At 38.3% G+C, this 1,153,433-nt stretch overlaps 2 protein-coding genes, 4 long non-coding RNA genes and 7 pseudogenes across 17 annotated transcripts, besides 38 other annotated features; 7 read left to right on the top strand and 6 right to left on the bottom strand.

Annotated features, from left to right (window-relative positions):
• Positions 14,651–15,152: an enhancer, noted in NCBI's record as "NANOG hESC enhancer chr3:181839149-181839650 (GRCh37/hg19 assembly coordinates)". NCBI's record gives its function as "activates a minimal SCP1, AML or CMV promoter by ChIP-STARR-seq in naive H9 embryonic stem cells {active_cell/tissue: H9 hESC(naive)}" and the evidence as "EXISTENCE:reporter gene assay evidence [ECO:0000049][PMID:30033119]".
• Positions 108,805–110,783, top strand: LOC105374242 (uncharacterized). Of its 2 annotated transcripts, none has more exons than XR_924755.2 (3): positions 108,805–108,867; positions 109,383–109,475; positions 110,561–110,783. It is a non-coding gene; the product is annotated as an uncharacterized LOC105374242 (long non-coding RNA). The 2 variants fall into 2 exon arrangements; XR_924754.3 differs by having other exon boundaries at positions 108,837–108,914.
• A 15,051-nt stretch (positions 110,784–125,834) lies between these two features.
• On the bottom strand, positions 125,835–184,149 carry LINC01206 (long intergenic non-protein coding RNA 1206). The gene is made up of 8 exons (NR_104146.1): positions 184,043–184,149; positions 182,776–182,966; positions 164,607–164,681; positions 164,000–164,169; positions 163,168–163,317; positions 136,007–136,324; positions 134,753–135,395; positions 125,835–133,739 (listed from the first exon to the last, which is right to left on the bottom strand). It is a non-coding gene; the product is annotated as a long intergenic non-protein coding RNA 1206 (long non-coding RNA).
• Positions 167,832–168,054, bottom strand: RN7SKP265 (RN7SK pseudogene 265; annotated as a pseudogene).
• Positions 209,467–210,058: an enhancer, noted in NCBI's record as "H3K27ac-H3K4me1 hESC enhancer chr3:181644243-181644834 (GRCh37/hg19 assembly coordinates)". NCBI's record gives its function as "activates a minimal SCP1, AML or CMV promoter by ChIP-STARR-seq in primed H9 embryonic stem cells {active_cell/tissue: H9 hESC(primed)}" and the evidence as "EXISTENCE:reporter gene assay evidence [ECO:0000049][PMID:30033119]".
• Positions 210,059–210,652: an enhancer, noted in NCBI's record as "H3K27ac-H3K4me1 hESC enhancer chr3:181643649-181644242 (GRCh37/hg19 assembly coordinates)". NCBI's record gives its function as "activates a minimal SCP1, AML or CMV promoter by ChIP-STARR-seq in primed H9 embryonic stem cells {active_cell/tissue: H9 hESC(primed)}" and the evidence as "EXISTENCE:reporter gene assay evidence [ECO:0000049][PMID:30033119]".
• Positions 269,289–269,788: an enhancer, noted in NCBI's record as "H3K4me1 hESC enhancer chr3:181584513-181585012 (GRCh37/hg19 assembly coordinates)". NCBI's record gives its function as "activates a minimal SCP1, AML or CMV promoter by ChIP-STARR-seq in primed H9 embryonic stem cells {active_cell/tissue: H9 hESC(primed)}" and the evidence as "EXISTENCE:reporter gene assay evidence [ECO:0000049][PMID:30033119]".
• Positions 276,038–276,332: a silencer, noted in NCBI's record as "tiled region #859; HepG2 Repressive non-DNase unmatched - State 24:Quies". NCBI's record gives its function as "represses a minimal TATA promoter and a strong SV40 promoter by Sharpr-MPRA in HepG2 cells {active_cell/tissue: HepG2}" and the evidence as "EXISTENCE:reporter gene assay evidence [ECO:0000049][PMID:27701403]".
• Positions 287,394–288,015: an enhancer, noted in NCBI's record as "H3K4me1 hESC enhancer chr3:181566286-181566907 (GRCh37/hg19 assembly coordinates)". NCBI's record gives its function as "activates a minimal SCP1, AML or CMV promoter by ChIP-STARR-seq in naive H9 embryonic stem cells {active_cell/tissue: H9 hESC(naive)}" and the evidence as "EXISTENCE:reporter gene assay evidence [ECO:0000049][PMID:30033119]".
• On the top strand, positions 288,628–288,987 carry PSMG3P2 (PSMG3 pseudogene 2; annotated as a pseudogene).
• Positions 313,523–313,641, top strand: RNA5SP150 (RNA, 5S ribosomal pseudogene 150; annotated as a pseudogene).
• Positions 315,789–316,288: an enhancer, noted in NCBI's record as "H3K4me1 hESC enhancer chr3:181538013-181538512 (GRCh37/hg19 assembly coordinates)". NCBI's record gives its function as "activates a minimal SCP1, AML or CMV promoter by ChIP-STARR-seq in primed H9 embryonic stem cells {active_cell/tissue: H9 hESC(primed)}" and the evidence as "EXISTENCE:reporter gene assay evidence [ECO:0000049][PMID:30033119]".
• RN7SL703P (RNA, 7SL, cytoplasmic 703, pseudogene) lies at positions 322,811–323,112 on the bottom strand (annotated as a pseudogene).
• Positions 350,110–350,610: an enhancer, noted in NCBI's record as "H3K4me1 hESC enhancer chr3:181503691-181504191 (GRCh37/hg19 assembly coordinates)". NCBI's record gives its function as "activates a minimal SCP1, AML or CMV promoter by ChIP-STARR-seq in primed H9 embryonic stem cells {active_cell/tissue: H9 hESC(primed)}" and the evidence as "EXISTENCE:reporter gene assay evidence [ECO:0000049][PMID:30033119]".
• Positions 354,024–354,536: an enhancer, noted in NCBI's record as "H3K27ac-H3K4me1 hESC enhancer chr3:181499765-181500277 (GRCh37/hg19 assembly coordinates)". NCBI's record gives its function as "activates a minimal SCP1, AML or CMV promoter by ChIP-STARR-seq in primed H9 embryonic stem cells {active_cell/tissue: H9 hESC(primed)}" and the evidence as "EXISTENCE:reporter gene assay evidence [ECO:0000049][PMID:30033119]".
• Positions 379,252–379,904: an enhancer, noted in NCBI's record as "OCT4-NANOG hESC enhancer chr3:181474397-181475049 (GRCh37/hg19 assembly coordinates)". NCBI's record gives its function as "activates a minimal SCP1, AML or CMV promoter by ChIP-STARR-seq in naive H9 embryonic stem cells {active_cell/tissue: H9 hESC(naive)}" and the evidence as "EXISTENCE:reporter gene assay evidence [ECO:0000049][PMID:30033119]".
• Positions 380,033–380,724: an enhancer, noted in NCBI's record as "OCT4-NANOG-H3K4me1 hESC enhancer chr3:181473577-181474268 (GRCh37/hg19 assembly coordinates)". NCBI's record gives its function as "activates a minimal SCP1, AML or CMV promoter by ChIP-STARR-seq in naive H9 embryonic stem cells {active_cell/tissue: H9 hESC(naive)}" and the evidence as "EXISTENCE:reporter gene assay evidence [ECO:0000049][PMID:30033119]".
• Positions 394,285–1,079,833, bottom strand: SOX2-OT (SOX2 overlapping transcript). Of its 6 annotated transcripts, NR_075091.1 has the most exons (8): positions 1,079,727–1,079,833; positions 1,047,596–1,047,636; positions 960,930–960,999; positions 572,585–572,793; positions 525,584–525,652; positions 436,630–436,915; positions 421,221–421,328; positions 394,285–396,944 (listed from the first exon to the last, which is right to left on the bottom strand). It is a non-coding gene; the product is annotated as an SOX2 overlapping transcript (long non-coding RNA). The 6 variants fall into 6 exon arrangements; NR_075092.1 differs by lacking the exon at positions 421,221–421,328; NR_075093.1 differs by lacking the exons at positions 421,221–421,328; positions 436,630–436,915; positions 1,047,596–1,047,636; positions 1,079,727–1,079,833 and adding an exon at positions 961,246–961,369.
• Positions 408,187–408,925: an enhancer, noted in NCBI's record as "OCT4-NANOG-H3K27ac hESC enhancer chr3:181445376-181446114 (GRCh37/hg19 assembly coordinates)". NCBI's record gives its function as "activates a minimal SCP1, AML or CMV promoter by ChIP-STARR-seq in naive H9 embryonic stem cells {active_cell/tissue: H9 hESC(naive)}" and the evidence as "EXISTENCE:reporter gene assay evidence [ECO:0000049][PMID:30033119]".
• Positions 420,104–421,084: an enhancer, noted in NCBI's record as "OCT4-NANOG-H3K27ac hESC enhancer chr3:181433217-181434197 (GRCh37/hg19 assembly coordinates)". NCBI's record gives its function as "activates a minimal SCP1, AML or CMV promoter by ChIP-STARR-seq in primed H9 embryonic stem cells {active_cell/tissue: H9 hESC(primed)}" and the evidence as "EXISTENCE:reporter gene assay evidence [ECO:0000049][PMID:30033119]".
• Positions 420,265–420,456: an enhancer, noted in NCBI's record as "SRR2 fragment used in the Sp-SII and SI-Sp-SII reporter constructs". NCBI's record gives its function as "activates the -789 to +253 SOX2 promoter by reporter assays in PA-1 teratoma cells {active_cell/tissue: PA-1}" and the evidence as "EXISTENCE:reporter gene assay evidence [ECO:0000049][PMID:23796710]".
• Positions 420,360–420,363: a transcriptional cis regulatory region, noted in NCBI's record as "POU binding site bases mutated in the Sp-SII PM reporter construct". NCBI's record gives its function as "important for activity of the -789 to +253 SOX2 promoter in PA-1 teratoma cells {active_cell/tissue: PA-1}" and the evidence as "EXISTENCE:site-directed mutagenesis evidence [ECO:0005528][PMID:23796710]".
• Positions 420,369–420,374: a transcriptional cis regulatory region, noted in NCBI's record as "HMG binding site bases mutated in the Sp-SII HM reporter construct". NCBI's record gives its function as "important for activity of the -789 to +253 SOX2 promoter in PA-1 teratoma cells {active_cell/tissue: PA-1}" and the evidence as "EXISTENCE:site-directed mutagenesis evidence [ECO:0005528][PMID:23796710]".
• Positions 422,077–424,588, bottom strand: SOX2 (SRY-box transcription factor 2). Its single transcript, NM_003106.4, has one exon. The coding sequence runs from the start codon at positions 424,150–424,152 to the stop codon at positions 423,199–423,201; it is 954 nt and encodes a 317-aa protein (NP_003097.1). The 5' UTR covers positions 424,153–424,588; the 3' UTR covers positions 422,077–423,198.
• Positions 422,747–423,598: an enhancer, noted in NCBI's record as "OCT4-NANOG-H3K27ac-H3K4me1 hESC enhancer chr3:181430703-181431554 (GRCh37/hg19 assembly coordinates)". NCBI's record gives its function as "activates a minimal SCP1, AML or CMV promoter by ChIP-STARR-seq in primed H9 embryonic stem cells {active_cell/tissue: H9 hESC(primed)}" and the evidence as "EXISTENCE:reporter gene assay evidence [ECO:0000049][PMID:30033119]".
• Positions 423,599–424,452: an enhancer, noted in NCBI's record as "OCT4-NANOG-H3K27ac-H3K4me1 hESC enhancer chr3:181429849-181430702 (GRCh37/hg19 assembly coordinates)". NCBI's record gives its function as "activates a minimal SCP1, AML or CMV promoter by ChIP-STARR-seq in naive H9 embryonic stem cells {active_cell/tissue: H9 hESC(naive)}" and the evidence as "EXISTENCE:reporter gene assay evidence [ECO:0000049][PMID:30033119]".
• Positions 423,599–428,665: a biological region, named in NCBI's record as "SOX2 5' regulatory region". NCBI's record gives its function as "regulatory_interactions: LOC108281178 | SOX2".
• Positions 424,327–425,360: a promoter, noted in NCBI's record as "-789 to +253 SOX2 promoter fragment used in reporter constructs". NCBI's record gives its function as "drives SOX2 gene expression in MCF-7, T-47D, MDA-MB-231, MDA-MB-436 and ZR-75-1 breast cancer cells {active_cell/tissue: MCF-7 | T-47D | MDA-MB-231 | MDA-MB-436 | ZR-75-1}" and the evidence as "EXISTENCE:reporter gene assay evidence [ECO:0000049][PMID:23796710]".
• Positions 424,453–425,305: an enhancer, noted in NCBI's record as "NANOG-H3K27ac-H3K4me1 hESC enhancer chr3:181428996-181429848 (GRCh37/hg19 assembly coordinates)". NCBI's record gives its function as "activates a minimal SCP1, AML or CMV promoter by ChIP-STARR-seq in primed H9 embryonic stem cells {active_cell/tissue: H9 hESC(primed)}" and the evidence as "EXISTENCE:reporter gene assay evidence [ECO:0000049][PMID:30033119]".
• Positions 424,688–424,747: a silencer, noted in NCBI's record as "silent region_14929". NCBI's record gives its function as "represses an Ori minimal core promoter by ATAC-STARR-seq in GM12878 lymphoblastoid cells {active_cell/tissue: GM12878}" and the evidence as "EXISTENCE:reporter gene assay evidence [ECO:0000049][PMID:35858748]".
• Positions 424,837–424,861: a protein binding site, noted in NCBI's record as "Stat6 A probe". NCBI's record gives its function as "binds STAT6 in MKN45 cells {active_cell/tissue: MKN45}" and the evidence as "EXISTENCE:protein binding evidence [ECO:0000024][PMID:19520737]".
• Positions 425,306–426,159: an enhancer, noted in NCBI's record as "H3K27ac-H3K4me1 hESC enhancer chr3:181428142-181428995 (GRCh37/hg19 assembly coordinates)". NCBI's record gives its function as "activates a minimal SCP1, AML or CMV promoter by ChIP-STARR-seq in primed H9 embryonic stem cells {active_cell/tissue: H9 hESC(primed)}" and the evidence as "EXISTENCE:reporter gene assay evidence [ECO:0000049][PMID:30033119]".
• Positions 426,326–426,338: a protein binding site, noted in NCBI's record as "HMGA2 probe". NCBI's record gives its function as "binds HMGA2 to positively regulate SOX2 transcription in glioblastoma cells {active_cell/tissue: GBM}" and the evidence as "EXISTENCE:protein binding evidence [ECO:0000024][PMID:24332177]".
• Positions 427,668–428,665: an enhancer, noted in NCBI's record as "OCT4-NANOG hESC enhancer chr3:181425636-181426633 (GRCh37/hg19 assembly coordinates)". NCBI's record gives its function as "activates a minimal SCP1, AML or CMV promoter by ChIP-STARR-seq in naive H9 embryonic stem cells {active_cell/tissue: H9 hESC(naive)}" and the evidence as "EXISTENCE:reporter gene assay evidence [ECO:0000049][PMID:30033119]".
• Positions 428,255–428,651: an enhancer, noted in NCBI's record as "SRR1 fragment used in the SI-Sp and SI-Sp-SII reporter constructs". NCBI's record gives its function as "activates the -789 to +253 SOX2 promoter by reporter assays in PA-1 teratoma cells {active_cell/tissue: PA-1}" and the evidence as "EXISTENCE:reporter gene assay evidence [ECO:0000049][PMID:23796710]".
• Positions 428,258–428,552: a silencer, noted in NCBI's record as "tiled region #720; HepG2 Repressive non-DNase unmatched - State 22:ReprW". NCBI's record gives its function as "represses a minimal TATA promoter and a strong SV40 promoter by Sharpr-MPRA in HepG2 cells {active_cell/tissue: HepG2}" and the evidence as "EXISTENCE:reporter gene assay evidence [ECO:0000049][PMID:27701403]".
• Positions 431,223–431,724: an enhancer, noted in NCBI's record as "H3K4me1 hESC enhancer chr3:181422577-181423078 (GRCh37/hg19 assembly coordinates)". NCBI's record gives its function as "activates a minimal SCP1, AML or CMV promoter by ChIP-STARR-seq in primed H9 embryonic stem cells {active_cell/tissue: H9 hESC(primed)}" and the evidence as "EXISTENCE:reporter gene assay evidence [ECO:0000049][PMID:30033119]".
• Positions 600,117–601,316: an enhancer, noted in NCBI's record as "MED14-independent group 3 enhancer chr3:181252985-181254184 (GRCh37/hg19 assembly coordinates)". NCBI's record gives its function as "activates an origin of replication core promoter dependent on BRD2, BRD4, P300/CBP and CDK7 cofactors, and independent of MED14, by STARR-seq in HCT116 cells {active_cell/tissue: HCT116}" and the evidence as "EXISTENCE:reporter gene assay evidence [ECO:0000049][PMID:35650434]".
• On the top strand, positions 630,618–631,504 carry RPL7AP25 (ribosomal protein L7a pseudogene 25; annotated as a pseudogene).
• Positions 681,513–682,014: an enhancer, noted in NCBI's record as "NANOG hESC enhancer chr3:181172287-181172788 (GRCh37/hg19 assembly coordinates)". NCBI's record gives its function as "activates a minimal SCP1, AML or CMV promoter by ChIP-STARR-seq in primed H9 embryonic stem cells {active_cell/tissue: H9 hESC(primed)}" and the evidence as "EXISTENCE:reporter gene assay evidence [ECO:0000049][PMID:30033119]".
• On the top strand, positions 694,027–715,350 carry LOC102724604 (uncharacterized). The gene is made up of 5 exons (NR_125407.1): positions 694,027–694,139; positions 696,479–696,536; positions 697,814–697,915; positions 714,597–714,785; positions 715,053–715,350. It is a non-coding gene; the product is annotated as an uncharacterized LOC102724604 (long non-coding RNA).
• Positions 750,832–751,332: an enhancer, noted in NCBI's record as "H3K4me1 hESC enhancer chr3:181102969-181103469 (GRCh37/hg19 assembly coordinates)". NCBI's record gives its function as "activates a minimal SCP1, AML or CMV promoter by ChIP-STARR-seq in primed H9 embryonic stem cells {active_cell/tissue: H9 hESC(primed)}" and the evidence as "EXISTENCE:reporter gene assay evidence [ECO:0000049][PMID:30033119]".
• Positions 751,333–751,833: an enhancer, noted in NCBI's record as "H3K4me1 hESC enhancer chr3:181102468-181102968 (GRCh37/hg19 assembly coordinates)". NCBI's record gives its function as "activates a minimal SCP1, AML or CMV promoter by ChIP-STARR-seq in primed H9 embryonic stem cells {active_cell/tissue: H9 hESC(primed)}" and the evidence as "EXISTENCE:reporter gene assay evidence [ECO:0000049][PMID:30033119]".
• Positions 775,831–777,030: an enhancer, noted in NCBI's record as "BRD4-independent group 4 enhancer chr3:181077271-181078470 (GRCh37/hg19 assembly coordinates)". NCBI's record gives its function as "activates an origin of replication core promoter dependent on BRD2, P300/CBP, MED14 and CDK7 cofactors, and independent of BRD4, by STARR-seq in HCT116 cells {active_cell/tissue: HCT116}" and the evidence as "EXISTENCE:reporter gene assay evidence [ECO:0000049][PMID:35650434]".
• Positions 819,718–820,012: a silencer, noted in NCBI's record as "tiled region #15084; HepG2 Repressive non-DNase unmatched - State 24:Quies, and K562 Repressive non-DNase unmatched - State 24:Quies". NCBI's record gives its function as "represses a minimal TATA promoter and a strong SV40 promoter by Sharpr-MPRA in HepG2 cells, with weak repression in K562 cells {active_cell/tissue: HepG2 | K562}" and the evidence as "EXISTENCE:reporter gene assay evidence [ECO:0000049][PMID:27701403]".
• Positions 842,919–844,118: an enhancer, noted in NCBI's record as "CDK7 strongly-dependent group 2 enhancer chr3:181010183-181011382 (GRCh37/hg19 assembly coordinates)". NCBI's record gives its function as "activates an origin of replication core promoter dependent on BRD2, BRD4, P300/CBP, MED14 and CDK7 cofactors, with strong dependence on CDK7, by STARR-seq in HCT116 cells {active_cell/tissue: HCT116}" and the evidence as "EXISTENCE:reporter gene assay evidence [ECO:0000049][PMID:35650434]".
• On the top strand, positions 893,563–893,896 carry FAUP2 (FAU pseudogene 2; annotated as a pseudogene).
• On the bottom strand, positions 904,671–904,776 carry RNU6-4P (RNA, U6 small nuclear 4, pseudogene; annotated as a pseudogene).
• Positions 1,060,679–1,061,310: an enhancer, noted in NCBI's record as "NANOG-H3K27ac-H3K4me1 hESC enhancer chr3:180792991-180793622 (GRCh37/hg19 assembly coordinates)". NCBI's record gives its function as "activates a minimal SCP1, AML or CMV promoter by ChIP-STARR-seq in naive H9 embryonic stem cells {active_cell/tissue: H9 hESC(naive)}" and the evidence as "EXISTENCE:reporter gene assay evidence [ECO:0000049][PMID:30033119]".
• Positions 1,078,499–1,080,662: an enhancer, noted in NCBI's record as "VISTA enhancer hs192". NCBI's record gives its function as "enhancer in: forebrain[6/8]" and the evidence as "EXISTENCE:transgenic organism evidence [ECO:0001131][PMID:17130149]".
• DNAJC19 (DnaJ heat shock protein family (Hsp40) member C19) lies at positions 1,146,675–1,152,804 on the top strand. 6 transcript variants are annotated; one of them, NM_001190233.2, is made up of 6 exons: positions 1,146,675–1,147,181; positions 1,148,284–1,148,335; positions 1,148,417–1,148,490; positions 1,149,491–1,149,570; positions 1,150,517–1,150,587; positions 1,151,803–1,152,804. In NM_001190233.2, the coding sequence occupies exons 3-6, from the start codon at positions 1,148,437–1,148,439 to the stop codon at positions 1,151,871–1,151,873; spliced, it is 276 nt and encodes a 91-aa protein (NP_001177162.1). In that variant the 5' UTR covers positions 1,146,675–1,147,181; positions 1,148,284–1,148,335; positions 1,148,417–1,148,436; the 3' UTR covers positions 1,151,874–1,152,804. The 6 variants fall into 6 exon arrangements, 2 of the variants coding, with proteins under 2 accessions (NP_001177162.1, NP_660304.1); NR_033723.1 differs by having other exon boundaries at positions 1,146,739–1,146,913; positions 1,149,491–1,149,515; NM_145261.4 differs by having other exon boundaries at positions 1,146,777–1,146,913.

The following is a 1,153,433-nucleotide window of genomic DNA, read 5'->3' as shown; positions in this document are numbered from 1 at the left end:
CCCTGTCACAATTATGCTTTTAAGGGGAGTGAACAAAGGTGGCTGATACACGGTCTTTTAACCTCTCAGGCACTTCCATAACTGGGGCATTTTACTTAGAAATGTGCAACCACACTGTTTGTTTGCACCCTCCTCTGTGATTCTGTTGTTTATTTTGCCCACATCACTGTATTTGCACTGAACACAGCTGAGACTCCACCATGATCATGGCCTCTTGTTTGACATGTAAACAGCATCTGGGAGGGGAAAATCCTCCAGACTGCTGCCTAGTGTGTGGACTTGAAGTGGGAGTGTTATTTTTATTATTATTCACTAGATCCTGATTCAGCAAAACCAATCTTTAGGATGCATATGCATGCTTTCCTTTTCCAAGCCCTGTTTTTGTGCTTTCTTTTCCACTATAGTTATATGTTCTGACACTATCTTACGTTGAATGTGGCCAAGCAGAGACTAGCTGGATGGGATGCTGGAGAAGGGATTTTTGCTTTGAGTCAGAGGTTGGACCAAAAGACCCTTTTAAATCCCGAGATTCTATGATTCTCTGGGAAGGGAGAGAGGGGCAAATATTTATGCCACTTAATTCTAAAACAGATTGCTTTGGCAAAGGTGTATAAAATAGTATGAAACAGAATTATAATTTTTTTCTAAGCAAATAATTTACTAGTAGTGTTTATTAGTGCTCCAGACACTCAGTTTCTGCCATGAGCTTGGATTTCTATGTACTGTTAAAGGGCCACCATGGACTCTTCTCAGCATAGTCAGATCTCAGGTACAGGCTGAATGGAGTGCCGTGTATTTCTAATTGCTTCATCATGCCTTAATTCTTAGGTTGTATTTATGATTTTTATTTATGCTCATGTCTCATTACAACCTTCCACTCAACATGATGTCAAAAACCAAAATCCATTTTCTTAAAGTTTCTGTGCTGTTAGGCGGAAGACTTTACTCCCCTGAACCTGTTTTCTTTATTTGAGAATGAAATCTTTGAAAGGTGTCTCACTCAGTGAAAAACAAAGCAGGGAAAATGGTTAAGGCTGGCAAAATTCAATTATTCTCCTGATTTTGAGTCTTGCACATTCTACAAGGCTGAGTGGAAACCATGGTTCCAATTTGCTGGGTGTTCTAGATGAGCCACTTCATCTCTCCTAGCCTCACTTTCATTGTTCCTTAAGGGAGGGAGTGAAATAAGATTGATCTCTAATGTCCCTCCTGATACTTTCATGCTCTAAGAATCTCCTGCCAAGAGCAAGTACTTCTCATTCTTCCTTTGTTGTTGCTTAATCTCAGTATACACTTGGAGGTCACTGGCTTCAGATCACCGGCTTTTCTCCACTTTTAAAAAAAAGTATACTAGAAATATCTCTGAGGCATAGGGAGGCTGCTATCCCAGATGCACTAATGGGAAACGAGCAGAAAACAGCACCAGCCAGACCTCTATTGCTCTTGCCCAATCTCTGTCCATAAAAAAGTAGCATGGGGCCTCTGCTTGTCTCCAAGGGTGACAGACATGTCCATTCCCCATACTGGAAGCTAGCACCATCCCCCAGGGCCACCACCACCACGGCCGCCACCAGGAGTATTTACATCAGCTTGCATTTTCATCTTAAAAGTCAGAAGGTGGTAAGAAAGGCATCTCCATTGCAGTAGATACTATGAGGCTACTGTACTACATGTTTCATAGACATCTTGTTTCATGCCACAACACCCCTAAGAAGTCAGTAGTTACTATTACTATTATTAGGATGCATATGCATGCTTTCCTAATAATAGGAAAGCATTGTGTACAGGAAGACACTCAGATTCCTCCACAATTAAGTAGCCAAGCCAGTTTTCAAGGCAGGGCCATCTGACTCCCAACCTCTCGTTCTTTCCAGTTAATCCTACTGCCCACTGTATGGTCAATTGGTGGAGTAAGTGTCTCAAACATTTATCTTTATTATTATTCTATTTTTAAGAATAAATCTCAAGGGATTTGGATGACAAAAATGTCTAGAAAAGTATTACAAATTTTTATTCCAAAATGGCAGTGTGGCTTTCATTAGCCCTAACCTGGTGTTCTGCAACCTTTTTAGGCTGGTGGCAGCCAATCGCTCATTTGATTCCCTTGCTCTTGAAAGAGCTACTGGCCATCTATTTTTAAATGAAATAAAACTAATTTCATTTTGAGAATTCTTTGGAACATTTCATGACATTTGTTGAGATAATTGGGGACATCCTGGAGTGTCACAAAACCAAGGTTGGGAATCAGTGCTCTAAGGACTGAAGAAGCAAATTAATTTTTCTCTCTGGTTTTCTTCAGATAGTTTTATGTGTGGAAACTCAACTTTCTAAGGCTTTCATTGTGTGTTTTGACTTCCTTCTCCTTGTTATCCTTTCTCCTCTTCTTTATTTATTGTATATAGACTACTACAGTGCTCATTAATGTATTTCTTACCCTAATTAGTTTTTCTTCCAGTAAAACAATACCCCTCGTTCCAGGGATGTGCAGTCTTTTAGAACCAGAAAGAAGGCTGTGACCTTCTGAACTGCTCTGCTGTCAGGCTGAGCAAAGGTGACTCATGAAACACTTACCGAGGTATAGGAAAAAACAGCTCAGCAAGACAGTGCCCTGTCTTAATAATAGGAAAAATACATTTTCAAAGAGTTGTGCTAGGTTTCTTTTGAAGACTCTGCTCATGATTTTCAAGGTATCTGACCTGACCTGATTGGATTCTGGAATAAGCAGAGCTTCAGCAGAGAGAAATTGCATGCCATATCACCATGATGTGTTTAGAAGCAAAGCCAAAACAGTTCCCAGGGAAAATTAAATATAAATGTTTCATTCAGGGTGGCCCATTTTAAAAGTTCAATCTCAGAAAATTTAAGTATGATTGCCATGTTACTTTTGAAATCTGCTATCTGTCCTATTACTAGTTAATGACAACTTCTTTCTTCTCAATGACTTCTTGTTCTGCCCATCATGTTTATTCAATATTCAAACATTAATTCATTCACTCAATTAGCATTGAATAGGCACTGCTGCGAATATGATATTTTGCAATGTACATTTCCATTAATCAGCTCTGTTACTTTGGGAAAGTCCTTTAACTAATCTGAGCTTCAGTTTCCTCACCTGTTAAAATATGAGATTGGTTGGGATGCCTTCTAAAAACTTTATTCTATGATTTCTGAACAAACCCTAAATGAATGGCATGGATATTGATATCAATATAATATTTATCCAAGTTCAGAAACAAATACAACATCTCTTACCTCTTTATAAACAACTTGCCCAAAATCTTTACTTTTATTAACTGGCAACCTAACTAACTAACTTGATGCAGGTCTGACCATGAAAATCTTGCCATTGAAGAGATCTAAGTGTTCCAGAAGCCAATGAGGCAAACTTGTTTTGAAGATTGGTTTAGTTTTATTTGTTTATTATTCAAAGATTCCTGGCATTGAGCTTACTGCTTAAGAGGAGTGCATTTAAGACTTGGTGCTTACCACTTCCACAGCATCAGTAATAGTCCAAACTAGACTGGTGGCCAGACTAGAAACAGACTGTGTCAGACTTGATTGCTGGTCCCAGTGTTCACCATCCTGCTTTTCTGTTTAGTAATTGAAGACCCTGGGTTTTAGATAAGCATTTAACGGCCCAGCTAAAGTCTGCATTTCCCAGACTCCCTTGTAAGTAGGTATGCCCATGAGCCTGCATTTGAGCCAATAGGATGAGAGCTGAAGTGATGTGTGCCCCTTCTGGATCATCTCTTCAATGACGAATCCACTTGCCATGCATTTTCCCTTTCATTCTTCCTGCTGCATGGGAAATGGCTACTGCTGAACAACCTTGGCAACAAGTATTAAGGGTGCCAGAGCTGCCCACCAGGCGTGAACCACTGTCCTCTTAGGAGAGACAGAAAAACTTCTATCTTACATATGGCATTATTTATCACAGATAATTTGTTACAACAGTTTAGTTTATAAACTAATATAACCTTAGTTCTGGATTCAAAGGAAAATAGTTTTAAGAGACAAAAAATATTAAATATTTTAAAATAGCACTTAAAATTGTGGTATATATGTGTGTGTGTATATATATGTAACTCAGCCATAAGAAGGAATAAAATAATGGCATTTGCAGCAAACTGCATGGAATTGGAGACCATTATTCTAAGTGAAGTAATGAAATAACTCAGGAATGGAAAACCAAATATCATATGTTCTCACTTATAAGTGAGAGCTAAGCTGTGAGGATGCAAAGGCATGAGAATGATACAATGGGCTTTGGGGATTTGGGGGAAAAGGGCGGGAAGGGGTGAGGGATAAAAGGCTACAACTCGGGTACAGTGTACACTGCTCAGGTGATGGGTGCACCAAAATCTCAGAAATCACCACTAAAGAACTTACTCATGTCACCAAACACCACCTGTTCCCCACAAACCTATGGAAATAAAAAATTAAAATTAAAAATTAAAAAATAGCACTTAAGGAGGAAGGTAAAGAGATGACAGATTATAATGCATTTCAAGAATATGCTGAAGAGAGTGAGTGGGGGTGTCAGAAAAACTAGGAAAAAAGAAATGACAAAGTCCATTTAAGGATCTGTTTAAAGTTAGGGGCAGCCCTTAGGTTAGTTGAGCCTTGCAACGCAAAGAAGAGTCTTGGATGTCAGAGGAAAAATGTATGATTATACATTTTATTTTGTTATCATATTCTTATGCCTATACAGTGAGAGGCTTTGTAGCTGGGTAAACTTGAGTTCATATTATAGTTTCACCATAGACTAGCTACGATGGTGGGCAAGTTACTCAGTCACTGAGTCTCAGTTTCCTCATCTATAAATGGGAAATAATAATATATATTTCCTCACAGAGCTGTAAAAATAAAAATAATATGTAAGTTCAAGTGTGCTTGGTACATAGCAGGCTCTCCTTGAAAGACAGTTGTTATTGTCTTTCTTCAATTTGTAGCTTGGCAGAGCTGCTACTACTGATTCAGCTGCAAGCTTGCTGGCATTTTACTTTCTGAGTGAACTGAGACCACCTCTCAAGGTCTTTCTGCAGAATGCTCCATTAACAGCGGTGCCTGCAGTAAGCTCCTAATTCTCTATTCACAACCCAGGCAGACAGAAAGCAGGTTCATGACTCCCTGTGTTTGTGCTGTGTGGAGGTGAGCATGCTTTCACAGACATTTAGTAAGAGGCTTGGGTTACTGGGAAGTCCACTCGCAGTTTAGAACTTGGTAAAATTACCTGAACAGGTCAAGTTCCTATTCGTAGTCTCATTTGCAAATATAGAGCCTCAGCCTCTGTGCTCCTCACTTACTTCTTTGAGGATTATTTTTTGAATAATACTTAGTTCTGCAAACGCCTGCCTCAAAGGGCCCTCATCTTTTTGATGCACTTTGCTTCTGCATATTATGGTGCTCTCATCTGGAAATGGAAGAATTTAAAATGTATGTCACAGAACGTCTGAATCCTCTTATGCACTTTCTAGTTACCCTTGAAATATTTTTGTGCAGGTTAAAGGGACTGCAAGGTTTCTTCAGATTCAGAGTCTGCTTTGTGTTGCTTTCAGAAGTTTTTAACTGGGATCATCTCTTCAGGAATCCAAACTGGGGAGCTGAAACAAAGGACCATGCTTCTCAAGTTGTCAAAATTGACCAAATATATCCCTCTCATCATTCAAACTCAAATAAACCACAACCAAATCAAATAAAAAAGTTAAACAGGTTGTAAAGGAATCATGACCTGTGTGTTCAAAGCTCCCCTAACTCGATTACAGCATTAGTTTTTACATTTTAAAAAATATCTGCATTATGTTTGAATTTCTAATAATGGCGACGTATTTATTTCAGCTGAATTCATGTCAGCTTTACCATTTAGACAGTTAGGATTATTTATTAAATGCATCCTATGGGCCAGACCAGACACAAGCACAGGGCTTTACGTTATCTAATTTTTAAGGTTAATACTACAATTATCCCCATTTTAAAGGCAAAGTAACCCAAGTTTATCAGTCTTAAAACCCCTGGCATCCCCAATGTTTCTTAATGCCTCTCAGATTGGGGAGTTTATTGGGATTAAGTAGTTTCATTTTGTGATCAAACTTAATCCCATATTCCAGAATTAGCTTGAGCGGAGACCAACCACAATTTCCCCTTGGCAACTGGAAATTCATGGCTGTGGCAGGTATCATGGACTCAGAGCAAAAATAAAAGAAGATGTTTTCTAAATGAAGACTTTTTTTTTCAGATACAATAAGGGGGAAAAGTTTAATGGAATTTAGTACAAGTTCAGATTATTTGAAAATATTTCTTTCTGTGTTAACATTCATAACCCAGATATGTAAAAGGTGTCAATTTTTTTTTAATTAGTATCAGGTAGAGGGTTTAAGTCTGTCAAATTAATTCCTCTTCTTCTCTATACACAAAGATCTCGATCTACCGCCCTTCAAAACAATACACGTTAGAGTTAGAGAAAGAACCTCTAAGGGAAAGAACCCTGTGGATATTTGGGAAATACTTTCGTCCAGTAGTTACAGAGCTAGTGAGTCCCTTCCTCCCGTCTCTCATGCCCAGGAAATGCTCCAGCGACCCCAGCTCAGTTTTCACTTAAGTCCTTCCTCATGGCTGTTTAGCAGAGTGTAATTTAGGCCAATTACTTTGCTGATGCCGCTTATCCTCCCTCCTCGCCCTCCCCTAAATTCCCACTGTACCCCCGCTCCTTCCCCATTTACATTTTTCAGATGAAACAATAGACAGAATGTGAAAGTGAGCCTAGCTCATTTGGCCTGGAGGCTACAACAGGTTGATACTACCAGAGGAGCAAGGCCCACCTGACGGGACTAGGGGAAACACGTGGATGCTGACAGGTGAGTAGGGCAGCAGGGGCTCGTGACATGGGGGCTGCATGTCTCCAGTGTGGTGATCCAGGGACACCATATCCTAGCAACTGAGCAGGGTGTCAAGAAGCAGTAAGGAGAATATCTTTTTATTTGCATTTAAAAATAAAAAACCTATTCTACATTTTTCAGAGAAAATTCCTATTTGAAGGATACCTTGAAAAACACTTAACGAATTGTATCACTTTTTAAGTACTTAAAATTTGTGACATATCTAATAGAAAAAATAAAGATTTAGAGAATAGACTATCAATATTGTAAAGAAATAATCCAGTAAAAACATTATTACAGTCATATACAGATTATAATTATTTTATCTTGAGCTACCTTACTCCAATATAACTTCTAGTATTTATACAGAATAGTTGTCTTGTTTAATAAAGGTAATAGTTTGATTTATATATATTTTTATACTATTTTTAGGGCACTTTCCCATAATGCATGCTTATTAAATGTTTTGGAATTTACTGTTAGGCACATCCTTAATGCTTTACGTGGGTTATTCCACTGGATCTTTCACAACTTTGAGAGATAGACATCATCATTTCCATTTCACAGAAGGGAAAACGGAGGTGCAGGTTACTCTCTCAAGATCACTATGTCAGTAACTGGCAGACCTAGAGCTCCCTTCTTCTGTTCCTGTGCACTCTTTTACTAATGACCATTATTACTAAGTCACACTGAGTGGGATTAGAACATTTTAAAATACAGTTTATCAAGAATATCTACAATCTTCTCTTGTCATAAAAAATAAGGTGCTGCAGTATCTTTTTATACATATTCCATACCTGCCAAGCCCCCACCAGGGGCTGCCACGCCTTGGTGCTGGATGGACCACCTGATTTTCCTCATGACAGTGTTATTTTGCATGTGATATTATTGAGTATGATCCATTGATCCATGGCATTGCCGGAATAGTGAACTAATTGTAGATATTTGTGTCTTCTTCTCTCTGTCCCAGAGTAGATGTGGCCCCAGCTACAGTTAAAGCCCAGAGCTTTGCTCTGGAAGTCCAGAGGACAGAGAGGTTTATTTTGGCTTTTTGGCAGTGGGAAGGCTTCTTGGAGCAAGTGGGATTTGAATTGGGTTTTGAAGTCTAGAAAATATAGTTTGTAAATAAGAAAACACACTCCTGACCTTTACAAGTGAAGACCAACTATCAATTGTTTTATTTAAATATTATTTTAAAGATTTAAATATTATTTGATTTAAAGATGAGACTATGTAGGATGAAATAATCTATGCAACTAACCCTCACAACTCAAGTTTAGCCATGTACAAACCTGTACATCTACCCCTGAACTGAAAATAAAAGTTAAAAAAATAAAGATGAGGCTATAGAATTGATTATTTATATTTTGTTTTGTTTTGGTTTGGTTTGGTTTGGTTTGGTTTGGTTTGGTTTTGAGACAGGGTCTCACTTTCAGCCAGGCTGGAGGGCAGTGGTGCAATCTCAGCTCACTGCAACATCCACCTCCCCGGCTCAAGAGATCCTCCCATCTCAGCCTCCTGAGTATCTGGGACCACAGGTGTGCACTACTATGTCTAGCTACTTTTTGTGTTTTTTGTAGAGACAGGGTTTTGCCATGTTGTCCAGACTGGTCTTGAACTCCTGGGCTCAAGCAATCTGCCCACCTTGGCCTCCCAAAGTGCTGGGATTACAAGCATGAGCCACCAGTTTATATTTTTCAGCGTATTTGTACTTCCTAAGCCTCTTTTTAAAGCATAACATAGTCTGAGCTGATCCAAAATTGAGGCACAGGAATCAAATGCTGATGTGATGATCATCAATCTGACCCATCAATCTGAGGACCACAAAGCGTGCCTACCACTTTTCTCTTACTGTGCCAATCTTTAATCATCTTCCTCAACCACGGTAGACACGACCTCTCATGATTTCATGCCATGGACATTTTATCTTGCATCTTAGAACCAGTCTTCGAATTGCCACCAGCATTGCCTTCCTTTGAATTATGTCACAATTCTTCCTCCAAAACTCCTTGTGTTCCTATCACTCATGAAATAAAGTCTGTCTGTGCAGTGGGACTATTCCTTAAGTTAGCCTCAAAGTACCTTCACACGGCACTGTTCACCACTCCTGTAACATGACTCCAGTCATTCCACCAAGCACATATTTTGCCCCAACCAACAGGCTCTCATAGCCAGCAATTCTCCTCCTCATCCTGTTCTGAATAAAATAATCTTGTTCTTTCTAAATCATAAGATTAAAATCACGAACTAAGGAGAGTCTACTAAAATGAGAATTGCTTTCTCTCCCAAGACATGCTGTTCTTCAACAGTCTCCTTACATCCTTTCCCACCTTCCAAGACCTCCAATAACAGTCACTTCTTACTATATGACATCAGAGTGTGGCTGTGAAGTTTTATGTATCTTCTTGTTTTATTCTGTCTTGTATGATAGTGAGTTGTTTACTTATCTCTCCTCAAGTAAGTAGGTGCCTTAAAGACAGGGATCATTTCTTATTCAGTTTTCCATATCCAGAGTTGTATTTTAACTCTGTATTTTGGCTTTAAAGGCTAAGAATTTTATGCTTTTGAATTAATAAATACGGAAGTCTTAATTTAACAACAGGAAAAATGACAGCTAGATAAATAGCATAATACCCACAAAGCAAATAACCGATAAATGTTTGTTGATTGAAATATTGACTGAAATACGTTGCCATTTACAGAATGAATTGTCAAAAGAGAGCATTCTTTACTCTTTTCTAGTTCAGCTATAGCCTAAGATAGAGGCAGCTAAAGAAAACTGCTGATTAGGGCATCTTCCTTGTTTCTTTAATATTTTTTCATTGCCAACTCTAAGCCCATAAAAAATGGTTTCTTATCTTCTAGAAAGTGCCATTGCTTTTGCATAGATGGTTTTTTTTATCGTTAAACAAATACCCATCATTAAGTCGAGTTCACACTGAGAAATTGAGAAGTTTAAGTTCTAGCCACCCAAATCTTTGAGCTTTTAGAAGATTGTATAGTCCAATGTATTCACGTGAATCCTTTACAGGTCATTGCAGATGATAATAGATAATAACTTACACAAATATGAACACTTTACTGTTTATAAGATGTTTTCATATGCAGTATTCTTTAGCCCTCACAGAAAACTCGTGGAGTAGATTTTGGCCTCATTTTTCAGGTAAAGAAACACATTATTTTAAATGGCTTGCCAAAAGTTATGTACCAAGAATGCAGCAGAATGAAGTTGAACCCAAATCTTTTGACTCCTAATCCAGTGCTCCCCAAAGCCTCATGCAGAAATAGAGCAAGGACTGGGCCCCTGGCCTCTTGTAAAGAAAAAACCAGGGGTCGTACAACCACTCTGGTTGATAACAGAATAAAACTCTTGAGATAATACTGCCTCCCCTTGCAGGGATTTGGGAGATGACAGTGACAATCTTGAGCATTGAAGTGGAGGAGGCAAGAAGCACCAGAGCAAGAAAGCAAGAGAGATGCATCAAAGACGCCAGGACAAACCTGGTATCTCCAAGAAAGTGATTAGAAACAAAATCAAAAACAAAGCCAAGACCTAATTCTAAAATATTCTGTACCTGAAGGGAAGCTTGGTCTCTACCCAATCCCAAGGAAGGTGTGATTGGACCAAAAAAATGATCTCAGTGTTCCCAGCACCTTGCACAGTGCCTGACACTGGAGGCACAGAAGCACCCTGTAAGTTTAGGACTGAACTAATGTAATTGAAATGAATACAGGTATGCTTTGCCTGGGGAGGCCTAAATGTTTTGCTCATTTCAGCTTAAAAAGGCCAAAACAGAAACATACAAATAAAATTTGTAAATCACAAGTAACATGGTCAATGTAAACGTGTTCATTAAATCTTGAAAATAGTAGAACAAGAGAGAATCTTGGAAGTTAAGTGAGATGAATACAGACTCTGCAAAATGTCCTCTCTGCATCACTTCAGCTGTTACTAATGTAAGAAGAAAGTGATCAATTATATGGCTAAATCATTCCTAAGAGAAACTGGGCTCATTCCAATCTTTCAAATGTGTTTACTACTTCATTCAGCAAGTATTTATTGAGTGTATACTGTGCCAAACCTGTACAAATACTAGCATTGACATAGCGAACAAAAATTATAATTGCAAGTCCTTCGGTACTTGCAGCCTAGTTGACATGTGTGAGTATGTTGGGTTCACTGATACGTCCTTTGTGCCCTGGTCAGATCCTGCATCTGATGTTCAGTTGCAGCTTCTATATGTTTTTTTCTTCCCTTTTCTGCTAATTTGGAGTTAAAAAGTGGGGAACTGTTGAAGTTGAATTTGGGGTTTTAACACTTAAACAAGCAATTATCAACTATTCACAGTAGCACAGAAAAAGACCACACATTACCTGAGATCGCTCTAAGATGCAGTGGTGGAAGTATATATTAAATGTGGTGAACTGCTCTTTTTCAAGCTCTCTAATACAGTTTGTATTTTAAATATGTTCTTTAAGCCTCCACTACAGTAGGAAATGTGGGACAACAATGAAGAATATCTATATCCTTAATTGCACGTGTATTATTTACAAGGTACTATCTCAAGTGCTTTATGTTCATTATTGCTGTTAATCTTCAATATAACTCAACAAGACAGTTTTCATTATTATCCTAGTCTTGATGATGTGGAAACTGAAGCTCAAGGTGGTTCTTTAATCCAAGGTTAAACTTACCCAAGGTAAGGTAAGTATGTAAATGCTGAAGTCAGCATTTCAAACTAGTTTTGTCTGATTTCAGAGTATGTTCTCAAACAAATGCAATATTTTCTCTAAGTCCCTGCCTTCAGTGCTTTTAGTCTTCTGGGAAAGAAAGAAAAAATGTCATTTTTGGATTAGTGATAACTACCATAAGAGGAGCAGGCACTAGGTTAATAATGGGACACATGGAAAACCATTAAAGTCAATTTTGAGGGTCATAGGAGGCAACATCTAAGCTAAGCCTTGAAGGATATACAGGCATTAACCTAGTACAATGGGAAGAAGGACCATCCAAGAAGAAGAGAAAGTATGTGCAAAAGTCCAGAGGCAGGTCTGGGGAACTGCAATACAGGGGCCGTGATCATCTGTAACCATCCAGCCACCATGTAGCATAAGTTGCAAAATGCTTTCATCCAAATGACCTCACCTCTGCTGGGATGTGACATGAGGGCACATGAAGGCCCTGGTCATGCTTGTAAAATTGGATTCAATGTTGGTAGGAAACCCTATTCCCTACACTGAATCACTGCACAAGCCTGGAATTCCGGTCACCCTAGGGCGGTGCAGTCTTGGAGGAGGGCACATTAGCACATGGTCAGTGTGGGCTCAGCTGTGGTCATTCTTCTGTCTGTAACTGCCTGACAGGTGGTGATTGGCTGTTCTGTCTTTGTCACCAGATGTTGCTGAAATTCTCAGACTTTGGTTCTACATCAAAAGCCTACATTTTAATGAAGGGGAACAGATTGAGTAACCAAAAAGAGCCAGTTCTGTCTTGGCAGGCCAAAGAGTGCACAAATAGAGACTGGGAAGGCAAAGGCATGGGATTTGAGGCAAAACCATGAAGGAGATGAAGTCAAATCTTTACAGTCTACCATAAACATCTTTCTTGTGGCACTTTCCCTGGGGCCATTATTTCTGGACCTTCATTAGTTTCAAAGTAATGTGGACTCAATGTCATTGAGCAGTATAGTTTCAGGCATTCATTACTTTATCTTACAGGGAGAAATAAAAAGCCTTCAGAAACACACAGACCTGGATTCAAGCCTTAGCCCTAGGACTTACTAGCTGTGTGGCCTTGGGCAAGTTGCTTATCCTTATCTTTACAATAAGGATAATAATGTAGATTTTGAATGACCAGCTAGGGGATTAGAATGTAATGTATGTAAAGCAGCTAGTCTGGCCCTCTATAGGCATTCAATAAATGGTAATTATTATTATGGTTATATTGACATTTAAAGAATAATTTTTCCATGCCTTAACTCAAATTTTGACTAATGGTGGGAGTTGGGGGCTGCTGGAGATAGTTATTTCTGATTATTGATTATTTTCTAAATCAAACAATAGTTTAAATTCACCAGGCTCTTATCCTTTAAAGGAATTCTATAGTTAAATATCAATATTTCTGAGCCAAGAAATTTAGACACGCTATCTGATTGATATTAGTAAATTTGTGAGAAAAAGAGAAAAAAAATATTTGAAATTGGGACTGCCAAGAAAAATTTAATATATATGGTTCCCATACCTATATCCACAATTTTCAGGAAAAGAGCCCCCGGTAATTAATGATCTTTTCTAATACCTTGAAGCTTTATTGTTCCTGATTAACTAGGTACTCTAGTACTCCAGGACTAAAAACTACACTCACCAATTGGTAGAAAAGAGGGCATGCTTTTACTCCCTTAAAACTGAGTAAACCAGATATTTGTGCTTGATTTATTCAGTTATGTATCAGTGCTAAAGCAGGACATTCAAGAGAGGCACAATAATGGAAAGAGCTCTGGGCTAAGAATCAGAAGACTTGGGTTTTAATTGTGACTCAGTCCCAGCTAGCTATAAGAATATGGCAAAAAAGAGTAAAACAAAAAGGTATCACACTGTCATTGGAATGGAATAGAGCAGTGGGAGTCAGCAGGGGTCTTACCACTTAGAAACGAAATGCGATGTACCCAGCATCTGCATTTATTTATGGTTACAAGTTAAGCAACTCCGGAAGTTTAGTGAAAGCTTTTAGGCTTATCCATAAAACTCAATAATTATTTGACACTTCATTTACTTATATGTTTAAGAAAAATAACAGCTATAGAGCTTTGATCCTCAAATGTCATGTGTGATATTAATTAAACTATTTTCTTTTAATAAACATATTTTTGATATAGTAAGTATTATGAGAGAGGTGCTGTCCTGACATCCTAAATTTAGAACCCTAGAATATTACCAGAAGATTTAACAGCCGCCAACGAGAATATATCTTTCAATCTGTGTTGAAGGAATCTTGCTCAATTACATGATTCTAAATACAAAAGCACACTTTACACTAAAAAGAAATTTTTTAAGGGACATAGAAGTATTTCATTACTTAAATGAGTTTAAAGGCTTCATTTGAAGAAATATAAATCACTTACCTTATTTTAAACCATCCATGTTTCCCCTAATGGTGTTTACTAAGTCTGAAAGGCACTTATTTAAAATAAGTAGAGTAACTTGTACATTGATTAAACTGTCTATCTCTTAGGTAGATCATAGAACTGCAATTTAGCATATAGAGTTGAAGACAGCATCAATTAAAGATATAGATAGGCTGAGTCAGGTGCTCATCAGAGGAGATGGGATTAAAGATAGGTTAAAAAAAAAAAAAGAAACCCCAAAGTATGCAAAACCTAAATGCAATGATATAATGAAAGCACAAAATCAAATCAATTGAGATAAAAATGCAGCACTTACCAAGCATGATCACCTGAAAAGCGTGGCAAATTCCTGCAAATTGCAGGAATTCATATTGCAAAGTACTCAGCAATACTTCTGTGTAGTTCTATAGAAAGCCCCAAAAATCCTGCAATATCTTGCAAAGTGCTCCACAGGTATCCAATACTTTTGAACTGATATCATTCTACGTTCCTCAGTGGGTCCAAATCACGTAACCACTGGTCTTCAAGTGATGAAAAGGTAAGCCCTGGAGAAATGGAGGACTGGTTTTCAGTTTTGAGGATGGGTAGAGATCAAAAATCGACTACTCAGAGATACCCTAGATACCAAAAAATACAAAATAAAAAAAATGCTCTTTTGATTATTTTTAAAAAAGTATTTGCTTCTAAAAAGGACAGAATCCCCCAACCTCCCAACCCATATTTTAATAACCCAACAATGGAAGAGAAATATTTGACAGAGGGTGTATTGGATGTTGATGATCTCCAACTGCTTCCAAATCTGCATAAATAAAACTCCAACAAATCCCTACACAATGAACCTACTGAATGGGGCTCTATTTATCTGCCGCTGAAGGATAAAGGGCCAAGCCAATCCTATTGACAGTTAAGTCTGTAGCTTCCAACATATCACTGAGGTCACTAACCCACCACTACAGTACAGGCTGACATAAGCAGCTGATGTGCTAAACAAAAAGTAGGGCTCAAATCAATTCACTACTAAAATCCAATTTAGGAAGCTCTCAGTTTGCACAGTTTTGGTTGATCAAATTCAGAGATGGGATTAGATTCATATTTCAGTAACGAAGATCAGGGTTGGGAACTGATATATTGAAAGGTGTATTTTTCCATTTCTTCTCTGCATAAAATATTCATGGATGCCATGTTCTAAGTGTACTCTGACAGTGTAACAGCTGCCAAAATCCTGGTACCTGAGGCCACTTTTACATCAATAAATTATCGAAGGTTACATCTGTAGCAAGATAGCTTTATTTGGCTACGCAAATAATACCAAGGTACACAACACAGTTATCCCAGCTTTTGTTCCCTTGAGAGTGGACTATTGTTACACTCTGTGCTGCAAAGCATGCTGGGAAGCTCCAACCAAGATGTAAGGAGGAAAAATACTTGTCTCTGTGCTCTAATAGAAACAGTACAATATAGCTGCAAGGTCATAATTTGGAGTCAGCTATCATAAGCTGTGTGACTCAGAGAGGTGGTCACTTTCATACAAACTCAGTTTGTCCACAGTTTAAAAAGGAATGTTCCTCTACCTCCCTGCAGGGCTGTTGAGTTCAATAAATAGGCAATTTCTCTAGATGGTCTGCCACATGATGGACAGTCAGCTAATGTTATTTAAAGTGCTGCCTTCTAAGAACGCATCATATAGTACTGCAACACCAAGTATTGCATCAGTCACAAGAAGTCTTAGAGAGCTTCTCTCTTGCTTTAAGAAAATGGACTAAGTGTAGAAATACAATTTTCTGAAGGCGTTGGTTTCACAAATGAAATATTAATTCATTTGCCATTCTCACTGTCTTTCTTCTATTATCTCTTAGAACTCTGGGTGTCTCCTTCCTCCTGCCCAGAGGAAATTCCTGAATTTATGGGGGCACCTGCCCAATAAAGCTGCTAACCATGCAGTCCAAATAGGTGTTAAAGACTTTGTATTTTTAAAGCACTTTTAAAAACCTATCACTAAGCTTCTTTTTTCAGCTATAAAATTATAGATGAGACCAAGTGGCAACCTCATACCAAAAGCCACAGAAAGCTCTGGTATATGACACAGGATTTACACTTGGCTTTGAGGATGAAGGTCTGTTGAATAGTCGTCCTGCTGATGTATGCTTAGGTTAAGTGGAAGAAGCATGCTAGGTTGCAAAAAGAACATTAAAACAAGGTCCTAATTGCTCAAACTGAGGCAGAACCTCATATGCTCCCCAAAACACATGGCTGTGAGCCTCCTTGCCAGGTAAATACCCTTGCAAGGTATTTCTGGATTCACTCTTTTGGATCTTTCAGGTGCTTTTCTTTTAATCAACTTAAAAAAATCAATAGCTAAATGTATTGGTTTTGCGATTTGCCAGATACGATTCTAGTCTCTTTACAGACATTATGTCTAATCCTTACAAATTACTTATTTCTTTTTTTTTTTTTGCCAGTTGACAAAAAAATTATCAACTCATATATACCAAATCTCACCCAGAGTAATATCCTTTGTGGAGTTTTTTTCTCTACAAATCTTTTGCTAGCTCCTTGAGTCCATGCATTACAGATAAGGTGGTGTGGTTTTTACACTGGGTGATATTTATTGATCTAGACTTAAAAAACAGCACCATCTGGATTTTTCACTAACACAATATTTTCAAATAACTATGGAATGGAGAGAATGTCCTTTTCTCTTGTTAAGGCCTATTGTTTTTTAAGAAAATTAACAAAAGGGAGAAAGAAGCTTTAAAACTCACTTAAAGGGACTTTTTATTCTGGAATTTGATATGTAAGATTGCAGGGAGATAGTGAGTTTTCCTGTAATTTGTATCATCAAAACAACTCCTGTAGTAGAGCAGGAGATACAGTATCAATAGATAATGAGAAAAGAAAATGGAACTTGTATAAATGTGTATTTCTTAAAAGCTTTTGCTACGTATTATTTTCTAGCCTATAGGCAAAATTTAGACACATATAATGGATATTCTTATATTGATAGTAACATATCATTTAATTTAAAAGGCTAAGTTCACCTTACAGGTTTGCCTCATGCCATGATTAATCATTTTGAAATTTGATTGGCCTTTTAAAGGATTTTTCAAAGACTGTCAATCATTGACACAAAGTAGATATTTCTAAATTCAGTTTTATAAATGTTGAAATTGAGGCTCAGAGAGGTTAAGTGACTTGTTCACTTAACCTTAGTCTGCAAGACTAAGGAAAATAAATCCAGTTCAGTCTGGCTTCAAAGTCTGCTCTTTCCACTTCACCACACTATCTGCTTGTATCAGTTAGTTGATATGGAAGCATAATAAGTCAAAGGATCCTCAACCTTACTTCCTTACCCACTCATACTCTTTGTTGAGTCCATTGCCCTGACCCCACCCAGTAGAGTAAGGAGGAAGAAGTAACAAAGGAGTTTGACCTTTGAAAATTATCTTCTCTGTATCTAAGAGACAAAGCATGCCAAATGAACCTCCCAGATTTCTGTAGCTGAGCCCTGAGTTAGGCAGCACATATTTTTTCCCCACTAATATTTCAAGGAGGACCCCACTGCAGGAATCTGGGTTGTAGCAGTGTATAGTGACCACCACAGGTTGTCCCCAAATCTGAGTTTGGATCACAGAGCATCATTGGCTCCTTTCTCTGCCTGGCAGAGACAGTGCCACTTAAGATTGGGGTCTACAATGACTCTGAGAAGTGATATAAGCCCTGAGGAATCAAAATGAAGGGATGAAAGCCATCATTTTTCTTTTCTTTTCTTTTTTTTTTTTTTGAGACGGAGTTTCACTCTTGTTGCCCAAGCTGGAGTGCAATGGCATGATCTCAGCATGCTGCAACCTCTGCCTCCCGAGTTCAAGCAATTCTCCTGCCTCAGCCTCCCAAGTAGCTGGGATTACAGGCATGCACCACCACACCCAGCTAATTTTGTATTTTTAGGAGAGATGGGATTTCTCTATGTTGGTCAGGCTGGTCTCGAACTCCCGACCTCAGGTGATCCACACACCTCGGCCTCCCAAAGTGTTGGGATTACAGGCGTGAGCCACTGCGCCTGGCAAAAGCCACCAATTTTCAGGAGCCAAGCATTTTGTTTGTCTAGAAAATAGCATCTTGGAAATCTTAGAGCCTCACACCCTCCATCCCAGGGTTATACACTGTGTGTTGTTCTGTCCTAAAGGAAAAGGCCAAGCTCTGACTCACTTAATGTTTTTTTAGTACAGCATTGTGGTTTCCATCATGCCTCCCACTCGGTTACCACCTAGGTCAAATGCCTGCACCTCAGGAGTTTGGAAAACACATTCTGAGGCAGTGTGGCCTCAAGTGAACAAAGACAGCCTCCACGGTAGCACATCTCCTCTTTCACTGCCAACTTGTCTAATATCTGACTTACGTGGAAATGGCTGTTCATAGGCTAGGTTCATTAGTGAAAAATGTTTCAACAGTTCCATTTAACAACCTGGAATGTTCTTTGGAGAAGGCCAAATTAGTGTGATTTTTACCTTAAGAAGCTTAGAAACATAGCTGCTGCTAACTCAATAATTACATTGTACCGCCAGCAACAATTCAATATTTTTTTCTCGCCTGAGGGTTACAACACATTTGCACCATGGGGAAGCTTTTTCTCTTTACATCTCAAAACTGTACCACAAACTCTTCCTTTATTCATAACAGTGAGATCTCCAGCTGAGATAGGCACTTTTGTATTGCTCTAGATGACAGTTTTCTGTGTTCTTTCCAAGCACAGGGGGTTTAATAAACATATCTGGCAGGCCTTCCATAGCTGGAGGGCCCAGGATGACACTGTGTGCAAACAATATGCTCACGCTGGAGGGAAACAAGTTTATTCAATTATTCAATTAATAGATTACAGTCAAGATACTTGTTATCCTACGATGAAAAATGGGGCAAGAACTCCGAGAATTAGGATAGGTCCCAGAATTCGTAACAGCAGGCAATATGGCATATACAGATCATGAGGGTTTGGCCAAGTGCAAGTGCATGAAAACCTACGCCCAAACCATTCAAATACACACACGAATACACACACACACAAATACACACACATGAATACACACACACACAAATACACACACACGAATACACACACACAAATACACACACAGAAATACACACATGAATACACACACAGAAATACACACACACAAATACACACACAGAAACACACACACACAAATACACACACACGAATACACACACAGAAATACACACACAAATACACACACATGAATAACACACAAATACACACACACGAATATACACACGAATACACACACAAATACACACACACGAATACACACACACAAATACACACACAGAAATACACACACACGAATACACATACACAGAATACACACACGAATACACACACACAAATACACACACACGAATACATATACACAGAATACACACACATGAATACACACGAATACACACACACGAATACATATACACAGAATACACACACATGAATACACATGAATACACACACACGAATACACATACACACACTTGTGTACTTTGAGAAAGGCGGAACCACATTCCCCAAACCACATATTATAAGGGCCTTAAAAAGTCATTAAATACTTTATATTTTAACTCTGAGTCTGGAGCTTGAGGTGGGTGGAGGGCCGGGAAGGAGGTTGGTGGCAGAAGGAGCAGCTTGATGAGAATTCCCAAATAAGAGTTTTCATAGAGTTTTCTCTGTGAAAACTAAAAGTACTTTTGTAGAGTTTCATGAGTAGCTGCCTTTCTGTTCCAGGGCAAGACTTTCCCTCAGTGCAGACCATCTTAGAATGTTCTCTGTGCCAGAACTTCTCACTTGAGCAATTCCTGGTTTCTGAGTGAAGTTTATCATGTTTGTATAGATATGTTAAGATCTCCTGAACAAGAAACGAGCCACTACACTTAAACATGTGGTGTAGGGGTGGGAGGGGCAGGGAGGGTACGTTTCTTTCTGTGGGATGTTGGCATATTTTTCAAATTCCAATGAGTAGATGTTAATACAAAATCATCCAGAAAAGAGTAGAAAGAGATAAGGCTAGAAAGTTACCTTGGGAAACAACTGGGAAAGATACCATGTACTTTATGAGGAAATTCTGATTCTGTGCTATGAGCAATGAGAAGCCACTGCAGATTTTTTATGCTAAAGAATCACCCCGTTTTTCTTGTCCTACTCCAGCTGGGCTGGATTTTATTGAGAAGTGTTGGAAGTAAAGATTGAGACACAGTTCAAATGTCCTGAAAGTACTCTTTATGAAATGAGTGATGTGGTTAGCATTCTAGGAGGCATAGAGGTAGCCCACTTGCAGTACTGAACAGTGGGGGAGCTATTATTTCAAAATTCTTCCGATCTTTAAGAATACATACCCCTCATTAACATTGACCTCCTGGTGGCCAGCCCACTTTAGGGCTCAAGGTAATGTTCAGGGGATGTGTGTGTGTGTGTGTGTGTGTGTGTGTGTGTGTGTGTTTGTGTGGTAAAGGAGACCACTGAGGAGATCATCTCCATGTTACTGAATGTAAAATGAAGCCAATGAAAATGTTGAAAAGTTACCCAAAAATGACTAAGGGATAAGACAGGAACTAAATTTCCACACAATGGAATCTTTTGATCCTTTGAAGAGAGATTTGGAAAAACCTCAGGCATCTTTGGTCCTCTGCTCTCTGAGCTTTAGCCAGATGGGAGGGTAGACAAACAATTCCTCCAGCAAGCAAATGGGCATAGGAAGTCAAGCAGATGGCTTATTTTAGTTACCAAGGAAGCCAGCCAAGGCAAGAGCCTGAAGTTGAAAATTAAATCACCCCATTCTCAAGGGCAGAATGTTCCTAAGTTCATGGTTGTCTCCCAACAAATGAGTCAAGATGGCTTTTTATGTGTCTGTCACTTGTGACCTTGCCCTGGCTCTCCCAGTTGGAGTCATTAATGTTCTCTATAACAGGATCAGCCAGTCCACATCCCACCCCCTGTCCAGTCGCTGGGCCAACCCAGAGCAAGGCAAGCCTTGGCCTGCCCAGAGGTTGGCTCTAATTTAGAGGGTGAGGGCACCTTGGCCAGGGCTGAAAGCAAATGCTACAGGCACCTTTTCCAAGAGTGTCAGACACTGCTTTAAACTAAGTTCATGTATGCAAGGTCAAGGATCATTTTGAATGTGCATATGTATGAGGGACTAAGACCAAAAATGCAGTTTTAATAAGTTATGAAAAGATGGAGGAGAAATAGATATGCAGAGCTAGAGCTCTAAGACATGCAGAAACAGGGAGAATAAAAGGATAAGTGAGAGAGAAGTTTGATACGTTCCTGAGTCAGGAGCTACTGCCTATTACCTTGACTTCAGGCCAAGGTTACCAGGTGGTCAACTGCTTTCAAAGGGACACAGACAGAAGGGAGAGAATAGTGCCCAGGTGACCAGCTGGTGGGATCTGAAATTAGTCTTGTTACTATGGATCTACTGTTTGGTTTGCCTCCCAAGAGCCTGGATACACATCTGGCTTCTGAGTTCTAGCCTTTTCTGATCTTTATCACCTTGGCCAAGGCTTCGCTTCTATTCTCTTAGAAATGGAACTCTGTACAGGATCCCAGAGCCCTTGGCTGGAGCCCAGATAATTCTCCTCCTAAATCTTCCAGGGCTTCTCCCTAAGGACTCTGATGCTTGGGTCTTCTCTTCATGGTATCTTACTTAAAGTGGGCTGATTTCCTGAATATGTGATGTCACTCAACTGATTTTGTGTGACAACTGTCCTTAAGACTTTAATTTCTGATTTCCACCCACCAGATTAAATCTGCTGGCATATTGGCTCCTAGTCAATATGGTGTCAATATGGTGACAATATGGTGACTTTGTGCACACTATGTATTAAACAAATGGGGGTTCCTGAAGGAGCAAGTCTTAAAGCCCATTAACTTTCTTAGTTTTTTTTTTCCCCACTGCTGCTAGCTTTGCTACTTCTCTCTTTTGTAGAGAGAAAAGTTCCAACACTCCTTGGGCTTCAAACTACCCAAGTTAGGACAATGTTTCCTGGATGTCTTGGGCTATTTCAGTGTAAAAAACATAGATGACATAACTCCCATCCACAGAGAGTCTTAGAGCCATCCCACAGAGGAAAGAGCTTATAAATCATAGAATATATAAGAAAAGTGCTTGTAAATGGAAAAATCTTTATAACTCATAATATTACAAACAGAGCAGAAAAAAAAAGACTAGTATACATGAAAGAAGCACACCGTATACAGGGTCTCACTTAACTTAATTCTTACAAGAACACTAGAAAATAGTTACTATTACCCCTGTTTATTAGCAAAGCCATTAAGACTTGGGAAGGTTAAGTAATTTGCAGAAGTCACTCAGCTCATGAATGGCACGTTTGGGATTTCAACCCAGATCTATTTCTAAAACCCATAATTTTTCTGCTATGTGGACTGTTTGCATACATACCCACCAGCATTGCATAGAGTAAAAATTTGTGGATCAAAGAGGGTGTAATAAGATACTAGTTGTGTGATGATGACAAATTGCTAAAGCAGTTTGGGAAAAACAAAGATCAAGATGATTGAGTATTTTCATGGGTTTTCCAGAAGAGATGGGACTTACGGTGTCTTTGAAAACTGGCAGAATTTAGATAAGGGGTGAGGGGGATATTTCTGGGAAGAAGATTGGCAGGGGTGAGCTCAATGAGTGGAATTAATGCTGAGATGGCCTGTGACATCAGTCAGGGTGAACTGGATGGGGTAGACAAGCAAAGGAACATCAAAACTCAGGGCAAAGAGCTAGGCATTATGGGTAGGAAACAGGGAGACAGTATCACATGGAGACTCTAACTCAGAGCACCCTCAGTCATTATAGTGTTTCTTTTTATTCAAGGCCAAGAGGGAAGATTGCAGCCAACTGGTGCCCCATCTTAAAACTTTCTCCCATCAAACTCATTCTGGTGAATCACTCATGGATTTAAGGTATGAGCTGTGCTCATGATGATGAGGGTGTAAAAGGGATAATGTTACAAATCCAATATTCCACACACTGAGTTGCTGAAATTGGTGATCATCGTCCAGACTAGACTTAGAGTAGAATTCTATCCACTCATTTTTGTCCATGACTACAATTTTTCCTTGACAGACACTTACTTCTAAGTCTATATCTGCCCCTAACTTTTCCACACTTAAAATAAAACTATGACTTTAAAAACAAATTCAGTATGATGGAGACTAGAGAGAGAAGGTGAAGGAAGAAGAGATTGTTCCCAAGAGATGAACTGTTCAGTCCTGCTTTCCAACTGTGGTGGCAGCAATTCACTTGTGATATGTGAGTCCAGTCAAATAGAATTCCATTTCTTGCTTGAAAAGAACATTTAAATATATGGTAAAGAAACAGACCTACTATGAGAAAAATGTGATAGTTTTATTTCTAGCATTTAGTGGCAGAAACAAGAAAAAAAATAATGGGCTCATTTCTGAAGCTCTGTCTAGGTACAACACTCGATGTGAACCAGCCCGATATTTTTCTCCTCAGGCTACCAGAACAAAATATCACCAACTAGGTGGCTTACACAACAGAAATTTATTTTCTCATGGCTTTGGAGGCTGGAAGTCCAAGATCAAGGTGCTGGCCAGTTTGGTTTTTCTTGACTTGGCTTGCAGATGACCACTTTCTCACTGTGTCCTCGTAAGGCCTTCCTTCTGTGCATGCACACTCTTGCTGTCCCTTTGTCCTCTTGTAAGGATGCTAGTTCTATTGGATTAAGGCTTCATCCTTAGGACCCCATTTAACCTTAATTACCTTTTGAAAGCCCCTGTCTCCAAATCAAGTCACATTAGGAGTTATGACCTTAACATATGAATTTTGGGGAGAAACTGTTGATCCCGTAACAAGCTCTAATACAATTTAAATGGAAATAGGAAATTATGGAAGTATTAGATATAATTTCTTCCACTATAAAAAATTTATGGTAGCTAATAATGTCAAATGGGTTTCCTCTAAGTCACCTTACAATAAACTGAGTATGGAACACTAGGAGAAAAACATACTAGTGGCAAAGATCACTGTGGATACATGAGCTGTGGTCCCAGTTCTGTCACGAACTTCTTGTGGGACCTTGAGAAAATTACTTATCTATTGTCAATATCCTTGGATTTTGAAGGAGAAGATTTAAAAATAATAATCCTTAGGGCCATTTCTAACTATAACACCTATGATTTTGTGACTTCATTTTGAAATTTAGTTAATCAAATGCCATTCATTCAAAGATGAGTAAGGCTATAAGCACTGGCTACATGCTGAAATTGCTTAGATCTGAGCACGAAATATTTGTGTCTTGCCCAACATCAATGCACCTGCAATGCAACACGGAGGCGAGGTCTGGAAGGTGTCAGGTTTGTCTTGTTACTGCAGCCAATTTTGGCTACTGAAGTTGTGAGTTGGTACTCGGTAGTCAGCATTAAAACCAGGGTGATAAATACCAAATCTTCACTTTATTTGATGGCATATGTGTACAACCTACATTACAGTCTTTCACACCCTTTGGCAAAAGCCAATTTTATAGACTGTGGGTGTCTGTAAATATATTTTTTAATTGTAAATTTTTCTTGCTTCTCCTTTTTTGAAGACATATGCTTCATAATTAGCATACACCAACTCTATTTAATCAGACTGCTCATTTAAAAACATTTCCATTCTGCATGTGGTATCCACAGGTGTCGCAGGTAATTGGTAATGAATGTATGTTAACAAAAGTGTCACAGTTATAATATAATGAGGGAAAATGACAGAAACACTCCAGGACTGTAAAGATAGATATGTAGTCAATCTACTGTTGGGGCAAAAAGGAAAAAAAACATAATTATTAGTATTCTTGGGAGAAGGAAAGAGAAAAAGTAGAAAATGAGAGAAAGAGATACTTTCCAGATAAAATTAAAAGTTATCCTCTTTAGTTTAAAATATATTAAGCTTAAGACTTTCATGGAAATGTGTTCATTACTACATGCTACTTATAAAATTAGGCTGCTTAATGTTGTATTTGTCTTAAGCCCTAATATGAGCATTGTGGCAACCCAGTATTACTTGTAGATAGAGTCACAAAAGTGTTATTATAATTACTGTAATTTACAGCTTAAAGTATATATTTTCTAAGCAATATTTAATATCTATTAGTGAAACCACAAATAAAAATGGATCCTCCAATTCGGCTCCAAAAACTGATATGCATTCTAGTAGAATTTTTTTTTCATATTTCAATCTATTCATTATTTGTTCACTCATCCAATAAAAACTATGCCAGACAGCCACACATTGCTCTAGTAATTTGTTACACAGTCCTTGATGTTCTTGGAACTTACATCTAAAAAATAAATAAGCAAATACATAGAAAATAAGTGATGAATGCAATGAGGAAAATAAAATAGGATAATATGAGAAATCAGTGGTTCTTAAAGTGTGGTCCTTGAACCGTCACCTAGGAATCTGTTGAAAATACAAATTCTTGGTACGCACTGTAGACCTACTGAATCAGAGACTGACACAGCAATTTGTTTTTAAACAAGTTCTCCAGGGGATTTGATGCACAGGAAAGATTAAGAACTCCTGTGATGGGTGGATTTGTGGCAGCACAAGAAGTCCAAAGCAACTTGTGGAGGCATTTTCCATGCAGAGAGAACAACACTGCACAGACTTTTGAGGCAAAAAAAGCTTGGTGAGTTTGAGACACAGAAAGAAGGCAAATGTGGCTGGAATGTGATAGAAAAGGGGAAGAGTGTCATGAGATGATGTTAATGAGGCAGGCAAGGGCCCATCATGAAGGAGATAGTCTGTAAGTGTCTGGAAAAAAAGCAAGAGTCATGTGGGGTCAGCTCATGTTCATGAAGAACAAATCATCAAGGACTCCTCATCCATGAATTCTCTTAACTTAGAGGAAAGATAAGGGTTCCCTCTAAATGTGAGCCTTTATTTCTCTCTTCATTTATCTACCTCTTTGTACATATAATAAATACCAAATTTATACAACTTGATAAATTTATTTTAATCACTTGTAAAGTAACAACCAAACTATGAACTCCTGGGTGAGGGAGGGTAATTAGGATTCTCCTACCATGAGTCTACATCATATGCCATATATGACAAAAGCAAATTGGTGATATTTAAATAATGTCAATATCAATTAAAAGTTTGTTGCCCTTGAAGAACTCATGATAGGATGGGACAAAAGTTTAGCAAAGTGCTTTAGCACCTTTGTTAACCACAATTTCAGGGAAATAGTTAGATCAAGTTCTCAGTACTTCCTAGAGGAGCAGCTGAGCCTATGATATGTCTGCCCAATTCATCAATAAATTGAGAAAATAGGGTAACATGGAAGACAGACCCTACCATGGCCCCCATGATCTGGCATTCATAACCTTGTGTGGTTTCCTTTCCTTGAGTGTAGGAAGAACCTGTGACTAGCTTCTGGCTAAGAAAATATAATAACAAAGGTGACAAGATATATGTAATTGCATGTATGTGACTCTCTCCCTTGCTACTTGAAGAAGCAAGTTGCCATGGTTTGAGCTTCTATATTGGAGGAGTCCATGCGCAAGGAGCTTAGGGTAGCCTTGGGTCAACAGTCAAAAAGAAATTGAAGTCCTCATTCCAGCAACCTACAAGGAACTGGATGCTGCTGATAGCCAGATGTTCTTAAGTCAAGCCTCAGATGAGACTACAGCCCTGGCCAACATGCTGATTGTATCCTGTGATACCCAGAAGCAAATGACCTAGCTAAGCCATGACTGGATTCTGATCCACAGAAACTGTGAGATAATAAATGTGTCATTTTAAGTGCTATGTTTGTGGTAATAAGAGGAGATTTATTCTAAAAATTGTCTCTCTTGGTTATAGAGGCTGAGAAGTTCTACAAACTGCCATTTCCAGGTTTTTCTGGAGAACCAGGAAAATCAGCAGTGTAACTCAAAGTCCTGAGAACCAGTGGAGCTGATGGTGTAAGTCCCATTTGAGTCCAAAGGCATTTCTGAGCTTGTAGAGGCTGCCAGCATTCCTTGGCTCATGGCCCCTTCCATTTTTAAAGTCAGCAATGACTGATGGAGTCTTTCATACATTACATTACTCTGACAATGACTCTTCTGCCTCCCTCTTTCACATTTAAGGAGGCTTTTTATTAGATTGGGATCACCCAGATAATCCAGGATAATCTGCTTATCTCAAATTCAACTGATTATTAACTTTAATCCCATCTGTAATCTTAATTCCCCTTTGTCATGTAACCTAATATATTCACAATTTCAGGGATGAGGATAAGGACATCTTTTGGAGCTATTATTCTGCCACATCTACCAACCCAATTTTGGTGTGTGTGTGTGTGTGTGTGTGTGTGTGTAACATCCAGATGTTCTTAAAGAATCATAATGACTCTTCTGTGTGCTGCTTTTCTCATCATGTGCTCACAAACTTTCTAATTCAAAAATCTACTCTATATTTTTTAGAGATCAACACTATGTTCATTAATTAGACTAATGCTTCACACTTCTATCTCTCTTGAAAACTGAGATAGTGTTTGCCCTTCAGTGTGGAAGGCTCTTCTCTTTTTCTCTGTGGTTTCTTAAAAGCATCAAGATAGGTCTTTGATCATATCTTTAAGGTGTTTCGGCATCTTGGGATACAGTTCTCCTGAACACAGAAGTTTTCTCATTAAGAACACCTGATGCTGTCTCTCTTCATCTCTCTTGGCTCTGTTTTCTGTTTGCATTGCTTGTTCTGCCCTCTCAGTTTAAAGATGGTAATTCTTGTTAGATCAGTTCACAGGCAAACAAAAGTGGTTTCTACTAACAGAGCAAAAGATTCTCCAAGCAAGGGGCCTAACAGAATCAGAGCTAGGGATCCTCACATTATATATCTCCCCACAGTTTATAGGATGTGTTTACCCATGCCATTCACTTTCATCCTCACAGTTCCCTTTCTTATTTTCTTTGCTTGAAAGCAGCTTTATACTCCTTTGGCATTTTTACCAGCTGCATCTCATTATGGGCTGATCTCATCTGAATACACTTCTGTTTAGCATCTCTCTTTTGCATATTTAATATTTGTGAATCTTGAAGTGAGAAATGGGGACAGAGAATGTCTACTCCAGGGCTCCCATAAGCAAGCAGTAGCCCACCCAAGGTCACACATGGCTGAGTAGCCTATGGGATCCGGTCTGCTTGTTCTCGGGGCTCATCCATGCAGTGCCTGGCCAATCTTATCCATCATTATGCCTTCCTTCTTCCATCCCTCCTATGAGTCCTTTTGAATATAAGCTCATCAGAGAGCCCCGTTGGCAGTCACAAAAGCTTCTTTAGATGTGCCTACCTTTATTCACATGGGAATTATTCATGAATATATGATCAGAATTACATTTTTCAGAGTTTCCTATCTCCTTTGAGCTATGTTCCCTTTCAAAGTCTCTGTCCATAGAATGATGCCATTTCTTGGGAGTCATTTCTTTGATTTGGGGGGAAAAATACATTCTGAAAGCCCAAAGAACACATTTGGCTACATTCAGTCTTCCCTCCTTCAACTATTCTCAACTCTAAAAAATATAGTCATTTTTCCCCCACAATCTTCATCATCTCCACAAGCATTGCCTTGCTAATGAGAATTAAGTCCAGAGCAGCAATAGCCTCTACCTGATAGATCAAATTGGTGGTTAAGCACAGCAAGGTTAAGTATTTATCTGGTTTTCTGATATTAGCAAAATTAGGCATCCTGCCAACAACTCAATGATACATATTCCATTGCTAGTTTGGTGACTTCTGTGAACCTTATTTTCTCCATTTATCAAATGGGGGAAATACTTACCGTATCCACTTTTCCCAGGGTTTCTGGAGAGCATCAAATAATAATAATGTAAAAATGTCTTGTGAAATGAAAGCTAAATAAATACGGTCTTAAATGACTCTCCCATGGACCAAAGTATATGAGAAAGAACTTCCCAAATAGTAGACAGTAACTATCTAGATGAGTGAAAGCAACAAAATGGATCCAGGATTCAGAATAGGCCAGACTTAACAGATTTAACTTAATTAACATCTTGTAGGTATTCATACCATAACCTTCTGTGAGGTCTACAATTCAGAAAAAATAAGGAGAACTTGGAGAAAGGGATTCCGGTGTTGGGAAGTGAAACCTACGCAAAAAAAAAGGAAACTAACTGGCAGGCTTCAGCCAGGAAAAGAAATGTTTATAAGGTGATCCATGCATGCAACTAACACTTAGTTAATGCTTCCTATTTGCTAAGTGTGTAGGTCTTGATAGGAGGTATAAAAATGTAAATGACATGGCCTCTGCTCTCAATGAACCATTAGTCCAGTAAATACTGATTTTCAAATTCTAAACATTTATTCAGAAAAGGGTTTCAAGCTCTCACTAAAGGGCAGCCAATTTGTTGAATGTAGAACAGTAAAAATGAAAACATGGTTTTTGTTCACTGTATACTCTGATATGTAGAAATATGTAAATAACTCAGTATGATGCAAAGATTTCCATATCAGTCATGACAGACTAGGCTATGCCGCCATGACAAATAACTCCAAAATTTCAGTCACCTGAAACAACAAATGTTTGTTTCTCCTTCGTGCTACCTATCCACTTGATATATGGGATACGATTATCAAACCAGGCTTCAGAAGAGTGAGTCTTATTCCCATGTTTGCTGGAACACAGTATTAATAAGACCAATATTAATATATTTACTATCCATTAATAGAAGGTAAAAAGAAATCTTCCTCAAGGTCTTCCAAGACAGAGTTTCAGGTTGACCTCCAACAGCTGTAGATGGTCTGTTGTTTGATGGCCTCTTTCTTGGTCTTACTCTTCTTAGGCCTCCCCTTCAATCCTGCCATGTGTAGAGCTGGGCTCTTGGAAGCCCACATATAGCCTCATACATGTGACTCCCTCTACCTGGAACATAGCCCCTGGCCCCCACTATCACCTACCTACATCTAGTTCTGTGCTAATTTGGGAGGTGTAATTAGACACACACACACATACACACACACACACACACACACACACACACACACACACACCACACAAACACTGTCTCACAAGAAGCTCCAGTCTTAGGAAACCAGAAGAGTAGTATTTCTTTTATATGGGAAGTTCTATTATGAATCCACCTGAACAGCACTCATCTAACACATCTGTATTGAGTCCTAGCTGGGTACCAGGCATGATACTGGGCACCAGAGATTCAATGGTGAACCACACCAACCCGTTCTCTGCTCTCATAGGACTCAGTGAAGAGGCAAATGTTAGTCAAATAATTACACAAATGGACATTCCACATTGCAATAAATATCATAAATAAAAGGAATAGTGTTGTAAGTGTGTATGGCGAGGATTCTGGGAATGTTTTCTCAGGAAATGGCATTTGAGCTGAAACCTGAGGGATGAGTCGCAGTTAACGGAGAACAGGAAATGAATGGAGTTAGTGGTTTCCAGCCATATAATGGTTAGTCTTGACTCATGCCATAATAAAACTAATAAGAAAAAACTAAAGAAGTTTAAGAACAGTTTAATTTTAAAAATAATTCTAGACCATCCATATAATTGTATCATCCTCAATTACTTGTATCACATTTCACTTCTTTCTGTTGGAAATAATGGAGTTACAAGCCATGTACTCTGAACTGCACACATCCTCAGATACATTTACTAAGGTGTTTTTTTGTTTTGTTTTGTTTTGGTTTTTTTGCCTGTGAACATCAACCTCTGACATGTGCCTCCATTGATGAAAGGATGAAAATTAGTAGAGAAGATGACATATCATAGAGAATTCCAAGCCAATGTAACCATTATATGTCAAAGTAAGGCCATACACAGTAGAGAATGTCAAAAATTACAAAATGCAATTTAATAATTTTTACTAGTAATTTTACTGGTAAATAATAATAAAACATTAATTGGTTGATTTTTTTAAAAAAATTTCAATAAAAGATGTTTTTAGAAGCAGTGCTGAGGCAAACATATATTTAATGTTGCCACAATACAAATTAAATATCACATTGGCTTTTTAAAAAACTGTTTGCTTTATTTCCTCTGCACATCCCAATCCAGTGTTTTCTACAGGTACACATACATGATGCATTTTATACATATTCATCCCCATAACTTGACAGGTGGGAGGGATTCTTGCAGACATTTCTAAAAGCAGACAAAAGGCCGTTGGTTCTGCTTTGCACGATGGTTTGTGAAGACAGAATATCACACACTTCCACTGATGATTATATAGCTCTATCCATCTGTCTGCCACTGGAGGTTGGGAGACGGAGATACAGCTCCCACCATCCCTGTAAACAAAAGTAGACCGTGCTGTCACCAGTCAGACACGCCAGCTAATTGGAGCTGTCGACAGACACAATATTCTGTGTCAACAGCTCTAGTAACAGTTTGAAACAGCAATGATATGTTGGTTGATGGTGAAGATGACACATGTGTCTCTAATAGCATGCTAGAAATCTGACATAACTAGAAAAGAATTACTAAAATGTGATTCCTGGCCTCTGGTTTTCCTGTTCAGACTTACCCATCTCTACAGAGGTTGGAGAGGAGGGGATTGTTGTAACACATCTTTCTCTGTATCATTTCACAGGCTGACAGCTTAATTTGATACTCATAATGTCTAACTTTAAAATTAATCTTGCTAAAAAGATTTGTTTCAACAAGCCTCCAAATCTTAAACTCTTTTGGAAAATTAATAAGAAAAATAAGAAACCCTTATTTGTATAGCTTCCTGGGTTGAGACCAAAATAAAAGGAGACATTTTGTCAATGTACCATTTATGTGACTAAGAATTTATATGATCTTCAGGAAAGTAATTTTTACAGAGTTAAATGAATACATATGCGCATAGATGTGGCTTATTTTTGAACTTCACTTCATGAGAGACAAAATATTCTCCAAATAGAAACAATTTTGTCAAGGCTTTGGGACATAAAGGCATACTGTATATTCATCTCTTTGTAAATTGTACCTATTAGGGAAACCTTACATTATGCATTCTATTAACGAAAAGTCAGGAAGTCCCTTGTTGCTTTCCAATAGTTTATTTATCTTCTAAATAATTTAATCACTTGACTGTCTAGGTTTGAATTTTAGCTTGGCCACTTACTGGGGTGGACAAGTTAGTTAACCTCTCTGTACCTCAATTTTCTCATCTATAAAATGAAGACAATAACAGCACCTACCACATACAGTTATAAGGATTAAATGGATTGTTACATGTAAAGTGCCCAGGACATGTAAAGTGCCTGGCACATCACATAGTAACCAGCCAATACGTATTTTAATTTATTACTAGCATCATCATTATTATTGATGGTTCATGTCCAAAGAGAGCCTTCAATGATTAATGAAAGCAAGGAAATATATCAAAAAACAGTTCAAATGCCAAATAGGCTTGGGAGTCAAACAGACCTGAATATGAACCCTTGTTCAGACATTTACCAGGCTTTATGAGCTTGGACAAGTCACTTAACCTCTCTAAACCTGTTCCCTTCTCTGTAAAAGAGTTAGTAATACCTACCTTAACAAGAGAATTTGAAGATTTAAGACAATGTATTTAAAGCACTCAGTTCAATGCCCAACATATATTAGGCATTCCATAGATTACAGCAAGAATTATTATTACTACCTTGTATTACAGAGCATTTTTTAGACTAATTATCTCATGTAATCCTCTTATTAATTCTGTGAAGGAAAATACGATGACCACATTACAAAGGAAAAAATAGTGCTCAGTGCGGTAAAACAGAGGGCCAGTGAGTATGGAGTTATAATTAAGCCTAGGGATTGAGATTATGGTGCCGTCTTCCGGTCTGAGACCAAGGTGATATTCACCTTTTTCCAATGCCTGTTTGTCAGATGAGCAAACAACTAAAACCCTCTTCATTTAATTTTTTCACTCAGACTCCAAAATTTGATGAATCAACCTCATCAGTCTTCTCGTATTCCTAGGCCCATTATAAAGGTGACTAAACTGAGGCGGCAGCAACACTCTCCATATCACCATCAGTACCACCACCAACACCACCACCAACACAAATGCACATGCACTTGAACTTAATCATCTTGCTCTTTAGAAATATGAGGACAACAGAGAAAAAACTTTTCCCTGATAGACAGGTAACAAAGATGCTTCGACAACAAATACACCACAGAGAAGTATTCTGCGCAAAAGGCATTTCTGTTTCAGCCAATGGCCTATATCAATAATATGTTATTTTAAAATCTTACTTCTACCAATTATATAGAAAAAATAAATAATCCTGTGCAACAGAGCTTTGTCTGGTCACTTCTTCATGTCACATTCACTCTCTAATATAAAATCTTTAACCTTCCAGTGACTAAGAAGGCAATGGGGCTTTGCGCTCTGAGAGGTGAGGTATGCAGCTGACCTGTGACCATAAGGCTTGCTTTTTGGAATTAGCTGGGTGCTCTTTTGAGAGTACGAAAAAAGCAACACTGCATATGCTGAAATGAACAAAACCAAAATCACACAGTACATTCATGAGAAGTAAAGGGTTGTGGTGAATATGGTGACGATTTAACTGATGGGGCTAAAGTACTTTTTTAATATCAACCTCATTTTTCCCCTAGGCCCCGGGCAGCTTGAAAATATGGTTGGCAGCAAGACATTTGCTTTAACAAATTCTGTTATTAAAATAACTAGGGTGTAAAAGAATCTTCCCTATATAATTATTAAGACTCTTTCACATTAGTAATATCTTTACTAATTACTCATGTAAGAGTAAAGGTGTTCCTCATTTTACTGTGCTTTATTTTACTACATTTTGCAGGTAATGCATTTTTTACAAATTGAAGGTTTGTGGAAACCCTGTGTCAATCAAGTCTACTGGCACCATTTTCGGAACAGCATGTGCTCACTGTGTGCCTCTGTATCACATTTTGGTATTTCTCACAATATTTCAAAGTTTTCCATTATTATTATTATATCCTTTATTATGATCTATTATCAGTGGTCTTTGATGTTACTATTGTAATTGTTTTCAGGCACCACCTACCAAGCCCAGATAAGATGGCAAATTTAATTGAGAAATGTTATGTGTGGTCTGACTGTTCCACTCACCGGCTGCTCCCCCATCTCTCATCTCTCTCCCTCTCCTTAGGCATCCTTATTCCCTGAGACCCAACAATATTTAAACAAGGACAATTAATGACCCTACAATGGCCTCTAAGTGTTCAAGTGAAAGGAGGAGTTGCATGTCTCTCATTTTTAATCAAAAGCTAGAAATTATTAAATGTAGTAAGGAAGGCATATCAAAACCAAAATCGGCCAAAAGATAGGTTTCTGGTGCCAAACAGCCAAGTTGTGAATGCTAAGGAAAAGTTCCTGAAGGAAATTAAAAGTGCTGTTCCAGTGAACACACAAATGATGAAAGTGAAACAGCCTTCTTACAGATATGGAAAAAGTTTTAATGATCTGAATAGATGAGCAAACCAGCCACAACATTCCCTTAAGCCAAAGCCTAATCCAGACCGAGGCCTAACTCTCTTCAATTCTATAAAGGCTCAGACAGGTGAGGAAGCTACAGAAGAAAAGTTAGAAGCCAACAGAAGTAGGAAAGAAGCCATCTCCATAACATAAAAATGCAAAGTGAAGCAGCAAGTCCTCATGTAGAAGCTACAGCAAGTTATCCAGATCTAGCTAAGATAATTGATAAAAGTGGCTACACTAAACAACAGATTTTTAATGTATATTAAACAGCCTTATATTGGAGGAAGATGCCATCTAGGACCTTTCATAGCTAAAGAAAAGTCAATGCTTGGTTTCAAAGTTTCAAAGCACAGGCTGACTCTCTTATTACGGGCTAATGCAGTTGGTGACTTTAAGTTGAAGCCAGTGCTCATTTACCATTTAAAAAATCCTAGAGTATTTAAGAATTATGCTAAATCTACCCTGCCTGGGCTCTATAAATGAAACAACAAAGCCTGGATGACAGCACATCTGTTTATAACATGGTTTACTGAATATTTTAAGCCCACTGTTGAGACCTACTGCTCAGGAAAAAAAATAAAAAATAAAAATGTTACTGCTCATTGACAATACACCTGAGAGCTTTGATGAACATATACAGGATGTTAACATTATTTTTATGCCTACTAACATAACATTCATTTTGCATCCATGCAGATCAAGGAATAATTTTGACTTTCAAGTCTTATTCTTTAAGAAATACATTTCAAAAGACTATAAGTGTTATCGATAGGAATTCTTCCAATGGATCTGGGTGAAGTAAATTTAAAACCTTCTGGAAAGGTGTTGCCATTCTAGATGCTATTAAGAACATTCTAGATGCTGTTAAGAACATGAGAGGAGGTCAAAATATCAACATTAACGGGAGTTTGAAAGAAGTTTGTTCTCACCCTCATGAACGACTTTGAGGGGCTCGAGACTCCAGTGGAGGAAGTCACTGCAGATGCTGTGGAAACAGCAAGAGAACTAGGATGAGAAGTGGAGCCTGAATATATGACTGAATTGCTGCAATCTAATAATAAAACTTTAACACAAGGAGTTGCTTCTTGCAGATGAACAAAAAAAGTGGTTTCTTGAGATGAGATCTATTCCTGGTAAAAATGCTGTGAACATTGTTGAAATGACAGTAAAGGATTTAGAATATTACATAAACTTAGCTGATAAGGCAGAGGCAGGCTTTGAGAGGTCTTAGCCCCATTTTGAAGTTTTACTGTGGGTAAAATGCTATCAAACAGCATCACATCTAACAGAGAAATTTTTTGTGAAAGGAAGAGTCAATCAATATGGCAAACTTCATTGCTGTCTTATTTTAAGAAATTGCTGCAGCCACTCCAACTTTCAGCAGCTATCAAGTCAAGACCCTGGGTCAACAAAAGAAAGTATGACTCTTTGATGGCTCAGATGATTGTAAGCACATTTTAGCAAAAAAAAGCTATTTTTAATTAAGGTATTTACATTTTTAAGACATAATTCTATTGCATAGTTAATAGATAATAGTGCAGATATAACTTTTATGTGCACTGGGAAACAAAAAAAAATTAGTGTAACTCACTTTATTGTGATTTTTTTTATGGTGGTGGTCAGGAACTGAACCCTGAATATCTCTGAGGTATGCCTGTAGCTAAATATTCATAAGCCTTGACAAATGCCTTGCTTTTCTACATATAATCTCTAATTCAAGAATCAATCCAAGATAAATGACTTTTCAGGTAATGAGGCAGAGGTACACACTGCACAACATTAGAAGGTTCCATCCAATAGAACACAGTGTAATTGACACCACCTGGAGTTGTGCAGTGCACAACCTGCACAGCTGCATGAAAGTCATCGAGTATGAGAAATCTCAGAGGAACAACCTTACTCCATATAATACAGAGTATTTCACTCATATACAAAGGAAAAAGAATAAACCAGGCTTATAATTACATTTAAGAAATGGTTTGATAATTTTAAAATAATGTTTTTTTTGTGTCTGATGTAACTCACTGTAAACATTGTAGAAAGTACAAACAAGTGGGTAGAACATATCAGAGATTATCACCCTGTTAATGTTAACACTTCCTCCTGGTCCATGTATATGCACATATAAAAAAAAAAAAAAAAAAAATATATATATATATATATATATATATATATATATATATATATATATATGTATATTTGAGCCAGGCGCGGTGGCTCATGCCTGTAATCCCAGCACTTTGAGGGGCTGAGGTGGGCAGATCACGAGATCAGGAGTTCGAGACCAGCCTGACCAACATGGTGAAACCCCGTCTTTACCAAAAATACACAAACTAGCTGGGTGTGGTGGCACATGCCTGTAATCCCAGCTACTCAGGAGGCTGAGGCAGGAGAAACACTTGAACTCGAGAGGTTGAGGTTGCAGTGAGCCAAGATCGCACCACTGCACTCCAGCCTGGGTGACAGAGTGAGACCACATCTCAAAAAGAAAAAAAAAAAAAAAAATATATATATATATATATATATGTATTTATATATATATACACACACACATATATACATGTATATATGCATATATTTGTATATATATGTGTATGTGTGTGTGTGGGTGTGTGTGTGTGTATATATATATATATATAAATACTTGATTATCTGCTCCCCAACCTACTTTTTAAAAACTTAATATGATATAGCATTTCTCAAACTTGCCTACAGAATAAAATAACCTGAAGAACATGTTTAAAATATGGATCTTTCAGAATTCTCCTTCAGAGAATCAACTCAGAAAGTCTGAGGTAGGCCCAACAATTGGCATTTTTAATAGCACCCCTACCTACACACACACACACACACACACACACACACACCGCTATGATTTTTGTGCTCAAACAAGTTTGAGAAACACTGATTTAATAGACGTGTTTTCAGGTGTTCAAGTGATTTCTGAACAGAGGAAAAACAGTTTAATCTAACTTCCCTAACCCTGTCAGTTGTGTGGATCAAATGCAGCCACCTTAGAAACAGAAAAATTGAGTGCACTGGGTAAGCAAGGAAGTGTTTCCAACCACCCAGCTCTCCTCAGTATTGAACCTGTGGCCTGAGGCCGAATTCTCTAGTGATCCAGATATTCTCCACGAAGATAGGCGGGCCAGAGATAATGTTCCTTGAAACCAGACTCCTGAGACCTTCCAGGGCTTCTCTGAGCAAAATCATCTCTCTGGGTGACATTCTTAGTCCATCCAGATTGCTATAGCAAATTACCATGAACCTGGAGGATTATAAATAACAAAAATATATTTCTTGCAGTTCTAGAGGCTGGAAAGTCCAAGATCAAAGCACCAGCAGATTTGTGACTTGTGAGGGCTTACTTTCTCGTTCATAGAAGGTGCCTTCTGGTTGCGTCCTTAGATGGTGAAAGGGTGGAGCTGGCTCTTTGGGGTCTGTTTGATATAGGCACCAATCCCAATCATGAGAATTCTGCCCTTATGACTTAATAACCTCCCAAAGGCCCTACCTTGTAGTACTAATAACTTGGGGGTTAGGATTTCACTGTATGAATTTGAGAAGAACACAAACATTCCACCTATAGCAGTGACCATTCATGTTGGTTTGCTTGTTCAGTCCCAGTCCATAAGTGTTTTTCTGAGGGATGTTATTAATAACACCTTGTTTCACTCACAGAAGTGCTCCATTTTTGACAACAAATTATATGGGCATGTACTTGTAGGGTTACCTCCACCCTCCTCTCTGATCCATGGATCAGAAATGGAGCACATTTCTTACTGGCTCCTTCATGTCTAAGACTTTGTTCTTCCAAACAGAGATCTTATTAATCAATCAACTTCTTTCTTGTAAGGGACAATATTCAATAAACATGGGAACCAAACCGTCCTCATGGTGAGGTCTTCCTGACCAGTTAAAGACTATTGTTTTGCCTTTTTTCTCAAAGCACTTGCAGTTCGTAAGCAGGTTAAGATGTGCTCTCCTTTCCTCATCAGTGCCAGGAAGAGAAACCAAATTTTAAGAAATTTTCTAAGCACTCTGCCATCAAGAGTTCTGCAAAAAACCCATTTTAATTGCTGTAATTGCTGTAAAAGATTCTAATTAACATTTTCCTATTATAATCAATTAGCCTTTTAATTTTCACTATGACAAATACAGTTGTGATTAATACCCCCATTTATGGATCTTTGGTCATTACTGCCTTAGGATAGAGGTCCTAAAGTTTTAAAGTAACATGATGTTTTAAAGTAACACTCATTCTTCAAAAAAACCACCCCACCCCATTTTAAGAATTTAGCAATAGTTACAGAGAATTGAGGACCAATTTAATGGAAATAACCTGCAAAACCAAAGTGCTAAAAGCCACCCTCTCCTTGCTGTGTCTGAGAAATTATGACTAAAAGAGACAAAATTCAGGTGTTTCTGCTAAAATCTGTGCAAATAGAAATATCAATCTTGCCTTAGAACAACAGCGAAGTGACTCGAGCTGCTCTCTCACATGTCCGTTAGCTCTCCCTCCCTCTCTCTGCTTCTTCAGATAGAACATGAAGGAATCTTGGATCTGCCCTGAACTGGCTGCACTGGAACTTGTCACTCACATCGTTTTGCCAATTGCTGGAGATGGGATTCTACAAACTGATACAGAAAGATCTAGATGAGGTATCACCCAGGATCAGAAAGATTAGTAAAATTGAATGAGGGTAAATGAGACATGGTGCTTGATGAAACCAGTTAATGGGAGAAAGATCTTCTATTAAATAGCTGCAGTCACCAAAATGACAATGACACAATGGTACAAATGACATCAATTACTCTTTTGGTATTCATTCTTTCTTTCCCTCAACAAATATTTATTGAGGACCAACTGGGTTCCAGACACTGTTCCAGGTAACAGGAGCAGGAATGAACAAAACAGACAAAATCACTGCTTCTAGTGGAGGAGATGGATTACAAGCAAAATAAACTGTAAAATCTTTAAAATGTTAGTGATAAATGCTGAGGGAGAAAAAAAGTAAGCATGGAAGACGAATATTAAAAATGGAGATTGAAATCTTATTAGCATTTCCTGGGAAGATTCCACTGAGAAAATGACTTATGAGCAAATACCTAAAGAAAGTGGACCTAGCAATATGGATGCCTGGGGGAAGAGTATTTCAGGAAGCAGTCATGGAAAGAGCAAATTTCCTGGGGCAGGATTGTGCCTGGGTGTTAAAAGAATCATCAGGAGGCTGGTGTGGTAGGGAGAGATGAGGTAGTTTTCTAGGCCATCAGAAAGAGGTTTTGGAGCCGGGTGTGGTGGCTCATACCTGTAATCCCAATACTTTGGGAGGCCTAGTCAGGCCTCCTGCATCACTTGAGCCCAGGAGTTTGAGACCAGCCTGGGCAACACAGGGAGATCTCATCTCTATAAAAAAAAATTTAGCCAAGTGTGATTGCACACACCGGTGGTTCCAGCTGAGGTAGGAGGATCACTTGAGCCCAGGAGATCAAGGCTGCAGTGAGCTCTGATTGGGCCACTGCATTCCAGCTCAGGCAACAAAGTGAGTCTTTGTCTCAAAACAAACAAACAATAAATAAAGTTTTGAGTTTTACTCTAAATGAACTACAGAATTTTGAGTGGAGAAGTTACAAGCTTTCAAGTAGAGGTATAACATCATTTGACTTACACTGTAACAGTAACACTCTGTTTTGAGAATTGACAGGAGAATTGGCAAGGGTGGAAGGTGGAGTGCTATGGCTTGAATATGGGTGTTATTCAAAATTCATATGTTGGAAATTAAACCTCAAGGTGATGGTATTAAGAGGTGGAGTAATCTACTCATTTGACAAAGGTCTAATATCCAGAATGTACAAGGAACTTAAACAAATTTACAACAAAAAACAATCCCATCAAAAAGTGGGCAAAGGATATGAACAGACACTTCTCAAAAGAAGACATTTATGTGGCCAAGAAACATATGGAAAAAGCCCATCATCACTGATCATTAGAGAAATGTAAATCAAAACCACAATGAGATACCACGTCAGGCCAGTCAGAATGACGATTATTAAAAAGTCAAGAAACAATAGATGCTGGTGATGCTGTGGAGAAATAGGAATAGTTTTACACGTTGGTGGGAATGTAAATTAGTTCAACCATTGTGGAAGACAGTGTGGTGATCCTCAAAGATCTAGAACCAGAAATACCATTTGACCTAGCAGTCCCATTACTAGATATATACTCAAAGGAATATAAATCATTACACTATAAAGACACATGCACATGTATGTTTATTGCAGCACTATTTACAATAGTAAAGACTTGGAACCAACCCAAATGCCCATCAATGGTAGACTGGATAAAGAAAATGTGGTACATAAACACCATGAAATACTATGCAGCTATAAAAAAGAATGAGATCGTGTCCTTTGCAGGGACATGGATGAAGCTGGAAGCCATCATTCTCAGCAAACTAACACAGGAACAGAAAACCAAACACCGCATGTTCTCACTCATAAGTGGGAGTTGAACAATGAGAATACCTGGGCTCAGGGAGGGGAACAACACACACTGGGGCCTCTTGAGGGGTGGGGGACAAGGGGAGGGAAAGCATTAGGACAAATACCTAATGCCTGCAAGGCTTGAAAGCTAGATGATGGGTTGATAGGTGCAGCAAACCACCATGGCACATGTATTCCTATGTAACAAACCTCACATTCTGCACGTGTATCCTAGAACTTAAAGTAAAATAAAAAATAAAAATTTAAAGTTAAAAAAATAAGATAAAATAAAATTAAAAATATATTAAAAAAGAGGTGGGGCTGTCAGGAAGTGATTAAGCCATGAGGGCTCTGCCCTTATAGATGGCATTAGAGTCCTTATAAAAGGGCTTGAGGAAGCGATTTCATCCTTTCTGCTCTTTATCCTTCCACCCTTCTACCATTGATGACAAAGAAATCTATGGAGCAGAAAGTGAGCCCTCACCAGAACCAAATCTCCTGGCACTTTGATCTTGGACTTCCCAGCCTCCAGAACTGTAAGAAACAAATATCTATTATTTATAAAGTACCCAATCGAAGGCATTTTGTGATAGCAGCAGGAAGGGACTAAGACAGGGAGAACTGGATGTGAAGGGGGATGGCAGAAGCAGAGAGACTAGTTAGAAGATTATTTGCAATAAAACCACGTGAGAGATCATGATGACTTACTTGTGCAGGTTGGTGGCAGTGGAGGTGGTAAGAAGTAGATGAATGTTGGATCTTTTTTACAGATCGAACCAAGAGAATTTGCTGACAGATCAGATGTGGGGTGGGAGAAAAAGAGAAGTTAGGGATGACACTGAGGATTTTATCTTGAACAACTAAAATGAGGTTGATGTTAGTTGAGATGACGTGTATAGGGGGAGGCGGTTTGGAAGGGATGAACAGGAATCTGTTATGTGCAAGCCCGGTGTGAGATGCCTGTTAGACATCCAGGTGGAGATTTCAATCAGGCAGTTGAACACATGGATCTGGAATCCAAGGGGATAGGTCAGGACTGAATAGACACATTTGGGAGCCAACAACATATGGATGGTATGTAAGGCCATTGGGCTTGATGAGATCACCACAAGAATGAACTTAGATAGAAACGATGACCAAGGAGGACATACTAACATTAGAGTAGAGTCAAAAACTAAGTTGTAAAGTAAGAAAAAAGAAAGGTATTTTCCTTGCGTATGTGGGTTTGCTGGCCAACATGTGCACTCATTTTAGCGTGTTTCTCAGAGGTGTTAGCAAGGCTGTGTGCTGCAGTGTAGGTAGCTAGTCTGATTTCTACGGGCTCCACAGTGCCCAGCATAGGGATACAGTAAGCATTAATTAAAGAAACGAATGAGCTGGAATAAACATATAAATTTGTGACTTAACTTTCAGTCTTTCTACCTGAAATTCCTATACTTCAAGTCTTGGAATTCAAAACAGTTGTTGGTAAAATCATTCTAGGGCAATGACATTTATATAAACCAGAACATTAAAATGTAAAATAATTAGATATTTTCATTAGGCTCTCTGGAGATTTGGCAGCTTCTACAATCTGATCGTTGATTTTTTTTTATCAGAGCTTCACCTAGGCTGACCCTAAATGACTAATGATCAGATTTTTAGAAGCTTGTTAAATGAATTATAAATACGTATAATATATATAATTATATATAATATATAAATATATTTAAAAGTATACATGACCTAAAATAGAAATATTTATGCATTCATATAAAAATGAATATTAAGAGACTGTACATCTTAATTGATAAATGAAAAAAATTCAAAAAAGACAGACTATATTACAAAAATGAGATTCAAAATAAGCATCATTTGTGAGCACTGATTGGGATCACAAAAAACAAAACGTATTGAGTTCAAAGCCAACAAATTGAATGGTTCTACGGTAACAGAAAAAGTGTAGTTGTAACCAGGAGTGTATCCCACTAGATAATCTACAGCTTCAGCTGGTCCAGAAATGACTACTCTCACTCGAGGTTTGGTGTGTAAGTTGTACTCCTGGGAAGAAATAAGAGAGAAAAAACTTAATTGAAAGGATAATAAAGAAAGTAAAAAACAAATCAATGGTGGTAGAAACTTTGTAATCTGTTTCAGTATAGGTTTACTGATTCTTTTTTCATTGCCAGGTGTTAAGTTCTTTTTTCATTGCCATGTGTTGTTACTATAAAATTGATATATTAGATGCATAAAGAGTATAACTGATTACATTTGAAAACAATATTTAAATGTTTGTGGAATTATGTTAAATTATTGTTTTTACTGAATTTTTAAAATGAATGTATACTTAGAAAACATATTCCAAAGTAAAAATCAAATAAGTTAGACAAAGCAAAAATAATAGTGGGCATTTTGTCTCCATCTACAAACCTTCCTACGTCATTAGGCTCAAAAGCACATATTTACATGGAAAGGGTTACGTGTGCATTTTTAGCACAAGTATTCATTCATGATGTCACAAGATCAGAGCAGAGATTCCAACAAAACGATTTTTCTCCCCTGGAGCTGTGCAGCAGGTTCCAGAAGGCCCCAGGAGGAATCAGCACAAACACTGTGACCGTTATTTACCCTATCTGGGACTTCAGCAGCTGGGCTGTTTGCATGATATGCAAATGGGCACATCATTCAAGGAAGAAAGGATGAATGCTCTGGCACTTGCAGGGCAAACATTAACTGCTATGGGAAGAGGGCCAGCAAAAGAGGAACCAGACAGAAGCGAGTGGGTGGTGAGGGGCAGGACAAGAAACATCTTCCAAAGAAGCAAAATGCAGAAGGCAGACACTGCTTACTGGGAACCATTCAGCCTTCTCAGCCTCGGTAAACAACAGATGGGTGTGTGCTGCAGCCCTTTTTCCTGCAGAAACAGTGAATTTCCTCTCTACCCAATTTCTTCCTTTGGGTCAAATTTGTAAAATACTTTATATGTGGAAAATTACTGAGAGATACAGAGGGAACAAATTAGCTGGAACAGCAGAAGCTCTGGGAGCTAAGAGGAGACTGACTGACAGGAAAGAAAAACGTCTGGAGTCAGGCGGACCTAGGCACGAATCTTAGTTCTAAAATTTATCAGCTATGGATATTGAGCAAGATTCTCAATTTCTCTGTCTCAGTTTTCTTATCTGTAAAATGGACATAATAATACTATCTCATAGTAGGATCACTGTAAAATTTAGTAAATCTCCTTTGTATAAAGTGTCTCTTGCCAACATGACAGCAACTGGTTAGTATCATCAGAACTCGGACTTGAATTATTCAGGCTCTCCATCCCAAAGTGCAGCGGTCTGTGGGAGTCTAGAGATAATAGAGATTGTGGGAACCCCAACGAAGCAAATAACCTTGTGGCCACCCTACTTCTTAAAGGCTGCTCAATTCAACAAGGAATATTTACATAGTTCAGAAGTAAGTCTACACCCAGACACATTAAAACCTGTGGGTGAAATCTACTTTTTAAATACTTCAGCACAATCAAGCCCAGTAGGAACTTACAGGCTCTGATGAACTCATTGCTTCAATTGCATGCATATGTAGAGTGTAAAGTAGAAGACTACCACTAGAATGAAGACCAACACCACCTATGGGCATTCCTTTTCATTCAAGAGTAAACGTCACTGAATTGCTTACTTATAACTCCCTGTTCATCTTTACGTTTTTCGTAGCTTTAAATAATGTATTACTTAGTTTTGCAAGTTTTCATAATTTAAATAAATGGATTCATGCTGTTTGTATTTTTGTGAGACTTCTTTTTTGGCTCAATGTTAGGTTTTCGAATTCATGTTATATATCATCTATTTTAATTGCTATATAATATTCCTTTATGTGAATATTCCACAATGAATTATTCAATCTTTTGTTGATGTACAGCTAAGGACTTTTTTTAAAAAAATGTTTTGTTGTGTTGTGTTTTTGTTTTTTCCCATTACAAGTTATACTGCTACAAGCATTCTTGTGCATGTCTCCTGTTTTGTGTTATTCCGTGATGTACATGTTGAGCAGAATTGCTGGACCATAAGGTATTTAATTCAACAAGTTTTTTTCTGTGTCAGGCAATATTTTATACTCTAAGCACACATACATAAAAAGAACAGGCAGGAGTCTCTGACTTCATGTGCTTATGTACTAGTAAAGGGAAACAGGCAAAATAAATATATAAATTATATCTGTTGGAAAGTGATAAGTTTTATGGAGAAAAATGAAGTTGGGAGGAAATAGGAAGTGTCTGGGCAGTTTCTAATGTTACATAGGGTGGTCAGAAAGAGTAACGTGGTGAGCACGTGACATGTGAACAAAAACTTGAAGGAGATGAGGCAGAAGTCATGTGGATATCAGAGGAAGAGTGTTCCACAGTGTGCACATTTTAAATTTTATTAGATAATGCAAAATAGTTTTCCAAAATGATTTTACCACTTTGGGCTCCCAGCTGCAGGGCATAAGAGTTCCTGAAGCTCCAGATTCTTACAAATCTTTGACATTGTTAGATGTTTTATATTCTGCAAATCTGACAAGTAGCACTTGGATGTATTGTGATTTTGGATTTTCTAACTACTAAGAAGTTTGAGCATCTTTTCAAATGTCTATTGGTCATGTCTATTTCCATTTTTATGTGGTACCTCTTCAAATCTATTTTTATATTAATATTATGTTTTTGTCTTTCTTATGAATTTCTAGTTCCTATGTGGTTTGTACTATTAATCCTTTGTCAGTCATATGTGTTACTAATATCCTTTCTTACTTTGTGGCTTATTATTTCACTTTATTTTTTGTGCATTTTGATGAACATAGCACCTTAATTTTCGTACAGTTGAATCTCTTTATTTTGGTTAGTGGCATTTGTCTAATTTTGAAAAATATTTCCCTATTCTGAGGTCAGGGAGATTTCTCCTATATTTTCTTCTGAAAGATTTTTCACCCATTAGTATATTTGCAATTTTTTAGGTGTGTATGAAGAATGGTTCAATTTAATTTTGTTTCATGTGATTTGTCACAGCACCATATATTGAAAAGTCCATCATTTTTCCACTTAACTGTAATACAAGTTTTATAACTAATCAAGTTTCCAAATGTGTTATTCTTTTTTTTTCTGGGCTCTCTATTCTGTACCATTGATCTATTTGTCCAATGCTGTGTCAATACCATACTTCCTGATTGCTATAACTTTAAAAAAATTCTAGAACCTTTGGTAGGGCAAGTCTTTTCACCTTACTTAGTCTTCTCTTCAGGAGCATCTTGAGTATTCTGGACATTTGTTCTTCCATATGATTTTAAAAAACAGTTTGATAAATTCTACAGGAAAAAATAGTTGGAATTTTTTGTCTGAATTTCTAGAAATCAGAATTTGCAAATCAATTCAAAGCGAAATGACATCTTTGAAACCTTGAGTCTTCCTACACATAAACTCGGTATATTTCTCCCTGTCTTTGAATCAAGTTGTATTCATTTATTTCTGTTTTCTGATTTTATTGTAAGTTATATTTTAACATTTTCTTCTCATTAATAAAAATGTGTTTTTTTGTAGATTGATTTTTGTATCTACCAAAATCTATGTCTAATCTAGTTTTTCCTATTTATCTGTAGATTCTTCTGGGTCTTCTACTAGACAGTCATACCATTTGCAAAGAAAAAGAGTGTTGTTTCATCCTTTTCATCTTTTATATATTACTTACTTTATCACAGCTTATATAACCTTCAGTATAATTTTAATAAAATCAATGCTATTTAGGCCCCTTTCTCTTATTTCTGATAAAAAAAGGAAAGCTTTTAGTTTGACATTAAGTGTGGTAGTGTCTGTAGAACTTTCATAGATATCCTTTTTTAGGTTGAGAAACTTCTTTTTCTAATTTGCTAAGAATTTTTATTGCAAATTTTATAAAATATTTTATAAAATATTTTGAGATAATCATATACTTTTCTCTTTAATTTGTTAATATGGTGAATTACATTAATTAATTCAATGACAAAGCAACCTTAAATTTCTAGAATAAAACCAACTTAATCATAATGTATTATCTTTTTATATTGCTAGATTTATTATTTTATTTAGGATTTTTACCTCTGTTTCTGAATGAGGTTAGCCTACAATTCCCCATTTTTAGGTCTTAGTATAAATTTATGTTAGCTTCATAAAATGAGTTGATGAATGTTCCTGCTTTTTCTTACTCTGGAATAATTTGCATAAGATTGGATTTATGTTCGTTACAATGTTTAATAGAACTTTCCAGTAAAACTATCTGGTCTGTGTTTTCTTTGTGGAAAGATTTTCATTACTGATTCCATTTCTTTGATTTTGTTGGATTACTCAGTATCCCTTTCTTTTGAGTCAGGGAGATTATATTTCCCTTAAAGCTTTTCCACTTTAAATAAATTTCCAAATTAATTAGTAGAGAAGATTTTCGTAATGGTCTCTTATTATTTAAATCTTTGAGGAAACTATAATTTTGTTCCCTCATTAATTCTTTTTTTGTTTGTTTGTTTTTTTAAGACGGAGTCTCACTCTGTTGCCCAGGCTGGAGTGCAGTGGCGCAATCTCGGCTCACTGCAAGCTCTGCCTCCCGGGTTCACGCCATTCTCCTGCCTCAGCCTCCCAAGTAGCTGGGACTACAGGCTCACCACGCCCGGCTAATTTTTTGTATTTTTAGTAGAGACGGAGTTTCACGTGTTAGCCAGGATGGTCTCGATCTCCTGACCTCGTGATCCGCCCACCTCGGCCTACCAAAGTGCTGGGATTGCAGGCGTGAGCCACCGCGCCCGGCCCCCTTATTCATTCTTTTTTTTTTTTTTTTATTTTCACACATTGTATCTTCCTCTTTTTTTCCTGATTGTTTCTCCTTTAGGTAGCTTTTATTAGTCCTCTCTACTGTATATTTGTTTTTAATTTTATTAAATTTTTAAAAATCTTTTAAAAACTATTTTTACTTTTTATGGATACATAGTATGTGTATATATTTATAGGATATGTGAGATATTTTGATATGGGCATACAGTGCATAATAACCACATCAGGGTAAATGGGGGTATCCATCACCTCAAGCATTTATCATTTCTTTGTGTTACAAACATTTAAATTATACTCTTTTAGTTATTTCAAAGTGTACTATAAATTATTATTGACCATAATCACCCTGTGGTGCTATAAAATACTAGATCTTATTCAGTCTATCTAACTGTATCTTTATACCCATTAACCATCTCCACTCTCCCCACCACTACCTTTCCCAGCCTCTGTTAATGATCATTCTACTCTCCATCTCCATGAGTTCAATTTTTAGTTTTTAGCTCCCACAAATGAGTGACAATTTCATTAAATTTCTGCTCTTATTCTTACCATTTATTTCCTTCTGCTTTCTTTGATTTCATTCTATTGTTTTTTTCTAACTTCCTGAGTTGATTAGTTACCTATTAATATTTTTCCTTTCCCCCCAATATAAATAGTTTAATGCCAATAATTTCCCTTTAGACTACCAAAATTTTGTGTTGTATTTTTATTACTCTTTACTTCTAAGTTTCTCTAATTTTTCTTAAAATTTCTTGTCTTATCTGGATAATATATAGAACATGTTTCTTACCTTAAAAACTCATGAGGATTTTCTGGTTTTTAACTGCTTACTTAATTCTACTGTGCCCAGAGAATATGTCCTATATCCTACTAATCTTTAGAATTTGATGAACTAGTTTTATGAACAAATGTCTGGTTTCCTTTGATACTTTGAGTATATATGATTGAAAAGATTACACATTTCCCATTTGCTGAGTATAATGTTCTACATATACCCATTGGGAACAGCTTCTTATTTACGCTATTCTAATTTTCCATAGTCTTCTTTTTGGTCTGTTTAATCTATTAATCTATTAATTACTCAGAACAGTACATTGTTTCTTCAACTATGATGATGAATTTATTTATATCTTCTTGCAATTTTATGGTTTTATTTTATATATTTTGAGGATATAGTATTAAATGTATCCAATTTTTTAAATATGATATCTTCCTGGTTAATTGACATTATGAACATTTAGCATAATGAGTTGTCCTCTTTATCTCAAGTTTCTCTCTTTATTTTTGCTGTAAGGTCCATTTTACTGGATATTGCTACGTTTTCCCTGCTTACTTTTGGTTTTGCAGAGAGTTTCATTTTCAATCCCTTCTTTTAACTTTTAACTTTTTGGTATCCCTATGCTAAAAGGTGTCTTATAAACATCATACAATTAAGAATTTTTTAAAATCCAACTTGACAATTTTTAGATTGGTATATTTAATTCATGTTGCTGATATATTTGGGTTTATTTCTACTGTATTATTTATGCTTATTTTTCTTGCTTTTAAAGTTGCTTTTTATTATTTCTTTACACATTTATGTTAGGTATTTTTCTCTTTCCATTTTTTCCTCTACTAATTTAGATATTACATACTTTATTTCTATTCATTTAGCGATTATCCCAATAAAGTAAACACATATGCTAACTTTTATCAAAGCCTATAGTTAATATATCAGCTTCTTAAACTATCTAACCATAGAGTTATATACTCATTTTCAACTAGATAACCATGTAAACCATAGAACGCTATCTCTGGTAACTACTTCTCAATGTTCTTACTGCCCTCTTTTTAGTTCTACTTTTTAACCTTACAAATTTTATCATTCTTGTCTTATTGTCAACTTTTGCTTAAGTTTGCTTATTATTTACCACCTCTAAAAAATCTTTATTGCATCCCAAATTTCCCCATCTGGGATGACTTTCCTCCTGCCTGAGGTATTTTTTTTAGATGTCAAACTCATTGAATATGTATTTGTTAGAAATTTGTTTTCATCCTTTTTTTCTGGAAAATTATTTTCATAGAGTATACAATTCCCGGTTTTCTGAACATCTTGACGGTACCATTCCACTGTTTTTCTGGCTTTCATTGTTGTTTCTGATAAGTTGGTCACAGTCTAATTGTTTTGCCTGTATGGATAACCCCTCTTCTGTCTCTAGCTGACCTTAAGAGCCTCTTTTTGTTTTCATTATTCTACTGTTTCACTAAGATGAGTGTAGATGGAAATTCCTTTTTTTTTTTTTTTTTTTTTTGAGACAGGCTCACACTCTGTTGCTCAGGCTGGAGTGCAGTGGCACGCAATGATGGCTCACTGTATGTAGCCTTGACCCTCCTGGACTCAAGCGATCCTCCTGCCTCAGTCTTCTGAGTAGCTGGGACTACAGGTGAGTACTGCTACACTCAGCCAATATTCTTATTTTTTTTTCCTTTTTTTTATAGAGATGGGGTCTCACTATGTTGTCCAGGATGGTTTTGAACTCCTAGGCTCAAGCAATCCTTCCACTTTGGCCTGCCAAAGGGCTGGGATTACAGGCAGGAGCCATTGTGCCTGGTCCTGAATTATTTTTAATTATTATTCTTGGGATTCTTTAAAATTCCCATATCTAAGAAGTGTGTTTCTCATTTTCTGGAAAATGTTCAGCCATCATTTCTTCATATGTTCTTTCTCCGATGCATTCTCTCTCTTTTCTTCTGAAACTCTACCTACATGTTTCTTAACTATTCATTTTTTAAAATTTCTCTGTGTGTTGCATGCTACGTAATTTCTGTCTTCACCGGTGTCTAATCTGCTATCAATGCCATCCATTGAATTTGTCATTTCAATTACTATTTCTAATTTTTTTAAATTTGTTTGAAAAATTTTTAGTTTCTTGCACCTTACTCCTAATTATATTCTCTTACTTTTTTCCTTTAAATACATAAAACGTATTTATTTGACAGTATGTGACATACAATTACGGGAATAAAAATATTTCCAATTAAATATTGGAAAGCCTTTGCAGATCTGTCTCTGTTGGCTCATGTTCATGGTGTATTGTTTTCCAGGTATTAGTTGATTTTTAGATTATGAGCTCATGGTTATTGGAAGTTAAATATACATGGGAATTATTTGGGTCTGAGTTTTAAGCGAGTTTCTCCAGATTTGTGTCTTCTGTCCTAGACACATGAGCCTAGCTCACCTAGGACCACTTTAAACCTAATTATTGGCTTTAGATTTTCAGCACACCCAGATAGCATGTTTTGGGGCCACAAACCTAGGTGAGGACTCACTGATGACTGAGAATACTCAGGAAATATTTTTATTCTCTTCCCACCAGCAAGACTTGAAAGAGGCCGTTTTTCTTATTTCCCCTTGGAAGACAGGTTTTTCTTTTTCACCCTTACTTGGAGGCTATGACCTTTTGGGGCTTTAGCTTTATGTCGGAGGTCCCCTGATTAAATTCCCCTCCTTAGGTAGGACCTATGTTTTACCTCCTGTCAGCAGTATGAAAACTGACACTCAAAGTCACTGACGTTCAACCAGCTTCAGGGCAGTGTGTGAACATGCTTCAGTGTGCTCAGCTTGCCACTCTGGGTTCCTACTTTCACTCAGTATTTGACCTGTCAGGAATCCTCATCTTCTTGCCAGCTCATCAGTGCCTTTACAAAGATTCTTTATGTATGTTATATGGTACTTATCCAGTTTTCTTTAGCAAGAGAGTCAGCCAGTGCTTCTAGCTGGCCATACCACTAGACATAGAAGTTATAATAACTATCCACCAAGTAGGAGATTAAATCTGTCCTTCACACTTTAAAACCAGTCACATGCTTCTCTTCCTTAATTCTGTGTTAAATATTTTTACCTAAATATATCAAAATATATTAAGGCAGATGTCACTCTCCCCAGTTTATGTTACAGGGAATCCCATAGTGGCTTTATTATTCATTCATTATCTGGATTCTTCCATGTTGCCCAAATTCAAACAAGTTTTGAACCTCTGAAATAAAGCTTACTAAAGGTTTTATCACCATTTTAGCCTTTAATTACTTGGACAAACTTACCCCTCTTCAGAATGAATATCAAGCTAATAGATGCCTGAAATTGAGCTGATCTTCTACATCAAGGGTTTCCAAAATGAGAGAAATTACTAGCTTTTTTTTTTTTTTTTTTTTTTTTTGAGACAGAGTTTGCTCTCGTTGTCCAGGCTGGAATGCAATGGCACGATCTCTGCTCACTGCAACCTCCACCTCCCAGGTTCAAGGGAGTCTCCTGCCTCAGCCTCCTGAGTAGCTGGGATTACAGGCATGTACCACCACACCCAGCTAATTTTGTATTTTTAGTAGAAACAGGGTTTCTCCATGTTGGTCAGGCTGGTCTCGAACTCCTGACCTCAGGAGATCCGTCTGCCTCAGCCTCCCAAAGTGCTGGGATTACAGGCATGAGCCACCACTCCTGGCCTACCAGCACTTTTATTAACAAAAATGTTTATCTTAAAAGTCAAAAAGAATTAATATTTACCAGTGTGTAATATAGGAGTTGACAGTTATTCTTACTTGGCCCGCATGCTCTGAGGGAAGAGGGCATGTGTGATCCCCCAGAGTGTGAAGGGATCAACAGTGGTGGCCTCTCTTTCCTCCTTTGTCACACTACAACTTACTGGAGTGTGTCCCCAGTTCAGCACATTTCCAGACTATATTTTCTAGTTTATGCTCACGCTTTCAAAACGAGCACCTGGCTTTTTAATTTTTTCTGCAAAGATGCTGTGAGAATCAAAGAGAATATTAATTATGCAAGCACATATAAACAACAAGAAAATGGCAGAGATGACACTTCTCCCACTCCTAATATAAGCTCTTTGTTCATCACATTACAGAGAAAAAATTAACGATCTTATCATATCTGACAAGACAGTGTCCCCCTCCAATCAATTTATATCCACTGTTATTAATGAATTGTCTTGCCTCAAATGTGAATTTTGCCCTGAGATATTAGCTAGTGATAGTTGTATATGTACGTTGTATATAATCAATAAATATAAGTGTATTGGGGTTACACAGTTAACAATTGCTTATTGTTTGGAAAGACTTGAAACCTACCACCCAGGCACCCCCTCGAAAGATTTTGCGTTCACATAATTATTTCCTCTATGATTATTGTAATTCATATAGGTACTGTGTTTTAGGTAATTCACTCTTTGTCCTGTAGAATGATTCATTTGGACAAAATTCATTCCATGTCCAAGCAACAACCAACACTTCCTTTCCACTTCCAATTGTTTGGCTAGCTTTACTTTATTTTCAAACCTCACGTTATGAACACTTTCCACAATCCCATTGCTGTTGCATTTAGTTGGACATTGTGGGGTAAATAGTTCTGCTAAAACATCTCAAAGCTATGCACAAACATTGTGAATCATCGACTAAGATAAAGTATGCTGCTTTCACAGAGCCATTAATGCCAACAGGGTTGAAATCCCCACATCTGCAGCATGGCTTGGTTCCTGTCTGTGAGTGCTTTTAGATTGGAAATTCTTAAGCAAAGCACTTTATGTATATCCAAAGACATCTGAGGATCTTTGAAAAAAATTATATTTATAGATATAATGTAACTTTCATGGCCAAACCTAATTGCTGAAGATTTATTTTTTAGCTTATAATAATAATCATCTCTGTCTTCCCAACCTCTGTGAGGAAAACAGCAAAGTCTATAGAAAACTAACCAGAATCAGAGCAAGAAAGACTGTCCCTGCCTGCTGCCTTTTTCTCCCTCTTTTTGTGATTATTAGTACAATGTAAGTTACTCCTGGGTTTCAAGAGAGCAAGGATTATTTATCTTGGACCGAACAAACTTATCTCATTATCTCCTGAATCTCCTCATCACTGTTACCTATTCTTTTTCCATCATGTTGTGTTGTCTTGTCCTAGCATCTTAAAACCTTTTTGTCTATTGATTGCCTGATATAATACTAATATATTACATGCAAAAGAAAATACACATGAAAGATAGATATAAAGAATAAAGTTAAAATAAACTAAAAATGAAAGAACCACTACTTGATCACTGTGAATATCCCTGGGGTACACAGAGCCCACTTTAGCAGTCACTAGTGGATAGAGCTCTAGCGACTCAAAGAAAAATTTCTGACTTCTTTTACCTTTTTCACTGACTGAGTTATGGAGAAGGGTGGGGGAGGGGGGCAGATAACCATAAGCAACAGACACAATTAAAATGAATTAAGAAGAACTTGCAAAGGGGCTGAGCACAGTGGCTCACACCTGTAATCCCAGTCCTTTGGGAGGCCAAGGTGGGAGGCTTCCTTGAGCCCAGGAGTTCGAAGCTGCAGTGAGCTATGATGATGCTCTAGCCTGGGTGACAGAGCAAGACCCTGCCTCTAAAAAACTAAAAAAAAAAGAAAAGAAAAGAAAAGAAAAAAAGTGCTTGCAAAGCATAGGGAAATGGTAAATGGAGGCAGAGTACTTTGTATCAAACTAAAGAATAATCTCAAATTTCCCTAGAAGTGAACCTTGAAGGATATCCATGCTAATCACCCATCTGCTTCTTAACTACCCACAACAAATGCTTTTTGAGTGTTTTCACTAGTATATGAGAAATTTCCTAAGTGTTCAACATCATGAAACCAAAAGCAGTTCTTTACAGGCTTGCTGTCATTACTAATGTATTTTCTATAAGGTCTCTAAGACTTAAATTAGGCTAATGGGTTGTGATCCAAGAGAAATACAACAGTCCATAATGCATGATACATCGCAGTCATTAGTTAATATTTATTGAATGTCCACTGGCTGCATAAAGCTACCTGAAGGCATAATGATTATTAAAAATTCTGACTATGAGAGAAGGTAATGGCAAAAGGGGTATATGGGAAGAAAACAATATACACAGAGAACATAAAGAAGAAACTAGTTTCCTGTTCATGTCTCTTTTATATAACTGCTCCATCTCCAGCTCACTGGTGCTTGGCCCCCCACTATCCCCATGCATACGCAAATAACAGCTTGTCATTTACAAGCAACTGATGAACACCAATATGGGTTTCTTTGTCAGTGTTTCCTCCTCCACCTTCTCCTTCTCTTCTTTCACTTCTTTTCTTCTTATTCTTCTTTTGTTTGTTTTTTGAATGGATGTTTCTCATTTCCACCAAACATACATAAAACCTCTTAGTTGGCTTTCTTACCAAAAAGACATCCTCATAATAGACGCAAAGCTGAGAACAGGAGGCCATGAGTGGATCCTCATTAAAATGAAATTAAAGGATCATTCTAACAACATGTTCATCACTTCACTATTCAAATATTTTAAAGTATTTTAAGCCTCTTGCATTTGGGTGACCTGTAAGATCTTGGTATGTGATAATCGCCAGAGCTAGCCCTCAAGCAAGTTTCACCATATCTTATGCAGGCACTGGGGGCCATAAGGCTTCTTTAGGCGCAAATTGCTGAACAATTACTGATGAGAGAAAGGTCATAAAAATAGGTTACAGACGTCTGGCTGGCTTTGGGACCACTTAGATAGAACCATTTTGTCCTGTTGTTACAAAGACTAGAAGGAAGTAGTTTAAGGTAGTTAGAGACAAGCAAACAAAAGAAAGAGCTATATAACTTCTACTTTCACTTCATGTCTACTCCATTACTTCTAGCATTATGGGAGAAATAACATGATTGAAATGACCTAAAGGTTAGGGGGTGGGCAAGTTTTACCTGGTAGAAAGTAGATTGAATGCTGTTGGCTAAATCTTTTTGAAAGTGAAAAGTAGTAACATTTAACAAAATGCCAAGCTGACAGGAGGGGTGGGAAAAGACTGAAATCACATTTAGTTATTGGTTTTTTCTTCTAAGTGTGGATCTTTTATTAAGAAAGAAAGATAAAATTGAGATTGGTAGAATGGGGAAGAAGAGAGGGGGGGTAGGAGTTGGTGGGGAGAGGAAGAGAAAAGAGAATTGTTTGCTTGAAAACCAAATTTCTATGATGACACTTCAGCAGCCATAGTCGCTCCAAATGTTATATCAAGAAATCGATCAGATTTTAAATTGTATTCAATCAATAAATATTTCTCGAGCATTTATCCTGTGTCAAAAAATGACCTCACAAAGCTCAAATCTCTCTCCTTTCAGCACATAAGACTTACTCACCTGAGAATTGTGGATCTTTAAAAGGTTTATATAAATGGTATCTGGTCTCAGTAAACTTAAAAGGTCTGCACAAGTTACAATTCCTTAAAATAAGCAGATTGGTGAGATTAAGGAGAGAAAACTTTTTTTAGAAAAAGGCACACACATACACATAAATACACACAGAAACACTAGAAAGATAAATTGCGATATGACCAACAGCAAAAATAACCTCTTTACTATTTGCTGAATATTTGTGATATTAATTAAATTACCTCTACCATGAACCGTATCTTTTCCTTCAAAAACAAATTTACAAGGTAATAGGAATATTAATTAAGCTTCGAAATTGAAGTGGATGTTTCATGTAATCTACCCATGAATTTCAAATTCAAAGACACTACTTCTTGGCCATGGATGTAAAGAGAATTAGCATTCAGAACAACGGTTTCAAGTAATCAAGCTGGTCAATACCTGGTAAGAGGTCAATATCTGGTACAAAGGAAATTTTGAAGAAATTGGAGCAGGAACAATTGTTCCTTCTTAAAAAGATGAGGTGTTTCTAAAGCCTAACTAGAAATTAGAATGCCAATTCAAACAAAAATGCCTTCAGGTTTTCTGCCAATATTGAATTGTATTTACAGATTTCTACCAATAATGAATATTTTTAGTTATTTAAGTTGAAGTATTAGTTTATTATATTTAAAATTTGTTATTTAATATAGTGATAACCACACACAAGTCAAATCAATTCAGAACTTCTCTCCATTCTCATGTGATTTTTGGTACTCTTTCCTAACTAAATGATTCTCATAAGTTTTAGATAAACAATTTAACTTTGGGGTATTTACAGCAATCCTTTTTTATATGCCATCTTACACACCTCAAAATTAAGTATGTTCTTCTAACAAAGAGTGTTGTTAAGTGTCTTGGAGAATAATAAACAAAAGGGAGACACTTATATGGCTAAAAAAAGTTTTTAAGGGACAGTAGGAACAAAATAAGGATGTTGTACCTCTGATCTGAACAAGTAAATGGGAAGGGTAGTGGCTTATCCAGTTTCCAAAGCATTGGGAAGAATCAAGTATTTGGTAGAATCCTGACTTTCCTAAACAAACTGTGCTTCTTATGAACTAAAAGAGGGTAAATTTCTCTCAACATATGGAGGTATTTCAGCTAAGAAATGGAGAAGGAATAAGACAATTGGAATATTCTTTTTGGAATCTCTAGTTAATTAACAAATATAAGCAATGTGTGCCAATTCCTTTTAACGTGACAAAAGGGCAGGTAATCGGACAGTATGTGCTCCCTGACAGAAGAATACACCACTGTCTCTGAAGTATCCTTACTATAAAAATCGAAACTGAATTGTTTCAAGCCTCTAGATCCAACTACCAATTTATAGCAAATACAAATGACAAAAGAACGCAGTGGATACAGTCGGCAAAATCCTGAATGCTGGAATGTAGGGAAATTCTACAGGACAAACAACCTGATTTCCTCCACAAAGAAATACAAAGGAGGTTAAAAAAAATACAGAGGGAACCTGTAGACAAAAAGAAACTTGAAAGATACATCAATTACAATGTGTGTACATTATTTTAAGTTTCTGATTAAATATGAAACTATTTTTTAAATTTTTATGAGACATTTGGGAAGTTAAACACTGAATGGATATTTGAACATATTAAAATGTATCATCATTTTTTGAGTGATAATGGCATGTAGTTAGAGTTTTATAAAGGTCTTTATCTTTTAGAAATGTTTACAGACGAAATGGTATAATGTCTGGGGTATGTTTTGAAATAACCTGGGGAAGAGACAAGTGAGTGCGGTTGAAATGAAATAATATTGTTTATGAATTAATAATTATTAAAACTGGGTGATGGATACTGGGAGTTTATTACCCTACTCTGCCTACCTTTGTATATGTATTTGCAATTTCCTATAATTAAGAAGTTTGTTTAAAAGAATCACCAGGGGAGCTAAGATCAGGAAAAGAAACAGGAGCCCCAAGTCAAGGATGTGCTGGTGAATTTTTAACTAGCTCGAAGGTTGGGGGTGCTGATTCATAGCTTTTGCTGACCTCTATGATGTAAATGATCATACCAAGGCTCCTTCCCGCATCACTGGAAGGTGAGTAGGGAAAAGATAGGTGGAATTAACTCTCACCATCCTGCATAAGTGGCCCCAAATTAACGTCTTCTTCCTAGACTTTCCTCTATCTTGGGGACAGTTGAGGTATAGGAATCCAATTTATTAGAAAGAAGTATCTATGCAGAAAGTATGATTAGCAGTTCTAGAAATTGCTCCTTATCTTTCTCTTTCTTCTGCTGCCTACATGAATTTCCTTTAGAAGGAGAATTAACCTTTTTAGGTGACCAATCTCATTTCTTTAACAGAGATCTTTCTAAAATGCTTTAAACACTTATCTGCATTTTAAACAGAAAAACAAATAAATTGCTTTGCTATAACCGAATTATTCTTATAAATTAATTATTAGTGCTCTCCCCAGGTCTGTAAGGAAATACTCTCTATAAAATATTGCTAGATTGATATGATTTTTGCGTGTGTGTGTGTGTGTGTGTGTGTGTGTGTGTGTGTGTTTGATACAGGGTTTCACTCTGTCACCCAGGCTGGAGTGCAGTGGCGTGATCATGGCTCACTGCATCCTTGACCTCCCAGACTCAGGCGATCCTCCCACTTCAGCCTCCCAGGTAGCTGAGACTAAAGGTTTGTATAACCACCCTGGCTAGTTTTTTCTGTATTATTTGTTGGAGATGGGGTCTCACCGTGTTGCCCAGGCTGGTCTTGAACTCCTGGGCTAAAGCAATCCACCTGCCTCGGCTTCCCAAAATGCTAGGATTACGAGCATGAGCCACCGCACCTGGCCAGTGTTTGATTTTTGTAGCATCTCTCTTTCAGCCTGTAATGTCAGACTGCCAGCTGCTACTTCTTATTTCTAATCTACTGTGAAGCTGAGAAGCAAATACAGTAATTCTCAAGTTTTGTCATGTTTGATATTTGTACAATTGCTACCCTCTATCAATATACATTGACCATATATACTTAATCTGGACTTTCATAATTCAGGCAATGAATGAGTATTTCAATGTGGTAATAGAACCCACTGAGCAAGAATTGAATTTCCCCTGCATTGACATCTTTGCATAGCAGAATTTATTCAATTATTTGAATGTTTAAAATATTTTGCACTTACAATTTCATTCAGATATCTGAAAATAGAAAAGTGAATGTGCTGATGCTAGTGATAAGATGTATAGATTTCATAAGCACAATCCAAAAAAAGATGGAAATCATTAGGCACGTCAAAGAGATAAAAAGTAAATCATTGAGCATGTCAGAGAGATTTTTGGCTTCAATTGAATACTTGAGTTAAGACGCTCAACTGTGAAGGAAATGAACAAAATTCAAACTATATGTGCAATGCTAGAAATTACACCACTGACGTTTGTGTACACATTTATTTTTTAGCTCTTTGAGAAAGGAAATCTTCATAATATTTAAGTCTGTTGCTTGGATTTTACGCATTTAACTCATGCATATTTTAAAGATGTATGCATTAGGTATAGAAGTGGAATGTTTCCTATTGCCAAGGTGCCTGGATTGTGTGTACAGGCTGCAACTGTAGCCACAAGTCTCTCTGGAGTCCTGGGGTTGCTTCCTTCGCTTGCCCCTTCAGGCTGAGTGGTAAGAGCTCCCTGCTGTTGCTAGCGCCCAAATTCTTCACCATCCCTGGTTGATCTCCCTACACTCTGTCCATACATTTGTGAATACTCCCTTCATTACACTCTCCTTAATTTCCCTGTTTGAGCGAGCCATCTGTCTCCTTTTGGGACAGCATGTGGTAAACCAGGCAAGAAAATCTTGTAGAAGTGAAACATTCCTAAAACCAGGTAGGACATGGTCTCAAGGTCCCTAACTCAGTACGTTAACCCACCATGATTTTGTAGCAGAATGTGAGGAAAAATATGGCTGTAATAGAGATGAAGCACAGACATTCTCATTTTTTTTTTTTGTTTTTGTTTTTGAGGCAGAGTCTCGCTCTGTCGCCCAGGCTGGAGTGCAGTGGCACGATCTTGGTTCACTGCAAGATCCACCTCGCGGGTTCACGCCATTCTCCTGCCTCAGCCTCCTGAGTAGCTGGGACTACACGCGCCCGCCACCACGCCCGGCTAATTTTCTGTATTTTTAGTAGACACGGGGAACATTCCCAATTTTTTTAGTGCCACCGGAGTTCTGTTTATAATTAGTGTAGTAATTTTCATTCATGTGAACCAGAATGGGTGAAATGAAGATGGTGCATTCCTCATCCAGATATCTGATTTCATTCTTGGTTTGTCAAATCTCCATTGAATATATAAAGACCAGCCCTGTAAGAGGATTAGCAGGACCTGGGGCTAATTCCATAAAATTAATCTAATCTATGCTCCATGCCTGACATTCTGGATGATTGAACTATTCCTTATCTCTACATATCTTTTAAATGGGAATAACTTTATCTGAGTCTTGATTAAATTAAGTAATAGTTTAAAAGTTTGCCTTTTTTTCTTCTCCAAAGGCATAAGATAATTACAATTGTAGGTTTAAATTAAAAAGTTCTAATAATTTTTTTAAAGACCTTGTACTTTTAGTACTGCTCTTCATTGTTTGACATTGGACTTTTGTCGTGATGGCTGGGCCTTGGGCCCTAGCAGAAAAGCTTCATTTGAAAACAGAACACTGGATTTAAAAGATCGCTGATGCTATTCATTTTCACTTTATTGTTAGACAGTTGAATCAGTTTTTCCTTACTTACTTTTGCCTGTCCTCAAAAATATCATTTGATTAATTTTATTTATTTTCCAGTGTGGTCATTTTGATGAAGCAAGGCCCCCTCAGACAATTACTTCCCAGCTATCTTCCAACTGCCACTCACTTTGGGTTATTTTCTGCAGCCATCCTGCCTCAAAATGTATGTATGAGTAGAAGGTATGGGGGTTGGGGGAGATGAAGGGGAGAGATGGTAAAAGAGCTGGTACTCTTCCTAAAGCCACACCAAAAGCATGCTCTCTCCCTCACTCTGCTGTGATACAAGTCACAATATGGCCAATAGTCTACTCAAGAGAATGATTGCTGGGCACAGAAGAACAACCACTGGTTGTGGCCTTGGAAAAAAACCTAGTCTGTGTGGAGGCCCATCCTACCATCAATTTCATAATCTTGAGCAAGTCAGTTAATTCCTTTGAGTCTCAGTCTCAAGTGTGAATTAAAGAGAATACAGCTTTGCCCAGCAGACCTCAAAAAACTTTGGCAAGGCTCAGATGAACTAACAAGCATTCTACACGCTTGAAACTGCCAAACTCAAAGTATTGTTATCACAGTTTCTGCAGTTTTATTTAGAAATTCCAAATTGAAGTATTAATCAATCTCTTATTCTCCTGCCATCTAATATTCTGGACTCTGTTATTTGAAGGATGATTCCAGATTCAGCTAGTCAGTCTCTCTTTCTCTCCCCATTCCTATCTCTCTCTCTCTGTCTCTCTCTGTCTCTCTCTCTCTCTCTCACACACACACACACGCTCATTTTCCTAGAAAAAAGGATACTTTTTCATTACTTCTCTAAAAGACTTTTCCTTCAGCTTCAGAACACACTTGCTAGTCCTCCAGTCTCCTGAACTGCCATCTCAATTGTGGCCCCAAACTCCATCAGCAAAAATCCCCTACTTGGGTGTCTTACTTGGCCCTCTGAGCTGAACATTTGGTCACAATCAGCGCCTCCAAGGTTCTCCACTCTTGAAAATCCCCAGTCTTTAAAATGTTGCCTGTCTCCCCAGTAGTCACCTACGTGATATAGATGTTCTACTCCCCCAGAGATATCCCATCTTGTTGAAACCCATTTCCTTCCTAGGTCTCTAACCCTTATGACTTCTTAGAGGATATTAGCTGAACATTAGCACATCTGCATCTAGTTAAAATTCCATTTTCCCCTGGCTCGAATTTCCCTGAACACACCCAGACACCACAGTGATTTGTAGAGTATTTGATGCCAACAAATACCCCTAGTGACATTATCCCAGGTTGCTCCCATCTTCTGTCTACTGAGGTAGACCGATCATTTGTTCACAAGACTGTCAAGTGTTAAAAGCAGGGAGCATTGTTCTCTCCTCGGGAGTTGTTCTGTTTTTGATTTACCCACACATGAATTGTGCAATTGATCAGCTTTCCCTATTCATTTTAGTGTTGAGAAACTTAGACCAATTTTTCCCTCAACTCCCATGTTATGGGATGAATTGTGCTCCCCTAAAATTCATTTTGAAGCCCTAATGCTTAGTACCTCAGAATGTGACTGTATTTAAAGATAGGGCCATTAAGAGGTAATTAAGCTTATTCAACAACACATTAAAAAGATCATTCACTATAATCAAGTGGGATTCACTCCAGGGGTGCAAGGATGATTCAGCATACACAAATCAATAAACGTGATACAGCAAATCAAGAGAATCGAGAACAAAAACCATATGATAATTTCAATAGATGCTGGAAAAGCATTCAATGAAATTAAACATCTCTTCATGAGAAAAACTAACAAATTGGGTATAGAAGGAACTTACCTCAACATGATAAAGGTCATACATGACAAGCCTACAGCCAATATTATACTGAATGGGTGAAAACTGAAAGCCTTTTCTCTAAGATCTGGAAGAAGAAAAGGATGCTCACTTTTGTCACTTTTACCATAGTACTGGAAGTCCCAGCCAGAGCAAACAGGCAAGAAAAAGAAAGAAAGGGCATCCAAACAGGTGACATGATCTTATCTTTAGAAAAATCTATAGACTGCACAAAAACTTTTAAGACTGATAAATAAATTTAGTAAAGTTGTAGGATACAAAATCAACATACAAAAATCAGTAGTGTTTCTATGCACTAAAGTGATTAATCTGAAAAAGAAATCAAGAAAACAATCCCATCTATAATAGCTATAAGAAATTAAAATACCTAGGAATAAATTTAACTAAAGGAGTAAAAAAATATCTACAAGGAAAACTACAAAACACTGATGAAGAAGTTGAATTGGACATCAAAAAAAAAAAAAGGGAAAAGATATCCCATGCTCACGGATTGGAAGAATAATATTGCTAAAATGCCTATACTACCCAAAGCAATCTACATATTCAATGCAATCCCTATTAAAATACCAATGACATTCTTCACATAAATAGAAAAAACAATCTTAAACCTTGTATGGAATCACAAAAGACCCCAAATAGCCACAGCAATCCTGGGCAATAAAACAAAAGCTGGAGGCATCATACTACCTGATTTCAAGTTATACTACAGAGCAATAGTAACCAAAACAGCAGGGTACTGGCATAAAAACAGACATGTGGAACAGAATAAAGAACCCAGAAGTAAATCCACACACTTATGACCAACTCATTTTTGACAAAGGTGCCAAGAACATACATTGTGGGAAGCACAGTCTCTTTAATAAATGGTGCTGGGAAAACTGAATATCCATATGCAAAAGAATGAAACTAGATCCCTGTCTTTCACCATATATAAAAATCAACTCAAAATGGATTAAATATTTAAATGTATAACCTGAAACTATGAAACTACTAGAAGAAAACATTGAGGAAATGCTATAGAACATTGACTGGTCTGGGGAAAGATTTTTTCAGTAAAACCTCTAAAGCATAGGCAACAAAAGTAAAAATAGACAAATGGGATTATATCAAGCTAAAAAAGCTTCTGCACAGCAAAAGAAACAATTAACAAAGTGAAGAGAAAGCCTACAGAATGGGAGAAAATATTTGCAAACTATTCATTCAACAAGGGACTAGTAACCAGAATATCTAAGAAATATAAACAACTAAATAGCAATAAAACAAATAATCTGTTTTTTTTTAACTAGGCAAAAGACCTAAATAGACACTTCCCAAAAGAAGACATACAAATGACCAACAGGTATATGAAAAAATGCTCACCATCACTAATCATCAGAGAAATGCAAGTCAAAACCATAATAAAGTATCATCTCACCCCAGTCAGAATAGTTTTATAAAAAAGACAAAAAATAACAGATGCTGGTAAGGATGTGGAGAAAGGGGAACACCTGTACACTGTTGGTAGAAATGTAAAGTAGTAAGGTCATTATGGAAAACGGTATAGAGATTTCTCAAAAAACTGCAAATAGAACTACCATATGATCCAGCAATACCACTGCTGGGTATATATCCAAAGGAAAGAAAATCAGTATATTGAAGAGATATCTACACTCCCATGTTTGTTGCAGCACTGTTAATAATAGCCAAGAAATAAAATCAACATACGTGTCCATTAACAGATGAATGGATGTAGAAAATGTGGCATATATACACAATGGAGTACTATTCAGCCACAAAAAGAATAACATTCTATCATTTGCAGAATCATAGAAGGAGCTGGAACTGGAGGTTCCAGTGAAATAAGCCAGGCACGGAAAGACAAATATTGGATGTTCTTACCCAAATGTGGTAGCTAAAAAAGTGGATCTCATGATGGTAGGTAGAGTTAGTGGCTACCAGATGCTGGGAAAAGCAGAAGGTAGCAGACTGTGGGAGAGATGAAGAAAGATTGGTTAATGTGTAAAAAAAATACAGTTAGAAGGAATAAGTTCTAGCAGTTGATAGTACAGTATAGTGATTATAGTTAACAATAATTTATTGCACGTTTCAAAGTAGCTAGAAGAGAAGAATTGAAATGTTTCCAATACAAAGAAAATATAAATGTTTGAGGTGATGGATATTCTAATTATCCTGATTGAATCATTACACATTGTATCAAAATATCACATTACCTCAAAAATATGTACACCTATGATATATCAATAAAAATAAAAATAAATTTTTAAGAATTTAAGAGGTAATTAAGTTAAAATGAGACTGTTAGTCTGGGCCTTAATCCAATATGACTGGTGTCTTCAGAAGAAGAGGAAATTAGTGAAGCTCCTATAAAAACCCAAAGGTTTGGAGAGCTTTCAGATACCTGAACATGTGGAAGTTGCTGGAAGGTGTTATCTCAGGAGGGCATGGAAACTCCACACCCCTTCCCCCACACCTCACCCTATGTATCTCTTTATCTGGCTGTTTATTTGTATTCTTTAAAATATCCTTCTTAAACCGGTAAATGTTTAAAAAAAAAAAAGAAGAAGAAGAAAAGGAGACTAGCACATGTGCAAAGAGGCCAGCGACACACATACATGTGCAGAGAAAAGACCATGTGAAGAGGCAGCAAGAGGGAAGCCATCTACGAGGCAGCAAGAGGGCAGCCATCTACAAGCCACAGAGACGGGCCTCAGAGGAGGCCAACCCTGATGACACTTCGAACTTGGATTTTCAGTTTCCAGAATTTTTGTGATAAAATAAATTTATTTTGTTTAAGGCTACCCAGTCTGTAGTATTTTGTTATGTTAGCCATAACAAACTAATCCAGATTTTTGGTGCTGAGAAGTAGGGCACTGCTATAATAAATATTTTTAAAATGCAGAAGTGGCTTTGGAACTGGATCATGGGTTGAGGATGCAAGAGTTTTGAGGTGGTTGTTAGAAGAAATTCAGATTGCCTTAAAAAGATTATCAGTAAAAATATGAAGTCTAAGACAGAAATGAAGAACACGTTATTGGACACCGGAGGAAAGGTGATCCTTGCTACAAAGCAGCAAAGAACTTAGCTGAAGGCTGGGCACGGTGGCTCACGCCTGTAATCCCAGCACTTTGGGAGGCTGAGGTGGGGGGATCACTTGAGGCCAGGAGTTCAACGTCAGCCTGGCAAACATGGCAAAACCCCGTCTCTACGAAAAATACAAAAAAATTAGCCGGGTTTGGTGGCGCATGCCTGTGGTCCCAGCTACTTGGGAGGCTGAGGCAGGAGAATCGCTTGAACCTAGAGGCGAAAGTTGCAGTGAGCTGAGGTTGCACCACTGCACTCCACCCTGGGTGACAGAGTGAGACTCTCTCAAAAAAAAAATAAAAATAAAAATAAATTTAAAAAAAGAAAGGAGAGAGAGAGAAAAAAGAACTTACAACTTAGCTGAATTGTGGCCTAGGTGTTTTGTGGAAGGTAGAAATTGTGAGTGATGAACTTGGATACTCTCTCATAGAGAGAGGTCTGAGCAAACTGTTAAAGGTGTGGCCTGTGAGAAGGACATAAATTTGAGGGGACAAGGGGTGAAATGTTATTGAATAAATGTGTCCCCCAAAATGTGATGGTCTTATGAAGTGGAACCTGTGGGAGGTAATTAGGTCATAAAGGTAGAGTCGTCATGAATGGGATTAGTGCCCTTATAAATGAGACACCAGAGAGTTCTAACGCCTCCTTTCAATCATGTGAGGTTACATCAAGAAGTCAGCAGTCTGTAACCTGGAAGAGGGCCCTCACCAGAACCCAACCATGCTGGCACCCTGACCTCCGACTTCCAGAGCTCTGAGAAATGAATGTGTTATTTATAAACCACACGGTCTATGGTACTTTATTATAGCAACCCAAAAGGACCAAGTTTCCTAACTGGTTTCTGTTTTACGTTATTGAATGTCCACATCTTTGTTTTATTCTATTCCTTTTCATTTACATTTAACTTACTGTCCTCTATATAGTTTTGTGAGCCAATTCATATCCTCTGGAATAACAACACTATAATCGAACCATAAATGAACTAGTCCTTGGACACTATCATTCTTCTTTCTAGTTTCTGGTCTTTACTACAATGAATAGATGATGTCTGGAGCCCTGGTATATATGAAGTAGGTTTGTGGGACTTTTTGCTAAGGTTTTGATAAGTTGAATTCGTACTCTGTTTACCAAATGTTCTAGTGACATCTTTATTATTCTCCTATTGCTATTCTTATTGCCTTATTTGCAGTAAAAGATTAACATTTAGTGTCAGACTGACTGATTAAGATTTAAAGAAACCTTGAACTGGCTTCTAATTGCCATTATTCATAGGAAAGATGAAAGTTAGACTTTTTTTTTCATAAGAAGTATTAGATGTCAATGGTGTAAAAGTCAGAAAGGAAATGTGAGGATCATTTCGGAAGAAAAATAAGAAAAAAGGAAAGGTACTTTGGGAGGCCAAGGTGGGCAGATTGCCTGAGCTCAGGAGTTCGAGACCAGCCTGGGCAACACAGTGAAACCCCGTCTCTACTAAAATCCAAAAAAAAAAAAAAAGCAGAGCGTGACAGCGTGCGCCTGTAGATCCAGCTCCTCAGGATGCTGAGGCAGGAGAATTGCTTGAACTTGGGAGGCGGAGGTTGCAGTGAGCCAAGATTGCACCTCTGCACTCCAGCCTGGGCAACAGAGTGAGACTCTGTCTCTTAAAAAAAAAAAAAAAAAGGAAAAAGGAAAAAAAGAAAAAGGAAGGGTACAGACAGACACAGGCTTTTGGGGAAGGTTGAAGGAATGAAGTGTGTAGGCCCTGTGTATACATAGAAAGGCCTTAAGCCGCACAGGATGCACTCATTGGCAGCTGTCCTTACAGACACAGTTGAGCTGCCAATACTGGCTGATACAAGCTACTTCATGTCAGCATTTGTCAATGGTGCACAGATAATGGGTTGTTACACAAATTTGTTTCCAAGATGCATGGCGTATCAGCTGTCATTGTTTAATAACTATCTGGTTATTTGAGTGTTTTGCAAAAATTATCATCGAAACATATGGTGTGAAAAATATATCCTTCTTTAAAAAATGATATTGGCTCACAGAGATGTTCTGAAGTTACTCCTGGGCAACAAAGGGCAGGTTTGCTACTGTTATAGACTTGAAAGTAATTTTGTCTTTAAACTAGATATGATTTTTAAATGAGGCAATGGGACAGGGTAGCTGCACCCAAATATGTTTCATGAAGGTGCTGTGCTTTCCTTTTCTAATATTTCTCTAGAATTTTCAACCTCATTGTGTGTGATAATTCCTACCTGACTGTATTATACTAAACCATGTTCTTTTCTTGCCTCCAGCTGTGGTAATGGGAAATAAACAAGGCTGATATTTACAACTCCATTTTCTTACTTGCTGAAGTATTCTGCGATTTTGTTCCCTGATTGGATTCACACAATTACTGGTTTGCTATTTTCCTAGCTATTGAGCTCAGGTTGCAACTAGATCAGAATTCGACAGCCAGGGTTGTTCGCTGGAATGATACCTTCCTGTGGCATAATTCCCACATTATCGTCACTGATTTCCAAGAGCAAAGGGCAACCTAATTTTTAGATCTCAGAGCTCACTTACATACGTTTATTACACCTAGCTTGGAAGACTTATTTGAAAAGTAACTTCAAAGAAACAAGACAACATTCATTCATGCATGTATCATTCAAATTTCTCCTTTGGATGTTTTTGCTTCTTCCAAAAATAAAAAAACTATATGAATCTTTACATACTTAATTTTGAGAATTTGGTATGATAACTTTAGGCAAACAGGTAATTTGATACTAATGTAGCATTTGAACAAAAAGCATTATGTGATTCTGTGATATACAGAAAACTTTTGTATTACGTACCATAGATGAGAACAGGCAATACTATTTGCAAAGGCAGTTTTTGTCACATTTGTAGCAAAATAGTGCTATTCTTCAAACTTGCTATTTACTTTGATGTCAAGAGAAACACTTTTGAGAGACTTTCCCATGGCGGAAATTGTGGAGCATGTATGTGTATGTGCATGTGTGTGTAAGAGTTTTGAGATAACTAAAAGTTAATATTGCTGAAATGTATGCGTGTCTTCTTTGCCAGGAGGCTCACCTTAAAATCTGGGGGGAAAATCAACTTAAAACTAGAGGCTAAGTTACAAACAGAAATGAAGCCAAGTTGTGATCACGATGACTCACACAGATTTGTCAAATTTTGTTGTTTGGTCCACCAGCCACTGGAGAACATGGTGCACTTTTGTTGGTGTTACTAGGCTGGCTTTGTTCAAGGATTCTCAGGAACTGTCCAGCATTCTTTGAAGTACTGAGTAGCATCAGTTCATCTCAAAGATCACTTGTGTCTAGTGGCAAAAGGTCCAGAAGTCAACGTCTGATATATGTAACTTTAAACTTGCAAAAGAAGTGAATTGTATTCATTCTGGGGCTCACCTTGGGGTACATAAATGTTCTGATACGCTCTTCAATCGGTGTGATCTTTATAATGTCTTCAGTGACTAGACTGAGGAAGCCAGCAAAAATGCTACACAAAACATTTAATACCTACCCTTTTACTTATTTAGTGTGCTACAGTGCAATCTCCAAAGTACATTTCATATAATATCAAGAGTCACCTGATATATTTAGAATCCTCACCTCTGTTTTAAAACTTCCATGACATGGGTTCTTATTCCCAGACCATTCTGAGCGCCATCTCACATTCCCTCATGCCCCTAAATTTAAATTTTAAGCCATTACTTTCCATAAAGCTCAAGATGTAAAAAACCTATTTTAACATTCTTCAATATGTAAAAATCACCACCATCAATAATGGTTTTTTCATTTACACACATTGAAGTCTCATAAAAATCAGTATTTCCCCAAATTCGAGAAATTAAAGAGCATGATTTCTGAGTTGGTGGTATTTCCTTCAACTCTCATAGTTTTGAATTTACTGACCACTCTGCATTTTTAAAGCTTTTGGTTCAGTTGCCAAAAAATGCATTGAAAAGTAAATCCTTTTTGTAAGTTCCCTTAGACTTCATCATGAGTCACTTGAAATAGAATCAAATTTCCCTGAATGTATTCTTCCATTGTTATTGGGAGAACTGGCTAAAATAAGAAATTGGGAGGTATCAAAATAACTAAAATTAGTTTATTAAACCATAGATTTAAAAATGCATTTCTGAAAATTTTGCAAGAAAGAATTTTATGAGGAAAAAAATCTCAATTTTATGAAAAAGAATAGATCTAGTATATCTTTCACGTGCCTTCCTAATTTGAAGGTGTTATTAACAGTATTATTTTCTGTGTCAAACTTTGTGCCATCCAAATTCTTTATTTTGTGCTCACTGTAAGATGATGATGTAGTGTATATGAGGAAGACTTAGAATATGCTGCTATTATTTATACTGAAAAATAAGGTTTATACTTGTGAGATCTGACAAGGAACTATACTGAATAAATAGCTCCTTGGGGCAAAAATTATATTTCATTCATAATTGTATCTCTAACTTTTAGCCCAGTGCCAGACACATAGCAAGTCCTCAATAGATATTTATTAAATAAATAAATCAGTCCTGTTTTTAATTATAATTGTGCATTAGACATTGTAACCTAGTTAGGAGAGCTATCATCTTATGAGCTACATGTGTTCTGTGTATGTGTGTGTATATATATACATATGCATGTATGTACTTTTTTCCTCCAAGATTTTACATTTGCTTCATTTGGGATTAAATTCAAAATTCTAAAACTCCTTGGGAAATATTATGGTTTTAAAGGAAGACTTCTCCTCAGGCAATTTTCCCTGGTCTTTACAGTAAAAGCCTTCATCTGCATTGCCAGACCTCTCATAAACCTTGACATGGCACTCTCCTGTGTCAATTTGCATGCTTTGTCGTAAGAACAAGATGAGTGATGTTACACCAAAGGACTTTCTGTTCATTCATAACCTTCGAAAGTCACTGGCTTCCAAATATAATGACATTATCCCCAAATTTTGCTTTTTGATCTATGTACATTTTATAATTAATCTGTACAGAATGAAAGATAAGCATTGAGATCAAGTTGCTTTGCATAAACAAACTAAGAAGTTAAAATAAGATAATCTAACAATTTTCCCCGGATAAACTATAGCCAAATGCAAAGTATGGCATTCACAAGTGTCAAATTGTCAAGGAACAAGATAAATTAACACTAAGAATAGTGAGATAGAATCATGAAAGCTCAAATAATTATTTTAATAAAGAAAGGTCTTTTGATATTAACAACAAACAAACAAAAACCCTGTTGGGTAATAAAGGCTTTAGGGTTGATTTTTTTTTTTACTTTCATGTATTAGATTCCCTGAATAACAAAACTAATATCTTATTAATATGAAACCACTAATGCCATAATGAGTATTATGAAGTATTAAAATCATTATCCACTGAGATAATGCTAGATAATCACTAAGCTGAGTGAATGCTTCAGCCTGAATCAACAGTGTGCTCAGTACATGCATTTGGCAACATTGGTCCCAAGTGGTTGCAGCCTATTTTTATAGTGTGTTTCTACGACAAAGTCCCCAAATAAGCAGAAATGACCATTTTTATTTTATCTCTTAAAGAAATGATATGGAAAACGCATATTCCATTCACCAATGCTTCATAGTACCACAAGAAAACCAAAATTCAGAGTTTGGATGGTGGTTTGGTTCAAAACAATGAGTATATTACTTTTTCTTTTTGTTTTAGTCCTGTAGCTTTGTAGACAGTTTAAGGTACCCTACTGCCACTTGAATTCAGAAATTAGATAACACAAATGCAAGCACACAGAAATTCTGAGTGCTATATCCATGTAAAGCATAATTAGTGCTTTTTACTATTACTAATACCATTGATGTCTCTCAACAGAACTTGATGTTCCTTTTCCAAGTCAATAGGAGAGTAACATAAGAGCTAGGTCAATTTGGTCTTACTGGTTTCTCCATCTTTCCAGGTTAAAAGATCTGTTGCTCCACTCAGCGTTATGGACCCAGGAAATCAGCAACTAAGGAACAACTGCAAACTTTGAAGTCAGTAAGGACCCAGGAAATTAGAAGCTAAGGGATCGTGACCTTTGAAGTAAATAAATCTTGCCTGTATACTAATTTCAGAGGATATAAACTGTTCCTTAATACTGCCTTAAAAATTATATATTTGTGTGTATGTATAATTTTAATGTATATGTTATATTTAATGTATATATTATATATGAAATACAAAAATATATTTTATATTTACTGAAATATAAAATACATGTAATGTTACAGGCTTAATAAAAAGTGACTTAATATCTTGTCCTTGCTATATGTCAGAAGTAATTAGTATTCTATTCATTTGTAAACATTAAAAATTTTTCAATGCATTTAAACTTTTTGAAGCGTATCATAGAAATTTAAAGATCAAGTTTTGCTTTAGGATCATTTATGCTTCATTGAAACTTTGCATGATGTCCCTCTCCATCTTTCATTCAAAAGTCTAAATTTAGGATGGTGTGAGATTACAGCAAAAGGAGAGTTACAGAATTGAGCCAGTTATCTAAAAAAAAACTCAGGCCAAGGTTGCTCTTTTCTCAATTCTGGGAACCTTTTCCATTATTTCAGCTAAAAAGCTTGTTTCATTATCATACATCACAGAGTCACTTTAAAAGTGTATATGGATGAAATGTATACATTCATTATGTATTTCCCGAATTCTCTTCAAAGAAAACTTGCCAGACTATATATATTAATCGGAAATTGTTGCTTTATTCTCACCATAGAGGAACCATATAAAACACTTGATCATAAAGTAAGTTCTAAAATTATAAACATTTGAGAGTATTTTGTAATAGAATGTGTTCACTGACATTGCTCAGAAAACAAAACTGAGGAGAAGGCTAAGCTCCCTGTTGAATACTTCCAAGCACTGGATTAGCAGGTAAAATGAGAATCCACACTTTCAATAACTGTTGAACATGTGGGAACATGTGAATACATCCCCAAGACTTTGAGTGATGCAGATTTTACCACTTCCTTTTACGAAGTAATTTCATATTTTTGACATGAGAAAAATAAACCCCTAACAAAAACCATTTGCTTTTAAGAAAATCCAGTCTATTTTCACAGATTTGTGCTGGTCTCTAACATCTGACTTATTATAAACTACAATAACAACTTTGGTTAATTTCCCTCTCCCTGCAAAATTCTGCCACAATGCTCACAAATTCTAAAGGCTTTTGAGTGTATTATGATGCATCATTAGCTGCCAACATGCATCTGACCCACTGAATATTTTGTACAAACTGGCTGGAAGTACACGGCTCGTAGCACCCATTATGTTGTCCTTTTTTTTCTTTTACTTTTCCTTCCTTTCTTTCTTTTTCCCTCCCTCCTTCCTCTGTTCCTTCTTTTCTTTCTCTCCCCCACCTTTATTTATTTTTTTTTTTGCAATACTTAGTTGCAAAAATGACTTAGTAAGAAGTCATTGTTACTGTCTAGACTTTTGTCTTTATGGTCTGTACTTTTCAGAACAAAGGTTGTGTTCAAGTACTTAACCTCAATAGTATTCACTTTGGTCCCTGCTTTCTGTACTTTCTGGCATGCAGAATTAATGTGAAATTTTAGATAAACTTAGGTTTCTTATCCTTTTTTATTTGCAAGGTGAGTTGCAGTCTATTTGAACCTGTTGGATTCAAAATATCCTTGGTAGGAATATATGAACTTTTTTTTAGCTGGAAGCTAGTTAACTAGATTGAAGAATATGGGATGGAGCCCACTTTCCAGGATGTTTCATTTGGGGATGGGAAATGGAGGAGAATTTTGACCAGAGAACAGATGGCCAATAGGTAATGATATGGAGAAACTGAACACAAGAGTCGGCACACTGGAGTTTTTCCAGTTGCCTCAGTCAGTTTGTTGCTCTAGCAATTTCTCTGTTTTGTTCACATTGTTTACTTTGCTAGTGTTTTCACATTATCTGATTTCATTTACACAGTTCCATTTAAGCCAGTTTCATTGATCAAGAAGCCAGGGGAACTGATGAAGTGACCAAAAGGTCTTAGAGGGTAGGTGAGACTGACTAAAGATTAGAGTCACTTGTTCCCACACTGGAGTTTTAAGTGGCACTTAACATACTTATTCCATATAAAAGAAAATAGATTCATATAGTTATTCAGCATGTCCTCAACCACCCTTCTCATCTGGGCTGCTATGTAAATCCCTAGAAATTGAAGGATCACTGTGTTATACCTCTTGTAATTATGGTGACCAGGCACTCAGTATTGTCTGATAGTTTCAATTTAAAATATTTTATACTATGTCCTAGTAAGTATATTTATGACCAACATTTAAAAACACTCAACAAACAGACACATGTGAACTATTTAAATGAGCAGTGCCATAACATGAAAGTAGCTCCCTCTCTTGAGAAACAGCACAGGGCATGTTTCTAGTCCCTATGGGGAATCCTGCACTTGACCATGGGACAAGTAAGACCATATAGAATCAAGATGATCACATAGTGGTTAGAAGCCTCATAAAAGCATCTTAGATTTGGATGGACTCAGGTTCAAATCCCTACTTTACCACTTACCATTGTGCCTTGTTCCACTCTGAGCCTTAGTTTGCCAATCTGTTAATTAAGAATATCTGCCGTTGCCTTAGGGAGTTGTTATGGGCATTAAATTTAAAAACGGATATAAAGAACAGTGGTTCACACATAGTCAATGCAAATTTATGGCTATAATTATTTTGCTACAATGAAATAATTTCAAATTTATGAAGAACTTAAAAGGTCTCTTCACTAGAGAGTATGACAGAGCTTTTCAGACAGCTTTATGCAATCTCACTACAAAAATGGAGCCCTCCCCAACTCCATCCCTACCCACCACGACCTTATTCAGGTGAAATATCATCTTATTAAGAAGAAATTAAATCTATCAACCCCATTTAGTCCTATGCCCTTTCTATGTTAATGCTAACAAAAGTGTCCTCTTTTTAAGAAGAGTTGAGCCACAGGGAAGTGTTCTGTGGTGGCTGGCAATCTCAGATAGAAGTAATATTCTGTTTCTCTATGGAGCTATAAATCCTCAGTATCCTAATAATCACCCCCACCCACAACACACACACATACAATCTTGCAGCTAATTCCAACCTCCGGTAGTTACAGACATATCCTATCTAAAACTCTTTATGAATTCAGATCTAGGTGGCTGAATCATCCTGCAGCTGAAATCTGGCCCATGGATGCCTTTCTTGCTGAAGCAAAGCCTTTACAGAGTGTTTCAATACTGGAAGGGCTCACTGTCATGCTTGTTAGCGTCTTGCTCCAGTACACAGAAAAATTGATTCTTTTCGCAGGTCAAATTATTTTTGTATTTTTCTTTTTTCATGCACAGTAACTCCATTCTTTTACCTGGTCAGTTCCTTTAAGAAAGATTCGGTTAGGGGAGCTGCATCTGATTATCTTCTTCCACCAATGCATGGTGCAAAGACAGTTTAATTCTTAAGGAGAGAATCATTTAAGTGTGACCTATTGTGCTAGTCTGGATGCTTTTCATATCAAGCACCAGAGAATTAAAGAGGTCTTTAATTTTTCTAAAGCACATTGATAATTTACATTGAACTTAAAGTTCCCACTGCCTTTTCCAATCAGCTCAACTATTCCCAGATATTCTAAGATGAATTTTAAAGAATAAAATCTTCAGCTAACATCTCTAAAAAGGATCCCTAGACTAATATAATGGCTCATAGGAAGATTGCCACATGGCTAAAATGATTTCCCAAAATTGTGCACTAATTGTCTTAAACACATCCCACCTAACTGGCAGTCATAACTTCAACTTCAGCACTGCTCTATATTCATTCATTAACAGTATTGTTGTGGTTGTCCAAATACATAAAGCAGTATAATTCCAGAAATATGGCCTATATAGGTTTGAGTAAATACTACAGTTTCTGGATGGATGGATTTGTTGTTAAAACAATAAAATTGTTATGGAAAAAATAATAGAGATGCAATTGATAATACATGTAGAATCCACTTGCCAATAGGCCAAAAGTGACCTTTTCAAATGAAGGAAGATAAGTAAAAAGACATGATAATAAAAATAACGAATATATATTGAGCACTTACTACGAAATTTGTTTTATGAGCATTATCTTATTGAATCTTCAACATGCCTGGGAAGCATATACTGTTTTCATTCCCATTGGAAAGAAGTCTTGGGGAGATTTGAGTTGCCCAAAGTTCCAAAGACAGGAAGCAGCAAAGCTGAGATTCAGACCCACTTGACATCAATGCCCATGCCTGTATCTATGATGCCAGAGTGCCAGGCTTCTGAGTGTGAACTCAGGGGTCTTATGTAGCCATAACCTCGTCTTCTTTTTTGTAACATTGACGGTAGTGGGCTAGATCAAAGGTAGCAAACGGCCCTAAGTCATATAGCTAATAACCATAATAAGGCTTCATCCAGCATGATCCTGAAGCAATTTGTCAGGTACGTTTCTTGGCCAAGAAGCGACTTGTTGTATTGGGCTTTACAGCGATTTTCCATAGAGTGTTCCTTTAATTTTCATCATCTATTATGACTAAAATTAACATGAAAAACATATTTAAAACAAAGTGGTTTGGGGGGTTTGCCGGCTTTTAGTTTTCTTTCTAAGGCCTCTGCAGGCTCAAAGCCTGCCTTTTGCCAGCTGCTTGGGTGTTGTACTGTATTCTCATTTGGCTTGTTCTGATACAGGTGGGGTGAAGGGAAGGGGTACACACCCCCAAGGGATCTGGAAATGTCTCTTGCGTTCAATTATCTCTTTGTAAAACCTTCTCATGCAAAAGACACTCCTGCTAGACTTCAGTGAAAAGGATTCAGAGCCAGGACCTAATGACATATTTTGCCTTATCTTGTATTCACTCCCAAAACTAAGGCTACCTGATTTCTCTCCACTCAGGTCTATGTTTACTTAGTAGGGCTGAGAATTGTAAGAATTACCTTTACTGCTCTGATCCAAAAATAAGAAATAACTAAAACAAGAGTATGGTTTTAAAAATTAAGTAGAAAATAACCCTGAAACCAACATTGCTAAGGTAAACTTCCTTTGTGTCTAATGATCCCTTCAGCTCTGAAAGATTCTTCAAACTAAGAGATATAAAAATGTGTGTAAGAGGCTTGGTCCTGAATAAATGGCAGGGAAGGCTGTCGTGGAGCTTTATTTCCACTTCTCATCTTCTAATCTCTTTCCTCCGATCCTCTGCTGGCCCCCATGAACACCTGGAATAGAAGCAAGAGGAGCAGAAAAGTCTAATTGTTTTCTCCTCTGGCCCTTCCAGGGGTTTATCTACTTTTTGGCAAACTGTAAGACTGGCAGCATGGTGATGGGGCAGGGGTGAAGCTAGGAAGGGAGCCGTGGATCCTGATACTCAGATGTTTGCTAAGTGAACTATCTTTCAGATTCCTTCTTTTAGGTACCACCCCTCTATAGACAGGTCAATAGGCAGTTTTCCCTGAATGGGAAGCACAATGGACAACCTTTATAATTCTAGGATTCGAGACAATGACTAATACCTGCATTACAGGCAAGCTGGACTCCTGTGGGCCTTTAAAATACATAGTTTGGTGTTTTGTGGGATTCAATTTAGGAGCTCTACAATCTGTTTGGTAATGAGCCCTATTCCAGTGATATCTGAGCTCTCCTTATGTGGCTGTCTCCATCTTATCCTTTAGATCTTGGCTAAGAAATTGAATCCTCAGAGGGGAATTTTGTAGTTCCCCCTATCTAGCCTCAGTGCCCAACTTCTTTCTGTTAGAGGATACTGTTCTTTCTTACATGTAAACCTAACACACTTTCATCATTACTGTTTATTCTTTTACTTGCCTGTGGCATCTTTTTTCTACTAGAAGGTAAGGCCTATAAAGGCAGGACTTTGTCTGTCTTGTTCATCACTGTTACCCAGTACCTGAGACATGGCAGGTGCTCAGCAAATATTTTCTCCATAATAACTTAAAAATGACATGCATAATGATAAAGCATTATACTTCTATGCTCTTTCATGTCTAGCTTCTATATCCACTATGTCATGGGACTCTCCCAATAGCACTGAGACAGGCTGGGCAAATATTATCTTAAGTTTATGAATATAGAAACTAAGTGGTGGTAATCAGGCTTCCAGTATTCACACCCTTGTGTAGTCTCCTCCCACACTGAATAATACTGATATGTATCACCAATAAAGTATGCAAACATGATGAGGTATGGCTTCCAAGACTGTATAATGAAAGGCATTGAGGCTTTTGCCTCACCTTCTTGAATCACTTACAACTGGGGAAAGCCAGTTGCCGTGTCATGAGGATACTCAAGCAGCCCTGTGAAAAGGCCCACATAGAAGGAAATGAGGCTGCCTGCCAGCAGCCCAGACTAACATGTAAGCCATGTACATGACTATCTTGGAGACAGATTTTCCAGCCCCAGTTAAGCTTTCAGATGACCACACCTTGGCCAACATTTTGGTTACAACCTCACGAACCACTCAGATAAGCTTCGCCTAAATTTCTGGCCTATAGAAACTGAGATAATAAATGTTTGTTGTTTTAAGCCACAACATTTTGGAGTACTTTGTTACACAACAATAGCTAACCAATACTCCAGTCTCAGAGAGGAATGCCAATTCTTAATCCTGTCTCCCACCTTTCCCCTTTTATACCATCTACTCCAACCCTCCTGCCTCCTGTCAGAAAATCCCCAAGTGTATGTGTGTAGTAAATATAGACCAAAATACAACATGTGGAGTGTGCTCAGTATTATCCCACTACAGCCTCCTTTGGCAGATAAATCATTCCCATTCCCATTATCTTGAAGAGAAGAGAACTAAAAGAAGCTACTTAAGAAACTAGGTAACTGACTTTTGTGAAAGTCAGATTATAGATTCGTCAAGATCAGAGTAGCTACTAGGCCAAGCCTAGATGTTCCAGGGAATACTTTATGTTAAATTTTATGTTAAAATGTTTTAACATAAAATAGCTATAAACTTACTTATAAGTGGTGGTGAGAGGCTGAGGGGTGCTGTGGAAGCTGGAAAGATAGTTTTAATTTGCACTTTAGGCTTTTAAGAACCATATATTCTCATTGGAACTGACTCAAATACCATTTTAGTATTTATATAAGGAAAGTCTGAACAAAGTCATATTTATGCATTAATGTGCTTTACAATACCAAACGTAAACTTGCCTTGCAAAAGGCAAGATAATCTGTCATTCCACATATTTGAATACATGCTGCTGGTCAAATCATTCCACAGTTACTCCCTGACCCTGCTCTCCAGCGTAATAACCAACATAACAGCTCATGGAACAGTCCTTAAAAATAAAAGACTTTTATTTGCATGTGATCTCACCACTGGGCTCCAGCCTGTGTGACACAGCAAGACCCTGTCTCAAAAAAAAAGTCAGTCAGTCAGTGGGGGGGTCAGGGGAAAGTGTTGACTTTTACTTTTAAATAAAAGTAAGATCACTTGGTTTTCCTTCTTTCTTCATCCACATGCCCTCTCTGCTTAAATTTTTCTTATGACAGCCCCTTAAAGTGGTCATCTGGGCTCAGTTCATACTCTCCCATTAGCCAAGAAACAAAGCTGGCCCAACTGTGTGTGTTTCTGAGTTGCTCTAAAGTGATTCTCCAATGGTAAATGATAAAAGGCAAAAAAATCTTTAGATTTGTTTCTCTTTATCACAGCCATAGTTACCAGTGATGGAAGGTAAATTTTATTAAAGACATGAACTATTCTTTATGAAGTCATGCTCATTCTGTTCCAGTAACAGGTATTCTCCCAGGTGGGTGTGTGGGGTGGGGGGAAGGGGTAGAAGGGTATCTCAGGGCCCTGGTTGCCATGTCTAACTCGATCAGCGCCATCTCATCCCCATTCCCAAGATATCTTTTGCTTATGCTCCCGGGAGATATAGTGGCTAACAGAAGAATCCCAACTTTATCACTGATTAATTGTGTGATTTGAGTCACATTATTTATTCCTCTGAACCTCAATTTGTCATCTTTAGGCATTTACCCTGCGTACCTCACAGGGTCTTGGAAGGATTAAATAAGATTATGTGTGAAAAAATTTTTTTAATTTTTAAAAAATTTTTGTTGGTACAGAGTAGGTGTGTATATTTATAAGATACAGGAAATGTTTGATACAGGCATACTAATTTTTAAGTGAGAGATAGACATATGAAATATATTGCAGCAGTTGAATGTCTCATTAAAGCTCATGGCAAGAAGTATTCATGGATAAATGGTAGACTGTATTGCAATAATCACTGCTGTTCTAACATGCCCCAAATATGATAATATGTAGATGATGATAAGTTCTATGGACAAAAGTAAATCAGCAAAGGCATATAGGGAATGAGGGGTCGGACTGCAATATATATTGGTTGTCAAGGTCATCTTCACTAAAAGGTAACAAATGAAAAAATATGAGACCCTTCCTTCATGATTTTTATGTCATTTACTCATTCAGCCAGTATTTTTTAAATGCTTTTTATATGCCAAATATTGTTCTATGTTCTGGAACAAATAGAAGTGAATAAGTGGCCTGGCATGGTGGCTCATGCCTGTAATCCCAGCACTTTGGGAAGCTGAGGTGGGTGGATTCCTGGAGCCCAGGAGTTTGAGACAAGCCTGGGCAACATAGCAAAACCCTGTACCACAAAAAAATACAAAAAGCTAGCTGGGTATGATGGCATGCACCTGTAGTCCCAGCTACTGGGAGGTGGAGGTAGGAAGATCACTTGAACCAACGAGTTGAGACTGCAGTAAGCCATGATCTCACCATTGTGCTCCAGCCTGGGTGACAGAGCAAGACACTGTCTCAAAATAAATAAATAAATAAATATAAAAAGTGAATAAGTCAGCGGGGGGCCTGGGGAAGGTGTTGACCTAAGTAACTTTGAAAAATTGTGTTTTTACTGGAAACTGCAAGACTAAACAAAACTGTACTGTGCTTACTGTACTCTAGCTGGTGACTTTTCTCATGGGGGTATAGGCTAACAATTATGAAATTGCTGTACATATATACTAAGATTGAACAAGTGAGCAAATGGATGGTGCATGACAAGAACCAGATTTCTACCAGCTGGCATAGAAAGTTACAGATAAGCCACGAGGGAAGTCTAGAGTGAACCACATGGTACTGGACTAGATTCAGAGACATCAGTGTGAACTCATGTTTAGCTTATATAGATGCAGATGGTTTGATAGAGAAAAATTACAGTTATGTGCATATACATGGGTTGCTATAGACACACACACATATAAATATATTTCCTAATTCTCTCCACTGAGAGGGCCTGGAAGTAATGACAGGCTATTAGCGATCTTGATTTCTAATACCATTTTTCAATAAAAGGATCAGATGTTCTTGAAAAATTAACTGATTCTAAAGCTGGGGCGGGAAATATACAAGATAGGCCTGGAAGTGGAGAATCTTTTTTTTTTTTTTTTTTTTTTTTTTTTTTTTTTTTTTTTTGAGACAGGGTCTCACTCCCATCACCCAGGCGGGAATGCAGTGGCACGATCATGGCTCTTTGCAGCCTCAACCTCCTGGGCTCAAGCAATCCTTTCATCTAATTTTTCTATTTTTTTTGTAGAAATGAAGCCTCACTATGTTGCCCAGGCTGGTCTCAAACTCCTGGGTTCAAGTAATCCTCCTGCCTCAGCCACCCAAAGTGCTGGGATTACAGGCGTGAGCCACCATGCCCAGCCAGGAGCATCTTTTAATGACAAAAAAAATAAGGAATTGCTTAAAAGATCAAAGGATAGGGGTTGCATATCAATGGCACATAGGAACCAATTTGAAAGAGCTTCCAATGGTCAAAGATGAAACAATTTGAGCAACGAAATAAATGACAGTTTTGGATTATAACCCAAAGTATAAATAAATAGCAACGAGTTCATATTGATATAAATAGATAGTTGAATAAATAAATAAATGAGAGGAGATAGATCTCCAGTGTAGAAAAATCCCAAATAATGTTTGTGGATATAACCTCTTAAAAAAGGTAGAGCTTATTTCCCTACAAAAACACCATGAATATGGGATATGCTTAGTAATGTAGTTCTGAAGAGTAGAGCATGTATGGGGTAGAAAAAACGGGGTAACCTTAGAGGAGAAACCTGTCAAACACTACTTCAGCCAGGTTAATATTGTGATAAGTAATGTTGATATTATGCACCCTTGATACGATGTATGAGAAAGGCATTTTACCTTTAAAGTCTTCCTCCCCAAAGCACATTAACTCCAGTATAACTTCAAGAAAACATCAGACAAACTTTTGGACTTTATACAGATATATTTCTCGAAACTGTCAAGGTCATCAAAAGCTATGAAAAGTCTGAGAACAAATGAGCCTAAGGAGACATAACATCTGAATATACTGTGTTTCCTGGATGAAATCCTGGAATGAAAAAAGGACATCAAATAAAAACTAATGAAATCTGAAGAAAGAACAGTTTAGTTAATAGTAACGTACCAACCGTCCTTCCTTAGTTGTGGCAAGGTAATTACCGTAGTAATTAATGTAAGATGCTCACAGTAGGGGAAATTGCATGCAGAATATATAGGAATTGCCTGTGCTATCTTTTCAGCTTTTCTGTGAATGTAAACTTATTCTTTTTTAAAGTTTATTTAAATTTAACAACAATGAAAAATAAATGTCAGACACTACCCTTGTCCTTATGGAGCTGATACTAATCAAATAATCAAAAAAAGTTTCACTTTTTTTTGCATTTTGTAAATGCTAGGAAGGTACTATGGAAGAAAAGTACTGAGGCCATGAAAGAAGAAAATTGTGATGAGGAGATTGATCTCATCTCTTAAGACAGAAAGTAATGCTGAAAGGCCATTTGCTCTAAAGGAGGTGTAGGTAGGAGTTTGGAGGATGGAATGGAGAATGGGGAGGAGAAGAGTTTTCCATGCAGAGGAAACACGACATGCAGAGTTCTCTAACTTGAGGCTGTCTACAATGTCTCTGATTTTGATATCGTCATTGTACACTAGAATTTAAAATCAAAGGATTTGATCAAAGAATTTGATCAAAATTCTTACAGGCCTGAGTTTGAGTCTCAGTTCCAACAGTTATTAAGTGTATGGACTTGGAGGCAAGTTACTTAAACTTTCCTTGCTCAGGGATGGGAATAATAACTCCTACTTTGCAAAGCTGTTTTAAGAACTGAATGCGATAAGGAACATAACATGCCCAGCAGAATATCTGGCTTTACAGGAAGTACCCAAAGAATGATAGTTATTAATTATTATAATACTATGATCATCAAAAATGTGAGGGGCTGGATGAGATTATGCCTGAATTTTCTTCTGGCTATAGGATTTGTTGGACCACTAGCTATAGGTATTTGCACAGTTTCTATGGGAAAGGGGCTATTTGTATTATAAAAGCAAAGTAAAGCAGTAGCTTCTAGAAGGAATACAGGTGTAGATCCAGGCATCTTCTACCTAAAACCCTAAATTTTATGCAAAACTAAAATCCTTCGGCAAGAAAACATTGAAATATACTCAGGGGAAATATAAATGTTAATTTGATGTAAAACTCCAAAACACAGAGTGAGACAAATCAGGTCATTTTCAAGTTAAGCAAAATAAGTAAAGATTTTTTTTTTTTAACTTGGGTACAATTCAAACCAAGCAAGTGCTTTTTCAGTTTTATCATTATTTAACAAAATAAAGCAATCTCCAAATATTATGGCTTTTCTGAATCCAGATGTGACAATCAATAACTTAGACGTATTTTTGTGGATACAGTTAGAAAGAACTGCTTCTTGATGTCACACTTTCACAGAATAGAAAAATGGAGAATTAGAGCTAAAAGGTTCCTCAGAGACCACATAATGCCATGGATAGGATAAGAAAATTGAGATTCAAGTTATGAAGAAATTTGCTTCAGGCCAGAGACAAGACCAGAATGCAATTTTCAGCTCCTTTTTCTTCCTAAACCATATTACCCCTCAACCACAAAGCCCCCAAGTGGTATAAGATTCTCAACCATGATACATCATAAAATGAAGTCCTACCCACTCATAAACCTATGTTATTATAGAAAGAACAAGCTAAATTTCACAGTTAAGAAATATCTGTAGTAGACCGTAGTAGCAATGTTTAAAAACAACTTCAATTACAGTAAAAACAAGTCTTCTTGTTTAAGCTAAATCTGGCTGTAGTGCAATTGCCTCTAAGAAATTGTCTAGGGGTAGGGTGAAAGGGTTAAATCCATGAAGTACATTTTTCAGCCACTAGCTGTGGTATCCTGGGTAATTACTGAGGCTTACTGGAGACCACACCTTAGATAAACCTGTAATGCTGGAGTTTTCTGCAAACATTTTCTTTCCTGCAAGCTGTGGCTTGTTTCTTTCATAGATTTGTCCTATGTTTTCAACTTGATTTTCCAGTGGCTAGTTTATACTTGGTAGAGCCAACAAATCATGGTCTGTTGATTTAGCTCTATATCTTCTTGGTGCTTGCGTGAGACAACCATGCCAGCTATGTGGTAATGAACACAATCAAACCAGATGAATTATTTTCCTACTATAGGAATACTATTTAAAAAAAAGAGAGAGAAAGAACTGGTTCAGGTGAAGATCATGATTTAATATCCCTTGCTTTATTCGCTGATTTTAAAAATAATATAGGCTTTGCCTGAAACTGTAATTTTATTCAAATTTCACTTCTTAAGTGAACATTTGATTTTTCTCATTTTAAAAAAAATCTGGCTTGTAAACAAAGCCAGTACAAGAACAGTCTGAGGACAAGGTGGTGCTTGGTGTGACAAAGGTATGTGTGTCCTTGGGAAAGCCGATTCTCCATCATGGTGCCCTATGAAAAATGAAATGACAATCAAGAAATCATATTTTGGTCATGTCAGTCTAAAAAGTATACAAAGCAAAGCAGTTTGTATTTTAGTTTTGATGGTTATTAACTACAAGTTACTCTTGAGGGTGCATATACCTTTGGGGAAAAAAAACTCTTATGACATCTAGGTCAATGGGGATGTAGCTTTTGGCTTTGTAAAGAAAGGTGGTGCTCCCATTTTTCTCTCCATCTCCCTGCATCTCACCACCACCATCTCCACCGGACCTAGGAGAAAATGCAATGGATAATCACAGACTAAGAAAAAAATTGTATTTTTGTAAGGTTAGCAAGCATAGCAGTATTATTTTCTTAGTTTCACATGTTAGATGAAGAATTAAGCCAGAGATACAGGCATTTGAAGTGACATGCTCAAGGTTCTAAATGAAGCCAACAGCAGGGGGATTACCACCCAGGCCAACGTGCTCTGCAAATGCCCTCCGGACACTCTTTGGATAATCGTCAACATCAACATCACCCAACAACACTTCTCACACACACATTAGTGGAATTACTTTAACCAAATAGCTTGATCACTATCTAGCTGAAAAGGCAGCATTTTGGAAATAAAAATTTTGATCAGGGATAGAAGGAAGAATCAGTTTTGAGCCAGAAGCCTTGGAGGAGGGGAGTGATAAAGGAAAAAATACATATATTTATTAATTTGGTTTTTGTTCTTTTTTATTTTAGTTTTTTCTTGTTTCTCAGAGCAGATTAACTTTTTCTTTTAATTCCAAACGTAATAAATGCTTAAAGCAACAAGTAGTATTATCCAAAAATGTAGAGAGAGCTTTTAAAGTGAAAATATCCTCACTGAGATTAACCAGTACTAACAGCCTGATGCATATCTTTGGGGGCTTTTAAAAAGCCACAAAGGAAATATAAAGAGCATGGTGGAAGTGTGGGAAGTGAGGCAGGAAGGAAAAGGATTAAGGTTCAAGAAAAGGGGAGGGAGAGCCATCCCTCCTAAGTTGCCCTCAAACCTGCCGCAGTCATAACCAGGAGACTAAATTCTACGTAGGGAAGGCTGTGATTTCAGTCTCCCCTAGGTCAGCTTCATTGCCCCACTTGTCCTGGTGTAGGCTTATGAAATCCCTATCCCCCCACCCACACAATGTCACTTACAACCCAATCATCCACAAGGGCACAAAGACAGAAAAACAGAAAGTGACAAGTAATGGAGAATAACTTTCTGCTTCTGTTCTCTGAAAAGAGGCTGTTAGGGGGCATCTGGTATCCTCAGGGCAAAGTAAGACCTTTGTACATTAATTCTAAAATTTTAGAATTTGCTTTCTTGAAATCAGAATGGCCATGTATTAATCTGTTCTCACACTGCTATGAAGAAATACCCAAGACTGGGTAATTTATAAAGAAAAGGAGGTTTAATTGACTCACAGTTCCACATGGCTGGGGGTGGGAGGCCTTAGGAAACTTATAAGCACAGTGGAAGGCACCTCTTCACAGGATGGCAGGAGAGAGAATGAGTGTCAAGCAAAGCAGAAAGCCCCTTATAAAACCATCAGATCTCGTGAGAACTCACTCACTATCATGACAACAGCATGTGGGAAATTGTTCTCATGATTCAGTTATCTCCACCTGGTCCCGCCCTTGACACATGGGTATTATTACAATTCCAGGTGAGATTTGGGTGGGGACACAGAGCCAAACCATATCAGGCCACAACAGTGGACAGCTACTCACTGAGTTTGCAGGCCAAGTGCACCTGAAGACATTCCCATTCCTGGTGGGGGTCTGGCCCTTTGACTGTGAAGCCAAGTCCTGAAGGTCAGCTTGAGGTTGGTCATTGAAATGGGGTTCACTTTCGGAAAAGTTATTGGTGATTTGGGACTTAAGCCAGTTTCAGACTGAGCTGGCATACTCTTGCCTCTCCTCCTCCACATGCAATCTACCTCCCAGGTGAAGCTGCTGCATTCAGATCCAGCCAGAGTAAGATTTGTCCTACTGTAAAACATCATTTTAGAGTTCAGTTCACCTGCCAAGTCTTGAACAACCACTAGAAGCCATGGTTCTTACACAGCAGGTTGGTCAAGAACAGAGTCAGGGCAATGAAATGAGTTACAAACTGATGACGATATCCTGGGAAACCCAGGATGTATTCCTAAGTCTGGAGGAAAGTTGTTAGCCAAGGCCAGAGTTGACTGTCTGGGGACTCAAATGATAAGACCCCAGAGTTTTATCCTTCTGTCAATAAAACCCAGACTATTCTTACTGGCATATAGTTAATGCCAGAGGAGTGCAAGCCAATGCAGTTTGAGAAGTGTTGTAGAATGTCTCTCCAGAGTAAATCTGACTATAAAAAAGGGAGATGTTTCCATAGGAATCCAAGAAGTTCCCGAGTACATCATATATCACATACTGGAGCACTGTAGAAGAGCTATATGAGCAATGGTTGACATGATCTTCCACTTCTCCCACTCTTTGATTTCAATAAATTCTGGAGACTTGTTATAACAAGCAGTATTATCAGCGTTATAATTGCTTTTTAAAATTTAGTGCTTCCTTGTGTGCCAGACTCTGTGCCCAGCACTCTACAAACATTATCTCATTTAATCCTATCAATCTCTGTAAAAAGCTCATAAATTCTCCACAAAGTCATTGGCAGGTTCATTAGACCCTTAGCTTTACAAATTTGGGTGAATGCTTCACAAGAATCAAACCACTTTTCTTCTTCCTTTTTCTTCTTTCTTTCTTTCTTTCTTTTTTTTTTATTGAGACAGAGTCTTACTATGTCTCCCAGGCTGGGGTGCAGTGGTGTGACCTTGGCTCACTCCAACCTTCGCCTCCTGGGTTCAAGCAATTCTGTCTCAGCCTCCCAAGCAACTGAGATTACAAGCGTGCACCACCACGCCCAGCTAATTTTTTTTGTATTTTTAGTAGAGATGCGGTTTCACCATATAGGTCAGGATGGTCTCAAACTCTTGACCTCAAATGATCTGCCTGCCTCGGTCTCCCAAAGTGCTGGGATTACAGGCATGAGCCACTGAGCCCAGCCCAGACCATTTTTCTTATTTTAAAATTGGTTATTTATTCCAGCCTTTGCTCCGAGGAGTAAGCTGAGTACTAGTATCAACATCATATTCCTTTTCTTGATGACTGTTGAAAGCCTGGGCCTTGCCAATTCTCTCAAAGTCTGGCTGAAAGACAACTGATCTTTGACAAAGCAAACAAAAACGTAAAGTGGGGAAAGGGAACCCTATTCAACAAATGGTGCTGGGATAATTGGCAAGCCATATGTAGAAGAATGAAACTGGATCCTCATCTCTCACCTTATACAAAAATCAACTCAAGTTGGATCAAGGACTTAAATCTAAGACCTAAAACCATAAAAATTCTACAAAATAACATCAGAAAAACTCTTCTAGACATTGGCTTAGGCAAAGACTTCATGACCAAGAACCCAAAAGCAAATGCAACAAAAACTAAGATAAATAGATTGGACTTAATTAAACTAAAACTCTTCTGCACAGCAAAAGAATCAATCAGCAGAGTAAACAGACAACCCACAGAGTGGAAGAAAATGTTCAGAATCTATACATCCAACAAAGAACTAATATCCAGAATCTACAAGGAACTCAAATGAATCAGCAAGAAACACAATCCCATCAAAAACTGGGCTAAGGACATAAATAGACAATTCTCAAAAGAAGATACACAAATGGCCAATAAACATTTGAAAAAATGTTCAACATCACTAATTATCAGGGAAATGTAAGTCAAAACCACAATGCGATACCACCTTACTCCGGCAAGAATGGCCATAATAAAAAAATCAAAAAATAATAGATGTCGGTGTGGATGTTGTGAAAAGGGAACACTTTTACACTGTCAGAGGGAAAGTAAACCAGTACGAGCACTATGGAAAACAGTGTGGATATTCTTTAAGGAACTAAAAGTATAATCACCATTTGATCCAGCAATCCCACTACTGGGTATTTACTGAGAGGAAAAAAAGTCATTATATGAAAAAGATACTTGCACATGCATGTTTATAGCAGCACAATTTGCAATTGCAAAAATATGGAACCAGCCCAAATGCCCAACAATCAACAAGTGGATAAATAAAATAATATATATATGTATACACACACACACACACCATGAAACACTACTCAGCCATTAAAAGGAAAGAAATAATGGCATTCGCAGTAACCTGGATGGAACTGGAGGCCATTATTCTAAGCGAAGTAACTCAGAAATGGAAAATCAAACATCATACATTCTCATTCATAAGTGGGAGCTAAGCTATAGGATGCAAAGGCATAAGAATGATACAATGGACTTTGGGGACTCGGTGGTGGAGAGTGTGGGGGGAAGGAATAAAGGAAAACACAATGGGTACAGTGTACACTGTTCAAGTGATGGGTACACCAAAATCTCAGAAATCACCATTAAAGAACTTACTCGTGTAACCAAACACCACCTGTTCCCCAATAACCTATTGAAACAAACAAACAAAAGTCTGGCTGAAAGAACAAAGCTTATGGCAAGGGGGAGAGATCCAGTTCAAAAAGGCAAGCAGATCAAAGTGCTAATGATAAACAATAATTTGTTACTTTAATATAATACTCGTAATAATTAAAATTTTTAATCTCTCAAAGATAAAGCCTGAAGTGAACTAAGAAAAGGCATGTGACATAACCATTTTCTTCATGGAGTGACTTTCAAAAAGCAAGCAAAGCTATTTATTTTTTGAAAACTTTGCAAATACTTAAAAATACTTACAAACAACAGATGACTCTCATTTGGATAATATATTATTTCTGGCATTCTTACTTCTTATAAGAGTGTGATGACATTCTTCAAGCTAACTTTTGGGTATCTGCCTCGTCAGGTCATGGGGTTGGGGACCACTGGTGGTGAGAACCTGAGCACTGGGTACCAAGCAGAGTCTTCTGCCCCAGAAATGGCCTCTCGAGTCCATCCCTCTCTTATACATCAGCCAATAAAGAGGGCAACCTGGGCAATATCCACCTTTACGACTGTTAAAATACCTCCCAAATGGCATTTTAAACTGCCCACTGCACTGTATGAACAAACTGAACTTGTTAAAGATCTATATTTACCAGACTGCTGTGGTCTACACTTCTTCTTAGACCTTTTAAAACGTTTTTTAGGTCTACAACCCAAACTTGCAAACATTTTTATATGGCCTCTTGCCTTTCCTCTCAATTAATCCAAACGTATGGAGTTTATCATCAAACTGAAATGAGGAAAGCGGAACTTATCTTCGGATAGAGATGTGTTGGTTCTATCTGTTGCACAGAGACTTCTGACTTCCAGGGATATTAAGTTGATATAGCTAAAATGACATTTGATGAAGACTGATTAAACAACAGGGAGGGGAAGTTGAAGGCTGGGGTCCAAGGCGGAAGACAGCCAGGTGATGTTCCTGGAAGCGGCTCACAGGCCTGGGCCTGCGGCCTGGTCTTGGCGCCCAACAGGTAGGGGGTGTGCGCATGCGCATGATGAAGCCTGCGGCAAGGCGTACGAAACCCCAGTGATCCCGAGGTGATAAAGTCAACATGCCAGCCTGCCAAAATCTGAAGCCTGAAAAGGACCTATTTTCCACTACACATATGAAGACACCATTCTCATTCAAATATTTATTTGGACTTGGATTCTGAAAAAGACTTATTCCTGTTAGGCTTAGGCACTTCCTCATTCCTTTCTCTCTCTTTTTAAGATTATATGAGGATTTCCTTGTCATTTGTCTAAGGGACTGATGCCTTATTCATTGAAGTAGTAGCTGAAGCCTGAAAATAGAGAATTCAGGGACACATAAATTAAAGGTTGTAAAAGTTTAAATTGTTAAGCAAACTCAAGTCGTAAAATATACCCTCATTCATCACTCTGAAAGATTGTGTTTAAAATGAAGCCATAGGATACCTCCTTCACACCACTGATTTCTCAACTGAAAAATAATCAAGGGCAAGCCTTTTTTTTCCCTTAAAATTCAATTCTTTAAAAGAAAATTAGCGGTTGGGTGCATTGGCTCATGACTGTAATCCCAGTACTTTGGGTTACCAAGGCAGGAAGATTACTTCAGCCCAGGAATCCGAGACCAGCCTGGGCAACATAGTGGGACTCTGTCTCTACCAAAAAAATGCAAAAATTAGCCAGGCATGGTGATGTGCACTTGTGGTCCCAGCTACTCAGAAGGTGGGAAGATTGCTTGAGCCCAGGAGGTCAAGGCTGCAGTGAGCCATGACTGCACCACTGCACTCCAGCCTGGGTGACCCTGTCTCAAAAAAAAAAAATTAGCTTTTAATATAAATATTATGGCATGAGAAAGCTACAACCACATTATAGTTGTAGGAATTATTCATGAATGAACTATTTACAGAAGTAAAACTGATGCAAGCACTATTTTTAGATAAAAATATAAAATGGCCCTTTTGTAGGGATTTTTACTGTCCAAAAAAGATAAATAAATTGTGTGTAGTGCCTACCAGATGCCAGACACTCTTTCATGAGCATTAATCATTTAATCCTTATAGTAAGTCAATGATGAAGAAATTATTTCCAGCTTATAGGTGGGAATACTGAAGCCAAAAGATTTGTCAAAATTGCACCATCAAGTAAGTGCCAGAGAATGAAAATCAGATTTTTGACTAAAAATTTGATATGCTTTTCACTATACCGTGGTATCTCTTAGGTATGAATATTAAGCATTCTAGTGAGAATTAATTTAAATTTGTGCTTTCCTATATCCCACTCCAGATATGTTCCTCAGCTTTGAGGACTATATTGCAATATAGAGAAGGCATGTTCTAATAAAAGAGGCTGCCTTAAATCCTTTTTAAAAACAAAGTGGCATATGTATAAGTAAGGAAAGAAAAATTGAGAAAAAATTTTAAAGTCTATTAATTGTCTCAAAATGAAATGGTATTACATATAATTTGTGAATCATTAGAATGCTAGAGAAAGTTCCCAAAATGATACCCTGAATGAAATATTTTAAAGTATCATTAAGACTCTTAATCCAAAGAACTTTGGAGAGACTCTGTCCCTTTAGTTTTCTTTAATATATGCCCTTGAAAAAAAAAATGCCCATGCAATAAATGTTGACCAAAACACGTTGGCTTTGCAGTTGTGCTTTGCTATAAAATTAAAGATAAATTCTAATGAACTATGCAGAAGTATGACCTCATAACTAGGTAGGTAATGATACGGTCAATGCCAAAACACAGTCCTCATCAGTAAGAGCTGAAGCTTAAGGTTTGACATTTTATTTCTTTGTTCCACATGTTTATTTTTTGAATTTCTTAAAGACTATTAGAGGAAGTAAATTAATATCCTTAAATATTCATTGGCCCAACATCATACTGAATGGGCAAAAGCTGGAAACATACCCTTTGAAAACCAGCAGAAGACAAGGATGCCCTCTCTCACCACTCCTATTCAACATAGTTTTGGAAGTTCTGGCCAGGGCAATTCAGGCAAGAGAAAGAAATAAAAAGTATTCAAATAGGAAGAGAGGAAGTAAAATTATCTCTGTTTGCAGATGACATGATTGTATATTTAGAAAGCCCCATCATCTCAGCCCAAAAACTCCTGAAGCTGATAAGCAACTTCAGCAAAGTCTCAGGATACAAAATCAATGTGCAAAAATCACAAACATTTCTATACACCAATAATAGACAAACAGAGAGCTAAATCATGAGCAAACTCCCATTCACAATTGCTACAAAGAGAATAAAATACCTAGGAATACAAATTACAAGAAATGTGAAGGACCTCTTCAAGGAGAGCTACAAACCACCACTCAAGGAAATAAGAGAGGACATAAACAAATGGAAAAACATTCCATGCTCATGGATAGGAAGAACAAACATCATGAAAATGGCCATGCTGCCCGAAGTCATATATAGATTCAATGCTATTCCCATCAAGCTACCATTGACTTTCTTCACAGAACTAGAAAAAAACTACTTTAAATTTCATATGGAAAGAAAAAACAGCCCATATAGCCAAGACAATCCTAAGCAAAAAGAACAAAGCTGGAGACATCACACTACCTGACTTCAAATGGTATTACAATGCTACAGTAACCAAAACAGCATGGTACTGGTACCAAAACAGATATATAGACCAATGGAACAGAACAGAGGCCTCAGAAATAATACCACACATCTACAACCATCTGATCTTTGACAAACCTGACAAAAACAAGCAACGGGGAAAGGATTCCCTATTTAATAAATGGTATGTGGAAAACTGGCTAGCCATATGCAGAAAACTGAAACTGGATCCCTTCCTTACACCTTATACAAAAATTAACTCAAGATGGATTAAAGATTTAAACGTAAGACCTAAAACCATAAAAACCCTAGAAGAAAACCTAGGCAATACCATTCAGGACACAGGCATGGGCAAAGACTTCATGACCAAAACACCAAAAGCAATGGCAACAAAATCCAGTATTGACAAATGGAATCTAATTAAACTAAAGAGCTTCTGCACAGTATAAAAGAAACTATCATCAGAGTGAGCAGGCAACCTACAGAATGGGAGAAAATGTTTGCGATCTGTCCATCTGACAAATTGCTAATATTCAGAATCTACAAGGAACTTAAAGAAATTTACAAGAAAAAAACAAATAACCCCATCAAAAAGTGTCCAGAGGATATGAACAGACACTTCTCAAAAGAAGACATTTATGTGGCCAACAAACATGAAAAAAAGCTCATCATCACTGGTCATTAGAGAAATGCAAATCAAAACTGTAACGAGATACCATCTCACGCCAGTTAGAATGGTGATCATTAAAAAGTCAGGAAACAACAGATGCTGGGGAGGATGTGGAGAAATAGGAACACTTTTACACTGTTGGTGGAAGCGTAAATTAGTTCAACCATTGTGGAACACAGTGTGGCGATTCCTCAAGGATCTAGAACTAGAAACACCATTTGACCCAGCGATCCCATTACTGGGTATATACCCAAAGGGTTATAAATCATTCTACTATAAAGACACATGCGCATGTGTGTTTATTGCAGCACTATTCACAATAGCAAAGACTTGGAACCATCCCAAATGCCCATCAATGATAGACTGGATAAAGAAAATGTGGCACATATATACCATGGAATACTATGCAGCCATAAAAAAGAATAAGTTCATGTTCTTTGCAGGGACATGGATGAAGCTGGAAACCATCATCCTCAGCAAACTAACACAGGAACAGAAAACCAAACACGGCATGTTCTCACTCATAAGTGGGAGTTGAACAATGAGAATATATGGGCACAGGGAAGGGAACATCACACACTGGGCCCTGTCGGGGGGTTGGGGGCAAGGGGAGAGATAGCATTAGGAGAAATACCTAATGTAGATGACAGGTTGATGGGTGCAGCAAACCAGCATGGCACATGTATACCTATGTAACAAACCTGCACATTCTGCACATGTATCCCAGAACTTAAAGTATAATAAAAAAAAAATCCACTGGCTCAAAGAAATAGCCATTTATGCACCACTAATGTGTTTGGTTTGCTTCGAACAATGCAAATAAGAAGCAGAATGTTCTACCCTATCAATAGTAACAATCTGTTTGTTGTCTGTGGGTGGGTGTGAGCACACTCAAAAGGAGTAACTTGAAATAATAAAATTTTTTCAGAATATGAGTTGAGGCAGATTTCTTTAGGTTTATAGAGGAAATATATCCAGGAAATAAATGTCATTATAGGCACTGGCAAAGCAAAATGTGATGCCTGCATTATGAAATTTTAAACATATATTTCAGAAGGTAGTTTAAACAGCATAAATCAAGGCTAAAGCATAACTAATATATTCCTTGATGAGGTTAGTTCCTCAGCTGTCTCATTGCCCTGGTTCTTAACCCCTTCCCTGATTTCACAGTTTGTGTGTATCAGGTTTAGTAATTTATCTAGTGAAGCAGTTATCATATTCCACTATTCCATGGGTAATCATGACATAAGCAGTTAGCACTTTTCATCTTCAAAGCTCTTAACAGCAGTTAATTAATATAAACAACCCCCTTAGGAGATAAATTAATCACACTATAACAGTTCCCATTTTTCCAATTGAGAAGCTGAGGTAAAGAGGCTAAGTAATTGGCTCAAAGCCATTGAGAAAACAATATTTGAAGACTGGTGGCTTGAGGAGTTCTGAGATCTCAAACTTTAATAAAAGGTTTGCTTTTCTCATTAGTCTCTCATACATCATATACAATGTCATTCAACCAGCAGCTTTCTCCAGATGGCGTAGTGGAAAACAGATGATTGTTCTGCTGCCTATACTAAGAGTCAGCTTGATTCTTCATGATATTAACCCAGCTGGTCATAAAGAAGTTAAAAATGTGTCATCACAAAATCGAGTCTTTAAATAGAATTTTACCTTCTGTTTCCTTAATCCCAACAAATCAGTCCACAGATCTCTATTGCCAAATCTATATTTGATGACAAACATCAAGTCTCAGAAAGCAAATACAAAAGGATGTGAAAATGTAGCCACCGATCATTTGCCCCTCCCACCAAATGCCTGAAAGTGTGTGAAATTTAGAGTGGCTTACCTGAACCGCCTAGATATACTGACATTGTTTTGAGTTTAGATCAAATCACATTCCATAATATTCAATAAGTTATACAGTCATGAGCCACATAACGTTACCATCAACAACGGACAACAAACAGTGGTCCCACGAGATTATAATAGAGCTGAGAATTACTATCGCCTAGTGACATTATAGCTGCCTTAACACCATAGTGCAATGCGTAACCCACCTGTTTGTAGTGATGTTGGTATAAACAACCTACTGTGCTGCCAGTTATACAAATGTAAAGCACATACAATAATGTTCAGTATACACTTCACAATGATAATAAACGACTAAGTTACTGGCTTATATCTTTACTATACTATATTTTTAATCATTATTTTAGAGTGTACTCCTTATTTTAAAAAGTTAACTTTAAAACAGTTGCAGTTAATCATTCAAAAGATATTCCAGAAGAAGACATTATTATCACGGAAGATAACAGCTTCATACATATTATTGCCTCTGAAAACCTTCCAGTGGGACAAGATGTGGAGGTGGAAGATAGTGATATTGATGATCCTGACCCTATGTAGGCCTAGGCTAATGTGTGTGTTTGTGACTTAGCTTTTAATTTAAAAAATTAAGTGAAAAAATATAAAAAATTATAAAAATATTTAAAATTTTAAAAGCTTATAGAATAAGGATATAAAGAACATTTTTATACAGTTGTACAATGTGTTTTAAGCTAAGCATTATTAAAAGAGTAGAAAAGTTTTTTTAATTAAAAAGTTTATAAAGTAAAAACGTTACAGTGAGCTAAAGTAAATTTATTATTGACCTTTTAAAACAATTATAGTGTAGCCTAAGTGTACAGTATTTATAAAGTATACAATAGTGTATAGTAATGTCCTAGGCCTTCACATTTACTTACTACTCACTCACTTACTCATCCAGAGCAATTTCCAGTCCCGCAAGCTCCATTCATGGTAAGTGCCCTATACAGGTGTACCATTTTTTATTTTATACCATATTTTTACTGTATCTTTTCTGTGTTTAGATACACAAATACTTACCGTTGTTTTACAATTGCCTATAATATTCAGTACACTAACATGCTGTACAGGTTTGTAGCCTAATAGGCTATATATCACATACATAGCCTAGATATGCAGCAGGCTATGCATAAGTACATCTTTGCGTAAGTACACTTTGTGATGTCTGCACAATGACGAAATAGCCTAATGATGCATTTCTCAGAATGTATTTCTATCATTATTTGATGCATGACTGTATATAATTAATTCAATATATTCAATATCTTATTTGATGACATAGCATGGGACTAGTGAATGGGACAACTAGGCTATACCCTTTTTCTCAATACACAGTGACACACAAAATTGAAATTTACTACTTTCAATTTTTCCTTCGAATAATAAAATCTTAAAATATGCCAAGCTGTTCTTGAGCAAATTAAACAAAATCTATATGGAAATGTATTGACAAGGTATAAAAGAAACTTTGGGAATTGTCACATTAATATTACTAAAATCCTCTCTTATATTTGACAGTCATGGCTGTTTTCCAGTTGTTGGTCCAAGTGGAATTGTGTGACTTTGCTATACATATCAATTTGTTTTTTAGCCAGAATCATGGTCCTCTTCTGCCTCCTTGTTTTGGAAAAGTAGGAGATGGATAATGGGGATCTCATTTTAATTAAAAAGGACAACATAGATTTTTTTTTTCAAAACACTTTATTCTAAAAATAAACACTATACCCAAATTTATTAGCACCTAAAAATCCTGAAATACAATTTTAGAGAAATAAAACATCTTTAAAATCATCCTAGGGAAACTGGGTGAAAGATAAATGAGAACACTGTGCTAGTTTTGAAACATTTCTCTGAATCTAAAATTATTCCAATATAAAACATTTATTTTTTTTAAGGACAGTATAAAGATGAGTGTGGTAGACTAAAAAATGGCCTACCAAAAGATATCCAGATCTTAAACCCTAAAATCTGTGAATGTTACTTTATTTGACCAAAGGAGAAAAAAAAAAGGATAAAGAGGCTATGAAGGTGTGTTTCAGTTAATCACATAATGGGATTTTATGATAAGTAAAACAGACAGCCTCACAGCTCTGTGGCCTAGCTGTCCTTAACTCTGGATCTCCTGGGTAGATTTTGGGGGAATAGAGTGAAATGAGAAGATTATTGTCTGGCTAGGCCCTAATAATACTCACAAGTATTATTATAAGAAGGGGTGTCATAGTTCATTCCATGTTGCTACAACTGAATATTTAAGACTGGGTAATTTATAATAAACAGAAATGTATTTTTTATGGTTCTAGAGGCTGAGAAGTCCAAGATCGAGGATCTGGCAGCAGATGAGGGCCTTTTTGTTGCACCAGCCCGTGGCAGAGGGTGGAAGGGCAAGAGGACAAGAAAGAATAATAAATCAAACTTACAGCCTCAAGCTCTTTTATAACCAGCATCAATCCATTCATGAGGATGGAACACTCATGACCTAAACACCTCCCTTTAGGCTCCACCTTCCAACATTTGTTAAATTGGGGATTAAGTTTCTAACACATGATTTTGGGCGGGATACATTCAGATCAGATCAAAAGGGCAAAGGGATTTTGTATACACAGAGAAGAAGTTGATGTGAAGATGGAGCAGAGAGCTGTTTGAAGATGCTAGCCTTGCGACTGGAGTCATATGGCTACAATCCAATGGATGCTGGTAACCACAAGAAGATGGAGGAGGCACGGAACAGATTCACGCCTGGAACCTCCAGAGGAAGTGTGGCCCTACTGACACCTTGATTTCTGTTCAGCGATACTGATTTCCACTCTGGCTTCCAGAACTGTGAGAGAATAAATTTCTGCTGTTTTAAGCCATCAGGTTTGTGGTAATTTGTTACAGGAAATAAATATAATTGGCAAAGAATATTTTAAAATTCAACCACGGAAGAAGAATAATAAATAGCCAATAAGCATATGAGAGATGCTCAATGTTAGTAATAATTAAAATAACTCTCAATAAAGCAATTAGTTAACTCATTTGTTACCTATCAGATCAAAAAATTAAAGAGACAGAATTTAAAAAAATTATCTAATGCAGTTTTCACTAAAGATATTAACGTATTCAATTAACTATCATTGTAGACCACCCAAGGTCTTACAGTCATTTCAAAACTCAATGAGTGAGTAAATAATGAGCATTTGAGTTTGGCAACTGTTTAGTGCTTTATAAAAATGTTTTATTATGTAAAATTTTTAATGTATAAAAAAATAGAGAGAGCTCGTGGTCAATCTTATTTCATTTATGACCCTTCCTAGCTTCCCTAATCTTTCCTTAAATATATAGATCATATTTTATATAACATATATAATTCGTATATACCATATATATATATAAAACATGTGTGTGTGACTAGTGTTTCCATACTTTGATGAAATTCTCTTTTCTTCTATTTACATTTTTCCAGAATTAGGCATTTTATACCAGAAAGTTTTCAGAAATAAAAGCAAGAGAGGCTGGGCATGATGGCTCATGCTTGTAACACCAGCACTTTGGGAGGCTGAGGAGGACAGATCATTTGAGGTCAGGAGTTCGAGACCGGCCTGGCCAACATGGTGAAACCCCATCTCTACTAAAAATACAAAAACTAGCCAGGCGTGGTGGCATGCGCCTATAGTCCCAGATACTCAGGAGGCTGAGGCAGGAGAATCACTTGAACCCAGGAGGCAAAAGTTGCAGTGAGTTGAGATCGGGCCACTGCACTCCAGTCTTACTCTGGGTGGCAGAGTAAGACTCTGTCAAAAAAAAAAAAAAAGCAAGAGAAAGACTTTCCTCTAAAGATCAAAAGATTTAAAACTCTGGTGCCCTTATACTGTATGGCAAAAAGCCAAATGTCTGTTAAGGTGTGTGTGGCAGAGAGTGTGTGTGAGTGTATCCTACATTGTTCCTCCTGGATCTCAATCTATCAATATCTTCTTCTTGTCTTCAATCTCTCCTCTACCTCTTTGCTACTCTTATAAATATATTTAAGTTGCTTCAAATGACCCCCTGCCAAAAACCAAAACCAAAAACTTCTGATTCCATAGTTCCTCTACTCATCACCCTATCTCTTTTCTTCCTTAACAACCAAACTTCTTGAATAGACTACATTTTCCTTTACCTTTTCACTTCCCATTTACTTTGCAACCCATAGTAATTAGAGCAAAAATATTTACCTGAAACCACTCTCACTGATGAGTATTCAGCAGATGATGGGATCATGATACTAAGCAAAACAGACGTGGCCCTTGCCCTCACAGCTCTGTGGCCTGGCTGCCCTCGGTCCTTATATCCTAAGTAGCTAAGCACTCCCTTCCCACTTGTCCTTTATTGTCCCCTTCTACCCACTCAGCTCAGCTCCTGCAAGGTTTCAGGTGAGGCATGCATGATTTGAATGATGAAAAACATGGGCTTTATCCACTTTTCTACCGGGCTTTATCCAGTTTTCCCCACCCAAATCTTATCTTGAATTGTACCTTCACAATTCTCACGTGTTCTGGGAGGGACCTGGTGGGAGATAATTTGAATTAAGGGGGTGGTTTCCCCCATACTGCTCTTGTGGTAGTGAATAAGTCTCAAGAGATCTGATGGTTTTATCAGGGGTTTCCACTTTCGCATCTTCCTCATTTTCTCTTGCCGCCAGCATGTAAGAGGTGCCTTTCGCCTCCTGTCATGATTCTGAGGCCTCCCCAGCCATGTGGAACTGTAAGTCCAATTAAACCTTTTTTTCTTCCCAGTCTCAGGTATGTCATTATCAGCAATGTGAAAATGGACTAATACAGAAAGGAAGAGAGAAGATTGGTTTGAGTAATATTGTCACCAACTAGTCTCAGTTTAGTGGTACCATGTTGTTGAGTGAATGTGAAAACATGGAGTCAACAAGAGTAGTCTATTCTTTATAAAGTATAGATGTGAAGAAAAGGAAAGGAAAGGGATGAGGTGATGGCTGGAGGAGGCTGCTAGATCAAGAAGGAGCTTTATTTGTTTGTTTAGAGAGAAGATGAAGTAAACAAAGGGCAAAGATGAGAAAATGATTTCTGAGGAAGCAGCAGTTGGCGCTACCCACACACAAACATATTGGTTTGGAGGCCACATGGTTAAATTGAAGACCAATGAGAGGAGAATCAAAAGGTCCTGCCTTTGGTACTCATCCACCTTCTGAGCTAAGTTGGGTAGGCCACTTGAGCTCTCGAAACCTCAACTTTATCACCTGTGAAATAAAGAGATGGGAAAATATATATTTTTTTCATCAAAAATTAATCAAGAGGAAAGGGGTGTAAGGAAACATAACACAGGAAGACACGATGCACTGTTACAATGCATTTGAGGGCATCTCTTTGTGAAATATCACCAATGGCTGTGCCCCTAGAGCGAGCTAGCAATTTCCAAGTCCAACAGAATTGCAGACCCAACCTGTTTAATAGCCCCATTATTCGCTTCATCATTGTCCTTTTCTGCACTGACTTGGCTGAGCAGGCCGCTATGGGAACTCTGTTTTCTAAGCCAGAAAGAACAAGCTGAGTCGTGCTATTGGTCCTTTTGTATCAAGATTTAGCAATCAGCACATTAATAAAGTCTCGAAGATTACTATCAGTATGAAAGGCAAAATTCACACAAAACAATTAATTAACAGCATTAAAACAAATGCATTGCTGAGGATGGAATTGGATCCAGGAAACAAAATGGGTTAAAAAATTTTTTTTAAGGAATGCTCTAATTGAAAACTGGCAGCGGCAGAAGACACAGTATAGTTAAAACAGTATCTTATCAGAAAATTAGCAAAATGTAATTTTTATTGGGTTTTACAGATGTTATTTTTAACCACATCAAAAATCCCACCTCGTGGCTATTGGCACAAATTGTCATAATTACTATAATTTGAAGTCTGAGCAATGGAATGGCTGTTGAGATAGTTATCTCATCCTCAGGCTAAGTCTGCATTAGTTGAGCAGCCAGGAGAAGGAGCTCATGTTTTTGTACTTGGTCTGGACTTCATTTGTGTCCTTTATCCAATCTCATTCTTACGAATATTGAAGAATAATTTTTTTCCACCTGAAACACTGGAGAAAATCAGGAGGTTAATATTAAGAGTGTTGAGGTCACCTTTAATTAACATACCAATCACCTCACCTCCAATCTGTGAGCAAAGTGTTGCATTTTGTTCTATTTTTACGTTTCTTAGTGAACTCTATCACATTTAATGCATATACTAAATTCTGGGCATAGTATCTTCAACTACCTACATGAGCACAATTGATGATGCCAAGCTAAGAAAAAGAAGCTTTTAATATTTCTGATATCCAATTTAACATATTTTCATTGCCACTTGGAGAGCAAAAACATAACTAAACATGTCCAAAGTATATCTAACTTATAAATAAGAACACAAAATCAAGAAATGTCTCAGAAGAAATTCTGTGGATTACTTATACTTGCAGATTCACAGTGATATCAAATGATAAAAACAATTATGGTCGTGCTATAATTTAGATTTGGGGATATAGAGGGCCCAGCTATGAGGCTCTAGGAATGCTCAGCCAAGAAAAAGAGAGGTCTCAATAATAAAATAAGTGTGATCAGATTTAAGGATACAATTTCAAACAACAAAAAAGTAAAAATTAACAGACTAGGCTGGGCTTGGTGGCTCATGCTTGTAATCCCAGCACTTTGGAGGCCAAGGTGGGTGGGTCATGAGGTCAGGAGTTCGAGACCAGCCTGACCAACATGGTGAAACCCCATCTCTACTAAAAATACCAAAAAAAAAAAAAAAAAAAGCTGGGTGTGGTGGCTTGCACCTGTAATCTCAGCTACTCAGGAGGCTGAGGCAGGAGAATTGCTTGAACCCAGGAGGTGGAGGTTGCAGTGAGCTGAGATCGTGCCACTGCACTCCAGCCTGGGTGGCAGAGCAAGATTCTGTCTTGGAAAAAAAAAATTAACAGACTAATTTAATGATCACCCAAAGCTGAGTGATGTCATTGCAATCCAGCCTGGGTGACAGAGCAAGACTCTGTCTCAGAAATAAATAAATAAATAACAGACTAATTTAATGACCACCCAAAGTTGAGTGATGTCATTGTCACTTTAGGCCATAGAAAAATTTCAAAATGTTTTCTTTCAAACTCTAAGCCACAATTTAACTAAAGTATTGTAGGAAGAGGGGACATGGATTAAATTCACACATTCAAAAGATATTATGTGCTTATACTGTTCCAGGCCCTGAAGAAACAGTAATGCATGAGAAGTGCTGCTCCCAGTAGAGTAACACAGACAGGAATAATATAGACAGTAAACATACAAAATAAGTATGTAATATAATGCCAGATAGTGTACATGTTTTGGAGAAAAGTTAAGCAGAGTAAGGAAATGGAGAGTGATAGCAGTTTAAATGAGAAAGCCCTCTCAAATAAGGTGATTGGAGCACAGACCTAAAGGAAGTGATAGAAAAATTCAGGGTGATACACGGGGAAAGGGGATTCCAGACAGAAGAAACAACACATGCAAAGACATTGAGGTAGAAACATGCCAGGAGCTTAGTGAACAAGGACAGAGCGGTAGGAGAGAAGGTAGGGGAAGCAGGCAGGCTATATCATGTAAGCTTTCTGTAGACCATGGTAGGGACCTTAGGTTTATTCCGAGTATGGCTGGGGGCTCAGAGGGTTTTGGGTAGTGGAATAATGCAATCTGACTAACGTTATAAAAAGCTGATTATGCTGCTGGGTAGAGGATAGCAGTGACAGCCATGAAAACAGTGACAAGGCTATTACAAGAACTATTCAAGCCAACTGGATAGTGGCTTGAAGCTGCATGATAGTAGCGAAGGGAGCAAAGACTGGTCAGATTTAGGATATATGTTGGATGTGGTACCAGTAGGACTTGCCAATGAACTGGATGTAAGAAATGAGAGAAAGAGAGGAATCTGAAATGACTCCTAGATTTTTGGCCTGAGAAGATAAATAAACGTAGTGATCCTCATTGGAATGGGGAAGATTTGAAGTAGTATGGGTTTTAGATGTTAGGATGGAAGTCAAGAATTATCTTTCAGTTATCTTAAGATTTGCTGGCCATGGAGTGTGAGATGCCCATTAGACACTCAAATGGAGGTGACAAATAGGTAATTGAATATATGGGTCTGAGTGCAGGGGAGAGGTTGGACCAGAGTTATAAATTTGGAAGCCATCAGCGCATACATGTCATTGAAAGCCATGAGACTGGATGCACTCACCTGGAGTGAGGATGGATAGAAAGGAGAATCCAACCTGGGATTGGAAACACAGGAGAATTTCTCAAATGTAACTGAGAAAGATTATTTGACCTCTATAGGGCCTTTTAAACACTATAACACATAATTAAACAGGCTGGCTTTGAACATACAAGGAGGATAATCAGGGGTTCAGAGTGGACCATAATCTAAATTTACTTAATCTCACCTTATTATTGGTATTACTTTTATTTTTATACAAAGCCGAATAGTGAATAAGTGAATACATAGAGTGGAGTTTTGGGGAACTTTTACAGTAAATACTAAATAAGCCTTCTTCTGATGCAGATGGCCAATGGATCACATTTTGAGAAATGCTGCTCTAATGTGCATCTTGGAAAGGAGCAACAATTAAGGGAAAAACATAAATTCTAGAGTAGTCACCAATTCTTTCAAGAGATGGACTATGTCAGTAAGTGAAAAACCTGTGCCTTCACTGGAAATGGTGCAGCAAAAAAGAGACAAAAATCACTGTAGAAAGTATCTAGGTTAGCTCTCAGAAAGAAGCACGTCCTTTGGGAGGCTGAGGTGGGCAGATCACAAGGTCAGGAGATCGAGACCATCCTGACTAACACGGTAAAACCCCGTCTCTACTAAAAATACAAAAAATTAGCCGGGTGTGGTGGTGGGCACCTGTAGTCCCAGCTACTCGGGAGGCTGAGGCCGGAGAATGGCGTGAACTAGGGGGGCGGAGCTTGCAGTGAGCGAAGATCATACCGATGCACTCCAGCCTGGGCAACAGAGCGAGACTCCGTCTCATAAAAAAAGAAAGAAAGAAAGAAAGAAAGAAGCATGTCCTAAAGTAAGAGTCATGTGATACTAAAAGACTAGTAAGAGTCTAGGAAAAATTTAAAGGAAATGGATGAAGAATCTTACCATAAAGTAATTTAAAGTAAAAAATTTTATAGAATTACTTGAAATAAATGTAATACCTGTACATATTCTGGTTTTTGCTTGCTAAGTTAAAATTACATTTCTAGAGGGTTTTTTTTTTTCGACACAAAACAAATTTTGAGTCATTCGAAATGGGAATCAATTATTTTAATACCTCAATCTTCTAGAAAGCAGCTTTCTGGACACATTAAATATTCAGTTTAGGCATTCAGAATGTGATTAAATCTAGAGTTCAGTAACGACACTAGCCAAAAAGATGTCATAAGGTGTGTTGGGATGAGTTGGCTTATGTCCTGGGAAAAAAAAAAGATAGTGATTGCTTTGAAAACCATGGCACTTGGTTTAATAGCCAACAATTGCCAAAACTAAAGGGAAAAGAGATGAGGAGGGTCATTGGAAATGGAAGAGAGTGAAAGGTCAATTAAAGAATGGAGGGGCAGACACCCTGATGTCTGGAGTCAGCTCAAAGGACCCCAAAGCATTTTGCAACAGCTCTAGAGATCTGACACCAAGAACTCACCTCATTCTAGAAACTCATTAAAGGGAACACAAACCCTAGGCAGCTCAACCATGAGACGAACAGCAGTGAGATGAGTAGATATACATTTGGAAGGTGTATGGACCTCTGGACCATAATGATAAACATAAGTGATCAAACTTTGATTATTATTTTTAAATAAACTTTATTTAAAGGAAAGTGTATGTTCTATTTTCAAATAGCTTCAAGTACGTGGTGAAAATCTATCTACTGTATATGAGACGTGGCATAAGGCACTGGAAGTATTAATGTATGACAGAGTTCCAACTTTCAGTGATTTAGTAGGGCGAGGGAGAAGGAAGGAGGCTGATAAGGACAGATAAGTAGAACAGGAGCTTACAATACAAAATGGTGTGGCAGTACAAAGAAAGGGAGCATAAACTCTAACTGGGGCTGGTAGAGAGATTAGGGAAGGATTTTCAAAAAAGGCAATGTTGACTTGAGCTTTGGATGATACATAGTGCTCAGGATGAAAACGATTTAAAGATTTGAACTTCAGCTATTTGGAAATAATCCATTTTTTGAAATATTTGATTCCCACAATTGCACTAAATAACTGAGGCATCATTCTATATAAATCAATTCAAGTGAACATCTGGCAGTTCTTATTGTCATAGCAAAGTTTAGAATACTGAATCAACTTTGAAAATTAATCAGGTGTCTACAGCAGACAGGTAATCCACATATTAGAAATATAAGTTTTTATTCAATATGGGGTAGAGTGAAATGCTTTCAGCTTAGGAAAAGATGCTATGGAAACAAATTATCCTGCAGGGTTACTATGAGTTGGATTCCAGTTGGGTAATGTTCAGGCAACAAAAGGTATGCTTCATGTTTTCATATTCAACTCCTAACAGAACTGTGTACAAAAATAAAGAGAAATCTAAACTTTCTCAAATCTCACAGGTATTCTGTTTTTTATTCTCTATTATAATTTCTTTTCCCAGTTATTACTAAGGAAGATTGACTGGCTGCTGCTTTTTAACCTGGTTTACATGTGCTCAGAAACAAATAACACAAAGGAATTTTTCAATAAAATATGACTAATGAATTAAAAAGCCTATTCAGTGCCTTGTGAACATTTTATATTTTAAGCCCTTTTTCCTCACTAAGATATTCCCCAAAACAACCCCCCCAAAAAAGAATTTCATTGCAGAAACATGAAATACGATAACTAATAAGAACAATTATAATCATTTTCCTTAGCATACAGCAACTACGAATGACACATGTAAATAGCTCCAATATATTTATTTAATATTACTGATAATTAACGTGTGCACTAAATTAGAATTGCCTTTATCAGCCAGAGTTGTAAAGCGCCACAACAGCTTAGAGATTACTAGAGGAGCTGATACCTGGGTGAAGAATGTGCCCAGCCTGCTGATAATGGAGGAGCGTATGGACTTTTAATTCCATAAATAAATAGAGTGTTTTCAAACATTGGACTTCATCAAAATTTAGCTGAATTAATTAGTAAACAAATACTGCATGTTTGCCTACATCCTTTTATTCCCTGCAGGAGCTAAATACCTTTTCTCATTTGCATCTGTTGGATATAGAATTGTCCTAATTTTGAAATTTCAGCAAGCCCCACAAAATGCAGTGCGAGTAATTTTTGTAGTGATTTTTACAGTTATATATCAAGTGGTAAAGTGATTTGTTCAAGACATGTCTTTGACTTTCTCCCAGGTATCATTAGAAAAATAATGTTTTTTTAGCTTAGGAATATGTGCAAAAAAAGTGTTATCTCACAACTGTCTTACACTCAAAATAAAATTAATTCAGAACAGTTCCAAAATAAAGTATAATAAGGCTGAAACTGACCAATTTGTGATATGCCTGAAAGAAGCAAATGTATTCTAAACAACTTAGATGTCAAGAATGCCAGCACTTGGAGTATTAGAATATCTGGCTTGTTGAAGTTGCTTCAATAAATGTTTGCTGAATAAAGAAAATTCAATGAAAAAAAATTTTAAGTGAACCTTGAACGAAAAGATAAAACTAAGTGTTCTGAATAGACATTACTTATTTCTTTGAAGTAAAATAATATTTTGTATGTTTGCAATCTTAATACCTCAAAAACCCATGTACATACTTATTTCCCTTCCTTTGACACTACCTTAGTCTGAGCCATCATTACCTCACTCCTTGTTGACTGAAACAGTCATAATAGGCTTCTTGTCCCATTTCCTCCCGCTATTCTCACCCATTTTCCATTCTCTAAGCTGAGTGACTTTTGTAAAACATTTTCCATGTTCCCTCATTCCCTCAGAGTAAAAAACTAAAGCATTCAAGGCACTTTATGGTGTGGCCACAGCCCATCTCTCCAACCTCTTTCGTCTCTATGACTCAACCAATGGCACTTGGTGCTCCAGCCGTATTGAACTTTGTGCAGTTTTTCTACATCGCATGCTTTCGCCCCAGGACCCTTGTACATGCTGTTTCCTGTTGGAAAGCTTTGCTCTTGCTACACTCTTGGTCTTCTATTGTGAATCTGCCTTACCCCTATTTGTCTTGAAGGTTTTAGTTGAGATGCTCTTACTCCAGGAAACTTCCCTAACTGGACCTCCACCTCTTTCAAGACTACATTAATCTTGTATCACTCTGTGCTTTTATTTAGCTGATGATCAATAATTTGGCTATGTGGTGTTACCTCTTAGTAAAGTCCTTCAGCCCCAACAACAAACATAATTCCTGGTACATTATAATCATTCACTAAATATTCTGTGAATAATTACTATATCAGTAATCTTCTTTGGTGTAGTTAATATAATAATTTGTATCATACATGATAATATAGTTAAAAGAGAACTATACAAAAAGTTAAGAGGATTGAATCATCATCCTTGCTCTTTTATTAGCTGTAAATAATTTCTCTGGACCCCTATTTCATCTGCAAAATAGGTATATGCCCTGCCCCTTCTACCTTACAAAAGGATCCAGAGCTCTCAAGTAAGCGAAAGTGCTTTGGAGAATATTAAGCACTAGTCCCGCAAGATATTACTGTCATTATCATTACCATTCCTAAATGCCTAAATTGCCATTTTGCTTTGTCATATTCCTGCTCAAAAGTCCTTAGTATCTCTACCCTCTTGTCTCTACTCACCGGCTCCACTCTCACCGGACTTTTACCATCAACAGTATTTTCCCAAAGCATAGCTTTGTGAATTGGTGACCAATATCATGGACATTTCTGTGTTTCAGTCTAGGTTTTATCTGACTATCAGCAACTCCAGAGGAATGTATCCTCGCCTGTTGGACCATATGCTCAGGGCTCCAGATATGGAGCCTGGCTGTGTTTTCCTGGCCAACAGACACAGTCCATGGGCCTCCCAAAGCCACAACTAAGCCAGTACCATCAGAGTGAACCTCAGGACAGCTGCAGAGAATACTGGAGCAAAAATGATCATGTGCACCTACTGGGCCAACCAGACAGCAAACAGCCCTAGCGGTTGCTGGCAGTCATTTTGCAACATTAAGTAAAGCCTCATCAGATGAAGTCAACACCACAGATGGCAGACAGAGACATGAAAATATCTAATCCTTGGGGGCACACTTGAGCTGCTGATTCATGCCCCCCTGATGCTAGCACTACTCAGCATTTACCGGTAATCAGGAGGATGCAATTCTACATCTTGACACTGAATGTGACATCTTTGAGTTTCTCCCAGAAAGTGGATTTTAAAAGTTCTTTTCTTCCTTATAACAATTCTTGAAAGAGACTTAAAATTCAAATCCATATTCAACTAATGCTTACAGAGAAAAGAGGTAAAATTTATAAAAAAAAGTGTTGAAATATTTCTAAGTAAAGGCTTTATTAATTCAAAGTATTATTGTAAGAATAATCATCATTGATTTGACTATTTGCCTCACTTCTTGTTCAGCTGCAGGTCTCCAATGTTATTAAAACATGAAGTTAATGCACAGAAAAATATATTATTTTCTACAAAATCAGTATCCAAGGGGGAAAAAACATCCATGTGACCTAGGAAACAGAACCTTAAGAAGCGTTTTATTGTTAAAGTTCCAGCCTGGCTTTTCTATCTGAATCTTTCAAAAATGTTTTTGGCACTATGGTTTTGGTAAGATCCAGGTTAACTGAAGCTTGTCAGAATTGCTTTCTTCAGAAGTAAGCAGTTAGATCAGGAAATAAACCACAAAAATTCCTTAATTGCTAGTCATCTAAGCAAGGTCTTACACTTTGGCTGAAAAAAAATACACCAAAGGAAAGAAATACCTAGCAATCTTTTTCTGAGTATTTTTTTTTCACATGAGCTAAGAAAAACAGCATAGCCTTAGTCAAAAGAATAGAGAGGAGATAGCTCTTCAAACCTTTCTTTCTAGGTAGAATTAGCCATTTAAGCTTTGTCCACATTAGCACTAAGCTAGCAAGTCTGGAGTGTCTTCCCTAACATTACTTTGTCAATGTGTTTATTTAATATTAATCCTGTGTGTTTGAGAAATTGGTCTGAACTGAACTATATAAGAATTGCCTTCAAAAAGACTAAACCATGTACTAGTAGTAACTTAAACTATTATGGTAACTTATTTAGTATTCCTTTAAGGTTTATAATGAATCCATACTTCCCATTTACAGAATGTCAACATATCATTAGACAGTTGACCACGGACCATAGCTCACGTGCTCTAGGTATGGACATAGCTTGTCTAATCTCCAATCGTTGGCAGGGTAAGTGTTTCAGACAAGTTTAAATAAGTAGTTTGTGTTTAATGGCTTCATGGTTCAGACACAATTGATCAACAGAATCATTTGATTGGCAAATAGAAACTAAAAGTGACAATAATAAAGTTACTAGTTATTAGTTATAATAAGCCACTACCATTCTAAGAAGGTAAAAAATATATACATTCTGCTTCTCACAACCATTCTGCAAAGTAAATTTTATTAAATCTATGTTACAGAAGAGGAAACTGAGGATTGGAGAGGTTAAGGGACTTTTCAAAGTATTAGAGTTTGAATTAGAATAACCCTACACAGCAGGAATAATTAGCTATCTTTTCTGGTAAAGTCACCATACAAAATTCAACTTGCCATTGACTTCTCTGTTTGTCAGGGCTTGTTTCTTTGTTTTACTTTCAAAAAGTGTATAATAATGTGCATTTAGATTTAGATGCATAGAAATATTAGCATAGTAATACAATATTAGCATAGAATTTGAAATTATCATAGAATTTCAAGTGTAACTCTCACGGAATTATTGATGAATCTGAGACTTTCTGAAGATAAAATCTTCCGGATAAAACCTAGTTATTGAATACATGACTGTAAATGAGTTACAGAGGAGACAACCACGTCCCCTTGCTAGCTCCAGGGCTTCCCAGCCACTAAGGTGAAGTTTGAGTGGCTCAAGAAGCTCATGGGAATCCTCTGGCCTGTACACCTGCTTCTCTGAGATGGAGCATGCCACCTGGCCACAGATATTCTTAGATAGTAGTTGGTGACTGGGTATAGGATATGATTTCTAAGCCTATGATGCATTAATTCTGCGGTTTGTGCATAATCGTCCTGCTTAGAGTGTGGTCCAAGGTTTTGGTAGCATTAGAGACAGTCAAGGCCTTGACTTTCTTCTCCAGTTAAGGTTGGCTGCTGGAGGATAACAATACTAGGAGGCTTGCAAAGCCCTTATTTTAAGGCATTATCTTCTCCAACTTAGTATTAACTGCTCTAACACAGCAGGAATGGACAGGGATACTTTTGAAGGGTTAGGATATCAGCATCTTTCAGCTGCTTTCCTATTTCCTCAAATTCCTTAGGAATGGAGCATTTGCCCTTCTGTATGACCACAGCTACTCTCACTTGGAGGATCATCAATAGACAAGGGTCAACCAGCTCCAGAGGAAGCCTCTTCTACAGCTCAGAGAACCTATTCCTTTAAGTTTCCTCACCTCTGTTCCAATGCCAGACAAGACTTTTACTGCAAACACTTCAGTATCATTTCTAATAAAGATAGCTTCCTAGCTGAATATCTCCAACATACATACAATCTGTTGTATTTCAATGCCCTTCTTCAAAGGGCACTTGGTGTTTGAGCTCTAGTATATTCAAGTGAAATATGTCTGGGAAAAACCATTGTATAAATAAATATTAAGCAAATTTTTAACAGAGAGGCCCATGGAAGATGACTTTATTTTCTAAAACTTTTCAATCAAGTTAATGGAAAAATTGAAACCTCCAAGCCCTCTGTGTCATGGTAATTTACACTGTTACAGGATTGTAGCATGTCTGAAATATGAGGAATCTCAGCAGTCCTGAAGTTCATCAGCTTGGACACCAGACCCACAGAGGCCCAGTTGTCCATCTCTGCCCCACTCTCAGGGTAGGGCAAAAGGCAGAGTACTCTGAGGCCTCAGCAGGATCCTCCACCCTGCTTTTATTTCCTTTATATATTGGGATTCTGCATTGGGTTGATTGACTTAAAGGGCTTTTGCTGCCTAAGAAAAAGACTTAGAAATATTTGATTTTTTACTGATGATCAGTGTGACACCCTAATTTTACAAATGCAGCCACTGGGTAATAGGAAGAAGAGGTGACTTGCTCCAAAGTCTCCCCACTAATAAATGACAAATGATTTTTACTTCATATATTGCTCCATCTACCTGACAATGTGATCAATTCTGCCAACAAGTCACCTTTCTGAGTATCTCAGCCTTAAGCTGCCTTCAGCTTCATGGAAATCACAGGCTATGTTCCATATTTTGATATGAAGCTTAAAGGCACAAGAGCATCCCAAGGGCAACCTCCTCCTATTTTGAGGTTTGCGGTATTAAAATTAATCAAAAGTAAATGCTCCCAGACATAGAAAGTTCTTCTAATATACTTTTCGAGGAATGCATATTGAGCCACTCAACCTTACTGACAAAAGAGAAAAGTGCGCCTTCTTATGTGCCCTGGCTTTTTGCTTGACAGGTGGATCACAGTGACAATATTTGCAAGGGAATCTTTTGATAAATGGATGCCTGGCCTCTCATATCACAGAATTTGCTTTGAAAGGACAAAAACCTTACAGAGAGAGCATAGTCCTTGACAAACTGGGCCCCATAGACCTTTATCTCCAAACTGTCAAATCAACCCAAATAAACTCTTTGCTGGCCCCAGAACAGTCTTTGTTTATGCCACTTCCTTCTGATCATGTGTGAATCTTCAAGGTTCAAGTTCTTCACATCCCACTCCGCCCCCCCGAAATCTTCCTTGGCCTCCCAGAGCAGGAGGAGTATCTTCCTCTTCTTACTCCATATCCCTTAACATGCACTGCTCTCTAATAATAATAGTACAATTAACATCAACTAGCATGTACTTAGTGCATACTATTTGCCAGAGACAACTCATTGAAATAGGTACTATCGCTATTTTGTAGATGAGAAAATGAGAGTTAGTGAAAACAAGAAACTTACCCAAGATCAAACAGACGATAAATAACAGAATGGTTATCTGAACCCAGAATTCTATAGCCTGAGATGTTACCCCTTGTGTTATATATCATTGTGTCCCTTCTGGGTTATAAGCCACCTGAAGATGTGATCAGTTTCTTTATTGTCTCCGATCACCATGGTTTCTCATACAGCATGAACAGGGTGAGGCCTCAATGAAGAAGTGTCATTATAAGAGTCATGGAGACCACGTTCTGCAAATGCAAAATCCCTCAGCACTGGAAACCATTGACTATCCACACAGACACACACTCACACTCAGCATTTGGCTCTCTCTGCTGGGTCTGCTGCAGCTTGGCTGTTCTAATAGCTGATGGATTAGTGCTGATCTACACTGATTGCTCACACCTGCAATTCAAACTAACCCCTGTTCTGCTCTGTGCAATCAGCCATGCCCAGGTAAGACCATCAGCTTCCCAAATGACAGGCAAACAGAGACCCACCTGACGGGTCTGACCAGACACCTGTGAGATCTGCAAAGTGGGAAAGATGGGGGAAGGGGAAGGTGGAATTAGAAAATTAAAGCGCTAAATGTAAAGGGTAAAATAATGAATGCTTTATTTATTTCTCAGAAAGTTTAGAAACTTTGTAGATAGAAAACATCAAAGGTCTCCAGCTAACGACCACAGAGCAGTAACCAGCAATGGAATTTTTACAGGCACTAGGGTCTGGTATTTATGTCTGTATAGGAAGCTTTAGTCAGAGAAGTTAGATAAATCTTAGAATGTCAAAATTCCAAAACAGAATCATACTTTGATTTCCAGTGCCACCCTCTACCACAGAGCTCTAGATTCATTTGCTAACCTTGTCCCAGTAATTATCATAACATCTCATTCTGGAAATAAGGAACATGGATGGGAAAAAAAATGTAGTCTACAACAGGGCTTCGACAACTTGCTCAGACCATTTGTTGCAGGGCCAGAAAAATGCACTGTTCTTCTTGATGAAAGGTGTTCAGTTCTGTCAATTATGTTTTCTACTCTGCATTTCTCCTAAGTCTTAGTTTTCAATATGTAATAACGTGTGGAAAAATATATGATGTAGATATATGTATGTATATGGTTTTAATGATCATAGTTACAAAAGTAAAATCATATCCCCATTTATTCCCCTTATCCTTTGGCAATCCCTATTGCCTTCTCAAGGAAATAATTGTTAAACCCAGAGTAAATGGAATAGTTCCAGTTGCAACCATAAATAATTGGATTTGCTGTATTTCCTACTTTGAAAAAAAAATCCCTCTAAATTTTCAAAGTGTCAGATTTTTGCAGTATAAATTTTACTGAATTTGTTTGAGCTGTATGGCTAATATATCTCAAGGTACAAATGAAAAAATATCAGAAAGGCAAAGTTGAAGATCTTGTCTGAGTTTCAAGACATTATTTTCCAAATACAGCCAAATAGAGAAGTTATCAGTTACAATATCTTCCATAATAGCAACATTTTTTTCTGTTAACAATGATGTTTATTAAAGCATTGAACCAGGGGGATTTTTTTTTTTTTTTTAACTAGAGGCTTGGTTTGGGGCTTGCTGAGACTTACAAGCTTTTAAACACTAAGGCTCTGGCTTCTTTTTTAGAAAAGCTAGTGATAAGTTGAGTCAGTTCTCCTGGAAGCAATTTCCAGTCCCCCCAGAGTCATCCCACAGACCTTCATTAAAGGCAAAACGATGCAACAAGTAAGCAGTAGCTTCTCATGTTCTGTATGTCCTGTCTTGTGATATTTTTAAAGTGTTATTATTACATCAGCCAGAAAGTCAAAGTTGGCTCAAGGTAATATGTTTGAATTTCAGTGGTTTCAAGTTTTACTGAGAATGCCAAAGCTTGGCCCTGGATTACACTCCCTCTGGTCACACCTGAGCCAATCTGGAAGATGTGTGTGTAACAACTTTACTTGCTTTGGAGTTGAGAGTTTGTCTGAACCTGAGAGAGTGAAATCTGAGGGCTTTAACCGTGATAAGGGCCGGGTGTGGTGGCTCAAGCCCGTAATCCTAGCACTTGGGAGGTTGAGGTGGGAAGATCTCTTCAGCCCAGGAGTTTGAGACCAGCCTGTGCAACATGGTGAAACCCTATGTCTACACAAAATACAAAAAAAGAAAAAAGAAAAATTAGCTGGGCATGGTTGCACATGACTGTAGTCCCAGATATTCAGGAGGCTGATGTGGGAGGATCATCTGAGCTGGAGAGGTCGATGCTGCAGTGAGCCATAATCGCGCCACTGCACTCTATGCACTCTAGCCCAGATGACAGAGCGAGACCCTGTCTCAAAACAAACAAACAAACAGAAGCATGATGAATCACACCGGACACCATAGTGTGGTGAAACCCCTGGAAAGTGCATCTCCTGGGACTATCCCTTTTCTCTGACATACAAGCAAAAGGAAGCAAAGAGGCTCAAGGAGCCAAGCCACCAGCAGCAGCCTGGCAGCATGTAACAGAAGAAGCCACTGGAGGCCGGGTGCCGTGGCTCACGCCTGTAATCCCAGCACTTTGGGAGGCCGAGGTGGGCGGATCACGGGGTCAGGAGATCGAGACCATCCTGGCTAACACGGTGAAACCCCATCTCTACTAAAAATACAAAAAATTAGCCAGGCGTGGTGGCGGGTGCCTGCAGTCCCAGCTACTCGGGAGGCTGAGGCAGGAGAACGGCGTGAACCTGGAAGGCGGAGCTTGTAGTGAGCCGGGATCGCACCACTGCACTCCGGCCTGGGCGACAGAGTGAGACTCTGTCTCAAAAAAAAAAAAAAAAAGTAGAAGAAACCACTGGAACTCAGGCACTCAGGCATAGCACCTTAGATATAGTTCCATTTTTCCTCTTCCCCTGTGTCATTTCAAGAAAGAACTCAAAATTACCAGAAGTCACTCAAATATTAAGCACCCATGTGCCAGACACCGTAATAGATACCTTACACATCATCTCATTTAATTTCAAAGATGGCCTAGGGGAATGGTTAAGAGCATGGGCTGTGGTCCCAAGACTGTCTGAGTTCAAATTTTGCTTCTACTGTTTCTTAGCTGTTTGACTCAGCAAATTCTCCAAAGCAACTCCTTCCTCATGAGGGTTTTGTGAGAATTGAGTGATAGGAAGCTTGTAACATGCTTAGTATAATGCCTGGCTGGTATGTGCTCAATGCAAGGTGGGTTTTATTGTCCCAACAATCCTGTGATGTAGGTGACATTAGCACCATTTCATAAGTGAAAAGATTGGGATGGGTTAATCTAAGTTCTCAAAGTCTGGCCTCTGGGAACTTGTTAAAAGTGCAAATTCTCTCTCTCTCTCTTTTTTTTTTTTTTTTTTTTTTTTGAGATAGGGTCTGACTCTCTGTCACCCAGGCTGGAGTGCAATGGCACTATCAAAGCTCACTGCAGCCTCAACTTCCTGGGCTCAAGTGATCTCCCACCTCAGCCTCCCAAGTAGCTGGGACTACAAGCATGTGTCACCATGGCTGGCTAATTTTTTGAAGACATGCAAATTTCCAAGCCCAACCCAAGACACTGAATTAGAAAGTTTGGTAGATTCTTCAAATGTGTATGAAGATAGCTCTCTGGGGACTGTAATGCATCAAAGTTTAGTGAATCAACTTATCCAAAGTTATACAGCTTTTAAGAAATGAAACCAAGACTCAGTTTGTTTCAAAGGCCTTTGTTCTTTCCAGTCCCAGACAGGACATGTGCGCCTTCCCCCATGGTTCTGACCACACATTACTGGAGAAAATGTCCTCCTTTCTCCATACTCCCAAGCATGGCTCCTGTTTTATCAGAGCAGCCAGCCTAGCACTTGCCCTGCTGTGAGAATCTTGTTTCCTATTCCAAAATCAAAGGTTTTCATTCGTACAGCAGAAATATCCTAGAAATGGGAAAACTAGGACAAAAGATTGTACTGTGATCAGAAAAACCCATTATTTTGATTAGTGACATTTTCACCCAGACTTTAAAAGTGGGTAATTAAAATAAAATTTAAAATAGAGGCAATTAGTATATAAGTTTTCCTTCCTCCCCTCAAACTGAGGAGGATCAAAGACTGCAAACTTTCAAATCAGTCTAAGTGTCCTTCTCAACTTGTTAGGTTTAAGATGGGGACGAGTATGGAGGTAGAGAAGAAGGCTCTGCCAAAGTCAAGAACACCTCCAGGCACTGTTGACAGATGAATTTAATCTGCATTTGCCATCTCTATACCCTGAAGTCAGAGAACTCAGATCAAACAGTGTGTTTTCAGGAAGAGATGTATTAGTAAATAAAAATAGAAATTAGACCTAACTTTCTGCTATGCCTTCTAAAATGACAACAAAATGGGAACAAATTTGGATCCTTGAATTATCTTTGTCTCTCATTGGAAATGATCCCCCCACTAACACACACACACACTGCATTTTCTGGACACCACTGTTTTTGGTTTGACATACAGGAAGAGCTGCATTCTTTCTTTTTGTGGCTCTTTAACAGTTGAAGCTGTCTCACCCCACTGGTCCTGACACCAGTGTTTAGGGGACTCTGAGAATAGCTTAGCAACTAACGCCTGCACAAGAATAAGATCCCTTGAATAGGAACAAGTAGAACTTGGTAGAAAGTTTCAAGATAAATTATAAAGAGCACAACAAATCTATTTTATTTTTTCGGTCAAAGTTTCCATCACCATCTCAATTTCTACATGGATCGTGGTCTTTCCAATTCACCATTTTCTTTCCCTGAACTCACAGATATGATCTTTCTGGCAACCACCAAATGATGTCCTGAGTCTGCCAAGGATAATAATTGATGGTCCAAGCCATGGTACCCATACCAGGCTGCATGACCAAGACCCCTTCACATGGAGGAAGACCAATTTCTTCACCTTTTCTTTCTACTGCCTTCCTTCTGCTGCCTCCATGACCAAATAGACCAATTTAGAAAAAGCAAATTCTGCTAGATTAGTTCATGGTCTGGGGATCAAGCTTAATCTTCTACAAGAAGATTTTAAACAGATAAAAACAGCCATCTGTAAGGTGAACAGATTGTTGAAGAAATCAAGGCCAGCTGCGAAGGCTCAAGCCTATAATCCCAGCACTGTGGGAGGCCAAGACTCAAGATAGCTCTAGTCCAGGAGTTTGAGACCAGCCTGGGCAAGATGACAAAACCTTGTCTCCACAAATATACAAAAAATTAACTGGGCATGGTGGTGTGTGCCTGTGGTCCCAGGTACTCAGGAGGCTGAGGTGGAAGGATTGCTTGAGCCTCACAAGTAGAGGTTGCAATGAGCTGAGATCCATGCCATTGCACTCTAGCCTGGGTGACTGAGTGAGACCCCCATCTCAAAAAAAGAAGAAGAAAGAAAGAAAGAAGGAAAGAAAGAAAGAAAGAAAGAAAGAAAGAAAGAAAGAAAGAAAGAAAGAAAGAAAGAAAGAAAGAAGAGAAAGAAAAGAAAGAAGAGGGAAAGAGAAAGAGAGAGAGAGAAAGAAAGAAAGAAAAAGAAAGAGGGAGAGAGAAAAGAGAAATAAATCAGCCCGAAGTACAGAAGTACAGTGTACTCCACACCAGCCACCATTACGTTAGACATTCCTTCTGGACCCCAAGGTCTATAGGAGCTGGCAGTGAAGGATAGCTCCCACTGTAGGGCATAACAAGTGCCACCATGCTCCTCTCTGGATATGGCTGGTAGAGAGTAGTAGTGTCATGTTTAATTCCATCAATGATGCTGAAACTGCTGTAAACAAATGTTTGCTTGACATAGAGTAGATGTTCTGGTTTCGCAGGATGGGTAGAAGCTGAGCATGATGAGTAGGGGTGTGGTTTACATGCTGTGGGATGATGAAGTACAAAAAAGTAAAGTGCTGGCCTTCAGTGCAGAAGACAGTTTCACCATCCTAAAGCTTGATGGGCACTGAGCTGAACTGATGGTCTGCTCCCCTAGGAACCAAGCAGGCCACAGGCTTCCAGACTTGCTATGGCTATATATCCACATATCAAACCAAATAAGCAAATCTAGCTGAAACTTTTCTCTAGGTTGGGGTTGGAGAAAAGAGAGTATGTGTGGGTATCTTGCCAGATGCCAAAAGTTATTGAAAATATCTCCTCTGCTAATCCATCTGAGGGCTAAAACCAGAGGATTTTCATTTTAATAATATTTATGTTGTTGGCATCTAAAAAATGAAATACCTACAGTTGATAAATAAAGGCCTTTTCTGTAATATTCCAGTAAAGTCTAGAGGCACTTTACATTTAAGAATAACTAAGTACAAATAAAATTCAGTCTTTAAAACCCCCCTTCTAGGTATAAGAAATGCCATAATTAACTGCCACTGTTACAAATAGCTAAGCCAAAACTTCCTACTCTCCTCTCTTCCTGAGGCCATAACTTTAGAGAGATAACTGTTCCCCTCAAAGAACTACTGTAGACATAACTTACTCCCAGAGTTCATCTATCTTACCAATTAATGTATGTAAGCAAAGAATTTTATCCACTTTATCCTCCTCCTCCACTTGGCTCTCACAGCCTTCTTTCTTTGGATACCAAAGAATTCCTGAATAGAAACAGCTATTCTGTGACCTTACAAAATTCAGATGTGCTGTCTGTTATGTTCTAGTCTCACAGTGACTGGCCCCAGATTTGGGGTGTCCTATTTCTTGTTTTGTTGTTTGAGACTGTCTACCTTCCTTCAAAGCTGATTAATCTCAGGTGCCTGGAGTGAAGGCCATGAGGCCATGTAATATTAAGGCACCAAGAAAACTTCAATAAGTGGTTTAATGTATTTGCAGGTGGCCAAAATTAGAACACCTTCCTTCTCCTTTGATTTGACAGCCTATTTTTCTGCTACAATTTGCAGTTCTTCCCCCTCTAACAACTTGAGTTAATTTCTATTCTGAAAGAAGCCAGGAGCAAGGGAGCCAAGGTACAGCTGTAGATTGCTATAGCCCTGGGGAGGTAAAAGTACAATGGAGAAGCAAGGCAGAGTGACTTCGTGGTTGTTTCCAGTGTCTGAGGTGGATGGCAAGCATCCAAGCAATGGCAGTGACGAAGGGCCTGAAGAGATGTGGAGACACGTTCCTCAGTGGTGACAGTGGGGAGAGGCTCAGGAGCAGACCTTCAAGATGTGGGATAGAAGAACCAGGAGCTGTGAAGATCAATAAACTTTCCCTCCTACCAGAGCCAATTAATGGGCTATAATCTTTCCAGTACATTGAAAATAAGGTACTTTCCTTGAAGTATGGATTATACGTCCATGCCTTTTCATATATACAACAAAATGTTTTTAGATTATGCCACTCAAAATTATACTATCTTGAAAATGCTTTTTTTAGTTGAAGTGCAGACACAAGTCTTATTTTTGCCTTGTATGTAATTCGTATGTGTGTGTATGTTCTTTTACACTCTGTACAGCCATCAGATTTATGCATTGACTATATATTAAGAAGATACAAAGCGAAAAGTCATTGGTAACCTTTACATTGGGAATGTGACAATCAAAGACACATTTTTCATGAAGCTAATGAGCCTTAAGCTCCAGATCCCCTCACTTGTACAGGCCCATTCCAAGGCTCTGGGAGTGGCCCTGGCAATATGTGCACATTATCATATGCTTTGGAAAATTTTGGAAAATTAAGAAATTTTCATCTCAATCAGTTAACATTCTGGTCTCTTTCCACTCTGACCTTCCTTTTGTCACACTTCTTGTGTCAGTTAGCCTTGAAGTGGAGGTATTTTTGAGATCCAATTAAGGAGAAGTTAATCTGGGGATATATTAGTTTAGATTTAATAGGATATATTTATCTGCTTTGCTAGCCATTCCGGTATAAAGAGTGGGTTTTGGGATTATGCCTGCCATTCTAATGTGCTAATTCACCCAGTATCATGAAACAAAGATACAAGACCAGATGTTATACCACAATACAAATGTCCTACAGGAAATTGGTCCCAAAAGTATATCTATAATGGAGAAGAAACACAGTTTGAAATGCATGGAGGTAGAAGGTAGTCTGTAAAAAATTTCTCAGTTCATCAGATGTATGAAATGGTGAGTGAAGAATTTGTTTTTCTTTGATAGCTCATCAAAATGGACATCCTCTTCTGTCAACAATATACTTGATGAGATGTGGGAAAAAGCATTTAGGCTTTGAAATGTGACTGGGTTTGAATCTTGCCTCTAATATCTGTAAGCCTCAGTTTACTTCTCTGTAAGAAAAGAATAATAATATCTCTCAGAATTATCATAAGAATAGCTAACATTGAGTACTTTATTGTGTGTCAAGCATTGGGCTTCAAAACAACCCTGTGAAGGGGATACAATTATTTTTTCCATTTTACAGATAAGATTGAGGAATTTGCCCAAGGTAATATAATAACATAGTAAGCAATGAAGTTAGAATATGAACTCCAGTAGTTTGGCAGCCCCCGTAGCTACTCGACTCTTCTCTGAGGATACAAAAGAGATATGGAATGTTTATAGCACTGAGGCAGGCAGTTATCATCATCCAAGAAATTGTAAGGACTGTTATACAACCCATCATGGGCTTCTCTACCCGTGGTTGCCACTGCCAGTTATAGTAACCAGCTCAACTCTGGAGGTTGCACAATTGTCTTTGTCTCTCTCTCACTCTCTCTCTCTCTTTCTCTCTCTCTCTCTTTTTTACCCACTACGGCCTTTGTCTTTGTTTCTTTCTCCTATGTGGATCTTTTCTTCAAAATAGGTGTTTTTTAAACTTTACTCATTATCATTATTAGCTAACCTATGTTATTTTTGGAACTGGATACTAAATTATAAACAAGTACGTAAAATGATGCTATTATACCATCTTTAAAAGGCTATGATAAAACAAAACAAAATAAGATAAAATTTTTAAAAGCTATGATAATTGTTATTTACACTGTTGTTGATAATTACACAATTCTCTAAACATTCTAAAGTTTTATTTGTTATAAATTATTTGCATGTATATATCACCAAGAATATTAAATTTTTCCTAGACCTGCAATAATCATTTACAGCAATTGACATTTCCTGAGTCACTATGTAACATTTAGTCTTATTAAACATACCTTGCTTCAATCATAGCATATTATTTGAATCTTGTAACTTCTAGCAATGAGATTACATACCATGCAGGTGTTATTCTGTTTCTGTTTGGTCATTCATTCATTCAATCAATACTTACTGTTGACTGTGTGCCAGATATTGTCCTACATTTTTAAAACATTTTTGCACATGTAAATTGTTAAATAGTTATATTCAAAGCTTTTAAGTCTGCATTTAATCTTTTCATTTTTTTCAAACAATTTCCAGGTTTTTATGATTATCATTTCTGATGGCTCCCTAATGTTACATTTGAAGATATCTGCCATACCTTACCATTCATTAATCCATTCTCAGGAATTTGAATCATGGTTTGGCATTAGAAATAATGTTGTTGTGAATGTCTTTGTAAATAAATCTCTACCTTTTTTCTTTATATATATATATATATATATATATATATATATATATATATATATATGATTTTTTATTCCATTCCCTACATTAAATTACTGCAACAGGTCATGGAGACTGAACTTTTTTTTTTTAAACTGGAATTGCATTCAACGGACTGTTAAAGTTCACACTTCCACCTGAAATGTAAGGCTATACCAAACACTTGAATATTGCAAACACGTGAATATTGCCATTTTAAAAATGTTTATTAGCACGTATAAAACAGTGCCTCCTTTTTCTTTAACTTTGCATTTCTCTAATAATTAGTGAGGCTAAACATTTCTTCTACTTTTGAAAACATGTTTACTAACTCTTAAATTATCTACAATAGAGATGTGTAAGGAGAACCAACACCAACACTAAACATGGACCAAACGCACAGTGAGTGTTAGGCACTGAATTGGGTATACATGAGGAATATTCATGTAAAGCTCCTGATGGTGACCATAGTAGCAAAAGTGTGGATTGAAAAGGCCATCCAACCTTGGGTTCATATAATTTTTCTTCCACTTACCAGCTTGGAAATCCTGGACCTCAAGTTTCTTGTCTATAAGGATTGTAATAATAAAAAACTTCTAAGATTGTGTTGAGTATTAAATGATCCTGTGGTACAGATCGTATTTCTAGTACATAGCACAATGCCTGGCATGCAGTAGGTGCCCAACAAATGTGTTACTTCACCAAGTCCCAATATGAAAAGTGCTGCCAGGCGCAGTGGCTGATGCCTGTAATCTCAGCACTTTGGGAGGTCAAGGTGGCCGAACGCCTTGAGGTCAGGAGTTCGAGACCAGACTGGCCAACATGGTAAAACCCCATATCTACCAAAAAATACAAAAAAAAAAAAAAAATAGCCAGGTGTGGTGGGTGGCACACACCTGCAGTTCCAGCTACTCGGGAGACTGAAGCGGGAGAATCACTTGAACCCAGGAGACGGAGGTTGCAATGAGCCAAGATCACACCACTGCACTCCAGCCCAGGTGATTGGCAGAGTGACACTCTGTCTCAAAAGAAAAAAAAATTGGCCGGGAATGGTGGTCACGCCTGTAATCCTAGCACTTTGGGAGGCGGACGCAGGTGGATCACCTGAGGTCAGGAGTTTGAGACAGTCTGGCCAACATGGTGAAACCCTGTCTCTACTAAAAATGCAAAAATTAGTCGGGTGCGGTGGTGCATCCCTGTAATCCCAGCTACCCAGGAGGCTAAGGCAGAAGAATCGCTGGAACTCAGGAGGCAGAGGTTGCTGTGAGCCGAGATCATGCCACTGCACTCCATCCTAAGTGACAGAGCAAGACTCCGTCTCAAAAAAAAAAAAAGAAAAAAAATCCAGAAAGCATGTCTTTCAATACAGAAATATTACAATATAGAAAGTCTTTCAATATAGAAATAGTACTTACTAGAAGAGTGCAAAGGACTCTTGACAGAATAGGAGGGACAGAATAATCAGTATGACTTAATCTGGAAGGGCAGGAGAATATAGGATAGACAAATCTATAGGGGCAGAAAGTAGATTAGTGATTGCCAGGACCTGGGGGAGAAAGAATTGAAAGTAAACTGCTAATGGGGTTGGGGATTTTTGACAGAGTGATAAAAATATTCTAAAATTAGATAGTGATAATGGTGGCACAATTTTGTAAATATACTAAAAACCACTAAACTGTACACTTTAAAAGGGCGAACTTTATGGTATGTGAATAACATCTCAACAAAAAAAATTGGAAAAACATTATTTTCTGTGGCTCATAATTTAGAATCTATAAAATAAGCAAGTTCGGAGGCAAGATTAAGGAATCCATTCAAAAGCTCTGATATTCCATTTTCCATATGATTGAGTCCCAAACTTAGAAATTAGGGGACTAGTTCAAAAAAAGCTTTCGTATCAGCTGCCCCTATCATCAAGAAGAGAATGTGAGCATCTTCAAGTTAATTATTCTTTTCTACCCCTAAAATTAGCTATTAATTTCCTTGAACTTAAAGGGTATAAAAATTACTGTTTTTAATTATCTTGTATCTGTTTAATGCTCAGCAGTGTCTTAGGAGCTGTTTAGAGCATATTTCCTAAGTAGGCAGCAATAGATCACAATTTCCCAATACCATGCACATGAAAGCTCATAATTCCTTGGATAAAGACAGTAAAGATGCCTTTTAGGATCCTCTAATTATCCAATGAAAAGGCAAAATAAAGCAAGTGAAGGCTGGAACACCACCGGTGTAACTGTACTTATTTCCTTATATAATTACTTTTGATTGTTATTTCTGATGCTGCCCTTTGAAATATCTTGGGTCATCTTCCTCCTAGTTTTGAAAACTCCTGAACTAATAATTTATTATCGCAGAATGTAGTTATATCACTGTGAAATGGGCAGATGGTGGGTATCAGATACCCAAAACAACTATACATACTCTAATCTTGTATTTAATTTGTATTAACCTGTGTCAAATATAATTTTTCTGCGAGAAACTCAAAAGACAGACTTTAATTATATTTATTTAATTTGTAATACATTATGTGAGCAATCATACCCAGAACGTGATTGTGTGACTATACACACAGCAATGTATACTATACACTGTGTGAGATGTCAGATTACATTGTGTTAAGCATCAGCTTATTCTAAAATTATCTGGCAATAAAAAAAAAGTGATTTGGCCCCTTCCTGTGTGGTTTCTTTTGCCACACACTCTCCAGCGCTTACACACTTGATCACAGAATACCTGGCTAGGTGCTCTCAAAGTTATCAATCAGACATGGTAGAATCGAAATCTGTCTTGGATTCCTGCTTGAGCCAACAGAAAGAAAATATTAATCCTCTGCTATTTTGTCCTATTTAAAAGTTAAAAAAAAAATCTTAAATACGTAGGAAGCAAACAAAAGCCTTCTGTTAAAACAATTGATGAAGCCTACGCAACAATTAATGACTTAAAATGTCAAATATGCTCCCTGGATTTATCGCCGTTAACCAACTCAAAGAACAGTTTAATTTTAAAGTGCATGTGTCAGAGGAAAATAAACATAACAAATACATTTTTCACTCAATTGAATCTTAGGATTGGTAGAGGGTCCAAAGTGGTGGCGAAAAAAAGTCCACATTGCCTCATTTTCATTTTATTGTAGGCCATAGGAGATTACAGTGAGTGTTCCTTTTCCTGGAGTTTTCTTTTAACTCTTGCTACTTAACAAAAGAAAGCTTACCCTTGGGGTGCCAAGATTTGGAAAAAAAAAATCAGCCTGTTCAAATCAAGACCCCATGCCCCCATTTTATTCTAATTTTGGTGCCTTTGAATATTTCCAAGCTCCATTTCTCTCTGCTTGAACATGGTAGGAGTGACATGGCCTTAAGAACGTTAGAATATTCTGGAAGCCAGGTGAGTGATGTTAGGTATTGGTTTTAGGAGTAAATGAATGAGGTTCTTAGAGGACGGTTACCCCAAGACTGAACTATTCCAAGACAGTCATTTCTCCTAGGAAAATCTGGCATTCAAGTGAATAGAGACTGTCCCTATCTTTCCCTTCCTGTTCTTTCTCTTCCATCTCCTCTTCCACATCTCAGAAACAATGCCTGGGTAAAGTCTCTGGAGTAAGAAAACCCTTCCAGTTTTCCTTGTTACATGGCTTAGGTTGTGTAGTAAACAAATGGCAAAAAAACCAAAACAAAACAAAAACAACAACAACAACAAAAAATACAAAGCTGACCAGGATTTAAAACCTGGCTCAGTTCATTCACCTGAGTAAATTCTTAATCACTTTTGGACTCAGTTTCCTGATCTATTAAATGGGCATAAAATATTTGCCTTTACTAGTTTATTGTGAGGAGAGTATCTGATACCTGATAAATGCTTAAGAAATGCTGTTGGTCTACCTGTGTGCGCTGGGAGGTATTTGGGAGGTGGAGGGAGGGATGGTATAAATGAATGCACTTAGTCTCTCCACAATTAAAAGTGCCAATGGATGTACTGAGTGAACCCAGAAGCAGTTACAGTTCGTTAAGCACAATTTTAGAAAAGGGTTTACAAGATCTCGATTAAAAATGTCAACTGAACTAGCTTATTTAGAGTTCTCGTCCTAATACTTTGAGGGTTTTTTAAAATAAGAGCATCGTAAAAATACTAAAGGATTTTTTTTAAGATGGATCAAATTCACACTTTAGAATAAACGATACACAATTTTGAAATAAACTTAGCTTTAATTGTGTGTATGTAATTATATATGATACATATTTTTCAAATACAATTCAGCCACTACTGACATAAAGTATCAAAAAAATGCATGAGATGAAAAACTACATAGCAAGTGGGTGAAAGTAAAACAAAATGTAATTGAAAATAGAAGAGTATGTCCAGCTACATATTGGCACCTTTAATTTAGCACCTTTAATTAAAATTTCCAATTTAATTTTATTCTTAGTGATCATCCAATTTAGACAAACATTTGACACATTATAATTTTAAACGCACATGAGAATTACACTCATTTTTCTTTTCTCATTTTCCAGATCACTTTTTAAAGTATTTTACTCATTTTTTCAATATACAGCCACACCTAGAAATAAATTTATATAAATATCATAATAGACATCCCTTTTTAGTCCCTTTCTCATACATTTGCACAGCTTCTCCCATCCCTCCTCTTCCACCCGCATCAGCACTGTCAGGCAAACCCATGATAACAACTTCATATATATCCTTCCATGTTTTTCCAGGCTTAAACAATCTTAGATGGACATACACATACATATGTGCTTTTTTTTTTCTCTTTTCAGTATTTGTTTTACAGAAATAGGATTATCTTTTACCAAATGCCCCAAAAGGCCACAATCTATAAAGATTTAGCTCAATCTTTACTCACTGTCTACATCTAAAACTAGCAGTTTTATAATGTTTGGCATACCACCAAAAAAATAAACTAATATATTAATACTTTGGACTATTTTCAAAAGTAAAGTTGAAATAAATTGATTTTACAGATCAATCTTTACTTAAGCTTGGTGAGAACCCATTGCGAAGAGTCCTGGGCTGAAGGGAAGAAAATCTATGGGTATGGTTCTAGTTCAGCCATGGACCACACACAGGAGGAACTTAACAACTCACTTTGCTTGTCTGGGTCCCAGTTTTCTCATTTGTAAAATAAAGGTCTTGAACCAGATGACTTCAGGGTCACTTCCAGCTCCAAAATGCTAAGATTCCTTCTCAGTAAGAGCTTGATTCTCAAACCATTTTCTTGTTTTTAACTGAACTTTTTTTTTTTTTAATGCCTGCTGTCATGCTCTGTCTACCAGGGTGAATTTCCAAAAATTTCTGCATAGCAATTTTAGCCAAAACTATATATGTTCTGGGGAGGATAGGCATAGGCACATTGAAGACCAAAGGAAAGAGTGAAGAAGTGTAGTTGGGTCATTGTGAATGGATGTTTAGATTGTCAAGAAAAGTGGGCCAGAGGCCCCACCTCACACTAGGACGGCAATTGCCTCTCATTAGTATCTCAGGCACCATGGGTCTTATTTGGTGTCATAAGAAACACCCTCAACAAAGTAATGAACCCTCAGCCTCCAGCTTCTCTTCTTCGGGATTCTTCTTAGGGCCTCCTTTTTCCTTTTATGTTTCCAGTACCCTGAATTTCTTATTCCCATCCCCCATTAAAATCTGCTTCAAAGAAAAAACAAGAAGGACACATTCACTTTAAGATCCAAATGAATGATAAGAGCTTAAAACATTATACTTATCAGTATTATTTGCATTTTTATAGAAACCAAAACCATATTTCAACAACAACAACAACAAAATTCCAACAATAGAATTGTTGTCAAGGATAAGAGAAACATAGGAAGAGGGCCTGTGGAGCTTCTACAGCACTCCCGAATGGACACATTAAACCCCATGAGAGGGCCCTGAGAATCCATTACAAAGTGCCCTGGGCTGAAAGTCAGAAAATCTATGGGCATGGTTCTAGTTCAGCCATGGACCACACATAGGAACTTAACAAATCACTTTGCTTGCCTGGGTCCCAGTTCTGTAACTTGTAAAATAAAGATCTTGAACTAGATGACATCAAGATCACTACCAGTTCCAAAATGCTAGCATTCTGTCGCCACAGTGGCTCCTCTGAGTGGACCACATTATCATCTGAACCTTTTTTTAAAAACTTGCATGTTTGCCACAGTACCATAAGGAACTTCTTGGTAAATCTCTGTTCTGCATTAGTTGCCTTTCTACCCCTAAATACCCCCTCCTACCACTACAGAAGAATGACTCCAGAAAAGTTTCAGCTCCAGTTCCACATGTGTGTTGATCAGTTCCTTGGCTGCTCACAAGACTATTCCATGTGTTCTCAATTTTTCTGTCTATTAAGCTCAACTCTACATTTCTGATAGGACTTTTTTTAAACATAACTGATCATGCCACTCCTGCTCAATTATCTATACTGGTTTCTCATCATCTACCATAGCAAATGCTGTTGGTTGCCAACTCAGCAATCAATTGTCTCCCTTTCTCCTACTCTCTATCGGAAACCCAATTTTGTTCCAGTATCCTCTACCTGGGCCATATAATCCAGAAGAAGTGGGACAGTTCTTCCAGGGAGTGAATCAAGATTGGTCTGAGCCAGTAATGGTGGTTGCATTCCCCTTGCCAGTGAATGGTTTAGGATTGGGCACGTGATGCACTTTTGGCCACTGAGGCATGAGGATGAGTCTGATGGGAGTGGCAGGAGAGCTCCTTAGGAAAGATTTTCCTTACTGATTGAAAAGACACAAATCAAGACAAAACAAACACCAACAAACCTCAAAAACAAAGAAACAAATCTCTCTTCCTCTTTGGTCACCTTGCGATCAGGAGAAGAGCAAGTCTGAGAGCAAACCATCATACCAAGGATGGCAGAGCAAAAAAAATGGAAAGAACCTAAGTCCTTAATGACAGAGTCGAGCCACTGAATTCAGTCATCCTGGAACTGCCTTTGAACATATTACATGTGCTAATAAATTTTCCTCAGTGTTTAAGCCAGTTGAATTGCAGATTTCTGTTCCTCGCAGCTGAATTCATAATAATAAATGTATGGTGTAAAACTAGCATACTTTGACATACAAGAACCCTCGTGTTCTGACCACCTCATCTCCATCATCGTGCACTAGACTCTAGCCACAGTAGCCTTTGCCTTCACCATTACTCATCCTACAAGTTCCAACACAAGCACATCCTCCTCTATTAAACGTTGACCACTCTCCTCAGGCAGACTGTGCTGTCTTAATTTTCCACAGCATTTCTTGCATGCCTCCATTATGTTATCATCTGCATGCCTGTCAACCTCACTAGACTGTGAACTTCTTGAGGGTAGGGGCCAGTTTCTTTTGTATTAACGCCCTACACATATGCCTGATTCATGGGCACACAATCAATATCTGCTGAATGAATGTAGTACAAGGACCTTATCTATCACTTCAGAAATGCTGCTCACCTCTAATTTAGAAAGTTCAGTTCCTTTGTATCTCAGTATGGGCCTTGCCTAGTAGGCTGTGACTCAAATTCACAGTCTGAATAACTGAAGTATCTGTAACAACAAAACCACCAGTTCCTAACTAAAACCTTCATGAACTTTGATAGGTGGCTTTGGAGTTAGTTATGTTTCACAGCCTGTCAAAGAAATGGACAATGGAGGGAAATGTGCCTCCAATCATTTGGGCAGTATAAGAATCCTGTCCTGCAGCTTGACTCCAAGATGAAAAAATGGTAAGGCATGACAGGGCTCCCCAGTTGATCCATCTCAAGAGCATTAATACAGGCTTAGTTTTAGAGCAACCAAAACTCTCAAAAAAGAAGGGTGAAACAAGCAAGTTTCAGGCCACAGAACCAAAATGTGAATCAATTCAGCATAAGTACTCCTATATGTTTTTAAACTGCTTAGCCAAGACCAGACATCTTCTGTTTAATGAACTCTGCTGCTCCTCTGTGCCCCTCCACATACCACACACACATAAACACCCAGGAAATCAGTTCACCTTCTTTTTGCAAATAAAAGCAGCTTCTTTTGATAGGTCTAGTGAGAGACAGTTTTAAAAGTTCACATCTGCCCAGATGTGAAACAAAAGACACACTCGGTGATAACAAATGATAAATTGCTGAGAACTGGAACCCAACAATTTCAGCAATCCTCTATTCAGGCCAAAAGCACTCTTTTAAAAATGTAGGTCACGTTTAGTGTGACAGGGGGTGAACAATTACACTAGGGTTGAGATGACTCATTTAAATAGCATAATTCAAATATCCTATTCATCTTGCAATATAATCAAACTCCTGAGAGATTGCGACGCTCTTTGAAGAAAAAAAAGAAAAAGTGACAAAGAGGAAAAATGCAGGGAAATTAACATAGCCTGGATATGCAGGTACCAGAAGCTGGAGGGAGTCAGGGTGAGCAGGATGCTGGCCGCCATAAAAATAAGGAGCCCTGATCAGCCCTCGAAAAGCAAATAAAAAAATTACCCTCTACTTTTCCCAGAGTCATGCATGAGTCCCCGCTGACTACTCACTATCTGCCGGAAAAATACAGGAATGTAAAATCAGAGCCATTCCATTATCAAATGTGCTGAGCGCTTACTATGTGCTGGTAATGGGGGTGCAAAGAGAAGACAAAATTCTTCTTGTGGAAGAAGCCCTCACAATAGTAGGGGAAACAGATGAAACATTGTGGCTGTGCTAGAACAGAGAAGTAGAAAAGACACTTCTGAAGAAAGTAAATTGAGTGTGAGTGTCTCAAGGCAGGCCTCACAGGACTTCTGTTTAAAATGTCTTGAAAGATGAGTGGAATTCTTTACATGAGCAAGGAAGGATATACTGGGCCTGTTACGAGAGGCTCAGAAATAAGGAAACCTGTCAGAAGGCAGGAAGCTCGAGTGGGTGGGTTGGAGGACGGGTTGGAGGACTGCCTGGAGTCATATGATAAGAGGGGGTGCGAGTGACTTTCACATATATGCCCTGCCTCGAGCTGCCTCTCCAGTCTCATTTCCTCTGACTGCTTTCTCTAGATTACATGCTGGGCACATCCTTAAACACTCTGCCTGTGCCTTTCCAAGCTTTCCTCCCTAAGCATGTGCCCTGCCATCTGCCTCAAGTGTTCCCTCACTTTGTCTCTTTTCTGTGCCTGGGCCCCTCAGGTCTCCATAAAGCCCCCACTCCATATCCTTGGGTAGACTGAGGTGCACCCCTCTCTGTGCCTCTCATGTGTCCACTTGGTTAAGACAAACTGTGCGTCTCCTTAAAAAAGGCATAGACACAGTCCTTGCCTTCACAGTCAGCTCCTTCAGAGAGCTTGTGAACCCAAAGCCCTATAACACAAAGCAAGATGAAAAAGCCATGAGAAGCACCATGACAGTACGATTCCCGGCACTCAGATGAACACTGTAAGTCCTGAGCTGCCTCATTGTAATAAAGGCTCCAGAAGCCAAAAGCATTGTCCTAAGGGAGCTCCACTCTGGCCTCATGCCTCATTTCTTCCAATTCCAGTGTCTCTCACTGTATTGTCTCAACCCATGACCCCAATTTAGTTTCATCTTTTTAATTTTCCATTTTGAGGATTATCCAGTTCTTTTTCTACCTCACAACCAATTGTCTTAGGAGACAACAGTGAAAGAGAACACAAGTTTTGGCTTCAGGCAGAATTGGGCTTAAATCCCAGCTGCAGAAACCTGACGACTTGCAGTAGAATTTAAGGAGATGATAACATTGCACTCTCCCAAGAAATAGTAAGCTTTCAATAAGCCATAACTCTCATGGCTATTGATTATCCTTGGAGTCATCTATCACTTCAGTCATCTCCAAGCTTCATATCTAGGGCCATAAATTCCACCCATTTTCTCCCTTCCCTTTTCTTCTCCACTCTGTCCTCTTTCTCTCAACAAGAGTGACAAATCTCATGCAACTCTGAGACTCTGCAAGTTTCATAAAAGAAGTAGCATGTGTGATGCATCTGAAAGAATAGTGGCACCTCGAACTGTGGAGCTGGCAGGAAGAAGGCATGCCAACCACAGTAAATGGTGAATAATGACAGAGATAGAAAAGCCCATATCTTGTTCAGGCAAGGGACTGTGGGTGCTGCATTTGGCTGGATTTAGGGGTCCATGCCAAAGATCAGAATGGACAGAGTCTGGGACCATCATCTGTATCTCCTGGGAAACAACAAACATGGATTCATGGGGGAAGGGGGTAGGGAGACTGTACGCAGGATGCATTGGGAAGAAAAGAGAACAAACCACAGTTTGTGTCTCAGATACATCCTGCATGTCATGCAAAGCATACTGTACGCAGGATGCATTGGGAAGAAAAGAGAACAAACCACAGTTTGTGTCTCAGATACATCCTGCATGTCATGCAAAGCATACTGGTCCTGAATTGAGAGTCCCTGGGCTCCAAGATCTGTAACCAATGAGGTGAGTGATCTTGGGACTTCAGTTGGCTCATCTGTAAAATGAGATGCTTGACCTTCATGTTGAGGCACCCAAGTTCAAATACCAGCTTGATCACTTATCAGAACAAGAAGACCTTAGGTAAGATATGAAACTTTTTGTTGCTTTCACTTTCCTTGTCTGTAAAATGAAGATAATAGCGCAATCATTCCCTTGCAGTGCTCCTGCAAGGATGCAATGCCAAAACCATACCTGGCACACAGTAGAAATTTTAAAAAGCAAAATGGTGCTGTGAAAAAAAAATCATGGGCCTTTCAATTACAGAAACAACCATTCAGCAAAAAAATTTTGGAACACAACATGGGCTAGTCTGAGATACAACATGAAAAGGTTTTTGTTGGTTTTTCTTTTTTTTTGGTCCATTTTTCAAAAAAAATTATTTGAGTAAATAATGTTGTTTTCCACATATATGTTGTCTTCAGAAAATGTTAATATATTATTAGGAAGATAGAAAAGCATTTGAAGTCCCGAAAGCATTAAAACTCAAGTAAGCCTTTGATTTCTAACCGGAATTCCAAAGAGAACAGGTTATCAAATAGAAATACCAGTGTACCACTTGTTTTCCCTTGCAATTCATGGAGACTCTAGAAAACAAACAGACCACAGAACTATAATCAAGCATTTGCCAAAGTCAACAAAGCCTTAAATATCTCCAAATTTTGTCTGTGACAGATCTTTTTGTCCCCCTTCCAGAATGTGGTGACCAAAAATGTGTGACTTATTTAAAGACTCGGGCTGATGAGGTCCTGCATTCGTTCTTAAAAGAACTTCCAGGAGTTTCTAGTTCTACTCCACCCTTCCAACACATCAGGTACTTATCTAGCATTAGGAAAACAAATGGCCACTTTGCACTTGGGTTTCTGCCTGCTTCGCTTCCCAAAGACCAAATGTGAGGACATGTCTCCTTCACCTTGCAGTGCCTCCCATATGACAGTCACCACACCTAATGTGTATTCAACCCTCATACATATGGCAGACTCACACTAACCCACTAACCTGAATGTTCTTGCTATTACACCTATTGCCTCCCAAAGTACTGAAGAAAAAGATATACCTGGAATAAATGGATGAATGAGCTTTCACATCTCATGCCATTCTTTCTACACCAAATACTCTTTCTTTTCATTTTTGAGACTTCTCAAGTCTCCTCAGGAAAACATTTCCTCACTGATGCTTGCTCAGTTCTGACTATTTTCTGCCACTGTGTCCTTGTTAACTCTTATGTACTTTATGTGTGTTGGGGGAATTGTCACCTTTTTTTCTCTCTCTCCCTTTTTCTTTTTTTTTTTTTTTTTAAAGAGACATGGTCTCACTATGTTGCCTAGGCTGGTCTTGAACTCCTGGGCTCAAGTGATCCCCCAGCCTCAGCTTCCCAAGTAGCTGAGACTACACGTGCTCATAGCCATGCCTTGCTTTCCTCTCACTCTTAGGCAGGTTGCTACAGGGAGTAGCCTCTCGCCAGGCTCTGTCCCTTTGCTCTGCCATCTGCTTTATCTACTCAGAAACTTCCCATTGCCTAAGCCTCCCTATTCTTGCCCTGGCTTCTCACAAAAGATGCATCTCCAAGATAGACAGAGCAGGAGCCAGTTCCCAGATTCTCATGACTATTCACCACAATCACCTACAGAGGAAGAAGAAAAAAAAGATGAATATATGCATATATTGTTTTCTGGAAGGATAACAAGGAACGGTTAAGTATTTGCCTTTCGGAAGAACTAAGGGCTAGGTGGGAGGGGTACAAACACATTCTTTGCTGTATTGTCTAAATTTTTACTTTAAGCATGCATGTCAATTTTTTTTAATCAAAAAATTTAGATGCCCAAGATTATAATTTAGGAACAAGCCTCAACATCTGCATTTTATTTAAAACTCTGGGTGATTTTGATGAAAAGGCAGAGTTGGGGCCCATGGGAGTAGCAGAAAAAATGTTCGTGTGTACACGGCGTGTAGGTGTAAATGCACGTGGGATTGTGTATGGTGGGGAGGGAGATGGGGGCAGGATTCCACAGCAAGAAATTTCTTCTCCCAGTATGCCATCTCTAGACGTTTCCCCTGCTTTCTCTTTCCCAGAAGCCAGATCAGACCATGAGCTCAGGCAGTTGCCTTCGCTAAAGAAAGGCCAGAATGGAGCTTGTTCCTCATTGGAGGGTAAGTCATTATTAGTGAAAGCCATGGATTCAGGAGCCAGATAGCCCAGGTTCAAGTCCTGGCTTCAAGTATGTGACTTTGGGCACTTCTGTCTGCCTCAGCTTCCTCTTATTGTTGCATGATGATTAAATGTGCCGCTATGTCTAAAGTACTTACAGCTATGCCCAACATGGGAAAAGCAGGGGGTAATCACTGGCTTTTAGCAGAAACAGAGAAAGGAGGTAAGCCCCTTTTTATCACTGAATCCAAGCCAGGTCATCACCTTTTCCTTCGGTGGCCCTGCAGTGCTCTATTCCTGTTGCTATAGAATCACACCATCACATTATTTGTTTACCTGTTTATCTGTGTTACTGGGGTTTTAGATCCCTAAGGAAGGCATTGAGTCTCATTTAATTTTTTGTTGTTTCTTGCACATAGTGCAGTGGCCTCTGTGTTTGGGTAAAACATGTCAAGTAAGGAGTCACTTTGTTAAAAAGCCCAGCCTACCTTCCAGGAAGCACTGAACTGCCGGAGGTAAATCAGCACCAGAGCAGTAGGGATGGCTATTCCAGGAATAAGGACACCAGACTCAATTGGAGCAGACACTTTGATTTTCTCAAATGGATATGACCTTGCTTCTGTCTCTCTTTCTCTGGGGCCAGCTAGACCTCAAATGTCCCATGGAGAATGCTCAAAGGGCTAGACTTTTGTTCTTTACTGTCTGTTTTGAATCCCTAAGTAGGGGTAAACACACACACCACACCTTTACACTTCCCCATTCCAGAATTAAACAGTGGCCACCTACTCCATTTGCTGATTGAAGATACAGACAGTTCATTTCACATGGGCATTTTAAAGTTCAGCTGGGGCATCTGCTTCTTCCAGAAAGCCATTCCTCACCTGTCCAGGCTAGAATCCTTCCTCCATGGACTCCTGGCACTCATCTCCTTCACAGCTTTTCACCACCTTATGCTGATATTCAATTTCTCTTCCTAGACAAGGGGGCTTCCTGGAGATGAGTCTTTTCCTTTGCTGTGTTACACAGTCCCAGATTTTGGTACATTTCTTGGCATGAAACAGGAGTGCAATAAATGTGTGTTGAGCCAGACTCCTGTTCCCGTCTGACCCCAGCTGACATACTCTGAGGCCCCTGCAGAAAGCAAACAGGTGTTACCTTGATGTATAGTTTCCACATGAAGGAGGAAAGGGTGGAGGTGGAAGGTGGGCTTATCACTAAGAGAAACCTTTTTTAAGTAGAGTCTGCAGATATTTGAAAGAGAATAATTTGTTTTGTCCTGGTTCTAAAATCATAGGTAATTTCGCTTCATCAGTAGCTTGGCCCTTTGTTCTTTAAGAAAACTGCATAGGAATAACCTTGCCATGCTATTGCTACTATTAATAATGGGTAGGCCTTATCACATTACATATCGTATTATGAAAATTGAGTGCCAACACAAGGGAAAACTGATAGGAAAAGCTACCTAACTGTTGATAAGGGAGCAGACTTCCTTCTGACCTGGATTAGCTCCCTTCTGGGTGTATGAATAAACTGCAACCTCTTCAGTCCCAACCCCCTCCCCACACACGCACACAAATCAAAGCAGTCAGGGAGAAGGCTCTGCCAAGTGCTGCCCAGCCTTCCTAAAGAATTGGTTTCCATCTGCACCATGGCCAGCAGTCTGCATTCAGAACGACCAGCAGGCCTTTCAAAAGGCAGGCACACAACCCAACCCACACAGTTTTTTGTTTTTATAAGAACACCTTCCCAAGGTTTCCACTTCAGTCTTCCAAATCACACTTGTAAATGGGGCGTCGTCCTCACTTATGTGATCTTGTCTTCATTCTGCGTGAACTAGAAATTCCTCTAAATTGAAGGCTGGGCGGGGTGGGGGCGGTGATGAGATTCTCAACAGATGCACCCTTCTTCAGCAGGGGCTGCCCCAGGGATTCTGCTCTAGAATTTTAGCCCTCCTCTTCTCAGTGTGGCATTCTGGGAGTCTGCAACCTGCAGCGGCTCCTCGGTGGGAAGGAGAGAATTTCCATCTACAGTTCATTCAACACAGTTTTGCTCCACACCTCCTGCAAGAGGAATGAGGGCCTCAGAGTCCAGCAATCCACGGAAAAACTCAGAGGGGAAAGCCTCCTCAGGCTTTCTTTTACCTACAAAATAATCAGTTGAGGGCTGAAACCAATAAGGATCTGGTTTAACGTTCTAAAAGAGCCTCTTATTCTTTCTGGGGAAACTCTGCCCAATGATCCAAACTGATTTCCATCATTGCAAATGCAAACTGTGCACACACACACACACACACACCACACTGTGGAGAATTTTTTTGAGGTAAATGGTGGTGTTGCTAACATCCAAGTTCAGCACCACGTTTTAACTTTCCATCACCAGACCTTATCTTTCTAGAAAACAGATGAAAAGGTCTGAGGGAGGGTGTGATCATACAGATGGGAATGTCTTTTATTAAGAGTGTTTTCCCAGACCTTAACTAAACCTCATCCACTTTTGTCAGTCAGGCCCGACAGTTGAGAGCAATATTAGAGGAGGTAATTGCATGTATCAGTCAACAGCTTTTGTCCCATGGCCGCCGAGAATTACAGTAAAACGGGCACAAGAAAACAGCATACTGGATTAAAGGCAAGAAAAGATCTTTCTCCAGTTTCTGCCTATTCACCAGCTGTTATGTTCGGCTGTAGAGACAGAAGCAGCAATAATATCTGGGGGAAATCTAGCCTATGACAGTCTGGGTTTTTCTCACTTCTGCTTTCCCTCCACCTGGAAAGTGATTAATGTTTGACTTTAAAGGGAAACTTTTTCAAAAAGCATTCTATCTCATCATAGCAACCAATCTATTAACCATATGCGAATTTCTCTCCCATTAAAGTACATGAACACATACAAACCCAAACCTTCGATCATTTTTTGGACTGACCATAAAACAACTACCTCAGAGCTTTTGATGTCATGTAGTAACAGGTCCTAGTAGTTGCTTAAGTAAACAGTTTGCAAGACACAAACACATTTTATGTACATCTGATTGTAAATTACACCAAGCCAAACTCTGATGAACAGTTAGCATAGACGTCTGAAAGTTGCCACAGGTAAGTAGGAGCTGCAGTTAGAGGAAGGGAAGACAGAAGAGTCTAACCTACCCCTGCACCCCTGGCACAAATCCTTCCAAGATAAGTATGATTGCCACCATGTCCCTGGGGATCCAGACACAATAGATTGGCCCCCAAATCCCATTGTGAAAGGAATTCCCTTTCTCTCAACCGTGACAAAACAACTATCTAAGACGCCTCCAGAGGCTTTGGATAGGAAAGAGGGTAAGAAGCACATTCTTAGTGCTAAGTTGAGTGTACCTTAGAAAGAGAATTGGCTGACCAGGAAGAAATGGAGACCAACTTCAAAGAGGCGGCAGGAACCAGAAAACAGTGGGTTGGAGTCATTTACAAGGGACTTAGTGAAACAAGGGGCAAGAGGTAAGTTTGGTCAGCTTTACCATGGCTCTAACAGAGGCAAAGCTGGGACACTAATGCAGAAAGCTGTTTGTTAATGAGTTTCATCCTTAAATCAACTTGAAATCCCATGGCATATGAGGGGACTGAAGGTCAACTTCATGATAAAGCACTGAATAGTTATTATTTACATTTTACGGATCAAGAAATCAAGGTATAGAGAGATTAGGCAACTCAATCAAGTTAATGTAGCCAATGATAATATAAACAGGATTTATGCTCAGCTCTGCCTCCTCCAAAGCCTTACTCATGCCACTAAAACCATCTCACACTGTGATAAGTGCATGTTCAGCAGTACTTGATCTAAACACCAGGATGTAAGGAGCTATAGGATAAGCCCATAGTGTCTTCCTGGGGCATCAAATTTATTCAAATATTGTTGGATATCAAAAGGAACAGGAGTAGGGTGGTATATGATTAATTGCATTCATCAGTATTTCAAAACACACTTTTCACATTAAATTCCATGGTTATATTAGAGATCAGGATGCAATATTTCTATTTTAAAAGTTTGAATAGGTAATGAATTTATACGATTCAAAATTCAAGCACTAGGCCGGGCGCGGTGGCTCACGCCTGTAATCCCAGCACTTTGGGAGGCCGAGACGGGCGGATCACGAGGTCAGGAGATCGAGACCATCCTGGCTAACACGGTGAAACCCCGTCTCTACTAAAAATACAAAAATTAGCCGGGCATGGTGGCGTGTGCCTGTAGTCCCAGCTACACGGGAGGCTGAGGCAGGAGAATGGCGTGAACCCGGGAGGCGGAGCTTGCAGTGAGTCGAGATCGCGCCACTGCACTCCAGCCTGGGCGACAGAGCGAAACTCCGTCTCAAAAAAAAAAAAAAAAAAAAAAAATTCAAGCACTACTAAATGGTATGAAGTGGAAAGTTTCTCTCTCACTTATCCCCCAATTTTCCTCCACACAGGCAAATAATGTACAGGTTAAGCATCCCCATAATTGAATATCCAGAATTCAAATTGCCCCAAAATCTGAAATGTTTTGAGCCCTGACAGGACCCTCAAAGGAAATGCTCATTGGACTATTTTGGATTTCAGATTTTCAAATTAGGGATACGCCACTGGTAAACATAATGCAAATATCCCAAAATCCAAAAAAATCTAAATCCAAAACACTTCTGGTCTCAAGCATTTCAAATAACAGATAATCTATATCACCTATTTATGCATATGCATAAACATAAGATGATAAGTATGTATATAGCCTGTTTTCCCTTTCTAAACACAAGGAGTAAGTAGCCCACTAGACATGTTTTTCTGCACTTTGCCTTTTTTAAAAAAAGCAAAAAATCTTGGAGTTCATGTCTACACAAAAAGTACTTCTTTGTTCTTGTTTACAGTTGCATTAAATTGACGCAAACTTATTTATTTAGCCAGTCCTATTGGTGGGCTCTCAGGACGTTCTGAAAACTTTGCTATTACAAACAATGCTTACATGAATAAACTTTTCATGGATTATTTCACACATTTGAGAATATATATGTGGGACATTTTGCTACCTGTGGAACTGCTAGGTGAAAAGGCATATGCATTTTTAATTTGGATAGATATTAACAAATGTCTTTCTGTAAAAGTTGCGCCAATTGGCAGAGAGCCATTTCTTAGTATTATCAAACTCTTACATTGCCAATCTGATAGGTGAAAAATGGAATCTTGCTGTAGTTGCAATTCACATTTTTTCTTTTATGAGTGGGGCTGAGTGGCTTTTCATGTGCTTAAAAGCCATTTCTACTTCTTTTTCTGCAAACTGTTTATTTCTATTTTTTGCTCTCCTTTAATACGGTGGTGGGCTTATTTAATTGTCTTATAGAGTTCTTTATGGAGAACAGATCTAGCCCTTTGTCTGAGACATGAGTTGCCGAGTTTCTACAGGCCCTAGAATCTACCTTGTCTTGTCAGTTTCCACTAAGAACCTCAGCCTCAAAATGGTAGCACCAGCGCCTGGGACCTGACCATTTTAATGTTGATCCATATACACCTACTCTAACTATCATGAAACCTACTCAGCTGCCTGGTCAAGCTTCCTTCCATAGCTTGTGTTTATTCCCCAGGGGCTGCTCTTCTGTAAGGGACACCTACAGCACCCTGATCTAGCTACTCCCTCTCTAGCCTTTCCTGATAATGTGAGAAAAGGCCAAGAGCAGGCACATATTCTCCACACCAAACCTCAACCCAGGATGCATAAACACCACTATTTCTCATCTGCTCCCAGTATCATGTACAGTGGCTAACATATATTGGACATTTACTATGTGCCAAGTTCTGGTGAAAGCGCTTTACATATATTAACTCATTTCATCCTTAAAAAAATCCATGAAGGTCTTACTATTATCTTCAGCCCATTTACAGAAGATAACACAAATGACAGAAATGTTAAGTTCAGTGGGCCCTCTGTATCCATGGGTACCACAATTAAGGATTCAACCAACCATGGATCGAAAATATTTGAAAAAATATAAATAAATAATAATACAATCTTCAAAAACAATACAAATAATAAACAATATGGTATAATAACTATATTTTACATTATATTGGGTACTATGAGTAATCTATAGATGATTTAAAGTATATGGAGGATGTGCATAGGTTATATGCAAACACTACATCATTTTATGTAAGGAGCTTGAGTATCTGTGGATTTTGGTATCTGCTGGGGGTCCTGAAACCAATCCTCTGAGGAGATCAAGGAATGTCTTGTTGTGCATCAAGAGTCATAAAGCTAGTTATGAAGCCAGGATTCAAAACTGGGCAGTCTGGACTATATACCAATTTAATCCTACCCTGACATTGCTATAAACTTCGGCAGCTATCCTAGCCAACACTCAAATTACATAAATCGCACACACACACACACACACACACACACACACACACACCATTACGGATCAATTTTACTAATGTTATGACGTTAAGAAAAACATTATCCTAGTACCAAAATGATATGAGGCCTTGTTGGGTTTATATAAACCATGATATTGCTAATTAAAGATATTCTGTTCTTTAGCTTGCCTCATTTCAACTGAAAGCCAAATCAATTTGAGCTTAGTCTGGTGAACTATCCATCAACTTTCAAAAGATCACAGGAAATAATATTTGGAAAAAGATGGTTAAAGAGTTGTGACATGGACTGGTCCCTTGTCTTCGAGCTCTGAATTTATTTCTTCTACTTGCGCAATTCTATTGCTGAGACTTTCCAGATCATTTTGCCTTTCTATAAGTGTGTCCATTGTTTCTGAAGTTTTGATTGTTTTTTCTTTATGCTGGGTATTTCCTTGACTATTTCTCCCTTCACTTCTTGTATCGTGTTTTGGATTTCTTTGCACTGGGCTTCGCCTTTCTCTGGTGCCTCCCTGATTAGCTTAATAACTAACCTCCTGACTTCTTTTTCAGGTAAATCAGGGATTTCTTCTTGGTTTGGATCCATTGCTGGTGAACTAGTGTGATTTTTTGGGGGGTGTTGAAGAGCCTTGTTTTGTCATATTACCAGAGTTAGTTTTCTGGTTCCTTCTCATTTGTATAGGCTCTGTCAGAGGGAAGATCTAGGGATGAAGGCTGTTCTTTTGAGAATTGTCTATTCATGTCCTTAGCCCAATTTTTGATGGGATTTTTTTTCTTGCTGATTTGTTTGAGTTCCTTGTAGATTCTGGATATTAGTCCTTTGTTGGATGTATAGATTATGAACATTTTCTCCCACTCTGTGGGTTGTTTGTTTACTCTGCTGACTGTTTCTTTTGTTGCAGAAACCTCTTTAGTTTAATTATGTCACAGCTATTGACAATTCTCAAAAGAAGATATACAAATGGCCAACAAACATATGAAAAAATGCTCAACATAACTAATGATCAGGGAAATGCAAATCAAAACCACAATGAACTAAAAGAAAGAAAAACTAAAAGAAGATAAAGAACTAAAAGTAGAACTACCATTTGATCCAGCAATCTTACTACTAGGTGTCTACCCAGAGGAAAAGAAGTCTTTATACAAAAAAGATACTTGCACACACATGCTTATAGCAGCACAATTTGCAATTGCAGAATCATGGAACCAACCCAAATGCCCATCAATCAATGAGTGGATAAAGAAACTGTGGTATATATTTACAATGGGATACTACACAGCCATAAAAAGGGAATGAATTAATGACATTTGCAGTGACCTGGATAAGATTGGAGACTATTATTCTAACTGAAATAACTCAGGAATGGAAAACCAAACATTGTATATTCTCACTGATATGTGGGAGCTAAGCTATGAGGACACCAAGGCATAAGAATGATACAATGGACTTTGGAGACTTGGGAGGAAGGTTGGGAGAGGGGTGATATGGTTCAACTCTGTGTCCGCACCCCAATCTCATTGTGAATTGTGCTCCCATAATTCCCACATGTTCTGGGAGGGACCCAGTGGGAAATAATTTGAATCATGGGGGCGGTTTCCCCAATACTGTTCTCATGGTAGTGAATAAGTCTCATAAGTTCTGACGATTTTATTGGGGGTTTCCGCTTATGCATCTTCTTCATTTTTCTCTTGCCGCTGCCATGTAAGAAGTGCCTTTTGCCTCCTGCCATGATTCTGAGGCCTCTCCATCCATGTGGAACTGTAAGTCCAATTAAACCTCTTTTTATTTCCAGTCTCAGGTATGTCTTGGCAGCATGAAAACGGACTAATACAGGGGGCAAGGGATAAAAGATTACAAATAGGGTGCAGTCTATACTACTCGGGTGATGGGTGCACCAAAATCTCACAAATCACCACTAAAAATCTCACTAATGTAACCAAACACTACCTTGTACCCCGATAACCTATGGAAAAAAAAGATTTGACAAAAAAAAAACTTCCTGCCTACTAGAGGCTTATAGTCTATTAAGAGATAGGAATTAAACTAACAACAATTAATTTAAGAGAAATTATAATGCTGAAGAAGTTCTGCTTGGATGGAAGTAGGCACAAATGTTTTAGGAAGCCCTCAGAATGGCCTTCAGAGTTCAAATTAGGAAAGGTGGTAAAGGATACACAGGGTAATCATTCACTTCCGAGGTAGCAAGAAGCTAACTGTAACTGTGGTTCAAAGGGCCAAGACTAAAAGAGAAGAAGCTGTAACAGTCAACAGAAACCAGACTGTGAAAGGCCTTGCATGCCATGCTAAATGTATCTTTGATCCTAAAAGTGGTGAGGGTCGTGGAAGTACATTAAGCAGGAAAATGACATGACCAAAATTGGTTTTAGAGAGATGTCTCTAATGAGACAGTAGACGTAGCTAAAATTGTTAAATAGGTGACATTTGAATATTCTCTCATCTGCCTTTTCAGAATCTTTTCCTTCCCATCTTTCTCCCTGACTTCCTGCGCAGCAAAACTGCTTACGGTGGAAATAATTCATAGTAGGGTGCAAATGACTGATAAGACTTAATCAGTTATGTTTTGATAAGAGACAAAATCTTAAGCAAAGGAATGAATTCAAATGTGGAATCTTAAAAAAATCAAATTAAATTGATGGGATAAGTATCTGTGAAGGAGAGACCCCATTGGCATTTCCCAAATCACATTTTAGGAACTTATCTGCCACTTGTCTCATTAGCACAAAATCTCTCTCTCTCTCTCTCTCTCTCTCTCTCTCTCTCTCTCTCCCTCCCTCCCCCTCCCCCTCCCCCTTGCCACAAGTAGGAGGTGGGAGGATAAGAGGCAGCAATGCTGGAGAACACGTACTAATCGCAAGTGGATAGATTTGGCTGATCTTCCTAATCGAAGAACCCAAGCCCCTGCAAGAGTTCAGGTTCCCATCGAGATACACAATTATGTTAGTGAAAGCGTAGAAAAACAGGCACTCTGAATTTTACTGGTAAGGCTGTCAACTGAGGCAACTTCTATAAAAAGCAATTTGACAATATCTATTAGAATTGAAAATGCATATATACCTGACCCAAAAATTCTACTACTAGAAATTTTCACACACACACACACACACACACACATACCCCTGCAAAATCATGATTATTTATTACAGTATTATTTATAATATCACAAGATTAAAAACAACCTAAATATCAAATTGAGACTGTTTTAAATAAATTGTGACATATACACAAAATGGAATACCATGCAGCTATAAAAAAGACTGAGGTAATTCATTACATAATATGTAAAAATATCTTCACTATATAGCATTAAGCAGAAAGCAGAAAATGTGGAACAAGTACTAACTAGTATTTGTCCACAAAAGGTATTGGGAACAGAAGGAAGGTGAATATAGTACATATATTTTTGTCTGTGCATGCATAAGACAACTGCAAGTATACACAAGACAACAATAACTTTGATTGCCAATAGGAAGGGGAAATGGGTTGCTGAGGGAAGAAGACTTTACTGTTTTCCCTTTTGTACCTTCTGAATCATGTAAATATACTACTTCTTCAAAACTAAATAAGTTACAAGAAAAATTCTGTCCCTGTTCTTAAATAGCTCACAGTCAAGACAGATAAACAATTACTGTACAATAGGGAAGAACTAATTGAAACTATCTAATAGGCTACAACACAGAAGCAAGGAAAAGGTTAAAAAATTTCTCTGGGCCAGAGAAAATACAATTGGAAATTATCTTATTCCTCCCATTTCAGCCAACATTTCTGTGGACCCAACAATCCTCAAGGCCCATGTACTACAGGTATATTTAGGTCGTGACTCTTAGCACCCAGAAGGCTCTTTGTCCAGTGCCCTTACCTTACATATATATAAAGCTGGACCCCTGCAGGATGAAGGGACTTGCTTTGAGCCACGTGGATGGTTGGCAATGTCCCAGTCCTGAGCCCACCACAGAGTCCCTTCCTGTAGCAGACACTGACACAACCACACACGCAGTGACTTGGTAGTGCTCTGTATCGGCTGAGACACAATTTGGTCTGTGGAGACTCTGCCTGCCAATCCTCTTTGTAGGCCCTGATCAACTTGTATGCCCACAAACCAGTTAGATGTTGCCCCTCCCTCCTTAGGGGCTCAGACAAAATTAAGCAAACTTCTCAGAGGAGGACAGAGAAATCATCAGCCTTTTCCTTCCAGGAAGTGCTCAGCATAAAAGGAGTCCATTTGGCCTTTGCCACCTTGTCAGACCAGGATCACAATCATGGCTGGACCTTTCCATTTGCTTCTTATGCATAACAAGCCATGTGGCCCACTGTGCAGTTAGTTAACTGAAATTTCAACATTTAGCCAGTAATCTTGCTTTCAAGGAAACAAAATAATTGTTTATCAGCCTGTCATTCCCAAGCTCACTCCAGTCTTTAATTTCTCTCTAGCAATAAGGCAATTTGTTTTCAATTGCAAATCCTTGCACAACCTGGCATGCAATAGAGAGCAAGTATGGCCTTCCATACCTCATGGCTTTAGAAACAGAATAGTGCCTAGCCTAAGGCATGCTAAATTTCATCATGATTTCAGAGCCCTGGCTTGCTAACATTTCTTTAGTTTTCCACTAAACTGTTCTTCCTGTCCAGGACCCTCCACCTGCTCCCACAACTCTACACAGTTAACCGTTGATCTCTCCTCTGCCCTCATCATCAGTCTCTTTATTCTTCTTGTTTCTTCCTATGCACTTCAGAGCAGCAGCCCAGTCTTAAAAATAGCTCCCCCCTTGATCCTTCCTTCTCTTTCATCTCTGATGCTATTCCTTTTTCCCTTTCACTTCTAGATGCCTTTGGAATATGAAGAGGAAAAAAATCACACTTCAGCAAATTTAACATGAATAAAAATATAAATGACAAAAGTAACAAATATTTATTGATCACTTACTTTGCAGTAAGTACTGAGCTAAATAACCTAGCATGCATGACCTCTGAATGAACAAATATTTTGTTTTGCAAGCTATGTTTGTCTCAAATAATGATCTGCAGAAACATAGACTATGGTTGGTTTCAATACAATCCATTCTCTAAAACGACAGGAATCAATTGTGTGACCATACACCCACTTTCAAACAGCCCTTGGCTGTGTGACAGCCATACTCTAGAACCAAACTATCTGGCTATATGATGCTTGCATTATTGCAAGTAGTGGGAGGATGGATGACAACCTCTCCCCTTCTACCCTAAGGGACCATGAGATAAAGCTATCTTAGGTCTATTCATATGCCATCACAACTCAAATTTCAACATCTCTCACCACAACCACATCACTCCTACTTGAAAATGTAACCCAAATGTGAAGCTATACAACACCACTACCCAACAGCCACAGTATTAAAAGATAGGAAGAGAAAGAAATACATGAAAATGCGAGCTGAAAGTTTCTCACATGCATCTACAAAATTCTTATTAAATCCAATAGCCTGGGATGGAGACTTTTAATAATGTCATTATAAGGAAATTCCACTAGAACATTGAGATAACTCATAAGAGTTTGTGATCCTATATGTTTTGTGCACCCACTTTTCCCTTTTTAAAATTGTTTGGTCGTGGAATACTTATCTAGCCATTCTATTAAGATAGTATCTGAACTTGGTTTCCCTGAAATCTTTCTCCCTTCTAATCATCTTCCTCCCACATACTATAATAGTGATACTTAAAATGTCCTATCTGAAAAAAAATATTTGAATAGAATTAGGAAACAGATATATCATCACTTATCTATGCTGCCCACTAATATATCACAAGACCAAGAGGTGCTCAATAAATATGCTTTAACAAATACATAAATTATTTAGTGACCAGGAAAAGCATAAAACAGGAAGCTTATTGTTGCCTATCAATCAACATTTTTAATTTTTTTTTTTATGTTTTTGCTTTTTTAATGATTCTTCCAAGCTGTCAAGAATGCAGTACATTGAGTGCCCTGGTATTATTGACAAAAGAGAATTTGACAACATTGTTTTTCAAAGAGTCCTTTCAACTTTATAAATTAACCCTATAATATGGGTTATATGATAGCCTTAATATAAACAGAAAAATATCTTATTCAGAAAATGTCAAAATTTGAAAATACTAAAGTTCAGCAATAATGGAATGTTGAGTAACTGGTGGTACAAATAACTCAATGAAATATTATGTAGCTATCAAAAATGATCATTAGATTTATACAATAACATAAGTGAAAAAGTAACAAAAAATGAAGATTGTAATAACACTCATGCAAAACAAGCAGAGACTCGTGCAAAAAATGCTAACAAGAGGAACTAGATTTGAATTTTGGCTCCCCAGTTTATTAACAGTGTGAATTTAGATGGATTAATCTCTATGGCTCAACTTCCTCACATTAATTACAATGCAATAATAGTGATAAAAATAATAACTCATTTCAGAGGAGTATTGTGGGGAGGTAAATGAGTGCTGTGGCTGAAATAGGATAAGCACTCAATAGATGTGATTAATATAGTGATTATTATGAGGGCAATGGAACTATGGTGTTTTGTCTTTGTTTCCCAAATCCTCAATGATGTGTAACATTAATATACATCGTGATGGTGATCTCTTCATCTCTCTACCCAGTCTTCTCTAAGAAATATCCGAAACTGGATCATTTCAGCCATTGTAGTCTCACTCTCTCTTCCTAGGAATTCCCATAGTGCTTCCTTTTTGAAATGATTGTTAGTAATGTTTTTATTTTGCCTGGAGTGCATCACTACCTTTTATACATACATGCTCATCTCCAATCCCCCGACCATGGCTCTCAGGAAAGGGGCATCTTGAGTCCCTCTCATTAGCCCTTCAGCATGCAACCAAATGTATCTCAATAGGTTGATTTAATTTTTAAAACATGTTGATTTGGCAATCATATAGATAGAAGCATGTAGAGTATCCAGAATTCCAGAATTCCATAAATGTTAGCTGTTTTTCTGTTTTTTGTGTTTTTTTTTTTACCATTTATTTCAGGGTCAGGGGTACATGTGCAGGTTTGCTATACAGGTAAACTTGTGACATCGTTGTTTGAGGTACAAATTATTTCAGATTCTTTCTTAATCATATTTTATTTCCATAGTCACAAAAGAACAAAAAAAAATTTTTTTAAATCTTTGGGTTGGTTTTCTTTGGTTTGTGTTTTACATCCACTTAGTTTTATAACTCAGTAGAGCCTGCAAACAGACAACATTCTTTTTCATAAGATGAACTACGTCTGTATTTTCTCTGTACAGAAATAAATGTAATAAGCCAGGTCAGTGGTGATTAATTTCCAGAACAAAGGATTTACCAGGTGGAAAGCCAGAGGGTAGGCAGTATAAGACTTACAGGGACAGAACCCTTTGGAAGGCAGAATTCTATTCAAATTCAATTAAAACTATGCTCTCAATCCAAAGGTAAATGATTCTGCTTAAAGTTTTTTGTGCCTACTATTTCCCTAGGGCAAGAGCCCTGTAAGCAGATACCTTTAATTGTGCCAGCTCCTTTTGTATTTTTCACAATTAGCCTATCTCCAATTATATAAACACATACACGATTACAGTCTTTGGTTATGGAAGGTATTTACAGGAAAATAAAGGTAACTTTAACTTTGAGAGTTGGTTTTAGGACAAACAAGATTAAAGCTTATATGGATATACAAAATAATAGACTAATGCTATTGTCTGCTTCCCTTAAATTATTTTATTAGACGGAACATATTAATTATAATGAAAGCAAACTTGGACTCTGGGTTTCTAAAGAAAATTCCTTTGTAGCATCACAGCAGGATTTCCTACCATTTTTCTCTTTCTGATGAAATTAACTTCCCATAGTTGGTCAGCAGGATAATCTAATTTTAGCCAATCAGCTTGGGAGCTGCTGTTGACCTCACAAAGGGAGAGAAAGGTATCTGCAGTCATAGCAACCACTCGCTCAGCTCCGATCATCTCTCTGGACCCTTCCGCCTAATGACAGACACCCGCTTGCTTCTTAGATGATTAATCTTTTCCCCTGTGAACCTCCTTGAATACATTAGCCAAACAAGTCTGATAAATTTGTTTATCCCAAGACAATCATTAGAAAATTACCTGCAAAACTAATTCTCACTAGAGCAGTTTGTGAATGGAAAGCCATATGGCAGATAAAAACAGAAATATGCAATAAAATCTCTTGCTGTATGTCACAACAGGTTAGGAAACTTTTTTCCACTTTGAACTTTATCATTTTTTGCTAAATCACAAAAGCATATTAGCCTAAAAGCCATTTTCCATGAGCAAAAGAACATTGATTCTAGTCACTAGTCACTCCTCCAATCAACACTACACGCCTACTATGCGCTAGGGGCTGGGGATGCACCCGCGAATATGAGCTATTGCTGGCTTCCACAATCTCACATTCCAGTGGGAGGAGACAGATGTATAAATAGATAATTACAACATACTATAAGGGCAGTAAAAGAGGCAAAACTGTGGGCTCTGAAAGCATTGGAAAGAAGTGGATAACTGTTTTCCAGAATCAACTAAGATTTTACCGTAGCAACATTCAGATTAGGTAAAATAGCAGGACTTTTCCAAGAGATAGAATATTCTTGGCAAAGAAAATAGCATTGGAGAAGCATGGACTTATGGACAATGGTGATAAACTCCTGGGCAGCAAACTGCAGCAGCTGGGTATTGGCTACATCTTTTTTTCCAAGAAGTTGGACTGAAAAATGTGGATTGTAACGGGGTTGAAGTACCCTATAGGATAGCACATGTTAGGGCCTCAAGAAGACTGAAACAACGGGGATGGACAGGAAGGGCCACTTTGGAAGTTCTGATGTTGAATCAAAAGAATAAAATTGTTGGTGTACCCTTAGTGATGCTCCTCACTTATGGAAAGAAAGAGAAGACAATAAGCACGTGTGTGGCCACACTGCTAATATGGGCCATTTCCATACACAGTCACTAGATCCACCACTAAAGGGTCAGTTCATTGAGTGAGAGACAGGGCTGGGTTTCTGTGTTGTTAGGTGCTCCAAAATGAGAGAAGGTATTTAAAGCAGCTGATGAGACAACTGTAACTAGTTGAGTAGGGTTATTAGTGTGGGCAGAACCTTACTGACACTATAGGCTTTTATAAACCAACACTAGACAAACTTCACCAAAATCAGGGCTTGAGAGCCAGGTGTCTGGACCAGTAGCCAAAGCTGTCTGAGTCCAGGTGGTGATGCTACGAGTGGTAGGACAATTGGGCCCATGTCAGTTCTGCAGCCACGCTGTGATTTCACCAAGGCAGGCTTCAGAAACGCTGACTGGAATGAAAGGTGTCATGTAGGTAAGCCTATCATTGATTAGGTTCTCCAAACCAATTCAGGAGCTTTACCAGGACATGTGCTCTAGGTCTAGACTGCCCAAGCTTGAGAATTTCTACATCTGCGGTTCTGTGCGAGTATTCCAGTCCAGGTTTCTAATTTTCTCATGCCTTGCAAGAAGAATGTTGCCCACCATAAATCTGCTCCACAGAAGCCTCAGAAAGGAGCCAATCATTAGACTGAGGAGTCTCTATTTTCTATATTTGCCAAATTTTTAACGGTGAGCATGTATTAGTTTTGTAATGAAAACATGTTTTTAAGAGATAGAAATTTCAACATAAATTACCTCAAAAGCTGTTCTTCTGTAATAGCAAATACACAAGTTGGACACAATTATCAGAAGCACTTACACAATTATCTGCACTAGGCTGGGCATGGTGGCTCACACCTGTAATCCCAGTGCTATGGGAGGCTAACGCAGGGGGATTGCTCGAGCCCAAGAGGTCAAAACCAGTCTGGGCAACAGAGTGAGACCCTGTCTCAACACCCTTCCATGGCCCCTGCCAAGCAACTGCACTATACCAGGTCCTGTGCAAAGCCCTTCACAGACTTGAGTCATGTAATCCTCACAGCAGCCCCTAGAGAGGGACTCCATTTTACCAAAGAAAAAACAGCATTGGAAATGTACAACTGAAAGAAGGAAAGAAAAGAAAAGGAAGGAAAGAAAAAAAAAAAGAAAAAAGTTTTGTCAAGGTTCCAGATAAAGAGAATATTGCCTGGAAATTAGGTTACTACTAAAGGTTATTTTATTTTTAATTTCCATCCAATGACTATATTCTGAGCACCTGTATGTCAGGCTCTGAACTACAAAAAGAAACAGGTGTTCTGGTGGGGAGGCAGGCACATGGACAACTAAATATAAGATAATGTGATACGTTCCTTTAGAGTGGGCTATGCAAAGTGCAGATATTAGCCCATGTGAACCGTGTCTGAGGAAGCAACAGTTCCACTTCACTGTGTGCCAAGCTTCATGCTTGAGACCTGATAAATAGTACTTCATTTATACTGCATGACAACCTCAAGGGGTGCTATTTTTCTCTGACATTTTATAAATGAGGAAAATCAAGCTAAGAGGTTATAGAGCTTATCCAAAGTCATATAACTATTAAACAATAAATCTAGAATTTGAACCCAGATCTATGTAATTCTAAAGTTTGGGTGCTTTTCACTATGTTGTAAAGGTAGAAAAATACACTCGAGTCTGGGCGCGGTGGCTCACGCCTGTAATCCCAGCACTTTGGGAGGCCGAGGTGGGAGGATCAAGAGGTCAGGAGTTCGAGACCAGCCTGACCAACATGGTGAAACCCTGTCTTTACTAAAAATAACCAAAATTAGCTGGGCCTGGTGGCATGCACCTGTAATCCCAGCTACTTAGGAGGCTGAGGCAGGAGAATCGCTTGAACCCAGGAGGCGGAGGTTGCAGTGAGCTGAGATAGCACCACTGCACTCCAGCCTGGGTGACAGAGCAAGACTGCATCTCAAAAAAAGAAAAGAAAAGAAAGAGAGAGAAAGAAAGAAAGAGAGAAAGAAAGAAAGAAAGAAAGAAAGAAAGAAAGAAAGAAAGAAAGAAAGAAAGAAAGAAAGAAAGAAAAATACAGTCAAAGCCCATTTCACAAGTTTGGGTTTTTTAAGATTGGACAATCTATCTGTATTTAGAAACAAAATCCCATATTCACATAATGAGGGGTCCTTCCTTAATTTCCTTGTCTTCCTCATTCTTTCTCCACACAAGCAGACCAGGAGGCAGCATTTTCCAAAGGACAGGGACACAGGAAGCTGCCTTGTGAAAGAACATGTGTTTCAATTCCAAAGGACATAAGCTACAAGCTTAATATATATATAAATATATATTTTTTACATATTTTTAAATCTCTGCAGACCCTGGAGATTTGCTGGATACACCATTCTCTCCCTCCCACCCCCTTTTTGCAAAGGAGCTCTCCATCAATAATATTAGGTCCTCTGTCTTTCCCCTCTGAAACCCAAATTCAAACTATTGACCCTAATCTTACCTCTGGAAAGGTAATGCAATGTGTTTAAAACTCAGGGAGACAAGAGGCTGTGAGACCTACATGAGAATAAGAAGCCTTCATCGTTTAACCCAGGACTGCCACAAATTCTCAGGAGTATAAGGCTGAAAAAAAAAAGGACCACTTATACAAAATGACCTTTTTCATTTTACTTACATTAAGCAGAGGGAAGTAAGTTTTAGGACAAATCTATCTAGGCAAAATGTCTGAGATTCTCAGTGGGAAATGTGCACCTCTTTCTTTTTGTTCATCCAGACCTTGTTTTCTATGGGAAAAGTCACAAGGCCCCTGGGGCACAGGATACCCCATGAAGATATAGATATTTCAGGAAAGTAGAACCAGCAGAATGAGAATATTTTGGGCCAGGCGCAGTGCCTCATGCCTGTAATCCCAGCACTTTGGGAGGCTGAGGCGCGTGGATCACCTGAGGTCAGAAGTTTGAGACAAGCCTGGCCAACATGCTGAAACCCCATCTCTGCTAAAAATACAAAAATTATCCAGGCGTGGTGGCGCTTGCCTGTAGTCCCAGCTACTCGTGAGGCTGAGGTAAGAAAATCGCTTGAACCCGGGAGGCAGAGGTTGCAGTGAACCAAGATCATACCACTGCACTCCAACCTGGGCAACAGAGTGAGGCCCTGTCTCAAACAACATCACCACCAAAAAAAAAGAAAAAAAAAAAAAAAGAATGAGGATATTTGGTTCCAGGGCAAAGTCCTTCTGAATTAAACAAAGGATCTAACCAGTGGTTGGGAATACCAGAACAGGGTTCAGATGTCCTGGGAAAAGGATTGGCTGACAGCCTTTGGAAAGCTGTTGAGGTCCAGAAAGAACCACCATTTCTAGCAGTGAACTAGAAAGAAAACCAGAGGCCAGGACAGAAACTCAGACAGACCACATTAGTATCTGTAGAACAATCTCCTGTCTCCTGCTCTCCTACTTTCCAAGGTTTCTTCCAAATCATGTTGCACACCATTTACAGAAGAATTATTTCGCTCTCCTGCTCAAGAACTTACTATAGCTCCTTGTTGCCTCCTATTACTGAAGTGATCATACATCCTGATTTGCTCAGTCTGTCTTACACTTATTATCCTTGTGTAATTATTAATGGCATCTCCTATTGCCCTCAATAGTGTTCCATTTCGTTGATTAATCATGTGGTTACCATATCTTCTACTTACTTCAAACTTCTCTGCCCAATTTGCCATTCACTTTTATGCCCAGGAGTTCTCAAATAATTCTGTGCTCATTTAAAGGGATTACACTATATATACCATTATAGGTTGCCCCTGCAAGTTGAGTAGAACTCTTTACTGTCCTGAGCCATAATTCTTAGATATTCTAATAAGTTACATGTTTAGTAAATTACATATTCCAGTAAGCACAAACTCGTTTTTGGAGCTGCAATGTTAAACACAGGTGTAGTGGAATCCTGACTTTGCCACTGACAAGCTGTGTGGCCGTGAGCAAATCATATCTCCTCTCTCAAATGTTAGTTTCCATATCTGTAAGCACAGAGACAATCATAGAACCTAACTCATAGGGTTAGAAATCAGCTTTAGGAAAGAAGATCCAGGTAAAGTGCTTATTACAACCACACTGGCTAATGGTAATGGTTATGACTACCTCCCACCAACATCCCACTCAGCACAATGCTGCCTGATAGACGGCTCCACTACACAATGAGTCCTCACTTGCAGCAATGATATGCTGTATGCATTGATCACAATTTGGAGCCTTATTTGGCAAATGCTGGAGTCTTAGGTAGTGTTCCGCAGAAGCAGAGACTTCGATGGGGATTCTTTTCAAGTGATTTTTTAGGAGTGTTTTCTGGAGAGGGAGCATGAGGGATACAGGAGAGAATATGTGGGGAGGGGAGGAGATATTAAGCAAGATGTGATCTCAGTTTCAGATGACCTTCAGTTTGATCCCATCAGGAAACTCTGGAGCACAAAGTATATTATAATGTTAGCCCTAGTTTTAGCAAGTGGTCTCTATTAGTTTGTGATATCCATGTGGACCTGTTATTTCCCACTATGCCAGACAAACTCATGAAGACTCAGGTGGCTTGTGCATTTAGTATGTGTAAAGCAATGCATTTTTCAAAATCCCAGTTTCTTCATTTCCAAAATGGCAATGGTAATACTTATATTGTAGGTTGTTGTAAGGACTTAGAAATAAGACTCCTAATCCTGACAGCAAATGGGCACATTTTTTCCTCTCATCAGTCACATTTCTCTAAGTGTATTACCCATGGTATCTAGGTTCTTACTTACATGTCTTTGCTCATGATCTTTCTCCTCTCACACTTACCCCCAACCACGACCCCAGAAAACAGTGCCTGAGCACCATGCATAACACACACACAAACACACCCTTCCCCTTAACGTGCACCCACGTATCCTCTACTCCAAGCTTCCCACTTCAAAACCCTGGTCCAAGTCTCACCTCTTCCATCAGCCTAACAGATTTCCTCAAATTGATATTCACCTTGCCTTTCTCTAAAATACTTTTCTACTTAATTCCATAGAGTTTAACATTTAATTGATTCCTAATTGTTTAATATTTGTTTGGTCTCTTCTAACAAGATTTTAAATTTCTACTCCTCTATCCCAACCCTGCCACAGAACTCAGACAAGACCTAGACACCATTTTGCTTAGATTAAAAAGTATTTGTTGATGAGAAGGACAGTGAAATAACTTGGTTGACCATTTCAATTCTCAGATTCTCAAAGCTAGCAAAATCCTCCCCTGTGATCCAGAGGTGCTTGGCTGACAACCTGAACCAATAGTGCATGTAAAATGAATGATAATGGCTTCCCCTGTAATTTAGCTCACAGATGAATCTTAGGTGAGATTTTTCCATTGAGTTCTAACAGTTTCTGAAAATTGGTGCCATAGGAGGTGCAAAGTGGAATGCCCAACACAGCTCTGATTATCAACTGCAGTCTATGCATGCATTACAATAACAACAGCAGGGTTAGGTTGCTTTCAGCATCCTGAAATCTCTTATGAAATCAAAGCTTAAGTATTTAACAAGTACGGTGTGTCCTAATTTATGCAATAGGTATACCTCTGGAAAGTTAATGTAAATTGACATTTTTGGAGAGAGAGAATCAAATTTTATTTAAAATTCCCTTGGAGTATTCTCTAAGTAATGGTATTATGATTTGGGGAATTTTCCTGTAAATAATTACTTATTTATTTAGTTAGTTTTATGTAGAGTTTTTGGTCCTTTCAAATCAGGATGTATCTATATTTTACTCTCAGACTTTTAGAAAAATAAATGAAATTAGAAAGCTACCATTATTCAATACTATTCCTTTTTTTGTCATCTTTTCCCCCAGTTTAAAATAGGTGAATTTACTTATTTTAAAATATCATCCATTTTATATCATAAAATATCAACACACTTCACAGATGAGACAATGAAAATTCAGAGAAGTTAAATACCCAGGGTTACAAAGGCTGCCATAACAAACTACTATAGGTTAGGTGGCTCAAAGAAGAGAAATTTACTTTCTCACAGTTCTGGTGTCAACAGAATTTATTTCTTCTGAGATCTCTCTCCTTCACTTGTAGATGGCCATCAGGTATGGACTGAATGTTTGTATACTTCCAAAATTCATAAGTTGAAGCCCTAATCCCCAATGTGATGGTATTTGGAGGTGGAACCTTTGGGAGGTTATTAGGTTTAGATAAGGTCATGAGGGCAAGGTCCCCATGATGAGATTAATGCCCTTATAAAAGAAGGAAGAGCTCTCCCTCCCTCCCTCTCTCTCTCTCTCTCTCTCTCTCTCTTTCTCTCCCCCCCCCCCCTCTGTGCATGCAGGTACCAAGGAAAGACCACACGAGGATATAACCAGGAAGAAGGCCCTCACCAAGAACCAGACCAAGCTGGCACCATGATCTCAGACTTTCAGCTTCCAACATGGAGAGAAATAAATGTTCACTGTTCAGGCTACTCAGTCTATGGTATTTGCGTAGTAGCCTGAGCTAAGACACCAGCTTCTCCCAGTGTCTTCATGTGCACTCCTCTATGTGTATCTTTGTCCTAATTGCCTCTTTTTACAAGGACACCCGTCATTGGATTAGGGCCCACACCAATGATCCCATTTGTCTTTATCACCTCTTTAAGACCTATCTCCAAATGTAGTCACATTCTGAGGTACTGGGGTTAAGACTTCAGCATATGAATTTGGGAGCAGGGACACAATTCAGCCCATAACATACAGCTAATGAGTGAAGAATCAGGACTAGAACCCAGCAACCCCAAGACCTACTTCAAGACTCTCTTCCACTGTACCTCTCTGTCTATATTGTTTTCCTAGCTACATGTTGTTTGTGGAATTAAGAATAAGGTATCAAGTAAATATAAGTTTTCATCTACATTTAAATGTTTCATCTACGGGCATTTCTTCTATGGTACAATGTAACTGAAAAAAGCTTTGCCTTCTACAAAATTGCACATGAAGAGTAATAGAGTTTATGGGGAAAATAAGGTTGGGCAGACCACTCAGTATCTGTGAAACTTTTGTAATAGAGCACTAACAAATACTTTAACAGTCTTTCAAAAATCTTCAGCAGTTTAATCTCTATTGGCATTTACACCTAGCTTCAAATTAGTCTCCATTATTTGCAACCTTAAACTCCACAGTTTGGGAGTCTTCTTCCAGATGTATGAATTAAATAAGATTTGCTTCTAATAGAAGCCACTTTTATCAAAATTTTAAAATCTATTCCTGAGCTCAGACTTCATAAAGATGTTGTCCTCATATTCTCCCCTAATATTGCTTGTGAGTACCCTGCTCATTGGGACCAGTGACTCTTAAAGTTATCCTACTCTGTAAAGTCCACACATGCTTCTGTCTTCAAGAACTGGTAAAATGATAATTATCATACTAATAGCTACCATTTATCAAGCACATACTATATGTCAGGCCCTCAGCCAAGTCTTTTACACATTTATAACCCTATGACAACTCTACAAGGTAGGCATTTGTATCACTGTTTTTCAGTCAAGAAAACCGAGGCTCAGAGAAGTTACAAAACTTTTCTAAAAACACACAGACACCCAACCTAAATCCAGAAGTTTATAGTAATCTGTGTTAATGGCCATCCTGTTAATGAAGACCCATTATTTCAGGCATTTGTTATCTTTTCCATTTGTATTCTATTGTATTAACTTCCCTCACAATCCAGACTTCTCTGCGTATTTGAGGAGCATCATATTTGCCAACATCAAGTCATTAATAAAAACACCGAACAGAGCAGGATCAAGATTAGACCCTTCCCTCTTCTAAAGAATTTCTCATGGTCATACAGTTATACTGTTAATCCATTCCACTCTTTTACCATTTAATCTGCACTGGATACCCACAGGTTTTCACAGGTCTATCATCTTGCTGAGATTAACATACAGTTAGTCAATGCATTTGGTTCTTCAATCAAGCCAATAAAAACAAATGTCTCTGCTTTTCTTTTAGGCACTTACAACCATCAGATATATAATTTGTTTTCAATTATTGCCTAAGATCAGCATTAAAATTTAGTAGTCCAACTTTTTCTTCTTTTGGTAACATCAATAGCATCACTTCATTTCCTATCTACTGTCTCCACTCACATTGTCTATAACCTCTTGTTAAGTTTGAGCACTGGATTGCTCATTACATCTGTAGACTATGGACATATCCTACATACTTCACTCAAAAATGGAGCCATGACTCCATGTGAAACTATGGATTTATTTAAATGTAAAATTCTTATTCTATCTTAGTCAAATATATCCTCCTAGAATATATACCCTACATTTTAGAGTCTAGAGACCATGCTGCTCAACACAGAAAAAAGAAGTTGAATACGACTGTCTTCTTTCCACCTTCTACTAATATTACATTCCAAGTTGTTCATTTTTTTCTTCTCTCTTTGAATATCCTTTTGTAGTCTTTGGAGTTTCCTGAGGTGCAGGACATTTTAAAATTAACCCTTCTGGCCGGGCATGGTGGCTCACGACTATAATCCCAGCACTTTGGGGGGCCGAGAAGGGTAGATCACCAGAGATCAGGAGTTTGAGACTAGCCTGACCAACATGGTGAAACCCCATCTCTATTAAAAATACAAAAAATTAGCCAGGCATAATGGCAGGCGCCTATAATCCCAGCTACTCGGGAGGCTGAGGCAGGAGAATCGCTTGAACCCAGGAGGCAGAAGTTGCAATGAGCCGAGATTGTGCCATTGCACTCCAGCCTGAGCAACAAGAGCGAGACTCCATCTCATAAAGAAAAAAGAAAAAAAAAATAACGTTGTTTTAGCAAACACTATCTTGGTTAAATAGCACATTAATAGTCTTAATCATATTTTTAACTCAACAAAACATTGTAAACTCTGAAAATTTGGGAATTTAAAATCAAAGCCACAATGAGATACCATCTTATACCAGTCAGGATGGCTACTACTATGAAAAAGTCAAAAAATAACAGATGCTGGTGAGGCTGTGGAGAAAAGGGAACAATTATACACTGTTGGTATGAATGTAATTAGTTCAGCCACTGTGGAAAGAAATTTGGAGAACTTAAAACAGATCTATCATTCAACCCAGCAAACCCATTACCGGGTTATACCCAAAGGCAACAAGAGCAAAACTCCATCTCAAGAGAAAAAAAAAAAAGAAGAAAATTAGCCAGGTGTGGTGGCGCATGCCTATAATCCCAGCTACTAGGAAGGCTGAGGCAGGAGAATCACTTGAACCCAGGAGGCAGAGGTTCTAGTGAGCCAAGATCACACTACTGCACTCCAGCCTGGGCAATAGTGCAAGATTCTGTCTCAAAATAATAATAGTAACAATAGTCAGAGATTTTTAACAGGGTAAAGAAGGAAATTGTCTTCTATGAATTCATACAAGGTTGGTTATAGTGTCTTCCTCTATGATTTTTTTAAACAAGAGTTGGTATCACTAGAGAGACAGAAACAGGAAAATCTCATCTGATTTCAGAAACTGCACTATATTTTTTTCTGATCATATTCAAAAATCGAATTTTCTATACTTTGCTTTTATTTTCACTAAGAAATGTTCTTTGATAAAAGTGACTCAAACTTTTTATGAAAGCTGAGTTAAGCAGTAAAATAATATTTTATCTTAGCTATTAAAAAACACACCATTGGATGGGTGTGGTGGCTCACACCTGTAATCCCAGCACTTTGGGAGGCCGAGGCGGGCAGATCACTTGAGGTCAGGAGTTTGAGACCAGTCTGGCCAACATGGTGAAACCCTGTCTCTACTAAAAATACAAAAATTAGCCAGGCATGGTGACATGCACCTGTAATCCCAGCTACTCAGGAGGCTGAGGCAGGATAATCGCTTGAACCCGGGAGGTGGAGGTTGCAGTGAGCCAAGATTGAGCCACTGCACTCCAGCCTGGGTGACAAAGCAAGACTCTGTCTGAAAACAACAACAACAACAAAACAAAACCAAAAAAAAGTGCCTTCATTCTATGAAATGTGTTAAAGATGGGAGAGTAAATTAAAATTTATGTTCTCACATAAATTTGAAGGATGCTGTTCGAGGCCACAGCCTATTTGCTCATCAACATTCACATCTAGACCTGAAAGCCTGTCACATTGTCAAGAAGACACTACCTTTGGGAATCAAGAAGACACTACCTTTGGGAATCCAATGACTAACTGAAGCCAAAGACAAATTCAGGCTCTCATATTGCTACTCCCAACTGAACTTCTGAACTTTTCACAAGTGAGTGAATCTAAAACATTCCAGGTTGATTCACATAGTTTGCTTGACATAACCTGTAAAAGACTAGAAAGAGAAAGTTAACTCTCCCCCACCAGATTGTAAACCCTATGAGGGCAAGCCTTTTGACTCATTTATGGCCATGTCCTTTGTGTCTGGCAAGAAGTGTGAGAAAATATTTATTGCACTAATAAATAAATGCATAACTTTTCCTTCTATACTTGTATATTTTATGTGTAGCATCTAGGCTTCTGCATCTAAAATAATTTAAAGCTTTTTTTTTTTTTTTTTTTTTTTTGGAGATGGAGTCTCACTCTGTTGCTCAGGCTAGAGTGCAATGGTGCAATCTCAGCTCACTGCAACCTCCGCCTCCTGGGTTCAAGCAATTCTCCTGCCTCAGCCTCCCGAGTAGCTGGGATTACAGGCATAAGCCACCATGCCCAGCTAATTTTTGTATTTTTAGTAGAGATGGGGTTTCGCCATGTTGGCCAGGCTGGTCTCGAACCCCTGACCTCAGGTGATCCACCCACCTCAGCCTCCCAAAGTGCTAGGATTACAGGCATGAGCCACTGCACTGGCCTAAAGCTTTTTTTTTTTAAAGGTAGTCCATATCTGCAGCCAACTGATTTTCAACAAAAGTGCTAAGAACACACATTGGAGAAAAGACAGTCTCTTTAATAAATGATGCTGGAAAAATTGAATGTCTACATGCAGAAGAAAGAAACTAGATGCCTTCTTTTCATCATATACAAAGGTCAACTCAAAATGTATTAGACTTAAATGTAAAACCTGAAACTATGAAACTACTAGAAGAAAATAAGTGAAATGCTTCACAACATTAAATTGGGCAAGGGATTTAAAAACAAGACCTCAAAAGCACAGGCAACCAAAGCTAAAAATAGACAAAAGGGATTATATCAAAAAGCTTTTGCACAGTAAAGGAAACAATTAACAGAGGGAAGAAACAACCTGCAGAATGAGAGAAGATATTTACAAACTATACATCTGACAAGGGGTTAATAACCAGAATATATAAGGAACTTAAGAGCAAAAACAAATAAGCTGATTTAAAATGGACAAAAGACCTTAATAAACATTTCTCAAAAGAAAACACACAAGTGGCCAACAGATATATGAAAAAGTGCTCAGCATAACTAATCACCGGGGAAATGCAATCAAAACCACAATAAGAGGCCATCTCACTCCAGTTAAAATGACTATTATCAGAAAGGCAAAAGAAAATAAGGGTTAATGAGGATGTGGAGAAATGAGAACACTTACACATTGTTATCTGGAATGTAAATTAGTACAGCCATTTTGGAAAACTATATAGATGTTCCTCAAAAAATTAAAAATAGAACTACCATATTATCCAGCAATCCCACTACTGGGTATATATCCAGAGGACATGAAATCAGTATGTCAAAAGATATTTGCAATTCCATATTTATTGCAGCAGTATTCACAATAGCCAAGATATGGAATCCACCTGTGTATCCAACAACAGATGAATGGATAAAGAAAATGTGGTATATATACACAATGGAATACTATTCAGCCATAAAAAGAAGAAAATCCTGTCATTTTTGACAACATATATAAGCCCAGAGGGCATTATGTTAAATATAACCCAGACTCAGAAAGACAAATATTACATGATATCACTCATATGTGTAATCCAAAAAGAAGTTGATATCATGCAAGTAGAGGATAGAACAGTGGTTACCAGAGACTAGGGAGGGGATGGTGGGGAAAATGGGGAGAGGTTGGCCAATGGGTAAAAAGTTACGATTGGGTAGGAAGAATTAGTTCTGGTGGTTTTTTTTTTTTTGAGACGGAGTCACTCTGTCGCCCAGGCTAGTTCTGGTGTTTTATTGCATAGTAGGGTGACTATGGTTAGCAGTAAGATATTGTACTACAAAATGGCTAGAAGAGAGGCTTTTGAATGTATTCATCTCAAAACAATAATAAATGCATGAGGTGATGCATAAACTAACTATCCTAATTTCATCATTATACAACAAATACATGTATTAAAATGTCAAATTGTACCCCACAAATATGTATGATTACAACTTCATTAAAAAGTAAATAAAATAATAAAGGCAGCTCGTAAGTAAGAGCAGAGAAAAAGGGAAAAGGAGGTGTTCCCAGCACATCAAAATAGAATCCCAAAATCCAAATCAATGTGTAATGAATGTCTACTTTATAAAATGATTGAGGTTCTGCCTAGTAATGCTTGATTTCAAAATGTGCACATGAGAATTCTTAAAATTACCTGGGCCATTATCTACCTAATCAAGCCCTGACATGACCAGGAATTGAATGAGTCAGAAACACAAAGCAAAGCTGACTCATGAGAAGGTCAGGCCCATCTACCACTTCCATTTCTCTCCTTACCCGACGTTACCCTTCCACTTTCAGACCCCTTGCCAACTCCTGCTACTCTCTCCTGGCACTCACTATTGCACCCAAAGTGTCACACATGGCTTGGTTTTAGGTCTCTGTATTTCTCCTTTCATCCCACTTATGACCTTTTGATCCCTACATGCAGGCTTGGTTGCTGCCTTCTATTCCTGGGATCTCTCAATTACAAAAAATTCCAAGACAGATCTCTTCTTAATGTTCTCTCTATAAGCCAACAGCAACTTTTGAAAGATTATAAGACCATACAGCAATTTTCTCATCTTTATATCTTTGATAAAGTCATTAACTACAGGTACATATGAACTTGTTGGTATATGTGTGAGCATACATGCCAAAACACACAAATACATATACAGAAACATACACACACACCTGGCATAACCAGATACTAGAAGTTTATGTGTAGGTTGCAAGCTCTATAATAAACCATTTTCTGGTATCAAATGTCTAAAAGTATTAAATGACCATTTATTTTATTGGCACAGACTTGTGATCATTATTATTCATGTTGGTGAGCCTATGACATTGCAAGATATTAATGTACTTTCTGATATAGCAATAATTTAGTGATTTCTGAGCAGTTTCAGTAGTCGATGGATTTGAACCAAGTGAAAGCTGACAATTTCTACCTAAAGGATGCTAACCTGGCTAATTTCATCTGGTACTAGCTTGGTGACCAAATGCCCATTTGTTCTTGAGGACTGAGGTTTTTCTTCAATGACACCTGAATGGGGTCTTTAAGCCATTTCTAAAGTAGAGTTTACTACAAAAAAAAAAAAAATGGAAATAATCCTTGGCAAATTAACTTAAGTTCACTTATCTATCTGTGCATCTATTTTCTATGCATTCATGTATGACTCATTATATGCAAAGATTTGGAACTGCCTGGCACATCATAAGTGCTATATAATTGTTCATTATTATGATGTGAAAAGAGCATCATGGCCAAGACAGACTTACAGTGTTCTTTGGATAATGAGGCATTTGCCAATGCTTGGGTTTTCTCCTCTTGTTGGCTGCCCCTGTATCATCCAGCATTGTCTCCTTTTTTATTTCCATGTTACTTGATCTGTGTTAATCTCGTCTTCTGTATCCACACCAAAATGCTAACTGGAAAACCAAAAAACATGTAGCACTTTAGGGAAATGCTTAAAATGCAATGAATAAGACATTAAGATTTTTAAACTTAATTATAAGATTTAATTCACTGCTACCACTGCTATCTAAATTTCTGCAGGCAGAATGAACTCATTTGACACCCTGTAGCAACAACTCTACCAAAACCATGCTGAAAACTTCCTCAGGACACCCTTGCAACCATATAACCAGTCTCCCAGTGACAGCGGAAGTACTATTTACAGTCCTAGGCAGGCTTACAAAGGAAAGAAGAGCTTCCTGGCAAAGTACACACAATTCAAATGCCCTCTTCTCTATAGTGCTTTTCCTGTCTCTCTTACTCCCAAACTGTGCAACTCAAAGCTATAGCTTGCTATCAGCAAGGTGGCAGAGGGGAGAAAGTGCTACTTCAATTGTTACTTACGTGCTATAAGTTGAACAGCTATCAACTGTTTTATTGATTAATCATTGCATCTCAACATCATAATAGGGTCCCAGTAAATGCTTATTTAATAAATGAATGAAGGTTGGTAAAGCAGATTTTATTCACCAACACAGCTAACGTATCATTCTCATATAAATGGAATTTTATTGCATGCATCACAACTGCTTTATATTATTTCATGGAGAGAGAAACAAACATTAAAAGATATCACCACCTGAAACAAATACATACATTTATATGTCCCTGACAGGGTCAGTTGTGGAACTGATTTGGTTCAAAGGAGCATCCACACAGAACTCCATTCCAACATGATTTTATCCTACTGTTTAGATTGTTTTGCTTACACGTAAATCAGAGAGCCTTTCCCTTCTTCAGCAAGTGTGAACAAATGAAAACATCACCTTCCGAAACAAATGAAAACATCACCTTGTAACATTTCATCACCATTTAGTTAACTACTGCTTAAACAGATACTATCCAAAATAAGTTATTTCCTTTTTTAAACTAAAACAGTAGAAAAAAATCTGACTTTTGAAATTAGCCAATAAATATCAAAATATATTTTCATTGGAAAGAAAATACCACAGAATATTCAGCAAATGTTTTCTGAAAGCATAATGTAGCCAGAAAAAAACTTGAAATGGAGAGTTTTGAGAAAATTTAACAGCATAGTAAGTCTAATGGTAGTGCTGCCTTCCCTTTCTTCAAATATAAGCATCTTCTTATTTCTTCAAAACTTAAAAAGAAGGCTGGGAAGATTAAGTGATGGAAAGGAACACGCTCCATATTAAGTGACATAAAAATTGACTTCTAAGGAGAGTAAAGTCTGGGCTTTTACCTAGGAATTCGGAGCTTGGAAACCATTCAGTCAGAGGTCACAGACCTCGGCCAGCATTCAAAAATTATGGATTTCCTGTCAAAAAAAAACAAAAACAAAAAACATGTTCACACACACACCCCCTTAGATTTCTAGTTTCTCCAGACTCACCCCTCAACCAACCCCACCAAACCTGGGTTCTGGGCACCTCTGATCAGGAGGTTTTCTCCCTTTGAGTGGTAGGTTGACATGAGGAAAGCCTAGCCAAGGCTTCCCCAGTTATCCTGAGTCACACACATGTTCCTCCTGCTGCTGTGGAAGTAACTAGACCAAGTCCAACTCGTCATTCTTGACAATCTTGAAACTTGAACCAGGAACAGAATAAAATCCAGATGCAAAGAAATATAATTATGTCATTTTGAATTTCTGCTTGTTTATCCGTCTTACAATTGGTAAGAATACAAGGCAAATCTATAATTCCAGAAGCTGTTCTTAGCATAAATGTCCACATTTCAATCTTCATTTGTATTGAATAATATTCAAATCAAAACAGGGCTTAAAACCTAGATGATGGGTTGATAGGTGCAGCAAATAGCAAACCTGCACGTTCTGCACATGTATCCCAGAACTTAAAATAAAAAATATCTATCTCAAGAAAAGAAAAGAAAAAATAAACAGTGTTCTTTGTTAGAGTTTGGTTTGCTAGCAAACCTCAACAGGTTGTAAGTTCTTCCAGAGAAGAGAAATCTATGATGTGATTATTTCATATTGCATGTCTGTATCAAAACATCTCATGTACCTCATATATATATATACCTACTGTGTACCCAAAATAATAAAAATAAAAATGAGGAGAGGAGGGAAATCCTTATATGCCTGGCCCGGTCATGCCATTATTATTATTATTTTTTTTTTTTTAGATTTTCTTTTTCTTTTTTTTTTTTAATTATACTTTAAGTTTTAGGGTACATGTGCACATTGTGCAGGTTAGTTACATATGTATACATGTGCCATGCTGGTGCGCTGCACCCACTAACTCGTCATCTAGCATTAGGTATATCTCATGCCATTATTTTATACCATCCCAGCCCTGAAGGTTGATGAATACTTGAGCATAATGGAAGGCTGATTCTCTGAAGGGACAAGTCAACGTTACAATAAGACAACTTATAACTTTCATGTTAACATATAAGTAAATGCGATGTTAAGGCATCGTTTAAGAACATACAAAGGAAGCTCTAAGCATTGAGGTCAGTTCCTAAAATATTCAAATTACATTGCTATTTCACAAAATGGGTTTTAGAGCCCAAGGTATTTCAGGAACTGCCTCCTCTCTTTTTACAGCCTACATTACATCAACCATCAATTTAGGAAGGAAATATTTAAACGGTAAGAAATGAAATGTTTCTTCACCATAATTGATTTTCCTTATTCTTTATGAGGTTAAAATCCCTTATACTTTTCATTTAAGAAAAAAAAAAAAAAAGCCAACTTCTGGTGAACATAAATGTTTTTAAGAACTGAAACCATTTAAATGTAAAAGGGAAATTGCTTTAAAGTAATTCATAAAGACACAAACAAAAATCATAAGTATTCAGAATCTGAAACAAATTCATTTTATGAAGCAAAATGCACAAAATCAAATATCTTTCATAGCAATGAAATATAATTTTCCTTAGGGAGTTTGGAAAATTCTCTCCAAAGTTCTGATTGATAAGCCTTTACAAAAGAAAGACTGCTTTTTGAGGTAGTAAATCGCCTACTGACATATTCTACACAAAGCTTCAGTGTTTAATACCAAGCTGCAGGGATATGAATACAAAGACATCAATTATCCCAAAATAGATTGGGGCAGAGTCTTGTTCAGTTATTAGTTCTTTAAGCTATGTCCACAGAGGACAGGGAGAAATAGAGATTTGGCAATCAGCTGGTTAATTTGGTCACTGTAGTCAACTGCACTGTATAATTTAGATCGGAAACATACGCTGACCTGGTGTTTTTAATTTGGAACATTCATCAAATTAATAAAATAATTGCCAATTCTCAATTGCACTATACCCTGTAAGCAGAGTTTTAGTAACACTGATCATGTTTTTGCTTATAATTATAAACACAATTAGACCTTATGTTATTTGGGCATCTGCACCTTTTAGACGGTGTCCCATTTTCTACATAGTTCCTCTCCCCTAGCTATGCGCCTACTTCCCTTTATCTACTCTTCTCTGTCAAGATGATCTTGCCTCCTAGCATGGGAAGGGAGTGAAGGCCATCAACTAGGAACTCCCTTGGCTCTCCGTCCTCCTACACATACACACAAACACTCTTTGTGGGTCCACACACCTTGACTTCTGTCTCACTGGGAGAGATATCTGGCTTCCTTTACAAAACCAACTTCTAGCATCTCCAGATTCCATCAATACTACTTCTCAGGGATCTTGCTCCATCTTCATCTTTTTTTTTTTTTTTTTTTTTTTTTCTCTTTTGAGACAGAGTTTTGCTCTACTGCCCAGGCTGGAGTGCAGTGGTGCAATCTCGGCTCACTGTAACCTCTGCCTCCTGGGTTCAAATGATTCTCCTGTCTCAGCCTTCTGAGCAGCTGGAATTACAGGCATGCGCCACCACATCTGGCTAATTTTTGTGTTTTTAATAAAGATGGGATTTCGCCATGTTGGCCAGGCTGGTATCAAACCCCTGACCGCAAGTGATCTGCCCGCCTCGGCCTCCCAAAGTGCTGGGATTACAGGTGTGAGCCACCGCACCTGGCCCATCTTCTTCATCTTTATCCCTTCCCTTTTTATTGGCTCAGTCAACTCACCATATAAACAAATTAATCCTCTCTCTGGTAAAAAAGGCATCTTTGTATACCATTGTTAAAGAATGTAAATTAGTAGGACCTTTCTGGAAAGCAATCTGACAAAAGATATTGAATCTCCTTTAAAAGGTTCAGATCTTTTGACCCAATGAATTCTTCTAGGAATCAGTACTAGGGAAATCGTATTAAGATATGGAGCCAGTTTAATTTCAAAGGTGCTCCTGGTAGTTTTATGATGAGGACATTTCTGCAGTTTTTAATGTCAGGGGAAAATATTGTCAAGTGAGAATGTCATTCAAGTAAACATTGGAGCCTTGTCTGTCTAACAGATGAGTGCAATATCTGTATATCATAGAGGCGGAAGTGAAGTCTGTCTGCAAATGGCACTACTCAAACATCATGAGGTGATAAGTGTCTGTCTTATTCACTACTCCATCCCTCAGCAGCTATAACACAGTGCACATGATGGACAACTAATAAATCTTTAATGAATGAATTTATGAAAGAAGTTTTATTTCTGTCTAATTAAATAACTCCATATGGAGAAATATCCAGGGAGCAGTCAGGGAGGAAAGGGATCTAGCCAATTAGATCAGCCAAATCACTCCTGGTGATTAATTTGGGGACAGATGCTATAGCCAAATCCTCTGTACATGCAGAAGCAAAGGCTACAATCACCCATTTGGTCTCTTCTCAACTCAGTGAAAATGCAAGAAAAAGACTGGAAGGAATAGTTTAAAAAAAAAAAGGGCAGCATTGTTTGGATTAGCGTGGTTGGACCCTTGCGGCTTTAATACTTTCCTGTACTGTTCCAATTTTCTACAATGAATGTGAACTCTACTTATAATTTCAAGAAAGTTTAAAAATAACCCCCTGCCATAACTCCACATGCCCCTGTAGCTATTGTGCCTCTTCTTTTTACAGCTAAGCCTCCTGAAAGGGTCCTCTACCCCCCGGCCTCCACTTTCTCACTCTGAGTCACCTCTTTACCTACCACTGCACTAAAATGGGCATTGCCAGTGTCACCAAAGGCCTCCGAGTTGTTCAATCTAGTGGTTAAACCCCTGTCCTCATCTTGCTGAACACTTTGGCAGCAGTTGACACTCCTGACCCCTAAACCACCTACTTGAAATCCTCTCCTCCTTTGCATTCCAGCACAACACTCTTACCTTTTATTCTTTACTTGCTGCTTTTCTCTTCTTCCTCACCCCACTAAATGCTGGTCATCTCCAGGATTCTTTTTTCATTTTTCTTCTCACAATACATTATGTTAAGGGGATCTCACCACACTTTTACATCAACCACCATAGGTGTTGATAACTCTCTGAACTTACTTCTCTAGATTATTTTAAGCTCTCAAATCGTATGTACAACCACTGACTGTATGTCCCATGAAAACCTCATATTGCCATGTCTAAAAGTGAAAGAAAGCCTTTCTCCTTCCTATAGCACTGATCTCTGCTCATTGCAGCCAATCCAAAAACCTTGGATCCTTTGAGATACCTTGGTCCCTCTCACTGCTTCAATGCATAAAAATAGTCACTAAGACTGTCAATTGTTTACCAAGTGAACTTTCTTCTGAACGTCTTCTGTTTATTCTTGTATTCATTCATTCAGCATTCATTATGTTCTTATCAGTAAAAATGAATTTGGTACATCTCTGCCCAGCCTGGTGAAAGGCACAAACTAATAAATCAGTCGTGACGGCAACTTCAATGATATAGGTATATATATAAAATGCTGCAGCGTTGAACAACTAGATGAGTTGGGAGAAGTCTTTCAGCAAAGGATTCCTGAAGGATAAAAGCCTTAGATTCAGTCAATGATGGTAGGAATGAAGAAGGGGAAAAGGTGGAGCTTGCTGATATTTTAGATGGTGTTAGGGGAGTGGTCAAGGATGCCTACCAGGTTTCTGACTTAAGAGATTAGATAAATGGACATAACCCCTACTCACCAGGACCACTGAATCAAAGAATATAAGAGGAAAAGCAGCTTTGGGAAGTAGTTCAGTTCAGAGCAAAGTGAGTGTCAGATGCCCATGAGAAGCCCAGTGTCTACACATGTATATTTTTTTCATTTGTTGAATTAAAAAAATGCAAAGCCAAACGATGTGAGCAATATCTACTTTTTCTGTTAGGAAGGGAAAAAATAAGAACCTATATTCTTATTTGTTTTAAATACAAATAAATTTGCATTTTTTCTAATATATCTATGAAGAACCTCTGGGAGGATATATAAGAAACTAACAGCAGTGGCTGCCTATGGAAAACTGAGGGACAAGGATAAAAAGAGACTGTTCACTCTGTTTTGTGCTTTCCCGGTTTGAACTATGAAGGAATTACCAATTCAAAAAATACTTTAAGGAGAATATAGTGGTCCAGAAGTCTCACAAAACCAAGACTGAAAACTGAAATTGAGTAAGTAGGTGACTGGGGCTCCAGGGGAAGCAGTGTGACTGTGAAGTGTGGGGAATGAAGAACCATGGGTCTACAATGGGAGGGCGGAGAGCCCTCTTGCAGTGCATGAATGGAAGTGAATGGACAGAGAAAAAGAAGAGACTGTGGGGGTGGAGCACTCCCCTGTCGAGAGCGTCGGTGAGAGAGAGATGAGAAGAAATTAAAAAGGGTGCCTGACTTCTTTTCTTTTCTTTTCTTTTCTCTTCTTTTCTCTTCTTTCTTTCTCTCTTTCTTTCCTTTTTCTTGATGATTTTATACAAAGGGCTGGCATTCTGATTGTTCTTTTTTCAGGTTTAATCCTTATTTTAATAAAGTTTTCAAGAAAAAAGTTAAAAAAAAAAAAAAAGAGGGTGCCTGGCTTAGTGCATTGGTGTCCTAAGCAGAGTCCCTTCACAGTCTCTCCTTCTCAATCTGACCTTTCTATTGTTGTCACAGTGACGTCAGGGCTCCCCACCATCTTTGAAAGAACTCCACACTCCTTGGCACACATGGGTTCCTTTATGCTGTGACCTTGCACCCTGCCCCACCTCTTACTGTTTTTGGCATTTCTCACAGAAAGTTTCCCTCTTCCAGCCAATGTCAAATGAGTAGCAGTTCCCAACATTCCCATGCTTTCCTTTGGACTATTGTCACTCTCTTGTTCACCTGGCTCAGAGGATTCAGTCAAAAAACACCACCACTAAGAGGCTTTCCCTGCTGGCTTCCTGACCTCCAGGGTCAGCACCCTTTGCTCTGTACTCTGATAACACCCACAGCCTTCTTTACAAGGTGCAGCTCATTGGTTTAATCACTTCATCTCATCTCATCTCCTTCATTCTGTCACTCAGAAAATATTAAGTGCCTACTGTGTACCAGACACTGTGCAAGGTGCTAGAAATAAAAAAGATGGGCAAGATCAGTATAGTTCTGCCCTGAAGATGCTTATAGTACACACACACACACACACACACACACACATATATGTGTAATACATAAAATATATACTATATATACTATAGTATATATAGTATACATTTTTACTCTATACTATATATATTTATATATAGTATTAAATATATAGTGTAGTATACTATATATACCCTATACTATCCTAATATATATATAGTATTTATTTCTCTCTATATATAGTATAGAGTAAAAAACAAAACCCAAATTAGCTACTCACAGACGTGACAAGTGCTAGCAAGAAAAGAGAGAGGGTAATCTTATAAACTATTTGACAGTAAGAACACAGTGATTTTTTAAATTAAATCAAGCATTAACATTTTAAATGTTTAATTGAAAAATTAACATAAATCAGGTGACTTTATATCTAAGTAAATTTTTATTTCAGAAAATAACCCAGGGAAAACAATAATAAAATGTCATACCATAAAGAGGGAAAAGAAAGTATTCACTAAAAGAAAATGATAAATGTCACTCAGTTTTTGCTGATAATGTCAATTCTTTTAACTGACAATTTTTCTAAACAACTATATAAAATCTGCTAAAAGTTTTATTAAAGCTCAAATATCTTATTGGTCACATAGAAATACCGAGGTGGAGTCAGGCGAGGTGGCTCATGCCTGTAATTCCCGCACTTTGGGAAGCCGAGGTGGATGGATCACTTGAGGTCAGGCATTCGAGACCAGCCTGGCCAAAATGGTGAAACCCCATCTCTACCGAAAATAGAAACATCAGCCAGGCACGATGGCAGGTGCCTGTAATCCCAGCTATTCTGGAGGCTGAGGCAGGAGAATTGCTTGTACCCGGAAGGTGCAGGTTGCGGTGAGCTGAGATGGCCCCACTGCACTCCAGCCTGGGCAACAGAGAGAGACTCCATCGCAAAAAAAAAAAAAAAAAAAAAAAAAAAAAAAAAAAGAAAGAAAGAAAGAAAAGGAAAGAAAAGAAAAGAAATACCCAGGTGGTCTCTTGATTGGAAGTAATTTCAGTTTCATTAGCTCTTTCATTTGTTAAGCTATATTTTGTTGGAGGTATATTTTTCCCCACCAACCTCTGGCCCATTGAAGTTTATCTATTACACACACATCTGCCCACTTATTTGGCAAGAAACACAAGCCTAGGAAGAGGTGGGGTGTTCACCTGTTCATAGCCATCATGCTGGACCCTCCTGGCTTTCTCCCAACTCATTCTCTTTCCAGACCCACTCCCGCCTGTGCACCTTGACTCCAGGCCCATCTGGGACCTTCTGTACTGGCTCTTCATGCTCAGTCTCCTAGTCTTTGAGTGCCCCCTCTCCCTCCTGGCTTTTGGCTCTGACTTGCTTCTGTACCACCATGGGAATGTCCTCATCAAAGCATAGCTTCCTCAGAACTCAAACACCAGATCCAACTGTTGCTGAAATCTTTTAAAGCACAGGGCAAGACCTCTGAGAGTCTGCTGGTTTGTGAACAATCAGGGCTCCTTGTCCAGGCTGATAAGCTCAGTATGTTTGAACATAAGACTAACAAGACCAAGATCACAGATTTTTTTCCCTAAACAAGTCAGTCAGCCTTGACCTTGCCTGAGGGACTAAAAGTTTTAAGTCTCCATATCTTCTCTCTGGCCCCAATCTGAAGCAAATTTGCATTGGTAGTTATAAAACGCCCCTCCAGGAGCCAGGTGACAAGAGGAAATGAATAGAAGGAAGCTTTTTTTGAGTAGGGGTTGTCAGACTATGTGAATTGACTGCTTATTCAGAAACATTCCGTTTAAAGAAAACCAGAAAGTTAACTTGCTCACCGCAGAGTTAGAACCTGGGAGCTAGATGGCCAGGAGTTCCAGTGGGAATCCTCAGTAACGATTTTCCCTCTCTCCCCTACTCCCAGTTTTCCTGTCTCCTTTCACCCAGGTATCTGCTCCTCTCCATAATATTGATAACTTCCTGGGGGGTAGCACAAGTTGTTTTGCTTTTAATTGTGCATATTTTTCCAAATAATTGTTTGTTAATCTTTTTAAACCATATTGTAGATCAAGACAATATATAGCTTTAATCTTGGGCAAGTGTTTTACAAATGTGGGCATGACCATGAAGTTGGGAAACCTCTGTTCTATCTTCATGGAATTAATATATGTACTTTTTAACAAACATTGACTCATTAATTCAACAAGAATTCGAGGTCCATTCTGTAGCAAGCAATTAGCTGACATTAGGGATACAAAGTCACATAAGACATGGTCTATGTTGAAATTTGGCTGTTGAGGAACCAGTAAGCCGGCCATGCTCCTGGGCATCTATTTGCCTGAAGAGATGTGCATGAAGAACCTGCTTTTCTCTAAAAGAGACAGTAGTGCCTGCAAGAAACTACAGAGGAAAAATGAGGAAAAAACAAACAGGCAAGGAGAACAGAGAGACAGCATGCTATCAGCCCATGCAGCCCTGTCACACAGCCTGGGGAACTGATTTAGATCCACCATGATGAGGAAGATTATGGAGGGAGAATTTGAAGAACATCATTGGAGGAACAAGCAGGGCAGTTGTGGGGCCCAGGAAACAAAATGTACCGAGAGCTGAGAAGAGGACCATTCCTCTCCAGCTCTGTCAGAGACTATGGTGTGTCTTTGGAACACTAACAGCTCAGCAGAGGAAACCTGTGCCAATGAAGCACTGTCATCACAGCTAAGCCAGAGGCAAGGTGACATGATGGGTTACCAGATTGAGAGAGCTTGCGTGCACTTGATCCTATTCTAGAAACTGGAAGAGATGGAGGGGGAAGCTGGTGTCCTATGATCATGTAAGTGGGCACAAAGGATCATCATAATTAGGTCCATAATCTTTAAGACCTTATTTATACTCCAAGGCTGATAGGAGTTTAGCTTCATTTGGATTATATTTAAATTATGCTAAAAGCTGTCACCATGGAGTTTCACCCTTTGACCCTACTTCTGTCCCCAGTGTCACTGGATTTTTTTAAGTCCAAAATATGACCTATTTAAGGACAAGGACTCCACCTCATTTATCTCTGCAGCCACAATTCCTGCTATACCTCCTATAATATTGAACAAATGTTGAACGGTCTTCAATTACATCAGGTAACATCTACTCCATAAGAAAATACTACACATGTGCAATTAAAAGTTAACTAGCAGCCACTCTTCATACTCAGAAAGATAACCTGTTTCTTAGTTTGGTTACGTCTCCACCAATTAACCTTCCTCGGTAAAAATTATGAAAATAAAGCCACGTCAAAGAATGCTCTAAGCTGCCGGAAATATTTGCACACATAAAAGATCAAGACCATACAATAATAAAGAATGAAGAGAAAATTTCTACCTCAGGAATGAAAGCAATAAAGGGGCTTGTCCTAAATGCAAAGGCTCCTCCACTAGTACTACACGGATCACTGTCATCGTTCTACCTTTACTATTATCTTTTCTCTGGGAACAACAGACCACAAAATGCTAAGAATTAAAGGAAAAACTTGAGATCATCTAATCCAATCCCCTCATTTTTCAAAGTACCAAAAAGTCCTTATAGCTTTAAACTCTAGGGCTCTAAAATTTTGTGATTCTATGAATTAAAACATTTAGTTTTATATGTGTTTTGCAGCATTTGCATGAAATGAACTATTTAAACAGGTTTCTAAAACCTGCTGAGATTCATATCTTAACAAAATCTTTCAGGTCTCAAAATAATTTCCATGATGCCAGGTAGCAATAGAACTGTAGGGTCAAAAGGCATGAACATCTTAAATTTTAGTAGATATTGTCAAGGGCCCTCTGAAAAAGGTTGCAACAATTTACACAGCTAAAGGCAAACTCTTGTTTTATTTTATCTGACCTGTCCTATATATGAGAGGAAATAAAAGACTATGACATCAAGTTAATAGCTAACAGGCAAAACCAGAAGTATACCAAATTTGTAAACAAAAATAAACCTCTTTATTGTCCCCATTTGCACCCCAATAGAAACTCATGTTCCAGGAAAGATGAGCAATGCCCCCAAACTGCTTTTCTGGAGAAGCAAAAGAAGGACATGGTAAATGCTGAAATTTGGAGTTACTAAAGCAACTATTGGGAGTGGGCTCTTAAACAACAAAATTTTTTTTTACTATCTATTCTATGAAAATACATGTGTGCAAAAAATATGAATAAGGAAGGTCATTGAAGCATACTGTGTAATTAAAAAAAATTGCCTACGGGTTTTTTACTGGGGACTGAGTGAAATACATTCCTGATAATGCTCTGCAGCCATCAAAAGGATAACAGTGTCAAGGAAAGATGTTTCCAGTAGATGGTTAAAAAAACGCAAGTGACAGGACAATTTGAAGACTATGACCCACTTGCCTATAAACACAACTGTGTGAATGTATGTGTGTGTGGGCACATACACGGTTACAAAGAAAACGGCATAGAGTAACACATGCAAGTTACCCTAACTGGTGACCTCTGAAGAGGGTAGCAGAGATGACGTGGGAAAGTTGCAATGAGGGGCTTTTACATTTTAACTCTATATATTTACATAAACTTTTGCATATAATTTACTTGTATAAATATTTTATATGTATTACTTGTTTATAAGTATGTATTGCTTCTGTAATTTTTTCTTGGAGTGCCATTAGATGAAATGACAAGATTCTTCCTATTCAAGAGGAAAGAAGTAGTGGGTACCAAGGAAGCTCTTGTTTTTCCTGGGAACATGGGCCAAAGATTTGCACAGGTGCTGTTGGGTCAGCACCAAACTGCTTGCTGATTAAAATGTGTTTGTGAGCTGCCATTGATCGTATAATCTAGCTCTCTATGGGATTCAAATATACCACAGCTTGACTCAATTCCATTTTATAAGATATAATTTCACCCCAAGCCAGGAATCCAGGCACCCCTAGAAAAATGTATTAGGCATCTGTGTCTGAGAGTCTGTGACATGAAGCAAATGCTACACTAGAATTAGTAGGAGATAAGGAATTATTTTTAAAAGCACATATTGATCTCAAATGGCAGAAAATCTTCCCCCAGAAGAGGACAAGATAAACCACAGCACTGTTTACAGTGGAAATTATTTCTCTTCAAAACGTTTTTTTCAGAAAACTCTCTCAGACTGAAAGCCTCACCAATGTCTATGCTTCCCCATGTCTTCTAGAACATGACACCGTTCACAGCTCCAGCAGTGGTCCACTAAGGCTGAGGAACCCAATATACTACAACAGGTAGCTTGTGTAGTGCATTAGGAAACACAAATCCAGAAGCCCTTACTCTCAATTTGGAAATCCAAAAGTGCTCTAAATGGACAGATTTTTTTTTTTTTTAAATAACTTACTTGCCTCCAGAAACTGACCAGACCTGAATCCATGTTACAAAATCCAATCTGAACTGATGTGAATTCATTTATAGTCTTTATTTATTTCAGATCTTGTAAATATTCAGGATGTTTAAAAAGATTAATATGTTCATAGTATGGAATATTAGTCATCTTGACTCCCTGAGAATATTATATTAATTCAGCATATTCACTGTTCTATCTTTCTAAAGTCAAAACACCATGAATTTTAAAACACATCTGGCCCTAAGAATTTCAAATAAAGAATGAGGACCTGTATATGCTATAATCAATGAAGGTTTGGAATAAATGAGATGCTTATTGAACAAAAGATTTCAATAAGCACTTCACCATAGAGTGTATATGAATGGCTAACAAGAGTTCCAAAAATCAGGAGCAATGTACATCTAGAGTACACACACAAACACACACTCATGTGCATACACACACACACATACACACACAGAACCTTGTTAAAGGCTAATAAATAATACTCTTATTACCTAGAGAAATAAAGTGAGTTGTTGGGAATAAAGAGAAGCAAGTGAAACTATGGCATGTCAAAACCATGGTAAATAGGAAATGCCTTTTTACTGCCTGAGAGAAATCGCCCTACAGTTGTTTGATAAAATAACACACTGAGAAGAACATTCTATTCATGGTTTAGGACATAAATATGACCTTCTCAAAGGAAATCTTTCCTAATCCTCCTAAATAAACATGATCTTACATTTTTTTCTTAGTAAAAATTTTTGAGGAGTCAATAATAAGAGCAACTTTGGTTGATTTTGTACGTACAGAATCTAGCTAAGCTGTGAAAACTACCCTGAAAAGGTAGGGAAGAACTACTCTGTAGATTTCATTCCATGGTCCTTCTGATTTCAGCCTCAGGAGGGCCTATAGAGAACTTTAGCTTCATCTAGTCTTCGAAATCATAACAATCATGAAGAAAATAGAAGAGAAATCCTTTGTGACCTTGAGGTTAAGCAAAGATTTCTTAGATATAGCCCCCAAAGCATGATCCATAAAAGAAAGAATTGACTAATTTATACCTCATCAAAATTACTTTTGTTCTTCTAATTCGCCACTAAGCAAATGAGGAAACAAGCCACAGATTGGAAGAATATATTTATAGATCATGTATCTATATATGTAACATGTATAAATGTGTTTAATGTAACGTATAAATGTGCATATATATATATATATATATATACTCAGTTTGTATTAAAATATATTAAAAACTCTCACAGAAATAAAAGACAAATGGGCCAAGCAAAAAATTGACAAAAGATTTCAATAAGCACTTCACCATAGAATGTATATGAATGGCTAACAAGCACATGAAAATGTAGCCAATATCAATAGTTATTAGGAAAATGCCTGTTTAAATGACAATGTGTTACCACTACACAACCACTAGCATATTTATAATAAAAAAGACTGGGCCGGGCATGGTGGCTCATGCCTGTAATCCCAGTACTTTGGGAGGCCAAGACAGGTGGATCACCTGAGGTCAGGAGTTCAAGACCAGCCTGGTCAACATAGCAAAACCCCACCTCTACCAAAAATACAAAAATTAGCCAGGCGTGGTGGTGAGCGCCTGGAATCCCAGCTACTTGGGAGGCTGAGGCAGGAGAATTGCTACAACCTGGGAGGCGGAGGTTGCAATGAACAGAGATCGCACTACTGCACTCCAGCCTGGGTGACAGTGTGAGACTCTGTCTCAAAAACTAAATAAACAAATTAATTAATTAATTAATTAATAAAGACTGGCCAGGTGCGGTGACTCATACCTGTATTTCCAGCACTTTGAAAGGCTGAGGCAGGAGTTTCACTTGAAGCCAAGAGTTTGAGACCAGCCTGAGCAATATAGTGAGATCCTGTCTCTCCAAAAAAAAAAACTTTTTAAATAAAAATAAAATTAGCCAGGCATGGTGACATGTGCCTGTAGTCCCAGCTACTGGGGAGGCTGAGGTATGAGGCTCCCTTGTGCCCAAGAGTTTTAGGGTGCAGTGAGCTATCATCACACCACTGCACTTCAGCCTGGGCAGCACAGAGAGATCCCATCTCCAAAAAATAAACTAAACTAAAATAAAAAAGATTGACAAGAACAAGTGTTAGTGAGTATAGAGAAACTAGAACTCACATATATTGCTGGTAGTAATGTAAAATGAAACAACCTCTTCGGAAAAGTTTGGCAGTTCTTTTTAAAAGTTAATTACATACTTACAAGCTCTCATAATTCCATTCCTAGGTACCTACCCATATAAAAACTTGTACACAAATGTTTGTAGCATCATTATTCGTAATAGGCATAAGCTGAAAATAGGCCTACACTGGAAATAATTCAAATGAACAAACAATATGTGGTACATCTCTGTAACGTAACACAGCTTAGCAATAACTGATACATCCAACAAATTGACTGAACCTCAAAAAACATTTTTCTAAGGAAAAGAAGCCAAACACAATACATAGTCTTACAAATTGTGATTCCATTTGTATGAACTTTCTAGATACGGCAAAAACTGTAGAGACAGAAATTACATTGGTAGTTGCCTAGATCTTGCATGGGGTGAACATTGACTGCAAACAGGTGTAAGGGAACTTTTTGAGGTCATGGAAATGCTCTAAAAACTGAGTTGTGGTGATAGTTGCACAAGTGTACAGACTTATTAGAAATCACCAGACTGTTTTTAAAAATCACTTGTTGTGTTCATGTTTGATACTGTCTCTTTGGAGCGACCTACAGATCAAGAAGAACATGTTTTAGGAAGTATGGGTTAAGGCAGCCTGAGGTTAATAAACAATTAATGAGTGGCTACAATGGAGTTAGTGCATGAATGCCATTCTGTGTTCATTACAGCATTGTTTGCCATAGAAAAACTAGAAATAGCCTAATGTCTATCATTAGTATCAGCTGGCAGTTTGTCCATCAACAGAGCAATAGATAAGCAAGATGAAATTCATCCATCTTATGAAAGACTATGCAGATGCAGCTCTCAGAAAGAATAAAAAGATCCCCAAGCTAAGTTGTCAATTGAAAAAAAAAAAAAGCAAAGTCACAGAACAATAATGAACAGTATAATTTAAATCTCATGTACACACTGAATTATGAAAGGCTTACCTCTGGAGAAGATTGAAACAATTAGAGTAGAAGTGAACTTTTTAGAAAGCATGTTTTTCTTTAGTGTTTTTTTTTTTTTTTAACAACAGACTTATACTGCTTCTGCAGGTTAAACAATGTTTTATAGCACTCTTCTTAGCACTTGACTAAATATCACTTTCTCAGCAATTCCTGCTGCTGGGGAAGTCATTTTCCTTAAAAGGAGACCAAAGTAAATGGCTTTGAAACATGCTTAAAATAAAAAAAAAAGACATTGTATCAGCTGGCAGTTTGATGTCCTTGTAGCTTAATAGTAATGATGATAAGGACAATATTCTTCATGCACATAGTTTTCTGCTATGACAACCCTATGAGGTAATGCTGCCACCCTTATTTTGGAAGAGACTCTGAGGCTCCAGAGGTCAAAGTCACCTGTCCAATACCACCCAAGTAGGCAGGGTGGGAGTGCGATCTGTAATTTTAAATCTGTTGCTTTTATTCAGCTGCCCCACCTCATCAAGGATGATGATAAACCTAATGGTGACCCTGAGGCACTACAGGATCCTGAAGGTCTTACGAATCATCAAAGAAAAATTTAATTAAATTTAGTGAAGTTTGGATTTTACCCATACTTAATTGTGTTTATAATCCCTGGAAAAGCGTTCAGCCACGTATAGCACACACCACCACCCTTGTTAAGAATAGTTGATTAACCAGAATGCCTCCAGCCAAGCTAAAACATGAAGAACTTACTCTAAATTGATTCCTTTCATTATTTGAGTCTTTACTTCCCTCTTAAAGAGAAGACGCCTTATCTGCCCTGCCTCACCTCCACCCTCACCTCAGAAAGCCCTCAATTCTTTTTTCCCTAAAATCTAGGTCAGGCTCCAGCCTTCCCACAGCCTGAGGGCAGAAGGGTCAGGTGAGGGTTGCCTGAGCCACTACCAGCAGAAGCCTGAGGGTGCTGTGTCCCCGCCGCTTCACTCCTACTGCGGGACACCAGTGATCTCCTGGTGACCACACCCTCACTCTGTCTGGGTGTACCCATGGCCTGTGAGTGGGAACATTCACAACAAAAGGGAAGTGAATGAGTAAATGAAAGCAAGTCTGAGTTCAGGCTGAAGGCCGGCTGCCACACAGCTTTCAATTTGGGAGGGGGCCTCTTCATGACAACACCAAACTATCCCAGCAAGAGGAATGCTTTTTTAGGGGTGAATCAACCCAGTGACACGGGTAAAAACAGACCCGAGTTTTACATGCAGAGACAAGAGATAAAGCTCTAAGACTAGGAATCAGGTAGTCATGCTGGAAATAGTGAAAGCCCATTTTGAAACCATTTTGAACCAGATAGACATGGGCTCAAAACTTAGCCTGGACTCTTACTAGCTGGGTAATTTAGGATAAGTTACTTAATCTGTATGCCTCAAGTTCTTTGTCTACAAGATTAAGGTGGGGATAGTACCTACCTTGATAGTATGACTTAAAAATAACCTATGTAAAGCGCCTAGTATCATTCCTGGCACTTAGTCACCACTGTTTCAACTGTCCCAAGAAGCACTGAAATAAATGCTAGATTACCCAGGTGCTGGGCCAGGTGTCCACCATAGAAGTCATTAACCACAACAGTGAAATGAAAGAAGCACAATTCCTACCCTTACGTTATTTCTTCTTAAAGGCTAAAACTCTATTGATAAAAATAACACATGCTCTTTGTGGGCTGGGAAGTGCAGGAAAACAAAGAAAACTATCAACTATAATCTTACAATGCAGCTGTGAATACTTTAATTTACTGAATTCAGATCTTTTATCTATACATATTCCTCTTTATGTAAGTGAAACTCATTGCTGCATGTTAAACTGCCTGTTTCACTTAACATTTTAACAACAACCAATATCCCAGGCCAATGGCTCTTTCCAGAGCTTGAAGCTTGTGGCTCTGGACTCCCTGCAATTGCAGGCAAAGCCACATGTTTTATTCAGCCCACATTCTAGAAGCTCGAAGCGGGAAGAGTTCCAGAGAAACCAGTAGTCACCCCTGTTAAATTCCCTTAACCCCATGATTTTCAGAGAGTTCAAGGTTATTGAGATGTATTTCCTTCATTGGCTCTTAATGATATCCCAGTAGGAGGAAGATATTGGGGGAGAAGGACTTCATTCCTCTCTGATCCCTGGTTCTGCATCTGACATTCAGGCAATGGATGTAAAAGAATGAAAATGTAAAGCGGGGATGGGGGATTATGTCCATGGAGCAGCTAAAGTAGAAAAGCAAAGATCCTCTCAATACCTGCAGTTCATGCAGTGACCCACCTGAAATGGGGCAGGGCCAGGAGGTCCAGGTGACAGGCTGCATACAGCTCTGAAAGCCTTGACCTCATAAGGAGGCACTCTTTCAGGCTGGATGAATCATAAGAACTCCTCTAGGAGACTGCAGCCATGAAATTCTTATGGACTTTGTAAAAAAATATATATACAATAATAATAATAAAGAGGAAGACATTAATTAAAGTTTAAAATTGATGGTATCTTTGATAAACCTGTTGCCTGGAAACCCCAGAAGCCCTTTTGGTGCTGATCTTTAGTGGGGAGTGGTAAAGTTGGGACAGTGGTAGTTGTATTTTTATTGCAAAAATAATAGCCATAGAATATAGTTAAAATAATAACCATAGAATCCCTTATCCTTTCATAATGTCTTGGACCAAACATGAAGCCAAAACCCCAAAATACTCACTTAACAACATCTCTGATATTTAGTTGCTAAAACACCAGATTCAGAAGCAGTCAAGAAGAGGGTGCTGTTGAAGGTCAGAGGTTTATAATCGGCAGCAAACTTTTAACCACCTGCTACTTCAAGGGAACTGAAGGGTTGGTGAAGAATCAGTGAGTCATGTTGCACTGAGAGCCAGCATGGATAATTTAGGGAGAAATAGACTTAACAGTGAAAGGCAGTGTGACTGGGAACAGAGTATCTGTCAAGCCATTTACCTGACCACTTACTTCTCAACCCCTTCAATTGGTGCTCACTACACTTGTCCAAAGGGCGAAGATGACATTGGGAGAAAATTATTTTCATTGCATAGTAAACTCTTCTCTCTCTCCCGAGTTGGGCAGAATAATAGAATTAGCCTGCCTAGAATATTAATTCATCAATACATGTCATACTGATTCTCAGTTTCCAGAAGGATCAGGGCAGGGATGAGTTCAAGGTTATTGAGACATATTTCTCCAACTGCTTCTTAATGATATCCCAGTGGGAGGAGGACATGGGAGGAGAAAGACTTCATTCTTCTCTGAATCCCTGGTTCTGCATCTGATCATCTATCTGAAAATTCTCTTAACCTTGTCGTTCTTTTGCGTCTTTCATTTTACAGTAACTCTGTATACTAAGATAGAACCAATTGGGAACCAAGATACAGGTATTCATCTCAGGCAGTGAAATGTACACACATGTGAGTTATACAAATAGCCACAGTGACAAAATTAGTTTACTAACTGATATCTTGCCACCTCAGAAATTTCATTCCCTTCCAGAATATAACCTCACACTGGATACAGCTCTTACTTCAAATCTGAAGACTTGCCTTTCAACTTCAGTCTTTCATTTGTTGCTGATGGTCGTTTGGATTTCTCTCTTCCGTAAAGCCCAGTTGATGATTCTCCTCAGGGGCGGCCATCTTGGAGGAACATGGTAATGAGGTAGCTGTGATCGGCACGGAGCTTCTGTATTACTCTCTCTAGGTAGTCAGGTCCACTCATAACAACTTCTAGAAAGCTAGAGAAGGCACTGAAAAACTTAAACACAATGGTCATAATAGGTGGCATACCAGAGTTATCCAATGGAGCTGACAGAATCAAGGCACACCTTAGCTCTTATGAATTTTTCTTGCCCCCAGTGTTCCTCCCTCCAGCTACCTAAATTTGGTCTTTCTTTTAAGGCTCTTCAATTAAGCCTCCTTTAAGCCCCTTCTAACCATCTTCCCAGAAACCCCTTCTCCCTCTGAATTACAAGTGCTCTTATTGTTGGCACTATTTAAAAATGCCACTGCCCTGTATTGTTGGTCATTATGTCCCATCCTTTCACATGGATTAGTCACTCTTTAAAATTTAGAAGCTTTTCTTTTGTTTCTGAAAAATCCCCCCAGCACTCAGAGCCTAATAATGTGAGGCTCACTAGGACCTCAGAGCTCCGTCGGGGAGCGCTGCCCCGCTCCTGCCCTCCAGCAGGGCCCTGTGCTATCTGTTCTTACCCCTGCCTGTATTTCCCTATCTTCTGCCTCCTAATCTCCAATCCTAACACCACTCTCCACCCAATACCCAACAGGGAAACACATTTTTTCTTCCAGGGCCCAATTCTCAAATGGCTGGGGCCCCATATGATGTTTTTTTCTGTTTTACCTCATAACTCTCTCATTCCCAAGACACACAGCCCTCTCAGAGAGCTCTCAGGGTTCAATTGGGTTCAAGTGCCTGCCATTAGAAACACCACATCTTGGCCGGGCGCAGTGGCTCACACCTGTAATCCCAGCACTTTGGGAGGCCCAGGCGGGCAGATCACATGAGGTCAGGAGTTCGAGGCCAGCCTGGTCAACATGGTGAAACCCTGTCTCTACTAAAAATTAGCCGGGCATCGTGGTGGGTGCCTGTAATCCCAGCTACTCAGGAGGCTGAGGCAGGAGAATCTTGTGAACCCGGGAGAGAGAGGTTGCAGTGAGCCAAGATGGTGCCACTGCACTCCAGCCTGGCGACAGAACAAGACTCCGTCTCAAAAAAAAAAAAAAAAGAAACACTGCATTTTTCTAGTGCACAATTCCTGCAGCTGAATCTAGTCTACAGTGCCAAACTCCTTACTCTGGGTGATTTTTCTCTCAGGAATTTGCCTTTCATCAGCGTTGCCCCAGCCCAGTCTATCGGTTACAACTGTCAAGGTCTGAATCTCAACTGCCAAGAGCGTTCAAATTCTCTCCCATGGTGCTCCTGGGCACCAGACCAATCACATGGTAAGATGTCAGTTTAGTTGTCTGGGCATTCTATGGCAGTTATATGGAGTTATATGTGGCTTTTTTACTTCCCAGAGGACAGAGAGGACCTTTTGTGGGGGGAACCTAACTCCTCAAGCCAATGAATCAGGATCTTGGTAATGAGATAATCTAAATCTCCTGACCAAGAAATGAAGACATTACTGGGAAATTAGGGTAAACAGCTTTTTAGTGAGGGCTCCAAAAGTCATGTACAAGGCAACACGGCCAAACGCTTTTTTAATAAAAAAAGTTTGCCCTTTTTTAAAACTTTGGGCTAACACTAGAGAGTTTTGTTTGAAAGGTGCATTGAGAGATTCTTATTAGCATTTTGTTGCTTGTTAATTTCTGCCTTTGAGAGAAAATGTTGGTTTTTTTTTTTTTTTTTTTTTTTTTGGCAAGAGTCTCACTCTGTCGCCCAGGCTGGGGTGCAGTGGCATGATCTCGGCTCACTGCAACCTCTGCCTAGTGGGTTCAAGTGATTCTTCTGCCTCAGCCTCCCAAGTAGCTGGGATTGCAGGCACGCACCACTACACACGGCTAATTTTTGTATTTTTAGTAGAAATGAGGTTTTGCCATATTGGCCAAGCTGGTCTCAAACTCCTGATCTCAAGAGAAATGATCCATCTGCCATGGACTCCCAAAGTGCTGAGATTACAGGTGTGAGCCACTGTGCCCAGCCAAGAGACAGTGTCAATTCTAACAATTTATGTGCATTTCTGGTAATCCACCCCTCACAGGTTGCTTTGAACAACTTGTTGTTTCCCCTAGTGATGAGCTGAAAGTTGTAACAATAACCAGTCTCCCATATGTTATTGCTGAATAATTCCTTCTTAGTGGCTTCATAATAATAATATACAAAAAAGAATCTATTGTTCTGTTTGGCTCTTTTCAGATTCCTAGTATCTCATTACGTCAGGAGAGTCTTTGTTTCCTCAAGGTAAAAAAACAAAAAACAGAAACCCACATATTACTGGCCTTTTTATTTAGCTGTCACAATACCAGCAGTGGGAGAGTCACTATGCAGAAGAAACAATGGTAACATGGATCACTTCACATTGAAATGTGGTACCTAATTATTGTTTTTAGGGGTAGTCTAATGAGTGGTACTTGTAGGTGATTAAACATATTTGGGTTTGGAAGACCAATGGGTTGAGAACCAAGCCACCCTCCTTACAACAGTATGTGGAGAGAGAGAGTTTGGGTACTGCATCTGCCTCAAGAGCCCCATCCCACCCCACCCACAACGCCTTCTCATGGCTTCCATGAGAAGCCATTTAACAATGGCTGAAGATGCCTGAGAAGCCACCCAGCCAAAAGAACCCATTCAAAAGGACATCCTGGATTTGTTGCATATCATCATGGATTTAGCTTAGCAGCCACTGAGAACAAAAAGGATTTAAATATATATATGTATAGCTGATGATCCTAAATTAAAAGGCCCTAAAAATATTAGTGTATGAGTTCCTTACCCTAGATCATATATTGTACTAAATACTGAGGACAAAGATAATAACCCTCCCCATCCCTCAGGGAACTTCAACATGCACCAAAGATAGACCCTTATATATTTAACAGAAAAGCACAATGGCGTGATAAAATTTAGGCATGAACAGATCATAATGGGAGCATGAAGATGGAAATGACTGCTTCTGCCCAGTTTAGAGACATTGAAGGAAAAGGGGGGAAAAGTCTCCGTAGAGGAAGGAGCATTTGACCTGGGCTTTTAAAGGAGGAGGAGGAGCTTGACAGATAAGAGAATGGAGCCTCTGGTAGAGGAAACACAAAATAGCAATGGGACATTAAAGTAGGGACCAAATTTGCAAAGCAGTTCTAACATGACCTGTACAACAGTAATCCTGTGTTCATGCTCCTCTATGGTTTGAGTTGCTAGATGTAAAGATAATGTATATTAAACATCTTTCTTCAATCTTGCCAGATCTTGAAAATCAAGTTTGTAACTGCATAAAAATGGTCTGTTCCCCAACTCTGTGACCTAAATCTTTTGCTCAAATAATGAATACCAATTTAAAGAGCAACTTAGAGAAAGTTGAGTGACAAAGTGAAAAGAAAGTAGTTCAGAAATGGAGTGTGCTTTCTCACAATCATTCCATTTACTCTAACTGCACAGTCTTAAGCACTAGGACTTCAAAGATGAATTAAACATGACTTCTCCCTTCTAGGAGCCCACAAATAAGTGAAGGAAAATACAATGGCTAAGAAGCAAGACATGCATTTATCTAGTGGATACTGAAGGACTGGAGCTGGTTAATGACGATGTTTTCATCAGTCTGGGGCAAAATTAGCAAACTTATTCTCAGCTTTATCCTTCTTACCCAGAATACATCCTCTACAATTGCTATGTGACATTTTACATTTCTAAAGTGACATAGGGTCTGCACATCTCAAACTGAGTTTTAATTTTTAGAAAAGTAAATGCATTTACATTTTCTACATTAAAATATCATTTCTTCTCTGATATAGTAGTAGATGGTAATTAGGTTATTTAAATGGCTTTACTAATATGTCACTTCCATGCCGTTCCCCAAAAGATATTTACCAGTTCCTATAAATGCAAAAAGTATGAAAACTTGCAGTCTACACCACACCAAACAAAATGTTTCACTAAATATTTTTAAACTGTGTTTAGTAATGATTTTGGAAATGTTTAAATTCAGCCATGAAAATAGATCCCTATTACACACAGATTTAATAGACTAGGTATTATTTATTAACAGGCTAGAAATATAATTGCAAAAACTGCCAAACCAGGATTTAAAATAATGATTGTGAGACCCACAAAGAAAAAGCAGATTATACAACATTTTGTTTACTGCATGATATGTGGCTAATATATATTTTTCACATATATTCACATATATATATACAGGAAAAGAACTGAATGGAAATATACATATACATATATGTGTGTGCATATTATATGATTTTTTCTTTTTACATATCTACATTTTGAAATTTTTATATTATGAATCTATATTGTTCTTATAAGAAAAATATGTATTTCTGGGCCAGGCACGGTGGCTCACGCCTGTAATCCCAACACTTTGGGAGGCCGAGGCAGGCGGATCACAAGGTCAGGAGATTGAGACCATCCTGGCTAACATGGTGAAACCCCGTCTCTACTAAAAATACAAAAAAAAAATTAGCCGGGCGTGGTGGCGGGCGCCTGTAGTCCTAGCTACGCAGGAGGCTGAGGCAGGAGAATGGCGTGAACCCCAGAGGCGGAAGCTTGCAGTGAGCCGATATCGCGCCACTGCACTCCAGCCTGGGCGACAGAGCGAGACTCTGTCTCAAAAAGAAAAGAAAAAAGAAAAATATGTATTTCTAAAGAAAAAGAAATATATATTGATTTTTAGAGAAAGTACTTATTTAAAAAGTACCATCAATGTTTTTTAAAATGAAAATTTTAACCCAACAATTTACCTTCAAGACTCCGCTAAGGAAACAAGAACCAGAATTAAAATGCAGAATATAAGATTTGTTAATTCACTCAGTAAGTATTTACAGAACACCCACTGTGTCAGGCACTGTGTGGGGCAAGAGGATTTCAGCTATGAAAAAAAAACAAAAAAACAAAAAAACGAAAAAACAGTCCTCTGAGAACTCAAGATTAGTGGTTCCTAATTTACAACAGGATCACCTGGAGGGTCCTTTTATTTTTTTTCTTAATAGCCACCTCCCTCTTCAGGAATCTAGGGTGGAAGAGAGAAATCTGGTTTAAAAGCTACCCAGGTAATTCTGAATCAGTCAGCCTGGAAGCAACCTTTGAGCGCCCACTAGTGAGGTGGTGCCTTGCCATGTCCTTTCCAATACTGAAAAACTGAAAACCAAGCACTTGTTGGAAAGTAAGAGAAAGTTTTAATAAAGTAAAGGAAGTTCACATAATGAAATTTTATACAGACATTAAAAATCCTATTTTGAAATACGGTTTAAGATCTAGGGAAAGTCTCATGATAAAATGGTACTGGAGAAAAACACAGGTTAGAAAGTTGTATTCAATATGATCACAATTTTATTACATAAAATGTATATGTAGAGGAAAAGAATAAAGACTAAAAAAATTGTCTAAAACATGAACACTAATACATATTATCTTACAGGAACATGTTTTTACTTTCTGTTTTCTATTTTTTCAAATTTCTTTGAATTTTTTCCAAATTCTATATAAAATAAACATGTATTACTTTAATAATCAAGAAAAAATTACTTTCCAAAATAACAAGGAATCATCATCTCTTCCCACCCCCACCCTGATGGCAAAACATGGGAAATCAGGATAACATGGCAGCAGAGACATAGGCCTCCCTGTCCAGAAAGGGCCTGGATTGTTTGCAATTCCTAGGTTTATGAGAGACAAGACTTTATGAAGTAGTTGTGATAATCCTCGTTTACAGATGAAGAGATAAAGCCTCAGAAAGCTCCATTCTCTTCTTACTCAAAAAAGAATGATTGTGAAGCCTTTAAGTCAGGCATTGTTCACAGTGTGAACAGGGCACAGTCCCTTCCCACTAGGATTCACAGACTAGTAACTAGACACTCAGGAATGTGCACAAAGCTAGAAAGTGGCAGAGCCAGGATTTGAATCCAGGTCCTTCTTGTCTCAGAGCTTATGCTCTTTTCCCTGGAGCACTGTTGGACCTAACCAGGTGTCAATATATATTAGACTATTTTAGGTCCCAGCTGGGGCCCTCAAGGCAGGGATGAAAGGAGAAGGTCATCCTGCTCCAGCTTTATCTTCAGATCTTCCTTTGTAATCACCACCTGCCATCACTGAATGCATCTATAAATCTGGAGTGACACAGGGTTTCCACCTCTCATCAGAGAGTGGGGAGAGTTTAAGGATAAAAATAAAATGATTTTCTCATAGATGCCCTTTCATATGTCACTCCAGTGCTCAAAAATGTTTCAAGGATTCCCCACTGCCTACTGGCATGGTCAGCCTCCATATCAAAGACGCTCCATGACCTGTCCCAGTGTTCCTCTCTACCCTTCCCACGATGCCCCTTAACATCCATGAGTGCCTTGCCCTTCATCCCCTCCAATCACTGGGCTACACATATTTATTGGCTCCATGGCTTTGGGCAGCTTACTTAATATATATTTAAGTCCCATTTCCTCATCTATACAAAAAGAATAGCATTATCTCATCCCAATTTATTAAGGATTAAATAAAATGTTTCCTGTAGAGCACTTAGCAGGGTGCTAGCCCATAATATTAATAAAGCAATCAGTAATGTTAATTTATTGCTATTGTTTTGGCTGCTATCTTACTTTTTGCTTTCCCTTTTCCATATCCATATTTTTCCCTTTCTAAGTTGCTTTTCTTTTTCTTTTTTCTTTTTCTTTTTTTTTTTTTTGAGATGGAGTCTCACTCTGTTGCCCAGGCTGGGGTGCAGTGGCACCATCTCGGCTCACTGCAACCTCTGCCTCCCAGCCTCAAGTGATTTTCCTGCCTCAGCCTCCTGAGTAGCTGGGATTACAGGTGCGTGCAACCATGCCTGGCTAATTTTTGTATTTTTACAGGGTTTCACCATGTTGGCCAGGTTGTTCTCGAATTCCTGATCTCAAGTGATCCACCCGCCTTGGGCTCCCAAAGTGCTAGGATTACAGGGTGTGAGCCACCAAGCCTGGTCCTGAGTTGCTTTTCATGTTCCTCCTCTTCTTCCTCCTCATAACCTAAACCGAAACTATTCAAATCCCAGCTTCTTCCTGAAAGCCCTATAGGGCAATCCTAGCCCACAGCAAATACTCTGTCCTCTGAACTCTTTCTGTAGAAATTCAATTTTGCACTGATAGTTGCCAGATAACCTATGGTTAAATGTTCATTCTCTGGTGTAAAGCTACCTGAATTCAAGTCTCTGCTCTACTCTTCACTAGCTACAGGTAAGTGTCTCTGCCCAGAGTTGGTGTCCCATCATATTATGCTGTCCTGCAGAGAGACCATCAGACTCAAGCCTGCTAGCCCCATATGCTGTGCATTGCAGCTGCACTGTCAAGAGTAGAGCCCTAGGCTGGGCGCGGTGGCTCACGCCTGTAATCCCAGCACTTTGGGAGGCCGAGGCGGGCAGATCACGAGGTCAAGAGATTGAGACCATGCTGGCTAACACGGTGAAACCCAGTCTCTACTAAAAATACAAAACATTAGCCGAGCTGTGGTGGCGGGCGCCTGTAGTCCCAGCTACTCAGGAGGCTGAGCCAGGAGAATGGCGTGAACCCAGGAGGCGCAGCTGGCGGTGAGCCGAGACTGTGCCACTGCACTCCAGTCTGGGTGACAGAGCAAGACTCTGTCTCAAAAAAAAAAAAAAAGAGTCCAGCCCTCTAAACCTGATGTGGGTTAACACGCATTCCAGGGGTTGGGTTGCCTAGGCATATCAGGGATAGTTAGATAGTCAGTGGCTGGGAATCTCCGGCAAAAACAGTTATCCTGTCTTTTATTTGAACAAGTCTCACTCTGTCACCCAGGCTGGAGTGCAGTGGCACGATCTCAGCTCACTCCAACCTCCACCTCCTGGGTTCAAGCGATTCTCCTGCCTCAGCCTCCCAAGTAGCTGGGATTACAGGCATGCATCACCACATCCGGCTAATTTTTGTATTTTTAGTAGAGACAGGGTTTCATCATGTTGGCCAGGCCAGTCTTGAACTTCTGACCTCAGGTGATCCTCCTGCCTTGGCCTCCCAAAGCAGTCATTGGTCCTTTTGAATCACATAATCAAAAGCCAATCTCAAACGTTCAGTGGCAATGTAGCACAAGGTTCTAAACTGAAAATTTTTGTATTATAATAAAGTAGCTTCAGTCAGCTTTACAACAAAGACCCACTGTCTTTTATTAATTTAGAGGATAGTCTTATGATCAAAGAAAGCAAGATTTGTTTAAAAGTAATTTTTGTCTGAAAAGGCATAGGCCCCAAATGGGAATCTATCATGTTCCCTACTAAGATATATATGTTTATGTCTTGCCTAAAGCCCCATGCACATAGTGGGTATGCAAAATATGCTAGTAATTAATTTATCAATGAAAAAATGAGGTTTTTTTGGAAAAGGACAGCAAAGTTGACATCTTCGATCCAATAATTCTACTTGTTGGAAATTTCTGCTAAAAATAGATTCTCATCTGTGTGGGAGTGATATGGTTTGGATATTTGTCCCCTCCAAATCTCATGTTGAAACATAATTCCACTTTGGGAGGCCAAGGCGGGTGGATCACGAGGTCAGGAGATCGAGACCTTCCTGGCTAACATGGTGAAACCCCGTCTCTACTAAAAATACAAGAAATTAGCTGGGCATGGTGGCGGGTGCCTGTAGTCCCAGCTACTCGGGAGGCTGAGGCAGGAGAATGGCGTGAACCCAGGAAGCGGAGCTTTCAGTGAGTCCAGATAGCGCCACTGCACTCCAGCCTGGGCGACAGAACGAGACCCCGTCTCAAAAAAGAAAAAAAAAAGAAACATAATCCCCAGCATTGGAGGTGGGGTTTGATGGGAAATGTTTCGGTCTTGGGGGCGGATACGTCATGAATGGCTTAGCACTATGCCCTTGGTGATAAGTGAGTTGACAAGAAGTCTGGTTGTTTTAAAAGTATGTGGCACCTACCCTCCCTCTGTCTCTCTCTTGCTACCACTCTCACCATGTGACTTGCCTGCTCCTACTTCGCCTTCTGCCATGAGTAAATGCTCCCTAAGGCCTCCCCAGAAGCCAAGCAGATGCCAGCACCATGCTTCCTGTATAGCCTGCAGAACCATGAGCCTATTAAGCCTCTTTTCTTTATAAATTACCCAGACTCTGGTATTCCTTTATAGCAACTCAAGAACAGCCTAACACGGGGCAGGGGATTTCAAAATTTAATAGAAATAAAAGATACAACCTTAAAGCCCATCAATAGAAGAATGAGTAAGTGAAAGATGCTAATTCCACCTAAGGAATACCATGCAGCCATTTTAAAAATACAGAGAATCAAATATCTGCTGACTGAAAAATGTCCAAGACATATTAAGCAAAAAAAAGAAAAATTGCAAAAAAGCAGGCATATTATGTTTCTTGTTGTGTTCATATTTAAAGCCTCCAAAGTAGGTATATTTGTATGTAAATGTGACACAAGGAGATTCAAAAAATACAGAGCAAACTTCTGACACTAGCCAGTTATCTCTGAAAATGGGAGAGAGTGTGCATGATTGTGTCTGTGTACATAGGGCTGGGGGGGGTAGGATGGTGATGGAAGTATTGTTAAATCTTTTACAATAATACTCTATTTGTATATTACTTATATAACAAAAGACAAAAAGATTGTCAAGGGAAAATAAACAATTTAAATTTTGTTAGAAGGAATTGTTTCAGAAATGATAAACCAAAAATATATTTGCTAAATTGTGATCACCAGGTTAAAGAAATTGATTATTTCAAATCTCATATTTGCTGTGTGTGTGTGTGTGTGTGTGTGTGTGTGTGTGTGTAGTTTAAAGGCTGCTTTCCCTCGGTCATTATGTTTTACACTGCCACTTCATTCTTCCTTATCTCAGAATAAATTCCTTTGCTAATGTGTTTTTAAAAATCAGAAAGCTTCCTCACTTAAAAGTCACCAATCAACTGGATCTGTTTTGTTAAGAAGCGTGCTGAGCAAAATGTGATTTGGATGGAATGGCAGGCCCAGGAAATGAAAAATTAGCATCACATGGCAATTCAGAACGTGACAATAGTCACTTAACAACAGATTTCCCTTTATCTTTCCAAAGGAGAGCAGTTTTTTTGGATAGAAGTTGCCTAATTGTTTCAGGGCACCCAGGTGAAGCCAGGATGAAGTCACCAGCTTCCCTCCTCATTGTTCGCTTGAAGCTTTCCTGCCCTCACCTCAGTGGTTCTACCTGCAACAGCTTAAAGGGGTATCCCTCGGGGCTGTTTTTTGAAGTCTGCATGCTACATCATGCTCTAAGACCCTAAGGAGGCTTTGTGGTATCATAACTTTCAGACAGACAAGTCGCTAAAGTAAACAGCAGGGGAGAGGCACGACAGGCCACACACCTACCAGATACCTACATTCAACCATTAGCACATGTCAAAATGGTTTAAGATTAATTAAAACAAATAGTCCCATGCTGGAAGAAGCCACACTCCCCGTCCCTACAGAGTTTCATTCTCTTTTTCTACTTCCTGTAAAACAAGAGTAATCAGATAGCAACAGTCTCAGAAATCTCAGAAATAATAGGGCAATGGTAAATTTTCTAGGCTAGGAATGCTGCAACATCAAGGAAAAAATATACAGCCATAAAACATTTAGCTGGTTTACAGAATATTTAATGATGAAGGCTGGAAAATATGTTACTGATGGCAACTCCTAGAAGGATATTTGAGCAGTTTTCCATGGAGTCTACTTTTAGAAAGTGTTTTAATCCCTTGATAAGTTCTAACCATCGAAATATGTTTTTGAGTCCAAAATTCAGGAAGATGTTAGTTACCTATATGATGAAGGCATGTGGTCACGTCTCCAACAGAAGAGAATGTTGGTGATTATCTCGATAAATCAAGTTTTAAAATCTGACTAAAGCAATCTTATTGATTAACAGACTCCTACTCATTTTAGTCCTGTCTTTAAATCTCTGTGTTGGAGTAGATTTTTCGTTGAGAGTTTATTTGCTCAATTGTGTTTTGTCTGAAATAAACAAGAACACAGAGTAGATTGTAATTTGCTTTCCCTCTCTTTGGGATCTTTTCAGGGCAAAGATAAATCAGATTAGGGAGCTGTTTGGCATGTAGCTTCTTCTGCCCTCTCTTTTGCATCAAATAGAAGTCTCTATGCTGTTTCTTGACTAAATTTGGGCTGGTTTGCTCATTCATTCTTTGAGAAATACTAAGAGAACATTCTGGTCTTTTCCTGTAACAATTCTCACACTAAACCTCACTTGTAAATGTAAGGTCTGGAATGAAACTGTGAACATGAATATGAAAACACTGTACTATTAGATTTCCATTTTGGTCTGTTTCTGGCTTGATTTGATTAAAGTCCACTCAGACTATACATCTAGCATCTTGCTTTCTCATTCTTCCCACCACAGTTTAATCCTTAATTTCCTCTACTGCTGGAATGCTTCATGCTGAATGATTGGATTAACAGCGCGGCATTTCAGGATGTACCTAAATCAGCTCGGTGGTCCAAGACTCCTTTAATTGATAACTGGCTTTCCTGCATTTATCAATATTAAATGTTGCCTCCTCTTTACTTTCTTTACTTTTCTTTAGTTAATACAAACTGTTTTCAAAAAAAACAGATTTTTACAACAGAGGGTCTCTTTTCTAGGGAGGAGGACACTGAAAGAACAACACTTACACTCACCTTTTTTTTTTTTCACCTCAAAGCAAACATTGCATTTATTCTTTGTTTCCAGCTTTCATGAACTTTTTATCTTTTCTCTCTTTTAGATCTGTGTATGTTCACAACAGCTGTCTCTCCGGGAAGCCCATATCCCATTTCTTCAGCTCCCCAGAAGTAGACATACATATTATTTCCCTGAGGGTTAGAGAAAGCTATCAGAACTTGGCAACATATAAAGTAAATACCCACTAATTGCAATACATTCATTTAAATCAGGTCTTTATCCTCCTTAGGCATTGTAGTAGGTGGCTTCCTTTGAAGTCTTGTTGAATTTGTCCAAAATTACCTTGCCAGAGGCAGACGGCTGTTTGGAACATTTGTTCTGAACCGATCCCCAAAGCAGTAAATCTTAGCGTTGGTAACGGCTCTGCTCACATGCCACAAAAAGGAAATGTCCTGGGTAGGGCATGAATCCAGGCTTAGATCCCCCATTGTATGCAAAGAACAGAAAGAGAAAGAGAGAGATACCTGCACAGCTCCCAGGGATATAATGCTGTTGTACAACTCTGATGACGTTATAAACCACAAACCCTGTACATTAGTGAAATACAAACCAACAGACTGCCAGTGAATTAGTGATTTTTTTTCTTTTTTTCTGCTGGATCCATTCATGCATGCATGCTTGCATCTCTCATTTAATAGTGATTTTATTAGACAGTGTTATCATTTGTTTGCTTACTTTAAACACAAGTAGCTTATGCCCCTCAGCATTTTAAATTCATGATGAGAATATTATTTTACCTATATAAGGAATAATGCTGTATTGGCATTAGGGTGCCATACCTATTATAGATTCTTATCTTCCTCACAAATGCACTGATAGAAAATCTGATGCAAACAATCACACTCTGAGATCTTCAGACACATTCAAGGCTTTGTTTGGGGTGCATTTCATACTTTTACCATGTACATAGAATGGCTTTCAAGTCTTTTCAGTCTGCTACCAGGCTTTGCTTCTATTACAATAGAAGCTGCTCTGCAGCAGGTAAAGGAGCTTCCTGAACTTGGAGCAAATGATTCTGTAGCTAATTGTTATGGAGATAGGCTTAAGTCATCTTCTACTTGAGTAAGGAATCCGAATCACCGAAGACATATAGGAGGAAAATATGTGGGAGTCTGCAGTTGTCTTGCTTGTTGGTACGTGGTGTGCTGTTCATCCTCCACCTTCAAACAAAATCTAATGGTCCTAAGATAAAGCAAGAACCATAAAGACAAAATCAACCCAAATCTCCAGGACACAGTCTTTAGAGCTCAAACTAGATTATGCCCTCTTTTGTTGTGGTGACTATTTCTTCACCTCTGAACACAATGTCAAGTGTTATCTTTGATCTATAAAGTGCTAAGTGGTCTATAGTTTTGTAAAGAGCTTTTTGTTTACCCTGGCAATAATAATGAATTATTAGCATCTGTTTACGGACCTCAAAAGTAAAACTGCAAATTTACAGTATTGAAATGACGTATGAACATTTTTCAAGGAGACTTCAATTTGAGGGCAAAGCAGACACCATCATTGAAGTACATATTTTCTAGAGCTTTCGGTGTGTGACATAACGAAACTTGCAATAGGCTTCATGCCCTAATGAAGAGTTCACAATCAACTAAGGTATAGACTTGTGTAAAGTTAAACAGTAATATCAAATACACAAGATCACATAAAACTGAAATAAATCTAACTAACTTTTCATCAATGTGGAATTAGGTAAATTATGGAACACCGGTATAATGGGATACTTTATACTCATTAAAAAGAATTACATAGGCCAGGCATGGTGACTCACGCCTGTAATCCTAGCATTTTGGGAGGCTGAGGTGGGTGGATTGCCTGAGCTCAGGAGTTCGAAACCAGCCTGGGCAACATGGTGAAACCCCATCTCTACTAAAATACAATAAATTAACTGGGCATGGCAGCATGTGCCTGTAATCCCAGCTACTCAGGAGGCTGAGACAGGAGAATCGCTTGAACCTCGAAGGGGGAGGTTGCAGTGAGCCCAGATCGCACCACTGCACTCCAGCCTGGGCAACAGAGTGAGACTCCATCTTAAAAAAACAAAAAAAAAAAACAAAAAAACAAAAAAAAAACAACTATGTAGCTCTGGATATATTGGTATGTGAAAGGCCTCAAGATATATTTTTCAGATTAAAAAAGGTGTAAGATAGTAGCCATAGAATTAGCTTACTTGTGCAATTTTTGTTTGTCTTATGAAGTCTATTTCTTGGCTGGGCGCAGTGGCTCACGCCTGTAATCCCAGCACTTTGGGAGGCCAAGGTGGGTACATCACCTGAGGTCAGGAATTCAAGACCAGCCTGGCCAACATGGTGAAACCTCATCTCTACTAAAAATACAAAAAATTAGCTGGGTGTTGTGGCGGATGCCTGTAATCCCAACCACTCGGGAGGCTGAGGCGGGGAAAATGGCTTGAACCTGGGAGGTGGAGGTTGCAGTGAGCTGAGATCACACCATTGCACTCCAGCCTGGGCAACAAGAGTGAAATTCCATCTCAAAAAAAAAAAAATCTATTTCTATTTCATTTTTTAAAAAATAATTTCATATTTTATTTTATTTTATTTTATTTTATTTTTTTGAGACGGAGTCTCACTCTGTCGCCCAGGCTGGAGTGCAGTAGTGTGATCTCGGCTCACTGCAACCTCCATCTCCCGGCTTCAAGTGATTCTCCTGCCTCAGCCTCCTGAGTAGCTGGGATTACAGGTGCACATCACCATGCCCGGCTAATTTTTGTATTTTTAGTAGAGACGGGGTTTCATCATGTTGGTCAGGCTGGTCTTGAACTCCTGACCTCGTGATCTGCCCACCTCGTCCTCCCAGAGTAGTGGGATTACAGGCATGAGCCACCACACCTGGCCTCATCTTTTATTTTAGATTCAGAGGGTACATGTGCAGGTTTGTTACATGGGTTTATTGTGCGATGCCGAGGTTTTGGGTATAGATGAACCTGTCACTCAGGTAGTGAGCACAGTACCCAATAGGTAGTTTTTCTCCCCCCTCTAGTAGTCCCCAGTGTCTATTATTCCCATCTTTATGTCCATGTGTATCCAATGCTTAGCTCCCACTTAGGAGAACATGCGATATTTGACTTCCTGTTCCTGTGTTAATTTGTTTAGGAAAATGGCCTCCAGCTGCATCCATGTGGCTTCAAAGGAGATGATTTCATTCTTTGTCATGGCTGTGTAGTATCCTGTGGTGTATATATGCACCACATTTTCTTTTTTTTTTTTTTTGAGTTGGAGTTTCACTCTTGTTGCCAAGGCTGGAGTGCAATGGCACAATCTCGGCTCACTGCAACCTCCTCCTCCTGAGTTCAAGTGATTCTCCTGCTTCAGCCTCGCAAGTAGCTGGGATTACAGGTGCCCGCCACCACGCCCAGCTAATTTTTGTATTTTTAGTAGAGATGGGGTTTCTCCATGTTGACCAGGCTGGTCTCAAACTCCTGACCTCAGGTGATCCGCCCGCCTCGGCCTCCCAAAGTGCTGGGATTACAGGCGTGAGCCACATGTCTGGCCTGCACATTTTCTTGATTCAATCCACCGTTGATGGGCACCTAGGTTGATTCCATGTCTTTGCTATTGTGAATAATGCTGCAATGAACATACAAGGAAAGAACTGTTCTACAAAAACGACACTTGTGCACCTTTTTAAAAGAAATAGAGATCTATAAATATACGTGTGTATAGTCATGTGTCACTTAACAACAGGATGTAGCCTGTTACTATAATGAATACTATAGGCAATTGTAACACAGTGGTGAGTACTTGTGAATCTAAACCTATCTAAACCTAGAAAAGGTACAGTAAAAATACTGTATAAAACGTTTTAAAATGGTACACCTAAACAGGGCACTTAGCAGGAATGGAGGTCTTAGGACTCAAAGTTGCTCTTGGTGAGTCAATGAGTGAGTGGTAAGTGAATGTGAAGGCCAAGGACATTATTGTACACTACGGTAGACTCTCCAAACACTGTACACTTAGGCTATACTAAATTTATAAAAAATATTTTACTGGGTCACATGCAGTGGCTCAAGCCGTAATCCCAGCACTTTAGGAGGCCAAGGTGGGCAGATCACTTGAGCCCACGAGTTTGAGACCAGCCTGGCCAATGTGGTGAAACCTTGTCTCTATTAAAAATGCAAAAATTAGCCAGGTGTGGTGGTGCATGCCTGTCATCCCAGCTACTTGGGAGCCTGAGGCTCAAGAATCACTTGAACCTGGGAGGAGATCAAGGCTACAGTGAGCTGAAATCATGCCACTCGTGCCACTGCAACTCCAGGCTGGGTGACAGAGCAAGACTATGTCAAAAAAAAAAAAAAAATCTGTCTTCAATAATAAATTAATCTTAGCTTGCTGAAATTTTTACTTTTTAAACTTTTTAATTCTTTTAAACTCTTGGACTCTTGTAATAACACTTAGCTTAAACTGCAAACACACTGTACAGCTACACAAAAATATTTTCTTTATATCCTTATTCTACAAGCATTTTTTATTTATTTTTTTTTTTTTCACTTTTTAAACATTTTTTGTTAAAAACTGAGACGTAAACACACACATTAACCCCAGCCTACACAGGGTCAGGATCATCAATATCACTGTCTTCCTCCTCCACATCTTGTCCCACTGGAAGGTTTTCAAGGGCAGTAATAAGCGTTCAGCTGTCACCTCCCATGATAAGAATGTCTTCTTCTGAAGTACCTTGTGAAGGGCTTGCCTGAGGCTGTTTTACAGTTAACTTAAAAAATAAAATAAATGCACACTAACAATTAAAACTATTGTATAGAAAATACATATACCAGAACACAGTTGTTTTGATCATTATCAGGTGTTATGTACTATACATAATTGTATTGCTATACTCTTATATGAATGGCAGCGTAGTAGGTCTGTTCACACCAGCATCATCACAGACAGGTGAATAATGCGTCGTGCTATGGCATTAGGACAGCAATGACGTCACTAGGCAATAGAAAATTTTCAGCTCCATTATAATCTTAAAGGACTGCTTTCATATGTGCAGTTCACCGTTGACTGAAACGTCATGCAGTGCATGACTGTACTTAGATAAGGATACTATTTTTAAAAAGTGTTCTATATGAAATATGATAGTAGTTACTTTTTAAAGATAGATGGGATAATTATAAGAGATTAGGAATGTGTGAGTGAAGAAATAGTTTTTTTAAACACCTTTTGCCATATTTTGATTTTTTTCATAGATAGATATTATTATTATTATTATTATTATTATTGAGATGGAGTTTTGCTCTTGTTGCCCTGGCTGGAGTGCAATGGCATGATCTTGGCTCACTCGGCTTCCTGGGTTCAAGCGATTCTCCTGCCTCACCCTCCCTAGTAGCTGGGATTACAGGCATGCGCCACCATGCCTAGCTAATTTTGTATTTTTAGTAAAGACAGGGTTTCACCGTGTTGGTCAGGTTGGTCTCAAACTCCTGACCTCAGGTGATCTGCCCACCTCGACCTCCCAAAGTGCTGGGATTACAGGCGTGAGCCACTGCACCCGGCAATAGATACAATTTTTAAGAGATAAGCCAATTTTTAAAAGGCATACAACAGGTAAACTATTATTGAAAAAAAGGTGGTATATCACTCCTTATCAAATGAGTGTTACAGGCAGTAAGTATCATAGAACTTCAATGGAGAGACAGATTACTAGGTGAGCTACTAAATAATTACTATAATAATAATAATACCGCTTATGAAACCATAGCATGACCATATTAGATATATTTCTATTTATTGCTATTACCCTTATCGTATATACTCAAATTATTCCTATGTCTGCCAGCAGAGGCCTCTTCAAGTTGGCTCCTAAGTCCTGACAGAACCTCAGTAATCTCTGATAGCTGCCTTGTTTTCTAATATGACAAGATGTTCCAGGGTCATCTTGTACATTTCCTACTTTAGACCTGGAGTAGGACATTTCTCTCCAAAGAGCTCTGGTCTTCCATTTTACTGGGAAATTATATTTAGATACCATGGTATGAGCATGAGTGGTGCTTATTGCTACTGGGTTGATCATTTTTTTCTAGTGAACAGTGAACAGATAAAAGATATGTATATGTAACATATATGTGATACAGATATATAATGATAAAATACAAGTTTATGTTGATACTGTCAATACAGATTCAAGGTTTTTCTCAACTTCATTGATCTTGCATATTTGTCTTTTTTTAACTGAATATTCCAGTTGATACCAACATAATTATACAATAGTCTCAGAGTAGCAATACCAATACTACTACTGCTAATATAATTATTGAAAACAGTTATAATTATTGAAAATAATTCTCCTTAGAATATATGCCACTAAGAACACATAGACAAATAACTGTGTTGTAAAAGCCATTCGGAACGGTTTTCCTCTGTGAGATAATGCCATTCACTGGCTACACAGTGAGGTTCATTTGTTTCATTTTATTTTGCTTTTTAGGGATTGTATTTTAAAAATTAATTTTGTTTAGTAATTAAGTAGAATGTTAACTTGGTTCCAAAATCAAATCTATAAAGCAATATATATTTTAAAATTTCTGGCTATTGCCTCCCTTGCCTTAAATTTATCTTATGAATTGTATTTTTCTTGTTTTTATTTTTATTTTTAACCTCCCTCTCAGATGAGTTTTTGCTTGTTTTAATTTTAATATAATCAAACGGATATTATTAGGGTGATATGGTTTGGATTTGTGTCTCTGCCCAAATCTTATGTTGACTTGTAATCCCCAATTTTGGAAGAGGTGGAGGATGATTGGATCATGGGGGCAGATTTCCCCCTTGCTGTTCTCATGATATGAGTGAGTTCTCATGACATACGATTGTTTAAAAGTGTGTAGCACCTCCCCCTTCTCTCTCTTCATCCAGCTCTGGCCACATAAGACATGTCTACTTCCCCCTCCACCATTATTGTAAGTTTCCTGAGGCCTCCCCAGCCATACTTCCTGTACTGCCTACAGAATCATGAGCCAATTAAACCTCTTCTTTATAAATTACCCAGTCTGAAGTAGTTCTTTATAGCAGTGCGAGAAAGAACTAATATATAGGAAAATGGAAGCATTTAACTTAACAATATAACCTGGATATATTGATCATACCATAGTAGGAGGTAAAGATATCTTTCATTTATTTCCATAGCATCTTTCATAACTTTTTGTTTTCTCTTTAGTTAATGGTTCTCTCTTTTCATTTACCTTTTTGTTTCAGCTTGGTGTATTTTTATAGATATTTATCACCAATATATCTTCACACACTCTCCTATTGTCTCAATCTTTTCCAGTGTATTTAAGCACATCATGGATGCTATCAAGTTCATCTTAATTTCATTCTCTTAGAGCCTGCTGCCCGCTACAATCTGGATGGATAATTCCTGTGGCCTGCTGCACAGCTGTCATCCACCCTTTACAATCCCCCTTCACCATCATCCTTGGAACTTCCTCCTTTTCATTGAGTAAAATGTCCTGCTTACTGATTCCTTTGTCACTTTACTTCTTACTTTACTCTCTGATTCTGATAAAGCACAGCTAACTTCTTTAGCTTGATACTGTGATGAGGTTCATAACTCTTATTCACATTGCTTCATCTACCATCAACCAAAGATGGGGATATCACTGGAGCATCATTACCTGTCATTACTCATTGCGTCCCATGATGTCCTTTCATATGATTATTAAATCATGTAATGTATACAGTAGGTTTAAGAGCTTAATTAACCTTTGGCGATAACCAGATTCAATGAGGCCCTCAGTGTAGAGTATATATAAGAGGTAGATGCTTCTTAGCATATTAAAGGCTGATTCCCAGGACATTCGGGGATTAAATTTTAAGAACAAAGTTATTTTATCAGATAGAACAGATTCTGGGGTTTTTTCCTTTTTTTTTTTTTTTTGAGACAGAGTCTCACATTGTCACTCGGGCTGAAGTGCAATGGCACGATCTTGGCTCACTGCAACCTCCGCCTCCCGGGTTCAAGTGATTCTCCTGCCTCAGCCTGCTGAGTAGCCGGGATTACAGGGGCCCACCACCAGGCCTGCCTAATTTTTTTTTTGTATTTTGAGTAGAGTCGGGGTTTCACTATGTTGGCCGGGCTGGTCTTGAACTCCTGACCTCGTGATCTCCCCCCCCACCCACCCTTGGCCTAAAAAGTGGCGGGATTACAGGAGTGAGCCACCGCACCCAGACTTCCCCTCATTTTTAAAATCAGTAGGGAAGCATTAAAGGTCAATTCAGAGGTCATTAAAATTATATTTTTAAATAACAAGAAATATTAGTATCTAATTCTGTGGTTGTTTGCAAGATTATTTCTTTGAAATTTAAATGGAACTTCCTTTATACTTATTCACGCTCACACACACACAAACAAGTGCACACACAGGTGTGAGAAGCCCAATCACTCCAGGATTAGCTGTTCCTCAGAAAGCTCAGTAATGATCTGAAATCTGAAGCCCTACTTGAACTTTTCTACTAATTCAGTAATTACTGCTGTGCCTGAAATTGGCCCCTTTCCTGCAATTACTCAACATGCACTTTCAGTTAAAGAGGTTAACACCTGAATTTAGATTCTAATTAGCATGTAAGGTAGAATTTTTTGTTTAAAGCTTATTAAAATGGGGACTTTTCCCAGTGTAAGATTTCACTAGTCTATGCAGGCAAACACATGTTTTATAGATCAGCTTCTGATTATCTTAAAAGCAACAAAGGTCGGAGGGGAAACCAAGATCAACGTATCACCATTTAAGACACTAACCTCAGAATAAATCAAATTCAGTCAATAACTGAAGTTGTCAGGCTGGCCACTGTCAATACAAGGACCAGTGTTTCCAAATCCGCATTTAAATAAATGACTTCTCTCAAAAAAGATACCAATAACTCGAGATAAAAGCAAATTAATAGTGGTATCGGCTTTCAGAGCTATCTCCAGTTCCTTCCCCCAGTTTTCCTAATTACTAATATTTAAAAATCGCAATACCAAAAACTCAGAATTACATGGGGACAGAAGGTCTTCAATTTCTCAGGAAACAATTAATGTGAGTTTAACTTCAACCACAGGTGTGTCTTCAAGCTATCTATGTATCCTCTGCCACATCCCTAAGAAGCAGTCGCCCAATTATTTCTTGGGCACCTCCAGCAATGGGAAGCTTACTACCTCCTAAAGCAGCTCATTTTATTACCAGACACACCGGAAACAATGGCTCTATAATTGATGGATTATAAACACACTGAATTTAGGGGCATTCTCATCATTCAGTTGACTCACACTGTTTTCAGTACATACACTGTTTATTTCTTTCCCATCTTGCACTTATGCAATTGACTTTTTTGAATCTAAGTTCAAGAACTTAGATTTTTCTCTTTGGAATTTTCCTCTACTTCAGCTTAACTCCTATTCAGCCAATCAAGATGATTTGTGTTGACTGTGCTCTCTGGTTTCTTGTCATCTACAAATATAATAAGCATCCTATCCTTTGTTCCCGTTCAAGGATAAACTTAATATATAAGGTCTCCCAGCTTCTAACTTGACTCAGCCAACACTTCAATACAGAAATGAAACCCTTGTGACTTCCTCGTTGGCTATTCTGAGAATCATGTTATATTCACCGGCAAATCAAGAAGAAAAACTTGAAACAATACTTGTGTCTTCAAAAACAAGGGCAAAAAGATCAAGGAGTGGGAAGTGGTAAAACCACTTGTATTAGTTTGCTGGGAACTGCCATAACAAAGTACCACAGACTAGGTGGCTTAAACAACAGACATTTATTTTGTTACTATTCTGGGGGCTAGAAGAACGAGATCATGGTGTCGGTACTTGGTTTCTTCTGAAGCCTGTCTCTCCTTGGCTTGTAAATGACTGTGTTCTCCCCATGATCTTCCCCCTGTGCTTGTCTGTGTCTTAATCTCTTCTCTTCTTAAAAGGACACAAGTCATATTAAAGTAGAGCCCACCCTAATAAACTCATTTCAACTTAATTACCTCTTTAAAGGCCCTATCTCCAAACAAAGTCACATTCTGAGGTACTGGTGGCTAGGACTTTAACATGTGAATTTCGGGGGAATACAAATCAGTCAGAACATCACTTAGGAGACATTTTCTCTCTATGTTCTCAGCCATAGATTGCATATACTCCAAATATCAGTTTCTCTAAATGTTCATGTTTTATCTCACTAAATGTGTAATCTTATTTACTTAATGCACGTTTATTTTTACCTTTTTTTTTTTTTTTTTTTGAGACAGTCTTGCTCTGTCGCCCAGGCTGGAATGTAATGGCATGATCTCAGCTCACTACAACCTCCACCTCCCGGGTTCAAGCGATTTTCGTGCCTCAGGCTTCCAAGTAGCTGGGATTACAGGCATGCACCACCACACCTGGCTAATTTTTGTATTTTTACTAGAGACGGTATTTCTCAATGTTGGCCAGGCTGGTCTAAAACTCCTGGCCTCAAGTGATCACCCTGCCTAGGTCTCCCAAAATGCTGGGATTACAGTTGTGAACCACCACGCCCAGCCTATTTTCACATCTTTTTAGGGCCTTATGCCTACATTTCAGAATGTGCCTTCAAACAGGTTGAGGCCTAAATATGAACCACAGTGTTTAAGCTTTTTAAATGCTGCTGCCATTTCATAAAAATTGCCCTTTGCTGATGGGCTCATTTGCTGTAATAAATCATACTATAATATAAGCTATAGAGTGCGTAAGTATGTAAATATGCATACATTTCTAAAGTTACAGCATACTGCTTATATTCCTGCCACTATATCCAATTTCTCTTTGAAAGAATACAATATGAATGTATAAATAGCCTCAGTTACCTAGAAGCAGGTGTAATTAAGGGAATTTGGTTATTTGACCTCCAGGGAGGTCAATTACATGCCATAGACTTTGACCCAAATATTCATATCCCCCAATGTGTTTCATTACAGTGGAACCCTATTTTTGTACGAAGAAAGCTTGAGACCCACAGAAGTAAGGCTGTGGGAACATGTTAGAAAAGTGGATGTTGCCGGACATGGTGCCGGATCACGCCTGTAATCCCAGCACTTGGAAGGCTGAGGCAGGTGGATCACCTGAGGTCAGGAGTTCAGGACCATCCTGACCAACATGGCGAAACCCCATCTCTACTAAAAATACAAAATTAGCCAGGCATAGTGGCACATGCCTGTAATCCCAGCTACTTGGGAGGCTGAGGCAGGAGAATCACTTGAACCCAGGAGGCAGAAGTTGTAGTGAACCGAGATCACGTCATTGCACTCCAGCCTGGGTGATGGAGCAAGACTTCATCCAAAAAAAAAAAATAGCATAAAAGATGCCATGTTATTTCTAACAGCACCCATTTATTCTATAGAATAAGAAAACTTTTTACAGCACACTCCCTTTGTAGGTCCTGGAAAACAAGAGAATTAAAGTGAAATAAAATAAGTCCCTTTAAAAAATATTTTGCTGTTTTTCCCCAATAATAGAATAGAAATTTTATGAAAATCTTCAATTAACCTCAACCTCATACGGTAACAAGATGATTAAGGGCACAGACTATGTAGCCAAGCCACCCACATAAAACTCGGGTTCCTCTGCTTTTTAACTAAAAGGAACTAAGGGAAAGTTCCTTAAGCCTCACCAGCCTTACTCATAACAGGAGAGATAATATTAGTAACTACCACACAAGACTGTTAGGAAAATTAAACGAGATAGGCTCTTAGACAATACTTAGCATAAAGCAAGCATTGTATATATCTTAGCCATTATTATTTTTTGTTAATAGCATTAATACTCACAAAAACCTGTGGTGTGGCTTTGTTATCTCTACTTATACGAACATACACAAAAAAACAAGACTTGCCCGAGGTCGAACTGTTATTACATGACAGAATTGAGATTTTTTTCTAACTCCTGCTTTTTCTGTACCTCCTGCTATAAATGTAATCTTATGTGGAAATTGCTTGTTTCCCAGTGGCTAAGGGCACATAGCAGTGGGGAATTGGAATGTTCTTTAGAGAATTCTGTCATTATGCGGTTCTTTTCTCATACTAACGAATGTGGCAAATTCGGGCATAATCTGGGCAAACACCTGAAGTGAGGACAGATGAGGTATCAAGGGGGAAGTGAAGGCATCAGGCAGTTCCTGAAGTCCTCACATCAGTGGCACTGTGATTTTGAACCATCTGTTCGTGAACAGCAGGATGCCAGCCAGTGACAGGTTAGGTTAGGGCAACCGTCTTTCAGGGCAGAGGCCTTGTCTTCTCCAACTTTGTGACATGCCCAATAGTGCATAATAAATACTCATTAATAACTGTTTGCTAGACTGAGTTGTCTTGAACTAAATTGAATTGGCCAGACATCCTTACTGGTCTTGCTTGAGAAGCATAAAAGACCCCACCCCTGCCTACACATTCACACATGCCGAAGTAACTCATTTATTTATTTACTCATCAGATATTGAGTGCTTTCCACGGGAATACTAGACAATAAACAAAACAAGCAAGGTCCTACTATCATAGAGTTGAGTGTACGATGATGGAGGAGATGGATAATTAAGCAAGTAGTTACATACAGTCTGATGAGTGCTGGGGTAGAAGTGGGAGATGCCACTGGAACACTTGGCAGGGACACCTATATAAAATGGAAGTAGGGGGTGGGATGTCACAGGGTATGGGTCCATAGTGATGAGGCTGGAGGGCTAAGCAGGGCCTTGCAGGCCTTAGTAAGGATTTTGGGTTTTAGCAAGTGTAATAGAAGCTTTTAAATGTTTTTAAGCTTGATAGTGACATGTTCTGATTTGCATTTTGAAAAGGTCAATCAGGTCCCATTATGGAGGATGGACTTGACAAACACAGTCTGAAATGGGAAGATCACACTGTAACAGCAGTCTAGGCAAGAGGTGATGATAGCATAGGTTAGGGAAAGGAGAAAAGCAGAAAGTTTGTCCAAAAGCTCCTCCAGCTGAAAAACAACTTCAGCAAAGTTGCAGGATACAAAATCAATGTATAAAAATCACTAGCATTTGTATACACCAACAACAGCCAAACCGAGAGCCAAAATCGGGAATGCAATCCCATTCACGATTGCCACAAAAAAAATAAAATACCTAGGAATATAGCAAACCAGGGAGGTGAAAGATCGCTACAATGAGAATTACAAAACACTGCTCAAAGAAATCAGAGATAAAACAAATGAATGGAAAAACATCCCATGCTCATCCCATGCCCATGGATAGAAAGAATCAATGCCATTAAAATCGCCAAACTGCCCAAAGTAATTTATAGATTGAATGCTAATCCCATCAAACTACCAATGACATTCTTCACAGAACTAGAAAAAGCTATTTTAAAATTCATATAAAACCAAAAAGCAGCCTGACGAGCCAAGGCAATCCTAAACAAAAAGAACAAAGCTGGAAGCATCACACTATCTGACTTCAAACTATACTACAGGGCTACAGTAACTAAAACAGCATGATGCTGGTACAAAAGCAGACACATAGACCAGTGGAACACAATAGAGAGCCCAGAAATAAAGCTGCACACCTCCAACTATATGATCTTCGACAAAGCTGACAAAAACAGGCAATAGGGAAAGGACACCGATTAAATAAATGGTGCTGGGATGACTGGCCAGCCATATGCAGAAGATTAAAATTGGACCCCTTTCTTACACCATGTACAAAAGTCAACACAAGATGGATTAAATACTTAAATGTAAACCCCAAAACTATAAAAACCCTGGAAGACAACTGAGGCAATACCATTCTGGACATAGGAATGGGCAAAGATTTCATGACAAAGACACCAAAAGCAATTGCAACAAAAGGAAAAAAATTGACAAATGGGAACTAATTAAACTTAAGAGCTTCTACACGACAAAAGAAAATGTCAACAGAGTAAACAGACAACCTACAGAATGGGAGATAATATTTGCAAACTATGCATCTGACAAAGGTCTAATATCCAACATCTATAAAGAACCTAAATAAATTTAACAAGAAAAAATTTAAATTTCTTGTTTAAATTTAGTAAATTTAAACAAGAAAAAAAAACAACCCTATAGAAAAAGTTGGCAGGGGACATGAACAGACACTTTTCAAAAGAAGACATACATATGGCTAACAAGCCTTGAAAAAATGCTTAATATTACTGATCATTGGAGAAGTGCAAATCAAAACCACAGTGAGATACCATCTCATAAAAGTCAGAATGGCTATTATTAAAAAGTCAAGGCCAGGCTTGGTGGCTCACGTCTGTAATCCCAGCACTGTGGGAGGCCAAGGCAGGCCTATCACCTGAGGTCAGGAGTTCAAGACCAGCCTGACCAACATGGAGCAACCCCATCTGTACTAAAAAATAACAATAAAAATAATACAAAAATTAGCCAGGCATGGTGGTACATGTCTGTAATCCCAGCTACTCGGGAGCTGAGGCAGGAGAATCGCTTGAACCTGGGAGGCGGAGGTTGCAATGAGCCAAGATTGTGCCATTGCACTCCAGCCTGGGCAACAAGAGTGAAACTCCATCTCAAAAAAATAAATAAATAAATAATAAAATAAAATAAATAAAAATAAAAAGTCAAAACAACAGATGCTGGCAAGGTTGTGGAGAAAAGGGAACTCTTAAACACCGTTGGTGGGAGTGTAAATTAGTTCAACCATCAAGGAAAGCAATGTGGCAATTCCTCAAAGAGCTAAAAGCAGAACAGTCATTTCACCCAGCAATCCCATTACTGGGTATACACCCATAAGAATATAAATCATTCTACCATAAAGACACAGGCACTTTCATGTTCACTGCAGCACTATTCACAATAGCAAAGACATGGAATCAATCTAAATGTTCACTAATGACAGATTGGATAAAGAAAATATGGTACGGCCGGGCACGGTGGCTCACGCCTATAATCCCAGCACTTTGGGAGGCTGAGGCAGGAGATTGAGACCATCCTGGCTAACACGGTGAAACCCCGTCTCTACTAAAAATACAAAACATAGCCGGGCGTGATGGCGGACACCTGCAGTCCCAGCTACTCGGGAGGCTGAGGCAGGAGAATGGCGTGAACCCAGGAGGCGCAGCTTGCAGTGGGGCGAGATCGCACCACCGCACTCCAGCCTGGGCAACGGATTGAGACTCCACCTCAAAAAAAAAAAAAAAAAGACAAAGAAAAAAAAGAAAATGTGGTACGTATACACCAGGGAATACTTTCAATCCATAAAAAAGAATGAGATCTCCCTCTCCCTCTCCCTCTCCCTCTCCCGTCTCCCGTCTCCCACTTTCCACGGTCTCCCTCTGATGCCCAGCCGAGGCTGGACTGTACTGCCGCCATCTCGGCTCACTGCAACCTCCCTGCCTGATTCTCCTGCCTCAGCCTGCCGAGTGCCTGGGATTGCAGGCGCGTGCCGCCACGCCTGACTGGTTTTTGTATTTTTTGGTGGAGACGGGGTTTCGACGTGTTGGCCGGGCTGGTCTCCAGCTCCTGAACGTGAGTGATCTGCCCGCCTGGGCCTCCCGAGGTGCCGGGATTGCAGACGGAATCTCGCTCACTCAGTGCTCAATCTTGCCCAGGCTGGAGTGCAGTGGCGTGATCTCGACTTGCTACAACCTCCACCTCCCAGCCGCCTGCCTTGGCCTCCCAAAGTGCGGAGATTGCAGCCTCTGCCCAGCCGCCACCCCGTCTGGGATGTGAGGAGCCCCTCTGCCCTGCCGCCCAGTCTGGGAAGTGAGGAGAGCCTCTTCCCGGCCGCCATCCCATCTAGGAAGTGAGGAGAGTCTCTGCCCGGCCGCCCGTCGTCTGAGATGTGGGGAGCGCCTCTGCCCCGACGCCCCGTCTGGGATGTGAGGAGCGCCTCTGCCCGGCCGCGACCCTGTCTGGAAGGTGAGGAGCGTCTCTGCCCGGCTGCCCCGTCTGAGAAGTGAGGAGCCCCTCCGCCCGGCAGCCGCCCCGTCTGGGAAGTGAGGAGCGTCTCCGCCCGGCAGCTGCCCCGTCCAGGAGGTGGGGGGCAGCCCCCGCCCGGCCAGCCGCCCCATTCGGGAGGTGGGGGGCGCCTCTGCCCGGCCGCCCCGTCTGGGAATTGAGGAGCCTCTCTGCCCAGCCACCACCCCGTCTGTGATGTGTACCCAACAGCTCATTGAGAATGGGCCATGATGACGATGGCGGTTTTGCCGAATAGAAAAGTGGGAAATGGGAAAAGAAAGAGAGATCAGATTGTTACTGTGTCTGTGTAGAAAGAAGTAGACATAGGAGACTCCATTTTGTTCTGTACTAAGAAAAATTCTTCTGCCTTGGGATACTGTTAATCTGTAACCTTACCCCCAACCCCGTGCTCTCTGAAACATGTGCTGTGTCAACTCAGGGTTAAATGGATTAAGGGCGGGGCAAGATGTGCTTTGTTAAACAGATGCTTGAAGGCAAGCATGCTCATTAAGAGTCATCACCACTCCCTAATCTCAAGTACCCAGGGACACAAACACTGCGGAAGGCCGCAGGGTCCTCTGCCTAGGAAAACCAGAGACCCTTGTTCACATGTTTATCTGCTGACCTTCCCTCTACTATTGTCCTATGACCCTGCCAAATCCCCCTCTCCGAGAAACACCCAAGAATGATCAATAAATACTAAAAAAATAATAATAATAAAAAAATAAAAATAAAAAGAATGAGATCACGTCTTTTGCAGGAACATGGATGGAGCTAGAGGCCATTATCCTTAGCAAACTAATGCAGGATCAGAAAACCAAATACTGCATGTTCTCCCTAACAAGTAGAAGCTAAATGATGAGAACACATGGCCAGAAAGAGGGGAACAACACACACTGGGGCCTACATGTGGGTAGGGGGTGGGAGGGAAGAGAGGATCAGAAAAAATAACCATTGGCTTCTAGGCTTAGTACCTGGGTGATGAAATTATCTGTATAACAAACCCCCATGACATGAGTTTACCTATATAACAAACCTGCGCATGTACCCTGAACTGAAAATAAAAGTTAAAAAAAAAGAAAAGTAAAAAGTTTGAAGATAAATTTCAAAAATGGAGATAGGGTGTCAAAGTTGAGAGTGAGAACAATGAAAGAAAGGCTGAGATTTCTGGCTTGGCAAACTAGGTGGCTGTGGTTCCATTCATTGAAATGTATGGAGAAGATAGTCCAGTTTTGAATATGCTGATTTTGTAGAGTCCATGGGACCTCCAGGTTAGCAATATCCAGTTAGCAGTTGCATATAAGAGTCCCAGGAGTGGGGAGCAAGATACTGGAGTTGTCAGCATATATATGATCATTGATAGTATAAGACCAAAGTGGAACTCAGAAATGAATAAAGGTAGGGAAATTGAAGAACACTATTATTAAAAGGAGTGGACTCCAAACTTTGATGCACATCTGAATCATGAAGTAAATTGTTGAAAATACATATATCTAGCCCCAGTTTCTGAGTTTCTAATTTATAAAGTCAGGCTAATGCCCAGGAGGTTGTATTTTGAACAAATTCCCTGGATGATTCTGATGCAGATGTGCTGTGGACCATACTTTTATAAGCATGGATTTTAGAAATGGACAAGGAAGAGAAACACATAATGAAATCTATTAAGAAGGTTCTAGAGTGGAAAGAGAAGGACTAGAAGAAATATGGGGTTCTGGAGCCAAAGAAGACAGCTTCAACAAAGGAAGAAGTGGTCAGCCATGCTACTGGCCCCACAGTCTTCCTGTGATTGGTCACCCATAAATATTACAGGATGCTGAAGGTTCCCGTTAAAATGTAAATGTGCTGCTCAAAATGAGTCATACATTTTTGTCCATTACAAATCAACAGTTGTTTATCCAAAACCTTTGGGACCATTTGTGTTTCAGAATTCAGAATTTGGGGGATGTTAGAAAGCTGTTTATACCATATATTACTTAAACCTATAGTGGGGTCTTAGCATTTAGTTATCAAATGCAATAATATTTCTGGAGCAAGTGTATACATAGCCACATTAAGTGACATAAATAAGGAAAAGAGCCTTATATCAGTTTAAGCCAGATTGATGACAAATGAACCTATTTTGGATCAAGCTTTATCTAAGCTGAGTTAAAAAAAAAAAACTTCCAGTTTTCAGAGCTTTATAGGTTTCAAAATTGCAGATAAAGGATTATGCATCTCTACCACCTGGTCATGCCTTACCATAAATGTGATTATCAGACTACAGTGAACTTTGCAATAATACTTGTTTTGAAAAACACAAATGTATTCCAACATAATTGATATATTAGGGAACAATGGAGCATAACTTGAATTTCATATTTGTCTATGCACGATTTTGCGAGCAAAATATGCTAGATGAACTTAGAAAACTGCACCCAACTGAACCAAGATGGATAAAAATACAAAAAAAGTGCACATACGCCTCAAACATCTACCAGCTACTTTAATATACCACATATATCATGCTGTAAGATTGAGTTTTGCTATTCTTTTGCACTTCTGAGCTTTTCTATGTAAACAACCCAAACCTGTCTAATTCAACATCCCAAACCTGTCTAAGCAACCTGGTTCAAAATGCCAAGCAGTGCATGCTTAAACGAAAGCACTATCTATATGCAAAGATGTTAAATGGAAATCACCAAATCCTGCAGAAGTGGCTCCTTTTAGTGCTAGTACTGGCTCCTTTTTAAGCATCCCTACAATTTCCAAAGCTTTCAGCTATCCAGAAAAGCTGTGAGTGCAAATGAGAAAGCTACAAAAAAAAAATTTTCAGTTGTCATACAGAAGTTAATTGAAGAAGAAGGCTATTCATGGGATCAAATTTTAAATTTTGATGAAAAATATATCTATTCCAAACAAATGCTTGAAGGGATCTACATCATTTTTTTTTTTTTTTTTTTTTGAGACGGACTCTCCCTCTGTGGCCTAGGCTGGAGTGCAGTGGCGCGGTCTCGGCTCACAGCAAGCTCCGCCTCCTGGGTTCACGCCATTCTCCTGCCTCAGCCTCTCGAGTAGCTGGGACTACAGATGCCCTCCACCACGCCCGGCTCATTTTTTGTATTTTTAGTAGAGACGGGGTTTCACCGTGTTAGCCAGGATAGTCTCGATCTCCTGACCTCGTGATCTGCCCGCCTCAGCCTCCCAAAGTGCTGGGATTACAGGCGTGAGCCACCACGCCTGGCTGAAGGGATCTACCTCTTAAAGACAGAAAAACATGTCCCAAGATTGAAGACTGAAAGATCACTTAACCGTGATGTTTGGTGCCAATACCAAATGGAGGACAGTAAGCTACATCCATTCACATCTGGTGTTACGACTTTCCGTTGATTTCAAATAACCTTCTTTCTACCACTGCACAATAACTCACAAGGTACAACCCTTCCAATGCCCACTTCATAAGTAAACAATAGCTTTTTCTCAAGAGATAGTGCCATATTTATTGTACAAGTTATGTCTTGCTTAACCGTTTAACATGGGTACAACTGTGCTACCACTTTTATTAGCTTTCTCTTATTTCATGTGTCACTGACAAAGTATTTTTGAGTGTTTCCCCAATCTCATTTTTGCCATAGTAACTATGATATTTATTGTATAGTTGTGCATATGTCACATTGCCACAAAACTGACTGTTCCTCTAGTGTTCAACAAGATCTTAAAGGAATGAAATATAGAACAGAAAAATGTTAATGAGTAGGAGAGAAAAAATAATCTTAAAGGTCAACTGTGATATCCCTACTCCCGCCCAAAATGTGTGTGATGTATTTGTGTATAATAGAAATAGAATGTACAGAAATGCTAAGATTCACTCTGAGGGATGGATAAAAGTAACCCATTTTCTTTATTTTTTATTGAATATCCAAATTTTCTGTAATTAACATCTACTATCTTCATAATCACAAATACATACATAAATTGTTGGCTTTTGTTGCTTGTTTTACTGTTTCTTACATCTTTTATAATCTGGATCCCAACCAAGCAATCCAGGCTCAAGCAGGAAAGGACAATTGTGGTGCCCCCATTGGAAGTTACTGGGAGCCTGGACTTGGGGTAAGGCTGGGACTGGGAGTTCATCTGGAAACCAAGCTTTCCCTTCTTCACAGTTTTGCCTTGGGCCAGCCCTGCCCAAACCCTTTACCCTCAAGCCTACTCAGGCTCCCATAGTACTAGTTTTAGGTCCTCTTCCCATGTGGATGAGAGTTGGCCAGACTTCCTTTCTAGATCTACTAGAATCACTAAAAGGGTATTGTGTGCGTAAAAACCAAATACCAATCTCCAGGTCTTAGATCCTATCCTCTTTCTTAGAAAATCCAGCCTTAATCCAGTTCGCATTTTTCCCCAAAAGCAGCTTATTCACTAATGGACCAGTCAGATTCCTCTCCTTGTTCATTTGTTCACACAGAAAAAGCTGCCTGGGAGACCACCTGTATCGGAAGGGCAGCTGATTAAAGGGTTGTTTTTTCTGAACACAGATTTTCAGGATAATGCTCAGGATTTTGCACATGTCAAAGTCTCACTTTTCCATATAACAACATGTGGCCTCCACAGGTAGTCCCCTGGTTCTATTTATAAATCCCATCGAACACAGAACAGAAATAAAATATGTATTAGTTTCTAAAGCTATGAAGTTTCACTTCCTCCTCCTCCACCTGACACACAAAGACCAAAACTTTTCACCCATTACCTAGAATTTGCCCATATGGAAATCTGTGTTGAGCCCAAGTCTAAAATAATTATTCAGACATTAACTCCCATGATGTTAAAAGGAATTTGATCAAGTAAGGAACTACTAAATCAAGGTGCAAAGATTAAAAATGTTTTATGTAGTTAATTTACAAACCAGAGTGGTTTCTGCAAAATGACTAAAGGCTCTCTTCCCAGAAAGAATAAACTTTTAAAATTGCCGAATAATATTCAAGAGACACCATGTGCTTTTACCTGATAATGTTTTTGTTTCTGTTTTTTGTTGTTTTTTGTTTTGTTTTTTGTTTTGTTTTGTTTTTTGAGACGGAGTCTTGCTCTGTCCCCCAGGCTGGAGTGCAGTGATGTGATCTTGGCTCACTGCAACCTCCACCCCCCGGATTCAAATGATTCTCCACCTCAGCCTCCCGGATAATGTTTTATTTTGCCTCTTTTTACTACCCTGTCAATGTTGAGAGAGGAGCTGTAAATAAGAAGCTATTTTATAATATAAATGACTATGAATACGAAAGTCTTCCTATAGAAAAAAAAAAAGTCTGCTTTAAATTTAAAAATTCTTACACCAGCTTCTTTACCTGGAATGATGCAAAAGCTGAATTAAATACTTAGCCTATTACCACAGGCTATGTCCACGTTATAGCAAGCCAATTTTTTCAGCTAAAATTAGTCACAGCACTTGAAAAGTAAATATTGCTTTCTTTAAATGGGAAGAAAGCCTGCCCAAGAAAGTATATGAAAATGTTTGTTTCATGACAATGAGTTCTATGTTTCTAAGGAGGAGTTTGAGGAAAAGCCTTGTATCATTAGCTATTTGAGAACTCATAGGCAAGTACACATAATCCTAATTAGGGGTCAGGGAGGGTACGGAAGGTGGAGGAAGAAAAGTTAAGAGATTCGTGATGTTGTAGATACATGCATGGTGCGCTTAGAAACTTCATCCTCTGTTTCCATATACTCTTTTTTTTTCATGTTCTTATTTATTTAGCATGTAGCATGACACATTTAAGAAAATTAAGTTACCTTTACATTTCTTGGTCTGGTCTGTTAAGGAAGGTCACTGGATTATTGTGTTTTGATGATATTAGTTATTTCTTTGAGACAACTTGCGTGGCTAATCTGATTTTTCACTGATGACCAATTTGGGTGTTTTTTTGTTTTGTTTTGCTTTTGTTTTTTTTTAAGATGGAGTCTTGCTCTGTCACCCAGGCTAGAGTGCAATGGCGTGATCTCGGCTCACTGCAACCTCCGCCTCCTGAGTTCAAGGAGGCCTCCTGCCTCAGCCTCCTGAGTAGCTGGGATTACAAGCGCGTGCCACCAAGCCCGGCTAATTTTTGTATTTTTAGTAGAGACGGGGTTTCACCATGTTGGTCAGACTGGTCTCGAACTCCTAACCTCGTGATCTGCCCACCTCAGCCTCCCAAAGTGCTGGGATTACAGGCATGAGCCACAGCGCCCGGCCCTGTTGGTTGTTTTTTTGTTTTTTGTTTTTTATTTTCCAGTTGGAACAGCAAATCTAAGCACACTTAGGCTCAGGGTAGCTAACCCTGACTGTGCCACGATGTCCCCAAGGCTATCACTGGCTCTTAGGAAGAATAAGAAAATATTCAAATCAAAGCAAAGAACTTCCAGACTTCTGAGGAAAGCTGGGACCAGCCCTGATGAGCTTTTGCTCATCTTTGTCCCAGTACTGGTGGGATGACTCAGTAGTAATAAGGTGATTCACTGTTGTCTCATAAGCAATTGTAACAGCACCTCTGTGTGGGTGGTAAAAATATATATATATTTTTGAGATGGGGTCTCACTCTGTTGCCCAGGCTGGAGTGCAGTGGCATGATCATGGCTCACTGCATCCTCAAGCTCCTGGCCTCAAGCAATCTTTCTGCCTTGGCTACCCAATAAAAAACACTTCAAGTGGGCCTGGACTCTATATTAATATAAGGTGAGCTCAGTTCTTAAGCCTCTCTTCTCATTGCTAAAAGGTATTCTGAAGTATATCTGATATGGCCTTTCTATCATAAAAAGCTGGAACAGCATGAGCACTTACTGGAACAGAGCCAGGCATGAGGAGAGTAGGCAAGAAAAAAATGACAGCAAGGCTCTATTGACTTCCTTCTATGTGCTCCTATGCCTACTATGTGCTCTGCTTTACAGATGAGGGAACTAGGGCCCAGAAATGCCCATCCTGCCCGACGTCACACCACCATAAACTGCAAGATTCAAGGTGAGGTCAGTCTAGCTCCAAAGTGTTTCCACTGCTTTGGTAGGTAGCTTTACAGAAATGCACCTCACAGCTCTAAATGAAGAGTTCTTTACCACCCAAGCTTCTTCACTCTCTAGAAGGCAATTATAAAAGTAGTACTGCATTTTGGGATCTGGACTCTGGGTGCAGATAACCTGCCATTTATTGATGTGTGATCTGGGGTAAGTCACAGGAAATCTGTAAGCCTCAGTTTCTTTGTTTCCTTCCTTCCTTCCTTCCTCTCTCTTTCTCTCTTTCTCTCTCTCTTTCTTTCTTTCTTTCTTTCTTTTTCTTTTGCTCTTTCTCTCTTTCTTTCTCTTTTTGTCGCTCTGTTGCCCAGGATGGAGTGCAGTGGCATGATCTCGGCTCATTGCAACCTCCGCCTCCAGGGTTCAAGAGGTTCTCTTGTCTTAGCTTCCTGAGTAGCTGGGATTACATGCACGTGCCGCCATGCCCGGCTAATTTTTGTATTTTTTGTAGAGACAGGGTTCCACCATGTTGGCCAGGCTGGTCTCGAACTCCTAACCTCGTGATCTGCCCACCTCAGCCTCCCAAAGTGCTGGGATTACAGGCATGAGCCACTGTGCTCGGCTGGCTTCTTTCTTCCTTTCTTTCTTTCTTTCTTTCTTTCTTTCTTTCTTTCTTTCTTTCTTTCTTTCTTTCTTTCTTTCTTTCTCTCTTCTTTCGTCTTTCTTTCTTTTTTTTTTCGTAGAGATGGGGGTCTCATCATGTTGCTCATGGTCTTGAACTCTTGGGTTCAAGCAGTCCTCCTGCCTCGACCTCCTAAAGTGCTGGGACCACAGGCGTGGGCCACTGTACTTGGCCTGTGCTTACATTTTTAAAAATACAGATCTTGACACTACTTCTGTCAAAGGGTGGTTATGAAGGTTAAATGTGGTAATTCACAGAAAAGTTCTAGTTCTTATAAGTATTCAGTAAAGGGCTGCTATGATTAACTATGATTATTATTCAGTGACTTCGGAGATGGTGGTCCTGTGGCTTTTTACCACATAATTGCAAAATCTAACTTCTTTCACCTTCTCTTCCTCTCTGTCTCCCTCCCTTCCTCCTCCTCCCCTCTCTTTCTAATTTTCTTTTATACTTTTATCAGTCTTTTCTTTCTCTGAAGCTTCACGTTTAATATTTTATTATAGAAAAGTTTAAACATATATAAAAAATAGAATAAAAACTCTCAAATAACTATCACCCAGCTTTAGCAACTTTCAACTTGCAGCTAGCCTTCTGAAGGTTAACTCTAAATAAGAAAAATAAAGGCTCTTTTTTCTTCAATTTAATTATTATATAGGATCCTTTGAGTTTCTCTTATTAAAATCTCTAATATCCGAAGAATAATTTTTAAATGTATAAATACTGCTCACAGTTTACTTCCCTTTAGCTGATCCTTTTTTTAAAAAGTGGCCCATTTTTTCCAATATCATGGTTTAAAGTAATACAAGCTGCAAACATTTTATGATCAAAAGATATATGATCCATCAAATGCTCAAACTAAGCATGGAATCAGGCAAGTATATTAATTGAGTAGGGCCTGAGATCTGTAAAAAGTTTACAAATCCTCTAAAAAGTTTTTTCCTGAACCTAGTCCAAGAGTTGGATTTTAAACAAAATACAAAGAAAATCAGTTAAACTGAGCTTTGTTCCTCAGTTAGAAGAATTCCCCACAGCTCTATCAATGAAAATTGGGCCTTTGTCTTCAAATGTGGGCCTCCAAAGTCTAGGTTGTTGGTGCAGAACCACTGAAATTATTGCAAACCACATCTCATGGACTCTGAAAATGATTTCTTAGTAATGGCAAAGTAATTATGTGATTACTAGACTCTCTTCATGTGCCATTAGTCATAGGAAACTGGAAAATATGCCTATTTTCACTGCAAGTTGCTCATTTTGAATTGTGCCTTAAAAATGTATATTCTCGTCTGCAGGTCTGAACTGAAAAATCCAGGCCAAATTTTCAATTAAAACTTCTAAACAGCCGTCCTTAGGCAGGCCGGTGAATAGTCTGTGATGACTTGGCAAACTTTTCTAAATAGGAGACAGTCATAAAAGACTGGAGACTTGTACATATTTTCTCCCTTCCCTTCAAATGTTTTGGAGGAATTAAAATCACAACCACTGTTATTCCCCTAACTTAGAAAATACAGCATAACTATTTTTTCCCCTGACAAATCCATGGTACACCAAGGTTGTGCCTCTACTTAGTTGATAATGACAAACGGACTCATTTTCAAATCCAGATGTACATGTTAATCCTCCCAAAGCTTCTATTGCTCTGAGAATCAGCAAGACTATCGCAGAGTTAGGAGCAGGATGGAGGAGAGTTTATCTACATCAGAAGGAAAAGAATTCACCCACATGTGGTGTAAAGAAAAGAAATAGGACTCCTTTACTAAAAAAGAGGAGAGTAGAATATGGCTATGAGAAGCAAGGAAAAAATGATGAGATTCATCACTTGCTAGATCAAAAAACTCCTTGGCGCACAAACCACGTCCCATTCATTTTTGTAACCACAGTACTTGGCACACAGTAGGAACGCAATGAATGTTTGGTAAATTCAATTGAAATGAGAAGAAACAGATTGACCCGATGTAGCTTGCAGCGTCTCTAAACATAATTAATTTGTGAGGTTCTCAAAATCATCTGAGAGTTGCTTGCAGGCTCAGTAATAATTTTCATCTAATGACAGTTCCTAAGACCAGATATGAATTTCATTAAGACAGCCAGCATGCCAGCAGCTAGAATATGAGCAAAATGTTAAGGAAGATCTGTATATCACCAGGGGCAGGGGACAGAACAGAATATAGGTTAATTATGCTCTCTCAAGCTTTTCCTATACGGAATTTGTTTCTGGGAACAGGAGTGGATCTGTTTTAGATCTGAATCGGTGTGATAACAAGTAGCATTGCATGAGAGTGTGTGTAGCTAGGACTTGAGCTACCGACTGCTGGGGCTGTCAGCTGTGGCCAGTCTGGGCTCTAAGGCACACCCTGGACTAGGTAGTATAAAGAGCTGCACATCATAAGCCCACAAAAAATGTCAGTCAAATCAAAATAAATTGTTCAGACTGGGCTTTGGTCCCTTTAAAACAACTCTATGAGGCAGTCTCATTTCTACAGCGACGTTTGCTGTTTTAAGTTCCAAACTCAAGTTTGATCTTGTCTCAGCACCAAACTTTTCATTCAGGTGTGGCCTCAATAAAGCTGATAACAATTACGCACCTTCCCTGACCTCGTCCCAACTTTCCTGTAAACTGGTATGGTATGAAAAAAAAAAAAAAGTAACCTAATACCAACTCCAACTGCAGGATGGCTGCTAAGTTGCTCTATTGTGTCTCGAGGAATGCTTTCTACTACCACTTTAATGTAGTGAAAAGAAGGGGTGTGACGCTGGAGGTCTGAGACAAGACTTAAAGTGCATCTTCTTTTCATAAGCTAAAGATGAGCTCTGTACCAATAAACATCTGGCCCTTCCATTGTTCCCTAAGTATCAGGAAGTTTTGGTAGCAGAGACTATGTGAAATGCTACAGATGAAAATGATTACTTGAATCAGTACAAGCTACATTGGCTGTGTTGATTTAAGATGCTCTATTAGCTACTGTACAAAGTCAGGGCTTGATTTCTTTTTGTTGTGTTTGCTTTCTTCCCAAGTGAACAAATTAAATAGGTACAAGACCGGAAACTAGAGAGTACCTAAACCAGGTAGGTAGGACTTGATGAGTTAAATCTTTAAGCTTTACAGAAAGCTAGACTTTGGGGGAGCAAAAACAATGCTGACTGGAGGCTTAAGCTCCATGCTTTCATCTCTAAGATGACAGCTAATTAAATGTAGTCTTTACCCTATCTTAGATATGAATACATGAAAAGACGCTGTTTAAATATAATTTTGTATATTTCTAAATGTTGTTTGGTGAAGGTATATTTCCTTTATAATAAAAAAATTTATGTGAGATTATATATATTAATGTTATACTAACCATTCAAAAAGTGATATTTGAAGAAAGCCGTGTGATACACATGAAAGATCATTTTATTCAACTTGAGCTGGATTTGGGTTCAAGTCTAGCTCTGCCACCTACTAGCTCTATGAAATTGGAAAAGTTCTTTGCTTTTTCTGCACTGCAATTTTCTCCCTTATAACATGGTGAGGGATACCACTTCCTACTTCACAGAGTTATAATAAGAAATAAAACAGTAAGAAGTGCTTGATACATACTAGCCACTGAACACAGGATAGCTATTGCCATTACATTAACTAAAGAAGCTCCTTCATCCCACTACTTTTATAAACAAAAAAGCCAATAAATACCATTGTGCAAGAATGCCTTCTTAAAAGACAAACTGGCTGGACATGGTGGTTCACACTTGTAACCCCAGTACTTTGGAGGCCGAGATAGGAAGATTGCTTGAGCCAGGAGTTTGGGGTTACAGTGAGCTATAATCATGCCACCACTCTCCAGTCTGGGCAAGACCCTATCTCAATAAAAAATCAAACAAAAAAGGCAAGCTAATTCTACACAAACATATTTTTACAATGCTAATTAAGAAGTACAGTAATTGATATGAAAGATTTTTTTTTTTTTTTTTTTTGAGATGGAGTCTCACTCTGTTGCCCAAGCTGGAGTGCAGTGGCACGATCTCGGCTCACTACAACCCCTGCTTTCCAGGTTCAAGCAATTCTCCTGCCTCAGCCTTCCGAGTAGGTGGGATTACAGGTACGTGCCACCATGCCTGGCTAATTTTTGTATTTTTAGTAGAGACAGGGTTTCGCCATGTTGGCCAGGCTGGTCTTGAACTCCTGGCCTCAAGTGATCTGCCCACCTTGGCTTCCCAAAGTGCTGGGATTACAGGCGTGAGCCACCATATCTGGCCAAGGATATTTTTTAAATGTATACAGTTAAGTGGAAAGAGCCAAGAGCTGAGAGACAGGTAGCTATGCCAACCCTGAGAAGTGGTACTCTCTTAGGCAAATCTCCTTGTACCTCAGTCCCCCATCAGTCAAATGGAGTCTAATGCCATCTCAGCCTATCTCATGAAATGATTGTGAGGATCAAATTAAAAAAAAACACACATATTAAAGAGCTTTGAAAAGTTGAAAGATCTATATGCACAGATGATAAATGTTATTATAATTCCATAGTTGTAAGTCATACATATTAATATCTACTCAGGGTTGAGGCATGCTTTTGAAGCATTACCTATCTGAAAGCCCCAAAAAACAAAACAAAACAAAAAAGACCTTGATTGATTTAAAAAAAAAAAGTCATGTTTCTGAAAACTAGCATAAGAAAAAAAAATCCTACTTCTATGTAAGTTTTTTACAAATGATTCCAGATACTACAATATTTCTTGGTTCCCTATATGTTCCAGAAAATTTGCAAAAATATCACTAGATCTGTAAAATCAAATGGGCCAGCAAGTATCACATACAATAGCAATAATCGGCCAGCCTTTCTAGAATCCTAACTAATAGAACCCTTCATTTAGTCAGCATACACAGTCTTCTTGTTTATTTACTTATTTCTTATGAATGAATGAGTCAGAAATGTAAGGTCCTGCCAAACAGGAATCCTGGGACATGTCTTCACATATGACTGGTGGATAATTGCTTTAAAATAATCTTTTTAAATGACACACATTCATTGCTGGTGTCAGGTTCATTGTTACTAACCTTTGGAAAGCAATATGGCAAAATCTATTAAGAGCCATAAAAACGTCCATATATTTTCACTCATTCATCACACCCCAGGGAATTTATCCTAAGGATGTAACTGATGCACAAAGATGTTCGTGACAGTTTCATATATAAAAGCGAAATCAATTAAATGTTCAACCATGGTAATAACACATAAATAATAATTATAAAGATAATGCAGTAACCCAGAACCATATTTATAATAAAATGTTAAGCTACAAAAGCAAAATAAATACGATAGTATTCTAACATGACTTTAAGTCTGTAAAAATATGATATGTGCACAATGACCAAAAATAATACTCAAAAATTAAAATAAGGTATTAAGAAGGTAAGATATATACTTTTCAAACTTTTTTCTTAATGATACTATTTTTTACCATTAAAAGAAATAAATATTGATTGAAATATTTTTTCATTTGAGTAGGGCTTTAAGCCATTCAAAATGCTGGCATTATTTGGGTTGATTTTCACAACAATCCTGGGGCAGTAGTGAGGGACCATGTGCTCGTATTCATTGCCATTTGACAAATGAAGAAACTGAGGAACAGACAGATTCAAATCTTATCTAGAATCCCTTTTTAAGAAGCAGCCGACCCAGGGCTTGAACTAAGTCTGCTGCCTGACCATGACTCCAGGATCCTTCCCTAAATTCTCTCCTTTAGGCTCACCTCAAGGAGACTGATACCTCTAGCCTGAGCTGGTCAGCACATTTTAGTGACGTGCTTTCACCCAACTGAGGTTTGAGGTGCACTGCTGTTCTCGGAGTTCATTTGCCTAAAAAAGGTCCCTCCTACTCACATCTGGGTCTCCCCTATTCAACAAAGGCTAAGCCTCCAATCCACACAGATTTTTTAACTACCCAAGGTTCTGAGGACCAAGGGCAGTTTGTGGAAAATCACAGCATTCTTTGATTTAGCATTGGATGGCGTCTTGTATTGTACAAATAGCAGTAAAATACTGATTAAAACCCTTTGAAAAACAACCAGCTTAGTGGTCTACTTACAAACTTCATAAATGGGCTGAAAGCTATAATGAGTCACCTCAAAGTAGGTAAAATTGAACACATAAATTTCAGAATGAGCTTTATCTTCTGAATCTCAGGGATTCCAGTAAAACTGGTCCAAATCAGGTACATCGCCAGTAAATTCAGTTGCATGTGGTAAATGTTGATGGGAAATGCTCCATTTTCTTAAACAGCCAAAAGGAAAATACCACTCTAATTTAATTTCTGTGTATTCAGAACTTCCAGCTTTCCTCATGACCTTGTAGAGATCACTGATGTGGCTGTGTCCTTGCAGAAACAATCCAAAGTGGAGAAAAGAGGAAAGCAAAACAAAGAGGATAGAGATGCCTAAGAATGTTATGTGACAATGGCTGACAAATTACTAGCACTCTGACTTACAAAATTTTATAGGCCGGGCTCCGTGGCTCACGCCTGTAATCCCAGCACTTTGGGAGGCCGAGGCGGGCGGATCATGAGGTTGGGAGTTCCAGACCAGCCTGACCAACATGGAGAAACCCTGTCTCTACTAAAAATACAAAATTAGCCGGGTGTGGTGGCACAAGCCTGTAATCCCAGCTACTTCGGAGGCTGGGGCAGGAGAATCGCTTGAACCCAGGAGGCGGAGGTTGCAGTGAGCCGAGATCACGCCATTGCACTCCAGCCTGGGCAACAAGAGCAAAACTCCATCTCCAAAAAAATGTGTTCATGATTTGAAGATGAGTGGTGATGGGTACATGGGGGATCATTATACCATCCTATTCTTATTTGTTTAAAATCTTCCTAACAAAGGAATTTTTTTTAAGTAATTGTATCAATTAAAGTTAGTCTCTTCTTTCCCTCTTCCCATTAGTAAGTAAAAGTCTGATATAATAGCCTGAGTTGAAATAGAAAAGCCATGGCTACCTAACTTTTTGAAAAGAGCAAGAGTTCTCTTTGGGAGGCTACAGAGCAGAGGAGAATGAATGAAATCACCTGTTGCTTTCCTTAAATTTAAATGTTGCTTCTCTTTGTTTAAAAGATATTTTTAACAATAGAGAAAGAGTGAAAATGAAATTGATGAAAAGAAGGAGTAAAAAAGGAAGGGGGGCCGGGCGCGGTGGCTCACGCCTGTAATCTCAGCACTTTGGGAGGCCAAGGCGGACGGATCACCTGAGGTCGGGAGTTCGAGACCAGCCTGATCAACATGGAAAAACCCCGTCTCTACTAAAAATTCAAAACTAGCCAGACATGGTGGCACATGATTGTAATCCCAGCTACTCAGGAGGCTGAGGCAGGAGAATCGCTTGAACCCAGGAGGCGGAGGTTGCAGTGAGCCGAGATTGTGCCATGGCACTCCAGCCTGGGCAACAACAGAGAAACTCCATCTCAAAAGAAAAAAAAAGAAGGAAGGGAAAGGAAGGCTCAGCATAAGTAGGGAAGCTTATGGACTACCTGGACTACCTGGACTTGAACAGGCCACTAAAAAATAATCAAGTAAGTCCAGAGGTTTGTGTTTATAGTCAAATCATGATGGTGATGATTGAAGCAACATTAGTTTTCAGTCAGATATGGGTTCTTAGGCATTACACATTTGTAGGCCCAATGACTCAAGTTCTCTGAGCCTCAGTTTCCGTATCTGTAAAATAAAGGATAATCATGCCTACTTTGCAGAGTTCACGTAGAGAAGAGAGACACAAGGTATGCAAATGCCTGGCCCACAGTGGGCCATGAGTAAATCACCACCTGCCTCATTCAAGACCAGCCTGGCCAACATGGTGAAACCCCATCTCTACTAAAAATACAAAAATTAGCCGAGTGTGGTGGTGTGTGCCTCTAGTCCCAGCTACTCGGGAGGCTGAGGCAGGAGAATCGCTTGAACCTGAGAGGCAGAGGTTGCAGTGAGCCAAGATCACACCACAGGACTCCAGCCTGGGCGACCAAGTGAGTCACCTGCCTGTTAGTCTAGTAATGCCGAAGACCTTGCTGGCTAATGTAAAGAGACCAAAGATGTCAGATGAGCAATTACTTGGCTTACGGGCACTAGGGACTCCTGCATTCATGGTTCTATGGCTTATCTAAAACATTGCCATTCATCCATGAGATCTGAAACTCTACTGCCCATTTACCTATTCCAAGTCTCTAGGATGAAAAGCTGGCCAAGGTCACAAGCAAACCTAGAATGTCTCTACACACTAAAGAGGACTAGCATGTTCACCAGCAATAAGTGGCTACGTCACTTCAAACATTTTGGCTAGAATTTTCACATCAGCAGAACACTCGACAGTGACAGATATTTGTCTAAAATACTTTATTTCCATGATGAAGTCAGTTTCACTTTGGCTTATGAAACTTCAAGCCTACACCCCTATGCCAGTACCCTGCCAATGTATTCATTTACCACCATGTGGGCTTGGAACTAGAAATGAGCAAAGACTGGGCGCGGTGGCTCATGCCTGTAATCCCAGCAAGTTGGGAGGCCAAGGCGGGCGGATCACCTGAGGTCGGGAGTTCAAGACCAATCTGACCAACATGGAGAAACCCTGTCTCTACTAAAAATACAAAAACTAGCCAGGTGTGGTGGTGCATGCCTGTAATCCCAGCTAGTAGGGAAGCTGAGGCAGGAGAATCGCTTGAACCCGGGAGGCAGAGGTTGCGGTGAGCCAAGATCACGCCATTGCACTCCAGCCTGGGCAACAAGAGTGAAACTCCACAGAAAGAAAGAGAGAAAGAGAGAAAGAGAGAAGGAAGGAAGGAAGGAAGGAAGGAAGGAAGGAAGGAAGGAAGGAAGGAAGGAAGGAAGGAAAAGAAAGAAAGAAAGAAATGAGCATAGATGCCAAGCTCCTAAGTATTCAAGCCCAAAGGTTATGGCTTTCTAGGGGAATTTCTGGGGGCTTTCTATCATTTGATCCTTCCGTAATGAAGCCACAAGTTTTGTTCTTCTTGTTAAGTTAGTGCCAAGAGCCAAGCACAAAAGTGGGAACCTCCAAGAGCACTGTATAAGGTTTCCTTTTTACAATTATATTACCAAAATAACACATATTCTCTGTATTTTAAACTTTAGATAAACCAAAAGAAGAAAATTAAATTATTTACTATTCCTCTACCCGTAAATTACTAATGCTAGCATTTTAACATTTTGGAATATATTTTTCATTCTTTCTATATGCATCTATCTTTTACTCTTCTTTACCCTTCCTTTTCTCCCCACAGGTGGCATGATATATTACCACAGCTTTATAACCTATACTTTTTTTTCACATAACAATATATTATAAAACTTTTTCATTATCTTTTACTGCATCATCTTTAATGGCTATGTACTATTTCATTATATGAACTTCTTTTTCTTTTTGAGACAGAGTTTTGTTCTGTTACCCAGGCTGGACTGCAGTGGCACAATCTTGGCTCACTGCAACCTCTACCTCCGGGGCTCAAGCAATCCTTTTGCCTCAGCCTCCCAAAGTGCTGGGATTACAGGCATAAGCCACCATGACTGGCTATATGGACATATTATTATTCATTTAACAATCCCTTATATTAGGTAGTAGGATGCTTCTAATTTTTCATTAACAAAACCCAATTTCTTAATAATTCATTGAGCCGGGCGCGGTGGCTCACGCCTGTAATCCCAGCACTTTGGGAGGCTGAGGCGGGCGGATCATGAGGTCAGGAGATCGAGACCATCCTGGCTAACACAGTGAAACCCCATCTCTACTAAAAATACAAAAAATTAGCTGGGCGTGGTGGCGGGCGCCTGTAGTCCCAGCTACTCGGTGGAGCTGAGGCAGGACAATGGCGTGAACCTGGGAGGCGGAGCTTGCAGTGAGCCAAGATCATGCCACTGCACTCCAGCCTGGGCGACAGAGCAAGACTCTGACTCAAAATAATAATAATAATAATAATAATTCATGAGAGTTTTGGAAATTTCTGCTTTAGTAGTTCCAGACCTAAATCTACCATCCAAATAGGCCAAATGCAACCAAGAAAGCCTAGGTCTAAAGTTCAAAAACCTCTTTGAACTCTGGCAACTCCATTCATGTGCTTCAGAAAACCTGCACCTGTGTGGCCACCTCCCCGGTGCTGCCGGAATTCCCAAGGTGAATGTTGTTACCACACAATGCAGCAGGCAGCTTTGTTTCTCTGGAATCCTGTGGGAACGTTCATCTTGAGGTTCAAGCAATGTCATGTTTGTAAAGCCTGAGTCAGAACCTCCACCACCCACCAAATAAAAAGCACTTTTCTTCCAGCTTTGTTTCAAGGTTTGCCACAAAAATAAAAGGAACGTGGTGGAGGGGAAGAGAAACCACCAAACTTCAGGCATCTTTTCATTTCCAGTTGGGTGGCAAATGCTACATCTCTTTTGGCTTCTGGTTTTCTCAGCACCAACTCCCATCAGTCATAGTCGTTAGAGCTGCCTTGACTCTCACGCAATCCTGGACATTTAATGTTATATTTTAGTTGGTTTCGTCCAAGAGGAAATGTCTCTTAAACAAAAGCAACAAATCAGGAAGCAACTGTGAAAGTAAGTCACAGACTTGGTTGGAGCAGAAGTAGTTCCCAGAATGCTGGCTTCTAGCAGTGTTGATTTTTCTGTCCAAACAATGCAAATCACACAAGCTGGCAGCAAGGATTCAAGGAAGGAAAAAAAAATGTGTGCGTATGTCTGTTTGTGTGTATATATAGTTTGTGTATATATATGTGTGTATATATATATATATTTATATATATATATATATATATATATATATATACACACACACACACATATATGAAACAGGGAGGCCTGAAAGAATAGCTAATGTTTTATGAGGGAGAAAAAGATTGAGAGAGACTTATGGACAGAGAGATAAAGAGGGCACAGTACACAAGGACAATGATTAAGATGGGGAGGCCAGGCACGGTGGCTCATGCCTGTAATCCCAGCACTTTGGGAGGCCAAGGCGGGTGGATCACGAGGTCAGGAGTTCGAGACCAGCCTGACCAACATGGTGAAACCCCGTCTCTACTAAAAACACAAAAATTAGCTGGGCATGGTGGTAGGCACCTGTAATTCTAGCTACTGGGGAGGTTGAGGCAGGAGAATCGCTTGAACCCAGGAGGCGGAGGTTGTGGTGAGCCAAGATCGCGCCATTGCACTCTAGCCTGGACGACAAGAGTGAAACTCCGTCTCAAAAAAAAACAACAAGATGGGGAGAAAAAAACAATCTCTGCTAAACCTGGATTATTTTACTTCTTCTTTTTTTTTTTCAGACACAGTCTCACTCTGTTGCCCAGGCTGGCATGCAGTGGCACGATCTTGGCTCACCTCAACCTCTGCCTCCCAGGTTCAAGCGATTCTCTTACCTCAGTCTCCTGAGTAGCTGTGATTATAGCTGTGTGCCACCACGCCCAGGCAATTTTTGTATTTTTAGTAGAGACAGGGTTGCACCATGTTGGCCAGGCTGGTCTCGAACTCCTGGCCTCAAGCAATCCACCCACCTCAGCCTCCCAGAGTGCTGGGATTACAGGTGTGAGCTACCACGCCCAGCCTTGGATTATCTCATTTATTTTGAATGTTTGCAATAATTTATTTTCTTCAAGCAAATTAGTTACCCCCAAAAATATCCTGCCTCCCAGACCTTTGCTCTGCCTGATAGCAGCTGTCAAAAAGATAAGATCTTTCAATGAATTAAAGAAGGTGAAAGGCCAATCCCCTCAACTCATCTCGCTGTGATTTACATCAGTATAATTACATCGTCTATTGCTGTTGGAAATTGACTATACCTACGGGAAATGCTACTGGTATAAAGGAAGTTTCTTTTTTAATCACTACAGAACACAGACCTGCAACTCTATTTCTGGACCAATCTCATATATGTGCTTTGGTAGGTGTGGGAAGTGGGTGAATAAACATGAAGGGTTTTGTTTTTTGTTTTTTGTTTTTTTTCCATGAACAAAATCTTCAAGATAGAATTGGATTTTACTAAAGAGAAAAGGAAACCAAAGGATTATTATTAATTCTGGTAATTATTTCATTGTGAATGTACATGTGTGCGCTTGCACACTCTGGAAGGGGGGCTATGTCTTTAAACCCACAAGTCTTTCTGTATGTCTTATTTCCTTACACAAGACTGCTTAACAAACAGACAGTACACTTGCAGTTGTTCTTTAACTCATGTTTAATTTGAGCTTTCAATGAGCATTACCATCCACTTGAGGTTTTGCTTCTTTGTATTATCCTCATTTTACATACCTTAGAATATTATTTATATGTGTATATAACATACACATATATATGTACTTACATAAATAGGTGGATATGTACACACACAAATATATATACATATAATAAAATTTTTTTTAGCTGAAGACATGTCTGTGTTCTTCGACTTTCATTGAAGAAGTGAGCCAAATTTAATTATTAACTGGTTCTTCCAGTTTAAACATTTGTCTCATGTGATGTATTAATTTTAACATGTAGGCTCATGATGCTCACTGCCTGGGACAAATTGAATATTTTTAAAAAAACTATAAATGCAATTAATACTAATTCAGCTGCCCCTCTTTTCCTACAAAAGGTCTAATTTTATTGTGTAGAAATTATCCTTGGAATATGATTTCATAGCCTATGTAATTCAATTAGTTTAAGGATTAATCTGAGATGATTTGTAACTACCTCAACTAATTTAAATTACCAACTTCAATACTAATATGGTTTCTTACTCATATTTTCTCCATGGCATCATTTGATGGACTCTTCATGACTTTTCAAAAAAATTCAGTAAGTCAGAACCTTAGACTTGGGAACTTTCTCAAAAGTACATTTCAAATCTATTTCAGCTATAATGTATATTGTGACACTGCTGACTTTCATCCCTAGTCCCTTACCATCAGATATATGTGTTATTTAGAGTTCACAAACTGTCTTGAGTTAATGGGAAAAGAGCAATCTGGAACATATGGGATAAACGTGATTTGGCTTTAGTAGTGTTTAGTAACAGTAGTCATCTTGTTTAACTATCTTGTTTACAGGTGAGAAAACAACCCCAAAGATATTCATAATATACCTAATTTCAAAAGATTACATAATGGTAAAACTGGGACCATAGCCCAAGCTTCCTGAATCCCAGACCAACTTCCACAATACCATCTCTGATAGAATATTTTACACATCAGGCTTCCTGTGGAAGGCTATCTGGGGTATACCTCTTTACTTTTAGCAACAGGTTTCTCATAGAGGTTGCAGTGTTTCTTTTTGGGAGATATATTTTGGCAGACTGCATTTTCCGAAGATGGCTCCAACAGTATCTCCCATCCCACAGGCTGTTGTTACTATGTGTTGATATTTATCCCATCAAGAAGTAAAGTCAGCATGGTGTGGTGGCTCATACCTGTAATCCTAGTACTTTGGGAGGACAAGGTGGGAGGATTGCTTGAGGCCAGAAGTTCAAAGCCAGCCTGGTCAATGTAGTGACACCCCATCTCTATTTTATTTATTTATTTATTTATTTATTTATTTATTTATTGAGAGGGAGTCTCACTCTGTTGCCCAGGCTGGAGTGCAGTGTCGCGATCTCGGCTCACTGCAAGCTCTGCCTCCCAGGTTCACGCCATTCTCCTGCCTCAGCCTCTTGAGTAGCTGGGACTACAGGCACCCGCCACCACACCTGGCTAATTTTTTTGTATTTTTAGTAGTATTTTTAGTAGAGACGGGGTTTCACAGTGTTAGCCAGGATGGTCTCGATCTCATGACCTCGTGATCTGCCCGCCTCGGCCTCCCAAAGTGCTGGGATTACAGGCATGAGCCACCGCGCCCGGCCCCCATCTCTATTTTAAAAAAAAGGAAAAAAAAATTTTAATGGGCGAATGGAAAATATTAAAAGGTCATTCATAAAAGAGGTAATTAAAATGGCCAATAAACATATAAAATTTGTTTGGTATTATTGGTGTTCAGGGACATGTAAATTAGAATGAGTTTCCTCTTCCCCAGCCTACCGCCACCCCAGTCAGATTGACTAAAAGGAGGATACAGTATAACATTCAGCTTTAAGTTTGTAGGAAAACATATATTCCCATGTACTACTAGTGGGACTATAATGTGGCAAATTTCAAAGGTGAATCAGCAACATTCATTAACTTTTTAAAGGTGCTTATCATAGACTCCAATTTTCTTTATATTTCTAGAAATACACCGGACAAAAGGACACAGCCAAGGAGTGCAGCTTGCTTATGTTAGCACAAAGCTGGAAACAATCTGAATACAATTGTTATAAAAATAGTTAATAACTTATGATACAGCAGCATGCTGTGCAGCAGTAAAGAATGAAGTTGATCTATAATTCAGTGACACAAAATTCTTCCAGACTTTACACAATTTTTTTAAAAAGGCAAGTTGCAGAATTATAAGGCACAGCACAAAACTATTGAGGTAAACAAAATTTTTTGTTTAAAAATCATGTTTCTGGCTGGGCACAGTGGCTCACACCTGTAATCCCAGTACTTTGGGAGGCTGAGGCGGGTGGATCATCTGAGGTCAGGAGTTCGAGACCAGCCTGGCCAACATGGTGAAACCCTGTCTCTACTAAAAATACAAAAATTAGCTGGGCGTGGTGGGGGCACCTGTAATCCCAGCTACTTGGGAGTCTGAGACAGGAGAATCCCTTGAACCCAGGAGGCAAAGGTTGCAGTGAGCCAAGATCATGCCATTGTACTCCAGCCTGGGTGACAAGAGAGAAATTCTGCCTCAAAAAAAAAAAAAAAAGAAAAAGAAAAAAAAAATCGTCTATATTTGTGAATGCATGTTAAAAAATAAAAGGCCTAGAAGGATACATGTCAATGGCAGGGGATGCCTTGGGTTGATTGCTGCCATTAAGAAACCTTTATCTGTATCTGTCCTGTTTGGATATTTTAAAGAGAATGTTTTTATATATTAATGGTGTTAGTTTTAATGAATTTTTAAAATTTACTATATTTTGGCCAGGTACGGTGGCTCATGCCTGTAATCCTAGCACTTTGGGAGGCTGAGGTGGGTGGATCACCTGAGGTCGGGAGTTTGAGACCAGCCTGACCAACATGGAGCAACCCCATCTCTACTAAAAATACAAAATTAGCCAGGCGTGGTGGCACATGCTTGTAATCCCAGCAACTCAGGAGGCTGAGGGAGGAGAATCCCTTGAACCCAGGAGGCGGAGGTTGCGGTGAGCCAAGATTGCACTACTGCACTCCAGCCTGGGCAACAAGAGCGAAACTCTGTCTCGAAAATAAAATAAATAAATAAATAAATATAACAATAAAATAAAAAATTAGTATATTTTTTTAAAATAATTGCAATACAGAATTTGTGCTAAAATAGAGATATGTGGCCAGGTGCGGTGGCTCACACCTGTAATCCCAGCACTTTGGGAGGCCAAGGCAGGCGGATCACGAGGTCAAGAGATCAAGACTACGGTGAAACCCCGTCTCTACTAAAAAAAAAATACAAAAAAATTAGCCGGGCGCAGTGGCGGGCGCCTGTAGTACCAGCTACTCGGGAGGCTGAGGCAGGAGAATGGTGTGAACCCAGGAGGTGGAGCTTGCAGTGAGCTGAGATCGCACCACTGCACTCCAGCTTGGGTGACAGAGCAAGACTCCATCTCAAAAAAATAAAATAAAATAAAATAGAGATATGTACAAGGTACTATGTGTCCCAAGGGAAGGTGAAAATAATCTATTCTGTAAAGTTTCCCATTCAATAAATAAGTCTTTAATCTTTTTTTCCCAAAAATAAATTATATATCTCAAGTGTTCATGATATAGACCCCAGAGACTCAGACCAAGAAAACCACCTACTTCGGTGGCTTATGACAGCTTTAGGACGCTGGTTAATTTGCAGAAGTTAGAGCCAAAATTATAAAGCACTCACATTGATTAGTTATTCCTGCTGCAGCTTTCTGACGTGTCAGCATTTTGTGCTTCATTTAATAGGTGAGGAAATGGGAGAAAGGAAAAATAAGTGCCTTGCCCAGAATAGCTCAACAATCAGTGGCTGGAGCCAGGCGCGGTGGCTCATGCCTGTAATCCCAGCACTTTGGGAGGCCAAGGTGGGTGGATCACCTGAGGTCAGGAGTTCAAGACCAGCCTGACCAGCATGGTGAAACCCTGTCTCTACTAAAAATACAAAATTAGCCGGGCTTGGTGGAGCATGCCTGTAATCTCAGCTACTTGGGAGGCTGAAGCAGGAGAATCGCTTGAACCCGGGAGGCAGAGGTTGTGGTGAGCTGAGATCGTGCCATTACACTCCAGCCTGGGCAATAAGAGTGAAACACCATCTCAAAAAAAAAAAAAAATCAGTGGCTGGTACAGAATTTCAAATCTAGAGAAGCAACTGGGACTGATGGATTGATTCTGTGTTCAAACCAAGAGTCAGATGACAGTAGGTCAGGGTTTATAGGCATCTCCTATGGTCAAGAAATCCAAGAAGTTATGACTGACCTCTACCCATTAGATTCCCTTTTGGGGCAACAGGGCTTCACAACAAAACCACAGCAAAACCACAGCAAAAGGCACGTCTCCAGGAACATTCTGAGCCTGATTTTGCAAGCTGATTATTCTGCTGCCCATCAGACATAAGCTCAGCCAGCACGCAGTATGAATTACTCTGCCTTGAGGGTACCCTTTATGTAGCAATTTGGCCGTCCTTAGCTCAAACTAGAAGAGGATCCAGTGATGTGAATAAGTCTCCTAGCCTTTTTTTCCATGATAAAGCAAAAAGTTCATTTCATTCCTTACTTAGTTTCACAAGTAAAAGGTGCCCAGAAATGATTGTGCATATGATATGTAAATTCACCAGTAAAGCTGAAGTTCCTGGCACCGTCATTTATTCCCAACAGGTGAGTCAAGAGTGCACGCTGGCATGATGTGATGCTGAATTACTTGGCTTTTTTTTTTTTTCATCTCTGATTTAACTGAGACCTATAATGATATTTGATGCAGGTTTCTGTATTTAATTAATTTAACATTCCAGATTTTTAATTTGCATTTAATTTAACATTTCAGGTTTTTAATTTACCAGAAATTGTTTATCAAATATTCATTTCAGAGACTTTCACAGTATATATAGTGCATACCCCTCTTTAATTACTGTGTGGTAAATTAATTCTTCTACCAGTGCTCCTTCATCAGATATTGGATTAAGGACGTTGCACTGTTTCAACACAGCACATAAACTCGTTTACTAAACCAAGATGGTAAATTGCCCCATCTATGTGCATTGCTAGTCTGCTTACATGCTTAACCTGATAAAAACTGTTACAGTTAAAACAAGAAATCTCTTATTATTTTAAAGCCAACTGCTTGGCTTGACAAGGCCAGTGTTAAATTGTATATTCTATTCAGTTATTGGATCCAATTTTGTTCTTTTCTCAGCCCTAGACCTTTAACTCTGCCATCTCCCTTCCTACATTTTTTCTTCTGTCTTCATCCATATTATCATCCTCTTCCTTCCTGGGGAATTTGTTGAAATGAGACTACAATTGTCATAGCTCCTGTTAACTTTTGTCTGAGACTTAGGCTGTCTCAGATTATAGACTCACCTTCTCATCCCTAAATTTTACACACACTTCCCTCTTACCTCCTTTCTACCTTTCTGCAAATAATAACCAGTCTTCTAATTTATGCCATATTTAAATTCTCTTGGTCAGGATCATTGTGGATGGAGAAATCTTCTCTCTCCTGTTGTAAGCTATTTGAAAGCATGTTTTATTCAACTTTGCATTGTGCCTTATGCGAATAGGCAAATAGTAAATGCTTGTTGGATGTGTAGATAGATGATCAAACAGATAAATGGTTGGGTAGACAGATATCTGCAGTGTGCCTAGCACCATACTAGCTCTTTAAACTATGTTTTCCCATTTAAGTATTTCTCACAATGAGGAATTGTCCCCACTTAACAGATGAGGACACTGAGGCTCAGAGAGTTAAGTGAGGATTCACTTATGATCTCACAGCTAGCAAAAATCTGAGTCTGAATTTGAACCCCAATCTGTCTGGTCCTCCTGTACTTACTGCACATGAGCAGGACTAGCTACATAATTTTGCCTAGTACAAAATTCAATGGAGACCCTTTGTTTGAAAATCATTAATCATTCCAAGACAGTGACAGCAGAGCACTAAACCTAACGGCAGGGCCCTTCTAAGCAGAATCTGTAGGACTTCACAGGTTGCACGCTCATGAAGTCAGCCCTGTATTAGGGGCTTACACATAGTCATTCTGCACATTCCAGCTCTAGCTCCTCACTCCCAGACTGTTCATTGGAAACTTCTTAGTGCCTGCACTCAAAGAAATTGTTCCAACTTATCTGTCAGAGGCAGAAACAGACCAGTCTTGCCCTATCTACAGATCAGAAGTTTGAACCTTGTTTAGATGCCTGTGGTAAGTTAGATATGCCTCCTAAAATACACTGGGAATATCTTGTGGGCAAAGAAAACCTCAAAATATGATTCTATCACATTCTGTCATGGCTATCACCACCAGAGGTGGCAGGTGGGGGACTAGGGAAATAGTGTGCTGTGCTCTACAATACCTCACTGACCACACTGACCAAAGAAACTCTCTAAGAATCAGTATCCTGCCTTTGCTACTCAGATGAAACAGATTAGGCACATAGGCAGGTAAGGAGAAGCCAGATGCTAGACGGGAACCATAAAGAATAAAGTGGTAGCAGTTCATCAGTTGAGCCTGCGAGCTGAGCTGAGAGTGCTGGCCCAAAAAGAATTCTCTTTGAACGTCCGTGAGCCAATATCTCTGCCAATTTGGTGTAAGCCAAATCTAAGGAGTCTTAGTGTGAAACTCAACACTATATGGTCACAGGCTAAATGACTGCTCCTCCCCAACCCCATGGCCATCTCACTGTGGCTACTATTCTTTTCAAATGAAAGATGACATGTCCATGGGTTTTCCAAGGTGTCCTTAAGACACCAATTTCAGAGGTAGTAGCTGTTGATAAAAAGTCACAAAAGTAGACAGTAAAGTCTTTAAAATCTTGTGTACCAGCCCAAGGCAGTATTGGCTACCCTGCTTGTGACCTAGGAGAGCATGTTAAAGGCCAACACAGAATAAAACAAGCACTGAGGTCATTAAAGGTGAGCATATGCACCAAATTATGGACAAATACCTACTCTGACTGTTGAAAGCTAGTTTTTCAGTATTCTTAAGGGCAGGGCTCATGCCTGTCTTGTTTGTTAAAGAATCCAAGGGTCTAATACAATTGCTCAATAAATGTGGTAGGAGAGAAGAGAAGGAAGATATTCCAAGGGGAAATATGAGACTGAAGAAGTCATCTATGGCCAGGCACGGTGGCTCATGCCTATAATCCCAGCACTTTGGGAGGCCGAGGCAGGCAGATCACCTGAGGTTGGGAGTTTGAGACCAGCCTGACCAACATAGTGAAACCCCGTCTCTACTAAAAATACAAAATTAGCCAGGTGTGGTGGCGGGTGCCTGTAATCCCAGCTACTTGGGAGGCTGAGGCAGGAGAATCGCTTGAACCCGGGAAGCAGAGGTTGCAGTGAGCCAAGATCACGCCATTGCACTCCAGCCTGGGCAACAAGACTGAAACTCCGTCTCAAAAAAAAAAAAGAAAAAAGTCATCTACGTTTAGAAGATACATTTGCAAGTTTTGTTTCTTTGACACTTCTGTTTATTTCAAAAGTAGATGATGGCTGGGCACAGTGGCTCACACCTATAATCCCAGCACTTTGATGGGCCGAGGTGGGCGGATCACTTGAGGTCAGGAGTTTGAAACCAGCCTGGCCAACATGACAAAACCTCATCTCTACTAAAAATACAAAAACTAGCCAGACATGGTGGTGCATGCCTGTAATCCTACTCGGGAGGTTGAGGCCCAAGAATTGCTTGAACCGGGGCTGTGGAGGTTGCAGTGTGTGAGATCATGCCACTGCACTCCAGCATGGGCAGCAGAACTCGACTCTGTCTCAAAAAAAACAAAAATTATTGCCAGGTGTAGTGGCTCACACCTGTAATCCCAGATACTTTGGGAGGCTGAGGTGGGCAGATTGCTTAGACCAGGAGTTCAAGACCAGCCTAAGCAACAGGGCAAAACCCCATCTCTACAAAAATTAGCTGGGTATAGTGGCACACACCTGTCATCCTAGCTACATGGGAGACTGAGGTGGGAGGATCAGTTAAGCCCTGGAGGTTTAGGCTGCAGTGAGCTGTGATGGCACCACTGCACTCCAGCCTGAATGACAGAGAAAGACCCTGTCAAAAAAAAAAAAAAAAACTTCTAAAATCATTATAAATGACTGCATACTATTCCATTATATCTGTTTATTAGGAACAAAACATCTCCAACTTTTTTCTTTTTTTTTTTTTTTTTGAGACAGAGTCTCGCTCTGTCACCCAAGCTGGAGTGCAGTGGCCCGATCTCGGCTCACTGCAAGCTCCGCCTCCTGGGTTCACGTCATTCTCCTGCCTCAGCCTCCCGAGTAGCTGGGACTACAGGCACCAGCCACCATGCCCGGCTAATTTTTTGTATTTTTAGTAGAGAAAGGGTTTCACCGTGTTGGCCAGGCTGGTCTCGATCTCCTGACCTCAAGATCCACCCGCCTCGGCCTCCCAAAGTGCTGGGATCACAGGTGTGAGCCACAGCGCCCAGATTTTTTCTATTTTAAATAACATTGTGATGAATACAAATCTTTGGCCGTAAGTATTAGGTCTTTAAGAGAGAGCATTCAGGCCGGGCGCGGTGGCTCACGCCTGTAATCCCAGCACTTTGGGAGGCCGAGGCGGGTGGATCACGAGGTCAGGAGATCGAGACCATCCTGGCTAACGTGGTGAAACCCCGTCTCTACTAAAAATACAAAAAATTAGCCGGGCGTGGTTGCAGGCGCCTGTAGTCCCAGCTACTCGGGAGGCTGAGGCAGGAGAATGGCCTGAACCCGGGAGGCGGAGCTTGCAGTGAGCCGAGATCGTGCCACTGCACTCCAGCCTGGGCGACAGGGCCAGACTCCGTCTCAAAAAAAAAAAAAAAAAAAAAAGAGAGAGAGCATTCAAAGTAAAAAGGGCCAGGTGCGATGGCTGACACCTGTAATCCCAGCATTTTGGGAGGCCAAGGCGGGCGGGTCCCCTGCAGTCAGGAGTTCGAGACCAGCCTGGCCAATTAGCCCGGAGTGGTGGTGAGCGGCTGTAATCCCAGCTACTCAGGAGGCTGAGGCACGAGAATCGCTTGAACCCTGGAGGCAGAGGTTGCGGTGAGCCGAGATCACGCCACGGTACTCCAGCTTGGGCGATGGAGTGAGACTGTCTCAAAAAAAAAACCAAAGAAGTATAGACTTTTTTTGGGGGGGGGGGTTGGGGGGTGCAGGTATTTGATATATGATGCCATAGTCCTGATCAGAAAGGATATTAACACTCTCTCCAGAAGTGAAAGTTCCTATTTTACCTTTACTGTGCCTGCTATCTTCCCTTTTACATCTTCACCCTACTCTCTGTGCTTGCCCTCAGTTTCTTTGCCCTCCTCCAGTGCAAGCAACCTAAGCAGTCAGGCGCCAGTTCTAAGCAGTCCTCTTGGCTGTACATTGATTCATGCAGTCTACCTCCCACCAAAACTCTTCTTGCTGTGTGTGTGCCACACACTTATGTCTCGCTTTAGAGTATTCCCTCAGGGACCTGCACTTAATTTCTTTAAGCCCAGGTTCCCCACTATAAAATTGGCACACTCTAATCATGACAGCTAACCTTTACATGGTGTTTGCATGTTGACAACTCTTGATTGCTCCTAGCAGAAAAACACCTACTTCCATGACCCCAGAAAGTGATACTAGACTATGAAAAGTACATAAACTGAAGGCAGTTTTTTGTGAATTTGTCTGAAGACCTACTCTCTTTAACTCCTTAATATTTCGCCTTGTTCTTGTGAGTACAAGTGTTAACAGATGGCCCCTCATTTGGAAAAGTTAACTGTCTTTATCCTACTGAAGGCAGTGATAGGTACTGGAAACAATATGGTCTTTGAAAGTGGACAGACTTGGGTTTAAAAATTAGTGCCGTCATTTGTTAATTGTGTGACCTTGAACAAGTAGTATAAACATCTCTTAGAACCCAAATTGCTCATCTCTAAACTTGAAGCACTAATAATAGCTAACCCTTGGCCAGGTGCAGTGGCTCATGCCTGTAATCCCAGCACTTTGGGAGGCTGAGGGGGGCGGATCACTTGAGGTCTGGAGTTTGAGACCAGCCTAGCCAACATGGTGAAACCCCATCTCTACTAAAAATACAAAAAAAGTTAGCCAGGTGTGGTGGCAGGCACCTGTAATCCCAGCTACCCAGGAGGCTGAGGCATGAGAATTGCTTGAACCCAGGAGGCAGAGGTTGCAGTGAGCTGAGATTGTGCCATTGCACTCCAGTCTGGGCAAAAGAGCAAGATTCAATCTCAAAAATAAATAAATAAATAAATAAAAATTAAACATTAAAAATAATAGCTAACCCTTGAACAGAACCTCTGGATAGAGTATAACACGTGCCAGACACTGTTGTAAGTGTCTTATTTGTACTGGCTCATTTGATCCTCAATGCAATCTAATGCGGCAAGTTCAATTATTATCATTCCCATTTTATAGAGAAACAAACTAAGGCAAAGAAGGGTAAGTGGCCTACTCTAGATCATGCAGCTAGAAACAAACTCCTGCGCTCAAGCAATTCTCCCACTTCAGTCCCCCAAACAGCTGGGACTACGGACATGTGCCATCATGTTTGGCTAATTAAAAAAAAAAAAAATTGGGGGCCGGGCGCGGTGGCTCATGCCTGTAATCCCAGCACTTTGGGAGGCCAAGGCGGGCGAATCACAAGGTCAGGAGATCGAGACCATCCTGGCTAACACGGTGAAACTCGTCTCTACTAAAAACACAAAAAATTAGCCAGGCGTAGTGGTGGGCACCAGTAGTCCCAGCTACTCGGGAGGCTGAGACAGGAGAATCACTTGAACCCAGGAGGCGGAGCTTGCAGTGAGCTGAGATCGTGTCACTGCACTCCAGCCTGGGCAACAGAGCAAGACTCTGTCTCAAAAAAAAAAAATTTTGTAGAGATGGGGTCTCGCTATTTTGACCAGGCTTGTCTCTAACTCCTGGCCTCAAGGAATCCTCCTGCCTCAATCTCCCAAAACACTGGGATTTTAGGTGTGAGCCAGCCTAAATTCCTAACCCCTATACTACATGTCCTCTTATTGATATTGCATGAGATAATTCTGAGCATTAAATAAAACAACCTATATTAAAGATCTATTACGTAGTATATGCTGCACACAATAAATTCTGTGCTGTCCCATTGTAACATTGTTACTTCCTGGTCTTGGATACTCAGATCTCAGCCAAACAGGTAAAGAACAATCGTATCATTTTGCCTATAGATCAGACATAGCTTGGCACATACAGGGAGCTAAAAGCTGTTTGGCATTCCTAAAAGGAGCTGTGAATGGAGAGAGATGAGACTGTTTTGAGGATGGGAGTGAAGCTAGGGAGAACCTTGAGTGTCCATGGGGAGGCACTATAATGTAGGGTAAAGAATATGGGCTTTGGCCTGGCGTGGTGGCTCACACCTGTAATCCCAGCACTTTGGGAGGCTGAGGTGGGAGGATCACTTGAGGTCAGGAGTTCGGGACCAGGCTGGGCAACATGGCAAAACCCCATCTCTATAAAAAAATAAATATTAAAATTTTTAAAAAGATTAAATAAGATATGGTGCAAATGGACCTCACCTGCCTTCTCTGTTTAAATCCATTCATGCTCACATAATTGGACACTACACAGCAGTCCAGACAGAAATAATATTTGCCTCAGAGTAAAAAATTTTAAAAACACATAATCCTATGTATTAGATGTAGTAAGTAAATGGATGGCATTCCCAGAATTGATTGCACTTGAAGCTTTTGGCATCAAGCTCCTAGAAAGTTTTCTATGGTCTGAGAATAAAGCAGGCCTGGGGCTGAGAGGGAGTAAATGTGGTAGTCAAGAGCATGCCTGTTCCTAAAGGGGTGTACTTTTTGCTGGGGGCAAAAAGAGCTTTTTCAAACTTCATCAAAGTTTAGATTAAGGCTGGGTGCGGTGGCTCATTCCTGTAATCCCAGCACTTTGGGAGGCCCAGGTGGGTGGATCACCTAAGGTCAGGAGTTCAGGACCAGCCTGGTCAACATAGTGAAAACCATCTCTACAAAAATACAAAAATTAGCCAGGCATGAGGGTGGATGCCTGTAATCCCAGCTACTCAGGAGGCTGAGGTGGGAGAATCGCTTGGACCTGGGAGGCAGAAGTTGCAGTGAGACGAGATCGTACCATCGCACTCCAGCCTGGGCAAAAGAGTGAGACTCCATCTCAAAAAAGAAAAAAAAAAAAAAGTTAAATAACCTTTGCAACTCTCAACCATGTACTGCTCAGATTCTACATTTACCGAGCAATGTTCTGATTAATACCTAGATCCCCCAAAGAGTGTCCTGGTAGAGTACACAGAAATATTTCTGGCCCTAGAAGGAAAGCTCTCCATTATCAAGATATAGAAATTAGTCTTGTATGAATTAGGAGTTATTGCTGCCCAGAGCTAGAATAATCTCTTAATTTTTTTTTCACCCCTTTGGTTCTATCATTAGAGAAATTTTGGAAACCCCACTCTGAATCTCTGGCTACCTGAACACCTACTATATGACAGGCATGACCTTGGTTGACACAGTGAGGAATTCAACTCTGAAAATGACACTGTCCCTGCAAAAACAACTTAAAATCTAGTAGAGATAATAAAGCAAATAAACCAGGAACTAAAATAAGGCAGAAGTTGGACAGAATGCCATCTCATTATCACCTTGAAAAACCCCCAAGGCCAAGTCTAGGCCTCCTACTTCTATTCAACTTAAGGAGGTGATAATGAGGAGAAAATGTTCTTGTTCATTAAAAGAGTTCCTAACGAGTAGACCAAGACTGGCTGCTAAATGGTGGAATTTTGCTTTTCAGGTTACATAAGTATTACCTTTACCTTCATGGTATATGCTTTATGAGGACTATTTCTACAAAAGGAGGAGAAAACAGATATGCAAACATAGAAGAACAGGAGAATAATTATGTATAGATAAAGAAAGGGCAAGAGGAGCTGGTGGCAAAGGCCATTTGTCCTCACAGTGATAAACGAGGGAACCAACAGGCACAACTCAGTGGCTCCCAAACCCAGCCAGTGCTGGCACGGCTGATGATAATCACTAGCCCACACTCCACCCTCAGACATGGGCCATACTTCCCTGATGCACACACAGACTCCTCGTGTTTGCCCAGAACCCCCTACCTTGCCTCAGCTCAGACTCAAATACTGCCTTTGCCTTAAGCTTTCTCTGACCTCAGCTAATAGAAGAACCCTCTTCCTCCTCTACATTCCCACATACGGTGTCTCAAAAGCCTTAGTGGCATTCCTCACATTTTATCTGCAGGTAGCTAAGAGGTAGCAAAAAGAATATCAGAATTTGACTCAGAAAACCTAGATTAAAATTCAGATCTTGCCACCAACTACCTGTAGAACTGTGGGAAAATCACAATTCTCCCATTTCAACAAATGAAGAAATTGTGTCCACTTCAAAGAGGAGCCCCGGAGGTTTAAATAAGGTAGTTTGTGGTAATGATGGGCCAGCCAAAAGTCTGCACAATGTGAGAGCAGGAAGGCAAAAGGATTTGTGTTTTGTCAAAGATGGCTTCCAAAGAAAGAAATCTAGTTTCTGGGCAGGCACAGTGGCTCACACCTGTAATTCCAACACTTTGGGAGGCTGAGGCTGAAGGATCACTTGAGGCCATGAATTCAAGACCAGCCTGGGCCACATAATAAGACTTCCCAGCCTCCGCCCCACACACAAAATTTAAAAATTAGTTGGGCATGGTGGCATTACCTGTAGTCCCAACTACTTTGAGGTGGGAGGATGGCTTGAGCCTAGGAGTTAGTAACTGCAGTGGGCTATGATCCACCACTGCACTCCAGCCTGGGCAATAAAGTGAGACCCTGTCTCAAAAAAAAAAAACAAATGTACTTTTTTTAAAGAAGAGGGCCGGGCGCAGTGGCTCATGCCTGTAATCCCAGCACTCTGGGAGGCCGGGGAGAGTGGATCACTTGAGGTCAGGAGTTCGAGACCAGCCTGGCCAACATGGTGAAATGCCGTCTACTAAAAATAAAAAAATTAGCCAGAGATCTCTTAAACCCAGGAGGTGGAGGTTGCAGTGAGCCGAGATCGTGCCACTGCACTCCAGCCTGGCCAAGATAGCAAGACTCCATCACAAAATAATAATAATAATAATAATAATAATAATAATAATAATAAAGAAGAGGAGGAGGAAGATAATTTGGTGGAAGAATTCACAGAGGGAGGACTTAACTTACCTGTGATCTTCTAAAGGTAGGAAAAGGTTCTAGAAGCAAAATTAAAATAACTGTTGTCCCTTATATTTATGACAGTGGCCAGAAAGAATTACAGACCTGAGAACAATATAAGAAAATGTGATGGCCGGGCACGGTGGCTTACACCTGTAATCCCAGCACTTTGGGAGGCTGAGGCGGGCGGATCACCTGAGGTCGGGAGTTTGAGACTAGCCTGACCAACATGGAAAAACCCGTCTCTACCAAAAATATTAAATTAGCCGAGCATGGTGGCACATGCCTGTAATCCCAGCTACTAGGGAGGCTGAGGCAGGAGAAACGCTTGAACCTGGGAGGCGGAGGTTGCGGTGAGCCGAGATTGTGCCATTGCACTCCAGCCTGGGCAACAAGAGCAAAACTCCATCTCAAAAAAAAAAAAAAAAGAAAGAAAAAAAAGAAAAAGAAAATGTGGGCTGGGTGCAGTGGCTCATGCCTGTAATCCCAGCACTTTGGGAGGCCGTGGCAGGCAGATCACCTGAGGTCGGGAGTTCGAGACCAGCCTGACCAACGTGGAGAAACCCATCTCTACTAAAAATACAAAATTAGCCAAGTGTGGTGGCGCACGCCTATAATCCCAGCTACTAGGGAGGCTGAGGCAGGAGAAACGCTTGAACCTGGGAGGCGGAGGTTGCGGTGAGCCGAGATTGCGCCATTGCACTCCAGCCTGGGCAACGAGAGCCAAACTCCATCTCAAAAAAAAGAAAAAAGAAAAAAGAAAAAAGAAAGAAAATGTGTTAATAGGCTAAGTCACTTTTTTATTTTTTTATTTTTTTTGAAACAGAATCTTGCCCTGTCGCCCAGGCTGGAGTGCAGTGGCACAATCTCGGCTCACTGCAAGCTCCACCTCCTGGGTTCATGCCATTCTCCTGCCTCAGCCTCCCGAGTAGTTGGGCCTACAGGCACTCGCCACCATGCCCAGCTAATTTTTTAAATTTTTTTTATTTATTTTGTATTTTCAGTAGAGACAGGGGTTTCACCGTGTTAGCCAGGATGGTCTCGATCTCCTGACCTCGTGGTCCGCCCGCCTCGGCATCCCAAAGTACTGGGATTACAGGCGTGAGCCACCGCGCCCGGCCTTAGGCTAAGTCACATTTTAATTTCAATATATAAACAATAGAGACTTTCACTTTAAAGAAACAAGAATAACATGAATCCCAAGTAGAATCCTTACTTTAGTCTGTTCTTTGGGCAAGATAACCTGGGTCTTTCAGAAGCAGTTTAATTACAACTTAACTTGGGTGCTTATGGACTAGTATTAACTATTTAAGCAACTCAAAGGCTGAGAATAATGTAGTGGGAAAAGCATCAGGGACCTGAGTTCCAATGTTTTTATGATTAATGTTTGTAAAGCAGTCCCAGGAGGGTCCCTGGGCCTCTGTTTCTTCATTTGTGCAATGAAGCGAATCCTCGAGTGCCCTGTCAGAGGCCTTCTGGTTCTGTGCTTCTCTGAAAACTATCAAATTAACAAACTTCTGGAAGTCAATGATCAGCCAGGGTAAAGCCATGTTGCTCACTGCCCTGCCTTGAAAAGTTAAGATGTGAAATCTCCATTCCAAAGCAGCAGCAAACCCTGTGCTGGACACTAGGGCTAGACATAAAACCTTGGCTATCCAGGAACTGAATTTCCATCAGGAAGGAAAAAAAAGAAAAAGAAAAAAAAAAAAACAACTGGAGAGTCAAAAAAAAATTAGAAAATACATACAACTGAAAGGAATTTACAGGTTATCTGGTTCTATTCCTTTCTTGTACAAATAAGTAAACCAAGGACCAGGACGACAAGAGTCAAAAGTCATTTCCCCAAAAATGCACAGCTGGAGGAAGCGTAGTTTAAGAAGGAAAGAGCACTGGACAGGGAGTCTGTACTCTACAAAGAACTAACTATGCCACACTGGGTCAGTGGCCACACCTCTCCAGGCCTCAGCCTTTCCTGGGGAATTATACAGTTCGACTATTGCTTCTTTCACTCTAACCCACTCTATGTTTGTGAACTTGGGACTAGAACTCATCCCTCCTGAGCCCCTACCCTGGGCTCTTTCTGCCCTACCAAAAAGAAATACCGACGCTGAGGAAACACATCCAATTGCAAAGTCCTAGGAAGATGAGAAAAATGGTAGAAGCTGACTTATCCTGGAGCCCATTTTAGTGCCCCAGAAGACTCGTCTGAGAATTCATATACGCATCTCTCAGAATATCCTTTACCTGGTCATGGGAATACTTTCACTCGTTTAGTCACTCAGAAACGCATAATCCTTAAGGATAGGAAATAGAATTGATAGTGTTCAAATTCAGAAGACAAAAAGGGGTGTGCAGGCAGAAGCTGCTTACAGTACAACTGATGAAGCCACAGCTTCAGAGTACGGGCTGTTCCAAGATCCTGGGAGAACCATAGCAATGGGTTCATATGTTCATACAATTGTATAAAATTTGCAAAAGTGAGATATTTTTGCATTCTTTTCCTTAAAGAAGGCAGTAAGACTGAGGCCCAGCAGGGCATGGTGGCTCATGCCTCTAATCCCAGCACTTTGGGAGGCTGAGGTGGGTGGATTACCTGAGGTCAGGAGTTCAAGACTAGCCTGGCCAACATGGTGAAACCCTATCTCTACTAAAAATACAAAAATTAGCCAGGCGTGGTGGTGCATGTCTGTAATCCCAGCTACTCGGGAGGCCAAAGCAGGAGAATTGCCTGAACCTGGGAAGCGGAGCTTACAGCAAGCCGAGATTGCACCATGTCACTCCAGCCGGGGCAAAAAGAGCAAAACTCCATCCGCCCCCCCTGCCCCGTCCAAAAAAAGACTGAGGACCTATAAAACTTGCAACCACCCCTATATTCACAGATGAATTTCCTCTCTTCTCTCCCCTCCCTTCCTCTCCTAGCTCTCCTCCTCTCTTCTCTTCCCCTTCCTTCCTTCTAGGACTAGAAGAAGGAAAAGTTTGATTTTTTTTTTTTTTTCTTAGACAGAGTTTCACTCTTGTTGCCCAGGCTGGAGTGCAATGGCGCGATCTCGGCTCACCCCAACCTCCGCCTCCCAGGTTCAAGTAATTCTGCCTCAGTCTCCCGAGTAGCTGGGATTACAGGCATGTGCCACCATGCCTGGCTAATTTTGTATTTTTAGTAGAGACTGGGTTTCTCCATGTTGAGGCTGGTCTCGAACTCCTGATCTGCCCGCCTCAGCCTCCCAAAGTGCTGGGATTACAGGCGTGAGCCACCGTGCCCGTAACTTAGTAGTAGCTTTAAAAACCTCACCAACAGAACTCATGACTGTGTCAACAAATGAATCTACTTCATTTTTGATTTATTTTAGATTTTATTGATTGGTATATAATATTTATACATATCTATGGAGTACATGTGATTTTGTTTGTTTTTTTAGAGACAGGAGCTCTCTCTGTCTCCCAGGCTGGAGTGTAGTGGTATGATCACAGCTCACTGCAGCCTTCATTTCCAGGGCTCAAGCCATACTCCCACCTCAGCCACCTAAGCAGCTGGGACTACAGGCACACAGGGCTGGGATTACAGGCATGCACGAGCATGCCTGGGTACTTTTTTTTGGGAGGGTGAGGTGGGTGGATCACTTGAGCTCAGGAGATTGAGACAAGCCTGACCAACATGGTAAAACCTCGTCTTTACTAAAAATACAAAAATTAGCCAGGCATGGTGGTGGGCACCTGCAATCGCAGCTACTTGGGAAGCTGAGGCAGGAGAATAGCTTGAACCCGGGAGGCAGAGGTTGCAGTGAGCTGAGATCGCCTCACTGCACTCCAGCTGGGGCAACAGAAAAAGACTCTGTCTACTGCTAGGAGAACCCCAGAGAAGGATTCATTTAACTTTTATCTCTTTCTGCATAAGAACAGAAGAAGCCAACTTTAATTTCTAAACTTCATCAACTAGAACCTTGTATTTGGGGGTTTTTACTTTACAGTCAATGAGAGTACATTTTGTGTAGGAAGGGTATTTTGTTGTGCCCAGTAGGGGTACCAATAAATACATTCTGCTTGTAACCTAGTCTTTCCCCTTTAGAAGCCCGTATGCATCTGATAGAGGAAATAGAGTGTGGTGAATTGTGAAATTGTAAGGTAATTGAATTATGTAGCTGTTACCAGATGCCTCTACTCATTTTAACATCAAATGTTACATATGTTCAGATTTCTGAACTCTGCAATTAAAATGAAAACTTCTGTGCAGAAACAGCAGACATTTGATTTCCCTTGTCCTAAGAAGAAAAGAAAAGCCAAATATTCTAAGCATGTGAGTCACTAGTAAAAGCCAAGTGAAGACCACGAAGGTTCTCTCTCAGGTTTAATACCGAATGACATCCCAGACATGGAGATCCTTGTCTTTCTGGAGACTGACATTTGTCATTCCAGGTGGAAGAGGTCAGCCTAAAGATAGGATAACTCAGTGAAATATCACTTTCCTCTCAAGATTCTAAAACACAATGTTTCCCAAACTTGACAGATAAGCATTATCTGAGACCATTTTTACAAAGCAGATTTCCAGGCAAGGCTTAGGTAGAGTCCAGGAATCTGTATTTTTAGCAAGCATCCCAGATGATTCTTATCACTGTCACAAAGCCAAGGCCCAGGGTGGCTCCCGGAATCATCATTATTGGAATAAATACAGCAGTCTTCAGGAAATGTACTTTAACTTGCACACAGCTAGAAAGCCACTGGGATTCATGACTTAGAATTCCATCTTCAAGCCAAGATGTTAAACATAACAATGAATGTGCATTTCTTATTGTCAACCATAATGGGTTCCTTCTTCACATCTTAAAATGCCATATGCCCAGAGTTTCTGCCAGCAGAAAACCAAAATATTAACAGAATAAATTACTTCCAATTAGATATGTGCTGCTGAACTATTCTCAGGTATTTGGAATATTGGCAAATTTTGAACCAGGCGAAGGATCGTTAATAGCATTGTCCTCTGAGCATATGCTTTGTTTTCAACTGCCCCAGTGTTAGCATCTTCATCATCCCACAAAATAAAGCAAGGGGTTGGTTTTGCCAGCTCCTCAAAGTGCTTTCTCAGTGATACCTACAGTCAGAGACAGCTCACCTTGGGGACAGTGCCAGAACTCGTGGCTGCCTCCTCCCCTTGCCTGCCAGCGTCTGCAGTGCCAGTTCCAGCATGATCCAGACAGCTAAAGAATGTGAGGGAAACAGAGGAGGGTCTGCCTGGGGGAAAGGAAAAGGTTCCCTTCCTCCTCTCCAGGGATACCCTCCAACTAAGAAGAGCAGCCAAGACCCAAAGTCAAGCCCATCACACATCTCAATAGTGGGAAGAATCCCAGAATTATGAATAAAATATAAACCTGTAAGAAAGTGCCTTCTCGCTATCAGGGACTGGGCTCTATCATATGCTATTAATATGTCATGATTCTGTTTCCTGAATACAAATGCAACTCTTTTAAAATATTGTTATTAATATTTATGAAGAAAATACATTCACATGTTTAAAACAAACAAACAAGATACAAGGTAAAAATTTTGCTTCTATCTTTGTCGGCAATCTGCCCAGTTCCCTTCTTCCTATCCAAACAGATTACTACTGTGTTTAGTTTCTTGTATGTCCTTCTAGAATATATGCAAAAACAGGCAAATACAAATATATATTTACATTTTTTTCTTTTCCTTTTTTTTTTTTTTTGAGTCAGGGTCCCACTCTGTCACCCAGACTGGAGTGCAGTGGTGGAATCATAGTTCACTGTAACCTCAAATTCCTGGGCTAAAGTAATCCTTCCAACTCAGCGTCCTGACTAGCTGGGACTACAGGGTTATGTCAGTATGCCCAGCTAATTATTTTTATTTTTATTTTTTGTTGAGATGGGGTCTGGCTGTATTGCCCAGGCTGGTCTCGAACTTCTGGACTCAAGCAATCCTCCCACTTTGGCCTCACAAAATGCGGAGATTACAGGTGTGAGCCACTGCACATGGCCCTGTTCTTCCTCTTTTTACATAAAACAGAACATCCTAGGCACCCTATTCTAAACCTTGTCTTTTTTCACTCATTAAATGTATCTTATAATCGTTCCATATTGGTACAAAAAGAACCTCTTCATTCTTGTTTTCAGTTGCATGGTATTCTGATTAAGTATGCACCGATTTGTAGTGAAACTATTCATTTTCAGTTTGTTTCCTGACAGTGAAATAAATGGCTTCACTTTAGAATGCCTAAAAGTTAAGAAAGCCCAGAAACACTGGGAAGTTTTGTGAAGTCATACATGTAGAATTTCTAGAGATTCTCAGATGGATATGATTTAAGAAATATATTCTGTTCCATACCATTACAAAAAATTATTCAATATGTTATAAAATAAGAGCAACCAGAAAGCATCTAAAAGAAATTAGAAAAGATTTTAAACTCAAATATTGGTTAATTAAGGTAAACAATGAAAAAACAGGAGAGGCAGAAGACCAGCTTTGTTTCTATAACTCCCTTCCAGCTTTGTCACACTCCTCTCAGTTCTTGGAGAGACTAGGGCTTGTTAGAAAAGACTCTCTAAGATTATGTACTCAGGTGGTCCATCTAATTAGGAGGGGAAGAGAAGAGGTTAGGTAAAGGGAAGGCCAGGAGGAAGACCAGGAGGGCCAGGAGAGCAATTTCCTTACATTTTTATTATAAGAGGCTAAACTGTTTCCTAAGTGGTCTACTTCCTCCAGGCTGTGATTTTATGAAAGAAAAACTTTAAACTTGTAACTCAGTGTGCTTGACCACAACACTATTTAAAGGTACATCCTTTATTTTTTAAGAAGCCTTGAACTGTTGAGTCATATAGAGATTTGTGATCCCTACTTTCTAGAGTTTCCCTCTCAGAAGACAAAACGAGATTTCACCTTCTGCTATGAATTTACGAGTACATCAATAAATGTATCTCAAAGTAATTTTAAACATCAGAATAAAGAAGCTCTAAATATTTCTGAAAAGTTGGGATAACTTTAACTTGATCTCCACCTTTGCAAGTCTAGCTTGCGTTCAGTGGTCTGTGGCCTGGGACGTTGGCAAATTCAGTCAAAATTAAATGGGCATAGACGTACCCATGTATGACTATGTATGGGTTTGGGGCATAACACTCAAAAATTTTGTCAGTGATGCATTAAAAAAAAAAGAGCTGAATTAAAACAACAGCATAGTTTTACACAAGTTAAATGTGCACTTTATAAATACAGCAGGTTTTCAAATGACATTTGGATCAATGTCTTTTTATTATAATTTTAAAGAGAAAAAATGGATTTCCAGCTGGAACCACCATCAGTGTGGAGTCTGCACATTCTCCCCAAGTCTACCTGGGTTGTCTCTGGATATTCTGATTTCCTCCCACATCCCAAAGATGTGCATGTTAGTTTTATTGGCGTGTCTAAATTGTCCCAGTCTGCGTGAGTGTGGGAGTGTGTGTGAGTGCCCTGCAATGGAATGGCATCCTGCCTAGCATTGGTTCCCACCTTGCACCCTGAGCTCCTGGGTTAGGCTTCAGCCACCTGCCACCCTGAACTGGAATAAATGGGTGGGAAAATAAATGAATGAGTAAATACAAATTATTGTCAAATAAAATTTCATAAAGTATATGATAATCATACACATGCACAATCATAAATGGGGCAGCACAAAAGTGCTCAGTGAGCACCCCCATATTTCTTATTGTTTGTTTTTGAACTGCCTGGTGGTAGGAGGTGTTTCTGACAATTTTTGCTTTGCAAATATTTATTCCTTGATTTAACACACCACCTCTATGACCACCCTCACACACCGATTGACTAAAAACTTGGTAAATAATTATCTCACTTGTTTTGATTAATCTTTCTTAAATATGTGTATAGCTCATATTTATTTCAATTCAATGTTGAGTATTAGAAGTGTTTAGTGTCTTTATGTAGAAGTTTGATGACGTTTTTGTGACCAGAAACCTGATGTGGGAACTTAACTCTTGTTTATATTAATAGGTTTTGTTATACTTCGTTTTGTTTCAATTGGTAGTTTCCAAGAGCCTATGCATGACATTAATGAGGACTTACTGTAGAGCACTTTACCTTGAGAAAAAAAAAAAAAATCTGCAGTTTGCTTGTGGAAGCCAGCATCTCCCTGTCTACTAGGCTGCCCACCAGGTTCCCACACCCATCACCTTGTATGGGAATGGAAAAAAATAATCGATAGAAAAAGGGTAAGAGAATAATGAGACAGAGAGGGAAAAGGGCTGGGTGCAGTGGCTCACACCTGTAATCCCAGCACTTTGGGAGGCTGAGGAGGGAAGATTGCTTGAGGCAATCGAGATGAGCCTGGGCAACATAATGAGACCTGTGTCTACAAAAAATTTAAAAATAAAAAAATTAGCTGAGCATGGTGAGACACCTGTAGTCCTAGCTACTGGAGAGGCTGAGATGGGAGGATCGCTTGAGCTGCAGAGTTTGAGGCTGCAGTGAGCTATGATAGCACCACTGCACTCCATCCTGGGTGACAGAGCAAGATATTGCCTCAAAAAAACTAAAATTAAAGTAAGTTTAAAAATATAAGAACAAAAGATAGAAAAAAGATCAGGAAATAGAAAGGAGCAATATAAAACACGTTGAGAGGACAGAGGGGAAAACTAAAGACAGGGAAAGGTGTGGCTGGGCCAGGGTGGCAGAGGCAGCAAGGGTGGCAGAGCTGTCAATTACTGTGAAGTGATTGAAGGAAGGTTATCTGAAATGAGACAAAAGGTTGTAATACCACATGTCAATAGGTGTGGCTCAATGTCCTTGTGAGGAGTGTGTGTGTGTGTGTGTGTGTATGCACACGTGTGCAAGTTATGTGTATTTCCATGAGGCTCGATTCAGTTGGGTGAAGTTTTCTGTGTTTGCATAGTATTTCCCATGGATGAAATCGTGCATAAGCAAAACAAAATTCACATTATGCTCAAATTGTTCCCTATTATTATCAATAGTGTTGGAACAACTTCATGTTTTCAAAACAAGAATTTTACCAGAACTGACTGTATTTAGATGATATTTATAAATCTGGAGGTATGTACACCTACTGTTTACGTCAGTTATATCTCGGATTATAGGTGGTTTAAATTTTCTTCTTTCTGCTGATTTGTATTTGCTAAGTTTCCTTCAAGTAACATCTACCCATTTGTAATAAAAAATAGGAAAAAAATGTTTTTAAAGTCAGAATTGCGGGTTGTAATCCCAGCACTTTGGGAGGCCAAGGAGGGTAGATCACTTGAGATCATGAGTTTGAGACCAGCCTGGCCAATATGGTGAAACCCCGCCTCTACTAAAAATACAAAAATTAGCCGGGTGTGGTGGCAAGCACCTTTAATCCCAGCCACTCGGGAGGCTGAGGCACAAGAATTGCTTGAACCCAGGAGGCAGAGGTTGCAGTAAACCGAGATTGCACCACAGCACTCCAGCCTGGGTGAGAGAGTGAGACTCTGCCTCAAAAAATAAAAATATAAATAAAAATAAATAAAGTCAGAATTCAGCCAAAAACTGATCTGGTTCTAAAAAAACAACTGCAAACCTGTGATTCTCTCCCTGAGCTACTCAAATGTTAGTCACCAACTGATCTCAGGATTACACTAGAGCTCTATTCTGCAGCCTCCAGGTCAAAAAAATTATTAAAAGGTGAACTGCCAGGAACCTAAGGACTTGTCTTGCCCAGACTCCTCATTTTAGGACATTTAAGGACACGAAGGTCCGAGGAGGTGAAATGACCTGCCCGAGGTCACATAACTGATGGGTGACAAAGCTGGAACAAAATCACCAAGTCTCCTGGCTAGCAGTTTAATTATTCTTTTCACTCTTCACCTGCTTTTTTTTTTTCTTTCTTTCTTTTTTCCTAATAGTCACAAAAGTACTGTGGAATTGGGCTTGGTTTACACAATACCAAATCAACAAATCATTTCAGTCCAAAGAAATCTAACAAAACAAAACTGTCAACTAGGTGAAAAATAAAATCATGCCAACTTCTTGTTTCACACTGCATAGACAAAACAACCAGTCATTACGTGGATGTTTCTCTTTCCAACTGGTTGCTTTGGCACTAGGTTCTCAAAGCCTCAGTGTTAGAAAAACTATCCATGGGGTTGGTGGGAGGAAGAGAAAGGGAAATCTTTTTTTTTTTTAAGGCAAATTAAGCTCCTCAAAACGCTACTGCCCATTTAAATAACTGGATTTGGACATTTGATTTAACTACACTTGCCCATAAAATACCAATACTCTAGACTACATAAGGAAACAGACTCATTGGAAGTCAACACTGCTTGATATGAAGACAAGGGAGGCTGAGGCAGGAGAATCACTTGAACTCATGAGGCAGAGGTTGCAGTGAGCTGAGATCATGCCACTGCTCTCTAGCCTGGGCAACAAGAGTGAAACTCCGTCTTGCAAAAAAAAAAGACAAGGTACCCACAATTTCCATGTATTTGAGGATTCTCAATCAGTAACCTAACAAAAATGAAAAAGAAAACATGGAACAGTGTGATGCCAATTTTAAGCAAAGAAAAAACTGGGCCGGGCGCAGTGGCTCACGCCTGTAATCCCAGCACTTTGGGAGGCCGAGGCAGGCAAATCACGAGGTTAGGAGTTCGAGACCAGCCTGACCAATATGGTGAAACCCTGTCTCTACTAAAAATACAAAAAAAAATTAGCTGGGCATGGTGGTGGGCACCTGTAGTCCCAGCTACTCTGGAGGCTGAGGCAGGAGAATCACTTGAACCCAGGAGGCGGAGGTTGCAGTGAGCCGAGGTCACACCACTGCACTCCAGCCTGGGCAAAAGAGCGAGACTCTGTCTCAAAAACAAAAAAACAAGCTGGGCGTGGTGGCTCACTCCTGTAATCCCAGCACTTTGGGAGGCCGAGGAGGGCGGATCACAAGGTCAGGAGATCGAGACCATCCTGGCTAACACAGTGAAACCCCGTCTCTACTAAAAATACAAAAAATTAGCCAGGCATGGTGGTGGGCGCCTGCAGTCCCAGCTACTCGGGAGGCTGAGGCAGGAGAATGGTGTGAACCCGGGAGGCGGAGCTTGCAGTGAGCCAAGATCACGCCACTGCACTCCAGCCTAGGCGACAGAGCGAGACTCTGTCTCAAAAACAAACAAACAAGCAAACAAAACAAACAACAAAAAACCCAAAAAACAAACAAAAACACTGTATTGTATGTCATTCACACCAAGATGGTTTCATTTATCTGCCTTAAATAGATTATCTATGATCAACAATAGAAAATTTTTAATTTGTTTTAGTATGCAGCTGTTTCTGTATACCACTCATCAGGCTAAAGTCTCAGTGAGTACACCAAAGAAAAGTATACCATTTCAATTAGAAAGGATGGAAAACCTGGCGAGGCCGAACACTGGCTGCTCTCAAGAACATGATGGGAACTAATGAAAGAGCCAGGTTTCTGGCCTTCAACAATTAAGTGATCAGCTGCCTTTGGTTGCCCCTAACAACTTACACAGACAAGGAGATTACCAGGCAAACAGGCTGCAACAATTCAGGATCCAGAGCCAACTGGAGTGCTGAAATGACATATATTTCCAGGACGGTCACTACCTTCTCATATAAAAAAGAATGAAGTGGAATTATTAAAAAATCCAGAACTTGGCAAACAGTTGCTGAAGTGCACTCACTAACATAATGCATCCATAGAAAAACAGGCCAAGAGGACAGCTATGGTTAGAAGGTTCAGGCTTCTCAGCCTCACCAGAGGTCAGGCTGGCTCACAACTAAGGGCCCTGCTTTTCCCTTAAATAATATTTAGTGATGATTTAATTTTTGTTTTGTGTTCTCTTCTGATTAGAAAGATAATGCTCCGGAAACTTAATTCTGAGCTGAGCACAGTGACTCATATCTATAATCTCAGCACTTTGGCAGGCCTAGGTGGCAGGACCACTTGAGGCAAGGAGTATGAGGACAGCCTGAGCAACAGAGCAAGACCCTATTTCTACAAAAAAAAGTCAGAAAGAGAGAGAGAGAAAGAGAAGAGCAAGGAAAGGAGGAAAGAAGTTTGGTTAATTCTGGAAAATATAAAATAATAATAGTAATAATAAAAAAATTAAATCCACAACAGAATATCACCACTCAGAGGTAACATTTTTATGTATATACTCCAAATCTTTTTGCTATGAATGTTTTTATATAATTTATATAATTGTGATCAAACTGTATACAATCTTTTTTTTTTTTTTTTTTTTTGAGACAGAGTCTTGCTCTGTCACCCAGGCTGGAGTACAGTGGTGCTATCTCAGCTCACTGCAACCTCTGCCTCCTGGGGTCAAGCAATTCTCCTGCCTCAGCCTCCTGAGTAGCTGGGATTACAGGCACCCACCACCACGCCCAGCTAATTTTTGTATTTTTAGTAGAGACGGGATTTCACCACCTTGGCCAGACTGTTTTTGAACTCCTGATCTCGTGATCCACCTGCCTCGGCCTCCCAAAGTGCTGGGATTATAGACATGAACCACCATGCCCAGGCTCCACAATTTTTATAAATTCATTGGCAATGTTGTTTTGTTGTTAACATCTCACTATATAAATAGTAAACTCCTACTTATTTTCTCACTTTTCCAGGATTGGATTCAAATTCCAGGTTGGTTTCAAATTTTCACTATTATGAATACCTTAGAAACAAGTATCTTCAAACATAAATCTTTGTCGAGATTCCATATACATATATATATATGGTTTTGTTTGTTTGTTTGTTTGTTTGTTTGTTTGAGACAGTCTTGTTCTGGAACCCAGGCTGGAGTGCAGTGGTGTGACCTTGGCTCAGTGCAACCTCTGCCTCCTGGGTTCAACAGAATCATCCTGGATTCTCCTGCCTCAGCCTCCCGAGTAGCTGAGATTACAGGTGGGCACCACCATGCTCTGCTAATTTTCGTATTTTCAGTAGAGACGGGGTTTCACTATGTTGGCTAGGCTGGTCTTGAACTCCTGACCTCAGGTGATCCACCCACCTTGGCCTCCCAAATTGCTGGGATTACAGGTGTGAGCCACCATGCCCAGCTGATTCCTTATTTTTTTTAATAATAGCTTTATTAATTAGTCATCAAAATAACACTAAGAGGTAAGTACAAATGATGAAATATAGTGGAGAAAAATAATGAATTTGCTCAAGGTCACACAGCCAGTAAGCAGGAAAGCATGGATTTGAACCTGGACTGTACTGTCTCTCTTACAGGGATATTTACTAGTCACAAGAATGTGGGGGTTTTTTTTAAGAATTTTTGATAATTATTGGTAAACCATTCAATTATCTTCACAAAATAATGTAACAATTTATATTATCTAAAGAACCATCTATCTGAAATGTTATGATCCAAAGGCTCCCATTTCTCAAATATACCAATTTTATGATAGTTAAAACAAAAGGCCAGGCGTGGTGGCTCACGCCTGTAATCCCAGAACTTTGGAAGGCTGAGGCGGGCGGATCAGCTGAGGTCAGGAGTTTGAAACCAACCTGACAAACATGGAGAAACCTCATCTCTTCTAAAAATACAAAATTAGCTGGGCGTGGTGGCACATACCTGTAATCCCAACCACTCTGGAGGCTGAGGCGGGAGAATCGCTTGAACCCAGGAGTCGGAGGTTGCAGTGAGCTGAGATCACGCCATTGCACTCCACCCTAGGCAACAAGTGTGAAACTCCATCTCAAAAAAATTTTTTTAAAATATATGTATTTTTATGCCATGCTAAAGATCTTCAGGCAAATGGTAACAAACTGCATAGTATCTGTATACCTATTCCTCAAGACCTACTTGTAACAACCTGCAGGGGAGGACGAAGAAATCACCACTGCTCAAATAAACCTGTGTTTTCACATGGGGAAATGCCATCATGCCCTGTGTGCATGCCATCAATTTATTAGGTTTTTCACCTTAAAATGCTACAATAAAGGACACAGGAAAAATGCAGTGAGCATTCTAAAATACATCCATTTCACTGTAAAAATTTGGTCTAATAAATAGAATAAATAAATTATAATGTATTCATGCAATAAAATCGATACAGTAATAATAGATGTCATTAACAGAGACAAGGTCTTGCTCCATAACCCAGGCTAGAATGCAGTGGTGCCAGCTCAGCTCACTGCGTCTCGACCTCCTGTGCTCAAGTGATCCTCCCACCTCAGCCTCACTAGTAGCCAGGACTACAGGCATGCGCCACCGCATCCAGCTAATTTTTGTAATTTTTGTAGAGATGGGGTTTCACCATGTTGCCCAGGCTGGTCTCAAACTCCTGGACTCATGCCATCCACCTGCCTCAGCCTCCCAAAGTACCAGAATTATAGGTGTGAGCCACTGCGCCCAGTCCTTTAACACAATTTTGAAAGGAAGAAGCCAAATACAAAAGAGCGTATACTGTGTGATTTCATTTATACAAGGTTTAAAATTAGGCAAAACTCATCTATGGTATTAGAAATAAGAAGAGTAGTTAACTTTGGGGAGATTTGGAAAGGGTTTGGTGATTGAGAGAGAACATGAGGTGGGCTTCTGAGGTGCTGGTAGTGTTCTATCTCTGATCTACATGCTGTTTACAAGAGTTTGTACCTGTTTTGTGAAAACTCATCAAACTGTGCACTTAGGGCCTGTGTAGTTTTCTGATGGGCTGTCATATCAATTTTTTTAAGTTTATTTTTAAAAACTGGGCCCGAATTAAAATACATGCCAAAATATGAACAGAGGCAGACCAAATGACTATGTAAGCAGAATAAGCCATTGTGAAATAGAACTGAGGAATGTAGTAGAGTCTTACTTATAAAATCTAACATTGAGGAATACAATTGCTAAATTTGAGAGTGATAGAAGGAGGAATGAATTAAAAACAAAATTTTATTTGAACAGCTTTAACCTAATGTGACTTTTTGGAGAGTTTTATTTGTTTTGAGGGTAAAATTTTCAATTGCAAATGCAATTTCTTTAATAAATATAGGAGTATTCATATTTTCTATTTCTTGTGTTAGTTTTGGTAAGTAATGTGTTTCAAAGAATTTGTTCATTTTGGCCAGGCACGGCAGCTCACACCTGTAATCCCAGCACTTTGGGAGGCCGAGGTGGGCGGATCACCTGAGGTCAGGAGTTCAAGACCAGCCTGGCCAACATGGTGAAACTCCTTCTCTACTAAAAATACAAAAATTAGCCAGGCATGGGGTCACCCACTTGTAGTCCCAGCTACTTGGAAGGGTGAGGCAGGAGAATCGCTTGAACCCAGGAGGTGGAGGTTGCAGTGAGCCAAGATCATGCCACTGCACCCCAGCCTGGGCGACAGAGCAAGACTCCATCTCAAAATAATAATAATAATAATAATAATAATAATAATAATAATAATAATTTGTTAATATCATCTAAGGTGTCAAATTTACTGACATGAAGTTTCCCATAAAATTCCTTTCTTATTCTATTATTCTTTAATGCTTATACTTAGGATCTTTACTGATGTCACCTCTTTTATTCCTGATATTGGTGATTTCTGTCTTTTTTTCCTTGTTGAATCCAGGTACAGTTTTATCAATTATATAAATATTTTTCATTTTGAAGGAAACACTATTGTTTTCATTACACATTTCGTTGATTTTTGTTCTCATTTTTATTTTCTTAAAATATTGCAGGGGACAATGAGGAGGGCGGATCACAAGGTCAGGAGATCGAGACCATCCTGGCTAACATGGTGAAACCCCGTCTCTAATTAAAAATATAAAAAATAAGCTGGGCGTGGTGGCGGACGCCTGGAGTCCCAGCTACTCAGGAGGCTGAGGCAGGAGAATGGCGTGAACCTGGAGAAGGAGCTTGCAGTGAGCCAAGATCACACCACTGCACTCCAGCCTGGGTGACAGAGCAGGACTCTGTCTCAAAAAAAAAAAAAAAGAATTTCAACCAGCTGCTTACAAATGCACTTAACACAAGGAAAAGTGTTTTTGATTTTGTGTTTTGTTTGTTCCTAGCAGAAGACCCTTTTATGTTCTATAAAAGTTACCTACTTACAGATTCATAAAATTACAAAGCTGGAAAATTCTCAGCTGGAGCCTGGTCTAACTCCTTACCCCAAGTATAACTCTCAACCCATCTAAGATTCCTAAGAAGTAACTACCAGCTTTTGCTTAAATAACCAGTGACAGAACATCTTTATTCCAGTTTCAGTTTTTTGTTTTTGTGTTTTTTTTTTTTTGAGGTGGAGTTTCGCTCTTGTCACTCAGGCTAGAGAGCAATGGTGCAATCTTGGCTCACCGCAACCTCGGCCTCCCGGGTCCAAACGATTCTACTGCCTCAGCCTCCCCAGTAGCTGGGATTACAGGTGCCCGCCACCACACCCAGCTGATTTTTTTATTTTTAGTAAAGACGGGGTTTCCCATGTTGGTCAGGCTGGTCTCGAACTTCTGACCTCATGATCCGCCTGCCTCACCCTCCCAAAGTGCTGGGATTACAGGCGTGAGCCACCATGCCCTGCCTAGTCTTAATTATAATAAAGACTTTTACTTTTACATAATCATTGCACATAATAATTTTGGAAATTATGGAGTAAAATGGAAATTGTTGGCCAAGTGCAGTGGCTCATGCCTGTAATCTCAGCACTTTGGGAGGCTGAGGCAAAAGGCATTACTTGAGCCCAGGATTTCAAGACCAGCCTGGGCAACATAGCCAGACCCTATCTCTACAAAAAAAAATTATTAAAAATTTAGCCAGGTGTGGTGGCATGTGCCTGTGGTTTCAGCTACTTGGGAGAATGTGGCAGGAGGATCAATTGAGCCCAGGAGGTCAAGGTGGCAGTGAGCCCAGGAGGTCAAGGTGGCAGTGAGCCTTGATCACACCACAGCACTCCAGCCTGAAACAGAGTGAGACCCTGCCTCAAAAAAATTTTTTTTAAATAAATTGTTAATGATGTCTTCCTATTTTTAAAAAATAGTGCTTAATAAAATCTATAGTAAGATGCCTGAAGAGTTTCACTCTCCATGCCAAGTACTGTCAACTGGACAAAGTGACTTAACCTCTCTAAGCCTCTGCTTCTTCATCTGTAAAATGAGGAATAACAGGATCAAGTTTACAAGGTTGTTAAAACCAACCTAAATGACTTAGTTTAAGTAAAGCACGTGGAACAGTGCCTGGCTCTATTTTGGCTATTTTTATTATGATTGGTTGTGGCATCTCAAAGAAGTATGATGAAAATGACTCTGAGTCTTTGGAGGCCGAGGCGGGCAAATCACGAGGTCCGGAGCTCGAGACCAGCCTGGCCAACATGGTGAAAACCCATCTCTACTAAAAATACAAAAATTAGCTGGGTGTGGTGGCACATGCCTCTAATCCCAGCTGCTCGGGAGGCTGAGGCAGGAGAATCCCTTGAACCCAGGAGGCAGAGGTTGCAGTGAGCCGAGATCACACCTCTGCACTCCAGCCTAGGCAACAGAGCAAGACTCCATCTCAAAAAAAAAAAAAAAAAAAAAGGAAAAGAAAAAGAAAAGAAAATGACTTTGAGCATGCATCCCAGTAGCCATGAGTTAGTGGGATGTGCCATGGTGTAGGGAAACACAGAAACACGTGACTACCTACCATTTGTGAACTTTACAATGACTGCATGCTAAAAGTATGTGTACAAATTGACAAGTACCAGAAAAGAACAAGATAGCCTGACAGGTGAGGCATTAAAGGTGATCAAACAATAGCTAATATTTTTCTCTATTAAAAACAATTTTCAACCCCAGCCTGGGCAACAGAGGGAGACTCCATCTCAAAAACTAAAAATAAATAAGAACAATTTTCCGCCAGTCATAGTATCTCACACCTGTAATCCTAGCACTTTAAGAAGCCAAGGTGGGTGGATGACTTGAGCCCAGGATTTCTAGACCAGCCTGGGCAACATAGGGAGATCCCATCTCTACAAAAAATAGAAAAAATACCTGGACATGGTGACTTGCACCTGTTGTCCCATCTACCAGGGTGGCTGGGATGGGAGGATCAACTGAGCCCCAGGAGGTTGAGGCTGCAATAAGCCATGATGGCCCCCACTGCCCTTGAGCCTGGGCAAAAGAGCACCACCCTGTCTCAACATAAAAATAAAAATAAAATAAATGTCACCACTGTTACAGCATTGTTGGTATAATAGCTAATGAGTAAAGTAAAGATAAAACCAAAAAAGCCAACCCTTTTTTTTTTTTTTTTTTGAGTCAGAGTCTGGCACTGTCGCCCAGGCTGGGGTTCAGTGGCATGATCTCAGCTCACTACAAACTCTGCCTCCCAGGTTCAAGCGATTCTCCTGCCTCAGCCTCCCAAGTAGCTGGGATTACAGGCATGTGCCACCACGCCCAGCTAATTTTGGTATTTTTAGTAAAGACGGGGTTTCACCATGTTGGCCAGGCTAGTCTCAAACTCCTGACCTCAGGTGATCCGCCTGCCTGGGCCTCCCAAAGTGCTTAGATTACAGGCATGAGCCACCGCGCCTGGCCTCCACCTTTGTTTTGGATTATAACTTCCATCCATAGTATCTATCCAGGTCTTCTTGTACTATATAAAAATAAACCTAATATCCTCTCCCTTGCTCAGGACACTTTATGTCTGTTAATTCCCCTTTGTATCTGTCGTTTGGAGAATATTTGTCTAGGTGAAAGTCTTCTGCTTTTATTTTTTATATGAAAGTATTAATATAAAAATATTCACTATATCATTTAGTTATTCTTTGAATAAATTTTCATAGCTTCATATTGCATGATTTAATTCTGAGCCCCTATTTTGGAGCATACAATTTACCTACACTTCCCACTCTTATAAATGAAATGCCAATGAACATCTTTGTTGATAAATTTGTGCCTTCATTTCTGATTATTTCCTCAAGAAACTAGGCCACATGTCATGCTGTCAATACTCCAGATGACATCACCATTTGGGCAGCAGCCTGAACACACTGCTTGATCATATTGAGCTTTTAGTCAACCAAAAGTGCTCCTTTCTCACACTTGATCCTGTTTATCCACATCTCCTCCATCCAGATCCCAAAACATCTTGTTTTTGGACTCATCGTTCCAAGCATATCAAGATTATTTAAAATTAGCTTTTTTTAGTTAGCAAAGCAGTACAAGTTCAATGTAGAAAATATGAAAAAACACAGAGGCTCACAATGTTTGCGATCTCACAAGCCAGGATTTTCCTTTATTGAAAAATTGAGAGCACACAGTTTTTAAACTTGCCCAGAACTGCCCCATTCCCACCCCACTTAATTGAGGGAACTTCTGTGTTGAGATATCCCTTCTCCCCATATTCCCTCTCCCCTTCCTTACACAGTCACTCCAGAAGTCTTGACTGGATCGGACTTGCCTACTCTAGAACTTCCTGGCTTTCTCCAAATTCAAAAGATTCACAGCCTTTTGGAGATGCCTTAGATACCTCTCATGCCTTACATGCTACAGGGTGGGAATACCATTCCCCCATTCCCAACTTGTATTTCATGTCTAGCTGGCTCCTTAATGTGAAAACATCAGAGGAGTGAACTCTATTTCTGACAATACCAAATGGGGTGGCCCTTATTAGAAAACTATTAATATCAATGAGACTTTTTTTTTTTTTTTTGAGATGGAATTTCACTCTTGTTGCCCAGGCTGGAGTGCAATGGCGTGATCTCGGCTCAACTCACTGCAACCTCCGCCTCCCGGGTTCAAGCAATTCTCCTGCCTCAGCCTCCCAAATAGCTGGGATTACAGTTATCTGCCACCACTCCCGGGAATTTTTGTACTTTAAGTAGAGACTTGGTTTCACCGTGTTGGCCAGACTGGTCTTAGCTCCTGACCTCAAGTGATCTGCTCACCTCGGACTCCCAAAGTGCTGCGATTACAGGTGTGAGCCACCGCGCCAGGCCTCAATGTGACTTGTGATTTCAGCAAATGTTTGTTGTGGGCCTACTATGTGCCCAGCTTCAAGCTTAGACACCCTGCTGGTTCACTGACGATACAAAAAGCAGTTACATCCTTCAAAGAGCTCAGAGTTCAGTGAACCTGTATCAAATGGGAAGGTGAAGTAGAAACATCCTTCAGGGAATAATTCACGGATTGCCTGCAAAGTGACATATTAAGGCTTTAAAGCTAATAAACATGGGAACAGGCTCATCTCATTGCTCTTGGCAGAGCTGATCACTCCTTTACGCATGTCAGTACTTCTAGCAGAGCACTTATCTGACCTTTGAAATTATATGTATACAATCTCTCTCCCCTGCCAAACTCATTGCTCCAATTCGTTGCTGCATCCCCAGGGCCAAAGTAGTACCTGAACAGAGCAGGCACTCAGCAAATGCTCACAGATGTTTGAAGTCACAGATGTTTTAGATCTGTATGTAATTTCCGTGAGGAAAAATAACTTTTGACGTAACAAATACCTGCCACCTTAAAATCTGCCATTCTCTTGAAATAGTAATTAAGGGGGCAGGGAGGAGAAAATAAAAATTATTTTTGAAATTTTGAGGCTAAAATGTCATTCTCACGATTTTACAACTTTGCGCCAGGCGCGGTGGCTCACGCCTGTAATCCCAACACTCTGGGAGTCCGAGGCGGGTGGATCACGAGGTCAGGAGTTCCAGACCAGCCTGGCAAAGATGGTGAAACCCCATCTCTACTAAAAATACGAAAAAATTAGCCAGGCGCAGTGGCAGGCGCCTGTAATCCCTATTATTCAGGAGACTGAGGCAGGAGAATCGCTTGAACTCGGGGGGCGGAGGTTACAGTGAGCCGAGGTTGTGCCACTGCACTACAGCCTGGGTAACAGAGTGAGACTCCATCTCAAAAAAAAAAAAATTTTTACCACTTTGCAGCCACCTTATGGATTTTCCAGCAAAATGTTTGCATCTGGGTTACGAAACTCATGAACATGAAGTGTCAATGCCAAGGAATCTGGGAAAAAAATTCACATCAGATTTCAGAAAAGAAAGATTAAAACTCACAAGTGCTAATCTAACTTCAAACTGACAAAATAAAGACAAATTAATACAGGCTCTCTGGAAAGTCTGGAGCTGAATAAGCCATAGTGCTCAAAAAATGGGTAAACAGTTCCTTCTTCTGGTCATTATCTCCTGAAGCACATGAGACATTAAATAAACATCATATTATGTTCAAAATACTTCTAAGATGAAAAGACTGTCAGCCAAGCATTTGCAAAAGATAATGGCAGAAGAAAAGACAACATCAGAGAGGTAAGACATCCGGAAAATAAAATCATTTAGCAGGCTTTCAGAACTGACAGATTCTGAAGGAGGCAGGCTTTTTTTCCACTTTTTTTTTTTTTAAGAAAGCTTCACAAAATTTTTTGTTGTTGTTTATTTATTTATTGTGGTCACTTGAGGGCTGTGAGAGGATTTTTGGACATGCTTAAGTCCAATTCTCCCATTTCCCTGTTAGCAGGTAAAAAAAAAAAACAAAAAACTGAGGCCTCAGGAACTTTTCAAAGCCAAAAGCGGGGCAAACCTGGGGTCTCAGTATCTAACTCCGGCCAAACACACTAGATCATAACAAACACAGCCATCTCTGAACTTGATTAAGGGCACGTGCTCAAAAGAGTTCAGAAAAACACTGAGGGGGAGCTTTAAAAAAAAAAGACAAATAACAAATGCACTAGACTAGATTCTGTGTTGGGGGAAAATTCTATAAGTGACATTATATATATTTTTTCTTTTTTAAATTTTTTTTAGTAGAGACAAGGTCTCACTATGTTGCCCAGGCGGGTCTTGAACTCCTAGGATCAAGTCATCTATCCTGAGTTAGCCTCCCCAAATGCTGGCATTACAGGCATGAGCCACCCTGCCTGGCCTAAGAACATTGTTGAGGTACTTTGTGAAACTCGAATATCAGTAATAGTATTTAATAAATGTTAAATTTTCTGAATTTAATAACTGCTGTGATTATGGAAGAAAATGCCCTTGTTCTTAGGAGATACATGCTGAAGTACTTAGGGGTAAAGAGGGAAGATGACTGGAACCTAAACGGTTCAAAAAAGAAAACAAATTTTTTTTTTAGACGCAGTTTTGCTATAGGAGCCCAGGTACGATCTCGGCTCACCGCAACCTCTGCCTCATGGGTTCAAGTGATTCTCCTGCCTCAGCCTCCTGAGTTGCTGGGATTAAAGGCATGTGCCACCCTGCCCGGCTAATTTTGTATTTTTAGTAGAGATGGGGTTTCTCCACGTTGGTCAGGCTGGTCTCAAACTCCCGACCTCAGGTGATCTGCCCACCTCAGCCTCCCAAAGTGCTGGGATGACAGGCGTGAGCCACCATGCCTGGCCACACTTTTTTTTTTTTTTTTTTTTTTGAGAAAGAAGTAAAACAAATTGGGCAAAATATTAACAATTGGTGAAGCTGGTTGACGGGTATATAGGAATTCTTTCTACGATTCTTGCAACTAAGTTAAAATTATTTCAAAATAAAAAGTTAAACATTACATATAAAACTGGATATTCTAAATATTTATTCTGGCCCACTGGGCAAAAGTACTTCTATGATCCCTTCTTGACTGGCCCTACTCTGACAAAGAAAGTGATAAGCACCTACTCTTGTTTTCTGAAGAATATAGACATCTCCACCAGAGAATATAGACATCTCCACCAGACCAAGTGCAGATCCACTGTACTCAGCAGAGCCCTCCATTAGCATCAGGACCAACTGAAAACAGCAGAGGCAGAATCCCAAAGCAGCTGTTAGTTTAAGGGCACAAGATCTGAGATCAGACAATCTTACCATCCTAAGTTTGCCCCTCACTTGCTTTATGAATGAGGGCGAGTGGCTTAACTTCTCTGCATCTCAGCATCCCCATTAAATGGTGCTAACAATGTCTACTCCATAGGATGATGTTAAGAATTAAATTTATAATACCTACAACCTCTTAAGCCTGCCTGGCACAAAATAAATTTCTCAGATGGAAATTGTTGTTATGATCTGGGTTTAAATGTACAGACTGCTGGAAAACATCTAATATACCCAGTCATTTATTTATACATTCACTCAAATCCACAAACTTGTATTGCAACAAGAACTGTGCTAGGCATAGGGTATTCAGCAATGTACACGATGCAATCCCCTCGCTGAGGGGACTTATATTCTACAGGATGAGTCAGCAAGTAAAGAGGCAATTACACTCAAAGTGTAACTAAGGACCTGAATGGCCAGCATGAGAGATGTTCAGCATGGGGTGGGAGCACATGAGCACATAGCACATAGCACATAGGTACCTGAGCCAACCTGAAGGGGGCATGGAGGAAGTGCTATCTCAGTTGAGACGTGGAGGATGAATACGAGATAGGCAGCAAAGGTAGATCAGAGGGAGGAACATTCCAGTCAGTTGGAGCAGAATATACAAAAAGAGAGATGGTATTGCCTTTCAGGAAGCCATAGCACAAGTGTATACCAGTAGAGGTGCCAGTGGGACCAGAGATAGGGAAATAAGTGAAATGTTTTCTGCAAATGAGGCTAAACAGGTTAGAGCCAGAGAGAGAAGGTCCTTGGAGTACCAAGAAGCATGAATTTGTCCTGAAGGAACCTTTAAAAGATTATAAACAGCTGGGCACATTGGCTCACGCCTATAATCCCAGCACTCTGGGAGACTGGGGTAGGAGGATCGCTGAGCCCAGGAGTTCAAAACCAGCTCGTCTTTAATAAAAATAAAAACATCAGCTGGGCATGGTGGCACACACCTGAGGTCCCAGCTACTTGGGAGGCTGATGTGGGATTTTTTTTTTTTTTTTGAGACAGAGTCTTGCTCCGTTGCCCAGGCTGGAGTGCAGTGGCGCGATCTCGGCTCACTGCAAGCTCCACCTCCCGGGTTCACGCCATTCTCCTGCCTCAGCCTCCCGAGTAGCTGGGACTACAGGCGCCCGCCACCACGGCTCGGCTAATTTTTTTGTATTTTTGTAGAGACGGGGTTTCACTGTGTTAGCCAGGATGGTCTTAATCTCCTGACCTCGTGATCCGCCCTCCTCGGCCTCCCAAAGTGCTGGGATTACAGGCGTGAGCCACCGGCGCCCGGCCCGAGGTGGGAAGATTGCTTGAGCCCAGGAGGTTGAGGTTCCAGTGAGCTGTGATTACACAACTGCACTCCAGCCTGGTGGCAGAGTGAGACCCCGATTCAAGAAAAAAAGGTTATTAGCAGAAGGTACATGAGAACAGAATATAGTTTAGAAAAAAATTACTCTGGCTATAATATGCAGAAGGCAACCTGAACTTCCAAGACCAGGACTGTGAATAGGACTCTAGTTGGAGATGATGGTGATAAGAGCAAGGCTGAATTCCAAAATGAACTAGAGAAGGAATGGAAGTATTTGGTAATTACCTGTGGGTGATTTACAGGAAGGCAGCATCTAGGAAGACCTCTGGGTTTCTAGTCATGAGGGCTGTTTCCCTGGTGGCTGCATGGAGACCCCATGAACTGAAACAAAGGTGGACACAGAGGGAAGATGTTCCTCTACTACTAAAAATTGCTAATTTTTGCATTCATATGCCTTCTCATGAAAAAGGAAAATTTAATTCAAATATTTTTTTTTTCTTTTGAGACAGAGTTTCACTCTTGTTGCCCAGGCTGGAGTGTAGTGGCACGATCTTGGCTCACCACAACCTCTACCTCCCGGGTTCAAGCGATTCTCCTGCCTCAGCCTCCCCAGTAGCTGGGATTACAGGCATGCACCACCATGCCCGGCTACTTTGTATTTTTAGTAGAGACAGGGTTTCTCCATGTTGATCAGGCTGGTCTCAAACTCCCGACCTCAGGTGATCCGCCAGCCTCGGCCTCCCAAAGTGCTGAGATTACAGGCATGAGCCACCGCGCCCGGCCCAAATAAATTTTTAAAACACTTTTTTTTGGCGACTCCCATGCATCAGCTCATAGCCCAGAGACAAACTGAAGCAAATAAGCAACATGTAAGATGTCAGAATTGCTTGGAATTTGGACATTGGACTTATAAATGCACAGGAAAAAGAAAATACCTACATAGGCCCTCAAGGACAGCAGAACTAAAGAAAGCTTTAAAAGAAAACAGATTATTATTACAACAAAGCACTGGAGAAACCAATGTAGAAAGAAAGGCCAAGAGAAAAAGGTCTGCCGGGCGCGGTGGCTCACGCCTGTAATCCCAGCACTTTGGGAGGCCGAGGTGGGCGGATCACGAGGTCAGGAGATCGAGACCATCCTGGGTGACACAGTGAAACCCCGTCTCTACTAAAATTACAAAAAATGAGCCGGGCGTGGCGGCGGACGCCTGTAGTCCCAGCTACTCAGGAGGCTGAGGCAGGAGAATCGCTTGAACCCGGGAGGCGGAGTTTGCAGTGAGCCAAGATCGCGCCACTGCACTCCAGCCTGGGCGACAGAAGGAGACTCCGTCTCAAGAAAAAATAAAAATAAAAAATAAAAAAGGCCTAAGAGTGTAACCAGTTCCAGTAGCTCTGACAGTTCTGCAAGTGATTCTTCATCAGAGAGTGAAGAAACATCTACCTCTTCCTCCTCAGAGGACAGTGACACATGAAATTTCCTCTAGTTCCTCATCCTCAGCCTCCTCCACAACCTCTTCCTCCTCCTCTGATTCAGACTCAGATTCCAGCTCTTCCAGTAGCAGCAGCACCAGCACAGTTAGCAGCTCTGACGATGAACCACCAAAGAAGAAGAAAAAGAAATACAGTTACTCCATCCATGTTAGACCGATGGACTGAAAACATTAATGTGATTCTTGAAAGGGAATTTAGAATATGTTAAGGCCAAGTAGGTTAACTGGTGAACATTTCTAGAATTCAGAAGTTTCTAAATGTTTTACATTGTAAGAGCATAAAGAGTATTAATCATGGCTTATAGAGAGAGAGAGACTTTTTTATTTGAAGGGTGAATCTTGTTTTTATTTTTTATCTTTATATCCGTAGGCCAGGAGCGGTGGCTCACGCCTGTAATCCCAGCACTTTGGGAGGCCGAGGCGGGTGGATCACGAGGTCAGGAGATCAAGACCATCCTGGCTAATATGGTGAAACCCCGTCTCTACTAAAAATGCAAGAAAATTAGCCGGGCGCGGTGGCGGATGCCTGTAGTCCCAGCTACTCGGGAGGCTGAGGCAGGAGAATGGCGTGAACCCGGGGGGCGGAGCTTGCAGTGAGCCGAGAGCGTGCCCCTGCACTCCAGCCTGGGCAACAGAGCAAGACTCCATCTCAAATAAATAAATAAATAAATAAATAATAAATAAAATATATCCTTAGAACTTAAAGCTGAAATCTGCAAATCTGTTTGTGTGATGAAACTATCTTTTCTCTCTGTGAAATAAATGCCATACTTTGTTATATATGTTAGTGGTGTGTATCAGACATACTTTCACAATGGTGCATCAGGATATCTGGCAGTGGATTTCTAATGCTTTTGGCTGTGTGTTATGTAAGATTTAATATGTTGTTACTGTAAGCATAGGAGTTTTCCTACTATTAATAAATGTGCTCTATTTTTACGTTTATGTTCAGAAAGTTATCTTTTTGTCCTTAGTGGTATGTTCAAGGAGCCTATTAATATATTTACAGTTTTTGAATGCTGTAAGTTTCAAATTGCTGTGTTACATCATTTATTTTCTTCTAGTTCCTTAAGTTTTTCAAGTTATCCTTTTCTGAGGAAAACTATTCTAGAGGAACCTAAAAAGGGACAGAAAATTTGAAACTACTTAGGAGTCTAATCTTGGTGCCTTCTGATAAAAGTCAGTGTATCAGAAAAGAAGGCAGCCATGTAAGAGGCTAACTTAAGTAGAAGTGCTAGAAATATCTTTGTGTATTAACATGCAATAAAAGGTACCATTCAAAGCAGGGGGAAAGGTAGGAAAAAGAGGTAATTTTTACTGAAAATTAGGGCAATGTTGGTCGCCTTTTATTAAATGATTTTTAAGCTTCCGTAAAGATTGCTTTTGCTATTTTTGAAAATATGGTATTATAGTTTGTATGGTAACTGGTCATATATGACAGTCTACTGCATAAATATGAATGACTAGGATTAATCTAGTGTGTTTACATAGGATATACATAGTTGAAATCTAGCATGAAAGGTTAAAAAGGAAATACTGCACAATATTTCTTAAAAGTAAAATGCTGTTATTGTGATGAGTCTTTGGTTTAACATCATAGTGTTCTGTGACATCTTTTTAACTTTTTGGAAAGAGTTATCATTTGTAGAAAAGATTTGATTTGAGTTAAATATAGGTTTTTAAAACTAACGAACTAAATAAATAAAACACTTTTTTAAATTGCTAAAGGTATCAGTCACATGAGGTGGGGTAGGGTGTACTGAGTAAGGTGGGAGGGATAGAGGGGAGGAGCAGAAGAGTTTAATTTTAAGAGGAATTGAAATAATACAAAGATGAATTTCCCCCTTGTCACAGTTTTGTCAAGGACCAGGTTGACAAAGAAAACATTTTTGATAATTTGTATGATAATTCCTCCACTAAGAACTACGTGAAAAACAATTTTATATTTTAAGATGCTTACATTCGGCCGGGCTTGGTGGCTCACACCTGTAATCCCATCACTTTGGGAGGCCGAGGCGGGTGGATCCTGACCTGAGGTCAGGAGTTCAAGACCAGCCTGGCCAACATGGTGAAACCCCATCTCTACTAAAAATACAAAAAAATTAGCCAGGCGTGCTGGTGCGCACCTGTAATCCCAGCTGCTCAGGAGGCTGAGGCAGGAGAATCAATCATTTGAATCTGGGAGGCAGAGGTTGCAGTGAGTGGAGACCATGCCACTGCACTCCAGCCTGGGCAACAGAGCAAGACTCCATTTCAAAAAAAAAAAAGAAAAGAAAAAGATGCTTACATTCTATGAGCCAGCAAATTCATTTCCAGAAATCTGTCCTACAGCTGTACTGGCATTCATGAGTGAAATATGAACATACAAAGTGTACTAATAGTGGACTAATAAATCAACTGTGAGACAGCCTCACTATAGAATATATACAGCTATTTAAAAAATGGGATAGTAGGTGTAAATCTACATTGAGAATAGAAAAATCTCTAAAGTAGGTTGAATTTATTTATTTATTTTAATTAATTAATTAATTAATTAATTTTTTTGAGGCAAAGTTTCACTTTTGTTGCCCAGGCAGGAATGCAATGGCACAATCTCTGCTCACTGCAACTTCCGCCTCCCGGGTTCAAGGGATTCCCCTGCCTCAGGCTTCCAACTAGCTGGGACTCTAGGTGTGTGCCACTCCTCCTGGCTAATTTTGTAGTTTTAGTAGAGGTGGGGTTTCACCATGTTGGCCCGGCTGGTCTTGAACTCCTGACCTCAGGTGATCCACCCCCCTCGGCCTCCCAAAGTGCTGGGATTGCAGGTGTGAGTCACCATGCCCTGCCTGAAATATATTGAAAAGCAAATATAAGAAGCAAAACATCACCTATAATATCCCATTTCTGTTTATCAAAACACTCCATATGGGTTTGGGAGTGGGAGCCGTATTATGTATATGTGCATGTGTGTGTATAGTATAGATAAATGGAAAGATACACGTTAAGTTAACATCCCAGGAATGAGAATTGGAGAGAGAAGGTTAGAGAGTAGGGTAAAAGGGAACCTATATTTGCATTCAAATATTCTGTTTTGTTTGAATTTCTTTTACAACAAGCGTGTCATATATACATACATAGTTATATAGATACTTATATACATATATACATACATACATACATATACATATATATATACACACACACACATATATATATATTTAAAAGTTGGGCCGAGTGTGGAGTATCACGCCTGTAATCCCAGCACTTTGGGAGGCCAAGGTGGGTGGATCACCTGAGATCAGGAGTTCGAGACCAGCCTGATCAACATGGAGAAACCCCGTCTCTATTAAAAATACAAAATCAGCCATGCGTGGTGGCGCATGCCTGTAATCCCAGCTACTCAGGAGGCTGAGACAGGAGAATCACTTGAACCTGGGAGGCAGAGGTTGTGGTGAGCTGAGATCATACCATTGCACTCCAGCCTGAGCAACAGAGCAAGACTCCGTCTCAAAAAAATAAATAAATAAATAAAAGTTGGAAGAGGACTATGAGATGCAAAGAGAGCTCATTCAACACATATTTATTCAGGTTCTACTGTGCATCAGATACTAGACAGTAGGGGATACAGCAGTGAACAACAACTTCAGGGGTGGTTCCCTCATGGAGTTTATAGTCCAGCAGCAGAGACAGACCATTAAACATGTGATTATAATAAAGAATGAAAACACTTTGCCCAGGAGTAAGCAATCAGGTATTAAAGGGGCCAACGAAAAATCAAGCATGGCTTCCTGAAGGGGGTGCCATCTCAATTGAGATCTGGGAGATTGGTATGAGTCTTTACAGCAGGGGATGCTGCATGTGTCAAGGCTAGATGAAGGCTGGCGAGATCCTGACTGGCAAGTAGTTGGGTATAGTTGGGGCCTGGTGGGCAAGTAGGAGATGAAGTTGGAGGTTTAAGTAGGTCTAGGTTACAAAAGGCCATGTGCGCCATGTCACAGGGTTTGGATTGTATTTTCACTGTGAAAAACCATTGGTAGGTTTTTAAGTAAGGCAGTGAAATCCTCAGATTTGCCTTTCAATAAGATCACTGTCAGCAGCTCCTCTCAATTGTGTGCTCAGACGCATGAGTGGGATCAGCTGGAGTGAAAAATGTAGAAAGGAGATTGAGGGTCCCTGGTTTGGAAAAGAGATTACAGAAGAGGAAGCCTGGCTATACCAGACCAGATGTGTCAATCCAGGCAAGAGATGTTAGTGACAGAGGTGGAAAGCAAACAGCTGACAACAGGGTGGAAGAGAAAGACAGATAACTGATATGTACAAATAATCATTTTAAATATTCAGACAGGTTAAGTAAGTGCTAGATGTGAAGTTCAAAGGCTATCCCTGCTGCATGGAGGAAGAAGAAACTAGACCCAACAGGGAGGCTGAAAAAGGGCTCTTGGAGAAGGTAGTATTTGAAATGAGTAATAACAGATATTCGAGCCTTCAAAAAACACAAATACATAGCAGTGTATTTTGTTAGAGGGAACTGTATGGGCACAAGCACAAAGACAGAAAAATCCAGAAAGTAGTTCAGTGGAGATGAAGGGCATGGTGCTTGTGAGTATGTGAGTGTGTATGTCATGGGAAAGGAAAATGGAAAAGTGAGTTGGGGCCAGATACTGATTATATCAATAGCTAATGAAACAACACATGTGAAGCTCTGTCTTTCATAATGCTTGGCACAATATGTACATACTTCCCTATCTATTGTTGGAATCCCCACTAGAATGAAAATTCCATGAGGGAAGGACCTGTCAGTCTCATTTACCACTGTCCCTCAAAGCCTACTTTAATGCTTGGCCTCTAGTAAGTATTGTATTTTTAGCAGAGACAGGGTTTCACCATGTTTGCCAGGCTGGTCTCGAACTCCTGATCTCAGGTGATCCGCCTGCCTTGGCCTCCCAAAGTGCTGGGATTACAGGTGTGAGCCACTGCGCTTGGCAGAACCTTGAACTTCTTAAAAGTTAGGTTAGGAAGGACCTTGTCAGTCTCATTTACCACTGTCCCTCAAAGCCTACTTCAATGCTCGGCCTCTAGGAAGTGCTCAGCAAATGTTCATTGAATGAATAAATGAGAAGGTGAATGAGCAGGTGAATAAGTGAGTTAATAAATGAAAATGTAAAGCACCAAATACACTGGGTGGAATAAAATTGGTATTTAATATGTGGTAACTATTAACAATAATACTCATTATTATTATTATCAGATATTGGAAGAATAATACCTGATAGGTTGGGGAGGTTGGCCAATTATGTACCTAAATTACCTTGTTTAAAATTTATCATTACTTGGATACCCTAAAAGCCCTTACTTGACAAGTATGCAGTCTATACATGTGACAAAATTGCACAGGTAACCCATAAATTTGTACAAATAAAAAGAGGAAAAGTGAAATATATCATTACTCCTCTAAGTTCATTGGCTATACCACAAACTTAAAATCTTTAGCAAGGTATCCGAAGTCCTTTATTCTTTAATTCCAACCTAACTTTTAAGAAGTTCAAGGTTCTGCTCGGCGCAGTGGCTCATGCCTGTAATCCCAACACTTTGGGAACCCAACGTAGGCAGATCATCTGAGGTCAGGAGTTTAAGACCAGCCTGGAAAACATGATGAAACCCTGTCTCTACTAAAAATACAAAAATTAGCCGGGTGTGGTAGTGCATGCCTGTAATCCCAGCTACTTGGGAGGCTGAGGTGAGAGAATCGCTTGAACCCACAAGGCGGAGGTTGCATTGAGCCAAGATCGTACCATTGCACTCTAGTCTGGGCAACAGAGTGAGACTTCATCTCAGAAAAAATTAAAATTAAAATTTAAAAAATGTAAAAAATAAATAAAAAAGAAGTTCAAGGTTCCTTCACTGCCGGATGTTCTTCCTTTCTCCCCACCCTTCTGCAGTCAATAGTTTCAATCCTGCTGGTTCATGGATGGCAAACAAACATTGTACCTTGGGTGAGGGGTACAGATAATTACCATAAAGGTGTTAAAGAAATGACAATGACAATATCCAGTACTTAGCCCTTGCCCTGGAACTATGCAAAGCAAATTACTCACTAACAGCCTATGAGGTATGCATTATTCCTACTCTTATTTCCTGGGTAAGTAATTTACCAAAGGTCAGAGCTCCTGGTAGGGGAGCTGAGACTTGAACTTGTTCTGGAGGCATGTGAATAAGTATTTTCCTTGTTATTAATGACAGGGCTTCAATGCCATGCCAAAATTTGAATTTTATTTTGTGAGCAATGATGGGTCAGGCTTTACTCGGAGGAGGGAGGATCCTGACTCTATTTGGGGACTAGCTCACAGTCACATTTCTCCAAAACACTGGATGCATTTAGGGTCACAAGGCAAGATACAACTGGGAAGTTACTTGGAACCAGATCCCAGGAAATTGTCCTTTACTTGGGAAGAAATAAAAGGGCGTCTGAACAGTAAGTGACACAACCAGTTAAATATTAGTCATCTATTCTGTGACTTCCCCAGGTACTTGGTAATATGGTATAGCTGCATGAATTTAAACAATTACTCCTGCTTTCCACCAGTTTATGGTCTAGTGAGGGAGGTAAGGCACACACGTTTAAACACAAATGAGGCAGAACTTGACAAAAGTCAAATCAATCCAACAGAAATGTGCCAAATTCACCCCGGAGTAGGCAGGAAGGTGAAAGGCTTGGAGGCTGGGCTGAAAGGTTGGCGATTCAGCCCCCAGGCCACAGGCTCCTTTCACTGTCAGTAAATACTAATTGAAGATAATGAAGGCCTTTATCACCTCTTCACCAAAAATCTGCATTCTCATTCATATTAACTTTTCCAGGGAACCAGAAATCTCTGGCTCAAAATATTTCCCTCAAACCACTCTATCTTATTTGCATTAAATTAACTCCAGCTACTCCAGGCCGACTTCACCCAGTCTTGGCCTCCTCCACATTCAAGGTGCTAAAATGTATTAAAATTGTCATCTGCAAAATGCTGAAGAAAGATTAAAGCTCTATGGGATTTTTTTTTTGTTTTGTAAAGACAGTCTGAGTATGTTGCCCAGGCTGGCCTTGAACTTCCTAAGTGCTGGGATTACAGGCGTGAACCTGTAAGGAAACTGAATTGCCAAACTGAGTTTGATTGAATTTGAAACCAAGGTAGACTTTAGAATCATATATCTCACTTTTTAGTAAAATTTATGCTTAACAGTTTTGTTTTGATTTTGCCTGATTACAAAAGTAATGCAATGAAAAAATGCAGCGTATTCTAGAGAATAAGTTATCTATGACCCCACCCTCCGAAGATAACCACTGTTAGCAGTATGTATATGTATCACTTCTTAGTTCTGACTAATTTTAGATCCTAGATAAGAGGATAAACAGATAACGTTAATCCACACATATAAGCAAATAAACAACACATGCTATTTTGCATTTTTCTCACCAGCTCCAGCAGTCCCGCTTAACTGCGGTTTTGCTTTCAATGGTTTCAGGTAAATATGGTAGAATAAGGTATTTTCAGAGTGAGAGAGGAAAAGAGAGGAACACATTCACATAACTTTTATTACAGTATATTATTATTTATTCTATTTTTTGGAGGGGGAAGGGAGACAGAGTCTCACTTTGTCACCCAGGCTGGAGTGCAGTGGCATGATCTTGGCTCACCGCAACCTCCGCCTTCTGGGTTCAAGTGATTCTCCTGCCTCAGCCTCCTGAGTAGCTGGGACTACAGGCATGCAACACCACACATGGCTAACTTTTGTATTTTTTGGTAGAGACAGGGTTTCACCATGTTGGCCAGGCTGGTCTTGAACTCCTGACCTTGCCTGCCTTGGCCTGCCAGAGTGCTGGGATTACAGGCATGAACCACCACGCCCTGCCTTATTTGTCCTATTTTATTAGTAGTTATTATTATTAATCTCCTCTTGTGCCTAATTTATAAATTAAACTTTATTGTAGATATGAATCTGTAGGAAAAAATAAAATGTATATGGAGTTCACTACTATCCAAGGTTTCAGGCATCCACTAGGGGTCTTGGAACATATCCACGTCAAATAAGGGGGGACAACTGTATGTAGATTTCACTCATTTTAACTCTCAGATAGTATCATACAGTATTCTAGTATGTATATACTTTTTTTTTTTTTTTTGAGATAGAGTCTCACTCTGTCACTCAGGCTAGAGTGCAGTGGCACAATCTCAGCTCACTGCAACTTCTGCCTCCCGGGTTCAAGCAATTCTCCTGCCTCACCCTCCCGAGTAGCTGGGACTAGGGGCACGTGCCACCATGCCCAGCTAATTTTTTTGTGTGTGTATTTTTACTAGAGACAAGGTTTCACTGTGTTAGCCAGGATGGTCTTGATCTCCTGACCTCGTTATCTGCCCCCCTCAGCCTTCCAAAGTGCTGGGATTACAGGCGTAAGCCACCGTGCCCAGCCAACTCTATTTTTAAAATAAAATTCCACAAAAATAGATCATTATTTTCCTTCAGCTGTTTACTCACATATAAACTTACTTTTTTTTTTTTTTTTTGGGACAGGGTCTTGCTCTGTCACCCATGCTAGAGTGCAGTGGTGGAATCATGGCACACTATATCGTTGAACTCCTGAGCTCGAACAATCCTCCCTCCTCAGCCTCCTAAGTAATTGGTATTACAGGGTGCACCACTACGCCCAGCTAATTTTTAAATTATTTTTAAAGACGGAGTTTCCTATGCTGCCCAGGCTGGTCTTGAACTCCCAGACTGAAGTGATCCTCCCACCTCAGCCTCCCAAAGTGCTGGGATTGCAGGTGTGAGCCACAGAGCCCGGCCTACTTATTTATTACTACTACAAAAATATACTAAGGCCAGGCACGGTGGCTCACACCTGTAATCCCAGCACTTTGGGAGGCCGAGGCAGGTGGATCACAAGATTGGGAGTTCGAGACCAGCCTGGCCAATATAGTGAAACTCCGTCTCTACTAAAAATACAAAAATTAGCCGGGAGTGGTGGCGGGTGCCTGTAATCCCAGCTACTCAGGGAAGCTGAGGTATGAGAATCCCTTGAACCTGGGAGGCCGAGGTTGCAGTGAGCCGTGATCGCGCCACTGCACTCCAGCCTGGACGACAGAGCGAGACTCCATCTCAAAAAAAAAAAAAAATTATACACACACACACACACACACACACACACACTATGTTTAACATCCTTGTACATATGTTTTTGCACACTTGTGCTAACAATTTTATAGAATAATTTCCTAGAAGAACTGCACAAAGAATGCCAATTTTTTTTTTCTGGAGACGAAGTCTCCCTCTGTCACCCAGGCTGGAGTGCAGTGGCATGATCCCAGGTCACTGCAACCTTCGCTTCCTGAGTTCAAGCGATTCTCCTACCTCAGCCTCCTGAGTAGCTGGGACTACAGGCACGTCCCACAATGCCCAGCTAATATATTTTTTTGAAATGGAGTCTCACTCTGTTGCCCAGGCTGGAGTGCAGTGGCGCGATCTTGGCTCACTGCAACCCCTGGTTCACGCAATTCCCCTGCCTCAGCCTCCCAAGTACCTGGGATTACAGGTGCATGCTACCATGCCCGGCTATTTTTTTTGTATTTTTAGTAGACATAGGGTTTCACCATATTGGCCAGGCTAGTCTCAAACTCCTGACCTCAGGCAATTTGCTTGCCTTGGCCTCCCAAAGTGCTGGGATTACAGGTGTGAAGCACTGCACCCAGCCAGAATGCCTACATTTTAATCTGAATCTGTATTGCCAGCTTTCCCTCTCAAGGTAGCACCAAGTCCATCCCAATTTGAGTGGATAAAAATGCCTCCACCCCCTCACTGCACCAGGTATTATCAACCAGTTTACTAAGGAGTCACATTAACTAGACCAATCAATTCACTCTAGAAGGATGAGGACGAATAGTGGGCATTTCAGAAATATTCTTGTTGCTGAGGCTCCAGGGGGCCAAAAGTTTAATAAGAGCAACCAGGTATTTTCACAGAAGAAGAAAACACATCATTTTCTACTCCTTTTACCCCCTACACAAAATAAAAACAAAACAGAAACAGTATATTAATAAGTGCCATCCTGTATCTGTATCATTTATAATGTGTAGACTCAGGTTGTGAGGATATGAGTCAAAATCCAGGCATCAGATTGAGAAAAGTCAGAGAAAATCGATGAATGCGTTTAGTTTTAGGTAGGAAGCTAAAGAAGTGAAAGTCCTAGATACATGCAGAAATGATTGTCTATGGAAAGTGATAATGTCCTAATGTGGAGAGATTAATTTGGAAATTTCTTCACCTCAACTGAAGAATTTACAGTGCTTTAAAAACTTATATCAGGGGCCACTACATAGAATACATTGTTCTCAGACAGAGTAAGTACTTTTGTGGTTAGGTAAGGCAGTGCTAGAAACTCTCAAGAGCAGCTTTCTCTGGGAAATCACACTTGCTTCTAACAAGAGCTGTGGCTGTGAGCCACCAACACTGCAGGGACACTCATGCGCCTGGAGGTCCCTAGACAGCAGAAAGGAGGGAGTGACACCTTGGTCAATCCAGTACGAAAACTATGTTTGGGTGATGATGGCTCAGGCCCTGGCTGGCTTTGCAACCCTGGAGCAGCCACTTAACATCTCCAAACCTCTGTCAACTTTCTTGTAAAGACATCAGCAGGATGATTTCTAAGATGTTTTTCAGCTCTGAAAACTGTCAGATTGTAAACTAAAAGTACTGATTCACAAATGTTTGTGTGTTATCAGATTGACTTGGAGAGCTAATAAAGAGCACAGAGGATAGGATCTGGGCTCTGGTGAGTGTATCAAGTTCCCCAGGTGATTTTGATACTGACCAAAGGTTAAGAACCACTGAACTAGGGAAAGGATGAGAATCGGAGCATAGATTTTTGAAAATATATAACTGTTAGGAGAATTAGTGGGATGATACAGTAAAGTGTAAAGTGCTACTAAAATATTATGATTACTGTATTACCATAGGGCCTTATTTACCAAATGACTTTAATTCTGGAAATGATCAATTATCAATTATGGTCATGTCTTTGTCCATCTGTTAAAAAATGTCTCCATGGGCCAGGTGCAGTGGTTCATGCCTATAATCCCAGCACTTTGGAAGGCCAAGGCAAGCGGATCACTTGAGCCAGGGAGTTTGAGACCAGCCTGGACAACATAGTGAAATCTCGTCTCTGTTAAAAATACAAAAATTAGCCAGGCATGGTGGCAGGCGCCTGCAATCCCAGCTACTCTGCAGGCTGAGGCACAAGAATTGCTTGAACCCTGGAGGTGGAGGTTGCAGTGAGCCGAGATCATGCCACTGCACTCCAGCCTGGGCGACAGAGCCAGAGGAAGACTCCATCTCAAAAAAAAAAAAAAAAAAAAGAGAGAGAGAGAGACTCCTGACAGTAAACAGATCAGTGGTCACCAGGGATTAGAGGGGAGGGAATGATGAATAGGCAGAGCACAGAGGATTTCCAGAGCAGTGAAAATACTCTGTATGACTGGGATAGTGGAAATCATTATACATTTGTCCAAACCCATAGCATATACAGTACTAAGGGTGAGCCCTAATGTAAACTGTGGACTTTGGGTAATAATGGTGTGTCAGTGTAGGTTCACCAATTGTAATAAATGTACCACTCTGGTGGGGAATGTTGATAACAGAGGAGGCTATGCATGTGCGGGGCAGGAGTATGTTGAAAATCTTTGTACCTTCCTCTCAATCTTGACATAAGCCTAATACTGCTCTAAAAAATAATGTCTTGACCAGGTGCGGTGGCTCACACCTGTAATCCCAGCACTTTGGGAGGCCAAAGTGGGAGGATCGCTTGAGCTAAAGATTTTGAGACCAGCCTAGGCAATATGGTGAGACCTCATTTCTTTTCTTTTCTTTTCTTTTCTTTTCTTTTCTTTTCTTTTTTTGAGAGAAATCTTGCTCTTAACCCCCAGGTGTGAGTGCAATGGCTTGATTTTGGCCCACTGCAACCTCCGCCTCCCGGTTTCAAACGATTCTCCGGCCTCTGCCTCCCAAATAGCCGGGATTAACCACGCCCGGCTAATTTTTGTATTTTTTTTTTTTTAGTAGAGACGGGGTTTCACCATGTTGGCCAGGCTGGAGTGAGACCTCATTTCTACAAATTTTTTTTTTAAAGTTAGCCAGGTGTGGTAGTGCATACAGTCCCAGCTACTCGGGAGGCTGAGGTGGGAGGATTGCCTGAGCCTGGGAGGTTGCAGTGAGCCATGATCGGCCCACTGCATTCCTGCCTGAGCAAGAGAACAAAATGCTTTCTCCAAAAAAAAAAAAAAAAAAGAAGTTTGGAAAACATCTTAATAAGTGTTCTTGCCACAAATAAATAGTATGTGAAGTTATGCATATGTTAATTAGCTTAATTTATCCATTCCACAATGTATACCTATTTCAAAACATCATGTTGTACACTATAAACTACACAATATTTATTTTTCAATTATAAATAAATAAATATTTTAAAAAGTGTCTCCTTCGTTGGGAAAACCCACACCAGTCTCGTTGACTTTCTGGCCTTGTGATCAGTCTCCAGCATTCTAGCTCCTTGTTTCAGATGTGGTACATGTCTCTCCACTGCTAAGGACACTAATACTAACTCTTTCATGAGGTTCCTCATTTTAAAGCTTTCAAAGCACTTGCAGATTCATTTCATTTGATTTCACACTCATCCAATAGGGTGAGCAGAACAAGTATCACTATATCCATTTTGGGATGATAATTTTTCAGGCACACAGGTACTTCTTAGAAACACTGCGCCCTGGACTATAAGCCACTTGAGTTTAGGTGCTGATGTCTTGCTCACTGTTGTGTGCTTATCTCTGAGGATAGAAGAGTTCAGAGTAGATGTTGATAAGTATTAAATATAGATATTAAATTCTGCCACTCATTTCCTAAAAATGCTGAATTTTGACCTCAGCAAGGATAATACATCTCCTGTTCATCTCCACCAGAACTTATGGTTCAAAAGGGCAGAGATTTTTTACCTCATTTGTTCACTGCTCTATCCCAAATACCTTGAACGCTGTCTGACTCATATTAGGTACTCAATAATTACTTTTTAAAATAAGCAAATATGCTTGAATCTTTAATGCCTAACCCAGAGCCTGGGCCAGAAATATGCTTACTAAGTGTGTGCTGGGCCAGGTACGGTGGCTCACGCCTGTAATCCCAGCACTTTGGGAGGCTGAGGAGGGCAGATCACCTGAGGTTGGGAGTTTGAGACCAGCCTGACCAACATGGAGAAACCCCATCTCTACTAAAATTACAAAAAAAAAAAAAAAAATTGTCTGGGCGTAGTGGCGCATGCCTGTAATCCCAGCAACTTGGGAGGCTGAGGCAGGAGAATCTCTTGAACCTGGGACGCAGAGGTTGCAGTCAGCCAAGATCGCACCATTGCACTCCAGCCTGGACAACGAGAGGGAAACTCCGTCCCAAAAAAAAAAAAAAAAAAACTGTGTGATGAATGAAATACTCTAAGGGAAGAGAAAAGAGGGGAAATTTAAATATCAAAGCTAATAAAATCAAATTGTCTCATCTATAGTAGACTATCAAATGAATTTCTATTATAAGATGCTACCGAATCACCAACAAAATGACCATTTGATTTTTTCTTTTTTTTTGAGATGGAGTTTCACTCTTGTGGCCTGAGCTGGAGTGCAATGGTGCGATCTCAGCTCACTGCAACCTCCGCCTCCCAGGTTCAAGCAATTCTCCTGCCTCAGTCTCCCAAGTAGCTGGGATTACAGGTGCGCGCCACCATGCCTGGCTAATTTTTGGTATTTTTAGTAGAAACAGGGTTTCACCATGTTAGCTGGGCTGGTCTTAAGCTCCTGACCTCAGGTGATCCACCCACCTTGGACTCCCAAAGTGCTGGGATTATAGGCGTGAGCCACCACGCCCAGCCAATCGTTTGATGTTTTAAACATGTATACACATTTCTTTGGTTGAAAAGAACAGATTTTAAAACATGTATGTTTTTTTGAAAGGTAAGTGAAAAAGCAGCTTAGAATTAAGTAAAATAAAATACATGCATTTAGGCCGGGCGCGGTGGCTCAGGCCTGTAATCCAGCAGTATGGGAGGCCGAGGCGGGTGGATTACGAGGTCAGGAGTTCGAGACCAGCCTGGCCAAGATGGTGAAGCCCCATCTCTACTAAAACTACAAAAATTAGCCAGGCGCGGTGGTCAGAGCCTGTAATCCCAACTACTTGGGAAGCTGAGGCAGGAGAATCACTTGAACCCAGGTGGCAGAGGTTGCAGTGAGCCGAGATCGCACTGCTGCGCTCCAGCCTGGGAGGCAAACTGAAACTCATCTCAAAAAACAACAAAAAAATACGTGTATTTAAAAAAGACTGGGAAGGTTCATTATGTCTGGATAAATAAGGTTTTTATTTTAAAAAGTGAAGTTATTAATTTAAATACAGACAGGGTTTCACCATGTTGCCCAGGCTGGTCTTGAACTGCTGAGCTCAAGCCATCTGCCGACCTCAGCCCCCAGAGTGCTGGGATTACAGACATGAGCCACTTTGTCCATCCAATAAATTAGTTAATGGCCGATTTTTATGTTCTTTTCTTATCCATACTTTCTGAATTTTCTATGCTACACATTCATGGCTTTTATAATGAGAAAAGAGTGAATACAAAAGAAAAATACATAGAAGGGAATATATTAAATACATAGAAGGAAATACATTAAAATTCAAACAATCATTTAATGGAATGGTGAGGACGTGGATTATAATTTTAAAAAGTATTGTCTATTTTTAAATGTTCTTGAATTATTTGCATTACTTATATGAAAAATTTGACATTGGAAACTTGCAAGAATCTAATTTGCTGTGCAGTCTGAGATACACTCTACAAAGTCAAATATTTGTGAGTAACTTGAAGCACACACCAAGTGTCAAGTTTTGAAAAGGGAAACTTTCACAGGTTATCAGCCAAAAACGTAAGTTGTGACTTCCCAGAAAATCTCAGGAACTTTTACCTATAGGCACCAAAATATGCCCCAGAGGGCTCCTAAAGGAGTAGGGAGTGGGGGTGGGGGCCCAGTGGGGGAGCTGCTGTGGATTCTTTAGTATTCACCTATAACTTCTTTGGCAGCAATGATTGATGGATGATATATAATTAATTTCACTTGACAAGCATAAAGGAAAAATTTCCCCGAGCCACTGTAACCTGAGCTAATGAAACCCTATTTAACCAAGGGTGTGTATTTAGACTGGATCTTACCTTAGTGACTTAGCCATTAGTAGGAATTCATTGTTTACCTTTAGGATTCTTATCAGTACTTAGACTCTGTTTGCATGTGATTTTCACCAGATTGCTCAACATACTCGGCGTTATACGATTTGGAAATAAGTGAAAACATTGCAAGATCACAAAAAGCTAATCTCAACTATCTAATCTCCTTAAAACTTTATGATTTTCTCTTCTCTTTCAGGATGTATTATGGTATTCTCTGGAAAGATTCTGTGAACAAGCAAGACACCTGTTTCAGGTCTTGTTAAATACCAGGTCTTTCCATTTCCTTTAAGCCTTTCAGAGATTTAGGCCATGTCATCATACCTGATCACTTCATACCTGAACCCCACAAGGGCAGCAGCATCCTCCGGTGTCTACTACCCGTGAGACCCCCTCTAGAGAAAGTTCCAGAAAACAAGATGAGTTCAAAGAGTTCATAAGGAACTTTTGGGGGAAGCTACAACTATTATTAGTTAACACTGAACAGGGAGCCAGGAGATCTAGATTCTTGTTGTATTTGCCCTGTTCATATGACTTTGGACAAACCACTCATCTTTTAGGAACCTTCATTTCCTCATTTATATTGAAGACAATTGAAGTAAAGGACCTCTAAAGTCTGTTTCAGTTTGAAAATTCTCTGTCTCAGAAGAAATCCCTTATGAAGATCAGCAGCAGGAGGGCCTGGGGTGGATTGGTGGGCCCTTCCTTCACAGTAAGAGAAATAGGAACTCAGGCAGGGTCTAAGTCTCTGGGGAATTTTGAGTTACTCTCATCCAATTCTGCACTTGAAAAACTGAGAAGTGAGACTGTGGATTCAACACTCCTGATACCCTTTTGAAATCAAAGGCCTGGCTGCATCAGGTGAGTTGGCATTTGTCTTTCTCCTGGATAATTGGAGCTATGCTTTTATTTCCATGGGGAAAAAAACAAAAAAAAACAAAACTCATAGCCATAGCCTTGCCATGCAGAAGTATTCATGAATAATTAGGGGACAGTGATAGCTGAACAACAAAAGAGTTGGTTCTGTGAGCCCTCAAATTTTGGCAGCCTTGGGAACACTCCAAATGGAGGCCTGGTCTAGGACTGCTGTAATGTCATCCAGGGCCTGGGGTGTGCTACACCCCATCACCGCCTTCATTTACCCCCACCCAGATGACCCTGCCATCTGTCAGGTGTGCTCACAAGAGGTGGCACAAATCTGTGGATGGGGAGAAGGTAGCACTCTGGCAGCAGCCTCCTCCTGCCTCCCTGCCTGGGAGCCATGTGGCAGTTTTCTTCTCTTTGACATCCAGGCTGAAGAAGGTTTTAGCCTTCATTTCTACACATCTACCGTTGCTGGGCAGCTTACCTCCCTCCCTCAGCCTTGCTTGGGACCCCTGGCTCCCTGCCTTCTGCACTCTGCCACCATTTTGGGTACCTCAGAGGCACATGCTAGAGTCAGGCCCTGTTTCCCTTTTCTGCCTCCTCCAAAAGGATAGTGCTATGTTATTTTTCAGCTCAAAATTCCACACTCACTCTATTTTCTAGTAAACAAAAATTTGAAATTTTTAGCCCAACCGTCAATGTTCCTTATTACCAACATTGCCTTTTGCCCACTCTACACACACACACACACACACACACACACACACACACACACTAACATTCACACATAAACACACTGTCTACCTTTGCAGAGCTCATTTATGTTGCGAAGTTCAGCTTTAATGACTCTTTCCCTGGGAAATCTACCCAATATCTTTCAGCCTAAAATATTCTCTCCTCTGAACTCTTATAGCTTTCTGGTTCCTCCGTTGGAGATATTCAGCACTTTCTTTCTTTGTGTTTTTTTTTTTGTTGTTGTTGTTGTTTGTTTGTTTGCTTGCTTTTTTGAGACAGAGTCTTGTTCTGTCGCCCAGGCTAGAGTGCAGTGGCCTGATGTCAGCTCACTGCACCTCCGCCTCCCGATCTCCTGCCTCAGCCTCCTGAGTAGCTGGGATTACAGGCGCCCACCACCAAGTCCAGCTAATTTTTGTATTTTTAGTAGAGACAAGGTTTCACCATATTGGCCAGGCTGGTCTCGAACTCCTGACCTCAAGGGGTCCACCTGACTTGGCCTCCCAAAGGATTTATAGGTGTGAGCCACCACACCTGGCCTGATATTCAGCACTATCTAACTAAAATCACAGTTATTTTCTTCTCTACTAGGTTGTAGGTTTCTTTTCTACTAGGTTGTAGGCTTCTCAAAAGACAAATTACACAAAGATAAAACAATTACCTATATTTTATCTTTGTGTATTTGTAGCAGAGTATACGCTACTTGGCTGGGTGTGGTGGCTCACACCTCTAGTCCCAGCACTTGGGGAGGCTGAGGTAGGAGGATCACTTGAGGTCAGGAGTTCAAAACCAGCCTGATCAACATAGCAGAGCCATGTCTCTACAAAAAAATAAAAATAAAAAATAAAAAAAGCTAGGTATAGTAGCATGTGCCTGTAGTCTCAGCTACTGGGGAGGCTGAGGCAGGAGGATCCCTTGAGCCCAAGAGGTTGAGGCTGCAGTGTGCCATGATTGTGCACTGTACTCCAGCTTTGGCAACAGAGTGAGACCGTGTCTCTAAAATATGTGTGTGTGTGTGTGTGTCTGTGTGTGTGTGTGTGTGTCTGTGTGCGCGCTACATAGTAGGTTCTTAAAGACTGCTCAATGAATGAAGAACAGAGGTCAACCAGATACTACAGACTAGTTTTTACATACCTCTGTGTTGCTAAGGTGAATGCAGATTTGAGTACCAGAAATTGGAATCCACAACTTAAAAATAATACAGTTCTCCTTTTTAAAGTGCAAATTTCTTTCCAATAAAGGATAAACCTTTTTTTTTTTTTTTATGACAGAGTTTTACTTTTGTAGTCCAGGCTGGGGTGCAGTGGCACCATCTGGACTCACTGCAACCTCTCCATCCCAGGTTGAAGTGATTCTCATGCCTCAGCCTCTGGAGTAGCTGGGACTACAGGCTATTCCTGACCTCAGGTGATCAGCCCACCTTGGCCTCCCAAACTGCTGGGATTACAGGCATGAGCCACCACGCCTAGCCAGATAAACTGTTCTTCACAAATCAAGATGCCACATCTAAGTCACTTACTTCTGTCATACTCTCATGATAACCTAAGAACACCCATGGACCAACCCTCTCCCCAGAAAAATGCACATGTACACATCCAGACAAATACGTACAATTTTATATTTTTATTGAGTAACAATTTCAAACTTACAAAAAGTTGCAAAAATAAAAATAGCATTAGGAACATCCACAGACTGGTGTGGTATGGGTGCAGTTGCCATTAAAGAGACTCAGCCATGGAAGGCAAACCATTGGTGAAACAGGTAAAGTAGTGGGTGGGGTCCCACCAATGTGGTGTGCACAGCCTTCAGCAGTCACATCCTGGAGATGGTGACCCAGTTCAGGAAGGTGGGTACGCTGATCTCCCTAGAGCCCAGAAATGTAGCCTCAGTGACATCAACAAACCAGTACTCACCACAAAATCTCCTTCTCAGCCAGGATAAGCCTCTCATCCATGTCTTTGCAAAGAAACTGGTGCATTTGTGTCTCAAGAAGCCAGAAACAAAGTGGTCCTCCCAGCTATGGCCATGAATAACAAAAGCATGGAGTGAATGAAGGTCTTGAAGGAGGTGATCTGGGTGTGCCAGGTGTGGTGACCTGGAGGCAGTAGTCACGCGCTGTCAGCAGGATGTGTGGAGACTCAGACATCCACTCAGTGACTCAAAGACCCTCCTTCCCTCACAGTCAGAGGGAAGCACTTTCTCTGGCTCTAGCCTTTGAAGGCAGAAAATATATTCATGTCTCAGGCAGACTCTTACTCTCTTTAGTTACTAATATAATCTACGAATAGAGGAAGAAGTGGAACATGTCTCAGGGGAATGAATAGTAACTGGTTCTCACTGGGATTCAAATAGCTGCTTATATTTAAGAATTGGGCCAGGTGCAGTGACTCACACATGTAATTCCTGCACTTTGGGAGGCCAAGGCAGGCGGATCACCTGAGGTCAGGAGTTCAAGACCAGCCTGACCAACATGATGAAACCCTGTCTCTACTAAAAATACAATTAGCTGGGCATGGTGGTGGGAGCCTGTAATCCCAGCTACTCCAGAGGCTGAGGCAGGAGAATCACTTGAACCAGGGAGGCAAAGTTTGCCGTGAGCCAAGATCGCACCATTGCACTTCAGCCTGGGTGAAAAGAGTGAAACTCCATCTCAAAGAAAAAGAATTGAAACAACGAACCAGCAGGCATGACGCATGACCCTCAATCTCAATTGTAGGAGTACATTTCTTTTTTTTTATTAAACATAAATATGTGTTCCCCCTTTCCCAAAAAATAAAGAAACATCTGCTGGGCATGGTAGCTTGTGCCTGTAGTCCTAGCTACTTGAGAGGCTGAGGCAGGAGGATCTCTTGAGCCCAGGAGTCCGAGGCTGGAGTGACTACAAAGCCAGACCCTGTCTCTTAAAAAAAAAAAAGAAAGAAGTTTTCATGTATCCTTTACCAGATTCACCTATTAACATCATTTGTTTTATGATTTTATTCCTCTGGCTTGCCCATTCTCACTCTGTGTGTGTGTGCGTGTGTGTGTGTATATGAGTGTGTATCTGTGTGTATAAAACTTTTTCCCAAAGAATATGAGGGTAGTTGCATATATTAGCTATTTACCCCAAAATATTTTGATGACTATTTCCCAAGAATAGGATATTCTCTTATGTCATCATAAGAGACATAAATTTCATAAATTTATATGCTTTTTTGTTTTTTGTTTTTGTTTTGTTTTGTTTTTTTGAGATGGCGTTTCACTCTTGTTGCCCAAGCTGGAGTGCAATGGTGCAATCTTGGCTCACTGCAACCTCCACCTCCCGGGTTCAAGTGATTCTCCTGCCTCAGCCTCCCAAGTAGCTGGGATTACAGGTGCGCACTACCACGCCCGGCTAATTTTTTTGTATTTTTAGTAGAAACGGGGTTTCACCATTTTAGCCAGCCTGGTCTTGAACTCCTGACCTCAGGTGATCTGCCTGCCTCAGCCTCTCAAACTGTTGGGATTACAGGCGTTAGTCACCACACCTGGTCTATATGCTTTTATCTAATTCGCCATCTCTATTCCAATTTTGTCAGTTGACTTAGTGATATCTTTCATAGCATTGATTTTTTCCTCCCATACAGGATCCAGTCATAAGGACAGAGTCCCCATGATGGGATTAGTGTCTTTATAAGAAGAGGAAGAGAGCCAGCCCTCTTTCCTTCCACCAAGTCAGAATACAATGAGAAGATGGCTACCTGTAACCCAGGAGGAGTGCTTTCACCAGAACCTGGTTATCCTGGCACCCCGATCTTGGTCTTCTATCCCCCAGATTGTGAGAAATCAATGTTTATTGTTTAAGCCACCTCAGTCTGGTATTTCATTACAGCAGCCCAAGTGACTAAGACGGTCCTCTTCCCCGCTTATGAATAATGTAATAAAACCAGGCACAGTGGCTCTCTACCTATAAATCACAGCACTTCAGGGGCCAAGGCAGGAGGATTACTTGAGCCCAGGAGTTCATGACCAGCCCGAGCAACAAAGTGAGACCCCCATCTTTACCAAAAAAAAAAAAAAATAGCCTGACATGCTGGTGGCTACCTGTAGTCCCAGGTACTCAGGAGGCTGAGGTGGGAGGATTGCTTGAGCCCTGGAGATCAAGGTTGCAGTGAGCCATGATTATGCCACTGCACTCTAGCCTGGGTGACAGAGTGGCACCCTGTCTCAATAATAATAATAATAATAATAATAATAATAATAATAATGTAATACTGGTGAGATAGGGCAATTTTTGCCCCAGGATCTAAAAGGAAGTAATGCCCTGTGGGAGCGCTCAACCATAGTTTTTGGTTTAGATTGGGTTGCATGCAACCTTAGGCAAACATCTAAATCTCTCTGTACATCAGTATCAGCATCTTTAAACAGGGATAATAATGCCACCTAAATTATAATGTTGTGAAGATTAAAGAATCAATACAAGTAAAGTGCTTAGAAAAGTGCCAGCACATAGCAAGCACTATATATAGATAGAATATAAGCTCCATGAGGTCAAGGATTTTACTTCCTGATATATTCGCACTGCCTGGAAGAGCGTCCTGCACAGAGTAAGCATAATATCCCACAAAATGACTGAAAAATGCAAAGACCTCTCATGCCTGTAGTCCCAGCTCCTCAGGAGACTGAGACAGGCAGATGGCTTAAGGCCAGGAGTTTGAGACTGCAGTGGACTATGCTCGCACTTGGAAATAGCCCCTGCTTTCCAGTCTGGGCAACATGGAGAGACCCCCATCTCTAAAACAAAGTAAAATTTAAAAAGGAAAAAATCAGCTTGGGAAACATGGTGAAGCTCTGTCCCTACAAAGAATACACAAAATTTAAAAATTAGCAGGGCATGGTAGCGCATACTTGCAGGCCCAACTACTTGGGAGGCTGAGATGTGGGGATTGCCTGAGCCCAGGAAGTCAAGGCTGTAGTGAGCCATGATTGCACTACTGCATTCTAGCCTGGGTGACAGAGTGACAGCCTGTCTCCAGTAAAAAAAAAAAAAAAGAAAGAAAGAAAAGAAAAAAAATTCAAGAAAGACCCTGGAATTCTCCAGCTGATATACACTTTCCTACTTGGCTTGACATTGACCGCAGCTGGCTGAGAACTCCTCAGCCCCTGATTAGGGCTGAAGTCTTCGAGGAATACTTTGCTCCTACTGGTTCAGGCAACCAATTCCTCAGCTGGTGGCTTTGTTCTCTTATCACAGAACAGAAAAGCAAAGGCCAGAAGGCAGGTGCAGCTAACCAAGACACACTGAACAGTCTGGTTGATGGAAAAGCTTTCGAGTCCTCCCCTCCAGCAGGTAGAGGGAAATAACCATACTGTGGCCCTGCCTAGCCTGCTGCCTTTTTTCAAAACAGTTTGACCTCTGTGTTTAATGACTTTAATTGCAAAGTAGGGGTTCCTGAGCAGTAGGTTGCTTCAGGAGGTTGTGGGTTAGCAAATGGATATTTGAAGCAGGCTGTCTGTAGACTGAATAAACAGTGTGTCTGCTTCATATATGAGCTACGTCCTCAGCAGGCTGGAGGGTAGAGACCAAGATTTCTGAAAATGCTGTTTTCTACCCCTCATCAGAATTGTTAGCATCCTTGCTAAAAATGCAGATTTCAGGGCCTCACTTCAGTACAGCTAAATCAGCATTGGCATTGGTAGGGGGTGGAGGTCGGATGAGGATGACATGTGAAGTGGAGTAGAGCAGGAATCTTTTTTTTTTTTTTAATTAATAAAATTTGGTCGGGTGTGGTGGCCCACGCCTGTAATCCCAGCACTTTGGGAGGCCGAGGCGGGCGGATCATGAGATCAGGAGTTCAAGACCAGCCTGACCAACATGATGAAACCCCGTCTCTACTGAAAATACAAAAATTAGCCGGGCATGGTGGTGCATGCCTGAAATCCCAGCTACCTGGGAGGCTGAGGCAGGAGAATCGCTTGAACCTGGGAGGTGGAGGTTGCAGTGAGCCAAGATCGGGCCTCTGCACTCCAGCCTGGGTGACAGAGCAAGACTCTGTCTCAAAATAAATAAATAAATAAATAAATTAATTAATTAAATTTATTTTTTAGGGCTGTTCTACATTCATAGCAAAACTGAGCAGCAAGTGTAGAGACTTCCGATATACCCCTTGTTGCCATAACACACGACCTCCCCCACTATCAATATCTGCGCCACTATGTTTGTTTTATTTATTTATTTATTATTTTTTGAGACGGAGTCTCACTCTATCACCCAGGCTGGAGTGCAATGGCACGATCTCAGCTCACTCTGCCTCCTGGGTTCAAGTCAGTCTCCTGCCTCAGCCTCCTGAGTAACTGGGACTATAGGCACGCGCCACCAGGCCTGGCTAATTTTTGTATTTTTAGTAGAGACGGTGTTTCACTATGTTGGCCAGCCTGGTCTCGAACTCCTGACCTCAGGTGATCCACCCGCCTCGGACTCCCAAAGTGCTGGGATTACAGGCCTGAGCCATCGCACCCGGCCTACACTTGTTATAATTGACAAACCTATATTGACACATCATTGTCATCCAAAGACCATAGCTTATATTAGGGTTCACTCTTGGTGTTGTACATTCCATGGGCTTTGACAGATGTATAATGACATGATTCATTATTACAGTGTCATACAGAATACTTTCACTGTTCTGAAAATCCTTTGTGCTGTGCCTATTTATCCCTCCCTTCCCCTTTCAACCCCTGGCAACCACTGATCTTTTTACTGTCTCCATAGTTTTGCCTTTTCCAGAACATACGGTATATAACCTTTTCGGACTAGCTTCTTTCATTTCATAATATGTGTTCGAGGTTTCTCCATGTCTTTTCATGGCTTGATAGCTCATTTCTTTTTAGAACTGAATAATATTTTATTGTCTGCCTGTACCATTGTTTATCCATTCACCTACTGAAGAACATCTTAGTTGCTTCCAAGTTTTGGCAATTATAAATAAAGATGGCATAAACACGGGCGTAGTGGCTCACGCCTGTAATCCCAGCACTTTGGGAGGCTGAGGTAGGCCGATCACGAGGTCAGGAGTTCGAGACCAGCCTGACCAACTCGGTGAAACCCTGTCTCTACTAAAAATACAAAAATTAGCTAGGTGTGGTGGCACATGCCTGTAATCCCAGCTACTCAGGAGGCTGAGGCAGGAGAATGGCTTGAACCCAGGAGGTGGAGGTTGCAGTGAGCCAAGATCGCACCACTGCATTCCAGCCTGGGTGACAGAGTGAGACTCCATCTAAAAAAAAAAAAAAAGGATGGCATAAACATCCATGGACAACTTTTTGTATGGACATAAATTTTTGTGGAGTTTGTTTTGTTTTGTATTTTGAGACAGGGTCTCGCTTTGTTGCCCAAGCTGGAGTGCAGTGGCACTACCATGGCCCACTGCAGCCTCATCTTCCCAGACTCAAGCAGTCCTCCCACCTCAGCCTGAGTAGCTGGGACTACAGGCATGGACTTTCATGCCCAGGTAATTTTTTAAATACTTCTTTGTAGAGACGGAGTCATGCTATGTTGCCAGGGCTGGTCTCAAACTCGTAGGTTCAAAATCCCACCTCAGCCTCAGCTGGGGTTAGAGGTGCGAGCCACCACACCCAGCTCTCATTAAAATCTTTTTTTTTTTTTTTTTTTGAGACAGAGTTTTGTTCTGTCGCCCAGGCTGGAGTGCAGTGGCACGATCTCGGCTCACTGCAAGCTCCACTTCCCGGGTTCACGCCATTCTCCTGCCTCAGCCTCCCAAGTAGCTGGGACTACAGGCGCCCGCCACGACACCCGGCTAGTTTTTTTTGTATTTTTAGTAGAGACGGGATTTCACCATGTTAACCAGGATGGTCTCGATCTCCTGACCTCATGATCCGCCCGCCTTGGCCTCCCAAAGTGCTGGGATTACAGGTGTGAGCCACCACACCCAGCTCTTATTAAAATCTTAATAAAATTTTAATTCATTTGGATAAATACCAAGGAGCAAGATTGCTGGGTCATATGGTAAGAGTATGTTTAGTTTAAAGCTTCTTCCAAAGTGGCTATGCCATTTTGCATTCCTACCAGCAATGAATGAGAGTTCCTGTTGCTCCACATCCTTGCCAGCATTTGGTGTTGTCAGTGTTCTATATTTTGTTTTTTCTAATACATGTGTAGTGGTATCATATTGCTGTTTTAATTTGCAGTTCCCTGAGGAGGACATATGATGATGAACATCTTTTCATATGCTTACTTGGAATCTGTTTATTTTCTTTGGTGAAATGTCTATTTAGGTCTTTTGCCTATTTTAAAAATCAGGTTGTTCAATTTTCTTATTGTCAAGTTTTAAGAGTTGTTTGTATATTTTATTATTTTTATTGTATTTATTTATTTTTTTTTTGAGATAGAATTTTGCTCTCGTTGCCCAGGCTAGAGTGCAATGGTACAATCTTGGCTCACTGCAACCTCTGCCTCCAGGTTCAAGTGATTCTCTTGCCTCAGCCTCCCAAGTAGCTTGGATTACAGTCATGTGCCACCACACCCAGCTGATTTCTTGTATTTAGTAGAGATGGGGTTTCATCATGTTGGTCAGGTTGGTCTCGAACTCCTGACCTCAGGTGATCCACCTGCCTCAGCCTCTCAAAATGCTGGGATTACAGGCGTGAGCCTCCGCACCCGACTGGGAGTCGTTTGTATATTTTAGATAGCAATACTTTATCAGATGTATCTTTTGCAATTATTTTCTCCCAGTCTGTGGCTTGTCTTTCCATTCTCTTGAGGAATCTGCCTTTGTAACCAGCTCATTCATGCAATAAAGTTTGAGGGTCACTGACACCTGAGAGGTGAGGAAATATTATTTTTAACCATCAAAACATAACAATGCACTTCAGTTTTGCTTGTAAACACAATCCTATAAATAACAGAGGTTATAAACATATAATTAATGTAATTAAAGTATACATTGCTGAACTTCACAAAAAATATCCTTATTAGCTCCTATCTAGTTTATGAAAATGGATAGAGCATTAGAAAAAGTCAGGAGATCTGTATTCTAAAGGGAATTTTACTACTAATTAGCCATGTGACCTTAAACTGATCTTTCTCTACATCTCTAGACCCTAGTTTCCTCGGGTATAAAATGATGGGGATTCATGAGATGAGCTTTACAGTTTCCTGTAGTCCTGTGGCTTCGTCAAAGCCAAGACAAGGAGCCTATTTCTATTAATGAAAATCCTGAGTAAACATGGGTGATATATATTAATAAGAAATGCCTTTGATTTGGCATCTTTTAGACTTTAGGTAACAATCCTCAGAGTTAGGATTTAATGCAGACTTGACTAATGCATAAATTAAGCAAGGTTAGCGTCCCCACCAAAGTGTCACTGTGGTCGGTAAAACAAACCCAGATTGATAATGGCTAAATTTAAATGAGAAAGTGTGTGTGTGTGTATACACAATTACATATAGGGCAGAACATAGAGAATTTCAGACTCAACAGACTTTGTGAATGCAAAGAGAAACAAAAATAGAAACCATCCAATAGCCAGATGGCTGAGCCTTCTATTTTTAAATATATCATGAGTTCTGTGGGAGTATGTCAATGAGTAGAACTAAGAAAAATGTGGTAACCTTTAGCGTTTCTGTGTTTTAAACAAAACAATATCACACAAGGTGTCAAATAGCAAGGAAACTATATTATGAAATGAAAGAAGTGAGTGCTTTTTAAGTCCATCAAGCCCAGCCTCTAATATTACACCATGATTCAAAGCACTAATCAAACGTTCTTCATGCTTGAAGCTGCAAGTTATTTACAATGACTGTAATATTTCCAAGAAATACTGAAATTAGTAGGTGAAGTTTCCTTTTTCTCCCTTCTCATATTTCTACACTTAACTTCTTTTCAAATGCCCTAATATAGTCACGGCGTAGCCACGAAACGTGACAGAATAAACACACCCGTGGGTCATCGATGAGCCAAACTTTGCGAAACATCTAAGAAAATGTGTTTGAAAAAGAACAGCACAGTTTAGAATTTTAGAGTAACTCACGAATCAGCTAACCCAGTCAGAAGATTACTCACTTAAGAATGATATAATTACTTTCAGTTTGCTTAAAGCCAGGGAAAAGTTGACACAGCAATTAAAGGAAAATGGGTGAAAAAAAATAGAGTTACATTATACCGACTAAATTCAGGCTGTTCCAAGGAATAGGCCCAAAGCTTATTTGAGGAAAGATTATCTTGACAAATTGGATAAACATTTTCTGCATGACAGGACGCTGATGGAGAGTCTGTTCTGCAAGCACACCTGGTGGTGGTTTGCTTCGTGTTTGACCAAGGTGTTCAGCTTGCCCGAGTTCTCCCAGGGGCTTTGTTTAACGTTCGGCAGGTAGGGGCAGAGCCAGGGTAGGCCTTGGTAACGGTTGTTGGGCTCTGCAGATGTCTTACCCCACCCCAGCCCCACCCCCATCTCCCCATTTGGGTTAAAACAACTCTTGGCTAGACCAGTCCACAAAAGGCAACACCAGACTTTAACAAACAGTTCATGCTTAAGGAGGCCTGCGGTCTGAAGTTCCTAAGGCAAATAAAAATGGCAAATGCAAATAAATGCATCAACACCCCCCTCTTTTTTGGCTTCCTTCCATAGTCAACTGGGATGGAGAGGTCAGGTCCAACACAGGGAATTACTATGGATGCGAACTTTCCAGCACACAAAGCATCCTGGTGCCAGGGTAGAGAAAGTACAAATTTGGTGCATTTCTGCTCAAGGCCATACTTACCTGGGCCCAAATGACTATAGATATGGAGAATCAGTGGCCTCCTGTAAAGTTTTTGTAGCAACTCTGGTGTTCTCAAATTGTCTAGAAGTCTTGGGCATCCTGAAAGTGTGTCTTTGCTATAACTTGGCATCTTTGAAATGCAATCACCCTAGAGGCAGTAATATGAGAATGGCTTCTTAGTGTTGGCCATTTGATATTTTCTAGTGCTGCCTTATCATTCAGGAAAGCACTAATTTGGGGAGCAGTATACCTAGAAATGTCATTAGACAGTGTGGGGATTTCCACTGCATTCAGGACCCACAGAGTGAAATGAACAATCCCGCTGTTAGAACAATTTTGCATTTTGTTAGGTCAATTTGGTTCAGCCAAAATTGCTTTGTGTCAACTAGTTTTAAGCCTGAGTTAACTTTTAGCCTATCCAGTGGTTCCAAACATAAATACCTCACATTACTGTGTTGGATACACTGGTTAGAATTTGAGTTAGGAGTAACAGTGGTTTTAATTTGTTAATTTTTTAAGTCCTTGGGAAGTTATTCCCAGCTGCCAGGATGTGAAGCGCCATGGAGCTCCACCCTCTACAAAGTCCACTTTGCAATTTTCAAAGGAAAACTTCAGTTTTATAGATTATAAATCCACACTCTCATCTTCAATGTGAACACACCTCCTTTCTCTCTCCAACCATTGCTTCATTTCTCTGCCCCCCCTTAATTTTTCTCAACAAGTAAACAAACTGAATACTGTAAAAATCAAATCCTAGGAAAAACCAGAACAATGACACTGCTTGATTCAAAGTCAGCTGACATTGAATGTATGTCTACTGCATCCCTAGACATATCTTGTATAATCCTCACCCAGGGAAATAAGTATTATTTATCTTCACCTTAAGTATGTGAAATCTGAAGTTTAGAGGACATTAAGTTACAAGTCCATGTTCACACAGCTAGAATGTCAAGAAGCCAGGAGTTATTTTCAGTGACTTTGTCCTTGATTCAGTTCCAGGGCTCATTTTCCAAGACTACATTTCTATGTCTTTTAAAGATTGATAGAGTCGGCAAGGCACAGTGGCTCACGCTTGTAATCCCAGCACTTTGGGAGGCCGAGGCGGGCAGATCATTTGAGGTAAGGAGTTCAAGAACAGCCTGGCCAATATGGTGAAAGCCCATCACTACTAAAAATACAAAAAAATTAGCCAGGCATGGTGGCATGCACCTGTAGTCCCAGCTACTTGGGAGGCTGAGGCAGGAGAATCGCTTGAACCCGGGAAGCAGAGGTTGCAATGAGCCAAGACCTTGCAATTGCACTCCAGCCTGGGCAACAGAGCGAGACTCTGTCTCAAAAAAAAAAAAAAAAAAAAAAAAAACAATATAGCAAGGCGTGGTGGCACATGCCTGTAATCCCAGCTACTCGGGAGGCTGAGGCAGGAGAATCGCTTGAACCCAGGAGGTGGAGGTTGCAGTAAGCCAAGATTGTGCCATTGCATGCCAGCCTGGGCAACAGAGTGAAACTCCATCTCAAAAAAAAAAAAAAAAAAAAGATAGAATCAAAGTTGATGACTTTTCCTGGTAATATTTCAGAGCATTAAAAAAATGTTTTAGTGATATATGTTAATTATATCTTACCTTTTAAGCTTGACATTCAAAATAAAATTTTAAATGTAGTTTACTGGCAGGTTTTTTTCCCCAATGGGAGGTGTTCTGGCGGTATTTGAATCTGAGTTGAAATCCTGTGTCTGGCTGTGTGATCATGAATTCATCACTTAACCTTTAGTGGCCTGTTTCTGAATCTGTAAAACAAGAATAAAAATAGTTACCTCCCAGGGTTGGATTTATTTATGCTGCAATTTATCCTTAGACATTATCTGTCTCTCTCAGTAGACTAAGAGCTTCTTTTAAGCATGAACTTTGTCCTCATCATCTATGTATCCTTCATTTATTTCATTGGGTTGTGCATATACTATTTGTTGAATAAATAAATTATTTATATGATTGCATTTGCCACATGTTAGGATCTCAATAAAAGTTTTATTTTCCTTTTTTCTTTTCTTTTTAAGGACTAATAAGGTGTTTATCAGAGAAGAGGTGAAAAACTGCTCAAATAATTTTAGGCACTGTAAACAAAAATGGAAGAGATACACAACTGTATCCTTTTTGATGGGGGCAAAGGAGTCTCTTCAAGTGATCCATATTGGTACAGGGAGATGTCTGAACAGGTGCATTATGACATGATGCCCACAAGCCCAGGTCATATAATGGAAAAGTCAATGTCCAGATTATCAAAGAATTAAGAGAGCACAATGGGCCATCTTCCATATGTTTCAGAAATGCTGAAGAAGTAGTTGAAGAATTGGTCTTGCCATTCTCTAGGAATCATGTTGCTGTCTAATTCATTTGGTTGCTGCTTCTTCACCTCTGTGAAGGTATTGAGACTGCATAGGGGACAAAAGAAGCCAAAGAAAAATGATTAAATACAAAAGGCGGCAAAATATTTGCTCATATTTTATACATAAGTAATATTGGAGGTCACACCTTTCCTGAGATCAGTCTGGATTCCAGGTCTGATTTTAGAGAGTACTAAAACATTTGCCCATAGGTATTAAATTATTCAAATAGAGGGTGCAAGAGGAGGCAGAAAAATGAAGGAAAGGGTACTAATTTGAGGGAATGAAACACTTAAGGACCTGGTTATGCCAGGTAGTAGTCACCTTGGGCCAGTAACTTCAGTTATTTATTTTCATGGCCATCTGTTTCCTCCCTGGAAAACTAGAGGAGAATGGGGGTTTGTTCAACTCTGGTGTCAAAATGTGTATGTGGTGGGGGGGAGGGATTTTATTTATTTTTTTTTGAGACAGTCTCACTCTGTCACCCAGGCTGCAGTGCAGTGGCTGATCTCAACTCACTGCAACCTCTGCCTCCGAGGCTCAAGCGATCCTCCCACCCCGGTTTCCTAAGAAGCTGGGACTAGAAGTGCACATGCAGCTAATTTTTGTATTTTTTGTAGAGACAGGGTCTCGAACTCCTGGGCTCAAGCAATCTACCTGCCTCAGCCTCCCAAAGTGCTGGGATGACAGGCATGAGCCACCGCACCCAGCCAATGTTTTTATAATATGATTTTTCTGCAACTGTATTTGCTGGAGAAAATCACACCACTGTGTTGACCAGTCATGATCACACATCAAGAGGACTGTCTTACATCTTTTCATCTCTTCTGTAACCTCCAACTTATCCCTACATTCTCACCTCTCAGCTTCACTTTCAACCAATGAATCTACCTCATCTTTCATCTAGAGCTATACTGTCCAATGGTAGCTACTAGCCACATGTAGCTATTTAAATTTAAATTAATTTAAATTAAAAATTCAGTGCCTGAGTTGCACTAACCGCATTGCAAATGTTAAACAGCCACATCTCCCCTTACTATCATACTGGACTGTGTAGATATAGGACATTTTCACCATCTCAGAAATTTCTATTGAACAGCACTGGTCTATTGTAGAAGAATCCCCTCGTCTACTCAACCCTGACTCTCTAGACCTGTCTGCAATATACGTCCCTCTACCTTCCCTTTTGTGCCAATGAAAGAGGTGTCCCTGATTCTATCAGAGAACCAGCCCCTCCATGTGTCATCTCACCAACTCAAGGACCTTGCTTTCTGTCTCACCATTCTGTGTTGTAATGTTTCCCCTTTATACTGAATTATTTTTATTGACAAAATGTCAAATCTTTTAAAAAATAAAATTTCCCACTTCTGAGAAATGAAATAGACTTACTTTTTCTTATTACTCCTGCTAAGTACAATGAAAAACTTTGGACATTTTATATATAAATATATCTATATATAATATATAGATATATCTAATGTATAGATATATGTAGATATTACATATATATTTACATTGATATTATATGTAAAATATATTGATAAGAAATATACACACACACACACACACACACACACACATATATCAAGGCTTAGCTCAGAAAGATGAAGAGAAAAGCCATGCCGGCTAGAAAACCTGGGGCCCGCCGGGCGCGGTGGCTCAGGCCTGTAATCCCAGCACTTTGGGAGGCCAAGGTGGGTGGATCACGAGGTCAGGAGATGGAGACCATCCTGGTTAACACAGTGAAACCCTGTCTCTACTAAAAATACAAAAAATTAGCTGGGCGTGGTGGTCCGTGCCTGTGGTCCCAGCTACTCGGGAGGCGGAGGCAGGAGAATGGTGTGAACCTAGGAGGTGCAGCTTGCCGTGAGCCAACATCTTGCCACTGCACTCCAGCCTGGGCAACAGAGCCAGACTCCGTCTCAAAAAAAAAAAAAAAAAAAAAGAAAAGAAAAGAAAAGAAAACTTGGGGCCCAAAGGAAAACACAGTAGTGAATTTCCTGGGTTTTCTTTTTGCCTCATATATCTCAGACTCAGAGCTGAGCGAGCTGGCAACCCAGAAATGCTAATAAGTGCAGACAAAACCACCCCAACAAAAACCTGCTCTCTCTTGCCGAAGAACCAGGAAAGGGGCAGCCTAGGAAAACAGAGAAGTTTTAGATAATAACTGCTTCACCGCAGCCAAACACCACAGAAAAACTATGGCACCACCTCCACACAGGCCAGCAAAGGCCAAGTAGGGACCTAGAATTTCACCCTTGTGAGGCTGTGGGAAGTGACACAGCACCCACACTGGGATGGTGTCAGAGAAGGCCAAACAGAGAGCTAGGATTGTCATCCCTACTGGCCAGTAACGTGACTCTACTCCCACTCCAGTTTTCAGTAGAGATATCTAAGGATTCTAGACTTTTACCCCCTCCTGGCAGTAATATGCATTCCTTCCCATCGCCACTGAATAGGGTCGAGGGGAGCCTAGTGGACAGTCATGATGTCACCAGCACCAGTGGTAACAAGGCCACTGCAGTGTCAGTGGAGACATGCCGGGAGCTGGAACTTCCTTTTTATTAGTAACAAGGAGCACCCCCATCTCAGGTATAAACAGAAGCTTAATAGTTAAGCTGTATTTCTGTGTCAAGATGGCAATGATGAGGTGGCGCTCTTCCTTCCCTAGCAAGAGAGATGTCAGAGAAAGCCAACTAAAACAGAATTTTTAAATAAGATGCAGAGTTTCAAAACATAATATGAAAATATCTGATTTTCAATGAAAAATCACTCATCTCCTCAGGAACCAGGAAGATTTCAAAAGAAAAAAAGACAATCCGTAGATTCCAATTCCAAGATAACAGAGACATTAGAATTATGTCTACAAGGTAACAGAGACAAAGATTTTAAAGCAGCCACGGTAAAGATGCTTCAGTGAGGCCGGGCGCAGTGGCTCACCCCTGTAATCCCAGCACTTTGGGACACCTAGGTGGGCAGATCACCTGAGCTCAGGAATTTGAGACCAGCCTGGCCAACATGCCGAAACCCCATCTCTACTAAAAATACAAAAATTAGCTGGGCGTGGTGTGCACACCTGTAATCCCAGCAACTCAGGAAGCTGAGGCAGGAGAATCGCTTGAACCCAAGAAGCGGAGGTTGTAGTGAATCGAGATCGCGCCATTGCATTCCAGCCTGGGCAACAGAGTGAGACTCAATCTCGAAATAAATAAATAAATAAATAAATAAAAGCTTCAGTGAGCAACAACTACAAACATGCTTCAAACAAAAACAAATAAAAGAAAGCAAGCCTGAGCAAAAAAAAACACAAACAAACAAACAAAACGATAAAAGAGTGAAAGAAACATTTTAGTACTTTAAAATACAAAAACCAAAGTAAAAAACCTAGAGAATGGACATAACAGCAGAATGAGAGGGACAGGTGAAATCATCACTAAGCTGAAAGATAGACCAACAAGAATTACCCAGTCTGAACAGTAAAGAGAAAAAAAAAAAATAGACCAAAAAAAAGAGACAGACCCTCAGGGATCTTTGGTACTACACCAAAATGTCTACTATTTGTGTCACTGAAATCTCAGAAGGCGGGCAGGAAGAGGGCAGGGCTAAAAAGTCCCTAATTTGAAAGCAGACATAAACGTAAGGGCTCAACAAGCTGAGCAAACCATAAGCATCAATCTCCCGGGCTCAAGTGATCCTCCCACCTCAGCCTCTTGAGTAGCTGGGATTACAGGCATGCACCACCATGTCCAGCTACTTTTTAAATTTTTTGTGGAGACAGGGTCTCACTATGTTGCCCAGGCTAGTGTCAAACTACTGAACTCAAGTGACCCTTTTGCCTCAGCCTCCCAGAATACTGGGGTTACAGGTGTAAGCCCCACTGAAAAACACCTTTATAGCATCTAGAGAAAAAATAATACCTTACTTATAAATAAAAAGCATCAGAATGACAGCAGATTTCTCATTAGAAACCATGCAGACCAGAAAAAGTGACTCAATATTTTTTAGGTACCAAGAGAAAATAATTGTCAATATAGAACCCTATACTATTTAATTTTATCATTTAAAATAGTAAATAAAGCTGACTGTCTTTGAGCAGGGAAAGATTTTTTCCTGCCTTGAGACTGGAAAAAAAAAATACCAGAACCCTATACTTGGTGAAAAATATTCTTCAGAAATGAAGAAATCAAAATATTCTCAGAAGAAGGTAAACTATGAGAATTTATTGTTAGCAGATCTACTTTAAAGAAGATCTGGCCAGTTTTGGTGGCTCCTGCCTGTAATCCCAACACTTTGAGAGGTTGAGATGGGAGGATAACTTGAGCTCAGGAATTCAAGACCAGCCTGGGTGACATAGCGAGACTCCATCTCTACAATAAATAAATATATAAATACATATATGGACACATAAATATATACATATATATTTACATATACGTATTTTTGAGACAGATACTCTGTCACCCAGGCTGGAGTACAGTGGTGTGATCTTGGCTCACTGCAACCTCCATCTCCTGGGTTCAAGTGATCCTCCTGCCTCAGCCTCCCAAGGAGCTGGGATTACAGGCATCTGCCACCACACCCAGCTAATTTTTGTATATTTTTAGTAGAAATGGGGTTTCACCATGTTTGCCAGGCTGGTCTTGAATTTCTGACCTCAAGTGATCCACCTGCCTCAGCCTCCCAAAGTGTTGGGTTTACAGGCGTGAGCCACCATGACCAGCCTTACAAAAAAAATTTAAAAATTATCTGGGCATGGCAGGGTGTGGTAGCTCATGCCTGTAATCCCAGCACTTTGGGAGGCCGAGGAGGATGGATCACCAGATCAGGAGATCAAGACCATCCTGGCTAACACGGTGAAACCCCATCTCTACTAAAAATACAAAAAATTAGCTGGGCGTGGTGGTGGGTGCCTGTAGTCCCAGCTACTCGGGAGGCTGAGGCAGGAGAATGGCATGAACCTGGGAGGCAGAGCTTGCAGTGAGCTGAGATTGTGCCACTGCACTCTGGCCTGGGGGACAAAGCAAGACTCTGTCACAAAAAAAAAAAAAAAAAAAAAAAAAATTATCTGGGCATGGTGTTGTGCACCTGTAGTTCCAGCTACTTTGGAGGCTGTGACAGGAAAATCACTTGAGCCCAGGAGGCTGAGGCTATGGGGAGCCATGATTGTGCCACTGTACTCCAGCCTGGGCAGCAGAGCAAGACCCTGTCTCCAAAAAAATATAAAGGTATCTAATGAAAGTCCTCTAAACAGAAAGGAAGGTTGGGCATGGTGGCTCACACTTGTAATCCCAGTGCTTTGGAAGGCCAAGGTAGAAAGATTGCTTGAAGCCAGGAGTTTGAGACTAGCCTTTATCTACAGTTAATAAATAAACAGAAAAAGCATTAAAAAAGAAGAAATCTTGGGATATCAAGAAGGAAGGAAGAACATAATAACCAAAAATATGGGTAAAATCAATAGGCTTTTATTTTCCTCTTGAATTTTCTAAATTATGTTATATATGGCCAGCATTTTAAAAAGCTATAGAAACAGATACACTCAGAAACACTATAGCTAAATCAAAATGGAATTCTAAAAATATTCAAATAATCCATAGGAAGGCAGAAAACAGAAAGCAGGTAATGAAAAACAGGAAAAAAAAAAACATAGTGCCATTATATATAAATTAAGTGCCATTATATATAAATAAATACATTAAATGTAAATGCTTTAAATACACCAGTTAGAAAACAGAGATTGGGGCCAGGCATAGCGGCTCATGCCTGTAATCCGAGCATTTTGGGAGGCCAAAGTGGGAGGACTGCTTGAGGCCAGGAGTTCAAGACCACCCTGGCCAACATAGTGAGACTCTGCATCTATTTTTTGTTGTTGTTTAAAAAAAAATGTTTTTAAAGAAAATAAAATGGAGATTGGCAGGGTGGATTAAAAGCAAAATCTAACTATATGCTGTCTACAAGAAACTCACTTCAAGTCTAATGATACAGGCAGATTGAAAGTAAAAGGGTGGAAAAGATATACCATGCAAATGTGAAGCAAAGGAAAGCCAGAATAGTTATATTAATATTAGATAAAGTAGACTTCAGAGCAAAGAGGATACTAGAGACAGAGAAGTACAATATAATAATAAAAGGGTCAATCAAGAACAGATAGCAATTCTAACTATTAATATGTGTGCACCAAACAACAAAGCTGGAAAATATGTAAAACAAAACTGATAGAACTGAAAGGAGCAATAGACAAATTCATAATTATAATAGGAGATTTCAACACCACTCTCTCAATGAATGATAGAACAATAGACTGAAAATCAGCACGCATATAGAAGACCTCACCAATACCATTAGCCAGCAAGATCTAATTGACATAGACCACTTCACCCAACGATAGCACAATACATTTTCTTCTTTTTCCTTTTATTTATTTATATTTTTTATTTTTATTTATTTACTTTTTTTAAGAGGGAATCTTGCTCTGTCACCAGGCTAGAATGCAGTGGCGCAGTCTTGGCTCACTGCAACCTCCATCTCCTGGATTCAAGTGATTCTCCTGCCTCAGCCTCCTGAATAGCTGGGATTACAGGTGTGCACCACCACGGCCAGCTAACTTTTTGTATTTTTAGTAGAGATGGTGCTTCACCATGTTGGCCAAGATGGTCTCGATCTCCTGACCTCGTGATCTGCCCACAGCCTCCCAAAGTGCTGGGATTACAAGCGTGAGCAACCACACTAGGCCTCTCTCTCTCTCTATATATATATATATATAAAATATATATTTATTTACATATTATATATATTTATATGTATAATATATATTTATTTACATATTATATATATATTTATATATATAAATATATATATCCCTGCAAGAGATATATATATCTATATATGTAAATAAATATATATATTATACATATATATTTTTTAATAGAAGTAGAGACATAGTCCCCACTATGTTGCCCAGGCTAACCTCAAACTCCTAGACTCAAGCAATCCTCCCACCTTGGTCTCCCAAAGTGCTGGGATAAAAGGTGTGAGCCATCATGCCTGGCAAGAATACAAATTATTTTTACATGCCCATAAAACATATACCAAGGTAAACCATATCCTGGGCCTTGAAACAAACCTCAACACATTTAAGAGAATTGAAATCATACAAAGTATGTTCTCCAACCAAAACATAATCAAATTACAAATCAATAACAAAAGGATCACAGGAAAATCTTCAAACTCTTGGAAACTACACAATACACTTCTAAGTAATCCATGAGTCAAAGATAAAGTCTCAAAGGAAACCAAAAAATAAATTGAACTGGATGAAAATGAAAAATATACTAAGACTTGTGGGACCTACCTAAAGCAATACTAAAAGGGAAATTTATAGCATTAAATGCATACATTAGAAAAGAGGGAGTCTCAAATACAGATCTAAGCTCCCCACTAAAAATAAAAAACAACCTAAGCTACCACTTTAAAACCTAGGAAAAGAAGAGCATAATAAACACAAAGCAATCAGAAACAGCAAAATAACGAGGTAAGAGGAGAAATCAGTAAAATTGAAAAGAAAAAATGATAGAGAAAAATCAATGAAACAAAAAGATGGTTCTTTGACGAGATCAACAAAATTGACAAACCTCTGCCAAGACTGACAAAGAAGCCTGGGCAATATACCCAGACCCCATTTCTAAAAACATTTTTAAATTTTAAATAACTTATCTGGGCATAGTGGAACATGCCTGTATTCCCAGCTACTCAGGAGGCTTAGGTGGGAGGATTGCTTGAGCCCAGGAGTTCAAGGCTGCAGTGAGCTATAATTGTGCCACTGCCCTCCAGCCTCAGTGACAAGGCAAGATTCAAATTACCAATATTAGAGATAAAACATTGACTATCACTCTAGACCCCACAGACAACAAAAGGATAATAGAATACTAAAACAACTACATATGCATAAATTTAACAACTTAAACGTAATGTGCCAGGCCCTCAAATAACACAAAGTACTCACCAAAAATGAATAGATAATTTAAATAGTCCCAAAGCTATTAACAAATTGAATTTATAATTTTAAAACTTCTCAAAAAGAAATCACCATGCCCAGAAGTTTTCACTGGAGAATTCTCCCAAGGGTTTAAAGGAGAATTAACATAAATTTTGCACAATTTCTTCCAAAATATAGAAGGGGTGTGTCAGGGCAGGGGAGAGATTTCCAATTCATTTCATGAAGTAAAATAATATCAAAACCAGACAAAATTGTACAAAAAAACCCCACTACAGATCCAGATTCTTTTTTTTTTTTTTTTTTTTTGAGACAGAGTTTTGCTCTTGTTGCCCAAGCTGAAGTGCAAAGGTGCGATCTTGGCTCACCACAACCTCTGCCTCCTGGGTTCAAGCGATTCTCCTGCCTCAGCCTCCTGAGTAGCTGGGATTACAGACATGCATCACCACGCCTGGCTAATTTTGTATTTTAATTAGAGATGGGGTTTTTCCATGTTGGTCAGGCTGGTCTCAAACTCCCGACCTCAGGTGATCAGCCTGCCTTGGCTTCCCAAAGTGCTGGGATTATAGGCATGAGCCACTGCGCCGGGCCAGATCCAGATTCTTTACGAAGGTAGACATAGAAATTTTAAAACAAGTAAATTATTTAATTAATTATATTAGCAAATAGAATTAACAAATTTTGTTAACAAACAGAATTCAGTAATATATAAAAGTAATATAGGCCTGGCACAGTGGCTCATGCCTGTAATCCGAACACTTTGAGAAGCCGAGGCAGGTGGGTCACCTGAGGTCAGGAGTTCGAGCCCAGCCTGGCCAACATGGTGACACTCTGTCTCTACTAAAAATACAAAAATTAGCTGAGTGTGGTGATATGTGCCTGTAATCCCAGCTACTTGGGAGCCTGAGGTAGGAGAATGCTTGAACCAAGGAGCGGAGGTTGCAGTGAGCCGAGGTCGCACCACTGCACTCCAGCCTGAGAGACAGAGCGAGACTCCATCTCAAAAAAAAAAAAAAAAGTAATATAATGTAAATGTAATATATAAAAAGAATTATACAAATGACCCATGACCAAGTGAGATTTATTTCAGGCATGCAAGGCTGATACAGTGTTTAAAAATTGCCTGGGCACGGAGGCTCACACCTGTAATCCCAACATTTTGTGAGGCTGAGGCATAAGGATCACTTGAGCTCAAGAGTTCAACACCAGCCTAAGCAACATAATGAGACTTTGTCTTTACTAGAAATCGAAAAAATTGGCTGGGCATGATGGCATGTGCCTGTAGTCCTAGCTAATCAAGAGACTGAAGTCGGAGGATAACTTTAGCCCTGGAGATCAAGCCGGGAGTGACTTATGATTGTGTCACTGCACTGCAGCCTGGACAACAGACAGAGACTCTATCTCAAAAAAATTTAAAAATATAAAAATTTAGAAACTAATTAATATAACCCACCATATTAACAGGCTAAAAAATCACATGATTATATCAATGGATACAGAAAATTCTTATGACAAAATTCAACACCAATTTATTCTTTCAAAAACTTTTGGAGGCCGGGCACGGTGGCTCACACCTGTAATCCCAGCACTTTGGGAGGCCGAGGTGAGTGGATCACCTGAGTTCAGAAGTTCGAGATTACCTTGGCCAACATGGTGAAACCCCGTCTCTACTAAAAATACAAAAAAATTAGCCAGGTATGGTGACTCATGCCTGTAATCCCAGCTACTCAGGAGGCTGAGGAGGAGAATCGCTTGAACCTGAGAGGTGGAGGTTGCAGTGAGCCAAGATTGCGCCATTGCACTCCAGCCTGGGCGACAGAAAAAAAAAAATTGGAAAAATAGGTATAGAAAAGAACTGTGAGATGGATGGGGACAGGAAGTGTCCCTGCAAGAGATAATGAGGGAAAGAAATTAGGCAGTGACAGTAGAAAATATTTAAAGGCTAAAATTGATAGGACTATGATTGATTGAACATGGGGATGGAGGCAGAAATGAAAAAAAGCAAGGTCGGGCGCAGTGGCTCACGTCTGTAATCCCAACACTTTGGCAGGCCGAGGCTAGCAGATCACGAGGTCAGGAGATCAAGACCATCCTGGCTAACACGGTGAAACCCCGTCTCTACTAAAAATACAAAAAAATTAGCCGGGCATGGTGGCAGGCGCCTGTAGTCCCATCTACTCGGGAGGCTGAGGCAGGAGTATGGCGAGAACCCAAGAGGTGGAGGTTGCAGTGAGCCGAGATCGCACCACTGTGCTCCAGCCTGCGTGACAGAGCAAGACTCCATCTCATTAAAAAAAAGAAAAAAGAAAAAAGAAAGAAAAAAACGAAGTAGTCCACATTGTCTCTTACGTTTCTGTCTTTGATAACCAGGTAGGTGGAGTGGGGGAAAGGGGTGTGTTTATGAGAGAGGTCTTGCGTTAGAAGGAGTAGATTGTGGAGGATCAAGAAACTTAAGGTGATCCATTTCAGTATGCCTGGGAGTGGTGAAGGCAAAGACAAGCAAATAAAAAGAGTCCCTTTAGAGTTCTTCCAGTCAAAATAGTTGGTGAATCACCGCTACCTTGGGTTTAAACAAAAAGCACTCAAATACTAGAACTCAAATGAACACTGATGGTGATACCAAGAAAAAAGCCCCACTGGGCGCAGTGGTTCAGGCCTGTAATCCCAGCACTTTGGGAGGCTGAGGCGGGTGGATCACTTGAAGTCGGGAGTTCAAGACCAGCCTGGCTAACATGGTGAAACCTTGTCTCTACTAAAATACAAAAATTACCTGGCGTGGTGGCGGGCGCCTGTAATTTCAGGTACTCAGGAGGCTGAGGCAGGAGAACCACTTGAACCTGGGAAGTGGCGGTTGCAGTGAGCCAAGATCGCGCCACTGCACTCCAACCTGGGCGACAGAGTGAGACTCAGTCTCAAAAAAAAAAAAAAAAGTCCCAATATTAATCCTTGCCCCCAGAATGTTATCAATCTGTCATTAAAACATACGGGTTTTTGGCTGGCAGCAGTGGCTCATGCCTGTAATCCCAGCACTATGGGAGGCCAAGGTGGGTGGATCACTTGAAGTCAGGAGTTCAAAACCAGCTGGCCAACATGGTGGTCTCCACTAAAGACACAACAATTAACTGGGTGTGCTGGCGGGCGCCTGTAATCCCAGCTACTCAGGAGGCTGAGGCAGGAGAATCGCTTAAACCCTGGAGGCGGAGCTTGCAGTGAGCTGAGATCGTGCACTCCAGCCTGGGCGACAGAGCAAGTCTCCATCTCAAAAAAAAAAAAAACTGGTTTTCAAGAGATCAGCAAAGAGAAGACAGTGGCAGTTCAGACTTGAAGTGGCCAAACGCAGAGTAAGGACACCACTCTGGTGAGTTGCTGCGCTTACGTCTGCTTTTCAAAAAGCCACTGTCCTCCCCCTTTTGCATCTGAATAAGGAACAAGGAAATACCACGTATGTGATGTGACAGGATGCCAGCAGAGAAGCCTCGGTCACTTGTGTAAAATAAGCACAACCCTATTCTGCCATGTCCACTTGGTCTTAGCCCGTGTGACTTTCTGCCCCCCAACTCTCTTCTCTTTTACCTCTCATTATCCTACATCTCCCCTAGAGCATGTGGCTCTATTCCTCACATCCCAGCTTTGTCATTAATTAGGTTGTTCATTGCGTTTCCATTTGAGGATTACAGAGCTCAAAGGTCCTTAAAAAAAAAAAAAACAGGCCAGGCGCGGTGGCTCATGCCTGTAATCCCAGCACTTTGGGAGGCTGAGGCGGGTGGGTCACCTAAGGTCAAGAGTTCCAGACCAGCCTGACCAAACTGGTGAAACCCCGTCTCTACTAAAAAATACAAAAATTAGCTGGGCGTGGTGGCGGGTGCCTGTAATCCCAGCTACTCGGGAAGCTAAGGCAGGAGAATCACTTGAACCTGGGAGGCAGAGGTTGCAGTGAGCTGAGGTTGCGCCACTGTGCTCCAGCCTGGGCGACAGAGCAAGACTCCATCTCAAAAACAAAAAAACTAAAACATATTCCTCCTATTACGGGTACCCCTTTTCTGATCAAGAAACTTTCATTTGCCTCCACGTACCAGGCAACTACATGCTTTCCTTCTGCTGTTTGCAGTCTTAGTCACAACCCCATGGAAGGATTAGGCGCAAATGTCACTCTGCTGTTTCCTTCAGTAGATGATGTGAGTATAAATTGGATTGTGTAAGTGCATATTAGCTCTTTCCCTTCAATGCTAATACAGCAAGCTGTATTTGAGATCTTTTTTACTTCCTTGCAGAAGGATAGAATGAGAAAGCAAGGGGTCACAACTTTCTTTCTCTTGGCAAGCAGAAATATTGAACTGAGAAGGCTGCCAAACTGCCAATCTCTGTATGAAATGTATCCAATAACCTAGGGATTAAAATTCTGGATGGCCACTAACTGTTCTCGTGGAGCTTATTGGAAACGATTTCTTTATGAAGATTTCTAAGGAGGCCCTTCCAGCGCAGTCACAACAGTAAGGCCTCCCATGCGATAGAGAGAGCAGAGCAAATAACACCTTTATGAGAGATTAAAATAGTAACAGGTAAACTGCACAGGCTGCACCATTCTCTGTGGCAGTCCAACAAAGCTAATCTCAACATTGTTTACTCTCAACACTCCTGTAAACTCAGATCCCACTTGTCTTTCACAGTTGTGTGTACCAGAGCACCTCAAAGTGAGATCTGGAAGCAGTGTTGCTTTGTGAACTGATTGTTACTGGTTAGCCATAGGTGTAGAAATTGAGAGTAGGTCTTTAGAGTCATTTATAGCAACCCACAGAATATTTTTGTATATCATAATTTAAAAGTTAGACGTCTTTTCAAAATATCACATTTCTAATAATGTACTTCTTTCTTTGTTTTTACAAAAGTATAAATCAGCTGAGGATTAGGAAATTTTTTACTTTTATTCTTATTTATTTATTTATTTATTTTTTAGGAGACAGGGTTCTCACTCTGTTGCTCAGACTAGAGTGTAGTAATGTGATCATAGCTCACCATGACTTCCCCAGCTTTGGGGCTCAAGCAATCCTCCTGCCTCAGCCTCTGAGTAGCTGGCACTACAGGCACATGCTACCACACCTGGCTAGAAAGTTTTTTTAAAGATCTGGATGGCTGGGGATGGTGGCTCATACCTGTAATCCCAGCACTTTTGGAGGCCAAAGCAGGAGGGTCACTTTAGCCCAGGTTTAGACCAACTTAGGCAACATAGTAAGACCCCCCCGTTCCCAACCTATACAGAAAAAATTTTAAATCAGCAGTGTGTGGTGGTACACACCTATAGTCCCAGCTACTCTAAAGGCTGTGGCAGGAGGATTGCTTGAGCCCAGGAACTAGAGGTTACAGTAACCTATGATTACACCATTGCACTCCAGTCTGGGCAACAGAGTGAGACCTTGTTTCAAAATCATCATCATCAACATCATCATCATCATCATCATCATTTATTGTATATTTCAAAATGGCTAGAAGAGAAAATTTGCAATGTTCCCAACACATAGAAAAAATAGTCTACGGCCATACCACCCTGAACGCGCCCGATCTCGTCTGATCTCGGAAGCTAAGCAGTGTCGGGCCTGGTTAGCACTTGCATGGGAGACCGCCTGGGAATACCGGGTGCTGTAGGGTTGGCCGGGCGCGGTGGCTCACGCCTGTAATCCCAGCACTTCGGGAGGCCGAGGTGGGTGGATCACAAGGTCAGGAGATCGAGACCATCCTGGCTAACACGGTGAAACCCCATCTCTACTAAAAACAGAAAAATTAGCCAGTGTGGTGGTGGGCGCCTGTAATCCCAGCCACTCAGGAGGCTGAGGCAGGAGAATGGCGTGAACCCAGGAGGCGGAGCTTCCAGTGAGCCGAGATTGCGCCACTGTACTCCAGCCTGGGCGACAGAGCGAGACTCCATCTCAAAAAAAAAAAAAAAGAGAAAAGAATGTTTGAGTTGGTGGATATCCCAAGTGCCCTGATTTGTATACAGGTATCAAAGTATCATAGGTACCCCCAAAATATGTACAACTATATCAATTAAAAAACACAAAAAAACTTAAAAACTCTACAGACATACCCTTCTTTAATTTTTCTTTTTCCCTCATTAAATATATCTAATAGGACAAAGTCCTATGGATTCTATCCCTGAAATTTACCTCATGTCTCCTCACCCTGCCTTTTGTCATATTTTCTAACTGAACTTCTCCTAACTGAAATTCCTGTCTCCAAGCACGGCCATCACTCTAACCCTAATCCTATCCCTAACCCTAACTCTGCTGTTAGGCCATCACTGTGCTGTTAGAGAGATCTTTCTTTTTTTTATCTTTTTTTTGAGATGGAGTCTCGTTCTGTCACCCAGGCTGGAGTGCAGTGGCGTGATCTCGGCTCACTGCAACCCCCGCCTCCTGGGTTCACGCGATTCTCCTGCCTCAGCCTCCCGAGTAGCTGGGATTACAGGCACATACCACCATGCCGGGCTAATTTTTTGTGTATTTTTAGTAGAGACGGGGTTTCACTATGTTGACCAGATTGATCTCGAACTCCTGACCTCTTGATCCACCTGCCTCAGCCTCCCAAAGTGCTGAGATTACAGGAGTGAGCCACTGCGCCCGGCAGAGAGATCTTTCTAAAATGAAGATGTCTCTCTTCTGCCTAAAAACTCTCACCTTATACAACAAATTCCAAACTCTTTGCTGAACTTGTAAAGCCCTTTGTAACTGAGTCCAGCCTACACTCTTGGCCTCATCTTCAGCCCCACTCTCCAAGTCACCCTAAGCCCCAGCCATGCTCAACTGCTTGCTACTCTTCAGACACATTATGAAACTTTTTACTCCATGAATAATACTCCATGCCCTGGTTCACTCTGTCACCTCTGCCCTGGAATGCCTCTTCCTCCATGTGTAACTGGTGCTTTCATCCTTCAAAGCTCAGCTCAGGTCACTTCCTTTTTGTATTTTCTCTGACATTCCTCCTTTTTTTAATTTTTCCAGATATAATTACTCTCTTATCTACATATGTCTCTTACTTTATATCTATACTTATATACATATTTCACGGGGTTTCACCATCTTGGCCCCGCTGGTCTCGGACTCCTGACCTTGTGATCCACCCGCCTCGGCCTCCCAAAGTGCTGGGATTACAGGCGTGAGCCATGGTGCCCAGCTATGTCAGTATTATGAGTTAAGACATTCTTTTGTTTACTCATTTATTTATTCATTCATTTCTTGGGAAACACATGCTCCAAACTCTCAGGATCTAGTTAGTGGTGACTAAGATAAAGAAGGTCACAGCCATCATAGAACTTACATTGCAATGTAGGAGACATAAAACAGAGTAATAAACCAAAGCAAGCAAATAAACAAACAAGATAATTACATGTGTAGATTATTGCTAGGAAAAAAATCTGAACAGACCGATGAGGAAGAGTCTGTCTGCAGAGACCAGCCTAGACAGGGAGGTCAGGAAGATTCCCTGAGAAGATGACACTTGAGCTGAGATTTGAAAGATGAGAAGTGCAGAACGGGACTGACTTGTTCAAGGAAAAGAAAAAAAAGACCAATATGGCTGGAGCAGAGTGAGCAGGGCTGAGCAGTATAAATCAAGTTGGGAAAATGGGCCCCAGGCTATAGGACCTCACTAGGATACAGTAAGGAGTTTAGCTTTTACTCTGAGCAGTATTAGCCCTTCAAGGGTTTTAAATAAGGCAGTGGATTGGATCCAATTACAATGTTAAGAAATGTACAATTGTCCTTGTAGAGAGTGGATTAAAGAAGAGCAAGAGAGAAGATCAGGGAACAGATGAAGGGATTATTCTAGAATTGTAAGCCAGAGGTGATGATTGCTTGCAGGTAGGAGGGCAAAGGTGAGGATAGAGAGAAGTAGATAGATGAGAGATGTCATCTGAAGGTCAAATTAAAAGCCCTGGGTGATGGATTAAATGTGTGTGGAGCTAGGGGGAGATAAGGGAAATGAAGTAGTAAGAACTACCCTGAGCCGGGCGTGGTGGCTCACTCCTGTAATCCCAGCATTTTGGGTGGCCAAGGCAGGAGGATAACTTGAGCCCAGAAGTTTGAGACCAGACTGAGCAACATGGCAAGAACTCGTCTCTAAAAAAATAAAATCCCATGCCCCTGCAGTCCCAGGTACTTAGGAGGCTGAGGTGGGAGGTTCACTTGAGCCCAGGAGTTTGAGACTGCAGTGAGCTATGATTGTGCGACTGTACTTCAGCCTGGGTGACAGAGCAGGACCTTGTCTCAAAAAAAGAAGAAAGAAAGAAAGAAAGAAAGAAAGAAAGAAAGAAAGAAAGAAAGAAAGAAAGAAAGAAAGAAAAACCGAATAACCCCTGATGTTTTGGGACATTGGTGGTATGAATTAAATTGGTGAGGGAGCCTTTGGGACCAGGTTTTGTGTAGTGGGCTGGAGGAGAGGTAGCGACTAGAATTAAGAGCCTTGGGCCGGGCGTGGTGGCTCATGCCTGTAATCCCAGCACTTTGGGAGTCTGAGGAGGGTGGATCACCTGAGGTCAGGAGTTTGAGGCCAGACTGGTCAACATGGTGAAACCCCGTGTCTACTAAAAATACAAAAATTAGCTAGGTGTGGTGGCGAGTGCCTATAATCCCAGCTACTGGGGAGGCTGAGGCAGGAGAATTGCTTGAACCCGGGAGGCAGAGGTTGCAGTGAGCTGAGATGGCTCCACTGTACTCCACCTGGGCAAAGAGCAACACTGCGTCTAAAAAAAAAAAAAAAAAAAAAAAAAGCTCTGTTTTGGATGGAGATGCATATTAGACATCCAAGAGAAGCTGTCAAGAATTAGTAAATAACTAAAAGGTAGAAAAAGAAACTGAGGCTAAAAACAGTTATACATGTACCAAATTTTAGGATCACCCAAGTCTGCCCGACTCATAAACACTAAGCTAAGTATATGCAAATTGGCAATTTTTTCTTTCAGGTATAATTAGAAAATAGTACAAAACGTTTGGGAATAGAAAGGTAAAATACATGGTTAAAAAAATAACTTTTTTTTTTTTTTTTTTTTTTTTTTTTTACTGTTTTGAGCTTTTTTCCCCCGGCACAATCTTAAATGAAAGAAATGAAAATAAAACAAAATAACCTCTGTCCTGGGATGGAGTTAAGAATACGCAACTCTGGAGTAGGTTGGGTTCAGTTGATGTCTCTACCACTTACCCCTGTGTGACCTTGAATAGGTTCTCTCAAAGCTTTGTACCTCAGATTCTGATCAATAAAACATTTTAAAATACCAGCCGGGCGCGGTGGCTCACGCCTGTAATCCCAGCACTTTGGGAGGCTGAGGCAGGTGGATCACAAGCTCAGGGATCGAGGTCAGGAGATTGTGTGACTAACATGGAGAAACCCCGTCTCCACTAAAAATACAAAAAAAATTAGCCAGGCATGGTGGCACGCATCTGTAATCCCATCTACTCGGGAGGTTGAGGCAGGAGAATTGCTTGAATACAGAAGGCAGAGGTTGCAGTGAGCCGAGATCGCACCACTGCACTCCAGCCTGGGTGACAGAGTGAGACTCCATCACAAAATATATATATAAAATGATGCAACCAATGTGAAAAATAGTTTGATGGTTCCTCAATAAGTTAAACATAGATTTACTATATGATCCAGAAATTCTACTCCTGAGTATATATCCAAAATAATTGAAAACAAAAACTTGTATACCAATGTTCATAGCAACTCTATTTTGAAAATAGCGACACGGTGGAAACAACCCAAATGTCCATCAGTTGATGAATATGTAAACAAAATGTGATATATCCATATCGTAGAATATTATTCAACCATAAAAAGGGATGAAGTACTGATACATGCTACAACATGGATGAACCTGGAAAACATTATGCTAAGTGAAACAAGTCAGATACAGAAGGCCATGTAGTGTATAATTCCATTTATACCAAATATCCAGAATAATCAATAGAAGAAGAAAAGCTAAATATTGAGCTCTTGCCACATGCCAGGTACTGTTAGAAATTTTTTAGATATATAAACTCATTTAACCTTTGTAAAAACTATTATTACTCCCATTTCATAGATTTCAAAATTGAAGTACAAACCTGGGACTTTAAATAGTCTGGTTATAGAGCTTCTGTTTATAATGACTATATAACCCTGAGTAAAGACATTCAGATTTCTTCTTCTTCTTCTTCTTCTTCTTCTTCTTCTTCTTCTTCTTCTTCTTCTTCTTCTTCTTCTTCTTCTTCTTCCTCTTCTTCTTCCTCTTCTTCCTCTTCTTCCTCGTCTTCTTCTTTTTTTCCGAGACGGTCTCACTCTGTTGCCCAGGCTGGAGTGCAATGGCATGATCTCAACTCACTGCAACCTCTGCCTCCAGGATTCAAGCCATTCTCCTGCCTCAGCCTCCCAAGTAGCTGGGACTACAGGCATGAGCCGCCATGCTGGCTAATTTTCATATTTTCAGTAGAGACAGGGTTTCACCATGTTGGCCAGGCTGGTCTCAAACTCCTGGCCTCAAGTGATCCACCCACCTCGGCCTCCCAAAGTGCTGGGATTACAGGCATGAGCCACAGCACCCGGCCTGAAACTGCAGTGAGCCGAGATTGTGCCACTGCACTCCAGCCTGGGAGAGAGGGCAAGACCCTGTGAAAGAAGCAAAGGAAGGGGAGGGGAGGTGAGGGGAGGAAAGAGAAAAATATAGGACTTTGGGAAATGACCCATGCAAAAATTAGAGTAACCGTATTTTGAATCTTTTCCTAGGAATACAACTTGGAATCCAGCACGCAACTTAGTTTCCCCAAGACTAATAAAATAAGATTTTGCTCCTTACTTTACCTTACAAATTGAATTCATACGGAGATAATATTTCCTGTGAGATCACACATAACACTCACAAGGCAAGACATGTATGCACTGGAATTTAATATAACTAAATTTCAGAGATATTTGTAAATGGGCTCAACGTGTAAAAATTGATTCACTTGCAAAGGGGCCAGTCTATCTGTAAGGAAAGACTGGAAGAATTTTGTAAATCTGTGGGATGTGGTTGGGGACCACAGAGAAAAAATCAGAACTACAAAATGGCAAAGTTGATTTCTAACATTCATTTTTAGTTGGAAATGTATGATTTCGAAGCAAAGTAATAAAACAACCTCACTGCTGCATTAAATCAGTGAAAGCATCGTTTCATTAATTTGTTTCTTTGTTTACTATTTTGTCAACTTATAGGTGTCAGATGTATTTAATTTTAATTCAAAAAGTATTCTTAAAATAATTTTATTCTTCTTCAGATTCCGAGTCAACATTTTTCTATACTTCAATATTTGCGTTAATCCATAGAGCCCTTACTCTTTGTGAAGTACTATTTCCATGCCTACATACTATACATATAACACAATTTAATGGAATAAATCAGAGTTTGCAATCATAATAATAATAGTTTTTCTTATGTCACGACCAGGACTTGATATAGGTCATAACCAGGAGATACTTCCACTACTTTAAACATATTAACTCAGTTAATTGTTGAGACAATCTATTAAGGTAGATACTATTGTCATCTCTATTTCACAGATGAGGAAACTGAGGCAGACAGGGTCACCTAGCTCTAGTAAAGGATGAAGCTGAGGTTGGAATGAAGGAAGGTGGCTCTGAGGACCATGCTCATACCCAAGGTCTAGAAAGACCTGACTTAGATTCTGGCTCTAAATATACAGCTGAATGGCTTGAAGAAGTCCCTTAACTTCCTGGAGCATTGTTTCTCCATTTGTGAAAAGGTAATTATAATAAACACCTCACAACTTTTTTGTAAATCATGTGTGTGAGAGCACTTTTACAAACAGTAATGGGATACCCAATTATGGCATCTATTGTTTTGTTAACATGTAAAGCTAAAAACTGGATGAGCTGTTTACAAGAGGAAAAAATTGAAAATAAAGAACAAAGGCAACCCTGATAATATCTAGACTCTCTATTTGATTAAAACATACATATTCTTTGTTAGATACTTTGGCTGCATCAGACATTAAACAAGTAATAAGATCATATTTTCACTCTTCACTCCTGTATTATAAGAGGAGAAAACTTAAAATTAAAACACTTTCAGAGACCTATTTTAGCTGAAACAATAATTGATTTTAAACTCTAGGAGAAAAGGCTCTGGCCAGGTCAAGGAGAGTTTGGAACATGCCATTTGTCAACTGCAGTTGACAGAGTGCCCCATGGGAGAATGCAGTCAGAGACTCAGCCCAAGCAAGTCCCCCAGAAAAGTCTCCTAGAAATTTAAGCAAGAGACTCTGAGCTGGAAACTTACCGTTGTTTTGTTACATCTTTCCAAATCAAGAATTCTTGAGCATTTTCCATTATTGTCCTTCGTCTTAAAGGAGACAATATATTGCTATTGTTGTTTTTTGTTTTGCTTTTTCTTTTTTTTTTAGATGGAGTCTCACCCTTGTCACCCAGGCTGGAGTGCAATGGCACAATCTCGGCTCGCTGCAACCTCCACTTCCCCAGTTCAAGCAATTCTCCTGCCTCAGCCTCCTGAGTATCTGGGATTACAGGCGCCTGCCACCACGCCCGGCTAATTTTTTTATTTTTAGTAGAGACAGGGTTTCACCATGTTGGCCAGGCTGGTCCCGAACTCCTGACATAAGGGGATCCACCTACCTCTGCCTCCCAAAGTGCTGAGATTACAAGTGTGAGCCACAGCACCCAGCCAATATATTGTTGTTTACAAAAAAATAACAACTTTGAAATCAGATACTAATTTAAATTCTAGCAGCTTGGCTTTATTAGCTGGTGAATCTGGGTCATTATCCCCTTTCCAGAGTCTCTATTTCTTCCTACTTAAAAGGAAATAATATACTGTTTACCTCAAGAGGTGGTTAGTATATGGATTAAGTAGGAATAATAATAACAGTAATAGCTAACAAGTGTTGAATACTTCTAATGTGCTGAGTGCTACGCGAAGTTTTTGGTTTTTGTTTTTTGTGTTTTTTTTTTTGAGATGGAATTTCGCTCTTGTTGCCCAGGCTGGAGTGCAATGGCGTGATCACAGCTCACTGCAACCTCCGTCTCCTGGGTTCAAGCGATTCTCCTGCCTCAGCGTCCCGAGTAGCTGGGATTACAGGCATGCACCACCACCCCCTGCTAATTTTGTATTTTTAGTAGAGACGGGGTTTCACCATGTTGGTCAGGCTGGTCTCGAACTCCCGACCTCAGGAGATCTGCCCGCCTTGGCTTCCCAAAGTGCTGGGATTACAGGTATGAGCCACCGTGCCCGGCCACAAAGTTCTTTACATATGCTTCTCCTAGTTAATCCTCACACTACCCTATGAGAAAGGTGGCATTGACTCTATTTTATATGTGAATACACGGATGCTTCATGATGATAAGCAGCTAACAAGTAGTGGATCCAAGATCAATGAAACAACCACAATGACACATAATAGCTATTTTTAAAATTTAGCTCCTTTTCCTTAGTAGCCTTAAAGGAGGATTTCAGGAAGAGGATACAGTCTTTACTCTTTCTTTGGCACAGAACTCAGGGGTCCAACCTCCTTTGGGAACCTGCCATGGCTCCATACAGAACTTTCTGCCTCTGACTTATTGCCGAGATAAACCTATTTATACCTTGAGATTTCAGACAGAAAAGGTGCAGCAAGATGCGAATATTGAAAAACTTTAAAATAGCAATCCTCCAAGCATGCTCATCAAGTGAAGTAAAACGTCCATATCTGTTTTCATCTCTGAATCGCTGAAGAAATTTAGTGCTAGAAGCCAGGCTGTGACTTGCCTGGCAAAGTCCCGATCAATTTAGTTTATGTCCTTAGTCTGCCACTGAACCTATTCTCATTTCTACAAAGGGTGAGAGGCAGGATGGTGAGGTAGGATGATGGATTTGAGGATTCCGGACTCCAGTTACTTCCTAGCTGGATGTCTTTGAACCAGTTGCTTAATTTCTCTGAGGTCCATTTTCTTATCAGTAAAATAAAGATAGGAAAAGCTACCTACCTCATCAAGTTGTTAAAAGGAGTAAGAAGCCAGGTGCGGTGGCTCACGCCTGTGATCCCAGCACTTTGGGAGCCCGAGGCAGGCAGATCACTTGAGGTCAGGAGTTCAGGACCAGTCTGGCCAATATGGTGAAACCCTGTCTCTGCTAAAAATACAAAAATTAGCCGGGTGTGGTGACACATGCCTGTAGTCCCAGCTACTCGGAGGCTGAGGCAGGAGAATCTCTTGAACCCAGGAATCAAAGGTTGCAGTGAGCAGAGATCACACCATTGCACTCCAGCAGCCTGGGCATCACAGCAAGACTCTGACAAAAAAAAAAAAGAAGAGGAGTAAGTGAGGTCTTTCTGAATGTTGAATCCGATAGAAAGCTGACTCTTTTGTTTTTAGGCAGGGATTTGTTCTGTCACCCAGGTGCAGTGGCCCAATCACAGCTCATTGCAGCCTCAACTTCCTGGGCTTAGATAATCCTCCTGCCTCATTTTTCGATACTTTTTTGTAGAGATGAGGTCTCACTATGTTGCCCAGGCTGGCCTTGAACTCCTGGAATGAAGTGATCCTGCGGCCTCAGCCTCCCAAAGTGCTGAGATTACAGGCATGAACCACCACACTCAGCCGAAAGCTGACTTTTTCTAAAGTCAGTTTCCCAAGGACTATTCTGGGCTTTCACCGTAAAATCTAATGCCCCTGGGAAGTTTATGCATGCACACGTCTCGAATGCCCCCTCACTGTCTAGGCTCCAATACTTCCCAGAATACAGTTGTCCTTTCTTGTGTATCATCAATCATTCGTTCATCCAGCAATTTTTTTTTTTTTCAGGGATGGGGTCTCATTATGTTGCCCAGGCTGGAAAGCAGTGGCTATTCACAGGCACAATCACACTATTGATCAGCACAGAAGTTTTGACCTACTTCATTTCCAAACTGGGCTGGTTCACCCCTCCTTAGGCAACCTAGTGGTTCTTTACTTTCAGAAGGTCACCATATTGATGTCAAACTTAGTGCAGACACCCAACAGGTATAGTGCACTATAGCCCAGAACTCATAGGTTCAAGTGATCCTCCTGCCTCAGCCTCCCAAGTAGCTTGGATTACAAGCATCCATCACTACATGATCCAGCAAACATTTTATGAGCCTTGTTATGAGTGGGGACCTGGAATGAATGCTGGGCGTACAACTATAGAACTAAACAGACACAGTCCTTGCTGCCAAAGACCCAGAGGTCTAGTGAGGGAAAGGACGTGATAATTCTTGTTGTCCATGTGAGAGGGAAGGGCAAGGTGTTGTAGAAATGCATATAATGGGGACTTTACCTAGACTTGGATGGTCACAGAAACCTGTTTGAAGAAGTTAAATTGTATTTAGAGAGTAGCTCTAAAGGGATGTGGTATGTAAACTTGTGCAAATGACATCTCTCTATCTCTCCTTTTTTTTTTTTAAATAGATGTGGCAGAAGGCTATAAGGGTCATATTATTTGCCACAAAAAAAATAGTCTCTATCCCATTGGAGATACTCTCAAAAGATTTAGCAAATCTCACTTCAACAGATTCTCTTTTCCCTACAACCTTCTGAAGAAAGAGCCTTTTTGTTTTCCAGGGCCCAAGGAGTGAAATATCCCAGCAATGGGTTTGTAGAACAGGGAGGTGCCCATGAAACAATTCCCTGAGAGTGATATGGAAATTTAAAGAAATGGTAAACAGGCTGGGCATGGTGGCTCATGCCTATAATCTCAGCACTTTGGGAAGCCAAGGCAGGCTGGTCACTTGAGGCCAGAAGCTCAAGATCAGCCTGGCCAACATGGTCAAACCCTGTTTCTACTGAAAAATACAAAAATAAGCCGGTGTGGTGGCGCACACCTATAATCCTAGCTATTCAGGAGGCTAAGGCACGAGAATCTCTTGAACCCAGGAGGTGGAGGTTGCAGTGAGCCGAGATCACACCACTGCACTCCATCCTGGGCAACAGAGCAAGAATCCGTCTCCAATAAATAAATAAATAGGCCAGGTGCAGTGGCTCACGCCTACAATCCCAGCTCTTTGGGAGGCTGAGGCAGGTGGATCACCTGAGATCAGGAGTTCAAGACCAGCCTGGCCAATATGGTGAAATCCCATCTCTACTAAAAATACAAAAATGAGCTGGGCTTGGTGGCAGGTGCCTGTAATCCCAGCTACTTGGGAGGCTGAGGCAGGAGAATCGCTTGACCTGGGAGGCAAACGTTACAGTGAGCCAAGATCACACCACTGCACTCCAGCCTGGGTGACAGAGTGAATAAATAAGTGAATGAATAAAAAAATAATAATATTTGAATATTATAAATAAATGAATAAAATAAATAAATAAATGAATAAATAAATAAATAAATAAAATAAAAAATAAAGAAATAAAGAAACGATGGAGAAATTTTTCCTGAAGAAAGGGTGGAATTTAAAAATTACCAGTCCGGCTGGGTGTGATGGCTCACGCCTGTAATCCCAGCACTTTGGGAGGCCATGGAAGGCATATCACGAGGTCAGGAGCTCGAGACCAGCCTGACCAACATGGTGAAACCCCGTCTCTACTAAAAATACAAAAATTAGCTGGGCATGGTGGTGCGTGCCTGTAATCTCAGCTACTCAGGAGGCTGAGGCAGGAGAATCGCTTGAACCCAGGAGGCAGAGTTTACAGTGAGCTGAGATCGCGCCACTGCACTCTAGTCTGGGCAACAGAGCAAGACTCCGTCTCAAAAAATTTTTTTTTAATTAAAAAATTAAAAAATACCATTCAGCAGATGGGCACAGTTGGCTCACGCCTGTAATCCCAGCACTTTGGGAGGCCGAGGTGGGCAGATCACCTGAGGTCAGGAGTTCAAGACCAGCCTGGCCAACATGGTGAAACCCCATCTCTACTAAAAATACAAAAATTAGCCAGGTATGGTGGCACGTGCCTGCAGTCCCAGATACTTGGGAGGCTAAAGTGGGAGAATCACTTGAACCCAGGAGGCGGAGGTTTCAGTGAGCCAAGACTGCGCCATTGCACTCCAGCCTGGGTGACAGAGTGAGACTCTGTCTCAAAAAAAAAAAAAAAACGCCAGGCGCGGTGGCTCACGCCTATAATCCCGGCACTTTGGGAGGCCGAGGCAGGTGGATCACGAGGTCAGGAGATCGAGACCATCCTGGATAACCCAGTGAAACCCCATCTCTACTAAAAATACAAAAAAACAGCCGGGCGTGGTGGCGGGCGCCTGTAGTCCCAGCTACTTGGGAGGCTGAGGCAGGAGAATGGCGCGAACCCTGGAGGCGGAGCTTGCAGTGAGCCGAGATTGCGCCACTGCACTCCAGTCTCTGGGCGACAGAGCAAGACTCCGTCTCAAAAAAAAAAAAAAAAAAAAAAATACCATTCTGCAATTCCCAGTAAAATAGCTGATTCAGCCAATGATCACCAATAGTTGCTAAAACCATTAGGTGAAAAGTTGTTGTTGAAGAACAGGGTACTCAAAAGTTTCTTAGAATGGAAAAGTCTGATAATTATAAACTTATCCAAATGATCAAACTTAAAGTTGCTGAGGCAAAATCTTATTTATTTTTTAAAATCCTGTGTTCTAAAAAAAAAAAAAAATTAAAACAACAACAAACTCTGTGTTCTTCCTGTAGACATTTAGTAAGAACTTCGTATCACCTATGAAGCATTTTTGTCAAAAAAATTTTAAGCTGGCCGGGCACGGTGGCTCACGCCTGTAATCCCAGCACTTTGGGAGGCCGAGGCGGGCGGATCACCTGAGGTCTGGAGTTCAAGAGCAGCCTGACCGACATGGAGAAACCCCGTCTCTACTAAAAATACAAAATTAGCCGGGTGTGGTGGCACAGTAGATGCCTGTAATCCCATCTACTCCGGAGGCTGAGGCAGGAGAATGGCTTGAACCCGGGAGGCAGAGGTTGCTGTGAGCCGAGATCGCACCGTTGCACTCCAGCCTGGGCAACAAGAGCAAAACTCCGTCTCAAAAAAAAAAAAAAAAAAAAGCCAATATAATCAAACTTTAGAGCTAACAGTTTATAAGAAATACAGGTGATAAGGAAGCAAAGTACAATTATCATGAGAAAACAGACAAATCCTGAATATGAGGGATTCAGCAAGGCTAAGTCTCTTCAAAAAGCCAAGTGTCATTAAGACGAATAAGCACAACAAAAAGGAAAAGGCAGGGGACAGTTTTAGACTAAAGGGACATAAGCAAATACAATAAGTGAAATTTCATTGAATTCTTCAACTTTTTTTTTGAGATGGAGTCTCATGTTGTCAATGAAGGTTTATTTATCACCTACTAAATGCTTAGGTAAATGTGTTCATTCTTAAGCATGCAATAGGGACAAAACCAGTTTCAACACTTATTTACATGGAGAAATAGGCATTGATTAAATGATCATATAAACGCACATGTAGTTATAAACTGAGACAAATATTTTGAGGGAAAGACATTTGGGGCTAAGAAAGAATGAAAGGCCCGGCGCGGGGGCTCACGCCTGTAATCCCAGCACTTTGGGAGGCCGAGGCAGGTGGATCACCTGAGGTCAGGAGTTTGAGACCAGCCTGGCCAACGTGGCGAAACCCTGTCTTTACTAAAAATTAAAAAATCAGCCGGGTGTCATGTAATCCCAGCTACTCAGGAGGCCAAGGCAGGAGAATTGATAGAACACTGGAGGCGGAGGTTGCAGTAAGCTGGGATCACACCACTGCACTCCAGCCTGGGCAACAAGAGTGAAACTCCGTCTAAATAAAAAAAAGAAAAAAGAAAGAATGAAAGAGGAACCTAACCTAGGTGGGGGTTGGGGGTTGGGGGTTGAGGGGGAAGCAGGAAATGCTTTCAGAAAAGACTTCTCTGAGAAAATGTTTGAATTCAGATAGGAAGGATACATTAGAATTAAGCAAGTTTGGCAGGGGAGTGATTGTGTCTAGGAAGAGGGAAGAACACATGCAAAGATGTTGAGGTAGCTTTTCTGAAGAAATGAGAGAATGATGGTATGAATGGAACACAGAACAGGGGGTAAAATAATATAAGACTAGACTAGGGCAGTCATTGGAGCTAAAACTTGCTGAGGACTGTAGAGTTTGTAACATTATCTTGTTTATTTATTTATTTATTTGAGACGGAGTCTTGCTCTGTTGCCCAGGCTGGAGTGCAGTGGCACTATCTCAGTTCACTGCAACCTCCGTCACCCGGGTTCAAGTGATTCTCCTGCCTCAGCCACCCAAGTAGCTGGGATTATAGTCACCCACCACCACACCCAGCTAATTTTTGTATTTTTAGTAGAGACGGGGTTTCACCATGTTGGCCAGGCTGGTCTTGAACTCTTGAGCTCAAGTGATCCACCTTCCTCGGCCTCTCAAAGTGCTGGGATTACAGGCGTGAGCCACTGCACCTGGCCTGGAACATTAGTTTAAAAACAATGGGAAGGCATTGGAAGATTGGAAATGTGGGGAAGGGGCTGACATATTATATCTTATAAAAATATCACTCAGGCTGATATATGGAAGTTTATTGAAAGGAGTGAGTGGGGATATGGGGATGCCAGTCAGGAGGCTGTTGCAGATACTGAGATAAAAGATGACAGCTCCTCATCCTAAGGCAATGGCAATGGAGATGGGGAAAAGTAGATAGATTCAAGTACATGAAATAGATAGTATATACTATAAGTCAGTAAAGAAAGGTGGTTGGAATGGCTCCTAGAATTCCATAATTCTGCACTTGGGATTCAACAATCTGTGTTTCCTAAGGAAAAAAAAACATGGAAGTCCAAGGTAGGCGGATCATGAGGTCAGGAGTTCAAGATCAGCCTGGCCAACGTGGTGAAACCCCGTCTTTACTAAAAATACAAAAATTAGCCGGGCATGGTGGCACACACCTGTAATCCCAGCTACTCAGGAAGCTGAGGCAGGAGAATTGCTTGAACCCAGGAGGCGGAGGTTGCAGTGAGCCGAGATCGTGCCACTACATTCCAGCCTGAGTGACAGAGAGAGACTCTGTCTCAAAAAAAAAAAGAAAAGAAAAGAAAAGAAAAAACATGGAAAGAGGATCAGATTGAAGGGGGAAGATTGAGTTTAGGTTGGACATAGAAAGACTAAGATATGCAAGTAAACATATCAAATAGACATTTGGATATGTAGGTCTGAATTCAGAAGAGAGATCTAAACTGGAGATTTGGCAGCCATTGACACAGACATGGTAACCGTGGCCACGGGAAGGGATATGGTCACCTAGGTAAGCTTTCAGAATGAGAAGAGAAAAGAGAGATTACTGAATGAGAAAAGAAAACAGAACCATGCATGATGGCACACACCTGTAGTCCCAGCGGGAGGACCGCTTGAGCCCAGGAGTTTAAGGTTGTAGTGTGCAATGATCACACCTGTGAATAGCCACTGTCGAGTGATACTCTGCCTCTTCAGAAGAGAGAGAGAAGAGAAAAGAGTCCATTACAAATATTTGAAGAATGCCAACATTTAATGGCCAGGTATAGGAGAAGGGGCTCATGAAGGACATTGAGAAGGAACTCTTAAGTAAGAAGGAAGAATACTAGAAGTATGTAACATCATGAAAGTCAAGGTAAGAACATGTTTCAAGTGTGAAGGAATGACTAGTAGACTCAAATGTTGCTGTAGGATCAGCTTAGAAAGGGACTAGGTATATACCCAAGATAAATGAAAACATACATCTGGGCTAGGCGCGGTAGTTCATGCGTGTAATCCAGCACTTTGGGAGGCCAAGGCAGGTGGATCACTTGAGTCCAGGAGTTCAAGACGAGCCTGGGCAGCATGGTGAGACCCTGTCTCTACAAAAATTAGCTGGGCGTGGTGCACATGCCTGCAGTCCCAGCTACTCAGGAGGCTGAGGTAGGAGGATTATTTGAGCCCGGGTGGTGGAGGTTGCAGTGTGCCAAGATTGCACCACTGCACTCAAAAAAACAAAAAAGAAAAAAAGAGAAAAGAAAACATACATCCATTAAAAACATGTACATGAATGTTCATAGCAGTATTATTCATTATAGTATTATTTGTAATAGCCAAAAATACTACTGCATGAATGAACTTTGAAACCATTATGCTCAGTGAAAGAAATCAGTCACAAAAAAATATGTACTGTAAATTTTCATTTACATGAGATATCCAGAATAGACAAATCTATACAGACAGAGAGTAGATTACTGTTTCCCTGGGCCTGGGAGGCTAGAGGGGGATAGAGTGACAACTAATGGGAACAGTTTCTTTTGGAGATGAGGAAAAGTTCTAAAATTAGATTGTGATAATTGTCCAGCTCTGTCATTATACTGAAGACCATTGAAATGTATAATTAAAATGAGTGAATTGTATGGTATGTAAATTTTATTTCAATGAAACTGTTTTTTTAAAAAAAATAAATCTAGGCCGGGTACAATGGCTCACACCTATAATCACAGCATTTTGGGAGGCTAAGGCAGGTGGATCACCTGAGGTCAGGAGTTTGAAACCAGCCTGGCCAACATGGCAAAACTCTGTCTCTACTAAAAATACAAAAATTAGCTAGGCTAGGTGGCAGGCACCTGTAATCCAAACTACTCAAGAGGCTAAGGCAAAGGAATCACTTGAACCCAGGAGGCGGTGGTTGCAGATCTGGTTGCAGCTGAGATCGTGCCACTGGGCAATAGAGCAAGACTCCATCTCAAAAAAAAAAAACTAATATTTAAGCCAGATGACAGCAAACTATTTTTAAATGGATATTATTCATTTTCCCTGATTCCAGCACCCTCTTATTCTAAAAGCAAGAAAACTAGGAAATTGAATTTGTCATTATAAATTTGTTTAGAGCTGACGGAACCAAACAAAAGGAATTTAGAAATGTTGATGGATATCTCAAACCAACTAAATACTAACCCAATCAACTAATAATGAAGTGTTTACATATCTTGGATCCTTAGAAAACTATAGATAATCTGATAAAATTCTGAATATTCAACCTGATTCAATTCATTTACTTATTCAGCATCTTTTTATTGAGTACCAATATGTGGCACTTTATCACAGATGCTTTAAACAGTGGTCATCTTTTTAATTTTAATTTTGATTATTTATTTATTTATTTATTTATTTTGAGGCAGGGGGTCACTTTGTCACCTAGGCTGAAGTGCAGTGGTGTGATCTCGGCTCACCGCAGCCTCGATCTCACAGGCTCAGGCAATCCTCCTACCTCAGCCCCACAAGTAGCTGGGACTACAAGCATGAGCCACCACACCCAGCTAACTTTTCTTTTTTTTAATTTTTCTTAGAGATGGGGTTTTGCCATGTTGCCCAGGCTGGTCTCAAACTCTTGAGCTCAAGTGATTCTCCTGCCTCAGCTTCCCAAAGTGCTGGGATTACAGGCATAAGTCACCATGCCTGGCCTTAGTAGTCATCTTTTAAAAATATTAAATTTAAAACCATGGTCTGACAGTAGGACTGAATATTAGAAATGAAGGCTATCTCTTACAATCTAGACATAAACTCTCCTAATGCACATTTTAATACTGGATGGTGGGAAGGAGGCAATGAGAAACTCACATTTGTTGAATGTCTATAATTTGTCAGGTAATGTGCTAAGCAATTCAAAAGTATGATCTCACTTAGTTCTCAAAATAACACATTAAGGTGAGTATTATCATCATATGAGTAAACTATTCAAAGAGGTTATGTAACTTATTCAGTCACGCATCTGTAAGCTGGAGGGAAAAGTTTTGAAACAAGGTCCTCTGATTCTAAAATCAGATTCTGGTTTTTTGTTTTTTTTTTTGTCGATGCTGCCTCCTGAGAGAACACTTATTAATTAATTCACTTCACTTATTCAGCAGAGATGTATTTAACATTATCATATGGTAGCCATTTTGCTGGCCCCTAGGGATATAAAGATGAACTTGATGGAGAACTACCCCTGACCTCACAGGGCTCACAGTATAGCTGGGAAGACAATAAACAGAGGTATTGTCAACATGGCCAGGCAGAGTGACTTGCACCTGTAATCCCAATACTCTGGGAGTCTGAGGCAGGAAGATCACTTGAAGCCAGGAGTTAAAGAACAACCTGGGCAACACAGCAAGACCCCTTGTCTTAAACAAACAAATAAATAAATAAACCTTCAACATGTTATAAGATTAACTCCCTTTATTGAATTTCACTGTATTCCAAGTGCTCTTCTATGTACTTCTGCATTCATTAAGACTCCAGTCCCAACCTTCCTTCCCTACTGCATCTCCTACCAATTTATCTGGGACCCTCTATGCCAGAAACACTGAACCCTTCCCAGCAATCCTCTAAATTATATTCTTTCTTCTTTATCACTTTTCCATTTTCCCTCCACCTTTGTACATTCTTCCCATTTTGCCCTTCCCTCTCTTTTTAGGAAAAATAGATTTAAACCGAAGTGAGGGTGAGTGATTTCCAATAAGAAAGACCTCATTTTTGGATTTTCTTGTTGTTGTTGTTTTGTTTTGTTTTGTTTTGTTTTGTTTTGTTTGTTTTTGAGACAGAGTCTTGCTCTATTGCCCAGGTTGGAGTGCAGTGGCACGATCTCAGCTCACTGCAGCCTCCGCTCCCTGGGTTCAAGGGATTCTCGTGCCCCAGCCTCCCAAGTAGCTGGGATTACAGGTGCCTACCATCATGCCTGGCTAATTTTTGTATTTTTAGTAGAGACGGGGTTTCACCATGTTGGCCAGGCTGGTCTCGAACTCCTGACCTCAAATGATCTGCCTGCCTTGGCCTCCCAAAGTGCTGGGATTATAGGCATGAGCCACCGTGCCAGGTCGAAAGACCTCATTTTTTAATCTAGGTTGGCCTCCTCCTTATACCACAGTGACAAGTTATTTAATCTACCCCAACTCTGGTACCCCATCTGTAAAATGAGAATGATAATAACCACCTCATATGATATTTGTGAAGATTCATGCAATAATAATGCATAGTGCCTGGCACATAGTATTTTCGAAAATGATTTTTGTGTGTGTGTAATAGCAAGGAGAAATAGACCAATCAAAAGTGATTATTGAATGTGGAAAAGAAGGCAAGAACTGCTATGCATAAAGAGAAAAAAGACCCCCCAAATCCTTGAGGGCCAAATAATATTTTATGAAGAAGCTAAGATTTAAATTACTGCTTGAAAGATGAGTAGATTCCAAATAGTCACAACTGCAGGAGAAAAGCTGAAAGAAGACTTGCTCTTTTTCTGGTTTTAAATATTCTTTTACATGATACACTGTAGAGCAGAACCAGGAGCTGGCTGTAATAAGAAGGTTAGCTCTCCTTTCTTTGCAAGTCAGTACACTGTATTCATAAGAGTGTGAAGATTCTTCCACCCTCTTTACTCTCCCAACCCAAAAATGTCTTAGGAACTTCCCTAGTTATCCCATCCACCAACCCAGCTACTGAGCCTGAACTGCAGATGCCTCCTCCCCAGAGGTTTCCTCTTTACTATAAGCTTGTGATCATTTATTGATTCTTTTCAACAATTATTGAAATACATCAAAATCCTAAATTCTTGTTTGCGCTTTGACTCAGGATTTACACCTGTAGGAATTTATCCCAAGGATATAGTCACAGTGATGAGCAAATATCCAGCCATAAGGATCTTTACCACAATGTGTTTGTTTGTTTGTTTGTTTGTTTGGAGACAGAGTTTTGCTCTTTTTGCCCAGGGTGGAGTGCAATGACGTGATCTAGGCTCATTGCAACCTCCACCCCCTGGGTTCAAGTGATTCTCCTAGCTCAGCCTCCTGAGTAGCTGGGATTACAGGAATGCACCACCACATCCGGCTAATTTTTTGTATTTTTAGAAGAGATGGGGGTTCACCATGTTGGTCAGCTGGTTTTGAACTCCAGACCTCAGGTGATCCACCCGCTTCGGCCTCCAAAAGTCCTGGAATTACAGGCGTGAGCCACCACACCTGGCCCACAATGTGTTTATAATAACAAAAAGTTGGAAACAATCTACATGTTTAGCAATAAGAGATTTGTTATGTAAATCCTAGTCAGTTTATAAAATGTAAAACTATACAAAAAGATGACGCATAAAGGAATATAGTATACGTATAAAAATACTGATGTGATTTCACACCGATAAATTAACGGTGATTTTCAATGGGGTGGCATTATAGATGTTTTCTTTTTTTTTTTTTCAGATGGAGTTTTGCTCATGTTGCCCAGGCTACAGTGCAATGGCGCAATCTCGGCTCACCACAACCTCCGCCTCCCAAGGTCAAGCAATTGTCCTGCCTCAGCCTCCCGAGTAGCTGGGATTACAGGCATGTGCCACCATGCCAGGCTAATTTTGTATTTTTAGTAGAGACGGGGTTTCTCCATGTTGGTCAGGCTGGTCTCAAACTCCTGACCTCAGGTGATCCTCCTGCCTTGGCCTCCCAAAGTGCTGGAATTATAGACATGAGCCACTGCGCCCAGCCTCTTTTTTCTTTTTTCTTTTTTATAATGAGCAACTATTACTCCTGTATTAAGGAAAAATAGTGTTTTAAAGTTCTTTGAGCTTGTATAAAATGTTACATCGAGGGAAAAAAAGTAGACAATTATGACAAGAGGCCAAAGAGACATGAGTGGAGTGCCATATTTATTTTTCTGTAGTGCTGTTCAATATAATAAAATGGTGAAAGATTAACTCTCTTTTCTAATAAAATTATTCTTACTCATCTTTCTTGCTTTTATCTTAATAAATGTTCAATAAATATTGATAGTATTTTAGTTGAGAAAATAAGAAATTACATACAATGGCAGAATTGTCACAGTCTTCAACTGAATTAGAAATTTGCCAATATTGAAGAAATTTCAGAATCCTCCTTATGCCTTTGAAAACGATATTTCTTCAGATTGGGCAAAGATAGAAGTAAGTGAAAGGCAACTTATTTATCTTTCTCTTTCCAGGTCTTACAGGACTTACTTAATAATAAAAAAAAATTTTAATACGAGAAAATCACAGTAAAAACTTAGTATCAAAAAGCATGAATGAAAAAAGATTTTTTTTTGCTGCTCCTTGCTAGATCATCCAGAGTTACTTCTCAAGGGTAACCTTATATTTCTTTACCAAAAAAAGGTTGTTGAACACAAATAGGATTGCATTAACTATACTGCTCTGCAATGTAGTATCTTGGCATATTTCTACATTAGAACATACAGGGTTTGCTGACTTTTTTAGTTTTATATTCACATAATTTTTATGGATTTTTTTTCATATTTAAGAAGTCATTGATCCATTTAATTAAACAATAACACAAATTCAACAATGACTTTACAACCCAGAAACAATCGCTTTCAACCGATTGGTAAATATCATTCTTCTTTCCATGCCCATTCATACTCGTCTTAGAAAAACAACTACCAATAATTAAGCACTACATATGCACCAATTGTTTTACATACATTACTTAAACATCAACCCTCAGATGTAAATTTATCAACCAATTTTAGCAATGAGGAAACCAAAATTCAGAACGGTTAGAGATATATCCAAAATCACGTAGATGATATGTGGCAGGGCCTAGATTCGAACCCAGATCAGTCTGACTCAAAAGTTTATGTTCTCAGCCAGCTATACTGACTCACCACTAAACAAAAATTTATACATGCACACATATGTTTATGAAAAAAGATCCATATTATGCATATTATTTAGTAACTTTTTTTCATCTTTTTAACTTCTATTTTTGGTTTGGGGGTACATATGGAGGTTTGTTACATCGGTAAACACACGTCCCGGGGTTTGTTGTACATATTATTTCATCATCCAGGTATTAAATCCGTATCCAATAGTTATCCTTTCTGCTCCTCTCCTTCCTCCCTCCCTCCCCACTCAAGTAGACTCCAGTGTCTTAAGTTCTCTTTTTTTGAGACCGAGTCTCGCTCTGTTGCCCAGGCTGGCGTGCAATGGCACAATCTCGGCTCACTGCAACCTCCACCTCCCAGGTTCAAACGGTTCTCCTCCCTCAGCCTCCCAGGTAGCTGGGATTACAGGTGCCTGCTACCTCGCCCAGCTAGTTTTTGTATTTTTAATAGAGATGGGTTTCACCATGTTGGCCAGGAGGGTCTTGAACTTTTGACCTCAAGTGATCCACCCACCTCTGTGTTCATAAGTTCTTTCATTTAGCTCCCACTTATAAGTGAGAACATGAGCTGTTTGGTTTTCTGTTCCTGTGTTAGTTTCCTGAGGCTAATAGCCTCCAGCTCCAACCACGTTCCCACAAAAGATATGATCTCATTTTTTTAATGGCTGCATAGTTTTCCATGGTGTATATGTACCACATTTTCTTTTTCCAATCTGCCATTGATGGGCATTTAGGTAGATTCCATGTCTTTGCTATTGTGAATAGTGCTATAATGAATATTTGTGTGCATGTATCTTCATGGTAGAATGATTTTTTTTTTTTTTTTTTTAAACAGAGTCTTGCTCTGTCACCCAGGCTGGAGTGCAGTGGCACAATCTCGGCTCATTGCGACCTCCCCCTCCCAGGATTAAGTGATTCTCCTGCCTCAGCCTCTCAAGTAGTTAATATTACTGGGGTTTCACCATGTTGGCCAGCCTGGTCTCGAACCCTTGACCTCAGGTGATCCACCCACCTCAGCCTTCCAAAGTGCTGGGATTACAGGTGTGAACCACCGCGCCCAGCCTGATTTCAGTTCTTTTAATTTGCTGAGGGTTGTTTATGTCCAATTATGTGGTCGATATTAAAGCATGTGCCACGTGGTGATGAGAAGAATGTATAGTCTGTTGTTTTTAGGTGGAGAGTTCTGTAAAAGTCTATCAGATCCACTTGGTCAAATGTTGAGTTTAGGTCCTTAATGTCTTTGTTAATTTTCTGCTTCAATGATTTGTCTAATACTGTCAGTGAAGTGTTGAAGTCTCCCACTATTATTATGTGGGAATCTGTGTCTCTTTGTAGGTCTTTAAGAACTTGCTTTATGAATCTGGGTGCTCCTGTATTGGGTGCATATATATTTAGGACTGTTAGGTCTTCTTGTTGAATTGAACCCTTTACCATTATGGGATGCCCTTCTTTGCCTTTTTTGATCTTTTTTGGTTTGAAATCTGTTTTGTATTTTGTTTGTTTTGTTTTTTTGAGACAGATTCTTGCTCTGTCACCCAGGCTGTGCAGTGGTGCAATCTTGGCTCACTGCAACCTCCGCCTCCCAGGTTCAAGCCATTCTCCTGCCTCAGCCTCCCACCTAGCTGGGACTCCTGGCACACCACCATGCCTGACTGATTTTTATATTTTTAGTAGAGATGGGCTTTCACCATGTTGGCCAGGCTGGTCCCGAACTCCTGACCTCAAGTGATCCACCTGCCTCAGCCTCCCCAAGCGCTGGGATTACAGGCATGAGCCACCACACCCAGCCTGTTTTGTATTTTTTTCACTTGAAAATATATCATAGGCTTGTTTTCATGTTAATAAATTGCAATCATTGTCATTTCCAATGACAATATTGCCCTCCATTGTATGAAGGATCATGAAATATTGGACCAGCCTGCGCAATATGAGAAAACCTTGTCTTTACAAAATATACAAAAACAATAGCCAAGTGTGGTGGTGTGTGCCTGTGATCCCAGACACTTGAGAGGCTGAGGTGGGAGGATCACCTGAGCCTGGGGAGGTCGAGGCTGCAGTGTGTTGTCATTGTGCCATTGCACTCCAGCCTGGGGAACAGAGTGAGACCCTGTCTCAAAAAAAATAATAAAATAAAATATTGGAACCAACTCTCCATGGTTAGATATTCAATTGATTCCAATATTTTACTGCTATAATCAATGCTGGCATTAAATAATTTTTCCTGTAATCCCAACACTTTGGGAGGCCGAGGCAGGGAGATCACTTGAGGCCAGGAGTTAAGAGACCAGCCTGGCCAACATGGCAAAACTTCATCTCTACTAAAAATACAAAAATTAGCTAGGTATGACTGTGCACGTCTGTAATCCCAGCTACTCAGGAGGTGAGGCAGAAGAATCACTTGAACCACTTGAGGTGGAGGTTGCAGTGAGCTGAGATCACGCCGCTGTACTCCAGCCTTGGTGATAGAGTGAGACTCTGTCTCAAAAAAAAATTATTGCATCTTTTCCTTTTTTGAAAAATATTTTTATTTGCTGCACATTTTAAATCATTCTTTCATATAGGAAATACCTTTACTATAAATGTCCTTTTACCTACCTGATTCAGTAAGTTCATGTAGAACTTCAAAGGGGGCAGCATTAGAATGAATACAGGCTTCTAGAGAGTTAATACATATAAGAAGGGATAAAAAATTCCTTTTTGTTCTCATGGTTTACTTTACTAGATAACACTTAGTTTGCTTGTACTGAGTGTGGAGCGGGGGAGGGGATTGGAAACAATTTAAATGACTATCAATAGATTAAAGCATAAATCTGCTGTACCACATGGTAACCACAAGCCACGCCACATTTGACTATTTAAATTTAAATTCAATAAAATCAAAAATTTAGTTCTTCATTTGTACTATTCACATTTCAAGTGCCACCTGAGGCTGGTGATGACCATAGTGGAAAGTACAGATATGGAACATTTCCATTATCACAGAAAGTTCTACTGAACAGTGTGGGTATACAACACTCATGGTGTGAAATACTATTCATATATGGTATTTTAAAGTGATCTGGAAGATCTGTATATGCTGACATATTTGCTTGACATACATGTTTGTTTTTAACTTTTTATTTTGGAGTGATTATTGACTCACAAGCCTAAGAGATTATTATAGTAATTTTCTAAGAATATGCTATGTTGGGCTGTTGGGCTGGGCGCAGTGGTTCACACTTGTAATCCCAGCACTTCAGGAGACCGAAGCAGGTGGATCACGAGGTCAGGAGTTCGAAACCAGCCTGGCCAATATGGTGAAACTTCATCTCTACTAAAAGTACAAAAATTAGCTGGGTGTGGTGGTGGGTATCTGTAGTCGTGGGCATCTGTAGTCCCAGCTGCTTGGGAGGCTGAGGCAGGAGAATCTCTTGAACCCAGGAGGCAGAGGTTGCAGTCAGCCGAGATCACACCACTGCACTCCAGCCTGGGCCACAGAGCAAGACTCAGCCTCAAAAATAAATAAATAAATAAATAGAATATGCTACGTGAATTTTAAAAATAACTAGATTTTTAAAAACCTTTCCTTAAAAGCATTATCTATAGAGCAGTGAAGGGATACAGTGAGAGAGGAGGTCACTTATTTTATTGGGGAAAGGCTTCATAGAGGAGGTGACCATGAGCTAAGTCTCTAAAGATAAGCAAGTAAAGGATATACACCAGAGGAAAGAGGAAACTTACGGGGCTGGATAGAAGCATAAAGCCACAGACAAGATTTAAAGCCCAAAGTACTTTGACTAGTTTTACATTGGGGGAGTATTATGAGAATTAAGTAGCATAATGTATATGAAACCACTTTCTAAACTGTAAAGTACTGTCCTGAACAACTAAAGGAAACGTAGGAATTAAGCAGCACAATGCGTGTGCCTAGAAAATTTGTGTGCTTTGAAAACAAAATGTAAGACAGCATTCTTCTTTATATAAACATAAATAATATTATTGATAAAGGCAATTATATGAAAAACAAATACATATATAGCATTACATATACATTAAGATTGAATTAACAGAATATTTACTTGTTTCATATCTCTAAAGAGCCACAATTTTAAATTGTGTAGTCATATTGTGTTAAAAAAGAAAAAGAAAAGAAAAAAAAGCAAGTCAGAAATATCATTCTACCTCATGATGATTTCGTTTTTCTTTTGCATAAGCCTGTGTCTTTCAAATAATCCACAAGCAAATAGCTTCATTCTGTACATGAGAAATTATAAAAGACCATGTAATCAGCTGACAAAGGAACTGAAAACAAGCCCAGAGGAAATGCATGGCTGTTCTTACAAAGTTACAATGTACTGTTCTGTTTGCCTCCCACTCTCAAAGTGTATATTCCTGACATTTCTTGTCTTATAATTGGACTTTATGAATGAGAGCTGTAGGACGCTGTCTGGTGAATGATCTGAAAAGGATATGCTGAAACAGTGGAGGTGCTGCAAAAACTGGATGTGAGGCTTTGTGTGGGAACTTAAATAAAAGACAAGAATTAGAAATTTAGAACCCCAAATTTTATTGTACATAAAGTAAGGGCTATTTTCTCAGTCCTTAATAGAGAATTTGAGTAGGTTTAGGTGACATATAATGTGGAAACCAAATGCATAAGCTTGGTTTTCAGAATAGTTTGGGGTCCCATGGCTTTCCAGAGCTGATCCTTTACAACTGTACTGGCAAGAAAGAGAGGTGAGTTCAGCAACTTTCATCTCCTTTACATTAGCTTCTTCATCCTTAGTGCTGAGTAACTGTTAAAGCCATACTTACTAACATTTTCATAGTGTGGTGGACTTTCTAAAGTACATTTAATTTCATATCTCATGTGATTTAGCTGATGAATAGGGCCAGTTAGGCAAGAATGAATTCATTAGGTCCCTGGAAATAATCAGTCATATTTAATAAACAAACTTTTCCTGTGCACCTACTATAGAGTCACCTGTAGTCCCAAGCACTCGAGAGGCTGAGGCTGGAGAATCGCTTGAGTCTGGGAAGCAGGGGTTGTAGGGATGTGGTTTCACTATGTTCATGTTCTTGAACTCAGGGCCTCAAGTGATCATCCAGCCTCTGCCTCCCCAGGTGCTGGGATTACATGACAGTCAGCAGCTGGGAGGTTTTATTCACATTCAGAAGGGTCACAACAAGGATTCTCTTTTGTTAGCAAAAATACTGAAGGAAAAAACAAAAAGCATCTAAGCAGGGCAGGCAGAAATAAAAAAGTAGGCTTGAAAAATTTCTCCAGGCCGGGCACAGTGGCTCATGCCTGTAATCCCAGCATTTTGGGAAGCCAAGGCGGGTGGATTGCTTTGAACTCAGGAGTTTGGACCAGCCTGGCCAATGTGGTGAAACCTTGTCTCTCCAAAAATACAAAAATTAGGTGGGTGTTGGTGGCTCCCACCTGTAGTCCCAACCACTCGAGAGGCTGAGACTGGAGAATCGCTTGAGTCTGAGAAGCAGAGGTTGTAGTGAGCCAAAATCATGCCACTGCACTCCAACCTGGGCGACAGAGTGAAATTCTGTCTTAAAAAAAATAAAAAATAAAAAAATTATCCGAGGAAACAGGCCATTGTGTTAATGGTCTCTGTGTGTCTCTGGGTAGTAACATTGTGTAGTTTTTCTCTTTGTTAGTTTTTTCATACTTCTCATTTTTTGTTACAATAGGTATATGTAACTTGTATAAACAAAATAATAAAGAAACAAAATTTTAAGAGATGAAGTCTCACTCTGTCACCCAGGCTGGAGTGCAGTGGCATGACCTTGGTTCACTGCAGCCTCAACCTCCTCAACTCAAATGATCCTCCTACCTTGGCCTCTGGAGTAGCTGGAACTACAGGTACAAACCACTAAAATTAGCCACCTGGCTAATTTTTGTACTTTCTGTAGAGACAGGGTCTTACTTTGTTCCCAGGCTGGTCTCAAACTCCTGGGCTCAAGCAATCCTCCTGCCTCAGCCTCCCAAAGTGCTGGGATTACAGGCATGAGCCACTGTGTCGAGCAGAGAAAAATCTTAAAGGAAAAAGTCTCCAAAAGACTATACAAAATAAGGAAGAGAGGCCAGGCGCAGTGACTCACATCTGTAATCCCAGCACTTTGGGAGGCGGAGGGGGGCAGATCACCTGAGGTCAGGAGTTCGAGACCAGCCTGACCAATATGGTGAAACCCCGTCTCTACTAAAAATACAAAAATTAGCCAGACGTGGTGGCAGATGCCTGTAATCCCAGCTACTTGGGAGGCTGAGGCAGGAGAATCGCTTGAACCTGAAAGGTGGAGGGAGGTTGCAGTGAGCCGAGATCACGCCATTGCACTCTTGCCTGGGGGACAAGAGCGAGACTTCGTCTTAAAAAAAAAAAAAGGGGAAAAAGGAAGAGAGATTCAAATGTAAATAAGTCCATTGATTAGTATAGTGGACTGCCAATCATATTGATGGACAGCATGGTTCTAACTTTTTTTTTTCCTCTTTTTTTTCTTTTTGTAGGAAGCCTCTTCCCAGAACCAACTATTTAATTGTTTTTATTTTTTGTTTGTTTGTTTCTGTATTTGTTTTTGATACAGCGTCTCTCTCTGTCACCCAGGCTGGAGTGCAGGGGCCCAATTATGTCTCACTGCAACCTCAAACTCCTGGGCTGATCCTTTTGCCTCAGCCTCCCAAGTAGCTAGGACTATGGGTGCATGCCACTACACCAGGCTAATTTTGTAATTTTTTTGTAGAGATGTGGTTTCACTATGTTGCCCAGGATGTTCTTGAACTCAGGGCCTCAAGTGATCATCCAGCCTCTGCCTCCCAAGGTGTTGGGATTTCAGGCATGAGCCACCACGCCCAGCCTAGGTTTTGTTTTTGTTTTTTGTTTTTTCAAATCAAACATTTGGCCTTAGCCTTTGAAAAGAAGGAGATATACCATTACCTCACTAATTCTTCCTAGACTCTAGGACTTCACAACCACTGAAAGAATTAATCCAATCCCTTCTCCTCAACCCCCAAAATCCTAAAACAGTTTGAATGTTTACTCTTCGTTTGTCAAAGGTAATCATGAGATCCTGAGGACAATAGTATTGTGTTTTGGATTAATATATGCCATTTTAGAGTTAAAAAACAACCCCCACTACCACAACAACAAGAAAATCACCCATTGCTTTTTGTTTTTACATTTGTGTGAACCTTTTTGCTGTTACAGATTTCTACGCCCCACTAAGGTCTGGTTTAGTCAGAAAATCAGAGGGAGCCCACAGTGTATGAAAGGGTTATTCATCTCGAGGGCTGAGCATGAAGGTCCTCAGTCCTCAGTGAGTGATCCTGTGCACATACCCTCAAAGTACAGATGGCTCCTCAGGGCAGGAATTAAAGATGAAGAGAGAATGATTCTCAAATGGAACACAGTACATTAATTCACTTAGAGGGCACAGGGTGTGTCTGCTTCACTGACTTTTCCAAAGACAGAATTTGGCCCTATGTCCAGTTATAGTACATGAGTTTACTCCTTCAAATGTGCCTCTAAATTTCCCCAAATGAGGGCCATGGCTTATCCCCAAATTCTAAATGAGCTCCTTGCTGGTTTGAAAGCACTTGAGGCAATTTAAGTTTCAGAGACACTGGAGGCTGAGACTTCACCTTTGTCTTCACCCTCCCCCAGAATGTCCGAAGAGCAGGCAATCCCTTTCACTCAGGAGTTGTGGCAGTTGGCTGAGGCCTCCCTGAGGAGAAAAGAAAGGGGGAAAACTGTGCTGGGTGAGGTTGGCCTCTCCTAACTCTTACTAATAGAGAAGATGTGGGCTGAGGCAAAAGCAGGGGCTGGGCTTGCTGAGTAAACAGGATGGGATGAGAAAGAGAATGATGCTTTTATATTCTTGTCTATTATGGATCCAGGGAGTCTCTTTAATGGAGATGAAAGGGAGAGATAGATTTAAAGGAAATCGTTTCCAAAGCTAAATGTGCAGGCCGCTGATGTGTCTTCATTCCCTTTCCCATGGATGGGGGCTAGACCGTCAATTGGCATCGCTGGCCGGATTTCACACATGCTTTTTTTGTTTGTTTTGAGACAGAGTTTCGCTCTTGTCGCCCAGGCTGGAGTGCAATGGCGCGATCTCAGCTCACTGCAACCTCTGCCTCCTGGGTTCAAGCGATTCTCCTGCCTCAGCCTCCCAAAGTAGCTGAGATTATAGGCATCTGCCACCAGGCCCAGCTAATTTTTTTTGTATTTTTAGTTGACATGGGGTTTCACTGTGTTGGCCAGGCTGGTCTTGAAATGCTGACCTCAGGTGATCCACCTGCCTCGGCCTCCCAAATTGTTGGGATTACCGGTGTGATCCACCGCGCCCAGCCTCACTCATGTTTTTAAATCAATGGCTCTGGTATACCTCTATCATCTGAGAATTTGATTTTTAGACCCTTCATTTATTTATTCATTTTACTAATATTAATTGAGTGTTACTAATGCCAGGCACTTTTTGGGGCACTGTGAATATGACCGTGAACAAGACAGCCTTTATCAAAATAAAGTGAATTACGATAGACAAGTGCAGAACGTGCACAAAGTAGACCCAGGTGCTACGAAAATACCGGAGAGGGAGTACTCATCCAGGCGTCTCTCAGGGAGGGGTGGTCAGGGAGGGCTCCCCTGAAAAGCAGTTCATGACACCTAAATTGAGCCTGGAGTTAGCCAGATGGAGAAAAGAGAAAGAGGGTTTTCTAGCGAGGTGATTCCATGTAGGCAAAAAAAAGCTTAGAGTCTTGACATGACAAGAACATTGCGTAATAGGGGCAACAGTATCATTCCTAAAAAGTGCATAGTGCTCTCAGGGAGACGAGAGAAGACAAAGGTATCCCCAGGACATTTAAGGAAGGCTGCCATAGAAATGACACAAAAATTATCCAGGTGTTTCAGAGAACATCCAGATGAGATTCCACACCTAGTGTAGGAATAAAAAAGTGTTGTTTGCATTTGAAACTTTCTTTCACGTATGAAATCATTTTTGACTTGAGCCCATGAATACCTTTTTTTAAAAAGAGCAATTTAAGACTATGAGGCAGGCAAGATTCGCAAAGGAGTTTTCCCTTACCTTATCAAAAATGCTAACATATTTACGTATGTAAATGTCTTAAGTGACTTCTTAAGTAATTTGCCTCTGTAGTCTTAGAAGTGGCATTGCTAAAATAAACTATGGTGCTTATCACATTTCAAATTTTGTATTGACACCTGCATATCAGAAAATTTTATCATTGAAATTTAATTTTAATACCATATATGCATACATCAGTATTTAGAAGATTGCTATAAAACCTTGCATCTTCCTATATATATAAAAAAATACATATAAACATGTTTATGACAAAGTTTTTTGTATTTTTTTGCTTTTTGTTTTTTGAGACAGAGTCTTGCTCTGTCACCCAGGCTGGAGTGCAGTGGCGCAATCTTGGCTCACTGCAAACTCCACCTCCCGAGTTCAAGCGATTTTCCTGCCTCAGCCTCCTGAGTAGCTGGGATTTCAGGTGTGTGCCACCATACCTGGCTAATTTTTGTATTTTTAGTAGAGACAGGCTTTCACCGTATTGGTCAGGCTGGTCTCGAACTCCTGACCTCATGATCTGCCCACCTCGGCCTCCCAAAGTGCTGGGATTACAAGCGTAAGCCACTGTGCCTGGCCTTATGACAAAGTTTTAACCAAAAAAAATGACTAGTATTGGAGAACCAAACTGTTACAGATTTTTTTCATTTATCAATTTTATTCCAGACAATATAAAAGAAATAAGAACTCTGTCAGTATTTAAAAAAAAAAAAAACTTTATTTCATGCCATTATTTCCTTTCAATCTGCTAGCTAAAAACATGTCCATATCAAGCTTTGTTTCCTGATCCTTATTATAGTCTCCATAAAAATCATTAGAAATATACTGTCTCAAAAAGAGAAGCTGATTCCTCTTCTGCCCAAATTGTTAGTTTTCTGATTGACTTTGAAAACCAAAACTTTACTCTCTTTGAGGGAAAATAATCTATTTTTCTAGAGAATTTCAATCTGTCAGTCACTCTGATAGACGCATAGCTCCTACTGTATTATTTTTTGCTTCAGCTAACATATGTTAAAACAAAATCATTTTTAAAGCTAAAGGCAAGCCAACATTCTGATTCGCTTCAAAAGTTCTTTAGTTAACCAACGACTGCCAAGTTTCCCCAATGTAAAACATGTTCTTGACTCATTTTCTTCAAGTATCAAAGTGTGTGATCTGCCCCAGGATAAGAGCTGCATCCAAATATTATGTCTTAGCAAAAAAGTTACAGTTGCTAAATTTGTAACTCATATATTTTTAGTTTTAAATCTCACAGAAAGAAACTTTAGCTCTAAGACATGAAATGACTAAGAAAGGAAAAAAAAAGTTCAGGAAGTCTTCACTGTTCCTTATTTGTAGTCAATGATCCATTTGTGTGATGGCCAAAAGTGTTGTTACAACGAATTACTATAAGCAGACAGAGGCTACAGTTTTCACTGATATTTCCTCTTAGGGCCTAGAGAATTCAGTGTCCTCGGTTAAAAGTATAGATTGGGTTTAGGTAGTCGGGATATTTTTCAGCAATTCTTTTTCAAAGAAATACTTGTATGAAAAATTGTTTTGGTCTATGCTGAAACAACACATTGTGCACAGTAACTGAAAGTTTTATGTAAGTCAGTCAGCCAAAAGAACCCAGACATCTGAAAATGTGCCATATTCACTAAATTGCTACTCCAAAGGAAGAAACTTGATTAAAATGTTAAATAAGTCAATGGAATAAAATCAGGGAGCTAGTTGCTCGCCTGCCTGCTTTCCCCTCTTTTCCCCTTCCTTCCCTCCCTCCCTCCCTCCTTTCCTTCCTTCCTTTTTTCTTCCTTTCTCCCTTCCTCTCTCTCTTCTCCCACCTCTTCTTTTCTTTTTCTTTTTTAATCCAGATATTTTTAGCCTGGAGCATGTTTGTCTCATGTTTTTACAACTCATCTACATTAAACCACATTTCTGTCAACCAGAATATTTATAGCATACCAATTATTTAAATAATCAGAACCCTTGGGTAAAAGTGTTTCAGGTGCCAAAAAACAGCAATTCTCTTCAGCATGCCGAGAAATTGTTTCTTCCAAGAGTTTAGAATTGGAATTTCCTCTGAAACACAGACAAATGCACGTGGACGTCAAGCTAGAATTTCTTCTCTGTACTCTAGAAACGGACATTCTGAGACAGCATTGCCACGACCTTCCAAGTAGCTAGAGCTGAGCCAACGCTGTAGGGAGGCCTAGAGGAAAAGGCAGACATATTAGACTTCTGGTTCTCAGAAATTAGCTGCTCATTAGAGTCACCTGGGGACTTTTTTTTTTTTTTTTTGAGATGGAGTCTCGCTCTAGTCCCCAGGCTGGAGTGCAGTGGCACGATCTTGGCTCATTGCAACCTCTGCCTCCCGGGTTCACATCGTTCTCCTGCCTCAGCCTCTCGAGGAGCTGGGACTACAGGCGCCCGCCACCACACCCGGCTAACATTTTGTATTTTCAGTAGGGACGGGGTTTCACCGTGTTAGCCAGGATGGTCTCGATCTCCTGACCTCGTGATCCGCCCACCTCACCCTCCCAAAGTGCTGGGATTACAGGCGTGAGCCACCGCGCCCGGCCACCTGGGGACTTTTAAGAAACAATTCTGATGGCCGGGTCTCACCTGCAGAGGTTCTATCATTAGCCTGGGATACGGCTTGGGTCTCAGTATTTTTAAAAATCAGCAGAGCTTGAGGATCATTGTTTTAAAGCATGCCAATTTCAAATTTAGGCCTTAGACAGATTATGATAAAAGAAATTGCCCTTTGGCCTGGCACGGTGGTTCACACCTTTAATCCCAACACTTTGGGAGGCTGAAGCAGGAGGATCCCTTAAGGTCAGGAGTTTGAGACCAGCCTGGCCGACATAGTGAGACCCCTGTTTCTACAAAAAGAAAATTTTATTTTATTTTTTTTTTTTTGGAGACAGAGTCTCGCTCTGTCGCCCAGGCTGGAGTGCAGTGGCGCGATCTCGGCTCACTGCAAGCTCCGCCTCCCGGGTTCACGCCATTCTCCTGCCTCAGACTCCCAAGTAGCTGGGACTGCAGGCACCTGCCACCATGCCCGGCTAATTTTTGTATTTTCAGTAGAGACGGGGTTTCACCGTGTTAGCCAGGATGGTCTTGAGCTCCTGACCTCGTGATCCACCCGCCTTGGCCTCCCCCAAAAAAATTTTTTTAAATTGCTAGTCATGGTAGTTGTTCACCTGTAGTCTTAGCGCCTCAGAAGGCTGAGGCTGGAGAATTGCCTAAGCCCAGTAATTTAAGGCTGCAATGAGCTATGATTGTGCCAGCACACTCCAGCCTGGTTGATAGTGTAAGGTCCTGTCTAGAAAAACAACAACAACAACAACAACACCTCATCTGAGCTGAAAAATTAATTGAAAAAAGGGAAGAGTTCTTCTTGATGTTCCTGATTATTCTGTTGTCATTTAAAACAATTGACTAGCCATTTATTTATTTCATGATTTATTTTTGTGTGTGTGTGATGCAGTTTCACTCTTCTTGCCCAGGCTGGAGTGCAATGGCACAATCTCGGCTCACTGTAACCTCTGCCTCCTGGGTTCAAGTGATTCTCCACCCTCAGTGTCACAAGTAGCTGGGATTACAGGTGTGTGCCACCACGCCCAGCTAATTTTTGTATTTTTAGTAGAGATGGAGTTTCTCCATGTTGGTCAGGCTGGTCTCTAATGCCTGACTTCAGGTGATCCGCCTGCCTCGGCCTCCCAAAGTGCTGGGATTACAGGTGTCAGTCACCGCATCCCGTGTATTTCGTGATGATTTGTAATCACTTTTTTTTCTGCCTTTTGGATGGTAGACATCAGAAACTTTACATCCGATCAACACCAAACAGGTGTGGGAATAAATGTCATGCTGTTTCCTTGCCTCTTAGGCCTGCTACCGAAGAGGAGTGGAAAACTCAGTTTTCTGGTTTGACTCTAGTGAGATGGCCCATTCAAAGAGAGTAGCCCATACACAGGACCAGCGATTGTGGCCAGGCAGGAATGTGGGCCCAGAGTCTTCAGATCTTCCCATTTTTTCAAGAGAAACCAGAAATCATCATCTTTATGTGAAATTTCCAGTTTCTTAATGTTGGCAAGTAATTAAATTGTGGGTAATCAAAACACATCTGCCAACCAAATGGAAGCTGCCACTCTGCAACTTCTGGCCTAGAAGGCACTTCATCTTATCTTCACTCAGCTAATGACTACTCAGCTTTCAACACTCAGTTCTGGAGACAGTTCCTTTGAAAAAACTTCCCTGGCCACCCCTCCTCGACACTACCCCTTTACCCCTAGCCTGCTGCTCCAACTCTGAGCACTCAAGTATATCTCCTAAGCTTACTTCCCTCCAGTGTGATGTGTGTCTGTCTCCCCTAAGAGACTGCCTGATACTGGAGGGCTGAGATGGTGTCTTAGCACATTTATTTTTGGAATGTATGTCAGTTCCAAACTGGATACTAACTCAGCAAACAAATGTTCATTAAATACTTACTATGGGCTGAGCACGGTGGCTCACACCTGCAATCCCAGGACTTTGGGAGGCCGAGGTGGGCAGATCACCTGAGGTCAAGAGTTCGAGACCAGCCTGACCAACACGGAGATATCCCATCTCTACTAAAAATACAAAATTAGCCAAGCTTGGTGGCGCACACCTGCGATCCCAGCTACTCGGGAGGCTGAGGTAAGAGAATTGCTTGAACCCGGGAGGCGGAGGTTGTGGTGAGCCAAGATCGCAGCATTGCACTCCAGCCTGGGCAACAAGAGCAAGACTCTGTCTCAATAAATAAATAAATAAATTCTTACTATGTGTATATATAAAAATTCAACAGCACTTTGGGAGGCTGAGGTGGGTGGATCACCTGAGGTCAGGAGTTTGAGACCAGCCTAGTCAATGTGATGAAACCCCATCTCTACTAAAAATAGAAAAAGCCTGGTGCGGTGGCTCATGCCTGTAATCTCAGCACTTTGGGAGGCCGAGGCAGGCGGATCACCTGAGGTCAGGAGTTTGAGACCAGCCTGGCCAACATGGTGAAACCCTGTCTTTACTAAAAGTACAAAAAATTAGCCGGGCGTCATGGCGGGCGCTTGTAATCCCAGCTAATCGGGAAGCTGAGGCAGGAGAATCACTTGAACCCGGGAGACAGAGGTTGCAATGAGCCAGGATCACGCCATTGCACTCCAGCCTGGGCGACAAGAGTGAGACTCCGTCTCAAAAAAAAAAAAAAAAAAAAAAAAATTAGCTGGGTGTGGTGGTGGGCATCTGTAATCCCAGCTACTTGGGAGGCTGAGGCAAGAGAATTGCTTGAACCTGGGAGGCAGAGGTTGCAGTGAGCCAAGACCACACCATTGCACTCCAGCCTGGGCAACAAGAGCAAAACTCTTGTCTCTGAAAAAAGAAAAAAAATTTCAACAAATTCAAACTGTGGCCTGTTAGGAACATAAATTAAGAATGTAAACACTAGGAAAAAGTTTTCCATCTCCAAATAGATGCCATTATCTTTGCACATTGTATCTCCTCCCAGATTTAATTCACTTATGAGCATCATCAGAATGTCTCCATAAGAGGGCCAGGCCGGGCGCGGTGGCTCACGCCTGTAACCCCAGCATTTTGGGAGGCCGAGGCGGGTGGATCACGAGGTCCACCTGGGAGGCGGAGGTTGCAGTGAGCTGAGATCGGGCCACTGCACTACAGCCTGGCGACAGAGCAAGACTCCGTCTCAAAAAAAAAAAAAAGAATGTCTCCATAAGAGGATCATTATTCCTCAAAGAGAGTCAAGTAACTTGCAGAAGGTCACATAGGTGGCACCTTGAACCCAGGTTGGCTTCAAAGGCCACTCTCTCAACTAAGCTTATCTTTGATCATTTTATATTTAACTGGGAATAATAATATTAATAGAACCTGCCTTAAAGGGTTGTTGTAAGGATTAATTATGCCAACATCTCTACACCGTGCTGGGTCATTACTATTACTCATGACTTAACATAGTACCTCTAAAGAACCCGGTGTATTACCATCTTTCAAATGAGGGTCCAAGGTCAACCATCAAGGTCTCTCTGCTAGGAGGTTGCAGAGCCGAGATTTAAACATGAATCTGCCACCAAGTCCATCACTTTGCCAGTTACACTAGAGAAAAATCAACCCAGTCCCCCTAAATGTTTGCCAAACTGCCAATGCTTAAAACTCACTCCCACACATTAGGCTTTTACTACTCGCCTTAACCGGTATCCAAATACAAATAAATTCCTTTTATCTTTATATTAATAAAAATAAAAGCTAACGTTATTGAGTTCTGTGTTCTCAACCTTCTACTAAGCATGTGCCTTTCATTATCTTCTTTAATCTCTATGAGGCATGCATTATTATTTTCAGATGAGGAAATTAAGACCCAGAAGTTTAAGTAACTTGCCCAAAGACACAAAGTAGTGTTTAAGCCTAGACTCTGACTCCAAAGCCAATAAGGGTTCTTAACCTCTCGGGCAGCCATTGAGATTTCCCAGACCACTACAATGTCATTAAAACTAATGATAATCACATTACAAACCAACTTACTAACTCTTTATTGTATTACCATCAACTCATAAAAGAAAGAACATGCTAACACAAAAACTGTTGAGAGGCCATAATCTCAGAGTAAAATAATTAAATACATTTTATGAAAAGTTTCAGACTCTTTAACTTTTCCATATGTACTGGTGGAAGCTTTGTCTTCACCACTGCCTCTCTGCTACTGTCTTTTTCTTGTCCTTTCCTGCTTAGTCACTGCCAGTGCCACCACTCCACCATTTCTTCTCCTTAACATTCTATTTATTCTTTCATTTAGAGCTGGGATAATTGTCCCACAATTAGCACTGGAATCATTTGGCCTGGGAGAAGAAAGCCCTGGGAGAGAAAGTGGGGGTGGTCCAACCTAGGCAATGGGGAAAAGGCTCGGTAGCCAAGGACAGGGGTGGCTGTCCATGCTGCATGCACAGTCAAAAAGAGAGGTGCTGGCTGGGCGCAGTGGCTCACGCCTGTAATCCCAGCACTTTGGGAGGCCGAGGCAGGCAGATCAACAGAGGTCAGCAGTTCGAAATCAGTCTGGCCAACATGGTGAAACCCTGTCTCTACTAAAAATCAGCTGGGCATAGTAGCAGATGCCTGTAATCCCAGCTACAGCTACTTGGGAGGCTGAGGCGGGAGAATCGCTTGAACCCAGGAGCAGAGGTTGCAGTGAGCTGAGATCACACCATTGCACTCCAGCCTGGGCGACAAGAGCGAGACTCCATTTAAAAAAAAAAAAAAAAAAAAAAAAGGAGATGCCATGGAGCACTGTGGTATGTGATGCAGAGTTTAGGAAAAAGAAGGATGAAAAAGGACAGGCAAAAGGACAAAGTGCTTCTCTAACTCTACCTTCTTAACACTCAGACAGAGAGAAGAAGTAGGCCGATGGCAAGAAGAAGTCATGTTGACAAAGCAAAGGATGTTTTCATTGTACTGACAACTCTCCACAGGTACCACTCAGGTAGAAAGTATGACCTAGGATCCAAATTCAGTCTATCTGACTGCAAAGTCTGGGCATGTTTCCCCATGCCACAACAGACATGCCCAAAGTGAAAAGGATAAGAAATGTTAAGGCCAGAATTAGAACCCAGGACCTTTGACTTCTTATCACTCTGTTTCCATGATACAAACTGTAATTCCCACAGCTGAGTCAGGCCACACTTCAAAACAATGCTAGATTTAGTATCAGCAATTGTATCCCCGATGACTCCTCATTTTTGCCTGATCAAGAGCATAGGTGATCAAGAAGGAAAAGGCAAGAGAAAGAAAAATGTGGAAAAGAAGAAAGTTGGAGGCCCAAAGAATGTTCTAAGATGAGGAGACTGACAAATTCCCTCGCCAATTGTCTCCAGAACATAACACGCTGTGGTATTCACACCGTACGTGACACTGTGCTAACCACCATCACAGTCATTTTAAACAGTTTGCATTTTGAACAGTGTGCTTTTGAGACTCTTAGTAAATGCAACCATTCTCTTATTCCTTGAGATTAATAAACTTATTTATGATGAACCTCATTCTCAATGGGGGACATACCTGACAGATCTAATTATCTATAAAAAGAAGGCAGTACACAATTGCTTAAAGAATAAATAACTTTAGTGAAGAGCAGAAGCAAAGCATGAGGAGGAACAGGTCCCAGTAGCCCTGGTTGGAAAACACAATTTGCCAAAATCTCAAAAATGGGTAGTCGTGTTTTGTGCAACTAATACATAGAAGGATATTTAACCTGGAGTATCTCTTTTAGTGAGTTTTTCTACTAGCACATTAGCAAGACAGGTGTTTGGTGGGTCTTTTTGGAGGGGAGTAGACAAATGTAGAGAAAAAGAAAAGCTAAAAAAGGAAGTCTAAACCTGCATTCTCTTGTATCAGGAAATGTTCATGTATTTTACGCCCAATCTGTGTTGACCCTATTTGGCTTGTAGTCAATGCAAGCAGCATCTGACCTGCGGAAGTTAATTCTACAGAGTAATGGAATTGAGTTAGCAAGGCTTCATCCTATTACCTTCTGATAAAAAAATTAATTCTTTTTTTTCTCTCTCTCACAGTGAGTCCCTGACACTTCTAACTATTTGTGTTGCTAGTGAAAATAACTGGATTCAAAATTCAACTACTTTTCCTGAAACTCTTTAGTGCGTTTAAGGGCATTTTATTTCTTTTCACTGAACATTTTATTTTCCCTACTAACTAAAATAATAAAATGTATACATAGGGACATGGGCAGGAGTTGACGTGGGTTTTTTTTGTTTTTTTTTTTGTTTGTTTTTTTTTGAGACGGAGTCTCACTCTGTTGCCCAGGCTGAAGTGCAGTGGTGTGATCTCGGCTCACTGCAAGCTCCGCCTCCTGGGTTCACGCCATTCTCCTGCCTCAGCCTCCCGAGTAGCTGGGACTACAGGTGCCCGCCACCATGCCCGGCTAGTTTTATTTATTTATTTATTTATTTTGTATTTTTAGTAGAGACGGGGTTTCACCGTGTTAGCCAGGATGGTCTCGATCTCCTAACCTTGTGATCCGCCTGCCTCGTCGTCCCAAAGTGCTGGGATTCCAGGTGTGGGCCACCGTGCCCGGCGTATTTTTATTTTTATTTTTTAGCTCATCAGCTATTGTTAGCATTAGTGTATTTTATGTGTGGCCCAAGACTATTCTTCTTCCATTGTGGCCCAGGGAAGCCAAAATATTGGACACCTCTGTCTTAGATACAAGTAAACAACCAAGGCTGAAAAAAAAAAAAGGCCTTTAACATTAAAACAGTAAGTGAATCAAATGAATAGAAGAAAGCAACTTGAGTGAAACAAAGATTATACAATAAAAATAAAAACCCAAAATATTTGAATACCATCAGGTAAAATATTGCAGTTATGAAACAAGGACAAAATATTATTTTTAATGAACATTTAGAAAACAAAAAGGAATTATTGGAAATTAAAAAATATGAAAAAGGCAATAGAAGACTGGACAATAAAACTAGTCCTGAAAGTAAAGCAAAAAGACAAAGAGTTAGAAAATAGAAAAGCAAAGGTAAAATTAAAAGACAACCCTGAAGATATGATATCCAAAGAACAGGAGTTCCAAAAACTAAATAAATATAAATAAAATAGAAACTTACAAGGAAATAATTTTAAAATTATACCTAGTCCAGAGGATATGAGTTTTCAGATTCAAAAGGATTTACTGGGTATCCAACAAAAAGGATGAAAACAAACCCAGACTAAGGCATATCATAGAAAAATATAATATCATGGAGATGAAAAGGTCTTACAAGCTTCCAGAGAAAGAAAAAAAAGTCACAACAAAAGATATCCAGACTTTTTAATAACAACACTGGAAGTTAGAAAGCAAAAGAATAATGTCCTCAAAATTCTAAAGGAAAATGATTACTAACACGGAACTTTATATCTAACAAAACTTTTATCATGTATGATGGTAGGGAAAAAAAAAGACATTTTGGGAATTACAAGTTTTCAAAACATTTACTTGTCTTCTTCCCTTTCTCAGAAAGCTATTAGAATGTTGTCAGTAAACCAGAAAGAGGAAGCAATGGATACAGGAAGCAGAATTCACACAGGGACTGTTAAAGGGAAATTCCAGAGCGATAGTGAAGGGAATCTCTGAGAGCAGCTAGTCCAAGGTGGGACACATCATAAAGCTCCAGGAGAGAATCTTCAGGGAGATAAAATTGGGAGACTATGTGATGTGTCTGAACATCCTAAGAGAATACAAATACCAAAGAGCACACATTGAACTAATGATTAAAATAAAACCCAGAAAAGAAAAACAAAGCAAAAGGAAAAAATAAAATAATTATCAGGGAAACAAAAGTTGTATAAGAAAGAAAAAGCAATGTCATGGTTTACAGTATGACTCAGCTGTGAAGAATCATTGTGATGTAAACCCTAATGCTGACCAGGCAAAAATTATGACATAAGAATGTTGGAAGGAGAGGGGGACAGGGAGTGTGGTATGGACAGGGGTGTGGGAGAGGCAGGGAGAAAGAGAATTAACCTCCTCTTCTGCAGTGGGAAGTTATTTTTTGGCACCTAAAACTGAAAAATGAAGAAGTTAGCAATATAGACATGTTATATAGAAACATAAAAGCAAACATGAAAAGCACACACAGATACATGACAGCAATTGCCTCTGGAGAGGGGGATGCAGGAGACAGGGAGGTAGAGAATCACTGCTTTTCCTCATCAACCTTGTGGAACCTTATTTTATTTTTTATTTTTTGAGACCGCCGCTCTGTCGCCCAGGCTGGAGTGCAGTGGCGCCATCTCAGCTCACTGCAACCTCCGCCTCCCAGATTCAAGCAATTCTCCGCCTCAGCCTCTGGGATTACAGGTGCCCGCCACCATGCGTAGCTAATTTTTATATTTTTGGTAGTGATGGGGTTTCACCATCTTGACTAGGCTGGTCTCCAACTCCTGACCTCGTGATCCACCCGCCTCAGCCTCCCAAAGTGCTGGGATTACAGGCATGAGCCACCGCACCTGACCCCTTTTTGTACTTTAAACTGCAGCCATATATTACTTTGATGCAAGCATAAAAAAAAAATCTAAAAAGTGTAAAAAGGAGTGAGTGGCTGGCTTTTGGAGCTCTACATATTTAGGTTAGAATCTCACTGCAGCAGTAACCTGGATCGGACCTTGTGTAACTTCCTTAACCTCTCGGAGCCTGCTTGTTTCCATCTGTTAAATTGGGACAATGGCAGTTGTGAGGATTAAATGAGGTTTAATGTGTAAGGCCTTTTGCCAATATTGGACAATTAATGTCAGTTTCCATTTCAAATGGCCAAGGCTTACTTGGCCATTGTGGGAGCCTACAAGCCAAAGTGTTTCTGCTGTTGCAGCAGAGTTCTAATTACACCAATTGCCCAATTGTTTGAGGTGGGAGGCTTTAGATCAATGCTTCTCAATCTTGAACAAGGTATAGACTCCTTTTAAAGGAGAAACAACAACAAAAAACCCCACCAGACTCTTAGGGGTCTAATGTTGACTTAGACAATTTTTATTATAATGTTATTTAATTATTTATTAATTTCTTAAATACATAGAACTTGGAAAAGCCTAAATTAATAAATACAGTCAAAATAAATATAAACACAAAACAAATAACAAGACCAGTAAAATTCAAATGAACACTAATTTAATGTGACAGTTGGTAACATTTCGCTGAAACCAAATTACAGCTCTTCAGGAGTGCATGCTATAGCACGTTCTCATGGGTCTCTGTGCCCAGGTTACTTGGTGCTGGTTGATGACCCAATTTCTCACTGATTTTCTGTAAAGCCTTCTTTCAAAGATAGCTGCATATCTCCTTGGCCTTTGCATGGTTCTAGCATGTCTCTTACATGTCAGATCTACCAATAATCTTTTCTCGTTAGTCCAATAAAGTGAAATAACACAACTTGGCACTAACTCAATCAGAAACAGAAACTCAGGCTCAAAAATTGAGAAGAATCCCAAATTAAAAATCTTTATATAGAAAACAAGAGAATCCCTTTTTTAAATATTATAAATAAATTATATTTAATGAAAGAGCTGTATTTTCTAAAACAAAATATATATTGAGAAGAATGGCATTGTTCTGCATTTTTTCAAATATCTCTAATGTCTGATATAATAGCTGGATTCTCATATTTGCTTTTGTATTTAATTTGTTGTTCTATGTTGTGGCTAAGTATATGGAGAAAATCCATTCTTACACAGATGCATATTTGGAAAAAAAACAAGGAAGAGGTTATTCACACTTAAGTATTAGGCATATCTGTTGCCAGTGATATAGTCCACGCTTTTTTGGGGGATTTTTTGTTTTTGTTTTTGTTTTTCAGACGGAGTCTCACTCTGTCACCCAGGCTGGAGGGCAGTGGCGTGATCTTGGCTCACTCCAAGTTCCGCCTCCCAGGTTCACGCCATTCTTCTACCTCAGCCTCCCAAGTAGCTGGGACTACAGGTGCCCGCCACCACACCTGGCTAATTTTTTGTATTTTTAGTAGAGACGGGGTTTCACCATGTTAGCCAGGATGGTCTCGATCTCCTGACCTTGTGATCCGCCCGCCGTGGCCTCCGAAAGTGCTGGGATTACAGGCGTGAGCCACCGCGCCAGGCCTAATCTATGCTTTTAAGTGAAAAGTAGAATGCTAGAGATTTTTATCTGCTGTGATGAGACTGATAGATTCACAATACTTAATGATTTTTTCAAGAGATCAGTGGTGATACTGATGTACGTGATTTTTTTATATTAGGTCAATGATGAAAAGATCATCAGAAATCATTGAACCCACATTTTCTTTTTTTTATTATTATTATACTTTAAGTTTTAGGGTACATGTGCACAACGTGCAGGTTTGTTACATATATATACATGTGCCATGTTGGTGTGCTGCACCCATTAACTCGTCATTTAGCATTACGTATATCTCCTAATGCCATCCCTCCCCCCTCCCCCCACCCCACAACAGTCCCCGGTGTGTGATGTTCCCCTTCCTGTGTCCATGTGTTCTCTTTGTTCAATTCCCACCTATGAGTGAGAACATGTGTACCCACATTTTCTAAACTAAGAATATATAATGTACAAAATCATGTACGGGTAGACTCATTCAACATGCAAGACAGGCCATCGAATTTTGATATTACAGTATGTGAAAAGTTCATTAAAATAATTTGCAATGCTGTTTTGCAACTAACCTTTAAGAAACAATTACATGTTGAGTTTTGACACATGTACTTATATTTCAAGAAAGAAATCCACAGTTATCCTAAAAGAGAATCCCTTAATGAAACTTTCTGGAGGTTAACTAAGCCCTCCTGGGGAGCCATAACCAAGAGTCAAGAGCGAGGCCTGGGACAGGGCATGGTGGCTCACGCCTGTAATCCCAGCACTTTGGGAGGCCGAGGGAGAGGTTGCAGTGAGCCGAGATCACGCCATTGCACTCCAGCCTGGGTGACAGAGCAAGACACTGTCTCAAAAAAAAAAAAAAAAGAGTGAGGCCTTTCCAGTCAGCAGATGCCATTCTTGCTTTCCTTTTCTCTCCCCGTCCCTTCCAAATGTGAAGACACATGTCCAGTCAAAATTACTAGTTTCATTCTGCTTTTGACCATACCCATGGGACATCTAATGATGATTTCCTTCTTTCTACACACAATCATTCCTCTTTTTATTGTATTGGTTGTGATGGGTCCTTTGTTTGCTTTATTTGTTTTTTAAAATTTTGCCTTCTTTTTCAAAATATATATTAAGATATTTTGGCTGGGCACAGTAATCCCAGCACTTTTGGGAGGTTTTTTAGTATATATGCTGCCGAAGCGAGAACTATTCAAGGTTTTTTAAGCCTCTCCTAGGAAGAGGTAGTGTCATGAAAAGAATAAAAGGAGCCAGGCTCGATGGCTCATGCCTGTAATCCTAGCTCTTTGGGAGGCCAAGACAAGCAGATTCTCAAGCTCAGTAGTTTGAGACCAGCCAGGGCAACATGGCAAAACCCTGTCTCTACAAAAAATAAAAATAAATAAATAGATAAATATTAGCCAAAAGTAAAAAAATTTTAAAAGTATAGTATATTAAACTTCCCCAACCCAACTTCAGCTCTTCCCCTGTAACCCAGGCTGCTAGTCTGGGAGCATAGCCTCAGACATGGCAGGCTGTTTTCTGGCAACACACATCCAACCACACATGTACCATGTACCAAAGCCCAGGGAGTGAAATGTCCCTCACGGTCCAGGTTTTCTCTTTTCTGCAACCACAGTTATCCACAGAAGTCATGAAAGTTCAGGCAATCATGGTCATTTCCGTGACTCCAGGTGACTGCAATGACTAAAAGGAAAGTAAAAGAAGTTGCCTCTGCTCATACCCAAAATACCTCCAGCTATATATACATGTTTTCAACAAATATTTATTAAACAACTACTATGTGAGATTCCACGTTTTCTATTAGGTGATACAAGGGATACAAAGTTGAAGAACACGTATGTCCTACTTAGAAAAGTACACAATCTAGAGGAGGGGGTGGACACATAAACAAATAACTGCAAAGATTGATATGCGGTGTGCTATGGGAACATAGAGGAAGGAGCAACTCCAGCTTGCCTGGACTGACTCTGAATTGGTCTTCTGGCTGAGTTAGAGTTTCTCAGCTTAATAAAAGGTGAATAGGAAAAGGAGTCCAGGCAGGAGATAGAGCACAGAAATATTAAAAAAAAAAAAAAAAAAAAAAAAAAAACTTAGTTCATGCAAGGAAAAGTAAGTAGGTCTGGGGTTACATAATGTATAGTAGATAAAAATAAACCAGAAAAAACATGGGACAGATGTTTAAGTTTGACTTTTTCCCCATAGTTTCAATTTGATGTATGTGTGTGTAGGTGTATATACAAATATATGACAATATTTATGTAAACAAAGCACTGTTCCAGATATTGCAAATCTAGAAATACTTTTTTGCAGTGTTTCTCAGAAGGAAAACTTGGACATGACATATAAAGCAAGTAATAACTCATGGAAAGCAAGTCTACAGAGAACCACAATAACATTGATCAAGTATTTGGTATGATTTTTCAATGAGTAAAATCTAGAATAGTTAGGCAAATGGACAAACTGCATGTCCTTCAAACAATTCTTCATAAATAACATTTTTTTTTTTTTGAGACAGAGTCTTGCTCTGTCACCCAGGCTGGAGTGCAAGGGTGCGATCTTGGCTCACTGCGAGCTCTGCCTCCCGGGTTCACGCCATTCTCCTTCGTCAGCCTCCCGAGTAGCTGGGACTATAGGTGCCCGCCACCACGCCCGGCTAATTTTTTGTATTTTTAGTAGAGACGGGGTTTCACCGTGTTAGCCAGGATGGTCTCAATCTCCTGACCTCGTGATTTGCCCGCCTCGGCCTCCCAAAGTGCTGGGATAACAGGCATGAGCCATCACACCCAGCCTCATAAATAACATTTCTATCAAACAAGAGTTTGATAAGAATTAAGCAATAGGTAGTTGAGTTTATAATCTTTGCAGATACTTTAAAGTTGATTCTAATGGCAGTTGGTATTCATTGGAGAGTTGTAATAATGAGCTGATATAATTATATATAATTCACATGTGCGAATTTTAGGAAGGAATGGAAGGAAGAGCAGGAAGACCCATGCAGGGGTTTATTACATTGTCTGAAACGAAGAAAAAAAATAGGCCGGATGCAGTGGCTCATGCCTGTAATCCCAACACTTTGGGAGGTCAAGGCAGGCAGATCACGAGGTCAGGAGTTCGAGACCAGCCTGGCCAACATAGTGAAACCCCATCTCTACTAAAAATACCAAAATTAGCTGGGTGTGGTGGCATGTGCCCGTAGTCCCAGCTACTCGGGAAGCTGAGGCAGGAGAATCACTTGAACCCGGGAGGCAGAGGTTGCAGTGAGCCAAGACCATGCCGTTGCACTCCAGCCTGGGTGACAGAGTGAGACTCCATCTAAAAAAAAAAAAAAAAAAATTAAAAAATTAAAAAATTTAAAAAAGAAAAAAGACAGAATTGAATTAGGTAGTGACAATACATGCAGGAGTCATTAAGTAGTAGAATTGCTCAAGTTTGCCATCAATTAGTGCTGGGGAGTGAGAAGTAAGAAGAGTCTTGGAAGCCTCTTAGATTTCTGGCACGAATTTCTGGGTGAGTTTTAATTCCCTTAACTAGAATAATAAAGACTAGATTGGGAAAGGCAGGGTGTAATTATGAGTTCTGGTAAAACTTGATGTTAGGAAGTGATGAAAGAGTGGACATGATTTATCTTTTTAATATAAGAAGAACAAATGTTGATGAGACAGTGATGGTCCCACACATTGGCACATCCCCATCAGGAGGCAATTTTTCAGTATTAATATAATACCAAATGCACACACCACATGACCAATCAATTCTATTTCTTGGCATTGACCTCAGATGTGCACTAGGAAGAATGTACAAGGATACGTATTGTAGCATTGTTTGTAATATAAAAAATTTAAACTACTTAAATTATCTTTAATATGGAAATAATTCAAAAAACCATGATAATGTTTCCAGACTTGCTGAATAATAAAAATCATCTAGGATATTGACAGAAAATAATTTCTTGGCCAGGCTCCGTGGCTCACGCCTGTAATCCCAGCACTTTGGGAAGCCAAGGTGGGTGGATCACCTGGGATCAGGAGTTCGAAACCAGCCTGGCCAGCATGGTGAAACCCCGTCTCTACTAAAAATACAAAAAAAAAATAGTAGCCAAGCATGGTGGTGGGTGCCTGTAATCCCAGCTACTCGGGGGGCTGAGAGGGGAGAATCACTTGAACCTGGGAGACGGAGGTTGTGGTGAGCTGAGATCATGCCACTGCACTCCAGCCTAGGCAACAGAGTAAGACCGCATCTCAAAAACAAACAAACAAACAAACACACAAAAAAAAAAAAAGAAAAAGAAAAGAATTTCTCCAACCCCCTTCCCAGTCCCATGAAACTAGACTCTCTTAGGGGTGAGAGCTGAATATTTATTTCTAGGTGACTCTTAGCGTTAGGAAACTTTCAGAAACAGTTAAGGAAAGTGTTTCCAAAACTATCTCCACAAATACTAGACAAGAATTTAAGACAATGCAGGTACATTTGTGTGAAGCAACTCAAAATGAGCCCCAAAATATATTGAGTGATCAACAGAGACTACAGGTGAACCCACAGTATGATACCATTATGTAGCCACAGGCTCACACACAGAACAATGTATTTTAAGAGGTAAATATGGGCTTGGGTGTGGTGGTTTCAAAGGGAACTTCTGTTATGCCTATAAAATTTGATTTTTCAGCCAGGCACAGTGGCTCACGCTTGTAATCCCAGCACTTTGGGTGGCTTAGACAGGCAGATCACGAGGTCAGGAGACTGAGACCATCCTGGACAACATGGTGAAACTCCGTCTCTACCAAAAAAAAAAAAAATTAGCTGGGTGTGGTGGCGCATGCCTGTAATCCTAGCTATTCAGGAGGCTGAGGCACGAGAATAGCTTGAACCCAAGAGGCGGAGGTTGCAGTGAGCCGAGATCATGCCACTGCACTCCAGCCTGGCGACAGAGTGAGACTCCGCCTCAAAAAATAAAAATAAAAATAAAGTTTGAGTTTTCTTTTTACAACCAAAATTTAGTTATATATTAATTCTTTAATTAAAAGTAAATATTTATGTACTGCTGGTGTGGTTGAGGTGATGAAGGTAGCCTTTGCAAAATTTATGATTTGTCTCAGATCCCACATACACTCTGAGAAATGTCCTTGTTATATTGTATCTACTTATTTATCAAATATTTGACATTGTTCTCTACAAACAATGAAGCAGGTTCATTGCTTTGGAAAGGCAGGGCAAGAGAGGCAGTAAAGATGGGGAACAGGACCAAGAAATCCCCTGCCATTTCCATATCTACCCATCTTTCAAGACCCAATTCAAATTCTGTCTCAAAGGGTCAGTTCCCACAACATGATCTCATCTCTTTGTCTTCTACACTCCCATGCCTCTTCCTTCATCTACTCACATATTTGTCTACGGGTCTCACCCCTCTTCCCACACTATCCCCCCTCCATTTCACTTTATATTTACCCAAATCCCAGCAGTGCCCTGCATACACAGCTCGCAATACTAAATGATTATTGAATGAAATGCTTCCAGCTATGCCTCTAAGGTCTGAGAATGGTCTTCTACTCTCCACTGTAATTACTGCTCAGTGGAAGTCACTTAGTCCTCTCTCCCCTTACATCTTCACCCCATCTCTCCCTCCTCTACACTGCTGTCTAAAACTCCTGCAATAAGAAACATGCATTTTCATTATATAATTAAAACTAAGGCTCAATATCCAAACCCCCTGAGGACAGCCATAAAAAGTAAATGGTTGCATCTCATTCTTTTAGAGCCCACCATGGACAGGAGTGAAAGAAGAGAGAGTAACCAGTTCCCACATACCTTGGGTAAGGTGAAGAGCAGAGTTGGAGAATAGAAACTCTGTTGGCTCCTTGGGGAGGAAAAACAAGCATGGAAAAAGAGGCTTTTCTTCATAAGTGTGCCACATCAGTCACCCATCGCCACTTCTGCCTTTCATCTATTCCCTGGCAGCCATCCTAAGAAGAATAACTGTCTTGACATGAGACAGATTATTTCAAGGCCTTCTCCTTGAGGCCAATCTACCCATGAAGATGGGGAACAGCATTTCACAGTGTTGCCCTTCAATCCTCTCATGAGTGACTCATTCTGAGACCAAACTGAGGACACTCTCCAAGAAGCCATGCCAGGTCTCCAGCTGGTTTCAGACTAACAGCCACAAAGCAATCAACAGACCATTGTTTTTTATATAAACCGTATGCCCTGGAACTTCGTGTCTTATGCCACTTGTGCTAAGGTCTCTTTGCCTTAGCCCTCCCCACAGTCACATTTATTTTATTATTTATTTAAGTTATGCGTCAATCAGGGGGCTGGCACATAACATTGGGCACCTCAAATTGGGTAGTTTGGAGAAAGTTCATAAAAGGAATATTTGTAAACATCAAGAAGATGGTTCTATCCCTTGGTGCTGGTATTGGTGAGGCACATTTGCCACCTCTCTGTCAGAAGCTGCAAGGAGCGGGAGTGAGTCCCAATCCTAGGGAGTCAGAGCCATGTGGGAAGGGCTGCCTGACAGGTGCTGTCAAGAGAATATATATCCTAATTTCAGTCTCCCTCCTTTTGATTTCTTCCCTCTGTCTTCATTGGCCAAACCCTGCTGGAAGCCAAAGGCCAAAGAAGCTCATTGATGTTGTCTACAACAGGTCGTCCCTCTAGGTCACAAGCAGGTGGAGGTGAATGAACAGTGACTCTGAGAGGACAATGGAAGAGGTACAGGACAACTGCACTGTCTGTCTTTGGCTCAAAAACCACCACCAGTGGCATTTGTGTGTACAAAGCCATTTATAATCTGAAGCGCACTACCTTTCCACCCCATCTCCCACCATTCTCACCATGTGACAGTGCTATGCTCAAGACATAAGGCAGTGTCCCTGCCCAAGCCTCACACTTCCATACCTGTGTGCCTGCCTTGTGCTTCCTCCTCTGCCTGAACCATTCCTCTCCCTTTCCCTCTTGGAGAATTTCTACCCATCTTTCAAGATGAGAGTCAACCACTTCTCTTCGAAGACTTCCCTGATCTTATTCTCTTCATGTAGGCTTCATCAATTTTGCCTTTTTAATACTGAAACACAGCAAAAGTATGTGAGCACAAACTTTATTCCTGTACCTGTTTTCCTGCTGCTATACTGAGCATTCCTCAAAGATGAAGACTTCATATCATTATTATTATTATTATTATTATTATTTTTTTTTTTTTTTTTTTTGGAGACGGAGTCTCGCTCTGTCGCCCAGGCTGGAGTGCAGTGGCGGGATCTCGGCTCACTGCAAGCTCCGCCTCCCGGGTTCACGCCATTCTCCTGCCTCAGCCTCCCGAGTAGCTGGGACTACAGGCGCCCGCCACTACGCCCGGCTAATTTTTTGTATTTTTAGTAGAGACGGGGTTTCACTGTTTTAGCCGGGATGGTCTCGATCTCCTGACCTCGTGATCCGCCCGCCTCGGCCTCCCAAAGTGCTGGGATTACAGGCGTGAGCCACCGCGCCCGGCCAGACTTCATATCATTATTATTAGTAATGATCACCACTGTCATTTTCTGAGTATTATTATGTGCCGGACCTAGCTCCATTAATTTATTTTCTCAATTAATTCTATGAAGCACTTTGTTTTTATCCAAAGTAAATGCATGAAAACTGATTTTCAGAAAGATTGGTCAATTTGCACAAGGTCACTCAGCTAGTTAGCAGTGGAGCTAGGATTCAAACCTATGTCCATCCAACTCTCAAGTCCCTGAAAGTAACCACAGTGGGCACTGCCTCTCAGCTCCATGTCCCAAGAGATGGCCTCACTCTGGGTAATGCATAACTGGTGCCTGAGACATCTTTCTGAATAAACAACCAGAAGAATAATATGCTGACAAAAATCTGTTGACTATGCATATGTTGTTCTGGTATGGGTTGGTACGTGGCCTTGATTTTCCGTAGCCTTATCTTCAGGCTGATAGTTTATAGCCACATTCCATGATGCTGGTAAAACTAAACTTTGTCTTGACTGTGTTTGTTAAGTGGCTTCTCAGAAAAGACTCATCAGCAAACAGAATCCCTTAGAAGACTATGGTATTGTCCTTGATCCTAGAGCAGGGTTAGAAAATTTTCCCAAGGAATGGAAGAACAGTGTGGCAGGAGCGGCTAAGCAGTATGTCCTTGTGGGTTTACATACACAAACTGGGAGCTGAGAAAAAAGAGGAAGTAGATTTTTTAAATGAATCCTTTTATAACAATAACAGCCACCATAGATTGAAAGCTTATTGTGTGGCTAACTCTGTGCTTGGTGTTTTACATGCATTATTTCTAATTTTTTAGCAGCCCTGAAAAGTAGATCTTACTTATCTTTCTTATTCCCATTTTATAGAACAGGAAACTGAGGCTCAGTGAGCCTAAGTAACTTGTCCAAGGCCTCCCAAACACACATAATACCCGACTCCAAAGGCCATGCTTTAATTTCCATGGCTCTCCCTGATTCCCTGAAAGACGCAAGTTAAACACTATAAGCTATAACAGAACCAACATTATCATAAGGGAAATCCCTTATGAACCTTTGGAAATTCTATGGCAAGTCAAGGTAATTCTGATTATCAAATGCAATTGTAAAACTCAGTTTTAGAATCCTAAAATAACATTTGTTTTTACATAATTACCTCATTTAAACCTTCCTTTTACATCTTTGTAAAACAAGTAAAAGCAGTGTTATGATTCCATTTATGATGAGGAGATTGAAGTTCAGGGAAACTAAGCAGCTGATAACCATAGCATTGGAACCCAGGACGCTCATAAACTTATATGCAAAAACATTTGTGTTGTGAGTATTTTGAACCTATAAAGCTGAAAGTCTGCTTGTTTCTAAAGAGTTGGCTCATGCCACTTCCTCTTCCTCGTCTACCTTTCTCCACTGACACATTTTTTTCCTTATGATGTTCATTCATTGCACAAATATTGTAACAACACATTTTTAAATTAGAAGTGATTTCATTCATAATTCCAGTACCCTGATTCATCCGTTATTTTTAGGTTTCTATTATTTTCTTCCAGTCCTTATCCATATACCACAAAAAAGCACATACACACAGACATTTACAAATATAAACACACACCAATAAATATTAAAATTTCCCTGGGAAGTTATTTGAAACTCGGTGCTGATCAAAAGGTGGTGGTCACAGGCACCTGATTCACAGAATCCAAACAGATTCTTATACATATGTTGTTTCCCCTGAGACAACACAGATCTTTTTGTCGTTGTTGTTGTTGTTGCTGTTTTTGAGATGGAGTCTCACTCTGCCACCCAGGTTGGAGTGTAGTGGTGCAATCTCAGCTCACAACCCCTGCCTCCCAGGTTCAAGCGATTCTCCTGCCTCAGCCTCCAGAAGTAGCTGGGATTAAAAGTGCACACCACCACACCCGGCTAATTTTTGTGTTTTCAGTAGAGACGGGGTTTCACCATGTTGGCCAGGCTGGTCTCGAACTCCTGACCTCAGGTGATCCCCCTGCTTCGGCCTCCCAAAGTGCTGGGATTATAGGCGTGAGACACTGCACCTGGCCTGGTTTTTGTTTTTGTACCCATTACCCAGCTTTAACAGTTATCAACATGTATCAAATGTTGTATCACTTGTACCACTGTTTATTCTCTTCCAGATAGATTATCCTGAAGCAAATCCCAGGCATCATAATATCATTGCATCTATAAATAACCTTTTATTTCTTTTCGATTTCTTTTTTATTATTATTAATTAATTATTTATTTATTTATTTATTTATTTTGAGATGGAGTTTCACTCTTGTTGCTCACACTGGAGTGCAATGGCACGATCTCGGCTCACTACAATCTCTGCCTCCTGGGTTCAAGGGATTCTCCTGTCTCAGCCTCCCGAGTAGCTGGGATTACAGGCATATGCCACAAAACCCGACTAATTTTGTATTTTTTTAGTAGAGACAAGGTTTCTCCATGTTGGTCAGGCTGGTCTCAAACTCCCAACCTCAGGTGATCCGCCCACCTCGGCCTCCCAAAGTGCTGAGATTACAGGCGTGAGCCACTGCACCCGGCCCTTTTCTTATTGTTTATATTTAATTATGGATACATAATAGTTGCATATATTTATGGAGTACATGTAATGTTCAGATACAGGTATACAATTTGTAATGATCAAATCAGGGTAATTAGGCTATCCATAACATTTAGCATTGATCATTTCCTCATTTTAAAATAAATGATCAATTTCTTAAAATATGTAATAAATTATTGTTAGCTATAATCATTTTACTGTGCTACCAAATACTAGATCTTATTCCTTGTATCTTCTTTTTTTTTTTTTTTTTTTTTTTTTTTTTTTCCAGAGACAGGGTCTTGATCTTTCCCCCAGGCTGGAGTGCAGTGGCGTGATCATAGCCCACTACAATCTCAAAACCTCAAACCTCAAACTCCTGGGCTCAAGTGATCCTCCTGCCTCAACCTCCTGAGTAGCTGTGACTACAGACGTGCCCATCACCCCCAGCTAATTTTTAAAGTTTTTTGTAGAGATGGAATTTCACTATGTTGTCCATGCTGGTTTTGAACTTCTGGCCTCAAGCAATCCTCCCACCTTAGGCTCCCAAAATGCTGACATTACAGGTGTAAGCCACTATGCCTGACCCTATTCCTTCTTTCTACCTGAATTTTTGTACCCACTAACCATCTCCGCTGTATTCCTGCCTCCCTGCTATCCTTCCCAGCCTGTGGTAACCACCATTCTACTCTCTCCATGAGTTCAATTGTTTTTAGGCTCCCACATATAAGTAAGAACATGCAATAATGAAACAGCACGATCCTGATATCGTAAACTAGGCAAATAGAAAGAAGAGAGAGCAACAAGGGAAAGACTTACTCAAAGTTAGTGACCATTTCTGTAAAGATTTGTTTTTAAGGAGTCACCACTGCTATATCCAAATTCTGAATATGGCAATTATTCCTCAATAGGATTCAATGCCTGCTTTTCTGAGGCAAACTTTCCTGGTCTTTCAAATGTTATCTTAATAAGAGTGACATTGACCAAAATGTTAACTTTAGTTATCTCTGGGTGGTGAGATTTACAGGTGATGTTCACATTCTTGTTGATTCTTTTTTGCCTTTTCTGAACTTTCTACAATGAACATATGTTTGTAATAAAATTAGAATTAATAATAATGGTATTGAATACGATGTGAAAATGATCTAAAGAAAAGATCCTGTAAACATTGGAGTCACATGGACAGATCATGTAGTCCACACCACTGGAAGGACAGCCAGCCCCTTTCTTGGGTCAGGAAGCCTAGAACCTAGGAGGTATAAGTTCTAGCCCAATTCTCTTTCTTGTATAACACCTGCTAAGGAGCTGCTGCTCCTTTTTTTTTTTTTTAACTTGGAAATATTGTTCCAAAACCATTTGTCAACAGAGAAGATTTGATTCTGAGAATATGTTGAGGATTTTCTGTAGCAATGGTCAAATAGAATCTAGTAGAGAGTAACACCCATAGAAATGTGTGGGAGCTTTGCTGTCAAGTCCTGTAGCACTTTAATAAAGGAACATGTCATTTTTCTTCAGCTAAATTTCAGCTAGAAATAATATTAGATGAGTTTTTATTGCCGTTCATTCCATAGCCTTTCTGCAATTTGGAAACCTTAATGATTTCATGCAAAATTCACTGTCTAAAGAGTCTTGGTGGCTTCTGTCTGATCTTGGTTTTTCCTTTTGATGCGGATTACTTATGTGCATCTATCATGGTAAAAAACAGCGGAGTTTGGGCAAACACCGCTCTCTCAGACCCCCGCTCCCTTTCAGACCTGGAGATCCTTCATCTAACCCAGTTCCATTCTTGTGTCTCTTCCCGCTGGCTTCCCCGGTGCCATTTTTATTAAAGCCCCAGCTCATCCCACATTCAGCTGCATGACTTCTTACAGGCTTCAGAATAAATCACCACATTGCTCCGATCTTGGCTTCTCTGCCCTCGGCTTTCAATTAAATTTAGAATTGACTTTAAAGATACAACCTCAATGTACATGGTTGAAAATGACCTTGTTTCCCCTTTCCCACCACCTGCGACTTCCTGCGCGGGGCTCTTATACTCCAGCTCCTGGTTCAAAAAGTAGAAACAGGAATTTGCTACATGCTCCTGTGGCAAACTATAAGTCTCAAGCTGTTTAAAGTCTTTAAAGTCCCGTCCAAAAGGTAAAGTACACTCTGCAGAGAAAAATCTGGGGGCCTGAATCTCTGGCTGCCTGTGTTCAGGAAGAGACATAGAAGGAGAGGAGGAAGGAGAAGAAGAGGAGAAGAAGTGAAAATAAAAAAAACAAAAACACAGAACCTTTGAGCTAAACACTTTTAATTTGTTTAATTTCTACAGTTTGCATTCAGAATGATTAGTCTATTTGTCATATGCATCCACTATTAAAATAAGTATATTAAGTTAATATAAATGATCTATGACAAGATTAAGAGAACACCAAAGCAGATTTTGACATCAAAACTGACTTTCATCTTTTGTCTTGTCATTTGGCTTTTTACTCTTAGCAAGGAACATGGCATAGTAAGCAGCAGGTTTGGGCTATTTAGAATTGGGCCTGCTCCTGCCAGTCTCTCCCTCCTACCCTTGGAAGGCTTTACCCACCAGGATGACTGAACCAGAAAACACTTCTTCCTCCCTTCAAAAACCATGACTATTTTAAGGCACATAGTTCTATCTAACTAAAGACAATGAGGTCCCTTTCAATTTGGAAGAGAAGAAGGAAAGAATGATGTGCTCATCTAAAGAAAGGATCAAACAAGATTTAATATGTGAAAAGGATGTGTAAGTTGAAAATGATTTACAAATGTAACAGACCAATTTATTCATTAATTCATCAATCAGTTATTGAGTATTTACTATGTATCAGGTTCCAAGGAGGTTGTACAATACTTAGGAGCTTGAGCCTTAATTTTCTCCCCTCTAGAATGGGACTAGAGACCTTCTTTTCACAGTATGTGAGAATTAGGTGAAAGAATAAATGTAAATTACTTAAAACCAGTTATTGGCACATAATAAACACTGAATGAATAGCTCTCTCTGTATATGTGAAAAAAAGTATCTTCAACTATAAGGGGTCTACAGCCTGATGAATTATTATTTTGAAACTTCTACCCTTTGTGCTGAAAACACCCTGAAATTTGGGAAGCTTCAAATATTTAGCTATGGAAATCTCACATCAAAATACTTTCCTAGTGATTGCCTCTTAGAAATAGTTCCTAGGAACAGGCTGGGCACGGTGGCTCACACCTGTAATCCCAGCACTTTGGGAGGCTGAGGCAGGCAGATCACGAGGTCAGGAGATCAAGACCATCCTGGCTCACACGGTGAAACCCCATCTCTACTAAAAATACAAAAAATTAGCCGGGCATGGTGGCGGGCACCTGTAGGCCCAGCTACTCAGGAGGCTGAGGCAGAAGAATGGCGTGAACCCGGGAGGCGGAGCTTGCAGTGAGCCGAGATCACGCCACTGCACTCCCACCTGGGCAACAGAGCGAGACTCCATGTCAAAACAAAACAAAACAAAAAACAAAGAAAAGAAATAGTTACTAGGAACATGGGGGTGCTTTGCCAAATAAGGAAGAAATGAAGAGAGGGAAAAGAAATTTACACTTAGTGACTCCCTAAACATAAAATCTCAATGATTTTGCATCATTTTTTCTAATTGGAATCTCATCAAATTCTAATTAATAGACAGGCATTAACAGTCTCATATCCCAAATGGACATGCTGAGGCTTCTCCCCATGGCCGCAGGGCTAGGAAGTGGAGACGATGGAATTTAAACCAGGTAATATTATTTCAGAGCCCATACTCTCTTCCCGGTCACCAGCTTGCCCCATGCATCCTGTGAGGTCCCATGGGGAGAGATCCTAAAACCTCATTGGAAAATACAAGAGATGTTTGAGATCTTCTAAACGTAAAGGGGAAGTTTTTAAGATAAAAACTTTCTGCAATAATTAATTTCTCACTCAATTTTGTGAATAGTAGTACTATATAGTAGTGAGATTTTTTTTTCCTTTCCATTTAAACTCTTCCAGGTAGAACCTTCCTTTTTCAGTTCTAAAAGATTACTATTGATGGGGATGTTTTTGAAGACTTTGAATTCCCTTTCCTTTCTTTCCATAACACTTACCCTTTTTTGGGAAGGAAGTCATACAAGAGTTTAAAACTGTGAATTGAAAAGTTAGGAAAGAAGGTTACACCATACTGACCCTGTTTTGAAAGGCTACAGCCACCCTCTAGGTTAACTGATTTTTTTTTCCGCACCAGTTCTACATGTTATAGCCTTCCTGGAATAACAGTCTTCCTAAGTGGACTCTTCCTGCTCTCGGTTCAGTCTCCCTCCCTGGACTGCAGGAACAATGATGATCACACGTGAAAGTTCAACCCAGGAGCCCAAAAGCCTACAGAGGGGAAAGACTTATTTGCTGGAGAGGCCTAAAAAGACAGCTCCTTAGCATTTTTAGGGTGTTAAGCAGAATTCCACTGCGCTAACAATTTCCTGCCAAGGACTCTCATTGCCACGTGGAGCCCAGTTGAGTTCTATGCAGTGCCTAGCCCCTGTCTATAGCATAGCTAGGTCACAGCTGGCCCAAACTAGCTGATTAAAATTAAGTCACTCCGCAGACGACCAAATGGCCATATATAAGTGGAAAATTTTCTCTTACCTTCCCTCCATCTTTCTTCCTTTCCTTCTCTCTGTCCCTTTAATATCCAGAAATAATTGTCTTTTATCTGGTGACTGAAAAGAAGATCCCCCACAGTTCATCTCACTTGGCAGTAGTCTTAACAGCTCTTTAGGCTAACTTCTCTCAGGATTGTCTTTAAACTTCAAGGATGAAAAGTTCTCAGGGATAAAATGATCCCGTTTAGCTAACAGAGAGAAGTTTACAGTTACTTATCACTCCTATAGTTGTGTGTGTTGTAATATTTTGAACCTCAAAAATGGAGCCCATCATTCACCAGGGCATTTTGTTACTGGCCAAATATATTTGCAAGAAGTTCTGGGAACTTAATCATTTCCTTTATGTGTATATAATTTTACTTATAAAGCACTTTCACTTGTACATTTTTAGGCCTGAATGATGACACCCATTTTGTGGATAGGGAAACTTGCCTCAGAGATTATGGGGCATGCTAAGAGCATGAGGCTAGTTAATTGCAGCATCAAAATTAGAATACTGCCTTTTTTACTCACCATAGGCTTTTGTTTTGGTACTATACTATATATAAGGTTTATATCCTAGTCTTTGAGATATCTCCATGGAAAAAAAATGTGCTATTTTACAAATTGTGCCCTGAAGCTGCTGTCACAGGAGCTGACTTTTAGGCAGAATGTACTATTTGCATACCCTATTTAATGTGACTTATGGCTCCAAGGCATTGAAAGACATTTTGTGATGAAAAGACGTGAAATGAGACTGGGCATGGTGACTCACACCTGTAATCCCAGCACTTTGGGAGGTCGAGGTGGGAGGATCACCTGAGCCCAGGAGTTTGAGGGCAGCCTGGGCAACATAGTGAGACCCCATCTCTACAAAAAAAGAAATTAAAATTACCCGGGCATGGTGGCACATGCCTGTAGTCCCAGCCATGTTCATGCCACTGCACTCCAGCCTGGGCGACAGAATAAGACCATCTCAAAAAAATAAAAAAAACAGCCAGGCTTGGTGGCTCACGCCTGCAATCCCAGCACTTTAGGAGGCCGAGGCGGGTGGATCACCTGAGGTCGGGAGTTCAACACCAGCCTGACCAACATGGAGAAACCCCGTCTCTACTAAAAATACAAAAGTTAGCCAGGCATGGTGGCGCATGCCTGTAATCCCAGCTACTCAGGAGGGGAGGCTGAGGCAGGAGAATCCCTTGAACCCGGGAGGTGGAGGTTGCAGTGAGCCGAGATCACGCCATTGCACTCAGGCCTGGGCGACAATAGCAAAACTCCATCTCAAAAATAAATAAATAAATAAATAAATAAATAAATAAACTGAAATAACTTTTTAATAGAATATAATCATGGAAAAATTATTTAACCCCTTTGAGTCTGTTTCCTTACCTGCAAAATGGTAATGATATGGCCAATCTCATAGGACTGGTATAAGAATTAAATAAATATTTGTAAAGCACTCTGCCAGTAGATTGTAGATGCTCAAAGTGTTGAGTTCCTTCTTCTTGAAAAAATTGCTGTTAGAGTCACAGAGTTAGGAGACGAAGGTGAAGAAAAGCTGAGGTACTAGGATTCCCTCATCCCCCACAAGGATACCCTACTTGCAGACCATAGCTCCCTCCCAAAGTGTAGGATTCAGATAGGAAGTAGGGTAGATGAGCAGTGGCCAGATCATGTGGAGTTAAGAGCAGCCCGGTCAGTAAAGGAATTCCATTTTTTTTTCTGTTTCTCCAACTCACCAGGCTTGTTCCTACCACAGAGCCTTTGCACTTCCTGTTTACTTTGCTTGGAACACTTGACCTTCAGATGGTTACTTGGCTCACTTTCTCACTTTTTTCAGGTCTCTGAAGGCTATCTCTATCTGAATTAATTAAAATACCATTTCTTTAACTACTAGTCACCTCCTACTCCTCAAATCCTCAACCTTTTATCTTGATTAGACATTTTTCCTTCTGTTTTTTTTGTTTTTGTTTTTGTTTTTGTTTTTTTGTTTTTTTTTTTTTGAGATGAGGTCTTGCTCTGTTGCCCAGGCTGGAGTGCAGTGGTGCAATCACAGCTCACTGCAGCCTACCTCCAGGATTCAAGTGATTCTCCCTCCTCAGACTCCCAAGTGGTTGGAACTACAGGCGTCTGCCACAACACCCGGCTAATTTTTTTTTTTTTTTTTTTTTTTTTTTTGTAGAGACAAGATCTTCCTGTGTTGTCCAGGCTGGTCTCAAACTCCTGGGCTCAAGCAATCCTCTTGCCAAAGCCTCCCAAAACACTCAGATTACAGGCATGAGCCACCATGTCTGGCTTGATTTTTTTTCCTTTTTTAATATTTAAAAAAATTTTGTGGGTACATAGTAGGTGTATACATCTATGGGGTACATGAAATGTTTCAATACAGGCATGCAATGTGAAATAAGTACATCATGGAGAATGGGGTATCCATCCCTTCAAGCATTTATCCTTTGAGTTAGAAACAATCCAATTACACTCTGTAAGTTAACACTTATCAATACCTGAATGTATATTACATATGATTGTCTATCTCTTCTGCTAGAACATAAGCTCCATAAAGACAGGGATCTGGCCAGGTGCAGTAGCTCCGCCTGTAATCCCAACACTTTGGGAGGCCAAGACAGGCAGATCACTTGAGTTCAGGGGTTCAAGGCCAGCCTGGGCTACATAGCAAGACTGTCTCAATAATTTTTTAAAAGAACAAAAATGGAAGAAAAAAAAGAGAGACAAGGGTCTCATCTGCTGTGTTCACTGTTTCCCCAATATCTAGAGGAGTGAATACCAAATATTAGGTATTTAATAAATAAATAAATAATGAATGAATGAATGTGGATATTGTTATGTAAATGAATGATGCTATCTAAGATCAGTTATTAGCACTGTGGTTTCCTCAGACTGCTGTCTTTAAGTATTTTTTTTTTAGACGGAGTTTCGTTGTTGTTGCCCAGGCTGGAGTTCAATGGCGCGATCTCAGCTCACTGCAACCTCCGCCTCCTAAGTTCAAGCGATTCTCTGCCTCACCCTCCCGAGTAACTGGGATTACAGGCATGCACCATCATGCCTGGCTAATTTTGTATTTTTAGTAGAGACGGGGTTTCTCCATGTTGGTCAGGCTGGTTGCGAACTCCCAACCTCAGGTGATCCACCCGCCTCAGCCTCCCAAAGTGCTGGGATTACAGGCGTGAGCCACCGCGCCCAGCCTTTACGTCTTATTTTAATTGCTAAGTGTACTTTCGGCATTGCATTAGGATGCTTATAAAGCGTGAAACTAAATGACATATTCAAACAAAATGCAGAAATATGAACTATTCTCTAAAATTGTCACATTTCACTTACAAAGACGAATGTTCACGTCAGGACAGCAGGGAGAACTTTAAAACACAGATCTGATTTTGTCATGGGTCTGTCCCATTCTTCAGTGGCTGCCATTGCCTTGGGCAATTCTCAGAGAGCTCCACCCTAAAAGTCCCTTGCAGGCTCCTATCATCATCTCCTACAGAGAGTGCCTGTTTCTCCACATATTTTTTTTTTTTTCTGAGACAGTCTTGCTCTGTTGCCCAGGCTGGAGTGCAGTGGTGCGATCTTGACTCACGGCAACCTCCACCTCCTGGGTTCAAGCGATTCTCCTGCCTCAGCCTCCTGAATATCTGGGGTCACAGGCATGCACCACCACACCCAACTAATGGTTTTTTTGGGTTTTTTTTTTTTTTTTTTTTTTTTTGTATTTTTAGTAGAGACAGGGTTTCACCACATTGGCCAGGCTGGTCTCGAACTCCTGACCACAGGTAATCTGCCCACCTCGGTCTTCCACAGAGCTGGGATTACAGACATAAGCCACCATGCCCGGCCTCCACATAATTATGAATAGCCTTCCCTTTTACTCTCAAAAGTGTCCTGGTTTGAGAAATAATGTATATGGTCACCCCACCTGTATGTCCCTTTTCCGGAAAACCTTCATTCTGGGCAAACCCATGTCTTGGCAGCTCTCCAGAATGAAGAGGCTCTATTATACCTTTCTTTGAGCAACTTTCCCTCAACTTAGGATAAACTTCCTTCTTCCAGATTCCAACTCTAACATCAACTCCTCTAGAAAGGCTTTCCCAGAACTTTCCCCATGTAATTCAGATTAGGCAAACACCCCACGGCTACTTTGGAATTGCCTGAGGAGCTTTTTAAAAATACAGGTTCCTGGGTGAGGTGGCTCAGGACTCTAATCCCAGCACTTTGGGAGGCTGAGGCAGGAGGATTGCTTGGGGCCAGGAGTTTAAGACCACCCTGGGCAACATAGCAAGATCCCATCTGTACAAAAATAAATAAATAAATAAACAAACAAACAAAATTTTAAAATAAAAAAGAAAGGCTGGCATGGTGGCTCATGCCTGTAATCTTCACACTTTGGGAGGTTGAAGAGGAAGGCTCATTTGAGGCTAGGAGTCCTAGACCAACCTGGTCAACATAGTAAGATCCCATCTCTATAGAAAAAATGAAAAAGAAAAAAAAATACAGATTCCTGGCTGGGTGCAGTGGCTCACACCTGTATTCCCAGCACTTTGGGAGGCCAAGATGGGTGAATTGCTTGAGCTCAGAAGTTTGAGACCAGCCTGGGCAACATAGCAAAACCCTACAAAAAACAAAAATAAGCTGAGTGTGGTGGTATGTGCCTTGTAGTCCCAGCTACTTGAGAGGGTGAGGTAGGAGGATGGCTTGAGCCTGGGAGGCAGAAGTTGCTGTGAGCCAAGATCCCATCACTGCACTCTAGCCTGGGTGACAGAGCCAGACCCTGCCTGTCTCGGAAAAAAAAACAAAACAAAACAACAACAAAAAAACAGATTCCTGGGCCCTATCACCCAACCTTTGGGATGTAGAAAATCTAGGGTGTGTCCCAGGAAATCTGTTTGCCCCTCCTAATTGTTCCCACAACATCTTCTGCATATTTTGACAAGTAACTATCTCTCTATTATGCCCAATTTGCTGATCTGTTTGCTTCAGGTGACTTTAAATTCCTTGGGAGCAGGACCCATGACCCTCATCTTTAGCCTGTGTCCAGTGCCTAGAATGGTGCTTAACAAAAGATTCATGATCAAATAAGTAAAAATGGCAAACATTTACAGAGCACTTACTATGTGCCCAGAACTTTACATATGTTTTCTGTGTATTCAGCTCCTTATTTCAGAAAAGCTTTTTTTTTTTTTTTTTTTGAGACGGATTCTCGCTTTGTCACCCAGGCTGGAGTGCAGTGGTGCAATCTCGGCTCACTGTAACCTCCACCTCCCGGGTTCAAGTGATTCTCCTGTCTCAGCCTGCCGAGTAGCTGGGACTACAGGCGCTCACCACCACGTCCGGCTCATTTTTGTATTTTTAGTAGAGACAGGGTTTCACCATGTTAGCCAGGCTGGTCTCAAACTCCTGACCTTGTGATCCGCCCGCCTCGGCCTCCCAAAGTGCTGGAATTACGGGCGTGAGCTACCGTACCTGGCCTATTTCAGAAAAGTTTTTAACCCTCAGGAGCATAACAAGCCCAGAAGAAAAATGATATTAGGGATATTATCTCTTGAAAGTCTTTCACAGTTTCATGAATTATTGAATCATTTCTTGGATGGGCACCCAGTGTGCCTTACAGGGGAACTTTGTAAGCATAACTGGCAACACAAATGGTATCATTCCTACTTGCAACTCTTTCTGAGTGTTTTGTGCTTGGCCATCACATTGCACCTTCCAGTGCTTTATTTCCAACTCAGACCTCTTTAACAAGATAGCTTTTATAATGCCTGGGGATGAGAACAAGAGTGGAACTGCTTCATTCTTTTAACCTATACCTTCCAACTACAAAATGTAGTGCTCTCTGTGAACTTCCTATAAAATTAAGGAGAGCTTATGAAAGGGCTCATGACCCATAAAGAGCTTAATGCATTTTTAATGTACAATTCTGGTAACAGTGTCAGCTTATAGATTTCCAAATGACGGTCACAATTGTGATTTAGAACAGATGGTCAAACCACAGAACAGAGTCAACAATATTTTCTCCCATCCCAAGAGGCTAACAGAATCCAAGGGAAGTATCTGACATCACCTAAATTGGTAAACAGCTCAAAACAATCTTAATTAACAGTTTGCTGGAACACTTAATGACAGAAAGCATGCCTCGGTAGAAACTGGTATTCATAGGCTGCTCTCAAATTATTAACCAGTTAAGAAGATGGTTTAATGCCCTGGAAAACAAAATAGTCAAAATTAGGAATTAGAAAATCTTGCTTTTGTTTAACTCTGACACTGGGTGAACTTGGGTAGTAATTTGAAATCTCTGAATCTATTTCCTGCTCTCCAAAATGATGTCTAAGTTACCTTTTTTTTTTTTTTTTTTTTTTTGAGACTTGAGTTTTGCTCTTGTTGCCCAGGCTGGAGTGCAATGGCGCCATCTCGGCTTACCGCAACCTCCACCTCCCAGGTTCAAGCAATTCTCCTGCCTCAGTCTCCTGAGTAGCTGGGGTTACAGCATGCACCACTACGGCCAGCTACTTTTGTATTTTTAGTAGAGACAGGGTTTCTTCATATTAGTCAGGCTGGTCTCGAACTCCCTACCTCAGGTGATCTGCCTGCCTCGGCCTCCCAAAGTGCTGGGATTACAGGCGTGAGCCACCACGCCCAGCCAGTTACCTTTAGCTTAAGTGTATACTGAATGCAATGGGATGGGGGTCAGGGGGCTTAATTATAAATGACCAAACATTTTGGATTATGAGGAAATAAAAATCATCTTTCAATATATATCAAGAGATTCAGCTGGTGAAAGTTAACGACTATCATGTATTTTGTTACCAGAGTTAATATGGCAGGTGATTTTTTTTTTTTTAACTAGAAATATTAGTGCTTACAACACAGCAAATCATAGTGGCTCTGGGTAGGAAGGCTTTCTTAAATCAACAGAAACATGCAACATTGTGAGTTCAAAAATGTTGAACTATTTTTTACGTGGCCATCTTTGGTCCTTAGTGTTGTCAGTCTTCTGGAATAGACTTGGAAAAGAATGGGCAATGTTTTAATCATTGCTTATCATCTAGTATAAGCAACTCCAGTAAGAAAAGGCTCCATAACTGAGCCTCATAAAGCAAGCTAAAATGCGATCACAAAAGTTTCAGCCTGAACTAACCCAGGTTAGGTCTAGATGCCAACAGGCACATTTATTCTGTATTTTTTTTTTTTTTTTTGATCTTCTGTATGTTTCTTTGATAGAATTTATTTAAGGACTATGTTCATTTTTTCGAGAAAAGTTTTATAGTATGTGTGTATTTTTTGGAGGTGCTGGAAGAAGACAGGGGAGAGTTTGAAGAGGAGGAGACAGTATTAAGCTTCTGGGAAGGAAGCCCACTGCTTCTCAAGTTACCATTTGTAAACCCTTTACCCAGTTCTGTTTGGGCTATTGTCCTGAGTAAATCATCCATTGAAAATCAAGCTCTTCAGCTCATTATATATTCTTCATTTGAGGTGACCAGAACTATTTCCTGAAACCTGGTTTGGGTGCTAATTACCTGCTCAAACACCTAGTAAATACCTCTGTGGATTTGTCATAGGAAAATTTCACTTTTTTATTTTCCTTAAATTGAGCACATTTATCACAAGTTCCCTTTCACCTTCCTAGTCGTGACAATAAACGCCTTCTAAGTAGAGGAGCCCTTGCTCCTCTGGTCACTGGGAAGTGATTCTTATTCCTCCTCAGCTACCCTAAGTCATAGCTTACAGGCTCAGCTGTAGAGAAAAGTTTACCAAAGTAAGCCACATATTTCTATAGAGAAGTAAGTTGCTTTTTCTTCCTCCAGGTCTCTTTCTCTCTCTCTCTATCTTTTCCTCTTTCCCCAGTGAGGCAGGAACGTATTTTTACAAATACCCTAAGAAACTTATACAAAAAAGAACTTACACTTACAGATATTTCTGTCCCTTCAGATTTTAAAATAAATATTTCTGTTAGCCATCCTTCTATCCTAACTTCCCAAAGGAAAATCTCAAAGTCATAGCATATGATTTGTCACAGTAATAAGATGATATTTCTATCAATTTTGAAAAGAATTATTTTACTGGGGAAAAATGTTTATGCATATGTGTGTGTGTGTGTATAGTTGGTTCAAACACAAGTTACGTTGCCTTTTCTTTCCTTCCCACACCTAAATAAATTTAAGTTCAAAGGAATGAATGTAGGTGTCATCTTTAAGAAAAATAATCATATAAAACTAAAACAAAACCAAGACAAAAATGTAAAACAAAACCACTAATAGAAGCCATATTTCAATCTTGTATCCCTGGGAAATAACTGTAAGACTGGAAATTCATCTATTTCATTCTATGTCTATTGCAACCTGACTAGGCAAGAATTTTTCCCCCTTTCCTTAAGAAAGCTGAAGGTGAAGACTGTCTCTATGTGGCACTGTGGTATAAGTGACCGCTGTTGTGGAGGAGAAAAGCCCATGAAGCTTAAAAATTTTGCAAAGAGAAAACAATCCTCCTGCAGACCACAGTAAATAAAATAACAGCAGTGGGGTGATTTGCAACCATGTAACGGGGCTTTTGTCTGGGTCTATTTCTCTGTGCCTTGAGGGTTTCTGTGTTCCTTCTCTGCAGGATCTCAGTGTTTCGCCCCTCCATTACAAAGGCCCAGGGCTTGAGCCCCTCCTCCAGCTGTTCACCCCCAATCTTGCCCATGCTGAGGCTTACTTACAGCAGACTGAAGAGTTTCAGTGGGGTGCAGGGCACTGCAATTTAGGATTTCTGCAGTACAGGGTGAATTTTCAAGAGTGTATCAGAGAGGGGAGCCAGACTTAAAAATAGCCTTTACTCATCCTATTAACCATTTCATTGCTGAACTGGCTTGTAAGGCAGGACCAGCAGGTTTTTTTCCTCTAGCAAACTCCAAAATTGCTACAGCTGCCTCTGACAGTATATATAAGGCAACACTTCACTGTGTCTTGGATAACAGCTGAATAAATGTTATGATTCACTACAGAAAGAACTACGGTATTTAAAAAATTATTGTATTCTTCTTTACGTGGGGTTTGAGGGTGGAAATGAGGGAAGGGATTAGAGAAGCAGGGGGAGAGGGAGAGTGAAAGAGAGAAGGAAGAGAGAAATCTTGGTGAATAGAGAAGTAAGGAAGCCTCTTGTTCTGGTTCGTATTGATCTTATTTAAGCATGGGGAGAACTGATGAGTCTGTGATTATTTTAATGACCATGAAACCTATGCATTCAAAGAAATAAATGAAGCTATGTAATCACCTTCTAAGTAATATCAAAGAACTATGGAAAGGAGTTGGGGGAGGGCCATCATTGCATAATAACATTTACATCATACAGGGCTCCGCAGGCAAAGGTAAACTAGGGTTGAAGTACTGTATTTCCAGGGAGACAAGAGCCTACAATTCAATACTCTGTGGCTGTGACCTATCTAACGCAAGGAAGGGTAAGGCATTGAGCAGTAATTGTTTCTATTTTGGTATTTCGGCAAGGGAAACACTGATGTTTGAGGTTTCTGAGTGGTTTATAAAGCAAGCAAAACTTTGGAAGTGCAACAACACAGACTATATAAACAGTGGGCAAATAGAGTCAGATGCTGTCTTTCAATAGGCTTTAATTTTTAAATGATAATGAAAACATACTTGTTTCAGTCAAAAGACAAACTTCTGATTATCTTAAAAAATGTGGCATTGTTTTAAAGTGACATTGTAAAATAATGTGATTGCTTGCCTAAAGGGAGGTATTAAGAAATATGAGACACTGACACTACCCTCAAGACTAGCAAGAAAGACAGGACAGGTGCACATAAAAAGATGACTAGTGCTATTATGTTGTTTAATATGAACTCTAATCAGTTGATTACAAACATTTGTGATTTTAAGGAACTTTCATGTTTAACAGGCTATGCATACAGCTAAGAGGAAAGAGCCTCAACTCTGGAATCTGACAGAGGTGGTTTCCAATTCTAGTTCTTCCACTTGTTGGTTATGTAATGCAATAAAAATTGCTTTAAAATTGCTTAATGTTTCTGGGTCTCAGTTTTCTTCTCTGTAAAATGGGATCCCATCACCTGCCTCCTCAGGTAGCTGTGAGGATTAGAGAAAATAATAAATGGAAACCACCTGGGTGTGTTTGGGCATATAATCATAATAGTTGTCATCACTAATCCCGTTACTCTAAATAGGCAACAGAAATTCTTAAAATATGAACCACAGAAAAATAAAGCCTAATTTAAAATTTTAAGCCCTTCAAACCTTAAGGCTCCTGATCATGAGTGTGTTATTATTAAAACGCTGCTACAAATAGGTTTGCCGGAAAAGGAACAGGACATTCAATTAAATTTGAATTTCAGATGAAAAACAAGTACTTTTTAGTATATGGCCCATGCACTATTATATGAAAAAAATTGTTTGCTCTTTACCTGAAATTCCATAACCGGACATCTTGCTTTTTATTTGTTAAATCTGGCAACTTAAGTATAAATAGTAAAGACCTGAGTGTATTTAATTCCTGTCTTCTTTAGCCCAAGTCCCTATTGAGTGAGGTAACAGGAAAGGAATCCTTATTTCAGAAAGTGAAAAAAAAAAAAAAGAAATTAATATCATTAAAACTTTTTACATATCCAGAACATAATTTGTCAATATAAGAGATAAAAACAACTGCCATTTTCCATGTGACAGTTTAAAAAGTGACTTTTGGTTGTTTTATCATCTCTCACCCAAACTCCAGCCACGTGCTGTCTGTAGGTTCATTTGGCCGGTTCTGAATCTGACTACTACCAGGTCTTGAAATGAGTTTTGTTTTGTTTTGCCTTTCCTTTCTCCAGTGCAGAGCTCCACAGAAAACATTATTAAAAAGAGAGACCTGTGGAGCTGATTGTATACTGACAAATAAGACACCCAAATTGAGATACTTTATCAAAAAGAAAGGTTCTTTCTAGCAAAGAGGTTTTATGTAGGTAAGGGAATATGTCTGCTCAGAAAATGTTTAGGTCAATGGAATAAATGTAAAATGATATTACAAACATGTGTATGACATTTGCATTTGTTTAACACTTGATATTCCTTTGTTATTTTGTGTTTTCCAGATAGGGTGACAGAGTGAAGGCCTTATCACTTCAATATTGAATGTAGAAATTACAGTATAATAAAATTCAGAAAATTTCATCAACATAAAGTTAATACTTTGTACCATGAGCTTTGAGCTTTTAATCCATGAGTGGCTACTTATGTGCAGAGGATGTTAATAAGTATTTCTGACTTAACTTTATCAACAAAAGAGAGCATACTAAAGTTTGCTTTCACACATATTTACTTGGCTTTGTAGTAACATGGTTCATAATTGACATGCTTACATATAAATTCATAAATGCTATTAACTGATAAGAAATAAAAAGACTTCAGAATAAAATGAGAATTTTATTTTAGTCTTTAAAAATGGCAAAAGTTTAAAAGTTGAAATTTTTGCCTCTATTCTATTAAGTTCCTTTATTCATCACTGACATAGATGTATTCTCTTCATTTTTACATTTTTCTGATACCCCAATATTTATTTAAATGCTACAAATATCTTTATTTCTAAGTAAATTGTAAAGACTGGTTTTGAAAACTTTTTTTATATGTTATACTATCAAAGTTCTTATTTCATCTTAACTTAGAGCTTAAAACAATGTAATCCCACCAAAATCATGAAAGCAAACAAAAATCAGAACATTAGAACAACACATTTTCCTTTTTGAAGGGCAGAGAAAAATCATGGGTAATTCAGGCCAGTTGATTTCTAGAGAACTCCAGCTATGAGAATGACTTTGTTGGGAGCGGCCACCCAACAGTCCTGGCCATTACATGTCAATCTGTCAAACCAACAAACAAAAACACCACAGGCTTTAGCACAAATGGCATATGACAGATGCAGATGTGGCTCTGAAAAGAATCCTCTGCTTTTGAAACACCTGCAAGAATTCCAAAACAACGGGCATGCCTTCCACTCTGCCATAGCCACTTTCCTGACCCTGAGTTCGGAGTGGTAAAGGAAAAATGCCTAGCATGTACAGTATTCCACTCCAATTGGGAGAGCAGTGGGGGGCTGATGAGGAGCAAGTACAGTGTTGATATCACAATGCCATGCACCTGCTTTGGATGTAAAAAGAAGGAGTTTATTACAGAAACTGCAGCATTTTTCAGCTTCTCATTAAGCAGTCGTGGGCAAATTCAAGTGTGTTTTCTTTTTATTAGGTTAAACCATCCTGAATTAAAAGGGCCTATTGAGAGGTGTTTTTTCTTTTCTTTCTTTTTTTTTTTCCTGTCCCTCCCTTTCCCAACAGGTATATTGTTTTCCTTTCAAAATTAAATTGCTTCCCACATTTTGGTTTAGGGAGATGAGCAATATGCAGTACTGTTGCAAAGTAGTGTTTCCTAGATAATAGCCAAAAAGTAAAATTTATTTTCCACTTTAACAGACATCTTTTAATTTTAAAAAGGCAAGCATCCCCCAAATACCTTTCTATTCTATGACTATTTTTATGTCTGAAAAATATATTACCAAAGAGACATAATTCATTCCTAGGGAATAGTCCCACTGTGTGCATTTTAGCTGATACCTTTTGAAGGATCATCCTCATACGACCAGTACTATTAAACAATAACTAACATAATTTTTTAAGATGATTAGTTGGTAGAGGAAAGTGCCCCTGTAACCCAGCAATTTTGGTTGTCAGGGTCAGTTGTTTGATAGTATTTTTCACCTCTTCCTTAATAACATTGTTATACTATATATACATACTTACAAAATAGCATTTCTTGGGTTAGCAGTCAAACTGTGAATATAGATAGGACACTACTATGTTATCAGAAAGAATGTTAGAGAGAGCAGGCTGCCCAGTAGCAAATTACAAAGTTTTGGCTCCCAAGAATGAGATGCGTTGTTTGTTCTTGCACACTGCAGCTGCCTCCCCACCCCGCCCCCCCTTTTTTGGTGGTTTATTACACACAAGCTACTAATGAATGGGAGCCGCTGTTTTACAGTACACCACACTTACAGGACTTATCTCTAGGCCTACCACAGATTTGACTGATCAACAGCAGGGCACCGCCATCATAATTCTTCCTAGAAACAGGAGTATAAAAAGGGGTTTGTTGGAGGTTGGCTGGGTCTGCAGAGAATCCTGCCCGCAGGGCTTGCTGATGCCATCACTAGCTGTTATGGTCTTTGGCCTAATAAGGTACAGAAACAAAGATTGTTCACTTATTCAAGAAGACTAAAGCACCAGAATGATGGAAAGTAGAGGCAGTAGGGCACATATCCAAGTGGGATTAAGGCCACAGTGCAACTTTATAGGGCTGTCTGGGTGGCAGAATAAGGATCTGCAGCTGAGAATCCAGTTCAAACATAATTTATTATATGTCATTCATAGTTAGAGGTAGCTGACATTAGGAGTTAAATTGTTGCATTGTGTGCAACTGATTTTGATAAGTATTTTTGTAAGCTTCTGACATATTATTATAATTCAGAAACAGAAGCAGAAGGTAAACAACAGACTGATTAAAAAAGCAGTGATATCTAAGGAATATCTCTAGAAAAAGCCATGGTGGTTCTTTTTTTTTTTTTTTTTTTTTTTTTCTGTCCTCTGCTTTAAAGTTATAATATGTCCTTCACATTTCTAAACGTTAGCATTTTTCTCATTGCAGTAAAATAGAACAACTTGCATCTTCTAGGCTTTTTCAAACTTTCAGATAAACATCAACAAAATAAATTCACCTTTTTTCCCAACAAAGCAAACACACAATCCTGTTTTATACAAGAAGAAAGGTTAACTTGGAGAAGTCATTTGCCTCAGTCCTAAAGTCATTGAATAATCTAGCAGAAAACAAATTTCTGAAGTTCAGCCTTCTAGTCGTTTCATTATACTTTCCCAGTCAATAATGGTAGAGTAGCAAGACCAGCAATAAAAAAATAATAATAATAAGGGATTTAAGAAAAATGATTTCCTCTGTTTTTGGATTCCAAATACTGCTAGAATTAGAAATATAAATTATTAAAAGAGTATTCTCACAATGAGCCCTGTGCATTTTGAAGTAGTTATACAGTAGTCATTGTCCAGAGAAAGGAGTATAGTTGGCTGAAACCATATCATATTATAAATGGACTATATGTTCTTAGAGCACAACATTTTATTTATCCTGATTTCAAACCATTTAAGCGTTTAAAATTGGTGTCTTAATTTAATTTTTAAATTTTTTTTTAAACTTTTACTTTAGGTTTGGGGGACCATGTGAAGGTTTGTTACATAGGTTACATAGGTAAACTCATGTCATGGGAGTTTGTTGTACGGATTATTTCATCACCCAGGAATTAAGTAAGCCCAGTATCTTTTCTGCTTCTCTCCTTCCTCTCACCCTCCCCATCAAGTAGACACCAGTGTCTGTTGTTTCTTTCTTTGTGTTCGTAAGTTCTCAACATTTAGCTCCCACTTATAAGTGAGAACATGCAGTGTTTGGTTTTCTGTTCCTGTGTTAGTTTGCTGAAGATAGTGGCCTCCAGCTCCATCCATGTTCCTGCAAAAGACATGATCTCGTTCTTTTCTGTGGTTGCATGGTATCTTAATTTTATGATTATCTTTAGCACTTAGGACATTGCCAGGCTTACTACTTTATTCCTTCTTTTATTATGTTCCTTTATATCTCTTCACTCATGCCTGCTTTGGCAGCACATTAACTTGTAGTTGCCTGGTGCTTATTTCAGAAAGCAGAAGAATGTCTTGTTGTGACATAAGGACCACAGTATTTGTGAAACTATTCTACATCAAATGGGAAAATTTGAGGTGAGACAGCATGGAACTGTGTTAAACTGGTTCTCTTCTGAAATCTCTAGGAGTTAAAATTTTTTTTTTTCTTCCCTTAGCCTGAAGATGTATTTTCATATCCTTGGCCTGTAAGGCGGGGAGTGGGGAAATACATGTTTAAGATGCAGTGCTTATTTGTAACTCTTTAAGGGGAGTCTGGGAGCATATGGCACATAAGAATCTCTTACTTACTGGCTATATGACCTTAGGCAATTTAGTAAACCTCTGTGAGCCTCATTTTGATCATTTTTAAGATATGTATAGGATATAATATATCCCTTTCTGCATCCCTTATTTTATATTCCAAGACAAAATAAGATATTAGCAATTGCTTTAAAGTGGAAGCACCTGGAAACAACCTACATGACCATCAACAGGAGAAAGGTTAAATAAATTCTCATTCAACCCTACTGTGGGATGTTACATAGCAGTTACGAAAACGAAAATCGATCTATTGATGTATTCCCTCTGACGTATTGTGAAATGATAAAATACATACAGTAAAATCTCATTGCCTAAAAGAAAACCCTGAGTATACATGTATATTCACAATAATAAGAGTAGTTGGCTGGGCGTGGTGTCTCACGCCTGTAATACCAGCACTTTGGGAGGCTGAGGTGGGTGGATCACCTGAGGCCAGGAGTTCAAGACCAGCCTGACCAACATGGAGAAACCCCGTCTCTACCAAAAATACAAAATTAGCTGGGCTTGGTGGCGCATGCCTGTAATCCCAGCTACTCGGGAGGCTGAGAAAGGAGAATTGCTTGAAACTGGGAGGCATTGCAGTGAGCTGAGATCCCGCCATTGCACTCCAGCGTGGGCAACAAGACCGAAGCTCTGTCTCAAAAAAAAAAGTCATTAACCCCTATAAAATGCTTACTGTGTGACAAGCACTGCTCTAAGTAGCTCACATATAAACTTAGCTAATCTTTACAATAACCTAATGAGATACTATAGGTTGAGGATAGCTTACCTGAAATGCCTGAGAGCGGAAGTGTTCTGACTTTAAGACCTTTTCGGATTTTGAAATATTTGCATATACATAATGAGATATCTTGTGGATGGGGCCCATGTCTGAAACATGAAATTTATTTACTTATACACGTAGGCTGAAGGTAACTTTTTACAATATTTTAAATAATTTTGTGCATGAAACAAAGTTTTGACTGTGACACATCACAAGATCAGGTATGAAACGTTTCACTTGTGGTGTCACGTGGGTGCTCAAAAAGTTTCAAATTTTGGAGTATTTAGGATTTTGGAGTTTCGGATTAGGGATATGTCCTGTGTGCTGTTGTCATTCTCACTTTTATAGATGAGAAAACTGAGGTCATACATGTAGAAGTATTAATGGTAGAGCTGGGACGCAAACCTTGACAGTCTAGATTAAAAGTCTGTGCTCTTAACTACTATCTGTCTATCATCTTTCTATCTTTCCTTTCATAATATTCATCTTTCTATCTGAAATCTGGAAGGATATACACTTCTGGGAAGGGCACTTTCACTTTTGATTCTACATATCATTTTCACTTCTGTTCGTATACACTTTTGTATTGTTCGAAGTGCTTTAGTTAAGTTTAGAGTTATGGTACTGCAGATATCTGATATACAGCTGTAGTAATTATAAAGAAAAAGCTTTAGAAACAAGTGGTCCTTAAGTGGGTACCGAAGGCAATGTCAATAACTTCTTTTGCGTAGAGTCTTTTGTTGTTGTTGTTGTTGAGACGGAGTCTTGCTCTGTCGCCCAGGCTGGAGTGCGGTGGCGCGATCTCTGCTCACTGCAAGCTCCGCCTCCTGGGTTCACGCCATTCTCCTGCCTCAGCCTCCGAAGTAGCTGGAACTACGGGTGCCCGCCACCACGCCCAGCTAATTTTTTGTGTTTTTTAGTAGAGACAGGGTTTCACTGTGTTAGCCAGGATGGTCTCGATCTCCTGACCTCGTGATCTGCCCGCCTCAGCCTCCCAAAGTGCTGGGATTACAGGCGTGAGCCGCCGCGCCCGGCCAGGTAGAGTCTTATTGGATGCATATTGTTGTATCTTTGACGGCAAGAGGTATGACACCTTTGACACCTTTTTCTTTTAATTGCAACACCTATTTCTTTCAACAGAACCCACCCCATATGAGTGCTCAAAAGTTTTGTTTACCGCCTGAAAGAAGCCTATAAGTAAAAGACTTCTGTTAGGGCAGAGCTATAGTTTGAGGATACATAGCAGAGCAAAGTTAAATTGAAATTGAATATACGATTCCAAACAACTAGCCAGTGCTTTTCCCAACTTGATTAACCAGCCACAGATAAAAACAAGTGTTTCTAGATGGGCACAGTGGCTTATACCTGTAATCCCAGCACTTTGGGAGGCTGAGGTGGGAGGATTGCTTGAGCCTGAAAGTTCAAGACCAGCCTAGGTGACAGAGTGAGACTCCATCTCTATTAAAAAAAAAAAAAAAAAAAAAAAAAAGCTTTGCATGGTGGCACACGTCTGCAGTCCCAGCTACTCAGGAGGCTGATGTGGAGGATCTTTTGAGCCCTGGAGTATGAGGCTGCAGTGAGCTGTGATCATGCCACTACACGTCAGCCTGAGTGGCAGAGTGAGACCTCATCTCAAAAAAATAAAATCAAATAAAAATAAGTGTTTATTTTACTCTCCCAAACCTTTGGGTTCATCCCCATCATTTGCCTCAAATTTTATTCTAATTTGATGTTCAATGTATTTCAACTGATTTTCCCTATAAAATATTACTTAGGCCTGGATTTCCAAGCTTTAGGCCTAGGATTTAGTTTCCACTTGATTTAAGATTTCATATTAAGAAGAGTGGCATTTGTAACAATCATCCTTGTTCTGGGGTCTTGTGCTTTTACATCACCAGAAACTTTTGTATTAGTTTACTATTTTGATTATTACAGGATGACTCTGATGTTGCTAGAATGTATTTAGTGTGTCTTTATTTCCTGCTTCTCTGCTTCTTTGCCTTTTACTATCTTTTTATCAAAGATTCTGAGGTTCTTTGTATAATTGGCTGATACTTCCTGATCGCAAGATATCTCTGTGGGCTTTAAACATATTTAAATGTATTTCTAAACTTTTCATTCACTTGCATAAGTATTAATGTAGGGCTTCTGAAGGAAAGGCAGAGTTAAAATTTTTTTTTCTTCACTTAGACTGAAGATTTATTTCCATATCCTTGGCCTGTAAGGGGGGAAGTAGGGAAGTACATGTTTAAGATGCAGTGCTTATTTGTAACTCTTTAAGGGGGCTCTGGCAACATATGGCACATAAGAAGTGACTCATGCAATATCTTTGAAAAAGAGTGATTGCTTTTTCATAAGAGTCTTCATTTTAATATGTTTAAAATGTTAAACATACTGCAAATGTTATTTCACAAATAAGAGAATATATATCCAGAAGAGGATATGGAGGCACACAGAGGCAGCCAGATCTAGGAACAAAATACTAGATTTCTAAAACTTGCTTCTCTTCACTGAATTTTAACTCTTTAAATGTTTTTATCAGTAGTAAAATGTTTTCATGGCACTTATGATGATAGTATTTCCTTAGTGAATAAAGCTATAGGATAACCTATTAAAGTAGATAATATTCAGACCCATCTTATATTGCCCTAGAAACTTTATTTTAAATCCATTAAATAATTCTCTTTTTTTGTTTTTGAGACAGAATCTCACTCTGTCGCCCAGGCTGGAGTGCAGTGGCGCCATCTTGACTCACTGCAAGCTCCGCCTCCCAGGTTCACACCATTCTCATGCCTCAGCCTCCCGAGTAGCTGGGACTACAGGTGTGTGCCACCACACCCAGCTAATTTTTGTATTTTTAGTAGAGATGGGGTTTCACCATATTGGCCAGGCTGGTCTCGAACTCCTGACCTCAGGTAATCCACCTTGGCCTCCCAAAGTGCTGGGATTACAGGTGTGAGCCACCACGCCCAGCCTCATTAAATAATTTTCTAAGAAATATTCTGCATAATCTCACATTTCTGCCTTTCCCTTCCACCTGGAATAAGGTCCCATAACTGTCTATCACAGCCCTACCCATTCTTCAAGCCCCACTTTCTCCAACTCTCTATAGACCTCTCCGTATTTTTACGGCTGCTTGTTCACACCTTTACCATAGCTCATTCTGAAGAGAAACTTGTACACATGCCAATTTCTCTTTCTTGGAGAGCTGGTACCAAATCTTGAGCTTTTTTTTTTCTGTTTTGTTTTGATTTTAAAATTCCCATCCACACTTCCTCCCAGAACCTAACACATCATTCCATGATGGCAGGCAGTTGGTTTTATTCATCTGTGAACAACTTAGAGAAATGCATCATGCCTATTATAGAGGGCTGTCAATTATGCTTATTCTATGAATGGCAGACACCTGACAATACTCACCAGAAACAGAACAGCTCTAGGTTTTGCTGGTAAATTAAGTCCTATAACCACAAATTGTATTTGTCAGCACTCAGATATACTATAGTCACAATATCAAAAGACAGAGAAAAATCTGGTATAATAAAAACCAATACCCAAGTAGTTGACCAAATGTTTTACTATCCATTGTGATTTTCTTTTTTTCTTTTCTTTTCTTTTTTTTTTTTTTTGAGATGGAGTTTCGCTCTTGTTGCCCAGGCTGGAGTGCAATGGTGCCATCTTGACTCACCACAACCTCCACCTCCCGGGTACAAGTGATTCTCCTGCCTCAGCCTCCCGAGTAGCTGGGATTACAGGCATGAGCCACCACGCCCGGCTAATTTTTGTATTTTTAGTAGAGACGGAGTTTCTCCATGTTGGTCAGGCTGGTCTCGAACTCCTGACCTCAGGTGATCTGCCCACCTCGGCCTTTCAAAGTGCTGGGATTACAGGCGTGAGCCACCACGCCTGACCCTGCATTATGATTTTCTAAATAGACATGGATACAAACTTTTACTTTTAGAAGAATACAGAACATTTTTATGCCTTATTGACTTGCTTAAAAACTTTATTAGGAAGAATTCTTACCATTCTAAACAAATCTTATTTTGCCAAAATTTATTCATCTGTCCAGATTGATAACAGCTTTGTGGGGGTTGGGGAAAGGAAGAGAAAAAATGAACATATATTAAATATTTAATACCACAGTATATTGGACAGGGGTGGGAAAAAAGTGAGAAATCTCTGATCTTTATTCAAATTTTTCAATGCTAGCTAGTATTGTGCTTTTATGTACTTATATACAAATTATGTGTAGCAATTTGACAAAATTTCTTGTCAGATTTCTAAAAATGCTCTTTTTCTTTGCAACACAAGAAGCTAACATAACTAACCAATAGTTTAGATGACTTAGAAAGACTACAAAGATAGCAAGAGAGAAACTGCCAGAATCTGTAACATTTTAAAAGTTGATCATTCAGTATTGGATTTTCATTGTCAGAAAAGTCTTGATACCATACTTGAGGGTTTTCTGACTTGATGCAAGTTTAAACTGAAATGTTTCATTGTTCAGCACCTCAGTTTGGCAAAATATATTGCATTAGATAACCCCTTAACCCAAGCTGCCCTGCATTTTAAAACAAAAACACCTAAAAACTAATGAGTAACGTAGGAAAGAAGAAGGGATGAAAAGAGAGGAGAAAGAAAAAAAGGAAGGATAGGGAAGAGGGACAAGAAAGAAAGCAGGAAAAAGAGAAGGGGAAGAGAGAGAAGGAAGGGAACGAAGGGCAGAAGGAAGGAAGGAGGAAGGGAAGAAAACCTGTTTTGAACAGCTGTTAAAGACACACATGACCAAAATGAGTGAGATTGGTAATATAAGAAATTATAAAATTTTGAAGAATATCTAAACAAACATAGCTGTCAATTTAAGAGACCTTATTTTTGCATTTCCTAATTTGCATACAAGTGGAGGAGACACTAGAAGTTTGTATTTGGAGACTTGAACATTAACCTGCACATCAGAATGAAAAATCCTCAGTCTAATGTCATGTTTTTGTAGAAAAACTTCAGTACAAAAAAAGGTTATCATATGTCATTATTGATACCAGAACAGTCGCTTTTCTTTTTCTCTACACTTTTTCATTTTGTCTAATGCTAACAAGCTTAACTAGATTTTTCTGGCTGCTAGAATATTTCAAGGGCAAAAGCATTAATTTAAGTATATATAAAATGACTAATTTAATTTTATATAATTTAAGAAATAAAAAATAAGAATTTCCATATTAACATCTACACTGCCCACATTACATGTTTAAAGCAATATAATTAAAAACCTAAGAATAAAATAATGTCATCTATTTGTATTTCTTGATTTCTGTAATGTTTAGATGGTTTACATTAATGTCAAGTTAATAATCCTTTTATTATTTTTCCTAGAGTATTTTGCAAACCTTTTTATTAAACACAAAAAGTAAAAGCCTAAGAGAACAAAAGTAGTTCTATATGACTTTGACTTTGTTTATCCAGACTTGCTAAGATGTTAAAAGATTTTAAAAGTTTTTTAAAATTGAAGGGAAATCTCGCCTCTAACACTCAAGAGCTTTATCAATGGCATATTCTCAAATAATTACTTAATATGTAGAACCTGCTTCTAAAGTCTTATGCTATATTTTACTTTGAAATATAGAATCTAAGTTTCTTATATACGTGGTTTAAATTCCAGATAGTTATTTAATTTATATAGAGCTTCCCATGTTTAACTTTTGGAAATTAAAACCGTCAGTTCTGAAAGACCATTTAAGCATATATATAGAAAGAAAAATAATAACTGGTAAAATTCACTTTAAAGTAAACAGAATTCTTTTCAGTCATGTCTTTTAAGTTTTTAATTTGTGAGATATAAAATCTTGGCTCTTTAATACAGAATCTTTATCTTCAGGGATATAGAACACAAAAATAATTCAAAAGCCTGTTGCTACAGGTTAATCACTTGAAACAGAAGCTACAAAATCTGAGTTGGTATCTCAATTCTTCCATTTATTAGCTCAATCACAGTGTGCAATCACAGGTAAAATGGGATTGATGAGTTTTGTTTATCTTATAACATTATTCTAAGGATTAAACAAAATTATGATTTAAAAAGTGCTTTGTAAGCTATAGGGCATTAAGCAAATTAAAAATTTTTAAATAAGAATTTTATCTAAGTAAGAAGCTATGATTTATGCAAGATATTCTTATCATTGACTTTTGTATCTAAGCCTAGTACCACTTAGGAATCATCGATTTAACCAACAGGAAGTAGAGTGTCTTTCTGGTCACCTCTCTGACAAATTAACAACCTGGAAAAAAAATGATCTACACTTTGAGCTGTATTAGGGGGAGAGTGTAATCACTAGGACAATTCTTAATACAAAGAGAGTGGAAACGTGATTCTGAAGAGGGGAAATATCAAAGGTACTCTTTATCAAGAGTGAAACTTTGAAATCCATCTATTTAAGATTAATCACTATTCTTTCAGTTAAGCTGTTGTCATCTCTAACTTCCCCTGAGTAGAAAATAATCTACACTTCCAACTAAGTTATTCATGGTCCAATTTGTTCTCAGAATACTATAATAGGCTTTGTGAAGATAAGTTTTATAATAGGGATTTAACATAGTGAGAAGCCAAGACACAGAGGCCTTCAAACACAAAGAGTATATATATATATACTCATATATATATATACTCATATATATATACTCATATATATATATACTCATATATATATACTCATATATATATATACTCATATATATATACTCATATATATATACTCATATATATATACTCATATATATATACTCATATATATATATACTCATATATATATACTCATATATATATATATATATATATATATATATATATATATATATATAAACTGCTCTGTCCTTTCCCCCCTTCTTCTACCCTCCCATTCCCTCTCCCAAAAGGATATTCACCCCTACTTAAAAATCTAATTTTTACGAAGGATTCAGATGAAATGGCATCTCAACAACTTCACAGTACAATTGGTTTAGCCACTGCAGTGTTGCTTTTGAAGCCATTTTCAACAGAGCTGGGAAAAGGGGAGAAGTCTGAGTAAAGCACTGGAAGAAGAAACACTGTGAATGGTTTTAAGGAAGAAAAACATTCATAATCTTTCCTCTTGGCAGTTCTGTCTTCTTGATGGCCACATTTACATACTGAGTTCACAGGCTAGAACTCTCAAAGAGAATTCTACTTTCCTAGAGAAAATCAAACACTCACGGTGGCATCCTGGGGGCGGGGGGGAATGAAAAGGAAATAATCACTGATGATTTATATATATATCATATTTATTTTCCAAGTTTCTGATATCTTAAACTGTTGAAAATACATAAAGTTATTCAGAGACACTTTTTTTTGTTTTATTCCTCTTCAGCTCTATAAGCTGTAACTCTCTATATTTACAATTTTTCTCTCATTTTTATCCAACTGAGTGTATTGGCTTCTTGCTTTACAAAGTAGAAATGTACCTTGAGTGCAACAAGTTTATCTTTATTCCACACTGTTGGGTTTTTTAAAGGTTCTTTATTTTTCCATTTTAAAAACTTCAAAATACACATGTAAAATTTTAGTATTTAAAATATTAGAAACTCCTTACCTGTTAATGTGTTTTAATAACCAGTTTGCCTTTTCTGAACATATTACATTCCTGCTGTACCTATTTTGTAGCAAGTATGCCTATCTTATTTGCATATTTGTAACAAAGTATGCAAAAAGATAAAGATATGTGACCTATTTATATTCAAAACTGACTAGAAAACTCTACAAATCACAGGAATTCTGTAACAGATATGCATTTACAACTTTCTCTAATAAAGATTTTTAAAAATTGTTTTTTAATGTGCTTTTAATGATTGCTAGCCCTCACACCTCCTTACTTGCTTTCCAAACTGTTTATACTGTCCCCAATAACACTCAGTGGAAAGCTGTCATTCCTGGCTAAATCCTTACTTAGGGTGGATGCTATGCCTCCGTGAGACAGGGTCAGGGGGTCAAAATCGATTTTGGAGGCCACCTGGAGAGTCCAGGCCATGAACTGACTCGAAAAATTTATATCAGAGCCAGAATGGTCCACCTCCCAGGGTCAGATCTGGCCTGACACTCCAACCGCAGGCTGGGGCATGCTAGACCGAGCTCAGAGAGAGGCCAGGGTTGTTGACCCTGCTAGCTGACCTCTTCAAACTTCAGGAGAATTTTTTTGGCAGTTACCACGGTGACTGGGTACTCTAAAAGCTTATCCTTCTTACTGAATGGAGGGAAAAAAATTAGGAAAAAAATATGTTAAAACCTACCTTGCAGAGATGCCTATCATGGTTAAAGTTAAAAAAAAAAAAAAAAAAAAAAAAAGGTGGAGAGGGGGGAAGGGAGGTTATGGCCCTAAATTGTCTATGCCTTTGGTATTAATTACTACTGCTTTCCAAAAAAGAAAAAAACAATTATAATGTACAAGTCTTTCAAACTGCAAAACTTGACGTTTGGAGCAGATACTGCTTTTTTTATTTCTTTTTTCTTCTTCTCTTTTTTGGTCAATAGCTGGCAACAATGTGAACAATGCATTAAAGTACTTTTTAAAACAATGCAATTTACTCGGAAATTCTAATATCTCCACTTTTCTTTGAGAATAATCAACTTTGAAATAAGATCCATCATAAATGTTAGCCTATTAGAGAAAAGATGCTGTAAATAATCAGTTTTACCTCAAAATCATGCTCAATATTTTTTTTTTCCTGAAAGAAAATTGCCCAATTTTGCTTGACTTGAAATAATTAAATTAGGAGAAAACCAAGGGTCTATTAGTATATATCTTATCTTTTATGAAATGACTTAATAAAAATAATGTATACGTTAAAAACAACAACCGAAAATACTCTACATATAATAAGAGAACACTAGGAAGAAAAAAATACCACGTGTACTTTATTTTAGAGTAATGAACTTTAAAGCTAAAAAAGCCATAGAATATTCTTCTATGTTAACACCAAATGTTGTCTTGTCCTAAAGTCTCACAACAACAGAAATACTTGCAGATAAAAATTTTAATTCCCCATGGGGTAAACCTATGCACGTTATAAAACTATTAGTTGATTTTTGTTGATAGGTTGTAACACAAAATGCTTTCAAATGGCGCCTATGTGTGGCTTGAAATTAGATGAGAATCATAATAATTTAGAAGTATAATATACTTTAGTCATAATAATACTTGCTCTTAAAAATATCTGAGTACTACACAATGACTTTTTTGTAAAATGAAATCATTGACTTTTATTGTTATTACTCTATATCTCTTACTTCATTTTCTCATCTACTGCTTACATGATCCAGGTCCTAGAAGTCTTGGAAGGACCTCCTCTACCATTTGGGTGCTGGTTCTGTGTATGTCTGTGTGTGTGTGTGTGTGTGTGTGTGTGTGTGTGTGTGTGTGCGCGCACAAAGAATAAAGCATTGGTGAGGGGAGGGTGGATTTGCATTTTAGAAAGGAGTGGCTATATAACAAAACAATGTCTTTGATTCAAATATCATTTTTCATCTTGACTCTAAGCCAAGAAAAAAATGAGAAATTACAGAAATATAGTAATTGACACTTCAAAAGTGAATACTAAAATTTCAGAGGAATGTTTTAACCTAATCTTAAACGTTCATTTTGCTATGACCTATTTTGACTGTTTTGTAATAATCACTAAGTTCCTACAATGGAATGAACATAAAACCAAGTATTAATTAATCTTAATTTTTAAAAACAAGATATAATTCAGGAATCATTTCCTTTCTCCTCTTGTGCTCAAAATAGCCACTGAAAGGCAAGGTCAGAGACATAGTTTGAGATGATCTTGCCAGGCGATCCAATTACACTTTGCTAAAACACAGTTCTTTCAATTAGATAGTGTGGTTCTTGACATTTTGAAGTGGGCAACCAGGTTGGTGAGTCACTTAAACTGTGGTGCCAGCTCATTGTCTATGATGAACTCGAACTGTCCTTCCCAGCCGGGAACTCTTGGCAAGCTTCCTTAAAGACCCAGTGGCTGGCAAAGCATGAGGAACTATCACACAGAAAAGGAGGTCCTCCTTGGGTTTTGAAAACAGACGATAGAAGTCTTAGAATGATGCAAGCCAGGTCACAATCTCCTAAGCCACGAGCCTTATCTTGAATGAAACATTATTTCTAAGTTGGATCTGAAAAGGAAAAAAAGTTAAAGTATAAGGCAATGGTTCATTTGTACAAAAGAAAACAATGCCAAGTCTCTTAGCTTGGTTTCCTCCAGTCCAGTTCAGAATCTCTCCCAGAGAAGACCAAAAATCATTTTTTCAGTCTTTTGCATAAATTTTTACTAAAAGGACTATGAAATAAATAGGTATTTTATTCAGAAATGTATGGATCTGGATCTTCTCTTAGGTTCAAAATTCACAAATGTTACAAAAGTACAGAATGAAGGATCTAAGAGATTATCTATTCTCATGTTTTTACTTTACATATGCAAAATCTGAAGGCCAGAAGCATGAACTGCCTTACATACAAAATACTAGTTAGACGCCTGAACTAGAACCTAGATTCTGGTTGGCATTTCTAACCCAGTATCTTCTCTACTATAATATGTAGCCTTTTCACTAGGGTAGAGAATATTAAAAGCCCATAGTAGTAAACGTATTCAAAGCCTTAGAGACAGAGTCATTCTGGGGCAAGGATATAAAATGATTGCAAATGATTCAAATTTCACTTCCAGGAAACAACTTTAGGTACCACATAAGCAGAAATGTGCTATTGGAAGCTCCAAATTTCTCAGGAACTTATGTCTTATGGTAACAAGGGCGTGTTGTTAATATTATTTCTCCAGATAATTGTTTTTATTGATCTGTTGTGGTTAATAAGCACTGACTAGTTTTTGTAGGTATGGAGTCGCCATTCTGCCAGGTTTGTGATTAAGTAACAAGAAGTGGGGCTTTGGTGTTGGTCTGTCTCTGCTACCAGTATTATGAAAGAGTCTATCCAAATAACCATGAGCTACGCGAGATAGGAGGGCTGCCAGTCCAGGAAGGGCTTGATCTAGTTTTTCTTTAACTTTGCTCTAATTTACTTCAGGTTTAACTTGCATCTGTTAGGATCAACGGATCTTAAAAATGAAGTTAAAAAAAAAGACTGTATAAAAATGTGCAATTAATTGCTGATACCCCAAACTGTGACTTGTCTACTGCATTCAGTTGTAATGGTACTTTTTTTTTTTTTTTTTTTTTAGTCAGAGTGTAGCTCTGTTGCCTAGGCTGGAGTGTAGTGGCATGATCTTGGCTCACTGCAGCCTCTGCTTCCTGGGTTCAAGCGATTCTCCTCCCTCAGCCTCCCAAGTAGCTAGGATTACAGGTGCGTGCCACCATGCCCAACTAATTTTTGTATTTGTAGTAGAGACGAGGTTTCTCCATGTTGGCCAGGCTGGTCTTAAACTCTTGTCCTCGGGTGATCCACCTGCCTCGGCCTCCCAAAGTGCTGGGATTACAGGCATGAGCCACCGCACCCGGCCTTGTAATAGTACTCTCTGTTAGTGTATTTCTAGTGCTGTCTCAAATTTCCCTTTCTAACTTGTCATGGCATTTCAAAAAAAATCATAATTTAATTCTGAAAATTTTCCAGGGGCCTCCAAAGGAGAAAAGGGTAAGGGATGAGAATTTGAGAAGAGAAGGAAAAGTACTAGGTATGCTGAGGGGCCAATCAGTGGCTCTCTAGGGAAGGAGGGGGGTGTTTGAGATAGTTATATGTGATTACGAGGTGAAGGCAAGAGTAGTCAGGTAGTCCTTAACTCCCATCTAGAATTTCAAAGAAATGCTGTTTCCTTTCCATAGATTCAAGAGGGTATTAGTTAAGGGTGGCATGTTTTGGTACTAATCACATGTTAAATTTTGGGAGCAGGGAATGAGAAACTCCTCTGAGGGTGAGTCTGAATAGCATTTGATGGGCAACCTTCACTCAAAATGTGTGGATGAGGCTCAGCTACCTAGGCTGTACATTTACATGTATTTTTCCGTTTCTCAAAATATCTTAGTTGTCTTGCCTTGGCCCAATAGAAGACTTCCCCAACCAAAGGGAAAAGAGGTGTTAAGGAAAGCTTCTTGATAGAAGGGAAATTTCAGATATACAAATCTTTTTTTATTTTTCTTTTTGTTTAGACCGAGTCTCACTCTGTAGCTCAGGCTGGAGTGCAGTGGCACGATCTCCGCTCACTGCAACTCCGCCTCCCAAGTTCAAGCGAGTCTCCTGCCTCAACCTCCTGAGTAGCTCAGACTACAGGCATGCACCACCACACCCGGCTAATTTTTGTATTTTTAGTAGAGATGGGGTTTCACCATGTTGGCCAGGCTGGTCTTGAACTCCTGACCTCAAGTGATCCACCCACCTCAGCCTCCCAAAGTGCTGGGATTACAGGTGTGAGCCACTGCGCCTGGCCTATTTTTCTTTTTAGAATCAAGGTTTGAGAAGTTGGTGAGCTGAGCAAAAAAGAAAATGAGGAATTATGAGATTAAAGTATGAGAAATTTCCCCTAGGTTTGTACTTGAGCTCCACCCTAGGACCAGGAAGGCTGTACTTCAGGAGCAATGCTGATTAAGGGAAGAGGTGCTGGTCTTGTCCACTTCTTGGCCCACCTTAAAACTTTCCCAGAGCTGTTCCTGCAGTGTTCCATTCTAGACACTCTCCACAGGACTATTGTGAGAAGGGCACAGCCTCAGGCAACCTGACCAGTGTCTACTTGCTGCCAAAGCACTGCCACTGGAAAGGAGGCCCACCCTTTTGGCATCCTTCATAGGCCCCTTAGGAAATTGTTAAAGACAGAAACTTTGAAATTGAATTTTAATGATTGTCAGGAAATAAGGGTGAGGTACAGCAGCTGCTCCGGAGCAGCTGTCCCAGCTGCCCTATCCAAGGGACGGCCTGCTTTTTGGCCACCATCTTCCCCCACCCCCGATGAGAGGAAGGGAAGAGGTTGGACAAAAAGGTAAAGGTTTCAACTTTGAGGGCGCCGATTCAGGACCCACATCCACAAACAGAAAACTAAAAGTAAACAAAACAAAACAAAACAAAAGACTTACAACTTCAGAGTCTCAGTTCCAGGCTGCCCAAGTGAATTGTAGGCCCAAGACATTAACTTTTGTGAAGGATGAGGGGGTGGTTGGGCAGAATACAGAGGATCCCCTACTTCTTATACATAATTGCTCACCAGGGAAAGCACAGCCACAACGTAGACAAGGAGGCTGTGAAGGGCCCCAGGGAGAACGGGAGAGCTTGTAGAAGGAACCAGTTTCTCTTCTGGATCCAAATGGCCTGTACTTTGGGGTGACTGCAGTTGGATTAATGCTCCGTTTCCTTCTGTCTGCCTGGGCTGTGTCTAAATGAAAAGCAGACCACAGGATAATGCTCTCCCATCACCAGTTTTCTAATCCCAAAACTCAAGTGCCTGAGAGTGAAACTTCACAAAGAAGTTATTGCCAGCAACAAATTCAGACTGACAAATTGTCGATAATCGCACCTTCAACATGCTGAATGACTTTCAGGCAAGAAATAAGCAGATGCGAGAAGAGCTGCTGGCTGGGTGGGCAAGGTGCAGGCCACAGCCTAGGCTGCAGTTTTCCCACTGTGTCCCTCCACAACAAGGGAATGTGTTCAGTGTGAGGACTGCAGGGCGCCTGCTTGCCTGCTCTAGCTCTTGCTCCCCTTCTTCCTGTCACTCACGTAAACTGCACAGAGGAGCGTCTCTCTTCCCTCTCCTCCAGTTAACCCTTCTGCGTGTGTGTGTCTATGGTCTCAAGCACCCTTGATTTACAGTCACATTACCCAGGTTTACTTTTGATTGAAATCCTGGGCCCCTAGAATGTATTGGACATCTAGTTACTTCTGTATACCTGTACATATTCTGTGACAGATAAAGAATTGATGATATAAAAAATAATATTTTTACCTGTGAATGCATTTGAAAAATGCATGCATATTTTATCATTTAAGAACTTAAGACACATCTGAAAGACATCTTTCAAGGTGTTTGCAGGTTAGTGCTTCTATAATTACCCGCCTCTGTCTGTTCTCCAGCACACACACAGTCACAAGAGTGCTTTTTGATTTATCTTTCCTGTTTTAGACTCACTCCGTGCTTTAAATTTAGGAGCAATTTTAAACACATATATGGATCTAAATATGCATTTATTATATAAGATATGATTTCTTGCCTAGTTTACAAATCCAGTTACCCAATCGTAATGCTTCAAATTAAATTATTAGTCACAGCCCTCCTAGGAGGTTGATTTAGCTACAGAAGTTTGGGTTCAAAATTTAATTCACTATTCCATTTTCTGTAAGTTGAATTTTGATTTCTGCATTTAAATACAACACAGCAATTGAATTAAGGGTCTTCTTGTTAAACTGGAGGCTTTTCTAATTTCTCTGAACTCTATAGATGAACTACATTGTCACATAATCGATAGGAAAATCTCAGCTGTCACAGATCCTAAGCAACCCTCTGCCACAGAAATAACACGACCTGGCATTTCTGAGTTTGAAAATGTGTTGTTTGGATGACATGAGACCAGAACTACCCAGACGGCTTTAAATATTGTGGTCTCTAAGAACTGCTGAGGACTGACCTGCTGAGAATGACTGAAATACTTCAAATAGGCTTTTCTCCTGGTTAGAGACCAGGTGTTGCCTTTTTTTCTTCCATAAATAAGTAATACAAGAGCCAGTGTATTGGTATCTGAGATTCAAAGCTGTTTCTAAGCTCAACTAAGTTTGCTGCCATACAGTTCGTATCAGAATTTCAAATTAAGTGTTTTCTTCCCCAAACCAATAAGAAATTCAGGCTTGGATTTGAGTCCAAATCTGAAACTAATGCCCAACAATCTTAAAACCTGTCCTTTGAAGCTTTAGATCATTCCCATCAACATGAGCAGGGTTTCTGCAGTAGATAAATCCTTCAGCTCAGAAGAAACTGAATGGCATCTGATAATAAATAACGTGAACCCATAAAATGACAGCAAGCCATTTCTCTGCCTCAATGCCACTGTTTCTTGCTGAACTCTCAGCATTGTCTCTACAATCTGCCACACACATATGTTGCCATATCACAAGAGAGCATGAGGAAGATGTATCCATATCTGTATCCTCTCCATTTTTATCTATAATACACTACTCAGCTACTCTTAAACTAATGAGTCATTTCACCGAGGGCATTTTTTAAGGTGTCACTGGGTGGCCCTACCCTAAAATCTACCCCACTTGGTAGATTAGATTATGTAGTAAATATCTTAATTTAGTTCAGAAGAACCTTGCTAAAAATGCTTATGACCTTGTCATACTATGAATCATGTACACACCAAATGTAAAAATATTCTGATTTATCAATTTGCTCTGTCAGAGAGTTTATGTATTAAATATTACAGTTAGTTACACTTTGCCTGCATGGGCTCATCTATACAAAGAAATGCACTAGAGGGGAATCAGATGATAGCAACCTAAGTGACACAGATTCAGTTTATAACTTCAAAGCATGGATGTGTAAAACTTTTTTTTTTGTTTTTCTTTTTGAGGCGGAGTTTTGCTTTTTCACCCAGGCTACAGTGCAGTGGCACGATCTCGGCTCACTGCAACCTCCGCCTTCTGGTTTCAAGTGATTCTTCTGCCTCAGCCTCCTGAGTAGCTGGGATTACAGGCGCCCACCAACACGCCCGGCTAAGTTTTTTATTTTTTAGTAGAGACGGGGTTTCACCACATTGGCCAGGCTGACCTTGAACTCCTGACCTCGTGATCCACCCGCCTTGGCCTCCCAAAGTGCTGGGATTACAGGCGTGAGCCACCGCGCTTGGGCTGTGTAAAACTTGTCTAAAACTAAAGCTGTTGGAGGCTGCATCTCCTACGTCTACCATCAGTAGGATCTTTGGGCTGAACCAAGAAACACCACCTCTAATTAGTTCAACTGTCATCAGGGAAGCACTGCATCAGGCCAGGTATTTTGCTTTTATTCAACTCTAGAAGAAAATGGGACAACTTGGACTAATATAAAAAGCCAACATTTCAAATTGGCTTCATTTCTCAAGATCTTAGAAGCTCCCAACCCACTGAGGCTATTTTTTGGCAACCTTATTCTAGCTCCAAACTCTCCTGTTAACACAGGAGAGTTTATCCATTATCGTAGTCCGCAGGCTTCTCCATAGCTGTAAGTTGACATTTGGAAATTATGTCACGCCAAAGAGCCCCAAACCTATCCAGGAACCAAGTTATTTATTTCTGAGGCAGCTGTCAATTGTGGAGGTGGAACAGAGAAGGTAAGAACTAGGCACATAATATCCGGGCTGGGAGTGGCTGACCTCTGATTATCTATCAAGGAGAGGTGACTGATGAAAACACGTTCATTTCTTGGATGCTTGATCAGTGTGTGAATTTGCCTTGTTTACAATTAAGGGAAATGATTAAACCCCAGCCCAGTCTTAAACACTGAAGAGTTGTATTTAATTTTTGTAAATGTGCTGTATTAAGCTATCTTGTCCTTGATTTCCAAGATACAAATCACATAAGGTCAATACTGCAAGTTTGATGATTTGCCTGCATTCTTAATCACATAGCACAGAGACATGAAGCACTGAATGTAAGGGATGTACTGACAACCCCAGCATATATGGCTCTAATATTTTAGGGTCAGGCCAGGCGTGGTGGCTCACACCTGTAATCCCAGCACTTTGGGAGGCCGAGGTGGGCAGATCACGAGGTCAGGAGTTCGAGACCAGCCTAGCCAACATAGTGAAAACCCGTTTCTACTAAAAATACAAAAAAAATTAGGCCAGGTGCAGTGGCTCACGCCTGTAATCCCAGCACTTTGGGAGGCCGAGGCGGGTGGATTACCTGAGGTCAGGAGTTCGAGACCAGCCTGGCCAACATGGTGAAACCCCGTCTCTACTAAAAATACAAAAATTAGCTGGGCGTGGTGGCACATGCCTGTAATCCCAGCTACTCGGGAGGCTGAGGCAGGAGAATTGCGTAAGCCCGGGAAACGGAGGTTGCAGTGAGCCGAGATCATGCCACTGTACTCTAGCCTGGCCGGCAGAACGAGACTCTGTCTCAAAAAATAATAATAATAATAAAAATAAAAATACAAAATACAAACAAATTAGCTGAGCATGGTGGTGGGAGCTTGTCATCTCAGCTACTCAGGAGCCTGAGGCAGGAGAATCCCTTGAACTTGGGAGGTGGAGGTTGTGGTGAGCCAAGATTGTGCCACTGCACTCCAGCCTAGGCAACAGAGCGAGACTCCGCCTCAAAAAAAAAAAAAAAAAAAGGTTTATTTCTTTACATACTTCATACTTGCACTCACTTTCTCTCTCCTCTACCCCCAACAGGAAATATTGCTTTCTCTGACCCTCTGCAATCTAACCTTAACACTACAGAAACCATGAGCTGGAGATAACTGCTTGCTTGCAGTACTATTTATGAAACAGTCTCTTTTTTTCTTCCCTAGGAATCTATCCCAAAGGATTGAGCAATGTGCTGTGCTGCTACTCCACTAGATCTGAGTGAAAAGGTGGGTGCTGCAAGACCATCTTAACCCTTGCAATGGTCTGGCCAGCAGCATCTGCTTTGTTACCTAGTTCCGTGAGCTCATTCTCAGCTTAATTTTAGAAACATATCTAGGTCTACATTTATCTATTTAAATGTCCTCCAGTGTTTGTCAGTACTGTGCCACTGGCCAGGTGCGGTGGCTCATGCCTGTAATCCCAGCATTTTGGGAGGCCGAGGCTGGAGAATCACCTGAGGTCAGGAGTCCAAGACCAGCCTAGCCAACATGGTGAAACCCCGTCTCTACTAAAAATACAAAAAAATTAGCCAGGTATGGTGGCAGGTGCCTGTAATCCCAGCTACTTGGGAGGATGAGGCAGGAGAATCGCTTGAACTCGGGAGGCGGAGGTTGCAGTGAGCCGAGACCGCACCATTGCACTCCAGCCTGGGCAACAAGAGCAAAACTCCATCTCAAAAAAAAAAAAAAAAAAAAAGTACTATGCCACCAATCCTGGCACATGTGTCTCTTCTATGTAACGTCTGTCATTACACAAAGCATTATAAAAACGTAATTTGCAACCTTACAATATACCCTTACTACAGAAATCATTACATTAGCATAACAAGCACAAAGTTCCAAGGTAGTAATTTGGTTATAGGTCTAAAATCCTTCCAGTTCCATCAGATTTCTATGGACGTATGGTATTGCCCTTCTGCAACTAAGGGCTGGGTCAGTGGATCTCTTGCATGAAGGAAGTTCTGCTGGGTGAACAGTTTGTCCTTAGGGACTCAAAGTCAGAGTTGGAACATTTCTTAAAGAATCAAGATACCTTCATCTCTTTTTTTTTCTTCCTCTTTTTATTTCTTCTTGACCACCAAGGAAACATGTCTTGAAAGGTATTCTTCCACAGGTGTTTCATTAGACATGTGCAAATATCAGGATTTATCTCATAGGCAATACAAGCACTTTTGGTCTTCCTGCTGGGGGATGGAGTTTGGGAAATTTGACTTCTATCTACCCTGCCATTTGTGGAGGTACAGATTAGCCGCAACTCTGCTGAGGCAGGATTGGTGGTGGTGGTAGGGGTCAGTAAGATTGAGATGTATTCAGATGTTAATTTACACCTGAAAAGACAAAATGTAGTCACCCCATTGGGGGTGACTTGAGTTTCTGCTGAATAACAGCCATGAGTGCTTCCTTGTGAAAGATGAAAGTTGAAATTGAGGGGGCAAGTAGTCTGAAAGTTATGGGAACAGGAAGAGAAGGAGCAGGGACAGCCTTGATGAATAAAACAAAATGAATTTAGCCATCAGTTGTAAATCTATTTTCAACTCTTCCTTCTCAGTGAAGTTTTAAGATACAACGGAAGATGGTAATTTCCACTTTACTAAATATTTGGAGATTGTCTATGGAATCCGAAAGTGTTGGTGTGAAATAAGAATGAAGAATTAGCCTCACTTTTCTGCCATTTGGATGGGTTTTCTTGTTCCACATAGTCTGTTTAACAACTGCTATCCACCTTGCTTAATGGAATCCCTAAGTACCCCGGGAGTAACTAAGGAAAAAAAAATCCTTCTACATTCCACCACTGCCTTTAACCTCAAACGATAGTAAAGGGTTCATTCAGACCCCAGGACCACACTGAGGCATTAATTAGGCTGATGAAATCCATCGAAATGTATGGATTCAGCATAATCAAGTTTCTACCACAGACTATCGTTAAGGAATACGTGAGCAGCTGGGAGAATAGAAAGTACTGTTAGAGTTAAGTCATGCATGTAATTGAGTATATTTAACATAACCATTTTAATGATCAGTGATTAAAAGTGCATCTTACTTAAATGGTATATCCTCTGCAATTTGTTCATATCAACTTGATAATGTTCTCAAGAGGAAAAAGTAGGGATACACATTTCTAAACAAGATCTTGTTTGAGTTTGGGGGAAAAAAGCAGGAAAGTGAACTAGAAAGAAAAATGTGGCTTTTGCATGCAGACAGCTACATGAGTGTGATATAAATTAATCACTGTTGTGGACACCTTCTGTGCTCAGTTCATACAAAGTATTAGGAATATATAATAAGTGATTTTGTTATTCCTCAAAAAGAATATATTTTTCCTTAAAGATGCTTTCTCTGTTTGACATTTTTTTTTAAGGGGGCAGGGGTATTGCTGCTCAAATCCTGTTGATTTTAAGAGCTTCCCTTAAGATCCTGGGAGGTTCATATTTCCAATTCTTCTTCCAACCTGTTGGGTTGGCTTATCTTAGTGGAACTTGCCTCTGTGAAGATAACAGTGGGAAGAAGAGCAGGCATCACACGGAGAAAGATGCACCCACATATGACGGACCAAGAGCACAAACAGTTCAGAAACCCGCAAAGGGGAAATTAGCTGTTCAAATCAGCGAGGGGCCTGAACCAAAAGCCCACGCGTTTAGAGGCAGACTCTGCTCTCCTCTATTCACTCGGACCTGGCCAGTTAAATGGAGTCATTGTGGAGCCATGCACAAGCCAGCCCCACTCCTTTTGTCGTATTTTCTCAGCTTTTGTGCTCAAAACACGCAAATCACTGATTACTTTGCCCAGGAAAGAATCGAAGGAGAGAGGTGGATCTAGATCTACAACCAGAAGTGTGTAAATCATACAACACCTACACATCTATGCAGGCACTAATAAAAGTGAGGGTTTAGAAGGGATGCCCAGCTCCCAAAAGTTGCTTCACAGGGCTCTTTTTATCTCCCTTCACCCCTGCCCCCACTCCTATAGAGAAACAAATCTATTCTCCCGCTCAAAATAGGGTTGAAGAGTGGCACATCTTGAATGTCGGGGAGTTGCACCAAAACTTTTACAAACCTGCGAGAGAAAGGAAGCCACAAGCACGTAAAAGTATGTTGGCACATACTATTCGGCTTGCTGCAAACAAAACAAAAATGTTTTCAGGGAAAATTCATTTGATGCCTTTCTTTTCACCCAAAAGCATGTTTTCTTTGGCTTGGAGGGACAGCTCTTGGGAAATCAGGTCTCTCAAGGAGCACTCCCACCCCCAACGTATAGTCTATAAATATAGTGGAAGAGCCATGCCAGGGGTAGTAAGTGCAAGAGAATCTGGAGTCTTGAAAGCATCTTTTTCTTCTGGCTATGGTGGCACTTAAATGATAATGCGGGCAATGGAGCTGGGAGATTTATATCTTTTGGAAAGTAGGGCGAGCCAGATGGTAATAGCGTCATTAACACACAAACTTGGGATGTGCAAGTGAAGCTTGAAATTGGGAAAGAGATCAGGAGAACAAAGGGGGCTGCTGTTGAAAGGCTACCCCTCTTCTGCCGGGCAAAGCTAAGAGCCCCTTGGTACTGGGGTCTGCTCCTGCCCAGAACTGGATAATAAACGACAGCTTTCCCCCTCCCCTGTTGTGACTTAGAAAGCACCAAGAAAACTTTTGCAATAGGCAAATTCGGCACTTATTATGTGTAACCCTTTGTAGTCTGAAGTGGCAGGAATGGGCCTTTAATCCAACTGCACTTCCACCCCACTCCCTACCCCAGTTTGATAAGCCCTAGCAATTGTTGACATTTATTTTATAAAATCAAAGTGCCGCTTGTTGTATGTTTCAGACAAAAGTTCATTTCCCTCCCCTTATGTAAATACTCTAAGTAAATATTAAAGGTTGAACAGCACTACATTTTCATTTTGGTGACAGCGGTTGGTGTGAAGGTGCTGAGGGGGGTTAAACTCTAGTTTTACTTTGTAAAGCTTTAACCTTTACGTTAACTCCCACTGAGTAGGTATAATTCAGAGAGAACAGAGAAGGCATTAAGACAAGATTAACAATGGCATTAATAATAATAATGCATGTTTACAATAAACACCCCCACACACCTCTATAAACAGGCAAGGAGGTATGAAACTAAAGAAAATGAAATTAATAACATTGTTCTCCTTTTTATAAACACAAAGTATGTATGTAGGTACATACACACACACATACATATATACACACATATGTATATGGTTTCTAGGAAGACAGCAAGGGTAACTAACGGTCATTAAGTATTGACTGGCTTGAGTGATGCCTGTTAGCGACTAAAAGTTGACGAGGTCTAAACTAAAATCGAACGTTTTTCTTTTTATTCTTTAAAAAAAAAATACTAGAGCTCTTTAAAAGCCCGGAGGACTTACCCTCAGGGATTATTCAGAGAAAAACTGAGACTGGCCGTTCGTCACAGGCAATTGTAAAGGGTTTCAAAGGGCCGATCAAACGATCGCCAGAGTAATCTACATTCAAGTCCGGATGATGGTGTTACGGCACACACCTGCGGGGTGTTTGCTGTCCGTGCCCCTCGCCGAGCTACAAATCATCATTAAAGCGAGCTGCTTAAGCTTCTTCCCAGCTTCTAGACAAGAGTTACTTGGGACAGTTCACTTTGATATTGCTGCAGCTCGCAATTGACAAGCAAGCTATTTTGGAGCTCAAGCCAGAGCCCACATCCTAATGCGCTTCGCGAAAGTAAGCAGGGTGGTTGGGGGCAGGGAGGGGTGAGCAATTGCAAAGGTCTGTCTCTTTCGCCAATTTCCAGAGCAGAATCACCGCAAAAATGTGTAGGAAACCAGGTTAAATCAGCTGAAACCCGCCTTGAGTTTCTAGTGAGGGCCCTCCCAAAACTTCTTTACTACAACTTTTAACCGACCCATACTGTGGACATAATCTCACCACCTCAGTTTCCCTCCTTCCTTCTCTTAAGTACCCACAGTCGGGTCAGCACCCAACCTCCATCAGGGTTGGTATCTAGTTTGAAACTTTCACTTTTGGTTCCTTGGTTTGCGATTATTTTCCCCCTTTTTGTGCGGACTGTGCCCTCGCTGCTCTCACTGCCCTCACCTTGAGGGGGAAAATAATCCGGAGTTGGGTAAAAAAGAAAAAGAAAGAGACTTGAGGGTCGGACAGCTGGAGGCGGGGAAAGGGGGGGGGTCGATGTGGGTTTCTGTCTGCGTCTGCCTGAGTGCCTGCAAGCCCTCGGCAATCCGCGTGCGACCCACTGGCGGGGGCGGGGTGGGGGAATTAACCGGCTATCGGTGATGCCAAGATCAACACTCGGAGCGAATGTATCAATAGACCAATTTTCTGCTCTTACCGCGAGCTTTTTCGTTTCAATCCAGAGTGGAGGTGTCTGCGCTGCGCAAGACGCAACAGCACAGTGGCGTCAGGCAAAAAAAAAAAAAAAAAAAAAAAAAAAAAGAGGGCGCTAGATGCGGGAGGCGCAAATATGGAAATTAACTCATTAGGAAGGGGTGTGGTTACCGCGAAGCCCCCTCCTCCATCCCGTCCTTTCTCCCTTGCTGCCACCGTCCCGGCTTGCTAAATATGAGATTACAAACAAACAAATAAAGCAGAAGCTGACTACGCAGTCCCAGATCAAACACGCTCCAGATAATTCGCTTCACTCAGCGCTGCGGCCAGATCTGCAGCTCAGCGCTGGCCCCTGACGCCCGCCGGTGTTTCAGCGCCCCCTCCACGCCAGCCCCGGCTGCCGCAGCTCTGAAAGGCAGGGCCCGCGGCGGCGTTTCGAAGGCACAGCACGTGGCCCTGACGCCCCGTTTGGTATACGTTTTAAAACATCAGACAAACGCTTCCACCAATATGGTGACCGTCTGAGGCCTTCTGCTGATCTCAGAGGTCCTCTCCTAAATGCTGCCTGAAGAGGATGAGGGTGGTGGTGGTCTCTGGGAGAAAAACAAAAAACAAAACAAACTAGAAAGTAATGTCCCAGAGTCCCTGGCCAAGAGGCTTTTCCCGGGGCGCCGCACTCCGCGAGAGGTATCAGTAGTGGAGGGCTCCGAGAATACGGAGGCTGGGGCCTGGAGGGGGTCTGAGCGTTGAAGTCCCGAGTTGCGATATTATTAACCAAAGACCAGGTTACCAAGATTGAGGGCGAGGAGGCTGGAGAATCTGCAGTGCATAATTATGTGCCGAAATAAAATGTTTCAGTGGGGGGAAAGGGGGTAAAAAGAACACGCAAAACCTCTCAACACCCCCACCCCACCCCGCCCCAGCTGCCCTGCCCCTAGGTCCTCAAAGCCTGCCTCTGTGCAGGGCTAAGGGAAAAAATGGCACTTTTATGGTTTTCCTTCCTGCGTGGCTCGCCTCCTTGTCCCTGCTCCCTGCCTGGCGCTCCCCCAGCTGCGGGCCCCTTGGAGGAAGGCTGCCCAGTCCCCTCGTCTCCCGCTGCCTGCAGGCCACCGAGTCTCAAAGCACGCATTGTCCAGCGGGGGCGGGGAGGCCAGCAGACCCATGGAGAAGAATAACACTGCGCCCAGCTCCTGTTAGGGAAAGTTTCCCAAATGCACTCCTTGTGGTAACATACTACTTTAAAAGATGGGGGGGCGGGGGGGATACGTTTTGAAAATCCGCTGCTTTCTCCAATTCTTCACCCTCTCCCCGTCACTTTTTAGGTCCTGAGAAAGAGAGTGGACCGGGAAGAAACTGGAAGGTGGCATGGAGGGCCAAAAATGTGAACCTGACTCTAGAGCAGTCAATGTGATGGTTTTTAAATGCAGGTGGGAAGAGTGAAGGGGGGATGTCTTCTCCCACGTCTGGTTGGGAGACAGATGCATGGCCGGTGCGCTGGGGGTTGCAGGAAGACTGGGCCACGAGGGCGCGTGTGCAGGCAAAGCATTTTGCACCTCCTGTTTATCTTAGAAACGGGGCGGAGGGGGGTGGGTGGGGAGCGATTGTTCTGCTTCCCGACAGGCAGAAGAAGTTGAATAAAATGGAGAGGCGGGCACACGCAAAAACAAAAACTGCTGCAGGCTCAGAGTCTTTCTCCTTGACCCGAATTCCAAATGGTGGGGGCTCTTCATTTGCAAAGGACTCCGATGTCTGAAGACCCCAGAGACAGCGGTCCTTCAGTGACGGCAAAAGCCGCGATAGAGACCGTTAGAATTGGGGCTTTTGGGGCAAATGTAATTAATCTTTCATTCGAGCAGCGGGGACCCATTCCTTCTAGGCGTTGTCGTCTGCATTGTAGTTCTCTGAGTTTCATGTGCTCTTCCAGGCGTTTGCAAAATAATGGCTCAGGTCCCTTGCAAAACTCTGCCTGAAACAAGTATATTCCAAGACAGTGCGGTAGCGAATAGGTTTTAAAAATCAAATCAAAACAAAGTAAAACCAAAAAAAAAAAAAAAAAAAAAAGTCCCAGGCCCATGCTCTTGGTGTCCAACCACCAAAATGAGGGAAGGGGAGAATAAGTGGTTGTGGCTATTTGGGAGTCGCGCTAATTTGGTGTGTGGACTTAATGCCTTAACGCTAAATCGGCAATATAAAGGGCTGAAGAGCAAGCCCGATAAAAGCTCTAATTACTACTGGAAACTTTAGGTGGTTGCTAGGATCTGAGGACCACCACCACCACAAAAAAAAAAAAAAAAAAAAAACCCTCCAATAGAGTGTTTGGACTGCGTATATGGGGGTGGGGGGTAGAGCTTGTAGAGGCGAATAGTACCCACATCTGCTGGAACTTCCATATCTAAGCTGTTCATTTACGGGAGCCAACTTATGAAATCTCCACAATTAGATCTTCATTGTTCTTCCTCCACAACACTGTCTAGAAAGAAAAGGTCTTCTCGGTCGGGGCCAATCCAACGAAGCGTTTGACGTTATTAAATAATAAAGCGATTGTGATTTACATTGTTGTTCAGAAAAAAAGGCCAATTATCCACTGTTATGTTGCCATAAAGATCATATTAACTCGAATTAGTAATCAAACAATATGCGAGCGTTTAAAAAAGTACAGCCGAACTGGGTGACAGCTACCGCGACGTCTTCACTTTCACCAGTACACCCGCGCCGGCAGCGGGAGCGAAAAAGGCAGACGCCGCAGACCCGAAAGGAGGGAGAGAGCAGCAAAGTGGTGATTAACGGCTCCAGTGTTAATTATTCTCAATTAATCCCAAACAGTGCAAACCTTCCCTGGTTCCCTGCAAGTTCCCTGGTTCCGATGCTCTGAGAATTCTGCCTGTCTGGGAGGAGTTTATAAGAACTACGGAAGAGGCAATTTCCACACAAGTGTACCTGTGAGCAAAGGGGGTAGGAGTGCAAGTGTGTGTACGCATGTTGTGTGTGGTGAGTGTGATTGTGAGGTTCACTACCTTTCTCAGAGCCTGGCGTGCACCCCGAGGTAGATGCCGTGGTGGGCAAGGCCCGCAGCATCTTCACGACCCTAGTGAATCTTGCGTCTTCTCTACTCAAATCACCCTCTCTCGTCCTCTGTTATTAGGTTTATAACTCGTTGCCCACTTAAATTTGTGCAGCCAACCACGGAAATCTAAATAGGTTTGAGTCGCCCCATGGGTACAGAATGGAGGCTTTAATAAGAAAGATTAATTGTGGGTGTGTACCGGCCGGAAGACGCGTTAGCTATCAAGTGGCGGCTGGCTGTGGGTCGAGGGGCGGGAGACGCCTCTCCTAGGTCTAGACGTTAGTAGGCGCCGTAGGCATACTCTAAACGCGGGCCACCTAGCGACTCGTAGTCACAAGCAAGCAAAGGGCTACACAGCACTCTTACCATCTTTTCCTGTGTTGAGGTTTTAAATAACTTGTCCTTTACTTACCCTGCACATCAAATCTTCTCGCCCTGCGCCCAGCACCGCCAGACCCCGCATTCCTGGTGTCCATGCGGAGGAGAGGGGACTTGTGACCGCTCTCCTAGGAGGTCTACCTATTCCCGCCCCCATCTACTGAACAATATTTAGGCGAATGATTGATACGTTTTGCTCCTGGGGCTAGAATGTTGATATTTTTTGTTGCCGTGATGAAACATGTGTATGGCTACATGTGTTTTTTAATACACACATGTAAGCAAGTAGGGAGTAATTTTCCCCAGAGAGATGTTTCAGCAAGTCAAGGCACAGGGGAGAATCAGCCAGCGGCAGGGCCGCGGGGATCTCTCCAGGCGCAGTGGTGGCACTGAGGGAACTGTCCTTGCCCGCAGTGGTGGCACTGAGGGAACTGTCCTGGCCCTTTCCTCACCCCTCCCTCTTTCAGCTAAAATGTTCAGATCCGGGACTAAGAAGTGGCGAAGTGGGCGGGGGCAGAGAGGAGTAGGGACTGGGTCGGGGATGAAGGAATTGGCTAGAATAGTTTGTCTAGTAGTGTGCCCCCCTTGAGTAATTCCATTTAAAACTTGAGGCACCAAGGCCTGGGCTTCAACAAATGTAAAACGAACTCTTGGAAGGTCCAGTCCTTGCAGCAGCAGGACAGCCAAAAGGTGGTCGCATCTTTGTTCAGAGTTTTAAAACAGTTGCTGCCTTTCCTAACCCTCTTGTTTTCCTCCACACCCCTCTTCCCAGTAAAACCAATTCAAAAGGGGGCAGAACTCCACTCCACAAGATTAATGTTTGTTAATTTGTAGGATTAACCATCTCATGAAGCATAATAAAATACTAGAGGTGCTCTTACCTTTAAATAAATACATAAAATTTGTGCCTTCTCTCCTTTCCTGTTTGATCTCTCTCAGGACATGGAAAACAGTGTCTTGGAACCTAATAAGTCTTAGAAGAACTTTTAACTCAGAGTTTTCACATCATCTGGGGTTGCTGTGGGCATTGGCATTGGGAGAGGATGTGGAGACCAGCTTACTTTTAATATCTATAGCTATACATTCTGGTTTGGAACTCACGATTAAAAATCTATTTGTTCCTCCCAGGGCTCTGCGGATTTCAATGTTGGTCATAGGAGCCGCAAAATGTTCATTAAAGGAACCTAACCAAGGCTACTGTATGGCCACTTTGTGAACTCAGAACTATGGATGGGGGGAAAAGTATGAAAGTGTGAGTTGATGTCACGCTGGCTGTCAGTGTGTGGTCTATTGTGGAGAATGGTGCTTTTTGACTGAACAGAGGGAGCCCCCCTCCCCCCTTCCCCAGCTCTACTGCACCTGCACTGGATGAGGGAGTCCCTGCCATTCAGCCCATCGCAGATTGTTCAAACAGAAGACATCTCTGACAGCACTCAATTCATTACATTTCTTCCTGCTTTTCAAACCAACACACACACACACACAAAATGAGTATTGCCAGCCAGTGACAGCCAAAAAAAAAAAAAAAAATCTTAAATACTTTATATGCAGCTAATTTGGAAGCTCATACAACTAACCATGAAATATTTTGTATCCTTAACTTGTAAGGCTTCCTGGGGGTGGGGGGAACGGTTGAAATTACCTGATTTTTCCAATTGAGAATATATCTCCATAGTTTATACGGGGATAGTAAGTTTGTAGAAAGACACTGCTAGCATGGGGCAGAAAGACATTTCGATGAGAATAAAAGCAGAAATGTGCAAAAGAGAAAAGCCTCTGATTTATCACAGCAGATGAGCCTGTTGATATGCATTCATAATTTATGCTGGGGGAACCAGCTTGCTAATAGAGGTGGGGTACCCAAGAACCAGGAGTGGGCAGTGAGGGAAGTAAGAGTGGGTAGTAAGGGAAGCATTGATGCTGAAGTGTAAGCTAAACATTTAAATCAATTTCTTAACAAGGCAGTCTTCCCCCCATATGCTCAAGTTTATTTTGCCATCTTGGATTCCAAGATGTTTTTGCACCATTTCACAAAGCTGATGAGACAGTGTTTAGAAAGCTGATGAGAGCGTGTTAGTCTAGTTTAACAGAAGTTGGGGTAAACAAACTCTCAAAGGGAAACTTGATTTTAAGATAGTTTCCTTGGAGGTGGGAGGAAGGAGAAATAGAGAAAGGGAGGAGGGCCTTGAGAAGGAGAAGACAGGTTTGCCATTTAGTATTCCAGACTGATTAAACTCTAATATTATGCAATAACCCCGATTTGAGCTGTTAAGTGTGATAAAATCGACCTGGATGTGAGCTGATACTAAACTGACTGCATGCAAAATATTGGCTAATCGTTACTCTGTGAGATCCTGGACCAATATCAGAACATAAGGCCTGCTTTCCAGGATCCTTTCCATTGGAAGGGCATTCAATAAATCAAATTGATTTGAGAGTTGGAAAGAAAACTTGAGAAGTGCATCTCCCAGAAATCCAGAAATGCCCAGGTGCTTTTCCCTAACAAATACTTCTATGCCACTTACACACATTCCACTGACCAGATAATCTTTCCTCTTATCTACAATTTAAATCACAGTTCTAAGAAATTCTCTCAGCAATACATGACTCTAAAAAGATTTTTAAAAGCTATACAAATTCTTAGGAATAGAGGGGAAAGAGAAAATAGAACTAGTGCAGCAATGGTAAGCCTGGAGCAATTGTCCTAACCATGGCTGGATATGAGAGCCAGAAAACTCTTCTAAGTCCATTTCTTAAATCGCCGCTGAAACTTGCACCGGGTTAAATAAAGCTATGGTGTGCTTTGTAAAGGCATTTGTCGTAATTTGTCGACCGTCTAAAAACAAAAACATACAAACACAACAGAAACAACTCATTCAGATCCCACAACAAATTGTGGCTAACAAACTAAATAACATATATATATTTGGAAGAAGGGCGGTCCTGTGACGAGAGTTGTGCGCGTGACTATATACGTACTTAGGATTATGGTTACTTGTATATGTGGTTATGTTCTGGAGACGGGGTCTGGGGGGCGGCCAGGGGCCTCGGGAGCCTCCCAAACTGGGGCTTGGTAGTGGTGATGGAGCTGGGCTGCACTGGCCTCGCCCTGTAAGCGTTCGGATTGCCCTTTCTGGAACACTCAAACGAATCATTTCATCCCCGGAGCCCTGCAGGCCCTGACGTCACGAGGTGGGGGTGGGGGCGCAGTCCCGCTTCTGGCCTGGCCGCCAGCGATAAGAACCCTTGGGAAGAATTCACCGCTCCTTATTTAATACAGTAATTATTTTTCTGCCTTCTGCGGGTGGGGGCGGGTCCTGCCCGGAATGCCGGGATCCCTCCCTTCAGGACGATGCCCAGGGATGGCAAGTTTGCAAGATAACTTCCTAGGCAAATCTTAAGTCAGAGAGAGCACTGGAAAAGTAAGAAGGGTGGTATGAACAAGACTAATTTCACTGTCCAGAGCCAGGAAGGCCAGAAAGGACCGGGGTTTCTGTATTGTTCTCTGTAGTCTAACGTGAGAACTGCTTCCCTTCCCTAATTCTGCTGGGCAGTAAGTAAAGTCATGCTTATCAATTAAGCCTGTTTTGTCAGGCACTCTGTATTCATCTTCTTCGAGGTAACTATATATTATCCCTATCTCACAAGTGGGAAAGTGAAGGGTCTGTATCTTCCCATCCCTACCTGCTCTAATCCAGAGGGGCCCAATATTCCAGGGATCCCAGATTGCTCCGGGGGCTTCCCCCAGCCCTGCCAATCCTCGGCCTCTAATCGGGAAGAACCGAGCGAGATCACTAATACTGAGATTTGGCCACAAACAGGGACAAACATCCCCTTGGGTAGACAATCTCTGATGTGGGTGGGAATCTGGGGCCTAGACACCGTCTCCCGTGTCACGAGGTCAACATGGAGAGGGCTTGGGCTGGGGCGCAGGAGGCAGAGGACTCTGGAGTGGTGAGGGCCCCAACGCCTCGGGAGACTTTCTAGACTTGTCTGACGCGGGTCGGTGCCTGAGGGAGAGGGAATGCGACCGTTTGAGCAGAGCCCGGGCAGAGAGAACTCGAGCCCCACACAGCACCTTCTTGGGGAGCCCCATGGGTGAGGTGACCCGGGCCGCGGTGACGTCAGGTCCACCCGCCGGAGCTCGTCAGCTCGGCCTCAATTTGCCCGCGCGTCGGCTCTCAGCACTGGGCACTGCGCGCTCCCCAGGGCAGCCGGCGGGAGGCCGGCGCGCTCACAGCCCGGAGCCGTGGCCCGCGCGGAAGCTGGGAGAGCTAGGCAAATGATAGTTCAAAGCGCCGAACTCTATATAAAACAGTGCACCCTTCATTCTGTACACGCAGGCAGACTAGGGTAATAAAACGAAGGACACCTCCAGCTTTCAAATCACCTGACACTTCTTTGCAGAGTAGAACAAGCATCTCAAGTTCAAACGCCTAGGTGAAGCAAATATCTTTGCATCCCGAAATGAGAAGACATTCTATTTGCTTTAGGAGAGAAACTGAGCAAAGTGCTCAAGGAATCAGAAATATCACCATTATACCAAAGTATAAAATAAAATCCATCTGAACTCCGAATAGAGAAAGAGAGCTTTCTGCCACAGACAAGAATCTTAGACTTATCTTAATACTCCACCCTTCCAAAGAGAAATCCCCTTAGTCAAAATAAGAAAGTCAAGTCCATTATTTTCTAAAGGCCACAGAAGCAAAATAGACAAACTGAAAACAAGAATCATAAAACTGGACAGCACTGTTAGCAGGGAGAGAGGAGGTTACAAGTGTCTCTTGGTGGTAACAGATGTCGGGTTTCCAGAAAAGTTTTAATAGAAAATAACTATGAAAGACACTAAACTAATTATCTGGTTTGGGCAACTTTCCTGTCTTTGGGAAGCTCCTTCCACAGCTTTTCTTACTCTAGAACTCCGGAAACTATGTCCTTTTGGACTGTATCCATATTTTCACAGTAAAGGTCAGAGTTTCTCCCCCTTCTTCCTTCTTTGAGGGATTCACCTCATAGGTGAAGTCCTTAGGAAATCCATCCAGCCCTCTTCCAATTTAGGTCACAAAAAGAAAGCAAAGCAAAAAAATAAATTAACCCCTATCTCCAACCCTACTTGCTGCCCGAAAAGCAACTCTAGCTTGGAGAGCAAGAAAATGCAGCAGAAAAAAAAAACAGAGAATGAGATGCAAATTATTTTAAGGGAATAATGTGGGTGTGTGGGGTGGGGGTTGTCCGTTGGGGAATGTGAACTGAAGTCTCTGCTAAAGCTCATGGCAAAGGAAACTCCTTCCACAAAGAAAAATATGAGGATCTGTTTTTCAAAATTCTCCAAGATCAATAAATGAAACTGGGGTGAGGTGATGAAAAGTTCTCTTAATTATAACAGATAAATAAATAAATAAATAAATGAGCAGCGTCAATCAGCAGGCGATCAAACCATAGTCAAACTTCAATCTCAGAGCAGTTAGCTATAAACTGTTAGCAGTTGAAAAGTAAACCTCATGCACACAAAGGCACTGTTTAATTTTCATCTTGTAATGGTTCTAAATGAAGACCCCATCACTATGCAGTTAAGCGGTATTTCTTGTCCCCCTGAGGCGCTGATCAGTTCTTTTTAATGTGAGAAAACTGGCAGCTCAAAACCCGTCAATGGAGCTCCCACAACAAAAGTTCTGAAAAGCTGAATGAATTGGGTTTGTAATTACTGTTCCCACCGCCACCCCCCCCACCATTGCAGCTTATCTCTTATTCATTCAATTTATATTATTGTCGAGGAATCTTACCCTCAAAATCATTCCCTTACCATTTTACCTAGGGCCACAGAGGAACCTATGACATGGCAGAAATGGAACACTGGCCCCCCTACTGCACCTTGCAGTGTTCAGACCAATAGGTGGGGAGAGAAGGAGGAACTACCTTGTACCCCAATTTACTCGAGACTACTAGAACTAAGGGTACTCAGCTTATGGAACCTTCCACTTTCAAACTTGCATTTTATTGGCAAACAGGAATGTGTATCCTGTCTAAATTCAGGGCCTCTCTGAGTCTCTGAAATCCTGTGACATCTCTACTTAGAAAAGGCAAAGGTTGTAAATGAGCACCCTCCCCTTTTGCCCCATATTGCAAATCCCTAAAAGACCTTGCCACACATGATGAGGATATTAAGATAAATTACTGTATTCTGTTTTTTTTCTTTTAAACCGAAAAAAACAGCCAGTGAAACAGAAAAAGAGACTATAATTCTGTGCCCCCCACCCCCCACCAGCCCAGGGAAAGGTTTTATGAAAAAGTCAGCTTTAGAATGCCAGGGCTCCGTGTGTATTTCAATCCAAGGTATTGCTGATGGAGAAGATTCTCCTGAGATTTTCCTACTGTAAGAATGTGTCGATTTCTAGAAATAAGTACAGCTATTACCACCAAATCTACTAGCAGTCTAAATAATTAATTGAAGCATTGCTCTTTGACCCTTGAAAAGTCCAGTAGGGACACGTTTATAGCAATAATACCTCCGAATGAGCCCTTGTCAAATATTCATTTAGTGGTTAATGTGAGCCATTTTCCCCTGGGATGGTCTGTAATACCAGCTTCCCAGCATTGGCAAGAAACCTTGCTAATCTACTACAGCTCAGCAAAATATTTTAACGCTCTTTATTTAAAGTATGTGGTGGGGGGGGGGTGGGTGGTTTGGGGAGAGAAAAAAATTTCAGAAAGAACAGACTGTACTCTCATCCTTTTGCACATTTCTATTCTGTGTATATAGTTAACAAAACATTTAAATTCACCCTATTTGACTGGAAATTGAGTGGTTTCATTGAGCAGAATAATATCCCGAGGAAAAGAACTAAACAACAACTATCTTCAGCACCATGAGATAACCATCTCTGGGCAAGTTTATGGGTTTACTCTCCTTGAAAATCACATTATTATTAAAATATTATATGTTCGATATTAATCTAGCCATGAAATTACATATCTCAGGTAACCATTTAATTTAATCAAATGAATGATCGTACAAGATATATATCATTTCCCTCAGATGTAGTTATCAAAAGCATTTATATTTGCAAACAAAATATTTTGACTTTCATTTTTCAACTATTTGGCTCGGCGATATGAAGGGGTAGAAGGGGGAACGGGAGTTCTCTTGTTTTATGCAGATAGTGACAATTATTCAAAGCTAGTTCTACTTCCCAAAATATTGTGCTCCCTTTCCTTTTGCTAAATATTTGAACCTGACCATTTTGCCAGAAAGTTGCTGACCCTGTGGGCTTTTTTTTAAAAAATGAGAGGTGAGTGCAGTGCAATTACTGTAAACCTCTATACATATTTCTAATATATTTCTATTTTCAAAATATATATAATCTATATATTTGACTGCCTCAAATTCCGGGAATATCCTCCCCACTCCCCCAGGATGATCATTTGGATCTTTATTCAAAGTTTCTTTTATTCGTATGTGTGAGCAAGAACTGGCGAATGTGCTCATTACCACGTGAATAATCCGTATATGCATTACAATGGCTGGCCAGGCTAGGGGAAATTCTTTTAGAGTCTCTGCATTAATTAGGGGGGAAAATGCCTTGCTTAGAATTGGGAACTGGAATAATAATTGTCCCTTCCCAGTACAATGTTATCCTAAAAATGAGGATTAAAAAAGTAATAAATAAAAACCAGTACATATCTAAAACAAAGCAATCTAGAAAAAAATAGAAAGTACAGAAAATATGAGATATCCTCAGTTCAGCCCAGAACTAACATTAGCAACACCATGAGAAAGAAATACTTTCTTGGAAATGAGAAGATGCAAACCAACGGGATGAGCTAACTTAGTGGCTGCAGCGGGTACTTTACTCAAGGGTGGAAGACGCTGCCGGATTCCAACTTCTCCAAAGTTGTAGCAAGTTGACACAAGCTCTTGAAATTGTGGGAAGCAAACCCGTGCTCTTAAAAGTGCCCGATTGTTGGTTCCTGGTCCCCGTGGGTGGGGGAAGACGAGCGAATCAAGTAGTAAATAAAGTAGAAAAGTCCCTGACTAGGTAACAGATTATCCGGCTGCCCCAAAGCAAGGGTGGGTGGTGATGCAGAAGCATCGCTAATTCAAAGACCATGGCGATGTCTCAACTTTTCCACTCCCACTGAGGACAACTATAGCCTTTCTTTACCTTTCCTAGGGCAAAAAAAAAAAAAAAAAAAAAAAAAAAAAAAAAAAAAAAAAAAAAAAAAACCACCACACAACAAATCCAATCTTGTTTCCCCACCCCTTTCCCCTCCCCCACTTCTCTACTACAGTAGTAAAACATTGTTAACAGATCAAAAGCATAATCATCTCCAAATGTGATTAGACCGGACAAAGTAAAATATCTACCTCAGAGTTGATTGTTTTCTTCTTTAATATGGCTGTTGCCTGGCTTCTCTTTTGCTTGTTATCAGCTGCAGAGATTATCCGATTTGGGGCTACAGGCTTGGACCCGCGCTGCCAATTTAAGAAATGGAATTCAGGGAGAGAGGGAGAGAGAGGGGAAAAAAGAAAATAAATAATAAAAAAAACTATGTTTATGATAAGCCGGGGAGTTTTGCAAGATGTTCTTTTCTTTCCCTCTCCCCGAACAGGAAAATGTAGAGGAGAAAGTTTATGAAGTCAAGGAACAAAGAAAGCAAACCACTTGTTTCCTCTCAGACAATAGCAGGGCCAGAGTAATCCAAACACCCACCCAGCAGATGAACACTTTGCATGTCTAGTTTGCAATTATTCTGATACAAGAAGCATCATTTTTCTCTATAGCCAGGTTTCAAAGGGCCATTGTGCTGTGAAGAAAATGAAAACAAAACCAGCCAACCTGGTTCTGATTTGGCTCAATATCCCATCTGCTAAACTACATGAAAAATTTCAGAATTGAATCCTTTCTGGCAACAAGTGGCATAAATCAGTTTTAAGTATAGGTCCCCATCATGCTTATTCATGCTGCTTAGAAAAGGAGGGGGCGGATTTACAATATATGTCTCTAGTTTCTATTTTAGAAATGACAGAAATTTCAATTTTTCCAGTACTTATTAATCATCCAGCCGTTTCTTTTTTGCAGTTAACATTAGCACATGATGCTGGACTAGTAATACCAAGGTTTTTGGTATTTTGCTTTCTTGGCTGAGCACAGTATTATAATTCCCCGAAAAGTTATGTATAATCACAGTGTTATCCAAATAAATGAAAGACTCAAGAATAATTTCAGTGTCCATATTTCAAAAATTTATTTATCTCAAACTGTGCATAATGGAGTAAAAACTTAAGTTGAAAATGTACCTGTTATAAGGATGATATTAGTTCAAATATATACATGGATTCTCGGCAGACTGATTCAAATAATACAGAGCCGAATCTTTTAAAATACAACTACGGAAAATAAAGGGGGGAAAACCTTAAAATATCACAATAAATTTACAGAAATATTACAAACCATAAGAAAATATTTCAAACACAGTAATTTCATGGTTTTTTTTATCTGAACAAAATGGAAAGTTGGGATCGAACAAAAGCTATTATAAATTACCAACGGTGTCAACCTGCATGGCCATTTTTGCTTTTAACAGTAAGTTATAAAATTTAGTACAGTCTAAAACTTTTGCCCTTTTTAAACAAGACCACAGAGATGGTTCGCCAGTACTTATTCTAATTTTTTCCTTTTGTACAATTTTTAAACAATTAAAATGTCCAAATTTGAATAATTTTCTTCTTTTCACGTTTGCAACTGTCCTAAATTTCAGCTGCAGAATCAAAATTCAGCAAGAAGCCTCTCCTTGAAAAATATTGGCAAATTCTCAGCTTATAAACAATGGACATTTTGATTGCCATGTTTATCTCGATAAATACTGTACAAAAGTTGCTTGCAAATATTAAAACATTTTTTTCGTCGCTTGGAGACTAGCTCTAAATATTATTGGTAAAGACTTTTGCAAACTTCCTGCAAAGCTCCTACCGTACCACTAGAACTTTTAAAAAGTTTTTCGTAGCTTTCTTTCCTCCAGATCTATACAAGGTCCATTCCCCCGCCCTCCCCACCCTCCCCAGGTTTTCTCTGTACAAAAATAGTCCCCCAAAAAGAAGTCCAGGATCTCTCTCATAAAAGTTTTCTTGTCGGCATCGCGGTTTTTGCGTGAGTGTGGATGGGATTGGTGTTCTCTTTTGCAGCTGTCATTTGCTGTGGGTGATGGGATTTTTTTTTTTCCTTTTTCTTTTTGAGCGTACCGGGTTTTCTCCATGCTGTTTCTTACTCTCCTCTTTTGCACCCCTCCCATTTCCCTCGTTTTTCTTTGAAAATTTCTCCCCCCTCCAGTTCGCTGTCCGGCCCTCACATGTGTGAGAGGGGCAGTGTGCCGTTAATGGCCGTGCCGGGCACCGGGCCGCTCTGGTAGTGCTGGGACATGTGAAGTCTGCTGGGGGCGGCGGGTTCCGGCACCTCGGCGCCGGGGAGATACATGCTGATCATGTCCCGGAGGTCCCCGGCCTGGCAGGGCGCCCTGGAGTGGGAGGAAGAGGTAACCACAGGGGGGCTGGAGCTGGCCTCGGACTTGACCACCGAACCCATGGAGCCAAGAGCCATGCCAGGGGTGCCCTGCTGCGAGTAGGACATGCTGTAGGTGGGCGAGCCGTTCATGTAGGTCTGCGAGCTGGTCATGGAGTTGTACTGCAGGGCGCTCACGTCGTAGCGGTGCATGGGCTGCATCTGCGCTGCGCCGTGCGCATTGAGGCCCGGGTGCTGCGGGTAGCCCAGCTGGTCCTGCATCATGCTGTAGCTGCCGTTGCTCCAGCCGTTCATGTGCGCGTAACTGTCCATGCGCTGGTTCACGCCCGCGCCCAGGCCGGCGCCCACCCCGACCCCGCTCGCCATGCTATTGCCGCCGGGGGCCAGCAGCCCGCCGGGCAGCGTGTACTTATCCTTCTTCATGAGCGTCTTGGTTTTCCGCCGGGGCCGGTATTTATAATCCGGGTGCTCCTTCATGTGCAGCGCTCGCAGCCGCTTAGCCTCGTCGATGAACGGCCGCTTCTCCGTCTCCGACAAAAGTTTCCACTCGGCGCCCAGGCGCTTGCTGATCTCCGAGTTGTGCATCTTGGGGTTCTCCTGGGCCATCTTGCGCCGCTGCCCGCGGGACCACACCATGAAGGCATTCATGGGCCGCTTGACGCGGTCCGGGCTGTTTTTCTGGTTGCCGCCGGCCGCCGCCGCGGTGGAGTTGCCGCCGCCGCCCCCCGAAGTTTGCTGCGGGCCCGGCGGCTTCAGCTCCGTCTCCATCATGTTGTACATGCGGGCGCTGTGCGCGGGCCCGGCCCGCCGGCGGCCGCCGACCCTCGGCCCGGCCGGGACTTTGGGGGGCCCGCGGGCGGGGGGAGAGGAGGAGGGGAGGCGGGCGGGGGTGTCGGGAGCGCAGGGCTCCGCGAGGAAAATCAGGCGAAGAATAATTTGGGGGAAAAAAAGAGAGAGGCAAACTGGAATCAGGATCAAAAAAAGCGCTTCCCTCCTCCTCTGGCCGATCCTGCCGCCGCCGATGATTGTTATTATTATTTTTTGGAAAGGCTTAAGCCTGGGGCTCAAACTTCTCTCCCTTTCTTTCTCTCTCCTCTTCTTTCTCTCAGTCCTAGTCTTAAAGAGGCAGCAAACTACTTTCCCCCTTTTGCAAACACTCTCTTCTCTGCCTTGACAACTCCTGATACTTTTTTGAACAAGTTAATAGACAACCATCCATGTGACGGGGGCTGTCAGGGAATAAATGGGTTTCTAGCGACCAATCAGCGCGCGGCGGCTCCTCCACTCGAGCCCAGCCTCGCTGCCGGGTTTTGCATGAAAGGGGGCGGGGCCTCCCGCGCCGCCGGCCGCGCGGGGGAGGCCGGGGGAGGAGGGGGCAGGCGAGGAGGGGGAGGAGGCTCCCAGAGCCAGCCTGCCAGCCACTGAGAAACCTTTGTATCCCCTCTCGCAGCAACAGGTCACACCACACGCCTTTTCGAAGGAAGTGGGTAAACAGCACTAAGACTACGTGGGTTTTTTTTTCTTTAAACTTAATATTGATTTACTTTTTGGTGCAGGGTACTTAAATGAGGATGGGACGCGGGAAGCAGCTAAGGTGCGGGGGTGGGGCAGGGCACAGTGGGTGGCTCAGGGCGGCTGTCCAACTCGTATTTCTGGAAACAGCCAGTGCAGGAGTTGGTGTGTCATTGTTCTCCCGCTCATCCACAGCACTCCCCCCCAACTCCAGCCCCTCTGGTGCCGCTCCCGTACTGCGCTCTTCCGCTCTCCTCTCTTACCTTACAGGTGCCAACACTCTCTCACGCCCTTCTCACAGTCCCGACTAGAAGTTAGGAGACCCAAACCTCTGTCCTCAAAACCTTCCTTGCTTCCACGTAACTTGCTCTGTTCTTAAAAATAAATCCTGCTCGGACCATAAGGCAGACTCTAGAGCTGAGAACCAGCAGGCCTTGGTAAGCTGCCATCTCCCTGTCCAACTCAGCTCTTTGGCCCAGGAAACTGCAGCTCTTCCTCTTAGCCCCAGCCACATCTCCCACTAGACTGTCTTCATTCAACCGTAGCAAAGGGGATGCTTCTACTGTCTGCCCCCACTCCCCATTCCCATCCCATGCCTCCCCGTAAGAAGGGTTTCGGTCGTGCGGCTTTCAAATGGGGGCTGGGGAAAGACACAGACGGAAGGGCGCTCAAAAGTGCAGGCGATGGGGGAGGGTGATTTCAACTTCCTGGCATCCCACGGCACTGTATGGAGGTGGCTTTTGGGCCGCAGTCACAAACTCCCTCCCACGCAGAGTTCCCAGGACTCCAGCAGAACCAGCCCTGGCATTTTCCCCGTAGATTTCCATTGTGGTGGCCGCAAAGCCCAGGCCGCGCAAGGCTGGGGCTGCGCCGCAAAGGGGCTCAAGGCCTGGGAGGCGGGGTCGATGCTCTCCAGGCACAGGTGCAGGCAGCGCACACTGGGAGAAGGCGGCCGGGACTGGGGAAGGGGGAGCCCAGCAAGGCCCGGGTTAGAGGAGGATGAGATGGGGGCGGGGGTAGGGGCTCAGGAATCTTGCCCGCCCAGGACCCAAGAGGGTAATTTTAGCCGCTCTCCCATTGTCCCGACGTAAAGATTTCAATAGGTAGGCGCTCAATGCGGAGGGCAATGGCAGCACGTCCGTTACAAATAGGTAGTTTTGTTTCTCTTGTTGTCGCTACACGGAGTCAAACAAAGCCTCGTCTAAGTTTCCTTCCACTCTCTTGTTGGGATCTTTGTGGCTAAAATGCACTTGACTACAAAGGGTGGGGTGGGGGGGAATAAAGAAAAAAAAACCTGATGCCATTTCTTTTTTATAAAGGGCTTAAACCATCAGGGTTACTTATTTTCTTTCTTCTGTAACACTCTCTCCGCCCCCTCCTCCCCTGGTCTACCCTTACTCACCCTAAGAAAATGTACTGAATAGTATCTACCAGCCACGTTCCATTTATTATCTTTACAAAACGGTGCATTGTTTTGTTCCTTACTAACCTTCTTCCCATAATCACTCCCCCGACCCCCAATTTCTCCAATCTCTGCCCTCCCTAGCCTGTTACTGTCAAACTCACACTAAATATACCCACTGGAAACTCAGAAAAGTTGTAAAAAAAAGAATTCTGCAGACTTTCCTTAAGTTATTTCCAATCAACCTTCCTGCCCCCCGAAGGTTCTCCTTTTTCTCTCAAGTTATGGCTTGTTTTAGTTCTTGGGAACCCGGAAAGGGTGAGATTGGGTTTCTCAAAATGCATACATATTCGGCGCTCTTCAAAATACAGCACTGTTTTCTGTTTAATCCAGGTGTAATATTAAGGTAAACACGGACCTGGAGATTAGGAAAGAGAAAAGGTTGAGAAGATCTGGGGAAGAGAAGGCGGCCACCGGCTTTTCAGCGCGGCTGGTTTCAGGGATGTGGCTGGTGCGCCCCCTGCTGGTAGATTCGCTTTTCCAAGACTATTGCTTTTACCTTTAAAAGAAGGTATTTGAAAATAATTAAAGTAAAAAAAAAAAAAAGAGGGGGATGGAAGATCAGACTAATTATACATAATCTAAACAAAAGAAAAGTTAACATATCTTATAAGCTGCGGAACCAAATCATAAGAATCAGATTTAATTTGCCTAACTTAGAAATATACATACAACCTCGAGGTAAGTGGGAGGTTAGACCATGGGAAAAAATAGGTACAAATTATGAGATTCAACATGTGAATGAATTATGATTGTCCAGACGCCACAAAGGGCAGACCAAGAATTCACTTTATGATTGTGTATGCATCGGTCTGCTTAATAGCATTATTCTAAAAACTTTAAAAAGCTTGTGGATAATTGTTTGAAGAAACAACCAAGGAATTGGTGTGGATAAGGGTGGTGTATATTTGTTAAAATAAATACTAATAACAGACGGTTATAGACACAAATCTTTTAAATCTCGTTGCCTTTCTCTCAAGGCACAATTTTTTTCCTTGGGAGGATATATAACAACTTTTACACATTCTCAGATGCATGTGTTTGTGCATGAACTCTATAATAATGTATTTAAGAGGTTAAAGGGGTTGGCTAGGTCTTTTATTAATTGCTTTTATCACATTAATAAGCTATGGAATTACGTTACAATTGTGTTATCATTGGTTGCATTTATTTACAGCTTTATTTTAATTAAGCCTGCTGTACTTATCGAGACAATAAACTAACTGTGGCTGGCGATTATGCATAATAATGTGCTATGAAAATAAGATTAAAGAAGATGGTGATAGCAGGAACATTTTCTCATTAGATTTTTTAGAACATATGCATTTTAAAAAATCAGATCACTGCCCACTCTATTTCAATCCAGCACCATCACTGATCCCTAAATATAATAACTATAACGATTCCAATAGATGACAGAAGCAACACTGTTTTAGGTTTGTAATAGACAGCTACAGTACTAACAACAATATACCATTGACTACTAGACAATCAAAAAAGACTTGGAACAGGATGCTTCATCCTCTGAGAATCTAAAATGTTGCCATTGGCACAATTTACGAAAATTGAAAGTGCTTAATCTAAAGGGAGTGTAACACTTCCCTTCCACGGGCAACAAAAAGCTACATACTTTTAGAGCAAGATTAGTAGTTAGTAACAAAAATGCATGACTCCTGGAATATTCTGATTTTATTTTGTTCTATTATAGGCCCTAGCCAAAAGGCCTTAACTGTTAAGTGTAACTCAATTTTATTTCAAAATCTTGCACATTGATTTTTCTCTCCTAAAGTCTCCTCAGCACTCCTCAAGTATTATATCTGAAACCAACTAACAATTTTGTGGAGACAGGGGACTGTAGACTTATTTTTTCTTCTTAGTGTCAAATAGAGGTTTAACTTGCAGTAATTAGGTGAGAACTAGCCAAGCATCTTACTATTATGATGCTTGTTAAAAAACGCTTCTTTTCTGCATCTGCATTTGAGTGTGTTCCCCTCCTCTCTTAATCTTCTTATGGAAATGAAGGCAAACGGCAGGGAACCTGCAGAGTCTTGGAGAATGTCCTTGTTAACTGGAATTTCTCAGCATTGCTAATTAGCAGAGTTTGACGACCACCAGTATTGGGGGAAAGCTCTGTTTAACCACTCACAAACCATTCTGAGGAAGAGCAGACTAATTTTATTTTGTAATTAAAATCTGAAAAGGGCCCTATTTGACAGTTAGGGCTATGAGAGTTTTATCTCCCCGTGAAATAATTACTGCCTTGATAACTCAATTTTCTGAAAAATGTCAACTGTAGGCTCCAAAAGTTTTAATTTCATTATGTAAGGAAAAAAGTGAGAAAAATAGAAGAAAATGTACAGAAAGGTTTTCTAATTCTAGAACTGGTTAAATATACAAGCAGCCAGATGTGGTCAAATGAAGGTTTTTTTTTTTCTTCCCTTTTTTGTCATGTTTCCTCCAAATCCTAACCTTCCCACAATCTCCTCTAAAAGTGACCATAGCAGCAATCATACTGCAGTGAAAGAGATCATACCAGTAGTCTGGTAAGTGAAAAGAAAACAAAATTAAAAAGCTAAGTGCAGCAACTGGAGAAAATTTTCTAATTTTAAAGGCCAAAAATAAAGGAAAATTTAAATGTTTAGGACAATGCTGGTACAATTTGGTGAGATGATATTTATATTTATCCTGTAATACAAGAAAATTGAGAATTTCAGAGTAAGGAGACTGGCATAAGCCAATTTTTAAAACATTTCCTTCTCCTCTGTAAGTCACAAAAGATCTCAGTCACTTCAAATTGGAGCATGCTACACGACTTCCGGAATGACCAAAGCTTGATTCTTCATTTCAGAAACAAACACATATAAATGAAGGTAAATAAGTGCATTAGAAGATTTTTTTTCCCTTAAAAGAGCATTGCATACTTTCCAAAAACAATTAACAAGAAATAAGCTGGAAAAGGTTAGGATATAGAAAGTAAGAGCAAAAATTCAAAACTGAATTGTACCATTGTCAAACTTCATTTCCTTTAGACTGTGAAGGATCCCTCATAGGAATTCCTAGAGGGGATAGACATCTTAATTTTTATAACACAATTTTCAAAATGATAGAAACTCTTTCATCTACATTTCCCCCATTTTTTTCCTATGTCAAACTTGTCAGATTTTGGAAGTGTGAAGGATTAGTGACAGTAACTATAATGAATGTTTCCAGATGATAAAAAGAATAAACATATATCTCTATCCCTTTCTATTTACTAAGATAGAGATATGCATATGGCTGCATGGTACATTGGCAATTTCAAATTGCTTAATCATATTTTTTTCTTCTTGTCTGTCCCTTCAGCACCTTGCCTTTAATTTCCAGAAGTGGTATTACACTTAACAAATGAACAAGGGATAACAATTGCTGTTTCAGTCCAGACCCAATTTCACCAAATAATTTCACTCAAGAGCTGTAAGTACCCTTGAAACCTAAGGAATGCAGAACAGCTTTGCATTCAGCTCCCCTTTTTACTCATTCTCTCTCATCTAATTCTCATTGATGAAATAAATACATTTTGAAAAGAATTCAATAGTTATAAAACTAAATATATTTCCCCTTACTTTAAATTATAGCAACAGAAGTAGTATATAATCATTTGTGTAGGTCTTTCAAGCTGCATATAATAATCATCATGTTACTTACAGTATTATATATGAACATCCTTCTTATATTCTAGCTCAAATATTTTCTGGAGAAATTAATTCACAATTTCATTTCCATTTCTGAATTATCAAGCAATTTTAATGTAAGTTAAGATTCTATCCCTGCACTACAGCTGTTGTCCAGGAGAAAATGTAGTGTGACCATTAAATGATTTAATTATTTTAAATATAAATTCCCTTTAAAAACATAAACTGAAAACCTGAAGAGCTGCCATCAGTGGTTTTCAGTTGCATTAAATCTATGACTTTTATTTTTAAAATTAGAAGAAAATTTTTTAAAAGGCAAAATGATCAGTAGGAACTCCAGGTAGCCCAAAAAGCCACTGGACCTTTTACACCTGTAAATCATTGCTTGAGTCTAAATACATATGTCTCTGATTGACCACACTATCTTATGCAATTAATTATACCAAAGGAAAAGGTTTTCCTTAGAATCCCAATTTTCCAGTGGCTAGGGTTATTACCCTCATTTTAGAGAAAAAACAGTTGTTTTAAATTCTCCAACTGTGATTACTTCGTTTAGTTGTGACCACAACTTTTGTGGGAAAAACAAACCTACACTTTCCTTAACCTTTCTCTAGCCAGTATTAAATGACACTCCAGTGAAGGCTGGGCTACCCTTTCACTGCAAGGACAATTTACCAAGCAGGGAAAACCTCTTTCCCTTAGCCTGGCCCCTGCCACACCGCATAAATGGAATTTAGTCTTCTTTCTTCTGGAATCTTATGGAACATACTGCTACTGTGTTATCCACAAGTTCCCTTTCCAGAATTACAGTTGGACTCAATACAAACCACAAAAGTGATAAAATCTCAGAGGGCTGATGTGTTTGGCACCCAAAAAAACAAGTTGGGGAAAGAAATTAGATCTACGTAACATGTGAGGGACAGACAGGAATACTATCAGAGGAAAAGGAAGAAAGCTTTCACCTGTGGCATGAAAAGAAGTTAAAGCAAACCATTGGAAAAAAAAAGTCATCCTACAATCACCATCATCCCTAAACGAAACTATTACCACTTTTTTCAAAGATCTGCAGCTGCGGCTTGCCCTGGAAAGTGCTCTAAATCAAAGTGTACACCCATCCTGGGCGGGCTGGCATCCTCAAGGCCTCCCATTGACATCTAGAACCCTCTCCCAAAAGCTATTCCGGCCTCAAAAGAAATGCCTGAGAAGTCGGCCTTCCCAGGGGCCCACTTCTGCTTGCCCCCAGCGCCCCTCTTCCAGTCCTGGCTCAGATGGAGTTGGGTTTCCAAACCCATCCCAATGGAATTCTCAGATCGCTGGCCTGATAATCTTTAAAGGCTCCTTCGGAGCTGGGGCTCTGACTTTTATCTTCCCTCCCACCCTTCTTCCCTTTTTGCTGGCTCTCCCCACTCCTTTTTCGTCTCGCCCCACCTCCCCTCCTTAATTTGAAGATCATTGACACGATAGGCTGTAATGAGTCCTTCAGAAACTGTTATGATCTACAGTGACAATCTCTGCACCTAATTCACAGATTATTGACAAGCACCGTGGGCTCAATGGTGTCAAGTTGTACTTGTGGTTTCAACACCCCGCAGCAACCCACGTAGCCGCTGGGCCCTGGATTAGGACCCCCAGTCTGGCAGTGCTTATCTGCCCGTCTGAGTGATGGAGAGATGAGTATCAGTCTATACCTCAACTGCTTCAAGCCCGCCTGGGCTTTCTCCCTGGCGCCTTTGTCTGTGTCAGGGTTGGAGCAACGAAACTGAAAGATCTCCAGAGTTTGAAAACAGAGTGAAAGAGCAAATTTAATAAATGAGAGCTCAGCCTTGAATCTTAGTCTTTATTAATAGAGTCATGTCCCTCACACCCAAATAACTATCAAACTTCAAACCACATGTACTGTTTTTCAGAGTTCGGGTTCTTTCCTGGGTTCATCATGAAAGGTGTGAGGGATGAAGGGGAAAAGGGTCTGAGGAGTTGGCAGGGTCTCAGTGGGCCTAAGCTAAGTGGGCCCATCCGCCTGGATAGTCCTCAGAATCCAGCAAGATTGGTTACTTACAAAGCAGGGCGCCCAGCCAACCCGCGCGGGCTCAGGCCTGGACGCTGGGACAGGAGACCAAAAATGCCCGCCCCGCCCCTAAAGGGCGCTTTGCCGCCGCGGAGAAACGCGGCCCGTTGCCAGCCGCTGCGGTTTTCCCTGCTACTAAGGAATCAAGTCACTCGCTGCCCCCTCCTCAGCCCTCAAAGATGGAGGGGCTGCCTTCCTGCTGGCGGCCTTGGGGAGTGGGATTCGGGCAGGTGCTGGGGCCCCCTGGGACCACAGAAATAACACTGCGTCGGGAGAGCTGGGTGGCATTCCCAGGCCTGGGCCACCCACTTGTTTAGCTCTCTTTCCTCAACTAGGGGTTATGCTTTCTCCATGGGCCCTAGAAAGTTGGGCACTCGCTCCCGGCACGCCCACCCGCCCTCAGCCAGGTGCGGCTTCTCCCTCCTGCCTTCACCCAACAACCTGCTACCCCACAGGCTGGGATCCCTGGGTGCGGAACGGGGTGGAAATCTCCAGGACTCTGCTATTGCACGTTCGACATCACTTCCGAATAGCAGGCATATACTCTCTTTCTGGCGTCGCCTCCAACATTTTGCTGGCTTTGGCCTCCCTACCCCACGGGCTGCGGGAACCACTGAGCAGCCTTCGGACCTCGGCTGTCAGCGCACCGTTTCTTACCTTATCGGTTGGCGCGGGTTCACAAAACTAGCACCGACTATATTATTTCTGTAATGGGGACAAGCCTTTTGGTAGAGCAAAAGGTGGGGGTGCTGTGGCTGGAATCCCGCTTGCCTGTCTTTTCCATAGAATTCGGGGTAGAGATTTTATCAAAAGGCTTGATTCTTCTCTCCTTCCATTGCATCTGAACCTACTTACTAAAAAACCTAAGCCGAGATCTAATTCTGGAACCAGATGGAGAAGTCATCTCTCATCGCACTAAATAGCAATTCCCCTTGAAATGTTATCTCGAATTCGCTAATTTTGGGAGGTGGGAAGAATAAACATAAAGGTATCATAAACCTTGCATAGCCATAGTATTCAATATTTTAAAAAGCCATTCTTTTATGAAAAATTAAGCCGATTTCCGTCAATAAGCAAACTTTAAAAACGCGATCTCTAAACTTCTTAAGGGTAAAGTTAAAATCAATAACCATAACCCTGAAGATGTAAATCTTAAAACATCTTGTTCATTTAGCACAGTAATTATTTCTATTTGATTTTAAACAATTAAGCAAACCCACATTTCCCTATTGTTTTAAATTCAGAGGATGTGCCATTTTTACAGTTTCTCTTTCTGAAATAATTCAAAGGCTACTTTTGCCCTCACTTGCTGACCAAAAAGAAGAAGAAGAAATAATAATAATAAAAAAGGCAAAGCTCTTTATTATGTAGACAGGTAGTTTTTTGGAAGTGTAAAAATACTCCCCCTTCCCTAGGATAATTTGGATTCCTGGTCAACGAAATGCTGAATTTCAAAGAAAACCTTCCCTACCATTGGCACACCTTCCCCGAAATCCTACGGCTAAGATGAAAGAAAAAAGATACCAGGCACCTGTTTCTTAGCCAGTATGTGTTTCTTAGCCAGTATCTGGGAAGGAAAAACTTTGACCAGGATTGGTCTAGGGGATGGGAAACACTCAAAGAAGAGACTGGTCTTTTAATTATACTCTGGAAATAAACACATAAAAGCAAGTTATTTCGTTTACTCGAAGGCTCAGTTACGATACTTGCAGGACCTCTGAGGGCATTCAAGACGCTGCTGACAACGTCAAAACAGCAAGCAGCAGCATCTTCCGTTTAATTTTTTGAAATGTGGACAAAACGGAGGAAGTATACTTTGCTTGATTCTCCACGGCTACAGAAAAATGCTTTGTTTTTCGTCACTTTTCTTTACCTGTTTTACCATCGCAGAACCTTTCAAAAGAGTTACAAAACCAAACCGGGTGGGGGATGGCTGGGATGTGAGGAGGACAGTCTTTATTTTTTATTGAATTAAAATTGTAGTATCGCCTCTTTAGTTTTTTATTGAGTTAATATTATATTATTTTTCAAGGATATAAAAATTTGTTTTCGCATCCCGTTTCTTTTTTGGAGGGCAATAAAAGAGTTTTCTCTAACCCCAGAGCAGGATTCCAGCGATTTCTGGGACTGGCGCTGCGCAGCTCCTACTGTGTCCAACAGGGGGCGCTGGGCACGAACCTGCGCAGCGGCTCAGTGCCGCTTCACATCTGAGTCGGGTTCCAGCCCCGGAAGGCGAGAGCCGCTCGCGGGGTCGAGTACAGAGCTTTAGTCTTCGTGGATAAAAAGAGATTAAAGGCTAAATTCTTTTTTGGGGATATGTGTGTGTGTGTGTGTGTGTGTGTGTGTGTGTGTGTGTGTTGGTGTGTGTGTGTGTATATGTGTGTATGTGTGTGTGCGCGCGCGCGCATGGGGGGGTGGTTATCAATTTTAACCAACTACGAAAATGCAGAGCTTTTTATCCTTTGATGTTCTCATAAAGAAACTCCTATCGGATGAGAAATTACACGGTTTCTGAGCCAACACTGCAGCTATAGTGTGGGGGAAATTATTTAATTAAAAATATATTTTTCCATCTGTTCACATGATCTTTTTAGAAGTACTTAAAAAGCTGACACTGATCCCTTTGGCCTGTTAACCTTGCCCCCAGTTTCAAATACTTTTAACTATATCGAAGGCCTTTCTATTAATTTGAAGGAGAAAAAAAGGAGACCTAAATATTTAAATCACCCCTAAATAGTTACTCCTCTGCACTCCCCCGTCCCACCCTTTCTTTAAACAGGGGCTTTTATGTGAGTGACACATTTCACACTTCCGATTCTGCAAAGCCAGGTATAAATGACAAGGAGCGGCTCTAAATAATAATAATAATAAAATCTAATTTGGGACTACATAACACCCAAGTAGAGTAGAAGATCTAAATAAAATTGTAATCCACCCACCCACCCCCCCCCAACCCAACTTAAAAAAAAAAAACCCTTCACCTGTATTTAAATAGCGTGTCTTTAATTACAGCAGTTGGGGATGCATGAGGCTGAAATGAAATTAGCAGTCATTACCAGTCCTTTAACTCTGTGGTGCTTTTGATCAGCACTAAATTAGCTTTCCAGTCCTAACAAAGACTCTACAGCAAGCAGTGGGCTGTAAATAAGACAGCGCGACCTGCCCTCAACACCTTTTCTCTTGTCAATCATAGCTCTATCATTCAGCCCAAGATTAACCTTTATCTATCAAATTAAAAAAAAAGAAAAGAAAAAAGAAGGAAAGAAAGAAGAAAAAGAAAAAAGAAAAAGAAGGCGGGAAGGAAAGCCCCCTGACCACCACATGTCGCAATAACAGAGGTTCCCAAGAGCCCCCTTAAAAGTGTATTATAATGAGCCCATGTCAGAATCTGCAATTTCCAAATCATCCCTTCCTACTCCACCCCCTACACCTCTCGAGTATGTTAGAAGAGTCAGAATGCTGTTCAGGTAGGAAACGAATCCTACACCCTCTCCCCCGCCCGCAATGGCTAATTGGGCGTGGACCACCCTCCATAAGTCAATTTGCCATTAGCCTGTCCTCTTCTATTAGTCTAACAAGATTTAGGGAGAGGAGGGGATGTTTGAGGAGGAAACACTGGTGAGTTTAAGACATATATATATAAGTTCCTAGGCTGAAAACAATCAATTTACTCCACTAATAGTCTCTAGTTTCTAAGTCTGCGGAGGAAAAAAACCAACAGCAATAACAAAAACCCAGCTGCTTTTCCCAGTACTGCATTACGAAAGTAAAACATTGGTTCAAGTTGCCATTAGAGGGCGCCAAAGAGCAAGCCCCATCACCCCTCGCTCGACTTCCCGCAGAAACCCTCCCACCTTCCAGCTTCGCCATGCTCTGTAATTCCTTCTCTCAGGTAATATTTCCTGCTTATTCTGCCCCCATGCATTTCTATCTTCCTCTATGTCAATCTCTTATAAAAAACGAGGTATCGCCATGTCCCCTTCCTCTTGTTTTGCAACTTCCCCCTACCCGTAACCACCACCAAAATAGTTAAGACGCCGATTGAAGTAGTAGCAACCCCTTAATGATATGTACCTTTTGAATCAAATCACTCTTTCCATTTAGTAACATTGGTCTGGAAGAGGTTCTTTATGGGGGTGAAATGCTAGAGTTTAACATTTTTAAGATGGAAGCCTGAATTTTTCATTAGTGGGTTTCTTTCTGGGGGCTCACAGATCTATTTCTTCAGTTTCATAGTAAAAGAAACACACCCTTGTAAGACAACTGATTAAGTTCAGTACCAAAACCGTCCAAAATAGGATGAAATAATGTCATTTCATTTCTGCATTTGTTAAATCTAAATTAGAATTTAATTCCAAAAGTTAACGCTTTCAGACTTAAATCTACCAGTGTTAAATGACTGCCACACAGGGTGTATTTCCAGATCTCTTAAAGGTCAAAAGAAAAAAAAAAAAAAGAAAGAAAAACAGAATGAGTGGGGAAGAAAGTGAGGTGGGGGGAGGAGTGAGCTAGCAGTGAATGTCAAAGTTGGGTTGCAAGCTACTTACATGTCCATGCCAGATCAGGGTGTTGTCTTGTAGCAGTTTGATTGGCAGGTAAAAAAGCGAAAGAACGTGAGGGCTCCCTGAGCCTCTTGTCAGCCCAAGCTTGATCACTTCTCACCGGACAGAACCAGTTGAAGGAGCTTGCAGTTCCCCTCTCGTCCTTCATCCAAGGCACCGTGAATCCATTTCGGCTTTTCTTCCCCCCAGTCTTTCCATCAGCCTCCTGCCTTCACCCACATCGCCTTACACCAGCCTCCAAGACCTAGCCTAGCTTTGCCACTGCAATCCCCTGCAACAAGAAAAATCGTTTATGGCTTAAAACCCCAAATGGCTGATTTTTTAAAAGAGAGAGAGAGAGAGAGAGGGAGAGGGAGAGAGAGAAGAGAGAGAGGGTGAGGGGGAGAGAGAGGGGGAGCGAGAAGAATGCACCCAGAGAACAACAAAAAAGTCAGTTATCCTAACACTGCTCTATCCCCCCACCGTACAGAAGAAGAATAAAAAAAAAAGCTTTATGTTTTTTCAGTGGGTATTCAAAGATAATTTGATGCCATTGTTTCTGCTACAGATGGTTCTTTTAAATACAATAACACGGCTCTTTGTGCAGGCTACCCACAATAAAAATCGAAAGCGTTCCCCTGAATAACCATTTTGTTCTCTCTTGTATGGGGCCAACAAAAGATGCCGTGAGGTAATGGGTTCTGTTTATTGAAGCCATAGAATAGGGGTTTGATAAAGATTTTTTTAAAGCAGAAGACCTTGCAAGGTCGGGCTGATCTCTTCATATTTTTTTATTACAATATTTGTCCAATAGATTATTCCTTGGTGCAGCTGCAGGTTTCCTCCTCAATTCTTAATCAGCCCAAACATCTGTCTCTTTGAGGAGGCTTTTAAAAATCTACAATTGTATCATTGGTGCAGTAACCTTATCAAACCCTGAGTTTTTAGGCTCAGTACAGGCAAAGGCAATGAAGTTTCAATTCTATTTGGTCCTGGTGGGGTGAGGCAGAGGGTTGGGGGAGAGGAGATAAGCAACCCCAGATAGAGTGACTGAAAAAAAAATGAGGCTTTACTCTCCCCCACTCTCTGGTTGGCCGTGCACAACTGTATGAGCCAGACACACAGATCACTGAGGGCTTCTTTCATCCCAAGGTGTTTCTCCCCATCTCTGCAAGACCCCGCCAGTATGCGCATGCTAGACAGGGGCTAGGCATGTTTTCTTAACATACTTGCCCTTTCCTCCAGTAAGGTCTCCAATCCTGGAAAACCTAGGATGGGAGCCCAGTGGGAGGAGTGGAACAAGCTAAAGGTTAGTCTTTAGCACCCAGAAAGTCCTACTCTTGGCTCTTTTTGATTCATCATTAGCTAGCTTTGACTCACTAATTGCAGCCATGTGAGGGACTGGTGGCCACAGCCTTCCTATTACAGCACCCTATCCCCTCAGGCTTGCTCTTACAGCCACCTGGCTTCCTCCCTCTCAGTTCCACAGAGAGCCTCCGCTTCCTCTCACAAGGGAAGCCCTGCCACCTAGACCCCCCTGAGGTCTGTATCAACTCTGAGAGAGCCTGAACACTTGGCAGTGAGGGCGCTGTGGGGGACAGTGTTAGTTACTGACTAGGTTTGTCTACCTTTCTATAGGAATTAATGCCAGGGCTCTCTGGGCCTCCAATAGCCCAGAGTGACAGTAATCCACTTTCATGACTCCTGCTCTGTGTTGTCACTTGTGGCAAGAAAATAATGTGGAAAAATGGCTTTAATCTTAAAAACATGTTTTCACTGGATTCTCTACCTCTGTCCTCCACCCAGTTCATTTCTCCCTTTCTTCTCATAAACCATTTTAAAGATAAACACACTCAAATGAATCCCTCGACTAACTGATCTCAACTTCCACTTTCCCTTTTGGAAACAATTATGTTATTGGTTTACAATTGGTCTGGAGTCATCTAATAAGGAATTTTTATGGACTATCATTTAAACACCAACTAAAGCCTTTCCTATGAAGCTTGAAAAACAAATACATCAAAACAGAAAATTAAGTAATTTTTCACATGGTTGTTTCTCAAAAATTCATTTTGTATCACAGGATAAAGAGTCCAATCTCAGTTAGAAAAGAATGAAAGTCAAGACAATACTAAAAAGTTATGTACCTCCCAATACTCTCTGGATCAAGAAAAATGTGTCTGTAAAAGTGTGAGTGCATTGGGGGTAGAAGGGAAGTGAAGAGAGTAAATCAAGAGTGACTTTCACCAGAAAAGGCTAAGGTGGGTGAATTTGTTACTTAATGGTATTGTAGGAGAGGGTAGGGGCCTTATACAAAATTAAATCAATACTAGAAACTTCTTCCAACTAAAAGTGGAATGAGGAAGGGTGAATGTAAAATGTTTTAGCCAGTGTTTTCATAAAAAAGTAATCCACTGGAATAACTGAAGATCTCTTCCTGCTTCTTGTGTCATATGTATTTTTTGGATATCAAAACTTACAAAGGATGCTCCTAACTGAAAAAAAGCCATTTCATTTTTTTTACAACAACCTGAAAGAAGAATCTGAACTGCTGTCTTCTTTCCACTGAGGGGTTTTGGGCTGAATCTAAGACTGTAAGATAGGAGTGCATCCATGAGTAGCCCAAGGTGACTAAAGGTGAGGAAACCTGAGATATCTTATTACTTGGATCTATTCAATCCCAGCCATAAGAAAGCTGAAAAATCCCTCAGTTGACCTCGCTCTCCTGTGGCAGATCAGGACGACATATTTTTTTAGGCAAGTCCGCAAAAGTTGTCTCAAAAACTGTAATGCAATGACATCCCATCTGACATAGGGAAAGGCTTCAACGTTTAACTAAAAAATGTAGAATGTGAAACGCAAGGTGCAGGGCCAAACTGACAAACTGTCTTGATAGATGAGGGAATCAGGAACCAGTAGTCTACAACTGGAAAGCTGCTTTTAAAAAAACAAACAATAAACAAACCAAAAAACACAAACAAAAGCACTTTCTGTATCCGGAGGGCAGAAACTGAGGTGACTGACCAGTGCCTCTCTAGTTGGAACAAACACACATCACCCAGACGATGCTGGGTTGTAGAAATGGCTTTCTCACGGGGTTGGGAAATTTATGGGCATTTATTTAGAGGTGGCTCTGAATTGGAAACTTTACTGTTCAAAAGCGCTCTGGAGCCAAAGCTGAACCCCATATTTTACAAGCGCAAGCCTAGCTGGGGAGATGTGGAGGGTGGGGTTTTCCCCTCACCCTCAGATTGGGACTTCGGTGAATAAATATCATTCAGCAGAAACGACCTAGATTGAGGAAGAAAAAGAGAAAGGGGAAAAGGAGAGGAGGAAAGAAGAAAGAGAGGGAGGGAGGGACGAAAGAAAGGTAAAGAGGGGAATTTACAAAAAGGGAATTAAGCGGGCTAATGGCAGAGAGGATCAGCAAGAGGGGCACCGGGACCTGTTTTTAAATCGCGAGTGCTGCTTATAAGGAAACACGATACGCACGATCAGGGTCTGGATGTTCCAGGGAGCCAATGACCACACACATCACGAGTTTCACACAGATGGCATCATGTCATGCTTTAGTTATCAACTACCGTGAAAGCTGTAGCTTCTCTTTCCTTAAGCAATCAATCACGCCCTGACTGGCCACTTTCTACCCTCTGCACGTGGAAAGAAATCGGACTCAGAAGGCTCGAGTCCCGAGCCCTCGGCCTCCCGGTGCGGGCTCTGGGAGGCCGGGGCCGCCTCTCGTGACGCGCGCGCTCCTCGCCCTCCACTGGCCGCCCGACTGTGGGGAAGCGAGGCTCCAGCAGGCGCAGCGGCGCCAGGTCCGAGGGGGCGATTGCTTCCCACTTTCTGCGGGAGGTTTAGAAACGCGGGTGCTTTTAAATACACCTGGGTATTATGAGCATGTAATCTGGCCTAACACGATTGAATTATTCACTTAGAGAAAAAACAAAACGACCCGACACCCCACTTGACGCGCACTTCGAAGAGGCCTGGGGCCGCGGCGGGGCCGACGCCCACGCTGAACGCGACCTGTCCCAGGACGTGGCTTAAATTCAAACTCTAGCTTCGAACCTTTAGCCCGAGAACGCGCGCGCGCGCGTGCGAAGAGACCTGGAAACCTCATTTTTCAAAGCCTCTAGAATAAACTTGTCAGCCTGCTCGCCGCCTCTGTCCTTTCCTGGGTCTGTGGAAACCCGAGGAGAAACGGGGGCTGAGGCTGAAAGTGTCTTGAGGGATCGGGCCCGGCTGGGTGGGTCGGCCTTGTCCAGTTTCGCTGGAGTGGGGAAGCGGAGGCGCGGGCCGGCGGGCTGGGCTGCCCTGTGCCCCCAGGAACTGCGCCACCACCCGGCCGTGTCCGCCAGCCCCCTTCCGTGCGCGTCCGGCCCCCTGGCCTAGCGCGGCTCGGGCGCGGCCCTGGCTCCGAAGGAGGCTGAGGCCCCTCCTCGGAGCGGTACTGGCCGAGTGAGTCGAAGCCCGGGCTTTCCAGGCCCCCCTTCCCCACGCGCCTTCACGGGCTCGTGGGCTGCTCCGAGGCGCAGGCGGGCGGCCAAGATCTTGCTGACTCTAGACTCAAATGCGGAAATGAATTTGGAACCGTCTGTTTTTCCGGGTGCACAGTGTGTCCAGTTGGGTTCGTTCCCCGCACCCCGTGGGCGAAACGGCGAGCCCAGGAGAACCTCTCTGGAGGGCTGGATCGTGGTTCCCTGGAGAGCGGGGAGGGTTCGGGGGTGGAAAGTCAGGAACCGAGATTGGGCCAGCAAGGGACTGGGAGACCCTCTCAGAAGAGAGCGGCTCTCAGGTCAGGAGCCACGGACCTGGAAACCTGAGGTGGGGAAGGTGACAGTGCAGGCTCGCTGGCGGCCTGTCTGCTAAGTGGCCATGTACCTAGCCAGCATGGCCTGCCTTCTCACCCTTCTCACACTTCTGGAGCTCTGAGGCTCCCTCAGTCTGTTTTATGCTCTGGGACCTGACAACAGGGACTAGAGAAGGATGTAACTAAGTGGAAATTTAGAGGTAGAAGCAAGGCCTGTGGAGAGCCTTTAAATCCATTTAAATTCCTTTGTTATATACAAAATGAAGTTATACGTACAATCGTGTTTTGTCTTCATGTGTTAAAAGTATTAATTTTAAAATGCTAAACACTTAAAATATGCCACAAATTTTGTGACCCTTTTTTTTTTTCAGTTTCTTAATTTAACTATATATCCAGTGTTTCAATAAATGGAAATATCTCTGATCTCTCAACCTCTGAATAACAGGTTACTGGAGAGAGGGGAAGGGACCATGGATATTTGTCTGGTGTTTCTCTGGCATATCCTTACCAGGACCATGCTTTGAAAATCGCTTCTTGCATCAATCTGAGATAAATTTACTAGTTTTTTGGGTAAAATATTAATATCATCTGTTGGACTTCAAGAACAATTGAAACTAAGGCCATTTTCCAAGTGTACACCTTATGCATATTGTAATTACCAGTACGTAGTTGGATCTGCTAGACTTCTATTCTCTGAACCAAAATTCACATGAGGCAACCCCATGAACACAATTGTAGACTCAGTGCAAAATCTGTACATAAAAGTTGGAAAAGATATCTCAAAGTGCAATGGTTATATTTTATTTTTCTAATTCATATGCCCAACAATAGGGAGCTGGTTTGGGTGGCTTACCAATACAGTCTTAAAGAGAGTAAGTATTATGGTGAATTTTGAGAGAAAAGGAGAATGCCATTTTGGGTTTTGGAGGTAGAAAGGAATTAATGATCCAAAGAAATTGATTCCACGAATTTTTGTTCATATCTCCCCCTCCAGCTCCTCCTCCTAACACTCTCCCTTCACCTTTGAAGAAAGGGCAACATGTCTATTTGCTTGAGAGTGAAAGAGGAAAGGAACCAATCTTTAATGAGTATCTATTATGTACCAGATACTTTCTCTTATTTACTTCTCATAATAATACTATAAAATTGGAATTATTATACTTCCCCTCACCCCAACGTCCCCTCATTACAGAATAAAGGAAGATCCAGCTAGGTTAAAGATCTGTGGTTTCACAGCTGGGAAATAATAGATATTCAAATCTAGCTCTATAACTTTAAAACCCAGTCTGGTCTTTAGAATCTGGTAGACTGAGTCCCCATAGACTCAAGCAAGCATCACTGGTTGCTGACTGTTGTGGGTACAAGAGAAAAATTTGTTATAAACAAATTTGTTGTGGGCTTGTCTTTTTCTTCTCTCCTGTCTCTGGAAGAAAGCCTCTTAATTCTGGCTCCCCTTAGGATCTTTTGGCTACGGAGAAATTGACTAAAAGCAATAATATAAAAGTCTGTGCCTTTTTCCATACCAAAGTTGGGCCTAGAGTTTAAACTCAATTTTCAGATTATAGGTCTCAATTGGCATTACTTCTAAGGCTACCCATAGGCTGGCTTGATCCAGGTAATGATTTCATGAGGACAGACTCACATAGGTCAAACTAAGTATCACTCTTAAAACTCTAGCCTCAGAAACCCAAAGGATGGGAGGGAAATATAGTAGTAGCAGAACACATGACTGCTAATTAACCTTATTAACATATGCAAACCAGTGAACATTTATACTTTATTTTTTCAGGAAGGCAATTACAATTTTTTGCCTTTTATTAACTACCTCCCTCCACCCCTGATAGTCACCTATATCGAAACTGCCCTTTAAAAGGTCAGTAGAAATTATTTTAAAACATTCAAATATAAAAAAGTATTGTTATTTTAATAGGCACTGTGAATAGTTTAATTTGTATCTTGTATTAAATTAAACATATGGTGAACAGGGTATAATAGATTTTCTATAATTTTGCTGCCAATGTGGCAACAGCAGCCAGTTACTCTCACCAGCAGACTTGTCAGTGGTTTGTTTACTAGCTTATTTGAATTAAAATAAAGCTTCGCTTCTGCTGACTGCACATCATTATCTATGAGACCATAATCCTGCTAGCAAATCCTATATCTTCCAGAACTGGCTCTTTTGTTTGGGATTACTGAGAGCTTAGCCTATAACAAAGAGGAATAAGGCATCCCTCTCATCCTCATAATTAAGTGTGGGGACTAATTTAGAAACAAACCCAGAAAGATGTACTATTTGGAGTTATATTTCTTTACAGAATAGAGGAGAAACAGGATAGGCCAAACACCTGATTGTTAACAGAATGTTTAAACTATTAAGCAAGTGTACTACAGGAATCCAGCTTGTTAAAATTAAGAGCAACAGCAAATAAGGCATTGATGGCCTTTGCACGGGGCAGTAATTCTGTATGAGGGATCTGAAGGTATGTTTGGGAAGAGGAAGTATTAGGGTGTCAAGCTGGAGAAGATGTGCTGTGTCCTTTCTCAATGCCATTTATTGTCTTCTTTCATTTTTCTAACAGGCTGCACAATTAAGAGTTATTGTTATGAGCAGAACTGTTAACATGCTGAATAAAAATAAAAACTTTTTTTATTCACTAGAACAAATATAACTTTGGAAAATTGTCATTGGAAATGGTTAACATTTTACTTCCAAGGTGCATAAAATTTAGCAGAAAGAAAATAATAGGTGATTTCCTGGCCCTTTCCATGGCTCAAAACAAACCTCCATGTATTCTTATAGCCCAATTCTATCTGTGTTTAAGGAGATAATTTTACAAACAGGATGTATATAAAAACAGCCTTCACAATCTACCATCCATGTATAAACTGATGTCTGTTAAAGAAGAGAGAAAACACAAGGGTTGATTTATCAATGTCTTCAGCATTAATTGTCACAGATGGGAATTCTGAGAACCTCTGTGAAACCAAACCAGACTCCGGCGAATTATAAAGCAGGTCCTTAGACTTTAAAAACATTTAGGCAAAGTGACAGTTCAGAACATCTGTTAGCCTTCTGTCTGAGTATAAACTAGATGTCATGGAGTGCACAGCTGTAGGCATTTTAGGCTTTTTTGCCAACATCTGTCACAGCAGTACAATAATATAGGTAATTATCAACACCTTATATAAACTGTTTGCTATTTTAATTTTTAGAAAGAGTAAAATTAGTGTTACAGTCCTTGGCAAAAATAATTGAGATGAATATAATCATCTTTATCTAAAGATGAATAAATGATCTGATCATTCTTTGAAAAGCACACATTTTAAATATTTTCTGCAGCCAATATGGGTATTATATCATTTTTAAAAGCAAAAATTGTAAGCGATCTTGTTTTTGAAAAATAAAAAAAAAGACAAACCACAAGCCAAAGTAATTTAAGGGAAAAAGAAGAAAGAGGCCAATAATTTGCTATCCAGAGTAACCAAAGGTGATATGATTTGTGGTAAAAAGATAGCATTTGTTAATACCACACATTGTGGCATTGATTTCATCTTCATAAAAATTAAAAATTCCTTTTATAATATCATTATAGCACAATCTATAGTGGTGAATTATTTTAAAAATTGCCTTCCTCCTCTATCTCCTCCTGGTCATAGAATTTTTGCAGAAAAATGGCAAATAAACCTGTAACTCATATCCTGCCACCTTAGTTAATTTGAAAAGCTCTAGCTCCCCATATAAGTCTAAGGACCCTTTATTCCATTAATACCACCTGGATATGAATCATCTACAGTGGATGTCCTAAGATACTGGGCATTATTGTCTCATACCTGATTCTCTTGACCTATTCCATAGTTGTTTTCCAGTCTAAAGGACTCAAAGCAGCAAGACTATATTCCTAAGCACCTGTTCTGGGGAAGATGCCAGTCAATAATGTCTTATTGAAAGACCAGGTCCAGCGAGAGGAAATAAAGGAATTGAGCTGCAGTTGGATTTCATCATCTAAACATGCAATGTAATCTTAACCAATTCATTACACACCCCTTTTGTTTCCACTACAAAAGGGATGTTACCTTTGTCAGAGGTTGTAATTCCAGTATGTTCAAGCAAAGACAAGGGAGAAATTGAAAAAGTGCTATCAATTCTATCCACAGTCAGGAAGAGCCATAGGGTCAGAAGGCCATTGTCACTACCCCAGGTACAGTTCAGACTAGACCACAGATAGCTGAAGTTTCCATTGCACTAGAAAGGTATAATAAAGGAGAATCACAGAAAATACTGAATAAGAATCGGAGTAGGAAATCATTTTTGAATACATTTGGCTTAACACATATGAAGTTGAACCAAATGGTTGTCTCTCTTTGGGCAATAGTTGTGGATGCTTAAAAGTATGCTTTCTTAGAATAATCTTGTGGAGGAGGCAAATTTTATTAATAGGAGGTCAATAAGGCAAAAACAATGAATCACAAATTTCAGCATTCATAATCTAAAGGTCTACAAAGAGTTAAAGGGGAAAGAGAAGGAGGAAGTAAATATAGCTATAAAGGGCAGACAGCTTGGCCCAAAAGGAAGGATTAAGAATGAAGAAGGTGATAAAAGAAAAAAGAAAATGTGATAGATACTGACAGAGAATAAGGCCATCTGAGAGGGTGGGGGAGGAGCAAAGGAGGATATTGATTACCAAATGGAATATTAGGGACCAATTTAAAATTTAGGGACTGTGAGTGTTAATGCTTCCTAAAGAGTGTTCCCTTGTAATAAATGCGTCTTAGAGAAACATTTTAAAATAATACGTTAGTGGTATGGTTTTGAAGCCTGTTCAAGTGGATTCACTTGATACTTCTCAATGTTTTATTTCTTTACCAGTGAGGAAAACTCAGTGTATTTTGAGGTCTAGTAAAGGGGGAAAAAAAGAAAGTAAACCATTTTCCAAACAACTTGGAAAATATCTTATTTTAATAATGAATTTGACTCCTTAAGGACATTACTTTTTTTCATCTGGTTTTAAATATTTGGAGCAAAGTAATGAAATAAGGATATCTGCAAATATTAGATATTTGAGTGAACTTCAAAAATCATTCTTTACTAAAGTTAAGCTTATAAGAAAATACATATTACTTTAGAGTTTGCATTGTGAATTTGAAAGTACATTGTCTGTAAATCTCTCTCCTTGATTGCTTGGCACTCTTGGATTGATAAGAATAGTACTTTGTTAGGGTCCACTTTACATTTTGAAAATTATTTGCTAGAAGTCAGAGCTAGGAAATCCACCCTCTGAAACACACACAGTTTGCAGTCAGCGTGCTCTCATCTTCTACCCTCTTTTGTGCTATCGCCTCCCCCGGCTTGTGCCTACTTCCCTCATCTTCTTTCATTAAGTGTCTTAATCCAGGCTGATCTTTCCTAGGTAGTATCCTAGGCTTGCCCCATCCTTCAGCTTTTCAAAATCTGAAACAAATGGCTAATAGATGGATTCACCAAAATATACTGATGACTGATAACAATGTGCTTTTTCTTCAAAGTTACTAGCCTTATGCCATAAGCTTTTGAAAGAGGGGGGTTGCAGATCTTGGTCATTTTTGTATCCTCTGTATCACTCAACAAAATGCCTTCTCCATAGCAAATACTCATTAACTTTTAAGTGAATATTTGTTGAGTTTTGTTTTTTTCTCCCTAAATCTAGTTGTAAATCACTAAGTGAGAGTATTCTTTAATTTTTTTATTTTAAAATTTTGGTGACTTATATTTTAGGTTCCACTAGCTAGAGATACAGTGGTCAGGTAGAATTGAGCCTTCAAAAGTAACACTATTTTTTTCCCTATTGATGTTTATTATCAGCATAGTAAAGAGAAATTATAAAATGAAGATGTAATCTGTAATACTACTACCTTCACGCCACAAATAACATTTCTATATTCCCTCCTGATCTTTGGCCCACAAATACTTAAAAATTATATTTATTTAATACATTTATTTTTATGTTTATTTAATTTTACTGTGTTTTGAAATTGAATTTGTCAGTAAGGGACACAGCATTACTCTAAATATTAAAATTTCTAGTGGTGGAATTTTAGGTCTCCACAAAAAGTCTGAGAAAGACATTTTTGGAATGGGGAGATCTTTTCAGAATTTTCTGTCAAACTAATACAAGGCCAGTGTCCAAATATAGCTAATCTTTTATGATTTAAATCATAGGATCTTCAGTTGTAGAAGGGGAAATTGGAAGCATGGAATTTTGGGGACTTAAAGTAGTCCTGAGAGAAAGAGAAGATCCAAACTGGGAATTAATAGTTGGTATTAGCTCCCATTTTAACCGTTGCTAACTAGAGGTATTTATCTGTCCTTCCTGGAGTCCATTTAGGTAAAAAAAAATCCCAGATCTCCAAGTTTTTCTGTCCTTATTACAAATATATTCCTCAAAATAGTTTTGTCAAAAGGGTTTGGATGTGTAGGCCATATTCACCAGCATGGAAAAAAATTAATTTTCCTATTATCAATTCAATCAGCCACTCCTACCATCACCCTTGCAGGCAGCCCAAAGTCCTTCACAGAAGAAACACCGGAATGTTTTGTTAATCAAGGGATCATATTGGACATTTTCAAGTGTAATGGAATTAATATTTTTACCACTATAGAGCCAAAAAGATTTGGAAGAACTGCCACAATGCAGAGTTTAGCCTTGAATGTCCATTACTATCAAATACAATGATTAGAAGAATACAAAAAAGTAGTTGATTAGAAATATGCACTTGAATGCAGCCCATTTCTCTCCTTTCCCATACCCTATTATGGCCTTAATATTCACTGTGGTACTTATATATTTAATAAGTAGTGATTCCCTTTAACATAACACACACACACACACACACACACACACACACACACACACTACACATTCCTAGACACCCAATTGCAGGAGGCTAATTTGTTATGCAGTGCAGTTTAATCAACCATTTTTTCTTTAAGTAGGATGGCATTTAGAGCATTTTTCTTTCCTAACGTGAAACCAAAATCTTACAAGGCTGCCACCAATATGTAATATTGTCAGTCTAAACATAGAAGGAGATTGCTTCCTTTTGAAGCGCTAGAGTTCATAGGATCACAGAGCTAGATCTTCTGGAATTCTCTGTCTTATAATTCAGCTTATCCCAAAGAGGCCAGGAAATCAGGCCACAGGCCAGGCAGAGAAAACTGTGCTACATAGAAAATGCAGAGCTGATTCCCATCTTGCACCTGCAGAATCTGCTGTCAGCTGTTCAATTCTAAGTTCTGTGGCTTTTCCCAATTCCTGCTTGTTGGCTGTCTAATTTATTAACTCCTTAATATCTGCAGCAAAGACAGCACAGGCAAATATTTATGAGACCGAGAAAAACACACAAAAATGAAAGGGTGATTGAGGAGGCTGACTGAATTTTGTCTTTACTTCAAAGTCTAAGTGGTCGTTGCTGAGAATTGTTTCAACAGCTGCACATAGTCCAGAGTAGCATCTCAAAATTCAGCCTTGACTTCCTAGCCCAGGCCATTCATTCTACCTTCACCAGCCAGCTAGCCATTCAGTACATCATCCTCATTTTATGTTGCAGGCAAAAAGCCAACAAAAATATGGTCACCTTTAAAAGGCTTTTAAACAGTGAGCACCTCCCTCCTTTCCCAATTGTTCCTTGCTTTTCACATTCCTAGTTAATAGGTTTTTAAAGCAGTTTCCCCAACTCTTTTCCTGCCACATACTGTCTTGCCTAGCATCTATGCAGCAAAAGGCTGTTCTTCAAGAGGCTTTTATATCCATTGTACTTCTTTGTGCCTTTCAACGGCTAACTCTTCAGGTAGGGGCTAGGTTTCTTGTTTAGCATATTTTGCATGTTCCAAGCCATTTACAGCAACTACTGCAAAAGTGAAGATCAAAATAAAAATAATAAATACAGTCATTTTACATGAAGCTTAGGGGTCATGTCTGCAGTTTTCTATTTGCAAAGGTATCTCGTAAATATCCAACAAGAGGAATACTTTCAGGGAGTGCACCATTTTGAGTTTACATGTAAAGGTTAATATAAGGTTTATTTTCTTTTTATGAGAATTAAAGTTCCCTGGTAAGTCTTGGGGCTTTAACTTGTTGAAACACTGATACACTATCAGGCTATTTGGAAATCCTTCTCCTTTGCTTGATCTTATCAGGAGAAAAAAACAAGAAAAGGTTGCAAATCGTGGGCACTAGAACACTTGAATATCGACAGTTGGTAAGGAGCTAAAGGTCTACATTTACATTTTTCTTTTAACAACTATTTAACAAGTATTTCTATTAGCAAGTATTGTCTGCTGTGTGCCAGGAATTATGCTTAGGCATGAAATGTAAAGATCAATAAGAAATAATTTCTGTCCTAGATGAAACTCACAGTCAAGTGAGAAGAAAGCAAATAAGCTATTAATTAAATGCATATTTTGAGAAATAATGCTTTGTGGCTTTGCTTGAAATTAAAATGGTTTGTTTAGCTCAGAGATAACAAATCTAAGGTAGGTAAATATGCTGCTAAAACTTGAAGTAAACAAGCATTTTCACTCCTGACCACTGAAAATAATAATGACTAGCATTCCCTTTTAAAATACTGTAATTACAATTGGATATTCTTTTTCAGGCCCTGCAATGCTGTATGCTTTATCTTCCACATTGAGACCAGTGATCTCATATGTTGCCAAAATGAATTGAAGTTTTCCAAGCAATGAAACCATTATAAGTTATTCAAATACTTAAGTCTTATAATATGTTCTTTCTTCCTGGCTTTGTCCAGTGGGTGATATTTTACAGTAAGTTATAGAAAGCTAGATTAGTGAAGCCATTCAAGGATGAAACTGTCACAAGTTTTTTTCTCCTCTGTGCTACTGCTATGCCTGGAACAAACTTTACATTTGAATTATTTTCCTATCGTTTGTTGTAGTTCTTTCTTCTCTTTAAAGAAGGGATCATACATTTATGCTTTATGATATCCCTTATGCCTAACATAGTGCTTGGCACATAGTATAGGATTATGAATGAATGAAGGAATAAATAAACAAACATGTTTAAGCTTTTCTTCATATGGAAGTAGAAAACAGATCTACTCAGCCACCTGTGTCACTCTATCTCTATCTTTAACAACACATCTTTTTTATTTTATACATAATACTTCATAGATTAGCTTCTAAGATGAGCTGGTTACTCAATATGTTCAACTTCTGATATCCAGAAGTATCATATTTATTTTTTATTTTCACTGATTATTTGTAAAAATACAATTAACATAGTTTTGTTAAGATAGATTCGGATGGTGTATTTAAGGAGGAAGTAACCACAAGAAGTACTTCAGTAAAAGGCCCAATAGACTGAGGTTTTTGTTTGTTTGTTTGTTTTTTGAGACGGAGTCTCACTCTGTCGCCCAGGCTGGAGCACAGTGGCGCTATCTCGGCTCACTGCAAGCTCCGCCTCCCGAGTTCACGCCATTCTCCTGCCTCAGCCTCCTGAGTAGCTGGGACAGGCGCCCGCCACCAAGCCCGGCTAATTTTTTTGTATTTTTAGTAGAGACGGGGTTTCACTGTGTTAGCCAGGATGGTCTCGATCTCCTGACCTCGTGATCCGCCCGCCTTGGCCTCCCAAAGTGCTGGGATTACAGGCGTGAGACACCGCGCCCGGTCCAGAATTTTTATTCTACTCTTACTTCCTCTTAAAGTTTGGCTTATGCCAAAGTCACACTTACTTTTGATTAGAAATTATACAATTATGGGTCATGCTGTGATCAATCTCACACCCTATGTTGAACGGAATATTCTGTACATAGTTTACAGAATCTAAAACCTTTAAAAAGTCTAAAAATAAACAGATGCTACAGAATATAGCTATGCATGCATCTAAAAAGAAAAAAATCCTAAGAAACAAAGGAAATGTCTTCCAAATCTTTATTAAAAATGAGATATTTCTGATGATTTTTCATTTATTAATTTATTCAATGAATATTTATTGATCACGGATTATGTGAAGGGGGCTTATATAGGTGCTGTGAGGAAAAAAAATGAGTAAGAAATAGTCCCTGCTCTCAGAGAACTTTGAATCTGGTATATAAGATGACAATACAAAAATAATGTATTGTAAAGCAGAATATAATTAAAGTTTTACGAAAAGCACATTAGGGAGGTAAGATTTGAGTTGGACCTTGAAGAATGTAAATCTGCAGAGATGTGTGGAAGGTTTGATAAGCAGAGAAAACAGTATGATGTGCTAGTTAAGTTTTCTTGACTGGAACCTGGGGGACATACTGGGATGGGGGCTTGCATAGGTTAAGGTCACATAGTAGAGACATTTATATACAGACCATGAAGTCTAGACTTAAATTCAGGGAACACTGGGCAGTTATTTTTGAAATCAGAGAATAGAAATATTGTATTTTGGGGGAAGATCAGGCTGTCAATCTGTTAGATGGCTAGGTGTAAGGGGAGGAAAAACTAGCTCTGGGAAGCTGAGTTGAGAGGGTGTTATGAAATTCTGGGATGAGAATATTATATTGGATTTTGGCTGTGGCAATTGAAAGGAGAAGATGAATACTGGATGAATAGTGTAGCTATTGGAGTATCCTAAATAGGAGTGTTGAAAAGCAACAAACAGGAGTCAAGTATGGCACCACAATTTTGGGCTGAGAAGAGGAGATTGGGGGTGTTGAGAATAGAAACGGGAAAGTCAGGTGGAAGAACTAATTTAGTGGGAAATATATGAATTTGGTTTTGATCCTGTTGTATTTGAATTACTGTTAGAATGTTCAAGTTGGGGATAGCTGTCAGAGAGTAATGAAAATGGATGAATTTGGGAGATAGGTCAGGGCTGGAGGTAGAGATTTTGGAATCTTTGGCATAGTGATGATAATTTAAGCTATTCAAGGAAATAAAATCTCAAAGAGAGAGAGAAGGGGGGTGGTGAGAGAAGAGAAAAATGGAGAACCCAGACACCTACATTTAAGAAGATAAGCCCATAAGGGGAGACAATGAGTCATCAAAAAGATCAAAGGAATACTAAAATTGTGAAGGGTTATAGGGATCAGGAAAGGAGTTTACAAAATGAGGCATGGTCAGTAGCAACCAGAAATTTTCACTTTTTCAAAAAAGTTCTCATGTTAAAAACATTGTCTATGTTTCTTCCATATGTCTTTGGTGTTATATGTCTCACAAATAATGTTCTGTGTTTGAAGGCATTCACACACAAAACTATTAGTAATCATTAAACTGGAAGAGTGTGTGTGGTGGGGAAGTGGCAGTGTCAGATTTTCTCTCTACTAGTCAGGTATGTTAGTCAAGGTCCCAGGAGGAAACAGATGGCATGTTCAAACTGAGATAATTCTAGGTTTTACTAAACCTAACAAGGGCTTAGTAAAGAAACTATTTACGAATATGTAGGCAAAGTGCAGGGAAACCACAAAAGATAATGTAGTATCCCAGTGCCAGGAATAGCAGAAGTTAACATCCCTAGGTCCAAATAGATGAGCAGAGGAAGCAATATTTGGAACTCAGAGAGAATGAGTGGTAGAGGGAGGACCACATGTACCCCACAGACAAGCACACCTATTATATAGCCAAGTGGTAGAGGTTGCTTCCTTGGCCAGGCTTCTGACTCTGGTCAAGGAAACAACAAGTCTGAAGGGACTTCCAGGAAGGGAACTAGGGAGGTACATATCCTGACCGCACTCCCCTGTTTCTTGGATTTCTTGTTGGAGATTGGTCTAACACAGTTGAAAGCTAGCTCTCAAGGGAACATGTATATACATATATACATGCTTCTGAGGCAGAACAGGGAGGGCAAGGGTCTGGATTGGTAAATGGAAGATATATGGCACAAACTGGATTATGTGAATTTAAAAACAAAGCCATAGTAACCAACATTGCTTGGTACTGGCATGAAAACCGACACATGGACCACTGGAACATAATAAAGAACCCAGAAATAAATCTACGTATTTATGGCAAACTCATTTTCAACAAAGGCACCAAAGAATGTACATTGTGGAAAGGACAGTCTGCAATAAATGGTACTGGGAAAACTGTATATCCATATGCAAATAAATGAAATGAGACCTCTCTCTCACCATACACAAAAGTCAAATCAAAATGGATTAAATATTTAAATGTAAGACCTGAAACTATAAAACTATTAGAGGAAATCATTGGGGAAATTCTGCAGGACATTGTTCTGGGCAAAGATATCTTGAGTAAAAAAGCCCCTGGCTTACAAGACCTAAAAATCACAGGCAACCAAAGCAAAAATTGACAAATGAGATTATATCAAACTGAAAAACTTCTACACAGTAAAGAAAACAATCAACAAAGTATCAAGACAACCTAAGAAATGGAAGAAAATATTTGCAAACTATTTATCCAACAAGGGATTAATAATCAGAATATATAAGAAACTCAACTCAATAGTAAAAACCAGGCCGGGCGCGGTGGCTCACGCCTGTAATCCCAGCACTTTGGGAGGCCGAGGCGGGTGGATCATGAGGTCAGGAGATCGAGACCATCCTGGCTAACAAGGTGAAACCCCGTCTCTACTAAAAATACAAAAAAATTAGCCGGGCGCGGTGGCGGGCGCCTGTAGTCCCAGCTACTCGGGAGGCTGAGGCAGGAGAATGGCGTGAACCCGGGAAGCGGAGCTTGCAGTGAGCCGAGATTGCGCCACTGCAGTCCGCAGTCCGGCCTGGGCGACAGAGCGAGACTCCGTCTCAAAAAAAAAAAAAGTAAAAACCAAATAATCCAATTTAAAAAATGGACAAAAGATCTGAATAGACATTTCTGAAAATAAGACTTACAAATGGCCAATGCATATATGAAAAAATGCTTAACAACCCTAATGATCAGGGAAATGCAAATCAGAACCACAATGAGATATTATCTCACCCCAGTTAAAATGATATTAGCAAAAATAAAATAATAAATGCTGACGACTATGCAGAGAAAGGAGAACTCTCATACACTGTTGGTGGAAATGTAAATTAGTATAGCCACTATGGAAAACAGTATAGAAGTTCCTCAAAAAACTAAAAAATAAAACCTACCACACAATCTAGCAATCCCACTGCTGAATACATATTCAAAAGAAATAAATCAACATATCAAAGAGATGTCTGTACTCCCATGTTTATTACAGCTCTATTCACAATAACAAAGATATGGAATCAACCTGAATGCCTATGAACAGATGAATGGATAAAGAAAATAGGGCGTATATATACACAATGGAATATTATTTAGCTAAAAAAATGATGAAATACTGTCATTTGTAGCAACATGTATGGAGCTGGAGGACATTATGTTAAGTAAAATATGTCTGGCACAGAAAGACAAATATTGCATATCCTTACATGTAGGAGCTAACAAAATTGCTCTTGTGGAGGTACTGAGTAGAATGGTGGTTATCAGAGGCTGGGAAAAGTAGTGGGCAGGGAGGAGGTTACGGAGGGGTTGGTCAACAGGTACAACAAAATACAGTTTGATAGAAGGAATAAGATTTCACGTTTGATAGCACAGTAGGACAATTATAGTTAACAGTAATTTGTTGTATATTTCAAAATAGCTAGAAGAGAAGATTTGGCATGTTTCCAACACAAAGATATAATAAATGTTAGAGGTGATTAATATTCCAATTATCCTGATTTTATCATTACATATTGTATGCTTGCATCAAAATTTCACATGTACCCCATAGAAATGTAAAACTATTATACAGCCATAAAAATTAAAAAAAATCAATAAAATAAATAATTATGTATTACTTCTCTGATTTTATTAATTTTAATATTTTATTTTATTTTATTTATTTTTGAGACAGAGTCTTGCTGTGTCACCCAGGCTGGAATGCAGTGGCACAATCTTGGCTCACTGCAACCTCTGCCTCTTGGGTTCAAGCAATTCTCATGCCTCAGCCTCCCGAGTAGCTGGCATTTCAGGTGCCCGCTATCATGCCTGGCTAATTTTTGTATTTTTAGTAGGGATAGGGTTTCACTTCGTTGGCCAGGCTGGTCTCGAACTCCTGACCTCAGGTGATCTGCCCGCCTCAACATCCCAAAGTGCTGGGATTACAGGCATGAGCCACCACACCTGGCCTCTTCTCTGGTTTCTAAAAGGGGTGTGTGTAGGTGTGTATGTATGTGTATGTAACTTTCTGCATGGTTTATGCATTCACATCATCCTAATTTTGTAAGGTACAGCAGTATATAAAATAATAACTGAAGAAAAAGAAGCTATAACCTCCCCACCAAAAAGCCCCTAGCTTACAGAGTTTTCCAGTGGAGTTTTACAAAACTTTCAAGAGTTTGATGGTATGTATCTTATTTTATTTCTTTATTAAAATTGGCAAATAAAATTATATATAATTATGTACAACATGTTTTAAAATATGTTTACATTGTGGAATAGTTGAATCATGCCAATTAACATATGTATTACCTCACATACCATTTTTTGTGAGATAATACCTATTTTGTATTAATTGCTTCAGAAAATGAATAAAAAGAACAAAAGAAAAGCTGCCCAGTTTCCTAGCTAATTTTATACGGCTATATAATCTTGATTCTCAAACTAGATAAGAAAGCCATAAACCCATTTCACTTATACATGTAAGTGCAATAGTCCTAAATAAAATATTAGCTAGCCAAAGTTAACAGTTCATGAAAAGATAACACATATTGATCAAGTAGTATTTATTTATCCCCGGCTGGGCGTGGTGGCTCACGCCTGTACTCCCAGCACTTTGGGAGGCCGAGGCGGGTGGATCACGAGGTCAGGAGATCGAGACCATCCTGGCTAACACGGTGAAACCCCGTCTCTACTAAAAAATACAAAAAAAAAGTTAGCCAGGCATGGTGGTGGGCGCCTGTAGTCCCATCTACTCGGGAAGCTGAGGCAGGAGAATGGTGTGGATCCGGGAGGCGGAGCTTGCAGTGAGCCAAGATCACACCACTGCATTCCAGCCTGGGCAACAAAGCGAGACTCTGTCTCAAAAAAAAAAAAAGAAAAAAAGTATTTATTTATCCCAAGATTGAAAGGATAGTACATCAGAAAAATGTGTCAATATATTTCACTTTAATACTAGGCCAAAGAAGACATAACATATGATGATTTCAAAAGACACAGAAAAAGCATTTTATTCATGATAAAAAGGCAAAATAAAATATAAAAGTACTTATGATAAAATTTACAGAATATTAAGAATATCAGGGAAATTCCTGGACTATTTACAAAAAAACTTATGAGAAAATAAACTGACAAGAATAAATTTAGAAGCATTTCCTTTAAAACAAAGAAGAAAAGAATGTTTACAATTTCCAGTTACAATCCATTTACATGTTTACCATCTCAACATAGTATTAGAGGCCCTGTCTATCTTTAAAGACAGAATAAAGGCATAAGTCATGTTAGGATTGAATAAGAAGATATAAAAAATTATTATTGGTAGATGACATGTTTACCTATATAGAAAATTCTATTGAATCAACATTCTATGAGTACTAACAAAAGTTCAGCAAGATTGATAGAAATATACAAAGCACCCAAGAAAGCACTTTAAAAAGGAATAGCCAATTTAGTCATAAAATAAAAATAAGATACAGTATTATTATAAGAAATATAAATCTGGCCAGGAGCAGTGGCTCACACATGTAATTCCAGCACTTTGGGAGGCTGAGGTGGGTGAATCACTTGAGGTAAGGAGTTTGAGACCAGCCTGGTCAACAAGGTGAAACCTCGTCTCTACTAAAAATACAAAAATTAGCCGGGTGTGGTGGCAGGCATCTGTAATGCCCACTACTTGGGAGGCTGAAGCATGAGAATTGCTTGAACCCCAGAGGTGGAGGTTGCAGTGAGCTGAGATCATGCCACTGCACTCCAGCCTAGGCAACAGAGCAAGACTCCGTCAAAAAACAAACAAACAAACATATACATATATATATGTCTCCATACTCAAAGCAATCTTCAGATTCAATGGCAACTCTATCAAATTCCCAGTGGCAATTTTTACTGAAATGGAAAAAAAATTCCAAAATTTATAGGTAACCCCAAAGACAATGAATAGCCAAATCAATCTGAGAAAGAAGAGACCTGGAGGCATCACACAGCCTGATTTTAAAATATATTGCAAGGCAACGGTAAACAAAACAGTATGGTACCGGCATAAAGACAGGCAAATAGACAAATGGAACATAATAGCCCAGAAATAAATTCATGCAGATAGAGTCAATTGATCTTTGATGAGGGTGCCAAGAATACATAATGGGGAAAAGGATAGTCTCCAATAAGTGAGGCTTGGAGAACTGAATATCCACATGCAAAAGAATGAAATCGAACCCTTATCTTACATCACACATGAAAATCAACTCCAAACAGATTAAGGACAAATCTAAGCCCCCAAACTATAAAACTCCTAGAGGAAACTGTAGGTAAAACGCTTGATGACATTGGTCTTGGCAATCATTTTATGAATATGGCACCAAATGCACAGGCAACCACCACCACAACAAAAACCTAAAGCAAAAACCAACCAAACAAATGGGACTGTATCAAACTAAAAAAGTTTCTGCACAGTAAAGGAAACAATAGAATTAAAAGGCAACCTGTGGAATGGGAGAATATTTACAAACCATATATCTGATAAGGGGTTAACCTCCGAAATATGAGGGAACTTCTACAACTCAATGCCAGAAAAAAACTAATAACCCCATTAGAAAATGGGCAAAAGACTTGGATGGACATTTCTCCAAGGACATAAAAATGGACAATGGGCATAGAAAAAAAAATCCTCAACAGCACTAATCATCAGGGAAATGCAAATCAAAACCACAATAAGATATTACTTCACACCTGTCGGGATGGCTATTATCAAGAAAACAAGTATTGCCAAGGATGTGGAGAAATTAGAACTCTTACGTACTGTTGGTGGGAATGCAAAATGGTGTAGCTGCTATAGAAGACAGCGTAGAAGTTCCTTAAAATAAAGAACTACCATACAATCTAGCAATCCCACTCTGGGAATTCATCCAAAAGAATTGAAATCAGGATCTCAAAGAGATATTAGCATCTCTATGTTCATTGCTGCACTATACATACGAACCAGGATGTGGAAATAGCTGAAATGTCCATCACCAGATTGATGAATAAAGAAAATGTGGTATATACCTAAATGGAATACTATTCAGCCTTAAAAAAAGAAACTCTACAATATGTAACAACATTGAGGACATTATTCTAAGTAAAATAAACCAATCACAGAAAGGCAAATACCATATTATTCCATTTATAAGAGGAATCTAAAATAGTTAGATTCATACATTGAAAGTGGAATGGTGGTTGCCAAGGGCTAGAGGAGGGGTAAATTGGAGTTACTAATCAATGGGCATCATGTTTCAGCTAAGCAAGATGAATAAGCTCGAGAGATCTACTGTAAAACACTATCTATAGTCAATAATAACGTATTGTACAATTAAAATTTTGTTAAGAGGGTAGATCTCATGTTAAATGTTCTTACTCACCCCCCAATAAGAATTGTAATTACATTTCAGGACAAATCAAGAAGGATTATTTGTTGTTCCTTTATATTTCTTTATCCATTCAACAAACACTAAGTGCCTCCGACAAGCTTACTATCAGAAGTTTACCCAAGCTGACATTGCATTCTTTCTGTGGCTTCTACTAAGAGACATCTTTTCTTCCTTATACAAAGCATAGGTGTTTAAAAGACAAAGATAAAAGTAAACTGCAATCCCAGAACAAGTTTTGCTGATGCTCCTCCTCCTTTGCATTAGCTCCTTCTGGGTGATTTAATAATCACAGCTATATTTTTCCATTTCTTTCTTAAGTGTCTTACTAAGTGTCTTCCTTATTATATAATTCCTATTAGGCAGTATGTTACTCATTTTTGGGGGAAAAACCATTGCTGAGAGTGAAATTGGTGTCACCAGATTTGCTATCTACTAAACCTCTTTTATTTTATTTTATTTTATTTTATTTTATTTTATTATTTTTTTTTGAGACGGAGTCTCGTTCTGTCACCCAGGCTGGAGTGCAGTGGCACAATCTCGGCTCACTGCAACCTCCGCCTCTTGGATTCAAGAGATTCTCCTGCCTCAGCCCCCTGAGTAACTGGGACTACAGGTGTGCGCCACCATGCCCAGCTAATTTTTGTATTTTTAGTAGAGATGGGGTTTCACCATATTGGTCAGGCTGGTCTTGAACTCCTGACGTTGTGATCCGCCCACCTCAGCCTCCCAAAGTGCTGGGATTACAGGCATGAGCCACTGCGCCCGGCTAAACCTCTTTTAAATAAAAATGTGCGTTAAAATTAAATAAAAAAAATCCTCATTCTACTGTTTCCTTTAGTAGAAAGACAGCAAAAGATATAAATAAGATTTGAATAAGTGATGAAATATACTATGTTTACGGTTGGTATGTCGTAACCTACTATAGTTACCAATTCTGTGTAAGTATACATACAAAGTAAATAAAATTCCAATACAAAATTTAATTGAATTTTTAAAGAACACAACAAATTCTGAAATTTATATGGATGGCTAGAAGCCCAAAATGTCTAAAGAATAGCATAAAAAATGATGGGCCAAATAGATGGTATTACTTTCACTCATCAGATATTAACACATACTATAAATGATGATAATGATGATAAATGTTGTTAACCCAGCAATATATAAATAGATCAATAAAACAGAATTGAAAAAAACAAAACAAACAAACAGAGAAAACAGAATTGAGAACTCAGAAATAGATCTGAAGATCAAGTTAATGTGAGGACTTGTTATATGATAAACATCTAGTGGCTCATGCCTGTAATTCCAGTACTTTGAGAGGCTGAGGTGGGAGGATCACTTTAGGCCAGAACTTCGAGACCAGCTTAAGCAACATAGTAAGAACTCATCTCTACAAAAGAAAAAAATTAACACTAAACATTTGTATCACAAAGGAATTAAAAATGGACAAATTGTTTAGCATAATAGATTATGTTAGGATACATGTCTCATCATGTGAAGAAAAATACAGATTTCTAACTCACACAAAGGTTGTCTGTTGACGGATGAAAGACCTAAATGTAACAGATAAATCTATAAAGATGATAGAAGAAAATATGAAATAAAGTTTTTGTGACTAAGGAGTGGGGAAAAGTTTCTTAAACAAAATCTCAAAAGCACCAACTATAAGTCAAAAAGTATGGTTGAATTTGGCTGCGCCAAAATTAAGGAATTTTGTTCAGTGTGAGTAACATAGATAAAGTTAACAAACATGTTATTATTTCCAATATTTAAAAACTAGCAGGGATAATATGCAAAACATGTGAGAACTTCTTAAATTAACAAGAAAAAGATAGGAAACAAAAATAAAAATTCCTAACAGGGTAAACAGTTCACAGAGGAGGTTCAAATAAATAACAAATATATCGTGAGTTGCTAAAGTTTATGATAAAGAGGCAAAACACAGATTAAAACAACAATGAGATATCACTTTATATGGATTTGAATGGCAGCAGTTAGAAAGGTGGATAATAGCAAGTATTGGAGAGGGCTTACAGGTATGTGCCACCACGCCCGGCTAATTTTGGTATTTTTAGTAAAGACGGGGTTCTGCCATGTTGGCCAGGCTGGTCTTGAACTGTTGGTCTCAAGTGATCACCCACCTTGGCCTCCCAAAGTGTTGGGATTACAGGGGTGAGCCACTGGGTCTGGCCACAAGTGCTATTTATTTAAATAGAAAACACATCATTCTTTACAAAACAACCATAACTATTTTTTAATTCTGTACACATTAAAAGATACACATCAATCTCTTTAAAATGGGCAAGTCTTTGATGGAGGAAAATAAAATAATTGAAGAAAGGGCAAAATAAAGTGAAGGAGAAGCATCTTGCATGGGCCAATGACAGTATACTAAGAAATTAAGGCCATAATTTAATCAACCTGCTGCCTCTGGGAATCTGAGGTTCAAAAACTAACAACAAGGCTGGGTGTGGTGACTCACAGCTGTAATCCCAGTGCTTTGGGGGACTGAGGCAGGAGGATCACTTAAGGCCAGGAGTTTGAGACCAGCCTGGGCAAAATAGCAAGACTCCATCTCAACAAAAAGTAAAAAAAAAAATTAGCAGCTGTGCACGGTGGCTCACACCTGTAATCCCAGCACTTTGAGGAAACCAAGGTGGGTGGATCATGAGGTCAGGAGTTCGAGACCAGCCCAGCCAACATGGTGAAACCACATCTCTACTAAAAATACAAAAATTAGCCGGGCATGGTGGTGGGTGCCTGGTAATGCCAGCTACTTGAGAGGCTGAGACAGGAGAATCACTTGAACTTGGGAGGCAGATGTTGCAGTGAGCCAAGATCATGCCACTGCACTCCAGCCTGGGCAACAAAGAGCAAAACTTCGTCTCAAAAAAAAAAATTAGCCAGGCATGGTGGTGTGCACTTGTGGTGCCAGTTACTCTGGAGGCTGACGTGGGAGGATTGCTTGAGCCCAGGAGGTAGAGGCTGCAGTGAACTATGATCACACCACTGCACTCCAACCTGGGTGACAGAGCAAGACCTTGTCTCAAAAATAAACAAAAAACTAACAACAACAAACCAAACCAAACCGGATTTAGGTGTTTTACAATTTCAATCTTTTGCTATTTCAAATTATGCTACAATGGCTGTCACATACCATTTTGTAATTTCATTTTTATTTATGTATTTTATTTATTTATTTATTTTGAGACAGAGTTTCACTCTTGTTGCCCGGGCTGGAGTGCAATGGCACAATCTCGGCTCACCACAACCTCCGCCTCCCGGGTTCAAGCGATTCTCCTGCCTCAGCCTCTCGAGTAGCTGGGATTACAGGCATGCACCACCACGCCCGGCTAATTTTGTATTTTTAGTAGAGATGGCATTTCTCCATGTTGGCCAGGCTGGTCTTGAACTTCCAACCTCAGGTGGCCCACCTGCCTTGGCCTCCCAAAGTGCTGGGATTACAGGTGTGAGCCACCCCGCCCAGCCTATTTATTTATTTATTGAGACGGAGTCTCACTGTGTCACTCAAGCTGGAGTGCAGTGGCCTGATCTCAGCTCACTGCAACCTCTGCCTCTCGGGTTAAAGTGATTCTCCTGCCTCAGCCTAAGTAGCTGGGATTACAGGTACCCACCACCATACCATGCCTAGCTAACTTCTGTATTTTTAGTAGAGACGGGGTTTCACCATGTTGGCCAGGCTGGTCTTGAACTCTTGACCTCAAGTGATCCACCCACCTTGGCCTCCCAAAGTGCTGGAATTACAGGTGTGAGCCACCGTGCCAGGCTTTTTCTTTCTCTTTCTTTCTTTCTTTCTTTCTTTCCTTCTTTCTTTCTTTCTTTCTCTTTCTTTCCTTCTTTCTTTTCTTTCCTTCCTTCCTTCCTTCCTTCCTTCCTTCCTTCCTTCCTTCCTTCCTTCCTTTCTTTCTCTGTCTTTCTTTCTTTTTGTTTTTGAGATGGAGTCTCACTTTGTCGCCCAGGCTGGAGTGTAGTGGCATGATATGGGCTCCCTGCAACCTCCGCCTCCTGGGTTCAAGTGATTCTTCTGCCTCAGCCTCAGCCTCGTGAGTAGCTGGGATTATGATCAGCTAATTTTTGTATTTTTTAGTAGAGACGGGATTCACTATGTTGACCAGGCTGGTCTCAAACTCCTGACCCCAAGTGATCCGCTCGCCTCGGCCTCCCAAAGTGCATGGATTACAGGCGTGAGCCATCATGCCTGGACCCATTTTGTAATTAAAAAAAATAAAACATTTTTCTTGTACTATGCATTTTTGGGGGTGTCTCCTGTACTCTTATTTTTTCCTAAGAGAGAATCAAGGTATTTTAGCCAAAGGTCAAATTATAGTTATATGCCTGGCAAATATAGAGGGTGTTTTCATGGCCTGTATGATTATTCTGAAGTTTCAGTTATCTGAGAAATAAACTCTATTTCAGCAGCTCTCAAACATTTTTTTTCAGGACCCTTTTATACTCTTAAAATTATTGAGGATCTTGGAGCCAGGCCAAGTGGCTCACGTCTGTAATCCCAGCACTTTGGGAGACTGAGGCAGGTGGACCTCTTGAGCCCAGGAGTTCAAGACCAGCCTGGACAACAGAGCAAAACCCTATCTCTACAAAAAAAATTCAAAAATTAGCTGGGTGTGGTGGCACACACCTGTGGTCCTGGCTCCTGAGGAGGCTGAGGTGGGAGGATCACTTGAGCACATGAGGTTGAGGCTGCAGTGAGCCAAGATTGCACTGCTGCACTCCAGCCTGGGTAACAGCGTGAGAGCTTGTCTCAAAAAAAAAAAATTATTGAGGATCTCAAAAGCTTTTGTTATTTACCATATTAGAAATTAAAACAGAAAACTGTAATATTTAATAATTAAAAATAATCATAAAGCCATAAAATATTAACATTTTTAAATGAAAAATAATGCTTTTACAACATAAACATTGAGTGAGAAGAGCGTCATCATTTTACACATGTACAAATCTCTTTAATGTCTGGCTTAATAGAAGACAGCTGGATTCTCATATTTGCTTCAGCATTCAATCTCGTGTGAAATGTTGTTTTGATTGAAGTATATCTAGAAAATCCGGCTTCACACAGACATATAGTTGGAAAAGTGAGGAGTATTTTAACAGCCTTTGCAGATACCTGTGGATATTTTTCTTTGATACTGCACCAAAGATTGACAAGTGGTAGTTTCTTAAAGGTTATTTGCAATATAGAATCTGAAACTATTGTCAGTGAACTTTTTGAAGTTTATTATATTAAAATTAATTGGCATGTCTTGTACTTGGATGAATCTTTTACCCATTTATAATTTTATAATTTTATGCATTTGTCATTTAGAAAATATTGGTTCGCTGAGTAATGCATATCGCATACAATATTTAAAAATCATGTTTGTTAATAATAACACCGATCTCATCAGAAAAGTGCTTAAGTATTGGGAAGATATGAAACTCACAGTGGTGGATATAAGTTTTCCAAAATCCTAATTTCTATTTGAAAGCTTAAAATTTATTACTGTCAATAATGCTGTCATTTTTTTCTCAAGATTACACATTCATTTTGTTTTTAATTAAATTAAAAAAAATGCAAGTCTGAATAACCATAGTTTGTTTGCCAATTATTCTTTCAAATAAAAATGGTATTTCACAAGAAAAGGTGCCAGTGGTTTGGTATGCAACTCAATTGCTACTGAAAGTGTGATGAGATTACTTGTGGTTCTTTGTTCAATACACAGAAGTGCTTTATGCATACTTCATATATTATAAAACAGAATATTACAAAGACTTGGTCTCAAGGGTTGGGATTTAATAAAATTAATAATTTCTACAGATTAATTGAGGACATTCTGAAATGAAATTGGCTTTCCCTCCTGCATAGTGGTGAATGACAACACTACGATGCTTTTGTGCCACTGTCTTGATATGTGCTGAGGTCTTGATATGTGCTGAGGTCTTGATATATGCTGTTTTGAGAACTGCTACTTGATTCCACACACCCTTCCTTGGCTTCCATCTCTTCTCATTTTCTACATTTGAAGAACGATTTGTGAATTAGGATAGCTGAACTTCTCCCAGGAACTCAGAACAATACTTAGGAAGGGGATCAAGAAATTACCTGAGAAAGAGGGGAAGAAATAAGAAATAGTGAAGAGGGACCGGGCGCGGTGGCTTGCGCCTGTAATCCTAGCACTTTGGGGGGCAGAGACGGGCGGATCACCTGAGGTCAGGAGTTTGAGGCCAGCCTGGCCAACACGGTGAAACCCTGTCTCTACTAAAAATACAAAAATTAGTCAGGCGTGGTGGCGGGCACCTGTATTCCCAGCTACTGGGGAGGCTGAGGCAGGAGAATCGCTTGAACGCAGGAGAATCGCTTGAACCCAGGAGGCGGAGGTTGCAGTAAGCTGAGATCACACCACTGCACTCCAGCCTGGGTGACAGGGTGAGACTCCATCTCAAAAAAAAAAAAAAAGAAAAAGAAAAAGAAAAAGAAAAGAAAGTGAAGAGACAGAAGGAGGGTAGATTTGTGCTTTGGATTATATTCTCTACTCTGTATCACAGCTTTAGAAATCTCTATATTCAAATTTAAGTATATACATACTTAAATACATAAATGATGTTGGAGTGTTACAGTGGGGAAAGTATTTCTAATAAGAAGTTCAGAAACTACAGAAGAAAAAATATATTGCATTTTTTTTTACGAAAGTACTTATGCACGACAAAAAAATTCTATAACATCAAGAGACAAATATTTGTAACTTGTGTAAAACAAAATACTAACCTCCTTAATATGTAAAGAATTCCAAGATTATAAGAGAATAATGGAAAAACATATAAACAGATACTTCACAGAAAAGGAACTTTGAATGGCTCCTTAATGTATGAAAAGATGCTTGACCCTACTCTTCATAAATGCAAATTACAGATACAATAAAATGCCATTTCCCACTTATCCACTGACAAAATCTTTAAATTAGGTGATATATTGCCAAGATTGTAGGAAAAAGAATATTGTTGTACACTGCTTGTAGCAGTATCAATTAGTATATTCCCTGTGAAAGGGGATATACTATTTAGAAATTAGAAGTACTATTTAGAATTTAGAAATATCTATTGAATTTGCAAATTGCTCTTTGCCCTGCAATTCTTCTAGAAAATTTTCCTAGAGATGAACTTGCAGATGCATAGACATGAACTGACATTTAAATGAAGTATTTTTTGTGTGTGTTGGTTGTATTTGCAAAAGTTTAGAAACAATTAGCTGTCTATCAGTAAGGGACTAATAACAGCGATTACGTGTTGAAGGAAAAAGTGATAATGGGGCCTATTGGGGGCAGGAATAAGAGGGAGAATTTTTACCCATATATTTTATTGAAAAATTTAAATATATTATCCATTAACTTTTTTAAAGAACAAAAAAACTCTGTCCTCCCTGGCAAATACTAAATTTCCTTTTTATAGTTACTAGATAGATAGGAAATAAGATTTTAAAAATCTTTTTATCTGAATTGAATAACTGAAATTATGTGCCTAATTATATCTTAAGTGGTCACTTAATATATTGATAAAAATAAATGAAATAAATGAACAATGACATTGCATAGCTGTAAGGTAGTTTTTTTTTTTTTTTTTTTCTGAGTTGGAGTTTTGCTCTCGTCGCCCAGACTGGAGTGCAATGGCGCAGTCTTGGCTCACTGCAACCTCCGCCTCCTGGGTTCAAGCAATTCTCCTGCCTCAGCCTCCAAGTAGCTGGGATTACAGGTGCCTGCCACCACGCTGGGCTAATTTTTGTATTTTTAGTAGAGATGGGGTTTCACCATGTTGGGCAGGCTGGTCCCAAACCCCTGACCTCAGGTGATTCACCTGCCTCGGCCTCCCAAAGTGGTGGGATTATAGGTGTGAGCCGCCGCGCCCAGCCTGTAAGGTAGATTTTAAGATAATGGAACACACAAGAGATAAAATTCACTTTTAGTTCACTGTCCTTTCTCCTTGGGACATTATCTTTCTCATCTTCCCTCCCTCCTTTCTTCCTTCTTTTTGTTTTCATAAACATGAGCTTCTACTCATCTTCCACTACCCAGACCGAGATAAAAATATGTTTTAACGGAAGAACTACTCCATGTGAATGGACGTCTGTATGACATCCTAGTAGTTCAGAATTATGCCCATTATCTTTTACAAATAATAAACAGATTAAATATTGAAATTTTACTGAAAACTTTTGTGTACATTATGAGATCTGAGTTTGAAGTTTTATAATTAATCTGTTGTTTCCTGAGTAAGCCTACTTCTCCCATACTAGTGAATTCTTTCCTCAGATATGAAATGTCCCATGAGAACTTACAGTCTGGTAAATCAAAATATGTGCTTAATGTAATGTAATATAAATATATATTTAATGTACATGACTAATAACAGAAAAAGATGTTTCATTGTTTTCTCAGTTAAACTCTCATGAACTGTAATGCATAATACAAGTTATTATAAACTCCTTTTATGATACACTGTAATTACCATTAGTTTTTCCTTTTTTGTTTTTTATTATACTTTAAGTTCTAGGGTACATGGGCACAACGTGCAGGTTTGTTACATAGGTATGTTTGTTACACAGGTATGCCATATTGATTTGCTGCACCCATCAACTTGTCATTTACATTAGGTATTTCTGCTAATGCTATCCCTCCCCCAGTCTCCCACCCCCCGACAGGCCCCGGTGTGATGTTCCCTGCCCTGTGTCCATGTGTTGTCATTGTTCAGCTCTGACCTATGAGTGAGAACATGCGGTGTTTGGTTGTCTGTCCTTGTGATAATTTGCTGAGGATGATGGTTTCCAGCTTCATCCATGTCCCTGCAAAGGACATGGATGAATCCTTTTTTATGGCTGCGTAGTATTCCATGGTGTATATGTGCCACATTTTCTTAATCCACTCTATCATTGATGGACATTTGGGTTGGTTCCAAGACTTTGCTATTGTGAATAGTACCGCAATAAACATGTGTGCATGTAATTTTTCCTTTTTATTTTTACTATCAGCAATAGAGCTTCAGAACACATTACATGGTGTCAAATTTCTGACATATAATTGGAAAACAGAGCAAAGATGCAATTTAGCTTGTTTGATGAAGCATTTTGTGATTTTGCATATGTGTTCATGGGCATATACATATGTTGACACAAAATAATCCACCACTTTTTAAAAAAGTGGTCTTGATAAAAATGCATTATCTATAAATGACATAATTGTAAGAATTTATTTTTGATATAGCACTTTCATTATTAAATTATTCTTTATTTTTATAAATAAAAATACAGACTGTAAACTTTGAGAACAAAATCAAGGTCAATATTCTCCTAAATTTACCCCATATGATGAGATCAAATTACTTCACTTTTATTTCAAATTAAATTTAATGTTTGGGAAAGTAGGAGGTAAACTTTTATATCTAGAAGAAAAATCAGAAGTAATTTAAATGGGTACATAATCCATTTTTATCTTTATTGTGTCACACAGACTTTTCTGAGAATGGCATAATTTCAAACTTAGAGGCGTCTCTGCTCTATTTTCACATATGGTTGGAATGAGAATTCCTTTGCAGTAACTGCCTCCCATTCATACATGGGAGGAGCAGGAACACAGCTATGGAGTAGCCTGTCAAAGGTTTTTTTCATTATTAACAGAAACGTTATATTGTCTGTCTGCCTGAAAACATTTATGGAAAGCTTGTGATTTCTGCATCTGAAATTAATTTTTTGAAAGTGAATACAAATCCAACTACTGAATAGGTAACAGACATTTTACTCCCCTACAGACCCAACTTGAGGTCTTAGATACAGCTGCATCAGATCTTCAACGTTCTCCAACACAGCTGAAAAATCCCCAAAATAATTTATCCTGAGAAGTAATGGAAGCTCTTAGAAGTTATTTTAAAAAAGGATAGATTCCCTAATTTCTAAAATTGCTTTATTGAAACGCCAGCAATAAGATTTTTTTTAAAAAGTTTCAACTTACTTTAGTTGGCAAAGCGTAATACTCATTTATTTTCTGCAAAATTTAAAATAAAGGCAGTGAACTTTTCGCAAATATCTTTTAAATGAAATTCTTAAAATAGCTGAGATGTCTAGACTTGTTATTACCTATGTATACTAGTGGTTCCTGTGAACAAATGTAAACCTGAAAGAGCCAATTGTTCAAGATGGATTCAAAGTGGCTAACTGGGCCTAAATTTAAAATAGAACCAAGCAGCCATTTGCTGCCTAGAAGTCACACATGGTATTCTGCGTTTCTCCAAAACACAAACCTCTGTTCAACTTTGGGACTTTCAGAGCTCACCAGAGCCAACCAATTAGAGCTCACCTGCATTGACCAATCAGAATTCAGCTACATCAACCCATCAAACAGCTGTGTTGACCAATCAGAACCTAAGCAGGTTTGAATTGTTTATTTGTATGAACGGACCTGATTGTGAACCTGGGTGGGAACTTTCTCTGTAAACCACCACCCCCCCTCCTTTGCTCTCTGGAATGCATCTTTGTTTGAAACTGAAAACTGCATCTCCTTGGTTTGCAAACTGTTCACTGGGATAAAGTATCTTTCCTGGGAGGCTGAGGTAGGACAATGGCTTGAACTGGGAAGGAGGAGGTTGCAGTGAGACGAGATCGCGCCACCACACTCCAGCCTGGAAGACAGAGCGAGACTCCACCTCAACAAAAAAAAAAAAAAAAAAAAAAAAAAAGAAGAAGAAGGAGTCTCTTTTCTCCAAATTCCTTTTCAGATAACCTTTGCTCACATTCTTAAGTAGTAATTCATGATTTTTGCCCATCTACATGAAATAGGAATATTAGGACAACATAGTAAGTTTGCTCAATTGAGTAAAATCGCTCCAGTTTAAATTAAGACTATCCTTTACACTGAGACTATGTTATTTTACACTTTTAAGTATTTGTTCTTTTGTTATATGACAGAGGGGCTAGATAATAGTTTGTTTTAAACATCTTTTTGGTGGCAGCTTTCTATAGATCTCTCTAGTTTTTTGGAAGTTTTATCGATTTTGAAATCCAGACATGAGGTTATCACATATACAATATTAAGACAGCTACATAAAAAGTGAGAATTCAGGCTGGGCACGGTGGCTCACGCCTGTAATCCCAGCACTCTGGGAGGCTGAGGCGGGTGGATTACCTGAGGTTAGGGGTTCGAGACCAGCCTGGCCAAGATGGTGAAACCCTGTCTCTACTAAAAATACAAAAATTAGCTGGGCATAGTGGCAGACGCCTGTAATCCCAGCTACTCGGGAGGCTGAGGCAGGAAAATTGCTTGAACCCGGGAGGCAGAGGTTGCAGTGAGCTAAGATCGCACCATTGCGCTCCAGCCTGGGCGACAAGAGCAAAACACCATCTCAAAACAAAAACAAAAACAAAAACAAAAACAAAAAAAAGTGAGAATTCAGAAATTAGTAAAAAGAAAAAGCATTTAATTTACCTAATATTTTGCTTTTCATCAGGACAGTGAGGCATGTGCTTTAAATATAGTCTATTATGTATATAAAATTAACTAATTAATAAATTCACTCAAAGCAGTAAACATATAAGATGGGATAAAGTCAGAAGAGTGTAAAAAAGGTGTGAAAAATGGCCATGACCTAGGATGGATGGGCTAATGAAGAAGCTCATAGGCTGAGAGGTCACACTTGCCATGACTCTGAAATGATTTTCTGGGCTTGACGTTAAGAAACGGGATTTTATGTTCAGTCAAATAAATCTAGGATTAAAAGATTATCATTTTTGCATCCTTCATAAATTAGAAATGGTACAGGCACCTAGTGATGAATGAAGGCCCAAAGGTAACTATACCTGGGCTACAAAAGCTGTGTCTTGTTTGCTACTCTGGTCCTAGTGCCCAGCAGGTGCTCCATAAGTATTTGATGAATAAAGAACATGAAAGAAAAAAAAGAAGGTAGCTGATGGGAGAGCAGCAGTGAACTGTGCAGAAAACAAATAATTTTAGGAATAGCTAATAGATTAAAAGTTTTTGGAAAGCCTCTTTAAACCCAGGCAACATAATCTGTTTGCTATCATTTGCTCTACCAATATAATATAGATGATGACACTCAAAATTATTCATTTGAAAATATTTTGTGTTGGTCCTTAGCTGCTACTACTATAATTTTCATCGTTAACTAGAAGACTATAGAATTTGAGATTCAAGATAGTACTCAATCCCTTAGAAATTCTAAAACTTTAGTGAATTCTTCATGCAAACAATTGCACTTATAGTTACATATTTATAAGCCTAAAATGACTGTCAACTCTTTAATATTAACAAGTATTCAAAAGATAATCTATATCCTCTTTCCTATCTACAAAGAATAAATTTCAAAGATCTTATTGACACACTAGGCTATATTGCACCTGGCCTATTTTTAGATTGTTCATAAATATCAAAACTAAACTGCTTGTTATTATTTCTTAGCAGTTCTTTGGCCAGACTGTAAAAATTTGGTAATGAATAAGTGTGAATGAGATTCCTAAAGATTAGCCATTTTGTAAGATTAGCCTTTGAATTATGACTAAAACAAGATCTAGGTTTCATTTGTCTTCAAAGAATTTAACTACCTCATCTACTAAAAGAGATGTCATTTCATGAGCAATTGCCATAAGATAAATACGTTGGCATCTTGGTGATTTAATCCTTAAGTGTACAAAAGTTTATATGTTTCCAATAAATAAAAATTTTGGTGTACAATTTATATGTGATAAGCAGACAACACAGGAGTATTTCTGTAGGATTTTATAATTTTCAACAGTAAATTTGCTCTCACTAGTTCATTTTATGTTAACATATTTAAGTTCCTCCCCCCACCCTTGTCTCAATGTAAGAGGTAAAGCACTCACCAATTTTTTCTATTGTGTATGGTAGACATTTGAAAGTGTGTGGTCTTGCAAACTATGAGGCAAATTGGAATTCTTTGTATGTAAAGTTAGTGACATATGGTTACTTCAAAATTATATGTGCTACTCTGGTAGCCAAAAGAAATGCAATAGAAATCAAGGCTGTTTCCTTTTCTATGTATAATTAAAGTTCCCTGAAAAACATATAAAAATGATCTATTTGATTCAGTGATGAACTCAGGTTTGCAAAGTATATCTTGTTCTTCTGAAGGCATATTGCTTCCTGAAACTTGTGCATACCTGTATGTCCAATAGTGTTAAAAAAAAAGAGCAAGGAAGCAAAGACAGGAGTTCACTTTATCAGATTGTCAGTGATGAGACCAATCTAGCTATTCCAAATCTTCCTGATATTCTATTTGTGATTATGCTGTTCTTCCACTTTTGCAGTCCAGGTATTCCTCAGGTAGTGGGCCTCTCTGTTTCCTTCCTGTGACTTGCTCAGACTTGCATGGAATATACATCAGTTAACAATTGATTTCTCCTGTTCATTCACTCATTTGCAGACTATTCTCTACCCTTGACTCTGGTTGTCTCATATGGGAAAGCATCTTATTTCTGAAGTATAATGTCTCACGTGCGAAGGAGGCACTCAAGGATGGAGTTACTCTTACTACATTCTCCCTGTTCTGTCTTCGCTTCCCCTGCTTTTTGAAAACACCATCCCCTGTCCCACCTTTCACCAAAGTATGCTTTGCTAGTTTGGGAGATTTACAATTGTAAGTCTACACTCAAAAAAATGGAGCACGTATGCTAATGAGATTCTAATAGAGACTGTGCAATCATTTTCTCACAAGTGTTAAGCAACATGTTTCTAAACTCCCTAAAAATAGAGCACACATCATGCAAACAGCTTATATCAACTGCAAATTATGGAATCTTGTTAAAAGCACTCCTCGTGTGTTTCCTTCTTTCTGGGCTGAGGAAGGTGTTCATATAGAGGAAGATGGAGATGTGAGGAAAGAGGAGAGCTTTTCCTGACTCTATTCTTATACACTGAGCCTCCTGACCCAGAACAGAAGTTGCTCAAGTATATGGAGAGAATAAGTAATCTATGTCTGAGGACTTTTTCATGTAAAGTTAAATTGTACCCAGCTGCTCCAGCTGTTTTCATTTCACATTTGAATGTTTACTATTTTACTTAGCTGGGAAAGCAGCTATTGAGGGTTGCATGTATCATTCTAAAAAAGGAAATTTTTCTGTCTTTAGTAGCTGAAGTACCAGAACTGTCCAGGAGATCAGAGACCATGTCTGTCTTATTCGACACAGGAATTTCCAGAATCAACCTGGTACTTACATATCATAGGTGCTCAAAAAATATTTAAGATAATAAAGAATAACCATTGGTCTCTTAATTGATCAGATAAATAATGGTGCCTACATGATATGATTGTAACATGTGAAAACCGAAAAATTAAATTGCCATTCACTGTGTGTATGTATGTATATTGTATATTATATAATTAAAGCCTTTTTTATTGTTGATTTGATTTTTTTCCTTTTTGCTAAATTGGTTATCTTGGTGTCTGAAAGCATTTACAAGACAACTATTTATAGCAGTTTTTCTGTTACAAGCCAGTTTGAAGGATACGTGGATTGTAATGTTTTACTCTTTTTTTGAGATGGAGTCTCGTTCTGTCGCCAGGCTGGAGTGCAGTGGCACTATCTCGGCTCACTGCAACCTCTGCCTCCTGGATTCAAGCGATTCTCCTGCCTCAGCCTCCTGAGTAGCTGGGATTACAGGCATATGCCACCACACCCAGCTAATTTTTGTATTTTTAGTAGTGACAGGGTTTTGCCATGTTGACCAGGATGGTCTCGATCTCCTGACCTCGTGATCCACCCACCTCAGCCTTCCAAAGTGCTGGGATTACAGGCATGAGCCACCATGCCCGGCCATGTTTTACTTTTTAAGGCATTTTCTACATCATTTGTTTTGATCTAACTGACCAGACTCTTTCCTATCACTCAAAATTCAAAACATATAAAAAGTTTTCTCTCTCATTTTTGACTCCAGCCCTAGACACTTAGTTCCCCTACTTACAGACTATGTTAGTACCTTCTTGTGTAGTTTTCCAGAGATAATTTGTGCTTTTTAAATTTAACACTGTATCTTACACAGCTTTCTAAATGAATTAATACATATGGAACATCTTCATTCTTTTTTATGGCTTCAGATTCAACTGCATGGTTCTATCATAATGTACTTAAACTATTTCTTAATAATGGAAATTAAAATCATTTTCAATAGTTATTATTACAAGCAATAATGTCATATTTTGTATGTATGAGTAATTTTGTATATAAGTCATTCTGTACATGTGTACTTCATTAGAATAAATTCCTAGATGTAGAATTGCTGTAATAAAGGTATATGCATTTATAATTTTGATAAATACCCTCCAAATTGCCTAAAGGATAGATTTAATTACTTTTTTTCTGAGCAATTTGTTTGACTCAAAGTATTCTATAAGCTGATTTTTAGATATTCTATAGTCATGCCCTGGAAAATGCAATCTTACAGACCATAATAAGCAACCATCTTGGTGGAATGATTTATGGAGTATTGAGTGTCCTACTAGCACAAATATCTGGAAATCACCAGCTTGTCATAATGTCCTTAAAAGCAATCCTTAGAGGATTTTTATGTGATAACCATAGTCAATGCATTGTTTTTTGGTTACAATAGTTACTAGTATTTATTACTTGAGAAATTATAAAATGCCTCTCCAAAACTTTCCTTTTTCTTGCGTACACTTCCTCCTTATCTGTTTAAAGACTAAACTGACATATTTTTTCTGTTATAAGCTGTGGAACATCCAAGTTACATAAGGTACTGATATCATTGTGGGGGCTAGGGGAAAGAGAGAGAAAGGAAAAAAGGAAGTTAACTTTTTACAGTTTTCCTGTAAAATGCTCTGGAAGATTCTAGATTTTAATAAAGATTTCATTGTGAATTTGCACAGCCACTGTTTCGTGAACTTGATTCTGCTGATGGAGTTAAATTTGTCTGAGTAGATGAATGTCACTCTGAAAAAAGAGTATTGTGCTCTACGGGCATATGCTCTTATCCCACCAAAGCACTGAGCTAGATACAGGACTGGGGAATTCTGGCCCCACTTAAAAGTTGAAGATTGACTTAAAATTGGTCACTGCTCTTTAGACTAAATGGCAGGGTTGTCAATTGTAGCCATTTAGGAAGGAAGTTTTTTTTTCCCCCTCTTCTAAGGTTTACAGTATTTGCTAGCTCTTTTTCTTTTACTTTGAAGAAGGTCAGTAATGTTTCAGGAATACCACACACTGCCTCAGATGGTAGTGGTATGGGTGAAATGGGAGGGAGAGGTGCAAAGAAAGTAAAGTAAGAACAACTGAAGCAGAAATGGCCTCTTTATAAAAAAGTAACAGAGAAGTAGAGGGGTAGGAATATACAACCTACTTAATAGGCAACATATTCAAAATTTTAATGGCTTCTAATACAAGTGAATTACAGGACATTCCTGCAATCCAGCTGTATTAGTGTCAGAGAAGTTGAATTCAGCAACCACAACAGACTAATCCATTCAGGGCTGGTTGGATGAGGGAGCCACGTTCATACTGGTTTCTACTTAGTATTAGCATTTTGTTTTTATTATGCTTAGTGCAGTACTAGGTGTTCCATATATGTTTGCATGTCTGTCTAAAAACAATTTTTATATGAAAGCATTTGATGAATATGATTTTACATGTCCCAAAGCTACAAGTTTTAATTATTCATGTGTTGCAAATGAAAAATTGAGCCTTATAGAAAACTCAAGGACATGAGCAAATAAAAAACAAGGCTTTAGACAAGATGAGACTATGAACACAAGACTCCATTTCCCACTGCTAATTTCTATCAGTAAATTCTGGTGATTCTTCCAGTGAAAAACATTTTTTCCCTCTTTTCTTGATTATCTGTGTGTGTTTGTTGTCAAATGTGAAAAAAAATAACTGATAGAAGAAGAGTGAAAGTTTTTGAGATCTGTGATTTTGGTTTATGTAAAGCAGCACTACAACCAATTTCTTGTTGGGTCAACAAGCCTTTGTGTGTTTTGACATGGAACTGAGCGCTAGTGCCTAACACATTCAGGATAACCCCTTCAGGGATGTTGACACATCTAGGCAATAAAGGGACAGAAATAGAGGATGCAATATTAGAAGGACTATCTCAACTACTAAGGAAAGCTGCAAAACCTGGATTGCCTAGTTAGCGGACTTGAGATTTTCTATCTAGATGGTTATTGAAGTTTCTGTTGTAACTTTCAGAGAATCTCTTTCTTTTAGGATAATATTACATGCTTATTTCATCTCCCTCCCTTCCTCCCTTCCTCCCTTCATCCCGTCCCATCCCGTCCCGTCCCGTCTCGTCTCATCTTGTCTTGTCTTTGTCTTTTCTTTTCTTTGACAGGGTCACCCAGGCTGGAGTGCACTGGCATGATCACAGCTCACTGCAGACTCGATCTCCCAGGTTCAGGTGATCCTCCCACCTCAGTTTCCCAAGTAGCTGCGACTACAGGCACATGCCACCACACCTGGCTAATTTTTTTATTTTTTGTAGAGATGGGGTCTCATTTTGTTGCCTAGGCTGGTCTCAAACTCCTGGGCTCAAGTGATCCTCCTGTCCCAGCCTACCAAAGTGCTGGAATTACAAGCATGAGCCACCACTCTGGGCTCTACATGCTTATTTCAACAAGGCAGTGGTATATGGAAAGAGTATGGACCTGAGGAATCAGGTAGGTCTGAGTTGAGTCCTGTCTCTGTTACTTCTTAGCTGTGTGCATCTAGATAAATTATGTCACATTCTCCAAACTTCAGTTTCCTCATCTGTAATCTGAAGGACAATTGCTATAGCTCATCATCTTTATAAGGACTAAATAGGGTCATTTATGTTAACCACCTTCCACAATATCCGAACTCCTTAAAGACTCCTTAAGTGTTAACCCTTTTTCTTCTGTCATCTTTCTGACCGAACAGATTATGGAAGTAAAGTTTTACGGATGCATGTATCTTCCAGAAAATATTTAAAGTGGCTATAACTTGGTGGTTGGACCCAATAGTTTCTTAATGAAATTTGAAAACAAGGAAATATTGTTTCCTTGTTCATAAAAGACATTTTGAGGCTAATAAGGTTTGCTTCTTCTTGCTTCCTTCCTATGCATTTTATTTGACCATCTTTGAGATCAGTGGCCTGAAAACATATTGGCAAATTGTACAACATTGGGAACATACTAAATGTCACTTATGGTAAAATTTATGTGTATTGTACCATGATTTTGTAAAAAAGGAAGACAGAAAACAATAAAAATAGATTATTATTCTTTCTTTAAAAACATATTGACAAAGCTACTGGTTTCAAACAAATAGTATCTGTTCATCCATTATTTCATGCTTAAAAACAAACAGCTGAAACAAAAAAAAATGGCTGAAGAGTTTGGATTGTGAAGAATATCTTTCATAACCCATTTATTACAAAGATATTTATCAGAATTATTTGTAATGGTTAAAAATGAAAAGTAATCTAAGTGCCTCATGTTAGGGAAATGAATAGAACAATAATAAAGATTTATTGAATATTTACTATGTGTCAGATACTAAGTATTTTACATGTATTAACTCATTACATCTCCATAATAAAGCTATGAGATAGGTAGTGCTATTATTCACATTGTACAGATGATGAAATAGGCACAGAGGTGTTAGTAAATTGCGCAAATCACGTAGCTGGTAAGTGCAGAGCAGGATTTCCACTGAGGCATGTAGATTTGGAGCCCAAATTTGATGTGTTGAGATAACATAATATTTGTAACCCTTAAAATAATGCCCAAAAAACTTTTTTTTTTTTTTTGAGACAAGGTCTCGCTTTGTCACCCATGCTAGAGTACTGTGGCTGGAACACAGCTCACTGTAACCTTGACCTCCTGGGCTCAAGCAATCTTCCTACCTCAGCCTCCCAGGTAGCTGAGACTAGAGGCACACGCCACCATGCCTGGCTAATTTTCTTCCTTTTAAAAAATGTTTATTTAATTTTAATTTTTAATTTTTGTGGGTACATAGTAGGTGTGTATATGGGGTAGATGAGACTTTTGATACAGGCATGCAGTGCATAATAATCACATCACAGAGACGTGGATAATCAAAAAAAAATTTTGTAGAGACAGGGTCTCCCTGTGTTGCCCAGGCTCATCTTGAACACCTGGGCTCAAACAGTCCTCCCATGTTGGCCTCCCAAAGTGCTGGGAATATATGTGTGAGTCACTGTGGCTGGCCCCCCCAAAACATTTTTTGATGACACAAAAATGATTATAACAAAGCAAAAAACTGTAAGATAAAAATTGCCTGTATAATACAGTCTAAACTTTGGAAAAACTTGTGGAAAAATGATGGAAAGAAAATGTTTATGACAGATGAGCAGGCTCATGATTGTTTATTTTCTCTTATATATGTATTTGATACCTTATGAATTTCTTCAATTAACATATTCATTTATATTCAGAACAATAAATGATTTACAATAGCACTTCATTTACTTAGCATTTTTAATGAATCTATAAATTATTCCACATAAGTGAAATATTGTTTTAGTTTTGGAAAGGACGATGATAAAGTAATTTAATTTAGCTTTCCAAACAATGCTTAAATCCATTTAATAATGGTCATTTCAAGAGATTTTAAAGTTATGTTTGAACACACCTTTCTGTTGATGAAAAACTCACTAATTTCTCAAGGCAATGCAATCCACTTATAAACAATTTTTACTTTGGGAACTTCTGAAGGCTAATCTTTTATGGGGGAAAAAAAAACCTTTTTATTTTTTTCCAAATTTTATTCATGTTGGTCAAATGGTCTGCCACAGGATCCTAGGCCCCAACTTTGGAAGAGGACCTGGGTATCTGGGAGTACTCTATTCCTCCCTAAATTGAGCCCCTGGGATATCACTTTCTATCCTGACCCCAATAGAACATGACACTTTCTGTTCTGTTGGTCTGTGATAATCTACTGCTCAAATTCTTCTTCTTGCTTATGTAATCATGCATGGCTATTTGATTTTCATGCCTACCATTCCAAACAAGCCATAACATCTGCTGTCATAAACTGACCCGGTTAGCACCTCATTGGTAAAAACCCTAATAGTGATAATCTTGTAATGTTTCTTGCCATGCAGGGTAACATTCTTGTTATGTAGAACACACAGGACTTCCTATTATGATGAATGACAACTTCCATTGATTGAGCAGCTCCCATACACCAAACACAGTGCTAGGCCTTTAAAAGCATGAACACATTTCATCATTATCATCATCCTTAGGTAAGTATTCTTCCCATTTTGCAGATGATGCTAATGCTAATAAGGGTTAAATCCCTCTAAACGAGGGGTTGAATAATTTACTCAAGGTCAAAGCTAGTGAATGGCAGTGTTAGAACTACAATCCAGTCTTTCTAACTCCATGACTTCTCATTTAAATTATAACTTTCTTATTGATGACTCAAGATTGTAATGATGGAAATCAGTTAGTGTGCTGTGTTGTAGAACAGTGGGATTTTCAGGGACTATAGGTTTACAGGCCACAGAGAATGTGCTTTGGAGTTCTTCTGTCTGGCTTCTCGTAATGAGGCTATCAAGTGTCCCTCTGCTGCTTTTGCGTGTGCCAGGCTCATTATATTTTCTTATATATGACTTCTTATTTCTAGGACTGTGGGTTGGAATTCGTTAACCAAATGTGTTAACAAGCTGTGTTTCAAGGAGGATTCAGTAAGCTTTGAGGGAAGGGCTAAGGGGCTTCTTTTCGTGTTCTTTGAGGCACGTAAATGTTAATGGGTGTGCTTTGCCACTCAGAGATTTAATTCTAGGTTATGTTTCATAGAGCTGAACTTGCTTAATAAATAAGGTGAGGTATGTTTTTGAGCATTCATAGCTATCAAGCTATATAGCCTAGTGGACAGATTTTACAAATACACTTATCACATCAAACATTGTCTTTTAAATGAAGAAAAATAATATTTTTCTTATCTCTTTACCATCACCTCTGCTCCAAATCATATTCCTATTCTTGCATGCCTTTAGGAAGGATAGCTATACATCCCTGTTTCCCAGGACTATTCTACATTAATAATTATTATAAGTATGTATGACTATAATTAATAGTTATTAATAGCACCCTTTAATTGTTAAATGAGTTAGAAGTGATAAAGTATATGATCACTCTAGCTTTATGGCAATACTGATTTTGTGGGGCTCCATCTTGTATGGGTCTGTCCATTGGATAATCAGGCACTTTGAGCTTTAAGCCCTTAGTATTCAAGAGTAATTTCTAAGATATTTTTTCTTGCCTTCTGTTTTATAGAATCTATTGGGCTATGAGACGCTTTCTTTTTTTCCTTCAGAGAAATAGGAGGGTACAATATCTACTGTTTTCTGAGTCATTAACATTGAAAAAATATTTTCAGCTTTCTCTTACAGATTATAATGACCTCTTAAAGACTATGAGAGGCATTAGACAACTACTATTTTGGACTACTATTTTGACATCTTATCATTTACATAAGATTTCAAGCTGATCTAGTCATTTACTTGGCAGTACAGAGCTGAATCAAGGCTCAGTTCCTAAGAGAAGCAAATAAAAAATTCAATAGCCTTGAGAGGGAGGGAAAGAAAAAGGAGAAGGAAAAAAAGGAGTTGAAGGAGGAAGAAGGGCGGAGGAGAGGAGAGGAGAGGAGAGATAAGATTCATTCTTTATTCTGGATCCTGATGGCTCCTGACGTTACCAGACACAAGACGAACTGAGGTTCAAATTGGTCTAGATTGAATGAGAGGAATAAAGGCCTTATCTACACAATACCAATTATTCAAAGGAAAACTCACTTATTCAGTCTAGACTCAAAACATTTCAAAATAATTTGATCTACATTATTGCATAAACATAAATCAACTTAGTAATATCCTCTCGGTCTTGTGCAGATCAATAAGTGATTTTCATAGAAACACATAATTTTCAGGTTTCATGTCCACTCAAGACTGAAGTATGAAGAAAGTGCTACAATTCAGAGCAATGACTAGGAACTAGTGGCTAGAACCTTTCTAGGCCAGATCCAGCCACTCCCAAGTGTGGACACTTTCAAGCAGCTCCTGCCACATGCCTGAGATAAAGGGAGACAGGGTATAGGTCACACAGAACCTCAGGAACAAGAACAGAACAGTCATACCACTTGTTGAGTGCCTACTGTGTGCCAGACACTATACACACACTCTCACTAATCCTGTGAACAACTCTGAAACTTAGGTATTGTGTTTTTTATAGATGAGGAAGTTAGTTTCAGAGAGTCTAAGTAACATTCCCAAGATTAACCAGTTGGACTTGAACTCAGGTCTTTCTGTTTTCAAAGCTGAAGCTCTTTTCACTATATTCTGCTATGTCTTTAGATGAGGGACCTTCTAAAGTCATTTCTGATACTCTGAACTTCGTATGTTTATACTATAATATAATTTGCTAATTTCATGACTTTTAAAATCCTCTTCTACATGTAGAAGCAATCATTGTCATCACTCCTGTAGGAAGTATTCTCTGTCCTCTCTGAATAGCAATACCTTAGGCCACTCAGAAGCCTCTTACCAAACCCTGCTTGGTATCCCGGCTATTGGTGGCCACAGTCTATCTCTTCTGTAAACTATACATTCCTCAAGGAGTCTGAGACCATGTCTTGTTCAATGTTGTTTCCATACCACCAATCCTTGCACATAGTAGGTACTTGGGAAATACTTGTTGAATAAATTAGTGCCACATAGTGTAATATTAAAAATTACTTGTTATGAGGCCAGACGCGGTGGCTCACGCTTGTAATCCCAGCACTTTGGGAGGCCAAGGCAGGTGTATCACCTGAGGTTGGGAGTTTGAGACCAGCCTGACCAACATGGAGAAACCCTGTCTCTACTAAAAATACAAAATTAGCCAGGCATGGTGGTGCATGCCTGTAATTCCAGCTACTCAGGAGGCTGAGACAGGAGACTCACTTGAACCCGGGAGGTGGGGGTTGTGGTGAGCTAAGATCGTGTCATTGCACTCCAGCCTGGGCAACAAGAGCGAAACTCCGTCAAATAAAAAAAAAAATGAAATTTACTTATTATGAAACTCACTTGAGCAGGAACATGAGCAGCAGCTGGCTTTCTAGAACTTTGCTTCTCAAATGTTGCTGTGTGAATGCATCACCTAGGGGTCTTGCTAAAATTCAGGCTCTGATTCAGTAAGTCTGAGATTCTACATTTCTAACAAGCTGCCAGGCGATGCCCTGCTGCTGGTCTGCTGCCTACACTTTGAGTAGCAAGGGCCTGCAACCAGGAAAGATAAGAAGAAAATTCTGTGGTACTTATTTTTTTCTTTAGAGGAGGTCAAAGGAAAGTCTGGGGAAAATAAAAGGAAAGTTTGCTTCAAGGGCAAATTTAGGTGGCATCTGTTCAGAAGGGCATGGGAAATGGTTTACAGATTTGGGGAAATTTAGGAGAGCATTCTTTTAGTCAACATGCTTTATTTTATTTTATTTTATATATATATTTTTTTGAGACAGAGTCTCTGTCGCCCAGGCTGGAGTGCAGTGGCATGATCATGGCTCACTGCAGCCTCCAGAGCTCCAGAGTTCAAGCAATCCTCCATCTCATTCTCCAGAGTAGCTGCAACTACAGGTATGGGCCACCACGCCCTGCTAACTTTTTATATTTTTGTAGAGAGAGGTTTCACCATGTTGCCCAGGCTGGTCTCGACCTCCTGGACTCAAGGGATTTGCTCTCCTCAGCCTCCCAAAGTGCTGGGATTACAGGTGTGAGCCACCACACCCGGCCAACAAGCTTTAAGTACCTACTCTTTGCAAGTACTGTGTGAGTGAGAGGAGGCACCATGGAACACGTTATTCCTAGGGTTTGCTGTGGATTTGTGATGATTACTAGCTTGTTGTGTGTTCTCTGGGATTTGTCCTCAAACTTGAACATGCACAAGAATTACCTGGAGAGCTTGTTAAAACACTCTTTTCTGGCCAGGTGCAGTGGCTCATGCCTGTAATCCCAGCACTTTGGGAGGCTGAGGTGGGTGGATTACCTGAGGTCAGGAGTTCGAGACCAGCCTGGGCAACATGGTGAAACCCCATCTCTACTAAAAATACAAAAATTAGCCGGGCGTGGTGGCAGGTGCCTATAATCTCAGCTGCTCGGGAGGCTGAGGCATGAGAATCGCTTGAACCTGGAAGGCGGAGGTTGCAGTGAGCCAAGATCACGCCATTGCACTCCAGCCTGGGCAACAAGAGGTAAACTCTGTCTCAAAAAACAAAACAAAACAAAACACCCCACCCCCATCCAAGACCCCACTCTTTTCTGGGCACCATCCCCAGAGCTTCATATGCAGCAAGTTGGGAAGATCCCTTGGTTTTGCATTTCCAACCACCTCACAGGTAAAGTCACAGCTGCATGTCTGAGGCCTACACTTTGAGAGCCACTGTTCTAGGGCAATTACCTTAATCCCTTAGGTGCCTTTCAGCTCAAAACCTAAAATCTGTGTTACCCGGAACATTAACACAGGACTTTAGGTTAGCAGGCCAGAAACCTGCGTCGGTGAACAGAGTCCTCTGGCCTTTGTGATCAGAGGGGAAACTGAAAGTATCTATTACTAAATAAAAAGCTCAGCTTCAATGACATAACTGGCTAAAATACATAGAATTGAAAGAAATTACATTTAAATGTTAGCTGTGGTCAACTATGAATAATTTTTCATTTATATTTTTCTATACATTACAAATTCAATATAACAAATAGATAATTATTTAAACAAATGTAATATAACAAATAGATAACGATTTCTTATGTAGAAAGCAAACCCTTTAAGTCAAGGTTTAGGATGCCTGTTATGACTTTCATAACTGCATTTTCCATAACAAACATCCTTCAACTAAATGACACATGAACCAAAGGAATCTTTTTTCAAACTTCTTTGTTCCTAACAAAGGAGGGCTCTCACTTTGATTGTTTCTTAGCAATAAGGTCTTTGGAAGGCAACTCTAGCTAAAATACAAACACATTGTAACGAAGCATTCTATAGGCTGTTTTTCCATCTAAGGACAATCTATGTATACTTCTAGGGTACACTGCAGTCTGTAGGCATTAAATGTGTGTGTGTGTGTACATGTGCGTATGCACATGTATGTGTGTATCTTTGGCCAGATCAGTAGGACAAATACTGTGAAGTGATCAAGTTTGCTTCAGAGTTCTGATTGGTCTCTACTCTCTCAGAACCCTCAAGTTGCACCCCTGGTCATGCAGGTCCCTTTCCTCCCAGTCCCAGCCCCCACCCCCTACCCTGAGGAGATTCCCTTACTCTGAACTGCCCTTCAACAAAGCTTCTATTCCATTCAAACCAGTATCTTCTCTTTTCCTACCAGATAACTAAACTGAAGGTCTTTGGAGACAAGTCGTTTCCACCTATTTTTACTGCATACATCAAAACCATCTGGTTCAGGGCTCAGTTAAGGTTTCAAGAATGAATGTCAAGGCTGGCAGTGGTGGCTCATGCCTGAAATTCCAGCACTTTGGAAGCCTGAGACAGGAGGATTGCTTGAGCCCAGGAGTTTGAGACCAGCCTGGGCAACATAGTGAGACCCTGTCTCTACAAAAAAAAAAAAAAAAAAAAAAAAAAAGCCAGGTGTGGTGGCGTTTGTATCTATAGTCCCAGCTACTCTGGAGGCTGAGGTGGGAGGATCATTTGAGCCTGGGAGGTTAAGGCTGCAATGAGCTGTGATTGCACCACTGTACTCCAGCCTGGGCAACAAGTGAGACCCTGCCTCAAACAAACAAAAACAAACAAACAACAAATGTCACAAGCCTTTGGTTTTGAACACAAATTCCATCTACCCCGCCCCACCCTCCCAAGAAAACCCTTGTCCTCACTATCTCTCCTCAGGAAGTCTTCTTTCCTCTCCTCCATGAGGCCTTTGGAGGCTGCTTTAATTTTTTCTGGAACGTGCCCTTTCCTAAGCCACTGCTACATAGAAATCCCCACCCCATAGGTTAATAGGTACACTTTATTTTTTGTGTGTGTACAGGAGTTTTGACTTCTCAAATAGATACATATTCTGTCAGGAGTTTGTATCTCTGGGTTTTCCACAGTTTTGGAGCAAGAATGTAATTTTGAGATGAATTTCTGAATGCTTCCCTCTGCCAATTGTTTTTTTAAAACAAATTCTTCAAGTATGTTTGTGACTGTTAATGGCTTGATGCATTTTTCTCTCCATTATTATACAAGCATAAATATAATATATTCATATATCACATGTCTTCTCATCCCTACTCACTCCACCCTTCCTCACCAGCTTAAACCCTTCAAAGGCTCTCCTCCTTCTCCTCAGGATAAAAAGAGCCCTTTGTGTTAGCCCTTACTCTCTGCTATTTACTTTCTAGCCTCTTGCCACTTCTTCCAGTTCTGGGTTCCACCATATCTATGCTCATCGATTGGTATGTCTCATCTTCCTTTCTCCTGAGTGATAAATATCCTCACCTTGTGCTAACACTTCCCTCCCTCCCTTCCTTCCTCCTTCCCTCTCCCCTCCCTTCCTTCCTTCCTTCCTCCTTTCCTCCCTCTATCCTTCCCTCCCTTCTTCTCTCTTTCTTCTTTTTCCCTTTATTCCCCTCCCCCTCTTCCTTTCCTTTCCTTTCTTTCTTTCGCTTTTGAGACGAGGTCCTACTCTGTCACCGAGGCTGGAGTGATGTGATCGCAGCTCACTGCAGCCTCGACTTCTTGGGATCAAGCAATCCTCCTGCCTCAGCCTCCTGAGTATCTGGGACTACAGGTGTGTGCCACCATGCCTAGCTCATTTTAAAAATTTTTCGTAGAGTTGGGGGTCTTACTGTGTTGCCCAGGCTGGTCTCGAACTCCTGGGCTCAAGCAATCCTCCTGCCTCGGCCTCTCAAAATGCTGGGATTATAGATATGAGCCACTGCATCTGGCCCACATCACTCTTTATTTAAATTGTCTTATTTCTTGTCTGACTCCTATCTAGATTTTAAGTTTCTTTGGGATAGAGACTCTACTATTCAGTCATCACTTTTTTTGAGGTGGGGGGCATGAAGAACAGGTTTGGTAAATGCATTCTTAATATTTTTTCAATGTTGAATACGTAGATAATTCTTCATCTCCAACAAATGATTCTTCACTGTGGGCATATCAAGTATGCCAGAAAGTCACTAGAGGACATATTTCTGAGGCAAGAGGACTGTTTTCCTCAAATCATATGTGTATGTGCCTGTTTATCCTCAATTCACTATCTTTTTAGTCAAAGTGCAAATGAAAATAAAAAAAAAAACATCAAGGACTCTTTCTTTCCCAGTCCTTGGCTTTCCATGAATAGAAACTTTCCTTAGAGTATGGCATTTCAGAGTCTGTAACACTGGAACCATTGGCTTGTCATTCTCAGGAAAATGCAGTTAAGGGAAAAGAAAGTGACTCCGATTGCTGTTGTTAAAGCTTACGTGTCTACAGTTAGTGCATATCCCCATCTCTTCACCCCACCCTCACCTCCACTGCCATTATCCACAAAGGCAAAACATCTGTGTTATTACGGACACAAGCCCCCTCAGACTGAATGTTACTTAGTTTTGTCCCGTCAAAGAACTCTGTGCCAGCAGGAATCAGGCAACCCAGGTTGCAGTGCTAGCTTTTATTCTAACTATAGGAATAAGAAGGTATTCAGCTGGGCGCCATGGCTCATGCCTGTAATCCCAGCAATTTGGGAGGCTTAGGTGGGCGGATCACCTGAGGTCAGGAGTTTGAGACCAGCCTGACCAACATGCAGAAACCCCATCTCTACTACAAAATACAAAATTAGCCTGGCATGGTGGCGCATGCCTGTAATTCCAGCTACTGAGGCTGAGGCAGGAGAATTGCTTGAACACAGGAGGTGGAAGTTGCGGTGAGCAGAGATCGCGCTGTTGTACTCCAGCCTGGGCAACAAGAGCGAAAAAAGGTATTCAATACTTTCGGTCCCATTTAATATTTCTGCCATAGAAAGTATAGGACTACCTTTTCTTGCTACAGCCTCCAAGTTTTCTTGATACCCATTTTAACCTGATTTCACTAAGATTAAAAAAAAAAAGGAAAGAAAGAAAAGAATAAGAAAGAGCAAAGAAAAGGCAAGAGTGTTTGATATGATTATAGTTGAGTTAGAGGTTGGTGCTTGACAGTTATTTTGCCTCAGGTAGCACACCCCTGCAAGTGACAAGTTCAGATTCCATTGTATTGATCTGACAGGCTCAGCCCACTGGACTAGGCATTTCCCACTCAGCATATTGCCTGGAAACAAAGTGTGTCTGATCTCAAAGGATGGCATTTGAAAAATAGAGACAATAGGTTTAGGGTAACTTGCTTCGTTCATCCTTTTTGTTAAGAAACCCACAATTCATGTTAGTCTGCTCATAAATTGTTATTTTACAGTACTTAAAAACAGGCTGGGTGTGGTGGCTCACACCTGTAATCCCAGCACTTTGTGAGGCCAAGGTGGGCAGATCACTGGAGTCCAGGAGTTTGAGGCCAGCCTGGGCAACATGGTGAAACTCCAGGTAAAAAAGCACCTGGGCATGGTGGTGCATGCCTGTAGTCCCAGCTATTCGGGAGGTGGAGGTAGGAGGTTCACCTGAGCCAGGGAGGTTGAGGCTGCCATATTACTGCCACTGCAATCCAGCCTGGGTGACAGAGTGAGACCCTATCTCCAAACAAATAAATAAACAGAAACACCAAAGTACTTAAAATAGTACCTGAACTTCTAGGTAATTAGAACATAGAAAGAAATAATTTTTATATCTTAATTGATATACTAATTTTTTATCATTAAAAAAGGCCAGCTGCCTTTTCATGTTCTAACCTCTACAGATAGGAATGTGTTCTCCAGGCAAAATCATTAGAAGTCTCAAAACACTGAATCTTAAATACCTATCTTTGCTACAATAATAATAATATTCATTGCTCTACATTTCAACATTACTGGTTTTATCCTAGAATTATCTACTTTATTTTTAAAAGTGCAACGTGTGTACCTCGCTGAAAAAAATTTAGAAAATATAGTTAAGTAAAAAGAAGATAGGGAATCCCCATCACTCCCTCATCCATCTACAGACAACCACATTAACATGTTTATTTCTTCCCATTGCACTTTTACATTGTTTTACATAAATGTCATTACAGTATACATACTATAACTTCCTTTTTCTTCTTTTATAATTTCTTTTTTCTTCATATCAGTGTTTCAATAACATCTTTCTATGTTAGTACATACAAATCTTCCAAGAATTTCTGTTTTGGATTGAGACAGTTGTATGTTTTGGAGGCACTTATCCTCTCTGAGTCTCAGCCCTATCATCTTTAAAATGAGAATTCTGATGATGCCTACCTCAAAGCATTACTGAAAGGATTGAATGAGATAATGTATTTAACTCAGAAATGGACCTTTGCTCATGGAACTTAATAAAAGTTAATACAGTTGTCTCTTGGAATCTGCTGGAGATTGGGTCCAGGAAAGCCTCCATTCTTCAGGATGTTAAGCAGTTCTATAAAATGGGGAAGTATTTGCATATAACTTATGCACATCCTCCCATATATATTAAATCATCTTTAGATTACTTATACTACCTAACACAATGTCATTGTTATACTATATTTTGATATATATATATTGTTTGTTTGTTTGTTTGTTTTTGTTTTTGTTTTTGTTTTTTGAGATGGAGTCTCGCTGTGTTCTCCCCAGTTTTTGTCTCTATTGCATTAGTCATAGTTCTGGTAGCTGTGCCTTAAAATAGTTAACAATGTTCCTCCAAAGAATTCAAACTCTAACACCTTTGTAATTCTCTATATCTCGCTGTGAGATATAGAGAAGTGGAATTATTGGATCAATGCATTGGAGTGCAGTGGCACAATCTCAGCTCACTGCAGCCTCTGCCTCCCAGGTTCAAGTGATTCCCCTGCCTCAGCCTCCCGAGTAGCTGGGATTACAGGTGTCCACCACCATGCCTGGCTAGTTTTTATATTTTTAGTAGAGACGGGGTTTCACCATGTTGGCCAGGCTGGTCTCAAACTCCTGACTTCAAGTGATCCATCCGCCTCAGCCTCCCAAAGTGCTGGGATTATAGGCATGAACCTCGGCGTCCAGCCAAGATTTATATTTTTAACTGCAGTATTGTTATTTTCAGTGTGTTTCCTTAATATTTTTGATCTGCAGTTGGATGAACTCACAGATGTGGAACTGGATGCAAAGGGTTGACTATATACTATTATCTATCTTAATGGCTGTATTGTATTCTAGCATATGGAAGTACCATAATCTATTTAGCCATTTTCTTCTTGGTGGGCATTTAATCCTCCCCCTTTTATATGCAACTATAAACACAAAATACTGTGCTAAACATCCTTTTACACACACAACTGGCAACATGTACAATTTTTTTTGGCATAAACCCCTGTAAGTCAAATTGCTAGGGTACAAGGTATGTGCATTTTAAATATACATACTGAGAAATTTTTTTTGAAGAGATACTGTAGCCACTTAAACTCCCTCCAACAATTTTGTTTAAAATTTTTGCTGTGGCATTATTTGATATACAGAAGTTTGTTATTGTTGTTATTCTGTCATAAAGTTAATGCTGCCAGAAATTTTCTTTAGTGTTTCTGGCCTTCGTGTCATGCTAAGGTTAAATACATATTTTTGTATATTTATTTTTAGTAATTTTTATAGTTTTAAAAATGTCATTAAGTTCCTAATTCATAAAAATATATTTTCATGTATGATTTGGGGTAGACAAAGATTAGTGAGAGTTTATGTTTTTTTAATGGTATTGATGTAGTTGTTATACATGTGTATATGAGGTGTATTTACCTCAGCATATGATACCTTGTGTAGTGATATTCTGAAGTTTGCTTTTTTTTCCCACTCAGTGACATGGTTTGGAAATTTTTTTGGGCCAGTGCAGAGAGCCCTGTCTTATCTTTTTCTACTTATGCATCATATTCATAGTATGGTTCTGGCATAGTTTATTTAGCCAGTCCCCTGTTGGTAGTCATTTGGAGTTTCCAATTTTTTACGATTTCAACTACTGCTACATCACTGTACTGTCTTATTATGAACATGTGCCAGTGTTTCTCTGGGAGATATAGAGAAGTGGAATTATTGGATCAATGCATTGTTGGGTCAATGCATGTCTTTTAGTAGGCACTGCAAAATTGGCTTCTAAATTGGCTTACCAATTTTACATTCATACTGGTAGTATATTAAAGCAACCTTGCTTATTTAAGATCTCTCTTTTACCAATACCAAATTCCCAGAGTCTTTTTCCAGACTCTATTCTATTCTACTGATTTGTCTGTTTTGCTGTTTTGGTAGAATTTGGAAAATTCATGAACCAGGGTCAGGCCTAAAAGCTATGTAATAATTCCCACTCCTTTATATATAAACATATAAGACAATTATTTTTCTATAACCAGTTCCTAAAATGCTTGAGTGAGCTTTTTGTGTAGAGTTGTCTTCCTCTCTTTTCTGCAAAGGTGTTTGAGTTTTAAAAGAATTATAGCCAGGTGCAGTGGCTCACGCCTGTAATCCCAGCACTTTGGGAGGCCAAGGTGGGTGGATCACCTGAGGTCGGGAGTTCGAGACCAGCCTGACCAACATGGAGAAACCCTATCTCTACTAAAAACACAAAATTAGCCGGGCATAGTGGCGCATGTCTGTAATCCCAGCTACTCAGGAGGCTGAGGCAGGAGAATTGCTTGAACCCAGGAGGCAGAGGTTGCAGTGAGCAGAGGTTGTGCCATTACACTCCAGCCTGGGCAACAAGAGCGAAACTCCATCTCAAAAAAAAAAAAAAAAAGAATTACAAAGGTGTTAGTTTTAATTCCTTGGAGGAACATTGTTAACTATTTTAAGGCACAGCTACCAGAACTATGACCAATGCAATAGAGACAAAAACTGGGGAGAACATAACAAAATTTCTCTATATGTGTTTTGAAATGAATTCTATGAGTTCTGTAAGATGGGACAAAAGATGGGTATCAAGGTTTCTTGGCCAGACACAGTGATTCATACCTGTAATCACAGTACTTCGGGAGGCTGAGGCAGGAAGATCGTTTGAGCCCAGGAGTTTGAGACCTGCTTGGGCAACATAGTAAGACCCTGTCTCTACAAAAAATAAAAAAGTAGACAGGCATAGTGGCACATGCCTGTAGTCCCAGCTACTTGGGAGGCTGAAGTGGGAGGATTGTTTGAGCCCAGGAGGTTGCAGCTATAGTGAGCTGTGATTGTACCACTGCACTTTAGCCTGGGTGACAGAATGAGACCCTGTCTCAAAAAAAAAAAAAAAAAGAAAAAATTTCTCAGTTCTTTATGTGATCCTGTGGAGGCTGTCATTTCCCCTTGGTTCTCTGCCGGGGGAAAATCCGAGGTATACCAGTAGAAAAAAAAAGGTCTCTTGTCATTGCTGCTATTGCTTTGCCTATTTTCTTCATCTTAAGGTTTGGAGAGTGCTTTAGGGTATAGAATATTACAATTTAAGAGTGAACATTATCAGAACTGGGGACACAAATTCCTAGAACACAAACTGTTTAATTACTGAAGCTTTACAATATAGTTCCCACCTGGTACCAGTCCTTTCTCATTTTTCTTTTTTTTAAACACTTTTTTGGGCTTTGATCACACATTTATTCTTCCAAATAAACATTACAATTAGTCTATAAAGTTTAAATATGGGATTAGAGTTTTTGTTTTACATCTATATATTTACTTGGAAAAATTAATCTGTTTATCATATGGAGTCTTATCAAATGATTTTTCTTTAATCAGAGAATATTTGGAATAGAATTATTAATGTGGAATTGGCCATAATTAAAATATTCCTATGAAACATGAAATCAATTATTTGTCTCTCAATATTACATTGTATCACATATCATATACTATAAAAGAGCAACAAATGCCACTTGTGGGTGATGGCACTATGAATTATTTTCTTTTCTTTTTTTTTTTGAGATGGAGTTTCACTCTTGTTGCCCAGGCCGGAGTGCAATGGTGCGATCTCAGCTCACTGCAACCTCCACCTCCTGGGTTCAAGCGAGTCTCTTGCTTCAGCCTCCCAAGTAGCTGGGATTACAGCCATGCACCACCATGCCTGGCTAATTTTGTATTTTTAGTAGAGACAGGGTTTTATCATGTTGGCCAGGCTGGTCTCGAACTCTTGACCTCAGGTGATCCACCCACCTTGGCCTCCCAAAGTGCTGGGATTATGGGCATAAGCCACCGTGCCCGACCTGATTTTCTTTTCTTTTTTTTTTTTAAATTTTTTGAGATGTAGTCTCGCTCTGTCACCCAGGCTGGAGTGCAGTGGTGCAATCTCAACTCACTGCAACCTCCGCCTCTCAGGTTCAAGTGATTCTCCTGCCTCAGCCTCCTGAGGAACTGGGACTACAGGTGCCCACCACCATGCCTGGCTAATTTTTTGTATTTTTAGTTGAGACGGGGTTTCACCATATTGGCCAGGCTGGTTTCGAACTCCTGACCTTGTGATCCACCCACCTCGGCCTCCCAAAGTGCTGAGATTACAGGTGTGAGTCACCGTGCTCAGCCAATTTTATTTTCTTTATAATATTTTACATTTTCTAAAATATTTCAATAATAGTTTCAGAATGCCATAAGAACATGAATCTCTTTCATCTCACATTTTATCCTTCTTCCCAAGGCATTTCTGGATGAGGGGAGTCCCAATGTTGCCAAATCTCAAGTTTCTTGAATTCTTGATGTTGCTGTAGTTTCTCATCATCCTGGGTGAAATTACAAAGTCCACATTCCCCCTGGGCACCCAATCTGGAACTGCCACCCCAAATTCAGTAAAACCTTGTTCTCAGGGTATGTAGAAGCTGCATTACATTTCTGTCTAGAGCCGAACACCTGGGTATGCACAGTTGATGGAGCAATTTTCTAGTATTTTTCTGAGTAGGGGCTGACTTACTTCTTTCCCCACTAGGATTGTTTGGGGTCTCTATAGGTAAGGTCAGGCTGAGAAAGGTTGTCCTTGGGATCACCAAGGACTCCTTGAACTCTTGCTCAAACCCTTATGGTGGCATCAGAGACTTTAAACAGGATCAGACTTCACAGTAATGCTAAAAATCACTGGAAAGTGAGGCAAAACTAGAGCAAGCTAGAAACCCAAAAGGATGTCAACAGAAAGATCAATGTTTGCAACTCCCGCAACTCCCGAAGGTTCAGCTGTCTCTCATTTGCTGGTTCATGGGCCCTCCTGGAAAGTCTTTAAGAATTAACGTATTTTTAAAGAGGTGGGGAAGTTAAGATGAAATGTAAATAACTGAAACAAAAACAGAAAAACAGACGGTGAGGAGAATTAGAAACCAAATTTGATTTTTTTTTTTTTTTTTTTTTTTTTTTTTTGCCTCTCACCATGCCTTCAAAACTGGGAGCTTTTACTTAATTAATTTCAAAAATAATTCAAGTATTAGGAATGTGAGGGAGATATCATTTCTCTTCTTGCTTTATTATGGAGTTCAATTGAAATTCTGTTAAAAGTATAAAAATCAATGTGAAGTATATGCATTATGTGACAGTTCCATCTACAGTTATCTTGTGTAGAATATAGGGCAGATACAATGGAGCAGCCAAGCACATGTAATTTACCCAACAAATCTAAAGCATTCCCACATTGATTTTTTTTTTCAGTTGTCTAGCCCCCAGTCACTGAACAGAGAAAAAAATGGCTTACTTTCATAACATGGGATACTTAAGGCTACAAAACATTCATCTTCATGCCCTCTAATTCAAGGCTGTCTTTTTGTTGTTTTTCTTGATGGGCTTTTTTTTAGGTCATTTAAAAAATACTTGTCTTCTCTAACATGTTATGACAAGAAAATAAACTAGTTTTTAAAAATGTTCTGATTTGTTGATTAATTTTGCCCCTAAAATTGTATTATACTAGTGTTGTTTTTAATGTTTTTACTATTTCTAAATGAAATTATCTTGAAATAATTATGAGTAGAAAAATTTATATAACTGAAAAGACAAGCTTTCATAATTAAAATATTAATTTTAATTATGTTATATTAAAATACCTAATTTAGTAACTAGAATAAAAGGGACACCAGAAACTATTTTTGATACTATAAGTTAATTCACTATTGAAATTACATGCATATATATTCCCAGTTTAAAATAATTAAAGCTTATTTCCCCCCCAAATGCTTTCACTTGCAAGATGAGACAGTTGTGAACGTATGAGTTCATGCATACACAAAAATATGCCATGGGATTACCTACTGTACATAACAACAAAGGATCTGTCTGTAATGTCCAGATCCATGTAAACAAGTGATATTCGATTCCCTGAACCACACCACCTTCACCAGCTGCAGATTGACTTGCATTTTAACCAGAGTTGTCAACTGTGAAATATGGTCAGATTAATATTCAAAAATCCACATAATAGTAGAGCGACAATACTTAAACATCACCAAGCCTTAGGGATGTTGTATGTCTCTAGCTATAGCTGCCCCCTCCTGTTTTATTTACTCATAAGTATCATTAATACCAAAGATATATAACCTTTGGTGCCAATATGTCATTCTCTCTCTTCAAGTCTTTAGTAGTTGCATGCTTATCTATTTCAGTCAAATGTATTTCTTATCAAAAAAAGAGTGAGAGACCTGACAATACAGTTATCGAATTTTTTCAGCTGAGACCCCCATGCCATTCAGCATTCAGACATGCTTGCGCTTGATTGATGGATGGGTTTGTGACAAATAAAACTAGGATCAACAGCTTTGCACCTTTTCCCCCATCAGAGACCAGAGGAAAGCATAACTCTACAACAATAGTGGGATTAGGGATGCATTAGCTCTCCATCGACCAAAACCATCCATTCCCATCAATACTTTGCACGTAATAACCTGAAGCTATGATAAGGAAACAAAAGAAGGAGAAAAGGGACAGGAGAAAACAAATCAATAAAAGAAGGGAATGTCTGAAAGATGCAATGTCCAAATGAAGATTTTTTTTTTCTGCATTACTGGGCTAACGTCCCTGAATGTGGAAACAATACCTCACCCAGAGTTTTGTCAGGGGAAGCAAATTAACACATTGTTTAAACACAGGCTTGGCATCTGCAGATTGATATTTAGACGAGTTTGTTTGTTTTTTGTAGGCAAAAAGCTGTGTTATAGTATCTATTGTTAACCTGTGTCTCTAAATTGCTCTTAAATAAAAAGAATGTTTTCACCTGAATGATTCAGATTCTGTGAGGCCAATTCTGTGATAATTAGAACACTCTCCTGTATAGACAGTTTTAATGTACAAATCTTCAGCACAGTCACAAACATTCTCTTAAATATGGGTTAGGATGAAGAATCATAATTGACTAGTTTACTAAGATTCATATACAGTATATTTGTTTCTATTATCAGAAAGAGACTGATACCCCTTTAACAAAAACTAATACCTGTCCTAGAAGAGTCTTACTTTTCTGGGTAGAATTTTTTATTTTTATTTTTTGTAAAAATCTTTCTACATAAAAATGTATCTTCATTCTCAATTCATAGGATATTTTGATGATAATTTCATCATTTTCCCCACAAACAATGGACCGTTAAGCTTATTTATTCAGGTTTTTTGTTCCTTTTCTTTGGAGAGCTTTTGATTTTTGTACTACCTATCGTATTTTTCTTAATATACAATTTATTCTAATTGGCCATTGAATGGGCCAGTATGGTTTTCTCCTGGTGCGGATGAACATTAGTGATATTTGTTCTCCTCTGAAGAAGATGTGTGAGGGAGGACAAACCCAAGTTCTCATTGTGGAGCCGCTGATCTTGGGAAAGGCACTTCATCATTTTGCTTCAGTTTTCAGACTTAGAATAAGAAGAGAATTATACTGCCTAATTCATCATTATCATCATCATCACCATCATTATTAATATTATCATTATTCTTCATTGACACACTGTAGTGCTTCATTTCCTAGTCAAAGTTTACAAAGTGTTGAGAAGAAAAAAAGCCATTTAGTTTCATTTTCTTTTTTAGTTCTATGAGAAGATGGAAGCCCCTTTCCTTTATTTAAGTAAACGCAGAAAGAAATGAGAGAAATTGCCCCATCTCCAAACAAATGTGTGGAAGATTCTTAGGACAGGACGATGGCTTCTAAACTACAGACCAGAGAATCCAAGAGATTCACAGAGTTTCTAGGTTAAAAATAATGTAGGGATGCTTTATTGTTTTATTTGTAAGATAAATTCTAGTTTCATTACCAATGTTCAAATCTTAATTTGAGCAATATAAAGTCAACCCACATGTGGTTTTGGAATCAACTGTATGTGTAAAGGCAGATGTTGGCTTGTGTTGTTGGAAGTCATGGGTCTTTAGTCAGGAAATGTGATAGTGTTTTTATAATCCCAAAGAGAATACTCTATGAATTATGATTTTAGAAGTATTCTTTGGACCTAAAATGGTTAAAATTATTAAAGCCATATACATCTGACATTTCTGGTCATACAGCATTTCATGTATGTCAGCATAGTTGGTACTTGCTCTGAATATCTCTGTCTGAACTGAAAACCTTTAAGGTAAAAACCTAATTAAAAGCACATGATCTACTCATTTGCTCTCCTAGTTTGACCTATTTTATAATTTGTATAATCTAGCGGGTATTTTCTTTCAGCTTCTAAATGGGGCACTCCAGATAAGTGATTTTATGGGGCACCTTTGCTGAAGCTGAATGAGCCCCCCATATCCAATACTGATACCTGTGAGTGGGTTCAGTAACACCAGTCACTACTTGCACATATGTTACTTTAAAATTTCAAGCAGATGCTGGCCCCTGACTCTAGCTATCTTTATAACCATGTGGAGGAAGAGTTCCAGAGGCCTAACATTTTAATATAAAATAAGCTGGATCTAAGTTTTAATATAATGGTAGCATGACCTTTGTTACTATTGCAAAACATACAGTATGTGCCTGATTGAGTCTTTTCTTTACGGCATAGTCAATCTTCAAGTTTTCCATGAAAGCCTTTTAAAGTGCTCTTACATCTATGACCCTATACAGAACTCTCTAATTTGGTTCCATGAAGGTTCCAAGTGAAGATGCATTATAAATGGAGATGTGAGATTTACATATATGCATTTATACGGACCCAAGCAGAACAAAGCAATGTCCTCTACATGGCAGTTGTGTATGTAAATCTTTGGATGATGCTTGAACATATGTCATATGCTGTCTGTTTTCTTTGTGTATATATCTTCCAGAGGGTATAAGTCTTTGGAAACAATGTGTCTTGTGCAGGATTCATTGTTTACAGCCTAATACACTGCCTGTAGGTACTCTAGAAATATTAATTAAAGGGAAAGGAATATACACATGTATTCACAGAGGATAAACATGGATACATTTCTAAAGAAATTCCAAGTTCATAAGCAATTGTTGATGTTTCAGACATATTCATACAAAAAATCAAAGCATACAGGTATAATGTTAAATGGAAAAGCCTGTTTTGCTGTCATTCTAGAACTTAGTAGCAGTCTGAAGACAAAGTGTATCATGTTTACTAGAGTCACCATTATAAAATTTATATCAGTTTGCTTAATTGAAACTGTGTACATAAATCCAGAGTATATTTGAATGTAGAGATAAGATATTAAAGCTAAATGTAAAGCATTTTGACTAAAATTCCAAATATAAAATAGGCATTTTGAAAACTTGCAAAGTTTTTTCTCTTCTTCTATGCCAAGTGCCAAATCTCCTCATGTGTTTTTTTTTTCTTTTTCATACTCACAAAGAATCAGAGATACTCTAAGGCAAGTGTTCACAAACTACTGCCTACAGGCTTGCCATCTATTAAAAAATATATAAGTATAGCTTTATTGTAACACAGCCATGCCCATTTGTTTATGTATTTTTCCATGGATGCTTTTGCACTTCAAGGGCAGAGTTGAATAGCTGAGACAAATAGCATATGTTATTGACAGATACTGTTATGGGTTGAATTGTGTCCTTCCCAAACCCCACCCAAATCCATATGTTGAAGTCCTAGCCCCCATTACCTTTGAATGTGACTTTATTTGGAAATAGGGTCTTTGCAGATGTAATTAGTTAAGTTAGGATGAGGTCATACTGGAGTAGTGTGGGCCCCTAATTCAACATGACTGGTATCCTTCTAAAAAGGGTGAATTTGGACACAGATATGCACCCGGGGATAATGTCAGGTGAAGAGAAAGACAGAGATTGAAGTGATGCAGCTGAGGAATGTCAAAGATTGCCAGCAAACCACCACAAGCTAGAAGAGCAGCATGGAACAGATTCTGGCAGCCCTCAGAAAGAATCAACCCTGCCAATACCTTGATCTCAGATGTCTGGCCTCCAGAACTGTAAGACAACCCATTTTTATTCTTTTAACCACCCAGTTTGTGGTACTTTATTACAGCTGCCTTAGCAAACTAGTATACTGAATGAGCAACAAAATCTATAATATTTACTATCTGGCCATTTACAGAAAAAGTTTGCCAACTCTTACTGTAAGGCATTGCTTTATGATCTTGGTGGAATTAGTAAGTAACAATCTGTCACAAGTAACTTGGTGGGATATGGAGGTCTCTCTGCTGTTCGAGAACAGGAATGATACTTGTTGATTTCGCTTGTAGACATTTTAAAACACACACACACACACACACACACACAGTGTTCAAGTCTTCGCATATCTTGAATTTCTATGAAAAAGTGTCTATAGGAGATAGCAAGGAAATCATCTGACTAAACTTAAGCTTTTCAAGCCTGAATGCTGTTCCACTTAGCTGTTTGCTCAGGCCCATCTTTGGTTTAAGCAAAACACTGCCTGGCAGTTTGAAGCTTTTTAACAATCAAAAGAATTTATGAGAAATTTCTGTGATTTATGTATCAGTGGAACACAACCATCTGCTTTACATTTCTCTTGAAATGTGCATGAGGTTAGAATTAAAGGACTGGTTGTTTGGGAAGGGGACAGTCATCATATGACAAGAAGATGTTTGCTTTTGCTGATTCCATCCCTATTTGGAAAGCAAATGGAGATATTCTGCCTACCTTAAAAAAAACCTCAATCTTTTATTTTGTAATTAATGATCTGAAAGGGAAAAATCAATCTTGGATCCTGAGTGGGGAAAATGACCAAATGCTTAAGAATTCAAAATATTTCATTAATGCAATATCAAATACCTATGCCATTTTCCTTGAAGCAACATCTATTTTCAAATGTTTTCTTGACTCATGACCCATGACCAAAAATAACAAAAGGGTTTCGTAAGTAGATCCTTGGAGAGCTCAACCTTAAGAAAGAGACCATATGGCATTTAGGAACAGGTGTTCTCTAAACTCTTGCTCTTCAAAGGGTGATCTTCAGACCAGTGGCATCAGCATCACCTGAGAGCCTATTAGAAATGCAGAACCTCAGCTGGGCGCGGTGGCTCACGTCTATAATTCTAGCACTTTGGGAGGCTGAGGAGGGCAGATCACGAGGTCAGGAGATCGAGACCATCCTGGCTAACATGGTGAAATCCCGTCTCTACTAAAAATACAAAAAGATTAGCTGGGCGTGGTGGGGGGCGCCTGTAGTCCTAGCTACTCGGGAGGCTGAGGCAGGAGAATGGCGTGAACCCGGGAGGCGGAGCTTGCAGTGAGCCGCGATCACGACACTGCACTCCAGCCTGGGTGACAGAGTGAGACTCTGTCTCAAAAAAAAGAAAAAGAAAAAGAAAAAGAAGACATGCAGAACCTCCAGCTGCACCTTGGACCTAATGGATAAAAATCCACATTTTAACAAGTTCGCTAGGTGACATAAGCACATTCAATTTTGAGAAGCACTGATCTCTGTTTCACAACTGTTGAGACATGAACTGGTGAGACAAATATTAGCTAGTTCTCCTCCATTCCGCTGCATGGTAACAGTGACTGTGGTGGTTTCTTGGCTCTTGTCTCCTTCTTGCCCCTTTCTCTTATTCTTGAGGTCCTTGCTAGAGAATGAAGCCCTTACCATGTCAGTCACTTTTCTACATGCTATATATAGAATAAATTATTTAATCTTTGAAACAAGCTTACAAGGCAGCACTAGTCACCTCCTTGTTTGACAGATAAGGAAACTGAGGCACACAGAAGTAACTTGCCCAAAGTTAGAGAGCTTTTACATTATGAAGCCTGGGTTCAAACAAAGTTACTCTGGCCGCAGAGCCCATACTCTCAACCAGTAACCACTCCGCTGTATTGCCTTTCAGATTATGAAAACACTGTTCTAAGTATTCTTCATGAAAATTAATGTAAAGAAGTCACCACCTTATAGAACTGACAAAGGAGTCCCAAATACATTGAAAGTAAGAGGCATGTGGCGTCATAAACTACTTCTTATACATGCCCGAATCAGTGGGTAGAATCCTAACATGTATTAGAAATAGAGTCAGAGACTGGAACTTACAGCGTTTATATTGCTCACAATTCCAGATAAATTTATTTTGACAGATTGGAAGAACCTAATCTTATATTCATTTCACTCCTGCTGCTGCAGATGTAGTTTTGTTTTAATACTGTTCCTGTAAAATGCTAAGCTCCAAATCCCTTGGTTTGTTTGGATATATTTGGATGTCCTAAGGGCACTTTATGGCATGGTACTCAGAGTTCAGTTCATGGGACTGTTCCATGGGACCAGTTCCCACCATATTCTAAGCCTGCATGGCTACAGAGGACTCAAGACTACATCTGGACCATTTTTTGGCTGTCAGACTGAAGTCAGGAAGCTGTGGCCCTGGTTTGAAAGCTTTCTTCATCCAAATTCTTGCTTTACTCAGTAAAATCTTTCCATCTTCTATATGACCCAAATGAGATGTATGGTCTTACATGTATGTTAATGGAAATCCATCCACATACACATAACCTCCCTCAGCGAAATGAATTTCAGACATTAGCAAACAGATAAGGGTGTATTTGTCTGTGCTTGGGAGAGGTTAACTAAAATATATTGTACCCTACGTTGATTCTGAGTTTCGCTTTTGGTCTTGTGGGAAGTAGGAGAAGGAGAATTGCTTGAAGATAATGGGTCTACTTCCCTTTCCCCTGGGCAAGAAACACTTCTGGTATATTCCTTGAGATCTATTGATCCTTAGCACGATTCAGCATGACTAAGAGGTGTGAAGTGCTGTCATGGAACAAAGAACATTAGGACTCTGAAGACTCAATTTTAAATATGTCACTTTTTAGCTATGTAAGCCCGGGTGTGTTACTTTAATCCTACTGGAAGCTGGGGTTAATGATTCTTACCTAAGGATCCTTGTGATAATTAAAGGAGGCCATTTGTGTGAAAGCCTTGGCATGATGATGCCTGCCAAATTTGAAATATCAATATGTGTTCATTTTATTCCTTTCTTTCAGTTGCCATTTTTTTTTTTTTTTATGAAGTCTCACTCTGTCGCCCAGGCTGGAGTGCAGTGGTACAATCACCGCTCACTGCAAACTTCGCCTCCCGGGTTCAAGCAATTCTCGTGCCTCAGCCTCCTGAGTAGCTGGGATTACAGGCACGTGCCACCACGCCTGGCTAATTTTTGTATTTTTAGTAGAGATGGGGTTTCGCCATGTTGGCCAGGCTGGTCTCGAACTCCTGACCTCAAGTGATCTACACATCTCGGCCTCCTAAAGTGCTGGGATTACAGGTATGAGCCAATACATCTGGCTCAGCTGCTATCTTAAGACTTGGTCTCTTTTAAGCATAATTTTACGCAACTGATGATTCTCCTCTCTACCACGTTAATGTATTTACAGTCCTTCCCCCAAGACTCCTGAAGGAGCTAGGGTTCATTTTCAGCATCTTTGGCTTTGATTTCCCATATCCTAGCTCCTGGAGTATGATGCTAGTCACAGTCACATCTCATGGGCAAGAGTCTTGCCTGCCTTAAGTCCTGAACCCCGGCTGGATAGGAACTAAAGGGTCAGCAGAGGGTCAGACTAAAGAGGACCAGAGGCTCAGGTGCTAATGACTTGGGTCCTGTGTATGTTTGTGTGTTTAGGGAGAAACTATTAATTATTAGTAATAATATACAACAAGTTAATAAAGTACTTACCACATGCTAAGTGCTTTTCCCCATTTAATCCTCACAGAAGCTTTGCAAGGTAAGTATTATCATCTAAGCTGAGGCTCAGGGAGGTTAAGTAACCCAACTTACACAGCTGTATGGCTATGGTGGAGAAAATGCTATTCACCACATGATTTTCTCTTCCTAGACACTAGGGAAGATATTTCCTAGCCTCCCTTGTAATTTGGTTGGGCCTTGTGACTGGATGTGTGCCAAAAGAATTGGGGCACAGAAGTCTTGTAAGCCATTTCTGGAAGTGGCTCCCAAAAGGGTTGCTTCGGGTCTTGCTCTTCCTGTGAAGGTGGTCTTGGAAAACATGTATTCCGTGGCAGAGCCACAGGATAAAGAGGGCCACCCAGCCCTTATCACATGAGCTATTATTAACTTATCACATAAGTTATTATTATTTTTAAGTGATTATTATTATCATCACATAAGCTATTATTAACCTTATCACATAAGTTATTATTAACTCATTGGATATTAGGGGGTGAGCTGAGCGACAGAACTGAACTTTAGAGTGAAGTTGTCTGGACATCAATGTTTCAACACACTGGACACATAGGTTTTTATTTAATTTTAATTTTTTTTTTTTTTTTTTTGAGTTGAGGCCTTACTCTGCCACCCGGGCTGTAATGGAGTGGTGCGCACATGACTCACTGCAACCTTGAACTCCTGGGCTCAAGTGATCCTCCTGCCTCAGCCGCCTGACTAGCTAGGACTACAGACTCATGCCACCGCACCCAGCTAATTTTTTACTTTTTTGTAGAGATAAGATCTTGCTATGTTGTCAAGGCTGGTTTTAAACTCCTGGGCTAAGTAATCCTCCTGCCTTGGCGCCCCCTACCCTGCACCAAACGCTAGAATTATAGGCATGAGCCACCATGCCCAGCCTATAGTTTCTTGATATTGACATTAGAGAGTGAATAAAATGCAAACAAAGGGAGAAAAGAAAAGTAAAAAATGTGTCTTGGTTACAAAGAAATAATACTAATTGCAATTGTTCAGCTGAATTAACACATAATTACCACTCAAAAATAATGAAAAACTATAGATAAGTTTTATTTCATTTTGAAGTTCTCTATATGTAAAAGGTGTGATCAATAAGTTAAAAGCCAACTAAGCACCAGTGTTGATGCTTAGAGATACATGCTTGATGGCCATAGTTATTCCAGCATAGCAGCCAGTTTGCAACCTTAAAAAATTAGAACAATATGGGTTACCAGTGAATAAATGCTAGAAGGAAGCCCTTCTGAAAATCCTAGGCATAATGACCCTTTCTTGGAGTATAGGCTGACCTATACTAACTGGATTTTAAGCCATACAAGATAATATTATACAGACACTCTAGAGGCTGTTAGAAGCAATCTCAGACTTATCTGATATTTTGTTTTCAGTCATACGTTTACTGCTAGACAAACCAGTTTTAAGAGCTGTGCCACATGATCACAAATATCTCAATGGCATGTTTATAGGTTATGTGTTTTATACACTAGAAGCCTCTTACAGTCAGAATTATAACAATCACCTGCTTGACAAGTAAATTTATTGGCTGGGCATGGTGGCTCACACCTGTAATCCCAGCACTTCGGGAGGCTGAGACGTGCAGATCACCTGAGGTCAGGCTTTCGAGACCAGCCTGGTGAACATAGTGAACCCTCATCTCTACTAAAAATAGAAAAATTAGCCAGGCATGGTGGCTCATGCCTGTAATCCCAGCTACTCAGGAGGCTGAAGCAGGAGAATTGCTTGAACTGGGGCAGTGGGGGTTGCAGTGAGCAGAGACTGCACCACTGCACTCCAGCCTGGGCGACAGAGACTCTGTCTCAAAAAGGAAAAAAAAAAGTAAACTTACTGGAATATTCTTTTTCAGTATGAAAAACCTCAGACCTTTTAAAGGTACTTAAATAAAAGAAAGGTGTATTTCCTCCAGTAGCAGAAAACTTATCTAGCACCTTTTTTGTACAATTGCTTTCAGTATATTAGCTCATTTAATTCTCACAACTGTATGAGAACATGGAGGCCACAGAGAGATTATTTGTCCAAAGTTACACAGCTTGTAAGGGGAAAAGCCAGGATTTGATCGCAGCCAATTTGGCTCGAGAGCCTCTCCCTTTAACCACCCTGCATGCTGCTGCCTCTCAACACCACTTCTATAGTGCTTCCTGTGGGCCAGGCACTGTTGAAGCATGCACACTACATACTCTTCTTTTTGTCTGCAAACAACTCATCAGACAAGTCAATATGGACTTTCATAAAACCTTTATTTTGACCATATTTCATATGTAAACCCGTAGGGTCAATGTCATGCTGCCAGAACAATTAGAGGAAATTTGACGAGCTACTCAGTAGGCAGACTGTTCCAACAAAAAGATTTTTGCAAAGAAATTAACTTTTAGAGTTGGCAAACAGAAATTATGACTAACAAGACAGGAAAATGCCAGACTTTACAAACATCACACTGTACAACATTAACTGGTATGATTTACTAGAAGTCTTCCGTGGGGCAGGTTTTATAGGACATAAGGTTCTACATCATTATTTTATTTATATCTCAGAACAACTCTATGAGGTATATGTTAATTATTTAATTGAATCTCAAATGTCATAGGTTGTAATTACACAGTTATGTACTAGTAAGAAAAGAAAAAGTGTTGGCAATTGAATGAAGACACACCATCAATTGTAACATGCATTCTAACATCAGAGATGTTAAAATGTGAAAAAAAATGCATCTTACTCTCATGAAATATGGCCTCATTCCTATAATACAGATGAAGAAATAGAATTCATGAAGTTAAATTGCCCAAGATTACATGGTTAGCAAGTGCTAGACCCAGAGCTCACATCCAGGTGGATCTGACTTGAAACCCATGCTCTTAACCATTTGATAGAGTGTCTCAGTCTGCGTTTGTGCTGCATAAAGTGAAATTAAATGTTGTTTTGTTGTTGTTCAGTGGATTGTCAGTATATTGTGGGCTGGTAACTTAAATCCTCAGAGAACTCTTCAGGGTTTGATCACCCATTAATATGGTTTAAATTGACCAAACAGGCCTAGAAAAGAAAATCAGTCTACTCTATTTTAGCTATGTAGCCAGCTTCAACATTACAGCTTTCAAGAGGTAGTTTCTGTCTCATTGTCCTGAAATCATTCTTCATTCTAGCTTATAACAAAAAGGAACTTCTTTAAATAAAATAAGATCTTTGTTTCTGAAGACATTGCTTGGCCTGCTCTTTTGCTCATAAACAAAATACAATTTCTTTAACTTTTAACAACTCAAGATGTTTCCTAACTATGGCATGGTTTGAGATTTGAGAACAAACAAACAAGACCACACAAAGCTTAAAGAAGCAGAGAGCAATTTCATAAAAATGTTTTTAGTCATAAAGACCCACAAGACAGGAAAACAGAAAATGCATACATACTTGACTCAGAATTCCAGTTTTTTCCCTAAGAGGTGACAGCAGCTTTAAACATTGCCTTCCTCTTGTGTAGGATTACATATGCACAGTATACAACTTCAGTTTCTGTTCTAAAAGCATTATGAGCCATTGTTTTTTGATGGTCTCTAGAGGCTAAGGAAAAATGTTATTGGTAGTATGAAAGAATAGGTTTTAATATAGGCATTTAATTTTCTTTCCATATACTCCCTGATTAAAACAAGGTTTGCCCCATTTTCTATTTTTCTTTTGAAAACCCTCTTTACCCACATCAACAAAACAACATACTGACTATAGCTGTGACTTTGGTTCTGTTGCCCTAAGTTCAGATGCAACTTTGATTCATCTCTTACACTGTGTCTAAGCATTGAGTCAACTTTGATTACACTGGCATCATTTAACTTCTACTTTTAAAATCGTTTAATTTTGTTCTCCAAAAAGTTAAACTAAATGATGATATAGCTTATTAAATATAGTTCTTTTTGAAATTAGCTGATAGGAAGTTTAAAAAAATGTACTGCTCCTTACCAATTACTGAAATAAACAGAATACTTAAATTCTCTAGGATAAATATATGTAAATTCAACTTACAAAAGGGGGGCTATTTGGGGTGTTTAGAGTTATCCCCCTCATCCATGATAATATTATAATATTATTAGTGTTTTGGGCTGTAGAACTAATATGCTACTTGTTTCTATAAATATTTTTCTATTTCATATATTCTTCCTCTAATTATTTTTAAGAGTAAAAAAAGTTAAAAAAAATCCCAAATTCAACTTAGATATTACCATAGCTTGGAGAGGTTAAGGCAACCACTAGGTTTAGATTCAAACCTAGGTTTAACTATAAACTACATGCTTTAAAATAAAAGCACACTATGTTACCTTTTCATCATCACATTTAAGTTATACCTATTGGAGCTAGATCAACAAATGTGCTTTGATTTCAAGAGGCAGAATATGGAATATTCTGATAAGACTTAATACTGACATAAACATAACCGGAAAAGAAAATGTTAAAATACTCATACAAACTGGAAGTCTGGGCTTGAATCCAGTGTTAACACAACTAGAATGAATGTCTGAGTTGTGTTGGGATTAAACAGTCAGTTCTAATTCATTCAGTTTCGCTGACAGGAGCCCTTCCTGTGCGTTGGATACCATGTAAAGTATTTTTAATACAAAATTTCTTCCTAGTAACTGCAAGTTAGGTATTACTGGCACCTACTTTTTGCTCAGATGGTTTAGGAGACCTGTCTAAGGCAAACAAGCTGGCAAATGGCAGAGCTGACCTGAGGTACATGCTCAGGTCTGTGGGCCTCAGGGCTGAGTTCTTGCCACTGTGCTATCTGAACGATATCGGATCCACATCCTCATGGAACTTAGACACCATTATAGAAATACTAGAATATAAGATAAAAATGTAAAGAAACTGTCCAGAGATATAAACACACTGTTAGAAAAATTCAAATACCAGTGAGACCTAACTCGATATGTGTGGGAGTTTTGGGGAGCAATAGAGGGTAGACAATAGGGAGAATGCTTCCAGCCAGAGCCTGGATGAAAGAAGGGACTTAATGGAAGGGTGAGATTTTTATGGATATGATGAAGGGTTGGGTAGGACAAAAGTGAATCAGAGAGATGAAACAGGAAATCTCTGTGTTAGTAACACATGAGTGTCAGTAGGAAGTAGGAAGAGATCAAGCTAGAAATATGACTTGTGACTATTACATCAGACATTTGAGGCTCAAGGGGAAGAGGAGTGTGTATGTAATTCACCAGGCCATGGGGCTCACTGGAAAGTTCTGAGTGAAAGAGGCTTTAGGAAGATTAATCTGGTAGTAGTGTGTAGTGGAAGCAGGCCAAGTCACTAAAAGTCAATTCCCTGCAAGCCAGCTTGGCTTTCAGCGAGTAAGATATATATTATTATTCTCATTTTAAGAATGAAGAAACAGGCTCAGAGAGGTGAAGGAGCTTGCCCAAGATCACGGTTAGTAAACAGAAGCGCTACGATGTGAATCAAGCATCTCTGGCTCTAAAGCCCTACTCTGTGCATTGGACCTAACTACTCCAAGTAAGGCCTATGGACTGGTGGCTTTGGCTCCCCGGGGAGCTCATGAGGACTACAGACCTACTGAATCAAAATCTGCATTTTCACAGGATCCTATATGCACATTGAAGTTGCAGAAGCACTAGACTAGGCTACATTTTCTTTTTATAATGATCTATATAATTACTGGAAAAATATTCACCTGGCTACAAATGTAGCTTTTGGGGGTCTACATTAGGTATTTTCCTTACACAAAAGATAAGACTTAACTAAGAAAAGGAACTCTTCTGTGTTTCATTTTCATAAGGAGGCCAACAAGTTAAAAATGTAAAAACTGAAATTGTAACCTAGCTGTGTGACCTTGGGCAAGTCACTTAACCTCTCTGAATTTAGTTTCCTCATCTGCATAGAACTTGGCCTGTAAGAATCAAGTGAGAAGTTATCTGTGACAAAAGCTTCTACACAGGGAACTCATTATAAATATATAAAGCACTGCTATTAGGAGACATGGCTATAAAATATATTATTTTAAAAAACAAATAGAAAGAAAAGAGACAGAAGAAAGGAAGAAAGAAAAAGGAAGTAAAAAGAAAGAAAGGCAGGGATAATATACAAAAGTTAGCTGAAGGAAAACTAGCCTCACTGAAGCAGGAGCATGAAGAGTTGGTGGGTAAAAGCCCTAAGGAGTGAAGGAGTCCAGGAAAGCTAATTTCCGATTCTCATAGGTGTTTCTGAAAATACAGAGACTGTGCCACACATGGGAGTGGGAAGAGTAACAAGGGCCTGTGTGGTCTTGGCCCAAAGTCACAGACCTGAGGTCGGTAAAGCCATAAGAAATTAAAAATATAGCTATATAGTAATTAAAGGAATGAAAAACAGCTCATCTGAGGAAAAATTAATACAGATTTTAAATCTTGGAGCAAAGAAGCCTACATAATGCATTAATAATGGAACATCTGTTACCAATGTATTGTAGTTACCACAGAAAATTAAGATACATTAACCGATTTCAAGCAAGAGATTCTTTAGTTAGCCAAAGTAGTGAGGGAGGTTAGACGCTGAAGTTAAAGAGAGATTAGGACTCCTCATCCCTAATTCATTTGACATATGCTGATTGAGAGCTTACTATTTGCAGGCATTGGGCTAAAATTCTGGGGCTACAAAGTACATAAAACACAGTTACTGCCTTCAATTTGCTAATAATTCAGCAGAGAAAGTTACTATAATGCATAGTAGAAAGTGAAAAGTTCTATAAAATAGTTATAAATAAGACAGCATGAGAATTCTGGGGCAAGAAAGTGTTTACATTGCTATAAGAGGTATTAAGAACGGCTTCCTGTATTAGGTAGACAACTATTTTTCCATTAGTTTTCCAAGAATCAAGGACATTATCAAATATTGATATTATTATCAAATAATCTGGTGAGACTTTTCTTGCTCGATGATGCTGTGATTGCCATTATTATGAAATGAAATAACTGATTAAATTTTAATATACCTAGGACTGAGGAAAAAACTAAAAGTTAGGTAGCAGTAACTGTGACATTACTTTGGCATCACTGTACTATGATAACCCAAATCCATATCATATTTCAAAAGTTTAAAAAAAAAAACTCAAATGGGTTTTAATTCAAACAACCAATTAATTTACTGAAACATTAGCATCAAGTGACTCTTCACTGATTTGTGGCCTCATGCTGACATCAACATATGGAGACAGTATCAATAGATAGAAAACTGGTTAAGTGTCCATCCCCTTTCTTCCTAACTCCTGTGAAATTAACAAAATATTTGTGAGGCAGGGAAGGGGAAGTCACAGTTGTAGTATGTATTGGGCAGGTAGTTTGTGTGCATGAGACAATTAGAATTTTTTATACTGGTCATGAAGAAAAATATAAAAAAACCTTCCTTTCCACATGTTGTAAATCTTTGGTATATTCAATTAAAAAAAGTAAAACATATGTCAAGTGACTACAGTTGTGAGATCTGCTAATGAATTGTCCCATTTCAAGAATTAAAACCTTAATAGTTTAGACAAGAGGAGAATAATGAAAATCAGAAAATATGCCAAATTTATTCCTGTAATTGCTCTAAGGCTAAGCAGTACTCCCTAGAAAGATTTTAGGAGGATGTAGTAACATTAGATATATTTATGATATCTAGATGGCAGAAAAACACCTCTAAAATTTATTAATGGAAGGGATAGAATAGAGTGTTAACTAACAATTTTTTAAAAAGAAATTTCACACATATGATATATAAACTGAATTTTTTGAAGTGATGTCAATAAATGCATAAGCTCTGGGTTTGCTGAACTTCTGAAGGACATGAGCCTGTAATTGGCCTTTCTTATTTCTGTCTTGTTAACAAGTATATAAATAAGAGAAGGCTTCAGTAATTGGCTCAGAGTTACTAATGAATTAATTAACTTCAGTCTATTTTACCTAACCTTTAATAATAAGAGCCTTTTTTTGAGGGGGGGAGTCTAGCAATAGGTCTGACAGACTGAAAAAACAGACATGCAGCAAAGCTCTTGAAAATTAATGAGAAACGAGGAAAGAATCAATGTACATTCTGCTTGCAGAGAACTGACACAAAAAAGACACAATAAACCATGAACAAACACAGTCAGTTTAAAAAATAGGTTAGAAAAAGTGGGCAAATTCAATTATAGAAGTAATTAGAAGATATAGGGCAAGCTGCCTTTTGGGACTGTGCCAGAAAACATGAATTAATATGAGTGAATAGAAAAAGCCCATGTAGTAATTAAGAAGCAATCACCTATGGCAATGAGTACCTGAAAACAGGCTGCAAACTATTAATTCAGTGATCAAAAATATTTTTAGATGATTAATATGGCAAATTTATTTTAAAAGACTAATTTCTGGAAAGATATCAAGACAATAGCACATTATTTGTTCCTCTGGCATTTATATAGCTAATTAAATTTTATAATTTGCAACAACAGTCACTATTATCTGAAAACAGTAAAAGCAATATTTCACCTCTTTTTTAAAAAAACAGTGGCTCTAAAATCAATAAGTTAAATCCAGCTCCTGCTGTCCTCCTGTAAGTACCTAAACCTTGAGTGAGTATTACATTTTTTTCAATGTGTATTTTTCTTATACATCTGTTTCAGTAATATTGAACATTTGAAAGAATGTACATATTCTCATGCCTGGGCATGGATTCCACACACTGTTTAATTTCAACACTATCAAATAAAAGCAATTTAATTTACTATTTGTGCATCAAAGACTTTCTTACTTGGTCAACAGAGGTCTGTTACTTCAGTACACACCATTCCTCCCCTTAGAATACAAAGGCATAGATATGTTATAGTGAAGAGTGCTTTACAACACACAGAAGGCTAATGGCTTCTGAAATAGGTGATTATCAGAGCCCCGTAGAGCGAGATGAGGGTCTGGCTGGTAATAAATAACCTCGCAATAAGAATTATTCTATTTCCACAGCCTTAAGAAAAAGTATGTTTCATTATGGATCAGAAAAGTCTGAAAAATGTTGTCTATTTGGAAATAACAGGGAGCTACTAAAACTAATCAGTCTGTCAGCAGGAAGTTATTGAGCACCTACTACGGGCAAGATGCAAAGGTAAATTTGTAACCTTGTAACATAATTTTTTCTGTGTGGTATTTCCTCTCAGAAACCAATAAACAACAACCCTTGTATGCCATGCTTTAGAGAGACTAGATTTTTAATTACTAAATTTGCTCATGGATTAATGCTATTTTAAATTTAAAAACTTTTTTTTTTTTTTTTTGTTATGGATGGGGTCTTACTATGTGGCACAGGCTGGTCTCAAACTCCAGGCTTCAAGTGATCCTCTCACCTTGGCTTCCCAAAGTGTTGGGACTATTGGCATGAGCCACCACACCTAGCCTAGGATTAATACTATTTTTTAGGTTAAGGTACAAATTGATGACCTACAAAACAGAGCAAACTAGAAACTCATTGAGAGTCACTATTGCAGATGGCATGGAAGTAATAGATGTATAGGTATTGGAGAAAAATTTAAAAGGAAGGATTTTGACAAGATATCAAATTAAACGGATTTTAGATCTATCTAGTGTTTTCATTATCCATATTTTTCTCTTTTTCTTAAAAACAAACTGGGAGCTTTTGAAAACAACACATAAGAAAAGAGAGCTGCTAACAGAGTTCTCTCATTCTCTGAGTTTGTTTCATGTTAATTATCAAAACATAGGTATAGCAACAGCAAACAAACAATTCTTCTGCTGCCAGTTGATGATGATGACAGAGAGCTCCCAGAGAGACAGGCAATTGGGAACTAGCGAAGTGAGGACAGCTTAGAGGTGTTGGGGCTGAGAGGGGCTGCCAGCTGAACAGGACCTACTCACCATGAAATGTTAATGTGTCAATAAAGGAGAAAAGCATGAATGAACCACAAAAAAACTGAAAATGACTCAGCTGGTTGGAGATGGAATGTTGGCTTTTTGCCAAAGTAAGGTATTCAAGGGCACACACCCTAATACCTAGGGGAAAAACAAAGGCTGCTCCCTGATTTTAGAAAAAGAAAATACTTTGGAGAAGGGAGACAAATGGCATTTTCTTCAGAAATAAACTTTGTTCCTTTTTTTTCTTTCCCCCTTCCTTCCATCCCACAAACATTTTCTGAGTTCTTACTTTTGCCAGGCACTGCGATAGGAATGGAGAAGGAAGAGAGGGAGAGCGGAATATAAAGATAAATGAGACATAGCCCCTTGTCCAAAGCTCCTATGATAGAGGAAGGAAAGATGTACGCAGCTAACTCTAATAAAAGATGGTGACATAAGTGCAAAAGAGGGATGAGGTAAGCTGTAGTGGTAGTGCAGAGGAAAGGAGCAATTAGCTGGGGGCTACAGTAAATCAAAAACAGGTTGTCAGAGAGGAGGTAGCATTTATGCTTATCTTGAAGAATGATAGGCAGGAATAGAAGGAGGAAATTTCAGTGGGAAGGAACTTTCTCTTACCCTAACTTCCTCTTTTTCTAATCATGGTTATTTCAGGAAAAGCAAGTAGACAACTATGACTTGTGTGTATATAGCACAATGGTGTGTGTGTGTGTAGCGGTGGGTGTGAGAGGAAAGATTGGGTGGGAAGAGGATTTTTCTGGAATTTATAATACTTCTTCCTCATGTCTCAAACTTTTGTCTCTATACACTAGTATTTTAAAAAAACACATTCTTTTCTTTTTAGGTATTTGAATAATATCTGGGTCCTGTTTGACTGGAAAATGTGATCTTCCAATAGCTTTTATTTTTTGTTTGATGGCTTTGTCGTTTTTGTCAATGATAAGTCCTTATTCTAGCTTATGGCTTGATGATTCTTTTGGGTTGTACTGTGTTTATCCATGCATTCAATTATTCCTTCATTAATGTATCCTTTCCTTTTCTCATCTTACTAGTTGACAAGTATTCTGCTAGACATAGTTTATTCCTTTCTTTCTTCTAGTCTGCAAATTATGCCATTTCTAACATGAAACATGGAAATTATTCTAAATACACTGACTAAAAGATCACACTTAAACATATGGTTGTGTCCTATACCAAATAGAACATCAAAACCCATATTGTTTTTTGTTTTAACTTAATTTTTTTTTTTTTTTTTTTTTTTTAGAGATAGACTAAAGGAGTCCTCCTGCCTCAGTCTCCTTAGTAGCTGGAACTATAGGCACGCATCACCATGCCCAGCTCAATTTTGTTCCTGACAAATGTATTGGTCAGTGGGATCATGTAGACTGGTCTGTTTTTTTATTAAGAGGTTTTTCAAAGGAAGTCTCTAGAGCAATACCTTAGTCAAGGTAACTAAAATAGGCTTATCTGTAAATGGAGAAGAATTTCAGACTGGGATGGGTCAAAAGTTTCCTACATACAAAACCAGCCTTGTTTACTGGATAAACAAAATCTAAGTTTCCATGTCTCTCTAGGGGCTAAGGAAGGAAAAGTAACTATCATGCATGAATATGAAGTCATTGAAAGGATTCTTTTTAAGTACTCTGCTAGAAATGAGGGGTACAAAAATGATTAAAACATGAGCCTTGCCCTCAAGGAACTACTTCTCTCAAGAAGAAGATAAGTTAGATAAGTAAATCAATTATTATTATACAGCCATAAGATATAAAAGCGTAGCAAGCTATGAGATCACAAAGGAGGTGTATCTAAATTAGACTGGGACAGTGGGGTAAGAGGATAACATGCCAGAACTGAGTTTTTAGGAATGAGAATTTAATTAGCTGAAGAAGCGGGCCAAGGGAAGGTGCTGCATAAAATAGCATGACGAACTTGGGAATGTCTTTTTGTGAACGTACGAAGTACTGAGTTAACAGGGTGGGGATGGTGAAAATATCCCTTACACAGACCGGGCTCTCTCTGGTGTTTTCAGTTCCCTGACTCATTTCCTTTTCCTACCTCCTTTTCTTTTACTCAAGGTTTCTGGACAGAGTGAAATAGAAAGTCTTGTCTGTGGACATTTCAGAATTTGAAAGCTTCTGGCCTAGAGTGTAATGATGGGGTATCTCAAATGGGTATTCATGCTAACGACCTAGGTGAAACAGTAACGGGTGAGATTATAATACACTTGTGTGTCTCACAAAGATGTTGACATCTATGGAAATGATTTATTTCTCTATGCCAATGTTTTATTTGAATTTAGAGCCCAGAATAAGCAGCTTGTCACAAAGACCTCAAAATGTTTCTTATGTGAACAACCTCAAGAAAAGGAACCAAGACAATTGTTAGCAAGAAGATTGATCTGAGAATTAGCTCTAGCGTATTGAATGTTAAAGGTGTTTATTAGAAATGTCCACTCCATTTATAAATTCTCCGCTTAGCTAACTCCCACTCATCTTTTAGGTATCAGCTCTCTTGCTCTCTCTCTCTCTCTCTCTCTAAAGATATGTCTCATTTATCTTTATATTCCTCTCTCTCTCTCTCTAAAGATATGCCTCATTTATCTTTATATTCCTTTCTCTCTCTCTCTCTCTCTCTATACATATATATATATATATATAATTTTTATTTCTGAGAAGGTTTGCCTGATATTCTATATTAGATCACATCCTTCTGTTGTGTGTTTTTTCAGTACTTTGCATTTTTCCTTTGTAGCATTTAATATGACTCCAATTAAATACTGAATTATATAATTAATGGTTTCATATCAGTTTCTTTAAGTAGAATGTTAGCTTCAAGAGGGCAGGAATTGGGATTTATACAGCAATATCCACAATGCCTAGCCACATTTCTGGTACATAGTAGGTACTCAATAAATATTTTTTGAACGTTTTATTTACTTTTTATACCAATTTCAGTGAAACGCAAATGTAACAAATTAAAATGGACCAGAACTGCTAAGTAAAACCAGATCTACAGCTTCTAAAGCTAACTGGATCCTCCAGAAGTTTCTCAAATCTGACCCTGGCTCCTAGGAGAATTCAATTGATGGGACTAGGTTATCTCCTCTTCATGCTTTTAGCTGACCTCCTCATACCAGTTTGGCTCAAAATGAATCCAACATCTTCCCATTCATCTGTGTCAGGACATCTTTATTATTGCAACTTGCTTTCCTCAGGCCAGAGCTTCCTTCGTTATTGAGTTCCAACTGGAAAAGTCACTGTGCCAAGCATTTGGGATAAAAACATGAATCACACCTGTAATCCCAGCATTTTGGGAGGCCGAGGTAGGTGGGTCACGAGGTCAGGAGTCCAAGACCAGCCTGGCCAAGATGGTGAAATCCTGTCTCTACTAAAAATACAAAAAAAAAAAAAAATTAGCCAGGCGTGCTGGCGGGCACCTGTAATCCCAGCTACTCAGAAGGCTGAGGCAGGAGAATTGCTTGAACCCGGGAGGCGGAGGTTGCAGTGAGCCAAGATCCCGCCACTGCACTCCAGCCTGGGCAACAGAGCGAGACTCCGTCTCAATAAATAAATAAATAAAAATAAAAATAAAAACATGAAAATGCATGGCCCTGACCTCAGGAGAGTCATAGGCTGCCACCTGAGTTGCAAGACTGGAGAAGGTTTCAACTGTCTTCAGGAAACCCCTGCCTATAATTATACCACAAGACCATCACCCTTTTAGATTAAATGATCTGGTCCCTGTTATAATACCTATAATCCTGGAAATAATAACTTGTTAAAGCTGTTATTAACCACATTTACCTTCATGGGAGTGAGGTATCTGAGAGTGGGTTTTGACCCAGAGGGTACAGGGACAGGGGATACGGATGTTGGGAGCATGAGAGGAAGAGGGACAAGAAATGTCAGTAAGCTGGGAAAGATCTGGAAGAATAGTGCCTAGCACATAATAGACACAAGACAACGCTTGGTTGAGTAAATAAAAGATAAACTGCTTTCTTCACATTGGTTGAGGGTTGGCCCTACCTTAGGCTGCTGTCTTAGGTAACTAGCAATTTCTGGTTCAGAAAAAGTTTACAAAATATGAAACAGATAGCTGCAGCTGTTTGGGGTTGATGCCACATCCCAATTACACTATCAAATTCTAAGACTTTAGAGGGAGAACATACAAAATTTTTTTTCGTTTTTATCACTACTAAGTCAAGAGGATTTCCATTTTCAGAAATATTATAAGGAGGAGTTCTACCCTGTTTTCAAGGTTTGATGTAAGCTTGAGCTTAGATGCGTATGCTGGGTTATCTTAGCTATTCCAACTTTTTTTTTTTTTTTTAATTGAAGAAACTCCAATAGACTCAAATTGGTCATGAGAACTAGTGGTGATGTTTCAAAAGACAACAAATGCCATACTGATGTCTGAATACTAAGGTTCTTTTCCATGTCTGTGAGTATAATGCTTGCTTACACATACTAGCAAAGAACACAATTAGCATACTAATTTGATTCTTTATCTAAAGAAAGGAAGATTCTTTTGACACAGACAGCTGTCCATGAATAGCTAGGGTGACCTTTGGTCAGTTTTCCATCTGTCTTAGAGTAAAAAGTCCAGACTTAGGCACACATTATCTGTATGACCTTGGGCAGCTTTCTTGTTACTGTTTCTCAGTGTCTTCCTCTGTAAAATGGGAGCACATCTAATACCTGCCTCACAGAGTTGTAGTAAGGATTAGGTTAGCACTTTGCTCACAATAGACACTGTAATATTTTTTAACTCTTGTCTGAATGTTTTTTATTCTTAGGAAATTTGCAGTAATCCTAGGACTCTTTATTTGTACCTGCCTTTGAAGAGAGGGATAGAGACAGGTTTTCCTCCATCCATTTTGAGCCTCCCTATGAACTATGTGGGATTAAGCTTGCCCTGACTTTATTAAAGAGCAAAGAATCCTGCAGCTATAGAGATGTCACAGTTTCCTCCTGCCCTTGGTTCCCAGGATTACAAATCTCCACAGGATTAGATGCACAGAAGCAGGGAGTGATAACTGGGGATGTCTTAGGCTCATCTAGTGGTCATTGGATGCTCTCAGACTATCAGGTTAACAAATCAAAATAGCACCAATTATAACTGCATGACTAAATTAGTTTCCTAATATCTCCCTATACTGATTCCCCCTTCTCCCACCTTTTTCCCTTCCTTAGACTGGTGGTTCTTAACCTTGGCTGCACTTTGGAATAATCTGTGGAGCTTTAAAAAATACTGATGTCTGGGTCCCATCCTCAGAAGCTCTTATTCAACTTGTCTGGAGCATAGTCTCAGTACTGGGCTTTGAAAAAATTCCCCAGAAAATCATCACACTTTGAACACTAAAAACTTCAAAAATAATTTAGTTTTCAACATAAAGCCTAAGCTAACACATGCCAATAATGCAATTAGTAAAAAGACAGAAATTTAGTTACGACACATAAAATTAGTTTTATGCTATTAATCATATTTCGGCATTTTATGATTATTTCGATCCTAGTTTAAGGTAAACAATAACTCTGTCCTGTCTTGCTCCATAAACATAAGGCTGTTGAGTCAACCTGGTGTGAGGAGACATCAGGTTGGAAGGAGAAAAGCAGTATGATGTGCTCCAATCATTTGCTGAAATAGTCTCAAGAGCCAATGGTTGGTCAGAGTACCTTCTCAAGTCTCAGCTCCACAGATCTAAGAATCTCCATTTCTTAGTAGCTCTGCCAATTTAGTTGCCAATTTCACTAAAAGGATATGTCTTAACCCCAGTTTCATGAGATCAATGTGCCATGATCAGCTGTGATTGAGATCTGTTCTAAGAAGTATGAAATAATAATAAAGTTCTGGTGTTTGCAGACAATATATTTAAGAATGAATTACAGCAAATTCAAGATTATCCTTGCAATAGTATTGCTTTCACTCATACCCCAGTACACTGTTTTGAATGGGAGAATATGATGGAGTTACAATTACTATGGGGGACTGCTATTTGACATGAGTGTCCCTGTGGAACAAAGCTTGGGGTTTTATAAAAACCACCCTCCCAAGTCAAAGAAGTTCTTCACTGTGCCTCAAGTTTGCAGCAGTGCATACTAATGGAGGGTGAAGGGGAGACCCAGACAAAGGAGCTTCTCTGTGTTCCAGTACCCAGTCTCTTTTCGGGGGACAGAGAGAACCTTGTTTTCTTACATTGGAGATGAAAGCTTGTTTATAAAGTCACACCTGAAGCTATCTCTGCACTAAAAATGAAAAAAAAAAGTCCTAAGTAATTCTATCAACCTTTTCTCATCACTAAAAATCAGTTTTTAAATGTGTGAAGGGTAAATACAAAATTTTTGGAAAAAATGAAGCCAAATCATTATATATATGTGTGGGGTGGGAATTCTCCTGATACATGAAGTACTTGTGATCTGACTGGTAATTTTAATGTCTTCTGCTGAAGATGAAGGAATGAATACTTCATTTAGCTTTTCATTTGCTAACTGAACTTGCTAGTTGCATGAAAAGAGAAATTATCAGTTAAGTAATTTAACCCAACACTGATTTTTTTTTTTAAAGTTCTGAGCAGAAGGGAAAACGAGGCTTGAAGATAAGACCTGGAGAAGGGAGAAATACGGTAAGCACTCAATAAATGATTGTCGGTAGGTAGTTGTCAGGGTAGTGATGATGATAATAAATTTCCCTGAGAACTGTTTTCAAAGTAGTAATGTGCAGAAGGGAACATACTACTCTGCCTTTTAAGAGCAATGGGCTATTTTGAATATTACTTATGACTTTTTCATGCTGACAGTCATTTTTTTCTAGTAAGAAATTTAGAATATAAAATAAAGGATTTTTGAATAATTTAGTATATGCAAACTGAAATCACCTGGATGCCGTTTTTCATTCTGCTACTAATTGCCATTGTTTAAGACAAATTATATAATTGTTCTATCTTTTAGTGCCTCAATTTTCATTTCAACATTTAACTTATTAGTGAGTAATCTTAAGTGGAGTCCTTTGAGTTAAATGAATTAAGATCTTACTCTTTAATTTTTAAAGTAAAATGGATCAAAATGAGCAAATACATTTAAAATATACAGTTTGTGAATTAGATTCCTCATTTTCATAAGGCCAGTGAAGGGAGAGCCCACATTCAGATGTCAAGCAAAAGTGTGATGGGGTCCTATTACTATCTGTTACTACCAATTCTATTAGCAACAATAAGTTTCAGAAAATTAATGGGTGGTAGCCCAAGAATGAATTGCTTATCAAGAGAAAATCAGGAAGGTTTGGGGGCACTTCTCTAAACTTTCAAAGCAGACAACTATCCTGACTTCCCATAATACATTTCATTGGGTCACTTCCTGAGACAGAATTCTACAAGGGCCAGTCTGACACATGTGGCGTTTGTTGCACTATTGATGTTGAAACACTACATTTTCTTTTCCTTCTATCTCTTGCTCCTTATTTTAAACTGCTATTTATTTTATATTGCCCCTTATTTTACACTGACCCTAGCCTACAGTATATGAAATCTCAGTTTTTTTCATTCTGCAGATAATTTCTGGCTCTGTGATTTTAGATCCATTACCCTTTACTGAGCTTTTATGTCACTAGAGAGAGCTTTGCATTTTAATAAAGTTTCCAATCCTCTAGGGCCCTCTCCCCTGAAACAGCCCCAGCTCCCCAGGGCTGCTGAAGAGTTGAGCAGAGAGAGTAGAAGCTTTTGTGGACAGTGATGCTGATGGCAGATAACTCCAGCTGTCATTACAAGATCATCCAGATAAGGGGGAACAATCAAGTAGGGGCTTACGGTCCACTTGAGTTTTTCTGATTGTAAAACCAGCCATTTTTCAATTTAAATAATTTAAGGATTCCAGCTTCTCTATACTCTAAGGCTCATTTAGCCTCTTATTAGCTAACTGTTTCTCCAGTTCAAGAGGTGGAAGGGAAGAGTGCAGATTTTTTGTTATTGTTAATTCACAGCAGTGGGTAGTGGCATGTAAATAAAAAGTAAGCCAAACAAATTTGATGAGAAGAGAGAATAGGAATCCATATAAATAATCATAATTGATTTTAAAAAGTTAATTAAAAGGAATAAAAAGAGGCAAATACTGCATGGCCTAGCATATATCAATAGACAAATGACAGAGAGGAGAGACTGAATTAGAAAATTGATTCCCAGCTAACTAGAGGAAGGAAGCCTACTAACACAGCTCTTAATTTTAACTTGAAAATTCCAAATTATTTTCTAAGTTCTTTTCCTCGCAGTATTCTGATAATAATTTTATGTCACATTGTTCCCATTGAAGGAAATGCTGGGATGAGAAAGAAAGAAAAAGCAAAACAAAGTTGCAATATCCCAGAGAATTCAGCTCAGCACTGATTCACAGAACTCACATGTGACACATCCATGATGAAAAATGCAGGTAACAAACCAGAGTGGGCATAAGGTCCTCCTTCTTTTTCTCTTAGTTATAAGCCTTTTTTTTTTCTTTTAGATTTTGCAATCTTTCCTGCTTCCCTAATCTCTGTGATCAAAGGGCAGTCACCTACAATATGTATTTTCAAGTGGTATACACAGGAGTTAGGATGCAAGGCATTCAGTTTCATACAAGGAAGTGGAACACTGGACAACAGTCCAACAAGAAGATGAGGCCCTTCTTCAGCCTTTCAAGTGCTCCTTTTTGGCAGGATCATGATTTGTATTTTTGTGTAGGAGCTCTAAGGATGAGTAAGATGCTGGATAACAATGATATGCCTATGGGCCTATCCTTTTCCTTTGCTTAGGAGACACATTCCACTCCCATGAAGAAAGGTTCCCAGCATGAAGGTCAGAGCCTGAGAGAGAAGGATGGATAGATAGTCAGAAGCAATATGTCCTGACAGAGGTAGGACCCATGGTTACCATCAAATAAGGTCTTCTGCTGACGCTTGAAAGGAATCTTCTTATATGGAAGGTAACATCAACAGCTAAGATGCCACAATAGGAGGGAAGACCAGAAAATGCATTTTCTTTTCTTTTTTCCTTCCTCCTTTCCTCTCCTTTTCTTCTCTCCTTCTCTTTCTATCTCCTTCCCTTCTAAGCAATAGAAGCCCATCTTTGAATTGCTAGAGAACTATCATAGAATCAATTGCTGATACATACGTAGCTTTCAAAGAAATATTATTTCTATCTCTATTCAAAGACCAGACCACTGAACTGATGGAGTTTTTCCCCCTTTCCCTCTTCTCTCATTTCAGAATGAGGAAAAACAACAACAAAAAACATAGCCAGATAAGCTATAAGTGTTAGAAACAGCTAATATTGCTTGTGCTTCCTGTATTCATTCATTCCTTTCTTTCCTTTTCCCTCTCTCCCTCCCTCCCTTCCTCCCTCCCTTCCTTCCTTCCTTCCCTCCATCCCTCCCTCCCTCCTTTTTTGTTTCCTCCCTTTCTTGCTTTCTTCTTTTCTTTCTTCCCTTCTTCTGACTTTCACATTAGAGCACTTTCAGTGACTTCTTTCCCAGACTGTAAACTCTGTAAGGTCAGGGGTTCTGACTGATTTACTCATTACTGTATTCCCAGCACTTAGCCCATGCCTAAATATTTGTTGAGTGATTGAATTAATGAGATTTACTACCATAAGATAAAGATAAAAGATTTGTAAACACAGAGCCAGTGAACATAAATAGTATAAACATCACTTTATAGATCTTTTTTAATCTGCAAAGGTTGGATTAGAGGAAAATTTCCTAAAATGTGTTAAAAATATTAGCTCTGAAGAATAAAAATAGACTTTTTGGCAAAATAGGTTGGGGGAAACCTATGGAAAAATAGTTTGGGATACACTATATTATACAAGGTTCAAAGAGATCTTTATGATTTACCAGAGTTTTTCAAGTACAAATTTTCATTGTGAATTTCTTAGAGAAGGACATAAATTATTTGACCGTGTTATTTTTTTTTTAGCTGGCATAGCTTATAGGGATGGTATTCCATAAAACATGTTTTGAAAAATTAGCATCTTAATTCAGTTTTTTAAAAAAAATTTCTTTCTTTTGGATTTAAGTACTAATTATTTTTCTACTGTAAAAAATACCACTTAAGTTAACATTACTGAACTATACCGTTAAAAATGGTGAGGGTAGTAAATTTTATTTTTTTACCACAATTAGAAATACCATTAAGAAACCTCCAAAATATTACTTTACTAAGAAGTAAGAGGAATCAATCTTTTACCTAACAGCTACAACAATGCAGCCAGAATGAATAATATTGCCAAATAAAGGGCTTGATTTTGGTCTATAATGTTAAAAAATTCCATTTACCACCTAGATACTATATCTTCAGGAAGCATCCTGATTTTAAACATATGGCTGTGAATCTCTTGGTGTGAGCTTTTAGCAATATAGTTTAGGAGGCCTGGACATACAGAGCCATGACTGTGTCTGGTTAGGAGAGTAAGCCTGGGACCAGGAGACAAGAAACTGGGTGATAAAATTGACACTGTCACTCACTCAGTGTACAACCTTGAGTAAACCCTGCTTTCCTTTTCTATAAGATAGCCTCAGTCAGTAATGTTTCACTTTTTCTTTCTAGCATGGGATTTTCATGAGTAAATCTTAATGGAACTCTAATATACACAGCAGATAATAGCAGAGGTACTCTGGTCTCAGTGGGGCAGGAGGCTGCTTGGTTCTTTCCAAGTCTTACTCCTGCTTCTAGGAGTTAAGACTGAAATAGAAAAGAATGTTTGTGTCCGTTATAAAGCTTGTGAGCCCCTGTAACTTCATACAGACCCACACAGTATACAGCTGTTAAAGAATATTGAACGCTGCCACACTGCATGTGGTGAACACCTTTTGAATTTCAACATATATTTTAGATTAAAAAATAAGAAAAAAAACACCAGAAAGTACCCTTCCCTCAGTCACTTTATGTATACATTTTAACATATAAGCTTGATGGCAAATTAAAATCGAATGCAAATATTTTTCCTGAAAAGTTGCCCATTTATATAGTTTTCTTAGACTCTCTTAGTTTTTAATGGGAAGGCTTTCCTAATAACAAAAAGTGTTAATTACATAAATATGCGTGTTCTTTTCAAAGCCTTACACTATATTATGGATAATAAACAATAGAGAAATAAATACAAAACTGTTTCAACAGAAACACTGCTTCTTGAACAGCCTTTAACATTATGACATGTTTACTGGGAAAATGCATTACTCATGACAGGGTTACAAAAGCAATATTAACCTTCTTGAAATGTAACAGCAAAAAGTCAGATGTAAAAATCAGTACCAGGCATGGTAATGTAACTACTTTTGTTAAGATTATACATAGAAATAAAGCAGATATTTAAAGCTACATTAAGGTGTAGATAAATAAAGGATCCTTTAGAAGATTCACAACACACATCACAACTAAATTCATGATGCAGATTGTCCTAAAGATAGCATTCTTGGAGATGAAAACCCTGTGCTTTCTTTTGATTGTTTTTCTTTTGGGCACTGCTGCTTTTGCAATTTTGTGCAGGGTGTCAGACATTAAACTTGTCCTTAAAGCAAATTAAAAAAAATAAGATAGACATAATCTATCTTTTGGGATAGGCACTTGTTATATCGACAAATTACCAAACACTTTCACTATATCTGATATGACTAATGAGTCGTTGTAATCTATAATCAAAAAGAATGTTTGCTTCTGTAAAAAATAAGAATTTACCCCAAACAACCTTTCATAATAAGCAAAGAACTCCAAAGTAATGGTTTAAAATGTCTGATGAAATACACACTATAAAATCGCACTTACCATCAAATGCAAGTTAGATTTACAAAATAATTTTTCATCAAATTTATTTTGTTGCTATTGTTTTATCGTAAGACCCATTACTTGTCTAGTCATGTAGTGTTGATGTTTAAAAGGGATTCATGTTTTAAAATAATCCTAAAATATTTCATTAAAATCTGTTAGGGAATTTTTCTTATTCTGGAGAATGTTAGCTTGAGGCTTATTTAAAAAATAAAGGTCAAAAGTCAGAAAGGATAATAGCTGATGGTTTTGATAATGCTAATTATATATTACTGAGAATAAAGGTAGAAAGGGAAATATGAATACTAAAGAAAGATAAACATCCCAATGCTGGATTTTTAAAAAACAATGAAAAACCCTTAAAATGTCTTTGTATGTCACTGTCATAATTCAAAGACATAATGAAGCCTGAATTAAAAATGTCAGTTTCTGTGAGTGTTGATAACTTGGTTCTTTGTTGGGCAAGTCAAAATGTGTCTGTTTGATAGGCAAAAATGACAGACTAAAAATGGGAGAAGTTGAATCTAAAAAAAGAAACACACACACACGAACACACATGAACACACACACACACACACACACACACACACACACACACGCACGACTTTTAAAAAAGGCCCATAATGTACTTGAAGGAGAAGACCTGTAGGGTAGGAGGCAATATCTTTAGGAAGTCACCAAGCAGCACTAAAAGGCAATGTCCATGGCCAATCAAAACGATTTCTGAGACTGCTGGGGCTCTTGCATCTCTGTCTTTACACTAGACTGGAAACCCTTTGTAGTAATTACCAGACTGTACCAGATTTTCTGGTTCAGTTCAATCTTATAATTGACTGACAGTGATGGGCCAGGAGGGGGAAAAATTCAGGCTCACCACTGCAAGCAGAGGATCAGAAATGGTTTCACAGAGAGCTAGTTACAGCCTGGCACTAAAAGCAGGGTTAAGCAAGCATCATCAGCAAGTTCTCCTAATTCCCAGGTTAGAAAGGAAGTTAGGAGGAAAAAACAACAATCCATGGGTGCTCTCATCTTACAGATCAATCCTTAGCATGCAACCATTTTACAAAAAATGAATGGAGAATAGCCTTAAGTGTAAATTGTAATTTTAGATGTCACTAAATTTTAGATGATTTTTATTTTGCTTTTGGGAAAAGATAAAGGTTTGTCTCCCAAACTCAAATACGGTCATCTTGCTTAAGTTAAGGAGACTTTTGTTCTATTTATACTAAGGAAGAAAAACAATGCTGCTATTTCATTCCTAGGGCTCAAAAATAATTGAAGTGCAAGGCATATTTCGCCTATGATATGTTACATAATCAAAGTTAATTTGAAAGCACTTAACATCAAAATTCTCACATCCTTTCCTTATTTGTAATTCACTGATTTGGATTTACTGTGTATCCATAGTTAGTAAATTGTTACCCATAAATCCATACTGTTTAAAAAGAAAAGATTGAATAATAATTTACATGAACTCAGAGTTAATGCATTAAAAAAATCGAACACGTTGAGCGCTGTATTAAAGACTCATTCGGCTGGCTACCATTTGTTATTTACTTAGAACTGTTCTCTACCCACTTTATTTCTAAACAAAAGAGCAACCATAGCTTTAGCTACACCAAACATTAAAAACGCAGGTGTCAGAATCAGGGTCAAAATGAGAACTCAGGCCATTTGGTAGGCAAGTGAGAATTATGTACTATCATGTTGAGGTCAATTGACTTGAAATTTAATCACAGTTTAAACCCCTTTTCTTTCCAGGCTAAAGAGTAAGCAACACCTGTGCCAGCAGCAGCTCACATTGCAGCTGACATAGCAGCTAGTTCAATTTTTAGTTACAAGTCAATTACTTACTGGAATAGAAAGAGAACATTTCATTCATTCCATGGATGGCCACTTTTCCGAAGAAACCTGTCAGGCTTTCTTTCTCCAAAAGAAGAAAAGAGAAAAAAAGTGAAAGTTAAAAATAAGTGATGTACTGCAAAGTTTTAGAGCTAGGCCAGTACACTACAGCAGAGAAGTTGTGCAAATAGCTTACCTTCCAAATACTGAACAGAGCTGTCTTGTAAGTGAGGCCTATCCCAGCTGATAAGTCCTGGGACTTTCCTTATCAGAGTATCAAAATTAGGTAAAATTATAATAGGTGATCTACACCTGAGAAGAGGGACCAGCTGACTGTATGAAAGGAAAGAGCAAATGAGTAAAATGTCTTCCCCCAGCTACAGTCAGCCCTGGTGCAAGGGGAGTTTTCAAATGCACTGGCTATAGACTTTTGTCCAAAGCTGTGGTTCTCTTTTTTTTCTTTTCTTTTTTTTTCTTTCTTTCTTTCTTTTCTTTCTTTCTTTTCTTTCTTTTTTTTTTTTTTTTTTTTTTTTTTAGAGAAGCTAGATTAGTTCATACAAAACTCAACAATACAGCACTGAAACCCATTGTTGATATTCAACATTTTTCACATAGCGGAACAGAATAGACAATACGGTATCTAGGAAACCATGGGCTGGATTACAAACTGATGATATCTCATCCTTCTGGGGGCCTGTAATCCTTTTTATTACCTACCACGGTAAAAAAAAAAAAAAAATCACTATGTGTGTGGGGAACTCTCTCAGAATAAATCAATAACATTGCCATTCTTAGGAAAATAGGATAAATTAAAATGAAATCTTGCTTACAGCACTAAGTCCCTAAGTGTGCCATTTGCCTTTTATGCAAGTTAATGATTTTTTAAATTGCTCTTATCTTAACCTTTATATAAACTTCCATAGGTTCAAAAAAATTAAATTATCTGTAAATATTTGCTTAAAAACAGTGTTCACAATTAGCTTGTATGTTCTATTTCTCATAATAAATACTTGGAAAGTTATTTATTTCAAAGTGTCCAAGATTAGAACCTAAGGCATGAGTGCAAAGTAATTTTCATTAATTTGTTTTAAATACATGTGTTGGGTTATTAGTAAACTATATTTATTCCTCCATTAGGAACACACTGAAATTCAAGGTCTTCTGGGCTTATTTACCTGATCTAATTAAATAAATAATTTTTACTTTTAAACTTTTCATTGTCTTTAAAATTTTTCATTTTTAAAATGCATTTCCTGATTATGCATAACTGCAAAGCCATCCTTTACAAAGAAGTTATGCCTATTAACCTTTTTGAAAATCTGGTCCAATCCCTTTTTAAAATGCAATCCAGTTCCCATACTTTTCTTATGCCTCCAAATGGTCTAGGTAGCCACAGAAGTGATTGTTCCTACCAGTTTCTTTTCATCACTTCTGCAATTGACCAATTGACAACTGATTGATGGTTATCTTTTCACTTCAACAATGAAAGAAATTACCATCACTATAGCTATGTACAGTAAATGCCTCCAGAGTAAATTGCATGATTCTAAAATTCTCCTTAGCTCACTTAGTAAAACATCAACACAAAAAAGTTTCTTTTTTGCGCCTCCTTTCCTGTACCACAGATTTGGCCTTTCCTGTCAACTGCAAAAAAAGAACTTGACAGCTTCTTTAAAAAGAGGAGTATAAAGGAACTTGAATAAAGGATGGCACTGGGCCTGTCTCAAGCAAGTGGCCATTCTTTTGCACTTGGAAAAAAATTAGGCATGTGAGCACAGATAAGCCCTATAAGAATACTCTAAGGACTATTCCTGGTGACCTTGAGATTCTCTTTCCTGCCTTAACCATTCCTGAACATTAGAGAAACAATATAGATTCTGAACATGGAGTTGCCAACTTATTTCAACTAGGATTTTTTTTATTGAAAGTGAAACATCCTTAAATTTTTTAACTTCCTTTTTTCTTTAGCATTGCGAAGACTCCCTTGCTCTAACAGTGCTCCAAAAAATGCTATTATGCAAGCGTCACATTCATTCATTACATGTTGATGGACAAGAGTTTAAATTCTACCCCAAATCTAAATTTACTGTAAATGTATATTTTATTCTTACATGAAAGCTCTGAATCTTGTCAAGGAAAGGTATTCAAATATCTTTCTTTCTATCCCTGTGCAATTAAAGTTATTTTTTCTAAGTGAAGTGAATATGCTGCTATAAAAGATTGGGCTGATTTACTGTCTTATTCTCCCACTCCAACTTTAAGATCACTTTTTTTTTTTTTTTGAGATGGATTTTCACCCTGTAGCCCAGGCTGGAAAGCAATGGTGTGATCTCGGCTCACTGCAACCTCCGCCTCCCAGGTTCAAGCAATTCTCTGCCTCAGCCTCCCGAGTAGCTGGGATTATAGGCACCTGCCACCACGCACGGCTAATTTTTGTATTTTTAGTAGAGATGGGGTTTCACTATCTTGGTCAGGCTGGTCTCGAACTCCTGACCTCGTGATCTGCCCACCTTGGTCTCCCAAAGTGCTGGGATTGCAGGCATGAGGCACCAGGCCCAGCCTAAGATCACACTTTTAAAGTGAAAAAAGAAAAAAAAAATAAACCTACGCAAACCTGAGTAGATGAGAAGGGTGATTTTTCCCTATTTCCCTTGATGTTTCAGGTCCATAAAATTTGTTCTACTGAATATTAAAAAAAAAATGAACTATAGTTTTATTGTCTAGAATTACTTGGCACAGTAAAACTTTTGCCACTTCATCAATATTATTAGGAATAAATAATTCTTATTCACTAATGACTCCATCTAAGATGGGCTAGTTTTCTGCTATTTCTGACCTCAGTTATTTAATCAAATAAGTTTTTATTAAGTACCAACTTTATGTTTTTTACACGGTAGGCTCTGTAGAATGCATGAGAAATATGAGACGAGATTCCGCCCAGCAGAAGTAGATAATTTCTTTGTGGAAACAAGATATACTGTGGGAAACAGATACTGAATGAAGATGCACATATTATGTAGATACATATACCTGAAATATTATATATTTTCACATACTTGGCATAAAGATGATGCTAAATTTTATTCACTTAAAAATGATTCATAATCTTTCCCATTACCTTTGCAATATTTGTCAGTGATATTATTATTCAAATATCCCAGGTGACATTCATGAAATATCACATTTATATCTATAGTTGATCTCTAAACACATACTTGTACTCGTCTAGACCTACCACAGGTCATAGCTGCATTAATAAAATTGACTCAAGATGCTCTAGTCTACCATATTTAGCCTCGATCCTTTACCCACAACATGATAGCTGGAATAACCTTACTACAACTTAGCTTTCATCATGTTACATATACCTTGGTTGTAGAATCTATAATGCCTTTTTTTCTTTTTTTTTTTTTTTTTGTTTTTCTTTTGCTTATTGCATGAGGTCTAAACTTCCCTGCTCAGTTCCCAGGGCTCTACAAAATACAGTTTCTTGGTAGCACCTCTCTAACATTATTTCCCATCAACCAGCTTGCTATTTATTAATAATATTTCTTACTATTACATACATGCCTAGATGCACACCATGACATTTCATCTTTTATCTTTATCCTATGTATTCAAGGTCCAAAATTACCATAGTACACTTATGAATCTTGTCCTGCAGTAGCATTCATGCAGATCTCTCTATTCCTACATATGTTTTACAGTTATTATTAGTGTTATTATTATTATTTGATACAAGGTCTTGCTCTGTCACCCAGGCTGGAGTGCAATGGCATGATCATAACTCATTGTAACCTCAAACTCCTGTGCTCAAGTGATTACCCTGCCTCAGCCTCCTGAATAGCCAGGACTACAAAGATGTGCCACCATGCCTGGCTAATGTTATTTTTATTTATTTATTTTGGTAGAGACAGGGGTCTTGCTATGTTTCCCAGGCTTGTCTCAAACTCCTAGCTTCAAGTGATCCTTCCATCTCTGTCTTCCAAAGTGCTGGAATTACTTCATTTATTATTGAGTTTGATATACATTTGGCTCAGTTCTAATGCCACCTCTCTTACGAAGATTTCCTTATCAAATGAGATAAAATAAATCTGTTCTTCCAGTAGACTCAATAGTTCTTGGCACGCATCTTTATTATAACAGTCATAATCTTGAATTGTATTTGCATATTATTTTTCCCAGGTAGAAGTTAAACCCCATGAGGAAAGGAACTAATCGTATGTATCTTTTTATGTCCAGTTATTGACATATAGATGCTCAATTAATGGTTATTTGATAAAGACATGATCCTTGTTCCTAAGAAACTCTCATTTCGGGGAGAAGTTTCTATTAGCTGTGAGATTAAGATGGTAACTGAGTAGCTAAACAAAAAGTATTGGCAGTTGGAACAACAAGTAGTTCGTTTAAAAAGTAAATTGAAAATGTAAAGTGAGTATTTAAATGTTTTCATAGTGAAGACTATCTCAAAGCCAATCACTTGGGACATAGAAAATAGCAATTGATACATAGTTGCATTTTTAGGCTAGTCCAAAAAATGCCTATTTGATCATAACCTAGCTGAGTTGTAGTAACAGCCATTTATTGAACACTTGGTAGTTTGAAGCACTGTAATAAGTACTAAAAATTATTTCATTTACTTTTCAAGATAACCTCATGAGGCGGGTATTATCATTGCTATTTTACAGATAGGAAACTTGGACTTAGAGAGGTTAACAGTTGCTCGAGGCCACCTAGACAGTGAATGGCAGAGCTGGGATTGGCTCTAAGGCTCCCATGCTTTACATTACTCAAAACTGACCCCACTAGTAGAGATCATGTTAATCCTTAGTTAATGATTCTGAGGAATCTGTATGTGATGAACATGAGGGAAGAAAAGAAGAAGGAAGATGATTTTCTATTCGTTTCTTCATCGTACAATGAGTTTCAGGTACCATAGTTAAAAATTACTCTTTGTGTATTCTGATTTTTCTTTCTTCACACATATCTTACTGCCTCAGATACCCGTCTCAATCTTTCAGGTTACCATTGTCCGGGTTTTTTTGAAAACTTCTCTGTGGGCCTCTACTTAGACTGTCAATGTTCTTCATACTCCCTTCTTTGCTCATTCAAAATACCTATTACTTTAGGACATATGGTAATATAAAACCAACCTAGATAAAGTGATTCTTGCCAACATGTCAATGATGGATGGATGTTGGATTCTTCTTCTTAATAAGCACTTAGAAACAAATGCTTATTAACCTGAGTGAATATGCAAGGATAAACATTTCAAGCCTTGAAGCTATGCAAAGTAAAGCAGGTATTTCCCACAGAAGCCTTAATGTATGAACAGAAGGGAGTTTGAAACAATATATGATGGTGATGTGTGTGAATGTAAGAAATTGTGTAAGCAGGCCAGGCCTCCCTAAGAATCAGCTTCCTTAGTGATTTTTAATTTGGGTGGTGGAGTCACAGATCCTTTGGAGAATATGTTGAAGGCTACGCACTCCCTCCCTGGCCACACACGACCCTTTTGCTTATTATTTTATGGAATTAATGGACTTTGGAGGAAACCATGGGGCAAACCCCTACCCAAGGCTATTGCTTTTCTGAGTGGTATTTCCTTTCCTCTGCTTCTAAACATATGTATCTTAACCATGATTGCATGTTACAGTTAACTGGGGAGCCCATTACCAGATATTTTGATGTAATAGGCCAGTAGTGGGTCCTGAGTAGCAGTAATTTTCTTTCTTTCTTTTTTTTATTTTTGAGACAGAGTCTCGCTCTTTCGCCCAGGCTGGAGTGCAGTGGCGCTATCTCGGCTCACTGCAAGCTCCACCTCCCAGGTTCACGCCATTCTCCTGCCTCAGCCTCCCGAGTAGCTGGGACTACAGGCGCCCACCACCACGCCCGGCTAATTTTTTTTTTTTTTTTTTGTATTTTCAGTTGAGACGGAATTTCGCCATGTTAGCCAGGATGGTCTTGATCTCCTGACCTTGTGATCTGCCTGCCTCGGCCTCCCAAAGTGCTGGGATTACAGGTGTGAACCACCAAGCCTGGCCAGAGTAGCAGTAATTTTCAAAAGGCTATCCTAGTGATTCTGTTGTGCAGCTATGTTTAAAAACCGTTTTCTAAGCCAGTGATGCTCAAAGCATTGTGCCTGAAACAGCAGCATCAGCATCACTTGGAAATTTGTTAGAAATACAAATTCTTGGACCCACCACAGACCTACCGAATCAGAAAACTCTGGGCATAGAGTCAAGCAACTTGTCTTTTAACAACACTTCCAGGTAAATTCTGATGAAATCTTAAGTTTGAGAACTGCTGTTCTAAGCGGAGACCTTAGGAACTCTGAGAAACAACTCAATGGCAATGGCCTCATACTTGACTGGTTCTCAAGGTTGTGATTGCTTTGTGAATTAGTGGTTGTTTTAATGTATGGATGGCATAAGAGGGATGGCAGCACAGAGGTAATCATTCTGTCAACAGGAGATATAAACATGAGCGACATTGTAATAGAAAGGGCAATTTAAGCTAGCAGAGCGGATGAATTATCTGAAAGTATGCAGCATGTACAGTGAGAAATGAGCCCAAGTGCTACAATACAGGGAATACTTACAGTTGGAGACAAGATGGGGAAGAAACACCAGCAGAAAGGAGAGAGAAAACTGGCAGAGAGACAGGAAGGAAATCTGAATGAGGCAGTGACACAGAAACCTAAAGATAGGCTGGTCAATCTGCAGTTTAAAATGGGGCCTGAAGTTGATTCACTTGATCTTAGAAATTGAAAAAGGATTTGGCTAGAACAGGGGTCCCCAACCCCTGGGTCACAGTCTAGTACCAGTCAGCCACACAGCAGGAGCTGAGTGGCAGGCAAGTGAAGATCTGTATTTACAGCTACTCCTCATTGCTCACATTACTGCCTGAGCTCTGCCTCCTAACAAATCAGCGGCTGCATTAGGTTCTCACAGGAGCGTGAACCATATTGTGAACTGCACATGTGAGGGATCTAGGTTGTGTGCTCCTTATGAGAATCTAATGCCTGATGATCTGTCACTGTCTCCCATCACCTCCAGATGGGACTATGTAACTGCAGGAAAACAAACTCAGGGCTGCTATTGATTCTATATTATAGCACATTGTATAATAATAAAGAGCACAATAAATGTAATGCTCTTGAATCATCCCAAAACTATCCCCCCTGCCCCTGGTTTGTGGAAAAATTATCTTCCACAACACTGGTCCCTGGTGCCAAAAAGGTTGGGACCACTGGGCTAGAAGGAAGTCATTGATAGCTTTTGAGGAATTTAATAGTGGGATAGAGGTAAAGCCAGATAGCAGGCATTCAGAAGAGAATGGGAGGAGATAGATGAGCTTAGTGGGTATAAACAATGTCTTTTAAGGAGTTGGCTCAGAAAGAAGAAAGGAGGACAGTTATTGGGAGCAGCAGGCTCAAGGAAGCCAGTGTAAGTTGGGAGAAGTATACATATTTTAAGAAATAAAGGAAGAGGCCTTCAGGAGAACAAAGTCAGGAGTAGGAAAGAAGTGAAAGGACTCAGAGATGCCTTAGGAATAGAAAAAGAAAGGGAAGGACTCATGCAGGAGAAGGGTTGTGAAGGCAAAGATGATGGATATGAAATAGGTCATGCCTGATGGCATCAAACTTATTTGTGAAGTAGGAGTAAAATCATTTACTGAGGCATTATTATTATTATCATTGTTATTGGATAAAGGATGGCAGAAAGTAGAGGTGCATAGGGATTAACAAGAGGAAAAAAACTAAAATGAGTCAAAATTGCATTTCTTTATGGCCTGACACTTGCTGCTTCTTTCTACTTACAAGTCTCTCTTTTGCATACTTCTATAAAGTTAACTGTCTCCTGCTTAACTTAGCTTTCCTGACTCTTTTGGTGGCTCTTTTTCTACATGCCCCATAACAGGTCATGATCCCCAGGGTTTGTTTGCCCTTAGCCCTCTTCTCTTTTCAGTCTCCACTTCTTTCCTGGCTCCACTTCTGTAAGCTTTGTCAATCTGGTTATCAAATTCATATGCAGCCCCAATGTTTCTTCTGAATTCTAGATCTGCACTTAGCTGTTTTTAGTATCTCAGTTTCACTATGTGTAAAATCAAACTCTTCATCCACTTTACTGTAAACTAACTTAAACACGTACCTCTGACTTCAGCATGCTTGTCTATCTCAGCAGCTTCACCATTAATTGCCTGAGTTTCCAAAGCAAAAAGCCATCAACGATCTCTTCTTACTCATCAGTCCTGATAACTAACAATTGTCTAATTTTTAAAATCAATTTTATTTATCAAATGTTGCATTTTTTTTTCCTGATTCATATATCGAAGTTTTTTTTTTCCAACTTTTTTTTTAAGTTCAGGGTACATGTGCAGGACATGTATCAAAGTTTAATTTTCCATCCTCTTACATAATAACCTTCTTGCAAATCTCTTTGGTTCTAATATTTCCCCTCTTTAACTAACTCATCCTCCATTTTATGACAGGAGATTTCATTCTACAATGCAGATCTGTGTGTGCCTCTCACTTTCCCATGTCCTACAGCTGTGGTTTCCATAGTGTTCTGAAGAACTCAGGGTTTGCTAGAGATCTTTTAAGGACCTCAAATTAAAAATCTGATCATGAAAATGAACTTATATCATTAATCACAGTCTTTTACTGTATCATACCTGATAGAGATGCACATATCAGTGGAGAGAAGTACAGATGTTTCTTGATTCACGATGGGGTTACATCCTGATAAACCCATTGTAAGCTGAAAATACCATAAGTTGGGCCAGGCGCGGTGGTTCATGCCTGTAATCCCAGCATTTTGGGAGGCTGAGGCAGGCAGATCACTTGAGGTCAGGAGTTCAAGACCAGCCTGGCCAACATGGCAAAATCCCATCTCTACTAAAAATACAAAAATTATGCCGAGTGTGGTGGCTCATGCCTGTAATCCTAGCACTTTGGGAGGCCGAGGCGGGTGGATCACAAGGTCAGGAGATTGAGACCATCCTGGCCAACATGATGAAACCCCGTCTCTACTAAAAATACAAATATTAGCCAGGCATGGTGGTGTGTGCCTGTAATCCCTGCTACTCGAGAGACTGAGGCAGGAGAATCACTTGAACCCAGGAGGTGGATGTTGCAGCAGTGGGCTGAGATCACGCCACTGCACTCCAGCCTAGGTGAGTAAGACTCCACAAAAAAAAAAAAAAAATTAGCCAGGCTTGGTGGTGGGTGCCTGTAATCGCAGCTACTTGGGAGGCTGAGGCAGGAGAATTGCTTGAACCCAGGAGGCGGAGGTTGCAGGGAGCCCCTATCACGCCACTGCACTCCAGCCTGGGTGACAGAGTGAAACTCTGTCTCAAAAAAAGAAAAAAAAAAAAACGAAAGAAACAAAGAAAATACCATAAGTCAAAACTACATTTAATACCTGATCTACTGAATATTATGGCTTAGCCTAGCCTACTATCTTATATGTGCTCAGAACATTTATATTAGCCTATAGTTGGGCAAAACCATCTGACAACACAGTACATTGGAGACTATTGGTTGCTTACCATTGTGATCATGCGGCAGACTAGAAGCTGCACCTCCCTGCCACTGCCCAGAATCTTGGGAGTCTTGCATTGCATATCACTAGCCAGGGAAAAAAATCAAAATTCAAAATTTAAAGTGTGGGTTCTACTGAATACACATGCTTTCTCACCCTTGTAAAGTCAAAAACTCTAAGTTAAACAATTGTAAGTCAGAGACTGTCTGTACATCAAGTCATTAGATAGACTATTAGAGAAAAATAGTTGATACCATTATCTTATAATGCATCCAGAGAAAAATTTTAAAAATGCATCCACGATGCTTAAAGAATAAGCATGAAGGCACAAAAACTTTCCAAACCAACTGGACCAAAGTCCAATATTGCCAATTACTCTATTTCGCATATCTTTGCATGCAAAAAGAGATGTATTATAAATAAAATATGTAACATATATGTAACAGGAGAAGGTACTTAGATCAGCTTTGATATATTAAATCAGGTGGAAAGAATGTAGAAAGCTGTATATGTACTTTTGGCACAAAAACAATAGTAGAGAAAATAGCAGGAGTAGTGATTTTTATAAAAGTTATTACTGATAATGTGTTTGATTAATCATTTAATTTGCATAGGCAAGCATTAGCCCTTAAGAAAAGTGCTGCTTTCTTTTCAAGCCAGTTTGTTTATTCTATGCAGATCAACAATTTTACTAATACATAGTCTTTAATACTCCAGGACATTGGTCTGAGCAAAAATTTCTTGAGTGAGACTTCAAAAGCACAGGCAACCAAAACAAAAATGTGCAAATGGGATCACATCAACTTAAAAAGCTTTTGCACAGCAAAGGAAACAATCAACAAATTGAAGAGACAATCCACAGAATGGGAGAAAATATTTCCAAATTGCCCATCCAACAAGGGATTAATAAACAGAATATAGAAGAAACTCAAACTTAATAAGAAAAAACAACCTGATTAAAAATGGGCAAAAGATCTGAATAAGCATTTCTCAAAAGAAGACAGACAAATGGTCAACAGGTATATGTAAAAGTTCTCAACATCACTAATCACCACAGTAATGAAAATTAAACTACAATAAGATATTATCTCACCCCAGTTAAAATGGCTTTTATTCAAAAGACAGGTAATAACAAATGCTGGTGAGGATGTAGAGAAAGGGGAATGCTTACATTCTGTTGGTAAGAATGTTAATTAGTGCAACCACTGTGGAGAATAGTATGGAGGTTCCTCAAAAAACTAAAAAAAAATAACTACCATATGCTCCAGCAATCCTACTGCTGGGTATATATCCAAAAGAAAAAAAATCAATATATCAAAGACAGATTTATACTACCATATTTATTGCAGCACTATTCACTATAGTCAAGATATGGAAACAATCTATCAGAGGCTGGGAAGGCAAGTGGGGAGGAGGAAGTAGAGATGGTTAATGGGTACAAAAACATTCTATTTTTAACAACAGAATGAATAAGATCTAGTATTTGTTAGCACAAAAGGATGACTATAGTTTACCACAATTTATTTTATATTTAAAAATAACTAAAACAGTAGAGTTGAAATGTTTTTAACAAAAAGAAAGAATAAATGCTTGAGGTGATGGATACCCCAATTACCCTGATTCAACTGTTATACATCATATGCCTGTTTCAATACATCACATGTCCCATCAATGGGATGTATCTCAAAACAATAAGAGCTATCTATGACAAACCCACAGCCAATATCATACTGAATGAGTAAAAACTGGAAGCATTCCCTTTCAAAACTGGCAAAAGACAGGGGTGCCCTCTCACCACTCCTATTCAACGTAGTGTTGGAAGTTCTGGCCAGGGCAATCAGGCAGGAGAAAGAAATAAAGGGTATTCAATTAGGAAAAGAGGAAGTCAAATTGTCCCTGTCTGCAGATGACACGATTGTATATTTAGAAAATCCCATCATCTCAGCCCAAAATCTCCTTAAGCTGATAAGCAACTTCAGAAAAGTCTCAGGATACAAAATCAATGTGCAAAAATCACAGGCATTCTTATACACCAATAACAGACAAACAGAGAGCCAAATCATGAGTGAACTCCCATTCACAATTGCTTCAAAGAGAATAAAATACCTAGGAATCCAACCTACAAGGGATGTGAAGGACCCCTTCAAGGAGAACTACAAACCACTGCTCAACGAAATAAAAGAGGACACAAACAAATGGAAAACCATTCCATGCTCACGGATAGGAAGAATCAATATCGTGAAAATGGCCATACTGCCCAAGGTAATTTAGAGATTCAATGCCATCCCCATCAAGCTACCAATGACTTTCTTCACAGAATTGGAAAAAACTACTTTAAAGTTCACATGGAACCAAAAAAGAGCCCACATTGCCAAGTCAATCCTAAGCAAAAAGAACAAAGCTGGAGGCATCACGCTACCTGACTTCAAACTATACTACAAGGCTACGGTAACCAAAACAGCATGGTACTGTTACCAAAACAGAGATATAGACCAATGGAACAGAATAGAGCCCTCAGAAATAATACCACACATCTACAACCATCTGATCTTTGACAAACCTGACAAAAACAAGAAATGGGGAAAGGATTCCCTATTTAATAAATGGTGCTGGGAAAACTGGCTAGCCATATGTAGAAAGCTGAAACTGGATGCCTTCCTTACACCTTATACAAAAATTAATTCAAGATGGATTAAAGACTGAAATGTTAGACCTGAAACCATAAAAACCCTAGAAGAAAACCTAAGCAATATCATTCAGGACATAGGCATGGGCAAGGACTTCATGTCTAAAATATCAAAAGCAATGGCAACAAAAGCCAAAATTGACAAATGGGATCTAATTAAACTAAAGAGCTTCTGCACAGCAAAAGAAACTACCATCAGAGTGAACAGGCAACCTACAGAATGGGAGAAAATTTTTGCAATCTACTCATCTGACAAAGGGCTAATATCCAGAATCTACAAAGAACTCAAACAAATTTACAAGAAAAAAACAAACAGCCCCATCAAAAAGTGGGCAAAGGATATGAACAGACACTTCTCAAAAGAAGACATTTATGCAGCCAACAGACACATGAAAAAATGCTCATCATCACCGGCCATCAGAGAAATGCAAATCAAAACCACAATGAGATACCATCTCACACCAGTTAGAATGGCGATCATTAAGAAGTCAGGAAACAACAGGTGCTGGAGAGGATGTGGAGAAATAGGAACACTTTTACACTGTTGGTGGGACTGTAAACTAGTTCAGCCATTGTGGAAGACAGTGTGGTGATTCCTCAAGGATCTAGAACTAGAAATACCATTTGACCCAGCCATCCCATCACTGGGTATATACCCAAAGGATTATAAATCATGCTGCTATAAAGGCACATGAACACGTATGTTTATTGTGGCACTATTCACAATAGCAAAGACTTGGAACCAACCCAAATGTCCAACAATGATAGACTGGATTAAGAAAATGTGGCACATATACACCATGGAATACTATGCAGCCATAAAAAATGATGAGTTCATGTCCTTTGTAGGGACATGGATGAAGCTGGAAACCATCATTCTCAGCAAACTATCGCAAGGACAAAAAACCAAACGCCGCATGTTCACATTTATAGGTGGGAATTAAACAGTGAGAACACATGGACACAGGAAGGGGAACATTACACACTGGGGCCTGTCGGGGGTAGGGGGAGCAGGGAGGAATAGCATTAGGAGATATGCCTAATGTAAATGACGAGTTAATGGGTGCAGCACACCAGTATGACACATGTATACATATGTAACAAACCTGCACGTTGTGCACATGTACCCTAGAACTTAAAGTATAATAAAAAAATTAAAAAAAGAAAAAAAAGTATCCCTAATTTAATAGGTGAAAAATTCGACTTCATTGTTGCTTTAATTTGCATTACTTTAATTATGAGTATGGACACTTTTTCCACATTTGTTTACTGATGATGTTGCTGTTTGTGAATAAGATGTGTTTGTTCCTACCCCTTCCTACCCCTAATCTTTCTGGCAGAAAATAAAAAGATTGAAGTTGGAAAAAAAATCACGTGTCCCATAAATATATACAACCATTATGTACTCATAATAATTTTTTAAAAGGTGTAGTCATTAAATAAAAGACTCTTTATTTTTCACACAGTTTTTCAACATTTATCAACTACCTACTATGTGTACTAGATAATGTAGTCTGTTTCAAAATTCACATTTTGGTAAATGAAATTTGCTGGCCCTCTCCCAACAAGGTATTGATATATTTCAAATAAACAATAATCCACATTTAGCTACATCTTTCTCAGTGATACAATAATTGTGCCAGCTTTCATATCTTTCTGATAATTTTTCACGAGCTGAAAAAAGCCCAATTTTATAATGTTTACAACAAAAGATGAAATACTAGAAGGGAAACTGAACACTATTGAGACTCGATGTATAAAACAAAATAAATGAGTGCCTTTAAAAAGTTGAATATCTGGCCCTATTATAACTTACTAGTATCAGTATCTGTTACAACATCTTCCTTACCTCACCCCATCTAGTTTTAATTTAAGAAGCTGTATACATCTGCTTGCTTAAGGTCGTACCTCTGTGATGGTGTTCATGCTTTGCATGTGTGTGTGTGTGTGTGTGAGCACGCACGCACGCACGCATAGTTGTGTGTGTGTGTATTTTCCAAGTAGTGATTAAAATTATTTCTAAAATTAGACCTAGGTTTAAATAAAAATTCTGTCACTTACCAACTACATAACTCCAATATTAAACTGTGGATGACTTAGTTTTCTCCTACGTGGAAGAGAATAATAATAGTAGCTTCCTTATTCAGTTGTTAGGAGCAAAAATTAGATAATGTATGGGAAATACTTAGCCTGGCATACAATAAACTCTAATTTTCAATTAGTTACTGTTGTCACTGTGGTTGTTACTCAGTTAGTTGCTGTTGTTGCCATTGTTGTTACCTGATTTTACTTTAAAAGCCAGTTTAAACAACTACCTTCATCCTGGCTCTGACCATAGGAGGGATGGAATTTGGATTAGGCTTTGATGAGGAGACATGACCCAAACTGCATACCTTAGCCTGTGCATCAAAGGGAGAGAGAAGGATTGAGGATAGAAGGCCTTGTATGGGTTTAGGCAGTTTAGTTAATCCCTTTAAATCTGATTTGTACAATGAGGTTAATGCTTACAAATTTCTACCTGGTTGTTTTCTGGAAGAAAAAAAAAAAAAGCCTATGTGAAAGCTCCTAACCCAGAGGCTAGCACTTGGTAGGAGCACCAGTTTCCTCACCTGCTGTCAGTCAAACCATCTGCTTCTCTTTTTTCTTCCTTTCTTTCTCTGCTTGAACACTAGCTGAGGCCCCTTCCTTAGGCTGTGGCCACATATAATCTCCATGCAGTGCTTCAAGGGACTTGCTGTAAAGGAATTACTTCCCCCTCATCAAAGTAGACACTTCTACTGAAAACCAACTCTGTTCCTCAGTAGAAGAAGAAGGAAACCAGCATTATCATGATGATGATGATCATCATCGTCATCATTTTTTGTATCTTTCTGATAATTTTTCACTAGCTGAAGCATCACCATCATCGTTTTGAAACATCTATGTAAAAGGTCTTGTAGACTCCCTGAAAAAGCATCTTCTTTTTATTCACCTTATTGTTTTCATTGCTTCTCTCTTTGAAGCATATTAGACAATTAAAGCGACTTGGATTCCAGCCTTTTCAATATTTTGATTAAGATTTTATGTTCAGTAGTCAGTGGTATGTAATTTTGGAAGTATAATAAGAATTTTAATTAATTTTCATAGGTTTGCTAATTAAAACAATTAAGAGGTGGAACTTACTCACTGGAAAAATAATTGGAGGATCTCTAGTGAACATTATCCTTGAGGTTTCACACAAGCACAAAATGGTGTAAATTTGTTTTAAAAATAGCTAGAAATCCAAAAGAAGTAATTATAACATCAAGCCAAAGTTGTGTCTGCATTTATCCTTTTTAAAAATAGGAGATAACATTTTCGTTAAGCTTCTGGAAGCTGCTTCTGCCTGCCTCTGTGTTCATGGCAGTAGCAATAATTAGAAGCACCACCAGACTACTTTTTAAAATAACAGCATGATATGTAAACTTTAAACTTTGGAGATAAGTTTTGACAACACAAAGTACTGAGAGGTGAGAAAATGAGGAAAACAAACACTGAGAAAGCCCAAGAAAGTAAAAGAAATATCAAATGTGAATTAAACTACTCTCTGCTGACAGGATGGAGTCCGTAAAGTGAAAGCGTTTCTAACTTTTTAGAAGTCACAGAACCTTTAGGGTGAAAATATATTTTCTAGAAACCTAACACAGGACACAATCCTTGACAGTAGTAGAACCACAGAGTGAATATGAAAAGAAAAAGGAACACATACAGAAATATTCAAGCAGTTAAGCACAGTGGTTAAATGCAAGAGCTTCGGAGTCACTCTAAGTTTTAATCGTTACTTCACTGTTAAAATAGGGTAATGAGACCTATCCCAAAAGATTGTTGTAAGGATTAAATGATTTAATATATGTTAATCACTTAGAACAATGCTCTATCCAAACTAAAGTTTAGTTATTTTTATAATTATCCTCATTTGCATTTAAAGTATGAGAAAATAGTAATTTCTTCAAGTCCAAAGCCATGTCCACTGTGGTAGCTTATTCAAATGATGTTATACAACCTTGCAAGAGGCCCAGAGTTTTCTGGAAATGGCGTTTTAAAACCTCAGCATGTTCATCCAAAGCCTTACAAATGTCGATACCCTTTAATTCCATAATTACATTTAACAGTATCTAGTCTAAGGAAATGATAAAAATGTAAGCAGTTGTATACAAAGATATTCACCACAGTATTATTTATTAAAAAAACTTAGAGGCCAGGCACAGTGGCTCACGCTTGTAATCCCAGCACTTTGGGAGGCTGAGGTGGGTGGATCACGAGGTCAAGAGATCGAGACCATCCTGGCCAACATGATGAGACCCTGTCTCTACTAAAAATACAAAAATTAGCTGGGTGTGGTGGCACGCACCTGTACTCCCAGCTACTTGGGAGGCTGAGGCAGCAGAATCGCTTGAACCCGGGAGGCAGAGTTTGCAGTGAGCTGAGATCGTGCCATTGCACTCCAGCCTGGTGACAGAGCAAGACTCCGTCTCAAAAAAAAAAAAAAAAAAAAAAAAAAACAACAAAAAACAAAATACCAAAAACTTAGAAAGTCTAAATGTCAGAAAAAAGAGGAAAAAATAGTAAATTATTTAAATGGATGATAATATTTTTATACGATGAAATATAATACAATGATTAAAAATGTTGGCCTCTGGTTATCTTTCATAATTATATGTAACATGCTGATGGTATGGAGGTAAGTGAAATCAGCAAAAGATATATAACTTTATTTATAATGTGATCATAATTTACAATATGACTATTTAAAAATATGTCTAGAATATCCCTTTGAAAAGTATACTAATAACAGATTATTTCAGAGGGTTAAAACAGGGACCAGCAAACTTTTTCTGTAAAGGGCCAGGTGGTAAATATTTTAGGTTTCGTGGGGCATGTAGTCTCTGTCTCAAATAAACAACTCTGTTATCGTTGTGTGGAAAGTAGCCATGGATAATAGTAAACAAAGGGGTGTGGCTCTCTTCCAATAACATTTGATTCATAAAAAACAGTTGGTCAACCTGCTGGCTATAATTTGCCAACCCCTGGGTTAAATTTGTGGTGTATTTATTTTCTTTTAAATATTTTTCTATATTTTCTAAATTTTTTTTTCAGTAAGAAAAGCAAAAATTACCCTCATAATTTAAAATAAAACAATAAGTACTATTGTTTGTTATTAAAAAATAGAAAATACCATGGATAGTTAGAAAATGGCCAAGTAGACTTTTGTAACTTAAACATTTGTATCAGGTGCTATGGTCTGAATGTTTCTGTATCTTCAAAGTACATATGTTAAAATCTAAACCCCAAGGTGATGATATTAGGGGGCAGGGCCTTTTGGGAGTAGATTAGGTCATAAGGGCAGAGCCCTTACAAATGGGATTAGTGCCCTTATAAAAAGGCCCCTAGAGAGCTGTCTTACCCCTTTCCACCATGTGAAGACACAAGAAGGCACCATCTATGATTAGGAAATGGGCCCTTACCAAACATCAACTCTGCTGGTGCCTTGATCTTGGACTGCCCAGCATCTAGAACCATGAGAAATAAATTTCTGTTGTTTACAAGCTACCCAGTTTATGGTAGTTTGTAATAGCTGCCCAAGTGAACTAAGATATCAAGTCACATTAAGACTTGCTCAAAAATACATACCTCAAAATAATAAGCACTATCTATGACAAACCCACAGCCATCATACTGCCTGGGCAAAAGCTTGAACTATTCCCTTTGAGAACTGGAACAAAACAAGGAGTCCTACTCTCACCATTCCTATTCAGCATAGTACCAGAAGTCCTAGCCAGAGTAATCAGGCAAGAGAAAGAAACAAAAGGCATTCAAACAGGAAAAGAAGTCGAACTCTCTCTCTTCACTGAAGATATGATTCTGTATCTAGGATATCCTAAACACTCTATCAAAAGGATCCCAGAATTGGTAAACAACTTTAGTAAAATTTCAGGATACAAAATCAATGTACAAAAATCAGTAGCATTTCTATACACCAGTAACATCTAGTCTGAGAGTGAAATAAACAACACAATCACACTTACCATAGCCACAAAGAAAATGAAATACCCAGGAATAGAGCTAACCAAGGAGGCGAAAGATCTCTGCAAGGAGAACTACAAAATACTATTGAAACAAATCAAAATCGGAGACAACACAAATAAATCCAAAAAATTCTGTGCTCATGAATTAAAAGAATCAATGTCATAAAAATGGCCATACTGACCAAAGCAACTTACAGATCCAATGCTATTCCTATCAAACTACTAATGTCATTTTTCACAGAATTAGAAAAAAACTATTGTGAAATTCATATGGAACCAAAAAGAGCCCGAATAGCTAAAGCAATCCTAAGCAAAAATAACACAGCCAGAGGCGTCATACCACCCGACTTCAAACTATACTATATAGCCACAGTCATCAAAACAGTTTGGTACTGGTACAAAAACAGACACATAGAACAATGGAACAGAATAGAAAACTCAAAAATAAAGCCACACACCTACAACCATCTGATCTTTGACAAGGCTGACAAAAACAAGCAATGGGGAAAGGACTCATTCAATAAATGGTGCTGGGATAACTGTCTAGCCATATGTACAAGATTGAAGCTGGACCCCTACCTTTCACAATACACAAAAATTTACTCAAGATAGATTAAAGGCTTAAATGTAAGACCTCAAACTATAAAAATTCTGGAAGACAACCTACAAAATACTCTTCTCAACATTGGCCTTGGCCAAGAATTTTTGGCTAAGTCCCCAAAAGCAATTGCAACAAAAACAAAAATAAGCAAGTGGGACCTAATTAAACTAAAGAACACTCTGCACAGCAAAAGAAACTATCAACAGAACAAACAGGCAACCTACAGAATGGGAGAAGGTATTTGCAAATTATGCGTCCAACAAAGGCCTAATATTTAGAATCCTTAGGGAACTTAAATCAACAAGCAAAAAACAAATAAACTCATTAAATAATGAACAGAGGACATGAACAGACTTTGCTTAAAAGAAGACATACAAGTGATCAACAAACATATGAAAAAATGCTCAGCATCACTAATCATCAGAGAAATGCAAATAAGAACCACAATGAGATAACATCTCACACCAGTCAGAATAGCTATTATTAAAAAGTCAAAAACACAATACAGGGTAGGTTCCAAGATGGCCAAATAGGAACAACTCCAGTCTGCAGCTCCCAGCGTGATCAACACAGAAGATGGGTGATTTCTGCATTTCCAACAGTTACCTGGTTCATCTCACTGGGACTGGTTGGATAGTAGGTGCAGCCCACGGAGGGCAAGCCAAAGCAGGGTGGGGTGTCACCTCACCCGGGAAGCCCAAGGAGTCAGGGGATTTCCCTTTCCTAGCCAAGGGAAGCTGTGATAGACTACCTGGAAAAACAGGACACTCCCCGCCCAAATACTGTGCTGTTCCCAAGGTCTTAGCAACCAGCACACAAGGTGATTCTCTCCTGTGCCTGGCTCTGTGGCTGCCACGCCCGTGGAGCCTCGCTCACTGCTAGCGCAGCAGTCTGAGATCGATCTGCAAGATGGCAGCCTGGCTGGGGCAGGGGCATCTGCCTTTGCTGAGGCTTGAGTAGGTAAACAAAGCGGCGGGGAAGCTCGAACTGGGTGGGGCCCACCGCAGCTCAACAAAGCCTACGGCCTCTAGACTCCACCTCTGTGGGCAGGGCATAGCTGAACAAAAGGCAGCAGACAACTTCTGCAGACTTAAACGTCCCTGTCTGACAGCTCTGAAGAGAGCAGTGGTTTTCCCAGCATGGCGTTTGAGATCTGAGAACAAACAGACTGCCTCCTCAAGTGGGTCCCTGACCCCCGTGTAGCCTAACTGGGAGACAACTCCCAGTAGGGGCCGACAGACACCTCATATAAGCCGCTGCCCCTCTGGGACGAAGCTCCCAGAGGAAGGATCAGGCAGCAATATTTGCTGTTCTGATATATTTGCTGTTCTGCAGCCTCTGCTGGTGATACCCAGGCAAACAGGGTCTGGAGTGGAACTCCAGCAAACTCCAACAGACCTGCAGCCGAGGGACCTGACTGTTAGAAGGAAAACTAACAAACAGAAAGGAATAGCATCAACATCAACAAAAATCTTATCTACACCAAAACCCCATCTGTAGATCACCAACATCAAAGACCAAAGATAGATAAAACCACAAAGATGGGGAGAAACCAGAGCAGAAAAGCTGAAAATTCTAAAAATCAGAGCACCTCTTCTCCTCCAAAGGATCGCAGCTCCTTGCCAGCAATGGAACAAAGCTGGATGGAGAATGACTTTGACGAGTTGACAGAAGTAGGCTTCAGAAGGTCGGTAATAACAAACTTCTCCGACCTAAAGGAGGATGTTCAAACCCATCGCAAGGAAGCTAAAAACCTGGAAAAAAGATTAGACGAATGGCTAACCAGAATAAACAGTGTAGAGAAGACCTTAAATGACCTGATGGAGCTGAAAACCATGGCACGAGAACTTCGTGACGAATGCACAAGCTTCAGTAGCTGATTTGATCAAGTGGAAGAAAGGGTATCTATCAGTGATTGAAGATCAAATTAATGAAATAAAGTGAGAAAACAAGGTTAGAGAAAAAAGAGTAAAAAGAAATGAACAAAGCCTCCAAGAAATATGGGACTATGTGAATAGACCAAATCTACATTTGATTGGTGTACCTGAAAGTGATGGGGAGAATGGAACCACGCTGGAAAACATTCTTCAGAATATTATCCAGGAGAACTTCCCCAACATAGCAAGGCAGGACAACATTCAAATTCAGGAAATACAGAGAACACCAGAAAGATACTCCTCGAGAAGAGCAACCCCAAGACACATAATTGTCAGATTCACCAAGGTTGAAATGAAGGAAAAAATGTTAAGGGCAGCCAGAGAGAAAGGTCAAGTTACCCACAAAGGGAAGCCCATCAGACTAACAGCGGATCTCTCTGCAGAAACCCTACAAGCCAGAAGAGAGTGGGGCCAATATTCAACATTCTTAAAGAGAAGAATTTTCAACGCAGAATTTCATATCCAGACAACTAAGATTCATAAGCGAAGGAGAAATAAAATCCTTTACAGACAAGCAAATGCTGAATGATTTTATCATCACCAGGGCTGCCTTGCAAGAGCTCCTGAAGGAAGCACTAAATATGGAAAGAAACAACTGGTACCAGCCACTGCAAAAACAGGCCAAATTGTAAAGACCATCGATGCTATGAAGAAACTGCATCAATTAATGGGCAAGATAACCAGTGAACATTAAAATGACAGGATCAAATTCACACGTAACAACATTAACCTTAAACGTAAATGGGCTAAATATTCCAATTAAAAGACAGAGACTGGCAAATTGGATAAAGAGTCAAGACCCATCAGTGTGCTGTATTCAGGAGATCCATCTCACATGCAAAGACACACATAGGCTCCAAATAAAGGGTTGGAGGAAGATCTACCAAGCAAATGGAAAGCAAAAAAAGGCAGGGGTTGCAATCCTACTCTCTGATAAAACAGACTTTAAGCCAACAAAGATCAAAAGAGACAAAGAAGGTCATTACATAATGGTAAAGTGATCAAGTCAACAAGAAGAGCTAACTATCCTAAATATATATGCACCCAATACAGGAGCACCCAGATTCATAAAGCAAGTCCTTAGATACCTACAAAGAGACTTAGACTCCCACACAATAATATTGGGAGACTTTAACACCCCACTGTCAATATTAGACAGATCAATGAGACAGAAGGTTAACAAGGATATCCAGGACATGAACTCAGCTCTGCAACAAGCAGACCTAATAGACATCTACAGAACTCTCCACCCCAAATCAACAGAATATACATTCTTCTCAGCAACACATCACACTTATTCTAAAACTGACCACATAATTGGAAGTAAAGCACTCCTCAGCAAATGCAAAGGAACAGAAATCACAACAAACTGTCTCTCAGACCACAGTGCAATCAAATTAGAACTCAGGATTAAGAAACTCACTCAAAACCACACAACTACATGGAAACTGAATAACTTGCTCCTGAATGGCTCATGGGTAAATAACGAAATTAAGGCAGAAATAAAGATGTTCTTCGAAATCAATGAGAACAAAGACACAACGTACCAGAATCTCTGGGACACATTTAAAGCAGTGTGTAGAGGGAAATTTATAGCTCTAAATGCCCACAAGAGAAAGCAGGAAAGATCTAAAATCAACACCCTAACATCACAATTAAAAGAACTAGAGAAGCCAGAGCAAACAAATTCAAAAGCTAGCAGAAGGCAAGAAATAACTAAGATCAGAGCAGAACTGAAAGAGATAGAGACACAAAAAACCCTTCAAAAAAATCAATGAATGCAGGAGCTGGTTTTTTGAAAAGATCAGCAAAATTGATAGACTGCTAGCAAGACTAATCAGGAAGAAAAGACAGAAGAATTAAACAAATGCAATAATAAAAAATGATAAAGGGGATATCACCACCAATCCCACAAAAATAGAAACTACCACCAGAGAATACTATAAATACCTCTATGCAAATGTACTTGAAAATCTAGAAGAAATGGATAAATTCCTAGACACATACACCCTCCCAACACTAAACCAGGAAGAAGTTGAATCTCTGAATAGAACAATAACAGGCTCTGAAATTGAGGCAATAATTAATAGCCTACCAATCAAAAAGAGTCCAAGACCAGAAGGATTCACAGCCAAATTCTACCAGAGGTACAAAGAGGAGCTGGTACCATTCCTTCTGAAACTATTCCAATCAATAGAAAAAGAGGGAATCCTCTCTAACTCATTTTATGAGGCCAGCATCATTCTGATACGAAAGCCTGGCAGAGACACAACAAAAAAAGATAATTTTAGACCAATAACCCTGATGAACATTGGTGCGAAAATCCTCAATAAAATACTGGCAAACCAAATCCAGCAGCACATCAAAAAGCTTATCCACCACGATCAACTTGGCTTCATCCCTGGAATGCAAGGCTGGTTCAACGTATGCAAATCAATAAATGTAATCCATCACATAAAGAGAACCATCGACAAAAACCACACAATTATCTCAATAGATGCAGAAAAGGGCTTTGACAAAATTCAACAGCACTTCATGCTAAAAACTCTCAATAAACTAGGTATTGATGGAACGTATCTCAAAATAACAAGAGCTATTTAGGACAAACCCACAGCCAATATCATACTAAATGGGCAAAAACTGGAAGCATTCCCTTTGAAAACTGGTGAGAGAGGCATGCCCTCTCTCACCACTCCTATTCAGCGTAATGTTGGAAGTTCTGGCCGGGGCAATCAGGCAAGAGAAAGAAATAAAGGGAACGAGGAAGGTCAAATTGTCTGTTTGCAGATGGCATGATTGTATATTTAGAAAACGCCATCGTCTCAGCCCAAAATCTCCTTAAGCTGATAAGCAAATTCGGCAAAGTCTCAGGATACAAAATCAATGTGCAAAAATCACAAGCATTCTTATACACCATTAACAGACAAACAGAGAGCCAAATCATGAGTGAACTCCCATTCACAATTGCTTCAAAGAGACTAAAATACCTAGGAATCCAACCTACAAGGGATGTGAAGTACCCCTTCAAGGAGAACTACAAACCACTGCTCAATGAAATAAAGAGGACACAAACAAATGGAAGAACATTCCATGCTCATGGATAGGAAGTATCAATATCCTGAAAATGGCCATACTGCCCAAAGTAATTTATAGATTCAATGCCATCCCCATCAAGCTACCAATGACTTTCTTCACAGAATTGGAAAAAACTACTTTAAAGTTCATATGGAACCAAAAAAGAGCCTGCATTGTCAAGACAATCCTAAGCAAAAAGAACAAGGCTAGAGGCATCACGCTACCTGACTTCAAACTGTACTACAAGGCTACAGTAATCAAAACAACATAGTACTGGTACCAAAACAGAAATATAAACCAGTGGAACAGAACAGAGGCCTCAGAAATAATACCACACATCTACAACCATCTGATCTTTGACAAACCTGACAAAAACAAGAAATGAGGAAAGGATTCCCTATTTAATAAATGGTGCTGGGAAAACTGGCTAGCCATATATAGAAAGCTGAAACTGGATCCCTTCCTTACACCTTATACAAAAGTTAATTCAAGATGGATTAAAGACTTAAATGTTAGACTTGAAACCATAAAAACCCTAGAAGAAAACCTAGGCAATACCATTCAGGACATAGGCATGGGCAAGGACTTCATGACTAAAACACCAAAAGCAATGGCAATAAAAACCAAAATAGACAAATGGAATCTAATTAAACTAAAGAGCTTCTGCACGGCAAAAGAAACTACCATCAGAATGAACAGGCAACCTACAGAGTGGGAGAAAATTTTTGCAATCTACCCACCTGACAAAGGGCTAATATGCAGAATCTACAAAGAACTCAAGCAAATATTCAAGAAAAAAGCAAACAACCTCATCAAAATGTGAGCAAAGGATATGAACAGACACTTCTCAAAAGAAGACATCTATGCAGCCAATAGACACATAAAAAAATCCTCATCATCACTGGTCATCAGAGAAATGCAAGTCAAAACCACAATGAGATACCATCTCACACCAGTTAGAATGGCAATCATTAAAAAGTCAGGAAACAACAGATGCTGGAGAGGATGTGGAGAAATAGGAACACTTTTACACTGTTGTTGGGAGTGTAAATTAGTTCAACCATTGTGGAAGACAGTGTGGTGATTCCTCAGGGATCTAGAACTAGAATTACCATTTGATGCATCAATCCCATTACTGCACATATACCCAAAGGATTATAAATCATGCTACTATAAAGAAAAATGCACACGTATGTTTATTGTGGCACTATTCACAATAGCAAAGACTTGGAACCAACCCAGATGTCCATCAGTGATAGACTGGATTAAGAAAATGTGGCACATATACACTATGGAATACTATGCAGCCATAAAAAGGATGAGTTCGTGGATGAAGCTGGAAACCATCATTCTCAGCAACTATCACAAGGATAGAAAACCAAACACTGCATGCTCTCACTCTTAGGTAGGAATTGAACAATGAGATCACTTGGACACAGGAAGGGGAACATCACACTCTGGGGACTGTTGTGGGGTGAGGGGAGGGGGGAGGGATAGCTTTAGGAGATATACCTAATGCGAAATGACGAGTTAATGGGTGCAGCACACCAGCATGGCACATGTATACATATGTAACTAACCTGCACATTGTGCACATGTACCCTAAAACTTAAAGTACAATAATAATAAAATAAGAAATAAAAAATAAAAAAATAAAATAAATTTTCACCTGTACACTGCTAATATAATCTCATTTATGCTTATAAAAGTAGATAATTTGATAAATTCATATGAAGACAGCAGGATTTCAGTTATTAGTAAGATAATCTGTGGCACTGTACTACACAGCCCCCAGGAGAGTATGTGAGTTTTCATTCGAATGATTGGTATGTGCAGCCACTAAGTAAAAAGGGAACACTACTGGGTTGCTTTCAATATCTAAAGTAAAAAAAAAATGGTCTTTGTTTAAGCAGCAACCAATGATGTAAAATCTCTCAGACATCTAACAGTATGTATTTAGAACATAATGGGAATTTTGTGTCACTGCCTCATCAATGATGAAAACAGTGATAATTAGTTTTACTAATTATCATTAATATTTTAGATACTAATGATAATTAGTACCCAGTATTTTAGAAATACCATCTCATTTACTCCCTACAATATTATATCTCCCACATTAGAGATGAGAAAATGGAGTCTCTGAGAAGTAACCTTGCCCAAGTCACACAATTAGAAAGCAGAGGAGCTGCCACTAACACTCAGGCTCTTAAAAGATCAAGGTTTTTCTATGAAACCATGATGCTTCCCAATCAACCGAGCTCCTTCCACCTCCTGAGACTATCCCTTCTTCTTCTGTCATGGAAAGAGAACCTGAGCAGAACAAAACAATCAGCACCTCACATGCAGCCTGTCTCCTGGCTGTAGGGACATGGGCACGTCAAAGAGTCGAGTATGGCTTTCCCTTAAGAAGAAAGATAATGAAGATGGGAGTAATTGCTCAAAAAATTGCAGGAGCCACATAAAACCAGTATCTCAAAACAAAAAGTTACAGACTTTCGCAATAAGTAGTCCATCATTTAGACCACTTATTCAGCAACAATAGGGGTGCAGGTTTCTCTATTAGATTCCTGCACCCCTTCATCTACCCTCCCGATTCAGTTGAAATAATTCACGCAGTTTGGGCTGAAAAGAAACAAACAACATTTGCAGGATACCATTTCATAAATCCCCCTGCAGGGCACTGACTGGCAGCTCACTGCATTTCTCATGGCACATTTCACATCCCTGGGGTGTGCAAAACACTTGCAGTAATGTAAAATATGAGAATATCAAATGAAATGTTTATGGAGATTTTTCTACAGCTGCTAGCTAGGAACCCCTCCTTTGTAGAAATGTTGCCAGGATTCCCAAAAATTACACAGAACTGTCCTTCTAATTAGAGTCAGCAAGTAAGAAAATTTTGTTAGCATTTATCATAAGGTCATGATGTCATATTCTAAAGACGACTATCAGATAATTTTGGGAATGTGTTATTATGTAGTATATAAGAGTAATCAGTCAAAAGTAGTTGCTCAAAATAAACATAGTCTACAGAGAATAGGCTTGAGAGACAGATTGATCTAAGTCCTAGATCCTGATCCACTCCCTCTTAGCCAACTAATCGTATCAAATAAAGACCTCTCTGAGAAAATATTTCCTCATTTGTAAACCAGGGAATAGTATCTCAGGGGACAGTTATGAGGACCAAATAAAATAATGATCACATATAAAGCACTTACAAAACTTTCTGACACTTAAAAGGTATTCAATAAATGTTAGATTTTTTCTCCTTTAGTATCCCAAATAGTTTCAATATACTGATTACTTACCTATTTACTTGATTTCTAATAGACACAAAAGCTACAGGGGAAAATATAGTTCAAAAGACAGCAAGGTATTCAGTTGTTTCCTGTAATGAAGAACTTTGTATTATAGGCATATTTGATCTACAGTTGAAGTTTCTTTGCAGAACACACTTATGATGTCATGTAATCCAGTCTGCAGGAAAATAAAGGACATTTCAATAGGGTCTCAATTTTATAATTTTAATGAGTATTATCACTATGGTGATCTTTGGATATACACTAATTCTCATTTAATTGTGTTTCTAATTTTTTTTAAATTTTCATAGAGGTATCCAAAATGTTAAGTCAATTTATTATTTTAAAAGCTACTATAAGATAAAGCATGATATGTAATTTAGTCATGGAATATAACGATGAAACAGTAATTATAAATAATACTAATGTGAACTAAAATGTAACATTTACTACACTCCAAGTATCTGATATGTGCATTTTAACTGTATTAATTTATCTAATCCACCCAACAATGAAAGAGAGGGTATTATTATTATCCTATTTTACAGATAAGGAAACTGAGGCACAGAGGGGTTAATGATGTGTCTAAGAGCTAAGTAGAGTAGGAGACACAAAGGGGAGAAAGAGGAAGATGAATTTTCAGTTACTCTTTATAACATGTTAGCCCTTTTGAATTGAAAAGTAAAATCTGAGGCTATTTATTGTTTTTGTTTGTTCCTTGAAGTTGCTTGGCTGTTGGCCTATTAAGAATCCTCTATCTGCAATAGTCTGGATTTGAATCCCGTTGCTATGGGCTGTACTTTTCTAATAATAAATATATGGATATAAAATACAGAAAACTGAATTAAATACTGGGTTGTTTTTATGCACAATATAAACACCTCCTTTTTTTTTTTTTTTTTTTTTTTTTTTAGACGGTGTCTCCCTCTGTCGCCAGGCTGGAGTACAATGGCACAATCTCGGCTCACTGCAATCTCCACCTCCAGGGTTCCAGGGATTCCCCTGCCTCAGCCTCCTGAGTAGCTAGTAGGTGGGTGCACCACCACACCCAGCTAATTTTTTGTATTTTAGTAGAGACGGGGTTTCATCATGTTGGCTAGGATGGTCTTGATCTCCCGACCTCGTGATCCGCCTGCCACGGCCTCCCAAAGTGCTGGGATTACAGGCGTGAACCACCGCGCCCGGCCCAACACCTACGTTTTTAAAAGTCTTCTGAGGATTGAGTGATTTTTAAACAGTTATTTTCAAGACACTTGAATCTGTAGGCAGAGTCTTTGTATGAGAAGGTGAGGAAGCTAACGGCACTATAATACTACCTGATATGTCATATGTTGTTCTGGGGTTGTGAGAGGTAAATAAGACATAATCCTGCCTGGAATGAATGGGGTAGTTGTACTGGCACTATCAGCTATTTGATTTCCTAAAATATTCTGCTGGATGAATAGAGTTATATCTGCACTATTTGGAAAATGACCCTTTCATAGGTTCCAAGTATTCCTTAACAGCGACTGCCAGTCAGTGTCAAATCTGGCTTGAACACACTATAATTTCAATTAAGTGGCACACCACTTAAATATGCACATAAATAAATTGCATAGAAAAATTATGGAGGGAGAGTAGAATGATCTAACAATAATGCATGTCAAACTTATGGTAAACACCTATCATGCCAAATCCCCCTGACATTTTTCCTTCTGGTGAAAATATATACAGTAATATTTCTATTAAGGATGCTTTTAACAGTAAACTTTGATGTCAGAAGCCTAGTTATGAGAAGGAGAAAGAGGAATAGTGATAGTTTTTGGGGAGATTCTTGTCTCACCACACTGACGGGGCACCGAATTCCTTAAGTGTTAAGTGTATATAACTGTGGGTTTTGGTTTTTTGGGCCACATGTGGAGATTCTTTTCACTCTTAAGAGGATCATAAAAGGCCTAAGAATGTGAAGCATTTTTGTCAGTTTCAGGCCACCCGAGTAAGGTCTACCCTTCAGCAGGCTTCCTTGCTAGTTTGCCTTGGAAAAGTTTGTGCATAACATGCATCCTTCTACCATAGCAGTCACCACCAATCCAGGTCTAAGGATACGGGATCTGGTCCCATCTCCCTCCCACTTATTGTCTCCCCAATCCCAAGTCAAGTGTGTGACTATAGGTAAGTTGACAATCTCTTCATGACTCAGTTTCCTCATCTGTAAATTTAGGAAGACAATAGGACCTACCTCAAAAGGTGGTTGTGAGGATTAGTTTTATCTGCCATTAGATGGTTGTATGGTTGAGAGAAAACATCTCTTGGAATAGAATGACCTGGGTTAAGATTCTGCCTTTGCCATACACTACCTTTGTGATCTTGGGCAAAATCTTGAATTTCTCTGAGCCATAGCTTCTGCTATTGAAAATGAAAAAAGTTTACCTACCTTTCGGGGTGGATGTGAGAATAAAAAATAATGTATGAGAATTATCTAGACCATGTTAAATATTCAGTTAATGGAAGTTATTTTGAAGTAAGCCCTCATTTATGTATCTACTACATTTAATGCCCTGTGATATGTGCTGTAGGGAAGATGTGAATTTACAGTATGGCTGGAAAATATCTTGTATTATGATGAAGGAGGTTATTGTATCACTGTACTAGCCACTGTTTTTTTCATATTAGCTTGTGGCACTAACAGCTGTCACAAATATATAATACCCATAAAATGGTTTGAGGATAAAGTGCTTAATCACTTCTAAGCATTTACTACTTTCACCAGTTATCACAGGGCTTATTCTGATATTGAGCCCGTCAGTTACAGATGGACATGAAAGTTATTTTCTTACAAATTATCTTGCATTTGATTGATATGTAAATTATATTTTTGACTTTTCCAACAAGTTACCTATTTATAATTACGTTTTTAAAAACATGAAGTCCCTTATTTTATACATACAAAACTATATATACAAGGCAAAAGTATATATTATATTGTTTTGTATGTATAATACAAATTTTATGTATGTATAATACAAATTGTTTTGTATGTATAATAGAAATGTGTGTGTATATATATATATGTATATATATCATAAAGAGTTATAAAACAAGAACCCATGTTCCCTCCCCTCTACTTCAGAGGTAGAAGTGTCCTTCCCTATCATATTCTTTTCTCTCCTTAGACAAAAATAACCACTCTTTTGAATTTCACGTTTCTCATTTTCTTTCCTTTTTAAACATTTTTTAAGTTCAGGGTTACATGTGCAGCTTTGTTACATAGGTAAACTTGTGTCATGGGGGTTTGAAATACATGGATGATAATTTTTATTATTTTTTTATTTTATTATACTTTAAGTTTTAGGGTACATGTGCACAACGTGCAGGTTTGTTACATACGTATACATGTGCCATGTTGGTGTGCTGCACCCATTAACTCGTCATTTAACAGGTATATCTCCTAATGCTATCCCTCCCCACTCCCCCTACCCCACAACAGGTCCCAGTGTGTGATGTTCCCCTTCCTGTGTCCATGTGTTCTCATTGTTCAATTCCTACCTATGAGTGAGAACATGCGGTTTTTTGTATTTGTGATAGTTTGCTGAGAATGATGGTTTCCAGCTTCATCCATGTCCCTACAAAGGACATGAACTCATCATTTTTTATGGCTGCATAGTATTCCATGGTGTATATGTGCCACATTTTCTTAATCCAGTCCATCATTGTTGGACATTTGGGTTGGTTCCAAGTCTTTGCTATTGTGAATAGTGCCACAATAAACATACGTGTGCATGTGTCTTTATAGCAGCATGATTTATAATCCTTTGGGTATATACCCAGTAATGGGATGGCTGGGTCAAATGGTATTTCTAGTTCTAGATCCCTGAGGAATCGCCACACTGACTTCCACAATGGTTGAACTAGTTTACAGTCCCACCAACAGTGTAAAAGTGTTCCTATTTCTCCACATGCTCTCCAGCACCTGTTGTTTCCTGACTTTTTAATGATTGCTGAATGAATGTATTTTGCATGTATCTTATGTTTCCCCTATGAAAAATCATACCATGAAGACTTTTAACTAGAGATATTGCCCATGTGGACTGCCAGAAGTTAGAGATTATTTTTAGAGATAGATTATTTATTACTGTGAAAATAGCCCTGTCTTTATTCTCACATTCTTTCAGTGTCTAATGCCATCCTATATATCCTTGATCCAAGATTATTTCATGTTCCATCTCTCAGAGAAAAAAAAAACATACCCCATGTAATGTCAGTGTGTGTATTAGCCTGTACATCCAGACTGATTCTGACAAATCTTTATAATGATCATTAATGTCAGCTTTCAGCAGCCTTAATGCCAAATGGCTAGGATTGTTCCCATTTGTCAGAGAGAAAGCAGAGGCAAAATGCTTCATTTTAATCTAGTAGCAGAATGTATTCAGAGGAATGTTGGTAATTCATGGTGCTACCACTTGATTCTAGCTTTTTTTTTAAAGAAGAATTATTGCTTATGAAATTTTTACACAGAAAAATAAATCCTTTCCTATAGATCATTCCTTTTTTTTTCTTTAGAATATACAGGTACATTCCTTTAAAAATGAACTATCAATACTTATTCCTTACATAATTTTCAAAATATTATATAGGAACTTTTTGGTTTTTATTTTTAGCTCATTTCAGAAAACAACAACAGAGAATTAAATTGTATTTGATGAGTTCAGTGCTGCTCTGAGGGGGAAGAAATGTAAAAATCAGCAGCCATGGAAATAACCAAAGCCTGGAAGGATCTTCATGAGTGATAATCTAAGTTGGCAAAACTCTGGCATGGTTCCTGAGGACCCCGGGAGGCCATTCATAAAGGAACAGTGTTGGACAGGCTCCTGCAGAAGCACTCGGCAAGACAGATGATGTCTGTCATACAAAGGCCTTGGAAAGAAATTAGTTTAAGGCTTTGGCCTCATCAGGAATAGACCAAACTATACAAATAGGGTCACCTCCCTGACCCTCCATTCATCCATCCATCTATCCATCCATTTATTCACCCATCTATCCATATCTGTCTGTCTGCCTATGAATATATTAAAAAATTACCAGCTATTAAGTATCACATGCCCTAAAGTGCTCAGCAAAATGGACTACATGAAGTGAGTGCCCTCTACAAGACTGCTGGTATATGTCATCAGTTTCTATTTCATAAATGTTTCTGGAAATTCAAAGTAATACATGAGCAGCCATCAGGAATCAAAGTAGATTCAGCTTTTTTAAACAATCATAGGTTCATGAAACTGAGAGGAACCTTGTGCAATCATTTAGGAAAAGAAAAAAATGGATTTTTTACTCAAATGGAAAAAAATTATTTATAGACTTAAGGTTTCTAAAAGAATAGAATACACACATAAAAAATAAACACAATCTACAGAGTACTAGAAAGAGTACTTTTAGTACAATTGACTAATATATCTACAAATAACAGGGATGCCTTTGTCATAAGTAATAAAATTTTACTCAGACATTGCTTACTATTTGAAAATGTTGCCTCTGAACTTTCAGGTCAATAATACAAATTATATTAAGATTTCTTTTAGGTACAAAATTCTAACAAAATGCCATGAAATAATATCCTGTAAAAAATCAACAACAAATAGCAGACTGGGGAAAGAGCAACATTTAAATAAAATACCTTCAATTTTCCCTGAACTCATGTAATAGCTTCCATTTTATCATATTTTTACAGTTTCCTTGACAAGATCAGGAGCAAGCCCCTTATTTTAGAACATGTAGTCACTGGACAGTATTTTTCTCTTGAGATAAGGTTATCTCCTGACTTTTGAAAGATTATTTTGACCATCATCTTGCTGTTCTCATATAAATCTTACTCTCATCCTGAAATGAGACCAATTCCAATATCAACCCTCGGTCACAAATTATCCATGACCAAAATCATTACACTGGGAAAATGAAGTTCAGACTAGTGTGTTTGAATTATGGTATGAAGAAAGTCATTGAAAAACTCTGTTCTTTGGGTTTCTATTATCTTAAATCCTGTTTTATTCAACTGCTCCAGTGGTGGAAATCATGGTATAACCCAAAAGCTAAAGGCATAAAGTTGTTTTCAGTTTTGGGTTGTTGTTGTTTTTATAGGAAAATACGGCCCAACCAAAACAAATACAACTTTAAGTTTTACAGATAAAAAGATAGATCAAAATATACTCCTTCAGAGGAAAAAATGTACCTTTAAAAAGGAAATGTGGCCAAATATTTTAAAATAGTGAATATTTGAATGAGTAAATGAATGAATGAATGACTCTATCAACTAACTAGCTTTGCAAAAAGTGCACTGCATACCCAATAGTATGGAAAACTTAGTGCTAGTTGTGAAGGAGACAAAGATGCATACATTATAGAAACCATTAGAAATTAAAATCCATAAACACTCTAGACAAATGAGCAATATTTAGAATCTTCTCTTTGCAAAATTTTTGAGTTTTTTCCTTTTAGCTCTTCTCCTCAAAACATGCATACTTTATTTGTGCATGTAGTAACCATCTAAAGTAATGATTTTTCCAAATTCTTAGTTTATTTTCCATTCTTACTTGCTGAATAATCCTTCCTTTCCCTCATTGACTACTTATGTTACACATTATTATACATTAAATTGTATATATAATATATAATATATACATAAGTAGGATGTATACATACATAATATCTGAGCTATTATACACTAGGCTAAATTATTATTTCAGCACTACTCTTTTTTTCTTCTTCTTTTCTTTTTCTCTACTTTTGGTAGAGATAGGGTTTCACTATGTTGCCCAAGCTGGTCTTGAACTCCTGAGTCGAGATGATCCACCTGTCTTGGCCTCCTACAGTGCTAGGATTACAGGCATGAACCACCATGCCTGGCCTCAGCCTTATTCTTTTAATTATTGTAGCTGAAGTATGTTAAAAAAAATGTGTATGGGCCAGGTGCAGTTAGGCGCAGTGGCTCATGCTTATAATCCCAGCACTTTGGGAGGGCAAGGTGGGAGAATCACTTGAGCCCAGTAGTTAGAGACCAGTCTGAGCAACATGGTAAAGCCCTGTTTCTACAAAAAGTGCAAAAATCAGCCTGGTGTGGTGGCATGCACCTGTAGTCCCAGCTACTAGGGAGGTTGAGATGGGAGGATCCATTGAGCCTGGGAGGTCATGATGGCATCACTGCACTCCAGCTGGGATGGCAGAGCGAGACCATGTCTAAAAAAAAAAAAAACAAAAAAAAAAACCCAAAAAAACATTTGTATGGTTTGGCCAGTCATAGTGGCTCACGCCTGTAAGCCCAGCACTTTGGGAAGCCATGGAGGGGGGACTGCTTGAGGCCAGGATTTTGAGATCAGCTCGGGCAACATAGTGAGACCCTCGTCTCTAAAAAATTTTTTAAAATTTGCCAGGTGTGTTCGTGCGCACCCGTAGTCTCAGCTACTCTGGAGGCTGAGGCAGGAGGATCACTTGAGACCAGGAGGCTGAGGCTGCAGTGAGCCATGATTAGGGCACTGCACTCCAGTGTGGGCAACAGAGTTAGACCCTGTCACTAAAGAAAAAAAATGTTTAAAAAAACAATGTGTATGGTTACTTTACCTTTAGTACATTTCTTTTTCAAAAGTTTCTTTGCATTTTCCCACGTTTAGTACTCCAGTGCATTTTAGGACCCCCAGCTCTCAATTTGTTTAAGATATTTATTGTAATAACATTAGATGTGAATATATATATATATAATTTGGCAAAATTACTGTCTTTATAGTGTTTAGTTTCCCTAATCATGCATATGATATAACTGTACATTTATTTATTTATTTATTTTTGAGATGGAGTCTCGCTCTGTCGCCCAGGCTTGAGTGCAGCGTCGCAATCTCTCCTCACTGTAAGCTCCGCCTCCCGGGTTCATGCTATTCTCCTGCCTCAGCCTCCCGAGTAGCTGGGACTACAGGCACCCACCACCACGCCTGGCTAATTTTTTTCTATTTTTAGTAGAGACGGGGTTTCACCATGTTAGCCAGGATAGTCTCAATCTCCTGACTTCGCGATCCGCTTGCCCTGGCCTCCCAAGGTGCTGGGATTACAGGTGTGAGCCACTGCACCCGGCCTATTATTAGTTGTACATTTATTAAAATTTTAAAATTATCTTTTAACAATTTTTTTAGTTGTCTTCATATAAGTTATGCACTTTTCTTGTGAAAGTTTTATAGAGCTATTTAGAGTTTTTGTTTGTTTGTTTGTTTGTTTTTTAGACAGAGTCTGTCTCTGTCACCCAGGCTGGAGTGCAGTGGCACGATCTCGGCTCACTGCAACCTCTGCCTCCTGGGTTCAAGCGATTCTCCTGCCTCAGCCTCTTGAGTAGGTGGGACTACAGGAGTGTGCCACCACACCAGCCTAATTTTTGTATTTTTAGTAGAGATGGGTTTTCACTATGTTGGCTGGGCTGGTCTTGAACTACTGACCTCAGGTGATCAGCCTGCCTCAGCCTCCCAAAGTGTTGGGATTACAGGCGTGAGCCACTGCATCCAGCCTAGAGATTTAAAAGTATATTTGTGTGTGTGTGTGTGTGTGTGTGTGTGTGTGTTTCCAATAGGACTTCTTTAAAACTTCTATTTTCTAATGAGTTATTGAGTTGTTGCTAGCATACACGTATGCTATCGATTTTTCTCTATTTAATGTATATTAAATTTTCATTTTTCTGGCCTTTCTCAGTTTTCTAATGATAATATTTATAAAAATGGAAGTGGTGTCTTCTAATATTTGTAATTCATATTTCTGTTAAAAGCTAATGATACAGTTAAGAAAGCAGTAATGGCAGCCTTACTGAGGTCCATATTTCAACAGAAATAGATATTTTAAATGCTTGTGACAGAGGTGAGTACAGAATTTTTTGTAGATTTCAAGCACATAGAGTCGGACTGAGCTGAATTCCAATTTTACTTCTTTTCCAAACTTATAAGATTTGTGTTATGCCTCTTAATACATGGCCTTTTAAGAAAGCAAAGCAGACATTGTTTCTTTTCTTCTTTACTATGAATATTGCTTAGTCCATTAACAAATTATAGCAATCTTATAGCTAACATTTTACTCTTTCTTAAAAAAAAAAAAACCAACCAAGCAAGCAAACAAACAAACAAAAAAAAACCTTTACTCAATATTATTCAGTGCTTAGAGGGCAAAATAATTTATAATTTCCTTAGGGAAATTGTTTTTCTGAGTTTTAAACTGTTCCCATTTCTAATTTTGTGTTGATTTCCCAAAATCATGATATGTAGCAAATCACTTGTGAAAAGCATCCTTCTAACAAACTAACTTTCATTTGTTTGTTTCCTTCTAATAGTTTATATTTGACCATGACAATTTTTTCAGCGGTGCCTATTAAGAACTTAGCTCTATGGTAATGAGCTAGAAGAAATGCTGAAGAAACACAAGCAATGCCTTTAGACTGTAAATAAACAAGAAGCTAAGTATGGCACCTGTATCAGTAGGTTTTATTGAGGAGATCCTTGAAGAATGAGTAGCATTTAAAGGAAAAGATGAAGGAGGTTGAGGGGTACTGTTGTACCAGGAAAGAGTGAAACAGGCAAGCTCAAAGGTAGTCCCTGGTTAGCATGACTTTAGTACAGAAATGGCAGGTGATTTTTGAAAGGTCAAGGCAAATATACCACCTTCACTCTATTCCCCACTCATACCACTCCTGTAATGAATATCTTAGTTTTATTTTTACCCCAAATAAAGTTATTTAAATAATATGAAGGAAATTTGGTAAAAGTTATTACATGTCTGTTACTATTAGATTCCAACCAAAAAAGGAAGAAAATAATTAAGAAACTAGTGACATATTAAAAATGTAAAATGACTACAATAAAGGGTTCACAGACTACAAGGTACCTTATATCTAAGCACCAACCCTTCTTGTTGAAGAAGATTCATTTATGAACTGATTTTGATAATAGAGTAAAACAAACATGTAATTTGTTAAACAACAAGGATTTATAAAATCATAGGATTAAGTCTTTAACCTTTATTCATAGTGAATTAGTTGGGATAAAGTTTAAAATTTATTTTAAAGAGATATTTTCAGAATTAAGTAGTTTACAATGGCCCAGTCTAAAGGAATTCACCTCAGGTTCAATTATGGCCAGCTTCTCTCATTTATCCGTGACAACTGACTTCAAAACAACATATATTATTTCATTCTTGAATTAGTTATGGAAAAAACCTAATACACACAATCTGTGTACCTTTAATTGCATCATAATATATTCATTATCTATTCAAAATGGGAAATACAAATAATGCATCTGAATAGAGTTCTCACTTTGGGGAGGCACAGAGAAATTAGTAAATTAATGTAGAGGTTGATTAGTGAAAGATACCCTATTGACCTGAATGACTTCACCTGCTGTGTGGTTTATACACAGTGACGAATTTACAGACTGAAAATCTTATTGTTTATTCTGTCTTTCTCCTAACATATTGCTCAAAAAGCCTTTCAAAACAGTGTAATCACTAGTATGCATAGACATGGGACCACAATAATTCAGACAAGCAATTAAAAAGAAGTGAATTCCGAGTTACATAGCATATGAAAAAAGGACGAGTTTTGCTTAACTTTTATAGTACAAGGAGAATCAAGAATCAAATGAATAGTTTTTTCCCCTTTCTAAAAAATCTATTTTATTTATCTTACTTTAAGGAATAGTTTTTTACATGCAACTTTTCTATTGCATTTTAATTCATCTTCTAGAATCACCTATGGAATATTTGAGTGGCAGAAGGAGAGTACAACCTTAAATCAACGGTTCGGAAAGGGCTCTACAGATCCTTGACGCCCTTTCAGGGGGTCTACAAAGTCAAATTTACTTTTATAACGATATTAAAATGTTACTTGCTTTTTTTTTTTTTTTACTGTGTTGGCACTTTGCACTGATGGTGCACAAGCAATAATGGATAAAACTACTCATGAACTTAAGGTACTGGCACTAAGCTATACTACTAGTCAGTGTATTCTTCACTTCCACACACTTACACTAAAATAATAAATAGCCAGTTTCACTTTAGGGATGTTCTTGATAAAACAGTAAAAGTCATTAATTTTATTAAACCTTGACTCTCAAGGGCATATTTTTAACATTCTGTTTGACAAAATGGGAAATCTGCATAAAGCACTTGTGTATATTGAAGTCAGATGGCTATCTCAAGGAAAGCACTGGTGCAATTTTTGAGTCACGAGCAGACTTCATAATAAAACCAGTGATGGTATTAACCAATGTGGTTTAATTTTTAAATACGGCATAATAAAATGTATTAATATGTGGAAGATTTGAAGTGAACAGATATTTTCCAAATGTGTCTAACATGTAATACTTCAAAATCATCGGTATATAAAAGATCCATTCTAAGTGCCAAATAAACTAACGGTGTTAAAATACAGTGTATAGGAATTTCAGGCCAAAAGTGGTGGCTTACACCTATAATCCCAACACTTTGGGAGGCTGAGGCAGGAGGATACCTTGAGGCTAGTAGTTCAAGACCTAGGCAACATAGCAAGACCCTGTCTCTACAATTTTTTTTTTTTTAATTAGCAGTTGTGGTGGCATGTGCCTGTGGTCCAAGCTCTAAAATAGAAATTTAAAAAAAAATAAAAATTTTGTTGATATTGTTTCAAACTCCACTTTGAAACTAACCTTTAAAAACCATGTTTGTAAAGTTTCGGTGGTGTATCAATAAATAATAGACATAATTATCTGAAGTGGCTATTAAAATATTCCTCTTTTTCCACCCACATTTGTATGAGGTTAGTTTTTAAAAAATAGACTTCAAAATAACATATCACAATAGATGAATTGCAAAGCAGGTATGCACATTTAACTGTCTTCTGTTATACCACATATTACAGAGATTTGAAAAAACGTAAAATAATGCCACTTTTCTCAAGAAACAATTATAGTTATTTTAAAATATATAGTATTTATGTTAACATGAAATGGGTTTTTAAATTGTAATTTTAAAATAAAATGTTAACTGTTTTAGAAGTTTCTCAGTTTTAATTTTTAATATGATAACTATTGCTAAACATAACCCACATAGACAAAAGCTCTTTGAGGTCTTCAGTAATTTTAAAGATGTTTCTAAGAGTTCTAAGGCCAAAAAAATTGAGAACCACTGGTTTAAATAAATGCTTTAAATATTTACAATTAGATTTTTTTGGCTTTTTAATAATTTTATTTTTTTTAATTTTGTTACTTTAATTTCCCATAGCACGTTGGCGATGTTGAAAACAAATACAAATACAAGGATGTACTCATTTTAACATTTTATGCATGAGCACGTGTCACACCAATTTTGGGGGCAACAGTTTTGACTACAGGAACAAATCTAAGCAATCGACAAAAATAGAAGCCGGATAACTGGCTCTGACCCCTACCCCCAACGTTTAAGATATGTCAAAGGACACCTGAATTAGGTTAAAAAAATCAAGTTGATATGGGTATTTCAACAGTTTTCTGTGCTGCAAAACTGAAAATAAAACCATTTAATACACAACCCATTAATATCTGAGTTACACTGTTAGGAACTCTGTACTCGAAGATTCATAAAAAGTTGTCAGCTTTTAAAAATAAACTTTAACTTATTTAATAATCAGGTGAATTTTAAAAGAGAATTTACTCACAACTTGAATTAGATTTTTAAATTTGTTTTTTAATTGCCAATATTGTTTGGTGTACAACGTGATGTTTTGATATATGTACACATTGTGGGATGGCTAAATTAAGCGAATTAACATATGTATTACCTCACATACTTAACACTTTTTCGTGTTGTGAACACCTAAAACCTACTCTCTTAGCAGTTTTCAGTCATATAAAACACTATTCACTATAGTCACCATGTTATAAAACAGATCTTTTTAACTTATTCCTCTTCTTTAGCCAAAATTTTGCATGTTATTTTTTCTACCCTTTTTTCTTTAAGAATATCTTTTTCTTTAAGAAAAAAAAATAGACTTATTTTTTAAGCTCATGTCCAAATGAGCATAATGGGTTTTGTGTAGATCACTTCCATTTTCAGCCCCAACACTCACGTCCATGCTTGACCATGCTGCTAGCCCTAACCGTGACTATATTTCTCATCTGTAAAATGACAATAAAATAACATTAATAGTAATACCAACCTCAGTAGGGTTGTGAGGATTAAATACAATAATCCATGTCAAATTCTTGAGCACAATACCTGGCACTGAATAAGCATTTGTTGTGTTGTTACCGTTTTGTGACAGTTTCCTCCTTGATGTCATAGTAACAAAATGTTAATAATACCTTGACTATCTTTTGAAGTTTTCGGATATCCATATAAATGTCTCGGACAACATAATCCAAATGTTCTTCTACTACTGCTTCATGGAATTGTAGGTGAAACGTCTTAAGTGAAGATTTTCATTGGTCTTTTAAAATAAGGTGGGCAAAAAATCTTTCTTTCTTTTTTTTTTTTTTTTTTTTGTCTTTGGGGAGGATTCTGCTTTCTGAGCATTGGCAATGTTCAGTCTTATGATTCAGGATTATGTTTGTGTTCAGTCCTTTTTAATGAATAGATCCGGAAGAAATATTAGTACCTGCTGATGACACCTTGGCTTCAGTACAATTGAGAAAAGACGTTTGTTTAAGACATTGAATAATGTGTCTTTTGATACAAGTCAGTCAATAAGAATTTCAATATTAATCAAAATGAGGGAATGACCTCTTATGGAGAGCAGACTGTGTCACAGTATGTACTATGCAGTTACTTATAGTAATCTTCAATCTTCCTAACAAATCGAAGTATGTATAGTTATTTCAACTTTATAAATGAGGAAACTGAGTCTCAGAGAACTTTAAGTAACTTTCCTAAGATGGTGAAGAGGAAGAAATAAGAACAAATTAAATCTTTTTGGCTGACAAAAGAGGAGGTGAGAGGAATTTTCAAAGATGACAGATAAAGAACATTACAAGGGTGGAATGTAATGACATTAGTGACGTTCATTTGTTCTTTGCTAACTATAAGGCTACAAAGAAAGTGGAGAGTTTAAAGTGCCATATATAACAGATAATGGGAAGCACAGCTTGATTGTAAAAACACTATGGCTGTGCCTGTAAAATTCCAAAACAACTGTCAGTTAAGCATACTCAGTGGAAAAAGTCAAACTGTTTATTTGATGTAATGCACACAAAATAGTCACTTGGTTGGGCATAATTTCACTTTCCACTTTGAGTTTTCATTATAGTTGAACGGTCTAGAAAAAAAATGTGCTAATGTAGGTACTAACGCTACTTGGATTCTAAGAATTACTGTAAACCTAACTTTGTTTTTTTTCCCTTTCACATCCTTCAAAAGAGTAATGTATGACAATGAATTAGTACAAGTGAAAGTTGAACCATGTAAGGTGCTATTTTTTGATAATCCTATGATAATTCAGCATATATGAAGTTCAGAAATTTTATCATAAATCTCTGAATAATTACAAATCAGAACTCTGAGGAGAAATTGGATAAAAAGCTAGAATCCCCTTTCTGCACTCAAAACAGGGGCTTATAAATTTAAACATGTAGCTTAAATAATGTAATAGCAAATGTTTAAAATAGTATTAGTGAGATATCCTGCCATAGCCCCCTGTTTTTCTCAATTTTCATATTTTTATGACAAAAATTAAACATTTTTAGCGGTAAAGAAGTCATAAAAGCTGTAACAACAGGGTAACAGTCTTTTTTAAAAACGTTTATTTTAGGTTTCTGGGTACATGTGCAGATTTGTTATACAGGTAAAGTTGTGTCACAGGAGTTTGTTGTGCAGATTATTTCATCACCTAGGTATTAAGCCTCAGGTATAATTCTTAATGGTTCTTAATGGTTACTTTTAGGCACTGAGGAAATCAGATGGATTTCTAAATATCTTTTTTTAAAGAAAACAGCATACTCATTTATTCACTACTCTGACAAGCCTCCAGTTTACTAGAAAGGTACAGAATAAATACGACAAGTTCAGAGGATTTTGAAACCTTAAAACCATTTTCTAATTGTGTAAGCTACATGTTGTTTAATCATTAAAAGTGATTAAATGACAAAAAAGTTTATATAAAATAAGGTACCTAATGAAAAGCTTTTCGCATTTAGAATACCAAGACTTACCAAATTTGGAAAGATGCAATCAGAAAAATAAGAGAAATGAATCCAGAATTTCCCACATTTGAAGCACAGTGTACATGCCTTGACAGAAGAGAGGTTATATAAATAACTTAAAAACCCTAATCTGAGTCACAAGACACATGGTTTCCTTTGTGTCTCACACGGAGACTCTGTTATACCTTAGTGGAAGAATCTAAACAGTGGAACTTACATGCTTTGAATCAAAAGATCCCCAACTTTATACACTCTAAGTACACATGGTGCTTAAAAAGTCCGCAATTCATATAACTTACACTAGCCAATAATGTAAGACTTTTCTGACCTCCAAAATGCTGCTTAACAGTCAAGCTGACCTTATATTTTGAAATGTATAATGGAAAAGTGCATGTAATATTTTCAAGTCATATGGTTTTATGAATTAACTAATAAATCTTTTTTTTTTCTTTTTGTGGAATTTTTTGTCTGATTTTTTTTTCTGAGAAAATGTGTGTCTGATTGAAAATTTCACATTTAGTATTTATTCTAAGTTTCCAGACCACAGATTTTGGCATTATTATGAAACACGTTATGAGGCTTGGTACTGGCTTTATATTTAGCTTATTTCGTTGGCTTAAATAAGGACATTAGTTGTTAACAATGAAACTTAATTCATATCAGGTGAACTAGGGACTACATCTGGGACTTGTCGTAACTTGATGTTCCATGGGTTTATTTCAACAAGGAAAGGAAAAGCATTTTAAACCACAGCTCTGATTCAGAAATGATTCTGAATTCAGTTGTTCTGTAGCATCTTGGACCTTGTCCATGTATCAATTATGACACATCTCCCTCCCACATCTTGCCCTCCCAATTTGAAATAAGCACAATGTGTTTTTATCACTCTCCAAGTATTTAAATTTGCATATGGTACTTAAAAGCATTTTGTTTTTCATTTGCAAACTTCAGATTCATATTTTTCCAAATAATGTGTCTTCGTGTGAAAAATTACATGTAGAATATTCTGTTGGTAAGAGTTATTTAAATTATTTACTGGCTCTTTTTCAGTTCCCTGGAAAACACGGAGGGTGCTCTCACTATTTGTCTGGCTTGTCTGGCTTTCGCACAACTAGATTTGAAAAATCATGTTGGAATGTGAGTCCAAAGCATCAAAATTTGTGAAAGCAGAGTGTTATCCCAAAAGTGTCAAGCAGCCAAATGGTACCAATTTCAACAATGGCACTAGAGTGTTTTTCTGAAAGATAGTTTCTGTTTTAAATCCCTGGTTTTTTTTTGTCCAGCATCTATAGTTGTCCCAGAGCAGGACAAAGATCCAGCAGCACCTAAGCTTTTATCTTTTACTTTCTTTGGAAAGTCACTTGACATTCCTGCTGCATTAAAAAAAAAATTTGTTGTTTGTTTATTAGACCCATTGATCGGACATAGTTTTGGGGGGTAGATTAGTATTTTATGAAAGATTACATATGTTTAGAAAAATAATAAGTACATTTTATATTTATGTACAAACACAAATCTAAAAGATCAAAGACAAGATCTAGGTTGAATATTATTCATCATTCATTCATTCATAAATATTTATTACATATATACAAGGCAGTTGGCAGGCTTTGTGAAGAAGTATATAGATGAATCAGACACAAATCTATTTTCATTTCTTCCTATTAACATTACTGAAAAATATATAGATAGCTAAATGGGGATAAAGGAAGGAAAGAAGGAGAGAGAGAACAGGAATGATAAAAACAAATGTGGCAAAATCTTAATGATTAATAAATTTTGAAATAAGTTTATAAAGGAGTGTTTTGTATTATTCTAGATTTTCTGTATATGAGATATAATTTTACAATTAAGTTTTTGAGTGTCTGCTCTGAAAAAAAAAGTAGCTCAAATACCTAAGGAACAGACAGTTTGTGAGGTTTAGGGTCCTACTCAATTGTGGGAACTTCATCTCAAGTCTCTTTACTTCCTTACCGTTTCTGAAATCATTCTTCAAAGTTGGAGTGCACTCAATAAATGTATAAACACCGAATCCTTATTTTTTTTTCCCTTTGGAATCCCAATTTCCAGGGAGTATGTCTTTAGGTCAGACCACAAAACCATTGTAAACTGCATATACAATATACAAGAGAAAATATGGAAGGGACACTGTTGTCAGCAATTGTGTGTAAGCCTCACCAACTAAAAGGCAGTGGATTTAGACTGATGATTTCTTTTGCCATCTACTATCATTTAAAACTGTCTATCCTCACTCACAAACTGTGAGCTGTTGAAAACTGGGCTTTTATTTTTCTCATCTTTATATGTCCAGCAGAGACCCTTGCATGTAGTAAGTGTTCAATTTATGTTTGTTGGCTGCATGAGTGAATTAATATAGATTCAAAGGTTTTTGTGCCTGAGATCTTCAAATTGATTTCATTTTGTTTTTTTTTTTTTTTGCACTAACACTACACCGATCTTCATGAGTCTGAGTTAGTCCCGCCTGTAAAATTTGATCTATATGATTTTTTTTATAATAGCCTTCTTAATTAGAACTGCGGTATGCAGACTATATTTAGGATATGGTATACGAGGAGTTTGTCAAAAGGAAAGCAGACTTGAAATCTGGAGAATATTAGTGGTCAGCTAATATATTTAACATGTGGTTAAATATTTAGTACGTTTGATTGTGTCTCTTTAAAATGAAAGCCTTATATTATGTATATATTTTTGAAATGACATTTGAATAAAAATATAAAAGGCATCTAAAGAGATGATGGGCACTTCTGGACTTGGAAAACCCCTCAGGTTTGATAACAACATTTTGAGTCATCTAAATTCATACTTATTATCACTTAAGTGAGCACTGATGCTGGCACTGGATCTTATACACATATTCAGATTTTTGTTTCCCTCATCATTCTGAAGGTTATCTCCCTGGTCGCTCTGAAAATCAGGTGACAACCATTTCCCATGATGCTTTAAGGGGTGTCAAACTGTCCATCAAGCTGTCACCTGACCAGTCGTTCCCATGGTTCTTTTAGACTTCCAGTATGATAAATTGAAAGGGACTATTATCTGTCTGTTGTGAAGAGGAACTGTTTGGGCTTTGATAAGATATCACTACTCCCAGGTGAGAGGCTGCTGACAGCACATCAAGGCAAAACAACACATACAAACACTGAACAGGGGAGCACACGTTTACAAACATCTGTTGTCATTATTTATTACTTTTCTTCGGCTTTAAGTTTCTGACTCATCCTTAGATAATTCAAGAACAGATATTTTGCTTTCTTACTTGCAAAAACAGTTGCAGCTCTTTTCATCTTAGGAGAAGAACCTTAAAATTGAAAATACACCTTCCTACCTTTTTGGTTCATGGCATATATGCTTTCTATCTTGCAGCCAACAAGTTCTGTGTTCCTGCTGATGACATCATTTACTTTAAAAAAGTATCTGAGAATAAATACATGTCACTATAACAAATATGTGAATTTTAGGGATAAATATAATAAAATTAATTAATTATGCCTGAGAGGTCATTATTAATGTACCACTTTACAAGAAATATGAGCTGGTTTTAATGTTAGCTTGTATTAATTTATATTTTAGAATTGATAAGGTCAAATATTTCATGAGAAATAATGTTTGTGACTTATTTTTGCAGCTTCAATTTTTAATTGCTCTGAATTATACTAATAGAAACATAAAAACTTGAATTTGTGCACAAGGAACATGAATAGAGGGAAAGATATTGTCCTCAGTGGACCAAGGTTGTAGTTAGGATTGGAATCAGGAAACTTAACTGTAAAGGCAGGGGGAAGCTTGGGAGGCAAAAGTTTTCAGACGGAAAGCTGTCTGGAAAGTAGGTATATTTTATTAGAGCTACAGAGACAATTTTACACTTAGAATGTAACTCCTTGGACATATATATCTAAATAGGAGTCAATGGAAACTTATGTATTAAGGGCTGAATTCTTGAATCTTTACTACTTGTAAACATAATTTTACTCTTTAGCAGTTATTCTCTATTTTGTGATTTGTCCTTTTTCTCTTTTTTCTCTGCTACTCTAATGACATATGCTGACAGGTTTTCCATGTGGCTCTGTGCCCTTACATGCTATCATTATATGAACAACTAAAGATGCCCTTTGGGGATCACTTGGGGAAAGTAATCTGTTGTTATTTATTGTGTTTTTTAGCAGAATAAAAGTACTGTAGTTGGTTGCTAACATCACCACCTTGTGTACAAATATTTTTTTGCATGCAGTTTCCTAATATCATTAAGCTGTATTGTAATTTCATTACATAGTAATGTAGCACTTCGATTACAGACATTTAAATAATTTTGTAATTCAAAATTGGAAAATAATAAACCATGGTTTATTTTTAGTCCCTTGTAATTAGTTAGCCAACTAACACTCCACTGAACTCATACAAGAAGCAAAAATGCCCCAGAACCCTTATAAACTGGGCATTGGTCAAAATACTCTTTCAAACAATGATTTAGGAATTCAGAGTAAAAAAGGCAAAGAAAGAATTAAATTCCTAAAGATTCATAATAATACCAATAGTACATATGGCTAGTGCCTAGGGCATCTAATTAGTGAACCCCTAATTCTAACAAATGTAATCTCTAATTCTGGCAAATCTAACTAAGGCATTTTTAGCTCACCCAATGGGCTAATATTGGAAATTACTACTTACTTCAAAGTATGATTTTGGTCTCTATCCAAAGAGTAGAACCTCTTGATAAGTTTCTGAATGTCAAACTTCTTTTTCTAGCGGCTTCTGGCATGTCAGAGCTCCACAGCAAGTTTTATAATTTTGACAGTCCTTGGCGATCAATGAAGTTGACTGGACTCCATTACTTTTCCAAACAGAAATACCTTGCAGTCCAATGAAGGAAGTAGTGGCTAGAGGGGAAAGTACCAGAATATTCAATACGTTTGTCTTAGGTCCCAAAGGAAACAAACAAATGTGTTCCCTGTTATTCTTTCTCTCACAATAAAAATTTTAGACCATTTCTAGAAAAAAGCAATTTTGCATTTGTATTTTTGTGTTACTTCTTTCAGTTTGTCTCCCTTTTGGTAAGTGAACTTGTTTTAAAATGTTACACGTTGTTGGAAAGTAGCATGGAATGCTTCTTTTAGTTCTACGTAAAGGTAAAGTTTGATTATATGGCAAAAAATTAAAAATGCTGCTAAGGATACAAGGTAAAACATAGCAATCTAAAAGAGAGAGAGAGAGAGAGAGAGAGACAGAGTGTGTGTGTGTGTGTATGTGTGTGTGTGTGTGTGTGTGTGTGTATGCTCGATAGCAATCCTATGAGGTTGGCAGGGCAGGGTAACCAGTTTTATAGATGAGCAAATCAACGATAAGGGACATGACAGGACAATGCAAGTCATACACATGTGGTAGCACAGCCAGTAAACAACTCAGTCAGTTCAGTGTTATGTCCTCTATACTACTTTTGTCCTTAGGGACTAGTACAGTACTTTAGTAATGTGGATATTAGGAATAAAGGCCATTTTGTTAGAAGTTTCACCCATTTTTCATGGAAGTCTATCCATATAGGATTCTGTTGAAAAGTCAGCCTGGTGCCATACTGTCAAACACAGAAGTAGAAATTCACCACTTAACTCCTTATGTTCTTAACTTAGAATTAAACACACAGTCATGTGAAAGGTGTTTCATTTAGCTCTAACAATAAATGAATGTGTGCACATTTATATGCATGGTAAATATGTAGAACTTAGATATGTAATGATTTATGAAGCATAAAATGAAAATTTTTGGAAATGTACCTAAAAGGAGTAAAAATCATAGACACCTCCTTGTGGATATTATTTTAGAAAGCTTCAGGCTTTCATCCTAGTGTTATTTACTTCATACTAAACAGTCATTTCAGATGTAGGATGTTTGAAGGGGGCCAACCACTTATGATCTTCATAGGAAAAAATAAACTTGCAAAGTCTTCAGAATGTCTGGTGGATGTTTTCCCATTATGTTGAATCTACTTATGTTAAGCAATGTGACCAAACTGAATACAGCTATATGTAAAACTGAGATTCATTGAACTATTCACCTTTTTGATTGATTACTCATATATCTACAATGCCACGACAGAAATGACAATATTGCCACATTTTAATAAAGATGACTTTTGAGATTACAAAAATAGAATTAGATTATATACATTTAAAAAAATCTCATTTTGATTTTTAAATTTACACAGGAAAATAAAGAGTACTACTTCGTGGAAATTGCTGAACAATTTCTTACTTTTTCCAAAAGATTCAGAGAACAAAACAGATTTCTGTAAGTCAAAGTGCAGCCAAATGTTCTCTTTGGCAAATATTAGAACTCACTTCTACGTCTGGGACATTAGGAAAATGCACTTGAATAAAGATAAAATTGAACAAACCTATCACTACCTAGAAAAGAAAGAAGTAAACAGTGGAGTTTATCTAAGCTAACTTTATTTCCCAAACTCAAAATCATAACAATAAAGTCCTTTACATGAGCAACTTTGTGACCTGAAGGAAGAGGCTGTCTAATTTCTTTCCATGCATCAAGCCAAATAAATGAAGGGAGAAAATCATTCTCTGTTGGCCTCCTGTGTAAGATTTCTTTTCTTATCATCCCATCTAGTCATATCTTTCTGCAGTCTGAATTACCCTCTTTTCCTCAGACTGGTAAGGCAGTGAAAGGATGTTTGTTCTGCTAATTAACTTTATTACCCTGATAACTCCCTGCAGCCTTTGAGGAAAACAATTACCGTTACTCCTTTTTTCCCCCACTGGCAAAAAAAAAAAAGAAAGAAAAAAAAAGAAAAAAGAAAAAAAAAGAAAAAGAAAAAAAGACTATTAATTAGAAACGAGGCCCAGGTCCCTGCCATGTTATCCTGCCACGTTCCCAGGCCCTCGAGCAGGATAGCATTACATTGTCAGTAGTAATTTAGCTCTCATCTGTCTCTGCTAATTATTGTCACATTCATCAAATTCATCAACAAAAGTGCTCTCAGAAGGATTGCATATTTGCAGTTAATACAGCATAAACTGGTATTACCCATCACCACATTTGTGATGATGAGAGGGACACAACTTATTCATCCCTAATTAGAGCAAGCTGGGTAATTAATTATGCATTCCGCCTTATTACTTCTGAGTTCCCAGATATTGTTTGTCTAAAAAGGGGGAGAAAGCAGGAGAGAGAAGCCTGAAAATGCAAAAAAAAAGGGTGATGTGTTTTGTCACATGCGCTATGCCATAATTCCCACCTGACAAACTAGCTGAATCAGTGGAAAATTGCGAGTTGTCAGCAGCAGAATAAACTGCTGTAATAGCTGATTAATGATCAGCACCTGTGACAGGTGCTGTACGGGACTGTAAACTTGGTTTGATTAACAGTCACTGGACGAATAAATATTAGTGACAGTCAGCGGAGAGCAAGTTTGCTTGTTTTCTTCCCTGTTAACAAATCGCACGCATTAAAGTTATTGATATTTCTGTCTGAGACACTCTATTTTTTTGTAGTTATCTGGCAACATTGGCAGTGAGTTTTAATGGATCGTGTTTGTTCCCGTTCTGTTATTTTATTTCAGAACTAAATTGTATTTTGACAAGATGACCTATAGGGGTTTAAATTCACCAGGTGTGGAAGAAAGACTAAAAAATAACAGGATTCACACTTGGTTTAATTTATGCTCACCTGCTAGTAATCTGTGTGTGTATGTGTGTGTGTATACATATCCACATACATACATATATTCATTATACCCATTTACATGTATGTACAATAATTATTAAGGGATATTTATGCTAAAAACCATAGTCACAAACATATAGATATGTGATGTTCGCTTGTTTTTTAGTTTTAATTGTTTCTTTCTTCCTTCCTTGCATTGGATATTTTCCCTGGAAACGTTGGCAGTGTGAGTTATCCCAACCCCATGTCTCAATCCAGAATTGAAGGGACCATTTTCCTGAGGCAGCTATTCAAAACTGCTGCCAGCTTGATTGTTTCTACTGAATTGACCAGTTTCAAACAGATTGGTCAAGAGGTGATTAACCTGTTTGAGCTAACTGGTGATTAACCAAGAGTCGAGTTATGTGCACAGGCAAGCAAAGTGTAAGTAATGAAAGGAACCCAATTTATTTTATTTTATTTTTTAAATTTATTTTTTGTTTTTAGGTCATAGTCAAAGACGCTATTTGCCTTAACTGTGGTTCTTTTGGATTCTTGAATTATATATGGAGAGATTAAAATTGTGGATTTTTGGAATCCTAAAGACATAGATTCAAATTGTGGTCCTGCTAACTAGCTGTGAGTTTGGATAAGTTACTTAATCTGTCTGATCTTTCCATTTTTGCAGTGCAATGTGAGGGCATTTCCAACTTGTATTATGCGGTTACTGAGAAGGTTAAATGAGATAATGTATGTAAAGCACCCTAGCATGGTGCCTGGCATAGACATGGCTCAATGATTAACAATTTAATTACTATTAATACAACAGTTTGAAATTGAATAGTCAGATTATTTTCATATTCTGTTTCATATGATGAACTGCTTTAACACCAATTAAATTATTTTTTTTCTCCACAGACTCCAAAATAACAATGAAAATTAAAAAGCAAAACAAGATTACGCTCATTTGTTCCTGAGTAAAGACTAAGATTAGTAATATCCCAGGGTAGTCGATATCCCAAGGTGCTACTCTAAGCTATTCAGATACTTCTTAGAGGCACAAAAGTTGCAACTGGTCAAGCGAGGTAGACTTTTTTTTTTAAATAGAGATGCCAGGACCCACCACTAGGTACTCTGCTTCTATTCATTTTGGGGAGCCCCTTGCTCATGGGCATGTTTAAAAAGTTCCTGGGCCGGATGCGTTGGCTCATGCCTCTAATCCCAGCACTTTGGGAGGTCGAGGCAGGAAGATCACATGAGGCCAAGAGTTCAAGAACAGCCTGTCCAACACAGTGAAACCCCTTTACTAAAAATACAAAAATTAGCCGGGCATGGTGGCACAGATGTAGTCCCAGATAACTTGAGAGACTGAGGCAAGAGAACTGCTTGAACCCAGGAGGTGGAGGTTGCAGTGAGCCGAGATCACGCCACTGCACTCCACCCTGTGCTACAGAGCAAGACTGTCTTAAAAAAAAATAAAAAAAAGTTCTTCAGGTGATTATGTGTGTGTCTTCAAACTTTAGAACTGGGGATAAATACATAAAATTAGAAATTTGTGTCATGACAATAAAAAGAGTAAACATTCCTTCAGATGATAGAACTATTAATGTGAAATGGATGTCTAGAAACTTACATACATCACATATGGGAGCTTTATTGTTATCTAAACTTGTTACTTAAAGTATCATGATTGAAACACTTTTTTGTTGTTAATCCAGTTGAGGAGAAAAAGATCTAATAATTCAGTCAGTAAGAATGATATTCAGAATCTATCAGCTTACTTTATACCACTCATTAGAAGTGCAGGGTCAATTGCCTTATCTCACTGGAAAAAATAAACCCAGTGATGGTGGCCAAAATATTTCTGTGGCTGACAGATGAACTAAGCGGTGGCAGGGCTGACTGGTGATTGTGGCATGCTTCCAAGTGGATATCCTGCTGCACAAATGGTGACGGGGAGTTAAGAGACCAAATATTCCTGCCATTTGGGACATATAAACATGGATTAAAAATTAGGTAATAGGTAGTCTATGCCTGCTTCTTTCTGCACTTTGTTACCTAAACTTTGCTCATCCTTGGTGCATATGAGTCTATGGTTGTAGTAGGGTTCATTGGTATATCACTTCTTCATTGCTGCTTGTGGTCAGAGAACCCAGGTAACCACATGAAACAAAGTGGAAATTGCTTGTTTGACTAGAACATTGATATTCCAAATTATGTTACAGTTCCCAGAGAATCAGCTAATTCTCTATCAAGTTCTGCATCTATATTCCAGAATTCCTGTAGTCCTATAATGTCTTAATTTAAATGTTAAATTATTTAAAAGTATTGAATTATACTTTATCAAGTTTGATAAAAACAAAAAAGGTATTCTATCTCTGAAAATTTATTTATTTTGAGATAGGGTCTTACTCTATCACCTACTCTGGAGTGCGCTGGCATGATCACGGTTCATTGCAGACTCGATCTCCCAGGCTCAGGTGATCCTCCCAGCTCAGCCTCTTAAGTAGCTGGGACTACAGGCTTGCACCATCACACCTTTTTTTTTTTTTCCGTTTTAGTAGAGATGAGGTATCACTGTGTTGCCCAGGCTAGTCTCGAACTGAGCTCAAGCAATCCTCCTGCCTCAGTTTCCCAAAGTGCTGCAATTATAAGTGTGAGCCATCGCACCCAGCCCATCTCTGGAAATTTAAAGAGGAAAAGTCTCACTTGGCACATGGGAATTGGGGATGGGTCAATAGGGAATGCCTGACTTCATAGGATGACTTGATCCTAATGGAGTTTTCTCTGGTCCAGAGCAAAGCATGGGCAAACTATTACCAGTAGGATAATCTGGCTTGCCCTCTATTGTTGTAAGGCCTTGCAAGTTAAGAAAGGTTTTTAAGTGGTTAAAAAAATAAAAATATTTTGCAATATAAATATTATATGAAATTCAAGTTTCAGTGTCCATATAGAGTTGTATTGGGACATAGCCATGCTCATTGGTTTCCATATTGTCTGTGGCTGCTTTTGTACTAAAACGGCAGAGTTAAGTAGTTGCAACAAAGACCATATATTCTACAAAACCTAAAATATTTACTATTCGGTCTTCTCCAGAAAAATTTTGCTTGTTCCTGCTCGAGAGTAGTGTTTCTCAAATTTTAGAAATACCCGGGACAAATGCATACAAATTGTCTGGGATCTTGTTAGACAATAAATTCTTGATTTAGTAGGTCTATTCTGCATTTCCAACAGGCTACCTACTGATACTGATGCTGCTGGCCTGAGGACCATACTTTGAGAAGCAAGGTGTTAAACTGTGACCCTCATCATAAACACGCAGAAGCCTAATGTTAGCCTGCTCAAGAACAGATCTTTTAGGAATGAACTCATATTAATTAAGTGCACAAGGTTGATGCAGAAGCCTAAAAATCTAATTTATTAACCTGTCAATGAGAAATACGATAGGAATATTCTGTTCCTATAGACATGGCACTTGGTATGCTGAATTAGAGCAGAAGATTATTTTATCTCGCTCTCTCACCCAGGCTGGAGTGCAATGGCAAAAATGCAATTCACTGCAACTTTCGCCTCCTGGGTTTAAGCAATTCTCCTGCCTCAGCCTCCCAAGTAGCTGGGATTACAGGCATGCACCACCACGCTCGGCTAATTTTGTATTTTTAGTAGCGATGGAGTTTCACCACGTTGGTCAGGCTGGTCTTGAACCCCTGACCTTAGGTGATCCACCCGCCTTGGCCTCCCAAAGTGCTGGGATTACAGGCATGAGCCTCCCAGCCCTCTATAAGTCATTTTTGAGTGATCTTTCTAGGAGTCCTGCTCTAGCCACTCTAGCCAAAGAGAAATGTCTGTGATTGCAGGAACTCTATTCCATTTCTCATTTACATCACATAGTGATTCCCTAGTCATGGGAATTATTTACTGTTCATTATTATTCCATGAAATTATGCCATGGCATTTTAAAAGATTTTCCTGCAAATTTCATTTTAAGTATGTCTTAATTCTAAAATCAAGAGGAGTAACATTGAGAGAACTGGATCTGTGTCCTAGTATTAATCACTGTGAGACCATGACCAAATAAGTGTCCTCATCAATAAAATGTAGAGGAGAGATTCAGAATTACATGATTCCCATGGACCCTTCCAGTTTTAGAACACTAATTTCAACTAAAATTTTTCCAGAAGATACACATAAAAATGGAGTTCATTTCCTTATTGCCACATTCCTGGTATGTGCTGCAATGTACTTTGGACCTCCATTGACTTTTATGTCTTTTTTTCTGATGTTCTTGTTACTTGTTGACAAGTCTGTTCTCAGTTTTCTTCATTAAAAAAGAACACTTTAAGGCAGACATCTTATTCAATTTTGCATCCCCCAGCATTTTACATAAAGGGACCATCCAAGAGATGTTAGTTGAATTGAATTAGTGTAGAAATATCCTCAAAACAAATAAGTTTGGGATAGTAGAACCTTAAAAGGCTAAGAGGTTGTAACCTTGCACAGTAAAGGATTTTGACAAGCCAGTTGATTGGATGTTTGGCAACTCTTGGTACCATATTGCATTAACTATATTCTATAAAATTATAAAATGATTATTCCTTTGGAAACGTTGAAAGAGTAGCTTGACTTTGCATTTCTTAATGGTTCAGTATATTGCTGATTAAAGTAACTTCTGATAATTCTATAATTAGATTCTATCTAAAGGATCAAGAAAAATGCACTGAGATTAGAATTTTAACATTATTCATAGCTTGTGGAAAGGAAAATGTCCTGTCTGGAATAAAGTCAATGTCATGTCTATATATGCTTTGTTGGGTTTAAGAAAAATCTTTAAAAATATTTTTTCTCCCCTTAATACATTTCCATTTATGTGCAATGTTTTTGATCAGAAAACTAAAAAGTAGCAGCGGGTGGGAATGAAGGGAGCCAAATATAGAATTGGTGCCAACAGATGCAAAAATGCCATGGAAATCTTTGGCCCAGAAATAATAGCTTACCAAAATACACACACACACAGTTGTTGGACTCTTGAACAGATACACAGCCGTCTGTATAGACAACAGTGCTGTTGGCCAAGAGTCCCGGAGGCAGGCCAACCTCCTATCCAGATGCCACTGCCAGTGAGGAAGCATTTGGCTTCTAGTCCTCTGGCTGCCAACCTTCTCTCCCACTCTCTGGCATGAATTTTTACAGGGGCTGCTGAAGTGAATTAAGACTCTGAAGAGTTCTGTATTAATATGCTGCAACAACACAGAACACAGTGCCACAGAAGCCCTTTATGCTATTTGAATGTTTTTACCCATTATTATTTTTTTAATTGTCAAAGAAACCTGACTTCTAGGTATTTGCCTACAGATAAATGCAATTGCTTTGGAAATTAAGAGTGATACATTTTGATTTCTGCATGGAGTCAACTTTCCTCAACCCAGAAATACCTTGAGAGTATTTAAAATAAAAAAGGTAAAAAGGAAAGAGAATAACAGATAACAAAAGACCAAGAAATAAAATATATTGGTATTTTTGGGACACTGAAAGACAGGATTCATATTTCTTCAGCCCTAGCAAAAGCGCCCACTGAAAAATCTCCTTCTGGTCAGAAGAATGCAATAAGAACACATTTTTTTCAGTGACAATTGAATAAGTACCAATATACATCCATGATTGTTTGCATGCAGCACTAACTTCCAAGAAAAAAAAATTAACATGGCACTATCTCCTCACCTGTAATCTCAACAAATTCCAATTTCTGACATTGTGAGGTTGTACCTATCAACTTCTGAGCCCCTCCCACCTGGAGAGGCTTCTATACTGCCTGTTTTTCCCTTCCCTCACATCAGTGAGGCTGGGCAGCCAAACAGATCCTGCTGAAGGAGCTGGCTTCACTTCTGCAGCACTTTGCAAGAGCAAAGTTTTGAGATTGATCTGATTCAAGAGAGAACTATCAGAAGATGGCATAATATCTGATTATATTAATGAATTAAAAAAGATGCCATAGTTAAAATTACATACGTTAATTTGTACAAAAACAGTAGTTTCTAATTTAAGATGCTTTTAATGTCAGAACAAAACACCAAACTGCTATTGCATGCAAGAAAAAAGGAAAAAACCAAGAGTTCAGGCTTACATTACTTTTCTTGGCTCTGCTAGTTGATTTATACAACTGTAACATTTGAACTGAGGGAATACTTTTTGTGTACTCCAGAGAGTTTCTCCAGTTTGCTTACAAAAAATACAATAGGCTGTTGAGGTTGACTTGTTAGAGTTTCAGTCACTAACTAAATGAACTTATCCACATAAGAAGCAATATTTTCCCTGGATACCTTTAGTAGGGCTGCCATATTTACTTAAAGCAACATTAACTGCTGTCAGATATCTAAGTGTCATTGACATTGATAAATCATTCTTAGAGAGACATGAACAAATGAATCAAATGCTCATCATCACACTCAGAAAAGAAATAATACATCAGGCAGCCTACTTATGTAACTCTGTGTCACATAAAGATTTCTTGATGAGCCATACAACCTTATCCAGGTATGAATTGTGTGACTAACACATTGAAGAGACAGCTTAATCATAGAAAAGCATGTAGCCAAAGTACATTGTAGAAAATGTAATATTTCATTTTGTTTAAGACAAAAGGTCTATTTGATTATTACAGTCAAGTATAACTAACTATTTGTTTGCCAACTATGCATTAACATAGAGAAAATCTTCCATTTTCCCATTGTGTAAATGCGAAGAAATTGTTATTAATTACATTGAAGTGTTTTTGTAATTAAAGTTTTTCAGTAGCATGTAAAATACTTTGCTGTATGGAAAAGTAATAGTCATACGAATACATGAACAACAGCAAGATTAGTTGCTTAATTTCTCCTTAGGAATTTTCTAACCCACCAACCTAAAAGAAGCCTACTGTATTACTCTGTATTGTCTTCTTTTATGATTTTACCTAACCCTGTATTTTAGAAGAAAATCAGTTTTTGTTTTTACTACATAATTCTCTACTTTATTTTTAAAGATAGAGAATATGATTTATCTTTCTTTGACAATAGTACCTTCTAAGAAGAACATCTTTTCTCTCCATGAGCTAAGGAAGGAGACTGAATTAATGGAGATACAGGTGTTCCCTTCCACTGATCGGGGTAAGAGGAGCAGCAGCAGTCAGCACTCCCTTCTCTCTCTGCCTTTCCTTTATCTGTCTTTGAGCACCAGCTTTTCCTTTGTCCTGTGGACCATCTGTGTGCCTGCAAACATCTACAGAGACATCAGCAGATCCCAGCAATGGCCACAGCAGCTGCCTGGTCCTTCCTAACTGAATGAAAACTCAAATTGCCAAGATTGCAAATAATCTCCTTCCTTTTCACAGACATATGCTACCTGGAAGCCTTACAATAAATTTCCTGTTTTCAGTAGCACTTTATAGACCCTCAGCAATTACTTGTATATGCATTTTTGTTCTTTTATCTGTTTACTTACGATGGCATTTTCAAATTATAGTCTACAAACACTAATTTTGAGTAATGTTAACAACTTTACCTAAATGTATTGAACATTTAGTATGTGTTTTACGTGCATTTTCTTATCCAATACTCGCAAATTTTTAAAGTTTGATTAGTATTATTTCCATTTTATGGATGAGAGAGGTGAGGATTAGAGAAGTCAGGTCACATGGCTTAACAGTTGTACTGGGCAGAATTTTAACCCAGCAATGTGACTCCAGAGCTCATACTCTTAAACAGTATAACATAGCTGTTAGGTAAAAAATCATCTGTTGGTGGGGAGGAGGGTGATCAATGAATTCGAAAATGAAGAGGTAGAACAAATTGAACGAACTTCTTTCCTGCAGTATTTCTCAGAGCATTTAATACATATGCCCATTAACATTGACTTTCTAAGGTGGAATCTAATATATGACATTTTTCAAACGTATTGATCCTCATTGATCTCTCATATAATTAATGTTCCCCCCTAGCACTTTGGGAAAGACTGCCTTAGTATGTACTTTTAGAAGCAGAATTGTTGGGTTAACCCAATTATGCTTTCCACTGATTCTTTTTAAAATTATGAATGAGTCACTATTCTTCAGCAAATGAGAATTGCAAAGGTTAATGACGGGCTCAGGGGGTGATGGGAAATATAGCGTGACTTAGAAAATATAGCGGGGGAAATGTATGTGAATAACTATAATATAGAGTAGACAGAGTCACGTAATTGACTCTCTATTTTATTATTATTTTTCTTTTCTTTCTTTCTTTTATTTATTTTTTTTTGAGACAGGGTCTCACTTTGTCACCCAGGCTGGAATACAGTGGCATGATCATGGCTTACTGCAGCCTTGACCTTCTAGGCTCAAGAGATCCTCCCACCTCAGCTTCCCAAGTTGCTGGGACTACAGGTGCATGCCACCACGCCCAGCTAATTTTTTATTTTTTGTAGAGATGGGGTCTCGCTATGTTGCCCAGGTTGGTCTTGAACTCCTGAGCTCAAGTGATCCTTCTGCCTCAGCCTCTCAAAATGTTGAGATTACAAGCATGAGCTACCATATCCAGCCTTTTTTTTCTTTCTACACTCCACTTCTAGGAGAAAGAGTCAAATAAGAAAAAGAAATGATGTTAATGCTCAATATTCACAATGTGCAGAGAACTCTTTTATGTATTGTCTCATTTGATTGTAACAACAACCCACTTTATAGGAAAGGTAATGAGATCAAAAAGGTTTAAATGCCAGGAAGTGGTAGACCTGGCATTTAAACCTAAGGCTCTGACTTCTAGTTTAGTTATTTATTTATTTTTTTTACAATTCCACTAGTACTTTCAAAAATTGAATTCCAGGGGGGTGTCCTTTAATTAAGTAATATTCAAGCCAATGTTTAATACCTCCAACACCTATGGTCCAGAAATAACTGCTGATCAGACCAAAGATCCTGATGCTAATGAGAGGAGCTCAGCATCCAAGTGCTTGAGCCTGAATGTCTGGTTTCAAATGCTGGTTCTGCCACTCACTATTGTTTTAGCACTGGGAAAATAATTTAACCTCCTATTAACTTACTTTGTCACCAAAAGAAAATTAAATTATATTTAGCAAATTGTACATACAAAGACAGACAAATGGCCAACATGTTTTTTTTTTAAACTTTCAGAAAAAGGATTAACATAAGATTTTTCATTAACATTCAGTTGATGAGAAAGATTTAACTAACCATAGTGGCTTGTTTCTCCAAACAATTTTATTAATTAGTGTTTGACTTTCTCCAGAGACTTTCCTGATTTATACCTGCTATGGTTTGAACGTTTGTGTCCCCTCAAAAATTCATATGTTGAAACTTAACCGCCAATGCAATAGTGTTAAGAGGTGGGCCTTTAGGAGGGACTGAGTCATGAGGCAGATCCCTCATGAAGGGGTTGAGTTCCTTTGTTAAAGAAGTTCAAGGGAGCTGTCACCCCTTTTTGTTCTTTAGCCCTTCTGCTTTCCACCTATGAAAATATAATGTTCATCTGCTCTGGAGGACACAGCAAGGTGCCATCCTGGAATGAGAGATTGGGCCCTCACCAGATAAGGAACCTGCTGATGCCTTGATCTTGGACTTTGCAGCCTCCAAAAACTATGAAAAAATAAATTTCTATTATTTATAAATTACCCAGTTTCAGATATTTTGCTATAGCAGCACAAATGGAAATGCCCTTTAAAGTTTCTCAGGTACTTACATTAAAAAGGAGGTAATGTTAATTACAATAATGTTCTCATAAATTAATGCTTTCTACAGTAATGATTTCCCTAGATGTTTGTATTAGTTACTCTAGTTACCTTTTTTTTGTAATGTTAAATATGTTGTTGTTTTTTTTTTTAGTTGTCATGTGTATAAAAAAGTAGAGCCAAAGTTCCTCAGACTTTCTTGGTATCTTTTTCACAACATCCCAGGCCAAAGGAAATACTTAGTAGATTCTTTTATTAAATAGTAAAGTCCTAAGGTTTTAATATTTTATTAAAAAGCAAGTCTTAAGAACTTAGTAATATTTTAAAAAGTTACATATAAATATATATTTATGTACATGTGTATGTGTGTGTATATATATGAAGAAAAATATTTATATTTTATTCCAAAATATTTGTAATTACTTACTAATGGGATGTCTATACCAGTTGACCACTGCAAAACTTCTCAATCCTTGGAATCAGATCGGTTCCCAACATTCTAATTTCTTATTACACATTGATTTTAGAATGTTACTTCTTTTTTTTATCAAAGCAACCACAGAAAACTCAGCGTTGCAAAGATATGAAATTATCAAAAGGAATGTAGTATGGTCTAACATTAAAACTATGAACCACCTAGAGCTGGTAGTTTGCATGGTGTCTGACTCCCTCAAAAATATAAAATATCTCATGACACCTCTGAGAATTCACTTGTGGTGCCCTGGGCCACCTCTGTACACAGTTTGGAGACTATGGGATCAGGGTATTATATACAATATCTTATATTTTAGTATAAGGTATTTAAGTATTCAAACTGTATTATGTGTGTGTGTGTGTATGTGTTTGTGTGTGTGTGTGTGTGTGTGTGTGTGAGAGAGAGAGAGAGAGAGAGAAAGAGAGAGAGAGAGAGACCCTGCTATTTAAAACCCAAGATGACTGCAGCCTTTTTCCTCTTCTAAGGGAGGCAGGCTAATTGATAAGAGTAGGGGAAAACATCGATATTATTCTGCTCTTTTCCTGTGGCTGGAGGGAAGAACAAAGAGTGAGACATAGCACAAGAATAAGTCTGCTGATGTGCAATGGGGCTGCCAGAATCTACTTTAGAATAGATTTTTAAAAAAGAGCTAAACTTTTCTGCATAATAAAGTGAGCAGTGAAATGAAAGAGAGAAGGGCATATGCAATATTGTGGGAGACTTGCACCCCCAAGCAGCACAGATAGCTGAGGGTATTTTTTAAGAATGATGGAATCTAAGATTCTGCTTTGTTGTTACTGTGCTATGAACACAGACCATCTCCCCAAACCTCTAGTGGTCTGCTCTACACATATACCTTGTATGAAGAGGTTTTTTTCGGTGGAAATCAAAGATGGCTGGAGTTTATTATTGGATCAGCCCAGAGAAGAGACTAGGAAGTGGTGATGTGTGAGTGACAGTGAGAACTCTGTGGAGACAGGCTCTCAAGGCAGAGTGACCACAACCATCAAGTTAGCAGGAATGCCCAGAAAGCCTGGGGAAGAGAGAGATAGAGGCTTGACAAGACATGCTGAGAGGTTGACTTAAGGCTTGGTAGATTATGACGGACTGAGCAACGGGCCACAGCTTGGGGAAGGTGGGAAGGAATCATTTACTGTAGAAACTGGGGTTCTGCATGCATTCAATGTCAATGTAGTGATTAGGGCTGAGATGAGAGACTGTAGAGTGTTTGTGGTGAGTCAAAAGACCCGGTCCCACGTGTAGGGCCAAGGCATGTGTATAGTCTGGATTCATAGGCAGAAGTGACATAAATCATGATCTAAGAATGCAGAACTGTACAGGTCAGCAGCAAAGATTATATATCAAATACTAGCCAGAATCTGAAGTGATTCCCTCTTGTGGCCAAGTCTAATTCTTGTTCCTGTTAGATGAGCAATGACCCATAAATTTCAGTATGATAAGAGAACCAGAGACCAAGCAAAGAGTTATTTTCTGTTCCAGTTATTGTCTACTCAAAACATGATGATATCCAACACTCTTTTAGAATAAAAACCCTCAGAAAACTAGGAATAGAAGAAAATTTCTGTAACATGAAAAAAGTCATTTATGAAAAACCCATAGCTAACATCACAGGCAATGGCGAAAGCCTGAAAACTTTCCCACTAACATCAGGAGAAAGAGAAGAATATTCACTGACACCCCTGCTATTCAACATTGTGCTGGAAATTCTAGCTAGAGTAATTTGATGAGAAAAAGAAATACAAAGCATCCAAATTGGAAAGAAATAAGTAAAATTATTTTTATTCACAGATGTCATGATTCTATGTATAGAAAATCCCAAATAATGAACAAGAAAACCACCAGAACTAATAAACAAATTCAGGAAAGTTACAGAGTACAAGGTCAGTTCACAAAACAAAAACAAACAAACAAAAAATCAATTGTGTTTTTGTGCAAGAGCAATGAGCAGTCTGGGAAGGAAATTAAGAAAGTAATTCCATTTAAAATAGCATCTAAAAGAATAAAGGAACTAGGAATAAATTCAACCAAGGAGGTAAAAGACTTGGACATTTAAAACTAGAAAACATTTCTGAACTATATTAAAGAAGACCTAAATAAATGGAAAGACATTTCATGTTCATGGAAAGATTTACATTGCTAAGATGTCAATATGGCTCAAAGCTATTTACAGATTCAATGTAATTCATATCAAAATCTTAATAGCTTTTTTTTTTTTTGCAGAAATGAGAAAGCCTACACTCACATTCATATGGCATTGCAAGGGGCCCTGAGTTGCTAAGACAATCTCTATTAAAGAAGAACAAAGTTAGAGTACTCACACTTTCTGACTTAAAAACACTCTTTAAAATTTAATTTTCTGATTTAAAAGCCATTGAAATCAAAACGGTATGGTGCTGGTATAAAAATAGGTAAATATATATACCAATGGAGTAGACTTGTGAGTCCAGAAGTAAACCCAAACATTTATGGCCAATTTATTTTGACAAAGGTACCAAGATCATTTAATAAAGAAATAATAATCTCTTCAACAGATGGTGTTGGGACATCTAGATTTCCACATGCAAGACAATGAAGTTTGGCCCCTACCTTATCCTATATACAAAGATTTACTAAAAATAGATCAACAACCTAAATATAAGAACCAAAATGATAAAACTCTTAGAAGAAAACATAGGGATAAATCTTCATGAGCTTAGATTTGGCAACGAATTCTTAGATATGGCACAAAACACACGAGCAACAAAAGAGAAAACAGATAAATTGTACTTCATCAAACTTAAACACATTTGTGAATCAAAGGACATTATTAAGAAAGTGCAAAGACACCCTACAGAATGGGAGAAAATATTAAATATTTGCCAATCATATATCTGAGAAGTGTTTAATATATAGAATATAGAAAGAACTCGTACAACTCAATAATAGAAAGACAACCCAATTTAACAAATGGGCAAAGGACTTAAATAGATACTTCTCTAAGGAGGATATGCAGATGATCAATAAGCACATGAAATGATGCCCAATATCATTATTCATTAGGGGAGTGCAAATAAGAATCATAATGCGATACCACTTCACACCTACTAGGATAGCTATAACACACACAGACACACACACACACACTTCCCAGAAAATAACAAGTGTTGGCAAGGATGTGAAGAAATTGGAACCCATGTATATTGCTAGTGGGAATATAAAGTGGTACAGCCATTGTGAAAAACAGTTTTTGAGGTTCCTCAAAAAGCCAAACAGAATGACCATATGACTCAGCAATTCCACCCCTATTACCTAGGTGTATGCCTGAAATAATTGAAAACAGGAACTCAAATAGACACTTGTACGTGAAAGTTCATGGCAGTAATATTTATAGTAGCCAAAAGGCCACACAACTCAACTATCTATCAACAGATAAATGGATAAGCAAACTGTGGTATATTTGTACAATGGAATATTATTCAGCCAGAAAAAAAGGAATGATACGCTAGAACAGGGGTGAACCTTGAAAACATTTTGCTAACTGAAATCAACTAGACACAAAAGGAAAAATATTATATGCTTCCATGTATATAAAATATCTAGAATTAGCAAATTCATGGAGACAGAAAGTAAAATAGAGGTTACTAGGGAATGAGGGAAAGAGAAATGGGAGGTTATTTTTTTTATGGGAGGTTATTGAATGAATACAGAGTTTTTGTTTGAGATAAAAAAAGTTTTCGAAAACAGTGATGACAGTTGCATAACATTGTGAATGTAATTAATGCCAATGAATTGTACACTTAAAATTAGTAAAAATTGCAAATTATACATACGCTCTATGTATTTACCACCATATATTTTTGTACAATAAAAATGTAGAAAAAGTTTGGGCAATATTATGTAAGTAAGCTGAGAGAGCAGATAAATATCAGAAAAAAATTAATCTGTTTTAGGGTCTTATAATTTTAAGATGAGAAAATCGAAATAAATCATTCAGTCAGAAAAAACCCCAAACATTATTATATACCATTCAGATATCACGTTTCGAACCCTTGATTTCTTTTTCCTTTTTTTTTTTTTTTTTTTTTTTTTTTGAGACGGAGTCTCGCTCTGTCGCCCAGGCTGGAGTGCAGTGGCGCAATCTCGGCTCACTACAAGCTCCGCCTCCCGGGTTCACGCCATTCTCCTGCCTCAGCCTCCTGACTAGCTGGGACTACAGGCACCCGCCACCATGCCTGGCTAATTTTTTGTATTTTTAGTAGAGACGGGTTTCACCGTGTTAGCCAGGATGGTCTCGATCTCCTGACCTCGTGATCTGCCCGCCTCGGCCTCCCAAAGTGCTGGGATTACAGGCGTGAGCCACCGCGCCCGACCGATTTCTTTTTTATTCATGAGTCTAAGCATATCTATATTCTCTGGATTCGAACAGTTCTAGGCCTCAAAGGAACGTGAGCTACTCTGGCCATTTTTTTTCTTCCTACTGCCTGTGTAATTATGGAATATTCTGGCCATTTTTGATGGACAGTGATGGCATCTGTTACTTCATTGGTGGGGCTTAATGAACAGGTTCCACTTATTTAGTTGCAACATCAAACAGAAAGCTGAGAAACTTTTGGACATAGATTTCCCATAAGAAATTTATGCTTTCTATGAATTCTGTAATGTGAAATTTTTCTTTCTGAACAAAAAGTGAACATGGAACTTGGCATGACTTCCTTTAGAATATTAACCATCACCATTTATTGTTTTCGTTATGTTTTTCTTCAAGAGGGTCTATAAACAGGAGTTTGGTAAAGAGTTTTTTTGTTTTTTGTTTTTTGTTTTTGAGACGGAGTCTTGCTCTGTCGCCCAGGCTGGAGTGCAGTGGCGCGATCTCGGCTCACTGCAAGCTCTGCCTGCCGGGTTCACGCCATTCTCCTGCCTCAGCCTCCCGAGTAGCTGGGACTACAGGCGCCCGCCACCACGCCCAGCTGATTTTTTGTATTTTTAGTAGAGAGGAGGTTTCACCGTGTTAGCCAAGATGGTCTCGATCTCCTGACCTCGTGATCCACTCGCCTCGGCCTCCCAAAGTGCTGGGATTACATGCGTGAGCCACCGCGCCCGGCCTGGTCAAGAGTTTTTAGAGCAGATAGTGATATAGGAAATCTGGTTGGCTGGGTCCTAGGGGTTGGAACAAAGGATGTTTGAGGCTGAGACAGGATCGAGGCAATGGGCGCTGGGTAGTGCGTGAGCCCTTTATGAGAAATCTGGGCAGCTAGGCAGAACCCAGCTACTGGGTGCCTGAGCAGCAGGTCATTTGCTGGGAGAGAGGAAGATGATAAGTAGCAAAGCTAATGTGGGTACTTAGTCAGTCTCTCGTGATCTGCCTGAAATCCTTCTTAAAGAATGAAATGGATTTAAATAAATGAAAAATAATGCTTCCTGAATGGGAGTGAACGTAAATATAGTTGAACCTACAGGTGAGAGCAAGGAGGGAACCTGGGCTAAAGGAAATTGGTGCAGGAAGAATCGCAAGTGCTCTTATGTTTGTGAAAACATTGTCTGTGGTAAGGCACTAATTAAACCTCAGTGCTCTGGTTGTTCATTGATGCAGAATTTAAGAGATATTCCTTAGTAAAATGTTCTGGTCATCTTGGAAGCCCTGTTGGCAAAACAAAGACGAAAATATCTTCATTTATCACTATATTACATCAACATGATAAGAATGGGAGTGTTAAGAGGGAAAAAACAAAGGTTCAAATGCTATGTTTTTAATCTAGAAAAAAGAAAATCTTCCTGGTTTTAATTACAAATTTTAGACTTTAAAAAATGAGTTTATCATTTGTAGTCTCAGGGAGAAAATAGTCCCCACAAAATAAAGAAGATGCTCTGCATAACATAGCCCAAAATAGATTTGGCGTTGTTCTAATAAAGAAGGATACTTATTCGATGTATATGCTCACTTGCCTTAGTAGCCAAGAGCAACATGGAGTTAAGTTTACTGTATGCTCAGAAATGTTCTAGGTACTTTAAGTGTATCCTGCTCAGAAATGTTCTAGGTACTTTAAGTGTATCAAGTTATTTAATGCTGTCTCTGAGCCAGGCACTGCTATTACCTCCACCCTAGAGATGAAGAAAATGAAACACCAAGAGATAAAACAATTTGCCCAACAGTCCACAACAGGCCACAGTCAGTGTTGAAACACCAGTGTCTACATCCAGAGTCCGTACTCCTAACTGCTGTATTATCCTACCTCTCACAACTAAAAGGAAAGGCCTTGGTTGGTGCTAAGAAATGATGCCAAATCGGTGCTTCCAAAGTGTGATCCAGAAGACATTGGTCCCTCACTATGTTTCATGGCACTGGTGAAATGCTGAATATTATATATCCCTCTTCCCCCCGTCCATTGCAGAACCAGAGTAAGTACTAGTATTAAAGGCTCTGAAAGTTTTGTCATAAATAAATCTTTTAATAATACTGGTACACCCAGCACAGGATCTTCATTTGTATAATATCTTATTACTGTGTCTCAAAATCAGTATTATATGGGTTACACTTTGAGAAATACTGCCTTAAAAAATAAAAACGCTGTGGTGATAACTGGCCATACTTCAAAAATACTTGTTGCTAACAGTTTCTTTGACTAATGCAAATCTGGAAGCCTAATTTTGAGAATCATATGTAGTAAGCAAGGCAAACCCATTATTTAGACTCAGTGAAATGAGCCTTAAAGATGATACCATACATTGTTCCTTGATCAAGAAAATATTATCCAAATTTGATTTTTCTTTAAACATCTTTTTTTAATTTTTGTGGGTACATAGTAGGTGTACACATTTATCATGTACATGAGATGTTTTGATACAGGCATTCAATGTGAAATAAGCACATTATGGAGAATGACGTATCCATCCCCTCGAGCATTTATTCTTTAAGTTATAAACAATCCAATTAGGTTATTATTGACTATAGTCACCTTGTTATGCTATCAAATAGTAGGTCTTATTCATTCTTTCTATGTTTTTGTGCCCATTAATCCATTAGTTATTTTTATCAATTAACACATTAGCCCATTAATTAACCCATTACCCATTAATTTTTCTAGGCTTAGAGATCTCTTTTCTATCTGCATTTATTTTATTTTGCTTTTCTCATATTCTTCTGGTCTTATGTTAGTCTGTATTGGCTTTGATCAGTTTCTTATTTCAGGACATTTTACTGCTTACAGATTATTTTGGGGTTCAGCTAATGAAATCTTTCAAAATTCACTTAAAAGAGCTCATCTTCATCAGCTGATTTTCATGAGTTTTTTTCCATACAGAAAATATGACAGAAAAATTTACTTGTCTTTAAATATGTATAAGCAGCTTGAGTCTGTTCTCTGGATGCTTCAGTGATGGAGAAGGGAGGTGGTTAGATCCTCCCTTTTTGGCTAAAAGAGTAATTACTGAATTGGTTGCTGAACTGAAAATGGATTTCCCAAAATTGTCAGAAATATGAGCCCTGTGAAAAATTCCACCCTCTGCTCCCTACTCTCCTGAATAACCCTATGCCCCATTTCTCAGGATCTGGTCCTTTTAAACCACTGTATTCTATATTTACAGTCTTTATATTGCTTTCTATATGACTGATATTACTATTAGGTAACAGTTTTAAATAGCAGTTTAAAAAGTTAAATGATTCTATGAAAATATTCTTTCTCCACTAATGTTGTGACAGATTTATAAATGTCAAAGCCATTATTTCTTTATAGAAATGAATTTAAGAGACACAAGTTCCATGAGTGACCATAAAATTATGACAGAATTCACAAGCCACAGAAATAAATTTGTTTCATTCTCTCATAGTCATATCACAAATAAGTTTTTTGCTTTGAGATGGTAGAAGTTTTGGGGGCCATAAATGCCTTCATATTTTAAAAAAATGCTTATGTTTACCTGCATGGGCCTAGTCCATGTTTCACATGAGGGCTAACTATATTTCTTGCCAGGTTATAGCCCAAACTGGAATTTCCTGTAAACCAGTTATAGGCTATGTGTTTATGTATATGCATATGTGTGTGTGTGTGTGTATGTGTTTATAAGATAAAATAATTTTTAAAGGTAAAACAGTGAGACATATCGCCCATAAATCCACTACCGTAAACAACCACTATTAATACTTCAGTGACTCTTCTTGCAACATATTTTTTTCTATCATACCCTTGCAGCACTGAGTATAGCATTAAGTTTTTTGTTCCTGTTGTTAATTTCATAGGTAAAACCTTTACTCCCTTAAATTTCCACTTCTTTAGTTATTATTGAGCCTGAGTATTTCTCCTAAACAAATTACAGGCTCTATTTTTTTCTTTTTTCTTGTTCTTTGTTCATATGATATATTTTTTTGCATGTTCTTGTATAAAATTTTGTTTTTCTCATCCATTAGAGACAGGCTATGTTTGAATCTTGGTTCCACCATTCACTAATTGTGTGTCTTGGGCAGGTTATTTAAGCTTTCTGCATTTTTGGCTTCTCATCTATGAAATGAGGTTAGTAGCATCTACCTTCCAAGGCTCAATAAACATTAAATGAATTAAATATGTGAACCACAGTGCCTGGCTGTGGTAGGCACAACGTTATGTGTTCACCATCCATTTCAGTTTTCCTTGGCATGGAGCTAAATGTATTCATAAACTCCAGCTCCCCAAGAATCTAGGTAAGGTCACCTAAGTCTCGGCAGTGGAATGTAAACAGAAGTGATGTGTCACTTGTAGACTGCTGCAGGTAAGTCTTCTTTATTCCATCCACACTGCTAGAAGTGAATGACTCTGAGATGAAAAGGTTACAGGATGGCAAGAAGGTGTTTCCCCAAATCATCACTTAGAGGAAAGGCACAAGGAAAAGCCACCTGACCCATATCAGATTCTACTAATATCTATCCGATTTTTTTTTTATAAAGCCACTGGGATTTGGGGGTTTATTGATTGTAGCAGCTAGAGTTATTTACTGTGCAATGCATTTGCTCATGGTAAATACTTCAGCAATAGAAGCTATCAACATTATTATTATTATTCACAATAAAAAGCGATGGCCAATGTCAGCTTTAGACTTGAATCATACTTAATATTAATTGGTCGGATGGATTAAAACAATTTCCTTCACTCTGAAAACCTTCTCTCCTTACCTCATTTTTTTTTTCCAGCTGTGACTCACCCTTACCTCATTAAAAAAGGCATTGTATGTCCTCAGGAGGCTGTGTTCATAAGAATGATAAAGTACAGTATTTTATATTTTATTATAATCAGTTCCATTTCTTTAAGGTCTCCACCTAACCTGTACTTCTTAAAGCCACTGGTTCTTATTCATCTGCATGCTTGCTTTTATGAAAAAGAAATTAATACAATATGTAGGTGGAAGGTACTGATTAGTAATGTTTGATCTATAGTCATAAATCTGTTTGGACATAATTTTGAGTATTTATAGACTAACAAACTTAAGTGCATGGACATGCGATTCCGTTGAAGTATTGCAAATTATTCACAGACAAATGAGTAGGTATAAGAGGCCTAAAGTAGTATGAAGTAGAACAATTTAACCTCATTTAAAAAGCCCCACATATTCCACGTATATATTTCTGGGAATGAGAAATAATTTCAAAGTGTTCTGATATCAAGTATTCTGTTATTTTTTTTAAAGGTTTTACACTAAGGACCCATTTAGTGGCTAGCATTTTGTGACTCTCACAGTACCCAGCTGAGGTGAATGGATGGGATGGTTGGTCGCTCTTGGTTGAATTAAATTACTTTTCTTCACAGTGACCTCTGGGGGATTCTACTCTTCCTTCAATCCACCAGTTCCTTCCCTTCTCATCTATTCTTTCCCAGATTTCTCACAAAGGCAAAAATGGCCCAAAGGGCTTTACTGTATAACCAGGTGTTGGGAGGCTGAAGTACTGATGGATCCCTTTCCCTGGATTTATTTTATTGTGGTCATGACTAATTGACTATTAAAATGGGAGTGAGGAGGACCTCTTGTCAGCAAATGAGGCATATTTGGGATTTATGGCTTTCCTACTCACAAAAAGGCACATCAAACTTAATGTAAGACACCAGGCACAACTACTAAGTACAATTAGTAAATGGGTAATCGCATTTTCATATTATTATCTCATTTGACCCTCATAGCAGCCTTTCCTGTGACATGGGAGGAAAATAGTATTATCTTCCTTTTATTGAAGAGAATACAATCAGAGATGGTAAGACAAGAGCCAGTATGTTCTGCTTAAACCTGAATCTACACCATGCTAATATTCCAAAAAGTATGAAGAACCTACTATGGCCAGGTGCCACTGTAATTGCTGTGTGACCTTGGGCAAGTTACTTAATCTATCTGTGCCTCAGTTTCATCAGCTGTAAAATGGAAATAATAATACTGACTTTATGGGGTTGCTGGAGGATTAAATAAGTTAACTCATATAGTGTCCGGAGAACAGTTCTGGGGCATAATATGCATTCAATAAGTATGTTATAATATATTGTGGTAATAAAAATTATTACTCCGAATTAGTAAGTAAAAGAATTTGGTTTCAAAACAAGGTTTTCTAACTCCAAATCCAGTGTTCTTTCAATCATAGCACAGCTGTCTCAGACTACCTTACTATTCTCCCAAAGTCAGTTAGGTGTCATACGACCCCACAGAATAAAGTTAGTATTATGTCTTATATCAATATCAACAATTTAGTGCTAAAATGCTAAACCACTACTTAAATATCATAAACATACACTAATGTACATGGTATTTTTATTCACCTTTTAAGATTCATAAACTGTAAAATTCATTCTCTTAGTTTACTTTTGAGTATTTTTTTTTTTAAGAGACAGGGTCTGACTCTGTCACCCAGGCTGTAGTTCAGTGGTCTAATAATAGGTCACCACAGCCTCAAACTCCTGGGCAATCCCACCTTAGCCTCCCAAAGCCTCAAGCAGAGTTTCCTGTGAATATTCTGGAAGGAATTTTTCTAACATTAGAAGTCAATATAAGCACATCTTGATTCAGGGATTTAAAACTACTCAGAAACCTGAATAATAATCCTTTATAAAAAAGCTTTTATTTTAGGTTTGGGGGACCATGTGAAGGTTTGTTATATTATATAGGTAAACTCGTGTCATGGGGTTTGTTTGTCAAGATTATTTAATCACCCAGATATTAAGCCTACCACCCAATAGTTACTTTTTTTCTGCTCTTCTCCCTCCTGCCACCCTCACCCTCAAGTACACCCCAGTGTGTTGTTTCCTTGTGTTCATGAGTTCTCATTATTTAACTCCTGTTTATAAGTAAGAACATATGGTATTTGGTTTTCTGTTCCTGTTTTAGTTTGCTAAGGATAATGACCTCCAGCTCCATCCATGTTCCTGCAAAAGACATGATCCTGTTCTTTTTTTTTCCATTCTTTTGGTACTTTTATTTTTTCTTTTTTTAAAATTATTATACTTCGATCTTATTCTTTTTTATGGTTGCATAGTATTCCATGGTGTATATCTACTGCATTTTCTTTTTCCAGTATCCAGAGAAATATAAATCATTCATCATAAAGACACATACATATGACTGTTCATTGGATAATAATTCTTATTCATTGATTTATTCACTCAAGAAGTATTTACTGAGTTCTTTCTACATGTAAGCATTGTGTTATTCTCTATGAAGATGAAAAGTGTCTTCAAGTTTCCTGACTTCAAAAGAAGAAAACATAATAATTTTGCTTGAAATTTCCATCTCAGTGATAACAATAAATGAGGAGAGAAAAATAACTGAATTTTTCCTAAATTATTTTTTAAAAGAGGGTGTGAAAAGGATGATAGTGTTATTGCTTCTCTAATTAGCATGTACTAAAACAACAACAACAAAATAATAGTCCTTCTCTCTGCAAAACCTACAACTCATTTTAATTCCTCAAATATTTGTTATTGACACAGCACATCACTAGGTGGACATAGTCCTTGTCCTCTAGCAATTTGTGGTATAGCGGAGCAGATAACGATAATACAAGGCAGAAAATGATCCCTGGTTTTCAAATGATATGTATTTAGACAAAGGTAATGTTGAAGTGATAGAAGTAAGCAAAGTTTTGTAAAAGAGGTAGTATGTAAACAGGGTCTTGAAAAGTAATTAGAATTTTGACAAGTGCTATCGTTGCAGGGACTAGAAAAGTTTAGTATAATACAGAGCTACTGGGCTGTCCAATATGGTAGCCGCCAGCCACATGTAGCTATTTAAATTTAAACTTAAACTGGTTAAAATTAAACAAAATAAAAAATTCAGTTCCTCGGTCACACTAGTCACCTTTCAAATGCTTTATAGCCACTTGTGGCTACAGGCTATGATATTGAGCGGCACAGAGTAGAACATTTTTATCATAATAGAAACATCTATTGGAAGGGGTGCTACAGGAGTGGGAATGAAGAAAGGTCAGGAGGTGGAAATAATGAATTATCTAAATTTCTGTCCAAGCCCTTAGATAAAACATCAGAAATAATAATATATCCACGTATTTCCTCCCCAAATCTAAATTGGAAATACATGCCTATGTAAGGATCAATGACTCAATTGTTTCAGTGGCAGGTCTGGTTCAATAATCATGCTGATTTCATACTATAAATCAATAATGAAGACATAAAACTTAACAGGCTTATCTAATTGCTTCATCTATCTGAGCATGCAGATCGCAGTGGCTGAAAGCCAGGCCCTAGGGCACAGCCAAATGTGGGTGCTGCTGCTTCTTCTGGCAGGAACCTGTTGTCTGAATGGGTCCATGCTGAATGACTTGGGGCTGTCACAGTTGCAGTTCACTAAGAGCATGTTCATTATTAAATTATTTACTTCTTTGGAAATAGTGACAGCATCCACTGCAAGCCTAAAAGGTAGTTAGACACTTGAGGAACTAAACTCTAAGAAACACGTCCTGTTCTTGAATATGGATGAACTGAGCAATGTGTGGCCACAATCATTGATAAACTTGTGAAGTGCAAACTTCATCATTTTGATAAGAGCTTCTGTTTGTTCTGTTAGAGGGGAGGTTTGGCTCAGCCTCCTAAAGTTGTAGTGGTGTTTTTACAGACAGCCAGGCAAAGGTCTCATTTTCCTTGAGGTACAAATAGGGCCAGGAAACCATATAACGAGGCTTAAGAAATCTATGGATTTTTGAGGACTTAATCTGGGAGGAGAACTACTTTCTCAGATACCTTAACTCCCAAGAAGAAAGTCCTTGTGCACAGAACTTGTGGGAGGCTCCATCCGCTGGTCTTTACCTTTGGATACAGTGTGCAAGTTTCATGACAGAATCATTAAGATAATCAAATTGTCCTAATTGTGGTGCAATTCATGGATGTACTCGTAAATTTAGGTAAAGTGAAACTTATCAGCATAGTTTCCATTCTTTAAAATAAATTGGAAAATATAGACTAAAAAAAAAAGAAAAAGAAATATATGGGACTCTAAAAGGTGTCCCTTCATTGGTTAAAAAAAAAAAAAGCAGAAAATCCAATTATTTGGGGAAATCATGGAATATGTTGGATCCATATTTTTTGATTGGTTGGATCCTCTGTTAATTTTAGACCCAGTTATTGCTTATAGCTTGAGTCTTTTAAAATATTACTCAATAAAAACAGACTTTTAATGTGCATACGGAGGCCGGTATGATGGTGCACGCCTGTAATCCCAGCACTTTGGGAGGCCAAGGAGGGCAAATTGCATGCGTTCATAAGTTTGAAACAAGCCTGGGCAACATGCCGAGATCCCATCTCTACAAAAAGTACAAAACTTAGCCGGCATAGCGGTGTATGCCTGTAGTCCCAGCTACTCAGGAGGCTGAGGTGAAAGGATTGCCTGAGCCTGGGAGGCTGAGGCTGCAATAAGCTGTGTTTGCATCATTGCATTCCAGCCTGGGAGACAAAGTGAGACCCTATCTCCAAAAAAATGTGCATATGGTATTTTTTTTGATACTATCATTAAGCATTTTATTTATACATGCTCACTGGACAACAGATAATTGTCCTCTCTTAAAAGAACTTGTGAATATCAACAAAAGGTAGTAAGGCAAACAGTGGGATACTAACTTTAAGTTAGTTTTTAAAAGTAAGATGTAACATATGGATAACTTACATATATATATTTGTTATATTGTTTTTCTTATGAAGGAAGCTTATAGAACCGTATTTTTTCTTTCCAAAGACTGGCATTTAGAAGAGTCATCTAAACTTTTTTTTTTTTTAAGACAGAGTTTTGCTCTTGTTGCCCAAGCTGGCTGGAGTGCAATGGCACGATATCAGCTCACCACAACCTCTGCCTCCTGGGTACAAGCGATTCTCCTGCTTTAGCCTCCCGAGTAGCTGGGATTACAGGCATGTGCCACCACGCCTAGATAATTTTGTATTTTTAGTAGAGATGGGGTTTCTCCATGTTGGTCAGGCTGGTCTCGAACTCCCGACCTCAGGTGATCCGCCCACCTCAGCCTCCCAAAGTGCTGGTATTACAGGCATGAGCCACGGCGCCCGGCCATCTAAGCATTTTTAGAGCTCCATAATGCTATGGGTTGGTGTATCAGAAAGGAATTGCTAAGCCATAAAAAGCATTTTTGCAACCCTAGTCATATATGAACAATTATTTTCATATAATGTTAACCAATGTCAAGAGAAAAAAATGAAGAAATATGCATACCAGGAAAACCTAGAGAAATGCAGATTTAATATTTTTCAGTTTATCATATTTTTGGGTGAATGCTTATAATGACACATGGTTTTCAATTATTTGGTGTTTCTCAACTTTGCATTTGCTTGAGACTATTCCCTCAATGAACTCAACATTTTCAAAGGATCAAAGGAGATTTTTTTTTCTTTTCTGAACACAGAAAACTGTGGAGAAAAAATTAATTTCAGTTTTCTTTATTTTCAGATTGCTCCTGTGTTTCATAGATGGGAAATCATACTGATGACTCAACCATATATAGCATTATTTTGCTGGTTCATGCTACCTCAGCGGAAAGTAACAAGGCTAATTATTTTTCTCTGCATGATAAAAATCTATTACATTTATTGAGAAGCCTACCAGTCGATAGACACATATTTATTTCAGGATAATCTAGCTCCTAAAATACTATCAATGACATTGACCTTTAGCTGGATTGCAAGAACAGAATACGCACAACTCATTTTTTCCCAGTTTCATAATTTTGGCATCCATATATTTTTTTTAGACAAGCTTAGGCTGCCTTTGCTTGGCTATGATAGATATTTTAGAATATCTCTGACTCATGAATATAAATAGTTGTGCAAAAATAAATTTCATAAAACCAGAGCTGGTAACAAAAATCACCTAGAGATCAACAACTCTGAAAGAATCTAGTGTCACATTCCTTGGTATGTCAGATTAAACTAACATGTGCCAGTCAATATTGCTACACTGCGACCCTTGATGCCTCCTAAGCAAAACTATTAAGTCCAACATTCTCTCCTGTAAGCACTTATCTGTAAGGATGGCTAACATGTCCTCTGAAGCAGATATTGAAACTGATTGGACAATAGGTAGATACCAGACAGGGGCCTGGGGGCTGACCTCTAGAAATAGGGGGAGAAAATCTTAATCTGCAACACAATGCCGTTCTCTTGAAACCCTATCATTTTCACTTCCCATGTGTCTGCTGCCTGACTGTGAATGGATTTGAAAAGGAATGGTTAGTGCTGAAAATTGGATCAGAGCTAACATTCTCTCATTTTTATCAGCAGCTGCCAAAGGTCATCTGACATAATAGCTGATGAATTCAAGCCCAGTGGATTTCATTTGCAATTTTCAATTTACTGAGGCCTCCAAACCCCACGGTGATAAAAGCTTCCCCTATCGTGGCCTGTCACAAACATCAAGAAACTGCACAAACCCACAAGAAAGAAAAAAGAGAAAGCTGTGCATCATCACAGCTATAGATAAGGAGAACAGGAAGAAATGGTATCATGCAGGAAGATGGGGAGCAGCCTGTGTGGCTAGTTCTCTAAATGCCAATTGAAACGAAAAGACTATGAGGAACAATCAAATAACTTCCACAGAATAACAACATGTTTCTTTGGAGCTTTTATGTGAAAATTGCCTTCTAATCTCTGACTTGACATGCTCCCACACAAAAATGTAAGTGTAAATATGCAAATAAATAAATGAATAAATAATCCTTGCTTACCTGGTCACTGGAAAGCACACTCTCTGTGCTGTATTTACCACAGTTTTGCTTTACAAAATGCATGCTCATAGAGGGTCTTTGATCATGGAAGTGTAGGCTCAGCACCAATAAATCATTTTTCTTAATTTTTTTTTTTGCAGATAAATGGTAGATCCTTTGATTGATTTGCCAGGGAAGTCAAAGGACTGACATAGCAACTACTTGTAAGTGGATCTAGATGTAGTACATATCAAAGATGCATTAGCAAGAAGAAGAAAGCCATTTTTCCCCCTGTCAAACTATTTACAATGAACTTAGGCAGGATCGGGAACTGAATCCTGTTCCCAGGCAGTTGTTCAAATTGAGCAAACCATATGTGTGTTTCTTGGAGAATAGCAAGTTTGATAACTCAGCAGGTCACCTTTGTCCTATCCTACTTGACTCATACCACGGCCTGGAAAAGGAGAAAGCAAATAGATGTCCACTGCTTGAGGTGTAGCTGCTGGGAGAATTTAGTTTCAAACGGAGATGTCTTGATCCTGTTTCTACCAAATAGGTTCAGGAAGGCTTATGAAGTTTGTCTGATGCAGTAAGAGGACTTGGCAGTGGGCATGTACCAACCTGCCGAATGCCAATATTTCTGATGACACGTGACAAGAAAATCTGAGAATGATATCAACAGGACCAGAATATTAACTTTATTTGTGTGTTGCTAACTGTGTGACAATCACAGTTTGGAAAGGAAAAGAGAATAATTCCTAGTTGAACTCATATGGCAGTGAGAGATTGCCTTCTGTAGAGTTATTCTTTAAAATTGTCGCAGCAAAAACAAAAGTAGGAGCTACTTGTTGTAAGTGAATCTTGAGTTCTTTGAAATTAAACTGTTTCTTAAGATTCTTCTATTAGCAAAAAAGTTAGCAATCTTTTAATTCTTCAAAGTCTCAACATAGAAAATAGTTTCCTCAGTAGTCGAAAATGACAGGAATTAACATTTTGAAATAAGAGAAATAAAACTTTATTCTAAAGCTGCAGAAAATGTGGAAAGTAACAATATTTTAGCATTTTAGTATTTTTCCCCTACACAAAATTATCAGGATGCCATTTTTTAAAGTTGCTTTCACCCTACCTTTTTTTTTTTTTTTTTTTTTTTTTACTTTCTATAGGTTCAATGAGAACTCTCTATGATTTGCAATTTCCATGGGTTCTCTTTCAATTGTTAGCGTAATACTGAGACCCCACTGATGGTAATATATTATTTAATGGGATCTTAATTTAGACAGGCTTCTGAAAAATACATACAATTTGGTAAGAGTATTTCATTATCACTGTGCTTCTATGGCAGTGATATAAGGCAAGCTGTACCAATTGGTCTGCAGTTACACAGCATAAAGGTTAATCTCTTTTATGTTCCTTTTATTAGAAAGGCAGATCTGAATCTTCGGGGCAGAGCCCTAAATTGTTCTTGTAGATGGATTGGTTCACAGAGACTCTTCCCTCTCATACCCTATGGGTAATTACATTCAGTCAGTCCAGAGTATTCACTATAGTTTGAATGGTACAAAAGAGCATTTCTCATTTCATTAATTAGTTCTTTCATTCCTTTATGCAGCATTTATTTAGTGCCTACTAAGCACAGGTATGTTGAGAACTATAAATAAGACTTTCCCCACTTTCAAGCAGTTTACAAAAGACAGGAGTAAAGAATGTTTTAAATCTGTCTTCTTTCTTACCCGCCCCACCCCCCACCGCCGCAAAATTGAGTTTATGTCATATATCTATTAACACTTTAAAATAATAAAAAGTTTATATTGAGAATTTGGGTGATGGAATAATACCTTTGGCAACCAGATAACATCTTATTTTGTGTTTCCCAATTTTTGGTAATATGTGCATCACCATAACTTTTTTTTTTTTTGCCAAATTGATATACACCCTATTCTTACTAAATAACTTTTCGTTGAACTCAGCTTTAAAAAAATTAAATAAATTCAGTTAGAAAGGCATCATTAGATATACTACCACAAACAGAAAGCCTGTATCACAAGCTATGAATAAAAAATAATTATAAATATAAGTATATAACTATTATTATTATATAACCACCTACATTATCTCATGTTCTATGGGCAGTAAAAGTATCACTCTTTGGAAAATACTGGTTTTGTGCATGGTGCTGATAAAAACTACTGCTGCAGATTTGACTGCCATGAGAACGCAAGCTCTGTGAGAACAGGTACTTTGATGATTTTCTTGCTGTACTCCAATTCCTAGAACAATGCCTAGCAAATATTAGGTGCTAAAACATAATTTTAAAATAAATAAAAGCCAGTTAGCTTCTGAAAGATCAAGTTGTATTTCTCCTATAGTCATACTCATTGTGCTTTATAATAATTACTTGTTTAATGCTTCTCATAATCACTGCACTCAAAAGCTTTGTTTTTCTTGTTCACTCCTGTTATAATCATTAATGCCCAGAACTATGTCAGGAACATAGTAGGTGCTCAATAAATATTCATTGAATAAAAGGACTTGCCGTTCTAAAGTCATACAGCTTCTATTGCCTCATTGGTCATTTTTTATTAAAGGAGCTCAGTTGACCAATATTGGCTTAAAGCTATTCAACATCTGGCACATTAAATAAAAAGAAAACTTTGTTGAATAAATAAATAAATAAATAAATAAATAAATAAATAAATAAATAAATGAACATTTTTGTGACACCAGAAAAAGAGAGTTAACCCTGTTTATGGAAAGACAGATCTTAAAGGGAGAACAGATAATTCTTTTCAATGCTTAAATGTAGTGCCAATTTTCAATTCTTGAAGTAGTCACCCCTGGCAAGGTTTTCTTACAATTTTACAAATTAAGATTGCACTAAAATTTATGTGTTTGTAGAAAAACTGACAAATATTGAGGTCAGCAAATTACACCAAATGGTACCAGCCAGTGATTTGATGGTATATTTTTATTTAAATTGCTTTTATGAATTCCTTGATTTACTTAAGAATCAAGCATCCTGACTAGACAAGTGATATTTACAAAATCTGAGTTTATGTTTTTCTATTACAAAGACATCCATAAGAAGAAATAGTGAAGAATTAGCTGCATTTCTCTGGTCCCCACCTCCAAAGGAGTATTGTCAATCACTGCCCAAAACATAAGCTTTTGTAGGTTTTGAATGCTTTGAACTGGAAAACGACTATTTTAGTGGATAATTAAAGGGTGTTACAGCTGATTGAGCTTGTGTAGAATCAGGAAAATTGGTGGGATTGGATGGACATATAGGTCACAACACTTTTCTTTTGTAATATTTTCTACTGCAAATGATTCTTCAGTTGAAAAATCAAGGCTTGAGCTAAGGTATCACAAACGGCTTGATAAAGTATGACTTGAAAATCAAACATTGGGAGAACTATGTTTATCATTTAACAAATCAGACTCAGCTGGAATGATTTCTTTAATAGACTAATTCCTTCTCATAAATTTACTGATTGAATTATGTATAACCTGTTTCATTTGAGCAAATCTTCATTTCTCTAATCTGTGCTATATGGAATAGGGTTCAGTAAAATATCAATGAGTATTTTGTTGAAAAGAAAATTTGGGGTCAGAAAAGTTTGGAAAATTTTGGGCTGAACAGATTTTAAAATCTGCCCTTCAGAATATATTGTGACCAGTCAATTTATAAAGGGTAATATTATCAAACATTTAAGTACTCACTACTCAACTCAATCAATATTTCCCATTTTTATAATATCTTTTAAGAAGTAATAAAATTAATTATTTTATTACTGTAATAAATGATTTTATTACATTAATGTCATATTTTATTACTGTAATAAAAATTATTTTATTACTGTAATAAAAATGATTTATTACATTAATGATTATAACAGGAGTGAACAAGAAAAACAAAGCTTTTGACCAGTGCAGTGATTATGAGAAACATTAAACAAGTAATTATTATAAATTAATAAAATATTACATTTAATTAAATGTCCCTCTATACTTTTTCCCACTTCCATTCTCCTCTTACTCTTTTCAAAGGCCATCAACATTCTAAATTTGCTACATTCCCACACATACTATCACAGAATACATGTATATAGTATTGCATGCCTTAAAAGTTATTATACATTGCATAATATTGTACAAAACTTCTGCAAATTTTCACTGAAAACTACATTTTGTGATATATTTATGTCGATACATGTAGGATGAATTCATTTTAACTTTATATTTAACTGTTAATATACATATTTTCAACTTTTTGGTAATATAAATAATGTGGCAAACTTCTTTTCTTGTTCCAGGATGTTTTTCTTCCTTCTTACTCTTGTGGTGCTCAGTGGGTGTACTCTTGTACACCTAGTGGAGCTCAGCCCCCCAAAATTTTAGACACCCTCCTGCTGTGAGGGTGGCTTCCAGCAAGTGCAGCAGCTGTCCCAGTGGGGATGTTCCTGATAAGTTCCACAGTCACTCTAACTAACTTCCCAGAGAGTTCAGGAGACCTGCTATGGCAAGCTTCCCAGAGAGGTCCATGAACACTCTACCCTGAAAGCTTAAGGATAGCTTTGGGCTTGCCATCTGGGAACCAGCTTTGACCAGGATCAACTCTGCAATCTTGTTTTCCATCCAGTGCAACTACAACTTTTCCAGTGAGGTCTGGGGAAGTCCCCCCTCCCAACCACCTTTTAAGTTTGTTATTTCCTTGGGCACTCTCCCTTAGCCCTACAGCATTCTTTATAGAATTCTTTTTCATTCCCTCTAGTGGTTAATCCTCTGTAAATAGTCTCTCTCTCTCTCTCTCTCTCTCTCTCTCTATATATATATATATATAGATAGATGTATACATATATATATGTATTTTATATATGTGTAAATATTTACATTTTACATATATTTACTATACTATTTACATATTTAATATGTAATATTTAATACTATTTACATTTATAAATGTAATATTTAATATAAATAAATATTTAATACTATTACATATATAAATATATATATGTAAATAGTCTCTCTCTCTCTCTCTCTCTCTCTCTCTCTCTCTCTATATATATATATATATATATATATATATATATGTATTTTAGACATGAGGCCTCTCTGTGTTGTCCAGGCTGGACTCCAACTTCTGGCCTCAAGTAATCCTCCCATCTTAGACTTCCAAAGTGCTGGGATTACAGAAAAGAGCCACCACACCTGGCTATAATGGTTACTAATCCTTTATATTAACTGTAGCTATTGTATTTTTAATGGTTATTAATTTATTAAGAGTTTCTATTGCTTCATGAGTCAATCCAGAAATTTATATTTTTCTAGAAAAATGTTCACTTCATCTAAGTTTTCAATAAAATCAGCCTAAGTAATTTATTTTATTTATTATTTTTTCTTTCTATTTTCTCTCCATCTTTATTTTATTTATTTATTTTATTCCCATAGGTTTTTGGGAAACAGGTGGTATTTGGTTACATGAGTAAGTTCTTTGGTGGTGATTTGTGAGATGTTGGTGCACACGTCACCTGAATAGTATATGCTGAACTCAATTTATAGTCTTTTATCCCTCGCTCCCTTCCCACCGTTTCCCCCTAAGTCCCCAAAGTCCATCTTATCATTCTTATGCATTTGCATCCTCGTAGTTTACTTCCCACTTATTAGTGAGAAGATGTGATGTTTGGTTTTTCAATCCTGAGTTCCTTCACTTAGAATAATAATCTCCAATCCCATCCAGGTAGCTAGAAATGCCATTAATTCATTCATTTTTATGACTGAGTAGTATTCCATCATGTATATATACCACAGTTTCTTTATCCACCCATTGATTGATGGGCATTTGGGCTGGTTCTGCATTTTTGCAATTGCAAATTGTGCTGCTATAAACATGCATGTGCAAGTGTCTTTTTCATGTAATGACTTCTTTTCCTCTGGGTAGATACACAGTAGTGGGACTCCTGAATCAAATGGTAGTCCTTCTTTTAGTTCTTTAGGGAATCTCCATACTGTTTTCCCAATTCCCATCAAAATACCACCATCATTCTTCACAGAACTAGAAAAAATAATCCTGAAATTCATATGAAACCAAAAAAGAGCCCACAGAGCCAAAGCAAGACTAAACAAAAAGAACAAATCTGATGGCATCACATTCCCTGATTTCAAACTATACTATAAGGCCATAGTCACCAAAACAGCATGGTACTGTTATAAAAACAGGCACATAGACCAATGGAACAGAATAGAAAGCCCAGAAATAAACCCAAATGTTTACCCAACCAATCTTTAAAGCAAACAAAATCATAAAATGGGGAAAGGACACACTATTCAACAAATGGTGCTGGGATAATTGGCAAGCCACATGTAGAAGAATGAAACTGGATCCTCATCTCTCACCTTATACAAAACTCAACCCAAGATGGAGCAAGGACTTAAATCGAAGACCTGAAACTATAAAAATTATAGAAAATAACATTGGAAAAACCTTTCTAGACATTGGCTTAGGCAAGGATTTCATGACCATGAACCCAAAAGCAAATGCAATAAAAACAAAAATAAATAGCTGGGACTTAATTAAACTAAAGAGTTTCTGCATGGCAAAAGGAACAGTCAGCAGTGTAAACAGACGACCCATAGAGTGAGAGAAAATCTTTACAATATATACATCCAATAAAGGACTAATACCCAGAATCTACAAAAAAACTCAAACAAATTAGCAAGAAGAAAACAAGCAATCCCATCAAAAAGTGGGCTAAGGACATGAATAGACAGTTCTTGAAAGAAGATATACAAATGGCCAACAAACATGCGAAAAAATGCTCAACATTACTAATGATCAGGGAAATGCAAATCAATACCACAATGTGATACCACCTTACTCCCTCGAGAATGGCCATAACAAAAAATCAAAACATAATAGATGTTGGTGTGGATGCAGTGAATAGGGAACACTTCTACACTGCCGGTGGAAATGTAAACTAGGACAACCATTATGGAAAACAGTAGTATAGTATTTATTATTTTTTAATAATCTTGGTCGGTCATGGTGGCTCATGCCTGTAATCCCCGCACTTTGGGAGGCCGAGGCAGGCGGATAACGAGGTCAGGAGATCAAGACCATCCTGTCCAACATGGTGAAACCCCGTCTCTACTAAAAATACAAAAAAATTAGCCAGGCCTGTCGGCCTGCGCCTGTAATCCCAGCTACTCAGGAGGCTGAGGCAGGAGAATTGCTTAAACTGGGGAGGCTCACTGCAGTGAGCCAAGATCATGCCACTGCACTGTAGCCTGGTGACAGAGCGAGACCCTGTCTCAAAAAAAACAAAAAACAAAAAACATAAAACAAAAAAAAACCTCTACCATAATATTTAATTGATTCCTTTTTATTCCTAATGTTATTTGTGCCTGAATATGTGCTTGTGCTCCTTCCCCCCTCTCTGTCTCTCTCTCTCTCACTCTCCCTCCACCTCTCCTGCTAAAAACCAGGTTCTGTCAATTCTCACTAGTGTTTTTGTTTTTATTTCATTGATATCTGTTCTATTACTTGTATTTCTTTTTATTCCTCTGTTTTATTAGGGTATAGCTGACAAATAAAAACCGTATACATTTAAGGTGTACATATGATGATTTAGTATATGTATACATTGTGAAATTATTACCACAATCAAGCTAATTAGCATTATTACAGGTTTTTCTTTTGTTGTAACTTCATTGAATTTACTGTTTTTTCCAGCTTCTTGATCTCTCAACTCTTGTATTTTCAGAAATTTTAGCTTCAAAATATTTTTATATTTACAAGAGATTTATGCCTTAAATCAAAAATATTTATGGTTATATTTTAAAGTCTTTTAATGTACACTTTGTAAAAGTGTTTTTGTTGTTCATTTCTAACAATTGCATTATGGGTTGGAGACATGTAACATATCTATTTGATGACATTTTTTGATATTTGCTTTGTGACCTAGTAAATAGACAACTTTCATAAATGTTCCATGCCCTTGGACATTATTTTATTTACAGGATGTTGTGCCTAATCTGTGTCTAATCTGCTATTCCTTTGTGTGCTGGCTTTCATTTTTTCTTTTGAGAAAGCAGCTATCTTATTTTTTAATGTTTTTAAAAAACATTTAAGAAGCCCTCAAGAAAGTGAAGGTTTGTGGGTCCAATATCCAGGGAAAGAAGAAACCTATGTGTCCTAGATAAAATTTATTATTTTGGCATTCAAATCTTTTATAATGCTGTTAATGTTTTGTCTGCTTGACCCATACATTTCTAAAAGAAATGTCTCAGAATATCACTCTAAAAATGTACACTTGCCAATTTTTACTTGTAATTTGTCATTTTTTGTTTGGAACATTTTAAAGCTGTGATGCTGGGTACATAACAGTTCATTATTGTTATATCTTTTCAAGGGTTTGCTCTTTTTATTATTATGTGGAATGCCAATCTATCATTAATAATGCTTTTAGTTGAAATTCTATTTTGTCTTACCAGCTTTCTTCTGATGAGTGTGTTCCCTGAGAGAAGGTAAGTCATGCAAAGCCTTGTAAGTAAAGAGTTTTTTTTAAGCTTTTCTTTTAGTGAGATAAGAAACCATCAGAGGATTTAGAACGGAAAAAATGGCATGATATGACAGATGTTCAAAAGAGTCACCTTGACTGTTGTGTGAATAGACAGAAGTGGGTTGGGGTGGAAGCAGGAAGAATAGTTAAGTCTATTGTAATAAAATTGGCAAGAGATGATGGGAATTTACACTGCCTGAAATGGCAATCTAAGCTGTTTAGGATCAATTTTCCTGCTGAGAATGACTGGTTAAACAGGACAAAATATACTTTTTGAATCCAGAAAAAACATTTAAGAAGCCCTCAAGAAAGTGAAGATTTGTGGGTCCAATATCTAGGGAAAGAAGAAACCTAGAGAACTGAGTCCAACATTTGTTTGGCTCTCCCCTTCAAGGTGTTTGCCAATTCTAAAAGCATTGCAAACAGGCCAAGAAGTTGTGCAAAGCTTTCAGGACTCTCAGAGCCCACCAAGGAGGCAAGACCTTGATAATAACCCAAATTGGTTTGTGAACCAGAAAGTCTGTGTTATTAGAGTAAAATTAACCCAGAACTAGGTTACAGGGATTAAAGCCAAGCTTTGAACAAATTTATTTCCTAGTTCATCACATTTCAAGGTGACACGAGATCAGGGGTGGTCATAGCCTAAATTTTTGCCAGAAACAATTGTAACTTGTCACTAAAGAAAGATAATGTTATCAGAAGCTTCAAAATATCTTTAAAATATTAATGAGAGAGATGAGAAGATATGACACGACAAAAAGTAGATACTAGAAATAAATATACTGGAGATATGGAAAATGAAGTTATCAGACATAAGTTTAAAAATAATTATGTTCCATATGTCCAAGAAATTAAAAGGCAGGATGAAGCATTTTAATAGGAAATTGAAAACTATACAAGAAAATCAAATAAAAATTTTAGAAGGCTGGGCGTGGTGGCTCACGCCTGTAATCCCAGCACTTTGGAAGGCCGATACAGGCAGATCACCTCAGGTCGGGAATTCGAGACCAGCCTGATCAACATGTAGAAACCCCATCTCTACTAAAAATACAAAATTAGCTGGGTGTGGTGGCACAGGCTTGTAATCCCAGCTACTCGGGAGGCTGAGGCAGGAGAATTGCTTGAACCCAGGAGGCGGAGGTTGCAGTGAGCCAAGATTGTGCCATTGTACTCCAGCCTGGGGAACAAGAGTGAAACTCCATCTCAAAAATAGAAAAATTAGAAATAAAAATATAATAATTGGGTTTAATAGCACATTAGACACAGTTTAAGAAAGAATTTATGAAGTGGAAGACAGCTCAAGAAAAAACATCAGATAAGCATGGAGAGACAAAAGAATGGAAAATATAGAAAAGAAGCATAAAAGGTATATCAGATACATTCGTAGAACAGAGAGTAGAGATGAACTAGGAAAGTGGCAATATTTGAAAAGATAATGACTGAGAACTTTCTAAACTATTAAAAGATATCAAGCCACATTTTAAACAAGCATGGTAAACACTACATAGAATAACTACAAAGACAACCTGAGTTAGGCTGTTTTCGCATTGCTCTAAAGAAAAACCTCAGGCTGGGTAATTTTTAAATAAAAGAGGTTTATCTTGGATCATGGTTCTGCAGGCTGTTCAGGAAGTATGACACTGGAATCTGCATCTAATGAGGGCTCAAGAAGCTTCTAATCATGGCATAAGATAAAGGGGGAGCCAGGACAGCACATGGCAAGAGCAGGGACAAGAAAAATATGGTAGGCCCTTTTAAACGACTGGCCCTTGTGTGAACCTGTAGAGTGAGAACTTGATCATTGCTGCAAAGACAGCACCAAGCCATTTATGAGGGATCTGTCCCCATGACCCAAACACCTCCCACTAGGTACACCTCCAATATTGGAGGTCACATTTCAACACGAGATTTGGAGGGGACAAACCATCCAAATCATATCACAACCACCCCAAAGCACATAATAGTGAAAGAACTGAAAACCAATTGAGGGAGAAAAATCTTAAAAGCAGAAAGAAAAAAACCATATTACCTTAAGAGGCAAAAATAAGATAGCTGTTTTCTCAAAAGAAAAAATGAAAGCCAGCACACAGAGTAATTATGTTTTTAAGACACTGAAAGAACTTTGCTGTCAACCTAGAATTTTATACTCAGTGAGAATATCTTTTTAAAATGAAGCCATTTTCTCCAGCCTGGGTGACAGAGCAAGACTCTGTCCCCCACCCCCGCCCCCCCAAAAAAAGGAAGCCATTCACAAACATGACCAAGAAATAAGATATCAACATGCTTATGAATTTTATAATAATAAAAGTTTCAACTCACCAAAAGATTTAAAATTCTGACTTTGTATGCACCTGATGACATAGCATGAAAAATATATAAAGTAACAATTGACAAAATTAAAAGAAGATATAGACAAATTTGCAATCATGGTGGAATAATTCAACATACCTGTCTCAGTAACTGATAGAACAAGCAGACAAAAAATATGAACAGAAGATTTAAATACAATTAACAAACTGAACATTTCACCCCCAAACTACTTTCTTTTCAAGTGAACATGGAACATTTGTTCCAATTGATGTATAGTAAAGTATAAAGCAAAAAAACAAAAAAATTCAAAGCATTGTCTCTGACTACACTGGATATATACTAGATGTCAATAACAATAACAAGGCTAAAAAATTCACAAAATTTAGGAGTTAAACAATAAACTACTAAATGTGCGGGGGGGGGGGTCAAGGAAGAAATCACTCTGGAAATTAGAAAATATTTGAATTGAAGGATAATAAAAATGCTACATATCAAAAGTTGTGGATTCAACTAAAACTATGCTTTGAGGGAAATTGATATATATATTAGATGAGAATAAAGATTAAAATATTAGATGAGAATAAAGATTAAAAATAAGTATTTAAGCATCTACCTCAAGAAGTTAGAAAAGAAAAAGAAAATTAAATCTATAGAAAGTAAGATTGATTTAAAAGAGAGAAAAGGGAGAGAGAAGGTATACCTACTCAATAGCAGGACAATACTACAGATCTTACAGATGTAAAACTGACAAATTAAAAGATTATAAACAGTATTATGCCAATACAAAATCAGATAAAGAATACAGTCTTAGAAAAGTATAACTAACCAAGAGGAAATTTAAAAAATCTAAATAGTACTACATTTATTAAAGAGACTGGATCTATAGTTTTAAACACCAGGCCTAGATGGCTTCATCAACAAATTCTATCAAATTTTTGAGGAAGAAATAAACCCCAAATTACACAAAATCCTCCTAAAACAACAGAAAAGAGGGAAAACTTTCTAAGACATTACATGAAGCCTTGATATCAAAACTTAATATGAATATTATAAAAAATAAAATTATAGAGCACTTTCTCTCTCTCTCTCTCTCTCTCTCTCTCTCTCTCTCTCTCTCTCCCTTTCCTTGTTTATTTCTTTCCTCTTTTTCTCGGGAACATAGATACAAAAATTCCAAGCAAAATATTAGCAGACCAAATCTAGGAATGCTTACAAAGGTAATATATTATGACCAGGCTGAGCTTATTTCAGTAACGCAAGGCTGGTTTAATATTTGAAAATTATTTCTTTTAAATCATCACATTAGTGAAATAATTGGGAGAAAAATCATGTGGTAATTTTAATAGGTCCAGAAATAGCAGTGGATAAAATTCAACACCCACTCATGTTAAACATTTTCAGCAAACCAGAAATAAGCGGTGTTATGGATGGAATGTTTGTGTCCCTCTGAAATTCATATGTTGGAGTCCTATCCCCCAACGTGATGGTATTTGGAGATTAGGTCTTCGGAAGGTAATAAGGGTTAAATGAGGTCATAAGGGTAGGGCTTTCAGGGTGGCAATAGTCCCCTTTAAAGAAGAGATACCAGAGAGCTTGCTCTCTTTTTCTCCACATACACACATCATGGAAAGGCCATGTGAGGACACAGTGAGAAGACGGCAGTCTGAAAACCAGGAAGAAAACCCTTCTCAGAACCTGACCATGCTGGCACCCTGATCTCAGACTTCCAGGCTTCAGAATTATGAGAAAATTAATTTCTGTTGTTTAAGACACCCAGTCTGTAGCATTTTTTAAATGGCAGCCTGAAAAGACTAAGACAGGAGGGAACTTCCTTAAACTGAGAAGACGCATCTACAAAAAACCTACAGAAAGTATGATAACATATGATAAAATCTTGAAAAAGTTCCCTCTGAAATGTACAATGACACATGGATGCCCTCTATTACTACTTTTCAGCATTGTATTGGGGGTGCTTGGGCAATGGAATAAGGCAAGAAAAATAAAAGGTATAATGTTTAGAAAGGAAGAAATAATATTATCATTATTTGCAGATGACATAATTGTGTATGTAGAAAATACAAAATATTATACAAATAAGTTCTTAGAATTAATGTTTTAAAAGAATGTTGGCTATAAAGTCAATATATAAAAATAAATTGTATTTCTACATAGCAGCAAAAACCAACTAGAAAATAAACTTAAGAAGTGATATTATAGGCGATAGCATCAAAAATCATTAAATGCTTAGAAAAGATGTACAGGACCTCTACAAACAGAATAATCACAACTGGGAGAATTTTTAAAAACTTAATTTAATGGAAGAATATAGCATGTTCATGGATTGAAAGATTTAATATTAAGATGTCATTTGTCCTCAAATTGATTCACAGATTAATGCAATTCCAATCAATATCTCAGTTATACACTATGGAAGGTAGTAGGATTAGTAAAGAATTGAGTCTCATCAAAATAAAGCTTTACTGAACAACCCAAAGGAGTCATCTAGCCCCATTAAGTCAGCTGAGTCAAGAAAGAAAATCCAGTTTTGAAAGACCTGGACTTTAAGGTGTGAGGAAAAATAAGGAATTACTAAGCTAAATTAAGCTGTATGCAGATGAGAACATGAATGTTTCTTTTGTGCTTTATAGATGCACCTGCCTTTCATATCATAATTTCTTTGACGGCACCCAGAATCCTGATACGAAGGGTTATCTTTCGCATTCTACTGGTGAGGAAACTAAGGCTCAGAGAGCATTTACGAGGTCATAGAGACTTGAAATTCTAGAATGGGGTAAGAACACATTTTCCCCCTGGATTTGTGTTCATAGCTCTTTCCAGAAAAAGATGTCGAAAACTAATGTATATGCACCACTCAGGGCATGCAGGTACATAAATAAATACTATTTAAATTTAAGGTATATACAATTGCAAAAAAGAAGATATGCACAAATGACTATTGCAAAAGGCAGAAAAGGATAAATGCATGCTTTTGTATACACTCTTCCCTCAGCTTGGAATGCCTCTTGTGCCTTTATTCTCTGGCAAACTCTTGGTTGTCCTAAATTTCACTGTAGCGTTTTTTTTCCTCTGAGTGATTTTCCCTTCCATACAAGCAGAGTTCAACATTAATTTCATTTGCAGAAGTAGTATTATACAGGGATTAAGAGCAAGGGCACTGGAGTCATACTCTGAGTTTGCATCCTAGTTCTGACATTTAAGAGTTATTTAACTTTAGGTTACTTAGCCTCTCAATACCTTTATTTTCTTATCTGTAAAAAGAGATAATATTAGTATCCATCTTATAGGATTATTGTAAAGATTAAATAAGTTAATATATGTAAAGTGCTAGAACAGTGCCTGACACACATTTGGTATTACATAGATGAAAGCTGTGATTAATACTATTCAAAAATACTTATTGTGTGCCTACAAGATGCCAGGGAATATGATAAACTTAGTTGATAGGCAGATGTGAAATAAACAATTCCCTGTTTTGTAGTGGGGGTGACAGGCAGCGGGTAAATTACTAAACAAGATAATTTCCAATTTCAAAATTTCTACGAAGAACACACACACACACACACAGGGACGTAATAGAGGGTAGTAGGGTGTGGGTGTTTTCTTGAAGTAGGACGGTCAGAGAAGTGGTATTTAAGCAATCAGAGGAGAGCATACATCTTCATTGTTAATAACGGAAAATGAGAAGAGCCATGAGGAGATCCACGGGCAGAATGTTCCAGGCTAGAGGAAAAGATGATGAAAAATGCCAAGATTAGACAAGTTTGGCATATCTAAGAATGGAAATGAGATCAATGAGGGTGAAAAGTAGTGGAGGGCATGAGAGAGATGGAGAATGAAGCTGGTGAGGGAAGCGGATGTTGGATCATGCAAGACTTTGTAGGCCATGGAAAGAGCTGCTGGTTTTACGAATAGTTGGAAATCATTGGAGTAAGTTATAAGCAGTAAGAAGATATGATTTGATTAACGTTTTAGAAAGCTCTCCCTGACTTTTCTGTGGAGAATGGTTGCAGGAAGGCAGGACTGCAAGCAGAGACTATTAGGGAGACTGATAGGGCAAGAGATGGTGGCAGTAGTGGAAATGGAGAAAAGGGGACCAATTCACGATATGTTTTGGAAATGCAGTTTACAGGCTTGCCAGTAGGCTGGATGTGTGGGTTAAGGGAATGACAGGACTTCCAAATGACCAACTGGATGATCTAATCATTTCTTTGGGACATTGGTGGATTTAGAATATGCTTCTCTTCTTTATTTTTTTCACACAAATTCATAATGAACTATTATTTAGCTTCTTATTTCCCATTTACACTAATTGCTTCTTGAGGACATGAAATTTATTTGTGTGTGTTTGTGTATGTGTGCAGTTGTATTTCTAGAGTAGAGTGTCTTTTTTTTTTTTTTTTTTTTTTTTTGAGATGGAGTCTCACTCTGTCACCCAGGCTGGAGTGCAGTGGCATGATCTCAGCTCACTGCAGCCTCCACCTCCCAGGTTCAAGTGATTCTCCTGCCTCAGCCTCCCAAATAGCTGGGACTACAGGCGCTTGCCACCATGTCTGGCGAATTTTTGTATCTTTAGTAGAGATATGGTTTCACCATGTTGGCCAGGTTGGTCTCGAACTCCTGACCTCAGGTAATCCACCTGCCTCAGCCTCCCAAAGTGCTGGGATCACAGGCATGAGCCACCACACCCGGCCAAGTACAGTGCCTTATACATGCTACATGATCAATTAATGCTGGTTAGATTGAACTAAAATAGCACTAGGAGAAGTACAAATGAGGGAATGAGAATGGGAGAAATTATTTGCAGCCCAGGAAGGAACCAAGTGAAGCTTTTTATACTAATGACACATGAGATGGAGCTTTCACGGATAGCTGAATGTGGTTACACAACAATGAAGAAGAGCCTTCCAGGTAGAGAAAACAGTGTGTACAAAGTAGAAAAGTGGGGAAGCCAGGATGTGTCCAGTGTAGAATCCTGTTTGGCTGCAGCACACACAGTGTGAAAGAGAGCACTGGGAGGTAAAGTTTTAAAGGAGGTTGATGCCAGACCTTGAAACACTTTGTATGCCAGGCCAGGAAATCTGAGCTTCCTTCAATAGGCCCTGGGGTGTGGTGGGATGGGAGGCATGAAAGGTTTCTGAGGAGGGAGTATTATAATCTGATTAGAGCTGTGCATTAGGACGTTTAATCTGGTATGGTATGAAAGACAACCCTCATTTTCCATGGTTGTAGTATCTCCCTTACTCCTGTGGTCACTGTGCCATTATCCTCTAACCTCTCATCTGCAGTATTTAATCTTTCACTGGGTTGACTGATGGAGAAGCCATAACTCTTTTCATTAAGGATCACAACTTGATTAGCATACCAAATCAAATTACGTATTTCTGGCTTTTTTCATATGCCATTTTTACACACACACACACAGAGAGAGAGAGAGAGAGAGAGAGAGAGAGAGAAAGAGACTTCTCAAGGCTTGGCTTTCTCTTTCTCTCTCTACTTTCCATTCCCGGGATATGTCTCAGGCGTCTTCTCAGAGTCACATGGCCGTGGGGAGAATGACCAGTTCGGGTTCTGCTGAGTTCTCTGCCACACACTTGCCATGCTTCCTTGCTTATCACATTGCCCAGGATGCTCTGAGAGTCACACCCCTATCATTTTGTAATCTCAGTTCAGCTTTTTGGAAAGTAATTTTTTCATCTCTAGTCTGAAAACATGTTGTCATAGAGCTTTCCTTCTAACAACAGAGATCCCTCTATCTCTCTCTTTCTCTTCCAAGTAGCTTCTTTCTATAAAAGACATTTCCCAGCCGGGTGCAGTGGTTCACATCTGTAATCCCAGCATTTTGGGAGGCAGAGGCAGGTGGATCACGAGGTCAAGAGATCGAGACTATCCTGGCCAACATGGTGAAACCTTGTCTCTACTAAAAATACAAAAATTAGCTGGGCGTGGTGGCATGTGCCTGTAGTCCCAGCTACTTGGGAGGCTGAGGCAGGAGAATCGCTTGAACCTGGGAGGCGGAGGTTGTAGTCAGCTGAGATCATACCACTCAGCCTGCAGGACAGTGTGAGACTCCGTCTCAAAAAAAGAAAAAGATATTTCCCTTCTCATCACAGGTATACTAGCAATTCAAAGGGCAACTGCCCAAGCAGAAAGTCCCTTTTCATCTCTTTACTTCTTCCAAATTCACTACCTATGGATTACACATGTATACCCAAGAAATGTTGAGCTGTCAGATTGAACAAAAAGACCAAAATAGTTATTCTGACTGCATCGTTACAGGAAAATAAAATATTTCTAAATGACAAAGTATTCATTTTTCTTTCTTTTGAGAGCCATTCTTGTTGGGATGAATTTCACTTAAATAAATAATTAAAGAAATTGTTTTAAAAAATGCTTTAGCCACCACTTGAGTGTGACAAATATATTGATGCTTTAAGCTTCAAAATAAAAGTATACTGAAATGCCATTAAAAGGATATTTTAAGTACTTTTCCTTTATTTAAGAAGTATTATTTTCTGTATATTTATTCTAGAAAATATAAAGGCCAAAGAAGAATATAAAAATCACCATCCAAAGATAACTATTAGATTTACCACATAAACAGAATTAAAAATCGTATGATAATCTCAATTGACGCAGAAAAAGCCTTTGATAAAATCCAACATCCCTTCATGATTAAAACCCTCAACAAGCTAGGCATCAAAGGAATTTACCTCAAAATAATAAGAGCCATATATGACAACCCACAGCCAACATCATACTGAATGGACAAAAGATGAAAGCATTTCTCTTGGAAACTGAAACAAGACAAGGACACCTACTCTCACTACTCCTATTCAACATGGTACTGGAAGTCCTACCCAGAGCAACAGGCAAGACAAAGAAATAAAAGGCATTTAAATAGGAAAAGAAGTCAAATCATCTCTCTTCACTGATGATATGATTCTATACCTAGAAAACACTAAAGACTCCACCAAAAGGCTCCTGAAACTGATAAATGACTTCAGCAAAGTTCCAGGATACAAAATCAATGCACAAAATTAGAAGCATTTCTATACACCAATAACATTCAAGCTGAGAGCCCAATCAAGAATGTAATCCCATTAACAATAGCCACAAAAAATAAAATAGCTAGGAGTACATCTAACCAAGAAGATGAAAGATCTACACAAGGAGAACTACAAACCACTTTTGAAAGAAACCAGAGATGACACACATAAGTGGGAAAAAATTCCATGCTCATGGATTGGAAAAATCAATATTGTTAAAAAGGCCATACTGCCCAAAGCAATCGATAGATTCAGTGATATCCATTTCAAACCACCAATGTTATTTCTCACAGAATTAGAAAAAACTATTCTAATATTTATATGAAACCAAAAAAGAGCCTGAATAACCAAAGCAACCCTAAGCAAAATTAATGAAGCCAGGGGCATCACATTACCTGACTTCAAACTATACTATAAATCTACAGTAACCAAAACAGCACGGTACTTGTACAAAAATAGACACATAGACCAACAGAACAGAATATAGAACCCAGAAATAAAGTCGTACACCTACAGCCATCTGATCTTCAACACAGTCAACGAAAACAAGCAATGGGGAAAGGACTTCCTAGTCAATAAATAGTGCTGAGATAGCTGGCTAGCCATATGCAGAACTATGAAACTGGGCCTCTACCTTTCCCATATACAAAAATCAACTCAAGATGGATTAAAGAAAGATTTAAATGTAAGACCTCAATCCATAAGAACCCTGAAAGAAAATCTAGGAAACATCATTCTGGACATCAGCCTTGGGAAAGAATTTATGTTTAAGTCCTCAAAAGCAATTGCAACAAAAACAAAAATTGACAAGTGGAACCTAATTAATCCAAAGAGCTTCTACACAACGAAAGCAACTACCAACAGAGTAAACAGACAACCTACAGAATAGGAGAAAATATTCACAAACTATGCATCTAACAAAGGTCTAATATCCCGAATCTATAAGGAACATAAATAATTCAACCAGCATGAAACAACCCCATTAAAAAGTGGGAAGAGAAAACAATCAAACACTTCTCAAAAGAAGACACACAAATTTGGCCAACAAACATGAAAAAAAATGCTCAACATCACTAATCATCAGAGAAAGGCAAATCAAAACCACAATGAGATGCTATCTCACACCAGTCAGAATGGCTATTATTATGAAGTCAAAAAACAATAGAAGTTGGTAAGGCTATGGAGAAAAGGGAATGCTTATACACTGTTGGTGGGAATGTAAAATAGTTTAGCCATGATGGAAAGCAGTCAGGAGATTTCTCAAAGAACTTGGTAAGTACCATTCAACCCAGCAATCCCTCTACTGGATATATACTCCAAAGAAAATACATAATTCTACCAAAAAGACACATGCACTCAAATATTCATTGCTGCCCTATTCACAATAGCAAATACATGGAATCAATCTAGGTGCCCACCAACAATGTATTGGATAAAGAAAATGTGATGCATACACACCACGGACTAGTATGCAGCTACAAAAAGGAACAATATCATGTCCTTTGCAGCAACATGGATGCGGCTGGAGGCCATGTTCCCAAGTGAATTAATGCAGAAACAGAAAACCAAATACTATATGTTTTCACTTATAAGTGGGGGATAAACAATGGGTACTCATAGACATAAAGATGGGAACAATAGACACTGGGGACTACTAAAGGGGGAAGGAGGGAGATGGGCTAGGGTTGAAAGACTACCTATTGGATACTATGCTCACTACCTGGGTGATGGGATCATTCATATCTCAAACCTCAGCATCATGCCATATAGCAGGTAACAAACCTGCACATATACCCCCCTGAATCTAAAACAAAAGCTGAAATTATATTAAAAAATGTATTGCTCTTAAGTCTGAGAACTGGTTACATGGTTCTGTGTTTTATTATAAGACACAGAACTTTATTTTTTTAATTACACAGGTAAAACATGTCCAAATATATGTGGAAAACATGTATTTAAACATACCCAAATATGGAAAATACGGAAAATATTTGGGTATATATCCATATATACTTAAAGTATTCACGTGTGTGTGTGTTTATGTATATACATATATTTTAAAATTAGAACCATTAAACCTGAAAACATGTTGTCATAAAGCTTTCCTTCTAACAACAGAGATAGCTCTGTCTCTCTTTCTCTCTCAAGTAGCTTCTTCTTTCTATAAAAGATACTTCCCTTCTCATCACAGGTGTATTAGCGTTCAAAGGGCAACTGTCCAAGCCCTTGGCAACTGTCCAAATGTGTGTGTGTGTGTATATATATATATATATATATATATATATATATATATATATATTTCAGTTAATATTACATTATGGACAACTTTGGGCATTACTAAAATTTTCCAAGAACCATAATTTTAATGACATTAAAGTATTTCAGCTTCTGCATGTACCCTAATTTATCTGGCCACTTTATATTGTTGAGCATTTAAGTAGCTTTGGTTTTTCACTACTGTCAATAATAAAGTGTCTATTTTTGAAAGCCAAAAAACCTCCTACAAAGATAACTTATATTTTAATGAATATTCTTCAATTCTTTGTTCTATGCACAAACATATATGCATATAATTAATTTTTATAAAAATAGGATTATGCAGTACAGACTATTTTTAATGTACCTTTTCATTTAACACCATATTGTGAACATTATGATATTAAATAATGTGTTGATATAAGATTTTATTAGGCTGTAGAATATTTCATTGTATATCATATGGCTGCATCATAATTTATTTAACTAATTCCATTTTATGAGAAACTTAGATTGCCCTCCTTTTCCTTTTTTTTTTTTTTTTTTTTTAAAGATGAGGTCATACTATGTTGGTTGCCCAGGCTGGATTCTAACTCCAGGGCTCAAGGGATCCGTCTGTCTCAGCCTTTTGAGCAGCTGGGATTATAGGTATGCACCAAGGTATGTGCCCCCTTTTACTACTGATGACGAAATACCCATGCAACAAAATCTTCGGATATAACCACACAAAATTTTAATAATAAATTCTTAGAGAGTTTAGTCAAAGCGTATAGAAAACATCATGGCTTTTGATGTTTTCAGCTTAAGACAACAGACTGAGAAGAGGTTGCATCCCTAATTAACAAGATTGGGTTTAGAAGTGGCCTATCATGCCCACAGATGACAAAGCTTGCTCCACAGTCATCTTTAGAATACTCCAATTTATAAATAACAAAAATTCCACTGTAGATTTGCTCACAAAGCTCCAAACAATAAAAGCCTATTTCCTTTCTGCTTTAGTTGTTGCAAACTTAAGTGAGGGAAATTAATCCTTTTTAGTTCCTTTATGCAGAAATTCCCTTCCTTAGTGCAGGATCTATATACCCAATAAAGAAGTTATGATTGTATGGAATTAAAATTAGGAAATAGGCTGGGTCTGAAGGCTCACACCTGTAATCCTAGCACTTTGAGAGGCCAAGGTGGGTGAATCACTTGAGGTCAGGAGTTCAAGACCAGCCTGGCCAACATGGTGAGACCCCATTTCTACTAAAAATACAAAAATTAGCTGGGCATGGTGGTGCATGCCTGTAATTTCAGCTCTCAGGAGGCTAAGGCACAAGAACCACTTGAACCCATGAGGTAGAGGTTGCAGTGAGCCGAGATGGCACCACTGCACTACAGCTGGATGACAGAGCCAGACTCTGTCTCAAAAATAAATAAATAAATAAATAAATAAATAAATAAATAAATAATAAAATTAAGGAAATAAGGAAAGAAGACTTTCAATGAGATAGCAAGATAGTGTTTTTTTCTTCCTCTTTCTCTCCCTCTTTCCCTTCCTTCCTTTCTTCCTTTCTTCCTTTTTTAAAAGCAGAACAGTAGTACAGTACAGGAACCCAAAAGGAACCAAAAGCCCAACCTGAGTCATAGCATCCTTCAGATATATATGGTTATACAGCACTACTTTGGGGATTCTATATAGTATATTTACTCCTCTCCTTCCCTTGACACCTACATATTTCTTTTCTAATCCTTCCACTTACTCCTCTGTTGTTTCTTTCCTATCTCAGTACTTCCTAACCATTTCCCTAGCCAGACCACACACACAAACAGACTCCTTCAGATTGTCTTGAAGCCTAATTCCTGGCCTCTAGTCAATTCCCCTCTCACCTTCATAACTACTGTATTTGTCTGACCTTCCCCAAACACAATTTTCATGATTTCACTCCTCAGGCAAGAAGTTTTAATTGCTCTCTGAGTTATATCTTCCCTCATCTCCTTAGTCTGAGACCTCTACCAGTTGTCTCAACACAAGTTCAGCAACATTCCCGGGACATTTGGTTACCCTCTGGCCCAAACAAGTCATCAATAACCCCACAAGGGATGATACATAATAGTGAATATGTTCTCGTGGAAGCTCCCCAAAGGTCCTTTCCTTATTCGGTTTGTTAGCATGGTTTCCCCTCCTTAACATCTGACAGCCCTTGACTTTCTGGGTCCATTTCCTTCTTTTCCGTCATTCCTCACAACCTTCTATACTCAAATCACTCCAGACAGCTTGCCATCCCTGGAAGACTGATGCTCTTCCACATCTCATTATCTTGACTACTGGTATTCTCAGTGTCTTATGCTTATCTTCCTTTCACCACTTAGAGAAAGGTAAGACCAATACCAACCAATATCACTTCTGCAAACTGACCTCCCTAACTTGCATCAGCTGCTTTCTATTCTATTTTACCACAGTGTATTTGGCCGATTTCATGCTGCTGATAAAGACACACCCAAGACTGGGCAATTTACAAAAGAAAGAGGCTTATTGGACTCACAGATCCGCATGGCTGGGGAGGTCTCACAATCATGGTAGAAGGTGAAAGGCACATCTCACATGGGGGCAGACAAGAGAAGAGAGCTTGTGCAGGGAAACTCCCCTTTTAAAAACCATCAGATCTTGTGAGACTCATTCACTATCACAAGAACAGCACAGAAAGATCTGCCCCCATAATTCAGTCACCTCCCACCAGGTTCCTCTCATGACATGTGAGAGTTACAATTCAAGAGATTTGGGTAGGGACACAGCCAAACCATATCATTCCACCCCTGGCACCTCCCAAATCTCATGTCCTCAGATTTCAAAACCAATCATGCCTTCCCAACAGTCCCCTAAAGTCTTAAATCATTTCAGCATTAACTCAAAAGTCCACAGTCCAATGACTTATCTGAGACAAGGCAAGTCTCTTCCACCTATAAGCCTGTAAAATCAAAGCAAGTTAGTTGCTTCCTAGATACAATGGGGGTAAAGGCACATTGGGTGTATAGGTATTGGGTAAATACAGCCATTCCAAATGGAAGAAATTGGCCAAAACAAAGGGGCTAAAGTCCCCATGCAAGTCCAAAATCCAGCAGGGCAGTCAAATCTAAAAGGTCCAAAATGATCTCCTTTGACTCTATATCTCGCATCTGGGTCACGCTGATGCAAGAGGTGGGTTCCCATGGTCTTGGGCAGCTCTGCTCCTGTGGCTCTGCAGGGTACAGCCTCCCTCCCAGCTGCTTTCATGGGCTGGCATTGAGTGTCTGCAGCTTTTCCAGGTACATAGCGCAAGCTGTCAGTGGGATCCACCATTCTGGGGTCTGGAGGATGGTGGCCTTCTTCTCACACCTCCACTAGGTGGTGCCCCAGTGGGGACTCTGTGTGGGGGCTCTAACCTCACATTTCCCTTCCGCACTGCCCTAGCAGAGGTTCTCCATGAGAGCCCTGCCCCTGCAGCAAACTTCTGCCTGGACATCCAGGCGTTTCCATACATCCTCTGAAATCTAGGCAGAGCTTCCCAAACCCCAGTTCTTGACTTCTGTGCACTCACAGGCTCAACACCACATGGAAGCTGCTAAGGTTTGGGGTTTGCACCCTCTGAAGCTGTAGCCTGAGTTGTACCTTGGTCCCTTTTAGTCACAGCTGTGGCAGCTGGCACGCAGAGCACCAAGTCCCTAGGCTGCACACAGCATGGGCAACCTGGGCCTGGCCCACTAAACCATTTTTTCCTCCTAGGCCTCCGGGCCTGTGGTGATAGAAGCTGCTGTGAAGACCTCTGACATGCCCTGGAGACATTTTCCCCATTGTCTTGGGGATTAACACTCGGCTTCTGGTTACTTATGCAAATTTCTGCAGCTGGCTTGACTTTCTCCTCAGAAAATTGGATTTTCTTTTCTCTTGCATTGTCAGGCTACATATTTTCTGAACTTTTAGGCTCTGCTTTCCTTATAAAACTGAATGCCTTTAAAAGCACCCAAGTTACCTCTTGAGTGCTTTGCTGCTTAGAAATTTCTTCTGCCAGATACCCTAAACCATCTCTCTCAAGTTCAAAGTTCCACAGATCTCTAGGGCAGGGGCAAAATGCCACCAGTCTCTTTGCTAAAACATAACAAGAGTCACCTTTGCTCCAGTTCCCAACAAGTTCCTCATTTCCAGCTGCTACCACCTCAGTCTGGACCTGGACCTTATTGTCCATATTGCCATCAGCATTTTGGGCAAAGCCATTCAACAAGTCTCTAGGAAGTTCCAAACTTTCCCACATTTTCCTGTCTTCTTTTGAGCCCTCCAAACTGTTCCAATGTCTGCCTGATACTCAGTTCCAACATCGCTTCCACATTTTCAGGTATCTTTTCAGCAGTGCTCCCACTCTATTGGTACCAATTTACTGTACTAATCCGTATTCATGCTGTTGATAAAATCATATCCAAGCCTGGGCAATTAACAAAAGAAGGAGGCTTATTGGACTTACAGTTCCACGTGGCTGGAGAGGTCTCATAATCATGGCAGAAGGTGAAAGGCACATCTCACATGGCAGCAGACAAGAGAAGAGAGCTTGTGCAGGGAAACTCTCCTTTTTAAAACCATCAGATCTCATGAGACTCATTCACTATCACAAGAACAGCACAGCAAAGACTTGTCCCTGTAATTCAGTCACCTCTCACTGGGTTCCTCCCATGACATGTGGGAATTGTGGGAGTTACAATTCAAGATGAGATTTGGGTGGGGACACTGCCAAACCATATCACATGGCATTTGCTTTAAATTGTTTTGTTTGTGTTTACAATGAATTCTACATATTTCTGTCTCTCAGACTATTCTGTGTAAAATCCTTAGGGCAGAGATCATTTCCTATAGTTATTTTTATATGTCCTATATTCACTTTTATTCTTCAAAGTCTTACGTGGTGCCTACCAAATGTTTGTGATTTGATGGAATTTGAATGGTTCCCATCAATTCTATCTTGCTTTTGGGCTACATATTATTATACATTTCTGTTATATGTATTCCACTTTAAGTGTCTCACGTTATTTCTTTATGCATGGCATATATCACAAATTGTAAGTTGGCCTTTGCTTGGCTCAACATCCACCCTCTTCTACTTCCACCACCTCTTGAGTAACTCTCCTCCTCAAGTGCTTAAAAATAATACTCTGGTATTCCATAAAGTCAGGGAGGTATTCAATAAACATTTTTTGCTTATTAGGAAAGAAAAATGATAATTTTTTTGGCTGAGGCTTCAAAGAAAATTCAAGACAAAAGTATCATTAACATCAATCACTGTAGAACACAATAGAAGACAAAGGTTTCCACACCAATCTTTTTCAATTTTTGGTTAGGTAGAGGGCCTAGGGAATTAAACCCTACTATTATTTTCCTCCTCTATTATTATTGCATAGTTTAGAGAAGACCTTTGCAAGTCAGTCTAATAATAATGCTGCCCCTCATTGAGCATGTACTCTGAGCAGACAGTGCTGATGGCTTGACTTGCATTGTCTCATGTAATCCTTCCAATAATACTAAAAATTCATTTTCAAGATTAGAGAACTGAGACTCAGCAAGGTAAAGTAACTTGTCCAATGTCACAGAGCTAGTAGATGGTAGAGCTGGTATGCCTGATATACGATCACGCAGACTTTGAATTATCATTTCCAGTGACAGGTAAATAATCATGTCATCCTTCCAATAATACTAAAAATTCATTTTCAAGATTAGAGAACTGAGACTCAGCAAGGTAAAGTAACTTGTCCAACATCACAGAGCTAGTAGATGGTAGAGCTGGTATGCCTGATACACAATCATGCAGACTTTGAATTACAATTTCCAGTGACAGGTAAATCATCATGTCATTTGAAAACAAACAATATTTTTGTTAGGACAACTTAAAGTATATTGAATCAAAATGTGTAGCTTTTAGCTCATCTGTGGAAAAGGTCTAATTCTTATCTCCTAAGAATTCTAATTCTTAAGAATTCGCCCTATTAGTATTTAGAGTCTGTTGCTATTTTTTCAATTAACTATTGTGGGTTTCTTTTTAAGACTCAGTATCTTCAGCTCCTTCAGCTGTTACTCATGTGACTTGGCCTCAGCTCTTACACCCTCTGGGATGCTATCTTTTGGAAAAACTCCAGCTGTGTCAATCAATGTCCCTCTTAGAACTTGATGAAGCCCATAGCTAAACAACACCCCAGATGTTTTCTAACTGGTACAGATGGCAATGAAAATATCACCTCCTTTGTCCAGACATTTACTTCTGTTGATGTAGTCTGAAATTGCATTAGGTTTCTTGGCAACTAAGCACTTACTGGTTCACTTTATACTTGCTGTCAACTAAAACCTTGTATTTTTTAACTTTTACATGAGTTATAAGTATTATGAAATTTATGAATGGGAATTTATAGATTATAAATCACTATACTAATGTGATCTATTAACAGTAGTATATATGGTAGATTTGACCCATATTTAAAGAAAAAGAATTCACAGAACAAATTTTAATTGGTGCATATTTAGTACTTCCTTCTAAAAATGCCTGTAGCGTTTTTAAAAAACAGGTTAGGCCAATCTGCCTGCAAATAATAGAGGCAACTCTGTAACTAGGAGTTTTATCACCCATGGACTCTAATATTTCTTTTCTTTCTTTCTTTTTTTTTTTTTTTTGAGACAGAGTCTCACTCTGTTGCCCAGGCTGGAGTGCAGGGCCATGATCTTGGCTCACCTCAACCTCTGCCTCCTGGGTTCAACTGATTCTCATGTGTCAGTCTCCCAAGCAGCTGGGATTACAAGCATGCACCACCATGCCCAGCTAATTTTTTTTTTTTTTTTTTTTGTATTTTTCAGTAGAGATGAGGTTTCACCATGTTGGCCAGGCTGGTCTTGAACTCTTGTCTTCAAGTGATCTGCCTGCCTCAGCCTCCCAAAGTGCTAGGATTACAGGCATGAGCCACTGCACCTGGCCACCCATGGACCCTAATATTTCTAGAATGCTCTGGTGCTCAACTTCAATCTAGAAATCAGGAAACACAATTTTTATTATGCAGGCTGCTCTGGGCAACTACTAACAGGTCAGAATATTTACACTTGGGCAGAGTCTCTTCATCAGATATACAGATGGAAATCATAGTATTTGGTAGCTTCCTGAGGGAAAATAGCCATCCTGGAAAAGCAAGAAGTGCCCTGCCTAAGAACTGGAACTAATACATTTTAGTTCTGAAACTTTTACTAATCACATAGTAAGTGCATAACATTATAGTAGGTTCTTTGAAGGCTGCAAGCACAAATGGGTTCCTGCCTTTATTCTAAGAAAGGAGACAGATATTTGCATACATAAGTAGAAGTACATTCATATATAACCATCATCAATGAGTCCACTTTCATATTTAGTCAATATCATATATAAACATCATCAATGAGTCCACTTTCATATTTAGTCAATACCTTATAAAATAATAAAGATCATTTAGGAACATGACTTTTTTTTTACGTAATCTGGACTCTTCAGGAGGCCTCAAGTTTTCTACAAACTTAATAATAGCATAGAGGCACCTCTACTGATACAGTTGCTCATTCATTCAGTCAACGACCACATCAAGTTTAGGAAACTCTAGTAACTGGGTCTGACTAGAATTAATGTATTTATGGGGAATGAGAGCCAAAAGATCTACACTACTAGGCAGGGGCCACGTATAAAGGGCCTTGTTTGTTGAAGCAGAACATATGTTATTTTTATGTAGGCACTACCCTTCTCTACATTCTCTTCGTATCAGAACATTCTTTTCCATGAGGGAACCCTATTCACGTGGTTGGTGAAGGCAAAAAGACACTGCCCCTTTCGTCCCTCACCCAGACACAAGGGTGGGCACATGACCTAGGCATGGGCAATCAGAGAACCCTATACTTCAGGCCACAGTGATCAGTATGGGCAAGCAAATGACCCAAGGCAGGCTAATCAGGATCCTGCCCTGGGCTTTTCTGTTACAGATACTGAGAAAGAAAAATTATTTTTTGGAGGGGCTGCTGAGCTGATACAATGGGAATGATGGTGGGGTTAGGGGAAAGGAGGCTGCCAGCACCACCTTGATGCCAAGTGGACACAGTCTGAGAAGCACACCAAGATAGAGCCCTGATGATATCATTTGTCACTGAATGAAGCCAGGTCTGTCCCTTGCATTTTATAGTTATGTTAGCTATGCTGGTTATACTAGTTAAAGGGATAAATAGGATTTATCCCATTTATTGTTTAGGTTGGTTTGAATCAGTTTTTGTTATTTACAACTTGACTCTAAAGTTTATGTCATCATATGGAATTTGATATCATGACATTAATATCAAAATGTACATTGTATTTCTAAGTATTACATATCTATATTTGGTGTAAGTGTAAATATGTACATATATACATACATATACATATATGTTGTATGTATTTATGTATGTATGTATGTGCTTATCTACCTATCTACCTCATACAGGCTAAAATACTGTGTCCAATACCCTGATCTAAACTTTATTACAATTTCAACCTCACTGTCTCTTCTGCCACCCAAAACACGGAAAGAAGGCCAACGGGAAGAAGGTGGCTCTAGACCCTGCTGTCTTGAAGAAGCAGGAGGCCAGGAAAGGGGTGAATCCCCTGTTAGAGAAAAGGCCTAAAAATTTTGCCATTGGACAGGATATTCAGCTCAAAAGGGACCTCACCTGCTTTGTCAAATGGCCCCACTATATCAGGTTGCCGTGTCAAAGAGCTATCCACTATAAGTAGCTGAAAGTGCCTCCTGCAATTAACCAGTTTACCCAGGCCTTGGACCTCCAAAACAGCCACTCAGCTGCTTAAGCTGGCCCACAAGTACAGACCAGAGACATGGAAAGAACAGAAGAAGAGACTATTGGCCCATGCTGAGACGAAAGCTACTGGCAAAGGGGACATCCCCACCAAGAGACCACTTGTCCTTCTAGAAGGAGTTACCACCATCATCACTTTGGTGGAGAAGAAGAAGGCTCAGCTGGTGGAGAACAAGAAGGCTCAACTGGTAGTGACTGCACATGACGTGGATCTCATGGAGTTGGTTGTCTACCCGTCTGCCCCGTCTCATAAAATGGGGGTCCCTTACTGCATTATTAAGGGGAAGGCAAGACTGGGATATTTATGAAGACCTGTACCACTGTTGCCTTCACATAGGTTAGCTCAGAAGACAAAAGAGCTTTGGCTAAGCTGGTGGAAGCTATTAGGACTAATTACAATGACACATATGATGAGATCTGTTGTCACTGGGGAGGTATTGTCCTGGGTCCCATATCTGTGGCTCACATAGCCAAGCTGGAAAGGCAAAGGCTAAAGAAGTCGCCACTAAAGGGTTAACTGTACACTGCTGAGTTTTCTGTACATAAAAATAATTAAAATAATACAAATTCCCCTTAAAAAGTTTCAGTCTCACCTTTGACAAGGTATAGTTTCTTTCCCTATATTCTATTGCAAAATAGATTTTTATAAGCATTCCTACTTATGAAGACGCTTTGAGAATTAATGAGCTAAAATGAGCTGGCTTTGGGGATGTGAATAGAGGCTGCTGACGCCAAGTGATTAACATATACCTGTTGAAAGCAGGCTTATGAGGTCTCCACTTACCCATGCCTTAATTATAGCCAACTCCAGTGCTTCTTTAGCTTCTAATTTTGGATGAATATCCAAATTCTAAAATTTACTAGCTAGTGCTCTATTTGCAAAAATGGAGAACATCGCAATCTTAAAACTTGCTTCATAATTGATCTTCATAATTTTATGATGCATCAAAATAAGTCACGTCTGAAGTAAATTCTAATTTTAGATGGTGCTGCTTTTTAAATTTGTATCAAAACTCACTTTAATGTAGAATCATTTCCAGTACAGTTACTGGTAAAGACATATTTCAAAAGAAGGAAGAATCTGCACGGCTTTTTTCTGACCGAATGAGACCTCTAAAACAAATTCTCATCTATAATGCATGGAGTTTATTTTAAAGCAAAAATTATGCCACACTTTGCCATGAGTAAATAATTACATTTTCAACTCTCATCCTCCTTTGTTCAGGGCCAGTCATAGTTGGATTGATCCACAAAAACATTACTTTGAATTTTTCCAATAATTTAATAAAAAGTTATATGCATTAATATTACAGATTGCCTATACATGCAAACAAGCACACCTACAACAATTTGACCAGTTAAATGAGAATAATTTCTTATTTTAAAAAAGTAGTCAATCAGTTTTATTATTTTTTTGGCTGATTGATGAAACTGGGCTTTTGGTGTACCACCTAAAGCAAGCCTAAGGCATCAGAAAAGATGCAAGCTTTGCCCAGGGAACCATAATAAAACTTAATTGCTGAATATAGTGAGAGGACAGCTGCGCCTTATAAATGCTAAGTTTATTTTTTATTTTTACTTATTTATTTATTTAGAAACAGGGTCTCCTTTTGTGGCCTAGACTGTAGCCTCCAACTCTCAGGCTCAAGCAACCCTCCTGCCTCAGCCTCCTGAGTAGCTGGGACTACAGGTGTGCACCATCATGCTTGGCTAGTTTATTTTATTTTTTGTAGAGATGGGGTTTTACTATGTTGACCAGGTTGGTTCAAACTCCTGGGCTCAAGCGATCCTCCCACCTTGGCCTCCCAAAGTGCTGGGATTACAGGCATGAACCACTGCGCCCGGCCTCCTGCAAAGTTTAAATTCAGCTGTGTGAAGATAGTTGATACCTACAGCAAACAGTCACCAGAATTCAAATACTCATTTTGTTTCAGTACTTTAACAAACAGGGCTATATAAAATCCATGTAGAGTTAGGTCAAATCCAACTTACTTTAGGAGTTTTGTTAATGCTTTGCTGATACAACTCAATATACACTTTGAAAAGTAAAACATTCAAGTACATTGTTTTTTGTAAAGCCAAAAGCCTGTCTGACTTTGTATGTGTTTTAAAACTATTAAAAACAAAATTCAGCAGAAACTGGAAGTTATCTTGTCTTTTGATACCTAAGCTAGGGATTTGCATCCCTGGCTGAACATTAAAATCAGCTGAGAAACTTAAAAACAATCTTTGCCTGCAACCACCTCGAGAGATTCTGATTTATATGGCCTGGGATGGAGCTCACACTTTTTTTTTTTTAAGCTTCTCAATTGATTCTAATATGCAAGTAACTTTGAAAATGACTGGTCTAAACTTTTCTTTTTGAGACGGAGTCTCACTCTGTCACCCAGGCTGGAGTACAATGGCGCAATCTCGGCTCACTGCAACCTCCTGGGCTCAATCAATCCTCCCGCCTCAGCCTTCCAAGTAGTTGGGTCTGTAGGCACATGCCAACACACCTGGCAAATATTTGTATTTATTGTAGAGATGGGGTTTTACCATGTTGCCCACTTTGGTCTCAAACTCCTGGGCTCAAGCAATCAACCCCCCTCAGCCTCTGAAAGTGCTGAGATTACAGGTGTGAGCCACGCACCCAGGCTGTTCTAAACTTTTCTAATCCTTAAAACATTATTTATGGAGAGAGGAAAGAAAGAGCATGATAGTCTATATTAGATTAACAATTGTGCCAGTTACCTGATTTCCCAGAGCTTTGGTTTTCTTGTCTTTAAAATGTGAATAATGCTGTCTCTTGAGATATTTTCAAGGATTACCAGGATAAAATATGTGGCCCAGAGTAATGCTTGGGATATCAGGGGTTGAATGCTCAAAAACCTACAAGGGGTCGGGCGTGGTGGCTCACGCCTGTAATCCCAGCACTTTGGGAGGCCGAGGTGGGTGGATCACGAGGTCAGGAGATTGAGACCATCCTGGCTAACACAGAGAAGCCTCGTCTCTACTAAAAATAGAAAAAAAAGTAGCCGAGTGTGGTGGCATGCACCTGTAGTCCCAGCTACTTGGGAGGCTGAGGCAGGAGAATCGTTTGAACAGGGGAGGCGAAGAAAGGAGGTTGCAGTGAGCGGAGATCGTGCCACTGCACTCCAGCCTGAGCTGGACTCCAGCCTGAGTGAGACTCCATCTCAAAAAAATAAAAATAAAAAAGAAAACAAACAAACAAACAAACCTACAGGGGATCAGGTAGGTAACCAAGCTGCAGGTAAGATGAAAGGGGCTGGTGGGGATTATGGTAAAATAGAAGAGACTCAATTCGAAGGGGGCATCCACTGTCTAGTTTCTTCCAATTGTCATGTAGAAATCTAAGTCAGTGCTCTAAAGTCTTTTGACTTTTTAAGAAAAGAGAAACAAACTAGCTATTTTAAGTGTAAAATTTTCCTACTTTTAAAGCAGCCAAACAAAATACCTGTATGTCACTAATTTTCTACTTGGGAAAGTGTTAATTTCCTTTTGCCATCTAAATCTACCTCATGTCATGTGGTTGTGGATAATTTCAGGATTTGTCCTTGTTTTAGGTTAGTTTTAATTAAATAATTAAGCATTCATTTCTCTTTGCTGCCAAGTATTTCTTCTGAAATGGATCAAGGATTTCTAGCTATGATTTGGCATAATACAGCATATAATGGATCTATTACCCTTCATCTCTTATGCGGTTAAAACAAAATGTACCATGACACACTTTCCCCATGTTGTCAATGGCACAATTTTATCTTCCTTTATTCGTATCTACCTTCCCCTATCAGCAATAAGCCTGACGTGTGATACTAGAGTTCTTTCTTCAATTTTAACCCATGTCATCACTTAAAATTTTTTGTTTTTCTTTTTTAGACATAAATGTGATATCTGGCCATTTGAATTGCACCAATAAAGCCTAGGCTTTCTAAAGAACACTACGTTTTCTTGTTCTACTGTGTCCACTTAGCTCACTGTTATTAATATATACATATATAAATGAATGAAAGTAGCCTCTTTATCTTTCTTTAGAAACCTAAAAATCCGATAATATATCAATACCTCTTGTTTCCATGAGGTAGGTGTGAAGTACCTTGAATCCTTCCAATGAAAGCATTGATGGTTCATATTCCCTACCGCAGCAGCTGAAAATGGACATCAGAGGTTTGTAAATGGACTTGCTGAGTATCTCTGTCACCATTATAAGCCATATAGATAACAGATGACACAAAACTTTCCTCTGTGGATTATGAATAATAAACAAAAAATCTGTACCAAGTTTTTTAAAAATTGAGTTTTTTTTTTTATACCTGCACTCACTCTATAGAAGTTTGGGAAATTGTACCAAGATTGATGAGAGGGGAAAAAGTGAACTGATAGTTGAAAGTGACATTTATTTGTGAAAGGTGCTTTCCCTTGAGTATGCTTCCAACAGAGTTATATGTGAAGTTAGAAAAGGTTTTGATCTGAATTGGGGTCTCTTAAAAACAATAGATTAATCTTGAAGACCTCCTTGTGTGAATTCAGGCTTAAATAAATCAGTTAGAAAATATCCAAATGTTGGCTGGGCATAGTGGCTCATGCCTGTAATCCCAGAACTTTGGAAGGCTGAGGTGGGTGGATCACTTGAGTTCAAGCATTTGAGACCAGACTGGCCAACGTGATGAAACCCAGTCTCTACTAAAGAAACAAAAATTAGCTGGGCATGGTGGTGCATGTCTGTAATCCCAGCTACTCGGGAAGCCAAGGCAGGAGAATAACTTGAACCTGGGAGGCAGAGGTTGCAGTGAGCCGAGGTGTGCCACTGCAATTCAGCCTGGGCAACAGAGTGAGACTCTGTCTCAAAAAGAAAAAGGAAAAAGGAAATATCCAAATGCCTACAGTGGTTGATAATTAAGTGATGTTTGACTTGATAGTCATAAACAATATGAATAATTATAGTTATAAATATAAAAAGCTATAAGTTGATTCATAGTTAATTCATAAAATTTACTGTTGTTAACAGAAGAAATAAATAAATAAAAATTTCTGCGGAACTCTAGCATTTGTAGAACCTCCCATTTCACTTAAGGGAGGATGCCATGATTGCTACTGGGAATATCACTTGTTGAAGGGTAACATTGTCTTTATTTTTCTATGGTAGAAGCAAATCATAGAACTTAAAAAAATTGACAATATGATCACCTGTGTGTATGTAACATACATGTACACAAGTCTGGCTTCCTTTCTCCCTTTCATTTTCTTTTCTCATTTTTTCCTTTCTTCCTTCTTTGTAACAAAGAAATAAGTAAACATTCACTGCTGCAATGTAACCAACTTTTGTGAGAGGGGAGCAATCGATAATTACCATCTGCTAAAGTTTTGGTTAAAGGCATTATTTAAAAACATACTAGACAATTTTATTTTTTTTTTGCAGGAAAGAAGAATTCAGGAAGTATGGGGTGTTCAAATATTTTATCTGCTGTATTTAAAGTAGAGCTCCTGCTAGCTGTTTTTCATAGAATCATAGAAAGCTAGACTTGGAAGCAACCTGAGACAGCAACTAGATTAAATTCCTCATTTAACAGAAAAAAAGACTGAGACCCTTATGGCTAAGTATTATTCACAGACAACCAAAATTTAAAGCCAAAATTTAAACCCAAGTCTTTGGAATCCCAAGTCAGCAGCTTTTTCAACTCTACCAAAAACCCAACTTAAAAAAAAAAAATGAAAACTCTCAGTTCATAATTCTCAGCATAGGTTTAATTTAAAACTTAATAAGATTAAGGTTAAAAATAACCCTTTCATTTGGTAAAAAACTTAACCAGAGTAGCAACATATAAAGAGACCATTTTCTTGTTCATTGGCTTAAATTTCAACCAGTAGTTTTGATACAGTATACATCATTTAACCCTTAATTCCCACCATAATAAGGTAAAAGAGTGGTATTGGGCAAATATTGTTCTTGCTCAAAAAGATTAACTATAATCATATAAGTTAGTTCTGATATTCATGTTCATTGCCAAAAAATAGATTAGACTGGGATATTGAATGCTGTGTTTATAGAAAACATGCTGTGAATAGTACACATATTTGGCATTAGAAAACTCTGAGTTCTAATCCTATTCAGCTACTTCTCAACTGGGTAATCTTGGGAAACATAAACTCTCTGAGCCTTGGTTTTATTATCTGCAAATTGGATTCATTAGCCTATATCTTAAAGGATTCGTCTGAGTACTAAATTAGATGATGCAAACGAATTGCCTGGATCTGATGCTCACTAAGTTCTAATACCTCATCCCTGAATTTTAACAACGATTGACAAGTGAAGGGATTGGTGAGCTTTCTGAAGCTATACTGAATTAACTGGTTTTAGAGATGTCTGAAACTACTTTGAAAGATTGGACACCCATAAAAGAAGACATTCTTAAGTCTTGCTTCACATAAACCATTCAGTTCTAGGTTTACTGGCCACTTGGAAAGCTTTTTTTGTACTCACTGCCATTTTATAGTTTCCAAGGTGAACTTAAATTCCCTTTATTGACTAGTCTGGTGCATATAGGGTGTTGATTAAATCCTTGTTGAATAAATGTCATTGAGCTTTCCTTTAGGCATGTGGCTGGTACATTTATTCACACACAGGAGCATGTATGAATGTAAGCACAGGGGCAGGAGAATGGCTTGTTTTGTTCATAGCTATATCCTCAGTGCTTGTAGAAGCATTTGGTACATGATGAGTGTTCAAAACTATATATATATAGAGAGAGAGAGTGTTTTGCTCTTGTTGCCCAGGTTGGAGTGCAATGGCGCGATCTTGGCTCACTGCAATCTCTGCCTCCTGGGTTCAAGCGATTCTCCTGCCTCAGCCTCCCAAGTAGCTGGGATTACAGGTGCCCGCCACCATGCCCGGCTAATTTTTTGTATTTTTAATAGAGACAGGGTTTCACCATGTTGGTCAGGCTGGTCTCGAACTCCTGACATGAGGTGATCCACCCACCTCAGCCTCTCAAAGTGCTGGGATTACAGGCATGAGCCACCGCGCCTGGCCTTGTTGAACAATTTAATGAAGTGTTTGTAACTTCCCATCCTAGACACTGTAAGAAGCAAACTATGAATTGTTCCTGCTTTTTAAAAGCATTACTTATGTCAGTGTATCCAATGAAAAATTGAGAAACAATAGGACAATTTTAAAACTACCGATATTTCCATTGTTCAACTATTAATATTCAAGTTTTCACACTGTTTCCAGCTACTTTCATTAAGAAAGGAAAAGTGATATAGTTTCCAAAATTAACTAAAATTAAAAATTCTGTTCTTGAAAAGGCTTTCCTTGAAAGAAATTATACTGTGTTATTGCTATCATATCAAAAAGATGGTTTTGCACGTTTTTGACCTTTTCTAATAAACACAAAAAATTAAATGTGATCCAAGTTTTGTTTGGTTTACACCTCCCCTGCTCAACTGCAAGTTTGTTCATATTATGGATTGTGACTGGCTTATGTCTGTATCTGTAGGTTCTGACACTGTCTGACATATATGTAGGTGCTCAATAAATGTTTGAAGAAAGAAGACAATGTTTGTTAAATGAAAATTACTTAGGTACTAAAACCCATATGTGTAAACACAATTTTAATGCCTCTTTCACATTTCTGTTTCACGCCCACTTGTCGAGATTCTTCTTTTTTAAAATACATTACTTTTGGGCTGCATTTGGTCATTTTATGACAACTAAAACAGATGGGTGCATGTAGACAGCTTCTATGATATTAATAGGATTCTTTTGAGTGGCCAGAGTGTCAAATTGCCATCAAGTGTACAGTAGAGAGGACTAGCAGGCTCTCTTTCCAGTTCTTCTCTTATTCTGTGCCAACTGGGCCCTCAGTCTTATTGGTATCCAATAATCAGCCCGATTACAGCTAGCCCTGGGAGACATGACAGAAAGAGAGTCCTCATCTTGCATTAATTGCTCCTATTGAAACTATGCCACATCTCTCCAAGCTAGATGTTGCTTAGTATCCCTTTGATATGATAATGACATGCTTCTTAGCAGATGAATATGCAAATTAAAAGCAGTAATTTGGTGGCATGCACCTGCTGACACTGCACGGCTATGCTTATATGCTCTGCTGTAACACTGCAGCCACACAAAAGCATCACAGAGGTAAAATTAAATTCTAATGTCGTATATATTAAACAGATGCTTCCACTTTTCTTTGTATATCTACTTTTACAGATTTTGCCATTGGAATCTCAGTTCTCTCTGCATGCAATTAATGGACATTGATGTGTCATACACAGAAGCATACTCAGTGCCATTTAAAGGGGCTGATTTTAAAGAGGTGGCTTACATATATGCACATTAGAAGATGAACATTTCTTCTGCATCACATAGAAGCTGATGACTTTACTCTTATGGCACAAAGACTCCTATTCATACATGGAATGCATCTTTGGGCTGCAAAGCCGAAAATCACTTTTCTATAGCAAAGATGTGCACTGAAATATAGAGATACTTCATATCGCCTGAAAAAAGATTCCAAAATGACTTGAAGAGGCTAGCAAAATACCCAGAATCAATAAAGTAAATTTCTCCGCTTCATGAAGCTAGTTGCAATGAATGAGAAAGCCTAACTGGTGATTACTTAGGTGTGGCCTATAATTACCCTGGGAACCTAAGAGTCTATCAGTGTGTCATGTGGCTCAACCAGACAGAATTAAGCATTCTGAAGACAAGATTTTATAAAGAGTGCTACTTATCCGTTTTTTTTTCCCACCCTTAAGTCCAGGTAGTACTCACGCAGTTACATGTATATGACAATAGCTTAATTAATTGAGATTGAACTGTTTAATAAAATAAACACACAGTTTAACCATATATACGCATTTATATACAATGAGCGTTTTATACTATGCATTTAATGATTACATATTATCACTTCAAGTGGATAGACTCCAATTTAATTAAATATTTCCCTATTGTTAAACAGCTAGATTTTTACCAAATCCTAAATTATATACATAATACTTCAGCAAACATCTTTGAACATGTAGAATTTTTCTTCCTTTTGATTATTTCCCTGAAGTAATCTTCTAGAAGTGAGATTATTAGGCTAAAGGATAAGGCCACTTTTAAGGAGAAAAACAAATCTCTGGCAAACTTTTTGCCTTATTTCACAATGGTATGCTTTTCAGAAACTTAGCAAGAGAGATACTTTTATGGTTACATGATTGAAGACCTAATTTTTAACTTCCATTACAGGCATGTTACAAGTCTCTATCTATGCTGATTTAAACCTATTAAGATTTTCTAAAATCCTCTAGTTAACTGAAGACGTTCTATGAATTTTCTTCCTTTTATAGTCTCTGGCCATTCTAAAAATATTTCTCCAATTCTAGTTAGTTATAGTTTTACAGAACTATAAATGAGCCATAAAATTTGAGTTAATAAAAGCAAATTTTAGTTCTCTTATTTTGGACAAAAATTCTAATTTACTTATGTATGCAAAAGAAAAAAACCGTGTCTTTTTTTTACATGGTGTGAGAGATTTTTATGTAGATGGAATGGAAGGTTTATGTAGGGCTAGAGTTATTAATTTCTAGTTAATAATGCCACTAAACATTCAGGAATAAATCCTACAGAGAAACACACTTCTTCTCTTAACCTTTCAATCTTGCTCTCTATCTAGTTTGTATTAAACTACAGAATAAGACATCCAGGGTTATTTCTAATTGCCTTAGCAGTCCTATTACTGATGAACTTTCTGAAAGTATCTGCTACATTTATACATAATTTAACTTTTTACCTCAAGGAATAATATTTGCATGTTTTCAATTGTTTTTAGTCCTTGAAAAATACTAGAGAGACTGTGCAATAGGACCAAGGTCAAGATTTGTGATAATTTTAAAAAATGTCATTTTCATTTACATTATTCAACAAACAATGAGTTTTGTTAGATCATATATAGATTTTTAAGACATTTAAGTTTTTATTATTTAACAGTCACATTATCAACAAACTTTAATTTTTTTTTTACAGAATAAAAGGTGGTGTTTTCAGTAATGTAGGGTGATTTCAGAGAATCTTGAAAGAAGGAGGAAGTCATTCCATCCTTTTCTGCCTCATTTCAGCCTTTGAAAATAGCTTTAATTTTCTAAAATACTGCTTTGGGAACAGGATGTGAATTCTGAAACCCAGTTTATCCCAGGATTGGAATGTTCATTGTATTGAGAACGAGGAGACTCAGGTTTTAGATTCAACTCTGACATCATAAGCTGGGCAAGGAATTTACGAAACTTCTCTGGGACTCAAATTTTCACCAGAAATCGTCATCCATTTAACAAATATTTACTGAAAGCCTACTGTGTGCTGGGTACTGTTTGAGGTGATGGAGCTATAGCAGGGAATGTACTGTCCTGTTTTCTGGAGCTACATTCTTGTATGTGAGAGACATATAATAAACAATAAATTTAATGGAGGTGATAGAAAGTCAGCCCCTCTCTAGTGCTGCTCACCTTCCGTTTTGTCTATCACCAGCAAGCCTTCTGAATGACTCCCCTAAGGCCAAGCTCTGATTTTAGGTATATTTAAAATAAATACACTTATTATCTGAAGCCTGTTATTTCTCCTGTAATAAAAGATCCTCTCTTACCAAACTTCTGCCTATAACTGCCAACTTATGTCTCTGCTCTCCTTTACTTTTTCAAGAAAAAGTTATTGTAACAGTTTCTATACTCACTGTCTCCAGTTCATCTTCTTCCATTATTTTTGGACATGAAGTCACTCCAAATAGGCTTTTGTTTCCATTATTTAACCCAAATTGCTCCTTGTCAATGTCACAAATTACCTCCACATTGTGATATTCAATGGTCAAGACTCAGTACTTTTCTTATTCCTAATACTACTACTTCTCGGTATTATTTATGGTAATAATAAGCATAACTGCTATTTACTAGGCAATTACTATACTCTGGGCACTATTCTAAATGTTAAACAAATTTAGGCATTTATGCCTAACAAAAGTCATATGAAATGGGATCCATTATAATCATCAGATTATAGATGGAGAAAAAGACACAGAGAAGTGTAGTAACTTTTTCAAAGTCACAAAGCAAATACATGGCAGAGTGGAATTTGAACCTGGCAAAATAGCTTACAACCTTTATCTTAGCCACTATGTTATGCTGACTTATTGGCAGCATTTAACTCAATTGGTTGCTCCCTGCTAAAAACACTTTTTAAACTTGGCTTTCAGGACACCATGTTCCCTGGATTTTTTCCTATCTTCTTGGCTGTTCCTTTTCAATCTTCTTGCCTATTCTTTCCTGCTGGCTTTCTTAAATCTTGACACTGGAGTGCCCCACAGCCAAGTCTTCTCTTTCTCTCTGTTCCCTCCTTTGGTGATCTCATTACAAATTTCATGGTATTAAGTAATTAAGTAATGTGGATTCTGACACCTCCCAAATGTTTACCTTCAAACCAACCTTTTCATGAAATCTAGCCTTGAATATCTTAATGCTCACTTGACATCTCTACTTTGGGACATGAGCATCTCAAACTTAACAAAATCAGACTGAACCCCAGATTTCCCACTTTTACTCCAAACCAGCTTTCCTTCTCAGTTAAGGGCAACTCCATTCTTGAGGAGTTGCTTAGGCTTAAAACTTTGGTGTCTTCCTTGACTCTTCTCTTTTTCTTTACCCTGTATCTTGTCCATCAGCACATCTTGTTGACTCTACCTTCAAAATATATCCAGAGCTCAACCGTTTTTCAAATTCTCCAGGCCACTTTCCTAGTCCATCCTGCTGTCAATACTCCCTGGTTTTATTGCATTAAACCACTAACTTCTATCTCCCTACTTCTTCCCTTGTCCCTTGACAGTCCAGCCAACTCAGCAACCAGTCATCTTGCTTAAATGAAACTAAGACCACGTCACCACTCTGAATCTTCTAATGGTTTCTTATTTCACAAAGAGAAAAATACCAAAGCCATTATAACAGTCTATAAGGCCGTACTCAATCTGGCCCCCTGTCATCTCTGACCTTATCTGCTATTATTCTGCTTCTTGCTCATTCTGATCCCGCCCCACAGAGCTTTCTGCTCTTCCTTGAACATTCCAGGATACTCTGGCCTCTATACCAATTTCTTCCTTTTCCTGGAATGTTTTCCTCTTAAATGTCAGTATACCTTTCTTCCTCCTTCCTTCAAGAATACACTCAAATGTCCACTTTTCAGGAGGCCTTCCCTGACTGCCTTATTTTTATTATACCCCAATATTTTTAATCTCCTTTCTCTGCTTAATTATTTGTCAAACAATATATTTCACTTACTTACCCTTGTTTGTTTCTATCTGCCTCCCAAAAATGTTTCATAGGCAGTGAGTTTTGCCTGTTTTGTACATTGTCTGTTCCCAGCACCCAGAATATTGTCTAGCACGTTGTAGAAAAATTATCTGTTCCTATAAGAGGAATTTCAGAGGTTAAAGAAGCTTCAGGCTACATTCTTCCTTGCAATACCTTGTGGGAGAAAGCACAGTTGGCTTCTTGATGTTCTCCTTAAGAGCAAAAAAACTTTTCTGAAAACTTCCAACAAAATTTTTCTTGCTTTCATTGTCCAGATTTCTGACCCATCACTGGAGGGAGAAGGGGCTGAAATTACCTTTAGTTCAGTCAGATTCATCCCTAGCACAGGGGGTGGGTCAGCTTCCCTTGAAGAATACAGGATGTATAGGAAGGAGCAACATTGAAGAAATCAGGGTTTTAGAGGGCGGAAACCCTGTGCAGGCAGCCAACAGTGTTCACTACAGAAGTCTCAAAGTGAGGGGCTGGATGCAAGGCTATACGAGTATTCATTTCCTCACATCGTTATCAACACTAAACCTTAGCAATTAAATAAAAAAAAAAACAATCTGATGACTGGAAAAATTATATCTCACTTCTGTTTAATTTTCATTTATCTGAGTACTATTGAGGTAAAACACATTTTTATTTGTTAACTAGCCATTTATGTTTTCTCTTTGTTTAATTACCTGGTCATATTCCTTGCCTTTTTGAGCAATTTTTCTCTGTTGGGTTAACTTTTTCTTGTTCATTATTGGGAGTTATTTATATATCCTATATATAATCCTATGTAATCCTTTGTTTATATATAGCAAATATTTTATCCCAGTCTATTTCTCGTCATTTAGTTTTGTTTATTGATTTTTATTGGGTCAAACTTAGGTTTTTAATTTGACGTATTAAAATCCATTAATCATTTGATTTTTAGCTTCTGGGTTTTGCCTTAACAGGGCTCATCCTACTCCAATTACTATAAAAATATTTTTCTATATTTTATGGTTTAAAATACAACCTTTTTGATATCTTGAATTCACTTTTCTGGACTCTGCATTCTATTTCATTTATTTATGTGTCTATTTGTCTGCCCCCGACATTGATACCAGACTCTTTTTTTATTTATTTTTATTTATTTATTTTTTATTTTTTTTATTTTTTGAGACGGAGTCTCGCTCTGTCGCCCAGGCCGGACTGCGGACTGCAGTGGCGCAATCTCGGCTCACTGCAAGCTCCGCTTCCCGGGTTCACGCCATTCTCCTGCCTCAGCCTCCCGAGTAGCTGGGACTACAGGCGCCCGCCACCGCGCCCGGCTAATTTTTTGTATTTTTAGTAGAGACGGGGTTTCACCTTGTTAGCCAGGATGGTCTCGATCTCCTGACCTCATGATCCACCCGCCTCGGCCTCCCAAAGTGCTGGGATTACAGGCGTGAGCCACCGCGCCCGGCCGATACCAGACTCTTTTAACATGTTAGTATGCTCTGATATTTTAGAAGGTTTTAGAAGACATTTTACTCACATTTTTCTTTTCTTTATCGATTATTCTCACCTCCAGATATATTTCAGAGTTAACTTTTAAGTTTTTATTTGGTAATGCATTGAATTACAGATTAATTTGAGGAGAACTGCCAGCTTCACTGTATTGAGTTACTCTATGTATGACTTGGGCAATGTTGTATTCTAGATTCTTCCTACAGCGTAGGAATTAAATGATTTTTAAAACTTTGCCCAAGTAGTTAGATTGTATCATCTATAAGTTTGTTATTAGTTTCTAATTTTGTTGCATTGAAGAGAGAACATGACTGTGTAATTTGTTTTTCTTTGACATTTATTGAGATTGCTTCCTGAAACATATTTGTAAATTAAAAAAATAAATAATCCATGTGTATTTGATAAATGTGTATCTTCTATTTGTTGGGTGTGTGTGTGTGTGTGTGTGTGCATTTGAAATCCTATTTATTCTTATTATTTCTTGGATACTTTAATCATCAAATTCTAGGAGATGTACTAAATTTTTCCAATAACATTATGAATTTAACAGTATCACTTGTATTTCTAATAGGTTTTTCTTATATATGCCAAAGCTCCATGGTTAGGTAAATAAAATTTGTGATTTTTATATCTTAATGGATTGTTGTATTTATAAATCTTCCTCCTTGTCACATTTAACAATTTTGGCCCCAATATCTAATTTATGTCATATTAATATGTCTTAAACTGGTATTTCTCTATGATAGTCAGCATCTTTCTGAAATAACTCTGTCCATCCTGTGTTTTAATCTTGCTGTGTCATTTCATTTCGGAAGTGTCTCTTGCAAATAGGAAGCAGTTAGTTTTTTTTTTTTTTTAAAGACAGAGTCTTGCTCTGTTGCCCAGGCTGGAGTGCAGTGGTGCAATCTTAGCTCACTGCAGCCTCTGCCTCCTGGGTTCAAGCGAGTAGCTGGGATTACATGGGCGCGCCACCACACCCGGATAATTTTTGTATTTTTAGTAGAGATGGGGTTTCACCATGTTGGCCAGGCTGGTCTTGAACGCCTGACTTTGTGATCTGCCCACCTCGGCCTCCCAAAGTGCTGGGACTACAGGCATGAGCTGATAATCCCTGCCTTTTAACAGGAGAATTAACATTTTGCACTATTCATGATTATTAATATGTTTGAACATATTACCACTATTAAATAGTTAATATTTATTTTCTTAAAAGTAAGTTTTTCCCCTATCTCTTTGGGGGACTGATCGAGTTTTCTCTACTTTTCTTCCCCTCCCAGAGATTTAAAAATTGAGTGCTTTGTTTCTGTTCCTGTATTGGCTAGCTGTGAATTTTAAAAGCTCATTTGTTTAAATGTGTATACCTTTCCCTAGTAAAAGACAATAAACCTCAGCACGCTATTACTTTCTCCTTTACCAACATTGCCTTGACCTTCAAATCATATAATGAATTCATCTAGAGTTTCGTTCTACATTCTTAATATTTGTAAAAATGTACAGACTGTAAAGATATCTACTTAACCAGAAGGTTCATTGGTTTCTTTTTACCTTCTGTTTCCTGTATTCAATTTCATTCTCCTGAAATCTTTTTGTTTGTTTGTTTTCTTTGAGTACTTCCTTGAATATTTCTTTCTGAATGGACTTCCTAACATTGCTTCATTTTGCTGTCACACGTGAATGCTCATTTGGCTGCATTTAGAATTAGACAAAGATTGAGAAGGTAACATTTGAGCAAAGACTTTAAGATGGTGAGGGAGGGAGCTGCATAGATATCTGGGGGAAGAGCAGTCTGAGCAAAGGCAACAGCAAGTGGAAATGCCCCCAGAGCAGGAGCATGCCTGGTTTGTTCTTGGAATACCTGCAAGTGTAATAATTTATTTAAGATCTGTCTTTCCAATTAGCCTGTAAACTTTAGGACGACTTCTGTTTTATTTTCAACTGTACACAAAGCACCTGCCATAGCATTTAGCATATAGCATGTATGAATCACCCAAAATTTAAACCCCTAGATTATTCCATCTGAGTTTAATATTAATCTATTTCAATGCCAATTGTAATGATAAAGAGAACATAACCATCTCTTTTAGCATGGTGAACTGTACAAAGCACTGAGCCAGGAAAATGTTTCTACTACTTATTTGTTTGCTGTGTGCTCTTAAATAAGTCACTTACCCTTTCTGAATCATAAAGTAGAGGCAATAGTACCTTGCTGCTTAGCCCACAGAACTATCATTTAAAAATCATAAATATAAACAATTTGCAAACTCTATCATTATTAAAATGTCAAGCATTGTTATATTTGTCAATAAATATTAATATAAAATATATTTTTCAAAACAAAAATAAAATAGGCTTTCAAGAAATGTTACTGTAATTTCCTTCTAGAGTTGAATGAGAGTACTTTAGACATAGTATGTGCTCAGTAAAATTTGTTTAATAGCTGCTTAGTAAAATTTGTTGAAAGAATGTTAGAGAACATTCCCACCATGAAAAACTGTAACTAGCTCCATTTTCCAGATTTTTAGGTTGCCTTTTTATAAGTGGAAATTTTCTCACATTTATTTATTTGTGAAATCAAATGTAATTTTATTTCACTTTCAAATTACCTTTTTTTTTAACTGAATGGTTAAAAAGAACACATAAGTCTCTGACACTCTACTGTCGACATGTACCCTACCCTCCCATCCCCTCTCCACACATCTGGAATTGTTCCTTAAAAATGCACCTCTTTCCAATAATCAACTTTTCCCACTTTCCCAACTCCCATTTGATGTTTCTTACTGGAAATTACATTTGCGATCAACAAACTATACTTCGCTTCCCTTTAACCTAGTAATAACATTCTTTATAAATGAAAAAGACCTAAAATCATCCACAAGGAGAATGAGAACTAATGTTTTTGTAGTAATTATTTTCCCAGATCATTTTAGAGGGTACAATACTCTGTAATGAAATACTTCATAGAATCTGGCTTCATATACTAGAAGGTCTGAATGGAGGGCTTTATGCGATGAATGAAAACATGGCAAGGATTTCAGATTGGCATCATCTGACAGGCACTTGACGGGCGAAAACAAAAACAAACATGTCTTAAAGGAAAGATGAAGAGTTGACAAATCATCAATATTCTTTCTAAAATCCATTTCTAAGCATTTATAATTCATCTCTCAAGTCTCCAATTTAGATTACATGAAGTAGAGCTTGCTGGTACTTCACATAGTTTAAAATTCTAAGAAGGATAAAATTCTCTTCAGGGAGCAATTATACTAAATGGATGCCCTGTGAAAAGAGTAGCTAGTTACTGCCTCATTGATTTCATATCTGACCACTAAAATCACCAGGCTCAGGTCTTCATTTTTCCCACATAGCATTTCCCTCATATGTGTTTATAGTATTTTCTCTTTAAAAGCTAAAAGAAAAGTATTCCCAGATTTTGTAATTGCTAAATTTCAATTAAAGATGCAGAGCCTAATGGAGGAGATAAACCTCTCAAAGGCAATACCAGTTTATGAGGAAACGTATGAACAAAAAGTACATTATTAAGTGGCATAATACTATCAAAGAGTTTACCAAGTCCCTGCCTTGAAATCCAGGAATGCGCTATATGTTGGGTGTCTTTAAGAAGATTCCATTTGTGAGATTGCCATGGTTCCACTGGGGGTCACAGGGGTAAGGACCCCAAGCTAGACCAGGAGGCAGCTGGAAACCCTGGAGTCTCAACCCACAGAACCTGAGGTGGGCAGAGAAGGTACTTCATGAAGAAAGGAAGCAAATCCAAAGGAGGACAGGGGCCGAGGAGACAGAACCACTGAGGGAAGGGAGCCTGGCATGAGAAAAACCTGCCCCTCTGGCCTGTTTTTATTTTCTCAGTTTTGACAGATACAAAGGTACAGGAAACAGTTCACTTTCCTCTTCACTCTAATTTTGGAAAAACAGTAGCAGGACTGCATTGAAGTGGCAATTTGCATTCAACCTGGGGGAGGAAACAGGTGTGCAGGACTCCGGTGAATGGGAAGTACTCACGCTCCTCACACTACTGGAAGCGGGCCAGGGCTAGCAGACTGTTTTCAAGAGGGAGTGATGCCTGATCTTGCGATTAAAAAATAAAAATAAAAATAACTGTAAATTCAGATTTTTTAAAAATATAAACTCTCCTGTTAAATTATATTTTTTAAAATGTAAACTATCTGCAGGATGATAGTGCATGTGTCAAATGTGCATATTTTTGGACTAGATTCTGTACCTAGGCCACAAGTTTGCAACCTCTCTAAGGCTGGTAATTCTGTCTTCATTTTAGGTAAGGTAAGTGTCAACTGTCTCTTACAACAAAACTGTAACCGCAACACCATTTCCTTCTTCCTTCTCCATTAGCCAATACTTTTATACATAATACTTTGAGCAGAAGACAGGAACACCCACTTAAAACAGCTGACCTGAACTTACAAGTACAGAAGGTAAAAAAAAAAAAAAAAAAACCTAGGCTTGTTGCATGAAAATATACTAACATCTAGTACAAGTCATCTCTAATTATTACTTTATACACATAAATCTCCTTACTTCTTTGTCAAATATGGCTCACATTTCTTTTAAAGTGCTCAAATTGGTCAGAGAGAGATTGTCAATATAGTGAGATAATTTCCCTCCCTTGCTCTGCTAGGTCAATTGTTAATCTCATTATAAAACTCCCATGTTCACATTTTAAATTATTTGTTGCAGCAAAAACAAAATAAGACAAAACAAAACTCAAAACAAACAAAAAATTTAATACAAGTGTAAAATCACACAGACCAATTATTTGGAAAGTAGTATTTAGTAGCACTAGTATTTAGTGACTACCAGTTACAAGAAAAGATTTTAAAACTGAAAACCCCAAAAACTATGCTAATACTATGAAATACCAAGTAAATTTTCAGTCAGAGGGCATCCATTGGTGTACCGTTAGTAATTCACTTAGAGGGTAAGCTGTAAATCCATAATCCCACAGATTCTTTCTGCCTGAAAAAAACAGAACCAGACAACTGACAGGAACATGTTTGTCCAATGTTGTGTCAAATTCCGTTTTTCAACTTTTTTTTTTTTTTTTGCTCTCAGCACTCTTTTCTTTTGCCAAATTGGCAAGACTTTTATTGACATGTCACAGCCTTATGATTCACTGCCAATTTTCTTAGCTTGGATTTTTTTTTTGCCTTTTACCTCTTTTAAAGTGTTATAGTGACAAAGACGGTGGGCTGGACAAGAAGATGACACACATGCTTCCTGATTTAGCCCATCAAAACCTCACAGAGCCAACAGTTTTTCAGTGTGTGGCTGCCTATGCACCAGCTCCACCTGACTCCTTTCTTACCTGGTGCACGACCCTTCAGTTGAAAATTCCAGCAGCGTGCAACTTGTCTTTGGCAAATGAATTGTAAGTATGCCAGCTGCCAGATGTCTTCATTTTTAAAACACCTTCAAAACTGCTTCTGGCAACGTTCCATAAGCAAAACGTGCTAAGCTGTAACTGCAGTTTCCACACTGTGAGCAAAAAAAAAGGAAAAAAAAAGGGGCCAATGGGAGCAGATGGAAGCAATAGAAGAATGTATTGCCTTCACATCTTGAAAAGGAGTAGAAAATGAAGGTAAAAACAGAATCTGGCTACCCTTACCAGTTAGGTATTTGGAAGAAGAGGTATCAGTGACCTATGATATGTTCAATATGCATGCTAATAGTCACCTTCAACAGTATAATAATTTTAAATACTATAGTTTTATGAGTCCAACAAAATAATGATGACACATTTTCCTGAAAATGAGAACTTTTGGCTCTGGAAATAATAAATGTAAGGTTAGGAAAAGCTATCAAAAATCAAGATATCTTTTTACTTTCAGCAATGGCAAATTTTTTTACTGACAAAAGTAGAATTTTAAAGTGAGGGAGTAAAGAAGGAGCTTCCAGATGCCAGGGGCTGGCCCTCAATGTCTATCCTGTACAAAGTCTTCTTCAAAACCTTTTGATGAACTAAATGATTAGGTAATACCCTATAAGGAGACAAATTTAGAGAATAAGGTACTTTATCTACATTTAGATTCACTGACATACCTAAAAATTTGTGATTTCACATAACCATGGAAGTAACTGAAGCCCAGAGATGGATATAACTTAAATCAGATGATACAAGTCAATCGGAATTAGTAGAAAAAAAATAGTGATCCTGAATTTGAACCTGACATCTATAAAATAAAAACATATATTAACATTTGAGACTAGAAAAAAGTCAGATATGGCAATCTAAGTTCAAGTCTAATTAATTCAAAAAGAATCATTTCAATCAGTATCTTTCAACAGCTTTCATGATAGAAATGGACACATCATACATGAACTATCAAATAGGAAAAAAAGGTAAACTGAGGAGCAAGGAAAAGAAAAAAAATATATGCCAACAAAAGACCTGGTACAGTGATTCCCAATCAAAAGGTCTTATGGAAAGAAAGCACGCTTTAAAAATAGTGAGCAGCATTGGGCTTGGATATATGCCACTAGCAAAGTCATAAAAAAGGAGAGTTTACTTTTCTAGCTTTCAATTCTATGGTCTTCATGGAAATCTTTCAATTTAATCATACATTCTCTGTACATGGTTTGCATTTTCCCACCTCTGTGGATGACAATGGCATAAGCTATTTTTTCTCTTGAACTGTCTTTACCATTCATTCCTGTTTATTGAATTCCTGTTCACCTTTTAAGCATTGGCTCAAATGCAATCACCTCCATGAACTTTTCCCAATATCTTCTACATTCATTGAAAGAAATATCTTTCCTAGGTAATTCCCATAGCATTGCCTTTTACTTTCTATGGTCTTTTCTGTCTCCCTGTCTAGACTGTGAGCATCTTGAGGACTGAAATTGTGTCACGTAAGTTCTTAAAATTGCAAAATACCTAGTACATCAAGCACATTTTTACTCCTTAGTAAATGTCAGAATAGAACTGGTTGCCTGCTTGCTTTCAGTCCATCCACATTGCCCTCATCCTGTCCTCTTTCTACAACAAATTACATAGTAGGACTTTTTATTCATTAAGCCTGACTCCTCAAGTAGATTTTATTTTTATTTCACTTGTTCTGTCTGGTTCACTATTAATCTGTGGGCAAGTGAACATTATAATAGATCATATGAAATCTAACTTCCAAGTAACATAAATTGGATTTTAAAAGGAGTGAGGATCTTAATTTAAACAACAGTAGGGTAAGTTAGAGAGATATATTTTCTGGGTCTTTCAGTGCTCTCATTCAAATCATAGAACAAATACACATAGATCTATGTGTGAACACTTATAAAGTAAAAGAATATTGACAGAAAAGGAAGGAATAATAAAATATAAACAAACTACAAAAAATAAACTAAAGATTAAGTGTATACCAAAACAATTTGTAAACCAAGAAGTATTAAAAATTCAACCACCGTAAGTTTCTCCCAAACAGAGAAAGGCAAAGTAGTTTCTTAAAACTAGTGGCCCCTTTTTAATAGTCAAGCCACACTTCAGTTTGGTTCCAAGTTTCCCAGAGGAGCTTGAGCACATCACCCAGAAACCTCTTAAAAATTGCCAAAAGGAGTCTGGCCTGAGCTTTGTGAATGCTGCTCTAACTGATGGGACTGAAGGAGAACCTTGGCAGCAAGCAGTAGGGAGGAAAGAGACACCCAGAAATTAAAATTGAAGTTAATTATAGTACTTACAGATTTCCCCCCAGACCTGATTCTTGGTGTTCAACAAAGACAAAAAGCTCTCAATTCAACTTCAACATGACAATGCCATCACTACACCTAAGCCTGTTCTTGGGGGACTGGGAAGGGGAGGGGGAAGACTTGAAGTTGCTCATGTCACTATAGCTGTTCGGGAGAACCAGGGTTGGTGAGAGTATTTCTTCAACTATAGTTAGTGATGACAAATAAATCAAGAATGATGTTTCTCATGTCCAAATGGAAAGATTTATTTATTTTTCAAATATTCATAAACCTGACTTCAGTTTTATTCCTCCCAGATTTTAGGTGTGCTCTGTACTTGGGATATTGATTCATGTGACTACTAAATAAGCAATGCTTGTCTTACAAACCTTTATCAGATATTTATTTCTGTTAATTTTGTACAGCTCAGGATCTAGTAATCCAGATTAGGGAGGCAACTTTTAACCCTCACCAGCTTTTACCTATGGCGACTTACCTGTTCTCTGTTTTCTAAGCCTGTGTTTCCTCATTTACAGAATGAAGACAATTATACCTGCTTCATACCACTGCTATGTGACCCTCTAGAAGTTTTATCAGGCCAGGCACAGTGGTGCATATCTGTAATCCCAGCATTTTGGGAGGCTGAGGTGGGAGGATTGTTTGAGCCCAGGAGTTCAAGATCAGGCTGGGCAACAAAGCAAGACCCTGTCCCTACAAGAAATACAAAAAAACATTAGCCAGGCACAGTGGCTTGGGTCTGTAATTTCAGCTATTTGGGAGGCTGAGGTGGGAGGATCACTTGAGCACAGGAGTTCAAGGCTGTAGTGGGCGATGATCACACCACTGCACTCCAGCCTGAGTGACAGAGTCAGACCTTGTCTCAAAAAAATTTTTTTAAGTCAATATATTATAGCTTACAAAATAGGTAAAGTGGCATATATTTGTGATAGGCAACTTTAGTTATCTGTACATATATTTCACTAAGAGCAGAACATTTGATAAATTATTGGTTTGACTTATTTCTGAATATATCACTTGAAAAAGCCTAGGAAATAATATCATTCTGAACTTTACTCTGTCCCCCAAAAATGAACTGATTAGGAAAGTGTCATGGAGCAAAGTTATCTGAGCAATGCTAGACATACAATACTCTAGACCTTTGCAATAAGAAATGTGGTCTGTAAATTTAAGCTCTTTGCAGATTCTGGATATTTTCCCTTTGTCAGATGGATAGATTGCAAAAGTTTTCTCCCATTCTGTAGGCTTCCTGTTCACTCTGATGATAGTTTCTTTTGCTGTGCAGAAGCTCTTTCATTTAATTAGATCCCATTTGTCAATTTTGGCTTTGGTTGCCATTGCTTTTTGTGTTTTACTCATGAAGTCTTTGCCCATGCCTATGTCCTAAATGGTAATGCCTAGATTTTCTTCTAGGGTTTTTATGGTTTTAGGTCTTATGTTTAAGTCTTTAAACCATCTTGAGTTAATTTGTGTATAAGATGTAAGGAAGGGGTCCAGTTTCAGTTTTCTGCATATGGCTAGCCAGTTTTCCAAACACCATTTATTAAATAGGGAATCCTTTCCCCATTGCTTGCTTTTGTCAGGTTTGTCAAAGATCAGATGGTTGTAGATGTGTGGCATTATTTCTGAGGCCTCTGTTCTGTTCCATTGGTCGATATATCTGCTTTGGTACCATTATCATGCTGTTTCGGATACTGTAGCCTTATAGTGTAGTTTGAAGTCAAGTAGTGTGATGCCTCCAGCTTTGTTCTTTTTGCTTAGTATTGTCTTGGTTATACGGGCTCTTTTTTGGTTCCATATGAAATTTAAAGTAGTTTTTTTCTAATTCTGTGAAGAAAGTCAATGGTAATTTGATGGGAATGGCACTGAATCTATAAATTACTTTGGGAAATATGGCCATTTTCACAATATTGATTCTTACCTGTGAGCATGGAATGTTTTTGCAGTTATTTGTGTCCTCTTTTACTTACTTGAGCAGTGGTTTGTAGTTCTTCTTGAAGAAGACCTTCACATCCCTTGTAAATTAGATTCCTAGGTGTTTTGTTCTCTTATGGAAGTTCACTCATGATTTGGCTCTCTCTTTGTCTATTATTGCTGTATAGGAATGCTTGTAATTTTTGCACATTGATTTTCTATTCTGAGACTTTGCTGAAGTTGCTTATTAGCTTAAGGGGATTTTGGGCTGAGACGATGGGGCTTTCTAAATATACAATCATGTCATCTGCAAACAGAGACCATTTGACTTCCTCTCTTCCTATTTGAATACCCTTTATTTCTTTCTCTTGCCTGATTGCCCTGGCCAGAACTTCCAATACTATGTTGAATAGGAATGGTGAGAGAGGGCATCCTTGTCTTGTGCTGGTTTTCAAAGGGAATGCTTCTAGCTTTTGCCCATCAGTATGATATTGGCTGTGGGTTTGTTATAAACAAATATTATTTTGAGATACATTCCATCAATATCTAGTTTATTGAGAGTTTTTAGCATGAAGGGGTGTTGAATTTTATCAAAGGCCTTTTCTGCATCTATTGAGATAATCATGTGGTTTTTGTCATTGGTTCTGTTTATGTGATGGATTATGTTTATTGATTTGCATATATTGAACCAGCCTTGCATCCCAGGGATGAAGCCGACTTGATCATGGTGGATAAACTTTTTGATGTGCTGCTGGATTCAGTTTGCCAGTATTTTATTGAGGATTTTTGTGTTGATGTTCTTCAGGGATATTGGCCTGAAATTTTCTTTTTTTGTTGTGCCTCTGCCAGGTTTTGGTATCAGGATGATGGTGGCCTCATAAAATGAGTTAGGGAGGATTCCTTCTTTTTCTATTGTTTGGAATAGTTTCAGAAAGAATGGTACTAGGTCCTCTTTGTACCTATGGTAGAATTTGGCTGTGAATCTGTCTGGTCCTGGGCTTTTTTTTTGGTTGGTAGGCCTCAATTACTGCCTCAATTTCAGAACTTGTTATTGTTCTATTCAGGGATTCAACTTCTTCCTGGTTTAGTCTTGGGAGGGTGTATGTGTCCAGGAATGTATTCATTTCTTCTCGATTTTTTAGTGTATTCGCATAGAGGTGTTTATAGTATACTCTGATAGAAGTTTTTTTTTGTGGGATCAGTGGTGATATCTCCTTTATCATTTTTTATTGTGTCTACTTGATTCTTCTCTCTTTTCTTCTTTATTAATCTGGCTAGCAGGTTATGTATTTTATTAATCTTTTCAAAAAACAAGCTCCTGGATTCATTAATTTTTTTTTTGAAGGGCTTCTCGTGTCTCTCTCTTTCAGTTCTGCCCTGATCTTAGTTACTTCTTGTCTTCTGCTAGCTTTTGTATTTGTTTGCTGTTGCTTCTCTAGTTCTTTAAATCGTGACATTAGGATGTTGATTTTAGATCTTTCCCGCTTTCTCCTGTGGGCATTTAGTGCTATAAGTTTCCCTCTAAACAGTGCATTAGCTGTGTCCCAGAGATTCTTGTATGTTGTGTCTTTGTTCTCATTGGTTTCAAAGAACTTATTTATTTCTGCCTTAATTTTGTTATTTACCCAGTAGTCATTCAGGAGCAGGTTGCTCAGTTTCCATGTAGTAGTATGATTTTGAGTGAGTTTCTTAATCCTGAGTTGTAATTTGATTGCACTGTGGTGTGAGAGACTATTTGTTATGATTTCCATTCTTTTGCATTTGCTGAGGAGTGTTTTACTTCCAATTATGTGGTCAATTTTAGAATAAGTGTGATGTGGTGCTGAGAAGAATGTGTATTCTGTTGACTTGGGGTGGAGAGTTCTGTATATGTCTATTAGGTCCACTTGGTCCAGAGCTGAGTTCAAGTCCTAAATATCCTTGTTAATTTTCTGCCTCATTGATCTGTCTAATATTGACAGTGGGGTGTTAAAGTCTCCCACTATTATTGTGTGGGAGTCTAAGTCTCTTTGTAGGTCTCTAAGTACTTGCTTTATGAACCTGGGTGCTGGGTGCATATATATTTAGGGTAGTTAGCTCTTCTTGTTGGATTGATCCCTTTACCATTATGTAATGCCCTTCTTTGTCTTTTTAGATCTTTGTTGGGTTAAAGTCTGTTTTGTCAGAGACTAGGATTGCAACCCCTGCTTTTTTTTTGCTTTTCATTTGCTTGGTAAATTTTCCTGTATCCCTTTACTCTGAGCCTATGTGTGTCTTTGCACGTGAGATGGGTCTCCTGAATACGGCACACCAATGAGTCTTGACTCTTTAACCAATTTGCCAGTCTGCGTCTTTTAATTGGGGGATTTAGCCCATTTAGATATAAGGTTAATATTGTTATGTGTGAATCTGATCCTGTCATTATGATACTAGCTGGTTATTTTGCCCATTAGTTGACACGGTTTCTTCATAGTGTCAATGGTCTCTACAATTTGGTATTTTTTGCAGTGGCTGGCACCAGTTTTTCTTTTCCATATTTAGTGCTTCCTTCAGGATGTCTTGTAAGGCAGGCCTGGTGGTGACAAAATCTCCCAGGATTTGCTTGTCTGTAAAGGATTTTATTTCTCCTTTGCTTATGAAGCTTAGTTTGGCTGGATATGAAATTCTGGATTGAAAATTCTTTTCTTTGAGAATGTTGAATATTGGTCCCCACTCTCTTCTAGGTTGTAGGGTTTCTGCAGAGAGATCTGCTGTTAGTCTGATGGGCTTCCTTTTGTGAGTAACCTGACCTTTCTCTCTGGCTGCCCTTAGCATTTTTTCCTTCATTTCAACCTTGGTGAATCTGACAATTATGTGTCTTCGGGTTGCTCTTCTCGAGAAATATCTTTGGGGGTTCTCTGTATTTCCTGAATTTGAACGTTGGTCTGTCTTGCTAGGTTGGAGAAGTTCTCCTGGATAATATCCTGAAGAGTGTTTTCCAACTTGGTTTCATTCTCCCTGTCATTTTCAGCACACCAATCAAACGTAAGTTTGTTCTTGTCACATAGTCCCATATTTCTTGGACGCTTTGTTTGTTCCTTTTCATTCTTTTTCCTCTAATCTTGTCTTCATGCTTTATTTCATTAAGTTTACAAGAAAAGAACAAACAACCTCATCAAAAATTGGTGAAGGTTATGAACAGACACTTCTCAAAAGAAACAACAAACATGTGGCCAACAAACATATGAAAAAAAGCTCATCTTCACTGGTCATTAGAGAAATGCAAATCAAACCCACAATGAGATACCATCTCACACCAGTTAGAATGGCAATCATTAAAAAGTCAGGAAACAACAGATGCTGGAGAGGATGTGGAGAAACAGGAAGACTTTTACACTGTTGGTAGGAGTGTAAATTAGTTCAACCATTGTGAAAGACAGTGTGGCAATTCCTCAAGGATCTAGAACCAGAAAAACCATTTGACCCAGCAATCCCATTACTGGGTACATACCCAAAGGATTATAGATCATTCTACTATAAAGACACATGCATATATAGGTTTATTGCAGCACTGTTCACAATAGCAAAGACTTGGAACAAACCCAAATGTCCATCAAGAACAGACTGGATAAAGAAAATGTGGCACATATACACCATGGAATACTATGCAGCCATAAAAAAGGATGAGTTCATTTCCTTTGCAGAGACATGGATGAAGCTGAAAGCCATCATTCTCAGCAAACTAACACAGGAACAGCAAACCAAACACCTCATGTTCTCACTTACATGTGGGAGTTGAACAATGAGAACACATGGACCCAGGGAGGGGAACATCACACACTGGGGCCTGTTGGGGGCTATGGGGCTAGGGACAGTATAAGATAAGTACCTAATGTAGATGATGGGTTGATGGGTGCAGCAAACCACCATGGCACGTGCATACCTGTATAATAATCTTGCATGTTCTGCACATGTATCCCAGAACTTTAAGTATAATTTAAAAAGAGTAAAAAATAAAATGTGGTCTGAGGACTAACAGCATTGCATAACCTGGGAGCTTGTTAGAAAAGCAGACTTTCTTCAGGTCCAACCCAGACCTACAGAATCATAATCTGTGTCTCAACAAGATCACCTGGTGATTTGTGTGTATCTTAATATTTGAGACGCATGTTTAGAATTCAGAAAAGTGGATTTTTAAAAGTTAAAATACAAAATTCAGATTATTCTGTAGACATAAGTCTTAGTAAAGAAGATTGATTTTAAAAAGAAAGAGAATCCCAGAGAGGGCCCAAGACGGCTGACTGGAAGCAGCTGAGGTCCGTGGCACCCATGGAGAGGAATGAAAGGAGCAAGTGAATTTACCACCTTCAACTGAGATATCCGGGTTCTTTCACTGGGACTGATGAGGCAAACAGCTTGACCCACAGAGAGTGAAGAGTAGCAGGGTTGGGTGACAGCCCACTCAGGAGGAGCGTGGAGTCAAGGGAACCTCCACCCCAGCCAAAGGAAGTGGTGAGTGTTTGTGCAACCTGACTTGGGAACCACACTTCTCTCACAGATCTTTACAACCCATAGATCAGGAGATCTCCCTCATGAGCCCATGCCACCAGGGCCTTGGGTCTGTCACACAGAGCTGTGTGGAGTCTTGGCAGAGCAGCCACTCAGGCACACACAGAGACCCAGGAATTTTGCATACTCTGGCCCTGGGATCAGCAGCAAGGCAGAAGAACCATCAATGCATGTCCCTAGGAAGGGGGCTGAGTCTAGGGACACAAACAGTGTCATTCTGAGGATCCCACTTCTACAGCACCTCGTGGGTTGAGACCCACTGACTTGGAATTCCAGCTGGCTGGTGGCAGCAGGGTCTGCCTGAGTCAGGACCAAGTTCCTGGGGTGAGAAGTAGCCACCATCTCTGTGATTCAGTAGACTCAGTTGTTTCAGCCTGTTGGCTTTGAAGACTACAGGGAGTCTGGACAGAGAGGGGTCCCTCACAGTGCAGCACAGCTGCCTTGCCAGATCATGGCCAGACTGCTTCTTTAAGTGGTACACCAATCCATTCCTCCTTACTGGGCAAGACTTCCCTGTGGGAGCTTCAGCCACTCCAGCAAGGTTCTAAAGGCAGAGCTCTGATCTTTCCCTGGGTCAAAGCTCCCAGGGGAAGGGATGCCCACTATCTCTGTGGTTTGGTCAACTCAGCCATTCCAGCCTGCTGGTTTTGGAGAATACAAACTATCTGGACAAGGAAGACCCCCCACCAACCCTGCAATGCAGCACATCTCCTCTACAAAAAGGCAGCCAGACTGCTTATTTGCATGAGTCCCTGATCCCGTTCCTCCTGACTGGGTGAGACTTCCCATCAGGGGTCTCCAGCCACCTCCTACAGGTGTGTTCAGGCTGGCAACAGGTCAGTGCCCCCTTGGAATGGAGCTTCCAGAGGAAGGAGCAGGCTGCCATCTTTGCTATTTTGCAGGCTTTACTGGTGAAACCTCCAGGTACAGGAAAAACTGAGGCAACTAGAGTCTGGAGCGGACCCCTAGCAAACCATAGCAGCCCTATGAAAGAGTGGCCTCACTGTTAAAATAAAAACAGGCAAGCGGAAAACAAGAATGATAACAAAGACCCCACAAACACCCCATTCGAAGGTCAGCAACCTCAAGGACTGAAGGTAGATAAACCCATAAAGCTGAGAAAGAATCAATGCAAAAACACTGAAAACTCAAAAAGCCAGAGTGCCTCTTCTCCTCCAAATGACCACAACACCTCTCCAGCAACGGCACAAAATTGGGTTAAGGCTGAGATGGCTGAATTTACAGAAGTAGGCTTCAGAAGGTGGGTAATAATGAACTTCACTGAGCTAAAGAAGCATGTTGTAATGCAATGCAAAGAAGCTAAGAATCATGATAAAACAATACAGGAGCTGATAGCCAGAATAGCCAGTTTAGAGAGTAACATAACTGACCTGATAGTGCTGAAAAACACAACATAAGAACATCACAATGCAATCACAAGCATGAATAGCAGAATAGACCAAGTGGAGGAAAGAATCTCAGAGCTTAAAGATTTTCTGAAATAAGATAGCCAGAAGGGAATAGAGAAAAAAGAATGAAAAGGAATAAACAGAACCTCCAAGAAATATGGGATTATGTATGAACCCATGTCATGAACCCATGACTGATTGGGGTACAAGAAAAAGACAGGGAGAATGGAACCAAGTTGGAAAACATACTTCAGGATATCATCCAGGAGAACTTTCCTAACTAGCAAGATAAACCACCATTCAAATTCAGGAAATGCAAATTCAGAGAATGGGGTAAGTAAGAAACTCCACAAGAAGATCAACCCCAAGACACATATCATGAGATTCTCAAAGGTCAAAATGAAAGAAAAAATGTTAAGCACAGCCAGAGAGAAAGACCAGGTCACCTAAAAAAGGGAGCACATCAGACTAACAGTGGACCTCTCAGTGGAAACCTTACAAGCCAGGAGAGATTGGGGGCCAATATTCAACATTATTAAAGAAAAGAATACCAACCCAGAAATTCATATCTGGCCAAACTAAGCTTCATAAGTGAAGGAAAAATAAGATGCTTTGCAGACAAGCAAATGCTGGGGGAATTAGTCACCACCAGGCCTGCCTTGCAAGACCTCCTGAAGGAAACACTAAATAGGGAAAGTAAAAATCATTACCAGCCACTACTAAAACACCCTGAAGTACACAGACCAGTGACATTATGAAGCAACCACATAAACAAATCTGCATAATAACCTGCTAGTATCATGATGACAGGATCAAATAAATTAACACACAACAATACAAACCTTAAATGTAAATGTGCTAAATGTCCCAATTAAAAGGCACAGAATGGCAAGCTGGATAAAGAGCCAAGACTCGTTGGTATGCTGTCTTCAAGAGACCCATCTCACATGCAAAGACACATATAGGCTCAAAATAAAGGGATGGAGGAAATTTTACCAAGCAAATGGAAAACAGAAAAAAAGCAGAGGTTGCAATCCTAGTTTCTGACAAGACAGACTGTAAACCAACATAGATCAAAAAAGACAAAGAAGGATGTCACATAATGGTAAAGGGTTCAATTCAACAAGAAGAGCTAATGATCCTAAATATATATGCACCTAATATAGGAGCACCCAGATTCTTAAACTAAGTTCTCAGAGACTTATAAATAGACTTAGACTCCCATACAATAATAGTGGGAGACTACAACACCCACTGTCAATATTAGACAGATCATGGAGACAGAAACTCAACAAATATATTCAGGACCTGAACTCAGCTCTGAATCAAATGGACCTGATAGACATCTACAGAACTCTCCACCCCAAAACAACAGAATATACATTCATCTCATTGCCACACAACATTCACTCTAAAATTGATCACATAGTCAGAAGTAAAACTCTCCTCAGCAAATGCAAAAGAACGGAAATCATAACAAACAGTCTCTCAGACCACAGTGCAATCAAATTGGAATTCAAGATTAAGAAATTCACTCAAAACCACACAATTACCTGGAAATTGAACAACCTGTTCCTAAATAAATGACTCTTGGGTAAATAATGAAATTAAGGCAGAAATCAAGAACTTCTTTGAAACTAATGAGAACAAAGACACAATGTATCAGAATCTCTGAGACACAGCTAAAGCAGTGTTAAGAGGGAAATTTGTACCACTAACTGCCCACATCAAAAAGCTAGAAAGATCTCAAGATAACAACCTAACATCTCAACTAAAAGAACTAGAGAAGCAAGAGCAAACAAATCTCAAAGCTAACAGAAGATAAGAAATAACCAAGATCAGAGCTGAACTGAAGTAGATAGAGACATGAAAAACTCTTCAAAAAAATCAATGAATCTAGAAGCTGTTTTTTTTTGAAAAAAATTAATAAAATAGACCACTAGCTAGACTAATAAAGTAAAAAAAAATCAAACATAGTCAGAAATAAGGGAGATATCACCACTGACTTGATAGAAATACAAACAACCATCATAGAATGCTATAAGCACCTCTGTGCACATAAACTAGAAAATACAGAAGAAATGGATAAATTCCTGGAAACATATACCCTCCCGAGACTAAACCAGGAAGAAACTGAATCCCTCAATAGACCAATACTAAGTTCCAAAGTTGAGGCAGTAATAAATTGCCTACCAACCAAAAAAAGCCCAGGACCAGATGGATTCACAGCTGAATTCTAACAGAGGTACAAAGAAGAGTTAGTACCACTGCTACTGAAACTATTCCAAAAAAATAAAAAGGAGGGACTCCTCCCTAACTCATTCTATGAGTCCAGCATTGTCCTGATACCAAAACCTGGCAGAGGTACAAGAAAAAAAGAAAACTTCAGGTCAATATCCTTGATGAACAACAATGCCAAAATGCTCAATAAAATACTGGCAAACTGAATCCAGCAGCACATCAAAAAGCTTATCAACCACAATTAAATTGACTTCATCCACAGGATGCAAGGTTGATTCAATATGCACAAATCAATCAAATCCAGAGTGAGATACCGTCTCACACCAGTTAGAATGGTGATTATTAAAAAGTCAGGAAACAACAGATGCTGGCGAGGCTGCGGAGAAAGAGGAATGCTTTTACACTGTTGGTGGGAGTGTAAATTAGTTCAACCATTGTGGAAGACAGTGTGGGTGATTCCTTAAGGATCTAGAACCAGAAATACCATTTGACCCAGCAATCCCGTTACTGGGTATATACCCAAAGGATTATAAATCATTCTACTATAAAGACACATGCCACATATGTTTACTGCAACACTATTTACAATAGCAAAGACTTGGGACCAACCAAAATACCCGTCAATGATAGACTGGATAAAGAAAATGTGGCACATATACACCATGGAATACTATGCAGCCATAAAAAAGAATGAGTTCATGTCCTTTGCAGGGACATGGATGAAGCTGGAAGCCATCATTCTCAGCAAACTAACACAGGAACAGAAAACCAAATACTGCCTGTTCTCACTCATAAGTGGGAGTTGAACAATAAGAACACATGGACATAGGGAGGGGAACATCACACACCAGGGCCTGTCAGGGAGTGGGGGTAAGGGGAGGGAGAATATTAGAACAAATACCTGATGCATGCAGGACTTAAGACCTAGATGATGGGTTGGTAGGTGCAGCAAACCACCATGGGACATGTATACCTATGTCACAAACCTGCACATTCTGCACATGTATCCCAGAAATTAAAGTAAAATTTTAAGAAAACATAATTCAATAAATGTGATTCATCACATAAACAGAACTAAAGACAAAAACCATATGATTATCTCAATAGATGCAGAAAAGACCTTCAGTAACATTCAACATCCCTTTACGTTAAAAACTCTCAATAAACTAGGTATTGAAGGAACATACCTCAAAACAATGAGAGCCATCTATGACAAACCCATAGCCAATGCCATACTGAATAAGCAAAAGCTGGAAGCATTCCCCTTGAAAACCAGTACAAGACAAGGATACCCTCTCTCACCACTCCTATTCAATATATATTGGAAGCTCTGGCCAGGGCAATCAGGCAAGAGATACTCAAATAGAGGATACTCAAATAGAAAGAGAGGAAGTCAAATTATCTTTGTTTGCAGATGACATGATCCTATATCTAGAAAACCCTATTGTCTCAGCCCCAAAGCTTCTTAAGCTGATAAACAACTTCAGCAAACTCTCAGGATACAAAATCAATGTGCAAACATCTCTAGCATTCCTATACACCAACAAAAGGCAAGCAGAGAGCCAAATCATGAATGAACTCCCATTCACAATTGCTACAAAAAGAATAAAATACCTAGGAATACAGTTAACAAGGGACATGAATGACCTCTTCAAGAAGAACTACAAACCACTATTCAAAGGAATCAGAGAGGACATAAACAAATGGAACAATATTCCATACTCATGAATAGGAAAAATCAATATTGTGAAAACGGCCATATTGCCCAAAGTAATTTATAGAGTCAATGCTATTCCCATTAAACTACCATTGACATACTTCACAGAATTAGAAAAAATTATTTTAAAATTCATATGGAACCTAAAAAGAGCCCAAATAACCAAGACAATCCTAAGTGAAAAGAACAAAGCTGGTGGCATCATGCTACCCGACTTCAAACTATACTACAAGGCTACAGTAACCAAAACAGCATGGTACTGGTACAAGAACAGACACATGCAACAATGGAACAGAATAGAGAACTCAAAAATAAGAGTACACACCTACAACCATCTGAGCTTTGACAAACTTGACAAAAACAAGCAATGGGGAAAAGATTCTCCATTTAAAAATTGGTGCTGGGAGAACTGGCTAGCCATATGCAGAAAACTGAAACTGGACTATTTCCTTACACCATATACAGAAATTAACTCAAGATGGATTAAAGACTTAAATCCATAAATAAAGATTTAAAGTGTAAAACCCAGAATTATAAAATCCCTAGAAGAAAATCTAGGCATGAATAGACACTTCTCAAAGGAAGACATGTATGCAGCCAAGAAACATGAAAAAAAGCTCAGCATCACTGACCATTTGAGAAATGCAAATCAAAACCACAATGAGATACCATCTCACGTCAGTCAGAATGGCTATTACTAAGAAGTCAAAAAAAAAAAAGATGCTGGTGAGGTTGTGGAGAAAAAGTAACACTTTTACACTGTTAGTGGGAGTGTAAATTAGTTCAACCATTGTGGAAGACAGTGTGGTGATTCCTCAAAGACCTAGAGGCAGAAATACCATTTGACCCTGCAACCCTATTACTAGGTATACACCCAAAGGAATGTAAATCATTCTATTATAAAGATACATGCATGCATATGTTCACTGCAGCACTATTCACAATAGCAAAGACATGGAATTAACCTAAATGTCCAGTAATGATAGACTGGATAAAGAAAAATGTGGTACATATACAACATGGAACACTATGCAGCCATAAAAAGGAATAAGATCATGTTCTTTGCAGGAACATGGATGGAGCTGGAAGCCATTATCCTCAGTAGACTAACACAGGAACAGAAAACCAAACACTGCATGTTCTCAGTTATACGTGGGAGCTGAATGATGAGAACACATGGACGCATTGAGGGGAACAAAGTACACTGAGGCATGTCGGAGTGGGAGTCGGGGGATGAAGAGCACCAGAAAGAATAGCTAACAGATGCTGGGCTTAATATGTAGGTGATGGGATAATCTGAGCAACAAACCACCAAGGCACATGTTTACCTATGTAACAATCCTGCACATCTGGCACATGTACCTCAGAACTTAAAAGCTGAAGAAAAAAAAACGGAAAGAGGACCCTTACAAGTAAAAAAATTGTGTCTCAATAAAATAAGTCAGCAGTTAAAAATTAGGAGAAGACAAAAAACTAGAAAAAGAACTACGATTCAATCCAGTAATTCCACTACTGGGTATATACTCAAAGGGAATGAAATCATTATATGGAAAAGATACCTGTACTTGCATGTTTATCACAGCACTGTTCACAATAGCAAAGATGTGGAATCAACCTAAATTTCTATCAATAGAGGACTGGATAATGAAAATGTGATATATCTATATATCTCTATCTATATATGGAATACTATGCAGCCATGAAAAGGAATGGAATCATATCTTTTGCAGCAACATGGATGGAACTAGGGGCCATTATCCCAAATGGAATAACTCAGAAACAGAAAGTCAAATACAGAAATATACAGTCAAAAACATGCTGTATTTGAACATGTATTTGCAAATACATTTGAACGTGTATTTTATTTCCAATAAACAATAAGTGGAAGCTAAACAATGGGTACACATGGACATTCAGAGTGTAATAATAAACACTAGAGACTACAAAACATGGGATAGTGGTGTGGGAGCAAGGGTTGAGAAATCACCTCTTGGGTTCAGTGTTCACTATGTGGGTGATGGGTACGCGAAAAACCCAGGTTCCACAACTACACAGTATAAGAATGTAAGAAATATGCACTCGTACCCCCTAAATATATAAAAATAAAAATCAATTTTAAAAATTAGGAGAAGAAACAATATAGAAGTCTGGGCTCTCTGATAAGCTCAGATTTTAAAACAAATTTATGGAAGATGGAAGGAGGGTATGGCAGAGTAAAGATGGCCAGAGATTATTTTCTACTCTTACTGAGAGGGGAAATCTAATACTCTTCCCTTAGACCTCGTCTGGAGGTAGTCATTAAGTCTAATTGAGCTGTTTTCCAAATATATTTTAAATTTGTTCTTTCATTTTCTCTCCTGGTGCTGACTTAGTTTGGGCCTCATTATCTTTCACCTATACTAAATAGAGAGTCTCCTAACTGATCTTCCTGCTTTCCGTCTTGTTGCTTTCGATTCGATTATTCTAAACAGAAAATCGGCTCAATACATGTAGAATGAATGAATAGCTATTTATAAATTGAGTATGCTGCTTTGTGGGGTAGTGACTTTCCTGTCATTGGAAATGTTGAAACTTGAAATTGTACATCTTCCTGCATTTTAAAAAAGTAACCATTTTTAAAGTCTTACTTGATTTGATTCTATTGTTACATCATTAGATTTCTCTCATTCCAGAATGAATTAAGATAGTGCACTGGGGTTGTACTCAAATTCTGAGACTGTCTCCCTAAAACTGTATGTATTGAGCAAAACAGTTCTCCTCTTTTTCACATTCTAGGTGGAACTAACCAAGAATATGTACAGAAGCAACAGGAGAAAACCTATGAAAAGTAAAAATATTCATATGTCTTTTTGTTTTGTTATTTTTATTGCTTAATTTTGTTATTGTTGGTCAAATAAAATATTACAAAAATTATAATACAAAGTCTACTTTGTGTGTGTGTATGTACTTATATATTCCTTTCTGGAACTTATTCATACACAGCCATCCATTAAGTTTATCAATACTAGTGTATGCACAATTTCACATCTTGATTTTATAAATGTATGACAATATTTGCTTACTAAGTTACATGGCTTTGATAATCATCATCTATTTAATGTTTCATCTGTTTGACCTACTACAATTTTACTCACCACTCTTCATTTATTGGACTTTAGGCATCTTCCAATTTTTCTAGTCAAAAAATTAGGTTGTTGGGAACATCCCAGTGTTTATAGCAACTTTCTTTTTCTGAATGATGTTTCTAGGCTAAATTTCTAGTAGCAAAATTATTGGGCCAAAATGTTTCAGTTTTTAAGTCTGTGCAGTCAACGGTGCTCTCAAAGTTTCCCCCGTCTACCCAAATAAGCACCCATTAAACAAAAAAATCTCAATAACCTGAAATATTACTGTGAAAAGATAAACTTTGATAACTTGGACAGAAAAAATGATGCTTCAAGATTGTCATTTTTTTCTAATTATTTTATTCTAATATTCTATCATTTTCTGTTAGTAACTCCTTTTTTGTATGTGAATTGCCTGTTGATGTCCAGCTTACACTCTGCCATATATAACAAGTATTAAGATTTTAAGTCTTAAAATACATGGACATAAAGTTATTGACCAGTCAATTGATGCTAGCTGTGGAAATCTGTGACTCATTATGTGTTTTACAAAACTGGCAGATGCTTTTCCTTTTTGGAGTAACGAAGGTCACTACGGATCAGGACCTGTCCTGGTCACTAAGGATACCACCCTTGACCCCTATTTGTTTTGAATTCCCATCTGTGACATAATAAGAAATACATATTTGGTCTCTTCCCCTGGCTCCTGGCACAGAGCTCCTAGAACCCTTGTATTTTCCTAGTGACAGGGGTGCTAGGAGCTTCTTTTCATCTAACATTTGTTTTTTGATCCCAATTCTTGACACAGAGCTCCTAAATCCCTTGGAATTTCCTAGGTAATAAGAGCATCTTTTGTTTTAATTTTCTGAATAGATCCAGAATGGAGGCTGGTCACCAGAAAGACTGAGCCATGATTAGAAGTTTGGAACTTTCAGCCCTGCCCTTATCCTCCCAGAAGGTGTGAGGGAATGGAGAGTGAGTGAATATTCAACCATGCCTCTGTGATGAAGCCTCCCTCAATGACAGGGTTTGGAGAGCTTCTGTGTTGCTGAACACATCCATGTGCCAGGAGTGTGGTTCACCCCAACTTCACGGGGACAGAAGCTGCCGTGCTCAGAACACTTTGGATCTCACCCTATGCACCTCTTCAGCTGGCTGTTCATCTGCATCCTTCATAATAGCCTTTGTAATGAACTGGTAATCAGAAGTAAATGTTCCCTGAGTTTTATGAGCTCTTATAGCAAATTATCAAGGAGTTTGGGAAGGAACAATTTATAGTTGGTTGGTCAGAGTACAGGTGACAACTTGGGACTTGTGTTTGGTGTCTGAAGTGGTGGGCAGTCTCATAGGACTTAGCTCTTAACCTGTGGGATCTACTCTCACTCCAGATAAAGTCAGAACTGAATTGTAGGACACCCAGTTGGTGTCCCAAGAGTTGGATAATTGCTTAATGTGAAGGAAAAACCCACATATTTGGTGTCAGAAGTGTTGTGCGTATTTTCAAAAAATGGTTTTTAATTTAGCAACCTATAAAGGACAGATACCAGACCACTAACTCACTTTCTTAAGGCTTAACACCCTGGTTACTCTTTTATTCTCCCCAGCCCTCAATCATACTGAATGGACCTGTCCTCTGGTGAAACGTTTTCCTGGGACATGAAACCTACAGAACCACACCTTTGATAAAAATCTAACAAAACAACACAAGGACAGACACAGCAAGGAAGAGAGATAGCAATATAGTAACTATGACCAATGAGATGGAGGCCTGAGAGAAAAAGGATGTGTCTAATTGTCTATCCCTTTGAAGTATCTAGCAGCTAGTGCAGAATTTCTCTGTTGGGCACCTGTTCACTGTGTAACTTAACCTCCTTGGGCCTCAGAAATTGGAATAGATAATTTCTACATTCCATTCCAGCTCTAATACTCTTAACTTTACAGCTGCATAGATGTAATGTAGGAGGGTAATTCATAAGAAATAATCTTATGTATTGATCAGGTCAATTTCTGACACTGAAATTTCTGGTTGAAATTATATATGAATTTCAAATTTTGTTAAGGCATAATCAAATTGCCCTTCCAGAAGTTTGCACCAATTTCCACTTACACTACCCGTGTTAGAGAGTTCTTGCTTCTTGACATGCTTTTGATTCTTGAGTACTATTGATCATCTTAATCTATGCAAGTAATACTATCACTGCTAGAAATTTGTGCCATTGGTATTCTTCAAACAACATGCTAAAATAAATGCATAAGGATGTTCATTGCAGCATTGTTTTTAATAGCCAGAAGAGAGAAACAGCCCAAGTGTCCCAGAAGAGGGGCTAGGTTAAATAAATTACAGTGAAGTCAAAGAGGGATGTCAAGTGTTTTTTTTTTTTTTAAATGAAGTAAATCTGTAAATGCTAATAAGATAAAAGTTCGAACAAGGTATTAAGTAAAAAAAGGCAAGGTTCAGGACAGTGCATGTGGTATGATCCTGTTTAGGAACTAATAAAAAGGCTATAAGTACGAGATCGTGTCCTTTGCAGCAACATGGATGGAGCTAGAGGCCACATCGTAAGTGAACTAATGCAGGAACAGAAAACCAAATACCGCATGTTCTCACCTATAAGTGGGAGCTAAACATTGAATATATAAGGAACAAAGGAAGGAGCAGCAGACACCGAGACCTAATTGAGGGTGGATGTTGGGAGGAAGGAGAGGAGCAAAAACTACCTATCAGGTACTATGTTTATTATATGGTTGATGAAATAATCTGTACACCAAACCTCCATGAGATGCAATTTACCTATATAACAAACCTGCACAGGTACCCTGGAATCAATAAAAAATAAAAAGTATATGTATATGTGTGTGTGTGTGTGTGTGTGTGTGTGTGTGTATATATATATATATGATAGACATTTTTATTGGAAAGGATAAATACAAGATACTACTAACCATAGTTATCTCTGGGGAGTGGCACTCTTTGTTGGGAGGAGGGATTGGAAGAAAGAGATTTTACTTTTAGCCTTTCTTTACTACCTGAGTATTTTTATCAAATGCACGATTCACTTTATTTTACAAAATACTGTAATACATTTTATTTTTTATATTTTTTAAAATTTAAAATGTTTAATAGACAAACAAAATGGGATATATTCAGGTTGTACACTGTGATAATTTGGTATATGTGTACATTATGTAAAGATTACCACAACCAATTTAGTTAACATTTATTGCTAGTCGTGCTGTACATTATTAGATCCCCAGGACCTGTTTATCTACTGAGAGAAAGTTTGTGCCCTTTGGCCAACATCTCTTTACTTCTCTTACTTCCTCAGCCCCTGGCAACCACCAGTCTGCTCTCTGCAAATCCAGTTTTTAAATGTAATGATAGCTAATCCTTTGAAATGAATATTTTATTTTAAATGTTAATTTTGCCAAATAACAGTTCAGTATAAATAAGCTAAAAATATTCTCCATTTGCTATCTTACCAAGTGGGAAAAAAAAAGGGAAAGAGATAGTACTACGCAAGGAACATTATTTTTTATTTAATTATTTAGCTTTACTTACCTTGTTGATCATGACTTTGCAAATGAAAAGAATGTAAACCTTGAAGAGTAAAATTCTGTTATCATATTTGGGTGGTCGTAAATTCTCCACAAAGTCCACATATTGATTTATAAAAATTTGGATAACTTAAACTCATGAATTAGAGAGCAATTATTTATTTTTTCAATAGGCTTCTTAGTGTAAAATAAAATTCATACCAGTTTTCCTTTAAATAATAATATCTTGTAGTATATTTACTGAGTGATTTGCAAAAAATGTGTTTCTATAGAAGCTGTTTGTAAAAATCGTGTGACACACTTATAACTATTACATGAGAAAACATTCTCATATAATAATGTGCTAAGACATTATTAACTAACCAAGTGGTACCCAGATATTTGGGAAAGAACTTGTTTTAAGACTAGGTCCAGGTACTGTTATTACACAGTTCATGGCAATGCACTTTAAAAATTGTGAGGTGCATTAGGAACATAAAATCCTTATTTCCAGGGAACTTCGGAAGCCTAAGGCAATATATTGAATAGACAAAAGTGAATTTTAGACTAGTATATGATGGCATCTTTGTAAAAATATACAGTCATATCATGTATGACATATATTACACATTATACATATTTATTTCCCCAGACGTTTAAAATATTTTAAAATTTAAAAATAAAAAAACTGCACACAAAATATGGGGGAAAATATGGGAAAAATGCAAAAATACTTCTGAAGAATAGAACTGATATTGTAGGAATGAGGTGTAATTTTGGTTTCCACTGTATACTTTGTATGGTTTTGTTTGAGCTGTGTGCGTTTTAAGTACACATTATGCTTTAATAATTAAGCAACAAATAAAGGCAAGGTGAAAAATAGCAATGAGACAGAGACCAAGATGAAGATACTGAGTTATTTGCCTAAATTTATAACAGAATAATTGAATCAGTTGAATTTACGCCTTTCTAAAGAGAAGTAGAAACTTTGAAGTAAGAATCCTTTTTGGCTACATAAGGGCTGGTATCACAAATACCTGGATTGCCTCTAATACGCGTGAGGTCTTCCAGGAGCTAGCTTAAGCAACAGTGGTTTTAAAAAGGCAATGAATGCATCACCAGTGAATTCCACCAGCTATTGATTGCATTTTGATATGTAAATAATGTCATTGTCATGTCCACTTTTTCTAACAGTGCTTTCCGGAGTAGCACGTATTCTTTAAAGAAAGGGTTCTGTGGGTAAATATTTTGGAAAACACTGAATATAACAATAACAAACACTTTTTTTTTTTTACAGCAGGCCTTCTTTAGTATTCAAAAGCAGGGATGAAGTATGCACTCTCCTGAACTATTTGGCAATATCTCAGGCCAGCCCAGTGACTGCACACTGTGGAAACTTCATCTCATGTTTGATGAATGGAGAAAGGGGCAGGAGGGAGTTAGCAAGAAATGGGGATAGAGGAGACTAGAATATGGAGTATATCCTCACCATTTTTCTACCTCTCTGATGCTTTGCATTGTCTGTCTAAATCATCGTAATGAGCATTGATTTCAAAATCTAGATTTTGAGCAAATGAAATTCATTTCTACCACAAATAACCTGGTGAGTTTGCAAAAGAAAAGCCAGATTCCCCAGGCCATGACCCCAAAGAGTTTGATTCAGGCATTCTAAAGTGAGATCCAGGAAAAATGTTTTTTACAAGGAAGGAATTCTTATCTTTGCAATTAGAAGAACAGGCTGAGAAACAGTGATCTATAATAATAAAATTTAGATATTTCCTCTATAGGATAATAATAAAATGGAATAAATTTACCTCCAAATGATGAGAATTTTCAAAGTGGGACGCACACAAAGAGGAATCAATATAATCTTGAGAATGGTTTAAATGAGTACTTGATATAAATTCAAATGAAAAATTAAACTTCTTGAACACCTTTTTTTTTTTTTTTTGGAGGAGTATCTCTCATTCTATTCTCCTATGTCCTGCAAAACAAACTGGCCACAAAGATTTGGCCTATGCTTGTTCTCTACTCTGATCTGGGATCATGTGAATCCAAAGCACAAGTTAGTTAAAACCTGCACTAGCTTGAACTGAAGTGCCCTGGAGTAGTTAAGAATCACATTTGGATGTGTCTCCTGGTTCTGCCACTTATTAGTTGTATGATTTTGATAGAGTTACTAAATCTTTCTAGTTCTCAGGCTTTTCATCTGTAAAGTGGAGTATTATTTTTATTTATATTGAATAGCTGTTGTGAGGTGTAATTAAATGAAGTAATTTGAAGTGCCTACTTGTAGCTATTAGTTATTACATATGTATTAATTTAACAGCTTCCACGTGTGGGATTTTTTAAAGTGATTTTAGTGTTTGTCAAAAATTCTAATGAACATGTTCCTTGGTCCTGATACACAACAGAGTTGAGAAATTTGGTATCACATAATTTTATTTATTTCTTATATTGGTATTTATTATCAATAAATATTTTCCATTATGAAAAGTAAGAACAAGAATCTAACAAATGACTTGGACTCAAGCTTACTTTTGGAGTATTCTAGAAGGCAGTTTTGATTTCATAGGCTTTATTTGTTGCCCTCATAAGCTGTGAAAATGTTCTATGCAATCCAGTAATGTAATATGTATGCAATATTTTCTACATTTCTCATCAGTGTAGAAGTAGGGCAAACATTGTTCCTTAGACTTTTTGTCCTCATCTGAAAAATGCAGCCACTATATTCCTTGTTGTCTTTGTATCATCAAAACATAAACACCAAGTGACTATTTTATGGCTCATGTTCATTTTACATTGTAACTGTCTCCCAAACTCTTATCCTCAATAGAGACCAGTATACAAATGATCTTCTTCTCCAATCTTAAAAATAACCTGTAAAAACGTATGAACAATGCAAACATTCAGTCCATGGAGTAAAAATAATCTCAACTTTCTTTGTCTCTCTCCTTTTTAAAGAGTAATTATCTGGAGTAATTAAGAATATATACATTATTTCGTAATGTATATATTAGAAGAGTCAAGATTCTGCATGCTGTGGCTAAAGGTCTTGACCAATCAGTGACTTTATATAAATTGAACACTCAAATTTCAACCAAAATAAGCCCTCCTAAATCATTAGATTCTTCTGGCTATGTGGAGAAGTAAACTTTAAGTGATGACACATTAGGTAGGAATTATTCTATATTCCAGTCCACGTAACTCACTATTAAGCCAATTTCAAGCCCAGAATATTAGCTTACATTCAGTATCATTGATTTACAGCTGAAACAGCATGTGAGATGTTGAGTTGAATTCACACTATTACAGGAAAAATTCTAAAAAGTGCTTTTTAATTTACACATTTAAAGAATACAAGATTCATCTATAGATTAAAGTAATTTAAACCAATAGTACTTGAACTAGATACTTACAGAATAAGTTTTCTTTATCCTGTCCTTTTGAGTATAAAACTTTAAAGCTGGTCTAAACTAACAAATATTGAGCCATTAAAATATAAATTCTCCTAGAAATTTGTGCCTGTCTCTCAACAAAATCTGAATTCAGTTTGATAAAATTTAAATGCTTTCATATATCCTAGCCAAATCCCAGGAGAGTCTTTAGAGAGAAAAAGAGGCTCCTAAATAAGTTGTTATCCACCTTGATTGCACATTAAAATCATCTGGGGAGCTTTAAAAATACTTGATGCCTTGTGACGCACCCCGAGAAATTTGATATAATAGGTCTGAGGTATACCCTGGGCATAAGGATTTTAAAAAGCATCCCAGCAGAGGTGTGGAACCACAGATCTCAGCACTGTTTGATGCCCAAGGAAATGAAAAACAGTCCCCTATTCTTCCCCAGAGGGTCAGGGGATGTGATAGTAATGACCATCAAAGATGTCCACACCCTAATACGCAAAACTTGTGAATATTACCTTGGGGTTCTGCAGAAGTAATCAGGTTAAAGGTCTTGAGATGGGGAGTTTATCCTGGATTGCCTGGTTGGCCTGAGGTAATGACCGGGGTCCTTATGAGAGCAATGCAGGAGAAGTCAGTGTGAGACAGAGGCTGAGTGACAATAGAAGCTGAGAGATAGAGAAAGACATTCGAAGATGCTATGCTGCCTGCTAGCTTTGGAGATGGGGGAACGGGTCACAAGCAAAAGGATTTATGTGGCCTCTGGAAGATGGAAAGCTCAAGAAAATAGATCTTCCTTAAAGCCCCCAAGAGGGAACACGGCCTTACCATCTCATTTTAGACATCTGACTTCTAGAACTGTAAAATAATGAATTTGTGTTGTTTTAAGCCAGTAAGTTTGTGGCGAGTTACTACAGCAGCAGTGAAAAAAATAATACAGAGGAGGAGGAGGAATTCTGTCCAGGAGCAATTTGAAATGATCTGATAGGGAGCATTGTGCCCACTTCAAAATCCACACACCGGAAAACTCATCAAGAAAAGCCAATATCAAATTGCCATGATCCACATTTTTATTAAATTTGAAATACATTTCTTAATCCTATTTTCTTCATATGCAACCATACTTTTTGTTGTGTAAAATCTTCTTAAATACAAACTAATTGTCAAATATTATTACTGTCAACAAAAATCTCAGGTTAAAGCAAATAAATTAAGATCTGGGCAAACATTTTGGAAAAGCTGCCCACTATGGTGATATTGACTGGCTTTCCAGGTTTGCAGGTCTTGGCTTGACTACGGTAACTTTCAAGTACTTTTCTGGTAGATTCTTGAGTATAAACATTTAGTATTATGAAAATGTCCTTTTGAGGGCTGAATATTATGCATTGTCTATGTTGCCTTACCAGCCACCACCAGCAATTCTGATAAACAAAAGGAGAGCCACTGCATTAAAACACTGGTCACATTTTGATTTTTTAGGCCTTGCCTGGAGTGTCCCCTGACCATCTCTGGTTTAGCTTGTAGAAATTTTCAAACCCAGATTCCAATTCAACCTGAACATCAAAGGCCTAGAAAGTACAGCTTTTACCTTACAGTTCTATGGTGACTCTCTTTCAATTAGCTTAGACTATTAGCCTTGAAATTAATTAGACCTAGGGAGGTGGTCTATTTATAACAGTTGTTCAATAAATCCTAGTTCTCTTTACTGCAGATTATACATAAAATCATTAAAAGATGGGAAGGCTTAGATTAAAAGCCAAATTAAACAATTACAATTTGTGTGTCTATGGACAACTTCTTACCTTCTGTGAGTTTTTAATTCAGAAATATGTGCCAGACAACATAAAAATATGTTCCTACAATTTTTTGGTAGCATGCATATTTTCTAGTATTACAAGTATTAGTGACATTACTATGAGGGATCAATCTGGACCTATTAGCCAGTTCCAACGGAGGCACAGTCTCCATTAATGACTAAACACTATGAGCACACCTCTACCGGAACAATCACCTGCAAAACCTAGAGAAAGCTTTTTCAGCATACTCCTCTAGGAACGGTACATACTGCTTAATCGAATCATCTCCCTATAGATAGTTTTTATTTTAAAATATTTAAATTCTGTCGACTAAATGTAAAATAAATATCATAAAAATCTCCTCCTAATATTCCTAAACTATGCCTTCAAATGAAGTTTTGGGTCTATCAACAAAGATGAGTCAAAGACGTGGTGCCTAGTGTCAGTGTCAGGGACAGCAGCAGGCCATGGGGCTCATGGTGAGGCTGAACTGATGAACCAGACCTTCTGTGAGAACTTTGGCTTATCAAGACCCCAAGGGTGTATATGAAAACAGCAAGTGATATTTATTTATTTTCTCTAAATACATTTTACATGAGTCCCCAAATTCTTAAAAGGATATGATGAAAATCTTACATTGGAAGGTCGCAGCTCCAGTGTCTGATCTGGGCAGATAATTTGGACAAAAACAAGTACATATGTATCCTTCTAAAGGAGATGCACCCTCACCACCCACCATGAAAAGTTGAGCATCTCAAGAGTAATTCAATCTGTTAAGTAACAGTTAGAAAAATACATATTTTGTATGATAACTTGTTTTCTTAAGCAATATGGGAAGTTGGGCTGCTTAGCTACTATTCCCGTGCTTCTGTGACTAGAACCCCTTTATCTCACCAGAAACAAATTTTAGCCTGATAATTTTTTCTTTTTTATTGTTAAGTGCTATGTTTTATTTCCAGGTGAGTTTTACCCCCAAAACATGAAAATTCAGTTATATCAGATTTTTTAGGTCCTCATATGTGGTTTGTATACCAAGCAAAGTCTAAGAGATTATTTTCACCATTAATCTTTGCAACTAATAAAGATGGATATAAACAAACAGTCTTAAAACCAGAGGTGGGCATTTCACTGGTAATGCTTTTCCATAGCTCCTTGATGAAGATGATCAACTAAAGGAAAACTTCTGCATGATCTATTAATAGAGAATGAGGATTAATGAAGGATTATGTCATAATGATTCTGCCTGCAGAGTAGCTTCAGTTCTGGTCCTTTGCTGCCAAAATACAGTTCTCATTTCCAACAAACAAAGTCTATCTGAGAGAAAGCACAGAGCCCCTTTAGAACTGGAAAGTCCTGTGCATAATAATGAATGTCTAACTCTTCTTTTGCCAAAGAGCTTCAGCACTTTCAATGTCATAGGTCAATGCAGTGATTCAGAGGGGGCCTGATCCTTATCTAAGCTTTTGCAACAAAATTAGAATGTGCTGTAGTCTTATTAAAGAAATGTTTGTTCCTCCATCAATGAGCTGAAAAGAAAGCAGCTCAATGTACTTTTGCAAATTACAGCAATAAACTGCTTGAATTAACTGCTTTATTACAAATATTTAATTATTCTGAGGGTTAAATATCCAACATTTTGGAAAGGCAAAAATTAGCAGTCCACTTGATAACCTACTTCATTTAAAATCTGCTACAACGGTGTATTTTTTTTTTTAATTTTTAAACAATTCCAATTTTCAGTTGTCTTTATTGTGAATTCAGCCAGTTTCCATTTGGAATTAAAAAGAAAAATACATATTGCCCTTGATTTTGAAGTAAGATGTCAAGAAAATTAAATTCATAACTCATGAAGAATATAAAAGGCAGAACTTGTTTTTACTTCCTAGTCACAAAAATGAAAAAGGACTCAAAATATCAAGTCAAGGTCAGTCAAACTTTGATTAAAACCTATTTCAAGATTTCGATAAAATAACATTATCATCATTATTAAAATGGTTGCTGTATAAATGTTGCTTAAAGTACACTCCCCTTCAAAATAAAAGGGACCATGAATTAAAACTTTATGATAAAAGAAAAACTCGGCAAATACATATTGAACAAAAAGCAAATGTTATCAAAGGAAAGTTTTTTATTCCAACAAAATAAAACTCAATTCATAATCCAAATCTGCTTTTTTTTTTCATTTATTAAGTGGTACCAAGAGCAGATGAAAGTTATTTTTAAAAATGGATAACTTTTTCTGGGTTATATTCTTAAAAAATAAGAAAGTAGAGAGCATTTTGCCATAGAGCAAAGAAAAATATTACAATAACAGAAAATGGATCAACCAGGATATGCTTCAACAGAGGGACATATCAAAGCATTATTATAGTCTCTCTCCACTTACTGTTTGGATTCACTAATCTACATCACTAAATTGACCATTCAGTGCCAGAAAATCTGCCATGTAGGTCTCGACTTTTCATAGCAGCTCTTAAATGTGTATTCGGAAACTACAAAGTGCTGAATATATTTTCAGCCTTTTTGTACTACGATTTACAACTAATGACCTTAAGCAATGTCATGCATGTAAAACAAAATTATGAGACCACCCTGGTTTAGAGCCGAATAAAAGTATAGAATCAAACTTCATTATCATTCAAATTTAATAGGGGAGAAGAACAACAATAAAAAAAATCCATAGTAATATAGATAAATCTGTTTTGCAGTTTTACTTTGTAAAAATGTCCTCCTTTGCTTGTATTTTGCTATTACCAGCTCAGGGTAAGTAGACAATTATTTAAGCTTAATACCAAAAGTAATAATGCACTGTACACATTCAAAATCCTTGTTTCGCATCAGCCAGTGCCTATGGGGATAAAACATCTATCAGTTGTTCCTTAGCGTAATAGCGAGTTTGAAAATTTGACCGCCCAGGCCGACATTAGTGAAATCATAGTTTTAGCTTGATTCAGAACCCAACACAGGAAATCTTGATACTGGGATGACTCCATTGGCAGCGTGCCTCCTGATGCCCACAAGAACTGCGGGCTACTTTCTGTCCCACTACTTCCCATGAAAGAAGTCCTTTTACTTCCCTGCTGTAGTTGGCACACTGCCCTTTTCACGGACCCAACGAACCGTCATCTTGGATGTAACAAATTAGTACATTCTCAGAATAATAATAAGTGCAGGCATGAAAACACTATTGTTTTTATTTGGAAATGAAGTAACTCATTTTAGCTGGGTGACTTTTTCAGTGTAGCACCATAGGCCAAAAAAGAAAAAATCTTTTCTGAAAAGAATGGTCAATTTCAGGAGAGACATGACACATCATTTGCTGTAAAAATCAGATAAAGGGAAAAGAATAGAAAAAAAAATGGCATTTGTTGTAGAGTAGTTAAAAGAAAATAGGAGGTTCAAGGGAAGTACAAATGTAAAACAAATAATGTATCCATTTCAAAGTACAATTAGAGAAATAAGATTGGAAATAAGTACTATATGGAGTTGATTTTTGATATCAGATTAAAAATCTATTAACTGATTTTTCTGCTTGTAACTGCAAAAAATATAACTAAAATTTTTTAAAAAAGATCTTCAGGTATATTAGAAAAATAGTTAAGTGTAGAGAATGTTAAAACACTAGAGAATAACACAAACATGTTTTTATATGTTAATGATCACGTCAAAATTTACTTTCAGTTTTCAAAAAGATTTCTTTCACCACTACATGTGTGTAAGCATATGCCCGTGCATTTCCAGCCTTAGGATTATTTTTTTTACTAACTATGTTAATAGGAAAAGAAAAAAGTTAATATTAGCAAATTTGCATATAAGTCAAATTTACTTCAAAGCAGAGCCATAAAATTTATATAAAATACTTTTTCTTATTATTCTGGAAGGGCCATCATCACCTTTCAATGCCAAGAACTCTGAAAACTATAGAAACTATTGTAATGATAGTCTTTATGACAGCTTCAACTGAGATTTGAATAGCAAGCACACTTTTAAGTAGACAATAAGATGAAATTAGAACTGCCAAGAAGTATGAAATAGTAACCAAATAAATATATTTTTTCAATATTCCAGACATTGTCCAATGTAGATGTCAGCTCAAAATTATAGTCTAAAAATCAAAACAATCATTCATATACTTTCTCTTTGCTCTAGACCTGATCCTTTAAAACAAATTATGATATTTTATGTAAAAATGTACCACAAATTTACTAAACTTTCTGGTTCAAATGAGTTCAAGAATATCTCATTATAAATGGAGACAGTCCTGAAAAGGCAGCCAAGCATGACTAAAAAGATCACTCTTTTACACAAAAAATAGCCTTCTTATTTTACCCTTTGTTGAAAAGACATTTGGCCAGCCACAGGGGAAATACATAATCTACTTTTATATTCAAATAATTTATTTGAAAACTCTATGGCTACAATGACCCTAAAACAATTCTGGATTGAATATACATATGACATGGGTTTATGTGATCTTAATCATTGACTTGTTTTCATGTGTTGGCAATGATTTTGGCAATTCTTTTTTAAAAAAGAAAAACACATTCATATCCTTTATAAAAATTACCATTAAGTAAAATTATATCTGAAATGAAATAAGATGGTATTAATGTGGTATAGTTCTGTAAATAATTTTATGCATACAGTCAAGTTTGAATATTGCAGTTCTTTTCACACAACCATCTATCAATTTAATCTAATATACATTCCAACACACAATCTCTCTGGTAACAACATGTCAAAAATTATGCCATCATAATTTGCCTTTTTGTAAAGACAAGAAGCAAAACTTGAACATTTCAAGATTTTAAAAACCTGCCTCCACATAGATTTGCTCCTTTCAATTCTGTGAATTTTTATTTCAGTGTTTTGACAATAAGGTTGATTTTATGAACTCTAAGCTATGGTGAACTTCACTATGAGATATCTTCCCCACCCCCACCCCAAGAGCCAAAAACGCCAGCAGTAAATGATGTTTGTCCATTTACTTTAAGTAAGACACTGTTTCTTTCATTCAGTTGCTCAATATCCAAGATTATATAACAGCAGAGAATAGCATACACTGAGGAGGAAAAGCTTAAAGCAATTAGTTTTCTCCTAAGTACTTTAGCCCTCCTTATTTAGGTTTTTAAAAAACAGGCAATCATATAATGAATTTCAAGCAGCCATACAAAGCACTTTAAAAACTGTTTCTACAGTCTTAATTTCCTTTCATCATTGTACACATAAAAAAGAGGAAGCAGCTATCACATTCATGTCCTAAAATTGATCACTCAGATACTTGGGAAAGTTTTCTATGCTGTCCACCCATGCTTTTTTTTTTTTTCCTGATTTGTCAAGGTACAAATGAAATATTTCCAGCTCTGATAAAGAAGACCAAAATGTAAAATGTCGACTTGTCTTGCACATTCTGGGTGCCTCCCTAGACTCTGCCACTCTCCCAGCAGAGCGGAATGAATATCTGGGCTAACCACACATTTCAGGACAAAGGAACTAATTCATGGGGGAGGGGAGACCACACACCATTTATAAGGTTTGTTCAGTTTACAAGAAAACTATTGTCAATGCTTTGTTGATTCATTATGAAAGACCCTGCGTGACAAAAAAACAAGTGACCACCTCCTTGCTGAGTTTCACCAGCATACTCCCTGCATTCAAGAGCAGCCCAGGATCTCCTGCGCTAATTGTTATTTAAAGAAACTGCAACTGTAGGTACATGAGATAGCTCTGATCACAGATAGAGCCATCAGGTTGAAGATTTGATGAAACTGGCTCTGGTACCCAAAAGATCGCACACAATAGCACAGTGCTTGCTATTGCTGTCAAAACTCTGATGTGAAGAACCAAATTCCACTAGAGGGAGTGAAAAGAGCCCGGAAGGATCATAGAGATGCTGACTCTATGCAGGGTCCCACCACTAGGACATTTTAGTCACTACGAAATCTTCTTGTCTCCCCACCTACAAAATGGGACTAAAATATAAAATATTTTTTAAAGGAAAATCACCTTAAAATCCTTTGTTGGAAAATGCTATACAGTGCACAAGTATTATCTTCATCATCCATTGAACCTTTGTACTTTTTTCTCTGTCCTGAGGGAAATAATAAATTGACATATTTTCTATCATCAGAGACCCTTTTAAGACCACAATGTGATTGCGCTCCAGTATAGCTCACACTTATCCCCATTAAAAACACACAAAGGGGTGAAAGCAGGGAAAGAAATAGGTAGGCATAAAGGGCAGCTCAGATATACTGTTGTACAACATGGGCGCTCTCTCCTAACCTGCCCCAGCCTCTAAGATGGGGAATGAACCACCGCACAAAGAAGTCTGCAAACGGGCCCTGCATAAGTTCCAGTTGAAACTGGCTGCTCTGTGGGTAAAAGCACACAGGTTGCTCTCCCGAGTGGCCATTTGATTGCAGATCAGCTACGTGTTCTTCTACTGCTCCAACAACCCTGAATGGCGCCCTGTATCTTTTTAAGTGGTTGGTTTCGTTGGAAACATGGGACAGAAATCTGTTCCTCTTTGTGGCACTCACATAGTAGCATTGTAGGTTTTTCTGTTTTTTTCTCCTTCTTCTTTCTTCTATAAGGAATAAAGGCTCTTAAAAAATAAACCCAGACCTCCATTAAGACAAGTTTCTCGGTGGCCTGGGAGAGGGGAGAATCCTTCCACTTCACATTCCTGCTCCTTCAGTTTGATCAGCTACGAGATTTCTCCAGGCCACCAAGTAGTTCTAAGAAGAGAATAAAAGTGTTCCAAGGTGGTGGGGAAGCTGGCACTCTTATACATTGCTGATGGAATGTTATTTGGTAAAACTCTGTGGAGGGCAATTTGGCAATTTCTCCCCAAGCCCTACTCTCAGGGGTTTATCCTATAGCTCTGGTCCTGCATGCATGAAATGGCTTATGTATAAGGTTGTTTACTGTAGTACTGTTTGCAATAGCAAAAGATTGGAAGCACCTTAAATACCCATCAATATCCATCAGTAGGGCTGGTTATATTATGATGCTAGGATACAAGGAAATAGGAATGAGGAATTGATATAAAATGATTTCCAAATATAATGTTATGAGGAATAAAGAGTATGAGCTGTATGAGACTCCTTGTGTTAAAGAAGGGAAGGAAAGATTTACATACATTCCTTGTGGGCCCCATGAAAGCAGGGTTCACGCTTGTTTTCATTACTCTTCTGTCTTTAGGGACAGGAAATACTTTGTTTCAGATGAGGAAAGGTCTTAAAATCAGTTTCAATAAATGAAGGAGAGCAGGAGAGTCAAGAATAGATTAAAAAAACAAATTTAAAAAATCTATAGTCAAAGTTATATACAGAACTTGATAGAAAATTTCATGAATACTAGAAAATATTAACAATGGAATTGAGAGTGACTTTTCTCCTGCTGCTTTATCTTTTCATCTATCAATTTTTTCTATGAGGATGCATGTATTTAAGAATTTAGTAACAAAACAAAATGCCACATTGAACTTAAATAGAATCAGTTGTACTTGGTGACTCTTTGAATGCTTGGTTTGGAAGAGGAGGGAAGCAAGGATGGTTCTGAGATCTCCAGCTTAGAAATCTAAGTGGATGGTGTTGAGGTTAACCAAGATAAAGACTTGAGAAGGCTGATAAGGAGAAAGGCAGTGAGCTTCACTATTAAACGTTCCTCAGGGTTCAGGCTGTGAGCTTACCTTAGGGCACCCTGAGAAATCTTTCCAGGCTCCAGTAACCTCTCTATACCCAGTCTACTGTAAAGAATGTCCAGTCATACTTCTACTAAGGGATCATCTGGGAGCTGCCCTTAAGACACAGTCAACCACATTGTTCTTTTATATTTATTTTATTTTTATTTATTTATTCATTTATTTCTTGAGACAAGGTCTCACTATGTTGCTGAGTGTTGAACTCTCGGCCTCAAGTGATCTTCCTGCCTTGGCCTCCCAAAGTGCTAGGATTACAGGCATAAGCCATCACACCCAGCTCATATTTTCTAAAGAAACATAAATTATGCAAAGCATTGTTGACTTTCACTAGTGTTGTTTCTAGCGATATGCAAATAAATGCACTTGTGTAGGACAAAAATTCCTGCACATACTAACTGATTACATAGAAACAGCTGAGGTTAAAAAAGGTGGTGCAAAGCAAAGTTGAGACCCTCTATTTGGCACCCTCAAGGGCCCCTTCCTTATTGATTCCCCAGGGTTACGAGGATATTCGCTGCTATTACCAACTTTGCAACCTGAAGCCCATCCTGCATGTGTTATCCATCAGGCCTCTGCTCCCCAGAGCCTCTCCCTTTTTTTTCCCCCATGTAGGATTCTCTCTTCCCATCTCCAACTCTAGCTTTGCCCTTTGTGCTGAGATTCAGCTCACTAAAGTCTATTTGGCACTGATCCTGTGCCATGTGCTATGTGAGTCCCTGGGACTCAATAGTGAAGAGGACATTGTTTCTGCCATCAACGTGTTGCCATTTTGGTGTGGTGCTGTGACGGGGCAAATACATGGGCTACGGGGCATCTTATACAGAACAGACTTGCTGGCAGAGATGGCATCTGCAGTGAGCCTGGAGAATGCCTAGGAGTTAACCAGGTAAGCAGGGTTGGAACGGTCAGAGTAGAGAAGAACGTTCCAGGTTGAGGAGAGGGTTGGGTAGTGGTTCAGTACTGCTACATACATGTTTCATGTTATTAAACTTGTGGTTTTTGATAGTTTGTGGGTCTATTTTAGTTAATATTAATTATTACTGGAATCAACCCCACTTTTCCTAAAGCCCTAGGAGTATTTTTTAAGCACATGGGATGTTACACAAATTTGAAAATGATAGAATATACTATTTTCATCTCTATTTCAAAATCTCTGATGGGGAAGCATAATAGAATTCCCTACTTCTCGGAAAAATGTAATGGATACTCAGGATTTTGTCCAGTAGAGGGATTCCCAAAGAGTCCCCAGGACTTAATGGACCCCCCAGAAAAATAGAACTATTCAAATGGATTAGGAAGTCTTGCCTTCTCTATTGCCCTCTTATAGCTCTACCAATATATTGGCTATTAAAGGCTTATAAGAGTTCTACAATAAAAATCTTGTTTAATTTTGTTTAAACCAGAGTTTTCTACTTTTATTTTGCTTTATGACCCTCTTTCTCCTTTTTAGACAGTTCCATTATTATTTCAAGAAACTACTGATTCATGGAGCACAGTTTGATACTGATCTGGTGATGAATTCCCTTAAAAACAACATCCTTTCTGTTATTGTTATTACTGTTGCTATTTAATGAGTACTTGAAATATACCAAGCACTTTGTTAAGTGCTTTATTAAAATGATTTTATTTAATCCTCACTGTAACTCTATGACATATCACTGTAATCTTCACTTTACAGTTGGGGAAAATGAGGCCTTGAGAAATTAAGAAACCTTCCTAAAGTCAAACCACCAATAAGTGGCAGAGTTGGGATTCAACAATTTCTGTCTGACTCTAGAGACGTGAACTCCTCTTCTTGCCTGAGCCGTAGAAAAGTGTTTCTTGATGGTGTCTAAATCTATCTTTGGACCAGACTTTTAAAGGGTAGAACAATCATATTATGGAGGGCTGTGAAGAGCAAGGAGCAGAGGAAAAGGTAACTCAGGGTAGAAAGAACAGGTGCCACTTACACATTGCTTCTTCCCACCTGGCACTTCTCTCTTAGGTATTGTATGGTCTCTTAAAATGAGCCTCAGTTTCCTCATCTGATTAATGGACATATTGATACATCTCAGGATTGTGGTAAGGCTTGAAGTTAAAATCTGCAAGGTGCTTATAGTACAATGCTTCAGCATGCTGATCTGAGGTACTAGTGCCTGTCACATGCAAGACACTAAGTAATGCTGATTATGTGACCTTGGACAAGTTTCTAAACCTCGCCATGTCTTTAGTTTCTTCACAGGTATAATGGGGATAATAATGTTACCTACATCATGGTGGTCACTGTGAATATATGACAAGTTAACACTTAGGGCACATAGTAAGCACTGAATGGGTTTGCCATTTTTATTATTTACCTACACATGACTAACACTATGGAGCAGCTTCAGAGAACACACCCAGAATCCTGTCACCAGAATGAATGGCACCACACTTTCCAACTCCAAAGATTCTATTGTCTACAAGCACACTATCACTCTTTCATCCACACAATTGTCATATGCTTCAAAAATATACCTAGACTACAAGTGCTAGTAACTCTTGAGCAAAGTTCCTTAAAATTTAAGGGACGATGATTTTGTAAAGAATAATTAATTCCTTTTTTCAGTGAATACTGATTTGGCTTGACCACAGGTGGCCTATGAAGTTGTATAAATGGCCTGTTACCACTGCCACAGTTGCTTTCTACATTGCCCAACCAAAAGAGAATGAAGAAACAATCTAATTGCTTCACCATCTCTGCCCTGATAAAAGGTAATTCCTAAGCCCATGACATATACACTATTGTGCCATGGCATGGCACCACATCATTGAATTCTCATCAGGGTGAGGAAACACTATCAATCTTCCCATCAACTATGAACACAACACTATCTTCCTAAATTTCCATACAGGTGAGTGCTGCCCAAAATAAAGGCACTTTGGAATGATGTTGAAGCAATTACACAGGAAAACTGAAATCATTGCATCTAACTGGGTGCACAAAAATGGGGTTTACTAATTAATTGCCTTGGTTATTAGAAAATCTTATTTGCTTTAACTCACACTGAAACTTTTTTTTTTTTTTTTTTTTGAGGTGGAGTCTCGCTCTGTCACCCAGGCTGGAGTGCAGTGGCACGATCTCGGCTAACTGCAAGCTCTACCTTCTGAGTTCATGCCATTCTCCTGCCTCAGCCTCCCGAGTAGCTGGGACTACAGGTGCCCAACAACACGCCCAGCTTATTTTTTGTATTTTCTGTAGAGACGGGGTTTCACCGCGTTAGCCAAGATGGTCTTGATCTCCTGACCTCGTGATCCGCCCGCCTCGGCTTCTCAAAGTGCTGGGATTACAGGCGTGAGCCCCTGCGCCTGGCCTCACACTGAAACATTTCTAAACAATATACTTTATTGCACTTATTTCATAAAATAAAATATAACACTAATTCAAAGAGAATAATTTGTAAAACATGGAAAAATATAAAGAAAATTTCAAGGGTCTGAATATTGGTGTCTCTCCCAAATTCATAAGTTGAAACCCAAGGCGACAGTAGTAACAGGTGGGGCCTTTTGGAAGTTGATTAGGTCATAAGGGCTCTGCCCTTAGAAAGAAGTCCCAGAGAGCTAAGTGGCCCCTTCCAACATATGAGGACACAGATACAATGTGCCATCTATGAGGGCTGGGCCCTCATGAGATACCAAATTTGCTGGTGCTTTGATTTTGGGCCTTCCAGTCTCCAGAACTGTGAGAAATGATGCTAAATATTTAAAAGCCACCTAGTCTATAATATTTTGTTATAGCAGTCCAAACGGACTAACGCAAAAATAAAAATCATGCATAAGCATCCAACTTTCTGTTAAAACCCTGCTAATGCTTCAGCCTTTTCAATACACATACATAACCATATACCTATATATGCATATTTCACAAAATTAGAATTCTAGTGTGTATATTGCTTGATAACCTGTTTTTAAAGTGTTGACATTGTATCATGAGCATTTTCGCATCATTAAGTATTTTTCTAAAATATTTTAATGGCTAAATGATGTTCCATTATGTGCATACACAAAAATTTATTGCAAAACTTTCCTTAGCATCACAAATAACTGTGAGAAATTGCCTTGTACATATCTTCTAATGCCTGTTTCTGCTTGTGAACTTAACATTTCAGGAGTGGAATTATTGGTTAATAAAAGATACATGCATTATAAATACAGCTGGCCTTATTTGGGGCTATAGTTTGAGTTTGACTGTATAATGAAAAGAAAAAAGTAAAAAGTAAAAAAATCCCCCAATTCTCTAACATCCAAGTACTTTAATAAACTAGACCATGAGCTACCTTTTCAGCTTTGTCTAAACTTTCTCACCATCCTTTCTCCTTTCCTCCTGCCTCTTTCCTCACACTTTTCCCAAAGTGGGACTAGGGCCCCAGGCATGGGAGCACTTGCTATTCTTTTTAAAGGATGTTATTTCTAATTGCCAAACAATAATTGTATATACAATTATTATAATGTAATTTTAATATTTATATTATACTTATATAAGTGTAATATTTACTTATTATAATTATAATATTTATTGTACTACATATATAATAAATGTAATATTTATTCAATGATCATTTGGGAACGTGATGTTTGATATATGTTTTCAATGTGGAATGATTAAATTTGGCTAATTAACAAATCCATAACCTCACATACCTATCATTTTTTGTGATGGAAACATTTAAAATCTACTCTTCTTAGCAATTTTGAAATATACAAAGCATTATTATTTATTACAGTCACCATTCTGTGCAATAGATCACTAAAGCTTATTTCTCCTGTCTAACTGAAATTTTGGATCCTTTGATCAATATTTCCCTTTTTCCCATCCACTCCCCTCCCTTAGCCTCTGATAACTATCATCCTACTCTTTACTTCTATGAGCTCAACGTTTTTAGATTCCACATATAGGTGAGATCCTGTGGTATTGATCTTCTGTGCTTGGCTTTAATGAATTGAAATCAGTATTTTGAAGAGCTATCTGCACTCCCATGTTTAACGAGCACTATTCACAATAGTTAAGTTATGGAACCAACCTAAGTGTCCATCATCAGATGAGTAGATTTAAAAAATAGGGTACACACACACAAAAGAATACTATTCAGCCTTAAATGGGGTAAAATCTATCATCTGCAACAAGAAGGACGAACCTGGAAGATATGCTAACTGAAATAAGCCAACCACTTGATATCTTGAATTATTATTGAGTTTTAACAGAACTGAGCCTCTGTTCCTTCTACTCTCTCCACCTAGAGCACCCTTTTCAGGCTATTGAGTTTCTACCTCTTCCACAAGTCCCATCTACTTTTGAACGAATGACTTCATTTCTTTGTGCCTCAGTTTTCACACTCATCAGATGGATGTAAGGATGCTACTTGCCTTCAAATATTGTTTGAGGTTCAGTAAGTTAATATTTATGAAGGGCTTAAAATAAGGCTTGCTCCATGGTGAAACCCCACCTCTACTAAAAATACAAAAATTAGCCGGGCATGGTGGTGTGCGCCTGTAGTCCCAGCTACTTGGGAGGCTGAAGCAGGAGAATCGCTTGAACCCGGGAGACGGAGGTGCCAGTGAGCCAAGATTGTGCCACTGCACTCCAGCCTGGTGACAGAGTAAGACACTGTCTCAAAAAAAAAAAAAAAAAGTAATCATAAAATAAAATAAAAAATAAAAAAATAAGGCTTGCTGAAACTCTAAAAATGCCCAACAAACGTTAGTTGTTTAATATACTAACATACTACCTCATCTCTGTTGCTCAATCAACATACTATCTCATACCTGACATACTATCTCATCTCTGTTGCTCAATCAATTTATACATAATTCCATTTACTCTTTAGGAGAACTTCCCACTCTAGGATTTCATCAAATGACTGCGGAGGTAAAAATCTGGAAAAGACCTCAGAGATCATCTATAGCCATGTTCACCAAAGTATAATCTGCCTGTATCAGAATCACCTGGGGAGCTTGTTAAAAATGCAGATGCCTGAGCCCCACCCCCACTCAACTGATCCAAAATCACAGGTGGTGAAACCTAGGAAAATGCAGTTTTAAAGCTCCCAGGTGATTATTAAACACAATGAAGTTGGGAATTCACAGTCTAAAACTCTAGGTCTGCAGACGAGAGAACAAGGCCATGAAAGGTTAGGTAATTCTACTTAGATGAAAGTGAAAAAAAAAAAAAAAAGCCCATCTAGTTTGTGAAATGAAAGAATTGCCATATCTCACATCACTAGTGAAACACAAATGATTTCAAGGATGATTCAATGATGCTGTGGTCCCAAGCTTTTGTGCTGAAATAAAGGAAGAACATGAGCTCAGATCAGGCTTAAAATGTGATTCCAGATCTGTTGGCAGGAAAATTGATCAAAGTTCGACCTAATTGTGGTCTCTCATTTATGGTCAAAATGTGAATCCCAATGAAGAATTGATCTCAGTCACTGAACAGTGAGTGACACTACTGTAAACACACATCTATACCCTGCAGGACAAAGCAGCTTGCTCCTAATAAAGACATTTCTATTTCGTCTTGCTCATTTAATTTGACATTTGTCTTTTGGCAGAAGATGCATTATTGAGACAAGGAACAGAGATGATACCACTTTCCTTCTGGAACCACATGAAGAAATCTTATTTTATTTTATTTTAGGAGTGAGCGGATATGTGAGTAGAGGGAAGATTTCCTGTATAATTACTTCTGAGATACATGTTTCCATCTGAGGAAAAACCATACAAAAAAAAGAAGTACATTTTTAATTAATCAGACTATTCATTTTATTCAAGGACTACATCTATTTTTAAAAATGAACATAGTTGATTCTGAAGTCAAACACAATAGTGGTGTTAGACTACCACACCCATTGATTAAATCATGTTATTGGAATAGAGCTCCAACTTTAAATAAATAAAATAAAGACCTCCAAAAAAGATAATGATACTATATTTCCTGGTAAAGCACATGATATACTTCCTGAATGAAAAAAGAAAAATTTATCCACAATTGTTGTTTGGAAAAATAAGAAATTGTAGTGTCTACAGGAAATTGCTGTAGCTAGGGTTTTGTTTGTTTGTTTGTTTGTTTTTGAGATGGGATTTTGTTCTGTGACTCAGGCTGGAGTGGAGTGGCACAATCATAGCTCACTGTAGCCTCAACCTCCTGGGCTCAAGTGAGCCTCCCACCTCTGCCTCCTGAGTAGTTGGGGCTACAGGTATGTGCCACCAGGCCTGACTAATTTTTAAAATTTTTTTGCATAGACAGGATCTCACTATGTTGTCCAGGCTGGTCTCATACTCCTGGGCTCAAGTGATCCTCCCAGCTCAGCCTCCCAAAGTGCTGGGATTATAGGCATGAGCCACTATGCCTGGCTGTTGCTATGTTTTTATTATTGCTGTAGTACTACTACTTAAGAGAAAAATGAATTATTCAAGTGTACACAGTGCAAATGGGCCCACTGTCTCAGGATGGTTATGTTGTGTCTTGACTAATACTGCCCTTGCATCTTAGTGGGACAGCTGCTTGAGAGGGTGTGTCATACACACAAACACAGCATAGGCTTGGCCAGGTGTCTGCAATGTGGAGAGAATGCATCCCAGAAATAGTACTTTATCCACTTCCCTTTTACTCATTGGTTAGTGGCAGACTCATATTGCCTTTTGGCAGTCTGTCCTCAAAACCAGAAGTATACAAAAGTGACATGGATCACAAAAGAGTGACCATTCAGGTAAAGGCAAAAAGATATTGGCAAAAAAATAAAATGAAAACCTGAAGAGTGACCATAATATTCATGATCATCCAAAGGGTCGGATCTTGGGGTACACAACATTTTAGGGATCATCAAGAACATCCCTTCATTTCTGCATCTCCCTACTTCAATCTCCACCATATCCATCACACCATGATCCCATCCTCAGCCACATCACCACGTTCTCTCTTACTGACACTCTGTAGGAACTGGTTTCTGTTGGCCTTGGCTTTGAAATGTTGTTTAAGTGGCCAAAAGGCTGGAATAATCAAACATCTTGCCTCTGCTTCCTCAGAATTTCAGAACTCCATCTTAAAGATTTCAAAGATTTCCTGGCTGATACCCAGTTTTCACTCAGCTGCAAAATTCATTCCACCCACTTCCATAGGAAAAGGCTGTTGGATTATGGACTTCTGGCACACTGGAAAATCTTCTAACATCACACGGTACATTTCCCTGTCTGGTATACTTCTCAGGCAACTTGTCCATCTGTAGCTATAATAGATGAGGATAATTTCATCAAAGTATGGAGCTTCTCCATTTCTTACATTCCTTGCACAATAATCAAAAAGTGTATTCTGTTCTATATTTTCACCTAATCCAAAAATTGTATTCTCAGTAGGATGAAACTGTTTATACTGGAGCCAGGACAAATAACCTGCAGATACTGAAAAGTTGTTTTTTTTTAACCCATGTGATGCATATATTACATCTGTGAGCTGTGATTTAAAAACAAAATCGGAAACTGGCTTTGTCTTCACCGGTTCAGTCCCAACCAATGCTTAGGATGGTGAGATTTCCATATTTTACATTCCCATCTATGCATTTCAGTATTAGATTTATTTAGGAAAAAAAGACCTTATATGAGCTCTCACAGTTGGCTAGTTTTTCACAATGACTCAGTACTGTTTTTGCTGTGCTGGAAATAGAACATTCTCATCTATCCTCCCTATGTGAATAAAATTGCTTTGAATCTGTCAAGCCTCATCTTGTAAATGTAATCCATTCTCTTAATTTATCAAAATAATTTTCAATTTTAATTTTTTCCAATCAATTTTTGGTATTATCCAGCTTAACAAGCATTTTATTCTGCATTAAAGTAATGTATACAATATAAAACTATTCTAGGACAAATTCTAGAACTATATTTAATATGCTAAAACTGGCAGTGCACTGACAATAATTTTCTCTTTTAGTCATCCCAATCAGCCATGACCTCCTGATTATTTTACTAGTTTTATATCACCAAGTTACATAAGAAAGAAAAATTGTCAAAATGTGTGTCCTTTGCTTTTGACTTTTGTATCAGATTATGCTTACTATAGGGGTCAATTAGATTAACCTGATTAAGAGTCAGATGATATTTATTGATATTCGTCATTGACATGCCAATAACATCTGTGGCAATATCCTAAATGCTAATAAATTGATGTCTTGGTGGAAAGTACCTACTTTGTAGATTGTTTATTTAAAAATCCTAAGAAATGTATTTAATTGTCTGTAATATCATTGTCATGTAACATATGGCCACATTTTAAAAGTATTTCATTATTTAATGTCTATATACTTAATTTGAGAACCTTGAAATTAAAATAATAAAAATGAAGAGAAAGGGGTGGTGTCTTATTTAACAATAAGACATAAAATGTTATTGATAAGTAAACATTTTAAATGACAATTCCAATCCTTTGAAATGTTACCTAATGTATTATATGTTAGAGAGCCTCTATTCTATTAAAAGAGCATCAATACTTGAATTATAAATAAAAAATTTAGAAATAATTTAATTTACTTTAAAATAACAAATAATCTTTGAAGAAAAAACTACGGCAATTTATTTTTTATGAAAGGAGTATTTGTAGTTACTTTATCATACACTTTTTTTCAGTAAAAGGGGAATTAAACTATTACAGGACACCTTGTTAAGTAATTATATAGCAACATCACTGTGCAATTAAATAGCCATCAGTCCCTGCAGCTGAGAAATTTCAGGTAATTATTCAAAGATAATTTAATAGGAGAATTACTGTATTCAAGCAAGCATTAGCTAGTAATCTACCTCAATTAAAGCATCCAATTAATTTCAGAACCTTGATAACAGTTGCCTTTGGCAAAACTATCCTTTCCCCTCATTTGATCCTACATATACAATATTCCTTAAACACTGTATAAAGTGAATTTGCTTCTCCTAAAAGTACAGTCTATTAATAATAGTATCCTGAGAAATTAAACAAATGCAAGTAATAAAAAATATTGCTTTCCCTGCCCCCCCACCCTTCATTTGTACCTTCTACCCAGACTATTATGCAGAAATTGATCAAGGCTGATTTGGAAACTGGAGCGTCAACTTTCTCAGTTTTCATCGTAAAGAGCAGAAAACCTCTTAGTAATGAACATTTCCACAAGGGGCTTTTGTTTTCAGATTGATTTGCTCATTGGACAAAGTATCCTAGGGAAATGTGCCCCTGCGAAGTTGGTGGTGATTGTGGTGGTGGAGCTAATGACATGTGTGCAGAAACTCTTCTGAATGGGACTTCCCTGATCCTGTTTTTACCTGATCTTCATGCTCAATAGAAAAAGCCTCAGCTTTGGAATCAGGTGGGTTTTGAAAATGCATAGAAGAAATTGTTTTTTTGTTGTTCAGGGGACTGCTAATCTTGTTGAACCTTAAGTCTTACGAAGGATGTAATTTTCTTAAGTCAGCATTTTGAAAGCTGTTTGCTATTCGAAAGCTGTTTGTCTAGCTTTCAAACTGTCCCTTAATAGCCATCATGGCCTTGACTCACAGCTCTACCAGTTTCTCTGGGTAGGTCACTCAGCCTTTTTGGGGGGCGGACATGGAGGCTCTTCTAAGGGGTGATTTTCAACCCAGTAGCAAGTGTCCTCCTCACTGGGGATCTCACACTCTGGGTCATCCACTTATGGAAGTATCTTGAACTCACTTGCCTCAAGACTGAATTAAAGGTAGCATAAGGCTGACTACAATGGGGAAAAGTACACGGGTTTGGCTGTGTGTCTTGTCAGATGATTAGAAGTGCCAAAAACACATAAATGGTTTGTCTCTGGCCATAACTTCAAAGCTGATGGAGCTCTCACAGCAGCCGTGGAAAATGGATAAGAAAAGACTGCAGATGTCCACAGATGACTCAGGAATATTGCAGGCTAATCTCCCCTCCTCCTCATTCAGCAGCAGCCTTTGTCTCTTTAACTTTATACCTTGGCTGCCTTTCTACCTTTAGCTCCATTTGGAAAATGACCCCATCTGGGCTGTTTACTCTGGTTCTCACCTATCATTTTCTGAGGACCCCGTTTCTAGTATTTCCCCTGGTGGGCAACATAGTACGGCTGTAGGCAGTAAGTCCCCAGTCCAGCTCAGGATTCTGGGACTACCCTCCAACCCAACCCAAGCCTCATTTGTCAGAGATGGGGGACGGAAATGGTTGTCAGAGGTTATGGGACTGGGAACCTGTTATTCAGGACCTGGATTAGGGTGAGGTGGGTGAGGCTGAGTCTTCCAAGTCATGGGTCAATTCCTGTCTGTTTTACGTGTATGTATACATTGATATTGTTGCCTTAAGTGCATTTAGTTTTTGACCACTAGAATAGATAAATATGTGCAGTCACTCCACTTCTAGTCTCTATTTCCTAAAATTTCTAAGAAATCCATGGTTTATGTTTTCCCCACTACATGTGTAATCACATCTTTCCACTTTGGTCGATTGACTTCCTACCTTCCTTCTTTCCTTCCTTTCCTATCTCTTTCTTTCTTTCTTTCTTTCTTTCTTTCTTTCTTTCTTTCTTTCTTTCTTTCTTTCTTTCTTTCTTTCCTTTCTTTCTTTCTTTTTCTTTCTTTCTTTCTCTTTCTCTTTCTTTCTTCCTTTTTTCTTTCTTTCTTCTTTCTTTTTCTTTCTCTCTCTCTCTCTGTCTTTTCTTTTTTTCTTTTTTTACTTTACGTTCTGGGATACATGTGCAGAACGTGCAGGTTTCTAACATAGGTATACGTGTGCCAGGGTGGTTTGCTGCACCTATCAACCTGTCATCTAGGTTTTAAGCCCCACGTGCATTAGGTATTTGTCCTAATGCTCTCCCTCCCCTTGACCCCCATCCCCCGACAGGCCCTGGTGTGTGATGTTCCCCTCCCTGTGTCCATGTGTTCTCATTGTTCAACTCCCACTTATGAGTGAGAACATGTGGTATTTGGTTTTCTGTTCCTGTGTTAGTTTGCTGAGAATGATGGCTCCCAGCTTCATCCATGTCCCTGCAAAGGACACGAACTCATTCTTTTTTATGGCTGAATAGTATTCCATGGTGTATATGTGCCACATTTTCTTTATCCAGTCTGTCATTGACGGGCACTTGGGTTGGTCCCAAGTCTTTGCTATTGCAAATAGTGCTTCAATAAGCTTACGTGTGCATGTATGTTTATAGTAAAATGATTTATAATCCTTTGGGTATATACCCAGTAATGGGATTGCCAGGTCAAATGGTATTTCTAGTTCTAGATCCCTGAGGAATAGCCACACTGTCTTCCACAACGGTTGAACTAATTTACACTCCCACCAACAGTGTAAAAGCATTCGTATTTCTCTACATCCTCTCCAGCATCAGTTGTTTCCTGACTTTTTAATAATCACCATTCTAACTGGCAGGAGATGGTGTCTTATTATGGTTTTGATTTGCATTTCTCTAATGCTTTGGTCGATTTTCTAGGCACTAAAGAACAAGCCACTTTTCTACTGCAAATGATAGTATCTGTGCTATAAATAGCAAACAGCTTTTAAAATGCTAACTTACTTTAAGGTAGTTACATCATTCATAAGACTTAACATATTTTAATATAATTTTAGGTTTTGGAAATTCATATGAGAATTTTTTTTGGTCATTCACATGATTTTCCCTTAATTTAAATAATTTCAAACCCAACTTTGAACTTGCAGCTTCCCAGTGAACACCGAGAGTTGAGTTTAGCAACTGTTTGGACTGGCCATGTAACAGGTAAGATGACACACCCAGGGCATCTGGTGCCCTAATACATCAGGCACATACTAGGCTCAAAGCATATTGATGACACGAATGACTCCCTCCCTTTTCCCCAGTACCAGGTTCTTCCCTCTATGTATCTTGGATGGTCTAATCAGTGTGCAGTGATACCGTTAACTCAGGAAAGTTGTATTAACCACTGGACCAACCAACTATTTTCCTGTTACATTGATATTAATCAACCAAAAAGGCTAGCCTTTCTAAAGCATGCAAACAGGCAAACAGAAACGCCAGTTTCAATGTTTATATCTTAGTCCATCTGGACTGGAAAGAATTAGAGAGCTGAAAAAAAAATCAAAGAGAGAAAATTAAATAAACTACCAAAGAGAAATTCATGATGTTCCCTCCCACAAATGAGTTTATTAGCATAAATATATTGATGAGGTCCAAGACGCAACTTGTAAGACATTTTAAGTTACACAGGTATCATCAGTTAACAGGCAATATTTACTATCTAGTGTTGTGATCCTGTTGACATCCAGAGTCGAATTAGACCTCTATCAAACCCCTAATCACCAGTGCATTCCCAGCACACACAATCTAAATGATTAAAGAAGGTAACGATTTCTCCAAAATAACCACAAAATGCCCAAAGTATTTAATTCACTCTATCTCACACCTCTTGCTATTCTAATTATCATTGCTTTTGGAGTTAAGTTACCCATAATTTTCTTTTAGAATTACAAATGGTATACTTTGCTTTTCCTTAGCTTATCATGTCATAGAACTCTGTTATTAACTACATTTTGGAAAAATCCCTTAGAAGATTTAATAAGAAATTTTAAAACCCTAGTGGATTTTCTACTGCTGCAAACTCTCTGCATCCCCTAAATAAAGAAGCCCATAATTGATTAATAAAAAGCTAAGTAATTTTGGTATTAATATGATCCCCTGGGAGGCCCCCATAATCACAAGTAGCAGGCCAGTCGCAGCATTGCTCAATTACATTTCCCAGTAAATAATCTGCAAATCAACAAACCCTATAAGGGGATTTTCAGCATTTCCAATTTGTTAATCCATGATAAATGCCTCTCAAAGGTCAGACAAAGCCCAGTCGCTTTCATATTTTGAGGCTCCTCATTTGTTAAAAAAGCTTTAAAAGAGAGTTATCAAAATTGTTTTATATTTAAAATGATTACACCTAACACACTAGTGCTATAAATATATACCCACAATATAATGCTATATGACTATCTATATAAAAATATAGTTATACAATTTTCAATTTGCAGGGCCGTCCAGGTAGCATGGCATGGTACTGGAACACTATGTCTTCTCTCTGACCTCTCGGAATATCTCTGTGATTCAATGTGTTGGCCCATTGGAGGCCCTGGGTGAGTATGATGCCTGGGCCAGAGGCCCACTGTCTTCTTCCTTTCCCACTGAGCTTAGTTGTATTTAGCACCGGTGGCACAAAATTAAAAGACCCAATCTCTGCTCCCCTTGAGTTGCTCTTGTTAAAAAAAATTTATAATCCTCTTTAATTACCTAGAGGAACACAACTCAGTGCTTAGACCATTCATACCTTCAAAAGTGCTCTTTTCTAAATCACACTTTTTTCTGTTAAATCAAAGTTCTCTTAGTGATTCTGCCTTTTAGAATTTTTAAAGTTTATTTTCACTCTCTATAACCCCACTTTTTTTGTTGTTAAGGAGCACTAATTTCTTTGAATTTCTTCAGTCAGACATGGGCTGTTTTTATCCTCTGAAATACTAAAATTGTCACATTCAGTGCTTCAAGCAAAATTCAGTAAAGAGAAATAATGTAATTTGCACAATATTTTAAATGAAGAAATACATATTATTGATTTAATCACAGGTAATGTATAAAGCTCTCCTGTAAAGAAATATCACCACTTGCCTATCTCTTTACTAGATTTTGTAGAAGATACAAAGTATAACAAATGAGCATTCATGTAATATTTTTAATATAAGAAGAGCTCTTATAAATCAATAAGAAAAAAATTAACATGGCAAAAGGAAAAATGAACCAAGGGCAAGAATAGGAAATTTCTAAAGAATAATTATAAGTGATCAATAATTACATGAAAGGAGTTTGTCTTCAGTAGTAATCAGCAGAATACATATTCAAACAATAACAAGATACGATTTTCATCCATCAATATCGATTTAAAAATGATAGTAGTGATGATGAGGGAACTGGGAAATGAGTATTCCTCTGTACTTCTGGTGAGAACATAAGTTGATAGTATCTTTCTTGAGAGCAATTTTGCAATATGAATTAGAAGCCTTAACATTTCATACTTTTAACATAGTAATTTTACTCTTAGGAATTTATCTTAAGGAAAGTCCTTATCCTAAGAATGTACAGAGGTATGGGGATATTTATGACAACCTTTTCATAATAGCAGGAGCTGAAAACAACCACAATGTCTGATAATAAGTTGACTAGTTTAGTATGATATAATACACCCAAATGATGAAAACCATGTTCCATTAAAAATGATGTTGAAAGAATATTTAATGGCATAAATATTTTCTAAATGTGTCAAGGTAAAAAATATAGGTAAAGACCACTAAATATTTTGCCATTTAACATTCTCCTTAATATAATTTGTAATGGTGACACCGTACTCATTCTACATTATAGATGCCCCATGACTAACATAACTTCTTTCCTATTGTGTGACATCTATGTTTTGTGATGAACATCCTGGAACATAGCCTTTTTACACATGTATGTGATGACCACTGGTTTATTCCTAACAGTTGGATTACAGGGTGAAAGGATAAAAATATTAATAAGAAATTGCATAGATATTATCAACATTTGCACACTATTTTATAAAAAGATGGACAACTCCTGGGCTTCCCCACAGTACCTGTTACCCACATTTTTGCTTAGGGAAAAAGAGGTAATATATTGTTTTTATTTATATTTACTTTATTATGGGCAAGGATAATCATATATATTATCATATTTTCATGTATTTTTTAACTATACTTTGTCTGTAAATTGCCTATTTGTTTTCTTTGTCTGAAATTTATTGGGATATTGAGCTTTTCCTTATGACTTTGAAATTGGTTTATATATTAGGAATTTTAGCCATTTACCCATCATAAAATTAAAATATTTCCCCTAGTTATTTTTTTCTGGTAAATATACATAATATAAAATTTGCCATATTCACCATTTTTAATTTATTTTTAATTTACAAATAATAATTGTGTATATTTATGGGTACAGTGTGATGTTTTGATTTATATATACATTGTAGAAATATTCAATCAAGCTAATTAATATATTTATCACCTCACTAACTTATTATAGTCACCATTTTTAAGTGTACAGCTCAGTGGCATTAATTACATTCATGATGTATTGTGTAACCATCACCATTATCTATTTTCAAAACTTTTTCATCACTCAGAACAGTAACTCTGTACCCATTAAACAATGAGTTTTCATTTTCTCCTCTCCCTAGTCCCTGGTAACTTCTAATTTACCTTCCACCTCGATGAATTTGCCTATTTTCAATATTTCACATCCCTGTACTCATATAATATTTGTCCTTTTGTGTTTATTTAATTTAGCATAACATTTTAAAGATTCATTCATGTTCCAGCATGTATCAAAACGTTATTCCTGTTTATGGCTGAATAATATTCCATTACATGTATATACCACATTTTATTTATTCATTCATCTCTTGATGGATACTTGGATTGTACACCTTTTGACTATTGTGAATATTGCTGCTATCAACTTCTGCATACAAGTACCCGTATAAGTCCCTGTTTTCAGTTATTTCGGGTAAGTACCTAGGAGTGGAATTGCTGGGTTATATGGTAATTCTATGTTTAGCTTTTTAAGGAACTGCCAAACTTCTATTACTCTTTAAGCCTTGTAAAATGCCACTAGCATCTAAAAGCAGAGACTTTTCTGTGTCTTTAGTATGATTTGCAGGATCATACTGTTCTTTTTAAAACAGAAAGATCTCAAATGGAAATTAGAAAAGTCTCCTCAGTGTCTTTACTGAAATATTTGCTGAGTAGATTATAACTCTAAGTCACAATGAGATTGGTTTGCTGCTACTGCGGGCCTAAATATAGGTTCTATCGTTGGAATCAAATGACCTTTGGAGCCTAAATAATCCTTAGAAACCACTGCCAACTTACTTATTTAGACCAAACCATATTTTATCTCATGGCAAACTAAACAGGGACGCTTCATTTTACTTTTGGTACTATAACACAGGCCTTGGTATTTAGTGATCATGGTATATATGTAAATGAGCCAACACAGATCTGTTTGAATTTAGTTCTTAAAGGCATTTATTTATTTATTTGCATTTGAGGATACTTTTCAAAAGTTTCTTTTCTTGACTGCCCCAAAACTTTGACATAAAAAAGGTGAACCTATTTTTTACTCAATCAACTTTTGTGTGTCAATTGTTAATGTGGATTTGATGTGTTAAGAAAGTTTAAGTTAAAAAGAAATTTAGATCTATAACCTTACTACAGTGATTTCTTCACCTTAATAAAATCTAAGATTTTTTTTTTTAATTCTGAAGCTGTCAATGTACTGGATTTATTCTGTCAACGTATCAAATGGTGGAGCTTTTGGGATGAAAGATCAAATGAGAAATTGATGTCTTACTAAAATGCTGAACGTTAAGTGACCTTTGGGATGATGAGAATTATTTTGGCTCAGTAGTATGTATATAAAGCCCAGGAAACCCAAATAACAGCAGAAGAAACAGGGAGAGAAGAAGTAGTTTGGGTCAGTGATATTGTATCTGTTTCTTTAGTGGTGTAATGAAAAGAGCACCTGATATGGCTTTAGAAGACCTGCATAAGTTTGAATTCTGGTTCCAATCACTACTTGTGAGACCTTAGGCAAGTCATTTTACTTTTCTGAGCTTAAGCTTCTGTTTTGTAAAACAGAGATTTAAAAAATCCCTAACACAGTTGTTGAAAACGTCAAAGTGCTTTTAATACTAAAAAGACCTATACCAGTGGTTCTCAAGTGAGGGTGATTTTTCATACCTGGTAATGTCTGGAGATTTTTAGTTGTTACAACCAGGATCAGGTAGAGTACCGGAATCTATTGGGTAAAGCCAGAGATGGTGTTGAACATTCCACGATACACAGACCAGCCCCTCACAACAAAGACTTATCTGGTCTAAAAAATCAGTAGTTCTGAGGCTGACCTACCAATGCCTTTGGCTTCACTGTTGCATTCTCTGTTAACTGTTCAGAGTCTAATTAAGAGCTCTCTTCCTCAAGCAAACCTTGAGTAATGCAATCACAATAACTGCTTCTCTAAGTGCCTGGCTTTTTCTGGAGTGATAAACTCTAGAAAAATCACTTTTCTCTAACCAACATGTACCAATCACTTGTCTGTAAAGGAAGACTAGTAACTACTCCTTGACATGCTAAACTCATGACACCTGACTTCTCAACTGTATCACCTAAGAGCTCTATTTCACATGAAATGGTGAAGAGATGTAGGTACAATTGTGAGCAACCACCAATAGAATGAATAGGAGAACATTTTAGAAACTCATAGAAGTGGAACAGCTATTTGACTAGGCTGTTTGACTTAACAATATAGTTTTGTTTTTTCTATGTCTAAGTTTCCCCCTTTGAAAAATGGGACTTAGCAAGGGCAGTCACAGTCATAAAAGAAGATGGAAGCTCTCTGATACCAGTTCTAACCAATGCTGTTGCTATCAAGGGGACATCACGTTACCCTTTCCTGTCCAGGTGAAGAAGCATGAAGGAAAATGAGAACACATGTTTTGTCACATAACCTGAACATGTGACATCATTGCACATTTTCATAAAACAGAAAATACACCATTTCCAAATTAATACTGAAAAGTCCAGTTACTTTAATCAAAAGTAAAACAGTAATTTAATGTGAAAAAACCCTATTTATACTAACTGTGTGACTCGGACTGTGTCTAAACATATAAACCAGTCTGGCTGGTTAAACCCGCCAAGAAGTTGATGAATAGAAGTCATTGGAGGAGATGATGCCCTTTTAGTCTTTTAGAGATAAAACTTTAACCTAACTTTAAGTGAATCTCAAAATTAGGTATTTCTCTAAAAGTTTTACAGGCAATTGTGAACGTTCAATTAATAAAAAGAGAAATGCCTTTATTTGCTTAGTGTACAGGGATATGAAAAACAAGGAAAGGTGCACATGCTATTCAATAGACATATGATTAAATCCAGATAATTTAGTCAGAAATCCTATTTGAAGAGAAAGCTATTTATCCAAATGAAATCATCCCCTGTATTTGGTTGACGCAGAAAGTGTCTTAATTTTCCCTTACATATGAAAGAGGTAGATCTTGATGCTCAAACACATACAAAATGTAAGCATTTTTACAGATTGTTATCAGATAAGGACTTGGAGCACATCTTTAAAGGCTCTTGGGAAGCAACTGAACTTGGATCATTCTTAGCTAACTTATCTAACACACTTCAAATACTTTAAAATAAAACTAATCCCTGCACTGGTGGGTTGAAAACTTTTCCTATCCCCAGGGCATTAAAATAATACCCTTTCGAACAGTAGGTGGAAGTATTTTAGGCGGCAGCTCTCTAGTTATAACAAGGTAAGTCAATTTTTATGAATTAGGGATGCTAATCACAGTATCTCAAGATGTGCATTGCTGGGGAGTGAAAGACAAGACCACAAACTGACATGACCGCAATGGGCTACAATCCCGAGAAAGAGATATAAACGGGAGGGAGACTTGGCTTCATCCATCATAAAGGTCAAGATAATTGGCCACATACAGCAAAATCAACATCCCTTGCTGTCCCCTAGCTTAGCACATAAGCCTAGAAACTCAGCATCCTGCTGGGCTAAGTGGTGGCAAGCCCAGGTGGAGGAGGAGAAGGTCTGAAAATATGCATGTAAGAATCTAAGGCACTGTAATGATACCATCAAATTTAGCATTAAATATACTTTACAATCAACTGAGATACTGTAGGTTGCCCTCAAACATGCAAGAAATGCTTCTGGGGTTTTACCAGACTGCATACTCTCTCATGCTTATGCTGCTCTAGTGTTTTTGGACTGTAAAACCTCTCAACATTATAGATGTACTTGTGTTAACCAATGAAACTATAATAAATACATTTTATGGTTTAATGCAATTACTAAAATATGACTGTATAAGAATTCAACTTCTCTTAAACATTCCAATTAATCTCATAACCCAAAGCTAAGGTAAGCATTGACAAAAATAAAGGTGTCAGAAAATTCGCATAACAGTGAAATAACTGAGTGATGAAAAGTTGCCAAGTAGATTGAGTTTGCATATCTAGTAGGAGCCTATTGCAGAAATTATCAAAGGCATATATGTATTTAAAAATGTGAAGTCCATGATGGCAAAGTTTGTATCAACACACAATGATACGTAGGGCTAACTTCATGGGTGTGTAATCTGTGCAGCTGCATAGGTCCCATATTTGCTGTTTTGTTGTTGCCATCTTGAAACTCTTAGTAATTTTTTAATAAACAAAGATACCTGCATTTGCATTTTGCCCAGTAACCCACAAATTATGTAGCCAATCATAATTGTTATGAACAAATTAATCCCCACAGAAGTCCGCCTGTCTTAGACTTTTTGGTAAGGCTTCTCATAAGAAATGTCGTCATCAAGGGAGAACTTAAACGGAACAGGAGGTAGCTTCAATGAGCAGGGAAAGCATTTCGGGAAAGCTAAAAATGTAAAAGACAAAAAACAGTTATAGATTTTGAAGAAATAATTGAGTCTTTCCACTCCCAGGAAGTTGAGTTAAAATCTTAATGTAGAAAAGCAGCTCTTTGATTGCTAACCAGAAGTCGCTAGGGAGAAAAAAATCCAATGTCTGAACCATAGGATATTGAGAAGCAAATTAATTTGAGTTCTTTTCTGAAGTTCATTTAAAAGGACTAACTGGAACCGTTTCAAAGAAAACAGTTAAAGGGCTGCTTACGTATGCTCAAGTTGGTCCTAATTAGCACTCAGAGTAGGTTTGTCATAGTGTTCCCGAGAGTAAGTAGAAGCACAAAACTATGCTCAAGTACTAGCAGTGATTTAAAAGTATGTCAGTGGGTGGGAGTGGATAAGATTATTTACTTTATAAAATGGAAGAGCTAAGCATGGAGAAAGCACTTGCAAGAGAAAAAGTGGGCATTTTTGAGGAAAGTGAAGAAATAACTAAAAACAGTACAAAAAAAGAGTATTATAGCATACAAAATGCTCAAAGGAGTTAGTGAGGACTTACTACATGGGCACTAATAAGCACTAATAAGCTGTCCAGGATTTGAGGTCTAAGGCTATTAGTGTATTAAAAGTTCTCACACTTGTTCACAATAGGTTATATCCGAGCAATCCTCCTTCTAGGAAGATAAATTGTCCTCAGATGCAGAACAATAACTAATGTATGTATAGTGCATCATAATTTACATATATGATCCTTACATAAAAGATGTATTATGCTTATAATATCCCTGTAATGTGCATAGCATAATGCCACTTGACAGATGAAATAATGAGGCTCAGAAAATGGAAGTGAATTTTCTAAGAACACAAGACAGGAGGTAATAGTCATCTGATTCCTAGACCTGTGCTTTTCCCACCATAAATGTGAATAACATGTAATAAGTTCAAACGTTAAAACATCATCAACGACAATAATAACGGCCACAGGGCCTCTTCTGAGCCCTGCTCACCTACCTTCCTTCCTTCCTTCCTCCCTTCTTCCTTTCCTTCCTTTTTTTCTTCCTTCTTTCCATTATTTCTTCTTCTCACCCACCTATTCAACATCCATCCATCCATCCACCTATTCATATATCCATGCATTATGCAATCTTCTAGCTGAATTCTAGTTTCAAAAAAATTAGAAGTGAACCCCCAAGTTTTTTCTACAACTGCCCTTCTTAAAACAGTACTTCTTAGAAATGCCCCCTTGCAATGTGTCCATTCATCAGATTGATCCTTTTTCCTTATGTTTACCAGAGGATGGCAATTGGGGTAACTGAGTATGTGACAAAAGTGGCTCTCATGTGACTTTCAATAGGTATAACTGGTGTATCAGTGAGGCTGGTAGGCAACTGACACTAAAATTGTTCAGTAAAAGAAAGTCGTATTTTGTAGCCATTTGCCTCTGCCCTTGCCCTTTCCTCCTCTGGTCTCTATTCCATCTCTTATTTGCTCTAATGAAACTTAACTTTTAATTGAGATGCTAAGAACTTCCAAAGACCTTATATTTTAACAAGGAATTTTACAAAGGAAAAATAAAAGGAGAACGCCTACGGCAAAAAGGCGGAATCCTAAGAAAGGGGGACCAGCATTTTGGGTGGCCGAGACAGGGGGATCACTTGAGGTCGGGAGTTCGAGACCAGCCTGACCAACATGGAGAAACCCCATCTCTACTAAAAATACAAAATTAGCCGGGCATGGTGGCACATGCATGTAATCCCAGCTACTCGGGAGGTTGAGGCAGGAGAATCACTTGAACCCGGGAGTTGGAGGTTGCGGTGAGCCGAGGTCACGCCATTGTACTCCAGCCTGGGCAACAAGAACAGGAACTTCACCTAAAAAAAAAAAAAAGAAAAAAGAAAGAAAGAAAGAAAGGGGGAAAGTACTAGGGATTTCCCTATGAGAGAATTTATTTTTATATATACATATATAAAAAATAAGTTCTAGGGTACATGTGTACAAAGTGCAGGTTTGTTACATATGTATACATGTGCCATGTTGGTGTGCTGCACCCATTAACTCATCATTTACATTAGGTATATCTCTTAATGCTATCCCTCCCCCCTCCCCCCACCCCATGACAGGCACCAGTGTGTGATGTTCCCCTTCCTGTGTCCAAGTGTTCTCTGTTCAAATCCCATCTATGAGTGAGAACATGCGGCGTTTGGTTTTTTGTTCTACTCCAGTAGGGAAATACAGGAATACTGAAGAATTTTACTCTCCATTCCTATTTTGGGCTTTCCAAGAATCTAGATTTACTACCAGTCTTCTCATCTCTTCACTTCCAGCACTGATAACAGAATGACTAAACAAAGCCTTGGTATCCTACATTAGACTTTAATGACTGCTCTAAACTGGAATGCAGTTGTCCCTTGGTATTTATGGGGGGTTTGTTTCAGGACCCCCATCAGATACCAAAATCCATGGGTAATCATGTCCGTTGTATACAATGGCATAGTATTTGCATAGAGTCTATGCATATCCTGCTGTATACTTTAAATCATCTCTAAATTATTTATAATACCTAATACAATGTATATGCTACGTAAATGGTTGTTCTACTGTATTTTTTAAATTTTGTATTTTTTATTGTTCTATTATATATATAATTTAAGATATTTTCAGTCTGGCTGGTTGAATTAATGAATGCAGAACCAATGGACATGGAGGGCCAAGAACACTTGGCTGAGGTCAGAAGTGTGATACTAAGAGTTGCTGTCAACATCTGCATAAAAAACAATATTCTCCCTTCCTACACTGATTTTTGATTGAAAATTTACATGAGAAATTTAGACAAGAAGACAAGAAATTCAATTTTTTTCATCTCCTACTTTCTCATCAACCCACTACATTCTGGTTTTTGACCCAATCACTGAAATCAGCCTTACCAAGGTCACTAACAATCTTGTTTCTGAAGCTATTAATCACTCCTTCCTGCTTGGAATACTTTTGTCCTTTGACTTTCTTGACACTCTGTTTCTGATTGTCCACTTCTCTCCTTGGCTACCCATCTCCTTTGCAGACTTTTCTTCCTTTGTCTGTCCCATATAGGTTGGCATTCCCCAGGGGTTTCTCCTGGCCTTTGATCTCTTTCTCTTTATACTCTCCCCCTGGTGTCCTCACACATTATCACTGTTTCAGTTACTTTCTACAGGCTGACAATTCCAAGAATTCCATCTGAGTCTGATTTTTTTTTTTACCTGAGCTTCAGACTTGTAGATATATACCTGCTGCATGGTTTGAATGTGTCTGCCCCCTCCAAATCTCATGTTGAAATGTGACCTCTAATATTGGAGGTGGGGCCCAGTGGAGGTATTGAATCATAGGAACACATCCTAATGAATGGCTTTGTGTCATCCCCTTGGTAATGAATGAGTTGTCACTCTGAGTTCATGCAAAATCTGGTTGTTCAAAGAGTGTGGCACTTCCCCCCTCACTCTCTTGCCATGTGACATTTCCTGCTCTCCTTTTGCCTTTCACCATGATTGTACACTTCCTGAGACCCTCACCAGAAGCAGATGCTGGAGCCATGCTTACATAGCCTGCAGAACCAGGAACCAATGAAAACTCTTTCCTTCATAAATTACCCAGTATCAGGTATTCCTTTATAGCAATGCACAACGGTCTAACACACCTGCCAAGTGGAAATTGATACTAGTTTATCCGAAACATCTCTCAATACAACATGCCTAAATCTGAACTGTTCTCCCCAAACTATTCAATCTCCTCTCTTCCCTGATCAAATGAATGGGAACACTACCAAGCCAGAAACTTGGGCTCTGCTGCCCACCCCCCTACCCGAGTCTATTGCCAAATCTTGTAAACGCTATGTTCTAAATCTCCCTCCAGTCATATGCTTCCTTCCATCCCTACTGCTAAAGTTTTGGTTCAGACCACTCTCATCTCTTACCTAGATTACAGCGTCACTGTCTTTTACCAAGCTTCTCTGCCTCTTGTCCTATTTACTCCATCATCCACATGACAGCCACTATGATGGTTCTTAGGTGTAAATCTGATCATGCTTTTTTCAGCTGTTCACTGGTTCTCCAATGTGCTCATGAGGCTCTGGATAATTTCACTTCTGCTCACTTCCCCAGCCTAATCTCTCTGACTGACCCTGATCCTAATAGTTCAGCCATTCAGCCACATTGAATTTTTCTTGCACATTCTTCTCTTTGCCATTCTCCCAGACATTGACATTCTAGTCCTTTTTTGTAAAAAGAAAGTTTATTCCCTGAATAAGTCTTTGTTTCTCTTTCTCTATCCATTTAGACAGTACTTCCTCCTGGAAGTCTTTCTGACTTCCTCCCTCAGTGCCTCATCTCAGGCGTAGGCATCTTTTCTCTGTGCCTGAATAGTCCCCATATTGCCAAGACATGTCACCTTGAAATGCAGTTGTGTATTTACTAGTCTACAGCCCCACCAGACACTGCTATATGAGGAAAAAGATTTGCCTATTACAGTTCACCATTGTGTCTTGATTAGTTAATGGAGAGCCTGCAACAAAGTAGGTACTTACCAAATAGTTGTTGAAGGAATAAATAAGCTTGGTGGTTAAACCTATTTTTTAAAGATTTATATTGTAAAGTTAAATTTTTTAGTGGAATGTACTCAGTAAAAGTAGACCAACAAACAAACCCTCTGATTCAGTCAACTTTGGTTCTAAGGAACACTCACTCTCAAGCCTGAAGATTTGTATTTATTGATCATAAATTAAAAACAGTGCTAATGTGGTTTGTGATATCTTCCTGAGAATTCTAATTACAGGTCAATAGGCCCATTAGAAACCATCAGGAGTGTTGAGACCATCCTGGCTAACATGGTGAAACCCTGTCTTTACTCAAAATACAAAAAATTAGTTGGGTGAGGTGGCGGGCACCTGTAGTCCCAGCTACTCGGGAGGCTGAGGCAGGAGAATGGCGTGAACCTGGGAGGTGGAGCTTGCAGTGAGCCGAGATCGAGCCACTGCACTCCAGCCTGGGTGTCACAGCGAGACTCCGTCTCAAAAAAAAAAAAAAAAAAAAGGAAAAAAAGAAACCATCAGGAGTGAGTAGTGCAGAAAAAGGCACAGAGGGGACCAAGCATTCCATAGGGCCATGCATGGCTGAAGCTTCTATTTCTATGAATATGTTTTGGCTTCCTTAATCCCTCACCACCAATTTCACCATTGTGTCTTCACTTTTATAGCAGATTTACGATGTCATGTAGACTCAGCCTCTTCTCTTCGTAACATCCTGCTCAAACCTCCTGTATCCTAACACCGGAGCTTAAAATGTAGTTCAGCTTTATGATAGGTGGAGTGGCAGGGTCTTGGGTATGTTCAACTTGAGATTGCTGAGGATTGTGCTGTCTAATTTGGGTGGTGCTAGCCATATGGAACTATGGTGAACTTGAAATACGACTAGTGGGACAGAGAAACTGAGTTTATTAATTTAAATTTAAATTTAAGAACTAGATTTAATGTAAAAACTTCTAAATATCTTTGAAATAACTTGGATGTGTGTTCATTTGTTCAACTGTAAATTTTATGTAATCGAAACCAACTCTTCCTAATCAAAACTCAGCTCCCAAATTGAGATGTGCTAAAAGTATAGAATATATGCCATATTTTGAAGCCTTAGTAAGAAAAAAAAAAGTATAATACCTTATTAAATTGTTTATGTTGGGTACATGTTAAAATGTTACTATTCTTGGATATACAGGGTTAAAGAAAGTATATTATCAAAATTAATGGTATCTGTTTCTTTTTACCTTTTTTAATGCCACTACTAAAATATTTTAAGTTACACATGTGGCTCTCACATTTCTTTTGGATTACATTGGCTTAAGGGCCAGGCAGGACCTAAGGTGAACTAGGGGCCTTTAACCCTTCCTGCTTTATCACTTTGGAAAATTAACAAGACTAAAATTATTTACAACTCTACAACATTAGCTAACATTTATTGAATACCTACTAAGTGCCAGACACTGCTCTAAATTCTTTACAGGCAAACAATTTTCATAACAACTCTTTGATGGTATGATTTTTATTCTCATTTTAAAGATGAAGAAATGAGGCATAGAGTTGAAGAAGTTTGTAATTGGTAGAGCCAGGATTTAAACCCAGATATATCTGATTTAGTAGTATTCACAACCAGTGAAACAGAAAAATTATATTTGAAATATGCTACTTAGTACAAGAAACTGGGGTGGTACTTTTGTGAGCTCTACTTAAGGAGTCATTAATGCATTATACAACATTTATGGTCACTGAATGAGTGAGTCTGCTGGTTGATCTACCTAATACCAAAAAATAATGAAGCTTGCTCTTCATATGCACGAATAAATACAGAGCTCTGTTTGTCAGGTATTGTTAAAATCTGACAAACACTAAGTGAACTCATGGAGCTATTTTAAATAATAATCAGGATTATTTGTTTGTTGCAAACACAAAATGCCAAGAAATCCTAACTTCCTTGTGGATGAAGTGAAATTAATTTTCTTTACAATCAACTTGTCCGCAAAATATTTTACACTAACATGCTTTTAGTATCTGTATATTTGAATGTACTTCCTCTCATTCATAAATTCATTCATTCATCTTGAATTATTAACTGAGTGTCAATATGTTGTAAGGACTGGGTAGGAAATTGTCATACGAACAATCTAAGAAGGGAATTTGTGCCTGGAGAAAAAGATAGTGTAAATGGGGATTTATGGTTCTATATACCCAGTCTTCCTGTGAATTATACAAAGTTTTTAACTGTATTGTTACAAATTTTTAAAGGCTGCATTTGTAAAATATGTCGTTTTTATTTTCTTAAAGTTTATGTTTGGATGACATTAATACTCAAAACACACATTCTCAGTATTGGTTGGACATTTTAAAATTGGCATAACAGAGGATTCAACACTCGGTCTCAGCTGTTCTGGAAACAAGGCAGCTGCTGAGTGAAAACGGATGCCAGGAAGAACCATGCTGAGGATAAAGCAAGGACATTGTGGGAAGCACAACTTTATAATAACTTGAGGCATTCCATCTAATGACATTATAATTTAGCTCTCACTTATCAGGTAGTGCACCAGACAGCTCCAACTATCATTTGTCTAGCATCCATTAAGTATTGTCTTCCTTATAATAGTTAGCTTTGTGTGTTGGACAATAATGAGGTGAGGGGAACCATCAAAGGCATATGAGAAATAAACCTTAATGACAACAAACAATTTGTCAGACATTCTTTTCCTCCAGCTTTAACATTTGGGTGCCATATAGTGAATTAAATGATCTAACCCATCTCATTCATCACTTGAACCACAGAACAAATGGTTAAAGTCAAGCTTCTCTGGAAGATTACCTGACAGGTGATATATGAAGCCATCGAGGAATTGTATGATGAAGGGACATTAAAGATGACAACTGATGTGTCAGGCTTCTAGGCCAGTTACTTTCATTTTGTAACAGGAGCACATACATTCCTGGCTAAATGGTGCAGGCTAACTTAACTAAGTTTGACTTGATATAGACTGTGGACTTATATCCACAGTTTTAAGGGACGACAGCACAAATACGTAGAACATAATTACTGATGTCACTTTCTGTAACATTTATTCATTTCATGAATGCTTACTGAGTATTAACTTTAGGTCAGCACTATTCAAGGGGCAAGATTTTTCTTTTGGAGACTGAGAAAGTTAATAGGTCCTGTTCTGGATCACTAAGCAAGGAAGCAGCAGACCAGGGGCTCAGGCAGAGTTCTTCTGACTACAAGTTTGGTAATGAGAATGGCGGAGCATGCTGCTTCTCAGCACCCAGTGATAAGTAGTAACTTCCATAATACTTCCACCACCTCCTCCCACAGTGAAAGCTGCTCCAGCATAGCAAGACCTGGCTGAATTTGTCTACGTAGATAGAGAATTTGACATAAAGTAACCTGAATCTGAGCTGTAAATCTGACGTTTAATTCTCTTTCAAGTTGAAGAAAGAACAGAGAAGGCAGAGTAGATGGGTAAATTGCTTTGGGCATTTTACAAAAGTGAAGATTCCAAGCTTTGATTTTCTAGGTTCAATTCTGCAGATTAAACTAACTTAGTGCTACTATTAGACTCATTGGGTTGCTTGCCTGTCTTCCTTCCTCTTTCCCTTCCTTCCTTCCTTCCTTTCCTTTCCTTCTTTCCTTTCTTCCCTCCCTCCCTTCTTTCCTTTCTCTTTCTTTCTTTCCTTCCTTCCTTCCTTCTCTTTCCTTGGTTTTGAAATGGAATGTCCCTCCATCACCCATGCTGGAGTTCAGTGGTGCCATTTTGGCTCACTGCAACCTCTGCCTCCTGGGTTCAAGTGATTCTCCTGCCTCAGCCTCCTGAGTAGCTTGGATTACAGGTGTGCACTACCACACCCAGCTAACTTCTGTATTTTTAGTAGAGAGAGGGTTTCACCGTGTTGGCCAGGCTGGTTTCAAACTCCTGACCTCAAGTGATTCGCCCACCTCGGCCTCCAAAGTGCTGGGATTACAGGCATGAGCCACCATGCCCAGATGCTTTTGTATTTAAATATTTGCTTCCAGATTTGGGGATATACAAAGAGCCTATGTGATGCCAAGGAATAAGTATCTTCCTGCAAAGGAGCAAAGCTCAAGACCTAAAGTAGACCAAGTAGACAATAAAAAGGTGGAGGGAAATGAGTGTTTCATTAATATCTACTGGTTTAGATTTTGTGCTAGTCCCTTTTACATAATTTTATCTACCACAAAAATTCTATGGAGTTTTATTTTCTTCATTTTACTAAAGAAAAAACTGAGGTTTAGTAAGTTTAACTAATTTGCCCTAAGTCACCAGCTAGTAAGTGGTAGAGCTGAGGGTAAAACACAAATTCACTTAAAATCAAAGCTTATTTCACACAGCACACTGCCTCATGCCTACGATTTGTCTCTAAGTTTGCTACCTCATCAATTACCTTGCAGGTAGATGGAAACAGAGCTTCTTATCTCTCACTCAAGCCCTTCTCTTCCTGGGTTTTTTGTTTTTTTTTTTTTCTAATCACAATGAGGTTGTGGCTGTTGGTCTCTCAAGCTAACACTCTTGGAATAATGTTTAACTCTTTACATCCTTTAGTTGAAAATACTTCCCAGTCCTTCCTATGTGCTACGTTTCATATGAAGAGAACCCCCTTCTTTTTAGACTGGCTTTAGGGTACGCAGATCTAACTAATCATAATTTTAAAAAGATTATTTAGAAGTTATCTTATATACAGAGATTACCAACTTTTAAAGGATTAGAACACTATTAAATGTACTCTGTTCTATAAGTGTAGTTTATACCATGTAATCTTTCATATCTGTTTGCTGAAATGCTGGCCACCATTTAAGGATACCTCACCTGCCATTTCTTCTGAAAGGTTTTCCTTGATTTTGCTGTAGATCTTTAGGTCCTCCCTTCTCTTATGGCACATGTCACTGTATTCATATTTGCAGAACATGAACTAGATGCCAGACACACTATGGTGAGTGAAATATCATCATTGTCCTCATGAAGCTTAAAATCTTGCAAGGAGGAGAGACACTAACCCCATAACCATACAACTAGTAAAGGCATAATTCCAGTGATAACCGTCATGAAAGAAAAAACCCCAGCTATTATGCATTGTGTGGAGAAAAATAAAAATGCAATAAGTGATTATGCATTTTTTTCTGTTTATATTACTCTAGGTAATGTATTCCCCTCTCTAACCCAACATATTTCTCATACTTAACTATGATATGCAAAGAACCCAACTTGCAAAAGGAAAATTTATCTTTCTTAAAAGTTTACTATGCTTCTATATTGGTGAAGCAAAGATGTTTGGGGAAAAAAACCTGTAAAAAATGCTGATTTCATTGAGACCATGAAACCTCTCTGATCCTCAGGCCGAGAAATCACTTAAGGATCTACAGTTTAAATGAATTCTCAAATAATAGAATGTTAAATTGAGGAAAATCCTTAGAATTTATGAATCCATAAGGTTCTGACTTTCAGCTTTTACAAGGCAGTACAACTTTTATGGGGGAAGATGGAGGGTTGCCAGGTTTTAATTTTGCCATGTGATGTTGTTGCATAAAACCCATCATCCATTTGCCCGTGATTTCATAAATGAGAAGACATTTGAAAAGCAAAAACAAAAAAAAGGTAGAAAAACATAATCTTAGTATAAAGAACAGCCTTTCTTAAGGAAGGACTGGTATAACTTTATAGCAATATAGATCTAGCTACAAATATAAAACAGATTAAAATGTTAAAGCTACATAAATATTGTCTTTATTTTCCTCATTTCATCTTAGACTGGTTAAAACCTGGAGGTTTGAGAAACCCCTGATCTTCTCCATACTCTTCACAAGGGCAATGGCTGGCCAAGATTACAAATTAGTGACTGTTGAGGCTGGAATCTGTACCGAGGTCATGGGAACCCCCTGCACTGCCCCTTCTAATCACCCTCCTGCTTGGACCCTGGGAGTATGACAAAGAGTCAGGTAGGAGGAAGGTGAATTCTGCCGCACATGTAGGATGAGTGTGACTCTGGGGCCAGGGAGATAGGTAGAGGGAATGGAATAAAAATGGGAGAAATATTCTGAGGAAAGATGGATATATTTTTGGTTACTGTTCTCCTCTTTCTACCCCTTTCCCCTCCCCACATCAACAATGTATAGGAAAAAGGATTGTGCAAACTATTCACAACAGTAAATCCATCAATCAAGTAAAGCTTGACCACAATTCTATTTATCTTCTCCTTTTTACAGATAAGACAACTGAGGCTGAAGATCACACAACCAGTAAATGGAACAGCCAGAAATCAAATGTTATATATTGGCCCTGAAGTGGGGATAAAGCAGCTAAAAGAAAGTGTACTTTACATTAAATTTTAAGGTATCCAAAAGCAAATCAATAAGCCATACTCTAGTTACATTAAGATATTTTCACAAGTGCTAGGTTAAGTAATATAAAATTACCATTTTTGTAGGTCAAAAGTAATGGAATATCATGCTTGTATATGGTTTGATCTAATATATATCATTATCAGGTTCTACTAATACAGAGTTTTCTGCCTTTACTTAACCATCACAATAAACTAAGGACTTCCAAGCTAGTAAGAATAATGACACAGATAATAATTAGAAAAGTATTCATAACATTATCAACAAACACTTCTACCATTTTTTGAACAACTACTTCTATGTATATTTTCACTGTAGTAAAAAATCCCTAACAAAAAATTTATCATCTTAATCATTTTAAGTGTACAGTTCAGTAGTGCTAAGTATATTTACATTACTGTGAAACAGATCTCTAGAACATTTTATCTTGCAAATTTGAAACTCTGTACTCCTTAAACAAGAAGAACCCCATGAGAGACCATGTGGCTGGTGGTGTCAGATTATAGGCTTTTTCAAGAGAAGTCAATCTGGAATTTTGTGTAAAATTTTCCAAGCTTTAATGTTAGCTTTAAAATAGCTTTATCGAGATATAATTCAAATGCCATAAATCTATCCATTTAAAGTGTACATTTTAACAGTTTTTAATCACCCCCAAAGGAGACCTTGTACCATTAAGCAGTCACTCCTCATTCCCCCCTCCTCCCAGATGCTAGTAACCACCATTCTGTTTCCTGTTGCTATGAATTGACTACTTAAGTGCCAGTAGCCTATCATTTTTGAGTATGTAAATCTGCAAGGTGCATTACACACTTTAATCCTAACAAAACTACAAATTAAGTGCTATTATTCTTACTTTATAGTCTAGAAAATGAAAAAGTTTTAGTAGATACAAAGTTACATCTGAAAGTAATTAATTGCTACGTATTTTCATATCTGTTATATTCAAGTTAGATATGAATGAGAATAATTTCTTCTATAGAAAAGATTTTTCATATATTGGATTATTGTTAAGTAGTAGTGGTGTTGGTGGATTCCCAAACATCCAAATAATGGAGTTCAATAAATACTGGTTGAATGACTAAGTGAATGGTGTGATAGAATACCTTCTTAAATAAAAGAGGCCCAAGACAATATGAAGGAGAAATAGAAGAAGAAATTGAAGGAGAATATGCAAAAGCTCATGGTAACACTCTCCAGGTAGAGAAAGTTTTTGCCTGGTTCTTCTATCAGCAGCACAAAATTACAGAGACCACATACTATGAGCCACACTGTATTAAAAAAATAGATACACTTCTTGTATAAACACAAGATATCCAAAGAAATTGGAAGAAAAAAGGACTTAATTGTAAGAAAAACAACATTCTATTCTGGAATACTACTGACAAATTTAATTGAATCCTGGAGGAAATAGGATATTTTAAAATAGGTTAAAATGTTAAATAGAACATTAAGTAGTGGATTATAGTTAGCACATAAACAAGTAAGAGAAACTGAGTATGGAAGAATAAGTGAAGCTCTTGTCAGCACTTACAAAAGGATGGACAATCGCTGGTTAGAGAAAAACACAAGCTTTGTGCTCACACTTCAACTTTTTTTTTTTTTAACAAAAAGACAAAGTTGGAGAAAACAGTTGTACTAGAGACTTGATCATTCATAATATGAATGAAACAGAGTTGAAGTAATGAGTGGCAAATATTTGTATGAAAGAGCATCCTTATTTTTATATTATCCAAATGGGATTTACTTTGAAATTAAGGTCTCCTTTTACTTTCTAAATTTAAAGAAAAATTACATAATAATCTTCCTTGAATAAATAAATGTAATAAAAAGTGAACTTATGAAAAGGATGGTTGCATATAAAATATATATTTATATTTACATCCCTACACTAGTAAGATGACTTTTAAAAAATAAATAAATACAATAACTTTAGATTTCTAAAGAATAACAAAAATTACATGCATTTTCATCTATAAATAAACACCTTTCTTGCCACTTTTCTTTTTACATTAAAACTCCCCCGACAAAAAACTTTTCTTCCAATGCACAAAACTTTTCAGAAACTTAATATATCTAGGTTCCAATATACCTAGTTTTTTAAAAGATATTTTGCTTAAACTGAAGTTTGAAAGCAACTGGATTTTTGCTATGTGGTATCTGTGGAAATGCAAATGTCCAAATCTGATTTCAATGAGCTTTGACCTTCTGAGATTTGTCAGCCACCCAGATGTCAAATCTTTCTTTTTCCTTTTTGAAAAAGAAATTTATTCAATTCAATTCGATGCAAATTATTCTGTCATCTTTCAAGGACAAAAGACTGAACGAATTATGGATCTTAATTTTGACCTATCCAAATTACTTTTAACTACCCAAACTAATGTCCTAGAAAACATGGAGAACCACAGAATTTCTGTGCTTGGTGAACTGTTGAAGATAATCGAATCAATTCCCTTTTTTTTTTCACAGAGAAAGAAGCTAGATGGCTTCCCTAGATGTGACATAGTCAGAATTGTAGGCAAAATCCAGACACAGCTTTCTACTAACAACCTAAGGCCCAAATTGTTAACTTACTCATGCTCTTGTCCAGATCCTAGACAATACAAGGTCCCAACTGAATAAATTCAATGGCACTATTTTTTGAGAAAGAAAATGCCAGAATATTGATGTGAAATAACAGTGATTTCTATACCTTAAAACATCATCATACATAAAAGGGGACTGCCAGCCTCTCTGTGTTGACACAGTGGTAAGAGCACTGGAGTGCTTCATCCCAAACTTAAAGCTGGCTGAATCATTTAATTTCTCTGCATCTCAGTCTGCAAAATGGCAATAATATACCTTCCACGTAGCTGAGAAGATAGAACCAGATAAGTGGTGTAAAGGGACTCTAAGAAGACAACACTGCATGACACAGGCCCAGCCATAATTTATGCACAGACCTGCTTTGGTAGGTATGCCCTACTTGCACCAACAATAAAGGACCTTGAGACACAGATTAAGGGACCATCTAGCACAAACCCAAGAAAACCCAGAAAAAAATAAAAAGCAAACCCACTATGAGGCATAGAATAAAAGGAAGAAACATACCCTGGCATATTTGATGCTAAGAAGAAATAAGGTCATTTTGAAATTACAGGTACCTGTGTTACCCTTCTCCCCACCCCCCATACTCTTTTCTAACACATTTTGGGGAGCTATGGAAAATGAATAGAAGAGACAAAAAAGTACTTTGCCCGGCAGGAATACAAAATTGTAAAAGCACAGACAGCACTACAGAGGCGCGCTGCCATTCACTCACAAAGAATTTTGTGCATGTAGATGGCTGATTAATTGCCGGCCTGCCTAGACGAAGCTGCAACAAGCCAGATACTGTCAGCATGCCATCGGTTACCATGGAAATGCACAAGGTTCCTGTTTCTGACAAACCCTTGAATACTGGATAGATTGTGCCATATGTAAATAAGGCAAATTAGTTTTCCTATATCTTCCAGACAAGGTTAGACGAAAAGAAAATATATCTGTTTAAACATACTCTCTAACCTCTTAGATGTGACGAATGAGAAAGAGGGGCTTCTTTCTTAGGAAACTAAACTCAGATTGTTACAACTGAAAGGCACTTGGGGAAAATGACCAAAAAATGCAAAATGCATTGCCCATTTATAAGGAAGGACTTCAAAGTCAGCCATGCAAAGGTACATTTTATTAGACTTTTGTTTTGTAACCAGAAGATGCATTTTGTGGCCTTTTCTTTACAAAATCATAAAATGTCAAAGTTATTTCTGTAATATTAGGTTAGAATTTTTATGTTTTATTACATAATTTTTACTTATTGCACAGTCTCTAGGCTCCATAGGCTGAATACTGAGTCACAAATCAGCGTGATAAGACAAATCAGCAAAATTTACAATGTTTAACTCCATTACTATGGACACTTATTTTGGCATTACATTGAATGGGGCTTTTTTAAATTAAAAAATAACTTTTACCAGCACTGGGCAACTTTATAACTTCTTTTCATGTTGCGAAATTAATTTATAATTAATTAAATCTGATGTTAACTGCAAAAAAATTCTTGTAATTATCATTAGGATACCTTAAAGTACACAGTGGCTCAAATCTCTTATTTAATTCAGGACACAGGACTACTTTTCTGATGGTCATGTGTAATTATATATTTTAAAAATTGAATCTGTTTACTTAAACAGTGAAAATGCCAAAAACAGCTGCAGTACATTTTGTAATATGGCATCTCTGAATAATTTTTAAGTGTGGATCTCTCAAAATAAAATGTCATAATATCTCTATTATCTACTTAATTTTAAATATATACTTTATCTGTGTTTTCAGTCAGATTTTCTATGGATACTTGGATATTAAATTTTGATACTTAAACCCACATATTCATGTTACTCAAGTAAGCCACAACATATGAACACCAAAGATATCTACAATTATCCAAATTAACCCTTCCCTAAGTTTAAATTAGTGATCTCTTCCGTTTCTGGGTAAAGGCAGGAAAATATTTTATTTCCTATAAATAATCCACTTATTAGATATGCCCAGAATTCCAATTTGGCCTAATATACTATATGTTATTCCATGTTTTTAGAATTCAGCAATGAATTCTAGCTAATGACTCTCAAACTTTAACATATCGAATATATGTAATTGAATATTAGCCAAGAAAAAAAGAGAAGCCACTATCTGCATATTTTCATTTTTATGTAAATAACACACTACATAAAACTATTAAAAATACTGACTTTTAGTATTGCCCTGTTTGACTTATGTTTTTGCAAAAAAAAAAATACTTTTTATACTCTCTAATAGGAATGTAATATGTAAAGTGAATGGTTTTTATACCAATTTCTAAACAAATTTTAAAAGTACATTCTATTTACACAATAGTAAAGAAGGACTCAAAGAAAACTAGTGTTTAAATAACTCTGGCTAGAACAAGTAGCTATGCCTGAAATTAACGTGATCATTCTTTCTGTTCTTCATTTTGTTTTACACAAGACCTAAACAGGTTGTCACACTTCGTTCCAGTCTTTTTGCACTGAAATAAATACATGACCTATAGATGACATTTCATTTTGCTCTTTTTTTTCTCCTTTAAACCAGACAGATCATAATTAAACACACTGAGATTTCTTGGTTGGTCATATAATGATGTCTACTTTTCTTATTAGAAATCTTCCCAGGTTTTTACATTGTGAGCATGTGTACTTGAGGATTTAAATTGTAACTTCTACCCTAGAGGCGAAACATTTTACAATGGAAACTGGCCAAATTTCTTTTTCATGTGTTATTATTAAAAAACATGCTATCTTCCAAGTCACATATTAAAAATATACATATTATATGTGCTTAGGAGTATGTTAGAAACAATATGATTGGTTCCATTCATGTTTTTAACTCTATACTTTAGAATGCATAATTTTCAAAATATACACTTTAAGATGAAAGGTAAATATGAGAATATTTTACCTATTGCTTGAATATGCTTAGCTATAGTAAAATAAGAATATTAGCCTCCTGCATATCACCAGAATGTATTAAACACAGGATAGTCAATGAGAGAACAGATAATTGTGAGGAGGATAAATGTTTGCTGGGAGAAACATACACATTTACCGCTTTTAAGAGACAGTGTTATAGTATGGAAAGAACAGGCATTTGTTCATTCACTGGGAATTGTTTGTGTGCCAAGCACTTTATCAGGCATGGGAAGATGACAGTGAATAAGCAAGGTCCCTGCTTTCATGGATCTTATACTCTAGAGGGGTAGAGATAAACTGGGGGAAATCAGACCCAAGTTCTAATCTTTGCTCTTTCTCTTGAATCCTGTAACTCCTTTTACTTGAATCAACTTTATGATATGCCATATTCTCTTCATAGTTTATTATTTCTGCATGTTTTTCTACTCTACTATATGTTATAAATTTCTTATGAGTAGCAAACATGGTATGGATCTTCTTCACTTTGGGATCTTCCACCATATTTAACCTATAGTAGGTTTTCCAACAATATTTGTTGAATAAATGAATTGATAACTCCTTCTAGTCACTTGTATTATAATTTTTAGGTAAGGTACCTAACTCCAGGGGTTTGGGGCTTTTTTACCTATAAATGAGGGTGTTGAAATGAGTCATCTTTAAGGTTAAAGTTTATAATTCCGTAATATTCCTTAATGCTGTATGTCAGTAAGCAAATTTACTCTTGCTATTCTACTGACTCAGAACATTTTCATCCTAAAAATGTTGTAACTTTAAAAATTTGTTTCTGCTTTTCTGGCTATCTTTTTTCAAGAGTGGTTTTAATATATAATCATTTTAGTTTTCATATAAAGTTATGCCACGTATGATATTAAAGCTTAATTTAAAACATTAATATTTGCTTTTCAGATTTATGAGACAGGCAGAAAAATCACAAAAAGGAAAAAAAGTCAGTTTGAAGTGTGAAATCAAGTGAATGAAGTAAGACAGAAGCAATAATCTCTACAACAAAAGATGAGAACTTGCCTCCTCTAAATCCCATACACACATGGCTATTTGTTCCAAGCTTATGTGGATCATCGCTAATTTACAAACAGTGGGTGATGTGCTATAAAGAAAATGACTCATTGGCCCATCTGTAATTTAAATATGTGACAAAATGTTTAAATGTTTCAAACAATGGTTAATTATTAGAGACTTAACAGTTTGAAAACAAGTGTGGAGCTTTTTTTTTTTTTTTTCTGTTTTTTTGGCTTCATTTTGAACCAGCCCAAATGGACATCAGGTGTTTGACTCTTCCTGAGATGCAGTACATAATCTTTAATTGGACACCTTGTTGGAAAATAAGGAGGAAAGTATCCATTTTTTTTTTTTAGAATAGCCTGGCCAACATTTATGTACTGAATGCTAATATGTATAATTGAAAAAATAAAAAATTCTAGGTCTTACTTAAGATTTTCATCTACCATGAGAAGTCTTTCATTCATTTTCTTAGCACAAAGACAGCCCCACTCTCTATACATGAATATGTAAAAATAAAACTTCAAATTACTTTCATGTTGATGTTTATGTAACCTGTATCTTTAGTGACACAAAAAGAAGAGATTTTATTGAACAATAGTTATAAGACCCTTTCCTCTTAATCTCCAGTTAAGCACATATTATTTAACTGATTCTTTCAAAAGACAAACAAAATGAAAGAATGAATGTTAGTTGCTTTTTAATTAACGCAAAACAAAGGTTGAGCAGTGAAAAGTGCATCCAGTTAACTGACTGTTGAGTTTACACAACTTCAACCAAGAAGTCCCTTAACAGAAAGGAAGGGTTTTGGAGGGAGGCAGAGATTGATCTCTAACATACAGAATCTAAATGAAATTAGTTATTTGGTCAAGGTGAAAGAGAATAAAACAATAACTAAAACAAAGACCTAAGATAAAATAACAAGAAAATAAAATTTTAAGTAAAAGTTGGTGCTATTTTTCTCCTTTAAAAGGAAAATCATTTTCAAATGCACATGCTGATCTCAAATAAATGTTTTGCTAGTCTATTTAGTTCAATTCTGCAAACTGCTTCAGATTGAAATGTATGTTGAAACCTAAAACTGATTTGTTCCATGTAAATCACATTTAAAACTTCTTCAGCTAAAGGTATTACCAGTAAAGCTATTAACTTGAGTATGAGCTCTTTCTTTAGATCTCCAAACCTGCTAAATCATAGATAATATTATATTTTTCTTTCTCTTTATGTAAAATTGAAAAAAAAAGACTTTTTTTCATTTTAAGGGAAACAAGCCCAATTCAGAGGTTTTCATTTTAAAGGAAACAAGCCCAATTCAGAGGTCTAACAAGCCCTATTCATTTGAACCTTTTGAAAGAAACTTTTCCTTCCTTCCTCTGCTTGCCCTTGAACCATGTCCTAGGAGCAGTTGATTGAGTAGGCAGATTTTCTTCAATAGTTTCTCAATCAGACATTTTCTATAGATTCTAAATATATTTGGCAATATTTAATGGCAAATGAACCTAGTAATATGCTGACGTTTTTTAACACTTGTCCCTGGAAATAAAAAAATCAAATGTTTTCTCTCCTTTTTATTATCTTTATCTATCTAGCTAGCTATAATAACATTAGACCCTAAAGTTAATCCATAGGGCAAGCTTGGTTTAGTCCGTTAAATAAATATTGTTACTTAATGATTGACATGACACTTGGACTATCAGAATCTGTACCATTATCCGTTTCTATTTTTTTTCCTTCTATGTCTGGGGAAACTAAAAACATTTTCAGTTAAAAAGGCTTTTTATGGGGTAGGCCTGCTGCCCTGGCAATTCTCATCATTTTGGGCTCACTCACTTGTGAACAGTTGAGCTATCCATTCGGCATATGATAGCTACTAGGAACCTGAAAAACATATTTAGAAAAATTAATCTTTATTTTTTGCCCAGAGTGGAATATAAATGCATAATTAGTGGAATTTATAGTTTGATATATAGTAAAAACATTTCAGCATTTCTAGAACATTCATACTCCAGTACTCTCCCTTCGAAGTCATTAATCAGTAATGTCTGCAAAACCAAAATAACAATACCTGCTTAGAGAGCAATATTTGTTACACAGTAGGCACTTTATTAAAGAGGCTTTCATTTTTTCCCTTAACCTTATGGATATTATGAACCTTGTACCTTATCAATTTTGTCAACAATTGAATTATATAATATTTAAATACTCTGAGTCCATTAGAGTTCACCTTGCAAGCAAATTATAGCTATAAACATATTCAAAGGGGGAGGAAAACCCTATCAAACAAATTGTCATTATAATATAGGGGACTAAGTAGGCATTTCAATAGTTTTTTCATTTATATAATAAAGTCTTCAGTAATCCCTCTGTATCTGAACTCTGTTGATGGAGATACGCTGCTGGGCACTTAGGTTGGGTCACTCATTCATGGCAAAGTTCAAATTTGTAGAGGAAGCTTCACATGCATTAATTTATTTACCTCTCAAGACATGCTGGAGAGGTAATTATAAATTACTATAGTTTCTTGGAACACGTTAATTCTGTGACTATTATAAAAATTATATAGAATCAGGAAATAACTGCATTTTCCATACTTAAAGATTCATGCATACATTTTCTATATATAACATAGTATATATAAATGTAGGAGATTTCTGAACAAAAAAATTCAATAATAAACCTCATTTTCCAATACCAATATATATATTATTTCAACAGCTTTATTCTAAATCTGCTAACTACCAGGTGCTGGTATTCTTCATCCTAGTTAGTTTCAACTAATGTCATGTTCTCCAGTGCCATGCTTGTGATGATGTTCCCTTGCAAATAGCTTGGTCTCCATTAGCTGACACTGGGTTGGATGACATTCTTAACTGTTTGTGATATAGTGTCTTTTTGGAACAAAGGTGTCATGTGGTCTGAAAAGCATACAAATGAGTCTCAACAGGAAAATATCTTATAAGCAAACAGGAAGACATTCACCAGCCATCGTTTTCCCATGCACTGCAGGAACTGGACCCATCAATTTATTTATTTTTTTTTCATTTTATCTCTTCTTCCTTCCCTCTCTTCCTCCTTTCCTGCCTCCTTCCATCTCTCTGTTACTAATCAAATCACTCTCTCACAAAGGCCATCAGCATGAGTATCTTCAAATATGAAGAGCAATCACCCTCACCATCTGCTCTATCAATACCTAAACACACAGCCACCTTCCACACTATTTAAAGTCATCAGAAGACAGATTTCATCCCAGACTCCACCACTTGGTTGTTGTGTGACTGTGGGTAAATCACTTACTTGAGTCTTCTAAGCCTCAGTGTTCTCCTCTGTAAAATGGAGGTAATGATATTTGTCTCATTTAATTCATAGAATATTTTAGAAAGAATTGAAAAAAATGTATATAAAAGTTTGTTTTAAAGCTGCACCCATACAAACATAATACAAAAACATGGTGAGGCAAAAAAATTATTCTGAAGGTGAAGAACTAAGAGTAGCATTTAGGTCATACCATATTTAAAAGAGATTGTTTTATATTTCATAAAGTATTTTATTTTATTAGTAAAAGTCCAACTATATTTGGCTTCGCCCGGCTCATATACATAAGTGTTGTATGTATATATATTTAACCGATATTTATCTACTGATTAAAATAATACCTTTAAGAATGAATTAAAATACTTCGTAGCTTTCAATGAGATAAATAAGAAAATTTTTATAGAAATTTCCAATATCTGCTGAGTCATTATTATAAGATTATTTACTACCCTCAAGTGCAAAATTACACCTATGATATATAATTCTGAAGAAAGGAAATTCATTAACTGTACTATAGGTTTTCCTATGTTCTCTCAGAATATCTATTTGAATACTGATCTTATTTATTAATGATCTAGTTTTTAACAAGTACATTTAGTGTACTGATATGCCCATTTAAATGATACAGATTTTTAAAACATTCAACCTAGTGCTGTGTTTGAGGTCTAAAAATAAGTTCTTTGCGTCTACCTTCATATTACTGGCCACTTTTGCTCATCAGGAACAACCTAATGTTAACGTAAATGACAACCAAAATGCCCCATCTGCAATTTCGCTTCTCTCCTTGATCCATGACTTCAGCTGACCCTACACTCAGACAATGACAGTATTTTTATTTATTATTAGCAATTTTTCCTCTATAACAAACCACTTAATTACCAATTTGACACTCAGAACACTTCTACCGAGCCGCAATGAAGTGCTTTGGAACAACCAACGCAAAGGCATCAGTCACTGTTTTCAACAAACACAGGAAATTTTAGATAATTTCAGGGATTTGATCCTGTTTACCCTAGCCAGGTGTGTGTGCCTGTGCATGGATATGCCTGGTCTGTATGTGAGTGTGTGCTTTGCATGTGGGTTACTGAAGCATGCACTGCAAAATATAGCTCCAAAACTTGTGAAGGAGTAGCACTTCCATGATCCCTTCAGAGGAAAGTGCAGGATTTGACCTATGGGTCAATTACCAGCCAAAAAACACTCTGTGTTATCTAATAGGTAACACATAATGACACTTATCCAAAAAATCTGTAGATTTCTTTTTGTTGAGTGGAAACATGTTGTATTTATTAAAGTAAGACTTTTGTTTTTTTATTAAAACTAATTTTTACTTTATGATAATATGTCACATTGTTTAGCCTCCATTCCTGTGAGCGCAGAAAAAGGTAAAAAACATACTTTTCATTACAAACTATAACTAAAAGATAAATCTGTCTGACCACTTTTACAATTTTTGCTTATACGCCACTATGCTCAATATTTTTTCCTTAAGAATCAATGATCCAGTTGAGTCTTGATTTCAACTTAAGGCCATCCATTAGAGAGAGTTAAGAGCCTGAAAAGGGTCAGCCTTTTCTGTCTCTATTAGTCTAGGTAGCTTTCGTCTCTAATGGAATCCTTTCGATAATTATTTCATACTTCTGGCAAATCTTGATGGACTCCATTCACCTCAATGCTACCTCTGCAGATCATTCAAAAGCTTCTATTAGGACATCTTAGAGAAACCTCCTTTTTGCTTTATACTCAAATAAAAGAAGTAAAAAACTAAACTTCAAGAGGGGCCATGCTTTTCAGTGTAATCACAATACTTTCCAGTCTGAACAAGAGGCATCAGCTATTCTTTCCCTTTTGAAAGCATTTTGACCAGGTGGAAGGATTTTAAGCATATATACCAGAACACACATATCTTGGTCCAATTCAAGAGCCATAGAAAATATCTTCATACTTATTTGCATATGTTTTTTTTCACTATTAATGTTTAGGAAATATGAGCTTCGTCTCTTTATCAATGACAGTACTTTTCAATGGAAGAAAAAATGATCAATAACTGTAACAATATATTATGACTAATTTGCTAAAATTGATTTTTTAAAAATCAAGTTACAATCTGGGATACCTACTTATTTTTGGAATGTATCACATACCTCCTTTAAAATAGAGCTCCTTCCTAATTGTATTTTGCTTAGTTACTTATAAACATCAGCTTTAATTCCCTAAGCAAAAAACAGCTGGATGATAGGTGAAAGCTGGTTGAAGATTAAGAATTTGCTGTAGGCTTTACACAGAGCAGCTAATAGTCACTTGAAGAATCAAGTGCTGAACGTATTAAGTGATTCTGCCTGCCATTTCTTTATTAGATCTACTTTAAATGGAACTCTGTGGGCCCGCTTGAAGCAGAGTGGGCTCTCTTAAACTCTGAAAAATCTATCTGCTGCAGAAACAGGGAAGGGTCCTCTTTTGGTGCCTAGTCATGGTGGAGAATACGGGAATCCATCAACACTTGCTCGGTACCCTCCATCCCAACACCTTCTACAAGATATTTAACGTGGCTTCCAAGCATATATGTAATGTGAGAGGTACAGCATCTATGGTAGTTAATCACTACCATTTTGAATATTTAGGTTGTTTTTGAATTTTTGCTAACATAAGTCACCTTATAATGAACATCCTTGTAGCTTAATCCTTAAATGTATTAATGGTCAAATATATTAATGGTACATTTAAGGGTTAAGAAAGGTAAGGCACAGGAAGAATAAAGATTGAACAGTAATAAGGCCAAGGGTGAGCTGCACGCACAGGAAAGCATAACCTAGTATACCAGAGTCAACAGGGGTGCTGCTTCGTGCCACAAGCTAAGGAGGAAGCATGGTCAGGTACAAGATTCATAATATCCATAAGGTTAAGGGGAAAAAGGAGAGCCTCTTTAATAAAGTGCCTACTGTGTAACAAATACTGCTATATGAGCAACTGAGAGACATCAAATTAAAATTATTTATACATAGTTGAAGTACACATATTGTTTTATAGACTTCTAAAACTTTAAAATAATCATAAACTATAAGGAATTGCAAATATATCTGTGTGCAGATGAGTGGATTAAAAATAATAAAAAATAAAAAGAAATTGCAAAAATAGTACAAAGAGTCCAATATATCCTTCACCCTGCTTCCCCAATTGGCTACATTTTATTTTATTTTATTTTTATTTCGAGACAGAGTCTTGCTCTGTCCCCCATGCTGGAGTGCAGTGGCACTGATCTCAGCTCACCGTAACCTCCACCTCCTGGGTTCAAGCTATTCTTGTGCCTCTGCCTCCCAAGTAACTGGGATTACAGGCACGCACCACCAGGCCCAGCTAATTTTTGTATTTTTAGTAGAGACAGGGTTTCGCCACGTTGGCCAGACTGGTCTTGAACTCCTGACCTCAATTGAGCCAGCTGCCTCAGCCTCCCAAAGTGCTGGGATTACAGGCATGAGCCACCGCCAGGCTGGCTACATTTTATGTAAATGTAGTACAGTATCAAAAGCAGAAAACTGACATTTGCACAGTACCTTTAACTACATTACAGGCTTTGTTCAGAATTCACAGCGTTTACCTCTGTGTATGTGTTTGTCTCTGTGTAGTTTCATGCAATTTTTTTTATTATAGTTTAAGTTCTGGGATACATGTGCAGAACGTGCAGGTTTGTAACATAGGTATACATGTGTCATGGTGGTTTGCTGCACCCATCAACCTGTTATCTACATTAGGTATTTCTTCTAATGCTATCCCTCCCCTAGCCCCCCACTCCCAACAGGCCCCAGTGTGTGATGTTCCCCTCCCTGTGTCCATGTGTTCTCATTGTTCAACTCCCACTTATGAGTGAGAACATGCAGTGTTTGGTTTTCTGTTCCTGTGTGAGTTTGCTGAGAATGGTGGTTTCCAGCTTCATCCATGTCCCTGCAAAGGACATGAACTCCTCCTTTTTTATGGCTGTATAGTATTCAATGGTGTGTATGTGCCACATTTTCTTTAACCAGTATATCATTGATGGGCATTTGGGTTGGTTCCAAGTTTTTGCTTTTGTGAATAGTGCTGCAATACCCCATCAAAAAGCGGGTGAAGGATATGAACAGACACTTCTCAAACGAAAACATTTATTCAGCCAACAAACATATGAAAAAAAAAGCTCATCATCACTTGTCATTAGAGAAATACAATTTTATATATATATATGTAACCACTACATATATGTATACATAAGATATATGTATATATAAATATATATTTTTATATATATGTATATATTTATATGTGTATATATACATATACACATATATATACATACATATATATGTATATACACACATATATACATACTTATATATGTATATACACACATATATACATACTTATATATGTATATACACACATATATACATACATATGTATGTATATACACATATATACATACATATATATGTATATACACATATATACATACATATATATGTATATACACATATATACATACATATATATGTATATACACATATGTATGTATATATGCGCGTATATACATATATATTGTTATTTATATATGCATATATATAAATAACAATATATATAAATATACATTTATATATATATATATATATATATATATATATATGTAACCACTACAATGATGAAAATACCCAGCTATTATATCACCACCAAGCCCTTGGTGTTATCTCTTTATAGTCACACTCATTTCCCTTCCTTCTTCTGCCGCATCTTTAAATCCCGGCAATCATTCATCTGCTTTCCATCTCTGTAATGCTGTCATTGTGTGAATGTTATATAGGTGGAATCATGCATGTGTAACCTTTTTAGACTGGCTTTTTCACTCACTATAATTCCCTTGAGATCCATCTAAATTGCTGTATCAGTAGTTCATTCCTTTAATTGCTGAAGAGTATTTCATGGTACAGACAGATCACAGTTTGTTTAACCATTCATTGCCAAAGGATATTTGGATTGTTTCCAGTTTTTAACTATTACAAACAAAATTGTTATGAACAACCACGTACAGGTTTTTGGGTGGACACAAGTTTGTTTGTCTGTTTTTTGAAACAGGGTCTTGCTCCAGGATATAAGTTGTTATTTCTCTGGGATAAATGCCTAGGAATGCAATTGCTAGATTGTATGGTAAGTGCATATCAAAAGTTTTCATTATTAAGAAACTGCCAAGCTGTTTTCCAGAGTGACTGTACCATTTTTTAACTTCCAACAGCAATGTATGAGTGGTTCAGTGTCTCCCTGTCCTTGCCAACATTGCTACTATTATCAGTTTTTATTTTAGCTATACTGATAGGTTTACAGTAACATCTCATTATGGCTTTGTATTTCCTAATGGCCAATAATGTTGAACATCTTTTTGTGTATTTATTTACCATCTCCATCTCCTCTTTAATAAAACGTCTATTCATGTGTTTTGCCCATTTTCTAATTAGATTTTTGTTTTTATAATTTTTTATGTCTTGCTGAGTTTTGAGAATTCTTTACTCTAGATTCAATTCCTTTGTCAGATATGTGGTTGGCACTTTTTCCCAGCCTGTAGTTTGTCTTTTTATTCTCCTCTCAGAGACTTTTGTAGAGCATGAAGTTTTAATTTTGACACAGCCCAAAATGTCAGTTTTTCTTCTCTTCTCCATACAATTTCATATATAAGAAATCTTCAGTCATATATAAAGACTCTTGACTCTGTCACTAGGCCCAAAAGATTTTCTTCTACATGTTTTCTAGTTTTATGTCTTACATTTAAATCTATGATCCATTATGAAGTAATTATTATATAAAATAATTTTACACAATAATTTTAACTTTATTATTAAATAATTTTAACTATTTATTTTATTCTTTGCCTATGGATGCCCAATTGCTGCAGCATCATATGTTGAAAAGACTATTCTTTCATTAAATTGCTTTTGCGCCTTTGTAAAAAAAAATCCGTTGGACATATTTATGTGGGCCTATTTATGGTTTTTCTATTCTTTCATATGATTTTTGCTCAATTAAAAAATACCGTAAACTTGTTTCCACCAACAATTTCAATATAATTTTAGCTAGTGCAAAGCATGTCACGGGTTGGACATAATCATGATGTAGTTAACCACTACTATTTTGAATATTTAGGTTATTTTTTAATTTTTGCTAACATAAGTCACCTTATAATGAACATCCTTGTAGCTTAATCTTTGAATATATTAATGATAATTTCTTGGGATTTCTAGAAGTAAACTTGCATAAAGAGTGTACAGCTTTTTAGAAAATGAGCTATTTTGGACAATAGTTAGGGGTCAGCCTACTTTTTAAATGTGGGGATTTTTCATTTTTCTTTTGAGACAGAGTGTCACACTGTCACCCAGGCTGGAGTGCAGTGGCATGATCTTGGCTCACTGCAAACTCCACCTCCCAGGTTGAAGCTATTCTCCTGCCTCAGCCTCCCAAATAGCTGGGATTACAGGTGCATGCCACCACACCTGGCTAATTTTTGTATTTTTAGTAGACACAAGGTTTCATCATATTGGCTAGGCTGGTCTCGAACTTCTGAACTCAGGTGATCCACCCTCCTCCGCCACCCAAAGTGCTGGGATTACAGGTGTGAGCCACCACACCCGGCCTAAAATGTGTTTTTAAAAACATCTGTATATAAAATGAACTTAGGTGTAAAGGGAAAATAGATGAATAAAGTACTATAGCCAGAAAGCTACTCATTGCTATAGATGTAAGATTGTTTTTCACATCTGTTAAAAATCAATGAATAAGTCAGATTTCTCAGAGCAGTCTGCTGCAGGGTAAAGGGGAGTTTCTACCACCCCTGCAACATACTATAATGTAATTGCTTAAATGCCCAGATACTCCATAGAGAAAGCTGAATAAATGTGCTTCAGGAAGTTGAACTTGAAAGTAGATTAGTGTTCATTATCTACAGTCAATATTTTTATTCAAGAACATTTAACTAGCCTAGCACAGGGCACATGCCCAATATTAATAGAAGACAGGGTGTGGTAAGTCCTACGAGTGAGTCAGAGTTCAACAGGAAAAGAAGAGAGAGAAAGATGAATCTTGACTTTGTACATGTAGAAAAGTCTCTTGAGAATAGAGTATCTGTGTGGGGCCTGAATGTGGCTCAGGCAGACAGAATATGGGAAATGCATTCTAGAAAGAGACAAAGATGTGGCAGCTGAGAAGTGAGCACACGGCTGTGTTGCTCCACGAATGTGCACGTACTGGGAGGGAAAGAGAGATGTTTGGAGATAGTTTTGGAAAGACGGGCTTGAGAAAAGACGTGCCTCAAGCAGGAAACCGGAATGTCAAGTAGAAGCAGTAACTTTTATTCAAATAAGAAAGCTCTTGAAGTTTTGACATAGGAACAGGTGACCAGAGCTGCTCTTAAAAAAGACAAAATTCTGGCTACAGTGTTTGAACAGCCTGGACTGGGAGAAAGACCAGAGGCTGCAAGTCTGCTGAGGAAGCAACTGCCTAAGTTTAGGGAGAAGATATCCAGCTCCAAACTCTGACAGGGGATGTGCGGGCAGATTAATGCTTGTGAGCCTATATTTCTAGAGGCAGGTGCATCATTGCTTGAAACACATTTTTTTGTTCCCCCATGATTTGGAGAGGTAAAAGGGAAAGCTGGAGTCTGTGATGGTCAAGAGAAAGGACTCTAGTTCCAAAATGCCTGGTCCCTGGTCCAGGAACCTGTATCTGCTGGCTGTATAACCCCTAGTAAGTGACTTTATCCTTCCTGTGTCTTGGTATCCTCAATTGTAGAAAGGGGATGATAGTATTCATTTCATTGTGTTGTTGGGGGGATTAAATAAATCTATGGATGTCAAGTGTGCCAAGTGTGTAGAACAGTATGTGGCACATGTTGTTCACCATTACTCTTTTTGTGATTATTTTTGAGCTATTTCGGGAGAAGAGGTTTGTGGTCATATTTGCCTGACAAGGGGAAGAAAGGATGGAGTTAGAAGAGCAGAGGAAGAGGAATATCTAACAACGATGCTTCTTCCCTTCCAATGTGCACGCATATCACCTGGGTATTATGTTAACATGCAGACTCTGATTCAGTAGGTCTGGGGTAAGAACTGAGTTTGTGCATTTCTAACAAGGTCCCAGCTGATGTGCAAGAATCTGAGAGCTCCTTCACTACCTTACTTACCTCTCCTACCCTCTCCCCTCCAGGCTCATTTTGAACCCTGGATATTAGGAGGATTGCAGCCCTTATTGTCCTAACATTGCATTCAAGGAAACTTCTCCTTTTGCAACAATCATTATAAAATGATTCTTACTGTATATTACAGGCCCTTTACATTCTTTATCTCAAGTCCTCATAACAAGCCTTGGGCCAGGCGTGGTGGCTCATGCCTGTAATCTCAGCACTTTTGCGATCACTTGAGGTCAGGAGTTTGAGACCAGCCTGGCCAACATGGTGAAACCCCGTCTCTACTAAAAATACAGGAAAAAACAAAAAATTAGCCAGGCTTGGTGGTGCACGCCTGTAATCCCAGCTACGTGGCAGGCTGAGGCAGAAGAATCGCTTGAACACGGGAGACAGAGGTTGCAGTGAGCCGAGATCATGCCACTGCACTCCAGCCTGAGTGACAGGGCGACACTCTGTCAAAAAAAAAAAAAAAAAAAAGCCTTGTAAGGGTAAGATGCTATAAGCCTCATTTTACTGATGAAGAAACTTGGAGAGGTAAAGTAACACTCTCAAGGCTAAATAGCTCACAAGTGGCAAAGCCAGAATTTAAACCCAGGATTTTCTCATATGCTATGCTAGTTCCCAGGTGATGTGCCTTCCATAAAGACTCCAGAGAGGGCACACTGAGAAGCAGAAGTGGGAGAGGAAAGAGTGGAGGGTGTGTGTCCTGCCTCCGGCCGTGAAGTTACTCCTGCTCTATCCTGGCTGTTTATGGAGATCTCTTGTAGGCCTATAAATCCGAAGTTCCCAGGATTTACTGCTAGCCACACCCATCTCCCCACAGAGTCCTGTTTAGCCAGATCTTGGTTATTCTGAAGCAGGATCTTTTTTGGTAAGGTATTTCCCAAGAGTTTTAGATCATTTTTCAGAACACTTTATAAAAAATGGAAAGAGTTATGGTTATTAATTAAGAGAACTAAAATTGTAAATCTAGGAAGGTGTAAGATGGCAAGGCTGAAATACATATACATTTCTATTTTATCTGCTATATAAGGTATAGCAGGTATAAGCAAGGAATATAAGGTATAGCAGGTATAAGGTATAAAAACAATACCTTTTCCTCAGATCTTAGCTTTGGGAACAAGAAGTAGTTCACACATGCATTACCGTGTGGAGGGCTGATGAAGCAGAGGGAATCCTTCCCTCTTAGGGCCACATGATGTGGTTTCTGAGAAGACGAGGTACATGCCTAAAATGTGGTAGATCAGTTGAGCAGTGCACAAGCCAGTTCATCTCTGATCCTTCAGCACAAATAGCTGATGTGTCTGTTGGCCTCTGACAGATGTCTCTTCATAACTCTGTCATAGTCCCTGCCAAGTTACATGGCCATTTATCTATTTCCAAGTCTTTTTTTTCCTGAAGCAACTTTCTAAATTTCAGGGTTTTAAAAAATACTTTATTAACATTTTTCCTCAAATCTATGCATGCTAAGTTCCTACTTCATGTTTTTTTTGTTTGTTTGTTTTTTGGGTGGTAGGTGTCTTTTCTGTTTTTGCCATATCTTTAAATGACTTGTATTATTATTTAAAGATTTATTTCATTATCTCTACTTGTTTTTTTCTTATTTAAATAAATTTATTCTTTTAAAGATCTTCATATCATTTCTATGATTGGAAAATCAAGGTCTTTTACCATAATTAGTAAAGGTAAGAGTAATTAAATAATAATGAAATACAAAAACAATCCATGCATCATCTAAAATCATTGCATATACTGTTTTGGGACATTTATCACTTTGGGAAAAGCTGTCTTGGAGGACATGAGGACCCAGGGGCAGACACCCGTGTTTATTTCTCTATTTTCAACATTTTCTAACTTCCTGGTTTCCATTTAATGTTGAATTAGTGAAGTATAAATGTGCTCCACTGATGTTTCAATGGGTAGGCAATATTTTTGGCTGGGGTTATAAGTGATTATTTTTTATGAGAAATACAACATTTGAGCCAGATCTCTGATTTTGAGAAGCAACTGGACAAATAGCAAAGAGATGTAAGAGCATTCCAAATGTCCCTGACCAGGTACAGAGGTGAGAAAATTTATGGCAAGTTCAGAGAAAACTTGAATGTATTGATTTTACAGAGGCATATTTAATAGTTCTAAATGAGCCTCCTCTCCCAGGGATAGGCATCTCTGTTTCCCGAGCAGTGACTAATCGTGGGAATTCCAGCCTAGGGGGTAGATATGTGGGATCTATATTTTTGGGTGGGGTTTTGTCGGGAGGATTTCAGCATCCCTCGAATCACATTACTAGAATGTTGCCTGAGGCAAGGCTCACGAAGGAGCTTCTTGTGATAGCTGTCAAATGAAAAGGGCATAAACCAGTGAACTGGACATTAATATGCATTCTGAAATCCGGCCATGGAATGTATTCCCAAGATGTTCTTAAAAATACAATTTCTGATTGGATCCAAATATTTACGTTAACCATAGAAGATATTCTTCCCACTAGAAGAAGAACAATGTAAAGTCTTTCCCCAAATACACTTAACTGATCATTTCCCCCTCTTTGTCCAAGCTGCTGCTTAGGATATGACCCTCTAGAAGTTTTATGATAATAAAATGTGCAATAAATAGATGGAATCAATGTTATTTTATCATAACTGTGTTCTTAAAGGCATTCACATATAGAACAAAGCAGCAATCCTTATGGTCACCTGAGTTATCCCTTGGATGAAGCAACTTTCTACCCCATTGAAGGTGCAGCACACAAGTTTTGGTTTCCTCCATGTCTAGTTGATACAGACAATTAGACAAAGGCCTTGGGTGCCTTCAGCATAGTGTAGAACAGTCAAAAAGGTCTGTTATTATAATAGATAATGCATAATAATGATGGGGTAGGTGTAGAAATTTGGTTTAGATGAGAATTTCTCGAGAAAAAAAAACATAGAAGGCACAGCTCAGAAGAAAAAAAAATGAAACGTTACTAGAAAAAAATTAAACCAGGGAGATGTATTTGATTAAAACACAGGAGCTATTAACTGAAAAAGGAATGCAAAGAAACCTTCCATGCTGCAAGAGGGCCAGAGTGTCTGAGATAGTGAGACTTGGATGCCTCTAATTCCTCTAATTCAGTGATAATGTCCCCTTTTGCACACACGATTGCAGAAGGAGCTCGGGTTCCCAACGAGTCAAGTGTTTGCAGATGCATCAGAATTAGCTACCATTTAAGAAACCCACCATCTTTCAGAATGAATTTCCTACATGTCACAATAAGTTCAATTGAAAAGAAAAGAAAGAAATTTTATGTTATTTCTTTGCTATACACATCCTCCCACCTGTATGTTGGATGTTTCAAGCTACCAAATGCTGAGGGAATTTACCGAGGCATGTTATTAATGCCAGCCCCACCACATGAACAAAAAAAGGCAAGATTTGGAGCACTTCAAAACTGACTGACTAATTTAAAATTGCTTGAGTGTAGTTAATCAATATTTATTTGCTTTTTCTAAGAGATGAAGAAAGCATATTATAGTGCTGATTTCATCATTTATATGTTAAGAAAGAGTACAAAGGCAGTGTAGTGGTTCCAATGACAGACTTGGAGGCAGAAATATCTGGATTATGAATACTTATGAACTACAGTCTTGGGCAAGTTACCCAATATCTAAGTCACAGTTTCCTCAGCTATGAAACTGTGACAAGAATATAGCTGATTCACAGAGTATAGTGTGAGTATATGTAAAATAGCACAGTTCACAATGAATGGTGAAAGCCCGTTAAGCGTTGTTGTTACTATTACTTTCTTAAAATTTCTCTCCTTTGATCTTGTTCTTTCCTTTAGTGTGGAGAAGGTGCTGTGTTACTGGCTAAAGCCAGTTTTGTAAACCCTGAAGCCTAATGGGCCAAGAAGGCAATTTAATCAAGAAGCATGGGTTAGAATTTTTAAAATTTTGAACATGAGTAATAGATGGCAACTGACTGTTACCTATGCCAGTGATCATTATTGTGGCACATAGGACAGTGCCTGCCCTATTTACAGGGAGTAGAATAATGAGGCCACTATTGCTGAGTTTCCAGAAAAATATCAATTCTTTTAAAATAATACATCTCTCAATTTTTATATGTTGGCAATGCATTCAATATGATATAAGTTTATTTCTTTCCCTGTGTATTTAACAGTAGACAGACTTAATAACAAGGGCAAATGAAACAGATGCTTAGGTTGAATTTGGTCCATGGGCAATCAGTTGGTAATCTCAGGATTAAAGGATATTAAAATAAAATAAACCCAACATATCTCCGAAAAGTCACTCCAAAATATGCTTGGACCCTGCTGACAGGGAGAGTAAGTTGTTATGATTTTCCTTGCTACCTCTGGGTTTCTGTCAGTATTTATTCTGTTTTTATTATCCATCCATCATCAATTTTTCCATCCATCCATCCATCATCCACCCATTCATCCATCATTATCAAGCCTCAATAGTGAATTACTGGGTGATCAGGAGGATCCAAAGATGTACATGATAGAATCCTTCACCTCAAAGAACTTTCAGGTATCTAAGGGGTGTTGCAGTGGTGGTACCTATGAGTAACCAACAGAGATGAGTAAAGAGTAGAGATAAAGAAGGTATGATAATGACAGTAGGAATGGCATTAAAGAATTACAACAAACCCTTCTGGCATGGATGCCTGGCCCTGCCTCTTCCTTGTCTCTACCCCAGTTCCAGATGTCTGATCCCACTTGCTTTCCCTACATCAGTCATTGCTAATACCCTGCTCTTCTCAACAGAACGCAAGCTCAATAGTGCTTGCTGTTCTTTGCAGAAGAAAAGAAAATAGCAATAGTGCTAAATCCCAGCATTCATTATTTCTAGCTCTTCCACTGTCTTTAGGTAAACTTTTCATCAATTTCCTTAACCAGGTTACTAAGTTTTTGGTTAATTTCAAAATTAATAATATTTATATTTGTACTTGTCTTTCATTTATGGGATCTTAATATGAGGAATCAGCAAAGAATAATTGAAAGAAAAACTGAAAACCTCCATGCAGATGTGACCTCAGCAACTGCATCTCTTTGACCCTGTGTGGCATAATAAAAAATATATATTTGGTCTTTGTCCAGGTTCCTGACATACAAGTCCTAAGATCCTTGGAATCTCTGAAGTGATGAGTATCTTATATGCTAATGAGATGACTGGTGTCTGGGAGGCCTAGATAACTTCAGGATGGGGGCTGTCCACCAGAAAAACCAAAGCATAATTAAAAGATTAGAACTTTCAGCTCTCCTTCCCCCCACCTCCAGGAAGACAAAAGGAACTGGAGATTAAGTTAATATCTAATGAGCAATGATTTAATCAATCATGCCTACATAATGAAATCTCCATTAAAACCCCTAAATGATGGGGTTCAGAGAGCTTCTGGGTGGGTAAATGCATCCATATGCCAGGAGGGTGATTCATCCTAACTCCAGAGAAACACAAGCTCCTGTTCTTGGGACACTTCCAGACCTCACCCTATGTACCTCTTCATCTGGCTGTTCATTTTTATTCTTTACAATATCCTTCATATAAACTAGTAATAGTAAGTAAAGCACTTTCCTGTTTTGTGAGCCATCCTAGCAAATCACTGAATCTGAGGAGTGGAGTCATGAGAACCCCCAATTTACAGTCAGTTAGTCAGAAATATAGGCACTAACCTGGGGCTTGAGGCTGGTGTCTGAGGTGAGAGCAGTCTTTTGGGACTAAATGCTTAAACCTATGGAGTCTGACACTGCTTAAACCTGTGGGGTCTGACACTAATTCTGAGTAGTTAATGTCAGAATTTAATTGGCTTGCAGGACACCCAGTCGGTGTCCAGAAAATTGGAAAACTGATTGTTGGCATAGAACCCCCTATCCACACACATATTTGATGTCAGAAGTATTGTGAGTAAAAATGGTTCATATTCTGGTACAACTTTAGTTGAAGGTGAGGTGGGGCATTGATGGAAACAATCTCTAAAACCTTTTCAAATTCTAAAAGCACGTAACAACTATGTTCCATAACTCTTTGGATTAATATATGAAGTTTTACCCATTTCAGCAGGTTGTATGATATCACATTGAGCACTACTTATCCACATGACAATTGGACCTGAGAAGGATAAGAAATGAATGAAACCCCTGTCATCCAGGTGCTTATGCTGAGGTTGCTACCTTGCATTCATGCAGCCTGCCTACTCTACAAGACATCTTCTCATCCATTATGTCATTTGATCATTTAATTGCAAAGGAAACCAAGGCTCAAAAAGGTAAAGAGAATTTGTTCAAGGTTTCTCAGCGTGTATGTGATGTCAGCAAGATGGTGCAATAGGAGGTCCCCAGCTCATATCCTCCCACACAAACAGTGACCTGGCAGTCATCCATGGAAAAAAGTGCCATTGTGGGAGACTTGGGACCCAGGTAAAAGGATGTAAAGCCCTGATGAAGCCCAAGACTGGGGGGAGCCACTTTGAGAAGGCAGGCCTACACCCTGGTGGCAGGCTTGCCAAATGTGGGTCCAGGTGCTGACTGAAAACCACTCCATCCTCCTATGGACTTAGATTTAGCTCCATTTGGCTGCAGTTTGTCCTGAAATCAGCCCCATCTGCCAATGGACCCGGAAGGAGCAACACTTGTCTATGCTCCCAGTTATAGTCCCACCAGACTTGGACTTAACTGTGGATCCTGAAGTGGCCCCATGACTCAGCTCCAGCCTCACTCTACTGCAGCCACAAAGTCAGTCCTGCCCACTCATGGAACCAGAGAGACACATACCTTTCCATACTCCCAGTAACAGGCCTGACAACCTCTGTCCTGAATGTGGATCCTGAAGTAGCCCTGTGATCCAACTCCAGCCCCGATCTACTGTAGTCAGTCAGTCCTGACCCAGAGGCACAGCAAGTATCCTGCCCTAAGTCCTAGATTGGATCCTGAAGCAGCCTTGTGACTTGGTTCAATCCCAGCCTTGCTCTGCTGTTGTCCAGGGGCAACCTTGCCTGCCCAAAGACCTAGCAGGAAACACACCCAGCTATGACCCAAGTAACATGCTTCCCAAATTGGACCAAACTGCAGATCCTACAGCAGCCCTGTGACATAGCCTAGCCATGCTCTACTACAATCTGAAGACAGTTCTGCTTGCCCAGGGACACAATAATAGCCATGCCTGTCAGCACCCCTGGTAACGGACCCACCAATCTCATACCCAACTGTGGACTCTAAAGCAGTCCTGTGAGCTGGTTCCAGACCCATTTTGTCATGGTGCAGATGTAGTGCTGCTTGTCCAGGGAACCAGCAGGAGCCCACTTAGGGCTGCTGGCAGCCACACTTATCCATGCTCCTGGTAACAAGCCTGCCATTTGCAGACTTGAATGCAGGACCAAAAGCAGCCCCATGTCCTGGCTTCAGCCCTGCTCAACTATTGTCCAGAAAACAGTCCCATTCCCCTGGGTATCAGACAGGAGCCATGGCTGCTTGTCCCCTTGCAACAGGCCTGGCAACTATGGACTCTACTGAGGAGCCAGCAGCAGCCACATGATTCAGCTTCAGCCAAGCTTGACTGCAATCCCAGAAGCAGTCTTATCAGTCTGTGAACCTAGCAGGAGAATATATATCTACCAAAAACAGTCTGTAAAGTCAGGAGATGGTTGCTCCTTCAGGTGCACAGACACTAATGCAAAGCCACACAGATCATAAAGAATCAGACAAACACGACACCACCAAAGAAACTAATAAAGCTCCAGTAATGACCCCAAAGAAATGGAGATCTATTGAATGCCTGACAAAAAATTCAAAATAATTGCTTTAAGGAAACTCTCAGCAAGCTGTAAGGGACACCGACAACTCAATGAAATCAGGAAATCTAAACTAAAAGCTCAACAAGAATTTATGAATGCAAAGATAGGTCATGTGAAATTATCCAGTCAGGGAAGAGAAAAAGAATAAGGAAGAGTGAAGAAGATTTATAGGACACCACCAAGCAAACCAACATACACATGGAGTTTCAGAATGAGAAGAGATAGAGAAAGAAAAAGAAACGTTTTTTAAATAAATAATGACTGGAAAACTTTCCAAACTTTGGGAAGTATATGGATGTCTAGATGACTGAAGCTCAGAGGTTCCCCAGCAGGATTAATCCAAAGAAGATAACACCAAGACACATTATAATTAAATTATCAAAAAATCAAAAAAATAAAGAATTTTGAAAGCAGCAAGAAAAAGGCAACTTATCACATTCAAGGGATCCTCCATAAGGCTACCAGTAAATTTCTCAGGAAAACTTTGCAGGCCATGAAACAGTAGGATAACATATTCAAAGTGCAGAAACCACTCCCAAGCCCCATCAACCCAAAATACTATACCCAGCAAAGGTATTCTTAGGAAATTAAGGAGAAAGGAAGACTTTCTCAGGCAAACAACAGCTGAGGAAGTTTATCACAACTCAAACTGCCTTACAAAAAAATGCTCAAGCTAGTTCTTAAAATTCAAACAAAAGGATGCTAATTAGTAACATAAAAACCCATAAAAACATAAAACTCAATTGGTAAGGATAAGCATATAGTAAAATTCAGAATACTCTAATACTGTAATGGCAGTGTGTAAATCATTTTAAACTCTAGTATAAAAGTTAAAAGACAAAACTATTAAAAACTATAGATACAATAACTTATCAATGAATAACAATATAAAAAGATGTAAATTGTGACACAAATAACAAAATGTGACAAGGGGAAGAAGTAAAAGCATAGTTTTTATATGTGATTAAAGTGTTTATCAGCTTAAAATTGACTTATGAAATTTAAATATAAGCCTCATGGTAAGAACAAGGGAAAAATCTCTAGTAGATTCACAAAAGATAAAGAGAAAGGAATCAAAATATACCACTACAAAAAAAAAAAAAAATCACCAAATCACAAAGAAAGACACAAGAAAGGAAGAAAGGAACAAAGAAACTACAGACTTTGCTCATGGTTTTCTGGCAATGAGCAAAATGACAAGAGTAAGTCCTTATCTATCAACAGTTATGTTAAATGTGAATGGATTAAATTCTCCAATAAAAGACAGAGTGGCTGAATGTATTTTTTATAAAAAACAAGATCCAACAATATGTTGCCTATAAGAATCTCACTTTAGCTTAAAGGACACACATAGGCTGAAAGTGAGAGACAGAAAAGATATTTCATGCAAATGGCAACAAAAAGAGAGAAAAAGTGGCTATACTTATATCAGATGAAATAGAATTCACATCGAAAACTGTCACAAGAGATAAAGAAGGTCATTATATAAAGATAAAGGGTCAATTTAACAGGAAAATATAACAATTTAAAAGTACGTGCCCCCAACATCAAAGCAGACTAAATAAAGCAAACATGAACAGAAATAAAGAGAGAAACAGACAGCAGTACCATAGTAGGAAACTTCAATACCCCACTTTCTATAATAGATCATTCTGACAGAAAACCAATAAAGAAACAGCAGAACTGAACAATAAACAAAGTGAACCTCACAGATAAATGTGGAACTTTCTACTCAAGAGCAGACAAATACACATTCTTCTCAAGCATACACAAAACATCCCCCAGAATAGATCACACTTTGGGTCACAAAAGAAGTCTTAAGAAATTCAAGAAGATAAAAATCATTTCTAGTATTTTTTTCTGACCATAATGGAATAAAACTAGAAATCAATAACAGTTAGAAAACTGGAAATTTTACAAATATATGGAAGCTAAAAAACACACTCTTAAACAACTATTGGGTCAAAGAGGAAATCAAAAGATAACTTTAAAACTATTTCAAGACAAACGAACACAAATACTCAACATACCAAAACTTACAGGATGCAACAAAAGCAATATTAAAAAAATTGTAGCAATAAATAGCTATATTAAAAAAAATGGAAAGAATCGAATAAGCAATCTAAGTTCAAACCTCAGGGAACTAAAAGAAAAGAATAAACTAAGCCCAAAGTTAGCAGGAAAAAAGCAGAAGTAAATTAAAGAATAGAAAAACAACAGAAAAAGTGTTTGCTTTAAAAAAAAATATACAAACCTTAGTTAGACTAACTGCTATGGCTTGGATATTTGAGGCCCCCAAATCTCATATTGAAATTTAATCCCCAGTGTTGGAGATAAGGCCTAATGGGAGATGTTTGGTTCATGGGGGCAGATCCCTCAGCTTTATTGATTGCTTGGTGACATCCTTGAAGTAATGAGCTCTCATTCTATTAGTTCCAGAGACAGTTACCCAGAGAGCTAGTTATTAAAAAGAATCTGGCACTTTCCTCCACTCTCTCACTTCCTCTCTTGTCATGTGATCAGCCCAGCCCATGCAGGCTCCCCTTCACCTTCTACCATGAGTGGAAGCAGCTTGAAGCCCTCACAGGAAGCAAATGGAGATGCCATGCTTTTTGGACAGCCTGCAGAACTAGGAGTCAAGTAAACCTCTTTTCTTCATAAATTACCCAGCCTCAGGTATTTCTTTATAGCATCACAAATGGAATAAGACACTAACCTAGAATAAAAGAGATGAGACTCAAATAAATAAAATCAGGAATGAAAGAGGAGATGTGACAATGAATGCCTCAGAAATAAAAAGGCACATAAAGAACTATTATGAATAATTATCTGCCAACAAGTTGGATAATACAGAAAAAATGATAAATTGCTAGAAATATACAACCTACCAGAATTAAATCAAGAAGAAATAGAAAGCCTGAACAGACCAGTCACAAATGAGACTGAATCAGTAATCGAACCCTTAACAAAGAAAACTCCAAGACCAGATGCCTTTATGGTACATTCTAAGTATTTGAAAAGGGATAAATGCCCAATATTTGTTAAACTCTTACAAAACATTAAAGGAGGAACACTGCTAAACTCATTTTACGAGGCTAGCATCAACCTGGTACTAAAGCCAGACACAAAAAAGAAAACTACAGGCAAATATCCCTGAGAACATAGAAGCAAAAATCCTCAATAAAATAGAGCAAACGAAATTCAACAACACGTTAAAAGATTTAAGTGGGATTCATCTCTGGGATGCAAGGAGGATAAACATGCAAAATCAACTAATATGATACACTGTATTAACAAAATGAAAGAAAAAATCCCACATGATTGTCTCAATAGATGCAGAAAAAGCATTCGACAAAGTCTGAGATTGATTCATGATAAATACTCTCAACATAGAGTACTCAGAAATAAGACCACACATCTACAACCAACTGATCTTCAACAAACCTGACAAAAACAAGCAATGGAGAAAGGATTCCCTATTTCATAAATGGTGCTGGAAGAACTGGCTAGCCATATGCAGAAGATTAAAACTGGACCACTAATCCCCACACTTTGGGAGGCCAAGATGGGTGGATCATTTGAGGTTGGGAGTTCGAGACCAGGCTGACCAACATGGAGGAACCCCATCTCTACTAAAAATACAAAATTAGCTGGGCGTGGAGATGTATGTCTGTAATTCCAGCTACTCGGGAGGCTGAGGCAGGAGAATTGCTTGAACCCAGGAGGTGGAGGTTGCAGTGAGCCAAGATCGCGCCATTGCACTCCAGCCTGGGCAACAAGAACGAAACTCCATCTTAAAAAAATAATAATAATAAAAAATAAAAAAAAATAAAACTGGACCACTTCCTTACACCTTAAACAAAACTTAACTCAAGACGGATTAAACTCAAAACTATAAAAATTCTAGAAGAAAATCTAGGCAATATCATTCAGGACACAGGCATGAGCAAAGATTTCATGATGAAAACATCAAAAGCAATTGCAACACAAGCAAAAATTGACAAATGGGATCTAATTAAACCAAAGAGCTTCTGCACAGCAAAAGAAACTATTGTCAGAGTGAACAGACAACCTACAGAATGGGAGAAAACTTTTGCAGTCTATTCATCTGACAAAGGTCTAATATCCAGAATCTACAAGGAACTTAAACAAATTTACAAGAAAGAAACAACACCATTAAAAAGTGGGCAAAGGACATGAACAAACACTTCTCAAAAGAAGACATTTATGCAGCCAACAAATATATGAAGAAAAGCTCAACATTACTGATCATTAGAGAAATGCAAATAAAAACCACAATGAGATACCATCTTACACCAGAGTGATGATTATTAAAAAGTCAAGAAACAACAGATGCTGGTAAGGCTGCAGATAAATAGGAACACTTTTACACTGTGGGTGGGGTTGTAAATTAGTTCAACCACTGTGGAAGACAGTGTAGTAATTCCTCAAAGACATAGCACCAGAAATACAATTTGACTCAGCAATGCCATTACTGGGTATATACCCAAAGGAATATAAATCATTCTATTATAAAGATACATGCATGCATATGTTCATTGCAGCACTATTCATAATAGCAAAGACATGGAATCAACCCAAATGCCGATCAGTAATAGACTAGATAAAGAAAATGTGGTACATGTACACCATGGAATACTATGTAGCCATAAAAAAGAATGAGATCATGTCCCTTGCAGGGACATGGATGGAGCTGGAAGCCATTATTCTCAGCAAACTAACACAGGAACAGAAAACCAAACACTGCATGTTTTCACTTATAAATGGAAGCCGAACAATCTGAACACATAGAGACAGAGAAGGGAACAACACACAGTGGGTCCTGTCATGGGGGCTGAGGGGAGGGAGAGCATCAGGAAAAATAACTAATGCATGCTGGGCTTAATACCTAGGTGATGGATTGATAGGTGAGCAAACCACCATGGGTGAGCAAACCACCATGGCACACGTTTACCTATGTAAGCCTGCACATCATGCACATGTAACCCGGAATTTCAAATAAAATAAAATAAAATAAAACAAAAAAGGTATAAAAATGTACCTCAACACAGTAAAGCCCATATATGAAAAGTCCATAGCCAACGTTATAATTAATATGGAAAACTTTCCCTCTAAGACCACATACAATGCAAGGATGCCCACTCTCACTACTTCTGTTCAACATAGTACTGAAAGTCCTAGCCAGAGTAATTAAACAAGAAAAATTAAAAACAGACATCTAGGCCGGGCGCAGTGGCTCACGCCTGTAATCCCACCACTTTGTTAGGGCGAGGCGGGTGGATCACCTGAGGTCAGGAGTTTGAGACCAGCCTGACCAACATGAAGAAACCCCATATCTACTAAAAATACAAAATTAGCAGGGTGTGGTGGTGCATCCCTGTAATTCCAGCTACTTGGAAAGCTGAGGCAGGAGAATTGCTTGGACCCGGGAGGCAAAGGTTGCAGTAAGCCGAGATCACACCATTGCACTCCAGCCTGGGCAACAAGAGTGAAACTCTGTCTCAAAAAAAAAAAAGAAAAATAAACAAACAAAAACAAAACAAAACAAACAAACAAAAACAAACATCCAAAATCAGAAAGGATGAAGTAAAATGAACTGTTTGCAGATGACATGATCATATATGTAATAGAAAACCTTAAAGACTCTACAAAAAACCAGTAAGAACTAATAAACAAAGTCAATAAAGTTATAGTATACAAAAGCAACATACAAAAATCTGTTGCATACTATCTGAAAAAAATTAGAAAAGCAATTCTATCTATAATAGCAATAAAAAGAGTAAAATAGGAACAACTTCATCAAAGTCATGAAATATATGTAATGTACACTGAAAACTATAAAATGCTTATGAAAAGAATTGAAGAGACACAAATAAACGAAAAGTTACCCCATGTTAATGGGTTGTTAGAATTACTATTGTTAAAAATGTTTATACTATCCAAAGCCATCTAGAGATTCCATGCAATCTCTATCAAAATCACAAAGGTATATTTCACAAAAATAGAAAAAGCAATCTTATAGTTTATATGGACCACAAAAGATACTGAATAGCCAAAGCAGTCTTGAATAAAAACAAAGCTGGAGGCATCACACTTCTGATTTCAAAATATGTTACATAGATACAGTAATTAAAACTAGTACCATGCCTAAAACAGACAAATGGTACTTGGCATAAAAACGGACATATAGGCCAATAAACAGAATAGGGAGCCCAGAAATAAATCCACGCATATCTAGTCAACTGATATTTGACAGGGCACCAAAACATGCAATTCAGAAAGCATAGTCTCTTCAATAAATGGTGTTGGGAAAACTAGATATCCAGAATGAACTAGACCCTTATCTCACACCATATACAAAAATAAATTCAAAATGGATTAAAGATTTAAATAAAAGACCTGAAACTATAAAAGTAGTAGAAGAAAATATAGAAAAAAAACTTTCTGATATCGGTCTGGAAATAATCTTTTGGATGTGACACCAAAGACCCAGGCAATAAATATAGAAATAGACATATGGAGTACTACATCAAACTAAAATGCACCTACACAGAAAACAGTCAACAGAAGAAAAAGGCAACCTGTGAAACTGGGGAAAATATTTGCAAACCATATATTTGATAAAGGTCTAATATCCAAAATATACAGATACTCAAAATCTCAATACCAAAATAACAACCCAATTTTTAAGATGGCAAAGGACCTAGACATTTCCAAAAAGAAGACACACAAATGCCCAACAAGTATATGTAAAGGTGCTCAACATGACTAATAATTAGGGAAATGCAAATTAAAACCACAATGAGATATTACCTCACACCTATTAGAATGACCATTATAAAAAAAAAAAGAGATAAGTGTTGTTGAGGATATAGGTGAAAGGAAACTTTTGCATACTACTGATAGGAATGTAAATTGGTACAACCATTGTGAAAAACGGTATAAAAGTTCCTCAAAAAATTAAAAATAAAACTACCACATGATCTAGCAATTCTACTTCTGGGTATATATCCGAAGAAAATGGAACCACATAATCAAAGAGATATCTGCATGACCATGTTCATTGCAGCATTATTCAGAATAGCCAAGACACAATGAAATATTATTCAGCCTTGAAAAAGAAGGAAATCCTATTATTTGAAATAAGCTAGACACAGAAAGGCAAACACTGCTGCTCTCATTTATATGTGGGATTTTAAAAAGCTGAACTCATCAAAGCAGAGTAGAAAGAACAATGGTTGTCAGTGGCTAGGGGTAGGGACAATGAGGAGATGTTGGTCAAAGGGTACAAAGTTTCAGTTATGCCGAATAAATTAATCCTGGAAATCTAATGTACGGCATGGTGAATATAGTTAATAATACTGCATTGTACACTTGGAATTTGCTAAGGACTTGGTGTTCTCACCATTACAACCAAAAAAAATTGTAACTACTTGTGTTAATAGATATGTTAATTAGCTTCATTGTGATAATTATTTCACCATGTATACATTTACCAAGATATCATGTTGTATATCTTAAATATATAGAATTTTTGTCCACTGTATCTCAATAACACTGGAAAAAAAGGTTTCCTTTTGCCTCTTTCCACTCAATGCCCCTACCTAAAGCAAGAGGTATTCTTAATTCTATCACCATAGATTACTATTGCATGTTATTCAGTTACACACAAATTGTTTTATTCTGAATGTATAAGTAAGTAAATAAATAAGACTTCCAGCTGATTCTGACATATCTCAATACATGAACATAACAGACATAATTAAAATTATACTAGGAAAGAGGAAAAAGGTTGGAGAAATCAGAAAAAGTTTCCTAGAGGAGGAGTTTGTGCTGGGTATTAACAAGTGGGCAAGATTTGCTAGGTAAAAACTAGAGAATAGGATTATGAGCTCCATGTTGCATGACTCCAGGGAACACTATTCACACTGTGTTCTGTGGTTGCAGCCTACTGGAGACCTATTCTGAAGATGTATTTTATAATGTGAATAGTGCCCTTGGCATTGTATAATGTGGCAGCCTTGAAAGAATGAGGCAAGAAAATTAGGTTGGCACTAAATTACAAAGGGCTTTGAACACTGCAGCTTATTTCATCCAGCTGGTAATGAGGAGTGTATGTAAAGTTTCTTAGTGTCCTAGGGAGTTGCATGACCAAATCAGCACCCTAGACATATTTATATAGCAACAGGATTAGACAGCGAGGAAGAGATAGTGACAGAGAGACTAATTATGACACTTTTGAATTAATGGCAAACCTGAATAAGTGTAAAGGCAGGGAAAACAAAGAGAAAGGTTTTGACCCAAGAATAATCATCAAGAAAGCCAGGCCTTGCTGACTGGTTATATGTGTGGGAGAAGAAGAGAGAGATTATCATTAGTTTTCTGACTTTTAGAGTTTAAGTGACTCGGAAAGTGGGTACTGATGTTAGAAACAAAAGTCAGAAGAGTCAGTTGGGGCCATTTTAGGCACATCAAGTTTTAGAAGAAAGTAAATCATGCCAGTAGAAATATATTTGGAAATGTGATTGGACCATGTGAACGTCCTAAGAGCTAGAGATTTTGGAGGTCTTCCAACTTGCAGGAAGAGCTGAAGTCACTGGGAGCTCATCCTGAGTCTTGCTCCAGTGATTTTTTGGGGGGTATGTGTCTGGAACTCAGATGAAATTCATCTCCAGGCTGCAGTTCTTTAAATAAAATATGTAAATCCATCCTAAAATAGAGCTTCACCGCCATCATGAGAAATTGTTCTCAATATAAATAGCTAACGCCCTATGCAAAAGGCTCGTGCATGAGTATCAATAATGTTGACAAAATTACTTTCTTAAAAAAAACTTCTATAAGGTACAATGAGTCATAAAACCTTTGCAAAGTAAGTTCATAAATATTGATTAAAGAGATGGCACAGACCAGATGATGGAGCACCATGATTCCTGGATTCTGTAATGTAATAGCAATTACTACCAGGGGTCAATCTCAGGTAAAAAATTAGATTGAAAGCCAGTATCAAAGTTGTTTCTATAATTCTATCATTTTTATATTGTATTCTATATGTCATTTATTTTTATCTTCTAAAAATGTTATTTAAATTCTAAAAATAATATAATGAGATTATATAGAATGAGAGGAGGGAAATGACCCATAATTCCTTGTAATTATTGTTACATTTACATTTTTATATTGTTGTAGTCATTGGATGCATACAATTATGCGTCCTTGTCTTTGTCCCTTAACATTGGTTTTTCTGTATATTTCAAGACAGTCTTCATAGCTATTAGTTTAAATGGCCACCCAAATAAATGCATCAAAACTGATTGAACCATGTTCTTGGTGATGGGAATTTAACTTGTTTCCACTTTTTCAAAACAAATAGTCTCTTATTCAATGTTCTTGTGACTATTTTTCTATATTTTGAATTTTAAAAAATGAATTAAGCTGCCAGAAAGGAAATTACCAGATCAAAGGAAAGCTGTGTTTTTTTATGGCTCTTAATACATATACCAGAATTCATCTCCCAAATTTTATTCTGATTTTCTCTAGTGACATCACAAAGCTACTCTATAGCACCTCTGCTAGCATTAGATATTATAATTTTTAAGTTGCTAATTTAGTATGTGAATGGACGTATTTTATTTTTATTAAAACCTAAATCTATTTTGAAGTGAATGCATTTTCTTTTGTAGCTTTTATTACGTGTGTGTAGTTGCGTATAAATCATTATTTTCCATCATAAAAGTAGTAACATGCATGCATTTCTATCTAAAATTTCAATCAGAACAATGGTGGATTTAGTGTGCATCCTTGGAGGTTTTGTGGCATGTTTTGACTTTTAAAATGTATTCATTCAACGTTTATTGAACACTTACTGTATGCCAGCCCCTGCTGCATATGCTGGGATACAAAGGGTAATAGACAAGGGGGAAAGACATTACACGCACAAGAAACAGTATTTGCAAAGGAATGTGAGGTGTGACAGAAAATGATGTTTTCATAGAACTATAGTTGCTCATTATTTTGGAGATAAAAGGCACTATATCAGTTATCCATTTCGGTGTAACAAACTACATAACAGCTTAAAACAACGCTTTTAATATTTCTCACTATTGGGTGAGTTGGCTGGACAATTTTCATTCTAGCTTTGCCTGGGTACACTCATGCAGCTGCATTCAGCTAGGAGATTGGCTGAGACTAGGCTCAGCTGGGACATCTGGGATGGCTGGGCATCTCTCTTTAAGAGCATATTCATGGAGGCTGGACCAGGCTGCACTTCTTCACATGGTGCCAACAGAGTTTCAAGAGGGCAAGCCCCAATGTGTAAGCATTTCTCAAGCCTCTGATTGTGTCACATGTGCTGATGTCCTAGTGGCCAAGCAAGTCACATGGCCAAGCTCAGCCTCAGTGTGGGAGGGAACTGCAACAGCATGGGGAGCCTGGAAGGTGTGATTCATTGGAAGTTGTTAGAAAAACAATCTCTTACAGTTACAATTAAGGGAATAATGGGCAAAGAGATTAGACACAGATGCCAGATAGCTGCAGCCCTCATGTGCTACACTGAGTTAAGATTTTTTTTGTTGTTGCTGTAGATCCTTAAGAATAACTGGAAGGGCTTCTGTAGTTTTGGAAGTATGACAGGGCTTTGTGTGAAGATGCCCTGCTCTGATTTCTAGTTTTAGAAAGATCACTTAAGCGGTCTTGCATATAGACATGAGAAAATTAGAACACAAATAAGATCATTGTAGCAGGAAGATCATGAAGAGGAGGAAATATGTTTGAGAAATATTTATTAGTAACAATAGTAAGATTCATTAAGCACCAACTATGTGCCGAAGACTTTACGTTTTATCCCACCCATCCTTATAACAATTGTTTTACACAGGTGTAACCAACTCTATTTTATAAGATTATGAAACTGAGGCTAAATAGTCAAGTAAATTCTGAGGTACTTAAGGAAAGTTTGTGGAAGAGCTGGGATGTAATCCTTCATCTATTTGATGCAAAGTCATTGGTTTTCTCACTGTCTCACAGAAAAATGAAAGGCTGGAAAGTGACAGTGTTGAATAGGTAATAGGTCAGGATGGCTGATAAACCGGTGGAGAAAAGCACATGCTTCTCTATCTTATTTATTACTCATGGGGTTAAACTTTCAGAGAGGAGCTGATGTCTTGGCTTCTGGATGCTGGGGTGGAGTAAGGAAGGGCAAAAAGCAGAAAGGAAAAGAGAGAGACTGAACATAATAGCTCAACATCTTTGACACAAACACTGGGGGTTTCTGATGCCTACTCCAGTGGCAGCAAGCTTTGAGCAACAGGACTTGTCCTGGGGAAAGTTAGCAAGTCAAGAAAGTTATTGGTATGATGCAGAGAAGATGGATAAGGAAATGTAATCTAAAATCTGCATTCATTTAGTGACTTTTTTTCTTTTAACACTGACTTCTTACTCCCCTCCTCATTTCTCCCTTTCAAATGGCTCTTTGTGGGTGAGTTACTCTTCTGAAATGCCTACTTCCTTCCTCTTTTGTCTTACTGTCTTGGTCCCTGGGGAGAATGGAAATTAGTTAAGTGTGATGGGTGTTCAGGAGGCAGGCTTTGGTCCTTGGCCAAGAGAGAACTAATTCCCCCAGGAGTAGCCAAAAGTATCAGCTTCACAACTCCCCTTCTTAGAGCTGAAAGGGTTTCTTTGTTTCTTCAATATTCCAAACCAGGGCAGTTACATGTTTTGAGAAATCCATGATTACACCCAAACAAATCTCTCAAATCTATTCAAACATCAATTAACATTTATTAAGCTGTGGAGAGGAGAGTCAGATTGGAGATACATAACGTAGAATAAAACAAAGCCTGTACTCACAATGAATGTATAAGCTTTAGGAGGATAGGGGGCCATCTTGTGCAGGAAGTTATGTCATGTAAACAATAATCATAATGCAACGCAGACTGAAATAAGCACTCAGTAGAGGTATGTAACTTGATGCTGTGAAGAGGGAGAGAAAGGAAAATTTCATGGAAGAGAAGGCATTTGAATGGGTCTTTGAAGGATGAGACGGGGTTGAGAAGAGTGTACGAGGTGGAGGGCACAGTCCGAGCCAAGCGCACATACCTGGAAAGTGCCCAGTGTGGTTGGGGAATGGCTGGATTGTAGAAGTTAAAAATAACAGAATTTTTTTTTTTGGCCAGTATAAGAAATCTCAGGGCTTTTGAAATGAGTCTTTCTTTTTCTCCAATAAAGTGTCCTCTGAAACAATGTCATTCATTCAAAAACTGTCGAAACATCACTAATCTTGTTACAGTACGTAGCTAGTCAGACATGAGCAGGGCAGGAGTGCCCACTCCCGACCCCCAACCAGAATCATTAGGTGACCATCAGGTCATGGTCAGGTGGTTGTTAATTGTCTCTCTAAAATAAGAATTGATTACAGCCAGTACCAGGGAAAGGCAGTCTTCCAATAGACAGAAAAAATCTGAAACTGGTGATCAGCAGCTTCCTGATAAGATCTCAAGAGTTGGGTGAGTGGGCACAAGCATGCTCACTAAGAGGCAAAATGGCAGAGTTTAACTGGTATATGACCCTACTCTAGAAACACTCAACTGATAAGGGAATGCCTCAAGTGAGCATGTGCCCAATTTCAGGTAACACGCTGTGCATGTGGGCCCTCCCAAGTGCCGACAGGCCACTGCACATGTCAACAGTCCACCCCAAGGGAAGAATCAGGGGAGAAGTAACACAAGACCCCAGAAGCATGCCAGCGTATAAAACCCCAGGTCAAAAAGTCAGACTGTGCACTTGATTTCTCAAGTTGCCTGCTTGGCCCTCTTCCAAGTGTACTTTACTTCCTTTCATTCCAGCTCTAAAGTTGTTTAATAAACTTTCACTCCTGCTCTGAAACTTGCCTCAGTCTCTCCTTCTGCTTTTTGCCCCTCAGTTGAATTCTTTTTTTCGAAGAGGCAAGAATTGAGGTTGCTGCAGACCTGTATGGATTTGTCACCTCTTACAATCTTAGATCAATTTATCTTGATTAGTTATATTAATGCAGGCTTATTTTTCATCTACTCCTCAAGGATGTAGCAAACAGGTAACGAAGGGTGGCACATCAAACCACGATCAGCAATTATTTGTTATCTCTGTGTACTCTGCCTGGCACATAGTGTGTAATTATGAGTATTTGTTGCCTGGATGAATAAAGGTTATGGTGTGGTAACAAGCAGCTCCAAAACCTCAGTGGTTTAACACATTACAGGTTCATTTCTTGCTCACGCTACGGGATCAGTACAGGCCAGCAGGGAGGTCTGCTCATACTAATGACTCAGAAACCCATGCCAAAGGAAGTGCCACCTTGACACATGCTCCCACAGTCATCAATACAGGGGAACAGGGACGTGGCAAATCTTCCACTAGCTCTTAACGTTTCCATCCAAAGTGACACAGGTCATTTTGTCTCACATCTCATTGTCCAAAGCAAGTCATATCACTAGACCTGACTTCAAAGAGAGCAGGGAAGATAAAGAGCATCAGAATATTTGTGAACAGCTCTAATGATCACCATACTGGGTCACTCATATGGCTGATTCCTTTAACTAAGCTTTCATCTTATATAAGCACACTTAATAAACATATTTTTGTGAATGAATATTGTGAAAATACTATTGCTTCTGTGTGCATAAGCAAGAAGCTAATTCCTATACCAGATTTTGTGTATAAATAAAATTATTTCAAAATTGTCCTAACAGAATTCTCTACTAGTCGAGCAAATCATGGTATTTTTGCCTCAAATCACTTTAAATCTCTGTATTGTTTCCATGTCAGTGGCAGCCCACTTGGTATTTCTCATCTCTTAAGAGATGATAGCATTTACTCTAAAAACCTTGTTCAGTCATTGAACATCTTGCAGAAAATTTAGCTAGTGTAGACATATGCCTAGTGCTTGTACTAACATTTTCTATCTTCTATTCTGACACTTATTAGATGATTGCTTTAAAGCTATTTTTGAAGAGAGGACTTGAAAGAGGAGAATGGATCAATCACTGTTTAGCCTGCTAGACCCTCTTTGATGTACGGTAACCAAAAGTCATTCTCATCACATCACAGAAGGTTTAGGTGAGGCAAGCTTGTGATCTCAGCTGAATTCTTAATACACGATAGGCTGTCTAGTGTCCCCACACAGGGGATGTAATTCAGTTTATAATAAAAGCTCAGTGCCCTTATTGCTGTTACTATACACAGCAGACTTACTATATATCATCTATTGTATTTTTTTGGATGAAAGAAAAAGTATTAGATTATGCCCTAACTGCCTTTCAATGCCTACTTAACCAATTCATTGCTGCTAATTAGCATCTGGGACTCTAATAGGGCAACACCCTGGGCAATTCCTAGCCTTCCTCATGTCGCAGACCTCCATACGACTATTGTCCCCTTGTGATGAAATGATTATGCCCATTCCATGGTAAACATGAGGCTGTTTTCAAAGAACTTGAAACATGCTGGCCATCTCATTGTATTAGCCATCAATTGGAATCAGAGAATAAAGTAAAATAACATCTAAAGATAGCTTTGTATATTGACCCTTACCGGAAGAAATGCTCAATGGCTGAGAGAGTTCATAGATAACCTAGTTTCTCATCCTCTCGGCCTCTTGCAACGACAACGTACTTGCCACCTCAGCAGACATATTATATAATCAATACTTAGATGGCCATTATTGCTGTTGGGCATAAAAAAATGCATTCAAATGGCAGAAGAATCTTCTGGAGACTCTCATTCTGTCAACCAGGGCAGTCCTTAGGGAGAGTTTCCCTCCAAAAGCAAGACAGCCGGAGGAAATGTTGACAATGGCAGGCAGAGTTTCTAGGGCAGCAAGCCACTATGGGTCTCTTCCCTCCCCCAGCAAGCTCCTGGACATAGAACCAACCTTCACTGATGAATCAAATCACAGTATTGAATCAAAGAAGCATTTGGGATGTCCAAATATTTCTTTTACTATTTTGTTTCAAGGCTTTCCCCAAACTTCCTAATGTCTTGAAGAACAGGGACTGAGCCTTTCCATCATCATAATTACACTAATGAATACTAATTGGACATAAGGAAGTTGAAGATACCAAATTAGAAAAAAATGCTCTGGCATTGAATATGAATGAATGTTTTTCATTGTAAAGATGACTAAAAGAATTTGATATTGCTTAGATAACTTCACTCAAGAACTATAAGCTACACTGCCAACTGGAATGGAGTAGAAAACATTTCATTAAAAAATCATTTAGGGTTTAAGCCTCAATAAGACATTCTTTGAATTAAATTTTTTATTTGAGAAAGTAGATAAATAATTGATTTTTCCAGGGAGTTTGTTTTTATTTTCTAGAGACTCTGAGTAGTTTTGTACAAAACTAGAATTCGATCATGCTTTCCATGATTTATAGAGCTCTATATTAAAAACTTTAGAAATACATATTGATAGAATGTATCTTGTTTACTTTATGAAAACCACAACTGTTAGGGGATGTGGAAGAACAGGCACGTTAAAATGCTAACAAAGAAATCTCACAACTACCCCCCCAACACCAAAAAAATATTCAAGTAAGCATGTGGGATTTGCAATCAGACTGCATCAGGGGGGTCAGAGATCAAAAATAAATGGTGGCCCACAACATGCAGAGCTTTTAAAAAATAATGTCACATTCTTTCATTCTCAGCATAAGAAATGGGCAACTTGTTCAGGGCAAATAATTGTTTGAACTGAGGATTTTATTATTAATCTCTGAAGACTGCTGAATTTAGGGTCACAGTAAGGGTTGATTAGGTACAAGGTGCATAAAGCTCTCCTCTGTCGATGCTATTGAAAGAAGCAAGTAATTTAGATTCAGAATTGGTCTTGGATTGAAGCTCACTCCATTACCGACCATTTTCAATTTCAGCTATACAATAAACATCAAGCTCGGCAAGGAAATTAGTACATTTGGTAATGTATTGGAAGAGATGGGTGGGTCTTTGACAAGATGACACTTATCACCAAAGCTTCAGTTAATGAAACCCTTGAGTGGTATCTGCGTTTGACATATTTTGACATTTTTTGAAATCACATCCAGCGTTTTATCCCCCACAATGTTCTTCTTTACAAGAGAAAAAAAAATCCATCTATCTTTAAAATGAGTACTAGAGTACTGCAATATTATTGGAAAAAAAAATTAAAGAGATGCTGCCTGCCACTGACAGGAAGAACAAGGTACTTTCTCAAAATCTGTAAGGAGCAACAGATTCATCGGAAGCATTTTATTCAAATGAAGTCCACAATACATTTCCAGGAAAAGCTTCAGGTTTAAATGGAACATATGTCATCATACTTTCCCTAAAAGTACCTTCCACTATAAAATGTGATCTCATTAATGCGACTACAAGTTACATTGCTAAAGAAAAAAAAAAAAACAAACAAACAATTTTGGGTACTTATTTTCTGAACAAAATAGTTTTCTTTTTTTTTTTCTTTTTTTTTTTCCTGCAATGGAATGACTTGTACCTTAGTAAAGGTGGGACTTTTGAAAGAGAAAATAATGAAGGGGAATAGAAAATGAAGACCATCTTCAAAAAATTTTTTAAAATTGAGAAAAAACTGCATGGGAAAATATAGGTAAAAAATAAACAGTGGAAAAGCAGGTAAGAATGACGGCATTGAGAATGAACAATTTCTGGCCTCAAACTAGTTCTGACTAGATCACAACCCATATTCTCTCACTAGAGTTCTCACGTTTATGTATAATTAAATGCTATTTTATTGCCAAGTGGCCTAGATAATGAAAAACCAGAAAAAGAAGAAAATGCTTCCAAAGTGACCGAAAATTTAGGTTCACACATTCTGAGGAGTGGTTTTTGTTATTTACTTTTTAGTTTTTTTCTGAAAGCTGGGTGAAATTATTATGTATTCAGATATTTTAAATCTCATACAGCTCTATTGTTCATGCTATGTTTTTCATCCATTGCTGGGAGAACAATTGTAACAAAAAATACAAAGCGTTCTAAATGGGGGGGCCTTACTGAACCCTACAGGACCCGGGTGGCACTTGCAGTGTGGTAGGCCCAGCCGGGTGGTCCCTCTCATCCATCATTTACCCACCACGAGGAGGAGGTCACCTTGAAGTTTGGACTGGGGGATAGGGGAGAGAAAGAGCACGAGGGAGGCAGAAAGAGCAGGGCAAGGAAAGAAAAAAGCTGCTTTGTACAAGATAGATACCCTCGAAGAATTCAGAACACAGAGGACTCTTTTTAAACCTCTACTCTGTAGGTGATTTCTTTAAACCCTCTTTAAGACCCCTACCCTTCCTCACTTCCATAATCCAAATTTAAAACCCCAAATCCTGCAGTTAAGGAGGGGAAAAAAAAAACCTCTGTATTAGCTCCTGGTCTTAATATTTTCATCTCAAAAAGCTGCATTCGGCATTTTGCTGACTGCTGACTCTCATTCCTACCCCCTAAAATAATAATTTTAACATTTTGTAAAACACAATGAGCATTGTAGAATTGTTCAGTCGTCTAATAATCCAGGTTTTGATGATGATTTCTACTGTTCCGTATTCATCTGCATCCACCCTACAGGTGTGGTAAATTAGTTGAGTGAATTGGGTTTAACTAAAATGACATGTCATCTGACCTCAAGAATGGCATTATAATTTAGCTGTTTTTAATGTCACAGGTATGGCCTTTTAGACAAGCATTCTCCCTAGGAGTCTTCTATTTTTCCAATTTTAATAATAAAATTGAAATGACTAAACTTTGAGTGAGAGGCTATTACTGTATTCAACGATGCTATTTAGCTGGGAGGCACTGGAATGACCAGACAGGCTGTTCATAGCTGGTGTCCATTCTGATGGTTGGCATCCATGCAATAGCAGTTGTTAAATATTTTGTTACATATGAAATATTTACCAGAATGGTTGGTTCACTAACGGAGCACTTTTATTATATTCATAATTGATTAAAATGTGCAGATTTGTTTAACGTCCACCCATCCTCTCCAATGCTCACCTCTTGAGCGAGTAAGGGACAATTTTTTTCTCTGCTTAAGGCAGTTCTTGCCATGTAGTAGCCACTCAAGAAATATTTTTTTTGAATGACCGAATTGGGGATTGCCCACATATTCACATTTTAGGAGTTGTCACAGCCCTAGAAGAATAATCACTTTATTCTCTTTGTAGGATTACTTGCTTGTTCTTTCAGAGTAATTCTGGCATTCAATAAATTAAAAACTAGAGGAACATTTTTCACTGTGAATTGTTATTTGATCTCCCTGTTTTTCAGAATGATATTTCTGTGATCAACTCTGTCCGATGTGCTGTAGTTCAACATCTTTAGAATTAAACCTCCAGTCTTCTGCAGGGTGGAGAAGCAGCTGTAACAGCTTGCTTGAGGTGAAGGAGAGGATAGGGTTTGGGTAGAGGGGAGAAGTTGCAAATTACAGGATTTTTAATTCTCCTGTTTTTAGCATTAGCTGAACACAAATATTCAGAGAGACATTGTGCCTACAATTCCCAAGTTTTTCTGGAGTAATTTGATTTAAATCATCTTGAATCTGGGCTTCCCAAGCAGCCAGTCTACATTCTGGCTTTCTCTGGACTGTTAAAATTTTATTATTTCTCGTCTCTCATTTTCCCTCTCTTTATGTTGTTTTAGTCTTTCTACTGTCATTTTAGTGTGGTTTTTGGAAGAAACAGAGGTCAAAGTATTTGGTAGATTTATTACTTTATAGGTTTGCTATATTTTTTCCATATTATAATTATAAAGGGATACAATAGATTGTATCTACACATATGAAATATTTTTATATATGTAATATATATAGGTATGTACATATAGTAATCCCTTGGTATCTAGGGGGAATTGCTTCCAGGGCTCTCATCCTCCCCTTACCACTTTCCAAATAACAAAATTCATAGATGCTCAAGTTCCTTACAGTCGACCCTCTATATCCCAAGGTTCTCCATCCATGGATATGGACAGCTGACTGTACATGCATGCATGCTCATACACTATATATAATACAATCTATCTGAAGTATATGCAAAGTAAAAGAATGATAAAAACAAACACCCATACACACCACCAAACTTAAGAAATATCCCATGTGTTCCTCCTTGTATTCTCCTGCCCTCCACTAAAGGTAACTCTTATCCCAAACTTTGTGTTTAAAATTTCCTTGCTTTTCCTCTCAGTTTTCTTACTTATGCATATTCCTTTCTCAGTCTGCTTTTGCTAAGTTATGCTACAGTGACAATATATGCCAATAACTGATTTCTTTCTCAAGTACATACTATGTGCAGGTTGGCTGTGTCTCTGTGGGTCAGTGTTGCTACTGCTTGGTGTTTTCCTCACTCCAAGACTCAGGCTAAAGGAATAGCCCCTATCTCAGTCTCATTGTAAAAGAAAAAGAGCAGTGCAGAACCATGTGATGGCTCTTAAAACTTCTGTTGGAAACACATCACATCATGTTTCATTGGTCAAACCTTTTATCAATGGAGAATCTGTATCACAGAGAAGGAAAATAAAGGTACATGGCAAAGGACAAGGATGCATAATTCCCTTACAAGAAATGATGGTGAATAGTGGGAAGCAATAATAAAATTGACCATAGTCTGTTCTCTTGGGCATGAAAATTCATTTCTTGCCCTTCTACACAATAACATAATCCCCCATCTTCCAAGTAAATAGCTGAAAGGATGTATTCAACCACAGCATTAGATTCCAGGACTAGGATTTTGTCCTAGCTTTAACATCAGGTCCAGATACAGCTCTTCTTCACCTAGAGACAAATGAACTAAAACTAAAACCTATGTGCCAAAAATAGCAATTCTGAAATCCCACTGGGCAAACATTGTGAAGGCCCTCTAACATGGGCAGAAGAAATACTTCTTGATTAGGCTCATTCTGTTCTCTGTGACTAGCACCACAGTGCATGGTTATAGATGACTCTTGGCTCCACCCTCTGGGCGGTTCTTCCTTTTCTATTATCCTCACTGGGCCACATCTGAAAAGGGCACTGGAAAATACTGTCCCTTGGAGGCTAAGATTTTCTTGCTTCCAGCTTTTAGACTTAGAACAGACACAGTCTCTGTCAATCTAGGTTGATGGCTCCTTGGGTTGTATGATCCTCTCAACAAATTCAATTCCATTTAAGACATGCCTTTCTTTCTCCAGATTTAAATTGATATTTTTGAGCTTACCAGACTTCCGTGGAGGAGCTACACCATTAGCCTCTTTTGAGCCATTTTGCACACCTGAAAAGATTTACCAGTTGCCACTATAATCAACTAAACAAAAGGCACTCCTGATATCCTGGATTTGGTCTATGCCTCCCGCAAACTGAGTTTTAATCAGCTTTTGTCACTCAAAAATATTCTTAGTTTTACTTTGGATGTGAGAATAAGTTGAATCTTTCAAACTTCTAGGTCCCCAACTTTCTGACCTCCTTTAGTTTCTTTTCATCTTTTCTTACAAATTGGTCAATTCTTTTGTGGGCTCCTAGTTTTTCTGTACCACCATGTCGAATGCAGCCAACAGCAACCAAGACATGCTAGTACTATTCTGTCTTCCAATCTCCCTACCTAAAGTCACACGGTCATTCAATATATTATCTGCTTTGCATGTTATTGCAGCTAAAGTTTCATTAAGTGTTTCACCACTGCATAATAGATTGCCATGTTTTATCCTCTAAAATCAGTTTCTTTGCTACCTACCACTCTGCCACAAAGCCAGTTGCACATGTTTTAGAAGTTTTGTTATGGTAGCATTGACTTTGAGGTAATAATTATGTAAATATCAATTGTTTACAAAACCAAAAATTATTTCTTGCTCACATTACATAGTTGGTGGTGGATTGTTTGAAGCTTTATTTCCTATGTCCTCTTCCAGAATCTAGGATGAAAAGAGTAGCCTTACACCAGAACATACCATGTTTGTGGCAGACAGAGGAGGGTGACAGTAGAACCATGTGACTGATAATTCTTAATGCTTCTTCTCAGAAGTGACATTTATTGCATCTGCTAACACTTTCTTGACCAAAATCAGTCACATGGCTGAGACGGACATCAGTATTGTAGGAAGTGCTACCCACAACAAAAGTAAAAAGGATAGTGAATATTTTGAGTAAACAGTATGATCAGTCATAGTCCCTGAACATATTATATTGCTTTACATGTTTTTTAACTTTATATTTAAAAATCATAAAATATGTATTATTATGTAACATTTTTAGAGTTCAAGATTTTATTCATGACTTTCATCCGTGTTAATGTGTATGATGTTGTTTAGTCATCACTGCTTTATAGTATTCCATTGTTATAAATATATGAAAATTTACCTATTATAGCAGTTTCCAGGTTTTTGCTATTTTACATCATGCTGAAAAAAACAGGTATGTCTTCCAATGGACACATGAAAATGTTTTTTAGAATATATGCAAGGAAGAAAATTTTTTAGTTACATAGTTTTACATATCTTAAAATGTATTAAATAATGCTGAATTTGTTTTATACTGCAATTATACCAATTTTTTTTTCAGCCAGGAATATTTAAGGATTCCCATTGTTTCACACTCTTGACAGCACTTGGTATTGTCAGACTTCAACACAATTGCCAGCCAAGTAGGTATCTCACTGAGACTTATATTTGTCTTTCTCTGTTCACATATTGCTTTTGTCTGTGGGACATTCATATGTCCTCTTCTGTGAAATGTCTATATATCCCTCTGGCAGATATTTTTATTGAATTATTTGTAATTTTTGTATTGATTGTTAGGAGCCATTTAAAAATATGTATACATTTTCAATACTATTCTTTTGTTCGTTGCATGTGTTCCAAATATATTCTTCAAATTATGATATGGCTTGATCTTCTACTCTTGAAATGGTGTTTTTGATGAATAGAAGTTTTAAATTTTAATGTAGACAAGTCCGTCAGTATTTTCCTTTGTAGTTAGTGCTTTTTATATATCTTGTATAAATAATTCTTGCCTACATCAAGGTCATAAAAATAGTACCAAATTTTCTCATGAGAATTTTAAAATTCTGCTTTTCATTATGAAGTCTTTAATCCACTAAAAATTTATTTATTTATGTGTATGGTGTGAGATATAAATTAAATTTTATTTTTTCAACTTGAAAATCAATTGTATACCTAACTTTTATTGTATCCTATTTTTAAATTACAATTTCTTTCTTTCTTTTTTTTGAGACAGAGTATCATTCTGTCACCCAGGCTGGATTGCAGTGCTGTGATCACAGCTCACTGTAGCCTCCATCCACCTTTTGGGCTCAAGTGATCTTTCCATCTCAGCCTCCCAAGTAGCTGGCACTACAGGTGTGTGCCACTATACCCAGCTAATTTTCTTATTATTTTTTGTAGAGATGGGGTCTTGCTATGTTGCCCAGGCTGGCTTTAAATGCCAGGGCTCAAGTGATCCTCCCTCCTCAGCTTCCCAAAGTGGTGGGATTACAGGAATGAGCCACCAAACCCAGCCAAAATTATAATTTCTAATTATTTAAAAATGGAATAGATTCTTGCGCATTGATCTTATATTTGGTAACCTTTCCAAAATCCCCTACTAATACAAAAAGTTTGTTTCAGATTTATTTTTAAAGAGTTACATCACCTGTAAATAAGAGCAGCTTTGTTTCTTGCTTCCCAATCCTCTTGCCTTTTATTGTATTGTATTAATTTCTTTTTCTGATTTACTTATGCTTTCAACATTTCACCATTAAACATCATGTTTGTTGTAGTTTTTTCTTTTTCTCCTTTATGCTGTAAACATGACAAACTATATATTTTTATATATATTATATTTTTCTAGCATTATATTAACCTTATATTTATGGATATATTTAACTTGGTAATGGTTTTTAATCTTTTATATATGGGTGGAAATAGTTTGAGAATATTTTATTTAGGATCCTAGCATATTTGAGGGAGATCTGCCTATAATTTGCCCTTCTTGTATTATTCTACCCCTTATCATTGTTTTCAATATTAAATCTATACCAGCTTCATAAAATGTGTTAATGAGCATTTCATATTTTTGTAACCTATGGATAGAAAATTGGAATTGTCTGTTGCTTACAAATTCATCAGAAGATACTTAACAACCTAGGTCTGTCTCTTTTTTTTCTAAAGATTATTGATTGTTGATTTAATTTTTGTATGGCCATTGACCTATGTAGTTCTGCAGTCCTTCTGAGTCTGTTCCAATAAAATAAAATTTTAAATTTTCTCTTCTTTTACTTAAGTCTTCAAACTTCTTAGAATAAAGTTCTTCACTGTATCCTCTTATTTACTTTTAAATTTCTGTTTTATCCATAGTTATATCCTCTTTTTAATCCTTATGTTTTATTTATCTGTCCCTTCTCATTTTGCTTTTTCTTAATTAATCTTCCTAGAGGCATATCTGTTTTACTGATCTTTTCAAATGATCAATTTTTGGCTTTGTCTTCTGTTTTATTTTTTATGATGCAACTTCTATAAACTTTTTAATATCAAAATTATTCATAGAACACTGGTATGGGCAAGGCTTCGATGCAACAGTTTTCAGAGGTGGTAGCGAATAAGGTAACAGGATATATATCTAGCAAACAACTTGGTTGCATCAAAAACAAAGAATATGACTTAGGAGCAGATAATTCTTATCCTTGTTTTTCAGTTGGCTGGAATCTCTTAGGTACTTTTCTTACTGATTTCTCTTTTTAACTATAAGTTTAATATAGGAATTGATTTAGAACCCTATAGAGTTCTCTGATTGAAGGTTATATGATAGGGCTGTTTGTCTAAATTTAGAACATTTGTCAAAATTTTCAAAACATTTTCAAAACAAAAATGTCAAAATTTCAAGTGAAAGTGGCAAAGTAAGTGGATGGCTTAGGGTCTGGAAGCTGCATATGGTTTTACAAGTTTTAAGAAATGTTTCTAGTCCAAAGTAAAATACAAAAAAAAAAGTACTATATATATAACATAATAAGACAGTTTTTATATTAAAAACAAGTGTGAAGGGAAAAGCAATATAGAAAGGGTAAATTATGGGCTAATCTTATTGAAAGATGATGAGTAGACATAATAAACACTCCTGTTTGGGGATAAAACCACAAAGGAATATATTTTAAGGAACAGGGTAAACAGGAAGTAGACAAGTTCTTGCAGCTCAGTCTTGAATTATCTTAATCCTTGAAGTAAAATTAAAATAATGCCAGATTGCTAGAGCCTTCAGGCATTCAGGAGGGCTTGTACCCCTGGATGGTTTGCAGAATCCCTCAGATGCCTTTCTGAAGGAAAATAACATTATCTTGGGCACCAAATTATTTCTAGAAGCAATTTTAAGCTATAATATAATGTTTGGCACAACTTTTTTAAACAGCTCAATGAGGAGCAAGACAAGATGAGCAAAACCTAGCAGAAACCACCAGCAATAGAATTATTCCATAAGGGCTTCCAAAATTGTCATAATTAGACAAAGACTTTGTGGTTCACGCCTGTAATCCCAGCACTCCGGGAGGCCGAGGCGGGCGGATCACCTGAGGTCAGGAGTTGGAGACCAGCCTGGCCAACATGGTGAAACCCCATCTCTACTAAAAATACAAAAATTAGCTGGGCATGATGGTAGGCGCCTGTAGTTCCAGCTACATCGGAGGCTGAGGTGGGAGAATCACTTCAACCTGGGAGGCGAAGGTTACAGTGAGCCGGGATTCTGCCACTGCACTCCAGCCTGGGCAACAAGAGTGAAACTCCGTCTCAAAATAATAATAATATGATATAATATAATAAAATATATTTGCTTACCATGTTCTAGAAGATAAAAGACAAGATTAACAATTTTTTTTGCAAAGAAAAAAGTAAACAGAAACTCTAAATCTGAAAACAAGAACTGAAATTAAAAATTAAATTGATGGGTCTAATAGATCATATACAATTACGGAGATACTTAACTGGAATATTCTCAGCAATATCTGTCAAAATAAAATGATAGAAAATACAGAGAAGAAGGTAAAAGATGTAGAGGATACAGTGAGAATTTCTAATATTTTGAGTTCTAAAAAGAAAAGAGAGAAATAAGGCTGAAGAAAAAGAGGAGAGATATAATCAGGCTGAAACAAATTTTGAAGTGAGAATAGCTGAGAACTTTCTAAAACTGGAGAATGACATCAAGCTACAGATTTACAGATTTAAGAACCACACAAATACCAGGAAGAATAGCTGAAAAACAAATCTACACTGAGATGCTAAATGATAAAAATGTGGAAACCCCAAAATGGAGAAAAAATTTTAAAGTCAGTCATAGAAAGACGTTATCTTTAAAAGGGCAACAATAGACAGACAGTTAACTGCTCAGCAGAAACAAAGGACCTCACCTAGCAATGAAATGATATCTTCAAAGTGTTAAAGAAAACATCTGTCATTTTTATATCTTCTGAAATTGATGGTAAAAAAACATCTTTTTAGATTAACACATGAGATAATTCCCCAGTAACAGACATGTTAAAATAAATACTACACAATATTCTTTAGGCAGAAGGAAAACAATCCACAGGAAAGCCTGGAAAGGTAGGAAGAATTGAAAAGCAATGGAAACACTAATGTAATAAGGCGTCTGGCTCCATGTTTTGATGTTTGACTGCTGAAAGCTTTTAAGCTTCATTCCCTCCCTCTTCTTCCGTTCCACGTCTGAGCAAGCTAATAAAAAAGCCTGGGTACTCCCTCCTTTGATGCCAGTGAAATATTTAAACCATGCAAACCTCTACTTATGCAGAAGAACCCTCATCCCAGACCTACTCTCTAATTACCATAAAAACCAGTCTCCTTTTCCTAATCTCTCAAGATATCTTTGGACTAATTTGGGAGGTCTGTCCTGCTCTCCCCAGACTAATAAACTTTTTCATATTCTCTTGATATGTGTGTAGCATAATCACTTTCAACCTCCAAACCAAAATTTGGGTGAGGTGCCATCCCACTTCTAACGTGTGGCCACAACAGCTAGTAAGTGAGTAAATCAAAATAATTATTGACCATGCAAAGAATCACAACAGTGTTTCGTTGAGTTTTTAATATGTATACATAAAATACAAACTAATGATATTTATTTCAAAATGGAGAATAAATGGAATTAAATTATTCAAATTAAAATAGGAATAAATAAAATTAAATTATTCTAATATTTTTTATCTATTTGCATCATCTGGGTAGAGTTTCAAATAACCAGTTAGTATTAGATTTTGATAAGTAAAAAGCATATGCTATAATTTCTAGACTAACTACAGAAAGAATAGTAAGAGTATATAGCTTTTGAGGAAATAGAGGGAATATGGAATAATTTGAAAAATTATCTATCTAAACAAAGGCTAGAAAAAAGAGGAAAAAAGCAAAGCGGTAAGGAAACAGAAAGGACACAACAGAATGGTAGATTTAAGTTCAAACATATCAGTAATTACATAAATATAAACAGACTAAGTATTCCAATTTCTAAACCTATAAAGACAAACATCACTAACTGCATTTTAAAATTATGATTCTGTTTACAAGAGACATGTATAAAATATATAGACATAAAAGGATGTAAAATATTTGCCAAACAAAAATCAGTGTAACCATAATATCATATAAAGTGGTGTTTAAGCAAAAAGTTAAAAGGACATTTGATAACAATTCTGTATTTGTATGTATCTAATAAAATCGCCTTCAAATAAAGCAACAATTGACAGCAAAAAGAGATAGAGAAACCCACAATTATAGTGTAAGATTATAACATGTATCTCTTTATAACAATTAAGCAAGCAGACAGAAAATCAATTAGGATACAGTAGAATAACACAGAAAGCAAATGACCTAATTAATATGCATAAAAGGCTATATTTTAAACCTAAAAAATACACATTTTTTCAAGTACATTGGAACATTACAAAAATTTATTATATAATTGGCCACAAATTGAGGTTCTACAAATTTTAAAGAACTGAAGTTATAGAGTATATCTGTGGTTACAAAGTAATTAAGTTGGAAATTGAAAAAAAAATGTTGCTGGAATATTCTTGCGTGTTCAAGTAAGCCATGATTCAATGAAGAGAACATATTGAAAATTATAAAATAATAGGCAGAGGCAGGAGAATCGCTTGAGCCCAGGAGTTCAAGACCAGACTAGGCAACACAGTGAGACCCTGTCTCTATTATTATTATTATAAAATAATGAAATTACTAAATATCAAAATATCTAGGATGCAGCAAAAGTCATGTAGGAAAAAACTTTAGTGTGTTGGAAGTATGTATTTTTTAAAATTTCATAATCAATAAACTATGCATCTATCTCAAAAAATTAGAAGACAACAAAACAAGATCCAAAGAAAATAGAAAGAAGAAGAAATAAAGTTAACAGCAGAAAGCAATGATATTGAAACTGAACAATAGAGAAAATCAATGAAATTCAGGTATTGTTCCTTTGAGAAAATTAGTAAAATCCAAATACGTACATTGCTATTAATGAAGAAAAAAGGAAAAGGCACAAATAGTAATAAAAACAAAACATCACTACAGATTGTATAGACATTGTAAGATTACAAGAGATCATGAACAACTTTTTCCCAAATGAACTTGAAAATGTTGACAATGAAAATGTCTAACAATATTACTTTACAAAACTAACACAAGAGGAAATATAAAACTTGAATAGTCCTATACTCTTTCATATTACTCTTTTTATTTAATAGTGAATTCAACCAAACATTTAAGGAAGAAATAAATTCAAACTCTTCCAGAGGCTACAGAAAGGGGAACATACTGTATCTTCTTTAACAAGACCAGAATAACTTTGATATTAAAATCTAACAAGGATATTAAGAGAAAAAATTACAGATAATCACACTAATGACTATAGATATAAGAATTTCAAACAAATTGCTAGCAAACTGAAACCAGTAATATGCACTTACTAGTTTACCTAGGAACTTGAGATTGGTATATTAAAACAGTGATTGGTGTAATTCTTTACATTAGCATAAAAAAGAAAAAAGTCATATGATCTAACTAGATGGAGAAAAGGCATTTGATAAAATTCAGCAACAATTCATAAGTAAAAACCCTTGGCAAACTAAACCAGGAGGGAGCTTCCTTAATTCAATAAAGGGCATGTAAAAAAACAAATAAACACAAACAAGTCAAACAACAACAAAATTTCTATATGAAAACATCAGCTTAATAGTAAATGTTGAAAGCTTTTACTTTGAAATCTGAATTTGGACTAGAATGCCAGCAGTCACTCATTTTATTTAACATTGTATAGGTACACAATGTGACAAGGCAAGAAGAAATATAAGCAATGGATTTAAAAAGAAAAAATAAAAATATTATTCACACAAAAGTATGACTGCTTACATTAAAAAAATCCAAAAAAAGGTATATATAAAATTTCAAAATGTATATATGGGTTACAGAAGAACGTTGACTATAGGTTAATATAACCTTTTTTTAAAAAAAAGAAGTACACTTTTTATGCCAGCAACAAATATTTAAAAAACAAAACTTAAAAAGTTTACATTTATATATAAATGTTATATGTAACTATAATATAAATATACATATAATATTATATGTAACTATAATATAAATATACATATAATATTATATGTAACTATAATATAAATATACATATAATATTATATGTAACTATAATATAAATATACATATAATATTATATGTAACTATAATATAAATATACATATAATATTATATGTAACTATAATATAAATATACATATAATATTATATGTAACTATAATATAAATATACATATAATATTATATGTAACTATAATATAAATATACATATAATATTATATGTAACTATAATATAAATATACATATAATATTATATGTAACTATAATATAAATATACATATAATATTATATGTAACTATAATATAAATATACATATAATATTATATGTAACTATAATATAAATATACATATAATATTATATGTAACTATAATATAAATATACATATAATATTATATGTAACTATAATATAAATATACATATAATATTATATGTAACTATAATATAAATATACATATAATATTATATGTAACTATAATATAAATATACATATTATATGTAACTATAATATAAATATACATATAATATTATATGTAACTATAATATAAATATACATATATTATATGTAAATATAATATAAATATACATATATTATATGTAAATATAATATAATATACATATAATATTATATGTAAATATAATATAAATATACATATAATATTATATGTAAATATAATATAAATATACATATAATATTATATGTAAATATAATATAAATATACATATAATATTATATGTAAATATAAATATACATATAATATTATATGTAAATATAATATAAATATACATATATTATATGTAAATATTATATATAAATATACATATATTATATGTAAATATTATATATAAATATAAAGAAGATGAGTAGGACATCACGAAAAAAGACTACGAAGAAGAAAGGAAAAATGAACTGATAAAGTATCACTGAGAAAAACTGAAGAAGACCTAAGTAAATGCAGAAATATATCATGTTCATGGGCTCAACAACTCACTATAGTAAACATGTCAATTCTCTTCAAGCCTCTATAAATTCAATGCAATCCAAATAAAAATAGTTACAGTGGTGTTGTGTGCACATGTACATGTGTAATGCTGGCCAAGGTTATTGGTGGGGTGTAGGAGCTAGCTTATACCAACTCATGAGGTGCGCCAGTTCATACTAGCTCACACCAAATCACGGGACCCGACTGTTGAATATTCAGGAATCTTTGAACTGATTATTAAACCACTGTGGCTTGAAATCACCCACTGTGGGAGTGGTTACCCCCATGGAAATTTGCAAACACTACAAATCAAAGATTTTTTCCCCCGAGAGTCAGCTTGCCAGCGCACCAAGCTTATTCTAAAATTGACATGAAAAGGAAAAAACAAAAAACATAAAAACAAAAGAATAGTTAAGACACATTGAAAAATAAAAATAAAGTGAAAAAATGTGCTTTACCAGATATCACTACTTATTATAAAGCAACAAGAATTAAGACAGTTTTATTCATGTTTCTATCAAAGGTTTTAGGTATAATTTTTTAGAGGTTAAGAAATATTTATCGCTATAGCACCTATAATCATCTCACACATCATATGAATCTCACCCTTTGAACAGCAGTCAATATTTCTTGTGTTGGCTCACTCCTTTTTATTAATTAATTTTCCATAACTGCAATTATTTATAAATAGAAGGTACTTAATAAACATTGAAATAAACATATAACATTTTAAAAGTAAGAATTGTTCATTTATAAACCACTTAAAATGTTCTAACATACCACCAGCAGTAATCTGGGAAGCCTGACATCAGGGTTAAATTATTTCTGTTTTAATTTGTCTATTCCTCCCAACTCTCCTCTTACCAAGGACCAGACTCAAAAAGTGCTACAGCCAGAAATGAGTCTGTCTCTGCTGCTTGGGGCTCTGCCCACAGGGAAGGACCAACCCCTCTAACTTTAAAGCCTGGTTCTAACTCTGGTCCAAAGACCTCAGCCAATGTCTGTAAAGTGTTCCTGCTCACAGAGAGCGGAGACCACAAAGATAAACCCACCAGGTAGAAGGGAATGGTTTAAGGACGTTTGTTTTCCATCACGAAAGAGACACATTTCTAGTTTTTGTGTGGTTCCAGACAGCACTGCATTCTTTGGAAATTCCAAGTTACTTCAATAATATCTTGGAAAATTGACTACCTGAGGTCAACCTATTGTAATGGCACAAATGTTGATTCTCATCCTCTATCCCATTAGCCTTTGCTGGCTTTGTTTCTTAGGATAGCCATCTGAATCAATTAGTTCAAATTTCAAGGTTGAACCTTGACTAAGTTACTTCACGAGGGTTCTTAAAATGAACTAACACTTGACAGTGATTTATTCTGCATGCTACTGTTCGTCTCCTACCTCATCCTCCCTTAACCACCAAAGGTATAGTTTCTTGGGGAAAAGTAAACAGTCATTGTCAAATTGATTCTCTCTCTCTCTCCCTTTTCACTTCCCTCCTTCTCTCAAACACAAACACACAAACTGATTAAACTGATTTCTATTTACAATTATAAAACTAACAATATTCAATTTCTTTAACATATAAATCAAGTACCTAGAAAACACTTTACAAATAACCCAAAATGAAAGGTGAGCACCCTAATTGTGCCACTTGTCTAGACAAGGATCTTATAATTTTTTCAACCATTAATTTATTAATTGACTAATATGTATTCAGCACTGTTATGTATTTTTGAGCATAAAAACATAAAAAATACACCACAGGGTTTCAATGCATTTGCAACCTTTATATGCCTTCAGTATGTTTATGTAGGGAGCAATGCAAGATGATGTTCTATAATTATACAATAAGTTTGATAATGCAGACTACATGTGTTATACTATCATTAATAATTACAATGTTGGCAATATTTTCCCCATTCCTCAGAAAGAGGCATTATTATTATCTCTAACCTATAGGCAAGCGTTAGGGAATTTAAGTAATTTGCCAAGTACTAGATAGTGTTTGGCAAGGCCAAGACTAGAACCAGATCTGACTGCAAATCTCATGTTTTTTTCCTATGTGTTCTCTCATAAGACTTTGCACAGTGTTGAACACATAGTAGGCGCATAGTAATTGACTGAAGATTTAAAAACACAAAACGTTCACTTTGAAATAAGTACAGATAAGATCTATACAAGACAGGCTGATTTGTGTACTTGACTAGATAAGAGTATTACATTCTCAGTGTGGGTTCCCCCATAAGGAGAGTCTTAAATAAGGACTTGCATGAAGAAGGTAAGCCAGGAAACAGGAGTCAGGGAGCTGGGAGAGTGATAGATGGGAAAAAAGAAAGGTCAATATAAAGGTTCAATATCAAGTTTCTAGCTGTGGAAAACGGGTTTGATTTGCCAGACCACCTGGAAAGTACTCAGAATGCCTGAGATGCATTCAGTGTCTCCCTTCATCCATTGGCTGAGGGTTCCTCCAAGAGGTAGTAAAGACCAACACTTCCTGGTTTCTGACCTTGCTAGAAGGCTCCTACCTGGAAAATAGCCTGAGGCAAAAAGCAGAAGGCAAGCATTTGCACTGAACTGTCTGTTCTAATTACAGCTGAAATCAGAGATGGGCCAATGAGATGGAATATGATGTACCAGAGGTATGTTCTGCAGTTACTTATACTGAATTACTAAAGATTTTTTAAATGGCTTGCAAAAGCTTGCAAAAATAATGGTTTTACCTCTTGATGTCCAATCAGACAGCAATGACTGGTTTTGCTTTGTTTGTAAAAAATTTGAATGATTTTGATAAAATTTACCAAAAGACACTCTACCTTAAATTTAATTTGTGGTTTAATTTGAAACACAATGGAAGCCAATCTACTTAACAGGTGGAAATCTTTCTCTAATTTGAATAAACTCGAATAAATTTTAATGAAATTCGATACAAGTGTGCATTTATTCATTTAATGTTTATAGAACACCTGTTCTAAGACAGGAGGTATTTACAGTGTTGAATCTGACATGAACCCTACCCTCAATTAGTTTAGAGTCATTTAGGTTAATCACATCAAGAGACATTGTTGGGCATTGCTAATTCCATAGAAACTGGCAAAAGCAAAACACTGGGGTGAGCTAGATGCTTAGGGGATGGCACACATATAGGGTCTGGGTAGTCCAGGCTATGAGAGGGAAGAGGATCTCTGGAAAGTGCAGTAACAAGTAATAGATAAGCAAGGGTCAGATAAGTACAATATAAAACTGGGGTGACATAAGCAGTTAGGAGCCTTGCAACACATTATGCAGAATAAAATGCTAAAAAAAGCAGGCAGGCAGCTGTTTGGTATCAGCAGGTAGCAGGACTGGAGGCTGGGAAGGTTACCAAGAATATGACTCAGTCACAGGAATCAAGAATATTTTTAAACCCATAAGAACAAGTTCTTGAAAGCTGTACCACAGGTACAAATCTCAGTGGCTTATTACAACAAAATGTTTCTCTCTCAAGCTATATGTCAATGATGGGTTGATTGGGATCTCTGTTCCATGTGGTCCTCCCTCCAGGATCAGGCAGATACAGAAGCTGCCATCTGGGGAATTACCAGATGCCATGATAGAGGGAAGAGAAGTGGGTTGAATTACATACTAGGCTTTAAGCCTTCAGTCTGAAAGTGCTTTACACTACTTCTACCCACATTCTATTGGCCAAAACATGTCATACGGCCAAATGTAACTTCAAAGGGACTGGGGAAACCATATCCTCTTACAAGATGTCTGTGGAAAGACTGAGGCCAACCACACAAGTCTTACTCCTGCAAAATGAAACGGTGAATAAATACACGTACATATACAAACATATAAATCTTTCAATAGACAAAGACGATGTAGAGATAGGTTCTGAATGTGTTCCAAACTAAACCGTAATTTAAAATATTAACACAATGAAAACGTTCCTCAGAAGTGTCTTTTATTAAAGGTCCCTTGTCTCTCTCTTAAAAACCACATAATTGACAAGTTTATTTTATATTCAGAAAGTAAGTATAAGCACTTTGGGATGCTGAGGTGGGTGGCTCACCTAAGGTCAGGAGTTCAAGACCAGCCTGGCCAACATGGTGAAACCCTGTCTCTACTAAAACTACAAAAATTAGCCAGGCATGGTGGTGCGCGCCTATAATCCCAGCTACTCGGGAGGCTGAGGCAGGAGAATCGCTTGAACCTGGGAGGTGTGGAGGTTGCAGTGAGCCAAGATCCCGCCACTGCACTCCCGCCTAGGCAACAGAGTGAGACTCCATCTCGAAAAAAAAAGAAAAAAAAGAAAGTACAGGCTCAACATCAAACATCATCCTCTAAGTTGTCAACTGTAAGCCAACATATCTGTAGCTCCTTCCTTGCATGAGAAAGAACAAGGGAGGCCGCTAATAGTGCTTGACTGGTGGGAATAATGGAAGGGGTTAGGCCTCGATAGGTTTGGGGATAGACATAAATAGAGTAAAAGGTACAGTCCTAAAGGGTTTCCCTCTTCCGATTCTTCCATTGTTCAGCACTTTCAATACGTAGCCCTTGATTAGTAGGGCAGAGAAGTCAAGGAAATAAAGCCTCAGGCTCATACTTACTTAGGCTTAGCTATGACCACAAAAGGCAAAAATGTCAAATTCAGAATGGTCCATCTCCTCATCATTCTCATTCTACTCTACATTCTTTTATTTTAAATTTTTTTTAAAGAAAAACCACTCTACAAATAAAAAAAGAAGAATTAGAGCTTGCAAAAGGACAAATCCACTGCCTCTCAGATGTTTGTTTCTAGATATGACTTCTAATTATAGTGCCTCTTGCTGACTTTCAGCAGCATTCATCGCTTTTTCCCCTAAAACATCTTAACGTTAAGTATGTTTTTAAAAATTTTAGTGTTGACCCAGAAGAGCCTTTCCCCTCTGTTAAATTACTAACATGTTGATCTCTTCCAAGTCCTTACAGAAATGGAACAAGGAATTGGTTTATACCTCTCAACACCTGTGTTTCCCTGTGGTCTTGAACTCATCATGCTTTTTGAACCAACAAATTCCCAAGACCCATGAACTGTTCTCCCTTTACATTCTCCTTAATGTGCACACACTCCCAGCTTTTAGTATGGTTGAAAACACCCTTCCTTCTTCTTCTTCTTCTTCTTTTTTTTGAGACGGAATTTCACTCTTGTTGCCCAGGCTGGAGTGCCATGGTGTGAGCTCAGCTCACTGCAACCTCTGCCTCCTGGGTTCAAGTGATTCTCTTGCCTCAGCCTCCTGAGTAGCTGAGACTACAGGCATGCACCACCATGCCTGGCTAATTTTGTATTTTTAGTAGAGATGGGGTTTCTCCATGTTGGTGAGGCTGGTCTCGAACTCCCGACCTCAGGTGATCCACTTGCCTCGGCCTCTCAAAGTGCTGGGATTACAGGTATGAGCCACCACGCCTGGCCATCCTTTCTTCTTAAGACTTTCTGTTCATTTGGCTCCTACGATAATGTGCAATCCAGATTCTTTTTCTCCTCTGTCATCAATGGCCTCTTTTCTTATCCTGATTATTTAAAAGGGTAAACATTCTTTAAGTCTCTGTTCTAACATGTTTTCTTTCTGGACCACATAATCTCTCCCAAGCCTTCAAATATGACCTCTATGTAAAAGGCACTGAAATTGTTGTCATTAATCTTGACTTCTTTCTAGAGCATGAGACACCTGCGAACACCTTTGAATATGTCACACATCCACTCAAAACTGCACTGGGTTCTCAGAACAAAATTATCTATTGAACAAATTCTAAACTGTACATCTCACACTAAGATTTAAGTCCTCCATGATGCTGCTCCAATCTAATTTCTGACTAGTTCCTGTTCTAGTCCACATCAAGAATCCTATACTCCAGTGAAACAGAACTCCTCACTGTTCTTGTAATTCCAATTCCCTTTTTTTTACTGTCTTTACCTGTGTTTCTACTATTTCTTCTACTGAGCATGCCTTCCTGATGTCCACATTGTACCCATGCTTTAGCAGGAATGTTTTATAAGATGTTTCACAAACTTCGAAACTAAACAAAATGCAAACCATACGTGAATATATCATAAAAGAAAGTTACCTGCAGCAGACAGATGTTCCATTGAGCACTCTGTTTACATATGTCCAGAATGTCGGCAAAACTTCAAGCATGTTCATAACAAAACTTTCTTCTCCTTGGCTCTTGTGTCTCTGTACTCTTCTTGCTTTTTCAGAGAAGTAATTTTCCCTTTAATACTTTCAAATTCCCTCATAAACTCACCTCCTGCCAAACCTTTCTACATACCATTTCCTAGAAAATAATCAAGCTTTCTCACTCTCCCTTTCTGAGGAAATGTAAGGAGCTATTGCTTCTGTTTCTCCCTTCTTTTGCAAGAGTGTCTTCTCCCCTTTTTCTCTATGCCTTTCCCCTCTTCAATCTTATTCAGCATTTGATTTGATGCAGAACACACTGTCACACATCAGTAGCCACCTGCAGTGACAACTTTATTTCTCTATCTTGTTTTTGTCTGGCCTAATTATAAACAAATACATTGACATAGCATTCAGATTAGACATCAAAGGCACCCTCTTATATAATATACATATGTACACACAAACACACGTTTAGAACTTTTAAGTTACTAACTCTAGACTTATAATTTTACTTTTGATCTTCTCTCCCCAGATAGGCTAATTCATGACCCGTAAAACCACTCTGAGCACATCCACCAGGGGAAGTCATCGTGATTTCATCTCTGTGCCCCAGGAGAAAATTAGAGTGCATGTGAGAAGGCCAAAGGTCCAGGTTGTGGAAAAGTATTCATTGCAGCAATGTCTCCAAAGGAGGGAGTAGGGTGATAAGGCCACTTCACTTTTTTATTCTTTTGTTGATTTCCTTTTGGACTTGTCAAATGAAGTGCTGAGATGAGCCCTCTCCTTCCTATAGCTCAACAATAGAAGTGAAGATGCCACAAACACTCCCAGGATAAAGGAGATAAGACCCAATGGGGGCAAAGGAGGAAAGTGCCATGGTGCTTATGGAATCCATTGCTGGATACGGTCCAACTTGAACAATGAACCACATTTGCATCACTACAATAGCAGCCTTCTTTTTCTAACCTTGGGGTAATGAAAGCCTCCAAACCCAGATTTCTGCAAAATGAGTAAACAAGTCTGATTTCTCTCAGGTTGACTCATTTTACAACTGTGTTTATGAGTTAGAAATAGATGTGCAACAAACCACGGAAAACGGGCTTGATGATGATCAAATGTGTTGTTATGCACATACCCACAGAGTGGCAGAGGGGTTTGATAATACATTAGAGTGTGGTAAAAAACAAACAAACAAACAAACAAACAAACAAACAAAACAGGTATGGAGAAATCAAAAGTCCTAGATTTCAAGCCTGCCTCTGCCATCTATGAACTTAATAACCTCAAACAAGTTAATTTAACATCTTTGGTTTTCTCAATTAGAAAAAACAGAGGTAAGAATATATATTTCATATGGTAGTCATGAGGATGAAGTGAGGTGGAGTCAATGAAAGTGCCTGGTGGTGAGCAAGGATGATGGGGTTGCTTCCAGCTGTACACACTGCCCCCTACTCTGGCCCTCCCTGTCCTCCACAATGTGTCATTTCTATCACAACTGGGGAGGCAGAGTACATAGAGATCCTTCTCAGGGATCTGGTGAGGACTGAAGAGATAACAAAAGCATTTAGCATGGAGTTGGCACTGATGACTCAGTACATACTTGTTCTCATTCTCGTTTGAATTGTGAACTAATATTGGCCAAGATCTTCAAGGTGAAAATATGATACAAGTCTTTAGAAATTGTTTATACACCCAGTTTTTCCTGCAGTATGCCATCCTCTCATTCACCATCTCATCTAACACTTTATCAAGTGCTGTTGATTTTTGTTTCCAAAACACACTTTAAATTTATTCACTTCTTACATCTCTATTTACCCTTTCAATCATTTTTCATGAGGAATCTAGAGTGGCATTTTGAAGATGAAAATATGGAAATAAAGACAGTGAAATGAAGCCCGATTGCAAAATATTGCTATCACAACACTTGAAATAGTAAAATAAAACCACCAACAATAACAAAATAAAACCTTCCAAAAATTGTCAACAGCAAACAAACTAGCTAAGGGTTACAACCATACACCATATGTTTCAAAAATAATGTATAAGAAAAAGCAGAAGACCATTGCAACAAATCTTTCACCTTGCAGAAGCTGGAAAGGGAGAGTCTGCAAATCCCAGGAATTTTCATTAATAACTACTGCCCCCCAATTAGTAGAGATGTGGACTGAGATGAGTGGGTTGCTCAGGAAAGAGTCAAAGTGAAACCTTCTGGTGTGAATCCAAGGAGCTCAGCAGACATAGGTGAGCACCAAGGCTATTGTTTTCTTGGTTTCCACACTGAAGAAGGGTCAAGGTCTGAAATGTAGGGCCTCTGCTGTGACGGTAGAATAAACTCTGGGTAGGCCATTTAATGAGATTTTAGGAAAAAGAGCAAAGTTCTGTCATTCAAGGCCACAGAATAGTTTTCTTCTACTACTCCCTCACCTCACCACTTTCAAACTACAGAAAAATGGACCAAAGAGAAGTATTCCAACTCTCTAATTGTAGCTGGGAGAGGAAAAAAAAAATAGTTCTGAAATACAATGGGAAAGAAATAAGAAGAACTTAGCCATACAAATTGAGGGTAAATGAATGTCTGGACAGAAATGCTTATGTTAAGCACAGGCAAGAGTAGAAATTGCAAGGCAGCATTACAAACAAGATACAGCAAATAAACATATCCATGAATATCTAACAAAGAAGAAGAGAAAAACAAATGATAGAGCATAGCATACTGAAGACAGGTGAAAAACCCAACCTGGAAGAAAACATAGCTCATGGAAAAGTCAAGTATTCCTCACCAAAGCTTTGAGTCATAAAAGAATTTAATAAGTGAATGAATACAGTGAAACAAAAGGTCAAAAATAGGAAAAAGTGGAGGAGAAAACAGGCTACAAGAATCCAAGCAATACTATCACAGAACAACAACAACAAAATTAATGATCCCTGGCTGACTCTCCAGACTCATCTTTCACCGCCTCTCATCTTTACCTTCTCTGAGCCCTTTGAATATAGCCGGGGCCTCCACACTGACTGTCCTTCTATCTAAATGTCTCTTGTCTCTTCTCTTAATCTGCTACTTTCTACTCACTTTTAATTGCTTAGCTTTAGGTTAATTAAAAAAAAAAAAACCCACCTGACTCCATAGTCCAGATTAAGTCTTCTTTCTATACTCTTAAATAAACTTCAATTTTTTTCTTTATAATATTAATAGCTATTTGGAATTCAGTATTTATATGATTCTATGCCTACTATCTATCGCCTCATTAAACTGTAAGCTCCATGAAGGCAGGGACCCTGTCTGTCTTTTTCACTACTGTATCTCCACCAGCCTTGTGCCCAGCACATAGTAAGTACTCAGTAAATGCTTATTGATTGATTCAATGGATGAGCAAAAAACAAGTATATTTGGGAAAAACAGGAGGCTGCAATATGACAGCCACATTTGAGTTTCTGTGACTGTCCTGGACCCTTTTAAAGAGAGGGCCCAGCATTTGATGTGACACACTGACAGAAGAGAGAAGTGAGCTTGAGTTTTGAGAAGAGTATAGTTCTTTTGTTTACTTCCACAAGCCCAGTTGAAGGTTCTTGCTTGACAGTAAACTGATTAAAGCTGGATTTTCAAACTGTATTGGTCCTATAAGCAGAGGTGACTGAAAGATAAAAGTGGTCTATTGGAAGAAGCAGTCTCGTATGCTTTTTTATCATGGAAAGATAATTATGCCTAAAGAATGGAAGAGTAAAAAGAGCCAGAACAAGAATGCAATGCAATGCACACATGTAGAAAAGAGCAGCATTGGCAGACCTGGCTGAAAACAAAAATAAAGGTAAAAATCTAATGTTCAACTTACAATCTGAAGCAAATGGACCTGTTTTCTACATTAACATCTCCAAACCAATATGGATGTCACCACATAATCACCTAGTAAGCAAAATGAAAGGATGTATGATTTCCTGTATTTCTACAGATGAGCTGAGTGGACTGTTTACTTTTTAAAGGGAATCTGTTTCATTTAAAGAACAGATTCATTGAAATAGGAAGCTCTCCTAACAACTTACATGAATCTATTTTTAAAATTTGATTTATTTTTACAGTCATGTCCTTATTGAGTAACTGTAGATGTGGTATAAGGCTGAGTAGGGGATGGCACAGGCATTAATGAAAAGTCAGAGCACATTTTGGCTAGCACTTTGGGAGGCCAAGGTGGGCAGATCACGAGGTCAGGGGTTTGAGACCAGCCTGGCCAACATGGTGAAACCCCAACTCTACCAAAAATATAAAAATTAGCTTGGCGTGGTGGCATGCCCCTGTAATCCCAGCTACTCAGGAGGCTGAGGCAGGAGAATCATTTGAACCCGGGAGGCGGAGGTTGCAGTGAGCCGAGATCATGCCATTGCACTCCAGCCTGGGTGACAGGGCGAAACTCCATCTCAAAAAAAAAAAAAATATATTGAAACAGATGTAACCACAGAAGACATAGAAGAAATATTTCTGGCACTGTTTTCCAATAGGAAATTGGGGCTTCTGGGAAATGATGAAGTTCAAGGGAGACTAGGAAATAAACACAGGAAGGTTTCAAAGGTGGTACTAATGAGAGGTGGGTCATCATCTTACATCTTTATTCTTACATTCAAAGTGCTTTTAATTTTTTCATGCTTTGTCTCTCTCATGAGATGCTGCTTTACAGAGCTGTTTGACAGAAGTGCAATTATGAGACAAATACACATCTCATTTTTTATTTTGGGGTGATTTACTCCATATAAGGAACAAGGAACCTAAAATTTTGGAATGACAATGATGAAACTATTACTGACAACTAATATATGAATGCTTATTGTGTTCTAGATAATGCTTTTCTCATTTAATTCTTCAACCATCAGATATGTGCAACTACCATTTTTACGTTAGAAAAAAAAATGGGCATAGAGCAGTTAATTAACTTGTCCAAAGTAACTGATAAAGTCAGGATGAATATAGCTACCACCTTTCTCAAATTTATATCCTCAGCCTGGATATAATCCAAATATATATACTTAAAGTATTTAAGTATCCATGCCTCTTTGATCTTAGCCCCAGAGGTTTTAATCTATCTCATCTACATCTATCTCATCTATCTATATCTATCTCAACCTCACCCTGTGATTACACTGAGCAACCAGAGCTGACAATCACTGCATTACCTTAAGAACAGACATTATGTCTTGATTAGCATTCAGTACCTAACGAATGCTAGGTACTGAATGCTACCTAGCATTCATTAGGTACTGAATGCTACCTAGCATTCATTAGGTACTGAATGCTAATCAAGACTGCCCTTCATCCTGACTCAAATTTAGAAAACCAGATTGATGATGATCCTCTAGCCTCTTGCCATCCAAAATGTGGACTGTGGGACTGCAGCATCACATCTTCTGGGAAGTTGAAGTTGGTGGACAAGCAGACTCTTGGACTCCACCTGAAGATCTCCAGGTGAACTACATGCATATTAAAGTTTCAGATGCATTATTCTACTCAAGATTCTAGGACTTCTATAAAAATTAAAAAACAAGACAAATGCTTCTTATTTAATTGGAAAATGCAAAAGTTCATATATTCAAACTGTGTAGACAAAGCCTCATTTCTTACTTTAATGTATTCTTTGTACCAAGAGTGAATATTGCTGCTATTGTGGGTTGTACAAGTGTTGGTACATTTAGGAGTAAAGATGATGTGGGATAGTGGTTGGGATTACAGGCTTGCTTGTCATGAGAACGTAAATTTAAATCTTAGTTTTATCACTGATTCACTGTGTGAATAGGGCAGTTCCTCATCTAGCATATGGGATTGATAATGATACTCATGGGTCTTTGTGGGATTAAATGAGATTATGATTAGCACTCAGAGAGGGCAGAAGCAATCAATATCTGTGAAATAATGTGAAGGGAAGAGCTTCCAACCATTTGCAGACTCCAAAACATTGACTTCAGATCTAATCCATCCACTGTGTTAGTCCACTGCTAATATACAAAGGTACTTCATCAAGGAGAATATAACTGGGACCTTCATCTTTCATAGCAAAATGGCATCCTTGCATGGGGTCTCCCTGGATTCATCAACAGAGATTGCTTATGCTTAAAGCTCTGTTCTTATAGGGTGTTCAAGGAGAAACTGACAACTAGCCTGAAACTTCATCCAAACTCTGGTAAAAGCCTGAGTGATTTGCTATAAGAGGAGAAAGTTGGATATATGTTGTTTTCATTTATTCTTCCAAGTATTCTAAGTTCTGTACAATTCAGACTTTATCTCCAGAAAATTTTATCAGGTACGATTATCTCACTTTCCTGCTTCTATTCCCTTCATCACCCCAATATGTATTCTCAATTATATTTTTTCATATTGGCTGCACATGACTAGCAGCTATTAAGTTGATCTGTGCTAAATTCTTTAAGAAGTTGGAAGAAAAATTTCTCTTCCCATAAAATGTACATATTTCCTTTTGTCAGAGAGTAATTACAGAATTCATCAAACCCACCTTTTTGCCTCGGTTGCTAGGACATTCTGAAGTAAATGAGTTGATCCACAGTAGCATTATTAGTTCAGGTGGCTTATATATTTGCTATAAAATTATGCTGACAGATATACAAGAGGTTTGAATAAATAGAGATACAATATTATTGGATCACAAGACTCAATACTATAAAAATGTCCATTATCTCTAAATTATTCTGAAAACTAATAAAACCACTCAACTTCTGGGATATTTTTTCTAAAATTCATTAAAAATGATTAAAGGATGTCCAAAAAAGTTATATATTTTTTGAGACAGGGTCTTACTCTGTCACCCAGGTTGGAGTGCAGTGGTGCAATCACTGTTCACTGCAACTTCGACTTCTTGGGCTCGGGTGATCCTCCCACCTCAGCCTCCTGAGTAGCTGGGGCTAGAGCTGCATGCCACCATATCTGGCTAGTGTGTGTGTGTGTGTGTGTGTGTGTGTGTGTGTGTGTGTGTTTTGTAGAAATAGAACTATTTAAAAATGAAACAGATGTAACTAAAGAAGAAATATTTCTGACACTGTTTTCCAATAGGAAATTGGGGCTTCTGGGAAATGATTACATTTCACCATGTTGCCCAGGGTCAAAAAAGGTTGTTTTTTAAATGACGTGGAGAAATGTCTTTTACTAAACAACACATTACATAATAATAATAATTGAAAGAGTATGATACTGATGCTGGACTAGTTAAACTGATTAATGGAATTTAAGAAAAAAATTTGAGTATATTTTTTAGAACAGGTGTCCCCAAACTCCTGGCCACAGACTGGTACCAGTCAATGGCCTGTTAGGAACCAGGCTGCACAGCAGGTGAGCGGCAGGTAAGCGGGCATTACCTCCTGAGCTCCACCTCCTGTCAGATTATCATTGGCATTAGATTCTCATAGGAGCGTGAATCCTACTGTGAACTGCACATAAAAGGGATCTAGGTTGTATGCTCCTTATGAGAATCTAGCTAATGATTATCTGGGGTGGAACAGTGTCATCCTGAAAGCATCCCATACCTACTCCCATCTGTGGAAAAACTGTCTTCCATGAAATGGGTCCCTGGTACCAAAAAGGTTGGGGACCGCTGTTTTAGAAGATATTAGCATACTAATAAGGTGCAATTTTTAATAGATTGATGTGTTAGGCCATTCTTGCATTTTTATAAAGAAATACTTAAGACTGGGTAATTTATAAAGAAAAGAGGTTTAACTGGCTCATCATTCTGCAGCCTGGACAGGAATTGTGGTGCTGGCATCTGCTTCTGGTGGGGGCTTCAGAAAGCTTACAGTCATAACAGAAGATGAGGGGGAGCCAGCGTGTCACATGGTGAGAGTGGGAGCAAGAGGGCAAGGTGAGATGTGCCACACACTTTTAAACAACCAGATCGCATGAGAACTACTCACTGTCGTGAGGACAGCACCAAGACTTTCATGAGGGATCTGCCCCCATGATCCCAAAACCTCCCACCAGGCCCCACCTCCAACATTGGGGATTACATTCCAACAAGAGATCTAGAGGGACAAATATCCAAACCATATCAAGTGATAAGAGCATCACTCAGTCAGTGATATTGAAATAGCTAAATATACATGAAGAAGAAAATAAAGTTTTATCTCTACCTCGCACAAAAGTAAATTGCAGATGAATCAAAGGCAAGTATTCAATATAAAATATGCCAATACTTTAAAATGTAGATGAATTTTTACATAATCCTGAGGCATGGAAAGGTGTTCTAACTATAATTCCAATGGGACACAAAATAAAGAAAAAGTTTGACATGTTTTGCTATACTAACATTAAAAACTTCTGACTGACAAAAGTACAATGAAACAATTAAAGGCATAAATTAACCTAAGGAAAAAAATGTTTACCACATAGACAAAGGGTTACTAGCCATATATAAAGTGATTTAAAAAAAATGAACTACCTGATAGAAAATTGTCTAGTGAATAATGATAGGCACTTAGTGAACATAAAATGGCCAATAAACAGATTTTTAAAATTTCCGTCTCAATAATAATCAAAGAAATATAGTTGAAACAAGTTCTTTTACACAAAAGCCTTTTAGACTATGGTCGAGAATTTGGGGAAGAAATAGAAACAGAAAAATATAGAAGAAAAGGAGAAAGTTATTACTGAACTAATACTAACACTAAAAATGCCTACTCATGAAATAGATTTAACAATCCTACACAAGAATATCATATTCACTCTTTTTTAGAAAATTTAAATAATTTATACTTTCCTTGGAAATTATCTTTTCATTAAAGTTTTAATTTTTATTAATATAGAATTACATGCTATATAATTTTAATTTAAACATTTCTCTTATTATCACCCCTTTTCCATTTATATATCTAGAAATTGTGTTTTATTACTTATTTTTCCTTAATCAACATAAACTGAAGTTTGCTTATCTTATTGGCCCTTTTGAATGAACTCCAGGATTACAACCTCAACAATTTTTTTCATTTTTACCTCAATAATTACTGCCTTATTCTTCAGTAACATCTGATGTTTTTTCCTGCTTCTTTGATTCCTTTTAAAGTTTCTTTCTGTTTTTCTGTTTGTTTGTTTGTTTTTCTTTTTTGAGATGGAGATCCGCTCTTGTTGCCCAGGCTGGAGTACAGTGGTGCAATCTCAGATCACTGCAATCTCCACCTCCCAGGTTCAAGTGATTCTCCTGCCTCAGCCTCCTGAGTAGCTGGGATTACAGGTGTCCACCACGATGGCCAGCTAATTTTTTTTTGTATTTTTAGTAGAGACAGGGTTTCACCATGTTGGCCAGGCTGGTCAGGCCAGGCCTGACCTCAAGTGATCTGCCCACCTCGGCCTGCCAAAGTGCTAGGATTACAAGCGCGAGCCACTGTGCCCGGCCTTAAAATATTTCATTCAAATGCTTAGTTCATTAATACTTTTTTCTCTAATAATAAAAGTATTTAAAGGTCCGAATTTTCCTCCGTGTGAATTTATAGCTGCATCTTATAAATGTTGATATGTATTAGTTTCATTACTTGCTAAAGTTTTTAGTTTTTGGTTTTTTTGTTTTTTTTTTTGTTTTTGTTTTTGTTTTTTTGAGACGGCGTCTTATTCTGTCGCCCAGGCTGGAGTGCAGTGGGTCGATCTTGGCTCACTGCAACCTCCGCCTCCCGGATTCAGGCAATTCTCTGCCTCAGCCTCCTGCATAGCTGGGATTACAGGCGCCTGCCACCACGCCTGGCTAATTTTTGTATTCTTTAGTAGAGACAGGGTTTCACTATCTTGGCCGGGCTGGTCTTGAACCCCTGACCTCGGCCTCCCAAAGTGCTGGGATTACAGGCATGAGCCACTGCGCCCAGCCAGTTTTTAGTTCTTTAACAAACATTTTTGATAGAGTATTTACTCTTCTTGTGACTTCATATATTTATATTTTAAATTTCTAGTTTCATTGCATCACTGTCAAATAATAAGTATTTATACTTTTTGGGCGTTTATTTAAATGTTTTTTGCAATTTTTGTAACTTTCTTTTGCTATCTGAAACACAGTGTTCTCTGTTAGTGGTGTATGAAGTTCCATACATATTTAAACAATGTTATCAGTTACAGAGTTTAGCTCTTCTGCAATTTTGTCTTATCAAAGCCTCTGAGGTATGCAGGAGACTTTTATGATTTTTTTAATCTGAAATTTCTAAATGTATCGATTTATGTGTTTCAGTATTATGTTAGTGAATGCACATAGGGTATCATTGATATAGGTGCCTTGCGGAGTATATATTTTATTTTATATTTTATTTTTAACTTTTAAGTTCAGGGCTCCATGTGCAGGTTAGTTGCATAGATAAACTTGTGTCATGGGGGTTTGTTGTACAGAGTATTTCATCACCCAGGTATTAAGCCTAGTACCAATTAGTTATTTTTCCTGATCCTCTCCCTCCTCCCACCCTCCTCCCTCTGAAAGGCCCCAGTGTGTATTGTTCCCCTCTATGTGTCCATGTGTTCTCATCATTTAGGTTCCACTTACAAGTGAGAACGTGTGGTGTTTGGTTTTCAGTTCCTGCATTAGTTTGCTAAGGATAATGCCCTCCAGCTCCATCCATGGTCCTTCAAAGGACATGATCTCATTCCTTTTTATGGCTGCACAGTATTCCATGGTGCATGTGTACCACATTTTCTTTATCCAGTCTATTATTACTGGGCATTTAGGTTGATTCCATGTATATGCTATTGTGAGTAGTGCTGCAATGAATATACACGTGCATGTGTCATTATAAGAGAACAATTTATGTTCCTTTAGGTATATATCCAGGTATGGGATTGCTGGGTTAAATGGTATTTCTCTCTTTAGGTCTTTAAGGAATCACCACACTGTCTTCCACAATGGTTGAAATAATTTGAGTGTATATTTTAACAATTTAAAATATGTGGGCTTTTTTCACTTTTCCTTTGTCTGATATCACTACCATTGTTTTTATATTTTCCTGGTTTTTCTTTGACCTTCCTTTTCTTTTCATCGTTTCTATGTCTATTTTAGGTATGTCTCATAAACAACAAGTAGCTTGATTATGTTTTGAGATCCAATCTGAAGATATTTGTTTAATGATGGAGTTTAATTCATCAGATTTATCACAATAGGTAGCATCATTTGGTCTTGCTTCTATCATCTTATTTTTTTGTTTCTTTTATATAGCCTTACCTTATTTCTCAGATTAAGCTGAAATGACCTTTACATTTAGATTATAATTATTATCTTACACATTTTTTACATCTGTGTTACAATTCACACCATATTAAGAACAATAAAATTATTCATTCACTCAAATATTAATTAAGTACCTACTCTGTACCACATAGTAGAGTGAATTCTGCAGTAAACAAAACAGACATGGTCCTTGCTTTCAGGGGATTTTTCTTCATAGAAGATGAGAAGAAAGAAAAGACAAATTAGAAAATATTTGGCCAGTGGCAATTACTACATAGTAAATTAGAGAAGGGGTGCCCACTTTAAATTTGGAGGGCAGGCAAGGCTGCTCTATAGAAGTGAGACCCATTTGATGAGAAAGAGCCAGCAGAGTAAAGATCAGTAATGATTCTCCAAATATTAGGGAGAGGAAAGAAAGACTCTGAGGTGGGAAAGAGTCAGTAAGTTTTAAAAATTGAAAGAAGCTGGAGCATATGTTGTAAGTGAGAAAGTGATAAAACATGGCAGGGTCTAGATAAAGGAGGACTTTGTAAATTATAATAAAGAGTTTATTTCAAGTGCACTGCAAAGCCATTGGAGAGTTTTAAGATTGTGGGGGTTTGGGGATTGTTTGTGTTTGGTCTTTGTTTTGTTTGTTTGTTTGAGGGGAAGGAGTAACATGATCTGATTTTGAATTGTAAAATGTCCCTCTGCTGCTGTGTGTGAATCTATTCTAGAAAAAGCAAGAGCATCACCAGGACAGATGATGCAGATGGCGAAAAGTTACCAGATATGTTTTGGATGTAAAGATGATAGGCTTACTGATGGATTGAATTTGAGGGGAGTGAGGTCAAGAGCAGAATCAAATATAATACTTAGAGTGTTTTTTTCCAGCGATTTGGTAAATAGTGGTGGTATTTACTGAAATGTAAATCCCTGAAGGAGTGGACAGGTTTGATAGGGGTGCAGCAATTATGAGTTCTGTTCTGACTAATTTAAATTGACATACTCATCTGAGTGTCCATGAGTGATATCTACTAGTCATTTGGGTATACAAGTTTAGAGTTCTGGAGAAAATTTAAAGCAGAAATAGAGATAGGGGCCGGGCGCTGTGACCACGCCTGTAATCCCAGCAGTTTGGGAGGCTGAGGTGGGCAGATCACCTGAGGTCAGGAGTTCAAGACCAGCCTGGCCAACATGGTGAAAACCTGTCTCTACTAAAAAATACAAAAATTAGCCAGGTGTGGTGGTGTGCACCTGTAATCCCAGCTACTCAGGAGGCTGAGGCAGGAGAATTGCTTGAACCCAGGAAGCAGAGGTTGCAGTGAGCCAAGATCACGCCACTGCACTCCAGCCTCAGTGACAGAGTGAGACTCTATCTCAAAAATAATAATAATAATAATAATAAAAGAAAATAAAATAAATAGAGACAGGGTTCACTGTGTATAACTGAAGAGAGAAGGCCCCTAGACCAGCACCCTGGGGCACTCCAAAAATTGAAGGTTATACAATTCTATTTGTAGAACATAATACAAACTCCAAGTTTCTGGTCTATTGGTTAACTTTTCTCCCTTTCCAGGGCTGATGTAATTTTTTCATCCTAATTTATATTTCTTTGTTTATTTCAGAAATCAGGAAAGGATCATTAAACACTTAGGTTCAAATAACCATCTTGAATTAAGTCAATGTCAGATGAGTTGGAACTCATCTGAATGATTGCCGTCCATACAATAACTAAATTAAATTAAAAGTTTTTTGAAGAAAGGAGTTTGTTTGCTGATGAGCTTTGCATCTAAGAAGAGGCTCAAAGCAGCTCTGTTGAATATAGGAATAAAAGATCCAGCCTAGCTGTGGTGGCTTATTCCTGAAATTCCAACAATTTGGGAGGCCGAGGCAGAAGGATCGCTTGAGGCCAGGAGTTCAAGACCAGTCTGGGCAACATGGCAAGACCCCATCTGTACGAAATTTTTTTTTTTAAAAAATTGTTGGGCAAGGTGGCATGTGCCTATGATCCCAGCTACTCAGGAGAGGCTGAGGTGGGAGGATCACTTAAGCCCAGGAGCTCAAGACTGCAGTAAGCTGTGACCGTGCCACTGCACTGCAGCCTGGGGGACAGAGTAAGGCTCTGTTAAAGAAAAAAAAAATCCAGTGGATGAATTGTCAGACTTTGTGGTACCAAATTCAGACTTTTCCACAGTTCAGTCTTTCAACAGACCAGCCAAGGAAAGGGGATCTTTAGAGCACAATGGTCTGGTTCTACCAACTACTAGCTAGTTACCTAACTTCTCTACTTTAATAAGATGGCAATAATGGTCTAATACTTCAGTTGACCCTGAACGTTGTAGTGGTTAAGAGTGGTGACAAAAATCCACATGTAACTTATAACTCCTCATAAGAAACTCCTCAGAAACTTATCTACAAACAGCATACTGTTGACTAGAAGCCTTACCAACAATATAAACAGTTGATTAACACATACTTTGTATGTTATACATATTATGTATTGTATTCTTACAATAAAGTAAGCTAGAGAAAATAAAATTATAAGGAAGAGAAAATATATTTACTATTCATTAAGTGGAAGTGAATCATCACAAAGGTCTTCACCCTTGTTGTCTTCACATTGAGTAGGCTGAAGAGGAGGAGAAGAAGCAGGGGTTGGTCTTGCTGTCTCAGGGTGGTAGAGGCAGAAGAAAATCTGTATTTAAGTGGATCCACACAGTTCAAACCCATATTGTTCAAGAGTCAGCTGCACTACCAATTTTTAGTAATATTTAACAACTACTAATAAAAATAATAGGAGCAGTTGGCCAGGCGTGGTGGCTCATACCTGTAATCCCAGCACTTTGGGAGGCCGAGGCGGGCAGATCACGAGATCAAGAGATCAAGACCATCCTGGCTAACACGGTGAAACCCCGTCTCTACTAAAAATACAAAAAATTAGCCGGGCATGGTGGCAGGCGCCTGTAGTCCCAGCTACTCGGGAGGCTGAGGCAGGAGAATGGCGTGAACCTGGGAGGCGGAGCTTGTAGTGAGTCGAGATTGCACCACTGCACTCCAGCCTGGGCAACAGAGCGAGACTCCATCTCAAAATAAATAAATAAATAAATAAATAAATAAATAAATAAATAAATAAAAATAATAATAATAGAAGCAGTAATAACCATCTTTCTACTTTGGTGAAGCTTGAATGCAACAATGTCTGTAAGCATTTAGCATGGTACCTGACATAGCATAAAGATTTAATAAGAGTGATTTCAGAGTGCTGCCCTGAACCCCAGCTTTCCAGTTCAATGCAGAGGCCCTGAGGCCTTGTGTGACTACAGCAGAGTGAGTTGAGTAGGAGAGGGTAGGTGATGGGTCAGAGAGTTGGTGGGGATCAGATCATGTGGCACCTTGTACACCAGACTTAGGAGTGTGGATTTTACAGAGAGAGAGAAGAAGCCATTGGAGTGTTTTGAGGAGAAAAAAGAAGTAATCTGGTTGATACTTAGAAACAATTTTATTCACATCTATAGCCCTAGCATATAGGACAATGCCCAGCACAAAGTAGGTGTTTAATAAACATATCTAGTTATCTGTAGAAATAAGCAATGCCAACTGATGTCAATTTCACTTCTGCTTATCGCCTAGGCGACTTTTCATAGAAGTTTCAATGCTGCATCATTAAATGTGGTGTTAATATGCTGTTCTCCCCACTCTAAATCACTCTCATTTTTAAGAATTTCTCTACTCCCTCTCTATTACTGCATCAAACTCAAAACATACTATTTAGAAGGAGCTTACGATTTCCACCAAATGTAATACTTCCCAAAAGAAATGGCCATCTTTTAGATAATTATCAGTATTTTGGCATAACCTAATTTGTTACTTAGCAAAACTTTTCCTCATTAAATTTTCCTCAATAAAAGATTTGATCATTTCTTAGTGAACATCATCCTTAGGGATTAAAAAAAAAAAGGAAAAGAGAACGCCTACGAATCCATTTGGGTGTCACTGAAGCTCACGTGGGAAGTAATTATCCCATTATTCACCATACTCCTAAAGCGCCGTCTGGAAAACTGCATGCAATTTTTGGCTCTTTCTATATAAAAAAGATTGCTAATTTGGAAAGAATCCAAAGGGTAGTAATAATGATAAAAGGCTTGGAAAACATGCCATTAAAAAGAGTCTAAGAGAATGGAGTGTGAACTGCCAAGAGATCTGATGGAGGCAGAAAAGACTTTAAAATACCATGTGGGAAAGAAATCTAAAAGGAAAAGGGATTATATTTTCTTAGTCCAGACACTTATACTGAAAGTTTAAAACGGAGAATTAAATTTTGAGCCATGCAAAAACACATTATTCCTAATAATATGTTCAATCAGGAAACGTAGCAGAAATGCAAAAAATGCTAAGATAAAACTGGAGAACTCAGGATGTTGCCATGTTCCTTCTAAATATCTCAGGCAATGGTTTCTGAACCCAACAGAAATCCTTTAAATCTAAATGCTGAGCAGGTGTTGCTACACATGAATTGGCACAAATGGATAGGATTTCAATCAATTATTTAAAAACCTGTGTGGTTATCCTTCTATTCCTAAATGTAAGAGAAGAACAGGCATGAGAAGACACAATTCTAACCCACTGAAGAGCTGTGGTTTTTCTGAGGGCACAGATAGCAAACACAAAGTAAAAGGTAAAGAAGCTGGGAAGGGAAATATTGGCTGAATACAGAAAAATATACAAATTCAGTCTCAGGGTTCTGAATTTGAATCCAAGAATTACAGTAAATTACAGTACTGCCTTAAAATTTATCCTGGGATTACGACTGAGACAAGTGAACAGATCAATGGAGTTGCCTCTTTAAAATCCTGATCCAGGAGACATTTTCAGTGGAGGAATCTACCTGTTCTATGGGTGTGTATTCAATACACTAAAACATTCGAATGAAAGGTAAGCATTTAGCCAACTACCTTGCTGTCAAATATTCAGATGATCGCCTGCCTTTTCTTCTTAAATTTTCACCTTGGTGGTTTAGTATCAAGAAGTTAGCATAGACAAAGCCGATATCCAAATTTACCAGCCTAGTCTTCCAGCTCGTTAGCTTCAACTCTTTGTTCCCCCTTCATTCCAACCTCTTATGATTTCCTGTTCCCAAACTCTACCCTAACTCCCTGAAAATTTTCATTTTTCTCCAGATATGCCCTTGATCTTTTCCCCTACATTTGTACCTACATCTCTACCTGCACATACTTCCATCTTCCCTGGGTCTCTTTGTTTATGTCTAGTCATCTCTAAAGTATCTGCTGAGACCCCGCCCCCTTCCATAGCACCTAACCTCACCTTCTCTTATTTTTCTATAGTCTTCCCTTTATACCTTAAACCTGTTATGTTTATGTATTTGTATTTTCTGCCCACTAGCTTATAAATTTACAAAAGTCAATTACCATATTTTATTCACTGTTATGTTTTTCACCACCTAGCAAAGTGCCCAGAATAAAGGAGCTATCTAATAAATGTCACTGGATTAAATGAGAAGTAAGACAAAAAGATGGTCATTAATTAGGATATGGCCACAGTGAATAAACTTGCCCAGTAAAAGTATATATTCTTTTTTTTTTTTTTAAATACAGATCAGAGCTTTCTATGTTGCCCAGGCTGGCCTCGAATGCCTAGCCTCTCCTCTTTAAGCACCAGGACAACAGGCCTGAGCCACCACGGCTCCCAAAGTATATATTCTTAAAAGTATGACATAATTTCTAAAATGTAGGCTGTTTTAGGAGATTATAGAAAACAATGTATATGTACTTTAGAAAATTCAGGCAGGGTGCGGTGGCTCACACCTATAATCCTAGCACTTTGGGAGGCCAAGGCAGCAGGATCACTTAAGCCAGGAGTTTGAGATCAGCCTGGGCAACATAATGACACTCTATCACTACAAAAAATTTAAAAATTAGTTAGGTGCGGTGGCATGCATCTGTAGTCTCAGCTACTGGGTGTGGTGGGGCAAGGTACTGAGGTGGGAGGATTGTTTGAGCCCAGGAGGTCAAGGCTGCAGTGAGCCATAATCACACCACTGCACTCCAGCCTGGGCAACAAAGCAAGATCCTGTCTCAAAAAAATAAAAAAGACAAAAGGAAAAAAAGAGCAGAGCACTGGAAAAGGAAAAACTGAAAAAAGAAAACACCTATCATTACTTTACCATTCAGAGAGAACCACTGATAACATTTTTATTTGTAAATTTCTTCCTACTATATTTTAAAAGGGATTTCTACAAAGTTGATAAAATAGTCCATATATGTATTTGTTTTTCCCCAAAGGTGATTAAAAGATTTTCTCAATTACTCTTTATTACAACACCTAATTCTATTGTTAAACCATATCTTACTTAATCATTCCCTAATTGTTGGGCATTTACATTGGTTTTCATTTTTTTCTAATATAAGTAATTCAACACTGAATACCTCTGAGTAAAAGAGTTATCTACCCATCTTTTTAGAAAATAGTGTTTAATGGGCATTTAAGCTGTTTTTTGCTGTAAATAATCTAACTTGGCTTTTTAGTGATTCTATTTTTCCTCTCCTCAGCCCTATTAAGATAATTTCTGCCCTGTTGACATCAGTTATGTTCGTGGCTTTTCATACTGTCCAGGTCATTTACTTAATCCCTTTCTCTGGCTGCCTCAATATGTTGTAACAGATGCTTTCTTTCTTTTTTTTTTTTTGTGAGACGGAGTCTTGCTCTGTTGCCCAGGCTGGAGTGCACTGGGGCAATCTCGGCTCACTGCAAGCTCCACCTCCCGGGTTCACACCATCCTCCTGCCTCAGCCTCCAGAGTAGCTGGGACTACAGGCGCCCACCACCACACCCGGCTAATTTTTTTGTATTTTTTTAGTAGAGACGGGGTTTCACCGTGTTAGCCAGGATGGTCTCGATCTCCTGACCTCGTTATCCGCCCACCTCGGCCTCCCAAAGTGCTGGGATTACAGGCATGAGCCACTGCGCCCGGCCAACAGATGCTTTCTAATGAAGCTGGATATACTCTATATTTTGTAGTGACCTTTTTTTTCTTTTTTTTAAGACAGAGTCTCACTCTGTTGCCCAGGCTGGAGTGCAGTGGCGTGTGATCTAGACTCACTGCAACCTCTGCCTCCCATGTTCAAGCCATCCTCCCACCTCAGCCTCCCAAGTAGCTGGGATTACAAGTGTGCACCACCACGCCTGGCTAATTTTTGTAGTTTTGGTAGAGACGGGGTTTCACCATGTTGGCTGGACTGTTCTCGAACTCCTGACCTCAAGTGATCTTCCCATATCAGCCTCCCAAAGTGCTGGGATTACAGGCATGAGCCACGGCGCTGGGCTCTAATTGCTAGTTCTTAGGGATTTGGGGAAGAATTTAAATGATGGAGATTTATACTGGCAGAGTTTCTCAATCAATTACTGTGGAAATAATTTTACTGATTTCACAAAAAAGTTATCTTTTAAGACTTTGATCATTTTAAAGACACACACATTATATTATTAATTCTTACAAAAAATAGCAAGCAAATGTTATTAGCAGTTTATAGATGAGGAATCTGAGGCTCTGAGAAGCAAAAACAAAAACCAAAAAACCAAAACCTGTGTTCATATCCTATGGCTGCTATAACAAATTACCATAAACTTAGTGGCTGAAAACAACACAAATTTACTATAATTCTGAAGGCCTCAGAAACTAAAATCAAGGTGTAGCAGAGCCATATTCCTGTCTGGAGGTTCAGGGGTGAATCCATTTCCTTGACTTTTCCAAATTCTAGATGCTGCCCACATTCCTTGGCTTGTGGCCTCTTCCTCCACTCTCAAAGCCACCAATGGCTGGTGAGTCTTCCTCACATCATACAACTCTGACGTTGACTCTCCTGCCTCTCTTTCATATCTGTAAGGACCCTTGTGGTTACAGTGGGCTTGCTGAGATAATCCAGGATAAACTTCCCATCTTAAAATTCTTAACCACATCTGCTAAGTGCATTTCTGCGATGTAAAGTAACAAATTTACAGGTTTTGGGGATTAGAATGTAGACATCTTTGGGGGAGATGGGGAGCATTATTCTGCCTAACACAACTACCCACATCAGAAGTAAAAGCTAGTAGAAGTAATGAGATGTTGCCATATTGCATTAAGCAAAGTGATTTTTAGATCACTATAATTTAATGACCACAAAAGCTACAATCCATACACCTGCTTAGAAAAATCATTCTTATGCAAGTACATATTTGTGACACAAGCATAGGTTTCATTAGCCATATATTAATTTATTTGCCCATGCTGAAATGCACATTTATTCAATTTGGATAATTTCTTTTTCTATTGTATGGTAAATCCAAAACTGCTGTGTCTCTAAATGTGCCCAATAAATGATTTTTTAAAATTACATCCTAATTGTAAAAACATGCATACTGCTCACACATTGGTGTGGACTAATTAGTGTAATTAGTCTTGTGTATATAACCATTGCCCAAAATGTCCCTGACTGCTAAAAAGCAACCAGTCACATAATGCCTCACGTACAACTTTGCATGAAAGGGCCAGGCAACTGGTGATTTACTTTTTCCCATGTTGTCAGAAAAACAACCAAAAATTTGGCACTTCAGATTTCACATTCTGAAAATGAAGACAAATTGTAATATATTTCTACATCAACTTGGCTCTCACCTGTGAATTTGCTTTATTGGGTGTTTGGATAAATACCTAGTTACTTCTTACCCTGAGTGAACAACAGCGTGGCTAATGTTAAATCATTACACAGCTTTTTGTATAGCAAGTTCTCTTACTCTGAATATTTTTGTAAAAAGTATGAATTCCTGAAAATGGCAATTCCTCTCATGTAGTAATAGGACAGGGATCACTATTGGTGAAGGCCTCCTGAAGTGAGGGATTTCAGTTGCCATGTAATTTCACTTTGAAGTCTCAAACCATCCAGCTCAAGGTCTATGGGAAAGCCAAGAATAAGCATGAAGGATAAAGCCTTAAATATAAAGAGACATGCATGTGAATCATAAAAACGATAATTCTTCATATTAAATCTATTGATTTAAATATGTTAATATACAAAACGTTAACAAAAAAACCCTTTTCTTATAAGGGCACTCATATTTTTATTTAAAAAATAATATCTATTATAACCAACTTAGGATTCATATAATCTTTTTTTATTCATGAAGAAGTTAAGTCCTTAACAAAAAGCATAACAAACATAAATAATGGAGCACTTTAAAGTTTCTTATTTTAAGAAGTTTTGGAGTAATTTCCTTCCTTTCGTCTCTTAATGGGCATAAGAAATTCTGATTTTTTAAAAAATTGCTTACAATTAAATATCTAAAAGTGAAAATTTTTTTTCAGCTAATGAAATATCAGAGAATTACTACCAAATATATACATAACTAGCATAAAGAATATATAGTGATAAAAGAATGTATATGCAACTAAATATTATGTTTTCATATTTGGAACAGGTGGACCTTGCAAAAAAGGTTCCTAATTATTCCTATACTGTTGAAATTATTTTAATTTTGCTTCTCAGCAGATATATTTATATGCTGGAAACAGGTGTTCATCAAAAGACGGTGATAAAGAGACACTGCAGTCAAGGCTTGGAGCCTAGCCCACATGGTGTGATGACAGATAAATTAGAAAAATCCTGCTAAACATCGCTACACTTCAGAAGGAGATTACACCTTTTAAAAAAGGCAAAACATGTGGTTCAATTACTTATTGTCTTGGCATGTGGTTACGATGAAAGACAGAGCCTTAAACATCAATAGAGCTAAACTAACATCCCAGATGGGCTTTGGAAGAGGGGACTCCTGTAGCAACCCACCTGCACAAAAAGCAACTGGAAAAAAAACATTGAAGAAATGCTTTCTTTTCCCTCCCGTTTAATTTGTTTTTTTATATTAAATAGCGATTTTAATGAACAACATGAGTTTTGGAAAAAAAAATAAAAGCAAAAAACTTTTACTTAAATGTATTTTCTGAGAGATCCAGCAGAAGAGGAGGCAAATTTTTCAGCTGTCTGCAGGACACTGCAGGTCTCACATGGGTTGTGAGAGTTATGACAAGCCCAGGGGAAAAGAGGCAAAATAGGCCCACACACCACAAAAGACTGCACAAATAACATACTGTGGTGACCTTGGATAATTCACAGAACCTCTCTGGGCCTCATTTTCTACATCTGCAAGCTATTGACTTGTCATTTGTTTTGGTTCTGCTATAATCTGAATTATGACTTCAGTCATGATGCATACAAAGTAAATGCCACCGAGGGTCAAACAACACATAGAGATGCTCGGTGGGGACCAACATTTTTCCACAAACCATTTCTACATTCAGACATGACTAGAGTACCCCAACAATTCTTCAGAAGTTCAGGACTACAGCAGGAGGTGTCAAGAAGAATTAGTTGTGGGGTACGGAAGGTGAGGGGAAATTATAATCTATTAATCACTTGTAGTATAGTCATTTCTCATTGAACCCAACCAACAATTCTGCAAACTAGGCACAGTCATGTGTTGCTCAATGGTGGGGAGAGGCTCTGAGAAATGCAGTGATTCCCTTATTGTGCAAATATCACAGAGTGTTCTTACACAAACCTAGACGGTACAGCCTACTACGCACCTAGGCTCTAAGGTGTAGCCCATTGCCCCTAGGCTACAAACATGTACAGCATGTTATTGTACTGAATACTGTAAGCAAGTGTAACATAATGGCAAATATTGGTGTATATAAATATATCTAAACATAGAAAAGGTAGTGTGTTGCACTATGACAATGTTACAATGGCAATGATGTCACTCGGCAATAGAAATATTTCAGCTCCATTATAATCTTATGAGACTACCGTGGTGTATGCAGTCTACTGTTCACTAAAAAGTCGTTAGGTGGTGCATGATTGTACTACTAATCCATTATACAAGAAACTAAAATAATGATTGCCCCAGAACCTATTGAGCTACTATCATGCTAAGCATTTCCTTTTGCAGTAGCTCATTTAACATTCGTGGGAAGTCTATGACATAGTAGATTCAGAAATAATGTCTTTTCTTGCCATTGCTGTCCTCCCAAATACCAAAACAACCATTATATATTTTTAAAATAAATTCATCTTTTTAGAGCAGTTTTAGATTCAAACAAAATTGAGTGGAAGGTACAGAGATTGCCCATATACCCTCTGGCCCCACATACACACCACCTCCCCTACTATAAATATCCCACACCAGAACGGTACATTTGTTACAACAGATGAAGCTACATGGACACATCATTATCATCCAAAGCCCAGAGTTTACATCAGGGTTCACTCTTTGTGTTATACATCCTATTGGTTTTGACAAACATATATAATGACATATATCTACCATTATAGTATCATACAGAATAGTTTTACTGCCTTAAAAATCCTCTATGCTTTGCCTATTCATCTCTCCATCCTCACTAACCCCTGGCAACCACTGATCCTTTTACTATCTCCATAGTTTTGCCTTTTCTAGAATGTCATATCGTTCAAATCATACAGTATGTAGCATTTTCAGATTGGTTTCTTTCACTTACTAATACGCGTTTAAGATTCCGCCATGCCTTTCCACGGCTTAATAGCTCATTTCTTTTTACCATTGAATAATATTCCATTGTCTGGAAAGCCTCTTATTTTTCATTCTGATTTGTCCTTACAGAGCCTAAGATCTTTCAAGGTTTTTCAATGGAGTGCTACTGGCATTTTAGATGGGACAATTCTTGCTAGTATAGGACTGCCAGATTTAACACAGAACTGGTCCCAGGCAGCAAATATTTATAGAACCCACATTGTTGAAATAACTTCAAACTCCTCCCAAGGCCTAGCCAAATGCCTCTCACGTGGAAAGTGTTGTCCTTTTAGAAACCACTGTTGGGTCCTCTTTTCCCACTGCTACGGAAATCTAATTTCATCTTGTGCCATCCAATACAAATACTCTTACTACTGATATATCTAATACTAATTAATACTAATATCTAATTTAATATCTAATATTTAACAAGAATGTAATCTAATACTAATATCTAATACTTAACTAGAATGTGATTCAATACTAATCTAATACTTATAATTTAATATATAATACTCTACTCATTACTAACATGTCTAATACTAACTAATACTCTCTTTAAAAAAATTTAGATTTAGGAAGTATATATGCATGTTTGTTACATGGGTATATTACGTACTGGTGGGGACTGGGTTTCTAGTGTACCAAGTACCCAAATAGTGAACATTGTATCTGATAGGTAATTTTTCAACCCTTGCCCTCTCTCCACCCTCCCCGCTTTTGGAGTCCCCAGTATCTACTATTTCCATCTCTATGTCCATGTGTGCCCATTGGTTAGCTCCCACTTATATGTGAGAACATGTAACAACTAATATATTTTGAACAAGGCTTTATCACGTGCTCCGCACTGTGCTAATGGTTTTTCCATGCTTTATTTCATTTAATCCTCCCACTAATCCTATGAGCTAGATGGTATTGTTTTCTCTACTTCACCAATGAGGAAACTGAGGTTCAGAGAGGGAGAATAATTTTCTCAAATTCACACAGTAAATGACACAGCTGAGAAGACAGAGTAAGAACTTATAACCACTGCAGTAAACTGACATTAAAGTCTCACAGAGATTAATTTACATAAGGTCACAAAGTTAAATAGTAACCAGCAGAGGTTAGATTTGAACCCCAGCCTGTCTGACCCCAAATCTCTGTTTTTTCAACTTTTCTCACCAGTGTTAGAACTAAACAGCTTCCAGCCATTTTCAGTAAACATGTGTTTAGTGCCCGCTGTGTGTAATGCCCTGTACCAGGCTTGATAAGAGATATAAAGAAGTAAGCATCATTTTCCCCAGTCCGAAAAGGTTTGCTAGCATGTTGGGGAAAACATAGCATACATTTATGAAACATTTCAGGAAAACAGTAACAATACAGGGTTAAGAGTCTAAAGAATCTGCAGACAGAAAGGGGGCTAAAGGATATCAGATAGAGAATTCCTTTTGGAGTGGGATGGTCACACAAAACATGAGGGAGTAGTTGGGTGTGAAAATGAGCAGGATTATGAACACAAGGGTAAGATGAGCAACATGACCACCTGGTTGGAATGGGTGATGCCAGTGCCTTTGCATTATCCATCACATTCTCCCTAGAAGTAAATATTGAGAGCAGCAAATGAAGGTGGCAAGGGCATTTTCTAACATTTAGGAGTTGGAGATTCAGTTGGGAAGTTATATTAGGGCCATATTTTGGACTTTGAAGCAAAATTTGGCTTGCAAACATTCAAGACTCCCAAGCGGTAGGGTGATAAGATTTATTTCAGGTGGCAAATATCAACACAAAGCACACAAGAAAACAAATCTTAAGGGAAGAAAGGGAAGATTTCTCATTAGTATAGAGATTCACAATAGGGGAGTCCTGTTCCAGTTTTTAAACTATTTTTGTCATTCTAAATGTAATAAAGGCACATTATAGAAAATTTGGAAAGCGTGATATAAACAAAGCAAAGAATACATAATCTTGTCATTTAGGTCATCATTATTAACACTTTGAGGAATTGTATTTAGTCATTCGAGAAATATTTACTGAGCATTTACTACATGCCAGACACGACCCTAGACGCTGAGTCTGCAGCAGTGAAGAAAACAACCCAAAATTCCTGCCTGTAAGAAGCTTCCATATAGATACTTCTTTCTCTGTGTATAAGTCTGCAGACGTGCACTCTTTGTGGGGTCTTCATTCAATTGTCAGATATGTGGAGAGTTTTTTAGCTGATTTCCACTCCATGTAATGTATGAAACATTTTTGTAATGCTTACTATCACATTTACTAAAACCATTTGGAAAGTTTAAAAAATTATCATTTAATCTTGTTAAAATTATTTGGAAACATTTTTATTGACTGTGTTAGTCACAGTCTGTAGATGCTCAAATTTTTATTTAGTTATTCTTACTATTATGGGGACATGAGTTACTTTGTGAAGCTGCTGAAAGTTACAATAGGCAACCAAATTTGGCATGTAACTTCAGATATTCAAAGATCCTTTCAATTAAGAACCCTGATTTGATAATTTCCCAATTGTTAGACATTTGAGTAATTAATTTTTCACTACTATGACTAAAACTTAATGAATATTCTTGCATATAAAGCTTTGCCTACATTTCCAATTATATAATTACAGTAGATTTCCAAAGTGAAAACTCAGAGTAGAAAAATATGAACTTGCTTTAGGCTTCAATACACCTTCTGCCGTTACTGTGTAAAGTCTTCTTCGCTCATGTTTCTGTTAGTTTGCTGGGTTTGTTTTTTTTTTTTGTATTTTAGTAAGTTTTTGTTTAATAAAAAAATTTTAGTGCTATTATTTACATTGTAATGGTCCATAATTATTTTATCCTTACCATAGAGTTTTTTATTAACTGGCCTCTTTTGTCCCATTTGATGTTTCTTGTCTTGAATTTTACCTTTTCTACAATTAATATTGTCATCTTTTGAAATTTTTTACCTATTATTATATCTGGTAATGTGAATTTTTTGTTGTCCTTGATGGTGGCTTTTAAATACAGAAATGTTTGTTATTGGGTTTATATTTGTTTTAAAATTTATATTAATGTAATAAGGCATAAATTTTAAAAATCTAGTTTTTCCTTATGTTTTAAAGTTGAGCTTAAGAAATTTATAATTATATTTAGAAGTTTGGCAGATTTTAGCAGTTGTTTCTAAGGAGTTTTTTGGTAATGCTGAGCCCATTTATAGATATTTAACAACTTCAAACATTTAAAACTGCATTTATACATTTAATGTACTTGGCTTCTTTTTTTTAAGTACTTCAGTTGTCTGAATTAACAAACTGAAACTTCCTAAGTACATAAATAAAAAATCCAATGTTTACATTAGTAAATATAATTAAATTATTTTGGTTGCCAACATTGTACTTAAACTTCAGTTAGATTTCAATTTAAAATTTTAAGTCTAAATCACTTACTCAATTTAACATATCAAGTTAACAATTTACCACATTTAAATTGAAGTTACAAGGCTGTAATGGACCAATATTATTTGATGTTGAACAGACTCTACTAAACTAAATTAACTTCAATATCCAAGTACATAAGATACTAAATATACACAGATATCTTCTTAACACACAAATATTTATATATTTCAAATTTTGAAATATGCAGAACAGTTTCCGTGGCAATTAACTGAAACTCCTTAATTGTATATCCTTCTAGACTGAAAGGTATAAAGCCACTCACTCATTCTGGGTAACTTGGATTTCTTACAGCCAAAATTCTTGGCCCCAGTGTGAGAGCCACATCTGCCTGTGGACATCTAGGATGATTCTTCTCATGGTCCTGGCTGCCAGACTGTACTTAAACCCCCTTTTATAGCCACTATTTGAAATTAAAAATTAAGTTATAAAATTTTATTGGTCTTATGCGTGTAGTTCACATCCCTGAGTTAAAACTGAAATGTTATCTGTTTTCTGATTTTTCTGTATCTAGTTTTTCTTTTTTATGTCATAAACCATTTTGTTTTTCCTATATATTTTTTTCTAGTAATTGGAAAACATTTATCCTATTTTTATTTTACTAGTGATTACCTTTAACACACACACTCAGATCCAAACACATGCACACATGATTTTCTCCATAATGAACAACATTTAATGACTCCTAAATTAGATAAGAAACAGCATGCATTATTTTTTCCTTTGCCTTTCCTCACCCATTTTCCAATTTTTGAAGTTATCTGGGATTCTGGGTTCAGAATTTTATCATCAGTAGTAGTAGTAGCAGTATAGTCCAGATACTGACATTTTCCAATTTTTATATTTCATTGGTGATTTAACAGAATCCTGCAAAGCCTGGAGGCTAGATGTGTGTGCTCCATTAACCATTTTGCTGAGAAGCCCATTTCAAGGCTCTTAATATGTCTTGCCAAATTACTTCCCAGAAAAGTTATACTGATACACAGCCTCACCAACCATTCATGAGGGTATCTATCTATGCATTTTCCAGCATTGACTACTATTTTAGAAGTTTTACCTATTTGGTAGATGGAAGTGTTATTTAGTTTTTATTTTCATTTGTTTATCTGGGAAAAAATAAAGTCATTAGGCACCACAATTCCAGTGATCTTCCTCTGTTGATGTTGTAGTCACTCATGAAGGAACCCTTGTAAATTGAGTAGATTTTGATTCAGGATCTTGTATGTAAGTGTTACTAATTAATTTCCTGAGTAACTATTTTATAATCTTTTCCATCAGGCACTTTCTGGGCATGCAGAGCCAGAGAAAAAGGTACAATGAATAGTTGTTTTTAATATCAAGAATCCATGCACTCACCCTTAGTCATAGAACATTGGCGCTGTGCTATATGAATTCCCATAAAGTAAATAAATTAGTCAATCAGTAACTTCATGTTAATAGAAAACTACAGTCATTATAACTAATTTGTAAAACCTGTGGTACTGGCAAATATTATGATAAGATATATTGGTCTAATAGTGTTCTGCAAATAGGTTCTGATTTGCAAAACTAACCAACACAAAAGCAATCATTTCACATGAAAATATCCATATCAGAAATGTTGATTGGAGTGATTGAAAGTCATTCACTTAAAACTAATACATAAACACACTTGTCTCCCTTATAATACTGGATGGTCATACCCAATTCAGCAGTATTGCTTAGCATTATTCTTGCTCATCAGCAGAAGTGACTTAGAATAAAATGTAGCTACCAATTTCCTTGACAAATAGAGGGGGAAATATATATATGTGTGTGTGTATATATATAGATGTAAATGGCAAAGATAGGAATAGCATTTCAAACAGAAGGAACAGCATGAACATACACATAAATGCAATAGGGACTGAGGGGCAAGAGGGTAGCCAATGTTCACTCTAAGACTAGTGAAGCATAAAAGAGGCTTCTTGCCATGGCTAACTTCAATCAGATAATACTACTATGTATCAGATTTTCACCTGTAAACAACCTGGCTTGGTAAAAATTGCAAAGAGAGGGGAGATGCTATGAAGTAACTTTAGTCAGAAACTATTCAAATGAGATTTAATGAAGGCTGCAATGTATTTTAGCACATGTCAGAAAGTTTCACAGATATCCATTCACTTACTTTAAACCAGGTCGAGTATAGTACAATTTAGATAACATTTTACAAACATTCTGCACTTAATTATGCTAATACTAACTGACACTGAAAGAGCTTACTCTATGCCAGACACATGCATTATTGCACTTTATCTTTGTAACAATCCCATGAAGTAGTTTCTCGTATTTTCCCTATTTTTACAGATGAGAACTTAATGAAGGTCATGCAGCTAAGAAGTGAAAGATCCAAGATTTGAACCCAAGCTGTTTGATTCCAGAGCCTATGCTTTTAACCATTCCTCTAAAAATAATGATAATGAAGGTAACTTTGGAACATGACAAATATATTTCACTTTGATATAAAGCCATCAACATCTAAAACCTGTCTCTGTGTTTACTTTTTCATCATTGTGGAGTGGAACATAAAAAGTTACTTGTGCTTCAACAAGAGCTGTTAGTCACGCTGTTCTCTCTCTCCTCTCTCCACTTCATTCAGGATCAAGGTCATTGTGCTGAATACGTGGCCTTACAATCACTTCCATTTTATGACCACAAAATGCGATGTCCAAAACACAGAAATATGACTTTATGGCAAAAACATCTAGAAAGAGATTTCTTACTCTGACACAAATACCTGTAATAATGGCAAAAGAAAAGCAGAAAATTATGGGTAAAGTAAATTGCTTTTTTTGTATAAACGCTATTTTTTTCAAGGTCTTGTCAGTGTAAAAGCCCCTCTTTCAAATCACTAAAGTCCCCTCACACTCTTTTTAATTTTGTCCTTTCAGTCCTTATCCTCCTACTTCATCAAAAGTCAAAGTTACGAAAACACTTAAATTAACCCCTTTCCCATGACATTATCATTTCTGGTTTCCAGGAGTTATTAAGCAACCCTAAATCCAGACTGCCAATGATAAAAGAAGAGCAATAGAAGGCATGGTAAATGAGAGACAGATATGAAGGGAAACGCCACCGAAATGACAAATACTGCATGTTGGCAGACAGAGGGCTGATTTCCTTTTTCCATAAAGAGCTCTTCAACCCCATAAGAATAACATTGATGGCCCAACAGAGAGACTGGCAAAGGACATGAACAAGCTGCTCACATCAAAAGAGAATCAAGTGGGTTTTAATCATTTGAAAAGATACTCAACCTCAGTCATAATTAAAGAAATGCAAATTAAAATAATAAGATACAATATTTAACTGTCAGGTTAGGGAGAAAACAAACCTGGTTGTTGGGAAACAGTCACATTCCTGTATCATATTTGGAGAACAACTTGGCAATATTTATCCAGATTTAAAATGCATGTGCCCCATGAGCCAGCCATTTTACTTTTAGGAATATATACTGCAGTTGCATTTGCACTATTGGCCCAGAGATATTAACAGCAGTATTACTTATAGAAGCAAATCACTGGAAATATCTCAAATGTCTTTTAGTTTGTACCAAGCACCATTAAAATACCTCTGGAGGGCAACGTGAGGAACTGGTCAATCTAAGGTGCTGCATTAAGGGACCAGATTCAGGAGTTAAGATAGTAAATGAACTACTTTTACTATACACGTTTCTGTGCATTTTGATTTTTAAAAAAGAATGTGTATTGAACAAATAAATCCACTAAAACAAAAACACCTTAAGGATGCTTTTGGAGTTTCAGAGAAGAGAACCAAGGAAAAGCAGCCATGAAATTTTCAATTTCTTTCACAGAACGGATAGTTCCAAGGATTATAAGGATACAACGAGAGAGGACAATCTGGAAATAAACCTCAGGATTATATGCTAAATTTGTTGTGCTTGCTGGTTTCCTATCCTGTGTCATATCTTCTTAAAAAAGAAGGACTAAATTTTGCCTGTCATAATGTTAACAGCACTTCCCTGTTTCAATATGAGAAATTAACTCGCAATGGTAATAGAAATAGTTCAAATCATTTAACTTACCAAAGAGCTATAATCATTAACATTCTTTAGGCTGTGTTCCATACAATCAAGAATACTTTTCTATTTTCAAAACCTCATTCACAACCTTGGTAAAAGCTTCCCATTGTAAGGCCATGACATCTAAGGCACCATATTCTTATCTCCATTACTATACAACGTAAGACTAGTGGTCTTATAAATTCCTCATGTTTGCCAAACACATTACATGGAAGATCATAGTGTTAATTTGGAAAGGGAAACAGTTTTATGGCATCTAAAGGACTGAAAAAATTATCTCTAATCCTTTTGGGAATCAAAGAGGCAATAAAGTGAAATTGAGTGCAGAAAGACTCACATTGTAAATCCATTTACTACCAAGCCTTGTTTACACAAGGATTTATTCGTGCCAGTAACTAGTCACCAAAGCTTAATGGCATGACTTTACCAGAATTTCATTTAAAGAAGTGTCTGTTATTTTTTCACAAATAGTGTTCAGCTGATTAAAGCCTAATTACACACATTGAATTAAAGGTGTGAGTACATAATAAAATGTTCCAGCTAAAAGGAATCTGTGCTGGTGTTTGATTTCCAGCTAGTAATTTGGCTGGAATAAAATGGAAACAAGAAAGCAGAATTGTTTAAAAGGTGCAGTTTTATGACAACACGCATTTCTAAACTGGAAATAGAAATACACAAAGATACCATGCACTTTTTAAGTGGGATGTATTGAAATCTAAAACAGCCTTTTCTATTATCCAACATTTATGATAATAATAATAATACAAACCACACTCACAGTAGCCAACAGCCAGAAAAAAACATATTTCCATTTTAACGCCTTTAGATGATCAAAGCAGCAGCTTAATATAATCAGCTGAAATCCATTTACTCGAGAGCTTGCCACTGTGCCCAGGGACTGCTTTCCCTTCCAGCCCTATCTATTCTGGAACAGGTGCTATACTAGTAAATTAATTAGTCTGTGGAGAAGCACCTTGTTCTCCATCTCCGCAGGCCTCTTGTGGGTCAGGGCCTTGAGGACTTCGCCATCTGGGCAGAGTTTCCCCCAGAGAAACAATCAAAGCCCACAGATTGCAGCCTACAGAGGAAGGTTCAGATGACAATTAACCTTATTAGGCCTCATTTTTTACAGTTTATAGTGTGTCAACATGTTGGCTCCGTAAATAATCTGCTACATCAAATAGGTGAAAATACATGTCTTCTCTCTTTGTTAAAAGTTTTAAAGTCCTCTGGAAAAGAAGTATGATATTCAAGGGAAATGGTGTCATTTATAAATATACAAATGTTGGGATTATTGAGTAGGAATCTAGATAGGCTCTAGATTCCACATAAAATTCATGAAAAAAACTAGCATCCATTTCTGCTGGATATAAATTTAAGGGGGGTGCTCAATTTCTTTACCAGATCTTTCAAGTTTTTCTGTCTCAGGCTCAATGCCTCCTACGTACGTGGTCTTGTAACATCTGGCTAACTTCAGAAATATATGTTTCCTTTCAAAAATTACACTTTTGCTCCTTTCTCCAACTACAGTTATACACATAAGATCCTGTTGTCCTAAGAATACAAAATAAAACCAATCAAGACAATTAACATCCACAGCTTGTCACAAAATCAACAGATATTTAAGCCTACATTTTTAATCAAAGTAAGCCTAATTAAACACTTCACAAATGACTTTGCAGCCTGGCACAAAAAAATGCCACATTTTAAAAAGTCCTTAAACATAACGTAAAAGAGAGTTTGCTAACAGATTATCACAAAGATTCTTGTGCGAAAACGCCAAGAGTTCTTATTTACGTTCTGTTCTTTAATTGTTGACAGGGTTTACTGGGTCCCACCATCTCTTTCAATTCTATGACATAATTCGGAGTTAAGATTTTAAACTTGGGAAAATAGGCCCTCCCTGTTGGCTCCTCCCTCTTTTGCAGCTTCCTTAGACAGCTACAGTAGGACCTCCCAAGTCACCACTGGGTTAATGATGTGTTTGGAAGCTTGCTGACAGTGTGAACAGCTTTGTCTTCTCACATATCCCCTGTGTTGATTCACGTGTAAGGTGAAAATATTTGCAAACTCAAACTGTTTGACGTTAAAGCCCAGGAACTCATTTGATTCTGCCTAAAGATAGTTCTGTGGAAATAGAAGTAATGGAGGGAGAAGAAACTTTTCATAAAATGTAGTTTTTATAGCTTTAGAAAATATCACACTCAATACTGCCTTTCTCATTTAAAACAAATTTCTACTGAAGCTACCTTTCAAATTTGGATATAATGTGTTTAGCTTGGAATTTCCCTAGTCTCCTTACAAATGCTTTTATTGTGAAAGTACAAAAAATGAAGTTTGAGATTTAATGGCTACTTTACTTGCCCTTCTACTTTTGGTCAGAAGAAAATCTGGAAACAAGAAACATAAAAGAATTCCCTTAACATATATGAGTGTTCTTATTTACCACGTTTGGTTATTAAATATGTATTTGCCATATCCATTAATAAGTATTAGCTTGTATCTAACATTATTACGATTGTTTTTAATTATGACTTCTTATTGTGATTATATATTGGCAAGAATAGTTGTGATGGAAAACTCAAAGAATTATTCATTAACAGAAATATTAAGAACTTGAAGCTGAGAGTGGCCCATGAAGTTAAGGTGTCTATCCTGATATTGAAGAAAAGTTTAGAACAGCCTCTGACAAAACAGTGCCCTCTAGTGGATATACAAACACCTGGAGTCAAAGCAATTCTCTCACATGAAGTGGGGTCAGGAGTTGGGACTCTGGGGGCATAAAGATGTCTTACTATTACTGCATTAAGAGTAGCAACTAGGGTAATCCCAAAGACAAGAAGGACATGCGTCATTCATACAGTAAGCATATGTTGAGGGCCTACCATGTGCCAATACTGGTGCTAAACACATTGGTTAAAGATGAATAGAAGAGCATCCCTGCCCTCAAGCTCATAGACTAAGATAATCACATTTAAGCAAAGAAAGCATGGAAGAAAGAGAAGTAGAAAGATGGGAAGAGAAGCTAGGTTTTTAAAGGAGGGAAAAAAAATTGAACATTTTCATACTGGCTGTTGTCAAAAAGTGCTAAATCCAACCAACCAAGCATTGAAGTAGTTCTTGAATACCTATGATAGGCCCACCCTCAAAATTAACTGTTAAACCTAGCAGAAGATAAAACTAGATAAACTGTGTTTCCCATAACCCAGGAACTTTCTGTATTACTATCATTTAGAAAGAGCCTAAGACCTTGATATCAGCAAGATCAGGGTTCATATAGTTTGATGAATCTTCAGGAGCAAGGGAAGAGGACATTTCAGAGTTCATAATGCTCCCCAAGATGCTCTCCCATGAGATCATTCCATGCACTCTGACAGAGGTGTATAAGAGTTGTAGTGGCTGGGCATGAGAGGATCAACCTCAAACTTGAGACTGTGCATAATCACTAATTGGAAACACAAAATAACAAATAAAGCACAGATCATTATGTCTTCTTCAGCATTAATGATATTCTATTTTCACCTTGAGTCCTATAAAGCACATCATAGTAATATGTACTTTGAGGCAGTATTGCACACACATATTTTGTTATATACCATTGAGTCATAGATGCCCATGGTGTTATAATAAAATGAAAGGAATGAAGTTGCTTTGGTGAACAATCAAAAGACACACAGGTCCAAGAGAATCAGAAAGAAAATAAGTGACAAATTTAAAGGGTAAACGTTTCCTCTATGATCCTCAATAATAAAAGCTTTTATTACACTCTAGCTTGATTAATTATTCCACTTCCCATGTGGCTGCACTGAACTCTATACATATTTTCATCACAATACCTATTACACTGTAATGCACTTTGTTTATATACCTGTCACCTTTTACCAGACAAATTTCTCAAACCTCCTTGAAGCCAGGGACTATGCTATCAGTCATTGTATCCTTACTTTCCTATTATTTCTAGAATAATACCTAGCACAAAATAGTCACTAAATTAATATTTAATGGTTCATTACTATTCAAAATATGTAATATGTTGAAAGGAATATATTATATCATCATCCAGATTTTGCTGGATAGAAGATGATAGGCAGATCAGGGCCCAGATACTACGCTTTTCCCACAGTCTGCAACCTGCAGACCAGGAGACTCCCTCAGGTGCCTACACCAGCAGGGCCCTAGATTTCAAGCACAAAGCTGGGCAGCCATTTGGGCAGACACTGAGCTAGCTGCAGGAGTGTTTTTTCATACCCCAGTGGCATCAGGAATGCCAGTGAAAGAACCATTCACTCCCCTGGAAAGGGGGCTGAAGCCAGGGAACCAAGTGGTCTGGCTCAGCAGATCCCACCCCCACGGAGCCCAGCAAGCTAAGATCCACTAGCTTGAATTTCTAGTTGTCAGCACAGCAGTCTGAAGTCCACCTGAGTTTCTTGAGCTTGGTTGGGGGAGGGGCGTCCTACCATTACTGAGGCTTGAGTAGGAGGTTTTCCCCTCACAGTGTAAACAAAGCCCCCAGGAAGTTTGAACTGGATGGAGCACACTGCAGCTCAGCAAAACCACTGTAGCCAGACTGCCTCTCTAGATTCCTTCTCTCTGGGCATGGTATCTCTGAAAGAAAGGCAGCAGCACCAGTCAGGGGCTTATATATAAAACTCCCATCTCCCTGGGACAGAGCACCAGGGGAAGGGGTGGCTGTGGGTGCAGCTTCAGCAGACTTAAACATTCCTGTCTGCAGGCTCTGAAAAGAGCAGTGGATCTCCCAGCACAGCGCTCAAACTCTGCTAAGGGACAGACTGCCTCCTCAAGCGGGTTCCTCACACCCATGCCTCCTGACTGGGAGACACCTTCCAGCAGAGGTCGACAGACACCTCATACAGGAGAGCTCCAGCTGGCCTCTGGCAGGTGCCCTTCTGGGGAGAAGCTTCCAGAGGAAGGAACAGGCAGCAATCTTTGCTGTTCTGCAGCCTCCGCTAGCGATACCTAGGCAAATGGGTCTGGAGTGGACCTCCAGCAAACTCCAGCAGACCTGCAGAAGAGGGGCCTGACTGTTAGAAGGAAAACTAACAAACAGAAAGGAATACCATCAACATCAACAAAAAGGACGTCCACAAAGAAACCCCATCCGAAGGTCACCAACATCAAAGACCAAAGGTAGATAAATCCACGAAGATGAGGAAAAAGCAGTGCAAAAAGGCTGCAAATTCCAAAAACCAGAACCCCTCTACTCCTTCAAAGGATCACAATTCCTCGCCAGCAAGGGAACAAAACTGGATGGACAATGAGTTTGATGAATTCACAGAAGTAGGCTTCAGAAGGTGGATAATAACAAACTCCTCCAAGCTAAAGGAGCATGTTCTACGCTAATGCAAATAAGCTAAGAACCTTGGAAAAATGTTAGATGAATTGCTAACTAGAATAAACAGTTTAGAGAAGAATATAAATGACCTGTTGGAGCTGAAAAACCAGCACAAGAACTTCATGAGGCATACACAAGTTATCTATAGCTGAATCGATCAAGCAGAAGGAAGGATATCAGAGACTGAAGATCAACTTAATGAGATAAAGTGTGAAGACAAGATTAGAGAAAAAAGAATGAAAAGGATGAACAAAGCCCCCAAGAAATATGGGACTATGTGAAAAGACCAACACTATGTTTGATTGATATACCTGAAAGTGAAGGGGAGAATGAAACCAAATTGGAAAACACTCTTCAGGATATTATCCAGGAGAACTTCCCCAATCTAGCAAGGCAGGCCAACATTCAAATTCAGGAAATACAGAGAACACCACCAAGATACTCCTCGAGAAAAGCAACCCCGAGACACATAATTGTCAGATTCACCAAGGTTGAAATGAAGGAAAAAATGCTAAGGGCGGCCAGAGAGAAAGGCTGGGTTACCCACAAAGGGAAGCTCATCAGACTAACAGCAGATCTCTCTGCAGAAATCCTACAAGCCAGAAGAGAGTGGGGGCCAATATTCAACATTCTTAAAGAAATGAATTTTCAACCCAGAATTTCATATCCAGCCAAACTAAGCTTCATAAGCAAAGGAGAAATAAAATCCTTTACAGACAAGGAAATGCTGAGAGATTTTGTCACCACGAGGCCTGCCTTACAAGAGTTCCTGAAGGTAGAACTAAATATGGAAAGGAAAAACCAATACTAGCCACTGCAAAAAGATACCAAATTGTAAAGACCATCGACACGATGAAGAAACTGTGTCAATTAACAGGCAAAATAACCAGCTAGCATCATAATGACAAGATCAAATTCACATATAACAATATTAACCTTAAATCTAAATGAGCTAAATGCCCCAATTAAAAGACACAGACTGGCAAGTTGGATAAAGACTCAAGACCCATTGGTGTGCTGTATCTCACGTGCAAAGACACACATAGCCTCAAAATAAAGGGATGGAAGAAACTTTACCAAGCAAATGGAAAGCAAAAAAAAGCAGGGGTTGCAATCCTAGTCTCTGATAAAAACAGACTTTAAAGCAACAAAGAAGAAAAAGGACAAAGAAGGGCATTACATAATGGTAAAGGGATCAACACAACAAGAAGAGCTAACTATCCTAAATATATATGCACCCAATATAGGAGCACCCAGATTCATAAAGCAAGTTCTTATAGACCTACAAAGAGACTTAGACTCCCATACAATACTAGTGGGAGAATTTAACACACCACTGTCAATGTTAGACAGATCACTGAGACAGAAAATTAACAAGGATATTCAGTACTTGAACTCAGCTCCGAAATAAGCGGACCTAATAGACATCTACAGAACTTTTCACCCCAAATCAACAGAATATACATTTTTCTCAGCACCACATCACATTTATTCTAAAATTGACCACATAATTGAAATTAAAACACTCCTCCACAAATGAAAAGAACAGAAATCATAACAAACAGTCTCTCACACCACAGTGCAATCAAATTAGAAATCAGGATTAAGAAACTCACTCAAAACTGCACAACTACATAGAAACTGGACAACCTGCTCCTGAATGACTACTGGGTAAATAACGAAGTTAAGGCAGAAATAAAGAAGTTCTTTGAAAGCAATGAGAACAGAGACACAATGTACCAGAATCTCCAGGACACAGCTAAAGCAGTGTTAAGAGGGAAATTTATAGCACTCAATGCCCACAGAAGAAAGTGGAAAAGATCTAAAATTGACACCCTAACATCACAATTAAAATAACTAGATAAGCAAGAGCAAACAAATTCAAAAGCTAGCAGAAGACAAGAAATAACTAAGATCACAGCAGAAATAAAGGAGATAGAGACATGAGAAACCCTCCAAAAAATCAATAAATCCAGGAGCTGTTTTTCTGAAAAGATTTACAAAATAGACCACTAGCCAGACTAATAAAGAAGAAAAGAGAGAGGAATCAAATAGACACAATAAAAAATGATAAAGGGGATATCACTACTGATCCTGCAGAAATGCAAACTACCATCAGAGAATACTATAAACACCTCTACACAAATAAACTAGAAAATCTAGAAGAAATGGATAAATTCCTGCATGCAAACACCCTACCAAGACTAAACCAGGAAGAAGTCAAATCCCTGAATAGAACAATAACAAGTTCTTAAATTGAGGCAGTAATTAATAGCCTACCACAAAAAAAAAAAAAGAGCAGGACCAGACGAATTCACAGTTGAATTCTACCAGAGGTACAAGGAGTAGCTGGTACCATTCCTTCTGAAACCATTCCAAACAATAGAAAAGGAGAGACTTTCCCTCACTCATTTTATGAGGCCACCATCATCCTGATACCAAAACCTGGCAGAGACACAAGAAAAAAAGAAAATTTCAGGCCAATATCCCTGATGAACATAGATGCGAAAATCCTTAATAAAATACTGGCAAACCGAACCCAGGAGCACATCAAAAAGCTTATCCACCACTATCATGTTGGCTTCATCCAGGGAATGCAAGGCTGGTTCAACATATGCAAATCAATAAACGTAATCCATCACATAAACAGAACCAATGACAAAAAACACATGATTATCTCAATAGATACAGAAAAGGCCTTCAATAAAATTCAGTGCCCCTTCATGCTAAAAACTCTCAATAAACTAGGTATTGATGGAATGTATCTCAAAATAATAAGAGCTTTTTATGACAAACCCACAGCCAATATCATACTGAATGGGCAAAAGCTGGAAGCATTCCCTTTGAAAACCAACACAAGACAAGGATGCTCTCTCTCTCCACTCCTATTCAACATAGTATTGGAAGTTCTGGCCAGGGGAATCAGGCAAGAGAAAGAAACAAAGGGTATTCAAATAGGAAGAGAGGAAGTCAAATGGTCTCTGTTTGCAGATGACATGATTGTATATTTAGAAAACCAATCATCTCAGCCCAAAATCACCTTAAGCTGATAAGCAACTTCAGCAAGTCTCAGGATACAAAATCAATGTGCAAAAATCAGAAACACTCTTATACACCAATAATAGACAAACAGAGAGCCAAATCATGAGTGAACTCCCATTCACAATTGCTACTAAGAGAATAAAATACCTAGGAATACAACTTACAAGGGAAGTGAAGGACCTCTTCAGGGAGAACTACAAACCACTGCTCAAGGAAATAAGAGAGGACACAGATGAAAAAACATTCCATGCTCACGGACAGGAAGAATAATTATCATGAAAATGGCCATACTGCCCAAAGTAATTTATAGATCCAATGCTATTCCCATCAAACTACCATTGACTTTCTTCACAGAATTAGAAAAAAAACTACTTTAAATTTCATATGGAACAAAAAAGAGCCCATATAGCCAAGACAATCCTAAGCAAAAAGAGCAAAGCTGGAGGCATTACGCTACCTGACTTCAAACTACAAGGCTACAGTAACCAAAACAGCATGGTACTGGTACAAAAGCAGATATATAGACCAATGGAAAAGAACAGAGGCCTCAGAAATAACGCCACACATTTACAACCATCTGATCTTTGACAAACCTGACAAAAACAAGCAATGGGGAAAGGATTTCCTATTTAATAAATGGTGTTGGGAAAACTGGCTAGCCATGTGCAGTAAACTGAAACTGGACCCCTTCCTTACACCTTATACAAAAATTAACCCAAGATGGATCAAAGATTTAAATGTAAGACCTAAAAACATAAAAACCCTAGAAGAAAACCTAGGCAATACCATTCAGGACATAGGCGTGGGTAAAGACTTCATAACTAAAACACCAAAAGCAATGGCAACAAAAGCCAAAATTGACAAATGGAATCTAATTAAACTAAAAAGCTTCTGCACAGCAAAAGAAACTATCATCAGAGTGAACAGGCAACCTACAGAATGGGGGAAAACTTTTGCAATCTATCCATCTGACAAAGGGCTAATATCCAGAATCTACAAAGAACTTAAACAAATTTACAAGAAAAAAAGAAACAACCCCATCAAAAAAGTGGGTGAAGGATATGAACAGACACTTCTCAAGAGAAAACATTTATGCGGCCAACAAACATATGAAAAAAAGCTCATCACTGGTCATTAGAGAAATGCAAATCAAAACCACAATGAGATACCATCTCACGCCAGTTAGAATGGCAATTGTTAAAAAGTCAGGAAACAACAGATGCTGAAGAGGATGTGGAGAAATAGGAAGGCTTTTACACCGTTGGTGGGAGCGTAAATTAGTTCAACTGTTGTGGAAGACAGTGTGGCTATTCCTCAAGGATCTAGAACTAGAAATACCATTTGACCTGGCAATCCCATTACTGGGTATACATCCAAAGGATTATAAATCATTCTACTATAAAGACACATGCACACGTATGTTTACTGCAGCACTATTCACAATAGCAAAGACTTGGAACCAACCCCAATGCCTATCAATGTTAGACTGGATAAAGAAAATGTGGCACACATACACCATGGAATACTATGCAGCCCTAAAAAAGAATGAGTTCATATCCTTTGCAGGGACATGGATGAAGCTGGAAACCATCATTCTCTGTAAACTAACATAGGAACAGAAAACCAAATACCACATCATGTTCTCAATCAGTGGGAGTTGAACAAGGAGAACATATGCTGACAGGGAGGGGAATATTATACACTGTGGCCTGTCAGGAGTGGGAGGCAAGGGAAGGGACAGCATTAGGAGAAATACTAAATGTAGATTATGGGTTGATGGATGCAGCAAACCACCATGGCACATGTATACCTATGTAACAAACCTGCATGTTCTGCACATGTATCCCAGAACTTAAAGTACAATAATAAAAAAAGAAGATAGACAGTTTACATACAAAAACTCTAAATATAAAATTAACAAATAGAAAAATTATAGCCCTACTAACTGATCAAAAGACCTTTAAAAATACCATTAAAATTTACTGAATACACAAAAATAAGAAAACTCAATGTTGGTAGGACCATGGGGAACCTGGCATATATAGCATGTACATTTACTATGAAAATATGGGCCAACATTGGAGAAAATAATACAGACAGGCATTATTCAGACCCCTGACCTAGGAATTTTATTTGGTAAAATTATACCACAACAGAAGACTACAGCCAAAGAAAAAGAAAAATGTATACAAGGTGTTCTCAATACACCTGAAGGTAATGAGAAAAGGAAAATAAAAATAAAGGAAGAAAAGACAGAAGGACACAAGAAAGGAAGAAAAGTAAGAAACAAATTTTCAAATTAAAAAATTGAGAGGAAGGAAGGAAGACAGCAAGGAAGGGAAGAGAAGGGAGGTAAAGAAAGAAAAATTGAAATAAGATAAATGTCCAAGAATAAGGAAATAGATAAGTAAACTGGCATAGCAACATGCAGAGACAATATATAATTAATTAAAAGAAATACATATATTGGACCAATGCATGGAGGATATATACTCATATATATATGTGTGTGTGTGTGTGTCTGTGTGTCTGTATGTGTGTGTGTCTGTGTGTCTGTATGTGTGTGTCTGTGTGTCTGTATGTGTCTGTGTGTGTGTTTGTGTGTATGTGTGTGTCTGTATGTGTGTGTATGTGTGTATGTCTGTCTGTGTGTGTGTGTGTGTGTATGTGTGTGTGTTTATGTGTGTGTGTGTGTGTGTGTACTGGGCATGATGGGTCAAGCACTATGCTAGGCTTTTGCTACATTTAATCTTCACAACTGCTCTGCCTTGGCAGATTATTTTGTACCAAGACTCACAGTTTAAATTTGCCCAAATAAACTATCTTAAAAAAATCAGATATTCACTAAATAGCACTGTAAAAATACACTTTATATATCAAAAGATAATTTTCAGTGATACAAACACTTAGAATACAACAGTCATTTTAAGATTTCATCTACTAAAAATGATGAAAATTAATTACAGCTTCTAATTCGGCTGCAGTCTTGTCCAGAGTTTTTATTTTTTTTGTGGTGGGGAGGGTGGGTGGGGGTGAGAGGGAGAACTGGAACATCGGACCACTATTTTAAAAATAATGAGTTTGATGAAAAAAAATATTTCTACCCTCCTAATAAATTTATAGGGTTTTTTGGGGGGTGGGTGGGTGGGATGTTGCAAGACCTTGGCCTTCGTTTCTAAAAGTCTTCTGGTTTCTACCAACAGAGAGAAGCTCCAAACTGTCTCCATTAACCTCTGATCATAGCATGAGGTGAAGGGGAATCAGGCAAACTGAGAATATTTAAATATTCTCTCTGCATAAAAGCTGTTTAGCTGCTGGAATCATTTCCTCTTGCTGTCCCTGAGCTAAAGAAGTAGATCGATCAGCAGGGGAGGTGAACAGATGCAGCTGGACAGGAAGAGAGGCTTAGAGGAATCACATTTGAGCAGCCATGGGGGATGAGACACGGCAGAGGAGAGTTCACAGAAGCAGCTGGAAGGACGGAGCAACAGAGGAAAGGGGCTCAGCAAGGAGAAAGCAAGAGACAAGATGTGCTCAGAGAAGCTCACAGCTTGCAATACTCCCTAAATGTCTGCACAGAATGAGGAAGACACTTATTCCCAAGGGGGACTGTCATTCCCCCTTTTCCATTACAGCCTGCAGAAAAATTGAACACACATTTCAATCTTCCATTTGCCCTTTTTGGACATCCTGGCCTCTGTGATCAAGGCCCACCCTAGATACATAACCCTGGGGCAAGTCTCCTATTGTATTCCCATTTCCCAAAAGGTAAAGTCATTCATCTATATTAGGCATTGACCAGGAAATATGTCAGGGAATGCTCAGCATTCTTCTTCTCTATAAGCATCAGGGACTCACTTTCTTCTCTCCTATCCCACACAGGTGAATGCTACATCCAAATGACCAAGAGTCAGAATTCTTGAAAGAAGAGAATTTCTGACAGATAGTGAGATGAGAACACACTGAGTGAATAAGGGTTGAATAACAAATTAACACTCCTCAGAAAGCCTTTCAACAAAAACCAGCCATCTGGAAAAAGCTGAAAGCTCTGTATTTTTGGAAGCCACTGTTTACAGAACATATTAAACTTCTTTATTATTAATGTTACAAATAAGCAGAGAACAAAAACACTCACACCTTATAGATAGCCTCATTATATCCCTGACGATCATCCTGGAAATTAAGATAATGATAGCATTTTGCATTAATATGGGCCTCTATAGTGTACAGGCAATTAATACATGGTTTATTTTAATTATCTTCCTTAATTTTAAAGGTGGGATTTTAAGGAGTGTATATCATTTAAATTTCATTGTCAGAGGTACAGGATATTCTTTAGAACAATTATTGCCTGTACATACATGTGCATTTAAAAATCATCACTCACCATTACCTAGTCTTATCTTGAATCTATAGCTCTTCTAATGCCTGACAGTCCCTTCAGCACCTAGGACAGTGCCTCATTTTCATCATCACGTAACTATCTGAAGAAATAAACAGTATCATATTGAAGGACAGGACTCTGCTGCAGAACTCTTTACATATTTCAGGAGATGGAAAAAAAAGCTGGCCTTCAAGATATAGGCACAAAGTAAAATCATCTTTTTAGACATCATTAAGTAGCAAACTATTATGCCAGTTTATTTATTTTAATTACAGAAATTTTTGGTAGCCTCATCTCAAGTAATGCTAACATAAAAGGCACATATCCAAACAGAAATACAAGTTAATTTTCAGGGAACCATTCCCCAATGAGTTTTATACGAATAGGCCATTACTTTCCCTTTTCTTCCCTGTGGACCAAGGTTACCAACATTGTTCCCTTTTACAAATAGCATATTAAAAAAAAAAAAGAAGAAGATGAGGGGAGGACACCAGAGAAGGAATTAATATTCATTAAGCCTTTAAAATGTGCCTGATAAAAAACATTGGCACTTTTAAAAAACATTATCTTAATATTTATAATAACTCTAAGAAATAGGTATTCTTGTCTAGATGAAGAAACTAAAGCTCAGAGATTTTAAGAAACTGATCCAAGAGGTCCAGAAGATCTAAGTGCTTCTATTAACCAGGCTCCTAGTTATTAGTAAATTTGTGTGCTTAAGTATTCACTAAGTTTCTCTCTCTCTCTCTCTTCCCCCGCATATACACACAGAAAGACACAGAAACACAGTTACAATGAGAACTACAATAAAATATGGAATGCTGAGAGCAACACACAATGTTTTCTGGATAGCAGAGATAAATATAAAATCATAGAAATATTACATCCTCTCACGGAAATCAGGATCAGAAACTGTCAGATGAGAAGTCTTGATGGTCATTTTTAGACAGAATGATTAAAATGTAAATCTATTAGGTTTTTAGGTGAGATGGGACTTTGTAGGTAGATTTTAGTCTGTTCACTGCACAGCACTCCAAAATTCATTTTCCTGACTTCTCCAAGCAGTTACTAAATCCTGCCCTTGTACTACCCCAGAATTTTTATTAAATGTCTACATAGGTTTTGCCTTGTTTTAATACACGGAACCTCTCCCAGAAGTTCTAAACCTGTAGCTCACAGCCCCTTCCCTCAAAACAAAATTGCAAATGTTGTGCCTTTGTGCATTTTTCTGCAATGGTGTTTTATAACTTCCCCAGATTTTTCACTGCTCTAAGCTATAAGGTCAATCCCCGTTATCTCCTCCGGGTAGCACAGTGCTTGACCCTCAATAAATGTCTGACCAATAAATGAATAAATGGCATTTGATGAGACTCTGAAAGAAAATGTGCAGTCCTCTCTGTGTTCTTTGGCCTCCTAGAGTTCTGTAAAATTTAAATAGTGGCCGGGCGCGGTGGTTCACGCCTGTAATCCCAACACTTTGGGAGGCTGAGCGGGGCGGATCAGGAGTTCAGGAGATGGAGACCATCCTGGCTAATATGGTGAAGCCCCGTCTCTACTAAAAATACAAAAAATTAGCCGGGCTTGGTGTCGGGCTCTTGTAGTCCCAGCTACTCGGGAGGCTGAGGCAGGAGAATGGCGTGAACCCGGGAGGCGGAGCTTGCAGTGAGCCGAGATCGCGGCACTGCACTCCAGCCTGGGCGACAGAAGAAGACTCCGTCTCAAAAAAAAAAAAAAAAAAAAAAAAAAATTAAATAGTTCTGTTTTAGCAGTGCTTCAGCATTATGTTGAGCACATGAAGTCTGGAGTCTTCTGCCTAGGTTCCTGTCTGGGCTCCACCACTTATTAACTGTTTGACTTTAGCCAAGCTATTTGGCTCTCTAAGCCTCAGTTTCTTCATCTCTGAAATGGGGCTTATGATAAGATTTGCTTAATGTATCTGATGTAATTAGGTAATGAAAAAATATGTTAAAAGTGCCTGGCACATGCTAGCAGACACCCAGCGACTGTTATGTGAGGATGGCATTGTATTTGCTGGTGGTGACTACAATCCCAGAACTCTGCTAATTACTCTTCTGCATATCTGGGACATAAATTCAGATAACATTAAAACCATAGTAGAGCAAAGCCTATTTCCATTTTCTTAACATGTAATTTATTGAGCACCTACAATAGCCTGGCCTAATAAGTGGCATAAGATGAAATTCATACATACACAGAAATAGAAACAGAAAATTAAAAATTAAAATATCATATTTGAACTTTTAGGGGATTGTGGCTAAGAAGTTTCTCTTAGTGCTAGGTTTCTTCTCAGTATTTCCTTTAACCACCCCAAGTCACTATGACAGATAATGTCGGTTTTACTGAAATGTCTCTGACAAGGATGGAGAAGTAGGGAGATATTTTCACAGATGGCTCAGGCCTGTGCATTTTTTTTTTTCCAGTGGTGTCCTTCCTGCAGCAAAAGGCTCAAACCTGTCCTAGAAAATTTTGACTGGCTTCCTTTGAGAAGGGAGTGTTTTTGGTTCACTGGACTTTGGAATATTTTTACTGCTATATGCTCCCCCCAATTCCTCTATCAGTTTTAATTCTGAAATATTTTGGAGCAATTGTGCTAGCAAAGTATATTAAGTATATTAAAAGTAAATAAATATTCTGACCTGTTTAAACAACTTGATGACTGGTGATTATTGGGAGAATAATGTACCAAAAATCTTTCCGCTGAATTTTATGTTTTATTAAGTAATATTAGTAAAGGATTTTAACATGATGATATATGCCTGGCTGGAAGCATACTTGTATCTAATTGTGTGCGCACAGTAAGTCTACATGAATTTATACAAATCTATGCTGAAAGTGGTATACGCTGGATTCTAACAAATCAAGATGCTCATTTAACACAATACATTTAAAGACAAAAAGTGCAGTTATTATTCCAAAGAAACTCTTGTATTAAAGAATCAGAAAGCCTCAGATTCATCATAACTAACAAGACTTGAATGAAGTGCGTTCTGTTGCTGCATTTCTCATTCTAACAGCCTCTCCTCACTGAGTTCTGGCTGGTGCATCAGGCCTTTCTGCAGCGGGATAATAACTGATGGCAGGCTGACACAGAGCCCAAGGAGAGCTCCATCAGGAGGTCTCCTGGGCTTAGGGATCAGTGTGCTTAAAATATTAGGATTTGATAGAGTTAACACTTGCCCTTGAGCAGATGGTTTTGAACATTCTGTCAACACTGCCAGTGATTACTGCAAACAGATTCTTCGTCCCAGAGGGACGGGAGTGAAGTGCTTTCTAGTTCCCCAGTCTCATCTAAGAGGTGTAAAACGTGTCATTTCCAGGGTCTTCTCTCAGCCATGAGAAGTGCAAACAGTTCCCACACCACGCAGCCAGAGAGCCATAACTCAATCAAGAGCCTTTTCCCTGGGTCGGAGAGGAAATACAGACCTGGCTGAGCTTAAACTTAACTTAAAATTTTCTATTTTGTGCCACAGGAATACTTTGGGTCACTGGAATACTTTGTCACTGAATTTCTTTTTACAGCCTGCCAGAATGAAGATTAGCAGTAATTAGACCTCACAACGAGTGTAAGAGGTGTGAAAATGGGGAAGATTTTGTGGAAACAAGTTGACTTCAAAGTTTCCAAAGTAGGAATTAACACACCTGCCAGTGTTTATTTTGAACTTTGGCAAAGTCATTTTGGGGAGAAATGTCTCTGCAAATGAAGAGCATACATAACCCACTCCTTTTGAGTGAAATTGGTTCTAAGAATTAAGAAATGAAACAATCAATGATAGGAAATTATGGAAAGCAACTTGCAACATTCTCATTCTACAGTAGAACAAACCAGTAACACCAGAGAAGGCATAGCAACTGCAGCATCATTCAGTAAGGCCTGCTCTCTGCATAGCGCTGCATTTTGAGGAATGCCATTAGCCAAACGAAATTTCCTGTACCCCAAAATAAGAGTTCAGAAGACAGAGCCTATATTCATAGAAGCTTTGCTGTAGAAGAAGCTGACAGAAAACCTCTTACCCACAATGATTAGGACTTCATTACTAGAAAATAATGTGCAAGATAAACACCTCCATCTCCAACCTTGGAAAATGGTTATTTTAGGTGCTGTTTGCCTGGTCCTGCCTGTCAGCTGATCTCCACTGAGTGAACCTGAGCTGCTTCTCACCGTTACTTCTGAGAGGAAATGCTTTGCAGGACAAACAAGCCTGCCAATTCCAACATGCAGAGGGGCTTTTTAAAAAAAAGAAAAGAAAAGAAGAGTGAAGTGTGTGAGAGGCAAAGCTTAAAGATGTGCAGATCTAGACCTCGGCTCTCATGCTAAAGGTTTATAGCCTCTCCTTCATTATATCGTCTTGCTGTGATGCTCCGAACACCTGTGCTATTAAATTTTTTTCTTAGATTTTTTTAATAAGAAAAAACTAACAAAGTAAAATTTGTTGACAGTGTTCACAGTCAATGCAGTGGGTGTTCCACCTATGCGCTGTCACATTTTTCATGTTCATTTCTGCAGGTGCTAAACACATGCTGACAACAACATATGTTACCAATCTTAAGTGTTTTTTTTTTTTTTAAACTGGTAATTAAGGAGTGCACACAGCTTGAAAAAAAATAATACAGGTGAAAGCTGCCTCTGCCCAAAGAGTTCTTATTTATTTTTCTTCTGCCATTTAGGTAGTTTTAAATGCAGCATATATAAAAAAGTAAGCTCTCAAAATTATTATCTATGTAAATAGCAGTCATAAAACAAATTTGTAACTTAACGCTAAAAACACTTGAGCTTACTTGCTCCCTCAGGAAACCCCGTGTATTCCTTCCTCTTTTTTTGTTTTGCTTTGTTTTTTGTTTTTTATTTTTTTCTTGGCTCTTTGTTGTTTTTCTTGCTCCTTTTATTCATGCATTTGGGCTTTCTGGAAAATCATACAAACCCTCCAAAAAGTATTTATTATGCTATACAAACCTCAAAGTTGTAGAAACATTCTCTAAGTAGAATTCTTTCATACTTTTGTTACTTTCTGACTGTGTACAAGATCACTACTGCATAGTTAAATAATTAGCAAGAAATCATTGTAATTTTATCCCTATGAATTGCAGAGACAATTTCTTTTTATCAGCCATTAGGGGACTGTATAACAGCTTCTACATTCTTCCTCTAGGGACCAATGATGGGGTGATTGATGATGTTTTCAAAATGGGCAGGACTCAATTCTCTGACAGCTGGTAAGAAAGAGTTTTGAAGTGTTCTCCAAATGTGACGAAATATCAAAATCAGCTGGGCACTCAATCTTCCTACCTTTGATCCTCTCCCCACCCCTAACTGCAGGCAATCGGCCAAGCTTAGTCCATCCTCAGAGCCCTTGCTTCTCCTTACCCAAGACCTTCACATAAACAAGCTGCAGCTGGGGTGGTTCCTCTTTGGAAACGCTTTCTTGAACACCCTGTGCAATGCTGCTTCACCCCAGAACTCAGACACTTGGCCGTGCTTCGTGGACCTTGAGGTGATTGTCGCTATTATAAGTTATTGTTTGCTTCTCCAACTAAAATGTAAGCCCCATAAGATAAAGGACTCCTTATCTACTTTGTTCACATCTAGCATGGAACCTGCACAAAGTAGATGTTTAATCAATATTTGTTGAATAAATTAATAAGTCACTTACAGATACATATATGTAAGGCTGTTTTCCCTGGGCATTATGATTCAGTAGGTCACAGGGGAAGCCAAAAATCTCTAGTAAAAGCACTTCAGGTAGATGAGATCATCAGAAAAATTTAAGAAACACTTTCTTATGTGCCTTGCTACCCAGCATGGTCCATGAACTGGCAGCATCAGCATTGTCAGGGAGCTTGTGAGAAATGTGGACCCCCAGGCTCAGCCCCAGACCCACTGAATTAGAACCTACATTAGCAAGATCTCTGGGTGATCTGTACACTAATTAATGTTTGAGAAGCACTGCACAGCCACATGTATTTCCAGACCAAGTCTCTCTTGCCAATGAGATACATAAATGGAGGCATCGCCAGGACTCTCTGGCAAAGACCCTCACCTAGGCCTGGCAGCAGAAATGGGAGCTTTGCGATGGAAATTATCAGCTCCATACCTCCAAAAATGAATATTTAACTTCCACACCAGCAATTCTCATAGTGTGATCCCCAAGCTAGCAGCATCAGTATCACTTGGAAACTTACTGGAAATACAAATTCTTGGGCCTCACCTCAAACCTACTGAATTAGAAACCCTGAGGGTGGGACCCAACAATTAGCCTTTTTTTTTTTTTCTTTTTGAGGCAGAGTCTTGCTCTGTCGCCCAGGCTGGAGTGCAGTGCCGCGATCTCGGCTCACTACAAGCTCCACCTCCAGGGTTCACACCATTCTCCTCCTCAGCCTCCCGAGTAGCTGGGATTACAGGCACCCGCCACACCGCTGGGCTAATTTTTTGAATTTTTAGTAGAGACAGGGTTTCACCATGTTAGCCAGGATGGTCTTGATCTCCTGACCTCATGATCCACCCACCTTGGCCTCCCAAAGTGCTGGGATTACAGGCGTGAGCCACCGTGCCCGGCCCAATTTGCCTTTTAACTGGCTCTCCACGTGAGATTCTGATTTTTACTAAAGTTTGGGAAACACTGTTTTAGACCAGAGTGTGTTAAAATCACTGGGGGGGTGGGGAGAGGGCATGGGGGGATGAGTTTCAGAAATCTCAATGCTTAGGCCACACCCCAGCTCAATTAAATAAGAATTTCTGGGAGTGGCAGCCAGTTTTCAGTGAACTAAATCTTTTAATTTGATTCTGATGGCAGTTGAGACTGGGAACCACAGTTCTATACCACAACCAGATCTATCTGGCCACTTGGCATTAGTTAGTCACCAGAAGAACTTGGAAGCAAATTAGATTCAGACAGTGGTTCTCAAACTGCAGCATGCATGAGAATCTCACCTGCAGGTGTTATTAAAACACAGACTGGCAGGTCCTACCCCTAGAGTTTGAGTTAGCAGGTCTGGGGTGGGGCAGACAGTCTACGTTTCTAACAACTTCCCAGGTGATGCTGATGCTGCTGGTCCAGAGAAGATACTCCAAGAGCCACTGCTCTGCAGTAATCAGTCTCCAGGATAGTTCAGAGATACTCAATTTAAAGCAGAGACAAGTTTATTTTGCTAAATTCTGGAAAGGCATAAACACAGAAGGCACATTTGTGCTGGATCTGGGTCAGTTTTTATTATTTTATTCCCCAGGTGGCAGCCTCAGCACAGATTTAACAACTACATTCTGATGTCTCCCCCATAGCCTGAAGGCTCATTCTCATTCATCCTCCCTCATCCTCACTCTACAACACCCAAGTTTGTAGGATCTTATTAGGGCCCATTTCACAGGTTTTATTCAGGAAGAATACACATGTCTCCCAGACTCTGACATCCTAGGTCTGACAGACTACATTAAGTTCTTCCAACATGGTCCAACTACAGAGGTCACTGGTGACTAAGTAGAGCCACCTGAAGCCAGTGGACCCCAAATTTCTGATCCTTGTAAACTCCTCTCCATGCTTTTATAGTCAGGAATTGGAAAGGAGGATTATCTATTAAGTAGATAACTAAGAACTGGATAGACATGGATTCAGATCATGGCTCTGTCCCTTAATTAATTAGTTTAATCTTTCTATGTGTACTGATCTATGAAACAGATAGGAGACTTATGAGTTAGACATTCCTTGGTGCTAGGTACTGCCCAGCCATTTATTGGCTATGTATCTTGAAGGAGGTTACTTCTTTACCCCTCAGTTTTGTTCTAATGATATTACCACCCCTCAGGGTTGTTGTAAGAAGCAAAACGAGTTACTTTATATAAAGGGTACAGAATATGTCCCTGGTGCTTTATGTATTTTAGACTTTAAGCTGCTCAGATCTCTGGTTCCTCCACAAATTGTTCAACCACTCACCTCCCTACTTCCAAATAGTGGTTTATAATCTTCTATTTCCTAGTCCCTCATCATGTCTTGATCCCAGTTATCTGGTTATGGCCCCTACTGTTCCACAGGTACCTAGTAATCTAGGCATTTTACATGGACTATCTCATTTAATCCTCAAAACAAATTTAAGGGGTACACTGAGGTATTCTTAAATTATAAATGGTTCAACTTAGGCCCAGATAAATTAAGTAACTTTCTCAAGGATACACATGTCCTTTAGTAATTGGATAATTGGGACTTAAACTCAAGCAGATCAGACTTTTCAGCCGACTAATGAGCTATAAATGATCAAACCCAATGGCCTTGTTTCTAGATTCTTATTGTCCTTGATCTCCCTGGATCATCAAAGGCAACTGACTACTCTCTCCCTGAAAGTTTCTTCTCTCTGGACTTACTAATAGTCACAGCATTAGACTATTCTTTCTCCTAACTTTCAATTCTTTTTTAGGTCTCCAAATCAGTATTATAAACTTTGACCTCTCTCCTAAACTCCATACCTTCATTTCCAATTGCCTGCTGGGCATTTCTGCCTGGCTTTGACCAGAAACTCAAAAGCTTCATATGCCTCTCCCTAGCTCATTCTCCTTCCTTATTTATTTTTGTTAATGGCACCACCATCTCCCTAGGCATCAGGGTTCAAAACCTCAGAGGCAGGTAGTTAGTTGGAGCCCCTACTTAGCTATTTCTACTGCAAACTCACTCTTTTCACAAGCTACACTACCTCTCTAAAAGGGCCTTAATGCCACTTCTCAGCAGCAATGTGGGCAATAAAAATTATAGATAACACCTCTGCCCTTCCCCAAAAAGGAAAATGAACTGGAAAGGGAAATTTCAAAATTAAATAAAAAATTAGCCATAATCTTTCTTTTCTTTTTTTTTTAATTATACTTTAAGTTCTGGAATACATGTGCAGAACGTGCAGGTTTGTTACATCGGTATACATGTGCCATGGTGGTTTGCTGCACCCATAAACGCGTCATCCAAATTAGATATTTCTCCTAATGCTATCCCTCCTCTTGCCCCCCACTCCCCAACAGGCCCCAGTGTGTGATGTTCCCCTCCCTGTGCCCATATGTTCTCATTGTTCAACTCCCAATGATGACAGAGAACATGTGGTATTTGGTTTTCTGTTCCTGTGTTAGTTTGCAGAGAATGATGGTTTCCAGCTTCATCCGTGTCCATGCAAAGGATATGAACTCATTCTTTTTTAGGGCTGCATAGTATTCCATGGTGTATGTGTGCCACATTTTCTTTATCCAGTCTAACATTGATGGGCATTTGGGTTGGTTCCAAGTCTTTGCTATTGTGAATAGTGCTGCAATAAACATACGTGTGCATGTGTCTTTATAGTAGAATGATTTATAATCCTTTGGATGTATACCCAGTAATGGGATTGCCAGGTCAAATGGTATTTCTAGTTCTAGATCCTTGAGGAATCACCACACTGTCTTCCTCAACGGTTGAAGTAATTTACATTCCCACCAAAAGTGTAAAACAGCTTCATTCCTATTTCTCCACATCCTCTTCAGCATCTGTTGTTTCCTGACTTCTTAATGATTGCCATTCTAACTGGCATGAGATGGTATCTCATTGTGGTCTTTGATTTGCATTTCTCTAATGACCAGTTATGATATGCTTTTTTTTCATACGTTTGTTGACTGCATAAATGTCTTCTTTTGAGAAGTGTCTGTTCTTATCTTTTGCTCACTTTTTGATGGGGTTGTTTTTTCTTGTAAATTTGTTTAAGTTCCTTGTAGATTCTGGATATTAGCCCTTTGTCAGATGAATAGATTGCAAAATTTTTCTCCCATTCTGTAGGTTGCCTGTTCACTCTGATGATAGTGTCTTTTGCTGTGCAGATGCTCTTTAGTTTAATTAGATCTCATTTGTCAACTTTGGCTTTTATTGCCATTGCTTTTGGTGTTTTAGTCATGAGGTCTTTGCCCACGCCTATGTCCTGAATGGTATTGCCTAGGTTTTCTTTTAGGGTTTTTATGGTTTTAGGTCTTATGTATGAATCTTTAATCCATCTTAAGTTAATTTTTGTATAAGGTGTAAGGAAGGAGTCCAGTTTCAGTTTTCTCCATATGGCTAGCTGGTTTTCCCAACACCATTTATTAAATAGGGAATCCTTCCCCCATTGCTTGTTTTTGTCAGGTTTGTCAAAGATCAGATGGTTGAAGATGTGTGGCATTATTTCTGAGGCCTCTGTTCTGTTCCATTGGTCTATATAACTGTTTTGGTACTAGTACCATGCTGTTTTCGTTACTGTAGCCTTGTAGTATAGTTGGAAGTCAGGTAGTGTGATGCCTCCAGCTTTGTTCTTTTTGCTTAGGATTGTCTTGGCTATAAGGGCTCTTTTTTGATTCCATATGAAATTTAAAGTAGTTTTTTTCTAATTCTGTGAAGAAAGTCAATGGTAGCTTGACAGGGATAGCATTGAATCTATAAATTACTTTGGGCAGTATGGCCATTTTCATGATATTGCTTCTTCCTATCCATGAGCATGGAATGTTTTTTCATTTATCTGTGTCCTCTCTTATTTCCTTGAGCAGTGGTTTGTAGTTCTCCTTGAAGAGGTCCTTCACAACCCTTGTATGTTCTATTCGTAGGTCTAAATCAAAGAAAGATTATGTATATACTGTGCTCCATTTTTCCTGTTAAGAAGAACCATCTAGGAAACTCTTTTCTTACATGTAAAGGTGTTTGTCTTCACATGTGAGAGGAGACATTAGTTGGCCATGCAGCTGGGAGAATTAAACTTACAATCCAGTAGCACCATAATATAAGGTATCATGCTTATTTGCCCACTGTTTTTTAAAATAATTATTTCCAAATTGTTTGAAATATTTAGACAAACTTATTCAGTCATGGTGAATGAAATGCATAATCTTTAAGGTCCAGGAGAATCAAGGTATAGCTTTAAATTGTTAGAACTTGAAGTCTAAACTGCTTTAATGATCTGGTTAACTAAATGCCAGTTATTTCTCAACTTAGAAGCTCAAAGTTAGGGCCAAGGGTCTAAACTCTCTTTCCCTTAAGTGGTACTTAAAATCACAGAGCTCTCTGGATAAGTTATTCACTACTTCATGTGTGAGTTTCTCATGTGCATTTAGTGATAATCATAATACACCATCAGAGAGAGTGCAGTGGTCTTGAGAGAGGCTGATTTCAAAAAGAACTTGCATGCTCAGACTGACACACTCCGAAACCTACGGCCAAAAAGCAGTTTGCATCACTGACTGGTTCTGGAACTGGTTCTGGGGCTGGCTGGTAGAGGAGACCAACTGTACAGTGAAACTGTCTGCTGGCCTGCAATATACATGGCAGGGACGTGAGGATGCAGCATACACATGAAGTATAATTCACCGATGATATATAACAGGTTTTTAGGAGCACAAACTAAATCACCTGGAATTTTGCCAGACTCAAAAAGGAAAAAAAAAAGCCATAACAATCTTCTTTCTGCTAAGAATAATTACGTGAAATGTTCCCAGTAGGGTTGCCACCTTATTAAGTACCCAATTGTGATCTGCGGCTGCTAGGGACTGGCTAACAACATGATGAATGCTTTGTACAAGATCTATAGGAAGGACAAGCAAAGTTAAAGGGATATGTTATTTGGAAACATAAATGCAGCTGAAGTTCAGGGGCTCCTAATGAAAACACGTCTTTAACCATAATTATTGGGCGTTACCACACTCCCATAATGCTGAAGACTGGCCATCACTATCTAATTTTATTTCTTCTACAAATCTATGTCTAGATCTACTCTAAAGGGCAGTATAGAGAAAAGATACCATGAATTTAATTATTTTAATATTATTTAAAGAATCAAAAGTCAATCACTATGAGCATCTTTTACAAGGCACATTCCTTTTTATAAATTTAATTCATGTCACTGCAAGAATAAGCTAGTATTCTATTTACAACAAAGGGTTAAAATACAGATGCTGTGAATGAGATGTATAATCCTTAAGGCCTTAGGGCATTAAGACATATCTGCTCCTTAGGGTCCATCTTTGTCCATAATCAATTTCTTCCCTTGGAGAACATTAATTGTCTCTAATGATAGCTTTCCATCAATACATCCTTGATCTTAAAAGGCCTGTACAGCTTTTTCCTTTATTCAATCAAATCATCTCTACAATTGCCCCCCTTTAGTAAGATAATACCTTTTAAGCCTTGTATTTTAATATAAAAAATAAGAGGTAGCTGCAAATTCTAATGGAAGTGCTAACATTTGAGAACCAGGATGATGGCTTCCATTATCCTAAATAATGTTTGAAGATTACAGAAAGCACTGTGTTTCAAAAGGTGGAAACTAATCCACCACTTTCAAATTATTCCTTGTATAAAAATCGGTTCCGACATTAGGATTTTTTTTTTTTTTTTGCCCCAGTAACGGCACTGTATATTTAAATATTTGAATATGAAAGATAATTTTTCAGCTCTGAAATGGCAAATAATTGCTATTTATAAGGACAAAATGCTGAATAATTTGAGGAATTGACAACTTTAAACACCAAAGCCCTTTATTTTGTTATTCTCCTGATAAGCCATTCGCACACTCTTCACTCAAACCACCACAATCCTAATCAGTAGTTACTAAAATTATTTAATTTTGTGATGGCTAAAAAAAAAAGAGAGTGAGCGAGAGAGAGACCTTAGTCTCTTCATGACCCACTAATGTGTCTTGCTTTCTTCCCCCATTTGCCTTCCTCAAACCTGCTTTTCTAAAAGCATGGAAATTCATTTTTTTTTTTTGTCATTCTACTGATTGTTTCCATTCAAATAGATGATTGCTCTTGCACTGCTTTATCTAGGTTACCCAGGACAAATCTGTGTTTCTGTCCAAGGCCTCGCCACAACTTCTGCACAGATTGCCCTAATATTTATAATAGGTAAGAAAACTTGAGAAGAGATACTGATAGGACAAAAGCTGTCTGCCCTACAGAATTCTTCTTTGGGTAATTTCTATATTCTGTAGGAACATAGCAAAATGTCCATGCTGCATATAAAGTATCATTCTTATCACTGCAAGATTAGGAAGCCCTCCTCACCGGAGTCCATGGCTTACATGTGTGCTTTCTCTCTTACTTATAAAAAATCTGCCAGCATTCTAGGAAATAGATGAAGAGACTCTGTGGAATGTAATTAACTGCAAAGCCCAGGTGATTAAAAAACCGATTAAAAGAAAATAACACACACAACACAGAAAAGACCTTATTCACTGAAAAAAGATGGGGGGAAGGGGAGACAAACAGAAAAATTCCTATTTATTTGGGGTTTTGTCTAGTAATACGTGCAATTCTAAATCCTAAATTTATATTATGAATTAAAATATAAGCAATATTTTGTAAATACATTGGTTGCAAAATGAATACCAAAAGAAATATTAGAATTTTGTATGGAGGGAAAAGGTGTATATGAGGTAGATAATATCACCCTAACAAATATCAAACCTAAACAAAACACGCATACAAAGTGAGACCAGTTAACAACCAAGATAAGAGATGAAAATTGCCACTGGAGCAGATCAACTTTATTCAATGCCCTGATAAGCACCTATTTGCTCTTCCCCATTATGCTTTCTTAGTATTTATAAATTATCATTTAATTATGCTGGCAAGTGGTAATTGTCAAATAAAGCTCAGATAGGCATAAGCCCTCAGGCTGCACATGACAGAAAAATATCTGTTAAAGCTGGGCTGATTCACACGCTTAGGAAATAATTTCCTTTCTTCTTTTTATCCTTGCCAACAAATTATATGAACTGGCACTTTGTGCTTTGTAGGCATTTTGAAGTCTATGCAGATTACAGAAAAGAAAAATTAGTTGTTTCAATATCTACCATTCCTAAATTATTCTGCTGATTTAAGACTCCACGTACTGAGAGAACAAAAGAGTACCAAAGATCAAGAAATTCAAACCTTCCTCTACTTATAGTTTATGCTCAGGGTCATTTTCAATTGAGGAAATCAAGATTTGGAGAATTATTTTACATATTGTACAATGGATTTTACATAAAGTAGGAATTGGAACATGACATTCATCCCATTAGGAGAAATACAGAAATCTCGTTTTCCTTAAGTCCCTTACTACTTAGGTTTAATTAGTACCCAATCATCCCACCTCTTTTGTATTGAGTATTCTAAAAAAAAAAAAAAAAAAAAAAAGGAAACCTTCCAGCTAGTTGCACCACTTAGGTTTGGCTGTGGAGCATAAACACAAATAGACAATTATAATGCATATAGAAAGATAAGTTGAATACCAAGCGGCAATTTAATTCATATCTTATATTTAGACAGAATGTTGCATTTTGGTTATATATGTAGAGCCACTTGTAAATTATTTTTAATTCCAAGGCTGGGCAGAGAAGACACAGAAAATATCCTCTCCCTCCCTTGTGAGAAAGAGAGAGGAGAGAGAGTGAGAGAAAGAGAGACAGAAGGCGGGGTGGGGGGAGAAGCAAAACTTGAGTTCCTCTTGTGAGCAAAGATCATCACCCTTCTTTTTGGTTCCCCATCTCACTCCCTCCCTCCAGCTACCCTGGGCTGCTTTGGGGGCTGTTTAGTTACCATGTTCCCTCTTGCCTCAGTCTTTGTACATGTTATTTTTACTGCTTGGAAAGTTCTTTAAAACTTCAATTCCACTCCCTTCATCACTTCCAATCTTCTCAATCTATTTAAGTCCTACCCATTCTTAAGATCCTAATTCAAACATCTTTTCCTTAGGAAAGCTTTCTCCAAACTCCTACACCCAGTTCCAGTCACCTGGTGATATTTACTCTTGCAGCACTTATTACAGTGTAAGAAAAAGAATGATAATAGCAAATTATATAAACTTTATTATGTGCTAGACTACTATATGTTTTAACAGAAACCTCACAGCAACCTTGAGGAGGAAGACACTGAGGCATATCAACATAAAATAACTTGCCTAAGCTTCTGCAGCTAACAAGTGGTAAAGCCAGGATGCAAACTCAAGCCTGGGTTCAGAGTGTGTGCTCTTAACCATTGCTTCTTACCACTGTACTTACTTGCACAATTGTCTAGTCATTATTTGTTAATCCCCCCCTCCAACCCCCAATAGTTTGTAAGTACCATGAGCCTGTAGTTATGTCTATTTTGCTAAGGCTTGATGCATAAAAGGAACTCAATAAACAATTATTGAATCAATGGCCAAACGTTCAGCTCAAAATAAACATATGGGTTGAAAGCTGAACACTGCTTCATATCCCTGAGCTATTTTAGCTGCTGACATTGTTCCTCCTTATTTGGGGACCAGTCTGCTACCTTAATCCAGAAAGACAGCTTGACCTGGCAGAAAGTATTTCATGTGTCTTTGCCTCAGTGAATAAAATGCTTTTGTTTTTTGGGCTTTTGTTTTTTTATTTAAATGCCTTAATTCCTTTTATTTTAAAGATTTTAATTAAAAAGCAAAACGTTTTAAGTGTCATTGGTATTTTAAAACATATAAGTTATATAAAAATAATCCATTTACACAGATACTTTCTTTTGAGACTGAGTAGATATTGAGACCAGTATCATATATTACAATGCAGACTCAAAAATATATACCACTCTGAATGCAGAGAGACAATGGTACATTTGGCGTATTTTGCAGCCAGAATACAGGGTGCAATCTGTGTATTATTAATACTAGGTACAATCTGTGTATTATTAATACTTATTCATAGTCAACAGAAATGTTAACAATGTTTTGTCAAAATGTATAACTCATATTTGAATATGCAGTCTAGTCTTGAATAATTCAATTCACCGTATTCATTTGAAAAGTTAGCCATTTTCCTCTTTTTGCTTTGTTTGTACATACTTTTAGAGCATTTTAGTCCATGATGTGGGCTATTCAGCAACTCATGCAAATTTTCTTTTTAAAAAGGAAATAAAATGCTTTTTGGTAATCAGAATATAAAAACACATCCTGACTGGCACTTGGGAAACCAAACATAACTTAACCTTAATTCAGGCAGCCCTTTTTAAATAAGAGATGTTCCCTAGGCAGGCTATTAATTCGGAATTGCAAAGCTAAACTACATTCGTATCTTGGTATTCATAAATACTTTCTGAGTACTCAGGAATGGTTTTTCACTACTTATTTATTTTCATAGGCACTACTCTAACGCAATAGAAATTCTTTTAAAACGAAGTCGCCATTTTCAAAGAATGCTTTGCATCTTCTGTATTACATTGTTGTTTTGCCACTTATGATCTAGTCAGGATATTGTTGTAGCTTTGAAGCACTTTTCATTATAATTAGAGACTTAGCTTTTTAAAAAATAAAGCATTTACTTCTCATTACCATAAAAACAAAACAAAATAAAAATCTATCCCATTTGAAGATTGAAGAAACTAAGGCATTAAAAAATCAAGTGCCTTGCTCAAAAAATTGAAATTAAAATATTGTCCAATGACTAGTCATTTTACTTAAAAAATAGTGAATTCTGTACAATCACAGATATTCACATGGTTTATCTGGAAGAACAGTGCAAATATAATATCAGTAAGGCCGTCAACACATAGAAAATATCTTTTAATCCAAAACGTCAATATTTATAAAGTGCAAATAATCTCCTTCTCCCTCCCCTTCCCCTCCTCCTCCTCCTCCTTCCCCTTCTTCTCCTCCCTCCCCTTCTCCTTCCCCTACTCCTCCTTCCCCTTCTCTTCCTCCTTCTCATTCTCCTTCTTCTCCTCCTTACCCTTCTCCTCCTCCTTCTTCTCCTCCTTCCCCTTCTCCTCCTCCTTCTCATTCTCCTTCTTCTCCTCCTTCCCCTCCTCCTCCTCCTTCTCCTTCTTCTCCTTCTCCGCCTTCCCCTCTCTCTCCTCTTTCTTTTCTTTCTTCTATGCTGTTGCTAACAAATAATATTCTGGATGACTCCAAGGCCTATGACACTGAGAAGTATGTTCTGACTCTTCAGAGAACGAATAAGATATGTTGAGTATATAGTTTGAGGACTAAGCATAGTGATTATATTCCAGGCCTCTACATCCTTGACACCCATATGTGGATATGTGCTAATTCTTTTCCACTAACCAAAGGGAACTTGCAAATCAAATTCCTGACTGTTTTGCTACAAACAGAAGATTTAATGGATCATTATAAATCACCTAATAGGATATTGGTGAGATAGTGTAAAAAAAACAGAACTAATGTTTAAAAGGGGAGACAGATCAAATCCACAGACATTTAGATCTGCTTTTTTAACCAACATTTTGTATATTGATTGAAATGTCATCAAGCCCTAAAAATACATCACTTTATGCAATTGCAACTTCTCAGCTAACTTCAAGCCTTAATCATCTGTACACAAGAACTTAAAAGATGCCTGTTGGCTGGTTGCTAAATAAGAACACCATTCCAGCACTGTCCAATAGAAATGTAATGTGAATAACATATGTAATTCTAAATGTTCCTAGGAGCCACACTTAAAAAGTAAAGTGAAACAGGTGGAATTGATTCTGATAATGTATTTCATTTAACCAATGTATTCAAAGGATTAGCATTTCAACATGTAAGGGAACTATCAAATTATTTATAAGATAGATGACATTATTTCATTTTTTGTACCAAGTCTTCAAACTCTAGTGTGCATTTTATATTTACAGCACATCTCAGTTTCGGACTAGCCACTTTCAAGGGCTCGACAGCTACATGTAGCTTCTGGTTACCATATTGGTTAACATGAGCAATTCAAACCCTGTTAAGTGAATAAGTATTTTCTCTCTTGTGTTTTAAGTTAATGATGTTTTGGTGTAGCCAATAATACAAAATAATGTATGTTCCAATATATAAAATAAGCTGCTTTGACAACGAATATTTGAGAGGTAACATTTGTGGTCCCAGCTCCGTAAAAAAGGAACATTTATAATTGTCTCTGTTAGTTGAATTATCTTTAACAAGTTCCTACAGTAGTGACTGGTAGTGCTTATCACCATTGCTTCTGAATTTTCCAGTGAGGCTTGTAACTACACTTGGGAATTAAACATAGAAAAATACAGAGAAAACATATGAGGTAAACTTTTAATCAAGATTCCAAGGATGGTAGAAATATGTGTCTATAGCTGGTAGCATCTATGTTCTTCTGTCTTGTTTTAATTCACCAAACATAACCTCTGTGAATCATCCCATGATACACCATCTCTGGTCTCTTAGTCACTTAATTTTGAAACATTGTAATTATAATTGATTTCTCGCTCTTCCTTTAGTCATACACTTTACTAATTTTAAAATCTTGCCAATTCTGCCTCCAAAATGAATTTCATTTTTATTTCCACCTCTGCAATCTCATAGATTTAGATGGCGACTTTTTCATCTGACCCTTCTTGGACCGTGGCCACCTGCAGGCTCTGGGTCTTCAATGCATATAGCACAGTGCTGTTAGAGATGTCTCACTGAAACATAGAGGAAAATGTCACCCATGCTCACAGTCTTCTAATGCATAGGATGTAGTCCAAACTTCTTACTATGGCTATTGGAACACTCCACTCTTTGATCCCAACCTACTTATCTTAAACTACTACCTATAACCCATTGCATCTTAATCTTAGGCTCACTGTTCCATAATATACTGACCTTTCCTGCCCCTTGTCACATGCAGTCTTCCATCCTGGAATGCCTTTCCAGCCTCAATCCTCAGCCTAGTCTTCAAAATCAATCTTGAATTCCATCCCATAAAACTTTTCTAGATCTATCTATCTATCAATTCAATAAATGTTTTATGAGAGCCTTTGCTGTACACCAAATACTAAGCTACATGTTGGAGATTTTAAAAATATTTTTTTCTTAAAAATCCCCTAGGTCAGTAAGTAATATCTACAATGTAACATGATAAGTCCTTTAATCCAGATATGTACAGGGAGGGAAGAAAAATTCTGCCTGTGTGGAGGGAGGGCAGGCAAGATTTTATAGAGGAGGTAATATTTGAGCAGGATCTCAAAGGATTAATATAAATTTGCCAGGTAAAGAAAAAAAGAAGAATGTTCCTGGTAGATAAAACTGATTATTCAAAGTGCACAGAAGCATAAAAATATGTGCATGACTGGGGAGAAAGACAGTTTGGTACCACTAAAGAAAGGGTGATATTCAAAATATTTAACAATCAGTATGGAATGAGTACTGGCCAATCAGAATAGAAAATGGTTTCATTTGTACATAATAACTGAATATTAGCCCAGAACCAAAGTCAGGTGTACTTGGCAAAAGAGGAGTGGCAGTAAGGAATAGATCAATAACAGATTAGCAGGGCTATGATAATGATTTGAACCTATTCCAGGAGGCAGAAGGGAAGCATTGAAAGCATTTAGCAAGCAAAAAATATGTTATCAGTTATATTTTAGAAAGATTAACCAGGCAACTGTATTAAAAATGACTTTGAATGGGATGAAATAAAAGGCTAAGACGATTGTTGGATGATTGTCCAGGTAAGAAATGAAATGCAGCTGAACTAAACCTGTGGCCATGAAGACAGAGATGCAAGATCACATTTAAGGCATGTTTAGAAGACAACATTCACAGGACTTGATGAACAACTGAAAATGAGGGATGGGAAGCTGGTGGATAGATAAATGATGCATTTGAGGTCTCTAGAAAACTGATGCAGAGTGATGCTATTAAACTAAACAGAGAATATAAAAAGGAGGCATGCTTTTGTATATTTAGCATTTAAAATATCTAAGGAACACAGTCAGAAATGCACAGAAGACAGCTATCAATAGGAGATTAGAATCCAGGAGAGAGAAACTTCTGGAGCTACAGATCATCATTGGTGGCCAAAATAAAGAAAATAGATGGTTTCCTGAGGGTAAGAAAAAAGTACGAAATGGGAATGGCTGAAGATAAAATCCTGGTAAATATCATCAATTAAGAAATGAGTATAAAAATAAATCCGTGTTTGTCTATATTGAAGCTCTTTATCAACCTCAATTCTCTTCACTAGATCTTGACTTCCAGTAGGGCAGAAATCACATCTCACTCATCTTTGGGTTCCCTTAAGAGTATTTGGCACCTAGTAAGTTTGTGTGTGTGCGCACACACACACACAAACACACGCACAATATTTGCTGAGTTGAACTGAGCTTCAGCCTCATCCTGGAACATTTGAAGACTATATATGTGTGGACATATATATTCATGTGTGTATATTCATATTCATAAATATACATATTCAATCATTAAGACATTTAGTTAAATTATTCTCCATAGCTGTATTATTGCATATGAAAACTGGCTCCTCAGTGTACCTCCCAAATTCACCCACAACCTTTGAGTGCTTTCTTTCTGAATTAATAGTCTAATCCATTTTCCATAGGCCATAAAGCCAGATATCTTATGAAGGTGGTTGCTGGTCTATCGACAGTATAAACAGTGGACAATATGACCATGAAGAAGCTCCTGCAAAAATGGTCTATAAAATGATTGTTCTCCATCTACCTTTCATCTTTGTAGAGATTGCGATGCTATGAAAAGATTCCAAAACACCTGCTCTGCCACTTCTTGGTGTATGATGTGTACATGTCAGGTCACTTCCCCCCTTGAATCTGTTTGCTCATCTGTAAAATTAGGATAACATGGCCTACCTCTCAGGGTCAATGAGGAGAACTAAATGCAATCATGCAAGAAAAACCACCATGCTCATTGTTCACATAGTAGCCTTCATTTTTGGTTAGCATAAAACATTATTTTCTCTTTTGGATAAACTCGTAGGAAGAATAATAGATGTCTCCCAGAAAAGGAACTGGACGGTATGAATTAATTCTCTCAAAAGTGAGTCTCACGTTGAGAATGAACATTTGCAGTACAATTTATAATAATATGGCATAAAGTTTTCAAGAATGACAGAAAAAAGCATGAGTCTCTGTGTAAATGATCATTAAAGGATAGTTCTCTTTTAAATCATTATTTTGATCAATTTGAGTATAATTGTGCTTTTTACCTCAGCAGAGACACAGGCTGGAACTAGATAATGTAAAGGTTTAGGTAAAATTAAAACAAATCAATTGAATGCCAAATGCAAGGCAATGTGCTAGATGCTAAGACAAAAATACAGAGAATCCTCTGTCTTCACTTAAACCACTAACAAAATTTTGGGCCCCAGGAGAGACAACACGGTTGTTGTGTAGTTTGGTTAATTTGGGGCTGGGGGGTAGGATGGGTGGTGGAGTGTTTGCCTTGATATCCTTATATTTCCTAACATCAATGAAAAAGTCAACTTACTTTTTCTGCTACTATAAGAAAAAGCTGTAAAGAAAGTATATAAACAGCCTAGGATCATTGAAACCCATGGACATTTGGTAAACTCTAGAGTAGTCTTCGTCATATTTAATTATTACAATAAGAAAGAGGTCAAGAGCTTTAATATTAGAAGAAAAGTTTAAAAAACCAAGGTGCTGGTGTAAGTGATTAGCTCAGGAAAACAAAGTATCAGATGGAGAGCTGCAAATAAAAGGACGTTATGATGTAGTGAAGACAATCATGGGCTTTTGCAGTAAAATGATGTGGGTTCCAGTCCTAGTTCTGATTTATCCTACAATTAGCCTTTGGTTTCTTCAATTTCTAAAATGGTGAAAATGCTAATAGTGATGACTCTATCATAGGGTTTCTGTGAGGCTCCCATGAGATAAGGTATAGAGAGAGTCTTTGTAAGCTATAAAGCATTATGCCTGTGGGAACTTGGGTCACTTGGGCAGCAGTGCTATGAGGATTCTGACATATTGCCAGCAGCTGAGGTCCATATGCACCTTTGTTTGACTAGCAGAAATTAGGAACTGTCTATTCTTCAAAATAAGCTGTTCATAAACAAGGCAACTTACTCAAAAGTACTAATTTTCTTAGTTTTTCTTAACACTGCTGCCACGACATCCTCAGTCCCAGCCAAGAGAAATACAGATTTATTTATGTCCCCGAATGTAAAGTCAAGATTAACTACGAGAAGTGCTAGGGCTATTAGGGAATATAAATGTGTTCTTTATAATGCTTAAATTTCTCCTTATATTATGAATGTACATTGCAAAACATTTCTGCATTAGGTTATGAAAATATTAAAATACATTTATTATGCACCAATATATTTCTCTATTTGTGTGAGTTTCCTTCCAGTCTTTTTTGGAGAAGTTTATTATGACATATTTCTATATCAATTAGATAAAAAGAACAAATGATACACCAACTACCATATACCAGTTCAGGAAGTACAATGTTACCACTCAAGTTGAAGGTCTCTGTGAATCCCTCCTAAATTTCACTATCTCAATCCCCAAAACAAAGGTCAGAATTATTCTGAATTTCTTATTTACACACATAGTAATAGCAATATAATACTTACAATAAAGTTGTGTTTCAACATATTTTCATTAGAATTTACATTTACCTGTCCACAAACTATCTGAAATTATAAAAGTATTTTTAAAGCTTTTCTAGTTATTTTATTAATTAAGCTAAATAGAGAAGCTGGGCAATTAACCTAGGCCACAGACTCATTAGTGCTAAGTAGAACTAGAATCGCAGTGGACAGAATAAGGGTTAGGAGGCAGAAAATGTGGTTTGAGCCCCAGCTCTGTTACTTACTAGCTGGGTGACCTTTAGCTGTATCCAGGATTATTATAACGAGCAAACGAGATAATCTATGTGCAATTCTATAACCCACTTTATAAATGTTGTTTATGATTATCATTCGGGGTAAAGACTCTTGGCACTAAGTCTGAGATGATTGCCCCAACAAGTCTGGGACTCAATCCCCATCTGACTCAGACTACAAATAATAATTTGTCACCTCACAATAATTGCTGTTATTTACTGTACCCTTAACTTATATTAACCCAAGTAATCTTTCAAAAAGCCCTATGGGTCAATATTATGATCCTCATTTTCCAAATGAGAAACTTTATCTCCACAGAGGTTAAATAACATGCCTAAAGTCGCACCATTAACAAGAGCAACCAGAGATTCTAAAGCCCATGCTCCTTACAGCTGGGCAATATTGCCTCCTAGGTTTGGTCAAGGCTGGTTCATTTGGCTTAACAATCCCTATACAGTCTTTCTAGGGTACTATAATGCCAGCCTTCTTCCAAAAGCAAGAACCAGACCACAAGCCTCCTGATTTTCAATATTGTATCCCAGGTTTACATGCAAGATTTTAAAAATTAAACCTGTACCTTGTCATCAGTCTTTTTTATGAATTTAGTAACTTTATCAAATGAGAGAACTAAAACATGTTTTCTCAATTATCCATTTGAAAGGGAGGATCTTTAGCAAATGTCTGGATTTCCTCCAATTGTTTCCTTCTATGGAGTAGTTGAACATTTCTTCCAGTTTTTTAGTTTTAGTTGTTGTGGTCGCTACTGTTTTAGCAGCCCAATTCTAAATTTCACCATTCTGCAAAAGTGGAGACTGAGTTCCAAAGAGGCAAAGTCCCATAGCTGGTGGCAAATCTGAGACTGGACCATTAGTCTTCTCATGCCCAAGTCAGTGCCCTTCTGACAATATCACACTGCCTCTTGAAGGAATATAATACTCATTTTTTTACATTTTAAATACAATGTAGCTTTTTGATTTGGTATTCATTGACACCATGGCATCATAGCAATGAGTCAATCTTAGAGTAAAACCCATGAACTTATGACTTTTAAATAATAGAAACATTTACCAAAATGACTCATTTCCTGCTGGGGTTTAAAGGGAGGACAAAAAGATTTCTTTCTTTATCTCTTGTTTTATTCGTTTTTTTCAGTGCTTATAAAGAGAAGGAAAAAAAGATTTAATTTTAAAAATTTTCCAAAACTAGGAAATAGCAATTCCAAAACATAAGTTAGGAATTTTGGGCTTACAGATAAACCTTTTAGAAAGGGTGTTCTAAGAGCTTAACTAGAAAGTAATTAAGCTCCTTTTTCATTTACTATAAAACAAATTCATGGGGGTTTTCCTAACAGTAAATAGTTGGACTGCATTTAATATACGGAAAGAAGAAAAAGAAACACAGGTAAACGTGATTTTCCTTGCACTTTCTCCTTGAAGACTACAGTCCTGGGAAAAATTATATCTCAATAAGGAAATGGCTCCTTAGCAAGTGGTTTTGCTGTATACTTGCAATGTCTAAGAAATCTTAGTTCAGTTCCACCAATAGTAACAGAAAAGGCATATATACAAAAACAGATCATTGCTATAACAAGGGAGAAATGCAAAGGTAAACTCAGGATGCAACAGAACCACAGAAGAAGGGCACCTACCCCTTCCTCTAGGCTTTTTATTCAGTCTTGAGGGGTGCACAAGTGTCAGCCAGACAGGAATACTAAGATGGCATTCCAGGCCAAAGAAACCCCCCTGTGTGCAGGAAATGAATAGCAATTTGGTGTTACCAAAGTACCAAGCACAAGAGTGGTTCCCTAAGATAAGGCTTAAAGGTATAAGAGAGAGTCCTTCGAAGTCCTTGAGAACAATCTAAATCTGTATTAAGACAACAATACATGGCGATCTATTAAGGGATATGTAGCAAGAATTTCACTCCTCATAATGAGTAATGACAATTATGAATTTCTTACCTTTTAAATTTTAAGTTAAAACCAATTCAAGTTCAACCCTACAGTAAAGTTAGTCTAAGACATTTGCATTCCAATATGTCTCCTTGAGTGGGAGAAAGAGAATCTCTTTGGTAGGGGGGATGGGACAGTTAAAACTATACTGCCTACTTGCGACCATTCTTCTCCGTTTTTTTTTTTCTTTTTTGATGTAGTGGTTCAAAGTTTGGGAACCCTATGCTTTGAATTACACTTTATGATCAGATTCAATCGTCCAGTGCAGAATAAACTGATTGCAGTCCCAATATTACCCTTATAATAATTCTGGCTTGGTTCTTTCGGGACCCTTAAGATTTCCAAGAGTATATTGAGGGTGCAGAGTGGGAAGCAGCTGCCCCTATGCACAACCTGCTATGATATAGTGATGCTAATGTCCAGGAACTAAAATATTTACATTGAAACGATTGTATTAGGTTGAATAATAAATAGTCTGTTTGTGTTCAAAACACAGGCTTAGTCGTTAATAGTAAATAACATTAACCTAAAGGGAAATCATTCATTCATCATTTAATGAGCAACTACAACATGTCATTCTGTGAAAGTTTCCATCAGGGAAAACAAAGTAGGGAGGTCCTTACAGTTTAGCATTTGTCACAGGCCTAGGATAAGCCCACAGGAAGCTCTACTTCAAGGCAGACTATAAGAACAATAACAGAAGTTTCAGAAAATTGCTGTGAAGTTTGAGAGGCAGGGGAGATTAAATAAATTTAGAAAATTGCTCCAATTTCCATAGGAATAATAAATATGATCAAGAACAGAGAAAGAAATCAAGGATCACAATTTCCTCCCTGATTAGATTGCCCACTCTACTCCAAGAAGAATTTCAATTAGAAAGCCAGGTTTTATTATACACCCCAAAATGTGTACATTTTGTTTGTTAAAATAGATGAAAATTAAATTTCCAAAGACTAGAACCCCTCAGCTACTATTATTTAGAACTAAGGACAGCAAACAGCAATATCTCAGCTGAGCTCAACCACCGTGAGGACCCTTGGAGCAAAAGAGAGGATCGCTAAGGTAACCAGAAAGCCGAATGTAATTACCCAAATTGGAATTCAGCCAGGCAGTGCAGGCAATACCCACACTCTTTAGAAAATGTCACAGACTCTTTTAATAACCATGGCAATTTTATTCCACAAACATGTATTAGTAGGACATATCAGAACAAGAATAAAATATTCTTGTTTTTTACACCCATGAATGGATACACAGCCAGAGGAAAGCAGATAGAATATATATCTCAGAAACATGATTTTGAACGTTCTTAGTGGCAATATTCACTCTTGTTTCTAAATGTAATTTTTTAAAATGTAAGAAGAGAGGGGCAGTGCCATGTGTGCAATAGAATGCAAATAGAATTCAATAGAATATTAAATAGAATAGAATTCAAAAATTCAAATGAGGTGTCTTATATAACTGGTGAAGAGTAATGCTAAATTCCTCACGTGTTAGTTTAGTGTAAACATGAAAATACACTATTTACATTGGAAAGCCTAATGGTATGTATGGTATGCCATAGGATGTGTTACTACAGCATCAGGACAAAAAAAAAAGTCCTACTCGGTTTCTAATGTTTTACTTCAAAATTTTAAGGTATATTATACCAAAAATTTAAGATATATTATAATATTTAAGGTATAATATATTATAATATATATGTATTTTATATATATATATAAATGGTACAGATATTACCATTTATATATGTACCTGTACATATATGTACAGGTATATAGGTACATATATATACATACATATGTACATATATGTACAGGTATATATATATATATATATATATATATATATATATATATGGTACAGATATTTCTCCATGGAACTAAATTTTTTATTTTGCCTTCTTGCCAAAGTGAGTGATCTAGTTGTTGAATTAAATGATCCCATCTAACAAATATTTCATGAGTGCTTACTATGTTCCAGGAACAGTCCTTGTTCTTGCAGGCTTGTAGGTTGGTTAAGCACAGGAAAGAAAAATCAGTGGATTTTCAAGAAGTTAGAAATGTATAACCATGAGATGCCTGAAGGGTGGAGAAAGACTACCAAAACGAAGCAAAAACTATAATAAATACCAAGACCCAACATTGACCCTGTTGGTATTTTATAAGCAATATTTTACCTTGGCAGATGATAATCACCATGTTTAATGAATATTTACTTTGTGCCAAGCACTGTTCTAAGTGCACATTTTTTCTCTCATATTTTAATGGCACGAAACCTCAATATGGATCAGAGAGTGGGCTCATGTCTCATTCTAGGCAAGAGTGACATCTTAGTATGGCCAGCTCAGGGCTCAAGTCTCAGGGCCACTATATACTAGCTCTATTATCTTGGACAAGACACTAACTTCTATGTAACTTCAGTTGCCTTATCTGGAAAATAGGTGTAATTATATTTCTCCTTTGAAGTTAATAAGACCAAGTGTGATAATGTTTATAAAGGGATTAACACAGTGCCTGAAAGATAGTAAGCGACACAAAACTGCAATGGCTATGATGCTTATAAATAATGGTATAATACTAAAACACCTATTGTCATGAATCATCCTCAAGATACAAACACCCCTTTCATACAGCTATCCAGTTGGCTCTAGCCCTTCTTCCTCACTGCCTCCTGCTCCCTTGCCGCCTCCAGGTAGCTGTCAAGCTGTCATATCACTGAGAGATTGATAACAGGGAGCTGTCAGATCTCAAGCCTCTGCCCTACTCCCTTCCTTCTTTCTCTGCAGGCCAGGAGGTGATAGACTTGATGATTTTTTGTTGTATTTCGACCTTAAATTCATCATAAATTCTATTCGGGTAAATATTCTTTTCACATATATGCTTATATTTAGAGCCCCCTTTTCTCTTTACATTACATCAAATCCCTGCACATTTGCCTAGAAACATTTATTTCCCTTATTCTCTCAAGCCCTCCCCTCATACGTCACTGTGAGCCCAAAGACTAATACTAATTATCGTCAATAAGCATTAGCATTAGAGCATGGTTAACAGCGCATTTGTGTCAAGAAAAGGAAAACCATCCCCATCTTTAAGCTTGAAGTCACTAAGACCTTCATTCTTTTAAGGTCTTTCAAGTGTCTAGAAGACTGTTTTCTGCCCTATCTTTTTTTAGTTGATCCTTCTTTTCCTTAGACACGAGTGGCCAAGATAAATATGAAGCTAATTCTAATTGCATTTTATTCTGTTCTGGTTCTGTTTATTAGTGAAGAAGACAGCTGAAGCCTTGCAATATTTTGGCAATATTAACTCTTAATAGGAACTGGATTTTACTGGCATATTCATAATCTTGTTTCTATAGGAAAAAATATGCTCTGAATTCTAAACAAACTTACAAGCAAATGTATGCAACCAAAGTTTTGAAAAGTTGGGGATATCTATTATTTCAAGTACATTGCATGATACTAGAAAACATAAAGAGATGCTGATTTAGAACTCACACTGGTGAATTGCATACTCATGCTGAATTGGGAATTTACTTTAGACTCTTCACAGAGGATGAATTATACCATTTTGTCCTGATACTGTAGTCAATCTCACTCACAAGCAGTATAGATTATGCAAACCTAAAGTGATCTGTGGCAGTAAGTACAAGACTGTGATACACTCCAGCCTTTAAGAAAGGGCTGGGAATGACAATTTAGAACGACTCCTGCCAGGTTGCCAGCTCCCAGCATACACAAGAAGATGCATCCCTTTAGGAATGACAATTTAGAACGACTCCTGCCAGGTTGCCAGCTCCCAGCATACACAAGAAGATGCATCCCTTTATTGTTCTTGCATAGCAGTTGACTTTCATTGCTCAACTCTCAGTTTCAAGGTGACACATTACATGTGCTTCAATACTTAAGTAAAGAAACAATGTTTGGCTTAAAAGCCAATAACCTTTTACAAACCACAGGCCTTTCTATTGGAATAATCTGTGAGCGTTCTGAGTGCCAGTGAGATAATAGAATATGCATTTTGGTTGTGGTGGTTACCAGCAGGCTTATGTCCTAGGAGGATGGTCCTGTGAGAGAATTAGCTTGTATATTCAATCACCGGAATATGGTCAATGATAGTCTGTATTTACATTTACATATAATTATTTTAATTTTAAAACTTGCCAGATACTGACACAACAGATCATTTGGAATAAGTTATGCTTTCATGTAAAACATTATTTTTGTAGACTGTAAATAAAACAGTGTTTTCTTTTCCACTTCCTAATTAGACAATTGTCTGATTGTTTCTTAAAAGGCTCCAATCACTTATGTTCTTTTTTTTTTTTTTTTTTTTTGAGATCGAGTTTTGCTCTTGTTGCCCAGGCTGGAGTGCAATGGCGCAATCTCGGCTCACTGCAACCTCCACCTCCCAGGTTCAAGCAATTCTCCTGCCTCAGCCTCCCAAGTAGCTGGGATTACAGGCACCTGCCACCACGCCCAGCTAATTTCTTGTATTTTTAGTAGAGACTGTGTTTCACTATGTTGGCCAGGCTGGTCTCGAACTCCTGACCTCAGGCAATCCGCCTGCCTCGGCCTCCCAAAGTGCTAGGATTACAGGTGTGAACCACTGCGCCCGGCCCACTTATGTTCTTAAAGAATGCTATATAGACAATGCTTATTATGAAAGACAGTAAACATATAGACTTGGCCTATTTATCTTAACCTTTTTTACACTTAGTAATAACTAAGTTTCATGTTTCAATTCCATTCAAAACCCCTATAGAATTTAGGTTCAAATTAGAAAATACAAAATATGAATCCTTCAGAGCAGATTCAGTATTGTGACTCCAGCAGGCCTAAAAAATAAAAACCTGATGTTAATTTCATTTGCAAATAATACAAACTTGGAATCAGGCAAAATAACAATGGATCCCAAATATCCAAGTTTACATCTAGCCCTTTTAGAAACAATTTTATTACAGGCCTTCCCACTAGTTCCCTTTTGTAAACAGCAGTGAAAATTTTCTTGACAGTGACGCTGCTGTAAAACTGCATCCTCAATTGGTGATGGTTACACCATACCATGCTAAAAAATGTTGGTGAGCTAGCTTATCTTTCAATGTTAGTGATTTATTCAGATCCAGGAGACTCAAGATAATTTTGAAACAAATAGTGATATTAAAAGATGTAGAATTCTTCCCCAGAGATTTCAAAATATGCTAAAAAAATATGTATGTTGCTTTTTTGTGTGCTTTTGTGAAATGATTCCAATTTTTTCTTTATGGGTTTAGAAGATGCTCAGAGTTTGAAGTATTCAGTACAAAGGGTGGGAAGCTAAGGAATAGGTTTGTGCCACATGCAGCTTAGAAACTGCTTCTTTTTTTTTTCAGGAACAATGGTAATTATGCTGCAAGATACCAAGATGCAATGTTTGCTCAAATTGATTCTTAATACTCTAGAGCTGGAAAATAACAACATTTAGAAGCTGTTTGATCTATTTGTCCAATGAAGCTATATCATCTCGAGCATCATTACTTGCTGATGATTTATGTGATTTAAACGTAAAATAAGCATTTATCTGACTCTCACAGATAATCAACCATAGAACTGCAGTTTCATAACGCGTTAAGTGCTTTAACTCCTTTTTTTCCCCCTTTAACTCTCTTCAGAACCTTAATATACTAGTTTGCTAGGGCTGCCATAAGAAAAGTACCACAGACAACTGAGTGGTTTAAATAACAGAAATTTATTTTCTCACAGTTCTGGAGGCTGGAATTTTAAGATCAAGGTGTCAGCAGCGTTGGTTTCTTCTAAGGCCTCTTTCTTTGGTTTGCGCACGGCTGCTATCTTAGTCCATTTCCGCTGCTATAACAAAATACCTGATACTGGGTAATTTATGAAGAACATAAATTTATTGCTCACAGTTATAAAGGTTGAGAAGTCCAAGATCAAGGTGCTGGCAGATTTGGTGTCTGGTGAGATGGCTCTGTCTTGTAGATGGCTCTGTCTGTGTGTCCTCACATGGTGAAAGGGCAGAAATGCAAAAAAGGGGAAAATGCTGTGTCCTCACATGAAGAAGGGCAAAAAGGCCTTGACAGTTTCCTTCAGCCCTTTTATAAATTTGCTAATCCCATTCATGAAGGAAGAGCCCTCATGACCTAATCACCTTCTAAAGGCCTCACTCTTAATGCTATCACAATCACCGTTGAGTTTTAACACATGAATTTAGGAGAACATTCAGACCATAGCAGCTGCCTTCTGGGGTCTTCACATCATTTTCTCTCTGTAAATCTCTGTATCCAAATCTCTTTATAAGGACATTAGTTATATTGGATTAAAACTCACTCATATGATCCCATTTTAACTTAATTTTATCCCAAGACCCCATTTTCAAACACATCCATATTCTGAGGTACTGGGGGTTAGGACTTCAACATATGAATTGGGGGTACAATTTGACTCTTAACATTTAACATATAAGACACATATAAGACAGATAAAAGGGAACTGAGCTGCTGGGGTTAAAGGAGCCGGAGCCTCCTAGGCCCGTCCTTCCTTTCTCCTCTGCCCATCAGCACCACTCCTATTCTCCCACTAAACTGCCTCTCAGGAACCTTCTAGAAATGTCAGGATGACAAGGGAAACTGCATAACAGTTCATTTGTTTCTCAAATATTAGTGGATATTGACCATACACAGCGCACTGTGTCACATGGCATGTGGAATAACTACAAAAGTAAATAAAACAAGCCTTGCGTTCAAATAACTCATGTCAAACCACATTGTCATGTATTACTTGAATGACAGCTTAGAGTTCTAAACACCCTAGATCTATCTTCACATCCATGAGAGAGGTAGCAGGATGCTGTGAAAGGAACACAGGAAGTCCAGGCGAGAGCATAGCTTTCTTTACCTGCCCAACAGGAGAATGCCAGGCTCAAGTGAGATAACAAAGATCAGGAAGCATTGTAAATTGAAAAGTGCTACAAATGCATAAGGTATTATATTAAAAATTACTAAAACCAGCTTTCAAAATGCAGCATTGTTTCTTCCATCTCATTCTCTACCTGCACATTCCACAGGCTAATTGCCTGTATTATTAAGAGTCACCTTACTTAATCAAATTTAAATGTTCAGTCTCTATTTAATTGAAGGTTCTCTAGCCTTAACCAAATGGGATAGCTTATTACTCATTTTATAATTTGGGGAATAGGTTAACCAAGACTGAGATAAATTTTCTCCTTTCCAAAATAATCCCTTTATTTTTCCCCATACTCCCCACCTCATTTTGATGTTTTAAGTTATTAATATTTAGCTTTTGCCCATAGATTGGACATTCTTCCTTTCAATCTATTCCACAACCCCCAACTGTCCCTCCCTGAGCCTTTATAACCTATTGCCCACCTTTTGTACATCTGGGCCACCCTGAATATTCATTTTCTTAAAATTTACCCCATTACCTAAAACTTTCCATGGAGGAGTCAGGTCTTTAACACTAGCTTTCAGTGCTTAGAGAGTCAGGGCTCCACAGGCTTCCACGAGAAGTCAGACTTTCATGTTTCTTCTCCAGGAACCTCCTATATCTTTCTCCTGGGCCACCCACAGAAACGGCTATTACCCTACTGCTCTCACCACCTCTTCTTCCTTTAAAGCCAAAGACAGAAGGCTCTTCTTTTCCCTGCTTTCCTAGGCTGTCTTTCTGCCATTTTGCTTTACTAAAATGTTGCCGGTGGGGCTGGGGGCAGGGAAATGTCATTCTCTTCTCAATTTAGCAAGCATTAAGTGAGGGACTAGGCTAGGCACTGTGCGGGGTGCACACGGGTGAGTCAGACACATCACCTGCTGTTTGGAACTCGCAGTCATGTGGAGGAGATAAGTGTGGAAACAAGTAATGACAATGCAAGGTAGACTGGAAGGAGAGCTGTGCAGAGGTGGAAGCATATACAAGTGAAGGTGAGATTCTTTCCCACTGTGGAATCAGAAACAGTCTCAGGGAAGACAGGACAATGGGACTAGGTCTTGAGAAATTTCAAAAGAAGGAGACTTGAAGAGAAAGGCATTCCAAGTTTCTACTTCTTATGAAGAGTATGAGCAAGAGCTCAGAGCTAGCATAGACCTGTTATATTTGGAGTTCAAATCTGTGCGGCTGGAAGAAGCTGGGAAATATTGCACGATGATGCTGGGGAGAAGTCAGATCACAAAGGATTTATGCCAGATGTGCCCCACTGGACACATACCTGTTACGAGCGGCTCAGCCACGCAGTAGCCTCAGAAATGTTGCCAGGCTCCCCTGCCATAATTCAGGAAGAAATGACCCAGTCTTTTTTAATGCCTCATCATAAGAGCAGTGCTATAAATGAATAATCAAACATCCTCTTGAAAAGAAAAAAAAATGACATGTTTATATACCTTTGGTCCATATGAATTTTAAAACAAGCAAAAAAAATGGTCATAAGTTAAAACCCCCCATAAGATGATTAAAATTCAATTTCATCTTACATTAGTTACAGAATAATGAATTGATCCGCCCTTAGAATAGTTTCTCAAGAGAAAGTACCACACAGGCTTAATCCTAGGACCTTGGTTTTTCTTTCTGTTTATAATCTCTATTAAGTGGCACATCCATTTCACAGCTCAACTGCCACTCTAGCAGCTCATGACTTGCCATCTCTAGCCATCTCCAGCACAAATTTCACTTCACTCCAATTACATATTCCCAAGAGTTTAGAGTTGATTTCTACTTGACTGTTGGTTCTCACATGCCATTCACCATGGCCATACTTCACATCCTTTTTCTCCAAATCAGCTTTTTCTCCATTTTCCTTTTCTTTTTCATTGTATCCACCATTCCTCCATAGCAACTAACTCTAAAACCGCAAAATCATTTTTGATTCATCTCATCCTTGATACTTTATCAAACTAAAATTCCAATTGATTTTCATCTCAACTTCCTTTTGTCCTTATTTTCACAGTCTTTGAGTCTGGATCATTGGGACAGTTTTCTCATTGGTTTTCCTGACTCTAATCCAAACTGCAAAAGAGCTGCCAAACTAATCTTCTTTAATATATTACTTTCATCATGCTGATTCCCTGCTCAATAATCTTAGATAGTTCCCTTAGATATTCCAGATGCAACCCAAATGGACTGAAAGCCCACAAGAAAATTTCACAGATGCTCTCTTTCCTGAGTGGTATGTATTATTATCCCAGTTTTACCAATAATGACAGTCAAGGCTCCAAAATTTAACTTGCTGAAGCCTAGTAATTGGCAGTACCAGGATTATAGCCCAGTCCTTTCAGTCCTGGTCCAGTGCCTTGCCTTAATAGAAATTTGCAGCTCCTGTGTTTGGATTTCAAAACTCTCCATAATCTCTCTTGGTCTTGTTTAACCAATTTTATTTTTTTCTAACTCCCCATCCAGCCTTGGCTCCTCATTCCCTCTCAATTTGCCTACCTTATTTCTGCTTTTCCATGGCTTCCCTTGGACATATTCCCACCTTCTCAAACCTCTGACACATGCCTTAAGCCCCATCCAGGGGCTCTGATGATGGCTCTGGCAATCATCACCTGGCCTTCTTCAGTTGAATTCCAACAGCATTTATGCTCCAGCACAGTGGCTCACAGCCTGAGGACCAGCATCCATGAGATGGGGTCAAGCAAGGGAAGAAATCATGGGTCTATAAATCCCTACGTGCACCAAAGCATATACCAAGTTGTATGCCCCTTGCATGTATTTGTTACTATTTTCCAAAAGTTAATAGACACTTGTGGCAAAATACATTAATCTAAAATAATTTGTGCTTGTCTTTTGCCATTATGTATTCTCCTATTTACAAGTACTAAACACTTATCAGCTATCACATAGAGTTTGTAAAATATCTGACACTAAAAAAAGAGTCCTTGATCTCAATAAGCTTGGAAACCAATGGTCTAAATATTTAAGTATGTACAATTTGGTTGATTTGCAATTGCATATGTTCTTTAATCTTATAAGCTCCCATGAGGGTTTTAAAGAGTTTCTTCTAAGATACAGAAGAACTGGAGCATACTTCTGAATCCTACAGCACCTCATACAGCACTGAATACATGGTAGGTGCGCAACAAGTTACAAGCTTGTTACAAGCTTCCTTCAGCTAATGAAGTGTGATGGTATAGTTTAGAGAAATGTAGGCCTATTTGCTAAATGACAGGCTAAGTAAAAGGATGATTTTACAGCTTATTAAGTTGCCTAAGACACTGGAGCTTTCCACACTTTGTTCCGATCATGGCCACCTTGCATGGACTTTGGTGAAACCTCTCATTGCCACTCTTTATTGAAAAATATGAGAATATTTGTAGATAGGTTTGGGGCTCAGGGCTATGGTTTTATTAACACTAGCTGATCTGTAGATACTAAAATATCCAACTCCTGCTTATAAGGCAGAAATCAGAGGTAAGCCTTGAAGAAAATTATTTGAATTCCCTATTCATACACAGTACCAAAATCAAGGGTTGATAAAATTCCTTCAATCATTGCTCAATTTTGAAATTTCATTAGATTATAGTATCAAATGAAGGCCTGGATTACATCAGATATCTGCACAGTTACTCTAAGTTATAAAATATCTATCCTCGGGTAGAGGATTGAAGGAGAATTATAGGTCTGACACAGGCAGGAAAGTTTTTATTGAAGAATAATGATTCATTATACAGCATCATTGGTGATAAAATTGTCCAAAAAGTCGATTTCCCAAGTAATTGAAATTTACTCATTTACAGTTTCCAAATTTTCATATTAAAAATTATGCTTCTAAAATGTATTACAGGCTTTCTGACTTATATTAAGCAAATAACATTACAAATAATTCTTCCTTGAGCTCATTATATTAAATATCAATCATTATTTTAGACAACTCAAGTATGTAACAGGGCCTTTTGCTCCTACATTAAATGGCCTCAGACTACTATACACTTTGAGTTTTGTAGGATTAAAAAAAAATTATCCAGAAACAATTTTAGACTTACTTAAAGGTTGCAAAAAAGTATAGTCTCCATATATATCCTTCACTCAACTTCCCCTAATGCTATTATCTTATTTAACCACAATATAATCTTTAAAACCAAGAAATTAACATTGGCAAAATACTACTAACTAGATTGAAAACTTTACTCAGATTTCACCAGTTACTAATGCCAAATCTGTGTTCCAGGATCCAACCCGGAGCCCCATATTGAGTTAAATTTTTTGTCTCCTTAGCATCCTCTAATCTGTGACAGATCCTTGGTCTGTCCTTGTCTGTCATGATCCTGTCACTCTTGATGAGTCCTAGTCAGTTTATTACATGGACTGTTCTTCAATTTGTGACTTTTCTAATGATTATACCGAGGTCATACATTTTTGGTAAGAAATGCTACAACACAAGGAAGGTCATGCCCTTTCTTTGGTAATCATATCAGAGGGTTCATGATGCGATATGTCTTATTCCTGATGATGTTAACCTTGATCACTTGGTTAAGGTGGTGTTGGATGAGATATTCCAAGTAACTATTTTCCCTTTGTAATTAGCAAATGTTTATTTGAATTATTAACACAGTTCTTCCAACTCTGTTTTCAGAACGAGGCATCAGATGTCACTCCTTATGCCTACCACTAGTAACTTGCCTTTCTAATTTAGGCTTCAATATCAGGGAAAACAATGATTTGTTAGAATTCTTTTTAAAATTAAAAAAGTGCATTCTAGGCAAGGGTTTATTGTGTACTTTTAAAGATATGTCTTTTTGCTGCTGGACATCCTTTATAGTTAAATTCATGTTCCCAGTTTTGAGACTTTCTATCTAGAATCTAAATTGTTAATAATGTCTGATAAGTGGACCTTCCTAAGCCAAGTATTATCTTAATGGTACTTATATATCAAGTGAAGATACCTGAAAACTCAGAAATGGGATCATCACAATTTGACTTATTAAATATATGTTTCCAGCTCAACAAGCTAGGGTACCCTCCTGTCTATAATCCTTTCCCAGAGGATGGAACAAAAAATTGAAATAGCAGAAGTTTGACATCCATTAATTTTATTCACCCTTAATATATCAAATGTAGACAGGAGAATCTGATGTGGCACCTATGAACCAAAAAGCTGTCTCATGATGACATGAATGTTAACCATCCTTTCCACATCTCTAAATTTCAGGTTCCCAGCTCTGAATCACCCAGGCTGCAGAAGCAACACAAGATCTAATCTTCATATTCCATTTGCCCAATACTGTCTATATCTTGGAAAAATCTTACTAAAAAGGTCTGTCTTCACGATGTCATCAAACCCATTCCTCTGCTTCTACATAGGCTTTCATGGAAACCATTTCAGAAAGGAAGCTGTGTGCCTTAATCTCTAATTTTTCAGAGAACACTTCTTTCTTATTATGTGTCTTTTACATTTCCTTTTCATTTCAAAGATCTATGTAAATGAAACATGTTTCTTCCTACAGTGAGATACATTTTAAAGTACAGTATATGTTTAGCATATATTTAAGATATTTTATAGGTTTCTACCGTTTTAATTTGATGAGGGTGAGCTCTAGCCCATTCTTCCTTTTTATATAACCTGATAAAAACCCCAACATTTCTCAAGTACAATGTCCAAATAAAATGTGATTTATGGTTCCCTATCTCCCTTGTGCATGTTTCCTAAAAATGATTGAGTCACTGTTGTTCTGTTGTTTAATCTGATAATTATACAAGCACAAATCTTATATTGGAGCAGAAAATGTTAACACACATTGAAAAACCAAAAAGCATGGAACTATAATCTGTATGATAAAATGTATTACTCTGTTTAAAAGGATTGTTTTACAGATGCAATTAACAATCAGCGATCATACAGTTTAGACCGGTGTTTTGATGCCATCTGTTGGAATAAGTCCTCTCTCTCTCTCTCTGGAATAAAGCTGTAATTTTCAGTTTACAGTTTCATTAAGGAACACACAGTACAACAGTCACCAACAGAAGAAAAATCCTAAACACTTTCAATTTTATAGCCTTCCAGAAACAAGAATGTTGCTGAAATTTTCTAAAAGAGAGAGAATTTAGAAAATTAGCAGCATGACCACAGATTGCTATTTTATTTCACAGCCTTTAAATATCACCAGCAGTTCAAATGCCAATGATGGTTTTAAAATTTTAGTTTCCATGTTTGAAATACGATATTCATTCTTTATTTATAATCTTTATTAACTTTAAGAAATGCTTTCCCTGTGCCTAAACAAATTATGTCATAATGCCAGTGGGAAAAGTTAACAAATAACCTGTCTATTGGAACACATTCCTGTTTGTTATTAGCTTATTAAATGCCAGATCACACCTTTGGGGGCTTTAAATACACTAGGGGGTGCTAGTTCTCTACATGTACACATTTACAAAGTGAAACGTTTTCTACAATTAATTTTTGGGAATTATAAAAGTTGATCTAAAATTCTAAAACAGTACGTTGGCTGCATATTACGTGTGAAGAAGACAAACAAAAAGAACTCATTAAAATTGCACTAAGAACTAAACAGCAAGAGTCCAAGTGGAAATACAATTATACATTGCAAGAGGTAAGATCGATACAGTTTTGTTTCATGGTTCAGACATCAGTTGCTAGTATCAAACAAAACCTGAAAGAAAGCCACAGCTTTTCAAAAAGTAAAGTATCAGACTTGAAATTCTTAGTGCTCTTTATTATGTCTATGGTGTTCCAAAAGAAATACAAAGCAAAACTACCAGGGAGAAGAGGTTTCTTTACTAAATTTAGACAACTTATTTGAGATTCTCTTCCTTTGATATGTTATTCAAACAGTCTCAAATGACAAGAAGTCACCATTAAGATCTGAACTTATGCTCTACAGTAGGCTGGCAAGTTGCCTCAAGTAACTAATGGCTCTCTCTGTTAGGTCTTGGAATATTTGCATGATGAAAGTACACACACATGCACACACACACACACATCAGTGTAAAGAAAGAAACAGTTTTACTTTTTGTAATTTTAAAAACAGAATCAAGTCCAACAGGGTCATTATCACAGATTCCATTCTATAGGTAGTATGTGGGTGGGGGAAAAGGGTCTATTTTTTCCTTATTCTCTTTGGGCTTAATTTTCCTTCTTTGAAAAGACTAACCAATAGCACTCCAGATATACTCAAATTCAGGCAAAGCATACTAACCTACAACTTTCCACCTTCAGAGATAGGTTGAATTTCAATAGCTTTTCTTCTACATAGAGGCTCTGGCATTTCTTTGTCAATTGTCAGGATCTACTTCAACCTCATTTTGTTTCCCTCTCTTCCCGTTCTACCAAGCAGCATGCATCTATCTGGTCTCTTTGGTCAACTACAAGTAGCCCAAAAATTGTTCCCAGGTTGTCATATTTCCTGCCCCACCAAATGCCCTAGCAGTACTTGATAGGTTTTACAGACTTGCTATACATTGCTCATAGCAGGAAATATCACACCTAGCAGGAGTTTGTCCAAAACACTTTGACATTATGGTAAAGAACATTTAAAACGATTTAGGCGAAGTTGTATCTTTGGATCACCACCTAGCATATCAACCCACAGCTATACCAGAAACAGAGTCAGGTACTTTTCATAAACAAACACAAATAGTCTAACACTCCAGTGGTGTGCCAACAATGCACACATACAGGGTATAGTACCTTGATTGTTTGAACAATTAGCCAGACCCATATAGCAGTACTGAAGGGTTTTATGCAATGATCATGCATCATCCTAATCCGTGAGTATCCTCTATTATTTTATGATTTTATATCTCCAAACTACCTAGTAATGGCATTTGCACTGCAAATATGTAAATGTTTTAAATTTGCATTCAAAATGGCAATTTCATGGGTTTATTTTTAGTCACTTCAGAGACTCATCAGATTCATCAAGTTTTCATCCTTTCCTTGAGAACAGGGGACAAATCTAGCATTGGTTACACCTTGGTAAACTAGATGAAGGCAAGAAAATGGTTTTCAAAATAGTAATCATTAGAATTGTCAATTTCTATTGACAAACAGTATAAACTGTGCCATTCTATATTTGGAATCTGGGAATCATAGGGTTAGAAGGGGCTTAAAAGTCATTTTTATTAAACACCTTGCTCCCATGTATGAAGCTCCCCTGCTTATCACAGACAAATGGCTTTCCATTTTCAACTTAGACCCCACCATCGAAAATCACTCTCTTACTGGCATAATTGTTAGAAAGCTCTGCCTGTCTTCTCGCCATCGCTCTGTTTTTTTTTTTTTTCTTAATACCTTAAGTTCTGGGACATATGTGCAGAACAGGTTTGTTACATAGGTATACATGTGACATGGTGGTTTGCTGCACTCATCAACCTGTCTTCTACATTAGCTATTTCTCCTAATGCTATCCCTCCCTTAGCCCCCCACCCCCCGACAGGCCCCAGTGTGTGATGCTCCCCTCCCTGTGTTCACGTGTTCTCATTGTTCAACTCCCACTTATGAGTTCTCACCATCTCTTTTTATAGGTCAGGCCATACTCTATGTCAGAGCAGTTTTTGAGTCTGGACTTCCTGGGTTCAATCGCCAATTCTGTCATTTATTAACTTTGTAACTTTGGGTAAGTTACTTAATTTGTCTTCAACATAAATGTAAGAATTTGGCCACTTTTCATTACTTTCACAACGGCCACCTTTGTCCCCACCACTATTATTTCAAAAGTCTCCTAATCAGTCTTCCTGCCACACAAATCTATTATCAGTGTGGTTGGGTGATCCATTTAAAACACGGTCGAACCAAGTGTCTCTTCTGATCAAATGCATGCAGTGGCTTCACATTGAATTCTGAGTGAAGTTCAGTTCCTTATGACAGTCTTCAAGCATTAGCCACAAGATCTTCCTGCTCCTGAACACAGAGGCAACTCCTACACAGAGGTCTTTGCTCTAGCAGTTCCCACAGCCTGGAACCCTCATCCCCTAGATATCTGCCTGCTCATGCATCTTCTCCTTCAAGACTGCTTAAATCCCGCCTTCTCACTGCAAGCAGTTCTGGCTTCTCTATTTAATAAATGCAAACTGATCCCCACCTACCCCAGCACTACTGAGATTTCCTTTGCCCTGTCTACTTTTTAAAATACCATTTCTCACTTTCCAATATATGATGTAATTTATTAATTACTCATTTTTTGTATCAATGATTGTCTTTTTCTTTACACTAAAATATAGTTCATAAGGGAAGGAGGTTTTATCTATTTTGCCCATGGCACCTTGCACACAGGAGGCATTTAATAAATGTTTATTAAGTGAATGAATTTTAGGATAATAAATAAGTTAATATAAATACAGCACTTAAAACAGTAGCTAGAACATAATAAATTTTCATATAATTATTTTTATTACTCTGCTGTAATTGCTATTACTGTTGTCATTACTTTTGGGGACATTCTTCTTACAATTATCCAAAGCATCCATGCTTACTTCCTAAGCTATAGTTACTAAAGGTCTTTGATTTATAGGATCAGGTCACTGCCTAATTCATGGTCTATTCCAATCAAAGTTGACAGTATATTAGAAAGCTTATCTTTGGGAATTTTTCCTCCTCTTAGCATGGGGTGAGTCCACAGGTGCCATGAAGCCTACTCTACCAGAGGACTACCCGCTAATTCTCATTGGGACACATGTCTGGCCATCTCTCTTGCTTTCTCTTTGTACTCCTGGCCCCTTCTAGAATGGTTCTGAGTCCCAGGCCACTTGCCTTGAGCCTGTCTCCCTTGTCTCCTTCAAAAATAAATAGCCATGCAGTATTTCCCAAAGTTATTTGACAGCGTAATAGCCTTTATGTTGCTCTTTTTGAGACAATGCTATAGACTAGAGGTTCCCAAATGGTCTTAGCTCATGGTACTCTAATAGCTCAGTAATTTTTTTCACAGCACCCCTTAGTCAAAAGAAATTTCATCTATTAAGTAATGAGATCCAAACAACCTAATCAGCATTTATGTCCTAACAACCTGGTAGTCATTTGAAGAAAAACATACATATAAGTTGAAAGAAAAATGTTCTTTTTTATCCTTAGATAACCACAGTTACTTACTAATGGGATGCTTGGGTCTTTTGGGTACTATATAACTTATAACTTCTTTTTTTTTTTTTGAGACAGAATCTATCTCACTCTATTGCTCAGGCTGGAGTGCAGTGGTGTGATCTTGGCTCACTGCAACCTCTGCCTCCCAGGTTCAAGCGATTCTCGTGCCTCAGCCTCCTGAGCAGCTGAGATTACAGGCGACCACAACTGAGCCCAGCTAATTTTTATATTTTTAGTAGAGACAAGGTTTCATCATGTTGGCTAGGCTGGTCTCGAACTTCTGACCTCAAGTGATCCGCCTGCCTCAGCCTCCCAAAGTGTTGGGATTACAGGTGTGAGCCACCGCACCTGGCCTATATACCTTATTAAAACTTGGAGTCTGATTGGACATCACCACTCTCGTTTTCTGTTCTTATTAATTTTTAGCATGGGAATTGCTTTCATCACAGAAACTGGCAAAACCACAGCTTTGCAGAGATGTGACATCATCAAATGAAATGTAGTATGATTTAGTGTTGAAACTGCGAACTTAACTCAAGCTAGTAGTTCATGAGGCATCTGACAGATGATGAGTATGGCTGTTTCCCCGGAAAATTTTGGAAACTGCGCCTCTAAACCAGTGCTTCTCAAACTTCATTGTGCACATGAATCACCTGGGATTTTGCTAAATGCTCATTCAGATTCAGTAAGTCTGGGGTGGGGCCTGAGATTCTGCATTTCTAACAAACCCCCAGGTAATGAGATGCTACTGGTATACAAGCACACTTGGAGTAGCAAAGCCCTAGACTACTTGAGCTCATCATTGGGATTATGAAGTTATTGTCAAGGCAATATTTATTCATTCATAGGAGAACTTGAGAAATAAAGAAAACTTCAAATGCTTTTACCAACTAGTAGCATGCACTTCTTCATGAACACTCAGATTAAAACTTGATTCACATTCTGAGAGTGACTCAGGAGAGGTTGACAAAGATCTCTCTGTTATTTCGCAGAGTTAAACTCTATGACACTGCACAATCCAATAGACTGGCCATTAGATATGAGCTAAAGGAGAAGGACACATCACTTAGAGAGTTTGTTGTTGTTTTTAAATTGTGTCTTGTGTGTATAAATTTTCTAAGTTTCAGGAAACTTATTCTGAGTGTCTTTGAGATTGCAATCTAAAAATTATATACTGCAGTGAGGCCATGGAAATTGATATTTCACCAGCCAGGATCACTAACAACTGTTGATCCTTCAGCTGGCTGGAAGGATAAGGTAATAAAGAGGATAGATAAAAGTGGGGCTAGCCAGGCGCAGTGGCTCACGCCTGTACTCCCAGCACTTTGGGAGTCCAAGGTGGGTGGATCACTTGAGGTCAGGAGTTCGAGACCAGCCTGACCAACATGGTGAAACCTTGTCTCTGCTAAAAATACAAAATTAGCCAGCTGTGGTGGTGCATGCCTGTAATCCCAGCTACTTGGGAGGCTGAGGCAGGAGAATCACTTGAACCCAGGAGGCATAGGTTGCAGTAAGCTGAGATCGCGCCACTGCACCCCAGCCTGGGCAACGAGTGAAACTCCATCTCAAAAAAAGAAAAAAAAGTGGGGCTAATTTTAAAATACACAGTTGTATTAGCATTTGTTAAAGGAGAGGCAAACATTATAAATGCAACATGCTCAAAAATTTGGCTGAATTTTTGACCATTCACATGGATATAGGTGGTTTCTACATTTTTTCCTGATCTAACCCTTTCACATAATAGGTACTCAATAAATATTTGATGAATAAATAATCCTCAAAAATAACAAGAGTTAAGTTAATATTATGGTTATTAGAACTACTTCTAAAATTAGATTTATTTATATATATTTATTAAGATTGGTTTTAAAATTAACTCAATCACCAAATATTTTAAATTGTCTTTAAACAGAACTTAAATTAACATTACATAGGATACAAAAAAGTAGATTTCTGTCTATAAGCACAAAGAATGACAGTTTTTGCCTGGTTGTAAGGAGTCGTGGTGCTTATTCTCCATGTTTCTACTTTACATGTATGATCAGTCCTCTGTTTTACATGTCTAAGCAAAAAAGGGTTATACAAACTGCTGGTTCCCTCTCTCACCATAAATTTTAATCTCCCCAAAAGAAATAGGCCTGTTTGGCACACTAGTGATCAAAATATTCCACCTGGAAATGCTTTCAAAATGTCCTTCAAACAGATGCTTATAAGACTGAAAAGAACATGATCATCATAAAAAGAGGGCTTAAAAATACAGCAAATGAGGACAGTGACAGGAATTGGGGGTGGAGGATATTCCAAGAAAACACAGTCTTCATAGGGAAGACACTTGGGAAATATCATTGGAAGATGAGATTTATTTCATGCTTCTGGAAGCCAGAATTAGGTTCATTGAGAAGTTTCGTGGAGGAAAATTTTAGCTTAATATTAGAAAGATCTGTAAAATAATTGATGTCAACCTAATATAAAATCGGGTGGCCTTGGCAGGTCACGAGTTGTCTGTCATTGAAGAAAGCTTAACCAACGGCCAGAAAACCACCCACATTAGTTTGCTAGGACTGACATGACAAAATACCACAGACTGAGTAGCATAAAAAACAGAAATTTATTTTCTTACAGTTCTGAAGGCTAGAGGGCTAAGATTCAGGTGCTGGCAGAAAAGAGTTTTTTCTAAGTTGTCTTCTTTTGTTTACAGATGGCTGTCTTCTCTGTGTTCTCACATGGTTTTCCTTCTGTGTGTGTGCATCCCTGGGGTCATTTTGTGTGTCCAAATCTCCTTTTCTAATAGGGACACCAGTCAGATTGGTGACATAAGAGACAGGTCCCTGTAGCAAGTGGGGGTGAGGGGAAGGGATTGCACTAGATATTACCAAGGAGCCACCTTCTAATTCTCACTTCAAACTCTAAGGGAAATAAACATAAAATAAAATCTCATTCACCCAGTGTCCAATTCTCTGGAGCACTGTTTCAGAAAATGATTTGCCATTTACGATGGGATTGTTCTAGGTTGATCTCAGGTAAACAGCATAAGCTAAGTGAAAAAGTCTGATTTCAATTGCTAGTCATTTTACACAAATAGTATTGGCATAAATGATGTCAATGATATTTTTTAAATTACTATTAATATTTATTGCTTAAAATTATAACAATTTTCAGGTAAAATATTTGTCTACCAACTCTGTCACCTATACCAATAATTTTCTTCATTTGGTATTTTCTTCTAGTGACTCCTAAGTGTGCATAATTTACACATTTGTAGTCATCATGAATATCTGTGTTTTTCATTTATTTTACAAATAGTTTAATATACTGAAGCAAAGCCTTTATAGTCATTCTTAACAGACAAACAACATACCTTTAGCGTATAGACCACACATTAAGCCAGCGGTCCCCAACCCTTTTGGCAGCAGGGACCAGTTTTATGTAAGACAGTTTTGCCACAGACAGGGGAGGTGGGGGGAATGAGGGATGGTTGCAGGATGAAACTGCTCCACCTCAGATCATCAGGCATTAGATCCCCATAAGGAGCAGGCAACCTAGATCCCTCGTGGGAGCAGTTAACAATACGGTTTGCACTCCTATGAGAATCTAATGCTGCCACTGATCTGACAGGACGCAGAGCTCAGCTGTGATGCTCACTCACCTGCCGCTCACCTGCCGCTCACCTCCTGCTGTGCAGCCCAGTTCCTAACAAGCCACGGACCACTGGTCCATGGCCCCGGGAGTTGGGGACCCCTGCACTAAACCTTGATGCTGAATATTTAGTTTGTTTATGTTTTTGTCTTATCACAGGTAAGGTTGTTCTTAATATATAAATAAATATTTCCATTATTGGAACAACTAACTTGAAATAAATAAAATTTTAATTATTAATATAATAATTAGTTATAAAATAAAATTAACTTGGATGAATGAAATAAAAGATTTAAAGATTTTTATGGCTTTTAATGCATTTCTACATTGGTTTTCAATGGGGCAATACCATATGATGGTGCTATCAGCAATATTCAAGTTCACTAATTAAACCACAAATTCATCCCTATTGGGTATTACTTTTCAATTTATTTTTGGTAATTAAGTAGGAATAAGCCAGAGTCTCAGTTTTGCTTATTTTTACAAGATTTTGACAGGAAAAAGAAATATCTTTCATATGTTTGTTTACCTATTGGACTATGTTGTTCTTTGTATTCATAGCAAAGGTATATTTTCAGACTCTGTATTGCCAGCTGCTTAGATCACTTTCTCTTCTAACTTATTGAGACACTTGAAGCTATACTTTGCAACAAAGTGCTTTTTTACTTTCCTCATATTTTTAAAGCACATTAATTTTAAGCGTTTATTAAAATAGTACAAATTTGGGCAAAAATTTGCAATGGTTCATCTGACTGCAGTAGGTCTTGAAAATATTCTCTAACCAAATGCTCTAGGTACAACCAAGCATGGCTTATCTAGACAATGTTAACATAGTTTACAAATACATCAGAAGCCTTAAAGACAAATGTAAACCTTAACATTTAGCTTTTTTTTTCTTTCCCATATCAGCTTGATTATAACAGGGTCCACTACTCAGCACCTTAATACTTGTTACTTTCATTGCATTCACGAGTACTTATGACAGTCATTTGCATCAGAACTTATACCAAATCAACTGAAGTTGAGTTTTATGAAAGATGCAGATTAGCCTAAGTCCAAAGGATGCTTTTTCTTTTCTGCATATATGTACAGGATTATTTATTGCCGCAAATTACTTCTCCTTTATTAGGATGCTGTAAACTAATGACTTTTGGGTATATAATATTTTCTGCACATAACCATTTCATAAACCTAGGCGCAAAGTGCCCTGGTGTGCACCTCATTAATCTGTTTATTCACACATTTTTAAATTCATTGGACATTTGCCGAATTCCTCCTAAATATTGAGCAGCCTGCTAGAGACTAGAGACGCAGACGTGAGTAATATATACACTTGCCCCTCCAGGGCAATAAAGTCAGGTATTGTTTTAACTGAAACCAATTTTCTATATGTCCTGCAATTTTTAACTAAAAGGTTACATTTCAGCCTCTTTAACCAGAAATTTAAAAATATTTCTTTAGATTAATAAATTCCTAAGACAGACTAAAATATTATCATGATATAATTATTGCTATAAATACTTTATAAATTTGAGCCAATAATATCATCCTCCTAGAAATTAAAATGATGACTATGAGGATAAGTCTTCCAACTAACTCTAAGCTCTTTAAAAGTGAAGAGCAAAATAAAAATAAAGCATGTCAAAGAGATGAAGAAGATGTACCGATTTGAAACAATCTCTAAGATGCATTTTACTTAAAAATTAAAGCAAGATGTAAATGAAATATTTACCTTTAATAAATCATTACAGTGGTTGCCTCTGGAGAGGGGAACTGTGGGCCAGAAGGGAAACTTGTCTTTTCACATATACTTTTTGAACTCTGTACATGTATATATACATGTACTTATATTAAATCTCCAAACATAATATATTAAAAATAAGGTCATATTGTTGCTCATCTTAAACAATTCACAAATACATATTCACATAAACAAAGTAAAGGGAAGGATGGGGAGGCCTTCCAGGCAGGAGAACAACAAAATAAAGGTCAGAGATAAGCAGGCTCTGTAGGAAGCCCGAGATCCAGGTCTTTCATTATCACTACAACCACCATCTTCACCAACATAACTCTCATTATTCAGAATCTATATCGTTTCAAGCACTGCTGTTATTACTTTACATATAATATTTTAATTTTTTTCAAAACCATATAATTATGCAGTGAAGAAACAAACTCAGATATTATGGGACTTGTTCTAGACTACACAAATAGTAAATGGCCAGGAAAATCCAAAGACTAGTCCATAGAAATCATAGACCATCTCATTTTTTGAAACACTACTCTGCCTCTCATGGAGAAAAAAGCTAGAGTAAAGGGCTCTGAAGTCTGTATTAGATTCCAAAAAAATAAGGGAAGCCAATATTAATGTGTGATATTGAATGGGCTGAAGAAATCAATGATTGAAGAAACAATTTGTTGGCTAATGTCACTGTGAGAGGCTGAGAACAAACTTATTGATAGCATTGGGTACTAAGGAATTCAAGACTTTGTACAAAGGAAGCAGCTGCAAGGAATTGAGGACTAATTTGAAAAAGATGGGAAGAAGGGGAGAGAGCCCAAGAATGGGTCAGATGTCTCACATCTGAATTAACTAGAAGGAGAGCAATCATTTTAACATTCAACAAATATTTATCAAAAAGCTACTGAAATGGAAGGAAAAGCCAATTTAGCAGAGGAAAAGATCATTTGCTGAGTATTGTCAGGTTCTAAGAAAATCTGGCCCCTAAATTCTGCCCCTGGGCATGTGACTCTTCAGACCTGCTGTTAGAAGTTAATAGCCGTAGAATGTTTTGAGAGCCCCTCTAAAGGTGAAAGGCTGCAAGGTGTCTGACTATTGCTGCTCTCCTAATGCTCTGGATGTATTTAGCAGCCACTAAATTCTCATAACTGTACCACCACTCAGAGAGATTGCTATGAGGAATAAATCATGTGATTATGTGTGAAGCACTTAGAACATGTCTAGGAAATGACCAGTAAAATGTTAGTTATTGTTTTTATTATTATTAGATTAAAATTTATTTTGGGAACAAGATAGATTATGTATAGATGATAGATACAGATAGGCACACACCCTCACATATAAGATATATGTATACAAGATATATGTGTGTGTATATACATAAGTACACTCTGTGTATATAAAGTAATAGTTGAAAAATGTCATATGGGTAGAACAAAGTCAGTCTCTGGGACGTGCACTAAAGTAGAATTTCTTCTTGGAAGGAAGAAAAAAGTGTTCCTTCCTGTCTCTTGGCCAGGTACCTCTATGCACTGAACCAACTAAACAACCACATATGTCAGCCTTGTCTTTGGGTCATCTGTGTTTAGAAAATAGGACTAGCCATATGGTTTCTATGTGCCATAGAATATTGCTCTTTTAAAAAAAAACACCATTTCCAGCTTCTCGCCTCTGTTCTTTAAAAAGTATAACATATTGCTTAGCAGAATCCTGAAAATAGCTTGAAAAGAGCTAAAAACTAAATCCTGGATTTTCTGGTTCGTACATGATGTTCTCCTATTTATTTCCACAGTATGCTTGTTTCCTGAGCTGCGGCTTGAATGATACCAACTCCCCTGCCATGTTGAGGAACTTTTCTTGCTCAGTGTGTACATAACCAGCCAGATCTTCCAACAATACAACAGCAACAGCAGCTGATCACCTCTGATGTTTGAATCCAAGTCACCTTGAGGGATACAGGGCTATAGTCACTGTTGATAGGGTCCTGCCCTCAAAAGTACCACTATCTAGCTGGGGAGATAGAATATCTACATTTAAAGATAGACAACCATGAAGGGCCACAAATATGAGGTATCATATGGGGCAGCAGATGTGACAGGGGTACAGGAGAAATGAAGATCACAGTACTTGACAGAGGAGGTGAAATCAGCTAGGAAGCTTTGTTAGAGTTAATGTTTTAGCTGGGCCTTGGATCAAGGAAAGACTTACATACCTAGAGAAGAGAATGGAATAAATAAATAAATAAATAAATAAATACCCTAAAACTTAAAGTATAATAATAAATAAATAAATAAATAAATAAATAAATAAATAAATAAATAAAAAGAGAAGAGAATGGAAGGCAGACTTGGCAATGTCCTTTCCTTCTTCTTCAGGGAATGATACCCCCTTTGTCTCTGATGAAGTGGATACATGGGAGAGAACACTGGGCTGGAGGACAGGAAGCCCAGGTTCTAATAACACATTTGCTAATAAGTAGCAATTTGACCTTCACTCCACATTTCCGGATCTTCATTTCCTCCTCTATTAAATGCTAGTATTGGACAAGATTATTTTCAAGGTTCATTCCAGGTTTTCAATGATGTTCTGAATTCTGTGAGTTGTTTCTTTATTTCCAACTTTATAAGGTCATTCTCAATTCTGATCTTTATCTTCTAAAATGCAATCTCAATTTACTTAACCTGCCTCATGTTACTAGTCTCCAGTGTCATAACTATTAACATCAAAATCAAACAATTCCAGACTCTAGTATGATCATCTTCCTTGTGTTCTTATATTTGGGAAATGAATAACACTGAAAACTATTTCTCACTTTTTGCTGTAGTTCATAGAACTAAGATTTCCTTGACTTCAAAGAGTGTAATCAATATGATGTGGCATGAAATAGAATCATAAATTCTTGAACTCTTCCCTGGAAATTTTCTTGGTCAGTATATTCATTGTAACATACTTTAGAAACATTATATAAAACCTAATAATAATGTAATCTGTTATTCAATAGATTTAAATATGCAAGGGTCAGTATTAAATCCCAAATATCACTATTTTCATATTAAAAGCTATATATAAGGTAAACCCAAAGTAAACATAAGTCATTTTGATCTATACTTGGTTAGGTGGGCAATGCAGTTAATTCTAAGCTAAACATCAGCATTTTATAGATGCTTATTTTTAAAAACAGGACCATTTCCCCAAAGAACTCCAAAAACTTTGTTGATTGTTTCTAAGTAATTAAATAATAAAGGAAAATATAAATATTCTATATGAAAACATCTAACAGATATTTCAACTATCCTCTTTCTATTGAATATTTTTAATTTATTTATGGAATTGTTTTTTAATTTAATATTTTAAAATTAAATAATGTATTATAAATAGGTAGCAATTAATAGCTTCCACATGTTGGCACACATACCAAAATCAACACATAGTACTCCCAGTCAAATACATGCCTCTACCTCCACTCCCTCCCAAATCTCCACTAAAATAACAGAAAAGAGGTTTTTAAAAATTATAAACCCACAAGGATAAAGGAATGGGAGAGGAGATGACAGAAAACCAAGAGATGTTATTAAAATTTTGGAACGAAGTGATGAGTGGTAACTGGCTTGGCAAAAAGAAGAAAGTGAAACCTAGATGTCTGCCTGGGCAGAAGCAACAGGAAGCACACGGACGCATGCAGCAAGGAGGACATAGTGCTTGGAAATCTGTACAGAGAAAAATTAGACTCTCAGGCCCCCCACCACCAGTCAGAGACTTGAACAGAGAAGTGTCTCTCTAAATTAGGAGACACTGGTATAGTAAAAAGTGGGGGTGTGAAGCCATTGAGAAAACGTAGGGTTGGGGAGGATTAAGTAATTGTCTTTCAGCTGCTCTCAAACACTTTGCTCTCTGTACCACTTTATACTCTTAAGAATTTTGAGGATCATTTTTTGAGAAAGATCTTTTGTTTACATTGGTTATATGTATCAATATTTACTTTATTACAAATTACAACTGAAAAAATCTTAATTCATTTAAAACAATAGCAAGTCCATTATATATTAATATAAATAACATTTTTCTGAAATGTAACTATATTTTTCACAACTAAAAAATTAGTGAGAATAGTGGCACTTTTACATTTTTACAAATCTCTTTAATGTCTGGCTTAATAGAAAATAGGTTCTCATAACTGCTTCTGCACTCAATCTATCATAATATGTTGCTTTGGTGGAAGAATACCAAGAAAATCCAGCTTTGCAGAGTTATGTAGTTAGAAAGAGAGCATTATTTTAATAACATTTTCAGATAGTTGTAAATATTTTTCTTCAATGCTACACCAAAATTTGATGAGTGGTAGTTTCTTAAAGAAGAGTTTCAATACAAAATTTGAAAGTGCATCAGTGAACTTTTTGTATTCTATTACATTAAAATTTATTGCATAAACCTATCTTGCATTTTTTCCCATGCATGATTTGGTAACATCCTGCACTAATCATTTGGAAAATAGCAGTTCATTGATTTAGGCATATCTTTCAAATATAGGTGCACTTTATTATATAATATTGAAAAATCACATGGTTACTATCACCAGTAACCCCACTTAGGAAACTTTCAAGCTAATGGTGGAGGATACAAGTTTTCCAAGATTCTCATTTTCTCCTGAACACGCAAATTCTATCATTGGCAACAAATACCATCAGTTGTTTTCCCTGAAGTGATAAGGTTACTTTGTTCGTTTTTGAGGGCTGTCTGTCTAATAGCCACATCTGAAAGACTATTCTTTGTCAATCATTCTTTCAACCAAAATGGGGTTCTTTGAAAAAAGCAGGTAGTTCCACTTGTAACTCAAGCAATAGCACAAATGCTTTTCCTCGAGACAATCATTGCACTTTGGCATGCTGCAGAAGTGCTTTATGCATACTTCCCATTTCATCATAGAAAATATAAAAAAGATGTGCATTTGAGGGTCAAGGTTAAATAATAATCAATAACTCTTACTGTTCACTAAAGACATATTTTAATGAAAGTGGCTTTTTTTTTTTGCTTTAACTGTTACATGCATGTTTGTGAAGAATACAATAATGACTAGCAGAGTTTGGTGCTACTACATTGGTTAACGCTAAGCACCAGCAATTTTACACGTGGTTGAGTTTGCATCATAAATGCATATATCACCACCACAAAAATGCAAATAACTTCTGATCTTGGTACTATTATGAAAATAGTTTTGACTGTAGAATCCCTGAAAGAATCTTAGGAACCCCCTGAAGTTTGAAGACTGCATTTTGAGAATCCCCAGCCTAAATACTTTATGAGAAATTCCTCAAAATCTGGTAATCAGGTTTTCACTTCCAGGCAAGATACTGAACAATTTCTCTCTAGAGAAATGTCAGCTTGAGATTTAACACCTAAAGATAATGACATTTAAGGGTTTAACCAATGAAACAGCCAATGAATCCAATCAGTGGAGAATCCTCTCCCCCTAACACACACACACACACACACACACACATCCACACAGAGCTTCCTATATTTTCTTGTACCCTCACATTTTAAATATGACACAAAGTCAAAGATTCCTAATATTTTTAAAAGTTCTCTATGAAAAAAACAGACAGACAGATATAAACACACAAATTCTTAAAACAGAGGCAATGCAATTGGTATATTTTCTGGTTACTAATTATACATAAAAAACTAATATATCCATTAAACAAGAACAGATCAACAAAGAGCTTCTGAGTCTTAGAAAATATGGCACCAAAACTTAAAGAAATTCAGTAGTATATTTAGAGGACAGAGTTGACAAAAATCTTCTCAAATGTAAAACAAAAGACAAAGTAATGGAAAAACAGGAGAGAAAAGATAAGAAACGTAGAAAACTAATCTAAGAACCTTAAAAGCTGACCAGAAATAAGAAAACTTTGAGTTTTCTTATTCTAAGAGTTCCAGAAAAAGAAAACTTTGGAGAAGGAAATTAGCCAAAAATATTTTTCCAAACCCTAAAGAACTTGGATTAACAGATGACTGTGATATTTTAGAACTTTGAAGATAGAGAAGACAATACCAAAAAAAGGTGGTCATATATGAAATAGCAACAATCAAAATGGCTTCATAGTTCTCAACAAGAATTTTCAAAGATAGAGCACATGGAGCAATGCCATCAGCAAACAGTGATTATTTCTTCTACAACAGAGGTCTGCACTTAGCCAACTGTGAAGGTAGACTACAGACCTTTTTAGAGTCCTGTAAGGAATCAGAAGTACTTATCCTTATCCTTTCTCAGAAAACTCCCAGGAAATAATTCATCACAAGTAGAGTAAAGGGGAATAAATAGGCATGGGATCCAACCCAAGAGAAAAGTGAAGTAAACTGAACCATGGCAGTGGGGAATCCCAGGATGATGCTTATGTAGCAACCTAGAGAGCAACTAGTTTGATTGGAGCAGAAGGAAGGAAGGCTTCAAGAGGGTGGTCTCCAAGATAAAATGGAAACCGATATTATCTAGCATACCTGATCATATTGAGAGGGATGTAGTTCTAATAGATGATTTAAGGAAGAAAACCTAACAAACAAAATATGAGACAATGATTAAGTCCAGAAAAAAGCGAAGTTTAGAAGAAACAAAACATGACAGTAACATACCTTGAGATTTAATTATGAACAAAATTTATGTGATTGTAATGTAAACACCAATTATTCATTCAACCTAAATGTTGCCTCGGGGGAGGAGAAATAGGGTGGGGAAGAGGTCTCAGTAGATGTGTGATTTTCATGATGAATCTTACACTAGTTGACTTTTTAAACTATGTATATGTTTGACTTTGATAAAAATTAAATTGAGAACAAAATACAGCTCTGCAGAAAATGTTCCATCATGTGATTTTTTAGTGCTGCCTAAAATGACTATACACTCATTGTTCCGCCATCTGCCAGAACAGTAGTTCTCAAGTTTTTTCCTCTGAGACGCACATGACAAGCTATGTGTGTGACATAATCTCATGGATATTCCCATGGTGCTAACTCTAACATGATGTTTCTCTCCTGCTTAATTTACATGAGCTATCATTCGTGACCAGACTGGGCAACCCCATCTCTACAAAAAACTTCAAAAATTAGCCAAACATGGTGGCAAGTGCCAGTAGTCCCTGCTACTTGGGAGGCTGAGGTGGGAGGACCACTTCAGCCCAGGAATTTGAGGTTGCAGTGAGCTATGATTGTTCCAGTGCACTCCAGCCTGGGGGAGTGAGCAAAATTCTGCCTCAAAAAAACAAAGTTTTTGTAAATGTTTAATTATATCAGATATCTCTTTGAGATTTTAATTTAAATTTTGGGGGGATATATACCCAGAAGAGAAATTGTTGGATTATACAATAGTGAGCTCTGTTTTTAATTTTTGAAGAATCTCCATACTGTTTTCCATAGTAGTTGTACCAGTCTACATTTCTGTCCACAGTTTGCAAGGGTTCCACATATTCGCTAACACTTATATTTCCTTTTTTTCCTAACAAATGTCAGATAATATTTCATTGCGGTTTTAATTTGCATTTTATGACTGCTGATGTTAGACATTTTTCCATATACCTATTAACCATTCATATGTCTTCTTTAAGGACATGTCTGTTCTGGTTCTTTGCCCATTTTTATACTGGTCATTCATGGTTTTGCTATTGAGTTATAGAGGTTCCTTATTTTTTTTACATTGACCCTTTATCGGATATCTGGTTTTCAGCATTATTCCCACTAGCCAAAGCAATCCAAATGTTATCAACAGATGAATGGATAAAGGAAATATGGTATATACATACAATGGAATATTACTCAACCTTCAAAAAGAAGGAGATTCTGCCATTTGTGACAACATCAATGAACCTAGAGAACATATGCTAAGTGGAATAAGCCAGACACAGAAGGAAAAATACTACAACTCATAGAAACAGAGTAGAATAATGGCTGCCAGAAGCTGGGGTGATGGGTGCTGAACAAGGAGGCTTCATTAAAGGATATAAATTTTCACTTATGCAAGTAAGTTAGTCCTAGGAGACTATTGTGCAGCATAGTGTCTATAGTAAACTACTGTATCATATACATTAGAACTTTGCTGAGAGGGGAGATCCTAAGTGCTCATATCACACACACACACAAAATAGAGCAGGAGGGAATTTTTGGAGGTGAGGGATACATTGATGGCATTGATTGTAGTGATGGTTTCATAGGTGTATAATGATGTCTAGAACATCAAATTGTATACATTAAATATGTAAAGCTTTTTCCCTGTCAATCATACCTCAGTAAAGTGGTTTTAAAAAAGAAATTATGACTGGGCATGATGGCTCACACCTGTAATCCTAGCATTTTGGGAGGCCAAGGTGGGCAGATTGAGCTCAGGAGTTCAAGACCAGCCTGGGCAATATGGTGAAACTCTGTCTCTACTAAAAATATAAAAATTAGCTGGGCATGGTGGTGCACACCTGTAATCCCAGCTACTTGGGAGGCTGAGGCAGGAGAACTGCTTGAACCTGGGAGGCAGAGGTTGCAGTGGGCCAAGGTAGTGCCACTGCACTCCAGCCTGGATGACAGAGTGAGATTCTGTCTCTCACACAAAAAAAAATTATATAGAATACAAATGAATACAATATATTATAAGATAAATTTGAACACTTTTTTTGAGTCAAGGTCTCACTCTATCACCCAGGCTGGAGTGCAGTGGCACAATCTCAGTTCACTGCAACCTGTACCTCCCTGGGATGAGGTAATCCTCCCACTTCAGCCTCCTGAGTAGCTGGGACTATAGGCATGTGCCACCATGCCTGGCTAATTTTTGGTACTTTTTGTAGAGACAGGGTTTTGTCATGTTGCCCAGGCTGGTCTCAAACTCCTGGGCTCAAGCCATCAGTCTGCCTCAGCCTCCCAAAGTGCTAGGATTATAGGCGTGAGCCACAACACCTGACCTGAACAATTTTTAGTATGTCAAAAGTTCAATATTCACAATACCTACTTTATCTACACTTACTAACCATACCTCAGGACTGATCTCAACATACCCCATGTCATACATAACACTGAGTTTGATAACTGTTGAGTTATAACATGATTCCTAAACTCAGATGCCTACTGGAGTCAGGTGTATAAGAGTTAAAACATGTAAACCTCTCATTCTTTCCTTTTTCCACTTTTGATAGAGTCAAGAACCAGAGAACTTTCTTTTTATTATAAGAAAAGCAAGGGATCCTGTGTAATTCTGAATGAAAACAGATCCTCAGCCTCAGTATCTGACAGATCAGTGGGAGTGGTAGCAACTGTGGCAACCTGTACAGGGCAAGTCATTTCTAAGGTAGCCACCACTCAGTTCCGGCCAATTATGACCACACTAGAATAGAGGCATCTTCTCATGACCATCTCATCTCCATCTTGCACTTTCACATCCTAATATAAGTCCCATGATATCTGAGGGGGAAGTTACCAAAGATGTTTATGGACCATATGATCCATATTTCTAAGAAACTCCTGATTTTCAAACGGACCCTCCCTTTCAACTTATAAACCACAGAACGATCCTGGAGAATCCAACATTTTAGTGTACAGACTTTACCTCCCACACGGCTTCTCAAAACTGGAAAATATATACGAATCCCATCTCCAACTAGGTACTCCAACCTTCAGTTCAGATAATGAGGTGACCGTGTTTGTTATCCAATCCAGCTGTGCGGAAGCATAACTCCTTTTCTTGTTAGGTCATGTTATGCAACCTGGACTGAGCCAATGTACAGTGACTATATAGGGTGGAGATCGTGAATGTTAGATTTGGCAACTCCTCTAAAGGGACTGAATACTGTAGTTTACGACATAAGAAGATAATACCACAGCAGTAATCGAAACCATACTTCTGTCTTCTAACTCTTATTCAAGATCCCATAGCTCTCTCCCTAACCGTCCTTCCACAGCCTTTCCTTATCCTTCAAGCACATGTTTGGAGTGTTGCACAAGAGCAACTTCATCCCATTTTCCTTTTGACAAGTGCCTGTCTCTATATGTGGGTCTCAATCTTCCCACCAGTCCCAGAGGAAGAGGCTTCTGTCCTTCAGTTGAATGATCATGCTCTTCATTTACCTGGACTCTACACCTGTAGTCACCCCTCCTCCACAATGAAAGTCTTCCTTTCTATCTTCAGCCATGCCCAGAGTATCCCCGCCTTCAAACAAATGTAAACAAATCCTTCATTAATCCTTGTTTCTGCCAGGCACAGTGGCTCACGCCTATAATCCCAGCACTTTGGGAGGCCAAGGTGGGCGGATCACCCGAGGTCAGGAGTTCCAGACCAGCCTGGCCAGCCTAGTGAAACCCTGTCTCTACTAGAAATACAAAAATTAGCCAGGTGTGATGGTGGGAGCCTGTAGTCTCAGCTACAGCTACTGAGCTGAGCTCAACTCAGCTACTGAGGCTGAGGCAGGAGAATCGCTTGAACCGGGGAGGCAGAAGTTGCAGTGAGCCGAGATTGTGCCATTGCACTCCAGCCTGGGCGACAAGAGCAAAACTCCGTCTCTAAATAAATAAATACCCCATTTCTTCTTCAAGCTGATGCCCAATCACCCCATTTTTTCTTCTCATCCTTTACCTTTTTATTAACCATTCTTCCTGTTGTTTCCATCTAGCGCTGATTATGACTGTAATAATGGAAATGTGTCACATTAAAAACTTAATTTGCAAAATACTTCCATAGATACCATTCTTTTGACCCTCACAATAACCTTATGAAATAGCAGAACAAAAACTATCTCTGATTAATAAAAGAAGAAGCCTGACTTTGGGAGTGATGAAGACATTTGTATAAAGTGAACTACAGCCAGTAAGTAGCACAGGAATTTGAACACAATCCACTGAGTTGTGGGGCAGTGACTTTTCACCTTCTACTGCTCTGAAGATACCAGCTTTACTATGACTAGTGAACACCTTCTTGCCAAAGTCAATGATAATTTTCTTGGCCTTTTTACACTTTCAATTTTCTTCCCTTTAAAGTATATTGACTAATCTTCAAATGTTTTGAAGCATTCTTTGCTCTTTAAAACTCTTTCCCCAGCTTTTGAGACACTGCCATTTTCAGAATCTTACTCTGCTGTCTAGGCCAGAGTGCAGTGGCATGATCACAGCTCACTGCAGCCTCAAACCCCTGGCTTCAAGCAGTCCTCCTGCCTCAGCCTTCTGAGTAGCTGGAACTACAGACATGTGCCACTGTGCCCAGCTAATTTTTTAATTTTTGGAAGAGATGGGATCTCGCTGTTTTGCCTAGGCTGTTCTGCAACCCCTGGACTCAAGCGATCCTCCTGCATCAGCCTCCCAAAGAGCCACTGTGTCCAGCCTCTACACCCCTTTTTGATCTCTCCCAAAGCATAGATTTTCCTAGCACTCAACTTTCAGATTTTTTTTCTCTCTCTCTCTCTCTCTGCCTCTCTCTGTCTTTCTTGTATTTTTTTTTTTTTTTACCTTTTTGGTTCTCTTCCTGGTGAGTCCATGGCTTTACACAGATGACTCCAATATCTATTCTAAACATCTTCTAAATTAGAAGCTTAAAGACATCTTGAGCTTTAATTTTGCCTACTCTTTCTTTTCCTAGTCCATCTTTCACCAAGTTCCACTGTTCCTTGCCTAAAATGGCTCATGTCTGCTTTTTCTTTCTATCCTCATTACTACCACCCATCTGCAGGGGCTCACCAGCCCCTCAAGACTAGGTGATGCACTCTACAAAATTTCAACATCCTGACTAGTCCTCTCATCAGTGGTCATTTTCTTCCAGTCATTGTGCACACTGGATGATGTTTTCAATGTGACATATTTCCAAAACGGGGCTTTGTGTGACTGCATCGAATGGGCAACTTTGGGCCAGCCCTGGGTTAGTCAGAGCAAGAGAGGCTGAGCACTGCCACTAGAGGACCCGCTTTCCCGCTTCTCCTAGACATTGCTAATGAGTGTTGATGGGCAACTGATATATTACCCTGACTGGGGTGCATACATGTTTTATTACTGCCCTAGATGAGGAATGTTAAGAAATTTAGGATGCCTGGAGTTTAGAGTACATGCAGTAAAATGCTGCTAAATATTTAACAATTGAGTCTCCAGGGAAAAAGAAAAAGTCCTAATTCATAGTGTTTGCCAATTTCCATGGTATAAATATTCCTGCTATGTCTGATCTCAATCCACCAACATGACTTCACAGAATGTGGACTTGGGAAGAGATGCACACAATTGGCCCTCACAATGAGAAAGTGTTTATGGAAGAGGCTATAAAGGCCAACTGATACCAGGTCCTGGTGGACTTCATATGCCAAGTTTTAAAACCTCGACTTTATTCTATTGCAAAGGGAAGCTACCAAAGGTTTTTTTTTTTTTTTTTTTTAAATATAGAACATTCTCAGTGCTATGATTTGAATGTGCCCCCAAAGTTTATGTGTTGGAAACTTCATCCCCAATGCAACAGTATTGAGAGGTGGGACCTTTAAGAGGTGACTAGGTCAAAAGGGCTCTGACCTTATGAATGGATTAATGCTGTTATCTAGGGAGTGGGTAAGTTATCAACAGAGTGGGGTCCTGGTAGAAGGATGAGTTTGGTCTCCTTTGCCCTCTCTCACATGCTGTCTTACCCTTCCACTGTTTTCATGGGATTACTGCAGTAGGAAGGCCATTACCAGATGCAGCCCCTCAGTCTTGGACTTCCCAGCCTCCAGAACTGTGAGAAATAAATCTCTGTTCTTTCAAAATTACTCAGTCTTAGGTATTCTATTGTGGCAACACAAAATGAACTAAAACACTAAGATTTGAATGTTAGAAAAAGTATCCTTATTAACTTCCACATGGTTCCAAACTCATTTACTCCTCCCCTTTTCAAACTTTTAGCAAAGTATACTCACACATATATTTTCAAAATGTGTGAGACAAAATTTTACTATCATAATTATGGAAATTTACTTCAAATAAAACACCTCAAACTTTTAAAAATAGGAGAAAAATAACAGAAAATTTATAAAAATATAAATTTTCAATAAGCATATTTGAAGTAATAGTAATATTAAGTGATTTCAAATGATGATAAGGCATTTCACGTATTAGATTTGAAAATAGTTTTTAAAAGAGCAATAACCACTGTGTGATCTGAGTGAGGGATGGGAGATGACAGTTCTCATACATTGCTGACAGAACTGCAAAATGTTAAAAATTTCTGAAGGGTAATTTGGCAATATGTAAATATATAATATCTCTGAAAAATGGGCATAACTTTGTCTCAGAATTTACACTTCTAGGAGTTATCCTAAGTAAATAATTCCATAAATCTATGAGATATTCCAATAATCTATGGGATTATTCATTGCAGAATGTTTAAAATAGCAAAAAGAAATTGAACACCATCTATAAAGGTAGGCAATTGGTTTAATTTTGTATGCTACATCCACATATCAGATTATTATGTGACCTTTACAATTATAAGGTAGCTGTATTTATTGACATAATGTTTCTAGATATTTTAAAGTGGAAAATGAGGTTATAAGACATATATATATGTTTATAAATACATATTCTGAAAAATCATATAGCAATATAATGATTATATATGAGAAATAAAACATTTTAAATTTTTATCTGTATATTCTACTTTTTTGAAAGTGAATATAAATTATTTATGTATGTTATTCTCTCAGCTTAAATGGACAGTCAACATAAAAAAGTCATAGAAAGATTTTCTGTGTCTTTTACAAAATTGCTATCTATGTGTTACCTACTTAATAAGAGCAAACACTTATATCACACTTGACTATATAGTTAGCAGTATTCTAAAGAAGATATATACACACACACATACATACATATGTATATATGTATAAATATACACATATAAAATAGGGTTATTGTGTGGATCCAAATAGTTAAGTTTATGTGTGTGTGTTTGTATGTGTGTATATATGTATATGTGCATATATGTATATATACATACACAGTTAAGTTTGTGTGTACATAATATATACCTACATGCATATATACATACGCATAATTAGTTAAATTTATGTGTGTGTATATATGTATGTATATATGTACATACATATATACCTACACACACGTGCACACACACACACACACATAAACTTAACTAATTGGATCCACACAATAACCCTATGAGCTAGGTATCATTATTATCCCTATTTTACTGGTGAAGAAACAGATACACAGGATGAGCAAAAAAAGATGAGCAATTGCCCAACTTCACACAGGTAGTAATTAGTAAGCCAAGATTCAAACCCAGGCAGTCTGGTCACAGTGTTTATACTCTTGACCATCACACAATACTGACTCTTGCTTAAATTTACTAAGCTTTAACTGTTTTACCCAAATAATGGGAATAATAATATTACTATCTTTTGGGCTTGCTGTTGGGCTTAATTGAAGTTATGCATGAAAGAACTTAGTTTAATATCTGTCACATAGTTGAGTTAATAGTGCTAGCTATTAAGGATAACAAAAATAATAACACTACTACTAGGACCTCACCTACCACCACCAATTCAACTTCATTTATTTCCCATTATGCCCCAACATATACTCTATGCTTTATTTCAGTTAACTTTCGAATATGTTATGTTTTCCATATGTCATGTGTCATACTCATGCCTCTGCTCATGCTGTTGGCCCCACTGAAATCAGGTGACTGGACTTACCCAAATCACATTTGGCTATAAAGCCTAGCTTAGCTCAGGTCCCTTCACTGATGACTCTGGCCTTCTGACCTTCTGTTGCCCTACACTCACTCATTAACACACATGAGAAAATTAATACATTATCAACTGCCAATTCTTTCTACCTAACAATACAATAAGCTCTGTGAAAGCAGGGATGAATGTTAGAGTGTTCTTCCCTTGCACCCCTTTTATCAGTTCCAACCTCCAGAAGACAGGACTTAGGTATTTAACACGTATTTGCTTTATTTCTACCTACTCATGGAAATATACCCATAGAAATAGAAACTCGCAATTTATCTAAGTTTCCTAGCAGTTTCTTTCCAGAAGAAGATAAATCACAATATTATAATCAGGGGAATTAAAATCATATGCAAATGCAAACTCAGACAAGCATGCAAATTTTGTTATTGTTATTAATATGTAATATGAGTCAATAAATACACAATATTAATTACATAACCAACAATAGCTATAACTATTGCATGTCTCCTTTGTGTCAAGCATTGTATCAAATGATTTATAGATAGGACTTCTTACTGACAACCCTAGTATTAACAGAAATAGTGAATTTGTAAAAATGAAAGATGAGGTTAAGAACTTGTTTCGTAGAGCTAGGAATCAAATCCAGTTTGGCCTGACTCCCAAATACACTGTTTTTCTGTATATCTCCCTTCTTCCATATCTTTATACACAGTTAAGATTTAGGACTTGTTTTTCTATTTCTTAATTATATCAATCAAAACTACCTTTCTTGCCAAAATTTGCCTTTCTAAAACTTAGGGTCAGTATAGAGCACTCTGTTTCAGATATTCTCCCAGGAAATTTAGTACAATAATACCAGAGGGATGTTGTTTTAAAGGAATCTTTAACTAAAGTTGTCCCACACCCTGGGTGCTGTTACCATGAAGCTCTGGGTATCTATAATTATTAGAGTCATTAGGAAGTCCAATAAGCTCAAGTCCTTTTATGGCCAAGGACACAAGGAAAAATCTGAGTCGACCTTTCAGAAAAAATATATCTAAATCCCCTTGTGAATAAGATGGTAAAACAGTTAATAGTGTCACTGTGACAGTCTCTGGAGTCTTTGTTCTGTGGATGTATGGACAACTTTATCCGGGTATTTCAGCCTGAGGCACTGAGTTATAAATAGAAGCAGAGCAGTTCAGAAGAAAAGACTCCAGGCAGCTTACATGAAAGTTGTACTTTGATTCCCTCTCTGAGTACCATCTCTCCTTTTGTGGTATGTCGTCACTTCTCCTCAGACCCAAAACCTAAGCCACTCCTGGACCACTCAGCTGGACTCTCAAATTCAGGAATTGCATGGAACAAACTAAAAAACATTTACATTCTTCACATGGAAAGATTTGTGAAGAGCCCCACATCTCTGGTAAATGCAAACAGCTATAAACAGATGTAACCTGCATTTACTAATAATAACTCTTATCCTCAAATCATATTTTTAAGTTTGAGCCCAACACAATATTGAATTTCCTCATTTTATTTGCTTTATATTTCTAAGCTGTCCTGGATGCAGCAACTAAATGAAATAAATGTTTTAGGAAAAAGCAGCTGTTTTTAAAATGTGGGTATTGGTTTTATGTAATACAAACTTTTTCCAAGTTTTTTTAACTTACAAAAGTCCTTGTTGTATAGTTTCTATTATTTGAGCAATTTTTATAATGAATATGATAATGTTAGCTATTTTTCTATAGGCATAATAGAACATAAAATTCATTTTCATGCAATTAAAATTCATTAGAGATTGGCATTTTAAGACTTAAAATCTTTTCTGAAAAATAACCTTTGTAAAAATCCAAATGTGTTCCCTCCCCCTTCAACAAATGTTGGCTTTTGTTATTTTTTTATATGCTGCATATTGAATTTCCCAGGCTGTGTTTCTGAACAGCAATCTACTGAAAAAAGTGCAATTATTTTTTTTCACTCAAACATGCATTTGAGAGAAATGAGTAGATCAGATAAAGAGCTGAGATGCTATTCAACTCAACCTTGAGTCACTCTCTGTCTCTTTAAAAAAAAAAAGGTGGCAAAATCAATACAAACCAATAATAACTTCACATTTGTGGAAGCAACATGAATGGCTCTCCAAAATATTGAGACACATCCAAGTACATTTTCGTAGAGCTGATATTTATCAGAAGTCATTTGCCCTCAAGCAGATGCTCCCTTTCATTGTGCTCCTGTCACAAATGACTAAGATTTATGACAGACAATTACAGCATCTGCAGTTAGCAGCCTTATAATCAGCACCATTATTTAACGATTGGTGCAATAAACTGACTCCTGTTACTGTTTATCAGATATCAGTCAGTTCTGGCCATTTTCTTCAGCTCCCAAATCACAGTATGGTGCAGCCACTGCCTTTTAATGGCTAGGCAGAAGCAGGAGCATTTTCACATTTTTTACAGACTGCCGAGGGAAAGAAAAAAGCAACCAATTACATGTATGTATGCTGCCCTCTCATTTGAGATGCCCGTGTATGTAACTATCTGTATACAGTTCTAAACCTCTTGGGGGTGAAAAAAAAAGCTTTTACTGTGGAAAGGGGCTTTTTATATTAAAAACAAAAACAAAAACATACCGCAAAATAAAAGCAAAGCAAAACAAAAAAACCCTCTTGCCTTTATTTTTAAAAAGTAAGTTCTCTGTTTAGATTTGCATTTCTTTCTGAGTATAAAATGTTGCTCTGGTGGCCCACTGTTTTGTCATGTAAGTGTGGTTTCAGCTTGCCTTTCACAACCAGAAAAGTAGCTATTGTCCCTGAAAAATATTTGTCAAGGAGCAATTTTTTTTTCCAAACTTTTTGTGAGGTTTTACTCAAAGGGAATTGCTCTGGACTCAATAGAGTTAAGTTTTTCATCAGTCAAAAAGTTGACACATAAAAGAGGCCATGTGTATGTGCCTAAAAGTCACTTACATATTACATATTACAGAATTCCATATTTCTAAACATACAAACAGGCAGAGGTATATATATTATTTAAAGTCCTTCCATAAGAAACACTGCATTTACATATCAAACATGAGGGGCAGGCAACAATTCAGAAGCTATATGGAAGGCAAGACTTCAGTGTAATATGGAAAATGGTATAAAGATGTAAATTTACAGTCAAAGTAAAAAGCTTATGCAATGCTTCTGTAGATGTCTTAGTGTCAAACGGTAGTCTAGTTATTTAGGGAAAAACAAAACAAACCGCAATGCCAGACCTTACTGATTCCTGTCTTTTGTTACTTTTTTCCATAACCAAAGAAGCTAAGTTTCTCATTCATAGCAATAAGCATTTTATCCAATGTCTTCCATTTTACATATTTGATAATATGGTATACGCCTAGATGGATATATTGATGTGGCTGCCTTTGCAATTTAAAGTCTATAATTCATCCACAAAGTCACATGTTTCTTTCGAGGTGTGACATGATACTGGAGAACAGAATAGTGCATCCTTTTAATGAAAAAATAAATAGTGATTAGCCTGGCCAACATGATGAAGCCCCATCTCTACTAAAAATACAAAAATTAGCCAGGCGTGGTGGTGCACGCCTGTAGTCCCAGCTACCCAGGAGGCTGGGGCACAAGAATCACTTGAACCCAGTAGGTGGAGGTTGCAGTGGGCTGAGATTGTGCCATTGTACTCCAGCCTGAGCAACAGAACAAGACTCCATCTCAAAAAAGAAAGCGAAGGGAAGGGAAGGGAAGGGAGGGGAAGGGGAAGGGGAAGGGAGAAGGCAGTAAGGCAGGAAAGCAGAGTAACCCCATGGGAATCAGATTCCTTTCTGGAAAAATGCAAAAGGGGTTTTATTCAGTCAACATGTAAAATTAGTTATTTTCTAAGTTGAAACTTTTACAAAGGCTTCACAGACCTTCACAAACTAGACCTCAGACCTTCACATAAGTCTTCAACAGAGGAATGGTGAGAATGAGGGTTCTCAGACTGTTCAAGTTAGAATGACCTTAGGCGTCCTTCTGTGCAACCCTCTCATTTGAGAGATGGTGAGGGTGAGAGTCAGAGAATTAAGTGATTTTCGCTGGAGCACAGAACTAGATATTGGCACAGCTATAATTAGAACTCAAGTGTACGGCTTTGCTAGCTAGGTCCCTTCCTGCAGAGTCTACACTAGAGGACCCAGCTGCTCTCTCCAAGCCTGGCAGAAACCAGTTCTTTGGCTCTGCTGAGGCACATCCTACTTTGGGTGTTCTGTGCCCAGTCCTCCTACAGAGCACACTGCTGTAAGGCTCAGGGAAACAAAAGTTTCCATGAATCTGCAAGACACTTACTTTACGACTTCAAAAGCTGAATCTGGAGCCAGAACAAAACAACTATTCAGTCACATAAACATATAAAACTTTTATTCCATTGGTTGGCATCAAAATAACTCAAGTTGTTGGCTTTTAAATTTTCTAATAGTTTGATACCCTTGTATATGTCTAGGGTTTTGTTTGTTTTTCAAGTTTTTTCTTTCCATTTTGCACAAGTGATTGCAAAGTTTTGCAAAATAAAACCATTTAATTTCACCAATTTGGCAGCATAAAATAATCACAAATTTTGTGCAATCAGGAAGAAGCCAGCATCAAACATTTTTTGTCTGTCATATACAGAAATATATTAATGCATACACAGTTCTCTCATTCAATTTTAGTAAGATTGAACAAGTACTTTGGATGTATCAAAGAAATTGGTATATTTTCTACAGATGTCCTGCCCTTTTCTGCAGGGTTAGAAGGAAAAATTACCCAACTCACAGCAAGTTACTGCCTTTGCAACCCAATGAAAAAGCCATTGGCACTGCAGGCTATTAGCAGGTGTTCCCAGGAAGCTCAATCTGGGTCGACACTATTCTAAACACATGCAGGTGGCATTTCAGTAACACACCTTTACACCAAACCCTGGTGCAGAGTTGATGGCAATGATGAGCCCCAACAGATTTGACTGCTTCTTAGTAAAAATAAAGAATAAAAAAAATAGTAGCAGGGGGAAATTTTTCTTTAAGAACCTTCTCTGAGGCTATTTGGAGCAGACAAGTGGGAGAGAACCCAAAGAAAGTCTATGTAGTTCATATGCCAATATTTGGTGGCTGGTCCCTGAGGACAGCATGGTGCAGAAGCTAAGGGTCCAGGCTCCTAAGCCAGCCAGATCTGGAAATGAATATGGATCAGGCTTGGTGAGACTTTGCCAGAGTTCTTAACTCACTAAGTTCAATTATCTACAAGGTGAGGATGAGAATGAAATTGAGTAAATAAAGCACTGATCACTGGGTGTGATATGCAGATTGCTGCTTAAATGTTAGCTGCTGCTACTGCTATTGCTGCTATTTATACATACAATTCCAGACTGAATTGCTTTGCAGGTAGAAATTTGGACTTTAGAGTCAGGTTCAATAAATAACGCTCCCTGAACTTAGCTATATAAAATTTTCACACTAATCCCAGCTAAAGCCTATATACTTATTCTATCAGTCTATCTAAAACATACATATGCCGGGCGGGGTGGCTCACACCTGTAATCCCAGCACTTTGGGAGGCTGAGGCAGGTGGATCACGAGGTCAGGAGATCGAGACCATCCTAGCTAACACGGTGAAACCCCGTCTCCCCTAAAAATATAAAAAGTTAGCTGGGCATGGCGGCGGGCGCCTGTAGTCCCAGCTCTTGGGAGGCTGAGGCAAGAGAATGGCGTGAACCGGGAGGCAGAGGTTGCAGTGAGCCGAGATCACGCCACTGCACTCCAGCCTCGGCGACAGAGCAAGACTCCTGTCTCAAAAAATAAACAATAAAAATAAAAATAAAAAAATAAAACATACATATATAAACAATAATTATTATTGTATCTCATTGACTTTGGTTTGGTTCCATTGTAAATAAACTAAATGAATAGAATGCAGATAAAACATAAAGATATTATGAAGTACATGATTTCACTTTTTAAATTTAGTAACAATATTACCCTGGGGACAATGGAGCTGGTAATATGAAAAATTCCTATGACTACTGTTCTAAAAAGGAGAGTATATAGCTTTTAACTGCTTGTTATTTCAATTTTTTCCAGTTTTTTTTTTAACAATCTATCCACAAAAATAAGGTTGAAGTTAGTAGAAGGAACCAAGGGTTCTCCTTAAGAATCAGAGACTCTGAATCAGATAAGTTGCTGAACAGCAAAACTGAGTCAAATCACAGTGGTGAAAGGGCAGGGAGTCAAGAGTGCCATCCATTCTTAAGGAAGTCATGACACTATTTCATGACATAATGAGGAGGAAAAACAAGGCTTTGGGCATCTCTGAGTTCTAGTACAGGTCCATACTTAGTAACTACTTTGGACAAGTTATCCCCTCTAAGCCTCAGTTTTCTATATGCAAACATTAAATAATAGTAATATCTACCTTGTTGTTTGAGAAATTAAATGAGTCAACATATGTAAAGTGTAGCACACAGCTGACATGTAGCAGTCACTAATTAAATGGTTTATCTAGAAATTGCCCCCCAGCTTTGCTTTTATCACTGTGTTGTTCTGTGCAAGTGTGAAATGCCTTGACCCATTGTAGAAAAGTGTCCTCAATAGCAGAAAGTGTATTATAATTACAAATAGGTAACTTGTAGTCACCTAAACATTTTTAGAAACCAAGTGCAAATCTATTTTTTTCCCGAAAAACAACTTCATGTTTTGTTTTGTATTTTTTTTTAATGAGGCTGCAAATCAATTCCATTAATTCAATTCCACTGCAGGTGTTGGCCAAGCATCAACTTTTGCAGTAACAGTAGTAGTAATTGCTCTGGTGCTGAAAGGTGCCAATTTTTCCATATATTATTTAGCTAAATATAAAGTAAAGCCTTTATGAAAAGCATTTTAAATCTCTTCTGTGCTCTTTATCTGATATTCTTAGATGCTGTATCATTTTAGTGCCTACTTCCAATAATTAATTTCCTGCATTCTATGATACTTTCACAACTGTGATTTAAGAAGGTCTATGAAGAGGTACTCTTTTTATAAAATGAATGTCACAAGTAGAATGGATTATTTTTATTCGTTCATATGTGAAGTTTACTCACTGATCTTTGGGTTAGTATGTAAGACAGCATACAGTATGACTAGCAATATAAATAAAGGAAGAATTCAAACATTCCCCATGCCTTTAATGCTATTCTAAAATGATACTAAAACACTAAATTTTCACTTAAGAACAAGCACTTCAAACTGTGATGAGAAGTTTACTTTACAAAGGATTTTCACTGCATTTGAGCTTTGCAAATCCCTGATGGGGTAGCTGGAGAAGGAATTCTTATACCCATTCCAAATAAAGAAAAAGTGTGACTTAGAAAGAACCCAGGGTCACACAACTACAAGAGGCTAGAATTCAAGCCATTTCCTCCAGGTTTTTTCCTCTATTCCCACTACACATGATTTGTTTGTTTTTGGCTTCACTAAGCTGACTTAATGTAAAAACCTTGAGTTTTGGAGATAGCTCCATCCTTTATCACCAGCGGTACGGCCTGAGACAGGTCACTGACAATACAAACTGAGGGTAAGAATGCCCTCCTGGATGCAGATTCCAGTCCCTCCCATTAAGCTTCGTGACTGTGGATGGTTACTTTGTTTTTTGGGCTTTTACTTCCTAGTGTCACTAATGAATAAAACTCCAACTTCATGGGGCTATTATAATATATCATATATTATATAGATGGAATGAGATATTCCTGCTAAAGGGCCAAATACAACACATAGTACATAGTAAGGGCTCAAGAAATATGTTATTATTATTAATAAAATTGGACTAAAATCCCTACCTCCCAAAGTTGTCTGTGGTATTAATAAAATAACATATTAAAAGATCTTGTATCAGCAAACTATTATGCCAAATTTAAGTGTTATTGTATTATTGCTGTTGGCAGCAGCCTAAGCTCATTTAGTCTAATTTCTGAGCCTTCAACCTATGGCCCTACTTGACCCAGGCATTTCTAACAATGTTGAATGTTTTCCTATTAAAAAATGGACAGAATATGGAAGAGAACTTTGATTTCCCCTGTGTATTGTTGAGATCTGAACTACTTTCTCTCATTGTCTGGGCAAGTTCAACCTCCTGAGAGGCCACTGGGAGGATAATCTCGAGGATTATAGGATAACATGGAGCACAAGGGCAGTGGAAAGATGAAGAACTTAATTCAGGTAGAGTTAAGACAAAATAAAGAAATGCCTAGAAATGGTCTTCACTACATAGTAATTCCTCTGGCTCTACTAACACACAGGGATCCAACTTTAATGCTCACATGGTTTCTGGGGCATTTTACGCTCTCTCTTTAAAAGACCCTCTGCTAATGTACACAATGTACCGGTAAGCCTATAGCATTACACCTGCTACTGGCCTTGCCCTTACTTTCTGGTTTATCTGATTTCAAATCCATCTTTTCAAGCTGTACTGTGACTAGCTTTTGTTCATGTTTGTTTATTATTATTATTATTATTATTTTTATGAGACAGAGTCTTGCTCCGTCGCCCAGGCTGGAGTGCAGTGGCACGATCTCGGTTCATTGCAAACTCCACCTCTCAGGTTCATGCCATTCTCCTGCCTCAGCCTCCCAAGTAGCTGGGACTACAGGCGCCCGCCACCACACCTGGCTAATTATTTTTTTATTATTTCTTTTTTTATTTTTAAAGTAGAGATGGGGTTTCACCATGTTAGCCAGGATGGTCTCGATCTCCTGACCTCGTGATCTGCCCGCCTCGGCCTCCCAAACTGCTGGGACTACAGGCGTGAGCCACCGCGCCTGGTCTAGATTATTTTTTAATTATTAATTTCCAACTTTATCGTATGCATGAGGCCAAAGAAATGCCTTTTATAACTACTCTTTCCTTTAGAACTGGGGTAGTTGGCCAAGGTTGTGTTTTAATAATGACCAGTAGCTGTGAGGAGGAAGGAGCTGGGACAAAGGTGGTAACACTTGCAGTTCAGGGATTCTCACTTGCATGGGCCATTTCCAAGATCCTGAGAGAGATTTAACAATAAAAAGTGGTGAAATATTTGTCAGCTTAAAAAAATTGTAATCTATTATCATTTATATTTTAAGTAAATATTGATGTTTATTTCATATTAAATTTATAATCATGCATTCTTCTTCTTAAAGGGGCGTCTCTTAATGGTATAAGTTTACAGTTTGCCCCTGAGTTGGGGACAATGACACAGGCACCGAAAGAGGCAAGCAAAATTTGGTCCTTTTGGAATTCTAGGGAAAGAGATCAGAGGCACACTTCTAGCCGGGGAAAGCCTAGAAGCATCAGATTGTTGAATAACTTAGCAAGTTTACCTGGCATACAGGATGTAGCATAGAGGAAATGAAGATGTATTGGGGCTCAAGGCACAGTTTGTTAATTAATAAGTGAGTTAAATATAGTAGACTGTTTTAAACTGGTTCTGGACTTGCTTGAACAAACTTAGAGCAGAAGTTCCTGATAGTTACTTCCAAGATGGGAAGTTGTCCACATGATCTTGGAGATTAATCTAGCTCAGTATTAAATGCAAAGACTTTTTTAATTTTAATATTTTTATTATTTTTTTTTTAAATTTTACTTTAAGTTCCGGGATACAAATAAAGAACCTGTAGGTTTGCTACACAGGTACACATGTGCCATGGTGGTTTGCTGCACCTATCAACCCATCATCTAGGTTTTAAAGCCCCACATGCATTAGCTATTTGTCCTAATGCTCTCCTTCCCCTCGCTCCCCATCCCCACACTGGCCCCGGTGTGTGTTGTTCCCCTCCAGTGTCCATGTGTCCTCGTTCCTCAACTCCCACTTATAAGTGAGAACATGTGGTATTTGGTTTTCTGTTCCTGTGTTAGTTCACTGAGGATGATGGCTTCCAGCTTCCTCCATGTCCCTACAAAGGATATAATCTCATTCTTTTTATGCCTGCATAGTATTCCATAGTGTATGTGTACCACATTTTCTTTATCCAGTGTATCACTGATGGGCATTTGGGTTGGCTCCATGTCTTTGCTATTGTAAATGGTGCTGCAATAAACATACATGAAATGCACAAATTTTTAAATGTCCCTAAAAAGGATATAATCTCATTCTTTTTATGGCTGTATAGTATTCCATAGTGTATATGTACCACATTTTCTTTATCCAGTCTATCACTGATGGGCATTTGGGTTGGCTCCATGCCCTTGCTGTTGTAAATAGTGCTGCAATAAACATACATGAAATGCACAGATTTTTAAAGCCATACCAACCAGGTTTGAATCCTTACTTGGCCACCAACTAGCATTAAGATGGGAAATCACTTGGTCTCTCTTATGTCCTAGTTTCCTAATCTATAAAATGGGATACTACCAGCATCTACCCTTTAGACTTGTCAAGAGGACTAAATACAACCAGGTGTAGAAAGCACTTATCACAGTGTCTAGAACATAAGCGCCCAATGAATTTGAGCTCTTTCTATCCCTCCCCAGGTTTCCTCCCCTATTATCTGCTGCCACATCAGCTGTCTGTGGCACTCTGATTATCTATGGTTTATTTTGGTTGTTGTATTTTCTTTTAAATAATGATGCTCTTCATTTTAAAACAAATATATTCTTCTTGTATCAAACTTAGAAAGAAATTAAAAAGTGTAATGCAGAAATTTCAAATAATTTAGATATCTCTATGGCTCATTCATGTAAGCTGCATGTCTTTTTTTTTTTTTTTTTTTTTTTTTTTTTGAGACGGAGTCTCACTCTGTCGCCCAGGCTGGAGTGCAGTGGCGCAATCTCGGCTCACTGCAAGCTCTGCTTCCCGGGTTCACGCCATTCTCCTGCCTCAGCCTCCCGAGTAGCTGGGACTACAGGCGCCCGCCACCGCGCCCGGCTAATTTTTTTTTTTTGTATTTTTAGTAGAGACGGGGTTTCACCTTGTTAGCCAGGATGGTCTCGATCTCCTGACCTCATGATCCACCCGCCTCGGCCTCCCAAAGTGCTGGGATTACAGGCGTGAGCCACCGCGCCCGGCCAAGCTGCATGTCTTAAGTGTCTACATGGGTCAGGCAATAAGGTTTGACTCTGTCACCTCTAGGTCCTGCTTTCTTCCCAGTCCATCTCTCTGTACTATTCAATTTATTTAAAATAAGGGGTGATAAAACTTTTGAAATGTATTCAGTCAGGTAACTAAGGCCAGTTCTACTCTTAGGTAAAGTTTAACTTCTTTATCTATTGTTCTAACTTAACTACCTACAATAATATTAAGATTAATCCTAATCATAGTGAGAACTGTGTTGTTCTACGTGGTACACAAAGTTCTTTCATTCAAATCGCACTATAACCCAGTGTAGGGACATAAGATGAGCACCAACATTTGCAGTTTACAGATGAGGAAACTGAGGCACAGGGAGGCTAAACAGGTTGCTGAAGGGAAGTTAAGTGATTTGGACCAAATCACAGAGCTAGGATACAATGAGCCTGAGAACCACATCCTCGGGATCACCAGGGCAGCACCTTCAAACCTAGAATTTTCAAGAATTGTTCGCAGCCATCTGAAACTTTCTCTTTCCATTTTCAATTTCCTGCCCTCTGCCCACTGGACAGCCCATTCAGCTCCCATTTCCAATCAAAAGAATACCACAGAACACTCCCAGCTCCAAGTTCTCAAATAACCCATTGAGACGAACCTGAGGATTGTTTGTAACTCAAAGGATAAATGCTTGAGGAGATGGATACTCCATTCTCCATGAGATGCTTATTTCACATTGCATGCCTGTATCAAAATATCTCATGTACCCCATGAATATATACACCTACTATGTACCCAAAAAAAGCTTTTTAAACAAATTTAAAAATTTTTTTATAAAGAGATGAACCCTAGGAAGAGCCCACTCAACATCTTTTACCACAGCCTTAGAGGCAATCTCAATACAGATGTGATGAGAACAGTTATCTATTAGTTTGCTCTGAAAGGCAGCCATCAGAATTCTTTTTCAATATGCATTTTAAAATTAAATAATATGTACTAGCATTTCCTCTCTCCTTCACAAGGAGAGAGAAAAATAAGCCAAGATTAGCAACAGGTCATTGTGTTGCTGCTCTGAGCAAAACCATCACTTGCTTTTGTGGAAAGTAAAAGCTTCCAATAATTTCCCATGTATCTATTTTCTTACATTAAGCTTCAAAAATAGTGGGTCCTCTTTCTCAACTCTGTCTTTGTGGTAGCAACAGTGGGGAGCATGGTTCATGCAGCTCTTTGTCCGCGCCCAGGAGCTACACACCCTTGAGGTGACTGGCCAGGAGGCAGCTGCCCAAATCAAGGCACATGTAGCCTCACTGAAGGGCACTGCCTGGGAAGATCAACCTGTGCTCCTGGCAAGCACACCCCTAGAGGATGAGACTACCCTGGGCAAGTACAGTGTGGAGGCCCTGATTACCCTGGAAGTAGCCATCCACATGCTTAGAGGGAAAGTCCATGTTTCTCTGGCCCATTCTGGGAAAGTGAGAGGTCAGACTCTCACGGTGGCCAAATGGAGGAAGAGGAGGAGGGGGAGAAGGAAGAAGAAGAGGAAGAGGAAGAAGAGGAAGAAAAAGAAGAAGAGGAAGAAAAAGAAGAAGAGGAGGAGGAGGAGGAAGAGGAAGAAGAAGAAGAGGAAGAAGGTGGAGGAGGAGAAGGAGGAGGAAAAGAAAAAGAAGAAGAAGATGATGACAGGCAGGGTTAAGTGGTGGATTCAGTACAACCAGCGCATTGTCAATGTTGTGCCCACCTTTGGCAAGAAGAAGGTCCCCAATCCAACTCTTAAGTCCTTTGCAATTCTGGATTTCTCTAATAAAAAAGCCACTTAGCTCAAAAAAATAAAATAAATTAAAAAATAAAAATAGAGGGTCACTAGTCACCATAAACAATGCTTATAATCCTGAATTGAAATAATATGTCTAAGAGGAAAGGAAAGAAAGGAGAGTTTAGTAGATTATTCAACTACCTTTTCTTATTCATAGAATATTCTCAACCAATTAATAAGCAATTAATTCACATCAGCTGAGATGCCCAAGGAAAGAGCCATCTGATGCATTTATTAAATTAACCCAATACTCTCTGAGCTGATATCAACCGAGAAAAAATACAAGGAATAAAATAAGAAGAAAACTTGGAAAGATTTTAGGGACCTACTTCCCTGAGCTCTAAATAATATCTACAGTAAAGGAGACAGAGTAGAAAGGGCAGGTTAAATTCAAAGAAGATAGGAAGATAAAGGTTGTATGGGTATTCTGAAAGGAACTTTGAGTAATATCTGGCAAATTCCACAAAAACATCATAGAAATTAGTCTGCAATTTCATCAGGAAATTCTTTTAACTCTTTGACAGAGTTCTACAATTTTACCTACTTATACCTATGAATAAGATTGTTAGGACATTTTGTGCTGACATCTATAGCAATTTCATTCTCTGCAGGCTCTCGGTAATTTTAGATCTCAAATACACCTTGTAAGAAGTTCATAAAACATAGAAAAAAAAGTTCATCATAGATTCCTAGAGTATCATGTTTCTTAACCCTTGTCCAGACTAAATCCTTTATTATTTATCAAATATGTATACATGTTTACATCAGGTACAGTTCCAGATGCTTTATGCATATTATTTAATTCTTCCAACAACCCTCTGAGGCAAGTGCAGAGGTCAATTTGCCCAAAGTCATAATAGTGAAACTGGGATCCAAATCCAGGCCATTTGGCTGCAGCATCCATGTGCCTGACCACTAAACTATGTTCTCGCTACTTGAATAAAGGAATTAATGAAAAATGAAGACATATGAATGTCTTACCTAGAAGTTTGTGTCATCATTTATCTTCTCTTTATGCACCTGTGCATTGCCTTTTGTACATATTGAGGTTCTCTCTTTCAGAAGGCAAGTCTTCAAGGTGCAATTCTCCTGTCAAACTTCTAGAAAGAATACCCACACTCTGCACTCCCATTTCTGTACCAGCTACTTATTCCATAAACCTTACGCAATTGGGTTCCCCACCCCTTCCAGCTTCTCTATAACACTGCTCTCTTGACAGGTTTCTGAACCACCCTATCCAATGGTCTGTTTCTCAGGCTCATGTATCTCTGACTACCAGCTCCTTCCTAGATCCTTTTATTCCTTTGTTTCCTGCTATCTTCTTTCTCCAACTTCTTCTTGAATGCATTCCTCTGTTTCTTGCTGGTTGACCCTGAGTCTGTTTCTCACTGGTGGATCCTGACGCTTCTCAGGATCTAGGTTGGTATCTCTCTCATTCTCTTTCTCACTCCAGGTATATGTTTTTAAAAACCTTCTCCAATCCTTCAGTAGCTTCTATTCTTTACTCTAGTTTCTGAAGTCTGGCTGGCCCCAGAACTTAACTTGTCATCACTGTGAGAGTGGGTCTATCTCTTCAGGAAGAAAGTCACATTAACTCACATTAACCAATCTCATAAGACTAATATATAAGAATGACAAAATATTCACTTACAATAAAAAGTAGATGTCAAAGGACCTCTATCCATAGCGTATCCATACACACGGAGCTAAATTATGATCAATATACCAGTCTGTTAATTTAAAATAAGTAGTATTAATCACACACACAAAATAATAACAGACACAGAATTCTTTATTAAGTCCATTTTTTTCCATAGACACTCCAGGTGGGAAGCTAAATTATAATCAGAAGACTGGCAGGTTAGTATGGAAAAGAAAAGAAGAAAATAATTACGTGACTTGAATGCTTAATGGCATCAGGCTGAGATTCACAGGTCTATCTAGCTCTATAATAGTGCAATATCTGCCATGGGGATCCAGCAAGTAGAGTAGTTGTGTCAGATACCATCTGCCCTGAATGAATGAATGAATGAATGAATGAATGTTGAACCTTGAGATCACTTATGCTTTACTCACTATATTAGAGTTGATTGTTGAAATCCTGACCCCTTTACAAGATTTGAGCTGCAAGATGGCAAGGGCCATATACATTCATCACTGTGTCTCCAGCATCAAGCACAGTGTCTGGCACTTAGTAGACAGAAAGCAATAAATGTTTGTTAAAATTAATTAAAGTCATCCACATATTTATAAATGTGAATAAGACACATGCCAAAGTTGGCTTTCATGTGAGTTATCCAGAAAGTCCTCTTGGGTCTTGTTTTCAGAGTTTATTAGGTCAAATAGTATGCCTTGCTTTCAAATGTTTATATCTGGCTCATATTTTTAAAAATTGCAAAATAGTAGACTACACAGTTTTCATTTTGTCTATCTTATTTCCTACAAATTTTAACTACTTATTTCTCCTACCCAGTGAGTAATCCTTAATCCAACCCCCACCCCTTTATCTTTGATGTTTCTCATTCTCAGTAGGTGGAGAATGTGTCTGCACAGAGACAGCGGAACAGATTCTGCATGCCTCTGTGGGCCAACCCGGGGCACTCATGGGGTTAAAAGCACTGCAGTAATATTAAACACATGTTTCAAGTCAGCAGGGTGCCAGCCTGAGATGTCCTCAAAGCCTAATTTGATAGATATTATGCCATACACTGCTGCAAGTAGTAATGAAGAAAGTAAAAATTTTATGGATGAGCAAAATAGGAGCTCTTATGGATGGAGTGTTTTTAAATCAGGTGTATAATTTACCCAATGTCAGACCACATGTAGAGTGCATTACTCAATTGAACTTACAAGCAGATAGGAAAGCAGTTTCTTTTAATAAGCACTTCTTCAACTTATTGGCTGTACAATTACTTGCACCAAATTACCAGCAGCTGCTGCCTGTTTGGTATTTTATCCTAGACAAGGAGTTACATTAGTTTCTAATCAACAAGCCATTCAAGGACTCTTTATAATTTTTAGCTTAATTCCACTTTTATTTGAAACTTATTAATTGAAATATCCAGTATTCTCATGACGGTACCTATTCAACTGCTGAGGTAAAGGGGAAAAGGGAGGGCAGATACTCCCAAACTTATTTATAATATATGTAACATCACACAAACTCTATTGAGCTCACGTTACCTTATAGGCTGAATTTTGACATTAATTGATAACTGTATTTACCCATCTACATGTTTAGAGTCAATAATTGTTTTATGTCTCTAAATGGTCTATCTCCATGAATATCTGTTAACTGCACCTTTGAGCATTAACCAATTCACCAGTACATTCAATACAGAGCTTCTCAGTTTCAGCGCTATTGACATTTTGGGCTGACTCTTCATTGCGGAGGATGTCCTGGCATTGCCGTTTAGCATGATTCTTGGCCTCTACCCACTAGATGCCAGTGGCACCATTCCACCTCCAACTTCCAGTTATGACCACCAACAAATGTGAGCAAGCATTGTCAAATCACCAGAGACTATTTAAAAGATTTGAGGAAATTAAGGAGAAAGGGCTTCAAAAATCATTATAAGAGGAACATTTTCAAATTATTTGTTAAAGACTTTTCAAAGTATTCCCACAAAGACTGTATTTGTGTGCACATAGTTCAGAATTGCTTACTGTATGAATAATGGTAAAATGATATTGTGAAAGAATTTATTCAAAATAAAATTATTCTATTTTGAGACCCTATTTTGAAGCTACTTGCAGAGCCAAAAACAAAAGTAAATGACTTTTTTAAATATGGAACAAGAACTGCTTATAGCTAAATAAAATAAACATTTGAAGAACTACTCTCACTGTAGAAAAAAATCTGTTGACTAATTTTGTAGAAGTATAATTATATTTTTATGTCAACAGAGCCAGGATGTCTAATTCAGAAAACTTTTCCTTTCTTTGAGATTACATTATAAGTTATCTCCCAAGTTAAATTATGAAACTGGTAGGAGCAGGTGAATGCTAATGACTTCAAGTCCCAAAAATGCTAACTCAAGTTCAAGATTTTCCTCACAGGGCTTTCAAATCCACGCTTGTGTTTTCTAAAGGCCATAATCAAAACTAATGTCAAGAATCATGAGAGTACCCACTATATGATGAAGAACCACAAAAGTGAAAGAAAATTAAATTGTCACCTCAAAGTCTCCTTCACTAAGAATTTACCATCTATCATCTTCCATCTAGTTGTACGTTGAAAGATCCAAATAACATACAGTTGAAGGCAGGAAACTTCATAGTGTAATGTAGAAACTTAAAGTACAGGATTTTAAAAGTCATTTAGTACTTACAGATACTTTCTTGTGGGATAAAGAGAGAAAAGAAAAATAAAAAATAGAAGTAATGTAGACCTGCCAGGGCTCCTTCTTGACTCCATGGGAATTAGATATCCACAAAAGCTTCTCAGACTTTAATGTATACATGAGTCACCTCTGCATTACATTAAAATGTCAGTTCTAACTGAGTCTGTCTGAGTCTGTCTAGGGCAGGAGCCTGAAAGTCCACTTTTCTAAAAAAAATTCCCAGGTGATATCAATATTGCTGATCCATGCATCAGACTTTGAAGAGCAAGGATTTGTCTACAACATCCCTACCAATTAGCCATCAAGCTAGAAAATAACTACAAAAAATACCAAGACATTTCCACACCTATTGAAATCTTCATTCTCAGATTCTTTCTAGAACTGGTGCCCAGACCATGGGAAACATGAGGGACTAGCTTGAGGAAAATTTTACATAATTAAGCAAAACCACCAAGAAACAACTGGCTAAGTCTCAATTTCTTGAAGTCAATTCAAGCTGAATTTCTTTGTACTAATAGTTTATAGAATTCAAAAATGAACAGTGGAATTTCCATATGAACATACTTCCTTTTTTCATAGCAATTTTACTTTTTTTCAACTTTTATTTTAGAATCAGGGTGTAGAGATTTGTTACGTATATTGTGCAATGCTGAGGACAAACCATGTTTTCATGGTTTCTGTGATAGTCTAAGGACATATTCCCTTCTTCTTATCATGTGTCAACATGACTCCAATTAAATACTGAAAAATAGAAAACCATCCCACCTCAAGCACAAGTTCTGCAGCAATAGCCCAACCCTATAGGGAAATCAAACTTATCATCAGATTTTTCAGGTAACTTTGGTATATTTTGACCAGAGTGGCAAGAATATATCATAAGTCTGTTATTTTATAAGGAAATAAGGGGAAGTACATTATCAAGTCTACTCCTTTTCTCTGAGACCAAAAAAAAAAAAAAAAAAAAAAAGTCCTCCAATTACCTAAAAGAGTCAAAGAACTTTCAGTTCCCAGCAGCCTCAGATGCACTGACTTGAAGTCAGACCTATAAAAACACAGTTAGTTCTTGATTATAGTTTAAGGTAATCCAGATCCTCTATTTTACACTTGTGGTTTTACTTCAGCCTATTTTATAGATTAGTGTTCTACCTAGCTAGGAGAAGTAAAACTCAATAGCTTGAAACAAAGAGCTAATGTGGTTCTGATGTCATTTAATGATTTTTTGATCACTTTAAATATTCAAAATATTTAATATATTTTGGCTTCAAGCAATCAGAACTGAAGCTTCAACTAATCAAAATGAACACTATCTGTAAAAAGCCATCAGCACGGCTATACTGGTGCATGCTGGCTGCATATCGGCCTACTCTTGAACATGAAGACAGAAATCCCCACAGAACAGTGTTATATCATAAAGCAGTTTTATCATGGGTAAACTTATATCAGGAAACATCTTTATTCAGAATAAGAATAAATGTGTAGTTGCCTCCAAAGTTATTTGTGAATCTTCACTGAAGCCAATCATATTTAACACATTTATAAATGTTCAGAAAGCTCAAACTTATTCCATATTAAAGCTTCAGATTTGTAGCTAAGAGGAAAGGTAATATATAGGTATGAAAATCTTACCATTTGTATAAGTCACTAGAAATGTAATAACTAGACTTCAACTCAGTAAGTACAAGCTAACATATTTTATGATAAATAGCATAGGTATACAATGAATGGCTCTGAGCTATCAGCTTCAGGCAGGGAAGACACACACCTGGAAGTCATTGTTAGTTCTCTAAGGAAACTGACTGAATTGTCTTTTGGGTTAAAACATGAAGAAAATGTAAATGTATGCAGCAGAATATTAGAAACTCAGTGAGATTAGCATTGTATAAATTTCCAATGTATATACTCTTTGAATGCCACATGAGATTATAGTCACCACGTCTCAAATAATAACATGAAGCCAGAGAAACCACAAGCAACAAAGGAAATAGCAACTAACATGGGGGGTAGAGTGCTGCTATTTGAGGCATATTGAAATGTTAGCCTCTTCAGCTTGGAAAGGCAAATGTTGAATGAGGAAGTTGACTACAATTTACACAATTATAAATTATCTGAATAACTTGATCCAGGCTTGTTCCCTAACAGAATGGTGGAGGAGCATATTTTGAAACTTCAGTGAAATAAGTTTAGGACACTAAATGAAGGAGTGGTTAGCAACTTAATTTCACCAGCATCATCTACCCCCTGCCCACCTTCTCCCACTTATCACCCCCTGCAAGAGTTAGCACAAGAAGGAAGCAAAAACTTCAGGCAGGAGTTCGTTTACCGGTTCAGTGCCAAGCACTGGGCTAAAAGCTGGGGCAATGAAAAAAATTAACAGATATATGGCTTCTGCTCTGTTAACTTGAAAGCCAACTGGCATTAGTTAACTGAATGAAGTGACTGAATGAAGACCTGAACAATCACACACAGAGTAAAGTTACAACTGACATCAGTGCTGTAAAGAAGGCCACATAGTACTATAATAGCATCTAGCAGTGGGCCTTGACCTAACTTGGGAGAAGGCCATTGTTTGGAAGTGTGATGTCCTTAAGCATGGGTAGAATTTGAACTAACTAGTTAAAAAAAGAAAAAAGAGAAATGGCTACGAATTAAAGCCAGACTATCCTTTAACTTTCAGGGAACTCTGAAGCTTCCAATTATACTAATACTCATACCCACTTCAATGAAAAATGCCTGAAAGACAGACTGCTGGAATCTCCAGTGACAACAAACACCAGGTGAAGGACCCAGAGTCTGATCCCCAAAGGAAAATTTGCCTAGCCACAAATCATATAGAATTAATTGGTATGTCCCCAATGGAGGTTTCTAATAAAAATATTTTTTGAATAATGTGCACTGCCTCCTAGAATATTGTTAGCCATTTGAATGGTTAAATAAATTACCACACTTTATGAAGCATAGAACCAGTTGACTTTTCTCCAAAAATTCACTGATTCCTTTGGTCTCCAATGGAAATTAATAAAATTTGATACAGCCATCCTAGCACTTTCTAGTTTGACTTATATTGTAATTAGTTATAAAATGCCCATCTTGCTACCAGAGCGTGAATTTGTGGTGGAGGTATGCTTTTCATTTGTGCATTCCTAACAGAAAGCATAGGACCTTGCTCATAATAGGCAGTCAATAAATGTTTGTCGACTTGAAAGACAATAGTGAAGGCTTTAATTTACTAACACAAGTCATTGACTAACCATCATTATCTACTTCATTTGTGTTTGTGAACATTGACATTTAAGGATGCTCTGTTAATACGTACACCAGGGCCCTACCAAACAGGAACACAGCCCTGCTCTCAAGCTTGACAGGACTGTCTTTATCATCTGATGCCCTCAATTCCAGAAAAGACTTCTTCTTTCCAAACATAGTCATTACATCCAAGTACACATTTCAGGGGGGCTAAAATGTTGACTTTGAACTTCAACAAAAGTCACTTTTAGTTCCTTTACTCCTATTTCTCTTTAAAGACACCACTCTGCAGTTAGCAAAATTCTACTCAGATTGATGACTGCTAGCCTGATCTCCAATCCCGTACCTCTCCATCACATATACAGTCATGCACCTCATAACAACGTTTTGGTCAACAATAGACCACACATACAATGGTGTTCCCATAAGATTACAATACAGTATTTTTACTATACCTTTTCTATGTTTAGATACACAAATATCATTGTGTTACAAATAGGAGCAATAGGCTATACCACATAGCCTAGGTGTGTAGTAGGCTATACTATCTAGGTTTTTGTAACTACACTATATGATGTTCGGATAATGACAAAATCATCTAATGATGTATTTCTCAGAATATATTCCCATTATTGAGTGGCACATGACTGTCTATATTTATTGTATTTATTATCTATTTATTGCTTATCTCCCCCACTACACTATAGATTTTAAATAAATTTATTCACTCCTCTACCCTTGCAACCTTTACCCACGTGGTCTGGCATTGTAATTAGTACTCCACAAATATCTGTTAATCACATAAATTAATTCAGTATCCATAGGGCCTACAATATGCCCAAAACCGAACCCATTATCTCTTGCTTAATTCTGCCACAAATTCATGTTCTACTTTTTATCATATCATTGTTTATTCAGTCTCCCAAACCAGAACTTGGAAACTATTCTACAACCTCCCACATTTCATTCTCCACAACCCATCAATCGAGTCTGGTCAACTCTTCCATTTACATATTTATTGAACCTATTCAGTGTCCTCCATTCCTACAACCAAATTTTCTGGTTCAGGTCACCATCACCTCCCCTGATTACTGGAAAAGCTTAATAACAGCTCTTATGGCTTTTATTTGTGCCCCTCAAGTTCATTCTCCACATTGAAATCAAAGGTATCTTTTTGCAAGTGTGAATCTTATTATGTCCTCCATGACATTAAACCCATGACTGGTTCTTCAGCAAAGCCTTCAGGATAAAATCTTCTTCTTTCATGGTTTATAAAACTTTTCTTGATCTGGCCTAGAACTCTGGTTGGCAAGTTAATTCATTTCAACTCTCTAGCTAATCAAGCTCTATTACTTCTCAGGTCTTCCCACATACTCTTACTTCCACCTGGAATACTGTCCTCACCAGTAACTCCTACTCACCCTTTTGTTCACAACTTGGAACTCACATCTTTTGAGAAGTCTTTTCTGATTTACAGCATTGGTTAGGTACTCCGCCTAAATGCTTTCAAAGATCCCTATGCTCATTAAGCTTCCATAACCATGCCTTAGAGTATTGTTTCATAAAGTAAAAGCTTGTGGTTCATGTGGTGAATCTATCCCTTCATCCATCTCTTCTATCTTCTCACAGGTAAAGAACAAAAAGAAGAAAGAGCAAGAGAAGTCCATTTGCTGAAGACAAAGGAAAGGTTTTCCCGTAGGTGTCCTCTGGAGGTGACAAGACAGGTCTGAACAGCTCTGTGATCATGGGCCAATGAGAAAACGGTGTGGACAAATCCTTCTGTTGCCTTTTTTCCCCCCAAATATGTTAGAATTTTATAAATAGATCATCTCGAATTTCTCAAAGAATTTGTGAGCTGGGAATTACTATTACTGCTTTGTTCTCCTTAGAAGTGAAGTTCAATTTATTTGTGTTTCTAATTTACCAAAGGCCTTTTAATTATTCATACCCATTTTAAAATATGTAAGTAGATATTTGGGGAAATTAGAAGTACAGTTCTCTTCTTTCTGCATGACTACTTCATAAGCCTTATGGAAAGTCACAGAAAGTAAGAAGATAAGTCATTTTGAAAAGTCAAAGTAATATTCTTTATAAGAAAAGATCTGATTAATTTTAAGTGAACAATCACAAACTAACCATTGTAATTTCTGCAGCAAACCAAACCAGGCCTAGGTTTACAAGTAAAACTTTCCAGGTTTCTTATGTGTGCCATTATTTGGTTGTGAGTGCTCAAGACTGAGGCAGATGGTCCCATGATATCTTCTTTTGAAATTCGAAAGGCATGGGAATAGACCATTGGAAAGAAAGCTATGGGGACCCCATGGATATATTTAAAGTCTAAATTGAAATCACATGGTATTTAGCCCATCTCATTTCATCCCCTATTCATTTAAAATGTCACCATGATTCTAATAATTTTTAAAATACCTAGTGATTTTATTTCTTAGGGTATAATTATATAAATGGTATATGAAAACATTATACAAAGGTAAACACATCAAAGAGGTTTGTCATCTTCATGAAACAAGCAGGTACACTCATTTTGTTTTACTAATCTTCCCATCGATAGGGAGAAAACAAAGTTCCACCTGTGGAAATTAGTGTGTTAAATAAAGTCTTATGAAAATATCACTCTGAGACACTGCATATGTGATTGACCCTTTCGACTTCTTTGTACTGTTAAATAGTGCATTGCTTTTAGCAAAGCATTTACTAATAATGTCCTTCTTTGTATGTTCTTCACTAAATTATGAATTGCAAATCCTTGGGCTCAAGAAAGGATTTTGAGAAATCATGTAGACCAAGTTTTAGGCAAAATATATCTCAAATCAGGATGATTATGAATGTAACCTATTTTTTTTAATGATTTTCAATTAAAAAATATGGAACGCTTCACGAATTTGCGTGTCATCCTTGCGCAGGGGCCATGCTAATCTTCTCTGTATCGTTCCAATTTTAGTATATGTGCTGCCGAAGCGAGCACAAATGTAACCTATTTTTAAATATTAGCACAGAGGTACATTCCATCAAAGGAAACTGAGATAGGATTGACAGATTTAACAAATACAAATGCAGGACACCAGTTAAGTTTGAATCGCAGGAAAAAAAAAAAACACTTTTTTTTTAGTATAAATATGTCCCGTGCAATATTTGAGGCATATTTATCCTTGAGAAGTGTTAACTGTTTATCTGAAATTCAAATTTAAATGGATGTCCTGTATTCCATCTGGTAACCCTAGGACTAAAACCTTGCCAAAGATAATTTCTGTCAGATGACTCAATTTCTCTGTTATAGATTGCCTGAGATCATTCATCCAAGAGAGAGTGATCATAAGTTGACAACTTCAGGTTAATTAAGAACTAATTGTTGGTCAAGTTGTCAAAAGTCAATATTTCTGTCTTCAATGTAACAGTCAATTCAATCAATATAAATTTTTTTAAAAGATTTTAAACAAATATGATTTTTGTCATTATTTTTCCCTAATAACCTAGAAACATGATGGTGATCATTTCATTTTCCATATGAGATTACCTTTAATGGATAATATATAACTTTTTGTTAATTTAAAAATATACAACTTGAACTTTATGAAAGCTGACCTTAAAGGTAAGGCAGTGTATTTTTAGTAACATATAATTTGCTTGTATATTTTTAATATACCAAATGTATCATCCTGACACCCAAATTCATTTATCTCCAATATTTCTCCTCTCACTGAATAATAACATACCCTACCTGGCCAGGTAAGAATTATGAATTATTCTCAATTCTTTTAATGTAATCCAGATATTTTATTTAAAACAAAACAATATGGGCCTGGTACAGGTCTGGGCTCTATGTGCAGGCTGCCTGAATCCAAACCTGGCACTGTTAGCCGGGGACTGCAGGAGCCACACCAGCCTCATCAATGGTGTGGGAATTGGGTGAGGCCTTTGGCTACTGGCTATTCCCCACTTCCCTGGTGAACAATACTGCTAAGCAGGGGCAGCATAATCCCCTCTTGAACATAACCCCATTGGCTGGAGAACCACCCACCGCCAATCCCCCAAGGAGAGTCTGAGCTCAGACCCACCTAGCCCTGCCCCCAGCTGGTGGTCTTTCTCTACCCACTCTGGTGGCTGAACACAAAAGACATAAAGTCTTGGGAGCTTTATGGTCCCGCCCATTGCTTAAGAAGCAGAATACTTCCCCTGGTCAACTTAGGGCAAGCTCAAATCCCACTGCTACTACCATAGCTGGTGCTGTCTTGCAAGCGCCACCTCCTGGCTGGAGGCCAACCAACTCAGGACATTACGGCAACTCATGACAGAATAACCTTGCTCCTGGGAAGGAGAAAACAACAGTTAATTCCACTGCCTGCAACGTCCTGGCTAACCAGAGGTCCTGAGTCTGTCCACGTGACAACTTCACTGCTAGCATAACCAGCACTCAGGAAAGCCAGCACACTAAACTATCTATACCCAAGGAATCTCATCACTCCCCTGACACCTCAACCAGAGTAGGTGCTGGTATCCACAGCTGGGAGATCTGAAGAACGATCACATCACTGGACTCTTTCAGACATTCCCCAGCAGCAGCCTGGAGCCTGGTAGCCCCACTGGATGGCTAGACCTATAAGAGCAACAACAATCACTGCAGTCTAGCTCTCAGGGAGCCCCATCCCTAGGGGAAGTGGGAGAGCACCACATCAAGGGATCACCCTGTGGGACAAAAGAATCTGAACAGCAGGCCTTGAGAACCAGATCTTTCCACTGGAGGGTAGTTTCTCACAGCAGAGATACAATCGCAGTGCTGGGCATAGTAGGGGAAGTCTGCACCTCTACCCCAACAGGCAGGCTGCCGCTGTGATCATGAAAGGCCTTGGAAAAGGGGTCCTTGTTCCCCCTGGCACTCCACTGTAGACACAGCTGGGGCTGCCCCCACAGGAATGCAGCATGGAGGCACCTATAGGTAGCCTTTCTGGAAAAATTCAGGGTGAATGCAGCCCCACAGGAAGAGCACCCCCAAGATTCAGGCCTGCATGAGAGGCAGAGTAACAATTCTTCCCTACTTGGAACATCAACATCCCTGTAGATGAAAAGTGCCTGTCTGATCTGAATAGCTGAAATACTAGGATGGGAGTGAGGCTGTGAGGTGAATAGCTTTCCTGCTGGCCTGGCAGGGGAGCTGAGGTAGCTCCCACTCTTCACCTAGATAAAACCTCAGCACATCTAATTGAGAGCTCCCCCACCCACCCTCATCAAGGCCAAGGCCTCAGCCCACTATTGGGTATTACAGCTACCCATCTGCCTTAGACACAACTGGTGCCTACCCAGGGTTACCTCCCCTATTGGCATGAAGACTGACTCATCAACTCAGTAAATAAAACACTAGGAAAAAATTAAATAAAATATGCACTACTAGAGAACAAGATAAGCTTCAAGAGATCCCTGCCATTCCAACTCCATAGGGAACAGTGAACTCACCCACACACCAAGAATATAACTACTACAACTAGCAAGGGGGAAAGCCAGCAGACAAAGACTCTCTATAACTAAGGAGCTCATATAGAGTCTTCACCTCTACAGCACCAATAAATCAAATTAGACTAAAATAAATACTAAAATCTGATCCTTAAGAGCAGGGGAAAAGAAATTTAAATTTAAAAAAAAACAGTCTAATAAAAAATAAATTCAAGAACAATTTGAAGAAATACTCTACCCAAATGAGAAGGACCCAGAAAATTAATTCTGGTAATATGAAAAAAACAGGATTCTATAACACCCCCCAAAAGGATCACACTAGCTCCCCAACAATGGATCCAAACCAAGAAGAAAACTCTGAATTGTCAGCTAAAGAATTCAGAATGTTGATTATTAAGCTACTCAAGGAGATACCAGAGAAACATGAAAACCAACTTAAAGAAATGAAACAATTCAGGATATGGATGAAAATGTTTCCAGAGAAATAGATACAAAGAAAAAACAATCACAATTTCTGAAAATGAAAGACACACTTAGGGAAATACAAAATGCAGTGGAAAGTTTCAACAATGGACTAGAATAAGTAGAAGGAAGAATTCCGGAGCTCAAAGACAAGCCTTTCAAATTAACCCAATAAGACAAAGAAAAAAACTTAAAAAGCCTCCAAGAAATTTGGGATTATGTTAAATAGCCAAACCTAAGCATAATAATTCATATTCCTGAGGAAGAAGAGTAATCTAAAAGTTTGGAAAACTTATTTGAGGCAAAAAATGAGGAAAACTTCTTTGGCCTTGCTAGAGATCTGGATATGCCAATACGAGAAACTCAAAGAACTCCTTGATGAATTTTGTGAAATTCATTGCAAAAAGATCATCACCATAGGCACACAGTCATCAGGTTATCTAAAGTCAAGACAAAGGAAAGAATCTTAAGAGCTGTGAGACAAAAGCATCAGCAACCTATAAAGGAAAACCTATCAGTTTAACAGCTGACATCTCAGCAGAAATCCTACAAGACAGAAGAGATTGGGGTCCTATCTTTAGCCTCCTTAAACAAACTAATTGTTAGCTAAGAATTTATTTTGTATCCAGCAAAAACTAAGCTTCATAAATGAAGGAGAAATAAAGTCTTTTTCAGACAAACAAATGCTGAGAGAATTTGGCACTACTAACCCAGCACTACAAGAACTGCTAAAAGAAGTACTAAATCTTGAAACAAAAACCTCAAAATTCACCAAAATAGAACCTCCCTAAAGCACAAATCACACAGGTCATCTAAAACAATAACATAATGGAAAAAAAAGGTATTTAAGCAACAACATGAGGAATAGAACAGTACCTCATATCTCACTACTAACATTGAACGCAAATGGCCTAAATGCTCCGCTTAAAAGATACAGATTGGCAGCACGGATAAAAGTACACCAACCAAGTACCTGCTGTATTCAAGAGACTCACCTAACACATAAGAACTCACATAAACTTAAGGTAAAAGGGTGGAAAAAAGATATTCCATGCAAATGGAAACCAAAAGCAAGCAGGAGTAGCCATTCTTATATCAGACAAAAAAGACTTTAAAGTAACAACATCAAAAAAAGACAAAGAAGGACATTATATAATGATAAAAGGACTAGTCCAACAGGAAAACATCACAGTCCCAAATATATATGTACTTAACACTGGAGCTCCCAAAGTCATAGAAGAATTACTACTAGACCTAAGAAATGAGATAGACAGCAATACAATAATAGTGGGGATTTCAATACTACACTGACAGCACTAGACAAGTCATCAAGGCAAAAAGTCAACAAAGATACAATGGATTTATACTATACCCTAGAACAAATGGACTTAATAGATATTTACAGAACATTCTACCCAATAACTGCAGAATATACATTCTTTTCATCAGCACACAGAACATCCTCCATGAGAGACCACATGATAGACCACAAAACAAGTCTCAATAAATTTAAGAAAATCGAAATGATATCAAGTATCAACTCAGACCACAATGGAATAAAACTGGAAATTAACTCCAAAAGGAACCCTCAAAACTGTACAAATGCATGGAAATTAAATAACCTGCTCTTTAATGGTCTTTGGGCTAACAAGGAAATCAAGATGGAAATTTAAAAATTCTTTGAACTGAACAATAATAGTGACACAACTTATCAAAACCTCTGGGATACAGCAAAAGCCATGCTAAGAGGCAAGTTCACAGCATTAAATCCCTATATCAAAAAGTCTGGAAAAGCACAAATAGACAAACTAATGTCACACCTCAAGGAACTAGAGAAACAAGAACAAACCAAACACAAACCCAGCAGAAGAAAAGAAATAACAAAGATCAGAGCAGAACTAAATAAAATTGAAACAAACAAACAAAAAATACGAAAGATGAAACAACAAGTTGGTTTTTCAAAAAGATAAACAAAATTGATAGACTATTAGCGAGATCAACCAAGAAAAGAAGAGAGAAGATACAAATAAGCTCAATAAGAACCAAACGGGAGATATTACAACCAATACTTCAGAAATACAAAAGATCATTCAAAACTACTATGAACACCTTTACATCCATAATCTAGAAAACCTAGAGGAAATGGATAAATTCTTGGAAATATACAACCCTTCTGGATTAAATCAGGAAGAAATAAACTCTGAACAGACCAATAACAAGTAGCAAGACTGAAACAGTAATTTAAAAATTGCCAACGAAAAAATGTCCAAGGCCAGATGGATTCACAGCTGAATTCTATCAGACCTTTAAAGAAGAATTGGTACCAATCCTATTGACAACTACTCCAGAAGACAGAGAAACAGGGAATCCTCCCCAAATCATTCTATGAAGCCCGTATCACCCTAATACCAAAACCAGGAAAGAACATAACAAAAAAGAAAACTACAGACCAATGTCTCTGATAAACATAGAAAATAGACGCAAAAATCCTCAATGAAAGTTTATCAAAAAGATAATACATTATGATCAAGTGGGTTTCATACCAGGGATGGTTTAACATATGCACGTCAATAAATGTTATACATCACATAAAGAAAATTAAACACAAAAATCACATAATCTCAATAGATGCAGAAAAAGCATTTGACAAAATCCAGCATCCCTTTATGATTAAAAGCCTCAGAAAAATGGCATTGAAGAGACATATCTCATAGTAATAAAAGCCATATATGACAAACCCACAGCCAATATCACACTGAATAGGGAAAAGTGGGAAGATGAGCATCCTTGTCTTATTCCAGTTCTCAGGGGGAAAGCATACACTTCTATTCAACATAGTACTAGAAGTTTTAGCCAGAACAATTAGACAAGAGAAAGAAACAAAGGGCATCCAAATTGGAAAACAGGAACTCAAACTGTCACTGTTCACCGATGATATGACTATACACCTAGAAAATCCTAAACACTCATCCAAAAAGCTCCTAGATATAATAAATGAATTCAGTAAAGTTTCAGGATATAAAATCAATGTACACAAATCAGTAACACTGCTGTACACCAACAACCAAGCTGGGAATAAAATCAAGAGTTCAATCCCTTTTATGACAGCTGAAAAAAAAAAAACTTAGGAACATACTTAACCAAGGAGGCGAAAGATCTGTACAAGGAAAATCACAAAACACTGCTTAAAGAAATCATAGCTGACACAAAAAAATGGAAACATGTTTCATGCTCATGAATGCGTAGAATCAATATTGAGAAAACGACCATACTGCCAAAAACAATCCATAAATTTAATGCAATTCCCATCAAAATACCACCATCATTCTTCACAGAACTAGAAAAAACAACCCTGAAATTCATACAAAGCCAAAAAAGAGCCTGTAGAGCCAAAGCAATAGTAAGCAAAAGGAACAAATCCGGAGGCATTGTATTACCTGACATCAAGCTATACAAGGGGCTATAGTTACCAAAATGGCATGGTACTGGTATAAACATAGTCAAGGAACAGAATTGAGAATGCGGAAATAAAGCCAAATACTTATAGCCAACTAATCTTTAATAAAGCATACAAAAATATAAAGTGGGAAAAGGACACCCTATTCAACAAATGGTGCTGGGATTACTGGCAAGTCACATGCAGAAAAATAAAACTTGATCCTTGTCTCTCACCTTGTACAAAAATCAACTCAAGATAGATCAATGACTTAAATCTAAGATCTGAAACCATAAAAATTTTAGAAAATAACATTGGAAAAAATCTTCTAGACATTGCCTTAGGCAAAGAATTCATGACTAAGAACCCAAAAGCAAATGCAACAAAAACAAAAACAACTAGATGGGACCTAATTCAACTAAAAGGCTTCTGCGAAGCAAAAGAAATATTCAGCAGAGTATACAGACAACCCACAGAGTGACAGAAAATATTCACAAACTATGCATCCAACTAAGGACTAACATCCAGAATCTACAAGGAACTCAAATAAAACAGCAAGAAAAGAACGAATAACCACATCAAAAAGTGGGCTAAGGACATGAATAGACAGTTCTCAAAAGAAGATATACAAATTGCCAACAATCATATAAAAGGATGCTCAACATCACTAACTATCAGAGAAATGCAAATTAAAACCACAATGAGATACCACGTTAATCCTGCAAGAATGGCCACAATTTAAAAATAAAAAAAAAAAATAAGAGATGTTGGCGTGGATGTGGTGAAAAGGAAACACTTTTACACTGCTGGTGGGAATATAAACGAGTACAACCACCGTGGAAAACAATACGAAGATTTCTTAAAGAACTAAAAGTAGATCTACCATTCAATCCAGCAATCTCCCTATCGGGTATCTACCCAAAGGAAAAGAAGTCATTATATTAAAAAGACACTTGCACATGCATGTTTATTATAGTAGTACAATTTGCAATTGCAAAAGTATGGATCCAAGCTAAATGCCCATCAACTGAGTGGATAAAGAAAATGTGGTATATATACACCATGGAATACTACTCAGCCATAAAAAGGAATGAAATAATGGCATTTGCAGCAACCTGGATGGAGTTGGAGACCATTATTCTAAGTGAAGTAACTCAGGAATGGAAAACCAAATATTGTATGTTCTTACTTATAAGTATAAGTGGGAGCTAAACTATAAGAATGCAAAGGCATAAGCATGACACAATGGACTTTGGGGACTTGGGGGAAGGTTGGGAGCGGGGTGAGGGATAAAAGACTACACATTGGGCACAGTGTATACTGCTTGGGTGACAGGTACACCAAAATCTCAGAAATCACCACTAAAGAGCTTTTCCATGTGACCAAAAACCACCTGTTCCCCAAAAACTATTGAAATAAACATTTTTTAAAAGTATTGAGTATTTATTATATTTATCAATATTACTATGTGAAGTATTTATTATACCAGTGTAATAAGATTTTAACATTCATTCTCTTGTCTGGCACAACAACTCAATGAGATGGAAACTGTATTCGTGTTTTCCAGAGAAACAGAACCAGTATATGTCTATATCTAACTATCTAAGAAAGAGATATTATTATGAAAATTAGTTGACATGATTATGCAAGCTGGAGAACCAGGAAAGCTGATGGTATAACACAGTCTGAACCCAAACACCTGAGAACCAGGGAAGCCACTGAGGGAAGTCCCAGTGACTGAAGGGCCTAAAACCAAGAACTCTGATGTCTGAGGGCAGGAAAAGGTTAACAATGAGAGGTAATTTGTCCTTCCTCCGCCTTTTGTTCTATCTGGGCCCTCAACAGATTGGATGATGCCCACTCATATCGGTGAGGGTGATCTTCTGTACTCAGTCTACTGATTCACATGCTAATCTCTTCTGGAAACACCCTCGCAGACACACCCAGAAATGTTTTGCTACCTATCTGGGCATCCCTTAGCCCAGTCAAGTTAACACATAAAATTAACCATCAGAGAAACTATTATGACCTCTATTCTAGAGATGAAAAAAACTAAAGCACACAGAAGATAAATGGTTTAAGTTGACATCATTAAGCAGGAATAGAGCCAGGACTGAAATGTAGGTCTATCTTACTCACTATGTTAACTCCACACATCCTGATTAATCACCAAATTCTATCGATTCTACTTCTTAAATATCTTTCAAGAGCTTTCTTTTCATTCCATCTTAATTCAGGCCTTCGTCAGTCCTCTTACTCGGTCTTCAATCTTGGAGTCTGTGTTACTTTCCCATGGCTGCATAACAAAATACCACAAACTGGATGGCTTCAACAACAGAAATGTATTGTCTCACAGTTCTGCAGGCTGAAAGTTCAAAATCAATAGGTCAACAGGGTGAGTTGCTCCTGACAGCTCTGAGGGGAGAGTCCAGGCCCCTCTCCTTGGCTTGTAGATGGCTGTCTTCTCCCTGTGTCTCTTCACATCATCTTCCCTTTATGTGTGTCTATCTCTGTGAACAAGTCACTTTTTTAAAAATAAGGACACCAGCCATATTGGCTTAGGGGCCCACTTTACTCCAGTAAAAACTCATCATAAATTATATCTGCAGTGACCCTATTTCCAAAGAGGGTCACATTCTGAGGTACTGGGGATTAGGAATTCAACCATCTCTTTTGAAAGGGAATACAATTCAACCCATAACGAGTCCCTTCTAATCTTTCTCCACTTCACACTGAAGTGCTTTTGCTAAAATTCCAACCTAATCCTGTCACTCTCTTGCTTCCAGATTTTCAAGGACAGGCCACAGCTTTCAGCATAAAAGCTAAATTTAGGGAGTACGGGAGTAAGGGGATTCCCTACCACTCTGTGTCACCACTCCAGCTTTATTTCTAGCTTCTTTTCTCTCTCCTTGTTCGGCCCTTGAACGTTAAAGTTTCGGACACACAATAAACATGATTTGCTCTCTTCTACCTCTGGACCCTTGCTGGAACTCAGTCGACCCTGAATGCCGCATCCTTCTTCCTCATCTCACATTTGTCTCAACCCACAAAGGAGGAGGAGACCCCTTTCTTTTCTTTTTCAGGAGTTTTTACAGAAAACATTCCTGGTTCGTCCATCTTGTGCCATCTGCATTGCTCATAAAGGATGGATTTTCAACAAGGATTATTCTGAGACATATTATATTAAAGAAGAAAAAATTAAAGGTGTAAAATAATGATTATCATAGACCCTAAGGTCTATAAGGCCTAACTTTGGGGTAACTATCAAGGTTGTAAATGCAACATTCATCAGAATACATTTTCCTAGTGGTTTTGGTTGCTGGGCTGAGGTATTAAGTGTGTACCTGCCCCTCTTTTCACTTCCCCCATCTGGGTATGGAGAGCCTGATTGTGCTTCTTATCTCTCTACATGAAAAACAACAGAACAGGGCTACCTTTTATCTCTTTACCACATATTGACAAGTGAATCAGGATTTTTGTGAGCCTGGCTCTTTCCACTGGATGGGAGGGAAGCCCAAGTTCAGTCTCAAGCCTAAGCCAGCTTCTAGGACAAAACTTACTGGAAACATTATGTTTGGGAAGTTACAGGGCATCAACCTCTAGCAATAAAGTTCACTTCTTGTGTGGCTATGGATCTTCGTGTATGTACTCCACTGATGAGCACCTCAAAATGCAGAAAAGGTGAGTAGTACACTAAATCTCCCAACAGTTTCCTAGTTATTAGTAGACTCTATATTTATATGGATTTGTATGGGCAAGTGTTCCTTGAATACATATGCAGTGCCTGTCCCCACAGAAATACAATCTCTGCACTAATAACTTGGTTAGTGGACTGTGAACTACTTTGGTCACTGGAATGTGAACTACTTGAAGGCAAAGATGGCATCTTAATCTTCTTTATAGATGTAGCACCTGGCACAGAGCCTTTGGCAAGGCACTGGAGTCTATGATTCTACAATATGTGTGTAAAAAACTCACTTCACCACGGATAAATGGGCCATTCAGCCCAAGAAGAAGAAATGAACCTCTTGGGTACTAATGTGTACTATAGTATCCAATGGAAAAGAAAAGCATGGCATAAAATGCTTATGAAATGCTCATATTCTCTATATAGTATAAACATCTATACATGTGGTTATGGTGTGAGATTAACTATATGTTAATAAAGAACACAAAAATATTTATAAAGGAAAAATATTCATGTTCTCAAAGCACTCTGAGTTACAATTTTAGGCAAAATTGCTTAGGCAAAGTAATATTTTATCTTTTTAGTATAATTGTAAAACTTTTTGGCATCCATAGGAAACATTGAGCATAAATCTTGCTGAGATAAACTTGAAAGGTGGGGTGTCATTTCTTGACCATATTCATTTAGTATTGCAAAACACACATATTTTACTGTATTAATGTCTTTACCATCCTTTTTGCTACTTAACATCATCCAGCAAATAACCAAATAGCTCACGCTTTCTGTTCTACAGTGTCCCAGGTTTTCAGGAAGGTATTTTATCATGAAGTTGGAAGATTCCCACCATGTGAATTGCTGTGTTGCAATTTCATTTGGCAAAACATAAATACAGCCTGTTAAACCCATTCATTTAATTAATAGCATTTAACTTGAAACATGTAGGTAATTCTATGGGCACCCATGGATCCACTCCAGGGATGACTGCTTGGGTCAAATGCCCATCCCTGAAAAAAATCACTGTATCTAGAGCAATAGGCTTTTGAATGACAGCCCTACCAGAAGGTTTACAGTAAGACAGACAGGCAGACAAAACATTTCCAGGAAGGAAAGACAGTGAAGCACGGTGGAAGAAACACAGACTGGAGAATCGGTGGTTCTATAACCATCTGTAAGGACCTCCATTCCTTCTCCACGAAATTAAAGTGGGTCTAGCTCCAGTACTCTCTGATCCTACATGAAACAATTAACTTTGCAAGGATCTGCTTACCTAAATAATTAAGATTCTTCTTTTTTAATGAAGAGAGTGAGTAATGTTTGTCTGGAATAGAATGTTTGTGTGACTCCCAAATACAGAGAACTTCAATTCCTTCAGATAAAGCAATAGAGGAGACAAATTAGAAAGAGAATTTCCTCAAAGTCAGAATAGGTGAGCCTTTAGCATCCCTTACATAACAGTACCAAGAACCTGCTGACTTTCTCTTCATAGTGTCTACTGACAAGGTAAATTTTGCTTCTTATTCAAAAACCTACTGAAGCACCTGCCAGATAAAATTCAGACTCTTTAGCTTCTTACAATCTTGAGTGTTCCTCTGCAGCTTCATCTCCTCCAATGAACTCCAAAGTACAGCCACATAATTTCTATAAATCACCTTGTCTTTTCACACCATTATAACATTAGTGACAATAATAATATTTATTAAGCACCCACTATGTGCCAGGCACTGTTCAGGCCCTGGAGATATAGCTGTTAACAAGACAAATCCTGCCCTCATAGAACTTGCATTTTACTGGAGGAAACTGGCCACCATTATGTAACCAAATAAAGAACATGCTGCAGTGAGAGGTGGCTTTAAAAATGGTGGTCAGGTGGTGACATTGAAGCTGTTACAGGAACCACCTTGAGGAAGAGGAGAAGCCCTCCCTGCGATGGTCGGTGCTTAGCACGGGACCAGACACATTAAGTACATTATTTTTAATCCTCCCTGCAATGCTGCACAATGTGGATTACTGTCCCCATTTTATTATGTGAGGATAAGGAGTTTGCTCAGATTGCATGGTACAGGAGTTACCGGTCTATAACTCAAATTCAAGCCTGTCCAATTCTTGAGTACCTCCATTTGACTTTATGCCTTTCCTTCCAACTGAAGTGCTCTTCCCCACACCCCTGACAGACCCTCCCCACCATTCCAGATGCTCAACCTTCGCAAAACTTCTCCTGGCCAACTGTACCCTGCTGTTTTCCATTCCTTCCCCAACAAAGGCATAGATCATGGTCTTTGCCTCTGTTCCCACAGCTCTCTATGTGGGATGTCTTTTACAATGATAAACACATTGATTGTAATTTTACATTTACATATCAGACTTCTCTCCTTGACTGGTAGCTCCTTCAGGCCAGGACCTATTTCTTACTAATGAAAATATCCCCAGATTTGCCCAAGGCCTGGACCATTGGAAACACTCAAGAAGTGTTTGTTGAACAAACGCTGTTTGGCTATAGAATGAAATGAACATGATGTGGCTGTTCAAGACAGCCCTGATGAAAGGCACTGCCACTGGAAACGAAGAAACAATAAAGACCATTAATCCTTGCCCCTCCTCCCCCAACCCCAGCAAAATGACCATAGGTCTTTCTCTAGAAAAAAAGCAATGACATTAAGACTAGAGATCTCTTTAATGGTGCTGAAGATTATACAAGAGTAGCTGCTACTGAAACGTGAAAGTGACTTTTTTTTTCCAAATAGAAACTATTTTAAAAAAATCAACCATCATGGTATTTTAAAGTTTTCTAAAAGTGGCATTTCCAAAACGTTCAACAGGAATGACATTTTCCTCTTGTGTACTCAAGCAGAGAAAAATTCCCTTCTTTGAATAGTTCATTCTTACATATTTCCCCATTGATACGAGATCCATTGTTTATGGAAATATTTAATTAGCAAGAACTTTATTTTTCAGTGGAATCTCTCTCTTAAGAAAAGGGTGAAAAATAGTGTTGGAAATTTTTATTTTAAAAAATGGGAGTTGAAGTGCATGGCATGGAGCATGTTGTAAAACAGGCAGTGCATCATTATCACCACCCACTCAAAACCATTTTAACTATAATCTCTGTATTTGGGTAGTTCAGCTAATTAACAACCTGGTATTACTGTAAAGATGAGATTGGCATGTTATTTGAAGTGGTTTTTAACAGTCTTTAAGCACTAACCACTCAATTTATTAACAGTTTGCTCTACTAAGGTGAAGAAAATTACATAATTATTATGAGTTTGAAAATGAGAAGAAATATATATGAACATTTTATTTATCATCTAAAGATACCAAAATTAAAATGGTATTTTTAAATATAGTAAAATTCCTGTAAATTTGTATTAATAGTTTACTGCCAATGGATTTTATGGGTCTGTAATCATCTTCCTTATACCCTTTTGTCAATTTTCTTTTTTAGCTTGATGTGATTTAACACATAGGAGAGGAGATTTTAAAAAATTGGAAGGAGAACAAGCAGTGGTTAAAAATGTGAAGCTTAGAAGCAAATTGGCTAGGTTCAAATCCTGGCTCTACCACTTACCACAGGTTCAAAGACCTTAGGCCACACTTAATTCTTCTGTGCCTGTTTTCTCATCTGTAAAACAGGAATCTTAATAATAATATGGCTCACCTATAGGGTTGATGTGAGAATTAATGATTTAACCACGCATAGCACCAGGACACTTAACAAATGGTAGCTGTCATTAATTGGGCTAGCTCTTCCTATAATATCCTACTTTCCCATGGTAGTAGTTTCACAGTATGATTTTCCTACTTTTCCAAGTATGAAGGGTCCTTTTCCAGCTCTCAAAATTCATCAGATCACCACATGACAGCGATCACATATATTTTATCCATTAATTGAGAGTGTGCAAAATTACAAAAAGCTACTCTGAATTTCCTCATGATTTTAAATAAATGTGTATTTTTCCCATTAGCAATGGCATACATATGAAAAGTAGCAGAATACTGCTGTGAAGACAGAGCACAGCCCCAAATCTCAAGTCAAAGTATAAGTGTGCATGTGCAGACCCCAGGGATTCTCAGCCACATGTTGGAATCTACTTACTTAGCATCCTTAGGCCTATCCTATGTGAAGTCTAATGCAGAATGAAGTTGGAATAGATACTAAACCATACCACAAGATTCCTTAGCCTTCACCTAAGTATTTTTCCATAAATATTTTACAGCACAAAGATAACATTATTTTTTCTTTTTCTCTTTTAATGTTAGATTATTTGGCTTTGAGAACAAACTGAACAGAGAGTCAGAAAGCCACCGTAAACAGATATTTGAAGAATTAAATGACATAATACTTGTGAGAAGCCTAGCATGTGTTCTGGAACATAACAGTGCCCCCATAAATTCTACTTTAATCACTGCTTCTCACCTTACCCAAGTTCCAGACTTGGTTCTACTCAAAACAAACAGGACAACTTTGAGCAAATGACGGCTGTCACAGGTGACATAAGACAACTAAGATGACTGTGCCGGTAATGTGTCTATTTGCCCCCAGATCCAACCCCACATACCATCCTTGCTCTACTTGTATCCCAGACACTCTTGCTATATGGCCTGCGGCCATCTTGGCCAATGAGAGACAGTGAAAAGTGATTCAAGAGCAGACAGAAAACAAACTAGGGTAGCCGGGCGTGGTGGGGGGGCTCCTGTAGTCCCGGCTACTCGGGAGACTGAGGCAGGAGAATGGCGGGAACTAGGGAGGTGGAGCTTTCAGTGAGCCGAGATCGTGCCACTGCACTCCAGCCTGAGGCAGGAGAATGGCGGGAACTAGGGAGGCAGAGCTTTCAGTGAGCCGAGATCATGCCACTGCACTCCAGCCTGGGTGACAGAGCAAGACTCGAAAGAAAAGAAAAGAAAAGAAAAGAACAAACTAGGGAACATCTTCCTGTCTCTCTCTTCCAGTGTATCTTTGGCAGTAGCTATGTCCCTCTGTGGTTCCAGCTCCCATCAGGCAGTCCTGTCTTCTGGGCTTTCCAACACTAGCTCTACCCTTTGTCCCTCCAGCTTCAGGGGTATTAGCAGCTTCCTACCAGCTTCCTACTGTTGCTAATTTCTGGGTTTCCTTCCTGTCCCCTGTTCGTTCTTTAGACTCTTCCAATAGCTTTGGAACTACCTCTCCATATTAAATTATTTCTGTTGAACTGCCTGCTGTGGGCTCTGTTTTTCTGACTTCAGCCTGTTACAGTCATCTGACAGGTCTTAAGTTCTCTGATCCTATCATAAGTTAAGCATGGGTGGTTTCAGGACCTTACCTGCCATTTTGTCCATCTACTACCTAGCCCTATGTCCCCTGTCCACAGCTCAGATGTTCTTCCAATACTTTATGTGCATCTTTATCATTCCACTTAAAATGTTATGTCATACTGATCCACTTGTACGTCTATATACCAACTAGACTCTTAGCTCTTTGAGGTAGAGCTGTTTTTCCTCCTCGTTATAAGCCTAATACAGTATTGGTACATAATAGGAACTCTATGCAAGGGTGAGGAATAAATGCATAGATGGAGTCAATGTTCTGCAGGCTCAGATGTAAGCAGTCTTTTTTGCCTGCTCTTGATCGAAGATCATCATCAGGAAAAACCACAGCTCAAATAGATCCTCCTCAGCAGCCTGCTACAAAACCCCACGTTCTACCACAAGAGTGCACTGAGGCATTGTTTTTCTATGAGCCCACTTTAAAAGGCTAATTTGCCTAGGGAAAGTTAAGTCATTATCAATCAGCTGCACCTCAGCAGTGATTAGTTTTATAGATTGTTTCCTATAGACACAGGTTTCTGAGAAGGAGTGGGTAAATACAGATGTGGATAAAAGCCCACAGCAAGGAGTTCCCTTATATTGTGAAGTATAGTAGTCCCTTGAGTCGCCCACATCACATCATCATTCCTCATTATGAGGAGGCCTTAACTTGAAATCTGCTGTGCAGAAGCTGTAGTGTGCGAGTTTCTTAGCCAGTAAATGAAGGTGGAAAGAGGAGCATGAGAGGGGAAGGCCCAGGAAGAGGGAGAGTGTTCTGAAGTTCAGGACTGAGACAAAACTGGCTGAGGATTGAGGGTTGGGATGAAGTATGACAAGTGGCAGGGGACAGGATGAGTTCAGGAGAAGGCACAACAGAGGTGGCCCTGGGTGACCCTTAGCAGAAAAAGATTAGATGGTCTGAGTTGGGAAGAAAGCTAATCATGGAAGTTCTTCTCAACTTGACACTTACCCTCTGCTCCCTTCTGAAAAGATTATTTCATTGATTATATTTTGACTTTGTAGAAGAAAATGTCATTATTATATTCTCAAATTTGGATCCCTGAAGGCTTTGGGATATAGTAATTTGTATGTTCATTTATTCATTTAATAAACTGTTATTGAACTCTGACTTTAATTTGGGTGCTGTACTTAGAGCCAAGTGGAAACCTCTCACATTAGAGACTTGCTTTTTGTTTTCACAGACAAGGTGAGGAAAAGAGTACCCAAGGAAGAAGGGAAGGGTTTCTTTCCTGTCTTCCTTCTCAATCCAATCATTATTTTATAACATGAGACTGTTTCATAGCTTAAGCTCATCCCCCACAATGGGAAAGAATATTTGTCCTGGAATGCCCAGTCCTTAACATAGCATCTGGAATTTAGCTGGTATTTAATATATTTTAGGCCAATGATGGATGGAAGGATGAAGGATGGATGGGTCCACTACAGCACAGGGCTCTCTGAATGGTTACCCAGATGTTTCCAATACCGATCTTTCCTAATTTTTTCTTTAGGAAAAGAATTTATGCTTAAAGCCAGTTCTGGGAAAGTCAAAAGCTGTTTTAATTTTTTTTTTTTTTTTAGTATGAAGGAAGATATATGGTTGAAGGAAACGAACGAATAAATGGGATATCCTCTCAGGCATTTTCCTCCGAGGAGTCATGCTTACTGAGATTCACATTAAAATCTTGCAGCAAATGTCTCTACAAACTCCGTACTGCTTTTTCTTCCTTACCAGTATCTCCTCTACTAATTTTAATACTATGTAAATATGCTGCTGATCTAACCTCAGCTATCTACCTGCAACTCACAACTACTTTCAGCCTCACACATATGCTCATCTAGTTTTCGTTTTAAGTCATTCTAAAGATCAAATGTCTTTACACTCCTGGAAATGATATTGTGTTGTGTGTGTGTGTGTCTGTGTCTGTGTGTACCTATATATATGTTTGTGTGTAAATTATCATAAATATTTGCCTGGCCACATAGACCACTGCAAGTACCTGGAGATCTGGGAAAACTCATTCTCTTTTTAAATGAACACTGTGCATCTATCTTTTTGGGGGCTTGTGTCTGTCTTTTTCCAGGATGCAGTGACACCAAGCTGAGAACTGACATCAACCAGAGGAAGGGGTTGGAGAGGCAGAATTGAGGTTGGAGCAGCCCAGTAGAGGTTCAGGAAGGTCACTGAAGCTGAGGATGATGAAAGGAGGGTCATAGCAGCCACATCCAGGAGGCCATTTAGGAAAACTTTAAGCAGGCAAGTGATGAGACTTGATTTACTTCTTTACAAGATCATTTTGTGTGCTGTGTGGAAAGGTAATTGGAGGGCACACAAAGCAGAGGAAAGAGACATACATACGTAACTTAGGGCAAAGTTGAAAGAAATTTAAATTCAGTATTACCATTAAACCTCAGCCATTATTAGTCCACTTTAACTTCAGTTTTCCATTTTATTCTGAAGTTAAGGCCTTAAACACGTCACACCTTGGGTTCCAGCATCAAATAACCACAGGCTCCAGCACACCCACATCTTTCTGTTGTGTTTACCCAAGGGTTTCAAGGCTTCAGGGAAGTCTTAACATCTGTAGCCTTTAAAAACCTCCTAATATCAGAGAGCAAGCATGTTTGTTACCTTAACTCTTCTATTGAGCTTGAGCTCATTGTATCCACTTATTTTCAAAGGGTAACTACTCTTACAGAGTTATTGCTTCATGCTTTTTGTTCTCCAGCACACAGGCTGTGGCTATACTATACCCATTCCTGACCACCACCCTGCAAGTCCCAGGTGGTAGGAATCCCCCACTCAGCCCAGCACACCACCTTCTCTTGGTCCAAGTGGCTTCCACATTCGCCCAGCCCTCAGTATCTCTTCAGTGGCTGCAAGAGCCTCTTGACTTGTCTAATACACTCTAGGAGAGGCAGTTGCATAACTGTTCTATTCAAATATTGTTAGAAACACGATTTTGGACTAAAATCACTTTCTGCAGTGGCTTCTCCTTTGTCAAGTAAGAGTGCCATGTTTTACTATTGTGAATCACAAGAAACTTAAATGTCTTTTTTCTTTCAATGTCAATCTATAGCAGAAAAGCATATTTTTAAAAGATACAAAATCACATGAATTAAGTTAAGCATATTTAGAAAGAAAGAATACAATGTTACTTACTCTTTCTGTTACTGAGATTATGATTTCTCTCTAAATATATTCTCTATTTTCCCAGTATTCTTCAACGAGCACGTTACCTTTGACACCATAAATCATTATCTTTTGAAAAGTTTGATATTTTACATAAACTTGTAAATTCATTTAAATGATTTTACTATAACTCATATATATGATTTAACTTGTGTGGGTGTGTGTGCGTGCATGTGTACATGCATGCTTGAACGTAACTTTATTCCTACCAGAAGCACTAACTCCTAACCCTGGTGTAGGAGTACTGGGTTCAGGTTGCACCTACAGGCAGCAAGTCCCACCCTCCAGTGCCTGGGACCCAGGAGAAGAGAGGCCATGAGGTTTTTGAAGGAAATAACGTGGGAAAACAAGAAGGTGGACAAGAAAACAGGTTCCTGAAAAACAGGTTCCTGAAAACAAGAAGGTGGACAGGAAAACAAGTTCCTGGTCATGATAGGACACAAAAGCATGCAATTAAGTGAGAATTAATGAACTAATAGGAAAATGAGAAAATAAAATCCAAATATCCAGTGATTCCTTAACACAGACTCCTAGTTTTAAGACAGATTCTTAGTTTCCCTTATAATGTTAAAGATGAATTTGTCAGAGTCCCTGTCCTCATTTCAAAAACAAAACGAAACAAGCAAACAAATTGGCTTTCTAATATGTGCCATGCATTGTGTAAAGAGCTCTATGAGCATAAAGAAAGACATGACTGTAAAGCACTTAGAACATTGCTTAGTGCCTAACAACCACTGACTCATTGCTGCTGCTATTTTTACATTAGCCACCATTTTAGAGATGAGAAAACTGAGGTTCAGGAAAGTGACACAGCAAAGATTTTAATCCAAGACTCTCTGACTTTAAATCCACTGTAAACTCTTAACTTCATTGCAATTACTAAAGTTACAGTCCAAATGCCTTTCCAAAGGGCCTCAAATGGAAATATTCTAACATGGTGCAAACTGAACTGTGAGTAGTTCTTTGAAGTTCTTTCATTATATTTACTACACTTTCTTAAAATGCAATAGGCTGTGAGATTTACAATGCTCAGAGTTTCTAGTTATTGTCTTTTCCCAGAAGAGCCTTTGATTTTGTTAAGAATCTTACCTTAAATCTATAGATATAATAAGTGAAATCAGGGAAATGCCATCAGGAATTGCAGGCATTATTCTGAACACAGCCGGTACCATACAGGGCTATAGCTGAAACACCTTGGACAGGATGAGGCTGGTTCTAACCTAAAGCATACAGAATACAGGAAAAGTGCCTTGGTTTCTTTTGTGTAACTTCCCAAGGATAGTTTGTTATTCTCCTAAATAATGTATCATATTTGCTGTGGGAGTATACTGGTTAAGAACAAAGCCTTTTGGATTTGGAAAGACCCAAATCCAGGCCTCTTCTCTGTCCTTCCTGGCTGCAGTATCCCATGCAAGTTGTTCTCTTTGAATCTATTCCTGTGTGAGTATAAAACGAATGATAGTACCTACATCATAGGAAAGGAGAGCAAGAAGAAAATGAATTGAGAGAAACGCGTATAAAGTACTTAGCATAGTCCAGATATAGAGTTGGGGCTCAGTAAACGCTGACATTATTAAAAGGAAAACATGTTTTTGGATTCTAAAAAACGCGCCTATTTTAGGCGATGTGTTCTAGGGGAAAGAAGTGAGTCAGGAGATGTGGATCCTATTTTGGGATTCAGAACTGTAGTCACAGGAACCAGCAATTTCCCTGAGAGTTTGTGAGTTGATTATAAAATGGAGAAAGTAATATTTTTGCTTACCTGCTTGGATGCATGGAATACAACTTTCTTCTCCTAAGAATCAAGTGTATAAAACATTTTTTCAGTCATGTGGGTCTTTGTATTGGGCATGAGATGAGAAGGGTATTTTAAACCAGTTTCTCTTGTATACGTTTTTTTAAAAATCTGTCTGCACATGTCAAATCGTCAGCAGCCAAGTCTAGCCTGTAGATGCAGACCGAACACTTCTTTAGGAGCTCTGAACAATATGCCAAGATGCTTACGGATACCAGGAAACAGGAAGACTTTGAAATCAGCAAAATAACTCCTGGAAAATTCTCCTGCTAGTACCTTATCATTCTGCTTCCCTATCTCTGTGCTGTGCATATTAAAAAGAAGGGGGCAAAGAGAAATAATGGATTCTCTGGATTTCCTTGAGATAATATGTTCAGAAATGGTTTCTCTGGGAACTAATGAGACATCCTTTGCAGGCTGAATAATATGAATTCAATTCTAACCCAACCATTGAAGTATAATTTCAAGGTAACCAGTAACATTATTACGTCCTTCCTTCCTTTCATATACCCATCCCAGACTAATGATAACTGTTTTTGCCGAATACTTTTAAAGCTTTTCCTTCCTGATGAAACTTTAGAGTTTTTTCGTTAACAAAGTTTATATAGCAACCATAAAAATCAGAAATTACTAATTAAGACTATTAGGAAAAATCCGCCAGAGGCTTCAGAATTAAAATATATCTTAATTAGATAGGCATTTCAAGATTCTAGGATTCTCTTCTATAAATGGTAAAAGTTCTACCCCCAAACTGGGTGGAACTTCATAGTGCATACTACTGCTTCTGTTCATTCAACTGGGTAGTGTTACTGCATTGTGAATGCATCAATAGGAACAGAAAATTATGCTAGGAGACTAATATTAACAACAATGACAACACCAGAAACAAAATCATAATTGAGAAGTCTGAATATAAATCTTTTTCTCAAGGAACCATTGGCCGCAAGCTGTAGAAACGATGTATTTGTCATTTTATATTTGCCTACAGTGACACCTGCTGGAAAACACTGTTGAAGCTTTAAAATAAAAATAAATTTAAAATTTAAAATAAAAGCCAAGCTTTGAAAATATCAGCCATATATTACTATTATTTTTGCCTAAAAATGCATTGCCTAAACTTCAATTTAATTTCTGATTCTTCTTTTGAATTTTCTTCTCTGTGCAAACTGAGAAACTAAGATTCAATTCCATTTGATGAAATAATTGTTTAACTGGTATGAGAGAATTGGAGTTAACTTTTATATGATGCAAACTATTTTTAAATGGAAGAATTTATAAACAGTTTGGTGGCATTATTTTGCTTCTTTCTGAAATGTTGCTTTAAAATTTGCATATCAACTGCAGTGTGATGATAAGTATTTTTCAAAATCTTACTTAAGAATAAATATCAAGATACTTAATACTGGTGAAAATATTTAATAGCTAGCACTTTCCTAAGCAGCATTAATGCACAGAGCCATTTTGTGTTTGAGGTTTTTATGTTGTCCTTTAGCATGCACTGGATGCCAGCTACACTATGCGTTAAGCAACCAATGTGGATCTTATGCAAATTCCCTTTGATTTCAGCAGAGACTTTGCATACTAAGAGTTCCCATCTCCCAGTGACACAGAAAAGGATTTGTGTACCTATGTCCCATTACCATTAATAACATTCACCAATAAAATTCTAGCCCATTGAGAAGGTGCAAACATTTACATGGAAGTGAGTCTTTCACAAAGCTGATTTTACCCCAAGATTTGGTATCTACAAGGGACTTGTCATCTACAAGGGACTTGTCATCTACAAGGGACATATTTGCAAAGAAGTATCTTGAGATCTTCATATTCTTGAGTTCAGTCACTTCAGACTTTTCACAATCATTTCAGTATGGTTTGTGTGCTGTTGGTGACACTTTTTCCCACTTAAATTTTTTTTCCTAAATGTAAAAACTGTCCTCAAAGTCACAGTTTCTTTATAAAGCAAATACATAGGGTTTCTTTCCACTTCATTTGTAGCTATGCCTCCATTTCTCTAAAAATTCCTTCTAGCATTAGGTAGAGACTTGATGCTTCAGAACAAAGGGACTCATGTCTTTATACCTGCTACATAGCTGGTTTTCCATCTTTTACCATTTCACCATATCTGTTCTTCTGGGAGGAAGCTGTCTTTTCTTAAAAGTCAAAATTCATAAGGGAATAAATGTTCTCTATCTTAAGTTAACCTCCATATTAATCCATTTTCTCATTCCTTCAGCTCTAAAGACTGTGTCTTTATTAACCAGTAAAGCTGCCAATGATTTGTAGAGATGATACTCCACATACCCTTCTTATATATGAGGAAACTTTGGCCAATAGAGGTAGACTAAGGTCAGTTACATGAGAAGCACTTCCTGAATTAATAAAGTGATGCCAGTTCCATAACTTCTGTAGCTGAGCAAAATCAGTAACTTTTTTTCATCTCTGTCCATTGCATCCTGAAGTGGTACTATGGTTCAAATGTCTGTGTTCCCCCAAAATTCATATGTTGAAATCTAATCCCTAGTGCGATGGTATTAGGCAGTAGGGCCTTTTTTCGAGGTGATTAGGTCGTGAGGGCAGAGCCCTCATGAATGGGATTCGTGTCATTATAAAATAAGCCAGAGGAAACTTGTTTGCCTCTTCTACCATGTAAGGACATGGCAAGAAAGCACCAACTATGAACAAGGAAATAGGCCCTTACCTGATACTGAATCTACTGGCAACTTGATCTTGCTCTGTCGCCCAGGCCTGAGGGCAGTGGCACCATCTCAGCTCACTGTAACCTCTGCTTCCTGGGTTCAAGTGATCCTCCCACCTCAGCCTCCAGAGTAGCTGGAATTACAGGAGTGTGCCACATACCTGTCTATTGATCTTGGACTTCTAAGCGTCCAAAACTGAGAAATAAATTTATTTGTTTATAAGCCACCCAGTTTATAGTACTTTGTTATAGCAGAATGAATAAAGTAAGACAAGTGGGTAAAATGAACTTTTAAAAAAAGAGATGGTTAAATATATATATTTTGCTTAGCACCAGTTAAAATTTTTTAAAATAAAAAGATAATTTTTTTAGGTCTCCACATAAATTTTATCCACACACCTTCAAAATAGTTAAGAATATCTCCAAATTTCTTTCTCAGTTCCTGGGATTGAATTTTCCAGGCAGTAAAGCAGATTTCTCTAATCTTTAATCTCCACTCCCAATTAATCCCACATTGCAGGATAAAGGAAGCAGAAGTAAGATACAGAAAACAGTACCCCTCACTCCTGAGAATCCTAAGAGATATTCAGAGAGACCCTGGGTTTCTCACCATACAGAGAAGAAAGTTCAGAAAACTCTGCTTAATGGTTTAAGTAAACTCAATTAAGCTGAAGCTCTTGAGCATACAAGTGTTGCACTTGCTATACAGATGTATGTTTATATTTGTTTTTATTTTATATGTATTTGCTTTTATAAATTGTAGGTAAAATACCAACAACATATCAATTTGATATTAAATTTATCAGCACATTAAAAATCACACAAATCATTAGAAAACTACATTAATGAAAGTATTCAATTTTTCTCCATGCTTTAAAGAGTTAATCCTCAAACGGCATCTGCACAAATTGGAGGTGGGTGGTTTCTGGATCTTTTATCTAAGAATATTTTAATCTTGGGTTCTCATTGTTATGACAGTTCAAATTAAAATCACGTAAGTGTATTCTGAATAACACTTTAGAACTGAGAACTATCATGTCATTTCAGTGACTATGTTTTTTTCAAGTAATTCTACTTCCAATGGTATAGTCCCACTGAAAAAAAAAGAACTGAAGTAGGTTTAATGTGTGGATGATGAAATTTTATCACATGAAGGACAAGTCACACAATCATGTACTACATCCAGGCTTTTCCAATAGTTTCAGTAGAGAAAAGTAGTGGAAAATTTGAGTAATTTCACAATGGCATGGGTATCTGTCAGTCTTTATCTGTCTTGTAGGCCTTTCTTTTGGGATTTTTGGTAGGGCTGAAAATTAAGAGAGCTACCTTTCTTCCCAGTAAGTTGGGCAAATGACCCAAGCTGGCTAATAAGAGGATTCAGTGATTGGTTCAAAGGAGGACATATGATCCAACCAAGCCAATCAGTGTCATTTTTGGTCAGGGCTTATGGATTTGGGAGGGAACAAGGGGGGTTTATATTTCTGGGATGACCTTGACCTGTAAAGATGCTATTGTCTTGGAGCTACCCATGGGACATCTTTGCTAATAGTTGGATAAAGAGAGAGAGAAAGTCCGTCTGAGAATAAAGCTGTATGGATAAAACCAGGGGCAGAGGTAGAGAATTCAAATGAAATAATTGTAACCCCTGAGTTCATTCATTTCTTAATTTATGGTTTCACCTTCCCAATTATGTGTTTGTGATCCAAAACAGTACAAAAAGGTGTTGTTGTTGTTGTTGTTGTTGTTTTCTTGCTGAGCTAGTTCTTCTGTTCCTGTAACTCAAAGGATCTTGACCAATACACCTGGCACATAATATTGCGCATATGCATACTCAATGTTTAAAAAAATGTGTTACAAGAATCAATACCATATTCACATTCTAAGTGGCCATTTCATTTCAGAAAAATAACATCATTTATTATATTAATGTTGTTAACACAAATTGTATTGGGATTCTAGTTTATTTATAGTTAATCTGTATATTTGCTTTAGTTGTATACTTTCATAAAAACTATAAGCATAAAGAACTTATATATAATTTTATGTTTTCTCATATGTAAGTAATATAATAATTAAAATCACTTAAGTCAACACTGGGAGTCCACAATAATTGTCCCCATTTGAGAGGGTCTGTCCTAAATCAGAAGCTGGAGAACATTCTCTACCACAAGTGCAGGAAAGAAACAAGCAATACTGATGAAAATGCAAAATGGTACAGTTCCACATGGAGGGAATTTTCCTGTACCTTTGACCTTTGGCATCTATCCCAAACCTACTTTTTGGAATATACCCCAAAGATAAACAAGAAAAATATGAAGTGATTGTGCACAAAGGTATTTATTGTAGCACTATGTATAATAGCAAAAGATTGGAAAGAACTCAAATGTCCATGAATGGGAACTGGCTGAAGAAACTATGATATCATCATAGTGGAGTGCTATGCAACTGTAAAAAGGAATGAGCAAGATCTCTGCATACTAATAAGGAGTAATCTCCAAGATGTATTGTCAAGTTAAAAACAACAACTGGCCAGGCGTGGAGGCTCACGCCTGTAATCCCAGCACTTTGGGAGCCCAAGGCGGGCAGATCACCTGAGGTCAGGAGTTCAAGACCAGCCTGGCCAACCTGGTGAAACCCCCGTCTCTACTAAAAATACAAAAATTAGTTGGGCGTGGTAGCAGATGCCTGTAACCCCAGCTACTCGGGAAGCTGAGGCAGGAGAATCGCTTGAGACTGGGAGGCAGAGGTTGCAGTGAGCCGAGATCATGCCAATTACACCCAATCTGGGCACAAGAGCAAAACTCCGTCTCAAAAAAGACAAAAACAAAAACAAAAACAAAAAAAAAACACCAATAATAACTACAAGGTATAGAGGATTTTTTTTTGCAAGAAAAGTGAAGAGGAATATTAATGTAAATATACAATTCTGCTTAGATTTTCAAGAAGAAATAATGAAAGAATAAATCAAAACTAATAGAAACTTGTTTCTATGAGGGAAAAATAGAAAAAAAGTTTGGAGGGGGCAGGGATGAAAATTTTTGAGTTAATGTAGTTTTGAATTTTTTTTTTTTTTTTTTTTTTTTTTTTTTTTTTTTTTGAGATAGAGTCTTGCTCTGTTACCCAGGCTGGAGTACAGTGGTGCGATCTCGGCTCACTGCAAGCTCCGCCTTCTGAGTTCACGCCACTCTCCTGCCTCAGCCTCCTGAGTAGCTGGGACTACAGGCACCCACCACCACACCCAGCTAACTTTTTGTATTTTTAGTAGAGATGGGGTTCCACCGTGTTAGCCAGGATGGTCTCGATCTCCTGACCTCATGATTTACCCACGTCGGCCTCCCAAAGTGCTGGGATTACAGGAGTGAACCACTGCACCCAGCCATAGTTTTGAATTTTATATAAATAAATGGTTTTGAATTTGGAACCACACAAATGGCCATCTTTTGCCTAATTATAAAAAAACAAAAAGGAAAAGCATCTCTTAAATATTAAAATAAATGGAAATAATAATAAGGCGTCTATACCTTACTCAACTTTGAGAAATACTCTTGATCCATTAAATCTTGTTCATGTAAACTAAGTTAACATCTAGCAATTGTAGTGAAGACCCACACAGAAATTATTCCCCAATGCATTGTATTGTTACTGTCTTTCAATTTTCTTAAGCAAATTTGTTTCTTATTTCTGAATCCATCGTTAGATTTCTATAATTGTTTCATCCACTATATTTGTTAGAATTACCTGATTATCTTCAGAATAAAAGCATGGGATTTGAAATCAGAAACAACTTGGTTTAAGCCCCAGATCCATCATCCTCATTAGCCATAAAACCTCGGGAAATAGAATTAACCTCTCTGAGCTTAAGTTTTGTGTCTTCCTTCATTTTTGTGCTGCTATAACAGAATACTGAGACAGAGTAATTTATAAAGAACAGAGGTTTATTTCTTATAGTTCAGGAGGCTGGGAAGTTCAAGATCGAGGAGCTCACATGTGCAAGGGACTCTGTGCTGCATCATCCCATGGAGAAGGTGGGAAAGTAAGAGAGCACACGAGAGAGGGAGAAGAAGGGAGCTGAACTCATCCTTTGTATCAGGAGCTCACTCCGTCTATAACTAACCCATTCCAGTGATAATGGCATTGAATCATTCATGAGGACAGAGCCCTCATGACCTGATCACCTCCTAAAAGTTCCACCTCTCAACACTTGCATTGAGGATTAAGTTCCTAACACATTAACTTTGGGGGACACATTCAAATCACAGCATTTTCCCATCTGTAAAATGGGAAGAATGTCACCTGTCTCCCCTCTATCCTAAAAACCTAATATCTACATAATCTCCACATCACATTCCTTTTGCCATTGGATTCCTCTAAACTGCAGCAAAATTTACCTGTATCAAGTGTCATTGTCTAAACCCTTTCCAGAACAACAACTTCAAATTTCTCCTAACATCCACTTAAAATTCAAAACTAAGCATGGCAATGTTCTCTGCCAATTAGTCCCTCTTTTTCTCTAACTGTTCTTAATTCTTAACACATTGTTGTGTAGTAAGTACTCTCTGCTCCCAGGAAGAAAACCTACTCAGCTCACCATACTGTCTATTACACCCCTAGAAACTAATGCTTTGTAATGGAATTTTCTTTCTTTGATCAACAGACTGCTCTCTAAAGTAGTCGAAGTTATAGTAGTTGCACGCAATGCAGGTTTCTTATATTACAGACGTCTGAATTTAAGCCCAAATGCAGTATTTGAAATATATGTGCAACTGTTATTTAGCTACAAATTTTAAAAGGATTGGAAGTTGTTTTCAACTGGACAGTCCAGCCACTGACTAACTGGTCACTTAGATAAGGGTCAGGGCTACATCTGTGGGTCTTATAAGAGAAGATGCCAAGGGCCACCTCTACAAACCAGCCTTCAAGAGAACCTACTGCCCATCTACCCACTGATTGGCTGATGGATGTGCTGTCCTTCCTCTCACTGGACAAGAAAGGGCTCATTTCCCCAAGAGTCTTTCAACTGTTGAAACAATTCCAGCCATCATCTTCCCTTCTGGTGGGTATAAAACTTATCTGGAGTGGTGAGAAACTGTAACCAATTAAGCTTCTTTAATTAGGGAACCTTCCTTATCTTGGAGAGATGAGAGTTGGCAACAATGTTTCTACATACTGTGGTAGACTGTGTCCTTTCATAAATACTCACTCATTTAAAGAGCCAAGACTCTGGAAATTAAAGTTTCAGTTTCATTTCTGGAATTAGAAGAGAATTCATCATCAGACTAACACACATCTTTGACACAATTTGTCTGTTTCTCCTTCCATTGTTTAGATCTGCTGCTGCTTCTCTTCCTGGGCCTTTGCTGTCCTTGCCTTACAGAATCATCTCATCCCACTCTGTAGAGCAGTAGTAAGGTCAAAGGATTTCTATTTGTTCAATCTATTCCTACTCCCCCTTAGAGAGCAGATTTTATTGTTGGTAAGAATCTGGAACTTGGTTTCTTCATGGTTCCCCTGAGCATTGAGACCACGTTCTGACCCCAGCAGCTATTCCATACATATTGGTGACTGTCTGAGTTCTGTTTCTTTGCTCTGGCTTTCCATTGAATAAATATAAAAGGAAGTGATGTCCAGAAATATTGAAGAACCCAGTAAAAGAACATATATGGGGCTGGGGCTGGTGGTTCATGCCTGTAATCCCAGCACTTTGGGAGGTTGAGGCAGGTGAATCACTCGATCCAGGAGTTTGAGACCAGACTGGGCAAGATGTCAAAACCCCATCTCTACTGAATATACAAAAATTAGCAGGGTGTGGTGGCTTACACCTGTAGTCCTAGCTACTTGGGAGGCTGAGGTGGGAGTATCACTTGAGCCCAAGAGGTGAAGGCTGCAGTGAGCTGAAATCACGCCACCCATGCACTCCAACCTGGGTGACAGAGTGAGAGACTGTCTCAAAAAAGAAAAAATATGGAGAACATATTTGGACAAAAGCTCTGAGACACTGATATAAAATCTGTATCTCTACCACTTCCTTATTTTAAATGTTTAATGTCAAACTGAGAACTTTAATTTTTTTCCTCATATTTGTTTAATCACAATTATTCAGGAATTACTCAGCTAATTGAGCTTTTCAGGTTTTAAAAAGTTGGATGTATATGTTCTATGTATTCTAACCTCTGTTTAACAAGTAGCAAATCCTAAATGAAATAATGAACAGGGAATAATATGACCACTCCCCTAATTATACTTTCTGTGAGCCCATTGAACATGCCTAAATATTAAGGGTCTAAAACCGTATAGCCCTAGGAATGAACATTTTTCAGAAGTTAATTACTACCAGATATATTAGTGTTTGTGTGAAATGCCTTTTTTATTTCCTTTTCAAATTACCCAAATATCTTAAATTAATAGTGTGAATAATGGAATGTAGAAAGGAGCCTTTGAATTCACAAATGTCATAAACCAAATCCTTACAGGTTTCCTCATCTTCAAAATGAGAATAATAATGATAACCACTCTGAAATGTTTCTTGCAATGAACAGCTAATTTGAATACTATAATTGTAGGGTACCTGTGAAACAAAGTGCAATAAAAATACTCTAATAATTATTACAACTATTCAGCATTTGCAGAATTGAAGAATTTTCTTTGGGGATTCTTTTTTTATTTTTGTTTTTTGATACAGAGTCTCACTTTGTTATCCAGGTTGGAGTGTAGTGGCGCAGTCTCGGCTCACTGCAACCTCTGCCTAGCGGGTTCAAGCGATTCTGTGCCTCAGCCTCTGGAGTAGCTAGGATTACAAGTGTGCACCACCACACCCGGCTAATTTTTGTATTTTTTAGTAGAGACAGGGTTTCACCATGATGGCCAGGTGGGTCTCGAACTCCTGACCTCAAGTGATCCACCCACCTCAGCCTCCCAAAGTGCTGGGATTACAGGTATGAGCCACCATGCCCAACCATGGGATTCTTAATTAGGACAGTATTATTGAATTACTCAATCATGTGCTTACTGTTAACTGATCTGCTGATGGGTCATATCAGGAGGTCCCAGAACTGCCCCCGCCATGTGGTTAGCCGTGTTCCATCTCCACCACTGATAGTCAAAGAAGCATGTGATTCTAGCACAGGAAAAACAAACAAACAAACAAAAAACAGGTGCCTCTACCTTTCAGGCACCATTCCAATATAGAATATTAAATAAAAGAACTGGAAGGCTGGGCGCAGTGGCTCATGCCTCTAATCCCAGCAATTTGGGAGGCCAAGGCAGGTGGATCACGAGGTCAGGAGATCGAGACCATCCTGGCTAACACAGTGAAACCCCGTCTCTACTAAAAATACAAAAAATTAGCCAGGCGTGGTGGCGGACGCCTGCAGTCCCAGCTCCTCGGGAGGCTGAGGCAGGAGAATGGCATGAACCCAGGAGGCAGAGCTTGCAGTGAGCCAAGATCGCACCACTGCACTCCAGCTTGGGTAACAGAGACAGACTGCGTCAAAAAAAAAAAAAAAAAAAAGAACTGGAAAGTTATACTACCACTTACTCAACAAGTTAAATCCTTAGTATAATGCACACATCCAATCTGGATTATAAGGAAAATAGTTGGGGCTTTTTTTTTTTGTAAAATTCCAAAATACATTTGGAGCATGTAACATCACTGTGTAGGTATTTGGGAGAAAATGAAGAATGATTCAGGTTCCAAATAAAGAACCTTCTCCCTTGCTCCTGCTTCCACCACGTGAGATGCCTGATCCCCCTTCACCTTCTGCCATGATTGTAAGCTTCCTGAGGCCCTCTCAGAAGCCAAACAGATGCCATCATCATGCTGCTTGTAAAGCCTGCAGAAGCGTGAGCCAATTAAACCTCTTTTCTTTATAAATTACCAAGTCTTACATACGTCTTTATAGCAATACAAGAACAGACTAATACAGAAAATTGGTACTGAGGAGTGGTGCATTGTTATAAAGATACCTGATGATATAGAAGCAGCTTTGGAACTGGGTAACAGGCAGGGGTTGGAAGAGTTTGGAGGGCTCAGAAGAAGAAAAGAAGAAGAGGGAAAGCTTGGAACTTTGTAGAGACTGGTTAAATGGCTGTGACCAAAATGCTGATAGTGATATGGACAGTGAAGGACAGGCCACCAAGGTCTCAGGTGGAAATGAGGAACTTATTGGGAGCAAAGATCACATGTGTTATGCCTTAGCAGAGATCTTGGCTGCATTCTGTTCATGTCCTAGGGATCTGTGGAAGTTTGAACTTGAGAATGATGACCTAGGGTATCTGGTGGAAGAAATTTCTCAGTACCAAAGTGATGAAGAAGTGTCAGAGGCATGGCTGCTTCTAACAGCTTATGTTCAGATGCAGGAGCAAAGAAATGACTTAAAGTTGGAAGTTACACTGAAAGGGGAAGTAGAAAATTCTGAAAGAATTTTCTTTACACTGAAAGAAAAGTTTGGAAAATTTGCAGCCTGGCCATGTGGCAGAGAAAGAACACATTTTCAGGGGAGGAATTCAAGCAGGCTGTGGAGCAATCACTTGCTAGAGAAATCTGCATACCTAAAAGGGAGGTAAGTGCTAATAACAAAGATGATGGGAAAAGGCCCACATTTCAGAGATGTCAGAGGCAGACCCTCCCATCACAGGCCCAGAGGTCTAGGAGAGAAGAGTGGTTTTGTGAGCCATACCCAGGGCCCTCTAGCCCTGCACAGCCTCGGGACACTGCTCCCCACATTCCCAGCCCTTCCCACTCCAGCCTCAGCTCACAGGGCTCCATGCACAGCTCAGGCCACTGCTCTGGAGAGCATAGGCCATCATAAGTCTTGGCAGCTTCCACAAGGTGTTATGCCTATAGGTAGGTGCACAGAGTATAAGAGTGGTGGGGGCTTGGCAACTTCCACTTCAGTTTCAGAGGATGTATAAGAAAACCTGGGTGCCCAAGCAGAAACTGGCTGCAGGGGCAGAACTCCCACAGAGAACCTCATCCAAGGGAGTGTAGAGGGGAAATATGGGGTTAGAAGCCCCACATAATCTCCACTGGAGCACTGCCAAGTGGAACTGTGAGAAGGGCCCACTGTCCTCCAGAATCCAGAATGGTAGATCTACAGGCAGCTTGCATTCTGCACCTGCAAACAGCCTAGACACTCAACAGTCTGGGGCTGTATGCTGCAAAGATGCAGGGGCAGAGCTGCTGAAGGCCTTAGGAGCCCACCACTTGCAGCAGTGAGCCCTGGACCTGGGACTTTGAGTCAAATAAGATTATTTTGAAGCTTTAAGGTCTAACGATTGCATTTTGAACTTGCATGGGGCCTGTAGCCCCTTTCTTTTGGCCAATTTCTCACTTTGGGGATGGGAATGCTTACCCAATGCCTGCATTGCCATTGTGTCTTAGGAGCAAATAATTAGTTTTTTATTTTACAGGCTCATAGGTGGAAGAGACTTGCCTTGTCTTCAATGACATTTTGGACTTTGGATTTTTGAGTTAAGACTGAAACAAGTTCAGAATTGGGGGACAATTGGGAAGGCATGATTTTATTTCACAATGTGAGAAGGACACAAGATTTGGGGGCACATGGGTGGAATGATATAGTGTGAATATATGTCTTTGTCAAACCTTTTTTTTTTTTTTGAGACAGAGTCTCGCTGGTTGGCCAGGCTGAAGTGCAGTGGCACAATCTTGGCTCACTGCGACCTCCACCTCCTGGGCTCAAGCAATTCTCCTGCCTCAGCCTCCTGAGTAGCTGGGATTACAAGCATGTGCCACCATGCCCAGCTAATTTTTGTATTTTTAGTAGAGATTGGGTTTCACCATGTTGGCCAGGCTGGTCTCGAACTCCTGACCTCAGGTAATCTGCCCACCTCGGCCTCCCAAAGTGCTGGGATCACAGGTGTGAGCCACTGCACCTGGCATGCCAAATCTTATGTTGAATTGTAATCCCCAATGTTGGAGGTGTGGCCTGATGGGAGGCATTTTGGTCATGTGGGTGGATCCCTCATGGCTTGGTGCTGTCCTCATGATAGTGAGTGAGTTCTCAGGAGATATGTTTTTGTTTTTTTTTTAAGTGTATGGCACCTCCCCTGACTCTCTCTTGCTCCTGTTCCCACCATGTGAGACACCTGCTTCCCCTTTGCCTTCTGCCATGATTGTAAGATTCCCGAGGCCTTCCCAGAAGCCAAGCAGATGCCAGCACCATGCTTCCTATAAGCCTGAAGAACTGTGAGCAAATTTAGCCTTCTTTAAATAAAAAATAATAAAAATAAAAAATAAACTTCCTTAATTAATAGTGAAATTAATTCACAGGTTTCCAGGATTTTTTTAAAAAGTGAAATTAATTACCAAGGGAAGCCTCAATTACTTTGAAAAATGAAGAAAATTATGAATTAAAATTAAAATTTCCCAGGTAGTTTATAAAACTTCACTTATTGAGATATTTGAAAATACAACTCTTTATAAGATTATCATTTTGGGCTATTTTGTTTATTTATTTTTTATTTCCAACTGTTATTTTAAGTTTAGGGGTACATGTGCAGGATATGCAAGTTTGTGACCTAGGTAAACATGTGTCATGGTGGTTTGCTGCACAGATCCCATCCCATCACTTAGGTGTTAAGCCCAGCCTCCACTAGCTATTCTTCGTGATCTTTTCCCTCCTCCCACATCCTGCCCTCTGGCAGGCCTCAGTGTGTGTTGTTCTCCACCATGTGACCATGTGTTATCATCATCTAGCTCCCACTTATAAGTGAAAACATGCAGTATTTGGTTTTCTGTTCCTGCGTTAGTTTGCTGAAGACAATGGCCTCAAGTTCTACCTATATCCCTGCAAAGACATGATCTTGTTCCTTTTTATGGTTGCATAGTATTCTATGGTGTATATGTACCACATTTTCTTTATCCAGTCTATCACTGATGGCCATTTAGGATGATTCCATGTCTTTGCTATTATGAATAGTGCTGCAATGAACATACACATGTATGTGTCTTTATAATAGAACAAATTCTATTCCTTCAGGTATATACCTAGTAATGGGATTGCTTGGTCAAATGGTATTTCTGCCTCTAGGTCTTTGAGGAATCCCACACTGTTTTCCACAATGGTTGAACTAGTTTACGCTAGTTCCCACCAACAGTGTAAAAGCATTCCTTTTTTCTCCACAACTCTGCCAGCATCTGTTTTTTGACTTTTTAATAACAGCCATTCTGACTGGTATAAGATGGTGTCTCATTGTGGTATTGATTTGCATTTCTCTAATGATCTGAGATATTGAGCTTCTTTTCATACGTTTTTCGGCCACATGTATGTCTTCTTTTGAGAAGTTCATGTCCTTTGCCCACCTTTTAATGGAGTTGTTTGGTTTTTTCTTGTAAATATGTTTAAGTTTCTTATAGACGCTGGATATTAGACCTTTGTCAGAAGAATAGATTGCAAAAAATTTTTTCTATTCTGTAGGTTGTTGTATTTACTCTGTTGATAGTTTCTTTTGCTGTGCAGAATATCTTTAGTTTAATTACATCCCATTTATCAATTTTCGCTTCTGTTGCGATTGCTTTTGGCATCTTTGTCATGAAATCTTTGCCCATGCCTATGTCCTAGGGTATTTACTAGGTTTTACTTTAGGGTTTTTATAGTTTTGGGCTTTACATTTAAGTCTTTAATCTATCTTGAGTTGACTTTTGTATATAGTGTAAGGAAGTTGTCTAGTTGTGATTTTCTGCATGTGGCTAGCCAGTTCTCCCAGCACAATTTATGGAATAGAGAAACCTTTCCCCGTTGCTTGTTTTTGTCAGGTTTGTTAAAGATCAGATGGTTATAGGTGTGTGGTCTTATTTCTGAGTTCTCTATTCTGTTCCATTGGTCTATGTGTTCTTGTACAAACACTATGCTCTTTTGGTTACTGTAGCCATTTGGGGTTATTTTGGATGGAGGCAATGACTGGCCTAAAAAGACACATCAGATTATTTCCAGGTCTAAGAGTCAGGGTATTTTTTACTTTGTACGTATTGAATAAAGTGGTATCAGCTCTCCCTACTACTTTACCATTCCATTTGGTAAATCTTTACAATTTTTAAACCTGAAAATAATCTCAGCGTTAAGCTTGAGCAACTATATTTAATCTATAAACTACCTTCATTTTATTTCATGCTCTTTTAAGACAATGATTACATCATTTTGCTTGAGAAAATTCACCCTGCAAGCCAAACCTGCTATTTATATTTAACACCCAGTGAAAACATAAGATTAGCCACAGTATGCCGACTGCTAAGAAGACAAAGCTGAAGGAGAAATTAAGATATATAGTTCCTGCCATTCAGAAGTTCATTTTCCACTGGAAATATAGACAAATAAATGGATGCAATCAGTTCACTGGACGAGCAGGGCTCCTTAAGGCAAGAGCAAATAGCACTTAACTTCCTCCCTGCACGGCCTTCTATCTCTGCTTTGTCAAATCTCCCTTTTCCATTGGAAATATCTCAGGTAGCTGCCATAACTTCTCCAGTCATCTTTAGATATTAACAAACAGTCTCATTTTCAGCTATGGGGGTCTAGTTAATATCATACCATATCTTCAATATCTCTCACTACTTCTCCACCTTAATCTTCCTTTCTGGAAGTAGAAGCTTAAAGAGCTCACAGGAGTTCAAGGGGAAGAACTATCAGTCTGGGTTCTTAATCCTGGTCCTGCACATTTAATTATTCCAACTGATGAATGCTAAGTATTTTAGATTGTTCCCAAATGGTCAAACCCTACCCAGGCAGTGGGACAGTTCAGTTCTCATATCACATCATTTATATTGCTTTAAAAGGGAAGTGATATCAAAGATAAAGAGAATGCATGTAAGTGAACATCAGGAATGCTAATTCAGAATTCTGAAGAATCAATAGGAATTTCAAAATAGATTTTATTTTTTTCCAGCACACATAAGATAAAGGCTAGAAAGGCTTCAAAGCAGCTCACACAGTTGGCAATGAGAGAAACACTAGAAAAAATTGCAAATTATCAAGGTTTCCATTTTTGAAGAAGTGTTTCTTTCCTTTGGTACTATCTTTTTACAAAGCATCAACATGCTTCACAGAAGTATTCAGAACTGCATTCCAAAAATCGTGTTTTCATTTTACAATGAGAAAACTAGGCACAGAGGAGTTAAGTAACTTACCTAAGATCACAGAGCTAGTAGGTAACAAAACAGAGAGGTGAATCTGAAAAGACTACTGTTGGAGCCTGTTAAGTTATGTGCAGTACTGTCTCTTCTGGCTACTAACCAAGCTAATAAAATGAGAGAATATTTTAAGATGGTATATTAACAGGTGTTTTGGTATGGGTAATTATGATGGTATTTTTATCTAGAATGATAATAACCTACAATGACTATAATGGTAAAAGCTTAAGATATGTTAAAGCCATTTAGAATTAGAAAAAGAATTTACGGCCAGGTGCGGTGGCTCATGCCTGTAATCTTAGCACTTTGGGAGGCCAAGGCGGGTGGATCACCTGAGGCCAGAAGCTGGAGACCAGCCGAGTCAACATGGCGAAACCCTGTCTCTACTAAAAATACAAAAATTAGCCAGGCATGATGGTGGGCGCCTGTATTCCCAGATACTCGGGAAGCTGAGGCAGAAGAATCGCTTGAACCCGGGAGGTGGAGGTTGCAGTGAGCCAAGATGGCACCACTGCACTACAGCCTGGGCAACAGAGAAAGGTTCCATCTCAGAAAAATTTTTTTTTAATTAAAAAAATTTTAAAAAGGTCCTCCTTGCCCCCAGATATCACTAACAATATCTATACAATCAATAACATACTGAGATTTACATCGTCTAATACTATTTCTCAAAAGAGTATTTTCAACAATTGTGGTTATTTGGTTACGTGGGTAACTTTCCTCTCCAACTTCCAGTTGGTCAGTCAGTGATATCACATATGCAATTCATACTGCACATTTTGCTTAAGACATTCTGCATCCAAAACATTTTTAGATTGCCAATGATTCAAGATCTTCAGTAATAACTCTATTTTTGAATACAGCACTTCTTTTTTTTTTTTTGAGCTAAATGAGACTTTTTTTATACTTTAAGTTTTAGGGTACATGTGTACAACGTGCATGTTTGTTACATACATATACATGGAAAGTGTGTTTTGTAGAAAACTGGGCCCTTAAATTGCTTCACAAAAAACAGAATTCCATAGTCAAATAAATGAACAAAGGAAAGCTTTGCATTCTAATACCCATCACAGAAGTTCAGTGCTTTTACCCAACCAAGTTTTCTCCAAGAGAAATGCTAATAAAGTCCCCTACTAGGGCCGGCAACCCAAGAGACCACCTTCTTGAAACTTCACAGAGGGCCACATCAAGAAGTTTCTGCTGTCACCGAAGGCCCACACCAAACCTTTACTCTCAACCTCTCACAGAAGGATTCCCACAACCCTGAAGTTTCCTAGAAGGCCCATGCTTAGCTCTTCTTTAGAGTTTGGCCACCAGCTTTGCCTACACATCCGATAGGTCCTCGCTCTACCCATCCTTCCCTATCTCAAAATCCTAAGCAAGTAATTCACCCACAGAAGCGGCAGTCAGACATAACTTTCTAATACTAAAAATACCCCCGAAATTGAAGAGTTTCCAGGCTTAAAGGGGACCTAAGGACTTAAACACAGGTATCTGCCCCATTGCTGACTTCATGACTGCAGCAAGCACCATGCCTCTAAGAATGCCCAAAAGACAGCCTCTAGCATCAGCCTCAATCTCTGAGACAGCCTCAATCTCCTGAGAAAGCAAGGGAAAAGGGCAGCTCTCTTGCTTACAAACCCAACCCATTCCTCTCTGCTTTAGGTCTCTGAATCTGCAAGTCTCTTGCTTGGTAATCCAGCTCATATTACTTGCTTTACTCCTTCCCTTTTGTAACACATTCAGATTCTCCTCTCTAGATTACCTCTCTCTGTCACCACCTCAACACATCCCTTAACTTCAGTTTTTACCTTGATTATATTTCTAATTACTCAGCCTGCCTAGGCACCACAGTACCTAGCCTGTCTGCTCCTTCAAGGAGATGGATCAGATGGCCCACTGGCAATTCATGGCAGTGAAATTCCAATGCCAGCTGAACCTGCTCACCCATGCACCTTTTCATTTCCAACTTGGACAGAACTGAAACAAAGCCCCTGCCCAAGCTTCAACTGTATTTTTATGAGTAGTCAGCTTTTCTTTGGGAAATAGTTCTAAAATATAAAAGTAATGCTGAGGAGATTTCTTGATACTACTTCTATAATTGGCCTATAAGAAACATCCCTTAACAACTACCCAAAACAGGAGTGGAGACCAGGTGCAGTGGGTCACACCTATAATCCCAACACTTTGGGATGCCGAGGCGGGCAGATCACCTGGGGTCAGGAGGTTGAGACCGGCCTGGCCAATATGGTGAAACCCCATCTCTACTAAAAATACAAAAATCAGCTGGGCGTGGTGGCACGTGCCTGTAATCCCAGCTACTTGGGAGGCTGAGGCAGGAGAATCACTTGAACCCAGGAGGCAGAGGTTGCAGTGAGCTGAGATCACACCACTGCACTCCAGCCTGGGCGACAGAGCAAGACTCCCTCTCAAAAACAAAAAACACACAAACAACAACAAAAACAACAACAACAACAACAACAAAACGGAAGTGGGACTGCCCTACCTTCTTTTACATATTCATTTCAAGTCAACACATTCAAAGTTGAACTCAATGATGTACCCACAAACATACCACTCTTCCCTGTCCTCTCTCACTAAATGGTGCCACCTTCTTTCACATGGCCTGGAACAGACCCAAGAGTCCTTCTCTCTCAGTGTTCTCTCAGTGTTCCATCTCTCTCATTCCCAATAGATGATCATCATATTCCATTAATTCCACCCCTTACATCTCCCCCATATCTACCCATTTTCCTCATCTCAAGGCACCATTATGTCTTTACTAGATGACTGTACAAGCCTCCTGACCAAACCCTGCCTTCTATTTCCATCCCTGCTCCCACTTCACTTCGCTGTGATTATATAACTAAGGTGATCTTTCAACCTAATAATAAACACTAATGTCTATGTCACTCCTGTTCATAACACTCCCATTGCTCCCTATGATCCTTAGAATAAATACGACACTCCTCAGCAGGATATACAGACATCATGATCTGGACTTTGCTTTTCTCTCCATCTTCATTTTTCCCCACTCCTCTCCTCTCACTGTACAACATATTCTGAGTGGGTCACTTTCTCACCTTCAGAATTCTGCACATTGTTCTCACTTCCTAGAATATTCTTCCTGCTCTGCCATCTCTTTACCTGGCCAACACTGTTCATTATTCAGAATCTGGTTGAGCACTACTTCTTCCAAGAACCTCTTCTGAACCATCCCCATCCACCTCCAGACCAGGCTGAATGTCTTTCCTGTGTGTTCTTATTGCATCCTCCACTCAAAACTACTGCAACACTACATTGTAATTGTCAATAAAACCAGGAATTACCTATAATCTTAATTACCTCTAGCCTCTAACAGACTAAGGACAATTTCTTGCTCCCTGTTTCGTCCCGGGCACCTGACAGAGTGTCTGCATCCAATAAGTACTCAATAAATACAAGTTAATTGACAAATGGATGTTGACATTTACCTCATAGAGATTACTTGCAATGGTCATCTTAACCTGACCTCTCCTGTGTAAGAGAAGTTGGACAGGATCACACTCAGTCATTTGCTCAAACCATAGCATCTTGCTGCAAATAGACTGATATGTTTAGTCCTCAGAAACATCATCAGTGTTTTCTCTTCCTGTGCATAAAAAACACTCCTCTTTCAGATGAGTCTAAGTTCAACATAGTGACAGTGCCTGGACTAGATGTTCTGGAGAACGTTCTTAGTTGCATAATCCTGGTAGAATGTTGAATAGACTGCACTTCTGAATTATTCCCAGTTACTCATAAATCAGAAGAACAGACAGTGCAATATTTTTTTTTACTGCTCTAAAATGTGTCCAGCCTGGAGAAACTGAGGAAATCACTGAGTCAAAAAAGCAACCTGGTTCTGCTGTGAGATGTTTTCACTAAACTGTCCGGCTTTATATGATAGGCTACTTAATGATACAACTCAGGAATATGTCTCCTAAAATACCACAGAATACAGCATTACTGCTCATTTTTGGCAGTCTCTGGGTGTAATACATCACCAACTCATTCTCTAGCTCTGAAAGGTTGAAGATCAGTAACTAAATCATGTAAGTGCTTATCAAGTAATTATGTTATTAAAATGACATACATCAGTCAGTGCATACCTTGCCTTTGTCTTTGGATTCTTTGTCTTCTCCATTTTATTAGTCAAAACACTATTTTCAGCACTGTTCTCAGGAATTAAGAAAGCTATATTTAAATAATGTTAATAGCTAGTGACATAAACCTGCACGAAGAAATCAGAGAAGTCTAAGGCTACACCTCCTCACACTTAGCAGGAAAAATAGACCATGGCAGACTGAACTGAACTTGAAATTCTAAGCCTTTTGTTACAGAACCACAACCTTTATACTTTCTAAATCATTTTCCCCATCACTGTAACTTTTTACTCTAATTGTTCATAATGATGATTAAAATTTGTCAAGAACAGTCACAAGAGTACAAAATACATTTATGGAACCAAATAAAGGCTAATGTAATTTTTATCATTAATAGGAATTTTTGAAGGAAATTTTTATTCTTTCAAGGTTAATTCAGAAATATTTAAAATTCTAATTTTTGACTGAATTTGAGTTTGTGTAGGTTGGAAGTTTGTTTAAAAGAATGAAGATGACTAAGAAAATTATTTTCAAAAAGTAATTTATTTAGATTGGCCAACTGTGGTGACAACTTGCAAATTAACTTAACAGGAATTCAGTGTGTTTGTGTGGTGAGGGTTATAACACTGACTCAGAAGTCTGACCTTAAGGGAAAAGGATCCTGCCCTAATTCAGAAAACCATTTACTGACCATTCAAACCAACTCAAACTATGTTTAAAACCATAATATGTTTTTAAAGATAGCCATTGAAAATGTAAATAGCAAGTTATCTCTGACATCCATAAAAAATAAACAAAATGGTGCACACTTTAGAAGATATTTTGTTAGTTTTTTTCTTTTTTTTAGAAGAATCCCATCTTGCTTCAATAGTATCTCAAAGATGATCTACCAGTCCATGGATAGAGTTATTTCCAGGAAAGATAGGATCCCAGATGAAAGAACATCCAATTTGTTCCAGAGGAAGTCATTAGAACAACTTTGGTAAGTACAATTTCAGTGTAGAGGATAGTAAGAAAGTAGTTGGGAAAAGGTCAAGAATAAAGTCAGAGGTGAGGAAGTGAATCAAATATCTGATGCGTTTGGAATAGATTGAAGGGAAGCTTTTTAGTTGAAGGATGAAGAAAAATTAATGGACTTTTGGGGAGGATATTTAATAAGAATAAAAGAGAATTAAGGTTCAGAGATAAAAAAGAATTTCAGAAGAAAGCTATGGAAAAAGAATATCATAGGAAGAAGCTTATTCGGCCTCCAGTTTTAAAAGAGAGAAAAATGGGGATCTGAAGGCACAAATATGAGAAAGATAGAAAAGAAGGTGGCATGAAGGAATAAAGAAAAACAGGGAGGAGAAGGACAGAAAGACCATTCTGGAGAATGCGGACAATAATGTCCTAATAAGCACCAGGGAAAACAAAGAATAAAAACTAAAGTTCCAAGAGTGAGTTGAAGGAAGTTGTAAAAGGTCTTGGATAATATAAAAAACAAAAAACTAGAATCGAGGTGTACTGTTGTACAAGATTTACGAGAGCAAAGAGTACATAAAGATACATCTCCCCACAAAGGGCAAAGCAAGATGAAAATGGGAGGATGTGTTAATGACAATCCAAAGATAGGAATGGGTAAAGTCAAAAGACAAGAGAGTTTTAGCAAGAAAAGTGGAACTCATTATGTTGTGGGCAGAGGTGAGACATTAGGGAAATGGGAAGGCACATTCCAGCCAGAGATAATCAAGGATTAGGTTTCCTGAAACACAGTTGTTGAGTTTCATTTATCCTGGGTAAAGTCATTTCAAAACAATAAGGAATTTATGACTTTGTAAGACTTCTTTCTGATAGCTTAAAACAACCTGAAACATAGGATATGGGTGGCCAATATTCCTGTGTGCTGCTTCCCTGATGATGTTTAATTTCATCTCGTTTTTCCAACAAATCCACCATATACATCCAGCATAAATGAAGTTGACATGCAACTTTCTTCCTCACTGCCTTAAACGTCTACTCAGCTTTCTGACTTTCTTCTACCTGTTTCAGTTTTAAGGCTTCCTTCAAGGATTTTAGAAATTTTGCACAATTTAACATCTGAATGTAAAGTTATAGAGGAATGTCTTGGACTTTTTCTTAACACCTGCATAGCCCAACTGAGTTTTATAATAAACTTTTGAGAATCTGCCAGTTCCTTTTATCATTTTCAGAAGATGTTGAAATCAAGTTAAAAGACATTTTATCACAGTACTGGGACTTCACAAATGGAGTAGTGAAAAGAATATGATCTTTTCACAGATTGATCTGAATTCATATCCCAGATCTGTGATGCTGGACAAGTTTTTGTCCTCTCGGAGCCTCAGTTTCATCATCTATAAATTTGGGATAATATACTAGAGTCATTTGTAGTAACGGTTATCATGTATTTTTTAGAATAGACTTCAATATTCAAAGTCTAATATTAATATTATTGATAATGTATATGAGGTCTCTTTTTATGTTAAATTTAGTCTATTTCATTTCTTTCTTTATTCTCATATAAGTTTTCTGATAATTAACCACAAATATCAATTATTTTGTCTCCATATGTTATGACTTGAAAATATTAGGAATGATTAAATATTTAACACATTTGTTTGCCTATTTCGATGGCACAGATTTCCAATTATCTGTTTAGCAATGTAATTTATATTTGTATAAAATGTAAAAATATATATGTATATAATGTGTGTCATATACAATAATATATATAATATTTACTTTCTCACATATCACTAGTAGGTTAAAATGTTTTTGTTTTGTGTTTTTTTTTTGTTTGTTTTTTTTTTTTGAGATGATATCTCTGTCACCCAGGCTGGAGTGCAGTGGCGCGATCTCGGCTCACTGCAAGCTCTGCCTCCTGGGTTCAGGTCATTCTCCTGACTTAGCCTCCCAAGTAGCTGGGACTACAGGTGACCACCACCATGCCCAGCTAATTTTTTTGTATTTTTTTTAGTAGAGACGGGGTTTCACCATGTTAGCCAGGATGGTCTCGATCTCCTGACCTCGTGATCTGCTCGCCTCGGCCTCCCAGCGTGCTGGGATTAGAGGCATGAGCCACCGCGCCTGGCCTATTTAAACATTTTTACTTTTAAATTTCAAGTGAATTTGTGTTCAGGAAAAAAACAAAAGCAAAGACTTCAGATTCTTTACTTCTAAAAAGTAATAATGCTCTCCTCAGTTTGTTTAAAGGTCAAACGAGTTTACATGTGTCAGGGCCCACTAAAGAAGCACAGAGCAGATGACTAATGAACATCTCTTCTTTTTTCTATCTCCTTTCCTGTTCTCTACCTGTCAAAATATTACACACCGTTCTCCCGGCCCCCTTGTCCTAACCCATGCTGACAAGTATCTTCTGTTACTCACATGGCTATCTGCATCTTGAATATCTTAGGCACTCAATCCGGTTGTGTTGACCCAATCCTACTTAGACACTGGCCTCACGAGTTCTCCACCTCTCACCTCCAAGAACACCCACCTCCATGACACCGGTCCATTCCTGATATGGCTCTACCTTATACATCAACAGAGCTTACACCTGTTCTGAATGTCTGCTGTAATCACAAATGCCTGTCCTTCTACCCATGACCCTTGACCTTCCAAGTCTGGTTTTCACTGTCATCATGAGCCCAAATTCCTGTAGTCCTCCTGGTTTTGTTTTTAGTACATCAGCCTCCTTCTGTCTTCCTTTGCCTTCCTGCCAAGTCTGGGCCCTCCGGATGGTCATTCAGTGAAGCACTAGCCACAAATACAGAATCTTTCACCCATGCATCTTCTGCCATTCCTTCCATGCCAAGTTCCAGACCACTGTGGCCCTTCCATGGCTTCTAGTCCTGTGCTGCCAAGTGTTGCAAATTCAGTGATTTTGAGACCTAGAGACTCTGCATTTTTCAAGGAACCATGTACAATCACTCTTCACTTACAGTTCTGTCTTTAAGCAATAGTCTTAGAGTAGATTAAAAAAATAATGCAAGAGCCCTTTTTTAAATGCAGATTTCTGGGCTCTGCCCTCAATTATTCTGATTGGATCCTTCTAGAGTGAAACCCAGGAATGTGTAATTTAACAAACACAGCCAAATCTGGCTCACTGCCTGTTTTTGTACTGTCTTTGAGCTAGAAATGGTTTTACATTTTAAGTTCTTGGAAAAAAATCAAAAGAAGAACATTTCAAGAAATATGAATATTCAAATGTTCTAACATTAGTAGTTTTTTAACATTAATAAAGTTTTATTGGAACACAGCCTCACTCATTTATTTACATATTACCTTATAGCTGCTTTTATGCTACAACAGCTAAGTTGAGCAGTTGCAACGTAGACCACGTGGCCTACAAAGTCTAAAATACCTGCATTTACTGTCTGGCACTTTACAGAAAAAAGTTTGCTGATCCCTGACTTGAAAGACCCTGTTGCAGTATCAGAGACTTTATTTTGAGAAATCCTTATAAAACAAGGTTCACTGAAAGTCCATGCTACCTCCACTTGTTTTCTTTCTTAATCATGCCCAAACTCCCTACATTTGCTACTTCAAGTCTTCTTCACGCTCCTCAGTCTCCTCTCCTACCCGGACTTCCTCACTCTCAGCAAATATCTCACCTTCTCTTTCACAAAGAACACACAACCTGTTCGGTAAAAGCTTCTTCAAATTACTTCCCTTGTTTCCTTTACTCTTGTATGAAACCAAAATTATTCATAAAATTGTAAGGCCTAGTGGTATCTTTAGTCTCTGAGGGACTTACGTTCAAATCCAAACTCTGCAGTTACTTGGTTGTGACCCAAAGCAAGGCCTCACCTCTGGTTTTATCAGGTACAACATGTGGCTGACAACACCCAGCTCAGAGAGTTGTTGTGGAGGGAAAGTGAAACAGCACAAGTTTGGCACAGAGTAGGCACTTGATAAATGCCTTCCTCATTTCATCTGACTCCAAAATACCAATAGGTCATACTTACTGAAAACCTATTATATGTCAGATATGTTATATCCATGACTTCATTAAATTCTGACAGAAACACTGAGATAGAAGCTAAATCATACTGTCTCCCCAACTTTGCTTCATCATTTTTCTACCTTTTCCTTTCAAGTGTCACCTCCAATGACTTTATTCCTCTACACATACAGTTATTCATAGAAATATGCTCAGGTCTTCTCTCAACCTTGCGACAACCTCATATTAAGGTTTTCTATCACCTTCTCTGCGGTAATAAAAAAGAAATCCCATTCACGCCTTAACTCCTTGCAATCCAGTGTCTGTTGTTTTAATCAATCTACTACAATGCCTGTCCCCATTTGGGAACAAATGCTTGTCAAGATTATCAACAATTATTAGCTGTCACAATCAATGGCATTTTCTTGGTCTTTATTCTGCTTTAGAGCAAACAGTCTAACCATTGAAGATTACACAACCATTAAAACAAAACTCTCCTTAACTGCCATAACAACTCCCTCTGATGGTTTCCTTTGCTTTTCTGACCACTTCTTGTCAGTCAGTTCCTCTGACCTTTAACCTTCTTTCTCATCCTTTTCTCCTGTGCTTTATACTCTTCTCTCTCCTCCACTGTTCTATCTTCTAGGACCCTGGCTGCAACTACCTAGCTTATGCACATCTAAATAAGCTGTATCTAGACCTAACATTTCTTTAAATTTTTTGTATCCTTTTTTTTCAATCATGGACTAAATGTCTATCCATATTTCAAACTTAATCAAGGAGAAACCAAAGCTCCCTTAAAATTAAGTATTTGTCCTGATTTCCCTGTTTTGCCAAGTGATGCCATTATTCACTGAGATTTAAAATCATAGGATCTTTTTTATCTTATTCTTTCTTACTTTGCCCTCAGCAGCTGCCATATATTTACCTCTAAAAGTATTTCTCCTCTTTCCCTGTCCTCAATCCCTCACTTCCTAATCAATATTCAGTCTATAACAGTTATAATTTTGCTCCCAATTTCTTCAATGAAACTGCTCCTGCAGTTTCCTCCATGTTGCAAAAGCCCACAGACCCATTTCAGGTATCCTTTTACTCTATTCCATGGGTAATATTTGAAACTATTTCTCTCTCTCTTCTGGAAAGGCTACTCTTTGAGTTTTCTGTTCCCTCCACACACGTATGTCTCCTATGTAATCTCTTATCACTGGGTATTTCCTTGTCTTATAGAACTTAACATACACTTGGCTGGGAGCTCCTTGAGATTATGCGTCTGCCTTACGCATAGTAAGCACTAAGTACATAACTGTTGAATTAACTAAACACTTTGAGCAAATTAGCAAAAGGATTCAAAACACAAGTGAATTGTTCTAAAATTTATCTTATGCCTTGAATTTTCCCCTTTCTGTCCTTTATTCCTCTTTCCTCTACTCTCCCTTCCAAAAAAAATATCTTTTGAGACTATGGTATAATAACCCAACATCCAACATCATACCCTATGGCCTTCCACATCCTTTGTGCTTTGATTTCCCACCTCCTACTGTTGGAATATTTCATTCTTTAAGGTCCACTTTCTCAGAAATATCTTTCCTAATCCAACATGAATAAATAACCTTCAACACTTTAATCCATATAGCACTGTTCATACTACTTGGATGAGCCATATTATCTCAAGCCTATTATATTAGTGATTGACCTTATTGAGTGACCTAGTTTGCAAACTCCATGAGAGCAAGAACTATGCATTTCTTATCTCGTATTTCACCTCGTAGTGTGTTTTCAATAAACACTCAGTGAATTAATAGTTGTTTTGTAAATTTTAAAACATCGTATTTCCTGCTGCCTCAATGCCAACAAATGGTCTATGAGCACCCTGCCCAGGTAGCCAGGTACACCAGTGTGATAAGGCTGGCCACTGCCCCAAGTTCTGGTTGTTGCCATCCTCTGATTTTGACCTAGTGACATTCAAATGCACCAATGAAATCCCCTCCTGCCTTTTGCTTGTGTACCCCGTACTGACCCCTGATCAAGGCACTTGTTCTCTTGGTCTCTCTGATCCTTGCTTGCTTGGTTGAGCTGGCTCCCTTGGTGCTCCTCCCTCCGTCCCTCCATCCTCCCACCACGTGACCCTGTCTCTCTAGGACATCTGAATACAATAAACTTCGTTTTCCTTCACCTCCCCTTTGTGCTCTCTAGTGGCCACACCTGACTGACCACCTCATGAAAGAACACTAAACAATAGTTACTTCGCTGTGTCATATGTATAGAAATACTTTGCTTTCAATTATCTCCCATCTTAAAAACTCTCCCTTGATTCCTGTGTTCTACTTCAGCTTTGACCCTTTCCCTTTCTTCCCCTTCCTAGCATATCTGCCTGAAAGGGTTGTCCATGGGTGCAATCTCCCCTGTCTGACCTCCCACTCTCTTCTTAACCCACTTCAAACTGGCTTGCATGTTGTTCCTCTACCCAAACTGCTTTCGCTGAAATCAATCACAATCTCTTTGTTGCTAAACACAACAAAGGGCCTTTATTGGTCCTTGACTTGCTTGACATTTCTGTTGAAAGATGGTTCTAAATCTGCCTTGAGCCCAGGATTCATCTGAGCTCACATTTACATGTCCAGTTCTTTACATGTAAATGTAAGACATCCTCATCTGAGTGTCATACTCAATAGAGTGCTCTACAAATACTTACTGAATAAAGAACACTCCCCAAGTCTGTTATTCATTCTGATCTAAACCAGTTTTTCTTACCCTATTTTAACCTATACCCTATTTTTAATAAACATGTAAAGTCTTATGCTTCCCCCAGCACCAACTACATTCTGAAAGAGCTGCCCACACTTTATCCAGAAGCTATTGCAGGCTGAGAATGACTTACCCTCTGCATATTCCCATTAGGATCTGACCAAGACAATTCTGTGGAACGTTAGTTTGTGATGTTCAAATCATTGAAACTGAGAGGTGACAGGGTGCTGGCAGCCCTCACTCGCTCTCCGCGCCTCCTTGGCCTTGGCACCCACTCTGGCAGCGTTTGAGGAAGCCTTCAGCCTGCTGCTGCACTGTGGGAGCCCCTTTCTGGGCTGGCCAAGGCCGGAGCCGGCTCCCTCAGCTTGCTGGGAGGTGTGGAGGGAGAGGCGCGGGCAGGAACCGGGGCTGCGCGCGGCGCTTGCGGGCCAGCGTGAGTTCCGGGTGGGCGTGAGCTCTGCGGTCCCCCCACTCCAAGCAGCTGGCTGGCTCACAAGCCCCGGGCAGGGAGGGGCTTAGCACCTGGGCCAGCAGCTGCTGTGCTCAATTTCTCCCCCGGCCTTAGCTGCCTCCCCGCGTGGCATGGCTCGGGACCTGTGGCCTGCCATGCCTGAGCCTCCCCCCACTGACGTGGGCTGCTGTGCAGCCAGAGCCTCCCCTACAAGTGCCGCTCCCTGCTCCACTGCGCCCAGTCCCATCAACCGCCCAAGGGCTGAGGAGTGCAGACGCAAAGTGTGGGACTGGCAGGCAGCTCCACCTGCAGCTCCACCTGCAGCCCCTGTGAGGGATCCACTGGGTGAATCCAGCTGGGCTCCTGAGTCTGGTGGGGACTGGGAGAATCTTTAAGTCTAGCTAAGGGATTGTAAATACACCAATCAGCACTCTGTGTCTAGCTCAGTGTTTGTAAATACACCCATGGACACTCTCTATCTAGCTAATGTAGTCCGGACGTGGAGAACTTTTGTGTCTAGCTCAGGGATTGTAAACACACCAATCAACACCCTGTCAAAATGGACCAATCAGCTCTCTGTAAAACAGACCAATCGGCTCTCTGTAAAATGGACCAATCAGCAGGATGTGGGTGGTGCCAGATAAGGGAATAAAAGCAGGCTGCCCAAACCAGCAGCTGCAACCTGCTTGGGTCGCCTTCCACAGTGTGGAAGCCTTGTGCTTTTGCTCTTCGCAATAAATCTTGCTGCTGCTCACTCTTTGGGTCCACACTGCCTTTATGAGCTGTAACACTCACCGCAAAGGTCCACAGCTTCACTCCTGAAGCCAGTGAGACTACGAACCCACTGGGAGGAATGAACAACTCCAGACGTGCTGCCTTAAGAGCTGTAACACTCACGCGAAGGTCTGCAGCTTCACTCCTGAGCCAGCGAGACCATGAACCCACCAGAAGGAAGAAACTCCAAACACATCTGAACATCAGAAGGAACAAACTCCGGACACGCCGCCTTTAAGAACTGTAACACTCACTGCGAGCGTCCGCGGCTTCATTCTTGAAGTCAGTGAGACCAAGAACCCACCAATTCCGCACCCAAAACAATGGTACTTTTGCATTTTTCAAATATGACATTATAGTATTATAGTAGATAGGCTCACAGACTTTCTGAAACCACAAACAGAAACCTGGAGATCCTGACACGCTCTCCAGAAGGGTCACCCTTTCCTTGTACTGCTCGCCCTCCCAGCTGGCAATCCCACTGCTAGAGGCAAAAAGAAGCTCTAAAATTGTGTGACTTTATGTTGTAAAGCCTTTAAACCTTTTTGACTCTCTAGGTATAAAGTGGCCATTAATAAACACTTTGAGCAAATTAGAGAAAGGATTCAAAACACAAGTGAATTGTTCTAAAATGTATCTTATGCCTGGAATTTTCCCCTTTCTATCCTTCATTCCTCTTTACTTTCCTTTCCAAAATAAAAAATAAAAAAAAAATAGAAGAAATATATTTTTAATTTTAGAAGGGAGGGTAGAGGAATGAAGGATAGAAAGGGGAAAATTTCTTTTTAAATTTGTTTTTCTATTTTCACTGCATTGATGATGGATTATGCTGTCCTTGTAGGCAGCTGGACTTTTTTTTTTTTTTTTTTTTTTTTTTTTTTGAGACGGAGTCTCGCTGTGTTGCCCAGGCTGGAGTGCAGCAGCATGATCTCGGCTCACTGCAAGCTCTGCCTCCCGGATTCACGTCATTCTCCTGCCTCAGCCTCCCAGGTAGCTGGGACTACAGGCGCCCACCACCACACCCAGCTAATTATTTGGTTTTTTTTTTTAATAGAAACGGTTTCACCGTGTTAGCCAGGATGGTCTCAATCTCCTGACCTTGTGATCCACCCGCCTTGGCCTCCCAAAGTACTGGGATTACAGGCATGAGCCACTGCACACGGCCTTTTTTTTTTTTTTTTTTTTTTTGAGGCCAGAAAAGTAGCTTGTCTAGTTTTGAATTTTCTTTGAGGAAATACAAGTGACTTTCTCTTTGGCCATGCCTAGTAGCCCCATTTTTTTTTAAAACCAAGTTGTTTCAGAGGAGTCATCCAAGTAAGCTTGACAGGAAAGGGCTCTACTGTGTGCTTAAGGAGCCATATTTCCAGAGCTGACTTACCCAGCAGATGAGAGAAATCCTGAAATTCCTGCACGACCTGTACCCAAATTTCAAACTTTCTGCACAGCAAGGCTGGAGAAGCACAATTTTTCTTGTGCTCACATGTTTATTTCACTGTGTCCTGCTGGCTTCTACCTTTGAACTATTAAGATACTAAATGATTCCACTGGATGAAGTACTTTGCCCTTCAGTTTACAAATGAAATTGGAAATAGCTATTTTTTTTTCATAGTACACTTTTGTCACTGTGCCCATGTCTTTTCACCCCTAATGATCTAGCATATATTTGTTAAGAGAGCTTGTTCTCCTGACAAAAGAAAATACATATTATTAAATCTGTTCTTGTAACTGTCTTAGTGAGAGAGAAAAAATTATAATCTTTCATATTGGTTTCAGAGCACTTTATAAGGAGTCTGTAAACATCAAAAGGCATTTATTTTTAGCCTTCCATTGACTCTTGAAGGACATACTCATTAGAGCAATGACAATGTAGGCAATTTTGGATGGCTGGCAGATTTGACATCCTCTCCTAAAAGAGCTACACTGGCTGACAATCAAGTTCAAGGCTCCAACAACCATATAATATCAACTGTTTAAGCCAAAAAAGCAGAAGTAAAGACCTGAGTAACTTAAAAGGAAACCTATGCAGAAAATCCACCTGAGTGCAGACAAATGACTCTGAAAGCTTTCTAAGCCTGGGGTTTCAAAAGGTTTTATAAAATGTTTCTCAATTTTCACTCCATGCCCCAAACTCAAAACAAATTGTATATGTTGAGCTATTACAGTTGATTCTTCTCTTTTCAAAATTTTTAAAAGAGTACATAGAAACCGAACTGATAAAAGCCCTACTACCTAATCACATGATTTAATGTGTATTATCACAATCTAAACCTGGGTGATATTAAGCCTGAAGAAGGCTTGGTTTCCATTCTTCAGAGTCTCTGGCCTGCCTTTCCCTTTCTAGGCATCAGCATTCTATTATCGTTTAAATAAACTTGACATTGTCTATTTAATATGTAAATATAGGATATAGTTTTCTATACAGTATACAATGAAATTGTGGGACACACTGAAAGGGAGACTCAAATTCATTTCTCGTGTTCTATTACTAGGTAAGTTCCCTTTATTTCTTTTCTCATTCTTAGCTTCATCCCTCCCTCCATCCTTAATTTTCTATTTAAAGCTATCCTTTAATTATGTGGTTGTGGCCCCATATACACTAACATGTTCTAAGTTTTTTTTTTTTTTCCTGTGGCACCTTGGACTCAGTCATCAGGGGGTAGCTACAAGCAAAAGAGTAATGAAATTTTCTGTAATGCCTGTTGATGGAGACACTGTCCCCTGAATCCTCCTTAACGTCCCACTGAAGAATATTTTTCCAAAACTAAATGCCTCAAAAGCCAAGAGACTGGTATGTTTTTCCCTGAAGTAAAACGTGCAATGGGATTATTTCAATTGCTACGTCATCCTCATTTCTACTAAGTAGAGTAAGAACTGTCACAGAGAAGGGTTTTGGAGGTGTGCTAAGCATGGCACTGGGTTTAGACATGCAAGCTTAGTTTTTAGAAGCTGGGGCAAAACCATATGGCTCCCTATTATGTTTTAATGAGGAGAGAAAGGGGGACACAGGAATAGAAGAAAGCAGCTAGGGAAGCTGGGTGGAGCATGAAAGAAGGATCAAAGAGAGGAACCTCCAATTTTAGCAAACGAAAAAGGTACTTTACAGACCAGAATGTTTAACAGGAATGTTTAAGTGGCTTGATGTGGGATATGCAAAGTTCATCCCCTCAACTTCCCACTCAGTAAAGTCCACATTGCCCACTCACTCTCTATGAAAGTGGATTCCATTAGAGAACTTCAGTGTAGAGCTGACATCCGTGATTCTGGATTGGCCTTGGGCAGTCACGGAAAGAGGGTATGCACGTGGAGGAGACTGCAGGGACAGCTGACTTCTATGTTACCCAAAGGCAGTCAAGGCTATGAGAGTCAGAGAGACCTGGATTTAATCCCACAGAGGCATGTGTTGCCTGCGTAACCAGCGGCTGGTAACTGAATCCTTCTGATTCTGCATTTTTTCCACCAGAAAACAACGGTAACAATAAGTGGCTTTGAGGTTGTTGTAACCATTCGGGCTGTATAAAATGCTCACTATATGGAAGTTATCCTCTAGATGACTTTTTTCCACTTTTGTTTTAGCTGTTAAAAACCTTGAGCCAAGTCTATGACTCAAAAAAACGTTAAAAATATATGGCCTTCATATGTATGTTGTTCTTTTCCCTCCTAAGTCTCAAACCAATTTATATTTTCTCTATTCTTAATTATCTGGACATTATTTATATCTACTGTATTGTATTACAGCATGCATCAAAATGCTTGTAAAAGGTGGTGCTACAAAATAGATTTTTTTCTGTTTACTATGCTCCCAGTTTCCCCATTCTGCATTTGAAGACATGATGGGAGTTGGCACATTTTTCTCCCTTTTGGATGCTGCTGCTGCCATGCTGAGAGTTGTCTGACTAATAATTGGAATGGTTTGGGCATTGATCAATACCTGCTTCATCCCCTTTGTCATCTAAAGTTGGCTCCCATCTGGGGTTAGGAGTGACATCAGTGTCTGTTGGTCTTCTTTGCCATTATGTCATCACCAGCTAAGCTAACTAGACCGACCATCATATTCATGCCAAAAAGTACATCCCAGTATGTCTGCCCAGCCTGTAGAAGGCAAGACAAGAAACAAGCAAAGGACACATAACATTCTCTTTTGACACCTGAGGAAAGCAAAGTGCAAAGATGCCGGTAATGAGTCCAGAGGCATCAATGTAAAGTTGGAGTGAACACCAGGCCAACTACTTTCCTGCATCCTGAACCCTAGAGAATGCAGACTGATTAGTCAAGCAATCTGTTACTGCCTGCTGATATGTCAAAGCAGGGGCATGTCCTGCCTAAGATAATAAAAGAACACCTTTAGGTAATAGCTTCTACTGGCAGAGCTTAAGCAGGGACCAGGACCTCCATCCAGAGAAGAGCGGTGCTTCATGAGCCTTCTCTCCACTTTTGGGTTCTATTAGTAGGCCCTGAAAGCATTGAAACCTCAATAGCATCACTGTAATGGAAAAGCAGCTCCAAGTTTCTGACGAGAAGCTCAATAAAGTTTTAATTTTACTAGAAGAAAAATAGAACTTTAAAGTCAATCTCAGATGCTTCAGTCTTTACAAATGTGTCACTCATTTCCTTTCCTCTGAGAAGTTTTAAAGATACTTTGTGGTGTCTCTGTGGATCACCTTTGTGGATCTATATTTCTAAACTTTCCAGGAGTGATTTTTTGTTGGTTTGTTTTTATTTTTGTATTGGCTTAGCAAAGAGTGAAGTGTGTAACATATCAGTTGTTATACTTGAGAATATGAAGTCCACAAGCAAAATGTGTGAGACGGTTTCCTTTGTCCCAAAGGCTAATTGAAAATAATTACCTCTCCAGCTCCCCAAAATGCAGTTGCTTAATGTTTGTACTTATGCTGAGAGCAAGAGGATTTCTCTTCCTCTCAGCATAGGTACAACATTATTCTTGTTAGTAGATTGCTATACTAACAAGAGTTTCAGAACCGCTAATCTTGATAAGTGGAGTAAGCAGGAACCTTAGCTGATTTCAGGGCCTAATTACCTGTTTCTTAACGCTGTCTTCACAGAGATCCTTTACAACTGCGACAAAACGAAGTACCCCCAGCTTTTACCAAAAGTGCTTAAAGGAATTATAGAAGAGAACTTTTGCAAAAGGCTTACAAGATTGAGTAGATATGAAACTAGCCAGCAAAAGACAAAGCATTATTTCCCAGGTACTAATTTGTATTAACAACAAAACAACAACGACACTCTTAAATAATAAACTTTTTCTTTCAAGAACTAAAAAAAAAAAAAAAAAAACCTTAATTTAACAACAATCTTAATTTATATAAAAGAAGTCAATAGCCTGAGAAAAAAATTTTGCATCATATGTATAATTAATTACATCCCCTAGACAAACCCTCTTTTATATTGCACTTTTCTGTCAATCTAACATTACAGGCAATCACTACAGTGACAATGTGCAGGTCATCTAGAGCATCATACCCATGTAGACAACACAACAACCCAACTCGCTATTGCAGGAAGAATCACACTTTGATCCATCAAGAAGTGCAGCAGTTTTGTTCTCCTTCCTGTCTCCTATCCCCTCGGGTTTTGATAATCTCTTTTGTTGCAATTGTTATAAATTATCGGTAACAAAAACTTTGCAACTTCAACACCAATACAAACCAATATGCCACTGCCACCGTCTTGGCAGGCTGCCATGCATGCTATTTTAAAGTTAGGCATTAGGAGGCAGCAAATGGCTCAAAAACACAGGCAAAGATAAATGTAGGAAGTTGGAAAAGAGACCTGCAGCTGCAAAAGCTCAGAAAACAGACGTCATCTTAAATACAAACTTCCAGGAATTTATATTCGATGTGAGGAATAGTTAGAAGGGAAAGGGTTTGGCCCTCGCAGAGACCTCTGTGAAATAATCTGAATCCTTTTCCCCATTTCAGCATCCCTATAAATACTGACTGTTATTTTAAGGGTTAAACAACATAGGACTTGGTTTTAATTAATCTTTTTTTTTCTTGTCTCCAGAAACAAGGATCTCATGTTTGCCTACATGAAATTCCCAGGATCTGCTTGCTTTAGCAGTGCCAGCCCTAATGCAAATACTGTTCAAGCTACCTCAGAGATTTCAGAACTAATTCTGCCCCATATTGCTTCATTCTAAGGCATTTATATATTTAAAATATGCACTGTAGTTACTCAGAAATGCCAATGCTGCATCTATGTTTTAAAAAATACTTGTGGCATGTACTCTAATCCAAGGTATCATGTCTTCAGATAGCATATGTCTGTCTTATTTTTAGGAAGGTAAAAATGAACTTTTCACTTTCCCAAATGAAAAAAAAAGTCTCTAATCAAAGCTTTGTTATTTTAATTATAATGCTTGATTAAATTATAAGAAATGTCACTTAAACTGCATTAAAAATGCAGTTTAATAATGTCAGAATAATTCTTGCCTCTCTCTGGATATTCATTTTGAAGAAATAAGCTCACATAATTTATATGAGAATTTCATTTCAGGCATAAATAGAAAGGTCTCTAGAAAACATTATTACTATGAATTAAAACTATAAATGTGTGAGGAAGATTGTGTGGTATATAAAACAAGAAAACTTAGCATCTCCAAAGACAGTTCCCTGCAATTTTTGCATTGTTTCTTAAACTGTTGCACTAAGAATGCATATATTATATGGCACAAATACTTAGTTATTACAGAATATACTGGGTAAATTTAGCAATAGTGAATAACACATTCATTATCACAACAGTAATTGTGTGATAAACAGTTAAATCACACCAAAGGTAATTCACACCAAATAATGCAAATGTTTCACAAAACCCATTTTCCTTCAAGGCATGCATGATGATTTCAAACTCCTCCAGTAATCAAATTTCAGCTTTATTACAATTAGTAACAGTAATTGAAAAATAAATCACACATTACTTACTATTTTTCAGATGTGTATGCCATCCTTCCAAATTCAAAAGAGTGAAGAGGAATCACAACCATGAGGAAATCTAGCAGGCAAAAGGAGGGAAAATAGGAAGTATTAGTTGTCTAAAAATTAGCATCTTCAGGTTTTCTTGAGGTACTTCCCACAAGATCCCAAAGCATAGAAGAAAAAGAAAAAGTTGGAGAAAAACATCACACACATCACGAGCCGACTTTCTCCACAAACCCATGCAGCTCCAAACTTTAAAGGCTCAAATTGTTGAGCATCCTGATTGAGCAAATATCCGACTTCGGTATCACTGGTTACGTACATATTTTCAATAAGATGAATGCATCTCCAAAATTATGGTTACTTTAATGTATTATCCAGATTTCCCCCGTTTCTCTCCCCTTCTCCTTTTTCCATTCACAGTTTTCTTCCTACAAAATGCACATAGGTCTGTTCTTCCTTGTACCCCGAATCAGGCCTGGCTTTGAAATGCATTTCAGTCTCTCAACACAGACTGCTTTCATTGCATTTAGAGTCCCACTAAGGCCCAGCTTTAAAAGCTACTGATTCTTTTTTTCTTTAGCCTTCCTCACAAAGGAAGGGTATTTTGTAAATTACCAGCTCGTTCAGATCAACAAAAGGTACTTTCATAGAAAGCCCCATTTGATTTTGCTCAAATTTGATTACTAGGATGGAGAAAAGGAAAGGAAGTCAAAAAGAAAAACCCCAGATGGCTTTTTCATTCATCTCAGTGAATGAGCTTTATCTGTGCCTTTTGAAACTGTAGCAGTGGAAAAGCATTTCTGTTGGCTTAAAAAACTTGACAAAAATTATTGGTTTGCCATTTCTCATGTAACAGCCATTGGGAACTGGATGAAAAGACTTTTTCATGGGATCGCCTGCTTGGATCAAAATAATGGAGATTAGGTATTTCATTATAAATTACAGTGGGAGATAGAGCAGGCTGTCATATTAATAGCAACCTGCTCATGGCCTTCAATGGTAGCTATTCTCCTAGACAAAGGACCAAGGGGGATGTCTATTGAACTTGTACTTTAGGCCTGATCAATTTTCTATCATCAAGGCAAAAGGTGAGATGACTAACAAAGGAATTCACACATGAGTGACCTCATAAGCCTACAGATAAAACAGCTTAAAGAAGGAAAATACATCCTGAAATTGTGGATGATAAACTACATAAAGAAGAAGACAGAGTATGAGAATGAGAGAGGAAAGAGCAATAGTCTGTAATTCTCCTCCCTCTTCTTGGCCAAATGGACACATTAAAAGCTACTTGTTTTCAGCTGCAGATAATTGCAACATTTGGTTTGCAGTGGTCTGCTATAAACCTTCAGCCTACTTTTTTTCCCCCAGCACAGTTCCAGTCATTTCATTCGCTATTAACAACAGCATTGTGTTCAAGACAAAGCTTCTACCAACAGTCACGCTTAAAAATAAAAAGAAAAGGAATCACAACCAACACAGGCTTCCAGATAGTTCACAGTAAGTGTGCATTTGTTATTTGCTCCAGGTTACCAGCTTCTTGCCTGATTTATATACTTAGAATCTAAAGCAATTCAAAGTCCAAGCGGTACCTGCACAGACACAGAACCTTAATGAAGCACAGTGAAACCTCTGATTCAATCAAGATTCTTTCAGAAAATAGTGAGGACGAAATACTAATCCAAAGTGCCAGTGAAGGGTGAGTGATTAATTTTCACACAGTCACAAGGAATATTTTCAATTCCTCATTGAACTTGTCCAAATCACTGTAGAAATTACCAAAATCCTTTTTCCCTGTGATATTTCCTTGGAATTTTTTTCAACTTTTCTATTAAAAAGTCTAGGGGATTTCTGCCTGATAATATCAGTTTTTCACTGGGAGTAGTAAAGAAATTATCTTCGAACGATAAAAACCAGGGTTACTAAAAGTTACTATTACCTGGAAATGCAGATGCAGTGTAACATTTTATGTACATTCTATAACGCTAATCAAGGGAAAAAATATGTGAGCAGGATGCATTTTTACAATGCCATTTTTTAAACCAAAGAGTAATATAAGATCATTAATGTAAAATTACTTCCAACTGCCTAAAAGCTTGAGAAAATACCATAAATACCACCCATGACAGCAGTTGTCAAAATAGGGCTACATTTTGAAAGGCAGCCTCGACAGGTGTAATGACCTTCAGACTTGACACAATCAGTCGTCGTACACACTCATGTTAGCAATTTCTCACATCTACTGATGATAAGATAAGGAAGTTCGTTTATGTATGGACCAATAAAACAAAGATGTAGTATTATCTGAGGTATATATACAAATGACTCCACATTTGTATAAAATTGGACTTTCTATGTTCTTAAGGGAGCCCTGGATCCTTGGATTCTCTTAACCATTCAGGAAGATCCCAAATTCAGGGTTATTAAAGAGGAATTAAACAACAGCGGTGGGAGTGCACAGGCAGGCTCTTCCCACTATTGGTGTGAACATGGACTGGTGGGAACATTCTGGAGGGCAACTGGACAACATGCCTTTAAGTTTAAAAGTTTTCCTAGCTCTCGACCTAGTTATTTCACCTCTAGGAACCCTCCCAGTAGAAACTATCAGAAATGCAGATAAAGATTTTTTTTCCCCAAGAAGATACTTATCATACAGTGAGTCAGGTAGGATAGTGGTTAAGATTACAAAGTAGAGAGCCAGTGGTTAGATTACAAATTAGAGAGCCAGACTAGCTAGAGTAACAATTACAACTTGACCAACTTCCAATCGCAAGGTGAGACTTTGGTTGTTAACCTCTCTATACCTCAGTTTTCTTGCCTGCAAAATGGGGATCTCAAAAGTGTTATGAGAATTAAATGAAGAGGAAATATATGTAAGGCATTAAAGCACTGACTAGCACATAGTAAGTACTGAATAATTATTGGATATTGCTATTATTATAAATGCTCTAAACCTAGATAATTATTAACTGAATCATGATAAATACAACACAATTTAATATGTCCATTAAAGATCATGCCTTCAAATAATTCTTAATGACATAGAGAAATATTCATACTAGGTTAAAAAATCAGGACATGAAACCATATATTACGGTATCTCAAATATATATATAATACCTATGTATGTGTTTAAAATGGCAATAGTATTTCTTTTTGGATAAAGTACTTTCAAATGGTTTTAATTTTCTTGTTATAATTTTTAATTTCCATAAAACATTTTAAATTATTATTATTATTATTTAAGACAGAGTTTCGCTCTTGTTGCCCAGGCTGGAGTGCAATGGCGCGATCTTGGCTCACTGAAACCTCCGCCTCCTGGGTTCAAGTGATTCTCCTGCCTCAGCCTCCCAAGTAGCTGGGATTATAGGCATGCAGCACTACGCCCGGCTAATTTTGTATTTTTAGTAGAGACGGGGTTTCTCCATGTTGGTCAGGCTGGTCTCGAACTCCTGAGCTCAGATGATCCACCCACCTCAGCCTCCCAAAGTGCTGGAATTATAGGTGTGAGCCACCGCACCTGGCCTAAATAATTGTTTAAACTCTTACTCTTATAACAGTTCATGAAGAAGGAGTTGCAGTAGGTGCACCATTTCATAGCACTGTATGCTGTTTGGTTTCCCTGTAACCTGGCCTACCTCTATTTGATAGCACTGTATGTGTAGCATACAGTGTAGCATAAAGTCAGAATCTATGCCAAAATTCACTCTGGTGCTCAGCACTAAGATCTGGAAATGAGCTGTACTTCCAGAACTGGGAAGTAAGCTTAAATTCTAAAATTTAAAGAAGGAAAATCCAAATATATTGGATTCACAAAATTTCCTGACCTAAGAAGCTATCAGCATATGGGTTACCAAAGGCATTTTGACAATGGAGAATTCAGAAAAATGACTCAGGAATGAACTTGGAAAGATATGTATATGCCAATATGTCCAGGTTAGAGAAATCAATGAAACCAAGAGTTAGCCTTCTGAAAAGATAAATGTAAAAATCAACTTATACAGGCTGTGTGCAAAACCAACAGCTTCAGTCCAATCAATTAGGAGCAACAGACAAAACGGACAAATCATAAGAAATCTCAGTAACAAGGTCCAAGTAGTGATCTAATCAATTGCAGGAGTGTCTAAATAGAGAGACTAGGTTGCATCTAACAAAGGGACTCTCTATGTGAATTCTTTTAAAAGGGGGTAATAAGTAAGCACTTGTCCCTTCCTTTCTTCCTACCCACAGGGGAGCTAGAACCTGGGGGCAGGAAGGGAGGTTGATGGGAGAGCAGACCCTATCCTCCCACCCCTCCTTGTTCCTCAGTCAAACCTGATCCAGGGTTCAGGGAAACAGTGGAGAGGAGGAGAGCCTAGAGTGTTTTAATTAGACTGTACTAGTCTTTAGTAACTAAGTGTCTGGGAAGTTATGGAATCTTCCAAGGTATCATTAACAGTCAGGAATGCAACAGGGCAAAGTTAAAGGTGGAGAAGAGTGAACTCAATTTGGATTACTCAGTACAGGAATTACATGTGTATTATGTCTTTGTTGAAGGAAAACGTATCAAAGCTAGACTTTTCAAGAAACTTCAATTCATAAAAAGCAAAGGTCAAGAACATGAAAGTACCATATGATTCAGCAATTGCACTTCTGTGTATATGCCCAAAAGAACTGAAAGCAGGGATTCAAACAAATATCTGTACACCAGTGTTCATAACAGCACTATTCACAATAGCTAAAAGGTAGAAGCAACCCAAAAGTCCACCAATGGATGAATGGATAAGCAAAATTTGGTATATACATAGAAGGGAATATTAGCATTAAAAAGTAAGGAAATTCTGACACACCCTACAACATGCATGAACCTCGGAGATATTATTCTAAGTAAAATAAGCTACTCACAAAAGGACAACTATGGTATGAGTCCACTTATACGAGGTACCTAGAGCAGTCAAATTCATAAAGACGGAAAGTAGAATGGTGGCTTCTGGGGACTTGGAGGAGGGAATGAAGGGGTAGTGTTTTATAGGAACAGAGTTTCATTTAGGAAAGATGAAAAAGCTCTGCAGATGGATGGTAGTGGTGATTGCACAACAATGTGAATGTACTTCATGCCACAAGTTGTATACTTAAAAATTGTTAAAATGGTAAATTTTATGTTTTGTATATTTTACTACAATTCCAAAAAGGAATATAAAAATCTTGTTTCCTAAACTCCTCAATTATTTTATTTTATTATCATCCAGTATAACAGAATTAAAGAAAAGGGAAAAAAGGAGAGGAGAAAAAATGGGAGGGGAGGGAAAGGGAGAGGATAAAGAGAGAAATGAAGGGGAGAGGCAGCAAGGGAGGGAAAAAAGGGAAGGGCTGCTATATGCAGTCAGCTGTGCAATTTGTACACTTCACCCAGATACCAGAGGGGCAAATGGGGGTAAACTTCAGTCAGGAGTTATGCTGACTGAGTTGCATGCCCTGGGGCTGGACTTCAACAGGTGGGAGGAAGGGATGTCATTTTGTAATTCGTCTGTCCAGAGGGGACATCATTTGTTAATTTGCAGAATGGCACTGTATGTATCCACAGGCCTTGGAAGAGAGACAGATTGGTATGTGAACAGATTTGGTGGCTCACACCTGTAATCCCAGCACTTTGGGAGGCCGAGGCAGGTTTTCTTTCAAGAGAAGAATAAAAACTTGAAAATATCAGAATACAATGTCTGTACTAGGCATAAGCGTTTTTAATAACAATTTTGCTGCACTTGTATGTGTGTGTGCATGCATATTGGTCATGATCTAAAATGCATTTCTGAGTGAAGGTAACAACCACAAAAAGCTTGAGGCATTTGACTTCTCTAAATTCAGAGATTACATCAGAAGGGCTTCAGAGCTTTGCCATGGCATTCATACCTCTATTATAAAATGAATTGGATTTTACAAAAGTAAATTTTTGTATGTCTATTTCCCCATCAGACCACAGGATCCTTCATGGAAGGGCCTATAACTTCTCCATCTTTGAAAATCAACTCAGCACAATGCATTTTTGTTGAATGAAATAATAAATGAGGCTGGGCGCAGTGGCTCACACCTGTAATCCCAGCACTTTGGGAGGCCGAGGTGGGTGGATCACCTGAGGTCAGGAGTTCAAGACCAACCTGGCCAACATGGTGAAATCCCGTCTCTACTAAAAAAATACAAAAAATTAGCCGGATGTCATGGCGGGCGCCTGTAATCCCAACTACTCAGGAGGCTGAGGCAGGAGAATCGCTTGAACCCAGGAGGCAGAGGTTGCAGTGAGCCAAGATTGTGCCATTGCACTCCAGCCTGGGCTACAAGAGTGAAACTCTGTCTCAAAAAAAAAAAAAAAAAAAAAAGAATAAATGATAGCATTAATAAAATACGTTCAGAAAAAGACAAATAGCTCCTGGTGTTGAGGCAGGAGAAACAAAGGATAGAATCACACTTTTGACGGTGATACAGGTTCTAGGAAACAGCTGTGAGCTTCAAAGCCAGACTGACTTCAATTATGATTTCCTATTTTGTCCCTAAGGACTGTGTCACCTTGGACAACTTTCCTAACCTCACAGAGTCTTAACTTTTTCCTCTGAAAAATAGGGATATTCTATTTCACTTTCTGTGTGGTAAGATAGGCGAGGTAACATTGCATAAAGTGCTTAACATATTATTTGTAGCATAGTAAGTGTGCTATATTTGTATTAGTATGATAAATAAATATAATATCTAGCCCACATCTGCCATACTGTAGACACTCAGGAACAGTAGTTATGATTGTAGCTGTGCAGTTGATTGCAATTTTTAATATGACAAAATAACATTGAAAATCTAATTACTTATTTTAATTTGGAAATAAAAATGGAATATCCCACTCCCCACTCCCTACAAAGGAGTATCTTTCTTCATTGCTTTTCTCTATAAAATTTATTAAACTATTATATATACTTTACTTGTATATTATGTTTATTATTTGGCATCTATCTCCTTTACCAGAATAGAAGCTGTATAAAGGTAGAAATAATAATAATAAACTATCAGCTAAGCCTTTATGACCTTCAAATCTAAACCTGCTTTAGCCTGAGAGGAAGTTAAGAGTCTTTTCTGGTGAAAAAGAGAAAAGCTTTGTGGGACTGGCCACCCCCAAGTCAACCCTGAATACACCCTTGGTTTTGAAATCCTAGGTCCATAGATATTTTGTTTCAGATGGGAGAACACAAAGGCTGCAGAGTTCCATCATTGAAGAAGAGAAGTAGCTTCATTTTCCTAAGGTCAGATTCACAAATATTGTTTCATAGTTTATCTAGATGTCTGTCAAAAACTGTGAAGGGCCTGCTTGCGAGATAACAAGTAAGATTGCCAGAGTGTCATGGATGGATGTTAAATCACAAATGCTTACTCAGGATAATAACACAGAGCAATAAGCAAGATTACAGATGCTTTGCAGTCTGTTCATGCTTCAGTTCATAAGTAAATTTATTTCATGTTGCATACCTTGAACACATTTAAATATTGACTGAGATGTTATAAAAATGTAAAGCTTTGCTATTGGTACTCCATTAATAACAAATAGAAGTAACTTGAACGTGAGATAACATTTGTTTTATCTAGTTTTAAAAGGGTCTTACCAAGGAAATAATGTAAATAAAACTGATACGGATGTGTTTAATCTACGAGATAATAAAAATTTTAACCATTTTAGAAACAGAAATTACAAACACTTGCCACGTTAATTAAAACCATTTAATCAACCATTAAAGTAAATCCTATGGGGTTTCTACTTGACAGTATTTCTTAATCTAGTCTGATATGCTCTATGAACTTCAAAGTAATAAAACTTATTTTATTGAAATTGTTACATAACTCAAACCTTTTAAGTCAATTATACAATCAGTCTGAATTAGCAAAGTTTAACTGTCCTAATCAAAATTTAAAACACTTTTATTTACACATAGCTATTAGTGATACTAATCAAGGCAGAGTTATTTAAGCAATGAAACAACTTTGATGTTAGAGCCAAATCAAACTGATTTGGAAACACAGATAGCTATATATTATAGCTGCATATGACCTACGTGCATAGGGCATAGGTAAAAATTATTATCAAGAATCACGACTGATGTTATGAGTTACAACAACTGTTTTATTATTACTTTAAAATACTGACATAATTATTGATCCCTCCCTTACCCTCAGACTTTAGATCCAATTAATCAATAGCCCTGTTGATTTTACCTCCCAAATACATAATCTGTCTACTTCTCTTGTATGCTTCTGGGACCCTTGTCCATACATTATTATCTATCTCGGAACTGGTGCAATAGCTAATAACTGACTTATCTCATTACCCTTCTTCCTCTAGCAATGTTCTCCTTTGTCTCCAGTCTTCTTAATGCCATGAAAGTAATCCTTTCAAGAGTGACATCAACAAGATAGTGGAGCAGGACCCTTGACTCTTCTATTCCCCATAAGCATGCCGATTCAGCAACAATTCACAAATTCCATTTTTCAGAAATTAGAAACTAATTGAAAGGCTCTGTACCCTGGAAGAATGCAAAACTAGACTCAGCAATGCCAGTAGGTAGATTTGGAACATCCTCTTGCTGGAGATCCTGCACCCATTGCAGTGCCATATAATCAAGAAGGGTTCCCCTGGCTCCCCAGTTTACCTAGGGGAGAAAAAAGGTTGGTTTGCTTTTCCTGTGATGCTCCAACTTTTCCAGGGGACTCCCTAGATGACCAACTACTATGTTGCCAGTCTTAGAGTTCTGACAAGTCTGACATAGTCTTGTGGCCTGGGAGGGAATGAAGATGGCAGCTTGGGCTGATGGATACCATTGATCTCCCCATCAACTCAGCACTGAGTGAGCAGATTAAAATCTCAGCTCTCAGCTTTCTCCTGGTAAGGGAAAGTATTAATCCATGAGTCCAGTGCTCCAGTTTCTCTGGGGCTTGTTAAAGAACTACCATTTGTCTCTCCAACCTTAAAGCTCTGATGGATTCAGCACAGTGTAGCTGCCCAGAGGATACTGAAGATGGCAGATAGGGCTGGTAGACACCATCACTCCCTGCATCCAGCTCAGCACAGAGTGAGTGAACAAAACCCACAGCTGTCTACTTCTCTCTGGGCAGGGAAAGCACTAGTAGAGGCCATGAGAATCTCTGACCAGGATGATTGATGGTGGTCTTTTCCTGTACAAGCCCAGTCCATAAAGATTGGGAGAAGCACCTGCCTTATCTAATGGGCAGGCATCAAGCCAGAGAGTCAAGAAAAATAAAGAATCAGGCAAAGATGTTCCAAACAAGGAAACAAAATAAATCTTCAGAAACCAACTCAAATGAAACAGTTATATGATTTCTGTAACAAACTTAAAAATAACTCTCATAAAAATGCTCCCTGATATCAAGAGAACCATGCATGAACAAAGTGAAAATTTCAACAAAGAGATAGGAAATATTAAAAAGTACCAAACAGAAATCATAGAGCTAAGGAACACAATAACTGAACTGAAAAATTCCCTAGAGAAGCTCAATAGCAAACTAAATCATGAAGAAGGAAGAATCAACAAAATTAAAGCCAAGTCTCTGGAAATAATTTAGTGAGAGGAGCAAAAAGAAAAATTAATGAAAAAGAGTGCAATGGACTGAATGTTCCAAAATTTATAACTTGAAATTCTACTCTGCAATGTGATAGTATTAGGAGTTGGGATTTTGGAAGGTAATTAGGTCATGAGGGTAAAGTCCTCATGAATGAGATTAATACCCTTATAAAAGGGATACCAGGATCTCTTTTGTGCTCCTTCTACCACATGAAGACATGACAAGAAGAAGGCCACCTATGAACCAAGAAGCAGGTCCCAGCCAAACATCAAACTTCCTAGTGCTTTTATCTTGGATTTCTTAGCCTCCATAACTGTGAGAAATAAATGTCTGTTGTTTAAAAAACACAATCTATGGCATTTTTATTATGGAAGGCCAAATAGATTGGGACAAAGAGGGAAGAAAATTTAAGGGAATTATGTGACACCGCCAAGCATGCCAATATTTGCATTATGAGAATATCAGAAGGAAAAGAGAGAGAAAGGTCCAGAAACATTATTTGAAGAAAAAATGGCTAGAAACTTCCAAGTCTGGGGATGGAAATAGAAATCCAGATCTAAAAAAAACCCAAGAACAGCAAATAAGATGAACTCAAGACATTCAAATGTAGACACATTATAATCAAATTATCAAAATTATCAAAAGTCAAAGACAAAGAAAATATTTTGAAAGCATCAAGAGAAAAGTAACTAGTCACATACAAAAGAACCCTTATAAGACTATTAGTATATTTTTTCAGCAGGAACCTTGCAGCCAAGAAGGGAGAGGAATGACATACTCAAAGCACTGAAAGAAAAGAACTGCCAACCAAGAATACTATACCTGGCAAAACTCTTCTTCAGAAATAAAGAGAGATAAAGACTTTCCCAGGCAAACAAAAGCTGGGGGTGTATACCACCACTTGATCTGCATTACAAGAAATGTTAAAGGAAGTTCCTCAAGTTCAAACAAAAGGCCACTAAACAGCAACATGAAAGCACAAGAAAGTATAAAACTTGGTAAAGGTAAATATACAGATAGATACAGAATACTATATTACTGTAATGGTGATAGGTCAATGCATTTTAATTCTAGTATAAAAGTTAAAAGACAAAAATACTTAAAATAACTATAAAAATATATTAAAATATATACAATATAAATAGATGTAAATTGTGACAACAATAACATAAAGTGTGGGGGGAAGAGTTAAAGTGTAGCATTTATATATGTAATTTAACTTGTTATCAGCTTAAAATAGATTGTTATTACTATAAGATATATAAGCTCCAAGGTAACTACAAAACCTATAGAAGTTACAAAAAAGAGAAAGGAATCAAAGCATATTAATACAAAAAAAATCACTAAAACACAAAGGAAGACAGCAAGAGAGTAAAAACAAACAAAAAAGATCTAAAACATGAACAGAAATCAACTAACTAAATGCCAATAGTAATGCCTTTCCAGTGAATAACTACTATAAATGTAAATGGAATAAGCATTCCAACCAAAAGATATAGAGTGGTTGAGTGGATAAAAAACAAGACCCAACTATATGGTCTCTACCAAAATCTCACTTTAGATTCAAGGACATATGTGGCCTGAAATTGGAGGAATGGGGAAAAAAAATTCCATGCAAATGGTAACCAAATAGAACAGAGTGGTTATACTTACATCAGACAAAATAAATGTTAAGTCAAAACTGCCACAAGAGACAAAGAAGAATATTTCACAATGACAAAGGGTGAATACACAAAGAAGATATAACAATTATATATGAACCCAACATCACAGCACCAAAATATGCAAAGCAAACACTGACAGAACTGAAGGAAGAAGTAGACAACAACACAATAACAGTAGGAGACTTCAATACCCCACTTTCAATAATGAACAGAACATCTGGATAGAAGATTAATAAGGCGAAAGAAGACTTGAATAACAATACAGACCAAACAGATTTTACATAACTACACTGCACATTCTACCTAATAGCAGCAGAATACACATTCTTCTCAACTGCACATAGATCTTTCTCCAGGATGGATCATCCTAGAGACAAAATAACTCTTCACAAATATAAGAAGGTTGAACCTGAATCATATCAAGTGTCTTTTCTTACCACAGTGAAATAAAACTAGAAATCAACAGCAAACTGAAAATTAGAAAATTTACGAATATGAGGAAATTAAACAACACATTCTTGAGCAATCAGTGGTCAAAATAGAAATCAGAAAAGAAATTGGAAAATACCTCAAGACAAATGAAAATAAAAATACAACCTATCAAAACTTATGAGATGCAGAAAAAGCAACACTAACAGGGAAGTTCATAGCAATAAATGTTTACACTAAAAACAAAGAAAGATCTCAAATAAACGATCTAACTTTACACATCAAGGTACTGGAAAAGGAAAACAAGCTAAGCCCAAAGTTCACAGAAAGAAGGAAATAAAGATTAGAGAAGAAATAAATGAAATAGAAAATACAGAAAAAAATAAACAGAGTAAAATTTGTTTTGTTTGCTTGTTTCTTTGTTTTTGAGATGGAGTCTCGCTCTGCCGCCCAGGCTGGAGTGCAATGGCGTGATCTTGGCTCAAGGCAACCTCCACCTCCTGGGTTCAAGTGATTCTCCTGCCTCAGCCTCCCAAGTAGCTGGAATTACAGGCACCCGCCACTACGCCCAGCTAATTTTTGGTGGGTTTTTTTTTTGTTTTTTTTTTTGTATTTTTATTAGAGACAGGGTTTCACCATATTGGCTAGGTGATCCTCCTGCCTCAGCCTCCCGAAGTGCTGGGATTACAGGCATGAGCCACTGCGCCTGGTCAAATTTGTTCTTTTTAAAGATAAACAAAATTGATAAACTCTTAGCTATATTAACTAAGAAAAAAGGGGAAACACTCAAATACATAAAATCAAAAAATGAAAGAAAAGACTTAAAACTGATGCCACAGAAATACAAAGGAGTATAAAAAAACTACTACAAATAATTGTACACCAACAAATTGGATAATCTAGAAGAAATGAATAAATTAGAGAAGCATACAAGCTACCAAGACTAAATTATGAAGATATATAAAATCTGAGCATTATGACTTTAGTATGAAGGTTGAATCTGTAATTAAAAGCCTCTCAAAAAAGAAAAGCCCAATATCAGATGGCTTCACCAAACATTTAAACAAGCATTAACACCAATCCTTCTCAAAGTCTGTCAAAAATTAAAGAGAAGGGAACACTTCCGAACTAAATTTTTAAGAAAAGTATTGCCTTCATACCAAAGACAGACAAAGACTTTACTAGAAAACTACAGGCCAATATCCCTGATAAACATAAATGCAAAAATGTCAACAAAATACTAGCAAAATGAATTCAACAGCATATTAAAAGAATCAGGCACCATGACCAAATAGGATCAATCACTTGGATGCAATGTAGTTCACCATATGAAAATCAATTAATGTGATACCACATTAGCAGAATGAAGAATAAAAATCACATGATTGTCTCAGTACATGCAGAAAGTGTTTGACAAAATTTAATATCCTTTCATGATAAAAACTCTCAACCAACTAGGTATAGAAGGAAATTAGCTCAACATTATAAAGGCCATGCATGAAAAGCCCACAGCTAACATTACACTCAAAAGTAAAAACAAACAAACAAACAAACAAAAACTGAAAGCTTTTCCTCTAAGTTCAGAAACAAGGCAAGGATGCCCACTTTTGCTGCTTCAATTCAACATATACTAGAAATCTAGTCAGAGCAATTTGACAAGAGAAAGAAATAAAAAGCACCCAAATAGAAAAGGAAAGTTGTCTCTGTTTGCAGATGACATAATTTTTCTATATATACGATGAGAGAGAAAGAGAGAGAGAGAGTGAAAGAGAGAGAGAGAGAGAAACAGAGAAAGAGAAAGGCAAGAGTATGAGAGAGACGTTCCTTGATATGGTTTGGATATTTATCCCATCCAAATCTCATGTTGAAATGTAATCCCCAAATGTTGAAGATGGGGCCTGGTGAGAGGTGTTTGGGCCACGGGGGCAAATCTCTGACGGCTTGGTGCTGTCCTCATGCTAGCGAGTTCTTATAAGATCTGGCTGTTTACCCACTTCTCTCTCTTGCTCCAGCTCCTGCCATGTGACATGCCTGTTCCTGCTTCACCTGCTGCCATGAGTAAAAGCTCCTCGAGCCCTCCCCAGAAGCCAGGCAGATGCCAGTGCCATGCTTCCTGTACAGCCTGCAGAACCAGGAGTCAGTTAAGCCTCTTTTCTCTATAAATTACCCAGTCTCAAGTATTCCTTTATAGCAACACAAGAATGGCCTAACACATTCCTCAACTTATGATGGGATTATGTCCCAGTAAGCCCATGTTACAGTGAAAATACCATAAGTTGACAGTGTATTTTTAACTTATAGTATTTTCAACTTATGAGAGATTTACCCAGATGTAACCCCATTATAAGTTAAGGAGAGAACTGAATACAACTTATTTTCATACCATCATAAAGTTGAAAAATCATTAAGTGGAACCATTGTAAGTCAGGGATGATCTATGTGTGTGCGTATGTGTGTCTGTGTATACACACAGTGATATCACTTTATATACACTATACAATGGAATATTATTCAACTTTGAAAAAAGAAAATCCTGCTGTCATTTGTGACAACATGGATGAGCTTGTAGGATATTATGTTAAGTGAAATAATCCATGCACAGAAAGACAAATACCTCATGACCTCACTTATTTGTAGAATCTAGAAAAGTTGAACTCATAAATGCAGACTGTAGAAGTCATAGAGTGGTTGGGGATGGGACAGGTAGGAAAAATGAAGAGATGTTGGTCAAAGGGTACTAAGTTTCAGTTATGCAGGATGAATAAGTTCTGGAGATCTAATGTACAACATAGTGACTATAGTTAATAATACAGTATTGTATAGTTGAAATTTGCTAAAAGAGTAGGTCTTAAATGTTCCTACCACAAAAGAACAAAGGTAACTATGTGAAGTGATGGCCATATCAATTAGCTTGATTGTGGTAATTCTTTCACAGTGTGTAGATATATATTAAAACATCAAAATATATATAATTTATTAATTATACCTTAATAAAGCTACGGGGGAAACCAACATGGTACTGGCCTAAGGACAGGTATGTAGAGCAATGGAACAAAATAGAAAGCCCAGAAATAAATCCTCTCATTTATGGTCAACCGATCATCTGTTGACAAGGGTGCCAAGCTATACAATGGGGAAGGGCAGTCTTGTCAATAAACAGTGTTGGAAAAACTGGATATCCACATACCAGAGAATGAAATTGGACTCATATTACACTATATACAAAAATAAAATTAAAATGAATTAAAGATTTAAATGTAAGACCATCATTCTCAGCAAACTATCGCAAGGACAAAAAACCAAACACCGCATGTTCTCACTCATAGGTGGGAATTGAACAATGAGAACACTTGGACACTGGGTGGGGAACATCACACACCAGGGCCTGCTGTGGGGTGGGGGGAGGGGGGAGGGATAGCATTAGGAGATATACCTAATGTACATGATGAGTTAATGGGTGCAGCACACCAACATGGCACATGTATACATATGTAACAAACCTGGACTTTGTGCACATGTACCCTAAAACTTAAAGTATAATGAAAAATAAATAAATTAAAAAATAGAGACCTAAAACTCCCAGAAGAAAACATGGGGAAAAAGTTTCATGACATTGGTCTTGGTAATGAATTCATGATATGACACCAAAACACAGATACAAAAATAAAAATAGACATGTGAAACTATATCAAACTAAAAAACTTTTACACAGCAATTAGAGCAATCAATAGAGTGAAAAGACAACCTACAGAATGTGACAAAATATTTGCAAAGTAAATATGTAATACAGAGTTAATCTCCAAAATGTGTAAGAAACTCCTACAACTCAGTAGTAAAAAATAAATAAGTAAACAACCTGATTAAAAATTAGCTAATGGCTTGAACAGACATTTCTTTGAAGAGGACATACAAATGGCCAACAGGTTTATGAGAAAATACTGTAAGTCACTAATCATAGAAATATACAAGTGACATTATTACTGAGGGCTCTGTTCTGTTCCATTGGTCTATATCTCTGTTTTGGTACTAGTACCATGCTGTTTTTGTTACTGTAGCCTTGCAGTACAGTTTGAAGTCAGGTAGTGTGATGCCTCCAGCTTTGTTCTTTTGGTTTAGGATTGACTTGGCAATGCAGGCTCTTTTTTGGTTCCATATTAACTTTAAAGTAGTTTTTTCCAATTCTGTGAAGAAAGCCATTGGTAGCTTGATGGGGATGGCATTGAATCTATAAATTACCTTGGGCAGTATGGCCATTTTCATGATATTGATTCTTCCTACCCATGAGCATGGAATGTTCTTCCATTTGTTTGTATCCTCTTTTATTTTATTGAGCAGTGGTTTGTAGTTCTCCTTGAAGAGGCCCTTCACATCCCTTGTAAGTTGGATTCCTAGGTATTTTATTCTCTTTGAAGCAATTGTGAATGGGAGTTCACTCATGATTTGACTCTCTGTTTGTCTGTTATTGGTGTATAAGAATGCTTGTGATTTTTGCACATTGATTTTGTATCCTGAAACTTTGCTGAAGTTGCCTATCAGCTTAAGGAGATTTTGGGCTGAGACGATGGGGTTTTCTAGATATACAGTCATGTCATCTGCAAACAGGGACAATTTGACTTCCTCTTTTCCTAATTGAATACCCTTTCTTTCCTTCTCCTGCCTGATTGCCCTGGCCAGAACTTCCAACACTATGTTGAATAGGAGTGGTGATAGAGGGCATCCTTGTCTTATGCCCGTTTTCAAAGGGAATGCTTCCAGTTTTTGCCCATTCAGTATGATATTGGCTGTGGGTTTGTCATAGATAGCTCTTATCTACAACCATCTGAGCTTTGACAAACCTGACAAAAACAAGAAATGGGGAAAGGATTCCCTATTTAATAAATGGTGCTGGGAAAACTGGCTAGCCATATGTAGAAAGCTGAAACTGGATCCCTTCCTTACACCTTATACAAAAATTAATTTGAGATGGATTAAAGACTTAAATGTTAGACCTAAAACCATAAAAACCCTAGAAGAAAACCTAGGCAATACCATTCAGGACATAGGCATGGGCAAGTACTTCATGTCTAAAACACCAAAAGCAATGGCAACAAAAGCCAAAATTGACAAATGGGATCTAATTTAACTAAAGAGCTTCTGCACAGCAAAAGAAACTACCATCAGAGTGAACAGGCAACCTACAGAATGGGAAAAAATTTTTGCAATCTACTCATCTGACAAAGGGCTAATATCCAGAATCTACAATGAACTCCAACAAATTTACAAGAAAAAAACAAACAACCCCATCAAAAGTGGGTGAAGGATATGAACAGACACTTCTCAAAAGAAGACATTTATGCAGCCAAAAGACACATGAAAAAAATGCTCATCATCACTGGCCATTAGAGAAATGCAAATCAAAACCACAATGAGATACCATCTCACACCAGTTAGAATGGCGATCATTAAAAAGTCAGGAAACAACAGGTGCTGGAGAGGATGTGGAGAAATAGGAACACTTTTACACTGTTGGTGGGACTGTAAACTAGTTCAACCATTGTGGAAGTCAGTGTGGCTATTCCTCAGGGATCTAGAACTAGAAATACCATTTGACCCAGCCATCCCATTACTGGGTATATACCCAAAGGATTATAAATTATGTTGCTATAAAGACACATGCACACGTATGTTTATTGTGGCACTATTCACAATAGCAAAGACTTGGAACCAACCCAAATGTCCAGCAATGATAGACTGGATTAAGAAAATGTGGCACATATACACCATGGAATACTATGCAGCCATAAAAAAGGATGAGTTCATGTCCTTTGTAGGGACATGGATGAAGCTGGAAACCATCATTCTCAGCAAACTATCGCAAGGACAAAAAACCAAACACCGCATGTTCTCACTCATAGGTGGGAATTGAACAGTGAGAACACATGGACACAGAAAGGGGAACATCACACATCGGGGCCTGTTGTGGGGTGGGGGGAGGGGGGAGGGATAGCATTTGGAGATATACCTAATGTTAAATGATGAGTTACTGGGTGCAGCACACCAACATGGCACATGTATACATATGTAACTAACCTGCACGTTGTGCACATGTACCCTAAAACTTAAAGTATAATAAAAAAAAAAAGAAATATACAAGTGAAAACCACAATGAGATATCACATCATACTTGTCAGGATGGCTACTATCATAAAAGCAAAATACAAGTGTTGGAAAGGATGCATAGAAATTGGAACCCTTGCACACTGTTGGTGTGAATGCAAAATGATGATGCCTCTATGGAAAATAGTATAGAGGTGCTTCAAAAAATTAAAAATTAGAACTACTGGCTGGGTGCGGTGGCTCATGCCCATAATCCCAGCACTTTGGGAGGCCAAGGCGGGAAGATCACTTGAGGCCAGGAGTTCGAGACCAGCCTGGCCAACATGGCAAAACCCTGTCTCCACTAGAAATACAAGAATTAGCTGGGTGTGGTGGCACACGCCTGTAATCCCAGCTACTTGGGAAGCTGAGGCAGGAGAATTGCTTGAGTCCAGGAGGTGGAGGTTGCAGTGAGCTGAGATTGCGCCACTGCATGCCAGCCTGGGTGACAGAGCGAGACTCTGTCTCAAAACAAACAAACAAACAAACAAAACTACTATATGATCCAATCTCACTTCTGGGAATGTATTCACATAATTGAAATAAGGATAGCATCCCTATATTCATTGCAGCATTATTCACAATAGCGAAGATGTGGAAAAAAACTAAATTTCCATGGACAGATGAGTAGATAAAGAAAATGTGGAATATATTTACAATGGAATACTATTCAGCTTTAAGAAAAAAAGGGAAGTTCGGCCAGGTGCAGGGCTCACGCCTGTAATCCCAACACTTTGGGAAGCTGAGGTGGGCGGATCATGAGGTCAAGAGATCGAGACTATCCTGGCCAACACGGTGAAACCTCGCCTCTACTGAAAATACAAAAATTAGCCAGGTGTGGTAGCAGGTGCCTGTAAATCCCAGCTACTTGGGAGGCTGAGGCAGGAGAATCGCTGGAACCCGGGAGGCGGAGGTTGCAGTGAGCTGAGATCATGCCACTGTACTCCAGCCTAGCAACAGAGCAAGACTCTGTCTCAAAAAATTAAAAAATAAAATAAAAAAAGAAAGAAAAAGAGGGAAGTTCTACAATGTGTGGCAAGCTGGATGAACCTTGAGAAAATTATGCTAAAGTGAAATAATCAAGTCATAGAAAAAGAAATACTGCAGTCCTCTTATATAAGGCATCAAAAATAGTCAATTCGTAGAATCAGAGAGTGAAACAGTGGTTTGCAGAGGTTGTGGGGATGGAGAAATGGGGAGTTACTAATCTAACAACCTAAAGTTTCTGTCCAGCTAGATAAATACATTCTGTTGTACAACATTGTACCTCTAAGTAACAATAATGTGTTCTACACTTACAGATTTGTTCAGAGGGTAGATATCATTTGAAGTGTTTTTACCACAATGAATTTTTAAAAATATCCTTAAAAGCAAAAATAAAGTTACACTCTTAAAACTCCATGGCCTAAGTCCTTTCCAAGGTTTCCCACTGCATTTAGGATAAAATCCAAACTTCTTCCCAGGACTTTGATTTCCTGCATGATTTAGCATTCTGTTCACTGCTATGCCCCCAGGACTTAGCACAGGACTGGGCACTCCATAGGAGTTCAGTAAATACATGTTGAATGAATGGATATAACAAAATTATAATCCCTTGATTTCAAATCTGGTTTGTGAAAATTTTGTGTGAATGTCTATACTACAAAATGAAATTGAGAAATTCAAATATTATTTTAAGTAATTCAACCAAATTATTGTTTCTAACAGACAATAATGGCTAGTAAAAATGAGACACACCTCAGACAGAAAGCCTTTTATCAATCCCTCCTGGTCAGATGTGAAAAGAAAGGCATGTCCTTCCTTGGGCCTACCACTTACAGTAGGAGTGCCAGTTTAAAGAGATGGTAAGTCAACTGTCCCTGCTCAGATGCAGACACACATAAGATAGTACAGCCCTCATGCTAGACAATGACAATGATGATGTTGATGATGATGATGATAACAGCAGCATTTGTCAAGCACTTGCTATGGGCCGGGTACTGTTCTAAGTGATCTGAATACATTAACTTCTCTACTCCTTACAGCAACCTTACTGCTATCCCTATTTTATAGATGAGAAATTCCAACGCTTTAGGTAAAAGCGAAGCACTTTACAAGAGGTCACACAATTAAGAAGTGTGAGAACTGGGATTTTATCCTAGGCCTTTTCATCCTGGATACCCACATTTATTTCCAAGTATAGAAAAAAATCTTAAGACATCTCAGGAAGAAAGTGTTCCTTTTATGGTATTAAACATAAAATGATGAAACAGTAACGATCAGGCCTTTGCAACCATGGGGGACATTCTCACTTCTTCTCATTAGGAAATCCATATCCGTTTGACCTCCAATAATAATGTTATCTTTTTTATAAGATAAACAAGAATAAGACTCCTAATTTGTCTCAGAAGGACAGAAAACACAGAAACAGACCAAAATAAAGCATCACAAAGCCAGAACAAAGAGTATGCTGGTAAGAGAGAGGGAAAGAGGGAAAGAAAGGGTGAGAGAGAAGTACAAACTTGCACTGCCATGTGAGTCAATAAATAGAGCAGGCAGTTAGCATTTTGCAAAATCTTTTTAGAGAAAATTGCAATGCTATTGATAAAAATTTTGTATCCAGAGGAATTTGGGATAAATAGGATAAATAGGAATAGGAACTTGGTATTTGTTTCAGGTAATAGTGCTAATACAGCTAATACAGCACTATTACCTGAAACAAATACCAAATTACCACAAATTTTGGTGGCTTAAATAACAGAAATTTAGGCTAGGCATGGTGGCTCATGCCTTGTAATTCCAGTGTCTTGGGAGGCCAAGAAAGGAGGATTACTCGAGGCCACAAGTTTGAGACCAGCCTGGGCAACATAGTGAGACCTCCATCTCTACAAAAAAAAAAAAAAATTAAAAACACAGAAATTTATTCCCTACAGTTTTGGAGGCCAAATGTCTGAAATCAGTATTATTAGATGAAAAACAAGGATTGGAATGGCTGCATGTCCTCCAGAGATTGTAGAGAGAATCCATTCCTTGCCTCTTTCAGCTTCTTGTGGCTGCCCACATTCCTTGACTTGTGGCTGCATCACTCCAGTCCTCAAGGCCCATCTTGAAATCTCTCTGCTCTGTTTCATATTGCCTTCTTCTCTGTATGTGTAAAAGCTCTCTTAGAAGGATACATATGATGATACTCTAGGTCCCACTGAGATAATCCAGGATAACCTCCACATCTCAAGATTCTTTATTACATCTGCAGAGACTTTTTTTCCCAAATAAAGTGACATTTACGGGTTCCAAAAATTAGGGCCTAATATCTTTGGAGAGTCATATTTCAGCCTGCTATAAATATTAAGTGCTCTGATGAAAGGAAATAACTAATCCCAGCAGAGACTCCTAAGACAAGAATGCTGAAGACCTCACAGACCAGTGGAATTTAGCACAAGAAAGGGATTTCTCTTGGACCAGAAGAACAGTCACATTTGTCCAAATGTATGTCTAAATGTTTTTCCTAATGCTTTTTAATTAGGAGATAATTGGAAATTAAAGCCAGCATAATTATTGTAGTTTAATGCATACGAGTTTTGCTTAACTTAATTCTATTGTGAACTGTGTCTAATTTCATTCCATAATATGGGCTCAGTCAATCTTGAATAATTCCCTACTGCTTCACAGAATTCTAAGTTAAAGTGCCAATCCAAATACACTTATGCAGAAGAAGAAAGGATGGGCTTCTCTTTCCTACTCTAGTATATAAGAATCCCAGGGAAATGTTCTAATGGACAGGCCCACATAAGCAGGAGAAACAGCATGACCTTACAGGGGAAAACAATGCTCAAAGCAAGGAAGTGGACATGTCTATTGCCAAAAGAAGGGAAGAGGATTTACTGGGCAGATAAAAACCGTAGAAGTCCATTGCACTCTCTGCCAGTTCTCACATACTTAATACAACTAACCCACATGCACACAATACATAAAAACAGAGAAAAAGCTCTCCTTGCCTGAGGGAAACAACCCAAAGCTATGTCAGATTTCTGCATCTAGCCAGAAGTTCCAGATTCTCTTTGTTCTCTTCGTTTTATCCAGGTATGTTTTTTCTTGCTCCTGTGCCCTTTAGCCAAGTGTCTACACTAGTAGTGAAAGGTATGGGTCCAATCAAATTGACTGGGCTCAAATCATGGCTCCACCTCTTAATAATGTATGGTTTGGGACAAGTTACCCAACCTTGCTGGGTCTCAGTCTCCTAATCTGTAAAATGGGGATACTGACAGTATCTACTTCAATGAGTTGTTTTAAGCATCTAATAAGATAAAATATATGAAATGCACTAAGTAAACATTCAGTGAGTTCATTGCTGTGCTTGTCACCACTGTTTTAGATGCTGGAGATACATCAGCAGACAAACCATACAAAGCTTCTGTTCTTATGGAGCTTAATTTTAGCAGAGGAAATAGAAAATAGGCAATTTTAAAAAATGAAGACCAGTTAATAATTTCTGACCAGCTAATCAAGTTTAAAATGAAGCTTTTCTCTTCTTTCCTTTTTAAAAAACTTTTAAAAATTTCTTTTAAAATTCATATACAAGTAAATGCAACATAGTTTTTGGTGAACAGTTCCATGAATTTTGACAATGCATACAGTTGTATAACCACCACAATCAAGACACAGAGCAGTTCCATTCCTGCTCTCTACCCCAATTCTCTTGTTTGCTCCTTTCATTAACTCACCCTACCTTAACCCATGACAACCACTGGTCTGTTTTCTGTCTCTATTGTTTTGTCTTTTCCAGAAGAGTGTCATGTAAGTGGAATTATGTAGCCTTTTGAGTCTGGCTCCTTTCATGTATTATAATACATTTGCCATTCATCCATGTTATTGCATATATCAATAGTTCCTTTTTATTGGCTGAGTAGCATTCTATGGTGTGAAGGTATGATGGTTTGTTCATCCATTCACTACTTGAAGAACATTTGGGTTGTTTTCAGTTTTTGGCAATTATCAATAAAGCTATTAGAAACATTTATGTATAGGTTTTCGTATGAACATAAGTGTTCACTTCTGTTGGGTAGACACTTTGAGTGGGATTGCTGGGTCATATGGTAAGCATATGATTAACTTTATGAGAAAATGCCACACTGTTTTCCAGAGTGGCTGTACCATTTTCTTCTCCACCATCAATGTGTGAGGGTTCTAGTTGCTCTGTATCCTTGCCAGCACTTGGTATTGTTGTTATTTTTCATGTATTTATATTTATTTTTTTTGTTTTTTGTTTTTTTTGTTTTTTCTGTTTTTATTTATTTATTTTTTATTATACTTTAAGTTTTAGGGTACTTGTGCACATTGTGCAGGTTAGTTACATATGTATACATGTGCCATGCTGGTGTGCTGCACCCACTAACTCGTCATCTAGCATTAGGTATATCTCCCAATGCTATCCCTCCCCCCTCCCCCCACCCCACCACAGTCCCCAGAGTGTGATATTCCCCTTCCTGTGTTCATGTGATCTCATTGTTCAATTCCCACCTATGAGTGAGAATATGCGGTGTTTGGTTTTTTGTTCTTGTGATAGTTTACTGAGAATGATGATTTCCAAATTCATCCATGTCCCTACAAAGGACATGAACTCATCATTTTTTATGGCTGCATACTATTCCATGGTGTATATGTGCCACATTTTCTTAATCCAGTCTATCATTGTTGGACATTTGGGTTGGTTCCAAGTCTTTGCTATTGTGAATAATGCCGCAATAAACATACGTGTGCACGTGTCTTTATAGCAGCATGATTTATAGTCCTTTGGGTATATACCCAGTAATGGGATGGCTGGGTCAAATGGTATTTCTAGTTCTAGATCCCTGAGGAATAGCCACACTGACTTCCACAATGGTTGAACTAGTTTACAGTCCCACCAACAGTGTAAAAGTGTTCCTATTTCTCCACATCCTCTCCAGCACCTGTTGTTTCCTGACTTTTTAATGATTGCCATTCTAACTGGTGTGAGATGGTATCTCATTGTGGTTTTGATTTGCATTTCTCTGATGGCCAGTGAAGATGAGCATTTTTTCATGTGTTTTTTGGCTGCATAAATGTCTTCTTTTCAGAAGTGTCTGTTCATGTCCTTCGCCCACTTTTTGATGGGGTTGTTTGTTTTTTTCTTGTAAATTTGTTGGAGTTCATTGTAGATTCTGGATATTAGCCCTTTGTCAGATGAGTAGGTTGCAAAAATTTTCTCCCATGTTGTAGGTTGCCTGTTCACTCTGATGGTAGTTTCTTTTGCTGTGCAGAAGCTCTTTAGTTAAATTAGATCCCATTTGTCAATTTTGGCTTTTGTTGCCATTGCTTTTGGTGTTTTAGACATGAAGTCCTTGCCCATGCCTATGTCCTGAATGGTAATGCCTAGATTTTCTTCTAGAGTTTTTATGGTTTTAGGTCTAATGTTTAAGTCTTTAATCCATCTTGAATTGATTATTTTTTAGCATGTTAATAGTATGTGATATCTCATTGTGGGTTTGTTTGGTTGGGTTTTTTTGCAGCTCTAGGGGGGTGTGTTTCCCTGGGTTTTTGAATTTGTTTGTTTATTTGTTTATTTCAGTAGATTTTGGGGGAACAGGTGGTGTTTGGTTACATGGATAAGCTCTTTAGTGGTCATTTCTGAGTTTCTGGTGCACCCATCACCCAAGCAGTGTACACTGTACCCAATGTGCAGTCTTTTATTCCTCACCCCTCCCACTTGTCCCTCCGAGTTCTCAAAGTCCATTATATCATTCTTATACCTTTGTGTTCTCATAGCTTAGCTCCCACTTATAAGTGAGACCAAACAATGTTTGGTTTTTCATCCCTGAGTTACTTCACTTAGAATAATGGTCTCCAAATCCATCCAGGTTGCTGCAAATGCCATTATTTCATTCCTTTTTATGGCTGAATATTATATATATATATAAAAAACTATTATATACTATAGTATATATATAGTGTATATATACTATATATATACACACTATTATATACTATGTATATATACTATATATACATAGTATATACAGTATATATACTATGGATAGCATATATACAGTATATATACTATGGATAGCATATATACAATATATATATACTATGGATAGCATATATACAGTATATATATACTATGGATAGCATATATACAGTATATATATACTATGGATAGCATATATACAGTATATATATACTATGGATAGCATATATACAGTATATATATACTATGGATAGCATATATACAGTATATATATACTATGGATAGCATATATACAGTATATATATACTATGGATAGTATATATACAGTATATATATACTATGGATAGTATATATACAGTATATATATATACTATGGATAGTATATATACAGTATATATATATACTATGGATAGTATATATACAGTATAGTATATATACTGTATATATACAGTATAGTATATATACTGTATATATATACTATGGATAGTATATATATACTGTATATATATATACTATCCATAGTATATATACCGTATATATATACTATCCATAGTATGTCTATATACCGTATATATATACTATCCATAGTATGTCTATATACCGTATATATATACTATCCATAGTATGTCTATATACCGTATATATACTATCCATAGTATGTCTATATACCGTATATATACTATCCATAGTATGTCTATATACCGTCTATATACTATCCATAGTATGTCTATATACCGTCTATATACTATCCATAGTATGTCTATATACCGTCTATATACTATCCATAGTATGTCTATATACCGTCTATATACTATCCATAGTATGTCTATATACCGTCTATATACTATCCATAGTATATATACTGTATATATACTATATATATACTATATATCCATACTATACATGAATATATATATATATATATACATACCACATTTTCTTTATCCACTTGCTGATTGATGGGCATTTGGGCTTGTTCCATATTTTTGCAATTGCAAGTTGTTCTGCTATAAACATGCGTGTGTAAGTGTCTTTTTTGTATAATGATGTCTTTTCCTCTGGATAGATACCCAGTAGTGGGATTGCTGGATCAAATGGTAGATCTACTTTCAGTTCTTTAAGGAAATCTCCACACTGTTTTCCATAGTGGTTGTATTTACATTCCCACCAGCAGTGTAGAAGTGTACCCTTTTCACCACATCCACATCAACATCTATTTTTTTTAATGTTTTGATTATGGTCATATTTGCAGGAGTAAGGTGGTATCACATTGTGGTTTTGATTCTGTATGATACTATAAGGGTGGATCATGTCATTATACATTTGTCAAAACCCAATATTGGTGGATCATGTCATTATACATTTGTCAAAACCCAATATTGGTGGATCATGTCATTATACATTTGTCAAAACCCATGTTATATACAACACAAAGAGAAACCCTAATATAAACCCCCACTATCAACCTTCCACGCTAAAGTGGTACATTTGTTACAGTCAATGAACCTACACTGACACATCAATATCACTCTGTCCATAGTTTACATGAGAGTTTCACTTGGCATTGTATAGCATATGGTTTTGACAATGTATAATGAAATGATCCACCATTATAGTATCATACAGAAGGGTTTCACTGCCCTAAATCCTTTGTGCTCCACCTATTTATTCCTCCCTCCCCTCTATCCCCGGCAATCACTAAGCTTTTTACTTTCTCCATAGTTTTGCCTTTTTCAGTATGTCATATAGTTGGAATTACACAATATGTATCATTCTCAGATTGGTTCTTTTCACATAGTAATATGTACTTAAGGTTCCTCTTGTCCTTTCATGGCCTGGTAGTTCATTTCTTTTTAGTGCTGAATAATATTCTGTAGTATGGATATACCACAGTTTATTTATCCATTCACCTACTAAAGGACATATTAGCTGCTTCCAAGTTTTGACAATTAAATAAAGATTCTATAGCGATATTTGTGCAAGTTTGTGTTTGGATATAAGTTTTCAACTAATCTGGGTAAAGACTAAGGAGCACAATTGCTGGGATCATATGGTAAGAATATGTTTACTTTTGTAAAATACTGCAAATCTGTCTTCCAAAATAGCTGTACCATTTTGTATTCCCATCATCAATGAATGAAAGTTTTTATTGCTTCACATCCTCACCAGTATTTGATTTTGGCCACTCTAAGCTGTCTGTAGTGGTATCTTGCTGTAATTTGCATTTCTCTAATGGTATATAATGTTGAACATCTTTTCCTATGTTTAAGTGCAGGAATAGAAAACCAAATACCACATGTTCTCACTTATAAGTGGGAGCTAAGCTGTGGGTACACAGTAACATATAGAGTGGCATAATGGACACTGGAGACTCAGAAGGGGGAGAGTGGGAGTGGGGTAAGGGATGAAAAATTATCTATTAGGTACAATATACACTATTCAGTTGACAGGTACACTGAAAGCCCAGACTTCACCACTATACCATTCATGCATATAACCCAAAATCTCTTGCACTCCTAACGGTACTGAATAAATAAATAAATAAATATTTTTAAAAACAATCTGTAAATATTCTTTGGTGAGGTGTCTGTTGAGTTCTTTTGCTGATTTTTAATCAGATTGTTCATTTTCTTATTGTTGAATTTGAAGGTATTTTGTATATTTCAGATAGCAGTCCTTTATCAATGTGTTTTTTGCAAATATTTTCTCCCAATTTGTGGCTTATCTTCTCATTCTCTTGATGGTGTCTTTCACAGAGCAGAAATTTTGAATTTTATAAAGCCCAGCTTACCAGTTGTTTCTTTTATGGATCATGCCCTTGGTTTTATATCTAAAATATCATTACCATACTCAAGATCATATTGGTTTTCTTCTACGTTATCTTCTAGGAGTTACATAGTTTCATGTTTTACATTTAGGTCTATGATCCATTTCGAGTTCATTTTTGTCAAGGGTGTCTAAATTTATTTTTTAGATGAATGTCCGGTTGTTCCAGCATCATTTGTTGAAGAAACTAACTTTTTTCCATTCTATTACTTTTGCTTCTTTGTCAAAGGTCAGTTGACTATATTTATGTGGTCTATTTCTGGGCTGTATATTCTGTTCCATTGATCCGTTTGTCTGTCTTTTCACCAATACCATATGGTCGTGGTTACTGTAACTTTATAGTAAGTCTTGAAGTCAGGTAGTGTCAGTCCTGTGACTTTGTTCTTCTCTTTCAACATTGACTTGGCTATTACGGGGCTTTTGCGTTTTCATATAAACTTTAAAATCAGTTTATCCATATCCACAAAATAATTTACTGGGATATTGACTGAGATTGCATTGAACCTATAAATCAATTTGGGAAGAACTAACATCTTGACAATATTGAGTCTTCCTATCCATGTACATGGAATATTTCTCCTTTTTTTTTTTTTGAGTTATTCTTAATGTCTTCCATCAGACTTTTGTACCTTTCCTCATATAGATCTTGTACTTATTTTGTTAGATTTATTTCTCCAAGTATTCATTTTAAGGGCTACTAGTGTAAATGTTAATATATTATTAATTTCAAATTCCACTTTTTCATTGCCGGTATAGTCATTCCTCAGTATCTGAGGGATTGCTTCCAGGACCCCTGTGGATACCAAAACCCATGGATGCTCAAGTCCCTTAAAATGGTGTAGTATTTGCATATAACCTATACGTATCTTCTCAAATACTTTAAATCTTCTCTAGATTATTTATAATACTTAATAAAATGTAAATGCTATACAAATAGTTATACTGTATTGTTTAGGGAATAATGACCAAAAACAGTCCATACATGTTCAGAACAGATATAACCATCTTTTTTCTGAATATTTTTGATCCACAGCTCATTGAATCCACGAATGTGGAAACCACCAACATGGAGGGCCAATTCTTTTTTTTTTTCCATATTAAAACATGGAATGTTTCAGATGAAAGTAATAAAAATACTATTGGTTTTGTTCTTTATTGAATGGAATAAAATGTTGACATTTCTTTGAAACTTGGAACTACTAAATTTCATTTTTCCAAATGGTTCTACATTTTTTTCTTAGTGGTGCAAGTTGTCTTAAGTAGCTTAGGAAGTCAATCTCTGCAAAGTACTTCTGTCCGTTGCCATTCTGATAAAACAAAAACTATTCATTAACTTAACCATATGTGTATTTTTTTTTTTGCTATAACATTTAACACATGAACAGACATCTATTATTTCTCCACTAAAACAAAAGAGTACAATAGTTTTCTTCTATCAGTATTGTATTTAAAAAAGGTTAACATTAAAAACAAAGAACCACTATTTTCTTTGAAATCATTAAATCTACTTGCACTTCTTAAGTTTTCTTCTTCTGTCTGCATTCTTCTGCCAATTTATTCAGAAATTTATTTAATTTCTGATAATGAGGAAGGCTGCTGCAATGAGTATTCTTTGCAACTTCTTCATTTGTATAAAAGAATGAACACAGCTTACCGTAAAACCCTGTTTTAGGTATCACATAGTCCATACCAACAGGAACATTGGGCTGATATGGTCCAATTCTATACTCATCTGGGATTGTATAGTCTGGAAGGCCAATTCTATAGGAAAGCAATTGACTTTTGCACATTGGCCTTGTATCCTGCAGCCTTGCTAAAATTGCTTATCAGTTCCAGAAGTGATTTTGTCCTTTTTTTTTTTTGGATTTTCTAAATAGATGATCATACCACCTGTGAACAAAGAAAGTTGTATTTCTTCCTTCCCAGTCTGCATAGCTTTCATAGCCTTTTATTGCATTAGTTAGGCCTTCCAGTACAATGTTGAAAAGCAGTGGTGAAAGGGGACATCCTTGACTTTTTCCTGACCTTAGTGGAAAAACTTCAAGTTTCTCACCATTAGGTATGATGTTAGCTTGTAGGCTTTTTGTAGATGTTCTTTATCAAGTGGAGGAAGTTCCTATTACTAGTTTGCAGAGTGTTATCATGAACGGGTGTTGGAATTCATAAAATGCCTTTTCTGCATCTATTGATATAATCATGTGATTTTCTCTTTAGCCTGTTGATGTAATTAATTACCTTAATTTATTTTCATATGTTGAAACATCCTTCCATACCAGGAATATATCCCACTTGGTTACAGTTACCTCTGCTTCTACCTTCTGGAAGAGATTATAGAGAATTGGAACAATTTTTTCCTTAAACGTTAGGTAGAATTCACCAGTGAACTCATTTGGACCTGGTGCTTTCTGTTTTGGAAAGTTATTAATTACTGATTTAATGAATTTAATAGATATAGGCCTATTCAAATTGTCTATTACTTCTTGAGTGAGTTTTGGCAGATTGTGTCTTTCAAGAAACTGGTCCATTTCATCTAGGCTACCAAATTTGTGGGTATGGAGTTGTTAATATTCCTTTTTTATGCTCTTAATATCTATGGACTCTGTAGTGATGTCTTGTCTTTCATTTCTGATATTCTCAAATTGTGTTTTCTCTTTTTTTCTTAGTTAACCTGCCTAGAGACATCAATTTTATTGGTCTTCAAGGAACCAGCTTTTTGTTTTGCTGATTTTCTTTACTGATTTTCTGTTTTCAATTTTATGTATTTATGCTCTAATTTTTATCATTTATTTTTTCTGCTTACTTTGGATTTAATTTTCTCTTCTTTTTCTAGTTTCCTAAGGTGGAATCCTAGGTTATTTATTTTATATCTTTCTTATTTGCTGGTATACACATTCAATACTATAAGTTTCCCTCTAAGCACTACTTTCACTGTATTCCACAAATTTTGATCAGTTGTGTTTCCATTTTTATTGACTTCAAAATATTTTTAAATTTCTCTTGAAATTTCTTCTTTTAACCATGTGGTATTTAGAAGTGTGTTGTTTAACCTGTAAGTATATGGGGATTTGGGGGACTATCTTTCTGTTATTGTTTTCTAGTTAAATCCATTGTGGCCTGAAAAATAGACATTGTATGGTTTCTATTTGTTAAATGTATTAAGGTATGTTTTGTGGCCTAGGATGTGGTCTATCTTGGTTCCTTGTAAGCTTGAGAAAAATGTGTATTATGCTGTTCTGGGATGAAGTTGTCTGTAGATGTCCATTATGTCCAGCTGCTTAATGATGTTGTTGGGTTCGACTATGTCTTTACTGATTTGCTACCTGCTAGATCTGTACATTTCTTATAGAGGGCTGTTGAAGTCTCTAACTTTAACAGCAGATTCATCTATTTCTCCTTGCACTTCTACCAATTTTTGCACATGCCCATTAAGAATTGTCTTCTTGAAATATTGACTGCTTTATCATTGTGTAATACCTCCCTTTATCCCCAATAACTTTCCTTGCTCTGTTGCTTTGAAGTCTATTTTGTCTGAAAATAATACAGCTACTGCCCCTCAAAGTAGCTAAACTACAGGTGCACACTACCACAGCAGGCGAGTTTTATTTTATTTTTTGTAGAGACAAGATCTCACTATGTTGTCCAGGCTGGTCTTGAACTCCTAAGCTCAAGTAACCCACCCACCTTGGTCTCCCAAAGCACTGGGATTACAGGCTTGAACCATCACTCTCAGCCCCACTTTCTTTTGATTAATATTAGCATGTTCTGTTTTTTTTCCATCCTTTTATTTTCATCTGTATGTGTCTTTATATATCTAAAGTGTATTTCTTCTAGACAACATGTAATTGGGTCATTTTTTAATCCATTCTGACAATCTGTTGTTTAACTAACATATTTATGCCATTGATGTTTAAGAAGTTCATTGATAGTAATTGGATTACTATATACCAGATTTGTTATTATTTTCTATTCTTTGTCTTTGTTCTTTGTTCCTATTTTTGTCTTCCATATTTTTTCTGCTTTTTGCATATTTAAATATCTTTTAGATTCTATTTTTTCTCCTTTCTTGGCCTACCAATTATATTCCTGTATTCTCTAAGTGGTTGCCCTGCAATTTTTAATATACATTTACAACTAATCCAAGTCTACTTTTAAATAACATTATCCCACTTAATGGGTATTACAAGTACCTTACAATAATGAAATAATTCTAATTCCACTCTCCTATCCCCTGTATCATTGCTGTCATTTATTTTACTTATACATACTGTCATTTATTTTACTTATACATACATATATACATATACATACACACACATATGTGTATATATGTGTAGATATATACATATATATACAGACACATATATATTCAATTATATTGTTGCTGTTATTATTTTGAACAAATTGTTATGTTAAATCAATTAAAAATAAGAAAAGTAATTTTTAAAATTTTACCTGTACTTATCCATTCTCCAATTTACAAGTTTTTCACAGTTTGTATTTTCCGCTAAGCAATATCAATTATCTTCTGTGCATTCATAACACATCACATTCAACCAGAGATATATGGATAGCAAGGGTCATCTCATGACCCTCAGTCAGCCATGTCCAATCTACTAATGAGCTCACTGAAGACATTCTTTGTTTCTGTTACAGTGTTTTTTATTTCTAGCATTTCTTTTTTATGTTTCTTAAAATTTCTATCTCTCTGCTTACAATATCCATCAGTGTTAGCATGTTGTCTACTGTTTCCCATTAAAGCCCTTGGAACATGAAGCATTGTTTTTTAAAATTCCTGGTCTGATAATTTCAACATTCCTGACATATCTAACTCTAGTTCTGATGCTTTTTTAGTCTCTTCAAACAATATTTTTGCCTTTAGTATGACTTTATAAATTTTTATTGATAGCCAGACATGATACACTGCATAAAAGAAACATGGCAAATAGTCCTTTAGTAATGTGGTAAGGTGTGGGAGAGGGGAAGCATTATTTAGTCCTGTGATTAGGTCTCAGTCTTTCGATGAGCATGTGACCCTAGACTGTGAACTTTGCCAGTGCTTCTCAGTTTTTTTCACCCCTTAGATAGGACACGATGTCTTGATGAGGCTGAATTTCCTCTCTTTTTATAAATATATCATCCCATTGTCTTCTGGCCTCCATTGTTTTTGAGATGTCCATTATTAATTTTATTTTATTTTATTTTAAGTTCCAGGATACATGTGGAGAACGTGCAGGTTTGTTACATAGGTAAACATGTGCCATGGTGGTTTGCTGCACCTATTAACCCATCACCAGGGTATTAAACCCCCCATGCATTAGCTGTCTATCTTGGTGCTCTCCCTCCCCCTACCCACTCCCCCAAATATGCCTCAGTGTGTGTTGTTCATCTACCTGTATCCATGTGTTCCCATTGTTCAGCTCCCACTTATAAGAACATTCAGTGTTTGGTTTTCTGTTCCTGTGTTAGTTTGCTGAGGATAATGGCTTCCAGCTCCATCCATGTCCCTGCAAAGGACATGATCTCAATCCTTTTTTTAGCTGCAGAATATTCTATCCATAGATTTCCATCCCACCAGGAATATAGGGGAGCTTATAGGTGACAACCAAGGCTGTCTCATTCCCTGAATAACTCTACTAGGTTTCTGGCTAGTTTGCTAGTCTGTTCCTTGCCCAAACTAGGATCACAGCCTCATGTTATCGGTGATGTTGGCCTTCTCTGTTCATTTCCCACTTAGATTGCTACTGTTTCTGACAATGCCTAGTGCCATAGGTTTTTTTTCATACTGCACAAAAATCAAGTTAGCCTCTTCCAGCAGAAAAGCGGCCGGTTCTCACAGTTAGCCCTACTCTAGTAGAGCTACCATGCTGATAGAGCTGGGGAGGGGGATGGGAATGAAAGGAGCACCAGGCTAAAATGCCACAAAGTCTGACTGTTTTTATGAAATGGTCAGTATTTTTCTTAAAAAAAAAAAACTCTTCTCAATTTTTTGTATGCCTTTGTGTGCTTTATCTAGTGAGATTGAAGACATTATCCAATGTTTACATGTTGAGAATATACCCTAAATAAAAGTTTGCATATACACACTAAGACATATATACAAAGATGTTCACAATAATTTTGTTTATTGTGGCCTCAAGCTACAAACAGCCCAAATTTAAACTATGGTATGTTTATATGACAAACTATTATGAAGCTACATAAAACCACATTGGTGAATCTCACAAACATAATGCTGAGCAAAAGAAGTCATACACAAAAGGAATACATGATGATTGTATTTATACAAAGTTCAATAACAGGCAATTCTGAATAAGAGACATACATAATTGGAAAACTCTAATGAAACTCACAAATAATTTTCCCCAAAATCAGCATAGTGGTTACTTCTAAGATAAGAAAAGAGGTGTGATGATCAACTCAGGGAGCTTATAGAGTTAAAATCATGTTCTATTTCTTGATGTGGGTGGCAGTTTACATAGGTGCTTGTTTTGTTTTGTTTTGTTTTGTTTTGTTTTGTTTTGTTTTGTTTTTTGAGATGGAGTCTCGCTCTGTCGCCTAGGCTAGAGTGCAGTGGCGCGATCTCGGCTCACTGCAAGCTCCGCCTCCCGGGTTCACGCCATTCTCCTGCCTCAGCCTCCCGAGTAGCTGGGACTACAGGTGCCTGCCACCATGGCCAGCTAATTTTTTGTATTTTCAGTAGAGACAGGGTTTCACCATGTTAGCCAGGATGGTCTCGATCTCCTGACCTCGTGATCCACCCACCTCGGCCTCCCAAAGTGCTGGGATTACAGGTGTGAGCCACAGTGCCCGGCCTGGTGCTTGTTTTTTAATTATTCATTGAACTATATATTTTACGCACTTTTCTGTATTGTGGTATAGTTTAAAATATAAGTGTCAGGCACTGGGGAACTTATCAAAGATATTGTACTATATCTGTGCAATAGAAAACTATGCAGATGTTTAAAAGTATAAAGTAGATCAATATGCACTGACATTAAAGTCATCAGTGATACACTGAGTGAAAAAAATCAGGTGGTGAACAATTTATAAAGTGTGATTTAGTCTATAGTAAAAAAAAGTTAGAAGGATATTTGCAGTCATAATGCTATTTATCTTGTGGTATTAAGAGTGAGGAAGGACTAAAGTGGAGAAAACTTTTATTTTATAAATTGATGTACTTTTTGGGTATTTAAAATGCCCATGTATTATTTTTATAAATTTAAAATATATATATTCCCCTTTTGAAGAAACTATATGTTTAGGAGGAAAAAAAACCCAGGTCATCTGGCAAGAAAGGTACCATCTGACTTAATGTGACTCAAAAATCATGAGGACCATATTGAAATTAAATGTAAAGAGCTGAGAAACTACATTTTTAAATTCTGTAATACATATTGATACTATATATTTATCAAGTAAATTCTGGCAGTTGAAAAAATATTTTCAGGAATATCTTAACAACAGATTAATTCATATAAAAGAATACATTGACTGTCTACCATTACATTGCTGATTTTGCTGTGCTGGACAGCGGGTTCCAGGCTTAGGCAAGTGATTACAACAGTCACAATTCTAGCCCTGAATCACCATGACAACATGAACATATAATTATATACATGCATTGGAAGAAAACCAAAGAATGAGAAATACAAAAGCATGCAGGGATAATTTTTTTTTATTCTGTGAAGGAAAACACAGAACAGAATGATTTTTAAAAATGTTTCTTACAAAAGAACACCATGTTTGTGAAAATAGTTAATTAAATGGATTTAAGTGTAACACAACTTAAACACTATGACCATTTCCATCTTTCAGCCCTCTTGATTTATCAAAGCTCTCAATAGCACACTCAGGAGCATTCAAACAAAACTAAACAGCAATAAAGCTTTTCTAAGCTTCCTGTAATTTGAGTGACAATTTATATAATTACAAGTATTTGACAACTTTTTTATCATTTCTAAATGATTATGAATATCTATGAGTTTAGAAGATTATATTTTGAAATGCATTTATATACAACCCTGCCATAAAAAAAGCAAAATAAATTAAGCTATTACTATGTTTAGGCTGTTGGTTTATAGTGTGATATATATGAAATAAGAATTTTCAAATAAAGCCAAAGGAAGGGGTTAGTTACCGGATCTAAACATTAGTAGAAGCAGCCTGATTCTCTTTTGTTGGTGGTTCAGATCTCGCTAAATAGAATCGTGTAATTAGCCTCATACACATTGGAGAAACATGGAAGGAAGATCATATGCGTGTGTGTGTATAGATATATATGCCAACATCCAGATTAAGCAAAGGAAAGGAAATGATCAAATGCACCTGAAGGATGTATTCACTCTCTAGAGTAGAGAGACTAAGTAAATCTGCCACTCCTCAAGGGCTAGAGGGAGCTTCTTTGTTTAACATTAAACAAACACTTGACAGCACTCTGTTGAGCACTTGGAATAAGAAATAATCTCCATTATCAAATGGCTCACCAGCTAGTTGGGAAGACAGACAAGTAAGCAATTACCATAGTAGGGCATCGAAAAGTAGAAGAACCATGCATCCCGTTGCCCAAGACAATCCAATGTATTCCTATTATTCTAGCCTAATTTTTAAAATTAGTGTTAATTTCAATTTCAAATCTGTCCTGATTTAGACAATAATTTATGTGAACACATTCACAGGGACATTATGGGAGTCATAGAAAGACACTTAATGCAGCAAAGGGAAGGCTTCCTAGAGGAGGTTCTGCCTGAAGTAAGTCTTAAAGGATTAGTTAACCAAGTGAAGAAGGAGGGTGGAAAACCTGGCAGACACTAGAATTAAGCTAACTAATGGCATCATGTCTCTAGTATTTTCCTAACAAAGACTTTTTGTCTGCACTCAAAATTATGTGATGTCACAAATGGGGGAGACCTGGTTCCTCCAACTCCCTTAGCAAGCCTCTTGAAGATTTCAAATTCCAGGAACACATATGCAAATGTGGCTGGGGTACTTCCTCATAATTTTATGTAGCCTGTTTTCTCTCAGCCATCAGGCAAAATCATGAAAACAGTAGAGTCTACAGCCACAACTAGTAACACCTATTACATTTGTTAGCCTAGCATTGCTTTGTTTGTTTTGTTTTGTTTTGAAAAAAAAAAGGCTCCTCACCCAGCAGGTGAGGATATCAGTTATATAGCCCGACTCTTGGCATCATGTGGGAGGGCATGTTACCCAGCATGGCCAGGGTCCTTTTAGAGGGTTGATCAGGATGCTAAGATATCACTAAGCATAATGAGCTGCTGGTAACCCTCTTTACCACCACTCATTACATTCTGCCTAAAAATAAAGTTAACATGGAATAAAACAGACCTAAGAAATGGAAAGAGAATCCTAGAAACATTCTTTGAATCCCTAGATGCAACAGTACCTGATACTCTTGAATTTTTCCAATATATAAGCCAACAATTCCACCCTCAGTTGTACAATGAAAGGTTTTTTAATTTCTCTGTAACTGTAGTGGCGAGGGCAGGAATGTGGAGGCAGGGTGGAGAAGGGAGGATAAGACACTAGTCCTCTTTGGTAACCTCAGTTAAAACCAATAACTCAGCTCAGTCTTTACTTAAGAAATTCAAGTAAATCTCTATTTTTTAAAGGTCTGAGCCCTCCCACTCCTCTCAAAGAAAGCATAGAAGTGTATGGGACAGAAACATGGCTTTATGGCCTAATGGTGTTAGAGGGGAACATTAAGTTATCTTCTGGGCTCTTGTTGCTCTCTATCAAACGTGGCTGGTCTGGTTGCTCTCTGGATTGCTGACCAGTTTGGTATGACTGGTCCAACCCCTGATCATTCTGTGGACATCTGCTTCTGCTGAAGGCCACAGGTGTTTTCTTGGCTGGGGCAGTGCTCTGGTGAGCACCAGTCACCTCCTCTTGCTTAACTGAGTCCCATCCTAATTCTCACTGGGTCCTAAAGTAGCATGGGACTCCCAGTTCAACTCCAATCCAGGTATCTACCTTGCAGCCCTTCTGTGGACTTGGTCCCCATCACATGGAAGAACCCTTCAAATAAGCCTACCAATCAGCACCTTCAACTAGCTTCCCCCTCCCTCCATAGAGCACAGTGGAACTTCTGGATTCTTTCCACACTACATAGGATCTAATGGAGATTCAAGTTACCTAAACTCAGATCCTCTCTCTGCCCAACTATGTTGAACCTCCAAGATGATTTTGATATGGCTATGAAGGTTGTTGAGGTTATCTCCCTCCAGACTGCAATGGGAATTAGGGAAGGGGTCCCTAGGTCTATGACCTCACTCCCTAAGACTTCGGCCTAGAGAAAGCCACACATCCGATCGTTGGCTTTCCCACCCTCAGTCCACCAGGGTTAAAAAAACACAACTTTTCCCTTTTTTTCTTACTGTTTTGCCAAGACCTTCTATATCTAAGACTCTATAATCAAATAAACAAAACAAATACTCCAAGATTAGGTTCATCAGGCTTGCCTCTTTATTTGTTAGAAGAGGAGATAAAAGAATTTACAAACTCCTTTTCTTTGCCAACCTAGTCTCACTTTCGAGCCTGTTACCTTGCTGCATGCTTGAAAATTCTATTTTGGTAATACCTAACTATTAACATTTTCTTTCTCTTTGCACCCTTGCAGTTACAATCCTAATTTAATCTTCTCCTCTGCCTCAAGGTCATGTACCCCAAAATGTAAGTGATAAGCATGTCAATTATTTTTCAAATTGTTACCCTACATTTGTGGTTCTCAAAGTTGATCCCCAAATTAGTAGTGCGGTTAGAAATGTGGATTCTTAGACCTTACCCTAGACTAAATGAGTCAGAAACTCCAGGAATGGAGTCGAAAAATCTGCATTTTCATGAGCTCCTTAAGTGATTCTGATGCTCGCTAAAGCTTGAGAACCACTGCCTTATGTGTTTATATAAAACATTCTCCCTCAAAATGATCAAATGATCAAAGTGTGTACACTGTGTCTCACAGGGGTCTTGCCAACATCTAGGAGGTCACAATATCATTTTAGAAGGTTACTCTAGACAGCTGCAGAAAAGGAATGACAAGGAAATGAGGGAGGAATACAAACGATAGTCATCTCTGGACATGAACAGCACAAACATCGAGTACCTGGAGAGCAAAACAAACTCTGGAGCTCTCAAATTCTTCATTTGGCTTCAGGCCCCATGTTTGACATCATCCCACGTGAGAAAGCAGAGCCCCTACTTATAGGCACCTCTCTGGCCTAACCTAGTCTGCCCAGTTATTCTTGGCAGTCTTTGAGACGTTATGCTTATTTTTTTCTTTCTTTTGTGTGTGTGTGTGTGTGTGTGTGTGTGTGTGTGTGTGTGAAGGAGTCTTGCTTTATCACCCAGGCTGGAGTGCAGTGGCACAATCTCGGCTCACTGCAGCCTCTGCCTCCCGTGTTCCAGCGATTCTCCTGCCTGAGCCTCCTGGGTAACTGGGATTACAGGCGCACGCCACTACCATGCCTGGCTAATTTTTGTATTTTTAGTAAAGATGGGGTTTCACCATGTTGCCCAGGCTGGTCTTGAACTCCTGACCTCAGGTGATCCGCCCGCCTCGGCCTTCCAAAGTGCTGGGATTACAGGCGTGAGCCACTGTGCCCGACCGCTTATTTTTTTCTTTACTGTCTTCCCTCCCTAAAGAATTAATATTCTGTCTATTCTTGAACCTTAAATAATGGGATGGAGGGTATTAACTTTCTAGCCAAAAATTCACAGACTCTAAAGGCATGCACTATACCCAGTTGACTGAGATATGTAATACCAAACAGCCTACATATCAGAACCTCTAAAATACACAATTTAGAAAGCACTGAAGAATGAAAGATGTAATGTGCATATATAATAAATAATATCCAACTGATTTGAGGCCTACTTTTCACTTTAGCCTCATGATAACTTTATGAGTGTATATCATTCTAGGTTGTAAGCAATAGAAACCAAATCTAGTGGCCAGGCGCGGTGGCTCACGCCTGTAATCCCAGCACTTTGGGAGGCCAAGGCGGGCGGATCATGAGGTCAGGAGATCGTGAGGTAAGGAGACGGGGTTTCACCTAGCTAACACGGTGAAACCCCGTCTCTACTAAAAATACAAAAAATTAGCCGGGCGTTGTGGTGGGCGCCTGTAGTCCCAGCTACTCAGGAGGCTGAGGCAGGAGAATGGCGTGCACCCGGGAGGCAGAGGTTGCAGTGAGCCGAGACTGCGCCACTGCACTCCAGCCTGGGCAACAGAGCAAGACTCCATCTCAAAAAAAAAACAAAAAACAAAAAAAACCAAATCTAGCTAAATTAAGCAGAAACTTGAAATGACAGAAAGATACTGAGCTAATTCAAAGAACTGAAGGAAAGCTAGAGAGGAAATATCTATTTATCTGGGTAGAAACAGAAACAAAGGTAACTCCATGGATCCAAGTAGGAAGAACTGATGGATATCTCACAGGGAATCACCACCATGAGCCAGAAATAAAAAGTGTTTTTTTGTTTTGCTTTGTTTTTCTAACCTATGGTAATTCTCTCAGGAAATAAAGCCCCAGAGAGAGACTCTGATCAGCTAGTTTGAAAGACGTGTCTACCCCTTGGCCAGAAAAAGGCAGGACACCATATATGACAGTCTCTCCAAATGGGAGGAGAAAATCCCCAAAAGGAAATCAAGTTTTGTCACCAAAAAAGGAGAAATGGATGTTGGGTGGCCAAGAAATATCCATCATGATGATACCAAAGTGTTAGCTGAGGAACCTGAACTCCTGAGAAGTTGTAACTACCCCAAATCCCACAACAAGTAAAAGTCCAAGTAAGCAAGCTTCTGACTCACACATCACTCCTCTTCCTTTTTCACTTCACTCATCTGATTTTCTGACTTTAACCTTCACAGTTAAACAGATAGTGAGCTCTACATTGACACAACAGTAAATGTGAATGTTAAGTTTTAAAAGCCCAAAGACTGTAGTGTAGAAGAGTGGCCCTACTAGCACCCTTCCTCTCCACTTTTCTTCACTTTTCTTCTGCTGTGTCCAGAGTGAGTTCTGTGATGCCCCAGAAATATTAAACACTTAATAACATTTAATATCTTACATATTAAACACTTAATAACATTTAATATCTTACATATTAAACACTTAATAACATTTAATATCTTACATATTAAACACTTAATAACATTTAATATCTTACATATTAAACACTTAATAACATTTAATATCTTACATATTAAACACTTAATAACATTTAATATCTTACATATTAAACACTTAATAACATTTAATATCTTACATATTAAACACTTAATAACATTTAATATCTTACATATTGAACACTTAATAACATTTAATATCTTACATATTGAACACTTAACATTTAATATCTTACATATTGAACACTTAACATTTAATATCTTACATATTGAACACTTAATAACATTTAATATCTTACATATTGAACACTTAATAACATTTAATATCTTACATATTGAACACTTAATAACATTTAATATCTTACATATTGAACACTTAATAACATTTAATATCTTACATATTGAACACTTAATAACATTTAATATCTTACATATTGAACACTTAATAACATTTAATATCTTACATATTGAACACTTAATAACATTTAATATCTTACATATTGAACACTAATAACATTTAATATCTTACATATTGAACACTAATAACATTTAATATCTTACATATTAAACACTTAATAACATTTAATATCTTACATATTAAACACTTAATAACATTTAATATCTTACATATTAAACACTTAATAACATTTAATATCTTACATATTAAACACTTAATAACATTTAATATCTTACATATTAAACAATAACATTTAATATTTAAAATATTAAACATTTAATAACATTTAATATTTTAAATATTATATATATTTATTATTAAAAGGCCCTCAATAAAGTCACAGAAAGGAAAGTACTTCTAGTTTCTCAGTGCCTGGATTGACTGATCTTCTCTCTTCTATTATCTCAGGCACATTAAAGAATTCTTGAAGGTATAATATTTAATATTATAATAATATTGAGCTTAAAGCAAATTGTCCTAGCTTTGCCATGAACTAGCCATGAGACCTCAGACAGGTTACTTGACATCTCCAGACCTCAGTTTCTCAGTTTTCTCATCTGTAAAATGAATTCATGGGATCAGATATCTAAAATCCCATCTCCAAGATCTTAAGCAATTAAAATAAAAAGAAGATCTATATATTTCTAAAGGCCTTTGTCTCTAAGCCTGAAAACTAGACAGCTGACACTGTATTTTCTTATTCATTGCAACTTTCCCAGCACATATAAAATGACCCCCTGAAAAGCTTGTCTGCTGCCATCATTTTCAGAAGTTGTAATTAAACAATGAGAGGATTGGCCCTTCAATAAAGTCACAGAAAGGAAAGTACCTGCAGTTTCTCAGTGCCTGGATTGACTGATCTTCTCTCTTCTATTATCTCAAGCACATTAAAGAGTTCTTGAAGGTATAATATTTAAACTAAACCTATACGTGTCTTTATAAATGTAAAATAGAAATGTTTTAATAATAACAAGAAATAGCCTATACCCATCCTTGACTCTTTAATTCACCAAATGATGTCAAAGAGAAGTATAAATTTTTAAACTATAAATACATCTACCTTTCATGGCACCACATTAATCTACCCCTTTATGTGAAACAATACTACTAATTCCCATTAAAGCTTTCCTGAATAAAAAGCTATTTTGTGGACACAGAAATCCACTTTTTCTGAATCTCATTTCTTTTTATCTTTACCACTGCCATTCTGCTCTTTCTTTGTGCAAAAGAGTAAATCCTTTCAGAGCCAACAGGCTCAAATACCATAGCGACTGAGATTACCAATACTGACATCCCAGCTGAATAAACCATAAGGAACATTTCTTCTCACCTTTCACCTTGAAATAATCACAGCAGTGCAAGTGCAGCCTCCTTGGTGACAAATGACAGGAAAAGGAAAATCATTCCTCACACTTTAGCATTGGAAATTGACTTCAATAATAGTGTATAAAGTTATTCTTTTAAAAATAAAATTTTCTAGGAATAATACCAAATTTGGAAAAACTTATATAGACAACAGAATCTCTCTATTTTTGCATTTATTCTGAAGTGCCTCAAATTGTCTCCACCCTTCTGTATTCACTAAAAATACTTACACTTATTATTTGTTTGATGTTTTTAAAGAATTGGCTGCAAGATTCCTTCATCCTATTGTCAATAAATTGTTTGAGAGGCACAGATTAACTCTTCCATTGCTAATGACTCTCATCTTATAACCCCTGTACAGTAGTGCTAAGGTTTGAATGTCCTCTCCAAAACTCGTGTTGAAATTTAATTGCCATTGTTATAGTATTAAGAGGTGGGACTGTTAGGAGGTGATTAGGCCAGGCGGGCTCTGCTCTCATGAATGGATTAATGTCATTATCATGGGAATAGGTTGTATAAAATAGAATAAAACCTTCCCAAACAGGTTGTAAAAAATCCAGTTCAGCCCACTCTTGATCGCTTGCTCTCATCCTCTCTTGTTTTTCCACTTTCCACCATGGAATGACACAGCACAGAGGCCCTTGCCAGATGCCAGTGCCATGCTCTTGGACTTCTCAATCTCCAGAACCATGAGCCAAATACATTTATGTTCATTGTAAATTACTCAGTTGGTGGTATTCTGTTATAGCAACATAAAATGAATGAATACAAGTAGTGTGCAGTAGTTAAGACACACAAAAGGTTTTCAAGGTACTCATTATAATAATTTAAAAGTATTTGATAAATGCAAGGACGTAGAGGTATAAACTGGCAATAATCTTCTGGCAACAATGTCCATCTGGTAACAAAGACCTAAATCTGGTCAAAATTTTATTCCAAACTCATTATCTTTTCCCTTCTCCCCCGCATCTCCATCTTTCCATATTTCTGTTGTCAACTCCCTTAGTCACCAAATGATAAAACTTTATGTCACAATCATCTCCTCTCCTACGTTTTATATTAATTCATCACTAAATCTCATAGTATCTACCTCAAACGTGCCCACCTCCACCATCTCAATACATACCCCCTCACCTCTTGTGTGAACTACTGTAATGGTTTCTACTCTTTAGTCCCCCTAGTCCGGTTTTTCCCATTTCACTAACTTGACACTGTCACCTACTATCTTCCCAAAACATAATGATGATCACATCAGCCTCAAGTTTACCATTCCAGATGTAGAGAGGCCAGCCACTGACAGAATAATTCAGCAAAGGTGGAACAGAACAGGGAAAGAAACATCTCAATCTCTGTCTCTTACTACCTTCTAACCAATTTCCTACTCTATCTGCCATTGGGTGAATCCATCTGGAAGCCAAAAGAGATCCTGGATGATGTATACTATAAAAGACAGCCCCTTAGGATACAAAACAAGGCAGAGCTGGGCAAAGAATGGACATAAGAGTGCACACAGCGAATAACCTAGACTTCCTCACCCCTTCTTTATGTTTCAGATGCCCACTCAGCCCATAAAATGCAGGACAAAAGTTACCTTTCCATGTTTCTCAAAAAACTAAAAATAAAGCTACCATACAATCCAGCAACCTCACTAGTGGGTATTTACCCAAAGGAAAGGAAATCAGTATATCAAAGAGAAACTTGCACTCCCGTGTTTCCTGCTGCACTATTCACAATAGCCAGGACCATGGAATCAATCTAAGTGTCCATCAACAGATAAATGGATAAAGAAAAGTTGGTATACATACATAGTGGAATACTATTCAGCCATAACAAAGAATGAAATTCTCACATTGATGGCAACATGCATGAACCCAGAGGTTATTGTGCTAAGCAAAATAAGTCAGGCACAGAAAGATAAATACTGCATGTTCTCACTCATATGTGAGAGTTAAAAAGTCTTTTTGAGCTCATGGAAGTACAGAGTAGAATTGCAGATATTAGTGGTATTTTTTTTTCCTCTTGTGAATTTGTTGAAGTTCTTTGTAGACTCTGGACATTAGACCTTTGTCAGATGGATAGATTACAAAAATTGTCTCCCATTCTATAGGTTGTCTCTTCACTCTGATGATAGTTTCTTTCACTGTGCAGAAGCTCATTAGTTTAATTAGATCCCATTTGTCAATTTTGACTTTTGTTGCAATTGCTTTTGGCATTTCATCATGAAATCCTCGACCATACCTATGTCATGAATGGTATTGCCTAGATTTTTTTCTAGGTTTTTATAGTTTTGGGTTTTACATTTAAGTCTTTAATCCATCTTGAATTAATTTTTTTGTATGGTGTAAGAAAAGGGTCCAGTTTCAACTTTCTGCATATGGGTAGCCAATTCTCCCAGCACCATTTATTAAATAGGGAATCTTTTTCCCATTGCTTGCTTTTGTCAGGTTTGTTGAAGATCAGATGATTGTAGGTGTGTGGTCTTATTTCTGAGTTCTGTATTCTGTTCCATTGGTCAATGTGTTTGTTCTTGTACCAACACCATGCTGTTTTGGTTACCGTAGCCTTGTAGTACAGTTTGAAGTCAGATAGCATGATGCCTCCAGCTTTGTTCTTTTTGCTTAGGATTGTCTTGGCTATTTGGGCCCTTTTTGATTCCATATGAATTTTGAGATAGTTTTTTCTAATTCTGTGAAGAATGTCAATAGTATTTTAACGGGAATAGCATTGAATCTACAAATTACTTTGGGCAGTGTGGCCATTTTTATGATATTGATTCTTCCTATCATGAGCATGAAATGTTTTTCCATTTGTTTGTGTCCTCTCTGATTTCTTTGAGCAGTGGTTTGTAGTTCTCCTTGAAGAGGTTCTTTACTTCCCTCGTTAGCTGTATCCTAGGTGTTTTTTGTTGTTGTAGCAATTGCGAATGGGAGTTCATTCATGATTTGGCTCTCTGGTTGCCTGTTGGTGGTGTATAGGAATGCTAGCAATTTTTGCACATTGATTTTGTATCCTGAGATTTGACTGAAGTTGTTTATCAGCTTAAGAAGCTTTTGGGCTGAGACAATGAGGTTTTCTAGATATAGGATCATTTCATCTGCAAACAAAGATAATTTGACTCCTGAAGAGAAGCTTTTGAATGCTCACAACACAAAGAAGTGATATTTGAGGTGTGATAGATATGCTAATTACCCTGATTTGATCATTATATATTGTTTACACATCATTAAACATTGCATACACATATTGAAAAATCTCTTTGTATCCATAAATATGTACAGTTATTACATGTCAACTAAAAATTAAAGGAAAAAGTTATCTTCCCAGGTAGAGTTACTCCCTTCTTTTTTTACTTTTTCATATCTATGTCTATATATTACTTATAACATTTCATTGCAATTTGTCTGTTTACTTATCCTTTCCCCCAAGCCTCTTCAAAATGAGAACATTATCTTATGTTTTATTTAATTCACACAGTCCTTAGCATATTGTTGGCTCTGGGTGTGTGTGGTGCCTTGGAGAGGCTGAGGATTTGGGGTTAAATGAATGGATTGAGAGGAAAATAGGGCTTTCCTATTATTTCATATGGAAAGAAATAATCAAAGTTAAGCACCATGCATTTGAATCCACAGACCCTGCCTGATGCCAGACTGCCAAATCCACAGACCCTGCCTGTGTCCACACTGCCTCAAGGAAATGCATGGGGTATACCACGTATCAATCAAGAAAGAGCTCTTTAATGAAGTACTTAATGGATAAGCCAACTTCACTCTCACCAGTCACACAGGTTGCCCTAAAGTTCTCTGGAGTGGCTACACCTCAAAGTTGCTCATGGATTCCCTGAATAACCTTTCCACATACTAATATTTACCTCTTTCACTCTGTGGCATTAAGACGTGTGTTCTATATATCATACCCACACAGGATGACTTCAACACTCCTATCTGACTTCAAATTGAGGCAAGGCTGTATTTGTTCATGTAAATTTGATGTGTGAATTTATCTCTAAGAAGCAGTCTCACAATCTCTCTTAGACCTTCTTGTCTGCATTTTTTGAATGAGGTTGCATAACATGAAATAATATGCAACCAACAAAATGCTTATAAAGATATTTAATGACATAAGGAAATGCTTATGATAAAGTTTTAAGCAAAAAAATGAAGTTTCAAAATTGAATAAAATATGTTATTTCAACCAGATAAAATAAAACATACTTTAACTACAACAAAACAATTATTATTAACAGTGGTAATCTCTGCTGATGGGATTTATATGACTTTTATTCTTTTGCCTATACTTTTCTGTTTCTTATAATTTTTTGAAATAGCCATATTTATATATTTTTAAAATCAATCAGTTTATTTTGTAAACCTGCTTCATTGTATTGCTGGGGAAGAATCAGTTAAAAAGAGCACTGTGATTCCTGGTACAATTTTCATATTGTCATACTTTCTTAGAATCAATTTACATCTCACAGTTTCTAAAAGAATTTTTTTTTTTTTTTTTTTGAGATGAAGTCTCATTCTGTCACCCAGGCTGGAATGCAGTGGTGTGATCTCTGCTCACTGCAACCTCTGCCTCCCGGGTTCAAGAGATTCTCCTACTTCAGCTTCCTGAGTAGCTGGGATTACAGGCACCTGCCACCATGCCTGGCTAATTTTTCTATTTTTAGTAGCGACAGGGTTTTGCCATGTTGGTCAGGCTCATCTCGAACTCCTGACCTCAAGTGATCTGCCCACCTCAGCCCCCCAAAGTGCTGGGACTATAGGCATGAGCCACCATACCCGGCCCAAGAATTCTGTTCTAATAATGGAAAATATGTTTTCAAAGTTAAAAGAATTTTGGTGAGGTTTTTTAATACTATTCTTCAATTCAAAGTCTTATCCAGCCTGGGAGAAAAGCAGTTATCCAAATTTAGCTCCCTCTAACTTTCCTGTCTCATATAAGTAGAAGAGGAAAAAAGCTAAGAAACATTTGTGAATGTCACAGGACAGAGACACAAGCACATTAAAAAACTGAGACTTCATCTCAAAATTATAAAATGCTTTCCCATCTCCACATCTTACCACTACATCAACAGGGTTCCAGTATAATAAACAGCAGATTACAATGAAAAGAGCTGCAAGACACAGACTCTTCTCTAAGAAGATCTTCTTTCAGAAACCCAAAGCCAACATGGATGGGAAAAATAAAGACACTAGAGGAAACCAAAGCCTCTGGCATTTACAATTATGGGAAATATTAAACTCCTAGCCAGAATGACAAAAAAAAACTCATACCAATGGCTTATTTGTCTCAGCTCCTATTACCCAATACATCATGTCCAGCTTTAAACAAAAAATGACAAGGCATGCTCCAAAGCAAGTAAAAATACAATCTAAAGAGACAAAGCAAATATCAAAACCAGACTCAGATATGACACAGACTTTGAAATTATCACATAAGGAATCTTAAACAACTGTAATTAATATATAAAGAGTTCTAGTGGAAAAAAGTAGACAAAATGCAAAAACATATGGTTATTGTAAGCAGAGATGAAAATTCTAAGAACAATTAAAGGAAATGATAGAAAACAAAAAACAGACATTAATAAATTTCAAAAGCTTATCGATATATCAAAGAAGCCAGTTTGAAAAAGTCTTCATACTGTATGACTTCAATTACGTTACAATCTGAAAAAGGCAAAATTATAGAGACAGTAAAAAGATCAGTGGTTAACCAGGAATTAGGGGTAGCGACAAAATGGAATAGGTAATTGTTAGTCCAGGAGATTTTTAGGGCAGTGAAAGTGTTCTGTTTGACAATGAAATGGTAGATATATGACATTATGCATTTGCCATAACCTATAGAACTTTACAGAACAAAAAGTGAATGTTAATGTATTTGAGTTAAAAAGTCATTTAAGAGATTGGGGGTTTCCATAAAGGAATTATGATTGTGACAAAAGTATCTAATTCTTGTTTAAAATGTATAAAACACCCCACTGAAAGAAGCAGGGGGAAAAGGTGCTGACCTAAGGTTCTTTAGTAATGAGTGAAGTCTGTAAGGCTAAAGGCATAGAAAGTGTATATAAGCACTGTACTCCAGTTAACAAAGTTATTTCCCAATAGGGTATGAGTTAACCATTCTGATACTGCTACACATATATATTGGAATTGAACAATTAAATAAATAATGGTAGATGTCAGTAGCCATGTTTCTTACTGTTGGAGTAGAAAATTACAGATACACAAGTGGAGCAGGCAGGAATAATCCAAATGGTAATGGATTATAACTGGAGTTATCAGTATGAATTCACGTTTAGCTTAATATAGATAATTTACATATGGAAGCATTTATAGATAAGTATATGTACCAGGTTAGTATACACACATATATTTTCTTGCTCTGTCAGCTGAGAGGACCTAAGAGAAACAGCACCCCCATAACATAAGCACACCTAGCACCGAGTTCTTGGTTTGTAATTCCCTTATCCAGGAAAAGGATACAGGGCTTCTTGAAGAAATGGCTAATTCTATGACTAAGGTAGGAAATATACAAGATGAGCCTGGAGGATCTAGTAATGCCAGAAAATTAGGAAGTGAAAAAAAAAACCCACAAAAAACAACAATAACAACAACAAAAAAAACCCTACCCTGATAGGAATGTGTCAAAGGGACACAAGAGCCAAGTGAAAAAGCTCCCAATGGCCAAAGATAAAATAATTTTCACAATAAAATAAATAAGGCAGTACAGAGTTATTACCCAAAGTATAAAATATATACCTGTGAGTCTATTCTGAAATAAGTAAATGATTGAATAAGTAAACAAATGAGAGAGATGAGACAAGTTTCATTTCCCCTCTATGGAAAAATTCCAAATAATTTATTGTAGATATGATACCTCATGGAAAAGGAGCATAATTGCCCACTCCTTAAGTGTGTCCTCTGCAAACTGACCTCTTTACAAAGAAGGTAGTATGAAAGATCGGAAACGAAAATTAATTTTGCAATAAAAAAATCTAGCAAACATCACCTCAGCCAGGTGATCAAGATCAACATCAACAGTGATAAGTAATGCAGATTATATCTACCATTGATATGATGTGATGAAAATGTCACTTTACTTCTGTGTTTTACCTTCTAGAAATCCATAACCCCAGTCTAATTATGAGAAAAATAACAGTGAAAGTGTAATAGAAGGCATTCTATAAAATACCTTTCCAGTATTCCTCAAAACTGTCAAGGTTATGGTAATAAGTTGGATAACGGACACCCAAGGATGTCAGGTCCCGGAACTTGTAAACATTACCTTATTTGGAAAAAAAAATAAAAAGCCTTTGATGTTGAGATGAGATTACTTGGATTATCTGGGTGGGCCCTAAATGTGGTGGGCCCTAAACCCCATGTGCCCTTATAAAATAGAGGTAGAGAGAGATTTAACAAAGGACACACATAGGAGAAGGCAATGTGAAGATGGAAGCAGAGATTAGAGTGATGCAGCCCCAAGTCCAGGAATGCCAGAAGCTGGATGAGGCAAGGAGTGATTCCCCCTAAAGTCCCCTGACAGACTGTGGCCCTGTGGGACTTCAGACTTCTAGCATCCAGAACTGTGAGAGAACAAATTTATATCATTTTAAGCAATAAATTTCATGGTAATTAGTAACAGCAGCCACAGAAAACTAATACACTCATTAAAAACAAGGGAAGTCTAAGAAATTGTTGTAACCAAGAGAAGTCTAAGGAGACATGACAACTAAATGTAATGTGGTATCCTGGATGAGCTCCTGGAACAGAAAAAGTACATAGGATAAAAACTAAGGAAATCTGAATCCTTGAGGTCCAGAACAAGACAAAGATGCCCACTCCTATTCAACATAGTACTGTAAGTCCTAGCCAGAGCAATCAGGCAAGAGAAAGAAATAAGAGACATCCAAATAGAAAGAAAGTCAAACAATATTTGCAGATGATATGATTCTATACCTAGAAAACTCCATAGTCTCTCCCCAAAAGGTCTTAGATTTGATAAGCAACTTCAGCAAAGTTTCAGGATATAAACTCAATGTACAAAAATTAGTAGCATTTCTATATACCAACATTGTCTAAGCTGAGAGCCACATCGAGAACACGATTGCATTCACAATAGCCACAAAAGGAATAAAACACCTAGGAATACAGCAAACCAGGGAGGCGAAAGGCCTCTATAATGAGAAATCACAAAACACTGCTCAAAGAAATCACAGATGACACAAACAAATGGAAAAACATTCCATGTTCATGGATAGAAAGAATCAATAGTGTTAAAATGTCCATACTGCCCAAAGCAATTTACAGAGTCAATACTATTCCTATCAAACTACCAATGGCATTCTTCACATGATTAGAAAAAAAACTATTTTAAAATTCATACAGAAGCAAAAAAAAATGTCTGGATAGCTAAGGCACAAAGGCAATCATAACCAAAAAACAAAAACAAACAAAAAAAGCTGGAGACATCACATCACCTGACTTCAAACTATACTACAAGGTTACAGCAACCAAAACAGCATGGTTCTGGTACAAAAACAGACAAATAGACCAATGAAACAGAATAGAGATCCCAGAAGCAATGCCACACATCTACAACTATCTGATCTTTGACAAAGTTGACAAAAATAAGCAATAGGGAGAGACTCACCATTGAATAGGGAAAGACTCCCTGTTGAATATTGAATAGAGAGTCTTTCCCTATTAGCCACATGCAGAAGATTGAAACTGGACCCCTTCCTTAGACCACATACAAAAATCAACTCAAGATGGATTAAAGACTTGAATGTAAAACCTAAAATTATAAAAACCCTGGAAGATAACTTAGGAAATACCATCTTGGGCATAGGCCCTAGCAAAGATTGCATGGGAAAACACTAAAAGCAATTACAACAAAAACAAAAACTGACAAATGAGACCTAATTAAACTAAAAAGCTTCTGCATAGCAAGAGAAACTATCAACAGAGTAAACAGACAACCTACAGAATGGGAGAAAATATATGTATGCTGTGCATCTGACAAAGGTCTAATATCCAGAATCTATAAGGAATTTAAATTAACAAGCAAAAAACAAACTACCCCATTAAAAAGTGGGCAAAGGACAGACACTTCTCAAAAGAAGACATACGCTCAGTCCACAAGCATATGAAAAAATGCTCAACATCACTAATCATTAGAGAAATGCAAATCAAAACCACAGTGAGATATCATCTCATACCAGTAAGAATGGCTACTATTAAAAAGTCAAAAAATAACAGATGCTGGCAAGGTTGCAGAAAAAAGAAAATGCTTATACACTGCTGGTGGGAATGAAAATTAGTTCAGCCACTGTGGGAAGCAGTTTTGAGATTTCTCAAAGAACTTAAAACAGAACTACCATTCAACCCACCAATCCCATTACTGTGTATTTAACCAAAAGAATATAAACAATTTATATTCTTTTGAATAAGTTGTTTATATTCTTTTGGGTAAATACTCAGTAAAGGGATGTATGTGTTTGTTTATCACAGCCCTATTCACAACAGCAAAGACATGGAATCAACCCTAGATGCCCATCAACAGTAGGCTGGATAAATAAAATGTGGGACATATCCACCATAGAATACTACATAGTCAAAAAAAATGAATGAGATCATGTCCTTTGCAGCAACATGGATGGAGCTGGAGATCATCATCCTAAGCAAACGAATGCAGAGCCAGAAAACCAACTACCACATGTTCTCACTTATAAGTGAGAGCTAAACATTGGGTGCACATGGACACAAAGAAGGGAATGATAGACACTGGAGCCTACCTGAGGGTGGAGGATGGGACAAGAATGAGGGTCTAAAAACTACTTATTGGGTACTATGCTTATTACCTGGGTGATGAAATAATCTGTACACAGAAACCCCCCATGACAAGTAGTTTACCTATATAAAAAATCAGCCAGGCACTGTGGCTCATGCCTGTAATCTCAGCACTTTGGGAGGTCAAGGTGGGCAGATCATTGAGGTCAGGAGTTTGAGACCAGCCAGGCCAACATGGTGAAACCCCATCTCTACTAAAAATACAAAAATTAGCCAGGTGTGGTGGCAGGCACCTGTAATCCCAGCTACTGGGGAGGCTGAGGCAGGAGAATCGTTTGAACCCAGGAGGCAGGTATTGCAGTGAGCCAAGATTGTGCCACTGCATTCCAGCCTGGGTAACAGAGAGAGACTCCATCTAAAAAATATATATATATTATTTATTTATTTATTTATTTATTTATTTTAAAAACCTACCCATGTAGCCCTGAATCTAAAATAAAAGTTAAAATGAAAAGAAAACCAAGTTTATGTTTTTGCACACATTTCTGAATTCATAATACTCCACTGCTGAGAATAATACCTACATGTGTTCAAAATTACTGTTTTTCTACAGTATTAAGCTAATATTGGTAGAATTATTCATTTGAACTCAGGTTTTTGGCTTCAGTGACCATGCTTCTTCATTAGCACTTTTCCATGCCTTTAAAAGTAATTTCAGTTTGAACTTTCTATTTTATCTAGAAGTTAATTTAAAAGTTCTTAATGAAATTTGCAGGTGGCTAGATATTACTGGTTGGTTACACTTTAGTTGATGGTTTCTATTGTACTTACAGTGTCTGGAAATTACAACCTGCTGGATTCCTGAGGTCATGAATTCAATGTCATATTTTAGGCCTAAAATCTTTCCATTTAAAATATTTATGTCTGGTATTTGAAAATAATATAATCTTCGTTTACTCATCAAATGTGCTAGCCTTTTATTTCTATGCCTAAAATTAGACAAACTTTCTAGTAAAGTTACTTAAGATTTTTAAAAAACTGAGAAAATCTGAATCAAGTGTGAACTTTATTCAATAATACTATATCAATTTGGTTCCTTAGTTGTAATAAATGTATCATACCACTGTAAGATGTTAATAATAGGGGAAGCTGGGTGTGAGGTGCATGATAACTATATGTACTATTTTCAAATTTTCTGTAAATATTAAACTAAAAAAAGAAAGTTTTTTCTAAAAAACAAAGTCATTATAAATGTAACTATTAATACATAACATTTTAGAAACAAAACCCCTATGATTACAACAAATACTGGTATGAGGGTTGAAAAATTGGAATGCTGTGGGGTTAGGATACAGTTAACGATTACTTTTTTCACATAGGAAAATGTTTTGATATCTTCATTAAAAATGTTAAATAAAGAACAGAAATAGATGATGAGAATAAGATAAAATATATTAATAAAAGCAAAATAAAGTTTCAGTTTAATGTCTAGCAACATGGTAATTACCATAAACAACTGAGAAAGATGAAAAATAAAGCATAGATAAATATATGCCAGAGAAATCACAATAAAAGAAAGGACGTGTGCCATTATTGTCATTATAAAAAGTAGAATTCAAGTCAAAAAGCATGAAATCAGACAAGGAAGAATTTATAATGATATGAACTGTAATTTCCTCAAGAAGATAACTATAGTCATGAAAGCTCATGCCTGATATCATATTATCAAAATATAAAGTAAAAGCTATTAGAAAAAATGTGGATTTATCAAAGTCAAATTTATAACAGAAAACCTTAACTCATCTCTCTCAATCTGAAAAAAAAGTTTAAGTAGACAAAAAAATAAAAGAATTTATAGAAGATTTGAATAATACTATTACCAAATTTATTTTATTAACATATATAGAATGAATACCAAATATAGAAAGACTGTCTTTCCTTTCAAACAACTCTGAAATACTGCAGAAGAACTGGGCACATGTTAAGTCATAATAAAACTCGCAAAAAATTCCCCAGATTTGAAATTTATAAGCCACATTAGATATTATCATAATCCAGTAATATAAATTCACAGAAGTAGTGTTTTAAAAGCTACTAACATTGTTTTACTTATAAATAAATAACTATGAGAACATATAGTAAAATTTATGGTGTGCACCCAATGTGGCACTTGGAAGAAAATAAAAACTCTACATTTATTAGAAAAGAACTGAAAATCGGCCAGGCATGGTGGCTCATGCCAGTAATCACAGCACTTTGGGAGGCCAAAGTGGGTGGATCACCTGAGGTCAGGAGTTCAAGACCAGCCTGCCCAACATGGTGAAACCCCATCTCTACTAAAAATACAAAAATTAGCCTAGCATGGTGGTGCACGCCTGTAGTCCCAGCTACTTGGGAGGCTGAGACAGGAGAATCACTTTAATCCCACTGCAGCCTGGGCAACAGAGCAAGAAAAAGAAAAAAAAGAAAAGAAAAGAAGGAAGGGAGAGAGAGAGAGAGAAAGAAAGAAGGAGAGAAAGAGAGAGACACAGAAATGAAGGAAGGAAGGAAAGAAGGAGAAAAGAGAAAGAAAGAAAAGAGAGAGGAAGGAAGGAAGAAGGAATGAAGGAAGAAAGAGAGAGAAAGGGAGAAAGAGAGAGAAAGAAAGAGAGAGAAAGGAAGGAAGGGAAGGGAAAAGAAGGGGAGAGGAGGGGAGGGGAGGGGAGGGGAGAGGACGGGAGGGGAGAGGAGGGGAGGGGAGAGGAGGGGAGGTGAGGGGAAAGGAGGGGAAGGGAGGGGAGGGGAGGGGAGGGGAAGGTAAGGGAAGGGAACATTCAACTAATGAACCAGAAAGAGAACAAGAAAATAAATCCAAAGGTAACTTTATTTATTTATTTATTTATTTATTTATTTATTATTATTATACTTTAAGTTTTAGGGTACATGTGCACAATGTGCAGGTTAGTTTCATATGTATACATGTGCCATGCTGGTGCGCTGCACCCACTAACTCATCATCTAGCATTAGGTATATCTCCCAATGCTATCCCTTCCCCCTCTCCCCACCTCACAACTGTCCCAGAGTGTGATGTTCCTCTTCCTGTGTCCATGTGTTCTCATTGTTCAATTTCCACCTATGAGTGAGAATATGCAGTGTTTGGTTTTTTGTTCTTGCGATAGTTTACTGAGAATGATGATTTCCAATTTCATCCATGTCCCTACAAAGGACATGAACTCATCATTTTTTATGGCTGCATAGTATTCCATGGTGTATATGTGCCACATTTTCTTAATCCAGTCTATCATTATTGGACATTTGGGTTGGTTCCAAGTCTTTGCTATTGTGAATAATGCCGCAATAAACATACGTGCGCATGTGTCTTTATAGCAGCATGATTTATAGTCCTTTGGGTATATACCCAGTAATGGGATGGCTGGGTCAAATGGTATTTCTAGTTCTAGATCCCTGAGGAATAGCCACACTGACTTCCACAGTGGTTGAACTAGTTTACGACAAAAGAAACTACCATCAGAGTGAACAGGCAACCTACAAAATGGGAGAAAATTTTCGTGACCTACTCATCTGACAAAGGGCTAATATCCAGAATCTACAATGAACTCAAACAAATTTACAAGAAAAAAACAAACAACCCCATCAAAAAGTGGGCAAAGGACATGAACAGACACTTCTGAAAAGAAGACATTTATGCAGACAAAAAACACATGAAAAAATGTTCAGCATCACTGGCCATCAGAGAAATGCAAATCAAAACCACAATGAGATACCATTTCACACCAGTTAGAATGGCAATCATTAAAAAGTCAGGAAACAACAGGTGCTGGAGAGGATGTGGAGAAATAGGAACACTTTTACACTGTTGGTGGGACGGTAACTTTCTTAATAAACAAAATGCGTGGAATAAAAAATAGCACACAAAAATGCCAGACTTTAAAATACAGAGCTACTTTTTTCGAAAGACTACTAAAACAGAAATATGTAGCCCAGGCATGGTGGCACGCACCTATAATCCCAGCTACTTGGGACCCTGTTTTTAAAAAAAGAAATATATTTAACAAGTCTAACCAAGAAAGAGCAAAGACATAAATAATAAAAAGATGAAGAGAAGCAATTATAAGATAGAGTTTTTTATTACAAAATAATACTATGTTAAAACTCCCTAATCAATGATGTTGAAGCTATAAGAAAGGATTATTATACATGAAAATTTAAATTACCAAAATGCAAAAAGTAACTGAACATTTGAAAGTTCAAACCAATAACCACAGAAAAATGGAAAATGTAGTCAAAAGTTTATTCCCCCAAAAGACACCAGGCCCAGATATTTTTATATAAAAGTTCTATCAAAATTTTGAAGAATAAGTAAGTCCTCTATAATTTAAACTTCTCCAACACAAGACAGCATTTAACAGAAGACAACGGAACATACAATGCAGATGTTCTCTTTTCATCTGGAAATAAGACAATCTCATTTCATCTGGAAATAAGACAAGGATACCCACCCTCCACAACTATTACCCTGTTGGTCCTAGACTATAAGATTTATCAGGAAAAAGAAAATCGGGGTATAAATATCAGACAGAGACTAAGCTATTTAAAGATGATATGAATGTCTAACCAAGGTAATCTGAAATTGCAAGAAAATCAACTAAAATAAATTGGAGGTACTAAGATAGTTTATTAGAATTTTGAATATAAGGTAAATATATCAAAACCAATACCTTTTCTATTCCGGCAATAACAAGAGGATCATATAACTTTTGAAAATTCAATTTATAAAACAAAGATACAATAAAAATTTTATAGTTTTCTAACAAAATGTGAGTAAGCAAGGAAATATTTGGAAAAATGCACAAAGTGATCTTTGCATAAAGAAAGTAATAACATTTTGCTGAAGAAGAGGAAAGTAGATATCTAAAGTGGAGAAATATATCATGTTAATGATAGGAATATTTAATATCGTAAGGATATCAACACCTCCCTGCTAGTTAATCTAGCAGTTCAAGTCCAAGCAAAATCTCATTGATATTAACAGATTTGTTTTAAATTAAAGAGACATTTCAAAAGAATAAATGCAGAATTGTCAAAAATCATTTAAAAGTAAATAATCGAGTCTAGTCCTACACATTCAAAATATGCCTTACAGTGTACATTAAAAAAATTTGTGGCTGGGTGCGATGGCTCATGCCTGTAATCCTGACCCTTTGGGAAGCCGAGGTGGGCGGATCACAGTGTCAGGAGTTTGAGACCAGCCTGGCCAACATGGTGAAACCCCGTTTCTACTAAAAATACAAAAATTAGCTGGGCATGGTGGCGGGCACCTGTAATCCCAGCTACTCGGGAGGCTGAAGCAGGAGAATCATTTGAACCCGGGAGGCGGAGGTTGCAGTAAGCCGAGATCACACCACTGCACTCCAGCCTGGGCAACAGGGTGAGACTCTGTCTCTAAATAAATAAATAAACAAACAAACAAACAAACAAAACACCAAAAAAAAAAATTTGTTCTGGTACAGAAATGGAAAAATAAGTCAGTGAAATAAATGGGGCCCAGAAACAAACCAGGCATATGTGGGAGCATATATAAAAAAGTGGTATTTCAAATCTGTTGGGAAATGATGGATCATTCATTAAAGATGGATCATTCATTAAAGAAATATATGGGGGAACTTTCTAAAGAACATTGTTAACAATTATCCTGACTTTTGTAAAGGAAAAAGCAACAGTCATAGTGATTACTTCTTTTCATATTAAGCAGATTTTATTTTGCAATATATCATTTGAATTAATAAATTAGGAATAACTTTATATTTGTCAGTTGATATTAGGCACAAAAAAATGTTACAGTTTCAGTGGCATTAAACTAAGCTGTTATGAGCAAGATAAAACCATAGAGCTCATTAAAGAAACTCCTTCCTTCTAATGGACACGTATTAGAGGAGCTGTATGCAAGAGACAGATTTTTTCTTGGGCAGAGAGGCAACACAAGAAAGTGATAAAAAAGGGCCCTGGCCTTAGGCCCCAACTGCCAGGACTAGCATTCTTCATCCATCCTGTCCTGCAACATCCTGAGACTCAACAATCTCAGTCTGACATCCTCAGACTCAACAGTCTCAGTCTGACATCCTCAGACTTTCTGAACAGGAGCTGTGATCCGGGAAGATCCTATCTTCCAGCTTCTGATGCCAGCTGCATACTTCCTACAAAAGAATGAAGACTTTAAGGGTATCTTCCCCTGAAACCCAGGGTGGGAGAGAAAAAAACAGGGTCTGCTTCCTTGCCTACATCTCTTGGTATAAGAGCCCAGGGTACCTAAGTGCTTAATACAGTGTTTGGACCACTAGAGCATTAAGTGTAGATGACCTACTGGTATTGCTGAGATTGTTAGGCCTTCTTGTGGGCCCATAATTCAGATGAGGACTTAGCCATTGGTCAATCACCAGGAGGCCAAGCTCAAGCCTCCTGAGCACAACTAAAACCCTTAGTGGATCTTCAGGTCCCTGGAACACCACGATAGTGATAAAACTCAGAGATATCTTAGAATAGTCAACATAAAGTAAAAAATTTCCAGTGTCTCCCATGGTGCTAACTTCAGAAAATGGCATGTCTTATCCAAGCTCTGACTGAATATTGTCTCTATCAAACCAGAGATGACCTCTCCATCCCTCTGGAAAAAAATACATGGAAAATAGCACAAGTTCCAAGAGTTTCATTCCACATTCCAAAATTTTATTCCTGAAGTTCTAACTCGGAGCAACTGGTGAGGCTGAGAATTCTTTTTTTTTTTTTTTTTTTTTGAGACGGAGTCTTGCTCTGTCGCCCAGGCTGGAGTGCAATGGTGTGATCTCGGCTCACTGCAAGCTCCACCTCCCAGGTTCACACCATTCTCCTGCCTCAGCCTCCCGAGTAGCTGGAACTACAGGTGCCCGCCACCACGCCCGGCTAATTTTTTTTTTTGTATTTTTAGTAGAGACAGGGTTTCACTGTGTTAGCCAGTATGGTCTCGATCTCCTGACCTCGTGATCCACCCGCCTCAGCCTCCCAAAGTACTGGGATTACAGGTGTGAGCCACTGCACCCAGCCGAGGCTGAGAATTCTATGCCAGGAATATTTAGACTCTGATTCAAGTCCACGACAAAACTAGTACAGAAGATACACAGAGTGTGAATCAGCATAGACTACAGCTACAATTACAACTAGACAATGCACAGCTGCAACTACAACTATACAAAAGGAAATGCACCCTGGACCAGGGAAAGGTATTTCTTTATTTAAACCATTCGAAAGCTTTCACTAATCTCCCAATGAGACCAGCCTAGAAACAAACATTTAGAATCTTAGGAGTAGTTTGTTGTTTATTATAACTTTAGTAAACCTTACACAGTTTGTTTCATAACATTGTTTCAGCCATTCTCAATGATCTCTAGTATCTTTAAAAAAAAATTTCCCAAGTTAAATCATTTGTAAAAGATAAATGTCTAAACCAGGTGGATTCAAATGACAAATGGGTGACTTTGAAGCTGTTTCACAGAGCAGATAAGTAGCTCCACTTTGTTCCTGAACAAAAAGACCTGTTCCTATCTGGGTATGCCAATGGAAGTTCACACATTACTCTAATATCTTCATCTAAAACACACCAAAGTTGTCCCTTCTTCACCTGCCAAATAAACATTATATCCTCTCCCATTATTACCTGAGACTATATTGATCATTCTTTGTGCCTGCAGATTAAAACCAGAAGACCAAAAAGTGTACATACAAATAATGTCTCTTCCTCAGATTTTGTCATATTCAAATCCCTTTAGCAAAAGATTATTCAGGATTCTGAGCAAATCCTGAGTTTCCTCCTCACTGTCTCCTACTTGGAGTGTGATCCATCCTACTGTAGAAAGGCCATCAGTCAAACTAGAAAGCAATCTGCTGCCTCCCAGGCTGAATTTTTCCTTAACCTCAAGTCAATGCAGAAAATGGTGCCAAACACTTGACCTGTTGTGTGTCTCTATTTTTAAAAAACACTTTTTGAAGACTATTAGGGATGCTTACTAATGTCAAATCCACACCAATAAAATTAGCATCTAAAACAAGATATCACTAAATCCTAAACTCCACCTTGCCTTACCACCTTGACACTCCACGTCATTTTTAGTCATGAACTCTGAAGGAGTTCTATGACTGAAAAAGGAGGCTGTCAGAGAAAATGAGAATAAGAGAAAGAAAAAAACTTTGGTGATTGCTGCAGATCCAGTCTGTATGTATTTAGGTCAGTTGTACTTTGTCTACCACTTGGGATCCTAAAGGGTCATTAGGAGAAATCTTCCCTAAACAAAGATTACCTGTGCTGTTGAGATCTACATTCAGAAAGGATCCTCTGGCAAGGAATCCCACCACCTCTGACGATAGATTTTTTTTTTCCTTAAGAGTGACATTTTTTTTTTCTTTTTGAGACAGAGTCTCGCTCTGTTGCCCAGGCGAGGGTGCAGTGGCACCATCTCAGCTCACTGCAAGCTCTGCCTCCTGGGTTCACGCCATTCTCCTGCCTCAGCCTCCCAAGTAGCTGGGAGTACAGGTGTGTGCCACCACACCCGGCTAATATTTTTGTATTTTTAGTAGAGACAGGGTTTCACCATGTTAGCCAGGATGGTCTTGATCTCCTGACCTCGTGATCTGCCTGCCTTGGCCTCCCAAAGTGCTGGGATGCCAGCCAGCATGAGCCACCGTGGCCGGCCAAGAGTGACATTTTTTAAGCCACCTCTTATCAAACACTCATGAGGTCAGACACTGTACTAAGATATTTTGCTTTCATTAGCTCCAATCCTCATAACACTGCAAAATAGGTAAAATTAGTCCATTTTAAGATGAGGCAACTAGAGGCTCAGAGACAATAAATAGCATACTCAAGATCACAGAAGCAATAAATAGCTCAATTGGGACTCAACCCTAGCACTGCCTGACTTTAAAGCACAATCTCTCCCCACTGTCCTGCGCTTAATCCATCTTGTCTGCTCATAAATTTGCATTTGAGGTTTGTTACTAATTGAACTCGGTCTCCCAGAAGGATAATGGGATTCACGTATCCCTCAGTATCTAAGAATGTGGCCTTATTTGGAAATAGGGTCTTTGCAGATGACCAAGTTGAAATAAGGCCATTACAGTGGGCCCTAATCCAATACGACTGTGTCCTTTATTAAAGGGGGGAATTTGGACACAGAGACCGAGATGCATAGAGGGAAGGCAATTGAAGGAAGTCACAGAGAGAACATCACCTACAAGCCAAGGAATGCTGGAAGCTACCAAAAACTAGGACAGCAGCTTGGAACAGATTCTCCCTCACAGCCCTCAGAAGGAGCCAACCCTGCCAATACCTTGGTTTCTAATATCTAGCCTCCAGAACTGTGAGACAATACATTTCTGTTGCTTAATCCACACAGGCTTATAGTACTTTGTTACAGTGGCCCCAGAAAATGAATACAAAGCTCATCCTAAAAGATTTCTTTCTTCTCTTGCAGCTCTCTCATTCAACCTCAACCAGTTTTCCATTTTTAGTATCTCTTTAATATCTTTAAGTATCTCCTGAGCTTCCTGAATTTCTTAATCTGCAATTTTACATCCTTCAAAGAGTTTTCTCCTGTTTGTGTTTCTATATTTTTCCAACCACAGCATAATCCCAAGTTTAACTTTACAATGTCATATCTTTATCTCTCAAAGATGCCATTTACTGTACATGACCTAAAAAAGGACATTGTACATGACATTGTGCAAATATATTTGTCTGCTTTCATACACTTTTGGTATGAATTGTCATAATGGTTTGACATTATATAAACATAATAGTTTGCTAAATTGCTTGGGAAAGCAATTTAACAATATGTATCAAGAGTTCAAAGCTAGATAGGAGGAATAGGTTCTAGTGCTCTATACCACTGTAGGATGAACTATAGTTAACAACAATGTATTATATAGTTTCCAATAGCTAGAAGGAGGGTATTGAATGTTCCCAACACAAAGGAATGATAAGTGTTTGAGACGATGAATATGCTAATTACCCTGATGTGATCATTATACATTATATGTACCAAAACATTATACATTTTATATACCCCATAAACTTGTACAATTATTATGTGTCAATTTAAAACTGTATTATAATAAGTTTAAAAAAGAGTTCAAGAGGTCTATACTATTTAACTTTGAATTCCCACATTGGGAAATTTAGCTTGGGTAAATAAATTAGCAAAGGAAAAAGCTGTATGTACTACACCATCATCTAACAGTAAAAATTGGGGAATAAATCTAAAACAGTCAGTGTAGAAGAATGATAAAATAAATCAAGATAAATAAATCTGTTGAAATACGGATTCATGAAAAAGGATATTTAGGAAGAATGTACAGAAACATGAGAAAATACTTTGTATGTGAGGTGAAAAATAGTAAATAAAATGGGAAAGATAACTGTGAGACATATATGTAAATGCACAAAGACTAGAAGAAAATATGCAAAATAAAAAACACAGAAGATTGGTATAATGTTTTGGTTTTATTATTTTTAAAAGTTAGAAAAAAATCTGTTTAGCATATCCCTTGTGTTCTTCATAAGAATTAGATCGTAGCCTCTGTAACACACAGCAATCCAAGGGTACTTTGCATTTTGCGAACTTGATATCCGGCAGTAGTAAATCCATAAGGATGGACTCTGACTATGCTCTGACAAATCACAGACTAGCTTAATAGAGCTAAAAATGAGATTTTTCAGCCCTTTTCCTCATTGATAGCTCTGAGCATACTGTTTATTTCTGAGCTAAAACAACAGGAAGAACATGAATCTAAAATGAAAAATTAGCCAAACTCTGCAAATAGATGCCACAGCTGCAAATCAAAGGGCAGTCTTAATATAAATACAGTGTAGAAGTGCCTGCTTCCACGTCAGTCTTCTCAGTCCCACCTGAACACACACAAATTGGAGGCTTCTCTGAGTGTGTTTGTGTTGTGTTTGTGTGAGTGCATGCATGCAAAACAGAGAGAGAAGGAGAGAGAAAGAAGAGTGGCCATCATCTATATCACACTAATTCTCTTGCAGATGTCCAGAAATTACCACTGTTTACAGAAAATTGAGCTCACTGTGTTTTTCTTGCCTCTCTATTCACCACTTTCTTCACAATAGCTCCCACATCCAAGATTTCACTTGCCATTGCCACAGATGCAGCTCAAACTCTTGTCACACTGTGTAGGAATATTTTTTCTTTTTTTTTTTTAAGAGACAGAGTCTCACTCTGACACTGTGGCTGGAGTGCAGTGGCACAATCATAGCTCACTGCAGCCTCGACCTCCTGGGCTCAAGTGATCCTCCCACTTCAGCCTCCCGAGTAGCTGGGACTCCAGGCGTGTGCCACTACGCCCAGCTTATTTTATATTTTTTGTACTGACGGGGTCTTGATAGCTTGCCCAGGCTGGTCTCCAAATCCTGGAGTCAAGTGATACTCCTGCCTCAGCCTCCCAAAGCACCGGAATTACAGGCACGAACCACTGTGCCTGGCTGATGGTGGGAATGTTCTAATAGTCTCCAATTCTTCACATACCTGTTCAGTTTCCATGCCGCCACTAGATTATGTGTGTATATATAAATTTATATAGATACATAATTATGTAATTAGTAATTCAATTCACTGAATGCCCACCAGTTGCTGTGCTAACTACTGGAAATTTAATGCTGAACAGATCCTACCTTCATAGAACTCAATCTGTGGAAAAAACGAATGTTAATAACCAAACAAAACAATTAATGAACAGTTTCAGCTATAATAGGTGCTACAAAACCAAGGCACATGGTGCTCCATACAAAGGAGGAACTAATCTAGTCAGGAGGGTGAAGAAATGGGGACCCAGTGGAAACCAAAAGAAAGAGCAGCAGTTAAAGGGAAAGCTAAACAAGCCTGGGAAGGAAGTGGGGTTACAGAGTAAAGGACCAGCAGGCCGTGTCAAAGATTTGGTCTCACCCTATGAGGAATAGGAAGTTACTTACGCTCTTAAGTTTGGAGGAACATAATCATATTTGCCAATAGAAAAAAAATCTCTTTGGTTGCTGCATAGAGATTATTCTGAAGGAAAATCAAAGTGCTTGCAAAGAGACCAGTTAGAAGTGAGTGCAGTGATCCTGGGGTGGATTGTTTGCAGCACTGACCAGTGAAGATCGGGAGAAATGGGTTGATTTGAGACATATTTAGAAGGTGACATCAGTACCACTTGGTGGCATATTGGAGATGGTGGGTAAAAGGATGTATTAAGACTGACTCTGGAGTTTCTAATTTATATAACTAGATGGATAGTAGGATCATTCACTGAAATAGGAGAGACTGAAGAAGATCAGGTCTTGGTTGGAAATCTGTGAGGAACACATCAACTGTGAATTGCCTTTGGGTCAGCCAAGTGAAGGTGTCAAGGGGACAGCTGAATACATGACTCTGTACTCCAAAGGAGAGATCTACGTTGGAGATAGAAACTTATGAGTCATGGAAGCTACTCCTCTTTACTCATTCATTCTATTCGGGTATTACTGAATGCCTTCAGTGTACCAGGTACTGTGTTAAAAACAGCAGAGGGAAAAAGTCCTAAGACACCATCTCTTCCCTCCAAGAACAATGCCTCCCTCCTTTCTACAGAGTAAGATATAAACATTTGATATTGGTACTATTCTGGTTACTTCACAATCTGGTCTCAACTTCTCCCACCACTCTTACAGGTAAACAGTCAAATTCCAAACATCTCTAGGCCAATCAAACTGGTCTACTTGCCATCCTCCAAGCCTGAATGATGAGTATTTACCTCTACACTTTGTCTATATATTATACCCTTCCTTTATCTCCCTACTCAATATGTTTTCCTTTCTTCCTTCTGTGTATGGCAAATTCTTCAGGATGTGGATCCGTTCAGGTCCTTCCTCCTTACCAGATCTTTCCAAAAGCTGAATGAGAAGATGACCAAATATCCTTCCGTGATAAAATTCACAAATGCTTTTTCAATGAGACTCCCCCAACTCCAATAACTTAATTTTGAACATTTTTGTCAAAGAAAACATTCTTTTGCATCTAGCCTCACAATAGGGTAGACGTTGTCACCCATGACATTAAGCCAAATGGTGAAATGGGAATTAGAGCCTCCCCCTAAAATAAATTTATCCTTTTGCCTTTTTATCTTAGATATCTTATCTAAGTAGTTTCCATTTTTACTATAATAATTTTCAGAACTTAAAATGTTTACTTTTCACCTCCCCAGCCCTTCTTTTTTTGGGAGGACCCAGTAGTAGTCTAGAAAATACAGCATATAAAAGATCTGGCTTTCACATTTCAAAAAAACGATGCCACCATTTATTATACTGTGTCATATAACTCCTGTTTGAAGTTCCACATCTTGTTATAAAAATCTTTGCTGATGGTATAGTACTTTATCAATGTACATTTTTGTGATTCTTGATAACTATAATTGAAATAAAAATAGAGATGAACACATGTTCGACTTCATTATAAATTATATATCATATCTTACAAACCCCAAATTGGTTGTCAAAAAGCCATAAAGTGGGAAACCTAAGGGATTTAGAAATGTGTGGCCAAGAACATCTCCACAGTAGAGTAAATAAAACACAAACAGTAAAATGCAAACTTCACACCCACAATTATAGGAGGGAACTGTACAACACAATAACAAGCTAATATTATAGGTTTGTACTTAGGAAAAAGCCTTCATACAACAGTGCTTTTCACATGGAATTTTACCAATTTAACACAGAGAGAAATCATTTCACTCACCCCTAAAATCCACTTACTAATTGAGCAAAATATAGTTAATTTAATAATATAGCCACACGGTAATGTATAGGAGAGAAAGAAAGGTATACATACTTCTCTCTAGGAAAAGATTCAAAACCATTCCTCGCAGCAGCTACAAACAAGTTCAGCCCCCAAAATATAATTAAAAAGAGCTTCTTGAATAATTTTTCACAGAACAAAAATAATCTATAATTATTTATAATTACATATAATAATAATAAGAGGATGTATTAAGACTGACTCTGGAGTTTCTAATTTATATAACTAGATGGATAGTAGGATCATTCACTGAAATAGGAGAGACTAAGGAAGATCAGGTCTTGGTTGGAAATCTGTGAGGAACACATCAACTGTGAATTGCCTTTGGGTCAGCCAAGTGGAGGTGTCAAGGGGACAGCTGAATACATGACTCTGTACTCCAAAGGAGAGAGCATATCTATCTCCTCCCATGCTATCTCCTCCCATACAGAGGACACTGCAGACAACTTTTAAATGGAGTTCTCTCTTACTGGAGATCCCTAACCAGGAAGAAGTAGGTGTAAAAATTGTATTAGACAAGTGAACAGCTAAGAATGTCAAAGAAAGCATGAAAGTGGACTTTTTTTTTTTTTTTTTTTTTTTGAGATGGAGTCTCGCCCTGTCACCCAGGCTGGAGTGCAGTGGCACAATTTCAGCTCACTGCAACCTCTACCTCCCGGGTTCAAGTGATTCTCCTGCCTCAGCCTCCCAAGTAGCATAGCTGGGATTACAAGCGCCCACTACCATGCCCAGCTAATTTTTGTATTTTAGTAGAGATGGGGTTTCACCGTGTTGACCAGGCTGGTCTCGAACTCCTGACCTCAAGTGATCCACCCACCTCGGCTTCCCAAAGTGTTGAGATTACAGGCGTGAGCCACTACACTCAGCCAAAAGGGGAACTTTGAGCTGAATCTTCAAGGACAGTAAGAGATTACCAGGCAAAGAAAAGAACTTAGTAGAGGGGAGAGGGTGCAGAAGACATGGAGGTAACAAAGTTAAGAGGTGTGCAAGTATGAGAATGAAGGGCAATGGGAAGGAATGCCATGAGATGGCAGGACTACAAAATAAGGAAAGATACATGAAAGTCATTCTAGAAAGTTCATATTTTATCCCATGGGAGATGAGAAAGTATCAAAGGTGTTTTCAAACGGTAAGTGGCATAATTAGATGTGAATTTTAGAACAGTAGCTGGGACCCATGTGCTTTCAACCACTTTTCTAGTATTCTGGGAGAAATAAGAATTTTTAAATTGTGGGCCTGTGGGAGGATACGAAGGAAAGAAGTGTTCAGAGAGATGTGGGAGGAAGAGAGATCTATCCCAGAGCTGTGCTGCTCGGCTGCTTCCTCCACAAGACAACAGGCTCGTAGGGTTTATGGTTGAGTATGTGTTGTATATCCCAGGATGCAGGAATGTCAACAGAGTTGCAAGAACCGCAGAAGGCCAGGAGCGAGTGATGATGATCACATTCATCAGAATCAGCGGTGCGCCAAGTTCAGCTGTACGTTAACATATATAATGAGGTTAACATGTGTTGAGCCCTTACTGTGCCCTGTACTGTTTTGAGTGCTTTATATGGATTAACTCATTTATTCCTCATAACAACTATAGATAGATATAATTATCAATCCCATTTTACAGATGGGAAACTGAGACACATACAAGTTAGGAAACTTCCCCTAAGTCTTACAGTTGTACAGAGAGGAACTGGCATTCCAACCTGGGCTAGCCGGCCCTGGAGGCAGTGCTCCAATGCTGTATAAAAGTGAGCTTTGGCTTGTGTCTTAGCGCAGGCCGCTATAACAATATGTCATAGACTGGGTGGCTTAAACGATAGATATTTATTTTTCACAGATTTGAAGGCTATAAAGTCTAAGATCAAGGTACCAACCAGTTTGGCTCCTGGTGAGGGCCCTCTTCCTGGCTTTCAGATGACCACCTCTCTCCATGTCCTCACCTGGCAAAGAACTACTTTGCAAAGTAGTTCTATGTGTTCTGGTCTGTTCCTCTTCTTATAAGAACATTAATCCCATCTTGAGGGCTTACCCTCACCTAAACCCAATCACCTCCTAAAGGCCCTACCTCCAAATACCATCACACTGCGGGGTAGGACTTCAACATATGAATTTGTTGGGACACAAACATTCAGGTCATAAAAGCTTGTTGAGTTTTCTCTCAGAAGGAAAGTCCATGAGCCCACTCACTGAGACACACTGTGCTCAACAGACACCATCTTTTTTTTTTTTTTTTTTTTTTTGGAGATGGAATCTAGCTTTGTCACCCAGGCCGGAGTGCAGTGGTGGGATCTCAGCTCACTGCAACCTCCGCCTCCTGGGTTCAAATGATTCTCATGCCTCAGCCTCCTGAGCAGCTGAGACTATTGTCGTGTGCCAGTACGCCCAGCTAATTTTGTTGTATTTTTGGTAGAGATGTGGTTTTGCCATGTTGGCTAGGCTGGTCTCAAACTCCTGGCCTCAAGTCCCCCCTTGGGCCTCTCAAAGCCCTGGGATTACAGGCATGAGCCACTGCACCTGGCCAATAGACACCATCTTAATACTAAAGAGGGCTGCGGCTGAGGCTGGGGCTAGTGCAACATTTAAAAGGGAACTAGAATGCATAGAACAGAAGGAAGCGAGTCAAGCTCTACTCTCTTTGGGCATTGATGATAAATTCTGTGAGAAGGGTCAGCACTGCCTGACTCATCAAGTAGAGAGAATTTCTCAGACTGTTTTCTGAAAGATTCCAGAGTTTCTGAGGAGAACTGGTTGAAGAGACATATGTTGCCATGAAAACAGAGCATGGGAGTGTTGGGGGAACAGCAGTGGTCACAGTGCTAAAGAAATGTCTGCAGACAGCAGGGATAGACTGCTCAAGTGATTGCTGAGATAAGTCTCACAGTTCACACAGAAGATACCCAGGCAAAGCATGTCGAGGAGGCACTCCAGGGAGAGGAAGGGCTGAGTAGGCACAAAAGTAGTTCTATGTGTTCAAAGATGATGGGCAAATCAACTAATTTCCAATGTCTTCCAAAGTCTTAAATATCCAAATGTCAAAATCTACAAGTTGAACACTATCTCCCTAATTCACGAAATGGCTTTTTCACATGAATTTGGTCCTCATAAGCCCGCTTTTGGTTTCTTTCAGGAGAATGGATAGACAGGCATCTTGATGCATATTTTTTTGTTGTTGCACATTTGTTTTTGTCCTTGATGCACATTTATTTTTGTCCTTAACTTTTTGGAACTTAAATCCATAAATTAAATAGTGATGCTGCATTAAATGCAATTCAGGATGAGCCCAGATGAGACCAGTTTCGGGGATGTGCCACAAGGAGACAGACTCGTATCTCTAATAAATAATGTAATTTGTGTCGTTTTTCCCATCCCTCAGATTAATAAATTCTAAGAGGTAAAGGTATAGCAAGCGAAATCAGAAAAAAAAATTGTTTTGGTGCTAGCTGAAGCCTGCACTGCATTCTCACAGATGCTTTAGTAACATGTAAACTGTTAGGATTAAGTGGCTCCAGCTGGTGATAATTAGAACTAGAGAGAATAGGAAGAGAAAGGGGTGGGGGGAGGTTGTCGGGGAAAGCTCCATTACTCACCAGGAAGAAGCTGATTTTCTGTGTCATCTGTCTCCACTACCACCATCACCTCCCACCTCTCACTCTTCATCTGCCTCCACCCAACCCACCCTCATTCTCCTCTATTGGCAGTGAGGGGCTGGTGGTGCAGCAAGATTAATCCCATCCGCCTTTTGTATCTCCTGTGCTGTTTATGCCAATTCTTTGCCAAAAATATGAAGTTTTTGGTCTGTTTTATTCAACAAATATTATTGATTTAACATATACCAGGCATGGGTAGTTGCTAATGATGCAGCAATTGATAAAGTAAATTTGGCCCCCTATCACACAGCTTACATTCCAGTGGGCGATATTAACAAGCAAATGGTGTGATAAGAGCTGTAATGGCAGAAATAGAGCATAGCACAGGATCATGTAAACCCAGACATGGCAACCCAAGGTGGGCTGGGGGGAGGTGGGGATGGGGTAGGCGATAGTTTAAAGAAGAAGGAGGAAGTGTACAGAGCACAATCCAAACAAGAAACTAAAAAATAAATCATTATAATCAGAATATCCGCTGGAAAACTCCTTGGTGATAAGAAATGTCTCAGACATAACAATTCAAAGATGCATGTGCAAATTCCAAGTGAAGACACCCAGTAGGCAAAGGCAAATATGGGCATGAGATCTAGCAGAAAGTTCAAGTTTGGACACCACGTAGCTTTCTCATTTCCCAGAGGCATTTTTCTTCCTCATAATACTCTTAAGAAATACACTAGTTGCAAAGCAATGGGAATACCTGGGGTTGCTTTTTTTTTTTAAAGAACTGCCACTAATGTGGATGGAGTTTGAGGTTAGAGGCGCAAAATTATGTTTTTCCTGCTGTCATATTATCTTCCTTAGAAAAGCTTCTTTTATTGATGGGCTACTCTGCAATCAATAGAAACCTAAATGAGGGTTCATCCTTTGTCTGGGCAAGTAACTACAAACTTAGTTCTTCATGCTAACAAAGCTTTTTATTTCCTTTGTTGAAAGTTCTTTGTTATCATTTTCTAAGTATAATTGCTATTTACCTATTGACTTGAAAAACAGATTCAGTGTTAGATTAATGCTAGAAAATTAACATTCCCCAAATTTAAACTCCACATCACAAAATTACTAACAAAAATAAATTATTTTATCTCTATATCTTATTTTCATATGGTCTCACACCAATTACAGTAAAAATAGGCATATACATTCTAAATATTCTAATAAAAACTTTTAGAGATTACCAAACAAGTACTTTTATTTTTCCATTTAAAATAGGATAGAATGGATAGTCAAGATCTATCCAGTCTTCTGTTTCACTTTGGGAAAATCCCCATTTGCCTCATATTAGTTTGTAAACATCTCACGTTTTTCCCAAGTCTCAGTAGTTTTAAGTGCAAATGTTACCACCAACAATCACATTTTTAACTATATCTATTTCGTCCCTAAAAAAACTGGTGTTTCTCAAAATTTGATTGAGTCTGATTGAGTCTCAAAATTTGTGTTCCCTTCACCTTGTGATCACTAATCTTTCCCCAGTTTTCTTTTCTGTTCTTTTTGCATGGTGTCCCAAACTTTCACGAAAGGATTCTCTAGATATGAAGCCACTTTTTAAAAGCTGTGCAGAAAGTCACATAAAAATAACAATTCTATGAAAACAATTACAGAGACTACAAATTTTTAATTTTACTTATATATTGATAACTAAAACAGTGAAGCCTCTTTTAAAGAGAAGAACAAAAATTTAAAGAAATTTTAAAAACATTTTTAATTGAATTTGGTAAAATATTAATACTTGCTGATAAGTCATCACTCACTAATTTAATAAACACTGACTAGGCTTCTTCTTATAGGGTTTTCACAACTTACATATGAACAGGAAGCTGTAAGGTCCCTGCCTCACTCTTTCCACTCTGTGTAACTTTTGCACCCACAGCAAGCTTTCAGCACATCCTGAAAAGCAACTAAGCTGTCCTTAGATGATGGCACCACCTGGTGGTTAGTTTACAAATGTGTTAAAGACCATGTCTCTCCCCTCACCACTTCCTTGACTCTTCTTCAAAGACAAATAATCCACTCTCCTCTAAACACTTCTCCCCTTCAAATTATCTCAGGCAGCAACCTTTTTACATTTCCTTTCCTAACTCTTTTCTAATTCTTGCCCTTTTATCTCATATAAATTTATCTTTCTCTTCCTACATTCTCTGTTCAATTTGAGAAAAATAAACACACCAGCCTAATTATAGCAAATAAGCATAAGAAAAGTATACCAATTACACATTTGCATCAAAGAAAAGAAAAGCTATGAGATAAAAGACACAAAGAAATTCTAACAACAGAAGTTTCAGCAGACATTACCCTCTACTGCCTCATCATCCCCAAATTTACTCAGGCACCAAAATTTAAAACAAATAATCTCTCACTAAGTATTTGGATGGCAACAGGTTGCTTTCTAAATCTGCCGTAAATGCGCAGAACTGCAACTAGATACAAGTGGAAAAATTTGGAATTTTGGAGGCTAAACTGGGAATTTAACCGACACTTCTAACATTGTTCCCATAAGGAATTGCTTTCTGAATTCAAATAGTTTTGGATTATGACTTTTTACATGTAGGGATTGCCTATATTTCTAGTTGTGTACCTTGTAAACCAGAGTAAGTTGTTTCCAAACATATCTAAATGAGTACAGCTCAGAGATTAGACTGTAAAACTGAGATAATAAAATTTGGTTTGGGCCAGGATCCCAGCACTTTGGGAGGCCGAGGTGGGTGGATCACGAGGTCAGCAGATCGAGACCATCCTGGCTAACACGGTGAAACCCCATCTCTACTAAAAATATAAAAAATTAGCCGGGCGTAGTGGCGGGCGCCTGTAGTCCCAGCTACTTGGGAGGCTGAGGCAGGAGAATGGCGTGAACCCGGGAGGCAGAGCTTGCAGTGAGCCGAGATCGCGCCACTGCACTCCAGCCTGGGCGACAGAGAGAGACTCCGTCTCAAAAAAAAAATAATAAATAAATAAATAATTTGGTTTGGGCTGGGTGCAATGGCTCACACCTGTAATCCCAGCATTTTTGGAGACCAAGGCAGGAGGATTGCTTGAGGCCAAGAATTCAAGACCAGCATGGGCAACATTGTGAGACTCTGTCTCTACCAAAAAAATGTAAATAATAATAAATATAGCCAGGCAAGGTGTTGCACCCCTGTAGTCCCAGCTGCTCAGGAGATGGAGGTGGGAGGAACACTTGAGCCCAGGAGTTCAAGGACACAGAGAGTTATGACCAGGCCACTGCACTCCAGCATGAATGTAGAGAGAAAGATCCTATCTTTTAAAAAAAAAAAAACAAAAAAAAACAAAGAAAAAACAACACTTTGTTCAGGAAGGATTAAAGGACATACTTTAAAATAGCTAACATTATAGAATATATGATAAATACTAAATACTACTCAGTGTTCAATTTACTCTAACAGGTGAATATTTCAGAGAAATTATACGATTGAACTTATGAGCCATATGTTCATTTTGGGTTTGTTTTCTTACCGGTATTTAGAAAGATATTAATCACAGCCAAAATTTATATTACGAAAAATGAGATGATTGGCTTAGGTGATCTCTGAGTTTACTTCTAGCTCTAAAGGTATCCTACAACTCTGCAATACTCAGAATCCTGTTACAACTGCATACAACTCACAGAAACTTTGTTTACATTTCAGAACCAAAATTAAAATTATTTCCTTATTTACAGATTTTTTCCTATTAAGCAAGTAATTGTAAAATAGTTCTCTTACAGATTGTATCAATATAAAATGAATCTCAGTCCCCCTTGAAGCTATCTTGTGTGATGTTAAACATATACATACTATTATATAGGCCATCCTATAGGTTTATATGTATGTTACAAAGAAGGTGGTCAAAGGTTGGATTTCTGAAAAATTAAACAATAGGCAAGTTGTAAAGAATCTCATCCTCTTATAACTACAAAATATTATAAAATCCTTAATTGTGGTTTCTGCAGGCAGGTGAAAATGTCAGCAGGAGGATGGAGTAGAAAGTACATATGATTAGAAAGAAGTTGCCAGCAAAGGGCCTAACAGCCAACCACCTGTCATCCCAAGGAACTGAGGGAGCTGAAGAAAGGCATCCATTCTCCCATCTATTCCCGAATGCAGACACTAGGTGTCCATGAATTATTAACTCTATGTTGTCCTCACCCATCCTTAGCCAGCTTCTTATCCAAGGCTACACAAGGACCCGGGAACAGGAGTGGGAAATGGGTCTGCCCAAGAGTAGCTCCCTACCTTGGAATCCAGCTGACATGGGAAAAAGCCAAATCTACTGGTTTAGGAACTCTGCTACCAAAAGGAATTTCCATCAGTGAAATTTCAAAATCCTCATTAGTAAGGTGATACTTATACAAATCCACACCCAAATGATAATATAGAAGAGTTTAAGTAAAATACAAAAATATAGACTTGCCACTTGCACTGGGTCATTGAGAGCCTCTTTCCCCCAGGTACACATCCAGCTGGAAAATGAATTGAGTACTTAACTCCTGTGGTTCTTATAGTTCACTTTGTTGGGTTATCTAAGTAAAAACCTGTGGAAGGAGACTCTCCTGCCTACCTGGTTTGAGGCACTGTTTAGGACTAGCTTCCTGCTTGTCCCAAGGACTTAAGGCTCTCAAAGGGCTCAAGCTGGACAAGTTAATCCAGTTTTCCCTTTCTTATGGACTATATTGCTGGAAAACAATTCCCTTTACTTTGGAACATTCCAGTTAAGGAAATTTTTTCCCAGCCACTATCCTCCATCCAGGCTGGCTCAGGTGCTACCTTTGTCAAAAGGGCTCTTCACCCCATACTCACTATTGTATAGATCATCTCTGTACAGTCTCTGTACAAAAAGACTGTACAGTCCTCACCCATATGGGTATCTCTGTACAGTCTTCACCCACAAGGGTCTCTGTTCAACTTCCCTGAAGACAATTATATACCATGAATACACTGATCAAAAGTAGTGTGCATAAGAAATATTCATAATGCTAGGATTATGGGGGAGGGAGAATGTAACCAAAGTATTTGGAATTGAGTAAAACAATAATTTCAAATACAGTAATAATGGAAGAATTTCTCCATATCCTGCAATTAATGGTGGATTTCCTTTGAAATATTCAAGGGGGTGCTTGAAAAGACACAGGTGGGATGGGGCCTTGGGGACTCAAAAAGACCACAGGTGCTCACTAGATCCACCATATGCAGATGAACAATCACATGAAACTCCAGGATAGGCAGTGAGTATTCTTTGAAAACAAAATCACGTTATCACTTTCATAATGTGAAAGCAGGAATTTTAAAGGCCACAAAAATCACAATTTCTATATGGACAAAGAGCCCATCCTTGAGAAGATTAAGTTATTAAGTGCTGTAGATCTTCTCTTCATCTCCCTAAGCATCTACATATTTATTAATCATTTCTTCTCCCTGGTCCTGACACATAAATCACAGAAAAGCCCTAGACAAAAATGGCTGCACTCAGATGGCATTTCTATTGTAAATTATTTGAATCCTTTTGAGTCTACCATTGCTGAACTTATAGTTAAAAATACTGATCAAAGAAGCAGAGGACAGTTACTGGATACATGGGGCCAAAGACTACAGGTAGGAACTCAGATAAGAGATTCAGATAGATCCTCAAAGATAGATTATTGACAATGTCACCTTTATAACTAATAGATAAATAATTCCAGATGACACATGGAAACTGTACTACGAGGGTCTATCACAATAAAATAAAGGTCATCAGTTTAAGTATTTCTTATGACTTTCACTTTTAAATTTGATTTATATTATGTGATATTTGCTAGAAAGTAAGGCCATAGGGGCAAGAGCTTTGTCTGTTTTGTTGGGTGATATGCTTCCTATGTGCTAGACACTGTATATTTTTAAAGTATATTTACATAAAATATACATGTATGTTTATGTAAATTTATTATGTATCTAGGAAAATCTCATATTAGAAGTAAAAAAAAAAATCACAGAAAACTACTGCTCAGTGTAGTGAGGGTTTATCTAAGAAATGAGCTATTCAATAAAACTTTATATTAAAAAAACTTATAAATATCCATATAACTTAAATAGAAGCAAAAGAGATATTCAAAGGATCAGCTGTTGGCTAGATATTTATTGTTAAAATGTAAACTGCATTTATTCATTGAGAGAAATAAGAAAGAAATTAAGCAAGATGAAGCAGATGCACATAAGTTACATGTAAATTTGCTCATAAAAATTATCCCATTGTTCAATAACAATAAGCAATTATAACCATCCATGGGCACATACAGTCTTTAAAATGCATTCTACAAATGAATTCTTAAAGAGACACAGTAAAACTAGTCAAGATTCCACATCATCTAGCTTTACCAAATAATTTCCTCCTTATCTCACTAACCTCACAGTTCAATCCCTAGAAATCTAAAATTTTAGGATGCGTCAGGATCACCTAGAGCCTCATTAAAAGAGATTGCTAGGCACAATACCAGAGATATGACTGAGGAGGTCTTGGTTGAGGATCAAGAATTTGCATTTGTAATAAGTTCCCAGGTAATCCCAATGCTGCTGGCCCAGCAACCACACTTTGAGAACCACTGTCCTAGAATTTTTTTTTATTTTTCAACACATTCATTTTCAAAATCTCAGGGCCCAGTAAGTCATCCTTAGGCCTATGTATTTGATTATATGAATAACAGGTCACAAGTGAAATAGGCTAAAATCAGCTTATTCATATATTCTTTGGGTGAAACTGATCTTCCAAAAGCATCTTTTGCTAAAACAAATTCTTCAAAGAAATTAATTTCTATATTTTTAAAAGCATATTTGAATTGAGATAAATTCCTTCTAACATATGGTACATTATCTTCAGTTTTGAGATCTTTCAAATGCTTACTCTGTGTCTTTTTGAAGTCATGTAATCTTAATATAGCTCAACACTTTCACCTTAAGATCTCAGAGGAAATTTTATTATAGAACATCATCTACTCTAAAAAAATTGTAGAACAAACCGACCTTGACTTCTTTATGGAGAACTTCGTGTAATGTGTCAGTTTCTTCAAAGTATAATAATTGAGTAGAGTAAAGAGAAGATGTCAGTCTTTAAATCAAAATAAAATGAAGCCCTAATATGTTAAACACATCCAGAATAAAAGTAGTGACTTACAGGGGCTATGAATTAATCATAAGCTTAACAAAATCATTTTTAAATAGTAAAGAGTTATTTTAAACAGTAAAAACTTAATATTGAAGACTCTCCCTTTCTTCTGAAGAATGTAACAAGTTTGTATGGCGACTAGAAGCACAGAATTTCTTTAACTCACTGCAAGGTCCATCCTGAGGACCTGTCTTTTCTTGGTACCTTTTAGGAAATATCTAGATGAAAGTTTTCGTGCTATTGTTTGTCCCCCACAGTAAGACACCCCTAAACCCTTTGTAATTTTGTAGCTCCCATTCCTATGGGCTAACAAATCTTACACTATGATGAATGTTCAGTGTTACACTATAAATGTTGGTGTCTTCCCCAAATTCATATGTCAGAACCTAATATTCAATGTGATAGTATTAAAAGTTGGAGCCTTTTGTGGGTATCAGGTCATGAGGGCTCTACCTTTGCGCCTTTTGCTACATGAGAATGAAGCAAGAAGGTACCATCTTTAAAGCAGAGAGCAAGCCCTTGCCAGACACAGAATCAATGCCTTGATTTTGGACTTCTCAGTCTCCAGTACTTTAAGCAATAAATTTCTGTTCTTTATAAATTACCCAGTCTAAGGTTCTTTATTATAGCATCCCCAAATGGACTAAGATGTTTGATGCATCACTGTTTATTTCTCTACAGAATCTTCTGAAGCACCAGATATCCCTGAATTTCCTATGAGTTACTTTAACAATTCTCAAGACAATATTCATCTGTGGAATTGCCTTTTATCTATATTAACCGAGAAACTGCATCAACCATTTATAAGCAGAGTTCCAACATACACATTCACCACTAAATGTTTATTTAACTATTAGCAGAAAGTTAGCAAAAAACCAAGAAACCAAAAATAGCTAAATTTTTAGAATGATCTTTGTGATGAAATTGGCCACTAAGGCATTTGGTCAATTACTTACAGTAGTTGCTTCAAAAGCATTTATTGATTTGGTCTATTGTACATACTTAACAAGTTTCTAATTTAATTAATTAGAAAATTAGATAGGCATGCTGTCTAAAAAAAATTATTTAAAACATCTTTGAATAATCCCCCCAAAAAGCCAGTTTAAATGTACAAGCTATATAATCCAGTGGTTCTTAATTTTAACTGCATATTGGAATTCTCTGTGACGCTTTTTAAAAAACTGATGCCTGTTCCCCACCCCCAGAGATTTGTATGCAATTGGTCTATGAGTGGTATAAATGTGATTCTGATGTGCAATCAGAACCATGGACTTAGTTGAAAGTGTTTATGGATGAATCAAAAACAACCATTTTCCTTAAGTACCAAAATGACTAATTCTTTGTTTCATAATAATTCCTATAATTGGATTAAATCGTATTTTAAACAGGGTAACCATATAACTTATTCTCCATACCAAGACACTTCTGAAAGTGAAAGAGGTTACTATTCATGTTTGGCCTAGGACAGTAGGGATAAACTAGGACTCTCCTGGGCAAAACACAGAGCCTGATAACCACTCTACTTATAAACTATCTTATTTGTATGTGGGATTTTAAAAAAACTGTACAGTTGTAAATGCCAAAAGATTTTAAGGTTTATGATGACAGAAGACAGCTCAAATAACACTTGAAAGGTTAACATCTAGATTCCTGATCTACTAGATAAATGCCTATTTATTTAGGATCACATGTAAAGAGATTTTTGGAGTAAATTAAGATTTGCTGGGAGAGCAAGCTAAAACAGTAGAGATAATATTTTAAATATCATTATTTTTCTGTGCCAACCCCATTTCAGTGGATAATCACATGCAATAATGCTGACTCTTAAAAACGGTAGATTAAAATAGTTCATTTCTGTTTTTAATTAAAATTGAGAAAGTAGGAACTAATAATATAATGCGTGTCAGAGCTGTATGTGTGCAGCATTAAAGATAAGAAGGGGATTGCAACAAGGGCTTGCTTCCTGAGTTCCTTGAAAATTCTCAAGGAAAGAAGAGAGCCTGGAAGCTACTGGCTGCCACACTGGCACATTTTGACATATGAGGCAGCTCTTTTGTTGGTTGAGGTGCCTAAAGCCATTTCTTAGATCCTCTAATCACTCAAGGTCACCAGCAACACTGTCCATGTACATCTAGTCTGAGATTCTCTGCTTTCTCTATAGGATCTGATGGATACAACAGGTTTGGGGTGTTTTTAGTGGTAATTTCTAGTATCAGACCTTACTGCCAGCTGGGCTTGAAGACAGAAAGGGAAGCAGAGCAAGATGATAGGAAAATGTCCCATTTTGCATGAAGACTTAAATGAAAGGGTCACAGGTGTCTGAGCAAAAAAAAAAAAAAAAATTCAGGAAGCAATATATTGTTTTATAAATAAATCCCACCAGATTTTTAGATAAAGTTGATTTACTGTCTCCCCCATGCCCTTCCTGAATTAATGAAGTCCTCACAGTACAGTAAATATAATTTCCTGTTTATTTATTTTACAAAAAAATGTGACATGAGGGTTATCAAGATGCCCCTCTCTGCACAGATTATGAATGTCTTTAAGTGAATGCAAATCTGAATTTATAAGGGCTTTACCTAGTTGCATCAGAACTGGTTGTATTTACTAGTCATGCTATCTTGTGACAGCAATCATGAAACTGAATTCCATGGAAGACTTTATCCATAGCCAGAAACTGGAACAACAGATTTTAAAGTATTCAGATGACAAAGAATAGCTTAAACTTTAAAAACAAACAAACAAACAAACAACAACAACAACAAAACCCTCACACAGTAAGGAATTCTTATTTGCACCCCAGAGCTGTAGAGTCCTTAAGCCCTTAAAGAAGCATTCCCAAAATGCACAGTTTATATCACCAGATGCTTGAAATATTTATTAGTGTTTACCCAGAACAATAGCTTCCTAATCAAATATTTTTGTGGAATGCTGAATAACAAAGTTAAATGGATTTCATAACAGCAGCCTCTTCAAGGTCTAAAATGCACAGTGAATTCCAACAAGTGAGACAGAGGTTGCATGTTTCCATGAGATTATGAGGTTATGGAGTCCTTTTTTTCTTAGGGAAGCTCATGGAACTAAAAGTCTGTAGAATATGATGTAAGACATTCTGCATCATGGTCAATAATTTCTATAACAAGAACCTTTCCTTAACTTTCCTGTTACAACTTAAACCAGCTACTTTTTGTCCAAACTTTGTGGAAATTGAGAAAATTGACGACCAGTCTAGAGGTCTATAGTCAGCAAACTATCCTTTAAGAATTAAAGTGAAAAATGAGATTTTGACAGACAAAATTGAGTCACCACCAGCAAACTTTTAAAAATAGAAATACTGAAATGTATTCTTTAGGCTAATAAAAGGTCCCAGATTGAAGTGCAGAGGTATAAAACATAAACCATAACAATGAAAATGGTAAGTTGAAAGAAGGTTTAATGGAGTTAAAATATACTAAGATCCTTGCATTGCCAAGAAAGTGGTAAAAGCAAAACTTATATTAGACTTTAGTAAATCAAAGTTGCATGTTATAATAGCTACATTTAACATTAAAGGGGAGTAAAAGTATGTATAACTACTAATATAATAAAGGTAAAAATAATTTAAAATACTCAATAAAAAAGAGGCACAAAAAAAGAATTAACACTAGCTTAGTATATATAGTACTTAGTACATGATACAAATAGAAAACACATAGTAAGATAGAAACTTAATTAGACCTCTAATTAGAATAAATGTAAATGAACTAAATCATTCAATTAAAAAACGTCAGAGCAGACTTCCAAAAACACACAAACATAAGCTGTTATGTTTTGAATATACGTGTCCCTCCAAATTCACATGTTGGAACGTAAGATCCAATGTGATACTATTAGAAGGTGAGGCTTTTAGAGTGTGATTAACTCATGTAGGCTTTCCCCTCATGAATGGGATTAGTATCCATATAAAAGGACTTGAGGAAACTAAGTGGCCCCTTTTGCCTTTTTGATTCTGTCACATGAGGACACACCATTTGCCAATTCCACTATGTGCTTTCTTGGAAGCAGAAAGCAGCCCTAACCAGAAATAAATCTACCGGTGCCTTGACCTTCGACTTTCCAGCCTCCAGTATCATAAGAAAATAAATTTCTGTTCTCTCTAAGTTGCCCAGTGTGAGATATTTTGTTATAGAAGCAGAAATGGACAAAAACATAAACTACTTACAAAGGCACATCTTATACATAAGAATATAGAAACAATGAAAGTACAAGTATGAAAAAATAAATGCCATGCAAAAATGTGAGCCCCAAAATTGATATATCTTATACATTAATATATCCCCAAATCAGTCAGTTCAGCAGACTTTAACGCAAAAGTCATTACTGGAGGTGAGGAGACACATTTCATATATAAAGTTTTAATTCACCAAGAAGATTAAACAATTGAACATTTGCATAAACTTAACAACCTAGCTTAAATACGTACAAAGAACTGAAAAGAGAAGTGGAAAAACCTACAATCATAGTGAGAGATTTTAACACACCTCTATCAATAGTTGATAGAACAAGCAGACATTAAATTAGAAGGGATATAAGGAATATGAAGGATTTGAAGAATACAATTAACAATCTTGACCTAATAGATTATCGAACAAGAATCTCAATGTCAAATGCAGTTTTTATTGAGATGAAGAGAGAATGAATTATTTGAAGTTCCTTCCTAAGATGATAGAATGTTGGATTTTGAAAGAACATGAGAGATTACTACTCAGCCTGACAAATAAAGAAAAGCTGACACCTGAAGAGATTGAAAAACTGGTCAAGATCAAGGATGTACATGTGCAAGGAAAGCTGGGAAAACAATTCAAGTCTATTTCTACTGCAGAGCATTTTCCATTTCTCCAAGCGACTTCCCCACTCCTACCTGCTTTTTTGTCGTTGTTGAGATGGAGTCTCGCTCTGTCGCCCAGGCTGGAGTGCAGTGGCATGATCTCAGCTCACTGCAAGCTCCGCCTCCTGGGTTCACGCCATTCTCCTGCCTCAGCCTCCTGAGTAGCTGGGACTACAGGTGCCCACCACCATGCCCGGCTAATTTTTTTTTTGTATTTTTTAGCAGAGACGGGGTTTCACAGTGTTAGCCAGGATGGTCTCTATCTCCTGACCTCGTGATCTCCCCACCTCAGCCTCCCAAAGTGCTAGGATTACAGGCATGAGCCACTGCACCCAGCTCCTACCTGCTTTTTGTTGTTATGGTTGGGAAATTTTTTTAACCAAAAAATACGGAATGTAGAGTTGTGAGACTTGTGTTTTGACTTGCTCTTAAGAACAAGGTCTCATTTTTCAAAAATATCACTGTCTTTATACCTCTTTCTCACAGCACTCCTGCCAGAATTTATACATTTATACATTTGTTGCATATTTCTAATAAATTAACTCTATCATTTACCTTCCAAATTCAGTTTTTAGAAGACAGTATACCATAATTATAAGTAGATAAAGACATACTTAGAGGAAAGTACCAGCTACCCAGTAAATATATATTATCTCTTATATTCAGGGCCTCTGAGTTTCCAAATTGCCCTAAGGAAACTGGTGACAATGAATGCCATCTGTGGAGAAAATCTGCAATAACACACAATTCCATTTCAGTTCTCCAGGGAGTTTTATTCTCATTTTGTCTATTACCTGGTAACCAGGAAAGCATATCACAGAGACACTGTAGGAAAAACAAATGTAAAATATGTGCTTCAAAACACACTGGTACAAGTGATGGCCCTTTCAATATCCATTATTCTTAAATTATTTTCTCTTTAGCAGATTTTAAGTTTTGTAACTGTATCCGTAATAAAAAGTTTTTTTCTTATCATCAAGTACCACATGGGGAGCTTATATTGAGGTCATGTATCATAAATGCTTATAAGGTTAATAAGGACCACCCAATGTATTATTCTAGAAGCATCTTTAACACTTATCCTTTTGTGTAAAACAAACAAAATATTTGTTATGCACAAATATCTCTGGAAGGATTCACAAAAACCTAACAGTGATTAAAGGTAATAGTGATTCCACCTGAGAGGGGAACTTTCAGAGAAAGAGCTTGAAGGCAGATATTTTTATTCTCTTTTGTACTGCTTGAATTTTTTTCCTGTTTTAAAAAGGAGTAAAAATAATCAAGCCGTATCTGTTCACAACTGTATTTTGAATGCAAAAAAAAAAAAATTATACCTAGAAAACCCGATAGACTCTGCTCAAAAGCTCCTAGATCTGATAAACAACTTCCGCAAGGTTTTAGGATACAAAATCAATGTAGAAAAATCAGTTGCACTTCTATGCACCAACAACATCCAAGCTGAGAGCCACATCGAGAACACAATCTCATTCACAATAGCCACAAAAAGAACAAAATACCTAGGAATACAGCTAACCAGAGAGGTGAAGAGCTCTACAATGAGAATTACAAAACACTGCTCAAAGAAATCACAGATGACACAAATTAAAAAAAAAATTCTATGCTTATGGATAGAAATAATCAATATTGTTAAAATGGCCATATTTCCCAAAGCAATCTACAGATTCAATGCTATTTCTATCAAACTACCAAAGACATCCTTCACAGAATTAGAAAATACTATTTTAAAATTCATATGGAACCAAAAAAGAGCCTAAATACTCAAGGCAATCCTAAGGAAAATGAACAAAGCTGGAGGCATCACATCACCCAACCTCAAACTATACTACAAAACTACTGTAACCAAAACAGCATGGTACTGGTACAAAAATAGACACATAGACCAATGGAACAGAATAGAGAGCCCAGAAACAATGCTGCACTCCTACAGCCATCTGATCTTCAACAATGTTAACAAAAATAAGCAATGGGAAAGATTCCCTATTCAATAAATGGTGCTGGGATAACTGGCTAGCCACATGCAGAAGATTGAAACTGGACTCTTCCCTTACACCATATATAAAAATCAACTTAAGATGGGTTAAAGACATGAATGTAAAACCTAAAACTATAAAAACCCTGGAACATAACCTAGGAAATACCATCCTGGACATAGGCACTGGCAACGATTTCATGAAGAAGACAATAAAAGCAATTGCAACAAAAACAAAAACTAACGAATGAAACCTAATTAAACTAAAGAGCTTCCACACAGCAAAAGAAACTATCAACAGAGTAAACAGACAGAATGAAAGAAATATCTCTCAGAGGGGAGAAATATCTCTCACAGAATGTGAGGGAGTATTTGCATATATGCATCTGGCAAAGGTCTAATATCCAGAATCCATAAAGAATGTAAACAAATTAAGCAAAAAACAAACAGCACCATTAAAAAGTGGACAAAGGACATAAAAAGACATTTTCCAAAAGAAGACACACATGCAGCCAACAAGCATATGAAAAAATGTTCAACATCACTAACCATCAGAGAAATGCAAATTAAAACCACAATGAGATACCATCTCATACCAGTCAGGATGGCTATTTTTAATAAGTCAAAAAATAACAGATGCTGGTGAGGTTGTAGAAAAAAGGGAATGCTCATACACAGCTGGTGGGAATGTAAGTTAGTTCAGCCACTGTGGAAAGCAGTTTGGTAATTTCTCAAATAACTTAAAATAGAACTACCATTCAATCCAGAAATCCCATTATTGGATATATACCCAAAGAAATATAGATCATTTTACCATAAAGACACATACACCCATATGTTCATCACCACACTATTCACAATAGCAAAGACATAAAATCGACATAGATACCCATCAATGGTAGACTGGGTAAAGAAAATGTGGTACATATATGCCATGGAATGCTACACAGCCATGAAAAAGAATGAGATCATGTCTTTTGCAGCAACATGGATGGAGCTGGAGGCCATTTTTCTAAGTGAACTAACGCAGGAACAGAAAACTAAACACCTCATATTGTTCCTTATAAGTGGGATCTAAACATTGAGTACACAGACACCAGGGCCTACTTAATGGTAAAGGGTGAGAGTGGGGTGAGGATTGAAAAACTACTTATCAGATATTATGTTTATTACCCTGGTGATAAAATATTTTGTACACCAAATCCCCATGACACACAATTTACCTATATAACAAACCTGCACATGTACTCCTGAAAATAAAGTAAAAATTAATAAATAAATAAGTAAATGCTAAACTATGCATATATCTTTACATTTTCCCCTACCTACCCTTTTAACCACAGATCCCTCCCCCAGACTATATGCATACAGGTTCCTATGATCTCCTTATAAGTGTCATGTGCTAAATAATTATACCACTGGAGATATGTTTCATCTCCTAGTAAGTATGTCTTGGCACTGAGCCTAGATTTCCAAAAGCAGAAAGGAAAAATCTAGTACTCATTCATTCCCATCTTCTCTTCCAGAGCCTCTTTACAGACAATATCTCTTTTCAGATACTCAAAACATAAAATATTAGGAATCACATTCCCTTTCCTAGAAAACAAAGCCCCTACCTAACCATCCCCCCTACCATAAAAAAATTGGCTAACCTCAGGGCCTCCAGGAGACACTAAGCCACATCCCTATCAAAGGGGAGGTGCCATCACATTCTCTTAAGGACTCAGAGTGACTCTGTGGCACCTATAACACTAGCGAGGAAAAATTCAATACTCCTGGATTGGGACCAGCCTCTCCTTTCACACCCTGGAGGTGGAGTTAGCTAGCCAGTTGGGAGACTGGAGCCAGTGGACAACAAATCTCAATTTAGTAAAGCAAATTAAGCCAAGTCCCAAGCAGGGAAGATTAAATTTCATTCTGCTTTTTTCTCCATCCAGATCAGTAGGAGGCATCAACCTAAGAACCTAGGAAATTGTTACTGCTTAGAATACTCAAACTAAGCCAATCTATTGCTGATAACACTGGCAGATTTATTCTCTATCTGCAATATTTTTTGTTTTATTTTTCAGTTGGTTTTGAATTGGGGTAGAGAAGGAATCTGGAATCTACCAAAAACCCTAACAGAAATGTTATCATGTTAAATATATATATATATAGGTGATAAAACATACTCTAATTTCAGAAACATTGAAATGCCTTGGATTGAGGGATTTTGAATCAAAGAAGAAGCATGTATTCTTATAACCCAATCAGTTCATACTCACTCCTCCTTCAGTTGTTGAATTCCCAATCTTGGCATACTTTGTTATCCCAAATCTAGCTACTCCTGCAAGCATGTTTGGTAACTGGTAATCAGATAGTGGTAGACCATATTTCAGTGTCTTAAACAAGAAAAATAATAATCATGCCAACCCATAAAAAATCCTCACTAATCATACCAAATATCAGTAAAACATTCTTAAATGGCTATGTAATAACTCAACAGGAATTTCTACCTGACATAAAATGTTTAATACACCAATAGCCTCATCAATGAAGCCCAATAAACTTATTGGCTATGCCTGTTTGTGAACAGTATGCATGGATAATGGATAGTATCAGGTGAGAATTTCTTCTTCACTATAAAAACATATTTTAAGATAAATAATAAAATAACGTGTCAAAGATAATAAATTGAACCCTAAGTTAGTATCCCCAGGAACCTGGCAGGAGAAAACATGGGGCTGATGGAAAGATAAATCCTCGGATACCATAAAACATATTTAGACAATGGAGCCAAAAAGACATGATCTTACTGAGAAAAAAATCTCAGATGGAGACACTACTCACCCATATTTTCTCTGTCTCTCCTTTCTTCCCTCCTTCATTCACTAAAAGAAAATTGTGGAAAGAGATTAGCATCTGTTCAATGGACCATACCCCAAGCACATTAACTCCTCATAGCATTGTTACAAGATAGGAATGATTGTCCCTAGTTTGCAAATAAAACATTGAGATTCAGAAAGGTTAAGTTACTTGCCCATAAGTCAGGTCACAATGTAGCCAGTAAATGGCAGAACTGAGATCCATGTCCTGTCTGACCTAAAATCCCTAGTTTTTCCCATTAATTCCATCCTTTTAGTTGTTCAGGCCGAAAGTCTTAGAGTCATCCTTGGCTCTCTCTTTCTCTGACAATTCACATCTGACCTCTCAGCAAACTTGTTGGATCTACTTCCAAATATATTCAAAATCTACCCAGCCCCCAGGACTCCTCTGTGACCATTCTGTCCATGCTGTATCATCCTGTCTTCCCGGGATGACTGCAAAGCAGCCTAGTCTCCCTGCTCCTGCCCTTAACCCCTAGTCTGTTTTTAACACATCAGAGTGATCCGAATCTACCCTAAGTCAGGTCATATCTCTCCTCTGCTTAAAGTTCTTCAAGGGGCTCCCAGAGTCGCGCACAGAGGCATATGAGACCCGGATTCATCCACGCACCCACTCCACATACCCTCTGACTCACTGCCTGCCCCTCTGTCTCACTCACTCCACCCCACCACTCTGAACACACCAGGCTTGCTCCCACCCTAAAGTTATTGTACTAGCTGTTCCCTCTGCCTGGTACATTCTTCCCTCATATGGCCACCTGATTCCTTCCCTCTTCGGGATTTTACTAAAATGTCACTTTCTCAATGAGGTCTACCCTGAAATCACAGTTCTCCCCCACCTCATCCCTGATCCCCCTCACTCTGCTTTATTTTCCTATGGCACTTATACTCTCCGATATTGTGTGTGAAGTATTGTGTATATGGTTTGTTGTCTTTCTCTACCCACTGCAACGTAAACTTCATGAAGTAAGGATTTGGGAGGGGGTTTTTGTTGTTGTTCATAGATATATCAAGAGTCTAGAACAGTACCTGGCATATTGCAGGTGCTCAATAAATATTTATTGTTGCACACTGTCTCCAGGCCTTCTACTACCACATCAGTAGTTACTTCTTCATCTTTTAAAATATCTTTGGGTCATATGGCTCTATAAGAATCTGATGAAAGCTGTGGACTGTCTTCCCAGGAAAACACAAATGAATATTCAAACAAGTCCTTGTTTGTTTCAGTAGGTCCATGAACTTTCTGAAGACCACCATGGTGATCTAAAGCTATAAAGATATAGACTACTTAGGTACCATTGATAGGCCATGAATGGAGTAACAGTTTCTTTGCAGTGAGTACACAAAGCACCAGGTGTCCTGTATTATGGTAAGTGCTGGAGCAGGAGCTTCCAGAATGAGGACTTAGTAGACATAGGAGAGGCTCAGAATAAGATGATGCTGGAACCAAAGCAGCAGTAAGTGGAAAGACCATTGAATGGTCTTTCGGACCACCTCCTCTTTCCTTCTTCTTTGCTACTATCAGGCTGACTACCCCTCCATCCCTTTATCAAATCTTGCCCTGGACTGCATTAAAGTTAGATCAGGAAGCAGGAGCTCGTCTCCCCTTGGTTGGGAAAGCTCCACAAATAGCTTTTGGGTCTACAGTGGTGAGTGGGAAGGGCACTATCAAGGAAAGGAAATTGGAAAGGTAAGAAAATTCCAGTGGCGTCCCAGCTGGGACAGTCATTCCCAATTGTTCATTCATTCATGTGTGGGTGTGACTATATCAGAGACTTCCTTAAGAAAGAGGAAAATAAATATATTTAACGGCTTTTTACTTTTCAGAAAAAAATATCTCTACAAATATATAATCAAAAGCAATCAGAATTGTAAAGTACTAAGAAATGGAAAAATATGTTTATTAGAACACAAAAGATGTTTTAGAGAAGATTAATGGTCTCAATTTTCTTTGCAATGATACTTTAAAACAGTAGACCATTGACTGAAAAATTCTTGAACTGAACAGACAGAAATATTTGGCCTTTCATGTTCCACTTGCTTTCTTGAAACAGAAAAATCATTCAGGTAAATAATAAAATGAGCAGAGATGAGAAGGGGTGAAGGTGCCATTCCGGTAACTGGAAAGCAAACACAAAATTCAACACAACCAGCTTCTTTCAAGTACGCTATTACAGTAGCTCTGAGAGCAGAATATAACGAAACTGAACTGAATAATTGCTTTAAATGTCTTCTTAAAGGGCCAGTGTGAAGAGAAGAGGCTGGAAAGTCCACTGATGTGAAGGAAGCAGCAGTGTGAGGGCTCAGGCAGAGTCTGCCAAGTGAGAGGGGGATGCAGCAAGATTAAGAAGATGGAAGAATCTGCTGGATCAAAAAAGCCATTGATTTCAGTTGTTAGAATTCCCCAAACACTGAAATGTTACAGTTAGGGTGGCCAGGTGAATGGTAACAGTATGGATTCTTCTCAGAACCAGATGTGTAAAATCGATGTTGAAAAAAATCCCACAGACTGAAGAGAAATAAACAGTGTGTATTGTTCTGTTTCTGTAAGGAAGTGACTGACAGCTCTGCGTTCCCTGTGGATGGCCCTGAACTCGGCTCTCCCCTTCAGTCCCATAATAACATTTGTTAGAAACAGGAACACCCAGTCCTGGAGAAGCACCCCCATGTTTACACGGGCCTCTCGTGTCCATGATCTCTTCCAGCCTCAAACAGTCCTGTGTCACCACCTTAGGGGTGTGGTGACGAGGCAAGGTCACTAAGCTCACAGTGTGACTTCCCTGGATCACACAATGTGAAACTGTCAAACTGTCCACTCAAATAGGTCAGAGAACTTCATTAATGTCATATGTCTACAATATCTTCTTCCAAGCCCCAAATTTATAACCCTAGTGAAATCCAGGCTTCACATTGGCTCCAGGAGTTTCTGAACAAGGCAGTCCTTTGAAACACTTTAAGAAACCCTCCCCAGGTTGTGAGCCAACAGCATCAATACCAGCAGGGAACCCATTAGAAACACAAATTCTTGGACCTGCACCCCAGACATACTGAAATGGGAATAGTTAGGTGGTGCCCAGCAATCAGTGTTTTAACAGGCCCTCCAGGTGATGCTGATGCCCACTCAAATTAGGAAGTTCTGACCTACATGATTGAGTTTGTCTAGTGGGGAGGAGAGACTTCCTGTGACGTGGATGTCAGGTCCCATTAGCACACAGGGAGTTTTGAATCAGGTCCTGTAGGGAGAGTAGCCTTTGGAAGCAATCATAACAGTTTTGAGAGCCTACCAAAAGGCTATTCTAAGTCAAACCCCACAAAACTAGGTAAATTTGCCACCAAAATACTACAAGAGATCATTAACGAGTGATCAGGACTTGTTTCAAAGAAAAACTAAAGGATAACAGAACAAATACTACTAACTTTGAAACAAACCAATGGCAAACCACCAGGCTAATTTTTCTGAAAATTTCCTTTTCTCACACAACTGAGTACAAGCATTTAAAGAGCTACTAGAAAAAAAAAATGTCTCCTCCTCTGAAATACCAGTGACATCATGGCATCGTGGTGGCAACAGTATTTACACAGAATTGTACTGACTGTGAAGCATTTTCACATTTCATGCTTGGTACTACCAACTACCAGCCGGGGAAGGTAGGATGGAAATCATTGGCCTCACTTATAGATGAAAATATTGAGTCCTACAAAACTTTTTAAAGCTAAATGATTTGACATTCTGAAATAGGCAAAACTATGGAGACAGTAAAAAAGACCAGTGGTTGCCAGAGTTTGGGAAGGGGAGAGAGGGATGAAGAGGCAGAACACAAAGGATTTTTAGGGCAGGGAAACTGCACTATATACTGTAATGCTGGATACACGGCAGTATACATAACCAAACACACAGAATGTACACCTATAGTGAACCCAAATGTCAATTACAGAGTTTAGGTGATTATGATGTGTCAATGTAGGTTGGTTAACTATGACAAATGTACTACTCTAGTGGAGATGTTGATAGTAGGAGAGGCTGTGCATGTGTGGGGCCAGGGAATATATGGAAAATCTCTGTATCTTCATCTCAATTTTGCTGTGGAACTAAAGCTGCTATTTTTAAAAGTGTATTTTTTTAAAAGCTAAATGAATTAACAAGACTATCCAAATAATTAGAAGCAGAGCCAGGATTAGAACCCAGGTTTCAGACTTCAATACAGACTCCTGTATTGATTCCTATGACTTACTTCCTGTTGATTCCCAAGAACCTTGATGCGGCGCATATGACTGGGAGGGCACCTAGAGCATTTCTGGGTGAATAAGGCCCCTCCATCCCTCAACAGCAGCACAAGTGTGTGTGAAAAAGGAGAGGCGATGATTATGGCAGTTCTGTAAAATTCACCCTGACATGGTAAAAATTTGAATGTTCTTAATTATGTCCACAGTTGTACTGTGTCACATATAATATATATATCATTCATATTTAATGCCAGAAATTTACATTATTATTTAGCATCCTTGGTTGTAGTTTTACCTTCTCAATTTTGTTTCTGGAGTCTAATATTAGACTTAATATCTATTCGGAAAATGTAAGCAACTTGGTGGGAGGGGAGAAATTCTCAGAAGCCTTTCAGAGGCTGGGAGAGTCCAACTTCAAATTCAATATTGGCCTTGGATAATCCTTAGGTAAATAAGTGCATACTTAAAAACACATAGCCTAGAAATCCTTAATATTTCCATGAAACCCTCCATTTATAATTTAGTTTCTGAGTTTCCTATACAGAAAACACTCCTGCAGAATTACCCTCTATTAGTAAGGGTGAAGTGGTAACCAGATCTTACAAAAGCTACAGTCCAAATTCTAATTCTCCCAATAACATCGATATTAGTATGGTTAAAGTGATCTGCTTCTACTATAAGTGCATGCTGGAAACTAAAGAAAATCATCTTTGAAAATCATCCAGAAACTCTATAATTTATAATACCAAGAGTAAGGATCAAACCAAAAAAACTAGACAACAGAAACAGACGAGCAGGTGATCATTTATTAGATTTATCAGACACAAACTTTAAAGTAACTATGATTAATACGTTTAGGAAAATAAGAGTCAAGGTGAAAAAGTTTGCCAGAGAACTGATATCTATGACAAAGAATCAAGTGCAACTTACAGAACTACAAAAGAATATTAAAATCTTTTCCAACAACTACATGAGATTGATAATGAATCTTAAGATAGGTGGAGCCCCGGCCAGGCACAGTGGCTCATGCCTGTAATCCTAGCACTTTGGGAGGCCCAGACGGGCAGATCACAAGGTCAGGAGTTCAAGACCAGCCTGGCCAATATGGTGAAACCCCATCTCTACTAAAAATACAAAAATCAGCCAGGTGTGGCAGTGGGCGCCTGTAGTCTCAGCTACTCAGGAGGCAGTGGCAGGAGAATCACTTGAAACGAGGAGGCAGAGGTTGCAGTGAACTGAGATCATGCCATTGCACTCCAGCCTAGGCAACAGAGCAAGACTCCATCTCAAAAAAAAAAAAAAAAAAAGATAGCTGCAGCCCCAGCCAACACCTTAATTTGCAGTTTTGTGAGAGACCCTGGAGCAAAGGACCCAGCTACACTGTTCCCAGAATCATGACTCACAAAAACTGTGAAATGATAAATGTGTGTTGTTTTTAAGACTGTAAGTTGTTAATCTGTTATGCAGCAATAATGACTAATTCAAGCACATAGAATAAGTGAGTAAAGGGGAAAAAATTAATGGTATGTTTTAAATAAATATACCAGTAATTACTTCAACTGTAAATTAAATTAATATTTTGTAATTAAACTGGATTATCAACTGAATTTTTATTTTAAAGATACAACTATAAGCTGCTTACAAGAGATATGCTTTAAAAATAAACATGTAGAATAGTTGAAAATGAAAGAATGGAAAAAATATACAATACAATTTAAACACAAGAAAAAATTATACTAATGTTTTTGGATAATTAAAATTACTTGAGGTAAAGAGGGAGATTTTATAATGAAAAAAGTCACTTCACCAGGAAAATATAACAATTTTAAATTTGTACTCACCTAAAAGCATAACCTCAAAGTGTATTTTTAAAATACAACAATTTTAAGGAAAAATAGACAAATCCACAATCATAGTGGGAGAGCTTAACGTACCTTTTTCAAAAACTGATAAACAAAAATCAGTAAGAATACAGAAAATGTTAATAGTGCAATTAAGAAATCGACCCTCAAGCATATATAGAACATTGATCCTAAAAACTGCAGAATATGCATTCTTTTAAAGCATATGTAGGGAATTTACTGTAATTGACCACATATCATTCCATAAAACACATTTCAATACATTTTAAAGATTAGAATTTATTTACTTATGTTCTCTTGGCCATACCAGAATTAAGATAAAAATCAATTACCAAAAAAATTAACAGAAAATCTCCAAATGCTGCAAAGTTAAGCACCACACTTAGATAAATAATTAATGGTTCAAGTAAATTTCAAAAGAAATTTTAAAATATTTTGAACTGAAATTTTAATAAATTACATAAACAAAGAAAATGAAAAAGTGCAATCATTACTAAGTAGCATAGGCGTCAGCAAACTTTTTCCATAAAAGGTCAGAGAGTAATATTTTAAGTTTTGCAGACCATATAATTTCTATCACAACTATTGAGTTCTACTGTTGTATCACAAAAGCTGCCCTAGACAATAAGTAAGTGAATGAGCCTGTGTTCCAATAAAACTTTATTTGCAAAGAAAAGTGACAGGCCGGATTTGGCCTACTTTGTTTACTTGAAGAAAAACTAAGATTTGAATAAAAGAAGAAATATAATCAGAGCATACCTTTTAGCTCAGTGGTGAACAATCTTTAGATAGTATTAATATGATAAACTGATTATTGACTTCAGCAATAAATATAATATAATTATAATAGGAGGAGTCGAGAAGGAAAAAGAGCAAACCTACAACTATCAAACAGGAAACAGACTGCCTAACTGAAAAAAACACGAGATTGCAACATAAGCACATGTTTACAAAATACCAGAAAAAAAACACTTTTAAAAGTTTAAAGTGATGGTATTTGGGTAGTGTGCCTGTAAAGAGGCAATAGAAGAGGCTATTGGTTTTTGTTTTGTTTTGTTTTGTTTTGTTTTTTGAACAATAAAGCTTTTTAATCACCTGGGTGCAGGCGGGCTGAGTCCAAAAAGAGAGTAAGCAAAGGGTGGTGGGATTATCATTAGTTCTTACAGGTTTGGGATAGGCATACAAAGTACATTCTCAAGGGCGGGGAGAACATTACAAAGTACCTTCTTAAGGGCTGGGGAGAATATTACAAAGTACGTTCTTTTTTTTTTTTCATATTCAAAATAAATCCAAAGATGCTATTTATTATAAGTCTCATAAGAGATGGTTATCAAAAGGACTTGCATGCCAATGTTTTCTTGTGCCATTTCTTTCTACAATAAATCTATTTGGCTTCTGTTTCATCTTAGCTGTCATAGACATATCTTTTACGTATCATATTGTCAGTACTAACCTTTTGTTTATTAGGACATAAGACCTAAGAATCTAGACATTAATCTGATCTGATTGTTCTGTTTGTTACAGTTAGCCTGTAATCTCTTTTTTTTTTTTTTTTTTTTTTTTTTTTTTGAGACAGAGTCTCGCTCTTTCACTGAGGCTGGAGTGCAGTGGCGCGATCTCGGCTCACTGCAACCTCCTCCTCCCGGGTTCAAGTGATTCTCCTGCCTCAGCCTCCCAAGTAGCTGGGATTACAGGCGCCTGCTACCACATCTAGCTAATTTTTGTATTTTCAGTAGAGACAAGGTTTCACCATGTTGGCCAGGATAGTCTCGATCTCTTGACCTCATGATCCACCCACCTCGGCTTCCCAAAGTGCTGGGATTACAGGCGTGAGCCACCACGCCCGGCTGAACTTCCTTCTTTTTCTTAACGCTGAATAGTATTCCGTTGTAAATATATTCCACATTTTCTTTATCTACTCATCTGTCCATGGAAATTTAGATGTTTTCCACATCTTCGCTATTGTGAATAATGCTGCAATGAATATAGGGATGCTATCCTTATTTCAATTATGTGAATACATTCCCAGAAGTGAGATTGGATCATATAGTAGTTTTTGTTTGTTTGTTTGTTTGTTTTGAGACAGAGTCTCACTCTGTCACCCAGGCTGGCATGCAGTGGCGCAATCTCAGCGCACTGCAACCTCCACCTCCTGGGCTCAAGCAATTCTCCCGCCTCAGCTTCCCAATAAGCTCAATAAATATTTCTTACTAAATGAATGTCATGTTCATCCAAAGAAATACCTTGCAGCTATTTAAAAGAATACGATAAATTTGTATGTTCCAACGTGAAAAAATGACTCTACTATGAAAATGAAAGTAAGGAAGTTCTATGATAGTTTTTTTGTATACACACTCACACACATATGTATGTGTACATATACATGCACATATGTGCGTGTAAGGGAAAATATATATAATATATTCTCTTAAGACAGCATGCTACACACAACATTCAATATTGATAACAGGGGAACATCTGCCTTGTCTTGGTCCCAGTTCCATTTCTAATCCCTTAACTCCTTCAGTGAGGGCCACTAAAGGCTCTGAAATTGAGCTGACCAAAGAAAATTAGAATAGTATTCATATTTTAAGAGATGCATTTGAACTTAAGCTTAAAATTGATGTTATTAATTTAATGGACAAATTGGCAGAGACCTAAAAATAAATGGCAAAACTAAGCCTTAAATCTAAAGTCTCCAGGAAATCACTGACAATGAAAAATGGTGATAGAGTACTTATGAATTTAAACTCTCAGCCAATGGAAAAAAATCAGACACTCAAATTCATATTTTTAGCTCCAGTATATTATTTAAGGCATAGTCTTTCAATATTACTCTTTCCATCTAGCTAAGACTCTAAATAGATAAGATCCATCCATTCATCAAATAGAACACGGTTTGTTACAATGCTAGCTAAAGAGCCTCCTGAGTCTGTCCAATCTACCAGAACAAGTCACCTTCCTCTCCTTTCACTCAATTAATTAAGGCAAACTTCACCACAAAGAAACACCTGTTGTTTCTAAAAGGCCACATAAAATAAAGGGAAAAATAAGACTAAACGAAAGATTTTTAAAACACCTAAGCTTTTATAATAAAATCAAAAGCATCCCCCTTAGAACAAAAGGAGTAAAGATAAGTATTTAAGTTAAAAGGTCATATTTCTAGCTTAGCTAAAAGTTTAAAGTGATGGTATTTGGGTAGTGTGCCTGTAAAGAGGCAATGGAAGAGGCTATTGGTTTTTGTTTTGTTTTGTTTTGTTTGTTTGTTTGTTTTTTGAGCAATAAAGCTTTTTAATCACCTGGGTGCAGGCGGGCTAGGTCCGAAAAGAGAGTAAGCAAAGGGTGGTGGGATTATCATTAGTTCTTACAGGTTTGGGATAGGCATACAAAGTACATTCTCAAGGGCGGGGAGAACATTACAAAGTACCTTCTTAAGGGCTGGGGAGAATATTACAAAGTACGTTCTTTTTTTTTTCATATTCAAAATAAATCCAAAGATGCTATTTATTGTAAATCTCATAAGAGATGGTTATCAAAAGCACTTGCATGCCAATGTTTTCTTGTGCCATTTCTTTCTACAATAAATCTATTTTGCTTCTGTCTCACCTTAGCTGTCATAGACATATCTTTTACGTATCATATTGTCAGTACTAACCTTTTGTTTATTAGGACATAAGACCCAAGAATCTAGACATTAATCTGATCTGATTGTTCTGTTTGTTACAGTTAGCCTGTAATCCCTTTTTTTTTTTTTTTTTGAGACAGAGTCTTGCTCTTTCACTGAGGCTGGAGTGCAGTGGCGCCATCTCGGCTCACTGCAACCTCCGCCTCCCGGGTTCAAGCGATTCTCCTGCCTCACCCTCCCAAGTAACTGGGATTACAGGCATGCGCCATCATGCCTGGCTAATTTTGTATTTTTAGTAGAGACAGCAAAAGGGGAAGTGTTATGCACATTCTTTTTTTTTTTTTGGAGATGGAATTTTGCTCTTGTTGCCCGGGCCACAGTACATTGGCACCATCTTGGCTCACTGCAACCTCCGCCTCCCAGGTGCAAGCGATTCTCATGCCTCAGTCTCCTGAGTAGCTGGGATTACAGGTGCACACCAACATGCCCAACTAATTTTGTATTTTTAGTAGAGACAGTGTTTCACCATGTTGGCCAGGCTGGTCTCGAACTCCTGACTTCAGGTGATCTGCCCCCCTTGGCCTCCCAAAGTGCTGGGACTACAGGCATGAGCCACTGCGCCCAGCTGCTACATACTTTTAAACAACCAGATCTCATGAGAATTCACTGTCACCACCAGAACAGCAAGGGGGAAATCTGCACCCATAATCCAATCATCTCCCACCAAGTCCCTCTGCCAACATTGGGGATTACAATCCAACAAAAGATTTGGGTGGGGACAGAGAGCCAAACCATATCCGTGGACATTCAATTCAAGGCATCTCATGCCAAGTCCAAGGCATGTTCCACAGCAACACACAGTTTCCATGAAGCGGTCCAAGAAATGAAAACAGGATGCAAGTGAGGGAGCCTGCAAGGCTCCTCCCTCAGAGGATACCACTCTGCCTTTCCCACTGGCTGTGATTATCTTTAAACATGTTCTTTCTGTTAATATCTATCTGGGGATCTCATTCCCTCTATAGATTGAGTGCATTCAGTCATTCATTCATGCTGTCTTCTTTTCAATTTCCTCAGAACCCTGCCTAATATTCTGAACAAAGAAAAAAAGATCTGCAAATACAAGTGCTCTGGACCACTTCTTTATGAGAATAAGTTGTCATGAAAATTGGACTATGCTTCATCTCTTTACTCCTGGTATAGCAAACCTCTAGATGTCCCATTCTAAAATCTTCTGTGAAGATTTTATGCTCTTCGGATAAATAAGCCAAAGTTTCCCAAACCTGAATGTTCATCAGAAGTACCTGGGAAATCATTAAAAAATAAAAGCCTGGACCCCAATTTAGGGCTACTGAAACTGAACTTCCAATGTCCTTGAACCAGTTTTTGCCAATCACTGCTGTAAGATACCAGTAGAAATACACAAAACAACTTTTATACCAAGCTGTCCCTTCTTAGACTTTGTTTATGTGTTTAAATTGAGAGACTAACACAATTTAAAGGAATCAAAACAGATCTGTAGCTGAAGGCATCCTGTCCTTGATGGGAACCAGGTAGAAAACAGTGTTAAAGGAGAGAATCGTGCCTACCTACAAGGTGGGAGAACTCTACCTGGAGTTGAAATCAATAGCCCTAGATTCCAGAGTCAGTTCTGCCCCTGTGTAAGTCATAGACTAACACAGGCCTCAGCAGGCTTCTGTGACATTACTCTTTCTTTCTGACTACTCCTTCTTCATCTCCTTTGAACTTTGTTCCCTCTGCTTGTCCTTAAATGTGGCTGTCCTTTAGATTCCTGTCCTCAGTTACTCTTTGAACTATCTACACTAATCCTGCCTCATTTCAAGTCCCCATGTCTTGAATGACTTATCTACGTGCTGATATTTCCCAAATCTGTATCTTCACTTACTGTCCTCAGCTGCACTCCTATGTACAAGACCCCAGAGTTAAAGTGACACTTTACAGCCTTTCCTCATCATTGACCAATTTCTACCAGCTACAGTGGAACACTTTTAACTTTTCATTACTCCTTTTTAGATAAAGACAGATTACCAGCAATAGGAATATGGTCAAGTACATTATAATACTTGTATCTAATGGAACATTACACAGTCATATAAAATGGCAGTTTGAAAAACTATGCAAAATATGGGGAAATAGAGTATATTGTTACAAAAGAGAGTAGTAAATTTTATCTCTATTATGATTATGTGGGAGACAAGAACATGCCACCCCAAAATATGCTTCTTTGGCTTAAGGACTGTTTTGAACCCAAGGCAATTGAGAGGGCAGGAAAGCTCTCTGCTTTCTAATTGCCTAAAAGCAGGATATAAATTTAGAAAGACAAGAGTATCCCTCCCCCCTTCTCTAGCAGGGAGGACAAAGGTTAAGCACTGAAGACAATTTTAGACTCTTATTGGCCTGGAGATGGCATCAGATGACTCTACATGAACAAGATTTACTAACTAGCCCTTATGTGCCATTTATTTGCCTTCTCACAATTTCCTGTCCCTACAGACACAGTTCTCTTCCTTTGTTCTGTCACTACTCTAAAAATTTACTATTCTTTGCTGAAGATGCTATATAAGCTAGAATTCAAAACTACCTCTTTGAGAATTACTCAGCCCCTAGGTATCTCCCACATATATACGAAATATATTAGTAAACTTCTGTTTGTTTTTCTCTAGTTAATCTGTCTTTTGTTATGGGGATTCATTCCAACTAAGAACCCATGAGGGTTGAGGAAAAAGTTACTTTTCCTCCTCTACCATTCTAATCTAAAAAGGTCAAAAGTATTGGACTAGAACTGGAAGGGAATATAGAAAATGACAGTTTATTGTTATTTAGATGTCTGAGTGGTTCTTTCCCATTAAGAGATTTCCATTATTATTTTATCATTTATGCAAATATATAGTTTATATATGATCATCTTAATTTGTGTAGTTATTCTAATCTTAATAACAAGTTTGTGGGGCTAAATAATAATATAACAGCTGCTCTTTAATTTTGTAAACAGTAAGATGCCATAAAGCAACCCAGGCTGTTCTTGTAACATGTTTGTCTTACTAACATACTATGGAAATAACAACCACATCCATCTGCTCATATCTCAGAACACTTTTCCAGGAGTCTCACCATGTCCTATACCAGTATATGATTATGCTTATGAGATAAATGGGATCATTACAACTACTTTAAAGATGAGGAAACTGAGGAACAGAAAGATTTTAAAACTTCATCAAAGGCTAGCCACAGATCAGAATGAATTTTCAACTCATTGATATTTACTCAACTAACAATCAGAATACATGTCAAATTTCTTTACTAACTGTTCTTAGCTGTTAATACACAGTATAATTTGTCTGGGTAAAGAAAATATTATGAAGGAGGGCAGGGCCAAGATGGCTGACTAGAAACAGCAGCAATCAGAGGCTCCCATGGAAAAGAACCAGAGTAAGCATGTGAATCCTTCACCGGCAACCAAGGTATTCAAGTTCTCTCATCAAAACTGACTAGGAGGCTGGTGCGATATACATGGAGAGGAAGGAAGAGAAGTGTGGTACAGTAGCCCACCTGAGAGCCACATGGGTCAGGGGAGCCCCTAACCCCCAGCCAAGGGAGGCAGTGAGTGAGCATGCTACCCAACTGAGGAAACCGTGCTTTTTCCACAGAACTGTGCAACCCCCGGATCAGAAGATCCCACTTGTGAACCCATGCTGTTGGGGCCTAGCATCCCAACCCCCAAGCTGCACAGATTCTCAACAGCCTCTCAGCTGTTGAGCTTCCAGGGAGAGGGGCAACAAGCACCACAGCTGTAGCTGCCTGCTGTCTAAGCAGCTTGAGCTCCTTGGGGGAGGGGCAGCAGCCAGCACTGGGACTCACAACTGCCTAACATGCTAAGCTCCCTGGGTCAGGGGAGGGCAGCATTCATCTCTATAGCTCCAGGCCATGCTTTTCCCCTGCTGGAGCCAGGGAGGCTGGATGGCTTGGTCCCATGATGTGTCCTCCACAGCCCAACACATTGGCTTGGCAGACTGCAGCCAGATTGCCTCTTCAGGCCTGACTCTACACCTCATTCCTCACCGGGCAGGGCTTCCCTGCAGGAACTTCAATAACTCCAGCCAGAGGCTCAGGGACAGAACCAGGGTCTCCCAGAGCCTGAGACCCTAGGGAGAGGGGTGGTCAGAGTCTCTGTGGACCAGCAGACTTAGCCTTTCCTCCTGGTAGTTCTGAGGAATCCAGGCAGCCCAGACAAGTGTGTTTCCCCACAGTGAAGCACACCCCCTCCACCAAGGGGCAGTCAAAGTGCTTCATTAAATGGGTCCTGTTCCCTGTGCCATCCAACTGGGTGAGACCCTTCAACAGGGGTTGTCAGACACCCAATACAGGAGTGATCCTACTGACATCAGGTTGGTGCCCCTCAAGGTCAGAGTCCCAGAAGAAGGAGCAGGCACACATCTTTGCTGCTCTGCAGCCTCCTTGAGTGGCATCTCCAGGTGTGGGAGTGAATCAGATGAATAAAGCCTGAAGTGAACCCCCAGCAAACTGCAGCAGCCCTACAGAAGAGGGATCTGACCACTAAAAGAAAAACAAACAGAAAGCAACAACAACAGCATCATCAATAACAAAAAGGCCCCCACAAAAAACCCCATCCAAAGGTCAGCAGCCTTAAAGATCGAAACTAGACAAACTCACAAAGATGAGAAAGAATCAATGTGAAAACGCTGAAAACCCAAAAAGCCAGAGTACCTCTTCTCCTCCAAATGATCGCAACATCTCTCAGCATGGGCATAGAACTGGATGGAGGATGAGATGGACAAATTGACAGAAGTAGACTTCAGAAGATGGGTAATAAAAAACTACACTGAGCTAAAGGAACATGTTCTAACCCAATGCAAAGAAGCTAAGAACCTGGATAAAAGGTTAGAGGAGCTGCTAACTAGAATAACCAGTTTAGAGAGGATCATAAATGACCTGATGGAGCTGAAAAACACAGTATAAGAACTTTGTGAAGCATACACAAGTATCAGTAGCTGAATCAATCAAGTAGAAAAAAAGGATAACAGAGTTTGAAGACCACCTTGCTGAAATAAGGCATGCAGACAAGACTAGAGAAAAAAGAATGAAAAAGGAATGAAAAAAGTCTCCAAGAAATATGAGACTTCATAAAAAGATTGAACCTACAATTGATTGGAGTACCTGAGTGAGATGGGGAGAATGGAAATAAGATGGGAAACACACTTCAAGATATTACCCAGGAGAACGTCTCCAACCTAGCAAGACAGGCCAATGTGAAAATTCAGAAAATACAGAGCACACCACTAAGGTACTACATGAGAATATCAACCCCAAGACACATAATCATCAGATTTTCCAAGATCAAAATGAAGGAAAAAATGTTAAGGGCAGCCAGAGAGAAAGGCCAGGCAACCTACAAAGGGAAGCCCATCAGGCTAACAGCAGATATCTCAAGCAGAAACTCTATAAGCCAGAAGAGACTGGGGACCAATATTCAACATTCTTAAAGAAAAGAATTTTTAACCCAGAATTTCATATCCACCCAAACTAAGCTTCATAAGTGAAGGAGAAATAAAATCCTTTCCAGGCAAGCAAATGCTGAGGGATTTTTACCACCAGGCCTGCCTTGGAGGAGTTCCTGAAAGATGCAGTAAATATCGAAAGGAAAAACCAGTACCAGCCACTGCAAACATACACCAAAATATAAAGACCAATGACACTATGAAGAAACAGCATCAACTAATGTGCAAAATAACCAGATAGCATCATGATGACAGGATCAAATTCACACATAACAATACTAACCTTAAATGTAAAGGAGCTAAATTCCCCAATTAAAAGACACAGACTGGCAAATTGGATAAAGAGGCAAGACCCATCGAGGTGCTGTATTCAGGAGACCCATCTCATGTGCAGAGACATACATAGGCTCAGAATAAAGAGATGGAAGAAAATTTACTAAGCAAATGAAAAGCAAAAAAAGCAGGGGTTGCAATCCTAGTCTCTGACAAAGCAGACTTTAAACCAACAAAGATTAAAAAAGACAAAGAAAGGCATTACATAATGGTAAAGGAAACAATTCAACAAGAAGAGCTAACTATTCTAAATATATATGCACCCAATATAGGAGGACTCCAATTCATAAAACAAGTTCTTAGAGATCTACAAAGAGACTTAGACTCACACACAATAATAGTGGGAGAATTTAACACCCCTTTGTCAATACTAGGCAGATCAATGAGACAGAAAATTAACAAGGATATTCAGATCTTGAATTCAGCTCTGGATCAAGTGGACCTAATAGGCATCTACAGAATGCTCCACCCCAAATCAACAGAATATACATTCTTCTCAGTGTCACATGGCACTTATTCTAAAATCAACCACATAATTGGAAGTAAAACACTCCTCAGCAAATCCAAAAGAAGTGAAATCATAACAAACAGTCTCTCAGACCACAGTGCAATCAAATTAGAACTCAGGATTAAGAAACTCACTCAAAACCACACGATTACATGGAAATTGAACAACCTGCTCCTGAATGACTCCTAGGTAAATAATGAAATTAAGGCAGAGATCAAGAAGTTCTTTGAAACCAATGAGAACAAAGAGACAATGTACCAGAATCTCTGGGATACAGCTAAAGCAGTGTTAAGAGGGAAATTTATAGCACTAAATGCCCACATCAGAAAGCTAGAAAGATCTCAAATTGACACCTTAATATCATAAGTAAAAGAGCTAGAGAAGCAAGAGCAATCTAATCCAAAAGCCAGCAGAAGACAAGAAATAACTAAAATCAGAGCAGAATTGAAGGAGATAGAGACACAAAAAACCCTCCAAAAAAAATCAATGAATCCAGGAGCTGGTTTTTTGAAAAAAATTAACAAAATAGATAGACAGCTAGCTAGATTAATAAAAAAGAAAAGAGAGAAGAATCAAATAGACACAATACAAAAACGATGAAGGGGATATCACCAATGACCCCAAGAAATACAAACTACCATCAGAGAATACTATAAACATCTCTATGCAAATAAACTAGAAAATGTAGAAGAAATGGATAAATTCCTGTACACATACACCCTCCCATGACTGAACCAGGAAGAAGTCCAATCTCTTAATAGACCGATAACAAGTTCTGAAATTGAGGCAGTAACTAATAGCCTACCAACCAAAAAAAGCCCAGGACCAGATGGATTCACAGCCGAATTCCAGCAGAGGTATGAAGAGGAGCTGGTACCCTTCCTTCTGAAACTATTCCAAATAATTTAAAAGGAGGGACTCCTCCCTAACTCATTTTATGAAGCCAGTATCATCCTGATACCCAAAACCAGGAAGAGACACAACAAAAAAAGAAAACTTCAGACCAATATCCTTGATGAATATCAATGTGAAATCCTCAATAAAATATTGGCAAATTGAATCCAGCAGCACATCAAAAAACTTATCCACCACGGTCAAGTCAGCTTCATCCCTGGGATGCAAGGCTGGTTCAAAATAATGCAAATTCATCACATAAACAGAACTGAAGACATGTATAATCCATCACATAAACAGAACCAAAGACAAAAACTACATGATTATCTCAATAGATGGAGAAAAGGCCTTTGATAAAATTCAATGTTCTTTCATGTTAAAAACTCTCAATAAACTAGGTATTGATGGAACATATCTCAAAATAATAAGAACTATTTGTGACAAACACATGCCAATAGCATATTGAATGGTCAAAAGCTGGAAGCATTCCCTTTGAAAACCAGTACACAACAAGGATGCCCTCTCTCACCACTCCTATTCAATATAGTATTGGAAGTTCTGGCCAGGGCAATCAGTCAAGAGAAAGAAATAAAGTGTATTCAAATAGGAAAAGAGGAAGTCAAATTATCTCTTTTGCAGATGACATGATTTCATAATTAGAAAACCCCATCATCTCAGTCCAAAAACTCCTTAAACTGATAAGCAACTTCAGCAAAGCTTCAGGATACAAAATCAATGTGCAAAAATCGCAAGCATTCCTTTACACAAATAATAGATAAGCAGAGAGCCAAATCATGAATGAACTCTCAATCACAATTGCTACAAAGAGAATAAAATACCTAGGAATACACCTAACAAGGGAAGTGAAAGGCTTCTTCAAGGAGAACTACAAAACACGGCTCAAGGAAATAAGAGGGGACACAAATAAATGGAAAAACATTCCATCCTCATGGATAGGAAGAATCAATATCGTGAAAATGGCCATACTGCCCAAAGTAATTTATAGATTCAATGCTATTCCCATCAAACTACCATTGACATTCTTCACAGAATTAGAAAAAACTACTTTAAATTTCATGTGGAATCAAAGAAGTCCCTGTATAGCCAAGACAATCCTAAGCAAAAAGAACAAAGCTGGAGGCATCATGCTACCTGACTTCAAACTATACTACAAGGTTAAAGTAACCAAAGCAGCATGCTACTGGTACCAAAACAGACATACAGACCAATGGAACAGAACAGACCTCAGAAATAATACCACACATCTACAACCATCTGATCTTTAACAAACCTAACAAAAACAAGCAATGGGGAAAGGATCTCCTATTCAATAAATGGTGATGAGAAAACTGGCTAGCCATATGTAGAAAGCCAAAACTGGATCCCTTCCTTACACCTTATACAAAAATTAACTCAAGATGGATTAAACCCTTAAATGTAAAACCCAAAATCATAAAAACCCTAGAAGAAAACCTAGGCAATACCATTCAGGACATAGGCATGGGCAAAGACTTCATGACAAAAATGCCAAAAGCAATTGCAACAAAAGCCAAAATTGATAAACAGGATCTAATTAAGCTAAAGAGCTTCTGCACAGCAAAGGAAACTATCATCAGAGTGAACAGGCAACCTACAGAATGGGAGAAAATTTTTGTAATCTACCCATCTGACAAATGTCTAATATCCAGAATTTACAAAGAACTTAAACAAATGTACAAGAAAAAAACAATCCCAACAAAAAGTGGGCAAAGGATATGAACAGACACTTCTCAAAAGAAGACATTTACGTGACCAACAAACATGAAAAAAAGCTCAACATCACTGATCATTAGAGCAATGTAAATCAAAACCACAATAAGATACCATCGCACACCAGTCAGAATGGTGATTATTAAAAAGTCAAGAAGCAATAGATGCTGGCGAGGCTGTGGAGAAATAGGAATGCTTTTACACTGTTGGTGGGAATGTGAATTAGTTCAACCATTGTAGAAGACAGTGTGGTGATTCCTCAAGGATCTAGAACCAGAAATACCATTTGGCCCAGCAATCCCATTACTGGGTATATACCCAAAGGAATATAAATCATTCTACTATAAAGACGCATGCACATGTATGTTTAGTGCAGCACTATTTACAATAGCAAAGAGTTGGAACCAACCCAAATGCCCATCAATAATAGACTGGATAAAGAAAATGCGGTACATGTACACCATGGAATACTACGCAGCCATAAAAAGGAATGAGATCGTGTCCTTTGCAGGGACATGGATGAAGCTAGAAGCCATCATCCTCAGCAAATAAACACAGGAACAGAAAACCAAACACCGCATGTTCTCACTCGTAAGTGGAAGTTGAACAATGAGAACACATGGTGGGGAACAACACACACTAGGGCCTGTTGGGGGGGTGGGGGATGAGGGGAGAGAACTTAGAGGAGGGGTCAATAGGTGCAGCAAACCACCATGGCACATGTATACCTATGTAACAAACCGGCACATTCTGCACATGTATCCCGGAACTTAAAGTAAAATTTAAAAATTAAAGAAAAAAAAGAGAAAATATTACGTTGATTCGTCTTATAACATGCTCCTTCTTCCTATTTGCTTAGGAGAGCTTTAGAAATTCTTATCTACTCATTTATACATGATGGATGACTTTCAAAAACAATATTGTAAATAGAATCTTTGATTTCAGGTACTCAATTTACATGGAAAATAACAAAATGTAAATTAAAGTGCAATTTTACATCTCCACTTATTTTCCAACTCCACAGAATAATGACCCTTTGGTAGGCTAATTCTGATATTGTTATGACTACAGGTTACTGAGCATCATAAAATGACAAAAAAATAAATTACTAATAAGAATTTATTCAACATGCAATACTATCCTAAGCCAGAATTCTTTTGCATCACTTGGAGAACGGATTTTGTATTTCAGAGAATTGAAAACCAAAGCAGGGGTAATGCTAATCTACCTTAGAAGCAGCATACTGCCATTTAAAAATAACATTATTCTAACCAGCATTCAGCTCATTCTAAGCTTGTCACCTCATGTGTGCTAAACTAGTCAGCCACAAGACTTCCTCTCTAAACACACAAGTCATAAGAGCTCTGAAAACTCAGACAGTGATGGGGTTTTTTGGTCATTTCCTAAACTGTAAGCAGTTACAAACTGTGGAATGAGAGACATTTTATTCTCTTTTGCATTAAGTTGGCAGTTTCACACTCCTGTCAATAAACTTATTTTGTAGACCCTTCAAACTCCCCCTTTTTTTCCCTTAAGGACTTACATCTTGAGAAATTCTGCAGAAGGGAATGTTTTTTAACTTAAAGTATTTGGGAGTGTTTGGAAATATCATTTACCAATAGTTTATTGAATGATCTGCAAATTTGAGCTTCTGATTCCAGCCTCTTCTTGATCAAAGCCACAATAATAAACCTTGTTCTTCTACTCTTCTGTAGTATGGTATTGTAAATTTTATTTTACCCTCTAGATGAGAAGCACAAACTTCTTTAGGCAACTTTTAGGCTGCAGCAAGGCCACTGACTTGCTTTGCTTAGTCCACACAAAATTTATATGAGTTAAATCAATATATGAAAATCAGTTTAATTCACATAAAGATCCAAATATCCAGTTTCTCTCAAAATTTTGGAAAATTTGGCAACCCGGGCCTCTATTCCTATGTAATAATTTGGCTAGGGTGGCATAGTGGTTGTCTCTTTACACAGCAATGAATATTCAGATGACTATAATCCCTGCCAACATTCTCCCAACCCCATCATGTCCCTGACATCAAGATTTCTATGAAACCCAGCTTACTTCATATAATTATGCTACCTGCCTGGTTTCTGTAGTCATTTGAATTTCTGACCTCTTCTGATAGAAATGTTTTCTATTTTATTTCATTAGCATGTATTGCACACCTGACAAATTTTGTAGCAGTGAGGAATATAGCAGGTTACAAGTTCCTGACCTCAGACTGCTTAAACTGTTGTTGCTGGGGCTGAAATGCACACAAAGAGTGGTAATTCAAGGTGCTTAGCATTGAATCACATATAGTGGTTTAAAGCAGGATTCTTCAATAGAATTTTAATGCAAGCCAAATAAGAGCCACGCATGTAATTTCAAGTTTTCTAGTAGCCAGATTTAAAAGATTTTTTATATGAAATTAATGTAATAGGTTTTATATAAACTAATATAACCAACATATTGTCATTTCAACATATAATCGGTGTAAAATAAAACCTACTTATGACATATTTACATTCTGTTTTTTGTACTAAGTCTTTGAAATCTAGCATTTAATTTACGCTTACAGAACATCTCAATCTGGACCAGTCACATCACAAGTGGTCAAAAGTCACATGTGACTAGTGGCTACAGTATTGGACAGAGCAGGTCTAAAGTGACAAGAAGACAAGTGATAGCAACAACTCATCTGACTAGAGATAGCAAAAAAAGACTTCAAGGTAAAAGTTCCATTGGAGAATAAACAGGATGCTGAGGAGAGATGGGCAGGTTAAGGAGCTGTCACGATCTTAGGAAAGCAAAATAAAAATAAGTGGCGGCTGGATGCGGTGGCTCACACCTGTAATCCCAGCACTTTGGGAGGCTGAGATGGGCAGATCACTTGAGGTCCGGAGTTCAAGACCAGCCTGGTCAACATGGTGAAACCCCGTGTCTACTTAAAATACAAAAAAGTTAGCTGGGCGTGGTGGCACCCGCCTGTAATCCCAGCTACTCGGGGATGCTGAGACATGCAAATCACTTGAACCTGGAAGGCTGAGATTGCAGGCACCACTGCACTCCAGCCTGGGTAACAGAGTGAGACTGTGTCTCAAAAAAAAAAAAAAAAAAAAAAAAATCAAGGACACTGTTCTGCTAAGGAGCTAAGATTTCATTCTCTGTGTAATGGTGAGCCACTAAGACATTTTGAGCAAGAAAGTGGCTTATCAGATGTATGTTTAGGATGGATAGTATATGATGCTGGACTAATGTAACTCAAATCAAATTAGTCAGGTCTGACTTCATGAAATAGTTAGAATACCAGGATGGAAGCTCCAGAAGACTGATAATCAGCTCAATACAAAGAATAATTTTCTAAATTGTTAGTATTGCCCTATGCACGATGTCCTGGCTTAAGAGGTTGTAAATTCGACTTTGGGGATGTAGAAGCAGATGCTAGATAACTACTCACCAGTAATCAGGCAAAGTAGAGAAGCTCTTTTGTCCCCTGCAACATACAGATAGCACCCCTATGCTCAATTCCCTTTGAGCGAGCTGTAACTTCATGCCTTTCACTCCCATTCAAGACAGCATATTGGAATGCAGGGGAGAGAGACAGTGCTATTATTACCAAGATAACCTTGAGTCTGTTCTAATTTATTTTTTAAAAGAAAATAAATCACTCTCAACCTTTGTTGCTTTATTATTAGGGGGGTTAGATGAAGCACATTTTATTCTCCTGGCAGCTGGTATGAGAATTCCTCTTAGCGAGAGAATTGCCTTTGTTGAGAAAATGCTTTAGTAGGCCCACTTGGGGTGGATGAGTCCTGCAGGGCAGGGATGTCACTTAAGGCCAAGGATTCAGGGGAGAGGGTGAAACTACACAGCATGAGACAGAGAGAGAAATTTGTTTGCTCTGAAGAGAGAAGGAGTAGAAGAAAAGAAGGTCAGGGTAGAGAAAGAAGAGGGAGCAATTAATGAAATCATTGAGAGACTGAAGTCCTCAAACATTCAATAAAGTTAGAAACTCAGGAAATGGTTGATGTGAGTGGATTTGGGATAGTAAACTAGTAGAGGCACTGAATTTTCATCCAGGTTGACAAAGAACAAAACAAAACACTTACAGATGCAAAACATTACAACAGAGGAAGCTGCAAGAAAACAAGCCCTTAGGAATGCAAATAAATTATGGGGAACACTGAAGACTGGGGTTCAAGCCAGATTAACTTAGAATTACAAGGGTCAGGGGGACTCTGCTAATCTCCTTAGTTATGTTACACTGGTCCCACATTGCTTGTAGTAATAGAGCTCCCATCTGTCCAGACATACAGGAACATCAGATGACCATTATTGAAATAAATCAATTTAAAGGATAGTCAGCACTAGACTTCAGATTTGCAGAGACTGCCTTGTGGACCCTCTTAACTCTGACTTGGTATGACAACTGTTTTATGTGACCACGTGTTCTAAACTACATCAGTTTCATTTGACCAGTGCTCCTCCAAGTGAATTATGATGAGATGATACGCCAGCAAATCCTCGGGTTGCAGAAAATAACACCACACCTCCTCCATTTTATTTGATCATAAATAATTGAAAACCTTGTCGTCTGTTTTTTTTTTTTTTTTTTTTTTTGAGACAGAGTCTCACTCTGTCACCCAAGCTGGAGTGCAGTGGCTTGATCTTGGCTCACTGCAACCTCCGCCTTTCAGGTTTAAGTGATTCTCCTGCCTCAGCCTCCCGAGTAGCTGGGATTACAGGTGTGCACCACCATGCCCAGCTAAGTTTTTGTATTTTTTGTACAGACGGGGTTTCGCCATGTTGGCCAGGCTAGTCTCAAACTCCTGATCTCAGGTGAGCCACCTCAGCCTCCCAAAGTGCTGGGATTCCAGGCATGAGCCACCACACCTGGCTTGAAAACCTTGTCATTTTTAAGCATGGATAGTCTTTAATTATTGTTAGATTGTTAAAAATAAGCATTTAATTTTGCAATAAAATCTGGAGACTTACAGGGAATGACATGCTTTGATTATTCCGTGTTTCATTGCCAGATCTCAGGAGTAGGTGCTTCACTGTCCACTGTTGTAGGTAAACTTCAGTGAACAAGTTTGTGAAGGCCTTGTCTAAATCACGCCAAGGACTTGCTAAAAGCAAGCTCTAAAGATCAATGGTCATATCACAGCTATCTTCAAGTTGCCCTTACATTTTGTGCCACAGTTTCCAAGCAGCCTTGGAGACCCATCTGGTAAGCAGCATAAATCAGCTTCATTATAATCATCAAATGGCATTTAAAGGCTCACACAAATGCAGACATCAGTCTACAAGCTTCACATAAAACTAGATAAATATAGATGTTACCTGTTGTCTACAGTTTACAGCCTGGATGCTGCAACCTAGCTGTGGACTCATATTTATTATAACATACAAACACAGGCCACAGAACCTTGGGGACATAGAGTAAAACAAAATTACACATGGACTAAAGTTGTGCTGTTGATTGTGTGCCTTGTAGACTGGAATGGTGAGAGAAGAAAATTAGTCTAGAATCACAACCAAAACCAAGTGCCCTGGAACTAGACTCTGCGGGTCTAAATCTGGGCTCTGCTACTTCTTAGCAGTGTGATTGATCCTGGGCAAAATAACTTAAGTGCTCTGTTTCTCAGTTTCCTGTGTGTGAAATGGAGGAACTAATCATTCTGGCTCTGCAAGGTTTTGAGAAAAGTTAAATGAGATAGCTGTAAAGTACTTATCCAAGTGCAGTGTACAGAATAAATGCTCAATAAATATCCTCTCTCTCTATTAGTAATTGAAAAGTCTTGACAACATACACTTGTGTGTCCTAGGCACTGTGCTATGGCCACAGACTACACATATGAATCAAAATGCTCAGACTAATTATGGTCTGTAATACAAGGCAGGCTGTGATAAGCACTATAATAGAAGTAATAAAATGTTCCGAGAATATTAACCTGAGGTCATGGACTGGTCTTGTTCATCCTTGTATCCTCAGCATATTTTATCCAGTATCCAGCACAGAATCAACCCTCAGCAAATGATTGGAGAAGAAACAACTGATTTATAGGCCAGGGGAACGACAGAACTAGGAAATACTTCAAAGAAAGGCTTGGTAATGCAGATGGAATTTCAGGAGGGTTTGAAAAAGGAATAAGAGGATGTAAATTAAAGAGTAAAAAGGAATCAAGGAAATGGGAAGAAAGCAGGGCATGTTTTTAAGCACGGGTAGAATCTTTATTATTAGATTGTTAAAATGAGCATTTAATTTTGTGATAAAATCTGGAGACTAAATGATGGATATTTAGGCTGTTTCCACCTCTTATCTATTGTGAATAATGCCACTATGAACATTGGTATACAAGGTATATGATTATCTGTTTTAGTTCCAGCTTTCAATTCTTTGGGTTATATACCTAGGAGTCGAATTTCTGGATCATGGAGAGGTAGGCCTGTTACACATACTACAGTCCTGGTGTCAAAAGAATTTCAAAATATTTACAAATATTCTCTCTAACCCTATGGAGATAACAGTCTTACCAAGGGTGAAAGTGAAAACCCTTTTTCAAGCTACATATTTGGGAGATGCCCCTGGACAAGAGAAAGAACCCCAAATATGTCCAAGTTCTGAACTTTTTGGAGATAATAGGAAGCAGGTGCTCATCAGAGGAACTCTTCCATTCTAAGCTGCAGCCCACCCCAACTATCTGGGATACCCTCAAGGTTTCATACTTTCTCTTGCCTCTGCAACTTGCAATGACTGTGTCTTTTCTTTTTCCAGAGTCTTCAAACGTCCCTTCCCTTTCTCTTCTCTCCCACTCCACTTGCCTAACTCCTCTTTGTGATGAACGACTCAGTTCAGATATGGCCCTTTCTAAAATATTTTCCTTTCTTCTCAGCACCCAAATTGGGGATAAAGACCCACCCACTCTATTTCTTTATCAATCCACAATCTCCCCAATATTACCCTATATTGCAATTGCCTGCTTATTGGGTACCCTCCCCCAACCCACTGTAAGTTCCTCATAAGCAGGCACTATGTCTTATTTATTATTAAATGTTTGATAAATTAACAACCAAGAAGAAAGTTGAAATTACCTTAAACTGTAAAGTGTACAGTTGAAACCATACCATATATGTCATTTAGGCAAACTGTTTAACCCATCTTTAGTTAAGGCCATTTGAAAATTAACGAACAACATATCACTCAGCTCTTCACATTATCAGCTCAAATACGGCTTCCATTTGATCATAGGCTAAAAGGTCAAGTACGCCTCATCTTCCCCATTCATACACATAAGGATCTCAATTCCAGACCCTCAAAGAAGTTTACAAGCACCGTTTCCTTTAATTGTTCTTAAAAAGAGCAATTGAGTTTTCACCTATCAAGTTGCCAGAGAGAGAAAAGTTTAATTAAATACATCATGTTAGGATACGAGGAAACAGGCAGCATCATACACAATTGGTAGAAAGATAACTAACAATCTTTAACTAAGTAACTATATTACAAATGCACATGTATTTGCACATCCTAGGAATTTATTAAGAAAATGTACTCCATACATGCAAAATCACAGGTGTACATGGTTGCTCACTGTTGTACTTTTGGGTGATATTTTTATTCTGGTAAAATATATGTAACAAATTTTACCATTTTGACAATTTTTGAATGTAAAGTTCAGTGGCATTAAGTACATTCACATTGTTGTGTAATCATCACCAGTATCCACTTCCAGAACTTTTTCATTTTCTCGAACTCTGTACCCATTAAACACTAACTGCCCTTTCCCCCTTTCCCCTATCCTCTGGTAACCACTTTCTACTTTCTGTCTATAGAGACAGAATTTGCTTATCCTAGGTACTTCATATAAATAGAATCATACAATATTTGTTCATTGTATCTGACAGTTCACTTAGCATGTGTTCAAGACTCATCCATATTGTAACATGTATCGGAATTTCTTTCCTGTCTAAGGTTTAATAATACTTCATTGTATGTATATACCACATTTTGTTGATCCATTCATTTGTTGATGGACATTTAGGCTGTTTCCACCTTTTATCTATTGTGAATAATGCCACTATGAACATTGGTATACGAGATATATCTGTTTTAGTTCCAGCTTGCAATTATTTTGGTTATATACCTAGGAGTGGAATTTCTGAATCATATGGTAATTATATCTTTAACGTTTTGAGAAACCATACTATTTTCACAGTGGCTGTACCATTTTACTTCCTAGCCAGTAATGCACAATGATTCTTGGTGTTTGTTTGTTTGAGATGGAGTTTTGCTCTTGTCGCTCAGGCAGGAGTGCAGTGGTGCGATCTCGGCTCATTTCAACCGCCACCTCCCAGCTTCAAGCGATTCTCCTACCTCAGCCTCCCCAGTAGCTGGGATTACAGGCATGCACCACCACCACCTGGCTAATTTTTATGTTTTTAGTAGACAGGAGGTTTCACCATGTTGGCGAGGCTGGTCTCGAACTCCTGACCTCAAGTGATCCACCCACCTCGACCTCCCAAAGTGCTGGGATTACAGGCATGAGCCACTGCACCCGGTCTGATTCTTGCCTTTTTTTATAAGAGCAAAAGATTGGAAGCAACCTAAACATCTATCAATAGGCAACTGATTAAATGATTTATGGTGCATACTGAAAACAGAATACTATGCAACCATAAAAATAGAACAGGAACACCTTTTGCATAAGAATAAGGAAAGAGTTCCATATATGAAGTGAAAAAACAAGATGCAAATGGGAGGTATGTTATGCTAATATTATGTAAAAGAAAAAATATGTATACATGAGAATTTGTTTAGAAATACATAAAATATCGCTGGAATAATTAATGATAATTAAGAAATTAATCACATTTGTTGCCTCTTCGAAGGCAACAAAGTGCCTTCAAAGGAACTAAGTGGTGAGGGGTCCACGCGAGATAACAAGTTTTCACTGTTTAACCTTTTATACTTTTTGAATTTTAGCATATAATTACATGATCTATTGATGGATTGAATTTGAAAACTAAATAAAACCCATTGAATTTTCTGAGCAAAATACATTTGACCCTTCTTCATACTGAAAGTCCACACCACTTAGAGCAGGTACCTTAGAGGGGGTAAAGAAGAGAGTCTCTTGGTTGCAGCATCTCTCAGAAAGCTCCCTATATTTACTTTACATTTCCTATCCACATCTACTCCCCTCATCCTCCTTATTTCCTAAAACAAGCATTTGGGCCCCAAATCTAACCTGCTCCCTCATGACCCTTCCTCTTTATCTCCACACAGGGGAGGATGAACTCACAGTTGTTTTGCGAAAGCCAGAACCCCGCTCCAAGCCTCTAGCAATAACTTTCCCAAAAAGAGTCAAGACACGAAATGAAAATGTCAATCAAACATGTTGAATATAAAGACCTTTCCTAATATGGTAAAATCACAGCATTAAAGTAAAAGCATGGAAAATATAAAAGTGAATCCATCATCTCATCTTTTAAACCCCTTACGTGTCCATGACCCTATCTCTTTAGCACTCCAGATTGGGAAATGAGGATAATGCCTTTTTCTGTATCTTTGAGTAAACACAGGAAAGCATAGTAGCTCATCATTATAGGGAAGACCACAACAATGGCAGAAGGAACAAAAAGTCAAATGCTTGTATTTCCATTGTGTAACTAGACCAACTAGTTCAACAAATATATATATATTTTTAAGTGATTATTTCCCAGGGTTCTCTTTAGGATAATGCAGCAATATTTCCAATTTGTGTTCCTTGTTGATAACAGGTCCTAAATTAGTTACATATGCTTTGAGTCATTTGCCTTTTTGCATCTTTCTTGAAAATCTACAGTTGATAATCACAAGATTCAAGCTGAGGTAAAATATTGTCAGTATTTTTAAGCACCATTTGGCCAAAAACATTCCTTAAGGACACACACACACACCACCACCACCACCACCACACACACACACACACACACACACACACACACACGCTGGTGAGTCATAGACAGATTGTAGCATCTTATTTTGAGACTTCCCTGCCCACCATAATATTGCCACACATCTGGCCCATCTTCAAAATGGTGACTTGTCGCTGGAGCAGCATTTATTCTACTCTCCAAGGCCGGGTGGCACTAACGCAAAAGTAGTACATCCCTTCCAGCTCCTTACTTCCGCAGAAATGGAAAACATGAAAGGAAATATTGAAATAAAAGCCAATATGGAAAACATGTGTTTTCATAATCTTAAATAAGGCTTTTTATTTTTTCAATGAATTTAATTGGTATGGAAATACTGATGTAGTTATTGGAAAAAGTATAGATTTAAAGATTTTAATGCTATAGCTTAAAGTTTTAATAAAAAGGCAGGTGGTGATAAGAAAAAAATGTAATGAAGTAAAAAATGTGCAATAAAGATTTTATGTAGTGCCCAATAGTGAAAACTTGGCTGTAATCTCTTCAGCTTGTGTTTAGCCAAAATTCGCTCTACATATTTTCATAGCAAGAGTGTTATCTAAATTAACAACAAAAAAAATACAGTTGTTGCTCTTCAGTATTTCTATACTATTCACCTGGAAAATGTGCATTTTAAGGGCTTCTGTTTTCTCCTAAATAAAATAATTTTTAGTTATATCAATAACAAGTGACAAAGTATTCTTTGTATTATAATTCAAGTTAATTCTGTTATTCTTCTAATGCATAATTTTAATTATGAATTGTTCTTTATATGATCAAACCTTGCTTTTAATGGTATGTATAATTTAAAGCATAATTTAAAAATTGATCATAGGTATAAATGTAAATAAATGTGAACCTAAAGTATAATTTATAATTAATTTGACTTTTCTACAGCTACTCAGTTAAATACTTAATATTTTAATAACTACATTGAAAAATCTCATGAATTAAAATATTCCTTTTATAAGAAACCAACTGTTGTTATAATAAGTGTTTTCTTTAGAATAATGATCATAGAATCAAAAGCATTAGCTAGCACCAAGCATTGACAATGAAATGAGAGAAACACGTATGTTTGTTTCTGTGATGATGTGGGTGTAGTTTATTCGTTATTAGAAAACAGTATCAAAACATTCCCCAGAATCACTAATTTGAACTCACTGTTATAACTCTAACTGTCTGGTAAGCAAAAGTTTCTGGGCCTTTTGAAATAATAATAAATATGTAAATTGTCATTTCAAACATAGATTCTGCAGATCAGTGGTTTTCCTCAAAGAAAAAAAATGCCAAAGTCAATCCAAGCCTATTGTTGAATAATAATTTAATCAGATATCTGATTTCAGATATACTAAAAATAATGTTTTCAAAAGTAAGGTGATCCTCTTTTGTTTTAGTGTAGCTAAATGAAAAGCTGTGGAAGAGCAACATGAAAAAATGTGTAGCAAGAGTCGGTTTAAATATGTATTACCAAATCATGTTTCTTGTTTTTCACTGGAAGCAAACAACTTCAGAAATAATTCAACAGAGTTAATTTATCCTTTAGTTCTAACCCTTCACACATACTCCCTCAAATGAACAAAGGCTTGGTCAACTGCATGCTAACTACTTTAAAATATAAATCTATATCCAAGACAACTGTATATCGGATATTGCAAACAAAAATAAATCTCAGTATGGAAAATTTCAATAATAAGCTGTGGAATTTGACGGATTATTGTTACATTAATGTAATTTTAATTGTTTTTTGTTTTGTTCTTTACTTGCTTTTTTTGGTTTAGTTGGTTTGCTGTTATTTTTCTTGCCAGAGCAATAGTATTTAATCACTATGTTCTCCCTCTCACAGGAAAAATATCTGATCAGTGAAACAACCTCCCTCCCAGAAAAGTATCAGCATATTTTTATTTCCATTAGCAATGTAATACATTACAATTTATGTAGTATTAGAGATTATATTTCACATGAAAATACAAAATATATACATATTCTACATTTTTATCTATAATATACACTTAATCCTAGACATGAAAATCCAATTTAAACATTTTTAAAACTCAATGATAATTATAGAACTGTTAGGAAGGGCAAGTTGACATGAAGACTGATACCTTTGGTGGAATATTTCTCTATAAATCAGCCCAGAACATTTTAATTTATTAATCATCAAAATATTTTTTCTTTCATTAAAAAATTCTCAATTCTGACATCCTTTAGTGCTTTATGTGTAAGCTTTAATATATTTAATATTAGTAACTAAGATATTTGCCTATTTCCTTAAGAAAGCTAAGATTAAATACTTGTGTAAGTACATTTCTTGTTAAACACAGTACTAAACATAATCTTTATATTAATAAAGGGAAAGGTGAATAGTATATTAAGACCCAATTGAAAGTTTTCTTCCCTTCAATAGAGAATGTTGCTTGACAAAGTTACTTATTAAAAGAGGGAGAAATCTCAAAAGATGGAAAATTTTAAGCTTTATTGCTAACATTCAATTATTGCCCTAACCACTTTTTGAGGAGTGCAAACTATTAATTTACAAATATTAAGCCTTTCCCAGTGGCAAGCTTCCAAAATGCACAGGATGTCTATGATTCTATTCAAAATCACAACCCATGGCACATTAAGTACAGTAAATATACAAACTAAAAGCCAACTGAATTCCGATGTTGTTTCAATCCAATCAATTATTTTCATAAACAAATACAAATTTCACCTGCAAATGGGAAAAGTTCTTATGTGCATATAAGACACTCAACAGGCAAAGTTCCTCAAAGTAATTCCAATAATTTCAGTAATGTCAAAATCTGAAATGGAAAGGTAAAGTTATAGAGTAGAGAAATTTCATTCTTATTATTTTCCGATTTTTCTGTGTAAGCAGCAAACCCTAAGAGGATCAACCATATTTTATGTCATCAGCATTTTATAAGTGCCATATTTAAGTACTTCCCTGAAAATGCCATGAGTATGTATAAAGATGAAAGGCTTATGAATATAAATAAAGCTAAGTCTCCAACTGCAAACCTTATCATTTTCTAAAATGCATTTTGTTAGAAATAGCTAAGGATACTTGAATTTTGCTTTCTGGGTTCATACTTATAAGGTACAAATACCAAAATATGCATTAAAGAATTTATCATAAAGTAAGCGAAAAAGAGAAAAATCAATAAGTAGCCCCAATTCAAAATAACAAAAGGTCACCCAAAGCACAGCAATACGTCTGGCAATATCATACATGATGGCTTCAAATCTAAAAACAAAGTCATTGATATTAACCTTGGTTATTGACTAATAAGAAAGCTATTAAAGTCAGGTTAGTGTACCAACAAGGAAGCCCAAACTTTCAAGACTGTTGTCTGACTGCCCTTGAGGGTTCACCTTTATCTCCCCTGAAAAATGCCAATATAAAAATTCTAAAATACCTTCATAAGCCCCAAGGAAAGCCTGTGGACAGACAGATGATGTGATATATTTCTTCCTTTCCATTCTTGGGCAGCTTCTTCTCTCTGCGGCTGAAAGCAAATGCATTGAGACTCAGTCGCATATTTAATTAGAAGCAAGCTGCTTGCACTATCACTGTGTGAATCTACCTCTCCAATCTCTCGTGAGTCAATCTTTCCCATCTCTGATTTTCTTTTATATTTATGCTAGAATATTTAATTGTAGACAAAAGGTTACTCTGGCTGTATTCACTGCACAGAGGCAGAATAATCTGCTTTAAAAGGCTTGACATTTCAGGCTTTTCAAAAAGGCTGAAAAAATTATATCCCTGCTTTTGTTAATCAATGAAGTAGAACTCTCCTGAACAAAAGAATTAAATTGCTTGGTTGGTTTAATAAAACCAACAGAAATAGCTGCTTCCTCTGGGCTTTATTGTGTAGGCATGGCACACGCACCCAGCACTGTAATTCCATATGATTCAGGGGCAAAACTCTAATTTCTGCACACAGTTGGGTTTTTAAATCCTATTCAGACCCTATCCATTCTGGCTGGTTCTCTAAGGCCAGATTTATCATTAAACTTGACTCTTTTTCTGAAGTGCAGCAGCCATACAGCAATTTTATTTTTGTTCCTCTGCTTGTTACCCCCCCAAAAAATGTTCATTAAAAGTGTATTAATCTAAATATTACCTTTTTCATTTTATTTAGCCTAGAGCTAATAGTTTTACACATTTTCCCAGCTATTTAATTGAAAAAAAAAAGGATCTGAGGGAATGAACAAGCGCTAAGAACTTTGCTGTGAACATGCAAAATAGTAGTTTAAAAAAACACCCCAAGATCAAGTCAGAAAACAACATTTTGTTAAATTCTTATTTTCAGCCTAGGCTTACTAGTAATAAGGAATGTATTTTTGGCAAAAGACTGGACAACTTCTAAAAAGATAACTGGGAGGATTAAAAAAGACAATAGAGACACTTCTCTTTTCTAGTCTTAAGGTATCTCACAATTTTACTGAGAACCCAGAATTTTAAAAATCAAGGGAGATGGCCCTTAGTCAAATGCTTTCATCTGGGTTCTTTTGCTCTGTTTATGTTCCCAGACAACCAGACTTATAAAGGGGTATGTTCTTCCATGCTTCTACATAGAGGCAGCTACCATTTCAGGTCCCTAATGACACAGTCTCTTCCCCTTGTACCCATAATGTTGCAACTTGCAGAGATAGCTAGGGTCTGGCCGGGAGCACTGGTTAGACCAACCATTACTACCCGAGCTTAAGCTTTTTATACGGTTATAGCTATAGAGGATATTTTCCAGAGAAAATAATGGAAGTGAGAGCCAACAAAATACATTACACCAGACAAATTATCTATTGCTGTTTCCTAACTCATAGAGTCATAGGGCCAGAAGGACCTATGGAGATCATTTAATCCAATAGCCTAACAGTTGAGTCAATCCCCTGTGGAGATAATAAATGGATAGAACAGTATCTGGTTATAGTAAGTGTTCAATAAATGGTAACTATCATTGTTTTTCAAGAAAGAGATTTCTCCTCTAATCCATCTCACATTGGCAGCGATTCACAATGGCCAGGCTCATTACCAATTGGTAGACAAGCCACTAGCTCAGCTGGGAGCACTGTATCCTGAAGGGTTTTTCTAACAAAAATATACATCATTGTAACCATGAAAAATATATTTCCTATCTCTGACTCGTATTTATAAAAACTGCATTTCCCCTGTGCCTATCACAACAAACGAGGATTTAAGTTAAGTTACATGAGGGTAGCAACTTCTTTTGTGAAAATTCTTTCTCTATTTGGTTTAAGAAACTGATTCCAAATGTTTTTGTGCATAGAAGCCTTTTCTAGTCTCCATTCAGTATCAAGGCCTTATAAGAACACTGAGGAAGAACAAAAAGAGAGTTTTCTCTGTTGAAATCCCTGTGCTGGCAGCATGTGTGACCTGGCCTACACAAGCATTGGCCAAGATACTGAAATCTGGAATAAATTCCAAGGGTCAAGGTTAAGGCAGCATAGGACAAAGGAATGCCAGAGGAAAATCCAATAGTAGGTGGAGCTAAAGTTAAACATCCAGGGAACCAAGTTCAAAGGACTGCAAACAGGATCAGAATTAAGGTAGCCAAGTCTAAAGTTTTGAGACACAGAGGTAAATCAGAGTAATAATACAGAAAACAAGAAGAAAGGAGTGGGATGATTAGGCAGGAGAATCCATTTATCAGTAGCTTTACTCACAGTCAGTCTGATGGTTGAGCACATGCATGTGCCAGACTGGATTGAAGGGCAAGGAACAGAGTGGGAACACAAAGTATTGTTCCTGAGAGGGCCATGCCAACTAGGCTATCTTCCATCCTAAATCATATGGGTCTAAGGTATGGTGGGGTCTCAGCAACATGAATCCAGAAAGAGGGAAGTAGAAGCCAAACCTAGACAGAATGCAGAATGATGTGTTTCAGAGGTTAGCTCAGAGGGGCCATCAGGAGGACCAATGGGCAACATCCAAAACACTAAGAGGGCTCTGGAGTTTTTATCAGGGGTGTCCATTCCAATCAGTGTGGAATGGTAGCATGAGACCAAGTCAAGCAAAACGTCAATTCCCAACCCACAGCAGACCAGAGATCTGAACTGCATTCCACTAATCAAAGACCTGGAGTGCTCAATACGAAGACCAATGGAGGCCTTCTTGAAGAATAGACTGGCTTGTGGAGAGCAGGGAATGCCTCTGTGACTGATTGCCTCAATAGGAGGGTGGGTTGACATTGCTAACAGGACAAAGCATAGACTCTTAGCATTTGATGGTTTAACTCTCAACTTTTAGTATTTCTGAGACACATGCACCTCAAAGTTAAACGTTAAACAGGGTAATATATGTAAAGTGCCTAGTCCCTGAATGAGATAACTTTCCCTGCTAACACCTGGGAGGTTACTCAGTGGTAAAAGCCTCTGGTTTGTCCCAATTGGTATCATCACTTTGGGCAATTACAATGTTAAGCAAGTATACTGATAGTTTTTGAAAACACACTGGAGATAGGTCTTTTCCTGCGAAGTGAGCTCTGAAGTCAAATTTCAAGCCCTGTGAATGGTTTGTAATTTTTCAGAAATCTTCCAGACAGGTCAAATAGCGACAATTCACTAAGGATAGAGCTTTTAGCCCTGGCGCTCCAAACCTGGTCTATTCCCTCCAGTGGCTGCTAGGCTACTGGTTTTTACAAATACTGAGACTACGAAGCTTCTGGTTTGCAAGGTTACCATGGAGCTGGCAAGAGGGGGATGGGAATAGGACAAATGCCACAAAACTCACTCTTCTTACCAAGATTTAGGAGCCCCCCTTTTTTTTCAGTGAACACCCCTCAAATTGTTGCAAACATTTGGTTAATTTCTAGAGTTCTGAAAAAGTTTATTTTGGCAATATTTGCCAGTGTAGTCATTGCTTTTATGGAAAAGTGAATATTCAGATGTCTTTATTCCACTATTCTAAAAGTCAGCGCAGCCACTCTGGAAAACAGTTTGGCATTTCTTCAAAATGTTAAACATAAGATTATCACAAGACTGATAAATTACACTCCAATGTATATACCCAACAGAAAACAAAACATAGTCTATACAAAAACATGTACATAGGCCAGGTGTGGTGGTTCACACCTGTAATCCCAGCACTTTGGGAGGCCAAGGCTAGTGGCTCACTTGAGCTCAGGAGTTCAAGACCAGCCTGGGCAACATGGTAAAATCCTGTCTCTACAAAAAAAATACAAAAATTAGCCAGACCTTGTGGCATAGGCCTGTAGTCCCAGCTACTTGTGGGGCTGAGGTGGGAGGATGGCTTGAGTCCAGAAAGTGGAGGTTGTAGTGAGCCAAGATCACTCCAGCCTGGGTGACAGAGTGAGACTCAGTCTCAAAAAAAAAAAAGAGTGCATAAATGTTCATAGCAACAGTATTAATAAAAGCCAAAAATAGAAATAATCAAAATGTTCCTTAATTAATGAACCGGTTTAAAAAACTGTGATATATCTGTAAGAGTTAAAGAAAAAGGAAACAAACACACAAAAAAGTGGTTCAACTGTCAAAGACAGGTTTATTTGGGATACTTATAAACCTGTATAAGACCTGAGAGGGTCTTCTGGCTGATTTCAGTCAGGAGTACTCCCTCTTACAGACTAAGAGTATTTATTGGTTTTAGGTTGAGAGACCTTATCACAGGCTTGGAATGTTTCTGTGCAGGGGAGAAGCCTATTGCAGAGTTGGAATGTCTCTGGTTGGAGGGGAAGTAATCTTGGGGCTGACATCCCTCCAGCTGGAGGGGAAGTTATCTCAGGACTGCATGTCTCTGGTCGGGGAGGGGTTTATCTTATGGTTGGAATGTTTCTGGTAGGAGATGTCATTTGTGGTTTACAGTCATGCTGACCTTACCCATTAGGCTGAAGCCCTTTGGATTTAGGTGGTTTTTGATCAAGGGGAACTTTAGAATGGCGGTGCTTGTCCAAGATGGCAATGCTCCTGCTCTGTCAACATACATACCAGTGAAATATTATTCACCAATAAAAAGAAAGGAAGTATCCATACATACTTCGACATGGATGATCCTTGAAAACATTATGCTAAATAAGTGAAAGAAGCCAGTGAGGACTAAGCTCTAATTTTTGATTTTGCCCAAATTCCTATCTAAGGGGTCTAGGGAGTCATGCCCTACAAACCATAAATTCTCATCAGATGGGTTTTATTTAACCCTATATATTGTGACTTACTTTTCAATCTGACTCTGGCATAACATCATGAGACAAGGAAAAAAATATTTAACCCCAAATATATTTCCTTGACATACCTTGAATTGCCCTGCAAAGTCTTTTGTGGGAAAAACCCACATTCTACAGAGAATGTGTTTCCCTTCCTTTCTTTCCAGATCCAGGAGATAATCAACTAAGTACCAGGCACCCTTTTAGGTCTGATAAAAAAACATTTCATAACCTGCTCTCTCTCTCTGAAGTCGGCTATCTGAGAGATTCCCCTGTAAAATAAAACTTGGTCTCCACATCCTTTATCTTAAGCTGAACATTTCCTTTCCATTGATCCCAGGTCTTCAGATAAACTCAGCCAATTGTCAACCAGAAAATGTTTAAATTTACCTATAGTCTGGAAGCCCCCACTTTTGTTGTCCCACCTTTCTGAACCAAACCAATGTATTTCTTAAATGTATTTGATTGATGTCTCATGCCTCCCTAAAATATATAAAACCAATCTGTACTCTGACCACTTTGGGCACATGTTCTCAGGACCTCCTGAGGTTTATGTCACGGGCCATGGTCACTCATATTTAGCTCAGAATAAATCTCTTAAAATATTTTACAGAGTTTGACTCTTTTTGTGAACACCAGTCACAACTGCATTTTTGTATGATTCCATTCCTATGAAAGGTTCACAATAGGTAAATTTATACAGAGAGAAAGTAAATTAATGGTTGCCTAGGGTTGGGGAAGGTGGGGAAATGGGAAGGGTGTTGGCTAAGGGGTACAGGGCTTTTTGAGGGGTGATGAAAATGTTCTGGAACTTATAGTGGTGAAGGTTGCAGAAATCTGTGGCTATACTAAAACCCACTGAATTCTACCCTTTAAAAGGATGAATTTTGGGCTAGTTAAATTATATCTCAATAAAACACTCACTTAAAAAAAATCTGCCTTTTTCCCTTATGTCTAGGTGTTTTGCAGAATTCAAGTTCCCTTTGTTTTCCACTCAAAGCACTAGCTCTGAGGAAACCTGGGGGATCCTAGCTTCACCTCCTTCCTCTCAAGCCATTGGCTGGTGCCTGTTCCCTGCTCCCTCCTCTCACACAAAGCAAAAAGCCTCCAGCTGCTGGGAGAGGAGCAAGAAATCCTCCCACCCTCCCTCCAGGCCCAGGCAAAGAACCGTTTTACAGGGCAAGCAGCAAGAATATTAAAGAAATAATGGCCCCAACAAACAAACAACAACAACAACAACAAAAAGAAATAATGGCCCAAAACTTCCCAATTTGATGGAAAAAATTAATGAAAAACAACCAGTGTCCTATCCTGACTCTAATCTTTCCCAGGATACCAAAAGGAGGCTTGTGAAAAAGAGTTCACAGGTAAATGTGATCCCCTCTTGCATCTGGAACTCCCTATCATTTCAAATTGTTAGCTCAGTCAGCCTTTAAAAAATTAGTAAAATTTTAGCTGTTGTTTTACCTGCTTTTTTTTTGGCGGGGGGAACTTTTTTGACAGCCAAAAATCCTTTTCCTCTCAAGCTCTGCCAAACGTAGACCAATTTCTGTGTCCCACCTCTCCTCAGAAGGGCTTTTAACTCTTGCTTTATAATGTCAGTTCTTTGATGGACTCAAGAAAAGTTATGACTTAGAAATTGTTCTGTTTTCTGCTCATAGTTAGGCATGGTTAGGCATGTTCATCTCTACATCCTAAGCAGAAGTTCAGTCAATATATTTTGTTATTTCCAACATTGTATTTTTCATGTGTAGAAATTTCATTTAGGTCTTTCTATATCTTCAGTGTCTCTCTTCATCATATATCCTTGAGTATATTTGTAGGATTTATAATAGCTACTTCTGGTCCTTATCTACCATTTTCACCATTTCTGGATACATCCCCATCAGTTGATTTTTCTCCTATTTATGGATCCTTTTTTCTGCCTATTTCTATACCTAATAAATTATCATTCAATGTCAGACATTGTGATTTTTTAAAGTTTTAATATGTACAATTTTGTAGAGGGCTAGATTCTGTTGTTTACCTTTAAAAAGTGTTAGTTTTTTTTCAGGGACACAGTTAATTAACGATAATCCTTTTGAGGCTTTCCTTTTTTTTTTTTTTTTTTTTTTGAGACAGTCTCACTCTGTCACCCAGGCTGGAATCTCAGCTCACTGCAACCTCCGCCACCTGGGTTCAAGCAATTCTCCTGCTTCAGCCTCCTGAGTAGCTGGGATTACAGGCATGTGCCACCATGCCCAGCTAATTTTTGTATTTTTAGTAGAGACAGGGTTTCACCATGTTGGCCAGGCTGGTCTCGAACTCCTGACCTCAGGTGACCTCCGTCTGCTTCGGCCTCCCAAAGTGCTGGGATTACAGGCATGAGCCACTGTGCCCAGCCCTGAGATTGTCTTTTATGCTGTTACAGATGATTCAGATAAGCCTTGACTGTAAAACTAATTTAGTCTGAATGTTAAGTCATGACACTTCTGAGGACTCACCATGTGTATTAGGAGTTGTCTTCACTCAGACTAGTAGAACATAAACTATTCTCAGCCTTTTGTGAACTAACCCAATTGTTTGGCCTATTGCTTTCTGATTCCTCTTCCCTAGCCTCAGGAAGTTTCCTGTCATACATGCACCTATTCATACTCGTCAAAGACCTGAGGAGAGCCCTGTGCAAATGTCTGGAGCTCTCTTAGTTGCAGCTCCCCTTTCTGTAAACTCTGCCCCGCAAATTCTAGCTGCCAAGGTTTTCCTGATCTATCACTTCAATGCAAGAAGACCACAAGGCTCAGCTTCAGTTTTTGCTCCCTGCGCTGTGGAAACTACCTCCAGGAAGACAATTGGTGTCATCAGCCAGGTGCAGTGGCTCACGCCTGTAATCCCAGCACTTTGGGAGGCTGAAGTGGGCGGATCACCTGAGGCCAGGAGATCTAGACCAGCCTGGCCAACATGGTGAAACCCGTCTCTACTAAAAGTAAAAAAAATTAGCCGGGCTTGGTGGCACATGCCTTTAATCCCAGCTACTCAAGAGGCTGAAGCAGGAGAATCGCTTGAACTCGGGAGGCGGAGGTTGCAGTGAGCTGAGATCATGCCATTGCACTCTAGCCTGGGAGACAAGAGCAAGGCTTCATCTCAAAAAAAAAAAAGAAAATTGGTGTCATCACAATCCTTGTCTCATTTCTTTCCCTTCTGTTAGGGATCATGGTCCTATGCTATTTGTTGTACAGTCTCTGAATATAGTTGCTTGACTGTCTATTTACTTATGATAGGAAAGTAATTCCCATAGCAGTAAATTATCGTGGGAGAAAGCAAAAGTCTTAATATTTTTTATTAGTATTATTTTTTATTGACAAATTATAATTGTATACATTTATGGGGTATAATGTGATATCTTGATATATGTATACAGTGTGAAATGGTTCTTAGTATATTTTGAATAGCAAGTCAGCCTTCACATTTGGTGGTCTGCATTTATCTGGAGAAAAATCAAAGACAAAGGTAGTGATGTTAAGCTACTTTTTTGACCTCAATCTTTAGAGCCAAGTCTATGTGGAATGCAAACATCCAGAAGCTCTACTCGAGGCTGATGTCCTTAGTTTCTTCCTCCAACCCTCAAAAACAGCTCCTTAGCTCAGATAATTGCTTCCAGCTCTACCCCTTCTGTCTAGTGTTCCAAACTCTCATAATTCTAATTTAACATCTCCAGTTCTTATCCTGTGCCACATTCCTAGTCTCTACTTCTCACATCAGCTCTTTCAAGCTGATATAGCATTTGACCTATTCTATTAGCCTGAGTTCTTTTCTTACCTCTTGTACGAGATAGCATGCATTACATTGCAAGTCACATAGAATCCAACTCAAATTAGCTTTCATACACTTAGGGTTTATTGCTCATGTACTAGAAATCTGGTGGTAGGTCAGGATTCTGAGTTACTTGATTCAGTGGCTAAAAGCAAATGCCGTTTCTCAGTCTTTCTTGGCTTTTCCTTGCATGATATCAGCTTTATCCTAAGGCCAACTTCACTAATGGTAGCAATATGACTACTGTGACTACTATCGTTACTATTGCTAATATGGCTACAGAACTTCCAGGATGCTTATCTAAACAAAATGACCCAGAAGATGAGAAAGATAAAGAGATTCTTTTTTTTTTTAAGAAATGAGGTTTCACTCTGTCACCCAAGATGGAGTTCAGTGCACAATCATAGCTCATTGCAGCCTCAAACTCCTGGGCTCAAGGGATCCTCCCACCTTAGCCTCCCCAGTAGCTAGGACTACAGGCACATGCCACCACACCCAGCCAATTTTTTTTTTAATTTTCGGTAGAGATGAGGTCTTGCTATGTTGCCCAGGCCAGTCTAGAACTCCTGGGCTAAGCAATCCACCTGCCTCAGCCTCCCAAAGTGCTAGGATTACAGGCATCAGCCATGACACCTGGCCAAGAGACTATTTCTTAGATATTGCCAGAAAACATCTTTTGCAGTGCTTTTGTCCCATTCCTTAGCCTATGTATCACCTCTAAACCTACACCTTGGCGAGGTGATGAGATTGCATTGCTGCATATGCAGATCCGTTCCTAGTGTCAGGGGTGAAGTCAAGTATCCACAAACACACGGGCTGAGTCAAAAAGGAGTAGATACTCAAGTGAAAATCAGGTAGTGACCAAGAGAAAAAGGAATGAATGTTGAGGAAGCAACATTTGGAAACATTTATTTGGATAATATTTGGGAAAATAGCTTCTTCTAAGGTCTGAGGAGGGGAAAATACAAGAGAAGCCTGGAACTCTTGTAATGCCAGATGACATGCCAGGAATATGTTAAAAGACACAAAAGCCCACCTGAAAGAACTACAAATGGCCAAAACTGGAACAATTTGAGCAATAAATAAAATAGTAGTGGATTGTAACCCAAAGTATAAAATAAATATGTATGGATCAATACTTACATAAATATATTACTAAATAAATGGGAGTGAAGGGATACATTTTCTTCACAGAAGAATTCCAAACAATATATGTAGATAGTTCTTCTTCAAGAAGTGGAGCTTAATTTAAGTCCTCTGGAGTCTAGACTAAACTTAGTGTATAGCTTCCAAAGAATAAAGAAAGAAAAGGGGAAGATCATGGAGATCGTTCCGAGATGGCCGAATAGGAACAGCTCCAGTCTACAGCTCCCAGCATCAGCGACGCAGAAGACAGGTGATTTCTGCATTTCCAACTGAGGTACTGGGTTCATCTCATTGGGACTTGTTGGACAGTGGGTGCAGCCCACAGAGTGTGAGCCAAAGCAGGGTGGGGCATCGCCTCAACCGAGAAGTGCAAGGGGTTGGGGAATTCCCTTTCCTAGACAAGGGAAGCCGTGACAGACGGTACCTGGAAAATCAGGACACTCCCACCCTAATACTGCACTTTTCCAACATTCTTAGCAAACGGCACACCAGGAGATTATATCCCGCACATGGCTCAGCGGGTCCCACACCCATGGAGCCTTGCTCACTGCTAGCACAGCAGTCCGAGATCAAACTGCGAGGTGGCAGCAAGGCTGGGGGAGGGGCATCTGCCATTGCTGAGGCTTGAGTAGGTAAACAAAGCGGCTGGGAAGCTCGAACTGGGTGGAGCCTGCTGCAGCTCAAGGAGGCCTGCCTGCCTTTGTAGACTCCACCTCTGGGGGGAAGGGCATAGCTGAACAAAAGGCAGCAGAAACTTCTGCAGACTTAAATGCCCCTATCTGACAGGTTTGAAGAGAGCAATTGTTCTCACAGCATGGAGTTTGAGATCTGACAATGGACAGACTGCCTCTCAAGTGGGTCCCTGACCCCCGAGTAGCCTAACTGAGAGACATCTCCCTGTAGGGGCTGACTGACACCTCATAGAGCAGGGTACCCCTCTGAGACGAAGCTTCCAGAGGAAGGATCAGGCAGCAACATTTACTGTTCTGCAATATTTGCTGTTCTGCAGCCTCCGCTGGTGACACCCAGGCAAACAGGGTCTGGAGTGGACCTCTAGCAAACTCCAACAGACCTGCAGCTGAGGGTCCTGACTGTTAGAAGGAAAACTAACAAACAGAAAGGAATAGCATCAACATCAGCAAAAAGAACATCCACACCAAAACTCCATCTATAGGTCACCATCATCAAAGACCAAAGGTAGATAAAACCACAAAGATGGGGAGAACCCAGAGCAGAAAAGCTGAAAATTCTAAAAATCAGAGCACCTCTTCTCCTCCAAAGGATTGCAGCTCCTCGCCAGCAACGGAACAATGTTGGATGAAGAATGACTTTGACGAGATGACAGAAGTAGGCTTCAGAAAATCGGTAATAACAAACTTCTCAGAGCTGAAGGAGAATGTTCAAACCCATCTCGAAGAAGCTAAAAACCTTGAAAAAAGATTAGATGAAGGGCTAACTAAAATAAACAGCATAGAGAAGACCTTAAATGGCCTGATGGAGCTGAAAACCATGGCACAAGAACTACATGATGCATGAACAAGCTTCAGTAGCCGATTCGATCAAGTGGAACAAGAGTATCAGTGATTGAAGATCAAATGAATGAAATGAAGTGAGAAGAGAAGTTTAGAGAAAAAGGAATAAGAAGAAATGAACAAAGCCTCCAAGAAATATGGGACTATGTGAAAAGACCAAATTTACATTTCATTGGTATACCTGAAAGTAACGGGGAGAATGGAACCAAGTTGGAAAACACTCTTCAGGATATTGTCCAGGAGAACTTCCCCAACCTAGCAGGGCAGGCTAACATTCAAATTCAGGAAATACAGAAAATGTCACAAACTACTCCTTGAGAAGAGCAACCCCAAGACACATAATTGTCAGATTCACCAAGGTTGAAATGAAGGAAAAAATACTAAGGGCAGCCAGAGAGAAAGGTCAGCTTACCCACAAAGGGAAGCCCATCAGACTAACTGCAGATGTCTCAGCAGAAACTCTACAAACCAGAAGAGAGTGGGGGCCAATAATCAACATTCTTAAAGAAAAGAATTTTCAACCCAGAATTTCATATCCAGCCAAACTAAGCTTCATAAGTGAAGGAGAAATAAAATCCTTTACAGACAAGCAAATGCTGAGAGATTTTGTCACCACCAGGCTTGCCTTACAAGAGCTCCCGAAGGATGCACTAAACATGAAAAGGAACAACCGGTACCAGCCACTGCAAAAACATGCCAAATTGTAAAGACCATCAATTTTGGGAAGAAACTGCATCAACTAATGAGCAAAATAACCAGGTAACATCATAATGACAGGATCAAATTTACACATAACATATTAACCTTAAATGTAAATGGGCTAAATGCCCCAATTAAAAGACACAGACTGGCAAACTGGATAAAGAGTAAAGACCCATCAGTGTGCCATATTCAGGAGACCAATCTCACTTGCAGAGACACATAGGCTCAAAATAAATGGATGGAGGAAGATCTACCAAGCAAATGGAAAACAAAAAAAAAGCAGGAGTTGCAATCCTAGTCTCTTACAAAAATAAATTTCTACAGTTAAAAAAAAAATGGACTTTAAACCAACAAAGATCAAAAGAGACAAAGAAGGCCATTACATAATGGTAAAGGGATCAATTCAACAAGAAGAGCTAACTATCCTAAATATATATGCACCCAATACAGCAGCACCCAGATTCATAAAGCAAGTCCTTAAAGACCTACAAAGAGACTTACACTCCCATACAAAAATAATGGGAGACTTTAACACCTGACTGTCAACATTAGACAGATCAATGAGACAGAAAGTTAACAAGGATATCCAGGACCTGAACTCAGCCTAATATACATCTACAGAACTCTCCACCCCAAATCAACAGAATATACATTCTTCTCAGCACCACATCGCACTTATTCCAAAATTGACTACATAGTTGGAAGTAAAGAACTCCTCAGCAAATGTAAAAGAACAGAAATTATAACAAACTGTCTTTCAAACCACAGTGCAATCAAATTACAACTGAGGATTAAGAAACTCACTCAAAACCGCTCAACTACATGGAAACTGAACAACCTGCTCCTGAATGACTACCTGGTACATAATGAAATGAAGGCAGAAATAAAGATGTTCTTTGAAACCAATGAGAACAAAGACATAACATACCAGAATCTCTGGGACACATTTAAAGCAGTGTGTAGAGGGAAATTTATAGCATTAAATGCCCACAGGAGAAAGCAGGAAAGATCTAAAATTGACACCCTAACATCACAATTAAAAGAACTAGAGAAGCAAGAGCAAACACATTCAAAAGCTAGCAGAAGGCAAGAAATAGCTAAGATCAAAGCAGAACTGAAGGAGATAGAGACATGAAAAACCCTTCCAAAAATCAATGAATCCAGGAGCTGGTTTTTTGAAAAGATCAACATAATAAGTAGACTGTTGGCCAGACTAATAAAGAAGAAAAGAGAGAAGAATCAAAGAGACACAATAAAAAATGATAAAGGGGATATCACCACCGATCCCATGGAAATACAAACTACCATCAGAGAATACTATAAACACCTCTATGCAAATAAACTAGAAAATCTAGAAGAAATGGATAAATTCCTGGACACATACACCCTCCCAAGACTAAACCAGGAAAGATGTGGATCCCTGAATAGACCAATAATCGGCTCTGAAATTGAGGCAATAATTAATAGCCTAACAGCGAAAAAAGTCCAGGACCAGACAGATTCACAGCTGAATTCTACCAGAGGTACAAAGAGGAGCTGGTACCATTCCTTCTGAAACTATTCCAATCAATGGAAAAAGATGGAATCCTCCCTAACTCATTTTATGAGGCCAGCATCTTCCCCAGAGACACAACAAAAAAAGAGAATTTTAGACCAATATCCCTGATGAACATCGATGCAAAAATCCTCAATAAAATACTGGCAAACCAAATCCAGCAGCACATCAAAAAGCATATCCACCATAATTAAGTTGGCTTCATCCCTGGGATCCAAGGCTGATTCAACATACACAAATCAATAAACGTAATCCAGCATATAAACAGAACCAATGACAAAAACCACATGATTATCTCAATAGATGCAGAAAAGGCCTTCAACAAAATTCAACAGTGCTTCATGCTAAAAACTCTCAATAAACTAGGTATTGATGGGACGTATCTCAAAATAATAAGAGCTATTTATGACAAACCCACAGCAAATATCATACTGAATGGGCAAAAACTGGAAGCATTCCCTTTGAAAACGCCACAAGACAGGGATGCCCTCTCTCACCACTCCTATTCAACACAGTGTTGGAAGCTCTGGCCTGAGCAATCAGGCAGGAGAAAGAAATAAAGGGTATTCAATTAGGAAAAGAGGAAGTCAAATTGTTTCTGTTTGCAGATGACATGATTGTAGATTTAGAAAACCCCATTGTCTCAGCTCAAAATCTCCTTAAGCTGATAAGCAACCTCAGCAAAGTCACAGGATACAAAATTAATGTGCAAAAATCACAAGCATTCCTATACACCAATAACAGATGAACACAGAGCCAAATCATGAATGAACTCCCATTCACAATTGCTTTAAAGAGAATAAAATACCTAGGAATCCAACTTACAAGGGATGTGAAGGACCTCTTCAAGGAGAAATATAAACCACTGCTCAACGAAATAAAAGAGGACACAAACAAATAAAAGAACACTCCACGCTCATAGATAGGAAGAATCAATATCGTGAAAATGGCCATACTGCCCAAGGTAATTTATAGATTTAATGCCATCCCCATCAAGCTACCAATGACTTTCTTCACAGAATTTGAAAAAATTACTAAAGTTCATATGGAACCAAAAAAGAGCCCACATTGCCAAGACAATCCTAAGCAAAAAGAACAAAGCTGGAGGCATCATGCTACCTGACTTCAAACTATACTACAAGGCTACAGTAACCAAAACAGCGTGGTACTGGTACCAAAACAGACATATAGACCAATGGAACAGAACAGAGCCCTCAGAAATAATACCACACATCTACAACCATCTGATCTTTGACAAACCTGACAAAAACAAGAAATGGGGAAAGGATTCCCTATTTAATAAATGGTGCTGGGAAAACTGACTAGCCATATGTAGAAAGCTGAAACTGGATCCCTTCCTTACACCTTATACAAAAATTAATTCAAGATGGATTAAAGACTTAAATGTTAGACCTAAAACCATAAAAACCCTATAAGAAAACCTAGGCAATACCATTCAGGACATAGTCATGGGCAAGGATTTCACGTCTAAAACACAAAAAGCAATGTCAACAAAAGCCAAAATAGACAAATGGGATCTAATTAAACTAAAGAGCTTCTGCACAGCAAAAGAAACTATGATCAGAGTGAACAGGCAACCTACAGAACGGGAGAAAATTTTTACAATCTACCCATCTGACAAAGGGCTAATATCCAGAATCTACAACAAACTTAAACAAATTTACAAGAAAAAAATCAAACAACCCCATCAACAAGTGGGTGAAGGATATGAACAGACTCTTCTCAAAAGAAGACATTTATGCGGCCAACAGACACATGAAAAAATGCTCATCATCACTGGCTATCAGAGAAATGCAAATCAAAACCACAGTGAGATACCATCTCACACCAGTTAGAATGGCAATCATTAAAAAGTCAGGAAACAACTGGGTATATACCCAAAGGATTATAAATCATGCTACTATAAAGACACATGCACATGTATGTTTATTATGGCACTATTCACAATAGCAAAGACTTGGAACCAACCCAAATGTCCATCAATGATAGGCTGGATTAAGAAAATGTGGCACATATACACCATGGAATACTATGCAGCCATAAAAAAGGATGAGTTCATGTCCTTTGTAGGGATGTGGATGATGCTGGAAACCATCATTCTGAGCATACTATTGCAAGGACAGAAAACCAAACATCGCATGTTCTCACTCATAGATGAGAATTGAACAATAAGAACACTTGGACACAGGGTGGGGAACATCACACACTGGGGCCTGTCATGGGGTGGGCGGAGGGGGGACGGATAGCATTAGGAGGAATACCTAATGTAAATGACGAGTTAATGGGTGCAGCACACCAACATGGCACATGTATTCATATGTAACAAACCTGCACATTGTGCACATGTACCCTAGGACTTCAAGTATAATAAAAAAAAAAAAAAGAGGAAGATAGTAATTTTCTGTAGAGAAACCTAGCAGACATTACCTTGGCCAAGAAATTGAAGTTAATATCATCAGTGGTAAGTCATGTTAATATAATGTACCATCTAATATAATGCAGTGAGAGAACACCTTACCTTTGTGGTATTGTTTCACAAAACCCATAACTCCAGTCTAATAATTAAAAAATATCAGACAAACCCAAAGTGAAGGACTTTAACTACCTGACTTTGATTACCTGAGCAGTAATCTTCAAAGCTATCAAAGTCATGAAAACAAGTAACAGAAAAAGGATATTAGTGAGAAAACTGGTGAAAGGCAAATAGGGTCTCTAATTTAGTTAATAGTTACCTGTCCAGAGTTCATGTCTTAGTTTTGACAAATATATCATATTCATGTAAGATGTTCACATTAGGGGAAACTGGTTGAATAAATGATAAAAATCACTGTTTATCTCCTGTAAAGTTTTGATAAATGGGAAAAAGGGCTTGTGAGGCTCATCTTAAGTTGTAACCAATATGGTGTGTTTTGTATGTCTTTCTGTATTGTTTTAGCATAAAGAGGGGTACCTTAGGATAGAACATGGGCTTAGGACACCTGTAAGCCTGCTTTGCAAGATGGCTCAGCAAACTGGTCAGTCATGTCCTTGGGAGCTTGACCTTGTAACCATGTGGCTCTGCTTTCTCTTTTCACAATGGTGACCTGGGTTTAAGGTCCAATTCCTGGCTTGGAAAATGAGTCCTTTATCTTCTGTTTGTCTATGTATTTATATGTATTATGTGCATGATGTTTACATATGAAAGAGCTTTAACTAATTGGTTTAAAAATAATACAAGCTTAAATCAAATATTTTGTCAGAAAAGTAAAAAGTTTAATGCCTTTTACCTCATATGACTTAAGTAATCTTTGGGAAATAAAGACAGTTTTAAAAATTATTGATATAATAAAAATGTCTTCAAAATGTAAACATTTGGTATAAATTATGCAGGTCAGATATTAGGTTTGCTAAATGCTTTAAAGTCATAAACTGCTTCTTTGGCTTTTAAAATATTGTTCAATTTATTTTGAAGCATTAGATCCTAGGCCTGGGAACATGTGAAATTAGCCATGCCCCCTAGCTATGCAAAGAAGGTACTAAAGAAAAGAGATTTTATATAAGAAAGGATCTTTTATGGTAAATTCTTGTCCTAAAACTAAAGTAAAAATGACTGGTTGTTTAAAAAGAGGAATGTTTAGGACAATTCAAAAAGTCTAAGCATGTCATAAGATGTTCTATGTAAGTTGTGAAATAATTTGTGAAAGGGAATTTATGCAAGAAATGTTGTGCAATTTAAAGCTGATTAGGCCTCCTAAATGCTTTATAAAATGCCACTATGATCATTAACTGTACAACTTGACTGCTTTACACTTAGTTAAGGCCTGGGATATGTGGAGCGAGATGCTGGAAAGAGTCAGATCTTATCTGTATTTCTGTCTAGGTCCTAGGCTCAACACCTAGTACATAATTAAAATCCTAAACTAATCAGAGTTTTCCACCAAAAGTAAAAGTCACTAAGGGTTAACAGTGTAACATGTATTTGAAACTACTGAAAAAACAGTTTTACATGCAAGGCATGTAAAGAGAGTGACATGTGTTTTTGGTAAAAGATTATTAAAAGTCATGGGAATGTGAAATTCTTTTGCTTAAGTTTAATGGGTTAAAGGATTGCTTTAAGTGAGATAGGAAAAATCTAAAGGTTTGAACAAGTTGTGGAAGGTTTGTAAAAATTAATCTTGTAAAATAATTTCTATGTATGAAAATATTGACTAAATTTAAAGGGGTATTATCCAGTTTTTCCATAAATTAAACATAGAAATAAAAGCAGAACAGGGTTTTCTTAAAGCACTAATCTGCTTTTTAATAACAAAAATTTGTAAGGGGTTATAAAAGGTTTATAAAACCCTCATCTTATGGTCAAACTGATTAAGGTTGGATAGATTTGTCTATGAGGTTTTATTAAAAATTGGGGTTGACATTAATAGTCCACTAATGCAAAGGTGAAATTTGGCTTCTCTCTTGAACAAGATTTTCATGGAATATTAAAAGATAATAAATATTTTTTGTTTGACTTTTAAATACACTACCAAAAAAAAAGGAAGGGAAAGACAAAACATAGATTGCTTGGAAATCTAAGTCTTCCCTCTATCAATGAGTAAAGGTTTTTGCCTTTTTAAAAATTTTTGAGTCATCATTTTTGCTAATTGAATGACTTATGGTAGCCTGGGATTCTAGTTCATAATATCAAGTGTTTTAAACCTTTAACATATTTAATAGGCTTCCCAAAATCAAATTTCAGCTTCAAAACAGTCTTTTCTGACCTCTTTGAAGTGCTACAGAGGGCCCTTGAAACATCCAAAAGAGACATAAACAGAATTATTTAACATGTTAAGTTACATGGGAAGCATTGTCAAAATAAAAATAATGTTTAATTTTCAGGTTATATTTTAGTGAATGATATTAATATATGTTCCAAACTTGGATGGGATTTCTAAAATTCTAACATGTCTGAGTATATGCTATCAATCATAATTATGGTTATTATGTGAAGTTATTCTACACCACAGAAATTACCAGATTTCCTCGTATAAAACTGCTAATCCAAGTAGAACAAAAAATTAATTAAATACCAGGAAAATACTTTGCCAGATTTTCATGTTAAACCAGCTGATACTGAAATTGTTTAGATATACAATTTGAACTCCATGGTCTAAGTCAAATTACCTATGATAACCCATTAGTTATCAGTGCTATGCACCTAAACTGGGGAAACAACTGGTATTCAAGAGGACATAAGTCCAATGTTAAGGATGGACTCATGGAGAACCAGGGCATCCACCATGTCCTTCCTGAATCCTTAAAGCTTTTGTTATTAAAGGTTCTGCATTCCATGACTCATCATGGAAAAGATAAAATGATCTAAATTAAATATATTGACGTAGTGACTTATAAATTGTGAAAATAGTTTAAAACCAATATTTGGTTCCATATTCCTAGGATGACAATCAAACCTTCAAGTACATTTGGCTATCTGATGGGCTGTTTACATTTATAAAGAGATTTCATTCAATTGTCATTTTCAATGCATGTTTTATGTTATAACAGTTAATTATTAGGCCACAGTATATTTTCACCAGGTAAAGAAAGCTTTTACGGTTCATTAAGAACAACCAACCCCTTCACAATCTAGACCCTGAAGACTGGATCTTCTGAGAATATCAGAGAAAGACTGTCCTTGCCATCCACCCTGCAACAAAACTTTGGAACCTTGAATCTTGGGTTCATAGTCTCACAACTGAAAAGGGTCCCTCCACACTCTTGGAACTGTACACCCATTGGAACCCTTAAGGTAAAACTGGTATCCTTGATGTTAACAGCTTTTCCCAAGATCATGGATCAAGACTTCTACTAGCATGAGACTCTTGTCTTTGAATATTTTTTCCTTATTTATGTCTCTATGAACAACAGAAATGAAAAGGGGGTCTACTATGTGCACTTATAGGGTATACTTTGATTTGTGAAGGATTTTGCAGCCAGCCTTATACATGAATAACTTTATACTTTGATAGATAAAAGATGAAGACCCAATGTAGGTGAGAAACTTTAACGGCACATACATTGCCTCACAATCAGTCAAAACCCCTCTTAACCCACATCATGGGTAAAAGAGAACATTGCCAGGAGGCCTTCACTCTTCTAGAAGGACATCATTTGTTAGGTCCTTTTTTCATGGTTCAGAATAAAAGAGGCAATAATTAGAAATGTACCCCTCATGATAGGCTCTATAGCAGATTTTACTGTAAAGGCTGTGGTTACACAACAGACTTTAAATTCTCTTATAAAGGTTATGCTAAATAATAGAATTGGCGAAACAGAAAACTATCTGTGCCACTGCTGACACTTGTGGCCTATGAAGAAATACATCAAATGAAGATTATAGAGATTCATTTGTAGGGGATTAATGAAGAGATTGGTTAGTTAAGTGAGTAGTCACTTTATCTAGCTCATTCTTTTTTCTATTTGATTTTTGGTGATTTGGTTTATGTCGACCCTGAGTAAGGAGCTTACTCTAAACTCTTGGCATTATCCTCCTGATAGTCACAATAATAGTGCGCTGTATTCTCTCAAAGGTTTTAAATGTTTGTATGCAGCCATCTCTAGAACATCAAATGGTCTCTCTTCAACTGGAATGACAAAAGCTGAAAGAAATATGTGACCATAAGGATACCATAACCTATGAATGATATGCTGAGATGGGAAACCCAAAATGATGGTAACAAAGAGTGGCGCTAAGGCCCTAAGTTTTGGTCACACTCTCACCTAAGCAAGAACCTGACCAAAAGAGGGGAATTTTTTAAACAAAATTATGGGAGGCCATCGTTTTGGATTAACTTCACATACTAGGCCCCAATCGGCCAAGCTAAACTAAAATGGAGTCACTCTTGCTAAAAGTGACATAATCAAACTAAGACTTTAAGAAAACACATAGATCCTAGAACAGATCAGGTTTTGTTTTTCTCCAGTAAACAGGACTTTCCAGCATAAGGAGGTCCCTCTACTCAGTCCTTGTTCCTACCTTTCCAAAACTCACTGGTCTACTGTTTTCCACTGGGTTTCAAGACCAAATAAGTACATTGACAATGGTGATAGTGACATCCATAACTAAAGTTTTGGTCAATCTCTCAAAATTGAGTAAATGACCAAAAGTGGGGAATTGTTAAAGCAAACTAATTATGGCCTGAGAAGTACTCCATAATTCTATATCCGAGTCCTTGCAGATTAACAGCAACCTAGGACTGAAAACCTAACTTAGGAGGATACATCTGTAATAACAGCTAAGTCTTGGCCAACCCTAGCAGTCATACTTCAACCATGCATACACTGCTGAGTGTTCAAACAATGTTCAAATAAGGCAAATGCCGAGCTATAACCAATGCAGCCATTCTGTACCTTACATCCAATTTCTGTATGTCATTTCCCTTTGTTTGTCTATAAATCGACTTCTACCATGTGGCTGCACTGGATTCTCTGTGAATCTGCTGTGATTCTGGGGGCTGCCCAATTCACGTATTGCTCATTGTTCAATTAAACTCCTTTAAATTTAATTCAGCTGAAGTTTTTCTTTTTTTTTCACCTCCAATGGGGTGCTAAGAACTCTCTGCTGGAAATCTGGGCTCCCACAAAGGTACTCTCATCTATGATGCTTGTCAGAATTGGTGTTTCTGTGAAGGGACAGGGGGCTGAAAAACTATTCTGCCATCTTGCTGACATTGCTCCTAAGTTAGTTTTAATACCACTGTGTTTCCATTTTCATTCATCGAAGTGGATTTAACTTGAAAAACTACTCTGCAGAATAATTTTATTAATCAGAAAATTTAGGAATCTAAAAGAACCTGAAGAAACATCCAGTTCAACCTCTCATTTTACAAATGAGGAAGCTCAGGGGCATTAGGGTGACTTACCTAAAGTTGCCCAATAAGTCATGGAAGGAGTGAGCTGAGAACCTAGATCTAATTATTGCATCCACTGAAAAATACCAAGCATTTTGAAAATACCTCTTAATGATAGTGATGCTTTAACTCAACAATTTATTGTCCTTAAATTGATTCTTGGGCACTCTTCTTGTTATACTCTTTAAGTACAAAGAAAAGTAGCATACTGTTCTGGATTTATACAATCAGATCTAAGGACTGATATTATTGTAATTGCTTGGTCCTTAAGTCAACTGGCAGTGCATCAAGCATGAAAATCAAAAGCATGTAAGGAAGCAGGAAGATGTTGGCAAGCATAGATGCACTTAGGAAGAAAAGTCTAATTTGAACCTATCAACCTTAGCGGTTTTCCTTTAAGAAAGCACAGAAAAACCACAGTGGCTACGGAAATTAAAACTGTGTCCTAACAAATGAGAGGTGCTGTAGATAAGAAGAGCTGAGGAAAGAATAACAAGTAGTTGAATCCTCTGTACACCAATCAGGGTTTTAAAGATACATTTGGTATTCATGTAATAGATGAAGCATTGGAGTTAATAATAAGACCAAACTATAAGAATAATTCTCTTCTTATTCTAGATTCAGACCAATCAGTGTAGTAGTGCAAAATTTATATTTAAATGTAAATTTCAAAACTAATTATGATTTTCAAATAGCAGACAGTAATTCAGTCAGAAACACAACCAAATGAAAGATTCCTATAGTTTGCTTTAAAGGATTTTAGAAAGCAGGGTGAAAAACATTCATATTGGCTATGAGTTTTAAAAAGCGCACTTGAAGCTGTGGACTTCTCGTGGGTATTCTAATTAATTTATCAGGGTCTTAATTGAACCGGAACCTTCTGTTTTATTTCTAAAGTTGTTCCAAAGATGTACAGAATATTCAGAATCAATCCATTTCAAGAGGGCTTGCTCCCCATAAAATGTTCAGACCAAAAGACAATACATTATACTCTTACTTTCTCTGCTGGGCATTTTAGGTCTGTCCTTTTAGCTACCACATACCATGTCATATACCCTCGATTTGCTGGAATGTTCTTTTTTATTTATAATTTTGGTGAGACAGAATCTCACTCTGTCATCCAGGCTGAAGTATAGTGGCATGATCACAGCTCACTGCAGCCTCAACTTCTTGGGCTCAAGCGATCCTCCCACCCCAGCCTCCCAAGTAGCTGGAACCACAGATGTGCACCACCATGCTCAGCTAATTTTTGTATTTTTAGTACAAAAATACAAATTTTATTTTAGGATTTTGCCATGTTGCCCAGGCTGGTCTCAAACTCCTGGGCTCAAGTGATCTGCCTGCCTCAGTCTCCCAAAGTGTTGGGATTACAGACATAAGCCATCATGCCTGGCCAATTTTGATTTTTCTATCCCATTATCAGGACCGTGAGTCCCAATATTTTGGCAAGGGAAATACAATCCCCTTGACTTGGCACAAAGTGAACCAATAAAACCACCTTAGGAGGCTCACAAATCGTTAAAGCAGGCCTAGAATTTGGCACAACAGATGAGTTCTTGATTAGCAACATGTGGAAGCCAGTTTCTTGTTCAAGAGGATAAGGGTAAATGGACAATGAGGCAGCATGTTGCTAGGAATCTAGTGACATGGACTGGTAAGTCAAGAGCACCCTCCCATTCTGAAAACATTGAACTTAACTAGCTTTACCATAACTAAATACATCTGCTACAGCCTGACACTTCTGACACCAGTCTGAAATATTTGTGTTCAAAGAACATTCTCCAGTTGAGGCAGTATATGCATACAGAAACACCATCTAAGAGGAAAATATGATATTTATTGAGTAGTTCAATTTCCCTCTGTAAAATAAATTCTAAGAATTCTGGATTCTTCATTGCTAGCAGCATCTACATTTGTTCTACTTCGAGAGGAAAAAAAGCATTCATAAACTTTAACTCCTATTATAACTTCTTTGCTTTTAAATACTAGTAATCAGTTGAAAATATTCAGTTGACTGCTTCTGTATAACAAGTTCTTGTTTTCACTAACAGGAAAGCAAATCCAAAGAAAGTTCTTGTATCCAATTGTCACTCAACCAGGCAGGAGTGGCTAGTGACACAATACAGGTATTTTCTTTGAGAAGCTGATTTTGAGTTTTCCTTTATCCTTTATTTTAAAAAAATTGCATACCTGCCTAGTAAGAACAAGCACAGCTTTCTTTGATTTCAATTCTATCAGGAGACCAAGAAGATGTTCTTATGGATTGAATTGTGTCACCTCAAAATTCATATGTTGAAGCCCTAATCCCCAATATGACTGTATTTGGAGACAGGACCTTTAAAAAGGTAATGAATGTTAAATGAGATCATAAGGGTGTGGCCCTAATCTAATTGGATGGGTGTCCTTATAAGAAGAGACTACAGGGGAGTACAAGCATAGAGGAAAGGCCAAGTGAGGACATAGGAAGAAGATAGCAATCTGCATCCCAAGGAGAGAGGTCTCAGGAGAAACCAACCCTGCTAGCACCTTGATCTGCTACTTCCAGCCTCCAGAGCTGTGAGAAATAAATTTATGTTGCTTAAGCCACCCAGGCTTAAGTATTTTGTTATGGTACCACTAGTAGACAAATACGGATGCCAAATACTCAATACAACTTTCCCTACAAGATGATGCCTGAAACCTCACCCTACTGACTCCTCTTTTCATTAAAGACAATGGCTGGTTGCTGTGGCTCAAGCCTGTAATCCCGGCACTTTGGAAGGCCAAGGCAGATAATTTGAGGTCAAGAGTTTGAGACCAGCCTGGCCAACATGGTGAAACCCCATCTCTACTAAAAACACAAAAAATTAGCCAAGCATGGTGGCCCACGCCTGCAATCCCAGCTACTTGGGAGGCCAAGGCAGGAGAATTGATTGAACCCGAGAGGCAGAGGTTGCAGTGAGCTGGGGTCATACCACTGCCCTCCAGCCAGGGCCACAGAGTGAGACTCCGTACCCCACTCCCCCAAAAAAGACAAAAAACTGCTTCAACAAATGGTGCTTGAAAAACTGTTAGGTCCACATGCAATAAAGTTGAACCCTTACCTAACATCATATACAAAAGTTAACTCAAGTTGGATTAAAGACTTCAAACTATAAAACTCTTGGAAGAAAACATAGGTCAAAACCTTCATGACACTGGATTCGGCAGTGATTTTTTGAATATGAAAGCAAAGGCTCAGGCAAACAAAAAACTAAAGTAGATTCATGAAAAATTTTTAAATTTTGTGTATGAAAAGGCATTATGAACAGAGTAAAAAGGCATCCTAGAGAATGAGAGAAAATATTTGCAAATGATATGTCTGATAAGAGGTTGATATCCAGAATATATAGAAAACTAAAACTTAACAAAAACAAACAAACAACCCAACTCAAAAATGGGCAAACGATTTGACAGACATTTTTCCACAGAGATATACAAAGAGGCAATAAGCACATAAGAAGATTCAACCTCATTAATGATTAGAGAAATGCAAATAAAAGCTACAATGAGATATCACCTTATACTCATTAAGATGGCTATTATAAAAAAAAAAAAGAAAATAATAGGTGTTGGCAAGGATGTAGAAAAACTGGAACCCTTATGCAATGTTGTTAAAAACCAAAAATGGTATTGCAGCTGTGGGAAATAGTATGGTGATTCCTTAAAATAATTAAAAATAGAATTACCATATGATGCAGCAATTTCAGTTCTGGGTATATGTTCAAAATATTGAAAGCAGGTTCTCAAATAGATATTTGTATACCCATGTTCATAGCAGCATTAGTAGTAGAATGGTGCTTGCAAGGGGCTGGAGGGAAGGGAGTTATTATCTAATGGATAGAGAGTTTCAGTTTGTTAAGATGAAAAGAGTTCTGGAGATGGAAGATGGTGATGGTTGCACAACATTATGAATGTATTTAATACCAACGAACACTTAAAATAGTTAAGATGGTAACTTTTATATGTATTTTACCATAATAATAAGTTTTTCTTAAAAGGCAAAAAACCGAGGCCCAAGTTCATGACATTTGGATAACTAAAAACTGAAACCAGCTACTTTCTCCATGGACTTTCCCACTCTGGGCATCAAGGTAACCACAAGATTTGCAGAGTAAAAGACATCCCAGAAAGAAAACAGCCATAAAAAAGTGTCCCAAATTTTGTGTATAAACTCTGCCCAAATCTCTGGCTGACTTTTATACCATGTTTGTACAGGACAAATGTCAGCCAGACCAGATAAGATAAAATAACAAACTGAAATTAAAGCTATCATTCTCCACAGGAAGGCCAACTTTTTAGTTTGAGCTGAGTCAAAATAACCACTTGATAAAACAAAAGAAATCAATATCTTCCAAATAAATAACAGGACTGATATTACAAAAAATGGCAGAGTAGGGAACTCTAAAACTCAGTCCTTCCATTAAAGTAACAATTAAGCCAAAAAAATGTTAGAATCAACTTTTTCAGAACTCTGGAATCTAATAAAAAACTTACAACAATGATGGGAAAACTTAAACAGAAAGAAGTTGCTAAACTTTGATAAAAGAGTGTCGTAGCATTTTAACCCATCTACCATCTCCCACTTCCCCAGTCAGGCAGTGGACATGAAAATGGCAGCCCACATTCCTGGTGCAGCTTGCAAGGGCCAGAGAGATCAATATGGACCTTGTTCTCAAAAACTTTGGTTGTATGTTTTTACCTGTCTGGTGGCTCCCTGAGAGATCCACTCAGGAGCTTGCCCTTTTTCCTTTTTTCTTTTCTTTACTTTTCTTTTCTTCTTTTCTTTTTCGCACATGCTCAGGAGTTTTCTCAGGCTGAACTTTGGTGGGAAATAAAATTGTGCAGTTGCTTAGAAAAATTGTTTTGCAGCTGCTCAGAAAGTAAAACATAAATTTACCATGTGCACCCCTAAGTATGTATTAAAAAAATTAAAAATAGACATTCAAACAAAAACTTCTACATGAATGTTTCTAGCAGCACTATTTACAGTAGCCAAAGGGTAGAAACAAATCAAATGTCCATCAACTGATGAATGGATAAACAAAACATGGTATTTCCATGTCGTGGAATATTATTCAGCCATAAAAAAGGAATAAGGTACTCATATGTGTTGCAACATGCATGAACCTTGAAAACAACAAGCTAAATGAAAGAAGGCAGACACAAAAAGCCACATATTGCATTATTATATTTATATGAAATATCCAGAGTGGGCAAGTCTATGAAGAAGGAATGAAGATTAGTGGCTGCCAGGGGATGGGGATAGAGAAAGAATGGGGAGAGAGTGGTGAACTGGTACAGGTTTCCTTTTAAGGTAATGAAAATGTTCTAGATTTAGATAGTGATATAGTTAAACAATGTTGCAAATGTACTAAACACCAATGAATTGTACCTTAAAACAGTTAAAATGGTGAATTCTATGTTTTGCAAATTTTACCACAATTTTTAAAATAACAAAATCCAGAGTATCAACAATGTATTTTTCACAATGTCCAGGATACAATCCAAAATTACTTAACATATGAAGAAACAGAAAAAACACAACTTAAGAAACAGTAAATAAGTGTGACCTCAGGATGACCCAGGTGTTAGATATAGCAGACAATGGTTTTAAAGTAATTATAAAATTATGCTCAAGGATGTAAAGGAAATATGTTTACAATTAATAAAAATATGAAAAATCTCAGTTAAAAAAATAAAAGTCACACCAAAAAGCATAGAACTATTTAGGTAAAAGTACAATATCCGAAGAGATATCTTACGTTCATAAATACAAAGACTCAATATTGCTAAGCTGTAAATTCTTCCAAATTTGATGTATAAATCCAATGCAATCTCAATCAAAATACCAGCAAGATTTTGTTTGTTTGTTTGGAGTCAGGGTCTCGCTCTGACACTTGGAATGGAGTGCAGTGGTATGACCATGACTCACTGCAGCCTCGAACCCCTGGCCTCAAGCAATCCTCTTACCTCAGCCTACCAGGTTGTTGGGACTATAGGCACATGCCACCATGCCAAGCAATTTTTTTTTATGTTCTGTAGAAATGGAGTCTCACTATGTTGTCTGGGCTGGTCTCAAACTTGTGGCCACAAGTGACCCTCCCATCTCAGCCTCCCGAATTGTTGGGATTATAGGAATGAGCCACAGCACCCTGTTTACCAGCAAGTTATTTTGTGGCTATTGACAAACTGATTCTAAAGTTCATATGGAAATGGTATTGGTGAAAGAATAGAGCAATGGAACAGATTAGAGAGCTTATATGAGGTAACTAAGATAATCAAATTTATAGAGCAGAAAGTAGAATAGTAGTTACCACGAGAGCTAGCAGAAGGCAAGAATGGGGAGGTACTGTTTAATGGGTACAGAGTATAAAAATGCAAAGGACCTGGAATAACCAAAGTAATTTCAAAAACAAATAAATAAAACAAAACTGGAGGACTCACACTACTTGACTTGAAGACTTATTATAAAGCTATAGTAATCAAGACATATTGTGTTTGTATAAGGATTTATACATTCATCAATGGAACAGAATAGAGCACAAAGATATACTTTCAGACATACAGTCATTTGATTTTCAGCAATGATTTTTACTAAACTGACAGGACTATTCAATATTGTAGCTCAGACTTGAACATAGTGGAAAAAAGACCACAAAAGTAAGGACTGTGCATGATCAAAGAAGCTTATCTGCCTGCCATCTTCTAAGGTTGCAGGCCTAGATGACAGTGGTAAAATCTCAGTTTTCTGAAACCTTAAGCAATCAGTTAATCAAATTCAGTATGTTTTCCAGACAGCTAAGTTTATCTCCCCTAAGCAACAAAATTTTTAATTATTAATATTAACTATTTTAGGTGGAAACCTTAACATGATGTATTCTTTGTTTACCTGCCTTCTTAAACAGAAAATAATTAAACCTTTTCTTTAATGACTTAAATTTTTCATTACTAATATCAATTATGATAGTTCCCAACCTCACTGATCTTCAGAATCTCCTAAAGAGTGTTTTCTAAAAGCACAAGTTTTTGTACCTCACCACTAGAACAGTCTTTTGATGCAGAAAGTGTGGAGTGGGGCTTGGAAATGTGTGTTTATCTCCCCAGGTGATGCTGATGATCAGCCTGTTGGGGAAACACAGTGGTGTCCAATGGTGAAACTCCCCGAGGCTTCTGAGCAATGTAGAACTGTAACTCCTCTGCATGTTAGCTTCAGTTCTTGTGCCTGAATTTAAGGGGTCTTTTGTTTTACTTCTTTGCTGCCAGTTCACCAGTTGCCTGTCATCATTCTTCCCAGTATGTCTGCCTGCAGTAATGACTCACCTATCTCCAATATATTGCTTTTATTTGTATTTATTTTTATTTTTTGAGACAGAGTCTCACTCCATCACCCAGGCTGGAATGCAGTGGCGTGATCTCGGTTCACTGCAACCTCCACCTCCGGAATTCAAGTGATTCTCCTGCCTCAGCCTCCCGAGTAGCTGAGATTACAGGTACCCACTGCACCCAGCTAATTTTTTTATTTTTAGTAGAGACAGAGTTTCGCCATGTTTGCCAGGCTGGTCTCGAACTCCTGACCTCAGGTGATCCACCTGCCTCAGGCCTCCCAATATGCTGGGATTACAGGCATGAGCCACCACACCTGACCAAGATGTTGCTTTTATATTCTATGAATTTACAAGATAAAATTACTGCAATTATCTATAAATTAAGAATAAATGGAACACCTTTGGCTCCAAAGTCACCAAAACAAACTACTGCAAAACAAACAGAATTCTGGAGATGATCAGGACTTGGAGGCAGCAGCTATGATTGAAGGTAGAAATAAGAATAAGACTAAACTCAGGGATATTCACGAAATTGATTAAAGATCTACATGCCAACACCACTGCCACCATTTCGTCAACAAAATCATTCTAAAGAAATTGAACGACCTATCAGAGAAGGTCAAGGCTGTTAGTGTGAATAACAGTAACCCATGGTGACTGTATTATTACGTTTTCATACTGCTACAAAAATACCACCCAAGACTGGTGATAGTATAAATAAAGGAGGTTAATTTGACTCACAGTTCCACATGGCTAGGAAGCCTCAGAAACTTACAAACATGACGGAAGGGGAAGCAGCCACCTTCTTCACAAGGCAGCAGGAAAGATAGAGAGAGCAAAGGGGGAAGAGCCCCTTATAAAACCATCAGGTCTCATGGAACTCACTCGCTATCACAAGAACAGCATGGGGGAAACCGCCCCCATGATCCAGTCACCTCCCACCAGCTCTCTCCCTTGACACGTAGGGAGCACAGTTGGAGATGAGATTTGGGTGAGGACACAAAGCCAAATCATATCAGTGATGTTTTCTCAATCCTGGCATTTGGGGTCCTCTAGCACAATGGCTGGCCCCTCACACAGAGTTCCCAGTCAGCCTTCATTTTCCTTTCTTTTCAATCATGAATGAGCAGCAAAAATTACCAGATATTTGAGAAAAACCTGCTGCATGAAAGAGAAAAATCACAAGAAGCACGGAAACAAATTTTTCCTGGAGGAAAGAGAGAGTACGTGAAGAGACAAAGAAAGCAATTTGAAAGGTATGTCTTGATTAAAAGAGGATTTGCTAAGCCCAATATTTCAAATTTCTCTTTTGTTTGATACACTGGGATTTTGACACCTTGAAGTAATATACCACGATAAGATTCAGATAAAAGCTATGCTATTCTTACATTCTCATATAACAATTAGGGCCTATAGACACTTAGGAAAGTTGTCATATATCCTCAAGGGTATGTGTATTCTAAAGACTGCTATTATATTCAACTCTAAACTCAGCATTAGATGATCTAGATGAAATAGTTAATTTGTTACGTAAGAAAAATTACCAAAAGTGACTCAAGAAGAAGTAAATAAACTGAATAGAATAAATTAAAGTGATGATCAAAGATCTGCATTCCCAGTTTTTCCCAAGTAAAAAATAAAAGAAAAAGGCCCAGGGAGCTTTTCTTGTTAATTCTATAAAATCTTTAAGTAACAAGTAATTCTTAAGTTATTTAAATTGTCACAGAATCCATGAAATTACAAAAAAAACTAAGTTAAAATTATATATGAGCAAATTTGAATTCACAAGTCTATTAAAAGAATAATATGTCATATTTAAGTAGATATTAACCCAGGAACACAGGGATGGTTCAAAATTAGGAACATTCTTCTTATAATTCTCTAGATGAACAGATTAGAAGAGATAAAAAAAACAAGCATAAAAGCCATTTGAAGAAATTTGAAACTCATACAAACACTAATTATAAGAATGCAGGCATGGCTATAATAATGCCAAAGTAGGCTTTAGAACAATGAATATTATCAGAAATAGAAACATTTCCTAAGTGCAGCAATTTATCATGAAACATAATGATCTTAAATGTGTGGATTCTTAGTAGCAGAGCTCAAAATACATGAAGCAAAATCTGGATACACTGAAAAAAAGAAATAGAAAAAAATCTAAAATAATAGTTGTAGATTTAACACTCTTCTCTCATGATTGATAGAAAAAGCAGACAAAAAAATCATTAAGGATATAGAACACTTGAAAAACACTATCAACCAACCTTACCTACAGAACACTGGGCTCAATGATATTCACATTTTTGCAAAGTACACATAAAACATTCATCAAGATAGACAACATTCTGGAACATAAATTAAGTTATAATATATTTAAAGAATTCACATCATACAGTGCATGTTCCCTGTGTATAAGAAAATTGAATTAGAAATAAGTAACATAAAGCAATCTGAAAGTCCTCAAATATTTGGAAAATCAGGCAACACACTTCTAAATAACCCATGGGTCAAAAAAGAAATTACACAGTAAATAAGATTTCAAAATTATTAGGAACTTATAACTAGGAAATCAAAAGGCTTGTCTTTATCAACATGCAAGAGGGAAGTGACTCATCACATACAGGGGCTACTCACTAGCATTAACTCTTAATTTCTTATCCAAAACCTTGGAGGCCAGAAGGGAGTGGGATGTCATATTCTAAGCACTGAAAGAACCAGGCATGGTGGCTCATGCCTGTAATTCCAGCACTTTGGCAGGCCAAGGCAGGATGATCACTTGAGCCCAAGAGTTTGAGACCAGCCTGGGCAACATAGGGAGACCTCATCTCTAGAAAAAAAAAAAAAAACTTCAGTTAGCCAGTTTTGGTGGTGATGTGTTCCTCATCTCTACAAAAAAAAAAAAAAACTTCAGTTAGCCAGTTTGGGTGGTGATGTGTTCCTGTAATCCCAGCTACTTAGAAAGCTGAGGCAAGGGGATCACTTGAGCCTGGGAGATAGGCTGCACTGAGCTATGATCTCACCACTGCATTCCAGCCTGGGTGACAGAGTGAGACCCCATCTCAAAAACAAAAACAAAAACAATCCCAACAAACAAAAAAAAACCAATGTGCTGGAAGAAATTTTTTAAAATTACTTATGTGAGGTAATGGATATGTTAACTAGCTTGAGTGTGGTAATAATTTCACAATGTATACATATATCAAACATCATGTGTACACCTTAAATATATACAATTTTTATTAGTCAATTACACCTCAATAAAGCTGAAAAAAATGAGAAAGAAACTTTAAAGCAATAATTTTATATATGGCCAGGCAAAGTGGCTCATGCCTGTAATCCTAGCACTTTGGGATGCCAAGGTGGATGAATCACTTGAGTCCAGAAGTTCTACACCAGCCTGGGCAACATGGAAAAACCCTGTCTCTACAAAAAAAAAGAAATACAAAAAATTAACTGGGCATGATAATCCCAGCTATTCAAGAGGCCGGGGTGGGAGGATCACCTGAGTCTGGCAGGTTGAGGCTGCAGTGAGCCATGATCATACCATTGCATTCCAGCCTGGGCAACAGAATGAGACCCTTTCTCAAAAAAAAAAAAAAAAAAAAGAATTTTATGTCCAGCAAAACTACCCTTCAAAGACTAAGGAGATATTAAGCTATTAGGACATTCTCAGATAGTAAAAACTTTAGACCATTATCCTCTGACTACCTCTATGAAAGATACTAACATACATTTAAAAGATACTAAAATACATTGAAATTAGATAGAAAAAAGGCAGTTATAAACAAAAAATACATTTATACTGCATCTTACATTTACCTATATAGTTACAGGTAAATAACTTTATTTAACTTTTTCAGAAAAGAACAGCACCAATAAAGGTAACTACATAGGTAACTATGAGACAGTATAAATGTATTTTTTGTTTATAACTGCCTTTTTTTCTATCTAATTTAAAAGACAACTGCATAATACAATAATTATAAATCTAACCTGGCAGGCATACAATGTATGAAAATGTAATTTGCAACAAAAATAGTATAGAGGGTGGGAGGAGCAGACCTATATAGAAGCAAAGCTTTTGTATACTACTGAAATTAAGTTGGTATTAATCAAATTAGATTAATACATATTAAGATGTTAATGGTAATCCCCTGAGCAACTATTAAGAAAATAACTTTAAAATATATAGCAAAAGAAATGATTAAAGAATTAAAATGGTATACTAAAAATATATATTTAACACAAAAGGAAGCAATAATGGAGAAATTGAGGAACAAAAAAGACATGATCTATAAAAAACAAATAGCAAGATGGCAGATGTGAATCCTATCTTATCAGTTATTACATTAAATGTAAACAGATTAAAGTTTTCAATCAAGAGGTAGAGACTGGTAAATAAGCATAATTGAACTATATACTATATACAATAGATGCATTTCAGAGTCAAAGACACAAATAGGTTGAAAGTAGAGGAATAAAAATAGATATACCATACAAATGATAATGAAAAGAGAACTGGAGCAGCAATCCTAATATCAGACGAAAAAGAATTTAAGACAAAAATTGTTACCAAAGACAAAGTAATGTTTCATAATGATAAAAAGGTCAGTCAACAAAAAGATATAACAATTATAAATGCCTATGCATCTAACAACAAAGCCACAAAATACATGAAGAAAAAAACTAACAGAACTGAAAGGAGAAATGTGCAATTCAACAATAATAGTTGGAAATTTTAATACTGATATTTTCAATAATTTTATTTCAATAATAAACAGCTAGACAGAATATCAGTAAGGAAACAGAAGTCTTGAACAATGCTATAAACCAACTAGACCTAACAGATATCTAAAGAACATTTCACTTAATCACAGAAAAATATATAATACATTCTTCTCAAGTGCACATGAAACATTCCCCAGGAAAGGTCAGGTTAGGCCATAAAACAAGTCTCATTAATTTAAGGGATTAAAAGCATACTAAGTATGTTCTCTGATGACAATGGAATGAAACTGGAAATTCATAGCAGAAGGAAATTGGGGATCACAAATATGTGGAACATGTGTAAAACACAGTTCAAAATAATCAATGGGTCAAAGGAAATCTCAGAAAGGAAATTGGGAAATTCTTTAACTGAAGACAAAAACACAATATATCAAAAGTGTGGAATTCAGTGGAACAGGACTCAGGTAAACCTGTATCTGTAAATGCCTACATTTCATTTTAAAAGATCTGGCTAGGCATGCTGGCTCATGCCTGTAATCCCAGCACTTTGGGAGGCAGAAGCAGGCAGACCACTTGAGCCAGGAGTTGAAGATCAGTCTGGGCAACATAGTGAGACCCCATCTCTACAAAAAAATTTAAAAATTAGCTGCGTGTGGTGGCATGCACCTGTGGTCCCAGCTACTCTAGAGGCTAAGGCAGTAGGATCACTTGAGCCTGAAAGGTTGAGGTTGCAGTGAGCCATAATCATGCCACTGCACTCCAGCCTGAGTGACAGAGTGAGATGCTGTCTCAAAATGAAGGGAAGGGAAGGGGAAGGGGAAGGAAAGGAGAAAGAAAGGAAAAAAGGTAACCCATAGAATGGAAGAAAATATTTGCAAATCATGTATCTGATAAAGATTTAGTATCCAGAGTAAAGAACTCTTACAACTCAATAATAAAAATGATGGCCCAATTTTTAAATAGGAATTTAAACAGACAATTTTACAAAGAAGATATACAAATGGTCAATAAACAGATGAAAGACGAAAACAATGCTCAACATTATTAGTCAGCAAGAAAATGCGAATAGAAACCAAAACAGGACATCGCTTTGCACCTCATAGGATGAATATAATGAAAAAAAACTTGGAAAATAACAAGTGTTGGTGAGGATGCAGAGAAATTAGAACCATACATAGCTGGTAGGTATATAAAACAGTGCAGCCACCATGGAAAACAGTTTGATAGCTGCTTAAAAATTAAACATAGAATTACCAAGTGATCCAGGAATTCCTCTCCTAGATGTATGTCCAAAATAATTGAAAAAATGTTTATACAAAAATTGTACAGATATGTTCATAGCAGAGTTATTTCATAATAGTCAAAAAGTAGAAACTCAAATTCCAGCAGCTGATGAATAGATATCCAAAATGTGGTGCAGCCATACAATAAATTTTTATTCAACCATAAAAAGGAATGAAGAACTAATACATACTACTATGACATGAATGATACCGGAAAACATTATACTTAGTGAAAGAAGCCTGACACTAATGGCCACATATGTATGATTTCATTCATATAAATACAGAATAGACAAATCTATAAAGATGGAAAGTAGATTAGTGCTTACCAGGGGATCAGGGAAGGGGATAATAGAGAGTGACTGCAAATGGGTACGAGGTTTCTTTGGGGGATAACAAATATGTCTTGGAATTAGATAGTGGAGATGGTTGCCCAGCTTTGTGAATATATTTAAAACCACTGAAGTGTACCTTTTTAAATGGCTAATTTTATGGCATATAAATTATATCTCAATATTTTAAGTTTTAAAAATGCCATTTACAATAGCATAAGGAATGACTTTAAGGAAATGATGCTCTTTTGATGAATTTATTTTTAGAAAGGATATAGTCTTGCTGATTCAATAAAATTCTGTGCAAAGAGAAAATGAGAAATTATTCAAATCTGATATCCTTGTGGTCCATTTTTAAACAGATGTCCTCCATAACTTGTTATAATTTATTTTTATATTCTACTGCATTTCCCTAAAATGTGAAGGAGAGGAGGATTTGAGTTAACTTTTTTTCTTACTAAGGTATCAGTTAGTGATAGATAGATTATTTATAAATAAACACTTCTCTGATTATAAACCAAGTAAATTCACGGCCATCCTTAAGCTATCCAAAGTAATTCAAAATTATATACTGAATATAACCCATATGTCACCAGCCTGACCAGCCTGTGCATACTATCAGAGATTATTCTTACCCAAGTTATTACGATGTGAGCCCCACTGGCCTACTAGCTGGAAGTTGAAAGTATATTCTTTTACTTCTGCCACTCCCAGTATAATTTCTGGGAGTTTCCTAGTGAGTTGCCACAGCCATGATCAGGAATAATTTCCTCCATATGTTCTACCTGCCCCTCCTCTCATCGCTGTGGTACTGCCTCTTCTGGATTACTCCTTTGGAGACACCACTCTGCTGAGGATTAATTCACTGGAGAGTCTGCTGATGTCCCCACTTTAACCTTAAAGAGGAAATAATGTTTCCCTCAATTCCACAGTGTAGAGTAACACTTTTAAAAGACTATGGAAGACTTGAGGAAAGGAAACTCCAACACAGAATGTAACTTTCCCTAGAATTGCTCTTAGAAATAATAAGAAAATTTATGTTCTGGAACTAGCATTATAGTGAAAACATTTACAGTAAGTTGATGTTTACAACATATAAGTAGGTGAAATCTGTGTATGTGACCTGTTTATAAGTTGTATTAGCTTAGCTCTTGTGAACAGTGTGGAAAAGTAAGCCATGAGGAGAGCGATTTAACCAGCTTTAAAGGATGTAAGATGTGCTTTTTAAGTACAGTGTGGATCAAATGAAACTCACTAAGACAGGACTTCAGCAGGCTTTTGTGTATGGACAAGTCAGCATAAATAAAGAATGACAAGGCAGCAAGCAGCAAGAGCTTCAAATCCAGAGAAGTGAAGGCATAACATGCATTGATGATAGTGAGCAACTTTCCAAACGCTAGTTAAATCTGCTTATCACAACTGAAATATCGAAGAAAGTCTAGCAGGAAGGAGTTCTTCTCTTTCTGGAACATCAGTGAGAGATAGTTGCCACAGTCACTAGGTCTAGCATTTAGACCTGCAAGGAAGGGCAATAAGCATTAGGCAAGGCTTGAATTTGAATTTTTTCACTAATTAAAGAGTACTTTTTTGTAAAGCAAGATAAGAGTAATCTTTTTGATTTGCAGGTTGAATGAGAACCCCACTTGTCTAAATGAGGAACATCTTTCCTACTATCTAAAATACAAAGATTTCTGGCTGGGTAAGGTTTCTAGTTGACAGTAAAATCTGATGACACCATTTGTTTCCCTACAAGTCTATATTACATATTTCACAACTTTGTCCCTCTCTAGTAGGCACACTGGTAAAAATCTTCAGCTGAAAACTACGTTGGTACCATGTCCAACACATTTTAAACCTTAGTTTTAAAAATTCCCCTGCAGTAGCCATAAGTATTCCTCTTGAGTCAGTTGTGACCCCTGGTGTATACAATTCATTATTAGTGTCTTCAGGGTAAACTCAATTTTTGGTAAGAGAAAGTAGCTTCAGCTTTGGTGAAAACCGTTTTTGTAATAAGCATGACACACAGCAGACTCAGTAAACTGCCAATCCTCATATTAGGAAAAACATCTTCAAAAGAACATTAAAAGTTATCAGGGCCAGGTACTGTGGCTCACGCCTGTAATCCCAGCACTTTAGGGGGCCACGGCAGATGGATCCCGAGTCCAGGAGTTTGAGACAAGTCTGGGCAACATAGCAAGACCCTGTCTACAAAAAATATAAAAATTAGCCAGGCTTGGTGGTACACATCTGTAGTCCCAGCTACTTGGGAGGCTGAGGTAGGAGGATCCCTTTATCTCAGGAGGTCGAGGCTGCAGTGAGCTGACTGCCCCACTGTATTCCAGCCTGGGTGACAGACCCCATCTCAAAAAAGAAAAGTTACCAGACGTCACGAATAAAAGTTGGTCTTCAAGTGGCCTCATAAGTTACTCTTGCATATAAATTCAGGGAATTCATTGGACCAATAGGTTACATTTTGGTTTCTTTTTTGTTTTGGTTCATCTGTTAACCAGAAGCAGCTGGGGGCCTAATTAGTGCTCCTTTGTAAGAAGACATTTTCCCAAAGAATACTGAATTATCTGTTCAAACTGGTTGTTGATGGTTAATAACGGCTGTTTTTGCTGCCCCAAAAGGGCTTAACACTTCAGGTGGTTAGTTTACTAAAAAAAAAAAAAAAGCCTTTGGAGACAAATACGGAAAATGCAAACTAGTTTCTAAATTATCAATTTCCTACATGAAGAGCAGTCAGTTTGCCGGTGTTCTCAGAAAATAACTGGTTGGCTCTGTATCTAAATCAGAACCCAATTTCTATACATGTGTTGAGTAAGGTAACAGCCTTTGATGAATTTCTTTCACAACATGGTTTTAGTGAAGCAAATTTCCTAAACCATGAAACATTTTTATATTTTAACAGCATTGTTCTTTCTAATTCATTTCTTTATGAAATAACATTGCTTTCCATTGTTGTTTCTGAAAAATACAGTATTCTCATAAGTTGTAGCAGCAGTAAAAAAAAAAAATTGTTATATAATTGGTTGAGGCAGATTTAACTGATTTTTTTAAACCAATTTGTAGGTTACTGCTTCCAATATTGCAGTTCTAAAAAGCTGTATTTATACTCATGTCCTAAAGGAGAATATGTGGTAATAAAGTATATTTGTTAAGTAACTAAATAATTGAAATAGGCTTGGTTTTAAGAGTTCCAGTATATAGTAGTCACAATTTGAAGCCTAAATAATGACAGTATCTCTTGGAATTCCAATAATTGATGTCACAAAATAGTGAATAAGCATGCCAGTGTGCAAGGGTAATGTAAGGACTGTTAGCCTATCTAAATATTCAAAATTACTTTAAAACTTCAATATGGTTTCTGATTTTTAAGAATTCAGAAGTGTTCTGTAATGGATTCAGATGTTTCATTTGTAGTATAATGAAATGTTTACAGAAAGATAACTTTTTCATTAAAATATTTTTAGAAAAAAAAAGAAATAATAAGGGAAAATCTGACTTTGAATCCATGCATGCCTCCTACCAGGGCTCAGTGAAGAAAAAGCCTCTCCACTCACACGAGTGGAATCTCCATGTAAGCCCATGTTCCTGAGTTTATGTCCAATACCCCTTTACTTTTTTTTTTTTAAAGGAGAAAATTCTCCCTTCTCCAGTTCAAGTAAGTAAATATTTCCTTCAGAAAAACCCAGCTTACTCCACCATACCATTTTCATAGTCACTTACTTTGTTAGTTAATAATTCAGCCAAGAAACGATGAGGATCTAAACTAAGACAGTAGCAGCAAGAATGACGAAAAGAGAAGATAATTCAAAGCCACAATTAGCAAAGGGAAGTGACTCATTAGATATGGGGATTGAGATAAAAGATAATAAGATAGAGCAGGCCAGGAGCTAAGAATAATATAGTCTGTTTCAACCAGAGAGTTTGGGTATTAAGAAATTTTGGCCATAAAGTCAAAATAGGGATGAAGTAAAAGCATCATATGTTCAAATAAGCCATGGCAGTTGGGACCACCCACTCATAGATGTGTCCTGCTGGCAGGGCTGTACAGTAGGAGCTCTTAGAAAAAAATGACAAGTAGCCAGGCGTGGTGGCTCACACCTGTAATCCCAGCACTTTGGGAGGCCAAGGCAAGCAGATCACAAGGTCAGGAGTTCAAGACAGCCTGGCCAACATGGTGAAACCCCATCTCCACTAAAATACAAAAATTAGCTGGGTGTGGTGGCATGCGCCTGTAGTCCCAGCTACTTGGGAGGATGAGACAGAAGAATTGCTTGAATGTGGGAGGCAGGGATTGCAGTGAGCCGAGATCGCGCCACTGCACTCCAGCCAGGCAACAGAGTGAGACTCTGTCTCAAAAAAAAAAAAAAAAAAAGAAAAAAAGAAAAAATGGCAACTAACCTAGATAAACCAAGTTGTGGACTGTGGAATTAAGTAGCTCCTAATGAAGAATGTTTTCTAGTAACAGATATGTGGCTAAGTGATATATCAAGGAAATGAACCCAACTCAAAGTAAGGGCTACGTGAAATTGTGCAGTGCTACCTATTGGAACTTCAGGGAACTTAGCCAGGATGTCAGGGACCTAGTAAATATGTTTTTGCCAAACACTGGGCAAGGCCCAGGGAAAATTTGGATTCCCTGGGCCTGTGGTTAGTGAGTGTTTTCCTACCTGAGGCGATTGGGCATAGTGGGAGAATGGAGAGGAAATCTCAGGTGTTCTTAACCCAGCCTGGAGAGCAGTGGCAAGATCTCGGCTCACTGAAACCTCTGCCTCCCAGGTTTAAGCAATTCTCCTGCCTCAGCCTCCCAAGTAGCTGGTATTACAGGCGTGCGCCACCATGCTTGGCTAATTTTTTTTTGTATTTTTAGTAGAGACAGGGTTTCACCATACTGACCAGGCTGGTCTTGAACTCCTGACCTCGTGATCCACCTGCCTCAGCCTCCCAAAGTGCTGGGATTACAGGCGTGAGCCACCACACCCGGCCCCAACATGTCTTTCTAGCTATTGTGGTTAATTTATTATAAACTACATTCTAGTTTATTGAAAACAAATGATTCAGTCCTTTTTCTTTCTTTCTTTCTTTTTTTGAGACAGAGTCTCGCTCTGTCACCCAGGTTGGAGTGCAGTGCTGTGATCTCAGCTCACTGCAACCTCCGCCTCCCAGGTTCAAGTGATTCTCCTGCCTCAGCCTCCCGAGTAGCTGGGATTACAGGCATGTGCCATCACAATCTGGCTAATTTTTGTATTTTTAGTAGAGACGAGGTTTCACCATGTTGGCCAGGCTGGTCTTGAACTCCAGACCTCAGGTGACCCGCTCGCCTGCTGAGGCTGCTTCCAAAATGCTGGGATTATAGGCGTGAGCCACCGCGCCCAGCCAATTCAGTTCTTTATTCCATGTTTGCCTTCATTGTCTTCACCTTCAATAAGTCCACCACCTATAAGCCCATCACTACTCTGCCACCTGATAGATTTCTTTCAGTGGGGTTCAGGTTACTGTTTCACTGTCCTTTAATTTGCACGTACAGAACTCCTTTGTTTTTAAATAATCCAGGTCATCTCAATTCGGGGATATGTCCAAGAATAAAGAAATGTTTGAACTATGTTTTTAAAACAATCGGATTTTTATAGTTTCTATAGAATTATTATTATTATTATTATTATTTTGGCAGAGTCTTGCTCTATCGCCCAGGCTGAAGTGCAGTGGCACGATCTCAGCTCACTCCAACCTGCGCCTCCCAGGTTCAAGCAATTCTGGTGCCTCAGCCTCCCAAGTAGCTGGGACTACAGGCACACACCACCATGCCCAGCTAATTTCTGTATTTTTTAGTAGAGACAGGGTTTTGCCATGTTGGCCCAGCTGGTCTCGAACTTCTGGCCTCAAGTGATCCACCCACCACGGCTTCCCAAAGTGCTGGGACTACAGGCGTGAGCCACTGCTCCCAGCCTAGAATCACTATTTTTAACAATTAATGTCTTTGTTTTTGAAGGTGTCACTCTTACCTCTAGGCTGAGGACTGCCAAATTTGTATTTTCCATACTAAATTCCAGCCCATACCCTGTACCATAATTCCAGTTGCCTGTTGAGCTCTCTTTGGATGTCTAATTGTCACAATACCAAGTTATGAAAATGACATTTGATCCCCATAGAGTTCTCAGCGCCAGACCCTCTTGTGGCCTTTCTGGGTCTCACTTGTCACTGAAAATCATAACAGCATTGCTGGTGCCCTCATTTCAGCAAACCCATCATTAAAGCACTCCTTCAGCTTTTGCTTGAAGTTCTTCTCTCCACAGGGCTTAAACAGAAATCCAAAATACCAAGCTCTCCTCTCCATCTCCCATCACATCCAGTCACCACTATCATGAAATTAACCCCCATGACAGTTTATCCCACAGGTCTACTTATAAATCGGATTAGGTTTACAGTAATATCATCAGCAAACCAGTTTCTCTCTCTCTCTCTCTCCTCCAACATTATTAACTATATTTAAAACGACACATAGCCATATCCATTCCATTTATAGCACATAATATAAGAGTTCCCAAGGAAAATTCTATTCATGAGGCCAGAGATCTCTAACTACTGTGTAAATAATGGTTCTACTCATTGGAAGTAGACTGGATGACTATTGCATATCTAAGCATGGCATACAAGGTTTCCTATGTCCATTCCCAGAAGATGAGTGATATTTTTGCAACAGGAGAAAACAACATGTAATTTCTACACATTCTTTATTGAATGTCTTTAGTTGTATGTAGTCAGATCTTGCTTATTTTTTATTTCGCTATAAAGAACAGGAAGATTTTGGAGTTTACTCACGGTTGACTAAATGATTTTTCACACTACCCTACCAACAAAGGAAAACTGCCAAAAAATGAATAATATTTAAAACACTGACACAGATAGATCAAAGAGCTAACAAGATTGTGAAAATAACTTTTCTGAGGTATCAACAATGTCAGAAATCCAAAGAGGCTACCCAAATATTGACCCTGTTACTCTGATGACATTTGCCAATTTTGGATAAAGTAGCTGAGACACTAAAGAATACATTTTTGACAGGCTCGTGCAGCTAGGGTGACAAAATTGAGTGAGTCCCAGCCCCCCAATGATGAGGGCTCTAGTAAACCCTCCATTTTTGCATTGGCATCCCAAAGAGCTGTACCTGGGAGAACCAGGAATGGAATTCCAGATTTAAGTCATCTCAGTGGTCCAGAAAATGCCAGATTAATGATAACCCAAAGGTTAGTGTTTGTAGACATTTAAAGAAAAAAAAAATCCTCTTTGGAAGAAGGTAACATCTTACAAGTTCTCAAATAATTTCTACAAATAATTTTTCAAGTATGTCCGGCAGAAGATCCAGTATAAGCAGATACAAAGGAAGGCAAGAGAACATGAACAAGAATAAGTAAAAATAACAAACAAGAGAAACAGAGCCATAAAGGTTTCAGAGTTTGAATTAATCAGATGTAAATTTAAAACAGCTATACTTTTTTATTGAACGTTTGTCAGTGAGCTAGAAACTATATGCAGTAATTGTAAAATTAAACAAATATGTTTTCAAATAAACAAAAACTGTGGCAATCAATAGATTGATCAATAGATCAATAGATCTTTTAGTGAAGACTAAAAGAAATACTAAAAGTATTTCTTCAGGTGGAAGGAATATAATCATGAAAGAGATGAAAATGTAGGTAAAAAACAAAAGAAATAAAAAGCAACAGAAAAGATAAATATCTAGATAAATCTTAATGAATATTTATTATATAAAGTAAAAATAAAGTTTCTAGTATTTAAAATATATGTAGAATTAAAATAGATGACAGCAATAACACAAAAGGCAGAAAGGGGAAAAGCCTTTTAGGAGATGGAAAAAGTACTAATTTATATTACATTTTCATAAGTTAAAGATTCATGCTGGTTACCAAGGTTAACCACTAGAAGAAGACTGTCAAAGAATGCATAACCAACAAATAATAGAGATGCAGGAACGGAATTTTAAAAATGAAAGCTTGACATCCAAAAGAAGGCAAGAAAAAAGGGCAAAGAGAACATGAAATAAGAAGGTTGAAGAGAAAACAAATAAGATGCCATAAATTAGATCAAATATAAATGAACTAAATAGTCAAATTAAAAGGCTAAAATTGTCAAATTGGATTTTTTTAACTCCAAAGGTATAAAAGTAATTAAATATAAAGGAATAGGGTAGAAAGTGAAATGACGTGAAAAGACACAGCACACAAAGGCTAACCAAAAGAAAATTGCTGTAGACATATTAATGTCAGGAAAGAAAACTTTAAGCAAAAAGTATTAGCGGAGATTTTAAAAAATATTTCATAAAAATAAAAGAGCAATCCAACCAGGAATATATAATAATTCTGAATTTCTATGTAAGCTAACATAGCTTCAAAACACAAAAAACAAAAAGCAAAAGAACCAAAAGCTGAAATAGAAAAATCCACAATTATAGTAAAATATTTTAACAAACCTCTCTTATAGTCTGACACAACAAACAGATAATCAGCAATATATAGCAGATTTGTATCACATTATTAGTAAACAGCCTAATGATATATATTAAACAATGGTAGATGACATATCCTTTTCAATTACATATAAAATATTTATTAATGTGATCCTATGCTGAACCATAAATCAGATCTCAAGACATTTCAAAAAATGAAATAATATAGAATATGTTTTCAAACCACATTGTAATTAAGCTAGAAGTCAATTCAAAAGTAAAGTAATATAAAATCTCCATAAGTTTGATAATGAATAAATGTACTTTACAACCAATGTGGATCAAAGAAAAATAAATCTCAATAAAAATCTGAAAATATTAGGAATTGTACAATAATGAAAACACTACATAAGAAACCAAAATTGTGAGATACAACCAAAGCAATCTTTAGAGGGAGTTTACAGAATTTGCATACATCAGAATTTATAACATTTGCATACATCAGAAAAGAGGAAAGGCTAGAAATTAACCAGTTAAACATCTCAAGAAGTTTGAATATGAAGAGCAAAATAAACAAAATAAATCAAAGGAAGGAAATGGTAAAAATATGAACAGATGGCTGGGTGTGGTGACTCACGTCTGTAATCTCAGCACTTTGGGAGGCCGAGGTGGGTGGATCATCTGAGGTCAGAAGTTCAAGACCAGCCTGGCCAACATGGTAAAACCCCATCTCTACTAAAATTACAAAAATTAGCCAGGTATAGTGGCACACGCCTGTAGTCCCAGCTACTCGGGAGGTTGAGGCAGGAGAATCGCTTGAACCCAGGAGGCAAAGGTTGCAGTGAGCCGAGATCACGCCACTGCACTCCAGCCTGGGCAACAGAGCAAGACTCCGTCTCAAAAAAAAAAAAAAAAAAAGTCTCACCTCTTAATACTGCCACTCTAAGAAAAATCTTTGCAATCTATAAATCTGACAAAGGACTAATATCCAGAATCTACAAGGAACTAAAGCAGATCAGTAAGAAAAAAGAAACAATCCCATCAAAAAGTGGGCTAAGGACATCAATAGACAATTCTCAAAAGAAGATACAAAAACTTATGAAAAAAACAGTCAGCATCACTAATTACCAGGGAAACGCAAATCAAAACCACAATGCAACACCACCTCACTCCTGCACGAATGGCCATGATCAAAAAATCACAAAATAGTAAAAGCTGGCGTGGATGCGGTGAAAAGGGAACACTTTTACACTGCTGGTGAGAATGTAAACTAGTACAACCACTACGGAAAACAGTGTGGAGATTCCTTAAAGAACTAAAAGTAGATCTACCATTTGATCCAGGAATCCCACTACTGGGTGTCTACCCGAGGAAAAGAAGTCATTATGCGAAAAACATATCTGCATATGCATGTTTATAGCAGCACAATTCGCAATAGCAAAAACATGGAATCAGCCCAAATGCCCATCAATCAACGAGTGGATAAAGAAAATGTGGTATATATATGTATACCATGGAATACTACTCAGCCATAAAAAGGAATGAAATAATGGCATTTGCTGCAACCTGGATGGAATTTAACATCATTATTCTAAGTGAAGTAACGCAGCAATGGAAAACGAAACATTATATGTTCTCACTCATAAGTGGGAGCTAAGCTATGAGGACACAAAGACATAAGAATGATGCAATGGACTTTGGAAACTCAGAGAAAAGGGTGGGAGCAGGGTGAAGGATGAAAGACTACACATTGGGTACAGTGTACACTGCTTGGGTGATGGGTGCACCAAAATGTCAGAAATCACCACGAAAGAACTTATCATGTAACCAAACACCACCTGTTTTCCAAAAACCTACTGAAACAAAAATAAATAAATAAATTTTTTTTAAAAAATCAACTAGAGTTTTGGAGGGGACAAATATTCAAACTATAGCATTCTGCCTCTGGTCCCCCCAAATTCATGTCCTTCTTACTTACAAATATATTCATTTCAACCCCATAGCCCCAAAGTCTTGCCTCATTTTAGCACCAACTCGGAAGTCTTTTTCATACAACTTGTTTTCTTTTCCTTTCCAATTTAAAAGCATGTACTTAACATTATATCTTAGACAATGTGATAGTCATACAGTCTTTGTGTGAGAGAGGAAGGAGGGAAGTTAATCTATAATAAAGATCAACAGTTAAGAGAAAAGGGGCCTTCCTTGGCGCTCTTCAGTCATTTACAATATTTTACCAATGTGGGTGAGGAAGAAGGCTAATCTAATCAGAAAATTAAGGTTACAGCTACCTAGATTACTGCTGCCTGTCATGTGAACAGGGTCCCATAACTACATTCCCTTAAGGCTCAAATATTTTAAAGTTCCAACTGTTTAGATTTTGAATTACTTATTTTCACAAAACCATAGGAGCAATTCATATCTAGATATTGTCTGGCATTGAATTTTATCAGGAAGAGGGAACATGACTTTTAAGTCACCTTTGTTGACTTAAAATTTCCAGCTCATTAAAATCAAATAGTCAGTGTATAACCTAATCCAGAGATGGGAGGCAGACCCAGTTGAAGCAGTCCCTGAAATGTTATAATGCAGTAGTTCACAACCCAAAGCATATCCCAGCTACCTGGGGGCTTTGACAAACTACGTAAGCCTTTCCCTTTGCCTTTGAGAGTCGCAGATATAGGGAGCCACTATTGTCACAGAAGAATGCCACATCCTTAGGTGTCTTATTTGTGCATTGTAGTGGAAATAAAAGATCAGAACCACTTTTTTTCCCAGATACTTCTGGACCTTATCACACAAACTAAGTTAATGTACATGCATTAATTTTCTATTGCTGTTTAATAAGTTACTATAAATGTATTGCCATGCAACAACGTCTATTATCTCATAGTTTATGTAGGTCAGAAGTCTGGGCACAATGTATCTGGATTTTCTGCTCAGGATCTCACAAGGCTTAAATCAAGATGTCAGCCAGGGCTGCGCTCTCATCTGAAGCTTGGGACCTCTTCTAGGTTCATTCAAGTTGTTGGCAGAATTCAGCCATTGCAGTTATAGAGCTGAAGTTTCCTTTTTTTTACTGGCTGTCAACTCCTAGAGGTCACTCTCAGGTCCTAGCCACATGGCCCTCTCACAACATGACAGCTTCCTTCTTCAAAGCAAGCCAGAAAAATCACACTACAGTCTGCTATGATGGTGTCTTATATAAAGTAATGTAACCACAAGAGTGAATATCTCATCACCTTTACCAAATTATGTCATCTAATCAAGGGAGTGACTGAAATTGCCATTGCAAAATTATAACTGAGACAGTGAAAGAGATCTGACCTAACCAACTGCACCTTGCCTCTAACCTCCAAGCTGTCTTTGTTCATTTCTGGGCACAGACCAAACTACCTTTGGGAGGAACTTAGTTTATAGTTTAAAACAATGATAACAGCTCTTTTCCAAAATAAACCTCCTTCTTGCCTGGGGACTAGACTGCCTTTGTAAGACTAAAAGTTAGCCACAAGATTAGAAATTATTGTTTAGGAGTCATGCGGCTGCAGGCTACAAGATTCTGACTCTCCCCAAATTGCTCTGGGGGATAACATCACTATTATAAAACCTAAGACCAGAGTTTGAGATATTTTGCAGACCCTGTACTTGATGGATCAGCTGGCACCACCCAGATGGATGAACTGGCTCATCTGATCTTGTGGCCCCCACGCAAGAACTGGCTCAGCTTTGACTCCCTATGATTTCATCTCTGACCTGACCAGTCAGCACTCCTGACTCACTGGCACCCCCACCCACCCACCAAATTATCCTTAAAAACTCAGGTTCTCGAATGCTCAGGGAGACTGATTTGAGTAATAATGAAACTCTGGTCTCCCACATAGCTGGCTCTGTGTCATTACTCTTTCTCTATTGTAATTCCCCTGTCTAGATAAGTCGGCTATCTAGGCAGCGGGAAAGGTGAACCTGGAGGGCAGTTACATGACTATCTCACCGTCTTCATAGTTCCAGTCCACACCCAAGGGGGTGAAAATCATTTAAGTGGTGTACACCAGGATAGGTGGAATTCTTGGGGTCTATCTTAGAATTTGGCCTATGTTGAGGCTTAAGCAACTCCACCTTGGATGCTATTTTGTCATATTAATTTCTGATTAACCCTGGTTCCAGAAATGCCTTTAAGATTTTTATTTTATCTTCTTTTCCATGTGTAAGAGAAAATACTTACCATAAATCCTGCCCTTAAGCAAATTACAGGCTATGACACACACACCATTCTTGCCTTCTTCTGAGGTGTCAACTCCAGTTGTCTCACACATTCCTTCTGAAGCAAGTTTATCTCTTCCCTATGGTATATACACCCTGTGTCTAAAGGATAACGGTCCAAGGATCCACTGTCTTGCAACCACCTAAGACATGGCTTCTGGCTTCTGTTTGTAATTCTCCCTTTTTTTTTTTTTTTTTTTTTTTTTTTGAGATGGGGTCTCACTCTGTCACCTGGAGTGCAGTGGTGCAATCTTAGCTCACTGCAACCTCTGCCTCCTGGGGTCAAGCAATCCTCCCACCTCAGCCTCCTAAGGGGTTGGAACCTAAGGGGATGGAACCATAGCCTCCCAAAGTGCTGAGATTACAGGTGTGAGTCACACCACTCCCAGCCATAAGTCCCTGTTTAATGTTTCTTTCTGAAAAAAAATTGATTTGTCAGCCTATTTCTTCAGCCTCTCAGTTACCTTGGCCTTTGTGAGTAGGTTTGCATAGGTTACCCACCAAAGAACAGCCTACCATAGTGTAGATGAGGAAGGGAGGGAAAATAAGGAAATGGGAAAAACATTGAATGGGCAGAGAGTGACCGAAGAAGGGAATGACATAGCTTGAAGAGTGGTGGCAAGAAGAAAAAGAGCTTGAGTAAACAGAATTGGGAGACAATTGGGAGACTGAATTTTGTCTGGCAATGGATTTTGTGTGAGACAGACATTAAGAAAGATCCAATAAGGGCCAAGTGTGGTGTAATCCCAGGTGCCTGTAATCCCAGCACTTTGGGAGGTCAAGGTGGGCAGATCACCTGAGGTCAGGAGTTCGAGAATAGCCTGGCCAACATGGCGAAACCCCGTCTCTACTAAAAATACAAAAATTAGCTGGGCTCAGTGGCGGGTGCCTGTAATCCCAGCTATTTGGGAGACTGAGGCAGGAGAATCACTTGAACCCAGGAAGTGAACGTTGCAGTGAGCCGAGATTGCACCACTGCACTCCAGTCTGGGCAACAGAGCGAGACTCCATCTCAAAAAAAAAAAAAAAAGAAAGATGCAGTAAAGAAAGATGACCATAAGGAAATTCTGACTATTAAGAACTTATTCCCTCGTGATATTTCCTTTAGAGACTGCCATAAAACAGTGGTCCCCAACCTTTTTGGCACCAACACCAGAGACCAGTTTTGTGGAATACAATTTTTCCACAGACCGGAGGGAGGGAGGATGGTTTCAGGATGATGCAACTGCATTATATTTATTGTGCACTTTATTTCTATCATTGTTACATTGTAAAATGTAATGAAATAATTATACAACTCACCATAATATGGAATCAGTGGGAGCCCTGAGCTTGTTTTCCTTCAACTAGACAGTCCCATCTGGGGGTGATGGGAGACAGTGACAGACCATCAGGCATTAGATTCTTATAAGAAGCATGTTACCTAGATCCCTCACATGCATATTTCACATTCACAGTTCATGCTCCTATGAGAATCTAATGCCACCACTGCCACTGATCTGACAGGAGGCTGAGTTCAGGTGGTAATGCGCGTGATGGGGAGTGGCTGTAAATACAGATAAAGCTTTGTTCCCCCACTGCTCAACCCCTATTGTGTGGCCTGGTTCCTAACCGGTACCACAGATTGATACCCAGTCTGTGACCTGGGAGTTGGGGTCCACAGCCATAAAATATCTTGATGTGTTTCAGCTAATTGTATGTGTAGATTGTTTTTATTTCTTATTTTTATTTTTCAGTTCACTGTTGTTAATTTCAATGCAAATCTGTGCTCAGCATAGAACTCAATATGACCCAACATTATTTTGATTACATGGGAAAGATCATAGGCTTAGAATTCAAATAGACCTTAAGTCAAATCTTTACTCATTTACCTAGTAGGTAAGTTATTTTTATAAACTACCACCAATTATTGAGCTCTATGTGTCTAGTCTAAATGTTGCTTAATTTAGCTTGTGATCAAGATATTGCCTCTAGTAGACTTTTTTTTATCATCTGTAATGTACCTAAGTGACAATTATGATCACCAATTTATCTTGACTGACAACAAGATTACTAAATGCAGTTAGAGTAGTCCCCCTAATTCTCAAGGCATAGGTTCCAAGACCCCCAGTGCGTGACTGAGACCATGGATAGTACAAAGCCTTATATATACAGTCATGTGCCACATAACTATGTTTTGGTCAGTGACAAACCACATATACAACGTTGTCCCAAAAGATGATGACGGGGCTAAAAGATTCCTATTGCCTAGTGACGTCATAGCAACCATAGAGCAACATATTACTCACCTATTTGTGGTGATGCTGATGTATACAAACCTACTGCACTGCCAGTCATATGAAAGTCTAACATATAAAATTATGTACAGGCCAGGCACAGTGGCTCACGCCTGTTATCCTAACACTTGGGGAGGCCAAGGTGGGCGGATCACTTGAAGGCAGGAGTTCGAGACCAGCCTGGCCAACATGGCGAAACCCCGTCTCTACAAAAATTATAAAAATTAGCCAGGCATGGTGGCACGCACCTGTAATCCCAGCTACTCAGGCGGCTGAGGCATGAGAATCACTGGAACCCGGGAGACAGAGGTTGCGGTGAGCCGAGATCATGCCACTGCACTCCAGCCTAGACAACAGGGCAAGACTCCATCTCAAAAATATATATATGCTCATAATACTTGATAATGATAATAAATGACTACATTACTGGTTTATGTATTTACTATGCTGTACTTTTTTTTAACACTGTTATAGAGTGCACTCCTTCTACCTTTAAAAAGAAGTTAACTGTAAAACAGTCTCAGGCATGTCTTTCAGGAGGTATTCCAGAAGAAGACATTATTACCACAGGAGACAACAGTTCCATGGGTTCATTGCCACTGAAGATCTTTCCATGAGACAAAATATAGAGACGGAAAATGATAATAATGATCCTGACCCTGTGTAGGCCTAGGCTAATGTGTGTGTTTAAACAAAAAAGTTTAAAAAGTAAAAAAACAAAAACCAAAAAAATTAAAAATGGAAAAAATCTTATAGAATAAAGAGATGAAGAAAGAAAATATTTGTAGAAATTTTTGTATTTGTAGAAAATTTTTGTAGAGGTATACAATGTGTTTGTGTTTGAAGCTAAGTGTTACTACAGGAGAGTCAAAAATTAAAAAATTTTTCAAGTGTGTAAAGTAAAAAGGTTGCAGTAAGCTAAGGTTAATTTATTATTGGAGAAAGAAAAATACAATGATGTCCTAGACCTTCACATTCACTCACCACTCACTCATTGGCTCACCCAGAGCAAATTCTAATCCTGCAAGGTCCATTCATGCTAAGTGCTCTATACAGGTGTACCATTTTTAAATCTTTTATACCATATTTGTACTGTAATTTTTCTATGTTTAGATACACAAATTCTTACCACTGTGTTACAATTGCCCACAGTATTCAGTGCAGTGACACGCTATACATACAGGTTTGTAGCACAGGAGCAGTAGTCCACACCACATATCCTAAGTGTGTAGTAGGCTCTACCATCTAGGTTTGTCTAAGTACACTCTATGATGTTCACGCAATAACAAAATTGCCTGAGGACACACTTCTCAGAATGTATACCTGTCATTAAATGACACATGACTATACTATTTTTTCTTCTTCTTCTTCTTCTTTTTTTTGAGACACAGTCTTGCTCTGTCGCCCAGGCTGGAATGCAGTGCTGTGATCTTAGCTCACTGCAACCTCTGCCTTCCAGGTTCAAACAATTCTCCTGCCTCAGACTCCCAAGTAGCTGAGATTATAGGCACCCACCACCATGCCTGGGTAATTTTTGTATTTTTAGTAGAGATGGGGTTTCACCATGTTGGCCAGGCTGGTCTCGAACTCCTGACCTCAAGTGCTCCACCCACCTTGGCCTCCCAAAGTGCTGGGATTACAGGCGTGAGCCACCGTGCTCAGCCTATTTTTTCTACACATGCATACCTATGGATATAGCTTAATTTATAAATTTAGGCACAGTAAGAGATGAACAACAATAATAATAGAACATGTATAACAATATACCAGCATAACTACTCCTGCAGTTTCGGGCCATCGTTAAGTAAAATAAGGGTGATTTCTGCATTTCCAACTGAGGTACCCAACTCATCTCATTGGGACTGGTTAGACAGTGGGTACAGCTCACGGATGGCAAGCCGAAGCAAGGTGGGGCATCGCCTCACCCGGGAAGTGCAAGGGGTGGCGAAACTCCCTCCCCTAGCCAAGGGAAACCATGAAGGACTGGGCCATGAGGAATGGTTTACTCTGGCTCAGATACTATGCTTTTCCCATGGTCTTCACAACCCACAGACCAGGAGATTCCTTCAGGTGACTATGCCACCAGGGCCCTGGATTTCAAGCACAAAACTGAGCAGCTATTCGGGCAGTCACCGATCTAGCTGCAGGAGTTTTTTTCATACCCCAGTGGCATCCAAAATGCCAGCAAGACAGAACCGTTCACTCCCCTGGAAAGGGGGCTGAAGCCAGGGAGCCAAGTGGTCTAGCTCACTGGGTCCCACCCCCCTGTGGAGCCCAGCAAGCTAAGATCCACTTGCTTAAAATTCTCACTGCCAGCATAGCAGTCTAAAGTCAAACTGGGACACTCAAGCTTGGTGGGGGGAGGGGCGTCTGTCATTACTGAGGTTTGAGTAGGCAGTTTTCCCCTCACAGTATAAACAAAGTCGCCCAGAAGTTTGAACTGGGCAGAGCCCACCATAGCTCTGCAAAGCCCCTGTAGCCAGACTGCCTCTCTAGATTCCTCCTCTCTGGGCAGGACATCGCTGAAAGAAAGGCAGCAGCCCCATTCAGGGGCTTATAGATAAAACTCCCATCTCCCTGGGACAGAGCATCAGGGGAAGGGGCAGCTGTGGGTGCAGCTTCAGCAGACTTAAACATTCCTGCCTGGCAGCTCTGAAGAGAGCAATGGATCTCCCAGCACAGCGATCAAGCTCTGCTAACAGACAGACTGCCTCCTCAAGTGGGTCCCTCACCCCCGTGCCTCCTGACTGGAGATACCTCCCAGCAGGAGTCGACAGATACCTCATAGAGGAGAGCTCCGGCTGGCATCTGGCAGGTGCCCCTCTGGGATGAAGCTTCCAGAGGAAGTTACAGACAGCAATCTTTGCTGTTCTGCAGCCTCTGTTGGTGATAGGCAGGCAAACAGAGTCTGGAGTGCACCTCCAGCAAACTCCAGCAGACCTGCAGAAGAGGGGCCTGACCGTTAGAAGGAAAACTAACAAACAGAAAGAGAAAGCATCAACATTAACAAAAAGGACATTCACACAGACACCCCATCCAAAGGTCACCAACAACAAAGACCAAAGGTAGATAAATCCACGAAGATGAGGAAAAGCCAGTGCAAAAAGGCTGCAAATTGCAAAAACCAGAACTTCTCTTCTCCTCCAAAGGATCACAACTCCTTGCCAGCAAGGGAGCAAAACTGGAGAGAGAATGAGTTTGATGAATTGACAGAACTAGGCTTCAGAAGGTGGGTAATAACAAACCCCTTCAAGCTAAAGGAGCATGTTCTAACCCAATGCAAGCAAGCTAAGAACCTTGAAAAGAGGTTAGAGGAATCGCTAACTGGAATAACCAGTTTAGAGAAGAAGATAAATGACCTGATGGAGCTGATAAACACAGCATGAGAACTTCATGAAGCATACACAAGTATCAATAACTGAATCAATCAAGTGGAAGAAAGGGTATCAGAGATTGAAGATCAACTCAATGAAATAAAGCGTGAAGACAAGATTAGATAAAAAAGAATGAATAAGAATGAACAAAGCCTCCAAGAAATATGGCACTATGTGAAAAGACCAAACCTATGTTTGATTGGTGTACTTGAACGTGATGGGGAGAATGGAGCCAAGTTGGAAAACACTCTTCAGGATATTATCCAGGAGAACTTCCCCAAACTAGCAAGACAAGCCAACATTTAAATTCAGGAAATACAGAGCACACCACAAAGATACTCCTCAAGAAGGGCAACCCCAAGACACATAATTGTCAGATTCACCAAGGTTGAAATGAAGGAAAAAATGTTAAGGGCAGCCAGATAGAAAGGTCAGGTTACCCACAAAGGGAAGCCCATCAGATTAACAGCGGATCTCTCTGCAGAAACCTTACAAGCCAGAAGACAGTGGGGGCTGATATTCAACTTTCTTAAAGAAAATAATTTTCAACCCATAATTTCATATCCAGCCAAACTAAGCTTCATATGCAAAGGAGAAATAAAATCCTTTACAGAGGAGCAAATGCTGAGAGATTTTGTTACCACCAGGCCTGCCTTACAAGAGCTCCTGAAGGGAGCATTAAACGTGGAATGGAAAAATCGGTACCAGCCACTGCAAAAACATGCCAAATTGAAAAGACCATCGACATTATGAAGAAACTAACCAACTAATGGCCAGAATAACCAGCTAGTACCATAATGACAGGATCAAACTCACACATAACAATATTAACCTTAAATGTAAATGGGCTAAATTTCCCAATTAAAAGACACAGACTGGCAAATTGGATAAAGAGTCAAGACCCATCGGTGTGCTGTATTCAGAAGACCCATCTCATGTGCAAAGACACATATAGGCTCAAAATAAAGGGATGGAGGAATATTTACCAAGCAAATGGAAAGCAAAAAAAAAAAAAAAAAAAAAAAAAAAGGAAAGGCAGGGGTTACAATCCTGGTCTCTGATAAAACATACTTTAAACAAACAAAGATCAAAAAAGACAAAGAAGGTCATTACATAATGGTAAAGGGATCAATGCAACAAGAAGAGCTAACTCTCCTAAATACACATGCACCCAATACAGGAGCACTCAGATTCAAAAAGCAAGTTCTTAGAGACCTACAAAGTGACTTAGACTCCCACACAATAATAGTGGGAAATTTTAACACACCACTGTCAATATCAGACAGATCAAAGAGACAGAAAATTGACAAGGATATTCAGGACTTGAACTCAGCTCTGGACCAAGCAGACCTAATAGATATCTATAGAACTCTCCACCCCAAAAATTCTTCTCAGCACCACATCACATTTATTCTAAAATTGACCACATAATTGGAAGTAAAACACTCCTCAGTAAATGCAAAGGGACTGAAATCAAAACAGTCTTTCAGACAACAGTGCAATCAAATTAGAACTCAGGATTAAGAAACTCACTCAAAACCACACAGCTACGTGGAAACTGAACAGCCTGCTCCTGAATGACAACTGGGTAAATAACGAAATGAAGGCAGAAATAAAGTTCTTTGAAACCAATGAGAACAAAGACACAATGTACCAGAATCTCTGGGACACAGCTAAAGCCGTGTTTAGAGGGAAATTTATAGCACTAAATGCTTACAGGAGAAAGCAGCAAAGATTTAAATCTACACCCTAACATCTCAATTAAAAGAATTACAGAAGCAAAAGCAAACAAATTCAAAAGCTCGCAGAAGACAAGAAATAACTAAGATCAGAGCAGAACTGAAGGAGATAGAGACATGAAAAGCCCTTCCAAAAATCAATGAATCCAGGAGCTGGTTTTTTGAAAGGATCAAAATAATAAATAGACTGTTGGCTAGACTAATAAAGAAGAAAAGAGAGAAGAATCAAATAGACACAATAAAAAATGATAAAGGGGATATTACCACTGATTCCACAGAAATACAAGCTACCATCAGAGAATACTATAAGCACCTCTGCACAAATAAACTAGAAAATCTAGAAGAAATTGATTAATTCATGGACACATACACCTTCCCAAGACTAAACCAGGAAGAAGTTGAATCCCTGAATAGACCAATAACAAGTTCTGAAATTGAAGCAGTAATTAATAGCCTACCAACCAAAAAAGCCCAGGACCAGACGGATTCCCAGCCAAATTCTACCACAGGTACAAAGAGGAGCTGGTACCATTCCTTCTGAAACTATGCCAAACAACAGAAAAAGAGGGACTCCTCTCTAACTCATGTTATGAGGCCAGCATCATCCTGAAACCAAAACCTGGCAAAGGCAAGACAAAAAAAATTTCAGGCCAATATCCCTGATGAACACTGATACAAAAATCCTCAATAAAATACTGGCAAACCAAATCCAGCAGCACATCAAAAAGCTTATCCACCACGATCAAGTCAGCTTCATCCCTGGAATGCAAGGCTAGTTCAACATATGCAAATCAATAAACATAATCCATCAAATAAACAGAACCAATGACAAAAAACACATGATTATGTCAATAGATGCAGAAAAGGCCTTTGATAAAATCCAACACCACTTCATGCTAAAAACTCTCAATAAACTAGGTATTGATGGAATTTGTCTCAAAATAATAAGCACTATTTATGACAGACCCACAGCCAATATCATACTAAATGGGCAAAAGCTGGAAGCATTCCCTTTGAAAACAAGCACAAGGCAAGGATGCCCTCTCTCACCCCTCCTATTCAACATAGTATTGGAAGTTCTGCCCAGGGCAATCAGGAAAGAGAAATAAATAAAGGGTATTCAAATAGGAAGAGAGGAAGTCACATTGTCTCTGTTTGCAGATGACATGATTGTATATTTAGAAAACCTCATCATCTGCCAGGCATGGTGGCTTACGCCTGTAATCCCAGCACTTTGGGAGGCTGAGGCAGGCGGATCATGAGGTCAGGAGATCGAGACCATCCTGGTTAACACGGTGAAACCCCAACTCTACTAAAAATACAAAAAATTAGCCAGGCGAGGTGGGGGTCGCCCGTAGTCCCAGCTACTCAGGAGGCTGAGGCAGGAGAATGGTGTGAACCCAGGAGGTGGAGCTTGCAGTGAGCCGATACTGAGCCACTGAACTCCAGCCTGGGTGACAGAGAGAGACTCTGTCTCAAAAAGAAAAAAAAAGAAAAAGAAAAGAAAACCCCATCATCTCAGCCCAAAATCTCCTTAAGCTGATAAGCAACTTCAGCAAAGTCTCAGGATACAAAATCAATGTGCAAAAATCACAAGCATTCCTACACACCCATAATAGACAAACAGAGAGCCAAATCATGAGTGAACTCCCATTCACAATAGCTACAAAGAGAATAAAATACCTAGAAATACAACTTGCAAGGGATGTGAAGGACCTCTTCAAGGAGAACTACAAACCACTGCTCAAGGAAATAAGAGAGGACACAAACAAATGGAAAAACATTCCATGCTCATGGATTGGAACAATCAATATCTTGAAAATGGCCATACTGCCCAAAGTAATTTATAGATTCAATGCCATGCCCATCAAGCTACCATTGACTTTCTTCACAGAATTAGAAAAAACTACTTTAAATTTCATATTGAACCAAAAAAGAGCCTGTATAGCCACGACAATCCTAAGCAAAAAGAACAAACCTGGAGGTATCATACTATCTGATTTCAAACTATACTACAAGGCTACAGTAACAAAAACAGCATGGAACTGGTACCAAAACAGATATAAAGACCAATGGAACAGAACAGAGGCCTCGGAAATAACACCACACATCTACAACCATCTAATCTTTGACAAACCTGACAAAAACAAGCAAGGGGGAAAGGATTCCCTATTTAATAAATGGTGTTGGGAAAACTGGCTAGCCATATGTAGAAAGCTGAAACTGGACCCCTTCTTTACACCTTATACAAAAATTAACATATGATGAATTAAAGACTTAAATGTACAACCTAAAACCATAAAAACCCTAGAAGAAAACCTAGGCAATACCATTCAGGACACAGGCATGGGCAAAGACTTCATGACTAAAACACCGAAAGCAATGGTAACAAAAGCCAAAATTGACAAATGGGATGTAATTAAACTAAAGAGCTTCTGCACAGCAAAAGAAACTATCATCAGAGTGAACAGGCAACCTACAGCATGGGAGAAAACTTTTGCAATCTATTCATCTGACAAAGGGCTAATATCCAGAATCTACAAAGATCTTAAGCAAATTTACAAGAAAAAACAAACAACCCCATCAAAAAGTGGGCAAAGGATATAAACAGCCACTTCTCAAAAGAAGACATTTATGCAGCCAACAAACATGAAAAAAAGCTCATCATCACTGGTCATTAGAGAAATGCAAACCAAAACCACAACAAGATACCATCTCATGCCAGTTAGAATGGCGATCATTAAAAAGTAAGGAAACAACAAATGCTGGAGAGGATGTGTAGAAATAGGAATGCTTTTATACCGTTGGTGGGAGTGTAAATTAGTTCAACCATTGTGGAAGACGGTGTGGTGTTTCCTCAAGGATCTAGAACCAGAAATACCATTTGACCCAGCAATCCCATTACTGGGTATATACCCAAAGGATTATAAATCATTCTACTATAAAGACACATGCACACGTATGTTTATTGCAGCACTGTTCACAATAGCAAAGACTTGGAACCAAACCAAATGCCCATCAATGATAGACTGGATAAAGAAAATGTGGCACATATATACCATGGAATGCTATACAGCCATAAAAAAGGATGAGTTCATGTCCTTTGCGGGGACATGGATGAAACTAGAAACCATAATTCTCTGCAAACTAACACGGGAACAGAAAACCAAACACCGCATATTGTCACTCATAAGTGGGAGTTGAACAATGAGAACACATGAACACAAGGAGGGGAACATCACACACCAGGGCCTGTCGGGGGGGGTGGAGGGCTAGAGGAGGGATAGCATTAGGAGAAATACCTAATGTAGATGATGGGTTGATGGGTGCAGCAAACCACCATGGCATGTGTATACTTATGTAACAAACCTGCACATTCTGCACATGTTTCCCAGAACTTAAAGTATAAAAAAAATTTTTTTTTTTAAAGAACTAAAGGCCAGGCACGGTGGCTCACGGCTGTAATCCCAGCACTTCGGGAGGCCAAGGCAGGTGGATCATGAGGTCAGGAGATTAAGACCATCCTGGCTAACACGGTGAAATCCCGTCTCTACTAAAAATACAAAAACAAAATTATCTGGGCATGGTGGCGGGCGCCTGTAGTCCCAGCTACTCAGGAGGCTGAGGTGAGAGAATGGCATGAACCCGGGAGGCAGAGCTTGCAGTGAGCCGAGATTGCACCACTGCACTCAGGTCTGGGCAACAGAGCGAGACTCCATCTCATAAAAAAAAAAAAAAAAAAAAAAAAAAAAAAATTAACCTAAAAAAAAGAAGAAGTATATGTGACATGCTTTCTTTCAAGGATCTTCAGTCTAATAGAGAAAACACTTCTATACCAATAATTTCTATACATTATATAGAAACTGGCAGTATGACACAAACAAAATTGTACAGGAGTTTGGAGAAAGGAGAGATCACTCTAGACCATGGTTTGGCAAGCTATGCTCCATAAGCCAAATTCATCCTGTGGTCTGTTTTTGAATGATCTACAAGCTAAGGATCATTTTAATATTTTCATCTAAAAAGAAGAAAGAATACAGAGATTATATGCAGGCTGCACAGCCTAACATATTTACTATATGTTCCTTTACATAAAGTTTGTAGACACCTGTTCCCGACTTGAGTGAACAAAGAAAGCTTTGCAGAAGGCACATTTGATCTGGACATTTAATTGAGGGACAGAGATGGGATTTGGGAAGGGCACTTGGAAAAGCAGGAGTGACTTGGCTAAAAGCCCAGGGGGCAGTGGACTTCAGAGCACATTTGAAGAATAGTGGTGACAAATCCCATTTGACAAGGCTATGAGGTTTATGAAGGGGAGAAGTGGAAGAGAAGTCTGGAAAGACTGTCTGTGGTGCCGGGCTAAAGAAGTTTGCTATGCATGTAGTAACTGAGGGCATAATAGGTGCCAGAAAGAATTTTATGGAGTTTTTGCAAAGCCCTCTAATGATGACAGTGAAGATGATTTTTCATAGTAGAATATTATAGAAGCACAATTTTTATGACAATTAGACAGGGATGTATCCCATGCTTTATTCTGGCCACCAAATAACGTATAACAGTGATGTATATTCTCTTAACTTCAGCCTAAGTCAAAGTGAAACTCCTAAATTTGTGCTTAAAGTTGCTTTATTATTGCTCATCTCCTCAACCATCTAGCCCCCTGAAAATGTGATTTCAAATGGGATTTCAGACAGACCCTCCAGTGTAGCTTTGTTTCCCATGACACTGTGTTATTAATGCATGACACTATATTATTAATAATATTCACCAACAAGTCTCAGACCAGCTATTTCATCCTCATTTAGTAGCAATCTCCAGCAATCAAATAATTGTGCTTGTCTGTCTGGCCCAGGCACAAGATGCACTTACATAGATTGTTCTGTTGGTCAGTTCCATTCGCTGACAGCTCAGCAGGGAGAGCTCAATTTATTTAACACATAAAGCTGCTGCATATAATTGGAACCCAGGCTAAGGAAGGAGAAAAAAAGACTGAGGAAGGCAATGGGCAAAGGCATGCTAAGATGGAATGAAATGGAGGGTCAGTTGAGGAATCTCCATTTTGGAATGGCACTTAAGCTAACTCAATTTTCAAGTTTTCTCTGAAATCCACAGTGTCTCAATTTTCTTTCCTCGCTGCTTGAGAAAAGAGCAAAGCCTTTATCCTGAAATATATGTTTCCTGGATGCTGTCATTCTGATCAAACACATTGCAGTTCTCTCACTGGTCCACCACCCACATGCTCTAGACTTACACACACACACACACACACACACACACACACACACGTCTTTGTAATTAGAAAGGAAAGTAGGAACCCAGTCTAAAACAGATGCAGGCTGGGCATGGTGGCTCATGCCTGTAATACCAACACTTTGGGAGGCCAAGGTCCAAGGATCACTTGAGGCTAAGAGTTCCAGACCAACCTGGACAACATAGTAAGACACCATCACTACAAAAAAAAATTTTTTTAATTAGCTGTGTGTGGGGGCACACACCTATAGTCCCTGCTACTCAGCAGGTTAAGGCAGGAGGATTCCTTGAGCCCAGGAGTTCGAGGCTGCAGTAAGCTATGATTGTACCACTGCATTCCAGCCTGGGTGATACAAGGCTAAGTCTCAAAAAATAATACAATAAAATAAAACAGATGCAGTGAGAGAAAAATGAAGCAAATTGAGAAAAGGGGTGAGAAAATCACAGGAGAAACAGTTATAAATTATTTTATAATATCCACAGGGCAGAGCAAGGTCACCTGACTTGGATGCAGATGAGGCCAGCTGGAAGAAAAAGTGATTGGACCATGGGTGTTCCCTTCTGGCTTCCCAGCATCCCCTCTTCTTTCCCAGTGTCTTGGGTCCTCACATCATTCCTACTTGGGCCTGTCCTCAACCTCTCTTGCTCTAAATATCTTCTCCTTCCTTCCTTTCTTTTTTTGCACTCCAATTAAAATCTTCCTTTGACTAGTTATTAATACCAAAATGATCTCTTAAAACACTTCATAGAGGAGTCTGTTGATCATATCTCAGTCTGATCATTCACCAAGAATTTCACATTCAGACAGGAGACATAAGATGAATTCCTAATGGTAGTGTAAACCAAAAGGTATCTGAGACACATCTCAATCAATTTAGAAGTTATTTTGCTAAGGTTAAGGACATGCCTGGAAGAAATAAACACAGAATCACAGAAACAGTCTGTGGTCTACGCTGTCCTTCAAAGATAATTTTGAGAGCTTCAATATTTAAAGGAGAAACATGGGCTGGAGGGGAAAGAGGGAAAATATGGTAATCCACATGTTGCAAGAGAAAAAGGGCAGGCAAGAGAATAGTCAATGATGCATTTGTCTCATGCTCAGTTAACCAACACTTTGCAGAAGATAAGGTGAACATAGAGGAGCTACCTATGGAGATATTTAACCTTGTATCTGTAGCTATCTGCTTAGGAACAAAAGGAAAGTCAGCTTTTTGCATTAGTCAGCTTTCAGCTTCATTTTTTTTTCTTTTGGAGTAGTGAATTGGGGTCCCATATTTTTATTTTCTTTTCACAGTAGATTGTCAGGAGATGGCAGGATCATTGAAAGAAAGGAGAGAAGAAGAGACAAAAATGGGTGGAACAAAGAAGAAGGGAAAGGAAGCGAGTATCTACCAAGCGCCACTGAATTTTAGGCAAAGGGCTTTTCCATACAGCATTATGTGAACAGCTGCCTACACAAGATAGATCCCCTGGGTTTAAATAGCTACTAATGAGGAATTCAGATGTCACTAATCCAGATCTCGAATAATCCCTAGAAAGAGTGGTAAGAAAACATAGGCAAAGACAATTCTAGGACCAACTCATTTTATGACCCTAACATTATACATATCTAGAAAGTGAACAGAAAGGCAAACAATTACTGGACTCTGTCAGGGCTTTGGAAAAGTCTGTCAACCAATCTGAGGCCCAGTTTCCTCATTTATAAAATAAAGCTTCTGGGGGAAATATGGTCTCTACATTTTCTTCTCATTCTTAAATTACATAATTCAATGAATTTTTCCAAATTTTCTCCTCTATAAGATCATTCCTATTCCTATAGTAGCTAAAAATGCTTTTCTTTCTCTTTTTTTTTTTTTTGAGACAGAGTCTCCCTCTGTTGCAAGGCTGGAGTGCAGTGGTACAATCTCGGCTCACTGCAACCTCCGCCTCCCTGGTTCAAGCGATTCTCCTGCCTCAGCCTCCTGAGTAGCTGGGACTACAGGCACATGCCACCACGCCCAGATAATTTTTGTATTTTTAGTAGGGTTGGGGTTTCACCGTGTTAGCCAGGACGGTCTCAATCTCCTGACCTCGTGATCCGCCCGCCTCGGCCTCCCAAAGTGCTGGGATTACAGGTGTGAGCCACTGTGCCCGGCCAAAAGAGATTTCTTATAATCCATATCTCCACTCTCTATCCTCCCATCCTCTTTTGAACTCACTCCAATCAGACTTTCATTCCCATCACACCACAGAAATTCTCATGAATATGATCTCCGATAGTCAATTCTCAATTCTTTATTATTTGACTACTAGCAACATTTGTTTGTTTGCTTGTTTTGCTTTTTGGTTTCCAAAGGCTCTCCCTCAGAAGAATATTAGCAGCATTTGACACAGTTAATCACTCCTTCCTCCATTGAACACTTTCTTCACTTGGCTACCAAGACACCACACTTACCTGGTTTATGCCTACCCTTTTTCAGTCTATTAAATAATTTTCTCTTTTTTTCCTCATGTCCCCAGATTCCAAACACAGGTGTATCCCAAAACACAGTTCTTATTCCTCTTCTTTCTGTCTCCACTCATGCAAAGATGACTTTACCTGTTCCATGGGCTGATGACTCCCAAACCTCTCTTTTGACACCAGAGTTGTATGTCCAACTGCCTATTGGACAGCACTACTTGGATATCTCATTGGCATTTCAAACTTAACATGGCAAAAGCCTTCCACTTCCTGCTTGCTCTTCCTGAAGTTTTTCTAGTTCCATTCAGCGGCAAATCCATCCTTCCAGCTGCTAAAGCCTCAAGCTTTGGAGTCACTCTTGACTTTTCTTTCTCTCACACACTATACCTCATCCATCAGCAAATTTTTTCAGCTATACCTTAAATATATAAGCAGGAGTCCAGCCACTTCACTCTACCACCACTGCTACTATCATTTTTCATTTGAATTATTGCAACGGCCTCTTATTAAAGTCATCATCAAACTGGGCTCAGTGGCTCATGCCTGTAGTCCCAGTAACTTGGGAAGCTAAGAAGGGAGGATCACTTGATGCCAGGAGTTAGAGGCTGCAGTGAGCCATGATCATGCCACTGCACTTCAGCCTGGGGAACAGAGCAAGACTTTGACTCAAAAAAAAAAAATAGCATAAAAATAATAGTCACTATTCATGTTGGAAACAGATGGTACACTGCCTTAGTCTGGGCCGCTATAACAAAATACCATAAACTGGCAGCTTATAAAAACAGAAATTTGTTTCTCAGCGTTCTGGAAAGCTGGGAAGTTTGAGTGAGGTCCTAACTGATTTGGTGTCTGATGAGGGCCCATTTCTTCATAGACAGCCATCTTTTCACCCTTAAGTCCAAGACAAAGGCAGCATGTGTGTCTGGTAAGGGCCCTTTCTGTTTCACAGACAGTTCCTTCTCACTGTGTTCTCACAGGGTGGAAGGGGTGAGGGTCTCTCTCGTGCCTCTTTATGAAGGCGCTAATCTGATTCACAAGGGCTCTACCATTATGATCTAATCACTTCCCAAAGGCCCCATCTCCTTATACCATCGCATTGGTTATTAGCTTTGAACATATTAATTTGGGGGAAGACAAACATTCACACCACGGCCAAATGGAGAGTTTAATAAGAGGACTGTTTACAAAGATGTGGACAGGATTAAGGGAAACTGGCACAAAATGTTCCAGTGCCCTGTGCCTAGCAAGCAGGGGCCAGTAGCAAAGGCATGACTATACTTAAATGTGAAGGAGCAACAGGAAGGAGTAATGACCAGAACACTTGCACACAACAGGAGCTGTATTCTTCAGCAGACCAATTCAGTCAGCTTACAACAATCACCAGAAAGTGAGAGGTAGAAATAAAAACCATGAATTCACTTTCCTCCTGCCTTCTGATCTCCTGATCACAGACCTAAATGAACCCTAAGCCAGAAAACGAGAGAGCTGCTCATGGATACAGTTCATTAAGGTCACCCTCCTAACCTTTCTGTTCCTCTGGAGCACAGAGCAGGAAAAAAAGGTAGAGAGAGGATCTGGGGAAAAGCAAAATACATCCAGCAATATAGCAAAGCAATATAGCAATATAGTGAAGTAAATGTTACTTTCACAGGGTGAAATGAAACAATCTATGTAAAGCATTTAGTACAATGTCTGGCGTATGGCTTTTAGTTGGTGGGGGAACCCCTTATTTGCCTGGCATTATAGTTCCAAGTGTGGATTTTTGCAGTGATAATTTCCAAACTTTAGGTGATGATCAATTAGTGGGCTGTGAGTTTAGTAGGTTTTCTAGCACTTATTTTTTTAAGAAACAGAAAAGACCAGCATGCATTTCATGAAGTAAGGATAAGTATTATCTCATAAATAAATCTACTATGTATATCTGTGCGTGCAAGTATGTATTTGCTCCTTGGGTCACAGTGTAAAATATATTTCTTACTAAGGATGACAGTCAAAAAATGTTTGAAAGCCACAGTGCAAGAACACTCTTAGCTACCGCTCTCAACTCTCACTTATTTCTTCCCAAGGAGAAGTGACTTACCTGATTTAAAAATTTGGGATGAGAAACTAAGAAGATGTGCTTGAGTCCTTTCTCATTCTTTTGTCCCTACCCCCTCTTTTGTCTTTTATTACTTTCTATAGTAAACTAAATAATGTGTTCCAAAGATTTCAGGTCCTAATACTTGGAACCTGTGAATGTTACCTTATATGGCAAAGTGTTGGAAACTATGATTAAGTTAAGGATCTTAAGAAGGGGAGATTATCCTGGATTATCTGGGTAGCTGGTAAATGCAATTACATATATCCTTTAAGAGGAAACCAGAAGGAGATTTTACAAACAGAAGAGAAGGACAATGTGAAGATGGAAAAGTTGGAGCAGAGTGAGATTTCAAGATGCTGGCTTACAAGACTGCAGTGATTCAGTCACAAGTCAAGGAATGCTGGCAGTCACCAGAAGCTAGAAGAAATGAGGAATGATTATCCATTCATCAGTCAGTGGACATTTAAAAAGATTACTTTTCAAGGCTGTTTCTAGGATCTTGGCAGGTAGGTAAGAGGCAACCAGACTTAAGATTCATGAGTGAGGTATCATGAGAATGAGGAAGGCTTCTACACTCCAATTTGCACTCTGGCTTCCCTCATAATAATAGCCCCACACTGAGTGATGACCATAAGCAGAACACAATATGTGCATAATCTCTACGTTCACAAAAACTCGGCAAGGTAGTTATCATTACCTTCATTTTACAAATGAGGAAGAAACTCAATCAGAAATAACTTTTCCAAGTCACAGTATTAGTAAGTGACAGAGCCAGGTTACCTCCAGTTTGATCTGCCACCAAAAAAAGAGCTATCTCCAGCTCAACAAAATGTCTTGCTGTGTTGCTACTCCCAATTTCCTGAGTCTGGGTTTTGTAAAGTCTCAAAGCTAATTAGAGTCTACTGTAAATCTATTCCTCCAGAAACTGCATTACACAGTTTGTACATACCAAAAATATGCATAATAAATTTTTCCAGATAGCATTCTAGCTTGTTGATGCCAATTTGGTCCCAAGGTCTTATGCCTCACTTGATTATTTATTTTGTAATTGTTGGGTAAAAACCAGATAAAAGAGAGGCAAAAGAGGAAGTTATAAACTTAATGCTAGTGTCTTAGTGCTGGATGTCACCTTAAATCATGTGTTGACAATAAATTACATCACAAAAACCTTAGCGCTAGAAGAGCTCTTGGATTATCAAATGCAAACTGCTTTTACAGATGAGGAAAACAAACCCAAAAATTTTGCATATTTGTTTAATAACTAACAAACTCATCAAAGCAGAATTGCATTGCAATGTAAACGGATATTTAACACTGTAAATTCTGAGTGGGAAGTAACTCCAAACTTATTTTGATCATGCAAACGTTGCATTGTAAAATTCCATTATTGTCTCCATTATTTTTTTCTTCTCAAGCATTTATGTAGGGATGTATGAAACTGATGTCCACGTAAGGGCAAAATCCAGCCCTACTTTTTATTTTGGGTGAGGAGGAAAACTTTTAAATAGCCCTTTTCAGTTGTAGGATCTTGACATTCCATGTTCAGAATATGAACTGTCTTTAATCCCATTCTACAAAACGAAAACCCAAATATTCACAAAGTCTTGTCAAGTCACATCCTTAAATGAAGTTCTTTTACATTAAAAAATGCTACCGAGCAATCCCTGAAACACAGTGTGGTTGGTTTCATTTGTTTTTCTGGGCATCTCGTTTCCTACACTGGGTTACAACATATTTGTTTGGGTTCGTGGTGGAAATGTCACAGCATGTTTAACTACATTCATTACCCTTGACAATTATTAACATAAAATAAAGGCAAAACGAGGTGCTAAGATGTAGGGGGAAAAAATCGGTCTGAGTAAGGCTGCCCATGCCCTTCCCTGCAAGAATTTCCAAATACCCACCGCCCAGGAGCAAAGGACAGAAAACACAGAGAAGCCCCACCCCTACACCCAGAAATAAAGAGATCCGCCCACCCTTCAACCAACCCGAAGTCGCTTTCTCCGCTCTGTCCACTGCTTGAGCGACTTTCCTTCTCCTCCGCGTCCCCTTTTACGACAGTTTTCCGGCCTAGTTTGCGGCTGCTCCTGCCGTGTTGCGTAGGGCGCCTGTGCTTGAGGTTGGGGGTTGCGTCGCTCTCTGGTAAAGGCGTGCAGGTGTTGGCCGCGGCCTCTGAGCTGGGATGAGCCGTGCTCCCGGTGGAAGCAAGGGAGCCCAGCCGGAGCCATGGTGAGTGCGGCCTTCCGGTCTTCTTGGCGACCTCCGGCCCAGGCCTCAACCTCAGCTCCCCGCCTCGGAGGTGTGGAGTTGAAGTTGTGCTCCTTAGTGCGACTGCGGGCGGGAGGTTTCGGTTATTGGGGAGTCACACTCACCAGGACACAACCCTGTTGGCTCGCTCTCTTGGGGGTTTGTGTTTTTACATCGTCTTTCTGCACGGTTCTCCAGCTTCTTGTCCGCACGGGCTCTGCAGGTGTTGCTTGCCTGGAACTCCTGTAAGGTCAGAGGCTGTCATGGACTCGGAGATTAGTGGAAACGTATTTGATTATAAGTGCCCTTGCCCTAACACATCTTCACAGCACTAGCTCCACTTTGCTATGTCCTTCTCTTTGGCTTTTGCTGACAGATGTCTTCTCCATGCTTCCTGAACATATTTGGGCCTGTCTTGTTAGGAAACAACAGGGCAGTGCCAAAGGTATTAGTCTCCTAGTTTAGCCCACGTTTAGCCTCGAAAATGCGTTGTTAGAATTTTACAGGAGCCGTCTGTAAACAGTTTTTCCTTCTGTAGCAGAAACCTTATTTCCACATTTTTTTTTTTTTTTTTGAGACAGAGTCTTGCTCGGTCGCCTAGGCTGGAGTGCAGTGGCACAATCTTGGCTCACTACAAGCTCCGCCTCCCGGGTTCGCCATTCTCCTGCCTCAGCCTCCCAAGTAGCTGGGATTACAGGCGCCCACCACCACGCCCAGCTAATTTTTTTTTTTTTTGTATTTTTAGTAGAGACGGGGTTTCACCATGGTAGCCAGGATGGTCTCGATCTCCCGACCTAGTGATACGCCCGCCTCGCCTCCCAAAATGCTGGAATTACAGGCGTGAGCCACCGCGCCTGGCCTATTTCCACTACTTTTGATTGAACTTTAATGTGACTTAATTTGTCTGGTGATGAAAGAAGTTTTCAAAGGGAGGGAATCATCTTTTTCACTATTGTAAAGATAAATAAGCAAGTCGAACTTGCCCTCTTTCCCATATGATGAATCCTGTAACTTTAATGCATTCAGCATAACAGATGCAGTAGTTTTAAAGATTACTGGACAGAATATTTCCGCCTTAAAAGTTGTTTCTCTGCCAGGCATGGTGGCTTATGCCTATAATCTTAGCACTTTGGGAGGCCAAGGTGGGAGGATTGCTTGAGGCCAGGAGTTCAAGACCAGCCTAAGCAACATAGCAAGACTCCGTCTCTTAAAAAAAAAAAAAAAAAAAGAAAAAAAAAAGTTGTTTCTCCTATTAAAATGCAGTTTGTAATGAGTTGGGGATGGAAGAATGGGCAAAATGAGAAAGGGTGGGAATTAGAGAAGTAAATATTTACTCTTCTCCCCCTTACCAGGCCAGTACAGTGGTAGCAGTTGGACTGACCATTGCTGCTGCAGGATTTGCAGGTTTGTTTATGGTTTGGGGATGGAAGTGAAGTCGGGGAGATTGGAGATTTAGTTTACTTATTCTGTTGCTTTTGGTTTTAGGCCGTTACGTTTTGCAAGCCATGAAGCATATGGAGCCTCAAGTAAAACAAGTTTTTCAAAGCCTACCAAAATCTGTAAGACTTTGTTAATTCTTTGCTGCTTCTATTTGAAACCTAGAGCCACACTTAGGGAAGGGTAAATTTCCAAATATCCATGAAGTTCTAAGTGATTGCTTTGGACCCATTCTCCTGCTTCCTGCAAGGAGAGTATAGAAGTTCTGAACTTTGTGATGGTGCTACCCTGAAACATCAGATGTTATATGTGACAGAGTTGGATGGGGTTTTGACAATTCTAGTACCCCACTAGACCCAAGTTTCACTTTTTCACATACCATCACCTTCAGCATCATCTGTACATATTCTTGTTTTCCTTCATCTGCTCTGCATCGCACACACAGAGGTATATGATTCTAAAGTGATCCGATCTGACCATGTGGCCCTGGCACTCCCAAACATCATACATAGGTAGCACTCTAGTTAATTAGGCTATAGGGTTTGGCTTGATGTTATGGTCATACTCTCTGTGGTCACAGTTAAGAATAGATTTGGCTGTGATCACCTGTTGAATATGTTGTGATTAAGTGTAACAGAATAGAGTGATTGTAGGCTTTACCAATATGATTTCTGACATGGCAAGGTCAGAGGACCTAATAGTGGTATTTTCTGTATATATATCTTAAAGTCTTGTTTCAAATACACTTGAACCTCTTGTCTCAAAAGACTTCTGTTCTTGAGCCACTTCTTGCAGATTTTTATCTAGAATATGGCTAATTTGGAATGATCTTTCCTTTACTCCCGGAAGACCTGGCTTTCAGACACTGTTATTTTGTCTTATATTTCTAAGATAGTTCATATTGACTGGAAAAAAATGAATCTGTTTAATGATCATTAAAATACTACTTGTTGCTACTTATTTATAAACTTTATTCAGCTTTAGCTAAAATACCTCGGGAATTGCACTAAAAGTCCTCTGAAATGTCTTAGTTTTTCTTAGTTCTGTGAATATTTCCAGACGTCTTTTTTAAAGCAACTTTATTTTATTAACCTTTCTTTACAAATGCATTTCTTCTTTCAGGCCTTCAGTGGTGGCTATTATAGAGGTGGGTTTGAACCCAAAATGACAAAACGGGAAGCAGCATTAATACTAGGTGTAAGGTAAAATAATCTCTAATATTTTTAGCATTTTTCTACCACTGTAGAGCCATGAGGAAATATAAGAAAGACCTTCTCTCCTTTAATAGGAGAGGGTCATGGGGGATTTTGTCCTAGGAAGATTGATATTACCAATTCTAATCAATGAAACTGTACTGTTCCTTCATGTTATTTTTAAGATGTAAACAATCCTTCAAATGAGAAGGCACACTAGCACTTAAGCACTTTTTCTTTTTTCCTAGAGTGTTTACTAAAACACAGGCACTTTTTCATTTATTTAAAGATAGACTCCTCAGCAGATTATCACAGTGTTCAGTGTTGTTCTCTGTAACTGACATTTTTTTTGTGGTGAAATTCTGCCTTCAACCGGGCGCGGTGACTCACGTCTGTAATCCCAGCACTTTGGGAGGCCAAGGCCAGTGGATTACTTGAGGTCAGGAGTTCAAGACCAGCCTGGCAAACATGGTGAAACCCCGTCTCTACTTAAAATACAAAAATTAGCCAGGCGTAATGGCACACACCTGTAATCCCAGCTACTCGGAAGGCTGAGGCAGGAGAATCGCTTGAACCCGGGAGGCCGAGGTTGCAGTGAACCAAGATCAAGCCACTGCACTCCAGCCTAGGGGACAGAGTGAGACTATCTCAAAAAAAAAAAAAAACAAAACTCTTCCTTCTTCATTTTCAAATCCTTAAACATGCGTTTCTTATCAATAAAAGGACTGTTGTAATGGGTACTGCAAGTTCAACACATTTTTGAGAGTGCCTTACTTTTCTAAGTAGTTTCCCAATTTAGGATACGCATTGGGTGTGTTGAGGTTTCTAAACAGCTTTTCATACTGTTGTGTTAATTTACTACAGTTTCACAGTGTCTTTAATTGGCCTTTATGTACAGTTTTTTGATGTGATGCAGAAGTAGGATGAAGTAAATACCATTTCTTTTTTTAATTAGCCCTACTGCCAATAAAGGGAAAATAAGAGATGCTCATCGACGAATTATGCTTTTAAATCATCCTGACAAAGGTAAGTAGTCATTAAATTCTCGTTGATGTTGTTGGTGTGACCAATAGTTATTAATGGGATAATTTTATCTCAAATTCCTGGCTATTAGAAAGGTAACACTTAAATCTGTAAGTCCTGTCTCCTAGGCTGGAGCCATATATTTTTGGTGTCTTAAAAGAAATTAAGTGAAAACTTTACTTACAGAATGAGCAGATGTAAGTGCTACTATTACTATGTTTTGTGGGTTTTTCTGGCCTACATTTATTATAATTAAAACGTTAAATTTCGTAAAACTAAAATGTAATTTTTCCTTATCCATTTTAGATACCTTGAAACGGAGATTACCTAGATAGAAACTTATGGGATTTATTTATTCGTTTGTGATAGACTTCTATGCAGCCTTGGCTGTGTTGAAGGAAAGCAAGAATTTCTTTGAATACCAAAAAATAGACCACAGAATTCATGTTCTAGTGTTTGTATCCTTTTACTTATACAGGAGAGGGCTTTCATTAATAAAAAGGGTTTTGACATTTTAAACAGGGTTATAATTGTTTGATATCTACTTCACAGTATCTTTTATGAAATTTAGCTTGTTTTATATGGAGGGCTTCTGACTCAGTAGGTCGGCAGTGGAGCCCCATAAATATGCATTTATACTAAATTTCCTGTTATTTCTTGCTGGTCTTAGGACCATACTTTGAGAATCACTCCTCCAGCAGATTCGTAGGAAAGCAGCTGTAGATGACATTGTGAAGGGACAGTAGATAACAGGAAAAGAAAAACTGGACAGAAAAAGGATGTAAAGCAAACTGGGATCTTTCCAGTAAACAGCTCAGAAGCCTCTGAGAATATCATGGTATTAAAATAACATGGTATAATTGATGTTCATTTATGACCTGTAATCATGAATAGGCTAACACCAGTTCAAAGGCATATACATATATATCTAATATATATGATAGAAATCCTATTTCTATCAGTTTAAGCTTTCTAAAAAGGTGTTATTTTTGTAGAAATATCTCCCACGTAAATTACTTCATTTCTCATTGGTCACATATATTACCATATATTTGGTCATCCAGTTGCAGTGTCAGGGTTATTTTTTAAAAATTAAAACACTGTTTCTGCTAAATCTCCCTCAGATAAGCATTGGAGTCCTTGAAACAAGAGTAGCTTTTTACCAAGCAGAAATTGAGAATCCATATTGTAACTGTTCTTTTTTCTTTCTTCCTATAGGAGGATCTCCTTATATAGCAGCCAAAATCAATGAAGCTAAAGATTTACTAGAAGGTCAAGCTAAAAAATGAAGTAAATGTATGATGAATTTTAAGTTCGTATTAGTTTATGTATATGAGTACTAAGTTTTTATAATAAAATGCCTCAGAGCTACAATTTTAAAAAATGATTTAGCACAAGCTAAATCTCAAAGCCTTGGTATAATTTTCTTGTTTAAATTTGGGGATTTTAAATCAGATTATAGTTTAGAATATTTGCGTATTAATTATGGGCAAGCACACACCTTCTGAATAGAAATATTGTTCATTACTCATTTAGCAGATAATTTGGGACCTATGTCTACTTTTCAAGGCAAAGTGAAGATGACAGTCCTTGCTCTCAGGGAGCCCCCACTTTAATGGGAGACTGATAAACTGGTAATTAGACTGTGATAAATAGTATGATGGAAATTAGCTTAAGCTGTTTAAGTAGGGACTCTTCTTATTCGGTGGAAAGGCTGTTCCAGGTACAGGCAACTGGCCTGGCAACTTGGATACTTGGAACCTTGTATTTAAAAGTGAATTTAACCACAACTGAGACCTAAGAAATTGACCTAGGGGTGTGTGTGTGTGTGTATTCTATGTACATATAAACCATTTTTATTTCATGCATTAAAAATAGTATGATAAAGATTTCAGAGTACAGGTCTGGTACAATCACAGTTCATTGCAGCCTCAACCTCCTGGGTTTAAGCAGTCCTCCCGCCTCAGCCTCCCAAAGTACTGGGATTACAGGCATGAGTATTTACATTGTATTCAGCTAGCCCCTTAAAGGTAATGACCATTTATAAATTATTCCTTCAGTTGGCTATTTCTTGACATAATCAAACTTCTGCAATTGTTATGATTAAGCTTAAACCCTGTTAGCAAAACTGAAAACTGAAATGTTCTCAATATCAACATATTTAATTTGGACTCTTTAGAATTTATACACTAATAAATTTAAATGATGTTTAAAGGCAAATTACTTACTGTTTGTCTAACATAAAATATATAAGGATCTTAAGAGGACCTGTATAAAACATCTGGTATAAACTAGTATGTATTTCTCAACAGGAGTATTTCTTATGTGTAGCTCTAAGATGATAAATTATACTACCTACCGTCTAAACTTCCTTAAGTCATCATAAGTTTCTTAATTATTGGAGGATACAAGGACTTTTGAGGTTAAAAAAATAGTGGAGGTAATATTTATCTGCCTTATAAAGTAAAGGTATATCTGCTCTTTGTGTTTTCTATCCAATACCCTCGTTTAAAATCTGATGGAGTCTGTTATGATTTAGTGTATGATGAAACACTAGCTTCTAAGGCTTTTATGCAGGATAAATTATTTCCAGGGACAAGGAGACATGAAAGTACAGCTGGTTCTTGTTTGTGGTAATTCTGTTCTTTAAGGTGGCTATGAACACTGAATTAGCAAATAAGGAACAAGTTCCTAAGAGAAATACAGATTCTGTGACCCTTTGGTCACAATATTGTCTGCCAGTCAGTATATAACCTTGATCGACCTGTTTCTGCTTGAAAACATTCTTTAGTATTTCATTAACTTTCAATTAACAGCCAACAGCACTATAACTAACTCATGCTTGGGAC

Source organism: Homo sapiens, chromosome 3 (genome assembly GCF_000001405.40).
Source record: "Homo sapiens chromosome 3, GRCh38.p14 Primary Assembly".
Taxonomy (NCBI): domain Eukaryota; kingdom Metazoa; phylum Chordata; class Mammalia; order Primates; family Hominidae; genus Homo; species Homo sapiens.
The sequence above is the reverse complement of the archived record's forward strand: the minus strand, read 5'-3'. Positions and strand labels throughout refer to the sequence as shown.

Excerpts from the sequence above, each read along its gene's own strand:
- SOX2 (NM_003106.4), bottom strand. The coding sequence starts at position 424,152 with ATGTACAACATGATGGAGACGGAGCTGAAGCCGCCGGGCCCGCAGCAA.
- DNAJC19 (NM_145261.4), top strand. Across the intron at positions 1,148,336-1,148,416 it reads TGCTGCTGCAGGATTTGCAG|GCCGTTACGTTTTGCAAGCC; the intron begins GTTTGTTTATGG and ends TTTTGGTTTTAG. Across the intron at positions 1,150,588-1,151,802 it reads TTTAAATCATCCTGACAAAG|GAGGATCTCCTTATATAGCA; the intron begins GTAAGTAGTCAT and ends TTCTTCCTATAG.